General features: G+C 40.9%; 190 protein-coding genes, 35 long non-coding RNA genes, 1 other non-coding gene and 5 pseudogenes across 330 annotated transcripts in view; 116 read left to right on the forward strand and 115 right to left on the reverse strand.

Annotated features, from left to right (window-relative positions):
* Positions 1–233: 233 nt before the first annotated feature.
* Positions 234–5,641, reverse strand: LOC130689896 (uncharacterized). 3 transcript variants are annotated; one of them, XM_057512836.1, is made up of 10 exons: positions 4,983–5,641; positions 3,904–4,346; positions 3,322–3,680; positions 1,950–2,489; positions 1,685–1,882; positions 1,506–1,611; positions 1,314–1,400; positions 848–996; positions 592–750; positions 234–411 (listed from the first exon to the last, which is right to left on the reverse strand). In XM_057512836.1, exons 1-10 carry the CDS (start codon positions 5,554–5,556, stop codon positions 264–266), a joined length of 2,763 nt encoding a protein of 920 aa, XP_057368819.1. In that variant the 5' UTR covers positions 5,557–5,641; the 3' UTR covers positions 234–263. The 3 variants fall into 3 exon arrangements, with proteins under 3 accessions (XP_057368819.1, XP_057368818.1, XP_057368820.1); XM_057512835.2 differs by having other exon boundaries at positions 1,950–2,492; positions 4,983–5,556; XM_057512837.2 differs by lacking the exon at positions 4,983–5,641 and having other exon boundaries at positions 1,950–2,492; positions 3,904–4,498.
* Positions 5,637–6,341, forward strand: LOC132088124 (uncharacterized). Its single transcript, XR_009421362.1, has 2 exons — positions 5,637–5,878; positions 5,994–6,341. It is a non-coding gene; the product is annotated as an uncharacterized LOC132088124 (long non-coding RNA).
* A 601-nt stretch (positions 6,342–6,942) lies between these two features.
* Positions 6,943–8,878, forward strand: LOC130689898 (uncharacterized). Its single transcript, XM_057512838.2, has 5 exons — positions 6,943–7,604; positions 7,670–7,827; positions 7,893–8,144; positions 8,207–8,338; positions 8,409–8,878. Exons 1-5 carry the CDS (start codon positions 7,091–7,093, stop codon positions 8,793–8,795), a joined length of 1,443 nt encoding a protein of 480 aa, XP_057368821.1. The 5' UTR covers positions 6,943–7,090; the 3' UTR covers positions 8,796–8,878.
* Positions 8,879–10,138: 1,260 nt separating this feature from the next.
* LOC130689900 (alpha-(1,3)-fucosyltransferase C-like) lies at positions 10,139–11,433 on the reverse strand. The gene has a single exon (XM_057512841.2). The coding sequence runs from the start codon at positions 11,396–11,398 to the stop codon at positions 10,229–10,231; it is 1,170 nt and encodes a 389-aa protein (XP_057368824.1). The 5' UTR covers positions 11,399–11,433; the 3' UTR covers positions 10,139–10,228.
* A 1,328-nt stretch (positions 11,434–12,761) lies between these two features.
* On the reverse strand, positions 12,762–14,962 carry LOC130689899 (zinc finger protein 502-like). The gene is made up of 8 exons (XM_057512840.2): positions 14,247–14,962; positions 13,898–14,169; positions 13,727–13,844; positions 13,594–13,675; positions 13,449–13,534; positions 13,356–13,385; positions 13,180–13,283; positions 12,762–13,120 (listed from the first exon to the last, which is right to left on the reverse strand). Exons 1-8 carry the CDS (start codon positions 14,590–14,592, stop codon positions 12,788–12,790), a joined length of 1,371 nt encoding a protein of 456 aa, XP_057368823.1. The 5' UTR covers positions 14,593–14,962; the 3' UTR covers positions 12,762–12,787.
* Positions 14,963–15,013: 51 nt separating this feature from the next.
* On the reverse strand, positions 15,014–17,143 carry LOC130689501 (G2/mitotic-specific cyclin-B3-like). The gene is made up of 8 exons (XM_057512445.2): positions 16,990–17,143; positions 16,521–16,817; positions 16,301–16,456; positions 16,080–16,238; positions 15,774–16,004; positions 15,558–15,713; positions 15,218–15,498; positions 15,014–15,160 (listed from the first exon to the last, which is right to left on the reverse strand). The coding sequence occupies exons 2-8, from the start codon at positions 16,716–16,718 to the stop codon at positions 15,109–15,111; spliced, it is 1,233 nt and encodes a 410-aa protein (XP_057368428.1). The 5' UTR covers positions 16,719–16,817; positions 16,990–17,143; the 3' UTR covers positions 15,014–15,108.
* Positions 17,144–17,556: 413 nt separating this feature from the next.
* On the forward strand, positions 17,557–20,986 carry LOC130689804 (PHD finger protein 20-like). The gene is made up of 10 exons (XM_057512742.2): positions 17,557–17,971; positions 18,045–18,163; positions 18,222–18,313; positions 18,386–18,692; positions 18,756–18,864; positions 18,959–19,409; positions 19,471–20,366; positions 20,436–20,557; positions 20,657–20,785; positions 20,846–20,986. The coding sequence occupies exons 1-10, from the start codon at positions 17,694–17,696 to the stop codon at positions 20,959–20,961; spliced, it is 2,619 nt and encodes an 872-aa protein (XP_057368725.1). The 5' UTR covers positions 17,557–17,693; the 3' UTR covers positions 20,962–20,986.
* Positions 20,987–21,256: 270 nt separating this feature from the next.
* LOC130690288 (BRCA2-interacting transcriptional repressor EMSY-like) lies at positions 21,257–24,628 on the forward strand. Its single transcript, XM_057513297.2, has 11 exons — positions 21,257–21,610; positions 21,675–21,849; positions 21,960–22,135; positions 22,199–22,458; positions 22,528–22,911; positions 23,017–23,289; positions 23,370–23,582; positions 23,672–23,867; positions 23,938–24,189; positions 24,256–24,363; positions 24,480–24,628. Exons 1-11 carry the CDS (start codon positions 21,550–21,552, stop codon positions 24,542–24,544), a joined length of 2,163 nt encoding a protein of 720 aa, XP_057369280.1. The 5' UTR covers positions 21,257–21,549; the 3' UTR covers positions 24,545–24,628.
* A 288-nt stretch (positions 24,629–24,916) lies between these two features.
* Positions 24,917–27,126, reverse strand: LOC130690287 (uncharacterized). 2 transcript variants are annotated; one of them, XM_057513294.2, is made up of 6 exons: positions 26,981–27,126; positions 26,402–26,491; positions 25,879–26,310; positions 25,399–25,571; positions 25,185–25,337; positions 24,917–25,123 (listed from the first exon to the last, which is right to left on the reverse strand). In XM_057513294.2, exons 2-6 carry the CDS (start codon positions 26,427–26,429, stop codon positions 25,019–25,021), a joined length of 891 nt encoding a protein of 296 aa, XP_057369277.1. In that variant the 5' UTR covers positions 26,430–26,491; positions 26,981–27,126; the 3' UTR covers positions 24,917–25,018. The 2 variants fall into 2 exon arrangements, with proteins under 2 accessions (XP_057369277.1, XP_057369279.1); XM_057513296.2 differs by lacking the exon at positions 26,981–27,126 and having other exon boundaries at positions 25,972–26,310; positions 26,402–26,919.
* A 33-nt stretch (positions 27,127–27,159) lies between these two features.
* On the forward strand, positions 27,160–28,611 carry LOC132087703 (uncharacterized). The gene is made up of 4 exons (XM_057513292.2): positions 27,160–27,426; positions 27,499–27,591; positions 27,653–27,956; positions 28,014–28,611. The coding sequence occupies exons 1-4, from the start codon at positions 27,313–27,315 to the stop codon at positions 28,499–28,501; spliced, it is 999 nt and encodes a 332-aa protein (XP_057369275.1). The 5' UTR covers positions 27,160–27,312; the 3' UTR covers positions 28,502–28,611.
* Positions 28,612–30,213: 1,602 nt separating this feature from the next.
* On the forward strand, positions 30,214–32,445 carry LOC130690286 (uncharacterized). The gene is made up of 5 exons (XM_059495591.1): positions 30,214–30,370; positions 30,455–30,572; positions 31,190–31,368; positions 31,552–31,617; positions 31,707–32,445. Exons 2-5 carry the CDS (start codon positions 30,518–30,520, stop codon positions 31,725–31,727), a joined length of 321 nt encoding a protein of 106 aa, XP_059351574.1. The 5' UTR covers positions 30,214–30,370; positions 30,455–30,517; the 3' UTR covers positions 31,728–32,445.
* A 63-nt stretch (positions 32,446–32,508) lies between these two features.
* Positions 32,509–33,448, forward strand: LOC130689499 (uncharacterized). Its single transcript, XM_057512444.2, has 2 exons — positions 32,509–32,607; positions 32,687–33,448. The coding sequence occupies exons 1-2, from the start codon at positions 32,523–32,525 to the stop codon at positions 33,301–33,303; spliced, it is 702 nt and encodes a 233-aa protein (XP_057368427.2). The 5' UTR covers positions 32,509–32,522; the 3' UTR covers positions 33,304–33,448.
* Positions 33,449–35,032: 1,584 nt separating this feature from the next.
* LOC130689771 (mucin-2-like) lies at positions 35,033–36,580 on the forward strand. The gene is made up of 4 exons (XM_057512712.2): positions 35,033–35,446; positions 35,555–35,707; positions 35,767–36,003; positions 36,091–36,580. Exons 1-4 carry the CDS (start codon positions 35,175–35,177, stop codon positions 36,563–36,565), a joined length of 1,137 nt encoding a protein of 378 aa, XP_057368695.2. The 5' UTR covers positions 35,033–35,174; the 3' UTR covers positions 36,566–36,580.
* A 350-nt stretch (positions 36,581–36,930) lies between these two features.
* Positions 36,931–38,379, forward strand: LOC130689778 (uncharacterized). Its single transcript, XM_057512722.2, has 3 exons — positions 36,931–37,494; positions 37,564–37,715; positions 37,796–38,379. The coding sequence occupies exons 1-3, from the start codon at positions 37,269–37,271 to the stop codon at positions 38,036–38,038; spliced, it is 621 nt and encodes a 206-aa protein (XP_057368705.1). The 5' UTR covers positions 36,931–37,268; the 3' UTR covers positions 38,039–38,379.
* On the reverse strand, positions 38,166–42,040 carry LOC130689768 (histone lysine demethylase PHF8-like). Of its 2 annotated transcripts, none has more exons than XM_057512709.1 (17): positions 41,937–42,040; positions 41,671–41,756; positions 41,494–41,611; positions 41,278–41,438; positions 41,077–41,218; positions 40,831–41,017; positions 40,653–40,757; positions 40,435–40,580; positions 40,174–40,375; positions 39,845–40,102; positions 39,528–39,786; positions 39,305–39,467; positions 39,150–39,240; positions 38,947–39,088; positions 38,650–38,882; positions 38,410–38,578; positions 38,166–38,343 (listed from the first exon to the last, which is right to left on the reverse strand). In XM_057512709.1, the coding sequence occupies exons 1-17, from the start codon at positions 42,029–42,031 to the stop codon at positions 38,255–38,257; spliced, it is 2,646 nt and encodes an 881-aa protein (XP_057368692.1). In that variant the 5' UTR covers positions 42,032–42,040; the 3' UTR covers positions 38,166–38,254. The 2 variants fall into 2 exon arrangements, with proteins under 2 accessions (XP_057368692.1, XP_057368691.1); XM_057512708.1 differs by having other exon boundaries at positions 39,845–40,105.
* Positions 42,041–42,321: 281 nt separating this feature from the next.
* LOC130689775 (phytanoyl-CoA dioxygenase, peroxisomal-like) lies at positions 42,322–44,217 on the forward strand. Of its 2 annotated transcripts, XM_057512715.2 has the most exons (11): positions 42,322–42,470; positions 42,535–42,607; positions 42,701–42,752; positions 42,815–42,980; positions 43,056–43,112; positions 43,173–43,229; positions 43,303–43,452; positions 43,509–43,584; positions 43,652–43,742; positions 43,812–43,917; positions 43,978–44,217. In XM_057512715.2, exons 1-11 carry the CDS (start codon positions 42,459–42,461, stop codon positions 44,044–44,046), a joined length of 909 nt encoding a protein of 302 aa, XP_057368698.1. In that variant the 5' UTR covers positions 42,322–42,458; the 3' UTR covers positions 44,047–44,217. The 2 variants fall into 2 exon arrangements, with proteins under 2 accessions (XP_057368698.1, XP_059351508.1); XM_059495525.1 differs by lacking the exons at positions 42,322–42,470; positions 42,535–42,607 and having other exon boundaries at positions 42,713–42,756; positions 43,978–44,214.
* A 47-nt stretch (positions 44,218–44,264) lies between these two features.
* Positions 44,265–46,425, reverse strand: LOC130689498 (chymotrypsin BI-like; annotated as a pseudogene).
* Positions 46,426–46,750: 325 nt separating this feature from the next.
* LOC130689773 (DNA repair protein RAD51 homolog A-like) lies at positions 46,751–48,426 on the reverse strand. Its single transcript, XM_057512713.2, has 7 exons — positions 48,213–48,426; positions 47,949–48,086; positions 47,680–47,889; positions 47,367–47,617; positions 47,195–47,282; positions 47,010–47,131; positions 46,751–46,947 (listed from the first exon to the last, which is right to left on the reverse strand). Exons 1-7 carry the CDS (start codon positions 48,303–48,305, stop codon positions 46,824–46,826), a joined length of 1,026 nt encoding a protein of 341 aa, XP_057368696.1. The 5' UTR covers positions 48,306–48,426; the 3' UTR covers positions 46,751–46,823.
* Positions 48,427–48,728: 302 nt separating this feature from the next.
* On the forward strand, positions 48,729–51,193 carry LOC130689770 (protein maelstrom homolog). 2 transcript variants are annotated; one of them, XM_057512710.2, is made up of 9 exons: positions 48,729–48,952; positions 49,009–49,204; positions 49,262–49,408; positions 49,464–49,603; positions 49,666–49,935; positions 49,999–50,199; positions 50,267–50,336; positions 50,421–50,590; positions 50,664–51,193. In XM_057512710.2, exons 1-8 carry the CDS (start codon positions 48,812–48,814, stop codon positions 50,579–50,581), a joined length of 1,326 nt encoding a protein of 441 aa, XP_057368693.1. In that variant the 5' UTR covers positions 48,729–48,811; the 3' UTR covers positions 50,582–50,590; positions 50,664–51,193. The 2 variants fall into 2 exon arrangements, with proteins under 2 accessions (XP_057368693.1, XP_057368694.1); XM_057512711.2 differs by having other exon boundaries at positions 49,999–50,190; positions 50,664–51,191.
* Positions 51,194–53,290: 2,097 nt separating this feature from the next.
* LOC130689767 (uncharacterized) lies at positions 53,291–77,017 on the forward strand. Of its 3 annotated transcripts, XM_059495832.1 has the most exons (31): positions 53,291–54,006; positions 54,045–54,335; positions 55,388–55,558; positions 57,170–57,428; positions 58,002–58,040; positions 58,368–58,539; positions 60,094–60,195; positions 60,290–60,379; positions 60,454–61,021; positions 61,392–61,781; positions 64,510–64,834; positions 65,452–65,657; positions 65,770–66,380; positions 66,452–67,039; positions 67,120–67,228; positions 67,315–67,399; positions 67,530–68,364; positions 68,490–68,686; positions 68,761–68,926; positions 69,085–69,311; positions 69,393–69,828; positions 69,896–70,517; positions 74,308–74,393; positions 74,530–74,614; positions 74,684–74,809; positions 74,875–74,983; positions 75,049–75,233; positions 75,310–75,608; positions 75,671–75,788; positions 75,859–75,978; positions 76,048–77,017. In XM_059495832.1, the coding sequence occupies exons 1-31, from the start codon at positions 53,688–53,690 to the stop codon at positions 76,146–76,148; spliced, it is 8,037 nt and encodes a 2,678-aa protein (XP_059351815.1). In that variant the 5' UTR covers positions 53,291–53,687; the 3' UTR covers positions 76,149–77,017. The 3 variants fall into 3 exon arrangements, with proteins under 3 accessions (XP_059351815.1, XP_059351813.1, XP_059351814.1); XM_059495830.1 differs by having other exon boundaries at positions 53,890–54,335; positions 60,272–60,379; positions 76,048–77,015; XM_059495831.1 differs by lacking the exon at positions 61,392–61,781 and having other exon boundaries at positions 53,890–54,335; positions 60,272–60,379; positions 60,454–60,547; positions 76,048–77,012.
* Positions 77,018–77,767: 750 nt separating this feature from the next.
* LOC130689774 (SUMO-activating enzyme subunit 1-like) lies at positions 77,768–79,501 on the forward strand. The gene is made up of 6 exons (XM_057512714.2): positions 77,768–78,001; positions 78,072–78,237; positions 78,299–78,555; positions 78,620–78,810; positions 78,881–79,025; positions 79,132–79,501. The coding sequence occupies exons 1-6, from the start codon at positions 77,910–77,912 to the stop codon at positions 79,292–79,294; spliced, it is 1,014 nt and encodes a 337-aa protein (XP_057368697.1). The 5' UTR covers positions 77,768–77,909; the 3' UTR covers positions 79,295–79,501.
* LOC130689777 (uncharacterized) lies at positions 78,699–81,085 on the reverse strand. The gene is made up of 4 exons (XM_057512721.2): positions 80,932–81,085; positions 80,341–80,822; positions 80,092–80,268; positions 78,699–79,872 (listed from the first exon to the last, which is right to left on the reverse strand). Exons 1-4 carry the CDS (start codon positions 80,950–80,952, stop codon positions 79,707–79,709), a joined length of 846 nt encoding a protein of 281 aa, XP_057368704.1. The 5' UTR covers positions 80,953–81,085; the 3' UTR covers positions 78,699–79,706.
* Positions 81,086–81,460: 375 nt separating this feature from the next.
* On the forward strand, positions 81,461–83,596 carry LOC130689784 (uncharacterized). The gene is made up of 5 exons (XR_009000808.2): positions 81,461–81,885; positions 81,995–82,298; positions 82,383–82,469; positions 82,947–83,381; positions 83,447–83,596. It is a non-coding gene; the product is annotated as an uncharacterized LOC130689784 (long non-coding RNA).
* A 56-nt stretch (positions 83,597–83,652) lies between these two features.
* LOC130689788 (uncharacterized) lies at positions 83,653–84,095 on the reverse strand. The gene is made up of 2 exons (XR_009000813.2): positions 84,031–84,095; positions 83,653–83,963 (listed from the first exon to the last, which is right to left on the reverse strand). It is a non-coding gene; the product is annotated as an uncharacterized LOC130689788 (long non-coding RNA).
* A 2,743-nt stretch (positions 84,096–86,838) lies between these two features.
* Positions 86,839–91,279, reverse strand: LOC130689782 (vascular endothelial growth factor receptor 1-like). The gene is made up of 13 exons (XM_057512725.2): positions 91,038–91,279; positions 90,030–90,186; positions 89,787–89,956; positions 89,535–89,688; positions 89,114–89,467; positions 88,881–89,023; positions 88,672–88,813; positions 88,369–88,596; positions 88,047–88,295; positions 87,820–87,908; positions 87,626–87,745; positions 87,433–87,562; positions 86,839–87,371 (listed from the first exon to the last, which is right to left on the reverse strand). The coding sequence occupies exons 1-13, from the start codon at positions 91,191–91,193 to the stop codon at positions 87,145–87,147; spliced, it is 2,319 nt and encodes a 772-aa protein (XP_057368708.2). The 5' UTR covers positions 91,194–91,279; the 3' UTR covers positions 86,839–87,144.
* Positions 87,183–87,964, forward strand: LOC132088066 (uncharacterized). Its single transcript, XR_009421223.1, has 3 exons — positions 87,183–87,324; positions 87,397–87,598; positions 87,667–87,964. It is a non-coding gene; the product is annotated as an uncharacterized LOC132088066 (long non-coding RNA).
* A 6,517-nt stretch (positions 91,280–97,796) lies between the features above and the next one.
* LOC130689786 (uncharacterized) lies at positions 97,797–98,556 on the reverse strand. The gene is made up of 4 exons (XR_009000811.1): positions 98,449–98,556; positions 98,151–98,226; positions 97,985–98,086; positions 97,797–97,905 (listed from the first exon to the last, which is right to left on the reverse strand). It is a non-coding gene; the product is annotated as an uncharacterized LOC130689786 (long non-coding RNA).
* Positions 98,557–98,693: 137 nt separating this feature from the next.
* On the forward strand, positions 98,694–100,504 carry LOC130689776 (zinc finger Ran-binding domain-containing protein 2-like). Of its 4 annotated transcripts, none has more exons than XM_057512718.2 (8): positions 98,694–98,876; positions 98,940–99,167; positions 99,226–99,308; positions 99,366–99,484; positions 99,552–99,787; positions 99,848–99,901; positions 100,125–100,214; positions 100,316–100,504. In XM_057512718.2, the coding sequence occupies exons 1-8, from the start codon at positions 98,824–98,826 to the stop codon at positions 100,344–100,346; spliced, it is 894 nt and encodes a 297-aa protein (XP_057368701.1). In that variant the 5' UTR covers positions 98,694–98,823; the 3' UTR covers positions 100,347–100,504. The 4 variants fall into 4 exon arrangements, with proteins under 4 accessions (XP_057368701.1, XP_057368700.1, XP_057368702.1 ...); XM_057512719.2 differs by having other exon boundaries at positions 98,697–98,876; positions 98,940–99,001; positions 99,068–99,167; positions 100,125–100,504; XM_057512720.2 differs by having other exon boundaries at positions 98,697–98,876; positions 98,940–99,001; positions 99,068–99,167; positions 99,366–99,478; positions 100,125–100,504.
* Positions 100,446–101,697, reverse strand: LOC130689779 (translocon-associated protein subunit delta-like). The gene is made up of 5 exons (XM_057512723.2): positions 101,520–101,697; positions 101,043–101,161; positions 100,812–100,976; positions 100,683–100,748; positions 100,446–100,620 (listed from the first exon to the last, which is right to left on the reverse strand). The coding sequence occupies exons 1-5, from the start codon at positions 101,656–101,658 to the stop codon at positions 100,516–100,518; spliced, it is 594 nt and encodes a 197-aa protein (XP_057368706.1). The 5' UTR covers positions 101,659–101,697; the 3' UTR covers positions 100,446–100,515.
* A 218-nt stretch (positions 101,698–101,915) lies between these two features.
* LOC130689785 (uncharacterized) lies at positions 101,916–102,437 on the forward strand. Its single transcript, XR_009000810.2, has 2 exons — positions 101,916–102,156; positions 102,225–102,437. It is a non-coding gene; the product is annotated as an uncharacterized LOC130689785 (long non-coding RNA).
* Positions 102,438–102,532: 95 nt separating this feature from the next.
* LOC130689780 (serine/threonine-protein kinase PLK1-like) lies at positions 102,533–111,962 on the reverse strand. The gene is made up of 10 exons (XM_057512724.2): positions 111,017–111,962; positions 108,673–108,780; positions 107,208–107,324; positions 106,915–107,126; positions 106,100–106,195; positions 105,629–106,007; positions 105,206–105,536; positions 104,937–105,093; positions 104,549–104,828; positions 102,533–104,486 (listed from the first exon to the last, which is right to left on the reverse strand). The coding sequence occupies exons 1-10, from the start codon at positions 111,527–111,529 to the stop codon at positions 104,259–104,261; spliced, it is 2,421 nt and encodes an 806-aa protein (XP_057368707.1). The 5' UTR covers positions 111,530–111,962; the 3' UTR covers positions 102,533–104,258.
* Positions 111,963–114,064: 2,102 nt separating this feature from the next.
* Positions 114,065–115,577, reverse strand: LOC130690632 (ERI1 exoribonuclease 3-like). Of its 2 annotated transcripts, XM_057513639.2 has the most exons (6): positions 115,425–115,577; positions 115,066–115,338; positions 114,851–114,985; positions 114,571–114,771; positions 114,384–114,480; positions 114,065–114,274 (listed from the first exon to the last, which is right to left on the reverse strand). In XM_057513639.2, exons 2-6 carry the CDS (start codon positions 115,246–115,248, stop codon positions 114,186–114,188), a joined length of 705 nt encoding a protein of 234 aa, XP_057369622.1. In that variant the 5' UTR covers positions 115,249–115,338; positions 115,425–115,577; the 3' UTR covers positions 114,065–114,185. The 2 variants fall into 2 exon arrangements, with proteins under 2 accessions (XP_057369622.1, XP_057369621.1); XM_057513638.2 differs by having other exon boundaries at positions 115,066–115,520.
* A 4,551-nt stretch (positions 115,578–120,128) lies between these two features.
* On the forward strand, positions 120,129–125,940 carry LOC130690613 (uncharacterized). Its single transcript, XR_009001037.2, has 21 exons — positions 120,129–120,231; positions 120,312–120,342; positions 120,411–120,482; positions 120,545–120,609; positions 120,675–120,860; positions 120,920–121,102; positions 121,334–121,729; positions 121,794–121,966; positions 122,045–122,217; positions 122,291–122,428; positions 122,489–122,579; positions 122,643–122,792; positions 122,852–122,987; positions 123,052–123,191; positions 123,245–123,386; positions 123,452–123,577; positions 124,201–124,440; positions 124,520–124,660; positions 124,725–125,303; positions 125,359–125,624; positions 125,687–125,940. It is a non-coding gene; the product is annotated as an uncharacterized LOC130690613 (long non-coding RNA).
* An 836-nt stretch (positions 125,941–126,776) lies between these two features.
* On the forward strand, positions 126,777–128,400 carry LOC130690624 (uncharacterized). Its single transcript, XM_059495848.1, has 4 exons — positions 126,777–127,020; positions 127,075–127,336; positions 127,404–127,474; positions 127,563–128,400. The coding sequence occupies exons 2-4, from the start codon at positions 127,312–127,314 to the stop codon at positions 128,076–128,078; spliced, it is 612 nt and encodes a 203-aa protein (XP_059351831.1). The 5' UTR covers positions 126,777–127,020; positions 127,075–127,311; the 3' UTR covers positions 128,079–128,400.
* A 925-nt stretch (positions 128,401–129,325) lies between these two features.
* On the reverse strand, positions 129,326–132,034 carry LOC130690619 (uncharacterized). Its single transcript, XR_009001051.1, has 7 exons — positions 131,970–132,034; positions 131,477–131,904; positions 130,110–130,244; positions 129,962–130,047; positions 129,712–129,801; positions 129,455–129,607; positions 129,326–129,398 (listed from the first exon to the last, which is right to left on the reverse strand). It is a non-coding gene; the product is annotated as an uncharacterized LOC130690619 (long non-coding RNA).
* A 956-nt stretch (positions 132,035–132,990) lies between these two features.
* On the forward strand, positions 132,991–134,467 carry LOC130690592 (uncharacterized). The gene is made up of 9 exons (XM_057513619.2): positions 132,991–133,075; positions 133,152–133,293; positions 133,358–133,398; positions 133,462–133,532; positions 133,629–133,684; positions 133,749–133,809; positions 133,926–133,961; positions 134,023–134,064; positions 134,141–134,467. Exons 1-9 carry the CDS (start codon positions 133,030–133,032, stop codon positions 134,234–134,236), a joined length of 591 nt encoding a protein of 196 aa, XP_057369602.1. The 5' UTR covers positions 132,991–133,029; the 3' UTR covers positions 134,237–134,467.
* A 42-nt stretch (positions 134,468–134,509) lies between these two features.
* On the reverse strand, positions 134,510–136,463 carry LOC130690565 (toll-interacting protein B-like). The gene is made up of 6 exons (XM_057513589.1): positions 136,306–136,463; positions 135,779–135,961; positions 135,583–135,716; positions 135,318–135,519; positions 134,996–135,256; positions 134,510–134,921 (listed from the first exon to the last, which is right to left on the reverse strand). The coding sequence occupies exons 1-6, from the start codon at positions 136,372–136,374 to the stop codon at positions 134,796–134,798; spliced, it is 975 nt and encodes a 324-aa protein (XP_057369572.1). The 5' UTR covers positions 136,375–136,463; the 3' UTR covers positions 134,510–134,795.
* A 48-nt stretch (positions 136,464–136,511) lies between these two features.
* On the forward strand, positions 136,512–139,489 carry LOC130690532 (ubiquitin-like modifier-activating enzyme ATG7). Of its 2 annotated transcripts, XM_057513537.2 has the most exons (10): positions 136,514–136,802; positions 136,861–137,062; positions 137,122–137,238; positions 137,297–137,878; positions 137,938–138,096; positions 138,162–138,344; positions 138,443–138,619; positions 138,688–138,803; positions 138,916–139,231; positions 139,295–139,489. In XM_057513537.2, exons 1-10 carry the CDS (start codon positions 136,594–136,596, stop codon positions 139,334–139,336), a joined length of 2,103 nt encoding a protein of 700 aa, XP_057369520.1. In that variant the 5' UTR covers positions 136,514–136,593; the 3' UTR covers positions 139,337–139,489. The 2 variants fall into 2 exon arrangements, with proteins under 2 accessions (XP_057369521.1, XP_057369520.1); XM_057513538.2 differs by lacking the exon at positions 139,295–139,489 and having other exon boundaries at positions 136,512–136,802; positions 138,688–138,838; positions 138,916–139,099.
* LOC130690566 (transcription cofactor vestigial-like protein 4) lies at positions 139,366–146,382 on the reverse strand. 3 transcript variants are annotated; one of them, XM_057513592.2, is made up of 6 exons: positions 142,273–142,980; positions 142,038–142,185; positions 141,832–141,972; positions 141,587–141,762; positions 140,055–140,237; positions 139,366–139,982 (listed from the first exon to the last, which is right to left on the reverse strand). In XM_057513592.2, the coding sequence occupies exons 1-6, from the start codon at positions 142,382–142,384 to the stop codon at positions 139,840–139,842; spliced, it is 903 nt and encodes a 300-aa protein (XP_057369575.1). In that variant the 5' UTR covers positions 142,385–142,980; the 3' UTR covers positions 139,366–139,839. The 3 variants fall into 3 exon arrangements, with proteins under 3 accessions (XP_057369575.1, XP_057369574.1, XP_057369573.1); XM_057513591.2 differs by lacking the exon at positions 142,273–142,980 and adding an exon at positions 145,580–146,382 and having other exon boundaries at positions 141,587–141,972; XM_057513590.2 differs by having other exon boundaries at positions 141,587–141,972; positions 142,273–142,978.
* A 3,571-nt stretch (positions 146,383–149,953) lies between these two features.
* Positions 149,954–151,676, forward strand: LOC130690580 (syntaxin-7-like). Its single transcript, XM_057513607.2, has 7 exons — positions 149,954–150,240; positions 150,323–150,392; positions 150,446–150,539; positions 150,599–150,703; positions 150,770–150,955; positions 151,017–151,172; positions 151,240–151,676. The coding sequence occupies exons 1-7, from the start codon at positions 150,132–150,134 to the stop codon at positions 151,330–151,332; spliced, it is 813 nt and encodes a 270-aa protein (XP_057369590.1). The 5' UTR covers positions 149,954–150,131; the 3' UTR covers positions 151,333–151,676.
* A 205-nt stretch (positions 151,677–151,881) lies between these two features.
* On the forward strand, positions 151,882–152,983 carry LOC130690586 (coiled-coil domain-containing protein 103-like). Its single transcript, XM_057513613.2, has 2 exons — positions 151,882–152,197; positions 152,276–152,983. Exons 1-2 carry the CDS (start codon positions 152,055–152,057, stop codon positions 152,847–152,849), a joined length of 717 nt encoding a protein of 238 aa, XP_057369596.1. The 5' UTR covers positions 151,882–152,054; the 3' UTR covers positions 152,850–152,983.
* A 443-nt stretch (positions 152,984–153,426) lies between these two features.
* On the reverse strand, positions 153,427–154,167 carry LOC130690600 (eukaryotic translation initiation factor eIF1). The gene is made up of 3 exons (XM_057513627.2): positions 153,942–154,167; positions 153,647–153,804; positions 153,427–153,586 (listed from the first exon to the last, which is right to left on the reverse strand). Exons 1-3 carry the CDS (start codon positions 153,967–153,969, stop codon positions 153,440–153,442), a joined length of 333 nt encoding a protein of 110 aa, XP_057369610.1. The 5' UTR covers positions 153,970–154,167; the 3' UTR covers positions 153,427–153,439.
* Positions 154,168–154,523: 356 nt separating this feature from the next.
* On the forward strand, positions 154,524–155,807 carry LOC130690570 (SAP30-binding protein-like). The gene is made up of 4 exons (XM_059495845.1): positions 154,524–154,547; positions 154,657–154,892; positions 154,952–155,328; positions 155,396–155,807. Exons 2-4 carry the CDS (start codon positions 154,661–154,663, stop codon positions 155,696–155,698), a joined length of 912 nt encoding a protein of 303 aa, XP_059351828.1. The 5' UTR covers positions 154,524–154,547; positions 154,657–154,660; the 3' UTR covers positions 155,699–155,807.
* Positions 155,734–158,496, reverse strand: LOC130690547 (solute carrier family 41 member 1-like). Its single transcript, XM_057513560.2, has 10 exons — positions 158,157–158,496; positions 157,727–158,094; positions 157,471–157,650; positions 157,254–157,398; positions 157,127–157,183; positions 156,978–157,067; positions 156,759–156,918; positions 156,429–156,693; positions 156,253–156,363; positions 155,734–156,131 (listed from the first exon to the last, which is right to left on the reverse strand). The coding sequence occupies exons 2-10, from the start codon at positions 158,066–158,068 to the stop codon at positions 155,946–155,948; spliced, it is 1,536 nt and encodes a 511-aa protein (XP_057369543.1). The 5' UTR covers positions 158,069–158,094; positions 158,157–158,496; the 3' UTR covers positions 155,734–155,945.
* A 786-nt stretch (positions 158,497–159,282) lies between these two features.
* On the reverse strand, positions 159,283–162,206 carry LOC130690608 (sulfhydryl oxidase 1-like). Its single transcript, XM_057513634.2, has 5 exons — positions 161,994–162,206; positions 161,764–161,910; positions 161,437–161,692; positions 160,062–161,004; positions 159,283–159,953 (listed from the first exon to the last, which is right to left on the reverse strand). The coding sequence occupies exons 1-5, from the start codon at positions 162,103–162,105 to the stop codon at positions 159,567–159,569; spliced, it is 1,845 nt and encodes a 614-aa protein (XP_057369617.1). The 5' UTR covers positions 162,106–162,206; the 3' UTR covers positions 159,283–159,566.
* A 484-nt stretch (positions 162,207–162,690) lies between these two features.
* LOC130690541 (CDK5 and ABL1 enzyme substrate 2-like) lies at positions 162,691–165,312 on the forward strand. 2 transcript variants are annotated; one of them, XM_059495840.1, is made up of 10 exons: positions 162,691–163,110; positions 163,179–163,365; positions 163,426–163,622; positions 163,694–163,817; positions 163,892–164,230; positions 164,294–164,400; positions 164,465–164,544; positions 164,610–164,740; positions 164,817–164,958; positions 165,018–165,312. In XM_059495840.1, the coding sequence occupies exons 1-9, from the start codon at positions 162,728–162,730 to the stop codon at positions 164,955–164,957; spliced, it is 1,689 nt and encodes a 562-aa protein (XP_059351823.1). In that variant the 5' UTR covers positions 162,691–162,727; the 3' UTR covers position 164,958; positions 165,018–165,312. The 2 variants fall into 2 exon arrangements, with proteins under 2 accessions (XP_059351823.1, XP_057369535.1); XM_057513552.2 differs by having other exon boundaries at positions 164,817–164,953.
* Positions 165,313–165,584: 272 nt separating this feature from the next.
* LOC130690610 (LIM and senescent cell antigen-like-containing domain protein 1) lies at positions 165,585–168,002 on the reverse strand. Of its 2 annotated transcripts, none has more exons than XM_057513636.2 (8): positions 167,404–167,740; positions 167,221–167,325; positions 167,039–167,151; positions 166,775–166,967; positions 166,570–166,711; positions 166,393–166,509; positions 166,187–166,328; positions 165,585–166,123 (listed from the first exon to the last, which is right to left on the reverse strand). In XM_057513636.2, the coding sequence occupies exons 1-8, from the start codon at positions 167,697–167,699 to the stop codon at positions 165,918–165,920; spliced, it is 1,314 nt and encodes a 437-aa protein (XP_057369619.1). In that variant the 5' UTR covers positions 167,700–167,740; the 3' UTR covers positions 165,585–165,917. The 2 variants fall into 2 exon arrangements, with proteins under 2 accessions (XP_057369619.1, XP_059351826.1); XM_059495843.1 differs by lacking the exon at positions 167,404–167,740 and adding an exon at positions 167,846–168,002 and having other exon boundaries at positions 165,624–166,123.
* Positions 168,003–168,461: 459 nt separating this feature from the next.
* Positions 168,462–171,072, forward strand: LOC130690542 (protein SAND-like). The gene is made up of 10 exons (XM_057513553.2): positions 168,462–168,927; positions 168,986–169,116; positions 169,173–169,370; positions 169,469–169,563; positions 169,629–169,777; positions 169,854–170,032; positions 170,094–170,214; positions 170,273–170,557; positions 170,614–170,700; positions 170,762–171,072. Exons 1-10 carry the CDS (start codon positions 168,550–168,552, stop codon positions 170,813–170,815), a joined length of 1,677 nt encoding a protein of 558 aa, XP_057369536.1. The 5' UTR covers positions 168,462–168,549; the 3' UTR covers positions 170,816–171,072.
* LOC130690539 (phosphatidylinositol-3-phosphatase SAC1-like) lies at positions 170,933–173,753 on the reverse strand. Its single transcript, XM_057513549.2, has 12 exons — positions 173,607–173,753; positions 173,225–173,525; positions 173,029–173,160; positions 172,842–172,953; positions 172,587–172,774; positions 172,363–172,518; positions 172,218–172,297; positions 171,922–172,159; positions 171,621–171,857; positions 171,440–171,526; positions 171,321–171,381; positions 170,933–171,258 (listed from the first exon to the last, which is right to left on the reverse strand). Exons 1-12 carry the CDS (start codon positions 173,630–173,632, stop codon positions 171,110–171,112), a joined length of 1,767 nt encoding a protein of 588 aa, XP_057369532.1. The 5' UTR covers positions 173,633–173,753; the 3' UTR covers positions 170,933–171,109.
* A 113-nt stretch (positions 173,754–173,866) lies between these two features.
* Positions 173,867–177,411, reverse strand: LOC130690549 (casein kinase II subunit alpha). 2 transcript variants are annotated; one of them, XM_059495842.1, is made up of 8 exons: positions 177,326–177,411; positions 176,716–176,860; positions 176,529–176,640; positions 176,074–176,455; positions 175,781–176,009; positions 175,570–175,718; positions 175,319–175,402; positions 173,867–174,677 (listed from the first exon to the last, which is right to left on the reverse strand). In XM_059495842.1, the coding sequence occupies exons 2-8, from the start codon at positions 176,808–176,810 to the stop codon at positions 174,631–174,633; spliced, it is 1,098 nt and encodes a 365-aa protein (XP_059351825.1). In that variant the 5' UTR covers positions 176,811–176,860; positions 177,326–177,411; the 3' UTR covers positions 173,867–174,630. The 2 variants fall into 2 exon arrangements, with proteins under 2 accessions (XP_059351825.1, XP_057369549.1); XM_057513566.1 differs by having other exon boundaries at positions 177,144–177,396.
* A 158-nt stretch (positions 177,412–177,569) lies between these two features.
* Positions 177,570–179,939, forward strand: LOC130690554 (uncharacterized). The gene is made up of 5 exons (XM_057513571.2): positions 177,570–178,713; positions 178,771–178,942; positions 179,009–179,105; positions 179,174–179,713; positions 179,798–179,939. Exons 1-5 carry the CDS (start codon positions 178,275–178,277, stop codon positions 179,804–179,806), a joined length of 1,257 nt encoding a protein of 418 aa, XP_057369554.1. The 5' UTR covers positions 177,570–178,274; the 3' UTR covers positions 179,807–179,939.
* Positions 179,940–180,091: 152 nt separating this feature from the next.
* LOC130690584 (uncharacterized protein C18orf19 homolog A-like) lies at positions 180,092–181,026 on the reverse strand. Its single transcript, XM_057513611.2, has 3 exons — positions 180,574–181,026; positions 180,369–180,517; positions 180,092–180,302 (listed from the first exon to the last, which is right to left on the reverse strand). The coding sequence occupies exons 1-3, from the start codon at positions 180,984–180,986 to the stop codon at positions 180,106–180,108; spliced, it is 759 nt and encodes a 252-aa protein (XP_057369594.1). The 5' UTR covers positions 180,987–181,026; the 3' UTR covers positions 180,092–180,105.
* Positions 181,027–181,449: 423 nt separating this feature from the next.
* On the forward strand, positions 181,450–183,491 carry LOC130690561 (GMP reductase 2-like). Its single transcript, XM_057513583.2, has 7 exons — positions 181,450–181,711; positions 181,984–182,103; positions 182,314–182,379; positions 182,445–182,636; positions 182,710–182,898; positions 182,961–183,163; positions 183,232–183,491. The coding sequence occupies exons 1-7, from the start codon at positions 181,625–181,627 to the stop codon at positions 183,428–183,430; spliced, it is 1,056 nt and encodes a 351-aa protein (XP_057369566.1). The 5' UTR covers positions 181,450–181,624; the 3' UTR covers positions 183,431–183,491.
* LOC130690585 (mediator of RNA polymerase II transcription subunit 6-like) lies at positions 182,438–184,716 on the reverse strand. Its single transcript, XM_057513612.2, has 5 exons — positions 184,616–184,716; positions 184,373–184,532; positions 184,133–184,307; positions 184,001–184,073; positions 182,438–183,944 (listed from the first exon to the last, which is right to left on the reverse strand). The coding sequence occupies exons 1-5, from the start codon at positions 184,629–184,631 to the stop codon at positions 183,628–183,630; spliced, it is 741 nt and encodes a 246-aa protein (XP_057369595.1). The 5' UTR covers positions 184,632–184,716; the 3' UTR covers positions 182,438–183,627.
* A 214-nt stretch (positions 184,717–184,930) lies between these two features.
* Positions 184,931–186,702, forward strand: LOC130690573 (uncharacterized). The gene is made up of 6 exons (XM_057513598.2): positions 184,931–185,307; positions 185,403–185,563; positions 185,648–185,808; positions 185,917–186,061; positions 186,128–186,380; positions 186,457–186,702. The coding sequence occupies exons 1-6, from the start codon at positions 185,249–185,251 to the stop codon at positions 186,557–186,559; spliced, it is 882 nt and encodes a 293-aa protein (XP_057369581.1). The 5' UTR covers positions 184,931–185,248; the 3' UTR covers positions 186,560–186,702.
* Positions 186,703–186,892: 190 nt separating this feature from the next.
* Positions 186,893–187,944, reverse strand: LOC130690599 (LITAF domain-containing protein-like). 2 transcript variants are annotated; one of them, XM_057513626.2, is made up of 5 exons: positions 187,820–187,944; positions 187,625–187,718; positions 187,464–187,531; positions 187,301–187,395; positions 186,893–187,224 (listed from the first exon to the last, which is right to left on the reverse strand). In XM_057513626.2, exons 2-5 carry the CDS (start codon positions 187,716–187,718, stop codon positions 187,116–187,118), a joined length of 366 nt encoding a protein of 121 aa, XP_057369609.1. In that variant the 5' UTR covers positions 187,820–187,944; the 3' UTR covers positions 186,893–187,115. The 2 variants fall into 2 exon arrangements, with proteins under 2 accessions (XP_057369609.1, XP_059351832.1); XM_059495849.1 differs by having other exon boundaries at positions 187,625–187,749; positions 187,825–187,859.
* Positions 187,945–188,093: 149 nt separating this feature from the next.
* On the forward strand, positions 188,094–191,509 carry LOC130690553 (cell cycle checkpoint control protein RAD9A-like). 2 transcript variants are annotated; one of them, XM_057513570.2, is made up of 7 exons: positions 188,115–188,382; positions 188,448–188,671; positions 188,750–188,914; positions 188,975–189,078; positions 189,141–189,365; positions 189,420–189,610; positions 189,683–191,509. In XM_057513570.2, exons 1-7 carry the CDS (start codon positions 188,349–188,351, stop codon positions 189,952–189,954), a joined length of 1,215 nt encoding a protein of 404 aa, XP_057369553.1. In that variant the 5' UTR covers positions 188,115–188,348; the 3' UTR covers positions 189,955–191,509. The 2 variants fall into 2 exon arrangements, with proteins under 2 accessions (XP_057369552.1, XP_057369553.1); XM_057513569.2 differs by having other exon boundaries at positions 188,094–188,382; positions 189,420–191,509.
* Positions 190,140–193,603, reverse strand: LOC130690523 (squamous cell carcinoma antigen recognized by T-cells 3-like). Its single transcript, XM_057513522.2, has 11 exons — positions 193,241–193,603; positions 193,043–193,169; positions 192,868–192,972; positions 192,500–192,777; positions 192,012–192,444; positions 191,783–191,950; positions 191,549–191,717; positions 191,323–191,478; positions 190,841–191,261; positions 190,635–190,782; positions 190,140–190,567 (listed from the first exon to the last, which is right to left on the reverse strand). Exons 1-11 carry the CDS (start codon positions 193,406–193,408, stop codon positions 190,149–190,151), a joined length of 2,592 nt encoding a protein of 863 aa, XP_057369505.1. The 5' UTR covers positions 193,409–193,603; the 3' UTR covers positions 190,140–190,148.
* A 46-nt stretch (positions 193,604–193,649) lies between these two features.
* Positions 193,650–194,824, forward strand: LOC130690572 (modifier of mdg4-like). The gene is made up of 3 exons (XM_057513597.2): positions 193,650–193,978; positions 194,047–194,468; positions 194,545–194,824. The coding sequence occupies exons 1-3, from the start codon at positions 193,764–193,766 to the stop codon at positions 194,793–194,795; spliced, it is 888 nt and encodes a 295-aa protein (XP_057369580.1). The 5' UTR covers positions 193,650–193,763; the 3' UTR covers positions 194,796–194,824.
* Positions 194,825–194,970: 146 nt separating this feature from the next.
* LOC130690581 (putative methyltransferase DDB_G0268948) lies at positions 194,971–196,448 on the forward strand. The gene is made up of 6 exons (XM_057513608.2): positions 194,971–195,300; positions 195,390–195,550; positions 195,614–195,824; positions 195,910–196,007; positions 196,080–196,220; positions 196,294–196,448. Exons 1-6 carry the CDS (start codon positions 195,190–195,192, stop codon positions 196,376–196,378), a joined length of 807 nt encoding a protein of 268 aa, XP_057369591.1. The 5' UTR covers positions 194,971–195,189; the 3' UTR covers positions 196,379–196,448.
* A 595-nt stretch (positions 196,449–197,043) lies between these two features.
* On the forward strand, positions 197,044–204,687 carry LOC130690602 (nuclear receptor corepressor 1-like). Its single transcript, XM_059495833.1, has 12 exons — positions 197,044–197,289; positions 197,369–198,305; positions 198,377–198,916; positions 199,021–199,185; positions 199,419–199,574; positions 199,651–200,215; positions 200,302–200,477; positions 200,579–200,770; positions 200,847–201,329; positions 201,390–201,650; positions 201,726–203,341; positions 203,412–204,687. Exons 1-12 carry the CDS (start codon positions 197,138–197,140, stop codon positions 204,553–204,555), a joined length of 6,387 nt encoding a protein of 2,128 aa, XP_059351816.1. The 5' UTR covers positions 197,044–197,137; the 3' UTR covers positions 204,556–204,687.
* Positions 204,688–205,312: 625 nt separating this feature from the next.
* LOC130690557 (longitudinals lacking protein, isoforms H/M/V-like) lies at positions 205,313–211,251 on the forward strand. 8 transcript variants are annotated; one of them, XM_059495874.1, is made up of 9 exons: positions 205,314–205,502; positions 205,574–205,764; positions 205,824–205,989; positions 206,062–206,429; positions 206,489–206,567; positions 206,631–206,729; positions 210,496–210,568; positions 210,651–210,753; positions 210,839–211,251. In XM_059495874.1, the coding sequence occupies exons 2-9, from the start codon at positions 205,594–205,596 to the stop codon at positions 210,887–210,889; spliced, it is 1,110 nt and encodes a 369-aa protein (XP_059351857.1). In that variant the 5' UTR covers positions 205,314–205,502; positions 205,574–205,593; the 3' UTR covers positions 210,890–211,251. The 8 variants fall into 8 exon arrangements, with proteins under 8 accessions (XP_057369559.1, XP_057369558.1, XP_059351857.1 ...); XM_059495875.1 differs by having other exon boundaries at positions 211,027–211,251; XM_057513576.2 differs by lacking the exons at positions 210,496–210,568; positions 210,651–210,753; positions 210,839–211,251 and adding an exon at positions 209,387–209,729 and having other exon boundaries at positions 205,313–205,502.
* A 38-nt stretch (positions 211,252–211,289) lies between these two features.
* Positions 211,290–219,478, forward strand: LOC130690527 (uncharacterized). 7 transcript variants are annotated; one of them, XM_057513529.2, is made up of 10 exons: positions 211,290–211,363; positions 213,247–213,359; positions 213,830–215,034; positions 215,110–215,239; positions 215,353–215,486; positions 217,399–217,690; positions 217,752–218,000; positions 218,073–218,137; positions 218,224–218,239; positions 218,369–219,478. In XM_057513529.2, exons 1-10 carry the CDS (start codon positions 211,315–211,317, stop codon positions 218,372–218,374), a joined length of 2,259 nt encoding a protein of 752 aa, XP_057369512.1. In that variant the 5' UTR covers positions 211,290–211,314; the 3' UTR covers positions 218,375–219,478. The 7 variants fall into 7 exon arrangements, with proteins under 7 accessions (XP_057369512.1, XP_057369509.1, XP_057369510.1 ...); XM_057513526.2 differs by lacking the exon at positions 218,224–218,239; XM_057513527.2 differs by lacking the exons at positions 211,290–211,363; positions 218,224–218,239 and adding an exon at positions 211,905–211,999.
* A 3,450-nt stretch (positions 219,479–222,928) lies between these two features.
* LOC130689497 (plasminogen-like) lies at positions 222,929–225,808 on the forward strand. The gene is given in 12 exon segments (XM_057512443.2): positions 222,929–222,983; positions 223,103–223,146; positions 223,148–223,212; positions 223,412–223,482; positions 223,543–223,631; positions 223,707–223,905; positions 223,970–224,107; positions 224,162–224,289; positions 224,355–224,568; positions 224,628–224,789; positions 224,854–225,060; positions 225,130–225,808. Coding segments are annotated over 12 exon segments (1,497 nt in total). The 3' UTR covers positions 225,255–225,808.
* Positions 225,809–225,810: 2 nt separating this feature from the next.
* On the reverse strand, positions 225,811–226,842 carry LOC130690594 (uncharacterized). The gene is made up of 3 exons (XM_057513622.2): positions 226,289–226,842; positions 226,053–226,169; positions 225,811–225,972 (listed from the first exon to the last, which is right to left on the reverse strand). Exons 1-3 carry the CDS (start codon positions 226,595–226,597, stop codon positions 225,832–225,834), a joined length of 567 nt encoding a protein of 188 aa, XP_057369605.1. The 5' UTR covers positions 226,598–226,842; the 3' UTR covers positions 225,811–225,831.
* A 5,570-nt stretch (positions 226,843–232,412) lies between these two features.
* On the forward strand, positions 232,413–236,664 carry LOC130690587 (caveolin-1-like). The gene is made up of 5 exons (XM_057513614.2): positions 232,413–232,570; positions 234,409–234,627; positions 234,693–234,869; positions 235,554–235,796; positions 235,879–236,664. Exons 2-5 carry the CDS (start codon positions 234,442–234,444, stop codon positions 235,984–235,986), a joined length of 714 nt encoding a protein of 237 aa, XP_057369597.1. The 5' UTR covers positions 232,413–232,570; positions 234,409–234,441; the 3' UTR covers positions 235,987–236,664.
* Positions 236,665–236,793: 129 nt separating this feature from the next.
* Positions 236,794–242,214, forward strand: LOC130690606 (myotubularin-related protein 8-like). Of its 3 annotated transcripts, none has more exons than XM_059495838.1 (11): positions 236,794–236,887; positions 238,712–238,828; positions 238,911–239,073; positions 239,139–239,296; positions 239,447–239,572; positions 239,681–239,815; positions 239,887–240,172; positions 240,246–240,577; positions 240,644–240,852; positions 240,926–241,286; positions 241,403–242,214. In XM_059495838.1, the coding sequence occupies exons 1-11, from the start codon at positions 236,864–236,866 to the stop codon at positions 241,553–241,555; spliced, it is 2,064 nt and encodes a 687-aa protein (XP_059351821.1). In that variant the 5' UTR covers positions 236,794–236,863; the 3' UTR covers positions 241,556–242,214. The 3 variants fall into 3 exon arrangements, with proteins under 3 accessions (XP_059351821.1, XP_059351822.1, XP_057369615.1); XM_059495839.1 differs by lacking the exon at positions 236,794–236,887 and adding an exon at positions 237,053–237,071; XM_057513632.2 differs by lacking the exon at positions 236,794–236,887 and adding an exon at positions 237,646–238,598.
* A 37-nt stretch (positions 242,215–242,251) lies between these two features.
* Positions 242,252–281,149, reverse strand: LOC130690611 (SPARC-like). Of its 2 annotated transcripts, none has more exons than XM_059495847.1 (7): positions 281,143–281,149; positions 243,595–243,669; positions 243,285–243,521; positions 243,064–243,210; positions 242,781–242,983; positions 242,566–242,713; positions 242,252–242,471 (listed from the first exon to the last, which is right to left on the reverse strand). In XM_059495847.1, exons 2-7 carry the CDS (start codon positions 243,667–243,669, stop codon positions 242,421–242,423), a joined length of 861 nt encoding a protein of 286 aa, XP_059351830.1. In that variant the 5' UTR covers positions 281,143–281,149; the 3' UTR covers positions 242,252–242,420. The 2 variants fall into 2 exon arrangements, with proteins under 2 accessions (XP_059351830.1, XP_059351829.1); XM_059495846.1 differs by lacking the exon at positions 281,143–281,149 and adding an exon at positions 244,301–244,454 and having other exon boundaries at positions 243,595–243,670.
* On the reverse strand, positions 246,901–247,766 carry LOC130690598 (biogenesis of lysosome-related organelles complex 1 subunit 2-like). Its single transcript, XM_057513625.2, has 3 exons — positions 247,543–247,766; positions 247,187–247,432; positions 246,901–247,111 (listed from the first exon to the last, which is right to left on the reverse strand). Exons 1-3 carry the CDS (start codon positions 247,628–247,630, stop codon positions 246,957–246,959), a joined length of 489 nt encoding a protein of 162 aa, XP_057369608.1. The 5' UTR covers positions 247,631–247,766; the 3' UTR covers positions 246,901–246,956.
* Positions 247,799–263,668, forward strand: LOC130690559 (calcium uniporter protein, mitochondrial-like). Its single transcript, XM_057513581.2, has 8 exons — positions 247,799–248,256; positions 249,405–249,504; positions 261,326–261,413; positions 261,782–261,882; positions 262,120–262,238; positions 262,347–262,493; positions 262,853–263,056; positions 263,153–263,668. The coding sequence occupies exons 1-8, from the start codon at positions 248,197–248,199 to the stop codon at positions 263,447–263,449; spliced, it is 1,116 nt and encodes a 371-aa protein (XP_057369564.1). The 5' UTR covers positions 247,799–248,196; the 3' UTR covers positions 263,450–263,668.
* LOC130690536 (homeobox protein 5-like) lies at positions 249,499–253,554 on the reverse strand. Its single transcript, XM_057513546.2, has 2 exons — positions 252,395–253,554; positions 249,499–251,929 (listed from the first exon to the last, which is right to left on the reverse strand). The coding sequence occupies exons 1-2, from the start codon at positions 252,487–252,489 to the stop codon at positions 249,976–249,978; spliced, it is 2,049 nt and encodes a 682-aa protein (XP_057369529.1). The 5' UTR covers positions 252,490–253,554; the 3' UTR covers positions 249,499–249,975.
* LOC130689495 (SUMO-activating enzyme subunit 1-like) lies at positions 263,916–272,902 on the reverse strand (annotated as a pseudogene).
* On the forward strand, positions 264,719–265,324 carry LOC130689496 (protein BTG1-like). Its single transcript, XM_057512442.1, has one exon. The coding sequence runs from the start codon at positions 264,719–264,721 to the stop codon at positions 265,322–265,324; it is 606 nt and encodes a 201-aa protein (XP_057368425.1).
* Positions 266,326–266,693, forward strand: LOC130690630 (uncharacterized). The gene is made up of 3 exons (XR_009001062.1): positions 266,326–266,400; positions 266,459–266,540; positions 266,618–266,693. It is a non-coding gene; the product is annotated as an uncharacterized LOC130690630 (long non-coding RNA).
* Positions 273,656–275,327, forward strand: LOC130690616 (uncharacterized). The gene is made up of 7 exons (XR_009001046.2): positions 273,656–273,861; positions 273,926–274,024; positions 274,093–274,178; positions 274,239–274,383; positions 274,447–274,734; positions 274,826–274,977; positions 275,035–275,327. It is a non-coding gene; the product is annotated as an uncharacterized LOC130690616 (long non-coding RNA).
* Positions 279,978–280,345, reverse strand: LOC132088112 (uncharacterized). The gene is made up of 3 exons (XR_009421341.1): positions 280,271–280,345; positions 280,131–280,212; positions 279,978–280,053 (listed from the first exon to the last, which is right to left on the reverse strand). It is a non-coding gene; the product is annotated as an uncharacterized LOC132088112 (long non-coding RNA).
* Positions 281,150–282,484: 1,335 nt separating the features above from the next.
* LOC130690576 (NAD-dependent protein deacylase) lies at positions 282,485–283,846 on the reverse strand. 2 transcript variants are annotated; one of them, XM_057513603.2, is made up of 6 exons: positions 283,567–283,846; positions 283,293–283,507; positions 283,083–283,225; positions 282,874–283,024; positions 282,716–282,793; positions 282,485–282,659 (listed from the first exon to the last, which is right to left on the reverse strand). In XM_057513603.2, the coding sequence occupies exons 1-5, from the start codon at positions 283,819–283,821 to the stop codon at positions 282,739–282,741; spliced, it is 819 nt and encodes a 272-aa protein (XP_057369586.1). In that variant the 5' UTR covers positions 283,822–283,846; the 3' UTR covers positions 282,485–282,659; positions 282,716–282,738. The 2 variants fall into 2 exon arrangements, with proteins under 2 accessions (XP_057369586.1, XP_057369585.1); XM_057513602.2 differs by having other exon boundaries at positions 282,870–283,024.
* A 577-nt stretch (positions 283,847–284,423) lies between these two features.
* On the reverse strand, positions 284,424–319,356 carry LOC130690544 (RNA polymerase I-specific transcription initiation factor RRN3-like). 2 transcript variants are annotated; one of them, XM_059495841.1, is made up of 7 exons: positions 318,997–319,356; positions 318,654–318,943; positions 318,440–318,592; positions 317,967–318,377; positions 317,727–317,908; positions 317,546–317,664; positions 284,424–285,865 (listed from the first exon to the last, which is right to left on the reverse strand). In XM_059495841.1, the coding sequence occupies exons 1-7, from the start codon at positions 319,201–319,203 to the stop codon at positions 285,785–285,787; spliced, it is 1,443 nt and encodes a 480-aa protein (XP_059351824.1). In that variant the 5' UTR covers positions 319,204–319,356; the 3' UTR covers positions 284,424–285,784. The 2 variants fall into 2 exon arrangements, with proteins under 2 accessions (XP_059351824.1, XP_057369540.1); XM_057513557.2 differs by lacking the exon at positions 284,424–285,865 and adding an exon at positions 316,716–317,488 and having other exon boundaries at positions 318,997–319,355.
* On the reverse strand, positions 285,884–303,505 carry LOC130690603 (diacylglycerol kinase eta-like). Of its 4 annotated transcripts, none has more exons than XM_057513630.2 (26): positions 303,036–303,505; positions 301,929–302,039; positions 296,017–296,097; positions 294,460–294,564; positions 294,040–294,139; positions 293,847–293,983; positions 293,687–293,778; positions 293,424–293,554; positions 292,747–292,915; positions 292,456–292,558; positions 292,185–292,330; positions 291,939–292,091; positions 291,644–291,881; positions 291,485–291,574; positions 290,614–291,400; positions 290,245–290,550; positions 289,197–289,748; positions 288,794–288,893; positions 288,554–288,722; positions 288,351–288,451; positions 287,970–288,264; positions 287,747–287,895; positions 287,498–287,615; positions 287,326–287,421; positions 287,127–287,240; positions 285,885–286,781 (listed from the first exon to the last, which is right to left on the reverse strand). In XM_057513630.2, the coding sequence occupies exons 1-26, from the start codon at positions 303,171–303,173 to the stop codon at positions 286,266–286,268; spliced, it is 5,097 nt and encodes a 1,698-aa protein (XP_057369613.1). In that variant the 5' UTR covers positions 303,174–303,505; the 3' UTR covers positions 285,885–286,265. The 4 variants fall into 4 exon arrangements, with proteins under 4 accessions (XP_059351818.1, XP_057369613.1, XP_059351817.1 ...); XM_059495834.1 differs by having other exon boundaries at positions 285,886–286,781; positions 289,197–289,484; XM_059495835.1 differs by lacking the exons at positions 301,929–302,039; positions 303,036–303,505 and adding an exon at positions 298,811–298,899 and having other exon boundaries at positions 285,884–286,781.
* LOC130690550 (telomerase Cajal body protein 1-like) lies at positions 303,864–306,203 on the forward strand. Its single transcript, XM_057513567.2, has 7 exons — positions 303,864–304,514; positions 304,579–304,715; positions 304,797–304,901; positions 305,016–305,148; positions 305,255–305,364; positions 305,565–305,706; positions 305,928–306,203. The coding sequence occupies exons 1-7, from the start codon at positions 303,952–303,954 to the stop codon at positions 306,118–306,120; spliced, it is 1,383 nt and encodes a 460-aa protein (XP_057369550.1). The 5' UTR covers positions 303,864–303,951; the 3' UTR covers positions 306,121–306,203.
* On the reverse strand, positions 306,235–307,343 carry LOC130690615 (uncharacterized). The gene is made up of 4 exons (XR_009001044.2): positions 306,967–307,343; positions 306,748–306,890; positions 306,590–306,675; positions 306,235–306,524 (listed from the first exon to the last, which is right to left on the reverse strand). It is a non-coding gene; the product is annotated as an uncharacterized LOC130690615 (long non-coding RNA).
* On the forward strand, positions 310,047–316,665 carry LOC130690518 (adhesive plaque matrix protein-like). Of its 3 annotated transcripts, XM_057513518.2 has the most exons (6): positions 310,047–310,308; positions 311,445–312,917; positions 313,029–313,591; positions 314,030–315,452; positions 315,518–315,805; positions 315,872–316,665. In XM_057513518.2, exons 1-6 carry the CDS (start codon positions 310,285–310,287, stop codon positions 316,445–316,447), a joined length of 4,347 nt encoding a protein of 1,448 aa, XP_057369501.1. In that variant the 5' UTR covers positions 310,047–310,284; the 3' UTR covers positions 316,448–316,665. The 3 variants fall into 3 exon arrangements, with proteins under 3 accessions (XP_057369501.1, XP_057369499.1, XP_057369500.1); XM_057513516.2 differs by having other exon boundaries at positions 313,029–315,452; XM_057513517.2 differs by having other exon boundaries at positions 313,029–315,452; positions 315,518–315,685.
* Positions 319,357–319,569: 213 nt separating the features above from the next.
* On the forward strand, positions 319,570–322,449 carry LOC130690537 (betaine aldehyde dehydrogenase-like). The gene is made up of 11 exons (XM_057513547.2): positions 319,570–319,631; positions 319,703–319,803; positions 319,860–320,086; positions 320,149–320,314; positions 320,385–320,476; positions 320,533–320,747; positions 320,816–321,096; positions 321,150–321,362; positions 321,442–321,691; positions 321,755–321,989; positions 322,054–322,449. Exons 2-11 carry the CDS (start codon positions 319,723–319,725, stop codon positions 322,301–322,303), a joined length of 2,010 nt encoding a protein of 669 aa, XP_057369530.1. The 5' UTR covers positions 319,570–319,631; positions 319,703–319,722; the 3' UTR covers positions 322,304–322,449.
* Positions 322,450–322,691: 242 nt separating this feature from the next.
* On the reverse strand, positions 322,692–324,284 carry LOC130690571 (SH3 domain-binding protein 5 homolog). Its single transcript, XM_057513596.2, has 8 exons — positions 324,017–324,284; positions 323,884–323,946; positions 323,645–323,822; positions 323,460–323,578; positions 323,311–323,394; positions 323,190–323,247; positions 322,866–323,115; positions 322,692–322,791 (listed from the first exon to the last, which is right to left on the reverse strand). The coding sequence occupies exons 1-8, from the start codon at positions 324,071–324,073 to the stop codon at positions 322,707–322,709; spliced, it is 894 nt and encodes a 297-aa protein (XP_057369579.1). The 5' UTR covers positions 324,074–324,284; the 3' UTR covers positions 322,692–322,706.
* Positions 324,285–324,939: 655 nt separating this feature from the next.
* On the forward strand, positions 324,940–328,443 carry LOC130690524 (protein lap4-like). The gene is made up of 9 exons (XM_057513523.2): positions 324,940–325,164; positions 325,258–326,224; positions 326,293–326,373; positions 326,445–326,656; positions 326,725–327,082; positions 327,188–327,640; positions 327,713–327,949; positions 328,020–328,106; positions 328,194–328,443. Exons 1-9 carry the CDS (start codon positions 325,145–325,147, stop codon positions 328,347–328,349), a joined length of 2,571 nt encoding a protein of 856 aa, XP_057369506.1. The 5' UTR covers positions 324,940–325,144; the 3' UTR covers positions 328,350–328,443.
* Positions 328,444–329,465: 1,022 nt separating this feature from the next.
* Positions 329,466–330,487, reverse strand: LOC130690627 (uncharacterized). The gene is made up of 3 exons (XR_009001060.2): positions 330,408–330,487; positions 329,912–330,310; positions 329,466–329,787 (listed from the first exon to the last, which is right to left on the reverse strand). It is a non-coding gene; the product is annotated as an uncharacterized LOC130690627 (long non-coding RNA).
* A 158-nt stretch (positions 330,488–330,645) lies between these two features.
* On the forward strand, positions 330,646–332,313 carry LOC130690560 (uncharacterized). Of its 2 annotated transcripts, none has more exons than XM_057513582.2 (4): positions 330,646–330,797; positions 330,867–331,013; positions 331,086–331,549; positions 331,618–332,313. In XM_057513582.2, the coding sequence occupies exons 1-4, from the start codon at positions 330,648–330,650 to the stop codon at positions 332,072–332,074; spliced, it is 1,218 nt and encodes a 405-aa protein (XP_057369565.2). In that variant the 5' UTR covers positions 330,646–330,647; the 3' UTR covers positions 332,075–332,313. The 2 variants fall into 2 exon arrangements, with proteins under 2 accessions (XP_057369565.2, XP_059351827.1); XM_059495844.1 differs by having other exon boundaries at positions 330,867–331,001.
* Positions 332,140–332,925, reverse strand: LOC130690617 (uncharacterized). The gene is made up of 4 exons (XR_009001048.1): positions 332,869–332,925; positions 332,658–332,793; positions 332,344–332,590; positions 332,140–332,270 (listed from the first exon to the last, which is right to left on the reverse strand). It is a non-coding gene; the product is annotated as an uncharacterized LOC130690617 (long non-coding RNA).
* On the forward strand, positions 332,839–334,435 carry LOC130690558 (serine-rich adhesin for platelets-like). The gene is made up of 4 exons (XM_057513580.2): positions 332,839–332,956; positions 333,091–333,237; positions 333,308–333,822; positions 333,894–334,435. Exons 2-4 carry the CDS (start codon positions 333,091–333,093, stop codon positions 334,381–334,383), a joined length of 1,152 nt encoding a protein of 383 aa, XP_057369563.1. The 5' UTR covers positions 332,839–332,956; the 3' UTR covers positions 334,384–334,435.
* Positions 334,436–334,585: 150 nt separating this feature from the next.
* Positions 334,586–334,669, forward strand: Trnal-uaa (transfer RNA leucine (anticodon UAA)). The gene has a single exon. It is a non-coding gene; the product is annotated as a tRNA-Leu (tRNA).
* Positions 334,670–336,368: 1,699 nt separating this feature from the next.
* Positions 336,369–338,101, forward strand: LOC130690574 (chymotrypsin-2-like). Its single transcript, XM_057513599.2, has 8 exons — positions 336,369–336,466; positions 336,570–336,621; positions 336,706–336,767; positions 336,900–336,997; positions 337,056–337,185; positions 337,243–337,387; positions 337,495–337,631; positions 337,707–338,101. Exons 1-8 carry the CDS (start codon positions 336,440–336,442, stop codon positions 337,926–337,928), a joined length of 873 nt encoding a protein of 290 aa, XP_057369582.1. The 5' UTR covers positions 336,369–336,439; the 3' UTR covers positions 337,929–338,101.
* A 213-nt stretch (positions 338,102–338,314) lies between these two features.
* LOC130690555 (glycoprotein-N-acetylgalactosamine 3-beta-galactosyltransferase 1-like) lies at positions 338,315–340,562 on the reverse strand. Its single transcript, XM_057513573.2, is given in 10 exon segments — positions 338,315–338,743; positions 338,809–338,888; positions 338,891–338,968; positions 339,041–339,099; positions 339,162–339,207; positions 339,276–339,394; positions 339,465–339,603; positions 339,662–339,808; positions 339,883–339,965; positions 340,037–340,562. Coding segments are annotated over 10 exon segments (1,209 nt in total). The 5' UTR covers positions 340,135–340,562; the 3' UTR covers positions 338,315–338,383.
* Positions 340,563–340,938: 376 nt separating this feature from the next.
* Positions 340,939–342,545, forward strand: LOC130689494 (beta-1,3-galactosyltransferase 5-like). Its single transcript, XM_057512441.1, has 4 exons — positions 340,939–341,116; positions 341,194–341,953; positions 342,039–342,252; positions 342,323–342,545. Exons 1-4 carry the CDS (start codon positions 341,009–341,011, stop codon positions 342,543–342,545), a joined length of 1,305 nt encoding a protein of 434 aa, XP_057368424.1. The 5' UTR covers positions 340,939–341,008.
* Positions 342,546–342,896: 351 nt separating this feature from the next.
* On the reverse strand, positions 342,897–344,277 carry LOC130690614 (uncharacterized). Of its 2 annotated transcripts, none has more exons than XR_009001042.1 (6): positions 344,214–344,277; positions 343,922–344,057; positions 343,713–343,762; positions 343,435–343,539; positions 343,153–343,264; positions 342,897–342,987 (listed from the first exon to the last, which is right to left on the reverse strand). It is a non-coding gene; the product is annotated as an uncharacterized LOC130690614 (long non-coding RNA). The 2 variants fall into 2 exon arrangements; XR_009001043.1 differs by having other exon boundaries at positions 343,435–343,656.
* A 693-nt stretch (positions 344,278–344,970) lies between these two features.
* On the reverse strand, positions 344,971–367,887 carry LOC130690530 (uncharacterized). Its single transcript, XM_057513536.2, has 14 exons — positions 367,515–367,887; positions 367,203–367,343; positions 367,060–367,135; positions 366,457–366,557; positions 365,995–366,370; positions 365,829–365,904; positions 365,670–365,733; positions 365,075–365,134; positions 348,293–348,457; positions 347,399–347,527; positions 347,112–347,226; positions 345,453–345,715; positions 345,247–345,383; positions 344,971–345,185 (listed from the first exon to the last, which is right to left on the reverse strand). Exons 1-14 carry the CDS (start codon positions 367,785–367,787, stop codon positions 345,044–345,046), a joined length of 2,118 nt encoding a protein of 705 aa, XP_057369519.1. The 5' UTR covers positions 367,788–367,887; the 3' UTR covers positions 344,971–345,043.
* LOC130690588 (uncharacterized) lies at positions 345,805–347,277 on the forward strand. The gene is made up of 5 exons (XM_057513615.2): positions 345,805–346,002; positions 346,088–346,154; positions 346,213–346,388; positions 346,453–346,769; positions 346,835–347,277. Exons 1-5 carry the CDS (start codon positions 345,963–345,965, stop codon positions 346,919–346,921), a joined length of 687 nt encoding a protein of 228 aa, XP_057369598.1. The 5' UTR covers positions 345,805–345,962; the 3' UTR covers positions 346,922–347,277.
* On the forward strand, positions 361,596–364,921 carry LOC130690529 (uncharacterized). Its single transcript, XM_057513535.2, has one exon. The coding sequence runs from the start codon at positions 361,689–361,691 to the stop codon at positions 363,879–363,881; it is 2,193 nt and encodes a 730-aa protein (XP_057369518.1). The 5' UTR covers positions 361,596–361,688; the 3' UTR covers positions 363,882–364,921.
* A 956-nt stretch (positions 367,888–368,843) lies between the features above and the next one.
* Positions 368,844–371,639, reverse strand: LOC130690629 (uncharacterized). Its single transcript, XR_009421333.1, has 3 exons — positions 371,465–371,639; positions 370,535–371,370; positions 368,844–370,473 (listed from the first exon to the last, which is right to left on the reverse strand). It is a non-coding gene; the product is annotated as an uncharacterized LOC130690629 (long non-coding RNA).
* On the forward strand, positions 369,239–373,189 carry LOC130690556 (EF-hand domain-containing protein 1-like). The gene is made up of 9 exons (XM_057513574.2): positions 369,239–369,468; positions 370,299–370,456; positions 370,956–371,091; positions 371,230–371,361; positions 371,578–371,745; positions 371,820–371,983; positions 372,104–372,306; positions 372,427–372,529; positions 373,007–373,189. Exons 1-9 carry the CDS (start codon positions 369,436–369,438, stop codon positions 373,098–373,100), a joined length of 1,191 nt encoding a protein of 396 aa, XP_057369557.1. The 5' UTR covers positions 369,239–369,435; the 3' UTR covers positions 373,101–373,189.
* Positions 373,190–373,276: 87 nt separating this feature from the next.
* Positions 373,277–383,340, reverse strand: LOC130690520 (arfGAP with SH3 domain, ANK repeat and PH domain-containing protein-like). The gene is made up of 16 exons (XM_057513520.2): positions 382,503–383,340; positions 380,149–380,221; positions 379,309–379,457; positions 378,982–379,236; positions 378,640–378,725; positions 378,240–378,399; positions 377,579–377,957; positions 376,770–376,994; positions 376,369–376,472; positions 376,151–376,266; positions 375,915–376,095; positions 375,554–375,823; positions 375,353–375,487; positions 374,710–375,286; positions 374,395–374,643; positions 373,277–374,331 (listed from the first exon to the last, which is right to left on the reverse strand). Exons 1-16 carry the CDS (start codon positions 382,656–382,658, stop codon positions 374,135–374,137), a joined length of 3,312 nt encoding a protein of 1,103 aa, XP_057369503.1. The 5' UTR covers positions 382,659–383,340; the 3' UTR covers positions 373,277–374,134.
* Positions 383,341–383,485: 145 nt separating this feature from the next.
* On the forward strand, positions 383,486–385,517 carry LOC130690563 (E3 ubiquitin-protein ligase RING2-like). Its single transcript, XM_057513585.2, has 2 exons — positions 383,486–384,519; positions 384,608–385,517. The coding sequence occupies exons 1-2, from the start codon at positions 383,697–383,699 to the stop codon at positions 384,826–384,828; spliced, it is 1,044 nt and encodes a 347-aa protein (XP_057369568.1). The 5' UTR covers positions 383,486–383,696; the 3' UTR covers positions 384,829–385,517.
* Positions 385,518–385,689: 172 nt separating this feature from the next.
* Positions 385,690–391,506, forward strand: LOC130690519 (uncharacterized). Of its 2 annotated transcripts, XM_059495823.1 has the most exons (15): positions 385,695–386,031; positions 386,102–386,410; positions 386,480–386,553; positions 386,612–386,871; positions 386,928–387,208; positions 387,270–387,743; positions 387,805–388,264; positions 388,330–388,434; positions 388,511–388,637; positions 388,699–389,029; positions 389,093–389,733; positions 389,793–390,104; positions 390,169–390,497; positions 390,570–390,880; positions 390,956–391,506. In XM_059495823.1, exons 1-15 carry the CDS (start codon positions 385,920–385,922, stop codon positions 391,060–391,062), a joined length of 4,233 nt encoding a protein of 1,410 aa, XP_059351806.1. In that variant the 5' UTR covers positions 385,695–385,919; the 3' UTR covers positions 391,063–391,506. The 2 variants fall into 2 exon arrangements, with proteins under 2 accessions (XP_057369502.1, XP_059351806.1); XM_057513519.2 differs by having other exon boundaries at positions 385,690–386,031; positions 390,570–391,506.
* A 510-nt stretch (positions 391,507–392,016) lies between these two features.
* Positions 392,017–393,675, forward strand: LOC130690567 (small ribosomal subunit protein RACK1-like). Of its 2 annotated transcripts, none has more exons than XM_057513593.2 (5): positions 392,017–392,227; positions 392,412–392,620; positions 392,853–392,963; positions 393,025–393,231; positions 393,289–393,675. In XM_057513593.2, exons 1-5 carry the CDS (start codon positions 392,116–392,118, stop codon positions 393,607–393,609), a joined length of 960 nt encoding a protein of 319 aa, XP_057369576.1. In that variant the 5' UTR covers positions 392,017–392,115; the 3' UTR covers positions 393,610–393,675. The 2 variants fall into 2 exon arrangements, with proteins under 2 accessions (XP_057369576.1, XP_059351551.1); XM_059495568.1 differs by having other exon boundaries at positions 392,066–392,227; positions 392,412–392,690.
* A 3,116-nt stretch (positions 393,676–396,791) lies between these two features.
* LOC130690538 (sphingomyelin phosphodiesterase-like) lies at positions 396,792–399,397 on the reverse strand. Its single transcript, XM_057513548.1, has 9 exons — positions 399,246–399,397; positions 398,938–399,176; positions 398,701–398,868; positions 398,352–398,579; positions 398,109–398,281; positions 397,751–398,033; positions 397,410–397,685; positions 397,122–397,315; positions 396,792–397,042 (listed from the first exon to the last, which is right to left on the reverse strand). The coding sequence occupies exons 1-9, from the start codon at positions 399,304–399,306 to the stop codon at positions 396,889–396,891; spliced, it is 1,776 nt and encodes a 591-aa protein (XP_057369531.1). The 5' UTR covers positions 399,307–399,397; the 3' UTR covers positions 396,792–396,888.
* A 975-nt stretch (positions 399,398–400,372) lies between these two features.
* LOC130690535 (kelch-like protein 6) lies at positions 400,373–403,359 on the reverse strand. The gene is made up of 9 exons (XM_057513545.2): positions 402,916–403,359; positions 402,736–402,849; positions 401,848–402,667; positions 401,629–401,778; positions 401,459–401,567; positions 401,281–401,402; positions 401,132–401,223; positions 400,944–401,061; positions 400,373–400,854 (listed from the first exon to the last, which is right to left on the reverse strand). Exons 1-9 carry the CDS (start codon positions 403,138–403,140, stop codon positions 400,547–400,549), a joined length of 2,058 nt encoding a protein of 685 aa, XP_057369528.1. The 5' UTR covers positions 403,141–403,359; the 3' UTR covers positions 400,373–400,546.
* Positions 403,360–403,644: 285 nt separating this feature from the next.
* On the reverse strand, positions 403,645–408,277 carry LOC130690609 (uncharacterized). Its single transcript, XM_057513635.2, has 6 exons — positions 408,156–408,277; positions 405,099–405,785; positions 404,912–405,023; positions 404,661–404,759; positions 404,204–404,510; positions 403,645–404,131 (listed from the first exon to the last, which is right to left on the reverse strand). The coding sequence occupies exons 1-6, from the start codon at positions 408,234–408,236 to the stop codon at positions 404,032–404,034; spliced, it is 1,386 nt and encodes a 461-aa protein (XP_057369618.1). The 5' UTR covers positions 408,237–408,277; the 3' UTR covers positions 403,645–404,031.
* Positions 408,278–408,767: 490 nt separating this feature from the next.
* On the reverse strand, positions 408,768–410,028 carry LOC130690593 (calcineurin B homologous protein 1-like). 2 transcript variants are annotated; one of them, XM_057513620.2, is made up of 4 exons: positions 409,886–410,028; positions 409,565–409,764; positions 409,264–409,504; positions 408,768–409,196 (listed from the first exon to the last, which is right to left on the reverse strand). In XM_057513620.2, the coding sequence occupies exons 2-4, from the start codon at positions 409,749–409,751 to the stop codon at positions 409,052–409,054; spliced, it is 573 nt and encodes a 190-aa protein (XP_057369603.1). In that variant the 5' UTR covers positions 409,752–409,764; positions 409,886–410,028; the 3' UTR covers positions 408,768–409,051. The 2 variants fall into 2 exon arrangements, with proteins under 2 accessions (XP_057369603.1, XP_057369604.1); XM_057513621.2 differs by having other exon boundaries at positions 409,565–409,768.
* A 155-nt stretch (positions 410,029–410,183) lies between these two features.
* LOC130690589 (TM2 domain-containing protein CG11103-like) lies at positions 410,184–411,566 on the forward strand. The gene is made up of 4 exons (XM_057513616.2): positions 410,184–410,389; positions 410,453–410,540; positions 410,599–410,714; positions 410,777–411,566. The coding sequence occupies exons 1-4, from the start codon at positions 410,184–410,186 to the stop codon at positions 410,988–410,990; spliced, it is 624 nt and encodes a 207-aa protein (XP_057369599.1). The 3' UTR covers positions 410,991–411,566.
* A 223-nt stretch (positions 411,567–411,789) lies between these two features.
* LOC130690568 (monoglyceride lipase-like) lies at positions 411,790–415,111 on the reverse strand. The gene is made up of 6 exons (XM_057513594.2): positions 414,731–415,111; positions 413,634–413,740; positions 412,834–412,970; positions 412,560–412,715; positions 412,358–412,486; positions 411,790–412,272 (listed from the first exon to the last, which is right to left on the reverse strand). The coding sequence occupies exons 1-6, from the start codon at positions 414,895–414,897 to the stop codon at positions 412,030–412,032; spliced, it is 939 nt and encodes a 312-aa protein (XP_057369577.1). The 5' UTR covers positions 414,898–415,111; the 3' UTR covers positions 411,790–412,029.
* Positions 415,112–416,146: 1,035 nt separating this feature from the next.
* LOC130690533 (proton myo-inositol cotransporter-like) lies at positions 416,147–422,361 on the forward strand. 3 transcript variants are annotated; one of them, XM_059495905.1, is made up of 13 exons: positions 416,147–416,294; positions 416,404–416,643; positions 416,707–416,804; positions 416,892–417,020; positions 418,003–418,300; positions 419,713–419,808; positions 419,940–420,051; positions 420,143–420,549; positions 420,617–420,784; positions 420,874–420,986; positions 421,043–421,195; positions 421,253–421,472; positions 421,910–422,361. In XM_059495905.1, the coding sequence occupies exons 2-13, from the start codon at positions 416,405–416,407 to the stop codon at positions 421,932–421,934; spliced, it is 2,058 nt and encodes a 685-aa protein (XP_059351888.1). In that variant the 5' UTR covers positions 416,147–416,294; position 416,404; the 3' UTR covers positions 421,935–422,361. The 3 variants fall into 3 exon arrangements, with proteins under 3 accessions (XP_059351888.1, XP_059351887.1, XP_059351889.1); XM_059495904.1 differs by having other exon boundaries at positions 420,617–420,770; positions 420,857–420,986; XM_059495906.1 differs by lacking the exon at positions 418,003–418,300 and adding an exon at positions 418,665–418,821 and having other exon boundaries at positions 416,148–416,294; positions 420,617–420,770; positions 420,857–420,986.
* Positions 422,332–425,673, reverse strand: LOC130690607 (ras and EF-hand domain-containing protein-like). The gene is made up of 10 exons (XM_057513633.2): positions 424,785–425,673; positions 424,204–424,726; positions 423,925–424,118; positions 423,779–423,847; positions 423,636–423,718; positions 423,479–423,574; positions 423,059–423,421; positions 422,929–423,000; positions 422,540–422,870; positions 422,332–422,476 (listed from the first exon to the last, which is right to left on the reverse strand). The coding sequence occupies exons 1-10, from the start codon at positions 424,961–424,963 to the stop codon at positions 422,383–422,385; spliced, it is 2,004 nt and encodes a 667-aa protein (XP_057369616.1). The 5' UTR covers positions 424,964–425,673; the 3' UTR covers positions 422,332–422,382.
* A 142-nt stretch (positions 425,674–425,815) lies between these two features.
* Positions 425,816–428,811, reverse strand: LOC130690578 (adapter molecule Crk-like). The gene is made up of 7 exons (XM_057513604.2): positions 428,368–428,811; positions 426,994–427,116; positions 426,701–426,905; positions 426,491–426,619; positions 426,310–426,426; positions 426,085–426,231; positions 425,816–425,930 (listed from the first exon to the last, which is right to left on the reverse strand). Exons 1-7 carry the CDS (start codon positions 428,397–428,399, stop codon positions 425,859–425,861), a joined length of 825 nt encoding a protein of 274 aa, XP_057369587.1. The 5' UTR covers positions 428,400–428,811; the 3' UTR covers positions 425,816–425,858.
* A 255-nt stretch (positions 428,812–429,066) lies between these two features.
* LOC130690564 (integrator complex subunit 12-like) lies at positions 429,067–430,465 on the forward strand. Its single transcript, XM_057513586.2, has 5 exons — positions 429,067–429,333; positions 429,390–429,493; positions 429,549–429,665; positions 429,722–429,838; positions 429,902–430,465. The coding sequence occupies exons 1-5, from the start codon at positions 429,157–429,159 to the stop codon at positions 430,383–430,385; spliced, it is 999 nt and encodes a 332-aa protein (XP_057369569.1). The 5' UTR covers positions 429,067–429,156; the 3' UTR covers positions 430,386–430,465.
* LOC130690540 (eukaryotic translation initiation factor 2D-like) lies at positions 430,407–432,630 on the reverse strand. Of its 2 annotated transcripts, none has more exons than XM_059495907.1 (6): positions 432,494–432,630; positions 431,299–432,432; positions 431,141–431,230; positions 430,814–431,086; positions 430,605–430,736; positions 430,407–430,511 (listed from the first exon to the last, which is right to left on the reverse strand). In XM_059495907.1, the coding sequence occupies exons 1-6, from the start codon at positions 432,547–432,549 to the stop codon at positions 430,463–430,465; spliced, it is 1,734 nt and encodes a 577-aa protein (XP_059351890.1). In that variant the 5' UTR covers positions 432,550–432,630; the 3' UTR covers positions 430,407–430,462. The 2 variants fall into 2 exon arrangements, with proteins under 2 accessions (XP_059351890.1, XP_057369534.1); XM_057513551.2 differs by having other exon boundaries at positions 431,299–432,428; positions 432,490–432,599.
* A 229-nt stretch (positions 432,631–432,859) lies between these two features.
* LOC130690543 (uncharacterized) lies at positions 432,860–435,299 on the forward strand. Of its 3 annotated transcripts, none has more exons than XM_057513555.2 (4): positions 432,860–433,107; positions 433,209–433,550; positions 433,623–434,294; positions 434,364–435,299. In XM_057513555.2, the coding sequence occupies exons 2-4, from the start codon at positions 433,212–433,214 to the stop codon at positions 434,997–434,999; spliced, it is 1,647 nt and encodes a 548-aa protein (XP_057369538.1). In that variant the 5' UTR covers positions 432,860–433,107; positions 433,209–433,211; the 3' UTR covers positions 435,000–435,299. The 3 variants fall into 3 exon arrangements, with proteins under 3 accessions (XP_057369538.1, XP_057369537.1, XP_057369539.1); XM_057513554.2 differs by having other exon boundaries at positions 432,861–433,028; XM_057513556.2 differs by having other exon boundaries at positions 432,884–433,017.
* A 146-nt stretch (positions 435,300–435,445) lies between these two features.
* Positions 435,446–437,983, forward strand: LOC130690545 (tyrosine--tRNA ligase, cytoplasmic-like). The gene is made up of 9 exons (XM_057513558.2): positions 435,446–435,589; positions 435,762–435,998; positions 436,063–436,238; positions 436,328–436,449; positions 436,510–436,650; positions 436,715–436,900; positions 437,013–437,360; positions 437,418–437,571; positions 437,638–437,983. Exons 2-9 carry the CDS (start codon positions 435,780–435,782, stop codon positions 437,885–437,887), a joined length of 1,596 nt encoding a protein of 531 aa, XP_057369541.1. The 5' UTR covers positions 435,446–435,589; positions 435,762–435,779; the 3' UTR covers positions 437,888–437,983.
* Positions 437,984–438,095: 112 nt separating this feature from the next.
* LOC130690582 (uncharacterized) lies at positions 438,096–439,526 on the reverse strand. Of its 2 annotated transcripts, none has more exons than XM_057513609.1 (6): positions 439,429–439,526; positions 439,000–439,172; positions 438,844–438,941; positions 438,615–438,772; positions 438,367–438,551; positions 438,096–438,307 (listed from the first exon to the last, which is right to left on the reverse strand). In XM_057513609.1, exons 2-6 carry the CDS (start codon positions 439,168–439,170, stop codon positions 438,146–438,148), a joined length of 774 nt encoding a protein of 257 aa, XP_057369592.1. In that variant the 5' UTR covers positions 439,171–439,172; positions 439,429–439,526; the 3' UTR covers positions 438,096–438,145. The 2 variants fall into 2 exon arrangements, with proteins under 2 accessions (XP_057369592.1, XP_057369593.1); XM_057513610.2 differs by having other exon boundaries at positions 439,352–439,471.
* Positions 439,527–439,709: 183 nt separating this feature from the next.
* Positions 439,710–443,326, forward strand: LOC130690605 (two pore channel protein 1-like). The gene is made up of 12 exons (XM_057513631.2): positions 439,710–439,883; positions 440,069–440,418; positions 440,480–440,605; positions 440,667–440,810; positions 440,875–441,044; positions 441,110–441,209; positions 441,279–441,459; positions 441,541–441,762; positions 441,831–442,113; positions 442,180–442,350; positions 442,441–442,739; positions 442,800–443,326. The coding sequence occupies exons 1-12, from the start codon at positions 439,820–439,822 to the stop codon at positions 443,180–443,182; spliced, it is 2,493 nt and encodes an 830-aa protein (XP_057369614.1). The 5' UTR covers positions 439,710–439,819; the 3' UTR covers positions 443,183–443,326.
* A 535-nt stretch (positions 443,327–443,861) lies between these two features.
* LOC130690562 (ethanolamine kinase 1-like) lies at positions 443,862–445,660 on the forward strand. Its single transcript, XM_057513584.2, has 6 exons — positions 443,862–444,003; positions 444,079–444,216; positions 444,281–444,558; positions 444,634–444,848; positions 444,912–445,128; positions 445,191–445,660. Exons 1-6 carry the CDS (start codon positions 443,878–443,880, stop codon positions 445,270–445,272), a joined length of 1,056 nt encoding a protein of 351 aa, XP_057369567.1. The 5' UTR covers positions 443,862–443,877; the 3' UTR covers positions 445,273–445,660.
* Positions 445,661–445,689: 29 nt separating this feature from the next.
* On the reverse strand, positions 445,690–446,729 carry LOC130690595 (vitamin K epoxide reductase complex subunit 1-like protein 1). Its single transcript, XM_057513623.2, has 3 exons — positions 446,368–446,729; positions 446,191–446,300; positions 445,690–446,131 (listed from the first exon to the last, which is right to left on the reverse strand). The coding sequence occupies exons 1-3, from the start codon at positions 446,559–446,561 to the stop codon at positions 445,872–445,874; spliced, it is 564 nt and encodes a 187-aa protein (XP_057369606.1). The 5' UTR covers positions 446,562–446,729; the 3' UTR covers positions 445,690–445,871.
* Positions 446,730–447,811: 1,082 nt separating this feature from the next.
* On the forward strand, positions 447,812–449,672 carry LOC130690579 (phosphatidylinositol transfer protein alpha isoform-like). Its single transcript, XM_057513606.2, has 9 exons — positions 447,812–447,981; positions 448,255–448,285; positions 448,348–448,511; positions 448,569–448,668; positions 448,729–448,806; positions 448,867–449,031; positions 449,093–449,214; positions 449,291–449,381; positions 449,583–449,672. The coding sequence occupies exons 1-9, from the start codon at positions 447,965–447,967 to the stop codon at positions 449,628–449,630; spliced, it is 816 nt and encodes a 271-aa protein (XP_057369589.1). The 5' UTR covers positions 447,812–447,964; the 3' UTR covers positions 449,631–449,672.
* A 1,146-nt stretch (positions 449,673–450,818) lies between these two features.
* Positions 450,819–452,849, reverse strand: LOC130690552 (short-chain specific acyl-CoA dehydrogenase, mitochondrial-like). The gene is made up of 9 exons (XM_057513568.1): positions 452,706–452,849; positions 452,385–452,539; positions 452,215–452,324; positions 452,001–452,152; positions 451,603–451,938; positions 451,415–451,542; positions 451,253–451,348; positions 451,081–451,199; positions 450,819–451,015 (listed from the first exon to the last, which is right to left on the reverse strand). The coding sequence occupies exons 1-9, from the start codon at positions 452,827–452,829 to the stop codon at positions 450,925–450,927; spliced, it is 1,311 nt and encodes a 436-aa protein (XP_057369551.1). The 5' UTR covers positions 452,830–452,849; the 3' UTR covers positions 450,819–450,924.
* A 4,917-nt stretch (positions 452,850–457,766) lies between these two features.
* Positions 457,767–477,620, forward strand: LOC130689493 (peripheral-type benzodiazepine receptor-associated protein 1-like). Its single transcript, XM_057512440.2, has 30 exons — positions 457,767–458,660; positions 460,439–460,558; positions 460,762–460,914; positions 461,658–461,933; positions 462,324–462,458; positions 465,197–465,343; positions 465,479–465,535; positions 465,672–465,761; positions 466,008–466,130; positions 466,249–466,410; positions 466,568–466,760; positions 466,851–466,961; positions 467,026–467,235; positions 469,435–469,988; positions 470,056–470,386; positions 470,534–470,605; positions 471,118–471,216; positions 471,638–471,858; positions 471,928–472,492; positions 472,557–472,705; positions 472,853–472,966; positions 473,131–473,217; positions 473,598–473,739; positions 473,865–474,238; positions 474,315–474,443; positions 474,533–474,963; positions 475,043–475,179; positions 476,077–476,102; positions 476,923–477,028; positions 477,105–477,620. The coding sequence occupies exons 1-30, from the start codon at positions 457,767–457,769 to the stop codon at positions 477,611–477,613; spliced, it is 6,717 nt and encodes a 2,238-aa protein (XP_057368423.1). The 3' UTR covers positions 477,614–477,620.
* Positions 477,621–480,210: 2,590 nt separating this feature from the next.
* LOC130690620 (uncharacterized) lies at positions 480,211–481,162 on the forward strand. Its single transcript, XR_009421321.1, has 3 exons — positions 480,211–480,294; positions 480,460–480,628; positions 480,737–481,162. It is a non-coding gene; the product is annotated as an uncharacterized LOC130690620 (long non-coding RNA).
* Positions 481,163–485,031: 3,869 nt separating this feature from the next.
* On the reverse strand, positions 485,032–486,035 carry LOC130690626 (uncharacterized). The gene is made up of 4 exons (XR_009421320.1): positions 485,860–486,035; positions 485,643–485,798; positions 485,412–485,586; positions 485,032–485,358 (listed from the first exon to the last, which is right to left on the reverse strand). It is a non-coding gene; the product is annotated as an uncharacterized LOC130690626 (long non-coding RNA).
* A 92-nt stretch (positions 486,036–486,127) lies between these two features.
* LOC130690621 (uncharacterized) lies at positions 486,128–486,890 on the reverse strand. Its single transcript, XR_009001054.2, has 3 exons — positions 486,819–486,890; positions 486,465–486,746; positions 486,128–486,402 (listed from the first exon to the last, which is right to left on the reverse strand). It is a non-coding gene; the product is annotated as an uncharacterized LOC130690621 (long non-coding RNA).
* A 772-nt stretch (positions 486,891–487,662) lies between these two features.
* On the reverse strand, positions 487,663–491,736 carry LOC130690534 (FK506-binding protein 5-like). 4 transcript variants are annotated; one of them, XM_057513544.2, is made up of 8 exons: positions 491,436–491,736; positions 491,061–491,326; positions 490,363–490,627; positions 490,086–490,261; positions 489,398–489,521; positions 488,319–489,324; positions 488,048–488,228; positions 487,663–487,990 (listed from the first exon to the last, which is right to left on the reverse strand). In XM_057513544.2, the coding sequence occupies exons 3-8, from the start codon at positions 490,625–490,627 to the stop codon at positions 487,760–487,762; spliced, it is 1,983 nt and encodes a 660-aa protein (XP_057369527.1). In that variant the 5' UTR covers positions 491,061–491,326; positions 491,436–491,736; the 3' UTR covers positions 487,663–487,759. The 4 variants fall into 4 exon arrangements, with proteins under 4 accessions (XP_057369527.1, XP_057369524.1, XP_057369525.1 ...); XM_057513541.2 differs by having other exon boundaries at positions 490,011–490,261; XM_057513542.2 differs by having other exon boundaries at positions 490,011–490,261; positions 491,061–491,329.
* Positions 491,737–496,487: 4,751 nt separating this feature from the next.
* On the reverse strand, positions 496,488–500,657 carry LOC130690522 (V-type proton ATPase 116 kDa subunit a 1-like). Its single transcript, XM_057513521.2, has 17 exons — positions 500,494–500,657; positions 500,164–500,394; positions 500,017–500,091; positions 499,828–499,916; positions 499,524–499,588; positions 499,378–499,439; positions 499,030–499,299; positions 498,841–498,960; positions 498,485–498,769; positions 497,967–498,415; positions 497,769–497,899; positions 497,553–497,698; positions 497,383–497,493; positions 497,130–497,321; positions 496,968–497,055; positions 496,734–496,908; positions 496,488–496,669 (listed from the first exon to the last, which is right to left on the reverse strand). The coding sequence occupies exons 1-17, from the start codon at positions 500,605–500,607 to the stop codon at positions 496,576–496,578; spliced, it is 2,697 nt and encodes an 898-aa protein (XP_057369504.1). The 5' UTR covers positions 500,608–500,657; the 3' UTR covers positions 496,488–496,575.
* Positions 500,658–500,884: 227 nt separating this feature from the next.
* Positions 500,885–503,252, reverse strand: LOC130690597 (uncharacterized). Its single transcript, XM_057513624.2, has 5 exons — positions 503,048–503,252; positions 502,618–502,931; positions 502,477–502,558; positions 501,677–502,404; positions 500,885–501,555 (listed from the first exon to the last, which is right to left on the reverse strand). Exons 1-4 carry the CDS (start codon positions 503,060–503,062, stop codon positions 502,318–502,320), a joined length of 498 nt encoding a protein of 165 aa, XP_057369607.1. The 5' UTR covers positions 503,063–503,252; the 3' UTR covers positions 500,885–501,555; positions 501,677–502,317.
* Positions 503,253–504,736: 1,484 nt separating this feature from the next.
* Positions 504,737–507,196, forward strand: LOC130690546 (ammonium transporter 2-like). Its single transcript, XM_057513559.2, has 7 exons — positions 504,737–505,180; positions 505,240–505,329; positions 505,388–505,553; positions 505,628–505,811; positions 505,867–506,299; positions 506,378–506,496; positions 506,564–507,196. The coding sequence occupies exons 1-7, from the start codon at positions 505,066–505,068 to the stop codon at positions 507,002–507,004; spliced, it is 1,548 nt and encodes a 515-aa protein (XP_057369542.1). The 5' UTR covers positions 504,737–505,065; the 3' UTR covers positions 507,005–507,196.
* A 324-nt stretch (positions 507,197–507,520) lies between these two features.
* On the forward strand, positions 507,521–513,556 carry LOC130690526 (uncharacterized). 3 transcript variants are annotated; one of them, XM_057513525.1, is made up of 13 exons: positions 507,521–507,662; positions 508,403–508,541; positions 508,605–508,849; positions 509,752–509,890; positions 509,961–510,232; positions 510,297–510,435; positions 510,502–510,698; positions 510,797–510,935; positions 510,995–511,185; positions 511,433–511,549; positions 511,727–511,865; positions 511,934–512,100; positions 512,745–513,556. In XM_057513525.1, exons 1-13 carry the CDS (start codon positions 507,536–507,538, stop codon positions 513,200–513,202), a joined length of 2,469 nt encoding a protein of 822 aa, XP_057369508.1. In that variant the 5' UTR covers positions 507,521–507,535; the 3' UTR covers positions 513,203–513,556. The 3 variants fall into 3 exon arrangements, with proteins under 3 accessions (XP_057369508.1, XP_059351885.1, XP_059351886.1); XM_059495902.1 differs by lacking the exon at positions 511,433–511,549; XM_059495903.1 differs by lacking the exons at positions 507,521–507,662; positions 508,403–508,541; positions 508,605–508,849 and adding an exon at positions 509,465–509,692.
* A 206-nt stretch (positions 513,557–513,762) lies between these two features.
* LOC130690525 (uncharacterized) lies at positions 513,763–522,664 on the reverse strand. Its single transcript, XM_057513524.2, has 12 exons — positions 522,478–522,664; positions 517,575–517,761; positions 517,427–517,510; positions 516,928–517,059; positions 515,724–516,852; positions 515,568–515,662; positions 515,382–515,501; positions 514,998–515,246; positions 514,732–514,851; positions 514,576–514,633; positions 514,437–514,504; positions 513,763–514,375 (listed from the first exon to the last, which is right to left on the reverse strand). The coding sequence occupies exons 1-12, from the start codon at positions 522,499–522,501 to the stop codon at positions 514,143–514,145; spliced, it is 2,499 nt and encodes an 832-aa protein (XP_057369507.1). The 5' UTR covers positions 522,502–522,664; the 3' UTR covers positions 513,763–514,142.
* Positions 522,665–527,540: 4,876 nt separating this feature from the next.
* On the reverse strand, positions 527,541–528,799 carry LOC130690575 (uncharacterized). Its single transcript, XM_057513600.2, has 2 exons — positions 528,662–528,799; positions 527,541–528,407 (listed from the first exon to the last, which is right to left on the reverse strand). The coding sequence occupies exons 1-2, from the start codon at positions 528,692–528,694 to the stop codon at positions 527,598–527,600; spliced, it is 843 nt and encodes a 280-aa protein (XP_057369583.1). The 5' UTR covers positions 528,695–528,799; the 3' UTR covers positions 527,541–527,597.
* An 873-nt stretch (positions 528,800–529,672) lies between these two features.
* LOC130689492 (uncharacterized) lies at positions 529,673–530,632 on the reverse strand. The gene is made up of 2 exons (XM_057512438.2): positions 530,475–530,632; positions 529,673–530,371 (listed from the first exon to the last, which is right to left on the reverse strand). Exons 1-2 carry the CDS (start codon positions 530,526–530,528, stop codon positions 529,673–529,675), a joined length of 753 nt encoding a protein of 250 aa, XP_057368421.1. The 5' UTR covers positions 530,529–530,632.
* A 1,828-nt stretch (positions 530,633–532,460) lies between these two features.
* LOC130690601 (chondroitin proteoglycan 2-like) lies at positions 532,461–534,105 on the forward strand. Its single transcript, XM_059495909.1, has 10 exons — positions 532,461–532,478; positions 532,538–532,605; positions 532,688–532,755; positions 533,008–533,103; positions 533,167–533,239; positions 533,307–533,401; positions 533,481–533,553; positions 533,612–533,781; positions 533,849–533,888; positions 533,959–534,105. Exons 2-10 carry the CDS (start codon positions 532,551–532,553, stop codon positions 533,994–533,996), a joined length of 708 nt encoding a protein of 235 aa, XP_059351892.1. The 5' UTR covers positions 532,461–532,478; positions 532,538–532,550; the 3' UTR covers positions 533,997–534,105.
* A 22-nt stretch (positions 534,106–534,127) lies between these two features.
* On the reverse strand, positions 534,128–535,192 carry LOC130690591 (uncharacterized). The gene is made up of 4 exons (XM_057513617.2): positions 535,085–535,192; positions 534,854–534,954; positions 534,597–534,772; positions 534,128–534,535 (listed from the first exon to the last, which is right to left on the reverse strand). Exons 1-4 carry the CDS (start codon positions 535,103–535,105, stop codon positions 534,228–534,230), a joined length of 606 nt encoding a protein of 201 aa, XP_057369600.1. The 5' UTR covers positions 535,106–535,192; the 3' UTR covers positions 534,128–534,227.
* Positions 535,193–536,396: 1,204 nt separating this feature from the next.
* On the forward strand, positions 536,397–537,925 carry LOC130690289 (SUMO-activating enzyme subunit 1-like; annotated as a pseudogene).
* Positions 537,926–541,765: 3,840 nt separating this feature from the next.
* On the reverse strand, positions 541,766–543,475 carry LOC130690282 (uncharacterized). The gene is made up of 4 exons (XR_009000931.2): positions 543,216–543,475; positions 542,953–543,144; positions 541,948–542,098; positions 541,766–541,866 (listed from the first exon to the last, which is right to left on the reverse strand). It is a non-coding gene; the product is annotated as an uncharacterized LOC130690282 (long non-coding RNA).
* Positions 543,476–544,065: 590 nt separating this feature from the next.
* Positions 544,066–559,317, reverse strand: LOC130690280 (uncharacterized). Of its 2 annotated transcripts, XR_009000928.2 has the most exons (8): positions 559,196–559,317; positions 558,993–559,110; positions 547,020–547,161; positions 546,575–546,917; positions 546,267–546,455; positions 545,429–545,720; positions 544,744–545,142; positions 544,066–544,674 (listed from the first exon to the last, which is right to left on the reverse strand). It is a non-coding gene; the product is annotated as an uncharacterized LOC130690280 (long non-coding RNA). The 2 variants fall into 2 exon arrangements; XR_009000929.2 differs by lacking the exon at positions 547,020–547,161.
* On the forward strand, positions 553,694–566,755 carry LOC130690258 (myb-like protein AA). Its single transcript, XM_057513259.2, has 4 exons — positions 553,694–557,693; positions 559,254–559,762; positions 560,717–561,729; positions 565,811–566,755. The coding sequence occupies exons 1-3, from the start codon at positions 554,421–554,423 to the stop codon at positions 561,354–561,356; spliced, it is 4,422 nt and encodes a 1,473-aa protein (XP_057369242.1). The 5' UTR covers positions 553,694–554,420; the 3' UTR covers positions 561,357–561,729; positions 565,811–566,755.
* LOC130690281 (uncharacterized) lies at positions 561,369–565,955 on the reverse strand. Its single transcript, XR_009000930.2, has 5 exons — positions 565,590–565,955; positions 565,433–565,472; positions 565,264–565,342; positions 564,531–564,696; positions 561,369–561,481 (listed from the first exon to the last, which is right to left on the reverse strand). It is a non-coding gene; the product is annotated as an uncharacterized LOC130690281 (long non-coding RNA).
* LOC130690276 (transmembrane protein 234 homolog) lies at positions 566,302–569,599 on the reverse strand. 2 transcript variants are annotated; one of them, XM_059495910.1, is made up of 6 exons: positions 569,442–569,579; positions 569,186–569,337; positions 568,048–568,114; positions 567,610–567,702; positions 566,889–566,995; positions 566,302–566,415 (listed from the first exon to the last, which is right to left on the reverse strand). In XM_059495910.1, exons 1-5 carry the CDS (start codon positions 569,449–569,451, stop codon positions 566,931–566,933), a joined length of 387 nt encoding a protein of 128 aa, XP_059351893.1. In that variant the 5' UTR covers positions 569,452–569,579; the 3' UTR covers positions 566,302–566,415; positions 566,889–566,930. The 2 variants fall into 2 exon arrangements, with proteins under 2 accessions (XP_059351893.1, XP_057369269.1); XM_057513286.2 differs by lacking the exon at positions 566,302–566,415 and having other exon boundaries at positions 566,855–566,995; positions 569,442–569,599.
* A 162-nt stretch (positions 569,600–569,761) lies between these two features.
* Positions 569,762–571,643, reverse strand: LOC130690266 (mediator of RNA polymerase II transcription subunit 15-like). The gene is made up of 12 exons (XM_057513274.2): positions 571,501–571,643; positions 571,344–571,431; positions 571,199–571,250; positions 571,052–571,138; positions 570,949–570,994; positions 570,796–570,883; positions 570,647–570,698; positions 570,480–570,581; positions 570,307–570,393; positions 570,156–570,201; positions 570,000–570,087; positions 569,762–569,899 (listed from the first exon to the last, which is right to left on the reverse strand). Exons 1-12 carry the CDS (start codon positions 571,560–571,562, stop codon positions 569,807–569,809), a joined length of 891 nt encoding a protein of 296 aa, XP_057369257.1. The 5' UTR covers positions 571,563–571,643; the 3' UTR covers positions 569,762–569,806.
* Positions 571,644–571,858: 215 nt separating this feature from the next.
* On the reverse strand, positions 571,859–574,530 carry LOC130690262 (glutamate receptor ionotropic, delta-1-like). The gene is made up of 3 exons (XM_057513266.2): positions 573,998–574,530; positions 573,203–573,906; positions 571,859–573,136 (listed from the first exon to the last, which is right to left on the reverse strand). Exons 2-3 carry the CDS (start codon positions 573,890–573,892, stop codon positions 572,054–572,056), a joined length of 1,773 nt encoding a protein of 590 aa, XP_057369249.1. The 5' UTR covers positions 573,893–573,906; positions 573,998–574,530; the 3' UTR covers positions 571,859–572,053.
* Positions 574,531–574,887: 357 nt separating this feature from the next.
* On the reverse strand, positions 574,888–576,405 carry LOC130690273 (uncharacterized). The gene is made up of 4 exons (XM_057513280.2): positions 576,168–576,405; positions 575,933–576,035; positions 575,680–575,867; positions 574,888–575,619 (listed from the first exon to the last, which is right to left on the reverse strand). Exons 2-4 carry the CDS (start codon positions 575,991–575,993, stop codon positions 575,176–575,178), a joined length of 693 nt encoding a protein of 230 aa, XP_057369263.1. The 5' UTR covers positions 575,994–576,035; positions 576,168–576,405; the 3' UTR covers positions 574,888–575,175.
* Positions 576,406–578,496: 2,091 nt separating this feature from the next.
* On the reverse strand, positions 578,497–587,247 carry LOC130690278 (G patch domain-containing protein 1-like). The gene is given in 18 exon segments (XM_059495911.1): positions 578,497–578,934; positions 578,937–578,966; positions 579,206–579,279; positions 579,546–579,615; positions 580,302–581,022; positions 581,105–581,394; positions 581,454–582,631; positions 582,696–583,031; positions 583,817–584,072; positions 584,167–584,280; positions 585,450–585,594; positions 585,650–585,768; positions 585,827–586,081; positions 586,144–586,308; positions 586,367–586,544; positions 586,598–586,815; positions 586,871–587,035; positions 587,121–587,247. Coding segments are annotated over 17 exon segments (4,611 nt in total). The 5' UTR covers positions 586,910–587,035; positions 587,121–587,247; the 3' UTR covers positions 578,497–578,511.
* Positions 587,248–588,101: 854 nt separating this feature from the next.
* LOC130690275 (uncharacterized) lies at positions 588,102–589,067 on the forward strand. Its single transcript, XM_057513284.2, has 4 exons — positions 588,102–588,199; positions 588,276–588,608; positions 588,675–588,760; positions 588,822–589,067. Exons 1-4 carry the CDS (start codon positions 588,182–588,184, stop codon positions 588,991–588,993), a joined length of 609 nt encoding a protein of 202 aa, XP_057369267.1. The 5' UTR covers positions 588,102–588,181; the 3' UTR covers positions 588,994–589,067.
* Positions 589,068–589,116: 49 nt separating this feature from the next.
* LOC130690277 (neural-cadherin-like) lies at positions 589,117–615,805 on the reverse strand. The gene is made up of 34 exons (XM_059495803.1): positions 615,570–615,805; positions 613,553–615,103; positions 605,788–605,979; positions 605,415–605,661; positions 605,132–605,348; positions 604,190–605,062; positions 603,966–604,112; positions 603,712–603,900; positions 602,655–602,845; positions 600,921–601,110; positions 600,660–600,842; positions 600,382–600,571; positions 599,401–599,544; positions 599,203–599,318; positions 598,908–599,072; positions 597,698–597,835; positions 597,196–597,616; positions 596,952–597,124; positions 596,732–596,881; positions 596,249–596,659; positions 596,020–596,188; positions 595,747–595,955; positions 595,335–595,667; positions 595,068–595,274; positions 594,729–595,000; positions 594,458–594,663; positions 593,983–594,395; positions 593,535–593,921; positions 593,173–593,473; positions 592,925–593,114; positions 591,891–592,132; positions 591,380–591,604; positions 591,143–591,316; positions 589,117–591,085 (listed from the first exon to the last, which is right to left on the reverse strand). Exons 2-34 carry the CDS (start codon positions 614,847–614,849, stop codon positions 590,961–590,963), a joined length of 9,087 nt encoding a protein of 3,028 aa, XP_059351786.1. The 5' UTR covers positions 614,850–615,103; positions 615,570–615,805; the 3' UTR covers positions 589,117–590,960.
* Positions 615,806–616,039: 234 nt separating this feature from the next.
* On the forward strand, positions 616,040–617,491 carry LOC130690274 (uncharacterized). Of its 2 annotated transcripts, XM_057513282.2 has the most exons (5): positions 616,040–616,243; positions 616,324–616,380; positions 616,660–616,780; positions 616,859–617,035; positions 617,092–617,491. In XM_057513282.2, exons 1-5 carry the CDS (start codon positions 616,127–616,129, stop codon positions 617,250–617,252), a joined length of 633 nt encoding a protein of 210 aa, XP_057369265.1. In that variant the 5' UTR covers positions 616,040–616,126; the 3' UTR covers positions 617,253–617,491. The 2 variants fall into 2 exon arrangements, with proteins under 2 accessions (XP_057369265.1, XP_057369266.1); XM_057513283.2 differs by lacking the exon at positions 616,324–616,380 and having other exon boundaries at positions 616,044–616,243.
* Positions 617,492–622,277: 4,786 nt separating this feature from the next.
* LOC130690265 (zinc finger protein 836-like) lies at positions 622,278–624,536 on the forward strand. Of its 2 annotated transcripts, none has more exons than XM_057513272.2 (7): positions 622,278–622,546; positions 622,610–622,819; positions 622,886–623,002; positions 623,069–623,211; positions 623,295–623,385; positions 623,471–623,569; positions 623,641–624,536. In XM_057513272.2, the coding sequence occupies exons 1-7, from the start codon at positions 622,403–622,405 to the stop codon at positions 624,418–624,420; spliced, it is 1,584 nt and encodes a 527-aa protein (XP_057369255.1). In that variant the 5' UTR covers positions 622,278–622,402; the 3' UTR covers positions 624,421–624,536. The 2 variants fall into 2 exon arrangements, with proteins under 2 accessions (XP_057369255.1, XP_057369256.1); XM_057513273.2 differs by having other exon boundaries at positions 623,316–623,385.
* Positions 624,537–624,731: 195 nt separating this feature from the next.
* LOC130690269 (beta carbonic anhydrase 1-like) lies at positions 624,732–626,256 on the forward strand. The gene is made up of 6 exons (XM_057513277.2): positions 624,732–625,108; positions 625,165–625,249; positions 625,313–625,452; positions 625,508–625,747; positions 625,807–625,892; positions 625,956–626,256. The coding sequence occupies exons 1-6, from the start codon at positions 625,016–625,018 to the stop codon at positions 626,077–626,079; spliced, it is 768 nt and encodes a 255-aa protein (XP_057369260.1). The 5' UTR covers positions 624,732–625,015; the 3' UTR covers positions 626,080–626,256.
* Positions 626,257–626,313: 57 nt separating this feature from the next.
* LOC130690268 (mediator of RNA polymerase II transcription subunit 4-like) lies at positions 626,314–627,584 on the reverse strand. Its single transcript, XM_057513276.2, has 5 exons — positions 627,440–627,584; positions 627,264–627,378; positions 627,086–627,205; positions 626,855–627,026; positions 626,314–626,786 (listed from the first exon to the last, which is right to left on the reverse strand). Exons 1-5 carry the CDS (start codon positions 627,505–627,507, stop codon positions 626,485–626,487), a joined length of 777 nt encoding a protein of 258 aa, XP_057369259.1. The 5' UTR covers positions 627,508–627,584; the 3' UTR covers positions 626,314–626,484.
* Positions 627,585–627,879: 295 nt separating this feature from the next.
* LOC130690260 (tuftelin-interacting protein 11-like) lies at positions 627,880–631,825 on the forward strand. Its single transcript, XM_057513261.2, has 15 exons — positions 627,880–628,306; positions 628,691–628,889; positions 628,947–629,040; positions 629,109–629,210; positions 629,269–629,383; positions 629,450–629,642; positions 629,705–630,114; positions 630,199–630,488; positions 630,552–630,639; positions 630,740–630,870; positions 630,942–631,008; positions 631,073–631,100; positions 631,165–631,276; positions 631,348–631,619; positions 631,679–631,825. The coding sequence occupies exons 1-15, from the start codon at positions 628,005–628,007 to the stop codon at positions 631,751–631,753; spliced, it is 2,478 nt and encodes an 825-aa protein (XP_057369244.1). The 5' UTR covers positions 627,880–628,004; the 3' UTR covers positions 631,754–631,825.
* A 169-nt stretch (positions 631,826–631,994) lies between these two features.
* On the forward strand, positions 631,995–633,058 carry LOC130690272 (EEF1A lysine methyltransferase 1-like). The gene is made up of 4 exons (XM_057513279.2): positions 631,995–632,246; positions 632,311–632,461; positions 632,530–632,739; positions 632,809–633,058. The coding sequence occupies exons 1-4, from the start codon at positions 632,046–632,048 to the stop codon at positions 632,955–632,957; spliced, it is 711 nt and encodes a 236-aa protein (XP_057369262.1). The 5' UTR covers positions 631,995–632,045; the 3' UTR covers positions 632,958–633,058.
* Positions 633,059–633,114: 56 nt separating this feature from the next.
* LOC130690271 (uncharacterized) lies at positions 633,115–635,598 on the forward strand. The gene is made up of 3 exons (XM_057513278.2): positions 633,115–633,698; positions 633,766–634,200; positions 634,270–635,598. Exons 1-3 carry the CDS (start codon positions 633,679–633,681, stop codon positions 634,544–634,546), a joined length of 732 nt encoding a protein of 243 aa, XP_057369261.1. The 5' UTR covers positions 633,115–633,678; the 3' UTR covers positions 634,547–635,598.
* LOC130690267 (uncharacterized) lies at positions 634,569–636,045 on the reverse strand. The gene is made up of 6 exons (XM_057513275.2): positions 635,869–636,045; positions 635,651–635,805; positions 635,410–635,589; positions 635,146–635,338; positions 634,880–635,065; positions 634,569–634,810 (listed from the first exon to the last, which is right to left on the reverse strand). Exons 1-6 carry the CDS (start codon positions 635,924–635,926, stop codon positions 634,761–634,763), a joined length of 822 nt encoding a protein of 273 aa, XP_057369258.1. The 5' UTR covers positions 635,927–636,045; the 3' UTR covers positions 634,569–634,760.
* A 295-nt stretch (positions 636,046–636,340) lies between these two features.
* On the reverse strand, positions 636,341–665,334 carry LOC130690264 (NADP-dependent malic enzyme-like). 4 transcript variants are annotated; one of them, XM_057513269.1, is made up of 9 exons: positions 665,256–665,334; positions 638,727–638,949; positions 638,496–638,654; positions 638,065–638,427; positions 637,693–638,004; positions 637,258–637,626; positions 637,021–637,191; positions 636,828–636,951; positions 636,341–636,764 (listed from the first exon to the last, which is right to left on the reverse strand). In XM_057513269.1, exons 1-9 carry the CDS (start codon positions 665,321–665,323, stop codon positions 636,634–636,636), a joined length of 1,920 nt encoding a protein of 639 aa, XP_057369252.1. In that variant the 5' UTR covers positions 665,324–665,334; the 3' UTR covers positions 636,341–636,633. The 4 variants fall into 4 exon arrangements, with proteins under 4 accessions (XP_057369252.1, XP_057369251.1, XP_057369250.1 ...); XM_057513268.1 differs by lacking the exon at positions 665,256–665,334 and adding an exon at positions 641,333–641,415; XM_057513267.1 differs by lacking the exon at positions 665,256–665,334 and adding an exon at positions 640,618–640,775.
* LOC130690261 (cubilin-like) lies at positions 640,264–662,196 on the forward strand. The gene is made up of 15 exons (XM_057513263.2): positions 640,264–640,524; positions 652,626–652,743; positions 653,047–653,248; positions 654,383–654,675; positions 655,109–655,283; positions 656,119–656,178; positions 656,555–656,910; positions 656,990–657,271; positions 658,640–658,826; positions 658,899–658,928; positions 660,286–660,476; positions 660,566–660,773; positions 661,357–661,390; positions 661,466–661,685; positions 661,757–662,196. Exons 2-15 carry the CDS (start codon positions 652,626–652,628, stop codon positions 661,807–661,809), a joined length of 2,409 nt encoding a protein of 802 aa, XP_057369246.1. The 5' UTR covers positions 640,264–640,524; the 3' UTR covers positions 661,810–662,196.
* On the forward strand, positions 664,070–698,082 carry LOC130689491 (cubilin-like). 2 transcript variants are annotated; one of them, XM_059495735.1, is made up of 15 exons: positions 664,070–664,444; positions 673,172–673,289; positions 673,715–673,916; positions 678,074–678,381; positions 678,810–678,984; positions 680,101–680,160; positions 680,518–680,891; positions 681,013–681,303; positions 693,407–693,593; positions 693,671–693,700; positions 695,189–695,379; positions 695,466–695,673; positions 697,073–697,106; positions 697,181–697,400; positions 697,472–698,082. In XM_059495735.1, the coding sequence occupies exons 2-15, from the start codon at positions 673,172–673,174 to the stop codon at positions 697,522–697,524; spliced, it is 2,451 nt and encodes an 816-aa protein (XP_059351718.1). In that variant the 5' UTR covers positions 664,070–664,444; the 3' UTR covers positions 697,525–698,082. The 2 variants fall into 2 exon arrangements, with proteins under 2 accessions (XP_059351718.1, XP_059351719.1); XM_059495736.1 differs by lacking the exon at positions 664,070–664,444 and adding an exon at positions 669,420–669,697.
* A 7,529-nt stretch (positions 698,083–705,611) lies between these two features.
* On the forward strand, positions 705,612–716,944 carry LOC130690235 (PR domain zinc finger protein 1-like). Of its 2 annotated transcripts, XM_057513236.2 has the most exons (7): positions 705,612–705,807; positions 707,228–707,354; positions 711,067–711,198; positions 711,501–711,563; positions 711,625–711,933; positions 711,995–714,920; positions 715,007–716,944. In XM_057513236.2, the coding sequence occupies exons 4-7, from the start codon at positions 711,552–711,554 to the stop codon at positions 715,279–715,281; spliced, it is 3,522 nt and encodes a 1,173-aa protein (XP_057369219.1). In that variant the 5' UTR covers positions 705,612–705,807; positions 707,228–707,354; positions 711,067–711,198; positions 711,501–711,551; the 3' UTR covers positions 715,282–716,944. The 2 variants fall into 2 exon arrangements, with proteins under 2 accessions (XP_057369219.1, XP_057369220.1); XM_057513237.2 differs by lacking the exons at positions 705,612–705,807; positions 711,067–711,198 and having other exon boundaries at positions 706,963–707,354.
* A 34-nt stretch (positions 716,945–716,978) lies between these two features.
* On the reverse strand, positions 716,979–721,616 carry LOC130690244 (protein lin-28 homolog). Of its 2 annotated transcripts, none has more exons than XM_057513250.2 (5): positions 721,485–721,616; positions 719,826–719,974; positions 718,337–718,509; positions 718,197–718,275; positions 716,979–718,138 (listed from the first exon to the last, which is right to left on the reverse strand). In XM_057513250.2, exons 1-5 carry the CDS (start codon positions 721,504–721,506, stop codon positions 718,019–718,021), a joined length of 543 nt encoding a protein of 180 aa, XP_057369233.1. In that variant the 5' UTR covers positions 721,507–721,616; the 3' UTR covers positions 716,979–718,018. The 2 variants fall into 2 exon arrangements, with proteins under 2 accessions (XP_057369233.1, XP_057369234.1); XM_057513251.2 differs by lacking the exon at positions 721,485–721,616 and adding an exon at positions 720,088–720,814.
* A 354-nt stretch (positions 721,617–721,970) lies between these two features.
* LOC130690250 (uncharacterized) lies at positions 721,971–727,521 on the forward strand. The gene is made up of 3 exons (XR_009000916.2): positions 721,971–722,604; positions 723,995–724,082; positions 727,301–727,521. It is a non-coding gene; the product is annotated as an uncharacterized LOC130690250 (long non-coding RNA).
* Positions 727,522–729,036: 1,515 nt separating this feature from the next.
* On the forward strand, positions 729,037–769,267 carry LOC130690245 (protein still life, isoform SIF type 1-like). 6 transcript variants are annotated; one of them, XM_057513253.2, is made up of 27 exons: positions 729,037–729,182; positions 731,317–731,501; positions 732,637–732,755; positions 734,556–734,853; positions 735,726–737,214; positions 737,309–737,877; positions 738,231–738,368; positions 739,227–739,464; positions 740,501–740,696; positions 755,104–755,282; positions 759,034–759,301; positions 761,112–761,255; positions 761,449–761,631; positions 762,868–763,158; positions 763,247–763,417; positions 763,511–763,697; positions 763,828–764,091; positions 764,288–764,397; positions 764,511–764,690; positions 764,790–764,984; positions 765,116–765,224; positions 765,322–765,501; positions 765,589–765,884; positions 765,973–766,160; positions 766,275–766,546; positions 766,630–766,823; positions 766,897–769,267. In XM_057513253.2, exons 1-27 carry the CDS (start codon positions 729,079–729,081, stop codon positions 767,089–767,091), a joined length of 6,942 nt encoding a protein of 2,313 aa, XP_057369236.1. In that variant the 5' UTR covers positions 729,037–729,078; the 3' UTR covers positions 767,092–769,267. The 6 variants fall into 6 exon arrangements, with proteins under 6 accessions (XP_057369236.1, XP_059351583.1, XP_059351585.1 ...); XM_059495600.1 differs by lacking the exons at positions 729,037–729,182; positions 731,317–731,501; positions 732,637–732,755; positions 734,556–734,853 and having other exon boundaries at positions 736,050–737,214; positions 737,306–737,877; XM_059495602.1 differs by lacking the exons at positions 729,037–729,182; positions 731,317–731,501; positions 732,637–732,755; positions 734,556–734,853 and having other exon boundaries at positions 736,050–737,214; positions 737,306–737,877; positions 740,510–740,696.
* Positions 769,268–769,408: 141 nt separating this feature from the next.
* Positions 769,409–770,525, forward strand: LOC130690243 (mitochondrial transcription rescue factor 1-like). Its single transcript, XM_057513249.2, has 4 exons — positions 769,409–769,872; positions 769,949–770,067; positions 770,133–770,205; positions 770,267–770,525. The coding sequence occupies exons 1-4, from the start codon at positions 769,576–769,578 to the stop codon at positions 770,459–770,461; spliced, it is 684 nt and encodes a 227-aa protein (XP_057369232.1). The 5' UTR covers positions 769,409–769,575; the 3' UTR covers positions 770,462–770,525.
* On the reverse strand, positions 770,462–771,502 carry LOC130690242 (rab-like protein 3). Of its 2 annotated transcripts, none has more exons than XM_057513248.2 (4): positions 771,182–771,502; positions 770,948–771,114; positions 770,770–770,883; positions 770,462–770,699 (listed from the first exon to the last, which is right to left on the reverse strand). In XM_057513248.2, exons 1-4 carry the CDS (start codon positions 771,441–771,443, stop codon positions 770,511–770,513), a joined length of 732 nt encoding a protein of 243 aa, XP_057369231.1. In that variant the 5' UTR covers positions 771,444–771,502; the 3' UTR covers positions 770,462–770,510. The 2 variants fall into 2 exon arrangements, with proteins under 2 accessions (XP_057369231.1, XP_057369230.1); XM_057513247.2 differs by having other exon boundaries at positions 770,948–771,126; positions 771,182–771,491.
* Positions 771,503–772,663: 1,161 nt separating this feature from the next.
* On the forward strand, positions 772,664–773,876 carry LOC130690256 (uncharacterized). The gene is made up of 3 exons (XR_009000925.2): positions 772,664–773,164; positions 773,234–773,367; positions 773,588–773,876. It is a non-coding gene; the product is annotated as an uncharacterized LOC130690256 (long non-coding RNA).
* Positions 773,877–777,652: 3,776 nt separating this feature from the next.
* Positions 777,653–804,850, reverse strand: LOC130690233 (uncharacterized). The gene is made up of 27 exons (XM_057513232.2): positions 804,475–804,850; positions 803,050–803,216; positions 799,380–799,531; positions 797,193–797,305; positions 794,612–794,737; positions 791,116–794,004; positions 788,875–788,928; positions 788,254–788,516; positions 787,700–787,949; positions 787,438–787,611; positions 787,242–787,361; positions 786,890–787,104; positions 786,293–786,365; positions 786,034–786,217; positions 785,866–785,968; positions 785,747–785,787; positions 785,456–785,658; positions 782,216–785,042; positions 780,852–782,134; positions 780,078–780,163; positions 779,865–779,998; positions 779,629–779,796; positions 779,434–779,548; positions 779,125–779,368; positions 778,948–779,048; positions 778,769–778,881; positions 777,653–778,702 (listed from the first exon to the last, which is right to left on the reverse strand). The coding sequence occupies exons 2-27, from the start codon at positions 803,176–803,178 to the stop codon at positions 778,534–778,536; spliced, it is 10,329 nt and encodes a 3,442-aa protein (XP_057369215.1). The 5' UTR covers positions 803,179–803,216; positions 804,475–804,850; the 3' UTR covers positions 777,653–778,533.
* A 1,764-nt stretch (positions 804,851–806,614) lies between these two features.
* On the reverse strand, positions 806,615–812,919 carry LOC130690247 (2-oxoglutarate dehydrogenase complex component E1-like). Of its 3 annotated transcripts, XM_059495605.1 has the most exons (12): positions 812,770–812,919; positions 812,254–812,533; positions 811,808–812,023; positions 811,179–811,281; positions 810,825–810,920; positions 810,324–810,582; positions 809,775–810,249; positions 809,419–809,709; positions 809,070–809,355; positions 808,441–809,007; positions 807,772–808,372; positions 806,615–807,364 (listed from the first exon to the last, which is right to left on the reverse strand). In XM_059495605.1, exons 2-12 carry the CDS (start codon positions 812,518–812,520, stop codon positions 807,262–807,264), a joined length of 3,264 nt encoding a protein of 1,087 aa, XP_059351588.1. In that variant the 5' UTR covers positions 812,521–812,533; positions 812,770–812,919; the 3' UTR covers positions 806,615–807,261. The 3 variants fall into 3 exon arrangements, with proteins under 3 accessions (XP_059351588.1, XP_059351589.1, XP_059351590.1); XM_059495606.1 differs by lacking the exon at positions 810,825–810,920; XM_059495607.1 differs by lacking the exons at positions 810,825–810,920; positions 811,179–811,281 and adding an exon at positions 811,597–811,687.
* A 200-nt stretch (positions 812,920–813,119) lies between these two features.
* On the forward strand, positions 813,120–816,426 carry LOC130690239 (cytospin-A-like). Its single transcript, XM_057513243.2, has 3 exons — positions 813,120–814,067; positions 814,135–814,293; positions 814,353–816,426. The coding sequence occupies exons 1-3, from the start codon at positions 813,336–813,338 to the stop codon at positions 815,871–815,873; spliced, it is 2,412 nt and encodes an 803-aa protein (XP_057369226.1). The 5' UTR covers positions 813,120–813,335; the 3' UTR covers positions 815,874–816,426.
* Positions 816,427–817,482: 1,056 nt separating this feature from the next.
* On the forward strand, positions 817,483–824,548 carry LOC130690246 (rho-associated protein kinase 2-like). The gene is made up of 22 exons (XM_057513254.2): positions 817,483–817,615; positions 817,685–817,766; positions 817,828–817,988; positions 818,053–818,188; positions 818,268–818,470; positions 818,534–818,615; positions 818,683–818,884; positions 818,948–819,039; positions 819,103–819,262; positions 819,322–819,382; positions 819,459–819,671; positions 819,728–819,886; positions 819,958–820,140; positions 820,207–820,656; positions 820,738–821,064; positions 821,142–821,295; positions 821,365–821,783; positions 821,851–822,024; positions 822,088–822,346; positions 822,415–822,618; positions 822,685–822,898; positions 822,979–824,548. Exons 1-22 carry the CDS (start codon positions 817,517–817,519, stop codon positions 823,073–823,075), a joined length of 4,131 nt encoding a protein of 1,376 aa, XP_057369237.1. The 5' UTR covers positions 817,483–817,516; the 3' UTR covers positions 823,076–824,548.
* A 932-nt stretch (positions 824,549–825,480) lies between these two features.
* On the forward strand, positions 825,481–833,770 carry LOC130690236 (la-related protein Larp4B-like). The gene is made up of 11 exons (XM_059495608.1): positions 825,481–826,357; positions 827,051–827,213; positions 828,191–828,284; positions 828,581–828,959; positions 829,032–829,268; positions 829,416–829,928; positions 829,997–830,570; positions 830,629–830,691; positions 830,755–831,099; positions 831,171–831,863; positions 831,936–833,770. The coding sequence occupies exons 1-11, from the start codon at positions 826,163–826,165 to the stop codon at positions 832,169–832,171; spliced, it is 3,492 nt and encodes a 1,163-aa protein (XP_059351591.1). The 5' UTR covers positions 825,481–826,162; the 3' UTR covers positions 832,172–833,770.
* Positions 833,771–835,729: 1,959 nt separating this feature from the next.
* Positions 835,730–839,194, forward strand: LOC130690240 (mitogen-activated protein kinase kinase kinase 13-A-like). The gene is made up of 8 exons (XM_057513245.2): positions 835,730–836,162; positions 836,587–836,825; positions 836,881–837,067; positions 837,126–837,317; positions 837,404–837,562; positions 837,622–838,209; positions 838,271–838,558; positions 838,642–839,194. Exons 1-8 carry the CDS (start codon positions 836,047–836,049, stop codon positions 838,781–838,783), a joined length of 1,911 nt encoding a protein of 636 aa, XP_057369228.1. The 5' UTR covers positions 835,730–836,046; the 3' UTR covers positions 838,784–839,194.
* A 2,921-nt stretch (positions 839,195–842,115) lies between these two features.
* Positions 842,116–847,470, forward strand: LOC130690238 (mitogen-activated protein kinase kinase kinase 13-like). Of its 2 annotated transcripts, none has more exons than XM_057513241.2 (9): positions 842,116–842,255; positions 843,477–843,712; positions 843,778–843,961; positions 844,030–844,224; positions 844,281–844,439; positions 844,515–845,138; positions 845,201–846,114; positions 846,184–846,319; positions 846,386–847,470. In XM_057513241.2, exons 1-9 carry the CDS (start codon positions 842,116–842,118, stop codon positions 846,678–846,680), a joined length of 2,883 nt encoding a protein of 960 aa, XP_057369224.1. In that variant the 3' UTR covers positions 846,681–847,470. The 2 variants fall into 2 exon arrangements, with proteins under 2 accessions (XP_057369224.1, XP_057369225.1); XM_057513242.2 differs by lacking the exon at positions 842,116–842,255 and adding an exon at positions 842,512–842,800.
* Positions 847,471–847,600: 130 nt separating this feature from the next.
* Positions 847,601–849,268, forward strand: LOC130690241 (uncharacterized). The gene is made up of 4 exons (XM_057513246.2): positions 847,601–848,288; positions 848,353–848,443; positions 848,504–848,665; positions 848,727–849,268. Exons 1-4 carry the CDS (start codon positions 847,709–847,711, stop codon positions 849,202–849,204), a joined length of 1,311 nt encoding a protein of 436 aa, XP_057369229.1. The 5' UTR covers positions 847,601–847,708; the 3' UTR covers positions 849,205–849,268.
* A 782-nt stretch (positions 849,269–850,050) lies between these two features.
* Positions 850,051–852,735, forward strand: LOC130690249 (T-complex protein 1 subunit delta-like). The gene is made up of 14 exons (XM_057513257.2): positions 850,051–850,323; positions 850,388–850,440; positions 850,502–850,591; positions 850,649–850,795; positions 850,855–851,055; positions 851,114–851,275; positions 851,337–851,476; positions 851,538–851,634; positions 851,696–851,803; positions 851,868–851,998; positions 852,062–852,160; positions 852,218–852,353; positions 852,415–852,528; positions 852,592–852,735. The coding sequence occupies exons 1-14, from the start codon at positions 850,233–850,235 to the stop codon at positions 852,607–852,609; spliced, it is 1,587 nt and encodes a 528-aa protein (XP_057369240.1). The 5' UTR covers positions 850,051–850,232; the 3' UTR covers positions 852,610–852,735.
* A 1,089-nt stretch (positions 852,736–853,824) lies between these two features.
* Positions 853,825–854,343, forward strand: LOC130690257 (uncharacterized). The gene is made up of 3 exons (XR_009000926.2): positions 853,825–853,966; positions 854,031–854,145; positions 854,239–854,343. It is a non-coding gene; the product is annotated as an uncharacterized LOC130690257 (long non-coding RNA).
* A 115-nt stretch (positions 854,344–854,458) lies between these two features.
* LOC130690255 (uncharacterized) lies at positions 854,459–855,167 on the forward strand. Its single transcript, XR_009000924.2, has 4 exons — positions 854,459–854,578; positions 854,649–854,733; positions 854,895–854,984; positions 855,089–855,167. It is a non-coding gene; the product is annotated as an uncharacterized LOC130690255 (long non-coding RNA).
* Positions 855,168–855,660: 493 nt separating this feature from the next.
* LOC132088079 (DNA polymerase delta catalytic subunit-like) lies at positions 855,661–856,619 on the forward strand. The gene is made up of 5 exons (XM_059495755.1): positions 855,661–855,864; positions 855,925–856,015; positions 856,079–856,237; positions 856,297–856,432; positions 856,498–856,619. The coding sequence occupies exons 1-5, from the start codon at positions 855,857–855,859 to the stop codon at positions 856,551–856,553; spliced, it is 450 nt and encodes a 149-aa protein (XP_059351738.1). The 5' UTR covers positions 855,661–855,856; the 3' UTR covers positions 856,554–856,619.
* A 64-nt stretch (positions 856,620–856,683) lies between these two features.
* Positions 856,684–859,086, forward strand: LOC130690251 (uncharacterized). 2 transcript variants are annotated; one of them, XR_009000919.2, is made up of 6 exons: positions 856,684–856,820; positions 856,886–857,011; positions 857,625–857,867; positions 857,940–858,089; positions 858,154–858,614; positions 858,696–859,086. It is a non-coding gene; the product is annotated as an uncharacterized LOC130690251 (long non-coding RNA). The 2 variants fall into 2 exon arrangements; XR_009000918.2 differs by having other exon boundaries at positions 858,154–859,086.
* Positions 859,087–864,109: 5,023 nt separating this feature from the next.
* Positions 864,110–865,333, forward strand: LOC130690253 (uncharacterized). The gene is made up of 3 exons (XR_009000921.1): positions 864,110–864,302; positions 864,371–864,457; positions 864,515–865,333. It is a non-coding gene; the product is annotated as an uncharacterized LOC130690253 (long non-coding RNA).
* Positions 865,334–866,580: 1,247 nt separating this feature from the next.
* LOC130690234 (homeodomain-interacting protein kinase 2-like) lies at positions 866,581–872,661 on the reverse strand. Of its 3 annotated transcripts, none has more exons than XM_057513234.2 (11): positions 871,901–872,661; positions 871,467–871,816; positions 870,946–871,269; positions 870,650–870,886; positions 870,379–870,579; positions 870,011–870,295; positions 868,967–869,939; positions 868,338–868,864; positions 867,778–868,272; positions 866,902–867,701; positions 866,581–866,832 (listed from the first exon to the last, which is right to left on the reverse strand). In XM_057513234.2, the coding sequence occupies exons 3-11, from the start codon at positions 871,264–871,266 to the stop codon at positions 866,604–866,606; spliced, it is 4,068 nt and encodes a 1,355-aa protein (XP_057369217.1). In that variant the 5' UTR covers positions 871,267–871,269; positions 871,467–871,816; positions 871,901–872,661; the 3' UTR covers positions 866,581–866,603. The 3 variants fall into 3 exon arrangements, with proteins under 3 accessions (XP_057369217.1, XP_059351624.1, XP_057369216.1); XM_059495641.1 differs by lacking the exon at positions 871,467–871,816 and having other exon boundaries at positions 866,902–867,091; positions 867,158–867,701; positions 871,901–872,659; XM_057513233.2 differs by lacking the exon at positions 871,467–871,816.
* Positions 872,662–873,467: 806 nt separating this feature from the next.
* Positions 873,468–879,320, reverse strand: LOC130690248 (relaxin receptor 2-like). Its single transcript, XM_057513256.2, has 21 exons — positions 879,231–879,320; positions 878,192–878,332; positions 877,855–877,959; positions 877,622–877,730; positions 877,389–877,457; positions 877,235–877,306; positions 876,972–877,115; positions 876,780–876,851; positions 876,626–876,697; positions 876,358–876,429; positions 876,188–876,259; positions 876,017–876,088; positions 875,865–875,936; positions 875,728–875,795; positions 875,503–875,664; positions 875,250–875,395; positions 875,022–875,169; positions 874,709–874,838; positions 874,365–874,620; positions 874,070–874,265; positions 873,468–874,003 (listed from the first exon to the last, which is right to left on the reverse strand). Exons 1-21 carry the CDS (start codon positions 879,310–879,312, stop codon positions 873,852–873,854), a joined length of 2,412 nt encoding a protein of 803 aa, XP_057369239.1. The 5' UTR covers positions 879,313–879,320; the 3' UTR covers positions 873,468–873,851.
* Positions 879,321–879,425: 105 nt separating this feature from the next.
* LOC132088041 (uncharacterized) lies at positions 879,426–883,042 on the reverse strand. Its single transcript, XR_009421124.1, has 6 exons — positions 882,543–883,042; positions 880,828–880,982; positions 880,561–880,760; positions 880,182–880,425; positions 879,893–880,108; positions 879,426–879,760 (listed from the first exon to the last, which is right to left on the reverse strand). It is a non-coding gene; the product is annotated as an uncharacterized LOC132088041 (long non-coding RNA).
* A 1,457-nt stretch (positions 883,043–884,499) lies between these two features.
* LOC130689938 (uncharacterized) lies at positions 884,500–891,124 on the reverse strand. The gene is made up of 12 exons (XM_057512872.2): positions 891,091–891,124; positions 890,328–891,025; positions 890,157–890,249; positions 890,009–890,098; positions 889,160–889,936; positions 888,757–889,099; positions 888,198–888,683; positions 886,781–888,124; positions 885,969–886,664; positions 885,464–885,907; positions 885,056–885,384; positions 884,500–884,993 (listed from the first exon to the last, which is right to left on the reverse strand). The coding sequence occupies exons 1-12, from the start codon at positions 891,122–891,124 to the stop codon at positions 884,955–884,957; spliced, it is 5,373 nt and encodes a 1,790-aa protein (XP_057368855.1). The 3' UTR covers positions 884,500–884,954.
* LOC132088039 (uncharacterized) lies at positions 891,093–894,154 on the reverse strand. The gene is made up of 5 exons (XM_059495645.1): positions 894,020–894,154; positions 893,650–893,953; positions 892,025–893,573; positions 891,355–891,962; positions 891,093–891,201 (listed from the first exon to the last, which is right to left on the reverse strand). Exons 2-5 carry the CDS (start codon positions 893,908–893,910, stop codon positions 891,127–891,129), a joined length of 2,493 nt encoding a protein of 830 aa, XP_059351628.1. The 5' UTR covers positions 893,911–893,953; positions 894,020–894,154; the 3' UTR covers positions 891,093–891,126.
* Positions 894,155–894,911: 757 nt separating this feature from the next.
* On the forward strand, positions 894,912–898,713 carry LOC130689988 (glycerol kinase-like). Its single transcript, XM_057512949.2, has 12 exons — positions 894,912–895,031; positions 895,598–895,685; positions 895,747–896,005; positions 896,072–896,289; positions 896,348–896,457; positions 896,520–896,622; positions 896,685–896,795; positions 896,859–897,115; positions 897,177–897,382; positions 897,449–897,592; positions 897,657–897,746; positions 898,273–898,713. Exons 2-12 carry the CDS (start codon positions 895,620–895,622, stop codon positions 898,374–898,376), a joined length of 1,668 nt encoding a protein of 555 aa, XP_057368932.1. The 5' UTR covers positions 894,912–895,031; positions 895,598–895,619; the 3' UTR covers positions 898,377–898,713.
* A 99-nt stretch (positions 898,714–898,812) lies between these two features.
* On the reverse strand, positions 898,813–900,401 carry LOC130689969 (brachyurin-like). The gene is made up of 8 exons (XM_057512925.2): positions 900,319–900,401; positions 900,127–900,244; positions 899,969–900,044; positions 899,814–899,893; positions 899,543–899,731; positions 899,383–899,475; positions 899,180–899,319; positions 898,813–899,115 (listed from the first exon to the last, which is right to left on the reverse strand). Exons 1-8 carry the CDS (start codon positions 900,364–900,366, stop codon positions 898,948–898,950), a joined length of 912 nt encoding a protein of 303 aa, XP_057368908.1. The 5' UTR covers positions 900,367–900,401; the 3' UTR covers positions 898,813–898,947.
* A 371-nt stretch (positions 900,402–900,772) lies between these two features.
* LOC130689972 (brachyurin-like) lies at positions 900,773–902,206 on the reverse strand. Its single transcript, XM_057512928.2, has 8 exons — positions 902,089–902,206; positions 901,909–902,026; positions 901,778–901,850; positions 901,635–901,714; positions 901,384–901,572; positions 901,233–901,325; positions 901,031–901,170; positions 900,773–900,967 (listed from the first exon to the last, which is right to left on the reverse strand). The coding sequence occupies exons 1-8, from the start codon at positions 902,167–902,169 to the stop codon at positions 900,800–900,802; spliced, it is 942 nt and encodes a 313-aa protein (XP_057368911.2). The 5' UTR covers positions 902,170–902,206; the 3' UTR covers positions 900,773–900,799.
* A 657-nt stretch (positions 902,207–902,863) lies between these two features.
* On the reverse strand, positions 902,864–904,398 carry LOC130689971 (brachyurin-like). The gene is made up of 8 exons (XM_057512927.1): positions 904,283–904,398; positions 904,094–904,211; positions 903,959–904,031; positions 903,819–903,898; positions 903,563–903,751; positions 903,406–903,498; positions 903,204–903,343; positions 902,864–903,134 (listed from the first exon to the last, which is right to left on the reverse strand). Exons 1-8 carry the CDS (start codon positions 904,325–904,327, stop codon positions 902,967–902,969), a joined length of 906 nt encoding a protein of 301 aa, XP_057368910.1. The 5' UTR covers positions 904,328–904,398; the 3' UTR covers positions 902,864–902,966.
* A 906-nt stretch (positions 904,399–905,304) lies between these two features.
* On the reverse strand, positions 905,305–906,910 carry LOC130689967 (brachyurin-like). Its single transcript, XM_057512922.1, has 8 exons — positions 906,809–906,910; positions 906,622–906,739; positions 906,478–906,556; positions 906,322–906,401; positions 906,064–906,252; positions 905,906–905,998; positions 905,696–905,838; positions 905,305–905,619 (listed from the first exon to the last, which is right to left on the reverse strand). The coding sequence occupies exons 1-8, from the start codon at positions 906,851–906,853 to the stop codon at positions 905,452–905,454; spliced, it is 915 nt and encodes a 304-aa protein (XP_057368905.1). The 5' UTR covers positions 906,854–906,910; the 3' UTR covers positions 905,305–905,451.
* Positions 906,911–907,616: 706 nt separating this feature from the next.
* On the reverse strand, positions 907,617–909,160 carry LOC130689968 (brachyurin-like). Its single transcript, XM_057512923.2, has 6 exons — positions 909,006–909,160; positions 908,803–908,929; positions 908,661–908,736; positions 908,323–908,582; positions 908,011–908,246; positions 907,617–907,898 (listed from the first exon to the last, which is right to left on the reverse strand). Exons 1-6 carry the CDS (start codon positions 909,048–909,050, stop codon positions 907,731–907,733), a joined length of 912 nt encoding a protein of 303 aa, XP_057368906.1. The 5' UTR covers positions 909,051–909,160; the 3' UTR covers positions 907,617–907,730.
* Positions 909,161–910,091: 931 nt separating this feature from the next.
* On the forward strand, positions 910,092–910,919 carry LOC130689984 (uncharacterized). Its single transcript, XM_057512945.1, has 3 exons — positions 910,092–910,165; positions 910,274–910,477; positions 910,549–910,919. The coding sequence occupies exons 1-3, from the start codon at positions 910,148–910,150 to the stop codon at positions 910,720–910,722; spliced, it is 396 nt and encodes a 131-aa protein (XP_057368928.1). The 5' UTR covers positions 910,092–910,147; the 3' UTR covers positions 910,723–910,919.
* A 1,732-nt stretch (positions 910,920–912,651) lies between these two features.
* On the reverse strand, positions 912,652–914,191 carry LOC130689970 (brachyurin-like). The gene is made up of 6 exons (XM_057512926.2): positions 914,027–914,191; positions 913,851–913,968; positions 913,707–913,782; positions 913,372–913,631; positions 913,074–913,309; positions 912,652–913,002 (listed from the first exon to the last, which is right to left on the reverse strand). The coding sequence occupies exons 1-6, from the start codon at positions 914,075–914,077 to the stop codon at positions 912,835–912,837; spliced, it is 909 nt and encodes a 302-aa protein (XP_057368909.1). The 5' UTR covers positions 914,078–914,191; the 3' UTR covers positions 912,652–912,834.
* Positions 914,192–916,028: 1,837 nt separating this feature from the next.
* On the forward strand, positions 916,029–917,024 carry LOC132087733 (uncharacterized). Its single transcript, XR_009421314.1, has 4 exons — positions 916,029–916,308; positions 916,367–916,487; positions 916,557–916,643; positions 916,934–917,024. It is a non-coding gene; the product is annotated as an uncharacterized LOC132087733 (long non-coding RNA).
* Positions 917,025–917,763: 739 nt separating this feature from the next.
* Positions 917,764–919,478, forward strand: LOC130689490 (SUMO-activating enzyme subunit 1-like; annotated as a pseudogene).
* A 3,706-nt stretch (positions 919,479–923,184) lies between these two features.
* LOC130689999 (uncharacterized) lies at positions 923,185–923,700 on the reverse strand. The gene is made up of 3 exons (XR_009000870.1): positions 923,552–923,700; positions 923,391–923,497; positions 923,185–923,302 (listed from the first exon to the last, which is right to left on the reverse strand). It is a non-coding gene; the product is annotated as an uncharacterized LOC130689999 (long non-coding RNA).
* Positions 923,701–924,358: 658 nt separating this feature from the next.
* Positions 924,359–927,365, reverse strand: LOC130689993 (DNA polymerase delta catalytic subunit-like). Of its 3 annotated transcripts, none has more exons than XR_009421172.1 (8): positions 927,262–927,365; positions 927,064–927,200; positions 926,873–926,998; positions 926,019–926,261; positions 925,797–925,946; positions 925,272–925,390; positions 924,757–925,190; positions 924,359–924,681 (listed from the first exon to the last, which is right to left on the reverse strand). XR_009421172.1 is itself a non-coding variant. In XM_059495701.1 (3 exons), the coding sequence occupies exons 1-3, from the start codon at positions 927,265–927,267 to the stop codon at positions 926,908–926,910; spliced, it is 234 nt and encodes a 77-aa protein (XP_059351684.1). In that variant the 5' UTR covers positions 927,268–927,365; the 3' UTR covers positions 926,834–926,907. The 3 variants fall into 3 exon arrangements, 1 of the variants encoding a protein (XP_059351684.1); XR_009000861.2 differs by having other exon boundaries at positions 925,272–925,732; XM_059495701.1 differs by lacking the exons at positions 924,359–924,681; positions 924,757–925,190; positions 925,272–925,390; positions 925,797–925,946; positions 926,019–926,261 and having other exon boundaries at positions 926,834–926,998.
* Positions 927,366–929,060: 1,695 nt separating this feature from the next.
* Positions 929,061–930,608, reverse strand: LOC130689994 (uncharacterized). Its single transcript, XR_009000864.2, has 7 exons — positions 930,329–930,608; positions 930,150–930,270; positions 929,994–930,080; positions 929,614–929,703; positions 929,476–929,560; positions 929,213–929,339; positions 929,061–929,143 (listed from the first exon to the last, which is right to left on the reverse strand). It is a non-coding gene; the product is annotated as an uncharacterized LOC130689994 (long non-coding RNA).
* Positions 930,609–933,106: 2,498 nt separating this feature from the next.
* On the forward strand, positions 933,107–933,868 carry LOC130689983 (uncharacterized). Its single transcript, XM_057512943.1, has 3 exons — positions 933,107–933,244; positions 933,352–933,555; positions 933,626–933,868. The coding sequence occupies exons 1-3, from the start codon at positions 933,128–933,130 to the stop codon at positions 933,773–933,775; spliced, it is 471 nt and encodes a 156-aa protein (XP_057368926.1). The 5' UTR covers positions 933,107–933,127; the 3' UTR covers positions 933,776–933,868.
* An 832-nt stretch (positions 933,869–934,700) lies between these two features.
* On the forward strand, positions 934,701–935,487 carry LOC130689981 (uncharacterized). The gene is made up of 3 exons (XM_057512941.2): positions 934,701–934,845; positions 934,951–935,154; positions 935,218–935,487. Exons 1-3 carry the CDS (start codon positions 934,717–934,719, stop codon positions 935,401–935,403), a joined length of 519 nt encoding a protein of 172 aa, XP_057368924.1. The 5' UTR covers positions 934,701–934,716; the 3' UTR covers positions 935,404–935,487.
* Positions 935,488–935,814: 327 nt separating this feature from the next.
* LOC130689966 (brachyurin-like) lies at positions 935,815–937,382 on the reverse strand. The gene is made up of 7 exons (XM_057512921.2): positions 937,223–937,382; positions 937,024–937,159; positions 936,879–936,957; positions 936,553–936,812; positions 936,392–936,484; positions 936,186–936,325; positions 935,815–936,123 (listed from the first exon to the last, which is right to left on the reverse strand). The coding sequence occupies exons 1-7, from the start codon at positions 937,265–937,267 to the stop codon at positions 935,956–935,958; spliced, it is 921 nt and encodes a 306-aa protein (XP_057368904.1). The 5' UTR covers positions 937,268–937,382; the 3' UTR covers positions 935,815–935,955.
* A 167-nt stretch (positions 937,383–937,549) lies between these two features.
* Positions 937,550–939,289, reverse strand: LOC130689978 (glutathione peroxidase-like). The gene is made up of 5 exons (XM_057512935.2): positions 939,130–939,289; positions 938,868–939,059; positions 938,675–938,803; positions 938,464–938,607; positions 937,550–938,399 (listed from the first exon to the last, which is right to left on the reverse strand). Exons 1-5 carry the CDS (start codon positions 939,151–939,153, stop codon positions 938,205–938,207), a joined length of 684 nt encoding a protein of 227 aa, XP_057368918.1. The 5' UTR covers positions 939,154–939,289; the 3' UTR covers positions 937,550–938,204.
* Positions 939,290–939,378: 89 nt separating this feature from the next.
* LOC130689977 (glutathione peroxidase-like) lies at positions 939,379–948,793 on the reverse strand. Of its 2 annotated transcripts, none has more exons than XM_057512934.1 (5): positions 948,784–948,793; positions 940,509–940,702; positions 940,253–940,381; positions 940,030–940,173; positions 939,379–939,946 (listed from the first exon to the last, which is right to left on the reverse strand). In XM_057512934.1, exons 2-5 carry the CDS (start codon positions 940,689–940,691, stop codon positions 939,701–939,703), a joined length of 702 nt encoding a protein of 233 aa, XP_057368917.1. In that variant the 5' UTR covers positions 940,692–940,702; positions 948,784–948,793; the 3' UTR covers positions 939,379–939,700. The 2 variants fall into 2 exon arrangements, with proteins under 2 accessions (XP_057368917.1, XP_057368916.1); XM_057512933.1 differs by lacking the exon at positions 948,784–948,793 and adding an exon at positions 940,775–940,799.
* LOC130689965 (serine/threonine-protein phosphatase 2A catalytic subunit alpha isoform) lies at positions 942,096–943,770 on the reverse strand. Its single transcript, XM_057512920.2, has 6 exons — positions 943,476–943,770; positions 943,181–943,390; positions 942,650–942,913; positions 942,412–942,584; positions 942,241–942,348; positions 942,096–942,179 (listed from the first exon to the last, which is right to left on the reverse strand). The coding sequence occupies exons 1-6, from the start codon at positions 943,575–943,577 to the stop codon at positions 942,107–942,109; spliced, it is 930 nt and encodes a 309-aa protein (XP_057368903.1). The 5' UTR covers positions 943,578–943,770; the 3' UTR covers positions 942,096–942,106.
* LOC130689943 (transcription termination factor 2-like) lies at positions 944,208–950,436 on the reverse strand. The gene is made up of 13 exons (XM_057512879.2): positions 950,338–950,436; positions 950,107–950,224; positions 948,948–949,966; positions 948,435–948,896; positions 948,090–948,372; positions 947,834–948,031; positions 947,566–947,742; positions 946,123–946,253; positions 945,749–946,060; positions 945,532–945,680; positions 945,322–945,466; positions 944,762–945,259; positions 944,208–944,692 (listed from the first exon to the last, which is right to left on the reverse strand). Exons 2-13 carry the CDS (start codon positions 950,177–950,179, stop codon positions 944,339–944,341), a joined length of 3,801 nt encoding a protein of 1,266 aa, XP_057368862.1. The 5' UTR covers positions 950,180–950,224; positions 950,338–950,436; the 3' UTR covers positions 944,208–944,338.
* A 708-nt stretch (positions 950,437–951,144) lies between these two features.
* LOC130689973 (beta-1,3-glucan-binding protein-like) lies at positions 951,145–952,673 on the reverse strand. The gene is made up of 6 exons (XM_059495647.1): positions 952,406–952,673; positions 952,210–952,344; positions 952,021–952,148; positions 951,761–951,953; positions 951,507–951,705; positions 951,145–951,444 (listed from the first exon to the last, which is right to left on the reverse strand). Exons 1-6 carry the CDS (start codon positions 952,597–952,599, stop codon positions 951,235–951,237), a joined length of 1,059 nt encoding a protein of 352 aa, XP_059351630.1. The 5' UTR covers positions 952,600–952,673; the 3' UTR covers positions 951,145–951,234.
* Positions 952,674–953,345: 672 nt separating this feature from the next.
* On the reverse strand, positions 953,346–954,936 carry LOC130689961 (beta-1,3-glucan-binding protein-like). The gene is made up of 6 exons (XM_057512914.2): positions 954,625–954,936; positions 954,422–954,556; positions 954,233–954,360; positions 953,968–954,160; positions 953,699–953,897; positions 953,346–953,632 (listed from the first exon to the last, which is right to left on the reverse strand). Exons 1-6 carry the CDS (start codon positions 954,822–954,824, stop codon positions 953,426–953,428), a joined length of 1,062 nt encoding a protein of 353 aa, XP_057368897.1. The 5' UTR covers positions 954,825–954,936; the 3' UTR covers positions 953,346–953,425.
* Positions 954,937–956,732: 1,796 nt separating this feature from the next.
* LOC130689985 (protein CASC3-like) lies at positions 956,733–960,211 on the forward strand. Of its 3 annotated transcripts, none has more exons than XM_059495643.1 (5): positions 956,733–957,004; positions 957,066–958,132; positions 958,192–958,353; positions 958,414–959,776; positions 959,849–960,211. In XM_059495643.1, the coding sequence occupies exons 1-5, from the start codon at positions 956,918–956,920 to the stop codon at positions 959,966–959,968; spliced, it is 2,799 nt and encodes a 932-aa protein (XP_059351626.1). In that variant the 5' UTR covers positions 956,733–956,917; the 3' UTR covers positions 959,969–960,211. The 3 variants fall into 3 exon arrangements, with proteins under 3 accessions (XP_059351626.1, XP_059351627.1, XP_057368929.1); XM_059495644.1 differs by having other exon boundaries at positions 959,852–960,211; XM_057512946.2 differs by having other exon boundaries at positions 956,733–956,998.
* LOC130689962 (LETM1 domain-containing protein 1-like) lies at positions 960,136–961,960 on the reverse strand. Of its 3 annotated transcripts, none has more exons than XM_057512917.2 (8): positions 961,837–961,960; positions 961,661–961,767; positions 961,438–961,590; positions 961,218–961,366; positions 961,074–961,155; positions 960,703–960,991; positions 960,480–960,623; positions 960,136–960,414 (listed from the first exon to the last, which is right to left on the reverse strand). In XM_057512917.2, the coding sequence occupies exons 2-8, from the start codon at positions 961,720–961,722 to the stop codon at positions 960,238–960,240; spliced, it is 1,056 nt and encodes a 351-aa protein (XP_057368900.1). In that variant the 5' UTR covers positions 961,723–961,767; positions 961,837–961,960; the 3' UTR covers positions 960,136–960,237. The 3 variants fall into 3 exon arrangements, with proteins under 3 accessions (XP_057368900.1, XP_059351631.1, XP_057368898.1); XM_059495648.1 differs by having other exon boundaries at positions 961,831–961,849; XM_057512915.2 differs by having other exon boundaries at positions 961,661–961,906.
* Positions 961,961–962,721: 761 nt separating this feature from the next.
* On the forward strand, positions 962,722–963,798 carry LOC130689489 (SUMO-activating enzyme subunit 1-like; annotated as a pseudogene).
* Positions 963,799–967,242: 3,444 nt separating this feature from the next.
* On the reverse strand, positions 967,243–968,257 carry LOC130689995 (uncharacterized). Its single transcript, XR_009000865.2, has 3 exons — positions 967,898–968,257; positions 967,728–967,842; positions 967,243–967,662 (listed from the first exon to the last, which is right to left on the reverse strand). It is a non-coding gene; the product is annotated as an uncharacterized LOC130689995 (long non-coding RNA).
* A 462-nt stretch (positions 968,258–968,719) lies between these two features.
* Positions 968,720–969,203, reverse strand: LOC130690000 (uncharacterized). Its single transcript, XR_009000871.1, has 3 exons — positions 969,063–969,203; positions 968,856–968,943; positions 968,720–968,759 (listed from the first exon to the last, which is right to left on the reverse strand). It is a non-coding gene; the product is annotated as an uncharacterized LOC130690000 (long non-coding RNA).
* A 371-nt stretch (positions 969,204–969,574) lies between these two features.
* LOC130689958 (beta-1,3-glucan-binding protein-like) lies at positions 969,575–971,584 on the forward strand. The gene is made up of 8 exons (XM_059495585.1): positions 969,575–969,592; positions 969,688–969,888; positions 969,956–970,035; positions 970,130–970,264; positions 970,326–970,453; positions 970,564–970,756; positions 970,819–971,026; positions 971,102–971,584. Exons 1-8 carry the CDS (start codon positions 969,575–969,577, stop codon positions 971,342–971,344), a joined length of 1,206 nt encoding a protein of 401 aa, XP_059351568.1. The 3' UTR covers positions 971,345–971,584.
* LOC130689963 (malate dehydrogenase, mitochondrial-like) lies at positions 971,468–973,271 on the reverse strand. Its single transcript, XM_057512918.2, has 7 exons — positions 973,057–973,271; positions 972,704–972,898; positions 972,478–972,645; positions 972,281–972,406; positions 972,084–972,221; positions 971,834–972,025; positions 971,468–971,750 (listed from the first exon to the last, which is right to left on the reverse strand). Exons 1-7 carry the CDS (start codon positions 973,129–973,131, stop codon positions 971,622–971,624), a joined length of 1,023 nt encoding a protein of 340 aa, XP_057368901.1. The 5' UTR covers positions 973,132–973,271; the 3' UTR covers positions 971,468–971,621.
* Positions 973,272–973,289: 18 nt separating this feature from the next.
* LOC130689951 (transmembrane protein 209-like) lies at positions 973,290–975,661 on the forward strand. Of its 2 annotated transcripts, XM_057512898.2 has the most exons (10): positions 973,290–973,556; positions 973,625–973,809; positions 973,873–973,980; positions 974,054–974,230; positions 974,282–974,407; positions 974,484–974,714; positions 974,777–974,911; positions 974,981–975,159; positions 975,245–975,364; positions 975,434–975,661. In XM_057512898.2, exons 1-10 carry the CDS (start codon positions 973,432–973,434, stop codon positions 975,557–975,559), a joined length of 1,512 nt encoding a protein of 503 aa, XP_057368881.1. In that variant the 5' UTR covers positions 973,290–973,431; the 3' UTR covers positions 975,560–975,661. The 2 variants fall into 2 exon arrangements, with proteins under 2 accessions (XP_057368881.1, XP_059351671.1); XM_059495688.1 differs by having other exon boundaries at positions 974,777–975,159.
* Positions 975,662–976,117: 456 nt separating this feature from the next.
* LOC130689953 (phosphatidylinositol 4,5-bisphosphate 5-phosphatase A-like) lies at positions 976,118–978,348 on the forward strand. 5 transcript variants are annotated; one of them, XM_057512904.2, is made up of 8 exons: positions 976,118–976,542; positions 976,600–976,776; positions 976,836–976,983; positions 977,038–977,441; positions 977,508–977,673; positions 977,734–977,868; positions 977,929–978,117; positions 978,226–978,348. In XM_057512904.2, exons 1-8 carry the CDS (start codon positions 976,523–976,525, stop codon positions 978,280–978,282), a joined length of 1,296 nt encoding a protein of 431 aa, XP_057368887.1. In that variant the 5' UTR covers positions 976,118–976,522; the 3' UTR covers positions 978,283–978,348. The 5 variants fall into 5 exon arrangements, with proteins under 5 accessions (XP_057368887.1, XP_057368888.1, XP_057368884.1 ...); XM_057512905.2 differs by having other exon boundaries at positions 976,119–976,542; positions 978,222–978,348; XM_057512901.2 differs by having other exon boundaries at positions 976,120–976,330; positions 976,407–976,542; positions 977,929–978,348.
* Positions 978,349–978,369: 21 nt separating this feature from the next.
* Positions 978,370–981,796, reverse strand: LOC130689945 (rab GTPase-binding effector protein 1-like). The gene is made up of 12 exons (XM_057512888.2): positions 981,408–981,796; positions 981,029–981,351; positions 980,884–980,970; positions 980,634–980,827; positions 980,458–980,569; positions 979,943–980,401; positions 979,736–979,881; positions 979,528–979,672; positions 979,186–979,458; positions 979,013–979,129; positions 978,845–978,955; positions 978,370–978,774 (listed from the first exon to the last, which is right to left on the reverse strand). Exons 1-12 carry the CDS (start codon positions 981,655–981,657, stop codon positions 978,610–978,612), a joined length of 2,382 nt encoding a protein of 793 aa, XP_057368871.1. The 5' UTR covers positions 981,658–981,796; the 3' UTR covers positions 978,370–978,609.
* A 172-nt stretch (positions 981,797–981,968) lies between these two features.
* Positions 981,969–989,366, reverse strand: LOC130689942 (eukaryotic translation initiation factor 3 subunit C-like). Its single transcript, XM_059495690.1, is given in 17 exon segments — positions 981,969–982,222; positions 982,287–982,425; positions 982,489–982,692; positions 982,753–983,337; positions 983,397–983,579; positions 983,650–983,970; positions 984,026–984,270; positions 984,333–984,705; positions 984,769–985,284; positions 985,349–985,425; positions 986,091–986,198; positions 987,016–987,138; positions 987,253–987,266; positions 987,900–988,087; positions 988,152–988,279; positions 988,341–988,539; positions 988,601–989,366. Coding segments are annotated over 17 exon segments (4,017 nt in total). The 5' UTR covers positions 989,042–989,366; the 3' UTR covers positions 981,969–982,049.
* On the forward strand, positions 989,274–993,046 carry LOC130689488 (YTH domain-containing protein 1-like). The gene is made up of 16 exons (XM_057512436.1): positions 989,274–989,356; positions 989,677–989,708; positions 989,777–989,826; positions 989,886–990,119; positions 990,181–990,304; positions 990,363–990,440; positions 990,501–990,554; positions 990,618–990,713; positions 990,780–991,005; positions 991,085–991,169; positions 991,261–991,559; positions 992,125–992,201; positions 992,274–992,359; positions 992,420–992,479; positions 992,544–992,663; positions 992,732–993,046. Exons 1-16 carry the CDS (start codon positions 989,274–989,276, stop codon positions 992,819–992,821), a joined length of 1,794 nt encoding a protein of 597 aa, XP_057368419.1. The 3' UTR covers positions 992,822–993,046.
* An 18-nt stretch (positions 993,047–993,064) lies between these two features.
* LOC130689986 (glutamine--fructose-6-phosphate aminotransferase [isomerizing] 2-like) lies at positions 993,065–999,330 on the reverse strand. 4 transcript variants are annotated; one of them, XM_057512947.2, is made up of 16 exons: positions 999,176–999,330; positions 997,772–997,879; positions 997,618–997,707; positions 997,365–997,511; positions 997,142–997,308; positions 996,940–997,081; positions 996,590–996,619; positions 995,941–995,967; positions 995,510–995,664; positions 995,318–995,441; positions 995,143–995,258; positions 994,863–995,061; positions 994,527–994,771; positions 994,287–994,442; positions 994,093–994,221; positions 993,065–994,026 (listed from the first exon to the last, which is right to left on the reverse strand). In XM_057512947.2, the coding sequence occupies exons 1-16, from the start codon at positions 999,180–999,182 to the stop codon at positions 993,781–993,783; spliced, it is 2,088 nt and encodes a 695-aa protein (XP_057368930.1). In that variant the 5' UTR covers positions 999,183–999,330; the 3' UTR covers positions 993,065–993,780. The 4 variants fall into 4 exon arrangements, with proteins under 4 accessions (XP_057368930.1, XP_059351668.1, XP_059351669.1 ...); XM_059495685.1 differs by lacking the exon at positions 995,941–995,967; XM_059495686.1 differs by lacking the exon at positions 996,590–996,619 and having other exon boundaries at positions 999,176–999,329.
* A 1,452-nt stretch (positions 999,331–1,000,782) lies between these two features.
* LOC130689997 (uncharacterized) lies at positions 1,000,783–1,002,155 on the forward strand. The gene is made up of 3 exons (XR_009000867.1): positions 1,000,783–1,000,891; positions 1,000,982–1,001,591; positions 1,001,666–1,002,155. It is a non-coding gene; the product is annotated as an uncharacterized LOC130689997 (long non-coding RNA).
* LOC130689944 (PDZ and LIM domain protein Zasp-like) lies at positions 1,002,003–1,010,107 on the reverse strand. Of its 7 annotated transcripts, XM_057512881.2 has the most exons (16): positions 1,009,814–1,010,106; positions 1,008,727–1,008,878; positions 1,007,942–1,008,032; positions 1,007,395–1,007,784; positions 1,007,193–1,007,252; positions 1,006,869–1,006,996; positions 1,006,695–1,006,795; positions 1,006,062–1,006,144; positions 1,005,887–1,005,991; positions 1,005,422–1,005,583; positions 1,005,176–1,005,248; positions 1,003,569–1,004,259; positions 1,003,306–1,003,492; positions 1,003,121–1,003,241; positions 1,002,937–1,003,052; positions 1,002,003–1,002,865 (listed from the first exon to the last, which is right to left on the reverse strand). In XM_057512881.2, the coding sequence occupies exons 1-16, from the start codon at positions 1,009,916–1,009,918 to the stop codon at positions 1,002,788–1,002,790; spliced, it is 2,643 nt and encodes an 880-aa protein (XP_057368864.1). In that variant the 5' UTR covers positions 1,009,919–1,010,106; the 3' UTR covers positions 1,002,003–1,002,787. The 7 variants fall into 7 exon arrangements, with proteins under 7 accessions (XP_057368864.1, XP_057368863.1, XP_057368865.1 ...); XM_057512880.2 differs by lacking the exon at positions 1,007,193–1,007,252 and having other exon boundaries at positions 1,006,524–1,006,795; positions 1,009,814–1,010,107; XM_057512882.2 differs by lacking the exon at positions 1,005,422–1,005,583.
* A 976-nt stretch (positions 1,010,108–1,011,083) lies between these two features.
* Positions 1,011,084–1,014,956, reverse strand: LOC130689954 (PDZ and LIM domain protein Zasp-like). Its single transcript, XM_057512906.2, has 11 exons — positions 1,014,825–1,014,956; positions 1,013,767–1,014,156; positions 1,013,550–1,013,701; positions 1,012,825–1,012,927; positions 1,012,684–1,012,746; positions 1,012,507–1,012,625; positions 1,012,180–1,012,451; positions 1,011,941–1,012,118; positions 1,011,780–1,011,865; positions 1,011,619–1,011,721; positions 1,011,084–1,011,552 (listed from the first exon to the last, which is right to left on the reverse strand). The coding sequence occupies exons 2-11, from the start codon at positions 1,013,872–1,013,874 to the stop codon at positions 1,011,417–1,011,419; spliced, it is 1,320 nt and encodes a 439-aa protein (XP_057368889.1). The 5' UTR covers positions 1,013,875–1,014,156; positions 1,014,825–1,014,956; the 3' UTR covers positions 1,011,084–1,011,416.
* Positions 1,014,957–1,015,050: 94 nt separating this feature from the next.
* LOC130689982 (tryptophan-rich protein TspO-like) lies at positions 1,015,051–1,016,817 on the forward strand. Its single transcript, XM_057512942.2, has 4 exons — positions 1,015,051–1,015,163; positions 1,015,473–1,015,716; positions 1,015,830–1,016,051; positions 1,016,125–1,016,817. The coding sequence occupies exons 2-4, from the start codon at positions 1,015,615–1,015,617 to the stop codon at positions 1,016,314–1,016,316; spliced, it is 516 nt and encodes a 171-aa protein (XP_057368925.1). The 5' UTR covers positions 1,015,051–1,015,163; positions 1,015,473–1,015,614; the 3' UTR covers positions 1,016,317–1,016,817.
* Positions 1,016,587–1,019,718, reverse strand: LOC130689947 (translation initiation factor eIF-2B subunit epsilon-like). Its single transcript, XM_057512890.1, has 11 exons — positions 1,019,442–1,019,718; positions 1,019,054–1,019,370; positions 1,018,791–1,018,965; positions 1,018,488–1,018,729; positions 1,018,293–1,018,415; positions 1,018,070–1,018,223; positions 1,017,816–1,018,008; positions 1,017,534–1,017,761; positions 1,017,294–1,017,466; positions 1,016,953–1,017,231; positions 1,016,587–1,016,889 (listed from the first exon to the last, which is right to left on the reverse strand). The coding sequence occupies exons 1-11, from the start codon at positions 1,019,574–1,019,576 to the stop codon at positions 1,016,827–1,016,829; spliced, it is 2,082 nt and encodes a 693-aa protein (XP_057368873.1). The 5' UTR covers positions 1,019,577–1,019,718; the 3' UTR covers positions 1,016,587–1,016,826.
* Positions 1,019,719–1,019,787: 69 nt separating this feature from the next.
* On the forward strand, positions 1,019,788–1,020,422 carry LOC130689990 (TP53-regulated inhibitor of apoptosis 1-like). Its single transcript, XM_059495985.1, has 4 exons — positions 1,019,788–1,019,884; positions 1,019,954–1,019,970; positions 1,020,031–1,020,195; positions 1,020,275–1,020,422. The coding sequence occupies exons 3-4, from the start codon at positions 1,020,049–1,020,051 to the stop codon at positions 1,020,365–1,020,367; spliced, it is 240 nt and encodes a 79-aa protein (XP_059351968.1). The 5' UTR covers positions 1,019,788–1,019,884; positions 1,019,954–1,019,970; positions 1,020,031–1,020,048; the 3' UTR covers positions 1,020,368–1,020,422.
* LOC130689950 (serine/threonine-protein kinase Pak-like) lies at positions 1,020,423–1,025,546 on the reverse strand. Of its 2 annotated transcripts, XM_057512897.2 has the most exons (15): positions 1,025,392–1,025,544; positions 1,024,920–1,025,103; positions 1,024,765–1,024,861; positions 1,024,648–1,024,702; positions 1,024,297–1,024,563; positions 1,024,155–1,024,195; positions 1,023,856–1,024,049; positions 1,023,600–1,023,795; positions 1,023,416–1,023,541; positions 1,023,204–1,023,351; positions 1,021,349–1,021,441; positions 1,021,136–1,021,286; positions 1,020,871–1,021,073; positions 1,020,681–1,020,769; positions 1,020,423–1,020,614 (listed from the first exon to the last, which is right to left on the reverse strand). In XM_057512897.2, the coding sequence occupies exons 2-15, from the start codon at positions 1,025,096–1,025,098 to the stop codon at positions 1,020,465–1,020,467; spliced, it is 1,989 nt and encodes a 662-aa protein (XP_057368880.1). In that variant the 5' UTR covers positions 1,025,099–1,025,103; positions 1,025,392–1,025,544; the 3' UTR covers positions 1,020,423–1,020,464. The 2 variants fall into 2 exon arrangements, with proteins under 2 accessions (XP_057368880.1, XP_057368879.1); XM_057512896.2 differs by lacking the exons at positions 1,020,423–1,020,614; positions 1,020,681–1,020,769; positions 1,020,871–1,021,073; positions 1,021,136–1,021,286; positions 1,021,349–1,021,441 and adding an exon at positions 1,022,423–1,023,130 and having other exon boundaries at positions 1,023,202–1,023,351; positions 1,025,392–1,025,546.
* Positions 1,025,547–1,025,863: 317 nt separating this feature from the next.
* LOC130689964 (janus kinase and microtubule-interacting protein 2-like) lies at positions 1,025,864–1,027,311 on the reverse strand. Its single transcript, XM_057512919.2, has 6 exons — positions 1,027,111–1,027,311; positions 1,026,887–1,027,049; positions 1,026,578–1,026,810; positions 1,026,321–1,026,513; positions 1,026,147–1,026,263; positions 1,025,864–1,026,087 (listed from the first exon to the last, which is right to left on the reverse strand). The coding sequence occupies exons 1-6, from the start codon at positions 1,027,221–1,027,223 to the stop codon at positions 1,025,908–1,025,910; spliced, it is 999 nt and encodes a 332-aa protein (XP_057368902.1). The 5' UTR covers positions 1,027,224–1,027,311; the 3' UTR covers positions 1,025,864–1,025,907.
* Positions 1,027,312–1,027,498: 187 nt separating this feature from the next.
* Positions 1,027,499–1,034,388, forward strand: LOC130689940 (lysine-specific demethylase 5-like). 2 transcript variants are annotated; one of them, XM_057512874.2, is made up of 23 exons: positions 1,027,499–1,027,876; positions 1,028,151–1,028,228; positions 1,028,293–1,028,431; positions 1,028,486–1,028,749; positions 1,028,811–1,028,894; positions 1,028,962–1,029,185; positions 1,029,251–1,029,443; positions 1,029,513–1,029,668; positions 1,029,741–1,029,902; positions 1,029,964–1,030,358; positions 1,030,416–1,030,713; positions 1,030,776–1,031,039; positions 1,031,106–1,031,266; positions 1,031,460–1,031,731; positions 1,031,795–1,032,141; positions 1,032,208–1,032,389; positions 1,032,460–1,032,801; positions 1,032,870–1,033,152; positions 1,033,221–1,033,459; positions 1,033,526–1,033,681; positions 1,033,740–1,033,880; positions 1,033,948–1,034,012; positions 1,034,083–1,034,388. In XM_057512874.2, exons 1-23 carry the CDS (start codon positions 1,027,730–1,027,732, stop codon positions 1,034,195–1,034,197), a joined length of 4,707 nt encoding a protein of 1,568 aa, XP_057368857.1. In that variant the 5' UTR covers positions 1,027,499–1,027,729; the 3' UTR covers positions 1,034,198–1,034,388. The 2 variants fall into 2 exon arrangements, with proteins under 2 accessions (XP_057368857.1, XP_057368858.2); XM_057512875.2 differs by having other exon boundaries at positions 1,031,469–1,031,731.
* A 1,616-nt stretch (positions 1,034,389–1,036,004) lies between these two features.
* LOC130689946 (acetyl-coenzyme A synthetase 2-like, mitochondrial) lies at positions 1,036,005–1,040,332 on the forward strand. Its single transcript, XM_057512889.2, has 13 exons — positions 1,036,005–1,036,314; positions 1,036,785–1,036,874; positions 1,037,288–1,037,419; positions 1,037,475–1,037,604; positions 1,037,811–1,037,907; positions 1,037,985–1,038,184; positions 1,038,257–1,038,432; positions 1,038,492–1,038,792; positions 1,038,854–1,038,993; positions 1,039,063–1,039,266; positions 1,039,330–1,039,584; positions 1,039,652–1,039,834; positions 1,039,927–1,040,332. Exons 1-13 carry the CDS (start codon positions 1,036,258–1,036,260, stop codon positions 1,040,095–1,040,097), a joined length of 2,136 nt encoding a protein of 711 aa, XP_057368872.1. The 5' UTR covers positions 1,036,005–1,036,257; the 3' UTR covers positions 1,040,098–1,040,332.
* A 282-nt stretch (positions 1,040,333–1,040,614) lies between these two features.
* The window catches only part of LOC130689948 (succinate dehydrogenase [ubiquinone] flavoprotein subunit, mitochondrial-like), a 2,867-nt gene continuing 684 nt past the window's right edge, over positions 1,040,615–1,042,797 (forward strand). The window contains exons 1-9 of the mRNA XM_057512891.2: positions 1,040,615–1,040,776; positions 1,040,900–1,040,989; positions 1,041,061–1,041,103; positions 1,041,168–1,041,443; positions 1,041,517–1,041,610; positions 1,041,669–1,042,000; positions 1,042,059–1,042,227; positions 1,042,286–1,042,481; positions 1,042,554–1,042,751. Coding sequence (XP_057368874.1) covers positions 1,040,720–1,040,776; positions 1,040,900–1,040,989; positions 1,041,061–1,041,103; positions 1,041,168–1,041,443; positions 1,041,517–1,041,610; positions 1,041,669–1,042,000; positions 1,042,059–1,042,227; positions 1,042,286–1,042,481; positions 1,042,554–1,042,751 — 1,455 coding nt within the window. The 5' untranslated portion in view covers positions 1,040,615–1,040,719. The remainder of the gene's footprint in view (positions 1,040,777–1,040,899; positions 1,040,990–1,041,060; positions 1,041,104–1,041,167; positions 1,041,444–1,041,516; positions 1,041,611–1,041,668; positions 1,042,001–1,042,058; positions 1,042,228–1,042,285; positions 1,042,482–1,042,553; positions 1,042,752–1,042,797) is intronic.

Here is a 1,042,797-nt window from a genome sequence, read left to right on the forward strand (position 1 = left end):
CTTCTTCCCCAAAATAATTCTTCACTATTTAACGATTGTTTAAAATTATCATTAAATAGGAAATAATTATTTTGTCTTCCTAAAAACGAAACCAGATCACATCTTTTAAAACAAACCCTGCCTCCCCATTTAAAGAAAACACAACAAACAAAAACAAATCGTGAAAAACTTGAACACCAAAATTCTCTGTCACTAAATCAATCATAATAGAATAAATATTATTTAATAAAAAAAAAAAAAAAAGTTCGCCAATTATGTATTTTTCAACGATGATTAGTTGTCGTCGTTTTCCGGAGCGTATCCAACGTCCGCTGGATATTGCGGAGGACGGTCGGGGACAGATACTTTTGCATGGCTTTGTCAAACACCGGATCTTCGATCAAAACACTAAAGATCTTCTTCGCCTGGGCCCTGAAAACTCACAAAAGTTCCTTTGATTAAAAACTACTATTGGCTTTATCATCAATTATATATCCAACTAGAGTTCCCCATCGATCCATCAGCACGATCCATTACCTCCACGAATCTCTCTCTCCCTCTCTTATAAATGTGTCTTCGTGTAACTATCAATATGATTAATGAGATGTTTACCTGGCTTCAAGATTCCCATCCTGGATAAAATGGGCTGCAGCCGGTAGGACCCTTTCTGTGACGTCTTTAGCTCCGCTCAGGGTCTTGGCTGGACCTAATTTGACAACGATAGCTGCCAGTAATTTAGCCGCTTCCGCTCTCACGATCGCGTTCTTATGCCTACATCATACGCGAAATGTTTTAATACATTAGAGACATAGGCTCAACATTTAGGGGATAAAGCAATAATACAATTGAAAATGAAATAATTAATTACGCGAGGCCTTCAGTGACGATCACGACGATGGCTTTAGGCGGTGAAACAAACTCGGTTACGCTCATCAAGGCCGAATGGGCGTCTTCGCGGATAAACCGGTTCGTATCACCTATTTTGTTCAACAGCAACGGTACCGTTCGATCTAAATCCTGCGTGAGATAAAACAATTTGTGAGAAAAGGTGATCATTTCTGACACCATCGCCATATTTGAATTATTAGAATTTAATTTCCTTTTCTTTTTTTTTTACATCATCCATCATGAGCTTATAAAAAGACCCTTTCTTTATCCAACTAATAACAAAGAAAATTATAAACGCTGCTCAAGTTCGCAATCCCTTTTTTGCATAATTAAACAACAGCGCTGTTGGTACCATAGCTGTCGTTAATCAATTTTTCTTTTTCATTAAAAGTTTTGACAATAGCTGATCAATAGAGGGATTTTGATGGAAGACATTGGAATTTTACCTGTTCCATTTGTTTGCCGCAATGCTGGAACATTTTCCCTACACAGTGGATGGCCACACGGGCCACTTGTGAACGTAAATTTTTAACCTGTGATAATTCAAGCCGAAATTCAGACACCAAAAAAAAATTCTTTGTTTAAATTATTCACGAAAAAAAATAAAATCGGTTCTCGACTAAACCTCATTACGATACCTCCTCGAGCAATGCCAGAACAATAATATGAACTTCAGGCGTCACTATATCGTTATGCGACGTAATGAGCTCTTCTACGCGACGGATGCCTTCCACTTTGACTTCCCTGCAACATCGACATTGAAAAAACAAATAATAAATGATAAAGAAACGAAGAGAAATTGCCAGAAAGACGATACCATTCCGACGAGTGGATGTTCTTCAGCGACATTTGAAGGATTGTTCTAGGATCTTGAGGACTCTCGGGTCGGTTGGCTTTAGCAGTCGGCCCTGGTGATTGGCCAGCTTTCATTTGACGGCTGAGAATGCTCGACGGCATGACTGCAATCTTTTTAATTGGTTGAACGACATGGCCGCCAGCTTTCTCAGTTTTATCACTTTCAATTTATAATCAAAAATCGTGTGTGTGTAAGAAATATTGGCATTGATTCATTTTTTATTTACCTGGATCCGTCTAGACGTCGGGTAGGCAGAGACCTCTGTCGGCGGCCATTGTCATCAGGTGATGGACTATGGCGGCTGGCGAACGAGGCAAGCGATCGACTCTTATTGACTCGAGGATGAGCTGCCAATCTTCCAGGTGATTGGCAAGTCTCTTCGCTGTATTCATCGTTTTCCGGAGGATATTCCTCGTCTTCAAAGACACAAGGTCTCCTCGCAGGTTCGCCCAGCACGGGACTGTGGACGACACGGGGACTCCTACTGATTGGCCGGTCATCCGGATGATAATGTTGGACAACATTAGGCAAACAATCTTCTTGCGGTACAGCCAACAGGTGTTCGGCAACTGCCGGATCTTGACGGAAGGTCGGGGACGATGACGTTGCTTCTTGACTGGAATCTTCATCCGCAATGTCTTCAATGATGTCATTGTTGTTGATGCCGGGGGCATTGTGATGCAGCATTTTTTTCAACTGTTCCAGATGCACACCAAATACGGGCGGATCTTTTTCTGGAAAGTCTTCATCATCATCTTCTTTCAACCTGCTTTGAAAAAAAAAAAAAAAAAAAAAACAATTGCAAAACACTTTCAAAAAAAGGGAAAAATCAATTGATCTCGTGAGCGAATAGCGAACTCTTAACAATGGCGGCGTAAATCGATTTCGTCTGCCAGCACTAAAACCATTCACATCAATGACAGTTACATCGATCTACACCAATTCATTATTCAAAATGGCTGCCACGTCATTCTCTCGAAATTTCTGTTTTTTTCGCATTGTGCAATTTAAGATATTTTTTTTGTTTCACGATAGAGATGAATCACCAGACAAATACAGACCGCTTGATAAGGTCATCACGACGGCAATGACTCTGCAATGAAACGATGGGAGTCCTGCTGATTCTTTTCGATCGTCTCGAAGTCATGCTGCCCATATTATTCACACTTTTGGACCCGGTCCCAAAGAAAAAAAAAAAAAAAAAAGCAAAAAAAAAAAAAATACAGCAAATGTGGATGAGGTAATCACTCACATATATAGCCTCAAAACACGAAACTCTCTTCAATCCTCATGCCTTTTGCGAACAAACGGGAAACTATTTGCCACGCACGCCACTATTGCACGTCCATCTGGAAACGGCCTGACCGACTACTACATTACAACCGATATCGTCCCCATTTCTATAGCTCTTCCCTGTCGCATTCGTTCACAGAGAAAGGAAGTATGCGACAACCTTGGGAGGACATCAGCAACAACAACCCACAGCTTTTGTGTTTGTGACGTTTGGTTGCCATTGAGACGGGAAACCATACAAACGGACAGACCCGTTATTACGTGAATGCAAACAACAACAAGAAAAGCTTTCGCGTGTGACTTACCTTTCGGGTGTTACGGATTCATCATCCAATGATTCGATATCGATCATCTCATCGAAAATGTGTTCGATCTCTTCGATAATCTCGCCGGAATCCTGGCTGTCGTAGTGTCGTCGGCCAGAGATCAGCTGATGTTCGATCGACATCGAAGGGTGGGCTGTTTTGGCTCTCAACGCCGGAACTGGAGGCGACGTCGAAGCTGGTGCGGAATAGTTCACGGATGGCTCGCTAATCTTATTTGCCCGTTCGATTGACGTCGGTGGCGAATGGCGGACTCTATTGGCACTTTGCGAGCTACGCCAATGCTGCTCAACTGGCCACGGAGCGGCCATTTCGTCTTCTCCAATCAATTCTTCAGCATCCTTTTGAATCAAAAGCAAATCAGACAGGTGCACGTTTCTCATAATTTCAGTCTAACCTTGTCCCCAATCTATTACATTTAAAAATCTAACTGTCTTTTTCTTTCTTGATTTGACCTCTAAAAAAAACAAACAGCTGTTTGTCTACTTTTAAAGAGATATTGAGGTCAATAAAAACGAAATAATCTAAAAAAAAAAAAAAAAAAAAAAAAAAAAAACGTGCTACCGATGATGACGTCGAGGAATGGTGTCGGAAGACGTCTACACTCGGCGTCCATTCAATGGTCCACTGGAAGTCTGTTGTTGTGTTAACAGGAGTGGAAGTCTGTTGGTCACGTGATCCGGTCGTCTTCGTTCGCTTACTTTCATCGACTGTTGGTTTTTGTTCTGGCCGTGGTCGCACTAGCGGCGATGGTGCGTGATGACCCGATATGGATACTTGTACAGGCCTCAACAGCGCCATCAGTTCCTCTCTTTCTCTTCTTTCATCATAGTCCTCCTCTCCTTCATCCCTTCCTTGCGACCATAAATGGACATGGGGCTCATTACGATGCCCGACAACATCGGCAGTACTTGCCATCTTGACCTCTTCTTCTTCTTCTCCTTCTATTCGCGTTCCAGCACGGCTGCTCCGACTCGACACCAACGTCACGCTCGTACCTTCCACACCTTTGAAACAAACAACAATCACGAATTTTGTTCTTTTTTCCACTCACTCGATACAAACAAATCGACACACTAATACATCCTATTATGTAGACGAGCGATGTGTTTAGCTGATTGTTATGGCTGCAGTCACGCAATAAAAAAAGAAACAATTTTCAATAAATTCTTTTCAATTGGAGACAAAAATTTCTAAACCAATAACTAGCACTCACGATCCGAGACTGAGCAAAGTATGGCTAGCGGTTAACTTTGTATATCGGTTGTTGTAAGGGCAGACGGACAAAAAACCTGCTGTATTGAAAGACAAATCTCATTTAGAAAAAAAAAAAGAAAAATATATAAAAAAAAACTTTCCCTACTTGGATGACGTCAAGGACAGACAAAACGGGTATCTGTCTGGAAGCCACGCCTACCATATTCATATCGATTACTAGATCCCCTTTTTGTCTTCTAATAATTACACGTTATCCTTATTTATTGAATGGCTTCCTTCGTTATGGAATTAACGAGGGGAAAAAAAGCTACAAGGGCTTCTATTACAATCAGCTGTTTGTCCGTCATTCTAAACTGAATTTCAATTGGAAAATGCAACGAAAAAAAAATTTAATTTGAAAAAAGGGAAAGGAAAAAATGGATAACCTCGAGGTGATCGTGGCGGAGGAGCGGATGAAGACTGAGCGACGAGCGGAGGAGATGTACTGCTCGTGCAGATAGGAGGAAGACGTCCAGCTTTGGCCGACAGTTGGCGCCGTTGATGCTCCCTAGCGGCAGCTTGACGATGGTAGACTTCTTTGCGATGGAAGGCCGGAAAGGTTGGCAAAAGCCACGACGATCCAGCGGCCTTGTCCGATGCAGCTGCGTTGGAAGAAGACGAGCCCAATGACAGTGGAGGTAAAACAACTCGATTGTACACTTCATCGTTGGGCTCTTCCTGCGGATGAAAATTATGATCGCTGCATGGCAATTTGGGTAGAACGAAATTAGCAGATGGATTGTGCGGATGGCCGTGATGAAACGAGAAAGAGCGAAGCCACTTTGGGCTTTTGGAAAGGAGAAGTTCATCCGGAAGCGATGGCCATCGAAGGCTTTTCTTTGTGGCTCCAGGCCGTGTGATTCTCTCTGATTGTGCCATTTCACTAGTGTAAATAAGTTGACAGATGACGACACCTGGCAGCGTTGGAGAAACAAACAAAACAAGCCAGCATTGCGTCATCTTGACAACCCTTTGACGTTAATTCCACCTCCTTTCGGCAGCCATTAAGTGACGCTAATCCAGTAGAAGCCATCCGAAAGGTGAACTAATGAAACAAAGTCAAACAAAACACAATTAGTTAAGAACAATGGTTGGATTTCTGGCAAGGGAGGGATATTTACACAACAATCACGACGGAATACAAAGAGTCAACTGCGCTGGCCTGAACAACGAATAGGACACGTTATACAAGACGGGCCATGAGAACACACACGTACGAGGTGCACTGCAGCGCCGGAATGGGTCTCTCTGTACTTTTAACTCCGTTCAACTTTAAGGAAAGGTAAAAAAGAACGAACGATCGATTGTAGACGAGCAAGTCAACGTTTTTTTTTTTTTCGTTCAATGCACCTAAGTTACAACTGTATCCAACGTCATCATCATATACTGGCACACAGGTACAACGTGTGTACATGCTGACGTGCTGGTGGGTCTAGCCCGGTACCAGGATCTACCAACCGCGTGAGTCCCGCACGCGTCCCCCACAACGATCCGCTTTGAACAAAGACACTTTTTTTTTTTTACCCTCTTCTTTCTTTTTTTTAATATTTCAACCCACTTTTATACCTAGTTACCGAATGTGATGGGGTTCGGTTGTTCCCCACTGAACAGGGATCGAGAAAGTTAGAACTGACTTCACAATTCTGTCTTGTTTCTGTCAACTGTTTGATGACTAGCATTGGACGAGGATCTTAACCACGTAATCGTATCTCCAATAAATATGAACATTACGCAGTAGCAGATAACTTAAGGTCTGGCAATCGATCACTGAATCCGTCATTAACTTGAGAACAATGGAAGAAGAGTCTAGACACTTTTTTACTGCCAAAACGACCACAACTTTTTGTTGTGTGCCTTTTACGATTAAGATTAAGATGAGAACGCCACGCAGACCAAAAGTCATAAACTTAACGACGGTTCAGATGATGGATTGGAAAACGTTTTGAAATGGTGTTTCACGTGGGATCGGTAAGCATAGATGAGTGTTAGCAGTCAAGGTTTTCGATCTAGGTTAAATCTCACATGAAAAACACATATACATCAAAGGTGCGGGCGTTGCTTTCTCACCTCTTCACGTTGTAACAGTATGTCTTGGTGAAAAAATCGATGTCGTTGCTTAAACCCATCGCCTTTTCTGCGTCGTATTCGTTACGTCGTCACAGCCTTGCTTGAATTGAAAACGAAGATTTCCGAGAATATAAAGCTTGCAATTTCATCAAATCAATTCCAAAAGTTGTTCAGTCAACCTTACCAAATATTAACATGATGACCATGTAATTTAAATGCCTTTATTTCGTTATTTACATAGCGAAACTTCTCGAAATGCTTCAAGTTTTTGGAGCAGTCTCCATCATTTGCCGTCTGCTAGACACGAGTCACGAGGCCGACTTCATGCCGGGTTGATCGTCCCATAATAATCATGTTTCTTTGGATTTTTAGTTAAAAATAAGTCGATACTTATTAACAAAATAGTTCAGTGAAAAGTGCCACAAGTATGTTTTCCCCAATTATACGTTCTGCTCAGAGAATTTCCATCAGGAATTGGGCACACAGCTCGTCAAGTCTAGCGAGCCTGCAGGTTGATGCTAAATGCATTGCCAGCATTAAAGAGCAGCCCTCTTCGGGAAACTCTGGTCAAAATTTGACCAAATTGGCACGTAGAGTTAGTTCTGTTGCAGTAGAATCGAAATTTGATGCATCTGTACTTGAAAGTCACTTAGCCTGCTCGAAACTATTGGAAGACGCTGATGACAATGCATATGTTGTTCAGGAAACGAGCAAGATAGATGTGTATCATCATTTACATAATGAAACAGAACCAATAATTGAAGAGAAATCCAAGTGGCAGGAAGTAAAAAAACAGCAAGCACTAAAAAAATTCCAGGCTGCTGAAGAAAGATTGATGAAAAATGATGCTACAGCCTACAAATTGTTTCAGGCCATCAAGGCACCCTTGTTGGAGTTGGAACGATACAGAGCTTCTGCCCTTATTGATCGGAATGCCTGTCGTAAGCTACCTCAGTAATGTTCAGTTACATTAAGTATTGTAAACTCATTTTATTTCTGAAAATAGGTTCCCTCATTAGTCAAATTGGTGATATTCAAGATCCAGCAACAGCCATTGTGATAGGTAATCCTGGTGCAGGAATCTTGTCAAAAGAACTTCTCAAAACAGGGGCAAAACAGCTGCTTCTGTTTGAGTGCAATCCAGAAATACGAACCCACCTACAGGTATGAAAGCAAGAATTAAAATTTAACAGATACGTAATGGATTGTTTTTTTTTTAATTAAAACAGAGAATCCACAAAGATGACCCTGTAGAAGTCAGTAATCAGTACCTGTTTGGCTCGCACCTTAGAAGCCAAGACACTAAACATGCCTTAAGCACCTTGCTGGAGTCTCAGTCTTGCACGCGCGTCAAAATAATTTTATCATTAACCAACCCCACGCAAGCCCGGGATCTTCTGGCAAATTACACGACAGGACTTATCCCATACGACAACAAGGATGTCGAGATCTATCTCATCGTCGAGAAAAGCTACGGAGACGTAAGGTTTTAATAATTAATTTCAAGTTTATTTTGAAGTTAAAATTAAATTTGTTACCATAGAAACTCGACGCGTTAGAAAAAAATGATCCTACGCAGAAACGTGTAAAATTTGCTACTGCGTGGAGGACATTCATCAAGACTGAACTTTTGTGTACATTACCAGCCAATTCGTTTTTCCCGACATTTGCACCAGTAAGATCACAGTACGGGTTTGATTGTTAAATTGTATTTTGAAACACTGTTTTCCCTTTCATATTTGCAGCTTGGTTTTGGAATTAAAGGCCGCAGTAAGAGAGACCCTAACGTTGCAGTGCTTCGTTGTACCTTTCGTTCGATTGCTGGCTTTGGGAGACATTTAAATAGTGATGAACGACACCTGTACAATATCTTTATCCGGCACGTCATGACCACGTCTACAGCGAAAGTTGCCCATTCTCTGGAAAAGTGGACACCAGGTATCGGCATTCGTCTCATACGCCAGGGTATTTCGCTTTTTACGTGCTTCAATCAGTTAACAAAGGAAGAATTCGAACGGGTCTTTTTCACTTTCGTCGAACTCGCTCCTATCAACAGTCCAGTATGGTCCATGATGAGTAGTCATTACTGTAAATCGATAGAATGCCTCAAACACGATGATGTAACTTGTTGAGTCCTAGAGGAAAATGCTCCCAACCCTAATGAAGTATTTTGATTTGTATAGTATTCATACACATCGAGTCGGTCTTTTGACAATTTATTGTTATCCATTAAAAATGATTTCATTGTATTTTTAGAACATCCTGGAAGAATACGTATTGGATTAACCTAGAAGATATACAGTGCTCGGTATAAGAAATCGGGGTAGTAGATAGCGACTCCTTGACTCCGCTAGCCGAAAAACGCGTGAAATGCGAAGCTTGCCTGGAAAAAACAAATGGGAGAGTGTTAGATCAGCCATGATGATGAAAAATTTAGGTAAAATATCTTTAAATAATCTACCATATAATATTCAGCGGCCCCAAGGTGTACGGCAGTTTCCGTACGCGTCCATCTGTTTCGGTGGAGTGCACGTACGATCCGGTGCCACTCCAATGTTTTGCGAGTCAACTCGCCCCGGGATATTGATGGAAATCGGGTTTTGGACAGTAAACGCAGCACACGTTGCTAATAGTATACAAAACGAAAAAAGAAGGCTAAAGAAATGCATCTTTGGTTATTCTTTGTTCGTTTTGTGGGCAGCACTCGCGACGACGGCTCAACGACTTGTGTCGTGAGATTTCTAGCACTCCACTCTTACTGTCAGAAAAAAGGGGGACTGGTATAGTAAAGACAACCTTGTGAAAGTGACTAACGTTACTGAAGTGTGAAATGAGACCTCGAAGGAAGACGTCCAAACGCCCTCGAGCGTCTGATTCCCCATTTTCTATATTTGTCTTTGACGATATAGACACATCCGCTTTTTTTATTTTTGAAATGGGCAGGAAAGTCCTGTTTAGTTTCTTTCAACGTCTTGACATCATTTACAAGTTTTATTTTGCGCCGTTCTCATTCGATTGGAATGGATGTTGTTGGCCCCCGTTGCGAAATACTATTTCTTTTTTTGCGAATGTGAGTAACCATCCCAGTTGAGCATCTGGCCACTTGAAGTTTCGTGATTTATGGGTTGCGTTTCACGAAATATCGTAAAGTCTAATGCGGATGCGGTGTCGACAACTTCGTTTCCTTATATTCAAAGGAATTTTAAATCTTTGTTCATTGACAACGCTGTTTATTTCCGTCCTGGTTTATCACTAGCAATTTCCTTTCTTGAAAAAAGTTACGTATCTGGGGGTTGACACAGTATGTTCGAGTCGATTAGTTTTGGGAATGGGAGCTTTTTTTTAAAACCTCTTTGCGCTTAATTTCGGGAAGCGAAGTGAATTTGGATTTTTGCGATAACATTTGAGACAATGGCGTTTATTCGTGAAACAATTCCTACGCTACGTTTGCTAATCTGTACAAGATTTACATTAAAACGACCGTAGATTCCAAAAACCTCATCACCGTTTTCGTCACTGCACGTCAACAGTAACTAAATCCCTTTTTAAAAATTGAACAAACAATTTAAGAGATCAACAATGGATCCAACGTCGTGCACTGATTTTCGCTCCATTCGTGTGTTAAATTTGGGTAAGATTTCGATCGAAAATTTCTGTGTAATTCTTGACATAGATGGCAAAAGGCGTTTCCCATCATGCCCTTTACACTTGATTTCACTCGATAGTGATCCTTCCACCAAAAATATTCACCGTAAAGCGTTTCGTTTGCGTCCAGCAATGTCAGGTAGGCGGCCAATTCTTTCGGTTTGAATTGGCGGGCGTCTATGTACGAATGAATCGGCGCGTACTGTTCATAGATGGCACCACCATACACTATCGGAACAATGTCCTGATTCATCATTTCGAAAAATGTACCCGTCACGTAGTCAGGACAAAGTGCGTTTTCAAATGACAGGTAAAACTTGTAGTCCGTTACGTCGAAACTTCCATCAAAGTTGAGATTGCCGCATTCGCCGTACATGTCGATATCGATGTATCTACTCAATTCTTCGACGTACGTCTCTATTCGACTTGTAGTGTTGCAATCGGACACCGTCCAGGCAATAACGTTCTTGCTCGTCTTCTTCTTTCTTGCATTGGGTAAAGGACGTGGCCGGAAGGATTGACGAGCTCGTTCTATGTGATGAAGCACCTCTTCCGGTGAGAGCATAGCAGATTCTTCCGGCACGATCCGGCCGTAAAGTAAAGGAATATCCGAATCCCTTCTATACGTCATGGTCCAGTTAAAAATGTTTGCCCACTCACTGACATTGTAAACGGAGCCGAGCGATAGTGGGGATTCTTGAGTAAAGAAAACAAACCGTTGATTTGTGTTGTTGCGAGCTGTTTGATAATCGATGAATTCCGATGAATCGAGTGGCAAAAATGTGTCGCCGAAAAGGACCACTATGGCGTCGTAAGAGTCCATGGCACGCTCCGATCGATTCGTAATGATTTCACAGCGAATAGAACCGCAACTCTGTTTGAAATAGAGCTCACTTTGATCGGGGTGAGCGTTCCATAATAAAATGGATTTGCTTTTATGGCTCTCCATAATATATTGGTGCACTTTTTGGAAAGGGAAGTTGTACCACCAGAAGAGCAAGGTGCCAACAACGACCAAGAAAGCTGCCACTTTAACGGATCGCCTGTTACGGATGTGTTCCGGTAAAACCATTAAAAGTAGGAGCCACATGGCGAATGCGAAATGTTGCCCGGCTTGCCTTAAAAAAGAAATGTTGTCATGGTGACAATTTGTCGTTTTTGTTTAACTTTTTTTAAAGATCTCTCCAGCCGTGATAACAAATAGCCGTCGATGGAAAGATATCGAAATCATAGCCGATAAACAAAAATGATTGAGATAGCGCGAAAAGTCTAAATTTGTAACATCTCCTACGTCACATATTTTTTTTTGTTGTTTTTAAGTTCTACGTCAATAATCCAACTAAAGAACGAGAGATAAAATGAATAACAAACTCTTCTAATCATTCATTCTTTGCTCGATGCTGCCGCGAGCGTTCCCAAAAATTTTAATTTACTATTTTAAAAAATCCAGCTATCCTTCACTTGGACTAATTTGTTTATTCAATTTTTCAGTGATTTTTTATTGGTCGTTGGAGCAGCCGAGACGCCGTTGGAATATCCCTTTCTACAACCGGATGTCGCATATTGGATGTAACATATCGGCGATAGGAAGACGACCCCGAACGTCAAGAGTACAACGTCAAATTTATCCGCCACGCATCTCGACCTTTAGTGGCTCTAGTTTCGCATCCAGGAAGTGGCAAAACATGGGTACGCGGAGTCATTGAACGTCTCCGTGGCTGTTTCACAGGAAGTGCCTACTCGTGATCGGTAAAATTTCTTTTATCCAATTTTATTTGTAAAATGAAACTTACATCTATTCTTGTTTGATAAGGTTTTACGGCGTATCAGTTTGGAATTATTTTAAGCCTTTCATCAATACCAGCGCCATTTGAATTATCCATAATCCGTGTCGGGCTCTCATCTCTTACGGAATAGAACCAAAGAGCATCCGCTTCATCCACTCACTTTACTGGAAAAGGTAATAGTTTTTTTCCCCCATTTTTCGTTTTAAAATGGCACATAAAACTGACACTATGAAAACAGAATGGCGAACATATGTTGCTCACGAAAGCAGACGACGGCAAAACATGGCATTACGTTAGATCCCCAAAATCGGGCATGGAGGTATTCTACTCCACGATGATCTGGTGGCTGGACTAGCATCAATTTCCGTTGCTCGCGCAGTACCTCAAGCAGACCTTCTGGAAGTAATACGACCACCAGGTGACTATACAAAATAATTTAAATTCTACAATCAACAACTGATGAAAATTTCAATTGCAATGATCCGTTCATTTCATTTTTGACAAGGCATCGTTAACCACCAGGCAATGAAAAAAGTTCAGAAGGCTTTAACTGATAAGGGATACGATTTAATGATATTGAAAGAATGAACCGAAGAGAAGGTGAGGCAGTTGAAGCTTTTTCTGAAATGAATGTTAATTATTTTAACTGTTTAAAACAACAGGTTCTACCACTAAATCAGGCTCGTGGTTAGTTAACTGGGAAAAATCAAATCACTGTCCAAACTGAGTGTTAACTGAGACAGATCCAACGTGGGCAATGAATCATTTTCATAATAAGTTTTCGAATCGAAAAAGCTGCGATGATGTCGTTCAGACGGACTCGAAGATTCTTCCATCGCATCCAGATCCGGAGGTTTGTCCGGAATAATTTCTAACTTTCCAACCTCGCCAACACATTTGTCTTCTGGGGCTGACAATTGTTGCTGGGCCGTAACGAGCCGTTCGAGCCAATCAGGTCGATGTCGGATGATGTCATTCCCTTCTTCACCTCGTCCAGCATCGCATTTATGGGTCCTTTGGCTCACCTGAAAGTAAGGTATGAATATGCCTAATGATTTCACGATAAGTTTCACGCTGTTGTCACCTTGTAGCGGAACGATTTGCCACACGTTAGACAAACGTATGGCAATGCTCCAGTGTGTATGCGTCGATGCACGACATACGAAACTCTTTGACGGAATGCCTTACCTATGGAAAAAAAAATTGTAGTTTTAATTTTCAGTATATTTTTAAACAAAATGTAATTCAATCATTGCAGACCGCATATGTCACAAGAATAAGGTTTCTCGCCTACAAAAAGTAAATGACAAGTGTAAACAAATTGTTTTCATGGGCTGTGAACTACTTTTGTACCTGTATGGATTCTTTGGTGGTTGTGCAGAGTGGAAAGCTCTTTGAAGCGACGATTACATTGATCACATGGGTACGGTCTGTCGTCGCTATTGCATCATCAAACATTTAAGAGGTGAAAAATAAGGTTTGAAAAATTAATGAAAACCTGTGGTAAAGTAAATGTTTGTGGTAAGATTGTTGAAAAGTGAATGTTTTCCCGCACTGATCGCAAGTGTATGGTGTCTCTCCTACGGGGCAATTGTTTTATTGTTTAATTTATTTTTAAACTGAGCACTAACCTGTATGAAGACGAGCATGTTTTCGTAGATACTCTTTCGTTGTGAACAGTTTCCGGCAAACAGAGCACTCCCATTTCTTGGCTTCGTGGGTACGACTGTGTTGTTGTAGATATTGCTCCTGTTGCAGATTAGCTTAAAAGATGACAAAGATGGTAAGTTAAAAAGCAATACTTTCTTGAAAGATTTGTCACAAATGGAGCAGACGAATAAAGCCTTTGATTCCTCAGGTTCAGCAGGTGAATGAGCAGTCGAATCTATTGTTTTCAATTCAATCGGACTTCTAACCGACCCCGCGGATAAATCTGACTGATGCTGTTTTTCGTGGGCCTGCTTCCGACCAAGACTGATGAATTTCTTACGACAAAACTGGCATTGATGTTTGCGGTCGACAGAGTTCCCCGTCTGATGCGCCATCCTCAAATGTAAGGTAAGACTGGCCTGAGCTTCGTATCCATCGAAAGATTAGCCACCTTTAAAATCGAAACGGCTAACTGGTTTAGTATCAAAAAGTGCTAAATACCTTTAAACAATTTGCAACAAACGACGCACAAAAACTTTCGTTCGGGATGGTCCGATTCGACGTGTAATCTCAAGGCGGCAATGTCGTTTGTTTCGAAAATTGCACATTGTTTACAGGTGTACTTTTTGATATCTAGCTGGTCAACGGGCGTTGTTACAGCGTTTGTGAGTTGGAGGGTTAAGTGTTCGTTGAGGTGTTCTTTCAATGCTGTAGCATTGCTAGCTAGATGATTGCACAGTGGGCAGTTCAATGGTCTTTCAAAGAAATTCAGGAATGCTGTCACAAAAATGTTAACTTGAGAAAAAGAACTGTGAAGACACAACGGACAAGCGATGGAAGCCGCCATGACTGTTCTACTATTTTGTACATTTTTAACTTCATTTTCTCTCAAGTTGCTAGCTAGAACAAACTAAAAATAGCTAGCCGCCATGCCTTCGTTTTCCAACGTTCCAGTGTATTTTGGAGGGGGGAATGAATTACAGAGGAGTGTGAATGGTGTGTGTTTGTATGTATGTGTGGATGGGAGCTACTCAATTTGCTTATCTAGTGAGAATTTTTATCAAGATCTATAATAGTTAACTAGTTATCGATAAAACGGTAAAAAAATAACTTTTACCTTTTCTTATTAGTTTTTGGAATACGCTACTCGTCATTGGTTGGTAGTTGGAATCGTGTAAAAAAATTGAGATGGACAGAGACAGACAGAAAAGGCAGAAGTTGAAAACGGAAGTGATAGACAAAAAAAAAATGAATTAAGCACAAGTAATCAATAAATTTCAGGAAATAACAATGACGCCAAATCGAAAAAAATCAAGGAAATCCAAGGGTCGCGCGATGGCAGTATCTTATGAGCAAGTCAATTTTAAAATTCCAGTTTCGCAGGAAGGGCAATTTTGGCAACTTCATAAAAGACTCTACAACATAAAATATTATAACCAATCCTCTAGTAATATTGATTTAGAGTTACTTACTTATGCGAGTACTTGTTGCGAATGGTTTTGAGGTTTTTCGACTGCAACTTGACCAGCATGGCGTGTAGGCGCTGGGTAGTTTCGCGCAGTTCGGCTTTGGTAAAGCTGCTGTAGTACTCGAGCGTTGGCGTCCAATCGCCAGAGTTCTGCATCTGGAAGGCCATCATGAGAGCGGCAGCAGCCATAAGGGAATCCTTGACAGTCACCAAGTCGTACTCCATCAGCGATGTCTCGAGGATGAAGCGGGCTAATGTCAAAGTCTCCATACTGGCTTTGCTCACCTAATTCCAGAGAAATAACTGTATAGCAACAGCGAAAATGTAAACTGAAATAAAAGTACTCTGGCATAGCGGCGGAGAAAGCTGTAAGACAATGGCAGACCAATATCGAAGTCGACTGCTTTGAGAATGCTCATCTCCATTTTGATGAGATCTCTCCGAGTGTAGGCATCATCACAAATGTAGAGGAAGTCGTCGACACATGGCGGGCAACGCTCCTGAAGGAAAAGGGAAAACTTAGAACAGAACTAAAAAAATTAAAAAAGGCGTGAACCTACTTCAAACTTTGAACTGATCAGCATGGCTGTCGTGCCAACTAATTGGAGATTCTCCTTACTGACGGTAGTGCGAGACAGGTAGAGATCAACGAGTCGCACAGCAGAATAAAGAGTTTCGTGATTGAGTTCAAAACTTTCTTGCACTTCAACCAACCAGTCCACCAAAACTGCTCGCATATCGCAAGTAAGCTCGGTTTGCTGGTCCATATAACGCTGTGGAATAAACTTCAGCTAAAAATGCCCAAACAAAGAAAGCACTTTAGATGGATTCTTTCGATCGCAAGTCAATGTAGCAATCGGCATTACCTCGCGTTGTTTGAAATAAAGGAAGATGTCGTGGGCGTACTGAGGTGTCTGGAAAGGATCTGTACCGCATTCACTGTCAAAATCTTCTACATTGGCAGGAAGGGCCCTCTTTGGCTTGGCATTTTCAGGAGAGAAGTAGATAGTTGCCTCAGAATCAGTCTTGTGTACAAAATATTTTACTGTTAGCTCAAAAGCAGTTGGGAGAAAACTTGTTTTGCTACCTGTTCAGGTACTTTAACTTCCTCTTTGACTAAGTTCAAGGTAAGTGCTTTAGTGGAAGGGCGTGCCAATTGAGGTCTAGCAAGATTAATGTTAGTAGTAGTAGATGAGACTTTTCCTTTGGTGGCCTTCTTTGCATCCTGAAGCTTACTAGAAGCCTGTCATTAAAAATATTACATTTGAAACAATTGAAAAACACACAAGTGGTTAAAGGGTTATTACATTAGTCAAATCTCCTAAAGCTGACCGCTTTTTGTTATCTGATGTAAGAGCAGTATCAGCTTTCCTCTTGTTCTTGTTGACCAGGCTGTTATTCTCAGTTACAGCCTTAAGTGAATTTACAGTAGCCTTTGATGGGTTTGCAGCAGCCCTCATCCTGGTGACCATTTGAGTGATGCCTGATGGCTTGGTAGGGGCCATTATGTATTTGAATTTGAATTCCCAGATGGGTTTTTTAATCAAAATGTAATAAAATAGCAGGAACAAGCTTTGACACCTATTCCTTTCAATCTGATTGAGCTGAAAGCAGAACAGACAGAACAAGGACGTAAGTTTATGATGCACGAAAAGCGACCGTTGGCGCCATGCACCCCATACATTATCCACAATAAAATTAACCGACAGCCACGTATCAGATGAAAGAGAACGACATCCACAAAAAGGGATAAAAAATATTGAAAAAGAAACTTACGGGCAGAAGTAATGTTGACGATTACAGTGCGATTTACAAAATCATTACTTTTCCACGAAATTATTTTCCCCAACGCAACATTAGACTTCTGAGTTGTCCTAAGATCTACAACCGACTCAACTGAAGTAAATGGAAGTTAAAAGCGCGAAAGTAAACTGACTGCAGCGAAACCAACGGTTATTTTTCGAAATTCCTACGATGCCAGTTAGTTAAAACAGCTCACCGTTAATGTCGCTAAAATTCATTTTTCGAAATTGTGTTGAACGAATTTATTTGTTGAATAAAAAAACATTTTTACCTTATTATATTATTACTGTTAACTTATCGTTGACTTATTCACATTTGAAAACTAGTAATGTTTATTCTGCTTGTCTTGTCTACTCATTCATCGTCGGAGAGCTTTTGATGTTTTAACGGCTCCATTAAAAACTATGAAATTTTCATTGAATTTCCTACTATCAAACATTGTTTTCAATTATTCCTATAATTTTAGCAGTAATTATAGGAATATTTAACTGGAATGACTTTTGTTTTATTAAATGGCAACGCTCAATATGGCGATGTTATGTTAGGTTGGTAAAAAAGAAAATAAAAATTTTTTGATTAACCAAAATTTCAATTAAAGCAAAAATAAGGCAATAAATTTTAAGTGTCAATGTGTCAAGAACAAAAACAAATAGTGCTCTACACATTGCCTGATTAAAATGGCAAGTTCTGCCGACACCAGTGCAACTGGAACAGAAAAACCGACCACTTCGGGAAGAAAAGGAAGCCGAAACCCAAGTTCGGTCAAAATGGAGTTCGTTCCCGGTTCTCTCTTAGAAGCAAGAGATTTTGCAAACAATTGGTTCCCTTCAAAAGTTGTAGAAGTTGATGTTGAAGGCAGAGAAGTGCTTGTCCATTTTCAGAATTGGTCAAGTCGTTATGATGAATGGATAAGCATGGATAGCGCCCGCCTGAGACCAGTTACAAACCAGACTGAGTATATTCCTTTCTATCATTATACTATATAGCATATATTAATTCCAGGTTGCACCTGTTTTTGTTTTTTTTAGAAAAATATCACCTGGCAAAGCTGGTAGAGGCAAAGACTTTAAAGTTGGTGAAAAAGTGATGGCAGTGTGGCATAATAACAAGAGGTATCCAGCTCAAATAACCAAGGTTTTGGAACCAGGTAAATTTGTCAAGATTCAAAATAATTTTGATTCATATTTCCACTGCATTTCTTTAAGGAAATTTTGAGGTTATTTTTTACGATGGATTCAGCATGCAGGTTAAGGCGAAACAAATGTCCCGAATGTCCAAAGACCAGGCTGATAAAATGGTTTGCATTTTCTTTACACACTTTGCAAAGTCCCAAAATTTTTAAAATTATTTTGGTATTTTTCCGCTTTAGGAGATACCTTTTCCAAAACAAACAGAAACAGACAAAGATAAAATTGTTGATATGGAGGAAATAGGTTCAAAAGAAGAAAGGCGAAAGCGTAAGAAAAAGATCGAAGTAGCAGAGCTTTTTCGATGTTACAAAAAAAGACCTTCTAACGAAACCGTAAGAGACGGAGGGACGCCAAATGAATTAGTTCTAAAAGAGGAAGAAAAAGATTTGCTTATTGACTCTGCTTCAACCCGCGCGCATTCTCCAACGGAAAAAACGAGGAAAAAGAAAAAAGAAAAAAAAGAAAGAACGTTGGTCAAAGATCATGGTAATGGTGTTTCACTGTTTATACTATGGATTCGACTCAAGCTGCATTGATTTTGCCACTCAGGCGATATTATTAAGCTCGTCGATGACAAGCTACCTGAAAACTGGGAGAAGAAAGCAAAATTCAAGACATCTGCCACTAAGGCTGGCAAATGGGATGTTGTCATCATTGGGTAAATGATTTTTTTATTAATTTTTTTTTTTTTTTGTATATTAAAATTTTGTGTTTGATCTGACTGGTTATCAACTGTTAAAATACCTTTTCAGACCCGATGGGAGGACATTCCGAAGTAAACAAGAAATCAGACAATACTTATTTATACGTCAACTGGATCATGACCTGGAGTTATTCGATTTTCGTTTGGGAGAAAATTTTTACACAAGTCGAGGTCTTGAAGTCCCTGTACGAGCTCGAAATTCAACAGTCCCAACATCTCGAACGCCTAATGCCCCTATAAAAAAACAAGAAGAATTGAAACCGGCAGCTTCGACGGGCCCATTGCCCACGGAACCTGTCGCCCCATCTTCTGCATCGAACACCACACCTGAGCCAAATGTAATGGATAAAACACCGTCAAACAAAATGCCCGTTAAGAGTGAATCAACTACAGGAACAAATATTGAAACGGACACTCCAACATTTGTTCCTGAGGAAGACGGTTACCGTTGTCCGGTAGAAGACTGTCGTAAATTGTTTCGCCGTGATAATCTTCTTGGGGCAAGTTGTTAAAATGAAAGCAATAATTATTCATATGCTTATGAGAGTCTTTGCCATCTAGATGCACATCAAGCATTACCATCCAGCGCTGTTGAAAAAGCTTGGCTGCAAAACATTTCGAGTGGAAGATTTGGCCACTGCTAGAACAGCTTTTGAAACAGAAGAAACGAAACCAGCCTTTGTATCCCATTCCCATTCCATCCTTGCGTCCATCTTAACTCTTCCCCCACAATCATCTCCTTCTCCTCCACCTCCTCGCCTACGGCCTAGTTTAGACCGAAAGATTGAAAAAGAAAAGGAGAAAATTGCCGATTCTCCTGCTAGTGACGACTTGCAAAACTTACCCCTCTCAAAGAGGATCAGCTTAAGCGAGTCACAGCAAAAAGCAGGAGTTGGCGTGTCCGCGAAAGCTACGCGACGGAAATCGGAAAAACGCCGCGTAGAATGTACGACAGAAGATGCTCTAACAAACGCACCCGAATCAGGAACAGAATTCCATTCAATGGATTTCGAGTCAAAGGCTTGTGGGATAGAAGATTCGCTACAACAATTTAAAAGCGAAGAACCTATCGTCTCAACGCTAGATGATATTCCGGGACAAAAAGAATTGGTCCACTGTTTCTGTGGTTCACCAGAAGAAGATGGCCTGATGATCCAGTGTGAGCTTTGTCTCTGTTGGCAACACGGCATTTGTTTGGCGATCGACACGGAAGAGAACGTTCCAGATCCCTATGTTTGTCACTTTTGTCGTTATCCATTCAGAGAGCGACTTTCTCGGCGTTATACGCACGACCAAACTTGGTTGAAAAAAGGTCAACTTCCTAGTCTAAAATTTATATCGGGGTCCAGCTCAGTTCCCGCTGATCGTGCGTTGCGGGTGGCACATTCCTTGACCGCGGCCGCTACTGACCTTAAGCAACTATTGCACTCTTTAAAAGTCAAAATAGATGTTGCCAAGTAAGTATCATTCTTAGCATTTTTTTTATCAGCAGCGATTGCATTTTCTATGTGTACATATTTCTCCAGGAACAAAGATCATCCAAAGTTGTATCTATGGGCTCAGCCGTGGAATAAAAAGGCAGAACCGGAAATTGCGAATGCTGAAGTTCTCTCAAACGCGGAGTCTAAAGAGGAACTTAAATCGCCATGTATTGTTTTGAGTTCTTCATTTTTATTTTAGTTTTTTCATATTTTAGTGAATAACTTAACTTTTGTTTTATTTTGTTTGTTTGGTTTTCAATTTTCAGTGCCGAATATTCCTCTTCCCGAAACTCCGATCGATGCGACAGATTGTCGGTTGAATCTCTTATTGCACATTGGAGATATGCAAAATGAAGTAAATACCAGACTAGAATCTCTGGAAGGCTTATTCGAAGGTTACTTTCATTGTAAAGTTATTTACACTATTGGCTTCTAAACCTTTCTTTGCTTTATAGAATGTGAAATGGATGACGGTTTGATGGATACTTCACATGTAGCAAAAATGCTACAAATACTTTTGAAGGATGTTGTCACATTAAAAAGGATGGCGTCGTTTTCGTGGAGCTCGTAAAGTACAGTTGGAAATTTACTGTTTTCCTGTACCAATTTATATGGCGAATACATTGCGATGTTATAAGGTATTCTCGACAGAAAAACAATATATATTGTCTTATTAGAAAAGTGCCATAACCAATAGCCAGAATTTGCTTTCTACAATGAAAGGGGATGCTGTTATCTTTACATTGCTAATGCTATCCTATGTTCGGTGATCTGGTGCTCTCGTAAGAGGTGACAGTCAACCATTGTGGCTTATGGCTGTATCTGATCGTAATGCCACAGCAATCGAATTCAAATGTGGCAACGTTGCCACAGCTTGGATGTTTGAGAGGAAAATACTAAATACAACACTACGCTAGTTGATATATAAGCACATATACCCGTGGCTGCATTGCGATTTGAAAAATATTCGAATGTTTTTATCTTTTAGAAATACCAATTTCCATTCTTTAAATGTTTTCACTTGTTTCTTAATTTGGTGTTGATAAGTCTGTGTTAGTAAGACTTTGTTGGCTCTGTACGCGACGCGCAAACAGAGACGAAAGTAGGTATTCCTTGCATCTGAACCGTGCCGTCTCGAGAATCGGGAGAAAGACTCGAGATGGGTCCCACAATATTTGATTCAACTAAAGAAGAATGTCATAAAGTTTTAAGGAGAATGGGTCAGTTTTTATAACCTTTCTTCGCTGAGTCTCCTCTGCAACTAATTTATGTGTGCCATTGTAGAGCTAGAAACCTATGGGGCTGTTGTGTCAACATTACGAGCTCAAGGAGAACTTAACAAAGATAGAAGAAAACTATTAGAGGATTTATCTGTGCTGATGAAGATATCACCTGAGAGACATAAAGCTGAGATACGCCGGGCAGTAAATGATGAGAAGCTTGGTTGCATTGCTGAACGGTAAGGCTAGCATCTTATCATATTACTGTGTCAAGGTTGTGTGTATTTTTATTTGCCATAGTTTTCCTATTTGTAACAGAAGTTTAAATCTTCTAAAACTTTATCTCTAGACTGAGTGGTGGAGCAGATACTGAATGGGCTTGGGCACTGGAAGGTAGGAGAGTTGTTCCTCTTATGCCTCGTCTGGTTAGGCCCACCCTTTTTACATCATTAGCTACAAGTGTTAGCAAAGCTGTAGCTCAAAATCCAAGGATTTGTCTTAATCAAACACCAATCACCAACACTGGTAATCACATGTTGTGCTAGTGCCTGAGAGTAAGTGGACGTGAAATCACACCAATCTTTGCAGATGAAGCATCTTCCAAATATGTTCGTGACCCTGATGATGAAGACACTTTGTCTCCAGTGATGGTTCCTATTGCTAGCCCTGATTCAAGCTGCCATAGCAACAACAACTTTGAATCTGATTTCATGGATACACCCATTGAAAAAAGCATTCTAATTAGTAACACAGCTGATGTCGAGAAGAAGCCAGAAATATTGTCAAAAAAAACTGTTATTCCTGTTAATCCTACTCCGGTCAAAAGGCCAAGATCCCCATCAAACCAGGTAAAGAAAAGACAAGGATTTTGTTGATGAGTTGTAGTTGTTTCTTTCATGATACCACATTGTTAGCAGGTTGTGAATTTCTCTGCCCCGTTACCCAAAGTAAGGGCTGTGTCACCTACTTGTGTGAGACCGCAGCATAAATTAAGTACTGCATCTCAGCCATCACCCCAGCATAAAATAATGACAGCACCTCAGCCATCACCCCAGCATAAAGTGATGACTACACCCCAGCTACCATCACAGCATAAAGTAATTAGCACACCTCAACCATCACCTCAGCTTATACCAAGAGGGCAGCAAATCACCACTCCAATACGACCACAGCAGCATTTATCAAACCCGTCATCGCTACCCGTTAATACGGGGAAAATACGTGTACGAGCACCCATAGTTCAAGCTAACGCTCAGCGGCCTTCCATCACTGTGCGACCGCCGGTACCTCAATATGCTCAGGTATTCTTATTGTTGTTATTTCTTATTAGACTGTTTAGTTAACTATTATCTATTCGGGCATGTGTTCTTCATTTAGTAGCAAGATAACAATCATTTATTCTGCAGGTTCAGCTCAATCAAGCAAGGCCCGTTACAAACAATGCAGGCGTAAAGCAAGTTGTACAAATTCGTGCTTCGTCCTTGAACCAGCAGCAACAAACGATAGGCTCGTCGAAGGAAACAAGTATCCCGCGTTCTGTACAAACTCACACACCGGTCACGGTACAAACGGTGCCAAGTGTGGCCTCGAGCATTGGCAAGCAGCTCCCCGGGAAAGCCAATGTGATTGTGTTACATAAAAACTTGCCCATGGCTAAGACCATAACTACGGTGGCCAGAGTAAGTTCCATACATTTTTTGTTGAACATTTGTCAACGAAACTGCTATTTCATGGTCCATAATCTAAAACGTACTTGCAGGACGTAGATCGAAGTGGTTCTTTGAACAAGAACAATTTCCTACCAAAGTCTGTAAGCACACCGACGGGGACAAAAGTAACATTTCCTAACAATGTTCGCATTATATCAGTCCCAAGCGGGGCGAATGTAGTGAGCAGTGGTAGTGGAATCGCTGGTGTCAATCATGCAACGCAAAAAATTGTATCAACGACCGTTACGGGAGGAACGACACAGGTATTTTATATTTTTCTTTGAACTATTTTCTCATGTGTGGCTTTGTAACAACTTCCTCGACATATTGTGTTGTTATTGATCTCTATTAGAAAAATGTTTACGTTCTTGAACTAAGTAATGAAGCCGTGGGTAAATCGATCATTCTCGGCGATATTATGTCAACTGCTGCAGCCACGGAACTAAACGGAGCTTCAGTGAAGACACCTATTGCTACGGTTACCGATACAAAAGGAGCCCATGAAGCGAAAGTTGATCGTGAAATTCGCAATGAAATTCTTAGTTACGGTAAGCACAATTGATATAATTTTCAGAGTTTATTCCACACTATAAAATGTGTGCAATTTTACATTCATAGAAGAAGTAAACGATAATGGGTTTAAATTTAAAGCTGCAGACGCCGTCACCGCCCCACTGAGTCATAATTTCACTCCCTGTAACGTTCAATTTCCGACACGAGAAAATCTTGAAAAAAATGGAGAACATGCAGTCGTTTGTGCGACTACACGGTTGGTAGAAGATGATGGAGGCAGCCGTGAGGTTGCCAACACAACTAATGTGGAAACAAGCATACTTGATCCCCACACAGGAGTAATCTATGCCATAACAGGTAAATTGTTGAAAACATCTCATACCGTAATTAGTTTGTTATTAACTTTGTTTGACGCAAACATAGACGAGCAAACACCTCAACCTTCATTGGAACAGTCTTCAGTGGACATTTTCAGTACGGCGATTGCGTCGGCAGATATAAACATGGAGGCGGCGGCATACAGCAGCGATGGTGATTATTTTTCCCACCTCTTCTAACTATTTATTTTATAAATAAATCGACAATGGAGAGTCTGATTATCGTCTTATTATTCTGTTTTTTTTTTTTTTTCTACATCGTTCGTGCAGAAAATGCCGGAATCACTCGATTGATTTTAACCGACACGTACGACAGTCCGTCAGCGAAATCATGATGCGCTTTTGTTTGGTTGTGTTTGGTTTTCTTTTTTTGTCCGGAATGGAAGTACCTATATCCCCCACCCCCGCCCCCTTGTAATCCTACCGTACTTCTCTATTTCTTGAGCTTGTCTCCACCTTCGCTTTCGAAATTTTGAATTAACGTGATAGTGGTTCCCTTTCTTATTGTTAATTTATGAATCGCCAGACTTTATCGGTCCAGTGCAGCGCTTTTTGTCTATGCGTTATGGTCGAGAAAAAGGGAGACAGACAACTACATTAAACTCGAAGAGCAATACACACTTTAAAACTGTTGACATTTTAATGTCACAGGTCTGATCAAGAGTTTGATAAACAATCAGGAGATCGTATTTTTTTGTAATCAGCCGGCAGATTTTATCACAAATTTTATTGCTTTCCTTATTTTGCTGGATTGCGTCAGGATCAATGATTAAGTCGGTAAATTCCAAATCAAATAAAATAGCAATTCCTTATGACAACTTAACGATTCCCAAAAAGCTTCGACCCTTGTCCATTAACAAGTGTCGATTTTTTTGTATTTGTTGCAGGTAAACTTTGTCGTTAGCTTGTAGAATCTGTAAAGATTTTACAAATTAGGAATCTATCTGAATAGGAACTAAATGATTATGACATTACTTGAACAACTGAGGTGTAGCACGTAATCTCATTATCTAAGATCGTTGTTCCAGCACTACATTGAGCTACGATCTTTGAATGGGAACTGTCCGCTCCTTGGCTAATCACCCGTACCTCATAACTGTTGTTATCTTTTGTTGCTGCGTAGCAGAGCTATAAGCCACAGAAAATTGAATTAAGAATAGAAAAACTTCAAACGTAGCAGCTTTAGAACCTGGGCGTAGATAAGGTACAAGCCAGTGCTTGGAATAACTAAACTGGAATTATGGTCTTCTAGTTGAAAACTTTCCACCCCGGCAGGGAGCCACTGTGGATGCCACCGATTAATTATGCCATTCGAGCCCGTGACCGAAAAGCTCACGTTCCGCTCCAGGTGGATGGCAGTGACTATTAAAAAGGCAAAAAAATAAACTTAATCGATCGTCGCTGATAGCTTCGAGATGCTGTATACATATGCTGTAGCCATCCCCAAAGAGAATGCTGAGGACAGGTTAAGGATAGATATAGTCAAGGAATTATTTGCAGTATATCTAGTTGAAAATATTAGTTAAATAGTTGCCCAACACACTAGCCTAACTAGAGGGGTAGGATAAATTCTATTTTTCTTTGGTTTGTTTGGTTTGTTTGTTGGTTTCTTTTTTGTACTTGTTTAAGAATTGAAAATGAGAAGAAAAGGATTGCAGAAAAGAGATACCCTTAGATGGTGCATTTTTAGTGTTGTGGTTAGGATGAAATTTTTTGTCAGTTGTAGAGTTCTTCTTTGCCTTTGAAGGCTTTGTATCCTTACTGTTGTAGCTCCCTTTGGAAATACTCCTTTTTTCCCGTATAACAGGGCTTTCATCGTCATCCCTTTCTCTTGATCCAACAGACAATTCTGCCTTGAGTTGTTTAATTTCTTTCAATTCCAACTGTACTTCAGACTGGAGTTTCAGGATTGTTAAGCTGATCTGTTGAAGCTCTGCTTCTCTGTCCGATATTCTGGAGAACTGTAGCCCCAAAATTATGCAAGTACTTGCCATTAATACCAGTGAAAGGAACAGCAAGGTTTTCAGGTAAAATGTCTGGATTGTGCCTGCACTGAATTTCCATTGCCATTTAGCGCCAATTTCATAGTCACCTATTTTCCCTGACCAACAGAAAACCAAGAAATGAATACTTTGAAAACCAAAAATCCATACCATACAAGATCCAACTCATTTTGTTTGATTAGTAATTACCAAGTGTTTTGTAGTTCTCTCCCTCCATCCTTCGGGCTTCACCCTGCGTTTTTATATTTTGACCGATATCGTGGTATTTGCAAATAAGAACTGAAATAAGTTAATCAAAATAACGCCATGAAATACATATGTTCGCAACAAACTCTGGACTTAAAGATTAACAAATGATGCAGTTTAATAACGATTCTAGGAAACTTGAAGGGAAGGGAAAAGTTGCCACCTTGCTATTTTTTAATGGGTCGCAATAATTTTGACTTTTCTATTTTTCAAAGAAATTTATGGGAATTAAGCAGGTATAAGAACCTTCAAAACGAAAATTTTTCTTCTTTCAGTTGCTTGAATATGGCGCGTCTCGACTTCAAACAGGTGGGCGATCAAGTTACGTAAAATAAAAACAAGAATAGAAAAAGCACGAGGATAATTTTTTTGAAATGACAACGCAGCCTTTTAGTTTTCATTTGTTTTTGAACAGAGTAAGATGGCAATCTGTACCGTACGGAGCTCAAGAAACACTTTCAGTTTAATAAGGCCCAACATGACTGTAATTCAAAATTTAAATTAAAAAATCAGCCAAAATACTTTGAAAACAAATAGTCACGATCGAGCAAAGATGCTGAGGGTACAGGTGGATAAGTGGCAATCGCAATCTGAGGTCCGTCCTAATTTCTCGGCGATTTCAGGCTATCGTCATATGTAACAGCGAAAGATGTGGCGGGACACCCTCCATCTGAGCGTGTCCATAGTTCGACCAACACTACCCGTTAGTACTACTATTGCGTTGTGTTTACGTGAAAAAGAAGCGTTCAAGATAATCTTGATATAGAGGTATGATTAAGATATGAAGTCAGTGGCACTGCCGTCAACCACCGCGCGAGAAGAGTGTGAAATCCCCCTCCCCCCTAAAAAAGAAAATGGACAACTGGCTTGATTTAATGAGAGTATTGCATGTATGTGTTTTGCTTCTTAGTTTTTCAACCAGTGCCTTTACAACTGAAGACAAACAACAACAATTAACTGAAGGTTATGTAAGTCTATTCAATTTTCTGATTAACCAGTTCTTGCTACAACTACATTTGGTCAACTCTTGTATGATTTAGCTTCAACTCAAGGAAACCATGGAAAGCTTGTTAGCTAAAGTAGCTCAACTTGAAACGAAAAACGCAGAACTCGAGACAAACATCCAACATGACGTAAGTCGCCATTTGTTATAATATTCGTCTTGCACTATTTGATTAAACTATTTTATTTCAGTACAAACTTAGGCAAGCATTGGCAAGTAGAGTGTACGAACTAGAAGCCAACGTATCGCAACTAGAAACCACAACGAAAAAGCTACAGTCACTTGTTAGTTCCTCGCAAAGGGAGCATCCTTTACCAACCATTAGTCCCGCCGTGGATTCCACCGGTTCTGGCGTAGAGGACGTAGCTCTAATGCCCACATCCTGTAGAGATCTTCGACGACTCGGACATGTCTTGAACGGACTCTATTCCGTCGTAGGAGTAACCATGATCGAAACAGTTTTCTGCGACTTTGCAAAACTTCCTGACGATGCTGGTACAAATGATTAGATTTGTTTTCATTTGACACTAGCTGATAAATTGATTTTACCAGGCTTCCAGAAGTGGATTGGCTACACTGACGTCAAGTCGATGCCAACTTATTTCTACGTTCAGAGGGACTATGGTTTCTCAACCGTTGGGATTCCTATTCCGTTTCATCTTGAAAGACTCAACACAGGAAACGCCATGAATTTAACATCGGGAATATTCACGGCCCCACGACAAGGAATTTATTTCTTCTCTTTTTCCGGAGTAGCGTACTTTCCAGCGTCATACTCCTATGTTTATTTAGGAGTTGGACTTTACATGAACGGCGATCTAATTGGATTGGGTTGGTTCGAACAGGCTTATGTTGACATGCATCAGTACAGCCCGTTAAGTCTTCAATCGACTCTCAACTTGCAACCGGGAGATGAAGTCTGGTTGCAAATTTACGGATTGTCATCAGGAGTACTTCTTTCTGATGGCACTGGCCATTACACGGATTTCACCGGCTGGATGCTGGAGGAAGACATTTCTCAGTCGTTGTCAACATACTGACGTAGCTGTTACCAATCCCTGGATCTCAGTACTACAGCTGCTAAATGTTGGTAAAATGTGTAATACTATGCCTTCATTATTCCAAGCAAAAGAAAAAATGATAACGAAGACGGGCTTAATTAGCTTCCTGTAGCTGCAATCATTTTTTATTTTATTGGATGAATTTTCCTAACTTCATTTAATTATTGCCGTTGAATTTCTATATCCCATAGTTCAACAAATAGCATAACGGCAATAAGTAAAGCCTAACGTATCATATTGATAAGCAGTTCTTGGTAAAGCGAAGAATGATTACTTGTGGGCGTAGGTTGGTCGTGGAATGATGATGTCATTCTACGTCAGTATTGTTCTATCAGGTCTGCAATATAGTGACCTCACCTTGTTTTGTGTAAAACACAGCATAAACACATCAGTGTTGTTGCTAAAGTCTTTTATATGTCCCACGCATTTGTTAATGCGAAGTACCATATGGTAAACATTAACAAGAGGGTCGTTCTCTTTCCATCGTATACGAAAAAACATGAGTTATTGAAACTAGCAGCACAAGAATCAAGTTGTCAAAAGTAGTTTGGTGCTTTGACAGTTAATCATAATCCTGACTATTACATGGTAGGATTTAAGCCCAGACATTTTTACACTTGATTTGAAATGCAAAAGCGTTTGTTATAGCCAAATGCTTCGTGATTGCCACTCGAATTCAGTGCATCATTAAACATGAGCGGATAACATCTTGATTCAAATTTGACAGTGAAACCTGTGCGTTGCAAAATGTTAAATTAGTCGTTAAAGAAACCGTTGGCCACGAGGCAAATAACCGTCGTATTAGAGAGGTCCCTAGGTATGCGTTATTTGTTACTTACCCTCATAATCATTACGGGCAGTTATCAAATGCTTGAGAAATGCAGTTGAGCTCATGCGATAACAGCTCGAATTGTTTGAACAAATACTGGTTTCGATTCAACCTTTGAAAAATAAAGTGATAACCTATAGAACAAGGGCAAGTATGTCTCCTCTATTTCTCCTCTGATAAAAAGCTAGTAAAACGATGTTAAAGTTATTTTTGTTATGTTATCACTAATCGATTTATGTAACCCATCTTTATATTCAAATTTTAAATTCTATGCATTTATGAACTCACCGTTGATTGTTCCAAGGCCAACAACCTGGATAAATAGTTATGCTATTGTATTCTTCAACTTAACCCATCCCAAGTCCCTTATTATCCAGGTAAAGGTGCCCTCCCTCTTCATCCATAGCTGTGACGGATGGAAAATGGACCAATCCTGTAAAAGGAAAATGGAATTCCTCTATAGTGGGGTGATGAAGTTCCCCACGGTTATATCCGCCCCATATCCATTGCTGGTGATTGGTGCAAGACTGCAAAGTCGAACGGAAAGGAAGCGAAGGCTATCGAAGACGAAACGTTTCTCTGTACATGGAGGTAAATTGGAACTGATTTGATGTCATTGTTTTTAATCTCCTTGGGGAACCCTATTGAGTTTAAGAATCATATGATATTTTCTTAATGGTTTATTTTATAGGTAATAGGCAATGAAATAAGACATGATTACCAAAAACAATAGGAAGCTTCATTGAATCGCAGTGGGCGGAGTCGGGCATTTCCATATGAAGCAACAGGTCCGTCATATTCGATTCTGGTTGCTGAAGCAGAGCCTTTCTTCTGGTTGATTAACCTTTGCCTCTAGTTCTTTTTCAGATTGTTGCAGTTCAATGGAAAGAAGGGCTTTTGATGAGCTTGCCTTCCAGCAACCGTAAACGAAAGACACGCCAAAAAAATGCAGTGCCATTTGAATCTCTTCTTTGGTTACAATTTCACCGAATTTTTTACTGGTCCCTGTTTTTGAACTGGTAACTATGCATCGCAGTTTGCGATACGCTTACTCACGTACGATAAAGAGTGCTTACTACGTGTAAATCCCATTATCTTTTTAGGACTCTATCCCCGAACAAGCTAAAACCAAACATGGGGAAAACAACAACAGATAAAGCGAAATAATGCAAAGCCTACGTATCTCTTTAACATCAACCTCTTTCGCAACAATTCGAACCGGTGAGTTGTGTTTTTCCTTTCTACTATCTGTATGCATCTCAAGAATTATCAACAATTGGCCACGTGAGGGGCAAAACCCCTGTTCTGTGGTCAACAAAATGCCAGACATTTCGAATCGCAGTATAAACCTACGCAGCGAAATTCATATTGCTACATGGTACGACATAAAAGATTTGAAAAAAAAGAAGAAACAAAGTGGTCAATTTATGAAGGTTTATCGCACGCCACTCATCCTACTTATTTAGATAGGGCCTTAGATTGGACCTTGGCGTCCAAAAACAGCCTTTCTTTTGTTATATTAGAGCCAATAAGAGCAACTAGAAACGAATATCTGTGTACTTTTCGTTAACGGCATAATGAATCGAATCATACCACTGTTGATGCGAAAGTGCTAACCAACTGAATTTGATGATGAGGCGGCATAGCAATTCATACTTTCAGTTATTCGTAATGCTAATTTGTCGTTGCCGAAATCTATTAAGAGTTATTATAGCGTGTACTATTCACGTATCAGCACTTACATCCTATCTCGCTTTTAAATGCTTTTATGGCCATGGCAACCGATTTCCCTACTAAATAATTCCATCTGTTTTACTGCACGTCTGAAATTTTTACAGTTCTAACCATTAACGGAAGGGAATGTAAACTTAGACGGGAAAGAAACGGATGCTATGAAGCAATATCCCAGCTGGAGCGTGACGAAGATGACCTTTTAAATAACACTCTTCAATTGTTGGACTGTCGTATATGCGAAATTCTTCAGGAAAGGACAAATTCAACTGGCGACGAGAAATTGGTGAGTAACAAATTCAGTTGTAGCTAACAAGATTTAGATGTTACATGTATCATTTCAAGAGATCTATCGATGGTAAACAGCCTCTGCTTTAAAACGTGGCAATGTTGCATCAATCCGTTTTTCTCCTGCCCGGTTCAGATATTAGAGCACAACAAGCTTACGTTATTTACATTTTATCTTTAGTCTGGCATTTGGGTTCGCTACGTTTTAAAAATAGCCTTTCGTTACGCAGTTGCCACGTCCTCAAACGTAAGTTGTTATCTTGTTTTATGTGGGGCAGAAAAGAATTCTTTTTAATACTTGGTAATAATTGAAAGTTTTTTTTCTCACTTCTTCAGGGAAACCATGGGTCTTGTTGAAGAACTCTTTGAAGCTCTGGAAAAGCTGGCAAAAGTTGTTTCCCACATTTTGAACGAATTCGAAAGAACGAATGGATTAATTGAAGAAATGAAAAGCTACGAACTAAAAAAAAAACATCGCAAAAACAACTGGAACGGTTATAGGCATTGCTGGCTTGTGTCTAGTGCCGTTCACTTTCGGATGGTCTCTGGGTGCAACGGCAGCTGGAGCTAGCGTCAATTTAGTCACAGAATTTGTAGACAGCGTTGAGTCCAATGCATTCCGAGAGTGAATTAAGAAACATATGGATGCATACCAAGAACATTGCGAAGCCCACGAAAAACTAATAAAAAGACTGGAGTCTGATATTCACGGAATAAGTTCGGCTCAGCAAATAGATGTCCAGACAGCCCTGCTCTACTGTGCACTCTCAGCCGAAGCGGACAAGCTAGACGAGAAAATGGTTAATATTAGCGACGCCGAAGTGATAAACAGAAGCGCACACATGGCGGGACTTGCCATTACACTCCAGCAAACGGGAAAGTCCGCTTTCATTGCTACAGTAAAGGGAGTAGGAAAGGCTACTGTTCTCGTTAGAGGCTTCGTGTCTGCATACGAAGCGGTTACACTTTTCATGGACTGGAATGGTACCCATCCCACGATTGCTGGAGCTGAAAAAGTGGTGAAAGAATTAAAAAAGAGCCCAATCTTCAATGAATAAAAAGATGGCAAATATTAAAAAAGGTCATCAAGCCAATGTTATAAGCCTCTTTATAAATTCGGAATTAAAATGTTGTTTCAATACAGGAGTCGGCATGAAAAGTAAAACACAAGGAAATGGCGATAATTCGCAATACAATAAGATTTGGCAGAAAGATTCTGCCAATCAGGACAAGGTAGGTATAAGGGATTTGATTCAATGACACCAACAGGGATTGGTACGTATTCGTTCTGATTAACACCTGATGCTATTTGACAGATGTAAGCGGAGAAAGTGCTGGAGGCGGAGACGAAAAGAAGCCCCAAAAACCAAAGAAAGATGATAAACCTGAAGACAAAAGGAACGAAACCAAAATCAATATTGATTCTCACACTATTCTTCCGAATGGAAGACGTTGGCGTAAGTTTTCCGCTGTTGTAAGGCCAGAGAACTTGGGTCAAGGTAGTAACACAAACAATTACGTGGCGAAAAATTGGAAAAAAAATTTGAATGTCACGGACGATTACCACGCAGGCCACATCATTGGCTGTATGTTAGGGGGCTCTGGTTCTGATGTGAACAATCTTGTCCTCATGCACAGTGGCTTTAATAACGGAAGTCTCAAATCTTTTGAGTTCCGTGCCCGTAATTTACTCAGGCATTGCCAGGAAATGAATCCCAACGCCTCCGTAGAGGCTAGAATTACGGTTTCCATAGGTTTTGCTCCTGGTGGCGATATACCATATCATCTTTTCTATGGTGTTAAACTGGTCGTCAACGGAGTCGTAGAAAAAACGGGATATGCCGCTATTTTCATAATCAACTGTTGTGCAAATGGTGCCCATGATGGTCCTTGTAACGGTATTCAAGAGGACTATTATTATACGGATGAATAGATCAGCGTGGTCAGCCAAGCCTTGACTAGACATCGTGATTAAAAAAAAAGGAAAAATGAACTTTTACTCAATAATTTTCAAGGCAAACTGATATAGTATTCTGCGTTTAAAGGACTGTTTTTGCTTTTATAGCATTTATTGACTATCAATAGCTTTACTGCTGTTTTTAAAGTGTCATTGCGTTGATTTTTGGTGCTAGCTATTACACCAACATACAAAAATGTGACTAATTTCACTGAAGTGTGGTAACAGCTAAAAAATATACAAAGTCAAAGGGGGAAAAAATTACGCTTAACTTTCATTTCCGTGTCCAAAAATAATGTAAAAAACTGATTCCCTTTTCGATTATTGGTAGCCTGTCAAATCTTGTGTTTTTTTTTTTAAACTGGAAAATGACAACGTCATTTAGCAGACGGCGATCGTTGGTTACTTGACAGTTGACTGTGTGACAGTGTGAGTGTGACTTTTCAACTTTTCGCATCAGTTTTCATGCGCCCTTTGTAGGCGTTAAGCGACCAGAACAAGATAGTTGTAGATTTGTTGGAATTTCTATTTACGTTAGCTTCTTTTTTGGCCTCGTATTGCATATAATCAATGCTATCCTTAGTAGTAATGGCAGTCTTAATCCTACAAGAAACAGCTGATTCCGAATTAAGTGTTAGAAATGAACTGTTTCTCCACGTGGCCGACACCTCCTGTTGAAAAAAATGAAATGTTGCTCTGTAAAAGGAAAATGTGGTGGAAAATGTGACTACTTGCTTCCTTCACAGGAAGCAAGTAGTCACTTAAGAAAGCATACACTACGTTGAAGGCAAGTAGTGTTTTGAAATTATTTGTTAATTTCCCAACAAGTTATGTTTCATCGGGGCAGTTTAATTTTCAAAAAATTATTGTGTTTTTGTAAATCTTAGGCTATAGAAAGTTGGTTTGCTGCCAATTGATTTTGGTTGTAGCCTATATCATTTTTAAATAGCCAATTGTAAAATAAGTAATGTGTGATATGATGGCATCAAATAGTGTTATTCGTTGTGTAAGTTTGCCTTTGGTTGATTCTTGGGGAAAAAGGAAGTCTTTAAGTGAGCTTGGTGTTATGTGACGGTTCGTGTACACTTCGACCCGTCTATCGCCACCGGAAGAATTTTTTATTTATCATTATTTTTTACATTTGTTTTCGTGTTTTCCAGTTCGTCAACCTTTGGTGATTCTAGTTAGCTCCACTGCCATCAAACCTCCAGCTGTTCTTCCAAACTAGTCCCTTATACAATTTTATTTTTTAATTGCAGGTTCAAGGTTTGGGTTTGGCGGTCGTGCAAAATGACTTGTCATACGCAGTAGAAAATGACTAATCAGGTAAGCTTTTATTTCCAAAGTAAATACTAACCAAATAAATCCAGTTCTTCTTACTAGGGATGTTTGTCAAATGTTTAGAAATTGGATCTCAAAGTCAATTAGGAAAAGGAAAAAGAGTAACAAACTTATTCCCTCTTTCCAAATTTTGCGACGATGCATCCTCTGGAAGCTTATAAAAATGACATAAGCATTAGCCAAAATGCGGCCTGGTGTTTCTGGTACGAAGAACGGATTCATTCAGGTGGCTTGAACTTTAATGGCACTTTTGTTCAGCTGACTTTGGAATTTTCGAAAACATACAGCCATGACGAAGTACTTTCTTTCGACAACTGAAATGATGTTTGTTTTCCGTTAAATCAAGGCCCTTTACAACAAGATCATGCCAAGATCAAAACGACATGACTAGACAAAAACTACAGAAGATTTTCAAACCAAATCTGTAAAAAATTAACTGATTAAAAAAGAATGAAACAAAAGACAACGAATTCTTTCCTGGGCGTAGTCATCAGAATCTAAAATCGATGATTACTAACATGAAACAAAGAGCTTGCTGGGAGTATAAAAGCCGCACAGTTTCATCGAATCGATACTCACAATTCATTAGCAAACGTTCGTATACCGTGTTATCGAACGCGAAGAAAATGAGATTTTCTTTTGGCCTGTTATTGGTGTTCATCACTCTATCGTCAGCCGTAACCCAAGTTATTCGCCAGCAGTTTGGATCGGGCAGAACCAACACCCTCACCACCTTTGTCACTTCCACAGCTTCCACAGCCTCAACGACAGTTGTGACGTAATATTTCTTTATTTTCTAAGACATTTTTTTTTCTTTTAGTCTTTCTCAAACATCAACCCAATACATAATTTACTTATCTAATGAATTGTTAAAATTGGTTGATAGGACGAGGTCGGTCTGCGCATCTCTAATTGCACCGGTGGCTACAACTCCATGTCGTCGCAAGAGACAGTTCTGGAACGCTCCCCTTTTCTTCGCACTCGGCCATCAGGATGACGCTTTTCAGTTTAACCCTGTGAATCCCAGCCAAGTGCTCAGGTATGTAACATTAATGTTTTAATCTCGTCTCTAAAAATAGCCGATATTGATATTTACAGAGTTGAACCATCTGTCCTTCCCGAATATCGATACCGTCCGTCTTCGTTTGTTCGTCCGTTTGCTGTCCAGGAGCCATTAAATTCACCGTTGGGTCTTCAACCATCGTTCGACAGGATGCCACCGGTTAGTTTCCGCGTTGCTGATCCGTTCTTTGGTGCTGTCAAATTTTCCGCATTATCTGCTATCTACGCAAAGATTTTGAACAGCATATCGACTCCAGCTACTACGGTCACTAGGTAGAGATCCCATTTTTCTTAGGGATAAAGGAGAGATGCAATTTACTTGTAAAACAATTCCGTAATAAATTCTTTGTTATTTTGTAGGACAACAACCGTGTTCCCTACAACGATAACAAATACTTTGTTTACGGAAATCGTTACCCTGACGCTAAATCAAGCAGCTTGCGTTCCAGCAGGATTGACTATATGCCCGGCACCACCGACCACGACTTCCACCCCTGCAACCACCACCACTCCTTCAACCACCACCACTCCTTCAACCACCACCACTCCTTCAGCCACCACCACTCCTTCAGCCACCACCACCCCTTCAGCCACCACCACTCCTTCAACCACCACCACTCCTTCAGCCACCACCACTCCTTCAGCCACCACCACTCCTTCAGCCACCACCACTCCTTCAGCCACCACCACTCCTTCAGCCACCACCACTCCTTCAGCCACCACCACTCCTTCAGCCACCACCACTCCTTCAGCCACCACCACTCCTCTCCACTCCACTCCACCAGACACTACCATACCTGCAGACACTACCATTCCTTTACTCTCTATCTTTTGATAAAAAGGTCAAGTAAGGATCATGATTATATTTAATTGCATGGTAGTTTGGTACTCTATTTCTAATATTTCAACTAATCAGATTTTTTTTGCACAACACTTAAATTATGCCAGCCTGGCGAATTAATTTAACAAATAAAAATGGGGAATCCTGTAAACAAACAAATTCGAAAGTCGACGAATTAGTTTATTGTTAGTGTGCTAAAAATTGTCAACATCAAGATATCGTAACATGGTAGAACATGCTGCACTATTTAGACCTTTTAGTTGCACATTTAAATACCCTTAATGTCTTAATTTTGATTGGCTGATTGTGATTGCAAGAGCAAACCCAAATTTGCAAATTCATTGCAAGGGCGAATCAGTTCCAATCGAGATTGTTCCAAGAAAATGATTTAAGGTTGTCAAATATTACTAGTCGGAACTTGTCCAAATTCATGTGAAAACTAATTTTAAAAAATCGCAAACTGAGCCCAAATCTTCAATCTACTGTTCTCCTTAGCCTTTTAAACAATGCACCATAGTTTCGAAGTAGGCTGTAAACAAAACTGTCTAAATAACCTATGATGCACATCAACATTGTTACGACGTCACTGCCAGTTTAAAAATAGCGCCCCGAATACGCCAGAACGGTATGGCTTAAACAAAAACACCAGCAAAGGCATCCTTAAAAGCGCAGTATTTTCCAGTCAGTTTCACTTACAATGTCGTCTAAAACTTGTAAAATGTTTTGGCTCCTTTGCCTACTGGCAAATGCATTTGAATGTTGGGGAAATGGTGAAGCTCACTGTGATTGTAAGGGATTGAATGAAGTGGTAAATGTCCATACTAACCAGCTGTCCGAGCTTGTATCCTACCAGAGGAAAACTGAAGGACTAATCACATTGCAGGAGAAATTGACCACATTAAATTCTAAAGAACACAATAGAGGTAAAGTCTTGATAACATTTTACGTTACAAAAAAATCACCCTAAGTTTTTGTTGATTTCCAATTCCTAGATGTAACGCAGAAACTTGAAGGGATTGAACATTTTATTGCCGAATTAAAAATCCAGACGACGAAGGTAGAGGATGAGCTGGCCGAATACCGCAACATTACTCAGAAGTTGGATAGCTGGATTCAAAGATCCAACACGACGATTGCTAACGTCGTAAGAACTACCATAACTACATACGTGTTCTTTCTTTGACGCTTTTTATTTGGGGTTACCCCCCCCCCAAAAAAAAAAAGGTAAATACCACTTTACAATCAACTACTTATGCATCTGATGTGAAAAGAAAAACAACACCGACCCCGGCTATAGTTGAAGCTCGTCGGGCCGGTCCTCGACGAACTCCTGAACAGACAATCTTTGAGCAGGTGAAGTTGATGGTGGCCAATTTGACGACTGAAATGGCCGTGTTGCGTAACTACAAGCTCCCACGTCTCGAATCAAAAGTTGCCGCAATCGAGGCGAGACTTCCAGTTAACTGAGAAGCCTCTGCTACGTCTACGAATCGCAAATAGATTCTCTGTTGACGTTCCGGGTAGCACTACAAATACAGATTTCTTCAAAACGGCCTGCCTCAGCTTACGTCTGACTGAACCCTTTCTGAGATGGTTTTCGAACAAATATGTCTATGTACTGCATTTACCATCAACATAGTGTGTACAAGGAATTGGCGAACTGCATTAGCACTAAGTGAAGCCTTAATGAACCATTTTGTGAATTTTTAAAATTTTTCCAAGACGTTGCTTTGCAGTGGCCATTCCTTTCTTCGGTTTCTTAGCTAAATTTACTAGAAAATGTGAATAATACTGATCGTTAGCTGCAATTCGTTTTTAACATCTCAGTTGCTGTATACCTTTGTTCTCGGTTTTACCAAGTGGTGGTGTAGGAGGTGGAATCGTTGGAGCCGTCGGAGCTGCAACTGAAGGCTGAACTATAGGATCAGATACTCCAGCTTCGGTTTGAGGACTATCACTAATCACCGATCGCGATTTGCTCCGGCGAACATAGGCTCTTTTAGGAGGCTAAAAAAAAAAACGAATGGTTTATCACGTACTACCGGCTTAACCAATGCCAAAGAATTTGTTAGTAATACTGGTTCAAGAGCTCGACGTTGCGCAGCGGCTTCCAACACCCGTTCAACTGCTGGCCGCTTTGCTCCGTCACGGGTGGGGCGATCCTTTTTCGGGACAACTGGACCTACACGAGCTCGAGGATTCCACGATTCGTCGCCAGAGTCTAACCTCGACCTTCCGACTTTACCGGGTTTCTTCCTTGTACTATCTTTACCATCCCTCTCGTCATCAGATGCATCCAGCGACGGATAAACTAATCAAACCAACGAAAACGGTAAAATGGAACGTAATTTTAAATAGTTTATCTTTTCACTTACTGTATTCGTCATCCTGGTGCACTTTAGATACCTTTACGTCATCGTAGTCATCCGTCAAGGATGAATTCAACCGTCTTCTGCCTTTGCGTTGCCGCTGGGATGCCGAGGCAAGCGGCTGTGGATTTGAATTTAAAAATCCATTCTGTTGGTGAAGTAGAAATTTAAAGAAAATAATTTCACAGCCATAAGTAAAGTAATATTACGTGGTCTGACGTGGTAGAACTAAATCCTCGGCTCATGGTTAACATGCCAACTATAGCTTCCCTGGTCGAAGGTGATGCTCTGCCACGATCCCTACAAACAAAATAGCGAATTTAACTAGTGCGCTTTACAAAAAGAGTAAAAAAACGAAACATACTCTAATTCATCTAAAGTTCCAGGTACGGCCATGTTACTTGCACGGAGTAGTTCTTCAATTCCACTCTTGTTATCACCCGCTTGGTTGTCTTCACCTGTTTCTATGTCCATGTGGGCTGCAACTTCTGCTGTTTCAGGAAACGGAACATCTGTTCGCCCGCCAACTGTGTAAAAACATGTTAATAAAACACCAGGTAATTTACAAAACATTAATTCAACCCTACCAGAAAGACGCAGTTTGATCGGTCCCCTTTGCATATTTTGGCCTATTTTGGCCGGTTTAGGTGGCTTCCGTTCGTCAATCATCAATGGCCCTTCTTCTTCTTCATCATGTCCTCGTTTCGGCAAAACGTGCTTGAGTGGGACGGCATTTGGACGAGTGTGAAGGACAGGATAAGGTAGAGAAGGGACACGGAGTGTTGGCGGTAGAAAAGGAATTGTTCGAGGCTCATCCCTTCTCTCAATTTTCATAGACAGAAGATCCTATGGGACCAAAACGATGTTACAGGTAAAAGATATCTAGAGCATTAAATCATCTTACTTCTTCGGCAGCAAAGTTACTAAGCGCTTCGTTAATGTCAACGAAATCAGGCCGAGTCTGCGGTTTACGGCGCACTCGTTTCGGTGAATTTTTTTCCACTTTGGCATTAGGTACATTCGGTAGTGAAGCCGTCAGTGAAAACGGTGAGAGGGATAAATTGGAACTCTTCTCAACATGACGAAGTTCTCGACTCAGTTCTTTTAGTAGTTTTGCTACTATAATATGTTCGGGAATCAGTTCGTTTTTTCCCTTTCCGTTCTGCTTCACAGGAGGAGAAACAAAAAGAAAATGTATAAAAGTTTGAAGACTTTTAAAGATTTTATACGTACATCTTTTTCTATTGTCCAGTTCTTAAGGGCGGTGGCTAACGCTCTCACCCCACGTATTAACTGTTCTGGACAGCGTGAGCCCTTTCTACTCATATCCCTTAAATCTTCTACGATTTTTTCCGCTGCAAACCAATGCATCGTTTGAAACATAGGAAATCGGAATCGGATTGGCGCCTTAGAAGCTATTTCGATATTGTAAACCCTACACAAACAACATCCTCATTAAAGGAAGCGGAATTCAAATTTGAAGTAATAACTTACTTTAGCTGTAATTCCATATTTAAATTGTGCAAGAAGTTGCCACCAAACACGAGTGAGTCTTTTGGCGTGTATACCGCATGAATCCATCCAGTTGGAATGAACAAAGTGTTGCCTTGTTGCAAAACCAATCGGTGACAGGAACTAACCTAATCGCAAATTGACAGTTCAGAGATACGGAATCGCTATGATTACAACCGCAGCTAATTTAAAACACGTACCATATCTCCAAAAAATATTTCATGATGGTTTGGTTTGGACAACCACTGCAGGTAGAGATCCAAATTTTCTTCAGTAGGTGCAATCATATAGAATACCTTTTCTCCCTGGTGGTTCATTTTCAGAACAAAAAAAAATTGGTAAAAAGTTGTTTTTTGTCTGTAATGAAAACTAATTTACTTTTAAGACGTGGTACCAAACGGATGAGCCTCCAAAGTCGATGTGGAAATCGGTATAGGAATCTTTTACTCCCATAAGGCAATATTTTTGTACCTCTGGTCGTTCTACGGCATAATCTCGGGGCCAAACATTGTTTGCCCAGCATAACTTGCGGGCAATATAGGGAGGCTCGACCAAGGCACTTAAACTTCAAATGTTAATGTTAGTTATGCTTAAATTCGTCCAAAAACCTGTAATGAAACTTACTTTGAGTCAGAAAACTCAAGGCTAATCACATTTAAGACCTGTGATCTTAATGGATTTGTAAAGTATTCCACAAAGTCTTTAAGGGCCATTCTTATGTCTGATTGCTTTGTTACATCAATGACATCAATTATTCTATCAGAACCTGTTTGAATTAAGCATTAGTAAATAAAAAGATATGAATGTTGATCTTCTATCGCTTACCAACATAATTTTCTACATCTTTAATAGTGAAATTATCTTGTGGAACATTGAGATCTAATCCTTCTTTTTGTTCTACAAAAATTGGTTTATTAAAACCACTGCTGTTGAGGTAGGGTAGAGTAAGTTGTTGTCCCCTTAAACGGAGAATGACTTCCTCTGCACTGAGATTATAAAAATATAAGATAGTATACAAATACAATAACAAAGCACCAATACTTGAGAAATGAGCGGGCTTTCAAGTCTCTGATGAAGATTTGGGTCCCTGCTTGTGTTGCTTTTTGGCTGGCTTCAGGATCACTATAATCATGTCTATGCCGGTTTAATACAGGTTTTCCTGTAAATAAAAATTACCATGAGCAGCACATTTCTCACAGTTATTTACCTGATACTTACGAACTGTAGGACCACTGCTAGGTTCACATTTGGAGCAAAAGAATTTATCAATGTCACATGCTTGATATTCTTTCACGTTGATACAACTGTAAAAGACATAAATCGTGAACGGCAAATAAAAGCAACTTGTTAGTTTTAAACAAGATCCAATATTTTCGCTCTGTTTGTAAATACACGACTATAGTGCTTGGCGTTTCAACATCAGCTTTACCACTAACATGGACGATTTGGGGTTCCAATTATTCGAAATGTTATTTTCTATTTACCTGCCATGAAACCAATCTTTGCAACAATCACATTGTATCATAAACTGCGTGTTATCGTACGGCTTTCCGCAAAAACAAAACAAAGCATCAGCCATTTTCGTCTTTTTGTTTGCAGGGTTGTCAAATTTTTTTGACGACCAATAATTATTACTTTCAGAATAAAAAATTTTTACCTGATAAATATTTAAATAAATTGAAAAAATTAAAACTAGCTTTCATAATATCTGAATACTTTCTACGCTATTACCGAAACCGTAATGTTCAGATCCACAGGTGCCAAGCGTCAACGTTGCACCAGCATGAGCTTGCGGATCTCCAAACTCTTTGCATATCACACGACATTTGAACTTGTCTTTTGCAAAGCTACATGTACTGAACACAATTCTATTTGGCGTACATGCGAGACTTCACAGCACTCTAAACTCGAAGTGATATTAGATTTGTGATTCGTACAAGGATAACTTTATTGTGAAGGAAGTGAATTAACTTTTACTACGTTCACCTAGCTTCAGCATTTTGGCAATGGAACAAGCAGTAAACCTTAACATCTGAGATGTTTGAGATGTAAATCCATTATCTAACTAATTTTTTATATTAGAAACCAGGCCTTAATTACTCATTGGATAATCCAAAATTGACCTTAGAACAACGAGAGTTTTATGAAAATAATGGTGATTATAACATTTTAAATAAATTTGAAAATGTGAACTGTTGTTAGTAGCCTGTAGAGCATTTTTCTTATAAGTATGATTGGATAATCCAAGGTTTCCTGGTCATTAAGAATTTAATTGATGATTCCTTCCTTGACAAATGCAAGTAAGTACTATTCTTTTTTTTGTAAGTTTTTGTTTATTTAGTAAAATCAATGTTTTTGGAAGACAGAGGTTTTTAGACCTTTGCGAGAAAAAAGTACCCTGGGGATCACTTACCATGATGAAAGATATCTCCTTATCCAAGAAGGGTGCAGTTGGTGAACATCTTTATTACAAAGTCCAGGATTTTGTGTATGACAATGTCCTCTTTGAGTATTGCAGACATCCAACTGTAAATACCATTTAACGTCACATAATGTTTATACAAATCCAGTGTTGATTTGTTCCAAAATAACACCTTCCACAGATACTTGATTGTGTTGAGTGTTTTACTGGGCCAAATATTATGGCGATTCATACAATGGTAAGAAATTTTTTTTTAATTTTTAGAAATGTACAATAGCCCTGATCTTTCCATTTGTAGCTTATTAATAAACCTCCGGATTCTGGAAGTCTGACTTCACGTCATCCTCTGCACCAGGTGAATCCCCATACCAGAGTAAAATCGATTGAGTCTAACGAAGTGTGGCCAACTAATGTATGCTTTTGTATAGGATCTTCATTACTTCCCATTTCGCCCCGCCAACAGAATCGTTTGCGCATGGACCGCTATGGAAGATATTACACCAGAGAACGGTTGTTTAGTTGTACTCCCGGGTTCTCATAAAGGAGAATTACTTCAGCATGATTATCCCGAGTGGGAAGTAAGTTATTCTGATGTCAAATGCATCTGTTTTAACTTAATGATCCATTGAAATAGAATGGAGTCAACAAGATGTATCATGGCGTGCGCGGTTTCGACGACCATCTTATCATTGAACTGTCCATGACAAAAGGTCTCTACACTTGTAGGCGTTTCCCCGTTTAACATGATTTTCACACAATGTTTATTATTCGTTTTAGGAGATACGGTTTTCTTCCATCCAATTTTGATCCATGGTTCAGGCCCAAATCGCACTCAACGATTCCGCAAAGCTATCTCGTGTCATTACAGGTATCGCGTAGTGGATTTCATGTTAAAAGTCTAAGAAAACTTATTTCTACTTTCCACTGTTTCGCAAAGCTGCGCAGAAATGGATTTCATTGATGTCCAGGGCACGTCGCAGGAGAACATCGCAAAAGAAGTAGAGCAGGTTGCTAAGCGACGCGGTCTAGAACTAAACTTTCAGGTTTGGTTTAACAACATTCGGCACTTAAATTGAAATTAAAATATTTTTTATTTTAAATAGGACTTCTGGAAATTCCGCAGTCGTCTAGTTCGTGGTCAACAGGCAGTAAAATGGTTCAGTTCACTGTGATTACACTTCACATGTCTACGCTTGACAATCGATGGTTTCTACCAACAGTGTACCCATTCACATCAACTTTTGATTCTCTCACGCCAAGGTAAGCGAAATTCTCCACCTTCGGTGAAAATTGTACGGGTATCGTTAAAATGTAATGCTGATAAAGGGAAATCGTAGTAGATAGCGCTTTTTGCCATTTATAAGGTTTAACAATTCCCCGAATATTTTTATAGACGATCAAATGTATTTGCATGAAACAATTAAAGTTAGATTGTAAAAAATCAATTTCCCAATCTCTAGTTAGGGGTCACTATAGTGAACATGATGCTAAGAAGTCTGCAATCACGATAGGAGACCTTGTTAGTATTTATTGTGCCAAAGCCGTTCATTGTCGCTAAAAGAACAAGAAAAGCAAAGATAGTGCGCTACGAACCTCCTATCGTGATTCCACTTATGTGTAAAAATTTAAATATTATTGCATCCCGCGACGTTTGAGGGCCAGTCACAGGCATCGATCTTGATGTTGTAAACTGTTCCTGCTTGAGCGCATGTCTGAAATGTTAAGAATCGCGCAAAAGTAATTAAATGATTGGGTTGAATATCAACGCACAGAAATGAACTTACGAAGAGGTAAGAAATGCCGTTGGAGCACATGTAGAAGGTAGTGGAACAGTCGGAGGCGGGATTCTGGTAGTTGCCGTTCGGTTTGTTCTTGCAATCGAAATAAGAGGGATGCATTGCTGTCGTGTGTTGCTTCGGTTGTACTGGTGGTCGTCATTGGCTTTAAACCGGTAACACTTTCGATCCAATCAAGATAGCCCTGTACACGATTGAATACGTTGGGCCTATCAGTATCCGAGCAGTGGGTTGAAGCGTCTGTCAATCCGGCTACACCAACAACAAACCACCTGTCCCATTCTTCGTCGTAGAAATTCATTGGTGCTCCATTGTCTCCCTATTTTAGCGCAGAGCGTTAGAAATGTAATTTTTATTTTGAACTGCGATTTTAAAATAATTACGTAGCAATAATGACGTTGTTGGGTCCCTTCGCCGCAATTTGTTTTATCTCCAGAGAATGGGTCTAGATCGGCTAACTGCTGGCATTCGCCGTTCGTTTCCAACGATGAAATGACAGTGGTGTCCATTTTACGCAGAATAGGACTTAGCCCGCTACCCGCTGTCTCACAGATAATATTATGACGTTGCTCAAATTTTCCATGATTACAAGTATAGGCAATAGAATGGAGAATGTTGTGGACTTTACCGGTATTAGAGAAGTTGCCCTATCCTGTGATGACGACAGTATCATTCACGTGATCGTCAGCGAACGGAAGGCACAAGGGTTGAATGTTATCTAAATCATTAAAAGTTTATATATTTATTCAAATTAAAGTAACCCATTTGAGCTTGTCGTTGTAGGAAGAAAAAAATGAATTAATAGAACTTACTAGACAGAGGGACAGAGAATGGAAGTCGAATCAAGGCGATGTCATTCTCAACCGATCCTAACCACCAATCTTGACGAATCACGAATGACAAATAATGCACGTTGATGTACAAAGAAGAAGAGCTGTTGGTTATATCGTGTGCGCCCAGAGTGAACGTAGGGTTAATAATGCTGTACATACAGTGAGCTGCCGTTAAGACCCAATCTTCGCTGAGGAGAGTGCCACGACACGTAGCCATGGATCCACTCCAGTACGTGACTTGAATGTGAACCATCCACGGGAATTCGTGAGGAGCAGATTCATTCCCGCCCACAATCCTGGAGAGCGCTGATCTACCGCAGTTACGCAGGCCTGGTAAGGTGATAACAACATTATTATTATTGAATTTTCACATAAGTTCGTGTTCTATTTTACCTTGTTGGTGCGACGGTACAGCTAGGAAGACTAAAATTGTAAGGACCAGAAAATGGGTAGTGTGTGATTAAAGGCCATTGTATTTTGGATTGAGGAAGTCCAGTTAATGTTAACTGCGTTGAATTGAGATGTCGAGTTGTCGCTTCTGCAATGAGTGTAGCCGTCGTTGGGCTGGCGTTTAAATAGCTGTTTCCACCTATTGTAAATGGATGTGGATATCTTTGGACGGATTAAGCCTATGAGACCAGTAGTTTTCCACCATTGCATTTGTCTACGCTTTGTAATGCCAGGTAACACGAGAGAAATTCCGTTAACTTACAAAAGTCGCGCTTTCAAAATTTAAAGTACTTTTCCCCGCTACACACACGTCAATTGGGATTCATGTACAAAAGACAATGTTCGTAAACGCAATTGTAAGCTAATGGCTTAAGTCAGATAAGTTCCTTGTCGATTCATGTAAAACCACGCGTGAAAAAGTACTCAAGTGCCTTATCAAAAACCAGAAATTATTATCCACATTAGTACGCATGCGTGATTCAGTTATATCAGTAGACTCAACTAGTTAAGCTAATAATCAGTCAAATGAATAATGCCCGTTAAAGTGGAAACCGTGCTCAAATGAAAAGTTTGTATTAAAGTTCAAGCACACATTTAATTGACACATACATTCTTTAATCTCGAAAGTTTGTAGAACAGAAATAAGATGGCTTTAATAACTCAAAGTGGGACAAAAACCGTATTGTTTTCATTTACAATTGTAGACTGGTGTTCACTGACTTCCCTTTCCTGAAACTGAGGCAAATTCACATTCTATGTTGTGGAACTTACGGACTGAACATTTAAAAAAAAAGGAGTAAGATGAAAGAAGTATCTTAAAATGTATACAAGGAGGTTGTTAACAAACGACAGGGAGTTCTAATGGTGAGGTTATTCCTTGCTATCGCCGATTCCATCAGGTAAAATTGCGAACATCGCTTCAGATTCTGGCAAACATGGTGAATCGTAAATTTTACAAATTCTGGTTTCTCCACGACCTTTCCGCAAGTAAAGCCTGTGCAGGAGATTTACGTTAGCCATTTTAAAGCGGTAGTGAAGATCAATTTAAAATGTTACCGAGTAGTAGATGCGTGTGCCATAATATTTCCGCCGATTGGCTTTTTAGGATCAGCAGCAAACATAGCAGCCCCATCGACTTGAGCGACTACCTGATTGGTAATAACTACCGCCACGCCAAACTAGGAATTGAAGGTATAATAAATAAGAGGGGATTAACTAATTATATGATAACTCGTTAATACTTCATCAGCAAGTCGAAGAAGCATGCGCAAAAATCGAGCAAGATGCATTTGGCGGGCAGATAGTTCTCCCCTTCCTGAATAGTCAGTCCTTAAAACAAAAAAAAAAAAAAAAAATACACAGATTCAAATTACAAACGTTTTAGGAAGAGAGCCAAATCCTTTTTCGGGTTACCTGTAGAGCGCTGTAGCCGAATCGACAATCAACAGTGAGTAACGTGACTCGGCCATCATAGCTGAAGCTTGAACGAGAAGTTGGGACTGATGATCAGTGTTGTATGCCCTAGCACACGCAACATTGTCCAAGACGTCTGAGCCAGATAAGCCATATCGTTCAGCCACAGCTAGCAAACGTTCCGGCCGGAAGGTTCCCTCAGTGTCGATGTACAAGCATTTTCCTTCAGCACCTCCATGATCAATGGGCAACTAAATGAATCAAATTTAATTTTAAATTTTTGGAGGACAATAATCCCACACAATTTACTTACCTGACATGTGACTGCCAAAGTTAAGCACAATTGAGTTTTTCCAGTTCGGAATTCTCCAAATATTTCTGTGATGCTCCCTGTTTCAATTCCACCTCCAAGCAGTTTGTCAAGTTCTTTGGAACCTGTAGTTACTTGAACAAGCTCAGCACGCTTTTGATGATATTCTGTGGCAGTAGAGAAACCCATGGGAACCAGCTTTTGAGCTTCGGCCTGAAAATTCATAAAAGATGTTATCAAATACAGAATGGGATCTCCTTAATTTTGCATACAATAATTTTATCAGCCTTGGCCTCACTGATTCCTTTGATGGTGATAAGGGTCTTTTTGGGGACATAAGCTACTGATTCCACAGTGTGATACCCTGCTTCTTCCAGCTTCTTGATATCTCCACCGCTAATCCCATTGCCCTGTTAATCAGAAAACACATTAGATCTTCGTTGAATGGGCTATATAAGACTTATACTAGTTATGGTACAAATGAAAAAAAAGTTTACTGCACAGTATTTTCATAATATTAGCTATCAAGTATTTACTTCAAGTTTTGCTATTCCTGTGAAGGTGCCTAGTTCAAGAGCTTCAGCAACATCCTCTTCTGTTTCGGTGAGGTTCCGATGAGCAGTGGCCATTGATGATGTTTATTAAGTGATGACGGCGAAATGTTTCAAAAAATTGTAAATGTAGAGAAGGTTTGGTAGCCTTTTATAACACAACAACTTAAACTACCAATGAACTCGAGATAGTTTTCGAAGGGGAGGAGAACACCAGCACACAATGCAGAATTCAAGCGGGAGAATAACAAGTGTTCGAAGTGGTTTTGAATATCAAAACTTGCCAGATTCATCGAAATGAGTCTGCATGGAAAAAATTCTATATTATTAGATAAAAGATTTAATTACTTTCTGTTTCACTGCCGTACTGGAATTTTTTACCTACAAACTACATAAAGACGTTTTGAAAATAAATTTAATTTGACTATTTGATATGTTTAATCTTTCTTGTTGATATTGGCGCGCGGGCGCCCTCACTTGGCGCCAACAGTTGAGCACGTGGATTCTTCATTAACTGTCGTGTAGTCTAGTCGGTGACGAATTGGCCATAAGTAATTTGTACGTGTTATAAGTGATTAAAAAATATGCCACCGAAGAAAAAACAAAAAAAGGAGAACGGTTTTATGGTATTTATGAAATCTATGAAACCACAGCTAGAAGCAAAAGGCCATAGATTTCCTAGAGGCTTAACTGATGTTATTCCTATTTGCTCTCCACTATGGAATGTAAGATTTTTGAAAATTTCTCTTCTAACCCACATGTATATTCGTGATGTTCATAGGAACTTTCAAGTGAAGAGAAGGCAAAGTATCATCAAAAAGCCAAAGATGGTGTTGGTTTTGTCAAAGAAGAAAGATGTGATACCCGTGGAGTTCCGTTAAATTTGAAGGCAAAAGAAGAACAAAAGAAAGTATCTGAGAAAGATGAACTATTGCAACGAGTTGAAGATATGGTTTCCTACTTAGCTACTCAAGGAAGTAAGATCCCGTGAATATGAAAATTTATTTATTTCTTCTTACGTTTAATATTCCTAGCTCTCGAGAATCACTATTTTTACTTGGTCCATTTCAACATTGCTGTTGCTACTACTGAAGGTGAATATCCACCTTGCGAAATTGCCATAGTCAAGTTTTCTTTGCTTGATGGCATAGCCAGATATTATCATGAATTTATTGAACCTGGTAAGAAGCATATTAAATCTTGATGGATGTAGTTTTTAATGTGTTTCCTTTTCAGGCCAAATCCGACTTGGATATGCCCATGAAGCAAAATTACATTCAGAATCCACTCATCAGATTCCAACAAATGGGTTTAAATTGGCAAATGCAAACTATCTTGCGATTACAGACAATATTAAAAAAATGCTCTTACAATCCGTAAACAAATTCATTCTTTCTTTAAGCTTATGGTGTTTGCTAACCCATTTTTGAATTTCTAGGATGGTGGTATTGCTCCTTTATTTGTGGTAGATGAAGACAAGATAAAAGCAGTTTATATCCTTGATTGGTTTGTCAAAAAATGCTGTCAGATGAATGAAACATACGATACCGTCAACCCTTTCAAGTGCTACAGCTTAAATAAGCTATTTTACGAGTTGCGTCGCCATGCCGACCTGAACAACCCTTCTCTAAGGTTTGCCAGTCCAGCACTAGTCGCTGATCACTTTGGCAAAGGAATGTTTTACTATTCGAAGAATATGGCTTGTCAAGTAATTACATTCACCCATTCGTTCATAGTAACACACAACAAAGGTAATTTATTCTTTGTTTAGTGGCACGTGGACGAAGACAATGTAACGTTTTGTTCTCTGACACGCGTGAAAAATTATGCCTACACGATTTCGGACTTGTGTTGCGAATACTACGATTTGTCCCTACTACCGAATCGCCACTGTCCTGCTGATGTTGCTGATGATAATCGCTACGTTGTTCTCCCTAAGGTGGCTAAAAAGGAAGAACCGGAGGTGTCAAATGTTAGCCTTTATATGTTGGCAAATAATACTGATTACAATATTTTTAAATGGACCTTTCCTTTTTTAGACACCGGCAGTTGTAAAGAAAAGTGATGACGAAGAAGAGTCTACTCCACGTCTACCGAAAGCTCCTGTTGGTGAGTCTGATCTCCAATTCCATTTTTTTTTTTAATTACCCACTCAAAACGGACTTGGCCAAGTGCTTATTTTCCATTATGCAGCTGTGAATCTCAAAGGTGTCGTCCCTGGCATAGGACGGGGTATATTGAGTGGATCAATGTCATCCATTCAATCTCCAGGCCCGTCACAAGCAACACCACCTCCTCCAGCAGGAAGGGGTCGTGGTCGCGGACTTCTTTTAATTTCTGATGAATCTGATTGATTGCTCCGTGTGAGTTTACATTTGATTCACGTCCAGTGGGAACTGCATATGATCCGAGTTTCTAATTCCGTCCTTTATGCAGTTGACGGCAAAGACGCGTAATCAAACGACCTGCCGTGGAAACAACGTCATCTGGTCTTTGAATGCTTTTCCATTAGCAAGACTGCGACAAGGGAAACTTTGCCACAAAACAGTCCACACACCCCATTTTGTACCAAATGTTTACTGAGACGCAACTGTTGCGGATCGATTCTTCTTATCCGGCTCTATCCCACCCGTTTTGCTAGCCATTTAGCACTGGAATGCCAAAATGGAACTTCAATCCATATAGAAAAGTTATGATTGTCGACTTACACGGTCCCAAATGGAAATTTTTGTCTCCCACAAAATGTGGAAAATCAAAGTGGTAGGTATTTAATGTGAATCTTTGACCCTTTATCCCGTTTGACTATTTAGATTTAAAAAAAAGTAAGATGCAATATTTTTCAAATTTCTTCTCATAGTCCTCGTATATTGGTAAGTTAACGTGCATTGCTTTTGTACAAATTAATCGTAATAGATGTTTGCAGATTCATTTGAAAAGTTTGAAAGTTCATTGCGGCTCATGAAAAATGGGACAACAATTCGTGGTACCGACGCAAAAACATTTTTTTTTTTTTTTGCAAAAAAGACATTGCAGTAACGTATTTTATTAAACATAATCGGAGATGATCTTTTGTTTTGCAGGAAAAAAAACAATGCAGACTTTATAAAGCCTTGATTTATCATGCAATCCCCTTCATCTCACCATTTTATTAAAGGAATTTTCCGTGTTTGGCTTAATTCAAATGTTAATTCTAATACAGTTTTCTTTCTGCAACGCTTCATGATTAGCATCAATCCTCAGGTACGTATTATAACTTAAAAAATATAAAGATCATAATCTTTTAGTGGCTAGGAAAATGTCTGAAATTGACCGGTTGATCTTCATACACAAACGGCTCCTGTGTGTTCGATACACCGAGAGCCTAGCAGAGATGGTGACAGATGGTCCTAGTTCTGAAGTTTTGGCTGAGTGAATGTCTAGCGCACAATCCTGTATGGCCTGACGAAGAATCTGGGGCTTCCCTTTTGTAGCCCGATGTCGTGCTTCTATCGCCATAATCATCTACTTAGCACTTCTTACAGCACCAGACAACACGTACTACAACTGACCCGAATTTTTTCAAAAGACTAGGATCTCTCATCCTTGTTTGCAAAGAGGCTACATTTTAAATCCCTTGCAACGGCGGAACGATTTTCGTGCATTTTTCACATCACGTTCTCAACATCGAGACACTTGAGGTTATCAAAGTTATTGCCACATCTGAGTTTGCGCTTTCTGTCACATTGCAGCAAGTCGTTAACCTGTAAAAAGGCTAGAAAAACCACGTACTATTTTCTTATTTACCTTTTTTCTTTTTGTAAATGGCAATTTCATTGGTCACACAAAAAAAAAAGAACGGCCAGTACACACATAAAGTCGATGTGTGTGTTCAATCAGCCATTTGCAGCGATCGTGATGATTAACTTTGGTAGCCCTTTTTTCTGTAGCATCGAGACGTAAACGCGCCAAATGGCGCATTTTCAACAGCGTCGCCCAGCAAATCGAAGTAAAATGGTCTATCATACGTATCGACTCGGCTGGGCTTCGTCTTCAATAGTCGACGTCAGACAGACGGCCCTGCTGCTGCATCGAGAAATGTTCAACGTCGAAAACAAGTTGCGCGTATAGCGCAATTCACAACCCCTCCATTCTTTCTGGTTCTCTCTCGCTTTTCTTCTATGCGTGTGTTGTATAGTAACGATTTATCGATCAGCTGTGTGGGACCCGGGGCTGTGTCTTTCCCCCTCCGGAAAGAGTGGGGAAAAAAAACGGGAGCAACTCCCCCTCGTCTGTGCGTCAGGATTCAGATGCGCAAGCGCTGAATTGATCAGGACTTTTTCATAGTGTCTTGTCTGCGTTGGTCCCATAGATGGAGGAGAACCTAGCGGCGCTGCGGCAGCGATCCGTTCAGTTCGCGCCCGGCCACCCTTTTTAATTTCCTAGTCGTTTCGTCCGTTTGTAGGTCCGTTTTTTTTTTTTAGTGCTGAAAACAAGTTGACATTTTTCCGATTTGTTTAAAAAAATTATTTGAATTCTGTTCAAAGACGTATCGTTTTAGAGTGTTACATCGTGTGACTCGTGTTCGCTTGCCGTGCCAAGGCAAGAATCTAAAAGTGCCCGTTTTCTTCTGAAGTTCGGCCTTTGCTTAATCGTTGCTGGAACCGGCATCGATTGCTTGTGTCACAACATGCATGCATAAATCACCCGGTATGTATTCTTCCCCTTATTTCATAACACGTTTAAGAACAAATTAGATGTTTGTTATTTTCTTTCTCTAATATCAATAGAATATTAAATATGTTTATTATTTATCAAGCTTTTTTTTTTTTATTATTACTTTGTTTGCCTGGCTCCGTTCTGATTCCCCGTATTGTTAACTCCCCCCTCTGTTAAAAGAGGGGGGGGGGTGAATCCTGCGATCGATGAGGGTTCCCTCCCCTTTTATTTTTTCCTTATTCCCTACGATTTTCACGTATACTGTACATATGAAGATATGACTAAAATTAATGACATTGTATATTCCATTTTAGACGGGACGAGTAGCGACATCTATGCCTCCTTTCACTCTGCGCAAAAGAGGCAAGACGCAATCCTGCAGAGAACAGCTGAAAGAAGCCGGAAGCTCCGTGCAAGGGTGTTGGACCTTGAATCGTACGCTGCCCTCGGATATCATTGGGGCTGGAAATAAAAAAGAGGAAACTGTTGCAAAAAGAAAAATGAAGGAATAGTGACCGGAACATGTCGCTGGTAATCACCATGGCAACGACGCCTTCAACACAAAATGAAACTGTTTCTGCAGCCAGATAATTGGCTCAAGTGCCGCTACCGGCGCAGTTGTAGCGAACTCGAAAAACTGCAATCTCCTTCTCTCTTTGTGTTGTGTGTCTGTGGTGGTGGTGGTGGTTTCATCCGCTGGATCACGTTCGCGGTCTTAATGTGCGTGATCCATCACTAGGACAAGAAAAGAAAAGCAGCCTCGCCATGCTGAACTTTGCCAGTAAAATGATCAACACCCTCATCGGGGCGCCGGGCGAGGATGGCCAGCCCGGAAGTAACCCGCAACAGCAATCGCAGCAGTCGATGGGCATGAGAAATCCGCAAATGGGCGGACCACAACGACCCATGTTTCAGGGTCCTGGACCGCAAGGTCAGCGGCCAGGATTCCCTGGACAACAGAGACCACCAGGACCGCACCCCGGCGGAGTAGGACCAGGCTTCGCGGGTCCACGACCTCCCGGACCTGGAGGTCGTCCGCCTGGACCTGGAATGGGACCTGGAGGCCCCGGTGGTCCTGGAATGGGTCCTGGAGGCCCCGGGGTCCTGGAATGGGTCCTGGAGGCCCCGGTGGACCTGGAATGGGTCCTGGAGGCCCCGGTGGACCTGGAATGGGTCCTGGAGGTCCCGGTGGACCTGGAATGGGACCCCAGCGTTTCGGTGGACCTGGGCCACGAGGAAATGGACCACGAGGTCCACCAGGCAGCGGCCCTAGAATGATGATGCAAGGACCAGGTGGTCCCCAACAACCGCGAGGACCTCCAGGAATGGGAGGCCCACGAAGTGGTGGTCCTATGGGTCCCGGCGGTAATGGCCCAGGCAGATTCTACCCGCCCAATCGACCCCCCGGCCAAGGTAAATACGCAATTACCCCATCTAATTGTATTTGGCTTTATTCTTGTGTCAACAACAAAGTGAGCTGAGATACACACACACACTGCTGAACGCGGCATAATGGATGCGTGCATGAAATTGTCAAAGGCAAGCGGACCGGGATAGACAAAGTGCCCCCCCCCCCCATTCTTTCTAGCTGTCCCTGGGCTTGAAGGCGAAAAAAGGGGTCGGGACGTTGTCAACGAAGTTATCCTCTTTTGTGCATCTCGTTCTTTCCCCTTTGCAAAGTGCAAATGGATTTCGGCGTATTACACACAAGTCAGCCATTTTTGCGTTTGGCCCTCACATCCCGCACATTTCGTGTAGAACATTAGTCAAGCGAAAAAAAACGAGGGGGGATCGTCTAATTAATGCTAGACAGACGGAGCAACATCCATTTGCGCAATGCAAACGATACGCCCACCGCTTTCCATTTCGATCCCCCATCAAAAAAAAAAAGAAGAAAACGTTGAATTTCATTTGGCTTGATCCTCCTTCATCTTCATCATGCCTTTTAGCCGGGCTATTGTTTTTTGGCCCTCTGTCGAAATGATATGCCCCTCCCGTTTTTATATACATGACACGGACTCGCTTATGAAATTTGATCCGTCAGATGTATATATGTAAATTTCACCCTTCTGCCCCTTAGAAAATAGGGGAAAACATTATCGTAACAAGAAGCACAAGCAAGTTGGAATAGTAGGCGAATATGCCAACTGTCAGTCCACTAGAAATACATCAAGTGTAAACAAAAGCAGACGAACCTAGAAATCCCGAAATCGGCCTCGTCTTTTTTCTTTAGGAGGGCAGAAAGAAACACAAGTTTTGGGAAAACTTCCATATGTTACGAATGTGTGCGTAGTAAAGTCCGAAAAAGAAAGAAGTTTTCTCTGTCTTCTCAAATCCGGATTAAAGGAAAGAAAAAAAAGAAGAAGGAAAAAGGGAAGAGATTCGTCTTCGTTGACTGCTGAATCGATTTATAATTGATTTTTGGTTCTTTTTAACGTTTTGGTTTATTTATTTTATGTATTTAGGACCGCCTGGACCTCAGGGCCCACTACGGGGCCCCTACCCCGGCAGCAGTCCGCCCGGCCAGCAGATGAGGGGTCCCATGATGGCCAACAATGCCGCCGGTCAGCAAGCGAGACCGCCTTATTTTGGCGGGCCGGCTCCTAACCAAGGACCTGGCATACGTGGTCCAGCAGGTATGCAACATGTTTATTACTTTAACCCCCCCCCCCCCCAAAAAAAAAAAAAAAAAAAAAAAAAAATTTTATTTTATTTAAGTTTTTTTTAAATTTGCATTGCGTGATGTTTTGAACGCTTGATCAATGAGGGGTAAGGATGTTTTTTCCTTTAAAAAGAAAAACAAGGGGGAGGGGCGAATAAGAATCGACATGGAAAAAAAGAAACCCATCCGGCCGGATTTTCTTTTTTTTTTTTTCTATCCTTCTTACCATCTACATACGTGCAGCCCATTTCCTTCTTTTTTTTTTCTGACTTCTCTGTGTTTGAGCTTCTATTGATCCAGTGCTGCCACACGCACAGATCGTACACACACTGAGTACAGTAAAGAGAATGAGCGGCTTGGAGCAAAGAGAAACGAGAGAAAGAGAGAGAGAGAATAATAATGTGTAATAGACTCGGAGGCTGGTAATGGCACCACAGACATGCAGTGAAAGATTGAAAACCAAGCTCTCTATATAATTTACCTCTCTGATAATCTTTCTTCCTCTGTGTGTGTGTGTGTGTGTGTCTGCAAAGGGTCCCCCATGTTTCCTTATTCGTGCTGGAGTTAATATCTACGTTCCACCTATCCAAAATGAACCATCAAATTACATATTCCATTCCGTATCCAGCAATGAAAAAAAACAAAACAAAGCTTTGTGATGCTCTTCCAACCATTGACAGATCAAATCGATTTTGTCCCCCTGCGTTGATATAGCGACACCTCTTACCTAATCAAACGTAAATGTTCGTTTAATGATTTTATTCCTTTTTCAAAAAAGAAATGTGCTATCCCTCCTTTTTTTTTATTCATTATTATTGATCCTATGACGATGGTGGACAAGCAGAGCTCTACATAGACTTTATGGACATAATAATAAAAAGATGGCGTTTGCGTTTGACTCTTGTCAATGCAACGCGAAGCCTCTGCTCATGGCCGTTTGTTTAGTAGCCGAGGACAAAAAAAAGGGGGGGGAGACAGGATTGGTCTCTTTATTATCAAGGGCCGTTGGTCCATTTTCTCTGGCCAGCCATTTCCGTCCGTCGTTCTTTTGCTCTCTTGAGAATCCCAAAAAAAAGGCCCAGAAAGGCGAAATCCAATCTGCACTCGACCACAAACAGACACCCCCCGACGATGCCCCCCTTTCACTAAATCTCGTGTCCATCTATCGAATAGAATTCGTATTGATTAGTACATTCGGGGTCACATGTGAAGCACCTTGGCCGCCATTATCCTTAGTCTGGCTGAATCATTGTTTGAGCGAAGATGACTTTAACAAAAGCATTTCGTGTGTTTCGTAGAAGACTTGAATTTCTGTTAGTGATACGTTTGTTATCGTCTTCCATGCGAATCAGTCGCTCTTTTGGCACGAACGTTGTACGAAGGGCATTTGTCAAGTGCTTTAAAAGAACCTTACATCAATCTCGTGAAAAGTGTATCCAGTTCTCGTTTGATGTTTTTTTTTTGTTCTACGTGTCAACACGCCCCTACCCACAATTTCTTGCTTCCTGTGAAGTTCTTTTTCCCCCCCAAAACAAAAAAAGGAATTGGAATGATTAGTTTTGTTCGAACATTGAATTGTTTTCAGGCACGACAACACGTCCAGGGTTATTTCAACAAGGGCAGCAACAGCATCAAATGATGCCGGGCCAACAGTCGATGGCTGGTGGATCATCGATGCAGCAGGCCTCGGTCAATAACACTGGCGTCCCGGGAGGAGTCCTTCCCGACGTGGACATGAGCCATTTGAGCGAAGAGGAGCGTCTGCTCATCGAAAGTGTCATGGCCAAAGCCCAGATGGAAGAGCTGGAACAGCAGAGCGTCGTCAAACCTCCAACCAATTCAAGGTATCTCATTACTTGAATGTCACATCAATAAAAATAACAATGAACAGAACTTTTCATGTCCTTCTGAGAGGGGCACACATTTTTTCCTTGACTCTCCCAACAGATTTGTGTGAAACTTTTGTATTTCCCTCAGGTGACGTAAATCAGTGTGGAAAAAAGAGGAAAGTTTTTGGGGGATAGAAAACAAGTGGCCAGAAACGGACGTCCAATTCTTGGCACCAGTTTCAGATTATTACACGGTGCTTTTGCAACGCTTAGATGATCATTCCCTCTATAGTACACACACTAAGGAAAAGCGAGAGGGCATCCTTACTCGGCTGGATCAATAAAACGTTCCTGCCTCTCTCTATTCCTTTCGACAGTTCAAAGTCGCATTCTGTTTTTAATGGAATGAAAACGGTTCTTTTATACACGATGGGATACAATCCCATTATAGCTTTTAAAATTTTCTTGGAAAAAAAAAAAAACCTTGTGTAAAAAGCAAGAAAAAATTTAGTTTTGATTGATGTTGTACATGTCATCGTTTGTTCACCTTATTTATTTTTGAAAATTTTCTGTTTCTTATTTCTATAGGATGATGAAAGGACAACTAGCCCGTCAAATATCTCAGCCGTAAGTTGTCATCCAAATTCATTAGGCAAAGTGCTGCATGTCACCTGCATGATCCAATATGCAAATCATTCGATGAAAACTCAATTCTTTCAAGAGTTAATTCTTACTCAAACTGTTCCAAAAAAATTTTATTGCTGGTGCCATAAAAAGCTTTCTTATCCTCCCTGCGGGAATAGAGAGACGTTAACGTAAATCTAATCAACTGTTTGTTGCTGTGGTCTTTTCACCGCCAGACATGTTTGACTCTGACGTGTCGATAATGTTTTTTTTTTTTTTCTCTTTTCCTATCTATGTTGTCTATCTTGTTTGCTGGATGCGTGTGTGCAGGGATCCCTTGGAACGAGAGAACGAGCTACGCTATTCGATCGATCCATCGAGTAACAATAGCACAAGCAACGGCATCAACCGGCGGACGTCCATGTCCGTCACGGACATGTCCAACTTGGCCTCCATCTCCAGCCAGCAACAGAGGCTTTGTAGCGTCTGTTGTCGTCGAGACGTGAGTTTTGCACTATATTTTCACCATCATTAAAACATACCCCTCTTCTTTTTTTTTTTTCATTTCCCAAGATTTGTTTGATTTCGAAACATGACGTCAATGAGGCATTTTCAGCAAACAGTTGGGTCATAGGCCGTTCAGGATCGATTTCCCTTTTCTTCTTCTTCTTTCCCTTGTTTTCTGGCTAATAAATCAGGTTATGATCTTTCCGGTCGGGGACCGTATAGCAAATGCCAATTTGATGGCGTTTGGTCGACTTGTGTGTTTCCCCCTACCCGGATAAGTGCGCGCGTGTGTACCAACAAAGTTTGATGTCCCCCCCCCCCCCCCACGTCTTTTCATGACGTCAACAAGATCTTGACAACCGACGCAAAGTTTTTTTCGAAATTCAACAATATATCGTTCGTCTACGTCTCTAATCGATCCTTTGGGGGACAATCTTTTCTCGCCTTTTGCTGGTCATCATGTACACAAAAGAGAGATAATGAAAAGCCATCGATCATATCCCCTTTTCTTTACTACCACGCCGAGTGTAGTAAAAAAAAAAGAAAAAAAGAGTTCTAGATGTCACATATATCAGTTGAAGATGGCGCCGCAGAGGGGGTGTTGTCTCGCACTTCATTCTCTTTTATTTCTTAATATTTTTCTTTTCTTTTTTTTTTTGGGAGAAAATTTAAAACTATTTTCACATCTTTTGGGTAGGGCCAGAAACGGACGTGATGTGCGTGACGAAAGTCTTGTTTTCCTTCCTCTAAAGAGATGCGTCATAATACGAAACGCATTCAAAACATGAACGTTATTGTGCAGTTTTGTACCCTTTTTCCTCGTTCGACCAACAGTGGAGGGCAACGTTAAAAAAAAAAAAAAAATAAAAGAAGGGGGATAGGTATATTTTATTTTTGATAGAGAGGGAGAGAGAGCTGAGATGTCCAATGTCTTAAAGCCAAGCGGATCAATACTTTCACAGTTGCGGGACGGATGCAAGAGACTTTCATTCTTATAATTCTCGGAATAACATGAAATATTGAAATTCTAATCGTCGTCTAAAAAAAAAAAAAAAAAAATCGAAAGCTTTGAGGATGCAGAAATTGAATTTGTTTTTGGATCCGTTAAAGATGGATGCGCATGCAACATTAACGTTTTTTTTTTTCATTTAAATCTAAAAAATTGTCGTAGTAAATGTGGCTTCCGGAAAGAAGAAATTTTTCTCGGTTTATGAACACAACTAGAAAATGTGATGCGGAACTGTAACACGAACTCGGCTCTCTATCCCTCCCGCTTCCCATCGTCTAAAGTTTTTCTCTTTTGTTTGTCTCTGTGTGTTTGTCTGTGACCGTCTCGGATGACTCGAACGTCAGAAAAAAAAAAGAAGAGAATATGATATCTGAGCTGGCACCATCATCTTACATAAAATATCCGGGACATTCGTTCCGAATCAAGATGAATGATATCAACATTTTTGGGAACCTAAAAGTTTTAATACGTAAAGCACACAGTTTCAATCCCCCTCCCCACTTAAACGCCATTTTGTTTGTTATTTTTGGGGGATAATAGATTAGCGGACGAGACGGGCCGCCCGGCCAGGCTTGTGCAGAGTGCCGTACCGTCGTGTGTACGACTTGCGGTGGATACGCCGCTTCCACTTACGACAACAAAGTGAGTTTTTATTTAAAAAAAAATAAATAAATCAATCAAACCAACAAAATAAAATTCCCCTTGAAACAAATGATAGGTTTCATTTACCGATCAGAACACTGTGTGGTTGTGCCGGACATGTCTGGATCGACGCCAAAACCTCAACTGGTCCCAACAACCTGGCACGATCAATCAACAACCAACCGTATGTCTAATTTGCATATTTAAAACCTTCAAAAGAAATGGAGATTAATCTCGATAATTTTACGTTTTGCATAGACGATGAAATCTTCGATGATGAACGACGCCAGTGGTCAACTGATGGGCTCTGCGGGACGCCAACAGCAGCAACAACAACAACAGCAGACGATGCGTGAGTATAATCTAACGTCGCCGTCTGATACGGCCGACGTTGCCACACGTCCCACCTCATCCTTCATTACCCCGGCCGTTACCACTTCCTCGCCCGTTACCTACCACCCGACCGCACCCACTTCGGCTAATTCACCCCTGTCGTTCGCATCGAACCACCACCGGCCGTCATCGCCGACGGCCATCACCCAATCGGCCGGCTCTCCCAAACCCGTGCCGGATGATCAATCGCACGCGTGGTTTCAATCCGTCTATCGGCGGGAAGACGAAGAGGACGAGGACGAGGAGGAAGAAGAAAACGTGAAAAGGACAAATGTACTGGCAACGTCGCCAGGTGGCGACGCGGCCAATCGTTTGGTTAGCCCGGTGTCTTACACCAGTCACCGGCCGTTCGTCGACGATAGTCATAGGTTGCGCTACCAAGATATCGAGGACGAAACGCACAGTAACGAGAGCGAGGAGAACAATCATCAAGGTAAGATTTACCAAACGTTTCAACTCTCTTAGGGAGTGTCCCCGCCCCCCCCCCCACCATCATCCCCGCTTTATTTGAATTACGCGCCAAACGCAGGGAGGTTTTGCACCGTTGCCAGAAAAACATTGAACGTCTCATTTCAATTTCGTAACGCGTTCAACCCCAAAATTTTGGCATTCCAAATTTTGTTTTTGTTTTAAAAACAAAAATTGAGAAATGAAATGTCTTGAAAAAATAAGTTAACGAAAGGAATTGTTTGAGCGGTCAAAAACAATTCGAAATTCTTTCGTTTTGTGAGGAAGAAATGTTGAAATTCAAAAAGTATTGACACGCGTACGTACGTAAAAAAAAAACACACACACAAAAAAAGGGAAAGATGCGGACGACAGCGACGACTCGCTGATGGAAGAATTGGCAACCGTGGCCGTCAAGGAAGGTTCCGATAGCGATGAGAACCTGAGCGACGTGGAAGAATTGAATCACTGTAAAGACGATGCGGCTGGCATGATGGCTGGCGGCCGTGACGGTGCGGCCGATGCGGAAGAGGCCGACTCGTCTTGCGCTTCTTCCCCTCGCTCTGCCACCACCTCGCCCTCGCCCGGCTCGCCGCCCACCGCCAGCATGACGGCCGCGCTGCAACACGTCTACGAGCACAATCCGGGCGAGGTGTACCCGATCGCCGAGGAAGAAGAGGAGGCCGCCTCGCCCACCGCTTCCGACGGAGTCACCAGCCTCAGACGCAGAGCCCGTTTGAATTCAGGTTAGAATATTCCAAATTGCGCCGCCCTCTTCAATTCCCCTTTCTTCGCGTCAAATTCAGGAACGCCCTCCACCTCCTTTGATATAATTCGAATTAACGCAACTATAACGTCTCTCTTTTGCTCTTTTTATCGCATCCACAGGAATTCTGCTGTTTTTGTTTATTTTATTTTATTTTTTTTTTTCATTTTTGGCAATGCACGGTGAGCACTCTAAAGCACGTGGAACTTTCCCTCTTCCGCACGATCGGCCATTTGCATTTTTTTTTTTTTTTATTATGTTTTTTGCTTCACCTCCTAACGCTGTCCTCGTTAAACTTTTGTCAAAATGGCATTTTCAATCTTTTTCAGTCGATGAAAATTGTGCCTGTCAGCGCGCGGCGGCGGCGTGCGCTTTTTATTTCGTTAAGAGCGCCGAGTTCGAACACTCCGCAGACATATCCATTCCGGATGTCAGAAATAAGACGGTGCGCATCGCCGCCTAGAGAGAGAGAGAGAGAATTGCCCTAATTGAAAGATTTAAAAAAAAAAAAAATGATGTTGACTTTGATCCTGTAAAACATTGAGGGAAAAAAAAAAAAAGGCAAAAGGATCGTTTGAAATGGCGATACTTCAGGGGGAATACGGGCCAATTAAAAGATATGTTTATATTTCTTTTTCTTTTATTTTTTTGAGGGGGGGGGGAGGTCAACATCCGGATGTGATTTTAGTCTTCAATCTTTCCTTATTTATTTTTTAAATATTTGTAATTCGCGCGCTCGATCTGCGGCGATGCAAACATGTCAAACAGATTCGTTTCTTTTTTTTTTATATATATATCACCTCTGGCAGTTCCCGCACTCGTTCACCCTTGGCCGAATTCTGTATCTTTTCATCCGCATTCCACACTTCTTTTTTTTTTATTTATTTTATTTGATTTTTTTCAAGCTTCTAAACCCCAGTGCCCTTGTGTTTGGCCTTCTTTTTTTTTTTTGTTCGTGTTTCGTTTCGATATCTCAACACGCGTAATTGATTTAAAGATGATGGATGTCTAGCCAACGTGATTACGATTGATGGACGGGTGGTTCGTAATGCATTATCGTATTAACCAAAACACACACACACAAAAAAAAAGAAATCAAAGTCACTCTTCTCTTTATTTATTCTGTTCTTTCTCTTTCTCTTTGATTGGTTTCTCATCACACCCACTTTTGTGTTACGTGTTTCTCCTTTTATTTATTTTTTTTTCTAGCTTTCTTGTTTTTCATGTGCTTCCAAAAAAAAAATATCCAAACAAAAAAAAAAACAAACAAACAAAAGAAATGATGATCATCTGCGACGACGATATCTCTTCAACCTTTATCATATCGAAATTCACTTACAATTATTATCTTTCCTAATCCAATTGTGATGCACTTGTTCCCTCCCCCTTAAATCACCGTTTGATGGCCACATCGCAGTCCTATTATTATATTTTTTTTTTTTTTTACAGCGAGTATATCTATGTCGACCAGGTCTTTCTTGAATTCGATTTTGAAAGGAGGATCAATTTAAAAAAAAAAAGAAAAAAAAAGACTTAAAAAAATTATTTCAATCCTGAAACAAGACGAAAGAGACGTGGTGAAAAAAAAAGCGCATCTACGACAGCCACCCCTCATTAAAAAAAAAAGATTCTATCACTTAAAAAGAAAAATCAAAATCTATTTTCTTCTTTCCACTGTCCCAACGTATTTAAATCATTTTTTTTTAAATTCATTGTTTTTAAACTACGCCATCTCGTGGGCTCTTTTTTTTTTTGTTTTGTTTTTTTATGGATCTCAATTGGAAGCACATCTAGCCGAATTGATTTATTTATAATTTAAAAAAAAAAAATGCAAAGATGATCACTGGTTGACTAACACGTTACGTTCAATTAGAAGCTTTGATTTTCAGTTGTAGATGAATTGCCTTTTTTTTTTATTATTATTATTATTATCCCATTCCCGGCTTGTTTTAATTAACATTCTACAGAAAAAAACCAATTCTTGAAAAAATTATAATTCTAGTCGAAAACTCTTATTTAACATCCCCTCCCGGTTTTAGCATGCCAATTAGATGATTTCCAACAGTCGATTTTCTTCTTGTTTCTTTGCCAAATTTGCATTTCTCTTTTTTCGTTTTTGGCCAAACATTTGCAGCATTTCTATGTGTAAACAAAGTTACTAATCAAACTATATTTAATCGATGGTGAAAGAGAGCACATAGATAATTATTTGTTTCAAACAAAAAATTAAAAAAAAAAAAAAAAAAAATGGGGCTTGAACCTACCAACAGGTAAGACGATCACTGAACTTCACTTCAATTTTCATATGAATTTCATTTTTTTCATTGACGACTCCACAACCCTTTATGTCAGATTTATTCTCTCCAATTTCCGGCTGTGCGCTCTCACGTCCCAACGTCTTGAAAAAAAAAAAAAAAAAAAAAAAAAGGATTGAAAAAAAACCAAACAAGAAACGCAATTCTAATAATTTTTATTAAAAAGATGGAAATGAATTAACATTCACGATCTCTTCTGCGTCGACACGAGTATCACTCACTTTTGATATCCCACCTTAATTCACAATCCCCTCCTTTCTTCAACCTGTTCCTACCATTTCATCTCAATTGTGATTTTCATTTTAAAACATTTTCATTCATTTAAAAAAAAAAATGATAATAATATGAGAGAACATTGCTAAAACACCTCATTTTTCATGTCTAAATAAATAGGATCGGGAATCGAAGGATCGGCCATGGGCATGTTCAACGATCAAATGACGACAGCCAACGCGCAGATGAGGATCGGCTCGCCGACCAATGCACTCTACCATCGATCTAGCGCCGCATCGTCGGTGGCTGCTAATCAAACGATTACGTCGATGGCTGGCGGTGTGCGCCACGGCGTCGATCCTTCACCATCGTCGTCTTCATTACCTCCGTCCAATTCGGCATCGAATTTGATGAGCCATTTCGGATCGTCGGCCATCCGATTCCGATCGGCCAACCAGCCGTGCGACGTTGCCACGACATCGACCAACAGTTTTAAAGACGAGAGGTTAGTATTGCCCATTTCGCTTTGCTGATGCATTTTTCGTCTGCTCAAAGTGCCACACACACACACACAGGTCGATATCCATGCCCCCCCCCCATGTCGTGTATAGGCTTCTATTGGGAAAGAAAAAGGAAAAAAGGGTGGGGCTCTCGGAGGTTGGGAAAGAGAGTCTTATGACATGCCCCGTTCTCCTACCCCCCCCCTCCCGTTTCGTTCGTCTTCAAACTTTCTTCTCGTAGGAAAAGAAGAAGCTCAGTATTGATCTTCCATCCGTTTGCGGTCGTCGCTCTGCTGCGACTCTCTCTCTCTCGCAACGCGGGAGCGCTTCGTTTTTATTTTTTTTTTTTTTTTTTTTTTTTTATTTTGACTGCAAAACGAGATCGATAATCTAACGTCCCTGTGTCGCCACCTATTTTTTTGTGTGTATTTTTACATGTATCGATATTGAGTTTTCCTTAAGTCGAGTGCTTCTTCGATCACGAACTTGCCCTAACTCTCATGAAAACTCCATTTTTTTTTTGTTTGGCTTCATCACTGGCGCCTTCCATTTTTTTTTTTTTTTTCGTGACGAGTTGTTGTGTCGTTTGCGATGTGTGATGACGTGCCGTCATGTTTCGCAGGATGCCCACATCGCCTCCGGCTACCGGCATGATGGCCCCAACAGCCAGTGGCAACCACCTCGTGCAGCAGCAGTACAACAACGAAATGCCGCACGACAACAACACGTTGATCCATCAGCAGCAACAACAGCAGCAACAACAACAAACGGGTGGTAAACCGGCCGGGACCATAACGGGCATGTTGGCCGATTTCAGCCGGGCTCTAGGTAAAACGTTTTTTGTTTTTTGTTTTTATTTTTGTTAGTATGGAAAATCAAAAATGGCCGGCCCGTTTTTATCGTGTGCAAACGTTGTTGAACAACGTTGTTTGTTGACCAGGTTTGGGCAGCAATGCGACCAGATCATCTGACCAGACGTTCGGCCAGTTGAACGATCAGCAATTGCAGCAGCAGAACGCGGCCAAGATGAACGCGACGCAAAGCCAACAATTGCAGATGCAACAGCAACAACAACAGCAGCAGCAGTTGCAACAACAGCAAATGCTTCAATCGGCAATGAATCCGCTACAACAACAGCAACAAGGGCAAAACGTGTACTTCTCGGCAGATGGGTCTGGCAATGTTGTGGTCAATCAAAGCGTCAATCCGTTCACGGGCCAGCAGCAGCAGCAAAGCGGCCTGGCTGGCCAGCAATTGCAGACGAGCAGCTACAATGCGGTGTTCGCCACCAACGCCCTATCGCAAATGGACCCGCAACAACAACAAATGGCTCTACAACAGCAGCAACAACAACTTCAATTGCAACAACAGCTCGGCCAGCAGCGTGTGGGCAATAATGCGATCATGGTGAATGAGAACGCAGCCGGCCCGTTATTCCAGCAGAATAAACAGCTGACCCAAATCAATGCCATGTCATCGAATGCCGTGCAACAACCTTACGCTCTAGTGAACACGGCTGGCCCCAACAATTACGTCCAGCAAGTGGCCCAGGTCAGTTTGAGTGTTCAAGACCTTTTCATTTTTTAAACGTCATTCTAAATTCGCGTGTTCTGCAAAAACAGCAATTTGAACAGAGTGGAGTGGCCGCTGTTATTGCATCTCAACAACCCATCAATCAGCTGACGGGCATGGAACAAGCCAATCTCTTTGTCAGTCAGCCACAATCGTCTGCCTATCAAATGCCTGGGGCCATTGCGACCGTCGCGATGGACCAGCAACTTCACAGGCCCTTAGTCCAGACGGCACTCGTTCAACAACAGCAACAACAACAGTTGTTGGCGAACAACCCTCAGAGTCACATGGTGATGAACGAGGCGACCAATCGCATGGCCATGTTCAATCAACAAACGCAGCAACTTCAATCGACGACAGCGGCCGCTGCTCTGGCAGCCGGACAAGCGCAGCAGCAGCAGCAGCAGCAACAACAACATTCGATCCAGCAGCAGCAAATGATGCAGCAAGCTGCAGTGCAGCTCCAGCAGCAGCAATCCATCATCCAGCAGCAACAGCAACAACTTTTAATGATGAACAACACGACCAATCAGGACTTTATGCAAATGCAGCATCAAGCCCAGCATTCGAAGAAAATGCGCAAGATGGGCACGGCCCAGAACGCCGCACTGGAACTCCAACAACAGCAACAATTTATGGTTCAATGAATTGTTACAAAAAATAATTGCGTATTCAATTAATTCAAATTTCGCGGTTTGCGTGTGTGTGCGTGACACAGGCTGCCAACAAGATGACTCCGCAAACCATCCGGAAGAACATGCTGACTCAACAACAGCAGCAACAACAACAAGCTCCGTCGGCGGCGTTACTCCACCAATCTTCCATAGGTTTTTTTTTGTTTTGTTTTGTTTTTATCTCTTTATTTGTTTATTATTTCGATATTGAAACGAAATTGCATTTCCCTTCCATCTAGTTCCGGATCCCAATAAAATGAGCCACGGGATGGGAGACCTTTACGGAAGTAGTTCCACACTCAGATCCGCCGATTTACTGCACAAGTCAGTTTTCTAAAAAAAAAAAAAAAAAAAAAAATAGATAAATAATTCCTTGATATATATATATATATATATTTTTCTTATGTGTGGGTGTGTTGCCTGCCGTTTCTAATCGATGATAACTCACACACAGGAGCAGAATCCGGTTGATCGATGGGCGGCCGTACAGTCCAAGCGGATCGCCAGAAATCGATATGTTGGGAATGCGGCCGGGCCCGGCTGCTCATTCGTTCATGATCGGCAGTGGCGGAACGCCGATTACAACGCCTATGGGCACACCGGCTGGAACACCTCGAGGAGGAGCCCACAGCCGAGACAGTCGCGATCTGCTGGCTTGCGACTCGCCAGACACGCTCAGCGAGACGGATTCGCAGGCATCGCTCCGTCTGCGTCGGAAGTTGCCTCTACTTCCGCCCGACCAAGAGGCCGCCCTCCTTCCGTCTGTCCAGAAGAAGAAACTCGAGTTGGCTAAAACCCAACAGCAACAACAGCAGCAGCTAGTCAGCGTCCAGGAGCGGATCAAGGCCTACAGCAATTTGCGCCAGGGATCGCTGACGGAGGCCCTGAACGCGTCCAGCGCGGCCGATCGGGGCTACGCCACGTCGGCCGCTTCGTTCGGCGGACTGACGCGTCCCACGTCCGAGACCAACTTGCGCCAATTGGCCTACGGTGAATCGATGGCGTCCTCATTGGCCGCACGGCCCGGCTCCGCTCTGGGTCTTTTACAAGGGTCCAGCATCGTCAACGCCAACGGACTCCGATCGACGTTGAACAGCAATTTGACGCAGGCCAATCTGGGCGCCGTTGCGCGATCCAATCCGTCCATCAGCGTCAAGTCGGAGGACCAGACGTTACGTGAAAGCTTGGCCGCCATCCTTCCGCCGGACTTGAGGCACTTGGTCGGAGCGCCCAGCACGAGCCTTGTGACGACATCGACAACGAACGACTCGACGGCCATCCTCAGCGTTGTAAGAGAAAATTCATTTATTTTTATTTTATTTACTTATTTATTTTATTTTTTTTTTTTTTTGATATGCAAATTTTTCCATTATGATTTTTTAATTAAAAGGGAAATTTGTTTTTAAATGGAAAGGGTGGATATCGCACGGCCGCGCTAGAAGACTTGCGCGGGTCACCGCTGACTCGGAGACGAGCTCTGGAGGAGGAGCTGCACAGGCTGACTGAAGATCGGGCCCGTCTCAGAAGCCAAACGGACAAGGACCGCGAACGTGAGGTCCGAATCCGGCGCGAATTGGACAAATTTGCCGCCCTCAGAGACCCAATGAAAAGGTAAAACAATGAAAGCAATTCATCAAAAAAAAAAAAAAGCAAATTAAAAATTTAAAAAATACTTTTGGAAATAGATTCGATACCCAGAGAAGGCCGGGCAGCGCGGCGGCCGGTTTAATAGGAGCCCAATCATCTGGATCGAGTGTGTCGTCACGACTGCGCAAGAGCCGAGGACATCGGCGACAGTTATCCGATCCTAGAGTGTCTTCGCTCATGAGAGAACGAGAAGAATCATCTGATGTAAGAGCATAGCAAACTTTATGACAATGTCTTTTAACGAAAAACAAAAAACAAAAAAAAACAAAACAAAAAAAAAAAATCAAAACAAAAAAAAGAAAATCCTATTTACTTTGTGTGTGCGTGTGTGTTGTGTGTTGTGTGTGTTGGGACGTCGACAGAGATACTCTACGGGCCGATCTCAATCGATGAGCCGGGCGAAAGCTTACGAATACGAGTCGCTGGAAGAGCTGAATAGCAGCATGGCCGGTGTTGGCATGAGCAATAAATCCGACTGGGATCGCCACCGATCGATCCCCACTTCATATTCCGGCAGTGCCCTCAACCGTCTGCTCACCGAAGATGACGACTTCCTCTCACGCAAATACTCGGCTTCAAACAGCCGCAGGTATGTACACGTGTGTCCATCTAGCGGCTGATAATAAAACTAAATGTTCTTTTCGTTTTTGTTTTGATTTTTTTTTTTTAGGAGCCATGTCAGGAGATCCAGCGATGGTGGGATGACTATGACCGATTATCTGATGGATCCTTCGTTGATCGGATTGGGTGGACATCATCAGGGCCAGTCGAGGTCGCGTTACGGCAACGATGCGCGCGTGTTGAGTCGCGGGCTCAGCTACGACGTGGCCGATCGGAGCGGCGTGATGCTCGGCGGCGGAGGCGGCCATCACGGCAATGCCTCGCATTCCAAATCGATCCTCTTGTCGCGCAAACCGCGCTCTTGGCACCCGTCGCCTTACGGCAGCGACGAAGAGTTCCTGGATGCCGAGGACGATATCCTGACCCGAGAGGCTAAAAAGCAGCGGATCAAGGCGGAAATCGCCCGTCGGAGGCAGCAGATCGAGCAGAACTCGCGGCTGCACGACGAGCTCCTTCGCCTCTCTCGTTTGCGCGAATGCGGCGATGTGAGTTGTCGCTTTTTATTTTTGCAAACATTTATAGCCTCTTTTTAAAATGTTTGTGTTGGTGTAGGTGAGCGGTTATCAGACAAATCACGGCCTGTCCGGCGGGAATGGTTCGGGAGGACCGTACGGCGGTGGCAGCAGCAGTAGCGGCAACGCTGCCCGACTAGCGGCGGCGGCTAGCAATTCTTCCGTCTTGAGGTCCATCAACGACATCTTGCGAGAAGATCGGGAATTTATTCATCGATCGCGCAGCAGCTCGAGCGGCGGTCACTTGTACCAGCCGGACTACGTGAGTCACCACCATCACGTGTCTCCTACGCGACGGCCGTACCACATGTCGTCGGTCCAGCATCAGTATGGCTCTCATTCGAGAGGGGCCAGCCCGGCCCGTGGCGCTGTTAATTATTCGGGCGTGCCGACGGAGGAGGAGCGGAGCATGGAACGACTGGCCTCCACCTTCCGCACCGAGGACTACACGAGCAGTTTGTACGAGCGACTGCACGACTTCTCTCCGCTGGCCAGCGATCCCGAACTTGGCGGAGGTGTAGGCGACATGATGATGTACAACAGCGGCTCTGGCCCGACAGCCATGCCCTTATTGCCGGACATGCCCAGCCGTTCGCGCAAGTTGCTGGAGGATTTGGCCGCCAGCGCCAACGATGCGCCCACCATGCACATTCAGTCACGAGGCAAGTACGGAGCCGGGGCGCACAGTACCTCGCGCTATCTGTCGCCGCGCTGATTTCTCCAACATTTATATTTTTCTCTTTCGAAAAAAAAAAAAAAAAGAATTGAGCGCGGCTTTTTTTTTTTTTAAGCAAAAAAAAAAAAAAAAACAAAACAAAAACAAAAATGGCCATCATCATCTTCACCTTCCCACCAAACCTCTTTACGTCAAAAAAAAAAATTTTTTTTTTTTTTTGGGGGGGGGGGGGGGGGGGGGGGGGGGGGGGGTTTTTTTTTTTTTTTCTCCAGTAGTTTTCCGTCATGGAACTAAATCTCCGGCGTGCCACCAACACAGCGTTTTATTATTCTTAATTATTTTTTTTTTTTTATTTTCTTCGTTTTAAATAAAGAAAAGAAAAAAAAAAAAGAAAAGGAAATTCTTTGGGCGGGAAGTTTAAAACGTGAGAATTTTTTTTTTTTTTTTTTTGATCTCTCGCGAGCACAAAAGAAATCGAATTAAATTATAGTGAAAAAAGAAAATGAGGTTCAATTCCTAGCAAATTTTTTTTTCTTTCCAGCCTTCGCTTGAAATTATCATCGTGAATCAAAAAAAAAAAAAAAAAAAAAAAATGGATTGGATGGCCATAGTCAGCCAGTTTTTTAATTTTTAGGAATGAATTTCTTTTTATCCCAACTTGTTCATTTGCATATCTTTTAAACCAAAAATCCTTTTGGATGATGACGTCTCGACCGAGCAATTCAAAACGTGTGTCTGGTTCTTTTGTGTCCCGGTAGTTTTTTTTTTTTAATCTTTGAAAACGATTAGTGACAGCAAGCCTTTTGAATCATTCCCTTTCACGCGTCACTAACTCTATTATCGTTTATCCATTTTTAATTTTTTTTTTTTTTTTTTTTTTTTTTTTTTTAGTTTTGTGCTCTGGCAAACGCTTTTCTTTTTTTCGTTTCAACTTCGACATCTTCAGTTGCAGACTCTTTCCTTTCTCTTCTTCATCTTTCATGTCTTGATTGATTCCTTTCGTAGTTTTTTTTAATTTCTATTTTAGATCTCCCCCCCCCCCCCCCGCAGGCACAAAAAAAAAACGAATTAAAGATTAAAAAAAAAAAAAAAAAAAAAAAGAAAAAAAAAAAAAAAAAAAAAAAAAAAAAAAAAAAAAAGATATATAATGAATTTTCCTGTTGATGAAATTGCAGTAGATAATTTCCATGTCGGTAGTTTCTTTTCTTTTTGGTGTATGTTTGTGTGTGTGTGTTAACCGTCGTGTTGATGGAAAGCATCGTAGTTCACGTCACACGCCCTCCTCCCGATCTCTCGCCATTTTTCATCATTCGCCTCGCTGCATAGCCTATCCCTTTTCTTTTTTTTTTTTAATAGAAAACTTAATTACTTTTGAATTGAGAGATGTTTGATCGTATTTCAAAAAAAAAATATCTCTCTGGGACATTTTGCTGCACACACATTCATTTCATCATGTCGTTGAAACAGTTGGGGTTTTTGCTTTTTTGAAACCTCCCGTTGTTTCGTTATGGATCGTAATGAGACATCCCTTAGTGATTTGATTGCTTTTTTTTTTTTTTTTATTATTATTATGATTATTATTATTTGGATGGCATCAAATCCCTTCACGCGTTCACATTTGCAAGGTTTATTAAGTTTTTTTCTTTCTCTTCTTTTTTTGGATTGATGGAAATGATGGGCCATTGAAGTAGTTTTGCCATGTGCACCGTTTCACTAATATCGTGACCCGCCCCCCCCATCCTCGTGCCCTTTCCCTCTACTCCCGCCCTTCGTCTTTTTTTTCAAAATGAAAGGTTAAGCAGCAGCTCTTTTTTTTTTATTATTATTTTTTTTTTTTTTGTTTAATGTAAAGAATAAAATCTCTTCTTTTTTTTTTTCAATTCCTGGTGCCTTATGAACCAACCCAATATTTCTAATTCTATATACCTAAACGTCAGCGCCCTAATGCAATATCTCTCTCTTCTTTTTTTTAATTGCGGACTGATTCTAAAAATTTATTCTTTTTTTTTTTTTTGCATTGACCCTTGATTGATATCATTTTTTCTTTTAGCTAGATTGTGTAACGAGAAACCGGGAATGGTTTCAAATTTTCCCGCTTCTCTTCTCGACAGTCCCCTGCCCCCTCTCATCTCCATAGCAGCACACTTTTCAATTTACAGAAAGATGAATTAAAAAAAAAAAAGTCGAATTTCTTTTTTCTTTTTTAAGGGCTGATTGAAAAGAGAACATTTTTTTTTGCATGACCGTCCTTATTTTAATTCCCCATCCCCCTCCCTCATTGTGTTGCCTATTATTTTTTATTTATTTTAATTTAAAAAATTTGAGTAACGAACGCGCGCCCGTGCGCGTTGCATAATGTTGTTGCTGGTGGTTGGTTGCTGAACGCTCGGATTTTGTTCCATTTGACGGGGGAGGATTGAGAGATGTTTTTTTTTTTTTTTTTTTTTTTTTGTGGTTGTTCCAGAGGGCACTTTTTTTTTATTATTATTTATTTATCTTACCATCAAATGTTTTTTTGTTTTTTTAATTATTCTTTTTTTCTCTCTCTCTCTCTCTCTGCCATAAGCTTTCCTTTCGTTTGCTTGTTAATAATGAAAGTTTTGTGGGTGTGTCTGTTTTGATTCCCTAACCCAGAAATCCTTGCAATTGTCAGCTAGGCAAAATGAGAGAGAGAAAGAGGAAACACATTTTTTTTTCTTTTAATTGGGAAGGGTGCATTTTCTCCAGACAGACCACACATACGCAATATATCGTTATATATACATATATGTGTTTATTGCCTCATCTCCCTTGAAATCAAAGGCATCAAAAACATTCCCCTTGCCCTCCATCCTAAAATTCAAAAAAAAAAAAAAGGAATAGATCGTGTGTCAAATGTAAAATTTCATTTTGGGGCTGCTGCTGTTGGATTTTTCTGTCCATTTTTTTTTTTTTTTCTTTTTGTTATTATTTAATTAACAAAAACATTTCCTTGTCTCCCTCCTTGCCATTACCGACACCCGTTCCCTACCACTTTTTTTTTCTCTCTCTCTCTCTCTCTCTCTCTTACTCTCTCTCTATTCTCTCAATTCATTGCATGTAATTCTCATCAATGTTGGCTGGCTAATTACACGTTTTTTCGGGCCTTCGTCGCGCAAAAAAAAAACAAACAAACAAAACAAAACAAAACAAAAAAAGGAACATTTACATTTCAATCCTTTGGCTCTCTTTACTCTTTTACTAGATCTATCTTCTATCTCTCTCTCTCTATCTATCTATCTCTTCCTTTATACATCACTAAATGTATTTAATTTGAACGACTTTTAACCGAATCGTTTGTTTGTGTACATCTCAACAATTTACATTTATGGAACAACATTCAATGTCAATTATTTCTATCTTTTTTCTTTTTGGAGTTGTTGTTGTTGTTGTTTTGTCGTTGATTGTTCGCGTACCAAAAAAAAAAACAAAAGAAACGAATTGAAAACAAAAAAACAAAACAATTGAAATCCAAAAGTACAGGGCCGAGAGACAGAAAACCAGAAAATTGCGGCGCTGTGTCATTTGCATACGTCAAGTATTCCATTTGCTCCGGCGAGTAGAAACGTCATCTACCAAAATGATGTGCTCTTTTCATTTTTATTGATTTTTTTTTTTTTTTTTTAAATTAAGTTTTATCTTTCAAATTTGAAAAGTTTGATGATCTAAAATGTGAATGTTAAAAAAAAAAAAAAAAAAAACGAAAGCAAACAAATATTTGACATGTTTCAATTCATCAGGATATGATTATTCATCAGAGTGTGATGGTGGTGATCCTTGCTACTCGGATCCGGAGGAAAGCAACCGGAATCGAGGCCGTCGTTCGTCTTATTATTCATCTGAGGTAGGTCCATTTTCAATTCGCACTTTTTATGTTTGTCAATTTGATTTGTAGGAAAATGACAGTATCCGGGATCATTTTATCCCTTAGTTGAACGTGAGAAATCAATTTTTTTTTTTTTTTTTTTTTTTCATGTCAGCACAAAGGGCCGGGTAAAAGACGTTATCCATTTCCCACCAAAAGGATCTTATTGACGTGCGACGCGAAATCCACCGCCACTACAGGTAATTTGTTTTCATTTAAATTCACACAATTTAAAATTCTAAATCTTAGCCGTTTTAAATGTTATACAGACAATGGATTGGGGATGCGAGTGGTCGGTGGACTGGAGATCCCCGGAAGACAGGGCGAGATCGGAGCTTTCGTCACAGAGATCTCACCTGGTGGTGTAGTAGACACGCACGGGCAAGTCCAAGAAGGTAAAAACAATTTTTTAAAAATGAACAACACGACATTTAAAAATTCGAATTGGACTGTGTCGTAGGCGATCAAGTTTTGGAGTGGAACGGGATTCAATTGAACGGCAAATCATTCGAAGAAGTTCAGAGCATCATTTCTTCCACCAGAGGCGAAGTCGAGATCGTCATCTGCGGGTAAGTTCAAATTCATTTTCCATCCTCTTTGATTCAGTTATTTAATTATCCACATGTACATCCAGGGAAAAAGCCAGCGCACAATACGATGGAGCACAGTCTACTAGGACGATGAACGTGAGCGGAAGAGAAGAGGTGGACATGAACGGCAACAGCAGTCGCCATCACATGTCAGGTGAACTCAGCACGGCTTCGCCAACTGAGGCCATTCCACCTCAGAGACGTGGACCTCAACAGCCGGTTGTCAAAGGTGATTTTAATTTATCCGCCATTTTCGAATGAACCATCGTTAAATTTTTTTTTTTTAAATAAATGTAAATTTATAGGAATCATTCGCAATAAAGTGCCGAAAGCGGAAGAATGCTTGGAGGACCCCGAAGTGCGCAAGCGCAAATGGACATTGCCTTTGGGACAAGTTCAGGTCCTGTCTTGCTACGACAGTCGAGCTCACATTCTTTACGTGACAATCATCCGGGCTCGCAAATTGCAAACGCGACGTCCCAATGGCGATGCTCGACCCGACCCACTCGTTCGCTGCGTACTCCTGCCCGGCCGCAAAGTGGAAAACGAACGACGGACCCGCTATTTGAGTCTTACTAGCGATCCAGAGTGGCATCAAACTATGGTATGTTTTTGCCAACACACTTACAAGTGTAACCTTTATTTCAATTTATTCAACTTTAATAGGTTTATCCGGCTGTTCCGCCTGCTGATTTGCCTAAACGTCAGTTGGAAGTGACAGTTTGGCATCATCAATGCGATGGCCGTCTCGAATTCCTCGGTGAATTCCTTCTCGATCTTGCAAGTATGTTGAAAAATAATTAAATAGCGTGTCTGTTCGATGATTCTATTGAGAAAAAAAAAATGAATTGCAGATCCTGGAACGATTGACGAACAGCCGCACTGGTACCCCCTGCAGGATAATTCAGGTGGATTGGCCAGTCTTCCAATGGCTCCAGATCACGGAAATGATTACAGCAATGGCAAACCTGCAGGTGATAATTAAATAATCAATTCAAATTCAATACAAAAAAACAAAAGCATTCCCTCTTTCCATCTCGTAGGATCGCAGCAAAGGAGTAGTATGGCGAGAGCAAGCATGTCTTCCGCTCTAATGGATTCATCGTCTTCCGGATGTCATGGAGCGGCCTGCACCGTCCTTTAGAAATACTTGAAACACGATCATCATCGAGATCTTTCCACGTTTTTCTTGCTGTTATCTTTGTATGTTGGAGACTTTATCATTGTCTTGTCGTTAAGTGTCTGATGTACACCCACGATGTATCATATCATTTCAGTCAACGAAGCATATCCGTTTGGCGACAGCATCAATTCTCAACACATACAATCACTTCGTCAATCCCTATATATATTTATATGCTCAATATCTTTACTGCTATTATTGCTGTATTGCGTTTCATTCTTCTTCTACGTGTCTTCGTGGATGGATTATTCTGTCTGTGATGTTCTGTGTTCTCCCCCATTTCACCGATTCATTCAAATGCGCACACTATTGAATTAATGTACATACAAAACGAGCGGCCTCTTTAGTTGTTGGTAGCGCCATCTTTGTTCTTCTTTCAAATGTTTCCTTTTTTTATATATATTGTTCGGTTCCCCGTATGTGGAAAGCAGCAGTGGTAATACACTTGCTGAAGCTGTTCAATTTATTCTTAAGCCCACCTTTAAAACTCAATTGTAAACCTAATAGATTGTTTCATTTTACTCTTTTAATAGATCGCCGGCTACCTACTGTTGTTAGATACAGTAAGGAAACAAAAACTTCTGGGTATCGAAGAGACAAAAACTTACGGGTAGCGAATTGGGTCACATATCCCGATGATTAGCTGCCTGCATCCATGAACCGTCTTTCAGGCCATGGGGAGACTTATCAACAACCTACGTTCTATGATTACCTCTTCTCTACCCTTCAGTTTGTGGGTCGATCTTTAACATGTAGTGAACGGTACTACAGATCGTTTTTTTTTGTGTGTGCCATTTTTAGCCCCTTTATAGTAGGCATGGCTCTTCTTTTTTTCTTCTTTGGATGTAGAATCTTGCGTAATCCGATGAGATGAAGAATCTTGAGAATCCGTTGAATGAATGTTGTGTAATACGATGACATCCGAAGAATCTTGCGAATTTTGAGTGATGAATTGGAGGGTGGTGGAAGGAGACCTTGGAGGGCTTGGAAATTGGAGGTGACGGGATTTGAACCCGGGTCCGACAGAATACAAAGCGAAGGTGATAACCATTGTGCCAGGACCGCACACCCCAACCAAATTTTGCTTTCGATGTCACCTCTTCAAATAGGCCGCTTGTGTGTGTAGAAGCTATGTGGCAGATGGCGCTGTGGCATAAGCTGCGGCTGGGATGCTGATTTCATAGGTTCGAATCTTTGTTTTTATTTTATTTAAATATTGTTTTTTTGCGTTTAACAATTTTTTGCCTCTGCCCGTCGACCCAACATATTTCTACCGAGAGCCTGTTGAAGTGGCTCGTCGGAAATTTATAGAGTAAAGATTTAAAAAGGAGGTGAATGTTGAACAGGGCTCGATTATCAGCTGATTTCTCGTCGGCGATTGCCGTCATTTAATAACGTTGGCCATTACGCACTGATAAACAGTTCAATTTTATTCTCTTTGCCGGTAAAAAAAAGAAAATCTAGCCTAAAGGGACCAGCAACACGGCAACTTCATTTTGGCCTGATTTCGCGTTTTCTACATTTTTTTTTTTCTTTTGTTGGCGGGAAAACTTATGGAAATTTGGCAACGGTGTTCTTTTTCGTTTGGTTATTACAAAATTCCATACATCCACTGCGTTAGATTTTGGAAAGCTTATTCCAAAACCTCGTGTGCTGTATTCGAATCCCAGAAATTGCATTTTCTTTTGTCTCATTTTTGAAATCTACCAATACTATAAAACAATGGTGGCTGAAGAAGAAGTAACAATCAGTGAAGCAGAAGCAGCACTATACGACCGGCAGATTAGACTTTGGGGATTGGAAGCACAAAAACGGTGTGTCAACAGCTAAACACAGTTGAAAGTGTATTTAATTTGACTGTCAAACCATTTTCATTTATTGCAGTCTAAGGGCAGCCAGAGTTCTACTGATAGGGCTAGGAGGCTTGGGTGCCGAAATTGCCAAAAACTTGACTTTGTCTGGTATTAAATCTCTGACTCTGCTTGATCACAGGGTTGCTGTTGCAAATTCTGCCAATTTCCTAATCCCTTTAGAGAATGTTGGGAAAAATGTAAGCACAACATTTTCTTTACCTATATTTTTACCTCATGTTTTTGCATTCAATGCCGTAGGTGGTTGAAGCATCTTTAGAGAGAGTTCAACGCTTGAATCCAATGGTGGAAATTTTAACTGACACAGAAAATATTACAGCCAAGAATGAAGACTTCTTTGGCGGGTTTGATGTTGTATGTGCCACTCGACTGGCAGTAGAAGAGTCCATCAGGATTAATGATATCTGCCGCAAACACAGCATCCCATTCTATTCAGGCGATGTGTTTGGATTTGGTGGTTTCTTTTTTGTGGATTTGCTTGAACATGAGTATTCCGAGTAAATGCCCTATCAGACTTGTCTGTATTTACAGGCTATATTAATATTTGGTTTTGTTATTCAGAGAAGTGACTGTTCCTGCTGCAACCTCTAAAGATTGTTGCAAGCCAAAGAAAAGTGACCCAAGTGAAACGAAAACTGTCAAACATGTTTTGAACTATATTCCATTACAAACAGCATTTGAAGCTGATCCATCGTCTCAACTCAACAAGAGAAGTTGGCAGCGCATTAGAAGCCATTTCATTACGATGAAAAGTATAGATTAAGGATCAACTATAGTTGCTTGTGTATCGATTAGCATCGTTATCTATTGTTTTAACCACAGGTTTGCTGATGTTCCGGTCTCAAATGAAACGCGACCCAGAAGTTGCAAACCGCCAGTCAGACATTGCGAAACTGTGCGAAATTCGGGATCACATTCTGCACGAAATGAAACTAGACAATCAAACGGTTGACAGTGGCATATTCGAGTAAGTATTGCATTAGAAATTCGATACCCCGTTAAGCAAATTAGTTTCCAGTTTTGTTTGTTTTCATTGTTTTTAACATGTTTTGGTTTTACTATGAATTCGTTAGAACGGTTTTTGGCGAACTTAGTCCGGCGGCTGCAGTGGTGGGTGGAGTCTTGGCTCAAGAAATAATCAAAGCAGTGTCCCATAAGGACGCACCTATCCGTAATCACTTTTTCTTTAACGGTGCTACAGATTTCAGTGGTGTTGTCGAAGCCATTGGATTTTAAATGGGCTGTAACACATTTTTTTTCCCTTTTATACATTTTTCATTCAAAATCATTTATCTTTATGCTCGACGTCTAGATAAACTTAGTAAACAAGAGGTTTATCTCTCACGAAATCCTATACGAGACATCCATAATCTCGTTCCGCCAACTATTACACAATGGTTCGACTGGGAAAAGGAAATAATCGGGTCACGATTAAGCTTAGTAAAGGATGATGGTGCAGAAGGGTTAAGAAAGGAATTTTGGCAAATCTTGGTCATGTCATAAAAAGGGCAATTCAGGGCACGTTTTGCAAATAAATAACAATTTCTAGTAGTTGAATAAATATTAAATAGTCATTTCACAGAATCCATTAGGCCAATGGAGCATGGGCCACTTGCAGGCTTGAGGAAGCTGTTGCAAGTCTCTTTCTTCAAGCCGTTGATGGTGGATAGAAGTAGCTGACGAGGAAATTGGCCGCTCCGATTAGACTGAAAGCGCATCGGTAACGCCGTTCACATTCTTCTGTTTCTTGCCGTCCAAAATCGGCTGCAAGTTGAAATCCACTCGGTTTATCGTTTTCCCGGGATTGAGGTGATCTGAGCGTGAAGAAAAAGACAAACCCAGTCACGCATCAGTGAAAGTTGATGGTAACGGTGAACATTTTTAAAACTATCCCGACACTTTATAGACTCTCTTTTTTAGTGTTACTAACTTTTTCCTTTCCACGTTGTAGTTACAAAAAAGAAAAACAGTCTACTAGGAATTGTTAGTCAACCGTAAAGAAAAACAACTTGATGAAAGCCTTACGAACTTACAACATAAAGTAGCGGATAGGCAAAACCAGGTAGCCATAGCGTTCCGGATTTCGATAAGTCTCGCAAACTGATCTCTGCACGCACGTTTTGGCGTCCAGACCAGCAAAAGAGGCCACATTATTCAGCATGGGAAGGATAGATGAAGCCATGTCATCTTTCTTTGCCCTGGCTTCCGTTCTGTAAAAGAAAGATTTACCTTACAATTGTTTGTGCCCTCTAAAAAAAGATGTTTTTTTTTTATTAGCGTACTCTACTACTGTCTTCTTTCCTAGAGCAGAACGAGCTGTCCAGACATAGGGCATAATAGCGATACCACCGACAATGGCCAGACCGAACAGCGACAAGGCGGCTTGTTTGGTGTAGTCTTTTCCGGCCGTAGCTCTGTCTGGAAGCGAGAAGGAGAAGAGCGGAATGGTGAAGGCCAATGTCGTGTTGAAGATGCCCGAGGAAGAGCGGCCTGTTTCACCATCTCTAATTTCTCTTTTGACAATCTTCAACAAATCACCAAAATAGCGACCTTCCGAGCCTTCTTCTTCGTCAACTTCGATAGGCGACATTGCGTTGTTATTCAATTCCGCATGATCATCGTCTTCACTGTCAGCGACGTCTTGAAGATCAGGTCGGGACGTCGATGCTGCGCTCGAACTGTTGAATAAGCTCAAAGTCTGCGAGAGCAGCAACCAAAAGACGATGCCCGATAGAACGTGCTTGTAGAAGTGACGCATTTTCACCTAGAAAAAAACAAAACAAACAAATCGATTAGAAGGAAGTCGAAGAAATGAAAAGGTTTTAAACAAAAAAAAATGAGTCATGTTCCTGTTGATGACTCAAGTTGTGTACCGGCTTTAAAAGCTGTTTCATCTTTATATAACCGTGACCAAAAGTGACGGTAGGGACGTCGATTGGGCGCAGGAGATAAACCACAATGGGACACGGACCAGTGCGAATGCGCTTACTAACCAAAAGCGTCCAGCTTCGAAACCGCACACACACAGACGATATGTTTTATTGCTATCACTACACTGTGGCCGTGTGCAACATAAACAGTTGCCGAAAGTATCTGGAATTATTGGCCGTCGTAGCGGCCAAAAGACGAAGAAAGGTCCAGTGGAGAAAAGAAAGAGAATCGAGTCACGCTCCGAGTCGCGTGGTGGTGGTTTCCTGTCGTCGTCGACTCGGTCTCGTAACGGTAACAGAGTCGGCATTGTTCATTCCATCCCCTGCTTTGCTCGCTTCCCTTCTAATCTCATATCGGACAAATAGGGACTCCACTGGGTCAAACTAGTCGACGTGCTGTCTGGCATTCGTTAACATCTCCCCATATCCGCGATGGCCCATCTTCGTCAATTATTCTACACGGACGTTCGTTTGATGGACCGCAAGGTTGTCACGTCGCACCATTAAAAAGGTCAACTTCCGCACTATTTAAAAATCCCGTTGTACAACTAAATTTTGTGTTTTTAAATTTTTGAATTTTTATTTCCGCATAGGATATAACCTTCGCACCTGATGGATTTGTAAAAATCCGGCTTCACAATGAAAATCACGTTAAAACGCACTTTGCGAATTCACGGTGCACGTCGAAATAGGAGAGCGACTGTTCCTTTTGAACACCGCGCATCAACTACTGGATGTTCCCCTCATTTCGTCATTTGACTACTGGGTTTCCTCCTCCCCTTCCAGGAGGATGGAATTGGTTTTGCCATAGAAGAAAAAAAGAAAAAGAATTCTGTTGAAATCAACCTTTTCCGTGGGAACCTGTCATCCGAATACAGCCTAGAAACCCAGTGTGGCGTGAGTATATTCCGTTCATCTAAACTACATTACAGTATAATACCTCAAAAACGGAGAGAGGTTTGTTCATTATTTAGTTGTCTCATACTTGTTCTTTCTTTTCGTCCAGGCAAGCATAATTCATCCGCTGAACCGTGTGCCTCAATCATGTTGCCGTCGCGCTATGATTGAATATTCATCAAGTGTGACGGACAACAACAATCGTTGTTTTTAATATGTGCGCGTCACGAAAGAAAATGCTGAAAGAGCAGGAGTAGGTGGGAGAAGAGTAGCTGTGCGTGTAACTATGTACACACATCCATTATGATCTGAACAACTGAGGACCATTTATCTCGGCTCCATTTAACTTTGCGTGGCTGCTTGCGCAATGGAAAGAAAAACCCTGCGTGACGCGTGTAAGCTGTTTCTTCCCGGTAATACCTCAAACCTCATTTTCACGTGCACGAAAGTGTCTTATTAATCTTTTTTTTTTTTTTTTTTTAAATGTTACTCCTCAGTCAGAATTGCGTGGACTAAAAATAGGAAAGAAACAAAACCGGACTCGCTCCATCAACACGGATGGCTTCATTCCCACTGCCACCCAGGTAGATGGTGCATTATTCTAAACAGCTTGTTGGGGTTGTACAGCGATTAGTAGATTGCGCACACTAGGTACGTGAGTAAGTTCTGCGAAAGTTGCGAAATTTCAATTGTTAAAACGAGGAGAAAGCAGGTGGAGGAAATGTAGGACCCATTGTAACCCTTTCCTATTGAAGATGACATCAACACAGCTTTTCGTGGGGCCGGCTTTTGGGACTTCCGACCGCAACCCCACAAAGTTTTAATTTTTCATTTTCAAAAGGAAAAATGAAAATTGCAATTTAATAAATGCCTACCTTCAGTTTAGCAGGGAAGAATCTTGGAAAGAGAAGTCGGTAATCACTACCTCTCGAAGACGCTTGAAACTGTAATTTGACAAAAGTAGAAATCAACTGTGAACGACGTTTGGCCAGACAGCGAGTTTTATGATGTGGGTCGGCCAAAGCGTTGCTCATTTTCCCTGTCTATTTTTTTTATGTTAGGGTTTAGAGGAGGAGTTTGTAATCACCTGGTAGTTAATAGGATCACTGCCGGTCATTTCGTGTCTCGCATGGGAAATTGACGCGTCCCAACCGGATCCAGCCGCTATGTTGATGCACCGACGGTAGCACTCTTTCCGGCTTTGGTTCTATAGATACAAACTCTTCGTGATAACGGCATTGTTTGAACGACCGAGATTTCCCAATTCACTTTGTCTCGGGTAATTTGCTTTTAGCTTTTCCAACACATCTCATCCTTATCACTTTAAAGTTTAAAGAGAATCATGTTTCAGGGGCTGTGTCTTCATGAATCCCGAGCTATTCTATCTGAGTAGCTATTTCAGCGGATCAATCGACAGTGTTTTTTATCGATTTCATGCGGTTTGTGAAGCCTCGCCCGAATGGGGTTATTGAAGAAGATTTTCTGTCAAACTGCAGGTGACGTCATGTTGCGTTCTGTAGCTCTTCTCCGTCCGCTGATTGAATACTAATTCATTCAACAGTCTGTTTTGTAATAGTAATTAACGTGGAAGTTCAGACCATATAGTGTCAACACCGCATACCGTAACAGCTGGAATTTGTGAGGAAACAAAGGTAAAGTTTTACGACATTGTAATTGATGTCTGTACAGTTGCATTAGTATGTTCTACGTGGTACTTTATTGATTAACTTGTTTTGACAGATCGTAGATTCGCCAGAAAAATATTCGTAAGGTAAGTTCATCTTCTATTTTTCTTATTTTATTAGTACAGCGCTTGCGGTATTGAAATCACCATCGTTCTCAGCTCTATTTAATTTTTCGTGTAGTCCGTGCTGTACAAATTATTATAATAGTTCATTACAATACAGGTAGGATATGGATGCGAAAAAAGCCACCCAAGAAAGTACGTGAGGAATTAAAGTTAAAATAGAAAATCCATCATCGTCGGTAGTTTTCTGCAGTGAAATTGGCGTCGGTGACTTGTCAGCATTGCCGCTTGGATTTCGGCTCCTGGCCATTTCCATGTATGGAAGGTAAACCTGTAACACACAGCAAATGATGCAAACAATCGTAACTGAGGCTTTTAATGAGTGAAGTTTCTCTGACCTTTCGCTAAACTGTGCGTTGCGTGTGGTTTGAAATGAACTTTATATGGACCACTGTGGTGGTTGTTTGAAGTCATCTTATCTTCTTTTTTTCGTTGCACGCGTTACATTTTTATCTACTTTGACTTGTGTTAGGTACAAGTTTGGAATGTACCTGTAAATATTTAATCAGCTTATCTAAAAGTAGGTCAAATACTTTAAACTTCACTTCCTTCAAATGGATATCCTACGAGATAATGAAAAGAAAACGTGGCTAGGCTCGTAGATTCACCGTATTCGGTAAGTGTTCTCTTTAAGTTCATTCTACCGGCTGAAGACACTATCTTTTCATTACTAACTGTAGGACCACAACAGACCTAGGAACCGGATTTTCCTTATGAGATTCATTGGAGCATCTCAGTCTTGATATCAATTAGCCGCCGTAAATAGCTGTAAAATCAAGTCGGCATAGAGGCTTCGAGATACTTAACACAGGAGGTTATTAAGTGTGGACGAAAATTGCCGTTATTTATCTCATCAAACTTCGAAAAACATGGAGACACGATTGAAACTGACCCAACACAAATATTTGAACAGGGAGAGAAAAAATTCGGAACGGGATTCGAACTCAAACTTCCTGCATCATGTTTGGGAAGGACTTGAACCCTCTACTTCACTGATCAGTAGGGACGCTTTATAATTTCCTTACGTAGAGTATCGTTGTGGGAATGGTCTGGTATCCTCCCGCAGGTTGACGATTTTAAATCGGGTGAGTAAAAGCCACAGTTGTAAATATTTACAAGATTCAACTATAATTGTTTCCAACCTCTTCAAAGTGCTAAAACTTACCTATCGGGAATCGAACTTTACATGTATAAATCAACCAGATATTTTTTTTTTTTTTTAGATTGGCGATAGGCCAACATTTAAACCGCTATTTTAAAAAAAATGGCCGACGTGTACCTAATTCGCGCCCACACCCTCGCAGTTCAATCATCTCGAATCGTTTATATGTGGGGTTCAATACTGTTTCATCAAAACAGGCATTAAAAAAAAAGTTTGGCAAATTCAAAACATGTCATCCAATTAAAGAGTATATTTAGTTTGTTTGAATAGTGTAAAGCCAGATGGCGCTTTGAACTAGGTAGGTCACACAAAATTAATAAAAGGACCTATTCGTTTGGCATAAATGAAAGGAAAAGGTGGCCAATGCGTTTAAAAATGATGGATCGAAGTGTTACTACGTGAAATAGTACAAACAACTTAAAATTGGTCTCAGAAGATGAAAATCCAACTGCCAAAGTAGGACCACCATACAGGTGCACAATGGGGTCGCGGATTGAATGTTCGAGAATGAAAGAAAGCATCCCACTAAACGAAGGTAATCTGTTTGAGGGACAAGCATATGTTCCTCACCGGGGTGTAACTTTATGTTAAGGTTTTTTTTTTACCATTGCAAGTTATGTTCAATTCTTTAAAATGTTGCTCTTCAGGTGAAGCAGAACTACCAGCCACATTATACAACATTAGGTCAGACCTCAAGTGTTGAAATGGGATTATTAAAAGAGGTAATTTACATTTATTCATTTGATGTTATAGGTTTTACTGAGTTGACACAAGAAAAAGTAAATCTAACGAAACTATTTATTCGAACTTATTGCTTGCCATGTACAGCATGTCAGCCACTGATGAAGCCACCCTAAAACACTTCGCAGAAATAAAATAAAGAGGAAAAAGCCTATTGTCAACAGGTATCACACATACCAGGCTTGTTTTTTCAAGCATTTTTGAAATTCTAGCACTGTTTACACAAAATTTTACTTCCACATATATTGTTCGTTATTCATCTTGAAGTAGTTGTAGAATTTGTTTTGAACACAATTTATTTTGTGTTTTTGTTTTCTTAGATGTGGACCTGAACCTGCAATTGATGTTATAGCCATGAAGATGACTGATGATCTTTATTGACGTTAACATACCATAACTGGAATGGATGATCTTTATAAAGATCTTAATGCACCATGGCGGGTATTGATAGAAAAACTGGTAAATTGTTTTAATTTTGAAACGCGTAAGATCATTAAGCGAAATGGCTAACATCATTCCAAATTGAATTCAGATAGAACAGATATTCGACTTGTATTACAATTTGAAATTTATTTGCGATCCTTCGCATCTGAACCAAAAAAACTCTGGCAAGTGGAGAGTTGGAGACCCATAAATAGGTGAGTAGATGTCGGGATACCGATCATCCTTTCCAAGTTGACGTCAGGTAAAACAGAAAAACTCACATTCAACATGCATTACAGTTTAAATTTATTAGCGGTTCGTCGAATACGAGCCTGGAAACCTCTCGGGAGCCGACACCCATAAATATCGGTGGGTAGACGCCAAAATGGACTGACAATAGCCACGTGTTACTTGGACAACGGTCATTGATTTCTTGGCTTTACAAAATGTCACGGTCGGTGAACATACGGCTTGTTTATTAATATCCAGGTTTTGCATCTATTTTCCCTAGCAATAGCATGTGATTTTTAATATTATAATTAATTATTTCCAAACATTTTTAGTGTACCATTACGCCTAATGTTATCCCGCGTAGGTAAAAAGGGGTTTCTGTGGGCGGCAGCAAAGAAATCCATTTTTGCCTGCTGAATTGTGAAACAGTTGGCACTGCTTTCTTTGGAATAGTAAAAATAACCACCGTATTATAGGTATAAAATCAAGCTGAAGTTCCATGAATTCTTTTTTTTTTTTTTTTTTTTTTCAAAAAGTTTACCTTATAAATGTAACAGCAATCGGAGTTTAAGGTGTTCTGTTTGTTTGAGAAACTTCATTATTAAGTGTGATCGAGATGTAGCGCACAGGCAGGTACACATTCCCCGCTGAAGCGCGAAGAACAGTTCATGGTCTTAGGAATCAGGAAAGGAGATACCGCAGCTAATTACAGGTGAAGAAAGCTTTGTTCATGCGGTGGTTAATGGATGCATTTACCACAAATTTCTTTCGGCTCTGTGCTTTGACTTAAAAACTCGTGAGTATACGAGAGATCGAACTGTGATATTTACATTCGTGACCCCATTTTAGTAAATAATTTTTGTAGAAAAAGGATTTAAACTGGAATAATGTTGTTTTAAATTTGAGTTAGGTTTTCCCTCCAGCACAATCCTTCTCCATAAGTGAGATCTGTCATGTGACGGCTGATAATCTCCTTCAGCTGATTAAAAGTGGGTCTCGCTTTCGGATCCGAATTCCAACAATTGGTCATAATTTCTCCAAACAAATTGGGTGCATATTCTGGTTTTTCCATACGGTACCCATTCTGAATTTCTTTAATGAGTTGGTGACCAGCGTCCATTCCTTTAATAGATTGATATTTTTACAGGAAAAATTCAAAGTATTTCATGTACTTTATTCCCACCTGGATACGGGACTTTGCCTAGCGTAAAGAGTTCCCATAGAAGAACTCCGTACGACCATACGTCAGATTCGGACGAGAAAATGCGATCTGTTAACGATTCAATTGCCATCCATTTGACCGGCATTAATCCCTGCGCATTAAAACACAATTATGCAGATACGTAATGGTAATCTTTCACGTGTAGTTTAGTTACCTCTTTTCTCTGATAGTTGCCTTCATAATACATTTTCTTAGCCATCCCGAAATCGGCCAATTTGACAACCCCATCATCGGCTAGCAAAACATTTCGCGCCGCCAAATCACCATGGAGAACCTGAAAATTGCTCAAGTACGTAATCAATTTATCTTATCAGACTTTTCGAACTCAATAGGAATTTCAGCTCTTACCTGTTTGCTAACCAAATATTCCATTCCATGAGCTATTTGGAAAGACCAGGAAATTAAATCGCAAGTAGAAATGTATCGTTCTAAAACGTAATTTAGTGCTGGTGGCTGATTCTGATAGAACGGTTGTGTTGGCGATTGGCATCGATTTGAATCAACTGGTGGATTTTCTGAACAGGGTAGGACAAACATTTGCATCTCGTTATGATGGTTTACTTTTTATTATTTTTTCAAGTTGCTTAGATACATAGTCTTACCAGACCGTTCGGATGTCAAACGTCCATCTGGCGGAAATTTGTCGCACGGACTGCTTCTTTCGGTTTGGTGCTCGGACACATACGGTGTTTCATTCTTTTTATCGGAAACCGATTTCATGTGGCCGAAACCATCTACTAGGTTGATGAAACTGTTTCGATGTTTTGTCAAGTAATTTTGCAAGTTACCAAACCGACAGTACTCAACTATTATGAAGAGTTCGCCTAAACGTAAGTACCCGAAATTTTATGGCCTCTACTTTATTTTGGAACAGTCCTTATACTGCTTCCCACTTACCTTTTGACATTTGCTTAGTGCAGGCTCCTAGTAAACTGACGACGTTTAGGTGGGATCCTAAGTAAATAAGTATCTTCATTTCGCTGACGAGGGCTTCCATTGCGGCCATGTTGGTATGAGATCGGATCATTTTGACGGCCACCGTTTTAATAGTGCCCTCCGAGCCTTTAATCCCCATGGCTTCGGCCCGAACGACACGACCAAAACATCCAGCGCCTAGCTGCGCCCCTGAGAGGATATTAAAAAACAACGGTGTAAAAGAGAGCCCCGAATGTCGTAAGCAAATACTGTACAAAATCAAACCCAGTTTCAATCGATATCTAGGAAATTCCCATTGTTTGTCGTAGGGGAGCAGTTCAGTTTGTTCTTCGATGGGCAACTGGCAGTTGATTTCCTTAACGTTTCCAGCCAGCAGTTTCTTAACTCCTGGGAACACTTGCTGCTTCTGTTACAATGGAACCGTTTACGTTAACAGGCAAGTCCCATTACGTTGGTTATTGTTATCTGTTTACCTTTTCGAAATAGAGTTTGACACCGATACCTAGGCCAAGTACGAGACATGCTGCCAAAGTAACAGACAAAGTAACAAGGGTAGTCGTTTGTATGGTTTTCTCAAACAGGACAAAATTAGATACAGGTTCGCTGTTGGTTTTATCTAGATAGAAATTGGGAGTTTCATGATTATCCGTTCCAACGCCATTACTTTCTATGACCATTCATTTTTATTCGTAAAACATTGCCCTACCTTTGATTTGAAAGGAAATTAGTTTAGTTACTGCGTCTTTATCCTTGTTCGCTTTGCATTGAAAAGTTGTATAGGTATTTTGATTGACCTCAAAAAGATCGAGCCGACTCTCGTAATAATTCAAAGTGAATCCGCCTGTATTTCTCTGTTTACTGTAATCGTGCGTCTTAATTTGAATGCCTTCTGGCGGACTCAGTTCATTGATGATTCTCATCCTTCCCGTATTTTTCATTTCATAGGCCCATTCCGGTGGCGATGGGAACTTTATTTCAGCGAAAAGTGTGCGACAGATCAAGGTGACGTTACTTCCTTCCGGCGGATCTTCAGGTTTACCCATTCTGGTAAGCTCAATTCCTGTTTAAATTTTTATTAGACAACTGAATAATTAAGCTGTTTGCGTTGGGAGGGGGATGTAATGTACCTTTGACGCTGATTGTGAAATGTTTCTCATCAGTGATATTACCCATTGTTCCAACACATCGGTAATTGCCAGTGTTACTGATCATCACTTTTTTTAGTGTCAGCCCGACTTCTGGTTCCAGCGACCAACTGGAATACGGATCGGCTAACACATCCTGTTGATTTTTTTTTCCCATATTGATTTGATTAGACAGTAGCTAATGACGTTTCGTCGAAACGATAGGCGTTTGAATTTTCCGGTTTTTTTCTTTACCTCGAAACTAGGCTCTTTGTTGAGTTGATCGACGTGAATAAGAGAGACGCTAACGTTGGGATGTGTTGGTTTGCAAGGGATGTGAACACCCAGTTCGCCTTGGTGGAAAAAGTATAGATTGTAATTGGGGTAACGGCTCATGTCATTGATGATGACAAGATTCCGGTTATCTAGTGGCAAAAAAAATCATTTATTGTCACCGTAGAATCTCTTGTCGTTGATGGTCGCGTGATGAATACTAACCGAAAACATAGATATATTGTTTCACTCCCACGTGCCCGTAGAAGAATTGGTAATAGCCCGTGTCTTGGTGGGTAACGTTTATCAATGTCATGGTCGATGACATATAAGTGCCATTCTTGCCAAACGTCGTACGAAAGCGGGCATTGATTTTCATTAGCTGCAAGCAATATCAAAAGAATTTATTTGGAAACATCTGAACCGAAACCGTAGTAGTTATGGGCCCTATTATTATTATCAATAGCGCCGAGGGAAATTGCGTTCCATCCGACCTGTTCAAGCGTGGCAAATGGAAAGTGAAAACAGCAAAGCTGAATGGGGGAACTTAATGTTAATAATGTTTCGCACTGCAGGGAAATATTAGGTATCTATTCTTTCTTTTTCATCTAAAACTGCTTACGACACCAGCGTGAGTTTTTTTCCCTGTACAAAAAAAAAGAGAGTGTGTTGTCGTGCACTACGCGATATGACTCCATAAACATCTGACTAAGGGCCTCCTTTGTTCTTTTCAACATAAAAAATGGCTTAACGTTTTCGGAACCATAAGCCGCTGCCCTTTCCAGGCGCTTATGTGTTGCATCGCTTCCGATTAATCTTTGGCATTCCCTTACGTCCTATCGAGTACGCCGTTCGCATAATACTAGGTCTCCTTCGCTAGCTGTTCGGTCATTTCAATAAAAATGTTCCAACAACGACAACTGGAACTCTTTTAGTTTTCGTTTGGGCCTATTGTAGTGAACAAAAAGGGAGACAATCGGAAGCGTTTCGAGCGTCGTAAAAACAGCGAACAAACAGACAGTTTCGTACGCTATCTCGTTTGTTCTGGGATTCCAAGTCTGCGTCCCATAAATCAACAAAAGACGGCCGTTTTTTATCCCCTACCTGTATAGCTACAAATAGATCACGCGATACAATGTCTGTTAACGTGCAAAATCCGCGAGCGGCACGACATTCACTTCTTTATTGTCCCATCGATCTGAGCTTAAAGGGGGAAAGATGCATTCTTATTACTTGTGAATTTTTTGTGAGGAAATCCGGCAATTCCCATTTCCAAATGGGATTCTTGTATAATTGATCTTCCGTATCATTTTCGTAAGCCACGCTGCATATGATCGTTAAAGCCGAACCGGCTTCAATCACACAATGCGTTTCGTTCGGAGTTATCATCCAGGCACCCTTTTCCGCTGATTGGATATCACTTTGACTGGCCACAGCAATCACACAAAACAGTATAAGCCCGACTTTTGATGCGATCATTTCGCTTTTCAGTTCACAACTTTCACTTTCTGTTAATACTGTTTTTTCTGCGATCGGATTTCGGATTTTATCTTGTTATGTGTGGTCGGCTACGAATCGTTGATCAAACACTCACAGCTATGGCTAGACTAAACAATATACGTTGTTTCTACCCAAACACCACCCCGCCTTTGATGTAGCGTGGACATGCGCGGAGTATGAAGCAAGAGAAGATGGACCTCAGAAAGTTAAAGGATTTTGTTGCCTAAGTGATGGGCATTTTTTTCGATTAACAAGATTTTCTGAGGGTGTCTTAATTGGGTTCCGGGTGACAAGTGACATGTTTACTCATCTTTTTTTTTTTCTTTTAAACTGTCACCAGGTTGATTGAGTGTTTGTTTTTTTCCAATTCCATTAGCAAAAACAGTATCCAGTAGCTTCGTGGCTATTTAAGTCACAGTTAATAAAAGCCGTTTCATCCAGGTTTTGGAAATGGAATAAAAAAAGGGTCGCGCTTTGCTTATCGTTTAATAATCTGCTTCGCATTTTCCGGGTGTGCTTCTTGCCGCAAGTGGATGGGTTTTAACTTTTCATTTTCTGATTTTCCCTTTCTCTGCAAGATCAGGCCATAGTCACGTAGGCCATATTTATAGCCAAAGACAACGTTAGTGTATAGATTATTTCTCTCCGTCTACGTTCAAGGAGGAGAAAAAAGTGATTTGATCCTGCTTACCCTGGACAAAATGGCCAAAATGGCCAAACACTATATGTTAGACATTACACAGGGCTATTGGTAGTTTGGCTTTTTTATTGGTTTGGAGGCAGCGTGACTTGGGCGGGAATACACGAAAATTTAAGAACATTCTGACAGACGTTTTGATTGCTCACGTGTTTGGCTTTTTAGCACGTCATGAATCGTCATATCACCAGCCCTTATTCATGTTGTAAAGTTGTTTGACATGGTCGACATGTTGTGCATCTGTTTACAAAACAGATCGTCTCAGAGGTTCGCTTTCGTTCGTTTATAACGTTTAGCTTGTGAGCAACATTTTCCTCGTGTTCCATTTTGCATTCAATTTTGAGGCTTATCTTTTGTGTTTTTTTGGTTACACGCTGGTCACAAAACTAGTTACATAGCCTATCAACGGCCGGTTCCAATGATGCAATCTTTATCGTACATCGTTGGTTTGAAAGCCTTGTCTTTTGACGACTTTGTTTCGTTGTCCTTTGCGTGTACATAATCGTTCATCCTGGCACTGGATGGCTGGACTACGCCCTCAAACGCGGACGGAATTCATTTGTCTAGAATAGTCTGCGCAGGAGTTCCACAGCAGCCAAGTTGACTGCATGTTCCGTTCGCTTTTCGTCTAGAAGTAGCCATCGTACTGTTAATGGATGAAATTATATGCACATCCGCCTTCGTGTGTTTGCCCACCATCGATTCTCTCTGTTGAGCATTCATTGAAAAACCTGGACATTCGCAAAAAAAAAAATTATCACGTATCGATTTACGATATTTTCATGTGAAAAATGTCTCTGTCCCTTCCGTTAAAGGATGGCCTTGAGTAGGTTACAAGTTATTTAAAAACTTGGCATGCTTCCAGAGTTTTTCATGTTGCTTTGCGGGGCCGTTAAAAACCATGTTTTATTAAGCATTAAATCTTGTGGTAGGCTAGGCTAGGCTAGGCTAGGCTAGGCTAGGCTAGGCTAGGCTAGGAAACAAGTAACAGCAGACTAATCCTTACATAGAAAGCTAAATATAATATTGCTAGAGTACTAAATTTAATGTTAAGAGCGTTTGACTTCATTGCGGTCGACGTTGCTGACGTGAGCATTTTTCCGAAATGATTGAATAACGGTATCAAATACGCAAACTAGGGTCATAAACAAAGCCATTTGCCGGATGACTTCGTTTCGTTCGATGCGTACCACACACAAAAACTTGACTAGATCTTTTAAGTTATTATCGGAAAACTCACTGTCCGTTTCTATTTTAACTTGGACAGTATTTGCTCGTGATGCTTTAAAATGGAATCATTTAATGGGTATTCAATTATTAACAGCATTACCGATCAATTTACGTCAACTGTTGCTTTCCTTGATCTTTTCTTCTCGCTGTTGTCATTGTAAACATTGAAACTGTGTGCGAAAGCATAGACAAGCTTTGGAACCTAACGTAAAATAGGTTGTGGAATTTTCTTATGGTAATTTAGGACGGGGACATATAGCAGACCATGCGAAAAAAAAGCCATTTCTGCGAATGTCAGGTTGACATTTGCTGTAGCAATATTTTGGAAAACTGCTGTTTTGTTGCGATATTGTTTTTCGTCATGCTTTGGGTACGAAAGAACTCGGAGTGTTATAGCTCCTTGCGTAGGTTTGATCGAGTGCTTTTGCGTCCAAATCTGATCTGGCGTTTTAAAGAATTTGCAAGTCAAAGTAGGAGCGACTGAGTTGCACTGTCTTTCTTTTGTTTCCGATTTTTCAAGGTACCCTGTCGCCATTAATAATTTTTTCCAATTAACTCAAAGCAGGCCGTTCTTTCCTCATTTTTCAAAGACTTTTCTCAACTTCACCTTAAATATAGTCGCTAACCAGAGGCATTTTTGTCTCCCATACGTCATTAACTCACATTATTGATCGTGTTTTTTAATTCGTAGAAGTAAAAAATCTTACTATCAAGGTTATTTCTTTAATCATACGAGTGTTCAGTAGTTGACTTGTACCTGTGTACACTACGTGTTGCTCAGTATTGTATGAATTAATCTGATGACGAATAGTTTGTGATTTAACACCGTTGACATTAGAAGAACCGATTAATACATTTTTGTTGTAATTTTCGTAGTATTAATTATCAGGAAACATTTATACAATCGCACACTTTATTATAACTGACACATTTACATAATTGAAACCAGAAACATACACACACACATGACACCAATTACACTTTCTGCAACTATTGGGTATTGAACCCTAATATTCGGCATAGCTTGCGGATGCTCAACCATTGAGCTATAGTCACATACAATTTCAATCTTTTATACCTTTAGTCAACGCACGATCATTTTGTATAGTCAATGTTTTCTTCTTGCTATGCTATTTGCCAGTTTGATCAGCGATAGTATTAGTATCATAGCTAATTTGTAAAGGGTCTGGCTACGGTGTCAGTATACTAAGGTTCAAACCCAGTACGATGCTAAACCCTTGGGTTAAATTCTTTTTCTCTTTTATAGCTTGGGTCACAATATTATTATACAGTCAATGTATCTCATCTCGATATGCTATTTGTTAGTCTCCTTTATTACTATATAAGTGTTGCAGCTTATATGTAGAGTGTCCGGCTTCGGTGCAAGAATTCTGTGGTTCAAATCCAGTCAGATATCAAAAAGCGTCCATATTCAAACGTTTCATAACCAAGTGGTATGAATTTGTTATTATTCATAATTTTGAAAATGTGTAATAGATGGCGGTTCGCTGTACTGATTGCTAGTCTGATCAACAAATCTATAAGTGATATAGCTATTGTGTAGAGTGTCCGTCTGTGGTACCGGAAGATATAGGATCAAATCCAGTAATAATTGCAAGCAAACAATTCACATTTTTCTGATTCTTATTATTGAATGTGTAAGACGGTGTCTTGAAATAACATGCAAAAATAGTTTTCGGCAAAATGTAACTCATGGATTAATGGTAGAGCATCGGGTTCGAGAATCGAATGTATAGGGATCGATCCTCAAAAGATAATCTCATAACTCAATATATCCCGAATATGAATGAGTTAATATATGTTTTTCTTGAAACATGCAATAGAAATTATTCTAAGTGTAAATATGTTGTCCTTAATAGACTTAGAAAAACAGACAAGGTTAATACATGATTCATGGCTCAGTGGTTGAGCATCGGCATTGTACGCCGGTGGTGAAGGGTTCAAGTCCCAAAACGAATCATGGATATAAATGTTTCAATTAAAACAAAATGTAAGCAAATGGATATGAATTCAAATATATGAAGCACAATGCTTACGTTTTCCAAATGTTTGGAATTCATGTGCATCACTATGACCTATCTAGAAAGAAATTAACACCTACGCTTTGAATCCGCTGTAAAATATATCAGTTTCTAAATACTAAGTACAGAGAAACATAATTTATTTATTAAAATTTGTTACTGGTTACGAGATTAAATGTTAGTAAAATATCCGTTCGCGTGCTTCGCACGAAGTTTCCCAACTCGACTTGCCCCGTGGAATCGTGACACCTGGGAAGGTATGGAAGCCCGTGGAATCGGAAACCTGACCTGGGAATCGAACCAGAAACCTACGAGTTGGGAAGCGGACGCCTTGCCTTTCTGGCATCTGCCCCCCTATATCCCCCCATTGGGATTTGGTTTTCTATTGACTCGCGCGCACTGTCACATTAATGTGTTGAAGTCTTAAACTTTTCATTAGTGTCACAAATAGCTCAATGGTAGAGCATCAGGTTAGCAAGCAAATATCTGTGGGTTCGAGACCCATTCAAGTGCCATGCGTATGGTATAGTGTCATATACTGATGTGTCAATAATTTTACAAATCATAATGTTTGAAATCAACAAATTGATTTCTCAAGCGATGTTACCATTTCAGGTCGCAGCATGATTACTGCTTCAAGTAATGTCTCATATAGAATATATTGGTTGTAAGTCCAATTCGTATCAATGTCGTATCAATGAACTCTTATGGGGATCGATCCCTATACATTCAACTTACGAATCCGATGCTCTACCATTGAGCCATGACTTACTTTAGATAGAAACCATTTTTGCAAGTCATCTCAGGACATCCTATTTTACATTTTCAATAAAATGGTAACTACTTGACCTAATGACTTAGACCGGATTCGAACCTCAGCCTTCTGCTTCCGCAGCCGGACACTCTACACATAAGCTATGATACTTATACAAACACTTATCAGATTGACAAATAGTATAGCGAGGCGACAAACATTGACTATACAATTTTACTGTGCGTTGACTAAAGGTATAAAAGAGAAAGTTTGTATGTGACTATAGCTCAATGGTTGAGCATCGGCGAGCAATGCCGAATATCAGGGTTCGACTCCCAATAGTTACTGAAAATTCAAATTAGAATCAGGTACATAACATAAAACGTGGTACAGTCCATGTAAACTATTCAGTATCATTAATGCACATAAAGTTGTAGAATCTCCATGAAGTGAGATTAAAGTGCACCGTTCCATATACAAAAAAGTCGTCTAACAAATAAAATACACTCTCATTATTGGAATCAGCTCAAAATTGAGAATATAACGTATACGTACTATAAAATGACATGGCGACATAAATAAGGAAATGTTCACATTCGTGAACAGTGCAGAGCAACAGCACGACAGTAAAATAAATTGTAATTTTTTTTTTTTAAGAATTTGTATTGACAATATTCTACACAATTTAAAGACTTGCAACTTTGAAAGGGCAAAATAGCCGATTTCAAAGTTGCTGTCAACCAAGGTAGGGGGAGACACTACCTCAGTTGACTCACCGGGGAGATTACCCGGTGCGTGGCTAAGAGAAGCCGGAAGAAGAGCGAAGGTTGCGGACAAGCTTTTACGTGAGCGATTAACTGTTAATTCGGATTTTTGGGTAGCCCCACAGCCCTCCAATGATATCATCGGACCATGAGGACCCCCACGTCCCCTTTCCAGACAGCGCACTCACAACCGTTACTGCTGATCACAGTAGGGGCATGACCCCCTACGGGCTTATTAAAAATCAAAGGGAAACGGGGCCACAGAAAAGAAGGGAGCCCAGATATGCACTCAATTTATATAACTTTTAATACTTTGTTTTCGGGCCGCAGCAACGACTGAAGGTAATGGGCAGGAAGCATTTTTCAAAAATTCCTTCGGGCTTCCAACCGTTATCATTATGAAATTTGGTTCGACTAGATACCTCTTCTGATTCAGTATGATTCTTAACCTGTTTAAAGAAAACGAAACATGAATCAATTTTTAAATGTTTGCCTACCAATATACATTCAATAAGGATCGGTGCAATCCTTCTTGACCTCTTGTTTTGGTGAACTACTGGTATTAATTGTATTCAGCTAATGGTTTCGCAGACATAGTGCTTGCTTAGATGGTTAGTTGACGGGCAGCGAAGAAACTAATCATTAAGCGACTACCTATTTTCTAATGCCTATGCAAATAACACAATAAATGGCATTTTAATTAGTTGTAATCATGGGTTTCCAGGCACGAAAAAAGAGACAGACTTATTGGATGAGACGGTTCAAAACGTTCCAACTTCTTTCAGGACCCCTGCATCAGAATGACAGACTGAGGAGTTCGGAAGTCACGAACTGAGATAGCCAATTTCGGTTATATACTTGATCCTTTCATACTAGGCATGTAATCTAAATTTGCTGTACAATGAAACAAGGCAGTAAAATAATTCTGTATAAAAAATTTACAAAATTGCATTTTGTTACACCTGTTAGGCTTTGTAAAGTGATACTAACTTACAACATAGTCCTGTAAAGTTGGTCACAGGGCATCACAACTCGACAAGCAATACATCTTCGATATAAACTGAAGCAGTCTGATTCAAGAATGGTTCCGTTGTCCAAACACACTGCATAGTGGCTGATGGAACAGCAGAAAATAAGGATGTAGATTAACTGATTTTCCAAAAATAAATACTTTTGATGTTTGGAATTCTGACCAACTGTTTCTGCTGTTCACATTTTTCAAAATGTTGAGCACGTACTAAAGGCCACCATAGCACAGAATTTTTTCCAGTTTTGCAAACATACCATCACAGCATCTACGAGGAACAGGAGAGGTTAAAAGTTTTCTTTCTTTAAAAATCTATTTGTTTTATAACATACTGTGATGAGCTCTTCTTTTGTAACGGGCAGCCCTCTCTAAGTACTTGCATAAGTAATGCTTCAATACTTGGAACAGCTGAAACAAGCGGTTGTGATAAAAAAAGTATCAGCACCACTGGCAAGAATATAAACATGAAGACTTGTTATGGACAATATCTACAGTTGGTACAAATGACAGATGGGGTGAAACCCTACTGACTATGACGAAATAGCCTGACGACATTTGGCAACCGTAAAGTACGCTACAGCGCTAGCACGATGCAGCAAAAAAATTCGGTGAGTGTATGTAGAGAATTACCTAGAAATCTGACCGGGAGGTAGGGAGAGCAGTGAAACAGAAAAAAAGGCCGATATTTTTTTTTATTTTTTGGGTAAAGCGGATTGCCATACGAGACTAACCAACCAGCATATCGTGATGATATACATTGACTATATAATAATATAAGGCCCACCCTCTACTGTAAGAAGAGCCATCTGGAAACGACATGGCGAGTGACGCGAAATTCTATAAGCTAGAGCTAGATGACGCGAACAAGTTGCTTTGCTAGAACTGCTTCAGTTTCATTTTCTAGCAACTACGGATCCGTTATTGTAATTGTAAACTGTTTACTGCCATTTAATCTACAGTTTAGCGGATTGATCTGTACCACGGAGAACTTTAATAGATTTATAAATGGCTACGAAATTTAGACCTGGTGATGGTGATTGGACATGTCCTGACGAAAGGTGAAGGTTTTGCTGTGTAGTTATATATTTTTTCTTTTTATGGCATAATTTTCTCATTATTAGCTGTGGGAACGTCAATTTTGCACGGAGAAGTGCCTGCAACCGTTGTGGCAAAGCTAAAGAAGGTTTTGTTTATTTAGAATTCTTATTTTGCATGCTCAGTGTAATAAAGTACTGTTTGATTCTTACAGATGATAAAGCTAAGGCAAAAAAACTTGGCATGGAAATTGGGAAAGATGCAGCCGAAAAAAGCAAAGGTCTTTTCAGCGCTGATGATTGGATGTGTACTAAGTATTAATTTGTACACATATAATTATGTATAAGTCTTAATATTTCTGATTGTTTGTAGGTGTGGTAATGTTAACTGGGCCAGAAGGTCAACTTGTAATGTGTGCAATGCCCCTAGATTTGGAGAAGTGGAAGAACGAACAGGTATGGCAGTTGCTGTGCAACAGAAGAATTTTAAATGAATTTCATGAATTAATCTAGGTTATGGAGGTGGTTACAATGAACGTGGAACTGTTGAATATAAGGAAAGACAAGAATCTGACGACGAATTTGATGAATTTGGACGAATAAAGAAAAAGTTTCGAAAAAATGATGTAAAAGTAAATCATCCTGTAATGAATTGTGAACACCAACGAGAAGTTTTAAAACTTTGGGTCAACTAATTAGAACTCACCGTTGAACGAACTACCTTCAACGTCACGTGATCAACACGCCGTAGCGGACGATGAAGAGGAGGAGGAAGAAGATGATGATGACGATGGAGATCTATCAAAATACGATCTTAGTGGTTGGGGTGATGATGACAATGAAAATCCGGAAGAAAAGAAGTCTTCACCCATGAACGATGTCCCGGCAAAATCAGAAAATGGTAGCAAATCTACCGCAGCGCGTCAATCAGAAAAGTATTTCATTTCAATAAGATTATGATGTTGCTGGAAGCTGAACTTGTAAATTTCTATTAGGTCCAGGTCCCCTTGTCGATCCAGATCGTCTTCTCGTTCCGGTTCTAGGTCAAGGTAACACCCGGTAGCGACACCGAGGCTATCGGGCAAAAATTTCTGTTTTTATTGTTGAATCGAAATGGGCCGAGATTTTTTTTATTTGGCCATCAAAATTATCATTTTTGAAATATGGTAACCGCTTGTAAGGTCCGTATCCCATTCGAACCCAAACGGTTATTCGAACCATTTCCAAGTTTAATTACGGAAGAACTTTAGACTACGTAGAATTTCTCTATAGCAGGAGCAGAAAGTCGGATAAGCGCAGTGATCGCCGTCGACGCCGTTCTAGATCTACCAGTGACTACTCTCGCAGCCGTTCGCGGTCAAGGTTTGGTTTGCCACTGATGGGCTTTCATTTCTAGTTTTAGAAATAAGTTTTGGGGAATATTGAGAAAACTTCTCTTCCATATTGGATTCTGCTGTTAATAGGTCTCGTTCCAGGAGCCGCAGACGTCGCTAAATAAATCTTCAAGTTCAATTAGAATAAGCTGATTGAATGTCGACCGAATCGCTTGCAAACTATTCGCTTTTCGCCCATGATTTAGTTATTTAGTATTCATTTTTCACTTTACTGCAATTTATTTTCTCATTGCAGAAATAAACAACATTTACTTCCAACGTTTACCATTTTACGCTTCCAATTTTGTTTTTGTCGTCAATGCATAGTACATCACGGCAAAGGCAACAATGACTGCCGCAAGTTCAGAATTAATCCACGGTCCATTGTACGCTCCCTAAGAGACACAAAAACTGTTTACTTGCGCTGTAAAATGAATTTAACATCATGAGAGGTTACTGGATGATTCAGGATCACAACTCCTAGAGGCTGAACAGTGGTTGTGTCTTCACCGTTGCGTTGAGCCTGATGATGAAAACATGATTACCAAATGAAAAACTTGGAAACTAAGATAACACAAAAAATTACCTTTCGCACAGCGGCATAACCTTCATCGTCGTATACTTTAATCTCAAAGTTACCGCGAGGTGCTTTCTTAGTTTCCTCCAACCAACTAACAACATATTCATTTGTTTCCTTGCTTTTTACAACAGACAAGGGTTTCCCACCAACCTCAGCATAAAGGGGAATATCCTGTGAAATGGATAAAAATTGGATTACATGAGAGCACTAAAACAAGATAAAGGTTTCAATTCTTACAGCAGGCTCTCCATCACAGCTCAGCTTAAACTGAGAAACATAGGCAATATTTGTTAAAATGGTGCCATCGAGAGTTGTAAAGGATGTAGAACTGAGTTTTGGATTGGAACAGGAAGAGGCTGCAATTATTAGAAAAAATTAAGAACACTGGTCGTATTTACTGTAGCTTTGGTACCCCTTAGGAAGATATGCCAACAAACTAAACATGCAAAGTTTTGTAATTGTCTTCCCAACTAGTGTTCTTTGAAACTTGATATTTGAAATTAAATACCACTAAATCTAACTCAAAAAGTCCTGTTTTCTGAATTTTCTTTTTTTTTAAGCAACCCCATCTTACTGTAATTTCCAGGGAAGACTAAACGTTTGCATTTGATCTACTTTTTAGCCGGCTTCGAGTGTCATGTTCAATACAATATAATTATTCGTTGTTAAAAAACGTAAGACATAGAATCGAAAAAATTAAACAAAGGTAAATACCTGAGACAGCAGAAAGGCACACGGCAAGAGAAAAAGCGATCAAGAATTTGCAGGACATGATGGGATTCAATACGATTGCTAATGGACAGTGGTTGTTGAGGAATCTTCGGTGGTTTGACAGCAAAACTGTATTGTTCATTTTTTTGCCACCAGAGGCGTACAGCCACGTTTGATGATGTTTTCACAACGCTGCCAAACATGTATTGCAATCTTTTATGAAGTCTGTTCGCTACCAAGTTGAAGACAAAACGACCTTTTGTAATGCATAAAATGACTTTAAATACTTTATGGCTATATAATTAATTCAATCATAGCTTTTGTTAATAAATAAAAACTAATTTTATCCGTCGTCTGTTTCTGCCATCTAGCGGGCAAAGAAGAACTGCTGAAAGACAATAATGGAGGTGAAGTTGGGGAAAGGAAAGTGTTTGGAGAAGGACATATTGTTGTACAATTTTCCGGAGTTTGCACATCAGCTTGAAGCACGTTCAATGCCCAATTAAGGTGAAATAACTTGCCTTTCCTCACAACGTTTCGAAGCAGGTGAAATTCAACTTGATGACATCTCTGCACCGTATTTTGAAAAAGAAAGGAATAAATAGATGATCCCTGCAATGGCAAGGTTACAATACATAAAGTAATGATTAAGAATTTCCTTTCATGCCAAGAATGTCATGTTAACTTGAGAAGTTTATTCAACAAAAGCTTATTTCCGTGTTTGAGAATCACAATACGAGTCAACTCGTGTTTCTCTACAGCCAATCTTCTTCCGCCCTCCTGGACGTATCATGGCCGCCCACACGGTAAATTCAAAACATTTCGTGAGTACGGCCGACAAGAGAGGCGTACATATGCCTCGTTTTGGAAAATTTACCATCCAAAAAAGAAATACACACAATAGCGTTCCCGATGAGTAAACCCGTTTATTTCTTGTTTCGTCCTTTTTCTCCATGTAGGAATGCAGCAAAAACAACAAAACAACCTAAGGAATTTCAAGGGAAATCGAATAAAACTTGGACGAGCGGAACAAGTTTTGTATTTTATTTAAACTCTCACACGCAATCATCATTTGTCGATTACACCGAGAGGGGGGATGAGGAGAGGAGGGCGCTGAGCGAAACAACACTTCAATCGGTTGTAGAATCGAAATGGCTGGACCGTGCGCTAGCGAATAGCACGCGGGAACAAACAAAAAAATAACACAACAAAAAAAAAAAAGGAATTACACACACAAAAATCAGAACTCGATCATTTTTCATCGTTTTCGATTTCTCGATCGTGAGGATCAACATAGAAAGAAAAACATAAAAAAGGAGTGAAAGGGACATTTCGAATTGATACCGATTGACATCGAAAGAATTGGATACAAAAAACAAAACACGATCGCGGAAAACACGATCAATTTCGCCCATTCACGTCGCAATTCAAAGAGGGACGCCAGCACGAAAGACAAAATTGGACACAAAAACAAAAACAATTTTTTTTTTTTTTTGCAATTCCCCCCCCCCCCCCCTTCCCATATAACAGATGGACGACACGACCGAAAATGTCGGGATATAAATTTCTAATATAGCCCCACGCAAACTCACGATATGTTCTTGATTCCTTGGTTACGGCTTTTTTTCTGGTGCTTGTGGGTGTTACATTAGTACACACCCACACACACACACAAAAATTCTTCCTCTTACTTTTTTTTTTTTTTCTTATTTGATTTGTTTTTTTTTTTTCACTTACTTTTCTTCTCACACGTAAACCGGCGAAACATACAAGAGATGGAGAGGGAAAAAGACCGGAAACATGCACACATAGAATGAGAAACGAAATAAGGGGTCGAGTGTTTAACCAAAGCGAACAATGGCCTTTTTTTTTCTTCTTCTTGTTGTTGTTGCTGTAAACCTCCCAAGTCAAAACGGACACAAAAATGGGGGGGGGAGTTGACCATCGTTTCGATTTTTTCTCATGAAAGACTTTTCAGGGATTATTTTTTGTTAGAAAAATTAAAGAAAACTAAAGAAAAACGGGACAACATAATGAGAGAGAGAGAGAAAAAAAAATAGCGTGATGAATTTTTCTACTGGAAGATGAGGAAAGAAAAATGACAGAATTGACTAGCTGGGCTAATGGAGAAGTGGGGATGGATGAATGGGGTGTGAGAGGGGATGCTCGTCATTGTTTTTTTTTTTACCAGCTAGCGAGGGGCGATGAAATTTGTATCAATATCATGATTAACATTTTAGCTTCTTAGGGAGAATAGACAACAAATCAAGGCAAGAGAAAGACAATGCTGATGTACAACAGGGAAAAACAAATCAAGGCCAAAAAAAAATAAACAAAAATCAATCGAAAGTCAAATTTCCAAGATGAACATGATTTCTTACTAAGAAAAGGTGTGCAAAGAAGCAAAATTTGGAAGAATTCGAATCATCATTATTTTGGAAAACATAACACGAAAAATAAGAAGAAGAAACAAATAAGGGTAAAGAAGGAAGGAAGGGTCGCGAAACGAGATCAATGAACGCGACATTGGAAAGCTTTTCCCTTTTTTTTTTTTTTTTTTCAAAATTGTGTCGATGATTTGCATTTAGGGATAGATGAAGAAGAAATATTGAAAAGAGCTCCTTTTTTAGAGGTAAGAAGGTAGTTGTGGTGCTACGTGATTGAACACAAATGTGGATAAACATTTTCCTTTTCATGTGGTTTCGCTTTTCTTTTAAATATCCTATGAGGCGGAGAGAGAGATCAAACTTTATCCCCGTCCAATTCGGCGAATTCTCGCAATACCGTCAGCGCAAAGACGAGCCGCTCACGCAGGGTTGACTCGCAGCCGAGCTGCGAAATGTCAACCAAACGATACGTGGCGCTCAATCGCTCACTGTTGATGTACGTTACCCAGTACTGGGTGACGGCCGACGTCGATGACGTGTCGGCCGAAAGAACGATCTTCGTGTGATCCTTAAAAAAATTGATCTGCAACCCACCAATTCAAGCGTTTAATACGATTTAATTAAAAGAATAAAACGATTCATTACCTGCAGCGTGTTGTTATCTAATTGCATAATGATAGCCTTGGGCGTGCGAACCCAACGCTTCATGTGGACGAACGATCGGCGTCTGTGTGCGGGCGACGTCGTTGACGACGACGACGCCTGGTCCTGTTGCTGTTGTTGGCTGTCGCCTCCTTCCGTCAAATTCTCATCCATATATTGGGCGAAATAGCGAAGGAGAGTCAATCGTTCCACCAGATACGATGGAAGAGCATTCAGACTGTAACTACTCGTCTTCCCGGTAGAGTCTTGGAAATCCAAGCGACTAAAAATTAGAATTTTAGCAATGAATTAATAATGTAATCATTTTAATAAAATAAAAAACGAGACACATCAAAGCGGAAAAATACAGTGGGAACAAGAAAAAGCTTACTTCCTGTCGCCAGAGTAGCTTATCCTAGTGCTGTCATTGAAGAGGACGCCCACAGCCCGGTCTGACAGCTGGAAACCGAAGCCATATTTGTTGGAGTAGTCGATCCATTTGGAGATGAAGAGCGGATTACACGGCACGGCGCACGGGTTCGACGGAACTACATTTTTTGTTTTAAATTTTTACAATTAAAATTTTGTTTTGTTTTTATTTATTAAAAAAAAAAAAAAAAAAAAAAAAAAAAAAGGATAAACAGATTCTTTCTCTCATACCTTGTGCAGCGTGATAAAGGCAAGAATCTAAGGCAGAATACAAGGACGGTTGTTGTTGTTGTACGGCAGGTGCTGAAGACGTTGGGGCAGGAGGTGGACCAACCCTTCCGCCTTGTTCTTTATTGTGGTCGTCGCGATCGGGGCACAACACGTTGGTTATCTTTTGCTTTAAAGACCCTGGAAGACCCCTCTGCTGTTGTTGTTGTTGTTGTTGCTGCTGCTGTTGTTGAGCCTCTTTCTTCTCTTTCCGACAAGCCGGCGTCTCCTTCAGACTGTGACTTCTGGCAACGCGTTGATCCTTTTGACTCTGGTTATTACCATTGCTCGGAACCTTTCAAAAAAAAAAATAATAATAAATTGAAATACCAGGCGGACGGAAAAAAAAAAAGAAAAGAAAGATGAGTTTTGCTGTGATGCCCATACCTTGACGGATTCCGGGCGCGATCTGTTGCCTTGAAAACTAGACGGGACGCGAAGGTGATGCGTTACCGGACTGGTATTTTCATTAGTGGAATCTCCATCAGATCTGATGCCACTGTCGTTGGAGGCGAACGTCGGCGCTTTTGAGCAGCACGACGGCGGCAATGAGGCGGGCATGAAGCCACTCGTGAAAAAATCGTGCTTGAGCACCTGGTCTAGCGTTGGCCGATGAGCTGGATCGGGAGCCAGTAATTGACGGATCAATGAACGAGCGGGCCGCGACACCCACTGTGGAATCACATACATATTGTGAGCAATTCTAGAGTACGTCTCTGCCAATGTAGACGTCTCGAATGGCGGCTGGCCAACCAACATGGCGTACCTGAACAATCAAAAACGGGCAATAAAATCCAATTAGCCAAACGAACTTTTCACACGAACATTTTAAAACAAAACAAAAAAAAAATCGCTTACATGATGCATCCCATGGCCCAGAGATCCGCTTCGTATCCGTGTCCTTGACGACTCAAAACTTCCGGAGCGATATAGTTTGGCGTTCCGCATATCGTCCTTTTGGAAAGATTAAAAAAAAAAAAAAAAAAACGAAAATAGAGCAAAGGCCACCAACTTACACCATTTAGAAATCAATTGGCACATACGGAGGACCTCCTAGTTTTTCATTTTAACCTACGTCTACTAAACTTAACAACGACACCCAGGTAAGAAAATGTTTTGAAAAGGGGGGGGGGGGAGCGATAGAGCTATTGATTCTCTTTCACAAGGAAACAGGTCAGAACTACAACGGCGGCACTGTACCTTCTTATTTTTTTAGTGGGGGTCGGCGTTTCACAAAAGGAACAAGAAAACGACAAAAAAAAATAAATACTTTAAGGGGGGATGAAAAAAAAAGGAAATTGAACACATTGAGATCAATTGGACCATCTTGATATATTCTTTTACCTTTTTTAGTGCCTCCGTTATTTTTACCTTCAAATGTAGCATCGGTGCTTCTTTTGTTAACTCGTTTTCTTTTCAAACAACCCCTAGAAAAGACCCCCACCCAGACACATCCCCCCCCCTTTTCCACTTAACCATCTACTTTCGAATTCAACTCGTCTCTCGACATTCCATCGGTAAACAACATGTTTGTGTGACAACGTCTATATAGAACCCTCTTGTCAGAATCGCCCCCTTTTTTTTTCCCTCTCTGTTTCCAGCTGATAACAAGGACGTGAACTTGACTGGGTTGTCATCAAGTTTAAAGAGCGGACGAAAACATCTTAACTTACACTTTAGATTCGGCATGAAGCCGAGCGGCTAATCCGAAATCGCCAATTTTCACCGTCATGTTCTCGGATAAAAACATGTTGCCCAGCTTGAGATCGCGGTGGACAATACGGGCACCGTGGACATAACGGAGGCCGTCGGCCAGCTGGCGTAAATAGAATCGAACTTCGGGCTCCGTCAAAGTCTTTCGGTGTTTCATCACGTGCACCAAACTCTGTTTTTATTGAAATGATATCATCAATTTAAGTATTTCGTTTTAAAAGCTGTTGTAAAACTTTTTTTTTGCGTGCAATACCTTTTTGGAACAGTTCTCCAGAATGATGTAGACATTATCCGAGTCCTCGAAGCAATGATAAAAGCGGACGACGTTAGGGTGAACCAAGTTTCTGTGAAGTTCAATTTCCCTGGCAATCTAAAAATGTACAGGAAAAAAAAAATGTATAATTAATTAATTCGAAATCTTGGCTAAAAATAAATGAGTTTTTAGACCCCCAGTGAGCAAAGGGATCTCCTCCCTGGGAGAGTTAAAAAAAAAAAAAAAAAGTCCGACAAGAAAAAAAAAAAGGGAAATGTGTAAAACAGGAATAAGTTACGTCCACGTTGGGGGTCATTTTCCCCCTTTTCTCCTAAAAAAAAAATTACTATTACAACCATTTCAATTATTTTTAGAACCGTTTTCAACTTAGGACATCGATAACCATTTTTTTAAAAGGGGTTTCATTTCCTGACTCACAGCGAAACGTTAAGGAATTTGCCGATTCTCCTTGATTTTTTTTTTTTTTTTAACATTTTCTCCGAACTTCACGTGGCTTGCGTCCACGACGACACGTTCGCCACACTAACCGAAAAGAAATGCAGAGCTCTATTTTTACACGCATAGCAGAGGCTATTTGGCACGATGTCACACGGTTGGACATTTCTCTCTGCTTTGCAGGACCCAGACAGATGTTCTCCCCTCCTTTTTTTTTTTACCCGTCCAATTCAGAGATTCCAGCTGCCGACAAACAAGCTTCAACGACCACGAAATTAATAAAATATTCTTTTCTCTTTAAATTCGTTCAAGTATTTTAGCTTTAAAAAAATATAATGAATTATATCTCCCGGGAGGGCATATGGTGGTTATTCCATCAGCTGGACCAACTTATTTTTTTTTGTTTTGTTTTGTTTGTTTCTGGTGATTATGGCGTCAAAACACTCGGCAGGATCGTGCCGTCGTTTTCCCACGGCCAAGTTCAGAGAACGAAACTGTTTTTAGAGCTCAGGTCACATGTCTCTGTCTTCTCTTTTTTTTTTTTTTTCTTTTCCCCATTCGGTTTCGAATTTCAAACAAACACAATAACGAGGGGGAGAGAGAAAAGGGCAGAGGTGGTGGCGATCCAGCGATAGTGTCCACCAGATGGATCCTCCAGACTATAAAATATGTGCGTTCAAACTAGGTCACAATTTAATCGAATAAAAAAAAAATTAAAATTGATGACATGTGTTTTTAACTTCCAGCTGTGTGTGGGCCGATTTCAATAGAAAACATCTGTCAATGAAAAAAAAAAAAAAAAAAAAAGACTTGTCGTCCGCGTTTGTTACGTGTTAATTCTAGAGCTGTGGCTGAGCGGAAGCCCTTGTAAAGGATATAATAGGTTGGAAAAATAGTGGGGGTGGAGAGTTAACACACTAAATGTGGAAATGGCTTCCTGTTGAAGATAGTTAACAGCTGTTATTTCTCGACTAAACAAAAGAATATGCTTTTAAAAAATAATATTTACCTTTTCTTTGTGGTGAGGTTTGGTGATGCGCGATTTAGGGATGATTTTACCCGCGTAGACATGTCCAGTCGTCAAATCCGTCAGTTCGTGGACCCGTGCAAATCCGCCCTATTTTTAGGAGGGGTAGAAAAAAAAATAGGATCAGTATCACGGAAAGAAGATGGCAGACAGCGATACCCCCGTACAAACACACACCCCCCCCCCAAAAAAAACGGAGGGCAAAACAAAAATAATCTTAATGAAGTGGTTGTTTTGTGCTTTTTTTGTGTGTCTAGACAGGATTTATGTGTATATACCATCAGAAGGAGCAACACACACATTTTCTTCTTCTTCAAATGGCAATACATTTTTATCTAAAAAGAAGAAAAAACCAGTTTGACCCTATGAAAAAGAAAAAAAAAATCAAAGGGAATAAAATAAAATTCCATAAAAATAAAATACATCTCCGACAACAAGACAAATCTGAGTTCAAAAAAAAAAAAAAAAAAAAAAAAGGACGATGATGGTTGCCAGAGATAGGGGTTATATGGTGAGAGGAAGGGTATACCCTCGGAGCCAAAAGAAAGAGCTGGTCTGTGCGAGCGAGCGAACGGTTCTTTCGTGATTGTTCGGCATCGAAGGAGGAGGAACCGGCAGGAGGTCTGACAGAGTTATTTCCCTTTCATTTCAATATCTTTTTCTTTTTTTTTCTTTTTTTTCTTGACGAAGAAAATGGATGAAAGCCAGGAGAAAGAAGAAGAAGTGAATGAATAGAAAGAAGAAAGGTGGAAGTATATGGTAGCCCCTGCGGGAGTGTGTAAAGAACCCAAAAACGAGAGGGATGGTTATATAGAGGAGGTAAAAAATAAAAAAATAAAAAGAGAAACAACCCGATTCAAGGTTTTTCTCACACGACCCAAAGTCATGGAGAAGAAGAAGAGGGGAGGACGAATCAAAATTCTCTTGTTGCATATATACAATTGTACTGGAGAAGTATCAAAAAGAGGAGAAGTCAGTGGGCCAGCCACTTCCTTTCTTAGTCTTGATCGTGACCCCATGCAACCGTCAGGTCACATATGCTGACTACCTTTTGCGTGATAATGATATTTTTCCGGTCATTTCATATCCCCCTAGCCCACCATTTTTTTACGACCAGATTTTCCTTAATTGGTCGGCAAAACTACGGCTACCAAACAAAAGCTTCTTATTACCTACGGTCTAATTAACAACACGCTAAAGAGGAGAGAAAGCTACAAACAACACACAAAAAAAAATTTAAAGGGCTCCTTCTTCTTTTTCATGATAACAAAATGAAAAAGTCACATGGCTCCCTCTAACGCAATGTCACAATGCGAGCCACGTCCACAAGATCATCATCAAGGTTATGGAACAAGAAGAGGTGAAGGGCCTTCTTGACCGATTCTCTCTCTCTCTCTCTCTCTGTGTAGCATCGGAGAAGAAGAAAGGTACAGTATAAACTTCTCCTATATCTTCCACACACACAACTGGTGGATGTGTCGCGACGACAAAAGATAACCCAAAAACCACCCCTACGGTTTCTTCTTGGATAAGACTGAAAAAAAAAAAAAGAACCAGAATATAAGCGAGTGGTGAACAATCACATAAAGAAGGTGGTAGCGGCAGCAGCCCATAGTGAGGGGTTGGTGGCCATTTACCTGCCCCAAAGGCAACAACACAGAGGTAGAGGAAACCCGTTGTTGAGTTTGCTGCTGCTTTATTTTTTTTTTTTTTTTTGCTGCTGCTGGTACAAACTTCTTCCCTAGATGCCCTCCAGCAAAGATGAACAGAGGGTGTATATTTAAAAAAAAGCAAGGGAAAAAAAATATGTTTTTTTTTTTCAGGAAGGGGGGTTAAATTCATAAAAAATAAAACCCCCCGTCCGGTTTCTTTTTTGTCTAAGAAAAAAAAAAATCTTGTGGTTTTCGTAGAATTAAAAAAAAAAAAAAAGGGAAGAAAAAGTTGTTTTTGTTGATGGGGAGGATTACACATCGGCCATCAGCTGATCAAGTGGGTCAGGCGCAACACAAAGGGCTTTAACCAGAGGCGCTTTTTTCTTCTCTCTTTCCTTCTCGTTGTTGTTTTCCCATCGAACCCTCTACCAAAAGAAACCACCTTACCAGTTTCTTCTTGCTTTCAATTCAAGGTTGAGGGCAAAGAGAAAACCTTTTTTTTTTTCTTTCTTAATCTTATTCCATCATCATCATTTTCAACCCCCCCCCCTTCGAAAAAGAACACTGGGTTAAAAAACAAAACCCCGCACACACAAGATATTTTTTTAGCCCAGGGTTAATTGACACATCTTTTGTCTGTAAAAAAAAAAAAAAAAAAGAAAAAGTCTAATTACCTTTCCTAGGAATCTGCCTTTAAGGTAAGTTGTATTTTTGCTCCGATCGACGATATACTGAAGTCCATCATCATGGACTGGAGGTAGAAGCAAAGTGGATGACGGGGTAGTTGCCAGAGCAGAGGAAGACGATTGTTGTTGAACCATCTGATGATGTGGTGAAAGAATATGATGGTGGTTGAGCAGAACATGACTGCTGCTGGATGTGCTACTGCTGCTTGTAGCGGAAGTGGGCGATCCCCCATGGGGCGTCGTCAAACCATCGCGAAGACCAGCCACCCCTGAATCCATCGACTCGTTGTTATTCATCGGCTCTTTACCACCACCAGTACATCCGGTCAACACTGCAACAGACGGACTCGATGATGTGCTATTCTTCAACTGAGTAGCCAGCACGGAAATTGGAGATGTCATCGTGGCGGAAGAAGAATTCGTAGAAGGCACTGGACTGTTGCGTTGTTGATGCTGGGGTGGGTAAAGCAAATGGCGAGACTCGTGTCTCAATGACCCCATGACTTTCTCTATTTCAATTGGGGGAAAAAAAACTACCCACACACACACGTTCTTCGATGATAAATCAGAACGTTACTTGATGCTGAGCAATCTGTGACTCATTCGAACAATGTTGCATCAACACGTGTTTGTGCGAAATTCTTTTGCTTCCCCCCTCTTTTCTTTCTTTTAATGGCCGATCACCAGCCACGTGTTTTCAACAAAGACTTTTTCCCCCCTCGTTGCTCTCTCTCTCTCTCAACAAACGATAACAATTCCTTAGATAATTCACGAGCGTAACATTTAGATATTCTTTTTTGGATAGATGCTACAGAACATATTCACACATATTCACTGACACATTGGGAGAAAAAGAATAACGAAAAAAGGAGAAAAGTGAGAGAAAGAGAGAGAGAGAGACATAAAAACGTTTCGTGTCCTCTCTCTTCTAGCACCGACCGAACACTGACTGTGTAGGAAGCGCGCATGGGGGCCTTTTGCATGCACGTCGACGTATGCTGGTGGTTGGGCCAATGGCCTGCAGACGATGCACATGGTTGGCATTTGAAACTCCGCCCTTAGGAAAGAGCCCCTCTGGCGTATCCACAGACGACTGCTGTGCTCTCTGTTGATAATAATTCTTTTTTTCCCCAAACGATGAGTTTATGGCTACCTTTTCTTTTATTTTCATGACAAGAAATTACAGAAACAAGTGGAATCGATATTCATAATCCAGTGTAGTTTTATGTAAGTTATATAGTTAAAAATCGTGGCCTATTTTTCTACTTGTTTTTTTCTTCTTCTTGGACGACAGAACCTGTCAAATGGAAATGATAAAATGAGTTGAAAACTTCGTGAACTAGGGTCTTGTGCTGAACTGTGGACTGTGTAGATAAAGGCTATCACGTGGCTAGATAACCATATCGTCTCCCCCTTTCTTTATTCAAATAAAAAATAACTTATTTCCTCGTTTAAAATGATTTATACCAACACACTGCTCAAGAGTTTTCTCTATGTTACCGATTGTTTCACCAGCTTAATTGAAGCAGTGCTGACGAGCTTGTGACGTGATGATTACGTTCAGCAACCAAAGCTGTTCAGCTCTACATACACCCTACATACTGTATACAAAGGACAAAAAAAGTTGAAAAAAAGTCTTTTTTACTTTTCGAGGGGTGAAGAAGGGAGCGATCTGTTATTATTTTATAATCAGACCTTGCTCGAGGATGAACTTGCCTCGTTTCACGCAATCTCCCCCCCCCCCCCTACACTAGCAGGACACATAGCTGTTCCATCATTGGTTTTTAAAGCTTTCAAACGTAGCTTTCCGTGATGTGACACATTACCAGCATAGTTTGACTCAGTTGTAAATTTTCGGGGCAAAAGTAGTCTACCGTATGCAATTGGTTCGGCAACAGAGACATTCAGAAAATGAAACTAATGCGATGCCAGTGAACCCAACGGAGGAAATGTCACCACCGTGTTACGTAAAGAATTTCGACACGCGTTTATGCACACCTGTCCTTGCTCTGCCCGGAATCGACTTTATGCTCCGTTGTACACACAGGCAGTGTATGGTATATTTATTTTCCATTCTATCAATATCTACTGCAGTAAATAAGGTAAAGAAAGGAAACAAAAAGAAAAAAAAAAAAAACTTTTGGTTTTTTTCCCAAAGTTTTGCGGTCATTGATCGTCGAGAACTGCACGCGTGAAGTCATTCGCAACTGGTTTAACGTGCTTTTGCTGTTGTCGACTGCAGTCAGGGGAGACTATCGTATATACATATTTATTTCATTATCATTTCTCCCTAAAAGGTATGGGAGGGTATATCGAAAGACACGCATATAACGACACAGCAGACTAGTTTTTCTCCCAACAACAAAATTTCCTGATTCTCTTTTTGTAATCTCACAGGGCATTTCCACCGAAAAAACAACACCAAACTTCTCAGTAGTACCACCTTCTTTTTTTTTTTTTTTTTTTAGCCAGGTGGTCTTTAAAAAAAAAAAGAGGGGGAACTTAAAAGTCTTAAAAAAAAAAAACAACTTTCAAGTTCTATGTGTACAAGGTCGTGTGTTGTCTCCAGCTGCAACTGTTTTGTGTACTATCGTATCCTTTTTTTTGTAGTTTGAAGTTTGAGCGAGAGATATTATAATATTATAATAATAATAATAAAGCCTCGAACTTGTTCTTCTTCTTTTGGAGTTTACTGGTAAACAAAACAATGGCACTGCTGCTTCCACCAAAGCGTATCAAATGAAGTAAGAGTGATGCAGCAAATCGGCCCGTTCCAGTCGTTTGACTGCCGAGCTTAGGACAACAGCTGCAAAGACACAAGATCTTACAAGAAGGGGAAAAAACTAAGCCAACCGTATCACGCACTTGTTTGTTTTCTTGTTTGGCCTTCCCTGGGCGCGAGAAAAAAAGGAAAATCAAAGATCGTGATGGGCGATACGCAACGATGACTTTTTTTAAAGCTTACTTTACCCCTTTTTCTTAAGCCGGTAGAGACAAACGTCGAGGATAATGGAAGGAGGGCACTGTATAAGTACATTATACGTGAAATTGTCGCTTCTTTTTATAAAATTTGGCCGACTATAATGAAGTGAGAATAACAAAACTGATACGGTTCAGTAAAAACTTTTTTTTAGTATCAGAGTTTCATTATTATTGTTTAATCTTCCAAAAAACTTGTCAGCCGCCACTGGGAATTTTGTTGTAAGCCGAGGAAACGAACAACCGCAGCGATATTATGGCAATCATCTAACGAAAAAAGGAGAAAAACAAAAGAAAAACATGAAGTTATTAGAGGTCAAAATTCTTCGTGTTATTCTTTTCAGCTGATAACAAATTTTCAAGGTTTTCGACATACCGATACCACTGTGTAATCGGCCCGACTGGACCAGATTGGCGTGGGACAACATGTGCGGTAGATTGCGAGGGTAAACACCAGTCGATTCAGCAAAAATCTGGCCAACAATAATAAAATAAATAGGTTATCATGTTGTTTCTTACGTGCGACATTGCCACTGCACGCAAAGAAATAACAAAGTTCTAACCATCTTGATATTGATCCATGATTTGAAATAAGCAGGTATGCCTAGTCCCGTATGGATGCATTGGCGTGGGAGGAGTTGCTGCAAGTCCCAATCGCCGCAAGTCACGAAAGCGAATTTCTTGTTCTGCAGATTTTGCGATATGAACCATTGGTGAAAATCTTCCATTACTGTTTTCAAAGGGGATTCATCTTCAACCATATCCTTTCAGCACAGAGAAGAAAGAAAGAGAGAGATCAATCAAGAGATAACCCACATATAGGCAGCGAATTGGCAGGCCAACCTGGATAATCCCTGTGAGGCTGGTGCAGAAAGGTGTCAAGGTAGGGTGGATTTCTGGTTTGACATAGCGATGAAAAGTGCCCACTATCTCAAAACTGTTTGTCTCCACATTGAGGACAGGAAACTCGATAATCTCCTGATATGGTTTTAAAGTGCAGATATCATTTCCTTTTCGTGCAGTAAAACAGAAAAATATTGTGAAAAATTTTATTTTACCTGTGGTCGGATTGTGCCACGTTTCCTATCACAAGTGGCCTCAAAATCGAGAACCAGTAAACGGTCAAAATGGCGTCGTCGAGGTGACTCATTTAAAAGATTAAATGAACTCGTACTACGCAGATGAGTTCGTGCTGGAAACGGACTAAATAAATGACATAACTGCTTACCGACCACATGCATTCCTCGGAGTAACGCACTCACAGCAGCTTATTAGTTATCACAAAACTAAAGCTAGAAATAGCTTTCACATAAATCCATGAAGCTTTTAATCTGCCGTTAAATATAAAATGGGAATAATTTTCTGAGGACGACAATTATTTACGCTTGGTTCCGCTTCATCAAATCTCTAAACCCACGTGAAGAGATTCGCCGTCGACTGCACCCAAACGAAAGCGGGGAAAAGAAAACATTGACACCGCAATGCCATCTGGTGTTTGGCATATCCTCACGAAAGATAATAGATTGGACGGATGAGTGAATGGGGCTTATTGTTTGGCGCCGTTCACATAATAATACACGTGCCGTGCGATACAGGCTTTCCTAGAAAAGAAAATCGATCCATCATGTGTTGTGTCTGGCACTCTGATGTAATCCGAACGCACTAGGGGATCAAATACATAAAATGGAAAAGAGTGTGGTGGACGGAGAGGGAAAACAAAAACAAAACAACACCATGCGTAGTATAAGGTCAGTCCTCCCTTGTTTTGTTTATTATATGCATTTAATATATTTGTGAACTGAAGTCATTAAACATTGCAAGCACGAAAACCACTATCAGTATATAAAACCCAGGCGTCACTGATAACAGCGGCATGGGACACAAGCAAAGCTACAAATTTCGGGTGACTAACATGAAGAATTTCAAGGCTTTCTTAAATGGCGCAGTGCAATTGTTTACAGCAATTGGATGCAGAATATCGATTCTTCGAACTGATTACATAGTAAAAAATGTCAGATAGTCGAGCCTTGTTCCAAATACATGGAACCAATACAATATGAAACGACAACAATTTCAAGCTCATACGATATGTTCTCCAGAGAGAGATATTTTAGCCGTACACTTCTGACACCGGATGATGACGTTTCAAAGCAATATATACTTACTATAGTTATGTAGGCTACACGAATACAGGACACGTCTTAGGAACAGTGGCCTGCCATAAAATCACTTTAAAGATATCGACCATTGATGTTTCATGCCAAGAAATATATCTTTTACAGTGATGGTGGAAACTTATTCCATCTACTGGGCAAAGGCAGTTATAGTTTATAGACTCTACGATTCGATGAGAATATATGATAGACTATACATGTTGTTTAATCGACCTGCAAGAGCGCAATCGGTCACGATACGTGGGTCATGTCTGACTTGCTCCATTTGATATCGATCGCTCTCGTCGTCGTCGGCAATCATCAGCAAAACCTTCACGAACAAGTAATTTACAGACATGTGCCTAATAAGTGTATAGCTTCTACTTCATTTGTATATATCCCAAGAAACGCTGAGCCACCGAAATCGTGATGTTGATACTACACTCGAATTCATGCTAAATTGATCGGCGGCTCAAGTTCGTCTGAAAGAATGTTGAAAAGTTCACGTAAGTTAAAAGTTAAAGACGAAAAGAAAAAAGGAGGTTTCACAATGAGAATTTGCCGTGCCATTGCATTGACGAAAACGGGAGGTTGCACGATGAGCTGAAAATAATAGACGGGAATCAGGATATATATTTAGCTTAATATTTGCTGACATGCTTTTATCTCCCAATCAAGGTTACTAGCGACTTGTATTCCGGTCGTCCTATGTCTAATTCGGATATTATTTTCCTCGTTGTTTTTTTTATTTTTTGCAATTACTAGCAGAAAAGGAGTTCTCTAAACATTTGATAATTTAAGTTAACAAAGGAAAACTAACAAGTACAGAGCCTTAATGGAATGAGGTCAACAAAGAATTTTTGCTTAAGAATGATTGACATTTTGGACGGATAACAACCAAATGCATCTTCCTTTTCAAAAAAGTCTAACGAATGGAGTTATAATCTGACAAGCCACACGATAAAGAGAGGTAGGGAAAATAAAAAGTATTACCTATTACTTCCTCTTATCGGTCGACCGTCTTTTAATGCTCGAGTAGACACCAGGTTAATTATAGTCGTAATCACTGTTACAAGTTGGTTTGCAATTTGGTATCACTTGGGTTTGATTATAGCAGACATGTCGGTATTTTCGAACGCGTTGCCAGATGGAAAAATTTAAGTTGAACATTATGGCGCTGAAAGCAGTAAAATTTCTTTAACGATTTCAGGAAACATTTGATTACAATTGCATTCCTATCCCTGTTCACCTCTGGGAGATAACGCTGCCAAAATGATTAAAATTTATCTTAACTTTGAATTTATAAATATTTTAACATTTCGGCAGACCTTGGAAATTCACGGGATTTCTTGTGTATGAGTGAAAATGAAGAAGAAACATTTTTATTTCGTACTGTGCATTAAAAACTAAAGGACTAAAAACTAGAAAGTTGAAAAATCAGGATGCAGTTCCTCCATTCACTTTCAGTTTCTGAGCAATTGGGATTGACCATGGAAACAGACAATTTCGATGTTAAATCATAAATCTCCGTATGTCGCCGAATTCTGTAAATTTTCTACTTTGACATTTGTACTTAGAAGGTCACACAGGTCATGTTTTAGAATTTCATGCAAGCCAAAGTTAGTCTTTGTAATATTATCAACGAATTTATCATGACCTATAATCCTGTTGCAAAGCAAGAGGCCCAAAAGTAAACATATCCGGTTTATGTTTGAAACAAGAACTTAAAGTACCTCTCTCAGTTCCCAATTCTCTCTTCTTAAACATAGTCATAAACCAGGCTAAAAATACATTCGGGCTAGTAAATCTGATGACAACGGGGACATCAGATTGAACAAGACAACCATAAAAAAAATTTGAATTTTCTTTATTTCCGGTTAATGTCGTGACCCGATAGTTTCTTAGTATTTAATGTAAGATATAGGACCTTCAAAATTCTACAAGCATTGCGAGTGTGAGACCATGTAATGGCTGTGGCTCTTACAGTAATGGATACAGTAGAAATCCTACAGCACTAATGGGTTAGTATTTATGTTTAACCGTAATGTTCTAATCTAATAACGTGTTGTCTCCACAGAAATGGTTGCCATCTGGGTTTGCAACTGGTGTAAAATTGTAAATACTCTAGCATCTTCAATAACTGACGTTAGATGCCACTCAAGAAAAATGAAACGGTGCTCATAGATGGACAAGGTAAAGATTTTAACAAAAATATTTGAAATCTATGGCAATATGGCAATCCGTTTTACCCCATTCATTAGGTACTCTAAAAGAAAAACGCAGACAAATCTACATAGCAAAAGGAATACTATTGGTAACAGTTTGTTAAATGTTAGAATTAGTTCTTGCGAACATAGATGTGAAATTTATCTTTTACAGTTAACATATTCTGGCATTTACTGCAGGAAAAATTAAATAACGAAACCTAATCACAACCAACTTACCCGACGGCCGAAGAGTCCGCCGATGGTGCTGAAGTAGTTGTATAATTGCAGAGGAAGGACTTGGCACGAATGTGATGTTACAGCGTCATGTACAGCCTTAAATACACGTAGACACGTGCCACGTTATTGCTTTCCTGGAACTATAGTGTAGGGTAGAGGAACATAATTCTGAAGGTCGATAGGTTAAACGACAAATTTTTCTTTCCAAGTGAGCCCTAGGATATGGCCATTCCCCATCGATTGACTTACCCGGTAATACTCATGGCCTTCACAACTGTTCTGTCAGCTGTTGGATCTCAGGATCTCATCTCAGGCTAGAAAATAACCGGTAGACGGCGAGAGCAGTAAAACAGGGAAAAACAAAAAAAAATTTTTATTAATTTTGGGCAAAACGGATTGCCATAGAAATTACAGTTATGGCAATCCGTTTTACCCCCCCCCCCCCCCAAAAAAAAAATTTCGGCATTTTTTTTCTTTTTGCAGCTATCGCCATCTGCCGGTCAAATTCGAATTAAATCTCTAAATACAATTTTACATATTCTAAGCCATGTAAATCTATAATTTTTTTAATTAATAACCTTATTTGATTAAAATATAATTATACGATAATTATTTTATTATATTCTGCTTAATTAACTTAATCATTATTACTATTAACTATTAACTTTCCCTTTTGTACTGCAGCAAACATAATGAATGTAATTCTAATAACAACTAGAATGATTGCTTGTTTTAGGTATAAATAATATGTTTGAGTAATATAAATTCGTTATTGTTTGTGCGGTGTGAAAATAATACACAATAACAACTTTATATTACTCAAACACATTATTTATACCTAAACAAGCAATCATTCTAATTGTTATTAGAACAGTTTGAGTAATATAAACTCATTGTTGGTTGTTACAGTGTGAAAATAATACACAATAACAACTTTATATTACACAAACATATTAGACCTATGTATATCTAAAACAAGCAATTATTGCTATTATTATCATTGCTGCAAAATGCAGTTCGAAATGAAAAGTTAACAGTTAATAGTAATAATAATAATTAAGTTAAGCAAGTAGAATATAACAAAATAATTACTGTATAGTTATATGTTAATCAAGTAAAGTTATTAATTTAAAAAATTATATATTTACATGGCTAGAATATGTAAGATTAGATTTAGAGGCCCTCCCCCCTAGAAATAAAAAATATTGGCCTTTTTTCTGTTTTACTGCTATTGCCATCTACCGTTCACATTTCTAGTTAATTTAGTTAACGAAAAATCATCATACTCCATTTTGGAATAAACTAAAGGAAAGGAGCAAGAAATTAAAGTGTGTTTCCCAAAGTATTACGCTTTTTTTCTTTTTTTAAAAGTTAAATCTTGATTTGGATGATTACTTTAAATTTGTTTAAAAACATTTAATTTGTGACGGATAAAGTTTCTCGTAATGACCTTTGCGTCCACAAGAGGCGCCTTAAACCGTGGCTCATCGGGCAGTTGTTTTTTCAGGCATATTTCTAGATTGGCTTAGCGCGTGCAGTCTGCCTTCCTCGCTCGATTTTGCTTCTTGACCTCGTGGCTTTAGCGACTTTTGGCGTTTAATTTACTCATTTTTCAACGCTTTTCAAGGTACGCTAATAGATAATAATTAATAGCTGATACTAATGTTTAAATAATTTTGAGTTGGACATTTTTGTTGTATTCAAAAGATTAGGTGGTGGAAGTCGTACTTGCCATGAGGTAAGAAAAATAAAAATACTATTCGGGTTAGTACATTCTAGTCTGGCTAATCCATAGTTATTAAACAGTTTGGAAAAGGACATGTTTCCATGTAATGCCCACAAGGAGGAGGTGGGAGTCGAGCATGTAGGTGTCATAAGGTGAATATGAGACTCATATCTAGTTTTCTTTTACTGAAGTTTAGTGTTCATTTCCAACCAAGAAGTGGGCCATGTAGCAAGGGATTTTCCACAAGGAGGGGTCATTGGTGACAGCAAGTGTTACAAGGTAAACATCAATTGTATCTTCACAAAAAATATTTTATGTTCCAGTGTTCATTGTCTTACCCCTAGTGTCATGAAGTTGGCCACACCTCGAAAGGCTGTACGAATCTATTCATGAATTGACGAAAAACGGAAAGCCGTGTGAACAATATATTCCGGAAGCTGTGACATGCGATGAAAAGGAACTGTTTAAGTGGGATCGTCTGTGGGGAACGCCTTAACAATTTTGATAAAGTCATTCTCCATCGAATCCAGGTAAGCATTTTTCGAAACAGTATTTTATGATTTGAAAATATCTATTGGGTTTGCTTTAGGTTACAGGAAAAGATGTACCTCAATACATAACATCACTCGAAGAAGCCGGCCTGCGCCCACTACTTCAAAACATTAAGAATTCTGACTACATAAAACCAACACCTGTACAGAAAGCTTCAGTTGCAGTTACTCTTGCCAAAAGAGATTTGATTGCTTGTGCTGTCAGGGGCTCCGGCAAAACGGTAATCCAATTAATTAACGCTGTGTAATTTTGAAACCTTGATGCCCTCGCTAACACTAACTTGATTCGAATGGGTCGGTATGAACTGGGTAAGTTGAGGAAAAAATTAATTTTGAGTGGGCACGTCGGTGATTGCGACTGCTAAAAGGTTCAATTGCATCTAAGATACTCAACAAACCCTTCGTGACATTCGTTGATTAAGTCATCTAAAATTTCACATTTCTTCATATAGGCGGCGTACTTGGTACCGGTTATGAACATATTGTTAGAACAAGGTGTTGCTGGTGCGTCCCCGCCATGGTTCAAAAGCCAGAAGTTGTAATTGTCACACTCACTCGTGAATTTTCGATTCGAATTCACCGCGGGTCGTGTAAATTCTCCTACAATTCGGTTTTAAAATCTGTCATTATATATGAAGGAACTGTCACGAGCCATCAGCGGTCAAATCTTCAAGCTGGGTGCAATACTCTTGTCGCGACCGCGGGGCGACTCGAGGATTTTCTCGACCTTGGAGTATTTTACTTGTCGACGGCCAGGTTTTTAATTTTGGACGAAGCTGATCGAATGCTTTATGGGTTTCGGTCCCGATATTGAAAAAATTGTCAACCATCCAACGATGCCTCCGAAAGTATGTTCTCGATGGCTTTTGAATATCAGATTTGACTGATGTAATGCTATTTGTTTCTCTGTAGGGAATCCGTCGTGTTTGTATGTTTACGGTTTCACTGGCGCCCAAGTCGAAAAATTGCCTTGTCTGGAAATTTGGCAAAGTGTGACGGCTTTTGGCAGAACTATGATTGAGAAAACAAGAGAGGATGTGGAGTCTAAATTTTGCGTCGAGAATGGCTATGCCCATGACGCCAAAGTAATATCCCTGGATTATGAGTAATTATTTGCAGAAGTACTGACTAATGGATTTTCTTTTAATTTAATATCACGTCAGGTAACCTATGGTAACACAGATTCCGTAATGGTGAAATTCGGTGTACCCACGGTGGCCGAAGCCATGGAATTAGGCCGAGAAGCTGTCGCATTTGTGTCGGCAAAATTTGTCAAACCCATTAATTTGGAATTGGGAAAAGTCTATTATCCCTATTTATTGATCAACAAAAAGAGGTAATTACGGTTCTGATTTATAAAGACTTGTTAGATGAGATACCAGTTGTACTGACTGTTTCTGTCTTCACAGGTATGCAGGATTGTATTGGACCAAACCTGAAGAGTTTGATAAAATGGATTGTAAAGATATATAAACCGTTCGTCGTGATAATTGCCAACTCGTTGCCAATATTATCAATAGCTGTCTGCAGAAAATTTTGATGGAGCGGTAAACAAAAAGTGATCAATTTTAGTATTCGAAGTGTGAGGGTTTGATATTTTCTCTTAGAGACCCATATGGAGCCTTAGAATACGCCAAACAAACAATTTCCGACTTGCTGTGCAACAAAGTCGATATCTCACTTCTGGTGATTACTAAGGTAGAGCGTAACTATGTTTTGGAATACTGTGATTTTATCCGTTTGCCTTCTTTTATAAAAAAGGAGCTGACTAAAACAGATAAAGACTACGCCAGCAAACAGCACATGTGGAACTAGCTCACAAGATGCGTAAGCGAGATGCTGGTACAACCCCAAAATTAGGGGATCGAGTTCCGTATATCATTATCGCAGCTGCTAAAAACGAGCCTCAATGTTCGTCTTTGGATTTCAAATTTCTCATGAACTATTAAGTTTTCATACGTCTTCTTTAGGCGGAAGATCCGATTTTTGTCCTGGAATACAGCGTACCTATTGATGCCCAATACTATTTGGAAAATCAGCTTTCAAAACCCTTTGTTTGGATTTTTGAACCCATACTTGGATCTAAAGCGGAATCATTGTTGCTACGTAAACACGGACTCATCGCATTTATTTGCTTGACATAATTGAACCGTTTGTATTCCGATCGTAGATGGCGTCCGTAGATGGTTATCATACCCGGACGCCTTCAGTTGTTACTTCAAAAATTGGTGGATTGGCTAGCTTTACCACATGCAAATCCACCTGTGTTGGATGCAAAACCGTCCTTCCAGACGATAGTGCTGTATGCAAGTAAATCTAATTTCTGCCTAACTCGGCGATGTTTGTTAAAATTACTGTTCCAGTTAAACAGATTTTGCAAGCCGAAAGAATCGGAGTTCTACCAGAGGGAAATTGGCCAACTTTATGCTCTCGAAGATTTAATCGTTTATGGACAGAATGTCAACGGTGCCAGGGAAATCTCAACGAAGAGATTCTTTGTTCCAAGTAAATAGTTTGAGTGATGTCATAATCATGTTACATACTTAATACTTATCATTTGTCACATTTAGCCGAGATTGCCCCATCTTTTACATGAGGACAAAAGTTAGAAAAGATCTCACGGAACAGGATAAACTTATGAAAAGATTTGGCCTACCCTGACAACCTACCGCTCTCGTCAATGATGGTGCATACAGGTAATGGTTTGGCTTCTGTAAAATAGATTGAAAACAATAAATTACACGACTCATTGTTCAGTAAGTTCCCCATAACCAAAAGATTTTGATAAAAATTGTGTATAGCGTCGTAAGAGTCTCGGAGGGAGTAGGCGGTAAAATGCGTGATGTCATGTAATTCCGTATTTTGAAAAACGAATGTTGATGGCATTAGTAAGTAGGTGTATAATTATTATTAGAAACGTCACGTTGTTGTGAATGATCCAGTCGGCGAAACATCGTACGAACTAACGCACATATAGTTAAATAGATTAAGTTCTTAGTCTTTCTGTTTTGGTTTTTTTTGTGGTTTATTTCTAGATTTTTTTTTTCTTCCCATCCCATTTAAATTCTTTTTTCATTGGCAACAAATTTTCCTTGCATTTATTTTTTTTTTTTTCTTTCCTTTTTTTCTTTTTATTACTGTCACCCGCAAAAGATGTAGCAAATTTGCAATTGACTAAATTCATTAATATCTTTTTTTAATTCAGTTATTAATTCATTTATAATTTAATTTAACTTTTTAGGAAGTGCTCATTTATACAAACTCATTATTCTTAACGCCCAATTAAAGTCGTATTTGTCAAACAAAACATTTGCTTTAGTCTCGTAGGGGGATAGTCGCTAGGTGGCCCAGGTGCTGTGCTGAGCTGAGCTGATGGCAACATTTAACATGGCGTCGTAGCGGCTGGTTATATCACGGCAGCCGAACGTGGCAGACCTTCCTTTTTGTCGGTGAAATTCAAGGGAGGAACTGCAAATGCTCGCCGCCATGTTGTACGAACGATGTGGTCTGGCGAACACCTTGCCAAGGTGACCATGCATTACCTTCGAGTGTATTTAAGGTATACCATTTACTTGCTTTGTAAAAGCTAGGTTTTTAACTTGTGCATCATAACGATTTTGAATTGGGTATGTTGCAAGTCGGTAGATTTGTTCCGCAGTTTCCCGGATACCAGCATCCTGCTTCGCGAGAACTACTCTACGTTGTTCTGGGGGGCTAAGACGAACATCTGAATCCGATTTTGAAGAAGTCTTGCATCGATGGACACTGACAAAATATAGGTGAAATAGCTAATTTTTTTTATTAGCAAAGTTCATTTGTGTTCAAACTCATTTTATTTTTCAGGAAGCTGCACATGAATGTTGGGTATTTTATCATAAGTAGAATAATACAGAAAGATTCTGTAGTAGTAGATCTCTTTAGTTGGGTATTGAAATTGGCTTTGGTGTGTCTGGGGTCCGATGGGGTCCCAGTTGCATTTGATCCTACTTGTTATTTATCACTGCCAATGCCAGTCGAAAAGGAAGTACCAGTTGACCTGTATGTGGCTTACATGGATCTTTTAGCAGAAAGTTTTCTGATTTCAAGGGATTTGAAGAGTTTGAAAAATATTATGTCTCTAGGATTCCACAGTTTTACGTAATTCGATTGACAAGAAATTTATACTGATTCTTGTTTTATTTTTCTAAAGGCAGATTCGTAATTATAAGAATTGGGAAAGAAAGTTGACGGAGGCTCAGTACCAAAAAAATTATTTCCTCCTACCCGATTTCCTTTTCACTTGTGATAATTCTGCAGCTGGTCATGCAGATACTGTGATCAGCAGAGAAAGTTAAAAGTGCGCTGCCCGAAAAGCAAATTTGGGGTAAAAGAAAAAAACTTATTCCAACTAGTAAGCCATTTCCAAATTCAACCAACAAAAAGGTACAGAGTGAGATTTGCTTAACAATTATGTTTCTTTAATTGATTTTAAAATTAGGAAAAGGTGGAAGGAAAAACTTGGTTCTCTAGTAGTTTTTTTTAGTTAAAATCCTTTTTGTGCAAATTCATTTTTGAAATTGTTTACTTCATTTTCGAATGGTTCCGTTCACATTTGTTGTTCATGTGAGATGTTATATTTACCAGTTACTGCATTATATTTACCACTATTGCAAGATGTTTGTTTAGGAATTACTACTGTTTTGTTTATCTGGAATGTTGTGTGGGAGTCCATCAGGAATTGCTGGTCTGCAGTAAATTTGTCAGGTAATGTTAACTCTTATCAGCAAAATGTTCCGCACTAATTGTGTTTGGTTTTCTTGGTATAGGCTAGGTGATGAACATCAATGAATCAGAAAATGTTTTGCATGTGTGGTGAATGTTCTGACAGTTTTAACAGTTGTGATGGGGTGTATTTCACTTCCACGCATCATGGTCCTTATCTATCAGTTGAATTGTATGGTTAATTTTTTGTTCGTGTAACCTCATTTCATCTTGACTCATCTAGTAGAAGTTGGTGACCTGATACAATGAACATGGAAAAATCACCTGCGCCCACGTTGACGATGATACCTGTACTTAAGTGCTGGAAACTAAAATTAAATTTTCTTTACAATTTGGTTTCAGGCTATCTTTATAATTTTTTAATAGTTTTGCATTTATTGATGAGTCCGCAAGCTCTTAGCTGATTTCCTCCTTTAGATACCGCCTGTCGACGATTTGGCAGCCTCACACAATTAAAGAACGTATGCCAAAAAGTACTTGATTCAATCTAATGTATGCAATGTATACTAATTACACCATTCAAAACAATATTCCAGGCCAAAGTGAGCTCTTCCGAGCAGAAAAGTGACGGCGTATTCATTTAATTGAAAATAGACACAAGATAACGCACAATTGGCGTCCTTGTCTCAATGGAGAAATTTTGCCGTGGAGCTTATAACCGAAATACCATTGCAGCTGTTCAAAAAAAGAAAAGTGTATTATCATACAGGTGTTGACTAGCTAACAATCCAGAGATACGTCAACTTGCGAAATTTCTAGATGTGTGTGAAGCGCAATCAGCATCCTTGTTGAACTGTGAACCCAAATCATGTATTTTCCTAGAAATATCTAGGTTTTTGGATAAATAAATAAAAGACAGTAAAAAAAAATCGGGCTCAAAAACATGTTAAATCGCTATATTTTTAAAATGCCGTTCGTGGTTTTGGTCGCTGTATTTGTTAAAATAAAATTGAAATGGTAGTAGCCAATATGGGGGTGGGTGGGGATTCACGCTCTAAAAGTATGTTTAAAGAGTTCACATCAGTGCAGTTCCCGTCTCAAAAAAGCAAGATTTTCAATTTTGATGAATTTTTCGGTTGTTAATTGGAAAACAAGATGACGCTGCTGTGCCACTATTTACTTGCTGACTATATGGGAGCGGTGAAAGCTGTGTTCGAAAGTTTCTGTTAAATATGTCATATTCCAATGGAAAACTCAAGAAAATCTAATGGTGCTTCTGTTCGTTTTCATCCCTGAGTGTGTTTTGGAAGTGAAGCCCACAGAATGCTTGGTGTTTATGGTACATATCTTGTAATCACCTATGCCACCTGTCAAACCAAAAAACTATTAGCAACCTACTACGTTGCATTCATCAAACTATACCAGTGCTCATTGAGAGGTATAAGACTAATGTTTTGTTATCAGAATCTCATTGACGGATTTTGCTTTTAAGGTTTAGCTCATGAAACTTCATTTGTAAAGAATACTTCCCGTTGAGGAATGTCACCAAAGATGCAAATCCTATGGGTAGGAATACCATAATATCGTTCTTCTACTCTTTAACCACTCATGGTCTGCTGTCAATCGTGATCTGAGTGGTGCACCATATTCATCTTCGTTGCAGTCTCAACTGTAATGACAGTCATTTTGGCAGTTGTAATCTCTACTTAGCCTACCAACAGACACAGACATGTACCTCAACACAATTTCTACTGGTATTTTGAATTTTTCTTATGCCTCATATAGTTTTCTTTTTTATTTAAATTGAACATTCAACCATAGAATTGCCAACTGTTAGCCATCTGTTGCCTATTTGCTGGCCCTACAGTCTTTCTAGCCATCGGACAGCAGAAGTAAGTCAAATTGCTTTCAACGTTTGGTTACAACAACTATCTTATATTTCCCACTAACTAGTTCTTTTTCTTTACTTTTACGATTTAGAACACAGCCTTCTTCGTCTTCGCCACGCCCGTCGTCACCTCGCCCGTCATCCCGTCTTCGCATCGCCCGTTGTCCCGACTTCGCCTCGCCAGTCGCCCCGTCTTCGCCTCGCCCGTCGCCCCTTCTTCGCCTCGTGGTCGCGCCGTCTTCACCTCGCCCGTCGCCCCTTCTTCGCCTCGTGGTCGCGCCGTCTTCACCTCGCCCGTCGCCCCTTCTTCGCCTCGCCCGTCGCCCCGTCTTCGCCTCGCCCGTCGCCCCTTCTTCGCCTCGCCCGTCGTCCCGTCTCCGCCTCGCCCGTCGTCCCGTCTCCGCCTCGCCCGTCGTCCCGTCTCCGCCTCGCCCGTCGTCCCGTCTCCGCCTCGCCCCGTCTTCGCTTCGTGGCCACGCCGTCTTCGCCACCCCTATCGCCCCTTCGTCACCTCGTGGTCGCCTCGTCTTCGTGGTATGGTTGTGTTTTGTTTTATGTTTTATTATGTCTTGCAAATTAACCCGTTGGCTGCCACACTCCCGCTTTGATCCCCTTTTTTTTGTAGCTTGACAGGGACGGGCCGCGCTGTTCTGCTCCATGGTCTATCTGCCATGGGGTGGAGCAGCGCCACTGCCCAAGATTGGCCGAATGGCCCCAAAGGCAATGCACCACAGGGAATCCCTTGATCGAGACGGCGATGTAGACCTGGGATGTGCATTTCCGTAAAGGTCTCATCGCCGTCTCAGCCCGGCCCACCCGGCCCCCTTGGTCGCTATCCCTTTGATAGCGACAGTAGCTATTGTAGATAGGTGGCGTGGCAGCCAACGGGTTAGTTTTAAGTGTATTTGTGTATGTATTGTATGTTGTGTACTGTATTTTGAAATGGATGTAAAAGTGGTGGATATGTGGGTGGAAGGAGGGACAATAAAAATGATTATATACTATTTACTTTTTGTATTTATTATTTAGCTATACATTAGCTGATATGGGGATCGAACCGTAGTATTCTAGCGTGACAACCACACGCTTTACCATTATTCCAACCATGAACTTATGAACAACTAATGTGCATTCAATAATAAGCTAATGTGAATTGCATATCTATATAGGTATCACAATCCTAAACAATATTAACAAGAGCAACTATGGCATGACAGTAGTATGCTGTCCTGCGACGCAAGAAGTCTGTGGTTCGATCCCCATATCAGTTAATGAACAGCGGAAATAAAAAAAAAAGTTGATGAACGTAATGTGTGAAAACCGCGAAAACAGACAATGAAAGAAACAAATTTTGGAAAAAATATTTTATAAAAAAAATTTTATTGACAATTCTCTGCACATTAGAATTATTTTTGCAACTTTAAAAAGGCACAATAGCCCTTTCAAAAGTTGCCGTCAACCCAGGCAGGGGGAGACACTGCCTTGTTGACCCACCGGGGAGATTACCCGGTGATTGGCTAAGAGAAGCCGGAAGAAGAGCCGAAGATTTGGAACATTTTTACTGGAGCGATTAACCTTTAGTTCGGATTTGTGGGTAGCCACGTCGCCCTCCGTGAACACATCATCGGACTGAGCGGCACCCCACGTCCCCTTTCCGGCCAGAGCCCTCCAAACCTCGGTATATGTTATTTTTATATATACCGTACAGTAGGGGCATGACCCCCTACGGGCTTATTACGAGTCAAGGGGAAACGGGGCTACGGAAAGGAAGGGAGCCCAGATATGCACTTCAATTTTTTAAATATAAAATACCGTCTCGGGAATCCGAATGAAGTATAGAAATGTCATGTCATCCATCCAATCATTACAATTTATTCAGTGTCTTGCCCCAACCAAGAATCTTTCAGATCCACTACTATTAACCTATACTGAGAAAAGAAAAACAATACCATTAAGCATCTCAATTGTTGCTCATGTGACTTACATGACTCATAGATTCAACTTCTGACAGAAGCTTGGGAAAGGCCATACAAATTGCAGATGAAAATCATTGCATAAGGCTCTTGAATGATAAAATAGCACCCATAGAATGTTGCATTGTTGATAGTTGTGTTCCCAGTATGCTGAAAATCCTTTCCTATTGGATAAATTTTTTTTTTGTAGATTAGACATGGTTGGCAAAAAGGAGGAGAAATGCTTCGTCATAAATTCAAAATTTTTTCAAGAAAATTCTGTTCATACCTAAAGAGTCCATGTATGATGTTCATTGCTGCAATGCCAGCAAAGTGAAACATCTTTAGGGCCATTTAAGTACCCAGCTTCACCAACACTCTGAACGTAAAGGACAAGTTGTTGTTTAGCAAGAGAAGCAGAATTATTTGAGGCTTCTAGCTATGACAGAACTATAAAGGATTGCTGTTATACAGATTCATTTACACAAGATGGTACTTCTTATTAGACAATGTGCATACTCTATTACTTTATCTCATACCTTAATGGTAATGCACTGCGTTTTTTCAACTGTAGGCTCACTCTTCCATCCTATACCACTTCCAGACTTCATCCTCCGCTCAAATTCTGTGAATGCAAAATAATAGCATTAAAAATTCTTTTTCGATAGACAAAAAACCGAAAAGTACCTAATCCATGTTTGATGTTGAACTCATCCCATTTCTGGGTTTCCGTACCACACCCATTTTCGGCAGTCTTTATGGCAATATTAATCAAAGCCATACGTCCCACTATGAAATGGATGTTGAAAAGCAAATAAAAACCTGTTGAGATGGATATCAGGAGAATCAGAATAGATCTCAATCAACTTCAGTTATTCGATTGCAGTTTACCAAGCATAGTAGCAAAATAAAATAATTATCAAAGAAAAACATATCCACACTTGAGTTGCCGATTGGGTAAGTTTGATGCAATCTATGGCAATCCGTTTTAACCTGTTTTAACCTTTGACACTTCAAAAACAGCAGGAACTTTCAAAACAATGGGTTTTAGCGGCACCCAGTGGACGTGGACTTGAACTGGTATGGCAATCAGTTTTACCCAAAAAAAAAAAAAAAAAATTTGGCCTTTTCTTTTTTACAGCTATGACCATCTAGCGGCCAGATTCCTATTTAATTTTCTCATTCATTCCTTCAGACGTGGATTGGATATGGTTACTTGAACACTGGATTTGCAAACGCAGTACAGCTGACTTATGTTTCACATGGTCAGTTGGAGATTTCCCAGGCAAAATTACTAGTAACTCAGCATTTGGTACCATCTTTACTATAATTTTATACAGTATCCTGCATGTCTCACTAATTAAGATTTAAATCCTTTTATAGATTGTCACATCAGTGAGCAAGGTTCGGTTTAGGGATTGAGAGCCCTCAGCGACTATAACACCTCGCCCATATTGAAATTGTAGCACTGGGTTACTGCCACTGATTCTTCAAAATGCCTATCTTAATCTTAAATTAAAAACCTGGCCGTCGACAAGTAAAATACTCCAAGGTCGAGAAAATCCTCGAGTCGCCCCGCGGTCGCGACAAGAGTATTGCACCCAGCTTGAAGATTTGACCGCTGATGGCTCGTGACAGTTCCTTCATATATAATGACAGATTTTAAAACCGAATTGTAGGAGAATTTACACGACCCGCGGTGAATTCGAATCGAAAATTCACGAGTGAGTGTGACAATTACAACTTCTGGCTTTTGAACCATGGCGGGGACGCACCAGCAACACCTTGTTCTAACAATATGTTAATAACCGGTACCAAGTACGCCGCCTATATGAAGAAATGTGAAATTTTAGATGACTTAATCAACGAATGTCACGAAGGGTTTGTTGAGTATCTTAGATGCAATTGAACCTTTTAGCAGTCGCAATCACCGACGTGCCCACTCAAAATTAATTTTTTCCTCAACTTACCCAGTTCATACCGACCCATTCGAATCAAGTTAGTACGAGGGCATCAAGGTTTCAAAATTACACAGCGTTAATTAATTGGATTACCGTTTTGCCGGAGCCCCTGACAGCACAAGCAATCAAATCTCTTTTGGCAAGAGTAACTGCAACTGAAGCTTTCTGTACAGGTGTTGGTTTTATGTAGTCAGAATTCTTAATGTTTTGAAGTAGTGGGCGCAGGCCGGCTTCTTCGAGTGATGTTATGTATTGAGGTACATCTTTTCCTGTAACCTAAAGCAAACCCAATAGATATTTTCAAATCATAAAATACTGTTTCGAAAAATGCTTCCCTGGATTCGATGGAGAACAACTTTATCAAAATTGTTAAGGCGTTCCCCACAGACGATCCCACTTAAACAGTTCCTTTTCATCGCATGTCACAGCTTCCGGAATATATTGTTCACGCGGCTTTCCGTTTTTCGTTAATTCACGAATAGATTCGTACAGCCTTTCGAGGTGTGGCCAACTTCATGACACTAGGGGTAAGACAATGAACACTGGAACATAAAATATTTTTTGTAAAGGTACAATTGATGTTTACCTTGTAACACTTGCTGTCACCAATGAACCCTCCTTGTGGAAAATGCCTTGCTACATGGCCCACTTCTTGGTTGGAAATGAACACTAAACTTTAGTAAAAGAAAACTAGATATGAGTCTCATATTCACCTTATGACACCTGCATGCTCGACTCCCACCTCCTCCTTGTGGGCATTACATGGAAAAATGTCCTTTTCCAAACTGTTTAATAACTATGGATTAGCCAGACTAGAATGTACTAACCCGAATAGTATTTTTATTTTTCTTACCTCATGGCAAGTACGACTTCCACCACCTAATCTTTCGAAGACAACAAAATTTGTCCAACTCAAAATTATTCAAACATTAGTATCAGCTATTAATTGTTATCTATTAGCGTACCTTGAAAAGCGTTGAAAAATGAGTAAATTAAACGCCAGAAATCGCTAAAGCCACGAGGTCAAGAAGCAAAATCAAGCGAGGAAGGCAGACTGCACGCGCTAAGCCAATCTAGAAATATGCATGAAAAACAACTGCCCGATGAGCCACGGTTTAAGGCGCCTCTTGTGGACGCAAAGGTCGTTACGAGAAACTTTATCCGTCACAAATTAAATGTTTTTAAACAAATTTAAAGTAATCATCCAAATCAAGATTTAACTTTTAAAAAAAGAAAAAAAGCGTAATACTTGGGGAAACACACTTTAATTTCTTGCTCCTTTCCTTTAGTTTATTCCAAAATGGAGTATGATGATTTTTCGTTAACTAAATTAACTAGAAATGTGACCGGTAGATGGCAATAGCAGTAAAACAGAAAAAAGGCCAATATTTTTTATTTTTATTTTGGGTAAAACGGATTGCCATAGTGACAGAGCTTCTTTCTTTCTGTTAGCTGTCATTTACGTAACGTTCGCCGTCGTCTTCGTTCCGCGCAATAGTACGTATCGTGTGTTATGTTAATCGTTTATTTTATTAATGTCATTAATTAATCGGGAGAAGGCAAACTGCATGATTCTTATGTTTCCTCTTTAACTGGTGGTGGTCATCTTACAGGACAGTTCGTTTCTTTAATATCTCTCCTTTATAATGGCACCCACTAAGGGTGAATCAAAAACTCTTCTTACCAATAAGGGTTAGTTTGATCACATTAGTTGAAATTTTGCTATATGGACATTACAATATTGACATTTTTGTTTCAATATTGCCAGAAATTGAAAACCGTAGAACCTGCTGTTCCAGAAAGATGGTGATTCTGTCAGTTTCAGTATTTGCCATTGCTCTGAGTGCTGTTACTCTAAGCTTTGTTACAGTCTCATCATACCCTTTACATGCTTCTTGCCGTGTTGATTGGTAAGTGGCAACCCTAACCATCACTGTCAATCTTTTGTTACATAGCTTTTCCATATTTCCTAAGGACCTTTGGAAAACCATGTGATGAAGTTAGGACATCCCTAGGTAATTGAAATTCTAGTGGTTGTAAAGCTGAAAAATATCGTTACCTGTTTGTCTTTTCAACAGTAAATCAAATTCAAAAATGGAACATGGATACTCAGAATCTTTGTGGCACTGGACAGAAATGTTTGTATCAGGTAAGCAAACTGGTCTAAACGTTTGAGTGTGTATACACGTTGCATACACGTTTGGCCTGTGATCTAGCTTTATGCATACATTTTTATATTTTCTAGTACCTCACCTCAACTCCAGCTAAAATTACTGGCACACACACAACCCCAGTGAAACGGTAAGTATTGTATAGGAAACGTTACGTTATTTACTTGTATCACAGTTATACTTAATGTTTCCAGTTACGTCGATGACGTGTCGTTCACTTTTGCTCCCGGGCCAGACAACTCCTGTAAAGTGCAGGTAATAAATTTACAGTATGGGTGATTAACTATAAGGTTAAGTATCAAAATTTTGTGTTTAAATATTCATAGATAGATAGTTAATAGATATCAAATAATCTCTATGTATCTCTCTAGGGCTTTTCAACATCCCAGACCTGGTACGCGATATTGGTAAGAAAATAATTTACATGTTAATTAGAACTCCGACGATTTACGCTTTGACTTTTTTCAGGATTATGGAACTAACTATTGCAACATCAAAAATCTGGTGGAGGTAAGGAATGCATTTTTTCTTCTGATTTTACATTTTCAGTATTAAATATTCTATCAATTATACCTATGGATTATAGGGCGCTGAACTTGGAATCAATGACACCAAATATAGTGAGAACACCAGTGATTCTGTTTGCACCCAGTATTCTTCAGCAAATTGCGAGATTTACTAGATGAGGAGCGAGAAGTATAATGGCATCTTATCCTTACCAGTTAATCATAAATAATATTCCTTACATTGTGAAAAATGTTCTACATACTTAGTCATACAGGAGTGATGCTGATGCAAGTGCTGATGAATTTTCATTTCCCTGCAAAATATAGGCACTGAAATGAAATATTTGTTATAAAATGTGAAAGCTAGTTTCTCATGATTTCTAAAAAGAATACAATTCTATACGTTACCACAACTTTCAATTATATAAAATAGATTTGCCAGTGAAAGGAAAGTTATGCAACATATATATTTTTCACAAATTGACGCCAGAACGGCAATTTAGTAGGAATTAGAAATCTAGACTGGAAGAAATACGATGTGATAATACACAGCAATTTTCTGGAATAGGTTTCACTCTGATAAATGACTAGCGATTGTGTAAAGCTTAAAGTAAAAGGATATCTCTGTAATCTGCTATCAATAAATTTAAAAAAGCTCTTAAACACCAAAAATACTTGACAAAACGCAACTGAACTAAATACTTAACCTTCAACCATCCTTGGCCAGATAGCTGTTCACTGATCTGAAATCTGCAGAAGGCTGTCGACGATGGCTTCACGGCGACCGTCACACGCATCAATGACACTCTGAATTACTTGAGGATCAATGGTCGGAAACATGCTCATGATTTCCTTGATTTCCTGCAATAGAGGATAATAAAAAATGAATGGTAATACATTGACATTTAAAAAATCTGGAGGCTGCAACTCTTTACCTCTTGTGTAAGTGGCTTCGGGCGTGAAACCATGGAAGGATGCCCCTGGGCAGTTACCATGCCGGTTGCTGGATTGGTAGAATTATAAACGGGGACGGATACACAGGTAGGGCCATAGGCAGGCATGACCATCACGGGTGCAGCTATCGGTGTTTGGGCAACCGGGATGACGGTTGAATTCACAAGCGGATACCCGCCGTAAGCAGGAGCCATAGCGAATCCCATAGCTCCCGGCGCAATGAACTGCGGCGCAGCAATTGGCTATAAGGGACCAAAGAAAGTCATAAAACAACTTCAAGGGAAGGGATAAACGAAATTTTACCAAAAGCGTAAATATTATACGAATGGACCCTTCTTTGTTTTCGCCTTGTTTACCACTCAGTTGGAGCCACTGGTCAACGGATTCTTGACGGAAAACGGCTTCCGGAATCGGAATCTGGCCGTACGCAATCAGTTCGTCCATTGTTAAAGCGCATTCATCATAAACTTCAATACCGATGCTTTTCACTCCAGTTGGTAGATAACTATAGCCACAAATGGATATAATAAAGCTCGTTCAATGATAGAAGTAAGCATTAGTTCCTTACGATTGGATACGTTTGTTCCATCGAGGAGTCCTTCCTCCACTGGGGCATGCGGGAGTTTCATAGATTGTGTGACCAATGCGTACGCGGACATAAGGGTCCATTCGAGTTACTCCATAGTTCTTCACAAATGAAGCCTAGGAAAACAGAAATATTAAATAAATTTAGCTCATATTTAACAAAAAAACATGTTTCTCACCTCAACGATAGTTATTATCAACTGACCAGCATAGCTTTGGTTAATATATTGAATATTGGCATTCCGCTGCTGTTGATGTAATTGAATGGCAAACTCTCTGTCAATACTTTCTTGGTTAGATGGGCTATTACCCACAAGACTGTCAGGTTTCAAAAAGTCATCTGGTAGGTTTCCAAGAACCACCTTTATTAAGATAATTATGTGTAGAAAATCTTTATTAATTAAAACCCATCTGATATTCTTTGATGCCAAAATTTGGGAAACGAACACCTTTTGATTTAATCTGCTGGTCTTGTTTACTTTTCTCTGAAATCATCAAATACTAAACGGGAAAGCAAAATAACTTTGATTTTCTACATTGGAAAGATGTTAGGGATTATAGAGATTATTAACTACGTGATAATGTCCTGCAAAGTGAGTGGGTTCGACGTGAGGATTAGTCACCACAATTCAATTGCAATTGCGCAAGGAGAATGGCGAAGCTAAACTTTCTATAGAGTGACTGCAAATGAATTAAATACGGTTACCGCACGTTGACGATATTTGCTTTCTCCACCTCGAGAACTTGATGGAACTCCTGGGCCGGCACCAGCCATTTTTTTTTACTGTAATTTGCAAATCAAAATCAGTTCTACTGTCAACGTCTTCTGACAACGAAATGCTGAGTTCTCTTCGACAAGTTGTGTCGTTTCAGAAATTAATAAAATGTGCAACTCGTTTACCGTTAGATGGCGTTGAACAATGACTTTTGACAAGTAAACAAAACCGAATGTTAATTTCGAGAACTTCGATTAGTGAAAAAAACACCGAAAAACATGACGTCGGAAGAAAGTGGAAAGATTCTACAGTTTTTGCCATTTAGCTCTGTTGTATCAAGTTCGTTCTGGCACAAACTAACGCAGATGAAAATTGATGTTTATGCTTTGAGTGATGAACCAGTGGATATTACCGGCTACTATACCAATCAGTCTGCATCATCGAGACTTCCAGCTTGTTTAAACGTTGATTACTCATCCTTCGAAAAGTAAAAATAATTACTTTATGTTACAAGATGCTGGTCAAATTTTACCGTTCTTCTATAGCCACCATGAATCTGTAGTGGGAAGCAATGGGATTCTCTGTCAAGGACTTCTGCAAAATACAAACACCCTTGAGGCTTTTAAAGATATCAACAAACAAGCAGCCATTAATAAATGTGGCGAACAAATCTGGAGTGATATATTGAGTGGAGCAGCCCTATTGAATCCTAGTCTTCTTTCCCGTTTTCTACTGCTAACATTTGCGGTATGCTACTAAATATTATGTAAGTCTGAAACATAACAACTAACCAATTTTATCACTAGGACCTTAAAAAGTATCAATTTTACTATTGGTTTGCCTTTCCTACCTTGGTATTTCCTTCCAAAATCATCTTAAATGAAGAACCAAAAGAATTGGACAAAATATTATCAAAAGATGAGGTATAAAATCACACTCTAAGATATAACCGATGCTGAGTTCTTCTCGTATCTCTTTTAGTTACATCAGTTACAGCAAGCTTATGATCAGTACAAAGCCACTTGTGGCCAGAGTGCCTTTCTGGTGGAGAAGAATCCTGAGCTGGGTTTTAAATGCTATCCATTGAAAGAATTGGCTAATCTTAGAGATACGACGTGGGTTGTATTCTGCGATCCGTCGTCCTTGCCTACTAATCCTGGGTGGCCATTACGGAATCTTCTAGCTTTGATAGCCTATCACTACAAAGAACGTCTTGCTGGCCTTTCCGTTCTGTGCTGGCGAGATGAGGTGCGTGACGGCCAACGTCGAATTGCCTCCAGTCTCTTAATAGAAATCAAAGATGTCGTCTATCCAACTGAGAATGAAGCGAATCCAAAATGTCTTGGTTGGGAGAAGAATGAACGCGGTAAACTCGGAGCTCGTATGGTAAACCTCAGCAATTCCATGGACCCAGAACGCCTTGCGGAATCGGCGGTTGATCTCAATCTAAAATTGATGAAATGGCGTTTATTGCCCGAGTTGAATCTGGATTCTATCCAAAACACCAAATGCTTACTTCTCGGCGCCGGAACCCTGGGCTGTTATGTTGCCAGGACGTTGATGGTAAAAGAATAAAATTTGAAACCACAATCAGATTAACTCTAGATAAAAATTTCCATCAGGCATGGGGAGTCCGACATATCACATTTATCGATAACGGTCGAGTCTCTTATTCTAATCCAGTTCGCCAATCACTTTACACATTCAAAGACTGCCTAAACGGAGGTCACGCCAAAGCAGAGAGCGCTGCTAATTCGTTGCGTGAAATCTTCCCAGGAATGGTTCGCTATCAGATTTTTTGTTCTCTCTTTTGATTGGCAATATTTGATTATTATTGTTTAAGCAGATCAGCCGAGGGATCGACTTGCGCATTCCAATGCCGGGCCATTACGTCACAGATGCTGAGGAAGTCGAAAAGGACGTCAAGCAGTTGGCGGATGCTATCGAAGAGCACGACGTCGTTTTCCTATTGACGGACACGCGAGAAAGTCGTTGGCTTCCCACCATGTTGTCTGCTTATCGCGGAAAGGTTTTAAGAAAAATCAAATTCCTTCTTTCCCTTTTGTTCGTGTCTTTACAATGACGTCAACTTCATTCATCTAAAACTTTGTTTGTTTTTCTTTACAGCTGGCCATCAACGCCGCCTTGGGCTTCGACACATACTTGGTGATGCGTCATGGACAAAGAGAGCCGTGGAATCCCGGTCAAGTTCAAGTGGAAAAATCGAAAGGCGTCATGCGGGGAGCCCTGGCCGGTCGTCAGCTGGGTTGTTATTTCTGCAATGACGTTGTCGCCCCTGGGGATGTAAGTTTTTGCAGCAGGAGGGTCTCACTATCAATGACGTTTTGACGTGGAATTCTTTTCCCATTTAGTCGACCAAAGATCGAACTCTAGATCAACAATGTACAGTCACGCGACCCGGAATTTCTCTTATCGCCTCCGGTCTGGCCGTCGAATTGATGGTCTCTGTTCTCCAGCATCCTGAAGGGTTCGTTGCATATCGACACCACACATTATTCATTGGTGTGCTGTCTCGCACGCATCTGTCTAAAGATATTTGAGTAATAATATCCCTTTTTATTTTCCCTTTTCCTGCGAAGGGGTAACGCATCTGCTGAGATCTCAACTGCCGCCATGACAACCGTCCAGCAGCACCAACAGGAGCCGGACAACAAAGAAATTAGTGGCAGTCCATTGGGCGTTGTGCCTCACTCTATCCGAGGTTTTCTTCACAGACATCAGCAAGTGCTTCCGGCCACAGAAGCATTTTACAATTGCACTGCGTGTTCACCTCTCGTTATAAAACGCTACGCTGAAGAAGGATACGCCTTCCTATCGGAAGTTTTTAATAATCCAGATTGCTTGGAACAAGTGTCGGGATTAGCGGATCTTCATAAGGATATAGCATCCATCGAGGTAAAGCTGCTGTAAAAACAAAAGACTTGTACTGAACATTTAAAAATTCTTGTTTACCAAAAGGACTGGGATTATCCGGAGGAGTCAGAGGAATCGAACGACTAGAAAAATAAAAATCAAAGATTAAAACAGTATGAAATTATTCACACATTGTATTCCTCGCTAGAACTGAATGTCATCACAATGTCGTAACGAGATGTCCAGAAAAAAAGTCTCTATCGAAAATTAAATCGAAATTACAAGCCATAAAAAAGATAATTGATAGGAATTCCAACAGAAAAAGGTGGAAAAAGATCCCGTATGGAAAGAAAATCTTTTTTCACGCAAGACACACAAAAATTCACGCACACAAAAACGTAAATTGAAATACCACATCAAGTTTTAAATTTAGTAAAAAAAAAAAGAGAAATAAACTGCAAAAAAAAAGATCTAATAAATAATCAAATGGAACTGCTTTCGATTAATTAGTTATTCTTACTTGTTTTGTTCTCTAATTAACACACCCACACACGTCTCTCTCTCTCTACCGTTTAAATATGTTTCGTGATCCATCGATTGTGGAAATTGGTAGAAGTATTTTTTGTTTTGTTTTTTTGTTCCCCTGCTCCTCAAGTAAGAAGTAGTCCCTGTCTCTGGGCTGATGATGGTAGCGGAGAGCCGGGCTGCGAATCGCTATTGGCTTCTTTCTCCTTGGTCTCGCTCTGCAATTTGAGCCAAGTCTCTCCCAAGGCTTTGGCGAAATGATCATCCACTGTTGTTTTTTAAAAAAGAAACGAGATATGAAACACGAAGAACACAAAATAAATTTAATTCTTTTGTATACCAGAGAGTCCGGTGACGTTGACAGTGGAAGGCATTTTGTTTGCCGCTCCTCCATCCCGTGAGGATGAGTCATTCGTATTGGTTGAATTGGAGGTAGACGATGGCGATGACGACGCAAACAAATGAGTGTAACGCTCGCCCAGCGAGCGGCGGAAATGTTCGTCAATCACCGGATCGCACATACCTATCAGAAACAAATGAATATCGTTAAAAAAAAAAAAACACTATTATATCAGTCATGCTTTGACGTGAATTGAATGTCAACGAACTGAAAAAAAAGGGGGGACTATAAAAAATGGTGGCCTTCGGACAACAACAATAACAACAACTTCTTTTTCTTCTACATCTATTTCTTTCTCCCTCCAAAAAGGTGTTGATGATTATCGATATATACACACAGCTGGCTGGCGGGTCCATCTAAAACGGAGCACTACCCCTGGAAGATGGGAGCCAAAAGAAGGCACCCCCATGAATGAAAACCTTCCTTCTTCACATACACACAAAGAGCAAGAGACCCAGAAGAAGAAAAAGACGACCTTCATTGCTTCCAGCGATTCGATTCCGTTTTCTTCCGAGTTTTTATCAACGTTTTCCTCTTTGGTTGCTTTTTTTCTTATCAACTATTGTTGTACGGTATAGCAATACATTTTCCGTTTTTTTTTTTTTTAAGTAAGAAGAAAAAGGGTAGGATTTCTTGGCCTTTACCTGTGTGCTATTCCTCCACCCCATCAACACTTTCCGAAAGGTAAAAAAAAAAAGAGGAAGAATATATCGATCGGCCTTGAGGGGATGATGTCGGGGGGTTCTTTTCTCGCTCTGCAACGCAGAAATGGTAAACAGCCGCGCGGGACTTTTGACCCCTTTTAAGAGAAAAAAAAGGGGGAAAAAAGAGTCCGCACTCCACCTTTTCATTTTTTTTTTAAAGGAAAACTCCTCCCAATCAGCAATTAGTTCGAAAAAAAGGGCCTTTTTGTTTCCCTTTTTCTGCACTTGTATTGTTTCTTCATTTTTGAAACAGTCCATGCTCCGATATAGTAAGTTACGGATAGACCAAATATAAAAGTGCGACCATGCGCAATGATCCGAAGAAGAGGATTCACACAAAGAAAGAAAATTAGACGGTGTGCATATCTATCTTCTTCCTACAGCTGGGGCATACACGCGGGGTAGGTAACACACATTGTCTTCGTGATTCCCCCCCACCAACCACCCCATGGGTCCACCTGTATGACCTCGCCAGAGGCATAGCCTTTATTTTATTTTTTTTAAATACATACACACCTTCCTCCTCCTCTTTCTTTCCCAAGTGGCGCCACTGAACTAGAGGAAAGACAGAGAGAGGGGGAGAAGAATATCTTGTAACCGTCTGTGCCCGCGCCCTACTCCTCCTTCCCATCTCTTCTTCCAGGTAATTAAAAGTTTCACCTTCCGAGACGAGCTTTTCCTCACCCCCTCCACCCTCCCTACCATATATCGCCAAAGAAAGGAAAAAGACCCTCTTCTTTTGTTTCAACAAAGGACTAGAGCACAAACCTGAGGAAATGATTTCGCGGCGTTGAGGAGCACCGAGTCTCTCGCCGTCAGCTGCTGGACGGGAACGGGGAGGTGGAGATGATGATCCATTGGCTGTTATTGTCCTCGACTGAGATGCCGACGAACTGGTACTGCCACACGGACTGGGACAGCTGGGAGCCGGACTGGATCTTAAACTGGAAGCGCAAGTAATGACCGATGGACGTGGTCCTGAAGCACTTCCATAATCCGGAGGACTTGGATACCTCAAAGGATATGATGGTGGGATGCCGACGCCAGACGACGATCCAGCTGCCGGATAAGGTGGAGGTGAAGCTCGACGTCCGGTGCTCATATCCAATGGTCTGTCCACTTCATCCGCCGGTTCCATCGCAACTGGAACTCTCCTTTAAACAAAAACAAATGGATTAAGATAACGTCACAATAATATTTAGGTATTTGGCATATTTACTCTTTGCGAGCCCTGGCGGCCGTCGAGAGCAGTTCATGGTGGCGTTCGTGACGTCGGCGTTCTTTCTTCGTTCGCGTCGGTAGCTCCTTGCTACTACTACCCCCTTCATTATCAGCACCGGCTCGATTCGATGTTAAATCTCGATCATCTAGTCCATGAAATGAAACATTTAAATATTAACTACTAAATCATTTGGGTTGACCTGGCAAGAAAAAAAAAATATTTATTCGACTACCATCGCTGTCAGACCACGGTTGCCACAAGGGCTTTGGCCTGACTGGTGCAGCATTGGGGGGTTCATGAGGAGGAGGAACTCTCTGTTGACTGGGCTCGTGGTGGCTGGCCATCGGCCCGCCGTTCGCCCAGAAAAACAACACAATTGAAACTGATGTATCACTACGATCTCAAATAGGACAAAAACGAGATGAATGGGACTCGAATTGAGTTGTGAAATGAAATTGTCTGGCCACTTTAACAGAGGAAAACAATCCAGCGAAAAGTCACGCATTGAAATCGTCACGGTTTCAAATTTGCATGCTAGTGATGTTGTTGCACACAATCTTTGTTACTTGCTTCGTTTAGAGAATCCACGTCATGTCACACAAGAGGCAGGCCATAAACTTGTCAAACACATGAATAAATCGTTAAACGAAAAAAAATAAATCCAATTCGAAAATGGCTTCGAAAAAGCGCGTCAGGTGCACCAAAACATAGGAACAAAAGGCACACAGGAGGCAGTTGCACAGAAGCCACTCAGTATAGTTTTCCGGGTCAAGTTGAATGCGTGTAAGCGACGTCACGACTACAAACACAGAGAATAACACACTACACTGAACGATGAGGAGGTTGAGGTGTAAGAGAAGAGAGGAAAAGGCGCGGGCCGTCTCACAAGGCGCCGCATCTCGAATGCCTGCGTTTTCGATAGTGGGGCAGCACGAAATGCAGAAGAAAAAAAAAGGAAGAATCCAAAACGTAGACACTAGCGCCACCGCTTGCATGAAAGCTTTCGGAGAAGAAACACAAACCACGCGGTTGGCACACCACAGGTACGCCACCTGTCCTCCTCCCCCTTTCTTCCCTCTCCCCTCTTCTCTTCCCCTACTCTACCCATTTTTTTTTTCGACAGTGGTAGAGAAAAAAAAAATGATAATAATAATAATGTGAACGCAAATAGGTTTTCAAGTTCTTCCCGTTTTCTCTCTGTGGAAATGATTAAAAAAAAGAAATTCAACTCAATGGTTTCGACCAAAGTTGATTGTTTTAAACTAGGACTACTAATCTAGCGTTAATAGTTAGCTTTTCATCAGTCATTTGAAGGCCACGTGATTGTGTGGTTCAACAGGTGGCTGCCGACCGAATCGACGTAACGACCATTATGCCGTTGCGTTTCTTTTTCTTTGTCAGTTTCCCATCTTTCTTTTCCTCCAAATTACGTTTCTTTCGTTTCTGACTCATCCGAAATTAGCTTTCCAAGAAAAAGAGAGAATAACCTCATGACGCAGGAAATGACAACAGTAGCAAACTCAAGAAAACTGCTATAAGCCGACTTCTTTTCTGTGGTCGTTTTTTTTGTTTAAAGCGAAACGTTTCCACGAGAAACCACATCACGAAATCATCCACAAAGAAAAGGCATTTCCTTTTTGGAAAAGGAAAAAAAAGTAATTGATTTCTTTTGAAATTGGTCTCATATCAGTGTGTGGCTTGAGGTCTACCATTCGTCTTTTTCAGTTAATTTTGAAAAATATCTAGACCTAATATCAGTGTCGGTGAGTTCCCCTAAACCTTTCGAAGGATTCTTCTTCTTTTATCTGTTAGCTTGACGTCATCAGAAAGACGAGGGGGGATAACAAAATGTCTGCCTGTATTCTACTACTTGTTCGACTACGTATACTACTGTAGTATTCCTTATTCATCTTATTCGTCACAAAAGACTTCCTTTCTTTCTCACACGCTTTTCGTTCCCCCGTCTCGGTGAGTAATCGACCACCGTCAGAGCCTCGAGTCGATGCCATTAATCACGTGGAAGCCATTTTCAACGTATTTTCTCTTTTTTGAGGAAAGTTTGTTTTTGATAACTCATGCCATCTAGCGGTCGCTGTAATAGATTCTATTTTTTAGTATGCGTCACCTAGCGGTCGAAATTAGAAACCAGTGAAACTCAGGCGGTGATTTTGAATCGTTTTCTCTTTTTCGTTCCCTCTACAAAAATTGCTGTGTTATCGTGCGTGAAAAAGGGACTGCAGTCATGCCTACTCCCAAGCGGTGGCATAAAATGTGGAATGTGCACAGTAATCCTCCTGTTATAGCTTCACGCTAGAAAGCGACGATGTCAAACGGTGCCAACGTCAAGAAACAAAGAAAAAAAAGAAAAGAAAAAGAAACGCTACTTGTTTAGGGGGCCCAACATTCTTGCTCTGCTTACAAGTGACCTCAGAGGTCCTTGGAGATAATTCAATTAAAGTTTCTTTGTTCCCCTACGAAAGGGACATTCGTTGGAGCAGGAGACTAAAGGAACGAGGGGAATAAGAGGAGGAAACGGAAACTGGGATTCATTAAATAAAGTGTAAGATGAAACCGGATCGTTCCATACGAGGAGACCCAACAAATTTACACGCGAGTGGTAGTTTGTTAGCGAGGGGAAAAGAATGCTGTTATAAAACTGCGGCATGGATGCCTCATCCGGCCGGCTGTTTCTCTCTCAACAGCTTTTTCCGTTCACAATTGGTGTAAAAAGAAAACATATTCCGTATTCTATAGAGTACGCATGCGTATAGCCAGTGTGGGATTTTTTTAATAGTCTCTAAATAGTCGTCAACATATGGATAGGCGGGCAGATGGGCAAGCACACAAGGACGACAGTGGGGGGCTTTTGCTGTGATGAAGGCTATAGGATACGTAGAGGGGGAAAAACCGAAGGGGACAGTGGAAACAAAAGGGGAGCATAAAAAAACTGGGCCGGTCGATATTTTCGTATAACCCAAGTAACCAGCAGCTGGGCCACTACCCCCTACAGCCTTACGATCCAGACGGATGCAGTCGACATATAAAATATATATATAAAAAAAGGGGGGCATTGAGGAGCAAAAAAATTACAGGGAGAACTCTTGTTATGTATCAGAAAATTTGTGATTTGGGACGTTGTTTGATAGTACAACGCCATCGCATTCCTTAGTACTACACACTCGGTGTTGAAGTGTGTGTGGTGTGTTGAAAAAAGAAAAAAAAGTGACTTTCTTTATGGCTGGAGGGCACGGAACGCGCGCCACCAACCCAATAACATTGACATTCCTGACATTTTGTTCCGCCGTGAGCGCACACAAAAAAAAAGAAAGAAAGAAGAACTTCTCTTCATCACAGAGTGAAAAGGAGATCTTTTCTTTTTCGTTGGGTGGGTAGTACCTGGTTTGACTGCATTCCAATCATCAAACTCGATTGAAAAATTAAGCGATTGCGTTGACTCCCATCAGGGGCAAAAGAATAACAAACCAAATACATCGATGGGATTCAAAAGACAATCGTTTAGTATCAATAAAAATGTTTACCTTTCTGTTTAGATGATCTATGAAGTTGGTCGTGAATAAGCGTCGCCGCTCTTGATAGCACATCCAACGGCGTCTCCATAACGTCGTCGACTGTTGTACGGGGCGTCTAAAAATTTCGGGGTACTCACGACGCGCGCGCAAACAGAGGGTCTCAATCGATTCTTTTTCCGTAGAGTTGCAACAACAACAACAACAATAACAACAAAATCAATGAAAGCACACACACAGAGCACACAACCTCCGACAGATGAACACGAGAAGCTGCTTTATAGACACACTAAGAATGTAATCTCTCCGACTAACTCGGCAATCTGCACACGAATGAGAAAGTCAACTGTGTGCGGTGTAGTGTACTACACTCTGCTCAGGAATTCCACAGAGAGAGCGAGAGAGCCCTTTTGACTTAGTTTTTTTTTTTTTTTTTTTTTTTTTTTGTCAGCTGGGAGCAGACAGCAGCACAGGAGAGTCGCCCGGCTAAAAGACAGAGAGGCTAAGAACCGGCCAGGAATTTTTTCTCATTTGGTACCGCCTTCTTTCCCCTCTTGGTGCATTTTCACACACACTTGGGACCACTCCCACTGTACACACGCTCCCGGGGTCTTTTTGCTTTTCTTGGGGGGATAGATAGGAAAAAAAAAACAAAAATTTAACAGCTGATTGTGTGTTTGTGTCACGAAATAGTTGAGTCGACGCTACTGCCCTCTCTGATTCTCAAGGCACTTATAGAACAGCACACGAGACTCACGCATTCACACAGTCCACAAAATATACGATGGACGCATTCCATAGTCGGCATGAATGTGCTATGGTGTGGTTCACTTAAAAAGGAATCTTAACAGAACATAGCCGAAGGGTTTGTTTTTTTTAAGGCCGAAAATAAAGATGATCGATCAACGCCCACTTCTTTTTTGTTACCTCTTTAATAACTCTTTTTTTTTTCTTCTCCATTTTCAATTTCTTACGGCTCAGTAGCGCCGTCTGCTACGCTGTACCTATTCCGATGAGTCTACTTGAACGCCATCACGCGGTTGGAATGTCAACACGTGACTCCCACTTTTTTCCTTGTCTACTTTTGTAACTGTTTCCCTATTGGTTGGCGCTTTCGGCACGCTCCGCCTTCGCCATTTTTCCCAACAACTTTTTTCGTTCCTTTAGGAAAAACAAAAAAAGAAAAACGACATTCTTTCGCATCACACATCAGAAAACAGGCAGGGCCTCCCGTTATACTTTACTTGTTACTACACCACAGAGTTAGAGATCGTGAAAGAATCCCTTATTCGACTTGTGTCTGACAAGAAGGCCATACAGTTCACGCTTTCTCTCTTTCTCAACAACACGGCTGGCCTTTTGTTGTGTATATCACGACATGGGTCACGATCATTTCCAACCTACCACCACCGCATCAGAGCCAAGCCCGTGGGAATCACAAATACATGAGCCAAAAGAAATTCAACATTCCTTTCGAAAAACCCCCAGATGGAAAACGAAACTCTAAACAAACGATTTACTTTTTTTTTCGTTGTTTTCTTTCTTTAAAGAAAAACTCGTTGAATGCCGACCATCAGCTGATAGCGACCCGTCATCTTGTTGATTGGAGTGGTTCCAGGAGATAAGCCAATGCTGATTCACTAACGAAAAAAAAAAAAGCAAACAAAAAGTTACCATTACAACCAAATATTTTGGCACGTCTGCGTCTTCCACATTAACATCATACATGAATATAAGAACGGAGACGAAGAAAGTCAGTACAGATAAACAAGTGGATCAGGGCAGCAGCAGGTTGACATCAACAATTCAACGTCCTACGCATACAACAAAAAAACAAAAATGGCGACTGTAGGCCGATCGATTTTTCGATTGCGCCACTACGACTGCGTCGGTTTTGACATGGTACAAACATTAATAATCATTCCAATTCAAATTGTTGCCAACAAGAGATTGATTGGCTTGTTTTACAGGACCATACCTTGTGTCGTTACAGACTCGGAGCAGTTTTCGAAATGGTATGCAATAGCCGTGAATTTTCTAGTGTTTATTTGATAATTGATTCATTGCAGGAATATCAAGCTTTGGCAAAGTATTTGATCGAGCAAAAAGGATACGATGTTCGTCTTCGGAGACCTCTGGCGGAAGATGGTGATTTCTTGCACAAAGGTCTCGTTATGGATGTTGATTTGGGCAACTTTGTCAAGTTGTCAGCCAAGGGCCAAGTCCTACGAGCAAGTCATGGGACAAAGCCAATGACAGCCGCCGAAATAACCAGCCATTACGGTCCGCTCCGTTCCAATGAATTTCTCAGGCAAATGGCAGCTGATCCTATCGAAGCTACTGAAGGACCACTTCATCGAAAGTATCGGCCATTCAAAGATTACTTCGATCTACCAGCGGCCCTCGTGTGTGCCCGCATCGTAGACCTACTCGACTACGCCAACGGTAATAAACCTCTAGAGAAGTATACCTTCTGGCGCGACGTCCTCTGTGGGCTGGTGGAAATGTTTAGCAGGTATTCTGCTTTTAATAATGTAAATTCAATTTCAACTCTCATTATTTTATGGAAGGGATAATTTGAAGTTGAACACTGGAGGCTATTACCCTAAAATTAAACGTCATCCGGAATTATATTTGCAGCCGTGTGGAGAACGACTCAAAAAATGGTTGACAGAGTTGAAAAAAGAAAAGGTGACTTTTCTCATCAGCGGATCTGATCCGGAGTATGTCCAGTGGGTGGCCAGTTATTGCCTAGGAACTGAGTGGCGCAACTATTTCGATTACATCGTTTGCGCTAGCAAGAAACCTGGATTCTTTAGCGGGCAGAGACCGTTTCAGCGATGGAATTACACGAATTCATCAGGTGTTGAAGACGAAGAAATCCAACTGGACGAAGTATTACCAGCCAATTCAAAGACGATTTACCTGCGAGGCAACTGGACTCAATTGAAATCTTCCATGTCTTGGTGCTGTGGCGTAGATCATCCGAAATTTCTCTACTTTGGGGACCATCTCATACAGGACGTCCTAGCCGCCGATATCAGTCGCTTGGATGTTGTGGCAATGGTGGAGGAACTAGCAGCAGAAAGCCATCCGCAAAAGGGTCCACCAATCGATGGCCTGACTTCTTATAAAAGGTGGGGCTCATTCTTCTACGAAGGAGGTTTTGCCGAAATCAATAAGCAGCAGACCAGTGCTGATCCTTTCGAAAAAATGAACACACTGTGGAGCAATTTGGTCAGAAAACATGCCCGCCTCTGCGTAGCTTACATAGAAACAATCTCTGATTACCCATCAAACCATGAATTTGTCACCATTCAAAATGGTCAGAACTCAGATAAATTCCTGGGATTTCTTCCCAGTCTTCCAACTTGTTTATTATAACATAATGTTGTACGTAATGTTTGCGTCGGAGTACCTGTCTGCAGTGCGTGTGAACCAATTCCTGTAGCGCAATCGAGTGGAACATGAATACAATCTCTTTTTTGAGCGTCTGTGCGTGTACAGAAACTCAGCAGCCGTTTAAAGATGGACACCTAAAAAAAATGTTAAATTCATGCGATTATTTCTCTCTACCCTGCCATCCCTTTTCTTCCGTTTCAAAGAAAATTCCAGTGATAACGAGTCTCAGCTTTAGTCGAGTCGTGATTGAGACTTCGTGATGAATTACTCATGCAACGTCTGCTTTCAGCAGTTTTCTCCCAAGTAAGGCAATAATCCACGTCGTCATAAGAACTCGGTTGGTGGTTCTCTTTGGAATTTTTCGACGTGACTCATTTCTCATTACGTATCACAGATGGCGATAAGATTTACCAAAGAATACATTAATTTTACTTAGTTATTTGAAGGGCCGTGTACAAGGCATACGTAAGTAAAGTAAATTTTTGAACAGATCAACATTAAAATTGTTTCTTTTTTACCCATTTGTCCAAGCGAGGAGCAGCAGAACGCAGTATCCGTTATGGCCGTTAAAGCTGTCGTGCAGCATGTATCCCTCTTTGAAAATCAAATTCTAGCTGGGAGGGCTGATGTTCGTCGTTTACCATAAGGCTGGCATCGTTACATCTCGGTCAATTTTTCCGCAGGCCAATACTAAATACATATAACTATTTTAGCAACGAAGAACCAATTCTGTGATGAGGCAAAACGTCATAATAAACCAAAACAGTGAACTAACGAAGACAGAAAGTTGCCAAAAACAATCTATAACGAGTAGAGTAAGACATGCGAAGTGGTTTCCTTTACAGAGTTGATATTTTGGTTACATTTCGTCAAAGTCCTCCACTTGAACCAACTTCATGCGAGCCATGCAAACTACTTTAATGTCATTACAGAACAAAATCACAAATTTAAAAGTTGCACGCCATCTATACTGAGTTGTACGAATGAAATGATAATTGAACAGCTGATCTGTCAAAGTCATTTGCAAACAGAAAAGATTAGTCATCTACCTTCTTCATTACCGTATATTTGATTGATTACCGTATTTGGCGAGAATACCAAAAGCGGATATTGTTTCTACTAGTGATACTTCTAAAAAAGTGTTCTCGCTGCGTGTGTGGAAATGGCTAATAGTAATTTTGGCACGTCGTCCTACCAAGCCGGCCGTGAAGGCGATTTCTCAAAATTGTCTCAACAAATTGGAACAAACATTCAAAAAATTTCTCAGAATGGTAAATACTACCTACAATTCCTGGTGTGTAAAAAGAAAGGTTTGTTTAACAGTTTTTGTTTCCATTTTTCAACTCTCCTCAGCATCATCTATGCAACGGATAGTTGTTCAACTGGGTACTCCAGCTGACAACCAACAACTTAGAAACCAATTGTAAGCAAAAATATTTTTACTAATAAAGAAATTACTTATACATACCTATTCAGACATCAGATTCAACACTATACTGGGCAGTTGGCCAAAGACACTAGCAAATCATTGAAAGATTTGGGCGCTATTTCCTTACAATCAACAGAGCAGGCATTTATATTATTACATATTATTCAATCTTTATAAAAAAATATAACTTTTAACACTAGAGAGTATTGAAACTTCAACGAGAAAGGCTTCTAAATGACTTTACAGCTGCCCTTAACAGCTTTCAGAGCCTGCAGCGTGAAGCTGCTCAACGAGAAAAAGATGAGGTACATTGAAATAAAATTAATGTAAAGAATTAGTTTCAATACCTATTGCACAATTTATTTGATCAGGTCAAACGAGTCCGTACTGCGTCGGTTCTCAGCCCTCCTGATAGTTCAAAGGAAGCCTTAGTTGTCCTTGATGAGACTCAATCGCAATCTTTTCAGTCATCACAGCAACGCCAGATGCAAATGCAAGAAGAAGAGGTCGATGTTCAAGCGCTTGTGGAACGCGAAAGAGCCATTCGCCAGTTAGAGGTATAATTTAGAATTCAAATGATTAGTTGCATTATTTTCATTGTTATCGTTTTTTATACAGTCCGATATCGTTGACGTCAACACCATCTTCAAAGAATTAGCTACCATGGTTCATGAACAAGGAGAAATGGTTGATAGTATTGAAGCTAATGTGGAAACAGCCCAAATGCGTGTGGAAGAAGGCACCAACCAATTGTCCACTGCTGCTTCATACCAAGTAATCTATCTAAGATGTCATTTTAAAAGAAAAAACATTAAAAAATATTGTCTGTTTTGTTTTTTAGACAAAAATACGGCGAAGAAAATGTTTCATAGCTATTATAGCGGCTGTTGTGGCGATCATTATTATCGGTATAATCATCTGGCAGTCGCGTTGATTCAAGCAACTTCACATTACTCTTTATTTCATTTCCCGGATCAATATTACAATCATTTATACATTACGGGTGGCTCTCGTCATTCCAAAATGCTATACTTTCTTTTCCCAGTCATACGTCGGAAATCAGCTCATCTACATCTAATCCTGGATAAATGTATTATAAATCTGATTAAAAAAGGGCGACAAAAGCTATTGATGTTATTTTCGTGAAGTTCCTGCAAACGTATTATTGCTCGTAGAGTCCCTGCGAACTACTAGTAGATGCGTGGTTTGGTAGAACTGTTGCCTCTAAATTTAACGTAAAATATAGAACCCGCTGAAATAAACAGACTCATACCTGTATATCTTCCCATGTGGTTATTTTTATTCCTTTGTCGTGCAATAGAACAAAACTTCATAAGGATCTTATTAAACTTAATTTACGGCGGACATTGGTTATCAGGGAATCAATTCCCGAAATTACCAAAAAAAAATAAAATAAAATAAACGAGGCGCTGACCAAGTTTGAGAAGAAAAATATCATAATTTGGGGTGTTGGAAACTCACAATGTAGGTCACTAGTGAAAGGCCAAACGCTAGTCCAGTGTCTAAGTTGTTTCATCAATAATCGTATCCAGATTACAATATTGATCGTCTAAAATAAAAATAGTGGCATTAAGTCTACAGCCCTGCTTACACCCCTACAGAAAACCCGACGAAAAGTACAACGATCGGCAAACCATGGATTCAGATTCAATTCCTGTTAGTTTTGCTCAACTGGAGAAAGATCTTATTTCTGCTCTTGAAAGTGATGCTCGAAATCAAGTGGAAAATGATGCAAAACTGAGAGCCATCTCCCAAAGAGTTTCATATGATGAATTCAGGTGAATTTTTTACTGAATTTACAGCTAAATGGCACATTAATATAGCCAATCTTAAAGTTCTTCTATTGAACCACCCAGAGACATTGTGCATGGAGCTCATCTAAAACCAATTGCAAGCAGCTCACATCCCTATAGCAAAACCCAGAAGGGAAGAATATGGAACAATATAGCCCTGGCAAAGAAAAGCCAAGAACTGGAATCGAGTGAAGCCAGGAAATCAATGTTGATCCCAGCAAATAACTTTGGCCTTAACCAACTGCCAATTTCTGCTCAATTTTTGAATTCCTGGCAACAATCAGACAAAAAGTCCAGACTTCTAATTTTGTACAAAATAGGTCCTACAGGTTTGAATAACATATTTACGATTGACATGCCAACAGCTCTGCTGGGAGAAATCTTTGAAGCTCTCTTATGCTTTAACAATCCCATAACAGATGTAGTAGCAGTGATCAAGCTTATGGAGGCTTTGACAAAAATTAAGAGATTTAACCTAATCGTGCATTTTCTCAATGCCTCTGAAAGAGCAATTTGCCAACAACTGATCCATAAGCTCCTGTCTAGTCTTGTTCAAAGAGAACAAGATCTTGCAGAAGCAGGGATTACTGAATGGACTATTCAAGAACTAGGCAAAAGATTTTTAGTGAAACTATAAAAGAATGGCCTGCCCCTTGGGTAGGCTTGTTCCTTTAACTGCTGATTTCCAAAGATGTTTGCAAAGAGAAAGCCAAAATATTTCTCATGCTCAAAAGTATCTAGAAAAATCTTTCTTCTAATCACCAGGAAGTCCCGAGAATTTACTCACCACACAATTCCATAGAGCAGTAAATCTGGTTGTTGTTAATAAGTGTTGATTTCAATTCAGTTATTTCCGTGTCACATTTTTAGATCCACCCTGGTGGTCTAGCACTTACTATCAGTTTGAATGAGTTTGCTTTTTACATACTTGTTTATCATTGGTTGTCCACCAATGCCAATTATACTACTACTATTTCTTACAGCCTGCTAAATATAATAAAATACAAAAAAAAAAAAAAAGGAAAAAAGGAAAAGATTTTTGCTTTTATTGACAAACACCTTGGCCACACAAATATTTATCCAGAAATTAAAATAGGACAAAATGTATCTGAGAAACTGGATTTTTCACAAGCATCAGTTGCTGTTTTCTTCTCATCTTGAAAACTGGCATGGTGGGGTAGTTTGCACGGGACATGATGAATTTTGGGTGTCTTCCACTCAACACTTTTAAAAACCGTGAACTTTGAGCTGTTCTGGCTTGGCCAACCCAGTCTTTGTCAACCATTGACAGATGTTTTCTCGTTGATCTCCCTGTAGTTGGAGAACCTCACCATACTCTGGGTGTTCAACTACAGTTCCGTTGCAAGCAAATTCCTAATTTTAAAGAAAGTTATCAAGTACTCTCTCATGAATTAATTTGAGCTGTTCACATACCTTTTTGCAATGACGAACAATTTTCTTTAAATCATACTCAGCAGAAAGTCCTTGAATAGTAGTCAAGGTTTTACGACCATTACGCTGCTGAATACGGATGTGAACTAGACCATCCTGTACTGCTTCTCCCGGACCCTTATCGGCGTCGGCGAAGGGATCTACAATGGTTACTTGTTTAGCTATTTCTTCAATTGATTGTCAAGAGTTAGCAGACGCGTCAGCCATATTGTTGGGTTACAATTGCTATGGAAGCGAATTCCACTACAAGTGACCTTGCCAACATTTAAATACTCACCGAAAGTTTTCAAGTTTTGGAAGGACATGCGAAGTTTGTAAGTTTCTTCTGCCTGTGGGCAACAGAAATATGTGGCTGAAAATTAGTAAGTTTCGGGAATGGCGAAACAAGAAACAAGCAAGTTACTGCACCAGCGACGAAACGTTAACGGTATGGGAGAATTAGCTTTAGCGCTGTTGCCGTCAACTGCTACAAGCGACTGATAGCGAAGGAGTGAGGTCAAGTCGAAGCTTGTTCGAGATACATTATGGAAGGTACGGTCGTCGGCCACAAAAATTTCGTAATTTCTATTGTGCAATGATATTACGTAAATGTAATTATTCCTATTTTTAATCGTAGTACCGACGTTGAAAAACATGAAGTCAATCAATATCTCTAATCTTCACACTGACTTGCAAACGAAAAGAAAATGAAAAGCTTCGTGTTTTGGTTGTTTCAAATATTATGGCTAATTTAAACCTACATAGTTCGCTTAATATTGTTCTGAAATTATTTCACTATGAAAACTTATTGCATTATATAAGAACAATGGCAACGTTGTCAAATAACAACAAACAACATTTTTTAGTGTCGACAATAACGATTTAGGAAGTATCGTATTATTTGGTAAACATTTTGTCCTTATCGTTTCAGTTCGTCCCCTTGCAGTTTTGTCAGGTGCAAAATGCTAGAGGTATTCTTAATTTCGCGTGATAATTCAATATTTTTTTTGTAGTGCAATGTCAAAATCAGCTGTCTCAGTCCTGCAATCATTGACGGCTACATACACCGACTCGGAAGGTGAAGACGATGAACGTTCGGATAGGAAAAGGAGATCATCATCTCTCACCTCAGATGGTAACATTGAAATGGGAAAAGAACCTATTGCAACCAATGCTGCGACATCAATAGCTACTCCAGAGAGTAACAAATCTGGGACCAACACACCACAATCAGGGAGCAGCATAAGTGGTAAGTATCATGGCATACTTGCTTTAAAATAATCATGAATCATCAAGTTATCAATGTAGCTGCTGAAATTCGAAGAGTTGCTGCACGTTTGGTGTCATACAACAACGATGAGGCTATGTCAGATGAAGATGATGGGGAAGAAGATAGTAATAGCAGAGTAGAATTCCCTGTTGTGAGATCCAGCAGACCTGTAAGCCCTACCACAGAACCAATCAAACTGTTACCTGGTGAAGAACTGCTTCCTCCGGAGCCAACTGGAAAGTGCCCACCTGATCTACAGGAGAAAATAACCAGACAATATGAGAGCATGGTGCAGAAAAATGTGTCATCTTTGAATTTCCAAATTCAACAAAGAAAGCATTTTCGAAACCCCAGCATCTATGAAAAGCTGATAGACCACTTGGAAATAGAAGAAATAGGAACCAATTACCCACCTGTTTGTCTTTTATATAAATTGTTAATCAAATGGCAACCTGAACTAACAAATGTGTTTTGTTTTTCAGGCACTATATGATCCGTACCAATGGGGAGAAGAATCATATTACGAAAATCTTTCTAAAATCCAACGAGAGGAGATGGAGAAACGAGAAAAAGAGCGACGAGAAAGGACCAAAGTTGAATTTGTTTCAGGTACGGCTGCAAAGAAGACGAGTACCAGTGGTACTGATGAAGAAAAAAAGAGGAAATCCAAGTGGGATCAAACAGTGCCAATGAGCCAAAGTGCTAATCTGACGTCGGTGGCTACCGGTACAAAAATGGCTATTCCTGCTTTTGGAACATTACCTAAAAAAGCAAAACAAGTTTAATAATAGGAAATTGAATAAAGTGAGGAATTCTTCACTTTCTGTACCGTGATCCCGTATTTGTCTATTTCTCAATGTTTAATCACAAATACAATCTTGTTTCATAGACTAACGTATAGAATCCAACAGAAAAAAGGGCAACAAAGAATCGAATAGTAAGTATGCATATTTTTTTTTTCACGATATAATACAGAATTTTTTGGGGTCAGTGGAGAAATAATACTTAATACATTCAATAATTCGTGCGTACTTAGTCACCGACATCGGCGTCCTTATCACCAATTAGATACAGAATATGAAAAGCCATTGCTAGAAAGGCCGTTCCCAACAGATCACCCAATGCAGTTAAATAAGGTATCGCAGAGTTGTCTGGATCGATGGAACGGCTCCACATCCATAAAATCATTACATGGCCAATATACAGCAAGAGTAACACCTAATGAAAATACAGATTAAAAAATACATACGTGTATATAAAGATAGGAAAGAAATAATGAAAAAAGATTGCAATCAAGTACTGGGACGAAAGAAGATCATCGGAAAATATTTCAACTTACTTGAAGAAAAGCGGAAAACATGTATATCACGAAAAACACCGGAGTAAGGCTAGTATGCCCTGCTTGTAGATAATATATCGCAAGGGTGAAGATTATGTGCCCAGGAAGTACCTAGTGTATGACATAATGACGGTACTTCGTCTTTTTAAATTGATATTTTTTGAATTTCAACTTACCAGTAACAGAAGAACTCGAGCTGTTTTCGCGTGAGGACCACCCGTGCAGAACGTGGATATAGGACTGACGCAAAAAAAGGTTTTGTTGCCATCGCCCATGCCATTGATGGACGCTTCCTCAATTCGCCCACGCTGATGTAGCCAAGTTGATAACTTGCTCGCTTGAACAGCTACCAAATTGCCTCCTACACCATTAATAACAGGCTGGAAGACGGCGATCCCTTTGTAAGCCTTAACCGTGCAGTCTAATATTACACCCCCCATGCTGTAAAAAAAAAAAAAGGAATTAGAACTGGTTAAGCAAGTCTTTGCACGTTTCTTCATATTAACCTGCTGATTGCCATAGCTGCTAGAACAGGAGACCATCCGGAGTACAGGACTTCTTTGGTCAATGTGTTGGAAGAGGAGACACATACTAGCCATGGAAGCAATGCGATAAAGGCACAAAGAATACAAGGAGATATCCACCAAAGCCCAGCCTCTACATTTGCTGAAAAAGGACAGGTCTTATTGTCAAATTCAGATGCGAAACTTATATCATAAACTCACTGATTGCATTGAAAAGCAAGGTAGAAATTGTTGCCAAAAGTCCCAAAGTAGTCAAGTCACCCAAAGAGGCCGCAATAGGAGTCGCCACATCTGTTTAGATGAAAAACATTAAAACTAATAAACATCTAAGTAAAAAATCTACTTCCTACTGTCAGGATTAATCTTGAACCGATGAGAAATAATTATCACAACCACCATAATGATACCTAAAAGAATTGGAAGAGCATAATTTTTCAAGCTGAAATATTAAAAAATGATTAATATAAATACACTCACCGAGAACAAAACTTGCAAAGGAAGCTGTTAACACGGCACTTGCGCTAATTAGCAGTGCATGGTATATGTCAAAGCTACCCTCAGGAATCCAACCCATTATCACTGCAGCTATCGAGGCCAGAAAACCTACGACTATTGCCTGACACTGTTGAAAAAATATGAACACAACGTCTTTTTTCCCGAGATGTCCATAGGAATTTCAAAATAAGACACATACTTGGATGAGAGCTAAATTGCTTTTAATAAGACTCCAACGCTGATCCACTGAATCCATTAGTCCGAGATTCGCTTGAGTTGATAGCCTTGAAGCTAAGGTCATTTCAAGATTTCCTTTAAGTCCTAATAAAGCAGGTACCAAAATGAAGAGCTCTGTCACCACTTGAAATACATTCCAGTGCTAAAGGTGATAAACCAAATTTCACAAAGTGTTAATAAATGTGTTAATTGAAAATTTTTAACACCACAAAATTTACCTGAACAATGTCCAGAACAATTCCAGCTCCTACCATACCTAATCCGGCAATAAGGAATGGGAAAAATATTTGGAATGCAAGGGGCCAGAAGCCTTCTACATTCTCTTCCCCACTATAATTATTGACCAAATTTGGAATTGATGTCTTCAGCATAACTTCACATTCACTTTCTTCACTATTTCCCCAATCATCATCTTTATTGCTCTCAGGCACCAGCATTGGCTCTGTCATCTCAATGACTTCACAATTCTCTTCCTCTGTCTGAGGACCCATCTTATTTCTTTTAATTCTTTTTCTAAGATTGTTTGCAGTTTCAGAATGAACATTAGGGAGTGAACTCATGCTGACTAAGCCTTCAAATGGTCAACCTAAGATAAAATGAATTCCAGTTAAAATTAAAAAAAAAAAAACCTAGCTATGAAATACATACACATACAGAACCCATGACGGATTTTCTGACTTTTGAAATCACAATTCTCAGGTACATTACTATACTGGTGATAAATAATGATTTGCAAAAAGTAGACAAAAAACTTCAACAAAACAGAGGCAAAACGAAAGGATGGCGACAGTCAGAAGACAATTACATTGCGTGACAGAGTGTGGTGTAAACAAACACTAAAACAACTGCTGAAAAGTTACTGCTGTAACACAAACCCGTTATATCAAACACATCTAAGATTCCAGGAAATGTTGCAGATGTATTTCTGTATCAACAGGTAGCATTCCTGATATTTCACGACAAACAACTGACAGAAGCGAACAGTTAAAACGAGATTACGAACGTCACGAAGTGAACGACACATACAGCTGTTGGTTTCCCAGCAAACGTGGCAAATATAGCAGACAACGTCTAGAGGTGCGTTCACAATTTCGGTTCGTTTGCCCTAACACATTACAAATCCCTACCAGTTACTAGGGCTCGGCCCCGATCGTCTTTGATCGGAGGAAACCGCGGTTTTTCATTTAATAATCGCCAAACCGTCGGGTCGGTTTAGCCATTTTTGACCGCGGTTTGGTTTTCGGTTTGCAACTGGGCTAAACCGGTTTGAACCGCCGTTAAATTTCTTTTTTTAATTTTGTTGAAATTCCAAATCAAGTAATTGTACTAATTGTTGTGAGCGTAATGGCGGTCAGCAACTTGTTATAAATCAAATTTCCGATCAGACTTGTAGGCATCGCGGTCAAAAATTGGTCGACCTTGCGCCATCTAGCGATAAAGTCTGTTACTGATGTATTGTTCTATGCAAACCGTAAAACCGCGGTGCAAACCGTGCAAAACCGCGGGTACAAACTGCGGGTACAACCTCAAACCGCGGTTCAACCTGTTTGAAAAAAACGGCAAACCGAACCGCAGCGGTTTTTCCTTTTTTAAAAAAACCCCGCGCGGGTCGGCCAAAATCGTGCCCGATCGTCGCGGGGCCGAGCCCTACCAGTTACCAATTGCATATCACCACTTAACAGTGGCAGTTTCACCGTTTTCAGGAAAAAGAGAAAAATTTCTCAGATGAATTTTTTTCCCTAATCCAACAGAAGTTTTATGCCGTAACAATACATTATTTATCGCTGGTTATATTCAGTTATGCACTGTGAAAAATGTACTTATGATAAAATATACGATGTTGAAGAAAAAATACACAATACACTTCAGGAAGCCCAAAAATGACATTACATAAACTTGCCCATATACGGAGCTCAAACATTCAATGGAGCAACAAATATGGAAATGGTTTGATTTAGCTATCATATACTTAATCACGGGCACGCATTGTATTGATTACCACTTTCAATAAAATTGACAATAGCATTTGTCAGGATATCAAACTTCTACGAAGAATACTCACATGAGCTTGCCGCAAACATCGTAAACCTGTTTACGAACATTGCGACGCTTTTTGACCAGGATGCGGCAAAGAACAAACATTAATATAAGCGAAGAGACCAGATAAATTGCGGCGCAAAGGCTTATGTCGTAACTGGTGAATGTTAGGGTGCCCAAAGGGATAGATTGGATCCTAGAGCTACCCGACCTTGCGGGAGATATTTGTACAAGTAGGCCAGTAGAACTGATGTTTTCGGAACTATAGAGCTTGACCAGGTAGTCATAGACAGCCTCTTCCCTCTCGACACCGTCTACTCGACATCCAGGGCAGTTTTGGGATGCAGGAAATTGAATTTTGGGTGCTTTTGGGTCTTCACTGGCATCGCTGGCGATTCTTCGGTTAACCTACTCACAGAAAAGCGAGATGCCGAAAAAGTCACATCATTAGAATATAAAGTACTTGGATAAAAATTCATTTTGATACTAACTAGGTAAATTTAAAATCAAATCTACCTTGTTATGGGCCGCCCACAACCAAAGAACAGCTTGCCTCGGTGATTTTACTGATTCAATTGAATTTAGTTCATCCTCGGCCATGTCGATGAAATGATTAGAACAATGGGCACATCCAAAAAAGTATTTGATGAAACCCTTCATCGCTTGCAGTACAAGAGCCGGGTTAACTTCAGAATTATCTGGATGCTTCAACGCATAGCTGACAGTCAGAGTATGAAATGTGGTCCATAAACCGCATGGATATCCTCGAAAATTCGGTCGGCTTCCTCGACATCCGACCCATTCTTGATTTGTTTCTCTACCATTAAGTGCATTGCGCCATAATTCGGCAAATTCTTCTCCGCGAATTTGTTTCTTATATTTTTCCAGGTTTCGTCCAAGGGTGTGGATAGTTTCTTTCATTGCAGCACGACCAGGAAAATACCGATCAAGTACGTCGACAAGCTTTTTAAGTGCAATAAGCTCTTTGCCAGCAATTAGCTTATGAATACTGACTTCATGTCCAAATGCGTACAGCAGCGCCCCTTCTAAATCAGCCATATAAACTAAGTCTTTGGCAGCTTTTACATCTTCATGTACGACATGCGGTTCCCGAGTGGTATGGGCTGACTTGGGAATAACAACGGACCCTTCATTCTCAGAATAAAAAAATTTCTGCATAATCTTCTTCATGTATTCTCGGTCAGGCTGGACTTGGTAGACTTCAGATTTACCCGTACGTTCCAGAAAAACAAAAGCTGGTAAGCTTCGGACGTTGTACTTCGTGATCAAATCTTGACGCATCGCATTCACTCGGCGAATGGGCGGATAATGTGGAGCATGCTGATGAGCATCCATGATTGCTTCCCTTGACCAGTATTTGGTATTGTTCGCCGCTTCAAAGAGAAGAATAATTTCATTATTGTTGTAGTGACTCCATAAATCGTCGATCGTTTCGTTCCTAGAATGAATACACAATATAAAATATCAATTAGTTTGGAAATCTCCCATTTAAATTATCTTGATAAAATAGTTTAGCAAAGAGCAGCATTAGAGTTTATCTATCACCATTAAAAGACCGCGGAAATGAAAAGAATAGCCGCAATACATGTAGTTTCCAAAGCGTACTGTGTGATGAACTACATAAACATTCTAATTTCTTTTCCCATCTTTTTACTCCTTGTCTAAAACAAATTCTGCAGGGTTGAATTCTCTTTTCTTATTTTTTTTTTTTTTTGCTGTGTTTTAAAATGCAGAAACATCGCATGTTACACCGAAAGATATGCCACATGCAGTAAAGCGATCAAATATCAGGACACCAAATTTTGGGCAAAGTATTGTTTCACGACGATACCATTTCTCCCAATTAACTGTTCTATATGTTCATACTTACTGGAGTGGGCCTAGTAGTGGCCAATGAGGAGGAGCTTTTTTTTCCATAAATTGTTGTTCAATGTAGTCAATCATGCTGATACGAATGGCATCTACTTTTTTACCACCTGTTCTTATGACACCCAGTTGAGTGATGTCAGTAAAGGCAGGGAAGAATTTGAGGGTTGGATAGCCCATAATTTCATAATCTCTGCATAAAGGAATATTTTCATCCTTGGCGCAGTCTACTGCTCCCACAGTAATCACCTTCTCCCAGCCTTTATTAAAAGAAACAGCAATGTCAATAAAAATTATTAATGAAGGTATGAAAAAATTCAGTCTTCAATACCTTTTACATCATTGGCAAGCTGGATAAATGCAGGGGCAAAATCTATACAATGTCCGCACCAACTACTATAAAATTCAACTAACCAAGCATTGCTGGTGGCAACAATAGTTGATTGGAAGTTGGCAACATTCATTTGAACAATAGGATCTACAAAATTTAAAAATAGAATAAAAACAAAATTTAGCTTTTTCATATGTAGATATTCAAAATTCCATGTAGATAATTGGCACCTGAATCTTTATAAAGCACAGAATTGCTTAGCGGAATGGCACCGACAAGCGGGTTCATGAAGAACTGGAACCCCATGGTTATAAACAATAATTTCATCAACTGTTCACACATTTTAGATCATCTACATGACATTTACTAAATTAAGGATGGGAATCCCTATTTTAATGTCTTTCTTGTTTTTTTAATAAGATATCCTAGAGATGTAAACAAACAGAAACGTCCGACACGTCAACCAACTAGCTGACAGTGCGTTCATTGACGTTGCCAGACCGTGTAAAAAATTTCATCAAAGTTATAGAACCAGAAATAATTCAGTATCATGAGTTCTAACTTCCAAGTTTTTTCTATGCCTCTGAAATAATTGTTCAAATGCACAATGATGGCATCACTTTGTTTCACCTCTTCAGTATAGGGAAAAAGCTTGAAACCAGGTACAGTACGTAAGGATACTGGCGCTCCAGAACGTAAATATCGGGAAATACCGGCCTGCCATCTGAGATCGGGTTGGTTGGTTCGAAAAGCCGGGAAACTGATTTCGTCCGCGCCTAATGCGTATTTTCCTTAGATGAAGATCTTACGTACTGACGATATACCAAGGAAAATACAGTAATCGATTCTAAACATTAGCCGATGTATACAAGGATCGGTATCGAGAAACTAGTGTATCCAATACAAGTGTTTTTGTTTATGTGTCGTTTCGTTTGTCACAACCATTGTTTCTTCACATAAAACAATGGCTACTTTTTTTTACAGACAAAAGCATTCTAGGCGGCGGTTAGCTGCGCTGAATTTTCTGTCAAATATATCACTTGATGGTTCTGTTGAAGATTCAAAATTTGCCCCCTCTTCAAAACTTACCCTGCAAAGTGATTCACTTGAAAATGAAGGGAACACTAAAAAAGTATCTAAAAAATCTAGCCAAGCTAGTTTATCCTTTAATGACCACCAGAAGACTGAATTATTGTGTACAGTTATGGTACAAGGAAATGTCTGTAACAATCAAACAACAAATGCTGATGTGAAACACAGTGCATCAGTGATGAAGGAAGAAAAAACTCAAATGGATGAAAATGCTTTGATAAAGATGGAAAATTCAGCAGTTTCTATCAGAGATAGGTAATTGACTTTATCTATTTGTAAGGTTTTGATAATATAGTTTTTAAAACATAATGAATCCATTAAAGATCACCAACGGGAAACAGTATGTTCAAGGCTCAAAAAGGAGCAACTTCATCAAATGCTAATATTTGTCATGCATCCAGCATTCCTGGAACAACTTCATTAGTACCACACTCTGAAAAGGCTTCAGTTGATTTTTTTGAGTTTCCTACAGCAAGCTATCTTTTTCCTAATTCTACACGTAGCAGAAAGGTGTACTTGGTAAAAATGTGTTGATTCTCCTACTAAAATTAATTCTTTTATTTCCTGTAGATCTCTAGCAACACTTCAGAGAGTTCATACTCACCAACAGGATCAGGTGCAAAGGAGAAAGAAGTAAGGTTCTTAACATCAGCTTATGACTGGTCAAACCAAATGACTGATCAGAGACTAGTTCTGGTTACATGCAATTGCTCGCCAGTTGTTCTTTTTTCAACTTTACCGTTTTCGCGTATCAGCAAGCTCTCGAGGTTAAAATGTTGATTTTACCGTATTCCGTCTATGATTTAGCTATGAGTCTAACGGTTCGCCATACCTATAGAGGAGAGTTTCGAAGTGATAGTGGACGTCGCCGACATCCGTCTTCAAGTACGCGGCCAGTATCGTCAACAGATTACCCAGATCTGTACCATTTACTTGGTTTGGCTAAACCGGGGGACGGACAAGTAAGTTCTTATTCACAACATGTTTAAAAATAAAAAAAACAATTTTACTTTCCTAACGAACTTTGAATGCCAAGGTAGTATCATATTGTCAGATGTTGGTACCGTCGGGGAACGCTGGTCGTGAACTTATTACCCCTCGAAGACTTCATATCTCAGAAGTTAATCACTATGAAAATGACCGTGCAAGTAAAGTCTCAACTATATTCCGATCTCATGATCGCCCACATCACATCCGGCCATCCTCACCACTTCAAATAGTGGAAAACATGAAGATTGACAATGAAGAATTGGGTCCTCAGACGTTTTCAAATCTTGGGCATTTCGGATATCATCCCAGTCTTTTGGATGACCCCGAATTAATCGCCGGTAAACATAGTACAAGAATAGCACTACTCACCTTTTCGTCATACATGGTAAGTCATGTTCGAAAATTATGACAAGTTAGAATAATAACTTTTTACATTATATCAACATAGACATCGGTTATCGATTACGTAAAACCATCTGATCTTAAAAAAGAACTGAACGACAAATTTCGCGAAAAATTTCCTCATATTCATCTAACTTTGAGTAAAATTAGAAGGTTCTGTTTGTTTCTTCATTATTACAATTATGGGAGCATTAATATCTAACTCTCTTAATATTAGCCTTAAACGAGAAATGCGAAAAGTGGCAAAACAGGATAGTGGAACAGGAACTGATCTTCTTACAGTTGCCCAATCATATGGTTTGCAGTACATTCAAAAGAATAAAATTTACACATTAATAAATGTTACTATGTTAAATTTTTAGTGTTTTTTGAAAAACTTATTTTACGTGGACTTGTGCATAAGGGAAATCGCAAGCTGTGTGCTGGTGCTACGCTTCTATTGTCGGCAAAAATGAATGATGTGAAAGGAGATTCACTAAAAACACTTATTGAGGTAAGTTATTACTTTTAAAAATTCATCAGTTCAGTAGATTGTTAAGTAAAAACGCTGAGCCCCCTTTTGTTTGTAGGAAATTCAGAACAACTTTCGCATCAGCAGGCGAGAATTGTTTGCATCAGAATTCGCAGTACTTGTTGCTCTGGAGTTCAGCTTACACTCACCAACTTGGGAAATTTTTTCACATTATCAGCGGCTTTTATATGACTCGTAATGTATCCCTTTATTAGAGATTAAAATCTATTCTAATTTTTTTTTCCTTTTTACTTTCCAGTTAAACACCTGAAATTACTTCTAACGACAAAAGTTTTTCCTTCTGTAACCCTTAGGATTTTAAAATCTTGAGTGTGCAACAGGCAAAATTTCTGGTGTGAATAGTATGATCTCATTACAGCTGGGCAAGCGCAATGCGGCCCTGCCGCTATAAAATCATTGATCGTTTTGCTATCCAACACATGTATCATACAATTTACGTTATAACTTAAATGTAACTACCTACTTTTCTAACTGTAGTCTTATTTCAACCAGTATGAAATGGTATTCTCAAATAGAAGGTGGCAACTCCAGAATTAATGTCAGTTCTTTTGAGTTCAGTAACTTCGACGATGAGTCATCAACAGCTGAAAAACTGGTGGAAGTAGCTGAAGCGATAGACATTGTTTAAGGCAATTCTGTCGTCTATCGATTTCTTAATCTTGTTTCCAATGATTTTTGGGAAGAGAAGAAAAAATTAGTATATAACTAATTTCACGATTATCTAAGAAATTCAGTAAAGATTAGTTTATTATAATGACATAATAATAAAAATAGAATAGGGGCACAAGGAAGTTGTACAGTGTTTCTTTTTACGTTGTTTTAATTGAAACTTTATTTAGAATGTGACTGTAGCTTAGAAAAGTAAGCGAGAAAAAAACGAAACAGAATCACGAAGAATCTAGTAAAAATTAAACAATAATAAATGAAGAGCTAATGCTCAATGGCCGTTTAATCGCTTAATTTGTAATTTGAAAAATGTTATGATCTTAAAATGGATATGATAAAAGCAAGGCACCTAGTAAATGAAGGAAATTATAAAATAATCAGCAAATCCATAGTTCTAAATTTACAAAGAGTAAAGATATCAACATGGAAACTAAAACTGAAGCAATTATGCCGATTTGTTACCGTTTTCTTTTTAATTGGCAGCAGAATTTTTCTTCGGATTAGCTTCATACGCTTTTTTCAGTCGCTTTCGAAGTTCTGCAGGAAATTTATCAAAACATTTTTTACAAGTTGGTTTCAAGTCAAATTCGTAGAATTTTGTTTTTTGTGACATTTTTGTATCACAAACCGAGCAGGCAAAATGGTGGACACACCAGGCTTTATTCAGTGCGGTAAAAACTAAAAGAAAAAGGTAGTTGAACATGAAAAGTCTTAGGCTGCAAAAATACTGAAATGCCTTACCATCTCCTCCAATAACTTGGTTGCAAACGAAGCAAAGATTGCCAAAAAGCTGGTGATAGTGGGTCTCGCAATAAGCTAAACCCTTCTTCTCGTAGTGTCGGTTACCCAAGAACGGCTTCTCGCACTTAGCACAGACGAAATGCTATATAAGCACGCCATTTAGTTTAGTGGCTAAGAATTTCAAAGATAATATGGCGAGCACATACCTCAACGTGGAAATGTTTCCCAAGAGCGGTGACCACGCGTTCCTCGATTGGGCGACGACAAGCTCCACAAATCGGGATTCCCATTTTGTCATGACATCTTAGGCAGTATAACTCGTTCTGTGTGTTTTATGTAACGTCAGAAAATTTTTTATGTGATTAAGCGAAGAATGTGGATACCATTTCATTTGCTGTGAACCCAGGTCTGCTTTTTACTTCACGGGCGTCTGCATTGAGCTCGATTCCGCAGGAAGAGCAGTTGAAGTGATATGGATGGTAGACTTCACCACGGAAGCGCAGTGGGCGATCATCAATCATAGAGCTAGAATTAAGTCATTAGTTTCGGAGGCGAAAAAAAAAAGAAGAATAATAATGTAGCACCTACTGGCACTTATGGCAGACGTGCTTTCCTAAACTAGCGGCCTTAGCCCGAGCGTTACAATCGTGGCACAGTGCCTTGTTCTGATAACGGATAAAACCAAGATCGGCTAGTTCTTTATTACACATCTCGCAAAGGAAGCACTTTGGATGCCAGTTAGCATTCATTGCCTTGATCACGCGACCGATGATGAACTCGCCTGATCGGTTTTTTTAAATCTATGTTTAGCCATTTCCAAATGAAATGGGAAAATAAAAAAAACAATCTTACCGCATCGACCGCAACATGGGGCGAAAAGCATTTGAAAATCATGCTCACAATACTTGCGTCCCTCAAATTCATAAAAAATGCCTTCGGGAAATGATCGAAAGCACTGGGCACAACTTTACAATAATTTATCAGCATGAGCAATTATAAATGCATTAAATAGAGGTATGATATACAATACATACACAAAGCATTGAGGATGCCACAGCTCTCCATTTGTGTTGACAATTTTTTCATGTGGTTCAAATCCATCATCACACCGCACACATCTAGTGTTCTTGTACATTTCGCTACAAATCAAGATGTTTTCAGTTATTCAAAACTTGAAATATTTTCTGTTTTACTTAAACCATTAGTATAAACTATACCTAACAATGACATTAGGTTTAACATTTCTAGCAGGGAGTTTAGGAACAAGATTAACATCGGTATTTGTCCTATCATCATGGAAACCAACTAAGTTTAGTAAATGTGGAACTTTTGTAAGCAGTTCATTTTCATTTGCTTTTCTCATAATGTAAGAATTTATGTTTAGCAATAATTCTTCCAGCTCATCTACATCACTGGTATCTACACCTTGTTTTGTCTTTTCCTCCATTCTTCTGAGATAGAGGCTACTGCTTTCAACAGGTTTTAAAGTAATGAAATTAGATTTTTCGGCCATAATATGAGGAACTAAAATTTTTAATGTTTGATGATTGACATTTATACCATTTATAGGCTGTTTGGTACAGATACTGAATTATCAAATGCAATAGTATCTTATCAATCTAACTAATCCTATTTGTATTTATCTTATCTCAATCTTACCCAGGCGGCATTTGGAAATGCAAACACAATCAAGAGAGTCACTATATGCACCCTAAGTCCAGTCCTGTGGACGAAATCGGGTATCTATTATGAGCAACACAGCACCACACCCGATCTCACGCGAGATACCATACAAGGCAATAAGTTGGGTGCTAAAATAGTGAAAGGAGAATAGCATCATGCAAGATAAAATGCGGGAAACTGCTCAAGGAAATGCAAAAACGAAATTCGCAACAACTTAACATTTTTACTTACAACAGATATTATCTATCTTCCTTTCAACTGCTTAGATTTTATTGTTCATTGTATATCCAAATTCCAATTGACTTTGGACAAATTACGAAAATATGCTGAATAAGCTTTTGAAGGAATTCACATCAGATCTTCGTTTCCGCATTTTACAGTATCTGGCCCTGTCCACCGTTGGCTCTGGAACGTATTGGTAAATGAGGGAAACATCTTATATTTGCGAAATTTTTTTATCATTATTCATTATAAAAATTTTGTCTGTTTTTTTTTGTCAATGTTTTTTTTAATGATTTATGATTTCCCCCCCAGTTTTCCCATTAAAATTTGATTTAAAAGAATATAATTTAAAGATCAGTTCGCCCGGTCCTTTGCACCTGTTTAGTGTCTACAAATGTACACAAGGGGATAAGTTGAGAAGCAGAAAAAACAATAACTATACACAGTAAACAGTAAACATGGCTTCTGAGATAGCAGCCTGTGAGGTTGTTTTTCCATTGAACACAGTTGACATTCTTGAGACAGCTACCGATGCCAGCCATGCAATTCTAGACAGTAGCGATCCATATGAAAATTTAAATAATCTTACCGCGGCCCGAACTAACTGTGATTCCAATGATGTGAGCTTAAACATACAATCCCACGGTTGTACCGATGGTTTTCGGAACGGTGATGTCGGTTTAGAAATTGCCGTTGAAGCTCAACCTGATTTGGTTTTTGGATCAGATCTAGTCAACATTACTCAAGACCAACTATCCTTTGTACGGCCCAGAGTCTACCTAGAAAGAGAATCCTTCAGCAATCAAAATGAGGATTCCATGTCACGTACAGCCAATGTGAGATTTACTGAGAACATCTCCTCTCCAGATTTGTTAAACACACTTAAAAAATCAGGCTTCGTCAATCTTGGAAGAGAGTTGTTCACCAGCTGGAGATGAAGAAAGTGGATCAGATTCCTTGCTGTGGAAAAATCAAAGGAAACATTTTTTTGTGCTGAGTGAGGCTGGCAAACCCATCTACACTAGGTTGGCTTCCTATTTTGCTGAATATTCAGAATTTTTTATAATATCAATATATTTAGGCATGGAAATGAGGAGCAACTAGTCACCTTGTTTGGGGTGATGCAGGCACTTGTTTCATTTGTAGAAGATGGAGAGGACTCAATGGATATGATTTTGGCTGGTGATACAAAATTTGTCTTTCTTCATAAAACACCACTGATACTAGTAGCTGTTTCCAAAATGAAGGATAGTGTGTTACAGTTACTGTTGCAATTGGAGTAATTTTCTCATCTTCTATTTTTCAGTTTATTATTATTACCTGTTTATTTTATTTTTTATATTTGCATATTAACAATTTCTCTACTCCACTTTCTAGGTATATATATAATCAGATCTCTAGTGTCATAACTAGGGCGCATCTTGAAAAGATATTTGAACAAAGACGAAATTACGATCTTCGAAGGCTTTTAGGTAATCTCATTTTTGGAAAATTAGATAACAAAAAGCACCAGCAATAACTATTCATTGTATTTAAGCTGGTTCTGAAAGACTTATGGATAATTTGGTTAACTACATGGATAACGATTTTTCCGTCCTGCTTGGTGCGGTTAAATGTTTACCAATGCCTGCTAGCGATCGTGATGCTGTAACACAGACTATCCATCAACAATGTCATAGGATTAAAGTACGTCCAAAATTATCTACAGCACCAGTGACTTGTAAAAACATTAATTACTTCAATATATTTATCTTTTTTCAAGAACCTGGTCTTCACTGTGCTGATTGGTAACAATCAACTAATCAGTTTGGTTCGCGTAAACAAAAAACATCTCCTCCATCCTAGTGACGTCCATCTAATCATTAATTTAGTCAACTCCTCTGAAACATTCAAAACTGCTGAGGGGTGGACTCCAATCTGTCTTCCGCATTTTGATCCGAGGTCTAAAGAAATAACAGAAGTGTTTGCTTACTTTTTAAATAATTTTGCGTCTTACTTTTAGGTCATTTTTGTATGTCCATGCATCTTATTTGAGTGAAGACTGCCAAGCCTGTATGCTTTTTTTCACAACCGACCGTGATTCATTCTTCAGCCTCTCCGATGCCAAAAAGAATATTGTTGACGTAATATCAACTTGATGTTTACATGATTGACTTTTCAACGAATCAATCTTTCCTCTAGAGACTTCGACGTCACAATAGCATTCTTGAGTCGATCACTCTTGCGTTGAATTCTACCTGCCCTATTATTAGTCAGCTGGGCTGCGCTAGCGTCCGCCACTTTGTTTACAAATCAAGATTGTCGGCCCAGTACACCCATGCCAATAATGGCCCACCGTATCAACATGAACAAGGCCAACTCTACTTAATGGATCTCTATCGCCATATGCATGGTCGTATGCACTCTGCGTCGCGGCCGTTGAAAACAATGTGCCATACAACCGAGAAAGAAATACTTTTTGGCTTGGTAAATTATTCCAGCACCAGATTTCGTATCCATAGACTAACCTTCATTACAAATAGGTTACACCTTCCTACGAACTTTACATGGTCCTAGAACCAATGACCACAAAGCCAGCGATCATGAACGCGGCCAACGCTGTACTGAAGGTAATTTTTCCCCTCCTCCGAATTCCTACGTAATTTAAGCTAATAATATTGTCTCCATTAGTGGACCAAGCGTGAAGAAGAAACCCACTTCATCACTACGTCGGGGAGTTGGTAAAATTGCAAGAGGCCTTCGAATACTTTATGGTACGTTTGGTAATTAATGACGGATTTGCGTTTGTTCGACGGTTGTGTTGAGATTCATTCCATTCATGATACAAATACTACTGCAAATGAACTAAATTGTAGAATTTTATTAACACTACAATATAATCTGTAAGAACTATGCAATCAAGAAAGCGAGTACTTATGGTAGCTTGTGAGGACTGAAAGATACAGATTTAAAAACAAATTATAGCGTGTATATGGGGACAATAGATTTTGAAAAATTACCAACTTGCACGTGTTTACTCTACAGTTCCAGCTGTTTGGGTGGTTGATGGCGGCCAACTAGCTTAGGCCAATCAACATATTCACTGGCATTAGCCATAATGAAGTACGAGGAGACTACCGTCATCCCCGACCAAAAAAGAAGATGGAGAAGGCTTTCTGTGCTCAGTTCTATAATCACAAAAACAATTAAACCTGGTCCTCTAATTTGGCGTCTGAAGTAATTAGTTTACCATTTGGGAGCAGAAGAGTTACAAATACCATAGCGGTAGCAATACACCATATTCCAGGAAGCTAAAGATAATACATTCCATTATGCACAACAAAAAAAATAAATGACTGTGCAACGAACCAATAAGTATTTCCAGCTGCGATCAGTGCGGATAACAAGTCGACTCTGCTCGACTACGTAGTTACCTAGGAATAGATCAATGGCATCCTGAAAACCAATACCATTTGCGTAAGAAAGGTTATTGGAGAACAAGTTTCGAAAAAAAAAATTGATTATTTTTGGTTTTTTTGTGCATGCATACTTGTCGGAAACCATCAGCGAAATTGTTCTTGTAGTAACGGACAAGGGAATTGACTCCATCGCGAAGAAGGCCGGATTTGGTCCTCTTGCCAAGGCGCGTGAAATCTGTTTTCAATGCTCCTGTACCCGAATACTGGGTAGAAATGACATCGGCATGATCGGCCCAAACATGCTTGAATAGATTTTCGAAATCGTTTTGATCTTCAATCCGTTGACCTTCACTCAAAACCCCAAGTTTCTGACGCCAAAAAAACCTAGATAATCTAAACCAGTATGAGCTATTAGTATTATGTAAACGCTACCAGAAACACTTGTTGAAGATTGCGCCGAGCTAAGAGACTTTGCAGCACGTTAGTTCTGTCCAAGCAATCGATGCAATTTGTTCGGAAAACACCGTCTTGTTGCCTAACAACAGTTCCGTCCTTGAGCAACATGAAGTAAACGTATTCTTCCTGTTCTGCACTGACGCGATCGAGAAGAATGCTCAGGCGATCATAACGCATCTTACGGCATTCGTGGTGAAAATCAAAAGCTTCGTATCTTAAAATTGTAGTGGTTAGACAAACAGTTACATTTTACTGCGAACAATGCAACTTACTTCACAAAGGGGCTACGAAAGCTTTTTATTACGTCTGAAAAGGCTTTTTCTAATTTTCCCTCTGCACCTTTTTGGTCGATCTTATGGATGGAGATGTATAGAAGAAATTGTTAGTTTTTACCAAATTTATTTGAATTGGATTTACCAAGTTCAGAATAACTTGCTTTCCGTAGTTCAAAACTTGAAAGTCGAAATGCCTAGAAAGTCCCTCTAAATGGTTAGCACCCTGCACTGCTTCAGGTTTAGGCTTGTATTTTAAATTTGGTAACTGAGACCAAAAGATTGGGATCGATCCCCTAGTCTAGACGGACATTTTTGTTAAGCTACACAGTTAAAGTTTTTTTAAAAATTTATATGAAGACTTCTTACCTGTATAAACGAACATTTGTCGCCTTGATATTCAATTATTTGCTCCGTTTCGACGTAGTTGGCCACTTGGCCTTCTTGATCTACGCCTCTCATAAAAAATCTGGTTCCTGCCCTGTAGCAGCACCGCCGCGAAATCAGAGTGTACACGAATTTCTTACGGTTAACTGTACAATGGTGGGACTGAACAACTATAAAGAAGACAAATTGAGATAGCGAGTAAATGAGACATACTTCGAATGGTGAACGGTTACTCACATCCAAGCATTACAGGTAATACAAACTTGGCCATCTGCGGTTGGCTGACGAAATCTCGAATAAGATGACGATTCCAGACAAACCTTTCATCTGCTCTTTCATGTAATGGAATCTGAAATTAAACAAAAGTAAATCAGAAAGGTAAATGACAGATTTCAGTTTACTGAAAAACAAAAACTAGAAAAACCTGTAAAAATTCTGGCATGGTGTTGTGCAGCCTTTGAAGGGAATGTGTTAAATCATATGTATAGGAAAAGTAAACGTGGGGAATGTTGAGAACATGCTCAATCATTGCTTTGTACACTTGATTTTCTGCAAGCTAAGGTTAGGAAATTGTTTGAATCATGAAGTCAATTCATGTACTTATTGACTATATGGTTCACCTGTTCTTCATTTAAGTGTAAAAATGTCCTTGCATATGGTATAATTTCTGTTTCGTCAACCTTCCAGATGTCTTGACCATTTACCATTCCAGCCTTGGAACATTTAGTGATCACAACCAGATAATGTCCAGCAATAAGACGGATGGTGCCCACAATTCCAAAAATTGATCTGCTTTTAGAAGTACTAGGGATATGTTTTTTTCCGTCAATAAGACTAAATTCCTGGTTAAGACGATCGATGACCAGAATATTCCCCGGATCATGAATGGGTTCAATCAAAAACTGATCAGGAGTTTCGTGCCTATAATGAAAATTGTCTTTGGCATTTAACGAGTACCTACTTGAATAACAGCATTTTTTTTTATCCAATGGATACACTTACAGTATTAGGCTATCGTATACATCCATGATGAAGTCTTTTAAACACGGCAGCCACAAGTTTCAAACGAATCTTTTTACTTGTGAAATTAAAGCTCCTGAGCCTGATAACCGCTGTAGTGATTATACTCACGGGTCTGACTCTGACACTTGTGCTTTTTGCCGGTGAGACTTGATTGCAGCTTGCGTATGACCAACAGATGGCATAGGTGTTCTTCCTAAAAATGGGCAGAACCAAAGAAAAGGGCATGGAAAGCGTGAAAATGCGAAACTTAGGATTGTATTGAACAATTGCTTATTACATGATATACGATTAGATACTACATCCCTTTAAAATTCAAACCCAAAATATCTATAAATGGGGAAGGACTTCCAACCCAAAGCTGTTTAGTAGTAGAAAACGTAACTATGCCTCCTTCTCGCTAGATTACACTGTTCATGAATTTGAGGAATTATGGAAATGAGACAAATCATTCGATCGAATCAGATTACGACAAAATGCCAAAGACATGCTTCCATGCAAGAAGTGCCAATCTTGTTCACTGCCGGCGATGATAAAAGCGGACGTTTACTTGGAGGGGTGGATTTATGGAAGGACGAATGTTTGTGGTACTCAACATTTCTGGAAAAATAATTCAAACATTAGGTTTCATGCACTATACAAAGAATGGCATGATAATTGGGTGGGAGAGTAAGTGATAGTAAATAGTAGTAGATAGGGGAGACAACTTTTGAACAGAGAGAAAAGGATACTGCCAGAAATTATAAGAGACTGTACACGTGTTTAATAGCAGTTGCTTTCGGAATCTTAAGTCAACCGACCAGGATGCAATTCATGCGAAAACCGTTATACGCAGTCATGAAATGAGAACGCATTTGTTTAGCTTCTTTCACTTCTTCGCATGGGTTTTACTGTTGGGGAAACAAGCACGTCTCTTCACTAATAACTTCCAGTTTCACGCCGCTATTAGTTGACAGGTACAATCGTTTTTCCAGCCAACTACACGGCAACTGTCTTTCGATGACTCCTACTGTGAAGGTCCACCTCCGCTTGGTCCAGCTAATCCACTTGCACCTGATGGTAAAAAAAAAAAAGGAAAACGAATTTACTAACTGCTGTTTGCTCTTGCCTTCATCATATGCTGGAACAGACGTTTTGACACTGAATATTACGCTATTTCCGATTCTTTGCGAGAATGAAAATGACGTTAATATACGTTGCAAGGAACATGTGTATTGACGGCCACTGATACACTTGAACGTGAAAGTGAATGAAATGACAATGTATAGAAAGTGAAAATAAAAAAAATCTAATAAAAAAAAGTTAAGGAGCATGACCTAAGAACTGCGCAAGGAGATGGGGAGAAGAGGATGAAAGAAGGGACCAAATCAAAGATACACCTCCAGACAAATGGCGTTCCCTTGCAAGATATTTGTCATTTCCACTCTCGTTAGATTAGATAAAGGGCAAATGGGATGATGATTTGGTTGGATAACAAAAAAGAGGGGGTGGGAGATGGTGGCTGCCCCACATGTTTTGTTGAACTTGTAAGTAGAGCTGTCAACAGAAACAAGTGCGGGCAGGGACTATGAACGTAGCGAAAGAGGATAATAGTGGAAGGGTTTCGTAGCTGGACTGAACATTTTATTTTTGTTTGTCATTATTCCCCTCGCAGTCTCCCTCCCTTAACCGGTGGATTTCAATGGTTTACTCACCGCCTCCTACCGACGTTCCAGGTGGTAAGAGTGTCGGAGAGGTTGACAAACTGGCCAATCGATTCTGTTCTTTCACAATGGGGTCTATGTACGATTCAAAAAGAAGTGTTATATGAAATTGCCAACCATTTCAAGTTCTACTGAGTTCACCATACTAATGTTAAAACTTTTACACTTAAGCTCCTTGATTTTGAACCTAACGACTTAACAACTTCCAAGACTACAAGTAGACGACTGTACTCAATACTTACAAAAGTAAGGGTGATCCATGGCTTCACGAGCCGTGAGCCTCTCCTGGTGATCATACCGTAAAAGTTTGTCCAAAAAGTCCAAGGCTTCAGGGGAAACCAAGTGCTGATTTTCACTGTGTACGAAGCGTTCCCACCTTTTGCGTGAATGCCTAAAAAAGAAAAAATGAATGAAAGCAAAGAAGCTGGTTGATGAAACCCGAAAAAGTATTACCTGCCGAGGATATCATTGAACCGTGGATCTAGTTCAATCTGATACTTGTCAAGATACTCAAAAAGTTCTTCTGTACCCAGAACTTTGGCGATGCGGACCAACTGGTCGTAGTTATCATGACCGTGGAAGAATGGCTCCTTGCGAAATATCATTGAAGCCAACATGCAGCCAAGTGACCACATGTCAAGGGAATAATCGTACATTTGATAGTCCACCAACAATTCTGGTCCTATAAGAAGAATACCGACAAATCGTTAATGTAAAGATAACCTTCACGAATAGAAATGGGCAACCTTTGAAATATCTTGAAGCAACTCGGACGTTGTATTCTTGACCGGGATGATAAAACTCTGCCAGACCCCAATCGATGAGCCGAAGCTTACGATTTTCGTGGTCAATCATAACGTTGTGAGGTTTGACGTCCCGATGCATAATGCCCATACTGTGGCAGTAATCCAGAGCTTTTAACAACTCGTAAAGATAGAACCGAATGTCATAATCCGTTAATGTCTGGTAGAGTAACTTGAAATCCGTGTTGTTGACATGTTCGAAGATCAACGCCGGAGTTCGCGACACGGGGTCTTTAACCACTGCTTGAAGTGTGATAATGTTGGTTCCACCACGTAAATTTTCCAAGATTTTAATTTCGCGTTTAATTTTCTTCTTTTTGACAGGCTAGTAAGGAATAATAAGAGCTTTCAATTAATAAAGATAATCATACAATTGAGAGTTTCAGTAACACCATTACCTTAAGGATTTTGACAACACATTTTTCGTTGGTAACAACATTGATGGCTTCAAAGACTTCACTATATTTTCCTCTTCCTAATTTTCTCACAAGTTGATAATCATCTTGTTCCCTGCATCAAAGAAAAAGAGTTATTTTATTCTGTTACTTTGTTGAAATCTAACAACTAATGAAGCTAAAAACTTACCCCCATTCAATGACATGGGATTCATAGTCCCAATATTCTCTTGCTCTATGCAAATTCACATCTGCATAAACTCTAGCTTGACTGGCTAAAGGCATGGTGAAAAAAGTAGAGCTGCTTGGTTCACACCTTCCCTGCTTAAAGGCACCTAATTTGGAAAATGAACTCTGTAGTGCATGGAAGTAACACCACACACAGGTATCCAATTAGCACCCATTTGCCTTATTCCTCTATAATCACACACACACACTTCATTCAAACAACCTTCCCTTTTTAGAAATCAAACTTCATCATATTTTAGCCAAGCACAGTCTTTGGGCCATCAACAAAGGATCTGACCGGTTCGTTTGGACGAAAGTTGACCGCCAGCATGAGGCTGGCGGCTATTCTCTCTCGCTCTCTCGTCTCATAGTACTTTGGCATTTTGTTACCTGCAAGATGGAAGGTGTTTGAAATAAGTCGGCTGTTGTTTGGCGGTGGACTAAATTTAATGGCTCGGCTGGCTAACCAAGATGTACATCGAGAAACCGTTGCGTGGATTACAATGTCAACGACCACAACCAACGGCAAAGGGAAACTTATTCGACGGGCGGAAAATAGCGAACAAGAATACCTTCTTGTTCCCAACGCAGCGGACGCTCCCAGCTCCTCCAGTAAGAGAAGTTGCATGGTCTAATACGAAGTATGTTCAAAAGCCGCCAGATGACTATGATTTATCCAATAAAACAAAAATCACCGAAAACGCATTTCACGAACTAGCTAGGTGAATTCATCATTCTATTTAAACATAATTTTTTTCAAAACATAGTTTATTTATCTACGGTGTCATAAAGTGGCCGTAGTTTAACTTGGGATGTGAAATTTGTTGTGGAATTCAAAGAAGGGAAAGAGCCATCTTTCGGCAATTTATTCACATCAGAAAGCGCGTGAGGACTAAAAAAATGGCCACCGACTGTACGGCTACTATCTAGTCAATAATTATTATCTCTCCCTCTTTAGCCCTTACCCCCGCCTTATGGGTTTGATGGCGCCCAGACCGCATTGCTTATGGCACCCGTTTTTTGCAGACTTCTCTCAATTTTCCTGATCATACCGTAGATTTCTTGAAAATTAACCTAACGTCAAAAATTTCTTACCTTTGTGGTTCGAACTGAAGTAAAATAGACTGGATCAAATTTTAATTTTATTACGAAAACTAACATGGGAAATCGGAAGTGAGATTTGGCGGCAAACACTACTGTGTTTCAAAAGCAGAATTCTTTCGTTCATTGTTCGTCGAATATAAATTCTTAAAGCCATTATGTTGCATGGCTTTAATGGCAAAATTTTCAAGCACAGAACAACGAAGAAATAGAACACGTACGACAAGTGTATTGATGGAGGACTTTAATCCCTCCTTTTTTTTACAAGTATTCTATTTCAATAGAACACCCAGGTTTCTTGCCATGTGCAAAGGGATTATAACGTCTGGAGCCTTGCCCTGCGTCTGCAGTACAGAGAACGCAAAGGAATCGAAAAGGCTTGATATTGTCATCAATTAAAAAACGAAAAAGCTTTGAAAAATGAAGCACATTTGCACAATTCATGCTCAACGTTTGGTCGATTTGAAGTGTTCTCAGATCCATTTGACTGGTTCGATTACAGGAAAAGAAGCTTGCCACTTATTGATTTCTCATCGAAATCAATTACTTTGTAATCCCCTTCAGCAGCATCAACAAAAAATATGCGTTCTCTATTATCCGGAACAAACGTATGGCGATCATAACCTTTTCCAAGATCTAGCTCAGTTTGGTTTGATATCTTCGTCATCCAAAATATTTACACAAACAGCTACCATAGAAGATATACGTCAAGGTATCGCTTTTACTCTTTCTGCTCGCCTCATTACTGACTGGAATCCGGTTGGAAAATGGCTGATACACAAAAATCAGCGGAATTTCCTAGACATGGATGACGAAAGTGACACCTTTCAAGCAGTCAAATTTGAAATCCGATTAACAGGTAAACAGCAAAGAATTACTTGATTCAAAATAATTAAAAGTAACCGGTTTGATAAAGATGGTCGTGATAGCGTGGAAGTTTGGGCCCATGGCGGAGAACTCAAACTGTATCCGATTACTCCCCACGATTTAGTTCTGAAGTCCGATGAACTTATCCATTTCAAGGAAAATCCCAACGCTGTGATTTATTTTCAGACCAACCCTCATCACCGATTTTTCTATTTGCCAAAGTTATACCCAGATATGTTCACCGATTTTTATTTTTCATCCAAATAATTTATTTTTGATTTAATTAGAATAAGAGTCGGTACCCTAATGTCTATATCACGCCAACTGCCTGATTTCTCACCCTTTAAGGATTATGCAGAACTCTGTAGTTATTGGAAGCAGCAGGTAGGCAATGTTTTTTTCTTGTTGATTCCATTAGAAGGAAAATCATTCCCTTTTTCTGATATAATTAGTATGGGTATGTGTTGCCGGAAACCTCTACAGGAATTGTTTACTTTAATGTGGCATTCACAAACACAGCATCGCCTTGTATCATCTATACGTACCCTTCATGTTGTGTTTTTCTTGAGCCACCGTTACCACTTGAAACATCCAGAAAAATGTCTCTATCCGTGGTCCGGCAATTCTGGAGCTACTTGGAACCGATCCTCTCATGCTTTCCTGGACAAACGACACCCAATCCCTGGCTGATCGATTCATTTTCCAGAATCCCGTTACAAGAACAATTCGCAGAAGATCTTGAAAAGGAAATAAAAAATAAAGCTCTTTTGCGGTCCGAAAAACAGATCCATGGCATTTCGAAATACTTTCGGCAGCCTTCGATTGATCGTTTTATGTGGAAAGAAAAAAAAAAACAAAATCAAGAGAAAAAATCCAAGTTACAAAAAACGTCGGGTACTCAACGAGCCAAAAATACTACCATTACACAATACTTTTCCGCGCAAAACCCTAACGTGAAGATCCGCAGAACGGCCAACAAAGTTACATTTAATGTATGAAGCTCTCTTTTTCTAATTGCCAAGTTTCATTGTCAAATCAATTGGTATTATATACTAAATGGACTCATTTTTCTGCAGCCTGTTTAGTACAGCGTACCAAACTTGACTTCAACGGAGCCAAACGCCAACGATCTTAAGAGGGATAGTTAAGCCGTCGACAATTCCCATCCAAAGATGCTCTTAAGAAATCATAGAAGCAAGTGTTGTCGGGGTTCATTTTCAGTACCTCAGAAAAATAAAAAAAATAACAAGATTTTTTTTCTTAAATACAGTTTTCTTTCTCCCTTTTTTTTCCTTGTGTAAATGATTCTCTGACTATGAAGTGTCATTCCGTCGTAACAACAAACTGCCATTGGGAGCGTAGATGTAAATACTTAATAAGCACTTCATTTCTTAACTCGTTTTTTGCCAAAATTCATTCTTTTCTTGAAATCTGTCCTATGTTGTCTGAATTTTCGTCGTATGTCATCACGTTGCTTATCAAATTCAGCCTTACGTGTCTCGTAAAACACCTGCATTTGCTCAGTGGATGCTGGTTTAATATACCCCCACTGTGTAAGATAGTTAATGGAAAGTGTGGTACCTATGTTATGGTAAAATGAAACGTCTTAGTTTTTTTTGTACCTTAACAAGCTGTTACATAATTTACCTCCAATAGTTACAGCATATCGAGCAGGACTGGCAACTTTGTACAGGGCATAGGTAAGAGCATAATAGCCCACACTTGAAGTTCTAAGTGGGCTTATTATTTTTTCACTGATTCCTAAACTTTCCAGTAACTGCACCACATCTAGTCCACTGAAATATATTGATTTAATAACATAATAAAAAACAACAAAACAGATTTCTTTTACTTCTTAACTGCAAAGTAGAATCCACCTGCCCAGACTGCAGAGGTAGCAACGTGTACAGGGATTAGGACATACCAGTAATCCTTGTACATTTGTTTGAATTTTTGGAAGAGAGAAACTTTAGTTGGCGGAGGGCAACTAGAACTTTCTTGTTTCTGTATTTTTTGCTGCAGTTCATCACTGTTATCTTTTTCTTGTTTAGGTTGGTTAACCTGTGTATTGTAAATTGTTGAGATGTGTAGAGATTTTACAAAAGAATAGGGCTTTCGTGAGTAGCACCGGCTGCAAGTATCAGACATATAAAGATCACATGAAGGTCTTTGTATCACCGGAAATTTGACAACTACCGATGTAAGCATAGGATGTGGACGCAGCATATAAGAAGAACTCAGACTTCGAGTAACTAACGCAGACATCTTAAAGAATAATATTTATTCCTTTTTATATGCTCACGTACGTACACCTGCATTTAGTTTTCAAAGACGGTTAAAAGCAGACGAATTTGCGATAGCCATGGCAACGAATTAAAGAATAATGTTTAAAATAAAACCATCTTGACATTTTACAATAATGTGAAATAACAGTTGCTTAGTTGAAAAAATTATCCTTGTACAATTAATTATCAATTTATGTCACAGAAATATTTGCCCCTGCTAGACTTCTTAATTCTACGTCAATAAAACCGCATGTTGCCATTTATTATGGTGAAGTATTTTCAAGTGTGACTCAAAAGAAATATTCAAATTAATTGGTTTATTGTGTTACAAATATTGGTGGCGGGTTTAGATAAAAAAAAAGAATAATGTGACTGCAAAAAAGGGTCAGCTGTTTCTTGTCTGCGGGGAAGTTTATATAGGTTCTCACGTCACTATGTCGTCTACTAGTCTACCACCATTCGGTTTTCTAGACGGTTGTACGTGTAAAAGAGGCACGTCTCTATCAGCTCTCTTGTTGTTTGGTAGTTCTTTATCACGTTGCTCTATTGAATTGCAGTTAAATTGTTTTTGGAGTAAGTGTTTTAGTTATCGACCGTTAACGAGGAAGGGAGAGAGAAATGCCGCGTATCGACAACGACGTCAAGCTCGATTTCAAAGATGTCCTCCTACGTCCGAAACGCAGCACCCTCAAAAGTCGGGCAGATGTAAATATTGTTCATATTATTGTTACTATGTCGATGTACTAAAAACTACAGGGAATTATAGCTGAATTTCATTACCTTCCCACTCTATTGGTACCCTTCAAACCAACTATTTCCTCTTATTAAGGGCGTGCCTGTAAATCGGTAAACAGCACGTGCTTTTTTCCGGTTCAATGGCCTAAAATACGTAATTTTTTTTTTACCAACATCAGCACTAGCACTAAGGCGCTAGTTATGAATATTGACTTTAATTTATGTTTATAACCTCCATGTAGGTTGATTTGTTTCGTGAAATCAAATTTCGCAATTCGAAACAAACAATCCGTGGGATCCCCATCATAGCTTCCAATATGGATACGGTTGGAACCTTCGAGATGGCTTCTGCTCTTGCTAAGGTGATAAGAAAATATGTGGGAAGTCGTGTTAGTTACTTCCCGTTGGTTTTCCTCGTGCTATTTCCGTTATATTTTCAGTGGCTTGGTAAATAAGGTTCGTACGGCTTTGTCTTCGACGGGGGGGGGGGGGGGGGGGTAAGATGCCATCTTTTGTCTCTTCGCTCATCTAACCTTATTTTTTCTTCTTGAATATTCATATTTTTACGACAGCATGGTCTGTTAACTGTGATACACAAGCACTATCAAGTTGAGGACTGGATCAGTTTTATTCAAAAGGTAATATAAGTTTTTGTATTTTAGTAAATCACGTTATCAAACCGATTTCGAATTTCCGTCTATAGAATAAAGATATAGCAGGATTTGTTGCGGCTTCTTCAGGTTCTGGTAAAGGCGATTTCGATAAACTATCCAAAATACTCAACGCTGTCCCCGAAGTGCGTTTCGTCTGCCTTGATGTAGCTAATGGTTATTCGGAGCATTTCGTAGAGTTTGTACGTAGCGTCCGCGAAGCATTTCCTCAACATGTTATTATGGTATTGTTTTTTTTTTTTTTTGAGGGTTTGTCAGTGAATTTGGAGTTTCTGGAATTTTTCTTCCTCTATGCAGGCAGGCAATGTTGTCACGGGAGAAATGGTTGAAGAACTGATTCTTTCAGGCGCAGACATCATCAAAGTTGGAATCGGTCCTGGCTCTGTTTGCACAACTCGTAAGAAGACTGGTGTTGGCTATCCTCAGATCAGTGCCGTCATTGAATGCGCCGATGCGGCTCATGGGCTGGGGGGACACATTATTTCGGTCAGGAAGCGTCTGATAATTGCACAAGTAAATTTTCTTAACCGTGTAAGTTTACGTTATAGGATGGAGGATGTACTTGTCCGGGTGATGTAGCTAAAGCATTTGGTGCTGGAGCAGATTTCGTCATGTTAGGGGGAATGCTCTCGGGCCATGATCAATCAGGTGGAGACGTGATCGAACGAGATGGGAAAAAATATAAACTTTTCTATGGGATGTCATCCGCGACAGCCATGAATAAGCATGTTGGTGGTGTCTCCGAATATAGGTAAGAAATTATTCAAAAAAATATCTCGTGCTTTATTGTAATCAAGTTTTTTTTTATTGCATTGATAGGGCTTCAGAAGGAAAGACTGTCGAAGTTCCCTATCGCGGTAATGTGGAAGCAACTATATCGGATATTTTGGGTGGGTTACGATCCGCCTGCACGTATACGGGAGCTGCACGTCTGAAAGAATTACCGAAACGGACAACCTTCATTCGAGTCACACAGCAAACGAACGAAATTTTTAGCGCATTTTCTTCGGGTGATTGAATATGGTAATTAAACCCTACTGAATCTTCGGCAGTGTTAAGCAATATAGCTATCAAGGTTTTGTGTGCCCAATGTGTTTCTTAATACACACTTTCAACTATTTTGAACCAAACTTCTGAGAAAGTATGCCTATGCCAAGCATAGTTATTTAATCAAATTTCACATAACAGTAATACAAAATTCTGAACTCTCATGTCTCAACCAAGTCTTGGCTTCTTCTCTGGTGGTGGTTTATGACCCTGAGGTTCTGTTTTAACTTCAACTTTAACTTCAACCTTGGCATTATCTTCAACTGATATTCTTTGTTCTGGCAGTTGAGTGTTAGATGCAGGAAAAGGAGTACTTTTAAGCGGGAATTTCTTGGCAAGATCAGCTAATAATATATTAACTCTATGCCTTTGGAATGCTGAGCTACTTTCCTCTTTGGCTTTTTCTTTTGAACTCTTTTTCTGTGCCTTTTTGTTTTCATCTTCCAAATCTTTAGATTCAGTTTCTTTAAACTCCCACCAATAACCTACAACATAAGTTACAAGAAAATTCTAAAATTCCCTCACTAAATAGAATTAATACCTTTGCTTGGATGATATCTTGAATATGTTCGAGCCTCATCAAAAGCCCCTTGCAGATGATTAACTGTTGTAGACTAGAAGCAAAAGAAAGGAAATATAGATGAAATTAAGCTGATAATGTAAATTTTCTTACAATGCGAGAATTGATAACAGATCCAAGATCTGGAGCCTGATAAACAACTCCAGCAATGATGTAGAAATCTGCAAGTGGTGTTACAGCTGAGACAGAATGTCGATGCTGCTTTCTAATAACATACAAAATTGGTTCTTGTACATGAAGCAGCATATACTCAAGCCCTGTTAGGTTACTATGCATAAAACAATGTTGAAGATTAAATGCAAGAATTTAATAAAACATGAAAATTAAGGGTACCTGAGATGTTCCATGTTGAGACGTTGCATTTTGACTATCTCATTGTTACAGGTGCGATCATAGAAAGGGTTTGTGGTAGACTGAAAATAGTCCATTACATTGGTGGGATTAAGTATGGGTATCCAAGCAGAATCATGCCAAGAAATCCATAATAAATTATCTAAAAATGTACGAAATAATTGTTATTCCAATTATCCTTTTAAAATTGTAGAATTAAATTTGCTAGCGGATTTCGTTTTCAACCTTTCGAATCACCCATGTTGATACAAAGTTTTCTGTTTGAATAGCGCAAGGTAGAAGAAAATAGACAAACCGGCTGAAGGAACTGAAAATGAAAATGTAAACACAAGTTTACGAATGTTTATTGAAAAAATCAGGCCTGGCGTAATAACGAAAATGAAATACTTGATGCAGAGTCTTGAAGAGCCATCTGGGTCAGCGCCAATCGTCATAATTCAATAACTTGCCACTATGGCGCTGAAAGTAGGCAGTAGATGTTTTTACAGGTTTGAGTGGTATTCAAACGATTCGGCAAGAAAGGTTTTGTTAACCTGCCTTGTTGATTTCCCGCCTTTAGATTGGCATATAAATCTACCTAATACTGGCTAAAAATCCAAATCAACAGCATCTTTTCTTCGAATGATTTAGTTTTTAATATATGGAAGACTATTGCTAGCTTTACAGTTAGGCGGTAATAACCCCCCTTCTTCGTCACTTTCTGGAAACACATAAGTTTTATGCCAGGTTTTCAACCGTTAATAGCACCTATTCTGTCACTCAGAGTGTAGGCTGTTCACCAGTCATTAGCATATTACAGGCTCTTTAACACTGACAATTTTGATCTACAAAATTTTCATCTTTATAGTTCTAAACATCATGGATAAACCAGGTGTGAAAAGATTGGCTTTATCAAGAAGCCGGGTTCCATCAAATAGGTAAATTTAATTTGTAGTTATGTTTATGTGACAACTTAACATTCTTGTTCTTTTTTGTGTTTTTTTGTTTTTGTAAATTTTTCCAATAACCCAAGTTCTACTCCAAGTGGAATATCCAGACGAGGCACTTCCACCCCAACTGGAAGCTCTAATAAAAATAGAAGTTGTAACTATTCACCAATAACCAACTTAGACTTTTCAAAATCATCAGCAGGATCAATTGATAAACCAGAACCTAAACTTCTTAAACCTCTTGGTGGGTATCCATAATTACAAATTTTACGTAAATTTTTTTGCATCATCTCCTAAGGCATGTTGGTGACTAGAAAATGTTTTATAGGGCCTTCATTTCCACAAAGCTCAACAGAAAAAAAGTCTCTTTCAAAACCAAAACTTTCTACTGAAGAGCAATCTACACTGCTGTACATGACCTATCAACAACAACATTTTCTAAATAATCAACTTGAAGAATCTAAAGAAAGTGTGTTGGCAGACTGCAAGGTTAGCAGGAAAAACAATCAATTATAATTTTCCATAAAAACCTCAATCTATTTGAGAAATTCAAACAGCATTTGGTTAAACTTTACACTGTTTGTATAATGGATTTAGAAACAGGTAGAAGATGTGTGGCATTTGATTAAGATGAAGGAAAGTAAAATCACCCAAATAAAGGAAAGAATGGAATTGGAAAAAATGCGTTTGCAGTTAACTTCTCATGTGAAGGAAATACAGCCAGTTGTGAAGCAAACAGCAGGTAAAAAGAAAAAAAAATTATTTTCTGGGAATGTGAATTTAAGTATTTGCTTACATTTATGGAAAGACGTACTTGACGTTGTAACCCCCAAAGTCGAAGAGCTAGCGCAAGGATTGGACACATATCGGCATCAAATCAAATTGGTTGAGATTAATGAATTTAAAAATGAAGATGCGGATGAATTGGTCCGTTCATTTGAAATGAATGCCATTCTTTGCAAAAAAATTGAAACGGAAAAGCTGCACGAAGTTATGAAAACGGCCCACATTGTGTCAGAGGTTGACAGGAAAACTTCAAGCCAAATCAAGATTATGGAAGAGTATGCTTTGTGCTTTCATTAATTTACTACCCCCCCCTCCCTTTTTTTCCTCCTACTTAACAAGAATTATTCTTAGGGTTCAACGTATGAACTTCCAAACGATAACGCGACTCGGACAAGAAATTACCCTGAGCGAAGGAAAAAAGGATTACAAGAAACTATGCGATCTTGATGTGTGAACTTGCACCTACAGTTGCAAAATGGGGAAGATTCGTCAAAAAAAATCCGTCAGAAAAAAACCTACACGTTGTTTTTTTTCGTCCTTATTAGGTATTTGTTTTAGTATTTTAATTTTGATAATAAAGGCTAATTCGATACGGTCCAGCATGCCAATTCGACATGTTTTTATTGTTGGCATTGGTGGTAAAGGACCTGCCGAGGTGAAGGTTTTACCGAGGGCTATCTGTATGCTTTGCGACAGTCGTGATTTTGTGCAAAAAAGACAAAAAAGAAACTTACCGTCGTTTCTAATCACCATGTTAATAGCTTTTTATAATGAAGCAAACACGATGTATGTTTTATTTTAATGTGTAAGCAGCGTAGATATTTTAGTAAGGTACAAACAGTACAACATTTTGAGTTTGTTTTGTTTAAAAACAATTAGATTGAAAAACTTTACGCAATAAGAAGAAATTCCCAATTTTCTTACGCAAATGATGCAACAGATGGGTTGCAAACAAGGAACCGTTGATAAAATATGCAAAAGAACCAGTTGCCTATGATGACATCATTGGCTTAAAAATGGCTGTAACGACCAAGATAGGCTTTACAATTTGGACAGGCATGATGAACATTCATGCACTCGGGGATGCAGCATGGAATAAGGCAACAACCTAGCCAACATCTGAAAGTGGAAAACAAAACTTTGTTAACAAATTATAATTTTAAAATAGTACATCTCATATAGTAAACCATTGTACCCAAAAAGAACAAGAAGTCCTCCTGAGAGCCAGGCAATGAGACCAGGTTCAGTTCGTACAGCAGTGTCCACTTCAGCATGACAGTGAGGACACACCTACAAGCAAACGATAATGCCAACAAAACTATTACGATGTCTTAAATGCAACCATCAGATTAAATTACTGTATGTGTAGATCCTGGTCCAACAGGTATTACAGTAGTCACAATGATAGGTTGCTGGCTGGTTACATCTATGTGAAGGACAAGTTTGTAAGGAAATTTAAAAAAATCATCTGTAAAATATGAACAGCCTTAGGAACATCAAATGCTTGAAAAGTACTTACTGTGATGAGGAGTGAAGGAGCTGGATGGGTTGACTCCACCTACAGCTTCCAAGTAGCTAGGAGGGGCAGCTGGTGGGGGTCCTTGTTTACTCATCTTTGAAATAGAATAATGGTCATTTTTTTTAGTTAGATTATCAACTCAAGAATGTGTATGCTTCATGCAAGAATAATATCGAACAAACAATTTTAGGGTACCTTAGTAAGTCATACAGGTTATGTCGAGTAAGGTTCGCAACTCTTTACTCCAGATGTTGAACAGCTGTTATTGAAGCCCCGCCCTTCCAAAAATTTTGGAAAAACCTGCTAATTCACGGAAAGAGGTCAGTGGAAAACCTTATATAGGGTACGTTTGACTTGACCTATATAGCAAATTCTATGATTCAGAAGGAGCCAAAACAATAAACGCATTATTTATGGAACAAAAAATATTAAGCCATTGCTGGGTACCCTCAACGCTTTGCGTTTGTTTCATTTGTTTACGTATCGACGACTTCAGACGTTAACACATTCGAGAGCGTGTTGCCAATTTTGACATCATGTCCTTATGGAAAAGTTCCATAAAACGATGATGGCCAACGAGCCAATCATCGAACTTAGAATCAAAATTTGTCGTTGTTTCACTTCCAACGAATAATCCGTTTTGATTGTAATACTGGAGCATAGACAACAATTTTGTCAGTATTTTGACATTTATAGGGTATAAATGATCCATTTCAGGTGAAAAATGAAATGTCTTTTGGATGCAACAAGTGTTAAAGGTAAGAAAAAAACATTGACACAATCAAATTATATTCCATTTGTTGAAACATTGGCGTTTTATCAGTTTTGGCGAGAGCGATACATTGTTTAGCTAAAATAGGCGATGAGTTACATATAGAACCGACCGAAAATGGGTTAACTTTGAAAACTGTCAATGCCTCCAAATCTGCCTATTCAGCTTTTAATTTTCATTTACCGTTCTTCCTGGACTTTTATCATATAAGTGAAAACACTGTTCAGGCTGATTCTGATGAGGATACTGTAATTAAATGTAAACTTCCCATGAAGGTATAGTCAAAATATTGCAGTAACAAGCGTATAATTTTTATCCCTGAATATGTGTTTTTTTGTCATTTGTCCTCTTAGTCTATCCTGTCTGTGTTTCGGTCAATTGGAAGTTTGGAGAAATCAGTTGAAACTTGTAACATAACGTTACCACTTCTGGAAGCATTATTAATCATTGAGTTCAAGTGCAAACATGGTATCATTAAGCACTTTAACTTGCGGTACTTTGAATGTGAAAGTGTTGAAGTAAGTTTTCTGGTTTATTCTTTAAATTTAAAAAAAAAAAATAACTTTACTTTATCCTAGGCAGAATTTTGTAAGAGTGGCTATGCCAGCAAATTCTCCTGCACATCACGCTTTTACAATGAAACCCTTCTAAGCTTTCATTCAAGCACTCAAGAAGTTACCTGGTTAGCATAACAAGTATACATTGATCATGAAAAAAGCATAATTTGTTTCTCATATTTATTAGGTCTCTTGCAATGGATCAAGTTCATTTGAGCAACCACATTGATGATGAACTAGATCCATCTAAATGTGTACGTACTGAAGTCACATTAGCCAAAGATGAATTTGTTGATTTCAATGTCGCCCTTTGTACTCAAGTTACCTTTTGTTTGAAAGAATTGCGGGCTATCTTAGCGTTCGCAGAAGCGTTAAAATTAGACCTTGATTGTCGTATGGAAGGCGCTGGACAGTACGAAAAATATATTGTATCTTAATGTACGAATTCTTTAAGCTTCTTTTTTAGGCCTGTTCTGTTTAGCTTGGAAAAGGCAGACTTGTATTCAGCTGATTTCCTTTTGGCAACTTTAACACCTGTTTTGGATTCTACTGCCACCAGTTCTCGAACTACCAACAACCAAAGGAAAAATGACGCCTCGACACAAAGCAATTTATCGAAGCACTCGTCACCTGTACCCATCCTAAGAGATAAAGCTGGTACGAAATGGAGAAGCTGTTGCACAAATACGGTTTTCGGCATGTGTTTTATAACCTATTCAATATTGCTAGATTCCAGGACTGTTTCTTGTGCAAATTTGCAAACTACTCTAATGCTAAACGTCCCTGAGAGCCCGTGTCACACTTCTCGTCTAAACAGTTTATCCTTAATTGAGCCTCAGCTATTTCCTGCGATGGACGACAATTTGGATCTTGAAATACAGCCGCCCCCACCCAAGAGAGCCCGTGCTCGCTACATATTCCAAAATTGCCTAAAAGCTACACAAGAAGCTAGGGAAGGGCCATGTGAAGTATTTGCGCCCGATTCAGAAGGGGATGATTAACCAGAAGAAAAGCCACTTGTTTTGTATGTGCATTTTGTACATTTTCATAATATTTTTCTTCTCTCTAGGTTAACTAGGTGGCCTTTTATGTCGGAGTTTTGTAACAACTGTGTGTTGCTCACAAACGTTAAACGCGATTGATGTTGTTCTGTTCAGCTTCTTTATGTATTCTTGCCACAGTTGCCATAGTTAAGTCATTTTTTATTGAGTAGCATGGATCGAAAATCTGCGTTGCTCTTTTGAGAACCAAGGGGTGGCGGTGGTGGCGGCATCGTCGAAGACTTCACCTGGCGGAGAATGGAGTTGGGAACAAAGGACAGTTGCGTTTTTCTTTCTCTTGTACCTCCACCCAAAGATAGTTCTTCTCTGTCTGTGGTTTTCTTATCGTGACGCGGGGGCGGATTACTCAGTGCAACGGTTAACACTCTATCCTGGAACGTAGTTCCATCCGTCTTATTCATAGCCATTGTAGCCGAAACTTCGTCTTCAAACTCAACGTACGCTATGCCTTTTGAAACCCCAGTCCGAAAGGTGGCTAACCGAACGTCTTTAACAATTCCAAATTTTGAGAAAAGAGTTTCTAAGTCCTCTTTAGTCGTAGTGGAAGCCAACCCTGTGAAAACGAGGTGGAATGTCTCACATTAGAAGACGGAAAAGGTTTGCAACGCCATGTAATTTACCTTTTACAAATAGCTTTTTCTTTTCTAAAGTTGACTGGTATTTGAAAACAGGATGCTTCAATGCTGAATCAGGTTCCGAAGGCGAAATAAACATCGGTCTTCCCTTCAATGGCTCACGATCCCGCTTCAACGCTTCTTTTACCTCGTCCTTTAACACCAAAAAATTATGGCACGGTATTTGATTAAATAATTTACGGAAAACTTACTGATGAAGAGAATTCAACATAACAAAATCCCTTGCTACGTTGCTTATAATCCCGAACCAGGCGTATGTCAGTTATGGTACCCGAAGAACTCATGGTTTCACGTATATCTTCCTCGGAAATATTAAAGTCCAGATTGCTCAAGAAGACTGTGTTGGCATGACGACACGGATCGGTGATCGGTTTAGGAATTGTTATGGGCTTCGCCGGTTGCGAAGCATTTGTGCGAGTTTCGGTTGCGTTTCTCGTGTCCGACTTGGTAGTCGAAGTGCTATTGTGCCCGAGTTTTGCTTTTTTAGGAGGGATGGATACGGGTTCGTTATTTTCTTCGGTTTTGCCTCGTTTCCGGCCTTTAACTGTATCCAAATCCTTAACAATTGCACTTTCCCTTTCTTTCTTTACTTTCTCCATTCGCGCATCACATCTAACGGATGAAAAAAAAAAAACATTATAACTGTCCATTGACAAAACGAATCATCGGAAACCTGAGTTGAGCGTTGTCCATCGTTTGTAGATCCCCTTCTTCTCGTTCAAATTGTAACCATTGCTTCACGATTAGCTCAGGCCAATCCAACGACGTGACTGCATTTATACTTTTAATGAAGAGTTTTCGGACTTCAGTGGCATCACTAGCATATGCTCTACAAGGGAAAAGGGAGTTGAAGAACAATTGACATTTCTTGGTAAGGAAAATTTTATTATTATTTTTACCTTTCGAACTGAATTCGAGCCAACCACCATTGAGCTGATTTGCCATGTCCTTGACTCATTATCTGCCCCCACAGCTCACGAGCTTTAGTCATGTTGTTAAGTTTTTTCGCTTCAAGATACGCCCAATATTGCAACAATATGCATTCAGGATCACCTTCGATGCCATAACCTGCCAAAACAATTACGCTTTACCCATTTTTCGCACTTGCGGTACACTGATTTAACACAGCTTACTCTGGTGTAAATGTTCAGTCGCTCGTGTGAAAGCTTCTCGCAGTTGGACGGTATGTTCACTGTCATCCCATTTGCCTTTACGGACAAGATATTCAATGAATCCCAGCCACACAGCCAACAAATCTGCCGCCGAAGCCATTCCAGCAGCAAACGCATTTTGCACTAATCCTGAGAATTAACCAGAAATGAAACAAAAAACTAAAGTTATGTGATTAACAACAATACCTACCCGAAATGAAACTGTCTTCCTTTTCATAGCGTTCGGCAGCAAAAATATAACTAGCCCATATGGGACCATTCCATGGACAATTGCGAACTGCTCTTCGAAAAACTGCAAAAGTTGTCTCCGCAGTTTTAAATTGACGATCGATATACTTGCAATAATCCATCCAGAAGGCATCATACAGTGGTAACTCGGCTACCACACGCTCGAAAAGTGCTTGAATGCGTGCGGGATCTTTAATTTCTTTCATCTCAAGATCCAAATAAGTACGGTAAACGGCAGCTTTGTCATTGTTTTCAACAGCAATAAGAAGGGTGTCTTCCAAAGGTGACATTTTTTCCAGTTGTGATTTTGCTTTTTCGTATGAAGCTTTCACGTGCGTTTCGACTTTCTGATCCAAAATGTCGAGCCACTCATTATACTCTTTCCAAGTTCGTTCCTGTAAAATTAACATGGATAGTAACGGCGTACCCATAAAGCAATTTTTATTTTACCATGTCAAGCAACGGTACTGAGAGTTGTCGGTTGAAGAGATGGGTGATTTTTTTTGATTGATTTATGTTTTCAGTTTCGGTTTTCCCTTTGGTTGACTGATATATGGCCATTTCAAAATCACGATAGGAATCCCATAGTAAACCTCCCTTTACGACGTGCAAACCTCCATGACGAACGGCCTCTTCCATGACTTTTCTAATTTTTTCCAATGCTTCAGCACCTCCAATATCCATGCCAGCTAAACAAAACTGGATGTATTCCACCCAGATATCAATGCCTGTAAAAAAAAATTTAAAAGATTATGAATAGAAAAAGGTATTTTGTGTTGTTTGATGAATTTGTAGAAAGTATTTTTGTTGTTGGTTACTCAAGTAATCCTCTGTTGCCCTGTGAAAGAGTGATTCAACTTTTTTTTTATCTTCATCCAATAATGAGAGTTTAGCTTCATCTCGTAGCCATTCTAGCCATAGTTCTGAAATGCAACACCAGAAAACCTTAAGAATTTCAATGGCTTCTAAACTGAAAGCAAATTTTGCTTATACCTTCTGTCAAGGGATAAATTGCATGCATATTTTCTCTGGCATGCTGTAATTGATCAAGTTCTCCAAGTTTTCTCAGACAACTAATGAGTTCTACATGAGTGTTGTATGTATTTGGAGATTTTGCAAGCTACAATAAAATTATGTAAACAAAAAGCATGTATAGGATCAACATAGAATGGAGGAGAAAGAAAGACATACCTCCTTCCGTAACTCGACAACCCTTCTTTCTAACGCGTAATGTTCTTCCCTTTCTTTTTCTGAATCATCAGTGTCAGAACTTTCTGATCCTTCTGCATTGCTATCATTGTCTTCAAAACCTATTTTCTCGTTATCGCAGTTATCTTTGAGATCCTGCTGAATCTCCATTTGTGAAAACTAAGTTTAAAAAAAACTCTGCCGTATCTCGGGAACTCTGGGAAGAATGTTTATCGTTTAACCGGCAAACGGATTTCAAAGGCTACAAAACAACGAAGAGCAGTAGAACAGTATAAAACATCGATATTCGTAACTCACGCATCAATCTAGCGGTAAGCAAAGGAAGCTTGAGAACAGAAGACGACCACTTTTTAGGGCCTACCCTAATTTTAGAAATCACCTGAACAGAATTAAAAAAGAATAAAGAAAACGTGTTTTTTTGCGTTTCATTAACCTATACGTTGAGCTCAAGTGACTGATAAATAATCGTATTCTGTGGTTCTGAATTTTCTGGTAGTTCAGGCAAATGGAACGTATGAAAAATTTCAAATCTTACGATTGGACTTCGAATCTGTCGGCAATGTATAGGAATCATAGCCATGCAGATATTACTTTAATCTGCGAGGGTGAAAAAATCTTGGTTCACCGCTCCGTCCTTGCTTCGCTTAGTCCGCTATTTAGTCAGCTATTAATGGGTTGTGACTCTTCCGTTGAACAAGTAATTTTTCTTGAAGGTTTTAGGTAAAAATTATCCTTTAGATATATTTGTTTCTCGAAACACCTCAAAGTAAACTGCTAACTTTAAACAGATATGCTGTTATGGTTTGCTTAGTCAATTTCCTTTACAATGGGATTGCTGAGGGTTCATCAGATGACTTAGTGACAGTTTCAAAGTATGCTAAAGAACTGCAAGTGAAAGGCCTAGTAAATTCAGGCCCCAGTACCCAGCCGTTTCAATTGGAACTATTAGAAAAAAGGAAGGTGGAGGAACAACTTCAGAAGCTACAATCTGATGATTCTGATTCTGATTCAAGCTCAGAGGAGGATGAAGACCTTCAGATTGTCTTTGAAAAGAATATCCAAGAATCATTCCCTGTAAAGAAAAGTGAAACAGCTGAAACTAGTGACAAAAACTACCCTTCAGAACCTGTCTCTAAAAGAAAAAGAAGTATCTCACAAAGCTGTGCAACTGCACGTATTGAAAAAAAGAAAGTTTTGGCACCAATCCTAGGTAAAAACAAAATTTATCATACATTCTACAGAAAATTTTCGATTCGTATGATTATCAAATACTGAATGTTTCGTAGGTGCAACTGAAATATCTTCAAAGTCAACTCTACCGAATAAAGTTATCAAATGCTCTATTTGTAGAGAAATATTTGTGACCAAAGCCGATCTTAAAATCCATCTTGGAAATCAGCATTCAGAACAGCTTACATGCGGCATTTGCTCAATATTATTTTCATCGCGAGTTACTTTAAAAAGACATTTAAAGAAACATATATCATCACTGAATGGACTTCTTGGGTCGCTAAGTACCGCCCACTGCCCAGCGTGATATAATTTAAATGTCGAATCATTTCTCTCTTTCTTGCTTTCGTGTAATGGAACTATTATTTTTTAAATTGTAAATCCCCGTTTGCATCGCGTTTACTTGACAAAAAAAAAAGAAAGAAAAACTGTTGGTCAGCCAAAGTACTCTATTTTAAATCTTTTATTAGAAACGTAAAAAAATGAAATCTAAATAAATGTGAAAAAGTTATTCATATTGGTAAGTGATCATATTATGGCATCTATGTCCTGCAACAGCCCGACAGTGACTATGTTTACACTTCCCGCCTCCCCTAGTTTACCAGGTTAAGTTGTTATCAACGGTTTGGACACTCAAGGACAGGAAAAAGGTTTTTAGTTTTTCACAACCTTCTATTCCTCGTTTGTTTCTTGTTTAACAAATGGCCCAGAGATATTTTGAAGGGGTGGCCCATGCCAATTTGTACGCGAAATTTCGCCCTAGTCCGCCGCAAAATCTTGGAAATGAAATAATTGGTTATCTTAAAAAGAAGGTGTTTCATTCTGAAGTTCTGAATACAATTATTTTAATATGATTGTAATGATCCCCAACGTGGAGAGTTAACGTTTTTCTTGTTTGCAGTACACTGGAGACTTGAACCTCTGTTTGGACGTCGGATGTGGAAATGGGCAAAGTAGTAATATTTTCTCGCCGTACTTTCAAAAGGTGATTGCCACAGATGCAAGTCCTGCTCAAGTTGAAGTTGCAAATTCTATGAATCATCCAACAAACATCACCTTTGTGTAAATATTCTATGTTAACTGGGGAATGAAATGCATAGATATACTGAATAAAATTGTATCTAGGGTTGGTGTTGCTGAACAATTGCCAGTTAAAGATGGATCAGCACAAATTGTTACTGCCAGCCAAGCCTGCCACTGGTTTGATCTAGCCTCGTTTTTTAAGGAAACTAAAAGAGTTTTGTGTCCAGGTGGTATTGTTGCTCTATCAGGATATACCTTTCCTAAGTTTTTACATCCCACAAAAGCAGATGATTTAGAGAAGGCCTTTGATTTGGTATATCATCCAATGCCCTTGCATTGCTAAATAACTTGATTGATTTTTGCATTATTGAAATCCTTTGTGTGCTGTGTTGTTCAAGCTGTATCATAAAAGGACTGGCTCATTTTGGGGGAAAGGCCGTGAGCTTGTAGATAATGAGTATTCTGATATAGCACTACCCTTTAAGGATTTCACAAGGTAATGTTCTTATCTGTAGAAAAATATGTTACTTTTTCCGAAACTGTGAAAAAATAAAGACCTGTGACTTAGGGAGGAATTCTGGACTGACCCAATCACCACTACTATGTCAGAATTTGTTGGCTACATTACTACTTGGTCTGGTTTTCAAAACTATTGCAAAGTTCACGGACTAAAAGCAGGAGAAGAAATCCTGGAAGAATTTACATCAAGGTACCACTTCCATGATTCTCTTATTTACTGAATTGCCGATACCAACAACTCCTGTTTGTCATCTTGGCACCAGCTGCCTGAAAGCGTTCGAAAACTACGAGGAAAACGCGCAGCTTTTAATTACACGAAAATACTTTCTTTTGATGGGTCGAGTTTAAACGATAACATGGATAATAAAGACCATACGAATTGTAAAATTTCGAACAGCAAAAATACACTAATTATATTCTACAGCATAACACATTTTCATCAACCCTAAGTCGACCAGAAATTGAATGAATCTTTATTGTGCGACGTAGAATTTACACGTGGTGAGCTTATATCCACCTTTTGATAGCCACTTTGTCATTGTGTCAATGTGCAAAAGGCTAAAACCTGGAAAATTTATTTAAGGGCTTGAAAATCCATCGCATTTCGACTGTCAGTTGTTTCTTCTTTTTTTCTTTCTTTTTAAGAAAAGCTTTCAGAAACGACCGCTAGTCGCTGAAGCCCCTTTCTTCTGGACGCCATTTTCAGAGGGAGGGGAAAATCACATTCTGGAAAAGAAGTACGTCAAAGAGGCTTGTAAAGTTGTGTTTCACTCTCAATTCATTCGGAAAGCGACCAGTGTAAAATAAGCTTTGCTTTCATGACGGTCAGAATCGTTTCCAGCGTGTACGCCAAGTCAGATTGCCTGAACTTATGGTTGAACAATAAACTACAAGGGGGGCTCACTTCAGCCCAGGCACCTGTGCCACAGCAATGGCAACAGTAGTGAACGCTCCCAATACTGATAATTGATTATTATCCGCCATTTGATTACCCGTCCTATCACTGTTCTACATACAAGTGCTGTGAAGTTTCTAGGGGAGGGTAAGATGTCCAAGTGATTCCAGTTGGTTGACGGAAAGTACCATTAATCAACCACTGGAATCTTGATGGAGACGGTAAGATCTCTCCCACTGCCATCTCACAGCCCTGCAGCTAGCAGTCCGAGAGTCAACACAATGCCATCCAGTTATGGACAGACTCCGGCCAGGCTGCCCTCTCAACCTACTTCGGGACCATTACCAATTGCTCACATTGGAAGGTATTTCGAGTAAATCTGAGAAACATTGAGGTTAAAGGAGTTATGCCACTATGCATCCTGATTCCTATTTTCCTTGCAGACCTCCTGTTCGTCCAATTCTTGATGGGTCACCATACAAGATGAGGTCATTGCCTGTGGCAGCTGGAGGAAACAGTGGCTTGAGCCTGGTGCCATCAGCTCATTTATTGCAAACGAGTCACGTGGGTCCTGCCACCGAGCCTGTTACGCCTCCTCCACCTCAGGTTTCGCACTCGAATTTGTCGCAGGTGGCCCGTGCACATCCTTATGCTGCAGCCTTGCCTGCAGCCCCACTGCCGCCCAACAGCAGCGCCATGGAACGATATTCTTCGGGCCAGTCATCGATGCCTTCATCATCGGGCGTCTATTCCAGCTCGCCCACCTACAGCCGTGCCGAACCCGCTGTTTTCCCTCTGCGGTCGCCACCCGATCGCTCTGGCGAATTCCGTCGACGTCTGACACTTTTACCATATTCCGGTCTGTCGCCAATGGACTATGGCGGAGGTCCTCCTAGCTTAAGTGGACCTGGTCCAGGAGGCGGTAGTGGTGGTGGACTTATCGGTAGTGCTCCTATAGGAGTTGGTAGTGGGGGAAACAGCGGTCGACATCATCCCCTACCTGGCCATCCTTCTCAAATGGCATATTCAACAGCTCCGATGGATGCATATCGCGAACCGTTGATGTTACCATTAGCCCCAGCCGTGGCCAGCGCGAACGAATCTGCGCACAAAAAGCTGCGCATCAGCGATGGCGAGCCTCTGTTGATGAAAGCCACTTTGGCCCAGCCATTGCGAATCGACACGCGGCCCATCGCGGCTGTGGCCCCCTCAAACACAGGCCCCCCTGTCTTACCAATGCACCGCGAATCCCAGCCAGCGTACATCCCACAGGTTGAAGCCATCAGCCCAACTCTTCCGGGCGATGGCGAAGATCCGCTCAAGAGGGATGATTCCCCGTTACGTTCCACCAAAGACGAGCTCTTGAAGCAAATCACCAAGGTATGCCTTTACTTATTAACTGGCACATTTGTAGCAACACAGTTGACCATTTGTCATTTGGAACGATCCAGGTTGATGGCGAGATTGCAAAGGTGGAAAACAACATAACGAAACTCAAAAAGAAACAACAAGATTTGGAAGAGGCAGCCAAGAAGCCACCGCCAGAACATGGCGAACTGAGGACCCAGGGTACGGGACCCAAGAACCAGAGCGTTGCTCAGCTCATTTATGCCGAGAACCGACGGAAAGCCGCCGAAGCGCACAAGATGCTTGCGTCGTTGGGACCGGCAATAGACCTGCCTCTCTATCACCAGCCGTCCGACACTGCTGTTTACTTGCGCAATCGTACGCAGTTTTTGGCGTTCCGACCGCGCCTCTTGAAATTTCTAAGACGGCGCCAAAAGGAGAAGGAGGGCCGTCATCGCTATCTTATGCTGACTTACAACAAATGGATGAACGAGTGGGGCAAACGAGTTAGTGACCTTGAAAAGGCCAATAACGGCCCCTCGGTTGCTGCCACCGGGGCAACTGTTGCTGCACCGACGACTGTTGCAATTACCACGAGTGGTGGCACCACTTCGACTGCTGCACCAACTGCACCCGTCGTTCCTGTAATTATTGCTTTTTTTTTGTCTTCTCACCACCACCCAACAGTTACATTTCATCGTCTACTGAAAATTAACGTGTTTCCTCCATTTGTTCCCAATCTATGCAGCCCAACACGGTGTTTGGACGGAAGAAGGAACGCGAGTTCTACGAGAAAGTATTCCCTGAGTTGCGAAAACAAAGGGAAGATCGAGAGAGGTTCAGTCGAGTTGGCTCACGAATCAAATCAGATGCTGACTTGGAAGAAATAATGGACGGCCTTCAAGAACAAGAGGTAGATTACCTGTTACTATGAAGATATCAAATTTGATGAATACCCCGTGCCAGACAATAGTGGAGCACCCGCAGCCTTAGGATATTTCGTTTTTAATTAAATTTCGGACCTTTTAGTCGTTAAGGCCAATTCATGTTTGCTATTTCAATTCCTTTTTTGTGGAATTTGATCTAACTAATCTTGATGATTATCATTTATGTGTTGGTGATAATGATTTGATCTCCTTATCTTAGAACGAGGATAAAAAGATGAGATCATTAGCCGTTGTACCGCCTGTCCTGCTGGACTCTCGGGAACGACGGTTATGCTTTGACAATCGAAACGGCTTGGTTGAAGATCCGATGGCCGAATACCGTGAACGACCTTTACTCAACGTTTGGACTGAACAGGTTTGGCTTCACCGTTTTTCATTACTTGTAATTATTGCACTCAAATTAACGTGCGTGTTTTGTAATTGTCCGATAGGAAAAAGAGATTTTCAAGGAGAAGTACCTTCTACATCCTAAGAATTTTGGGACGACTGCTTCTTACCTAGAGCGCAAATCGGTTGCCGATTGCGTCCAGTTCTATTACCTCTCGAAAAAGACGGTCAACTATAAGCAACTTCTTCGTAAAACGAAGATGAAGCGAAACACAAGAGCTATGCAGAAGCCAAATGCTGCTGCGGCCGCTGCTGCAGCGGCAGCGGCAGCCGCCGCAGCTGCCGCCGCCGCTGCCGCACAGAATCAAAGCCAATCGATAAGCGATGCGCCTGGTTCTGGTGTAACGACACGCCTTCAACGAGAACAATTGATGCGTCAGGAAGCGATCACCACTACGTCCTCGTTTAGCCAATCGACTGCCAGTACCACCTCTACAACGTCTCTGTCAATTACCAGTACGCCAACAGTTAGCACTTCATTGGCAATACCTGAGGCAACAGTCGTATCTTCAATAGCAAGCTCAAGCACTCCAGCACAGCCAGAGCCTGCACCAACTGCCGCGATCGAACCGCCTTCTTACAATAACAAAAGCCCGAAAGAGGAAAACAGTAAGCCCTTCAAATTGTTCCTTAGCAACAACACTACTTTCATGTGTATAATTTTTTTATTTTCTATATTTGAAATAAATTTTCAGGCTCAGATAACACTGAAGATGACGACGATGACGAGGAGGAAGAAAATGGTTCTACAGCTGTTAGTGTGAGTGGCACTGGAGGACCTCACCCGTGTGTGGTGTGTAAAGCCGTATTGGAGCACTATGGACAGAGCAGGCCCCTGCCCAAACACCAAGCTTCCCAATATGGACTAGCGGTATGAAATGGAAATATCATTTCGTTGCGCGTGCAACAAGTTGAAATGGTTAAGGTTTTTCTTTTTATTTATTTATTTCTTTTAAAATTTTTGTTATTCAGGAAGCAGATGTCAGTACCGAAGCTAGAGTTTGTAGCGCCTGTCGGTGTCGTGTGGTGCGACGACGTATCGTTCAGTGCCCGTTGCCTACTTGCCCAACTGCTAAAAGACGAGTGAAACGTTTGCGTCCGTTGCCCAATAAATGGAATGAAATACCTGCGGAGATCAGGAACGCGTTAGAGACCGAATTTCAGGTAAAGTCTTAATTACTTTAATTAGGATTTATTTGTTTGCATTTGTTTTTCATATTTGCTTCTACTTTTCACGCAGATTGGACAAGACATGACCAAATGCTGTTCTACATGTTGCAATCGAATCAACCGGAAATTGGCTGCGCTCACCGGACAGACACCTTCCGGCCTTGCAGAAGGCTCTTCTGCCGCCATATCTGATTCGGTTCAAGAAGAAACTGTTCCAATCAAAGCCGAAGAAAATAGCACACCCATAGGTCCTCCACCAGTAGGCAATGCTGCTGTGTCGGATGGAAAGCCGGAAGTGCCTCCGACCAGGGAAGAATGTCCAGTCGGGGAGGAAAAAGCAGTTCGGCCAGAACCGCAACTCTTGCCTCCCCATCCGTTGACCATGGTAGAGCCACGGCCGGTGGCCAGAGTTGTACAACCAATTGGAGCGGACAATTCAGAAACAGACAGTGCTGATGAAATGGGAGCCAGTCAGAATGCTGCGGCAGAAGCCCAAGCCAACAACAACAGCTTGCACCCCACTGTCCATCGGAGTAACGGCAATGTCGGACAGGTATTGATCCATGTTGTTCAACCAATTAAAAGGCAAATGCCAAGGGTATCTATGTTACAGGAGGCGTTGACCGTTCGAGATTTAGTGTCGGGTGTCATTGAGAGTCAGTTGAAGCGAACTGATCCCCATAACATGTCCGCACCGATGGGAGTCGGCTCGCCAGTTTATCCACCGGGACCATCGGAATCGCCAACGATCACGTCCATTCTGAAGGATTCTCAGCGCAACTACACCGTTGGTAGGAGTAGCGCCCCGTTAACAGTTGTCACAAACACGGCGTCCACTCAGTCACCACGTTTGATGATGTCCCAACCTCACGAGGTAAAAATTTCTTTCATTCATCTCGTAGTATGGATTCTAAAAATGATCTTCTTTGTTTTGCTTTTGGGTGTTTAGCCTCATGCAGGGCGAAGGTCGTCTCCGTACCCTCCTCCCACAGTCATGGGACTGTCTCATCCCGGCAAAGCCCCTCCCGGCCCGAATGATGAGTACAGCGCCAGCCTTCCGCGCGAAGGTTTGGCATTCCATCAAGTACAACAGACGATGCGTGACTATGAACGTGAACGAGCACGTGTGAATCGCGACGTCGAGGGTCAAACTCTAGACTTATCGATGCCTAAAAAACGTGATAATAAGGATACGTCGTTGCCGTTGAATCAGTCTGCGCAAGGGCAACCCTATGGTCACTCGACGTCACCTTATGCTCCTCCTCCGCTAGCTCACTCGAAAACGAGCAAAGAACAACAGCAGCAACAACAACAACAACAACAACAGCAACAACATCAGCAACAACATCAGCAACAACAACAGCAACAACAAGATTACCGGGTCCCTCCTGGCTCAGCCGTTATCGATCCCATGGCTGCTTATTCAGCGGGAATGAGAGCTCCAGCTCCTTATCCGCCTAGATCAACTCCGCCTGCTCAAAACTCATCACGACCACCGAGTGGTTCGATCATGCAGGGCACTCCGCTTTCAATCTCATCGCCGTCAACAAATTCCTTACCTGTTCAGTTGCAACTACCGAGAACGGACGGTTTGATACGTCCTACGGTTCAAGGTCGTGATTCTTTGGGTGGTTCCATTACACAGGGCACACCCATCGCCGCGAAGGACTTGGACACCAGACCTGGTTTGCCGCCGACTGGACCTCATTCATCTCATCCTGCGTATGAATCATACTATAGAGGTCTGCCGCAGCAACAACAGCAACAGCAGCAGCAGCAGCAGCAGCCACCGGGTCCGCCTATGCGACTTCCATACCAGCCGGACCCGCAATCTTATTTGAGACAATCGATTTTGAGTAACGATTATCTTTTGTCGCAACAAATGGCCGAGCGAAACAGTGCAGGCAGAAGAGATCGAGATCTGTTAGGTGGACCGTTACAACCTCAAATGCCTGTCAACACGAGACCGAATGATCGGCAACCCCCACCGCCGCCCTCTCATCCAGCCTATCAGCATAGACCTCCTTCACCCATGTATGTGCAGAAGCATCCGTCGTACGGCATGGAGCCGCACCACGGTTACCCGTCGAACACGAATAGTGGTAACATTGCACCCCAACTGCAGCAACATCAAAGCCTTTCGCATCAGCACCCGCAATCATCTCAACCTCCTCAACAGAGGCAAGGGGTCATTCAGCGAAACTCGTCCGTACCTTCGGCGCGCCAACCTGATCCGAGACCATCACCGCCTGCCTCCAGCCCACTGCAACAACAAAGCACTCAAGTTAGGACGTCTTCCCCGGGTGGATTGTTGTCAATGGGTGCCGGTGGAGTGGGAGGTCACCTCCATCCCAATAGTCGGCCAAATTCGACTGCAGGTGGTGCCCCGCCGGTGTCTATTTCTCCAAGGGGTGATCCCATTTACGTCCATGACGCATTTGCGTCGTTGGTTAATGCCGCCGCTGCTCAACCGAGCCTACCTGTTCCGGATCGGGATCGAAGAGATCGTGAGAGGGAGAAGGAGAGAGATCCTAGGGGTCATCTACAGTCTTTGCCGATCTCCAGGTGAGTCGAATTTAATTCACATTGCATACGGGCAAAGTGTTAAAATGATTTTTTCCCAATTGATGTATAGATCAATGCATCCAGATAGAAGAGAAGAAGTTATGGAGCGCACCATGGCCTATCAAAGAGAATCGCCCAAGATTGCCAGCGCCCCTCCAGGTCAAACCGGTGCCGGCGCTGCAGCAGTGGGTGATGCGACGCTGACGGCCGCCTCTTTAATCGATGCCATCATTACCCACCAGATAAACCAATCTTCAAATCCAAGTGAACTGGGGTCTGTTGTCACCAATTCCAAAGCCAGCAATGAAAGCTACTTCAATCGATATAGGAGGAACGCTAGTCCTGTAGATACTCGCGGTACTACTTTAGACCCCCGTGCCGGCCACAAGGAGCAACAACGCCATGAAGATCCGCCTCCTCCTTCTGGGCTGCCATCCCAACAACGTCCGCCCTCGTCGTCTCCTTCATTGCCCCCTCCAGCATCTGGATCTTCAAGCAAAGCTGCCTTTACTCTAGGGGAACACATTGAATCTATCATTGCCAAGGATTTTCATCAAGGCACTGGAGGAGGAGGAGGAGGAGGAATGCCAGTGCCCGCCGAACAAGATTGGCACCCAGATTGGCAAAGACGCCAAGCGGAGTATTCCAAGTCCCGTATGGCAGCTCCCGAGTCGTTGATGAACGATTACGCTAAGAATCGAGCCGCCCTCGACTATGCTGCCAAATGTCGCGCTGGAGAAGGCCAGCAGATGCAAGAATATGGACTACCTAAAAGCGGCGGTGGAGGAGGTGAAGCTGAAACTCGTCAACCTGCCATTTCCCCGCTCGATTACGTCAAGAAGAAGATTGTCGAAGTGATGCGAACCTCTTCGGACGGTGGCGTTCCAGCTGGAGGAGGGGGCAGCGCTAATCACGAAATGGCGCCTCCAAGTTCACCGGCTCGGCGCGGCATTAGTCCTGCTCCATCCCCTAACAAAAGACCACGAATGAATGAAGATGAGAGAGGTGGACCGTCTCCAGTTGTACCACATTACATGTCTACCCCGTACCCTTCCATGGGATATCCGTACACTATACCGCCCAATGTCCCTATGAGCAGTAGTGCTCCAACTGCCGTCACCTCCGCATCGGCCAGTTCCACCGGCAACCAAACAACGGGCCAGCCAGTTGTTTTGTTATCATCTCAGTATGAAGTTCTCTCTGATGAAGATTGAAAACGTAACAAGAAAACCAACAGCAAAAAAAAAAAAAAAAAAATCTAATATAAAGCAAGCCCTTTTTTCTTTCCGTGAGCTTTGCCGTTGGCTCCTAGCGGCCAATACAACGAGCTGGATGCTGAACAACAGATCGCTTTGTTTCGGGTACTCAAATGAGTTGTTAATCTTGCAACTGAATTCTAAAACAAAAGCTATACCCTCATCATCATCATCATGCCGTCTCTTCTACTCCTGTTAACTTTGTGGTTCTTACATCATCATATGTCTTGCATTGGATTATTCTTGTAGAATCTTCCGCAACCTTTCCATAAGGTGTTGACTTGTTTCCTCGTTTCTTATGCGTCCTTTTTTTTTCCGGGTATGTATGTATCTTTTGGATGACTTTTGAAAGTCTATTTGTACGCGTATGATTGTGTGTTCCTGCAGAGCGTTTTTGTCATGAATATTGGAGAACAAGGAATCTTGGATGTACATTTTGTGTGTATATTCTGTTGGATTTGGGACACAGGAGTGAAATCGGTTCCAATACATGACCGAAGTTTTTTACGTGATCTTTTCTAATTTCGCTTAGAAACCGGAAGCGTTTGTTGAAATATGCCAAGATTTACTCAATTTAAATTGCGGTCAACCTCAAATACAAAGGCGGGGAACAATCGGCTTGCGCACTCAGGGTTGGTAAAACTTTCCCAACAAGTTCGGACGCTAGATAGCGTTGCCTAGCTTGACACAGTCGCCATATTGAAACTGAGACTGAAACCGTTATTTTCGTCACGTCTTATAAAACATTCACATACGTCAATTGCCTTTTTTAAAAATAATTGGTGTTAGTAACCCAGAAACCGCGGGGATTCCAAGCACGTAACCTATTACATCCGAGAAGAACAGATGAGATTTTAGTTTTACATTATTTTAAAAGCAAGCCTTTCAAACCAAACAGGAACAAAGTATGGCTTCTCAATTTGATAGACTTGTCACGTCTATTTCATTCAATTTATTTATTTCGGAATGCAAATAGGTTTCGTCGCCTAATTAGTCATGGATGCCGAAGAATTCTGTTTGAGATGGAATAACCATCACCATGTTTTAGTTAGTGTTCTTGACAAATTGTTGGAGAAAGAATCAATGTGTGATGTGACGCTAGCTGCTGACCATCAATTTGTAAGGGTTCACAGATTAGTATTATGTGCCTGCAGCAATTACTTTGAGGTAAGGTAGTCTTTATGTGTACAAGAAGTAATCATATTTTAACACTTCTTTTTGTTTAGGAGATGCTCAGTAAACAAGTTGACAAGCAAGCATTCATTTTCTTGAAAGATGTCAGTTTTCCTGACCTCAGAGCCCTTGTTGATTACATGTACAAAGGTGAAGTCAATGTTGCTCAGGAACATCTTGCAAGTTTTTTACAGACTGCTGAAGCCCTTGACATCAAAGGTATCTTTCTAAATTTGTGTACCATTAACTCCATGGAAGGATGAGAGCAAATCATGTGACAACCACTTGCAGGTTTAGCGTATAAAGAAGGAGATCAGTCAAAACCCAAGTCAAATCAAAATGTTAGGTCTTCTGCTGTGAAAAGGACATTGAATGAATCTGTACCTACTTCATCAGTTCTATCAACTTCCAGTAATCCCCAAAGAAATGACAATGATTCTTCTCATCCACCTACTCAAAACCAATCTTCCTCAAGACCTAAGCCACCTCCTGCCAAGAAAGCACACATTCTACCCTCAGAATCTCCGACTAATCCACCGAGCACAGACCCAGATGACCATTTTGTTGTTGTTGACACAAAATTAGAATCTGAAATGGACTCGGACCACATGGAAGATCATCTGGAAGACAACGGAACAGAATGGGCATCACGAGCATTAGTAAATCATAAATCAATTGCTCCATATTGCAAACCGATTGAACAGTTCTTTTCCCTTAGGATGGCGACGACGATTGGAGCACATCTGATCCCGGCATGATATCTATTGTACCTAATTCGACCCGCGAAATCACTTTCAGTAATGAACAGCTTCACTTATTTTTGAGCATCAATTAAAACTTATGATATGAAAAAATTTAAGGCTCTTCTGCATCGGAAACGAAACTTGTCGACAATGTTGCCGGTCCATCAGGAACACAATCCAAGACCAACAATTCATCCAGTACAACAGCATCTCGAGGTAGGCATCTTCAATTACCTTTTGGTGCACCTTCCACTTAGATTTGCCTTCCCCGAATAGCACTCTTTTTGATTCCTCCCCTTTCGAGGAAGAAAGGCCGTGGTTTCCGTGCAAATCAGGCCAACCTGAATCTCTTAGCCTCAGGTTTTGTCCTCTGACGAGAAGGCCATTTAACTGTAGGGGCTTAGTAGACACGCCAACGTTTTTTAGTTATCCAATTCGGGAAGAGTAAAAGTGGAGAGAAAAGAGTAATAGGGTGCCAATAGCTAAAAAGCCGAATCTGACGGATGATCTTCTCCAATCAATAGGTGCTTCTCCCGTCGTACCTGTCAAGGATTCCAGTACCGACGCGTTTCAAGCGATTGCCACGACCATATCGGCAGTATCGACTCTGGCAACGGTTTGTCCGCGATGTTCGGCCAGGTTCTCTTGGGTCGGTGCCATGCTGGTCCACCTCCGTTCCGACGAATGCGGTTCTCTGCCTAAATTTACATGTCCGTTACCTTCGTGCAATTTCGTCACTCGCCATCAGCGCAATATCAAACGACATGTCGTGCGGTTGCATCCCGAGCTGGACTACCGTTGAATACGCGTTCGCTTTCCAACCAGATATTTTACCCTCCCTACTCTTTTTCCGCTTCTACAATTTAATTTCTCATTCTCCCGCCTGAATCAGAATATCGTCGAATTTCATAGAGGGTCGTTTCCAACTTGTTCTTTTTTCTGTTTCGATCTGACAGCGTTTTGGTTAAAATTCTAGAATGTAATAGTTTGATTCGTTCTTTCTTATTGGTCCCCTGTTTTTTTTTGTTTGTTCCAAATGTTCTGTTAGGGTACGAGATGGATGATGAGTCTCATGTCGAACGCTTCGGTTGTCCCAATTGCCATCGGAGTTATAAGCATAGGAAACATTTGTACCGCCATCTGCGCCAGGGATGCGATGAAATGACTACGAAAACGACGGCTGATCGACGCGACGGCCAACCGAGTCACATACCTTTCTTCCGCTGCAGTTTTTGCTCTTACACAACTTACTTAAAGGCTTCTCTGCTTCAACACGCACAGCTCGAGCACAACCAGGATTGTCCTTGCTGATGTTCCTCTTTGATGTCTTGCCTGTTTTGTTTTTGAAAAAAAAAAAAAAAAACACCTTAGAATGCACAGGGAACCGCTTCAAAATAAAAATCTGTTTTTGTTGTTACAAGAACGTTTTTTTTTTTTTCCCCAAAGTCGGAGACAAATTGGAAATCATTTGATTTGATTCCTTGTTTTGTGTATTTCTATCTTTCTGATTTTTGCCATTCGATGCCTGGTTTCTGCTTACAGGCGCTGAAGGGGACGGTCCATCTCGGATCGTCTGTCCAAATTGTCACTTATAAGTATCGAAGGCTTTTGTACCGTCACCTTCGTCAAGGCTGCGATGTGGCGACACCGCAAACCATGGCCCATTGTCGCAATGACCCCCCAAATCACATGCCCGTCTTCCGATGCTATTTTTGCCCCTATATTACGTTCATTTAGGGATTTTTGAACTCAGGCCGAGCACGCCCATTAGACCGCATCTCCGCGTTGAGTTTTTCTGTTTATCTGTTCGTTTTGTAACTCAGCAAGTCCCCATTGTTTTGACAAACGATTGTCGTAAAACAAAAGCAATGATTTTATTCTACGTTTGGCACATTCTCATGGGTCCGTGATTGTTTTTTTTTTCTCTCAAATGTTCTGGTCAATAGGTGACGAGATGGACACGGGTCAATCTCGCGTCGGTTGCCCCAATTGCCATCGGACCTATAAGTCCAACAAATTTTTGTATCGCCATCTTCGACAAGGTTGCGGGGAGGTAGCTTCCGGCTTTCGTGAAGATCAACCATGCCATCTGCCCATCTACAGATGTCATTTGTGCTCTTACATTACGTTCATTAAGGGATTTCTGTACCGACATTCTCAGACCGCCCATTAGGCTGTTAAGTCCTTTTCGTATCGTTTTGGAACCGTCTTTTTACGTCTGCTTTCAGCTTCTCTGAAAATTTGGAAAGAACTTGTGTTACCTGAGACAATACAAATGCCCAGTTCTACCAACGATTATTTCGTAATCTTTGCTAGAGGACAACTTTTGATCGGAGATAGCGCACTTCAAATATCTTATTTCGTCCCGGACTTCGAAAGCTCTTTTCTTATTGAAACCTGTAGACACGAGATACGGAACTTGTGCTACGATTGCAATCCTAATTCTGTGTTTCCTTATTTTGTTGCCCCCTACTTGATAGGTGCCGATGAAGATGGTCAATCCGATCGAATTGTTTGCCCCAATTGCCTAAGGAGTTATAAGACCAGGAGGCTTTTGTATCGTCATCTACGTCAAGGATGTGGCGAAGTGGCCTCTGGTTACCGCGAAGACCAGCCGTGCATCCTACCCGTCTTCCGTTGTCATTTTTGCCCTTACATTACGTTCATTAGGGGATTCCTAAGCCGACATAACCTGAGCTTTCACAATTATTCAAATGTCGCAAATTAGTTGTAGCTATCGAATTATCGGCGAATAGACAGCACGTTTTCTTTTTTTTTTTTTTTCATTTGTTTGTTTTTTTTTTTTTTTTTTTGCAAATGTATTGTGTGATGATGATACTTCATTTGACCAAATGTTCCGGTTAATTAATTAGGTGACGAGGTGGACTATCAATATCGACTGAGTTGCCCGGTTTGCTGTCGGACTTATACGTGTAGAAAACATTTATTGCAACATCTGCGACGAAACTACCACGGTTGTGCACAGCCTTCTGCCAGCGCTCTCGTTGGACCGTATTCTCATTTGCCCCACTTCCAATGCTCGTTTGCTAGGTGTTCTTATCTCACTTTCGTTAAGCGATTCTTATACATACACGCCGAGGAAGTTCACGGTATTGTTCGACCCGAACCGTTGGGTACTTCGTGAAATTCCCAACTCACGACAAGCTGCATCCGTTAATGCGTTCGAAATTTAGCCCCCCACCTCTTTTTTTTTTCCTTTCAAAATGTGGTGAAGGAAAAAACAAAAGAAAATTGGGAAATCAGTCTTGCGTTTTGAAATTGAATACAAAAAAGAAAATGACAAAAAGGGCGAAATTTTGATGTCTTTTTTTGTTCTCTTCGTTGACTCTGTTTCGGTTCACAAAGTAACGATGTTGGCGGTCTGTCTAGTCATGTTGAACGATTCGGTTGTTTAAATGCAAACGGTTTGATTAGAAATAGAAATATTTATGTTGTTTTCCTACGCAACGAACCAATTGCAAACTGCCCTATTTTTCCGTTATTTGCTCTTATGGATATGTAAATCGATTTCAGCGCGATAACTCATTGAGATCGTCGCAAATCGGCCCATCTGTCAAATGATCAATAAAAAAAACAAAATGCCGTCTTTACTGGCTAATTGGATACTCATTGTTTCGATTGAGTAAAAGACAATACACGGCACTCTCCATTGTCGAATCTGTTTGGGTCTATTGTGTATACAGTAATAACTATCTGAATTTGAAGAGCTTCTAGTTTATATAGCGATCGTCGATATTGGTTAATTGGATCGAGAATTTCTCAAACCGGATTTTTGTTTCACAATCTTGTTAGGGGACTCTTTGGCTAAACCAGTTCTTTACTTAGTGAACAATAACATCACAAATGGGTCCTTGAATTCCCATATAAAAATCACCAATTGATATTTATAAAGAGAATTCACACACTTTTTGTCATAACTAATTAATCGCAGTTGCATTATTTTTGTCGTTCAATTTCATAGGTGGTTCTACTGCATTCCTGATGGTGTGTCCCAATTGCTCCAAGCGTTACACACATCCCAATTCGTACACGAGGTAAATGACTTGCTACGTGTTATCGACGTACCCTAATTTCCTTTCTCTTTTATCATTCCCCAATTTCGACACAAAAATAAAGGCACGTCAAAAATGAGTGCATAGCTGTCGAACCGAAATTCCCTTGTCTCGATTGTGGATCCCGCTTCCGTCGTAAAGCCTACCTCAAAGATCACATTTGTCCGGTAAGCAGTTTTCTCTCCCCTCATAACTACGACCATCTGTTGTTGTCAATAAAAGAAAAAAAAAAAATAGATATATATCTGATAGATGAGTCGTGACAGTCGGCTTCTTGTCGATTTTTCTTCTGGGTCTCTCTAGTGAAATCCTGAAAGTGCCGGATGTCTTAACTTTCTCTAGCTTCTATTCTTTGCTACCTGGCTGCATCTTTACGATCTGGCATGAATCACATGAATCAGAAAATCCCATTTAAAAACATTTCTTTCTCTCTGATGTAGGCAAGGAGAGGGGCGTTCGTCGCGACCACCAACTCGTCATCTTCTTGAAAGAAACCCAAGTCGGTATGCCCGTCTTGTCTGTGTTAACCACAAAGTAATGTCCTCGTGTTCCACGCACCACCTACCCAATTCGTTTGGAGTGGAACGAACGACTCAAATACGTACCCCAATCGGAGACTCACATAATTTTCACGGGTTGGTACTCGCTGGTAGAACAAAACAAAAGTTTGGCGATATCGTGCGGCAAAAGAAGAACGTGGCTGGAAGAGACGGATTATCCACATAAAAATGCAACGAAAAAAAAAAAAAATGATCAGTCACTCAAGGGTTTTACAAGGTTGAACGAATGTGTGAGCTGTGTTTCATATCGCTTCACCCATTCGTGATTCGATTTCTCCCATACTCTAAGCAAGAACAATAAAAAAAAAAAGAATTCTAAGCATTTCCTTCTTCCTTCCTTTCCATATTTAAAACGTGTTTTTTTTTTCTTTTGCGTTTCACGTGTTTCTTTTTTATTATTATTATTCGTGAGTCGGCACAGTCATTCGTAGTGGTGGAAAAGTTTTGACGTCACGCAGACTGCTGTTGACATTGGTGTTGAACAGTTGTGTTTTGTCGACGTTCGTGCGTGAGTGTGTATGTCCTTTTGTATTGGGAATTCTAAGTTGCCGAAAGAATAAAAGAAGCATTCTTCAAACATTTTTGCTGGATAATCGTTGCCGGTCACGTCATCACGTTCCTTTTTTTTTAAGTCTATTTGTCCAGGCAAGTTTTTGTCGTCTTTTTGTCATCGCTATTCCAACCAACCGGTTTCCGTCCAGTTTTGTTTGTACTGTCCATCCATATTGACTTGTTGCATTTCCGTGGAAGATATGAAAGGGCAAATGACATCATCAGCACGTCATTATGTCGATAATAACATGAATGCAAAGCTATTCATTTGTCATTTTCTTCACTAACAAGGTTTGGGTTGGTACGTACCTATCGTTCGCCTTGCAATTATTGTTTTTGGCGGTTCACTTAGTGGATGTTGTTTAAGGCCATTACACATCTTCAGCCCAAGGCCTTTCCTTTGTTTTGTACTAAAGAACGAAAAGAAATTAAAACTAGTTTGGAGAACGTATTGTAATAATCATGGCTATACTTGAGTAGTCACGACTCGGTAGGAAAGATTTTACGAAGCTAGTAGTAGTTTGGTGGGAAGATTCTTGTTTCCCGTTGTTAGTGTTTTGTTTTTTTTCGAGGGAAAACAGGTGGTGGTTTCAGCGCCATCTCCTACCACGTGAACTGATGCTGAACTGATGGCCCAGAAAGAATACCTTTTTTTGCAACATGGAAATGTGAAATAGTAAAAGCTAGTCTTACACATTTCTTGCATCAAATGGTTAGTTTGCAAAATCGATGTTCAACTGCTTGCAATCTGTTGGAGTCATCCATCCCGAAAGACATTTTTTACCCCTCACAGGTTTTGTAGTTTAATGAGTTATTGAATTTTGTAGCAAATCCCTAGATGGCGATAGTTGTTTTTATTGATTTTCAGCTCTTAAACCTGTTTTCCTTTTTTAACCAGTGGCCGTGAGAAAAACCGTGTGTGTATGATGTGTGTTTTGTAACTTCTGCTTTTTCATTTTTTTTTTTGCGATAAGACGGGACTGTGATTTCTTTTATCAGCTGTCCACTCTAATCATTTAGAAATTCCTAGCCCGTTGATATTTATCTTGGTGCCTTTTCCATCCCAGCGCCCGCTCAATTCCAAACCATTATGCTGGGTGGTTCAGGTTGGTTGACTTTCAGACCTGTTCTAAGCTCATTTTCTTTGCTACTGTAAACTCCTCCATCAATTGGCCGTAGTTTTGAAAAGAGTGGAAAGCTTTTATTCGTCAGGAAAAGAAGAAGAACATCTTGTTTTGAAAGTTGGATAATTAAGGCTTTCTCTCTTGTTTCCGAATTCTCTTGGACCTCCTCAGTTGAGATTTTGCTGATGTTGCGCACAGTTGACAGGCTCTATAGCTGTGCACTTGAGCTCCCCTTTCAGTGCGTCAAGTTTTTGGTTGGGGCATTGTGTTTTCTGTAAGACAGGTGTGCATTTGGATAGCATTTGTTTCTGTTTCCTGCTGTTGTATGGTTGTTGGCTATTTAATAGTATTCTGTGAAGCCCTTGCTCCATATATCAAGTTACCATGAGAAATTTGACTACAGTTTTTTCTTCTTTCCCTTCAGGTTTCAGTCACAGCCAGCAAATGGGCAATTGTGTTTCTTCACAGAGCCAGCAGGCAGCGTTGGAGAAACAGGCAGCAAGTGGCAGAGGCAGGAGCATTGTGTCTCTTCGCAAGGTATTTGTTTTTGTTTCCTTTAGTCACAAAATTTATCTTGACAAATCAAAACATACTCGAGTTTGCTCATCGCCCATGAGGATCAAAGTGGTCATCAACGACATAAAAAAAAAACACGTGGGTGCCATGTACGATAGGTTTATTGAGTCCCCGGCGCAGGCGTATTAGGCCGCAAGGGAAACCTTAATGTAAAGGGTATTGATTATCAAAAGGTTCCATCTTGTTGTTGTCCTTCTACGACTTTCCACAGTCGACGACGACTTCCTTGTCGCAGTTAGATTTGTGAACATCATTTCAGTTGTAATTTCCTTCTAATTCGTGTCGCTTTTGTTAGCCGCAGTGTACGTTGTGCACGAGATGCTCCGAGTTTCAAGTGCATGACATTTGACCCAACGTTTTCTGGTTATTTTCTTTTAAAACATGTTTTTTTTTTCTCTCTCCCCCTCTCTTCTGTCTATTGTTATACTCAGGCTGCAATGGAGAAGTATCCGGTTCCCACAAAAAACCGCTTGGCCCTGGCCAACGAAGGGACTGTTTCCAGCAACATTAGCAACAACGCCCCAGCTGCACAGCACAACAACGTAGGCAACGACATAGCGCAATTACGGTCGAAATTACGGCCGCCCTCGGTCAGCATCGCCCGTCCGATCAGCATCCAGCTGACTAAAGGTGGGCAAATCGACTCCAACGGCAACATCCCTCGACCTTCTAGTCTACCGCGCTTACTGAAAACGTCCGACAACAACATCGTGGCCAAGGCAGAATCGCTGCAACAAGCGAAACCAGCCAATTTGACAAGTAATTTCCGCACTGTCAGTTTGGATTCGAAAAACCGGACGATTCTCAATCCACCGCCACCCGTCTCGACTTTATCGAACAAGACATCGACGGCCTCCAAGGATTCAGGGTCCGTTTCACCTTCACCGTCGAGCATGTCCATTGCATCGAGTTTCGGATCGAATAAAAGCCATTCCATGGCCGATTCCGGATTCGCCACTTGCTCCAGCAGCCGGTCGCAATCGACGATTTCCGACAGGAAGTCGGCGTTGTCTCTGAAATTCGGTTTCTTCAACAAGAAACCGGCCAGCGCAACGGAGACGAAGAAAATCAATATCGATAAGATGAACTCTGCTAATTGCGTTCAAACTGCCATCCCGGCTGTGGGCAAACTCCGAGGCCCATGCGAATTGCCTCGTCAAACAAAATCACCGCGTCCCACTTCGCTCCGGCTGACGTCGTCAGTTACCGTTGGAGCAGCTGCGGTTCAGCGATTGCCCACCAAAATGCACCAGCAGCCGCATAAAAGTCCAGCTAGGCTGCCAACTCCTCAATTGACGTCGATTAAGAACCGAGCGGCGCAAGTGCTCGGTCGTAGCAAAAGCAACGATTACAAATCGGTGGAACTGAGGCCGCGTCTCAGCGTCGAGGCTATTGTAGCGTCGCTGGAACAAGAAATTCGCCAACAGTTGGGGCCGGAACCGCCTCCGTTGGTCTGCAGTCCGAAGAAAGAGACAAAGGAGTCGAGGCCAGCCGTGAAAGTCGATGTGGAACGTTTCGGCATTGAGTCTGCGTGCGAAGCAGAAATCACGTTCGTCGATGAAGATGAAGATTTTATTGAAGACATTGAACTTCAACTGCAAACGCCTTCCAGCGCCGCCGAATGTCAGCCATCTCCGTTAGTCCTTTTTTTTTTTATCCCATCAAATTTGAATGCTTTTTCTTTATAATAGATATATATTATGTTTTACAGGGAAGGAGATGATCAAAGTCGAGACGAAGGCCATCATGGCGACGAAGAAGATTCTAATGCTACATCCATTTCAGACGCCATGATTGACGATGAAATTGCCGACCAGCCCGGTCTTGTCATGCTCGGACAGGTTGATTACTATACTTTCCTTTTTTTTCTTTTTCTTGCTTATCTTTTGAAACTGTTGTTGATGATCGTATTTTTAAATGTAATTATTCTTTTTCTTTCTTATTTTTTTAATAGTCGTATTCAGTTCCGGCGTCGCCGATGCATTCGTGGAGATCGGAGTTGTTTCATTACAACTTACCGCCTATGTCCATGATCAATTATCCGCCGTCGGAAGACGACCAATCGGACGTATCATCCTACCATCACAGGTCAGTGCATTTGTGGTTTAATGGCAGGCGTCCAGCGTGAACATTTGTCTTACTCCAGAGGCGTTCCAGTCGAGTAATTTTCCAAGGGCCTTTTTTTTTCAAACATTTTTACTCTTCGGTGGCAGGTGGTCCGTGAGCAAGAAAGCGTGACGGTTTAGATCGAATGCATTCGTCTGTGATGAAGCAACTGCACCGCGTTCCTTCTTTTCCACCTTCCACCAGTAGGAGCTTGAATAGTGGCGCCATTTTTTTTTTTTTTTTTTAAGAATTTTTTGTTTTCTTTTTCGAGAACAAAAAAAAAATGGGATCGAAGAGCGTCAGACGTGAGAGAAGGAAAACTATCGATACTTCCCTCCGTTTTTTTTTTTTTTTCTTTAAAGCCATGGTTGTACGATCATCATTTCTTTTCCTGGTAAGCTCGTCTGGTGCTGCGTTCAGCACAGACGGACGCTGGAATTCAGCCAGAGAGTTTTGCGATAGAAGCTGGAACAGCACGGGACTCTGTTCTTGGCTTTCATTTGCTGCGTCGGCCGCTGCTTCTGTCTTAAGAGGTATTCAAAACTACCCTCTCATTTAAGAGTTTTAACATTTCGTTTGTTGTTGTTGTTTTTGGCCCTGGTCATTTACGGTACTGGACTTATGGTCCGGCTGTAATAACAATAACAAAACAAAGAAAATGGCCGATGTTTCGAAACAAAAACAAGCCGCTTGTCTTCGTAATTTATTAAACCTGTTGTTTGTGCGCGTGTAGAAGCAGTGAATTTTTTTTTTTTTTTTTTTGTTGGCCACTCGTTGCGCTTGGCAAGAATTTGATGTCAAGTTCTTTTCTTTAAAAGAGAATGAGGGGCGAGATAACATTAGGAAATTCCGTGTTTTGGTTTCTCTTTTTTCCAGGTTAGTTTTTATTCAGATGTTTATCAACTTGCCATAGGATAGAACCTTAGTTTTTTTGTTTAAACACTAGCGGATGGTGACAACAGACACCTGCTAGTTGATTGGATGGCTGGCATTGTACCCTCCCCCCTGAAAAAAAAATGTCGTCGTATCAAATGAGTAATAATTTTTATATTTTTATTTGAACAATAGCCACCCGTCCGCATTCTGCTAAGCAAACCACAAGAGAGAAAGGGCAGCGAACTTTATTGTCCGTTTTTCTTTCCTCATCCATGTCGAGTTTATTTGTTTAATTTTTATTTTTGGCTTCGGATCAAAGAGCTGATCACGACCGAGAAGTTCAACAATCGTCTCCGCTTTTTAAGAGAACGAATTTTAATTTTAAAAAAAAAGTGGATAAGAGACTTTTCTTTATCTTTCTTCTCCCGTTCTTTTCACGCTCTTCAAACGCTAATGTTACACCGTTAATCGTGAACCCGCTATCTCATCGACGACTCATTATCTTAACCGGATGAACCGCTTCAGCTTCTGGTCTTGAAACCTCTTCAATCAATTCGATTTCAGCTACTCGAAAGGAATTTCAAAAGAGCGAAATGGGAATTCCCGCGTCGTCCACTTTTTCTCACGATAAACAGGGGAGGATAAAAGAAAAAAAAATACGTAGTCTAGTAAAGGTGAATAAACTTGCGTGTCCACCGTGTCTCTTTCCTTTTTCAACATCTCCCCCAATTTTCCCATAGTCCGGTAGTCAAACTTGAGAGGAAACGCTAGCGGGCATTCGCTGTCCGTTTTTTTTTTTTTCTGGGGTTCTTTAAAGATTTTTTTCTTGCACAAGGTGAGAGAGATAAGAACGTCAGTTTGCGTTAGCATCTCGTTACCTGAAAACGTGTCAAAATTAACTGGACTCTCTCGTGTGCCCGTAGCCGCACGACCATCTGCGATGTTTTAAGAAACTCAACTCTGCTTTTTCCCTGATGGCGGCGTTGGTTTAACAAATCGATTGTTTGTGTGAGCTCAGACTAGTGCGACGACGCGTGGCCAGCGTCAGTGATATCGACGACGGCCTCAAGGAGACGGCAGTGGCAACGGCCAGTAGCAGTCCTGTTGCTTCTGCCGATGTTGTCAGGTCGGCGACGATGCGAGCTGAACTGTTTACGTCTCCGTCTTCGTCGTCGAAACATCGCGAGAGCAGCAGCACTTACTGGCCGCCTGCGGAGGCGACCATCGTCATCGAATTGGAAGAGTACACGGCGATGGCCAACGAACTAGCCGACATCAAGTCTCAGCTGGTTACGTTACAAAATCTTTTGGTATGTCAGTTCAAATTTTTTTATGAATATACATTTGATTTTTTTATTTGTCTTGGTGTAGGTGGAAACTGTAACAGATGGCAATTGCGGTGGTATAGATCCAGCCGGATCTCATGCAGCGCCTCTATGGGACTTGAAACGCGATCTTGTTCTCTTGCGGGAAGAGCTGCAAGAGAAGAACACAACAATCAAAACGCTAAAGAATCAATTACGCGCTGTTAATGGACGGACATCTTTAAACAAGAGTAAAGACTTGATGGCAACTACTAAATTAGCTCCTTCGTGCAATGTTGCCACACAAACCGACAGGGTACGTTATTGTACGGCCATAATCTCTACATTTGTTTTGTGGTAATTATTCGTGTTTCGTTTGTTTTTCTAGGCACGAAGTGGTGCCCTCACGAACGGTACATCACCGTCGGATAATGATGAAGTTCAATTAGTCAGGTAGGGAGCCCTAATCTATGGATTGCTCTTTAATCTTACAATGAGTCACGTATTATCTCTTATCTCTGGGGGCATTTTAAATGCAGCTTTAGGATAGGACAGGTAAACATTAGATAGGAGACATGATCCTTTAGTTTTTAGTTTGTTACAACTGCATGCCCTTGCTAACGCAGTTTTTTGGAGGCGTATCTCAACGAAATGATGAAACTCTTGTTTTGTATATATGCACAGTACTAAAATGAAGCTACCCATTGCTTCGGGATTGCCAGTCCGGTCTCGTCCGATCAGATTGACGACAAAGTGATGACGCGAATTCAATCACCAGCTTTAATCAATTGTAATACTATAGTCTTATAATTCTGATTTTGTTCCCACCCAAATTTCAATTCTTTAAAAAAAAAAATATCATGAATTCTTGATGATTGTTTGCCTCCCCGTGCGTAACTAAATTGTTTCTTCCGTTCTCTTTGTCACGTGATTGTCCCATTGAAAGGCAAGGCTGAGGTAACGTAAAGCTTTAAATAAGAAAAGAAAATCAGAGCCAGGAAGCTTATTAGGTTTCACACTCCAGAAGATCTAATTCGATTGTTTAGATATGTAATTCCCTAGTCATTTTGTCGCCCCGAGAACTCGTATTTACAGCTCGATTTCGTTTTGTTCTTTTTCTTCGTCTCGTGTGATGGATTCATTTTCTTTTTTTCGTTCGGAAATGGCAATTTAATTGAAGCACAAAGTGTCTGCAACGCATATTTGAATAATTAGGGAAAGGGTTGTCATCATCCTTATTAAAAATTCCAGTGAAATAGTTCACTCCGTATACTAACTAGCCTAATAACAACAAAAGAAAACGTAAAACTTTAATGCCATCCATGTTGTTATTATACCAACCACACCCTGCTGAATTTCATTCATTTTTTTTCCTTCACTGTTTTCTTAAAAGAAGCTTGTCAATTGTTTTTTTTTTCTGTTTAGTCACCCAGCTCTCACCGTCTCTGTTTGTGCCCTCCAATTCAAGTATTTGTTTAGATTGCTGTTCACCAAACGTTGACTTATGACATAACTACTCATTCACGTAACTTCTTGACCCTGAATTATTCTTACCGTCCCGATTTTTTCCTTTTCTTTTGTTATTGCCGATCCATCACACACACGGAATACATCGTCTTGGTTAATTCTGCCACATTCCTCGGATTTAAACGTATTGATTTTTCTGCTTTTTTATTTACCATGTCACCTAAATTATTGATCGATTGGTTCCCTTTATTATTCGTCTGGGTTACTGGCAGTTGGATCGAATGGATTGATTCAGAGTATTCTCGTAATACACGGAGTTGTACGTAACTGTGTTGTATTGCTAACGTTACGATTGATTGTACTATTATGTCAATAGGCTGTGCTGATGGGATTTCATTTTGATTCTATTTTTCCCATTTTTTCTCGTATTGCTGAAACTTTAGGGATTTAGAGATCAAGTGGGCGTGACGTCAAAAGAAAGTTCGTAGCTCAACGTGTGTAGGTAAGAAAATGGATCTAAGTTTTAAACATTTTTTATTATTTAATTATACAGACCCCTTTGATCCTCCGTTGTTTCCATTGGGTTCAGTTTTTGACAGATTCTGTTGATAGAAAATTAGCGCCATTTTGCAAAGTTGTCAAATGCAGTTCTCATATCAGGCGCTAGGTGGAAGAAGGAAGATTCCCGCCTTTTAGCAAAAAATATGAAGGAAAAGGAAAAGGAAAAAGAATAACATCTCACGTGACCGTACATCTGTGTGGTGGCATATCGATCGTCTGATTATCTGTCATCATCAGTTCTCCACGACCTAAAATTTGTAATTCGTTAAGGTATATCAGAGTCTTAATTAATGTCATGTTTAATATAATGAGGTAACATCGTAAAAATATGCCGAACTTTCTAAACTTTTCGCTGAGTTCCTTACGTTCGTATCACCAGGAAAGAGGGGCGGGGGTAGCTTTAGAATAATCACCATTCCTCCCAATTTCTATCGCTATGTTTATCTCTTGAAAGGATTCAATCCTTTCATTTTCCCCATCAGAAATCCGGATTTATTTTAAAAGATGCATTCAAAGGGTTGCAACCTTTTGAATTGTGTTAACAAGGATATGTGGAAATCTTGACTGGCTTCGTACGATACGAAACATACAACGAATAAATCCATTTTAATTTACGGTAAGCTTTGGGAAAACTAATGCAGCTTCAGTGGGATTCATGGTGGCATGCAAAATTATAGATTTAAATGTGACTCATCGTAAATAGAAAACCCAAATCAGGATTTGCTTGAATCTAGATTCAAATCACAAAAATCAAAAGCGTCACGGGTAAAACTGGTCACCTGCTAGCAGACGACTTTCTGTAATACTTGTTTTGCTTGTTTACACTGTTCGTTGTTGTTGTTGTTATTGTTTGAAATGCGTACACGGCTATGCTATACTACCCTTTTAACATTTTTTTTCTTTACTAGATAAAGTCTACGACGGAGAACGATGGGTGATTTATGGAACCAAAATGCCCCACTAAAGAAAATTAATTCTCAAAAATCGTCATGAGGGTGAAAGGGTAAGAGTTGTGTCCTAGTTTTCACCACTTCCAATCCAACAGAGATTGACCAAATTTCTTTACCTTGACACACACATAGAATTAGTAGAATAAGTGCCCAACTAAAACTGCCCGCACCCCCGCCTATTACAACCATCTTAAGTTGAAGGTTTCTTCGACCTCGTCAGTTTAATTAAGGTGACCCAATGACCGCTAAGAATACCCGCGTTCGTCCCGCTACGTAGTTAAACAGCAGATGAGATAGCAACATTGACCCGCTTCAGATTTGTTTTGATTTTTAGATTACAACATATTTGGTCATCCTTTTATATATTTTTTTTTTCGGGGTTATGTTTATACTTTATTTAATTCAAAAAGAAACTTTCACCTTTGCCTTTCTCTCTGCCTCAGTCGATAGGTTCTCCCCACCGGAGCATTCCAGACATTTTTGCGATCCAAGACGCAATTAAATGTCTTTCTCGTTTCGGTTCGTTTACGATAACGAGACGATGGCACGTGTGTTTTCTTAGTAGGTCAAGGCTGCTCGAAAGTAATTGGAATTCCATCGTTTAATGCAATCAAAATGAATTTTTTTACGATGAGAAACAGCATGAAGAACATGTTCCGGGTGCGCTATTTAAGCTTTCTCCAACAAATCATTCTATAATATCTGGCCTGAATTCCTGTTTCTTTTAAATTGTTGTGTAGACAACTTTTCCTCTCTATTAGTTCCTTTCAGGGGAGACGTAAGACGAGAAGAAAAAAGCATTTTATTTATCGCACGAGTCCATCTTGGTCGATCGCGTCTGTTTGGAAATGCGTAACGCCCTGCCATCATCCTTTTATTTCAGGTGGCAGAGGCTGTATCACGCAGCGCCCTAAAGAATAAATGTGATAAAGAAACACCAAGGAAATAGTCAGAGGTATCCAAAGCGATCGTTTAATGTTTGAATAATAATTAATGTAATATTGGATTTCTCCGATAAAGAGCATTTCAGCACTTTAATTGCGTTAACTCGACCCACGTAGACGATTGCTAAATGTTTTGCATTTATTTGGGGGGGGGGGGGGAGTGTAAAGCTCTTTGCCAGGTGCGTGATATTCTCGAATCATAATGATTCTTTTGCGACCCTTTGGACTTCTTATTAAAAAATTGTGATTCTTTAAACAAAAAAGATTCATTTAGCAAGTAAACGAGATTATGTCGAGCTTCACACACCCCCCGATTTATTGTGATAGTCATGTTTCGTTGCGTATAGATTTGGGGACAAGGCCACTAGGTCACATTACGCATATCGTAAAGAAAACATGCAGGCTACTATTTACATAAGTGAAACAATAACAACAAACAAGTGCATCATATCGTGTCTATATGGCGTGGTTCACCTCGTTTCAATACCGTCATCGTTTGTTTTTTTCACGTAATCCGTTTTAAATTTTTAAAGTACCTACCGATTAAAAATCGGTGATTGAAGGGCGCGTTAAATAGCCAACAGCCTACAAATGCATGTGTCTTTCTCGATTAAGGCTAAACAATGTTTGTTTTTGCTTACAAAAAACTGCTAGCTGAATAAATTATGGCCCTTGTGAAATGCTCACCTTCACTTTCTATGCTAATATGCAGGAGCGGTGTTTTTACGCATGCCACTTGGTGTCTGTAGTACACAGTGCCCACCAGACGAGCCCTCAATCTTGCTGGAAACACCTGAAGCTATTTACAAGGAGAAGGAACAAGAGAGAGAGTAACAAAGTGGGAGAAGAAAACAAAACAAACAAACGATAGAGGAACCCTGAACTAGTAAACTCCCCTCTTTAAATTTTTTATTCTTTCGTTTCACTCTATATTCGTTTCTCCCCCTCTCTCCCTTTTAACCACCCTCTGGTCTCCACATCCTCTTTTGTATCGTATACCTAAACGCAGTATGGGTAGCGCACAACATAGTGTTGTATTGTGGGTATACCTGAGAATTCATCAGACCGCGGCCCCACTATATAACAGCCGAGGCGAATGGCGTATAAACCATCAGTCGCAAGTCGGTCAACGCTAACGAAAGACACGTCCATTCAATCTGCCCGACTCGCAACTCAAAAATAATTAACGAACAAAAAAAAAAAAACTAACACATCGTTACTTGTTTAGTTGTGTAATTTTAAGGGGGGAAAAGTCTACCTATCTGTGATTTGCGTTGCTTGAATTGTTTGTTGTGTCATTCGTCTTGTAACGTTTGTACATTATGTATTTAGCCGCCGACTTCTCCGTCCTTCACCTCTTGTCGTTCTTCGTTATGTGTAAGTACTGGTTTTGTATTACAACTTCGTTTTTTGTTAGTTGTAGGGATCTAAAAGATAAGAAGTTTGTGTAACTTAATGAAGAAATATTTCACAATATTTATCGTTGCTTCGTTCAGGTGTACATGGCGTGCCATTAACCATCACCAACCAAAAACAGGAATGAAGCTGGATCTTCGCCATGTGCTTTCCCCTCGTTGATTTGCAACGATCTATCGGCAACCCCTCGGTGAGCCATTTTCACAGAAAACCTGATTAACATTGAATTATGTTACGTAACAATTCGGTCCGTCCTCTAACTAGCCTTCGTTCAATTTGACATGAGTTTTGGCGCCAGTTAATAGAAATCGATAGTGGCGATACTTCGCAATTTTGTCGTCTGCTCGAAGCCATTTCGAATTCTAATTGTTTGGGTTTTTTTCATCTAGTTGTCTTACAACCCGTGAAATTTGTGATGGTGTCGACAATTGTGCTTCTGGTCAAGACGAAATCAACTGCGGTATGAAAGCTATCATATTTGTTGGCTGTCAAGTAGTTCAAAAATTAACTGTTATTGCAGAGAGGAAGGACTATGTCATCGATGGTAAACTGGTATCCACCCGTGAGATCACCGAAGATATTCTCGTTGAACACGTCTCGCAGGAATCGGTAAGTAGTTAAGGTCGAGTTAGTTTTCCATCACCAAAGCCTGATATAACTGTTTTTGGGTATATTGCTTTCTAGTGTGCAAAGTTATGCAGTGAGGTAGTCAATTTCAAGTGCATTGGCTTCCAACACAACCTCCAGTTCGACCAGTGTAGACTTCTTGATGCTAAATTTGCTCGCAAAGCAGACAAGGCTACTATTATCAGCTTCTGGATCACATTCCAACGTAATGAGAATAGTACAGTTATCCCAGACCTTACTGTGACCCGTCCAATTGGTAAGAGTATTAATTTAATTCAGCTGTGTTGAAAACCTCACACTAATGCTAGACTACTCATCAGGTGATGCACTTTTGAATACTGACAATAATGACAAACCTTTCGATGGTTTTGAAGGTGAATTTGATGCCATCATTGTTGAAGTTGACTGGGATTCTCCTCAGTCTGAACGAGTGAAACGCAGAACTATCTTTTCATCTGGTATAGAAATTGTTAAAGATTATCTTGAGTTATCTTCACCCTATGTTATTTTAGCAAATATGAGATCGGGCGCTACGTGCGGTAAGCGCGTAGTCGATTTCGAACCTCCTCGTCCGACAAGTAGCCGTTTGGGTCGCGTTGTCAATGGAGTCGACGCGCCCGTCGGAGCTATCCCATGGCAGGTGCGTAAAAAAAACAAACTAGATTTCATCACGAATGAAAACTTGACGCCATTTGTTCAACGAAGGTTTCCATCAAGCTTAAGGATGGCGGCTCCCTTCGCCAGTGGTGCGGAGGAGCCATCATCTCTGAGCGTCTAGTCCTAACTGCTGCCCATTGCATCGATCACTTGCGCAAAACTGAGTTTGTCGTAGTCGTCGGCGAGCATGACACCAGTGTATCTCAGGCAAAAGAACAAATTTTCCCCGTCGAGAACTTCATCATCCACCCTAAATTCAAATGTAACTTGCCATACATAATCTTCGAGTGCGTTTTATTGAACGCGCTCTTTTTCTTTTAGCTACCAAAGGCGGCTCCGATATCGCTTTGGTGAAACTCGCCACGCTCAATGGCAAAGGCGTCGTTTTTGGTGACGTTGCCCAGCCAATTTGCATGCCTACATCAGAAAGCGCTTACCAACCGGGTACTTGGTGCAGCGTCTCCGGCTGGGGCATGCAAAAACGTAACATTTTGTCTTGTTATTCTAACCTCTTTGAAAACCGTAAATTAATTAATATTTTCAACAGCTGCAAGTGAAGACACAGTGTCAAAAGTGCTTAAAGTGGCCTCTGTACCTCTGATCTCTTCCGAAATTTGCAACAAGAAGGAAGTCTACGGTAATCAACTCAATTCCAACAGTTTCCCTGACGGCATGCTCTGCGCCGGATTCTTGGAAGGAGGCACCGATGCTTGCAGGGGTGACTCAGGAGGTCCTCTTGCCTGTTCCGTCAATGGTACGGTTATATTTTTAAGATCTCTTTCGTGACATTTGATTTTTAATTCTATTTCGTATCAACTTTTAGGGCAATTTCAATTGCTAGGCTTGGTTTCCTGGGGTGATGGCTGTGCCGACAAAAACAAACCGGGTGTATATACTAAAACCTTGCACTACCTCAACTGGATTCAGGATTCGACTCGCAAACTGTAATTATCAAAATTCACCGTACAACGTTTAATCCGCCCACCGAACCTACCCCACCGATCCCAGTCAAGATGGATGCATTCACACTATCGTAACTGGTCAGCTTATTTTAAATAATATCTTTTCCTTCGTGGAAATCTTGTACAAACCTATTTAGATAAAGTGGCATGGAAGATTCCACATTACAGCTGTGGACAGAAATGCACTTTTTTTTTACTAACTATATAAATATGATACCTACTAATAGTCTAAACTTATGTATAACTATAAATATTGTATTATTATGTATATTTATTTATTATTATATATATATATATATATATTAGCGGTAAAAAGGGATCTCTGAAGTAATGGACGATTAGTTTGGGGAAAAAAGGCAACAAGTAAATATCTTCCCGCCAACTTTTCCCGCCTGATGGTTTTGTATAAAACAAATGATGGGTGATGACTATCACAATGTGTGTTCAATCGATCTAGTTTGGTTTGTACAGCTCCAGTATTTTATAGTTTTGTAATATATCTTCAGACGTGAAAATGAATACATAAAAATTAGCATGACATTTTTTTTGTGTTAATTTGTTTGTTAATGTGCGAGTTTAATCAAATTTAGAAAGATAAAAAAAATAATTTGCACGACCGCCAGATCGAGTGAGAATCGTTGGTAGTTGGCGCCATTTCCTGTATTGCACGAGTTCTCGTTGCAGCAGGAGATGCAGGCGTAGAGCTGTGCTCGGGTGTGATAAATCGTTGTGCATCGTTCAGTTTAATCATCAAAAGTTAACATGTGCAGTGTGAAATCGTTACCTTGGTTCTTTCCCCAAGTATCAGACAGCCAGGCTCGCATTTGCTGGAACAATTACGTTCAATGTACCAAAGTGCCAATGGAGATGTGGCATTCTCGGTGTAAGAAAACCTCTTGACCTGGATCAAAGGTAAGTGTTTTGTTTACTTTCAATTGTAATTGTATTGCATGTTCAGTTAATCATTAGTAAGTGAAAACAGCGTAGGAATTCGAAAGGGTATGACGTATTTTCTATCACCATGCAGGCTGTTTGGTGGGAGCCACAGGGCTCGTTAAAGATGCTAGAATTAGTCGGTAGATGGATACACTGGTCTCCATCTTCAAAACTCCTGCACTGGTGACAAGTCAATGTATGATTCGACGTAGGGAGCCCACTGGATTGTCTAATCCTTCTCGTTAACAGAGACTCTTGTTGGTCGTGATAGACATTCAAACTGCTCGAAACATTTTCCTCTCTAACCAACAACTGGTCGTGTCCGGTCGCGTAGATAGGACAGATCAGCACCAACACTGTTACCAATAACACGATTGAGCCGACACTCGACATGATTTCACTGAATCAATGTAAAATCACGTGATCATAATCGCCCAATCAACTGATTTCCGGGCTTTGCCACTCGACTAACAACTGTTTGAGAGCAATTCGAAACACAAATGCCATCACTAGAGACAATTTCACATTCGCCGTGTGCCAGCAGACCATCAACCCTCTGTGTAAAACAAAATAACACTTAAAAAGCAAGGGATCGATCAATGACACGCTGTTCTACCGCGCAAGTCTCTTTAGTTTCCACGACGTCACGGCGCATGAGTCAATAATTCAACACCCTCCGACCTTTTTTCTTTTCTGGCCAGCAGTTTAAAACACAAGAAATTGGAGATGGCCAGCAATGAACTCTTATGCGTTCCTGTTATTTAACCAACAGCTGTCCAAGGGGACTTCTACCATAAGAATTTTTGAAACCAATTCCAACTTCCGATTGATTTATTCGTCCAGTTCTTTTTTCTTTTCCAGGAACGAATCCTTAGCAGCTCCCCCTCATGCTGTAAATCGTTCGATTTTGTTGAAAGAAATATAACGTGAGAAATGGTTGGGGGGGTGCGTCCGGAATTCAACGATTTATTTTTATTTCTTTTTTTTTTTTTTCACTTGTCAATGTGACATGGAATTTCTTTTTCTTGTTGTAGGGAAGACAAACATATGCGACAGGCGTTTCTTGTAAATTTTTTTTTTATTGTACGAGTTGGCATAACAAGAAAAAAGTGTTGTGACGCTTGTTACATTGTATAGCCGAATGACATCCCCACCCTGAAATATGCTAATTTCGTTTTGATGTTTTTTTTTCTCTTTTTTTGGGTTGGGTGACGTCTTGTAAAGAAATAGACACTCCGTCATCGGATTTGAATGCCCCGGCATTCCACGTACATAGCGAAGGGAAATCAAAAGAATTCTTGGTGGGTGGATTGAGAAATCACGGGGGTCAAGTGGATACGAGAGAATGCGGGAAATAGATTAGTCAGCCAATTGAACTTGATTTAGAGCTAGGAAATCAAACGGAGGGGCCCTTACCAAAAATCCAATGTTCAGCTAGAAATTGTCATTTAATTAATGGTATTCTATAGAATTCGGATTTCTAAGGGGGTGGCCCTTATTTCGAGAGAAAGTACAGAATTATTATTTGGCCGTTTCTCAATTGATTTCATCCGGTTTTTGTTCTGACCGGAAAAATAGCCGTCAACATTTCAACGAAATGGAAACCCTATCCAGTCATTTATGGATAGTAATATTTTATTTTTATTTTTTTGTCTGAATTTGTTTATTGTTGGAGAGGGAGAAAATCGTTGTCGTCTTTTGAAAAGGGGGAAAGAAAATTCTAGCGCATTTTCACGATTGGCGTGAACGAAAAGAAAGACAACGAAAGAGAGAAAAGAAGTGACTCTTTTAACATTTGGCCGGAGAGCTTCTTTTGATGCTAACGAGTCGCCCGTGTTAACACGACGCCGACGGGCGGCACATCTCTGCGTTCAGTCAGTGAAGTGTTGCGTGATAGGAACGCATCGGTTTGCACGTGGGTGCGTGTCAAGTCAAGTAGAACTGAAGAGATTGGAAGTGTATGCAAGAAGTCCTCCCTAAATTATTCGTCTTTCGAAGGGGAAAAAAAGGGTCTCATTGTGTTTCGGAAGGACGAAAATAGAAAAATAAATTTAAACCGCCGCTAGATGGCACTTTCTTAAAATTTTCACGAAATTCAATAATTCTTCCAATTAAATGATTAAACTGTTTGTTTTTAAAAGAAAAATTCTTCAATCAGGCATTTAAAGCGAAAATAAAAAAAAAAAAAAAAAAAAAGGAAAACAGTTTGAAAAACAGAAAGATTAAGGGTCATCATTGAGGAATGTTTGATAAATAGCTGATGGTGGATCCTCGTCTCATTGTAAGCTAATCCCGCGGGCCAAGTTGACTAGATTTTTATGAACTTGTGCGAGTTGGCCGTTCACTTTTTTTTCTTCTTTCGTCTTTTTTTTTTTTTTTTTTGGTTGGTTGAGAAAAAAAAGGGGAGAGTAACCTAATCCTCAACAAGACTATCAAATGTTATTTCTGTTGCTGTCCATCCTTCATTTTTCTCCCCCTACCATCATGGGTCGTCCCTTTTTTTCTGTTCTAAAAGGAAAAAATAACAAATAAATAAATATGTATACACATACCTCCCGTGAAGAATCATCATCGTAGTTTGAAGCTCCTCTATTTTTCTTGGATGACGTCAGAATAGTGCAATATCATCTCGTTTCAAGAAAGAAAGAAACACGGTGGCTGCCGTTTTTTTTTACCCCCACGCGTGATTGAATGATTCAATGTTCGAGTCACGATACCCTTCCGATATTGTTTCGGGAAATAATCATCTTTAATTTCTTTCGCGTATGATTTCGTCGTAGCGAAATTCGATCCGAGTTGATTCACGTTAAAAGACGTCACCGGTGACTGGAATTACGAGCCGAACAATCGTTTTACATGCGGCCTAAGAAAGTTCCCACTCGCTCGGCCCTTCCGTCATTTTTTGTTATTCCCGTGACCAACTTTTTCGGCCAAAATTCCAGGCATCTTGGCGGTCACTTTGAAAAGTGGGCCTAAAGGCATTGCTCGTTGCTGTTTCGGATGATCTAATTAAAACAGAAAACCTCAAACGTTGTTTTCGAAACTGTCAGTTGCGATGAGTCACATTTTATTGCCACCGTCTCTAACCCCCTACAGGTTTTTAATTCTCAGAAGCCTTTGCCTTTGGCTTTCCCTTTAAAAACGTCCTACACAATCTGCTATTTGATTGTTATTCAAGAAAAAAAGAAAATCAAATTTATTCAGACAGAAAAAAAAAGAAAACTCTTGAACTTGTTGAACCGAAATGTTTGAATTCAATCAAGTGTTTTTAAGAGGAAAACAAAACTTCTGGAATGAGATCATCAAGATCTTAAATTACTCGAATGGATCAAGTTCATTACCGCGCGTTGTTTACAACAAGAGCTAAAATTTTTGCTGACTTTTCTTCCTTTTTGGAGGGTTTTGAGGGGAGAACACGCGAGGGGGACCAAGATGGCGGCGTCTGGTTGAACCACGAACAGTTGGTCCATCTCTCATCGTCTGGCAGCCGCTTTGGTCTCTAGGCCCCTTTCAAATCAAATAAACACACACATACTCACAAGAATATATTTACACATAGAGCACCCAACCCTCCATAGTTTTTTTTTCATGAACAGCAGCCGTCAAGTAGGGTAGATTTTTTTTTTCGAGTAGAATAGAACAGAAAATAAAGGAATTTGACCTCAAATGACCTTGTTTTCTTTTCTATTCTTCTCAGGGTTATTAACCCAGCATTGGGCGTGACGAAGGTTTTGTGGTGGAAATGATTTACGCTCTCAATATAATATGTAGTACACTATCTTGTTGTGTGTGACAGGTTCTTTTTTGTACATGTCCGCCATTAAGCTCCCCCTAGGCAATAGTCTCCCCCCTCTCCATTTTTGATCTACATGACAATTTAAAACACAAGATAAAACAAATTTGTGTAGAGGGAAATTTACCGAAAGAACCAAAAAAAGAGCTGTTTAATCTTTTTCACAAAACTAATGAAATTATCACACATTTTAGACTGGTAGAGCGGTGAAGCTTTTTTTGTCCGCCAAAAAAAAAAAATCAAAGATGATAACAACTTGTTTTCTTTTTTGGACTGAAACAAAAAATTCCCTTCCATTTTCATTCATGAAAAAATAAAAGTCGGTCTTTAAAGAATAGAATAAAGAATTTTTTTTACTACTACGCAGCAGACATTGAAGTCCTTGATAGCTTTTTGGCGTGTGTGCGTAGTCTGCGCGAGAGCGAAAATCGGGAGATGTGACCTGAATGACCAAATGATATACAGATCCCCTAGCGGCTAAAATATATTCGAAAAGAGGACCGAATTCCATCGACTATGGCGAGAATGACCATAGCCAAAAAGATTTTTAAAATACTAAAATCCAATAGGTCAAGGCGTATTTCTAATGAGGTATAGTTCTATTGATGATGGTAAAGAAGAGAAGAAAAAAAAAATGCAAAAAGGGCAAGAGTTACGAAAATGGTCAAGTCAAAATGCGGAGCAGACGAAAATAGAATTCTTGTTTGGAGAGCAGAAGACAAATATACACAGACCACTTGAAAATTGAAAATTTGGGCTACTTATTTTTAATATCTGTGCGTATATACAAGACAGACGTTTCTTGGCCAAGTTGCCAATGACGTCGATATCCTTGTGATTTTCACAGTTTACGCAAAAAAATTGGTCCACTCTTTAATTGTGATGATTACAGACGTTAATTGTGGGGAATCTGGTGGACATTTTGAGAAACAACGAAAATCGGGTCAATAATTGTTTATGAAATAATGAAAGCCCTTTGGGCATCAGTTTTGAAATGGGAGGGAATCCGAACGAACGCGTGAAATACGAACCACCACCGCAAACGACCCAGCACAGACCTAATCAAATTCCACCTTTTTTTTGTTTGAATTTCACGGGAAATGGCACCTCATTTGAATGTAACAGTCAACCGGTGCTTAACTATACGTATTTCCTCTCTGACCTGTTGATGAGATTTCTTTTTCTTTTATCTCTTTAATGGAGTTAAACACGTCGGTGCACACCCTTAATATGTCCCCTTTCTATAATCAAAGTTAACATTTTCGAAATTTCGTTTTTTTTTTTCAACCCTCCCTTTGATAAAGAAAACGTTTTCTTTCGTTCCTTTTTTGTCCATTTCAGATTAAATGTTTTCAAGGTCGTGACTCTTTTTTATTGTTATTTTCCCGACTAGAAAAAGAAAATTTAAAAAAAAAAAAGCTTGTTCTTTCGATTGAGAAGATCCCGCAGGGTAAAATGGACCCTCTTTTAATATTTAACATATTTTCCGTTTTATTATTACGATTTTTTTTCTCTTTCATTCGATAGACTAGGCGCCTTTAAATAAAGGAGGGGGAAAAATCACACGTGTTTGGCCGTCATCATTTGATTACGTTTTATTTTCTCGACGCGTCTGCTCTAGAAAAAAAAAAGGCCCTTCCGTTCAACATTGAAAAAAAAAGGGTCGTCTGTCGTCATGGCAACCGTAAATTTAAAACAGACAATGGAGGGTTTTTGTTAGGAGCTTCTGTGTTTCTCTTTTTTTTTTAACCAACTAATAGCACAACTAACACTTTAGGATCGTTATTTTATTTATTTTTTTTTTTTTGTTCCATCCATTGTCAGACTTTAGGGACATGGTAAAAAGATTTTTTTTGGTCCCTAGCATGTGGGCAGCATTTGTGAAACAAATCAAAAATGATTTCGTGTGTGTGTGTGTGTGTCTCTTGTCTTTTTAAGGCAATATATACTACCCTCTTCGTCTGTTTGGAAAATTCTTGTGTCGTGTCGGGAACGGGTCACGCCATCGCTGACAATTTATTTTCTTTTTGGTCTGAGTCACACTCTTTGTGAGAAACAAAAACAAGCATAGACACTTTCAAACAAGAAACCCAAAAATTCTTCGAAAAAAAAAAGTTTTTTTTGTTTCTTTTCATCTAGAAAGTTTTTTTCGAAAAATGTCTTCTGGTGGGGTCGAAGAAGAAGAGCCCCCAAAAACCGCAGGGATGCGCGCCCTCTCGATTCGAAAAAGAAAAGCCAATGGGGGGCGATAGAGGGCGGAGCTTGAAATGCATTAGACCAATGAGAATGGAGGATATTGCTTGTTGTAGCCATGGCTCCCACAAGTCGGAAAAAGGGCGCGCAAAACGGCACGTACCGGGGCATATGCGACTTAAAAAAAATAAGTAACGTGTTACCATACAGTATGAGATCCTTTTGGTTAGCGGACTTACAAGCCGAAACCTTCAGAAGCGTCTCTTCATTCGAAGCGTCCGAACGTGTCTCTCTGTAACTCGTCTAATCAGTCTTGCCTTCGATCGACTAATCAGCTTCGTTCATTCTAATCGACTAGAACATCGTCACCAACTAAAGAGGTTCGTTTTATTAAATTTTTTTTTTCTTAACAACAATGTCGTTGTTGGGTAATGGACGCCGGTTTGCCAGTTAACGTTTTCAACCTCGTGGGAGGTTGTGATCTGTCGTTATAGATCATTTCTCACTGTTCCATTTGAAATTGGATGCTTTCTTTTTGAAAAACGAGTCTAGTCTTGTCTAGATTCTTCTACTTGTCGAGGCTAGTCATAAAGGGAGGAGGGGGGGGGAGAGACAGCTGTAAAGCGCAGACCCCTGCTCCCCTTCCAAACTTCTTTTTATTGTATAAGACATCTTTTGAAAACCAGTCCACCTTGACATTGACGAAAGCAAAAGATTTTTTTTTTTCAGTTTAAACACCATTTTAAAAAAAAATGCCTCTTGCATTCAAGCAGGAAATGAATCACTGCGTTTTCCCTTAAAACGACGCTTTTTGATAACGATTAACACTTGTGAGAAATTCAAGTTAAGCTGAGGGGGTACGCCAACAAACCAGAAAAAAAAAAGAGATAAGATGGGATAAATTGTTAACGGTTTTCTTTTTCCTTCTTCCCCTTTAAAAAATAGCGGCCTTCAATTTCTCCCCTCCTCTTCTGAAAAAAGATACATACAATAACCCCCTCCTTGACCAGTTTTTTTTCTTATCTCCCCTTCCTTTTTCACCTTCTTGTAAATTTAATCCTCCAGCACAGGTTTCTTCTTCTCGATGGTTTCAATAGAACGAGGGCCATTCAATTCGTTTCAGGTCGAAGCTTTTTTTTTTATCTGTGTCTTCTCTATTTTGGTTATCTAAAGAAATAAGAGTAGCAAGCAAATAAATGTTTGACCTTTTTTTTAATCCACACGCCATCGACGACAATAGTTAACAACCGACGAGAACAATAGAATTGTGCGACTAGTAACAAAATCTGAAAATCGTCAAGCTTTTTTCAATTTACTAGGCAATCCTGGTAAGGAAACCCATCAACTTTATTTTTACCCCCCCCTTCCCGTATCCACCTGCTGAATTCCACCCCCCCCCCCTCCTTTTTTTTTTTTTACCTAAGTTTGGCTTGACAATGATAACCTTCAGATGTAATCCTCTCTCCCCTCGTTTGAATGACGTAAATAATATGAAATGCCAAGTTAAGCGGGAATTAGTTATGTTGCCAGATGTCCCCGCCCTTCCAACTTTTTTTTTTATCCTATCCACAAAATAATATTATAATGGATCGTAATGAAGAGATGAAGCCAGGTGTGTTTCCTGTTCACAAATTTTTTTTTTTGAAACCGTCATCGTATTGCGAGGAAGGTGTGCATGTCTGTGTGTGCGTGTGTCAGAGGGGACGGCTGTAACAGTTGGCGTCAAGTTGGCAATGACCAAAAACATAAGGAAACAGACACAGACACACAAAAAATGTATAGTAGGTAGAGACTGTTGATGGCGGAAGTGAGCACACCCCCTCCTAGAGCTCTTTTGTTAACTCATTAGCCATACTGTTTGCGTTAACGTATCCGTGGCAACCCCCTTATAAAAATGAACCATCGTTACAACCCCACGGGGTCGAGAAAAAATAAGTTCCAATTTACATTTTTCCTCGTAAATAATAGCGCCCTCATTGATTGTGTTAAGCCTTTTTTTTTATAGCCAAAAAAAATGTCGGTCAGCATTTTTTTTGTGGTGGGAAATGTTCGCTCGTTCTGGATTCTCCTTTTTTTGTATATTTAAACTTACCGTTCTTTAAAAAAAAAAAAAACAGCACAAAAGCCGCCTTTTTTTTTAACGAGCAAGAGAGGGAAGTGTGGGAAGATCTGTCGATTTACATCAAAAACTAACTACTTTTTTCTTTCTTTTTTTTAGTCAATTTTCAAAACCGTCTAATAAAAAAATAATATGGCCGAAACAAAGTCCGCCTCCCGCTCCGGATCCAAGTTGAACTTGAACGAGTCTACCATGCCGCTCTTGGACGAAGAGGCCCACGAGAAGGCCGAAACGCCCGAAAAGGATGTCATTGAAATGAAGGAGAAGGCCTCGACGACATCCGAAGGTGAAAAGGACGACTCGAACCCTGAAAAGATTGTAAGTTTTTTTTATCTTTCAAAAAATAAATCGTTTGAGATGGAAATAAATTTGGTGTTAAATAGGAGGAAGAAAAGAAGGACGGCGACGAAGACAAGAAGAAGAAGAAGAAGGAAAAGAAGGAGAAGAAAGAGAAGAAGGAAAAGACTTGCCACCGTCGGACACAGAGCTGCGTTCAAACGTTCACCGTCGGCTTGAACGTTCTCGACCGCGACGAGAAGCACATCAACGACACCATCAACGTAAGAGAATGGAATGTGTTTGCGCAGCTCCCCCTTTTTTTTTCTCTCTTTCTCTCTTCGTCTTCCGCTTTTTGTTTATACGCACCATAACCCCGCCGCAAAGTGTAAACATCTGCTCATCGTTAATACGAACCAGATCACTTCCATCAACGTTTTCCTTTTTCTGTTTGTTGGAATGTGATAAGTTGAGAGCCAGACGGCCTGGCGTTCGAGTCGGCCACCTATCGGTTTCATTCGAAATTCTTGTGAGTGGGAACGCACGAAAAAGTTCTTGACCGGATTGAACGAATTTCCTGTGTCAAAACGCCACCACAATTGGGAATGGTTTTCCGTTCTGCCTTTTTAGACCCTCTGTCTTCAATACGCACGCACTTCCCTGTTCCTTCTTCAACCTAAAAAAAAAAACAAAAAAAAAACAGCACGCACTCGAAGAAAAGATATCATAAAATAAAGGGCCCTCTTTTGCGTGTGATGGTTTACCACACAAAGTCGAGTTGGGTAACGACAACAATACGACACACTGACATAGGGGGGAGAGGGGGAAAAAATGGTCGTTAAAAGCTCATTGCATAGGTCTACCCTAGAATCAACCGAGATGATTATTGACATCGTGATGATGGAGAAAGATACTCGTCGTCACGAAAACATAATTCACATGTTTTTTTTTTCTTCTTTTAAAAACAGTTGAACTTTGAGGACGTGCTGGCCGAGCCGGATGTGGCTCACGGATTCGACCCGATCTGGCGTTCGGCTTACATTCTCTTCACCGGATCGCGCTTCTGGATTTACCGTTTGTTGTCCGCTTTCTTGGCCCTGCCGTTGGCCCTCGTCTGGGGTATCACCTTCTCGCTCATCACCTTCTTCTCCGTCTGGTTCGCCACGCCGATCCTGCGCATCATGGACGTCTTCCTCTTCTACATCAGAAGGGTAAAATCAATTTTTTGTTTTTTTAATGATTCAATTAGTTGAATTTTTAATTTATTTGTTACGTTGATTGATTGAAAAACAGGTCTGGGTTGCTTTGGTGCAGACGACGTTGGAACCGGTTGCCAATGCTGTTGGCGGCTGCTTTTCTAATGTGAAATTGACGCATAACAATCAAGTGCAGACAGTCTAAAACGTCAACAACACAACAACATTACTCGCAGGGATTGATGGAAAGAGAAAAACGACATCGAGATAGTCGAAACGATACAGTCTCTTGCATTTTTTTGTGGTTTATTTTCATTTTCTTCGACGAAATTGAATAGATGATAAAAATGTATCGTGTGTGACATCCTTGTTTGGGTCCCAATTGCCTTATTCGAAACCATTATCTTTTTTAGTTTACGTCTCCCATACATTTTTTTTTTCTGCCTCTCTCTTTCTCTTCGGGTTTTGTTTTGTTTGTTCTATGTGTTATTATACCGACATGTCAGACTCCTCACAACCCGTTTCGTCGTCATCGTCGTGAAGCTTCACTGATTTATGATTTTTCAACACACACTTTACGGTATTTTTTTAGACATTACATTTTTACTGACAACACGCATGGAATAAATCGCCGACACTCCCCACATCTTCAACTGCAAATATGTTCAAAAAGAAAATGTTTGGTGTTGTTATTCTGTGTGTGAGCAATTCATTTTCTTTATTTTTGTCCCGTGGTGGAAACAGTAGAAGTTAAACGAATTTTGCGAAAAAGAAAAAAAATCATTCATATAGTTTTAGAAAAAAATGAATCACGGATGATAGAAATAATAATAAATAATTGAAAAAGAAAGCAATGAGATTTTTAAATACACGGTTGTTTGAATATTTTGTTGTTTTCACATGATAAAAAAAATTTGACTAGCAAACTAAGCACAATAGATGGCGTAAGTACCCACCTGAAATATTTCCAATGCTAGATGGCAGCACGGTGAAAAACTATTAAAGTGTAAACACGTGAAGAGTTTGCAACTGTCAAATATTATTCGGCGATTGGAAAGCAAACAGAATCTCCGGTCGTCCCCATGGAAGTCATCAAAACTCCTAAAGTATGTTCATTTGATTGCTGGCACTGGCCCAAAACTGTCGTGTGCTTTTCACTTTCCTTTTCTTTTAAAACATAAAACCTATTTTGTGTGTTCCGGCTATTATGTTGTGAAAACTCTCGAAGACGGATCGAATGACGTGCTTCAGGGATGTTGACAATTTCTGTGTTGATTCATCAAGTGTGAGGTGAGCGATCGATTACCTGCCTCCCCCTTATCAATCCAACAGGGACACCCTATAATTTAAAATCAGTGACAGCAAACACAACTGCGTTGGAAGGAATCATGTTTCTTTCTATTCAGTCCTACGTTTTACCAGACAACAATATAAATGCTAATCAGGTTTTTCTTTTCACTCTCAAAGTCCCATTGAGAATGCATTCCAACATTTCTTTGCCATCTTTCAAATGGGTAACGACGAATTTCGTTTTTTTGTGTGGGGTTCTGTTTGTAAAATGTTTTTCAACATTTATTAGCACTGGCAAATGCAAAAAAAAAAAAGACCTGAATTATGCATTCATGAGGACTTCCCAAAACCACTGGATATGTTCCTCTCCAGCTGTGATGTGGGGGCGGATATCAGGGCCGGTTTCTGCGCGCGCCGCTAACACGATCACCCCACTTCGTCCTCGCAAAGTTTCTCGCTTTTGCTGCTAGACTCAAAATCGATCGCGCTTCGTGAGAGCATTAAGGCCAGTAGTGAGAGAAGACTTTCAGGGAGCACACCCTCCCCTATTCCCCCCTCGTCCCCCCTTCGTGTCACGAAAAAACCGACCGACTAGTCCCGACCAGTTAGAACGGTAGCGAGTTCAGAAGCAGTCGTCAGCTTGGCTTCTTTTTGTTGTGTCTTTTTTTTTTAGATCGTTCTCACTGATATCGCCCATCAAACCGTCAAAAAGATCACAGATATAATCACATCCACACACTTCCCTTTTAATCCTCCTTTTTTCCTTCTTCCTCCTTTCTTTCTTTCCGAGAAATCTAAACCTCAACACTTTCTTTTTGTTTGTTTCATAATAATTGCTTTAGTGAAAAAGAAATATCCCCTCCAGAAAACTCTTCAATCCTATCGCCTCGTATCATCGACTAAATATCCTCCTGTTCCTCATTTCTTTTCCCCTTTGATCCATTTTGGCTATTTTTCCCTGCATTTAAATCCGTCCGTCATTGTTTGACTTGTGCTCTCCATCTATCCAGTGATCGATCGATATAGCATAAGCGGGTTGTGTACACCATCTTTGGCATTCCCGTTGACGAAGTCATTTCGGCTGGGGAGGACATTTGAATTTCGATGAACTGCGCGACATATCCTTGGATGAAATTGGCTCATAGTGTCACCATTCCGTGCGTGAGTCAGATGCTGTCGTCGAATGTCGCTACTGTAGGAGGCGGTGGAGAACATGATTCAATTGGAAAGTCGACCGACTCAACTGACGGCGGTGACAAGTCAAAAACGAATCAGACCAGTGGTCCCGACGGCCAACTCAATCGCAGTTTAAGCTTTGACGGAAGGCGAAAAGTTTGGGCCAGAGTTGAGGCCCACTGGGCACGGGTCACCCTCGATCGTTCAGTTCCTTCCAGCGTGGCCAACTCGGCTGACAAACACGATCCACAGGGAGCTGTTGGTGAACAACCATTTTACCAGCGCATTCGTTCCTGGCTGACAAGCAACCCCCAAACGCAAACTTATCAACAGAGTCCAGTCATGACGAAGGTACAGCCCAATTCAATTACATTCACACGTTTTATGAGGCTTACAAAATCAAGATTTCGATAAGAAAAAGTAATAATCCTCTCTTTGTGTGTGCGTGTGCTTCGTCTTGACAGATTGAAAATGTCCGGATGCTGGATCGTTACAATAACAGGAAACCTTCAACTGGGACACTCTACCTGACGGCAACTCATCTGATATTCGTCGATCCGGATGCTAAGAAGGAAACATGGGTATTGGATTCTTTTCGTCTCCCCTCCAGTTCCACCCGTTGAACAAATTGATGATACCAATGATTGAATCATTTTCGTTCAGGTTCTATTGATGCATGTAGCGACCGTGCAAAAGCTGCCTTTATCGACCGTTGGTGCACCTCTGCAGATCCGTTGCAAGACATTTTTGTCAGTGACCTTCGTGTTGCCTCGCGAACGGGAATGCCATGACCTTTATACAAGCCTCATGCAAATGTCCCAGCCATGTAAAAGAATGAATGAATTTTTTAAAAACTAAATATCTGTTAAACACTCATGTTTTTTTGTACAGTCCATATAGAAGATCTTTATTGCTTTCATTACACTTCGAGTTTGGAAGAAATCCCTCGGACGGCTGGATGGACTTTTTTCGATCTGGAAACCGAATTCCAGCGAATGGGCGTTCCTAATTCCAACTGGACCATGACCAATCTGAACAAGGACTATCAGGTTAGTTAGTGTACATCTGTGCTTTTTTCTTGTCTTTTTTTTTCGATCAATATCACGATGTGATCGATAAAAAGAAGGCTGTGCGTGGTGATCATTTTGTGCCACTACTACCACCATCCCCTGACAACGATATCTATTTACATTATACAGTTGTGTGACACTTATCCGCAATGCCTCTTCGTTCCGTCTTCTGTATCGACTATTGTTTTGGTCGGTAGCGCCAGTTTTCGCAGTAAAGGACGTCTTCCCGTTTTGACTTATTTACATAAAAATCAGGTAACAAAAAATACGTACAGAAATTCTATGCACACGCCCATCCTTTCTTGAAAAAAAAAAGACAAATGTAAATTTTTTTTTTTTTTTATCGATCTGTGCATATCAAAGGCGGCATTGTGCCGGTGCAGTCAACCCCTCTCCGGATTCAGCGCCCGCTGCGTCGAAGACGAGCAACTATTGAACGGCATCGTCCAGGCCAATCCCAACGCTAAATTTATGTACGTCGTCGACACTAGACCCAGAGTGAGTCACTACGGCATCGAACCTAGATAATTAGAAAATACAACCATCTCTTTCTTTTTTTTTTTTTTTAGATCAATGCGATGGCCAATAGAGCCGCCGGCAAAGGTTATGAAAATGAAAACTTTTATGAAAACATCAAATTTCAATTTTGCGGGATCGAGAACATCCACGTGATGCGCAGCAGCTTGTCGAAACTGCTGGAAGCCTGTGAACTCAAGACTCCGTCCATGGCCGCCTTTATTAACGGTGTCCAGTCGAGCGGCTGGCTCCGGCACATTCACGCCATTTTGGACACGTCCCTGCTAGTCGCTCGAAGTCTACAGGAAGGTGTCAACGTCCTGGTCCACTGCTCCGATGGTTCGGTTACATTATTCCAATGAATAATTCATATTAACCTTAACTGGGTATTCCTTCTTCCTGGAAAATTCAGGGTGGGACAGGACAGCCCAAGTGTGCTCTCTCGCCCAGGTGCTACTGGATCCTTATTACCGCACTTTGCAGGGCTTTCAATCGCTGATCGAAAAGGATTGGCTTTCATTCGGTCATAAATTCACCGATAGATGTGGTTACCTCCAAAGTGATGCTAAAGAGACGTCACCTGTCTTCACCCAGTTGGTCGACTGCATGTGGCAAATCCAACGAGCCTATCCGTCAGCCTTCCAGTTCAGTGAGCGACTTTTACTCCACTTACACGATCACGTGTATTCGAGTCAGTACGGCACGTTCGTCGGCAATTGCGAAAAGGACCGACTCGATTTGAAAGTAAAATCATTCAAATCAAAATAGGAAAAAGAGACATTCGTGACTACTTTTCTTTCATGTGACAAGCTGTCAGATAGGACCTACTCTCTATGGGGTAACATTGCCTCCCACCTGGACGAGTTCCTCAATCCCCTGTACAAAAGTGATGCCTACACAGGACTGCTGGAACCTAATCTAGTGCCATCCAACATTCTCTTTTGGAGGGGGCTCTACTGTCGATTTGAAAGTGGGGTTCATCCAAGGGAGTCCATTGCAGATGTCTTACTCGCCACCAGGTAACTTGCTTATTATCCACGTTTCTTTTCCCCCTTTGCAATTACGAATAATTTGAATTGATGGATTTGACAGGGACCATTCTACTTCATTGGAAATGCACATTGCCCATCTGCAGAAGCGTATCACTGCCATGAAAACGTTGCTTGACGTATCGACTCCAGTGACGGATAATCGACTGGCAGTGGATGATGAAGACGATGAGCAACAACTCGGTCTTCGTTTGAAGAAGAGCATGCAAGTGGTGGATGATCACCCATTATCGACGTCGAAATCAGCTGATTCCGTCTTCTCTGACGGACCCAATATTGAGAACTCAATCACGTCGTCGTTTCAACTGCGCCGCGAAATCGATTCCGTCAGCCTCGACTGGCGCAGTCTGCGCAACATTAAAGAGTGCGTTTGCTCGACGCCGTTCGATCATTCCAGCAAGAAAGTAAGTTATTATTTTCTTTTTTTTCGGTTTTCTAAGACCATCCATCAATCATCGACAGACAGGCTAACGCACACACACACACACACACAATTTATGTATTTACCATATTGACGCAGTCGCACTGTTGGCGATGCGGAGAGGTGTTTTGTACTCGATGTCTGGACAAGCAAACACCCCTGCCGGGACACGCTACCCACCGGCCCGTGCCCGTCTGCCGATCTTGTTATAAAGAAGTTCGGCTATCGTCGTCATCCATCACTTCCACCTAAATGGATACGCGAAGAAGAAGGTTTGGGGTGGAAAAAGAAAAACAGTGAGACAGAAAAAAAAGGTCGATATTATTAGCAATAGTCAACTTTTCTTTTCTATGTTTTTCCCTCTTGTTGTTTGCCTTTTTGGCGCGGATTTGTTTCGAAATGAAACGCCGATCAATTTCATTTACTTCCGTCTATATTTCCGCTATTTTAAGGAGATTTCTATTCGTTTATCTTTATTTAGATCTTTTTTTTTTAAATTGAAAAAGCAATCCTTGCGTGTATATATACCGCTGTGCACTTGATGTTTTTATCGTCAGCTTAAAAAAAAAATCTCTCTACTTCTATACTAGTGCGTGTTGATAATGGAGGTGAAAAATCTCCATAAAAAAAAAAATATATGAAAAAATTAACAAAACTTTTTTCTTCTTTTTTAGGTCTGAAATTGTATTGTAGCTATTAGGCCTTTGCGAGTTCAAAAAAGAAACTTTGGTTGGGCAGAAACAAGGCGACACGATGTGTTTCAAAAATAGAAGAAATTCCATGGCAGTGATGAAGTACTCAGTTGTGGTGCTCCTGCACTGTTCCTCCTCTCATCCAAAAAGAACAATGAGCCAACAAAAGAAAAAAAAATAACCAAAACATTTGTAACAGAAATTTTAAGAAAAAAGAAACGAATGCCAGTTCCATGTTTTCAAACATGTACAGGTATTTGTTTATCATAGTTTTATTCATGGGGGGGGGGGGGGTTGTCGTAAAACAAGGCAACTTTGAATTTCACTGGAAAATTTGTCTTTTTTCTTTGAAAGCATTAATTAAAAAGACCGTCGATAGAAATTAGGAAGAATTTAAGTAGCGACCCTTGGTAAAACAAAACGTTTTACAAGCTATTTTCATCTCTGACGTCATCGCATTTGTCTTCAATCTCCTCCTATTGAATTAATTCCAACCGAAAAAAAAAAAAAAGAAAAATTCATTTGAAAAAGAAGGCAATGGAATTTTATAGTCACGTGAAGTCTACAAACCTCGGTGAGCTCCAGGCATGTGCCCCACTCTTGGAGCGTGATGAAATGATCGTTATCAGCATCGCAGCCGTCCAGGAAGGGCTGGATGCAGTGCTCTAAAGCCAATAGAGGGGCGCGAATGGGGAACAGTTCGTGACGAGACACCTTCCTGCATACATTTTTTTTTGTTAAAATTGATTATTGGCGTTTAAAAATGTGTGTGGTGTCAAATGTACCTGTCGTGGGGGTGACCGTCCAAGTCGCAGAACTTCCAAATAGCTGCATTGGCCCATCGACGGCTGTTGTCCTTTTCGGCTTCGCGTTCCAATTTCAAGAAATGGGGACTCAAATCGTGACGATCGGCCAAATCCCTCATGACGTTGAAGAGCCAATCTCGCATCCGGCGCGGGAAATCGGCCATTTCATCCGGCGTGCATTGCTGCGTGAGAGATCATTTATTATTTATTTATTTATTTTTTATTAATGTTTAGATTGAAAAGAAGAAAGGAGGAAACGTACTGGTACTTCACGGCAGGTGCCGAAATACTCAACGTGAGCGTGATCGTATTTCTGATCGACGCATCCAGCCGCTCCGGATTTGCAGAGGCAACGCATACGGTAGAGCTCACAATCGGAATTCCATGTTTCATTTTGATTGCTGCAAATCTGCAAATTTTTCATTTGAATTTGGTTTCATTTTGACGAACAGATTGCAATTCATTAGTAATGATGAAATGTACCATGCGACGAGGATCCTTCTCCTCGGGGCAGTGATCCATGCAGACACATTCGGCGACACCATTTTCGTTGACGCGGCACTCCTTTCCAGCGCCGCAATGTTTCTTGGCGCAAAGGTTATCCTTCAGGGCCACTTCGTCATCAAGCAAAACATCGATGGCGTCTTGAATGTCCAACTGTTCAACGGGTTGCTCATCTTTGCCATCCACAATCTTCTTAACCTTTTTGGTAAGTTTGCGCTGTCAAATGGTCAAACATTACGTCACCATGATCTTGCAAAAAAAATAAAAACGTAATTTTAAAAATATTTACCTTCTTTTCGTGGGCTTCAACAGTCAACAGCAGACAGGCCGTAATGGCTAGGACGATAAGCCACTTGAACTGCATCTACACATCAATTTTCATTTTTGGTTTGAATAACATTTTTCTTATTTTTAAAGATCTATAGTTAAAACAGCTGCGGCGTGTTAAGAGTAGATAGTAAAAATTTTTCTTTTGATTTTCTTTTCAAGAGGCAAGCAGAGGGAAATGAATCCTGTTGTTGCCTGAAGGATATTTGGGAATAAAACAACCCGCTATCACATTACCAGACAGTTCGGTTGCTGCGCGTGAGACTTTTAACATGCGTCCCAAATTCTCTTTCCCTTTTTTTTTTTTTTCTTTCTCACTGCTCAACCATTTTTCTTTGGGAATTTTTGTTAGGAAAAAAAAAGAGCAGACGAGGCGAGGGTCGAGACCTCTTAAAGGGGCGGGACTTGTAATCCGTGTGTATATACACACAGTCTCGTCGGAGCGAAAGAAAATGGGAAGAACAAACAAAGACTTCAATTTTTCTTTAATTACCCGGTATTGCTTAAGTTTTTGTAATCAAGTAAATTACGTCAAACTCTTCTTCTTAAAAGATAATCAAAGGATATGATTGAAGTGATCATCAATTTGTTTACAGAAAAAAAAAAGGAAATTCATCTAGGTAAAAGAACAGACTTGAAAGAAATGCTTTTGATTTTGGTTCTTACCTTTTGAAAACTTGTCCTTTGTGAAGAACTTTAATCCAGCTAATGGATGTGCAATGCGAGCAGGAGCTCGAAGAGCTTCAACTTATTTTCTTTTTCTCGTCGAGTGCAGAGACGTCAAGTTACGACGAATGGCTGACGATGACTGGCCTTGTGCTGCTGGAACATGGCATGGTATTATTCCGTCACCAGGCACTTCTTGCTCGAACTGTTTTTTAAATATATTTATATCCCGGGCGCGCCAAGGCGGAGGCTAAAGATTTAGGAAGTTTGGGAAAAGCCTTGCCCCTTTGTCGTGTCAACATCCAACGCCGTTGAAGTCGAGTTTATTTGCAGACGCACGATGCACACAGCGTTGTGTATTCTTCCGTTCTCTTTTCATTTTCCATTCGTATTTACTTACCCATCTCCTCGTCTCTCCCTCCCTTCCAAAATACTTTAATCAGAACCGGCTCTTTTTTTTTTTCGTCTGGAGTCCATCAGGTTTCCTGTTTCTTTCTCTACATGCATTTTGGAAATGTTCCGACCAGTCTTGTTTACATCATCAGAGCTTTTGAACTTGGCTGCTTCTTTTTGTTTATTTCTTAATTTCTAGAACTTCTGAAGTCAAATAAAAAATTCGGTCGAGTTGATTACATTTCCGACTCGTCGAACTTACTAGAAGATTTTCACTTTATACGGAGGAGTGTCAAAGATCATCTGCTGCAGCCAGTCTTATAGCTTTTATTCTCGAACATTTCGGAACTGTTGGTAAGATATCGATTGATAATGATGATTCTTTTTCTAGTTCACGATCGCTTTCAGGAACCTTGGGGAGAGATGATTTCGTGACCTAAAAATGGCACTAATGGTTCTTGGACGTCTAGAATGTGATTTGATTAATCTAAACACGTTTTGGAAGGGGGAAAAAAGTGAAAGTAAGTTACAGTTCTTTTCTGATTTCTAATCGATTGAATCCAGCCCGCAGGGTGTGCGTCCGTCAGAACAAGTGAACCTGTCGTTTCATAATTCATTCATTATTAAGCAATTTTAATGAAATGTAATCACTGAAGTACACCATAGGATTCCAGTGTAGAGGCTGTACGTAAAATTCAAGACATCGTTTAAGAATCGTGACGTCTTCGTTTCTTCAATTGACGTCATCAGGAAAGGCAATTGATTGTGTAGGTAATCTCCAAGCCAACGTTGGCCGCTGCATGGCTCCGTTATTAGATTTCGATTCGGTGTAATCTAAAGCGAAGTTAAATTGGCATTTACTTTCAACTTCATTTAATGTATTTTAATGGTTTTAGTCATTGCTTCCTTGAAGTTGTAATACCCGTGGACCTCGGGCCGTTTGAGGTTCAAAAGGACTACGTAAGTCTGTGGTGCATTGCTAATTGATTCAATTTGGACTCGTACTAATCGTACATCGAATCGCGGGCAAATGTCCTTGATGCAGCACACAATACCCAAGTGTTATTGGGGCAATTTTCCAAATTATAAGTGGATACTTGAACAGAACAATTAATCCTGTAAATAACAAGTGTAAGTTTTATTTAGGTAAGTATCTTTAATTGAACAGTGTAAAATACCTATAAATTTCGAGTTCTTGCGTGTGAGCTACCATCACCGTTTTACTGAATTGTAAATTTTCTTCTTTTTTTGCTCGTAAGGTAACAGATGGCATGGATTTGCAGTGGTTTTTATGAAACGATCTTGCATGTAATAACGGGAAGTTTTAAGGCAGCAATCTATGTCCAACAGAGATTCAACTTAAGGTTTCCCATCTTGAATGGTTTCTAGGACGGCCATTTCATTACTGTCATGCTCTATCAAGGCTGCTAGCTGACGAAGAGCACTAACATTGAATTGCCTAAGTGGTTATGTTTTCCAAAATGGCAGACTTTGTAAATGAGTCTGCTGCAATAAGATACATCCGTTGTCCGCCAATTGGACCTACTTTTGGACTCCTGGCCGGCAGCTACAGACCGCCCGATCGACATTGATTCTATAGACGAAGAAATAGTCATTGCGTTATATGTTATGGAAACATCAATACTTTACTGAACTTTGCTACTTCCCCGTTCGTGGGGGATTAGTGGGAGGTGACGATTAGTTTCCGATAGGTTAACCCGAACTTTTCATCGATAAAAGTTTTCAAAGAAGAAACTTAGAAATATGTTCTACGTATCTGAATACTGACTAGTACCTGAGTAAATGTCATTGGTGGTAAATTCAACGCCATTTTTCGAAACTGAGGTGATTTCAGGGGAAAACAACTAGGACTTTTGTATCAGATGGAAGTTCCTCTTTGTCACTAGTTTACTTTTCGATGCAATCAACTTGATGTTCAACAACTCACTCACTTTTCAAGACGTGCTTAATGAGGACGGTATATGCCTAAGGGGTAGATGTAGAAGGTTTGGAAAACTGGCAATCGATTTATTTTGGAAACACCGTTTCCGCAGGGGATAAAACAATAGCTGTCAAAAGATTAGCGAAATTTACATATGAGTTTATAGCTAATAAAGTAACTGGCGACCGTAAAGTACGGATAGCTTTGGTACAGCAAACAAAGACCCTTTGGAATGGTCACTGTTGAAAAGGATAAAGACAATAAATATATTAGACAGATACATGTATTATTCAATCACTTTGCATTCATGGCCGAGTCAGCATTTATGTACATTGCTGTCGTTTCTCAGCTGTCAAAGCTTTGAATTTATTTTCAAGTCTGACTGTGTAAGCGTCTAGCTTGTATGCTGCATGCTCAAGTTTCGAGATATTATCCTCAATTTGATCGATTTGTTCTAGGTAAATTTCAAGACTCTTGACTGTAAATAAATAGATAAATGTTTAGAATGAATAAAAGTTACCATCACTTCGTATAATAAATACAATTTCCTTACATTTTGCATTAAGCTCAATGATTCCTTTCCCCACATTAGCAGCCACTTGGGTCAGATCTCTGTACTTGTCAGCTGTTACCTTGTTCATCTGCTCCAGTAGCTGATATTCACTCTCTGAAGATGTCAGTTCTGCTTGCAGGTACTCGTGAACTTTTTGGAACATGGTGACTGCTAATCGGTTCAATGTGGGATCATGTGTTTCTAGTGGTTCGTAGCTGCTCGTACTTGTCGATAACGTGGTAAGACCTGCAACAAACATCTTATAATTACACATAACGATAGAGGATCGCGTGTGGCAACACAATTTGATTTCCTAATAAATCGTACCAATGAATATAGATTTCTTCATTAGTTACCTTTTTTGGGTGAGCATTCTACACTGGGAGATTTGATTTCCTGTTCCGTCTTATCAGATTCGACATGACATGGTTCAGAACTTGCCATTATTATTTCGGATGTTATGATAAGCTTAATTTGTTGTTGACAAAGTGTTGCCAGATAATTTATTGATCCAACGCCATCTAACGTTTCAGTTGCTTATCTCGAAAGTCAGCTGTTTCACGGCCTCTTAGTCGATCAAAGTGCTGATCGAAAGGGAAACCGTTTACGTTACAAGTGCTACACGTTTGACACAGCCAAGTGAGATGAGTCCATGTTCAAGCCTGATTTCGGTGAATGAAATAGAAGTTGATCGTGAGTTTGCGCGTTGAAAAGAACAATTGAAAAAAGTAGTCGCACAGGCGCAGTGAACTTTCAATTCGTAACTGATTCACCAGTCTCACATTCTCACCCCCCAAGGCTATTCAGACGACGGTCTGCACGTGAGGCCGTGAGGTGTGTGGCTGGTAACTTGTGTTGTTGGGTTTCAGCTTTCCACGTTCGTTTTCCTCCTCCCTTCCCCAACAACTTTTCGTTTTACCCATATCCAGTGTTGTTATTTACCTCCAACGCGAGCATACATTTCATTTCTTCAAGTTCAATAATTCTCTGAGTGACGTTTTTTCGGAAACATGATAGCCAACCGAGCTCGTGTTACGCTGAAATTCAGCCATCCAATCGACTGGTCTCAGGTACGTGGCTACACTCTTTTTTATTTGCATTTTGTTCTTTTATTTTTCACGTACTCAAGGCATTCGTGCATGCCTTAGTATCTGGGTATTTTCAGAGGCCGAAGGCAACCAGTTTCTCTCCACATTTCCACGCGGCCTCCATCTTTGTTAGGGCCTGTTTACAACTACCTCTCACCTTTTTCTTTTTTAATGCCTCTCAATTCGCTCTTTCCCATTTTGAAAACTCACACAAGTAAAGGGAAGAACTACAGAAATAAAACAAAAACAAAAACAGATGAACTTGTGTATTTGAAGATGACACATAAGGTCGGCATCTCATCTCGCAGGCTATGAATAGTTCGTTTAATTTTTGCCTGGGTAGAAAACAACTGGCAGTTTGCCCAACGAGGAGAACACATTCTATTATTTTGGAAGGCTTAAAACTAGTCGTAACTGATAAAAAAAAAAAAAAAAAGGCCCCCTTCCCTTTTTTTTTTCTTGAAAAAATATGCCTCCCTGTTTGGCCTACGGGTGTGGTGGATTATTACGAAGGTGTCCCACACGGAATTACGATACGACTCACGCAGCCGCGTGCGGAAGTGGTTCACCCGAATTAAAATAATTGGTTGAAGGATTAAGTTTGAAAAATAAATTAAAAACACACACACACACACACATAATGGCGTGTGTGTGTGTGTGTGTATGGGAGTCGTCCTAATCTTATTTGATCTCTGGTACAACACAGTTCTTGGCATGCGGGTTTACATCGATCCCTCACCGTCCATCTGCCAAACGAATCCCGTGGAGAAGGGGAGGGGTGCGGTCTTTTTTTTTTTTTTTTTCTTTCTTTTTTGCCCATCTTCTTGGCGCTTGTGAATAATAGTGTTAATGAACCATCTATTTTGTTGGCCTTTTCCAAAAGCTCCGCTTGCCTCCAACGATTTTTTTCTTTCTTTCGTGTACAACACGCTGACAAGACGATGCGCTAAATAAAAAAAAAAAATCGGGACAGAGATAAGAAGAAAGATAGAAATCAATAATGGATCGAATGTGCCCCATGTCTCTTCTACTTTCCTACCATTCCTTAGATAACAATCAACTTGTATCTTATTTCCTATATCACATTCTTTATTTTCTTTTTTTTTTTTTTTGTTTATTTTTGATCGCAGTCCGTCTTCCGTTCGCCTGTATGGGCCGTCGTCCGGCCTTGTTCTTCAAGCAGCGCCGCAGCGGAGAAATCATTAAATATCGACAAGAATTCCATTAAAAGTGAGTCATCCGTTCATTGTATTTTCTCTTTCTTTTTTTTGTTTTTTTTTTTTGTTTTTTTATCATCATCAAATTGAACAAATCTCTTCGCTCCTCTCGGCAATTCATATGATTAATTATATGCACGCAAACGCTATATAAGATATTCCGCCAATGCGGATGTGTGTGTGGGGGGGTAAGGCAGATTACATTTTAGGGGGAAAGGGGATGTTTTCTAAAAAAAAAAAAAACGAAATCTAGGATATATAAAATTTGCAATTATTTATTATTGTAATAATTTTAAAAAAACTTGATGAATCGCGCCTGCGGAGTTCTTAAAAAAAAAAAAAAAATGAAACGGATGACTTTAAGGAATTGCAGAAAATGTTAAAAAAAAAACAGTTTTTATATTAAAAAAAATAAAAGCTGCGAATCGGAAAGGGAATGGAAGTCAAATGGATTAGAAGTGGGGTGGGGTGTGTGTGAATTGATTCAGACGTACATTGGGCTGCGTGCGGAAGCGCTGAAGCTGTAGACGACGGAATAGCATCCAAAAGGGGAGGAGCCGACGGCTTTGACCGTGCCTGATTGGCGAGGGCCGGGCGACGGACTGCGTTCCACCGTGTGGTCCGCATCCGCCGATTTCGTGCGTTTCAGCGTAGCGAAAGGCGAGTTGTGCTCGCTTCCATCGCTTCCGGCTCCGTTGGAAGTACCGGAACTGACGCCAGAACTGGCCGAAGATTCGCCCGAACTGTGGCGCATCTTCTTGTTGAATTGCACTTTGGTGTTGTTGTTGTTTTTCTTGTTGTTTTTGTCCGGCTTGTCCGCTTCCTGTTTGGGAAGGCAGGCCACGATGCGAGGCTGCGGACTGCTGCCGGCCTCTTGCTGTTGTTTGGCCACCGTCTTCTTGGCCGAGGGTGGGGCGACGTGCGTCGCGGAAGGATCGCATTTCTTGTGGGCCGTTATCGGTTGGCTCTGTCCGGCAGAACGGATCGATTGGACGACCTTCCTAGTAGCGGCCTCTTTAGCAATCACTTCCGGCTCGTCATCGTCATCGTCATCGTCAACCATTTTGCCGTTGACGAAGGTGAGAGTCATGCCGTAAGAGCGGATTTTCTCCATCACATCCGGCGATATGTAGCGCATCCCGTCCAGGCTATCGGACAAGTCATCGCGGCCGCCGCCGCCGCCGCCGCCGCCGCATGACGAATAGCTGGCCTCGCTCTCCAAATCGCTGCTGCTCCAGCAGTCGCTTCCGCCTTCCGAAACGTAGCTCTCGACGTCGGTCGAGTGAAGAGAGTGGCGCGACGAACGGTACTGCGTCAACGACGGCGAACTGCGGTAGTACGACGGCAAAGTCGATGCGATTTTGGCCGACTTTGCGGGCAGATTGAGGGCCGGAATCGGCGATGGGGAAGGCGATGGCGATGGCGATCGGTTGCGCAAGTGCTCCTGTCTCGACGGCCAGCGGAACGGCGGCCGGCCGGCCACGGAGGAGCTGCGAGCGCCGGCCCGATCCAGCGTCATGCTCGACTCGGATCGCAAGATTTTGCTCGATGGGTTCGATTTGACGTGTTGCAACGTGCTGAAATTGTTGTTGTTCTTGTTGGCTTCCATCAAACTCGATTCAAAGAGGCAACGCGCGTTCTTGACCGTGTCCGGCTTGGGCAGTTCCTCTTCGACTACTTCGCGGTTGGTCGGCATTAATTTGCTGGGCGAAGCATTGCCTTGTTCTTGCGTTTCTTCTTCCATTTTCGTTTCGCCAACGTTTCTTTTATTATTATTATTATTATTATTATTATTGTTGTTGTTGTTGTTGTTGTTGTTGTTGATGACGACGGACACTGCGACGGGCGAACTGGTTAAGATGGACGAGCATTTATCGCAGCGAACGCATACGGGCGGCTCGTTTTGAGCGTCGTCCATCGGGCCAGCCGATGGGAGAGGCGATTCAACGGAGAGGACGGACGGCTTGGCCGGCTGTACAGCAGGGGCGGGAACAGCGTCGATGACGACGGCCGGAACGGCCGTCACGATGTCGTCGGCCTCCGACAGGCTCTGGTTGCTCCTCGGATAGAGGACGGCGATGCTGTTGCGACGCAGCCGGGCCGCTTGAATTTGCTGTTTGATCTCTGCCCGGCTGAGCAGCGGCTGCGTCTCGCGCACCGGCTGACTTTCAAACATTTGCCGCAGGCTGCGCGTCATGGCGCCCTGGCTGACGGCGTTGGCGCACGCCAGCGCCAAGTACGTCGAGTTGCGCCGTCGCGGGCCGGCCGGCAAGTGAGGCGCCGCATCGGCCTGAGGCGCGTCGTGGTCCATCTCGGTCGAGGCGACGCAACACTGCGAGCACAGGGTCACCTGGACGGACGTCTGGAATTCTTCTTGCTGCTGCACGAGGATCTGGCGTCGGCTCAGTCGTCGGTAGCTCTGCCACTCATCGGTCAATCTGCATCCCGCCGTTTAATGTCCATGTCGTAAAAGAATTTTGACAAAAACAAAAACAGAAAATGTTAATTAGACAGAATGTCGGAAGTTTTTGCAGTGCAGGAGGGCAAGGAAGCCAAAATGCCATCAAATCAAAATGAAAGAAGCTCAAATACAAAGCCGGACGAAAGATATCCCGCGGGACCCAACGTAAAAAAAAAAAAAAAAAAAAAAAAGGGAGGGGCGGGATGGAATTCAGAGTGTGCCCCCCCCCCCTCCCCCCCAAAAAAAACGGCTAACCGAAGAAGAAAAAACATGACGTGTGTGTGTGTGTGTGTGTGTGATTTTCTTTTTATGGATTCAGTGCGGATGCGGACGGAAGAAGGGAAGTAGATTGAATATACGTACAAGACACACACATCAGACAAGAAAAAGAAGAAGAAGAAGAAGAAGATGAAGAGACACATGTAGATTTGATTTAGCGTACTCTTCCTCTTCTAGCCGGGCGATCGATGGCTGGAATTCTGACGTTTCGTCTTCAAAGATGACTTCCAAACTATGACCACGTCGTAGACGTCCCATTCCGGTTTTTGTTTTTGTTTTTTGTTTTTTTTTACACACGCGCACGGCTAACCTGTTTTATATATTTTTGCATTGGCGGATTGTTTTTTGTTTTTGTTTTATTGCGGTATTTTGTTTTTTTTTTTTAAGCAAAAGAATGTGAACAGAACAAAAAAAAAAAAGAAAAAAAAAAAAACGGGTCCATCTAGGAACTTTCTTTCTTTTAAAAAATCTAATCCGGGCCATCTCGCGTTCCATCAAATTGCCATTCACACGCTGTGCTCTAAAGCTCGTGTCGTTCGTTTTTCTTTCCCTCCCGTTCTATTCCGTCTTTTCGGTTGTTTTGGAATAATAGCAGTGACCTAAATTGTGTGTCTTTTTTTTTTTTTTTCCAATGTGGGAAAGAAAAAAAGGACATGGAAACTTCCGGCCTTCCGGCAAAATAACACAGACAAAAAAAAAAAAAAGGCACGCGCGTTTTTTGTATGTAATTTCAAGCCGTTAGGTTGGGGGAGGGGAAATGATACGATGAAAATGAATACTATTGGATTTTTGTTTGTTGTAAAAAAAAAACAAAAAAAAATTGAAAAATGGGGAAGGGGAAGCAAGATGGCGGCTTATGGGCCGAAAAGGCTGAGCAAGAGATCAAAACAGCCGCAACCCTGTTTGCAAACGATCCTCTGTCTGATTTGGGTCGGGTCCAATCCGTGATTCAAATCGGGTTGAACGGGGCGGACGGGACGTCGTCGTCGTCCCGTCCGTCCAAACGGAGACAAGGGCCGATTGGTCGTGACACTTTTGCCCGATGCGTGCGGATGACTAGCGTCCAACATGTTGACAAGCTCAAGACTGGGAGCAGACGGTGCGCACGGACGTTCAGTCACGAAACAACTGCCGTTTTCGACGTCTGTCTCGGACACGACATCGTCGTACGACGGTGGCAAATCCGTTCCGACTCCGCACATTTCCCTTTTTTTTTTTTTTTTTTGTTTTGTTCAAACTTCAGATCGTCTTTCTTCGTCTCTCGTGTAACACGATCGTACAATTGTCTTAATTTTTCAAAAACAAAACAAAGAAGCGAAACGTAATTGAATCGAACGCGGCCACGACGTCGACTTCAATCCAACTGACCCTTGTTGCCTACAACATTTTGGCAATCCAAAATGTCGGACAGTTGACGAAATCAAACGCATCTCGTGATTGAGAGTTGATTCATCAAAAAGATCTCCCCCCCCCCGCCCTCCTCTTTACCCCGCGTGACAAGACAAAGGAGGACACACACACACACAGACGCACACTTGACACTTACAACACACAAAAGAAAAAATCAAAATGGTGGTGGCACCGAGTGGGGCCATATTAAACCACGTGGTTCTTTTTCTTTTTACAGGTGTCGGAATGTTTAAACGTAAAACAAAAGGTAAACTTACCGGAATTCATAGAGTTTTTTTCCTTTGTATTAAAAATCGATAAATCCTAAAAATCAATGGCGTCCGAGGGTCTTAGTGTTTTTTTCAAAACCGCAAAAGTGCCACTGAAAAAAAAAGATTTGGGCCGGTCCCGGATTCGAACAGCAAAGAAATAATTTTGGGACCAAGTGAAATTTGAGGAGCAACGTTTCGAGTTGTTGCTGACGCGCAGGTGTCGATGCGACTGGCTCGTCAGGTGAAAAGAGGCCACCTATTTGTGCGTGTGTGTGTGTGTGTGTGTGTGTGTAGCCACCATCACCTCCGCCGATGGAGCGCAAAAGGGCGGAGACACTTTGAATGGAGCGAAAGGGACGTGGGGGGGGGGGGGAGGGAGATTTTTTTTTTTTTGTTCTTCTTCTTCTGGCTACTACTGCAATTTACTACTACTACCTATCTTTCTAAATTTAAAAAAAAAAAAAAAAAGCAAAAGCTTCCAAAAAGGCAGGCCTGGAACAAGGGGGAGGAGGAGGAAGTCGGGCTGTGATTTGGCGGGATAAGAAATGAGAGAGACTTTCTCTTCGTATCGTTTCTCTTTTTTGTGTGTGTGTGTGTGTGTGTGTCTCCCCGAAAATTGACCCGTGAATGTTGTACGTACACTAAATGGATGTTAAAGGTATTTTTTATTTTTTTATTATTATTATTTTTATGATTGTATTTATTAGGGTCCAAATTATGAAAGGGGTGGCACATTTCTTTGTTTTTGTCTTTCTCTTTGGAATTTGAACATTCTTTCAGGGCAAATTGAGGTGGTTTTCCATCGTGACATGTCGGTCACGACCACTTTGATTTTGATTTTAAATTTGAATTTAATGTGAAGTGGATCGAAATTTGATAAAACATTCCAATATCGCAATGTCCTTTTGGTATCACGCGGAGCGCTTTTCCATTGACGATGTTTCTTTCACCTTTTTTTTTTTGCGCGCGCGCGCGTTTCTTGGACGATGTTCAATAAAAAAAAAAAAAAATATAAAACGAGCCTCGAATCGTTTAAGCACAATTTTCACCTGTTCCTACTTCCAACCAAAACTTTCTTTCACAAAAAAAAAAAAAAAAAAAAAAAAAAAAAGGCTCGAGGTGGAGTAGCACCGGGCCCTAAACTTCCAGCACAGGTTTTCCCTTCCAGGTCAAACGCGCACAGGTATAAACGTATACCATGTGTTTTGAATATATATATATATCTATCTATCCCCGTCGCCACTCTTCTACCTTTTTATTTTTTTTAGTGGGTTAATAGCAAAAGAAAAAAAAAAAAAAAAAAAAAGGGCCTGGGCCCATTTGGTATCGGGTGTGTGTGTGTGTGTGTGTGTAACGCGTCGCGTTTCTAAGTGATGTGAACTTTCTCCACATTACACACAGACACCGGTGCGCGGCGTATCATCGCAGTCTTTCATCCATCATGAAACGCTTATTTTTTTTTTTTTTTTCGTTTCATTGTAAATGGCCGTCGATGAAGGGACTTTATGGGCCGTTTGGTGAGAGCCACGAAAATCCAATAGGGCGGAAGAGAGAACGTGATTTGTGTCCCTTTTTTTTTTGCGACATTGGAATTGCATTGAGGTCAAACGCATCGCGTGCTACCCCCAATCGAGCGCCATCTTGGATGCTGTGTGTCTTGCTTTTTCGTTATATAGGAAACTCGGCGTGAATGTTTCACCTGTGTGTCTGCGTGTTGTATGTTAATGTCCCATTTGGTTTCTCCCCTTCTCTTTTTTCTCCGGGTGAAAACTTTCTCTCATCGATCGCGACCCCAACGGCCATCTTCTTTCGAGAGAAAGAGAAAGAAAAAAAAAACGAATTTCGATGTAACGTTTTCTCTCCTTTGGCCTGCACGCACGAAACCCCGCCAGATGATTGTGATTAAAAGGGTATTTGATTTAACATGAACAGTCAGCAGCAGCAGCAGGTAGGTAGGTCAAAACGTTTTTTTTTTGTTTTTTTTTAGAGGGTTGCCCGCAGGTGAGAGTTTGACCCGCTTCTTTACAAGCCCCGGCTGCTGCTGCTGCTGCTGCCACTTAAAGGGGAAAATACCAACGTAAGAGTCGGAACGAATGCGAGTTTCATGCGAGAAGGCAAAACAATAATGAGGAGGGATGGGAAAACCTTCTTCTTCTTTCTTCTTTTTTTTTTTTTTTATTTTCATTTTCATTTATTTTTGGGGTATTTGTTTTGCACCGGTTGAGTTCGTTTATTTCAAAATGGACGGACGATCTGGCGGCGCGCTGGAACGCGTATTTAGAAATCAAATGTTTCTCCATATTTTTATGGAGGTTCGATTTTTTTTTATTATTATTATTTTGCCGAGAGTTTTTTTTTTTTTGGGGGGCTGTTTGGAACTTTCTAGCAAATGAAAGATGAAGTGGCAATGAACGTGCTCCAATGAGTTTCTCCTCACCATTCAATGATGCCCGAGTTGCATTGCCAATCGAAAGTGTCTCTCACGTACATTTCCGTTCCGCTACGACTTAATATCGAGCTGTTCTTTTGTTTTTGTTTTTTTTTTTCATTGTCTTTTCGTCCTGCAACGTCCAAGCAGTTCGTTCTTATTTTTTAACGATTGTTTCATTTTTGCTGGCTCTCTTTTTTTGTTTTTTTTATTCACTTTCTCGTTGTAGGGCATTTGGGTTTTTTTTTCTTTTTTTAATTAACCGAATCGAATGATAGCCAGGTGAAAAAGACCTCGCCCTTTTTTCGTGCGTGCACGCAGTCCACGGAGAAAATTTTTTTTTTGTTTTTTTCTTTGCCGCAAAACAAAAAAAAAAAAAAAAAAAAAAAACAAAAATGAAGTGCCAAAAACAAGGAAAAGACGGAGGCAGAATGTAAGAGAAATTGATAGCACTAAATAGAAAAATTTCGTATATATTTCCTACGGCTAATAGCGTGCGCGCGCGCGTGAATGGCTCATTTGGATGGAATCGATGCAGCGACGAATTTAATTGGGCGGATGCGCGGCCTCCGAAATGGCCACCAATAAAAAAGAAAAGAAAAAAAAAACAAAATCAAGGAAATGAGCTTACCGTTTCCGCCAAATTTGCGATGTCAGAATTTGAAAAAAAAAAAAAAAAAATTTAATTTAATTAAATTAAGTTTAGAAAATAGCCTTGCACGAATCACGGTTGGAAAAAAACAAACAAACAAAATCACGCACTATTGCCAATTGAATTGGGATGATGAAAAAGAAGCGAACGATCGCGACGGGATGCGTTGATCGACTGCACTTGAATTTTTTTTTGTTTCTTTTTGTTCGGTTGTGTTCTAGAAAAATAATAAAAATAAAAATCTGAAGGAAAAAAAAAAAAAAAAAAGAAGAGGGAAGAGACGACAGATGAAGAAGGTAGAAATGGGGGTGCGTGTGTAATGAGGGTAGCAACAGTGCCGGACCATCTGCTCGATCGCCGCAACATTAGCGGCCTCGATTCCCGTTTTTTTAAAAAAAAAAAAAAAAAAAGAACATTTCTCATTTGAATTTGGAGCCATTTGGTGTGTGCGGCCCTGCAATAATCGGCGCCAAATTTTGATCATTCCGAAATAAATTTTGATATCTGAATAAAAAAAAAAAAAAAAAAAAAAAAAGGCGATCAATCCATTTGATTTTCGTGAAAATTTTTCGATGATTTGTTTAACGTTTAAAGAAAGGAAAACATCGCGCGACAGATTCTGGAACACGTTTTTTTTTTTTTTTTCGACGATATCGTTTCGAACCCGTTATGAGTCATCACACGTGTCAGCCGGTCCCGGGGGGGGGGGGGACCTCCTTCCACAAAAATGCGCGCACACACACACACCTTTTTTTTTTTTTTTTATTTGTTTTTACCTAGTACCTCCTTTTATTTATTCAGACGAGTGTTCTGTAGTTGTTGTGCAATTCAATGGCGTCCCTTTTTGATTACACCGAAAACAACCGGTTCGTTAAAGGTATTTCGTGAAATCGATTTAGTGCAATCGGAACCATCAGTGTGTTAGTAACTTTTAATGATGCAATTTTTACAATTTCCTCTTCTTTTTTTTTCTATTTAAAAAAAAAAAAATGGAATAGAGATTGAAAAAAAAATACAAACATAATCATCAAGTAAAGCGCATAAAAATCGACCTGGTTTCACGCTGGGGCTGCGGTTGTAGCACGTCCCGTTACAAAAAAAAAAAAAAAAAAACATATGTGAAGGAGGGGTGGGGGAAGCTTTCCGGCATGTGTGTAACATGAGGCGCGTGCATTAATAAAGCACGCACACACACACACACACACACACGCATTCCTTCATCTTTTACCCATTTTTTTTTTTTTGTGATGTTTTCAATTCTTTACGGAATATGTAACAGAACATTATCCGTTGTCGTGTGTTTTGTGATGTGTGCGCGAGTGCGGCCGCGTCGCATCCAGTTAGGAATTACCATTTTTCGTTTCATTTATGCTGTCCAGAGTTATTCATCATTGTTCTTGTTTTCGTTTTTGTTTTGTTTTTTTTTTTTTCATTTTGAAACGGCAGTCACGCGCTCCTCCTTTTTGTTTGTCGGCTCGAATTTAGAAGCGTTTGAAAATAGGAAAGGGATCCAATCCATCCTCGTACATCGTTTAGAGGCAAACAACAAAACAATAAGTAATGTGTAATTTTCTTTATGGAAGCGTCGTTCAAAATCGGCTAACGTGTTGCAATCGCCTTCTGGGCCCGCCGTGTGTTTTGGCCTTTACGGGTCGACGTTGATGGAGCCGTTTTGGTCACTATGACGACATGCCCGATGCCAATCGTTAAAAAAAAAAAAAAATAAATTCCTAAAACAGTTTCTGAATGGAAGGCGGAGGGGGGGAAAGCATTTTCCGAAGAAAAAAAAAAAAAAAAAGGGAACTCGTATTTTTTGAATGTTTTTCAGTCTGAAATTCGAATGGGTGTGACATTTTTCATACTTTTTTGAATAGAACTGGCAAACAATAAGAGAACATGCAATTCAGTTCAAATGAGAAAGCGTTTGACTGAAACACCCACCAACCAGATGATGTTGGCCGCTTATTGTATTTAAGAAAAAAAAAAAAAAAAACGAAACCAATTTCTCGCAATTCATCTCTTATGTTTTTTAAAAAAAAAAAAATAATAATAATAATAAATTTGCTTTTGAAAAACGAGAGAAATTGAAGACACGTTGCCAGATTGCTGTGACATTTTTTTTTTTTTTTTTGAAGGGGGCGCTTCCGGCAAACGCCGTCCACACGACAATGGAATTGTCATATGCCTTTTTTTTTTTTTTTCTTTATTGCAATTAAAGTAGCCTGGAACACGTAAAAAAACAACAACCTAGATTTATTTTTATTTTTATTTATTTAAGTTTGAATAGCGGGCGGTCGAACGAAACATCGCCTTTGGCTCACGGCAATTCTAAATTGCATTTCACGTCACCTAAAAAGAGAAAACTGATTCGATCCGCTTCTTTGCCCCCCACTGTCGGATCCGCAAAAAAAAAAAAAAAAAAAAAATTAGAAGAACCTTTCCAATTTGCGAATTGGTTGTGTGTAACAATGTTGCGTGTACTCGCCAACGAAACTTTTATTATTTTAATCCGACTGTTGCTTCCAAGAAAAAGAAAAAAAAAAAAAGGGAAAAGAATGTCTTCGAAAAAAAATGAGGTCGATGGGCATTGTGTTGTGTACCTCTTTTCTTATTTCCTTTCCGCGTTTTATTATTTTTTTTTTTTTTTGTGTGTGTGTGAGATGGGGGGGGGGGGGGTGCCGCGCTGCTCCCGGCCGCACGAACGCGATGGTTCCATACCGAGGAGAAAGTTTGCTAGCCATCGGGCAAATAGTGAACATGCTTTATTTATTTCCCGTCTGTCCCTCTTTCATTGTTGGGTGCATTCCTCTCTAACAAAAAAAAAAAAAAAAAACGTGTAACCATTCCTTTGCTCAAAGAGAAGCGGTTTTTGGCCCCGAAATGTTTCAAACAAATCGATCATTTATATATGTTTTTTTTTTTTTTTTTTTTTTTGATTCAGGGAAAACGTGATTGGTTGATAAGCTTAAATGCTTTCCAAATGGTCATGTGTCAATCTCGCTGTCCTTTTGCGGGTTGGAGTTTGAATCAGTGCATTTTTAAAATTGGCATTGATTTCCTGCGTGTTTCTTTTCACTCCCGTCCCCCTTGCACACCCGTTTTTTTTTTTTTTTTTTTTTTTTTTTTTTATTTTGGATAGTTGCCCAAAAACAAAAACATGATGAATTATCCTCTCGGGGACTGGTTCTGCTTTTCTCTTACATACATTCGCTAAAACAAAAAAAAAAAAAGAATAGAGATGTGGGGGGGGGGGGGGAGATAAGCAATCACGAATTATACACCGGCTATAAATAATAGCGTCGTGTTCCATCGTCGTTGTCTTTTATGGTTCGAATGAAAATCGGGTGTCCCCCTCCCTACTGTGGTTTTTATTTATTATTGAAATGAAGTGAATGGCGTGAATGGACTCCCGCCCCCCCCCCCTTTTTTTTTTTTTTTTTATTTTAAAACAACTTTGTAGTCAATGATGATGTCAACACGTTATTACTGAAAAAAAAACAAACAAACAAACAAACATATGATTCGAGTAACTTACGTTTTAAGCTAATCCGCACGCCCGCTGGATCATCGATCGGCCGCCTTTACCACCGCCCTCTAAACTTCTCTCTTTCTCTCTCTCCATTTTTTTTTTTTTTAGGTTTATACACTCGTGACCGGCTAGGTCCATTTTTTTTTTTTTTCATATCAAAGTGCCTTGGGTGAAAAAAAAGAATGAAGTGCGTGCTTCGCATTTTCGTTCGGGAAAAGTCACACGATTCAAGACGGCCATTGATTACGTCAAAACTTTATTTTTATTTATTTTTTTTTTTTCTTACTCCAACGTCTACGTTTCGTGTGTGTTTTTTCCATTCCCGAACGGCTAATGGTCGTAAATGGGTGTTACGTCCCCCCCCCTAACTCCCCCACCGTACCGCACCACTCGGTTTGGGATAACGTTGGCAAATGTAACATGGCGCAACGAGCCTGTCGGGCCCCCTTTTTTTTTTTTATTTTTTTTTTTTTTTTTTTAAAGGCGGGCCTAGATCGAATGGATCAATAACGCAAAGCCTCGTAATGGTAATTAGGTCTGTCACGTTGGTTGTGGATAAGGTGCGACCTTTTCGAAACATGAAAATAAAATAAAAGAAAGAAAGAAAGGCCAAGGGGGTGGGTAGAAAGAACAAGTGGGTTCACTTTATTGATCGTTTTGCTTGCCACAGTTTCGTCTGCTGTCAATATCACGTCCGTATTTGTCTTTATTTGATTTGATTTGAATTTTTTGTTTTGAACCAATTGTTGTGATTCAGACGAAAATGGATTTTGATCAGTTTCTTTTCTTGTTTATTTTTCTATTGACGTTTTGTTCGCCGGCAGATGCGCCTAAAGAACTGGGAGTGAGCGTCGAGTACCTACGTGGACTGCCTCAACTGACTGTGCCACTGCCATCCAGGAAAGAGCTCTGGTAAATACAACTCGATCATTCAGCGAAATGTCTTATTCTCACGCGTATTTGCATTAGATACATTTTCTTTTGATATCTCGTCGATCTATTGCATATGTGCCTTATCCGCGTTATAGAATTTTCCCCATCTTTTTTTATTTTCGCTTGCGTGTGGCTAAAGAAAGAAAATTTCCAAACGAAAAAATTTGGAATGGGCCAGGAAGAAGGCCAATTGAATAGGGGAAAAGAGCCAATTTGAATAAAGGGCTTTGTATTCGGTACGACTAGTGGACGATAATAACAACGTGACCCGATTTTTTTATTCCCGTGCATACATTGAATCTCCCCCCTCCTTTTTTATTATTTTAATTCCGTCTTCTCTTTTTCAGCCTTTTCTCATTGCGGCCCGTCACGCACAGCGTCGGTGACCTGATGGAACAGATTCGATCGGAAGATCGGGGAATCGATCGTGTTGTCTTGAAAACTATCGGTAAGGACGTTTTTTTTTTTTATTTTATTTTTTTTAAAAGGGTATTTTCAAGCACCTGTCCCTGCTGGAACAAATGCCATTGTGAAATAAGATACGTTTTTTTTTTGTTTTTTTTGTAATCGTTTGAAACAAAAAAAAAAAAAAAGCTGCACTCCAATTTTGATGTTGCCGGGAGGGGGAGTTACTGTCCGCTGCTTGATCGCTTGTCATTTGTTTTTTTGTTTTTTTTTTTGGCAGATGGAACGAGAATTGCAGCGTCGAACACGATCGAATCGCTGATGGAACAAGACTTCGATCTCGTCATTAATGACGTTTCTTATCGCGTGACATCGCCACCCCGCGAACGCGTCTCTAGGGTAAAAAAAAAAAAAAAATCCTATTTCTTTTTTTTTTTTTTTTTTTTTTCGTTCTGTTTTGCATGCGGAACAAGACCGGAAATAAAACACATTTTGAATTCTCCGCAGGAAGAAATGGAGAGGTTATCGGACGTCCAGAACTTGGTGATGCAGTTGTACGAAGCTCTACACGTTGGCGAGCATCAATTGAAAAAAGAGCGCCATCTGATAGCCCAGCTGGAACAACTTCAATCGCAAATTCTTCCTCTGGAACAAGTAAAAAAAAAAATTTCTTTTTTTTTTTTTTTTTTTTTTTTTTTTTTAAATCTTCCATTGTCTCAGATCGGAGATGGATAAGAAACTCCTCGCTAGGGAAATAAGAATCTTCTTCTTCTTCTTCTTCTTTTTTTTTTTCTTGTTCCATTTGACTTGTTTCACGAGCAAAAGAACTGGCCCAGTAACTTTATTAACGGGGCACAGACGAGCCCCGTGCGTCTAATCCGATTTTCGTGCCATTCATTTTCGGCTGAATAGGCCCCGGCTACGTTTGTTTGTTTTTTTTTTTTTTTTTTTTTTTGTATCTTTCAAGCGTTTGCTGATGATGACCTTTCTTTTCCTCTCTTTATTTCTATTAGAAGAAGAATTTGGTGATGGCTGGTGCTGAGAGGAAAACGGCCACCATGACGTGGATCGGCTTAGCTCTGATGGGCGTCCAATTTGGTGCTTTGGCCCGTCTCACTTGGTGGGAATACAGTTGGGATATTATGGAACCCATCACTTACTTTGTCACATACGGAACATCGATCGCCTGTTTCGCCTACTACGTCCTTACTAAACAGGTTTTTCTTTTTTCTTTTTTTTTTTTGGATAAACTTTTTTTTCATTGACGAATTTAAATGCTGGAATTGTTTTGTTTGTTTAAAAAAAAAAAAAAGGAATACGTTCTGCCCGATGTTCGTGATCGCGAGTATTTGTTGCAATTCCACAAGAAAGCCAAGAAGATCGGGATGAATGTGGACGAGTATAATCGGCTTCAGAACAGCATCGCTCAGGTGGAAAACGATCTGAAACGATTGCGAGATCCTTTACGTGTCCATCATCCGCCGACGGGCACGAAACCTTTCGATGTGGCGGATGTGAGTGGCGATGATCAGGTGGCCGCCAGTCTTTGGAATCGAACTCAATTGCGTCTACAAAATCTGTTGCGAACTTCCAAACCTCAAAAATTATAGGCAAAGATGAACTCAAAAATGAAACAAGAAAAAAAAAAAAAATGAAAAAGAACAAAAATCAAACCAAAAAAAAAAAAATCACAAAAAAAAACAAGTTTATTAACCAGTCGCCATGACAAAGCGCCCATGACAACAGTGCACAAGTTATGTATTACATAATAACGATTTTCTGATTACTAATTTCTTAATATTTCGAGCCAAAAAAAAAAAAAATAATAATTAATTAATTAATTAATTAAATGTCTAGGCATTTACTGTCCTCCTGCCAGTTCTAACGAGATTCGAGTGTGTGTACAATCTTGTTGTTAAATCTTCCGGTGTTGGAAATTGAATTTTTGTTTTTTCATTGATCCATTTTTTTTATCCTCTCCTTCAAATCATGTTAAATTTAGTGCTTTGGCTGCAGTATTATACCTTCTCTCTCTTTCATTCTCTGTCTAAAAAAAAAAAAACAAGCAAAAAACTTAAAAAAAAAAAAAAAAAATGATATGTAGCTCATTTTTCCCTCTTAATTCTATCTCCTTCCAATCATTTTTCTATCTTCCTTTTAAACGATTATAATTCAGCTGTGATACACAATCCATGAATGATGATCAATCTGCATTTTTTTTCTTCTTCTTCTTCAAAAACTTAATTTATTTCTTATTTTTACAGCTGCGATCATCATCGTGTCGTCAGTCTAACGTATTTCTTTTTATTTAGAGACAGTGACCGAGTATATCTCCATTTTTGTGTGTAACAGAGTTTCTTCCTCCGTGTGTAATCACGTCGTCGTGTGGGAAAAAAGAAAAGGTATTTGTTTAAGTTTTTTTTTTTTTTTACCGTTAACAGTAGCTATATTTTGTTTCCTTTTTTTTTCTAGGCTCATTTTATCCAGTGGCCAATAAGGAAAAGGATGTGAACGTGACAACTTTTCCTGTCGTCATCATATCGGCACAATGGAGCAACCATCAAAGCGAATTTTTTTTTTTTCAACTGTGGGGGGGGGGGATACTTGTAACGATCAACTTCTTTCAAGTTACAGAAAGAAAAAGAAAATGCCGTTTGAACAACGTTCGTTATAACGTCTTCTTTTCATTCGAGCTGAAGAATGTCGACTTCAAAAGAATTTAAATGGAAATTGACATCGGAAATGAGTCGGGACGGCCTTTGCTGTAGGCCTCGCTACTCGTCGAAGATACTTCAAAAAAAAAAAAAAAAAGACGTGTGACTCGGTCAGATGATTTTACATTTTCAAATCTTCAGAACGTTTGAAAATGTTTGAAAAAAATGCATCCCAATGAGAAAGCGATCCTGCGACGTGCAACTAGAGAGGCGGCTACGTTCTTCGCTCGTTTCATTTCCTCGCATGTGGATGGGCGTAAACGGCGAGAGTTTGTCGTTTGTTTGGAACAGCTATTGACGAGTCGATTGGGGCATCACTGGTATCCGGATAGTCCAGATCGAGGCCAGGCGTACCGCTGCATCCGGTTAAATCCGTCCAACAATAAAGAACCGCTGATTGAGACTGCAGTCATCGTGGCCGGCTTGACTTACAACGACATTCAACTGCCCTTGGAACTGACCGTGTGGATCGATCCCGACAAAGTAACATACCGTTTTGGCGAGGATGACGGATCGCACTGCACTCTCATTTCCTTTGACAGACAATTGGCGCCGAACAAAACGATGGCCACGGCTCCTTTACGCGCCTGCAGCCATAAACTGGAACCGAGAATGCACGCCATGCGTTGCCGAGAGGGCCACAAGTTTTGTTTTATGACGCAGCCTGGCATTGGTGTGCTTCCTTCATCGATCCTTCCACCACGGTTCATCTTTCATCGCCTCTTCCCAGTGATTCTTTTCCCGCCCAATGTCGATCTCGTAGCTCCGTAAGGAGCCACCTTTTAATGTTTGGCATTTGTTGTCTGCACGACGAAATGGCATTTCTGATTTGATTTTCGAAACTTTCGTCCTTGATTGCTTGTTCTGCTCAAGCCAAGTAATGCTGAGATGACGTGTACGCTACTCGAGATTACTACGTTTACATCAAGGATGGAAGAATGTAAATTCTGTGCAGCAATCAAAATTTTCAAAGCATTTGTTTTTGACACATTTGCAAACAGGTAATTCAGTCAATAAATCATTGTACCAATAATTCATTCCTGTATTTTTTTTTTTTTGCTCGTGAATACTGCTTATCTGTAATTTTCACTCCACTTTGCTGGTGGTAATGGATCTTGTTCAGGATTCATCTTTTCACGTATAAGGGTGGCACACTGCACGAAATACTTGGGAGCGAAATGCTTATTTTAAACCCATGTATATGAGTAGGGTTTGGGGTTTAATGTTCTTGTTCTACGTATGATTAGGGTTCGCAGTGAAAAAGCCACACATTGAACAAATACCGTTGGCTTAAAATAAGGGCCGCTTGGATTTACCGTCCTTATTGTAAGCCCAAAGTCCTTACGTAGTCCTTTATAAACCCCGAATAGGTCGTGATTTTACTTATAACATCTAACGGGGGTATTTCTGAAGGCATGTCTATTCTGGCAACGAAGTTCAGATCTCAAATATTATCAGGGATCACGAAATTTGATGTGTTAAATCGCCATCTAGGGGTCGAATGAATGATTCTGTTAATCATGGTTGTCTGTTTTTTTTTTTAGTTAAAGAGACCTACTGTGTCTGAAGAATGGAAGAATTGGAAATGCTTTGCCGAATTCCAGGGTATCGCTAAGTGTGCCATATTTTAATAATCGTTCTTCTTATGTTTGCCAATGTCCAGTTTAATTCAAAAAGGTAAAAGTAGAACTTTTTACGAAACTTAGACTGTACAGCATATCACCCCATTAATAACATATTAAAAAGTTCGTGATGCGCTCTGTTTTGTTTCCAGGTTTTGTTTAACATACTATATTTAAAGAACTGATGTTGATATCAGCTTGATGGCAAAAGTAATTTTCTGTGGGGTAGGAGATTCATTTAGAATTGCATTAAAATTCCAGTTCAACATGAGAAATTTTCTAGCTCACAGGGAGAATCATTTTTCGAAAGTTGCAGTTTGAAATAACCTTACAAAGCCTAAACACACCTGCTTAGAAAGGGACTTGTAAGTAAACATGAAGCATTTTTTCCTGCTTTTTTGCTAACCATATGTAATCTACATAACAATTTTCTGTTCAATAGGAAAGGATTTTGATCGTACTGGGAAGACGTCTATCAACAATGCAGCATTCTACTGGAGCTAGTGTATCTGTCAGGTATTATGCAGTGGTTTTCAGTCCTTTTGCAAGCTTCTGCCAGTTGAGCATGCCAAACAATGAATGTATTAGTTATGTAAGTCACATGTGCATGAATTTGTATGCTTAACATAGTTTTTTTGTTTTTTTTATATATATATAGGTGAAAAGGAGCACTGGATCTGTAAATATCCTTGGTTGAAGCAAGACACTGAATAAATTGTGATGATTGGATGGATGACTTGGAATTTCTATACTTTACTCAGACTCACAATACGGTATTTAATATTAAATAAGTTAAAGTGCATATCTTGGCTCCGGCTTATTGGTTGACGACTGCTGCAGTTTCCTTTTCGAAAAGATCAGAGAAATTGCAGAGTTAATCTGTATTTTACTTGGCTAAAGGTTCGTGTTCGCAAGATCTCTTAACAAAAGAACGCTGCAACGTAATTAATATGATTCATTGTTCATGGTAAAATTCTATAACTAAAAATTCCTTTCAACGTGCTCCTATTTCAGGGTTTGCCTATGTTAACTGAGCTGTTGTGAACATTTATGATAGAAGAAACCATCTAGATGTGTACTTGCTTGTAGATGGTGACGATATGCGCGATCCAATGGCAACCTACGGCATGCAAGGAATGTCAACTACTTCAACAATATAATTGAAGTCTTAAGAAACTTAGGCATTGAAGCTGTCAAGTAATAAGATGGTTACGTTTTGAAGGAGTCATGATATAGCTATGATTTTAAAACATTACAGGATTGAGGATTCTCTTTATAGCAATGCGGTGGCGGAGCAATGAAAAGATTCTATTGATTTCAAACGAAAAAAGCAAATGGTAGTGTTATGTATGGAACATACAAGTTGGGTTTCTCATGTTGTATTACTTTTTACAGGAATTTAGTTTCCAAACTTGTTTCGCAGCTGCATCCATATCTGTTGAACAGTGTTTGGCCTTCAAAATGGCCGTCCGAAAGCTCCTGTCCAAAGTCTTTTGGATTTTTGTAAGTTATTGAAACAAAAAATAACGCTAATTAATGTTTTTATTTTCCTTACATAGATACATAATGGCAGCCGTTCGGAAAGGGTTAAGTTCGTTGAGGACGGGCGTTTTGAAATGGATAGCCGATGGAAGCGTTGCCAGAAATTGCCATGGCCCATTTACCTTCCGTCATATTATGGTATTCTTATAAAGAAATTAAAGTGCATATCTGGGCTCCCTTCTTTCTGTGGCCCCGTTTCCCCTTGACTCATAATAAGCCCGTAGGGGGTCATGCCCCTACTGTACGGTATATATAAAAACAACATATACCGAGGTTTGGAGGGCTCTGGCCGGAAAGGGGACGTGGGGGTCCGCGTAGTCCGATGATGTGTTCACGGAGGGCGACGTGGCTACACACAAATCCGAATTAAAGGTTAATCGCTCCTGTAAAAATGTTCCAAATCTTCAGCTCTTCTTCCGGCTTCTCTTAGCCAATCACCGGGTAATCTCCCCGGTGGGTCAGCAAGGCAGTGTCTCCCCCTGCCTGGGTTGACGGCAACTTTTGAAAGGGCTATTGTGCCTTTTTAAAGTTGCAGAATCATTTATATGTGCAGAGTAATGTCAATACAATTTATTTTTTTTTAACAAAAAAAGAAAACTTGTGTTTTTTATTTTGTTACAGTGTTGCTTTTTTTGTTTACTTTTTTCCTGATTTGCTGCTTGCAACTTTTTACTGCTACTGCTGCCGCTGGTCGAATTGCATTTTTACGATCGGTTCTCGTTTCTGTGGTCGCAATCCACGTTGGTAAGAGCTTTGGTACTGATTTCGTAACGATTATTCTGTTTTCAATCACCGTTGACATTGGGATAATCAATTTATGTTTCATAGTTGTAATGGACTGCAGTCCGATTTGATGTAATTGTCTCTGATTATATTTTTTAATTTCCAGTAACTATTGGGTGTCGAACCCTGATATTCGGCATTGCTCGCCGATGCTCTACCATTGAGCTATAGTCACATACAAACTGTCTCTTTTATACCTTTAGTCAACGTACGATAATGTTGTATAGTCAATGGTTGTCGCCTCGCTATACTATTTGTAATCTGATCATCGTTTGTATAAGTATCATAGCTTATGTGTAGAGTGTCTGGCTATGGAAGCAGAAGACTGAGGTTCGAATCCAGTCCAAGTCATTAGGTTAATTAGTTACCATTTTGAAAATGTAAAATAGGATGTCCTGAGATGACTTGCAAAAACGGTTTCTGTACAATGTAACTCATGGCTCAATGGTAGAGCGTCGGCTTCGTGAGTTGAATGTATAGGGATCGATCCCTATAAGAGTTCATTGACACAATTTGGAATTACAACCAATTTAATCTATATAAGATATTACTTGCAGCATAAACATGCTGCGTAGTGAAATGGTAATACCGCCTGAGAAATCAATTTGTTTATTTCAAACATTATGATTTATAAAATTATTGCCATACTAATATGTGTCACTATTCCAAACGCATAGCACTTGAGTGGGTCTCGAAACCACAGATATCAGCTTGCTAAGCTGATGCTCTACCATTGAGCTATTTGAGACACTACTTAAAAGTTTAAGACTTCAACACATTAGTGTGACAGTGCGCGCGAGTCAATAGAAAACCAAATCCCAATGGGGGGATACAGGGGGGCAGATGCCAGAAAGGCAAGGCGTCCGCTTCCCAACTCGAAGGTTCCTGGTTTCGATACCCAGGTCAGGTTTCCGATTCCATGGGCTTGCTACCTTCCCAGGTGTCACGATTCCACGGGGCGAGTCGAGTTGGGAAACTTCGTGCGAAGCACGCGAACGGATATTTTACTAACAGTTAATCTCGCAACCAGTAACAAATTTTAATAAATAAATTATGTTTCTCTGTACTAAGTATTTAGAAACTGATATGTTTTACCACGGATTTTAACCGTAGGCGTTAAGCTCTTTCTAGATTAATCATAGCACATCTATTCCGACATTTGGAAAACGTTTACGTTGTGCTTCATTCATTTCAGAATATATACCTTTGTTTACATATCGTTCCAATTGCAAGTATTACATTTATTTGATTTATTCGGGAGTTGAACCCTTAATCTTCGGCGTACAATGCCGATGCTCAACCAATGAGCCATGAACCATATATTCAATTTGTCTTTTTTCTGAATCTATTAAGGACAACATATTTACACTTAGAATAATTTGTGTAGCATGGTTCAAGAAAAATTTATATTTGCTTTCTCATATTCTGGATATAGTCAACTATGAGATTCTCTTTTAGGAATCGATCCCTATACATTCGACTTGCGAAGCCGATACTCTACCATTGAGCCATGGGTTACATTTCATCGAAAACTATTTTTGCAGGTTATTTCAAGACACCATAGTACACATATTTTAAATGTAAATTGTTTACTACGAGTTATGAATGGACTTGAACCTAAATGTGCTGGTATCATAGACGGATACTCTACACAATAGCTACACAACTTATACAAAGGGTGATCAGACTAACAATTAGTAAAGCGACCCGCCATCTATTGCACAGTTTTAAAATTATGATTAGCAACAATTATTTACTATTTGATTATGAAATGTTTCAATGTGGATACTTTATGACCTATGACTGGATTTGAACCACAGAATTCTTGCACCGCAGCCGGACACTCTACATATATGCTCCGACATTCAGATGTTAACAAGGGAGACTAACAAATAGAATATCGAGATGGGATACATTGACTATACCCTTATATTGTTACTCAAGCTATAAAAGAGAAAATTCGTATGTGACTTTAGGCCATGAGCTGAGCATCGTACTGGGCTTGAACCTTGGTATTCTGACACCGCAGCTAGACCCTTTACAAGTAAGCTATGATACTTATACAGTTGCTGATCAAACTGGCAAATATTATAGCAAGAAGAAAACATGGACTATACAAAATGATCGTGCGTTGACTCAAGGTATAAAAGATTAAATTATATGTGACTTTAGCTCAATGGTTGAGCATCGGCCAGCTATGCCGAATATTAGGGTTCAATACCCAATAGTTACAACATGTGTTAATGGTGTTATGTGTGTGTATGTTTCTGGTGCAAATTACGTGAAAGTGTAAATTATAATAAAATGTGTTAAATGTATGTGATTGTATATATGTTTCATAATAATAAATAATACAAAAAATTCAACAAAAAAGCATTAATCGCTTCTTCTAATGTTAACGTTGTTAAATCACTAATTAATCGTAATCAAATTAATACATATAACACTTTCGCACAGCAAACGAGTTTGCGAATACAGACTTGTGCACGATACATTTACAATTAATTTAACGGGGAAAATTTTCAATGTTAACAGGACAAAGTGAAAACTACAAAATTTTAAATTTTTTTTCTATACAATAAATAAAAATATTTTCAACAGTTCAATGATTTGCAAACTTTTAAGAGATATTGTATACAATAGGAATTAACAGATTTTATAAATCGCTAGATAATTAATAGCTATCATCACTCTACCTTCTTGTGCTCTGTGGTTGAGGCAGAAATATTGCATGAAGTGCAACCACAAACATCCAGAGGTCCCGCAGTATAGTACTATTGGCTGGGTTATTTACAAAACATACACTGATTTGCCCTTTTTATGTAATGACCAAGTTTTGCCTAAATTCTTTTCTTAACCCTTTTGCACACCATCCTTTACTAAGCTTAATCGTGACCCGATTATTTTCTTTTACCAGTCTAAACATTGTGTAGTAGTAGGCGAAGCGACATTTGGATGTCCCGTACAGGATTTCGTGAGGGATAAACCACTTGTTACTAACTTTATCTAGACGTCGAGCTTAAAAATAAATGATTTTGAATGAAAAATGTAAAAAAGGAAAAAAAAAAATTGTGTTACAGCCCATTTAAAATGCAACGGCTTCTACCACACCGTTGAAATCTGTAGCACCGTTAAAGAAAAAGTGATTACGGATAGGTGCGTCCTTATGGGACACTGCTTTGATTATTTCTTGAGCCAAGACTCCACCCACCACTGCAGCCGCCGGACTAAGTTCGCCAAAAACCGTTGTAACGAATTCATAGTAAAACTAAAACATGCTAAAAACAATGAAACAAACAAGATTGGAAACTTATTTACTTAGCGGGGTATAAAATTTCTAACGCAATACTTACTCGAATATGCCACTGTCAACCGTTTGATTGTCTAGTTTCATTTCGTGCAGAATGTGATCCCGAATTTCGCACAGTTTCGCAATGTCTGACTGCCCTTTCTGGGCCGCGTTTCATTTGAGACCGGAACATCAGCAAACCTGTGGTTAAAACAATAGATAACGATGCTAATCGATACACAAGCATCTGTAGTTGATCCGTAATCTGTACTTTTCATGGTAACGAAATGGCTTTTGATGCGCTGCCAACTTCTCTTGTTGAGGTGAGACGCTTGAGACGCAGCTTAAAATGCTGTTTGTAACGGAATATAGTTCAAAACATGTTTTACAGTTTTCATTTTACTTGGATGACTTTTCTTTGCCTTGCAACAATCTTTAGAGGTTGCAGCAGGAACTGTCACTTCTCTGAATAACAAAAACAAATATTAACATAGCCTGTAAATGCAGACAAGTTAGATAGGATACTTACTCAGAATATTCATGTTCAAGCAAATCCACAATGAAGAAACCACTAAATCCAAGCACATCACCTGAATAGAATGGGTGCTGTGTTTGCGGCTAGATATCATTAATCCTGATGGACTCTTCGACTGCCAGTCGTTTGGCACATACAACATCAAACCGGCCAAAGAAGTCTTTATTCTTGGCTGTAATATTTTCTGTATCAGTTAAAATTTACATCATTAGATTCGAGTGTTGAACTCTCTCTAAAGATGCTTCAACCACCTACGGCATTCAATGCAAAAACATGAGGTAAAGACACAGGGAAAGAAAATGTTGTGCTTACATTTTTCCCAACATTCTTTTGAGGGATTAGGAAATTGGCACAATTTGCAACAGTAACCCTGTAATCAAGCAGAGTCAGAGATTTAATACCAGACAAAGTCAAGTTCTTGGCAATCTCGGCACCCAAGCCTCCTAGCCCTATCAGTAGAATTCCGGCTGCCTGTAGACTGCAATAAATGAAAATAAATCGACAGGCAACTTAAGTACAAATTCAACTGTAGTTAACTGTAGACACTCCGTTTTTGTGCTTCCATATGGCAATCCGTTTTACCCAGAAAAAAAAATTTTGGCCTTCTTTTTCTTTTTTACAGCTATGGCCATCTAGCGGCCAGATTCCTATTTAATTTTCTCATTCATTCCTTCAGACATGGATTGGATATGGTTACTTGAACACTGGATTTGCAAATGCAGTACAGCTGACTTATGTTTCACATGGTCAGTTGAAGATTTCCCAGGTAAAATTTCTAGTAACTCAGCATTTGGTACCATCTTTACTATAATTTTATACAGTATCCTGCATGTCTCGTTAATTAAGATTTAAATCCTTTTATAGATTGACACATCAGTGAGCAAGGTTCAGTTTAGGGATTGAGAGCCCTCAGCGACTATAACACCTAGCCCATATTCAAATGGAAAAATCTATTGCCCCCCAGAATCCGGGGGGTAATAGCATTTTCTCTATTGCCCTCCGGAATCCAGATGACGCTGGCAACGGGTACCGGTGCGCCTTTTCTTTTGTAGAATGCGTTGCAAGCAGTGATAATAAATAATTTTATAATAGGCTAAGGAAAGTTAGGTTAAGTTAAGTTAATTAGGTTAGGTTAGGTTAGGTAAGTTAGATGAGTTAGGTAAGTTAAATTAAGTTAATTTAATTAGATTAGGTTAGGTTAGGTAAGTTAGGTAAGTTAAGTTAATTAGGTTAGGTTAGGTTAGGTTAGGTTAGGCTAGGCTAGGTTAGTTTAAGTTTAGTTTACTTTAGTTTAGTTTAGTTTAGTTAGGTTAGGTTAAATTAGGTTAAGTTAAGTGAATTAGATTAGGTACCATAGCTGCCGTGAAAATAGCCTCGTCAGCAGTGCCATCTGGATTCCGGGGGGCAATAGACAAAATGCTATTGCCCCCCGGATTCTGGGGGGTAATAGGCGTCACCTATTCAAATTGTAGCACATGATTGCTGCCACTGATTCTTCAAAATGCCTATCTTGTATGGAATGCTTGACAGCCAAATGGTACTCCGACTTCACATAAATATCAATTGTTTACTTTATTTACATTTATTAAAATTTTTTGAAGGAATGATTTAAACAAATGCCAAAGGTGAGACATGCTGGAAAAGCTTGATATGAATGTGTAGACGTAGTTTTGGAATTCAGAGGTGCAGCTGGCTGTTGGGTAAAACTTCATTTAAATTTTGTTTCAATTCAATATGTTTTAGTTACTATTTGTGTGATTACGCAAAGGATTGCGCCATCCAGGCAATGTGGATATTCTGCCATGCACATGATGAATGAGAATTCTTTGTCAACATGCAAGATGTTACTCCCTGGTAATGCTTTTCTGCTGAGTTTGTTTAGTTTTCTAATTTTAATCGTCAATGTTGTATTAGTAAACTACTGTTGGCAGCAAAGCTGATACATGGGGAAAACAGTTATGGCAAGTGCGATGAATAAATCACCATAGGTCAGTTCTCTTGCCTTCACACGTAGTTTTGTAACGAAGATGAATCATGGAGTCAAAAACATTAAAAAGTGGTACTATTTAAAATTTTTTAATTGTTTTAATTGGTGTATCACTAAGTGCTGATACATGTGTAGAACATGCTGGAATTAATGTCATTCTGGAGAGGACTAAAAGAAACGAGCTTTATCCATGAAGCAGCTCATTAATCATGTCCCTTCAATGGCTAACAAGCATTTCATAGTTTTGAAAATCGCGAAAATCGCGGTTTGCACTCCCTAAAGCGACATTCCTTAATCCTTACCTGTCAATAGATTTGAGTGCAACCATTTCTATTCTGAACTGTCGCCTACGAAATTCTTTTTCCATAAAATCAGGTGATATGATGTTATAATGGAAATTGTTGTCAAGACTACCGAGACCAGGTACATTGTTTACCTTAACGTATAGTGTTCAAAACAACCAACTTTGTAACCTATCTGTTTTTTATGGTGCATGGAACGTCCAACCGGAAAGCTCATGGAAGACCTCTGTGTCCAACACGAAGGGTTCTTCCAAACTTTCTTATTCAAGTTTTGGCTATGGTGATCATTTGCAACTGCATAGCCTTTTAGAAGCTCCTGACAGGAAACTACAGGAATATGGCAGATGATGGATTTATGAACCATGTAAGCTATATCAATAAGAACGTCTTGTGCTTATCTATTTTTATTTTCTTAATTTAGATTAATAGCAATAGTGAACCTGCTAAGGTTTCTGGTTGGGATGTGATGACGAAAAGTTATAATAATTTGAAGTACGGAATTGAATTTCCCTCCATCAGTCGCCTGTGTATTCCCGCGTATTACGGTATTAATTATTTAAAAATTGAAGTGCATATCTGGGCTCCCTTCCTTTCCGTAGCCCCGTTTCCCCTTGACTCATAATAAGCCCGTAGGGGGTCATGCCCCTACTGTACGGTATATATAAAAATAACATATACCGAGGTTTGGAGGGCTCTGGCCGGAAAGGGGACGTGGGGGTCCGCTTAGTCCGATGATGTGTTCACGGAGGGCTACGTGGCTATCACACAAATCCGAATTAAAGGTTAATCGCTCCTGTAAAAATGTTCCAAATCTTCAGCTCTTCTTCCGGCTTCTCTTAGCCAATCACCGGGTAATCTCCCCGGTGGGTCAACAAGGCAGTGTCTCCCCCTGCCTGGGTTGACGGCAACTTTTGAAAGGGCTATTGTGCCTTTTTAAAGTTGCAAAAATAATTGTAATGTGCAGAAAATTGTCAATAAAATTTTTTCCAAAATTTGGTTTTTTCATTGTTTGTTTTCTCTGTGTTCACACATTACATTTATCAATTTTCTTTTTATTTATTGACCTTGATGATAAGCATTGTTTCCATTGGTTTATCGTTTTAGGCGAAAGTGTTATATGTATTAATTTGATTACGATTAATTAGTGATTTAACAACGTTAACATTAGAAGAAGCGATTAATGCTTTTTTGTTGAATTTTTTGTATTATTTATTATTATGAAACATATATACAATCACATACATTTAACACATTTTATTATAATTTACACTTTCACGTAATTTGCACCAGAAACATACACACACATAACACCATTAACACATGTTGTAACTATTGGGTATTGAACCCTAATATTCGGCATAGCTGGCCGATGCTCAACCATTGAGCTAAAGTCACATATAATTTAATCTTTTATACCTTGAGTCAACGCACGATCATTTTGTATAGTCCATGTTTTCTTCTTGCTATAATATTTGCCAGTCTGATCAGCCACTGTATAAGTATCATAGCTTACTTGTAAAGGGTCTGGCTGCGGTGTCAGAATACCAAGGTTCAAGCCCAGTACGATGCTCAGCTCATGGCCTAAAGTCACATACGAATTTTCTCTTTTATAGCTTGAGTAACAATATAAGGGTATAGTCAATGTATCCCATCTCGATATTCTATTTGTTAGTCTCCCTTAGTAACATCTGAATGTCGGAGCATATATGTAGAGTGTCCGGCTGCGGTGCAAGAATTCTGTGGTTCAAATCCAGTCATAGGTCATAAAGTATCCACATTGAAACATTTCATAATCAAATAGTAAATAATTGTTGCTATTCATAATTTTGAAACTGTGCAATAGATGGCGGGTCGCTTTAATAATTGTTAGTCTGATCACCCTTTGTATAAGTGGTGTAGCTATTGTGTAGAGTATCCGTCTATGATACCAGCACACTTAGGTTCAAGTCCATTCATAACTCGTAGTAATCAATTTACATTTAAAATATGTGTACTATGGTGTCTTGAAATAACCTGCAAAAATAGTTTTCGATGAAATGTAACCCATGGCTCAATGGTAGAGCATCGGCTTCGCAAGTCGAATGTATAGGGATCGATTCCTAAAAGAGAATCTCATAGTTGACTATATCCAGAATATGAGAAAGCAAATATAAATTTTTCTTGAACCATGCTACACAAATTATTCTAAGTGTAAATATGTTGTCCTTAATAGATTCAGAAAAAAGACAAATTGAATATATGGTTCATGGCTCATTGGTTGAGCATCGGCATTGTACGCCGAAGATTAAGGGTTCAACTCCCGAATAAATCAAATAAATGTAATACTTGCAATTGAAACGATATGTAAACAAAGGTATATATTCTGAAATGAATGAAGCACAATGTAAACGTTTTCCAAATGTCGGAATAGATGTGCTATGATTAATCTAGAAAGAGCTCAACGCCTACGGTTAAAATCCGTGGTAAAACATATCAGTTTCTAAATACTTAGTACAGAGAAACATAATTTATTTATTAAAATTTGTTACTGGTTACGAGATTAACTGTTAGTAAAATATCCGTTCGCGTGCTTCGCACGAAGTTTCCCAACTCGACTCGCCCCGTGGAATCGTGACACCTGGGAAGGTAGCAAGCCCATGGAATCGGAAACCTGACCTGGGTATCGAAACCAGGAACCTTCGAGTTGGGAAGCGGACGCCTTGCCTTTCTGGCATCTGCCCCCCTGTATCCCCCCATTGGGATTTGGTTTTCTATTGACTCGCGCGCACTGTCACACTAATGTGTTGAAGTCTTAAACTTTAAAGTAGTGTCTCAAATAGCTCAATGGTAGAGCATCAGCTTAGCAAGCTGATATCTGTGGTTTCGAGACCCATTCAAGTGCTATGCGTATGGAATAGTGACACATATTAGTATGGCAATAATTTTATAAATCATAATGTTTGAAATAAACAAATTGATTTCTCAGGCGGTATTACCATTTCACTACGCAGCATGTTTATGCTGCAAGTAATATCTTATATAGATTAAATTGGTTGTAATTCCAATTTGTGTCATTGAACTCTTATAGGGATCGATCCCTATACACTCAACTCACGAAGCCGACACTCTACCATTGAGCCATGAGTTACATTGTACAGAAACCGTTTTTGCAAGTCATCTCAGGACATCCTATTTTACATTTTCAAAATGGTAACTAATTAACCTAATGACTTGGACTGGATTCGAACCTCAGTCTTCTGCTTCCATAGCCAGACACTCTACACATAAGCTATGATACTTATACAAACGATGATCAGATTACAAATAGTATAGCGAGGCGACAACCATTGACTATACAACATTATCGTACGTTGACTAAAGGTATAAAAGAGACAGTTTGTATGTGACTATAGCTCAATGGTAGAGCATCGGCGAGCAATGCCGAATATCAGGGTTCGACACCCAATAGTTACTGGAAATTAAAAAATATAATCAGAGACAATTACATCAAATCGGACTGCAGTCCATTACAACTATGAAACATAAATTGATTATCCCAATGTCAACGGTGATTGAAAACAGAATAATCGTTACGAAATCAGTACCAAAGCTCTTACCAACGTGGATTGCGACCACAGAAACGAGAACCGATCGTAAAAATGCAATTCGACCAGCGGCAGCAGTAGCAGTAAAAAGTTGCAAGCAGCAAATCAGGAAAAAAGTAAACAAAAAAATCAACACTGTAACAAAATAAAAAACACAAGTTTTCTTTTTTTGTTAAAAAAAAATAAATTGTATTGACATTACTCTGCACATATAAATGATTCTGCAACTTTAAAAAGGCACAATAGCCCTTTCAAAAGTTGCCGTCAACCCAGGCAGGGGGAGACACTGCCTTGCTGACCCACCGGGGAGATTACCCGGTGATTGGCTAAGAGAAGCCGGAAGAAGAGCTGAAGATTTGGAACATTTTTACAGGAGCGATTAACCTTTAATTCGGATTTGTGTGTAGCCACGTCGCCCTCCGTGAACACATCATCGGACTACGCGGACCCCCACGTCCCCTTTCCGGCCAGAGCCCTCCAAACCTCGGTATATGTTGTTTTTATATATACCGTACAGTAGGGGCATGACCCCCTACGGGCTTATTATGAGTCAAGGGGAAACGGGGCCACAGAAAGAAGGGAGCCCAGATATGCACTTTAATTTCTTTATAAGAATACCATAATATGACGGAAGGTAAATGGGCCATGGCAATTTCTGGCAACGCTTCCATCGGCTATCCATTTCAAAACGCCCGTCCTCAACGAACTTAACCCTTTCCGAACGGCTGCCATTATGTATCTATGTAAGGAAAATAAAAACATTAATTAGCGTTATTTTTTGTTTCAATAACTTACAAAAATCCAAAAGACTTTGGACAGGAGCTTTCGGACGGCCATTTTGAAGGCCAAACACTGTTCAACAGATATGGATGCAGCTGCGAAACAAGTTTGGAAACTAAATTCCTGTAAAAAGTAATACAACATGAGAAACCCAACTTGTATGTTCCATACATAACACTACCATTTGCTTTTTTCGTTTGAAATCAATAGAATCTTTTCATTGCTCCGCCACCGCATTGCTATAAAGAGAATCCTCAATCCTGTAATGTTTTAAAATCATAGCTATATCATGACTCCTTCAAAACGTAACCATCTTATTACTTGACAGCTTCAATGCCTAAGTTTCTTAAGACTTCAATTATATTGTTGAAGTAGTTGACATTCCTTGCATGCCGTAGGTTGCCATTGGATCGCGCATATCGTCACCATCTACAAGCAAGTACACATCTAGATGGTTTCTTCTATCATAAATGTTCACAACAGCTCAGTTAACATAGGCAAACCCTGAAATAGGAGCACGTTGAAAGGAATTTTTAGTTATAGAATTTTACCATGAACAATGAATCATATTAATTACGTTGCAGCGTTCTTTTGTTAAGAGATCTTACGAACACGAACCTTTAGCCAAGTAAAATACAGATTAACTCTGCAATTTCTCTGATCTTTTCGAAAAGGAAACTGCAGCAGTCGTCAACCAATAAGCCGGAGCCAAGATATGCACTTTAACTTATTTAATATTAAATACCGTATTGTGAGTCTGAGTAAAGTATAGAAATTCCAAGTCATCCATCCAATCATCACAATTTATTCAGTGTCTTGCTTCAACCAAGGATATTTACAGATCCAGTGCTCCTTTTCACCTATATATATATAAAAAAAACAAAAAAACTATGTTAAGCATACAAATTCATGCACATGTGACTTACATAACTAATACATTCATTGTTTGGCATGCTCAACTGGCAGAAGCTTGCAAAAGGACTGAAAACCACTGCATAATACCTGACAGATACACTAGCTCCAGTAGAATGCTGCATTGTTGATAGACGTCTTCCCAGTACGATCAAAATCCTTTCCTATTGAACAGAAAATTGTTATGTAGATTACATATGGTTAGCAAAAAAGCAGGAAAAAATGCTTCATGTTTACTTACAAGTCCCTTTCTAAGCAGGTGTGTTTAGGCTTTGTAAGGTTATTTCAAACTGCAACTTTCGAAAAATGATTCTCCCTGTGAGCTAGAAAATTTCTCATGTTGAACTGGAATTTTAATGCAATTCTAAATGAATCTCCTACCCCACAGAAAATTACTTTTGCCATCAAGCTGATATCAACATCAGTTCTTTAAATATAGTATGTTAAACAAAACCTGGAAACAAAACAGAGCGCATCACGAACTTTTTAATATGTTATTAATGGGGTGATATGCTGTACAGTCTAAGTTTCGTAAAAAGTTCTACTTTTACCTTTTTGAATTAAACTGGACATTGGCAAACATAAGAAGAACGATTATTAAAATATGGCACACTTAGCGATACCCTGGAATTCGGCAAAGCATTTCCAATTCTTCCATTCTTCAGACACAGTAGGTCTCTTTAACTAAAAAAAAAAACAGACAACCATGATTAACCGAATCATTCATTCGACCCCTAGATGGCGATTTAACACATCAAATTTCGTGATCCCTGATAATATTTGAGATCTGAACTTCGTTGCCAGAATAGACATGCCTTCAGAAATACCCCCGTTAGATGTTATAAGTAAAATCACGACCTATTCGGGGTTTATAAAGGACTACGTAAGGACTTTGGGCTTACAATAAGGACGGTAAATCCAAGCGGCCCTTATTTTAAGCCAACGGTATTTGTTCAATGTGTGGCTTTTTCACTGCGAACCCTAATCATACGTAGAACAAGAACATTAAACCCCAAACCCTACTCATATACATGGGTTTAAAATAAGCATTTCGCTCCCAAGTATTTCGTGCAGTGTGCCACCCTTATACGTGAAAAGATGAATCCTGAACAAGATCCATTACCACCAGCAAAGTGGAGTGAAAATTACAGATAAGCAGTATTCACGAGCAAAAAAAAAACTACAGGAATGAATTATTGGTACAATGATTTATTGACTGAATTACCTGTTTGCAAATGTGTCAAAAACAAATGCTTTGAAAATTTTGATTGCTGCACAGAATTTACATTCTTCCATCCTTGATGTAAACGTAGTAATCTCGAGTAGCGTACACGTCATCTCAGCATTACTTGGCTTGAGCAGAACAAGCAATCAAGGACGAAAGTTTCGAAAATCAAATCAGAAATGCCATTTCGTCGTGCAGACAACAAATGCCAAACATTAAAAGGTGGCTCTTTATGGAGCTACGAGATCGACATTGGGCGGGAAAAGAATCACTGGGAAGAGGCGATGAAAGATGAACCGTGGTGGAAGGATCGATGAAGGAAGCACACCAATGCCAGGCTGCGTCATAAAACAAAACTTGTGGCCCTCTCGGCAACGCATGGCGTGCATTCTCGGTTCCAGTTTATGGCTGCAGGCGCGTAAAGGAGCCGTGGCCATCGTTTTGTTCGGCGCCAATTGTCTGTCAAAGGAAATGAGAGTGCAGTGCGATCCGTCATCCTCGCCAAAACGGTATGTTACTTTGTCGGGATCGATCCACACGGTCAGTTCCAAGGGCAGTTGAATGTCGTTGTAAGTCAAGCCGGCCACGATGACTGCAGTTTCAAAAACTCAACAGTCATCTCTTTACGTCCTTGTCCTGTTATGGTTGATCCACAAACATTGCATGAAGTCCAACCATGAACATCCAAAGGTCCTCAGTATAGTACTATTGGAAAAAAATAACAGCATTATTAGCACACCATTCACAATTCCAACATTCTCTGAGTTCACTTGACTATTCTACTATTTACTGATTGAAGATGCATTTAGTTAATATTCTGAAAATACTTCCAACAGAAAACCTTCAGTTTCTTTATGAATTTCAGGGTTACGATAATATCATGCTGTACGAGATTCAAATGAAATATGTCATGACAATAATTTGTTGGGGAGAATTATTAACCTTTCTTGCAACCATAAGGGAATAATTGAGGACAGCTTCATCACTTACCAATACAGCAGACATTCTTTGAGTATTTTTTGCCCCAAGATAGTGTAGAACCAAGATGCAACTCTAAAAGTCACACAAATAACTGTGTACAGAATTCCAATTCTTATCCTGGAATATGATTTAGCTCTTCTGGTACAACGAAACAAAATACTATTCACGTCTTTAAGAAATGGTCGCGTCTATCGCCCATCGAATCCAGATGGCACTAGTTACAGCGAAGGTGAGTCTTCTGACCTTCCGCGGAATTTTTTCGCTGTTATTTTTTTGTTTATTATTTTATTGAGGTAAAATCTTAGTGGTTACCACCTGCAAATGCATTTATTACTTCAGAAACTTATCACAAGATGATGCTAAAGTATAACTAAGAACTGAGTAAGCCATTTCTTATCAGATGTTTATTTGGGATTTTATCTCAGTAAAATAACTCAGAAAGTAAAAAGATACCTGAATAGCAGCAAAAAGACCACACGAGGACATCAGATGATAGCAAAAGACGGCCAGATATTTATACGTATACGTATAGGTATATATATGTATTCAATAAAAGAATAGATTCTGTAAAAAAAATATTTTTTGTTTACTATTATTGATTATTTTTAATTTTGTGGTACCGTTGTTTCCCATAACTAACTCGTTACGGTGCTAGAGCTATCGGCAAAAGTTCTCCACTTGGACCAGAAAAATGGAATCTGTCATCAGTTGGATAAAACAATGTGATAAAATTAATGTTCAACTACTCACTAGTTGTTTGCTTATATTAAATACATGCCCGAAATGATGAGTAGCAGACGTAGTTTCCATATTGAACTCTGCAACCGGGACCCCTCTAGCAGCTACCTGAGGGGCAAACATTGCAGCAGGATAGACTACAGATGATGTCCCAATAACCAAACATAGGTCACAACTATTAAGATCCCTCTCTTGAATTTGGAACAAAGTTATGCACATGAAACACATGTAATAATATTGATGGGATACCAGCTTTTTTCAGAACAATGGGATCCAAAGTTTCATGAAACCAAACAACATATGGCCTTAGGAGGCCCCCACAAGATGAAACTTTGCATCTTGGAAGTGATAATTCAGGAATCTTTTCTCCGCCTTCAACTGGAGATGCTGACCTATTACAGAGCAGAGCTGAACAAGTTCTTTAGCATACAAAAAATATTGAACACAGATAGCTTATACCCTTTTCCTCTAAGAGCTTCACAGATAGGATTGTCATAATTCGCTTCCACCTTTTTACATTTTAGGCACTGAGTCTTGAACAAGCTTCCATGTAGCTCCAATACATTTACAGATCCAGCCCTTTGGTGGAGCTCATCGATATTTTGGGTTATGACACTTACATGTTTGCCTTGTTTAGTTAGTCTGGATTCAAATTCAGCTATTGCTTTATGTGCCTAATAGTAGAAATATTACATAAGCACAAGAAGAGATTTTGCGGTTGCCACGTTATTACATTGTTTGGATGCTTTGATGCAACAGTTTCTCTACGGTGGTGATAAAACTCCCAAACAAGAGAGGGATTGGACCGAAAAGCAGACGGGGTGGCTAAATCTATCGCCGAATATGTCCTCCATAGCCCTCCTGCCCCGCGAAATGTAGGGACCCCAGACTCGGCAGATACTCCTGCACCCGTCAATATCACAACAGCATTGGCTTTAAGTAAAAGTTTTCGAAATGAATCCATGTCAGCAGACGGACTAACGGACATTGCTAGTGTTAATTACGAAATCGAACAAACGCAGCGACATCTAGTAGAAGACTCAAGTGATCATGGTGTTCATGAAGTTTCCGATAGCCTTGCTGAAAAAAATTGACACGTGAGAAAATGAAGCTCGAAAATAAATGTAACAATCCATTCGCTTAAGCGACTCTGCTGCATAAAAAACGGATTGGAGTATCATTTCAATGACGCGTCATGAATATTTGATTTATTGTTTCAGGATTCGAACCTTAGACATTCGACACAACAGGCTGACGCTCGACGTTTGAGCCATGAATCATATTAATTACGTTGCAACTTTCTTTTGTTAAGAGATCTTACGAAAACTAACCTTTAGCCAAGTAAAATACAGATGAACTCTGCAATTTCTCTGATCTTTTCGACACAGAAACTGCAAGCAGCCGTCAACTAATAAGAACTTTTTTCACCCACAGCCTTCCCTTGTCTTCTGCTATGCTAGCAGACGAACTTCAATACTATTAAACACTGAAGAGCATACAAATAGAAAAAAAAAACAAACATTGTTTTGCCAGCCAACTGAATTTCTTGAGAATTGTAATAAGTATCAAAAAGGACACGAGAGGTACAAAGAAATGCACAATAAATAGTATTATTTTTTTTGTCGGAGGCTGTTGTATGCATGTATGTTTAATTGTAAATACGGTAGGTCGATAAAGATAGAGAGTACAAACAAACGAAGGAAGAAAAAGGTATAGGAATAATCCGAATTCCACGTAAAACCGGAAGGAAGCAAGGACAAACATATGCTGTACACAACGAGTTAGTTATTCTGCATTTTGCATCCTGAATTGGCCCCCTCCCATGTCGAAGAAAAACCAAGTGGTAAAAATGTCTTCTGCTAGTGTGGCTAATTAATGTCTAACAAAACGCGTACAAAAATCTGGGTTTACTACAAAATCAGAGGAAAAAGGCGAAGCACGAAGACAGATCAAAAAGATCGCATCCCTATACAGCAGGAGAATTATTTATAGCAGCAAATGATATTCTTCAAACGCATGGTCAGTATTGTAAACATGCCAAACCGAACACAAGCGTCAACAAGTAATTTTCTTTTCCTTGATTCCCGAAACGAAAATTTCATACTGAACGGGATTTAACATAATCTTTATCAAAAGGGTAGCGAAATCATATCCTAAGACATCAGAAAAATGAAGAGGGGTGAATGACATCAACTGGATAATGGTCCGCACGTCATTGCTGAGATATATGGAAGTTTCAGAACAAGGAAGAAGAATACTAACATAGGAATTTATGAAGAGATGATGCAACTACTCTGCATTCCCTGCAACACAAATCCAATTCGATAAAAGAAAAAAAGGGGAAAAACAATTTAAAATTACGTTAAGACAAGCGAAATACTCGAGAAATACGGCGCAGTAGTGTTTTTTTTCTTTTTTGCATATGTTTGTGTTATGTCATTATTCTTGTAAAGTAACGATTGAGTTGGGCCGAAAAAAATAAGACTTTGCTTAATGAGGCACACATCATAGATAAACATTCAACTGCAGTTATTTAATTGAAAAATACGAACGTCGTAGAGCAGTAGATGGAGGACACAGCATGAACACAGTGGGGAAAAATACACACACAAGTCACGACGAAAAAAGGCCAGGACGTCGACATGAAATCAACAACAACAAAAGCATCACCACATTGGTTACAAAAGTATATTTTTTGACTTTTTTTTTTTTAATATATCGAAAGGAAAAAAAAAAAGGGAATCATTTTATATGATGCATATTTACTCTCTCGACATGGATGCTCGGCTCTCCCGCAACATGGGGAGGCATCTGCGTGACAATGTCAAGAATTTTTGGTTTTTCTTTTTATACAAAACACGAAAAAGAAAAACGGTATGGAACAGCTGTTTTCCATGGTCAAAACGAGGCAATTTTGAAAAAATAAACAACAACGTAAGAATACGTCGAAGTCAGTACACTTGTACCATATAAAAAAAACAAGAAAAATCCCCCATTGACGCTAATTCACCACATTGCACAAAGAAAACAAACTGGAATTTCTACTAACGTGACGATGAAACAAAGAAAATTTAAAAACGAGTTACTCAGTCATTACATAAGAAAAAGGTAAAGAACAGGATTTATAAAAAAAAAAAAAAAAAAAAAAAAAAACGAGAGAGATTGCTGATTTGCATATAACGATGTTAAATGTGTCCAGGATATCCGATATGTGCCGCGGATGTTGCATCTATTTGCTATTTTTGTTTTGTTTTTCAACGGAAACTCTTACTGCGTGGTCCCAATTTGTAAATCGTCCATTCAGGAAAGACGAACGTGGAGGAAGAAGAATTAGCTGGCAGGAATGCTGAGACCGGAATCATTCGCCATCCTTTTTGGGGTAGCTTACGGTGTGCGAGGAGAGAAGAGGCCAGGCAAAATGAGAGAAAACTCTTAAGAGGACTGATGAGATAGACGAGCATTCTCCTTGATTTCCAGGATGGCCTGCTGGATGCGCTTGATGTGCCCGACTTTGTGGATGCCCAGCTCTTTGAGGTCGCGTCGCTCCAAGGTGAGCAACTCGGAGCCGCGGATGTCGTGCCGGATGAAATCGTCGCGGTACTCTTCCAGCTGGAGCGATTCCAGCCAGACGGCCACTTCGTCGTTGCCCCAAAGGTGGACGTTGAGGCTGAGGTCGACGGACGATGACGACGTGTTGGTCGGACGCCCCCCAGTGCCGACCTCGCTAGCGTTGACTGCGCTATCGGACGATCCCATTTCGTTGTGGCGATGTCCTTGGCTGGTCGAACGGGAACGCGATTCGGCCGGTCGGCGGAATTTCAATCGGAATAAGCTACTACCTCCACCACTACTATTACTACCACCACCACCACCTCCACTATTACTTCCGGCTCCACCACCACCACCACCACCACTAGATTTGACGGCACGGGATTTCTTTTCCGACATCTGTTTAAATAAAAATGGAATGGAAAAGACCAAAACCGATGTGAGTTCATTTAGCGATTTAAATAGAATTAAAAAGGTCTTTTTTTTTTTTAAATTCCCATGCAGCTTTTTTAGTTATAAATCTAGTTATGTTTAGTGATGGATTGAAATGGGGTGTGTCAGTGAAGGTGTGATTTTTAATTTGCTGACTTAAAAAAAAAAAAAAATGAAAAGAGAAGGAAGGATTTGCTAGGGCCAGCAGGGTCGGATAGGTTTCGATAGTTTGCTCTTCGAGGCTGGAGCAGGGCTGGGCGGAGTGGAAGAGGACGAAGAAGACGGACTAGGGGAAGAGGAATTAGAGCCTACTTCTTCGGACGTGATAAAGTGCACAAGGCCGTTGATGTCGGTGCATTTGCGCAGCTCGCAGACCACGTGCGATAGTGACGACGATAATTTCTTCTCCTGGTTCGGCCGCAAGTTCTACAAGCCACAAACATTTGCTCGTGTTGAGATCGAAAAACAGGACGATGGATTGCCCATTCAAATGGAACCAACAGAAACTTACGTAGAGGGCAGCCCTCTCTTTCAAGAAATGATCCGTTTCCAGGTGAAGTTGGCGGACGATGTTGACCAAGTCGGTCAGATGAAGACGTAAACTCGGCTGTTATTCAAAAACGAATTAATTGTAAAAGTCTAATGAACATTAAAAAAAAAAAATGGCTTAAGTATTATATTACTCCTTCGATGATTTTGCCTCCCGGATGCATCTTGTCGAGCATGGTGGACGCTTGGGTAGCCAGGCTGTACAGCTCTTGATCCAAATCCGGTTGGCTGATGGCCAGCAACCGAACGTACCTGTTTCAATGGCAAACCAAAAGTTGAATGAATTTTTTTTTTTTTTTTTTTTTTACTTTCATTTTTCCCAAACAAACAAACAAGAGAAACCGTTACGCTATAAAACCTGTTGGACAAGTTTCTAAACTAACCTGACTAGAGCCGTCGTAGCTTCCAGGAACGTAATGAGCACGTGATTTTCATCGTCGCTAAGCGACGTACCGTGTAACATTTTATGGCCAGCAACCAACTGATATCGCTGTTGTTTCTCTTGCCACGCCTCCAACGATCGTTCCAGAGCCTTTCCAAACATAATTATAAATTATTCGTAAATAATAAATTAATAATAATAATAATAATAATAAACAAATTTACCCGGTTGCGACAGAGCATTTGCATGCGGTTCTTGTGGACGATGCGGATGAGACCGGGAGGTTGGAGCCAAGCTTCGCCGTCAACCTGGACGGGGACGCCTTCGTCTCCTAAAATGGTGATCTTGACAGAGTGGCACTGAGCGATCCGGTGGTGTTGGAGGTTGATGATTCGCGAGGCGGCCATTTGAACGGACCCGAAAACGGCGACGACTTCCAGGACGCGGTCGTCGAAACTGGGGGCGATGAAACAGTCGTCTTCTTTGTTTCCACCCCAAAAATTGGTGCCGCCCATAAAACTGGGAATACAATTTCAAAAAGAATTCATTTGATTATTTTAGATAACGGAAAAAAAAAAAAAAATCAAAATGCGATTGAAAATTACCTCGGGATGTTGAGAACGACGATGCCCTGCAAGCTGGGCAAAGGAATCCGCGTCCCGTCGCATTCCAAGAGGACCCGCTGCTCCAAATTCTTGTACGTTTTCTAAAAAAGTTTACATGGAAACAATTTGGAAATGTCACTTCAATTGCAACAACTCAAGGATTGTGCGATAAAGAAATAATGCAAATACAATGTCCTACTCACCTGGAGCCATTCTTTGCTGCCCAAGACGCCATACCACATGTAATTGCGTGCCCTGGAGCGGCACTTTTCCGGATGCTCCTCGCGCTTCATATGGAAATCCAGCGTAATTTTGGCGTCGATCCCGATGCCGAAATAAGAATTCATGACGCATTTTTCGTCCATCATCTCACTGAAACCGAAATTGGCAAACAGAAAATGAAAATTTATTTCCTAAATTAAAAATAAATAATAATTCAATACGCGGGATCCTCTTCCACATCCATCAGGGGAGAGACGGCAGCGCAGAGGGCGTCCGCGTTGGCCAGCAAAACTTTGCTAATAAGGCCGCCCGTTTCCACGTCTGTCAGAATAACAAGCAAAACGTTCATTCAAATAACACTCATCTCATTCAGTTTAAAACATTTCCAGCACCCGAAAACCCACAATTCCTATGTTAATTGAATATTAAAGAATTTAGCACTGTTTAACTTATTATGTTTTTTTGCCCTTTGTTGTATCACCACAAGACGAAGTAATAGACCCAAAATGAAAGGAGAGAAGTGCAGCTAAGAAGATTAAAAACAGCCGGAAGAAATAAAAAGGAAAAGAAAAAAGCTGGACTAACCCCCCCCCCCCCCCCCACCCCGAGAATGTTAAAGCTTACTAGGCCACATAGGAAGGGTAACGAGTGGATTGATGATGGGCATTTTGCGCTTCTTGGTGGCAGCGCTGCCGCAATGAGTGGCTTCCCTCTCCTTGCCGCAATGCTGATGCCCGTCGGCCGTCAACTCGTCCGGACTGGGAGGCCGTGGCTGCTGATGGCCGTCCACGGACGACAAGATGGACGCCAACGAGGCGTGCACCGACGCGCCGCACGCCGTTCCGGCCGCCGAATCGATGGACGCCGTGGCCGAGGCCAACAAGGTCGAGCCGCTGGATATCCTCCGCGAAGCTGTTGGAGAAGGTTGAAGTGTTGTTGACGACGTGGCCGGCGACACGGGCACGGTGAGCAGGCGACTACTCGCTTCATCGCCGCTGGCCGTGGCCCGTGTCGCTGGCCGTGAAACGGTCGTCGGTTCGTGCTGGCGACACACCGATATGCTCGGTGGTGTCGGCGTGAGTCTACTAGTGGGTGTAGGTGAGCGATAGGTGACCGGGTACGGTGGTAAAGTGGTAAGAAAGGTGGTCTGTGCATGCCTCCTAGCACGTATGTCCGCTTCGAAAAAACAGGATTCCAAACAGCAAGAAATACCCGGTAAAGGAAGAAAACAAAAAGACAAATGCAAGATTTCGAACAACAAAGGGTTTTTTTTTTTTAAACGGTTATTGAAAAGAAAAGATCTAGGGCCGGATAAAAGGATGTACCCATAATAGACAGACACACGTACACATTAAGACACCCAGACAACGAAGAGGGAAATGCGGGACTAAAATTTGTTTTTGTTTTTTTAAAGGGGACAACCAGAACCCGTTGTGAAACTGAAAGCGAGGACAATCAGCATGCAAACTGTTAATAAAAGTTAGGATTTTTGTTTGTTTAGCAGGTACGACTACGGTGTGGAATATGGGGGCAAAGGGGGACAGATTTCCTTTCCTTTTAAAATTCACGTTCGTCGCCATGTTTTGTCGTCATACGTCAAACATTTTCGTTTTTTTTTTTGTTTTTTTTTTTTGCATATCAAATGCGGAATGGAATGAAAATGAATGAGTACCTCGTGCTGCGGCAGCCGCATTGGTCCGTTCGGCCACGGGCTCTTCGGCGCCTTCGACGACCCGTTCGCCCAATCGCGCAATGGCCGCTGTTTCCTGAGCTTCTTGTTCGTCTTCGTCTTCCGTTTCGACAGCCGCTTCCGCTGCTTCCGCTTGACGGCTATTGTCCACCTCGTCTTTGGCCGGCCTCGCCTGACTGCTGTCCTCGCTCGAAGGCGGTTCGACCACCACGCTTATGTTGACTTGCTGCGGAGGCCGTAAGATGGGCTTCACTTCCACTTCGGCCGGCTCCTCATCGAGTTCCACACCTAAATTATCAAAACAATCGATTATTATCAGTGCCAAACAGATCACGAACAATTGAAACTTACTGGGCACGTTGTCGCGGCCTTCAGTGTCTTCGTCAAAGACATCGATGGGCACGTCCTGCAAACTGTCCGTATCAGCAAATTCGAGCGGAACGGGCAGGGCCAGAGCCGAGAAATCAAACTCGCAGGACGTCCGCGTTTCCGACGCGTCCGGCACGGGTGAAATGGCGTTCAATTTCGCTTGAAGGCTCAACATGGCCGAACGGTCTTCGTCGCCTTCACTTTCGGCCGATTCCTGATGGGCCACGTAGCAACTCCGGCCGGCAGAAGGTGGCCGAGGCGAGGACGAGCTGCTGCGCGGCCTTTGAGGCTGAGTGTTGGGAGGCGTGGCCATCCGGTAGAAGACGGGCGGGTTGGGATAGCGGATGGGCGACGTGGGCAAAAGAGGGAAATTGGTGGTCAGAGACGGTGCCATGGGAATCGGAGACGGACAGGGAGACGGCTCGCTGGACGAATCTCCGGCTCCGCCACCGATGGCGCTGTACAATTGCAAAAGGGCCATGGGCATAGCGGCGGACTTGGCGGCCGCCGCGCTGGACGTTTGTTTCATCATCTTCTCCTCGTTGGAGACGGGCGAATCGTTCGGATGGGTAACAATCAATTTGATGTCGCTTCCGCCACTGACCATGCCGGACGTTTGACTCGCGCTGGTCGAGTGCATCGAACGGGACGGGACGATCCCGTTCTGCTCGTCCAGGGCCCGTTCCGCGTGCTCGATGATCTGCCGGACGGCTTTTTTCAAGCTGTTGGCCCTCGACATCAACGCCTCTCTTTGGTTGAACTTGGCTCTCTGTTTATAGATCGGGTAATCCGTTAAAAAAAAAAAAAAAAGAAGATGAATGACTTTGTTACACACATTCCATTTCAAACTCACCACTTTACGCGCTCCTTTCTGCCGGGCGGCCCGGCCTTCGTTTCGCGATTCTTTGGCTTCTTTGGAGCTTTTCATAATCTCCGGATGTTCCTGATGAGGAGAGAACGAATATGAATGGTACAACAGTGATTGAGCAAAAAACGGGATGGAAAAACGTACAGAAGATTCGACGTTATCGGGGGATTCCTCTTCGTCGACACTGGAACGTTGTGTGCCAACGTGCAAGGGAGAAGCTTCTTCGTGCAACGTGCCGAGAAGTTGGTCCAGCTTCTCATTGAGCACGCGACACTTGTGGGCGATGGATTCATCACCACTTGCCAACGAAGACGCGTTGTCATCGGCCGCGTGAAGGCCGGCCATTTTGCCAATAAATTCTTTGATCGTCTCGCACAGGATTCTGAAAAGTTCGAAAAATTTAAAACAAGAAAATGAATTCTTTCTTTTTATTACTGACTTTGCGGAGGAGATGACGATCGTGTGCTCGTCCGATTGCAAAATCTTGCCCAGGTGATTGACGATGGAATCCTCGAAGGCGGTGATGGGCTCGTAAGGCAGGACGACTTTGCGAGGTAAAGGCATACTCCGCTCCGACGTGAAAATGCTCCACCTGGATTATTTAATGATAATAAGCAGAGCCATCTATCGTCACACAAAATTTCATAATTTGAAATCAATTTAAAAATGCGGACAAAAATGTGACCTATCGAGCATTTTGACAGAGGCTTTTTCGTATCGTTCCAGCAACTGAGGGAGATGAGCGTCGTCGTCGCAGACGCTTCCCCATCCGATGACGCGCGCCAGATCGTTGCCCGTCCCCAATGGCAGCACTCCAATCTGGCATTGTTTCTGCACACAGCCAAAATGGAATCCATATTTGTTAGTGACAAGTGTTTAAAAGTACACGTGTGCCCAAAAGTCATCTCTTGATGTCACAAAAACAAGAGAAAATGAAAAGCGGGCACACTACTTACATCCATATGGAGTTTGTCGATCTCGGAGAGGACCCAGCCGATGGATCCGTCGCCACTGCAGATGAGGATCCGAAAGGGATCAAAGTGCCGGAATAACCTCAATCTGTCCGCAACAGAACACGCACATACGGCCCGGGCGTTACAAGAAAAGAAAAAAAAAATATTATAGTTAGAACGGGGTTACTCAGAAAAAAAAAAAAAAATGGAGTCAACAAAAAAGATTAATGGGATATGACGTCATTTTTGCTTTCAAAGGCAGGCATAAAAAATAAACAAATAAAAAGGACTCACCCAAGGCCGGGCCCGCCGTTCATCAGATCAAACACTTGAGCCGGATTGAGGAGCTGCTTGAAGCGTCGCAGGAACTTGACGCCTTGGTTGTCGCCCGATTTCGAATTGACAAAGACGAACAGAGGACTGCAACCCTGCGGACGGACGGCATCCCAAGCCTCGTCCGTTCCTGGAACATTTCAGAAAAAAAAAAAAAACGAAAGTAAAATGTAAAATTAAGTTAGGCCGTTCAAATTGAATCGTGAAAATTCGTAAACATAAATTGGGAAAAAAAAAACAAAAAAAAACTAGAGAGATGTTGAGTAATGCCTTCACGCAAACCACCCAATTTGAATTTTCATATGCGTCTACCCTTGGCCAGAGCGCCGGTTGAAAGTCAATTTAGGTCACCAGAGCTCGTGACAGTGATGAATTTATTTCTTCTTGTCTGGGATCTGAACAAAGAAACGCGATATCCCACCATTCTTCTTTTCAGTCCCCCCCTTTTATTTATTTAGTTTTTTTTTTTTTTTTTTTTACTACTATCAAGGGCGTTGTCGCCATATTTGCGTGCGTATCTGAACAGATTAGCCCGCGGGCAAGCAAAGCGAGCGTGCTGGGTGTGTGTATTTGACCGAGTTTTCCCTTTCTGTTTGGACTTTCGCCTTCGATCATAGTAGCCGTGTGTGTATACGCACCGACGCTGTGAAGAGCCGTGGGCGGGACGATACTAACTCGGCAGGGACCCAACGGGCATCGGACGGGGTATTGTGGGCGGCAGGCCGTGTGAACCATAGCCCGGCACCACAGGCAGCGCCAATCTTGCAATCTACGTCATCATTGTGACAACAGAACAAGCAAAAAAGAATGAATAAACAACAGACGATAATAATAATTTTAAAAAAAGAGAGAATCCTGAAAGAAAATTCGTTCTGTAGGGCGGAAGAAGGGTGTTATTCACCTGAGCACCGATCCGCACGTTTTGTCGCACACGGAACATTTAGCCGAGACGGGCAAATTGCCCTCCATCCATTGATGTGGCATGGCAATATTCTAAAATCAATTAAAATGTGAATTTTAAACATTTATATGGAAAATATATTACAATGATTGAACATTACGCCTTCGTCATCTTCGATGATGTCCTTGCCGACGCTGGCCAACGTCGTCCACTTGCAGTTGTTGATGGCTTTGACGGCGCACCTCTTGTGCGACTTGAACTTGCAGACTTCGCAGCTGAGCCCGTGCGACGTAACTCCTATACACACATTGTTGAAGCGGGCAATTCAAAAATTATCATTCCATAATTCTTACCAGAAAGAGCTTCGCGGCAGACGTTGCAATAAGTCGGCCTGGCGTGCGACGTCGCGTACCAATTATGCCTCCCCGATAAGAAATCGTGATGATCGGCGCTCTGTTTCATGCAAATGGCCAAAAATAATTAAATAAATCAAAATGAAATTTTCTTTTTAAAATCATCGATGTGACACGTATCGATCCGACAGCGTGAAAATGGCTTTGCTTATCCCGCTTCCGGCGTTGAACGTTTTCCAATGGTCGGCCCTTTAGTTTCTCAAGATTCGGTGAACGTGACAAGCCCACAACCCCCCCCCCCCGCCCACTATTTTTCATCGTGACCAGTTCAAAAATGTGAAACACGAACTGCACGAACTGCACGTAAAGCCGTGTCCAACCCAAAAAAAAAAAAAAAGAAGGAAAATTACAATAACTCACATCGTAATATTCCTTGTTGGCGGCCGCCTTGAGCGCCGTGATCCATTCCTCCATTTCGCGCCGGGATTCGGCGCACAGGACCAGCGACCGAAACGGAGTGATGACCTAGTTTGTTTTTCGTCCGTGTTGGCGACGGCCAAACGGTTTTTGTTTATTTTAGACGAACGGCCAAAATCAATGACATCGTCGTCATGCCATTCCCCGTGTTTGTTGATGTTTCAAGTGTCGTCGTCATTGTCATCGCCCAGCCGAAATGGGTTCCACGTTCCACAGCAAATCACGAGGGGTCCAATCGTAATAATATACACGTAAAAAAAAAAAAAAAAAACAAGAATAGATTTAAATAAATAAAAAATAAATAAATAAAATTAGATTACGTTAACTCAAGGTTAAAGTGAAAAAAAAAAAGAAGAAAGGGACGAATCGATCGATTCGTACTACGTCAAAGTCACTAGGATAAATTCGAATTGAAATAAAATCTAAAAGCCAAATTGCAGCATTTCCTATAAAGCGCAACTTTGTCTATTAACCTAAGGTCCAATTTTAAAAATGTGAAAAATTTTCTGATGTTTCGGGAGTGGGGTTCACGTCGTTGCGCTTCGGTGGACACAACTAACCTTAGCATCACCCCGATTTCGCTGAATCTTCCCCTTCCGCCCCTTTCGTGCGTTATGAAAAGTTGAAAAGAAAAAAAAAAAATGAAACGAACGCAAAGAAAAAGCTTGAGACCCGACTTCCGAGAAACGGGCTTTACGTTTTTCTTTTTCTTTTCCGTACTTCGTTAAAGTCAAACTGAATTGATACAAGACGCAAACAGACAGAGAGAGACAGGAGCGCAAAACCCGCACACTACATTTCGGGTTTGGTGAAGCGTTTTTCCTTTTTTTTTCGTTCTTTCTTTATAAGCTTTAGTGCAGCCATGGATATATATGTGTGCAACGGGACGGAAATAGCTCTCCCAACCCGTTGAGCTAGAGCGGGAACACGAAATCGTATAGGGAAGGATGGAAAAGCAAGAACGAAGACGGATCGATGATTTACAGATAGAAAATGTCCCACCCCAACCCTACACTCTACACATCGCGTTATACTTATAAACGAACGTTAAAAGTGTACCGTACACACACACACACACACACACACACACACACACACACACACACACACACACACACACACACACACACACACACACACACACACACACACACACACACACACACACACACACACACACACACACACACACACACACACACACACACACACACACACACACACACACACACACACACACACACACACACACACACACACACACACACACACACACACACACACACACACACACACACACACACACACACACACACACACACACACACACACACACACACACACACACACACACACACACACACACACACACACACACACACACACACACACACACACACACACACACACACACACACACACACACACACACACACACACACACACACACACACACACACACACACACACACACACACACACACACACACACACACACACCTGGAAGCTATGGTTGGCGTTCTTGGTGCTGCACTCGGCCACGCTCAGATCAGGAAGGCTGATCTCGTCAAAGATCACAGACTATCCAGGAAAAAAAAAGAAAAGAAAAATGTATTAAAAGAATGTTTGTTTTTTTTTTTGTTTTTTTTTCATTACAACTGTGAGAAAAACAACAAAAATATTCATCCATAGCTCATCAAGAAAGAGACTACACTAATAAGGTCATTACTCACTGAACGATGGGAAAACGGCATGCCATTTGCCACCTGGCCAAATTTCCCGTTTTTTCAACGACAAACGGGCAACACAAGCATTCGCAATTATCTCTAGTTACTTATTAAGCGGGTCGTCTGGGAAATGTTACACGGCCATCAATGGCAACGAGATATACATCCCCTCGTTTTGTTGTGTTTTTTTTTTTTTTAACGCTGGCCATTTGGGGAGGGAGTGCTAACGAGCTATAATGAGCTATTGCGTTACTCTTAACTTAATAGTTATGACTAGCGCAATAGTTTTCAGCGAGATCCCCCCCCCCCTCCCTCTCCGATAACAAGAGAGAAAATGGCTCCATATTAAATGCAAACGACGTACCTCGCGGGCATCTCAGCGCATTTTGGCTGGATCCAGCCGCGAGGAAGGAACGGAAATTGCGGGATTCCGTGCGCACGGGGATCTTGAGCGCTCAAACTTCTTCTTCCGCAGCGTGAAAGACGATGAGCAAGGGAGGGATCATTCAAAACTTTGAAAATTCAACGCAAACCGACTGTGAAACGAACCGTTTGACAAACTGAACATATATTTTTGGATTCCATTATCTTTTCTTTCATCGATCTGCGGGACCAATCTGTCGTTCTCACGTCTTATGTCTTTGGACGCTGCGCAGTTGATGATGATTCGATAATGATTGGCCGCTATACCCGACCCAAAACATCTACGCGTAACGAGGGGCTTACGTAACGCCACATCAAAAAGTCGAGTAGGTACAAGAGAGTCGACAAGGAGCATCACAAGAGGGTAGCTGCTTTTAGCTTTTCTTTGATCTCCCCACGAAAGAAAAGAATCCATTTCCTCTTCTTTTTTTTGTGTGTGTGTGTGTCCCTCTACCCTTTTCCTTTTTTTTTTTTTTTTAACGACATTAATGTAACGTCGTGAGAGAAGATGCTCTTTGCCCATCGTAGATCTGCTGGCCTGGAACAACCACTATTCTTTTGGAAACCGGAGACGATGTGTGTGCGTGCCTTGCTAGAATTGCATAAAAACCCTTACACACACACACACACACACTCAGAGTTATTACGGATTGGAGCTTGGCTTGACATTCAATTTCGTTAGGTTCTTCTTCTCTTTCTTATCTACCTCTACACACAAGGCCGCAGAACAGAGGAAAAAGGATGTTTTTTTTTTTTAATTATTGTCTATCGAGTTGCTGCAAAAAAATAATAAGGGACAGCTTCTCGACATTATCATGGGTTTCGCGTTACAAAGGCACATCATTTTTCTTTTTGCTGTTGAAGGAGAAAAGCCCTTGACACTTGCCTCTATTGGATGATGCTACGCCACCTTTAAATATTGCAGCTTTAAATTTAGCGATGCACACGGAAGTACAACGCACAAAAAGATGAAAAGATAAATCAGGAATGATTGGAACAGGAAGATAAAATTTGGAGAAAACGACATGAATTGTCAACTGGGAAACACCATCCAAGCGCGACAAAAAAAAAAAAAAAAAAGAGAGATCATTTAAAAGTGATCTATTATTAGCAGAAATTGGTCAAGCAAATGATTTAAACTCCATTCGGCTGTCTCGCTTAACCTTAAAAACCCAGTTTACGTTAACAGATAACGTGCGTCTTCGCTTTTCGTTCGCAAGCAAAGCCAGAGAGCAAATGAATTCACCTGGACAACGCTCCATCCAAGAGATTCAACAGATAGACAACAACAACAAAATGGATGATTGTCCAATTTACGAAAAAAAAAAAATGTTTTACAAAATTCTCTTTCTTTGACGTCATTGTTTTCTCTTATCACTCTCCCCAAAAATTCTTCCGAACTCATTTCCCCCTCTCCTTCTTTTTATGGATCAATTTCCCTTTTTCTCGATTACAAGTAAATCGCTTTTCTTTATTTGTTTTCTTCTTCACGACGAAGAAGAGAAAGAAAAAAAAAAACGAGAGTGATTGAAACTGGAATGGCAAAAGACGCGGGAATACCCCGCGGGAACGGGATTTTCTTGTTTCCGTGTGTTATCTTTCTAAGAACATAACAAAATAAGGCGAGCAATACAGCCAGTTTGGGATGCCTCAAAGTGCTTGTTCCATTATGTATCTAAGTAAAGTGGTCGTCAACCAGCGCCCGAACGCACCTGCGAATCTTTCTTTTTTTCTGTGTTACCACTGTGTGTGACGTCAATCCCCGGCAATATTTATTTACCAATCCCGGTTGTTAACCAACAAAAAAAAAAAAAAAAGCTTCAAACTAAAGGGCTTTTTTTTTTCCTTTTCCGTTCAAACCGAACAATAAAAAAGAAAGAGGCAAAGACATCCGGATTGGAAGCAAATCAAGCCAGTTGGGTTTAACAAATAGCTCGGCAGATTTCAATACAACCTACGCCGGAGAGGGTGGGGGGACCTTGACGATGACATCAGCAGCTCACTTTCAGATGTCTAATTTCATATTCAAACACGATTGCGAATTTGTAAAACAGACCTACTAAGACTAGAACGCTATGACTAAAACACACACCGAGGGAAACAACAACAAAATGAACGATCAATTTGAACTGAATGTGTCAAACCTGGTGTAGGATGATGGATTGCGCCGTGATGGCTGAGGCAATCGTCAAGGTTTTTTAAAATTCACACGAAACAACAACAGAAAGTTAAACAATTGTTTCCAATTGCTGTCCGTCAATCATTCAAAGCGCTGACAAGAAAACGAAAAAAAAAAAAAAAAACTTAAAAGAAAAACCAGATAAAGTTTCACGCCGACGACGAGGTTATCGAACGGCCGTTTCGATCGTGACTGACGAATGTGTTGCGACTGCGGTGCATTCCCTTCACCGATGGCCCTGTTTATACTTGGGCGCCTCTGCGTGAACCCCCACCGACATCTTTACAGCGCATGACTCTACCGGGGCTAAAAACTACGACAAACACACATTTGACCATCGGCAAATATTGGGCATGTTGTTCTTATTTCTCGGCCCGCGCTGTCCCGCGGGAGCCAGCGGGAAAAAAAAAAGATAAGAAGCTCACGCAGTAGGGCTTTTCATTTCAAGAAAAAACAAAAGGAGGAGCACGGTGAGCAAATCGAGACATTTTCCAGAAGAGTAAGACTTATTTAATCCCCTTGAAAACAATGGGATACACACGAGAAAGGAAAACCTGGAACAATCATCTGTCGATTACTTAGAGCTACGCAACATCCCAATGTCTCCCTGTTTATAAGTTGTTGCCTTTTGTGTCTGTGCCTCGCTGTGTTTTTACCGGAAAATGCGCACAGTGTGTAGATAGAGGCGGTGGGGGGGAAAGCCCCCAAGGAGCCGGGATAATTGGTCGATCGATACACAAACTGAGGCAGAGGACCCAACGTCTCACGCAAAAAGAGAGTTCGACACAAAAGTGGCAAACGTCTCTGCAGTAATAAAAACAATGCAGAGGCAAAAAGCAAATCATTTCTAATGAGCTACTCCACCTCCAAAATGAATAAATGTAACCATGGCAACGTGTCAAATCAAAAATATTTGAAAAAAACATAAAGCTAGCCAACGGGTGGTGGCAGAGAGAGGTGTGTGAAAAGGCCTACACCACCTGTTATATCCGTTTGCATGTTTCTTCTTCATTACGCTAACCTTTCATCTGTTTTAAGCTTTGCAAAAAGCCATCCCCCAATTAAGACGGTGAGTGAAATTGAAAGCGAAACGACGCAGTTTGAACATCGATCTGCCTCATGGGAAGCAACAAAAGGCTTGGAAAGAGGATCTTTTTCGCAAGATGATGGGCACAGAGGCTGTTCAGTCAGGCATCCCGAGAGCCATCAACAGTTGAAAGGATGAAAACGAGAGTAAGATCTGGAGAAATTGCGACGTTCCATTTTGCTAAGCTCGAGCCCACTCTTTCAAGACGAGATGCGGGGCACGTAATAGACAATATACGCTGGATGACAAGACATGATGCAAGTTTTTAGCTCATTTCTGCAAAGGCCATGGGGGAGCCATTTGCACGAGCATCTCAACTGTAATGCACGGGGACGCAAATGGCCCAGGACAACTTCGTTTGATAAGTGGGTACGACGAAAGGCGAGGCCGTCGACGACGTAAAAGATAAAGGCCAAACAAATTGAGCAATACAAAACGACCGAGACGAAACGTGAAAAAAAAAAAAAAATATGCGCTCTTCTTTTGTTTTCAAATGTCAACATCAGAGTAGGGAAAACGACCTGTACCTAAAGTTGAATCGATGGTTGCTCTCTGAAGGAACATCATGCCCCTTCAAAATGGGTTTTTCGCGCACACATTCAACGATAAACTACTCCCCAAAACGCGCTGAAAAAGAATAGATTGCTTTTTCTTTAAGTCTTATAATAATCTTTCGCTCCCCCCTTCATCGGCAAATGCCAATAACCCCTCGCAGGATCACTCTGCCTTTGATTATCTGTCACTAATTTTTCGGGGCGTTTCATGTCTTCAATCAAGCGCCAAAAATAGAACGTCGGCAAGGCGGGGTGGTGAAGAATAACAAAAAGGTTCGTTTGTATGGAGCGGCATGGCACAATCTTGGGTGGTTGCTTCATCGAAACCGTGGGCTTTCCCGTTGAAAGTGGAAACTTTGTTAACGCTGCTCTTTTGTTCTTGTAGACCAATCATCTCATCGGCTCGTGTACCTTGTGATCTTCTCTTGTGATCCCAATGACGTACGCAAAACCAAAATGCCAATCTCATCATCAGGTAAAGGATTGAAAGACACCCCCCCCTTTAAAAAAAAAAAGGACTAGTCACTAACAACGACATCGCGCACAAAGGGGAGGAAGGACACACCTCTTCCCACCCTTGTTTTTTTTTTTCAAGGAAAAGACGTCATTGGATAGCACCTGCCCGAGCTACGAAAAAGCGTGTTCATCAACGTCTAAGACGAAAAATACATACGAAACATATGGGATTTGAATAATTTAAAAACGCAACGCAATCGGTAGGCAAAAGATCCTATTCGGAACGTTCGTTGATCCTTTCAAATCGGATCTCCCTCAGCGCGACGACGGCAAAAAGACTCAGTCGTATCAATCATCTGTCAGAAAGCAATCTAACGAAAAGTGGAGTAGGATGGTTACTGTACGTTAAGAGACGGTGCCTACAATCGATATCGCAGGCACCTTCATCTTATCGCATATATCGACAAACTGTGGGAACATACGCCATTCGTACGTTCTAACTGTCTCCCCTTTTAAAAAATAATATAAAATCTAGGGTAATATTCCATCAGCCACTGCCGTCACCACCACCTGCCGGATCGTGTTATCGATTTTTGTTAGGCAACAACAAGACCTACCCCGTACGCCTGTCAATAAGGAGTCTCTCGGAGTTGGCGATGTGCAACGGGTTACACGAACAACAGGCGTTCGTGCACCGCGGAAGAAAGAACGAGCCAAAGTAGAAAAAAAAAAGAAAGGTTCAGATCGATGAGCTGCTGGCACACTACCACTACTACAACTACTATGCACTACTCCAACGTGAAACAAGAAGCAAAAACAAAACAATGCAAGGGAAAGCTGCGAATGGAATGTGCTGGTGGTTGTTGTTGACCGTGTAACCGGATCGAGGGCAGATCGATTTCCTTTCACTTTCTCTCTCTCTCTTTTTTCTGACCCTGTCTGTCTGTCTACGCGAAAGAGATAAATGATCGATAAATTATACGCACCTTGGTATCTTTTGCATAGTAAAGAGTCCGCCCTTTGAGCTTGAAGTAGCGTCTCCGCCATCGCTGGAATGATGACGTCTGCTTCATGAGGAATCCCTCACGCGTGCAGACCTGTAACGATCACAGTGATATTAGACTACGGCAGTAGGTCAATAGGTAGACGGTAAGACTCGTAATCAAGCAACACGCAGTATATTCGTGTGCATCGGGTCTCGCCCATTCAATCCATGGACCAAGGAAGGGACAATTACTTTTCATTTGACGAGGCGAACGGACGTGAAGCGACGGCTTTGTTGGCTTAGGTCCAAGGATCGATACCAGTAAAATCCCGTGCCGTCCTATAGCCGTATGTACACGCACATAGGGCCTGCGAGGGAATAAAATGAACGAAAACTAGGCCAATGGATGAAGGGGGGAGACGTTTCGTTACTCCCCCGACATGCCTCTCTTTCTATGGCTCATCACGCACCCATGCGGAAGCGAACAAAAGTCATGGGCCCATTGCTTCCGTGGCTAAAAGCCAGCCAAAGACTTGACAAGGGGATGATGAGGGACGTTTAAAAGATGGGGAATTTACGAAGAAACAAATTATACTGGCGGGATGTTTTAACTGAATTGCTAACAGAAACGCACGCTCCTAAGACCGGCTAATCAATAATTGAATGCTGGATTTGGCGGGGAGGGGGATTTCCCATCAAGTTGATATTATAAACGGTTCACTCTTGCTATTTCAGGAGGGAACTCTCTCTTCTACTAGACTGTTGGCATGATGGGATTTTGAACCTCACAATGCTAATGAACTGCTTCATGTTATTGTATACCTGAAACTTGTAACACAAAGACTATAGTAAAAATATACATGAATATGAAAGGACTCTCTACAGGCAGTTGGTTGTTCTCGCTAGTGCAATATTTGTTTGCACACTCTTTTCAGTCTTTACCCTACTTGTCAGAACAAAACGTAGCTTAGCTATTGAAGGTGAACAAGCTATGGAGCCCTGGTTCTTGTGTCTTGAATTTCTTACCTATTAGTGGTGATAAGCTGTTTGAATGGGATTTAATCTATGGTATTCTAATAAGTTTCTGAGTAAGAATATGCTTGTTTACCGAAGACTTGATGTTCTTGTTGGTGGAGAACCTACGATGGAAGGATTTGGCTGGCTCAGTCTCTCCATCGCTTTCAGAGGAGTCATCACCCGCTGCTGAGACTGGCTTGGTTGAGATGGCAGCTTCATTTGCCGCCATAAGATTGAAGAAAAGCTGATCAGCTTTCTAGGCTCTCCTCTGACCAGGGAAATGGGGCAGGGTCGGCTTCTTGGCTGAAGGTTTCGACACCTCGACGAAACGAAGGGGAGAAACCTTGTTTACTCTGAGACAAACGAGCACAACACCCCGTCAAACATAATTTCAAACCATGAGGCACCATATGGAGCCTCCCACGAGTAAATCTCTCGGCACTATGCTCGATTGGGTCAATTCATTTGGATATTCCTTCACTGCTCTTCTCGGGAGGCCTCTCTCTAACACCACTGTTTGTCACTGGGATATTTGTCGAAAAACTGTTTAAGAACGGGGCTGCATCATCACGTCACCCGAACGAGAGAAGAGCGAAAGCAGCCGAAACCCGAAACGCCCCGAAGCAGTATGTTAATGAGAAATCCAACACCTTAGAATGGCCGCCGCTAGGTGGCATATGACTTCGGGAAAACACGTTTTTTTTTTTTTTTTAAATATCCTTTGGTGCTTTTTTTGAATAATTAAACCGATCTCCAATAAAAGGGGTGGTGTAAATGGCAGCCATTTTACATATAATGGCTTTCATACGATAAAGCGGGTACTATATTAATAATTATTTAGGTTTCAGCAACAAGGTTGCTTAAACCCTTGGAAGAAAACGCAGACGATGTTTAAATTGTCAACAGTTCAAAAATTCTATTGGAGCTAGAAACCACATTCCCGGTTCTTTTTGAACTTATATTTCTCTCCTGCTGCATGTCATGAAGTGAAAAGCTCTCATGTTATTATGGAATCTGTTATGGAAGAAGTCCCTGGTGAAATAGTTCAAGATGTTGAAATATTAAGTGAAGATATACTACAGAATGACTTAAGTGAAAATGCTGATGCACTTCAAGAGACTTTGGTTGTTCAGGATGCTGAACTTTCTGTAGCTACCGAACCGGTGTATTATCCAGAATACCAATTTGATAGCCCATGGACACTGGTTTGTGCAGCACAAAAAGAATTTGAGATTACCAAAACCCAAGGGTTTTTGAAAGGATGCAAGTGGTCACCCGATGGAACCTGCCTTTTGGCATGTGCTGATGATGGTCTGCTGAGGCTATTTGATCTCCCTGCTGATCTCTACAACAGCCACAAAAAAACCTTTCAGGGTTGTTCCACCACTGAACTTTCACCTTCATTGAGAATCAAAGAGGGTGAAATCATCTACGACTATTGCTGGCATCCTCACATGTCCTCTTGGAATCTAGAAACCTGTCTGCTTGCCAGTACAGCTAAAGGCAGCCCAACCCATTTATGGGATGCCTACAAAGGGACTTTGACTGCCACATACCGAGCTTACAACAAGTACTACACTTATTGATTTTCAATTATCCACAATTTCAATAATAATAAAATTTTCTAACTATAGTGTCGACGAAATAGAAGCTGCCAACAGCTTGTGCATCAGTCCAGATGGAGACAAATTGTATTGTGGCTTCGACAAATGCGTCCGTGTTTTTGACATCCAGACGCCTGGCAGACATTGCGAAATGCGTCCCACCAAATGTGAGAATCATTCGGTTAGGTTTGATGAAAGTGCGATATTGCATGTAATGTAATCATTTTCTTTCGAAACCTTGTTTCCAGCGACTGACGGTTTGTCAGCTAGCCAGTCTGGGATCATATCATGCATCGCGGTCAATGGAGCTCTACACTCGGTTTATGCAGCAGCTAGTTACCTGAAAACGATCGGTAAATTAGGTGTCCTCATGTGATGTAACAACGAAACCGATACAGGTTTCGTTGTTACATCACATGAGGACACCTAATGCTTATTGGGTTACGAATCATTGCACCCGCATGTAGGATTGTACTCGGAGCCTGAAGGTGTTGCACTCTGCGTCTTGGAGGGACACAGAGGAGGCGTAACGCATCTCAAATTTTCTCCAGACGGTATGGTCTTGTACAGCGGAGGAAGAAAGGATCCAGAGATATTATGGTAGATATTTTAAATTTTTAAATTCAATTGTTCAAGCCAGGGAATAATCACAATCGATACGGGCAAACTGTTGCACACGTTCTTTTTCTTCTCTGCGCCTCGATAGTTGGGATCTGCGCAATCCAGGTCGCGTTCTCTACTCCATGTCCAGGACGGTGGAGACGAACCAGCGAATCTACTTCGATTTGGATCCCAGCGGGCATTACCTCATCAGCGGTATGGCAACTTTCCCCAAATCGGGTCCAAAGAAAAAACTCGTTGGTTTATGTTACGTAGCGCCGCATCTTCTTTGTTTAATCGGGTCCCGAGAGAAGTGGGCGGTCCTACAAATACTTAATTATCATACCTTCATTTCTCTGTTTCATTTGGACGGTAATTTTTTTTTTCCTTCTCCCACCACCAACACACACACATAGGAGACACGAGTGGCTGCGTGACAATTTGGGACACACAAACCGGAGTGGAAACGAGCAATAGCGAAAGTCCCATGTTGTCCATGAAATCGCTGCCGGAAAGGTTTCGTTGCAGAATGAACGACGACTGTACGAACGGTGTCAGGTGAGAGCTTCAGTTTCGCATGGCAAGGCCGTCATTTTCTGTTTGATGCAACACTAAATTATTGCGAGCACACCTGAGGACATGTTAATGACTTTCACTCTTTCATCTGTTTTTTTTTTTTTGTTTTTGTTTTTTTTTTTTTGGGGGGGGGGGGGGGGTGATCATCAATCTCATTTTAAATCGTTTCTTTTTTAAAATTTTAATTATCCACACGCGCGCAGCTTTCATCCTTGGCTGCCGTTAGTGGCCACCAGTTCCGGCCAGCGGCATCTAACCTGTCGTCTCAACGATTCAGTGGACGACAGCAGCAGCGACTCTGAAATCGATGGCGAACATTCACGTCAGAAATCGCCAGGTAGAGAAAATGCAGTCAAGTTGTGGTGGGCCGGCAACATGGATCGCGAAGCTCCGTAATTGCATGTCAAACGACACGAATTTTGTTCGACTAAAAGGGCCTACATAATGTAAGCTTGACAACAAAAGAAATAATAAAATTTTTTTTAAAAACATGACCGTCCTGTAATGCAGAAGGAGAAAACAAAGTGAAAATGAGCAGAAAGAGAGAAAAGAACCATCGGCTCTCCACACCGAATTGAAAACAAAGGCCACGAATTCGCATGCTCAACGCGGTGAATCTGCTGTTGGTCCAAATAAAAGTAGATAAAAAGAAAAAGAGTGAATTGAGAGCTTGTATGGTAGATAGAAAGCGTACCTTGTGGATTTCATTCGTTGGTCGATGAAAAAAAAAACCCACATTTTATTTTTTTTTATTTTAGTGGTACACGCTTGGAGTCTGCTTATTGGTTCCCTCAACCCACCTACGAAAGAAAAGAGAATCTTCTTTTATTTTGCTTTGAACGAATAGAGTGAAATTTTTACTCACGATATCATCATGTCTCTGTCAAAAGAATAGAGAGAAACGGCACTTGTGATTGTGCAACAAGATGTCACAGTAGGACTCTCGAAAGCCTAGAAAAGAAAGAAAGAAATTAATTAATGATTGAGCAACGCAACACGCGGCTGTTATTGCATTAAACTGACACGCCTGTGCATAAGCTTATTGTGTTTCATATTTGCTTTCAAAACAGTTCGGTTGAACAGCAGCTATGCAATTAGACCATCTGCCGCGTGTCCTTATTTGGCTAAAGGCTATCTTTGCACAGCTCCTACACATCGTGCATCTGCTAAAAGAAATGCATTATGAAACGTTAACATTCTCTTTATTTTTTTTTTTTTTTTTTTTTTTTTTTTTCTACTCACGATCTCGGCGGGATATGTGTGTCCTGAGCTCACTTCTTCGTATAATCATTCGGAGTAGAATACGTACCCTGTAGCCTATTACTCCATTATCAGAAATTTTGAAGAACACCGGACCTGCTGCGTGTGCAGCTCCGCGGATCGGCTCTGAAAAACAGTAGACCGGAAAATAAAATAAACTTTCTCGCGATTTCAACGTCGCACACAAGGTAGACCACTGTCATAAACAATTTTTCCCCACTTTTTTTTCTTTTCTTTCTTGTTTGTTCCTCCGTGTTCACTTCCAAGAGGTGACCCAATTACCTTTTTTTTTTTCTTTTCTTTTTCAAATGTTTCTTACCTACATTAACGGCCTCTAAACACGGCGAGAATCCCTTGTGTTTTTTGTTTTTTTTTTAGCCAAAAAAAAAAAAAAAATTATGGAATTTTTTGTTGCCTAATGTATTCTTATTTTTAAACAAAAAACGAACTAGTTTATGAGCTACGGTAACTTATGGAGCTTTCTCTCTGGAACCTTTTTTTTTTAAATACCGAAAAATTGTGCATTCACTTGAAAGGAATAAAATGGAAATAAATTAGGAAAACAAAAAAAAAAAAAGAAGAGTGATTCAAGTTTCTGTTTCATCATTGAAAAAGTTCCGTTGGTATGATCAGAGGCATGGCAAATAAACCGTGATCCCCAATAGCCGCATTGACTCTTGTACTCTACGAGACGCAATGGTTCGGCGGATTTTATTAGCCACACGTGTGGATTCCGTCTCACATTGTACTACTGTCTCCATCAAGACAATTAACGTAATCTCTCTTTCCTCGTACCCTTTCGAATTTCACTTCGACATGCTCTCGTACTATCCCCCCACAATTGCTTTTGGGTCTCTACGTATTGGCTTATATTTTTTTTAATAGGTGTAAAAGAACACCTAAATGACTATAAAGTCCGAACTAATTTGTTGTTACGCAGAACGATTAACAAATACGTAATAGTACCGTGCGGGAAAGAAAAAAGGAGATACATAAACGACCTACCTGAATGTTCCAGATAAGAAGACGCACTATGGATGTTGAAGAAGTGGGGGGGGGGGGGGGGAAGACAAAAGAGAAAAGGCATGTTGAACGATTGGTTTTACATGCAACATTGCACTCTGGCGTCACGGATCCTGGCATTTTCAAAAGAAAGTATACAAAGAATTTTTTTTTTTTTTTTTCAAAAATAAATCAATGTAATCTAATAAATAAAGAATACTTTCCGAAATCATTTCCAGTTGGTGGGGTATAGATTTCTATCCGATCAACAATAAATCTCCTCGTAGGTCCTGTGGGCTTTTTTTTTTTTTTTAATGAAAAAAAAAAAAATCAATTGCACAGCCTGTTAAATAAAATATTTAAAAAAAAAATAATTATAATAGAAGATGAGAATGGCGTATGCCACCTGTGGCGTGCACGTTAGTTGCGTCAGTGTCAGTGTTTTTGACGACTTAATAATAAGCTTTGCTTTCTTTCCATCGGACGGCACTAATAGACCGAGAAATTGGGAAAAAAAGAACGGCCCGCATCGTTTCATGAATGGAAAGAAAATCAACCGTACCGGAGCTCATCCACCGTGGGTTTAAAAAAAAAAATCGAGCCAAGTTGGGACTTTGGAAAAGACTCGAATGCAACAAGGAGGGGAAAGTCAACTGCTCGTAAAAAAGAACGCAACTGTTGCGACTAATCAGCAAAAAAAAAAAAAAAAGCGCTTTGTAGTTTGTTTTGTGGAATGCGTCCAGACAAGAGAACTAAGTTAAATGATGTCGATTTTTTGGAAGTCCAACCAAAAGAAAAGAATGAGGAGGATGTGGTGGTGGCTTCAATCTCGATGACGAAATTCAGGTGAAAGAGATACTAGATGCGTGTGCGTTACCAGCACACGCCGATGCATAATGGGACATTGGCTAAACAGACTGTGAAAGAGAAAAAACAAACAAAAAGAACAGCAACAAAAAAAAAAAATGACAAGCCGCCGTGCTACTATTATGGCTGACTGAAAGACGGGCACGCAAAAAAAAAAAACAAAAAAAACATCTGGAACTCATAAAGACAAAAAGAAAAGACATGAAATTCTTCTTTTTTTTTTCTTTTCTGGGGGGAAAAAGTAGTGGGATTGTTACAAGCATCAACCACATTGAAAAAAATAAAAGATGGCGATTCTTATTTTTAGGTACATCAACTCGATATATCTCGCGATGAAATACGCGTGTGCAGCGAGAGGGAAAGCCAGCCCCCCCCCCCCCAAAACAAATTCTTACTTCACGAAAAATACACGCTCGACTTGACACGGTCTACCCGTCATTATCTAATCAAAACAGGGATAATCGTGCATCATAAGTGTGGCTATTATTTTACGATATCGCACGCTGATGGAGGCCGGATAAAAAACAAAGGAAAAAAAAATGAGCCAAGGGAAAAAGAAAAGAAAAATATCAAACACCTTAATGGTGGACTTTTAATGACAACCGTGGGAGGTCGCCAATGATGAGGAGCGTGAGACTGGGGTGGAAAATGCTGTCGTCCGCGGCCGATTATGATGATGAGACGGGCCATAACTCTGCAGCTACATACTGTTCGGTTTGGCGAAAGCCATCGTTGCAATACCAGCTGCTCGACGTGTGTATTGTATACGACCAATTTTCAACGGCTGAACGTCAAAACAGTAAAGCTCACCCCCCCCCTTCCCCTCCTCTTCTTTTTTTTTTTGAACCTCAAAATCCCAATGTAGTTTTTTAAATCGAAAACGATGGTTTCACTTTTTTGCTTTTTCGACGTGTGCTACACCGCCGACACGCTCGCCCGCGTCCCTCATCTGATTTCTCTCCGGTCCTCGACGCGGCACGAGCCGGCCCTGTAACGCCAGCGAGACGGTACGTGTGTACAGGTATATACTCTATATATCGATGTATAGGTACGTACCCTCCTCCTCCTCCTCCTCTACTGCCATTCACCTGGATTCGTACTTGCCAACCAAAGAAAAAACAACGAGACTTTCCACACATTTGGAGGAGCCTATAAAAAGCAAGGAAGACGGTAGGTACCTCAGTCAAGGAACGTCTTCGACATCGGTAACAACAACGAGCAGAAACAAAGCGGCTCCTAAGCGTAACACAACAGGCCTACACCCAACCAGCTAAATCAACTCGCTTGAATTATTTTTTCATCGAAAAAAGAAAAGAAAAGAAAAAGTTCATCGTCTAAAAGCGACACATCGAGTCCGGACATTTGGTTTTCTATTGGCGAGGATCTCTCATCAGATTTTTCAAATTTAAAGTGCATCAAGTCACCGATATCATGGGGCTTCAATCGTCCCGAAGCGTAAGTTCAAACCAAAACTGATTTCGCTCAACTCGTTTGTTCCGTTTTTTTTTTTTTTTTTTTTTTTTTGGTTGTTTCCGTTAATTTGTCTCAGTTCAGGCCGACCAAAAAATTTGGAGTAGTAGGTCGGGTACTGTTTGATTTTTTCGTTCTTGTATTCCGCAAGCCCTTTGTTTTGATTAAAAGAAAAAGAGTGGGAGAAAAAGTCTACACGACAAACCACGGAAGTAGTTGGGATAAGGATAAATTTCATCAAAACTTTGCCTTGTTACTCTTTGAAATTCCCACGCCATTAGACTTTGAAAAAAAAAAAAAAGAAAAAAGAATTAAGCTTTGAACCACATTAACCGAATCAAGGAAAATTGTCATTCATCAAAAACAAAAACAAAATTGGGTGACATTGCCACATTCAAAAAAAAAAAAAAGGCTATTTCACTAGCGATTCAGTGTTTCTATAATCCCACACTCAAAAAATTCTTTCCAATACGAAAAAAGAAGCGTCGAAAAAATTCCCATCTTATCTGGTCTCTCTCTTTCTTATTTTCTCCTCCCCCACTCAGAGTAATGGTTCTTTACTGGGAAATGGAAAACTTGTTTAGCGAAAAATGTAGGTCGACGTTCGATATCCGGCTAAAGCTCCGGAGTCGCATCTGCGTCTGCGGTTTTTCCAATTGAATGCGTGGTCAGGCCCGGAATGATTTTGCGCGTAGCTATCTCTAAACAAGAGGACAAAGCAGCCAATTCCTTCTTTAAAAACAAAACAAAAAAAAAAAAGACGCACATCTCGGTGAAAGCGTTTTTCTTTCAACATTTTATCACCGCATTTTTCCCTCTTCGGTTTTCCCCTCTATTTTTTCGTGGAACGTCGTAGGCAGCTATGTGGACTAGTTAAAAATTATTGTTGTGTTTTTTTTCCAGGCTCAAAAGTCTTGGCCTGTTGTTAATAAGATTACACATGTGCGTATAAAAACATACTGGCGAAAAGGAAAGCTGGGTAATTGCGCATTTCTCACGAAACCGATCGCGGGATAGAGAACAGATGGCCTACGCGGCTAACGAAAAAGATTGAATTGTGATTTCTAATTTTTCTTTTTCTCTCTCTCTCTCTCTCTCTCTCTCTCTTCGTTTCTGTACAGCTAACGATGGTGCTCTCACTTTACGTCATGCTGATGGCGATCAACTGGACCTGTGCGAGCATCCAGTATCGCATGTTTGATGCGGTGAATCCGTTCACCTTCGGCGGGTTACGCAACGCTATTCTACATCGCCAACTGCAACAAGAACAGGCATCAGAGAGTGTCTCCTGGCCGAAATTCATTCCGCTCAATCAAGGCCAGCGTAACATACGACAATTCCAGCACGTTGCTGGTTCATCTTCTTTCATTCCGCTAGGAAATCTGGAAGTCGAACACAGGGCGGTAGATCATCCGGCACCGATTCAGCAACAATACGAAGTTCAGAATTCAACACCTGCACCCCAGACGGAATCTCCCATTGTTTATAGGCCGTACACTCCGCCTGTTCCGCAACCCCTGCCCCCACCGTACATCTCACCCGCTCAACAGTCAGCCTCTGCCCCGGCGCCTTACAATCCATTTACTGCTCCTCCTCAGCCAACGACTCCTGCCCCGGCGCCTTACAATCCATTTACTGCTCCTCCTCAGCCAACGACTCCTGCCCCGGTAACTTACAACCCTTACAACACGCCTCCTCCGCTGCCTACACCCATCCCAACACCTTTCTCCCCATACATCGCCCCTAACCCGCAACCTCAACCCATTCCGGCCCCTTTCCCCCCGCACATTGCCCCGGTTCAACAACCTCAACCCGCTCCAACACCTTTCACCCCATACAGTGCCCCGGTTCAACAGCATCAACCCGTTCCAATCCCATTCACCCCGTACAACTCCCCCGCCCCACAGCCAACACCATTTGCTCCCAGCGACGCGTCTGGAACGTACTCTAAAGCCGAACAAATATTTTCAAACCACCAATCCTATCAATCCGCCTCCCAACCCGAACCGGTAGCAAATGCCCGATCGCCCTACGAAGCTGCCGAAACGCAAGGACCTTACGGGCCACCCGAACCGACGGAACAATTTTCCGTGTTCCAGGAAATGGCTCGCCAAAATTTGATCAGCTGGCCAGACAACTACGTCCAACAGCAGCCGGCCCAAGCCCGCAATGCGCAATACCCAACACCGCAGCAGGTTGAACATCATCGCAGTTCTTACGCGTCGTCGAGAAACCTCAACTTTGAACCTTCGTACAACCAATTCGCCAAACGCTCGTTGGAATCGCCACCATCCCCGCTCGATTTGGGTTTCCCTTCGATCAGTAGCACCGCAGAAAACTGGAACATGGATGTCGATTGGTCCATCTTTGCGGGCAAAAGAAAGCGTCGGTCAGCCCAACGACCATCTCGCGACCACGGCCGCCGAAAGATCATTGAAGATTACGACAACATCGCTATCGAAGGAAGACAAGCGTCCGAGACCCGCGTTCCAGCACCATCGTCTCGTTCAGCACCAAGCAAGCGTGAAGGAAGCAAACAAGAATACAAACAAGAATACGACGGCCCTTACGTTTACACGCAACTATTCGGTCCGGTAAGTGGAGCAGTTCCATTGTTTTCGCTTGAAATTAACGTGGCCATGTGAATAATGAGGTTTGGTTTTCGTTTTTTTTTTTCCCTCTTTTGTTCAATTTCGTGGGTAAAGCCTTACGAAGTAGGTTACATCAGGAGCCCCATTCCATCGAAACACGTTTACGAGGATTATCTGCAATTCGTTCGATCGTGGAGCGCGGCTAGTCGAGATGCCGTCGATGATCAGCTGAGAGCTAATCCGGCTGCCGCAAAGGAGTACTCCTCAGTTAAATACAAGGAAAATACTCCGGCTTACAAAGAGACGTCTCAAAAGGACAGTTACAAAGAGCCGGAATACAAAGAAACTACACCGGCCTACAAAGAATCTGCACCGGCTTATAAGGAACCTGCCCCGGCTTACAGCGAACCCGAATACAAAGCCCCATCGTTCAAGGGACCATCGCAATCTTACAAGGAGCCGGCATACACGGAAACCGACTACAAGGAGCCAGCTTACAAAGAGCCCGCATACAAGGATTCAACTCCAGCTTACAAGGAGCCTGCGTACAAGGAATCCGCACCGGCTTACAAGGAGCCCGAATACAAAGCCCCACCTTTCAAGGGACCTTCTCCATCTTACAAGGAGCCAGCCTACACGGAGACGGACTATAAGGAGCCTGGACACAAGCAACCCGCCTACAAGGAGCCCGCCTACAGCAAGGAACCCGAATACAAGGCGCCCGCCTACAGCAAGGAACCCGAATACAAGGAGCCCGCCTACAGCAAGGAACCCGAATACAAGGAGCCCGCCTACAGTAAAGAACCCGAATACAAGGAGCCCGCCTACAGTAAAGAACCCGAATACAAGGAGCCCGCCTACAGTAAAGAACCCGAATACAAGGAGCCCGCCTACAGTAAAGAACCTGAGTACAAAGAGCCAGCCTACAAGGAGCCAGCCGCCGCTTACAAAGAACCTGCCTACCAAGCGCCTACCCCCGCATACAGCGAACCGGCGTACAAAGAGGCAGCACCTGCCTACAAAGAACCCGAATACAAGGATCCAGCTCCAGCGTACAAGGAACCCGCCTACAAGGAGCCGGCCTACAACAAGGAACCCGAATACAAAGAACCCGCCTACAAAGAGCCTGAATACAAAGAGCCTGCTTACAAAGAAGAATCTTACAAGGAGGCCCCTCGCACGGATAGGCCGGTTTTCAGGGACGAGATTCACTATAGAGAAACACCTCACAAAGAGACGGCCCACAAATCAGCCTACAAAGGAGAGACCTACGAGGCCCCCAAGATCAACTATCACTCGCCACAGTCCGACTACGTCGCTCCTGAAAGTGAATTCAGACCGACGAGCAAACCGTACGAGGCCGCCGGTCCCAAATCGCCCGTCTACATGGAACGTGATTTCATTCCCATCAAAAGCCAAGCAGCAAATTACGACACGCCCACCACTACATACCGCACGACTACTACTTACAATGATGCTCCTCTCTCTTACGATATCTTGAAAGCATTTGAGAAAGCTCGTCCATCTGCTAACGCATACCCACCGACCGCCGTTTACGAACCGGTCACTGCCAAATACAAAGCTCCCGAAGCATTGTACGATTCACCTACCCAGGGTTACGACACTGTTACTACGAAATACAAGGCAACGGAAGCACCGTACGAAGCACCGAAATACGAGCAGTCAGCTTACGAGGCTCCTAAACGTTACATCGAAACGCCACCCGTTCGTGATTATTTGCCAGCCAAGAAATACGAGAATCCTCCAGCACGGACCTCGCCCTCTGCCGCATATTACAAACCTCCAAACAGGTACGTCGAGCCACCTGTTCATGGATCGAAATACGAAGCACCGGCAGCCTATGAAACCCCCGCAAAATACTCTGAACCGGCCTATGAAGCTCCTAAAACTTACGATGCTCCTGCATATCCGGCTACGAACAAACCGGATGCTTACGCTGTCGAAAAAGTAACGACTCCGGCTTACAAGGAAAGTTATCCGGCCGACGATTACGCTCCTAGTGGCTACAAAGATGATGTCGAATTGTCCAGCACAAGTTACCAGGCCGTGTCGAAAAATTACGATAATCCCAGTGACGATTACGCTCAACCGCCAGTGGCTTACGATCAAGTGAAAAAAACAGAAGAATCTTACGCTTCAGCTTCGTACGATGAGACTAAGAAGGATGACACTTACGGAGCGGATGCTGGATCATCACCCTCATACGAGGCTCCCAAAAAGAAACATTATCCAGTCATTATCGGTCGCTATCAAGTAACTGATTCTAGTGCCTTCCTGCCCAAAAAGGTGGGCGGAGGTGAAAGTAGCACCGGTGTGAAATCAGTCGGATCGCAAGTGCATGGATCGAATGGAGATGAATACGTGGTTTATTACTTACCCTATGGTCAGCCTCTCCCCGTTCCAGTGCGAAGGCGCAGACACACAGACGACAGCCAACCAATCTACACCATCCGGCGCTTGAGGAGCTTGGCTGATAGACAACGTCATTCACGCAAGTTGAACGAAGAACGTCAACAGGTTAGTGCCTAATTACTCACAATATTCGTTAATTTTTTTTAAACTTATCAAAAATTGTATAATAGGAGCAACAAGTTCTTACCCCGGAAGAAGTCCACGAACAATTCAAGTATTCTTTTCTAAATGCCAAAACGGATGAAACTTCGACTGAATCCGTAGAAGATGTCACTCGAACAACAGCCGATGTTCGATCGCAAGAAGAGTTTCTTTCACACGAGAGTGAGCCGAAAAAGGTACAGGGTGAAGTTATTTCATCGTATGGTGACGTTGGACAGGACGTGACAGTTTCACCACAGGTTGACAAAGTACAGGACAAAATTGTTTCACAAACTGACATTGGACAGGACGAAATCGTATCATTACAAATTGACCAACTACACTATGAAACTATTTTCTTACCACATTTTTGTTTTGTACAGGATGACACTTTTCCAGCAGATGGCCTGAAAAACGAGTCACCCTTAGTTGATGAGATGATAGTGGCCCAAATCGAAGAGGACTTGACTAAATCTTCAGTGATGTCTGAGATTGTACCACAGACTTCGTCAAGGCCCACTGATGATAAGCCAGCTGTTGAAGAACCTGTAGGAGAAATCATCATCGTCAAAGTACCAGCAGAAAATCAAGACGAACGTGTTATTGTAGCTGTTGATGAAGTTAGCGTTACCCATGCCCAAGTCGACGTGACTGATGAACCTACAGCAGCTTACGAAGAAGGTGGCGTTGCCAATGTCGACTTCGTCCCAGTGCAGCAGGATCCATTCACTTCGGATGTATCTTTTAATACCAAAGAAATCAAAAAGTATTCTATCTACGATAAGAAAAAGAATCCAGCAATCTTCAAACAATCAATTTTGCCTGGCTTAACTCAAAAGCCCATCGGTGACATTCGACCTTCTGAAACAGCAGCCGAATCAAAGGAACACTGGAATGGCTACTCCACCTGGTGGACCAAATTAGGCTACCGCGTGGCCAAACATTACAATTACGAATAATTCAAAAGAATGAATGAGTTTATTACCTGTGGTTGTTTGGTAGTCTCTGTTGGTCTTTAAAAATATGCGCTGAATCTACATTTTGAGCGTCGTAACGCAGTGCCTTTACCCGCCTTTTTTCACCTACCAAAGTTTGTAACCCTTCTATCAGCTGATGTATCATAGGTGTTTGATGAAAAGAATTATACGATTTTTACATTCTCAATAAACAATTCTCAATATTAAATTATATTTCCGTCAAAAGAACTAGGCAAGGTTGAAGTACAAGTTTTTTTTTCTCAGTACACCAAGTTTATTCTTATTACATATTGGCGAGACAAAATCGATGAATGTGGGAACAGAAGATGAAATCGAAGGGATAGTGAATAACATCGCAGTAATCAAGAGAACACTCAAAGGAATTTCAACATACTATTAATCAAAGGGGTGTTACAACATATGTCCTGAACCGCCCAATACGAACGAGATGGAAGAAAAACAAAAACGATGTTGTTACGAAGAGAAACCACAGCGATGGTCAGCTCTCTAAAGTTATTTCATATTATAACAGCTTACTAATCCGAAGACCGAAACCCAAATGACAAATGTTAATTCAACGGTATTCATTTCCACGAGGCACGCGCGAGTGAAAACGTACGATATTAACGTTAAATGTACATAATTTAACCGACACGAATGGAAAACAAGACGGTCAGGTGATGATAAAGAAAATGTAGAATTTTTTTTGGAAAATAAAGAAAAACGAAAAAAAATTTATGTTTACCGGCGATGGTATTGATGGATTCAACCCAAAAAGTGGTGCATGAAGCCACCTACTCTCGGCGACTCCGACAACAGCTCCTCCATGACCTGGTCGCTATCGTAGAGTGAGTCGTCTCGTCCAATAGGCTTATCAATAACAAGTGTTGAAACGAAATTCATCGACATGTGCAACAAGTATTTCTCGAACGGATACTCAGTTTCCATGACAAATGTATCGGTAGCTGCCTCGGGTAAACATACCCTCTGGTTACGAATCATGATTGTGTGACAGAATACAACCTAAAGGAAGATTTTAGTATTTTATTCTATTTTCGCGAAATTATTTCAAGTATTTACCTGTAGATGTGAAGCCGATTCAGCAAATTGTCTGACGGTCGTTGCGTGGCAATAGCGTAATGGGTTTAACGATGAGCTGACAATCCGTGTCAAATCCAACGCTTGCAATTCGGTAAGAACTGCTTGGACAAATAACAAAGATTAATGCATATTTCAATTTCACAAAGCAGCGAATCTTTACGTTTTTTATTGCCGAGATAGTCATGATGTCTGGCAGCCACAACATAGAAGGGAATATGGCATGCTGCATAAAATGCAGCGTGTGCGCGGATCTTGAAAACAGCTACCCCTTCACCTTTTACCTGTCGGTCTAGGTATGCATGGATCCATTTACAAACTCGCTCTAAGCAGAAGTTTACGACCCTTATGAAAGTAATAATTAATATTCAATTTAACAGATTTTTTTTTAAATTGAAATTACTTCATAGGCACAAATGCAGCTTTTCCTAGAAACGACGCAAGATAATCAGCAGAAGATTTGCGAATGTTCAGCGGAGATGAAGGGTTTTGGAACATGGTCCATAGACGTTCGATGTAGGTTTCATACAGAACCGGCTTAGTGCTGCAGATGTAAAACATCAAATAGTGAACGTGATGGATGCCAACTGCAGGAAGGATCAAGGATTCAAATGCAGAATACATGTCGTAATAGAAACTTCTATGGACATCCCATTCACTTTGGCATTTTGCCTTGCACAGTTCAAACATAACTTTCATCATTTCGTCAAGAGTTTGAACTGCTTGGTTATTGACCGAAGTATCAAGATTAATTGTAAGACCAAATGATTTCAGCAGGTCTTCTATTGGAACTCTGCTGTCCAATTTTATCATTCTATTCACAAGAAATAAGGTGTCAGTTAAATGAAAGGTAACATTCATATTTGGAAAACAAACCTTCCAGTGATAATGTTTAAAATGTAGGATCTAGCATTTACATGGTACTCAGCAAACACTAGAAGATTCCTGACGTAATTCACTTGTTCAGCACATCCTGAACCAATGTAAGGAAAACCATCATTTAAGCAATCAAGTACAATCCTTTGAGACCTGAAAAAAAAAATAGAAATTCTGAAATTCTGAAACACACAGTTGGTTTGGTGGTACTTACAAAGGTATAAGCTCAAGAATTCTTCTCAAAAGATCATGGACATGTCTAGTAGCCAATTCAGTGTCTGGATTCAATGTTAGATTTGAGACTAGCATCTTAACTACTGGTTTACAATAATATGTGTGTGCTGAGACTAGTGTCTGGACAAAACTTAAATATTCATCAAGTACTGCTGGTGGTCTTGTGGTCCACGATATATTTAGCAATGCATACACAAACTGTTCAACTTTAGGAACAAGAAGGCTAATAGCATTGTTGATTTGTTGAAGAATCAGAAGTAAAAATGCATCCTAGAAAATGAAAACTATTTTAACAGCACTTTTTATCATTTTTGTCGACTTACATTAACATTGGGATCATTTTTTAGGTTCAGTAACTGAGAGTATTTCACATCATTTCGCCCTTCTATATAGTCCTTTAGGATAGAAACCACGTCAATGGTAACAAGCGAATCAAATCTGACTTGCAATGGTTGGGTCAGTTTCTTATTTGGCACATTCAATGCGGAGGACTTCAGTATTGAAGACAAGGGCGAGTAGGAACTCGCCATGATGATCGATTTCCAATACTTATTGGTACTTCGAAACTAAAAATTAAAATACTTGATTCAAACTTCAAAAACTACTTAATTAAACAGACGGGAACCAGCCCTAATAATTTCGACCACGTTGTCACTCAATTCGTGTGTGGACTTCACTGTTCGCCGTTTTTAGAGTCTGCTATCGAATGTAGCGACAGTCAGGACGGTTGCCGGATCTTAAGCTTCAATCATCAAATGACATTAAAAGTAGATGGTTTATAGCCATTTCGTATGTAAAAATAGGTTAAAAATTAATTTGATGTAACTTTTGTAATTAAATTTCAAATTAATTTTGAATAATAAATAAAAGGGCATTTGTTCCTTCTTATGGCACCAGGGGCACGTTGCACGATATTTCAACTTGTTTTGACACAATCCGCGCAGTTGAAAGCAAAGACGTAATATTCGGCATTTTAAAATTATAGAATTATATTTTAAAATCATCTTTTCTTATTTGACAACTATATAGAATTATTTGTTAATCCTGAGATGGTCAATATTCTTGAAGCCGTAAAGGGAGCTATTCTTAATTACGGAACAGCCAGCATGGAGACGGATCGTATTCTAAAAGTATAATCCATGATATTATTCCTCAGCAAAGTTTGATCAATGGTTATCAAATACAGGATTGGATGGCTTCTTCAACACTACAAGTTCCTGCTAGCCATGGGGAAGAGACAAAATGGGGCAAGTTTCTTATGATTGGATCTGTTCATAAACAGCTAGCCAATGATATTGCCATTCTGAAAAGTGTTGAAGGTGATTTTGAGAAATTTATGAAAGCACTTAGACCAAGAAGTCAGGAAGAATGGACTTTTACCAAATGGCTTGAAATTTCCAGCCATATGGCTGAGTATGCAACCATCCAAATTCACAATTCCAATTTTAAAATGTTACCACTATCCATTTTCACAGAGCTGGCAAGTTATTGAATCAAGCTGACAACCAGAGACTCTTGGGCTTGGCTCTTTCTACTACATATGGGAGACCTCTTCGCTACTGTATCCAGTATGAAGTTGCTCCATCTGCAAGTTATTGGAGCTATTATGCTGATCAGCTAGATTCATGCTCCCCTACCCAAGTATTTGTGGAGTCTATAAATGTTTCTCATTTATTGTGGAAAAATTCATCATTTAAATTTTTATTGAAAGATGAAAAACAACATTGCTGTTGTGGTAGTGGGTTCATCTAACCCAGTGCTTTCCGTCTCGCGTGCTGTAGCACCACTCGTTGCGAAGGGAATGTGAGTAAAAATTTCTTCGTGGTTGAACGAAATGATGATAACTCGAATTATTTTAGGAACATTATATTGGTCGCTGAAAACGACCAGGCAGCTCTGCCTTGTCTTTTGATAGGCGAACTTCTAAACAAAGCAGGACTGAATTGCAGTGTATATGCCGGTAGCTCTGAAAGGTTGAAGGAGATAACTGCAGTGGATGATATTGATGTTGTTCTTTGTGGAAGCTACGATCAAGCGGTCACCCTACGCAATGGATCTTCGAATCTCAAATTAGGTAATGTGTATTAAATGAATGCTTTAAAAATTACCCTTACTATACCGTTGAATTGTCGAACCACAAAGATCTGGATGGGAAAAAAGCAGTTGTGGTGATGGAATCGGGTGATTGTGACGCCGCAGTGGATGCCGCCCTCACTTCTCTGAAGACGAGTTCTTACATGAGCCCTGGCTTCTATCTAGTCGTTCAGGACTCCATGCTGGAAGAAGTGGATTGGCGTTTAAAAGAACGTTTTATCTCTAGCCGTTCGGGTGAATTGCTAGATAAAACAATAGACTTCACAGTTGATGCCCGATTTCCATGCCCATCGAAAGTGACCGAATACTTCCAAACAACTAAATTAGATGTAAGTTCTATAAATATTTCATTGTCAGAGTCCTCGTAACCAAATGTCCTTAGATTTTGACCGTCGGCAACGCCCGTGTGGTTTTCAATGCTCAGCCTTCAATGCCTCTTACTCAGTGGGACCAACTGGGGCAAACCTTGCTTGTTTTCTCATATCGTTCAGCCGCCGAGTTACTCACCCTTCTTGGTAATCTCTCTGGCATTTCTGAGATCTCATTGTGGTGTGAGCAGCAATCTGTTGCCTTGCACATCGTCAACCAAATCCAGGTATGACGAAGTTGCAATTTGCGTAATCATGTTAACCACATCGTTGGGGTTTATTGCGTACATTGTATGGCAATGATAGGTACCACGCATTTGGGTCAACGGTTTCTCCTCATACGAGCCAGGATTTGATCACTTGTTGCCCATCAAAGAAAGTAAATGTGAAAAATTCATTATCGTTGAGGGTGGAAAAGCCAACACTTCATTGTATCCAATCCTCGACGGGCTCCGTTCTGCACAGCGTTCCTGGGCTATTCAAGGAAATAGAAATGTGTTCGTTATTAAATTTCTCAAGCAGTTGCTGGTGCAAGACTCGTTTTCCACGAAAACAGGTAAGATATTTTAAAAAAGTGAAAAGGAAATTTAAGGAAAAAGCTTTATGTAAATATTTTCAGACTTACTTCTAGAACTGATAATTGCAAGTAGTCGAGATATGGGAAAAGTTGCTATTAGTTCAGCGAAACGTGGCGTTGTTTTCGAGCTTACTGATGCTGTAGGATTGGTTGCTGTTGTCGCATCTGATGGTGATCGACTCGATTCGTTGGTCCGCATTATCACATTGGCTTTATTAAAAGGCAATGCTATAATGCTGTGCAATGTCCAAAATGACATTGCCCTGACCCTCGTAAAGTAAGATAGGCTGTACATTGATCCCTGGTTTGTTATTGTTACTTACATTTTAAAATTATCTTAGGATTGCGAAAGATGTCGGTTTACCGAACGTTATACTTACCTGCACGTTGAATGATGAAAATAATCGAGCTTTGTTAAACCATCATGGAGTTCGCATGTTGGTGCTTTGTGGTGATGTTTCTTTGCCAAGTCAGCCCGGGCATCATGTAAAGAAGATCTTGGAGGTGGACGCACACTGGAACTGGACTGGGGATAATTTCGTTGTACACAAGTGGGTGTGGATGGCCACTGGAGAAGGACTTGCAAATTAAAGAAGTTCAATCATTCCGTAGTCGCGCCGCTAGATTATGTAAAGGCACAAAACTGTTGGAGAAAGGGATTACTTTATTTACATGTTTATTAACTCAGAACCCATGATATTATTATTGGAAATAGATTGGATTTACTGCCGCTGGAAGGAATGGAAAACAATTTTGTTGAATTATTGCGGTGATTGTTGGCAACTTGAGGGGAGGTGAACTTTGAGGGGAGAAAATAGGAAATGGAATAGTGTAGAATTAATCATGCGGACATGGCTGGCACTTGTTCTATCGTCACCCTAAAAGCTGGCTTTTTTTTTTGTGGTTGGCAAAACAAGCTTCATGCAGGTACGGTAACATAAACAAAGGTACCAAAGCTAATAGTTGGATCGTCAGAATACATTTGGTCTCCATTTCAATTAGTAGAGGAGGCTGCATTAGGGGTGGAAGAACAGGAGAATTCTTCGTCATCACTCGCCCGATTCAAGGTACAATTGGAACTGCGCAAATTTTAAAAAAAGGATGGTGATGAGAAATTTCTTATAAAAGTGCAAAAAAAAGGTTTGGAACTTACACCAGGCTGACAATATCGCATTGGTCTAAATCAAAATTCAGGGACGGCGGAGGTGAGCAATTCTTTTCTGCGCCCACACCCGGTTCTCTTGGTCGGGAAAGTAGGCGTCGTTCGTGGATTTCTTCCGATATACACTCCAAATTCTTCAGAGTATCTGAATAGCTCTGTTTGGCTTGGGCGACACTAGACTGAAGAAGTTCTACTTTTAACTTTTGCGCCATCAGTTTGTTTTGAAAGTCTTCCTTTTGCTCTGTTGGTTATAAAAGAAACAAAAGGTTACTGAAGCGATCAAAACTACCAGAACGTATCTCTTATTGTGTGTACCAAAATAGGGTCGCGATTTCTGAATAGCGCTTTTCAAATCTTTCTCAAGATATTGATACTGCAAACAAAACCGGAATTGTACTTGGAAACTTCTGTAATATTCTGAAATGCTACACAATACCTTTTGCTTTGCTGCCTCAAAAATAGCAGCACTCTTCTGATGTTCCTTTTCACTTTGCTGCCTTTGGGTTTCTGCTTCCATTACCTAAATTTGAAAAAGTATACCTTTAACATGAATCAATTTCTAACACAACCACATTATAAAAATACCCTCATTGTTGCTTGGTTCAGCATTTCCTGCCATGCATTATCAAACTTCCATTCATGTTTTTGGCTGAGAAATCGTTGTTCCGCAAGGGCTATAGTTTCTTTAGCAGCTTTGTGTATACCTTTGAGCAACAACAGCAGACCATAGACATGATGATGTGCAAAACTGTTGGGTTTGTTGTACTTACCAAATGCTCTTTGAAACTGAACTGCTGCTTCCTGGCAACACTCTTGAGCTGTCTTGTATTCTTCAAAGGCATCATAATATGGTCTCGATTTTTCAATGGAATTTCCTAGTTTTTTGGCCAAGGCTTTCAGTTGCTGGGTAGATCTACTCAACAAGGTACGGAAACCAGCATTGGCTTCCTGCAGATACCAACATGTCAAGGTCAGTTATGGCTACTTCATTGCGTTTTTCAGATATTACATCAAGTTCTGCTTCCCAACGGTTGATTTCATCTGTTGTTGAGTTGAGTTTCTCTAATTCCACCTAAATCCATACCAAAGAGGTTAGTGGAGTGCAGTTTCCTATGTTTTGAAGCAGAAGAGAAAACACTGACCTGAATTCTTGGATCGAGTTCTTCGTCATCTCCTACAGCAGGCGAGGAACGAAACATATTTAACGGCAAATTATTTGAAACCACACTATTAACAAAGGAAAAAACTATCCAAATGATCTGAATAAGATCTCTGGACAGCAGATAATATCGTCACGGGTGTTTGTGCGTCACCAGTTTCGCTATCAGCCGGCCCTCCCGGACGACATTTTCACGTCGACTGAGGAACCTTGGACGTGGTATGAAGTGAACGCCGTTGGGCGTCTGACTTGGGGTATAAGCCCACGCAGCAAGTCAGATTGCAGTGAAAACTCTCGCAAACAACAGCTGAGTGCACGGGCGAACGGCAAAACGTAGGAGGAGAAAAAGTTCGAGGCTATCACGTTTAAGGCCAGCTAAATTTAACTGCCATGAATGCATTCATTATTATTATTTTTGTAAAGAAATAATTTCCTACGTGTGCAATATTTTACAGTTATTTAAAGGAAATGGTGTGTGAAAAATCTGTATCGTCGTACGTTGGCACCAGACAGAGAAAGAAATGGCAATAGCTTCATACATATGGAGCTGTAATGAGGAAACATGTAATTATCCTCTGAAAAGCAAGGAGGAAAAATTGTCCCCACTGAACTTTTGAGGATACATTCCCCAAAGAACGCCGACGCAGTCAAGTTGATTTTTAAATTCTTGTCCATTTTTTACTGGGGTACGAACCCCCACTCAAGTTTTGGGGAATGTTAGCCAATCGTGCAAGAACATTTTTCAAATTTCAAAATTACTACACACAAAACCGGAATCAACATGCAAACAATAACACCTGAAGTCACAGTTTTCACCTCCTCTCTTTCAAATAAACCCAAACTGATAAGCTCTCTTGTTTTTAACGCCATTGTATACAAAGCCCTCCCAAGTGTAAGGTACACCTACCGTTTATACACAATATGAGTCATAATCAGTATACGTCCTTATCTAACAGATATGCTATGCGACTCTGCTTATCATCTAGGGCAATGTTCTGTTACACTTGGTACTTACCATTGATAAGTGTTACGAGGGCATTTGTTATTCCCAGGGTGGGGGGACGCGTAGTATTGCAGCATTTCTATTCTAGTTTCGTTTGGCGGTGCAAGAATGTCGAGAAGGCTGCCCAGGTAGTTCATACTATTTTCACACACACACGCACACACACACAATAGCGGTAGCATTGTTTTTGTTTTCACCGATGTGGTTATTCTGAAATTCAGGGCAAGTTCTTCGCAACAACGAAGGAGGTCATACGTCGAACTTCAAGAGGAAGAGGTGCACGAGTTGCGGGTGGAACGTCGCAAATGGAATCGCCAGCACGGTTTAGGATTGACAGTCGCAGGTGGAGGAGGATCGTTTCCCTACCGTGGCAGAGAAGAGGGCATTTTCGTTGCCAAACTTGTGCCCGGAGGAGCAGCCGACGAAGCTGGGCTCAAGTTAGACGATGAAATCCTATCGATTAATGGAGTTTATTGCTCGGATCTGGAACACCATCAAGCAGTTGATTTGTTGAGAAATTCTGGCGGAGATTTGTACGTTCGAGTACTACGCAAAGTCATTCGACTAGTCGAATCCGCCGTGCCGTTAGCACCAAACGTGGCTCCACTTATTCGTTCAAGATCGAGTTATCAGCTCAACTCCGCACGACGTGAGGAGAATGGCAGAAGTAGAACTCCCGATCCTCAAATGCGACGACGTTCTTATTCGCATAGAGCAGACGATATTTACCCACCGACTCCGATGGAAGAGACCGGCTATCTGAGACCGAGAACGCCTCCTCTTCGACGGATGTCAACTTCTCATCAAGTTGAACCGTCAAGTGTAACTCCTTATTCTTCCAGAGCCCTCCAACACACAACTCACCTGGATTCCACTGGTGTTCATTTCCATCCCTATTGTTTCGCTTGCAATCCGTCCGTTGTTCACTTAAATCCATCGAACATACCTCAGTTACCATTACCTTCCATTTCTTCTTTCCCGACGGAGCACATTTACGCAACACCCGATCACGCAAATGGTTACCCTTCGCCAACACTGTCGCAAAGATTTAATTCCTCCCGGCCTGCGGCAACTTGGGTTGATGATGAACCAGAGGATACAAATCGATTCACCGTAAGACTTGAGCGCGATGAAGTGACTGGACTCGGATTTATCGTGTCCACCAGAGACGGCCAAGCCCATTCAGAAGTACGTCCAATAATTCCCTGTCAACTGTTTAGAAAGGATTAACTCAATTGATTATTTGCTAAATTTAGGGTGTTTACATTTCGGGAATAATTAAAGACGGAGTGGCGGATAGAAGTGGTATGCTAATGGTCGGAGATCGTATACTATCGGTATTAACCACATAATCTAATTGAATTTTTAAAAAAGACATTAGTGATATGCAAATATTTAAAAAATTCAGATTAACGGGTTAGATGTGGAGAAGGCCCATCATAAAGAAGTGGTAACTCTACTTAGTCGTTCTAAACCTTACGTCCAATTAGAGTTAGAACGCGATCCCTCAGCAAATTATCCGGAAGTGTTTGATTCGGAAACCGAGCCAGAACATTTTAATGCCACTCGTAGAAGTACGTTACGTAGCAGCATGTCACATCATTCAGAGCCTTGGCAAACGTAAAGTCTCATCTGTTAAAAAACAAAAATAATAATAAACGTTAAGTTGATAAAATTCTTTTTAAAAGTAACTACACCCAGATCAATCACAATCCACCACCACGAGCAGCGATGCCTTTAAAAAGCAGTTTAAAGGCCTCTTCACGCGTAAGCGCTCCCATAGCAACGCCAGTGAGGCACCATCCAAGATATCCGTCACCATCTCCGTCGCCACCGCATCCGCCTCGTCGTTCATCATCGGCTTCAATGAATTTCGCTATGAAATCAGCCGATCCGAATGATCTCAAACTTCACGAGCTTCAATTCCCACCGCCTCCGACAGAGTTGGGCCGTTTCAGGGAAAGCATTACGAAAAACACTTTAACTGAAACGGTCGTTACGCGAGTTACGACCAACCAGAAAGGCCAGCGGCCCGTCATTACAGAGGTTTTTACAACTTCCTTCATTTTTGTTTTATGTTGTTTGACATGGCTGTTATCACGCATCATTGAAAAATTGCGATGTCGCATTCCGACGTGTTCTATAATCCAGGATGTGGTGATCCGTAAAGATATGGGATCGAGGCTTGGATTGCGGATTGCCGGCGGCAAAGATTCATGTTCCATTCCATTCGGCGTGGATGAGCCCGGCATTTTCATTTCACGAGTGATTCCGCAAGGGACAGCTGCTCGTTCTGGACGATTAAGAATAGGCGATCGGCTCTTGAAGATCAATGGAAATGAGGTTTCAGATTGGACCCACCACGAAGTGATTCGTACCCTCTCTCAACCCTCCCAGCAGATCATTCTTACCGTACGTCACGATCCGCAGCCGGAAGGGCTCGACGAATTTCTCATCCAGCGGAAAGATGACGAACAGTTTGGCATCAAAATTATCGGCGGAGTCTTGGAACAGGATAGTTATTGCGGCAAAAAATACGATTCCGGTATTTTTGTATCCAAAGTCCATCGCGGTGGCGCCATCGCTAGAGACGGCCGAGTAAAGGTAATCCAAATCCATCGACGGCTCTAATGTCATTACGAAACAAAAACTAAGCATGAGTTTAACTGGATTAAGGTTGGAATGCGCTTGCTAGAAGTGAACGGAACTAACGTGATCGGCGTAACGCGACGTGAAGCCATCGAAGCTTTCCGGAAAGCCGGTCACGTGCTCCGGCTCATGGTTTGCGACGGATGGAGTGAAGACACTAAAGCCGTTGACAGTGATGACGTCACGAGCAATCGATCGTCTGTTATGAGCAATTCCAGTTGGTCTGACAAAGCTGCAAGTTCAAATTTCATCCGCCATCAGTCGGTGCGTTTCCCTGTAGAAGAAGAATACGTGATTCGAATTAATTAAATGCTTTTATTTTTCCTTACTTTAGATTCACGGAGCAAAACAACCGAACGGTTGGCCTGCACATTTAAATGAATCAAATTCTGCGAGATCAACTCCAACTTTATCTAAAAAGGTGAATAAACTTTAAGTCAAATTAATCAAGATAGTTATATCGAGCTAGTGCCAATTAAATATTTCATAAATGCAATGATTTTTGCAGAAACACGTTGGTGTCAAATTGCCAGATTTGAGGGGATCAAAACATTTCCCTAAAAGGCCGAGCTTTACAGAGTCTGACGATGTGAAAACGACTACAATCGTCATGTCAAAAACGACAGTCGATAAACCTGACAAGGAGGTGTTTGACGAATGCTAATTAAACAAAATTTATCCTTTAATTTAGTTTTCTAATCTGTGTACTCTTATTAAATCAATCTACGATTATGGCTGTTTTTAAATTTTTAAGAAAATATAATTCTATAGTGACCTGATGTTTATAATCCCTCACATGCTGTTTCCTTATTGACATGCGATTAGGATAGCAAAAACCGTTACATAATATCACGAAAAACCTGTTATAGTTACAGGAGAGTGGCTGAAAGCTAAATGTTTTCGGTTTAAAGCTCAAGGGCATCGACTTTTGCATAATTTAGTATAAGCTGCCACACAACAATTCTTTCTCTAAAAGCGGAACTAATTGATTAATAAAGCAAGCAAAACATGTCAGCTGAGGCATTTGCAAATTGAGATACCAAACAATTTTAAATTTACGATTAAAAATGACATTGTCAATCGTCAAATTAATTAAGAATTAGTATTGAACTTACGATCTAAGATGAAAATTTCGAAATGAAATTTAAATTCCGACGAACGAATCCTTTGGAGCGGAAGAATTCAGGTCTCGACTGTTCTCTTCGGGATGATGCGATGAAAGAGATGGTTGTTGGATGATGACTGAATTATTTTCGTTATTTCCTACCAAAATAAAATTCGTTAGGAAAAGTAAATAAACATGGATTGCCTTCCTCGCTTACGGTAATAGTCAACTGACAGTTCAATGCCACATAAAAGAAACATTAGATGAAAAATATACAGTTGAGCAGTGCTTTTATATCTAACCGTGAGTGATTTACGCCAAAGGTGCGTAATCCTTTGAAATAGACGATCTTGACATGAGAATTCTGCGTTGACAACCGAACCACCTAGTAAAAAAAAAATACAAAACACACAATTTATTAAGTATAGTAATGACTCAGGATTTAAATGCTTTTGTTGCATGATAATAATATTTCTGAAATTTCTAAAGGAGGATATAGGGCGCTACCTACGCAGGTCCATGTCCTTTTTTGTGGTGTTGGCCGCAGAGAAAGCAAATCCCATTATCAACGCTCTGCTGAGTAATAACCGGAAAACGATTTCATTAAATATCGGTATAGAAAAGAAATCATGAAAAATATTCTAACATCACAATGCAGCTTTGCTATACCAGGCAAAATTCAAGCCCATTAAAGGTCACGGTCGCCAACATACGTAGACACGAAACAACGCCAACATACGAAATTTAAATGCATAATATGCGCCCACACTGCTGTTTCCGCTACACAATACTTCTAAGCCGGTCGCTTTTGTGAGAAGATGAGCTGACGATGTATAATTTTAGGTGACACGTCAGTTTGGAACATGTCAGTCATCGTTTGATTGTGCAACCCTTCGAAATATAACGCGGAAAATGCGTCCTGGATCCTTCCTAGCATAAATATACACCCTTTTGCAGGGCTGAGCTGTATGATAATAATGTGCAAGTTATCCACATCCTAAAAATACAAATGGAAATAATTAGTTAATATTTGGAAATTTCTGCATAGGTCTCAAAAGGTTGGCCTCACTGTACGATTTCATTTTCTTTGTAAATAAGTATAGTAATAAAATTTAACTGACCATTTTTTATCGTTTAAAAAAGCTCAGTTAATACACGAGCAGATCCTGGAATCATCTTCGTTAACTGTTGATTGGTAATTCCACGTCAAAAGCTTGCCAGGTGGACTTGGATTCTAACATGGCCGTATTGGGCACGCAAAACATGACGACTTGAATGGTCCGGCTGCTTCTGTCGCTGGTTATGGAAATATAAGCGAGTAGATCTTCGTCTTGTATGTTAATTGTCATTTTCATTGATGTTGAAGCTTGTGGTGTGATCCGATTTAGGAGGCGTAAGCACTGTGCAGTTACAGCCATAAAGTAACCGTAGTAATCCATAATATGCAAAGTGAATTCTGTTTCGTTCAGAATTTTAAGCCAACATGCTGAGGAAAGTATGTCGAAGCATCCTCGTCCTGCCTATGAAAAATTATGGTAGATAATTATAGTTTTTATTGCTTAAATCGCGTATTTGAAACGTGTCAACTAAGGCTTTGATAATTCCATTTTTACGTACCATAATCTTTCGAAAATATTCCAGGCAAGGTCTTTCATATTCAGCCCCAACGATGTTTAACTGCCACAAGAACAAAACTGCACAGAACAAAAAACCTGGAAGATAAATTAGTAAAATGTTGGCATTTCAAAATCCTTTTTTTTTTTTTGTTTAAGCTATTTTTATGAATTGCCTTCTTCGTAGAAATTGAAATTTTCATAGCTTCCCATTTCGGTAAAAGATGCCTTGAAAACTCGTAAAATGTCACAAGCATTTCACGAAGATGGCAGTGGAACACCGAAGTGTTTTTGGTCGTTGTATAAAAGCTCGGTCGCAGGTTGTTCCAGAAACAGAACTTCACCAGCAGTTCTTTTGTTGTATCGGATCTGTTTCTGTCCTTCCTATCGCAAAGTAAAATAAAACGCTATAGTTAACTTCGATGTTGCTAATTTTCAATCCATTTACAATTTTCAATTCTAGATGAAATTGGCGTTAGTGTTCTTGATGGCCCTGGTGGTTATTTCTCAGCAGTTTTACCTTCGTCAGCCATACTCTCGGACGTTCTGGCTTTCGCCCTATCCATCACAAGATTTGATCGGTCATTACCAGCCGCTAGTAATGCCACTGGTAAATAATCAATTGAATTTTAATTGTCATAAACTAAAATTGCTCTTTAACTGGGGAATTCTTTTTTTTTAGCCTGAAAATTTAGGCGTGATTTCAAAAGGTATCCAAAATGACAAGAATCAATTTCCGGATGCTCAATCAAGAATCAGAGGTTTTGGTAATAAGCAGCCGTCATCGTCAAATAACGAACCGGCGCAACGCTTTCTACTTGGTGGTAGTTTCGGAAACAATGGCTACACGAGCAATGGAAACGTGCGCTACCCATTTTTGAACACTTACACTACGACGACTACAAGTACAAGCACTGTAGTTACCTTATCGACCAGCACAGTCATGAGTACATCCACCACGTCCACCACCAGCACCAGCACGGCTGTTATAACTGCAACAGCCACTTTGTCTCTAACGTCCGTGGTGAAATGCGTTCCACAGTTCCAGGTGGCGGCAGGAGCGGGTTCTTGTGGCCGGAAGAAGAGATCAACTCATGATTCCGAAAACGAGTCTCAATTTGCCATTAATCCGTCCGAAACGCTAAAGTAAATCAATATTGAGGATTTAGTTTTGAATTTTGTTTTAATGTTTTAATTTGTTTGTCCTGTTTCAGAGTGATACCAACGGCTCTTCCGTCCGAATCGACTCTTCTACGAGAAATAAGAGAATTAGGTCTAACGAACGATGAGCGCGAAGTTATTGGAAATTTACATTCGTCTAAAACAGAAGTTTACCTCGATGAGACGCCAGAAGAGGAACAGAAAACTATCAGAGAGAAAAGATTTTTTCTTCTTAACAGGAACTATTTCTTCACGTCGACATCGACGACTACATCGACTTCTACCATAGTAGTTCCGGTAACATCAGTGATGCAGTCGGTCACCACAGTGACTGCATCTACTACGACGACACTCAGTTCGTTCGTCTTTTCAAACTCGACCGTTACACAAACAATTAACCTGATAACCCCAGTTCCAGCAGCTCAATGTGTTCCGGCAGCCGTTGCGCCCATAGTGAATTGCCTTTCTTGTTTGCCAACTGGCTACGTTCTCTGCGCTGCCACTGGCTAAGCATCTTGGTTCATGGCACGGGCGTTATCAAGAAATGCAACTAAGTTCGACTGACTCGAACTAAGTGCGAGTTGGTGAAGTTCAAGCTGACTTAGCAATGTAGAAGTAGTGTGTACCTCAGCTTGTTCTTTTCTTCTAACATTACTCCTTCTTTCAGGCTTTTCTGATTACGTACCATTTCAATCCGCCTTGTAATCTGGTTGATGTTTATTAGTGAAATATAATATTAGAAGCATCAATGTTAGTTTTAAACGCTAAAATTCAAATACCAGTTTTCAGTGTCAGAAAAAATTTTCATCGATGAAAAATTCCTGAAAGGCTGGTGACGAATAAGCGGACATAATCTTTGATCATGTCTTTCCCGGATGCAACTATTGTTATGGAATGGATCTCTATTTTCATATAACCTAGCCAATTACTTGCGATTCTCACCTTTGAAACTCAATTTTTTTTTTTTTCAGGAACAGCCTATCACCTTAATAAGTTCCATTATGTGACTTGTATACTTGAAAGATTCTAAAAAAAAAAAAAAAAAAGGTCGTTGCACTTTACGGTGCAATGCAATTGGCCAGTTCCACGTTACTTTAGGGTGATAATTAATCATTTTTCCGACCTGTCAGCTTAGCTTTTTGCTGAGTCAAACATGATTTCATTGCCACATGGTTTAGTTGGACTTTTCAACTGTGGGATTTTTGAAAAATGGATTTAACTTGTTCTTACTGCAATTGAACAAAAAAAAAGATGAATAAATTCTAAACGTCATTATGGTCAGTATATAAATGCTGATGTGGTACCTCATTGGCAGTCCAGAATTGCACCAGCTCTTCTGGAGGTGAGCCGCTGAATCACCTGTGTCTACAATCCATCCTACATTTTTACAAGGTGCACATGTTTAATATCAATTTTACAATTCGTACTACTGGCACGTCACATATCGCATTGTTATAATGCCTCAGTGAAGTTACATTAACCCTAATACATCTTTAAATTAAATTTTGGTGACATAATTGAATTAGATGAAATTTGCCCTTCTTCTTTTATTGGCGTTGGTGGTCATCTCCCAACAATTTTACCTTCGTCAGCCGTCTTCTCGAGTATTTTGGGCGCCACCTTACACGTCCCCTCACGCTGCTAACAATTACCGGCCGCTAATATTTATCACGGTAAGCAAATGCCATTTTACTTCTATTCAATCTACGCAAATCAATACGATGTTAAAATGGCTTATTACAGCACGAAGACTTCAATCCCAGCTTCATACCAACCGAAGGTCGCAATCATACAGACGATGACCAAAACGAATTTCCCGATATCCAATCAAGAGTCAGAGGCTTCTCAAATAATCGAATGTCTCCCCTGAATAACCAAAAAGGGAGATTTTTAATCGGTGGTTTTGGAACCAATGGCCTCACCTACAACGGTTACTACAATACTGACAAGCGCTTTTATAAAACATTTACTACCTTAACCACTACAACTAGCACGTCCTTAAGCACAATATTCGCTACTTCGATCAGCACTTTAGTTACCGTATCAACCAGCACAACAATCAGCACATCCATCACTTCAACCACCAGTACCAGCACAGTTGTAGTGTCCAACACAGCAACTTTGACTGTGGCTTCACTAGTTACTTGTGTTCCACAGTTCCAAGTTGTGGTAGGAGCAGTGGCTTGTGCTGCTGGACGCAGGAAACGTCAAATCAACGATTCTGAACAATTCATTATCGCTCCTACAGAGACACTCGAGTAAATTCGGCATTAAATCTTTGAGAAAATCAAAATGGAAATCTTACTTTTTATTTCTCCTTTCTTTGTAGGTTAACAACGACAGCTCTTCCGTCATTAGATGTGGAACAATCAACAGAATCGGATCTACCTGTCGAGGATGAACAAAAAAATGTGAATGCATTAGCTTCGTCTAAAGATGAAACTCATCTCAACGATGAGGATAATTTGAGAGAAAAACGTTTCTTAAATAGATACCAATTTTCTACATCTACTAGCACATTGCTAACAACATCTACGACGACTTCTACGTCTGTGTCAACATCGACGTCGATCATAACTGTTCCCACAACATCAGTAACTGTATCGACATCCATATTGACTTCTCTCACAACAACAACGATGACTTCATTTGTATTTGTAAACCAAACAATCACCCAAACGGTGAATCTAATTAATCCAGCACCAGCTGTTCAATGTGCTGGAGATACGACTGGTGACAATGTTGTAACCGGGCCAGGTGAGTGCGTACCTGTCGCATGTCTACCAGCAGGTTTCGTCGTATGCGCTGCTGCTGGTTAATTGCCTTTTCTAAAACACTACAGCAACTATTTGAAAACTAAGTTGTATCTGCAGGCAGATAATTGATGTTTTGTTCGTGTTGGCCTAACATTTTATCTTGCAGATGTTTCCCGTTTATGACTTAAGCTTTTTTGTAACTGGATTGTGGCTGAATAGAGTTTAGAGCATCGTGATTTTTCAATTAATTTAAGTAAATTACACAACCAGGTTGGCCGAGTGGTTAAGGCGCCAGACTTAAGATCTGGTCCCCGATATAGAGACGAGGGTTCGATCCCCTCACCTGGTATATCAGCAATAACTACAGCTATTACAATACTAAAATTGGCAACACAACTAATTACTTTTGAAGTACTACTTGTCGAAAATTACTGAAAAAAAACTACTACAATATAGTTGCACATTGACTTAAGAAACGCCTCAGAGGCAAACATATTGTTACGTCATTTAAAACTATGATGGATATGACGTTTTTTGACAATAAAGACTGACTAAAATACTTAAGCCTTACGTGAATGTGAGCAAGGAACACAATTTTGGTTCAAAAATGAAATTTACGCAATGACGCTATTCTGGGTAATGGCTTTAGACAAACCAAAATGAGAAAAACAGTACATCTATCACAAGTACGCCGTTACTGCATTTCAATAAAAATAAAGGATACCAGATGCCAAGCGTTTTCAATTGCACAGTGTTACGGCAAGGCTTACGTGTACGAGCTAAGCTAGGATTTTGAAAATGTGACTTACCTTGCCTAATAAATCATCATCACAGCTAGCGCCTCGTGCAATCAAGACACATTGTCATCTTCCTTTCTGCCAAAACTTCATCACTGTGTTTCAGAACTAATAGCCAAAGTTTCAGCTAACTCTTTTTACAATAATGTGTTTGCACTAGAAGAAATTACCTTGCAGCCGCCATGTTGATCAACTATTGACTGATTTGATAGGCTGGCAACGGTGTTTTATTTAACTTTGTGCTGTCCATTTCGCAAAGGAATGGGTGCGGTAAGAAATATCGTTCCCTTCCTACTCCTTTCTTCGATTGGCATATCCTTGAGAAATGAAATAGATAAATAAAACTATATTTGTACAAAGTCGAAAAATGAAATATTTCCTCGAATGAATTATATGTTGAAAACAAATAGGTTAATTGTTTAGATTTGCAAAAATTCAACACTGTTCCATCGGTTACCACTAACATCAACTTGTAAGGACACCATTGAATTTCTTTAACTTTCAACGAGTGTGACAATTTGATTTCAACACACAAGCACAATAGCACCATTTGATTAAATTAATACCTGTTTTGCTTTGTTCTAAAGAGGTTGCAAAAGAACTATTGCAAAATATGGCTGACTTAGTTTTAAGCCCTGTCGCAGGAGGCGTGGGTGTCGAGGGTATTGGTGGGGCAAACCAACGAGGAGCAGTGAGATTTACATCTATGTAGTCGGATTGGGATTGAGCTCAGCATCGACCTGACGATATATTTAATCAGATGTTGTCCTAAATTTGCCTTACTCTGAAATACCTTGCGTATATGTGTTTTTCATTTTACTAATTGATTTATTCGGATGATGTCTGACTACAACTAACGAGCAAAATTTATGACGCTGATCATCCGGCTGTCCAAACATTAGTCGCTTGCCAAAATCGCTAAACGAGGTCGGACTGAGAGGGTGGGAGTACTTGATACTTCGAAATTCTGTACATATTAGGACAACTGGTTTTTCGTCGAATTCAGACTAAACAGCATGACACGGTTAAACTGTGGTCTTTCGCTCTCCCAAAACCTCCATCCGTTGGCCGAATTTTACGTATTGACCGTTGGAATACGTTTCTCATGTGGCAGAGAGCAAATAGTAGGTGGGAAAACATTTGCCCAGATTGCGACCTAGTTATTCTATCATCTGTCAGCGTCATCGAGAGTTACTATCGACTACGTGATCATGTCCACTGAGAGAGAGGACAGCATGGATTTGATATAAAAAGGCCAACAATTGCTTAACTAAATCACCAGCGATCGAAAAGTACTTACTACAACAAGTCATCCCGGCATCATGTTGAAATCCACGATTCTTTTCCAGGTAAGTCTAAACTATTTCCATTAGTGTACTTGTAAGTCTAAAACAGTCTTTAAACACGATAGTCTGAATGACATACACTGTTGTCAACAATTTAATATTTTAGATTCTTTGTTTGCTTTTCGTATGGACAAATTTCGTCTGCACGTTGAAATACGGTACGTTTTGCTAATTTATCCATTAGGTTCATATTATTATTTTATACCTTAATTACTCAATATTATTGTTTTCGTATACGTAAGATGGTGATCTCGACGAAGTTGTTGGTGGTACTACAGTTCTGAAAGGTGCTCACAAATACAAGGTCTGTAAAATTTTAAAATTTAAGACCAATTGTTTTACAACTTTAAATTTTATTGGCTGCTGATATCCAACCATTCGGTGTCACGGTTTTATTCCCGTTTGAACAAAAATCGCAATTTTCATACTTGTGTAGGCGTTGATTCTGAAAACGAAAGGCACTGAGACCACGCTATGTGGCGGGACAGTGATAAGTGAAAACCACATTCTCACGTCGGCCAGCTGCGTTGATGCGTAAGTCAAACAAGGTAAGTTACAATTTCCTGTACTGATTCAATCGCGTGAATTATAGGAAACCCTATGACAAATTACAAGTCATTGTGCGAGTTTACACCATCGTCCCAATGGATTCAACGAGAATCATTCGTTACGTCTTAGACACAGACATTCAAATCCACAAAGATTACAACAAATTGACTAGAGTAAGTTTAAAATTCGTATTTAATCCTAGAAATATTATTATTGCTCTACGTGGATAGGTAAACGATATCGCTATTCTGCGAATGAGCTCTCCTCTTGACCTAACGCTCATCGCAAAAGTAACGTTGCCACCAGAGGCAGCAAGCAGTCCGTCGTATGCTGGAACCACTGGAATAGCCACTGGTTGGGGTATTACACTCAGCAGTGAGTTGAATACCTACATTTTTGGCATTTCAAAATGTTTTAGATTGATAAATTTGTCATTTAATAATTTCAATCGTCGTTAATTAACGCTTACTTAATGAAAACAGATGGAACAAGTGTTGCGCGATCAATGCAACAGGTTAGCTTGCAGATACGGGATAAATTGGCTTGTGAAGCCCTTCATGACAACTACGATGACAAATTGCAGTTATGTACGTACACTACTGGGAAATCCATTTGCTTGGTAAAGTTGACAAAGAACCTCAACCAAAATTCGTTGCATTAATTCATTTGAATTTGTTAATTTACTAAATGCTAGGGAGATTACGGTGGACCCATTTTAGTAAATGGAGTGCAAGTCGGAATCAGTAGCTACGTTAAAGTTTTCAATGGTAAACCTGCTTGTGAGAGGGGTGCGGTCTTCACGCGTGTTTCCACCTATGTCAACAATGGGTGGATTGTGGAGAATATGCTGAACGGGGAAGAAATCAATCCTATCGTAGTTCCCACAGAACCAACTACAACTACCAAAGCTCCATAAGCACAAATGCATAAGTTCCACCTTCTGGTGTCGTCAGATTTTCGCATTTTGATTTCTTTTAATACTTCTGGTTACCTATCCCCACATTGGCTCTATCCTTATAGAAACAAAAGTTTAATAATTTTTCTGAGACTAGAAATAAATAAACTGAAGCATCCATCTACACAGTTAAACTGCGCTTACCTTCACTTGGCATTTTGATAATAAATTTACGTACGTGAAGACCTAGGGAACTGAAACTTGTTTTACCTGTAACTGTAAATTCTTAATTGACGTGTCGAAAAATATGCTCCTTGATTCACATCGATGTTAAATGATAAGATTAATCTTCATCGTTAATTTTTAAGAATTTTATCAAACACACACACGCATAAAGGCATTTTTGATTAAACTGATACCTATTTTGCTTTGTCATGGTTCGAAGAGCGTTGAAAATGACTAATTTCATAGCCGTGTCAGTTTTTCTTCGTAGTGTTTGCATTCACCATTGTGTTATTTGAATCAACCGTTTTCTGGGCCTCTACCTTCTTGGTACTTGGAGCGCTTGTTTGACTTGTTGTTGTGTTGGGTTTCAAAGTTGTAGTACTCTTCGTTGATGTTGGGATCGTCGTAGGGGGAGACGGTGTTGTTGGTTTAGGTGGAGCAAACCAACGAGGACCAGTGAGATTTACATCTGGTGGTGGTTCTGGAATCGCAGGCCGATTGTCCACCAGCCCAAACGGACGAATTTGATAGAAGAAAAGGTCCAGTATGTACATGGTTCTCGGGTCAATGTAATGGAAGGATATAGTGCTATCTGAGCAGCAATTACGACCCTAATAACATTTGTTTTTATATACTAAATTCGCCAATGAAACGGATTATCATGTGAGATTCATACCTGTGTGGGAGGATAGTAAATGTAATCCCAGTACCAATAGTCGCCGGAATGGATTTCACCAGGGAAATAGTGAGAATCTGCACCAAAGGGAAAAATCTTCCTCTGCCTTTTGAATCCCGCGTATCCATCGCTGAAACATTCAAATTTTTCATGCAAGTACCTTGAAAATTTAAATGAAATTAGGATAGAAATGGAATGTTACATTTCTCATCGGAAAACAAACAAGACAAACCCATTTCTGCATCTTCTGCTCCTCCTTGGTCCTTCCGGCAAAGTGATTCGTTATGGTATCTATGAAAAATTGATAAAACCATAAAATGGAAACATTAATATCAATTATACTGATAATTTACCCTATTGTTACGAATCTTCTGGTAGCTTCTTTGCTCAAGGCATAACCTGTAAAATATGTTTTGCAATTTGTAAAATAAATTCCACAACTTTGGTCATAGAATAAATCAACTTACCAGCTCCACCACTGAAGTAACCTTTGTCAACAATCGCTTTAAACTTGTGGCCGAAAAACAAGGGTTTCGACGTGTCAAATCCCGACAGAAAATAACGCAGATTTTCTACGATAACATACCTAAACATTAAATGAATATAAATGATCAGAATTAATCTAGCAATTTTTCAATAACTTTTCAAATATTTACGTGTCATCGTCAGCCTTAAGAAACCAATCCACTTTATCTTGATAACGTTCCCACACGTGACGAAATGCTTCTCGGGTTTTCCCCCATAGTCCCTCTCGACCTTCTGCCACTGGCAACCCAATCGCTGGAAGCTTCGTATCTTTTAAATATAAAATATTAGCCACAAATTGAAATTTAGTGTGTGAATAAATACCGACCGTTCGCCGAACTCATAAACAGTAAAACGTTGCAGCGAGGACCCCATGTTTCTTTGACGGCCAAAGCTTTAGTTTCGTGATTGGCAGGAGTCGTCATTACCCAGCATAGAATACGGACTTTATCATGGAGATCTTTTCCTTTTTTATCTAAATATGTAACATAACAAAAACCTCTATTATTATGGCACAGAAAAATTTCATTTAATTTCTTTAACACATACCCACTATGACATTTTCAGCGTGAGCTTTGATTGTATTTGGCTGTTGTTTCTTATCACCATTGGTGACATTTTTCTGATGTAATCTAGGTAGAATAAAGTTAATTTCATTCCATATTTACGTTGCCTTAATAGATAATTAATAGAACAAAATTACCGTAGGCTAAATGATTGATTCAAGAACGCGATGACAGTGCAGCCGAAGATAACACCAAAAAGGAGAGATCCGGAAGATTGCCGAAGAAAACGACGCATGGTAAACAGTATCTAAGTGCTGGCTCAGAATAGCAGCGTTTATGCTTTTCAGTCAACTCCAGTACTGAGTCACGCATTTTTTACGGCATTTAATACGCAGACTTTCTTGCATGATGTGGCAAACAGCTTTTAACTACTCGAACGATAAGAATGGGGTCTGGTTTACTGCAGGTTTGGATTACTAAACAAGTGTACTTGCAGGTCTAAAATATGGACTGCACTACAGGAAATTCACGCATTTGTTTCCGTTGAAATCCGATAACAAAATGCAGGTGGTATGCACTTGTGCTACGTACGAAAGGGTTATAACAGAACGCCTCTCTGTGCACACAGCGTCTGGCACGCACGTCATTTTTCTGGCACTTGAATTTTCCAATTTCCATGGATACTACCTACACTTTGTAGCAAAAAAAAACGAGGATCAACGATTTTTTAAATCAGGGTTAAAGATACTGTACATAAATTTGCCCAACCAAAGGGTTTGCAAGCGACAGTAAATAGAGCAAGAAAACAATTAACGGAAATGTCATTATTACAAAATCACCAAGTAAATTTAGTCGATTAACTTTCTCTCGTTGTAGGAAAGGACTTGTCAGAAATTTAAAAAAATCTAAATCAATTAGTTAAAATCGTTTCTAATGGAAAGAAAGGAATCAATTTCCCGAGGATAGACTGAAAGTGCAAAAATAAATCGTTTTCTTTGCACAAGGTTGCTCAAATAAAACCGGTTTTACTTCTAGAATGTTCAGTATACTTTCTCCCTACTATCAAGCGGCTCAGTTTCCAAACAAAGCCGGACACAGGTGGTCACTTGATGCATCTTGTTCAAGAAAAAACAAAAATTTCAATGTGAAAAAAAACTTATTTTAAGTTAATGGATACCAAATTTCCTTTCGGAAAGGCAGTATTGTTGTTGGCAACAGCAGCTTTTGTTATTTACATGATTTACTTTATCCAACAGGCCGACATCTCTTCCCAACAGGTAAACAAATTTTAGATGGTTGAGTAAATATTGGCAAACTTCCTGCTAAGACAAACTGACCAAATTATCTAACCCAGATTGGACGTCTGCCGAAAACAATTCGTTGTGAAAATAAACCACTTGAAGAAGCATTGGACACGTCGCTACAATCAAAACAAACTTCAGAGGAGAATGTTAGTGTACGACAATTAAATGTGACTATTAAGCGTGACTTTTTTAATTACATGGCTGCATCGCTGCATAATACTCCGTATCCTGGTGTGGAAAACTATACCCAATATATAGTGGCCCGTGATGGATTGTTACCATTAACCAACATCGTGAAACCTCTCAAACCTGAATTAGGGACAGTGTTGAACGACGTCCTTTCTTTTCGATATCCACTTAGCATTGATCCCTGCCAAGATGTGAATCAAAGTGTTTTCATAGCTACGGTTTCGGCACCTGGCAATTTTGTCAAGCGAAATATGATTCGACAAACATGGAAAAAACATTTACAAGCTGCTAACGAAGATGGTCTGCTGGGAATGGCTCGTTCTGGTTTTTTAGTGGGGATGTCAAACGATACTTTGATACAAAACCAAATCCAAGAAGAGAGTAAAACTTACGGTGACATCATTCAAGTAGAAATACCTGATTTTTACGAAAATCTATCGATGAAAATGGCTGCTTTTCTTAACTGGTTGTACAAAAACTGTGCCAATGTGGACTTCGTTCTTAAAGTCGATGACGATGTTTACGTAAACGTACATAATCTAGCTCTATTCATTCAATCGTATCGTCAATTCAATCACAGTATTTTTGGGGTTGCTAGTGTCCCCTTTACGCCTGACAGAGGTAGTACGTTTAACAACAAAAAATGGCACCAAAACTAGTGAATCTAACAATTTTAGTGACAGACAAAAATCCTATTTCTAAATAGATGGAAAATGGAAAGTCACTTACCAAGAATGGCCATGGAACACTTATCCCAGCTATTTTGGTGGACCAGCTTATTTACTGCATGGAACTGCAATTCTTCCTTTGTTAGCTGCTTGTCAAACGACCCCCATGATATCATTAGAGGATCTCTACTGGACCGGCATCTGTGCAGAGAAAGCTGACGTCAATATCAATTTTTCTTCCAACTCAACAACGTAAGATGAAGCAACGAGCAATAATTTACATTCATTTAAAAAAATTGTTTTCTAATTAATACGAAATTAGAGTATTTGGGGAACGTTTACCTGCTGTGCTCGACTCATGCGATATACGTCGCCATATTGCATGGCTGACAAAATCCATCGATCATATGAACATCTCTCACGTGACTACTGACGACTACTATTACAATCATACCCAATGCGTTAGAAATGATTCTAATGGACGTGGAACAATAGCAAGCGAACCTGCCAAGTTTTATTTTGATATTTTACCAAAGAATCGATAAAACATTTTACATTTAACTTGTATTTTCAAAATTAATCTTAAAACTTATTATAACCAAGTTCAAGTACAACTGTCAGTAAAACAAATATTTTGCTTAAGTTATAGTACGTTATTTGAAGTTAAGTGCTGGTAAAAATGTATCTCGTCAGTAACCTTTTTCCTGAGTTCAAGAAAATATTTTCAATTTGAATGTTAACCACCAAACAGCCATTCAACTGCATTTGTGCATTATAAAACTCACCAAAGTAGTAAATAATTACTGAATTAGCTTAATAACGTTGAACTTCACCAAACCACGACAATTCATGAATAATAACTGAACACAGCCAATAATGACAATTACACAAGAATATCAAGCTCGGGAAATTGTATTGCAGCAAACAATAAATAGTCGCCACGGGATGCCTGGTAGGTTTTTTTTTTCCAAATTGTGCAGCAAAAACCTGCCATTATAAAACTAATTTAGTCCTAGTACACAAAACATCAGTATTACAATTTAGAAGTCATTCAGTAACAGATGTTCAAATCCTTATGATTCATATGTCCCTATCTGTTGTGGTTCATCATTTTACAATCCAACCCAACAATTCGAAACAAATTTCACTCACCTCAACACACGACAAACCCCGTCTCCCAAATCAACTACATCGAAGACCTTAAACAAAGGTAACTGCCTTGTAAGGAATGCATCTGATGCCTTCATCCCTCCATCACAGCATCCTATAAATGAAAACAATGTTAAGTAGCTCATAAACAATATTGGATAATATTTCCACAAGACTGACATCAGCACAAAAAATTTATATCATAAGCTAATCATCGAGCTAGGTTTAGTGAGAAGAGTTCATCACGATCATTAACAATCTTGCAACATAATTAAATGAACTCACCCAAACATCTTGTGAAAGAAAAATTTTAGAACCACAAGGATACCAGTTGCTTTACAAGGTGTTTTGCCAAATCCTGTAACCATGGCTTCTGGCATACAAACAGACCTGTTTACCAGAGTATAATTCCATTAAATTGAACATAGGAAGGACAAATATGTGTCACAAGGATTTCTCAGCATGGGAATTTGATTTCATAGCATCCTCATCGAGCTGGGTTAAGAGCTAGAAGTATTCATCATATACTAAAAATATCATAAATTTAAGATAAAATACCCCACCTTTAAGTGAGTCAACCTTATCCAGGTCAGCGTGAGCGAAGTAGCCTTACCTACAAACAATACAATAAAAAACATTAATACTTCTCTGGATTTTAAAACACCAGCACATTTCAACTGTGATCAGTGAGAGAGTTCAATATCAGAAAATTGTCATTGAGTTTAGTTTTCCTCATGAATGTCAGAGGTAATGACAAGATAACCAAACTTACGGTTTGTACGGGAATCCATGAGTGGTTTCAAGAAAATTTTAAATAGTAAATTTCTTCGCCAGTTCAATCAAAAATCGACGCAGACTTCTAAGGGTGTCGAAGAAAATCACACCACATATTTCTTGTCGAACAGCAACTATATTAAACGACCATCAAAGATGTAATAAACCAAAAATCTCTTCAATAAAAATACTTAATTCGACTTAACTAACATCGAAATTGATTAGAAGAATGATACATAACTATGATTTCAAAGATATTTAACGATTATTAAATATTAAATCTTACTTACAGGCAACATTTCGTTCCATGCTTCGTAGAGCTACGACTTCGAATGATTTGAAAAAACCAACTACCAACCACAAGTAAACTTCGGCTGCCTTTCGATCGCACAACACTGCCAAATTGAACTTTAAGAGCTCGAAATACCTATTTTATTATTAAGATAAACTACAGTAAAATTCGTAATTTAAATGACTAACAAATTCGTAAAATGATTTTTTGCTATTTTTGAACGACCTTAAACATTGGCCAACGGATTTTCACGGTAGTTGCTTTTTGGCATGTTGCATTAGATTCAACGAGTCAATCAGATTGAAGTCGTGTTAATTCAACTTGGTAATTTCCCGGCTTACTTAAAAATATGATTTCTTAATTTTTTTAAAGTAAACGCAACAAAATCATGCATTATTTTTGTATTCTGAGTTCCTCATACGTTTGACTGCTAATCTATGGGTTATTTCAGTTCAAATCATTTTATAACTGTACTTCTGTTCAACTGAAATACTGTTCAACGAGTTAGCCAATAAAATTTTATTTTTACGATTTGTCATGCAACCCGTTTTGAGGGTTTCACTTCATTTGATGTTCATACTAACCCTAGTCTAAATTAGAAACCTAATGCACCTCTACTGATTCTGTCGTACACAAGCTCAGGATGATTGAGGTGCTCGACTGCAGAGCAATTTCCGTCTGCTAGGAATTGCTGCTTTCGGTAAGATGAATGGTTTCAAGATTAATGCAGACTCAGAAGTCCTTGACGAACGGCATCCCATTATAGTGGAGGAGTAACTCCCTCCTGATTTATTGTAAACAAAATCTCTTGCTGCAAAAATAGCATGCTCAACATAATTGCAAATTTGAAAGTGCTGCAGGGACAGCGGGGGAATGTCGGAGTGAGCAGGCAGCTGCTTGGAGCCCAAACGCCGCACATTTGTCTTGTTCCCAGCCATTGATTATTCCAGTTATAAATCCAGCAGCCAAACTAAAGTGGAAATAAATGGTGTAAACCTCAAGTTAATCTGCCATTTATTTTAGTCGAATACCAATCTCCTGCTCCGGATACGCTGACTATGTGGTCCACTGCAGGCGCTGGATAGTAGGTGGCAGTGATTTCTTCGTTTGGATGGTGCTGCCACGGAGCCACCGGTAATCTATCTGTTTTTGCTCCACGGCGAACAATCTACCAAACGAAGGCAAATGAAAATGAATGGTTTAAAATTCAGGAGTTGTTTCGTAATGGTTCAATTACCATCATTCCTAGTTTTCCTAAAGTAATCATTATGCATTGTGCGGTATCCAGCAACGGTATGCATAATTTGGTAAGAGGGTCTTGAATTTCCTCGATGGTTTGGTTAAGATTCAAATCATTTTTAGAGGACAATCCTGGCTGGACGGTATCGACAATCTTCTTTAATTCGGATAAATTGGGCGACGTATAAGCAATTGCTGATCGACATCCATCGATAGTAAAGGGTTTAGCAGCTTTTTTTACATCAGTCGGCTCGTACCAAACTATAAGGAAAGATTTAAAAAAAGAGTTGAAAGATTCATCTTTGAAAGAAAAGAACATGTAAACTAACTATCGATAGTTAACAATCGACTATCGCGCCACACCTTGCACACTTGTCAAGATCAAGGAGAAGAGGTAGAGAATTTTAAACGGCGTCTGTTTATGTTGCAAATCTTGAAGCTTGTTTGGTTACGCACAGTAAATATCCAAATATAAATATAAAAAAAAGCTTTCGTTTTGTAAACCAATATGGCAGGACTTGATGGACAGAAGGCTCCCAAAACATCAGGTAACAATTGTGCATCACAAATACGACAAGTGGATTTGCGCGTGTAACTGTCAACATGACGTGAATGAAATTATTTCGTTAACAGGTTTACTGATGTTGGGATCTATTCTGTCTTTTATATCACTTATGCTGTTGGTTATGTCATTTGCCAGGTAATCCCAGCCAATTCTCTGTCAAATATTCATATACCAATTTACCCTTTGTGTACAGTCCACACTGGCTTGTGTCGTGGCAAGATACTTACAGCCCATTCAAAAATATGGGTCTATGGGAGTTTTGCTTCAGCAGATTCCGTTACCCAAATTACCAGTTTGATGACCTATTTGACGGTTGCCACTATGTGTTTAGCAAGACATATTTTGTGATCTGGGAATGGCTGCTACCAGGTAAATTTTGAGTCACACTTTCCTTTGGCGGCTACTTCACAACTCTTCCATTTGGTCTGCAAAGGTTGGCTGATGGCAGTGCAGGCTTTTATGACGCTGGCCTTGATATTTTCCTGCTCTGCCCACATTGCCTCAACAATGCTTCTTGTGCGTTGGCCGCTCAACTTCACATTCCGATACCAGTGGCAGATCCTGTCTGCTTGTGCACTCATGAATGGTTTGAAATCCTTTTGCCTCTTCCTGTCTGTGGCTGTCTTTGGCGGACAATGTTGGAGACGCGACTGGATGCTCTACCCAAATTTCAACTACCTCTCTTGGTCGTACGCGTTTGCCGTAATCGCCATGTTCATCGGAATGGCTGCCACAGCAAGTTTCTACTTCGTAAGTTCGCTCTCCATGCAATTCACCACGAAATAATTTTAAACCAAGCAAACTATTCTAAATAGGACGCCAAGAGGACAGTGGAACGCAAAAAAGCCAACAGCAATCTAGTTGTTCAGATGCAATCACACGGCAGCCAGATTTACATCTGAAAATATGTGCCTCACCCTCAAATATTTGGGCTACAACAGTTGCAACTGTGAATCTCTTTATCCATCATTTCGTTCCACAATCTCATCTCCGTCCATTGCTTAAATTTAAATCGTTGAGTGAGCTATAATGTTTCTCTTTTTTTTTTTTTAATGTAAAGTAGTTTTGCCAGAAACTTGTTTGGGGTCTTACCTGGAACTCTGGTAGAGCGGCAGAGGTCAAGGATGTACTCCATGGTCGTTAATTCGATGTTTCCGTCCATAATGAGCAAACGACACTTGGCTATGTCCTCCTCGTACTGCCTCACCTTTTTTTTTTTATTGCAAGTTGACGAAAATAGATTGGATCTTTTAAATAATTCTGTTGTGTGTGCCGTCACTTTCATTCAGGGCAGTGTGTTCCCTACACACAACAACAACAAAAAAAAAAAAAGGGGGAGACAGTTGCTACCCTAGGCTGAAGCATGATGTATTGTTTACCTTGTCAACGGTGAGCTGGTTGTGAATCTTCAAGTCTCCAATACCAAATTGGCAGTCCCCTTTGTTATCAAGAATGACAGTGTAAGACGCTGTGGATGCCGAAGCGAGTCGAAAGATTCCACGACTCTCCTGTATGATTACAAAAAAAACTAGTGTTTGATTACACTACAGGCTACAAAAGAAAAACGATCTTAACAACGAGGACAAGGTAGAATAGAAACAGAAGAGCTATGCTCGGAAATTCAGTAAGCTTCAGCTATACATTCTTGTTCATTATAGTTTATGGATGGATGGCTTGACGGAAATCGATCTGGATGTGGTGGCACAAGTCTACAACATCTGCCAGGTTCGCATCATCGAGCCTCACTCCTCCTCCTCACCCTCCCCTACACATAATAGTTCTCCCTTTTCCTATAAGCCTTCTGATGTGTGTGTGTGTGCTACTAGTTTGTCCCACCCACCCGCCCAATTAGCGGATATCACGAGAACGATAGTTGCACAGACCCCCATAACGAACCCCCCCCATCGCTAGTCCTCTCTCTTCAGGAGCTGCTTCCATTTGCTTTTTTCTGCCCCCTCCCCCCAACCTTACTAGTCTTCGTTGCTAAGTAGCGCGGATGCGAAACACACGCACTTTGGGCCCTATTGCGTAATCTAATAGAGCTCCGTTGCTAAAGTAGCACGATAGGCATAGCATGAAGCCTCTTCTAAACACAAAAAGGGACGGGACACAACAGTGACGGCTTTGACCTAAGGTAGCCCCCCTTTAACTAAACAATTAAAATGTAATTTTCAATTTGAGTTCTAGCCCCAACTGTTCTCTCTATCACTAGCATAAAAATAAAAATAAATTTAACGAGGAATGAAACTGATGTGGATGAAAGTGGGGTTTACCATCAAAGGGTTGTGTCGGATGAGATCGCGTCCGGATTCATCGTCTCCGACGACCGATACGAAAAGCGGCGGCCTTTTGCCTAGTCGACTCAGCCCGTCTGCCAAATTTCTGCCGACGCCGCCATACGAACGACTGATACTTCCGCGGTGGGTACTCGCATCCATCTATGTGTGTTTAGACATGTGTGTTTCCGGCGCGGCATCGTTCCCATGAAAAAGGAGGAAAAAAAAAAAAGAGTGAAAATAAAAATATAAAAACATCCCCCTCACACACATACACACACACACACACACACACACAAAAAGGCCAGAAGACAGCGAAATAAAGTTAACAAAATAAAAAGAGAAAGATCGTTACAAGCTTCTAAGTTTCGGGTCGGGTTAGTCGAGACCGAAACACAGCAGATCTAACAGACACCAAGACGGATGTCTTTTCGTATTGCGCACAACAAGAGAAAATACAGAAAAGCATAAATCAAAAATCTTCAAAAGGGCTGGGGGACCAGCTTATTGTTATAATACACACAACACGCAGACCGTTCTACTACTAGACACACACACACACACATTTAATGATTATTTATTGTGTGTGTGTGTGTGTATTGTGGTCTTTGCTTCACACTTTTTTTTTTCCCCTCCCCAGTGTTTGGGTTTACGTTTTTGCCTTCTTTCTTTTTCTTTCACGGTTGATCTATAACCGACTATAAATACTTTGAGACAGTTTGAGACGTTGTTTAAAGAAAAATAATAAAACCTGCTGGCTACTGTGTGTACTCGTACGCGGCCTGAGCATTTCAACCAAAGCCCATCCTTGCCATTACACGACCCCTACTATTTTTTTTTGTTCTTCGCCTATCCTCCAGGATCGATGAGTCCTTCCTTCAAGACCCCGCAAAAAAAAAAACAAAAAAAAAAAAAAAAAAACAAGTCAAAGGATCTTTTTTGTATATCTTCTCCTTTGATGTAGAATTTCGTTATAACCCCAGAAGAAGAAAACAATTTACAAAACACATGGGAAGGGGTAGGGGAATCAACCGAGTTGTTAGCGCATTCCGGGCCCTATTTATAGTCAAAAAGCCAAGAGGGGTTGTTGTACACGGACAGTGTGTCTAAACAAGTCTCGTTTCAGTTTTCGAGTCATCGTTAAAAACAACTAACTCGCTGAGTTGTAACAGCCCAACCTCTTTCGCATTGGCCTCCCTATGAATAACTTGCGTCAAAAAACAAAAAAAAAAAAACGACCTGCTAACGGTGTAAACACGCGCGGGACATTAAAGGCCAGTTGCATCAGAAGATGCTGGCCACGCACTTGACCCTCTTACTGTGCCGACTGTCATCATTCGATGAGATGCGGAAAAATGTCCCATTATCTTTCCTTCTTTTTCTTTTTTCTTTTTTTCTCGCCTGTTCTATCCGCACCTATCAAAAGTTGTTGGTCGCCCATTCGTCCCTTCAACAGACACAAGAGTGGCGGATATCCGCCGGGATCGATCCAAAAGACAAGTCGACGATGGGGAGGACGCGTCTCGACGCCAAGGACGACAGCACTTTCTCTTTCCGCTTCATTTAGAGCTTCGCAAGAGTAAAAACAAACACACACACACGCGCGAAAAGTAGATGGAACAATAAAAAAAAATCAAAAAAATCAAGGGGGTGGGTTGTGTTTTACAACTATAGAAGACGACCCACGCCAAGGTAATTGATTTCGGGACTGGATGTACATCACGTGCAATTTTCGCAAGGAAAATTCAGTTTGGCTTCATTGGCAAAGAGCGCGCCCCTCCCCCCACCCCGCCCTTTCCATCTTTTGCACGTCTAATTATCGTACGCGCAAAATGTTCTTAGCTTCAGCGCATCCGACACAGTATGATAATGAATATGCATCTGCACACAGACACACACACACACACACACACACATAATGAAGAGCTAAAAAATAAAATAAAATAAATTAGGCGGAGAGACTCTCTGATAGTTAGGAAGCCGTCATTACGAAGATGGAAGGAAGAAAATAAGTCAATAGGATTTAGAAATTCAAATGCCGAGAGCGCGGCCAATCGGATGGCAAACGATCCATTTGGCCACCAACGGCTCACTAGATTGTACATAACCATCGGATATGGATACTAACTGCAAGTATTACGCATCTACCATAGACCCTGAGTGCAGTGGGCGTGTCAGAACGGGGTGCCTCCGGCTGATATTTCCAAGGCCTTCCAGACACAAAAAACAATGGAACGCTTATTGCTTTTTAGAGCTATTTCATCACAGATTGCAATCATGTAGCAAAAGTTGCTTTAATTAAACGCCGAGACATCGTTGGGCGCACGACTCCTGTACAAAGTAAATCTTTAAAAAAGAAAGAGGGAAGAAGATAATTAACGTAAAAAGTTGGTTATCTCTTCATAGTTAGCCGCATCTTTTTGTTATCCAAGAAAAAAGAAAAAAGACTCGAGTCCTTTTTACACGCGCAGCTTTTTTTTTTTTTGTTGATGGTCGTGAAAATGCGAGAATTTGTGTGCAAAAAAAAAAAAAAAAAAAAAAAAAGTAGAACTTGAAAAAAAAAAAAAAACCCAAACAACTTCAAACTACTTCAAACGCCGCTAAGATTTTGCGGGAGCGGGCACGTCCCAATGGAGAGAAAGGAGGAGCCATTTTTGTTATTATTTTTTTTTTTCCTCTTTGTTTTGTTATGCACGTTGCAAATGACATGCAAGCTGACGGGCAATAGAAAGAAGAAAAAAAAAAAAAAAAATGATAATAACAAACGGGTATATACCTCCCCCCCTCCACACACACACACACACACACACACCATCGACAATGCACAAAGCCGAGCTGGAATACATGGCGTTTTTACTAGGCCTGCGCAAACATCAATTTTTCTGTCTGGGATTGTACAACTACGAAACGCACCGAGTTTCTTTCTAAGAAAGTAAAAAGAAGGGGGGGGGGGGGGGGGGAAAAAAAAAAAAAAAGCTGGCCATGTATGTATATACACAACACGGAACGTTAGCAATGGGCCCACTGTTTCCTTGGCAGGAGATCAGCTGAGACCTTAGTAGTGAGGGCTCGTTGTCCTGGGGTACTAACAAAAAAAAAAAAAAAAAAAAAAAAAAAGGGGGGAAGCAATAAGTGAACTCGGTGCCCGTCTCTCTCTCTCTCTCCTCCCACCGAAACGCACAAAGCATTTCTTGTGTTTTTTGTTTTTTTTCCGACACAACAAACGGGCTGATGTAGAGAGAGAAGCTCTCCTTTTGCGCTCATATGGGAGTGTGTGGGGCTTGTTACACTGGCGGGTTGTAAGGTGAACGTATACAAGAGCTGGATATAGCCAACCGTGCGGATTCAGTCTTCAGTCTGAGGCTGGCCACGACGGATCAGACCCTCTCGCTTTCTTCCATCGGGGAAAGAAGAATTTAAACTTTTTTCTCTCTCTCTCTTTTTTTTTTTTTTTTCTCTCTCTTTCTCTCCATCTTTCCCCCTTTTTTATTTATTATTTTTTGAATTGAGTGATTCCGATTTTTTTTTTTTTTTAAAAACAAAAATCTGTTTGTTTTATGTGCGTCTTTGTGTGTGTGCGTGATTGTGTTTGACAACTTGACTGACAAGTGCTTCGTTATCGACATCTTCCTTCAAGTGATTTCGCGTACGTTTTAAAACTCTCCACTCGTTTTACGGTTCACCTGTTTGTTCTTGTCGTTTCGCTCTCATCACGTCCATCTTTTCATCATCAGGTAAAAACAAAACAAGAAAAAATAATTCATTCATTCGCTGTATCGTCTCCCTCTCAACAAAGCGTGTCATCATTAGGCCATTCAATTTGAAACGCAACTGCTTAAACGTCCGTCAGAGAAACGCGTTTCATTACGATTCGTCTTGTTAAAAAAAAAAAAAAAAAAAAAAAAAATGTCTGCTCGCAAAACATCTCGTGATTCGTGCGGGACGCGTGTGGGCATGTCCGAGAGCAAAACCTTTCTTTCTCTTTAGCCACTCTCTCTCTCTCTCTCTCTCTCTCAATCCACGTAAACGAAAAATAAAAATCAAATTCAAAATAAAAAAAAAGCGAGGGATTATGCGGAGTGCTGTGCTACACACACACGCTGATCACGACGGGCAAAAAAAAAAAAAAGAGAGGATGAGTAGGCAAGCGCACACACACACACAAGAAAGGTATTAAGACGAACCGAACTGAGTGTGTAGAGCACGGAGAGAGAGAGAGAGAGAGAGAACTCAGAGGGCAAACAACTCGGGAATGGGAGGAAAAGAGAAGGAGGAGCACTACACACACACACAAGAACTATTGATCAGCCATTGTCTGACGTCACTCGGCAATTATTCACGTATGCTACACATATATTTGTATATATATATATATATATATACTGTGGCGCAGTGTGTGCCGTCAGCGAATAATTAAAAATTGACACACACACACACACACACACAGAGAGAAAACAACAATAACGAAACGTTGTTTCATATTGAATTTGGGACTGGCCCCTATCGGCGTAGGCACCTACACTCTTAATAACAACATAGGCTAATAGGCTTATTGACTGATTGATGGATCGTTTCCCATCAATCCTATCGTCCATGTATAAATAAAAAAAAAAATAAATAAAAAAAAGCCCCTACGTCCTGTGATGCAATCAATTCCCCCCCTCTCTCTCTCCATCTTTTTTTATTTGAACTATTTCAAATACGTTGTGCAAAAAAAAAAAAAAAATGGTTGTCAACATTATTCTTGTTAATGACACTCCGAGTATGCGGGGCGTGTTTTTAAGGCGAATACGTAACGACCATCTTAGGGATTTCTGGAAAAGTCCGCTGCTATTATGCAAATCAATGTGTACAAAATAGTCCATTCGTGATTCAATTAGGTTGATGCGCAGCTGTTGATGCTTTTTCTTCCTACTCTTGCAAAGGCATGTCGAATCTTTCTTTTCTATTCGCACACGCGTTGTCGCAACGACAGCAAAAATAAGAAATAAGAAAGACGAAACTTGTTTTTTCGAAAGAGGCGCTGTTCAAAATGCGTTGCCTCTTCTTATTCATTCTTCTTTTCAGAATAAAATGCGTTGGGGCAGCTGCTCTTTCTCGCTCCGCCATCCAATTATAGAATGGCACTAAGAAAAACGCATTTTTTTTTTTTGTCTTGTCTTGTCTTGTCTTGTGTTGTGCGGCGCTGTCAAATTCCTATATATAGTCAGCTCTATAAGGCCATCGTCTCATCGACGTTTATCCCCACCACCCAAAACGTAGCAGACGAATTTTGAAGTAAATTTCAGTAGTATTCGACCTGCCATTACTCGTTCGCAATGCATATCCCTAATAGAAATAACGATACACAACTACGATCAATTTTTAAAATTAAAACATTTTCCCTCGCAAATCGCTTTGTGTTGTTTTTTCTTTTTTTTTTCTTTTTTTAACGAATAGCGAAATAAAGTGTTTCGCTGACAACACTTGCAAAGAGATATAAATGATTTTGGATACGGGCAGAGCTTGGCGCGCGTTGTTCTTCAAAAAAAAATAAAATAAAATAAAATAAATAAATAAAAAATAAAAACGAGGAAAAGGAGAAGAGAAACGAAGAAGGACGTAGACTCAATCAGCCGAGTGGCTCCTTGACATTATCCTGGAGAGGTCCCTGCCCGCCATCGGTCTAAACAGGGAGCAACGGTACGTAGCGAGGCAACTATATAGGACTAACTGTGTGTGTGTGTGTGTGTGTGTGTGTGTGTGCTACGGCACTCTTTGTTATTTGTTATCTATTGAGACGAGTGGCTTGCTGGTCGATGAAACGCTTTCGGGCCGGCCCCTCCCCGAAAGAGACGAGAAAACAATGCGAAAGGCATTTTCGAATAAAAAAAAAAAAAGAGAAGGCGAGTTGATGAGAGCGCCGGAGAAAAGTGAGACGAGTCAATTGTTGTCTTCGTTTACACGTAGACACGCAAGGAGGCAAAGTGATTCATTATCCTGAGGGCGCTATAAATCTATTCCGACAACGAAAAAAAATATATATATATATATGTATATACAAAAAAAAAAGGAGGACAACTACGTGCGAGTGTCGCAGGGATTGGCCCGGCAAAATTCAAGAAAAAAAAAAAAAAAATGTCGCCCAACAACATTCGACACGGTTTAATGAAACTCGTAGAGGTTGGCGTCCTCAACGAGACTCGGTGCGGAATGTCTTGCTATCGCATATTGCGTCAGTCGAAGAAGGGCCTCAACATCACCACGACGACGAAGAGCACCAACCAAGCCAAAAAAAAAAAAAAAAAAAAAAAAAAAAAGAATAGAAATGTCAGACAGTTCCTTCCTTAAGATTACCGACATGCCCAACGGCTGAAAAGCTAATTAATTAGTGTGTCGCCCCTTTCTTTTGTCGCTCGTGCCTCATCTTTTCCAACATATTTTTTCATTTCTTTTTTTTTTTTCTTTTTCGATTTGCCACCGTTTGACGTCGGGACTCAACGAAATAAAAAAAAATAAAAAGAAAATCATCAAGGATCGTATGTAGTAGCTACTGTGTACAATTGTGTAAGGCCACGCCCATAACTGGCGCACCCTGGAGGTTACTTGGTTGATCGATCAACCGTCTCTGCTGTTCCCATCAGAATAAAAACTTTTCTTTTTTTTTTTTTTTTTTTTTTCTTTTTTGTGTGTGTGTGTGTGGGGGGGGGGGGATTGTAAAATGCAAACATACACGAGAGCAAACTCGAAACTTTTCCTACATGACAACAACACCAACAAAAACAGCTTTCAGATTGGATTCACAAATCGAATTTTGCTTTCGCCCCACACGTCTCTAATTTCTATCAATGGAAATCGAATCTGATTCAATTCAAAAAAAAAAGAAAAAAAAAAGGGAAAACTAGTTAAAAAAAAAAAAAAAAAATCACGACGTGGAATCAAAAGGAACGACGACAAATGGCACAGCGGATATCGGCCGGGACATTTAATACGAGTAAGCTAACTTAAATATTTGGCAGGGAATCCCCCAAAGAATAACCTCACGTCAAATTATCTTATTTTATTTTATTATTATTTTTTTTTTTTTTCGAGTTTCCGGTAAATTGCAAAAGTGTGGGGAGGGCGAAAAAAAACAAAAACAAAAAACAGACTGCGCATTCGGGAAAGTTGGCACGATCTTTTCTTTAGCCAGCACTTGGAATGTTTTCTTCTTTTTTCTTTTTGCGTTGATGGATGAACAAGTCACGCGCAGCACGTAGCATCCACTCCCGACCAATCCCCACAACGATCGACTCTTTTCTCTCATTGATCCATTTGTTGTTTTGTCTTTTATACATATATATATATTTTTTTTTTTTTGTCTCACGTGTCCCTTTCAAAAAAAGAAAAACAACGTCCATTTTCGCGCAGCCAATCGCGTTGAGCCAAAAAGTTTCAAATTTTGCCGCTCTTTTATGTTTCAAACGATGAGCAAACCAGGTGGTGAGCCATCGATCAATTCCCCGTGAGTTCATCAGTCTTAATCTCCATTCGTTCAATCAAGGCAATCAAAAACATGGGACAGGACTCTCCTCCAATTTTTCTTCTGCCAGCCAAATGAATTAAAAGAGTTTGAAGCTTTCTAAATAGGGGAATAGGGGCGTGTATCATCGTTTCGTCAGGCCTTCCTCTTTTCCTTTTTCCAATTAACAAAAGAACAGCTTCTACAAATCAAACGCATTATCGCATTCGACGGGGTGTGACGTTGGGTCCAAACAAAAGGGCAGCTTTATTATTATTATTTCGAGGCCACCATTGCTTTTGATGGGTTTCTTTTTTCTTTTTTTTTTGTTTGATTAAAGCTCGCCATTCAAATTATGGATCGTTCAAAAGAAGAAATAAAGAGAGTTTTTCGCTGAATGGCCGAATTTTGAATTGCCTTTTGTGCGTTTGAAAAAACCGGGCCCAATTCTCCCAACCGAAAAATGAATGAGAATCTTTTTTATATTTTTGATTAAAAGTGGCTGCGTGTCGTGAAAAATCATATCTGCAAATTACCATGAAAATCGGTTTTTGTCTGTACGAATAGAATGGGATCAATCTCTCTTCTTCTTTTGGGGGGGGGGGGGGGGATGAGGGGGTAATATAACATTCTCGTGTTCCACATTCTTCATCGACGCTGATATCACAGCCATTTCTCCCTGTCGCCTCCCCCCCCCCACTCCTTCCCTTCCTTGTTGTTCAGAATAATCAAACGAAAGAGCAGCAAGCCTTTTAAAATCTTGACATTTTTCTCGTCCGGACTGGAAAAACTAATAATATGGATATTGTTGTTGATTCCCCCCCCCCTTCTCACCAAAATCCTTGTAGCACTTCATTTTTATTCGAAAGAAACCCCTCCCCCCCCCAAAAAAAAAAAATGTATGTTGTACACCGTTTACGTGTCACGGAACGTGTTTTTTTTTTTTTTTTTTTTGAAACGGGAGGGATTTTGAAATGATTTTTTAGCCTGCGGCATCAACCTCTAACGTGCGTTCCGCTTTTCGCTAATAAGCTGGCTTCCCATATTCTCAGCTCGTCAGAATGACGCCATCACACTTGATGAAAAATATCGATTTTTATCAAATGTCACGCGTTATAGGAAAAAGGAAAAAATGCAAAGTTTCTCTCGCCATCTTGCACCTTGGCGTTTGAGGATTCATTAAAATCGTTTCTAACTCGACGCATCCATGTAAAAACTACTTTTTTTTTTCAGAGTTCCCCCCCCCCCTGTTCTCCCGAAATTTATTGCCGTCCATATTTTATCTTTTTTTTTTTCCTCTTAAAAAGGAAAAGAACTGATTAACATTGAGAGCTCCGCCCACTTTTGGTCGTGTTTCTTCCGTTTCTGAGACTTGCAGTAATTAATACGACGTTCTTCGCTTCGCTAAAACAACTCAAGACGTCAAATAGGAAAGAAAAACATTCAAAGTTAAAACTGAATGAGTTGCGGATCCTCGGAAAAAAAAAAAAAAAGGCAGATGACGTTCCAGCGGGGTTAATTTACAACAGTGGCGAAATAATGGGATCGATAAGATAGGACTGCCAACGGGCACACGAGAATCATCAGCTTTGATTTAAAGACCAAAGGCGAAGAAGGAGAGCCAAACTTGCTGGCGGGGTCCATTTCTCCGATATCAAAATCGATAATAGAAAAAAAAAAAAAGGGGGGGGGGGGGAATGAAAATGACATAAGTTATTTTTATTTTATTGATGTAATGGCCCAATCATCCGTCTTCCTATTGGGCTAAAGCTCCTTTTTTTTTTTTTTTTTTTTTTTTTAAATTTTCGGTTGTGGCTGTAGTGGAATCAGAGCGTGATAACTCGTTCATTTCTCATGCAGTTGCACTGGCCTTCATCCCCCTGGGCACACACACAGAGCAATGCTTTACCGCCTTCTCATTCCAAGCGGAGAGCGAAAACTATTCCTCCGCTAGTTTAATGAGTAGGAAAGGAAAGAAGGCAGATAACACGAGAAGAAGAAGAAAAAAAATAAAAGCGTGATTGACGTCACTGAAGGCCTCACTTGTCCAGTAAAGCTAATCCTCCCCACCGGAACTTTTCTTCGATGTTTGGCCGTGGCAAACACGCAGCGCAGCGTGACACGAAAAAAAAAAATGTATGGAAGAAGCAAAGAAAATCAAAATAAAGGGGAACTGGTGCGTTCCATCGATTGAAGAAAACAGGGTCCGACGGTCTTTTTTGACATTCACAATTGAGTCAATGAAACTTAAAATTTAAAAGAAAAAAGGGGTTTATCTTTTCAAGTTTCAAACTGTCCGGGCTACGGTTCGTTAAAGCCGGACAACCTTCGCGAGAAAAGAAACAAGAAGTTGAAGACGGAGAACTTCGAAGACGATTCTATCGATCGCTATTCATTCACACGGATTAGTTTCGAAATAGAAATTTTTTTTTTATAAAAAGACCACGCCCATGACACGGGGCGTTGGTGTGCCGATTGGATTCATTTTGACGACCATGTAGGCTGGAACTAGTATATTAAACGCGACAGTATTTCCTTTTTTTTTTTTTTTTAGTACCCGACTCGCTAGCAATAATGGAGCCACATCCTCTCTCTCTCTCTCTTGTTCCAGTTCATTTACTAAAAACAAGGGGAAAAAAAAACATTTTCGCATATCTCTTGCTATCTCACTCCCCTCCCCCCCCAACTTGTTTATTACTAAACACTATAACACGGAAGATGTTCGTTGTTAAACTGTAATCAACATCATCATTTCGAGTGTGTGTGTCGGCTACTTAAAAGCGCGTGAAAGAGTTTTTTGGATAAGCAATAGGCAAAACAAGGAGAACGTGTTTTGGAACACATTTTTTTTTTTTTTTTTTCATGTCAAGAGCGTTCGGGATCTTCCTTTTAAAAAAAGGGTGAAGGTAAATCCGCTAATAAAGTTCCATGAAACGATTCGAAATGAAATTCGAAGTCTTCAAAAAAAAAGGCTCGCTACGTGACAATATAAACAAATCAATCAAAGTCAGGGCAATTTGTCACGAAACCAATACCGAATCGAAATCAAAGATGGCGTCCAATGACGTCACAACAAACGATATCAAAATGAAGAGAAAAAAAACAAGAAAAAAACATTGCCAACATCTGTCAAACGTGACGCATCAATTGAATTTCGCTTTGCAGTCATGGCAAATAAAAACAAAACAACAACAAAAAAAAAAAATTCAATTTGTTTTCACGTTTACATCTCGCATTGCATCAGCTGTTAGTCGACAGCAATAAACGAAAAAAACAAAACAAAAAAAAACAAAAGCTTTCCGTCCCATTAAGTAGTCATCAACCAACCGCAGACACGCGATACACACAAAAACACACCCGAGTCGGGGCGGTATTGTAGATCCATCACGGCGCGTCCAGTCACCGGCTGACTGTGGAACACACACACACACACACACACACACAAAAACAAAGAAAAACAAGAGGCCTGGACAGCGAGAAAAGTCTGCAAGCCGACAGATAAAAAAAAAAAAAAAAAAAAAGACATTTCTCGCATATTCTTTCCGTTCGTTTGCCTTTCGAGGCTTCGTCCTATTGATTCGCCAGTTCGAAAAACGCGATATAAAAAAATGAACATAAGTTTCAAACGTCGATTACAACATAAGCGCACGGTTAGTTAAAACTAGACGTCCAAGCACAAGGCGAAGCCATAAGAGGGAAGACACGAAAATTGTTTGACGTAGGGACGCCAATGAGGGACGCAAAGTGGATCGATAAAAGCGGCTGAGTGGCTGCACTTTCTACAGTTACAGGACGTGACTGTGAGACCCTCTTCCAAAAATAAAAAGCCCAGCTTTTTTTTTGTTTTTCATTATGAAAAAAAAAACAAACAAAAAAAAAAATGGAGACGGACGGGGAGGGGGTGTGAAACGAGAAACTTTGTCCAGGGGAAATGTCCAGGCTTCCTCCTCCCCTTTAAGCAGGTGGATGCATTACACAACTGACACACGAGCAAAACTTTGAGTTGAGTGTAATAACATTAAAAATAGCTTTTTGCCGTTCCTGGGTACAGAGATGACAGACAGATGACAAGAGCCGGCCATGCACACGGCCATTAGCCAGGACGAAAATGAAAGTTGGTAAGAACAAAAAAAAAAAAAAAAAAGAAAAGAAAACAAACGACAGTTGACACTCAACCGCCATGACGTCATTTAATGGCTCGTGTGACCTCCATTTTGTTTGTTTTTTCCACATACATAAGAATGCCGTATTCTTTTGCTACGGTTACGACCAAATATTACAAGTTAGTGTAGTCAAGAAAAGCGTCTATCAATGAGCTCATTTTCTCCAGTTTGACGTTGCAGCTATAAAAGTGCCCAGCAAAAATGAGCCCCTCCCTACCGTTTTGTGTGGTCGTAAGAACAAGGTTTTCTCTTAACTCGTACGTGACCAAGGGTACAGCTAAACCCTCGTGTTTTTTCCCCAGTTCATCAAAACAAAACAAAGAAATGCCCCCCCCCCCCTGTCTTTTTTCATACACGTAAACTTATAAGATGATGATTATTCGTTTTTTTTTGTGTGTGTGTGTGTGTGTGTGTGTCTTTATGTGCTGGACAAAAAATATAAAAAAAATAAGCCGGACGATTGAAGGGAAAGAAATGGCTCATCCTAACACAACGTCGGCTTGTTCTATCGACGTGGGGCCGGACCGATGCCGCCCTCAACATCATCGCGGACTGAGTGATCCTTGCGGCTGCTCCGCCATTGCCGCCATTTTCAACTGATATCCACAAACACACATTTTTCCTTCCGCCAAAACAAAACAAACAAAACATTTAATCATTAAAAAAAACAAACAGCCGCATTCGATTGAAACAACAGGTAAAAATAGTTCCATTTCTTAAACGTCTTTTAAAACAAATGGCAGAAAGGGTGGCGCTGTAGGACGGCGTTGAAATAGATGGCAAAGTTATCGATCGGTTAACGCTGTCAGCGAAACTGGACACAATCAAATGAGGAACGATTCGCCAATTGAATTGCGGGTTATTCGAGTACGTTGGAGGATTCCATCTAGAAAGTATATCGACCCCGTGCGGAATTTGTTCCTTTTTTTTTTTTTTTTGCGAGACGATAGGCGCGAAACAAAACACACGAAACGAAGCTTCCATTCTATATATATTTTTTTTTGTGCAGAATAAATGTTGGAAAAAAAATGAGGGAAAAATAGAAACATGTGGAAACTGCGAATGTCGGGTCACGTCAGCTGTCGGGACTATCTCGAGAGGACGAAAAAAAAAAAGAGGGGGGAGAGACGAGGAAGGAAAAAAAAAAAAAAAGAAGCGGGAAATGACGCAATATTGAAGGAAATGTCGTGAAAAAGGGAGGAAGAGGAGGATGTGTCAGCCGGGTTGACTGATGATGCCGACAAATGAAAATAAATAAATAAAAAAAAGTCACGACATTCCGGGACTTGAACGTTTGATGTCGATCAAACACGCAGATTCTGAACGACACAAAAAGTCCCGCCGACAATTTTTGACAGCCACCCCATTAAAAACGCAACTCTTTTTCCTCTTGACACACAACGATATTCCTCCACTCCGCCTCCCATTATCAAAAGAACAATTTTTCAAATGTCGATTTTTCGCAGTTTTTAAAAATTAAAGAAAAAAAAAATGTTCTTTCTTGTTTTTCTTTTCAAAAAACAGGCGCGAAATTAAAAAAAAAACAAAAAAAAAAAAAAAAAAAAAAAAAAAAAAAAAAAAAAAAAAAAAAAAAAAAAAAAAAAAAAAAACAAAAAAAAAAAAAAAAAAAAAAAAAAAAAAAAAAAAATCGTGGCCCCACCGCCGTTCCGGTGGTGCCGGCGCAGCTGCTAGCCGTTGCTGGGCGGGGGGAGGGGGAGCCCTGGAGACGGAACCATTCCATCCATCATCAATGGTGTCGGCCCAGGTGCGGCTAGCCTTGCAGGCCATGCGCTACTACCGGCTGTGGATCTACGCGTCCAATCTGGTGCTGATGGCCGGCGTGGTCATCTTCGCCTCGGTGGCGGCCGCTTTGCTCTCCGACCCGAGGAGGCAGCTCCTGCCGCCATCGGCAGTCAGTCCTCACCAGCCGAGCGTCGTCTACGCCTACGCCGCCCTCGTCCTCCAAGGCGCCGTTCTGCCCGTCGTCGGATGCCTCGGAGCCCTGAGGCTCAGTGAAAAGCTCCTCAATTCCTACTGGATCCTCCTGCTCGTCCTCCTGGCCGGCGACATGCTCGTCGGCATCGTCTGGGTCTTTCGTTTCCAAAGACTCGTCGCCGGCCTCGTGCCCGACCTCAAGAGCCGTCTCAGTCTCGACTACGGCAACGACGCCGATTTCGACGCCGCCTGGGACCTTTTACAGCGCTCGGCCCGTTGTTGTGGCGTCGAATCGCCGGCCGATTTCAACAACTCGCACTGGCTGGCCAACCTGGCCGACCGGCCAGCCTGGCAACCGGCCGGACTGTCTAGCAATCGCGTCCAAGTTGCGTCCACACCGCACGGCCGTCCGCTGAGGCCGTCTCTGATCGGAGACCAGCGCGTCAGCCGTTTGCCGCTGCCCGACTCGTGCTGCAAGTCGGCCAGCTTCAACAGTGACCAGTTGAGGAAGAACGGGTTCATGTCCATGGCCAGCGAAGTGCCGCCGGGCCGCAAGGAAGTCTACGGGACGGGCAAACACCGCCAGCAGTTGAGAGACTACAACGAACGCTACCACGAGCGAATGATGAGAGAACAACTCCACTTGCAACAACAACAACAGCAACAACAACAACTGGCGGGAAATATGAGTTTGAATCATCGGTCCGTCACCGCCATTCCGCATCAGGGATCCGTGCGCATCCAGCGACGGGCGACAACGCCAACAGCGGCGCCTACGATCGCAATGAGTCCGTCCGTCGGCCACAAAAAGGACGGCCAGCAGCATCGAAACCAACAACAGCACGCCAAGCAGCAGAGGCATCGGCTTGTGCCCAGCGAAGAGAAAGAGGCGGACGACGAGGAGGACGAAGACGACGAGGACGGAACGGACGGGGATGGAGGGCCGTCGGTCGAGTGCGGCGGGGTGTGGCCCAGCGTGGGCGACGTGAGCGACGTGCACGAATCGGGGTGCGGCGAGTACGTCTCGTCGTGGCTGCACATGACGGGCGACACTCTGTTCGTGCTGGGCTATTGTGTGCTGGCCTTCGTCAAGCTCTGCTTCCTGGCCATCTTGCGCTACGAGCTGCGCGAAATGGTGGCCAAAATCAAGATCCTGCAGAGCGAACAGGCGCTGATGAACTCGTCGGCGGCCGGCGGCGTCGCCGGCGCGGCCGGACCCGCCAACAACATGCCCTTCACCCACTGCGAAATGAGCGGAATCAGGGCCGTCATGGCCAGGGGAACTGGCGCTCCCGTTCCTCCCCCGGCGCTGGTGGCCACCGAAGTGGCCACTGATTTGCACGACAACTTCATCAACAACACGTCGGCCGGACAAGCAAACAGAGAGTCGACTCACTTGCCCAACGGAGAAGTGCCTTCCGGCGGTGGGACGACAACAACAACATCCACGACTGGCCTGTGCGCCCTGAGGATACCCCGTCCGCGCCGCCAGTCCAGTTTCTCATCGGCAGAGTACCACCTCATCAATCCGTTTGTCCAACAACAACAACCGCAGCAGCAACTACAACAACAAGGCGAAGAGGACGAGGACGAAGAAGAGGGCGACAATGAGACAGACAATGACCTCTTCAGTCCGCCCGACACGCCTATTCATCACTTGCAGCAGCAGCAGCAACAACAGCAGCAACAACATCGAACGCTGCATCAATTGCCGCAAAACAACGACAACGGCGCCGATTCAGACTCGGGCAGCCACTGCGCCCTATTGCCGTCCAGCTGCAACAGTACCGGGCTGCCTCAGCGTCGTCTCATCCACAAAGAATGGGATCCTTCCGATCAGACGACAACAATAGCGCAAACAACAATTCAACAGCAGTCCGGCTGTACCAGCAACTGGGTACAGCCACTGCAGCAACAGCTACAACACGAAAACGGCTGGCCGGGCCGGCCCAACGGCAACAACAATGAATATCACGAACTGAGAGAAATCAAGCAGACTCAGATTTGAAAAGAATAAAAGACTCTTTAAAAAAAAAAAATCCTTTTTCTTCCATGATCTTTTTGTCAAACGTCGTCGTCACGGGCGACGTTAAAAAGAAAAAAAAAAAAAAAAAGATTCGCCCGGGGACGGGCACGAAAGTCAACAACAAGAGGAAACAACCCGATAATCTGATCACGGAGTTTCGAAAAGAAAAAATGGCAGCCATTCTTTGTGTGTGTGTGTGCCCAGTGAAAGAAAAGTGGGGGAGCAAAAAATCTTGAATTCAATTCGCCTGAAAGATTTTCCTGCCGGTAACAGATTTTTTTTTTTTTTTGGTAGTAAAAAAAAAGAGCATAAAAAAAAAAGAAGAAGCGATTGGCGTTGCCAATATTGACTTTCTCTCCTATTTTCTCCAGACACAAGTGATCCGAAACCACATCCACAAATCTCTTCTCTTTCCCTATTCTCCTTACTCTATCAGCATTTCAATACGGCAAAGATCCTCGTCTATATAATACTATCAGCGAGTGAGAGTGTGTGTGTGTGTGGGTGTGTACACAACAGTTCTTTTTCGATTTTGTTCCTTATTTAATTTGTCAATTATCTGTCGTCAATCGATATTTATTTTATATATACACATCGCATTGATGTGTGTGTGTGTGTATATATAATATATTCAAATATCGGATGATGAGCAAGAGATTGTGTGATGGTTCCTTTTATGTCTATTCATTTCTTTTTCGAAGCGTCCAAAATGATTGACAGTGAATTTTCTTTGAAAAAAAAAAAATAGTCTTCATTATTACGTCATTCATTTTGGACACGTTTGTTATGGAATTTTTTTTTGTGCTCTTCTTTAAAAAAAAAAAAATAAAAAATAACCTGAGGGGCGTGACTAAGTTCAGCTGGAAAACAACTTCCAGGGAGGGAAAAATGTTTGTAAAAACAATTTTAAAAAAATTGATTTAAAAAAAAAAAATGTGTGATTAAAATTATTGTGTGACGATTGCCATCAACTCCTATACATATTGTACTGATCGTTATTGCATATGAATGTACGGTTATTTGAATAATCCGCTTTTTGTCTTTTCTCGAGCTACGACTCGTTCAATTTCGCAGCGACACATGTCTCATCGTTCGCCAACGATTTAAATAAGATCAAAATCTGATCCCACCTTACGCATTCGATAGAAAAGAAATAATCGAAAAGGGGCACTCACATGAATAGAGTCCTCCTTGACGGCGGCCACCAGATCGACGATGGAGCCTCCAATAACGACCTATCCATCAAAAAAAAAAAGACCAATTTTAAGCTTTCCACATTTTTCGATTTCAAACGTCAAAGTTCAATAGAAAAAGAAGATTTTTTTTTTTTCCCTTTTCTCTCTCTCTCTCTCTCAATGCAATAAAAATAATAGGGAGAGTTCTTGAGATCTCTTTCAGGGGGGGGGGGGGCCTTTTCAAAAACTGAGAGTGGCCCGTATATCAAAAGAAAGTCAGAGTTGTATGCGTCGAGCGCATCAGATCGACTTAGGCAGGAGAAAATATAATTGAGCTCGTGGGATGCCACGGAGAAAGGGGAGGAGGAAAAGGGTCTGCTGGGGGCGCATCAAAATTGGATTGTGTCTACGCTGCTCGCAAAAGAACAAAAGCTTGTAGGAACACAGAGAAACAGAAGACGGCTACTACAACTCTGACTTTGTTCCAAGGATTTTCCCTTCACAATTCAGTTTTCTCTTTCATTTCGTTTTCATGGCGTTCACATGAAAACAACAAGAAAGAAGAGTCAAATACATTTTGTGAGGAATTATTTACCGTAGGGCAATGATCTCCTGATTTTAGCGGCGGTGGCGTCGAGCAACTCTTCCCGGTCGATATCCTTATTTTTTCCGATTGAGCATTTAGCAAATAACAAAGAATAAAATAATGAAATTCAATCAAAATTGACAACAAAAAAAATGTTGAACAACTCACGATGATTCTCGTAAATGTGCAAGATCCACAGCAATAGCCGCTCCAATGGCAGCGTTATGCTCAATTAGCGCCATATCTGAAATTGCACCCGACAAAAGTGCCAACGTCGACACGATCAATCGTTTGGAAAGACGAGAATTATCGATTTCTTTTTCAACAAACTTACTGGCTGTCAAAGAGGCGCCGGATGTTAACCGATTGACTTGCGACAGGACAAAAGGCGTCACGTCCCTTCCTCGGATATTTTGCTGATCAGCCAAGGTCAGGGCGGCTCGAATGGCTCGTTCGATCGTTTCGCCGTCAGCCTGGCTGGATTCGGGGATCGGCACGGCGATAAGCATACCACTACCAGTGTCGAAAGCCAAGCTCTGGTGGATCAAGCGAGCAGCATCAGTCGTCGTTTCCAACCGATAAGGAGCCTGGAATCCGCTGGATGGTGTAAAGAACGCTGGGAAGTCGTTCTTTGATCCTAATGTCGCCACGCAAACCCCTTGTGTTTCTAAATATTCCAGCGTTTTGCCAATATCCAAAATCGATTTGACCTGGTAATTAAATAGAAATGCATCAGTTAGCTCAATCGATCCTTCTTAAAAAGTTGCCAGATAATTAATGCCCAACGCTTGATTACCCCACTGGACACGACGGCGACGGGAGTTCTGCCAAGTTCTGTCAGATCGGCACTAATATCGAAACTTTCTTCAGCACCGCGATGAACTCCACCTATGCCTCCTAACAAATAACATTGTCATCACAATCGTGCTAGTTAAAAAAGTCAGATGTTACACTATAGGGACAGCGATGGATCTATAATTTAGGACGGGCGAGTAGCCACTCATCAATGATGGGAGAGAAAAATACTATTGGACACCGAAGTTGCCTCTATCGCGTGACGTTTTCATGGTAACCATATACATATAGGGCTACTTTCGATGCTGCCTTGGAAACGAGTAATGAAGCCAAGTCATCACTGCAAAAAAAGAAGGGGGACAAAAACCAATCAATTCTTTTTTTTCCATAGCTATGTTATTAGGCCTACTCTCTAACGTTATTGCATTGTTTAGTTGATCTATGCGATCTTTCAGCAAGGGCGGTCGGTCTCTTTATATGAGTGAGCGGTGAAAGCAAGGCTTTCCTTAAAAAGGGAAGGAAATAACTTTTGCAGGTACGTATTTGAATAATGGAAAGAGTGGGATGATGTTTTAAGTATAGAAGAATAATTGGTATGTGGTACCTGTCACAAATATTGGAAGGCCAACCTTAGCTGCTACAAGCATGGTTCCAGACACTGTAGTACCTCCATTAATTTTCTGCAAAGAGGATCAAGATACGAATAGACAATCGGATGCATTTGAATTTTGCAAAGTTTCATTTTACCTTGCTGAGGACGTAGGGCAAGTCTCTTCGGGAAGTTTTGAGGCAAGGCTCTCTCATGGTTGCCAACAACTCAAGTTGATCTGCAGTTAATCCCACATGAACACGGCCTTTGATTATTCCAATTGTGGCAGGAATAGCTCCCTGATTTGGATTGAAAACAAGAATTCATCTCACATTAATGAGGCAATTTTAGACTACTGGGGTTGGTCATTCATTATGCATGGTAGTGTGGCTTCTCGACTTCAAAGATTATTGGAAAGAAATATAGCATAGACACTGTTTAATCAAGAGCTGACTTCGATATAAATATACCTTAGCCTTGATGGCCTTTTCAACCTTGAGGGCAGTTTCAAGGTTAGCAGGATAAGGCATGCCATGTGTGATGATTGTCGATTCCAAAGCCACGACAGGCTCATTATTTTTGATGGCTTGAGTAACTACATCCGAAATTTCAATCATCGAACCATTCATTCGATGAAAGGCTCGACTGTCGAGCCCAATGACTTGTCTTTTTCCTATTCCCCATCGTGCCAATCGACGAAAACAAGAAGCTCTAGCAATATTCATCATTATAATCATCAGCATACAGCCCGAAAAAAAGGAGGGAAAAAAAATTGGCGGTCAGGACGTGATCTGCGTGTCGTTTAAGCCGCCAAAACCAGTTGAATGAGAATCAGCTGTTTCAGCTGAAAGGCATGCTGCGGATGAAATGAGCTTATGATGAAGCCTTTTCTTCTTTTGCCCGGATTCCTACAACATGCACAATTTGACAATTCGTGTAGAATTTGATCCACATTTTCGTTCTAAAAACATCGATCGTGAAACTTAAAAGACAAAGCAGATTGAAGAGCATATTCTCTGTAGAAAGAGGGAAGAACATTGTCATGAAGAACCTCAAAGGAGGACGGCCACATTATCAAGGGCAAAGAACATCAGTAAACTGCTAATGAATAATGAGCAAAGAGAAACTGGGTAATCAACTAGATATATCTCCCCACTTTTCTCTTCAAGAACGAGATAAGAGATCACGACGATGTTATCAGATTAAGAGTCATTGAGCAGCAGACATTCGCCCCATTTTAACCCGTTGGCGAACTCTGTGACATGTAGCAACATCGATCATCTACGTCCTTTTGATGAGCAACACACAATAATTCGTATTATTTACTAAACCTAGTGCCACACTGTCTAACCTTCCGTGTGTCCAAATCAATACACGTGGCGCGTTTCGCGTGCATGCAGCATATCAAGTTGTACAGATGACTCTGGAAATCTAGTATATCTCGTATGACAGCGAAACCGTTAATCATGCCAATCTTATTTGCTATATTCGGTGGTGGTATACAAGATGCATGCAACGACACTGAGGCAACAAAAGTCTTATCCAGAACCATCAATAGTATATTGGAAAAGAATCTATCGTATTTCTGTTGGGTCCACATGATCATCAATATTATATACGTACCATAAACATGTCCATCTACGTCTATCTTACGTTGTCCCATACAATCCGGAAAGCGTGCTCTATATGGAATCAACTTCAAGCTATCGCACAACTTGTCTATACTTCTATGTATAGGTAAGACATTGATTTTTTTCACTATATGTATATATGTACACATTTTATACAAAGAAGGCCTATAAAACAAAATCAAATCGAGCGAATGGCACGTTATAGAAAGGCCCTCCTTCCGGCTGTATATATACAGACGAGGAAAATATTGATTCCGCATCATCATCATCATTCGCATGGCTGATGAAACACGTAGCAGACGGACGAGGGTTACACACACACACACACACATATGAGAGTTTGGTCGAATCGTCAACGGTTACACCCTACACACACACACACACACACACACTTATATGAAGTTTCTTGTTCTTCTACTGTATAAGTTTTGCCCTTTCGGGCATTACTTCTGCATTTTGATTCCCCTCCCCTTACTGTATATGCATTTACGATGATGACACACAAAATAAAGGCTAGGGCAAGCGCTGCTTTATAGACCCTGAGAGAAGTATGAAAAGGGATCGGTTGTCCTGGACACGTCCTAACATTTTGGCTACACACATCAGTTGGCTGGACAAGTCATCCGGAGAAAGTTTCTCTCTCTCCTGTCTCTCTCTGTTGTTTTACAGTTTGTTGGGTTTTTAAAAATTGAGAGAGAGAGAGAGAGAAACCTTTCGTTCGTCTGTGTGTGCAGTTCACAACGGCTCGAAAAATCACGTGATGTTGCCGGGAATTGGGCAAAAAGCGATCAAGGTAAAAATCTTTAAATGTCAAACAAATTACAGTTCGTTTTTTTAGATCTACATAAAATGTGTTTAAGCTGTAAAGTGTAAAGAGAGCCACGTCTGCATTATTGATCGCGATATGTCGTAGACTGTTGTGCAAAAAAAAAAAAAAAAATGCCTCGATTCTTTTGGATGATGGGTCTCCTTTTCTTCTTTAGCCTTCCTTTTGATTGTACGCCATAAATATATATATCTATAAAATGAGAGTTGCAGAACGAAGAGGATACACACCCAAAGCGTCAAGTGAATGTGTGTCATAAATCTGATCTGAAACTCGCCAAAAGAGAATGACTCTCTGATAGGAAAGGATATATATATACCGCTGCACACGAAATACTCGACCTATATATCTGCGTGATGGGCTAACAGCAGCGAAGAACTAGTTGGCAGTTACATAAAGAACTGAAAGTCTATATTGTGTGGCAATCAACCGAGCGGACCAATGTTTCGGTTATGGAGCCATTGAGGCGTACGAAAGTCCCCCCCTTTTTAAGGAGAATAGAGTCATCAACAATACACAAATTCAAGTCTTTTAGTTGATGCTGAAAGGAGAATGCAATTGCCGATTAATTTTTTTTTTGCAAGGTTTCAAATATACCTTGATACGAGTGCAACTCAAGAGTCGATTAGAAAATTCTCATCACCGTGATTGTGATGAACGTTTCTCGCGAAAAAGGGGGGGAGGGGGGGGTGGCTGGATCTATCGACCTAATGTTCTTTGACTCTTCCCGCATATCTTTCTCCTGTTTGAAAATATTAAAATTTTCCGTCTGTTCAAAAAAAAATTTTCGTGAAAAGTCCAACTATCGGAAATGTCAAACGCTTCACTTCCACGACGGAGTTCCTCTACCCAAGGGGAACTGTTATTCGTCAACTTCCGGGAACTTGAACTCAATATCGTCCCAAGCAGACTACGACTTGCATCGATTCCGTCCGCCTCAGCTAGTCGCTTCCAGGTAAAAACATGTGCCCCCTTTTTTTAAATGGAGAAAAATTTAAAATATTTAACCAAGTAGAAATAAATCAATTTTTACCGTTTGGATCGTCCTCTTCTTTTTCTAATAATCCGAGTGTAGTCTAACGGAAAATGATACACATACAAGCTGTCTCTACGCGAGATTGAAAAATGTTGGATTATACCTAAAAGGGACACATATGGGCTAGATATAAAAGTATATACGTTTTGAAACTCCCTCTGCTACTGTTCCCATTATTTCTTGTTGTGTATACGTTCGATCAATTTCCTTAACACGTCCGGCTGTCTGCAGAGAGGGTCCTATATATCAATTCTACCCCCCCCCCCCCCACTTCTTTTTTTTTTGGGAAGTTTCCTTTTGTTCCGATACCTAAAAAACGTACGTATTTACATTATAGAAAGGCAATATTTATAGTTGTTGTGATGTTGAGACGGGGGGAAGTAGGGAACTAACTATTTAGTTTTTTAACATTCAAAAGATCGGCGGTTCATTTCGAACGAGATTCGAAACATATGGATCGTGAACTAGCCGGTTTGTCACCGCCCATCTATCCGCCCTACAAAGCGGATTCGAGCCGACCTTTCGTGCCGAAGAGCGTCCTCTATGACCGACTGGTAAGCAAAACTCTTTGGCATCATTGGGCTGTTATAATTACTATGCAAATGGAAGATGGGGCCACGCACACGCAAAAAACCTCATTTGCAATTCAAAATTTCTGTGTCTCCCCCATCCTGTTTTTTTTTTGTATACAGACACTGCGCTTCGATGGATTCTACGTCGAGGATTCAGTAGCCTGGGGCTATTCCTGCAGGACCGTCCACCCGGTCAAGTTGTGCTACTACCTCGAAGACGACACCATCTCCGTTCACGAGCCTGTCACTCCGGTTCGATTACTAAAAAAAAAAAAAAAAAAAGGAGGGAAAGCTTATAACAAAATTAGCATAATCACGTTTTGCATAAGCTATAAATGTATAATAAAACCTATACCTTTTTTTTTGTGTGTGCGGGGATTTTTTGCACTGCAAAAATTCAATCGACTTGTTCCACCTACAAAACACGAAATCTGTTCTGTTCTTCACGCTGATTTTCTTTCGTTCAAGAATTCCGGGCGTCCGCAAGGGAAACTCGTCTGCCGTCACAAGGTTCAAAAGTCCGGTCACGAAGAGGAAAACCCACAATTCTGGCACTGGAAGGATTTGAATGTGGCATCCGACGTCGATATTTTTGGACGTCGATTCCGACTGACTAACTGCAACCAATGGACAAGAGTACGACCGAGAATTTAACTACAAAAAAGAAAAATTTGCATATTGAAAATGTTACATGAAAAAAAAAAAAAAAGGAATTCCTTATGAGCGCTGGGATAGAAGTAAACGCTCCGGAAGATGTGCCGGAATCCAATCCGCCTTTGAAAAAGAACGAAGCAGCTTCGAGATCTCGTTCTGCACCGCAACCTCGTTGCCATCCGTTGAAAAAGTTCCTAGAACACGACGGCCAAATTCTCAGGTATAATATATTATGCTGCAATAAAAAAAAAAAAAAAAAAAGAAAGAACGATATTTACCATATAAAAGAGGCATCACTGCGATTTACATAAAACTGCCGCAACATTTCTTCTTTAAAAAGATTTGGTTGCATCTGGGACCGGCGCGCAGAAGAGGGCGTATCGGTGGATGAACGGATGAAACCGTACGTTTTGCGGTACTTCCTGGTCGACGACACGATCCAGATTACTGATGCGGAATTCGAGAGCAATCAGAAACGAGGATTGTACTGTTCGAACCGAGCCCAGGAAGCGGTTCTCTTGCGACGTCAGAGATTACCCAAAGGTACATTGTATGCATTCCTGTTCTCATTACATTTATGAATAATTCAAACATTTTGATTGCTTCGTGTGTCGCATGGCGACGCCACTAACAAGAACGCCTTCTTTTTTTTTTTGAAAACAGAACCACGGCCGGTCATGACTTCACCGGCGGATGCAGCCGATTTAACCTTCTACGACCCGCAGGATTTGATTTTAGGCAATATCATTTCCGTTCACGGAAGAAGGTAATTAAAATCGGGCATCTTTGCGGATATAAAAGAAAATCGGGTATAGGAAAAAAAAGGAGGAAACAAACTGATCGGAATATTTTTTGCGGAAGCCACTCTAGTTTACTAGCTAAAATGGTTCCCAATGGTGTGCGTGCTGCTCATCTATAAGCATTCAAGCTCCCGAAAAAAAAAAAAAGGGAAACTCCTTTTTAGCATTTCCTTTATGGGATATGCTGGGGTGCTTCAAATTGATCACATTTGAATTTCAAATGGCATCATGCGCTACCATTCCAAACATCCGAGTCGATAGTAACGATCGTCGTATAAAAGATAAAGTCGCTATCACACGGAAGGTGAAAAGACTTCTTTTTCACGCGATAGTGAGCACCCATCCTTTTTCCTGCCAAAGTGTCCAGCGAATATATATAAAAACTTCCGGAACTTCTTGAAGATGGGAAAGAATTAAAAAATTTTCTTTTTTTCTCGGGGCAGGTTCGTATTGGTGGAGACGGGAGACGAATTCACGCGTTCTTTCTATCGTAACACTTTGGACGTTGTGGATTTCACTCCTGTAGAACTCGACTAAGAAAAAAATAATAATAAGCTAGACTTTTAATTATTTTGTGTAACATCTTTTTTGTGCATTGATTTTTTGTTACTTTTTGAAGTTTTGTTTACCGTGCGTGAGCAAAAACACATGGCAATGTCGTGTTCAACTTGCATAATGGTTCCGCAAACGCGCTCTATGGGGAAGAAAAGGAATCAATGTTTGACATTTGAATTATTGACACACTCATACATAATAAATGGAAGCCATCAATAACAGTGAAAGCCACATCAAGAAATGCTGAAGGAGAACGTTGAAATTGAGAAGAGGGTGGTAAACAATCAAACAATTGGCAGAGTGTAATAAGAATACAGATAGTTTTGGTTCAAACATGTGGGATATTCTTATTGAGAGTTGTGTAGGCCGATCGACTGGCGAAATAAACACTTTTTTTGTGGATCCAATGTCGGCCGTACTTAATAACCAAAACTAATCTGACAACAAACGGGATTTGGGCAAGAGTTCATCAAGAAACCAAAATTTGAAGGGGGAAGGTTGAAACTAATGTAAAGCAAAATCAGGAAGCATATATCACAGAAGTTAACCAATAATATATAATAATATATGTAGATGAGGAATTAGAAATAGATAAAGAGTATGTAAGTAGAGAAAGAGAGACAACTTAAGAAAAATTGGGCCTTCAACAAAGGGGCAAAAACAAAGATTCGTTTGATGGGTTTCTTCAAAAATGGGGACAGCGATGAGAAGAGTGACTAGGAGCCAAAAAAGAACAAGAAATGGAATTCAATTAAGCTTGGGAGGTGGAAAAAAACTACTCCAATTTAAGATCATCATTTTGCCATTTACAACATCCAACAATTTTTCCTGTTTTCTTCTTAAATATTACATCTTTAGGGGAAAACTTTGTTACTGTTTGAAACGTGAATTTGTGCGTCACTGGACATAAATGACGTGTTTGCCACTGGTCGATGAGTTTAGTGTCGTCAGGGGAAATTTCACTAAAGTTAGAAGTTGTGGCAGTTTTGATTTGAACTTGATTCGGTTTTACAACGTTAGTCACGTTCGTTTAAGATGTGAACGAAACTAGCTGGGAACACACCACGCCTTTTTGGGTCACTTTCCACGTAGCCTTCCATCCAATTCTCATCTTCCGTCTTCTCGATCATCACCACGAGGATTTCGCCCTCTCGGAACGATACCTCATCGTCGTTGTCCGCTTCGCAGTCGTACAACGCACGACAACGTCGACCTAATGGAAAACAAGAGAGACTTTCAATATAAAATCGTCTGCAGATGGCGCCAAAAAGTGTACCTCTGGCGGGCGGTAATGGTTTGTCATTAAATTCTCCGTCAGATGGCGCTGACGAAAGGCTTTCAGTTGACCGTCCATTTCGACTGAGTGGCTTTGATGAATTCACCACCGTACTGACATTGGCAGGCGTAGGCGGTGGTGGACCTCGAGGTCGATTAGAGCTGGTTGTACTGGCCAAACTGGTGGCAGAGCCATGCAATTTCCTTAGTTGTGGCAGTTCTCCTTTAGGCAGTACAAGTTTAGCTCCCGCTGTCATTTCACAACAAACGAATTAAAAAAATTTGAAATTTACGATTTAAAACCAATTAATCATACGAAGGTGAGCTGCTGAATGATGGAACGTTCTTTGTTTGGTCGAGTCAAGGTAATCAGCTACCAACGATTTCCTCGAGTGCGAATGCGACTCGCTCGGCGGTTTCATCCGTTGTGTTGGATACGAGACGCCATAGTCGGACGCGTTCCGACTGTGCGTATTTTGCGATGAAGCTCTGGTGAATGAGGACGTGGTCGTCGGAGGTGGCAGAGGAGCCGCCCTCTTTTTCAAACTGCCAACATTAGCGGCTGTAACGGCCGCAGCAGCTGAGGCTGTTGTTGTTGTAGACGCATTATTATTCTTTTTACCCGTCTGCACTGAAAGATTGCTGGTCGATCCTGCCATGTGAGCCGCGGCCGTATTGACAGACGATCCTGCTCCGGCTGTCGTCACTGGCTGAGGGAAAAACGAAGCGTTGCGATTGGCTGAATGATTGCCTCCCCCTCCACTGTTGGGACTGGAGCCGGAACGCAAACTGTCTGATGTTGAGGAACGTGAACGTAATTGAATTGGTGATTCCCGTCCAGCAAAACTGGGCGGACGGGAACGAACACGACGATCTGGAGTTGGAATTCCATTCTGTCGAACAAGGAAATCATTTTTTAAACTATTTAAAAGTCTATTGAATTGGTTGAAAATATTTACGCATGTCGTCGTATTTTCGATGACTGTCATGTCCTCGTCGGACAAGTCGATGGATCCGGCTTCATCCTGTGATAAATTCCAATCGATGCTGACATTCTCCAGCTGAGATTTGCGGTTTTGCGTCGATTGCCGGATCTAATTAAAAAAACAAAATAAATGATTTGACTTTCTTTTCATGTCTAATTTTAAATGAATGGGTACCAGGTCCTCGCAAGCCGTAGATCCATATTCTTTAGCCAAATCAATGGCCGTCTTTTTGTCTTTGGTCTCGGCCGCCACATTAGCCCCAGAGCGCAATAGCAATTTCAGACACTCTGGCTGATTGTAGAGGGCGCAGTAATGGACGGCCGTGTGTCCGTCGACCGTCGTTGCGTCAAGATTGCTGGCATTTTCCACCAAAAAATCTACAATGTGAAGGGAATGGCCTCGTTCACGTCGGATGGCCATGTGCAAGGCCGTTTCTCCCGCGTTCTAAACCAGAAACCGACAAAATCATTTCAACGTTTTCGAGCTTCAAAATGATTTTTTGATTTTGATTAGTCTGAAGAAATAAATGAATTACGCTGTCAATGAAGGGCTTTGAAAAATCGGCCCCTTCGACATAGGCTTGCAAGAGTTGATGAATGTCTTTATTGTTGAGTGCGTGTTCGACGTCACTGTGCAAATCGCGTATGTCCGTACTCGTCTTGATGGCAAACTTCTTTTCAATGTACTTGGCCCGAATAAATTCACTGCGCTCCTCCCTAAAATAAATTGAAATTAGGAATGAAAATATTCTAAAACGGAGGGCGTATTTACATGGTACTGTGGAGGTTCGGCTTGGAAATATGCAACGTAGCCTCCATAATCTCGTTGAAACTGTGGTTGGACATGTGCCGGGCGATGAGCAGCTGCGATGTCGGCACGTGGTCCAGCTGTCAGTTCATTAACGAAAATAGTTTTAATCATTTTAGAGAGTGAAAAAAAAAAAAAAAAGAGGCACAGCAAAAATATGTTGATGAACCGAGTTTTCTCACCAATAACGACTGGATGCGGGACACATGAACGCCCATTTCACGATGCACGCCCGAACATTCGATGCAGATGATCACGCCAAAGTTGGTCGACAACCATGTCGCATCTTCAACCAAAAAGAAGAAGAATAAAAAAATATTAGAGAACTGTACAGCTCATTAACAAAAAGAAAAACGTCCGTTAGAATAGCAAAAACACTGCCAGCTTGTATAAACGACACATTATATCCAGAGGGGATCATTTCTTTTCCTTTAGCTCGGCCATAAGAATACAAACAAATGGCTAGCGGGGCTGGACAAGCTAAAACCATCATCATCGTTGCACGAAGAATTTCTCTCTTCTTATTGTTTCAAAAAGGAAAAGAAAACGAGGGGTCATCATCATCGAGATATGATTGACATACCGTTTTGAGAGCAACAGTCGGCGCAGCGATCGTTGCCCGGCAGTCGCAAAATGTATCGGATGATGGCCTGCTGCAGTTCGAGGAAGCCTTGATTGACTTTAGGACCGTGACGGCCATTATCGTCAAAGGCCTTCATGAGGGCTCCTTCTTTGCTGTTGACCAGCACCGAAATCCAGGCCGTCATTTCATCCTCCTCCTCCGTTTGGAAATGGTACGTCCGATTGTCTGTTATCCACAAAAAAGAAGAAATTTGTGAAACGAGTTATTTTTTTTTTTTTTTTTTTAAAGGGGAATAATTAACCCGGTTAAACTGCTCCCACCCGTTATCAACGGTGCGTGCGCATCAACAACCGGATCACGCGCCCTTATTTTTTCGGTTTTTAAAAAAATGTTGGGATTACAATAAAAAAAAAAGGAACGAAGGGAGAGACATTATACGAGGAAAATTGCTGTCGTGTATGTGGCCAATTGCCGCAAGGCCATTGCGTCTGTTGTGCGTGTGGAAAACAAAAGACGAATGAAAATAAAAGAGCTGCTTTTGTTGAAAGTGCGCGGATGGCCGCGTGTAGTAACCTTGCGGCAAACGGGAAAAGAATAAAGGTCTGGAGCATGAAAAAGAAACAAGAACCCCTTTCTTCCCTCCCTCCTCCCTCCCCGCATTCATTTATAGAAGAACCATGTTGTGAGCCGTTTCGTTTAGCTCAGTTCGTGACTCACTAAAGCCAATGAGAAATGATGGCATCCATCACCATTAGCATATCACACGGGGGGGATTGCAAGATGGAAAATAAAATTGCAATTGCTCTTACAAGAGATGAGATCGAAGCATCGCCGGTCTTCGCCACTTGGCACGGGCTTGATCTGACAGGTGAGCAGGTTGACTCGCGTAGGCGGTTTCGTCTCGTCTGCGTGATAGATGGATAGGAAGCCATCGGCCCGCACTTCGCACCGCCGCTTCTGCCACACCTTGCGAACTTTGCCTTCCGATTTCTTCAGCAAGAAACCCGTTCGGCTCGAACCGTGCTGTTTGTTGCCCTGCAGCTGGTGACGAGAGTAGCCACCGCTGCCGTTGTTGCTGCCGTTGTTCACGGCGTTACCGCCGACACCGGCTCCGCTAGCCGTCGCTCCGTTACCACCACCGACGCCTACGGCGTGGCTAGGCGCAACTGTTGGCTGCTGTTGTTGTTGCTGCATAAAGAGAAGAAACAAGCCGCATTTATCAAAAAACCGTGTGGCTCATTTTTTGAGGGTGTGTGGGTTGGAGATAAAGAAACGGACACGTTAGACACAACACGGCTAATAAATTGTTCAGCTAAATGCATTTGACGGGCTTTCCATTGTTTTCACGGTGATGAGAAGATTTTTTAAAAAAATAATAATAAATTTCTCAGTGAGGGACGCCGGCGAGCCAGTGAGAAAACCGCATTGATTACGTAAGTTATCGATGCGTTATCACCGGTCAACACTGACCTCTTTATCGAAAACGTGAGAACTTTTGAGCAATTGACGGAGATCGGCCAGTTGTTTGCGTTCCTCGTCCTGTTTTTGTCGGATCCTCTGCAATCCTTGCGACAGATCCGCAATGTAGGAGCCGAAATGTTCGATTGTCTTCAGACCATCCTGGAAATAACTGCGCAAAAAACAAAAAGGAGAGAAATAATCAATCAAACGGATCAGTGGAGCGGACAGATTGCACGACGCGGGAACGGCCGTTCGTGAGAAAAGAAAATTCGTGAAAACGCTTCATTGGTTTCTTTGTTGTTGTTTTCAAAGCTGTATACAAGTCACATTAACGGGCGATGATCTCGTAATTGAATCAGCTACTTCCATTCGCAAATTATTTTTAAAAAAAATAAAAAATAATATTTACTTGTGCTGGGCATGGTAGTACTCGAGGAGATGTTGCAACAGCTCCACACCTTTCTTTGTCTTGATTTCGTTGACTTTCAGCAGATACTGGAAAAAGAAAATAATAAAAAGAAAAGACAATTATTTCTTTTAGTTTCACTCATCTTTTACGACACTTTCAAGGTCTTCCACTTATTTCAGAGACACTTCCCGGCTGTTCATTATTTTTCTTTTCTAGGACAAGTCAACAAAGAGGAAACGTGTGCTTTCAAGAGTGACTAACTGGAACAGGATTTCTTTTTTCTTTTCAAAAAACAAGTGACATTCTTGAAAGAAAAAAAAAGAGAAATGATCATCTTTTTACCTCGCACATTTGCAGTTGGAACATTTTCCGTTCGGGATCGAGCTCTTCGGCGACTTCTGCAGCCGTGATCTCGGACCGAATAAAGCCGGCCTCTTTTGCCTGGGCTTTCTTCTCCTTTTCCAGCTTGCCGTACTTGGTATCGTAGTCTTTGCACGCCCGGTCAAACGGACGTTTCAAATCACCTCGGGCGCCTCTCAAGTCTCCTTTGAGCAGGCTGTCCAGCGGGAACTGCACGATATTAGCACAGTTTTGCATCTGCGTTTGAAAGAAAAAAAAAATGTTTTGTTGACATCTTTTGCGTGAAGTTTTAATGTAAATTATACATACCAGCGTGCGGAGTAGGGCAGAAAGTTCTTTAGTGACGACGGCAAATTTAATAAAGGCGGCTCCGATTTCCGTTTCTTGGTCTTTGCTGAGAGCCGTCGTTCCGAGGCGTTCCAGGGCCCGTGAAAGGTAGTTCTCGTTATCCGTGTGCGCTGTGTAACAAAGTTAAAAAACATATTTTTAAAGAACTCGTTCTAGTCTAATCTAGTTTCATCATTTTTAACGTCTTCCGAACGAATGAATTGCCAACGATGTCGTAAAAAAAAACAGGAAAGGAGCGTGCGAACCAGTTTTTCTCGTCCTACACTTCCATTCATCCCTAATCAATGTTACCTCCTTCTTATCGACTTTACGATTATTATTTATCTCAAACATTTTCTCCTTAATTTTTACTACCCCCATTGCTGGGCGCAAACGCTAATGAGCAAACCGCAGAGCAAGAAAACACACACACACACAAGACAATTTCACGTTTTGTCTGCGCAATCTCACCGTCTTTGTTCCTATTCTGAAAATAAAACGTGAAAGGTTAACGCCGTGGCGTGTTTCTTCTTTTTAATGCTCATTATATCGGATCATGAGGCCTCTTATTCTTGAGCCACGGCTTGGTCCCGTTACACAAGCTATTGGTCTCTCTAATTCTCGGAATTAGAAAATTCTAACACCAAAAAAGAGAAGACATCAACAGCAATTCCCCCTCTCTCCCCAAAATTGGATTTGTTACAAGAAAAACTAGAATGGAAGGCTCCGTTTTTTGTTTGGGAAATAAATCCTCTACTTGGTATACAAAGCATGCGTGCAATCTCCAAAAAATAAATAAATAAAAGGAATTTTCCTTCTTACCGTTGCCACTGGCGTGCATTGCTTTGACAGCTTTCTTCAACTTGGTAAGTCCTTCGCGGTCCACATCCAGGATCTGATAAGCAAAAAAAAACAGAAAAGAATTATACATCGACGTAACATTACGAAATTCCTTACAGTCTACGGTGCACAACAGAATCAAGACTTTTTTCTTATAGTAAACATTCCCCCCTCCATTCGTTGGCATCTTCTTTGAAATCCATCATATTGCCAAGTTTCGTTGGCTATATCACATTCCTACTTCTCTCTCTCTGTGGATGACAAACTCTATCGATGACTTGGCAATGCCCCAAATATCAAAATGGTAAACCATCTGGTTATAAGGCGTACTAGATTTTTATCTGAATTTCTTTTCTTTAACTATATGTAAAAAAAAAAAAACATGATGTAATATGGACTGTGAATGGAATGCTGTGAAGCAAGCAAATAATAATAAAGGGACTTTTATTGATGGGGTCGTTGACGGGCTCCCAAACTTGGTGTTATAGGCGTTCACGAACAGCTCATTATAACTCAATTACGACTGAAATGATAGGCTCAGTCAAAGAGGGATAGCAATTTTTTAAAAAAGAAGAGCAGGAGGAAAAAATTGAATTGAAAATGAATCGGTTTGAATTCGAAGCAGCACGACCTTTACGAGGTTCTTTCCGCAATTACACGAGGCATCTCTCACGCAATAACTACCATATGTGTTTTTTTTTGGTTTATATTCTCTTTGTGTTGTTCCGAGTAAAAAATGTGGAAAACTGATCTCTTCGTAGGGTAAAATAAAAAATACGAAATCTTTCAGCTGTAGAGAACGAGGACAATTGTTACGTGATCCTTTTAGAAGAAGAAGAAAAAAATCAGAGAAAAGGCATCGATTTCAATGACGTAATGAGTCCCCCTCTTTTTTTTTGTCCTGCCCTCAACAGTACGTTGACTTTGATTCATTTCGAAATGCCAAGGGAGACGAGCAGGTATACAACAACAAAAAGTAGAGAGCGGAAGCAAAGTCCCCTCTTCAACTTCCGCCGATTAGTTTCGCTGTAAGCCCTCCCCTCTCCAAGACAGGGAAAAAAAACATCTAACCGTCTTTCACTGTCACAAAAAAAAAAAAATCTTTTTTTGTGAGGGGAGACATGTCATCCCTACCATCAGGGAGGTAAAATTCCATAAAAGAATCTCATAGGATGGAAACGCCCTTTTTTTCTCTTCTCTAAAAAAAAAAGAAGTTTAACTCGTATTATGATCATCATTGAGGAAGTGACAGTCGCTTATAAAGATGCTACCTGACATTGTCAACTTGTCGTGTTAACACCGGCAAAAAAACTTACAGGAAACGGAAGTTGTTCAAATTCTTATTAAAATCAAGTCGCAAAATTCTACCCCCAGTGGAGAAAATTATTAACTATTGTTTTTTACACACACAAACAGAAAAAAAGGGGGAGGATAAGCTCGTTGAAATACCCATGGATCCGATTTCCTTTGCTTGCTCCATTTCCTAGTCGGATAAATAAAAAACCCAGACTACCCCGGACTTTGGGTGTGTACGTAAATAGTTACACGAAAGGTTCCGGTTGCTACCTAACAGATTGACGCCAGTTCTGCCAACCGCCAAATCCCAATTGGATAAAGGTCACACGTTAGACAAGACAGATGTATAAAAAAAAAAAAAGGAGAACAAAATTGCCGGAAATAAGGTTACGAAGCGTCCGTGATCCAATCAAAGCCAATAAAATGTGGAAAAAAATATATAAGGTAGGGATTGAGCGTAACCATAACAATAAAAACCAATACGTAAGCCACAACTAGAAAGAGAAAGGTTTTTCACCACAGTAATAACCTTGGATCCATTGCGTGATTACTCGTGAATTCGTAGTAAAAACGTGTGTCGAACTGACGAAGGTTTCGGAATGTGACAAATAACTTGATCGACATAGCGGAAGAAAAATACCCCAGTCTTCTTCGTTTCTCCCCCCCCCCCCCCCTTTATTGACGTCATTTCGCATTTCTCTAACATACACGCATAAACATGTGAAACACACCCATTCCACAGTGAGGCTCTGGCAGGGGCCTAGATCGATCGCGTTCCACGAGGAAAAAAAACAACTTGGCCTAACCAGGGAAAGAATATGCGCCCTAACTATACTCTCTTTCTATGACGTAAAGTAATCTATCTTAATCCAGGATCCCATCGTTCCACACAACACACAAAACTACTGTTGTTTACGTTTTCAGCACGTCACATTCGCTTCCATTCTCATTTGGTAACGATTAGAAAATCTGTTTTTAGGGAACTTTGTGAGGGGGGGATTTCTTTTTGTATAGGAAAAAAAAAAATACAAGATAATCACCTCCTCCAGGGCGGCCACTGTTTGTCGGCACTGCGACATGCGCGAAACGAACGTCGAAGCTGTGGGCGAGTCGACATCTTCGCGGCTTTCTTCGACAAATTCCGAAACGCTGATTAATCCTGGCATGGCGGATGTTTGTTGTTTCTCGAAAAACATACAACCTCAAAACACACACAAAAAAGAAACGGTCCCCAACGGAAATGGGAGGCAAAACACACACGAAAAACAAACACAAAATTGATTTCTTTTCTTCTTTTTGGGAGGGAAAAAACACACACACTAAGAAATCGCAGACGACGATTCGTTCTTTTTTTGAAGGACCAAAATGGCCACGATGATGTTGATACTCCCCTACGGTTGATCGCTTTTTTAACACTTTGTAACGTTGTGCTCGAAAACAAGGCTTTTTGTTGAGGTCGTGATGATGTTCGATAATGGTGGGTTTTTTTTTAAGGTTTTTAGGTGGGCAAAGTTTTTTGTTTAGTTATCCATTGGTAACGAGTCCCACCAGTGAGTCAGCAGAGCTGAGCAGACTGACGATCGACGCAGCAGCACGTTTCGACACGGTGTTCATGGCTGAATTGTTTCTTTCTTCTTCCCTCTTTTTTTCTTCTTGTCGAAAATTGAATGGCTCTGATATATTCTCTCGCCTTCTTGGCCGAACAGATGACATGCGAAGTGAGGATTCACTCGATTTCCATTAAACAATTCGTGGAGAAAACAATGTGTTCTTCACGCAATATCACTAGCTTCATCTAATCCACATCAAGAAATAATTTTGCTTGGTCTTAAGCGTAAACGTACGTTCACTCAACACGTTTGACGTTTGACTACTGCTCAGTAAAACACACGAAACGCCCTAGTGGCCATGAAAAAACTGTGGGCACGGTTCGTTTAATTGCTGCTAGGGGAAAACGCCATCTCTCCGTGGCATTCAGAAACTCGCCGAGAGTCTTATGAATATTGTAAAAAAAATTCGTCAACACATTTTTTTCCTCGATGGCCAGCGGACTAAATACCACAGAATAACGCACGTAGTTGGTCAAGATATTGTAATAGTCAGTGTATAGAGCTTTGCAGTGGATGTTTGAATGAGTTGAGAACGTTTACTCAAACGTACCCAACACAGGTTTGTGTTAAAAAACAAAACGAGCTCCTGTGCTATCTCGAGGTAAAAACAAAACTCAAATAAACATGGCGTCTGATGCATCCGGCGCCAACAAATCATGGGAATTAACATTGTACGAGCTACAGAGAACACCGCAAGTGGCCATCGAAGACAACACCGAAATCGCCGTTTCCCCCAGAAGCCTTCACAGTGAACTCATGTGTCCGATATGCCTGGATATGCTGAAGCAAACCATGACCACCAAGGAGTGTCTGCACCGATTCTGCTCTGACTGCATCATCACAGCACTACGGTCTGGCAATAAAGAGTGCCCAACTTGCCGCAAGAAACTAGTTTCCAAACGATCACTGAGACCAGACCCCAACTTTGACATGCTCATTTCCAAGATATACCCCAGCAGAGATGAGTATGAAGCACATCAGGAAAGAGTCTTAGCAAACCTGAGCAAGAGTCACTCACAGTCAGCACTACTCAATTCTATTGAAGAAGGAATGAAGATCCAGTCCCAAAACAGAGCCACGAGGATCAGGAAGAATGCTCCAGAAAATGAGCCAAACAATTCCATAACTACCACTCCAAATGTCAGTGCACCTTCTACCCCTACTCCAACTGAATCTGTACCTTCAGCCAAAAAGAAGCCCAAGTTATCAACCAATCTCTCTGAAAACGAATCTACCGGCTCGGGTGCTGAAGGACCGAGTGATCATGGTGCTACAGAAAAACTTTGTGAGGAACAAAGTGGTCCTTCCTGTTCCGGCGGAAAATCATTTAATGAGATCGAATTGGTATTTAAACCGCATCCAGTGGAAATGGGAAACGACAACGATCTGATTAAAGCTCTCAAAGAAAATTCCATCAGATATATCAAAACAACTTCAAACGCTACTGGTAATTTAAAAATTCGTTTCTGTTTTTCCAATGCCGTATGTTGACATCACTGGATAAATGTGTTATATGTATTTTTATTTTTGTTTAGTTGAACATCTAAGCAAATATCTTGCAATGAGATTGACCCTGGATTTGGAATCTGAGATACCGGACTCGCTAACCAACTTTTGCATTTACATCTCTCCGGGTCCGAGCCAATTTGTCGTTCTCAGTGGGATGCAGACGCTGGATGATGTCAATGAAAAATATTGGAAATCCAACCAACCATTAGAGATGTTTTATTCTTGGAAAAAGTCCAGCGTTCAATGAAACTCCATCCGTTCCACGAAACTGGCAAACCGAGTAAGACGGAAGAAGGAAAAGGATGACAAAGTTGAAAATGAAGCGACCAAACTCTCTCAGACCTGGCATAACGAATGCTCGGTCATTTACCTTTGTACAAGTGTTCTCACATACTTTCCCGTGTTGACGTTTAAGTTAAATGTACCGCGATAAATAACAAAAACAAAAAAAAAGTATTGGTTTACCCCGTGAGATCGCGCTCTGATCAAATGAATGAAACTTCAACACCTTTTTTCTCTTCCTATCGTTAGATAGAACATTGACGCTTCAGTTGTCGGCGTTCGATGGCCAACGCCAATCTAACAGGGCCGGTGGAAAAGTGGTAAAACTCTTTAAGACACTCGTGAGAAGTTAAAAGAAAATGACGTACCTTGGGAAACGGAAATGAAAAGCGAGGTTGAGGGAGATGTGTCGCATCGGCTCGTGGGAATGGACAAGACTTACATTTTTGGGTAGATTCGTATTTTAGACCTTACTACATCGAAAATGCATACCGATGGGGTGACACTTTGCGCATACCATTACCATGCCACGAATAGCTTAAAGAACGGCATCATAACCAACTGCACGCTCCATTGCATCCGTCGTATATTGCAGCTCGATCGATTTCTTATTTGAGTGATTTATTATTTTAATAAATTGCCTTGTTGAGACAAGTTGTTTTAATTTCGTCGGTACCGTCAATACCCCTACGCAGCGATATTATGTTCCCAGAGAAATCAAAACATTCTGATTTTGTTTTTCAATCGTGATTCTAAACCCAGAGGCCAGTTTCGTGATAACGGTTATTGCAGGTTAACATAACGTACTTGTCGGCATCCCAGGTAGAAAACGAGAAAGAGATTTGGCAAGAGCGTCACGATCGTAGTACTTCAGTCAGCTGATCGCCAATCGAGTTGTCAAAAATTCTGTGGCGCATGTTATTTACTTCTGCTCTGTCTCGTCAATGTGGCCAATGACGAAATGGATACTCTTCGATTAATTTTGATCGTTGATTTAGTGCACTTTGTGAATGCTACTTTATAATCAGACTACACAGCATATTAACGTAATTTTCTATGGAAATGGGAATGCTCAGCAACTTTTTGCCAAGTACCTGTCTACTCTACACTGCATGGATCTGTGTTTTTTGCCATGTTCATGCAAGACCCTCTGATATTTTAAGCCCAGGTAAAACTTTCTATAGCTATAGCTGAAGCAATAATTTTTATAGTATTACTGGTCCTTTTTTTCAAAACAGATACTCAAAATGAAGACGGAATGCACTTGGGGTTTGGTGTGTGGGTGGCTGCAGCTGCAGGTTTTGTGGTTGTGTCGGTAAGCCTGGCTATTTGTGTTTGCTGCAGAAAACCAAAAGGTTTTGCAGAATTTAGAAGCTCAACTCAGTTGGCAGAGATTTCTTCAGCCCCACCAGCAGAAGTTACTTTATTCCCACCGCCTTCCCTGTTACTGAACCGTGAAGACCTGGAAGTGAGTTTTGAACCACTACCAAGACCTCAGCATCAAGCTGTCAATACATATCGACCCAAGGAGGTTACAGAGTGGATAGGTGAGCTAGGACAGTTTTTGCAGTTAGCGTAAAGATCTTTTAACACCTGTTCATTTCCCCCCACTCTAGAAAATGGCCAAGGTTTGTTTCCCAGGTGTAACATACAGTATTTACGGGAAGTTGGACGTGGTTGGTTTGGACAGGTGAGATTAAAAGCTTGTCTGTAAATCATGTGAAAATAATAATTCCATTTTGTCTAAGGTTGTGGAAGCAGAGGTCAAAGATCTTGTAGCTGATCAAGTAACTTCTCGATGTGTTGTGAAAATTCTACGCCCAGAAGCTTCTGTCTCCCAGCATTCCAAGTTCCTTAAGGACGTACAGCCTTTGCTGAAACTCGATCACCCACATGTGATGAAGCTTTACGGGTGTTGTCTCGAGACTTCTCCTTTCCTCGTTCTCTTGCAACACTGTGCCAATGGAGATCTGAAACAGTTTCTTGCGGCATATAGCCCATCGAAAGGGTAACTTTGAACAAGGGCTTTTTTCTTTTTGCATTATGCAAGTATTGCTGTTACAGGACTCAAGGTGTTCCACCATTGCCAGAGAATGTGCTACTACGCATGGCCTGTGAGGCAGCAGAGGGCTTGTCGCAGTGGCATCAAACTGGATTTTCTCACCCCGATGTGGCTGCAAGGAGTTATATGGTAACGGGCGATATGAGTGTAGTGATAGGAGACTACGGTACGCATACTGTTACGTATCGAGAAGAATATCTTGATACGGGTCATCAGTTGTTGCCCATTCGGTGGTGTGCACCTGAATACTTCGAAACACCCGGTGAAATTGACCAAACTCTAGGTTTGATTCATATAAATTTTGATTCATAACATTTGTCTTGACAATGTTTTTGCACTTTCAGCGGGAAATGTTTGGAGTTTTGGTGTTGTCCTGTGGGAAATTTTATCAATAGGCAGTCGACCTTATGCTGCTCTAACAGACGAGCAGGTGTTGCAACAAGTTGTTCAGGAAAAGCGGACCATCCTGAATCCTCCTAGTTTCACCTATCAACAAAATCAAGCGTTGTATCAGTTGATGCTACATTGTTGGGAGGTTGACGCGCCGTTGCGACCTCGCATGGAAGTTGTCGCTTCCCGTTTGGCTGCTGCGTGCGCCGGTGTAAGCCGTGACGTGGAACTTGACTTGGAGAGGGCTTTTGACTCTCGATGGAACGCAGCTAAGCCTAGCAAGTCAAGTTTGTCGGAGCAAGACGAAGAATCGCCATCGGCTAGTTTAAACAACTTGCACGGCTCGTTGGACAATCTTGAGGAACAAAGCAAAGAAATCCTTTCGCCAGGCACTGACAAAGAATCCGAGAGTGGCTACTCGGCTAAAGGTTTGCTTCTAGAACTCGTTCATCGAGTTCATTATTAAATGCTTCCTTTTGTTTCTCATAGTATCGGCTGCGCTACGGAGTTTAGACGAAGCCTTAGCAGCTGCCGAAGCCACAGACGACGAAGAAGATGATGATGATGATGATATCCTTCCTGAGCCTAGTTTCCAATTTGGCGATCTCCAGGCAGACCAAGCTGAAGCTGAACAAGAAACAGATCAGTCTAGTGACAGTAATGGGAGCCTTTTTTCTTCGCGATCATGGCAGGAGAAAGTGGTACGCGGTGAATTGACCGCCATGGTCCGCGAAAAGTCCCGCAGTGTGCAGGATCTGATGGTCTTGACTGCTGTCGAACCAATGAGCGATATCGAGTTTCTGTCGTTCAATCAGCCTTCGAAACCGGATCAGCAAGAAAATGTTTCACAGCCAATTGCGCCTCAAATATCTGTCACGTCACCATCATTTACTGTTAGATCGCCCATGATGGAATCCGATGTGCCATTGCTGGAATCGAATGATTCAAAGTATTTCGATTTGACTTATTTTACGTTTTTTTAAGCATAAAAATGCTGAAGCATTCTATCTCTAGTAACGGAAAAGATAGCTTGGATACCGGAACTTATATGACACGCAATCGGAATCGATTGACCTCGACACCGCGGGAAGACACTGACTTTGAAGCCATGGAATCGAGGTATTGATTACGATTGATGTAGCGTCAAAAAATCGTTAGCCGACATGCAGTACATTTTGGTGACCATGAAAACTAGTTTCAGAGATCAAACGAAGCCATCCGAGTATGCACCGTTCTCGCCAGAAAGTTTAGATGCCACTGATTTCACTTCGACGGACCAAGGATCAGCTCGTCGACCTCCAGAAAACATGAATGCTTCTACGGTATAACACATAAATTATTCATTCATAGACTAACTTTCAAGGTGTTTAATTGACATTATAGAGCGTGATTCTTGGACCGTCGGACGAGCTGGGTCTTCACGTTTTTCAAGGGGTGACATCGATGATGCAAAATGAAAGCGAAGATCCTTTTGATGAAGGCGCTGCTGCCGTTCCCATAAATGCATTTGCTGTAGAAGATGAAGAGCCTACACCTACTGAAACAGCTCGTCTGGCAGTAAATTTAGAAGCGTGGAAAAACTTTCTAGAGCAGTCCTACCCTCAACATCCCTCCGAAGCTGAACATCATAATGTCGATGTTAGTGATACCCCTCTTCAGCTCAAGGATAGCGGCATCGCCCGACCAAGTTTTAGTACCTCTGTTGATGTACTAGGTAAAAAAAAAGCCGTTTCTGCTATTTTTTATGATGAAGTACAAGATGAAATTTGTTTTTCAGGAAGTACATTAGGAAACGAAGAAAGCGTCAATCGTGAATGGATGGATGATTTGTCGTTGGTTGCACGAATGTGGAATGAAGAGTTGGCTGCTGCTTTGGCGCTAGACAGCAGCGCCGTGCAACAGCCTCATCAACTCAACGCCTCCTTAACGGATACAGATCCAAATCTGGAAGATGGCGTTGCTAATATTTCCAGTTTGTCCAATGATTTGTCATACATATCGCCATCGAAGCGGGAGGATACGTATTTTTCGTATGATAAAATTGATGACGATATTCGTGAACAAGAGGAGAGAGCCGTCCGAAGAAAAGATCTTTCAACGATCAGGGAAGAAAGAGAAAGTGTTAGCTCCAGCGAAATGGGAGCCACACCGAACAATAACGCAGATACAGGTCGCGGATTGCTTTCGCAACTGCAGCTCAAAAATCGAATGCAACGCCATTTAGATGTCTCAGGATCTTCAGACTCGGATGGAAGCGACGATTGTCGTGACGACGATGAAGAAGTTCTTATTGTAGATTTAGAGAACAAGCGAGCCGTCATGATGGAAGGACAAAGCCCAAAATTGAAAGCAGCTATTGCCTCACAGAATTATGAAGAAATATTTGCCGTCCGTCCCACAAATGCTCACAGTATTATGGTATGTTTTACAATGCTTGAAAATCCTCGGGTCCTTTTAATTCTTTGTGGTTTTAACAGGAAAATGGGAAGTCTCCATCTTACAACAGAAAAGACCCACCTAACGGCGCCATACTCGACGAAATTGAAAAAGACAACGATAATGATATCGATGACGAAGACGAAGGAGGAGATCAGGGAGAAGAAGAAGAAGAGGGAGACGATGGCGAGATTGTCAACGATTTTGAAGATGATGATGAAGAAGACGACGAGGAAGGGGACGAAGGTATAGCCGTGAGTAACTTTAGATGGCAAGCGTGCTACCCGGCCAAATTGAATCAATCGTTCTCAATGGAAGTTATTGAGGAGGAATCGGAAAATGAAGACCAGGAGGTAAAACTAGTACTTCACGAAATATTCGCGTACAAGACATAAAGCTTTCTGTTGAAATGTGTAGGATGACGAAGAAGAGGCGTTCGTGCCTTCAATTTGGAGGGCGGATGCAACACCCACCCGTCCAGCTATTAAGACCCCGGAAAAGAGCTTAGGAAATTCACCTCGTGATAATGCCAGCAATGACAAAAAGAACGTTTCCTTTTCTCAGAAAAAGAAAAAAGATGTCTATCAATACCCAGCTGAAGTTGAAGAATTTGTTCCGCCAACACGACGGCAATGGGGAGCCCCGACACCTGTTATTCAACAACCAGAATCAGCTTATGCTGATTTTGCGGATTGGGATTTTGGTAATACGGATGAAGATCGTGAGTCGGTGAACGACAATTCAAAGTAAGAAGCAGCATCCAAAGGAAAGCATTCCTAATAGATATAACCTATCCATTTTGCTTTTACGTTTTGCAGAGATCTCGATGAACTCAAAACATCATCAGTTATTCCACGGCCTCCAAATCCTTTGACCAGTAACATGCTTTATCGCTTGAGTGGTATTGAAAATGAATCGGACGAAGATGAAGACGATAAAGAACAGAACGCTATTCTACCCGAATTCGATGCCCGTCCAAGTGAATCGCTGCTTCTCGGCGATTGGCAATCACCATTCAATACAAGCGAATTTCAGCCTAATCAATTCTTTCCCAATTGGGATGACCCAGTTTCTTTGATCCGAAATGAAGAGTCGGTGGATGTGGTGGCGAGCAATGGCCACGATCATGGTAAAATTCGCCAATGTTTTCATTTACTACTGTCTAATGCTGAAAAAAGTTATCTGTCTTACTTGTTGTATGCAGGAAACGAAGAACCGAAAGTTGTCGGCACCTTGCGCCATACTCTGGATTCAGGAAGGTTACGCCTGGATCTATCCCCATCAACCCGGTTTGAAGATAGCGATGCGTGACTGGCCGGTTCTCCTCAGGATTCTGGCACTCCTGTATATAAAGATCCAATCTTATTCTTTTATCCCTAGGTGTCATCGTAATTTACTCCTTTAAAAAAGTCTTGATGCTCATAAAATGTGTTTGTCCTGTGGCGTGTTTAAGTGTGAGCCAATTTAAAATTACAGGGCAGGATGAAATGGCTTTCAAGTGATTATCCCTCCCTTTCTGTAGGATTTCATCCGTCCAGTGTTAAATCCCCTATTATCCTATCTTAGATCCCCTTTCCTATTTCCCGGAACAAGTGAACAGGAACATATATTCAAGCTGAACTTTTCGTGTACTGTATAAATAAAATTAATCTTGTCGGAAGAACTGATATTAAACCTATCATAATTTATTCTCCTTCCCATGATTATGTGCATTTGATTTCCTAACTTTGTAATACATTATGATCTGAACCTTAAGTCAAGTTCGTAACTTGAAATGGAGGGAGAAAAGGAGGTCAAAATAGCGTCAAATTGAAATCGTTTAACAATAACTACCCAAACCTTTAGATTAAACCTAAGTCTGGAATGGCATACGCTACCTCACTAATAGAGGAAATGAATTGAATCGTGAGTAGTCATTGAAATAGTGGAAAACTGGATAATAGATTCACTGAAAGATCAATAGATTACTAAATGTGATGAAGTCTTGTATTAACACATTTCAATTGCATCTGAAACTGTCTATTTTTGGCGCCCATATGCAAATTGCACCTTTCAACCTTGTTGCCGCTGCAAATTTTACTACAAAAACATTATAAAAACTATTAACTTTCAAAATAGAATTTAAAATGAATAAGAAAAATAGTTTTTAAAATTCGAAAATCTTAATTTGTAGTTCAAATATATTTTGATCTGATAATTTAATTTTACATAGACGAGCTGTCAATGCTGTTTCATCCGGCAACTGTTCTCTTGCTTCCTTACTTTACATTCTCCTCTCTCATTCTCTTCAGCAGCCCGAAGTAGCACGCTTGGAGTGGACGGCTTTATTGCTGAATATCGGAGACATCTCACATCTTGGAGAAAATGAACAGCGAATCGTTGAAACTTCGCGGTACCCTCCGCGGTCACAATGGCTGGGTCACCCAAATTGCCACCAACCCGAAATTCCCCGACATGATCTTGTCGGCCTCCCGAGGTAAGAGCCATTTTCCATTTAGCGTATGTGTACATTGTTACTGTGATGAAAAACTCGTGCTACTAAACCCAGCTCGATGATAGCAATATGATATCAAATGTTTTTAACTGAAGTTTGCTAATGTATCCGAAAATGGTGATATTTTTACGTGTTATACTCATGTCATGCTTTTCCGTTACTTCAGACAAGACTTTGATTGTCTGGAAGCTCACCCGCGAGGAGAACAACTTCGGTGTTCCCCAGAAACGTCTGTACGGCCACTCTCACTTCGTCTCTGACGTTGTTCTTTCTTCCGATGGACACTTTGCCCTCTCTGGATCCTGGGACAAGACCCTTCGTCTGTGGGATCTCTCCGCTGGAAAGTCTACCCGACGATTCGAAGATCACACCAAGGTGCAATTGCAAGCTTTTTTTTTTGAAAATTTTTTTTATTTTGAATGAAGAGGAATTTAGTCACAACTGGGTAAGCGAAAATCTAATTTACTCTTCACGTCAATAATGATGAACCACAACAGATAGGGACATATGAATCATAAGGATTTGAACATCTGTTACTGAATATTATCACATGATTAGAGAAAATTACTTGGTGATTGAGGAGGCTCATAGATAATTCAATTTGCAGGATGTCCTCAGTGTTGCCTTCTCGGCCGACAACCGTCAGATTGTTTCTGGTAGCCGAGACAAGACCATCAAGCTGTGGAACACTCTTGCCCAGTGCAAGTACACCATTCAGGTAATGTAACGGTAATAGTAATTAATTTTGATTTTGGTAGCAACTTGTTCCTTATTAACAGGAGGAGGGACACACTGACTGGGTTTCCTGCGTCAGATTCTCCCCCAACAACAACAACCCAGTCATCGTCTCCTGCGGCTGGGACCGCATGGTTAAGGTCTGGAATTTGGCCAATTGCCGTCTGAAGAAGAACCACGATGACCATACCGGCTACCTGAACACCGTTACCGTTTCTCCCGACGGTTCCCTCTGCGCCTCTGGTGGCAAGGTATTATCAGTTCAGTAGGCGCTTAGTTTTTCAATTGTTACATGTTATGTGTTGTAGGACTGCAAAGCAATGCTATGGGACTTAAATGACGACAAGAGGTTGTACACACTCGACCACACTGACATTGTCAACGCTCTGTGCTTCTCCCCGAACCGTTACTGGCTATGCGCCGCCACTGGTCCTTCAATCAAGATCTGGGATCTTGAGGGCAAAACCATGGTCGATGAGCTCAAGAATGAAGTCATTTCGCAGAATACACAGAACAGCAAGGCTGATCCCCCTCAGTGCTTGTCGATGGCTTGGTCCGCTGACGGCCAGACCCTCTTCGCTGGATATTCCGACAATGTTATCCGGGTCTGGCAAGTGACTGTCCGTTAAGATGGCCATTCTCCAAATGCTTATCTGTTGAGTGACGTTGAAAATATACGATACTCGACACCTCAATTTGATGTACCTTTAATTGAAATGTATTTTACATTGAACTTTAAATACTATATTTAACCATGATTGTTGTTGATGACTTAGATGTTCCTAGTACAAACATTATTTTTGTTAAAACAGATTGAACTTCACAGCACAGTTTTCTATCGCGTGGGTGGGATAACCTGTCGTCTTCCTACATCAAGCTTTCTCGTCGAAAATTTTTTTTTTTACAAAATGAGTTATCTGGAAGCAGCCACCGAACGAATTGACACGAAAAAAATAATGCATACTTGTGAGTATTGACCAGAAAAATATCGTGGATCTTCATAAATCAGTCTGTTGAAGTGTTAGGAAAAGAAACTTCTAATAGTTAGAAAAATGCACGTTAGAGAGTGCCTTGTACGGTGGAGACGATTGTACACAACAAACACTGGTGATGGACGTCATAACAGTGCCGACAAAATGTTTCTCTTACCCGTATGGGTAAGAGTGACCGTGTAATGATACAGCACTTGTGTTGATCGTAATTAAAATTTTAAAAACTATATAGTAAAAAATGTCAAAGTATTTTCTTCTATTTCTGCAGCTCGAAAAATCTTTTTTTTTTTCGAATGGTATTTCTTTACAATTAATTACATGAAATTAATTTACTTTTTTCTGTATCACGACAAATGTTCGCTTTTTTCCTAATTTGTCTTACAAGATTCTCTTCGGCTACACAATCATGGCAGATGTCTGACAATGGATAGCATTAACAAGCCATTATTTCTTTGTAACTTTTAATTATTAGGAAACATCTATACAATCACACATTTGACACATTTTATTATAACTGATACATTTACATAGTAGACACCGGAAACATACACACACACATGACACCAAACACACTTTCTGTAACTATTGGGTATTGAACCCTAATATTCGGCACAGCTTGCCGATGCTCAATCATTGAGCTATAGTCACATATAATTTCAATCTTCTTTACCTCGAGTCAACGCACGATCATTTTGTATCGTCAATGTTTTCTTCTTGCTATTGTATTTGCCAGTATGATCAGCGATTGTAAAAATATCATAGCTTATTTGTAAAAGGGTCTGGCTACGGTGTCAGAATATTAAAGTTCAAACCCAGCACGATGCTAAAATATTGGGCTAAATTAACAAATAAATTCTCCTATTTATAGCTTGAGTCACAATATTATTATAAAGTCAATGTATCTCATCACGATATGCTGTTCGTTAGTCTCCTTCAATAATTTATAAGTGTCACAGCTTACATGTAGAATGTCCGCCTACAGTGCAAAAATTCTGTGGTTCAAACCCAGTCATAGGACAATAAGCATCCACATTCATCAACCCCAAGTGGAATATATCTATTATGATTAATAATTTTGAAAATGTGTAATAGATGGCGGGTCGCTGTAGTAGTTGTTAGTCTGATCACCGAATATATAAGTGGTATAGCTATCGTGTATAGTGTTCGTCGATGGTACCAAAAGACTTTGGTTCAAATCCCGTCATAATTGCTAGCAAACAATTTACATTTTTGTGATTCGTATTATTGAATGTGTAATATGGAGTCTTGAAATAACATGCAAAAATAGTTTTCGCCAAAATGTAACTCATGGCTTAATGGTAGAGCATCGGCTTCATAAGTCGAATGTATGGGGATCGATCCCCGAAAGATAATCTGATAATTTAATATATCCAGTATATGAGTGAGTTAATATATATTTATCTTGAACCACGCAACAAAAATTATTGTAAATGTAAATATGCTGTCCTTACTTAATTCAGAAAAACAGACAAATTGAATATATGATTCATGACTCAGTGGTTGAGCATTGGCATTGGACGCTGATTGTGAAGGGTTCAAGTCCCAAACGAATCATAAATATGATTATTTCAATTTAAACAAAACGTAGGCAAATGGATATGCATTCAAATATATGAAGCACAATGCATACGTTTTCCAAATATTGGAACACATGTGCATCACTATGACATATCTAGAAAGACTAAGCTTTAAATCCGCTGTAAAATGTATCAGTTTCTAGGTACTCAGTAAAGAGAAACATAACTTATTTATTAAAATTTTTTACTGGTTATGAGATTAACTGTTAGTAAAATATCCGTTCGCGTGCTTCGCACGAAGTTTCCCAACCCGACTGGCCCCGTGGAATCGTGACACCTGGGAAGGTAGGAAGCCCGTGGAATAGGAAACCTGACCTGGGAATCGAACCAGGAACCTTCGAGTTGGGAAGCGGACGTCTTGCCTTTCTGGCACCTGCCCCCCTATATCCCCCCATTGGGATTTGGTTTTCTATCGACTCGCGCGCACTGTCACATTAATGTGTTGAAGTCTTAGACTTTACAAAAATGTCATAAGTAGCTCAATGGTAGAGCATCAGTCTAGTAAGCTGATATATGTGGGTTCGAATCTCATTCAAGTGCATTTAGTATGGGGCACGTCTTGTAAGATAGTAACGCATACCGATGTGTCATTTTCTTTATAAATATAAATGTTTGAAATCGACAAACAGATTTTTCAAGTGGTGATACCATTTCAATTCGCATCATTATTACCGCTTCAAGTAACGCATTATATAGATTATTTTGATTGTAATTCCAATTCGTATTAATGTGTCTGCCTTTAGTAATGTTGCATATCTATTGCAATATGAGGAAACTTTAATATATGATTGAACTATTATGGGGAAACATCCCTTTATAAGACTCTTTTGAGGATCGAACACCAAACCTTCGGCGTACCACGCCGATGCTCAACCATTGAGCCATGAGTCACACATTCTATGTTTCACGTTTGCCAGTAAATACAAGGTAACTTCTTTACACTTGCAATATTAATTTACAGAATCGCTAGCTGAGGGAACGGTCCATAGACATTTGACTTTCGAAGCCGATGCTCTACCATTGAGCCATGAGCTAGATTTTATATGAACCATTATTGCAAGTGATCTCAGGATATCCTATTTCACATATTCAGAAAAATTTTATGACAAATTGACGTAATGGTTTGGATAGGACTCGAACCTCAGCCTTCTGCCTTCGTAGTCAGACCCTCTACACATAAGCTATAATGCTTTCACAACGGAATTTGTTCCTTAAGCCGGATTGATCTAATAACTCTAGTGATAATGTATTTCTCTTAGCACATAAAGAATAATGAAATTTAAAAAACAAATTGACAGACACATTTGCAAATAATTGATCAAAATTCAGGATGGCTGAAAAGCTCATGGCGAATATTGACACATTTGCTCTGGTCTGCAATATCGGTTGTAACAATGCGGCAGAGCAAGTTAGATTTGCAGCGATTGGTACAGCCTTCTGCCACAACCTCATCTGCATTTTTGTGGTGATTCCTTCAATAGAAGGTTGAAATACAAACATTATATCAAAGCCTACTTGAACTTCTATTCTTTATACGGTCCATTGACATACTTGAAATAAAGTTGAAATAGAGCGTCATCCGTTAACATCCGCTGGAAAAGCATATCCATCGACAGTGGCGTCAAATCAGTAAGACCGTATTCTTGCTTTGCCTGATAGAGTTCTGACCAAACAGGGGCTACTTCTGAACCTCGTTGATTAGCTTCAGTCAAGTTCATGATGAAAGTGCTGAAATCTAAAACAGACTTCAAAAAAAAAAAAAGGGGGGGGAGGATAAAGAAAATTAATAGATATTATCACATTTTTAATTATCGCTAGTTTTAGGAAAGATAAACAAACCCAGGTAGAACCAGGTCGTTGACCATCAACGGTGTAAGTACGGTATCCTGGGTTGAGTTTAGAATAAGTGGTAAGACTTGGCGCAATAAATGCAACATTGACAGGCCGAGTAACTTCAACGACGTCGTAGAAAACTTTGTATTCGTCGTTGTGGGTGTGACCATAAAACTGAGCGGCTACCGTCGATTCAAATCTGTTGATAAGTTTTGCAAATTCACGGCTAAAGATAGTCCAGCAATCTTCGTTTCCCGGTGGGATATGGCTGAGTATATGAACCTACATATTACGAAGATGCTAATTTCTGATGCTAAAAAAATAAAAAAAACTTCATTTTAAGTTACTTTTTCGCCATTCAGTTCGGCTTCTTCCAGAACCTGACTAAGCCATAAAAGGCTCGAGGCTGGATCCTGTGATTTGTAGTAGGTCCAGTAGTTCAAAGTATAGCAATAGTTCATGTTCATCGAAACTATCCTAAGTCCAGGTTGGACAAGGGCAGTATAGAAGCCTCCATAACGGATTGTAGAAGAAACTTCAGCCGGAAGCCATCGTGCCCATTGTCGGTCAGCTTCATCGTACAGCCAACTGGTGCTGAGTTCGGGATCCGTAATCTCCGGTGGAGAAAACCTGTGACAGCGTGGCAAAAAACACGAAAAGTTATTGAGGAGTATCGTAGATGAAATTTGTTATCCGCTGAATTACGTGTTGACTGGATGGGACTCATGGTTTCCCAACGTTGGGTACACAGGTACGCCTGGGAAGTATTGCGTCATTAGAGTCATCAAACGATCAATGATATAGATGTTCTCTTCTTTGGCAGTTGACCAGACATCGTGAGGTGTCAAATCTCCTGTCCAGATAATATAGCCAACATCCTTGAAAAGAAGAAAACAATTTTAATTGGTGTTGCTTCTTGTCTGGTAATTGTTGGATTCCATTAATTACCGGGTGTCTTGTGGCCATCTGAGAGACTGCATCTTCAATTAAATACCAGGGCATGTCACATGTTCGATAGTCTCCCCAGTATCCAGCTGCATCGGTGGCATTAACGACTTGGCCGGACGTAGCACGACAGCACAGAGGATCTCCACACACGGCATTTGCTCCAGCAAGGTATTCCGGATCATAATGAATATCGGACAAATGCAATACTTTAATGGTTGGTGAATCTGGCTGCAAACGAAATAGTAAATCTGTCAGCGTAATTCTTTTTCGATTCCTTGTCAGTTCAATATGTTTTTTAAAATAATTAATTTTATCGATGAGGTTGGGCTTAAGAAAAATTTAAGCATACCGGTGGCTGGCTTGGTTCATTTACAGGTGGTTTGGGGTTTGAGCTGGGTACAATGGTCCATTCTAATGGCTCTGGATCAGATAATGCGCACTCCTGTCCTTGTAGAAGCATTCCACAGATATTTCCAGGAATGACAACACCCGTGTCAAAGATATATCTGATAGTTGGCTGTTTTGAAATCGATTATAAAGTTTAATACGTTATTTGTGACATATCGTTTTGTAGTCATCGACTTACCAAAGCAATTGCAGTAAGTCCACCGCACACTTGATCAGGATTGGTAAATATATTTAACATTGCGCAGGTGTTGATGATGTAGTCGATAATTTGCTCGTCTGTGACGGTGCCATTTTGAAGAAGGATCATTACATCTTCGACCACCGTGGCGCAAAGGGCGCAGGTGACGACGTTTTTACCGTCTTCGGTATAAAGCTCGGCATCATCCAATTCTTCAGGTAGGGCAGGAGCCGGAGCACCTGAAAAAAAGGACAATAAAATTACAGTTAATTTTTACAATTGAACATAATTGAAATTTTAAAAAATACCATCCAGTAGCGTAAAGCTACCCACTAGGGCAACGAAGAGTACGGGAAGCCACCGCATCATGTTTCGTGGATGAAACAGTACTGACAGACGTTCACGGATGACGCAGGTACGGCATAGGCAATGTATTATTGATGTCTCAAATATCAGTCAGGTAGATAACATTGTGTCTGAACTATTAGATGTTTATCCACGACTTGAGTACGAAACACAGCTTCTATCAGCCGGATGAAGATTAGGAAATGACATTTGATTGAGCTTACCTTAAGCTGCATGTTTTGACAGGTCTATCCTTTGTTTTCCATCACTTTAACCTAAACAACTTGTGTCGTAAAAAAACCCACCTTTCTCGTATTTTTTTTTTTTTTTCAAATGTTTTACTCGATAATGGCAAAACAAGGAAATGAAATTCTGGCGCGACATAAAACTTTTTCGACAGGAGACACTAAAAAAAACGATTAGATAACTGTAAATTTGTATCGGCATGCCGCCGATTGATACCGCACTAAACGTCAATCAATGACACTGGTGACTCACCGGTATGATTGATGTTCCAGTATCATTCAGTACAATCATACACTCTCCATTGACTGTTGTTTTTAGATGTCATTCTCCCTTTAACACTTGAAATAAATATCTGTTTACTTCTGTTTTGCGAAAAAGAATTAAATCGTATAACTGGTACGTTGGTACGTTTCGTTTTAATATTTAAAAAATAATAATAGCATTCCCCCCTTCCCTAATTTCTCAAGTTTGGGCGTACCGGTAAAAACCCCGAAATTCTGCAAGTCATTTGTAAAATGCAATTGAATTAACTTCCCCCGATCCCCTCTGCAAACACAGGTGGCTCTCCTCGGCGAGCCATTCACTTCCGACCCACCTGGATGGCAATTTCACATTCTAGTTTTCAAAATGAAAGACACGCCTATAGACTGCAAGGCGTTAGACCCAGTGGTCAAGAACGCCATGAGCTCCCCGTTGCTGCTATTTCAGTTCTTTCTATGCCCATCATGCCCCGCTGACTTAATACAGAGCAGCCCCCCTTCCCTTGGATCACGTGTGACCAGACAAAAAGGATTTACTTAAAAAAAAAAATATATATATATTATTTTCATTCTAGGTCAAAGATCACGACTGAAAGCGCTCTATTCTTTTTGATACTATTCTACTGACACCTATCACTAGAAATCGATGCAAACGAAGGTAAATGGACACAGACAAAAATAGCTGGAAAATTCCAGGGTTAAACGCAGATGGTGTTAGACGATCCCCCAGCCCAATCCCTTTCAAAGGGAATAAAACATTATTCATAAGAGAGGAATGAAAAACAGCCCAAGCTGTGTCTAATACCAAAGTCAGTAATGAGACCTTCGTTAGAAGCTTGTTTCCAGAGGACCGAAAATGATTTGCTATCCAAGTCGAAACTTTCTACCTGATGCACCGATGGGAATCCAGCTGATTCACTGACTTCAGCTGTGGAAAATGTGAAAATACTCTGGAGACTTTCAACGTAGCAGCTGTTGAGCACATTGTTCCCAAACTCGCCGACGATACAAACCTCAAGCGATTCCGCATCCGGGTCGAAGTGGTAAAGAAGGTTGGAGTACACACCTGTCAACAAAGCAAAAACAGAGTGAACAAAACAGGTAGGTGTTAATTTTTTGGATGTTACTGCACTGTTGTTCTCGCATAAGTTTTACTTGTTAAATATATCCCGCCATCTTTAACGGACATGGCCTGAGAAAATGTTGCATCCGCAGGTAACCTGACGTTTGCTAATGTATGCCACTCGTCCAATTGTTGATCATAGGTAAATATCTAAAATTATCGCGATTTTTGTAACAAAAATATTTAACTTTCAAATTAAATGGTGTAAGGTGCGACTTACTTGATGGCTAAAAACGTATACAATTCCTTTGTAACTACAACAAGCTGCTGAATAAAGAGGACTGGGTAAGGGAGAACAGCGTTTCCACGAACCTACAACAATTAACACATATAATATTAAATATTGATTAAAAGACTATATGGACTCACATTTAAAAGTGTCATAACGATCGACAGAATCTAAAATAATTCTGTGTTTTCCATATCCTCCTATCAGATAAATGAATTCTTCGTGAACGCATATCGAATGATGCCTTCTCGATGACAGCATTCTGCAGATAATGGACGTTTTACTACGAGCGATTAAAATAAAGAAAACATTTCCTACGATGTTTCAATGTTCCAAATGTTTTTGAAGCTATCCCATCGCCAGACAGAGTTTTGCCAATTGCTGTATCCGAACATGTATTCTCCACCAAAAATGTAGACATCTTTTCCTGTAAAGGATGCATGTCAGTATTATATGTGTAATCAAAAACATCTCAAGACATATTATACCTAGTGTACAAGCTTTATAACCAGAAGCTTCAACTGGTCCTTCGTGGACTTTGGAAAGTTGAACTAGGCTCTTGAAGCTTTTCGTTTTGAAACTAAACATTAAAAGGGAGGGTCCTTCAACTTGTTTCGATTTTTTCAAACTTGGCCCATCTACGAATTTAATAAAGAGAATTAGACGAAACATTCGGAAAGGCTAATAATTTAATTTTAATAAAGAACCTGGTGAATTTTCGGAACGTCGAACATGGCCCACGACGCATGGAACAAAAGGTGGAAGCCTCGGTGAAGTGGATAAAAGTTGGTCCACCAATTCGAAAATACCAGCTGGAATGCAATCACTCGTTTCCTCTTCTTTATCACCAACGATTAATTTTTCAGTTTTCTTAGAACAACACGGAGATCGGAAAATTTCACGTAATCGGAATTTATCGTAGTCTGGGGTGGAAAGACAGGCCCTTTCTTCTTCAACATCTGTATCATTGTTCTTATTATCAACGTTTTGAATACTTTCGGTACTGCATAATTTGCATCCCTCAACTTTCAAGTCTGCCCCTTTACCGTGGCAATGGCACGTACACGGCTTGCGCCTTGCATCTGTGTGGAGTTTCAGATGCACAGTGGACACAAGTTTTGATAGCAGTTTTGATTCTTGGACAAAAGGAAGCAAGGAGATTGTTTTAAAATCGTCTTCCTTCACTACTTTGAATCGAGTACAAGCGAATAATTGGAACACCTTGTCGTCAGGAACGATGTCACTTTGGTCGGTAATCCAGCGATCAATTAACTGAAGTATCTGGATTTCGTCATCACAGTTGAGATTTGGATGTCCGACGATTTTCAGAAGCAATTCCACATGTAGTTGACTGAGTAATTCTCTTGATTCAACAATATTGTTGAAGTGGTACAATAGGTAGGAGAAAGATTGCTTTGAAAGTTCTGGTACTCCAATCATGTCACCAAGAGCAAAGAACTGCAGGGCATTTCTTTCATTTAAAGTATGCAGCAGAAATCGGACACACATTTTTTGAACTTCGAGAAACTGAAAAGAAATCAAAATGATAACTATGTGAGAATTCTCACTGAGGTTCCACAACATTAGAAAAATACCTGCAACATTGATGCTGTTTCAAGAAGACTCAGCATCATTTTCTCATTTTCAAGCTCCAAAGGATAGCCATAGGATAGATCTACAAGTATTCGAAGCATAAAACCATCTACATCCTGAATAAGGTAAGCAAACAGTAAAAACAACTACCAGAAAAACATGATGTTTTTCAAATGAGATACCTGGATAGTTATCAACTGTTTATCCTTTTCTTCAAAACTTGAGTTGAACATAGCACTAAAGTATGAACTTGCTTTAGCTAAGACAGCCCGATGACAAGAGATTCTTTCTCCATCACAAAGCAAGACTACATCTGGTGCAGTATCAGTGACTTTCTTTGAAATACTGAGCGCGGTTTCACTTGAAGAAACATCATTTTCATTTGAATATGTTTGTCTGTCAGCCATGCTGTATTCACGGTTTTAGCGGAGTGCTAAGCCTAGCAATTTGAAAAAAAAAAAAAACATCCAGAAGTCATACCAAGGTTGAAATGTTTGTGTTCTATGGCTTTCAAGCTTGGCTGTGACTTTTTTGTATTATATAAGATAAAGAAAACCGCCGTCACATGACGCGCTTATTAAATACTGGCAGATAAACCACTTCGAATTCATAACAGGAAACCACGAGCAGTGATTTTGAATGCAACAGCAGACTACAAATCCAGCGTCACCATGACAACCCATTCTACGAAATTCGAAAACAAATAGTTCAAAACACCAGCTGCTTTTGTGTCGTTCCAGTTACCAATTTGAGAACATTAAGCTGCAACAACATTGGCTAGGAAATTTCGCCAATGTTTGCTTTTCCCTTTTCTACGAACAACCAAATGCTGTATATAGCCAGCAAAAGGTTACCGCGTAACAGGGTTAAGTGAGTGGCTGACATAAATTCAATCCGCTTCATGGCACTTAATATTTATTGTGTGTATTTTCATAGCTTACTTAATAGAAAAAAGCAAATTATATTATACTGGAAACAAAGGGAAATTTACAAGAATCTGATGATTTGCTGATGATGATGAGTGAGGATTTCTTTTCAAATAAAAAAGAATTGAATTATTGTTAGACGCCGTGTGATGATAACTTAAAGGAACTGGATCGCTTTGATTTTTTCCGAAAAAAAAAAATCTTTTTTCTCATTTAGATAAAAATGTTTTTCAAATGGCGTTGTCTGGTTTTCTGCTAGCCAACAATAATTTCATTTGCCAAATTCTTTGGTTTCATCGAAACTCGTGAAATAAACGCTGCGACCAGAAGCACGCGTATCGGACTTGATCTATCGAGATCGTATTATCAAGTTCAATAATTGGTGGCCAGCAGTACTTGGCGTTGATATTCTTCATCGCTAGGATTAACTGAACAGTTTAACCTGTTATCAGGTGGTCTCTGTAAATGATACCTGACTTTTTAAAAAAACATTCAAAATTAATTATAACACCCCCGTATAATAAAAATTGCTAAAGAAATTTACCTGGAGAAATCGCCTTTACAGGCGAGCCAGGGTAGTCGCTCCGTGACGCGACTGAGGTGAACCGAAGCTTCAGGTGAGACGAGTGCCGGTGTTCCAGCTGCCCATCCTCGCGTGAGCAACCTCCTGCGGTCGTCGTAGCAGCACTGCTGAGACGAAAGGGTCATTTTGGGAACGACCGACAAGCTTCGGATACAGTAGGCGGCTCCCGGCCGGTAGATGTCGACGCGTTCGCTCTGTAGGCTAATCTCCCGCCACCGATAGTGATGCCGGTTGAGCGGATCCCACACTCGATCATTGTAGACTAATCCTAAAATCCCAAACAGCGAAAACAAAACAACAATATCAGCGGGTGGATGAGATTATGTTATTTATGTTAAGAACATGCTAATGGAATTCGAGGATGAGCTCATCTTATTTGTGTCTGTTTTAGTAATATGCATAAATATTGTTTTCATACCTGTGGGGTAGGTGCACGGGCAAGGGGGTAGAGCCACAAAGAGAGACGGTATTTCTTGGCTGGTTTCACATCGTTGCCATAGACTACAAGTGTCTGATTCTAAAAAAACGAACGAAAGAAATTAATGTTTTTTTCGTTCTTCGCTTTATTTAATGGGAATCAATATGAATCTTCCGTTGCGCTCTCCGAGGGGAGGCAAACTGAAAAAAAAAAGAATACGGGTTAGAAATGATGGATCCATGGTGCGTTACCTTGACAACCGGATGTAGTCAATTCATTTTCGGCGGTAACGTTGGCCTGACGGCACTCGACATTCTGCAGCTGGCACAGAGCAGATTCCTCGTCCGACTGCTTTTTGTCGTTCTAGAAACGTTGGAGATGATTACAAATTTTCTTCAGAGACTTTGCTCGGATAACAAATAACTGTGTGCCCTGTACCTTGAGACAAAGAGTGCAGCGAAGCCAGCGAGCCCATTGTTGCGTTTCGTCGCTCGAAAGGCTGTTGAGCATCGGTGGTATTCCGTCATCGTGTAAAAGGAGAGGCATTAGTCGATTGCTAGGCGACGCTTGCATGGGTTTGTATCGTCGGTCTACGACCGACGCCGTGACGTCGTCGACTGCATCCATTGTGTTCTTCTCATCAACGTGCTGTTGATGGACCTTCTTCTTTTTTCGTTTCGTTTTCTTTTTCTTTTTCTTGTTATTATTATTCACCCTCCTGCTGTAGGCCTGACTGCTGCTAGATGGACGGTGAGTCACCATCATTTCCGCTCCGGAAATGGCAGCAGCCGTCACAGCGGGAGTCGATCGAGACGTCGTCGTTGACGTCGGGGCAAGGGGAGCAGAGTCGAGTGAAAGCGGCAGGAAGAGGTGGATGAAACCAGATGAACCGGAGCCACTACTCGTAATGGCGTTTGTTCGATTCCAACCCATTCCGCCATTTTTCTTCTTTTTCTGATGTTTCCGTCTCGGTGCGGCAAAATGAACTTCGAATTTCAACACGACCGGTTGATATTCGTTCTCTGACCAGTCCGGTTGTCCGTCTTCGACCACCACGGTCGGTCCAGCAACATCATCAGTATGTCTCCTTCGACCGCCATGTCGATGAGCTGCAAGTCCTTGGCGCTGTAAATATTTTTCAAAAAGAATAACAAAGAAAAACAAAAATGAATAAATGATGAATGGATGAAGGACGGTTAAAGACGGAGCCTTAAAGCCAAAAAAGACCATAGGGTGCTTTTCGCTTGCCGGTACATTTTTTTTTAGGATAATATCCATGGGCCGTCCAGGCTTTCGCTGGCGCGAGCCGATGGAATGCGACCTTTCTGTGTCAATAATATGCCTTTTTCTTTTCCTTGCGGAACCCGAAGAAATATAATTTTTTTTTAAAGCCGAGAAATATACCCCTGCTGTTTTTGGGACCCCCACTTTTTTCCACTGTTGGCCGATTCCCTTTTTTTTACGACCCCCTCCGCGCCGTGTTTGACGTTCCATGAAGAGAAATTTGTCCATCACGTCTTGGAAGGAGGAGCCCTCAAACATGGGACACAAAAGATGGGTGAGGCAAAGATATTGGATTTTTTCTTGGGGTTGCATTTTATATTGGTATTCCAACGAAAGAAGAGTAGTGCATAGAGGGCTAAACAGTAGGGAGCCTTGTGTGTCGGAGAACCTTACAAGAGGGGGGAAAGAAAAGGGCGGGGGAGTTTTCCTTCAAAAGAAAAAGGAGGGATGAAATGTTGAAGAAGAGAGAAAAATATTCGTATTCTATAAATGTCTATACAGATTTATTTGATAAGACATAATAAATAGAGAGATAAGGAGGAAAGACGGTCGGTTTTGAAGGGACGTAATGAAATTTGAAACCGAGTATTTCTTAAGAGTTGGACGAGGGTTTCTTTTGGTGTTTTGAAAGAAGAATGATGAAGGCAACGGTGTCATCTGGTATGTCACACAGCGAATATTATATCAAAAGAATCTGATGGGACATCACAACAGTCCCAATGACACGTGATGTGGGGCGGATGAGAAATCCAAACCCGCTTCTGCAGCTGTGAAATGTCACACATCTTCAGACGCTCAGATTTTCTTTTATAATTCAACGTGGGATCGTAAAAAAAGAAAAGGGTGGATGCCCACCCAGCTGGCACCTTTTATATACGCACACACACTCTGTGTGTATATGAAGGGAGAGTGTCATTGTTGTGACAGGGCAATTCAAAACTTTTTCTCTCTTCCACGCATTTTGTTGGAAGCGGTAGATCCCGTTTTTTCTGACGGTTCCAGTCCATTTAACGACTAATAAATGGGAATAGTGCTGTGCGCACCGGTAAAGGAAAAAAAAAGTCTTCTATGTATACAAACGATATACCCTTTTTTTCTGAAGCAAATGGCCACCCAGAACGATAGGTAGGACTTAAAAATCAACAACATTTTGTCACATTTTTTTTATTTGGTACCTGGTAAAATAAAATGTGGAATGTCTGGGTCTAATGGACGACATTGGAAGAAAAAAAAAAGGAATTTCTATTTGAAAAAATAAATCGGAAACGACTTGAAGAAAGGTCAGCTGGAATTGTTTTGTTGTTGTTTCTGAAGCTCATTCGTCGTATAATCATCATCATAAATAAATAAGTATAAAATAGGCAGCGCAACAGAGAGGGAGGAGAAGAAAATGAGGAGGGGAACGAAGCTCTTTCTCGGTTCTCACATATAAATAAATAGGCAACGCCACAAGAAGAAGAAGGCGGAAGACTCGTCGTAACTAATTGGTTCGCGGTTGTGGGAGAGAAAAGGAAATGAAGGCCCTCGGGATAGGTATAGAACAAGACAAACGAAGAGGAATACAATCAAAAATACACACACAAATTCTTAGACAAGTCTCTCGTGGCGGCCTCTCACCACCATTTTAGCGGAGGCATTCGAAAGGCTATGTATTCTAATGAGAATCGAGAGTCTATATAATCCCTTCTCACACATCAGCAGATAGAATGGAGAAAGGTTTCTTTTTCGTTTTCCATGAGCTATTAACACGTGGTTGTGAGAGCAACATAAGGGATTGTTTTGTAGCTTTTTTTCCCGTCCGCCCCCCTGACGTGGTTTATTACGCCGCGCGTTCGAAAAATCATTTTCCCCCTACTACTACATAAAACTATAAAAATATCAAGTTGTTTTTTTCTTCCCTTTTTTTTCCTATATTTTAAATATTAAAAAGGAGAAAAACCGACCAGCGGTTTTCTCTAACAAATTTCATCGCTTTTTGCCTTCTGACTTGGCCGGACTATTTATGGATTATTTAAAGAAATATTTCGAACGAAAAAGAAAAGAGGAAAACTCTTTCGAAACAGATTTTGCTTGCTTTGCTTTTTCGTAATGAGCACGCGATCATTCGTCTGCAACTCCACAGACACACGAATGAATAAACAATCAACAAGCAATTAAGACACTGTCGAGATTTCAAATGAATATCATCTATCCAATTAGGTTTATTCTTACCTTCAATTTACGTCTTTCCTCTGATAAATGGCGGCACTGATGAACGGCAATCAACAACGACAGGCAAATCAACCAACGCATCTTGTCAATTGTTTGTTTTCCTGTTTTCTTTTTTTCTTTTGCTCATGCACACACATGTAAACGAAAACTGCTTGTTTGACTTAACGGAAGTTTGCGTTCCTGGGAATCGTTTTTTTTCTTTTTTTCCCTTCACCGGATGAACAACATGTCGTCCTTGGTAGTCCGGAGGACAGACCAAGACTACCTCAGCCTCCCTTCACTGCACCGGGGTCAGCCCTGGCGCCTTTTCATGTTTCCATCCTTGGCCGCTAGAGGCGCGCAAAATTGTGAACTTGGCGCCCCAATGGGGGTCGAATTACGCTCAACAAGGAGCCCGCGCGCGCGCGAGTTATGTCTTCGATATACGACCAACGAACCATGAAAAAAAGTTTAAAAAAGGGAAAAGAAAATGTTATAAAAACTGTGAAAAAAACCTTTCCCCCCACTGGTTTCACCTTTCAAGATTTTTTTCATTTTCAAATTAAAAAATATTTTGACCTGTAATCTATACACTTTTTCTTCTTTTTTTTTTTACTACACAAAAGATGGGGCTTGGTTTTTCTGCCGTTATTATTTATTATAAAGTAACAATCAAAACTGCCTTACCACAAAAAAAAAGAAGATCACACACTAACACCCGAGAGACTGTAAAGAGTCATGAAAAGCGATATCTGCATATATACGGTAGGCTAACCCTAAATCTGTACGACTTATATTAGTATTAGTAATCGTAATAATAGTAGTAGAATAAAGAGTGAGAGTAAAGTTGTACAAAATGTTCACTGTAATTTCGGTAGATTCGGTAGGTGCTGACAGGAGAACTTTTTTTGGTTGTGTTAATTCAAAAAGCGGATGGACATTTTTTGCTCCACATCAGTCCTCTCCAAAGCGGCGCAGAACTCTTGGAATGAAATCATTTGGTCACCATCCTTGTCAGCCTCTACAATAGTTCTTTCCGCGATGCTAACCAGCTGTTCCTCACTGATTTAAAAATAGATTGTTATCGTGAATAGCCGAAGGTTGCAAATACATGATTAAAGCTTTTTACCTAATGTTGTCGCCAACCATCATTTGAAGAACACCGAGCAACTCGTCCTTGGAAATCTGCTCGTCGTTGTCCGTGTCGTACATTTTGAAGGCAAATCTGAGCTTGCCTTCCCTAGAGTTCAGTTTATTTTCCTTATCTTTCTTCACCGGTCGAAAGTGGGCCAACACCTTCATGAACTGCCTGAAGTTTAGCTGGTCTTCTGAACCAGACTCGCAGAAGAAGGCATTGACAATGCGGTCCCCTGATAAAAAAAAATGACTACAGTCTGAACAAGCTCACAATATGTAAATCTTTACTGTACCTAAAGGATTGATGGCTAACTCTGGGATACGGTGGAAGTCTTCCCTGCAAAGGAATCCATTGTCACCTTTGTCAAGGCTGGTGAATCGGCTGTAGAGGCGTTCAATTTGGTTGGGAGTGAACCCAGTTTCTTGCTGGATGGTTGCAATTTCATCTTCTCTCAGCAAAAGCGACGAATGGTTCCCCATATTGTACTACAGACTATCTAGGCCAAAGTTTTAAAATACGTAAAAATAGGTTATAGCTACAATTCAAGTGGTAAGCATCAATCGTCACTACAATCCTCGGACGTTCGTAATCAAAATGGCGTGTCGGATATTACCAGTAAAAGGATCTGCGCGTCAAGATATTTCACAACCAGCAGAAACGGCCCTTTCTGATTGATGTCCTTGGTTTCTCGAGGTGTTTTCGTAACGGGCAAAGAACCAAGGAACATTCACTGTAGCAGACAACTCGCGAAAGAACGAAAAGGGGGCGCGACTTTCCACTCACGACTTTTTAAGCATTTTCATGAGGAAAAATTGCTTTGATCGATACACCGGAATCGATAACACATCGCATAGATGATAATCGACAAAACGCTTACACGTGAATTTTGTGATGATGCATTTTAGTTTAGCATGATTTTGTTGTTTCGGACACCCGTTAACATGGCTCATTACAGTCAAGCGGTGTCTACGTTTCTCCTAGTTCTACATTTTTGTTTCGTAATTATTGGGGTTTTGACAACTGAAGTCCCGGAACATAGTGGAAGCCATAATAATAGTTCAATGTCTCCTAGTTCAGTGTACAATCCACTCGGACCACTAGTCCAATGCAATTTGTTGTAAATATTACTATAATAAGAATATTGATTTATTCGAGTTTGATAAGTTTTCGTATTTGGTAGGTCTTTAGATTTTATGGATTGTGATGAACCTGTAGACTTGAAAGGGAATACGACAGCTAAAGATCATCTAGGATTTGGATGTTTGAAAGTATGTACAATTTTGTCAAATGCATTTTCGTAAAATTGTATGGTCTTTCTTTTAATAGATGGGAGGCCAAAGATATGAAGATGTTGAGAAAACCAAGGTGGAATGTGTCATTCTTCCTGGGATTGAATGTTACGGTGATCACAAATTTCTAAAGGATGGATTTCCTTGCATAAAGTAAAATCCAATGTTGTGTTGTGCCATGAGTGTAATGTAATAGCTGTCTTATTTCATTTCAGGTACACAGGTCACTACTTCACAACAACTTTGATCTACAGTATTCTACTGGGGTTTCTGGGCATTGACCGATTCTGCTTGGGCCAAACTGGTACCGCAGTTGGAAAGCTCCTAACTCTAGGTGGAGTTGGCATTTGGTGGATTGTAGATATTGTACTGCTGGTCAGTGGCGGGTTAACTCCGGAAGACGGTTCAAATTGGGTTCCGTATATCTAAATTGTTCAAACGCTTTTTTTTTTACTTGTACCAACAAAAAGTTCGTGATACGACATGTACAAATTATCTAAATAATTTACTTTTTTTACAAAAAAGAAAACGGGAAAGAAACTAAAAAAAAGACAAGACGCACCTTTTTTTTAACATGAACGTATAATACCACATGCGTGACACGAACATTTCTCTGCCGGTCACGCTCGAATATTTTGTGTCACACTGAAGCCGAGCACCATGCTCCCGTTTCCTCCTCTCTTTTTTTCCTCTCCAGGCCAAAAAAAAAAAGAGGAAGTGGGTTGTATTTTTTTTTGCCTCATTTCGAACGAACGATGCTGAAGTAATTCTTTTTGCCTTGCTTGTTCTCTCGTCAAAAAAGAAAAGAAAAAAGTAAGCCAGTCGAGCTGTTTGTATACATATGGCGACAGGCGTCAGTCGTAAAAAAAATGTGTACTCCAGACGCCCTCAATAATTGACGGCAATCAAAGTCAAGTCACTGCTGCTGCCACTCCTGGTTATGTACAAAGGCAGCAGACACGCCTACCACGAATAAAGACTCTGGGAAAATGTCGCTGAAAAAAAGAGAAGTTCCCAAGCACCATAGCAGCTCACGCCAGGAGATGTTTGTTGATGGTAAACCCTATAGGAAATAGCGCTGAGCTCACGTTCAATCAAATATCGTCAGTGTGAGTAACCGAGTTCTTGCTTGAGGGTCCTTGAAAATTTAGAGCACTGTCTTTTTTTTCTGGAGTACATTATTAGATTCTCTTTTTTTCCATAATAACAAGCCATTTTTGTCAATATATTCGAACGTTCCACTCATATTTTCTAAAATCTTAAAAATCCACAACCAATTTTAAAATTTTTGATACACAAAGTATTATTTGGAATTTTTTCTGTTGTCCCTTATCTTCGTTCTGTGCATAAACATAGCGGAATGTGGGAGGAAGGGAATATTTTGCGAATTAGGAAAGAGCCCATTTTTTTGCGAAAAAAAATTCTGCAAAAAAAAGCTGATGGGAATAAAGTTTGAAAAATTAAAAACTTAAGTCCGACTGGGAGCACGCTGACAGATCCATGAAACTGTGTCGTCCAATACTTCCTGGCGAATGATTTGAGTTTCACGATAGAGGTGGTGACGTCCATTCGGATAAACTTTCAGATGTTTGTCTTTGACTTGAGCTTTTTCAAAGAGCGCATGAGAGCCTTGTACGTTGCAGAGTTTGTCCTGTTCGGCGTGGAGGACCGCGAAGGGCACCTTCATCGACGTAAGCTTCTTATTAATTTCCTACAATACCCCAAGGAGAAAATTAAAAATAAACTAAAAATTCAAGACAAAAAATAATAATTGAATCAAATAAATTGTTTAGTACGACAAGGCATTCGTGAGTAGCCGTAGCCCACTTGCATTTGACTCCGCCATGCCAGATCAATGGATCGTTTTTGATCAGTTCCTGTTCTGCTTCATCGCTGGTAATGTCTGCGACATCCAAAGAACTCACCTGTGGTGAAAGAGACAGACGGTCAGAATTGTGTGCCCGAGGATGTTCAATAAAGATATAACGATATGTATACCGCTAGCTGTGGAGTCACGCGGCTGAGCAATCTGGCCGCCCAGAGTTTGACGGGCGAGGCTAAAGCCGGATCGATGAAAATCAACGGACCCATCAGGACGACACCGTCAAAAGCCGATGGCTCTTTCAGAGCAGCTGATAGAAGAATCATTCCGCCCTATAAATAAACATGAAGATAGAAACACAACATCAACAAAGCAATCGATTTTCTCCAGTCCAAAAAATAAAACTTATATAAAAAAGGGAGGAGATTGATTTGTCGGAAAAGAACTCACCATGGAATGCCCGACGGCAAAGATGGGTATTTGCGGATGCTCTTCTCGCATCAGTTGAATGTGATTCAGGATGTCCGTGACGTATTCGTCAATGGATTCGACGTGAACGCGGTGCCCATCGCTCATTCCGTGTCCAACTGTGTGATAGAGAAAAAATCCTTTGTTACAACACGGTACCATAGAAAAGTCGATTATGTCCAGTAACGTCATGCAAATAAGTTCTTCCTGTTATCATCCCCTTTTGGCTATGTGCCAGACTACATCAAGAGGCTCCCGCAAATCACCATCGTTCGGAGAGGGGGGGATATACGGCGTGCTCGTAACAGTAGAAAGAAGAAAAAGGAGGCCGATCGTCTCTCACAGACATTCTTTTGTTGGCTCTTTCTCTTTAGACGTTTCTTTCTCTTTTATTTTTTTTTATAAGTCATTGGATCCATCACGTTGGGGCTGCACCGTAAAGCGATATATTGTACCGTATAGGATCGGCGTGCTTTATCTGCTCATCTCGATATAAACATAATAAGTACGATTCGTAATAGTACTGCTATATTATGAGCCATTGATGATGGTCCCCCATCCGAGATGATGATGGCCGCAAGGTGCGCTTACTTCAACCTTACGTCATACAATCAGTAATGAAAAAAGATGCGTTTTCTAAATGAACGATCAACCATGTCCCGCAGCGATGGATAATCGCAAAGAATTTTTACGTTCAAAGACCCCGTTATACAATTCTTTTTCTTTTACTTAGTCGGCCATTTTCCTATTCGCGAAATACTTTTTTTTTAAAGAAAACTCACCGTGATCGTGTCCGAATGCGAGGAAATTCTCAGCCGCCAATCTGCATCCCAATTCGTCGTAGCAGCCCAAATGTTCCGCCAGTCCGTGAATCAACATCACCAGTCCCCTGCATCGATTGCAAAACGATAAGTTATGATAATTAATGAAGAAAGAAGAAACAAAACATGTTTTTATAGGCTATAAAGAAAAATAGAGTTCCACCTGGAACTCGAGGTTAAACCGCAAGAATCAAAACATGACATGTCGTTGTAGTAAAAGTATTTTGGCATCATAGCTATTCGATTAGACGACCTCAATAAGTCTGCCAGACACCGTTACAAAGTTCATTTGAATAAATTTTGAAAAAGAAGTCTTATTGACACACTGATATCAGATAAGAAAAATGCGTATTTAAAGTAAATCGGAACTTTGGATATCAACTTAACAACACAAGAAACGAGTTGACGCGTTGAAGCAAGATAAACCGATTAACTACTAGACAGCTGTTTTTTCCCCTTTTTTCAAGATTGGCAAGAGGAAAATTGATTGGAGGACTTCATTATTGATGCCACCATTGCCAGAGGGGATAACCATCAATCTTTAAAGATTAAATTGGCCCCCAAGGTAGATTATAAAGGAAAATCCCTTTTTCCTTACCCATACAAGGTATCTTAAAGCATTGTTTCTTTTTTGTGGATTTTCTTTTTGATTTTTAGTTTTTGTTTCCTTAAAAAAAAATATTTTTTTTTTATGAATCATCACCAATTTTTGTGTGAGCACTCTTGGAAGGCTACCATTTACGTGGAAAGTAATAAAAAGTTTCTACTTGAACGATTTCGGTTGGACTCATTTTTCTTTTGTTGAAAAATGTTTAATGAAAAACAGGCAAGATAATATTGTTACTAGCTGCTGTGTAACACATTCCTCAAAATTCCTCTACCACATTTGGGTAGAGGAGTGTTGAGGGTAAAAACTTGAACAGCTGCAGGCGATTACAATTTTCCACGATCAGAAGAAAAAAGAAAATAAATGCGAAAAAAAGGTGTAGGTTTCTAAGCTATTCCGAATTATGTTATGCTTACGTTGCTATGCGTTCACAGTTTGTCTAATAGTTTACCTGGGCGACACGGTCGGCTCCCAGTACCGGCAGTGAAGTTTCTTGCCGCACTTGATCCTCAATTGTTCCGGCACCGGATTCGTGTGTTGTTGTTGTCCTCCGTTGGTCGATTTCTTGTTCACCATTTCAGAGGGGTCGTTTCCGACAGTCGGTGAGACTTGAGTCATTTTGGATAAAATTCAAGTGGTCTGGCGGGCTATGCAACCACGACTGCACACGTCTCCCACCTGTAATGGTCCGATAACGACTGTCTGGCCTGACTGGCTCTTCTCTGCATGTACCTCGTAAGTTGACGAGGGAAAGGCAAAGGAGGAAGAGTCTTCCTTGTTCTGCTGTCGGCACCGACAACACGATTCTATTTTCTTTTTTATTTCTCGACTTGATAATCTTGGTTTGCATGGTGCATGTCTCTGCTTTCTGTTGACTGCTACATCCGCGATACCTAGCGAACAATATTACAATTAAAATAAACGCCATCTAGCGAAAAGATATCAAAGATACAATGGGTTTAACCATATTGTTCAAAAAAGAACGACAATAAAAACAACAACAGGAAAAGAAAACACGAAAGAGCAAATGAAAAAGAACAAAATGAAGTTGGCGGTCATGGTTGGAGGGCTCAAGTTCCCTCTTGGAAAAACAAAAATAAAATGGAAATAAGGTTGACCTACTTTGTCGATCCTCGTAACAACAAAATGCTTCGGATATCCATAGCCCAAAGGGGATATGGTGTGTGTTGAGTAATATGGTTAAATGCTTCGTTTCCCGTTTACTTTGAAAACGATGACAATGCACAAAATAGGAGTTATACTCAGACGGGGGTGCCACCATTTTTCGTCTTCAACTAGATGATTAGTTCCTCATCCTTGCCCTTTTTAACTGATTAACAAGAAGACAAAAGAGCCTATGAACAAAAAAGGGGTTCTTGAATTATACCCTGTCTCTCAGATGCCATCCTTTGACTTTCTTTTAATAGAAAAATGTTGCTTTAGTAGCTTCCCTTTTACGTCTACTGCAGAGAAAGTTGTGAGCTGCATGTGGCTTCGTGGTCATTGTACTCGGAATAAAAAAAAAAATAAAAAACCCAACATGCAAGCGGCTAGTGTTGATTCGTTGCCATATTTTCAAGTGGGGTCAAATGGCCGCTTCAACTTTCGAACGCTTTCTCGCTCTTCACTTCTATAGGAGAAAGAATTCTGTTCGAAAATTCGTAACGAAGAGAAAAACAAGTGACGACGCTTGCGCTGCTGCTCCATTCGCTGGAAGCGTTATTCAGCTGGGTGGGAGGAGGATGTATGGGTGGTGGGAGAAGAACCCGAATAACATGGCACTGCCTTATGCCACTGCTCCAGCAAAAAATATTTTTCAGTCGGGATTCAAACGTGATGCGGTTAGCAACAACAAAACAAGTTTCTCGTCCTCTTTTAGCGCCAAATCCACATTTTTATTCGCTAGCGTGGTTATTAACTTTGTTGCTAAACTTGTTCGTCTTGTTGTAATTGCAACGTGCACCTCTTGTTTGTCTTCATTTAGGTCTATATAAGAATCAGTTTAACAGCAACAGGTATTACATCATGTTTCAAATCATTTTCACTTTGTTTCTTCCATTAACCACACGCCTAATGATTTTTACGTTTTAATTCTATCTTTTCGTGTGAATTTTAAAAATCAAGGATGGTGGGAGAGAATGTTGTGGGTTCGAGTAGGAACGAACACGAGGACGACGCTACCATTCCGTTGAGATCAACTGGACAGAAATTACCGAGCTCTGCATGCGACGATGACAACATTACCCCGAATTCTGACTCTTCAGCTTCGAAATTCGTCTACGTTTTGGCTTTCTTTAGCGCCATCGGTGGCTTCCTGTTTGGATACGATACGGGTGTCGTGTCGGGTGCTATGTTGATTATCCGGTATCACATCATCAATCTATTTTACATTTAAACATTCATCTCATTAAGTAAAAATGATTACAGGAAAGAAATGGAATTGAGCAATGCATGGCATGAAGCTATCGTGGCATCCACCATTGCAGCAGCCTGGATCTTTTCATTATTTGGTGGCTACCTTTCTGGTAATTTACAGCCATTTGTTGCTCACCCTTCCAACTGAATTATAATTTTTTCATCTCTTTGTTGTCACTTGCTCATGTACGCCCCAGATCGATTGGGTCGTAAGCCCGTCATTTTGGCCGCTAGCGTCGTTTTCACTGTCGGATCTATCATAATGGGAGCTGCCGATGGCAAGGAAGTTCTACTCGCTGGTCGTATTGTCGTCGGCATCGGAATCGGTAAAGAATTAAAATCTCACATCCATCCCTCACATTGTGTGTGTTACCCTTAGCAACACGTACACACACTGTCGAACATTTCAGCAAAAAAAAAAAAAGACAGGCGATCTATTTTTCTTCTTGCCTCTCCCGAGATTACCGTCCCCACGAAAACAAAAGAATGCAGAGAAGGCAGAACGTCGGCAGTGTCATAATGAGGAAAATGAGATTGGATTCCGCGAACGCCGAATATTTCAAACCAGGCAGAAGATTGAGTTGCACATGGGACCTACCCTAAAGTGCCAAGTTAAATCAAGTCCACACGTCGTTCTTGCCATATAGACCAGAAAGATGTGTCAATTTTTCCTCTGTAAAGAGGATCGATCCAATGTGGGCGTCTACCGTCCACGTCGAATCTAATTTATTTTAAAGGGACTGAATATTTCAATAGTTTCAGATTTTCAAAGCCGCTTCGCAAGTCTGATCTTTTAAAAGAAACAGTGGCCGGGGGTATAGATCTCATTCAGACGTTTCTTTCTTATTTACTATTTAAACAAAACTGAGATTTATCCAACGTTTTAAATCTGTTGGATCAACAAGCTCGTGATTTTTTTCTTTTACTTATTGCGCTTCTTTTTATCGATTATTCGCCCCTTATGTGCTCGTTATATTGTACAACTACGCGAAAGCTAGGCGACCTTTTGGACTTGACGTAGGTAGAGGATCGTGACTTGTTTAAAAAGTTGTCTTGATGAGGCTATCGATCCGTTACTTCCGTAGAAATGCCCTTGCTTCGCCGTCGGCCTATGACATTTTAATCGGAAGCGAATACAATTGGGGAGTTCCGGGATTGAGGGGCCAAAGCGTTTAACATTTAATCGATCGAGGTGTGGTACCAGGAGAAAGATTAAGGGAACAATTTTTCCGACATTAAGAAGCGGCCAAATGGTTCGTTGACTTTTGTTTTCTTTACTTTGGGTTCGTTAATTGGTCTTACGGCCAGGTTGGATGTCGACGACCGTCTCCGTCTACATAGCTGAGGCAAGTCCAGCGCATCTTCGTGGCCGTCTGGTAGCCTTCCAGAGCGTCATGATAACGATGGGACGTTTCTTTGGAGCGTTGGCATCTGCCGTGGCGTTCACGCTTTATCCGCCCGTTACCGGACGGAAACAGCCTGTCCTGATGATGACAACTGATTTGCTAACGGCCACCAAAGCTGCTGGAGCTCATCTTTCTCATTCTCACCATCACTTGCCATTCCGTCTTCAATGGCTGGACGTGCTGAATTTCTCCAGCCGCAGGTCCGTTTCTCCCCACTACATCGATCGTTGTCCTAGTCCGTCTAACTTTGATGTATTACCTCGAGTCAGCTCAGTCCTTTTTTCTTTCTGTTTTGTTTACACACACATGACACACGAGCTCGTTTTTTTTTCTTTCGTGCACTCTCACATTTCCACCTTTGGGTGGGTCTGTTGATGCTGGAGCATTCGTGCATGGTCCGCCGCTCTCGTTTTATTCTTGGTAGTGACGTAGCGATGCTACCTAAAAACGGATGGTTGAACATCATTTTTATTCATTTGATTTCTCTTTTAAGTTATTTGATTTCAGTTTCTTGAGTTTACCTTTTTTTTTATGTTTGCATTGTTGTTGTGAAAAACAAATAAGGTCTGGCCAGCATGGTGGTACCGATGTATTTGGCCGAGACGGCCTCATCCGGCCAAAGGGGGATGCTGGTAACGATGAACGTCATGTTCATCACTGGCGGCCAGGCGATAGCGGCCGTTTTCAGCGGAGCTCTCAGTACCGTCTCTGATGGATGGAGGTAAGCTGCATGTCTCTACAACACTTTTTGCCCGTTCCCAAATCAGATTATTTATCAAGAATCAGCTGTTACTATTTGAACAACTACCGAAAAAGAAATTTTTTGCTCTGCGTGTGTTAACTCCTCGGCGGGTGGTAGTGTCCTCCTATTGATTTTTTTTTATCCCCAACGGCAGCTGGGCCAAAGTGCTAAAGGGCGAGAAGAAGAGAAAGCTTAGGGGGGGGGGGGCAGGAAAAGAAAGGAAAAAGTCCCGTGTATCAATGTTGTACAACCTCAACCTGTGATCGATTCACTTGCTGCGTTCCATCACTACGGCAACTTCTGATTGGAGAGCAAAAGGACCAAAACTTCCCTTTTTTTTTAGATTGTACTAAACTGACAGGGTAAATTAAGTGATAGGGAAACGTATTTATTAATAAAAAATGAGAAGAGGTCCGTGACGTCAATTCGATCCGACGCGCTTTATCCGAAATGATGGACCTTATTGTTAAAGGGGAATAATAAAATAGGACAGTGAAGAGGAGGGAAAGGATTTTGACGTGATCGACCAGTAGATTTGCTAAAAAGGCACGAGCCGATGTTCACCGTGTGACAACGTTGATTGATCGTGTGCCATTGCACCTTGTTGGTAGAGCATCTATTGATTGGTTCAAAGAAGAGACAAGACAATAAAAAAAAATGTTGATCAGTTAAGGGTTGTAGCAAAACGTTGGCTTTTGATAAGCGGAAATCCTTTGATTTAATTGGATGATTGTGATGTGTTCACTTTAAAGTTAGGAAAAGGTAAGTCTTTTTTGATATTTTTCCTTTCTGATTAAAGAAAAAACCTGAAATTGTATTTGAAATGGAGATCATGAAATTCTAAACATGATAATTGTGATTGTTACCTAGGTACATGTTGGGCATAGCAGCAATTCCGGCTGTGGTCCAGTTTGTTGGTTTCCTGCTGATGCCCGAAAGTCCACGCTGGCTCTTTAGCCACGGCAAGTACGTGACATCAATCATCGACTACATTGTTCTTTTAACAAGCCATCACGAAATGATTATTTCGTGTGTGCCCTGTAATCTCTTTCATTCGTCCGCAATTGTTCCCGTGACTCATTTTTAATTCATCGCAGGCCGGAAGAAGCTCGCAAAGTTCTCCAACGCATTCGTGGACCGTGCCACAACATTGATGATGAGCTCGAAGCGATTAAAGCCTCGGTGGACGAATCGGAGCGTGAACTCGGAGTAAATGAAATTTTTTAAATTAGCAGCGGAGGAAGGTCCTCTAATTACGAACGATTTTTTAAATTAACGTTTACGACTTTGTGTTTGACAGTACCGACGACAGAGAGGCCAGACAGCCAATGTCATCATTCAAATCCTTCAAAGTGCGCCCGTCCGTCGGGCACTTTTCCTCGGTTGCTTGTTGCAAATGTTCCAGCAAATTGCAGGCATCAACACCGTCATGTACTACAGCGCCACCATTATTCAAATGGCCGGATTCTACGATACGGCTAAAGCAATTTGGCTCTCGGCATTGGTGGCTTCCGTCAATTTCATTTGCACTTTTCTCGGCATCTATTTGGTGGAGAAAGTCGGCCGACGTCGACTCACGCTCGGCTCCCTATTGGGTGTCGTTTTGTCCTTGGCTTTCCTAGCCGTTGGATTCATGATCGTTGATTCCAATGGCTACGCCGTGACGGAATTCTATCACAACAAGACCGATCTCTGCAATTCAGCTTTGTGAGTGATCCGCCCTCAGGTCTCCGCCCTCTCCATTTTTATTTCTTTTTTCTATTTTCGTGGCTAGGGAATGCAACGAATGCAACTCCATCATCGATTGCGGATTCTGTTTTATGGACAATCCAGCCAGCGGCGGTATCTTGAAAGGCTCCTGTCTTTTAAGCAAAGAGAATTCCACATTTATGTCAGACTACGGGCCGTGTAGCAATCTATCCAGCATGGTATATATCGATCTGTGCTCCTCGTTATTTCGATGGTTATCGGAAACGATCGAAGAGGAAACAACATTGATCTTTTGTTTTCTTAGGCCGGATTTTCTGGTAGTGCTGCTGCTGCTGGCCAATCGCCATTCATTTATGCTTATGGGTGGTGCCCGTCACCCCATGGCTGGATCACCGTCTTGGGATTGATGACTTATCTCCTCTTTTTCGCTCCAGGTAGTTGACTTGGTGATGATTGGTTTGAATTTTCGTGATTGATTTTCTTGGAATAGGAATGGGACCGATGCCGTGGACCATCAACGCCGAGATCTACCCACTTTGGGCCAGGAGCACGTGCAACAGCATCGCCACTTCTACCAATTGGTTCTTCAATTTCCTCGTCTCCATGACGTTCTTGACCATCACCGAGATCTTAACACGTCAAGGTAAACATTTTCACGTTTTAGCTTCGTTCATTTAATATCGTTCTTCTTTTTTATTAGGTGCTTTCATTTTCTATTGCGCACTATCCACCGTCGGGCTCCTCCTCTTTTGGTGGCTCCTGCCGGAAACTAAAGGTCGAACACTGGAAGAAATGGAAGTCGTTTTTAGTCGCCCGAGGAGTTGCCCGATGCCTTGGGGAAGCTGGACATCTAAGAAATCGAAAACGGGCGATATCGCATCAAGTCCAGACAGTGGTCCGGAATCCAGCAAAAATGTCCAGTACGTTCAAATCCGCGGATTAAATCGCGATCGCAAAGAGCTTGAGGAAGAGGAGGACTAAAAAATTTAACGCACACACACAAATCGCTCTTAATCTCCTTTCCTGTTTTAAAAAGAGGCTTATTGATATTAACATGGGAAAACTACCAAACCCACTCCGCTTTCGCGCTTCGATCTCAGATGATTCTATAACCTATTGCATGTTTCAAAAGAGTTACCTTATTTTCCCCTGATTGTTGGCACACACACACAGAAAATTAACACTATATTCTATCTATATATATATATATAACTATATTAACAACAAATACCTTTCACGTATCTCCTTACATGTAGGCTGTGACGGCTTTTCATTGGGGAAGGCATGGCTTTATTTTGCTTGTTTAACATTTTCAATGTTGAATCTTTTGTTGATTTTTTGTTTTTTACCTCGATAGATTCCACGATTCGAGTCGAATTTGAATCAACGACATATCTCCTCACCACAGGTATCTACCGAGAGCTTGAAACATTATACAAAACATATGCGAGTACCGTATTAGAAAGAAGAAGCCAAAAATCGTGAAGGCCAGGAAAACTCGTGCAAACCCCACAAAGAAATCAGATATCTAATTTTTTTTTCACTACCAATTGTTCTTTTTTATAAAAAAAGAGACTGCAATTTTTTTGATTTATTTTCTGTTTGATTTTGTTATATGTGCATCGTGGAAACCACAATTTTTTTTTCAAAATGCGCTTGTCAAAGTTTGTCTGTCTCTGTTTTCCCGTTCTTTGCTTTCCATTTCAAACGTGACATTATTTTATGATCAGTGTGATTGTGTATCAACGTTTGTCGCCAAGACTGAAAAAACTTTCGAGATTTATAAACAAGAAATCCCCAAGCAAATGAGATACCTCTCGTTTTTTATATTCAATTACGGCTGCAACAATTTAATATACTACGACGGTCTGTTAGCCGTAAACCTGATGTTTGTACTTCATCGTCTTGCATGATCATCATTTGCCTGTGTTTAAACGAATAGAAATAGATTAGTTGTCGACTTACTGTCATGAAGGTAATACCAGACCTTGTCAGGATGACTAGAGCTTCCAGCAAATTGCTGCCCGTCTTAGCGCTCGTCTCGATATACTGAGCCTTCATTTGAGCAGCCAATCGTTGAGCTTGAATGGGTTGAACGCACGACAGCCCTTGATGTTCTGACGACGGACGTAAATCCGCTTTAGTACCACAAACGACTAGCGGTAAATTGCGTTGGTCACGAGTCAAACAATCGTTCAGACAATCGGCCCAATGACGAATGTTAAGGAAACTACGTTCGTTGCTGACGTCAAACAATAACATGACACCGTCCGCTTTACGATAGTAAGACTGCGTTATAGATCTGAATCGTTCTTGACCTACTTTCAAAACACCATAAAAATAATTTTTTAAAGGGAAAAAACATCTCGTTTTTACCTGCAGTGTCCCATAATTGAACAGCAACGTTACGTTCGTCTACTCGAATTGTTTTCACTTTGTAATCAACACCTGTAAAAACACGTTTTACGAAATCAACAGGAAATCTTCACAATGAAAGAAATGTTACCCAAGGTCGTTGTTGTGTTACTGACGAATACGCCTTCGTGTAGCCGAGAAATGAAACTGGATTTGCCTACAGCGGAATCTCCAGCAAAAATTATTTTAAATGTCCGGTCGGCCGGGCCAGTGGGTTCCCATTCGTCTAACGAACGAAATCTGTTGTCGCTGGTGACTTGATTATTCACCTTAATTATCGGCTGAAAATGATTGAATTTCTGAGATGAAACAGGGGAAGACGTGGCCAGGTGTAACTCGTTACGTAAAGATGGCGGTTGAGGTGCTCGGAAACTGTGACTCCGTCTCAAGGAGCCCACTCTTTCCAGCATGTGCTCATTTTGCTCACTGCACATCAACGAACTATGGCCGCTATCTGCAATTGCCTTTATTAGTTTTAATGAAAGGCACGTTGTATGATAGATGTACCCACCTCCAGTTATGAACGTGACTTCCTCATCCGTTGGCAGTGGCAAGCAATAGCTGGAATTGGAATCTTGTCTGGAAGACGGCCGAGTGAAAAGAAAGCCTTTGCGGAAAAACTGAATTATCATTCAATTCTATTTACGAATTAAATCATTTTTAATTACCAACGGGCGATCGTCGTAGAGTTCCAATATCAACGTGTGCTCTTAGAGAATCATTCGTATCTTGCAGCTGACGGTTAGCATCACTGAAACGATTTAAAAGATTTAGGATTTTTAAAATAACTTTAAAGAATTGCAATCGTTACTGGAGCAATTCCAGTTGGCGCTGGACGTGTTCTTGGTGGCCGACCAAATCCAACATGGCCTCCTTTTCACTAACGATTAAAATAAACGTTAAAAAAACATATAGTTAACGAGCGTTAAGAGTCATTTAAAAACATCGATGTAATACCTATAGAGAAGCCTATCCTTTTCAAAGTACTGAGATTTCAATTGCGACAATTCAGTTTGCAGGAGGGCCAGTGTGGTCTGAGCATCGACCAGTGAGAGTTTTAACTGGCGATTCTCAGTGGAAGCCCGTTCGACGGCCTCCTGCTGATCGCGTGTCTGAGCCTCCTGTTGTTCCCGATTCAGCCAATTTTCCACCTGTGCCCAGAAAGACACACAACTCAGTTGGGGGTCTCCCACGAAAGAAAAAACAACAATCAAGAAATGATAAAAGATTCTTTACTTTCTGGAAGAGACGCAAGTGAGTCTGCAGCTGGGCAATTTCCGATTCGAGATTGTGCTGCAGAGCTCGCTTTTCCGCCTCGCATTTGACTTCCGCTTCGTTCTTGACTACTTGCGCCACCCGTTGCACCTGGATTTCCAGCTCTTCTTCCAAACTTCTCAGGTGAACTTGATGTTGTTCCCGTTCGCGACGAATCGCCTCGTCGAATTTCTCGCGTTCCCGCTCCACTTGACGGGCATCCGACACGAGACTTTCCATTAAACTTTCGAAATGACTGATGAGCTGGGCAGGAGCTTCGCTTTCCTGCAACTCTTCATAAAGACCGTACAGATGATCAGCGCTATGTGCCAGAAATTGACGGATCGTGGCATGGCCCAGTCTGTCGGAAAACTCTCGCCAGGCTTTCAACGTCGCTTGTTTCTTTAGCCGACGACGTGATGAGACATTCGGTTTATCATCACGCTGTTCTTCCGCTCTTCCGGGCTCGAGGAAATCACGAAATCCTTGACTGAAATCATCTAAACTAATTTTGGGTGTTAGAACTCGTTCGTGTTGCAATTCGTAAAATTTTTTTAACTCACCTAATACGTTGATCACGATCTCGATCTAGGTCATCGAAGATGACGTCCACGTCGGCCGGATCAATGTGAAACGACGCGCAAAGTTGTCCGAATTCATGGCGATCGATGTAACCTCTTTGATGGCGATCGCAGGCTTGGAAAAGTTGTCGTAATTCTACACCCGCGTTGTTTTGATCCATCCGAACTCGTTCACGAGCTGCCGTACATCTGCGTAACTGTCAATTATATTAAGTAGAACAACTTACCTGCATTTCGTTTTCACGGGACTCCGCCCATACGGGTGAATATGACGTGAGCCATTTGCTGTGACGTTCGTACACATGTGTTTGTTTTTCTTCGTACAACTCTTTCTTTATTTCCTTTTTCACGATTTTCTTTTTTTTTTGTTTTACTTGATCCTGCAGACAGATTCATACGAGACATTATATAAGGTGAAGGAAAGGTGGGAGGGGATTCACGCACACAATTATCTCAATGGATACAGAAAAAAGGGGTGAGAGGAGAGATGTTCATCAATCTCCAAAGCGTGAGAAGCAGTAATAGCATCTGCTTGTTTTTTTTTGTAGTTGTTGATAAATTAAAGCGCACTGGATAATTTGAAAATGGGAAATTAAAGGGGTAGTAGGGGCGGAAATGAGAAAATAAAGAGGGGGAAAAAAATGTAGCCAAGAAAGTTAAATTTCATTCTTACAGCAGCTGTACAAAAACTCGCTCCAGGATTAGTTTCTTCTGTGCGTCAATACTTTTTTCGACTTCGAGTTTTTCTCATTAGGATAGGAGGAAAATAGGAAGTGGTAGTTGAAAATTAAAGCAAAGGTGAGGGTGAAAATCATGGTTTTTTTGTTTGTTATCGATTGCAATTGTTGTGTCTGCGTCACTGTGTCGTCAGCGAGGAGGGAAACTAACGTACAGTTACATCCGTCGTTCTCCCCTTCTCTTTTACATTGAAATTTTTAAGTTTAAAAAATACAACCGCATGGGGGATGGGCGATTATATGGGTCAGGCACCGGCGCTAACGCAACACATTTCTTCTTTCCTCTTTTTTTTTATCTAAACTTGTCTTTAACGATTTTTCAGCTGTCGATCCCATCGTCAGCGTTTTCCGAATCGATAAACTCGACGTGAGTGAAGGGGAAATGGCCGACCTGTTGGAGAAAAAAAAAAAAAAAAACACAAGAAAAATACATACTTTCACATCGTATTAAACTCGTGCTGGACCAGTGATCAGATTATCCAACCGCAAAAAAGAATCGCCCGTCTACCTGAAAGAATTTTTTTTTCCCATTCTAAAAAACTGACCTTGCCGTGAAGTTCGCCTTCCCACTGGCCGTTGATATGCATTTTGGTCACCTTGACGGTGTCGCCCACCTCCAAACGTAGGGCCGTCTTGTCGTAAGCGTTAGGTACACGAGCTTGTTTCACTCGGGCGTAAGCCGGCAACTTGCGCTGCAATAAAAATAACAGCTTCCGTTACATTTCTGTAAAAAGGAAAAAATATGGCTCAAACATCTGTTTTCTACGTACCTGGATGTTGGCTGGCCGTTTAGTCTTGTCTTGTTGTTGCGGGGCAGCATTTGGTGTTGTCGGACTGTTGCTGATTCTGTTGCTGGTTTCTCCAATTAATCCATCTGTTCCATCATGCTATGTATTTTTAAGATATGTAAATTTAAATTTAAAACCGTAAGAATTTTTAAAAGAGTTCAACCTTTTGCACGTATGGAACAGGTATCGAACCCGTTACTCCAAGGCTATTCATGGCCGTCCACCATTGTTCTTCGTCCTTGCTGATGACGGTCAATATTTCACCCTTGCGGAACGGCAAATCATCCGCATCCTGCCATAACCATATAAAAACGGTTCATTTCGCATTTTTCCTAGTGAATAAAACAATTGTCAAAACGGATGACACACTTACGCTTCCATCAAAATCGTATTTGGCTACAACCCTTTCGACTCGCTTGGGCGCCGGCCTAATGAGCGGTGTCGTATCCAGGTAATGCAGCCGATAGAAAGACAATAAGGCGGGCAAATCGGGAAACATTTGATCACCGATCCTGTATCGAGTTTGATCACCTTGCTGGATTTTGTTGATGATATAATGGCTGACTTTGCTGTCCTCTCTGTTAAAGAAAAACATGACGTTTTAAACGTCAACATTTATTAGAGTTCGTTGAGCTGAAAGGAATGTTTCAAAAGATCCCAACCAACCTGACGCAGAGAACGTAGTCACCCATGATGGTAGTACTGTCGCGTACCAGGAAGACTCCACCTTCTCTCTCGGCCATCAAAAGATCCGTTGCATCTTGGCGGGACATTGGGCCGAAATACCAACTGCATACAAGGAACAAACATTGGTGACGACAGGCAACAACAATAACAACGCCGCGAGCAATATAGCGGAGATGAAAATTAAGAACATTCTTTTCAATTTGAAAAACAAAAAAAAAAGTAGAAAAATAATAATAAAGCTCGGGAGAGTGACGATCGTTAAAGAATAGACGAAGAAAAATATGGTGAATAAAGAATATGGTAGAGCCAGATGGTGTCGGGACGTGTCTGCCAACCGCAAACGGTTGGGATTGCAGGTGTTGCTTGGCTAGTGTTTCTTTTTCAGCCGAGTGGGAAACAAAACTCGGAGCGAGAAAAAAAGGCAGACTAAAAAAAATCTGTTCTGTTGGCTCCTTATTATTATTATTTTTTTTTTTTAAAGAGGCGTCGATACAAAATGGGAAGAGACTCCACGAGACAGCTCTGTTCGTGCGAATGAGTCGTCGTCGTCGTCTTCGGAGACTCTCTCAGGAAGGGTGGAAGCAGAGAGGAAGACCCAATCAACTCTCTCCCGCGCATACCGCTGCCGGGCGGGCCGACTCGAGCGCATCCGGCCGTATCTAAATGGCTCTCTTTTATTTTATATTTTTTTCCCCCTCTTCTTCTCTCACCACTGTGTTTCCCCCTCCAAACACATACGCACACGGGCTCACTTCCTATACCACACCATCACATCCTCTCCCAGACTTCATCATTTCTTCTGGAGAACGCGTCGCCATTTTCTCTTATTTTCGAATAAAAACCGACACATATGTGATCAACCGAGGTTTGAGCTGCGTCATCCAACCGCCAGCGCCTGGTTTCTCCCACCCCATTCCCCGTACAACATCTAAATATTTATCATAACGCCCACCCCTCCGAAAATCATTCCCTATCTTAGATTTGGTCTCCGGATATACGGCGAGAGAGGCAAATCCGGGATGTAAAAAGGACTAAAATGCAGTTAGGCTTCATGATCATCATCTGTCATCTATCAGTAATTTCATTGAAATAAAAAGGACATTGACAACATAAAAGACTTTCTAAATTGAGGATGCAGGATGCATCACTAACACTTTCATCTCTAAACAACCTTTTCGTCTGGCTGGGGGGGTTCACTTGAATCCTAAATATAGAAGCTTGAAATTATCTAGTTGTCGCAGCCAATGCAAACAACAGCAATATCATAAGAACATTCATACCACACCATTTCTAGTTTTAAAAAGAATTACAGAACTTAGGTGTTAGGGGAACAAATATGTTGAAATTCTTTACCTGTTCCTGTCTGCTGGCTCAAATGTCGACATGGCAGCAAGTAAATATAGGTGAAAACTTGCACAATCCAATACTTGAACGTAATTGCAAAATCCTTTGTCTACTATGAGGTAACTAAATGTTTTTTTTTAATCTTGGTTCTATCAACGATAATCTTGTCCAACAGGCCTCACATCCTCACTGCACCTCATACAACACAGACAACATCACTTGATATGTAATCATCACAGAGGACGTGATAAAACAAGTAACGTTTTCAATTGTCCAAATCAATTTTGATAACTATAAGACGAATTACAGCATCCCTAGTAGTAGATTGACAATCACAGGCAAGAAAAAACTGATTATTTTAATCTTCAATCAGGATTAAAAATTCGTCGAAGGCTGAAAATCAAGTCTGTGTGTGCAGAATATGAATGTCTTTCTGGTCTCCCCGTTTCGGCAGACCCACAAATCTAAGCCATCGTTAGCACACTACCGCTAGGTGTCATCGCTGAGTCATGTCGCTATTAATAGATTCTTGACAAAATTCCCATATTAATTTTATTATAATACGAATCACGTATATATTTTAATTAAGAATGCTTAATTTGTTTATATCTTTAGAGGTAAATTTAATGTAAAATATATTAAACATTCATTTTACCTATGGGAGTTTACCACCAGGGGGCAATTTTTTTTTGTAGCAGTATTTATTTTGAAGTTGCTTTCAATTTCTGACTGTGAATGTGCAATCAAGGTCTTCCCATACACTAGTTAAGAAAAATCGCTTTTAATTATATATTTGTAATGGATGGGCTTATAGAGCCGTATTTAGTTAAAGCTATAAGTCTTTTGCATTCTAGTGCCAAAGATTCTGGTGACCAATTGAAAGCTATGCTGGATGAAGCAATAAGGTTAAAAAATGAAACCAACAACTCCTCATCTGTGAGCAAATTGCCCCCACCTTTCACTATGATCAAAAGAGTATGTAGCTTTTATATTAACAATGTTTTTATAACTAAATTTTTATTATGTCACAGGAAACAAAAAAGAAAAATGACTTTTTCTATGATGAAGACATTCCTCTTAGTAAAAGGAGAAAGGAATCTCCACGTTCTTCCCAGCCTTCTTCCCCAGCAACAAGGTATGCCACATACAGTACTTTAATTCACAACCCTTCAGATAGTTCTGGATTGTAGTGTTTTTGAGAAAACCAAGGAACCTAAACGAAAACATGACACTGTGTTTAATGATGAAGATGTTAAGAAATTTAAGGATTCCCCTCGCTCATCACAACCAGGATCACCAGCTGGGAGGTTTATTTTATCATGTAGGTTCATTGGAATTTGAATATACAAATAAGTTTTCTTAGTTCTCCAATACATATGGGATCACCAAGCGCGACGCGTAAAAACGACGACCTCGATTCTTTGATCGATGCCGATGACTTGGCGCAAGAAATCATGGATCTCCACTGTGTAATCTGCAAGTATGTAATTCTTATTGGTTGTTAGCCGGCCAACGGTATCCAAGATATTTATCTCTATTCCAGTGGTCTGGATGTAACCTCTGGAAACCAGCTTGTAGAGTGCCAAGAATGTCATGGTCTTTATCATCAAGAATGCCACCAACCAAACATTAGCGATGCCGAGGTCAACGATCCTCGATCCGTCTTTTTCTGTTCAGATTGCAGCAAGTCTATAAAGAAGACGGCTAGTCGACCTAAATCAAGTAGCAGTAGAGAGAGCCCTATCACGTTTTACAAGAGCCGATCTGATTCGCCAAACTCGGTAAGCGGCAAAAGCAGCGCTGGTTTAATGGCCACTTTCAACAAACAACAAACCCTGCCACACAAGTCGACTGGCGGAAGCGGCACGTCAAGCAAGTCAACGAGCTCATCAAGCAGCAGTAGCAATTCCTCGTCGGGAAATAATACGATTGGCAACACTTCTCTCATCAATGCCGATAAACGACTCCAGAACATTAAAAAACGAGCTGCCACAAAATTGCAAGAGAAGCGCAAACCTGGAAAGTAGTCCATTTCTTTCTGTACAGGATAAGGTATTAATTCTGTTTTTATTGAGCTCATCCTCATAAACAATTATTCAGACCATCATTTTTTGCTTTTGGCTTTCTTCAAGTCGAAGCCTTGGATGAATTGCCTTTTGAAACAAAAGATAAATTTCCAAGGTTAAGATTCACAATTTTTTCCTTTTTAAAAATTAAAAAAAAAAAAACATTAAGAAACTACTTACTTGGGAATTCCATATTCATCAATAAGCAGGTTTCCAACAAAACTAATTTGGTTACCCTGAACCAACACTACTTGACCCTTTTTAGCCGGTGAACTGGTTATTGTCGTACTTGCAGCCACACCCACTTGGCACCTTTATGAGTAAAAGCAAATACCAAAATCTAAATTATTTTGGACAGCCCTTGATGCAAGGATGTTCTTCCCATTTACCTCCGAGCAAATTCGTCTAGGTCAATCCTGTAGGTCTCTAGGCCAGAGATCAGAGTGACTTTTTTATTACCCGCTCTCGATGCTGTAGTTATCTCCACAGGCTCCAATTCTCCTTTTACAATGAGGGGAGTTGTCTGGTTCGGAAAAATCATTTCATAAACGGTCGAAAGTTTCATTTGGATACGGTTCATTAGCTCTTCCCAGCTTAGCGAAGGAATTATTTCGCCTTTTTTAAGCATGACGTCACTTAAAATGGGATCCAATGTCACCTGACTATACATTCATGTAAGTTAAATTATTCACAAAAGAAAGTCGTGTCGAAATAACCTTGGATTGGTTACATTTTGCAATTGGTTTGCTCGGACATATTCCGTTAAGTACTGACGGATCTGCTGTGTTGTCAAATTTGTCCCCTTCCTATTTTAGTGCTTCAAGTATCAGACAAAAAATATCAAATTGGATCAGTCAGACAAGTGGATACTGACCGGTAGGTTGGAGTGAAAAGCGGCAAACAAATGGCGTTGACCGCATACATCCGCGTTATCACTGGCGGAAGATACTTTTCCATTTCTCCAACCTTCTCCAAAACAGGTAGCTGATCTTGCTTGTCATTAATATCGACACGGAAACTGCGAACACGCTCGTGATCATAACGGATAGCAGAAATGCTTTCAACGCCTTTAGTAAATTCTTTTACTTCAATGACGCCCTCCTTCGTCAGAACATCTAAGAACTTTGAAAGCTTTTTATACGAAGACTTCTTGACGTCGAGTGTTTTTTCTGACGGACAGGATGGCACAATGTGCAATCGGTAGAAATTACTAGTAAGAACAGGAAGCTCAATCTTCTTAGCAGTGGTTCTAAGTGCTTTGAAAAAGCAGTAGTTGAGCAAGTCATCCATAGTTTCTTGTGGATTCTTTTGCTCAACTGCAGTTTCTGCAGATACCTTAGCTTCTGACAAGGATTCATGGTTTGTGTCTAGTTCTTCTGGCTCTTTTTTTTCTGGTGATTCAGCTGGTTGTTCTTCACTACTAGTAGTTGCATTTTGGGGAGGTATTTCTTTACTGTCAGCATCAGGCTGACATCCTGGAGGCCCCAGTTCAGGAGGTGAATCTTTGGTTCCAGCTTGCCAGAGAAAGTCACCAATGCAGTGTAGTATTTCTATGCCTTTTCCTCTTCTTCCAGCCATATACATATCTTCACTTGAGAGAGCTGTGATCCCTACAGCAACAGCTGCTGAATTAGTGTTGCTGTTAATAGCAACTGTGACACCTTTATTCAACCTTCCATAAGCTCTGAGTCCAAGTTCTTCTTTGATGATAAATCCAGGCAGCATAAGATCTGCTCCATTGTTGAATTTTGGGACAACTTCATGCCAAGTTGTGAAGTAGGGGATAAGCTTACCAGGAAGTATCCATAATAAATAGATGGTAGGGTAAAGTTTATCTCTGATGTGAAAAACAATTGGCTTTTTGCCGACCACATGAGCACTGACGATTTCTCCTCCATGAGTTTCAATTTTCATTACAGACATCTCCTCTTTGTTAGGGATTGCTAGTGCTAGATCTTCTTCTGTTATAGTAGGATAACATTTCTGAAGCTCTGCTTTTAATTTCTTCCTACAGTAATTAAAGTGGAAAAGTTATTGATCATTACCGTTTTCATATGATTGTGACTTGCCTTTCCGATCCTTTTATTGGAGTATTAGATTTAACACGAAAGGGTTTATTGAACATTTTGTTGTTTCAAACTGCAATTCAACTTCTGAAATTAAAGGTAAAAAAGCATGTATTCGTCTGCTTTGATGTTACAGCCATCTGCCAGCTTTCTATTGACTGACAGTCGAGATACATTTTTTTAGTTCTTAATCATAGTAAAAGCAACAAAAAAAATTATGATTCCTATGAAAAAAGAGCTTCTAAGTTTATATCTGTAAATTAACAGATATTTATGTATCAAAGGCTGTACAATCGTGTTTCGTGCAATCGTGCCACGGCTCTTTTCCCCACGCATAGCATTTGTCAATTGTTTTCGTTACCCACCGTTCCGCTATGTCTAAGGTTTTATACAAAGATTGTACGACAACAAATTGGTAAATGGTGCTGCGACACAATTGTTAAATTTAAGTATACTGACAATCTAGTTTGCTGGACACGGTTGGATTATTGTGACCAGTTCTTTTTCCGAAAGATTCGTATACTTCAGTAAGTAAGAGGTATGCAAACATTTTTACATTTTTTTCTTTTTTGTAGATCGTCGATCGATCTAAATGCACACTGGTTGCTCAAACTAACGTAGGAATCTTATGTTTTTATTTTCAATGTCATAGCTATTTGTTTTGGCATAATCCAACATAAGTACTAATAAAGTAAACATTTATAAATGTCTTCGGTAGATAATGCCAAAACGGAAATTCTCATCATTGGCTGGGAAGAAGAAAATAACATCTATACAGAAGAAGCAAAAGCAAGGTGTTCTTACCCCCCAAAAAGCTACCACAGATAAAGAAGCTGAAGCAGAAAGACAACTAAATGTTAGCCGACGAGAAACACCGGGACGGGCCGCTAAAAGAAAAACTAGTGATATGATAACAAAAATTATTGGAAATCGGGAAGAAGCAGCAAAGGATTCTACAATAGGAACATCTGCTACCATACAACCAGAAGGAAATATCTCCAAAGAAAAAAGCCCTACAAGGTCTTCAAGGATTATTATTAAACACCCTAACGAAAACAAAGTATTTGATAACTTTAATTATCTTCCTTAATTACTTAAATTATGCGTATAATCAACAACAATTTTTAAATAGATGGTTCTTAGATTAAACCGAATTGAAACGAACATCGTTGAGACGCTTCGTCTACATGGTGTTACACTACCTGATCATGACTTACAGTTGTTGAACCGTCTGCAAAAATCAAACCAAAATAATGAACAGTCAAATATCAAGACTGTCACTTCCATCGATCTTGAACCCAAAGGCCCTGCTATTTTACCAGTCGTTTCGCCAATACTTGAACAAGTAAACGTGGTGCAGCTGACTGAGGTTTCTGCACAAGTTCAGGAAAAATCGACCAATGAAGCTAATTCTTTGAACTCTCAAATGAATATAGCAGCATCGGTTCCATCGGCTGTTACTCACGTCATCCTTCATACAAACATGAGTGAGTGTAAAAACAATTTCCTGGAAAATTTGGCGCTTACCCAAATCGTGCCAACTCGTACATATTCGAATCCGTCAAACACGAAAAAAACCATCAAAATCACCCTAGCCAAGAGAGACAGCATTTCTTCTCAAAAGAATATCGAATCTCCCATGATCGAACCTTCCGTCCCCAATGGAATAACCGCCACCACTACTGCGCCCATTTCAGCTCCAAGCACAAATGCATTAAGTAACCTTTCTAACAAAACTACACAAGGAAATACCCGACTCGTGTCCAACGTGAAGATCATCAGTTTACCCCCTGAAGATCTACAGGTAATTTTATTGTATTGCCTTACATTTATGGAGGGATCTTGCAATTCTACCATCACTTTTTTTCCACAGAATCTGCAAAATAACAAGTTACATATCCAGTATCTTGCGTCCAAAAAGGATCCTTGCCCTCAGGAAGTTTCTCTTTTGAGTAAACTTCGATTAATTCAAACTAAAATTTTGTCTACGGGGAAACCAGTTAAGCCCATTCGCGGCCAACGCGTTCAAGGTATTCCGTTTTCCACCGACGCTTTTATGTACATCGTCCAGAATGGCACACATCAATCTGTGACTGATACTCGTAAGACTACCAAAAAGGTAGTAGCTTCGGTCCCCACTACCGAATTAACATCGCCAGCTACAACTGAAAACCGTTCGAACTCTTCTATCAATATACCTCAAGTAAAGAATTCCGTTGTGGGAAAATTACTTGAATTAGCCACCAGTAATAACTGTGACTATATTCTTCCGGATGCGGAAAAAACAGTTTGCAATCGTAATAGCTGCATTCTACAAATAGCCCGTCTCAAATCAGAATTAAACCAAAAGTCTATTGCTTTGGAATCTTGTAACAGTGAGTTAGCCAACTTGAGGGCAGAATTGAACAAAGCAAACGAATACGTAAGCAATTTGAGAGCACAATTGGAAGAGAATACTCACACATTGTGCTCTTACCTAGCGGCAAGTTCGCACATAAATTATGAGTAATTTTAATCATGCAGGTGTAAAAATTTTTCTCATTCGTTCAATTGTGTGAAAGAGAATCAGATTATGACAAATTTTTGTTCTCAAAATGACATAGTTAGTAATCGTTTCATTGTGTTTTATTTGTCTACCAGAAATATCTTTTTTTATGATTTCAAATCTTTGCATATGCTACGTTACGTAAAGCATCCTTGAATCCTAATGTGAGCTGAAGGGGAAAATGCCATTTAATAAAGTGGAATATGTATATGTTTCAAAAAGCTGTTTGTGCAAATACACTTTTGATTTCCAGCACGTATTAAATTGTTATTTCTTGTCCTGGTAGGTTGTTTAATATGCATATTGCAAATTTGACCAAAATGTAAAACATGGTTAAGCAAATAGCAAAGATGCCGAAAGCGGTTGCCGAACCATTAGAAAGTTACTCTTCATCCCCTGTTGGTGAACGGCAGAAATGTCGTTCACCCTTCACTTCCTTTAGTTCCTCTGTTTGTGTCACGCCACATGTTGTAAGTTGTAACCGTATTGCAACAGATCAGGTTGACCCTACGCCATCGAATTTTCATAAATACTTTTGGATTAAGATTTCAGAGGTATGTATTGGTATTTGTCAGCTGTCAAGTTAATTAAATCAAAGCCGAAGTTTTGTCAGTCATTACCCGTTATCGTTCAAATATATCAATGACTGCAAGACACAATGTGTCTACTCTCAGTTTCTGTATCTAACAGTTTTACATACTTTGACTAATATTGATGTTTTTGTAGATTACTTCAGAAGAAAAAATGGGCTCCCTGGACACAAAGGCTATTATGACACCATCAGAAAAGAAACATTTGATAACTCGGAACCTACAAGAGGTTCTTGGTGAAGAAAAGATTACCGAAATTCTTGCCAAACGAGATCTAAAGCTATATTGGGGAACAGCCACAACTGGGAAGCCCCATGTAGCTTATTTCCTGCCAATGAGTAAAATTGGTGATTTTCTAAAAGCTGGATGTGAGGTTAGATAATATAATTTGCAACAGAGGTTTCAACATTTTACTTACAAGCTATTTTGTCTTCCAGGTCACTATTTTGTTTGCTGACCTTCATGCCTATCTTGACAATATGAAAGCACCTTGGGAACTACTTGCTCTTCGTACTCAATACTATGAACATGCCATTAAAGCAATGCTTACTTCCTTGAAAGTTCCACTTGAAAAGCTCAAGTTTATTAAAGGGTCTGAATATCAATTAAGCAAGTAAGCAACAGTTCATTTTAAGTAGAAAAATTTTGGTGTGTTTAATAATTGGTGCTGATTACTCCCATTTTTTTATTCATTTACATCAGGGAATACACCTTAGACATGTACAGGTTATCTTCATTGGTCACTGAGCATGATGCCAAGAAAGCTGGAGCAGAAGTAGTGAAGCAAGTAGGCAATCCTTTGCTCTCTGGATTAATGTATCCTGGTAATGTGTCTTCAACACTATTCAATGTAAATATTATTGATAACTTCTATTCTCCACTAGGTTTACAAGCATTAGATGAGGAATACTTGAAGGTAGACGCACAATTTGGAGGTGTGGATCAGAGGAAAATTTTTACATATGCGGACAAATACTTGCCCCAGTTAGGATATTCTAAACGTGCCCACCTCATGAATCCAATGAGTAGGCAATGTCAGAGCAGTTTATTCTAGATATTTGATGAAAACTAGTTCATTTGTTATCGCAGTTCCTGGCCTTACTGGAGCCAAAATGTCGTCATCCGAGGAAGACAGTAAAATTGACTTGCTCGATTCGGCCGCTAGTGTTAAAAAGAAGATGAAGAAGGCTTTCTGCGAGCCAGGAAAAGTTGAAAACAACGGCGTGTTGGCATTTGCGAAATATGTTTTGTTTCCACTGCTGAACGCTGGTGAAGGTAACATTGACGAAAACCACCGTCTTAGAATTCACATAATATCACGGTCAAATTACCGATTCCCGGCTTCCTACAAGCGATTAAATATAAATATTCTCTGCCTCCGCATTAGGATTCCTTATTCAACGTGGTGCAGACAATGGTGGTGACGTTGAATATACTACCTATGAGCAGATGGAGTCTGACTTTTCCCAAGCACTGCTTCATCCGGGTGATTTGAAAGCAGCAGTTGAAGTGCGCCTTAATGCTTTGTTAGAGCCGATTCGAAAAATCTTTGAAGCCCCTGAGCTGGTGAAATTAGTCAAAGATGCTTATCCTCCTCCGGCGAAGGTGTCTAAGACAGCTGCTGCTACTGACGATGTTGTGGCGCCTCATCGTCTCGACATCCGAGTGGGAAAGATCGTCGAGGTTAATAAACATCCGGAAGCAGAAACTCTTTATGTTGAAAAAATTGATCTGGGTATAAACATTGAACTTTGGAATCGTAAGAATTATTAATTCATATTTGACTGAAAAGGTGAATCTTCCGGCCCCCGTACAATTGTCAGCGGCCTTGTTAATTTCGTACCTCAATCAGAGATGCTCAACCGAATGGTTATAGTGCTGACCAACTTGAAACCTGCCAAGATGAGAGGTATTGAATCAGCAGGAATGGTTCTTTGTGCATCCAGGTAGGTTATTTGTTTAAATGTTTAATATCCGAGTGATCATTAATGGGATACACAAATTCTGTATAGTGATGAACCTCGGCAATGTGAACCACTTGATGTACCCACCGGCAGCCAGCCGGGAGATCGAGTGTTGGTGGAAGGTTATGAGACTGGTGAACCAGACGCTGTGCTCAATCCAAAGAAAAAGGTATGGGAAAAACTTCAAGAAGATTTTCGTGTAAGCGCCAGTGGAAATGCTGAATGGCAGGGTAATTCTTTGCTAACCCCACACGGTCCCGTCACAGCAAAAACTTTGAAAAGTGTTCCCATCAAATGAAGTGCATTAAATATTAATTATTATTTGAATGCTGAATTTAAAGGATGTTCAATTTTCTGGGGGAGGAAAATTAATACATCTGTGTGAATTATAAAATCCACATACATCAAGTAAAAGATAAGTCTGATCTCAATTTTAGTTCTGGAGGGTATTTAATATATAAGTTTTTTTTTTATATTCCGATTAATTTAATAAAATAAAAGAAATATTTCGACGCCAAATTTTTTATTGACTGTCCAAACACACGCAATCAACTTTTTAAAATTTAAGCGTGTGGGGATATTGGCCGGTGGACAAACCAAAACGCGACTTCAAGTAATTCAAGAGGATTTTTCTGTCGGGATGAGGTCTAATAGCCCGGAGGAGTTGTTTGTCGACCGTTATCTGGTCAGCTTTGCGAGTGGCCGAGACCTTGTAGGTCTGAATTTAATAATAAATGAATTATTATCATGGCCAGCACTGAAACACAAAACAAATACCTTCTTCTTCTTAGCGAAGATATCACCCTCAGCTTTCTTGGCGCGTTTTTCGCGAATGCGGCGGAAGTAAGCATCGTTGATTGTGTCGGGAATCTTGACACTTTCGATGTTAAGCCGGGTGCTTGTGGCAATCACGAACTTCTGGTGGACACGACGGATGGGGACGCGGTTTATCTTGTATGGTCCTGTAAATTCCAAAAACTAACTATAAAATCAAATTTCAAAATTTACATGTTAAATATATGTACCAGTAACAAGCAGAAGTCCAGATTTCAAGGCCTTGAGAAGCACAACACGCTTTCCTCGATGGATTCCAGCCAAGAGAATGAGGATGGTACCAGGCTGAAGGGACTTGCGTACCTTGGGGGCTCCAACCTTCTTGGGAACTTTGGACCTGGGCTTTGAGCTAAGGAAAGAGGAAAACAATAACAGCTATTCAAATTTGTGTTCGAACAATGAGACATTTGAAACAATTACTGGTTTTTGCAGGGATAGTTGTTGGGTCTCTTCTTCAAGCTAACAATCCTGGTACCCTTGTTGAATGGCTTCTCAACAAATTTGGGCTTCTTCTTTTGCTACACAAGAAAATCAAGCATTATATTTTATTTTAACAGAGGTAAAAACAATACAAACCTCGTCGCGCTTGGCTTTGGAAACTCTTTTTCCGGACCTTGCCTGCTTTCTCGAGAGATAGCGGCGAAGAGCTTCAGCTTTGGAGAATGTGTATTTTCCGCTCGCCAAAGTAGGGGCTGGCTCTTTGGCAGCCGGTACGCCTGCAGCTGGCTTCTTCTTGGAGACCTCCATTGCTATATGATTAAAAATAGATATTAAGAGAGTGATTTAACAATGTAGATACAAAGGTAAGAAAAATATGACAGCGGTCAGGCAAGTGAACCAATGTGTCTTAACTTTGTCGAGTTACGAAACTTCAAATACTAAACTAAATGGGCACATTTGAATCTATGTTTCAAACAGGAAAATTTACCAATTTCACTAAGGATAATATAATTTAACGACAGATTTGGATGTCTCCGAAGAATTGAGATACGAAAATCAACCTACCTTCCAAATTTGCTGGAAAAAAACAAGACAGAGGAGTGGAAATAGGACTTCTAGCAACAGCTGCGTTGCAAGATCAAAAGAATAATTTGGGTTTGCCTGCCAATCGGCGTAAACTTCGCAAAATTTTCTTGTATTGAAATTTGTAAATATATCAATAAGTTATATTTAGCTTTTAAAAAAATTAATATTACATAAATGTTTTTCACGGTTAACTGTGAACTCTTTTAATAGTTACAAAATATTTGTGTTTAAAATATATGATTTGGCACAGGTGGCCTAAGTTAACTTCATATTGATACTTGTCTGTGGTGTGTTTACAACTCAAACCCCTCGATATTTTATTTTATTTCATTAATTAAGTTTTATTCACCCATTATCACGCGTCGCCAGGATGGGAGAAGATGATCAGATGCCCACTGAGCAAGAGGGTATTCAAATACAAATTATGGAAGAAGGTAACTGTTTAAACTCTATTCTTTAATTCTCTAAAAGGAAAAATTTAAGGGAAAAATTGCGCGGTTTTTTAACCAGACATAACCAGTTCAGATATTACAGCAGTTCGTTATTTTAATGTATATCAATGAAAACACGTTGGACTTTCGGATCAGTCATTATCAGTGTTTGTATTATTTGTATACAGCTGAACAAGGAGATGTGCCATTAGAAGTAGGAAACACGGCAAGGACTGCAAGCACTGTGCGGGAATCAACAGTACAGTTACAGTTCACTGAGCTCCACTCATTCCCAGCAATTGAGAGTCTTCCATTAGATGAAGTCAATAAAAGCTGGGAACTGAATTATCGAGAAGCAGCCATATTCCTAGAAGAGGGGGCTAACAATGACAAGCTAACTTCTCATCCACACTGCCATGAAGCACTTCCTGCATATTTGCTTGTCCACAACAAGTGGTATTATGCCCTAGATTTTGCTGCTTCCTTGTTGCTCATCTTGCTGACATTCACAGAGAGACCAGCTAATCCCCTCTTCCGGGTAAGTTTTGTTATCCTTGTATTGGGCTTGATACATTTAAAAATATTATCTTAAAATCTAGCTACCAGTAGGTGTACATAGTAGTATGGAACTCATGGCTCTGGTCATTGTAAGTGTGGAGTTGATTATGAAATTTCGATGGGTTGGATTCAAGATATTTATTCACCACCCTAGATCCATGGTTAAGGTAAGTCTTAAGCCTGTTAAATGAACAGATAAATTTCTACTAGAAAAAAAATTATTTATAGGCGCTGACGCTCTTAATAATGATTGCTGAATCTATTGTGGTTCTCGTCCGGCAAAGTTCGCACTTTAGGGTTACTCGCGCTCTCCGACCCATCTTCCTTCTAGATAATCACCACTTTGGTGGAGTCCGTAGATATCTACGGCAGGTAAAATTCATCAGTATACCTATAAAAATTGCTCATGCTTATGAAATTGGTATACATTGTGCAGGTTTTGCAATCAATGCCTCCCGCAATTGATATGTTGGGCCTACTACTATTCGTAATTTTATTCTACAGTGTTTTAGGTTTTTATATTTTCAGCTCGAACGTAAACGATCCATATTTCAGTACCTTACAACAAGCCTTCATTTCGCTTTTCATACTTTTAACCACGGCTAAGTAATAATCGATTAAGAGTTTCTATTCATACATTACTGTAAACAAATCACATTATTCCTTGACAGTTTTCCTGATGTGATGATGCCGTCCTATGCGGTGACCCGTTGGTCATCTGTTTTTTTCATCACATATCTATCCATTGTTCTGTACTTTCTGATGAATCTGGTGAGTATTTTTACTTCTATCTAATGTAAGATAAAAAAAAAACTAAATAGTAATGTTGCAAATTTCCAGTTACTTGCGGCTGTCTATGCATCTTTTTCGAGTATGGAGAAAAACAAGTTTCAACAGTTATTGCTGCATAGACGCAAAGCGGCACAACATGCTTTCCGTCTGTTGCTTAGTCGGAGCAATAGAATGGGCGTTACACTGCAACACTTCCGTGGTCTCCTGCGCAATGTTGATCCATCTCGAAGTATATATCAGAGCATTTATTTCTTAATAATTTTTTATTAGTGCAGCAAATTAATATTGTAAAATTTAAATTTTTTTGTAGCCTACAGGGAAGTGTATCTGATGTTCCGTCTCCTAAACACATCGGATTCCGGAATAATTAAGGTGGATGAATTCTATCATATTTACGATGTGTTGGATATGAAATGGCGGATAAGAGATGAGGAACCGTTTTGGTTTTCCCGGCTTCGTTCTCGTACATTGGCCAATATCGCCCAGCAAGTACATCGGCTGGTTACCTGGACTTTTTTCGACTATTTCGTCTGTGAGTTTCAATGTTTACACGTTCAGCTTTCATTGATTATTCTTTCTACTTTTGTTTGTCGTTCGAAGCCCTGGTGATTTTCCTGGGGGGAATCCTGATGTTAACGAGAACTGCAGCTATATCGGTGCATATGAGTAACCCGCTTGAACTAGGTGTTACTTGGGAAACCTACGCCTTTGTGTCTTTCTATGCACTTGAAGCAAGCCTAAAAATGTTTGGCATGGGCTTCCACGTGTACTTCTCCTCTGGCTGGAACTGCTTCGACTTCGCCGTGACAGGAGTTTCTTTGATTGGGTTAGCGGCCGAAATTCTTGGTCACTGGTCATTCCTTGTGGTAGCAAGGCATTTGCGGTAAAAAACAGTTTTGTGCAAACAGATAATTCAAAAGCAGCGTCATTTTGCAGTTATTACTTTTAGGATTTTACGTGTTTTCAAGCTACGTAAGCGATATCGAGATGTCTTTGGGACGATATTTATTTTAGGCCAAAGACTACTGTGCGCCGGTATAGTTTTCCTCATTCTTTATTACGCCTATTCGATTGTTGGAATGGAACTATTTGCAGAATATGACCTAACCAATTGTTGCAAGTAAGGTTTTATTACGAGATTATACATCACGTATTATTCTTGGTGTTTTTATTACAATGTTTTTTTTAATTCTAAATGGTTTTTACCTAGGAATTCAACTGTTGAAGCTAATTTTCGCTATGAAAATGGATCATCGTCGAACGGCTACTATTACCTAAATACTTTCGAGAATGTTATTTCATCCTATGTGACGCTTTTCGAACTAACGGTTATTAATAACTGGTACGTCATAATGGAAGGATATGCGGTCACTACCACTCAATGGAGCCGCATATATTTTATGTGCTTTTACCTTACTATAATGATGTTACTGTCCATTGTTGTTGCTTCCGTTCTTGACGGATTTATGTTTCGCATTTCATACAAAGAAAAAATGACTAAAGATGACGGTAAGAAATTTCGCTTAAATATGATGAAATAGACCATAATTCTTTCACTTTAATCTATAGAAAAACGTTTAGTTGAGAAAACCGTTACCCTGAATTCTGAAGAATATGAACGGCTTCTTGCAGTCGAATCTGCGGAAGAATTGTCGAAGGAAAAGGCATGGTGCAATTGGTTTGCCCGATTGCGCAAACAAGAACCCTTCCGCACTCTGGACGAAGCTACATCGGATTTGCCGGGGATTCGTCCTATATCAGTAACATTCACGGGTTTCCGTCGGCGAACAAAGGATGTTCTTCTAAGTTTTATGTACAAGGATGAAATATCCTGGTGGATGAAGCAAGCCGATCAAGAAGAAAAACAGCAACAGCCAAGAAACTCTCCTTTGAAACGGGTAGAAATTCGTCAGAGACAGCATCGTGGCTCTGGAGAAATTCTCAGCGATTAAGATTGTCAAGAGAAACCTCCAGCGCCTTTACAACCCAGTCACGTTTCCATCCTCCTTTTTTTATGTCATATATTTTTAGATTACGAATCAACTATTTTCTATTTCCGTTATGAATTCTTCAAAAAGACAAAAACAAACAAACAAAACGATCATAGACTCAACGCGCATAGGTCGCACACCTGCAGTTTCAAGAAACCACAGTCTTTTTTTTGGAATAGTTCTGTAATAGGGTGAATCGTTTCATTGAAACTGGAAAAAAAGTTTATTATTCTCAGTCCAAATCAAAAAGAAATCACAAGTGAAATGAATGACTGTCTAGTAATGTTTCGCATTCGTTAAATATTTATGATTATTTAGCATTAAATACCACGTATGCCTACTAAGACCAAACCCAGTTAGTAACGAATATAAATAAAATATTTAAATACCCCTAAATGTGTAGTTTTTTTAAGTTTTCTTATTTTTATTTACATTTCTTTTTTATTATTTTCCACGCCAATTTTACTAATCATATTTGTGTGTTTTTATCGTTTTAGGTAATAGATATATATTTTTTGCAGTGTAATAGAATAGATTTACAACTAATCTATTTTATAATCCTCCTTTTCGTTTTCAATCATTCCTGGGAAAGAGGACCGAGAAAAGGTTTCTCTGCCCGTAGTACGCTTCCGTTTGAAATCCATCGTTGACCTGAAATGTCGTCGAAATGTTCATATCAGAAATTTGAATTAATTGTTCAAAGGACTAATTTAGTCGGTGGAGCCTTCGAAGTTGTAAAGCAGCTACGGTCCGAATGGTCGTTCGACAAAATGAAATTCCAGGTGAGAGTTCCTCATTGTGAAGACGAAAACAATATTCAGGCAAGCCATTGTTTTTATACGTGAATACGTAACTAGATATTCATTGGCGGAATAACCAACCAATTAATTGGAGTTTACCAGAATGACGATCATTCTGACACGATTTTAGTTCGTGTGTATGGAGAAAATACCGAACAAGTTATAGATCGCGAAAATGAAATAAAAATAATGCAGGTATTATAGAATAATTAACTCATTCGTGGTTGTAAAATTTCACATTCTAATGATCCTAAAACAGCTTCTCTACCCTTTAGGCCTTTCGTCTAAAATTTATGCAGCTTTTACTAATGGGTTAATCTACCAATACTTGGTTGGTAGAACATTAGATGAAAAATCATGCTATGATCCCAACATTTATCCTCTAGTTGCCCAGAAAATGGCTGAAATTCATTTGCAGCTTCCTGTGTACAAGACTTTTTCTGATGGAATAGATAGAGCCATTCTTTGGGATAAAATAAAATGTTTTATAGTTTCAGGTTGTGAAGAGAAACTGACCAACTTAATCAAAAAGCAAAGGTATTGAAGTGTTATGGCACAATAAGTTAAGCAGATAAACCAGTATTTATATACTTTTCCTTCCTGTTATTATAGTTTACCATCTAAATCAAAGCTGATAGAAGAGCTGGAATGGCTGAAATCACATTTGGAGAAATTCAACAGTCCATTGGTCTTGTGCCACAACGACTTGCTTTTAGCCAACGTCCTTTACGATGAGAAATCGAAAACTGTACATTTTATTGATTTTGAATATGCCGGGCCGAATTATCGATCGTATGATATTGCCAACCATTTCAATGAATTTTCAGGTATAGCCCTTCTATTTAAAACACTTTGACTTTTGCCACTAAAATTTACCATTACCAAGAAAGGTGGTAGTAGCTGGTCGTCGTACCCAAATGAAAATTTTCGGCGCGAATGGCTGCAGGCTTATCTGAGGGTCTTTGACAATATTCAGCACGTGGAAGAAAAGAAATTGCAACAAGTAATGGACGAAATTGAACATTTTCGTCTTGCCAGCCATTTCTTTTGTGGAACGTGGGGCGTTTATCAGGCAACACATTCGACTTTGGATTTCGACTTCGTGGGGTAATATAAATAGCTTTAAAGGTAAATACAAACAACTTTTAGTGTTCGTTTTTACACTGTAGGTATTCAGTTTCAAGATTCGACGAATACTACCGAATAAAACGCATTCTACTCCCCTTCAACTTGGTTGAGTCGCTCGATTAATTTTCTGGCTGCCTTGAGCCATTAAGGTTGCCTCGCAAATTTAGTATTTACTCGATTGGCAGGTTTTTCGTCATATAATTGGGTTCTGGATGAAGAAGTTTATTGAATGCAATAAATAATATGTTATGGTGCAAAGGGTGCATTGCTAGGAATCATAATGGTTCGGCCTTGTGAGACCCAGCTTTTTACTGGAAGGTACTATTCACTCCAATACCTTTTGTTAGTTATGGGGCCTTTCAAATTATGTTACAAGATACTTATTTATTCTTGATTCACCATCTAATATCTTTGCAAACATCTATGTCCTAAGTGATTTAACCATGCTGTAAACAGAGTGATGTGCAAGTTTTTACAATTCTTTCCTGACAGCTACAGAGCTATCAATTATTGAATAAGGTAAAGTTAAATTGAGGTACATTAGCATTTTAAATATATTATATTATAGCTCTGAACCAAATCACAACACAACTAAGGAATGACAAAAGAGCACCTGAACAATGAGAACCAGAAACAGTGCATTTATCAAAATTTCCCCCATACCTAATTTGTATAGCACAACCCTTTTGGCCATTGAGTATAACTGTTGAGACTGAAAGACCTCATACTCTTTTCTTGGTTTTGTTAAATCCTCCTGTTTGAAGGATTGGCCCACCAGTTTCCAAGCTGAGTTGTTTCAATTTTGAAATGCGGAGGAGTGTCACAATCAGCAAAACAAAATTCACAAAGTAAGTTGAAATACAGACAACACAGATATCCTCAAGAACAAAATAGAGAATGTAGCCAAGATAAACAGACCCTAAATTTGCCATGATACACAGCAACATCTGAACTTTTGCCAGAAACAAATAATTCCCAAGTCCTGTAAAATAAAAAGAAGTTAAGACATTGCTAAATAAGCTCAAACTTTATGAGAAATACCTAATAATAAAACCAGACCATAAAAAATAGCACCATAAACAGGATTGGGTTGGATAAGAGGTGAGTTTTCATCAAGGACATACTGGAGCAATCCAAATCCTTTGCCATACCTAGAAAATGTTAGAAACCATTATGAATCATACTGTAAGTAGGAAAAAAGGAATTAAAAGGTAATACTTGGATGAAAACACTTTAGTACAGCTCATGGATTCACTAATGTCACACATGGCCACGTAGGAATCATCATGTTCTTTTTTTGTTTCGACATAAAAAGCATAGGAAGAAAGGGCTATTCCAACAAAACAGAAGAAAGCAAAACAGGAACGGAGTCGTCGAAGCTTGTTCAAGATGACGGTTGCAGCAGACACCATGATGCCACAAAGAAAACAATTCTCTGAAGAGCTGTAACTTCAACACGATCGGGATGTGATAATCGTCCTACCAGACTAACTAATAGCTACATCAGTTCGTTCCACTCTCCTTTCTCGAGGTACTCTTGTACTCTTCTTGGATATGCTGCCTGCGGACGGTATGTGTCAAAATAGGAGTATTCCGTAAGAAGATAATTACTAGTGCTCCAGATGGGCACTAGGTGTCGCGAAAAAGCCGGCGAATCTATTTTTACGCTTCAGCCGGCAATGGTGACGAAACGTGTGTGGTTTAACCGACACAGATACAAATCTTGGATCACACTCAAATTGATTTGAAATGTTGGTGCGAACGAGTTCTCTGCTTCAGTCATCGATCTCCGTCATAGCAATGACACTATTTGTGGAATTTGTTCATATTGATCCCATTGGTATTCGATCAATAATCGATCCTAACCATTAATGTTCCGTGATTTGCAGTCGTAATTGAAGGCCCATTTCGATCTTTAGTAACACTTAAATATTATGTGGGGCACGAGTTAAGCAAACTTGATTAACATGGCAATATGACAAGACAAAATCTATTATTTAACTTAAATAAATATCAACGACCCATTTAGACTAAACAACAGAAATTTTTCTTAATATGTCCAAAATAAGAGATTTGGCAATGTCCAAGTGAACGATCAAGAAAGAGGGAGTTGCTTTGACGTCATCACGAAACTTTAGGGATAAGAAACTCCTTTCTAGACATTTTGTTCGCGAGATCGTGTGGAACGAAACCACAGCAGAGAACAGCGTGGCCATCTATGGTACTAGGTTTTTCAAACTGACCAGTATTATGATTAGATTAAACAAAGGTTTGTGTAAACCTGTCATTTCAAGCCTAAGGAATATTAATTTTCCGCTTTTGTCATTTTTGCATATTTGCCTATATTCGTCCCTGATCTCGTAAAATCTACCAATAAAAAGTATGCAAAATAAAAGAACTGTGGATGGGAGTAATGAAAACAGTTAATTGGTACTAAAACTGTAGAAAATCGGTCAAAACTAATGTTAGTTAGGTTAGGGTCAAATTTAAGATAAAATGTATTGCGATAACCTTCAAATTATACTATAGTATTGTGAAGTTTTACAACATTTGCTACGCAGGGTCGTGTTAGTACTGTACATTGGCCACACGAGGCAGCCAGCCCTCCTGTTTCAACCTTGGCATACTGTAACGTTTCTCATCCCTGTAGCTGTTGTGTCATCGGCTCCCAGTCGGTGCGAACTGTCAGCCTTTAGCAACTGTTAGGCCTTTCGTCTTCTATACAGTCTGTGCGAGGAGTTTAGGTCACCGGACCATAGTCTGGCTTCTGCTGCCCGAATCTATATTTTTTATTCATCCCTATCAACGGAAGAAAATGTTCATCAAGGAATTGTAAGTTCCAATAAGATGGTTTTACATATTACAAGAGTATTTCAGCGTATTATTCAAAATCGGATACGTGATAAGTTGTGAAATTAATAATTTACCGACTCTGACATGCATGGTGGTTCGGTTTCGAATTTCCACAATAAGTTTTATCAAACTATGTATTCCACTAATTAAATCTCTGGACTGAAGTATTTAAATTTACTGAAAATTACTGAATTTTTGTATATTACAATTAACATATGCTAAACTAACTAATCATGATCCTTTTCAATTTAGTCGGGTGGTGATGCCAGTAACAGTAGAAGAGGTGAGCTGAAACTGAACTGATGTTAAGGAGCTATTTAACCAAGTTTTGTTTGTCGAGTGTAGTACCAAGTTGGCCAACTCTTCGCTGTGGCAGAAGAGTCAAAGAACAACACAGGTGGAGGAGAAGGAATTGAAGTGCTAAAGAATGAACCATTTGATGGGAAACCTCTTCTGGGTGGCAGGTTCAGCAAAGGGCAGTACACCTACAAGATTTACCATTTAGCAAGGTAAGAAATTTATACTCAAGCAAAATTCATTCTAATACATTCTATAAAATTATATAGCAAAGTGCCAGCTTTCATCAGAATGCTTGCTCCTAAAGGAGCATTAGAAATTCACGAAGAAGCTTGGAACGCATATCCATATTGTAGGACAGTAATTTCAGTAAGTTTGGTAAAATTCTATAACCATTCTTTTATTTGTAACATCTTCTATACTTGGCAGAATCCTGGCTATATGAAAGAAAATTTTTATATCGTCATTGAAACAATGCACTATGCCGATAAAGGCATATCAGAGAACGTAAGCCGTTATATCTAGTCCCACCATACGCGTTTTATTATGTTTTTTTGTATTATCTAGATCCACGAGTTGCCGCCTGAAAAATTGAAAGTCCGTGAAGTAGTTATGATCGATATTGCAAACGATCTCATACAGTCCACTGATTATAAGCCTCTTGAAGATCCTACCAAATTCAAATCGCAAAAGACTGGAAGAGGACCTCTAGTCGGCAAATGGCAGGACACAGTAAATTTATTAAAAGATTCCTTAACACCGATTAAAAGCGAAATATCTTTTCACGCCCAAGGTTGATCCGGTTATGACCTGTTACAAGCTAGTCACTGCCGAATTTAAATGGTTCGGTCTTCAGACAAGAGTCGAAAGTTTCATCATGAAAGCAGAAAGACGACTCTTCACCAATTTCCATCGGTACCTGTATCTTAGTTACTGATCTGACCTTTCAAAATAATTCTTATCTTTGGTTTGCCTTATCAAAATTGTTTAGGCAAGTCTTTTGTTGGCTTGACCGATGGCATGGAATGACCATGGCAGATATTAGGCGCTTGGAAGACGAAACAAGGGAAGAACTAGATAGGGTAAGACTAAGGTTTTTTTTTGTTTAAATCTTTTATTGCTTGTGCTGAACGGCCTCGAAAGAAATCAATGTATGATCTCTTTAAGAAGTGGCGGCCTTGAGGGAGGCGAGCCGAATCGAAGTTTCTGTGAATCATGCGCAGGTTTCGAATATTGATTTACTTTTCGCCTTTTTTCCCCGTTTTTTTTAAATATTCTTGTAGCAACGCAATCAAGGAACAGTGCGTGGAATGAAAGCTGATTCGGATTGATCCTTCCGCTCTCTGCCTCCGAATAGTGCACACGGCGAGCGGCAAGTGTTACGGAAAGATTACCTCCCGTCTCGTGGAACTTCTTACTTCTTCTGTCTCTGTTGTTTTTTTTTGCATCTATCTCCATCTGTTTTACGTTCCATTACCAAATCTATTTATGTTTGGTTGGAGTTCAAGTCAGCGTTTACAAGATAGGGGATCCATAAACGTCAGGCGTTGTAATTTTCATTTGTGGTCGGAGACTAGTAATTTTTGCGCTACGGGGTTTCCGCTTCAGACCCTCAATGTTCTATTTACCAAGGAACACCCCAAACCTTCCATGTCGGGCTCTCTTGCCTGCCCACTTGTGCGGCTTGCTTTTGGCTTTCTCCCTCCTATTTTTTTCTCCCCCCAAAAGTTAACAAGCAAGAAATGCGGAAATATTTTTTTTCTTCCCATCTTTCTCCGTCTCGAGGCTCAAGTTCTGATTGAAGTGCTACTACCGCGCCCGCCTCGCCTGCCACTAGACGAAAGTGTATCGATCGAAACTCGTTGCCGGTTTCTTTTTTGCTGCTCTTTTTTTTTTTCTCTCGCCCAAGTCTTGTTATCTTTTTCTATTCTACTCCTGAGCCAATTTTTTTTTGGCCAAATTCCTTTCCTTTCATATTTAGCCGGATTTTTCTTTTTGTGCTAGCTACAATTAACCCCAATTCTCCCCTATATACATATTGATTGTTTTTTTGTTTTTTTTTTCTTTTCAAATTAGGGGAGTTTAAATATTTTAATTAAATATCGAAATTTCTTCAAATCGTCATTTAATGTGTGTGCGTGTGCGTATGGTTGGGTGTATGTGCATGTATGGGTTAACTTCCCAAAAGTAATCGAAACGTGCTGTTCTACCAATATTGGCACCTAAATTTGTTGTTGAATAGAAGTGTTCATTCAAATTAGAAAATCAAAGGGGCATGCCTCGCGCCACTCAACTCGATGTTTTAGGGACGCATTCCAGAAATTTAGTTAACAATTTTTAAAACACGAATAAGGAAAGATCAGTGTCCAAAATTTTTTTTTTATCCTCTTTTCAAACATTGGTCCTCGTCTCTTCGTTTCAAATTTCTGCAAATGTTCAACATTTTAAAAATGTTTAAATGGCTATCGCATTCATGTTCGACGCAAGCAAGGCGAGTCAAATAGATAAAACATCATGGGTATATCCTATAACTTGTTTATTCCATCACGTATATCATGTATTATGTAAAATAGAAAATTGCATTGTTGACATTTATTTTTATCACCTTAGGAAGTGATATCTCACCTAAACCCCGTATTCTTTCAACACATTGCCAGCGATGACTAATCTTTGAATCTCAGAGGTACCCTCGTAAATCTCCGTAATTCTGGCATCTCTGTTCAAGGGATAAAAAAAACATATTTAAAAGCATCGTGCGAGATGATTTGACAGCCTCATTACCGGTAATGTCGCTCCGCAGGCATATCGGAAACGTATCCCATTCCTCCGAGAATTTGAATAGCCTGATGTGAGATGAACGTTGCGGCTTCACTGGCTGCTAATTTAGCCATAGCTGCTTCCTAAAGTTTCAGTCGTGTTAATCACTCCATGACATGGATTCTCAAATACGTACTTTGATACAAGTCTTGCCTTCGTCTTGCAACACAGCAGCTCGCCAAGTTAAAAGGCGTGCACTTTCCAACTGCAAGGCCATGTCAGCGATTTTGTTCTGGAATTATAAGAAGATAAAATGCAATAATTTTAACTCATGAGTTTCAATCAAAATTAGTCGAACTTGTATGGATTGAAGTTTGGTAATTGACTGTCCGAAAGCTTTTCTCTTGCTTGCATAATCGACAGCACAATCTAATGCTGCTTGACCAATACCCAACGCCTGAGCTGCAATACCAACCCTTCCACCGTCTAAAGGCATAATAATAAAAGTAGACTAACAATTTACTAGAAATTTGTGGTTATCTTTACCTAACGTGCCCATAGCAATTTTGAATCCATACCCAGGCTTGCCAAGCATATTTTCTTTAGGAATAGAGCAGTCTTCGAAAATGAGATTGCATGTGGAAGAACCCCGAATGCCCAGTTTATCTTCTTTTTTGCCCAAAGCAAGGCCTGGTGTCGGTTTGGGGACAACAAAGGCAGAGATTCCCTTGTGCTTGAGCGATTTGTCGGTGGTAGCGAAAACGACTGTGGCTTCAGACTCGTAGCCGTTAGTGATCCATGCTTTGGTTCCATTCAATTTCCAGCCTCCATCCGACGATGCTACAGCTGTAGTTGACGCCGCACCGGCGTCACTGCCATTTCCTGATTAGTAATTAAGGCGGCTTAAACAAGATCTATTGAACAACTTAATAAATAGTGGTTACCTGGTTCGCTAAGTGCAAAGCACCCTACTTTGTCTCCATTAACAAATGGTTGAACCCAATCTCTTTTTTGCTGATCATTTCCATATTTCATGAGAGGACCAAGGTACAGTGAATTGTTGACGCTCATAATTACTCCAGCAGAAGCACATCCCCTGTGAAATCAAATAGTTATGACAAAAATAAGGAATAGTGATAAAAAGGGGGTTTAATAGACCTTGATATTTCTTCAATAGCCACAGCATAAGCCAAGTAGTCTAGTCCAGCTCCACCAAGGGCTTCAGGGACAACTATGGCCATTAAGCCCAGCTCACCCATTTTGAGAATCTTAAGAACAGAAAAAAACTTGGTATAGTTGTGCACATGAAGAGATAAGTTGTTTCGTACCTGTTCTTTTGGGTAAAGATGTTCTTTGTCAAATCGTGATGCATTTGGCTTTAGTTCACCTTCAGCAAAGTCTCTGCATGTTTTTCTTAGCAATTCATGCGTCTCAGGTAAAGACGTCAATATCGAGGCATTTCTAGCCTGCTGGAACCTGGCGACTGCGAGAAGAGAACGTAAAGAAATCTCTTTAAACTACCTGAGCCACAGGTGTATTACATAACTTGTAAGAGTTTAAATAGTGGGTGATCAGTGCCAAATCAAAGTGAGTTTAGCGCTTCAATATGCAAAACAGAATACAAATGTAACATAAATCAATCATCTTACGGCCGAGAGAAAGTCGTCGCAGTTGCAGAGCCATAACTAAAAGAATGTGTTGAAAAATTGTTAATTCCAGCAGACAATGTTTCTTTTGATGTGTTGCTAGATTCCCAACAAAGAATAGAGCCATCTGGCGATTGATTTAAAGATGAACATTTTTATTGACCCTCGCCATCGATGGAATCGGGTCAGCAGGTTATTCCTTTCTTGTTTTCGCGCGATTTTATCCATCTTCTCCAGATTGGGAGGGAAAACAACTCAAATGGCGGGTTCAACATTTCATAAGCCAAAAACCAGACGACTGTACCATAGATCCCATCAGTGTTGAGCGAGACGTCAGGCGGGAAGCAAGTGCTGTTGCTGGACCCATCTCATCCTCAGTTTTCTCACGTGTTTACATCTTTTTCTTCAGTCTATCCACTCTTTTCATGGTAAGCTAAACAGATTCAGCCTTTTTAATGTCAACAGATAACTCAGGTCGAATGTGTCGTAATGGAACGTGAAAGATCTCGTGGTGCAGTAAACGAGGAGGGTTGCCATGCTGTTTTTTGGAGGGAACTGAATTGTATGGCACTTTTTACGACGAAACAAAATTCTTTTAAACGTTTTCTTTTGCTCCCCATTTCCAACACGTACTGTACTTGCACAAGACATAGCTTACGGGGATTGTGCTTTATTTTCTGTGGTCTTCCCAGAAACATTAACAAAATGCCATCACGACCATTCCTTTTAGTCGACTCTAATTGAGCTCCCCTCTGCGTTTGCGTCTATGCACTCGGTACGCCAACAACATTTGAGGTTGGTGAATGCGGGATGATAAGAATTCCTTATTTTTTTTATTGTTTATTTTCTTAATCTAACGGCAAGGAAAACAATGCTCAACCACTGTTGGATTGTGCTTTATGTTCCCTTTTTTTATGGTCTTTGTTTTGGTATGTTGTTGGTGTGTGTGGGCAATATAAGTGGGAATCGGATTAAGCAAAAAGATAGGAAGCCGCGATGAGATCGGCAGCTGTGTTTTGATTACTTGCAACTCACGTAGCCCGTTCAATTCTTCAACAAGAAAGCTGTGGACGCACGACTGGTGCCCCAACAGCCTCGTGTTGTGTGTGGGAAACATTCGTGTTAGTACGTTATTAATGGAAATGAATTCTAACTCTTTTTTTTTTTTTTTCATCTGCTACGATGTCCATCGTCCAGCAGCTTACATGTCCAAAGGAATAACGCCACGCAGCCATGAATAGTTTGGCTGCTGGTGTCGAATTCCTTTGGAACCTTTTCCCTCCAGTTTCTGGCACTTTCATCGTGTCCTCTCGACAGGTGGGCCGTCCACCTGTAATAGACGCCACCGACTGCTTTCGTTCTTCTCCGACTGCGATGGTGGCACGAAGAACAACAAAAATAAAAACAAGTCGAAAGAAATTCTCCATTCCGTTCGTGACCCGATTGTATAATCAAATTCAGCGTAGGAAAGCCAAAAGAAAACAAAAAAAAAAAAAAATCCCTCTGGCATCGCCGACAATTCCCCTCTCAAACTCATCATCATCACCTGACATTAGGTATATATCCCCCCCTCCAATAAGTTCACCAGGGCACGGACCTGCGGGCTTGTAACATATACTACACCCGAGGCAAAGGGGGGCAGGTAGAACGTTAATAAAGGTGTATATAATGCTCTATCTAGGTACTTGATGATAAGAACTTTCTTGTTACAGATGCCGATCAGTTCAATGTTCACATAATTTTTGCTGGGAGAGTATTAAACTCGAAACTTCCCCCTCGAGTGTAATCCTCCGAAAGGCCTTGGTTTAAAACAAAACAATCAACAACCTGCGACTTTATTTTCTTGAAAATGTGCGCATTGTTATAAAAAAAAAAGGCCCTTTTGTAATCCCATATTAGGTTCTACTGGCGTAGTCGTCGTCTGCAGTGACTAAGGACAAACGAACGCCAAGAAATGCCGGACCTTCGATCGTTGCTGGTCCATTGAAGGTTGAAAGAAAACTGCCGGCCGTCAAGAGAAAAAGGTAAAATGTAAATGAGCTATCGGTTGTAGAAGCTTAAAGGGATGGCGCATCCTTTTTTTTTTTTTTTTTTTATGTCTTTTTTCTTTTTCTATCTCGTCCCTTTTGCCGGTCTTGTACAAACCAACCATTTGTTGTCCAGTCTACTTGTGTCTCGGTTCGTATCGTCGGGTCTCATCGTTTTTATTAACAAGACTCATCAGCATCAGTTGTTTTTCCCCTTGCAAGATGGAATTGATGATGTTGTCTCGCTGTAGGTTATTGTTCATCATCAAAGTTGTTTGCCCGTGGCTTGACAACGTTGATTTCTTTCGCGTACGGTCATGGGCGGAATGAAAACTCCCTGTAAGATAAAAAAAAAAAAAGGAATTCCAATTTTAGTGGTCGACTGGAAGTTTTGTTAGGTGCTACCGCAAATCAACGTCCTTAAAGTCTTTTGTGTTTAGCTCTAGTGCGTGCGTGTGTGATGTATCTGTACTACCTATTTGCGTGCGTGACGTGATTCCCCAAAGGTCGTTTGCCAAGGGTTTGGCCTGGATGAATGGCGCATTATGTATTCATGTCTTGACTCGGAGAATTTGGAGGAAAAGAAAAAAACTTCCTGTTATATGCTCGTGTGTTCGTAGTTTTTGAGACCAGTTTTATCGTGTATTTTAACAGGAGGGCCACTAACGGATAGCCAGTGAGGACATGTGGAAGAAATGGAATCGGAAATGGATTTAGAGAAGGAGGACTGTCGGAGTAGGTTGGCATCCGAAGAGGAAAGCAACAACAACAGTTACATCGGCTGTGCCGAATTGACGTCGATGGAAATTGAAGAATCGGATGCCTCCAGTGCCAGCCTTACTCAGAATCAAGAGCAACAACAACAACAACAACAACAAAGGAAATTGTGGCGGAGCAAATCGACCGTCAGGTCCGAGTTGAGCGTCGAGACGGCCAATAGCGCCGTCACCAACGAGGAGCTCAAAGAGCTGAAACAATGGTTCCAGGTAATAAAAAAGATGATTTCAGATTTTGAGGAAGCTCTTTGACCTTGTCGTAAATAGCATTCGATAATGATGTTGACGAGCCGTGAATCGACTCTCGTGCCCACTAGAAATGGTGTGTCGATTGTTTTAGGAGAATATCTTCTTCTTCTTAGAAAATAACAATTTTAGTTTGTATCTTTTTTGTTGTTGTTTTTTCCTCCTCGGCACGGAATGCAGCAAAGCCGGAGGCAAAGAGAAAACGTCCGAGAAAAAAAAAGTCGGACTAGTAAATGACTCGTGTCTTTGTGAGCACGCAAGGATTATTCATTTATCTTGTAGCGAAAAAAACAACAACAAAATTCCATGTCAAAACGATGTTGAATGATGGCCAGAACAAAACTAAGAAAGAAAATCAATTTGCAAGTTTGTAATCCTGATTACAGGTTTCCGAGAGTTGTCGCCATTTTTACGACCCATTTGCCATTCTTCTATTAAATTCTTCCTCATTTAAAAACTTATAAGAATTAGTTACTGTATTTTTTTTTTTTTTCGTTTTGAGGGCGCGAGAGAGCTAAAATCTCTTTTTTTTTTTTTTTTTCTTTAAGCCATTTTCATTGGCTCTTCATCATGGCGGGTCCTAAAAAGGTGCATCTAATGGGCAACATTTTCTTTTTAAAAAAATCCTTTGGCTATGCACTCCGTTCGTCCTCGTCATCTCTACGAAAGACGTTGATGGTGGTTGAAAAATTTCACCACGCACGTCCGTGTGTTAGAAGAACGGGTTATTTCTCCGTCAAACAAAAAACAGAATTCTGAACTCTTGGGGGGGGGGGGGGGGGAGAGAATTTGTGCGTTGGTTTAATTCCAAGAAGAAGAAAAAAAAAAAAACAAGAAAATAAAATGCCAATTCCTTTTGATTTTTTTTTTGCTTTTTTGGGCGGTGATTAAAAGAGCCTTTCTCGAGTTACAGCATTGATGATTGATCATGTTTTGAGATGCTAATAATCATCATTTCTTTTTTTTTTTTTATGTCAAATGATTTTCATTGGCAAAGTGGGAGAAGAGCCTTTCGATCGACGCCGCCGTCCACCAGGAGCGTTTAGTGTGGCAGAAACAACAGCGCGGAACCCGATGCGGAACCGTTGCGGAAAACGAGCGGCTAAAGGAGCGGGTCCAGGTCCTGGGCCGGGAGAACTACGAGCTGACTCGAATGTTAAAGAACGAACGTATCCGCAACCGAGACGAAGACGCCAGTCAACGGCGCACCCTCCGACAAGCGGCCGCAAAGGCTCGGCTGGAGACCCGCGCCGCCCGCCGGCTTCAGGTCATGGAAGCTGCCGCCGTCCAGCAGGCCAACATGCAAATCAAACAGTTAGAAGAGGTACGCAAAATTTTGTTATTTATTTGATCGTGTTGTCCTTAATGGATTTTATTTTGATCAGACCGTGGAGGAAAAAGATAAAACAATTGCCAAATTGGAAGCCGAAAAATATTATTTAGGCGAACGGATCTTTGAATTGACCGGCGTCGAGGAAGGTTTCTGGAGCGACGAAATCTTGGTAAGACATTCACATTCTCTTTTAGCATTACGAATTGAAAGAATCAGTGTTTCCTCTTCCGGTTGAAAGATCATCAATCTCTTCCCCTCTTTTCTCTACACGTACCCGCAAAACGATTCATCTTCGTTTCTTTTTTCTTTGGATTGCTAACGCACGTCGAATATCCACGGAACGGGACACGACGGGGGGTTATTCGATCGTTTTAAAGCGTAAAAATTAGCACCTGTTTTTCTTTTCTCCCAAAAGGTGAGAAGAGGAGGAGAAGGGAGGGTGTAAAATGGGGGTCGATTTTCAGTTAGCCGAGTCGCATATAAAAGTCAGCTGTGTGAATCATTTGAGTTGTCACACTCGAAAAAAAAAAAAAGAAAACCTCTGCTCTGTCGTCGCAGTCCGCCAGATGCGAATTGACGTCACCTCAGACATTTTTCTATTGCGCGTTTCACGTTCCCTAGTTTCGTTTATTTTTTTTTTTTGCCAGTTAAAAAACGTGTAGAGTTCTGTTTTGCGTGAAAAATGGATACTGGCGAAACGCGTGTTCAAGTCGAGCGAAATATTCCGCCGGATCGTGAGAATCAAAGTGCGAAACGAAGGAATGCGGGTTCGACGCCGACGTTCAATCGGTTCGTGCGTTTGCCGAAACCTAAACGATGCCGCTCGTGGGGACGTCAATTGCTGCGACGATGGTCCAGCGCGAGCTTCATCAATTTCTTCAGCTCGCCGAGCAGCTGCACGAGTGACGACAATAACAGAGGCAACGATTCTCCGCCTCTGGCTCACGCTCTTGATGCGTTCGGATCGTCGGATTACGTCAATTTTGGTCCGATCACGCCTCCTCCTAAGCCTCCTCGAGTCGGGCCCCAGTTTGCTCCATCCTCGTTGTCGACTGGTTTAGACAGATGCAGCGCAACCGAGTGTGAAGGATCGCTCACTTCGGCGCAGTCGAGCGCGTTGCGAGTGGAAGACGAGGAGCGACACGCATCCCGTCTCTTCTTCTTGAGGTTGTTGTCGTCGTCGTCGTTGCCCTCCATTGAGTTGTCGCCGTGCTCGCTAGATGGCGCGCAGTCGCTGCCGAACGCCATTTGCTGCGGGGAATCATCAGGTGCCGCGGCACGAGATGAACCATCGCACCATAGGGAGGCGGAGTCATTGCGGACGAGTGCGGATGAAACGCATTCATCCGGCGCGGATGATGATGACGAAGATGACGTTATTATTGACGACGACGACAACGACGTTGAAAACGAAGCTCGTGATGGCGGAATGACAGGCGGATCGCTTAGCCCCAAACTGTTGCGGATGCGTCCGGTAGCCTTGCCATTGTATGACCAAGGCAACGACGACTTCCGTTTGGAGGACGCCCGTTTATTGTGGCTACACTGGCGACTTTTCATCCCATCCGTCCGACAGGTATCCGCCTGTTTTCTTTTGTTTTCCATCACCAATCATAAAGAAAACAAAAACTCTGATTTTTGGAATGTCGTGTCACGGAGAGATTCGCAATTTCGCGCATGGCAACCGCTAACCCAACAGAAATCGACATGCTTCCCCTCCCCCCCCCCCTTTTATTTGCATACGGGCAATAAATGCAGCCATCTTGCGCGCAGACACTGAAAAAAAAAAAAAAATGAGAAGAAACAACAAAAATCAAGGGCATTCTTTTTCAAAAACCAAAACTCTCAGCTGTGCCATTCTTCTTACCGCCGCTGGCCCATTTGTTGCGGTTTGATGGACGCGTACACACGCTTCCCCCATGTTTTTAAAGGCCGGCTTGGATTGTGCGTGCGTGCTTTAGTCATCGAGAGTCATTCGAGCTGGCCGACGACCCCGATGCAAAACTGCTACTTTATTTACTACACCTTTCCCTTTTTTTTTTTTTTTTTTTTTTAATTTTTTTACTTATATGGCTAACGTCAAATGCCCCTGTCGACTATTGGGCGCCATTTGAGCGTCCTTCAACTTTTGGATTTACAACAAGAAAAAAAAAAAAAGGATTTGAACGAAGAGAGGGGGGGGGGGGGAAGGAAAGAAGAACACGAACTTTTTTTCTTTTAAGTTTTTCTTGCGGCTCGCGAGTCCGCAGGTTGTTTATCACGTCTCGTTCAACTCGGTCGCTTCATTTTCTTTAAAAAACAAAACAAAACAAAAAAAAATCGCTACCCTTTGCGGTTGGCCTGCCCCTCTGTTTTTTTTTTGTTTTTTTTTTGTGGCCGGGGCCTAACGAAGAAAAAAAAGGCCAGAAAAATTAAAATTGAAGAAATAAAAAAAAAAAAAAAAAAAAAAAAAAGGAAAACAAATAAAGTGTTAAGGATAAGACTTCCGTTCGGCCTTCAGGGGGTATCTGCTACCTTGTCTCATTTCCGACACGCTACACATCGTTCCTCAACAGAAAATTGTTATTACCCTCCCCCAAAAGAAAAAAAAAACGGAATTTTTTTTTTTTTTTTTTTACACTTGAGCCCGGAAGCGCATAGCCTAACGATGGGTCTCTCCTTCCCCTCCCCCCTGAAAAAAAAGGTGAAGCAATACCGCAGTTTGCAGCAATCGCTAGTTGAACAGCACCAACCGTGAAGATTTGCTAATTCCAAGACCCACTGAAATCAATTCATTTTCTTCTTCTATTCCCCCCCCCGCAATATTTCCTATTATAGAAAACGAGACGAAGGTCTTGTTATTTCATTTTTTTATTTTTTTTTTATTTTTCTTTGAAAAAAAAAATTGAGTGAAAGAGAAGAAGAAAAACCAGGTGCAACCCGCTATTGCCGTGTCTACCTGCCGTGTCCGGGGGGCAACGGGAAGTGCCCGGAGGAATGTTTTTTTTTTTTTTTTTAACAACTTATCCCTCCCCCTTTTTTTTGTTATCTAGCTTCCTCCACTCTACAGGGTTTTTTTGTTTTTTTTCAATGCAACAATTGGGTAAAAGTCACTTGCGGACTCGCAACTCAGTCGCTTCGTTCCCGGCCAACGTTCGGACACAAATTTCGATTCTTTTACGTTCTTAATCGCCGCGTGTTGTTATTATTATTATTTTTTTTTTTCGTGCAAAAATCAGAACGACCTGGACATCATCCGATTTTGAAAACGTCTGTGAATGTGTGTGTGTGTCCTTGGAATTTTGTTTCATGTTTAAAAAAAAAAAAAAAAAAAAGGAAATTGATTTGGATCTTTTGTGCGATTCAATGTTATAGACGAAACCGGTCATTTCTGAACGTGAACGCGGACTATTGCAGCGGACAAACAGCCTCAATATCCACGTCAGTCAGCTGCAACGCCAGCAACGGATCTTATCCAGCGAGAATGAGCAATTGGTATGTTAGCCTCTTTTTTTTTTTTTTTTTTTCTCTCTCTGTGTCCGTTTCACACACACACACAATTCCCGTGGGAAAATGATGTCCGTCTTCCTGGCAGCTCTTTGTTTTTTTGTTTTTTTTGACATTTCATTCGGATATTTCCTTGAAAACATTCGAGTTGACATTTGTTTTTCTTTCTTTCCTGTTGTATCTTATCAAAGAAACGTCAAATGGAGATGGAAAGAGAACGGCCGGCCGGCCAGCTGCAACGGGAACGTGAACGTCAGCAAGAACTGCAACTGCTGCGCAAGAAAAATGCCGAGCTGGCCATTCAAACGAAAAAATTAGAAGAGAAAGTGCGCAGTCTTGAAAAGGTAAAGAATCAAATGAATTCAAAAACTTCTCAATGTCCCGCTTTTTAATTTCAATAAAGAAAAACACATGCGTTAGCATAAGTCAAACGGCCCGGCGTTCGATTTCGATCCAGCATTCAAACTTTTCTTGATCGTCTAAAAGTCAAAGAAAATTTGTTTGTTGTTGAAAAGTTCCCCACAATTAGTTCGCACTCGCCAATTGGACTTGGGCATGGCCGGCCCGCCCTAATCGATCCAGCTCTGAAGGACAAAGAGGGGGGGGGGGGGGCACTAAATTGTTGAAGAGATCTCTCCGTTGCGTCGTCTACACGAGACGGCAGAACATCTTTCAAGTGCGCCTTGTATAATTAAAGGGTTTCCTTGGCTTTCTGCTTAAAGTGATGGATGCATCCGGCTGTTATCAGTAAAGACGGGCCATTGCTGCGGGGAACGTATCATCATCATCATCTTATTCTCACGTTCAATCAAATCCAGATGACTAGCAGACCGTAACGACAAACGACTGTCCACCTATTCTTTTTTGTTTTTTTTTATTTGTAAATGCTTTGTAGTACTCGGTTTGAAATGTTCAGCTCTCCAATGGCCGTGAAATTCGAACGAGGGGACGTGATTTCATCAACAAGTTTGAACATGTTTTTTTTTTTTTTTTTTGAAATTATTCAATGATCATCAAAGCGCTTTATGCGATCAAACTCTTTAAATTTTAAAATGATTGAATTTGTTTTTTATTTTGAAAATTTCAGAAGTCGAAAGAGTTGCCGTCGCTGAACGGTGGAACGCAGCAGGTTGTGCTGTCCAGGGAGCGGTCAATTGACAACAAGTTGCACCATCAGCAAGTCCAGCAGCAACAACAACAACACGCTAAACAGACGGCACCGACCAAGTGGCGCGAAAAAGAAATGGCCATGCAAACGCTGCAGAATCGCTTGACGGAGCGTGAAAAAGAGATCGGCCGTCTCAAGGAAAAGCTTCGCGATCTGACCAAGAAGCTCCAACAAGAACAGCATTACAACAGCAAGGTGAATTGTTTCGAAAATAAAAATAAAAACATGTTTGTTTTGTTTTTTTTATCTACGGGGAAAAAGGATAAGAAACAAGTACGTGTGTACCGTTAACTTGTTTGTCTACGTAGTTAATCTTTAAAAAAAAAAAAGAAATGTTTAAACAAATGCCATCGGGGGGGTGGAACGAGTCGTGAAGACCAGGTCAATCGGACTTTTTTTTTTTTTTTTGTTACTGTGTATACTTTGTGCGACTTGGCTTTGTGAACTGGACGTCACGAACGAGGTCTACTGATGGGGGGGGGGGGGGAATGAAGGCACATTATGTTATTGTTTGATTGTAAATGGCACCATTGTAAACGGTTGTTTCCTCTTTTTTTTTCTTTCTTGTTGATGTTTCCACTGTAGGAGTCGTTACAACAGCAACAAAATGGAGCCGAATGGACAATTTTATCGCAGGGTTCCAGGGAATTGGAAGGTCTACTCAAACTCGTCTCCAAGGAACGACTTCAATTGGAACGCAACTTTGTCCTCGCCACTCAGGTATGTAAATCGACAGTTTGTTTTTCTTTTATTATTTGTCCCCTTTTTTAAATTCAATCCGCATCCATGGAAATGGGAACGTTCAGGTAGTGGGCGTTTGCTGGTTTAGATTAGCGCATCATCGATGTTAGTTTTACTAGTTTTAACCGGCCCTTTTGGTCAAAATGAGAGGATATCGATATCCGAATTTTTAAAAAAAAAGGAAGTTATGGAAGAGGAGGGGGCATCAAGAACATCAGCGCCTGCGCCGATGTTTGAAGTGGGCATCCGCACAAAACGTTGGGGGGGGGGGGGGGGTCGATGAACACGATCGAAAAAAATCATGAAATCATCGTAACTAAATCAATCCAATATTTTTTTTTTTTTTTTTTTAGTTTGCAAAGAGCAGAATTTATTCTTAGCCGATTATGTTTTCAATAATTCTTAATCATCATTTAAATAATTCACGTAGTTTAAGAAAATATGTCGTGAACAAAAAAAATGAAACATCTCCAGCCAATGAAAAAAGATTTTTGATGCCAATCAATTGACGCCATCTTTTGGTATAGCAAAGTATGTGTGTATGTAAAATATGTCGTCGGCGGCGCACATCACGTCCGTCGCACACACACACACACACACACATCAACTCGGAATAATCGATTGATATTGATTGTTGTACGTACGTGTGTGTATATGTCGTCCGTGGTCTGCTATACAGTGTAGCCGGGTGGAAGAGAGCCACCCGGAAAAAAACACACACACACACACATCGACGAAGAAGACTCTCTGTCTGTGTGTGTGTGTGTGTGTGTAGGGGAAAGAAGCAGAAGAAAAACGATGGTACACTCACATTTCAGAAACTCGCCCGTCCCTCCCCCCCCCCCCCCATCGGTGTGATCGATACCGACCAGCACACAGAGAGAGCTAACACAAGAAAAGACACATATAGAAAAGCTCTTCGCTCTTCTTTTGTTTTTTTTCTACATATCGTTGTATTGCATTTTTTTTTTTTTTTCAGGCGACGAGAAAAGAGGGGGGGGGATGTATTAGCGAGACAAGATTTTTTTTTTTTTTTTTTTTGTTTCTTCTTTTGTGAAGAGAGAGAGAGAAAAAACAAAAAAGACTTGCGGTGGCTGCAATGGCCAAGATAGTCAGAAAGAAAAAGTGTCAATCGTCTGGACTTTTTTTTTTTTTTTTTTTTTTGTTCGGCTTGATAAGATGGTACTGGAACGTCGATGGAGCTCGACCAAAGTATCGCCAACTATTATATAAGGGAGACTGGCTCATGTTGTCATGGATGTCGTGACCTCATTGGCAAAAGGAGATGCAAGAGCCAAACGGCCGCGGGACGAGGGACACCAGCCAATCGTGTCAGCGCATGGACCAAACGTTGTGCAAAAGCAGCACGACTTTTGCTCAACGAAGAATACTGGAACGGGCATGTCGATGGCGTCTTCGATTTCCACGCACCCTGACAGCGCTCACGAAAATGCCCGTTTTTTTTTTCTCTCTCGCGCCACTAGCGCCACCGCTGCTAGAGCAGTTAGTCTAAAACGGACCGTATTGATTTTTTTTTTTTTTTTCCTGCTTTTTTGCCCGGCTCTCTTTACGGGGGTCGAGGGTGGAGATGGGCGGACCAGAAGAGCTTGCGTGATTCCCTCCCCTCTTTCCCCTCCTTATCTCTTTCTCTCTTGACTGCGTCAATGGGCTGCGCGTTTTCTCTCGCCCGTCGTCTGTTGTGCCGAGGAGTTGCGCCACTGCCGTACCAAAAAAGCTGGCGTGCAATTTTCTTTTTTTTTTTCTTTTTTTTTTTTTGGGCCCCAAACCCTCCTCCTACACCCTCTCCTCTTGCGTGACTCTTGCACCAACTCGACTGGCGCTGTGTTGTACCGAAAGGCCGCGTTGACATAGAAAAAGAAAAGGGAAAAAAAAAAAGCGGATGGACTGCCATCGCCCTTCCGATATTTTTGGGCCATCTCTGCTCCGACTTCTGTCTCTCCCCATCTTTGCCACCGTCTGGACCTAAAAACTAGCGGGTGGTTGGCTGGCCCGTTTTCGCTTGTCAAGTTTGACAGTGTCTAGTGTGTCTGTGTGTGTGTCTGTGTGTGTGTGTGTGTTGGTTGGTTGGCCGTCCATTTCGACCGGCTTTCTTGGATCCATAACAGTGAAAGGACGGGGGGGGGGGTGGGAGTTGGTGTGTGTGTGTGTGTGTGTGTTTTTTTTTTTAAAGAGGGGCACAAGCGATCGAGGCAAAGGCAAATTTGTTGGTGCTGCTGTTTTTTGTTTTTATTTGCAAGAGGAGGGGGGGGGGGGTGCCCTGGGCCCCCGAAGAAGAAAAGTGCATTGTGCCTTGTGTTCTTTTCGTACCTTGATTTTCTTTTTTTTTTTTTTTTGAATTGTTGCCTATCGTCGAACAGCACGCAAGGAATATGTCCAACTAACATTTTCAAAACGTAAACTGATTTTTCTCTTTTGCTTCTAATATTTATTTATTATTATTATTTTTTTTCAATCTCTGAAATGCCATAAAAGATATATGGCAATGTTGTAACGGATTGGAGAAAAAAAAATGGGCGAGTCAATAAGGATCTGTATTATTTTATTTTATTTTTTGGCTCGTGTCACATATCGAAAAAAAACAACAAAGTATTGAGTTTCGTTTGAAAGCTGACTCATCAATTTATGTTGATTTGATCCCATTTTTTTTTTTTTTTTTTATTAATAAAATTTTGTGCATGTGTGTGTGTGTGTATCAGGGTCTGCAGCGAAGTGCCGAGCTCGACGTGAACCGCTACTCCGCGTTGGAGGCGACCAACGTCCAGCTCCGGCGGCAAGTCGAACAGCTCGAATTACTCTGCAAAGAGCAGGCCGAAGCGGCCCAGCAACTCAGCAAAAGGCAACAGGTAAAAATCAAACAAACATTTCAAACACACACCAAAAAAAAAAAAAAAAAAAAAAGAAATTTTTAATCAAAAACTAACCTCCCCCCCCCCCCCCCCCCCCCCGGTCTGGAATGGATTTCGTCTGCCGAGAAACAGGATCGTGAGGTGTTGGCCGAACGACTTAAAGCCAAAAGTGAATACAGTCAAGACTTGGTAAGGACTCTGAACTCCTCCATTTTTTTTTCTCTTGTTCTCTTTTCATCGGCTTAAGAGTACAAGAGTACGGCTTAAAACCTTAAATTTTCAACCTTATTTTATTTTATTTTATTTTTTTTTGACTGGCGGACAGGAGAATCAGCTGAGCAAAGTTATCGACAAGAACGCCGAATTGACCATTGAGAATTGCGACTTGAAAAAGCAAGTGCAAGAACTACACCAGGTAAACCGTCTGCGTGTCTATCGATTCTTTTTTGTCCGGCTATCGTACAAGCGTCAAGCTTTAAATGGATAAACTCGTTTCCTATTTCTATTTTTTATTTTTTTTTTTTTTGACAAGCAGCTGGAAAAAAAAACAAACAAAAAATTCAGAGTTAATCGGTGTGTTATCTTTGCCCTATGTGGAGCGGGGCGCAATTTCCATCTTTTTGATAAGTGATTTTAATAGTTTTTCATTTTGCTTGGCCAGTTTGAAGCGGAATGTCAGACGCTTCGTAGCTCATTGAACACGGTCGAGAGCCAGTGCCAGGAGGCGCAGAGCGAAGTAGCTCAGCTCAAGGAGAAGATGGCCAGCCTGGATCATGTTCTCAGGGTAAAAAAAAAAATCGTATTATTTGATTAAACAATCACATATTATAGAATGAACACACAAAAATTGAAAAAAAAAAAAAAATGAAAACATTTCTTTTTGTTTTGTTTTGGTTTTTTAGCAAATGCGAGAAGCGGCCGAGAAGAAAAAAGATTTGGAAAAACAACATGGAGAGTCGGTCAACGAGTTGCGGACGGCTCAAGCCCAGCTCGGTTTGCTGGCCAGCAACAAGAACACGGAAGTGGAACGGGCCCAGCATTCTCAGAACATCGAGTCGCTCCAGGTTGTCGATCGATTTTCTCCATTCTTTTTGTTTGTTTTTTTTTTTTTAAATTTTTATCACGGCATCCATCCGTCCGTCCGTCCAAAAACAATTTCGGTCTAACGTTGTGCGTTTTATGGGTGGTAATCGGCGTTGTGTGCTGCGATCTGCACGGCAGTCTCGTATTCGCGAACTCGAAAGGAAAATGGAGCTGCAAAATGTCAGACATGATGAATTGTTGCTGGAGTTGGCCGCCTTGAGACGCAACCAACATCACCATCACGCCAGCAATAGCAGCGCCAGTAGTCACCATGGCAGCAGCCAATCACTAGGCGCTGCTTTCGATTTGGATTCACGCGGATCCAGTCCAGGTATATATATATATATTTTTTTAAATTCTCTTTTTGTTCTTTTGACGATTGTCAATGATGAAATTGAAAATGTTTTGGCATTTAAAATAGATTCGCTGCGGTATTTAGCAAATGGAGCTGGATCGGTGACGCGTACAACACCGCTGGGACAGAGTGCCTCCAATTTAGATGCTCTCCTCGAAATGGATTTGGCCGTCTCTAGTAAAACAAAACATATCGATTTTATTTTTAAATTAACAATTGTTTGACGAAAAATGTAAAATAGATTATAATCTGGGCAAAAGTATGTCGCAGCCGGTCGTGTCGGCTTCGTCCCTCTCCAAATTGACGGGCAACGGTGGAGCAGGTGTTGGCAATAGCCATCACCACATGATTCACGGAAGCGCTGGCGGTAGTGACATTGAGCGGATCATGGCCAAAATCGAGCAGGATAACCGAGTATTGGCCGAGCTGGACAAATCCCGGGCCACGATCAGTAAGTTCCAGATTTTTTTATTTTTCTTTTATTTCATAACAAAAAAAAAAAAAAAGAAACGAATTTCTTTTGTCTTCCATTCCGATCTCTCTCTCTCTCTTTTTTTTTTTTTTGTATCATCTTCTTCTTTCTTCTTTTTTTTTTTGCACACGACTTCTTAAAAAAAAAAAAAAAAAATCTTCCGGTTGTTTGTAACACACACACAACAACCTTCCCTGCGGACAAAGAGAAAATTAATGAGGAAAGGCTTTTTTTTTTTTTTAATTATTATTATTTTATCTTTGAATTCATTCCGTCGACCATGTGGCTCCCTCACTTCGTTGACTCATTGATTTTGTTTTGTTTTTCCAGGATAGCGTTTCTTTTAAACTAAATTAGAATAGAAAAGTAGGGGGAAAGAAAAGTTTTGAAAATAAAGTTTGAAAAAAAAAAAAAAAAAAAAAAAAAAAAGGCCGCGAAGATGATTGTATAGTTCCAGGAACTCTTGCGCTTTCCCGAACGGATAGGGGGAGGAAGGAAGTAGGAAGAAAATGATGATGAGATGCACAGGGGAATGCAGGGAATTGTTTGATAGGAAATGGAAAAAGAAAAAAAAAAAGGAGAAAGAAGATGACGGACATAAAAAAAAAAAAAAAAAACAAGGATCCGAGTGGTGTATGCGTGTGTGTGAGAATGTGTGTGTCTTGTGTCTGTGTCTAACGTGGCTGGTTGTGTGTGTGTGTGTGTGTGTTTCGTGTGTGTGTGTGTGTGTGTAAACCAGTGTCTCAGGAGAAGGCCAAAACGGTGACGTTTGCCAACGACGATATGGTGCTGCACTACGGCGGCCCTCACCGGCACCGGCGCAAGTCGACGCCGGCCAGCCTCAACCGGACGCCTTTACACCACCACCACAACAACCCCCAATACCACCAACAACAGCCTTCTTCACACCATTTGCAACAGCAGCATCATCAGAGTCTGCATCACGTTTTGCGATCGTCGCCCGTCTCTGCCCATCTGAGGCATTGGCTAGCGCCGGCCAATTCGAACACGATTGAAACGAGTAAGAAGAGTAAGTGTGTGTGTTTTTTTAGCGTGAACCCCAACGGCCCACAGTCGTTGCTGGCCCTGCCCGCGCTAATAGAAAAGTAGAGCTCTCTCTCTCTCTCTCTATTTTTTTTTTTTTTTTTTTTGCGTTTGCCTCATTTGTTTTTGTTTTTTTCTTGAGTCGGTTGCTACCACCGCACACCTGGACGGCCTGCACAGCAACGAACAACATGCAAAACAAACACACAATTTGTAGCCCTTTAATCAAAAACGAATTGGCTGCAGCAAATTCACGACGGATGACGGCATTGGATGCTGACTTCTAATGTAGTTTTGAACGACTGAAAACAACAACAACAACAACAAAAGACGTTTTTAAATGATTACAAAATCATCTCGGGGAGCTAGTTGATAATGGTCTAGCTTTAAAACAAATAGCGTTTAGAAGATTAGGCTAAAACAGCACACGATTCTTTTTCCTATTGACGTATGTGTGTTTTGCTTGTCACGAAATCACGCTACACTTTCATTCTATCCCCCTTTTTTTTCTTTTTTTTTCTTCTTTTTGGTGCAGCATTTTCAGCGAAATGATTCACGTTAAATCGATTAGAAACTCGGTTTATTTTGTTTTCTGGATGGTATGCTATTTGACAAAGAGAACGAGACGTTCAAACCGTCAGCATCGTGTTACGTCCACCCAAGTATCTTCGTTCATTGTACGTGTGTATGTGTGTGTGTGTGTGTGCGTGAGTGTGTGTGTGTGTACGGGTTAAAAAAAAAAAAAAAAAAAAAACTGGACGTACTGGAAATGTAACACAGATGGTAGGATGCGACATGTTTTCCCACGTTTGTGGATAGCCGATCGATTGAACACAGCCTCCTTTACCCCCCGCTGCGTACCAAAGTGAACTTGGATAGTTTTAGAAGGCCTCCTAGTTGTTGTTCTTTTGTTTTGTTTTTTTTTTCGTTCCATTTTTTGTTTGGTAAGGTAGGACGAGCGTGAAAATTGATGGAATATGATTTCTATTATTTGCCTTGCTAATTGGATTCCTGTTGTTTTTGTAGACGACACACTGTAGAATATAGGTAGACCTTAACGTGCTCGTTCCAGACGTATCAATGCAACAAACGAAATGTCTTTTGTTTGCTTTATTTATTTTTTTTTTTTGAAAGGTTCTGGTTTTTCGAATCACAATGGAACGGCTAGCGGATCGGTGCCGACGTCGCAATCGATCAGCCCGATGTACGGCAGCACAAGTTCGGCGGCCATCGGTTCCGGTTTGACTTCGACGACATTGACCAATACGTCGTCCGTGTTTTTTCCGGGCGGCATGACCGCGTCGGCCTCGTCGGCCGCGGCCGATTTGGCGCACACGTTGAGCCTCGGCCAGCAACAGAATGCCGGACTGCATCAGCAGCGCAGCTCGACGACGCTGACGGCGCCCGTCTCGATGATGCATCCGCCTTTATCGCCGCTCAGTTTGCCCGCCCTGCCGCTCGACGCCCATTCCGGATCGCTGCTGCACACAGTTCCGCTCCAGTCGTTTCGCCATCCAGAGCCGGAAAGTAGCGCCGACATGCTGGAAATCCCGGGCAAAGGACGGTGCTACGTTTACCTGGCCAAGTACACGTACGACCCGTTCAGCCAATCGCCAAACGACAACCCCGAAGCGGAAGTTTCGCTGGCGGCCGGCGATTACGTCCTCGTTTGGGGCAACATGGACGAGGTAAAAAAAAAATTTGAATCATTTTAATTGCGAAATTTGCATTAATGAAATGATTGAAATGAAAAAGGATGGATTTTACGAGGGCGAATTGTTGGATGGCCGCAAGGGTTTGGTGCCGTCGAATTTCATCCAGCGCCTTCAAGGTGAAGATTTGGTTGAGTTTCATCGGGCGGCCGTGCTGGGCGTGCAGATTTGCGGCGACGACAGTAGCACGACCAGCTTACCGAGGGACCTGCTCGGTGTTAGCCCCAACAATCATCCATCGTCTCATTTGGCCGGCGGCAACAGAGCCGGTCATCAGGCGCCGATGCATCAACTTCCAGCGCATCACCAACAGCAGCAACAGCAAGGTCTGCCTCATCAGCAACCGATTCGGACCAACGAGCCCATCGATCAAGGTCAGTCCAACTAGCAAAAAAAAAAAAAATAATGCCACGTCGCAAAAGATTTCATGTCTTTATATGGCAATTAAGTCGAAAATGAATTTTAACAAAAAAAAAAGAAAACTTTCTTAAACTTATACGAATCGTACGTAAAACAAATAGCGCATATCCCCGTGGCTGGCAGCAGTCAGGTGGCCTTTCATAGTCCGGCCAGTCGCAGGGGCATCACTCAGTGTACGTTTCATTTTGATTATTTAAAATCTTCGTTTTTATTTTTAGCTAATTTGGCCACACGTACACATTGTCTTTTGTTTTTTTGTTTTTTTTAAGACTTTTGTTGTTTAAAAAGAAAAAAAAAAGGAAGTTGGGTATGTAGTGGTGTCGGTATGATTGTAGAACGTACCCTGTGTTTTTGGTGAAGCACCTGTACCAAAAAGGAAACAAACACAACATCGCTAGAATTTTGGAACCACTGTTTAGCATTTAGTTTTATTTTCGAGGCAAGTGTCTGTGAAATCTTATCGTTGTCCGTCGTATTTCAGCACATTGATATTAGTTAGTTAGTTATGATCCCTCGTATTATTATATTGTAGCTGTGTACAAGTGGGGGGGGGGGGTAGTTATGCAGAGACATCTAGTGTTTGTTATTCGTTGCACGGGTCTCGTTCGTGTTGAATCGTGTAATTAAACTTTCTTTTTTCTTTTTTTTTTTTTTCTTTTAAAAAATGTTTTTGATGAAACTTTAGATGATGCTGCACGTCAGGCTCTCGACTGGGGTCTGATGGAACTCCAGGAGTTCCTGGAAGATGAAGAATTAGCACTCGGTGTCAAAGGAGAAGGTCCAGGTATGACATTTCATTTTTTTTTTTTTTTTTTGTTCCCTCAACATTTTTCCTCTTCCTTTCTTATTTCCTACACGCATCGTTCCTATGTTTTGATGCGATCAAAAGGAATATGATTTTCTTATCCCTATAGCTATTTGTAGTCAAGTGGTAGGGCATCTTTTATTCACCGTAGTGGGAACAAAAAGAATGGTGATAGTCAACTTGTCCCCCATTCATTCGTTTCTTCTTTCTTTTCTCTTTGATGTTTTACACCTTCGTTCATTTTCATTTTTTCACGCCCCCATTTTTTGAATATTTTAAACGTTCTGTTTTTGTTTCCTTTTTTTTTTTGGAACAAAATTTGGTTGGGTTCTTTTTTTTTTTTTTTCTCCTTCCGCTTCCTCCTTCTTTTTCTTTCCGTTTGAGCGTCTTCGATTCACAGAGTGGCTCTTCCTTTCGCTGCTAGTCCCTCCACCCCGTCAGTTGACGCTGGAACGACAGCTGAACAAGTCCATCTTGATCGGATGGAACCATCCCGAAGGAGCGCCTCCAGAGTCCGGCCAGATTGCCTCCTACCACGTCTACGTTGACGGCATCCTGCGGACCACCATCCGGGCCGCCGACCGCTGCCGGGCACTCATTGAAGGCGTCGATTCCAGCAAAGTTTTTTATATCAAATCAAAATTAATAATTAAATATTGATTGTTAAATGAATTTTTGTTTTGATTTTAGCCCCATCGGATTAGTGTCCGGTCGGTGACGTTACGACGGCGGGCATCGCTGGACGCGGCTTGCACGATGGTCATTGGCAAGGAAGTGCCATCGGCGCCGACTTGCGTCCGAGTGAGTCACGTGACGGCTACGTCGGCGCTCATTTCGTGGCTGCCGGCCAACTCCAATTACCAGCACGCCGTCTGCGTCAATCACGTCGAAGTGCGGACCGTCAAGCCGGGCATCTTCCGGCACACGATTTCGGGCCTCTCGCCCAACACCATCTACCGCGTCACCGTCAAAGCCAAGAACATCCGCTCGCCGCACTTTAACACGATGGACGAGACGACGGCCAAGTACGCCGAAAAGTACTGCACTCACGTCGAGTTCAGGACGCTGCCCAAAGGTGTTCCAGACCCGCCCGTCGACGTCCAGGTGGAACTGGGACCGCAGGACGGCACGCTCCTCGTCACCTGGCTGCCCGTCACCATCAACAGCCAGTCGGGCAAGTCCAATGGTGTGCCCGTCACCGGCTACGCCGTCTACGCCGACGGACGCAAAGTGACGGAAGTCGACAGCCCCACAGGTAAATCAATCAAGGTTTCATGTTTTTAGTGGAGAATTTAAATTTTCTTGGTTTTTTTTTTCAGGAGACCACGCCTTACTGGACATTTCCAGCTTCATGGGATTGCAGGCCAAGCACGTGACGGTCCGGACCAAAGCCAGGGAAAGCCAATCCGGCGACAGCGTACCTACTCCGGTGCCCATCGACTTGATCAAGAACCGTGGTGGCAACAGGGTAAGTGAGGGAGGACGCATTCTTACATTTGTTTTTTTTTTTTGTTTTTTTGTTTTTCCTTTTCATTTTGTTGATTTTTAAAATTTTTGTTTTGACCGTCCCGCATGATACGTAATCGTTTGTCGAATATCGCTAACGTTAAATTAGAACGGTAATGTCGACATTATGGAAGACGAGGTAGAATGCGAGTCTGAACCGGTCGTAGCTAGCGAGGAAGACATTGTCGGATTGTGGAACCTCAGCCTATTGGCGAGCATCAAGGTAAGTCTTTTCTTCACGTCCTACGCTCTCTTGGTAGCCTTTTAGCCGTTCTTACGGTTTCTCATTGACCCTAATTTCATTCGACATTTTTTGGTTTAATTATTTATTATTTTTTATGCTTTGATTGTGTGTGATTATTGCATGAAACCACTTGACGTACGTAGGATACGCTTGAATCCGACGAAAGACCGTCTGAGTTGTCTGATATTGCCGAAGAACCGGAAGAATATCAGGACTGCAGTAGCGAAGGGGTAAGTGGTTTTTTTTTTTTTGGTTTTTTACTTTAATGTTGAGCTTTTTTTTTTTTTTTGGTTTCCGGCTAAACATCCTCCGTGGTCTTGCACAAACACAGACGAAGATAATAATTCATGTCATATTTAGGTTATGAGCTTTTTTTTTTGTTGTTGTTTGTTTTCTTTAACGTGGCGATTCCCGTCTGCCTTTCTCTGCGGTTGATGTTGCTATGCGGCCTTCGATCGTATCGATCAAAGCTTCACGCTTCAATACGTTTGATTGATGATGTTTTGTTTCTCTTTTGTTTCTCCCTTTTTTTTTTTTTTTGGTTACCATCGTGTCTGACCCTGGATACTTTTGTGTCATCTCTGCAAATACGACAACAAAAAACAAACAGGAAATGATGAACGAAACGAGCCGCAGCAACAACGGCGGCCGGCGGAATTTCATGGAACAGGCCAACAACGGTAGAAGCGGCGGTATGATCCAGCGCAATCAGTATCTCAATCCGTCTCTACCGGGCCCTATTCCCTCTATCGGTAACTAGCGCCATCTATTGTATGAAAAATGCATTAGAGTCAGATCTGGCTCACGGCCCTTCTCGATCATTGTTTGACTTTCTTATTCTTTTGTTATTCGTTTGTATCGCTGTCACCGGACGCAGAAATCACCAAGGATACGGCCAGCGAACGATCGGGTGATAGCTACCGCGCCGGACGAGACGGGATGAATCCGTACGACCGAAACAAATCATTGCCAGCCAACCGGAACCCGCAGATGGGCGGCAGGAACGCTCAGGGACGAGATAACTATTACGCGCCGCCAGGACGGAATCAACAGCAACAGCAGAACGACGGCTATTACGACCAGACGGCCAACAGACGGCCCGTGGCTCGTGGAGGCAGACAACCTCCAATGCAGCAACAGCAGCAAACGCGCATCTTTGTCGCCTTGTTCGACTACGATCCGCCGACCATGTCGCCCAATCCAGACGCTTGCGACGAGGAACTGCCTTTCCGCGAGGGCCAGCTCATCAAGGTGATTGAAACATTGATGGCCCCGTCTCTATTTCATTTTTATTCAATAATATTTTTAATTCAATCGATTTGATCAGGTGCGCGGAGATAAAGACGCCGATGGATTCTACTGGGGCGAAGTAGCCGGACGATCTGGTTACGTTCCGTGTAACATGGTGTCGGAAGTGCAAGTGGACGACGAACGGGTCGCCCAGGAACTTCTCAAAGTATGTCTATTTTCCATTACATCGAATCGAATTCATTTCTAATCCCTCACTGCTTTTTTTTTTTTTTTTTTTTTTTTTTTTTTCATTAGGAGTCTGGAGCGGACGGGCCGAGCCATTCGCGAACGCGGCGTAATTTACGGGCGCAAGGTCAGCCGGGCCACGGACGCGACCGTTGGGGCGACATTTACGCTAACATGCCAGTGAAACGGATGATCGCCCTGTACGACTACGATCCGCAGGAGCTGTCGCCCAACGTCGACGCCGAGGTGGAGCTCTCTTTCCAGACGGGCGACATCATTTACGTCTACGGAGACATGGACGACGACGGATTCTACCTGGGCGAATTGCGCGGACAGCGCGGTCTTGTGCCTTCCAACTTTCTGACGGAAGCGCCGCCCGACTACGATCCGTCCCAGCCGCGCCACAAACGCCAGCAGCAATCGAGCAACATGATTGATAAATCGGGCGGTGGGGGCGGCCAGGCCATGCAGGATCGCGGACGAGATTCCAGCTATTACGGGTAAATGAATTCGTTTTTTTTTTTTGTTTTTTTTTCATCTTTGGAGTTCCTTTTATTAATTGAATTTCATTTGCCATAGAAATCGCAGCCGTGAACGGATGGATCACGATCGAATGGATCCTCGAGATCGGGGCATGTCCGGAGCTGAAGGTCCTCCACCTCCGCCCCGTACAACAAATCATCGTCCAAGTGACAATTCACGCGACCGACGTAGCGGTAAGTTTATTAAATTTTTTTTATTAAGCAATGAATCGTATCCGTTTTATATTGACCGTCTGCGATTTTAACACAACTAGCTAGCAATTTGAATATTAGAAAAAGGAAAGAAACGAGGCAGTTCGAAATCTGAGCCGTCAGTTTACAGACACATGTACAAATCTCGAGCATGACATGGCGTCTATCTCTGTCTCTCTCTTTGATGTGGTCTTGCAAATTTCTTGATGGATTCAAGCACCCTTTTTTTATTCCTATGTGTCTACTCTTCTATTCCTCCGCATTTGTTTATATTTTCGAAAACATAACAGGGCTCGCGTCAAGAACATGCAGTGCCAACGGTTAGGTTAGGTTAGGTTAGGTTAGGTTGGACGGGATTTTTTTGCATTCATTAATTGCTAGGCAAATAAGTCAAAAAGGAATTTGATATTTGATTGAATTAGTGGATCGTTTGTTTCTCTGATTTCGGTGTTTTTGCGTCTACTTTTGACATTTGAAAAAAAAAGAAAAATGAAAAATAGGTACAGTCTAAATGCCAGATTGCATTATCGTTACCAGTTTTTACTAGCTTTTCTTCTTCTTTTTTTTTTCTGCAATTCTTTGGAACGACTATCGATGTTACGTCTTTATCAATTATCCACGAAAAAAACAAACAACTATTTTTCTTTTTCTTTTTCTATGTTCTCTAACCCACCAACTTCTTATCTTCTACCTTCACATCAAAAATGGCTGCCTGTGTGGTGTCCTGTTGTCTCTCTATTTCTCTGCACTCTCTCAAACATACTCTATTCCTGCCTTCTTTCCCTAAAAAAAAACAACAAACATGCAAAACAAAAAAAAAAAAAAACAATTCCAAATCTCTCACTCTGTCCGGCTGTGATGGGTCCGTGTGTTGCATAGACGTCTACTCGCCTGATCGTCACGAGGTAAATGCTCTTCTTTTAACCTCCTTCCCAACGAAAAAAACAAACAAAAAACAAATCGAATGCAAATCTTAAATGGCAAACAAAAACAAAAACACGCTCTTTTCGATGTAATTTTGTTTTAATTCAATTTCTTTTCTTTCTTTTTTTTCTTTTTGGTGTTCGCCTTGTCTCTCCTTTTGTGTCGTTGTTCTCATTCTATCCTATTTGTCCGTCTGCAACCACACTTCCAGGTTGCTTCGCCATATGGTTTGTCCCTACTGGAACATTTTTTAAAACAAATTTCTTTGTGCTTCCGTTCTTCTTTCTCTTTATTTCTCGAGTGGCTGAAATTGATTTTCAGCTTTAAATCGTTTGAGTTTTCATTTTGGAAATCATCTTGTTTAAAAATTTTGCTTTTGTTGATTTCATTCGTCCGTAGACCTGCAAACTCAGATGTATTTCGATTTCATTCACGCCGTTTTGCAGGTTCCATTAGTCATAATTACCTGTTATTTTTTGACATTATCATAGGCTCATTTTTCTTTTATTAATGTAATAGTAGAGCATCCCGCTATTGTGTTGTGTGGTAGTTTGTGCTGGCGAGTGAGGGACCAAGTCGAGTAACCGAATCCCCCAATTATTCTTTTATTTATTTAACAACAACGTCGGCAAGACTTGCTCTTGTTATTATTTTTTATGTTATTTCGAGTGTGCCATTCATTCGAGTAAATGCATCATTCTTAGACAATTTAGATCATCAAATTAAACTTGTGGATTGTTGTTTTTCCCTCGTTTTTTTTTTTTTTTTGTTCTGTTGGCGGGGCTTTTGAACGACATACAGGCGAGGTCCACGGCGGCGGTCGCGAGAGATGGTAACATGCACCCCAATAATCAGCAACGCTACTATGCAGACGACTCTTTCTCCGACGTTGACGACAGATTTAAAGGTAATTTTTTTTGATATTTAAAATACTTACAACTAAACGTCCTGAATGCTGTTTTGTTTTTTTTTCTTCAAAACAGGAAGACCGGATGGAATGGATTACGCCTATAACAATGGCATGCCCGAACAGTCGCCACAAATTGCAGCCGGGCAACAGCCAACGTTCAATGGCGGGACGGGACCTGTTCGCAATTTGCCCGCGAATAAAGTAATGAGAGGTCTACCCACTGTCCTTCCCGATCCGGCTGTAATGCAGCAGCAACAATCCGGTCATAACAACACGACCATGAACGCTGACCCCAACAATCCCTACAACAATCATCCTAACAATGCTGCAACTCAACCGCCGGCCACTGCGCCAACTTCCGCACCCTTGTCGTCTCATTTCTCTTTTTTCGGTATGGGCGGCAACAACCAGCAACAACAACAGCAGCAGCAGCAGCAGACAGGACCGAGCCTCATTCAAAAGATGATGGGCGGAGGAGGTGGCACGACAGCTGCCCCTGCTGCGACAAACTCCACTGAAAATCCAGTGGAAGGTCTTCTTTCCAAGGGGAAAGATTTGATATTCAAAAAATTTGGCCTGTAAGTAATAAGGAGTTTTTTTTTTTTTTTTTTTTTTTTTTTTAGCACAAGCGTCACCTACGACAACACCAACTTTGCCATATTATAAAATAGTGAGTATAGCCACATTTGATCAGCCAAATGGGATGTTAGCTTGATTGCAAGCCAAAAAAAAAAAAAATTGAAGGGAACGCACACACATTTCTCTGTCTCTTTTTTTCTCCTTGTCTATTGCATTGTACATTTCAAAGAGGAAATTTTTTTTTCTTCTTCTTCTTCTTTTTTTTTTTTTGTCATTGGTTACGACGTTTTTCCACTCTATTTCACTTGTCTGTTTATTATACTCAAAGAGAGGAGCAAATTGATATTTTTCTTTTCATTTGGTAAGGCTCTTGTCAGTTTTTTTTTCGTTTTTTTTATGTGTGCTTGTCTGTACATAAGATAGAACTTTGCAAAAAAGAAATTTGAATTTTTGTTTTCTTTCAAAACTTTGGGGCCGTGAATCTTTTTGCTTCTTTCCCACACACAATTGTTAGAAATAAATGATTTCGTGTTATTATCCTCCTCCTCATTACCCAAGAAACATTCCCTTCTCCCTAAATGACAGCCGTGCCCTTCTTTCTCTATTTGCATTGATATACATATAAAAATGTTAGAGGTCAATTTTCTAACAAGCTATTTACATACTATTTACATATCAAATTCTCTCTTTTCTCTCTGTCTCTTTTTTCTCTTGACCACAATTTCCTTATTTCCTATTAGTTGGCTTCATCTCATATTTTCTTCTCCCCATTTGAGCAGCTTGTTAACATTAACAACAAAAAGTTTGTTTCCTTTCACTGTGCAAAAAAAAATCTAACTCATAACGCGTGAGCCAAGTTATGCGTGTTTTTCTGTGTGCGTGTGCTGTTTTTCCAATTCCTCGCATCAACACTTTTTTCCACTTCACACATTTTTTCCGTCTCCCGATTTATGGTTTTTTTGTTCCATTAGTCTCCTCCCATCTCTCTTTATTACTGCAATTATTATGATGTTCGTTATGGTTATAACTATATCTTTACATACAATTCTCTATATTATGTGTACTGTACAAATGACATACAGAAAAACAAACCAAAAACTAATTAATTAGGGCAAACAATACCGCAAGGTAAAGTCATTGCTAATTTATCTTTCAATTTGCTCAGCTTATTAGATATCGATTCTTTGGAAACTTATCAAGAATCAACGGTCCGTCCATATTAACACTTCACAGTCAGAAAATATTAAGAACACATTTTCTCTGGCAATATGGCAATCCGTTTTACCCAAAAAACATATCGGCTCTGTTTTACTTAAGGCCTTTTTTTCCTTTTTTTTAATTTTTCGTAATGACCTTTGCGTCCACAAGAGGCGCCTTAAACCGTGACACATCGGGTAGTTTTTTTTTGGACAGCATTTCTAGATTTGCTTAACGTGAGCAGTGCTGTTTGCCTTCGCTAGATTTTACTTCTTGACCTCGTGGTTTTGGTGATTTTCGGGATTAAATCTACTCATTTTTCACATGGGGACATGGATCAAGAATGTAATCGGAATTTCGACTCACCTTGGTAGGTATGTATTATGTTGTTCAATTTCCAATTGTCTTAATATAATTGTAACAATTTAATAATTTAATGTTAACAATTGTCGTAATCTTTGATTACTGACTTGAGTCAATTGATGATACTTATATCTGATTCAATTTGAGAATGGCATACTATGTTGTCTTCGAAAGACTAAGATTGCAGTATTCACATTTAGCATCCATCTTTGTTCTGACCTCTATATAATCTAGGTAATAGACTGTTTTGTTCTGATATGAATTTTTCTGTCCAGGTTACTTAATGTTGATGGACTTCTATTACAGCGGAACAATTACCGCTAGTACTTGCAGCAGTAACAGCACATGAACAATATTGAAGCTTTTGTAAAAAATACACCAGAAGCCATGAGGGAGAGGGTTCACAAGGACTGGCAGATGTTTTGATTTTGCCCTAGATCTAAGGGAACTGTCTTTCAAAAGGTAATATATTGTTTTATGGGCACCACGTTTAAAACATCTTCACCAGCATTTCAGAAACTTCTTCACCTAAGCAATCCCAGACATTGATCTACATTGCATCTGTTGCCGTTGTATTTTCACGTTTGCCTTGGCGTCTTCGGTGCATCACAGTTCTTGTTCGCGCCGATGATTCTCGTTCATGGTAAGACTGAAGATGTATTTATTAGATTACCGTTCATCATTAGACAATGTGTTGTTTCAATCTTGTCATTTATTTCTCTTGACAGAGCTTTTGGACAAGGTATCACATTGAAAACCACCGCAAAGAAAATTTATTACCTGCTAGAAAAAAAAAAACATGAAAAAAAAGTCGGTGTAAAAATTGTCTTCAGGTTTTCCGAACAACATTATCCCTTGGTAACAATCAGAAGTTCAACACATTTACCAAAAGATCCAGGGATGCACGCTACAGAAACATGTATGGACACGCTAAAACAGGTATAATTTTTATCTCCTTCGGCAAAATATAAATTTTTCAATTGGAACATAGTAGCATAAGTAAAAACAGCAAATATTTTATCGCCTCTTTGATTTTTTGGAAAGCAGGCCCGTCAACAATGAATCTCTCTCTAGTGGCCCGCCATGTTATTTGCAGAAAAATCCTTCTTACCTCGTGGTTTTGAGTAAGTTCGGTTCTTAACTCCACAGAAAGCTAGTTGATTACATTATTATGGTATTTATCGTTGTTTTGAAAATCACAAAATGGCAAAATTAATCATTAAAAAAGCAATGCTTGAGAACTTTCCATAAGGAATAACATTAATCGTTTTACTTTCTTTCGTTTACAGTCGGTTTCTCACTTCTAGGATGCCACCAGCCAGCCCAACAAACAGAGGAATTTTAGGCATTTGTGGGCGAAGGTGGAAATGGTTGACGCCTGTTAGTGCCTGTTGGTTGTAACCCCGATTTTGCTTTGATTTTTATTTTCAATGGTGCATACACATCGTTGAGTTGCTGGTAATTGTAATAACCAACATTATCTGTTAAGTCTTTCGAAAAATCGAAAGACCTATCAAGGTATAATTATTCTGAAAACATTGTTTCCTTCTAATACTTTCTCTCTAGGTTACTTAATGTTGATGGATTTACATTATGCCAGAAAATACACCAGCAATTAGCCACCAGGGAGTGGGTTTACGAGGACTACCTTGCCATGCTAAAAGTGTTAGGTTTCCCTAGGATCTGCGTAAACGTCAACACAGAATATATGGTTTCATCGGACAAACAAACTAAACAAATAAAGGTAAGATAAAAACGAGTGTTGTAGATTACAAGACATGCTTCTCTGTTTTGGCCGATCTATTTTTTTTCTTTGCGACGGAACATGTGATTTCAATGGTGCCGATGATTCGTGTTAATGGGTAACGTTAATGGTGCGTACCTGTGACTATTCATACGCCAAACAGCTGGCAAGAGATGAGAAGTACCATTTTAAACGGAAACATGTAAAATCTTTTTATACTAAACGACAGTTTGATGTGGGTCAGGAACGCTTCTGAAAAGCCGCGGGTGACACTCTTTTGAAATTCCCGTTCCAAATCATGTATTTTCGTGGGAATCTCTTGGATTTTGAATAAACAATTGTTCCCTAATTCCTTTTTGTTTCGCTTTTATTCTGGTTGTAAACAAAAAAACTAGATGTCGCTGGTGCGCTTCTAAAATGGTGGTGTGTTTACCTGCGACAGTGATGTGAGCATTGAAACCTGTGTTTGAAAGTTTTTGTTTAAGTTGTTATAGTCGAGTAGAAAGTTACATAAAACTAACGTCTGTTGATTGTTTTATTCCCTGTGTTGTTTTTTGGAAGTGAAGCACACCAAATAGTTATTTTTTTTTGTAACAGGCAATCTTGTAAGCTATGCAAGATGCCAATTCCAAACAGTCACAGATTGCTCTGTTAAAAAACTATGACGTTAGCATTCCATCGTGCTACTCTATTGCGTTATTTAGAGGTATTTAACTTTTACGTGGCCATTAGTATACCATTTGGCATGATTCTGACTTTAAGGTCTAGCTTGTGAAACTTACAACGGAAAGAATGCTAACCAGGAAGAACGTCACCAGTGATGTGCATTCTTAGAAGCAGCACACCACTGTCTAATTCGACTACACCTTTGCCTAGTCATCAGAATCAGTTTTAATCTGATTAATGGATGGTGCACCTATTTGTTTGGTTTCCAATGCCTAACCATTACCAACCAACGCAAGTAGACAAGGACATCAAAACCAATCCGTTTTGGTATTTCAAGTTTGAGGCTTATCTAGTGTTGCCTTTCTTTAAATTTCATATCCTGTCGTAGGTCTGCCAAGCCTTCACCTTCTTCAGCAAAAGTACCAGCCCTACAGCTTCTGCAGTCTTTAGACAACAGGCATAGGTAACTTGCCTTCTCTGTTATAATTACACCAATAATTTTATATTCCACATGTAGTGACACGTTTTCTTTTTCATATTTATCATTTATACTGTTCAGCCCTCTTCACCAGGGTTTTCGCCCCGTCCGTCGTCTAGTCCGTCGCCCAGTCTTCGCGTCGCCCGTCGCCCCGTCTTTGCCTCGCCCGTCGCCCCATCTTCGCCTCGCCCGTCGCACCGTCTTGGCCTCGCCCGACCCCCCATCTTCGCCTCGCCCGCCGCCCCATCTTCGCCTCGCCCGTCGCACCGTCTTCGCCTCGTCTGTCTTCACCTCGCCCGTCGTCACCTCGCCCGTCGCACCGTCTTCGCCTCGTCTGTCTTCACCTCGCCCGTCGTCGCCTCGTGGTCGTGCCATCCTTTTTTTTCGCCCATCACCGTGTCGCTGTCTCGTCCGCCGCCTCGTCATCGCGTTATCTTCGTGGTATCGTTATATTTTGGCTAGTATGTAATGTGCAATGTTAACTAACCCGTTGGCTGCCACCCACCTTTGATTCCCCTTTTTTTTTTAGCTTGACAGGGACGGGCCGCGCTGTTCTGCTCCATGGTCTATCTGCCATGGCGTGGAGCAGCGCCACTGCCCAAGATTGGCCGAATGGCCCCAAAGGCAATGCACCACAGGGAAATCCCTTGATCGATGCGATAGATGAGACCTGGGGTGTGCATTCCCGTAAAGGTCTCATCGTCGTGTCAGCCCGGGCCACCCGGCCCCTTTGGTCGCTATCCCTTTGATAGCGACAGTAGCGATTGTAGATAGGTGGCGTGGCAGCCAACGGGTTAGTTTTAAGTGTATTTGTGTATGTATTTTTGCCTGTATGTGTAAAATGTATAGTGGTGGATTTGTGGGTGGATGGAGGGAAAATAAAATGCTTTTTACATCATTTACATTTGTTTTTATTTCTTTATTTGTGTATAGACTGATATGGGGATCGAACCCAAGAATTCTAGTATGCCAAGCAGAAGCTTAATCATTATTCCATCTACATTTTGATATCTAGTAAAAGGCATTTCATAATAACCTAGTGTCGACAGTATTCCGACATAGCCATCAAAATCTAAACATACGATTTTAAGGACAGTAATGGCGCAAAGGTAGCGTGCTGTGCTGGAATGTCAAAGATCTGTGGTTCAAGTCCAAGAACAGCAACTATTGCTCAGAAATATGGGCCAACATGGCTGAGAATAAGCAAGCGTAGAAAATTCTCAGCGGCTACCTTCCGATCGGAGGATAGAAAGAATTTTTGCCATTTTTCATTATTTCTACATTTAAACGAGGGCTGTGATAAAATTGACTGCGTGGGGCATCTGGGACTTGAACCCTAGACCTTCGGCTTAGGAAGCCGATGCTCTACCACTGAGCCATTTCACATATTTTAATACTACTATTACTAATAGTGATTTTAGGAATGAGTTTTGCGCGATCACCACAGTTCCGTTGAAATAACAGTGTGTATGAAATTGTGAATTTGTCAAACAACAAAAAAACGGCACATTTTCAGAATTTTTTTTTAACTTGTACAAAAAGGACAAGCTAACAGAAAAAATCTGCCATTTTTAACAAGGCGAAACAGGGCACATGAAAACATCGACACAATCTTACGAACTGATTTGTGAATCTAAATAATTTTTTTCCTACCTTTTCTTCTACGGCAAGGCATCGTTTGTTCTCTGGCACAGCCCACCGTCCAGAAAAATGCATCCACCATACATCAAGCTGAATGCAGTCAGACCCGGATCTCGTTCATACGGCTGCTGGCGTGGTCGCTGGCTGTAGCAATTAGCGTCGAAACGCGGCGCCCCTTCAAACTCCATGTGGATAGATGGCGGATGCAAATGTTGCGTAGCTCGGATTTAATGATGATGCTTTGGCTGAAGGAAATCAATGGCAGATGTTAATTTGTATTTTAAAATATGGTTTATTGGTCTAAAGAATCAATAATAATTACCTTGCTGACTTATAGTTTGCACTGTTATTGATATTGTCCTAAAACTCAATCTCCATTCATCAATACTTTCAGCACTTTTATGGCTGATGTATGGTCTGGAAAGCTTTCAAGATCCACATCTTCTGTGAAAGCTAACACCATCACATCACAAACTGGTTATGGTTATGGAGTAATATGGTCCAAAACTTTACAACAAATGAAGAAGCATGATAAGAAAAATTATACAGAATTTTGCTCAGAAGGATAAGCAGATACCTGTGGGAAAGAAAGATGTTGGTAGCCTGGAAACTCCAACGATAGAGTCCTGCCTTCCTGAGGAATCTATCAATATTTCTTTTTACATGCCTTATTTTTTCTCCTTCGAAAATGAGCTTGTTGGCATTTGCAACTAGGCAAATGAGCTATCAACATTATTAGTTTTTTTCCACCTTGCATCTGTTTAAATTCATGAAAGAAACATCACATTTTCATCTTTCAGCCACTGTTTCCAATTTTTTTTGTTATTCTAATCATTCTGTAGGAAAAAAAAAAACAATTTCATACCAGAATTCCATCACACCAATTCCAGGACAAATTGAGCTAATTGAATTGCCTCGCGATTCTTGAACTGCAAGCAGAAACGCAACCGGATCTCTTAAACAAAATAAACGAAGATCTTACCAGATATTTGCAAACACACATGATGCAAGCGCAAAACAGTATGGAGACTGCCCCAAAAGGCTGCCATCTGGTAGAAGTGAAGTGAAACATTTATCCTACCCTAGATTGCTGGATTACTTTTATGTTCCTGAAAATAAACACGCACTATAAAATTGAATGTGAATGTTTTGAGTACCATGAATGCAACAAAAACAACTTAAATTATACGAATGCACGTCACGCAAGTTGTGCGAAACTGAGCGGATCATGTCAAATAGATTCTTAATTCGATTTTTGAAATGACCAAGAAGATTCTTTGCGTGAACCGCTATTGTTTCCAACTCAAAACAAACTGGTTTTCTGACATCAGCGTTCAATTCAAATCCAAAATCATGTGTTTTTCTAGCAATTCAGGTTACTGAAAAAAAAAAGGGAAGTCTGGCTTGTTTTAAAATCTGAACTGGACTTTCCCTAGATGGCGACAAATGATGTCTTCGAAATTGCTCAAATAAATGGTAAACCAGAGAACAGAGGTTACCAATATAAGCGTGGGACAAATGGCGTTTCTAGGGCTCGATCCCGCTGCACCAATGGGTTATTCGTGACTGAATTCGTAAGTAAATACGACTTTTGCGAAGAGTGACGTGCGGACGCGGGCTGGCTCAAAAACTTTGGCAGCAGTCCGCAGTTACCTAACACTAAAATAGCCTGCGTATAATACGGGGCGGCAAAATGAAGAATTTGTAAAAACCTATTGCAAGGGCTTAATGACGCATCAAAACGCATTCCTTCCTTTTCGCCATCCCGTTTCTGGTGATGTCAAAGATTTTACCACAACTCATCATATCGGATAAAAAGGCGGCAGACAATCAACATTCCATGCCGTGACTTTCCATTGTATATTAAATTTTTTCTCCATTGCCATCCTGCTTCATTTAAAACACATTTATGAAATTAATGTAAAAGAAAGACTTCAATTTACCTGCCAACTGTGATTCCCAAGGTATTAAAACACTCACAATAGTGTTAGTAGCAGTTGACGTTCCTTAAACGCTGACATTAATTCGCGCATATTTTTATGTATGCAAGTAACATATGAGTGGTTCCGTTGGACTCATTGATTTTAATGACAGCTCTCCTAAAAGATGGCAAGCAATGAAGAAGAAATTTTTTTCGATTGACAAAAAGTAGTGGATTACCTAAGCTCATGTTTGGAGTCGATCCAAAGCGATTTTAGGAAATCGTATCCATAATTTTATTTAAACGTTGATTTAACTGATCTTCATGGGGATAAGGATAGGCAGCTTAAATGTCATCAATAACTCCTAGAAAATCCATACAACGATCTGCTTTCATGGAAGTGGGTCCAAAATCATATCCTACATACGCAAGCCAAATGAGCTCATTAGTAGAATGTCTTGCACTCGAGTAGGATTGACTTGCCTTGATGAATTTCTGTGTCAAGGTTTGTCTTGCCCCATTGGTGATGCTTTACGGCCAACTATCAAGCCATATTAGTAACAAAGACCTTCTAAGGACTACACAAATTATCACTGCGTGGATCTTCAATAAAACTTTACAACGATAATTGTTTTGGTCAGTAAACATAAACATATCTATTACTTATGTGATCGGAAATGCATGGCTGCTGATTTATGGTGAGAGATATTCATTACACTTGGGTTAGACATTTTCTGAAGTCCTGGTCGTCAGGCCCCTACTTTCTTTTAGCAGTGTTCTGCCTAATATGACAAATATTTGACTAAAGTTAGAAAACCAAGCTAATGCTGAAGAAATGCATTACCATGTGTGACATCACTGATGACGAAGGAGTATCCTTGTTCCATCATGCAATACGAAGCTACATGGCAGTTGCCACAAAGCCTGTATGGGAAAATCTATCCATTACATCGATATTTATGGGATTTTAGCGTACCATTAACTTTTCAGGCATTTCTCACTGCATAGGTGTTCGGGAATAATCACGGCTGTACGAACTTTGTGCTACAACTTGAATATAGCTCGTTGTTGTATTTGTTGAGGGCTCTTAATCCCGAAACTGACTCTTGCTCACAGTTGGATGAATCTATTGGAAGGATAAGAATTTTAATTGATGTGACGTAAAGGATGTCATCGAAAATTATGGATGAGACAGTACTATATTACGCTGACTTTCTCGGATGCTTCTGCAACGGACATGTCACACCACCACGTCCGATAGTCAGCTTTCTTTTTATGCCAACCAAAGGTAGATATAATAACTGTAATTAGTTAACCGATCCACATTTGCCATATTTCAAAATCATCGTCCTTCGGTTTGCCGACGTAGATGGAGAGAGTAAAAAAAAAAAGAAAAAAAGCCTGATTTATTTTTTTCGGGTAAAACGGATTGCCATAGTTTTGTGTGTTTTTGAAGTAAAGAACATCATGGATTATTTTTTTTGTAATGTAGTCTTGTGATCAGCTGTGTGGGCAGCCAAATCCAAAAACTGTTAGCAACCTATTAGTTTTGCATTCCATCATGCTATTCTGTTGCTCATTGAAATGTATTAGACTTATGTTTTAACAATCTGAATCCAATTACAATAATTCTATTTAAGGGGTAGTCCAGGGAGTTGGGAATGTTTTCTGGAAATGAACCATGAACTTTCGAGATGTGAGACAGACACGATATCGTTCTTTCGTTTTCCCTCTTTACCTTCTTAGATTGGCATTTAGTAGACTATCCATACTCTATTTACGCGCACCGTTGTTTCATTTTGTTGAACATTTAAACCAAGAATTGATACCAAAAGTAGCTCAGAAGTAGAGCTTCGGTGTAGAACGGTAAAGGTGTTGGGTTCGATCCTCAACTAAGGATTAACAATCTTACCTTAATGTAATTGTCCATATGCAAGCATCATAACCGTTACCAGCCATACCGTCATTCAATCCTTTGACAAGATTGTATTTTAGAATTTTTTGTTTTTTTCATTTTCAATTGAATTTTTCAGTTGTTTTCTTGGATGGATGGATAGATAGATAGATAGATAGATAGATAGATATATATATATATATATTATATGTATGCGTATAATTGTAATTGGCTTAAACCGAAACTTAGCCTAGCTCGGCCAAACAATTGTTCAGTTCGATTTCTAGGGCAGAATAACGGCTGCGCTCTTTTCGTAACTCCTCTTGAGCCATGTCCACTTTGGATTTTAGCAAGTAATTGCCTTTTTTCAGAGTACTCAGCGTGTTATCATGGTTACGCAATCGCTCATTATATTTTTCCATGCGAGTTTCCATTTCGTCACTTTCCGTGTCCTCGTCACTCTCCTCGTCCTCTACCTGCAAACAAAAATCTTATTGTCATCTCAGAACCATTAGAAATGAACTACAACATACATCATCGATATCATCGTCTTCGTCCTCTTCCTCTTCTTCTTCCTCCTCCTCCTCCTCCTCTTCTTCTTCTTCGCTGTCTGTAACTTCTATTTCTTCAACTACAAATTCGACTTTCTCATCTTCCCCAAGTTCGTTCATCATTACGGCCATACCATCGACTTCCTTCTTCAATGCGGCATACCTAAAATCAAAAAATAATTTTTGTTTTATCAGATGTCAATAAATGTTAAACTCTTATCAATAAATATCAATTTGAGAAAAAACTACCGACTTCTTTTTTTCGTCTTTAAGATCGTTGCGGAATTTCTTCAATTGGAGATGAAGCGCGATCCGCTCATTGCGCACGTTTTTCTCCTTATCCTTAGTGGAGCGCAATCTCGAGGCCAAAAGGGAAATCTCCCGTTTCTGTGCCTTTAGATACGCTGTGCTTTCATCCTCTTCTTCTTCTTCTTCCTCGTCTTCACTTGATTCCATCGGATTGTTATTGGCCGAACTGATGTTACTTCCGCGGGAATCCTGCCTTGACATTTGTTTCCGCAAATCACGCCTGCTACTGGATCGGGCCGGACGACTGTCCACGACTGGTGGTGGTTCGATTGGATCCGTCTGAGTCCCGAAATCACGCAACTCTGTTTCTTCTGGCTCACCGCCACCATTGAGCTCCTGAGCTTTGCGGAGCTTCTTCTTTAAAACAGCCACTTTCATTTCAAGATCTTCCATTTCCGCTTGGGTGGTCACTAATTGATTGGCTGCTTCCTTGTAACGCGATTCAAATTCTTCCGCAGATTTGCGAGCCAATTCAGCTTGACCCCTCAAGGCATTCATTTCTTCTTCAACAGCATCGAGATCTCCGAAATCTTCGTCGGAATCATCATCTTCGTCACTCGAGTCCTTTTTTACTGGTTTATTTCTGTTCATCATTGCCAATTTTGACGTGGACTTCTTTAGTATGGAAGGTGTTTCCGGTGCAAAGTGATTCGTCGACGAAGACCTCCTCGTCGTGGCGGAAGATGGAGCGATTGATGATGAAGGTTTGTGACTACCGCCACCAGCAAGTTCTTCCTTCAACCGACGAATTTCGCTTTGCAATTTGGCATTTTCCTCGTCAATTTTACGACGATTTATCAATTCAATTTCAAGCAATTGCTTAGTGGATTGTAGGTCGTCACGAACTTTATCAATGTCATCGTAATCAGCTTCCGGTTCGATCAAAGGAGTGGTTGGCTCTGCTGGATCTGCTTCCACCGTGCTCACTTGCCTTCGGAAAACACCCAGACCTGATATTCACCAACGTTGCATAGAAGTTGTTAAGAAAAAAAAAAAAAATAGCGGAAGTAATAATATTAATACCATTTAAAATGGGCCGAGATCGGTCGTTGCACTTTGTCTTTTTCAATCGAACACCTTTCTGGATTTCCAACAGAATCTGATTTGCCACGCAGTCGCTGGTAGGTTTTTCTGATTCGTAGACGAACTAAGTTTCAAGAATATAATCAATTTCATGTTTCTAAGCTAACGTCATCAACGACGACGTTGAATTTACACGACAAATACAAATTGTGCTAGTAGAAAAAAGAAGAAGATGAGGATACGATATTGGATAACGACATGCGTCCATGCAAATGACTTTAATGTGCTAATGGGCAAATTAAACAACTGCTAACACACGTGCACTCTGCCCGCAGACGATACCAAGCGGTACCAAATTACCATCTCCGATTGCCCGTTCTATATTGCATTCGAATTATTTTGAATTATTTAAAGCTTCTTTTAAAATCAAAGTGGATACGTTCTAGAATTCAAGGTGAGCGCATTCGCAACTAATGTAGTGTGCTGGTGAAGGTGTTGCAGAAACTCTCCCTCGACTGTTGATTTTGTTTGTTGCTAATGCTGCTCAGTTACGTTTAATAATTGAAAGAATTCTTTGCTGTTGCATTATAACGAGCAGAGAACGGTTATTTACCACTTCTTTCGTGTTCGCATCGTTGGCAGTGTCGTCTGGGCAAGTGATGGGCGTAAAGCTTTGACCGGGTAGTACCTTTCCTTTGGCTTTGGCTTGGGGTAAGATGGGCTTGCTCCTGTCGTTCGTCTGCACCCGCCGCAGTTGTTTACCTACTTCGATCTCCTTCATCATCGACGCCCAGTCGGGCCGTTTACGAGGCGTCTTCTTGTACTGTTCCAATTTGACTGCCACATGTTCCGGAATATCTCGTTCTTTATTGTCCCGAACAATAGCGAATGTAAATTTCGGATTCGTCAGAATATCATTTCTGCAAAGTATTTAAATACTTGAAATTTCTAGAAGAACAACTTACTCTGAACTGCTGAAGGTGGTGGTGGCGGCGGTGGAGGTGGTGGTGGTGGAGCAGCCATGATTGATGGCGGTGGAGGTGGTGGTGGAATTATAAGACGACCACTGGAATTATTAGCGCTTTCCTGTCGAGACACTCTACGCCAAGGCGGTACAATCGGCCCAGTACTGGCCTGCTGTGGCAGCTGCTGCGGCTGACCGACACTGGTGCCTGTGTTTCTGCTACTGCCTGGCCGAGACAACGATAAGCTCGCAGTGGATGTCGGCATCTGTCCAATTCAGAAAAGAAAGAATATGAACGGACGAAGCTTTTTGTTTTTTGAAAGCTTTGACATTTTCCCCTACGTTTTTCACGACAACAAATCGCAGCTTGGCATTGGCAGATACTTCATGAAAGACTGCCAGAAATTGTCTTTTGCCCCTGTCTACTTTTTTTTTTCTTCCTACGGAATAGGGGTGGGAGAAGCTTTTGAAGGCCAAAATGGTTTTTCTTAACGTCTCAAAATGATAGTAGAGCGTTTTTTTTTTTTCTCGGTTGTCATTGCCGTCTATGTGTGCGCGTTAGGATGCACACACATTGCAGCCGTACAGATGAGTGGTTAGTGGGTGGGGCTGGGGTGCAAAAGCTTTTTCTCAGTTCTAAGTTTAGCTCACAGCAGCAGTTACGCGCTGCCATTTTGTTTCTTTTTCATTAATTCTCACCTTTTTTTTTTTTTAAAGCTTTGTGGTTGCTTTTCTGCTTTGTTTTTTCTTCTGTTGCTTCTGGCTGGACGACTGACGGACGCTCCAATGGCGTAGTAGTTCTCCCTATTTGCTGGCTGCCTTATACTTATAACTGCCAGCCGCACGTGTTTACAAATGACGTCTCGAGCATCGACGGGCGAGGCACAACCGCCAGTTGTGATTGATGCGAAATGATTGCGTTAGGGATGCGTTCTTCGATTTCTAGTCACCTACGATACTTGTATCTACTTTCGGACAGTTAAACGAGATATATTGAAAAATCATCCATTAATCACTTGTTCTTAAGAAAATAAAGCATCAACAAGATAAGGAATGTATGTGTTTAAGACTCACGTTGGGTGTTGCTGGGCGGGACTGTTATCATCACAGGCAATCCAGCAGCTGTACAATATGAGTGATAGGCTCTGTATGCCAATCTAATTAGACACAATAGCCCACAGAAGAGTTTCAGGAATTTCTTTCTTGGCTGAACGAAATTTTGAGGGCGAATAATTTGAACGTCGTCGACTACAACGGGCGGAGGAGGGTAACTGCAGGACGTTCTGAAATGGTTGGCCTCGACCTGGAAACTGAGGACCGACGCCCCGAAAGACTCCGGATAACGCACGCTCCCGAGATCTATAAATAAATGGGATTCTGAATATTGTCTCGTCGTTCAACACCTCAGCAAGCTTGCCCTTACCCAAGGGCTGCTGCTATACTGCTTCTAGATACCACAGTACTACTACAGTAAATTTATCTTGCTATGAACTGCTAGGAAACGTAGGTGACGATCTTCGCGAAAAAGAAAGGCAATAACGCATATAGGCTTGCCTGGTTGATTACCGGACCATTATTCACGTTATTATGTTGTGCCGAGTTGGCTAGCCTTCTAGATTTGCTGAATAATTTAGTTTGTAGTATGGGTGACTCCTGCTAAAAGAAATATTGATATTTCTCGTATTCAAATTGGGTTGGGCTGTATATATATTTATACCTGGAGGTCACGCTCCCAAGCTGATCATTGCAAACACATCTGCATCGTCATCGGAAGCATCAACAATAACAAAAGAGGTCGTCTGACGTGTTCACTGAGGAATGGCAGGAATTTCGAGATTCGGAGCCTCGACGTCGAAATGACGTCATAGCAGCGGTACACGTCAGCCAAGCCACAGTGGTCTGAGTATGAAAGTTTTGGTTTAGAGGCTGTTGAGTATAGCCAGCCATGGATGTAACTCAACAGTGTAATTTTTTATGGCTTTAAAACATCTTCCAGCAAAATAAGTTCAGTTGTGATGTAAAATTGTTCTCGGATCATGGCCATTTAGTACCTGTACATAAAATTATATCAGTAGTATGCCATATGAACATTTTTTCACACATAAAATTTTTTTTGCAAATACATTACTACTTGTTAATGTAATTTTTTAAAATTGTAATTTATATGGAAAATTTAAGATTTTGAAAACATGGCTGCCATCTAGGGATGAATTGAAATCCTTTTTCTGTTACCCTAATGGAATATCAAGAGATAAAAAAGGAAATGAGATCAAATTAAAAAAACCTTTTCAAGTCATTCTGTACTTCGTTATTTAATTAAAATAAGAAAAAGAACTACATCTACTTATGTTTTTGTATTTTTTTGTTATCTAGAAGACCTTCAGGCATGATGTTACCCTAAGAAATTTGGGTAACCTGTTTTCTTGTTTCCTTCACTCGTACAGCCCGACCGAGACTAGGCCAACAATCCAACAACGATAAATCGGATACAAATCTTGGAAAAATGTCAGACAGAAATAATTAAAATACCTTTTGTCACGTGAGGTAAGCAGTTGACGGGCAATGTAGGAAATATCTTAGGCATTTGGCACGAGAATATTGGCTGAGAAATTCTTTACCTTTTTTTCTGTAACTGCTATTAAGCGAGCTACTATATAGCAGGCAAACGTGGTTTTCGTTTTTACATGGCATACTCACACCTTCTACAATATTTTTGTGCTAAGTTGCCAATTCGTTAATTTTTTAAAGCCAGTTCGCTGCTATGCCTACGCACCCTGGACAAAAGGCGGGACTCGGGGTGTAAAATTTGTCATTTCCAAACCCTGATGCAACTCTGATGCAACCCTGATTGTAACCGATTAATTAATGCAGAAACACAATCAATCAGATTTTTTTCTCCGACTACAATCCCATTATGCCACATTTTATCCGCCTACCGTGATTTTTATCCCAAAAATATTTCAGCCGCCATCTTGAATATGGCGACGGCCCTTCCAGTTTTTCGCCCAGCTCTCCTGGTTGACGAAGTGGTCCCCGATTGCGCCCCGAATAGCTTTTTTCAGTGCGGGGTCCCCGATTTGGGTTTGGGCATGCGCATTTTCTTCTCACAACCACGCGATTTTGTCTGCTAGTCTCACGGTTATCATGTTGGGATGCTTAAAAGTGTTTTTACGTCAATTTGTGTAATTTAGTCCAATACAAGTGCGTCTTTTGTGTAATTGGATTCTTTATTGTGTTGTGTATTTATTGAATTTCCGTTAATTGTGTGTGTGTAAGTGAGAGTATAGTTGGTACTTACGTATTTACCATTACGATTTCCCTTATTCTTCATGTGACATTACCACATTTTTTGGGCCGGCAAGTTTTCACATTTATTTATTTTTTGCTACAATAATTTGCATTTTCTTGGCTTTTAGCCGACAAAATACAAATTCTGAAATCAAAATTTTTTTCTTTTTTAGTTGGTTTACTAGCTAAAGAGTTAGTGAAATATTTTAGGTTACCCAAACCAATTAACCAGTGCCTACGAAATAAAAATCAGATGCGTAAAAACCATCAGAAATAACTAAAGACCAGAAAGCCGAACTAGAGGAGTAGGTGCTGAGTACCAAACGTGTAAGTGCATTGTGAATGCATGGTGAGGTTACCGTCAGCCACAACAATTAGAAGGAAGAGGAATTGGGAACACATTTGTACCACACAACACAAAACATTCAGAAAAGTTAAAAAATGCCGATTCGGCCATACTAAACCGTACCATCTTCATTTCTTCGGTGTTCGTAGGGGCGGGGATCTCGGGTTGATGATCTTGTAGCTCCCGCGACGATCTTGTAGCTCCCTCGGCGATCTTGTAGCTCCCACGGCGATCTTGTAGCTCCTACGGCGATCTTGTAGCTCCCTCGGCGATCTTGTAGCTCCCACGACGATCTTGTAGCTCCCACGACTATCCTCGTTGGGCCTTTTCGCTCCTTTGGCCGGCCAATCTAGATACATAAAAGACAAAAAAAACACAGTTAGTACACTTTAATTTATCACTGATACCTTACTGGCGACGATCTCGACGATCCCACGGCGATCTTGTAGCTCCCACGACGATCCTCGTTGGGCCTTTTCGGTCCTTTGGCCGGCCAACCTAGATACATAAAAGACAAAAAAACACAGTTAGTACACTTTAATTTATCACTGATACCTTACTGGCGACGATCTCGACGATCCCACGGCGATCTTGTAGCTCCCGCGACGATCCTCGTTGGGCCTTTTCGGTCCTTTGGCCGGCCAATCTAGATACATAAAAGACAAAAAAACACAGTTAGTACACTTTAATTTATCACTGATACCTTACTGGCGACGATCTCGACGATCCCACGGCGATCTTGTAGCTCCCGCGACGATCCTCGGTGGGCCTTTTCGGTCCTTTGGACGGCCAACCTAGATACATAAAAGACAAAAAAACACAGTTAGTACACTTTAATTTATCAATGATACCTTTTTTTTTGGCGACGATCCTCGGTGTCTTGATGTGACGCCCACAGATTGCCCTCCTGATTTGATCGCGAACGAAAAAAAAACAAAGAAAGCGTTTTGATTACTCTAAATAATCACCTTCTGCTTAATTCTAACACACATCAAATACACGAATGACAAATAGTTTAACAAAAAGGTCCTAAAAAGAGAATTGATCATTAAGGATGGTTTGTTACATCGGTAGTCATGGGTTCATCAACGTGATTAGTGTCTGCATATTGTGCTAAGAGGTTTGTGGGTGCAAGTTTTTGTGCAAATTGCAATACGCAAATCTAAGTTGTCTTGTCAATCTAATTATTCAAACTAAACTAGACCAGTGCAGAGGCAAAACCGAGTACTTTGGTGTGAGGCTTTCATAGTGCGTGATTGGTGTATCCACAAACTAAGTACTATTTACTAACTAATTACTATTTCTACACTAGTGTGCACCCTGCAAGTGTGAGTGAACTACTGGTATGGAAAATGGAATAAATTTTTTTGTTTTTTCTAAATTGAATAGCCAGAGGTTGTTCAATTGTTCGAGGTCACTGCTGACGGGTAGGTCAAATAGAGGTGACATTGGCTTTTCCTTAGCTGACTGGAAAATTATATTTATGTTACCACTACCCTAAAGTTTATTTAGGTTAAGTTAGATAGCTTTTTTTATAAGCAAAACAACATATTTGATTTGCTTTCCCTTTAATGTTGCAGTTCAATCTATGACACATCTTTGGTTACTAATTTCTGTCTAAACGATAGCACCGTTAATCATGCTTGCCTCCGGCCATTGCGTTTTGAGCAGATCGGTTATTCAATGGAAAGCAGGCAAATAGCTAGTAGAACTAGGCTATTCGTCCCTTCCCACCATTAATTCATTCAATCCATTGAAAGCATTAGCCTGTCAACAATGAAAATCATCCCAAGGCGTAGTATTTCAACAGTAATAGCAGAATTGCTAACTGATGTTAACGAAAGGTATAAAATAATATGTCAGCACTGGCTAAACTAAATGACTTTCTATATTCAAATGGCGGACAACAGTAAAGTAAAAGTTTCCCAACTAACCAGACAAAGATCTGGCATTGCCGCAAAAAAAAGTATATTCTGACGAAGCAATAGTTATACCAAAACCAAAAGTTTTGGGTCGATGGTTTTTAGCTCCTTATGCACTTCATTTGGAAATATCACGTACCTGTCATGTTTGTGGTATTCAAACAACACCCTCGTGCCAATGGTATAACACTTTGCATTTTGTGGCACCTTTCATCGTAGATTGCACAACCATTATGTTATCACAACACGAAGCCACGCAATAAGTAAATTCAACTTTGTTACCTTACATTCCTGGGCCTATTTTTCTTAGAACACATAAATTAACAGCTTTTCCTTTTTATTTGCTTTCGCAGTGAGAGTGAATGGGCTCTGGCAAATGAGATTTCTAAAACAGGTCACGAGGGCATTAATCGCGAACCTACAGTGCCATAAAAACAGCTTTTTTGCGTGATTCATGATATCACGTACTTTGTTTTCTTTGTTTTGAAAGTGAGTAAATCAATCACGGTTCACAGACCAATGCAAGCGATTCACTTTGTGTTATTATTCTGTGACATGTTAACGAACAGATTTCTTCTTGTGAGCTGATTTACAGCTTTGTGTATTTCTACAATTCTGTTCTATTGCTTACGTAGGTTGGCCTGGTTAACTAATTGGATTAGTCATCTTTAGCATCGTCAGTAACCCGTTTGAAATGGAACGCGTGAAATTTGACACCCTCTCCCTTGTAGAATTTGCTCTGGAACTCCACCCTGATAGGGAATAAAAAGAAAAAATGGAAACCAATCTAATGTAAAAAGCAAAAACTCTTTTTACCAATGAAGACGCAAAGTGTGAAGAAAAGCAGACATGCCCTCCATGGCGATAAGAATCGACACGGTGGCACCGGCCCAGAAAGCAAATGTCAAAAAAATGCTGATGCTGCCCAAGTAACCCGGTAGCGCCTTAAAACCGATTCTCAGGACCATGAACCAAAGAACTTCCGACAACTCTGCGACATTAAGCAATTGAATTAAATCTTTGAAGCTCAAACTCGCGAAGGAAACTTACGGGAATGGGCAAGACTGAGGGCCCAAAGACGGAGATAAGATGCCGTATGTGAAATACATTCCAGGACATATTCTATGGTATGAATAGCCTGTAAAAAAGTATCGAATATAAAACGCAGATTAATTTAAACCTTAGGCTATTCGTAAATTAATGAAATGATACCTGATAAATCATGACATCTCCAAAGGTGTTGTGTTCGTCATCGTTACTACCTTGATTCTGATCGTAATCTCCATTATGACCATCGTGTACGTCGTGTTTACCACCAGATTCGACGTGCAGAGTAGAATTAACAATTGGTTCACGATCTGCTGAGTCACTATGTCCACTACTTCCGCTGTGGCTATAATTGTTCTTTAAAACATTGCGCGTGTACAGATTGAGAGCAAATGGAATTTCTATCTTTTATCAATACCTTGGCTTTGTTCATACGGTTCATTTTCATTTTAAATTGGATCGGCGTTCCAAAAAGCAAAACTGGAACAGACAGGACAGCGATAAGCACGAAGGCTATTTGAAGCGTTTTCTGGGAAATGTCAATATTTATTTAAAGTGAATTGTATCATTTAGAAGAAAAATGTTTACCTGGGTAACGCCCTCATCATCGCCAAACATGAAGACTGTTTTACACTCTTCGTTTGGAGGCCTGGTCTTTTCTTCGCTGTAACTCAAAAGCATCATGTTGATGAATGTGATTAGAATTGACGGCGCACAATCTGATTTCAATTCTCCTGCGTATATCAATTAGAAATGGTTTTAAGTTTGAAGAGCAAAATCTTCAGTGAACGATGAGAGACTTACGTTCTTCTTTGTTCGCTCCGTACTTGATCCATTTAAGAAACATGAGCGACATCATGTAACCAAACAGGGGCCAGAAAAAGAGGATCCTAGGCAAAAATTCCAGCAGGATGGAAACACGGCGTTTGAAGTACCTATTGCATTGTTTAAAGAAATTGAACATTACTTGTCTGTAAAATTCTTATGTCATCACGCTATTACGTAAAGTTCCAAAGATTCAAGAAGACACCGAAACTCATGTGAAACACGCCCAAGATAATGGACAGTTTCATCTTGTACGAGTTGAGGAAAACGATCTTGTTCTCGGCGATAACCCACACCGGATCAACTCCGAACGGATAAGGATATTGTCGATAATGCCCGCACGTTTGGAAGTCTGTCTCGTTATCAAAATCGTTGCCCTTCGTCGATGTTCGATTGGGACAGGCATCGAAATTACGATCGGGAACGAGCATGGCACTTTCCATGCTGCCTTCACCGATAAGATACTCTTCTCCAGGTAGTCCTTCACTATGATAATTAACGACCCACGACGAACCAAATATGTTGAACGCTTTGGCAAATACGTCGTTGTAAATAAAACCAGTGTATATAGAGAAGAAGCCCATTAGCAGAATGATGTAACGGCCGCCAAAGATGATGCCAAATACCTTCATTTTAAAAGACAAAGTTTCTGTTAAAATCTGTTTTAAATGCTATTCAGTTTTAATTTGATTTACCTCTCCTTTGACTTTGGAAAGTTTCTCTTCGTTCAAACACATCCAAGAGGCAAACATGGTGACAATTAGCGCGTGTCCGGCATCACCAAACATGACGGCGAAGAGGAAGGGGAACGTGATAATAGTGTAGAGACCAGGATTGACTTCGCGGTAGTTGGCCATACCATAGGCGTTGACTAGAGCTTGAAAACCGTGAGTGAACTTGTTCGTGCGGAAATATGTGGGCGGTCTCGCGTTGGTCGGCAATTCGTTCAAAATAGGTAGAAACGCTGAATCACTAGCTACCTGTTAATTGATTAAAAACTTTCACTATTCGATCTTTAATATTTAAACAAATTTAATTATATGGGACTTACGCTTCCTTGTTTGAGAGCCAAACGGACTTTGTCGACGTCGGCGTCGGGAATCCAGCATTCGGCCACTAGAGCCTTAGATGTGACATCGACACTGAGCATATTCAGCGTATGGAAAATACCCTATCAATCGAAGATATTTAATTGATGATGTTCCGTGAAAATGAAGACCATATGTATATTTGAATATACCTTGATCTTGCGGACTTTGACAACCCACGTACGTAAATGCTTAGCGGCAGCTACGAGTACTCGATGGCGATGCTCTTTGGTTTGGTCAAGAATAGTGGTCAAGTCTTGAAGACGTGAATAAACGCCAATGCTCGTCTCCCGACGTAGACCTGCCGATTCCGGGCATGGATACAGTGCCGCATGGTAACCCTCGCATATCTTTTTAACTCGGCCTTTGAGCTGGTCGCCTTGATAAAAGGCGACGAAAACGGACTTTTGCACGTCGTTGCCCTACATAACCGAAAATGGGGGTTAATTTACGTAGAGAGGGGGGGGGGCAAGATTATTTGATTGACTATGTGTCATTACCGTAACTGGGTCCTTGAGAGGCTCGGCCAATGGCGAAATTCTTAGATAGATATTTCCACGACCTTAGTCCGTAGAAAGAGAATTGCTCAGTAGGTCACTTAATCTAATATCATTCACACAAATTCTAGGAATCATTGAGACCATACCTGCTCGCCATAACATGCGTTCAAAGCCTTGGGCTTTCTCCGTACCGACCACGCCCGTGACAAATCTGAAACGTGTTTTTTTTTAAGGAATGCATTACGCAATTTCGATATAGTCTACGCAAAAACCAGTTAACAATTCGGCTAACTCAAATCACCTTTCCCAGCAAAATGTTTTGTCATTTTTAAACGGTAAGAACTGTGAACCGGTTAGAAGATAACAGAACTGATGGATACATGGTTTGCTCACTGGTTTAGTTTTTTGAATAATTCTTTCTTTAATCAAATTGTTGGAGGCATTTTTTACCTAAAGCGTTGCATGTTTAGTTGGGTCATTCCTTCCTCGGCGGCTGTAGCTGCATTTATCGTTTCATTGACACCGAAAATGCCATCCCTCTGTTTCTCCGAACACGAAAAACCGACAAAAGAGAAAAGAAAGCGAATTAAGATTTCCCTCAGAATTCTGTAGAACCGGTTTCTAGGTGTTTTTACGTACATCGGCGAGATAGTATTCGGCGTTTTGGAGAGTAAGTTTCATTTCTGTAAGTGATCCGAAATTCTTGTTCAATGCCTTTAGGATTAGTGAAAGAGAGAATCATTGATGAAGACACACGCTTTAACTAGATTTTAAAGCGATATCGACCTCTGCATTGACGTTGATCTCACGTAATTCGGACTCCATCTTATCCAACGCTGCCTCCAGATCGACCATCTCCTTTGGCAATGGAGCTGCCGGCATGTCCAGGAGCTCTTCAATCTTGATATCTTCCTTAACAATTTGCCCTTCCAAGTAGCGCAATTTGCGTTCCATCTCGTTGCATCGCGCCACTTCGGCGGAGAAAGTTCGCTGGAACGCCGTGGCTTCCGAGTTTAACTGTCGTTTAAAAAATGTGCACACAAAAAAACCAGAAGTTAGAAAACATAAAAACAAAACAATACAAGTTTGTCCACTATTCAGTGGTTGAAAACTTACATCACGGAACTCGACGCAACCCAGTTCTCCAAGTTCGGACATGCAACGATATGCAGATTCGTTCTGCAAAAAGAGCTGGTACAAGCTCATCTTCTCGCTCCTGAAAATCGACATTTTCGTCGTCTTTTTTTTCTTTCAATTGTTTCTCTCAATTCACGTTTTTTTTCTTCTTCTTTTAAAGACTTTCTTTTTTAAAAAGTAAAAATAAATGCAGCAGAACTGTTGCCAAGTATGGCCGACGGTCAACTAGTCACAAGGTACTCATTTTTTTTGTTCCAGTCACGAGTGGACTGTTGCATCAATATTTGTTATCGCAAACCACAGAGATAACATGATATTTAACTTATTGCTAGACATTTGAGCTGTTGTGTAAGTTTTAAAATGCATGGCCACCGATACGAATGTTTATCTTTCATCTTTTTTTTTTTTTTTTTTTTTTGAAGGAGGCGAACACTCGAAATATTCAACAATATGGCTTCGTGAGGTGGGGATGGAATTACGTGGAACAGAATTGCGGGAAAAAGACCAAGAATGTCAACATCTGGGTTTATGAATAATAACAAAAAATAATTAAAAAAAGGAGAGACGCAATTGCCTTTTAGTTCGTGTCGCTCCTTACGCGTTGTCGGTTCGGGAATCCGTTTCTTTACATCTGTTAACAAGGTACAAAAAGAAAGCCCTTGTAGTCGCCTCATCGTCGTCTTTGTCTTCATCATCATGTGGTCGCCGTCTTCACGTCTATCACCGGGTCATCTCCGTCTTAACGCCGTGTTCACCTTCGTTATCGCCTCGCCTTTACCAGCGCCTTCGCCTTCGCTTTTGCCTTCGCACCTAACACTTTTTTCTTCTTCGTCGTCGTTAAAGCTTTTTCTTCTTCGCCGCTAACGCTTTTTTCTTCTTCGCCGCTAAAGCTTTTTTCTTCTTCGCCGCTAAAGCTTTTTTCTTCTTCGCCGCTAAAGCTTTTTTCTTCTCGTTCGCCGTTATCGTTTTTTTCTTCTCCTTCGCCGTTATCGTTTTTTTCGTCCCCTTCCTTATTGTCGCCTTCACCATCGTCGTCTTCCCCTTCGCCACATCGCCGCCAAAAATGAAAAAAACAAACAAAACAAACAAAAACAGAAGTTAAAAAACATTATAAATAAAAGAAATACAAGTTGGTCCAACTACTCGGTGATGGAATACTTACGTCACAGAAATAGGAGTAGTTTTGTTCTTCATAGTAGTCTTGTTCTTCGTTGTAATCTTGCTCTTCGTAGTAGTCTGATTCTTCAGAGTCCTCTGAATCTTCATAGGAGTCGGATTCTTCATAGGAGTCGGATTCTTCATGATTATCCATGAAGAAAATCGACATTTTTTTTTTTTCAATTGTTTCTCTCAATTCACGTTTTTTCCCCTTCTTTCAAAGACTTTCTTTTTTAACACATAAAAAAAAAATGCAGCCGAACTGTTGCCAAGTATGGCCGACGGTCAACTAGTCACAAAGGTTCTCGTTTTTTGTTGCACAGTCTCAAATGGGCTGTTGCACCAATAGTTGTTATTGCAAACCGCAGAGATAACATGATGTTTACCTTATTGCCTGACATTTGAGCTGTTTAACCGTTACAACTATGAACGGCCCATATGAATGTTTATCTTTTTTCTTTTTTTTTTCTTTTTTTTAAGGAGACGAACATGCAAATGTATTCAACAATATGGCTTTCGTGAGGGTGGATGGAATGATGAGGAACAGAAGTGCGGAAAAGACCAAGAATGTCAACATCTTGGTTCACGAATAATAACAAGAAATAACATAAAAAAGAGCAAAAAAACAAGCAATTGCCTTTGTTTTTAGTTAGTGTCGCTCCTCACGCGTTGTCGGTTCGGGAATCCGGTGAAATACATCACTTTCAGATGGCGAGGGCCAGCTTCTGCAACCTACGCATTTCATTAATTATATTTCAACTTGTATGACTGCCATCAATTAATTTGCTTAAAATGCTTCTTTACCTGATAAAAATACACTTTGGGTGAGTGTTTCACGTTGACTACCGCAATGACGTCATCTCCCGAGACGTCTTCTACCGGCGTACTAATTAAACTCGGTAAAATTAGAGCAGAGAATATTAAAATTTCTAATTAAATATTTACCTGAAAGAATAGCTGTAATATTCGTTTTTCTGAGGAATTCGGGCAGTCTGAGATGTTTGGCCAGATTCCGTTTCACTTTTGGTGGGTTCCATGTACTGCGGGAAATTGTTTCCGATATCATCGGGGATTTTGAAATCGTCGAAGAAATTGCGCTCCTTTCCAATACCGGCGTTGGTGTCGATGCTGCGAGCTTTAATTTCCGTTTCGCTGAGACTTCGAACTTTCTGCTGATTGAAAAAGCTTTCAAACGGCTGCAAGAAATTCGTCGGTGCGGCGATTGCGCTCTGGAACAAGACGGCGAAGCTCAAACAATACTATCCAACAGGAAAAAAACAAACAAATGAGATGACATTAATTTAAATGAGCCTTTAAAAATTAAGGATGATTGTTGTTCTTGTTTAGTTAAGTGTAATCCATTAGGTCCATTTACCCGAAGATAAAACATCTTGTTGGGTGGTGTGTGTCGACTGACTGGGCAAAATACCAAACTGCTCGCTGTCTTTTATACATTCTCCTCAACCGGATTGGCCGCATTGGAGAAACGAAGGAGAAAAAACACTTGTCGCCGACGGCTTCACGACCAATCTCTTGTTAGGTATATAGTTCATTCGAAAACCAGATGAAGAGTTTCCTGCGCTCTTTTTATGGTAATGAGACCCTGTTTTTATTGCCGTATAAAAAAACATCAATGACTTTTCAATGCAATAAATTCGAATGCCAAAATAGACATTTCAATAGATACTGAAAATAAAAAAAAATTAAAGGTTCTAAGGACAAAAAGACGCTTTGGCTTCTAGTGACAGATTTTGCTGGTCATTGATTGGCCTTGATCGAAATCTAAACTTGTGATATTAAACACACTGGGTTTCTATTGTCTGCTTTGTTGAGAAATGGAGCCAGTATATCATGTTACAAATTCTCGGATTTTTTTTCATACCTGCTATTTCTCAATGTGAACAAGGTGTTAGAGGTCGTGTTATTGAATTCGGCGTATACGCTTACCTTGAAATTATGAATACAATTAACCTCTTTAATAATCGTAACAGAACAAGACTATAACACAGAAAATGACAACAATTCAAAGGGTGGGCGAGCATGCATTACTATCCTTGAAAATTCTTGAAAAGAAAATTTCAAAACGCCTGTTTAATCAATCCCGTGTGAATACTTTCCACGCCCGTAAAGAAATCCTATTTTTGATCAATGGCACGTAATAGCAAAAAAAAAAAAGTATAACACACAAAAAATGACATGCAAGCAAAAAATAAATGTATAGAACCAAAAAACATAGATTGAACTAGTTTCTTAGTTGTATACACATATCGCATTTTTTTTTTTTACTTTCCTCTACGTGTACAAAATAAAGTTAGAGTGTAGCCTAGTTTCAGAAAGAACAGGTCTCTCATTGAACGTCTGCGAAGGGGAGCCATCCGACCCAATAGAATCTGTTTTAAATCTTGTTACCTAATCTGAATTGGCATGGATGCGTAGAGAAAGCGCCGTGACTACTTTCTCCATAAACTAATTACGAGATGCGACAGAGCAAGCAGCTCGGAGGACGCAAGAGTGACGATCTTATTTTAAACAGAGAAAATTGGGGAAACGACTGGACGAGTTGGTGTGACGCACGACAAGAGAAAGCAAACTAAACGTTGGCTAAATAAAGTCAGCCTTAATTTTCTACTCCCCTTCAAAGATGAACTCTTTTCAAAAGAAATTCAAATGACCCATCTTCCAAAAAGAAATTCTAAGTGTAAACTTCGATGTCTTAATTACTGATTCAAAGAAAAAAAGCTTTACCTTACCAAATGTCCACATGCAGCTGAAAATGGCGGGCACTCCTCACTTCTTTGTGTCATCAATCAGACTGAGATGAGATCAAATTGCAGGAAAGAGGCTGGGGTTTCATCTTCAATGCCAAACGAAAACTATGCTAATTGGGAGGTAGAGAAAGAAAGAAAAGTGCCAAAACGAACAAAGGAAAGAGGAGGTAGGGCAACAAAACAAAAATTCAGAAAACAATTTTCAGGCAGGAGGGAGGCTGGGTGATATTCGTCACCAGCGCCACTCATCTTCCTTTGTCTGAAATATAACATTCTAGAATCAGATCAAAGTGAACGATTGTCGTGAAATGGTCGACTGAGTAGACTCACTTTAGTGTAGTAATTCTTGAGTCGGAGTTTGATCGTTAAGTATTCACTTTAAATTAAACTGTTCATGCATTGCTATTTGTTTCATCATTTGATTCGAGAGCACGTTATGCTGAAGCATCCATCTTTCCGACCCAATTCGACACGTCGTCGCGGTTGTAGTCGCGCCCTATCGCCGTAGATATCTATTTCCCCTTGACAAATCGTTTACAAATTTTGGTCTTTCATTTGTCGCTGCCCAATCTTTTTAAATTCGATTATTTCACTTGTATCGACTGGGCATTAATTACTAAACGCGATGGAAGCCTACGTTCTCAACGAAACTGCTTTGATCCTCATGGCATCCAGACTGGCCACGACTCAGAATAATTTGAATGATTTCTTTATAGTCATTTCCGCCATCTTGGTTTTTGGTAATTCTTTGTTTTTTTGTTCTATTTTGTTATTTTCTAAGTCTTACTTGGGTGTGTAGCCATGCAAGCTGGATTTTCTTTGATGGAAACTGGATTGGTTCGTTCCAAGAACGCCACCAACATCTTGATGAAGAGCACGTTGGACGCATGTAAGTTTAGTCCAACATTCTTTTTCTAAGGCGATTTCACTTAAGTCAATTTCTTAAGTTATTGGTGCCACTGTTTACTGGCTTGTTGGCTACGCATTCGCGTATGGCGATGGCAACGAATTCATTGGCTGGACAGGATTCGCCTTGCAAGGAGTTTCACCCAACAAGATTTCGTTCTGGTTTTATCAAACCATTTTTGCTAACACTGCATCGACAATTGTTAGGTAACATTCCATTCATATTTGTCACCCCTATCTTGCAAATATTTATTTGGCTTGCGTAATTCTATAAAAAATAGTGGGGCAACAGCTGAGCGCATAAACTTGCCAGCTTTCTTCATCTATGCATTTCTCCTGACTGGATTCCTTCACCCAGTAGCGAGCCGGTGGGTCTGGCATCCGTCTGGTTGGCTCAAAGTGAGAGGTGTAATCGATTTCGGTGGCGGTGGTTGCGTCCACATGCTCGGTGGCGTTAGTGCCCTGGTAATTCGAAACGTTAATTCATGCTTAAAAAGGATATTGATAAAACTTGTTATAGGTGGCCTGCCTTATGGTCGGTCCGCGTATTGGTCGATACGATAATAAGACGATGAAGAAATTTGCCTATCGGGGTCACTCGAACACTTTGACGGGTGTTGGAGCTTTCCTTCTCATGATGGGTATTATGGGCTACAACATGTCCGCACAGATGGATCTGTCCCATCCGGGAGATGGAGTGGCCGTCTCTGTTTCTGCCGTCAACACCTTGTTAGCTGGAAGTGCTGGATCTATCGTCGCTACTATTTTAGGTCGTGCTACGCCGACTGGCAGTTATCGATGGAGTTACAACACGATGTTGAACGGTGCCATCGCAGGCATGGTATCGTCCTGCGCAGCCTGCAACGCTATGCCATTCTGGGGTGCCTACGTCACTGGTGCTGGAGCAGGTTTTCTCTTTTTTGTTCTCCGAGCAGTCATCAATCATCTGCATGGTAAAAAAAAATACATCAATTTTATCGTGAAAGTTTACTGTTTTTTTGTAGTGAGTATATTGTTTTTCTTGTTTTTAGTGGACGATCCGCTTGACGCTTTTGCAGTCCATTTTGGTGGGGGTTTTTCCGGTATGGTATCTGCTCCCTTGTTGATAAACACCGGTGTTATATTGGTGGGTGATGTTCGTTCTGCAGAGGTAATGATAGCTTGAAATCTAATTGAAGTTTTAATAATCCGGTTCTAATTGATTTGTGAATTTAAAGGTTTTGGGTTGGCAATTGGTCGGTGTTGTGGTGCTGATTGCTTGGGGTATTGGGTTCTGTTCGCTCGTGTTTGGCTCGCTCAAATATTTCAAGATTCTTCGCGTCGATTCTTGCGTTGAAGTCCAGGGCATGGATTCGAAGAAGCACGGTGAACCTGCGTATCCAGCGGAATCGTGGGAAGAGCAACAGTACTGGGATCATCAAGCTCAACGGTTAGTTTATTCGTTGAGTTCAGAAAAATTAAACGCAGCTGTCCATGGCCAGAAGGAATTAGACTCAATCGCTACAATCGATTTGGGCGTTAACAATAATTTTCGTCTGACTGGAATGCCACCTCAAATGAATTTTGCCCATCTCATGCTGACGGATCACTTTCAGAAGAGCCTTCTCTCGCTGGAAAATCAACACACCGGTTGGAATTTCATTACTAGAAAGTATTAATATTCTGACTTTTAATTACTTCTTAATTTGACTAAAAGTGGAGTATTTTTTTACTTAATTTTTTTTTAACGCGTGATTTTAACCAACAAATTCCTAATGTACATAACAAATGGATGTTATATTATATCTTTATAATACACTACACGCACGATGGCAACATGGCGTTGCTGTGACATGTTTAACAACCGACAATTACGGCCATTTTTTTCTATGACAGGACGGACCAGATTTTTCCGTTACCGACGTTAATAGACTCAACGGTTAGAACGAGGCCTTTTGTCAGGAAACAGCAGCAAATGACAAATGATTTCGGTCAAGAGGAAGAAACAAATTTTTTTGGTTCGGCAACAAAACATTTGTATGGAAAGCAAGCGGAGCAGAGCGACTCCTGACGGCCTCGGTGGTAAACTGTTTGCGTTCAACGGTACCGCAGATCACCGTGAGTAAAACTCTTGGAAGTTTCAGATAACGTTCAGACTCTAGTACGCATTCACACAATTCAATCTTGTTAAAGTATTTTATTAGTGAATCATGTTCAAATTGTTGACTTTAATGTTCAGCGTCATTGTTTCACATCATTCGTGCAGTTCAGTTCCTCTGGCTTCAACCGTGTCTTCCGCCGTCAACATTTCGGGATTTGCAGTAGAGCCAAGACAAAGTTGGTTTGGACAACTTCTAAATTTTAATTTTCAGTTAACGGTTTAACGCGTTTTTTTTTTCTCTTTTTAAAAGAGTATTACAATATTGGCTAGGTTTATGATAGTAGATGGAGGTTTACGGCTAAATCCGTACTCAGAACAGCAGCGGTTATACAATGCTAATGTTCTTTTACCTACAGGGGGTTTCATTAAGTCGTGTTCATAATCCTTCATACTAATTTTCGAGTTTCATTGATTTCGTGTCTTTTGACAAGAAAAGATCTTAAATTTTAGAAACCAATAATCAACCTTGAAAGACACTATTTTTTTTATTACTTAAAGAAATCCAGATGTTAATTTGATGCATTTCCGTGACGATGGCGTCATACTTAAAAACTGACGACCTATCGACACGCTGACGCACTTTCCGTTTCTTTGTGCGAGTAGTTGATGACCCAGTTCACGTCGAACTGCAAATTGAGGATTCCGTCGTTCTTATTCATCGCTAAAGTGTGAACGAAAGAAACGCAGAAAGTTAATGGAAACGGGATGTAATAAAAGGTATTTTGACATGTGACGTCTATTGCAACATCGGTGTAAAATGCGGATGTCGTCGCATACTTTGTTCTGCTAACAAACACGACAGTACACGTATTTGAATTCAAAAGAAGAGACGGCGGAAATGAAGAACGGAAGTCTCGTCATTTGTTTCGCATTGAATTGTCATTGTATTTTTGTCCTTTGAATCAATACGATGTAGAAGCGTGCTGGGAGCTGATTGTGGATGGAAGAAGACTTGATCCGCAGTTCATCGTTCGCTCCGTTTGGGCCGCCACGTTGCAAGATTGCCAACGGGAATGTGAGGATGTGCTCTTTAATTGCGAAACCATCGCTTACGGGTATTTTAAACAGTTATTTGTGTTGTAATAACAATTTCACGCTACTTAATTTGCATACGAAAGGAAGAATCTGCTGAAGAACACGACGTGTGATCTGAGTGACTGGGAAGCGGCTTCGCTCAGCGTCCAGCCGTACTCAACCGATACCGTTGTGGCTCCAACTTTCAATGTCTACAGTCGCTACGGGCGATACCCGAACGAAGCTCACGATGAACGACGATGCAACAACTTTGATGATCCCGCCCATCACGATACCACGCTATACTATCGACCAGCGTCTACCCAATTAGAGACTCTTTCCGAAGACGGTGAGTTCACAAATAGAAAGGTTTTTCGATTTTTATGATGTTTAAATTGCACGGAGGCCAAGTAAGAAGATTGTAAACCTTGTCTGTCCGACCCGGCGGTCATCCTCGAGGGTAGAACTTGACAATAGACCGACAATCTAGTTTCGTGATAAGTCAATAACAAGATGGCGTTTCGCTATCAAAGACGGTTGTAAAAAATGAAAACACGAAAAGGGACTAAAAGAGCGTTGACCGTTATGAATAATTTCACGTCCCGGAAGCGGTTTGTTTTTTTCTTTAAGAAAGAAATAAGTTTAAATATGGGAGAGTAGTTTCAATGTATAGTCAAACAAATGTAGTTTGGTTGATAATATTCTTCGACCTGTCACGCTGATTAATCCTGTGGAGCGTTCAAAGTTAGCGGGTCGGTGACTTAGACCATCACAAAAGTATAGGATGTCCTTGGCCAGGTCGAATTAGCGAGTTGTAATGTTCGTTCTTTATTGTGTGATCGTCTTTTATTTTCTTTCGTTGTGGAGACCTTGAAGTAGAAAGGACAATTCAATTCCGCGTCCGTACCGAATTTAGCCACCCGGGTCTTTTTCTTTTTAATTTTGAAGAATAGAGAAGGGCTAGTACGTCCGCGTTCATCTCAATTCACTTGCGTAGCCCTTGGTGAGCGGATGCGTTTGAAGCTTTCGCTTTCGTAGAAATATTCAAATTTCTGGGAAGAAATTTGGATTCGTAACATGGCTGCCAATAGATTTGTTTGTTCTTTGATTAGTTTAGTCCTTTTGATTAATGTAATCAATGCTTACCTAACCCCTGCCGATGAAGAATTAGTTTTAATCGACGAAGGTCCTGGTAGGTTTTTATCGCTTAACATTTCGTTTGGTTTCATGATTGATATTTGGCATTTTCAGTGTGTTATTCGGTTATCTTTAATGGTCGACGATTGAGCCATCGCTACATCGAACGCTCCGTGGCCGTCATCAGTTTGGATGAATGCAAATTGCTTTGCACTCGCGAGACTTCTTTTGATTGCAGATCCTTTAATTACAGGTAAATGATTACCCTATTAAAAAAAGACCTTCACCAAATAAAATTTTTTATAATTTAATCCGAATGCAAGACGGCGATTGTCATCGACAAATTGCGATCTGAGTCGTGAAGACTCGGCCAGTTTGGACGTGACTAGTAGCCGAGTCTTCTTTTCCGATCCGGATGTCGATTTTTACCAACGCGTAGGTCGTGGTCAAAGTTGCTATCGACCTTTTGCCCGTCCTCCAGCATCGTCCTCACATTCATCCGGAAGCGAATATTACTACGGATCAAGTAACCCAGGAACAATCATCCAGCGCCCTAGTACCTCCGTCCAGCCTTCCGGTGCCACGTCCATCAGTGGTATGAAACTATTAAAACAATGAAAAGCTTTTTTTTTTTTTAGAATTGTTTGTTTCATAATCAGAGTGTTATCGGCGATTGAAATCGGGTTATCGGCTCGAATCGAGAATCGTTCGTGACTCGCTGAACGTTCGAAACCTTTACGAATGTCAAACGGAATGCCATCGCTCCAGGATATTTGTTTGCCGATCGTTTAGTTATCGGTATGTATCCAATTTTCATTTTTGTTGGCCCTTCAATGTTTTCAAATGATTTTGTGATAATAATAGACAAGCGATTAACGGATACAATGCCGGAGGTGGGAATAATTGCGAGTTGAGCGATTTAGATCCACGTGAATGGGATCCTGTCCGTCATCTCGTGATTGATCGTGATGCCGATATCTACGAGCGCAGTTTGGTCGGCCGCAATTGCCGCGATACGCCCGTCACGACGTGGAACAATCGACCGACTAAGCCCAGCACCCGTGCGTGATTGATTGCTTACAACACATAGTTATCTGATACTTTTTAAAATTCTAATTCGATTTCTCCTTTTCGTTTTGAATCCGTAAAAAATGTGTAGTCTGCTTTCTCCGAACTAAAAGTGGAATTCGATTGGACCGTCGTTCTATCCGCCATTCCGTGATAGCCAATTCTCCGGTCGAGTGCGAACAGGAATGCATCAATTCGCAATATTTTACCTGCCGATCGTTCAGTTTTCGGTAATTAAATATGGAAAACTAAATTCGGAATTAATTTTTGCATTGCAATTTTCAAAAAGGTTTACCAGCACTGCCAGTTTATCTGAATTGTACCACAAAGTCTATGAGAATTGCGACATGAGTGACATCGATCTCAACTCGCTGGACCCGTTGCGTGATTTGATCGATGATCGGGGCTACGATTCTTGGCAGAGGACGAGTTACAGCCGGGACTGCGATATTGGCAGCTATCGTTTACCAGACACGAGCGGTAATAAACCAGAATGGTCACGAGGTCACTTCAGTTTAGGTTGATTAGTAACCAAAAAAGCATTTAATCAAAGACGATAACCAATTAATTCTCTTCATTTCTTACAAGTTTTAATTAATTTCTTATGTTTATCATTCGTGAAAGGAAAAAAAATGGCACAGTTGCTGGATAAATATCTGATTTATTCATTTACTGTTTTGGTAATATTAATAATACAATTAATTTACTTGGGATTGATGAATAAAAGGTGACGGTTACTTCAACCGTGACGACGAAGAACATCATTTCACCTCGTTAAACCCTTGGTTTTACAACAATCAACGCCCTTACCCACTACTAACCAGCTCCGCTACGGCCTCATCGAGTAAGCCATAACCGCAAGGTTATGTTTCTTTTTCCAATAGAACGCACAACCGCACCGGGGATTCAAATTTCCAACCGCACCATAATTTTTCTTTTATATTGAATTTTATTTCCTTATACTTGTGGGTTTCCCTAAATATCCTCTCCATATCAACTCAAGCCGTGTTGTCTTGAACAGGATGCTACATTTCCTATCGACGGGGTTTCCGCATGGTCCAGCGTCTTGTGCGGGATTCAATACATGTCCGGAATTTGGCCGAATGCGAACTCGAGTGCAGCCGTACGAGACCCTTTACTTGTCAGACTTTTCACTTCAGGTATAAAAGGGTCATGTTATGCTTGCCTGATTTTTTAACATAATTTTTCACGCTACGATTAATTGCAGATACACGAATCTGGATGGCGGTTATGACCGTAACCCGTACAATTGCGAGCTGAGTGACTTGTCAGCCCGGGATTTCGATCGTTACCGCGATATGACCGAAGACCGTGACTACGAATTGTTTACACGTTCGCAATTCTCTTCTTGCGTACACAGTTTCAATACTCTCGGTGAGTAGAGCAAACATTTTTTGTCCCGTCTGATTTACTTTCTAAAGAAATATGTTCAGTTAGGATAGCGTTAGTAATGACGCAATCATTTTCAGGTTTTTGGGGTTAAGTTTTGGTGAGGGCGACAAATGAAAAATGGCTATTTCTTTATATGGGAAAGCTGAGTTTTATTATTTCATATACTTTCACTTTGCCCCTTTTTTGTTATCTTTATTAATGTTTCTGAATTATGGATAACTAAAAGAACATGAGTAGCAGGTAATGGTGCTAATGTTTCGTGACCATTTTACAAGCCATAATATATATTGCCTGAAAAACATCGGATTTTTCCAAGTGCATTGTTTGGCACGATACCAAACGTGTAATGCGACAAATATTAAATGGGTCTTTGTTTGGGTTTCCATGATTTGTTCTGTGAATTAATGTTACAAAATGGCGAAAGCGTGGTACAAGAAAATTAAAAGGCACTCAGATAATCCAGGCCAGCTTCCATCAAGGACGAAGGAACAAAAGAAATAAATCAAATCTATTGATTGATGATGTTTGTAAAGGACAGCGTGACGTAAACAACAACGAACGTTTAGCAACTCAAAATTTGAATTTTTCATTTTACATAAATTTTTTTTCCATGTTATATTCAACAGAATCTGCAAGTCAGCTGAGTCCAATTTTAGCGAGTAGCTCTACCGAAGTAACAGTGAGTGGGATACGCTGCCGGGACGGATCCAAGTGCCGGCCTCATCGTGAACTCGGTTATTGGTACTGCGAAATCGACAGCAGTTACTACAACTTCAACAACAATTGGGACTATTGTTGCCAGCCACAATCGCGATGCGGATACTCTGATGGATATACTTATCCGTGGTGTATGGTGGGCTCGGAAGCATCCGGCCAATGGCGACCCTGTTCCGATCGTTACGCCGAACGTCCTTACGCTTACCTTCACCGCACTTTACCGCCTAATGCGACTGAAACGCAGGGAGCGTTTCGGCCGCTAAAGAATGACGATGATGTAATTCGGCCCGTTGATTCGAATTCGGCTGATTATTCACGGTCCGGATCGCATATTATCGTTCAAACCAATTGCACCGAATCGGATTGATCGATTTTTATTTTTAAACGAAGGTTTTTTTTATTTATGATCGATTACGACCACACCCATTGGGAATCGTGCATTTATTTTTTTTCTTCGTGAGTGGTGAAGGGGCTATTATTTAAATAATTGATTGTAATCGTGGACCTTTGTTTTCTCGTTTGTTTGAATTTTTTTAAATATTTTTATTGTCACTAAACTGGTCGATTTCACAGTTTTACAATTAGATCGTTTTACTTGTCGGACATAATTCTTGGCCTCATTTCCGAAAAACACAAACATTTTAAATGCAAAAAGAATTCAGGCATCGTCCAGTAAAACATACATCAAAGAATGTTTTCTCTTTTTTTTTTTTTGTCGAATTGAAAGAATTTAATTAGACATGCACAAAAAATGTTAGAAATCGTGAAGAAAGAGGGAAACTATCGTAAAAACACGGGCACGTCACGTTTGCATCGAGTGGGTATAAGGCGGACACCGGCGTCCATCTTGAACATTGCGATATAATATTGAGGAGAATTTTAAAGCACCTGATTATAATTCATTAAAAAAACAAGATGGCGCTATGATTACGTTTTTTTTTTGCCATCGAATGGAATGTTGAAACGTAGAAGAAAAAGTTATTGTAAAGAAATGAAGTCGTCGACGACAGCAGCATCGTCACGAGATCGGACACAAAAAAGAATTCATACAGTGGAATGTGGCACCTACCCATTCCCGATTCAAACAAAAAAAATGTACACGACAAAACAAAAGAAAATCACTGAAAAAATAAGCATCATTAATGTTTGGACGGAACATTATCAAGGGCGTATTTCCATATTTTTATGAATATTTGTTTTTGTTTTTTTTCCATCTTGGAATTAGATTGGGTATGAAATCGTTAGAGCAAAGAAAGGACCCGAAACAAAAGGCGGAAGAGACAGAATTCGTTTAACGCCTTTGTTATTCAGTTGGCAGATGATTTGCCGCAATCCGTTTCGTCGGCTCCATCGGCGCAATCTCGCGTGCCATCGCACAGCTGTTCGAATCGGATACACGTCGAGCCCGACATGCAAAGCAGCTCACCCAATGGGCACTTGTCGGGATTGAAAGCTGTGTCCGGATTGAGGGCCGTTTCATTGCCGCCAGGTACCAACTGATCTTGCATTTCTTCAATCAGAACATCCGATTCCAGGTCGACTAGAACGAATTAAAGAAATGTTTAGAATTAGAGAACATTCAATTGATTAATAAAACTCACGTTCAGCTTCTCTGGCACACTGAGCTTCGTCGGATGCGTCTTTGCAATCCGCGTTGCCATCACAGACCCTGCGGAGCAAATTACAAGTCGTTAAGTCCACAGATTTCACATCACGCACTCAACTGCTTTTTTAACTCACCATTTCCTCGAGATACAGACACCGGTGTCATTGCACTTGAAGTCCTCAATTTGGCACGCTGGATCGTAAAATAAAAAATGGAAATGAGCCATCACGCACGAATGTTTTTAATTTATAGAAAGTAGGTGAAAATCTCGGGGGTCATTATGAACGTACCAATGGAAGTGCAGTTGGTCTCGTCAGAGTTGTCACGGCAGTGATTAGATCCGTCGCAAACCCGTCGCAGAGGAATACAAGAAAGGCCATCTTCGCACCGGAATTGGCCGTCTCCGCATTCTAAAAAAAATTTCAAAACAAAAGATAAACGCAAATGAAACAAGGGTCCAACAAACCAAAAAAAGATAAAATGGTTCATTGAACTTAATAGTCCAGCGGAACCATCCGACCGTAGTAACGGCTACACGCAACGCTTATTACAGTACCTTGATTGGCTGGGCAGTCGCGTTCATCAGAGCCGTCGGCGCAATCACGGGATCCGTCACACCTCCACCTTTTGGGCAAGCATCGGTTCTCGTTTTCGCAGCGGAATTCTTCCTCGCGGCATCGACTGCAGGCGAATTCGTCGTCTCCCTGGCTGCAATCTTGCCGGCCGTCGCAAACCCACCGTTCGGGAATGCACGTGTTGTCGTTGCTGCAACGGTACTCGTTCGGCAGGCATTCACCTTCGGGAGCTATGCAATCCGAATGTGCGTTTGAGTGTGGGAAAAGAGATTTCCGGCCAAGCGGAATCGAAGGAAAAGTAAATAACAAATGATATGTTAACAATGTTTGTAACGGTTTGCATAAAATTGTTTGTGTTTCGTTACTTGTTGAAGCTAGATTCAAACAGACATCCGGGTCGTTGGACTGTGGGAATTGATCGCACTCAAGGACTGATGCCAACGTTAGAGCAGACAGGACGTAACTGGAACAATCTTCGGCAATAGCTGCAATGTTATCAATAGATTTGAATGGTTAAATTTGTTTTTGTATCTAAATATGAATTTAAATACCGCGGCAGAATTGACGGCATGGAGGTAAACTAATTCCGCTACCACGGCACGGTGGTTCCAGGACGGCGCAAGCGTATTGTTGCACTCGAGGATGGCTGGACATTTTAATCAAAATTATTGAACAAAATTCTGGAAGTGTGAAATAGAAATGATTACCATTCAGATTCGGCGATGATTTCGAAATATGGAACGCTGAAATTGCGTTCGGATTCCGTCGTGTCGCCCACCCAATTCGGAAGGATCGTTTCCGAGTAAGGTAAAACTCCGCGACAGAACGGCAATTGGCGGCGGATGCATTGCGGAGAAGCCGGAGCGGAATGCAGGGAAACAATGGACGGAAATTGTTCGGTGGATGTGGAAGGAACAGTCGGTTTCGAAGTGCGGACGCGATTTTCCGGCAGTAGTAGCGCCATGTTGCCCAGATCTTGCATTTGAGCGAATTCCGTGGCTTCTTCCAGTTCCGCCGGTGCTTCCCATTTCACAATTTCGACTGGAACTTGGCTGACTTCTTCTGGCAATTGACTAACAGATGGAACGTTGCTCGCCGTTCTGACAGTCGTAGTCGTCACTGCAACGATGGGGTTCTTCTTTTCGACGGATGCCACCGATTGCTGCGCATCTACCGGTGATTTTCCATCGACAATGAATCGATCTTGAACTTCGTCTTCCGTATTGACCGCAGGAATAGCAACGCTTCCATCAATGGGCTTCCAGGGCGCCGTATCAACGGCCGGAATTGCGTCTACCGGTTTTGCGGGCACCGTTTCCGACAGAGCTTCCGTTTGCGAGTCTGTCGATTGTTCCTGTTCGTAATCGAGATCCTCTTTCGTTTGAACAGGAACGAAACCACTCGTATCCGGTTCCGGAACGGCAATAACAACAGGATCTGGAAGAGGAACTGGAACGGTGGTCGTCGATTCCTTTGTCCGCTCTGAACTGACATCGGCCACCGTCGTAGAAATAGTAGATGGGACTGATCTGATGGTCGTCGTAGATTCCGGCAGTAAAACAACAGGCGGAGCTGGATCGGTTTGCAATTGACCGGAAGCAGCGTCCGTATTTGCGGCCAATGCGGGCGTCTCGATGATGGCGTCATCATCTGGAACGAACAGCGTCGTTTCGTTTTTGCCTCCAATTTCTTGACTATTGGCTTCAATATCAATTGGCGGATTGGCCTCATCTTCTTTGGTTTTGTTTGCGTTGATATTCACCGGCTGGGCGGGAATGGCCGTTGTGCCGGACGAAGGATTCCCAACTGGTTCGTAAGCCGGATATATGGCTTCACCTGTTTTCGACAGAGAAAAATGAATTATTTTCTTTGTTTTGAAATTGTCCATAATAGATCAGAGGTGAAACTAACCCTTAACGTGAAATTGAGGTTCGTGTATGCCGACGTCAGGTAACGAGGTGCTGCTAAGTGACAGCTGATCTTTGGTTTCGCTGCTGTCCCATTCGTGACTGTCTTTTAACGAGTTGATTTTCTTTTCTTCCTCTACAATATTCCAATATTCGTTTTAGCACGTCACGAGTAGAAATGATAAAACGTCATTATCATTAAGAGAACAAACAAAAAATATGCGTAATAACGGTCATAAACAGGAAACAAAGGAGGAGAAAAAAGAGAATGAAACAGGGGTGGAAAAGATGGAGACAACACTGTTCAATTGATGTCGAACTTTCTCTCGAGTCAACATATACACGAATTGCAGCTGTGGTAAAGAACTAACGACACTCGTCGTATTTATTTTAGCCACTTTTTCGTGATGCTTTTGTGCTTTCTGTTCAAATGGCAGACTGGGTCAATGCCCTACCACAGGCACTCAAAGAGAAAATAGGACGTTAGTCTTTTGTTTGTGTACCTCTGTCTCGTGTCAAAGGTGAAGAATCGAGTGTGCCATTTTGTTGATCGGCATCTGATGTTTGTGCCTGACTGTTGTCCACTCCTGCACGTGTGAAAGTTGAGTGTTAAAATTCACGTACGGATGAAGTCAACTGATTATGAGTTACCGTTGACGACGTAAAAGACGACGAGGAAGATGGCGACGGCGGCGCAAATGACGGCCAAGGCGATGAGGACCCCGCAGAGAAGATCTTTGCCGACGCGGCCGCCTTTGCAGCATCCAGGCCGCTTGCTGTTCCCTCCCGCGTACTGCGGCACAGACTCCACAGAGACCGTGTACAATTCCTGCGAGCTCTGTGTCTCCCAAATAGAAATGGAAATTAGATCGCCAGATCATTAGAATAATAGAGAAAGGACGATGGGTGGTAGAACTCGAAAAAAGAATCGAAAACGTTTTAATTTTCTATTTTGAAGATGTGGGTGTTTGTTCTTGTCGGGGCAAGTGGGTCAAAGATCGAATCTCTCGTCGTTTTCTCTCTCTCTTTCTCTCCAGGTTAGAAAAAAAAAAAAAAATCGGAGCAACCCAACCCCTTTGCTCCAGGGAGGACGTTGCCATTTGACTAAAATTGGCCAGGAGTTAAAAAAAAATGTAAAATAAAACGTGTTCTTCTTCCCTCCTCCTGTGTTTGAAAAAAAAAGTAGTGCAGGAGAGGAATAAAATGAAACTATAGGTGAAAATAACCCCAACGTTTAGACCTTTTTAGTGAAAATACAAAATGAGGATGACACACGTAACAATGGCGGTTATACACGCACATGAGTTCTTGTGGCCTGGAGGGGGGTAAATAGGCAAATCCTTATTTTTAACCAAAGAAATATCACGTATTTTTTTAGAAAATGGCATTTGGATGGTTGCCTACAAAAAAAATTGTGGGGCGGTTCTCTGGTGGCGTTGACTCTCAATTCTTTTTTTCACGTGAGTCACGAAAAAAAATAAAAACAGTAAAAATCCGATAAAGGAAAAACGAGATGAAGAAGACAACGAACGCGTGTTTAAAGAAAAACATTTGAAAAAATGCAACTAACAAATTTTCTTTTACATTTCAAACATGCAAAGTTGATAAAAAGAACATCAAAGCCAGGATTCTGTTTAGTAACCTTGCTTAAATCTAAAGTAGAGCCTCCCTCTAGCGTCGATGAGTTTCTAATATCGTCTGCAATTTATCCTTTGATCGCTCGAAGATATTCTCTGGATGTCCTTTTTTTTTTATTTGTCTCTTTTAAACATTTCATTTTGTATCGAACGTCATGTTTCCTCACGTTTGTGATAGACATTGAGTTACGCTGCTGAGTGCTGATTTCTTTTATCCAAAAGAGATCGAAAACAATCCAAAAGGAGACCATCTAGACGAAACTGCAGTTGCCGCCACATGGCCTCGAGGTGAGTTTAACCTTGAAGGTCCATTATTGCATCAGCCATCTTTTTTTTTTCTTTGGCCATCTTCGCTTTTCAAAATGTACGCACTCACGGCCCGCAGAGACACATTCTCCCGAAAGAAATTTTTTTTTAAATCACGGGGAAAAACACAAAGAGGAAAACATTCACGTCACTTCCTCATTTTTTTTTGTGCGTTTTCTGCCTTGTTCATTCCAGCAGAACCATACGTTCCGGTCGCTATCTAGAAAGTACGTGTATGCAGTACCCCCTCCATATCTTTTAGATTTGTTCCACGCATTTCTTAGCAAAAAAAAAAAAGGTTTTTTCTCATCAGGCTGTTGATCTCTTTGATTCTTTTTTGTCTTGTTGTCTGTTTCGTATCTTTCACACGCTAGTCCGTCGACTGGGAAAGAAAATGGTTCCTCCCTTTTCCTTTTTTCCTTAAACCATCACCTCGGGTATTGCGTGAAAAAGATTTTTTCCGTGCGGGAAACCCAAAAAAAAAAAAAAAACGTCATCTGGTCCGTCTTTAGTGCACTCCACCTGCCGGCCTTTTTTTTTATTGAATGGGCGGACATATTTGATGGTGGAAGAGGGAGGGGGTCTGTATTTTTTAAAATATAAAATCCCATTCCCGCTGTTCATCACGATGTTACTCACCCTTTCGTTTGAGGGCCATTTCAAGTGCCCCCTAACTGCAAAGTATACGCGTGTCTTTTGTTTTGTCATGGGTGTCTCTCCCCCTTCTAGATTTTTCTTCCCCCCTGCCAAAGGGAGGGCATTTCTGCGGGACTTGTTTGTTTTTACGTGAAACATCACCAGGGCATTTGGCCAGAGTCACGAGATTCCAACATTGGGCCTTGTGCCAGTGTTGTCACTCATTTGTTATATACTCCCCAGTATTAGATGCACACACGATGGATTGGGTCGTCCGTCGGAGGAGTCAAAAGACCCCAACTAAGAAACAAGTTTTTTGTATTTTTTTATGTTTGGGTGGAAAGGGGGGAGGTTAAAGGGAGGAGAACGATCGGGCACATCAAGTCACGAAGGGTGAACGAGGAAAAAAAAAAGAGGATAGGAATAATAGCATTCCCCTCCACTCAAAAAAAAAGGGGGAGTTTGCATATAGATAGAGAGAGTGTAGTTGCCAGAGGCTAAGGGCTGGTGTAGTGCCTCGAGGGCAACATCCACTACTACTAAACACTACACCTCATCTTTTCTTTTTTAAAAAGCCAAACACGCACTATTATGTATTTTTTTTTCTCAAGAAAAAGAATAGAACGTCCCAAAAGAAAGCAACCCTGGAATGTCTGGGATGACTCCAGGTGAGATGATGATGCCTCTTTTTTTCCCCCCGTCTTCTCAAACCACGATAGGAGCTCTTTGTTTAGTTTCAGAGCCTGTACGGCTCCTTTCGATTTCAATTTTAATAGCGAAGGCTCTGTGTGTGTGTGTAGACCTTTCGGTTAGGTCTATAATTTATTTTTCTCCCTTTTTTTTATTCAAGTATCTCTTTTTCTTTCAATGTGGAGCCCACCCAAGGTGTTGGCATATTCAAGTGGCGCATTTCGGAGAAAAAAACATGTCATCAATTCTTTGATTATATGCAAATTGGGTAAAGCAAACGATGATAACGTCACAGTAGAAAAATGTCAACAAGAAGTAGAAAAGCGAAAGGGTTTTCGATTTTTTTAAATTGGGGAGAGGGGATGTCGTGAGAAATGAAAACGGACTTTTGTTTTTCCCGAGAAACGCTTTGTCTTGTTACGTGGTACACCCCGTGTTCGAATGTGTGCACGTAATGCGATTGGATCTCCGATAGAAAATGATTTCCGGCAACATATACGAAAAAACTCGAACGTTTTCCCGCATTTTTTTTAAAAACAAAGACATCGGGGTCACGCCAACGTGAAAAATTCTTTCACGTCCGTTGACGATTCGTTTCTCTTTCGTCAAGGTTAAAGTGTCCAATCTGCTGGACAGCCTTTTCGTTCGTCCTTAATCTCTGTCGTTTTGTTTTCATTCAACAGGAACATTTTGATTTGTTTTTCTTTTTGGCTCTTTAATTTATTCGTTTCCTCTTTTGCATTTCTTGATTGTCAAGTTTGGCCTTTTTGGGGAGGGAAAAAAATTCTATGGCCATCTGTCCGTTTTTCGATTGAAAAACGAATACTTTTTGTGTGGAGTCCTTTACAGCGGTTCAGGGCCGTGCAATCCTGACGTAATCAGCGACAATTCCGCAAGCACATGACAATGCAAGAATCGAAACAACGAGGTCATTTTCTTTAAAAAAAAAAAAAAATTTGTATTTCGCCATTTCGACGAAGGACGATATGACGTAACGTAAGTGCGCACCGTACGCATCAAGTCTGAAACATTTGCATACGCTTTTTCTTTTCATTTCTTTTTTTTTTGTTTGAATTATTACGAATGGGAGAAAACAAGAAAGAAAAGAGGGAGATGAAATGAATTCGTGATGAGGGTCGAGGCACCCGCTAGACCGGAAGAGGTGGCGTGCAACCGAGCGTGACTCATTTGGCATCCACTATAAACCTGTCCGGTGAGAAGAGGCTTCATCTCGAAGATCACAGATATTTTAAATTCTCTTTTTTTACGCATTTACGATCGCTCGGGGGAATTTCGGGATTGAACGAGAGAAAATTTTTTTTTTAGGAACTGATCACAAGATAAAAGGGGGGGGGAGAATTTACAATGTTGCCGGTTCGTGCCAGTTTCCTTCTTTTTTTCCCCGGGATTTTGATTAAGAACGCGCATCTGTCTCGCGTTGCGCAAGGTGCGGTACCATCACGTACCGGTCGGAGATGTCCCAACCGGAAGTTTTTCAAATTGCCAATAGCGACCCCTTCCAATTTATTTTTTATTTGTTCAACCCAATTCGTGAGACCTTCCGAACTTTTATCAAATTATTGCGGTACTTTTCCACCAATGAAGCGACAAGCGAACGGATGAAGTAAATAGGAAAAATGTGTAACTACAAAAAAAAAAACAGTTCCATCGTGTCCCTTTTTTTTTTTTTTTTTTTTTTTTTTGCTGATGGATGGATGGGCATAACAGTTCCGCACAGTGACAGGAAAAACCGGAGGCTATGAGTATATGTTTTACCGGTTGGTGCTTTGATAAATGCCAAAAAAAAAAAAAGAACAGAAGAAGAAGAAGCGAATAGTTTTGTTATTCTTCTGTTCTTTACCCTTTTTTTTTTTTGTTGTTGTTCCAGTAAGAGAACAGCCACAGTTTTAATGAAAAGTTCGCCATTTTGTGGTAGCGGTACTGCTAGCACCTTTTTTTTGTGTGTTCTTTCATTTCTTTTTTGGTGCTGCACATTGGTTTGGAAATTTAATGGCGAAAGCTTCCCCCCTCAAGATAAAGTTCAACACAATTAGGTTAAATAAACGCAACGGGCGGGAGTGAGAAACGGGAGCGCTAGATAAATCATCCATCATTGAACGGGGTGAACTCAATTGAAAAGCAATTTTCTTGTATTTGCCTATAGGCACGACTAGCGGCTAAAACGAAACGCTTGTAAAGCTATACGCAAATGATGATGATCCATTCAAACGAGAAATAGCCAACGAAGTGATTGAATAAAAAAAAAATTCTAAGACAGAACTCACCCCAGGTATTCTTGCTTTCACCATTTTCTCTTGTCCGGCAGATGAATTTGAAACACCTTTGATTGAAATCGCAAATTTTGTTTCCTCTCCGATAAAAACAAATTGAAATCCGAATTAACTTTTTGTTGCAGGGGGTTGATGGATGAAATAACTTTTTATTTAAAAAAAAAAAGGCAGTTCAACTTTAGTACTTTTTTCGAGATTGAAACAAAAATAGTGCGACCGCACGGCTCACGATCACAAATGCGACTGGTAGAGTTTTGCAGTCTCTAATGCCATGTTATGGGAGGGCCGTCCGTGTGTGTCCGTAGTCTTTTTCTTCTCAACTCTTGCATCGCTTCCCTCCCCCCGACAGAGTTTTTGACTCCTCCTACCCTCCGGTTAGTTGTTTCTTTATTTCTCTTCTTCCTTTTTTTTTTTTTTTTTTTTCGTTCGCCGTTGTTGTTGTGTTAGCAACCGAGTGGAGGGGGATCGACCTGCCAGGAGGGAACAACACACGCACACGTACAGAAAGAAAGAAAAAAAAACAAGAACTTAAAGCAAAGTGTAGTATAGACGATGAGGAATGGTATAAGATGGATTCGTACAAAAGAAGAATGCCCGAGGCAACACACCTTTGCATCTTCCCTTTTTGTTTTGAAACGCGTTCCCCGCCCAAGAAAAGAGCGAAGAGGCACAGGTTGGATAATAGTCTGATATATGTAAGCATCGTATTACACTACTGTAGTAGGGACACAAGAAGAGTTTCTTTGCCTTCCAGCAGCTTTCGCTCCTTGCGCTGCTTTCGTTCTGTTTTGCTTTTGTTTTTGTTTTTTTTTTTTGAAATTATTGTGGGGTTATTTATTTTATTTTATTTTTTTTTTTAACCTTTCGTCGAATAGTCCGGAAACCCTTGAAACATTTGGTGAAATGTTATGATGGATCTTTATCAATAGTGACGGGGAGTTATGAAATGACGTCATAACTTGCCCTCAGGTTTTTGTGGATTGCAATTTTTATTTCGAATTTACCTGGATGCGGGCAAACGAAAGCGATTGCGAATGACGTCCGTGGAATTTGCAAAACATCTATACTGTCTTTTTGATCGTTTGACTATGTCAGTGTAACAAATTGATCTTCGTCTGATGAATGCGTAACTCTTTTGACCAATCATTTTCGACGTAGTCAGATTTTTAATCGTCTCGCCTCGCTTTTTATTAATGTCAGGAAATTGAGTTTCTGCAGGACGAAGCGATTGAACGAGATAAGGTACAGCTTGTGCTGCGCGCACGGTCTGATTGCGTTCAACACTGGCAACATCCAACTCTTTTTTTCGTCAGCCATCCTTGCAATAGTGTCTTCTAACGTTTAATTCTTTCTTTCGTCAGCACAATTCGTTTAAAAAAATAATTTTTTTCACGAATAATACAAGAAAAAGAAGGTGCCTGTCAGCTGCTATCGGTGTAAAGAATCAAGAGCCGCATTAAAAAAAAAGAGTTTGCTGTTTACTCGAAAAAGAGAAGGATGTAGCAGACTTTTCATGGAGATATTTCTGCCCAACAATGATCTGTAAAAAAAAAAAAATAAATAAATTCAGTCCCCCTTTTTTATTTAATGGCCAAGGAAGAAAATAGGTGGACCAGATGCTGGGCGAGATTTATAATTTTTCCTGCGTTAGAAATGTTTAGCATTGAATGAAAAATCATAGCATATCTTTCGAGGAATTGAAGAAAAACTGGGCCTCTTTGTGGAAGAGGGGAAAAAAAAGTAGATTGGGTCACGGCTGGCGTTTAAGTTTGGGGAGGGAACAACCGCTGTGCGCAAAAATGGCGTTCTTGTTCAAATACGTGCAGTAGATGTAACATAGTGATGCGCATTAAATCGCCCGTCGCGATGCTTGGAAAGTAAAAAAATTAGTTGGCTGATTATGAACGTGTTTTTTTCCCCTCCCGCATCTTACCGCAACCGCGTTTTTTTTTTTTTTTTTGCTTTCCTTTCCGTCGTTATACTCTCGAGTCATTTAAGAGATAATGAGTCCGCGTATCCGTTTTCAATCGGCTGGGCTTAAGGAAAAGCTATTTCCAAAAACAAAAAAGAAACGAACGTTAGGCTTTTATTACGGACGCCAGAAGGTGCGGAAGCAAAATAAAAGGTCGAGACCCTCATTTTAATTTCATCCTTTTTTGTTTTCGGGGGTAATAGAGGGGCTCGATTATTTATTTATTATTCTCTTTTTGTGGGTATTGTTCACCATTGATACAGCCTCCCCGTATACCCGCGTTCAAACAGGGGAAATGGAGTTCCGACATCCCCACCAACCGCCACCGATGACGTATAGACTGGGACGGGATTTTTCGGAAAAAAATTTAAACAAAAAGAATCTGTCAACTGGAATCGGAACTGGTCGAGGGAAAGAAAAAAAAAATGTATTTTTGTCGCCGACAATGTAGAAACCGGCTGGAGTTTCACGTTTGGGGATTCTGGTCAGATTAACATCGATGTTAAGTTAAATATGGACGCGCTCGGCCGTGAACCTCCGTGTATGGGAGGGAGGAAGGGAGAGATGGGAAAACCACAGGAAAACTCCGTTTAAGGGAAATCAAGAATTTTTATTTATTTGTATATATTTTTTTTTCGGCAGTGTCGACATCGAACCACCCGTCGTGATGGTCTAAACCGAGAAATAAAAAAGAAGTTCCCGCTGTGTGGGTTGGTTCGTGAATCGGGGTTGCTCTTATCGACACCTGGCGGCGGGAAATTGTACTAATAGAATTTCACGTAAGATGACACATTCAAAACAAAAACGAAAGCGATCGAAATAAAGTAAAAATTGAAAAAAAAAAAATTAATTGTGTTAATGCCTAATACGTGACGGCCTTCTCGTTTCGTGAGCGTTTGAGAACAGAGGCTAAACTAACGGGAGCAAAAAAAAAAAAATAAAACCAGTTGACTTTTTTATTGTTCATGCGTTCCGACAGACCTCTTTTTTTCGAATTAGAGATTCGGGGAATGTAAAAACGCCAAAAACAAGGTCTTTCGCCTTGTTTGGACTAGGATTTTATTCGAAATTTTTGGGTAGGCTTTATATGGCGTCTATTAATAGTATAGACTATGTGCTACGTGGGCGTTGTCTTGTCAATTGCCATAACGATTGAAACAAAAGTTATGGTAATTCAAACTGATTAACACGGGAATAGAACACCGCTTGAAATTGCGTAAAGTCTATCATGTGCTTATGACGACACATGTTCTTTTGCGCACAAAAAAGAAACGTGATTTGCATCTTTCTTTCAACAATTCAAACTCGGCGAATGTATTTTTGAATCGCTATAGATAGCCCGCAGACACGGCCTTGATTGCATGCCCGTCCCTGTTTCATTGATATGCGCACGCTATGTGACTATGGGCTAGCGTAAACGCAACCCTTTTTAAAATTCGAGTTGAGACATTCGCATCAATTCTAACTGGATTTATTTATTCGCGGCGTTTTTTTGTTTTGTTTTGGACGTATGGCCATCAGTCGAGATGGACATGGTAACCACTTTGTTCTTTCATTCGGTATAGCGAACACGTCAGACATTATTCAACGGGACATGTATACGGCTCAGACGGGGTGTGTCTAAAGAATGTGGGTTGGTTTCATTGACGTCATGCGTTGATGAAACATTTTTTGTTTGTTTGTTCTAAAGACAAGACGTTGACATGAAACGAGCCGGAAAGATGTGTCGTCTAATCTACTAAATTCCATTCTATGTCAGTTGTCATAGGTGACCGTCAAAAATGCGCTTTACATTCCATTTTTTTTTTCTTTTTTTGTTGATTTGATTGCTCTTACGGCTAGAATTGACAATAGATAGCGGTACTGTCTATCATTTAATAGCGACTCAAGTCGGACAAACATTTGTCACGGGGCTGAAATTAGTAGAACAATTTAGGCTGTGTCTTTTCAAGCCTTTCAACGACGTAAGACAAACTGCGGCGGCTGTCTAATGTTAGATTTATCTACCAAACCGAGACGAAAGTGAGCGTTACATTTCGTTAAAAATTACAATTCAAAAAGCTCGTTCTCGATGACCCACTTTGTTTAATTCAACTCAACCCAATTCGTGAAATAGTTAATAACACGCCGCCATTTCGCTAGACATAATACGTTTTTTTTTCCTTAAATCTCTTCCAGCGAGAAAATTGCGTACAAATAGGAGCATGGAAATTCACGCTGCAGCTGCTGCCTTCATTCACGCAAATTTTTTTTTTGTGTGTGTTTGCTGACAGCATCGTCATGGCGGTTGATTCAAACGTATCCCACTGAGATTTTCTTTCCTATTCTCCGGTCGTTGAGTTTGTATTATAAATAGTTTAACGCTCTTGTTATGCACCCATACTTTGCGACCGTAGGTAACGGGATTCTGCGGACGCAAAGCCATTCACGACGGGTCTTTTCTTCCAAACAATCCGGCACGCGTACCAAGTTTTTCTAGCGTGTTTAACTGGGTCTGACCGGGGCCGAGAAGTCCACACCGAAAACATTGTTAATGTTCCTTTTTTTTTCCCCTTTACTAAAGAAACAAATTCTCATGAAACACTATTGGCTTTTTCGTGAGCAGAAATCAACAGTTCGTTTGCTTTGTTGTTGTGACGTATAATGAACTTGCTGTTTTTCTTTAAATATTTCAAGTGTCTTTCAACATTTTTGTTTTTAAACATTAGGCACGGGTTGGAAATGGAGGGATATGTGCCGGCCAATAACGAGGTGACATAGTGACGCAGCTAAACGTGCCGCTGGACCGAACGGAAATGGAAAATAGGCAACGGGGCATCACGACGGGGCCGTGTATAGAATGCAATCAATGGACGACGCCCCATCAACATGCGCATCGTGATTTATTGCTCATCAAAAACAACCCGAGAATCGAATTCCGCTAAGCTTACGCACTTCCGGGTAAGACAACGTCAAACCATTCTTTTCGCCAGAAAAATTCCAGTTTATTCTTTCCCAAGAAATTCATTACGAATTTCAATGTATTTATCGTTGAGAAACGGTGAAGATGAAATTCTTTCACTGGAACATTAGTACGCAGTTACTACATTTAGAAAAAAAAAACAGAGTAGATAAAGATAGCCACATGATTGAAGGAACAACATTAGCCGAACGGTGGTTGCCAATGAATGCCGGCAGCGGCCAATGTTTGCTGGACATGCTGTTGGATGGCCTGAGTGGTAACTGGTCCAGTATATCCACCAGGAATGTTGGACACGACATACGGAGGCTGAGATAGACTTGGACGCATAGCTAATGCCAGTTCCTCGTATCGGTCTCCTACTATGCAAATGCATCGCTGGTTCCAGCACATTTGCGACACGGCAGTAATGTCGTTTTGGCCTCCAGCGATGTGATGATCGGTGCAATAGTCTTCGTCGTCCGAATACGAACATAAAATCCCGACGCCATTGAAACGCTTGCTTTGCTCGCAAATGGCGTCGTAATATCTGCCCGTGTCCTGATAATCGAATGAATCGTTTTCCATGTTACCGACGTAGAAACGAACGAAATTTTCAATCGATAAATGCGAGCCGATTTGCATTCCTTGAGCGGCCGCGTCCCAGCATATTCCGTACTGCTGGTACGTGTTGGGCGATGAACTGCACAGTCCACTTGTAAAACGATCGGACGATGTTGCGGGTGGCCTGTAATTGTTGTTAGAAACTGGGTAGTTTGGCCGTCGTGTCGTATACGTTGGCCGTGGATTGTAAACTGCCGGCCGTTGATTGTTGACTGCATAACTGGGACGTTGGTTATAGCCGTATGTAGGGTAAGCTGGACGTCGATTAGCGCCGTTGTAAGGTCGATAATATTGATCGGACGTTTGCTGATCGCCGAGTTCGATGGTAGACGATTCGTTTGTCTTTGTTGCGTGGACAGAATCGTTCCATTCGGTTAATAGCAGAATCACCTGAAGTCAAACAAATGAAAGTCGTTTTTGTTTTCAATTGAAGATATGGATAGGAATTTCGTTTGTTGAGGAACAGTACGTTTTCGACGGGTTCTTTGGGTTCACCGTGTCCTTGAAATGGAGGGATTGTTTTAGAGGTAAATGGGACGTGTTAAGGGCCAGCCCAAAGGCTTTCGAATTCCGAATTTAAATCACAAAGCTTTTTGGATGGGAAGAGAGGGTTAAACGTCGAAAAATTAGAAAAGAAATCTTACCACCAGAGAGACGATATGACTTTGAAAAGCCATAGCGTTTGTTTGTATGTTTGTTAATCAACTTTCAGTTGGTTACAGAGGCAGGATGGTCGACTGCGAGCGTCTTCTTCTGCAGGGCACTACGCACTGTTAGTGGCGAAGGTCATTTCTTTCCTACCGCACTTATATGCCTGTCGAAAACCCTAAAGGCTATACATAAAGGTTATTGAGGTGCATGGTACCGATATCTCCAGTGAGGGCTCTTCCTTATACATCTTTGTTATTCTTTTCTTTCTTTTTTTAAATTCCTTTTTCGGTTCTAGGCTAGAACGATGTTCCTGGCTGTGTAAATTACACGTTAATGCAAATTCAAATTTTTCTTGAGGGAATTTCCTCGTTCTTTGGCTAACAAAGCCTGGAGTGCAGTTGCAATAACGTGTGATAGACAAGTCAATGAAAATGTCCGGCTTCTGCGAGGTTTTTCCTCAGACATAATTCAGGCCATCCGGTTATAAAGGTGGAACTCGGTTTTGTGTTTCCCAGTTGTTTTTGTCAATAGAACGATGGAAGCTTTAGTTTTTAAACTGGATGTTCCGAAGGCAATAGATAAAGAAAACCGGACGAGTTCATTGATGGCAAGTTTTCGCATATACCGTATTCTTTGAGATTGCAACACGTTGCATCACTTAATGGATGACACTGGTTGTTGAATTGCGGTTACAAGGAAGGCAAGTTACGCATTAAAAAAAATTATACGTGATGTCCATTCTAACCGTAAAGAGGATCGGGCCGTTGATGCGTTTTCAAACAGTAACCTAATTTTAATTGATTGCTGAGAATTAAATTTTCAAACAAAAGAGATCAACGTATTGAACGGCCATTCATTTGACAATGGGGAAAACATTATTCTAAGAATTTCATCTTTCATCGTTTTATTTTTCTAAACTGACGTACATAGGCGTGTGCGCTTACAGATTCTGATAACAAGCCAAACTGAGAAAGAATGATGGATGCATTCAATTTGGTTTTTAATCATTCCGTCCACCAATTAAACAGGCGGCTAGAATCCAACCTCTCTGCCAAAAGATTTCTTATCTTTTGAGTTAATCGAGCCGACCATCCTGGCCGATTCGCTCGTTGAAAGACATAAGGTTTTCTGGTGGGAATGTTATTGTTTTCTGAATCGCCAGCTATTTGATTACGAACATTTGCATTCGGTTTTAATTTGGTCGGGTAGGTAGGTTGAACAGGTTGATTGGCAGGTGTGATACTATCGGCAATCGTTCGATATCGTTCACCCACCACACAAATGCATTGGCCGTTGAAATCGCACGTCATCGTGTTAGTTAAAGCATTGACGCAATCCTGTGGATTAGACGGACACAAAATGCCGATGCTCTGAAAAGGCTGACTCAGATCGCAAACTTGTTTCGTGTAAACGGGCGTTTTTACGAAGGGATTGTAGACATTAAACTTGTAGAATTTGACAAAGTTGTCGATTGACAAACTAGGACTAATTTGCAATTGCTGGCTGGACAAGTCCCAGCAGATTCCATATTCTTGGTAGGTGGGATCCGTTAAATTGCACGAGATTGGAGCAGACGGAATGATTGTTGCGTTACTAGCCGCGGTGAGATTGACCAACAAGGGCGTTGGGTACGTTACGGCCAGCGCAGGTTGGCCTGTGTTATCGATGGGATAACTTGCCACGAAACCGAGTAGCATAATAACCTGTTTCAAACAAAAAGAAGATCATGTTTTACGTTGTTTCTCCAGTTGTCATTACAAATGTACTGGTGTTGAGCAAATCGGTAATTGGGCCAAAACATCTTACGTTGAATAAAATGCTGTTTTGATTTTTGCAGGTATTGCCATCCTTGGAAACCATTGAAGATCTGTCTTGCTGGATTGTTGATTGGTCCGAGTTAACGTACAATTCTTATCAAATTAACGTCAAAGGCTTGAAAAATCTGGCCGTCTCTGCTTTCGTTACAGCAGCTCTGTGCACTGTATGACATCTAAGGTACTCACTACCAATGGACTTCTTTAAATAAACATTTTTTAGTTTACCCTGGAATTAAAATGAAGAACATTTCTCAATTATAATTGATTCTCAATAATGCCATCCCCTTTAGTATGTATTGTCTAGTTTCTAAGAATTCATCTGATTACTATTTCAAGTGTTATTGCGATTCATATTTAACCTTTTATTTAGTAATCTCAGACCTTCTGTGTCAATCTCAGCGAGGTGATCATTACTTCTCAGAAGAACCTCGTTCGATATTTGGCAGTTCCCCACAGGTATTACATTTTAAAGTGCCTTAAAATAGACAACTCTTATACGATTATTACTACCATGTAGGATATTTTACGTCGGAAATCGTGAAAGCAAAACCTTCATCACCTTCTCCAAAATCCTTCGGCATTGATGTATGTAAAACGCTTACCCAAATTACCGCCATTTCTTTACATAACTGTGCGGCCTCACAAAAAGGATTTGCCCCCAAACGAGAGTTGCTGACAAAACTTGTGGATTGTCAGGTTTGAATCGCCAGTTGACCGTGGCCTAATAGATACCGTACACCATCCGTTTTGTACGAAGAACACGTTGCACGCATGATTAGTTCCACGGCAGCAGTAAGGACACACAAATTCTTATCAATTTTTTCCTATTCATGTTCACGATATACTCTTGTACAGTTATGCTACCGTTTTATCCGAGTGTGCAGCAGAAGACCGTTTGTTAACAAGGTCAGATTGGCGAAAACTGACATCATTTTATGAAAGAAAAATGATTCAGGGATTTTCGTACACGTTCCTGAAACAAAATGTTTTATTACCCTACCTCTGGTGACTAGAAAATCAAAGGACTGGCAATGAAATGTTGGAAACGGTAAGAAATCGGTGGCAAGGACGCGAACGGCATTTGTTTTCTTTTTTTACCCTTCCCTTTTGAAAATTGTTTTCAATGCACGAAAGCAGAAATTAGTTCAGTCTTCTTTTGACTTTTGTCCTAGTTCACTGTGCTGCATCAAAACGAAAGTGAATTTCCCGTTCTCCCACAGCGACCGAATCCAACATCCAACAGGATTCTCTGCACAATATTGCTTATCAGGTAAGTTTAATGTGTGTGGGCTTGATGTTTGTGAAAAGAAGAAAGCATTGCCTGCTGTTGCTCGTGTTCGTTCAAGGATTTGCTATCGGCATTGAAAGCTACTGTCCTCTTTTATTTCTCCAGAATTCAGGAATCTACAAGAAGGACCGAAATTCAATCCAAATATGCAGGAGAGGCTGTACGGAAGGATGGCATCTAGGACGAAAGGAAACCAGGTAAACGATAGACTCATAAGGAAATGAACGCTCATGATCACGGACACCATTTTAGATAGTGCATATCGTCTCACGTACCATGATAAGAATGTCATTGGTTTTGCCGGTAAAGGAATTTCCAAAGCTCGTTGTGTGTTAGCTTATTGATAGAACGAGTGTGATGCAGATCGTTAATGTTCGCTTTGCGTTTTTTTGTGAAAGCAATGGGGTTTTGCCTGACCTTTCACCAAAATATTTTCTCTTTGCATTTTTAAAATACAGGGACGTGTTGTCGGTGTCTTAATGGTATATTGTAGTAATGCTATTGATCGGCGTAGATAATAGAAATATGCATTCTAGGCTTAGATAACGAGCAACTTGACGACCAAAGTGGTACGCTGTGGCAATAGGTTACGTTCGATAAACAAATACAACATTATCGACCAAATGATAATGTCACGTAACTTAACCAAAAATCGAGTGTGTCCAGTGTCAGTATTTCACAAGTATTTAAAAGAAACAGTCGCAGGTATTTGCGCTTCATTTCGCCACAGTGCAGCATTGAGTAACGATTGATTTTATTTAAAGGTTAACATTGAAAATGGAAAGTCCGTCTTGTACATCGATGGCTTTGGTAATCCTTGTTCTCTTTCAAGGCAAGTTTTTATTATGATCTACACTTTTTTGTTGGCTTTTAAAACCATCGCTATTAATTGTTTTTTTTGTTTTTTTGTATAGTGTGCTTGGGGCAGTTAGTTTCAGCTGGTTTGCCATTTGTTCGCCAGGAACGCCATTTCGTTAAAGGGGTAATAGATCTGTAATACTTTACTTTGATATGCTGCACTAATTGTTTACGTTAGAACACTGCTTTCAAATTACGTAATGGTGTAACACATTAAATCTAATGGCTCAGTTTTATGCATATCGTTTGGCCTCTCTTTATCTTGTTTTCACTTTGCATTGGGTAAAAAAAGATTCCCCTGTTATCAGAGAAGAGATGTTAAATGCAATTTACGTCAATAATGTACAGCATCATTGTAATTTGATTTTCTTTTCAGGCGTTTACCTGTCCCCCACAAGATGGATTTTATCCTGTCCCGAATGCTTGCACTGGGACTTACTATTCTTGCGTTGATCAAGTTGCATATGAAATGGTAATGTCAGTCATAAAACACTGAAAGTTGATCTTTATTTTGAAATTGGCAATTGTTTCACAGTCTTGCCCGGGAGATTCCATTTTCGATCCAACGGTGAACCGTTGTGTTCCACCAAGCCAAGCTTCATGTCAAGGTAATAGAATATTAATACAAGTAGTAACCATCTTTGTTTCATCTGTTCGTCTTGTGTTAATTTCTAGAATTCCATTGCCCCGCACCAGGCGGATTTTACGATATTCCTGGAACATGCGGAAGTAATTATTACTCGTGTGTCAATGACATTGCTTATTTGATGGTAAAGTGATCATAGAGTTTTTTTTTATAAGACAGAACAAAGTTCACACAAATTACTTTTTGCGTAAATTTTCTTATAGACTTGCCCAGGAACATCCGTTTTCGATCCCGCAGTGGGCGTTTGTGTACCGAAAGAAGTTGCATCGTGCTCTAGTACGTATAGATCATAAATTTGTATTATCACCTTCAATGTGCTAAATTAAATGAACAGCAACGACAACGACACCCGGCGTAACCATGTCGACGTCTTCGACCATTCCCAATGGACCTACGACGACAATCGGTCCATTCACTTGCCCTGATCCATTTGGTTTCTATCCCACTGGTATCCCGTGCGACGACCAATTTTGGAGATGTTCCAACGCTTACGCTTATCTGATGGTTGGTCGCAAATAGAATTTTGTTTTTCTTTTAAAGAATTTTATATAATGTTTATTTAAATTTTCAGACGTGTCCACCCACTACCATTTGGAACCAAGCGGCAACAGGTAATACATTTTTTGAAATTTCAGTGCTTTATACTTGCTTGATCACTTGACCTTTGCTTTCTGATTTCAGTTTGTGACTACCCTTACACTGTTCCCGGATGTAGTTAACAACTACCAGGGACTTCTTTAGAATTCAGTATTAGTTATCCCTCATTTGGAACTTGATGACCTGCAACATTATTTTCGCAACAAATTCAAACGCTGACTGTTAAATACAGCACAACATTGGAAATTGTCGATTTAAAAAAAAGGTTTGCTTCATTTATTTCAATTTGGATAGATCAAATGCAATACGTATTACATCAGGGACATTTAAAAGCAGAGCCAAATCAACTTGGTTTAAGGATTGTAGACAAATTCGTTATACAGGATGGGCTTCCAAGGATCGCTAACAGGTAAATCGCCAATTCCAGGTGTTTGAGGTTTGTGGCCGTTAAATAATTTCGCATTGTTAATCTCCTTATCTTGATAGTTTGTTCTACTGAGCCGAGATTTTTTAATTTGGTGCCTTTTAGATTGGTATTTAAAGTTTTCCACCTCGTGTCGAAAGAGAACATTTTTCTCTACATAGTTAACTGCATTATTTTGACGTGCGACAAAGCTATAACTTAAGTGAGGTTTGATCACTCTTTCGTAAATCGAATCCCCTAGAAACAAAGTGAATGTTAACGCAAAATTGAAACTACAAAAAACGGTAGAATCAAATACTGAAGCCTGGAAAAGGAGTCCGAAGTCCTATGGGTAATTCACCTGGGTGAAAAGGTGACATCGGAGGTTCTGGTCTGTTGTCGTGCCATAATTTCCGACCGCGGTTTTCGTGTCTCCAAGAATACGGGAAAGATGTGTGTTGGACATCCCACCAATTGTGATCATCAAAATCAGGTCTTTAAAATTCACATAAAATTTAAGTCATTTACCTATTTCAGATTTTAGTTAAAATGTAGGTAAATAAGTGGTGTACTTACTCCCTGATTAAAGGTGATGTAAAATGCGTCTCTATATGTTTTGCAAAAGGTTCACAAGATATTTCTAAGGCGATTAGGCCAAAGAATAAAGTACTGGCCATCTGCATGGGAATTCATAAGATATTGAAGAACAAATCTTTTACTTAGGGAAATTTGAAACGGATACGAAATAGAAAAAGGATTTCGCAATCATATCGAACACTTATATAAATTTTCAAAGAATAAATTTACCCAAAAGATGGAATGTTGCATTGCGCTTAAAAGTAAAAGGCAATTCCGTAACCGAGATTCGTCCGTGACAGAAAGCGAACTGCGAAAAAATAAAACGACGTCGGTACATCTTATATAGAAGCCTGAACAATAAAATCATGAACGTATTGTATGGATGCATGAAAGTTTTTCTCACTCTGCTTAAAGAAATTGCGACCGCCTCCTGCTGATCAAGCTGTATATCATTCCTTTCGAAATGGGCAAGCACATCTGGCAGCAACTTTAATTTCCAGAACACGCAATGAAAAGAAAGTGTTCTCGTTTCTCCAACGTGTAAGTCCAAACTAATAGCATACGTCAGGGAACTTTTCTCCACCGCGAGGGCTAGTCTAGAGGCGTACATAAGAATCTACAATTTACACACAAGATCGTGATAGTAACACCTGTTTCTCCGGCCCGCATGAATGATCTCAAGTAAGTTATTAGATTATATACCAGTAGAACCTTTGTTTTTACTTGCTTTTTTTTTTTTTGTTCTTGTTTGAGATTGTCATTTGCGGATTTCAAACTCATCTTCCTTTTCCTTGGATTCACTTGTTTAATTATCACACGCCATTCCAGGGGAAAAGCCAGCGCATAATACGATGGAGCTAGTACTGGACAAACTACGATGAACGTGAGCTGGAGGTGGACATGAGCGGCAATAGCAGTCGCCATCACATGTCAGGTGAACTCAGCACGGCTTCGCCAACTGAGGTCATTCCTCCGCGGAAACGTGGATCTCAACAGCCGGTCGTCAAAGGGGATTTATTTACCTGCACCTTCGAATTAACCGTCGTTTAATTTTTGAAATATAATTTAATTTGCAGGAATCATTTGCAACAAAGTGCTGAAATCGGAAGAATTCTTGGAGAACCCCAAAGTGCGCCCTGTCTTGTCGTCTAGCCTGCCTACAGTAAGGAAAACAAAAACTTCGACGTATCGAAGAGGGTCACGTATCCAGATGATTAGCTGCCTGCATACATGAACCTGGTGGCCATGGGGAGACTTACCACGGGTACTTCAGTATACCCTTCAGTTTTTCTCGCCAGCGGTTGCCGCCTTTCAATAACGTTGGCCATTCCAAGCTGGAAAAACAGTTCAATTTTATTCTCTTTGCCTGTAAAAAAAAAAAAATTTAGCCAAAAGGGACCAGCCAAAGGGCAACTTCATTTCGGCCTAATTTCGCATTTTCTACATTTTTTTCTTTTGTGGGCGGGAAAACTTATGGAAATTTGGCAACGGTTTTCTTGATTCGTTTGGTTGGTACAAAAATTCCATATATCCACTTATTTAGATTTTGGAAAGCTTATTCCAAAACCTCGTGTGTTGTATTCGAATCCCAGAAATTGCGTTTTCTCTTGTCCAATTTTTGAAATCTACCAATACTATAAAACAATGGTGGCTGAAGAAGAAGTAACAATCAGTGAAGCAGAAGCAGCATTATACAACCGGCAGATTAGACTTTGGGGATTGGAAGCACAAAAACGGTGTGTCTACAGCTAACTACAGTTGAATGTGTATTTAATTTGACTGTCAATCTATTTTCATTTATTGCAGTCTACGGGCAGCCAGAGTTCTACTGATAGGGCTAGGAGGCTTGGGTGCCGAGATTGCCAAGAACTTGACTTTGTCTGGTATTAAATCTCTGACTCTGCTTGATCACAGGGTTACTGTTGCAAATTGTGCCAATTTCCTAATCCCTCAAGAGAATGTTGGGAAAAATGTAAGCACAACATTTTCTTTCCCTGTGTCTTTACCTCATGTTTTTGCATTGAATGCCGTAGGTGGTTGAAGCATCTTTAGAGAGAGTCCATCAGGATTAATGATATCTGCCGCAAACACAGCACCCATTCTATTCAGGTGATGTGCTTGGATTTGGTGGTTTCTTTATTGTGGATTTGCTTGAACATGAATATTCTGAGTAAGTATCCTATCTAACTTTTCTGCATTTACAGGCTATGTTAATATTTGTTTTTGTTATTCAGAGAAGTGACAGTTCCTGCTGCAACCTCTAAATATTGTTGCAAGGCAAAGAAAAGTGATCCGAGTGAAACAAAAACTGTCAAACATGTTTTAAACTATATTCCATTACAAACAGCATTTGAAGCTGATCCATCGTCTCAAAACAACAAGAGAAGTTGGCAGCGCATCAACAGCCATTTCGTTACGATGAAAAGTACAGATTACGGATGAACTACAGATGCTTGTGTATCGATTAGCATTGTTATCTATTGTTTTAACCACAGGTTTGCTGATGTTCCGGTCTCAAATGAAACGCGACCGAAAAATGAATGCATACTTGTGAGTATTGACCAGACAGATGTCGCGGTTCTTCATTAATCATCAGTCTCCTTGTTAATGTGTTCGAAAAAGGAAAACTTCAAATAGTTAGAAAAATGCCAACATTAGAGAGTGCGTTGGATAGTGGAGACCGTCGTACACAACACAAACACACTCACCCGTTAAGGCCATCATAACAGTTCCGACATTTGTGTCACATGGGGAAGAGAAACATTTTGACCGTGGAATGATGCATCACTCGTGTTAATCGTAATTAATTAAAATTTTAAAATCTACATAGTAAAAAAGGTCATTGAAAGTACTTCCCTCTATTTCTGCTGCTCGAAAAATCTTAATCTTATTTCGCATTAAAAGCCTAAATTATTTAAAGTTGCTCGAAAATTCTGTTTTCTCTCTTCTTTCGAATGGTAGGTTTTTCCAATTAATTACACAATTGATTGTTACATGGACTTATTACTTTTTTCTGTATCACGACAAATGCTTTTTTCCTAATTTGTCTTACACGATTTTCCCCGGCTACATAACCATGGCAAATGACTGTCAATGGATGACTTTAACAATCAATGATTACTTTGTAACTTTTGTTTTATTAATTATTAGGAACCATTTATACAATCACGCACATTTGACACATTTTATTACAACTGACACATTTACATAATTAACACCGGAAACATACACACACACATGACACCAATTACACTTTCTGTAACTATTGGGTATTGAACCCTAATATTCGGCATAGCTTGCCTATGCTCAACCATTGAGCTAGAGTCCCATATAATTTCAATGTTTTATACCTTGAGTCAACGCACGATCATTTTGTATAGTCAATGTTTTCTTCTTGCTATGGTATTTGCCAGTTTGATCAAAGGTAGCATAAGTATCATGGCTAATTTGTAAAGCGTCTGGCTACGGTGTCAATATATGGAGGTTCAAACCCAGTACGATGCTAAACACTTGGGCTAAATTCATAAATTCTTTCTCTCTTTTATAGCTTGGGTCACAATATTATTATACAGTCAATGTATCTCATCTCGATATGCTATTTTTAGTCTCCTTTGTTACGATGTAAGTGTTGCAGCTTATATGTAGAGTGTCCGGCTACGGTACAAGAATTCTATGGTTCAAATCCAGTCAGATGTAAAAACTTATCCGTATTCATACATATCATAACCAAGTAGAATAAATTTGTTGTTATTCATAATTTTGAAAATGTGTAATAGATGGCGGTTCGCTGTACTGATTGATAGTCTCATCAACAAAGTGGTATGATTGAAAAGTGATATAGCTGTTGTGTAGAGTGTCCGTCTGTGGTGCCAGGAGACATAGGTTCAAATCCAGTAAAAATCGCAAGCAAACAATTCACATTTTTCTGATTCTTAATATTGAATGTGTAATACGGTATCTTGAAATAACCTGCAAATATAGTTTGCAATAAACTGTAACTCATGGCTTAATGGTAGAGCATCGGCTTCGAAAGTCGAATGTACATGGATCGATCCCCAAAAGATAATCTTATAATTGAATGTATCCAGAATATAAGTGAGTAAATATATATATTTATCTTAAAACATGCAATAGATATTATTCTAAGTGTAAATATGTTGTCCTTAATAGATTCAGAAAAACAGACAATGTGATTACATGATTCATGGCTCAGTGGTTGAGCATCGGCCTTGTACGCCGAAGATTGAGGGTTCAAGTCCCAAATAAATTCAATGAATATAATTGTTGCCAATTGAAACGATATGCAAACAAAGTTATATACTTTGAAATGAATGAAGCACCATGTAAACGTTTTCGAAGTGTCGGAATAGATGTGCTATGATCTATCTTACGGCTAGCTTAACGCCTACGGTTAAAATCCGTTGTAAAACGTCAGTTTCTAATTACTCAGTACAGAGAAACATAATTTATTTATTAAAATTTGTTACTGGTTACGAGATTAACTGTTAGTAAAATATCCGTTCGCGTGCTTCGCACGAAGTTTCCCAACTCGACTGGCCCCGTGGAATCGTGACACCGGGGAAGGTAGGAAGCCCGTGGAATCGGAAACCTGACCTGGGAATCGAACCAGGAGACTTCGAGTTGGGAAGCGGACGCCTTGCCTTTCTGGCATCTGCCCCCCTATATCCCCCCATTGGGATTTGGTTTTTTATTGACTCGCGCGCACTGTCACATTAATGTGTTGAAATCTTAAACTTTACTGTAGTGTCACAAGTAGCTCAATGGTAGAGCGTAAGTCTAGTAAGTTGATATATGTGGGTTCGAATCCCAATGAAGTGTAATGTGTATGGTAAATATCATGTACGGTAGTGGCCCAAATTGATATGTCAATTATTTTATAAATCAATGTTTAAAATCAACAAACTGATTTCTCAAGCGTGGCAATAACTTCAATTCGCAGCAATATTGCTGCCTCAAGTAATGTTTTATATAGATTATATATTATTGCTATCAATTGCAATGTTAGAACCATTTGATATCACAGTAGCGCATAGTTGCAGCGCATCTTTAATCATATAGTTGAACTCTCGAATGAGGATCGATCCCTAAATATTCGACTTACGAAGCCGATGCTCTACCATTGAGCCATGAGTTACATTCTACAGAAACCATTTTTGCAAGTCATCTCAGGACATGCTATTTTACATATTCAATAAAATGGTAACAAATTTATCTATTGATTTGGACTGGATTCGAACCTCAGCCTTCTGCTACCGTAGCCGGACACTCTACACATAAGCTACGATACTTATACAAACACTTTTCAGATTGACAAAAAATATGGCGAGGCGACAAACATTTACTATACAATATTACCGTGCATTGACTAAAGGTATAAAAGAAAAAATTTTGTATGTGACTATAGCTCAATGGTTGAGCATCGGAGAGCAATGCCGAATATCAGGGTTCGACACCCAGTAGTTACTGAAAATTCAAAGTTGAACCAGCCAAAATAAAATCAAAACGGGTGATAGTCGATTACTACTATAAAAAATAAATCGATTGATTAGTGCAATGTTAGCCGTGAAGAATAGTATAATAATCGACATGAAATTAGTACCTACAACCCTTACGAATATCAACGTGGATTGCAACCACAGAAACTAGAACAGATTGCAAATGCAATCTGAACATCGTGGAAAAAATGATAAGTTGACAATTGGAAAAAAAAAATAGTAGTAAAAACACATTTTTTTTTTAAATCTTGTCAAAAGAAAATTTGTATTTGCAGTTTTCCCAACAATCGAGTAATTTGCAACTTTTAAAGGGACGTATAACCCCTTTAAAAGTTGCCGTCAACCAAGGCAGGGGGAGACACTGCCTCAATTGACCCACCGGGGAGATTACCCGGTGCGTGGCTAAGAGAAGCCGGAAGAAGAGCGAAGGTTGCGGACAAGCTTTTACGTGAGCGATTAACCGTTAATTCGGATTTTTGGGTAGCCCCACAGCCCTCCAATGATATCATCGAACCGTGGGGACCCCCACGTCCCCTTTCCGGACAGCGCACTCACAACCGTTACTGCTGATCACAGTAGGGGCATGACCCCCTACGGGCTTATTAAAAATCAAAGGGAAACGGGGCCACAGAAAAGAAGGGAGCCCAGAATATGCACTTCAACTTATATAAATTTTAATACTTTGTTTTCGGGTCGGGTTCCCACGCGGCCCGTTCGAACAACGCGATGAACATACTCTTCAATATCAGTTGGCAAGTCATAATTTACGACATAGTTTACGCCGGCAATATCTAGGAAAAACAATACAAACATCAAATACGTAAAAAAAAAAAAACGAAGAAGGCAGAAACTATTACCTAAAGCACGGGCAGCAACATTAGTCGCCACTAGAATATTTCTAATACCATTTTTGAAGTCACGAAGCGCTTGCTCACGCTGACTCTGAAGACGATCACCATGGATGCTGGTAGACTAGACATTGAAAGTTAAGACACCTTGCCCAATTCACAACAGGTTTAATTCTTACTTATAAGTTGTTATTGCAGAAAAATGCAGCGACGAAATCCGTCGTCTTTTTGCTGTCGGCAAAAACGGTCTTGGCATCACCGAGATCTTGTAAAACTTCGATCAGCTTAGCTCTCTCATCTCTTTTCGAGCACTGAAAAAACAGCTGTTCAACATCCCGATTGGTGCCACCGACAATGCCTGTTGTGACGAATATGTAGTCTTCCATGTACGTCGCAGCGTTCCATGTACGTGATGTGAGTTCCATCCTGGTTTAGTTAACAACAGAAAAACAATGTCCTCTGTCAAAAGGTTTTTTTAATTCAATGATTTTTCATCTGAAAAAATAAAAACAAAAACAATTTCAAATAAACAAAGAAAAAAAAATCTGCTATTAACCTTTTCGAAGACCTGAATTTACATTTCTAGGTGACAGGAGGGATCTCCTATGTTGTTAGAATCGCCTTTATCCCAGCCAACCTACCTTTTCTACAAAATGAATTAATGGAGATCAATAATAGACGTGAAAGATACAAACAACAAAATATACTATGCGGCAAAGATTCTTACTTTGCTTTGACTGTATCCACTGTATTATCCAATGGTTCTGCAGCAATAGTTCTTTAGCCATTTAGACTGCGATGCCATTGAAGTAGAACACATTCCATTGACCTTTATGCTAGGCAGTTTGGTGCTGTTTTAGAAAGAAATGTCGGCATCACTGCATGATGCAAAAACATGAAATGAACTACACAGAAAGTAGCAAACTGAATACTTTTAAACGATAGCTATTTTTAGGGTTCTATCGCCAAGAAATTGCAATGATCTAATTTTCAAAACGGGAAAACATGATAAATATTATTTAAAAGAAAAACAAAAAAAACTGTGACAGTCAAAACAAAAAACCATGCTAGGAGTACCATGCCGATACGTTGAGGGGTGAGAATAAGGTCTCAATCGCTACGAACTTGTAAAAACAATGACTTATCAGAAAAGCGGACGTGGTAACCCAGTTATCCCAATTTATCCGATTCAAAATCTCATGTAATCATTCAACAACCGGAATGTAACTACGTTGGAGGTAAAGCCTTTCCCAAAGTATCTAAAGCCGAAAACCTCTTTCCAAATAAAACAACGTTGAGTGTCAACGTCAATGCGATTCATCTGAAACCGGACACTCTCGATGCCTCCAATTGCAAACCAAATGTCGTTCGTTCGACCCTGACCCAAATGCCGAGAAACCCAAATGTCCTTACGATGTCTGGTATCCCATTTGCTATGTTCTTTCAACAGTTCGGTGGTAACACGCAAACCAAAAGAGTGGAATCTGCAATCGCTCAATGTCACTACCCTATTTGTTCTGCTTATTTTCATCCATTTACAGACTTTCCCGAACCAGACAAATGGCGGTGTAGCTTTTGCACAACTTTAAACTGTCTGAGTGAAATAATTCAACATCGAACTAAAGGGTATCCTTGCATAATTGGCCCTGAGTTGACAAGTGCGTCAACGGACTTCCCAACTGTGCTCTCTGGAAATAGAAATCAACTCAATAAACTACCAGTCTAATTGTACCTGTTAGACACGAGTCCCGAAGCCTGGGCCACCGGATATCTACCGCTGTTTTGCGATACTTTACTGACTGAACTGGGTAGATTGATCTCTTTTCCAACAGCCAGAATAGGATTTATCACGTACGACAGAGTGGTCCATTTATACGAACGTGGTCTGCATTCCAGAAGCCCGCTGCAACAGCTCATTGTTCCTCTGGAAAATATAAAAGAAACAGTGAATGGCATCAGAAGTTGATCAACTGATTATTTGCTGAATGTTGCTACCTTCTACGATACCACTACTCCCCTGTTAAAGCAACTCCCACTGTTTTTCCCCCAATTGTGTTGCAACCATGAACAGGAGACTAGCACATCTGCTTTGGATGTGCTAGATTATAGAAATGCCACCATGCCCTGTTCCAGGTAGTCAAGGAACAGTCATCAATCCCTGACCTGCTTGGGAATTTGCTTCTAAACTTTACTCGATAGTTGAGGGCAAACCGTATTACCTAATAACCAAAGTGCAAAATATATGTTTGAGATTTTGAACAAAAACTAAAGATAAAGGATAAGCAAATACAATGAATCAATTTCCATGTGAAAAATCACTTACTTATCATCTAAGCATGGCTACACTACATGCCACCTTATTATTTATAAAAAACCTTGAATTGACATCAAATATTTAAATTATTTATTAAATTCTACTAAAGTAAGTTTACCATAACAGCCAAACAAGGCAGGAAGCGAGCTTCCAGCTAAGATCACATCCAAATAAGTACGAAACACATACTGTGGAAGATCAGCAACAAACAATACGTTCTTCTAAAACAATTAAATTGTTTTCATTTTTCCCATGTCCTACTGTACACTAGGCCATGATTTTTCCAAAACGTCTTGCTTTGACCATGCTTTGACATCCAATTCCCATACGAAACATCAATTACCACTTTGTAAATCGTACCAGAAGATGGCGTTGAATACCAAATGTTTTGTTGGGAAAACAAATGGCGTAAGAGCTAAATGATTTTCAGATTAATTCCACAATCAGAAATTAAACAGATAACAATAGACGTAGAAACAAAAACAGGCAATAAAAATTTACTATCAAAACAGGAAACGATAACCAGACTCATTATTTTACTACCATTCCTGTGTAATAACTTATATTTTCTTTCATAACTCGTAAAACGAGAGATATATGATCATAGCGTGGGAATCACGCAACGGAGGCTATAAACATTATTAAAATGCTTTTATTTCCGATGAACACAAAGGGCATTTGGCACTTACCGGTGAAGCATTCAAACAACTGGCCAGATACACGCTGATAATTTTAATGGACCTGGCATACCCTTCTAACAGATAGAAACTATCGCGTTTAAAAACGAGAGTGGGAGGAGGCAGGAACCGAACTTTACACACGCCTAACGTTTCAAGTTCACGACAGCTTGATTGTACCAGGAAGAAGAATGCCGTGATGACGCTATTGGGCGCGGCGTTTTTCGGTGGGAGTACGTGGTTCATTTGCGAAACGAGGTTCGGCCATTTGGAGGGAACCTGAAGAGCCAGCGCCTCCCGTCTATTTTGTCTGCGTGTGTTCGTTTCGCAGTCGTCACGTCTCCCTAACAAATGCACCCAACACAATCATAAAATCTACTTTGACAGGCATGACATCAGATTACATTCAATCAGCTCGTTTGGATGCATCACGGACCGTCACCGTCGTCGTCCCGCAACGAATCTAAAATATCAATCACGTTTTTAAAACTATCATCATAATTCTTCCGACTAGCTGGGGGCAAATACTTACAAGCTCTGGCGCTTTTTGATGCACGCACTATTTTAGTGCTCTCGTTATTACTGCGACAGGGCCGATTAGCCATCCTAGATAAATCCACACACGATCGTCGTCCTTGATACGATTTTCATTGACAACAATCAAACGACACGAAGGGCTTTTTGGGGAGGATTGAGCGTTTTGTGGCGTCGAGGAAACGATCAAAAATCACCTGGAAGAGGTCATAGCCGCAGGGTAATTGTTCTATTCCATTTTCAATGGCATTGTTTCTCCTTTGTTTATCATCGTCGAATTATAAGCAGAGCGCGGTCGTATCAAAATAGAAAATAAGGTCTGTGGCGTGGCGCTGCGGCCGACAGCTGCGCTGTACGACTCCCAATAGATTTCAGGTGATTCACCTGTCCAGGTAAACTAGAAAAAAAAAAAGAAATGAAAAGGAAATCATGGGCGTGTATTATTTACGACTTTCTTCTCTGCGACAAGCCTTAAGCAGGAATATGGTAGAAGAAAAAAAAAAAAAAAAAAAAAAAAAAGAAAAACACCTTTCGGCTCAATAACAAAAAAGTAGACAGGGGAGTTGACCACGAAATATCATCTACGGCTTATTACATATCCAACAGCCCAAAATATCGCCTTAGGGCTTGTCTATTTTTCCCTTATTTCCTAAAAAAAAAAAAAAAAAAAAAATGTTTCATACCTTCTCAATAGTTTTATCCGTCCGTGAGTGTCTGGGGCGAAGCACTAGAGGAACCCAACCGTCGTTTTTCTTTTTCATTTTTTTGAATATAAATGACGTCATACCCCAACACGGGTGGACACACGTTAAAAGAAAAGTTCAACATTGGGATCCTTTTTTTTTTTTTTTTTTTTTTTTTACAGCCACCGAGTCTTGTGCATGTACAAGGTTTTTTCGCCATATAAGGTCAGTCGGGCGTCTTCCTCGGTATCATAAAAAAAAAGCGTGGCTTTGGCGAAGAGCTGGACCCCATCTGTGTATATAAAGTAAGAACCTTAGACTTGTAATATTGTAATCGGCCTCGTCCCACATTAGCATAATGCCCAAACGCAGGACGCGAGACAGATAAAGGTGCCGTGTTTGGCTATAAATGAGATTAAAATGCAATCAAAATATTTGCAGTTGTGGCTTCCTTCGGCCATTCCGCGTTTCTCAAAAAACACGCAGACTAAAGCAGCAGTTTCTTTGGCTATTTGAATAAGTACACCATTAATTTCAGTTGACGAGAAAAGGAGAGAGAGAGAGAGAAAAAAAAAAGAGAACGTACTAAACAAATCTAAAAAAGCCAAGTAAAATATCGACCTTGGCAGCTCGACCTGAATGATCGTGCAAACTGCACAAACACAGCTGCGACTACAAGAGTCATTTGTTTAAACACAAGACAATACGTTTTTAAAAAAATATACAACAGTAGCGCATAAACAACTTCAAATGTCTTAAAGACGGTAAATACAATAAAAAAAAGAGAGAGAGAGTCTGTACTTCGTAAGGGTAGAACGGATGCTGGAGCCGTACGTACCTCGTCTATGCAAAATAGAAATCCCAACTGATGCGGGATTGGTCGTGTCAGGGTATTGTTTGCACGCCGGTTGATCCGTAGGATGAATGGGGATTAGCCATACTTAGAAAAGATCGTTTGCAATCTTTTATCTCTTTGCTGGCGATCGGCTGTTGCATTGTGTCTGGCATAGCCGAAAAACTTTCCCTCCTAAATTGGAATGAAATGTCAAAAAAAAAAATAAAACATAAAATAAAAATTCACATCGGAGGTTGTAACAGGTTCGCTTCTTCTTTTCTTTTTTTTTTTGTTTTCTTTTCTCTTTTTACCGTCTGGGTCGTCGATGAGAAAGTTGTCGTGTCGGCGGTCGTTGGACATGCCTATCACTAGCCGTTAAAAAAAAATGTTGCGGCGTTCTCCCGTAGATGTCCATCGGTCATTGGCCGTTTCATCTGGATGTACTCGATTTCGTTTTTGCCTTTTCGGTGCGTTCACGTCCTAAAGTGTTTCGTGTCGAAGCTTTCACGTGCTCAAAACGCTGCAGATGCCACCGTGTTATTGCGTTTGTCGAACGAAAAAAGATTTTCACGCCAGAAATGGCAGGAATTCGTGACGGACGAAGCTGACAGCAAAGAACGGGGGGGGAATAATATCGTGCCGAAAACAACACCACTTGAAAAAACAAAAAAAAACAAAAAAAACAATTTATGAAAACTGGAATTTGTTTGGTGGCTTAAAGAATAATTTGTTCGGGAGAAAGTTTTGGCTACACACGCGAAAAAGATTTACTAGCACGGAGCCTCTAAATAAACGCGATGTATGTTTTATCGGTGGCTGTGTGATTATAAGTTGGCTTTCCTTAACGAACGGTCCTGTTGAAAAGCTCGTAAAGCACAACCGAAATGGAGAAGGAAATCTGATTCAAAAGCAATCAAATTGCATTATTATATGGCACAATCCATAAAAAAAAAAAAAAAAAAAAAAAGAAAAGAAAAAGAAAATACAATTTGTTTGTTTTTTTTTTAAAGAAAGAGACAAGCATAAAGCTCGTCCTTGCGAAAATGGCATATTTATGTACATGGAACGATTAGCAGGTTTTGACGATTTCCTTATATATTAAATAAAAAGGCCAATAACCGGTTACGACCGGATGCGCATCTGGTTATTACCATTCATTAAAAAGCTGATGTTTTTCACTATTGATTTTCTTTCTCCTCCATTCATTTGATGAATAATTTTTCCGCGTGTCAAATCGAATAATGCGCGCAACAGAGTCCACACACACACACACACACACACGGACAATTGTTGATTTCAAACGAAAATCAAACAAACGCAAAGTTTGCTGAGGAGAAAGGCTCCGACATTTGGCGTGCGGTCGTGCGTGCGTGAACAACATCCAGAGAGGCCGCTCACCAAAATAAAAGAAAACAAAAACGAATCGACTAGCTGCGTGAATTGTTGTTTGGGTTATTATTGTTTCCTTTTTTTTTTCTTCTAGAAGTCGGTGTGGTCGCAACATCCCGCCGCTGCGCTGTCCGTGATACGACCGTTCGCTGAGCATATGGCCGAGTGTTAACATTGTCGGAATAAATTTGACACACACAAACACACAAAATTAGAATGAAAGACAAGGAAATGGCAATTCTTATTGCGCGTACTAACCCCAACCTCAAAAAGCCAGTCAGCTGTTTTTTTGCGGGACGGATAATGCGCACGCAAACGATACCGTCCCCCTTCAGTTTTTCCGTCGCTGTTAAGGCCAATGATTTCAAGTGAAACGTGATGCCTCTATGAATAGAGCGCAAATGTTGACGAATGTTCTCACCCCCAAAGCTACGCGTGTAAAAAAAAAAACTGAATTTGCTTGAAACGCACATAAAGGGACACCCACGTACACGCACGAACGCGTTAGCGCGCTCGAGTATCCCGTCGCGTCTACGTGAGTGATGATCTACTCATCCGTACGTCTAATTCTGAACGCACAGGGCGACGAAGGCAAAATCTCAATACGACTCCTAATCAATAATCGAATAACGTTAGTTTGTTAGTGAGAAAGATGCCAACGTTCATCGATAAAGGAAAAAAAAAAAAAGGATTCGTCACATCCACCATTGGCGACATAAATAAATAGATGCCCAGTCATAGCCAAACATTCAAAAGAGAAGAAGTTGATCATTTCAGCATCTCAAGCAACGGTTCGTTTCGGAGAAAGAACAGAATAACAGACGATTGTCAAACGGTTTTTGGCTTGAGAGAAAAGAGGATGGAACAAGTTGATGTTGTTTCGCTGTGTTTTTTTTCCCAAACTGAAATTCAATTCGAATTCGTATAGACAGGATGGACTCTCTGTTGCCATAACCGAGCTGAAATTCCTCCCTTGCACCTACCCTAATAAGGGAAAGAAATATTTAAAAGAATGAAAGAAAAGAAAAACGTGTTTTTTTTTTCTTCATTCGTTTAGAAGAAGACTAAAAACAAAGAAGAGAAACCGTGAGGCCATTTTTCTTCGACAATGGAACGTTTTCCAATTGGAAATGGCAACAGTTCTCCTTTAAAAAAAAAAAAGCTGCTAATGGGATGAAGAAGAGAAACCAAAAAAAAAAACAAAAAACAAAAACGTTTTTTGTTTTTTCTTTCGAGTTCGAGTCAAAAAAGGCAATCGCTGGACTCTTAACCGGACCCGATTTCGGCTCGTGTACGTCATTTGGCTGGGAGGGTTGACGTACACGTTGCTAAACATTTGTTGCATTTCATCGCCAAAATAGAAGAACACCCAAAAAATAAAATCAAACTAAAAAGATCCCAATCATTTTCTTATTATGTACATCTATTTTGCTCACTGCTTAGGTGGGCAAACAGATGCGTAAAAAAAATAAATAAATAAATGAAATGACCAAATAAATGAATTTCGCTTGATATGGTTAGAGAGATGCTGGGGGAATGCGCACGTCCTCAAAAAAAAAAAGGCAAATGAAAATAAACAAAAGATGCCACAATAACAGCAAAGAGTAAAAAAAGTATGGAAAACTGCAATAAAAACGATACTTGGTTTCGACATCACAGACGATGGGGGTTCGCGTCATCAAAAGAGAATCTGATGCAACCATCTGCGTATTACACACGTACGCGAAAGTTAAAGAGAAAAAAAAAAAAAAAAAATTCTTATCTCTTACTCGAACCACTTAATTCTATAGACAGTCGGATACTCTAGCAGCAGCAGCAAAAAAAAAAAAAAAAAAAATTATACTTTCACATCGGTGTATCAGGTTAACACCAAAAACACGTGTGTTAGCTATGCGAGCACAAACGAGCAATTGGAACCCGCAGGTGGGCTAGGGCCCGGCCCCCATTGTCGTCTTCATTTGCGAGAAACTGACACATCATCCTCGTTATTATCATTTTTTTTTTTTTGTTTTTTTTTTTCCAAGGCAGAGAGAGAGAGAGAGAGAGGGCGCAATAAATATGTAACACACGCTAGTACTCTGCTTGCAAATGTACAAAAATGCGTTTGTGTCAAGGCTTCGTCATTTTTGTTGGATACGAAGAGGGCGGAAAGAGGTCGCGATCCCGCCAGCGATGAAGCGAAAAATCACGAAAGAGACAGGGAGACGCGGAGAGAGAGAGAGAGAGAGAGAGAGACGATTGTTTTCAAACGTCAATGAGAAAAAAAAAATGTAGAAAAATAAAAAGTGGAGATAGACTCTCGTGTGTCCTCATTTTGAAACATCAATTATCGTTTCTTGTTGTTATTCGCTTGCTGCTGTTTTGTATCGAATGAAAAACCTGTTTTCTCCCTTTTTTTCTTTGATTCCTCCTCTCACCTTTTTTGGTGAACGCACTGATGCGGAATCGTTTCGGCAAAATCGAGCCAAAAGCTCTCAAAAAGAATTAAGGACATTTGTACTATCCCCGGCATCACAAATGAATAAAACGAAATATGGAAAGGAACGAACGAAAATGGTTGGCTTATTGCGTACAGTTCTGCAAGATGAACGAAACGCATTGAAACGAGCCGACAACAAGGCGCCAACAATATCGAGAGAACCTTCTTCTTTTTTTTTTTTTTTTTTTTTTTTTCTCGATTTCGATGCATTTAGATCTGCAGATCGTGTACACGCAGCTGAAATGAAAGAAACGCATTGCGGCCGATGGGATAGACGGATCGGAACGGCGCTAACGACCATCCGGTGATTTGCGTTCGTCGCCAACGTCATCCGTCACTATCAAAGCATCGATTAGCCAATTTGAGCCTTTTACGGCCGGAAACGCTACCAGTTGACTCCAATTCCCTCCAAACATTTACTGCACACACACACACACACACACCGTTTGGCTTTTTCCAAGGGGAAATCGCCCACGTTGTTACTAGCTGCTCTATCATCTCTCCTCTATTCACATTTCCCTTTTTTTTTTTCTTTTCCTTCTCTCTTTACAAGCCAAAATGGAGGATATAAAGGATACAATCGCTCGAATACAGTACACACCGTCTATCCGCGTGCGAGAGTGAAAGGGGGCCGGTACAAGCGCTCACGAACGAAGGGAAAAACGAAGTAGGAAAAAATGGAAAGTTCTCTCTCTCTCTCTCTTATTTCTTTTCGACTTCTCTCTACTAGATTTCCATAGTGAAACTATTTTCAACCTGTTGGCTGTATAAGGCAAGACTTGACAGCGATAGAGAAGAAAAAAAAAACAGACGAAACACGGGAGGAAGGAGAAAAAAAAAAAGAAGAAAGAAAACAGAATCTTAACGTGCGATGCTATCTGACACACACCAGCACGAAGATATAGTCAAGGCTTTCTCCCCATATATGTAGCTGTTGCATAAAAAAATAAAAAATAAAAAGAGGCCCCCTTTTTTTTTTTTGCCCTGGGTTTGTGCTCCTGCTTATTTTTTTTTTTTTTTTTTGGTGAGCTCCGACTTCTTCTTTTTTAACGAAATAAATAAAAATTTAAATTTTTTTTGGAACGACGGGTCCGCCCTTAACTGCTGGCCTGTGCGCGGGCCTTTTTTTTTTTTTTTTTTTTTTTAATCGGGCGTGAAGGGAATGGTCAAGTAGTTTCGAGACTAAACAAAAAAAGAAGTTCCCGACGAAGAGAGGCTAGATCATTTTGTTCATGTCAAACTCGTCCTTGGCTTCCTACACCCAAAAGGATCAACGAGTTTTTTTAGACCCACGTTTGTATGGACAGCCTATACAACAACAACATCGGGAAATCTTTGTAGACAAAGAATTTAAAAAAGAAAAAAAGAAAAAGGGGCGTTCTTTCTGGCGATGGGCCAAGAAAAACAAAGTTTGAGCTGTCAAACTATTTTCACATAGACAAGACAAAGAGGAGGGCATACAGTAAGGGAGGGGGGAGGAAGGTAAATGAGGCTAGTTCATCGATCTCCTCCTTTCTTCCCCTCCCCCCCCACCATCCACCTGTTGCTCCTACTGTGGACGAGAGATCCCGTTGCTGAACCCCATTCAAAACAATAAACAGTTTCGAAACTTATGGCCAACTTTAAAAACATTAAAAATCAATCAAACGGGTTTTTTTTTTCTTAAGGTAAACTAAGTAAAAATATCCGGATAACGTAATCAATCCGAACGACATCGAATCACCTGATGATTTTGTTTGTTTTTTTTTTTTTTTTTTTTTTTTTCTTTCTTTCGTTCTTCTCCGCTCCACCCGCCCGAGTCCCGTATTTTTACGCATCAAACCAAACACGTTGGCGAAAAACCTGAATTGAGAAAAATCACGAAAGATATACATCCGAAAACCCACATGGATGACGAAACATGCACTTCTTCCATCGCGATGACTAATGAACGTCCGACAGGTTTTTTTTTTTTTTTTGCTCGAAAAATAAAAAACGCCATTCAACGCGCTACCGTCGAATGACTCGCATCGCACTAATCATTCCGACTAAACTGAACCCCAACGGGCAGCATCTCTGGCAAAACTCAAATTTTTGTTTTTAAATTATAATGATAATGGAAAAGAAAGGTAACGGGACCGAGGTGTTTGGATTGGCCAACGCTCGCGGTAGAAACGAAATAACAACAGCTCACACGTGCCACATTTGACACGCCAAACATAGCGAGACTATTGTCATCATAAATAGAAGCAAATAGATGTTTTCTTATTCCTTTTTGTTTTGTTTTTTTTGTTTAAATACATTTGCCGCTCAGCTGCGTTTTTGGTACGCGGATAAGACATGCACGCAGACGGCCAATGTTGAACCAGTGCATTCGTTAAATAAAAAGAAAAAAAAAAATGAAAGAACATTCCGAGAATTTTTCATTTCCAGTTTACGTCTAGCCCAAAAAAATTAATAAATTATCTTGCATGAATTTGAAATTTATGATAAAAAAAAAAAAAAAAAAAAAAAAAAAAAAAGGGAATATTGAGGAAGTTTGTAGTACAACGAGGTTGAATTTGAATAATAATTGAAAACCAGGTCAGCGGGGCGGTTGTATCGTTCCGCCAAAGAAGAGCGCAAAATGCGTACTCAAAAAATAGAATTAAAAAAAAAAAAAAAAAAAAAAAAAAAAATGTGAAGTTTTGGCGCACATGTTAGAACGAAATCGGCACACATCTTCGAATGCTATTCTACTGCTTTTTCTTACGAAGGCTTCCATCACGGTTATATTCAAATTGACATATAAAAACGGAACGAAAAAAAAAAAAGAGAGGGCATACACCGCAAAAAAACCTGATTCGTCCTCCTCACTCCGACAGCTAATCAAAAAATATAATAATGTTCTTGATTGCAAAAAAAAAAAAAAAAAAAAAAAAAAAAAAAATCAATTTTTAAATTGAAAAGGTAAATAGAAAAAAAAAAGAAAAAAAATTCGTCCTTCACTATGATTTCATTACCACCACCGGAAAAATTGACAAAAAAAATTCCCCCCTCAAAAAAAAACAAACAAAAAAACAAAAACAAAAACAAAAATAGAACATGATCAAAACAGGTGGAGTAGGGAAATGACCAATTTTGGTCAGCCAATGCTACCACTCTGGGATGAATCGCTGATTTGCTTTGGCGTGATTTAATTTTTTTTTCTTTTCTTTCTGTTAGATGAGGGAGTCGTCCCCATTTGTTTTTATTTTCTATTTCTCCCTGTCTAGTTCTTTTTTTTTTTTGTTCACGTTCTTTTCTGTTTCATTTCATCGTGCAAGTGAACAAGGCGACTTGTATAGACCATTCGAATCAAACGCCTACGGGCCCGTCCTCCACCCACCACCTTGCCAGCTCACGCAACCCCACCTTCTGACTAGCATTTCTTTTTTTTCCTTTCCTTCCCCCAGCACCTAGTACACCTCAGCTCTTTCTCTTTCTCTCTCAACCCAAGTCCGAACAGTCTGCGGCTGGCTTCCAACCAGCGCTGACGCACACCCCGCCTTCCACAGTTCAAAACTCTCTCTCTGGCTAACAAAAATACGAACTCTCTTTTCTTTTCTCGTACAGCCACCTGATACATTAACGTAATCAATCATTGGCCATCATCAGCAGCTGAAAAGAAGAATTTTATTTTATTTTTTTTTTTTTTGAAAAACAAAATTCTTTTTCCCTATTGTGCATGTGCCGCTCGTCTGTGTGAGTGTGTGTGGTGTGTGTGTGTGGTGTGTGTGCGTCTGTTTCGTTTTGTTTGTCCGCCCATCAGCATAGGGTGTCTCATTTGCTTATACGCAAATTGATGACAATGCCTCATTGTCTTCCGTGATTGTGTGTGTCCAATGCGAGTGCGTCAGCAGTGAGAAAAAAAAAAAAATTGCATACAAAAAGCAAGAAATATTCAAATCTTTTTGTTTTGCTTTTTTTTTTTTTTTTTTTTTTTGATGGATGGGACTTCGAGGGTGGTTTTGAAAAACAAAAAATAAAGACGAGCCAGCCCGAAAATTAAGTCAGACGAAAGGTTCGATCCTTGTAAGGTCACAAAAGGGAAAGCGTTTCTCTCTCTCTCTTTTGCCAAAGTGATCCAAGCTGCTTGATTGAAAGTTACCGCACAAGTGAAGTGAAAGTTCACTTGTCTAAGGAGCGCCAATAATTTCAAATCGAAAAAAACAAAAAAAAACACGCAAAATAAAAAATAAAAAAACAAAAACAAACAGGCGATAATTGGTGTGTGCGTCGCTTGAATTGTTAATACAGCCGAACTGTTGGGCTGAGCATGCCGCACGGAAATGCCGGCCGCCAGGATCGCAGTCAGCAGCGTCCAGCGGGCCGACTCGCTGCGCTCTGAGCGCTCCGACGCCTCGCAAACCAACAAACGAGTCTCTTTCAATCGCGACGTTGACGTCAAGCACATCAATCACGCTCAACAGCCACACCAACAGCCACAACAGCAGCAGCAGCAGCAGCAGCAGCAACAACAGCAGTACATCCCGAGAATCAAAGGGCCGGCCCCAGCTCCGCCGGTCGGCAGTCACAACGTCGACAGACATGACCTCAACCTCACGGCTGCTGGCTCAACGTCCGTCAACAGCGCCACTCACGCCGTGCCGCCCTTCTTCAACGTCTACAAGGAGCCGACGTTGCTGAGCGAGGCCGAGCTGGCCCAGGAGGCTGAACGCATCATCCAGCAGGTGGACCAAATCAGTTGCACCGTTTCGCCCAATCCGCTCTTGGCCAATTACGAAACGCGATCGCTGGAGCGACGCAATCTGGCAGCCGCCAAGCGCAACAATCAAGTTCAGGGAGACAACGGGCTCAATTGGTCACGCACTTTGCCCACAACGTCGACCAAGAATCAGCTCGCCAACGACGGCAAGCCGAGTAGCGGTAAAAAGACGAAAAACATCGAACTCAGAGAGAAGAACAACATCCTCCATCAACAACAACAGCAGCAGCAACAACAGCAACAGCAGCAGCAACAACAGCAGCAGCAGCAACAACAACAGTTCGAGAAGCTCGATCCGATCGTCGAATCGAGCCCGCGTCGACCCCAGCAGCTCCCGCTCGGGATGATGACCATCTTGGACCAGCAACAAGAGCATTATCAGCAGCGCAACGGTAAGAGCCATCACGGCCATCGCGACGCGGCCCCCACCACCCCGCCCAAGTACGATTCCGGAATCGAGATGGAAGCCACCAGCCGGCCCAACGTCAACCTCATTGTCCAGCAGCTGACGGAAGAGTCGAGGCAGCGGGAGCTGCTGCGCCGTCAGTACCAGGACGAGCTCCATTTGGCCGAAGATCCGCTGGCTCCCCGATTGCCCACGTTGAACCTGATCGAACCCGATCCGCAATTCGGGTTGACGCACAACAAGAATTTGCCCTTCTCGTACACGGGAGGAGTTAGCCCGACGCGGACCAGTCCGCTCCGCTCGCCGCTGGGTGGGCCCCGTTTCACTTCGCCTCCTCCGCCCAGACCGGAATTGCCGTTCGGTAAAACGGGCGGAGTGACGGACGTTGTTTACGCTCAAGTCAAAACATCGGCGCAACACCAGGGCAGGGGACAATCGCCGTCGCCAGAACGTAACGTCTACCGCTCGTCGAACGGCGCCGGGGCGGACAAAGTGCCGGCCGGAAGAGGCAAACTGTTCCAATTCCAAGAGCAACAGCAGCAGCAGCAGCAGCAACAACAACAACAACAGCAGCAGAGGGATGTCATCCGCCAGCATTTGGGCTACCAAAAGGGGGTCGGCGTAGGAATCGAACACGACGACGACGAGGAGGAGCCCGAAGGGCCGGTGGACGAAGAGGATCTGGACGCCATCAAAGCCAAGGCTCGTTTCCTCTTCGGCGACGACGGCCAGGGCCATCAGACCGAGCGCAAATTGTCCGGAAGCAGCGGAGGCAATAGCCGAGCGTTGGACGCTCGCAACAACAATCGCAACAACGTCAACAATAGTCACGTCCAATACAACAATAACAACAACAACGCGTCGGCCGGCCTGTCTTTCAAGTACAGCACCTTGTTGAAAGACCAACAGCGGACGGGCGGCGGCGAGCAAGACGATCGCAGTTACCCGCACACGACCAAGATCCTCATCGCTGGCAACGACCAACAACAACAACAGCAACAACAACAGCGTAAGCAAACAAGGGCATCGGATCAACGCGTGTTCCAGTACAGCGACGACGAGGACGGCCCCCGTTTCGGCGGAAGAGGCGGGATCAAAGTCTATCAGGATCGTTCCGTTTCGCCGGAACCTCGCATCCAGCCGTTGACCAATCGCATCCGTTCGTTGCAAATGCAACAACAACAACAACAACAACCTTCGTCGAGGAGGAGCCCGGAACGATCGTATCAACAAAGAGAAGCGGAAAGTCGGACGCTTCCGCTTCCGCAAAAGGCCAATCAAATGTCGATGACTTCCACGCGCTTGATCCAGGACGCCGAGCGCGGGCGGACGGTGGTCCGCCAACGGAACGAGCCCGTCATCCACTCGTCTCGACTGACGCAGTTCCAGAGCCGCTACGAGGACGACATGGACGGCGAAGAGGAGTTCATTCGGGCCGCGCCGAAACCGCCGTTGCGCATCAAGAAATTGTCGCGCGAGCGGATGGAGGCGTCGCCGCCGCGGGCGACGACCGCGGCGCCCGCAGCGACGACGCAAGCCAAAGTGGCCTTCAACACGGTGCCGTGGCGTCGTGACGAACGCAGTCCCGAGAGTAGCCCCGAACGCAATTACCCGCTGAACCGGCCGCTTGGCCATGCCAAGAAAATGCCATCGCCCTACCGGTACCAACCGGCGCGCTCGTCGCTCACCCCGAGTCCCGAGCGGCGCATCTCCGATCCGCGTCGGTGGAACGAGCCGGCCGAAACGACGACGACGACGAGGACGACGACGACGACGGCGGCCGTGCAGCCCAACAATCAAGCCAACAACGAGCCGGAAAAACAGGAGAAAATCCGCCGGCAGCGGAGCAAGTTCTTGTCCGTCTTTCTGGGTTCGAAAGCCAACAAGAGCAAGAAGAAAGCGCCAAAGCAACAGACGCCATCGCCTTCCGTCCTGAGTTCGCCGGCCGCACCTGCGGCCGCCACCAAAGGCGGGCCGGCAGTCAAAGGTCAAGCGCCGCCGCAAGTTGCTAAATGGTCGACAGAGGACGAAGCGGAATTGGTGCGACAGAGTCGCTCGCTTTTGGTCAAAGGTCAAAACCATCAGTCGAATCAGACGTCAGCCACGAAGACAACGACAACGACGACGACGACGGCCAACAACAACAACAGCAACAACAACAACAACAACAACAACAAGAACTCGACGAATGCCGGTAGGCCGGTAGTCGTTGTGGAAGCGCCTTTTGTCCGCAAAGTGGCGCCGCCGCCACCTGTCACAACGACGGGCGACGCTTCCGCGCTGCGCTATCGCGTCGTCACCAATGGCACGGCCAAAGACGGAGGTCACCGTCGACGCAGTTCCACCGACCGGACCGACACGTCCGAGAGCGATGGCCACGTCAACAGCCACCAGCGCAATCAATTCAAAAATTTGCGCCAAAAATCGCAGGTACCAAAAAAAAAAAAAAAAAAAAAAAATGAAACGACCGAAACCGATTGAATAAAAAAAAAAAAAAAAAAATTGAAAGGTGGTAGTTAAAAAAAAAAAAAAATGTTTGAAAAAAAAAAAGGGCGCGGAACGAGGAAGATCGCTGCGGGTTGGCCGCTTCGCGCGTGCCTTTTTAAACCGGGGGAAGAGAGAGAGAGAGATCAAATGGCGGCCAGAGGTTGTTGACTTTTTTTTGGAAGAGTTTAGCGTGAGTCAGTTATATGGCCCAGCCGATTTCTCTCTCTCTCTCTCTCTCCCCTCCTGCAGTTACAAGAAAAAAAAAAGGGGGAAAAGAAATATATTTTGGAATTTCTTCAACAACCGGTTCCATCATATACGCTTGTCTTGGAAAAAGAAATGCCCTGAGATAGGACCCGTTGAGCCTCTGCGTTTCATGCCGAACAAGAAAATGGGAATAGAAAACATTTTGTCTTTCTCACTCGGCAAATCAAAAAAAAAAAAAAAAAAAAAAAAACCGAAAGAAAAACTATTTTTCATCCAATTTTTACATTTTTGACGTTGTTCTCTAAACCCTCCCATTAAAAAAAAAAAAAAAAAAAAAATGAATGTCAAGCAGCAAGAAAGAAAGACAGTAGTCCAAACGGAATTGGGAAATCATTTAGGTACGCGTTAGTAATACTGAACCCGAAAACAGCCGACCTTGACGGTATAAAACGAAGGTCCGAGCTGCTGGAAAAAAACCCCAAAAAAAAACAAAAAAAAAAAAAAAAAAACGAAAAATTATGAATACGACAAAAGAATAAGAAAGATAAAACACATTCCTTCAACATTTGCTCTCTCTCTTCTTCTTCTTCTTCTCTTGTTCTCTTAGCTAAAGAGAAATGTTAACCATCAATCCCTGCCTGATGTTAATGGCTTCTTGCCTTTTTTTTTTTCTTTCTTTCGAGCGTGTCTTTATGGCGTTCGAGATGGTGCTGATGTGTTTCCTCTTCTTCGGGAGAAGGCAATCAAAAATAAAGAAAATGAAAAGACACTCTTCGCGAGTGTTTGGTCGAGAGAACGCAGTAAAAAAGAGAAGGAAAAAAGAAAAAAAAAAAAAAATGTTCGTTTCATTTTCACGACCTTTGAACTAACCGCTGGGGACCACATAGCCTCAAGGCGATCGCCTCCACCTTTCTTTCAAAAAAGAAAAAAAAAAAAACCCGAGTCTGCAGCTATCGCATATGTACAAATATAGCCGCAATCACAACCAAAACAAGTCTCTGCCCCCAAAAAGCAAAAAGCAAAAGAAACTCTTACCTTTTCCGGCCGGTTTCGTCAGCAGCTCCATTTTGAACGACGGTTGTACATACAGAGAGAGGGCGGGGTAGACAAGCGTGACTGCTCCGTGCAGCACGACGAAATCCAACGACGATGTCTAATTTCATTGTCATTTTTCACATGTTATTATTATTATTCTTGTTCTTATTATTTATTCATTTTTTTGTTTTGTTTTTTGTTACCTTTTCATTTTCAAACAAATTTCTCTTTTTCCTTTCTCGTTCGTTCGTTCGGGAGCAGAGTTTCAACAATTTGAATTACCGGCCGGATCCGGTGATCGTGCTCGGCGAGGAACACCAGCACCAGCACCAGCAACATCGCGGCAATCGCCACGGCCACGACACTTCCGTTCAGTTCCATTCCGGCCGTCGCTATCAGGAGGACGGTGGCGGCCGCTACAAGCCGCAACAGCGCGGCATGATGGGCGACGCCCGTCCCTACGCCAGCACCAATTTGATCCACCAAATCGGAGTCGAATCGGCCGAATTGCGCGAGCGCAACGCGGCCGACGAGCAGCGACGCGCTCCGGCCGCTCCGTTGGGCAGCAGTCCGTCCGAATCGGCTCCTCCTCCGCCGCCGGCGGCGACAAGCGCGGCCGCAGCTCAATCTCAGCGCCAGATGCGCTACTTTGGCGACACGGACTTGGAGTCTCAGCCGTCTCGCGGAGGTGGCTATTCATCACGCTACATGCCCAAGGCCAAGGTGACGCGGAGCGCCAGCACGGCGGCCGGCATGGGCGCTGTCCGCAGGTAAGAACGATGACAATCCATCTGTGTGTGTGTGTGTCTGGGTCTGTGTGTGCCCCGCCAAGGAAAACAAAAAAAAAAAAAACAGCCAGTAATTATAATGGGATCTAATGATGATGATCATACAAAAGGACTGAGGGTTAGGATATAAAGAAGAAGATTGGGAGGAGTAGAGAAAACGAGGCACCAAACTCATTAGTCACACGAACGTATTAGAAAAGCGCAGCTGCACCAGAAATAGATGGCGGAATAAAAACAAAAAACAAAAAAAAAACAACGTGCTTTGCGTGACTTTTGCACGCAGAGTGCAACTAGTTGGTTTTTTTTTTTTTTTTCTTTTTTCATCATATACCATCCAGTTTGTTTTTGTTTTTTCTCTCTTTGTTGGTATTAGGAAATGAGAGCGTTTTTTTTTTTTTTCGGGTTGTTTTGACAATGGCAATTTCCACGCCGACGAGATGTCAATTAACCTTCAAAAATAAAGAAAGAAAAAAAAAATGTGGAGGAAGACGAGAAAAATCGTCTACATTTTTCTTTAAGAATTTCTCTTTTTTTTTTTTTTTTTCCCTTCTAGTTGTTGAAAGAATAAAAAGGAAAAGAGGTATAATATCGCACCGCACTCTATGCCTCTTTGCCAAAAGAAGGCAAAAAAAAAAAAAAAAAAAAATGAAAAGTACAAATAAAAAATGCGTGTTGGAGGTGAAAAGTTCGTGAGAAAAGGCGTCACTTGGTTAGATACACGACCGAGAGAAAAGAGAAACAAACAAAAGACAGTCGCAATTCTTTTCTTTCGTTTCGAGCTATTGATGATCCCCACCTTTTTTTCTTTCCCCCCCCCCCTCATCTTTGGCTTGTCATTTGATTATGTCATCACGGAAATGTGGGTGACTCGTCGGTTCTTTACCTTTTTTTTTTTTTTTTTTTCTTATCTGATTATTTTGAATCAAATGAACGCAGAGGTGTGTTGCATCAGCGAGGACGACACCATCCGGTCAGCTCGGTCAACAGCTCAGAGAGCGACGGCAGCGCCATGCAGAGCGCGGCCGGAAGCGCAGAGAGCCAGCGCTCCGTCTACTTGCACGCTACAACTGTGGCCGACATCCCCGTCACTAGTCACGGTCGTACGGCCCAGCAGCAACTGCTAGCGTCCAGGCGGCACAGGGCGCAGAGCCGGGAGGACATGTCGGCCCTGTCGGGCACGACGGGATCGACGCTGAGGCGGACGCAGACGCGACAGATATCGCGTTCGTATTCCGTGCTGGCACCGTGGAAGCCGCGTCATTACCGCGACAAGTACGAAATCACGTACAGCAATCAGCAGCAGCCGGGCGGCCAATCGGCGCCGGCCATGGTCGTCGGCGACGTGGGCAAGCCACCGAGGGCGCCCGTCCGGCGCCGGGAGGACGTCATTGTCGAGTCGGAAGATTCGGGAGACGCGTACCGTCCATCGGCGGCCGGTCCTGCGGCCGTCGCTCAACGTCAGACTGGGGCCACATCATCCAGCAAAACGGGCGGCACGTCCGTCTCTCGCTCATCCACCATGCCCAAAAACACCAAACTGATGGCCGGCTGGTTCCGCAAGAAGAAGCAACGCTAGTCCGTCCGTCTTCCCATTCCATCGCGTCCGTCCTCTTCTTTTTTTTTCTTTTTTAAAACAAAAATAACACCAATCAATTCCGCCCCCCCCTCCCTGCTGGTGCCCTCTGCCATATCCGAGACTAACTGCAAAACGTAAACAAAACAAAATTAATATTCATTTCGAGTGGGTTTTTTCAATTTCGAATGGGACAAATTACGTACGCAATTCTTTTTTCTTTTTTCTTTTTTTTTTTTTTTTTTTTTTTTTGTAATTTCAAAAAGTGAATTTAAAACATTCCCTATTTCCTTGTGCGCCAAAACAAAACAAGAAGAATAAGAAGAAGAAACGCCAAGAAGTCCGGAGTGCGCGTCTACTGGGCCATCAACTTGACGTAAGTGAAAAACAACAGCAAATTAGTTTTCTATTTCTTCTTTGTTCCACCACCATCTCCCCCCCCCCCCCCAAAAAAAAAAAAAATTTTTTCCTTTTTGAGATCATTTCGACGGCCCAGACATGACCAACGCCTTTATCTTATCTTTCGTCCGGTTTTCCTCCATTTCTCCGTGCGTTTCAAAGACCTAAAATTCACCAGAACCAATAGCCCTCTTTTCTTTTTTTTTTTTTTTGTGAAAAGGAGACAATAGCGAAAATCGTTGAGATAAAAAAAAAAAGGACTAAAAGATTTGAAAAAAAAGAAAAAAAAAAATTCCCGACAGAAATTCTTTACGTACTCATTTTTTTTCCCCCTTTCCTCCGTTCCCGGAAAAGAACTGACCAAACGAAAAAAAGAAAGAAAGATTAGACACGACGAGTACTTGCCGTATTAGAATAAAAGATAAAAACAAAATGGGGGACGAGGTAAAACTGGCGGAAAAGGTCCTCAAAGGAGCAAAATGTTATCTATATACCTACTCGATTTTTCTTCTTTCATTCCAAAAGCGGAATACGAAAAATAAAAAAAAATGCGTGTTATCGCCTAGTAATGAGCCTGTTCGTCATAGAAGCAGCCCTCCCCCCCCCACCCCGCAAAAAAAAAAAAAAAGAAACAAGTCATCCACGTTTCTCATTTTTCTTGTGTGGCCTGTTTGCTTTTCAAAACTTGAACAACATCATTTTCAGCCGACAAAACAATTTCAAGTTTTAACTTTAAAAAAAAAAAAGAGAGGGGGTTGGGTGGAATTCTTATCTTAAGGGAAGGGCGTCGTCGCACCTGTGCGCACGAAATACCTCAGCGCTCAGATCATCTTCTATTTCTTTAGCGACATCCGCCGAACCCCATTTTACTTAAAATTTCAAAAAAAAAAAAAAAGAAAAGAAAAGAAAAGAAAACTATTAAAAAATTCTTTGAAACAGCGTTGTCGTGCCAAATCAGTTCGATGGTTCAGAGACAACACCTGTCGGGTTGGCAACAGTAAAAACAAGAAAACGGCGATAACGAGAATAGAAAATAATAATAATAAAAAAAGAAAGAAAGAAAGAAAACAGCCCAAAGGGGGGAGAATATAACGTTAGTCGGTTTTGTGTTTACCTTTGGCGAAGAAGAAAATAAAAAGAAAGGCAACGCCCCGAAACCCAAGCGAGATTATGATGATAATAAGTTGAGAGCAGCTCTCCCGACTCTTTTCGTGTTACCAACATATTACACACGCGCGCTGTGCAACAGTACCCAACTGTTGTTGCCGTACCGCATTTTTCAAACAACATCTTTATAACTACCGAACGACGTCCTACATCTTCACGGTCAGGCTACGCCCCGTTCACGCGCGCAAAAAAAAGAAAACAGACCACCATTTCCAATCATCTTCATTTAAGCGCCAAAATTCAAAAATCGAATAAGGTAAAAATAAATGACGCAAGATCTTCTTTTAAATAGTCATGCTCCACCTTCAGATTCTTTCCGTCGAACAAAAAAACAAAAAAAAATAGAAGGAAAAATAGAGAACACCTTATATGGTCCGCGTTAGACACCACACAAAAACGATGTGTATGTCTACAGAAGAGGAAGAGTAATCAGGACTTAGTCAGCGTCTCTCCATCTTCTTAGTTTGTTTTTTTTTTTTTTCTCTTTGGGGTTGCTATATATACATATTTTTCTTTTTCTTTTCAACTATAGAAAAAATAAAAGGGGGAAAGATGCATCATTTTTTGTCCCTTTTGAAATTTTCTGACATGGGCGCGCTCTCATCGTTCCATGATTTTTTTTTTTTTTTTCCTTCATCCAGACGGGCCACAACCAACGCCGTTGTTGCGTAAGGTGCTTTTTTTTTTTACTTGTGAAAAATATCCCGAGGGCCGTTTGCATTGAAGTAACGGCCACAATTTTTCAGAGGCCGGGCAATGAACAAACGAGTCCAAAAACTATCGGATTTTCCCCCCTTGTTTTTATGGCCTTTTATCGGAGCTGCTCTTTTCCTCGTGATGGCATACAACTTCTGTGTAATGCAAACGGACAGAGACCAAACACCTGTGCTGTTATTGTTCGACCACGAACCTCCCAACAACAACAACAACAAAAAAAAAAAATCTCCATTTTCCCTTTTTTTTTTCTCAATAAAAAATAAAACTGTTCCGTTACTCATCGCATTAGGTTCCATGACTGCGCACACACACGCATATCTCATTCGGACGTGTAAACGCAAAACAGCTTGGATTTTATTTAAAAAAAAAAATACTGGGATCAACATTTTTCATGAGCTCTTCTCCAACCCCTTTCACTTTCCTTCTTTAACCTTTTGATTTTGATGGGGAATGGGGTGGAGGTGAGGTGGGATTGTGATGAATAAAAGGAGAAAATAAAAAGGTGGCGCTTAGTACGTGGAATAGTGTAGCTGCCGCCCCGGAGGTTGTGAGTTCTAGTTTATCGCATTCGAGTCATCGTGTGATGAGTGGGCCAAAGGAAGACTAGCGGCCAAAGAGATTTCGAAAGAAAAAAAAAAAAAAAAAAAGATGATGTTTATGCGTGAGTGATGAGTTGGGCGTTGATCGGAGCACGAGAGAGGGGCCAGATCATTGGCGTTGACAAAAGTATTTCCCACGCAAGAAAAAGATTTTCCCTGATCGTTGTCGAAATTCTTCCTCAATCTAAACAGCCCCTGGAAATATGGCTTGACCTGACCCTGTGCGCGCAGCCCCGTTACGTATAATCGATAATGAATAAATAAAGAGAGAGAGAGAGAGAAATAGCTCTCTTACCTTTAAGGGATACTCTTCTTCTTCTTGTTTTTCCTTGATGTCTGCCATCGTTTCGCGTTTGTTCTTTTTTTCCCTCGGAAAAAGAATCCGGAATCGACTGGAGACCCCCATTGCGTAACATACCACACACGCGAAAGAGACGCTCCTCCTAAGTAGATAGCGAGAACTAAAGAAGAAAAAAAAAAAAATAAAGAAGAAGAACGTGATTAGTAACGGTCCGCGTTTAATTGGTCCTGCAATACTGTAAACTAACTAGCGTATTACACACAGTTAAGGGAAGTCAATTTGTGTAACCGTAGAAGCGTGACAGATGGCGGCTACGATTTATCGAAAGTCTCTCCCCTGTCTAGTTGTTGCTTTGGACGGGGATATGCTTTATTATTCGGCTGTGGCCATTTAAGTGGAACGACGTAAACTGATGAGAACGCAATTTCGCTTTGCCTCCTTTTTTTTTTTTTTGTGTGTTCAGATTGGACGAGGAAAACAAAATAAAGAAATGTAACGACATGGAACACAATAATAAGGCCATTACAGTTGTACAGAAATGTACAGAGTCCAGTTTAAACGGGAATTTAAAAAGACAAACTTTGTGTGCCTTACTTCGGATGGGGTACTTTTAGATTTTAAATGGCTGAACGACTAGTTGGTGTAACGATGAAAAGAACGTTCCACTCGACAAGTAACGTTCCTCTTAAAAAATAAAAAAAAAAGAAAAGTAAATAAAAAGACCCACCTTGGGTTTCTCACGGCGATCGACGATATGCGCAGATATGATCACCAACGCACCCTGCTATAAATAGCTAAAACATTTTCTAAATAGAAAACAAAACAAAAAAGAAACGTTAATGAAAGACAAAAATTTTTGTACGTGGATTTAAAATTCTTTATCTTTTGCCACTCACCGAATAAACTATTGTGTTTTCCGTTGTTGTTGCCAGGGATCTTTCAAAAAAAAAAAAAAAAAAAAAAAAAGAAAAAAAAAAAGAATGAATTTTTTTTTTTTTTTTTGTTTTCAGTTAAAGACACAGAGAACGTAGTAGAAACAGGAAAAACCCGCACCTTGTTTTGGGGTACTTTATAATCTAAATAATTCCCGATGCAAATATGCGTCTCCTTGGCTCTCAGCCACAATAGCGGGATAAAGTGTTGTCTGGTGGGGTCTGGCGTAGAGTTCACGTCCTAGTAGTATTCCACTCTTTCACAATCTTGTGTGTCAAACGACTCACGAACGAACCGTTCCATTATCTTTTTCTTTTGTCTTTTCTCCATCGTCTTGACAGGCGTCTGTTAGGTGCTCCAGATTCTTGCCTTCGCCCGGTGCTGCAGCGGATTCAACGACGCAAAGACCCTCTGAAAATAATCTGACTGTTATTCGTCCCGATTTTGTTTGTTTTTTTTCGTCTCTTCTATTTTGGCATCGTTCACCTTTTTCATCATTTGTGTCGTCCCCATCCCTAAGGAAAATATTATTATTATCATTTTTCTTTTTTTCAAATTTTAAACAAGTTTTTTTACGATGTTGGAACAATAACCATTTCAATAATTCCTCCGCCCGTGTGTGCCAATTTCGCATCATAGTAGAGTCGTCTTCAACTGGGTAAAAAAACAAACAAATTCTTTCTTTTTTTTTCTTTCTATCTCTTCACAGAGACTAAACGTCATCGCAATGTCACATCTTAGTTGACACCTTTCTTCTTTCCTGATATATACATACATTTTTTTTTAAAAACATAATAATAACAAACTTATTTTCATCATCTTTACCCAAGTCTTTACATCGTTTTTCTGCTCCTTTTTACCTCTGATGCTGTGTAAAGAAAACAACAACAATGAAACATACCACGAGCTCAGCTTTTTCAAATCGGAAAACGAGCCCATTCGGTCGCTGAAATAAAATAAAATTAAAAAAAAATATGCGTCACGTACTTTTAGACATTAAAAAAATAAAACGAAATGAGCAAAACTCTTCGTGCATGTCTGTGTGAATGTGTACAAGATTGGCTTTCGATAATGTCCTGAGAACATTTTCTCTTTTCTTTCATTCTTTCCGTCTAATCTTTTTTATTTTTGTTGTTAATTCTTTACGATTTCCCACATAGCCAAACAGAATTTGTAGTTTTTGTACAATCGCATGTTTTTTTTTTCGTTTGCCCTCCTCTTTGCCTCGTCTCCTCCCCCTCACCATTTTGATATAATACAATAAAAAGACTGATGGTTAAACAAAATGGAAGATTCTAAAACAAAAATGACTACAGGCAATTCAATCAGTCAGGGCGTTTTTACATGCGGATGCCATACGGCACGGAAGGATGAGCAGCATATTTGTTATGTGTGTGTGTCTGTGTGTATCTGTAATACCTTTTAAACACACATGGGGCCAAACATCTGATGGGTTTTCCCTCACATCTTGTCCGTCAGGCACAGCACGACACCCAATAAGACGCAAGCCATTCCGAGGAAAGTGCCTGCGGTAATGTAATAAGACAAACGGAATGAAAAAAAAAATGTTTATATACGAAGAAGAAACATAAATAATAAATAACTAAATGTTTTGTTTTTTTTCTTCAACGGGCTAAGGAATTAGTTATCATTACAGCATTCCCGCATGCCAGACGGATCAAAATTCGGAGAGCTGAGAAAAAACGTGTGCGGCGTGCAGACAGCGAAATACAATCCGTTCACGCACAGCCGGATTTTCAATGAATTTTTTCACAAAAACAAAAAATACTACAAACGAAAAAATACCAGTAATGGTAAACCTGGCATACGGTTAAAAGGTTTTAGTAATTTGAAAACATTTTTTTTTCCTCTTCTCTTTCTAATATTAACACGTTTTTCCTTCTTTCTGTTTCAAACACATCTTTTGGATTTTGCTTTTAAACAGATGCTGGGACTATCAAGTATCTCAGCACACGCAACTGGATGCCAACGGGCCACCGAATTTGCTACTACTATTACCGCTAAGGTGGCACGAAGAGTGTAGTTAATATTATTTCGCTCGTCTTCAGCTTGGCTGAAGAGGATGAAAGAAGACACACGTAACATTGACGGGCATGATTAAAGATGCTGAGAGCATTACGTGGTGAAGCCGGATGCTCTCCCAGGCACTGACCCGCAACAGAGGTGAAGAGGAATGTCAGCCCGTTGGTCAATGGTACAGCAACCGACAGTTCTTTGGGGCCATCAAAGGAATCGTTTCAGTATCCGGCGAAGACCGTGATGTGGTAAAACAGCGAAAATGAAAAGAAAGAAGAAGAAAAAAAAATAAAGAATGAACACTTAAGAATAAAGGCTAGCGAATGTCTTGACCGCCTTCGTTCTTTTCAGTTGTGTGTGTCTATCGTTCTTTTTATCACAAGTTGAAAAGATTGGAATTAGATACGTTATCCCTCAAACGGCGGAGAGATAGAAGGAAAAAAGAAAAAAAAAGGGGGGGGGGCGAAACGAAATGTGGTTTAATGAAAGAATTTTGTTTCTCATTTGTCAAAAGAAAAAAAGAAAGGGAAAAAAAAAATACCGGTGGAGCTGAGCGTGAAGTAGAAGAGAATGGAGCCGCACTGGTTGACCAGGAATGGGAGAACAAACTGCAGAACAAAAACAAAAGAAACAAGAAATAATATGTAAAATACGGCCAACTAGATTTTAGAAAAATCCTAGAGAGAGAAAGGTAGAGTTGGGGAGGCACAATTGGTCGTACAGGCCACAGGTATGTGTATAACAAGTGGAACATTTTTTGGCCGTGAAACGGGCTTCAGTTTCCGTCAATGACTTCATTGTCCTGGCGAGACGATGGGAAAATTCTTACGTACTAAAAAGGATGTACCCAAAACACCCGAACGTGAACTTCAACCTGTACGAGGGTTCGTTGAACTGGTCAGGTGGGATGAATTCATTAGCGTGATATTCTTTTTCCCCTTCAAGATTTATTCACACAGAACGCACTATGCCCGATGTTATCCTGCTAGACAATCTTTCCTAGTCAATGCTTATGAAGCAAAAAAGTTACAAAGAAAAAGGAAAAATGCATTTCTTTCGTTTTTCTTCACTGACGGCCCTGTCCGAAAAAAGGACATTAGTGAAAACCTTGCTTTTTTGTTTATCTTGGGTGACATCGCAGCTCTTCGACAAGAAAAAGGCTGGTCTCGATTGTCTCAGTAACGAAACAATGGTAGAACAAAGTTCTTTTTCGTGCACCGCATTTGAATACTTTCATTAGAAAGCTCTGACTATATTCTGCTGTTGGTGTGAGATGGGAGGTGAAGGCAAAATATAATAAATCAAGAGTCATCTTGGGCCGCGAACAGGTGTGCGAGGAGGAATAATAAGTATATACTTTTAAGCTTTTTGGATGCTCCATTTGGGAAAAACACAATCTTGCAAAGAGGCTTTACCCTAAAGGACTATCATCAGAACAAACGACAGCTCAATCTACCATGTCAGATTTGACTAACTATAGTGGAACAGTTTACAAAAGAGACTCATTTCAAAGCTATTTCTTATCAGCATCAACTGCACAGCAAAATATTTTAAGTATGCTGTTCAACTGAATCCTGTAATCATGCTGTAATTAGGCACAGCTGTCAGACAACAACGGTGACTTTAAGGGGAGTCCTATAGACAAATAAACTTGCACAAAAGAGAAAAAGATGACTTACTTTCCAATTTAGTAGAAGGAATTTGAGTTCTGAACCAAACTGAACCAGGAAATTGGCATGCTTCACTCTTTGGATACCCGAGCTGCCCTTGCCCATCAGGGGATTTGTAACACCCCATAAGAAGGCAACACTTATGAGACTAAGAATCCCACCTACCAATCAAGAGAGAAAATTTTAAAAAATATTTATACATACAACAAGTACTGTTTGAAGAAGAAAAACCCAACCATAAAAGTTCATCATAACGTGGTAATACCTGAATCCATGCTGTGACTGGTGTGAATGCGAAAACCCGATTTTTATTACCGAGAAAAAGTTCAGGATAAACTCGGAGTTAATAAGAAATAACAGTTTGTCTAAGTTTTTTGGGTCCTACAATGAAGCTGTATATTTTAATTTTGTTCTTGTACAGTCAGGCACGTGAAATACCAGTTGTCCCGCCATAAAATATTTTAGCAGACAAACACCTAGCGGTAGAAAATGCACACTACGTCTACATTTGAATATATTAAATGGTACAACTATAATAAATAACTAAAATAGCAGAAACTGGTTCCTGAGGGTTTTCTTAGAGTTTTTAAGGCATCTGGGTGAACACAACTTAAGTGGCCAATAATTTGTCTAGTATTCATTATCTGCAGGATTTCCCACAACAACATTTGTTAATCCTTTGATATGCACCAGCAGCCGAGCAAGATTATTTAAATACTCCTCCTTAACCAAATAAAATGCAAAGATTAAATATCACGATTTGCTTCGTGTTATTATATTGACGGCCAATACCACCGTCTTGTAACAATATTTTCAACTGTACCTTATTTCTGGACCTTTGGAAGAAATGAAATTCCATGTCGCTCGCGGATTTGGTGGTGGGATTCCCCGATTGCCGGATCACTGCTCCACTGGAACATGAAAAAAAAGCAACCATTGAGCTAAGATACATTTACGAATTCATTGTTTTGACTTTTACATTTTCGCGATGACGTTTTGGCGAAATCCGGGCGTTTTCCATTCATCTGAAGTGATTGAAAAACAAAATTTGAAATGTATGAATATTGAGGAACCAAAACATTTATAGTATTTCCTTCGTGCTCTCCTTATACTCCCTGCTCCAATCATACCTTGCTGGTTAACAGTTTTTGGTTGAACATTGACTTGTGCTACAGCAACAGCCCCTGTAGATGTTCCCTTGGCTTTTTCTTTGACACCTTGCAAGATAAATTACATGCCTATACCCTCATATACATTAATTTCAAATTTTGGGGTAAACTTCCAAGGAATTTAGTTTAAATACCTGGCTGAGATGGAGATTTTGGTTTGATGTTACCCTGCAGTGCAGCAACATTAACTGCAGGAACAACTTGGGCTCTTTGTCTGAAAGCTTGAAATTGAGCACCTGGCAAGACAAATTACATGACTATAGTAAATTTCTTTTATTGTCTTATTTAAACTGTTTCTTACTAAGTTGTTTTATATGTACTAGCAATCGGGCAAGATGACTCAAATAGTCTTCCTAAAAGAAAAACGAATTCACTGTGTTTACCAATTTTCTATAGTGTTACTGAATATTATTCATCACTAAAGCTTTCGTTAAACAAGTTCAACCTTACTTTGCTTATGGATTTTTCGAAGAAATGATTTTCCATTTCACTGGCTGTTTTTGTTGTTGGATTTCCAGATATCCAGATGGCTCCTTCACTATGGTGCACATACAAAAAAAATTAAACATGGCCTAGTTTTTAAGATTCAATTCTAGCAGATACATTTTTGTGATGACATTTTGGCGAAATCCAGGACTCCTCCAGTCATCTGAAGCCATTTTATAATTATCGTTAGTGAAATCTTTTCTAGTCAACTGTTACATACCATCTTGAACTGAATCATTTGGCTGGCTGTTGGTCTCTGCTACAGATGGGTCAACCACAGGAGAAGCACTTTTGGGTTTTTGTTCACCTTGAAACATTAATTGTCAGTCTAAAAACCATTTCAGTTGTGAGGTGTTTCCAATCTTACTTATTCCTTGTATATGGCTCATCAACCAAAAATGATAATTCAAATAGTCTTCCTACAGAAAAGTGATTAGTTGTCTCGGAAATTGCTTTCACTCAACGTTGATTTAGAGCATTGTCATGAAATTTCCATGACTATCAATAATTACTTTGGTATTCGCTCGTTCGAAGGAATAAAGTTCCATTTCACTTGCAGTTCTGGTTGTGGGATTACCCCATTGTCGTATCGCTTCTTCACTGTAATTTAGGAAAACATGGATTATACAAGTTACGCACCACAATTTTTGTATTAAATGTTGTTAATACATCGTGTTGATAAATTCTTGGCGAAACTTCGGGTTTTTCCAATCGTCAGCTTCGGATGCCATTTTTAAAACTATTAGTTTCTGATTTAGTAGTGTTCCCTAGGAAACCCAAAATAGAAATTCCACGTGCCCTCATTTTGTAGACGATCATAACAAAGACATCTAGTAACAAACTATTCAACTACAAACGCGTAATACTGGAAGGCGCGCGCATTCAAAAAATTGTTTTTGTAAACGTATCTCTAGAGCTGACAAAGTTATAATGAATGTGTATTAAAATCGAAGATAATGTTACTAATTCCAGATCTCAATCAGAAATTGGAACAATATAAAAGAATAATAGGAAAAGTACCGTTTCACATCTCACTTAAACCATTCAGTATTTTTTATGTAAATGCACTGAATCAAATAAAAACTACCGTACACAATCAACGGGTATGTCGAAAATAGTTTCAATATAAACGTAAACTAATTGTTTACGAGACCAGCTGTGTAGTACTTTAATCCTTAGCAGCTGTGTTTGTACCCCATTAGATAAACGTGGCAGTACACGATTATTTGGCTACGTAAAATTTGCGTTTACGGTAGCCAAAAATTACCTCAGACAAAAAGATTACAAAAGAAAGAGCAATGCCCAGTCCCAACAAATAGAAAGCCCCTTGCAAATTATCCAACGAGTAAGCGGCTAGCTTTCTGGATTTGGTAGGGTCTCGTGATGTTTGTTTTTTGGCAAATTGTGACGAAATATGTTCAACAATTCCAGCTTCGACAAGACGATAAATTTCCTTGTCAAAGTATGGCTTCAGCGAAGAACCTTTTTGGAGTCCAAAGGCCGAACGTGTGGGGAATACGCATTCTCTCACTAGGTGTACACGACGACCATCACTAGTCGGAGGGAATAAAGTAGCCGCCTGATAACGGAGGTTTCCCTGGTTCGACATAACAGCCCATGAACCAGTCTCCAGCAATGAAAACATTTGAGTCAGATTGGTAGCTATGGCAAATTGAACGCCAAGTTTACGATGAAGGGGATCGTTTGAGTTCAACAGACTCGTCTTGAAATAATCTCCCCAACTAATTTTTTTCAGAGGACTATCGACGAGTTGCTGAATCGTGTCAATTGGAGCAGGAGTGTAAGGGAAGGTGATGTAAGAAATAAGACCCGACCGATACACAGTTGGAATTACAGTAGCAGCTGCCAATAGCCACCAGATGAGAAACAATCGATTGGCCGGCATACGGATTTCTTGTGGCTGTTGAACAGACAACATGTTGCCTAAAATGAAGAGGAAGCAAACCGTAGTGTCGGAGAAAAATCGATCTTCATTTGCACGCCACGATGACCATTTGGCTAAGAGTCGAAGCGTCGTGACGGCGAAAATACAAACCAATCCAGTTACAGCCCAAATGGCCGGAGAAAAGGGATGGTAGAGTGCAGTCCATTTAGCATAGGGGCGAGGAGCTGGTACAAGAAAACACTCGTAATTATTCCTAAAGGCTCGTGTGAAATCGACGTAGGGCAGCAATCGTTGCTGGATGTGCAGATCTCCGTAAGACACGTCGGCTTCTTTGCGGTGCAAGAAACCTAGTAAGCCCGTGACAGTGACGCTATCCGGTCCATTAAAAACCAAAGTGCCCTAAGCGAATTGAATTTGCTATAACATACAAAAAATCAGGATTGTTATTAATGATGTACCACTTACCCACATTTCGTCGTTAACTGGCAGAATATAGTTGACTTTAAAATTAAGTTTGTCTGCAAGTATGGCGACTATTGATGGTTCAATTCCTGAAGCAATGACTTTGCCACTTTCATTCGTCTTTGCGAAAACGATGGGCGGAAAGTCTAGCGTTGCTATTGTCAAGTATCTGCCCATCAGCATTTTGCGTTCCGCAGACAATTTGTCCTTGCTCAGACTGCTATTTTTCAATACGTAGTCTATTTGAAGCTGGTCACTCACCATCCATTTGTGGATCTCCACGAGACGTTGGCCCCGTTCAATCAACAAATAAAACCTCTCGCTGCGGATATCTTGTAATAGTTTGTCTCCAATCTTAGAAGAATTCGACGACGTCACTAAAATGACGTCTCCGAAATAGTAGTGCTGCTGGATGTGTTCGTAAATAAGCGAAAATGCTTCAATGTTTTGCAACAATACAACGACGTTGTTGCAAATCGTTTCTTTATCCGTAATTTCATCGAAAAGCTGCACTTCACCATGGTGGCTGCGTAGCAATGTCAGTGGGCGGCCATACCGGACGGCCAGTTCGTCGATAATTTCTTCTTGTTCCTCTGTTCTGTCTTCTTCAGAGATGACAACCAGGCCAGAGCACATCCTTCCGACTTCCATTATGAACTCTACCGTTCTGCAGTTCTTGTCATGCATCTGCATCAGTGATCTACCCACTAGAAAAAATAAGAAAAGAAGTATTATTGTTTTGGTTACCATTCTTCTGTATCTGAGAATTGCCTGTGGCTGAAACGCGAAGTAAGCCACCTTATTTATACTTCCGAGTTCCAACTGCATGGTAGACGGCCATTTCGTCAGCTGTTTAGCCTTTGCAATAACATCCATCGATCTCGGGGACAGAAACTTCATTTAAACTAGTGCAGTGCCTATGACAACGTGGTTGCCACACAGGGTGGCCAACCAAGAGGTAATTTGCATCTCTTGCAATGAAAGCGAGATCAGAAGCTCCAGTCATGATACAGCAGATGTAATTAAAGAGAAACCCTTTTGGTAATTCACGTCCATCAATCAGCATCCTTAACGCCAAATCACTAGCGAATCAAGCAGTTACCTTGACATCCCTGACAGCTTCTGGTTTTTGGCTGTCTGCTAAAACTGGTAGAAAACAAATGACTGCTCGAGTATCCATGGCAACTCAGCATATTCTCTTGTCGACATTTAGATCATTAATTTGACTCATTAAAACCGGATTGACACAAACGAAAATGCCATTGGAAGCAAGCTCGTTCTAACTTTAAACCCAGTTCCTTTTAAAAGAGGCCATTGCCGAATGGCATCGAAACGTTAAAAGCCATGCACAAGTTCTTAGATCTGGTGCAATCAGTGGGAAAGAAATTGGCTTAATAGGTTTACGTAAGCCAATCGACGAGCCAACAAAAAAGAAGAATGCCTAGAAAAAAAAATAAATTTACCGATATGCGTCAAGAACGCTGTCACTTTCTAAATGCCGCTGGCAACCTTTTTTCCCAACTTGATGTCGGTCACGCTAGTGCAGTGTGATTTAGCAACCTCCAATGATAAATAAGCTTAATCATAACCCAGTTGGTACAGAAAATATGAAGCGTTTTGTCATTCAAAAATTGAAGTGTGTTAAAAGTTGAAATTCGTGTCAGACGATCAGCAGAATATTATGGCCATTATGTAAAGATGTAAACTATATTGAAATGATGTGTACTTAAATACAGTAAAGGAGCACCTTATCAGCTAACCCGCTGGCTCAAAAATTCAGGTAAAAGCACACGAACTCTCAAAGATGAAGTCAAATCATTCGAGCAAGTCAAATTACGAGAAACCAATGGGCGATGATGAATAGGCAAATGGCACAGTCATGATCATGTTTTTATATTAACAATTTTGCTTTGCAGGTTTTCCGTCGAGTCACAGAGGATCTTTTCGTTTCCTCGTTGAAGACGGACTTGTCCCCTCTATACTGGTGACGTTGGCGAAATCCTTGTTTGGGTATCCGTGCCAAGGACGAATGGGCTGCTAAGGTGACCACCAGAAACTTCAGAAGGACTCTTTGCACGCGCCTCCCTTTTGTCTCTCTTATTTTTGCAAGTAAGAGCAGACTGGTAACTCAAGGCGGTAGCAATCGCCATGAGGATGATGAGCGCGGCCATGACGCCAATAACAGCAGTAATGCCCTTTTGATTTAAGAAATCTCCCATCACTTTAATAGGACTTGGCACCGTCACCAAAAGATCGAATGTCTTCAACGAGCTTTCTCCAGTTTCGCTGATGAAAATACAAGTGTACACGCCGTTATCCGATTGCTCAGCTGATCTGATGGTCAACGTTGATCGCAGTAATGAATCGCTGCCTTGCATGGACACAACATCGACAATTTCGCCGTTGATTTGTTCTCCGTTCTGTATGGGAATAGTGAATTCCAACTATTGTTTTTCCTATTCAATAATAAATTATTGTACCTTAAGCCAGAGCGTGTACGAATTCAACAATTTGCAACTGCAAACGAGGTCTTGATCATCTCCTTCGTGAACAATCCTTGTGAAATGTGATCTCATGATGACAGCTGGAGTAGGAGGAACAACGCGAGCGGAGCTGCGAACCGAATCAACAGTTTCCTTTGTAGAATTCGTTCCCGCCAAATCTTGACCTGTAATCACGCAAATGAATTAGAAATAATAAAAAAAGAATCCAATGGAATTGAAAGTCACTTGCTTGAAACGAACACAATCGACGAGAGAAACTGCACGAGAAGGAGAGCCCGTAGGTACGCCATGGTTTCAATCGACTATTAACCAGGTGTGCTGTTCCCGCTCGACTATATATACATTGCGTTTGGTGCGGGAGGTTAGCGACTCGTCAGTCATAATCACAAACGAAAGGAAACGATGCCGTAATACGTAGCTGGAGGCAAGTCTATAGCAGTAATCTCATTGAGCTTGGTGCATACAATAGAATCGGCGCGTATAGCCAGGCTGTCTTGCGTGACGGCCTTCGCCATCCTCCTTCATGGCTTTCCACTAGATTTCCCTTACGGAACCAAGTCCCGAAAAATCCAGACAAGGCCAGTTATACCGAAGAAAACTGACTCGACAAGGTGAACGTCAGCATATAGGGGAATCCTGTTGTCCTGTTGTACACACTGGTGTAAACGACGCCGGTTCTTTCTGGTTTGTGCTCCGCTCGCTGGTTTTAACTTGCTGTGGTTTGATAGTGAATATACCTGAAAAAGAAAACGATTCCTTGAACCAAATTGAAAAATGTTTTGAGGCATTTTTTTTTCTTTCCACATTTTTTTTTTTGGTCAGCCTTCTTTTTTTTTTCTTTCTCGTTTTCAAAACAAAAAAAAAACTTGAAGGGGCAACTATTTCCGTGGTGATCACTTTGAACAATACCGCACCTTTCGAGAATGTTAATGTGCGCATATGCATTTAAAATACTTGACACCATCTCCGAAACCAAACTATGTTATCCTTGGATTCTCAAGGCATAGCCAAGGACCTGAAAAAAAAAAAAAAATGAAAGGTGCATGAATTCCTAATTAGGTGGGAGAAGGAAATTTCCCTTTTCCCGACTGGTAAGTCAAAACACGCACAGCCATCTTCATTTGGTAAATGGGTTTATCCAATTTAGACATTGATCCAAAAGTGGTACGATGGGTTCTAGTTTGATAATGGTGCGGACCCCCCCAAAAAAGGCAAATCCAAAAGATTTAAGCAAACCGCAACACCAGTGGCCACGCAACAGGGGGAAAACAAATGGCTGGAGTCAACACAGAGACGTCAATTTTGCAGCGATCTGTGACGTGATAGATAAATTCGGGTGAAAGCCGTACCAGGAACGGAAGCTATCGGCACTCATTGGTACAGGATTTTAAAAAACCCAACGTATAAAAAACTTGTAAGAAAAGAAGGTGGTTAAAGTAAAAGGAAATTATCTTAACTTTTGTGTCTTTTAAACGCGACTGAAACAGTTGAAAAAAAAAAATAGAGTTAAAAACACTTTCACTAGTATTGTTTCTAAAATAAAAGAACGTCCTTTGAACCAACCATTTTCAATGCCAACAGGGTTGATTTTGTGCGACCAATTCATGATTTTATCAGGTGCTAAAACATTATCCCAAGTCTTTGGTCTTGGGGCCATAGAAGTTAAGGTCAACCGTCAGTTCAGCGCGCTGGCGTGAATTCTTCGTGGCCTTCTTCCGCTTCCTGTTTGGTATACTTCCATAAGAAAAAGTTCCACAAATGCCCATAAACAAAAACGGTCCATAAAAAAAAAGGAAATGGTATAATTTGTTGATTACGGATCACGAGACACTCGGTAAAAAGTACCTACCCAAACCACCAAGGAAATATGGGTTGCAAATCTAACACTTTATCTCACCCGGTGACCACAGACAGGGCGACAAGATTTTGTATCTTTTTATAAGGTGTGGTGGACACGATTCACGAATTGTTCGATACCCAACAGTCAATGTAAATCATTGTGATACTCTAATCTTAATCTTGTCCTTTGTTTTGTTGCTCCATTTCACCATGAGAACTGAAATGAATAAATCCACAAAACCACAAAGCGGAAGGAAACCTGAAAACTGCGTAGATTCATATGCAAGTACACGGGTTCCTGTCACGCTGCCAGTACCTACAGCTGAAATCAAGCGGAACGGACGAGAGCCAAGTGTCGTGTCGAAGGGCAATCATGACAGACACAGTTCAAGTTAGCAACACGGCTCCTCAAGTGAAAGTTGTACCCGTAGCGGAAGTTTCGATCCTAAAAAATGATAGATCAGCATTGGAAGAAAAGGAAGGCCGTGTTTATGAACAGCTGACGCCTTCCGCACATGGAACCAAGCCCGAAAAATTGGACCACATATCTACGCAGACAATCGTCTGTCACTTATTCAAATTGTTCATTCTATCCATTTTAGTTGGAGCTGTCATCTTTTTGGAGCTCCACTATCGCCAAGAAATCAGGGATTGGCTGGCTGGTGTGATTGCAGGAAGCGTTGTTGTTCTCATTTCGATTTTGCTGGCACTGTTTCAAGCAGTGCGCTGCGTCGTATCTCTTCTCATTCCGACGTTAGGTACGAAATTAGGCAAATCGGGGCTAATTGCCTTATTGATGAGCATGTTGTTAGCTGGACCAGCAGCCAATTTAAATTACAATTTCAAACAGACGACCCAATCGCTGATTTGCTTCGGCGAAGCAGCGTTTAATCAAACTACTGTCGCATCGGAACGCTACAAAGAATCGATGAAAGAAATGACTGGGCAAGTCGGGGATAGTTTGTCCCACTACGTACAATTGGCTGAATCAGTCCAGCAGGCCATTGATGATCTGGATAACACGCTAAAACAGACGTCTGAGTCTTTTAATTCAACTCTTAACAACGTCAAGGTTGAAATGGATCGTTGCCGGACAACAATGGCATCGATCAACGGAGGATGCCAGTCGAAGATGGACAGTTTGAAAGCGGAATGCATTGACGCAATTAAAAATAGCGGTTTGCTTGGACGAAAGAAAAGAGGCTGGTTGTCTGATGTTACTAAAGCTACCGAACGAGCTATCAACGAAGCTAAGAAAATCGGGGCGGATGTAGCGGATAGCATCGACAACATCAAACTGACGGATGTTTGTAATTTGTTTACATCCGATCTGTGCAAGTTTACGGCGGAAATTTGCGGTGAAATTAAGGAGGTAACGTGATCACAACCGCAAAAACATAAAATTTTAAATCGTTCACACCCGACTGAGCGTGAATTTTTTAAAAAATAGGTAGCGACATGGACCTTTTCATCATTGGCTTCAATTCCGCAGAATATCCGGCCACTTATTGGTGAATTAGAAATTGGAGCATCTTACCATCGTCAGATGGAATCCATGTTGAACAACACCAGTAGTTTTGATGAAGTCAAACGGAACGTCACTTCAGAAATTGAATACTTTCTCGATCGGCTATTGGGAATAATGGGAATCCTATCTTCTTACTTCAGCATCATCACGATGGTAATCGTTGTGATTACCTCCTGGCTTTATCACTTCCGTTTTCAGTACAGCCTCGTCTTCGACAACATCTACATTAATAAAGATATTAAAGCTTACGATTCATCACAACAAAATGCATTATTCCCATTAAAAGGGCCAGCAGAGCAAAAGAAATTGATTGATTGTCTTTCGCTAGCATTGTCCCCCTGCGAGAAGAAATCGCTTTTGACTAGTCTACTAGTTTACGGAGTCATCATCTTGTTCACATCAATTTTAATCTTAGCTGACTGGATTTTATATCAGGTGACTGATATAATCCGTCGCAATGGACACACAGCCTTACAAGTGGGCGTGGAATCTGAACATCGATTTAGCGTGCACGGAGGTGGATTCATTTCGACTTTCTTCCGTTTCTTGTTCAAGGAATTCAACCACCAATCGAGCGTGTTCAATCATATTGACACCATTCCTTGCCTGCCGGAACCACTTCAACTTTCACCGAGACATTTAATTCATCCAGCTGTGGTTGTAGCTGCTCTCGGTTTGGTTACCTTATTACAGCCTTACTGCCTCCGTTCACGTCATGTCATCGCGGCCCACTTCTACCCTGAACGACAAAATGAAAGGGTTGTTTACCTGTACAATGAGATGCTTCGTCGAAGACAAGCTAGGATTGCCAATCAGCAGTATCGCATTCCCGGAAGATTGGATGAAAATAAAAAGTTGGCTGAAGCACTGGATCATGGTGGCAAACTGATTAAAGTACTAAGCTGCCTGGGCATGTTTCGACGCTGTTGCCTCTTGTGTGGTTGTCCAGGATCTACGTTTAGAAGCTTGAGTTCCTCGTCTTCTGATAAATTTCAAATATGCAATCGCAATTCTGAATGCTCAGCCTTTTATTGCGGTTCTTGCTGGAGTCAACTTGATAACTGTGCCATTTGCCAACTTCCCGATAATCAGGCACGTGTTCAATAATAATATAGTAATTTTTTTTAGGACAAAGAAAACGCGATTGTTCATTAAACGAATCGGTTTGGTATATAATGCTTCAAGAGAATTCGAATTGTATTCAAAGTTTTTGCATTTTCTTCAGTGCAACAATCTTCTTTAATATTTCCATATCATCGACATTTTCATCGCTGGCACTTGAACCGACGTCAGAATGGCGTCTTTTTTTCTTCTTGTTCTTTTTATCTTTCTTCTTTTTATCTTTTTTCTTTTTGTCCTTCTTGTGTTCTTTCTTTTTCTTGGCCTTGTCGCGTTCTACCCATTCTACTTGACTGCTGGCTTCTTGAAGAGCAGCTAAGTTAACTACTGCCACTTTATTACCGATACTACCGGAAGCTGGTAATCGAGGCCCATAGGCATCATCATCCATTTCTTCTATAATTGGAGGCTTTGCTTGTTCGCGTGTGGCTTTCACTTCTTTGACTTTTTTATCCTCCTCTTCTTTGTTTTCTTCTTCTTCTTCTTCCTCTGAATCGGTGTCAGCGAAAATTGCTTTAAAGACATCCATTGGAGGACGTTCGTATGGCACTTCCTCTGCCACCTCTTCCTTTATTTCTTCAGGTGGGCCTACTTCAGGGACAAGGTCTGGTTCAGCTTTTTCTTGTAATTCACCTCTTTCAGCTTTATCCCATTCGAGTTCCTGCACTTTGTTTTCTGGGCCCTGGACAGGTCCCGATGGAACATTTTCATAGCCTGATGACATAAATGAAGGGCCTGCTTGTGGAACTACGTTCAACACATCGAAAATGGAAAACTTTGATCCAGACGTGCCTTTGGCAACAAACTTTGCTGAATCTTGAGCATCTCCGGCACTAAATAACAAGAGATTATACAACAATAAAAAGGTAAGGATGCGAAACGAGTTCCTGAGGGGAAGGAGAGAAAAATAAATACCTTGGAAAGGGATTTGGAACATTAAAGCGAATGCACAGCAAACGGTCGGGCTTCCATTGACTTTGCTTTCGAGTAAGTTGTCCAAAAAGCTTTCGGAGGGCTGCCTGCTTAGCTGGATCTTTTACGACCGGGATCTTTTTGGGTTGAGGAGTTTCTTGCGGTAGAAAAGATTCAATCTGGGCTACTAGTCCACCTTGAATGTTTTCCTCGACGTGACCGCCTGAAGTGAAACGATTTTGCATGGTCGCTGTCAGCGGTCGATAGAGCGTCAACGACCTATCAAACTCGACCTAAATTTGAAAAACTAGACACGGATTGCGTCAGACATGCAATTATATCATTAGAATACCTCTTCACGTTCACGCTCCCAAGCCGTCATGTTTTCAGGCTGAAGTAAATGGAATTCTGCAAGCCTGTTATTCTTGGAAAGAATACAGAAAGCCTCAAACCTATATTGCTTGTCTAGATCTCTTGCAAACGGCTGGAAAGACGAAATTGTTCGCGAACTTTCAACGAATGCCTTTAACTTTGCAACTTTTGCTTCTCTGTCAGGGTCAACGGCTATAGGCTTTTCCAGTTTAATTTTTTGCTCTTTATCTTGTACAGTTTGACCCGATTTCTCTTGCTGAGCAGCGATGTTCTTCTTAATTTGAATCAAAGCTTGAGCAACGACTTCCGCAGGAGTCAGCGGGGTCGAAACGGTTTCTAGTGGTCCAGGTGCTTGTGGAGTCTCGGGTGGCATGCTCAAGACTTCATTAAGAATCGCGGCTCTCTGATTGGCGTTGAGATCATGCCGACCCAATCCACTTAATTCAGCTTGGGTCATAGGTTTCACGTCGAATCGTGAGTGTTGACTACGATGAATGGGTACAAAATCCTTGGGAATAACCGGAGGAGGGTAACGTTTGAAAATGGGTTCATTTTGTTTTGCACGAACGAAACCGTCTAAGACATCAGAGCATGGTAAGGCCAACATGTTAGAGCCTTTCTTTTTGGATTTCGCACCACCCAATTCAAAGTCATATTGACTCATGTCATCTTTGCTGTAAATATCCTCATCTTCGTTTTCAAACGCTCCAACTCCAAAGGCCTGTCCGGCTATCTGAAGTTTCTTTTTCCGATCAGTCAATTTTAAGGTAGGTTCAAAAAGCACAAACCCACTTTTGGGAGCTGAAGATGACGTAATATGATGCGGCATTAATCCCGTATAGCCGAGACCAAACAAGTTGGTTTTCGGTTTGACAACAAACGCAGGTACGTCGTCTGGGGCATATAACTGATCGTCGGACTCGTCACCGGTTTCTTCTCCATCGCTAGTCTGCTGCCTGATTTCTCTTTGTTGCAATCCAGAAGGCAAATCACAACCATATTTTTTTGTCTCTTCATATTTTTTTCTTCTTTCCCGTTTGGCTTTCTTTGTCAATCTTTCTCCTACACCTTGGTTTGGTTTCCATCCCATGGATCGTAAAAGCTTAATTCCAATTGTTTCTTTAACTGGATGAAGTAAATTATGTAATGCTGGTAAACCTAATCAAAGAAGACAAATTTTGAGTTTTATTTGGCCTGAAATGTATAGAGGATTAAATATTACCAGGAATTGCTCCAGTAGCTGCAAAAACAGGCCTTAGTCGTTTTCGAGACACATGGCCTTCTCCATAGTCATCTTTTGCTCGGAGGACTTGTGGAGCAATACCAAAAGCCCCAAGATCTTCTTGATCCATGAAATCTTCCTGCTTCTGTTCTTTTTTTTGTCTGTCAGTTCTGGAAGACTTGAATTCAGCTGGCCTCCAGCCTTCTTTAGTATCAGCGGTGTTGTAGTAGCCAGCTGAAAACCCTCCAGTAAATGCTCCATGGAACCTTCTTCGCCCATTCTCATCCCTCACCTCTTGGTCTTCAATTCGGATAGGTTTCTTTCCCGCTATGTCCTCTAGTTTGTGTAATGAAATAAATCAAGCGAATTACGTACATGAAGCATTGCATAAACAGGGCCGTGTGCCATTCACATTAGGTGCATACCTTCTTCAAGAGGTTCCAGAGGAGTACCATAATTGACGTAAGATTCTGGCTCTTTTTTCCTACTATCCATTACCTTACTTCACCAAATGAACAAGTCTACACAATAAAATACAGCTCAAAATGCAAATTTTTTTTTAAAACATCATTGCCATGCTGAAAAGAGAAACTTCCGTCTGCTTGCGGAATAGCGCCACCTGTCATGCAATGGTGGGAACAAGCCTGTTGAATTTCGAAAATATTTTTTCGCCTTCAAAAACTACCAGAAAAAGAAGACAACGCGAAATTCACTAGTGAGCAAAGTCTCGGCAAACAAACAAAGTCAAAAGATGTAGGATAAAATGAAAAAGTAGTAACCAGGTGTTCTAGGCTAAAGCAGAACAGACGAAATGTAACGGAATTCTCCGAATTCGGCTGTATGGCCACAAACACAAAGTAAGTAAAAGGAAGTTTTTGGTAGAATGAATACAAAATAATGTAAACGAAAGATCTGAGTCAACAAGTGTCTGTCTATTGCAAAAGAAGAACATAAATAACAAAAAATTGCAGTCATTGACAGCTAGAATGAAAGATAAAGTTAAATCACATGGTCAAATGAACGTGGAATGATCCAGCCATACGCACATTTCACTTCAGCAACGTCGTTCAAGTCAGGCAAAATTCTGAAGATTTTCGATGTAAATTTCAATTCTTAATAACCCTGAGCCTTGTTATCTTCAGGTTGGTTGGCGTAGAATCCCCAAGGAGCGAAGCCATCGTAACCTTTGCCTCCCTCTTTGGTGGGACCACGGTAGACCTGAATCTTAGCACGACCGTTGGCGGTACCGGCACCTTTGTAGGAAGGAGCGGAGTATGCAGGAGGAGAGTAAGCAGGTGCTGATGCGGCTTTGTAAGGAGTCTCGTAAGTCTGTGGGTAGGCAGCAGCCATGGAGACAACGACAGCCAAGAGGACGAACTGCAAAGAATCACCGTATGGTATAACAGACAAATCGTGCAACATGGAATAGTAAGAAATAGACTACTGTTTAGACATAGCTAGTTAACTTTACCATTTTCAGGGAAGACATGATGATTGTTGTTGTTGTTGTTGTTGTTGTTGTCGTCGGATGAGGACTGGTGATTTTAGAACCTGGCCGGATGGCTTTTATACCCAGCGAGTTATGCTAGAACAGTGGGGAGGAAAATTACGATGATGACTTCAACTCATAATGCTCCCTCAAGCCTTTCTCCCGCCTCCCCGTTTCTGACCGCATGCATCGTCGTTCGCCGTTTTTCGTAGCCGCGGGATGGAGGTGCCCTCACTGCTAGGTTTTATTGCTTCTCCACCAAAGTATACCAATGTTCTTATGGTAGTTCATTTTTTCGCGAATTTTACCCTGAGGTTGGTTTAATTTGATAATTATTATGTCTGGAAGACTTTATCCATTTCCCATTAATTTCATGATTTATTGCAGAGGGTACGACATGGTATTACGGTACAAAAGGAAGCAGCATGGTTCAGAATCCAGGTTACTTGAAATGGAGGTCCACGGTACTCAATTTGGGATGTTGTTCATTAAATGTCGATTTGGGTTTCGTGCATGGCGTCGACCGAATTTCCACTACAGTTCAGCAGACAATCTAAACATTAAGAACTCCACACTTGCACCAACATTTCAAGATAAGAGTTGATTGAGAGAGACGTTACTTGACCCCAAGTAAGACTTTAAAATTACCTTTGAAACGGTTGTTAAATCATGAAATTAAACTGTTTAAATTAACATGTCTATACAATTTAAAGAGCTTATCGATATTGGTGCATGAAAAAACCAATATCAACTATTAATGGATTGGTTTAATGTTCATTGATTGTTAACGTAATACAGTGCAAAATGGAACACTTTGTCAATTCTTTTCTCAATTTATTAGAGTGCGTCAAATATGTACAATGCATCAAAAGTTTCAACCAAACATGTCCATTAAGCAGGACGAAGTTATAAGAAGAGACTCGAGTCGTTTATTTTGGCAATTATAAATGACAACCAATTCAAACAGTTCTAGGTTACCTACCCGTAACATGGAAATTTTTCTCGTAAATGTGAACATAATAAAACCGGTCGGGCATGCGACCATGGGAGCGAAAACAATAATTTTAAGGAAAATAATTCATAGAACGAAAGCATCCTTCAGTTTTTAATTGGTGCCGCTCTTTTGGCCAACACAGTGACTAAAGGCGACTTCAAATGAGGAATAGTGCTGATGTTGTACAACTTGGAGCAAGCGTACTTTTTGCGAACAGCCTGCAAACACCAAAGTTAGGCAAATGCAAGGACACCTGTTGCACACAAGTTACCTGGAATTTACTGACGTCTGCGGCAGCGATCAGGCCACACAGCTTCTCCATAAGGGGTTCTAAACTCTCATAGGTGTACCCAGAATAGTATACCATGGAGTGGTTCCACAATTCGGTGCTTTCCGTATCATTCTCGTCAAGGATGCTGGGGAAAAAAGAAATAAAGCTACATGCTTAGTAAATAACTAATTCCAAGTTACCGAAGAGAGAGACAAAGAGCAGCAGCAGCGAGCTGGGAAGGCAAGTAATGGCAGAAAGAATACTCTGGCAAAGTCAGTTCCATGAGATATTTAGAAAGAGTATGATGCAAAACATCGACCTGTTTACAAAATATACTTTTAGCACGGCCGAGTAAATTTAATGCACAACAAAATCACCTGATCCAAGATCTGTGAGGCGGCCTGTGTGTTGCGGCGCAAGAAATGAAGAGGAAGCGGACGGCCCATACGGAAATCCAATTTCTGTAACATACGACACTCCATGGCAAGCACATCCTTGGCGGTATACGCTTTATCGGACATGTAGACAAAATCGTTTATTTCAGGGGCCCAGGTCTCTTCAAACTTGGCCGCAATCAACATGGCAGTCAGGCCAACAAGCTGCAGTTCGCGACGATTGATAGTAGAATCAACCTGACGAAACAAGAACATCTCCACAATTAATCAGAAATTAGCTAGATAAACAAAACACACACCTGTAGAAAAGAGTCCATCACAGAAATGCTCAGGTACAAAGTTTCTTGAAGCATCTTGAAACGCCCGTGAACATCAACAAGCCAATCGACCAAAATCGTGCGCATAGTTGGCCGGATCATGTAGCCATCACTATCCATGTACTGCGCGCCAATCAAATAAGATTTCTAAACATAGAACAAAACTGTAAGTACTTCCACCAGGGCTGTGCTAAAGAACCACCACCTCCAGCTGACGCAGGTATGAATAAATATCCTTGGCATAATAGGAAACCAGCTGTGGGTTATCCCTTTCAAGATCAATATCTTCAATTGGCAGCTGCTTAGTGGAATAAGCCTCAGGTTCAACCTTTTTGGTGCACAATACAGCTTTGGGGGCTGCAGTAGGAACAATTTTCTTGACACTAGAGCAAGATAATTAGCAAGGATGATAACACAGGTCAACAACACAACCTACTTTGTGCTCTGCAGAGGCTTCCTGGAGGCAATGCCCATGGCTGGCTTCTTCATCTTTTCTTCGGCCTGTTCATTCTTAACTTGATTGGTCGACACTGCAGTGGCCTTTGTTAGATCACCCAGGACAGCTCTGGGGCGCAGACTAGGACCTTGCACTTTCTGAGCCACAACACCAACTGTGGATTTTGTGGTCTTCATCATGTTTCGGTTCTCCAGCATCTAAACAACCAGATACACTAAGACTGATTCCATTTCAATTAAATTTGGGATTAACCATGTTTGAAGGTGCAGCATCCAATCGAAGGCGGGGCATTTTGAACAATAAAAAATAATGATCAAATGTTCAAGGCGTAAAAACAACTCGGTGATAAGTGTCGATATGAGGATAAAATCAATGCGAGAAAACTCGAAAAGTTGATAAATTAAAAGCTTGGAGCAGCTAAAAAAGAAACAATATTATTAAAATCATGTTAAACATAAGCAACATTTAAAATCCAAAGAAATTTTGCAAATACACAAGTTACCTTGCACGCAGCGGAGCGTCGAATGATGAGAACCGTTGGGAAACAAGTGTATTTAAAAGTTTTGAATATGCGATGTTGCCATTAGGTAGCAATTGCTAAATTCATGTACCAAGGAGGCTAGGATGTTAACCCCTTTAGGCAGGCGGGCTAATAGCTGCTACCAGCCTTTTGCTTTGTTTGATGTGGTTGAAAAAAAAAAGTAAAAAATACTTAATTGAACATGTGCACAGATATTCTCCATTTAATTAGAAAAATTCATCTAAGTAATGACATATAAACACCTACGAATTTTTTTACCGAAATTAAGTTTTTGTGACTGTTGGATGCATTGAGTTAAATTGATGTAATTGATTAAATATGCACATCAAGTTAAATAGGTTTAGGTACAAATGCGATTAGGGGCAAATCATGCGGAAATAATCGAAACATAGAAATACTGCCTAGAGGTAATTTTATCTCAGTTTAAGGGGGACACTTGAAAATCTATGGTAGATACATAAAGTGACAACAAAGGGTAAGCATAAAAGTTAATTGGAATCATTTTTAGGGACAGGGTTAGAAAGAAAATTCCCGTTGGCAACGCCGTTGTTACTGTAGTTCAGGCGCTAAAATTTCACAAGGCCAAGGACATAAATGCAGAAGCATTTAAACGGAAATGCATTATCTCAAAATCAGGCGCCAAATATTTAAAACGCCAAATTTCCACAATTGACTTGAACTATTAGCTGACACGCCTTGAACACTAAGCAAATTCATAACATTTAAATTTTTTGAAAAAAAAAAAAAAATCTAGGAATTAAATTCCAGGACGTTTAACTTTAACATTGAGACGGGCCATTTTCTGTTCGAGGGTGAAAGTACTTCTGTCTTTAAAAATCAGGTCAGCAGCTTGTGTGCTCCGTTCCGCGTGTCATCTCAACACAAAGTGAAAGGCAGGTCATCGAAGGTTTGCACAGAACATTCGACTTCTTCCAACCTTATAAATAAGACTCGATGGATGAAAACCGACCTATTACAAGCAGGTCATCGTTGCTCGGAAGATCTCTCCGTCCTCCACATCAATGAAGCTCTCTCTCCTAGTAAGTTACATCCATCCACAACTTGAATTGAAATCTTTCTATTTTTTTTTTTAAATTCATAATCACCATTTTTTAGGTAATTGCAGTTTCTGTTGTGATGAATTTAGCCATGGCCAGGCAACTAAGTCCATCGCGTGGACGAGTAAAATGGCCCGGCATCCGGCTAGGTGAAGCGATCGTTTCTCCGGATATTTTCCCAGAGCCCATTGACGTCGACGATATGACGGAAGAGAATTTATTAAGAGCGTTAGTTATCCCAACAGACGGTAGTGGCGGTGCACCTCTCGAAGAATCTGAAAGGTTCGATACAAGAGCCAACCGGAACGCTTCTTATCACTTCCGGAGTGACGTCAGAGACGGAATTAAAGGCGGGCAATTACATCGTGAAGAAACACGTCGAGGGGCACAGGTTTGTTTGTTTTCGAATAGATTTTTGTTGTCTCGAACGTGTGATTCTTGATCTTTGAAAAAAAAGGTCAACGGATCCTATTCGTATAGCGACGGCTTCGTCTTGCGAACTGTCGAGTACCAGGCGGATGAAAACGGATACCGAGTCATCAAGTGAGTAGAGATAAACAATTTCTTCTATTATGAATTTCGCTATTTGGTTCACTAATTTTAGGGAAACGATGAGGCGTATTGGTAATGGACCGAAAGAAAACACTGCCGGAATCGCTAACGTTCAGACTGAGGCTCACGGACGGAAGAATCGTTACACAATCAGAGGGACCAACCTGACTGCACCATCCATTAGCGTAGCCGAAACTGCTCGAATCATATCCAAGAGGCTTTAGAGAATTGAATTGATTTTTTTTTGAATTTTTATTTTTTTTGAATTTTTTTTTCCAATGACGAAATCATATTACAAAATAAACAAATTCACAAACACGCACATTCAATAAAAAGTGAAAGGTAGAAATTGAAATTGAGGTTCATTTTGCTGCAGAAACGAGGAAAAAGCGTCACGGGATTGGTCAATGGTGTAACGAACATAACTTCATTTAGACAACACCCGCAACGAATGAACAGAAATCAATGAGAATATCATCATAAATATCCGCAATTTTGAAAAAAAGGAAACATCTTCTTTTGTTTTGCCAGGAGATTCTCAAGTGTGTGTGTGAGAGAGAGCGTGGGTTTCTGTGTGTGGGTGTGTTTTCACAAAATCAGGAAATTGGAACAGGACATTCACACGTAAATGAGGGAGCAGACGGCAAGGAATTGGGATTTTTTCTTTTCAAAAGTGGTATGTTTTAAAATGAACTTTGTAGAAAAACAAGACAGTGGCCGATGAAACTGAAAATGAAATGGAAACAACAAATAAAATGTCAGGAGAGATGTTGTGTGCCGGGAAGTGGCGAACATCCATCAAATCGCCAAAATGAGTATTATCATCGTCTCGAGGTACTGACCAACCACACACAATTTTTTATAACATGCTTGCAATAATGATTGAAAAAGACTGGTCGAATTTTATTGGATTAAAAAAAAAAAAAAGAGTGGACAATATTTTTTTTTTGTTTTTCTTTTTTTTTGCCTGGGTCGATAAATATAATAAAAGCTATTGATTGAAAACTGTCCCAGTGTGGAGAAAGAAGAAAATGGTCAGCAAGGGTATTTTTTTTTTGAATGAGTTATTTCGTCTTATGTAGTATTTGGCAGTGAATCCTCTGCGCGCAACATGTTTCGTCTTCCTTTTTTGGCTCGCACATTGTCGACACTCTGTACCATAACGACTGAGATCATGCAATAATTAAACAATAATGCACAGCAGCGTCATCCGCTCCCACAAAAACATTGATACACAACGAGCCGAATTTTTTTGCCTTTCAAATAAAAATCAATCAATTAGAAGAAGGATCTATAAGAACAAATGTCTCAACTACGTCGCATAATTATTGAATTGTTTTCTCATTTCGCTGGATTTTTAGGAACGGTATTATTAGAGAATCTAAGAGAGGAAAATAGGGTCCGAGCGAGAATGGGTATAGCACTCTTTGATTTCTTTTTTTTTTTTTTAAATAAAAAAAAAACCAATCAAGAAACGAGTGGCAAACTGGAGAGAGTGGGAAGCCTACGAGTATTGCCCAATAAAAAAAAGACGTTTTGCGATAAAACTAACAAAAATACAGCGACACCTTTCCTATGCATATACGTCTCGCTCAACATTGGCAACATTCGAAATAGAAAATCTATGAAAGGTGACGGCGGCAAAAAGAAAACGAAACGATATCGACGTGAAATTGTGTGTGTGAGTGAAAACATCATCAAAACCAAACCGACAGCACGACGTTTTTTTTAAATCATAAAATTTTATGGGAAAACAAAAGACGATCACGCAGGATTGGCGCTTTTTCCCTTTTTGTTTTTCTAAAATATTTTTACTAATATCTTATTTTGAATTTTTTTTTTAGCTGTTTTGAAAAATCTAGAAAAATTGAGCAGCCAAGCCGCTGAAACGTGACGCGATCCCGAAAATCAAATCATTTCCGTTCGTCGGTCCCGTTTTTCTCCATTTTCCTTCCTTTGGAATGTTTTTCACACGAAATTACTTGACCAGATTGTTGACAAAAATTGAGGACACCATTTTTGGGGCCGACCTCATAGTTGGGGTGGTGGTTTTTTGGGAGGGTAGGAGGGAACAAAAACAAGAAGATAGGAATGGAATCAGCTTGAGCGCAGTGCTGAAGAACGAGGGGTGAGAGGACACAGCTTTTCTTTTGTTTTTACCAATCTGACTCTTTTGTTTTCATCTTTTCTTCTAGTGAATGTCTTCTTCCTCTTCATCCTCTTCCTCTTCGCTGTCGCCATCGCCGTACATGTCAGCCAACTTCTGGAACCGCGTGCCCCAGCCGTTCAGGTGGTCAAAATCCTGTTCGTCGTCTTCTACAATACAATTGGTTAATTCCTTTTTTTTAATATGAACACATGAAAATAACGAACCAGATGCTAGAGAAGATAAAGATCCAGCAGTACTGCCACCACCTTCGTAGGCGTAGTTACGCAAATCATCGTAGGGCGGAGCATTTAAATCCGTATCGGCTCTTCTTTTATGATCGTCGATGAAGACACCAACATTCGGTTCGCCACTCATCATCATTGGGGCAGGTGAATGATCTACCAAATAATTGAACAGTTAGCGTTTTCATTGAATTAAAAATAGAAAAAACGTAAATTTACATGGAATTTTGCCGCCTTTCATGGTGTCGTAGCCGAGTCCGAGACCGAGGCCTTGTCCTCCGATGGGAATCTGGAGCGGAGTGATGTCGTAGGCCGTCATGTCGTCCTCGCCGCCGCCTTCATCTTCGTAGTTGATGATGTTTTCGCGGACGTCGTCATCGGGTCCAGCGTAGCGGACCGTCGACTCTCTGCGTCGGCTGTAGACGACGTAGATCAGCACCATAACTGCATTGAAATACGAAATTTTAATTTTAAAAAGTCCCAAATAAAAAGATAAAAAAAAAAAAAGTGAAAAGAAAAAGCTGGACACGTGCAAAGAAAATTCAGATTTTGTGTGTACTGACCTCGTCCGGTCGACACTGAGTCAAGGCCTTACCTTTTCTTACTTGAAAGAGTATTTAAAAAAAAAAGAATAAAAAAGGAAGAGAGACAGGTAGAACAGTGATCAAATGTGAAGATTGACTAGAGGATGGAAATGGTTCAAAGTGCTGAGGGTGGCGAGACAACATACGGAGGAGGGTGGCCAGACAAGCGATGATGGCAATGATGAAGTCGGTCGAGGTGGTGATGGTGGCGCTGGTGATGACTTCCAGGTCGCAGTGTTTGCCCATGTAGCCGAGCGGGCAGATGCACTCGTAGCCGCGCTCGTCTTCGTAATTGACGCACGTCGAGCCAAAGCGGCGACACGGCCGCCAAGCGCACTCGTCCACGTCGCGGCAACTACTGCCGTATTTCGTCTGACCCGTGGGACAACTAAAGAAAAAACAGAGGTGCCACACACACACACAAATCATAATAACGAAAAAATACAACGTGTTCTGCAAGTTGTTTGCTCTTAAATTTTCGCCCGTATCGAGTGCGAGGGAAAAATAATAAGTAGACATAAAAAATGTGTTTCTAGCCACAATCGAGTGCGTGGGGAAAAGGAAAACTAGCCAAAAAAAAACAAAAAAAAAAACAATCAATACCACACAGGGACAAAGAAAACTTACCTTTAGGACGTTAGTCAACCCCAATTGCCGTTCCGAAAACAAAGAGAACAATACAACGGATTTAAAAAAAAAAGAAAATTGGGGAGGGGGTGCCTGGAAAACTCACTGAGAATGACCAGGAGACAGACGAGGATGGCGGCCAAAGCGCCCATGCTCAGTCGGACGATTTGGCCTTGTTGGTGGAACTCGCAGTTCTCGCCCAAGAAGCCGTCCGGACAGTCGCACAGGTAGAACGGCTCGCGGTTGATGCACATGCCGCCGTTGAGGCACGGGTTCGTCAGACATTCGTCTCGGTCGATACAGCCCTTCCCGTCCAGGGTCATCATCTTTGACTCGCCGCAACTTTTGTTTTTTTTCGAGCAAAGGTTTTTTTTTGTGATTGTTTTAGACTATTCATTATACTAATTTGCATATCCTAATATTTAATTCCCTTCCCTGTAACTATCAGTGTGGCTCAAAGAGTTGGTGACCATAGAATCGGCCAAGTTAGAATTGAAGAAGTTCCGGATTTGCTTCATTCTAATTGAATAAAAATGATCGTAATTGGACTTACCTGCACTCGTAGTCCATCCACAAGTCGTTACACTCGAACGGCAACGGACAAATGACGTTGGAGCACGGGTTGTTGGACGGGCAATTGCGCCGGACGCCGTGCGATGTCGTCGCCTGGCCCCATTGGGTCCCGTTCAAGGCGGGCGGCAGCGGAAGAGGTTTCGATTCCAATCGGATATCATCCAAACATCCTGTCAATATAAATCCAGTGAATTAAATTAACGAACAACATCTAATAAACGTGCAAACCTTTCTGGTAGTCGCCGTAGACTTCGTAGGAGCGGACGCCCGTGTACTCGGCCTTGCCACCGGCGTAGACTCCTTCCTGTTTGTCGACTTGCATGTACTGGTGGCCCTCGAAGATGAACGTCTCGTTGTAGCGACGGCCCTCGCCGCCGTCCAGCTCCAGCATGGCGGCCGAGCCGTAGCGACTGACTTTGACCGTGTGCCACTGGCCGTCGTTGACGGTGATGGCCGTCAGCCAGAGATCCTTCTCCTCCGTCCTCAAGCTGTTCAAATTGAAACGGAATCGCAAACGGCCGTCCTTGATCTATAATTGAATCAAAGGTTAGTCAAACAAATGAATACATTACGATGCAATGTTGACATACTTCCAAAATGCCGTACTCGCGGGCGTGCTGGTCCGAGACGCGGAACAGCTCGCCGTGCTCCTCTCTGGTCCTGAAGCGCAGCTGGATGGCCGTGACGAAACTGACGGGCTCGAACGACAGGGCGTACTTGACGTAGCTCTGCGGATTAAAAGTGGCCGGCACCGTCTCCTGGTTACAGCCGGGTCCTGTCCAGCCTGGACGGCACTCGCAGCGCGGCTCCGACAAAGAGCCGACGCAGCTGCCGTGCTCGCCGCAGCCGGAAGAGACAGGTCGACCAAATGACGTCACACCTGGGCCTGAAATTTCATTGCCAGAACATAATTCATCCAGCGGAGCGCATCCGGGTTGACTTCCTTGCCACATTCCAGGCTCAGCAAGGTCATAGATCTAACAAGCAAAACAGTTAAAGTCAAAGTATTTCAAGTAAGAGGGATATGGGATAATTTACTTTGCTGTTGTGAACAAAATTGCGGATGCAACCGCTGAAACCCTTGCCATGAGGCAGATGATCCCAGCGGAATTGGGATGGATCGAGGGACGCGTGGGATACACCACCGATCTGCAATGGCGAGCTGACATCCAGGTATTCGTTGAATGGTGGGATGACACCTTTGACTTCGCAAGCGGATGTATTAAACACTGATGCAGTTCCATCTTCCGGCTCATAGATAGTAGCGTAACGACAGAGATCCAACACCATGCGGACGTTCTCCGTGTCCCAAAAGACGTCGATGCGGTGCCAATCGCCGTCGTCCAGTCGGTGCGTCGTCTTGTTCAATTTGATCTTGAGTTCCAGCGTGCCGGAGCCGAAATCGATCAATAACCTCGGATTACCAGATTCCAACTCCAGTGCAATAAAATCTGCAAAAGAAGTTTAAACTTTAAACGAATGACAAGGAATACTCTAAGCGAATGTTTCTAACCTGAAATGAGAGTCTCTTCCGTTTCCGGTGGCACCATTGGCCCGTTGTAGAGTAACGTTCCATCCGGTTTCTTGGCGAGGAACTCGATGCTCAGGTGAGAACTTTCGCACATTTCCAACGCCGGATACCACGCCCATCCAGTGCCACGGAATGTGCGTGTCGTTTGCTGACAGCGAGGACCGTCATAGCCACTAGGACATTGGCATCTATACATAATAAAGCAATTAGACAATGCTGGAAAAAAAAAGACAGTGAAAAACAAACAACGTACGTGACGCCGTAACGGCCTTCGATGCAACGCCCGCCATTGTGGCAAGGATTATTCCGACAGCTTTCGTCCCGAGTAAAATTACGGGCACCACACGTGCATTCCGGTTGTATATCGATCCGAACGCCCACTAGGGCCGTTTTATTGGCATTGATCAGGTACGGCAACGTACTGACTTCCATAATATTGGTACACGATCCCTCACAAGCTTTGTTTTCAACTAGACATTCGTTGATGCCGACCATCGTGATATTGATACCAACTTCAGCTTCAATCTAATAAAAAAAAAGAACATCCAATTTAAATGGGAAAATGAAATGGCATTGCCCTTGCGGAACTGACCTCTTCTCTGTGCTGGAGCACAATGCCATTGAGTTTGATTGGTTTGTAAAAAGGAGAGCCGTGAGCAGAGAAACGAATGTCAGTAATAGGAGGACGTTGCTGACGTAACTGGACGCTAAAGATATCGACATTTTCCCGATCAACTGCCAGAAGCTGGGCCAATTTATCTCGCAGCTTATCGATTTTGCTCTTGACAATGTCTTGCGTCTATGGCAAAAGAAGGTTAGAACTCAAAGGGGAAAAGTATAATTGGGTCCCCAAACATACCCTATAATCCCAAATGCGGATAAAATCTTCGTCTGAAATGCCCGCTATGCGGATGGAACCTGAACTCGTCACAGCTTCGTGGGTAATCTCTCGAACGGTGATGGTCACGTTGGCCGGGACGTCGACTTGCGTGTGTTTGCGGTCGTAGACGCGGAAGCGCAGGTGGTATTTACCGTCGCGCGTTCCATGGCGCATCGTCAACATGCCCGTGTCCTGGTGCAGCGAGAAATTCGGGTGCTCCTTGGTGTCCCAGTAAAATTTCTTGTCCGGTAGATCCCAATCGTCCAGGTCGTAGACGTAGACGCGTCCCACTTCCGTGTCTGGTGCCTGGCCCTGTTTTTTCGAAATTAAAGTGATTTATTAGAATGCATTTTCATTTCAAATATGATAGCAATAACTCCCACAAACTAACCATGTAATTGTAGACGAAAATATCTTTGGCGCCGGCCTGCATTTTGTTGTCGTTGACGTCACCGATGATGACAGTCAACGTCGACGTGCCAGACATGGCCGGATTGCCCGAATCTTTGATGACGATGGGCACGTGGAATTCCTTTTGCTGCTCGCGGTCGAAGGAACGTAAAGACGAAACGATGGCCATTCCGTCTCCGTTGGCTCCCTCTGCGAGAAATACAACAGTTAAAATGAATTAAAAATTAAAATGCAATTCTTTAATAAAACTTACTTGGATCGTGTTCAATCTTGAAGGAAGCTCGGATCTCGTCGTCGGCGTTGGGATCCAAACGGAAGTAAAAGGGAGGTCCGTTGCCTTTTGAACGATCGTCATCATCAGTAGCCAAGATCTCGATTACTTTTCTTGGTGGCATATGTTCCGGAAGAACTGGCCGGTAATCCTATCAAGTCCATCAAATGTATTAAAATCAAATGAAATTAAACCGGAAAATAAATAATACCTTGAGGAATCGAGGGGCGTTGTCGTTGATGTCTTGGACGATGACGGTCAAGGTGGCCGTGGCCGTCTTGGGCGGTACGCCGTCGTCGATGGCCAAGATCTTCACTTGATGACGAGGAGTGTCTTCGCGATCCAAATGCCTCTGGATGGTGACGGTGCCGTTCTGATTGATGGCAAACTGTCGACGACGGTCCGATGCCCGGTCGATGGCAAAAGAGACTTTGCTTTTGCCTCCTTGATCGGGATCGTTGGCCCTGAACGTCTCCAGACTCTTGCCGACTTCGGCGTTCTCGTAGACGGACGTCTCGATGTTGGCCTTGTCGAAGAGCGGCTTGTTGTCGTTGATGTCGCGCAGTTTGACGTTGACCCAACAGTAGGCGACGTGGTACTTGTCGTTATCATTGTCCTCTCCCTTGTTCACCACGCAAAAATAAACAATTCAAGTTTCCGAATCATTTGATGATGAAAAGAAAGTAAAAAGGACCTTGTCGTTGACTTGGATCATGAAACGGAATCCGTTCCTTTGAAGTTTGTCTTCGTAGTCGAGTGGCTGGACGACTTTGAGGGAGCCCGTCCCGTCGTTATTGCGCACCATCGTGAACTTGTCGGCCCCGAATCCGCTGCTCTCAATCACCTGAAAATAGCACACAAAGATAAAGGCGTTAGACTAATCCCAATTAGACAGCTAAAGATGAGTCACGTACCTTGTAATGAAATTTGTTGGTCTCATCTTCATCGTGGACAGTGACGGTCAAGATGGGAGCGTCCGGTAATGCGATGCCGTCCGTTTCGTCCACTTCGGTGTACCATTCGGATTTGGTGAATTGCGGTGGCATGTCGTTGATATCCTTGACCCTAATAGACGCAGTTCCAGTTCCTGTGATGAAATAAGGAGATTAAAAACATATCAAGTACGTTCAGCGAAAGATGTTCCAGGTGCCAAATTACCTTTGAGTCCGCCGCCGTCCATGGCCACGACTTGGATCGAATAGTCGGGCGTCTTTTCGCGATCGAGACCGGGCACGGCCGTCTTGATGACTCCCGTTTCCGACTCGATCTCAAAGATGGGCATGCCCGTGTTCTCGTCGATGACGTTCTTCTCGATCGAGTACGTCAACTTGGCGTTGGATCCCTCGTTGGGGTCGTCGTAGTCGACGGCCGTCATCGTCATGACCACCATGCCGGCCGTTCCGTTTTCCGTCACGTTGCCCAGGTAGACGCCGTGAGGGAAGAGCGGAGCGTTGTCGTTGATGTCTTTCAAATTGACTTGGACGTCGGCGTAGCCCACGAGACCTTCGCCTCCTTCGTCCTGGGCGAAAACGGTGAAACGCCACTGAGGACGGCCGTTGGGCTGGTCGCGATCCAATGGCTAATTTATTTATTTATTTTTTTTTTTGGAATTTTCACATTAGCAAAATAATTTATTTAAAATTAAAATTAATAAATATACCTTGAGGACGTAGATTTCGCCGGTGGTGCGGTTAATGTCGAACTTGCTGTTGGCCGGATTGTCGGGATCGATACCTTGGCCGGTCAAGAAGTAGACGATTTTCTGTTCGCGATCCTTGTCGCCGTCGGTGGCCGTCACCTGTATCGGTTCGTGTGCGGATTTTTGTTATGCATTAGTCGAACAGCAAAATAATGTTTCTTTGTGGACGGGAGGGAAAGGGGGAAGGATTTTTGTTTGTGTAAGGTTTCATGCTGGTCATGCCAAACAAGTTCATGCCGTTGGGTGCAACCAATCGCTACAAGCTAATAACAACAATTGCATTAATCTAAATAATAAAAACAACAGACTTGCCGCGCCGATCAATTTTCCGATCGCGATCTCCGATCCGATCTTTTGAGTTTGATCTGATCAAACTGCGAAAGATTCGGATCAGAACCCCAAATTTTTAGCGATCAGCTGTCACAGCGACAGTCACTGGCGGCCAAAACAATAAAAAAGAAAAATGGATTTCTACATTACGTAACTGAAATGTCTACTTGTAAAAATTCTTTTAAAAAAATCAAGAAATCCCCAGATTTTGTGATTTTTGAAAAGAAAAAAAAGTTGATAAACCCATTGGTAGATGGCGTGTAATCACTGGGTGGATGCTACCTGCAAGAGTTTGAAAGGGAGAGGATCGGCCAGTTCCTCCATGGCGTGAGCGCTGTACATTGTCTGATTGAAGATGGGCGGCAAATCGTTGGAGTCCTTGATGAGGATCACCACCCGGGTGACGCTCTCGTTCAGACTGTCCGACGCCACCAAAGTCAGGTCGTACTGGTTTTTTTTTGTGTGTTTTTTTTTGTGTGTTTTGGCCAACCGAAAAGGAAATGAAAAAAAAAAAAAACAGAAAAGAGAAGCAAGGGAAAAAAAAAACGAGCACGATGCAAAAGAAAAAGAAAAATAAGTATTTTTAGAATTAAAAAAAACCGACGAAAATATCAACATTTTAAATTAAATAAATACAATTAAAATGAAGCCATGCGTCTATAAAAAGAGCGCAAAAAAAAAAATTAAAAAATCAACGAGTGAAGAATTCAAATAAAACCCAGAGAGAGAAAGAGCGACGTGGAGGTTCGATGCAAGTTATGTTTGTTTTGTTTTGGCGGAGGGGAGGTAAAAAAATAAATGTGGTGCGTGTTTGTTTTTTTTTTTGCTCTAAATTCGAGACCTGTAGAATGCGTTTTGGCAAGTTGCGATCGTCCTCCTCGGTGATTTGGGCCTCGTAGGTCGGCCGGTCGAAGACGGGCGGATTGTCGTTGACGTCTTTGACGTGGATGACGACCGTCGTGTAGTTCTCGTTGAGATTGTCCGACGCTACCAAACGCAGCTCGTACTGTCCCCACATTTCGCGTTAATACATTTAATCCATCCCCATATGTTCAACTTAATCTCTCTTTCTCTCTCACTTATGTTAAATCTTTTTTATTTTTATTTAAAGGGTGGAATTGAATGGAGAGACTTACTCTTTTGCGGGTCTCGTAGTCCAACGGTCCGGCGACGTAGATAGCGCCCGTCATGTTCTTGACGGCAAAGGCTCCGCCCAAATTACCGCGGGTGATTTCGTAACGGATTTTAGAGGCTATTAAAAATCATTTAACTTTAATGTCTAAAGAATAGTGTTTTTTTTTTTTTTTTTTTTTTTTTTTTTAAGTTACACTTACATTCGTCGAGATCTTTGGCAGTGACGGTGAGCACAGTGTGCTGGATATCCTCGTTCTCGTCCACTTCAGCCTCGTAGTGGGTCTTGTCGAAATAGGGCGGGTTATCGTTCTTATCCGCAATGCCGATACGGATGAATTTGGTCACTGATTTAAAAAAAAAAAAAAAAGGGAAAATACATTCTCAATTAATAAAGAACCTTTTCTATTTCCTAATTCTCCGAAGGAAAAACAATTTCAAAAAGCCAGCCGATGAGATTTAGCTTTTTCAATGAAAAGGGACGTAATGAACCTCGTCTTGCCTGCCATGTGAATGGGCGTTATTAACACACGTCTTTCAAATTGAATAGAAAACTGGCAGGCATTGGCAATCCGGCATTTTTTTTTTTTCTCTTTTTCTTGTTAGCTATTAATGTTGATTGGAAATAACAAATAAAAAAACCCCTTTAGATGATTTAGAAATCATTAGTTTTCGGCCTGGAGCTACAAAGGAAAGAGCGTCACCTAAGGGCACGACAAGCGATAGAAAAAAAAAAAATAAAGCCGGACGTGATTTTTTTTGTTTTTGCGTGCGTTTAACTTGATAGGGCCCGTCACGGACACATCAAAATGAACGTGAGAAACCGGAACGATCAACATCGGACAGTTCCGATGCCAACGATGTACAACCTACCACTAAACCGGATGTCTCACGTAACCTACCGCCTTATATAACACTGCCCATAAATGAAGCAATTACGAAGATTTGCATTTGAAACGTCGCATTTCGCAATTCAAAACAATTTAAACCCCCCCCCCCCGCCCTACCCACATTTACAAACTAATTACAATACATGAGGTTAAATCTCTCGCAACTGATTGGATTGCAGTGGTGATTCGATTTCAATAACCTGAGGTCATTTTTCTCAAGTCCCACCATATTTGAAACATCAAAGAGAGAGTTATTTGTATTGCGGCGAATAAACTTACTAGAGCGGAACTAACCCGTGTTGGGGAGGCCGTTGCTATTGGGTCGGGCCGATGGAGCTCCGTCGCGGGCTTCGACTTCCAGGGCGTAGGCCGCCTGTTTCTCTCGATCAAAGACGATCTTGGTGAAGATCTCGCCCGTCTGCTCGTTGATCTCGAAGTAATCTTTGCCTTCGTTACGCGGCGAGTCGACGATCCCGTAGTACACCTGTAATTTTATATGCGCAATTCAACATTAAATTGCATTGGGCATTGTTTAAAAAATTCATTTTTGAAAATGAAATGAAGCAAAAGACCTGGTTGTTGGGGAAGGTTCCGTCCTTGTCGATGGCGTTGACTCGAGTGACGCCCGTCCCGATCGGCTCCCCTTCCAGCACCGTTTCTTGCTCTCGCTCCGTGAAGAGCGGAATGTCGTCGTTGACGTCTTCCAGGACGATGTAGACGGTCGCCTCGCTGGCCAATTGCTGGACTCCGTTGTTCTACGACAACATAAAATTGCGTCAAGTCATTGCCGACAACAACATGAAAGCCAAAAAAAAAAAAAAAAGTGAACTCACCTCGACACGGATCGTCAAGTTGTATTCTTTAATGTTCTCGTAGTCGAGCGGGTGATTGACTTTGATATCGGCCCAAGTGTGGCCGTTGTCGGCCCGCTGTTGCAAGTAGAACGTGTCGTACTTGTTGGTCTGCGCCGTCGACCCGCGGATCAGCCGGTAAAAGACGGTCGGGTTCCCTTCGATGCCCGAACTGTGCGATTGTTTTTTTTTTTTTTTTAACGAAAGCCAAAATAATAAAGAATTAGATGAATCGACATCGATATAAAATTAAAAAAAAAAAAACTGCCACCGATATGAACGACTACGTTGACATTTAACATAACACACTATGAGGAGTTGGGAGGATAACACTGGGGAGACACACTGTCTCTCTTTTTTTTTAAGTCACTGTTTATCACTAACGATAAACATGGCGTGCGTTTGCTCTATAACTACCAGTTGTGTGACTCTCTATCCAATTTCCATCATGTGAAAGACGCGGACACGTTACTCAATAATAAAAGAAACACGTGGTTTCGGGTTGTGTTGTAGCTATTGGAACTAAAGTATATAAAAAAAAAAAACAACAACCCATAAACCAAATAAAAACATTTTGTTTTTCGTGCATCGGACGGGACAGACACGTAAAGTATTTAGCCAATCACCTGACACAGACAGAGGAAAATGATAAAGGATCGTTACAGTTAGTACACAAAACCTACGAATTTACAAATCCAGACGATTAGTAGCAAAAAATGTGCTGCGTGAGTGTGTGAGTTTGTTTTGTTCGTCGGGATTGTAAATCACGTGGGACAGACGTGGACACGGCAGAAGACGCGGACACAAACGAAGAGGACGCGGACAACGGACTAAAACACAATGATTAATTTGTTTGTTTTTTTGTTTTCTTCATCTACAAGGACGGACGATGAGATTCCAATTAATTTTGTCATTTCAAATGAAAACGAAAAATGGCGCGTGCTGATGCTGTTGTGCCAATTGCCAAGCAAATGTTTTTTTTTTTTGTTTTTTTTTGTTTTTAGACACGGGGCAAGAGAGGCGGACAGACACAGAGAGGAGAAAACCGACCTGGCTTTGACTGCCACGACCCTGTCGCCGACATTCTTGTTCTCTTTGACGTAGATTGGGCCGTAGACGACCTGGTCCCAGACGGGCGGATTGTTGGCCCGATCCACCACGTCAATCTGGACTTCGACCGTGCGCGACAGAGGCGGGAAACCGCGATCCTGAGCCACCGCTTCCAATTTGTACGTCTCGCGCTTTTGTTTTTGGCCAATTTTTTGTTTGTTTTTTTTTTTTTTTTTTTGGAGGGGAGCAACGTTTGTGGGCAACAGGAGGGCGTTTCAACCGAAGCCGATGGATTTTTCGCAGGAAGCGACAGAGAGAGAGAGAGAAACAAAAGAGAAACCCCGAAAATGATGAAAACAAAAAGTGTTAGTTCTCCGAAATAAATGAAAGAAAACTCCTGGAAAATGTCTTTTGTCGTTAAATTGTTTCGGGACGGACGATTGCTTTAGACGGACAGACGGAAACCTTACCTTGGTTAACATGTTGAACATTGACCCCCTTCTCAAAGTGTCTATTGGGATGCGATTAGTTTCTCGGGACGGACAGACTTAAATTTAAAAACGCGCACGATTGGGGGGGGGGGGGGGATTCACAAAATTCAGAGATTCGTCTTAAGAAATTGGGGGAGGGCAAGAAAAAACAAAAGACAAACGGCGTGAAACTGACCTGGCTTTGACCGAAGTGACGACCGTGCCCACAGTGACATTCTCCTTGACGTAGATTGGGCCGTAGTTGGTCAGGTCCCACAACGGCGGCTTGTTGTTCCGATCCACCACGTCCAGCTCCACATCGACTTCGGCCCACAGAGGTGGATCGCCTCGATCGGCCGCCACCACTCGCAACCGGAATTTGTCCCGCTAATTTTGATTCATGCATTTTTTGGTTTTGTTTTCTTGTGTTTTTTGAAAATTGGTGGACAGAAGGGGAGTGGACTATTCGTGACAAGAGACTTTCGTCTTTTTTTTTTTTCACGGGACTAGAGTTCTAATCTAAAGATCTAAGATGAAGGAACGTTTCACAAGTTTCTTTTGTAACTCAATTCAAGTTTGAAAAATTCGGGAATGTTTCCAATTTATGGGGAAACAATAGAAAAGATGAAACGTTCCCGCCCTTAGTCATTTTTGTACACACAGACACACACACGCAAGGTGATGATAGGTTTGATGGGAAATGCTAACGAGATAACAACGGGTGGGTGTGTGTGTGTGTGTGTGTGTGTGTACAGATTCCTTCAAAATCCATCCATCACGTCAAGGACATGAGAATATCCATCACCACCTGGGCATAGAAGTATATAATGTCGATGCAAATCGAAACATTTATACCTGCCCCCCCCTCTTTTCTTCAGAACTGAACAAAAAATACACACACACACACACACACACACACACAATCATCCCTAATGTCATCTAAACAACACAAGCCAAAAAACAAAAACAAGGGAATAGATGGGGAACGGTCTATAACCACAACGGGCATAGAATAAATATGACTATGAGTATAGTTTTGCATATACTTACGCCAAGCAATAACTCCTTTTTTGGGGGGGTTATTTGGTGGTTCCGAGAGAGTCAATCGTTAACATATATGCATATAATAATGTATAAATAGTATACATATAAAAATCACATGCATTTTCATGTTTTTCTGCTTTTTTTCTGAAATTTTTGGCTCTTTTTTTTTTTGTTTAAATATCGCATTTAGTTAAAAAGAAAAGACTTACGTCGAGCGGTTTGGTGAGGACGATCCATCCCGATTCGGGCAGAATCGTAAAGTATTCGAGATCCTGAGAGTTGTAGGCCGTCAGGTTGTAAACGATGGCGCCGTTGTTGTCGGCGTCCTCGTCCGACGCGGAAACGCGCAAAATGTTGGTCCCAATGTTCGTGTCTTGTTTGACGTTCTCCACGTATTTCTGTAATAGGAAGAAGATTGAAATCGTGAAACCATGTTGCCTTTTTGTTGATTATCTTTTGTTACCTGTCGATCGAAGAGGGGCGGATTGTCGTTGACGTCGGTGATTTCCACGGTGAAGGAGCAGACGCCCTCCAAAGATGGGTCGCCCTGATCCGTGGCCTTGACTGTCACCGACACGAATTTACCATCATCTCCTTCTCGGTCAAATACCTACGCAACGTTAAAAACATCAACATCAATCTCTTTTTTTTTTTTTTAAATTAAAAAAAAAATAATTTTTTTTTTACCTTGTTGGTAAAGATCTCGCCCGTTTCTTCGTCGACGGTAAATTTCGTGCCCTTCTGGTTCGGCTGCTGGACGATGGAATATTTGACTTGGCCGTTGACGCCCTTGTCGGCATCGGTGGCCTGGACCCGGACGACGGGGCTCCCGTTGGGCGCGCCCTCCTCGATTTTCGGGCTGTAGGAACTGCACTCGGAGAAGACGGGCTTGTTGTCGTTGACGTCCGTGATGAAGACGACGACGACGGCTGTCGACGTGTGCGTCGACCCGGTGCCGCCGCCGCAGCAAGCGCCGTCGTCGATGGCCGTCACGTTCAGCTCGTACTTGTCCCTGTCCAGGTTGATGCCGCCGCTGTGCAGACGGATGACACCCGTCAGTTCCTCGATGACAAACTGGCCGGAACGGGTGCCGCCTCCGACGAAACCGAAACGGACGTTGTCTCCGTCCTTGTCCGAGGCGACGACCGTCGTCACCAGCGTGTTCGGTCCGGCGTTCTCGTCCACGTTGGGCGTGTAGACGCCCTGCGAGAATTTCGGCTCCTCGTCGTTCTTGTTCTTGGTGTAGACGCGGACGGTGGCCGTGCCGGATTTGGGCGACTCGCCCTTGTCCTTGGCCGTCACCGTGAACTCGTAGTAGGCGTTGTTGTTGTCCGCGTCCAGCTGCTTGGCGTTGCTGATGACTCCGCTGGAATCGATGGCGAAATGCTCGTCAGAGACAGAGTACTCGATCTCGGCGTTGGAGCCGGAATCAGAGTCGGTCGCCTTGACTTTGAGGATCGACGTTCCGATGGGGATGTCCTCGTCGATGTTGTGCGCCTGGTAGTCGGGCAGCTCGAATTTCGGCACGTTGTCGTTGACGTCCGTCACTCGAATCGTTAACTATTTCAAAAAATGGGAGCCGGAAATTGAAAGGATGTGCCAACACAGAAAAAAGGTTGGGGCATGTACCTCGACGGATGTGGAGAAACCGCCGGAATCTTCCGTGGCCGTCACTTGCAGTTGGTAGACGTGCGGCTGACGCAAATCCTCGAAATCCAAATCTTTGGCCAGACGGACGTTGCCAGTCGTCGGTCCGATGTTGAACGTTCCGGCGCCCTGGCCGGTAGCTTTCAGAGTGTAGCGGATTTCCCGTTCGGCAAACGATTTGGCCCTCACCGAAATGATGCTAATCATAAATCAAAATCGATTATTTTTAAACTCTAAATTGATTCACATTTTGATGTTGACTTACTCTGTGTCCTTTTTCTGATTTTCGGGAATTTCCGCCTCGTAGCTGGGCATGTAGAACTGGGGCGGACGTTTGCCACCGACGATGGAGAGCCGCTCTTCCGGCGTCGACTGGTATCGCCTTTCGTCCAATCGTCCGTTTTGATCTTCGGCTTTGACGTAGAGGACGTATTCCATGTCCAGCTGGAAAGGCTCACCGCCTCGGGTGCGCACAACGCCCGATCGTTCGTCCACCTCAAACCGACCGCCGGCTATCATTTTAAAATAGAAATTAAGTCATATTTTCAACGTACAAAAAAAAAAAAAATGACGTCGTCACACAAATAGCAAAGAAAAAAAGAACAAATGATAATTTAATGTTTCATTTAAATGATTACTTCTATCGCGGACGAGAAAATAGTGGATGTTGTGGTCCGTGTCGGGGTCACGAGCCTGCAGCGTGAAGACAGGCGTGTTTTGAGGGGCATTAAGCTGGACGACGGCTTGCATGGGCAACGGCCGGTTAATGAAGTAAGGCGGCTCATCATTGACATCCTTCACTTGCACAATCACGCGCTGATTGTCCGTGTCTGAAACGGAATTTTCAAATTAAAAAAGAAAAATGGCATCATTAAAAAGCTATTCATAATAATCAGCAAGGCCGCGATTGTGTGGACAGTCTGGAACAAATCGTGCATGTCTCTCGATCAAAAGGTTAGAATTATAGCCACTAGATGTCCAATCACGGAGAAGTAAAAATAGGGGGGGTGATCAAAAGCAATCATATTCTTAAAGAAAAAAAAAAAAAACCCAAAAAAGAAGGGTCAAAGAACTGTTCCGGCAAAATGGCAGCAGTGTTTCCTCCGGAACCAATCAATACGAATAAAATAAAAACAAAAGAAGTCCGAGGATGGAGGGGGGAATTGTAGGAATCAAATGGATCTCCCGTTTATTCCGGATGTCTACATTTCTTTATTTTTGTTTTTGCTTTACTTTTTTCTAAACAAAACAAAAACCTGTACGTTTGTGTTCCGGATTATGACACTAGATGGACTATAATCGGGACATGAAACAATTGGTAGTGAATACGAATCTAAGGTAATAGTTGAAGTGTCTACTTACATCGACCGGCTAAAGTGTTAGTAGCGTCGAATTAGCAGAAGTGATGGGCAGTAGTGAATGAAAATGGAAAAAAACCGAAAAGAAAACAAGATGAGTTAGTTTTACAAAAAAAACAAATGAAGTGTGTTGATGATTCAGACATGAAAAGAAAAAGAAGGAAGATTGGTTCGATATTGATTAGATGACACACAGAGTGATGATTCACCCGAAAAACAAGATGAAGAGCAAGCAAGGAGGGGTGGGAGTAGGCAAAGGTTATTATTGACCAAACCACGTCAGACATTGGCGCGTGCGTGTATCCAACCCCCCCGTGCCTTGCCCTTCGGCTCGGGAGGTTCATATTGATCGGGGAAAGTAAGTCTCCGGTAGAGAAAAGGACTCACGGGAGGAAAAAAAAAAAAAAAAAAAAATTGCTATGAGGAGGGAGTGAGGGGTGGAAGTGAACTGAACGTCGAAGGAGAGCCAGTACGGACGGTGTGTCTATATCTTATGTATAAATCTCTATTCCTCTTACGGACCGATGGGGAGGGTGACGGGGAGGAGGGGATGGCAATCGTGTAACTGTCGCTCCTCTTTACCAACCCTATTTGGATCGATACAACGGCACGAGGCAAGTAAAAATCCATCGACAAAAATTGTCATCCTTTTCAGTTAGCCATTTCCCCTTGCTAGATGGCAGCACTTACTGTACAATTGGCTGTACGCCAGCAAAACGAAGGGGGGAAAAAAAAGTTGGGTTTCCAAAAGAGAAAAGACCGACATGCCGACAAGGATATTATATGTACACCGGTGTAGTAGTGTGGTATATATATATATATCTGAAAAACTAATAAATATTTAAGTTGAGAAACTGAAGGGAAAGAAAGAAAGAAGAAAAGGTTGCCTCGGCCATGGAAAAAAAAAGATGTGGCGGTTAACGGGTGAATCGTTGGAAATTTATACAGACATTCTTGTTGTGTGTAGTCAAGGGAGAAGGTGGAGGAAAGAGGAGGGGAATGATTAGCATTTCAGAGACTTGTGCCCGATGCGGATTATCTTTCACGACGGCATACATTTTCGAATTGTTTTTTTTTTTTTTTTGAAAAGAAAATTTTCTAATTCCAGTGCGCAACGGACCGCACGCGCGGATCGCTGGGCGGTCGTCCATTGCGGATAGGAATCCTAAACAAGAAAAAAAAAAAAAAGGAATTGCTGGACCTTTACACTCTTTTCAAGAACAAACCCACGAAACACAAAACGCAACTAAACTTTTTTTTCTTCTTTCTCTTGTTCACCCAATCCCCCCCAAGGATTCGTGTTGTTGTTTCTCCAATTGGGACAAAACAAAAAGCTCTTACTTTTTTCTTTCATTTTTATTATACCTATCTATAGTTCTATACTACTACATTAAACAATATATATGTTCCTGTGTGTGTTGAAAAAGGACGTAATCAAAACCCCATAACGGCCATCCCCCCCTACGTTTCAAGTGTGGCACACCGGACATGTGCGTTGCGGAACGTTAACTTAAAAATAGGGAAGGAAGAAAGGAAAGAGTATCGAGTTTCAAACACTCGATAAGAAGATGCTATACGAGTTTAGTGGTGGTAATGGTGGTGGTACAATGAAAATCCTTATAATACGAGCCTCTATATACCCTCGTCGTGAAAGAAGAGGTGGGGTCTCTTTGACAGTCTCATTTTACACGTTGCGCATCTGCACATTGTCTGCACAATTTTTGAAGACGATGGCGTTTTTTTTAAAAAAATAAAAATCCTATTTTAAAAGTGCTGAAAATGCGCGATGACCCCCACACGCTGGCCCGTTATGGGGACTTGCCACCTGCAACCTCTTTCGTCTACGTTATTCATTCGAATCGATCTAACCTTTTCTTTTGCCTATTTGCGCCCGGAGGTTGTACATCGGTGTTGGTTGCCTTAGTAACACGCACACGGAGAGGCTAAAAGGAAAAAAAAAAAAAAAAAAAAAAAAAAAAAAAAAAAAAGAGAGGCTTCCTACGACGCCGGTATTGATCCGTAAGGAAGGTCTCTTCCTCTTCAGCCTCTTTTTCTTCATCTCTCTTCCGTTTTATTCCGATTTTCATCGCATTCCGTCATTGTTTCTACGTTTCTCGCTACACCCGTGATCACCTTAATGATCATGCGTGAGTCACCATTTTTTCTTAAATCCACGCCCCAAGGCGACATCGACAAGTGTCTAAAAGATTCTTTTTTTTTTCAAGTGTTGTGAGGCTCATTAGCCAAGGAAAAAAAAAAACTTATTTTTCTTTTTATTGAATGGCAACTGAAGAATTTTTCGTGAAAAAAGAACCGATGAAAAAAAAAAATAAATAAATAAAGGACAGGACCTGGAGGTCGATGACCATGACGATTTCTAAAAAGACATTAAACGGTTCTCTTTTTTTCATTCTTCATCATCATCATCCTATATAAATAAAAATATTGTTTAAAAAAAAAAAGAAGAAAAATAAGCTTTTTAAGATGGGACGGTCGGGAACTTTGGATCAATAGTTGCGCGCTCAATAATCCCCTCGAAAAAAAAAAAAAGAACCTTCAAAGTTATACCATCATCATCGGCCATCTTTTACCTTCAAAGCTATACGCTAATCGTCTTCTCTTTTTTTTTCCCACACTCTTTGCTGCGTGTACTAGGGCTTTCTTTTTTTTTTTTTTAAAGGTTGTCGGGGCTCTTTGCACGAACAGCCCACATTTCTCTATCCCGAAGGGTCTTTTTTTTTTTTTTTTTTTTTTTGGGCCTTTTTAAACTATTTTTCTTTTCGACAGTTCAAAGTTCATTTTTTTTTTATTACCTCGGAGTTAAAAGATTTTTTTTTTTTTTTTTTTTTCAAAAGTGGAATTGACTATTGTACGCCCACTAGAATATCGTTTAACACCTGGCGGCGCTTCGGACGATTTAATGATGGATATCACACCACAAACAGCAATCCATTTTCCACGAAAAAATAAAAAATAAAAAAAAGCGGGGCCCCAGATTCCCGTGTGTTCGAGATTACAATCATCTTTAGCTGTTTTAAAATAATCTCCGCGCTCCATTTACGGGAGATTTTTTAAAAAGGAAAAAAAAAAAAAAAAATGGAGGTTGATGATGGTTTAAAAAAAAAAAAGATTGATTTCGGCGAATAGATTTGTGTTAACATTCCGAATAGAAAAAAAAAGATTTGGGGTCCGAGAAGGATCGAACGCTTGGCCATTGTTGTATTTATACGACGGTCGGAATCACGACCACATGAAACGAAACGCGCAGCGTGAATTTTTTTTTTTTTTTTCCAAAGAATGGCCAACTCACGACGTCCCTTCAAAAGTTGGTTCTCAAACGGACAAAGATGATTTTTCTCTTTTTTTTTTCAGGCCGGAAATGTTCGCTTTAGCCGAAAAGAAGAAGAAGAAGAACGAGCTACAAATGAGTTCGAATTGAAATGATGCGCATTTTTCAACATTTTATAGCTGATGTCTTTCATGAAGAATTCTCGCAACGGTCGTCTGCTAGTTAAAAACAAATTTAAAGAAGAAGAAAAAAAAAAAAGAGACGGCACATCCAACAATTTAGTTGCGTCCCTTTTTCTTTTAAAAAAGAAGGTGTGTTTCTTATTTTTCGTGTGCGTTTTTTTTTTTTCGGGATAAGAAAAAAAAAATGCATTTTCTTGTCTCATTCTGTTGGACCGCCCGTTGCTATTAAAAAAAAAAAAAAAGGTAACCAAACTACGACGGACTCAAATGCTGGGAACTCTGAAGGGGAAAAAAAAAAATTTGAGAGAGGGGGGGGGCGTCTCTTGACTGTGTGTAGGAGATATACTACACTAGTCTACTCGGGTTGCGTGAGTGCACGCACTTTCAACCCGCGTTTCGCATCGTCAAAACGGAAAAATAAATCTTCCCTTTCATTTTGTATTTTTTTTTTCTTTATGAAATTTTTGTTTTTTTTTTCGAAATGTTTAATAAACTTTGGATTATTAATAAAAAAGAAAGAAGAAATAGTCCCGAGAAATTATTATTTTGATGGCCATTTACGAATGGCGCCAAATGTTTAAAAATATCCTAATATTTAAAACGAAAACGAGACAAGCAAAACAAAGAAACCAAGGAAAAAAAACAAAACAAAATGTGATGGGATCAACGCGTTCCACGCGACTGATTTCAAACACCCTCAAAAAGAAAAAAAAAAAAAAACCCAATAGCATTTAATTTGATAATAAAAAACGATTGGAACACGACTAAAGAAAAAAGAGTTGAACTCTTTTTTAAAAAAAATTACGAATTCTTACGCATTTTTAGCCCTTGTGTTTCTTCTTATGTATATGGATTTTTCTTTCATCTTTTTATTTTACGATAGTGAAGCGGCGGCCATGTTCCCCAACTTCAAACATGATTACACGCCTTGCCCTATCTACGGCTATTTAAAAAAAAAAAACACAACAACATCAACGGGAAAAAGAAAAAAAAATAGAAAGAAAGAAACAACAAGACGTTAGATTTACGAGCTAAAACGACCCTATTTATTAACCGTTTCTTCTTCTTCTTTTTTTTTTTCGGTATATAAATGAACCGAAAGTTCTTTTGCGCGTATCCTGAAAATATATCCTCTTCAAAAATTCGAAAAAAAAAGGGGGAGAGAGAAAAGAATTTTTCTTAAACGCCACCTGGCATAAAGCATCGAAATATTCAAAGCGTTTTCCATCTGTCGAAAAATTCCACTCATTGATTTTTCTTTCTTACTCGTGTAGGCGTATGTGAAAGAGACCGACCTTTGAAGATCACTTCTTTTTTTTTTTTTACAGGTGAATAGAATCGAAACATTTCGTGACAATAAGGTTAGAAAAGGTTGATTGAAAAAATAAAAGAGAGAATCGAATACCGGAATTCATCAGAAAAAAATGCGAGGGAAATGCATTCCACACGTTTTCATTTTTTCAATGAATAACGTGTAACAAAAAAAAAAAAAAAAAAGGCCCAGGTAAGCCACGACCCGTCGTCTACCTGGCCGGGGAATGAATCTTTTCTACGTGTTGTGTACCCCTACTCAAAGTTCTCTCCGGCGCACGGTTTAGATATCAAAAGGTGAGATCCGACAAGGTTTCTTTTCCCACACCAATGAGACACTAGCGGAAGAAAATGTAAGATGGCGTCGTTTTTTTTTTTTTGAGAAGAAGAGAGAGAGGGTCGTAGCGTAGATGTATCGGTTTGAAATAGGAGGAGGGCCCCGGTTGGAGAAGAAGAAGAAAATGAGACAGTGAGAAATCGATAGTGTCAAGATGATGGAAAGCGAAACGAGGCCATTCCGACTGAGCGATTGCGATCGCTTGTTGAAAACGTCAAGCAAATAGCACTGGGCCTCTACCGAGAAACTGGAACAAGCAAAACGAGCATTTCCCATGTTTGGAATTCATCATCAAAAAAAGGAAAAACAAAAAATGATAGAAGCGCTTGGCTGCATATGGAAATGGCTCTTGTTTTGAATGTCGATCCGGAAACGGCACTTCCAGGGCGTTTGCTCTCAATTCAATTTTTTTTTTCTTTTTAAGGGGGGCGTCATCAAAATCCCTTTATTTTCATTGAGCGTGGGGATGGTTCAACACACGACGTCGGTTAGGTTTTGATTTTAATTATGATGGAATAGCAGATTTCACCGTGTGGGTATGTCATTTCCGTGGAAAATGCCCTTTCAACTTGTGCGACCACAATAGACATAACGAGAGATTTTTTTTTTTTTTTTTAGCAAAAGAAAAATTCTTTTCTCTTTCCCTTTATTGTTTTTTTTTTTTTTTTTTTAAATATGGTAGGAGCCCCAGCTGTTTGGTGTAATCCCGCTCGCGACAAAGATCATCATCATAAAAAGAAGCGAATGAAATATCTTTCCGCTAGGGGAAAAATAAGATTTTTCTTTCGTTCACCAAACTACAAGACCAAAGGGCATAATTTTTAAGTTTCTTTTTTAAGTACGTTTTTTTTTTTTTTTTTTTGTATTTAAACTACAGCACCCTGAGGACGTTTCTGCTGTAACGTGCCATCCTTGTGTAGCGACTCCCACGACACTAAATGCTCAAATGACCGGAAAACCGCAACGGGCTTCTTCTTCTCTTCTTGTCGCCATGTGACCAAGTCTTTCTTGTGTGTTTTTCTCAAATTCCTTTTCCCTCTTTCCAAAAAAAAAAAAAAATATTATTATTATTACAACAACAGGGAAATGTCCTTTCTCTTTTATCCCGTAAAAGGAAAAAAAAAAAATTGGATAACCCGGAACACTTCCGGTGTGTTCTTGTATACAACCGTACAACCATAGAAGACACAAACAAACGCACATCTGGTGATGGCAGTCCGGACTGTCCGTCACTCTGCGAAAACAAACGATCAGGGGCTACTACAACTACCGTATGTCTGCGTGTGTGTGTCAACCCGTAAATTGTTTTCTTTTATCCAAAAACCTTAAAAAAAAAAAAGATCCCCATGGAGGACGGCAACATCCATACGTTCGTAGGCTGTCCTTTACTACGATAGGCCTACGGTCCCTCGCTAGTCTGTCTATATTTACAAAAGTATACAACACATGGAGGGACGAGTGTGAGCAGGGGGAGAAAAAAAGATGGGGGCGATGAGAATCCATTCACTCCGCATTTTCTCCCCTCCCTCATAAAAACGGAGAGAGAGGGGAGAGAGAGAATCCTCCAACGCTGAAAAAAGAACCCCTTGTCTATTGTTACACACAAATAGGGGGGAAATGCCAGTTGGGTTTGATTCTATTACACATAGCCAGAGACGAGGGGTCACGCTCGGATGGTCTCATCCGCTAGCACGGATGCTGATGCTCAAAAAAAAAAAAAAAAGAAAGAAAAAGAAGGAATTGTTTTCCCTTCCTTTAGCGCCCCTCTACAGAGAGAGAGAGAGAGAGAGAGAGAGACAGGCTGGAGTGCGAGTTCAAGAGAGATATAGAAAAGATAGAAAGACGGATCGATTTCAACTTGAGAGTTGAAGTGAAGAAAAGTCCTAACTAAAATAGATAGAAAGAATAAAAAGAATTGACCCTTACCTCCGCCTTCGCTGTTGGTGATTGTCACCCAAAAGTCGATCGTCTTCTCCGGGCCGAGCTCCTCGTAGTCCCATTTGCGCTTGACGCGGACGTTGCCGTTGGGCTCCACCGTGACCCAGGGGTTGTCGTCGCGTATCTTGAATCGTTCCTTCTCGCTGGGTTTGTCCAGGGCGAACATCAATTTCCCTTCGGGGGCGCCATCCGCTTCCGAGAACTCGATCCGTTTCGTCGGGCGCAGAGCTCGCGGGGCGCGACGCTTGACGACGTTGTGTTGTTCTTGGTCTTGCTCCACTTCCTTGTCGGCCGTGCGGATGAAGACGTTAGCCGCTTGTTCAGTTTCCCAGCCGGGATCTCGACGATCTTTGGCCGTCACTTGCAAAACGTAAGTGCGGTTGCTCGACGGCAATTGTGGGTCGATCAAAATGATTTCGCCCGTCTGCGGGATCATGACGAAGGAATTGCTGGGCGACGTCAGTCGGTAGACGGCGTGATCGCCATCGGCGTCGACGGCTTTGACACGGCCGACGCGGTCGTATTTCATAGCCGTCGACGGCATCTCAAAGTGATACTCGGTCGCCGAAAAGATGGGCCGGTTGTCGTTGACGTCGTCGACGGAAATGATGACCCGGCAAGTGGCCGTTCCGGGCGGATGCCTACTCACAGCTCGTACAACCAAGTCGTAAACGGATTGAATCTCACGATCCAGCGGCCGGCGAGTGACCAGTCTCGCCATCGTTTGATTCGTGCAGTTGGCATTTTCCATTTTTTCGATCCGGAAACTATCCGATCCGCCGCTCATGATGTCGAATTTCACTTGGCTGCCGTTGTCGGCCATGACGAACAGGCCTTCCACAACGACGGGCGTTCCAGCCGGCGCATTCTCCGTCACGTGGGCTCGATAGGTGGGCTTGGCGAAGCGGATGAGGTGTTGGCGATCGACGACGTAGACCTGGACGGCGTGCGTCGACTTGCGAGACGGCCCGTCTTCGGCCAGGTAGAGCGTCAACGGTTGCGGATGATGGATGAGGGCGTCGAGTTTGGCCGTCGTCATCAAGAGGCCGTTGTCGACGAGAGCGAAACGATCGGAGAAAGGCGACCTGAGGAGCTTGTACTCGGATTCCGGCGAGCTGGATGCCCACCGGTCGATACTGAAACCAGCCGGAACGTCATGAGCAACGACCAGACTCCTCAGAGTCGGTTGCATATTATGATGAGAAACATTCTTCGTTTCGGCTGTCAAAACAAACAACCGCAATAGAACGAAAAGCAAATTGGCTCCTAAAGTCCACGCCGCCATTTTCTCCTTTTTTTTTAATATCCCACTCCTTACAGAGAGAGAGTTTTGTTCAAACAGTAGAGAGAGAGAGAGAGCAGCAGCAAGGTCTGTGTTCAAGTTATTGATCGAGGGTACCACACACACACAACGTACACACTCTTTTTTCCCTTGAGTAGTGCCCAGTATAGACAGACGGGCAGCCAAACAGTAGAACAGTACGTTTCTCGTCAAGAGCACTTCATGGTCGCTGTTGAAGTAGTTGTTGGGCCGGCCATCTAAAAGAGAAGAAAAAAAAAACGTTTATCGATTAGCATCTCAAAGGTATAGAACGTATAGACATAAGGGGAACATGGAATGCGACGGCCGCCGTCGAGGTTCAACGACTGCGCCAAAATAGAAATACAAGTAGAAGTGAAGAAGAAAAAAAAAAGAACAACAAACCCGCCAAAAAAGAAAGAGAGAGAGAGAAAATAAGTTGGTAAATATAGTCAAAGAGAGAAACGTCAGCGTGAGACGGGAAAAGAAGAGAAAAAGATGGTCGTGCTGCTGCTGCTCAGGTATTTATACAGCTCGAGCTTTTCGTCTTATGTGTGTGTGGCTCTCAACGAAATATAATCCATCATCAGACACAGCTGCTGCAGCAATGGTGGGAAACCAAAAGTTGCAACTTTATGCAAGAACTTCCGCTCAACTACACATTTTATACGACGAAAGGACTGAGGAACAGTGTTGAATGATTACCCGATGGCTGAAAAAGGGATTCACGAATTCTTCTCCAACTTGTTAAAACAAACACACAACTCACACACACACACACACACACGCACAACTCTTGCGTACACGCAAACACACTCACGTACACTGAAACACCGATAATTTTTTGATTTTCTAAAGTTTACGGTGGAAGTTTGAAAAGAAACGTTCAAGTTTCTTTTGAGCCAGCGAAGCTCCGGCAAGACTCTCTCCACTCGGCTTCTGGTCTCCAACTGAAAATGTTCACTAACTGTCGGAGAGGCTTCTCTGCAGCATAGCTTCATGCAACTCCACTACCGAGTGCTCGCCCTACCCCCTTCGTATCCGTCCTTGGGAACATGCAGCGCCTTCGTTGCCTCAGGGCCAAAAATTCGAACCAAACGACTTTCACATGACCTTTTCATGCCAGTCGCTAGGTGGCATCTTGGTATAGACGTTTTTTTTTTACATCCACAAAAAGTGACGGTTGGATAATTACTTTAAAACGGTGTGCGCACACGAGTATTTGGTGCCCTGAAGTTAAGTAATTAAGTAGTTTCTATAAAATGTTAGGCGACGACGATTGGCTTGGAAAGTTTATCGAGGATTATAAAGTAAAATTAGCCGAGGAAAAACGTGAACTTTTCTCGACTCATGTCAATATGACAGACGACAGACAACAGGTCGGTTCAGGCTTTACATGTTTAACGTAACGTTAAAGAGTCCCAGACAAAAAAAAAAAAAAATGATTACGTCCCATCAGATTTGTTTCATTGGGCTGTGTTCACTTTACCGGGACGACGTACACCCTAAATCATGTGTAAGCAACTACTGAAAACCTGTGTTATGCATATCTTTTGCTCCCCACTGTTAACCACTCAGCTGGAAAGTCATATACATGTTGACAGGTGATTCTCCATTTCAGTAGCTAGCTGTCACCCTCATTTTTCCTTCTGACGGGTGTATCAAGATAACAGATATTAAATGTAGAAACCGCTGAAACCACATGATGTGGCACATCTCTCAACTAGTCTAATGTCACACATCAAAGTCCTTGTACAAATCTTTTTAAACTTTTCCTCTTGATGTGACTTAACAGAGGCAACATGATTTCTCTCCTACTCCGCTGGCTGCATCCAAGGAAAAATCAAAAATAATAGTTCCGTCAAAATCTGAGCAATTTGATCAAGAAAAAATAAATTTTTCTGATCAACCTTCAGGTATGTACCTTTCTACACAATAGCATAAAACAAAATACTAGTTTGCCCAAAAGCTTCAACATTCTTTCAAAATATCAGACGGAGTGAGAAATTCAGACCATAGCGATGCAGTCGAGCGCAAAAAGAAACAAGAAGAATACCGCCGCATTCTCGATCAACAGCTCGCTGAACATAAACAAAGAAAAGAAGAAGAATTGCGGAGATGGAGACGAGAAGAGACTGACGACTTTGGAATGACTTCTAATCTCAATACTGGTATGTTATTCGCCCGTGAATCGTACGCACTTCACTACAATGATCGTGTTTGTTAGATCGTCGTTCACTGATTCGATCTCCATCACCACCGATCAAATCTCATTATCGAAAGCCGGTGCAAGTTCGAGTACCCTCCCGACCATTGACGGCAGAAGGTGACCACCATCAACGATTGAGCGATTTGACTGAACTTCGCCAGCTGTACAGCAATCGATGAAAAATAACTTTTTCCATCAACAAAGAGAATTGCAAATTAGGCAATGGCTAATTGGCTTCGAGTTGTGCGTTGCAATGGCACGCACGGAAAGACAATTACTTCCGCCGGGATTGAAAACCCGTTTCCCACCCATCCGTCAATAATTATAAATTGGTTTTTCCGCCCTGTTTTCTGGCCGCTGGGATGTTCCGTTTTACCCTCCCACCTATTTTGGAAAATAAAAGAATTCCAGGCAGAAACTGTGCAGCCATGCTAGTACTAATGCTATTTTTATGAGACTCCCCATGTGGTTTTGGCGAGACGGGAATAATGCGCGACTTGAAAGTGGAATATGATACCCTGCAAGCTTTGAAAAACGTCCAGAAACAAGAGCGCGTAGCTGAAATTGTCATTTTTAAAACCGATTTTCAGAGGAGGATGCTGTACGTCAAGTGCACGTCCTGGGCTTGTAACCTGATCCGCGCTTAATAATAGAAACTGTACGAGGCGTGTGGGTCGTTGTCTGCCACCCGTATGATTAGACGCAAACTAAATTGTCGAACGTACGACTTAATTCTATTGGAATGAAAGACGAAAAAAAAAAATGTGGGGGAAAAAGAACAGAAAAAGGCAGTAATCTTACCGGAATACATCACGGCTTCAGAGACGACACACGTAGTCAAATTGCTGTTGAAACAAATCCATCAACTTCGAGTAGTGAGGCGATTGTTTAAAGCTCTCTCTTAGCCACCTAGAAGTGAGAAAAACGAAAGTCGTACGGCAATGAAAAAAAAAAAAACTTTCATAAAGCTTATGACTTTCCAAAAATGAACATCTACCTCGCTATTTCTCGTTTGAAGTTCTGGTCTGGGCAAAGTAGAGTACAATTCCAAATCTTCTTAAAAATCCAGTAAATCTATGACAGATGTACGAAATTCGTGAGAGTTATAGCAAAAGTCTTGGTCGGTTTTCACACATAAAATGTTTGTATACTTCGGAAAACGGAATGTCGGTCGACCGCAACCACGGCGCTAGTTTGTCCAGCAATAATACATGTTCCTTCAGGGTAGACAGCTCTCGAACGGTACTAGAGTTGAACAAGACACCAACCATCCTGAAAGTCCAATTCTAGTTTTGAATTGCTTTTCATCAATAATACGGAGACTAACAGAAATTTGAATGACGATTTCATATCAGATACACGGCATTCCAAAACGACACATAAAGAGAAATAGAAAAATATGCATACCATCGACAGTGGAGAATAATTATCTTCAGTGAAGGGAGAGTCCCTGATGACATTGATAGATCGATTGCCTTTTCTAGACTAGAAGCAGCTAAGTTCGTCAAACGCATTTGCTGGTTTGTGGACAATTTTTTTCTCTCGAACGTGTCATCTACGCACTCGTTCGTGACGGCTTCACAAATCTTGGCATCTTTTGTACTGATTAAGATCGACGCCAGGCTAACAAAGAAGTCGGCATCATGTTTCAGTTTGACATCTTTATCTTCCATGTAGCTCCGACAAAGTTTTTCAACCTTTAGCCAGTCTTTTGCCAACTCACACTGTTGAGACAAAAGAATGCATAATAAAGCATATAGAAAATAAATAAAATTAAAATATTCAATACTTACCAACGCGTGAATTTCCATTAGTTGAATTAATTGAACGTATTCGAATCCCTTTGCATGGTGGTAAAAGTCGTTCACAACATCCAGAGCAGATTCGAGAATGCGCACATACGAGATCCGCTTACGATTAGGACCAAAGTCGAAGGCGGCCTCTATCGCTTTCACCATAGCAATTTTCATTTCTTTCATCCAAGACGGTTCCTTTTAAGATTCAATACGAAAAAATAAAAATATTATTTTGCCATTGATCGTAATCTTCGAAACCAACCAAAGCGAAAAATTGGCTAGACAGCTTAAAAAGATGATGACGAAAATAAGCCGATTCTTTGTTTCCAATACGCCCCAAATTCCACGACGTTCTAGCAAACCAGGTTCTTATTTCTACCGGCACGAAGATTGCACATCCAGATAACCAAGTATTCGAAGACAAAGAAAAAACAAATAAATAACCATAAATTTAAAAAAAATTTTAAATCGCTATATGCATCCTGTACACTTACCAACGAGAAAGTGGTCGTTTGTTCGAGCTTCAAGGGTGGTAGAATAGGCAGTTGCGATGGTGAAAAGTATATTTGTTAGCACACTTTCTTTATTGCCTTCCTGTTTATGTAGCAATTCTATTTGGAATCTAATTATAATAAAGTAATGTTAAGAGATTATTTTGTTTCTTTAAAACGTCATCAAAGTACCGTAAAACAAAGCGCAGTAAAATGGCCTTCAAGAAAAATGTCTTGCAAACCTGCACGGCATTCTCGAGGAAGTGGAGCATTTGATCAAAGAACCCGTTGTCCCTGGCAATCGATGCGCTACGACTTATAGCTTTCTGAATTTTATTCCAATTGTTATTCTCGTTCCCTGTTTCTGTTTTAAATTAAAGGTTTTAGTGCAAATTTCATTTGAAATTTTTTTTTAAAGTTACCAAAATCAAAGACAATCTGTTGTGCTTTATCGTATTCTTGCCCTCGTAATGCCATTTGTAACCGAATACAAAGCAGGTCCTCATCAGCCCAAGAATCGTATTCTGGAATCATAGCCGATAGCTTTACCGCCCTTTGGTATCCTGTCTCGTGTGGAAGTTGCAGAAGACAGGAAATCGCATTCCAAGTAACCATTGAATCGATCCCTAAAACAGATGTTTTTAGCTAGGAACACGACAAGTACATATTGCTTAATGTTACCATGACGATTTGCAAATTGGACGATGATTTCGTACCATCGCAGACAAGCTTCCACATTTCCTTCTTCGTTAACCAGCCGTAAAGCTACGCCTTCAGTGATGTATAAGACACCACGTATCAGTTCATCATCGACTGAAATAATAAAAACATGAGGAAAGTAGAAAATGCTTTAAAGCAAATAACCAGTTTACCATTTTCATCATTCCAATGCTGAAGTTCGCACAGCAGTTCAAACAATTTGTCCGTTTGCTCTTCGGTCATGTAGTGACGTGCAGCATATTTTGCACAAGTCCACTTGATGCTTTCGACATAGGACCAATCATTTTTGGAATCATCTTTATCGGTGGATTGATTACCTCTCCAGGGAATGTAGCTGAGAATTCGCATCAAAAAGGGAAGATTTGTCTGTTTTTCAATCAAGCTAAACAACTGAAAACCACATACAAATGTAAGCGTATTTAAGGAGTAAAACGATGAACGCAAAAAGAGTAATACTTGATTAGCAGCAATTTTGACACAGATTTTTCCGTCATCTTCCCGGTACTTCAGTGTAAGGTACTTCCGAACACTCTGTTCAACTAAATGAATATCCTTTCCTCTGACAAGAAGTGTTTGTAATCTTAGCTCCAAGTTCGCAGTAGTATCATCTTAGTACAGAAACCATTTGAATATAACCATGAAATTTAAACGAAAATTTTATTACCTGAATAGTCTAGTATTTCAATAATTGTGTGCCAATGTTCTGTGATATCAATTTGCATGTAGCAGACCGCCAGAAGCGTAAGGGAGTCGTCCTCGCAATCATTTTGAAGATGCTCACCTAAAATTGGTTTTCCTGAAAAAAAAAAAAGGAAAAAAAAAGAATTGTGTTGAAAGGATATTCTTATTTCTCGAGGAAATTCTCACCAAATGAATGGGCAAACTTCAGCCAGACAATGGCTCCTTCATACTCTCCTCGATAGAACATTTCATGACCAACATCAAAACATATTCGAGACAGTGCCTTTGTTTGATCAATGCCAAGTTTTACCGAATCTTGCTCTTTTATGCTTCCCAATAGCATCAACATCTCGTTGTACTGTTTCTGTTTATAGAGAGCAAGCACGTGGTAAACGAAGAGTGAACTACAGCAAAGTTCAAATTTCTTTGCCAGCTCTATCGCTGGTGTCGCATCAAAATCATAAACAGTCTCATCATTCATTCGAGGTCGAATTGATTGAGACGCAAGTTTCAGAAGTCTCTCCGCTTCTTCAGTCAACTCGTCCTGAAGGCAAGCGCGAACAGTTTCCAGCGTCAATGACAGAATGTTCACGGCGAATTCAAGGTCACTAAAGCGACGGTCAGTTTTGAACATAATGTAGGTGCCTATATTCACCAAGCAAATCTAAATGAACAAAATATTAAGACAGAACTTTATAGAGAAACTTTTGCTCTATTTTACCTTCAGTTCAGTGGTATTTTTGGACAATGATAGTACTGAAGATGGAAGAAGTTTACTGTTTTCACATGTCATTATCTTCAACCATTGCTGCTCCAGAACTTCTTCATCTACCGGGCTCAGCTGATAATTTATATTAGGGTTGAGAGCTTCTTCGACAAAAAATTTTGAGATATTCTTAAGTTGATCAACTGCACCCACAGCAGTATTTTCATTTAACAACAATTTAGAATCTATAAACTTTTGTAGGAAGAAACAAGCAAATTTTGGATCCCATTTTTTGACCGAAGATGGGAAATCGGCCATTCTTTTTCCATCAAACTATTCGCAATTCTTCTACAGGTCGATCACCGATTTCACAACCTGAATAGTAAAATTTAATACTAGCTAATGCAAAGCAAACGCTCGATTACCTAGGGGAAATTTTTCGAATGATACCATTCAGCGAGGAAGATCAGCAAATCAGCATGAACGTGACCGACAACATCGACATCAACTAAACAAATGAGCATAAATGTGGACTACTTCATCGACAACAACTGTCTTTTGAAACTGCTTTGAAAAAAAAGTGTTTTGCATAGAAAATTATTCATGAGCCTAACGCCGTTGCCTCATTCTTCACAGAAGCATTATGCATTTAAAATTTCTATTTCAAAGCTCTTTAAGATCTTTTATAGTCTTTTTAAGGAATATACCTATTAAGTAAAATTAAATATAAACAAATTGTTTTTATATGGCTCGTTTCTTTTTTCAGTTAAAACCAAAGCAACATTGCAGATTCACAGGCGCAGTAGCCTTTTGAACATCGTCTGGTTGCTCGAATGGGATTTGTGAGATTGTGATTGAACCTTTGATTTCGTGAAGATAAAGCTTTATTTATATTCATACCAAGTGACTAGTATAGGTGTAAAAAAATAGATGCCATGGCTGCAAGAAGCAACGAAGAAAATCTAAAAGTCGGCAAAATACCGGTAGACAAAACTGCGGTCTTCTTATGTGATTTGCAAGAGAAGTTTCGTCCAGCGATGCTCCACTTTTCTGAAGTAGTGTCGAATGCCAAAAAACTAGTCAGTTGCTTGTCTCGTATTGATTATTTATGTTGAATCTAACACTATTCCTATATTTGGTAGGTGGAATCAACTAAAATATTAGGCATACCACTTATAGTAACTGAACAATATCCTCAGGGATTAGGAAGTACCGTCAGTGAAATTAATGTTCAGCATGCACTCGGTATAGTCCCAAAAACGAAGTTTAGTATGGTTATCCCTGAAGTGGAGAACATTATAAAAATGTCATGTGGTGGGCAATTGAAATGTGCTATCCTTTTTGGAGTTGAGGTACACTGACCATCTTCTTGTTGCTTGTTGCTTCTCTCATTTTACTTTGGTATGTTTCCAAATTAGGCTCATGTTTGTGTTGAACAAACTGCTATGGATTTGATTAGCAGTGGAATCAAAGTGCACATTGTGGCTGATGCCACAACTTCCAGAAGTCAAGAAGACAGGCTGCTAGCACTAGAGGTTAGATCATTTCAAAGTGTTGTATTTAAATAGCTATTGAAATTTATACCTGATCTTATTTTGCAGAGGTTAAAGCAAATAGGTTGCTTTGTTTCCACAAGTGAAAGTATAATTTACAAACTCATTGGAGACAAAAACCACCCAAAATTTAATGAAATTCGCCCGCTTATCAAAGACACAACAGTAGAAACTGGTTTGGTGTCCAAAATGTAAGAAGTAGACATAATTTTACTTACATAATGTCTATAAAAGTTACTTTTAAAAATTGGGGAAAATACATGAGGTGCAATAGAGTTCTTGTTGTAAATAATAGGAATAAGCCTGCAGGTGCCAAGCTTACTTGGCAGTTCAAGTTAGAACTTGCACATTCAATTCTTATAAAGGTAATTCGATAAACAGTAGCGTTTTTTAATTTTTAATCTTTTTTCCCCTTAAACCACCTCATTATTGAATGTACAACAAGGGCAGCTGTCAACTAGTGGACGCATCCGTATGCCACGGGAGACCATCTGTGATTTGGTGAAAGAACTGATTTCTTTGAAAAATGTCTCTGAAATCTTTGGAAACGTGAGTATTGGTTTTCTCCAGAAAAGGCCAGTATGAGCATCCCTACCTAATTCTATGTTATCATTCCATAGAAATCAAGGACACAGTCCAGTAAAGAACGTGACGGAATTGGAAAAATGTTGGAAAATGGCATTGAACTGGACAATCGACCTGCGCGTGAAGTGTCTAATGCAGAGAAAAACTGTCCTACTTGCGGAAAGTCATTCAAACGGCCCCAAGATCTCAGGCGTCACTTAAGGATTCACGACGAGGCCTTCAGTTATTTATGTGAGGCGTGTGGAAAGGGTTATCGTAGCCTCGATGGTCTGAGTTATCACAAGGCGTTGAAGCATCCTCCGTCTGAAACTACGGGCCAGTCTGATTCTTCTCAGTCTCTAAGTTGCTCGGAATGCACGAAATGCTTCGCTAGCCCCCTCGAGCTGAGAGTTCATTTAAAAAACAGCCATCAGAGAGCCAAGTCACTATATACGTGTGACCTCTGCTTCCCGAAGGCAACCTTTCAACGCATAGATGTTTTTAAAAATCACATGTCATTGCACGAAAAAGCCAAAGCTTTCACGTGTTTGATTTGCGACAAAATTTTCTCAAGGCGCTCCAATCTTCAATCACATGCCCGCATGCATGATGCTACTGCTGCCCTGCAGTACCAGTGCGCTAATTGTTCGAAAAAATTCTATTCGAAGAAAAAATTGGCATCACACGTTCCCGAATGTCTGTCCAGGAAAACCTGTCCACTTTGTAAATTTTTTTGCCAGCGAGAAACAGATATGATAGAACACACCAAAAAAACGCATCCAGCAGATTATGCAATGCGAGAAGTGTTTGGTCAAACTCTCGAGGAGCTGAACTAGTCTGCAGGAGTCGAATCTTGTCCGCCCAGTTATCTGTTAAATCGCGTAATATAAATTCATAAAATAAAACATTAAGTAAAAGCATCACGCACCATGGAACGTGCTTGTTTTCTATATTTTGTTGCGGTTTTCCCGCATCTGCCAGGTAGGTTAGAATTCAGGCTCAAATCTCATTCGAACATTTTAATAGGAGTAGCAAGTCTTTGAAAGGCGCCGCCTGTCGTCAGATCCGTAAAAGAAGAAGAAACAAATTAACAATTTCGTAAAACATCATCATTTAGCGCAGAAATTCATAAGCAAAAATTTTGCAAACGCCGAAAGACGAATCCCAATACCACGGGCAGAACGAATCTATCTTTGTACATTTGAGTTTTTGGCATCAAGCAACAGGCATCAATCCAAGCCGACGAAAAGAATGTCTGCCAACCACATGGCAACCAGTTGTATCTCTCTGGTGTCTAGATGTTAAACAAATATTAACACACCCCAGAACGATTAGACCTTCAACAAACAAACATACGCTCGCAGTCTGATTCGTGATTTCACGTCTTGTGTTGATTCTCTTCGACATTCCAGAGTTGGAGAGTGAATAACAATGGATAAAATATTAAAAGGTATCCTTAAATACAGGAAAACTTATCGAGCTGAGATGGTAGAGCAATTCAAGCAAGTTGCCGATAGACCTGAGGTAAAATAATATATTTTCTCTTTCTTGTTCTCATAATAATCTGGCCAACTATCTAGCCTAAAGCTGTGTTTTTCACATGTATGGACAGCAGAATGCTTCCCACCCGATTTACACAAACAGATGTTGGTGATATGTTTATAGGTAATGTAAAACCAAGATGTTCAGGTATTTTTTTTCTCTATTTCCATGCATTTTGAACACAAGTAAGAAATGCTGGAAACTTGGTTCCCCACTCAAGACTGTATGGAATTGATTCAGCCACAACTGAGCCTGCAGCCCTAGAGCTAGGGTGCATTGTAAATAATGTTAAACACATGGTTGTTTGTGGACACTCGGATTGCAAGGTCAGCCATATGTCTTCAAGTGATAAATAAAGATAATGACTCAACATTTTTTTAGGCCATGAATCTCTTATATAGTTTTAAAAAGGGAATTGAAACTAATATGAGGACCTTAGAAAGATCTCCACTTAAGGCTTGGCTTCACCGTCATGGCAGCAGTTCTTTAACCAAATTTGAGAGATTAGAGATGCATGGTTTTCAAGAGCCATTAACTTTCCCAATGGATGGACCATTCAGGCAATTTGTTGCCTACATCGATCCTGACAATAAATTCAGCCTTACAGACAAGCTGTCACAGGTAGAATAATCTTATGATTACAAAATATTTCTCTTTGTTGTAACAATTACTTTTTCCAGCTCAATACATTGCAACAGCTTCAACACATTGCCAGCTATAGCTTCATCCAAAGTGCCATAAATTCGGGACGAGTGCACCTACACGCGTATTTATAATACACCTGGAAACCTAACAAGTAATATGTAATATAATACTTATAACTTGACAGGTTGTGGTTCGACATCTACACCGGTGATATCTACGTTTTCAGTCGGAGGCAAAAACGGTTCGTAGAAATGAGCGAAGACACTTCCGACTACTTGTTGGACGAAATACGCGAATATTTTGTTTGAACTTTCAGATATTGCTCTCGGGATGCTATCCTCAAGCAATTAAAATTAGATTTATTTTACGCTGATGCACATCTCAAAGAAATTTGATGGGCTGAGTTTCAGACTTCGTTATTCGTAAAGCTATTTTGTAAATAGTGAAAAGAAAAAAACTAAATAAACAGTATATAACTCTTCCAATTCTGACTGAAAGAAATGTTTGAGGTAAATTAAAAAAAAAAATCAAGTAGCACAAAATACTGGCGGTCTATTCCACGGCTTTGTTTTGATAAAGGTTGAAATGGATTTAATCTGTTACGAAGAACAAAGATGTAACAACCAAACTGAACTGTTTGGTAACACAATTGCGAGACCATGAATTATAAATAATTTTGCGCGGCGCAAAATTTTGTTCTTCTCTCAGTTCTTTTATTGGGAATCCGAAGAAGAACTGCTACTTGAGTCTGTGGACATCACGTCCACGTCTTCATTTTCCTTTTTGGGAGTTTTATGATCCATTCCACCTCCCACGCCCAGGTGTGAGACAGACAAACCAGGCATCTGTAGGTCATTTTGAGACAACCAACTGTAGGTGCCTGCTTGAGAGTTGGGAACGGAAGATCCCTGCTGCATGGAATGATTGGGGCGGTGCAATAGCTCAGGGAAACTCATATGTCCGTTGACATTCATCTCGCCGAGGCGACCCAAAAACCCAAGCCGCATTTCAATATCTACACATCAATCGATAAATACGACGTACAGTTATCAGTAAAACAATGATCCTGAAATTTTGTCTAACCTGTTGGATATGGCCTGCGTAAATCCCCCTGTTGCCAATTTAGTGGAGCACATACAGCGTTGGATGCCGATATTCTGTGCGCGAATTTGATCAACTCCTCCGAATTTACCGGTCTGCTGTTTGCCTTAGCAATGGCTTGAAGCTTTTGTTTGGCCTGAAATATTGCAGTTGCCTAACGTGAAAAAAAGAAATTATATTTCAGTAGAATGACCAATCGAAAAATGTATTTACCAGTAACTGCTCCGCCTCTTTCAGCTGCTTTTGAAGATTTCGAATCTCAATATCATGCCTTTCAACCTCTGTCTCCAAAGCAACCACTTTTTGTTGCAACACACCTTGTTCTTCTGCCAGCTTTAGGAATAATCATTACTAACATAAATAACAACCTATAACAACAAATAGTTCTAACCTTTAATGTTGTTTTCAGATCTGTGTCTTTCTGGAGCACTAATTCTACAAGTTGCGAGTGTTCAGCACTCATGGGTTTCTGCTGCTTTTGCGCTATTAAATTGTCCAAAAGCTCCCTGTAATAAAATTAAAATTTACGCTGTGCCAAACAGATGGGACAATTGAGAAATAAATTACTTGGCGATGATTTCGATGTCATCAATGCAAGTCAGTAAAACCTCTCTTGTGCTCTTGTGGGAAGTCATGGCTTATTTGACGATATTAACGGTAATATACTCTTAAAGTGTACGTTTTTGGAATCGAACTTGGATCTCAATTCAGATTTAATATCTCAACTCATAATTCCTAGATATCGGCTGCAACAACAATCAAAAAAGCTTTGTTGTCATACTTTTGCATATTTTTACTTTCATATTTTCATACATGAATTAATTTTAAATTAACTTTGTAATTATCTGCGATCTGGAATGTGAAATGAAAATTCAGCCGTCGAGGATTTGAATGTTGGATTTTATATGAATTTTTTAAAAATGAAATCTAAAAATCCATGTTGGTTGCTGTTCACTACCGGCTTCGGTAGCAGACATCACTAAAAAATTTTTTCCAAATTACAACTGGGAAAAATTTTCCTGCTGTAGATTTGTGAATTATGTTCTGAACTGAACAAGCTACGGAAAAAGAAGGAAAAGAAGCTAACTGGAAATTTTGTAGTTCTACTATTTTCGTAATCCTTGTAAAAGTGATGGCTAACGAAGAAGAAATGGAGAGTTTTGATGTCTCGGAAAGAGATTTGTACGATGCTTTTCAGCCCGGCCAGCGTCGTTTTAGGAAGATGACAAAAAATCAACAGATATATGGGGTATTTGATGAAGATGAAGGAGAAAATCCTCGTTCGTCTTCATCTTCCAACCGCCAAAGTTTTTCTAAATCTTCGACAAATAAAGACTATACGACACCAGTTGATTTTGTCAAAGGTGGGATTCAAGAAGGTTCAAAGAAGGAGAAAATCCCTGAAAAAAACAAGCTTTTTTCATATTCTGAAAGGTTTGTTGAGATTTAGATGAATTTAGAACTATTTCACTCTGTTAAATTAACATTGTTTGCCCTTTGTGATGTGTATGGAATTCATCAGTTGTTTGTTGAAATGAGAAATATTTTAAATACCCATTCTCACAGTTAAGCACAGGAGTGTTATTTTGTTTTAACCGATACTTCCCAATCTGTTACTGATAGACAATGGCAATTATTTGAAGATAACAATCAACTGTTAACTAAAAAAGACATAATAATGATTTAATGGATCAAAAGTATAATTTTCATTATTAGTTAAAATTACATCAACATACAGACAAAAGGGTGAACAAAGTTTTTGGTGCATGTTTGTTCGTTACTAACATCTGTATTTGGAATTCATTCCTGCATTGTAAGTGAGGAGGAGGAGGATTCCTTAATAGGTTTTGGTGGGCGCAACCAGAAGCCAGGAAAGCTGTCCCAAGAAAAAGAAGTTAAAAAACAACCTAGAAAAATGTTTGAGAGGTTTAACAAAGACTCGAAACCCCCAGGATCCAGTGATCTGGGTGAATGGGAAAAACATACAAAAGGCATTGGAGCAAAGCTTCTATTTCAGGTTTGGTTTAATTCTTATGAAAATTGTCATAACATCAACTAAAGCTTTTATGTTTAGATGGGCTACCAACCAGGTAAAGGTCTTGGAAAAAGTTTACAAGGTAGAAGTGAACCTGTTGAAGCGCAAGTCCGAAAAGGAAGGGGAGCAATTGGTAAATTTAAACAAATCGAAACACATTATAATGTTATTTTAAAAATTCCTTCTAATGGTTGGTAATAGGTATCTATGGATCTGAGCACAAAAATGATTCTGCCAAGAAACAAGCGTCGGATGACGAAGAAGAACAAGAGTACAAGAAAAACTTGGCTCACTGGCGAAAAGGTTCAAATCAAAATAAATTTCAATTGTTTTTGTAGATGTAACCTGTTTTTTGTTTCAGATTTGGTTGAGCCATCCTCCAAAAAGAAGAAGGTTCAATATTTATATAGAACAACGGAAGAGGTAATCGAAGAAATGTCCAAAAGTGGTGTTCATAGAATGGCCCGTGAATACAGGTAATATTAACATAATATTTTAATGTCTATACTCTTGTTGCTATAGCCAAATGCATTATGTTTAAGTGAAATTTCCAAGGCGAAAGTTATCGATATGACTGGACGAGAACAGCGTGTACTTCAGGGCTATAGCGCACTGAGAACGAAGAAAACCGAAGAGCCAAATGACACCGAAGCCGTTGCAGGAATTAAGAAAGATAAGTTTCAACTTGAAAAACTGTGTTACAATTTGGACACTCTGGTGGACCTTTGTGAACACGTAAGCTTATTATTGTCCTCATGACATTGAGTGCAGAATTAATAGAACTTCTTTGAAAACAGGAAATCATTCAGAACGCCAAAGAGTTGTCATACAACCAAGATCAAATAGTTGCTATGGAGGCACAAATGAAAACCATGAGTGTTGAGGTTTCTAAAGAAATTACCCGTATGGAAATGCTTACGGCGATGCTGGGAGTTTTGGAGCAGCTTGAAATTAAACAAGCTACAAACGAGCTAACTTTAGACTACCTTTGGGAGCAGATAAGAAAATTAGAACAAAACTATCCTGAAGAATATGTATCATCTGATCTAGCCAACGTTACTCTGAATTACCTCATCCCACTGACGAAGTTACGTCTGTCTACGTACTGGCGCCCGTTGGATTCGAAATCCACAGATGAGGCTTGTCGTTTAATTTTTCAACGATGGAGACCTATTCTAGAGTTTTGTAACAAAACTCAGACTAACAGGTATCAAAGCACTACCTTATTTCCAATTTAGGAATGACACTTGTTAGGTTACCATGATTGACGTTAACACCTTTCTATTCACAGTAGGGGCGGTATCATTAAAAATGACAGCCGGATGGATCCCTATCACGCTTTATTGTGGCATGCTTGGATGCCAGCATTTCGGGGACTTGTTGGGCAATGGAGTTGTAAAAATGCCGATCCTATGGTTGATTTACTTGAATCGTGGGAACCAATTTTACCAAACTGGATCATGGAAAATATTTTGGATCAACTTATTCTTCCTAAAATCCAAAAAGAAGTAGACAGTTGGAACCCATTAACTGATCTTATTCCCATCCATTCGTGGATTCATCCGTGGCTTCCACGACTTGGTACAATTTAATTATATATGTACCAATACCTAGTCTCACATTAATCGAATCATTGTTTTGAAGGTTCGAAACTGGAAATTGTATACCCCAACATTCGGCATAAAATGTCTCAAGCCTTGGTTGCTTGGTCACCTTCCGATCAATCTGCGAGGTATTATATTTTAAAAAATAGTTCATTGCGTTTTATCTGTTCGTAGCCTTTCAGTTATTAGTTTAAAGTTTATAATTTATCGACATTGCCACTCTTGCAGATCCGTTTTATTACCTTGGGTTCCAGTTTTCTCCAAGGGTTCCATGGATGCCTTTCTTATTAAGAATATTTTACCAAAGTTACAAATTGCTATCACGAAGTGGGATATCAATCCCAGTCGACAAGAATTAGGTATGTGACTACAAAATTCATAATGTGGATTCCTAAAAGTTTGTTTCTAATGAATTTTTGTTATGAATTAGATGTCTGGCATTGGGTTATGAACTGGAAAGACCTCATGCCTGTACAGAGCCTTATTCAGTTACTTGTGTAAGTGTAATTCTATAATTACAAATTTGAATTAAAATTTAATATATTTATTCGTGTGTCGCAGATCAAGCTTTTTCCCGAAGTGGTTACAGGTACGTAATTTTCTATGATTATTTTCGTTTCTTTTCATTTTTAAATGTCTATTTCCGCTACAAGGTTTTGGTTGCTTGGCTCAACCACCATCCAAACTATGAAGAAATCGTTGTTTGGTATACCGGTTGGAAGGCCTTATTTCCTCCAGAAATTGCGCAAAACCCAGCTATTCAAGGTAGATGCATTCTTTTCTGGAAAATATAAACTGATGTTGTAATTTCTGTAATTTTTTTGCGACCAAAATAGAACAATTCACTAGGGCGCTGGATTTAATGAACCGTTCTCTGGCGGTCGGAGGCCAAGTGGATTTCACGCCTCCACCAGTAGCTGTTATGACCCCTACAGTAGCTGCTCCAACTCCCCCAGTGGCTGAAACTGCAGTACCACATGGATTTCGTGAGCTCATTGAATATCGTTGCGCACAGCAAGGAATTTTGTGCATTCCACTTGTCAACCGTTTTCATGCCGGGAGACCAATTTTCCGAGTTGGAAATGTTCTGTGTTATTTCGACCGACAGGTAATTAAAATTTTCCTATTGAAACTCTTTGAAATATTCTTAAAGCTATTTTTGTGTAGGTTGTATTTGTTCTCATTAATGGTGTGTGGACCCCTGTGACAGCGCAGCAGTTATTGGATATGGCAGTATTGTAATACGGCTTGAAAGTATTATTGTCATACGATGTTACGTTGTGCTGTGAATAATAAATGCTTTGTTTATTTCTGTTGAGTCGTAAATCGATATTTATTTTTTTTTTTTAACTTTACTTTTCCCTCCGGTGCGTCGGCCGATTGAACAATTAATCCATTATAAAATTAAGGCCAAATGGAGATATTAGTCAACGCTGCATATTCCGTTTTAAAGCTAGCAGACGAAACTCGTGGGTAAACAACGTGGACTCTCATACTCAATTTGCCAAATTGTAATTTCGCGGTAAGCTACATAATGTCAGAAGAACAAGTAGTTAATATGATGTTCAGTGATGAAAAGGATGACGATGAACCCGAACTTTCCGTTTCGACTCTAGCTGCGTTGAATGAGTTTCTCTCAGAAAGAAAGGAAAGAGAAGAACAATTGCGGTTAATTGCAGAGACAGCCGAAAAAAATGACAAAGTCCTCGATGAAGTTGTATTGGAAGAAGATTGGGTAAAAACAAAGATCATTTTTCCAGTGTTACTGTTAATCCTATATTTTTAGCTGAATGTGTTAGCAATTAAGCCAATTCTGGTATGATGACCACACATCTGCTGTTCTTGCCAAAGAAGCTTTGAGATTAGCTGGTGCTGAAGGCAGAATTGCATGTTTATCTTGCCCTACACTATACAAAGAATTGAGGAAGCTGAAACCAGCATCAGTCAAAGGTACAAGGATTGTTTTTATGAGCTAAAGATGTAAAGCAGATAAGTGTATTAAGACCACATGTTTTTAGCCCAGTTGTTTGAATATGATACACGCTTTAGTGTGTATGGAGATGATTTTACCTTCTATGACTACCGTTCTCCACTTGAGGTACCAAAAGATCTCGGATCAGCATTTGACATTGTAGTCGCTGACCCACCGTTCCTCAGTGAGGAATGTCTAACTAAAACTGCGCTGACCATGAGATATCTCTCCAAAGGTCCTCTCATCCTTTGCACAGGTATTTTCCCAGCATTGTTTTTTTGCAACTGAAGTTGCACGATGTTTCTCATGAATTGTAATTATTTAGGTAGCATTATGGAAGACTTAGCTGGTCGTTTGCTTCAGCTCAAGATGTGCGCCTTCCAACCTAAACATCGTAATAATCTTGCCAATGATTTTCGCTGTTATGCCAACTACGACTTTGATTTGGCCACAGTGGTTCATGAAACGTCCTGAGGCTTTACCTTTCCATACAATTTTCTAACTAATTATTCAGAAACGCGGTGGTGCTCCAAGCAAGATCGAAACTGATAATAAAATGCGGACGACGATGACAATTTTGATTGTAAAATTGCCCGTCATTATTTGTGATTAATTTTCCAGCGGTTCCAGGAAGCGTTTACTGAAACCATAACGCCAAAAATGCATTTCAACAATCGTTATCGAAAGCAAATACCCAAAACGGTAGTGGTAATATCGAACGTTCATCGCCAACGTGAGCAGTGAATTAGATGCATCACGCATAATTTTTTGCAGTCGTGTGTGCCACGGAAGTGTGAAAATTGGCTGCTTCCTTATTTTGAAGTAATAATAGATCAATCTTTTTTTTCCTTACCAGGCATTGGTACGAAACCGTTTAACTACAAGTGGCTCTAAATAGTTTTCCTTCAGCACAAGTGAATGGAACGAGCAATTTCTTGGAGAGAAGAACCTGCACGTCATACTCATCGTGTGCTGGGAATGCACGATGAAACGATAAGATTACTGCAAAACTGCGTGCTCACTGGCTCATAACTCCATGCTGATAAAGCAATTCTACTTGCTACGTTCTTCTGGACGCGTTGGAGCACATCGTCAAAATGCAATTAGCTGACAATGTCTTAAAAAGAGTGTGTATATAAGAGCCCTCCGTTGCTTAGTATCAGCACATCTCGAGTACATCGATCGACGAGACAACATGCAATCCCACCTACGCGGGTAACATTTACATCTACTAAAGATGCTATAAAGATCAATTTAAATTAAAAATAATTTGTTTATTCAGAGTAATAACATTCGTCATCTTCTCTACCCTTTCGATTGTCCTGAGTCGTCAGCAATTCAACCTGCAACAACGGATGGAATTCTTGCCTTATTGGTCACCAAGGCTTAAACCTGCCTTTAATATTTATCAGCCACAAGAAAATAATGAATTGATGCACGAATACGCGAACATTCCGTTAGAAAGACGTGTACAGGACAATCAACGTTTTCTCTTTGCCGCAACATCCTTTTCTAATCCATTCTGGAGAACGATTACGTTTACCATAACTTCAACAGTCAACATCACAAATACCCAAAATTGTATTCCTTCATCTCTATTTTTTGCTGGCTCCACCAGTGTGTCTTGTCGTCGGAAGAAGCGTGGAATACTCATCGATTCTTCGGATGCACCCGAAGAGAATTCTCAGTTCCCCGTCAATCCTTCGAAACCACAGCAGTAAACAAATATTAAGAATTTGAACCGTTTGTCATAACAAAAAGTAACCTTTGGAAAACCGCTTTCTAGGTTGACATCAACGACTATCTCCCCTGTCGAACAATTTACTAAAGAAAGCCATCAGTTTCCGACTGTGTTGTCTTCGTCTAAAGATGAGGTGACCCCTGAGGAAATATCACTGGAACGAGCGCAATGGAGGAAGGCAAAACGATTTCTCAATCAATTCATAGTATCGGTAACTGTTTATTCCTATGAACTTACAACTGTCTTGTCTACTAAAACTGTATCGCCGATCACAATTGTCTCATCACTTTTGTGTCGGCCAAGTGGTTACGCTGTTTGCTGATGTAGCTGTACGTACACCTTAATCGACTAGTTGATGAATTACTTAATCACGTTAATTACGATTGATCCTACCCTTGTTTAACAATGTGCACGATTCGTTAATATTTTAAATTGCCTTTATTTACTTGGTTAGTACATGACTATAGGTGCTGAATTAACCAATTCATTGCAGTTAATCTTTGTCCTCCACAACTCGATATCAGTACAGAAGTAAATTATGGCCGTTGATCGTCAGGAACGTCTGATTTGTGGCAGCCGCAAGTGTCTGGAAAAATATAACCCTTTAGTCGACTTGCTAATTGCACTGCACCCGAAAAATTAAAGTACTACGTACTGCAAGTTTGAAGATTACCGCCTTTACAGCCTCGAAGATCACACAAGTTTTCACCTCTCAAATGCGGCAAAGAAACCCCATTCCAATAGTATGGATCGTTGTTGGTCATCCATTCCGGAGTGGAACTGCCATTATTTCGCAACCAAACTAAATTACTCCAGCTATCCATATGCTTATTCGGGGATCCTATGTCACGTCAAACATTTTTTTAAAGTAATTTTCTTTTTTGTAAATTGCAGTTTGTTCAAATCACATGCTCCTGGTACCTGGATTGCGATAATCTTCAAAATAGCAGCAAGTACCCGAGCCACCGTCATCGTGGTAAGTTCCCTGACGTAACTTTCCAACGTACGCAACGGGATGTGTGGACTCAAACACTTCGTAACGGCCAGGATGACGAGTGTACCAACCTTCGTGCTGATAGAACGTGACACGATCGACTTGATTGCCATTCAGCACCTGCCAAAGTAGATTTTGTTTTAGATTTTTAAACATAACAAATCTCTTTTTGCTAAATGTTTTTCAGTTACCTTGACAACGTAACGCCCCCAGTTGACGTCGTCGCCTGGATCGCCTGGTAGCATTGGGCAATCGTCCTTGTAGCCGTAGAAATACCAATAGGAAATGATCAAATCACTGTCACATTGGGCAGCTTCGTAATATGCCGGTATCCGACCGTCTAAAATGCTAATGTAGTCCATGTTGCATATCTTTAAAAACAATAATTTATGTTAAACTATTGAAATATAGTTTCAGGATTCGGTATTATACTCTGCCGGTGAATCCATTTTGACGTAAACGGAAATAATCCTCTGCACTACCTGGAAGACACTGACCGAGTGTATCGCCAGATTGAGAGTCGAAACGGAGACGAGGAGCATACAAAAGAGCCTCAGTATGGAACTGACTTACTTCATCCGCACATTCTGCAATCGCAAGTATTGAACTTGATTGAAACTATGTGAATTTTTAAAATTAAAATATCTCACCCGATGTTCTAAAAAAGACTAGGGCAACAGCGAAAACGAAGAATGACTTGATGATCATCGTTAAAAGTCACGAATGAACGCGTTTTGCGAAGCACCCGGGACCTTTTATTGGTAACCCCAATCAAGGAAATACATTTCGGATGGATTTACAACCCTTATAGCCATCAACTACAAACGATACGCGAATTTATGGAGAGGAATACGGAAGGATTATGAATTAAATTTATTGCTTAATAGCTTGACCCTTTGCCCGTTAAAAACTGATAGGGCAAGTATTTTAAAGGGAACGCTCAAATGTCGCAAGAGCCAAAGTGTGTACCAAAAATACGATCCGAAGTTTTTAACAGCCACTACATGTCTTATCTTGACACTCGAAATGTCTAGACATGTTTACGTTGTTGACGACGTAGTGAAGAAATTTGAATGAGTGTTACTTTGCTTTTTGACCCAGGAAAAGAAACAAACACATGTATTGGAAATAATAATTGAACGTGTATCACTATGCAGTGCGTCCGGGAAAGTGGTATACATCCATTAAAAGCATCCCAGTTCTTTAGAAAAATCTGGTTTTTTGTTTGTTTCACTCCATTCGTAAATGGAAAACGATAGTAAATCGATTCTAATCTCTGGATTCGTTCCTAAATTGCAGTATTCGGTTAAAGAGTACTTGGTTTTAGCGATAATTGTTCACACAGACTTCTTGAAATTTGTTTTTTTTTAACATCTAGAAAGATTTCGACACGATTCTGAAAGTGTCGAAAGGATTTAAAATTTGCTAAGTTGGGGCCACTCGTAAACGTCTGGCAGCGCTGATTTGTTGTCATATGTAAAATCGTACAGCTGGGCTTTAATGAATGCTTCTTTGTCCTCTGGTTCTGGATAAGTAGACGCTAATCCTGCAATTTCACAAGAAAAAAATTAGAAATCAATCAAGTGAAATGCAGCATATAGTTTACTACCATTCTTGTATGCGTGTTCAGCGATGTAAGCAGCGATAGCAGTTGAGCAATCGCGAATTGTACCTAGAGGTGGGTAGAGACGGCCTTCAGCCAAATCTTGCTCAGACACTCGATTGGCAAGAGCCTGTAAATAGTTGAAATAATGTTAATTATTTAAAAAAATTTTGAATATTAAAAGAAAAATCAATATTACCTCGGCAGCCATGAGAAAAATGTCGTCCTTGATATGGTGGATGCCTGTCGTGATGACGGCCAGCGCCACGCCTGGGAAAATGTAAGCATTATTACCCTGGCCAGGGTAAAAAGTCTGCCCATTATAGGTAACTGGCATGAAAGGAGAGCCACTGGCAAAAATTGCTTTTCCCTAAATTGGGAATAGCAAAAAACAATTAAGATTACATAAATTCTTTATGTAAGGCTCGTCTGTTACGTCGGTATATTTGTAGGCATCTTCAGCTGTGCATTCGGCCTTGCTAGTCGGGTTACTCAGAGCAAAGATAACTGGGCGCTCGTTAAAGGAGGCCATATCTTTGATAATTTCTGGTGTGAAGGCTCCGCCGATAGCGGCAGCACCGATCAGCACCGACGGTTTAATCTTCTTGACAGCATCGGCCAAATGTCTCATCGGGGGATGATCCTGGGCAAACTCTTTCTTATGCCCAGAGATACCTCCTTCTGGCCTGTCCTTGACCAGCAGACCTTTGGAATCGACCAGCCAAATCTTCTTTAACGCTTCTTCATGTGGGACACCTTCTTTCTCGAGGGCCATGACGATCAGCTGAGCGATACCGATAGAAGCCTAATTTCAATTCAAAATAGAATGAAGATGCGCATGACATAAAACTGTGTTCCATGGCTCAGTTACCTCTCCGGCTCCTTGGAAAAGGAAAGTATTCTCCGACAATTTAGTTTTGGTTAGGCGGAGCGAAGCCAAGAGACCAGCGACGGCCACAGAGGCAGTTCCTTGGATATCGTCGTTGAAAGTCAAGAATTTGTTGCGGTACTTTTCTAGGAAACGGAAAGCGTTGTGGTTGCCAAAGTCCTCAAACTGGATGAGGGTGTTTTGACCATAGCGGTGGACAACGGCCGTCATGAATTCATCAATCAAGTCATCGTAGGCCTGTCCAGTAACTCTTTTGTGCCTCAATCCGATGTAGAGCGGATCATCCAGCAATTCCTGTCGAATAAAATCATAAATATAATTTCAGTAAATACAATTTAAACAAAAATGAAATACCTGCGTGTTGGTGCCAACGTCCAAAACAATGGGGAGACATTGGTGCGGTTTAATTCCAGCCAACGCGGTGTAAAGGGCCAATTTGCCAACTGGAATGCCCATACCATAGGCTCCTAGATCACCCAGTCCAAGGATTCGCTCACCGTCAGTAACGACAATAGCACGGACATCTTCCTCCGGCCAGTTACGTAACATGCTGTAAATGTGACCCTTGTCGTGAATAGAGATGAAAAGACCGCGAGGACGGCGATAGATGACACCAAATTTTTGGCAGGCCAAACCAACAGTTGGGGTGTAAACGATGGGCATCATTTCCTCGACATTCTCGGAAAGAATACGGTAGAACAAACGCTCGTTACGATCCTGTAAACACGTTCCCATTAGAATTTTAGAAACTCAAAAATACTTGAAAAAAAAATGGGGTCACACACCTGCAAGCCCATAAGGTAAATGTATTTGTTGAGATCTTCAGCATAACGCTTCAAGTTGGTCAAGCAAAGTTCCACCTGTTCTTCTTGGGTCTTGAAACGGGGCGGAATTAGTCCATGGATGCCCAATGCTTGCCTCTCGGCCAAAGTGAACGCCATACCCTATAACGAAACAGCTGTTTAGCATTGAAATATTGGCAAACGATCTTCTTTGTTCAGAAATTCGATACTGACCTTGTTGAGGCGGGGATCACGGATGTAATCGATACCACGGACCATAGAGGGGCAAACGTTGTCGTGGTTTCCGCCTTTAAAGTCGCTGTGGAAGAAGGTTCTCTGGCCCAGACGATCCATGGCTTGTTGATGGTTGTTGTCCGTCATGGCCAGATATGATTGCAAGGAGGCTAGAAGTCGAACACCACTGGGCTGATTGCTACAACTGCCGCTACTCAAGTGTCTGAAAATATGCGATGCAAATCTGAATTGGGAGCGCAGTGAATTACAAATATTTCTTATCAATTGAAGGATGTCGTTTCACCAACCGATTTCCTTTCAACAGATTAAAAAGCTATAGGGAAAAAGTTCAACTGCTTCGAACGGGCGATATCCAAGGACAGTCTAGAGGTGATATAAGACAAATACATCAGATACACAGATAGACTACGCCTGCGCCGTTAATGCCCTTGGACTCGGGCCCGTTTCGATCCATTTTTTTCGACTATACTCTACACGTGTGCCTATACGAATGCTAAAGATAGCCATTAGAAAAACGGAAACGACAGCGCCACAGCAGGTAGTCGAACAGACTAGATTTTATCCTGCGACACACGTCGGGCATGACAAGGAAGTAGGGAAAAAATGAGGAACGTGAAGAAAATATTTCCATTGTACTAGGGGGATCTATGACGCAATTCATGATCCAGCCGATCTCGTTGAAACCGGTGTCATCTATCGGAGCCTCATGTGATCACTTGGTCCTCTCAGGAACCAGTTCAAAGCCGAGCTAAACAGCTGACTGCTTTGTGTATACGTAAAAATAACCAAATTGAATTGTGTAAAGAAACTCATACAAAATCTCTAGAGGTCTTAGTAGTAAGAATTCTTGGTATTGAGCGAAATAATTACGAGGAAATAAAATACTGAGAGTTGGGATGACCAGTTTAGGTGAATTCTAAGAATAACTTACGTGAGGGTCCGGAGAGGAAGACTAAACATCACGACCCGATTGATTTTAAAACTGCGAATCTCTGAAAATATTGAAACTGAAACCACCCCTTTTCACGAGACACACAGAAAAACAGCTAGGATTGATTGCCCTCTGCTAACCGTTTGCTTCTCACGGTCCTGACTGACCGTTGAGGTGAGTAAAATGAAATTTCTCGATTTTTGTCTGTGGATTATCGGGACAAGTAGCGAGTAGCTCAAACGGTGTAAAGGATAAAGAAGGCGGAGCAAAATGGCCGAACTTGGAGCGCAGTCGCAGGATCCCGCCATTCCCCCCACTTTTTCTTTCTCTAGCAGACGAACAAAACCACGTCAGGCTGTGCAAATTTTTTCTGTGGCGGCAGCAAAATGTCCACGCTCCGAAGAAACTCTAACGTTTCATCTTACCTGTTCTTTTAAGTCAATGAACTATATTAAAGAAACGCTCGAATTGTGAATCTAAACAAGACTGAGATAATTGCAAAGCTACAAAAGAGATTTCTTTTGAGAACTAAATGGCATGGAAAAAAACGTTAATGAGGCAATGTCCGTATAGAAGGTTCGATGAGAAAGGTGATGGATGCCCTTTGAGACTTGTGCAGGGGGCGTGTTCGATGGCCCAGAAACGCGTGACTTTTCGTGACGTCAGAGACGAGCCTCTTCCGAAATTAGGACACCCTGGGAGCGGTTGTGAATTCCAAATTTTTCAGCGAAAAAAAGAAAATGCCGGCTATCCAGTTCTTCCTCCCTCGCAGTTGCCCGAAAGCCGAAAAACAAAACAAATTAGGATGCCAAATCATGTTACAACGGCCCTGTTCGTCTGTAGTGGGTAAGTCCGCCATTTTGAATACGATTACTGTGCTGTCTCGCGTGTGTGTGTGTGTCTTCGTGTGAGTCTTTTGATCGAAACGGGTTTACTCACAACGTGAATTGGATGTGACACAATTGAATGACGATGAGACTCTGCAGCAAGCAGATCACGATCAAAAGGCTTTTTAAATTAACAGGCCAGAACATTCGGTCCCTCTAGTGACACCCTTTTTGTAGCAAATACTGGAGATTACGATCTTCTTTTCTTTTTTTTCCACCCCAAAAGTCTTGAAATTTTGTTCCCCTAGAGCATCTGCTGCTTTTACGTAATGCGTACCCATTAATTTTTGATTCGGGAGTAGGTAATTGGGTTACCCGCTAGGTGGCAGGAACGTTCCACTTTCTCTTTTTTTTCAAATTTTTTTTCCCTCCAAAAATCGAATACGTCCATTGGCGGTGTCGATCCATGAGCGAAAACCTAATAAAAAGATGCCTTCCACTTCGTGTATTAAGCTAAACTATTCCCCACGTTCGCAGAAATTGTAGGTGCCGACTTTAGTGAGGCGTTTCTATCTTCATGTTGCAAAAAATTGCTTTTAAAAGGGCTGCCTTGGGCTAAAATAAAACATTGACGTTGAAGGGGAAACCCCCATAAACAATCAACTCATCTGATTGCTCGTCTTATGAGCTAATCAGCGTGTCTTGATTGAACCATTCGAATTGCGATCGATCGTCGATGTACACACAAAAAATAGTGGGGGGTGGTAACAAATCTCAAAACAAATAAACCCAATCAAAATAGGAAAAGTAAAAAATATGTGACTTACGGTAGAGGTGATGATGTTTGATGTTTAATGCAACCGTAGCAAGTAGCAACTGAGACTGTGCTGCCCATGTCCGTCGATGTTGTGCTCCAGGACCACTTCAGAGAAGTTGTGCACCGACAACAACAACTTTTTTCCCATTTTTCTAGCTGTTGCCTTTTAAGGTCCAGTAATAAGGCCAACGTTTCTAGCTGCAAATCAGTCATCCGTACAACATCAATAAATGATCATCCTTTTCTTTTTTGTTTTCGAACACGCAGTAAATAAAAGAAAAAAATTGGTGTGATGCCATTGCGGAAGGGAAAAAAACATTTTTTGATGGAGAATATCAGAGCGTGACGGAAGAAGGTAAAAAAAAATAATAAAGGTGTAGGAAGTAATTTTATTTTGTGGGCCATTTTTTTTTCTTTTGGTTAAGAGAGTCTTAAGTGGAAAGGGGAACGCACACATCACGTTCATCGTAAAGCTCATTAGCGACATTTTAGCTTATAAGGTTTCTCGTTTTTTTTTTTGCTACACGACTTTTGACTCTCGAAATATTGCTATTTTTTTTTAAGCAATTTTTTATGTCCAAATATTTTTACGTCTTTCTATTGCGGTGGAAATCAAAAGCTGCTTTTAATCCGCTCGTGTAATCCAATGCGGAATCAGACTGCTCTTTTGATCATTGAATTGGCCAGTTGTTTTGTAAATAATTAAGAGGAGAATGCTGTTAAATGAATTATTTAAGAAAAGGGCATTTGGACGTGAATGAAGCGCATCTCTCGAATTTGCGTAATTATCGGCTCAGTAGAGAAGTGATCACCATATCGATTGACATGTCGATCGATGAAAGATGTTGGGTCGTTTCCAGTCTTTTGTCAATCTATTTTCAGTCTCTTTTTATTTTATTTTATTTTTTGTTTGTTTCCCACGTTCGATTGAAATAGATGCCATCACACAGAAAAGTCAAATCCCATTTCGATTCCTTTTCACCAGCTTTTTTTTGTTGAAACACTCGCGTTGAGGTGGTAGAAAATAAGCAACGGTCCCACCCTTTCCTTTTTCAATATTCGCATTGATTTCTTCTATTCTTAATACATGACGTCGATTGTCTTCGTTGCCCGCAAATAACGGGAAAAAAAAGAAAAGAAAAGGGGAATTCAAACAAGAGAAGGATAAAGATCTTGATAAATATTGAGAAGCAAAAGAACTCAAAGAACTGAGAGCTGGGCTTCTTGCTACACACAACTGTCTAGTGTGTGTATTTCACGAGAAAGCGAATGTGCAGCGTTGTCACTCGTCCACCCACACGACTCATTTTTTATTTTTTCTTTCGCGATTTCGTTTTTTTTTTGTTTTAATTGAATTTACTAAGTTTTTTTTTTGGGGGGGGGGATCATTTGTTTAGCGTGTTTGCTGCACTTTGATATGAGGTGCAAGCTGGTGCGTGATGTCTTTTACATGTTGAAAGGATGAAACATATTCGAGAAGTATGGGGTGTGTGTTTGTGGCTCGTTTTCGATTGTCTATACGCAATGATCGTGTTGATAGAACATGACCTGTCTATTGTGATTCTCTTAACTATGGCGATGACTTATTGACCCGAGGTTATTCTCAACCCAATTTTGGTGGTGTGTTGTTTTATTTTCGTGGTTTCGGGCGACAGTTTCACGTACATCCGAGTCACGTACGAATTTGTCACGGAGACTTGCACGTCTTTTGAAAAAAAAAAAAAAATCCTTTGACTTTGTCGTTATCGGGGAAAATAATAGGGACATATCATTTCGTCAATTATTCAAGTTTCGAAAAAAGGCGGGAAGCGACATCTGGTTCGATATGTAAATAAACATAGGGAATGGGTCGAGCGTGAAATATAAAAACGGGAGCAGTGTAGGATCAACGTGAAAACTCAACAAGGAACCGAGTTGTTTGAATAATCGATGAACGTCAAATTTTCTTTTTCGAACATCGGCCTTTTTTCCAGGTCTCTTATCTTATTCATTTTTTAACACGGGGGGTTGGAAAAAGAAAAGGGATTTATATTTTTCGTGAGCGCGATCGATGTCGTGTTACAAAAAAAAAAAACAATTTGTGCCATTTCACTCAACATCTAGTAAGGAAAGTATCAAGCGAGGCGATTTTTTTCTTCCAGTTGAGTCGCTTTCCCCCTTTTTTTTTTTTTCAAACGTCAAACGAGTTTGTAGGTGCTGATTCGTTCGTGATGGACTGGTCATGCAAAGAAATACAGTACCTACACAAAGTTTCCGGACAGCCGAGAGCGGCTTATGGAAAAACCAGTTTTTGTAAAATTCGCAGAAAATACAATAATCGTCTGATGTAGATGATTATTGGAATGAAATTGTTCGCAAAAAAAACTTTTATATAGGGTTTTTTTTTGCGAATTTTTAATTCACGGGCAGGGCCGTTTAAAATTGGGGGATAAAGTTTCCGGACAGTCGAGAGGGCCAGTAGTGAATGGGGCTACTTTGGCTCTCATGTACGCGACGATAAATGGGGCTACGAGGGCGTTATAGGGCTTAAAAAAAAGAGCATCACTTAAACTATAATCTAATATGAGATTTTGCATATCATGCCATATGCAAAATCACTCTAATTTTGAGTTAGAAACGGCAAATTTTCATTCCAAGAGAATTTGCGCTATTTTCCCAACCCGCATGGTTGCCGGCTTTCCTACTTATTTACTTTTTAAATTGGAGCGGAAAATATTCAAGGCCGCTACGGTGGCAACAGTAGCCAGTGTGCCGGGCACAACATACGACACAGAACGTTAAAAAAAAAGGAGGACAGGGAAAGGGCGATGCGCCTTCCTTCCCCCCCTCGGCGCAGAAGAGTCTTTTTTTTGGGAAGAGCACAACCTGTAGAGACGCCACCCTCTCCGTCAGTCGGTGGCGGTGCTCTTTACCGATCAGACGTGCAATTTCGTTCGCTTACGTCCTTTTTTCCGGTTTTTTTTAAGCTCGAAAGAAAAACACACGTTTTTTTGTGTCGCGTTATCAGTGAAAGTGTTTTGTTTCTGCGTGAAAGGTGTGGTTAGTTCACAGTGGTTCAATTTCTTGCCCTCGTCTCATCCAAACATTGTTCTCGATTTCCTCATACGAAATTGAACACGTTTTATTTTCAAAATCATTTCCAGGCAAACCGAAAGGTCAGTTACTAGTTTTTTTTAGAAAACAAAAAAAAATTTTATGTGTGTGTGTGTGTGAACTGAACACACACCGACGTTTGTTTGATGTGTACGGCCGGCGCTTCTGGCCATCGTTAACTGCTGTAGTTGAAAATTATACGACAAAACACTGAGGAGACGAGTGAGACCGAGGGGAGAATTATGGCGCAGGTTTTAACTGACACATTTTTCGTGTTCCGCAACCCGCAAATATCTTGCACGAAGTTGCCTCCGATAACCTTGCCAAATGTTGTTCGATCTGTTTCTACTTTTTTTAAACACAAAACGGCTCTGCTCTGGCAACCGGATTTCCCCTTTTATTTAATAGGAAGAAAAACAAAACACATTTTGATGCTCTAAACGAATTTTGTTGTTTTCCTCTTTTGGACTCTTGAAACGTCTTGTCGATGGAGTGGAAATTGACGTTAGTCTATTCACTAATAGTCAAATGTAGCTTCGGTGTTTTCATGTTGCATTTCAAACAATACTGGTGCCCTTCAAAATTTGCTTCTATTTCGATCCTCTTGCTTGTCACTCCAAACGACTATTAACACGCACAAGGCCGTGTTTGTGTCTCGTTTGTATATCGTATACACTTGTATTTATCTCCCTCTTTTTTTTCCCCCTTTTCTACTTGACTTATCCGTTCGTCTTCGCATCTCTCCACTTAATGGGCGCCTCCTACTTATTTACTTTTTAAATTGGAGCGGAAAATATTCAAGGCCGCTACGGTGGCAACAGTAGCCGCTATAGGCTCAAAAAAATATTTTCCGCTCCGATTTATTATGTAGATGAATAGGAAAATCGGCAACTATGCGGGCTGGGAAGATAGCGCAAATTCTCTTGGAATAAAAATTTGCCGTTTCTAACTCAAAATTAGAGTGATTTTGCATATGGCATGATATGCAAAATCTCATATTACATTATAGTTTAAGTGATGCTCTTTTTTTTAAGCCCTATAACGCCCTCGTAGCCCCATTTATCGTCGTGTACATGAGAGCCAAAGTAGCCCCATTCACTACTGGCCCTCTCGACTGTCCGGAAACTTTATCCCCCAATTTTAAACGGCCCTGCCCGTGAATTAAAAATTCGCAAAAAAAACCCTATATAAAAGTTTTTTTTGCAAACAATTTCATTCCAATAATCATCTACATCAGACGATTATTGTATTTTCTGCGAATTTTACAAAAACCGGTTTTTCCATAAGCCGCTCTCGGCTGTCCGGAAACTTTGTGTAGGTACTGTAGCTGACGATCGATTCACGAGCCTCACGGCGTTTAACTTACAAGACAGATTTGAGGAAAAAAGAAGTTTTTGTATTAAAATTATTTTTCACCCTTATTTTTATTTTGAAAAAAAAATTGTAACATTAAAAAAAAATCCTATTTTTCCCGCTTTTTTTTTCTTTACTGTCGTTTGGATCATCCTCTTGCCTTTTTCACGCCAATAATCCAAGATTCTCTTTTTTTTTTTCTCTTCCTTTTTTATGAGTACATTGAAGAAAAAAAAAAGGCTGATGCCCAAAAACTCTTGGCGACGCTTTCGGGATCGATTATCGTTTGTGTGCCGGGCACAACATACGACACAGAACGTTAAAAAAAAAGGAGGACAGGGAGAAGTCCACAGGGAAAGGGAGGACAGGGAAAGGGCGATGCGCCTTCCTTCCCCCCCTCGGCGCAGAAGAGTCTTTTTTTTGGGAAGAGTTAAGTTCAAATCTATCGATTACAAAAAGGCTTCAATTATGAATTGATGATAATGGCTGGTGAACGAAATACTAAAACTTATTTCGTTCGCCAGTTTGCTTAACTTAAATAATAGTCTTCTTAACAATTTTCTGTTGAATAATTTAGATTAATTAAAAAAACATAAAATAATATTGTCTGCATTCTAAAATCGCCTTTGGCCAATAAGTTTTCCTAATATTTCCTGCGGGTAGAAATACGACAACGGAAAATTTGGAAAAAAAAGTGAGGTTGGGAAAAGGTTACGATTCAGACAATGTGTGCCTTTCTCCAGACTTCTCAAATTTTCAGTTTTCTTTATTTTGCTCGAAGCAAAATTACAAAAACATCGGAAATCGGCAAACCGTCTGGAATTTTGCCGTCAAAACAAACAAACAAAAAAAAACGCATGCTTTTTTTGTTTATATGTTGCAAAAATTAAATGCCATCTAGCGCTAGTAATATATTATTTTATTTTTGGCGACCGGGGGGTGCCTCTTTTTTCTGGAGGATACTGTATGTCGTACGTCACATGATTCAACGAACTTTGTCGTCTGCGATTGTCCGCTCTAGCGCACCGCCGCACGCCGCCGCCCTTTTTTTTTTTTTTTTGCCTGCACCACTTGACGGCCCTATAATAAAGTCAAAGCGATTTCCGACCTAGTCTCTTTCATCATTTCTTTCATTCTTGTTTATTATTGCTCCATCATCTTGAAAATGATCTCCCCCTCCCTGCACGTTTTAATGTGTGCCGGCCGACACTCTTTTTACAGTCCGCCTGGTTAGTTCGGTGCTTTGAAATTGGGGCGTTTTTCTTTACATTCACCTCCCCCGCACGCGCGCCTCATAATGAGCTATCACAGTCTAAAAGTCACACACTGGTAATCTGAGTCTCTATTGTGTGTATCTGTGTGTGTGTGTGTGCGTGTGTAGGAGTGTGTGTACAAGTTGTTGGTGCGCGCGTGCCGTTTGTATTATATAGCTTCATCATCATACAATGACGACGTGCCATCGAAATAAGTGATGTGTCTTATTTTTATAGCCCTTCATCCAACATTTTCAAATGGACTTTAAAAAAACAAAAAAAAAAGTGAGGTGGGGGGCGGGGGTGGGTTAGGATGCTAACAGATTCAGATTCAGATTGGAGAGAGGCTACGATGAAGTTGAGAGGGGAAAGGAGATGCGCTTCTTGTGCGTGATGTTTGCCCGTATGTCGTGTCATTCGTCTGGCCTGTTTCCAGTTTCAGGGGGATCACCCACCCCCTCCTTCACGTTGGGGGCAGGGGAGGGCTGTGCGAGATTTATAGACGGGCAGTTTTACTCCGTTGCGGTCTGAAAAACATCATCATTTGTCGTGGCATAATGGCCCGTGTCTGTCAATAGTTTCGAACCCTCCTGCCTTCTGCGTATCTCGTAGATTAAGATCTCCGTCTCATTTTCTTCGATTCGAAAATACAATTGTGCTTAGAGAGAGGGGGACGCGTTTGAGATGATTGGACATAGACATGCAAAAAAAAAAAGACGGTCAGTCGATCAGGAACTCATTTGCAGTTGCAGAAAATCGACGAATTGATTGGTCCCCCCCCCCCCCCCCCACTCGTTTTCTTTTATTTTGTTGGCTCTTTTCCTCATAGTTTCCGTACGCCGGCTAAAGGAAGAAGCCATTACCATCTGTTTCTATGTTATCCATGCAGATGTGAAGGAGAGCGAGGGAGTAGTTTAGAAAAAAAAAAGACTCTCAATGGTTAGTGGGCGTTGAAAACCCGCCTTTTTTATTTTATTTTATTTTCCTCGACGAGATTGTGCGCTCCCGATCGATACGGAAAATCACGGGCATTTCTCCGGGACGACCTCCCTTAACAGAAAATTTTCTGTCATTTGCCTTCATGACTAGATTTGTGTGTGGGTAGGCGCCTGTGATAGAGAGAGCCATTTGTCTATGAAAAGCAAGGGGGTGGTGGTGGTGGTCCTCATCTTCGAATAAGAGACAGAAAATTGGGGCAGATCAAAAATAAATAGAACTTCTTCCTCATTTTTATTTTAGCTTCTGCGTGTATCTCTTCTAACGATTGGCTCTTGTCTATTGCTACGCTATATAAAGCAATTCTCTTTTTTTGTTTTTGTTTTGTTTTTCAATAGCATGGCGTTTGTTTTTGCCTTGTCTTTGATCAACAAAAGAAATTCGGCAAGAGATCAAGAAAAGGGATGTGTAATTGTATTCACTGTTCTGGCGCAACAACAAAAGGCTTTATTTTTCTTTGCCATAACGTTTGAATCTGCATCATTTGATTCTTTTTTTTTTTTTTTTATTGTTGTTTTGTTCAATAAGCGAAAATATGGGGATTATTTCTTTGAATAGTAGTGTGGCCCGTGTCTTCGGCATGCCGGTCAAACTGTTGTGAATCTTGTGCGGGTTTGGGTCGATCGATGTTGGAAGAAGGAAACAAGAAAATGGGGCGATCGAGAACAAACAAAACATTGGCGTATAATAATATGGCGGGAATCCAAATCCAATTTGAATGATGGCAGCCACAAAAAGAAAAGAAGGAAATCTCTCTTCACTATAGTACATAACACAGATAGACGGACAAAGATGAATCGATTCCGTTTTGCACAGAGAGAGAGACCTCTCATTTCCTTTTTTTTTTTTCTTAGTTTTTTGGTTTCTTATTTGTTTGCATTCACTGGACAGTATGTAAGAGACGCATTGGAAAGTGCAAATTTCGTCTCATCTAAGTGGCATCATCGTAATAGATCCGAGTTGTTACTTTAAAAGCACCAAATGAAATTTCGAGTTCAGTCTAATGAAATGCGAAAACGTGGCCATCCGCCGTAATCAAATGGCCGTTTTTTAAATTTGATTTTTTTTCTTTTCTTTTTAATTAAAAATGTGTTCACCCTAATTGAATAGATGCGATTAAATGGGCCGTCTGTGTTGAATCAACCCTTTTCCGTCTCACATTTAAACGTGAAATAATTTTTCCTGTGCGCGTCTTTTCCAGTTCCTTTCAAGTCTGATTCGATTTCGACGATGGCTCTTTTCTCAGTAAGCAATGCATAGGAAAAAGAAGAAGGGATGAGAAGAGGCCAACTTGATTGAATCATTGTACGCACGGGTCTCTTATATATGTTATATTCGTACGACGTTAGATTGTATTATATAAAAGAAAAATGATTTATTGCCAGACGTGTAGTATAGTAGGATATTGGGCAAAACGACGCATCTCGTGATCTGTTATTTTTATTTATTTTTTTTTTCACGATCGTCGCTTACCTGGGCGTGTCCCTTGTAAGTCGATTGTGCTGCCACCGCTACGGCAACAATTGGGATTTTTTATTTTTTATTGAAATTCACAAGCGAAACTATTCGTCGTCGTTAACAATTCAAATGATGGCGCACACGGTAGAGAAAAGTGGCTTCCGCAGTTCTATTGCGCTGTATAATGCACGTTAGGAAGGGAGAGAGAGAGAGAGGCAGCGCTCGACGTAACAAAAAAAATGTTCGTCTGACATAAAAAGTAAGAAGCCATAGGCACTTAGCGACATGAAAAGCACCGAAGAAGGCTTTTAATAATACCGTAAAACAAGGGCAAATAACAACATCGATGCAGAGGGAAAGAAGAAAAAAAAAAAAAATTGCGCAAAAGATCGTTTGATGTTTTCGCCATTATGCAGATTAGCTGGGAAATAGTACGTTGTTATTTTGCGTGCGATTTTTTGTTAATTTTTAAAATTTTAACTCTACAAAAACATGCAAACTAGTGCATTAAAGGGCGGCCATTTCAAGATGGTGGTGTATAACTTATGGAGAGCCAACAGTTTGCACGAGCACTCGCAAAGACCTTGCTGCAACCCAAGTCGACGGTGGCTCCTATATAAATAAAGAGCGCCGCATTACTGAGATGGCCTTTTGTTGGCACCAGCCGCATTATGTCGCCATGTAAAACGCATCGAAAAAAAAAAAAAAAGAGAGAGAATGGATTGACGGCATTCTGTCTGCCGATTATTATTACGCAATAAGCTGTGTCAATTGCGGGGCCCTAGACGGAGGCCGAAATGAGTCGTTCTATTGTCGGGGTAGTTCCCCGTCGTTCATCTCATTGTATGGTGAAACCTGTAGAGACGCCACCCTCTCCGTCAGTCGGTGGCGGTGCTCTGTACCGATCAGACGTGCAATTTCGTTCGCTTACGTCCTTTTTTCCGGTTTTTTTTAAGCTCGAAAGAAAAACACACGTTTTTTTGTGTCGCGTTATCAGTGAAAGTGTTCTGTTTCTGCGTGAAAGGTGTGGTTAGTTCACAGTGGTTCAATTTCTTGCCCTCGTCTCATCCAAACATTGTTCTCGATTTCCTCATACGAAATTGAACACGTTTTATTTTCAAAATCATTTCCAGGCAAACCGAAAGGTCAGTTACTAGTTTTTTTTAGAAAACAAAAAAAATTTTGTGTGTGTGTGTGTGTGTGTGTGTGTGTGTGTGTGTGTGTGAACCCTGGTCAAAAAGGTGTTGCTGAAAAAAAAAAAGAAAGAAAGGGGATGTTCCAAACGAGAAAATGATGATGACGCAAGAAGGGGGTTACCTTGAAGCGACGCTCGAGTCGCTGACTTCATCCATTTTAATTTTGATTTTATGGCTCTTGATTTTCGTTTGCGATTGCTGGACCGTTCCGACCGTGTTGCCTCCCAGCCGGAATGTGACGGTCGTTGTCGTTTCTGTTCCGCTGCTACTGCCCTCCGATTCCAAGATGATCGTTTCACTAAAAAGAAGGAACACATGAATTTAAAAAAACAAACAAAACGAACAAAAATATGAGGTGAACAAAATCTCGCGTCTTTCGGTAGGTACTCAAAAACGTAACTGACGTCAATGGCCGATGACAAATAAACAAATTTAAAAGAAAAAGAAACTAGGGGGTTGGCATCGATTGTCGCTATGAAAACGGATTTATAGAAGCCATGGCTGGCCCTCTATGGGAAGCCGGAATAATTCTGAAAAAAAAAGAGGCCCAGCTGTTGACAGGATTCATGGTATGTCAAGCAAAATAGATCATCATAACATTTTTTTCTTTTTGGTTTGAAAATGCCATGGATTACTTTCACGCAGACACACGAAAATGTTTTTAAAATAGCTCACGTTTCACGACGGACAGAGGATTGCTGGACGCTCGGACTGGAATCCGATTTGAGTGTAGGGGTTTCCGAAGCGGCCCGATCTGTTTTGGTGTTCACTCCGTTGGATTGGGCATCGGCCGTGTGATGTTTCGATTCCAACTCGACGTTGAGCAACTGGGCGGCTAAATCGTTTTCGGCCGGCACGGGGAATTCGTTTCGGCCCAATTTCGGCTCAGGTTCTCGATCGGAAGTGTCCATTAAAAATCCCCTCCCCTCCTTTCTTTTTTTTTCTTTTTAAATTCTCTTTGTGATCTTCTTTTTTGTACATCAAAAAAAGGAGAATCTCAAAGCGTGTCGTCTTTATTTTTTTATTTCTAATCTGATTGCTTGGCAATAACAAGAATAATTGGCACACGCACTAGCGAACAAGGGAATCGCCTGCGAACCGCTAACATTGGTCTTTTTTTTTGTTTACGCGCGCGATGTGTGATTGAGTTTGATCGAGGAAAAGCGTCGGCTACGATGTATTGATACAAACATTAAAATTCTGCAACGCTGTGCGCTTCCACAAACTATTTTTGAATTTTTCAAAACTATCGCAGAGATGGAAGAGGAGAAGCTTAAAAAACATTTCTTTCCTGGCAAACGCAGATCGATACGAATAGCTCCTTTCCAAAACAAAAAAACAAAACAATAGCCAATGAAGAGGTGAATTATCTTTTATTACAACACCATCGCAGTGCGTATGGCGTCCGCCCCCTATGGAATTTCGCGTTAGTATCGACTCCGTATTTAATGTATGCATATTTCCAACATTGCGCTGATACAGAAGTGAGTTTTTTTAAAATTAAATCCGTGGCACTTTCGCATAAAGGTGCACGCGGCCGTACAATAATGTCGGTACCTCAGGCAAAGACGGTGAGTAAAAATAAAATAAAATGTCTCTTGTATTTTTTTTTATGTGCGCGTAGCTGCACGGACGGATCGATGCTGCCTCATAAGAAAAAAAGAGAACGAAATGTCTACTCTGCCTAGTAGCGGCCTTTTTTTTTATGCCTGATGTTTTTGACTGGCCATACGCACCTTGTGGTTCACATTCGGCCGTCTAGAACAACCGCCGGCCTTGATAGTATAACATTTTTATTATCATTTTTTTTTTAACAAAAAAGAAATGCTAATCATGTAAATGACGTGCGTGTCGGAAAGTTGGGGCATTTTTTTTTTTTTTTGGGGGGGGGGGGGGGGGGGCGTTTTCTTCTTCAGAAAATAATTTATTCGTTATTTTTGCTTTCGAAAATTAGATGATGGAGTTTGCAATCGAACTTGTCACCCAGCCCCTGCTTTATCACATTTCGACGGCGTTTGCTGCACTGGTTCTACCTTTACTAGTCGGAGTGAGAGGAGCAATTAATCACCCAGGTAAAAAAAATGCAGTTTTTAAGAACCTATCTTTTTTTTTATATCCTTTCAAACATTTTATTAAGAACTGCCAGTATTAATTTTTTTTTTACATTGATTAAGTTTGATTTCAATTTACAATCAATTTTTTTTAATTGTGTCGACATGGAAAGAGAGGAAAAAGAATTTTTATAACGAGACGCACGTTAAATTTCACAAAAAGGCATGGCCGACTTCTTGTGCGCCTCCAGTCAAAACTTACATACCTTAAAACTAAAACTAAAGAAAAAAAAAATAAATAAAAATAAATATTGTTTTGAAAAGGTTGCGAATATGTCTATTATGGAAGCACATTTGGACAGCCGTTCGGTCAGTTCAGTAGTCTGGATTTCCCGAAACCGTACGGCGAGGGTATTGAGTGTGTCCTCTACAAGTTCACGGCGCCAGGCGCATCCGCACACGGCCCCGCCATTTCGTGGATCGTCGAATTGACCATCACGAATCTCAACTTGCCTCCAACATCCACGTAAGTTCACTCACATCATTTTGCATTCGATCTCGTCCCTTTCGCGAAAATCGCTTTCCGAAATGTCGGATTAAAAAACGGGATTTTGTGTGTGCGGGGCTAAACACATCAAAGGCGGATGTGACGAAGATGTTGAAACAAAACAAAAGAGAGGGACTGTAACACTAAGTCAGTGCGTATCGATCGACGTGCAAAAGTCATGTCGCAATTTCTCCACTCCGCGTATGTCGTACGTCATAATAATAATACTAATAATAATAATTCAACGAACTTTGTCGTCTGCGATTATCCGCTCTCGCACACCGCCGCACCCCCGCCGCCCCTTTTTTTCGCCCGCACCACTTGACGGCCCTATAATAGTCAAAGCGCTTTCCGACCTAGTCTCTTTCATCATTTCTTTCTTTCTTGTTTATTATTGCTCCTTCATCTTGAAAATGATCTCCCCCCCTTCCGCGTTTTTTTATATGTACCGGCCGACACTCTTTTCACAGTCCGCCTGGTCCCGCACGCGCGCATAATAAAGAACTATCACAGTCTAAAAAAATCACACACTGGTAATCTGTGTCTGTATTGTGTGAGTATGGGTGTGTGTAGGAGTGTGTGTACAAGTTGTTGGTGCGCGCGTGCCATTTGTATTATATAGCTTCATCATCGTACACACACATCGTACGTGCCATCGAAATAAGTGAGACACCACCACAGACCTTCCCCCCCCCCCCCCGAGGGGCAAAGTGAGTCGTTCTATTGTTAGGGGCCCCGTCGTTCATCTCATTGTATGGTGCCATCCTATTTTTGGTGGTAGTGTTGGGAGAGGGGTTTGCTCGGCGTGCTATCAACGAACAGATGATGACAGTCGTGGTGTTTGAATGCCAACAATCCTTCTACTTGGATGGGGAAGAGGAGGAGGTGAAATCGACACTTTGCGTTGCGCGATCGCTATATAAAAAAAAAATGATAAAAATAGGCAGCCCGTACGTTTGTTTTCTATAGCTCTCAGCTGTAATTGTGTTGCTCTGTGTACAACTCGAAAACGTTTCTTATTTTTTTGTTTTTGTTTTGTTGTTGCTCATTTTGTTGTTGTTCTTGTCGAATGTTGAGTGAATCTTTTTCGTATGTTTTGTATGTTTTCAATAGTTGCGGAGATGGGGATCATTTGGCGTTGTATCTACACCTGGATCAAAGTGAAATTAACGAACAAACGCCATCGAATGGCCGCCTGTGCTCCTTGCCGGCCAAACGGTCGGGCCGCCACGCTAGTCAGGCGGTTCGCTATTACAGTGCCAAACCCAGTTTAGTGGTTGCGTTTCTCACGAACAAATATGCGCTAACCGCCAACCACCCGCCGTCCAATCTTCTCGTGTCGACGCCATCCAATTCAACTTACGAGCCCTACGGATTCAACGGCACTTATCGATTCATACGCAAAAGTATTGAGCAACATCATTTTCTTTTTTATTTGTTTTTTAAACTTGTGTGTTTCTTTTGTTCTCCGCGAGGAGTTTTGGCGGAGGGGCATCGATTTCTCGCCTCGCTTTTGCACGCAAAGTTCATTAGGGGAATGAGCTTTGCCAATATATTATGTGCGGGAGCGCGTAGTTTTGAACGCTGCCCAGTAACGCAGTTTTGCACTGACATTGCCAATACTTTTGTCCTTCTCTCCCTCCCGTTTTTTTTTAAACTAACGATCTCGATTTTTTATCTATCCGCTTGGCTTGTCCGGGCAAAGGTTTTAAACGCAGACTTTATAATCTTGGAAAACGGGGAGAGAGGCTTATGATTGATGTCATTTTTCAAAGTTATAATATTTACGGGGGAATGGAATGAACTTATTTGTTTTTGTTGTTGTTCTTTCATTTGCAGATAAATTCAGATCAGATGGGCAGAGGATTGGTGGTACCGTTTGTGATTATGTATTCATGAGTGGTGGCGTTGTGAACCGTCAAGATCAACAGCCATCTAGCAACAAATTTTATTCGCCATTATATCCGTCGTTGTATCCAGCCCGTTCCAGGTGTCTCTATCATTTCTATGGAAGGTAAAAAGGGGAAACCATTTTATTTATTTATTTCTCCTTCTTGGTTATTATTGGTCGGAAACCAACGGCAACCGACGTCGTTTGTTTTAAGGAAGCCTCCCCCTTTCCCCATGTTTCCGGGTAACGCTAAGAAAAAGGGAAAGAACAGGAGGGAATTTCTTTTTTTTCTTTTCTTTTTTCCTGTGTGTGTCTTTTCTCTTTTTCTTTAAGAAAGGGGAAGGGGAGGAGACGAGGAAGCATGGGTCTGTTTTTGATTGCTATTAAGGGCTGCTTGTGTGTACACGCTGGTGTGTGTCGCCCAGACGTTGCAGCCCTGCCTGTGAGGGCATACCGACGAAATAGAGATACACAATATCATGTCTATTAGCGCTACAAGCAACACAAGATGATTACGAATTGTATTAATGACCCGAAACGCCAGTCTCTTTGTGTGTTTTCTTTTACGTTCTTTCATTATTTATTTATTTATTTATTTTCTTGCTTCGTTATCGAAGGATGCGAGACAATTTTGTGTGTGTGTGGGGTGGGGCGGAGGGAGCAATATCGAAAGTTTTCTTGGGAAGATGGGAGGCTGCTGAATAAATGGAGCTTTGATTTTGTCGTCGAGACTGATCTCATTCTCGGATGAGGATGTATTTTGAACGAGAGGCAAAAACACGTCAGTGAATATGCGCTTTTCTGTCTTTGTTATTAAAAAGCGAAGGTGGAAGTTGACAGAGTATGTGTTTTGGCAGAGACGATTTGAGCAGCTTCCTTGTTCTTGTTGAAATGTTTGATATTTCGTTTTTCCTATTGGATGACGTAAAATGAAATCGTTTTTTGTTTTCATTTTCAGGTATCAAGAACGAGTCGGGATTCGCTTTGAGAAACTGATCCTCGGAGAGGAAGATGTCAGGTAATGGCGTTCTTTGGATTCCTTAAATGACCCTCTTGCGTCATTTATTATTGTCTGCGAATTTCTGTTTTGCAAGATATAGTTATAGCGTGTATAAGTTAATACGTTTAAAACGATGTGAGCGGGAAATCACGATGTTTTTTTTTTGGCATCCCGCTTGCAAAAGTTACAAAAATTGACTGGTAAATGGCAGTAGACTATATTGAAAAAAATGTCCTCCATGGCGGGAAGCAAACAAAAGATCGAACCTGTCAATTTTTGTCGCCATTATCGACAGATGGCGTTAAAGTGGCATCAATCAATCCCTGTCCCATTCACATATATAAATGATATTTGCAAAAAATGTTTAATATTGTATTTCAAAAACGTCCAACAGTTGCTTGTGGAGCGAAGATGGCGTGAAAGTCTACGACGGTGGCGACGTCCAGTCGCCCGTCATTGCTCACCTGTGCGGCGTCATTCATCACGCTGAATTGTGGTCCTCTTCGTCGTCCCTTCTCGTCGAGTTCTATTCTTCCAGTTCATTGGAGCACACGTTCGAAGGCTTTGAGGGCCGCTACAGCTTCCTTCCGGCCGCCAGAGGCGCTGATGAATACGACGACATTGTCGAAGAAAAGGAAGACAATGAAGACGATTTCACAATCAAACCGACAGTTGTCACTTCGTCCACGACCTGGTCGACCCCGACGACATCGACCGCAAAAACCACTACCACCACCAGACGGCGCACATGTAAACACTCCATCGCAATTTACGATTTTTAACCTATGATGTTTTTTGTTTTTAAATGTTCTTTCGTTTGTTCAATTAGTGATGACAACGCCCCCAACGGCCAGGACGATCCCTTTCAGTCGTGCGATGTACGTGACGACACCATCGATCCGCCAGGTCCAGGTGGTGCCCACCAAACCGACGCCGACGTGGACATCGACATTTCGAACGACGCCAGCAACATCGACGACCCGATGGACGGTCAGGCAGACGCCGTTGGCGCCGAAGATGTCGAAATTTCTGTTAAAAGCCGCCGTGACGACGACAGCGACGCCAGAGATCAGCGACGCGCAGTCTAATCTCAGCCTGGACACCAACACAAGTAGGAACAACCTTCACGCTCTCGTTTAATTTAATTGTTTTCATTTCGCGTTCGTCGAATTACCGACGCTGTTTCAAATAAGCGCAGCGCCTCAACAAACGCGCGCGGGATGTCGGTAGTCATTTGAAAGTCTTAAGGAAGAAAAAAAAAGGTTGGCACGCATCAGATCTGTTCATTCGCCCTTTTATTTATTTTTTTACGTAAATGTAAAATAGGGGAGTTGACATTTTCGAATTGCATAACGTTTGTTTGATAAACCCTTGGCAATAATAGCGGAGCTCCTGGAACATGGCAACCTTGCGAGGGACCCGACTTTGTATAGCTGTTATCTGTTGCAAGGAATTAGAACTTGCATCGCATTTCTTCTTTTTTTTTCAAAAAAAAAAGCTCCTTTTATTTTTCTTTATTCCATTATGTAGTTGGCTGCCATTGGCGTTTGAATGGTGAACCCAACACGCACGTTCTTTTTCATTTTTTTTTTCATTTTCTCGTGTGTGTGTGTGTGTGACTTTTGGGATCATAGTGGAGAGAGATTGTGTCGCCCTCTTCTAACCTACGCTGTTGAATGGCTTTCGAGAAAGCACGTCTGTTTTTTTCTGTTCGTCCCTGACAGTCCTCTCTTCCCCGTCAGCACCCAATTACTGCTGGAGACACATATGCTGATTCTTGCGATTGCTTTCATTCTTTAGCTACTCCCCCCGGTTTTTTTTTGTTCGTTTCTTATTGTACAAGAGAGCTTCTTTTGTTCAGTTTTTTTTTTTCATACAAGAAAAAGGAAAAAACTGGCTCTCTTCATTGAGCTTGAATTCAACTAGGGGGAGCCAAAAGTGAAAACTTGAACCAAAACTGGAGAAACTTGTTGTTGTATTTCATCAAACGATCCCTCTTGTGTTTTCAGACGCGTCGATTATGTTGGACAAACAGAGGCGCCCCTACCCTCTCAACATTAACATAATGTTTCTTTTATATTCAAAATATGACGTAACTTTTGTGCGTCATGTTCTATTGTTTTCGATTCGGACTCTATGCAACCCTCTGCTTTTTAGCTGGTAGTCAACCCCTCCGTTTATGTATCAAATTTAATTCATTGTTATTTTTATTATTAGTGGGTATGTGAAGAAAAACGATTGCGTAGCTCTACATGTATAGCGTTCGAATTAGACGCACGACTCCCGCGTGATCATAACACGAAATCGAAGAAGAACAAAATATGAAAGGAGAAGCCATTGTGCGGCCCCTGTGGCATAGCAATCAACGATAGAGATAGAGCCCTAATTGTATTTCAGTTATCTTTGATACTAAATGTTGTGTCTCTCTCTTTTTTTTCTTCTTTCTTTCTCTTCTTTTGATTGGCGTTAACGACGACAGGCTCGCCGTGTGATCTTCTCTTCCACAGCGACGTTGAGAAGAACGGCACGTTCACGTCGCCCGGTTATCCTGCCGCTTACGGCCCGTTTATGAACTGCAATTACGAGTTCCGGGGTCACGGCCGCGAACGCGTCCAAATCAGCTTCATCGATTTTGCTCTCCATCATCCGAACGACGATCTCAGCGAGTAAATTGTCCTTATTTGATCTGATCAAACCATTGCCCTCATTTCTTTTCTCCCTTTTTTTTTCTCATACAGGAAACCTTATCATCCGTGGCTGAATCAAAGGTAATATGTTTTTTTTTATGTTAAAATTAGACTTTAGAATTATCAAATAGAAAATGGAGGATGTCTTTGAAAGTAGCGAGTAAAAGTAGCCGATGGCAGAATTATATTCAACGGGATGTTGTACTTTATTGCGCAACCAAGTTTGCCTCCTTTTGTGTTGGTGGTTCAAACTTGAAAAAAATAAAAGTGCATCGAGGATAGCTATGTAATATTAATGTTAAAGCGAAAGAAGTTTTCTAAGTGGGAGAATGTCGGACAGAAAAAGTAGAGAGACGTTCCGTATTGTGTAGGGAAAAAGAATTGAATTGCATTGTTTTGAATTTTATGAGAGGACAGCATTTCAAATCTGGTTGACTTGGCAGGACGGTATGGTTGCCGTTAAATCCAGCATACCATTTGCGTACAGTTGCAGTTCCTTTTCAATTGATGAACGTTGTACTTCCGCCTTGCGACACCATTTCATGCGAAATTTTATGGGTTTTAACTTTAAATCGATTATTCGATGATTTGTGTAATCCCGACGACGAGCCAGCGGAGGGGTGGGGGGGAGGGGGCAGAGTCGCTCACCATTTCGCCTGCGTCGAAAAGCCGATTAATTTCAATGTTGAATTAGATTGCGTTAAAACTCTAGCAACGGCGACGTGTCGTCTAACTGGTTTTAATTTTACTTGGAAACAAAAGGAAGAAAAAAATAATAACGCCATGTAGAAGAGATGTAGAATATAGAAGCAAAAAGAAACGAGAAGTAGGGCTGAAAATGTGATATTTCTTTTTTTTTGTGCATGTTTGTTCAGCTGTTCAATCTTTGAGAGTGTTTCCGTTACGCCACACACACACCCAAATGTATCTACTCTATTTTCTGTTGCATCGACAATGAATGCAAAACTTTGTTGTTTTTTTTTTAAAGCTCCCCAACTCGTTCATATTAAAAGGATTGGAAAGGGGCTCCATAAAATTCTATATCTTAACTTATCAGCTCACCGTAGGTTTTACGGAATTAAAAAACAAAATAAATGCAGTTGTGACGTATTCATTTCACAACGATGGCCGTTGTCGACGGACATTTTTTCCATTTCCGGCCGCGGTTTAAGGGATTTTTAGTGCAGATATCGAATTTCAAGTGGAAGGGAGGCTCGAGAGAATAGATTTATGCAAAAATTTGAATGAAATTCGATTTCCTCGTAAAAAAGACAACAAACAGTTTAAAGAAAAAGCATTCTAAATACATAGATCTGTGTTATTCGATCCTTTTTTTACTTTAAATTTAAAATAAAATGTATGTATTTAAAGGGCTTTTATATCAATTTTATTGGCTCGTCATATTTATTTTTTTTGCACTTGTGCGTCCAAACTTTAGTTGCGATGGTGCGGATCGCATGACAGCCTTCACTTCAGTCGGTGGCAACAAAGAAAAGATTGATGATTTCTGCGGATTTGGGATTCCGCGTGAACTCATGTCCAATTCGCCCGCCATGACGATGCACTTCAACAGCACCACCGACTCTAGAGGATCTCGTGGATTCAAAGCGCGCTACTCATTTGTCTCCAGTAAATTGTTACTGCCAACACAATGTGTCGATTCTGACACACACATGCACACAAAAAAAAATGTTTTTTTTCTTATTATTTTATTTTAGATTTCGGGATCACGACTGGAGAACAAATTTCTAGCAGCCCGTGTGCCTTCCGATACAACAGCACCAAGTCGACCAACGGCACTTTTTGGAGCCCCAATTTCCCTGGGTTCTATCCACGCGACACGGAGTGCCACTACTTCTTTCACGCCCAGGTCGGAGAACGTGTGAAAATTGTGTTTCCATACTTTGACGTTGTAGGCGAGATCCCGTAAGTATCGATTTCTTTAACCGATAGAATCCATTCATGTTATTTTTCCTATTGACCGGGGGGGGGGGCGGATTTTTTTTTTTTTGCTGCTGGGTGGAAGGAAATGGACAGTGAAAAGAAATAAAAAAAAGGTACGTACTATAGGTGTGCAGTCAATAACTTTTAACGTCTTTCTCAAGATGAAGAATCAATAATCGATTAGGTTGAATGTATGTTTTCTGTGCATTTTGCCGGGTTTTCACGACAGCATGTTCAGTGCCGAACGTGTAACTCACCGGTCGTACATCATCGTTCCTTTTAAAGCTTACACGTCCTTGCTTTTTTCTTTTTGTTTTCTTTTCTGTTTACCTTGTCGTACGGGCCACTTTATTGTTTAGCTAGATAAGAAAAATGTCACACAGTGTGTAGTCTGCTGTCATCGTTATACAAGATATTCTTACGTAGCTATTTGTGCTGTCTACGTGATGACAGCTTGAGAGACGTTGGAAGGGAGAAGAAAAAGCGTCGACGCTGAAGTTAATTGTGGAATTTCTGCTGTCAAAAAATGTTGCTATTAAATTTTTATTTGTCGTTTTATTGACAGGTGTGGACTGACGTCAGCCAGCGATTTTGTCGAGGTATTTAAATTTATTTGTTTTGTTTCGGTTGTAGAGACTTTCCGTATTGTGTTTGAATGGCTTTTGTTGTTCTAGGTGTCCAATTTCATGACGGTGGATCGCAAATTGCCCCGCTATTGCGGCTTGCAAAAAGATCTTAAAATGGAATCGGACGGAGCCTTTTTCCTTGTGACGTTCAAATCTTACGACCGATTCGACGGGACAGGATTCTTTGCTAGCTATCAATTCATTCCGGTAGCTGATGCTGTTACCATTACTCCCCGGCGAAGCTCAGCTCCAGCTTCCAATACTCCATGTACAGACATTGGCATGGTTCTGATCACGAGATGGATTACTAATTTTTGAATGTTTTGCTTCAATTTACAGATCCAGTTGGATGTATCCTGCTGTTCTGTCTGGTCGCATACCTGGTCTCATAGTGCCAAAAGTGCCAAACCAAACCTGCTACTAGCAGATATTGTTTTCATCTGATTTTAAACTTATTCTTATCTATTGTGTACTACCGTTTAAACAGTTGTATCTTGGCCATCAATGATGCCGATTGGCGGTGAAATAGGACTGAAACGAAATAGAACTGGAGAAATAGGACTGGGAGAAATAGGACTTACTTTTAAAAACTTTTAGGACAGTCCTATTTCTCCATGGCATCAGTCCTATTTCTCCTCGGCATCAGTCCTATTTCTCCTTAGAAATAGTCCTATTTCATTTACCTTGTTCCAAGGGTACAGTATCCTGCATAAAAAGAAGAACACCCGATTTTTTTTTAAAAGCCATCTATGGGTAAAAAATATGAATTGTTTACCTTTTTTAAATTGGTTCGGCCTGTGTTTGGCGCAAAAACGCAAAAAGTAGGGAAGGGTAGTTTTAAGTCCAGACACCTTTTGCTAATGCCTCAGGTGTTACGAAAAATGTCTGGAAAAAGTAGTCTAGTCTTTTTTTGTTAGGCCCCCAACCCCCATGCCCCAGGCTAAGATGAAAAATATTTAATGAAAAAAGTATCATCCTCAGTCGCAGACGTTATTCAACAACAACTTTAAAGCGCGGGAAAAATTTCGTCTCTTATCGGGTTTGAACCGCTGCAATCCGTATCGGAATCCGATCCTATCCCACTAAGCTATTACTTTTTCTCATTATAGTCTATACTTTTGCTTATAAAAAGATATGGAGGATGAATACAAAAAAAGCAGTGCTATATGCTGTCGATCTAATTAGGCATTATGGGGCGTAAGCGGTGAGTATCGGCTTGTGACGCGGGAGATCGGTGTTCAAGACTTTACATAGTAAATTACTTTTATACATCATGTCGTTCTGAAGCATCGTTTGTAAATAATATAACTTACAAATAGTAAAAAATTTTCCCCTTCAACCTCCATGAAATAAACGAATATATAGGTATTGATAAGACAACATCTTGAGAAATTGTAGCTCAGTGGTAGAGGTTCGTATTCAGACACGGATAGTAGTGGTTCAATCCCGATAAGAGACCAAATTTTTTCCGCGCTGTAAAGTCGCTGTTGAACAAAGTGGGTGACTAAGGATGATATTTTTTTCATTAGATATTTTTCATCTTAGCCTGGGGCATGAGGGTTGGGGGTCTAACAAAAAAAGACTAGACTCTACTTTTTCCAGACATTTTTTTCGTAACACCTGAGGCATTAGCAAAAGGTGTCTGGACTTAAAACTACCCTTCCCAACTTATAGCGTTTTTGCGCCAAACCCGCCCTAACTTATTTAAAAAAGGTCAATAATTAATATATTTTGCCCATAGATGGCTTTTAAAAATAAAATCGGGTGTTCTTCTTTTTATGCAGGATACTGTACCTTTAGTGTCCTCCTGTAGTGATATATATATTTGCTCAAATAAAAGGGGGTTATCTTGTCATGTTAATTAAAATAAATAATGTTCCTCCAGATTTTGAAATTTGGTGTAGGAATGGTTTTCGTTTGTTTTCTCGTCAGAAAAATATATACCAAACTGTCGTTTTCTGAATTAGAAAAAAAATGGTTTTCCTATTTGATATGAATTTGGAATTAATCTGCGATGAAATTATTTCGTGGCGTTAATTTTCAGCAATCGTGTTCTCTGTTATTATGCGGATGTCAGCTGAGTTAGGTTCCGAAAAAGACAGTTCAAAAATGACCGCTAGGTGGACGAGAAACACGCTGCTCAGGTATTTCAAAACCATGGCCTACTATAATAAACGGCCAGTAAGCGCGCAATACCACCTGCGCCTAAAACTAAATTGCCAGAGGGACCTAATACCCCAAATCGAAGTCCACTTTCTACAGCTTCATCCCACCCATTCCGATTTCTCTTACTTTTTCCACTGATTGGCAATGGTGGAGAGAACTACTGTCGTAGAACCTCAAACAGAATTCCACTTTCCACTGGTTTTTCCACTCATTTCAATTTTGTATTAGTTACCAAACAGTGGAAAGTGGAGCTTGGTCACAAAAGGATAAAGAAGGCGGAGCAAAATGGCCGAACTTGGCGCGCAGTCGCAGGATCCCGCCATTCCCCCACCTTTTCCTTCTCTAGCAGACGAACAAAAACCACGTGAGGCTGTGCAAATTTTTTCGGTGGCGGCAGCACAATGTCCACGCTCCGAAGAAACTCTTTCGTTTCATCTTACCTGTTCTTTTAAGTTGATGAACTATATTAAAGAAACGCTCGAATTGTGAATCTAAACAAGACTGAGATAATTGCAAAGCTACAAAAGAGATTTCTTTTGAGAACTAAATGGCATGGAAAAAAACGTTAATGAGGCAATGTGCGTATAGAAGGTTCGATGAGAAAGGTTATGGATGCCCTTTGAGACTTGTGCAGGGGGCGTGTTCGATGGCCCAGAAACGCGTGACTTTTCGTGACGTCAGAGACGAGCCTCTTCCGAAATTAGGACACCCTGGGAGCGGTTGTGAATTCCAAAATTTTCAGCGAAAAAAAGAAAATGCCGGCTATCCAGTTCTTCCTCCCTTGCAGTTGCCCGAAAGCCGAAAAACAAAACAAATTAGGATGCCAAATCATGTTACAACGGCCCTGTTCGTCTGTAGTGGGTAAGTCCGCCATTTTGAATACGATTACTGTGCTGTCTCGCGTGTGTGTGTGTGTCTTCGTGTGTGAGTCTTTTGATCGAAACGGGTTTACTCACAACGTGAATTGGATGTGACACAATTGAATGACGATGAGACTCTGCAGCAAGCAGATCACGATCAAAAGGCTTTTTAAATTAACAGGCCAGAACATTCGGTCCCTCAAGTCACACCTTTTTGTAGCAAAGACTGGAGATTACGATCTTCTTTTCTTTTTTTTCTACCCCAAAAGTCTTGAAATTTTGTTCCCCTAGAGCATCTGCTGCTTTTACGTAATGCGTACCCATTAATTTTTGATTCGGGAGTAGGTAATTGGGTTACCCGCTAGGTGGCAGGAACGTTCCACTTTCTCTTTTTTTTCAAATTTTTTTTCCCTCCAAAAATCGAATACGTCCATTGGCGGTGTCGATCAACGAGCGAAAACCTAATAAAAAGATGCCTTCCACCTTCATGTAATAAGCTAAAGTATTCCCCACGTTCCCAGAAATCGTAGATGCCGACTTAGTGAGGCGTTTCCATCTTCATGTTGCAAAAAATTGCTTTTAAAAGGGCTGCCTTGGGCTAAAATGAAACATTGACGTTGAAGGGGAAACCCCCATAAGCAATCAACTCGTCTGATTGCTCGTCTTATGATCTAATCAGCGTGTCTTGATTGAACCATTCGAATTGCGATCGATCGTCGATGTACACACAAAAAAAAAATGGTTGGGGGGTGGCAACAAATCTCAAAACAAATAAACCCAATCAAAAGAGGAAAAAAAAATGTGTGACTTACGGTAGAGGTGATGATGTTTGATGTTTAATGCAACCGTAGCAAGTGGCAACTGAGACTGTGCTGCCCATGTCCGTCGATGTTGTGCTCCAGGACCACTTCAGAGAAGTTGTGCACCGACAACTACAACTTTTTTCCCATTTTTCTAGCTGTTGCATTTTAAGGTCCAGTAATAAGGCCAACGTTTCTAGCTGCAAATCAGTCATCCGTACAACATCAATAAATGATCATCCCTTTCTTCTTTTTTTTCGAACAGCAGTAAATAAAAAGAAAAAGATTGGTGTGATGCCATTGCGGAAGGGAAAAAACATTTTTTGATGGAAACTATTCAATTCGGAATGGGTAGAATGTCTTTACGAGTGGCTAGTAATTATATGCGATCGCGGTACATGATCACGAACTGTCTCGGTTTATCAGAGCATGACGGAAGAAGGTAAAAAAAAATAATAAAAGCGTAGAGAATAATTTTATTTTGTGGGCCATTTTTTTTTTTTTCTTTTGGTTAAGAGTCTCAAGCGGAAAGGGGAATGCACACATCACGTTCATCGTAAAGCTCATTAGCGACATTTTAGCTTAAAAGGTTTCTCTTTTTTTTTTCTTCAACACGATTTTTGACTCTTGAAATATTATTTTTTTTTAAGTAATTTTTTTACGTCCAAACATTTTTACATCTTTGTGTGCGGTGGAAATCAAAAGTTGCTCTTAATCCGCCCGTGTAATCCAACGTGGAATCGGACTGCTCTTTTGATCTTTGAATTGACAAGTTGTTTTGTCAATAATTAATTTCAAATTTTGTGGGTGGGTGGATTTGAAGAGGATGCTGTTAAATGAATTATTTAAGAAAAGGGCATTTGAACTTGAATGAAGCGCATCTATTTGCCTAAATCTCAGCTCAGTTGAGAAGTGATCACCATATCGATTGACATGTCGATCGATAAAAGATGTTGGGTCGTTTCCAGTCTTTTGTCAATCTATTTCCAGTCTCTTTCTTATTTTTTTTCTTGTTTGTTTCCCACGTTCGATTGAAATAGGCGCCATCACGTAGTAAAGTCAAATCTCATTTCGATTCCTTTTCACCCGTTTTTTTTTTGTTGAAACACTCGCGTTGAGGTGGTAGAAAATAAGCAACGGTCCCACCCTTTTCTTTTTCAATATTCTCATTGATTTCTTCTATTCTTAATACATGACGTCGATTGTCTTCGTTGGCCGCAAATAACGAAAAAAAAAGAGGAATTCAAACAAGAGAGGGACAAAGATCTTGATAAATATTGAAAAGCAAAAGAACTCTGAGGGCTGGGCTTCTTTGCTACGCACAACTGTCTAGTGTGTGTATTTGACGAGTAAGCGAGCGCAGCGTTGCCACTCGTCCACCCACACGACTCATTTTTTTTCTTTCTTTTCTTTCGCGATTTCGCTTTTTGTTTTAATTGAATTTACAAAATTTTGGGAGGTTTAATTGTTTAGCGTGTCTGCTGCACTTTGATGTGAGGTGAAGCTCGTGCGTGATGTCTTTTACATGTTGAAATGGCGAAACATATCCGAATGTATGGGGTGTGTGTTTGTGGCTCGTTTTCGATTGTCTATACGCAATGATCGTGTTGATAGAACATGACCTGTCTATTGTGATTCTCTTAACTATGGCGCTGACTTATTGACCCGAGGTTATTCTCAACCCAATTTTGGTGGTGTGTTGTTTTATTTTCGTGGTTTCGGGCGACAGTTTCACGTACATCCGAGTCACGTACGAATTTGTCACGGAGACTTGCACGTCTTTTGAAAAAAAAAAAAAAATCCTTTGACTTTGTCGTTATCGGGGAAAATAATAGGGACATATCCTTTCGTCAATTATTCAAGTTTCGAAAAAAGGCGGGAAGCGACATCTGGTTCGATATGTAAATAAACATAGGGAATGGGTCGAGCGTGAAATATAAAAACGGGAGCAGTGTAGGATCAACGTGAAAACTCAACAAGGAACCGAGTTGTTTGAATAATCGATGAACGTCATTTTTCTTTTTCGAACATCGGCCTTTTTTCCAGGTCTCTTATCTTATTCATTTTTTAACACGGGGGGTTGGAAAAAGAAAAGGGATTTATATTTTTCGTGAGCGCGATCGATGTCGTGTTACAAAAAAAAAAAAAAATTTGTGCCATTTCACTCAACATCTAGTAAGGAAAGTATCAAGCGAGGCGATTTTTTTCTTCCAGTTGAGTCGCTTTCCCCCTTTTTTTTTTTTTTTCAAACGTCAAACGAGTTTGTAGGTGCTGATTCGTTCGTGATGGACTGGTCATGCAAAGAAATGGCTGACGATCGATTCACGAGCCTCACGGCGTTTAACTTACAAGACAGATTTGAGGAAAAAAGAAGTTTTTGTATTAAAATTATTTTTCACCCTTATTTTTATTTTGAAAAAAAAATTGTAACATTTAAAAAAAAATCCTATTTTTCCCGCTTTTTTTTTCTTTACTGTCGTTTGGATCATCCTCTTGCCTTTTTCACGCCAATAATCCAAGATTCTCTTTTTTTTTCTCTTCCTTTTTTATGAGTACATTGAAGAAAAAAAAAAGGCTGATGCCCAAAAACTCTTGGCGACGCTTTCGGGATCGATTATCGTTTGTGTGCCGGGCACAACATACGACACAGAACGTTAAGAAAAGAGGACAGGGACAAGTTGGGTCGATGGGAACAATCTTTTCTTTAAATGAATGCTTCGCGTTTTATCGTTTGGATTTATTCAGGAAAATGCCCCGCTTTTTTTTTCCGCTTTCGTTTTTGCTGTCCATCCATCACATGATTGAGAAAGACAAGGGAAAAAAATCGGAAATGTCCAAAGCTTTTGCATGTCGTTCAACTTTTAGTCAGGACCCGCTTGATCATATTTCATTCAAACTTGCCTTGTTTTTCGTCCGTTAGCTGGACGCACTCGAATTTCCAGTAGCTTAAGTGGGGACGAGATTATCTTGACATCGTCAAAGAAGAGATTAGTAGATTTGATCAATTGTACACTAAGCAAAACTTACTGCCATGTTTTAATCCGAAGCTCCGTTCTACCTCTAAGGCCGTCCCCCTTTTTTTTTTTATTAGTCCCTTTATTGTGCCGAGCGGTACGGGCCGTGTGTGCGGTCATTATGCAGGTAGAGGACCGGTGAGAAAACAACTTCTTTGTCCCGCACGTCTAATAAAAAAATAACAATTGCTCGTTATTATTTTGTTCAAAGTATGCGCGTCGGCGTCGTAAAAAACTCGTGCCACCTATGTGTCGGTATCATGTTTCCGTGCCATCCGAAAGAAATGTTATACATGTAACAATCTCTCCATAGCTCAATTTTCTTTCTTTTTTTTCGATCTTAAACGAAAGCGTCGAAATCGATTGTCGCCGTTCATCCAATTGGTAATCCTCTCTGCGTCACACCCAATTTTTTTTTTCAGTTTTGCTGGTATGGAAAAAAAAAGACGAACGAAAATCGTCAACGACGCATATCTTTGCCAGATTTCCTCCCTTCCGAAAAGAGAAAAAAAAAGATTGAAATTTTTTCCTTTTCTTTTGATGTGTCGAGGTTCCTTTTTCTAATACACTACCAGAATTGTGTCTTTCCTTCTGAGACATGGGTGGGGGGGGGGGGGGGGGCTTGTTAGAAAATTGTAAGTCAGCTGGTAGATGTTATGTTATGTCTGCTCCAGTTGATTCTGCCATATCTCAGACCGAAAACTTGTATTGAGAAAGCTGCTCTAACGTTTAGTTCCCCCCTGTTTGTTTTTTTGTGTGTGCGTGGTGGTATATACTGAAAATGATGTGCCAGGTCCCCCCCCCTTCCTCTCGTTCCGCGCGGAAGAGGACGGGAAAAAAATACGATGCGGATGTTGTGCATCCACAAAACACAGTGATGCGCATTCGTTTTTTTGGGGGTTGCCTTTAACTTAAAAATGATTTTTTAGTTTGAAAGGGGAGGAAATGTTTAGAGGATTTTGATCGAATAAAAAAAATTGGGAATTTAAAAGAAAAAAAACAAAAGAGAATACGTGGAAGATGATGTGAGGGGCGGAGGCTCTCTCGTTTTGCGCGTGTATGTACGGTGGAGGTGGAAAGCGGCGGGGGAGAGAGAGAGAGAGAGAAGAATTGGGTAGGAGGGAAAACAAACGGCGCGTCGGGAGACGCCAGTCGATCACGGCGCTCTGCACCGGTCAGACGTGCGATACCATTCGCTCACGTCTTTTTTTTTTTTGATTTTTTTTTTAATTCGAAAGAGGAACACACCTTTTCGTGCCATGTGATCAGTGAGAGTGTTTTGTTTTGTTTCAATTTCGCCATCGTGAAGGGTGTGGCTATTTCACAGTGATTCAACTTCTTGCCTCTCATCTCATCAAAACATTTGTCTCAATTTCCTCTTCATCGATACGAAATTTGAACGCATTTTATTTTCAAAATAATTTCGTGACAGACAGAAAGGTCAGTTCCTATTTTTTTAGAAAAAGAATTGTTTTATTTTTTTGTTCTCTCGAGAGCCAAGAAAAAAAATGTGAGGTCCATCCGGGACGATCGGCAAAGTCCTCGACGACGGCCAAAAGGCTATTAGAGAGTTACTGTATAGATACATATATATAAAAAAAAAAAAAGAAGGACGTATAAGCGAATGATAATAATAATAAGGGAAGAAGAAGAAAAAAAAGGAGGTCGAGTGTGGATAGCTGGGTCGAGTGATAGCAACGAGGATATACTTAAAAAAAAAAGAGAGAGAGAAGAAAGAATAGGGTATTTAGCGGAAGGGAGGCGATAGATACAGATAGGTTCTATTAACCCGACCATCTTCCACCCACACTACCGGTCTTTATCCTTCCGTCTAGTGGCATCCATTCCCGAACTGTCACATTTTTCTATCGTTCCTCGATAGTTATCTGCCTTTTTTTTTTTTTTTTTATCCTCGTTTCCCAGGGTGTGTCCAATCCACTCACGTAATTTCACAACATTGCTCGTAAAGTCGACCGTTCCACGTTTTTTGATAGCCTCGCCCCGCTAATGTCATTTACCCTTTCATTTTTATTCGAAATTTTTGCACACACACAAAAATTGATATCAAAACATTTTCTATTTTGTTTGGGTCGTGCATCAGCAATTCTTTCAATGTGACCGGGGGAGGGAAAAAATATGTGCGCGTGATAAGGCACGTCAGGCATCTCTTGTAAGAAGAATAATCGAGATAAGGCCAGGGTTATAGAATTATCACACCCACCGTTTCTTTTCAACTTGAATGTCAGTTGTGATTTCGTGTTGAGATTGTGTTCCTCCCCACCCACCTAACCCTACAAACGAAATAAAAAAAAAAAATTCACGAAGGAAAAAAAAACGAATGATGAGGAATTATTGGCAATGCTGGAGATTGTTCCCGCGGGATTCCAACAAGCGGGGGGGGGGGAGGGAAACGCCTACCGCTAAAAAACAAATCCAAAAGTTTATGCTTTTTATTTGCGTTTGTTGGCCTTTTTTTAATTCTCTCCTTGCCCATCGGAGTTTCACGTTCTGCACGAAACTCTTGACACGCCGATAATTGGTTGTCGTGTTCTATTTTTCCAGTTTTATTAATTTTTCTTTCCCCCTCACCGATTGTTTGTTTATATTTTTGTTGTTGCTGTAAATAAAAAAGCGAATGATGCAAACTGTCGTGCAGTTGACACGAACCCCTTTTTCAAACGGGAGCAACGGTGGCGGTTGGGGGCCGCCGTTGGTCGCTGCTATCGGCAGATGTTGGGCCACTTGTCATCGCTATAATATTGTCCCACCTCTTTTATATTTTTTTATTCTTTTGCGGTGTGTTTGTGACACACTGTTGGACGTGCCAGCGAAATCGACAACCTCCATTTTCTGTCAGCGTTCGCCTTGTTTTTTTTTTCTTTTCAAATAGCGAAATGTCACAGACGTAGCAACATGTCACGCACTGGCATTCAACGAACCTAATAGGCTTTGTAATTGAAAAATCGAAGATCAATATATAACACCAACTCTTTGATAGACTGCCTTGTTCTTCAACGTCCTTTTTTTTAAAAGGACGTTGCTGATCTTTTTTTTTAAAAAGGAATGCAAACATAGAAAAGGTGTGACTTGTAAGGAATTAAAAAAAAAAAGGAATTGCAATTCATTCAATCGTGAAAAAGAGCTAAAAGAAGAAAACGAAATGCAAACATCTGGAATTTCTTTTGATTCTTGGGGTCATCACGCTCAGACGCGTGAAAAATCAAAAACGTACATTTTTTTTTCCTCCCGTATTTTCGGGCTTCTTTTGTTTTTCTGTGTTTCGATTCTCGAAAAGGCGCGACAGGAACAAGGGCGGGGCTGGTTGAGTTGACATTGCCCGGCAGGCAACTCGATCAAGTTAAAAACGCGGAAGCGATAGGATTTTTTTTTTAGAGGGGGAGAGGGGGGAGGGGGTGGGTAGACAGGTAGACATTGATCATAACGTGTTGTGTGTATGAAACATGCCACTGAAAAATAATGCGCATTCATCCATCCGTCATGGCAACGTTGAAAGCGACGGCCGCCAAATGGACGATGTGCAATGATTTTTTTTTTCCCCTTCCAATTTCTAGGAGGAAAAAAAAAAAATGGACAGCGTCGCTCGATAAAAACACGCCGTGCAACGGTGGATGTATTTTTAGTTTCGGGGAGTCAATTGCATTTGAAACTAAGACAAAAGCGCAATTGTTATTTGTTTCCGCTACGCGCCCAGTTCCTCGATCGGAACCTCCCATTAAAAATCCCCTTCCTTTTTTATTTATTCTCTTCGTTTTTTTTTGTATTTCAAAAAGGGACAAAAGCGTATCGTCTTTATGTTTGATTTCGAACCTGATTGTTTGGCATTAACGAGAACAACTGGGACGCAAACTAGCGAAAAGTGGAACCGCCCACATTTATTGCAAAAGAAGCGAACTTTGTTCCTCCTTTTTTTTTTGCGAAATTTGTGATCGATTTTGATCGAGGAAAAGCGTCCGCTCCGAATTATTGATACGAACATTAAAATTCGGCAACGCTGTGCGCTTCCCAAACTATTTTTTGAATTATTCAAAACTACAGCAGAGATGGAAGGGGAGAAGCTTAAAAAACATTTCTCTTCTGGCGAAGAGATCGATACGAGTAGCTGCTTTCCCGAAAACAAAAAAAAACAATAGCCAATGAAGAGGGGAATTATCTTTTATTACAACACCATCGCAGTGCGTATGGCGTCCGCCCCCTATGGAATTTCGCGTTAGTATCGACTCTGTATTTTAATGTATGCACATTTCCGACATTGCGCTGATACAGAAGAGAGTTTTTTTTTTTTTGGAAAGAAAAGTCCGTGGTACTTTCGCCAAAAGGTGCACGCGGCCGTACAATAATGTCGTTTCCTCACGCGAAGACGGTGAACGAAAAAAAAAAAAAAAAATAAAATAAAATGTCTCTTGTATTCTTTTATGTGCGCGTACCTGCACGGACGGATCGATGCTGCCTCGTCAAAAATACGAAATGTCTATCCGTTTCTTTTTTATGCCTAATGTTTTTGACTGGCTCTGCGCACATTATGGTTCACACTCGGTGGTGTAGAACAACCACCGGCATTGATAGAATAGAAATTTGTTTAACGAAAAAGAAATGCTAATCATGTAAATGACGTGTGTGTCGGCAAGTTGGGGGATTGTGTTGAAAACGCATTTTCTTTTGGGCCCTCCAGTTATTGAGTTTTTAATTTGAGACATTCCACGTGTGCCGCCAGCGATGTTATTTTCTTAATTGAATGTATATATCGTTGAAGAGCTTCTGTTGTTTCTGAGGAAATTTAATCCGATGGTGGGGATTCCATTTGTATAAGTTCAAACTTGTTTCCTTCCTAATTAGCCATTTGTGTTTTCTTCTTCAGAGAATAATTTATTCATTATTTTTGCTTTCGAAAATTAGATGATGGAGTTTGCAATCGAACGGGCCACCCTACCACGACGTTGTCACATTTGGACGGCGTTTGCTGCATTGGTTCTACCTTTACTAGTCGGAGTGAGAGGAGCAATTATTCACCCAGGTAAAAAAAAAAAATAAAGTTTTGAAGAACCTACTTTTTTTACACCCTTTCGAACATTTATCAAGAAATGGCAGCTTTTTTTTTTTTTTTACATTGACTAAGTTTGATTTCAATTTACAATCAAATTTTTTGAATTGTGTCGACATGGAAAAAGAGAAAAAAGAACTTTTATAACGAGACGTCTTGTTAAATTTCACAAGTTGAAATGGCATGGCCGACTTCTTGTGCGCCTCCAGTCAAAACTTACAAGTAGAGGATGGGGGGTTCGCCTTTGTTTAAATTCAAAGAAAAAAAAATGAAACTTTTTTTTTTTTTTTGTAATAAGAAATTGCAGTGACCAATTAAAATAGAATAAAGGAAAACTAAAAATAAAAAAAAAAAAAAAAAAAAAAAAAAGAAACTTAAATGAAAATTGTTTTTAAAAGGTTGCGAATGTGTCGAGTATAGCAGCACATTTGGACAGCCGTTCGGTCAGTTCACTAGTCCGGATTTCCCGAAACCTTACGACCCGGGTATTGGGTGCGTCCTCTATACGTTCACAGCGCCAGTCGCATCCGCATCCGGCCCCGCCATTTCGTGGATCGTCGAATTGACCATCACGAATCTCAACTTGCCTCCAACATCCACGTAAGTTCACCCGCATCGTTTTTTTCATTTCTATCTCGTCCGTTTCGTGAAAATCTCTTGCTGAAAATGTCGGATTAAAAAACGGGATTTTGTGTGTGCGGGGCTAAACACATCAAAGGCGGATGTGACGAAGATGTTGAAACAAAACAAAAGAGAGGGATTGTAACACTAAGTCAGTGCGTATCGATCCAAGTGCAAAAGTCGTGTCGCAATTTCTCCCTCCGCGTATGTCGTACGTCACATGATTCAACGAACTTTGTCGTCTGCGATTGTCCGCTCTAGCGCACCGCCGCACGCCGCCGCCCTTTTTTTTTTTTTTTTTTTTTTTGCACCACTTGACGGCCCTATAATAAAGTCAAAGCGATTTCCGACCTAGTCTCTTTCATCATTTCTTTCATTCTTGTTTATTATTGCTCCATCATCTTGAAAATGATCCCCCCCTCCTTGCACGTTTTATATGTGCCGGCCGACACTCTTTTTGCAGTCCGCCTGGTTAGTTCGGTGCTTTGAAATTGGGGCGTTTTTCTTTACATTCACCTCCCCCGCACGCGCGCCTCATAATGAGCTATCACAGTCTAAAAGTCACACACTGGTAATCTGAGTCTCTATTGTGTGTATCTGTGTGTGTGTGTGTGTGTAGGAGTGTGTGTACAAGTTGTTGGTGCGCGCGTGCCGTTTGTATTATATAGCTTCATCATCATACAATGACGACGTGCCATCGAAATAAGTGATGTGTCTTATTTTTATAGCCCTTTATCCAACATTTTCAAATGGACTTTAAAAAAAAAAAAAAAAAAGTGAGGTGGGGGGCGGGGGTGGGTTAGGATGCTAACAGATTCAGATTCAGATTGGAGAGAGGCTACGATGAAGTTGAGAGGGGAAAGGAGATGCGCTTCTTGTGCGTGATGTTTGCCCGTATGTCGTGTCATTCGTCTGGCCTGTTTCCAGTTTCAGGGGGATCACCCACCCCCTCCTTCACGTTGAGGGCAGGGGAGGGCTGTGCGAGATTTATAGACGGGCAGTTTTACTCCGTTGCGGTCTGAAAAACATCATCATTTGTCGTGGCATAATGGCCCGTGTCTGTCAATAGTTTCGAACCCTCCTGCCTTCTGCGTATCTCGTAGATTAAGATCTCCGTCTCATTTTCTTCGATTCGAAAATACAATTGTGCTTAGAGAGAGGGGGACGCGTTTGAGATGATTGGACATAGACATGCAAAAAAAAAAAGACGGTCAGTCGATCAGGAACTCATTTGCAGTTGCAGAAAATCGACGAATTGATTGGTCCCCCCCCCCCCCCCCACTCGTTTTCTTTTATTTTGTTGGCTCTTTTCCTCATAGTTTCCGTACGCCGGCTAAAGGAAGAAGCCATTACCATCTGTTTCTATGTTATCCATGCAGATGTGAAGGAGAGCGAGGGAGTAGTTTAGAAAAAAAAAAAGACTCTCAATGGTTAGTGGGCGTTGAAAACCCGCCTTTTTTATTTTATTTTATTTTCCTCGACGAGATTGTGCGCTCCCGATCGATACGGAAAATCACGGGCATTTCTCCGGGACGACCTCCCTTAACAGAAAATTTTCTGTCATTTGCCTTCATGACTAGATTTGTGTGTGGGTAGGCGCCTGTGATAGAGAGAGCCATTTGTCTATGAAAAGCAAGGGGGTGGTGGTGGTGGTCCTCATCTTCGAATAAGAGACAGAAAATTGGGGCAGATCAAAAATAAATAGAACTTCTTCCTCATTTTTATTTTAGCTTCTGCGTGTATCTCTTCTAACGATTGGCTCTTGTCTATTGCTACGCTATATAAAGCAATTCTCTTTTTTTGTTTTTGTTTTGTTTTTCAATAGCATGGCGTTTGTTTTTGCCTTGTCTTTGATCAACAAAAGAAATTCGGCAAGAGATCAAGAAAAGGGATGTGTAATTGTATTCACCGTTCTGGCGCAACAACAAAAGGCTTTATTTTTCTTTGCCATAACGTTTGAATCTGCATCATTTGATTCTTTTTTTTTTTTTTTTTATTGTTGTTTTGTTCAATAAGCGAAAATATGGGGATTATTTCTTTGAATAGTAGTGTGGCCCGTGTCTTCGGCATGCCGGTCAAACTGTTGTGAATCTTGTGCGGGTTTGGGTCGATCGATGTTGGAAGAAGGAAACAAGAAAATGGGGCGATCGAGAACAAACAAAACATTGGCGTATAATAATATGGCGGGAATCCAAATCCAATTTGAATGATGGCAGAAACAAAAAGAAAAGAAGGAAATCTCTCTTCACTATAGTACATAACACAGATAGACGGACAAAGATGAATCGATTCCGTTTTGCACAGAGAGAGAGACCTCTCATTTCCTTTTTTTTTTTTTCTCTTAGTTTTTTGGTTTCTTATTTGTTTGCATTCACTGGACAGTATGTAAGAGACGCATTGGAAAGTGCAAATTTCGTCTCATCTAAGTGGCATCATCGTAATAGATCCGAGTTATTACTTTAAAAGCACCAAATGAAATTTCGAGTTCAGTCTAATGAAATGCGAAAACGTGGCCATCCGCCGTAATCAAATGGCCGTTTTTTTAATTTGATTTTTTTTCTTTTCTTTTTAATTAAAAATGTGTTCACCCTAATTGAATAGATGCGATTAAATGGGCCGTCTGTGTTGAATCAACCCTTTTCCGTCTCACATTTAAACGTGAAATAATTTTTCCTGTGCGCGTCTTTTCCAGTTCCTTTCAAGTCTGATTCGATTTCGACGATGGCTCTTTTCTCAGTAAGCAATGCATAGGAAAAAGAAGAAGGGATGAGAAGAGGCCAACTTGATTGAATCATTGTACGCACGGGTCTCTTATATATGTTATATTCGTACGACGTTAGATTGTATTATATAAAAGAAAAATGATTTATTGCCAGACGTGTAGTATAGTAGGATATTGGGCAAAACGACGCATCTCGTGATCTGTTATTTTTATTTATTTTTTTTTTCACGATCGTCGCTTACCTGGGCGTGTCCCTTGTAAGTCGATTGTGCTGCCACCGCTACGGCAACAATTGGGATTTTTTATTTTTTTTATTGAAATTCACGAGCGAAACTATTCGTCGTCGTTAACAATTCAAATGATGGCGCACACGGTAGAGAAAAGTGTCGGCTTCCGCAGTTCTATTGCGCTGTATAATGCACGTTAGGAAGGGAGAGAGAGAGAGAGGCAGCGCTCGACGTAACAAAAAAAATGTTCGTCTGACATAAAAAGTAAGAAGCCATAGGCACTTAGCGACATGAAAAGCACCGAAGAAGGCTTTTAATAATACCGTAAAACAAGGGCAAATAACAACATCGATGCAGAGGGAAAGAAGAAAAAAAAAACAATTGCGCAAAAGATCGTTTGATGTTTTCGCCATTATGCAGATTAGCTGGGAAATAGTACGTTGTTATTTTGCGTGCGATTTTTTGTTAATTTTTAAAATTTTAACTCTACAAAAACATGCAAACTAGTGCATTAAAGGGCGGCCATTTCAAGATGGTGGTGTATAACTTATGGAGAGCCAACAGTTTGCACGAGCACTCGCAAAGACCTTGCTGCAACCCAAGTCGACGGTGGCTCCTATATAAATAAAGAGCGCCGCATTACTGAGATGGCCTTTTGTTGGCACCAGCCGCATTATGTCGCCATGTAAAACGCATCGAAAAAAAAAAAAAAAGAGAGAGAGAGAATGGATTGACGGCACTCTGTCTGCCGATTATTATTACGCAATAAGCTGTGTCAATTGCGGGGCCCTAGACGGAGGCCGAAATGAGTCGTTCTATTGTCAGGGCCCCGTCGTTCATCTCATTGTATGGTGCCATCCTATTTTTGGTGGTGGTGTTGGGAGAGGGGTTTGCTCGGCGTGCTATCAACGAACAGATGATGACAGTCGTGGTTGTTTGAATGCCAACAATCTTTCTATTTGTATGAGGGGTGAGGAGGGGAGGTGAAATAGACACTTTGTGTTGCGCGATCACGATATGAAAAAAACAAAAAAACAAATAGGCAGCCGTACGTTGTCTTGTTATAGCTCAGCTGTAATTGTGTTTTTCTGTGTACAACTCGAAACGTTTCTTATTTATTTATTTTTTGTTCTTTCTTGTTGAGTGTTGAATGAATCTTTTGTATTTGTTTTGTATGTTTTCAATAGGTGCGGAGATGGGGATCATTTGGCGTTGTATCTGCACCTGGATCAAGGTGAAATTAATGAGAAAACGCCATCGAATGGCCGTCTGTGCTCGTTGCCTGCCAAACGATCTGGCCGCTACGGCAGTCAGGCGGTGCGCTATTACAGCGCCAAATCCAGTTTAGTGGTTGCGTTCCACACGATCAAATATGCGCCAACCGCCAATCACCCGTCGTCCAATCATCGCGTTGACAGCTCGTCCTTTTCGACTCCATCCAATTCAACTCACGGGCCCTACGGATTCAAGGGCACTTATCGATTCATACGCAAAAGTAATGAACAGCATCATCTTCTTTTTTATTTTTCAAACTTGTGTGTTTCTTTCGCCCTCCGCCAGGAGTTTTGGCCGGGTGGCATCGATTCCTCGCCTCGCCTTTGCTCGATGCTCTTAATGAACTTTGCCAAAATGTTATGTGCGGGAGCGAGTAGTTTTGATCGCTGCCCAGTAACGCAGTTTTGCACTGACTTTGCCAAAACTTTTGTTCTCTCCTCCTCCCGTTCTTTTTACTAACGAACTCGACTTTTATCCAACCGCATGACTTGTCCGAGCAAAGGTTTTAAACGCAGACTTTATAATCTTTGTAAACGGGGGAAAGCGGCTTATGATTGACGTCATTTATTTATTTTTTTTTTTATGTTTTCCATATTGCGCGGAATGGAATGAACTTTTATTGTTTTCTTATTGTTGTTTCATTTTCAGGTAAATTCAGATCAGGTGGGCAGAGGATTGGTGGCACCGTTTGTGATTATCAATTCATTAGCGGTGGCGCTGTGAGCCGTCAAGATCAACAACCATCTAGCAACAAATTTTATTCGCCATTATACCCGTCGTTGTATCCAGCCCGTTCCAGGTGTCTCTATCATTTCTACGGAAGGTAAAAAAAAAAAAAAAGGGAAACCATTTTATTTATTTATTTCTCCTTGGTTATTATTGGTCGGAAACCAACAGCAACCGACGTCGTTTGATTTAAGGAAGCCTCCCTCTCTCCCCGCGTTTCCGAGTCACGCCAAAAAAAGAAAAAAGACGGGAGGGAAATCTCCAGATGTTGTGTTGGGATAGAAGAAAATAAATGTTACGCTGTCTATGGTGACTAACCGCAAACTGCAATCTGCCAGAAATAAAACCTTCCTTCTTTTTTAAAAAAAAAAAAAAAAAAAAAATATTTTCCCTTCCCCTTCGGTCTATCTGGTGGTGTATTGATTGGTATCAAGCAAAGTTGATAACGATCATCTGATCTGGCAACCGATAACGAGGCCGAAGAGACAACGGCAATTCTATACGTCGACTATCGTTCCCTATTATCCCCTAATTTTCTTTTCTTTTTTTCTTGTGTGTTTGTGTATGTGTGTGTCTCTTTTTCTTTAAGAGGGGGGGGGGGAGGAGACGAGGAAGGACGGTCCCTGTTTTTGATTGCTATTAAGAGCTGCTTGTGTGTACACGCTGGTGTATGTCGCCCTGCCGTTGCAGGCCTGCCTGCGAGGGCATACCGACGAAATAGAGATACACAATATCATGTCTATTAGCGCTACAAGCAACACAAGATGATTACGAATCGCATTAATAACCCGAAACGCCAGTCTCCTTGTGTGTTTTCTTTTACGTTCGTTCGTTTTTTTATTATTATTTTTTTTTTTTGCTTCGTTATCGAAGGATGCGAGACAATTTTGTGTGTGTGTGTGGGGTAGGGGGAGGGTGGAGCAATATCGAAATTTTTCTTGGGAAGATGGGAGGCTGCTGAATAAATGGAGCTCTAATTTTGTCTTCGCGATTGATCTCATTGTCTGATGATGATGTATTTTGAACCAGAAGCAAAAACACGTCAACGGATATGCGCTCTTCTGTCGTTATTAAAAAGCGAAGGTGGAAGTTGACGGAGTATGTCCTTTGGCAGAGACGATTTGAGCAGCTTCTTTGTTCTTTTTGAAACGTTTGATATTTCGTTTCCTATTCGATGACGTAAAATGAGATCTTTTTTTTTTTGCATTTTCAGGCATCAAGAACGAGTCAAGATTCACTTTGAGAAACTGATCCTCGGAGAGGAAGATGTCAGGTAATGGCTTACTTTGGATTCTCTTTCGTCATTTTATTATTGTCTGCAAATTTCGTTTTTGCGAGGTATACTTATAGCCTGGGTACGTTAAAAAAAAAAAAAAGGACGATCTGGATGTGAATGGGAAATCACGATGTTTATTTTGGCGTTACAAAAATTGACTGGTAGATGGCAGTCGGACTATATAAAAAAATGTCCTCCATGGCGGGAAATAAATGAAGGATCGATCCTGTCAATTTTTGTCGCCATTATCGATAGATGGCGTTGAAGTCGCATCAATCAATCCCTGTCCCATTCATATGTATAAATGATATTTGCAAAAATGCTTAAAATTATGTTTCAAAAAACGTCCAACAGTTGCTTGTGGAGCGAAGATGGCGTGAAAGTCTACGACGGTGGCGACGTCCAGTCGCCCGTCATTGCTCACCTGTGCGGCGTCATTCATCACGCTGAATTGTGGTCCTCTTCGTCGTCCCTTCTTGTCGAGTTCTACTCTTCCAATTCATCGGAGCACACGTTCGAAGGCTTTGAGGGCCGCTACAGCTTCCTTCCGGCCGCCAGAGGCGCTGATGAATACGACGACATGATCGAAGAAGATGACGACGAAGAAGAAGAAGAGGAAGACAATGAAGACGGTTTCTTAATCAATCCGCCAGGTGTCACTTCGTCCACGACCTGGTCGACACCGACGACATCGGCCGCCACAACCACCACCACCAGGCGGCGCACATGTAAGCATTCCATTGCAATTTACGATTTTTAACCTGTTACGTTCCCGCAAGGGTTCAACATAACCAATCCATTAACTTATTATTTTTTTTTTTTTTTATGTTCTTTTGTTTGTTCATTTAGCGATGACAACGCCCTCAACGGCCAGGACGATCACTTTTAGTCGTCCGATGAACGTGACGACGCCATCGATCCGCCGGGTCCAGGTGGCGTCCACCAAACCGACGTCGACATCAACATCTCGAACGACGACGAGGACGACGTCAACAACATCGACGACGACCCAATCGACGGTCAAGCAGACGACGCTGGCGCCGAGGACGTCGAAATTACCGTTAATAATAGCCGCGACGACGACAGCGACGTCAGAGATCAGCGACGCCCAGTCTAATCTCGGCCTGGACACCAACACAAGTAGGAACAACCTTCACTTCTATTCAATTATTTTTTGGTTTTCATTTCGCGTTCGTCGAATTCCCGACGCTGTAACGAACAAGCGCTGCGCGTTAAGAAATCCAGGGCCTTCAATGAATTGCAGTTTTTTTTTTTCTTCTTCGTTTCTTTATAGTTGCCCCGTGATAATTACAATCCCATGTTGTTTGGCCTGCGTGTCGTGAGAGGGGGGGAGGGTTGGGTGTCAATGTTTAATGAAAAACAGGGAAAGAAACGATGAGGGGGGGGGAGGGTTGTCGTGAAAGTTCTTTTTCCCGTTTTCGTTTTTTGGTGGGTATATTTATGGGCTCTATTGATTGCCGATGTCGCGTTTTTATATTTCTGCGGAACCAGCTCTTAAAGCTCCAAACAGTTTCTTGGCGACTAGCCGAAATTGTCCTTTTTTTATTATTCGTTTGTTTGTTTGTTTGTTTTTTTTTGCCTTTTTTGCATTTTACATTTTTTTTTTGTTTTGTTTTGTTTGTCGTGACAGTTGATTACGAAACGCCTTGATAGCGCCACGACGATTTCGGTTATTGCAATTCTGACGATGATGACATTGGCGGAATCGTTTTTTATTTCCCTAAAGATTGGGGAGACGTTAGTGCTGCCATCTAGTGCCCCTCCGCTTATTGCTTTTTCTTTTCTTTTATTCGGAAAAAAAAAGGATTGTGCTTTTGGCTTGGATTTATTGTGAATGCAACAATCAGACACGATATCTGCCCCCATTTTGGGAACTTAAGTTTAAAATTGAATTATTACTACGAAGGCGAGAAAAAGGAAATTGAAATTTTTGCTTCACTGCATTTTTCGACCGGATATTTCAAAAACCAAAAATTTGATTTCCTTCTTGTATTTTTTTTTGTTTGAAGTTGTGGGGAGGGAGGATGAAATATGGGAGGGAGCAGAGTTGATATTGAGATGCAACGAGTATGTCGTATATTAAGACGCGGGTCGCTTGTGAATGATAAAAGCATTATGCAAATAGGATGACCCGCTTCGTTTTTTTTTTTATGACGCGTTTGAAAATGCTTTTTCTACGTAGTTGCTATCTCGCCTCAGTGTACGAAGCAGACGGGGATTTTTTTTTCTGCCAGAAATTTTATTCATTTTAGTGGTTTTTTTTTTTTTTTTTTTTTGGATTTTATAGCGGTCGTATTGGATCTGTCGACAACGCTGTATTATTCAAATGAGGCGGAAGCCTATCACGTGAGCCGCACCTGTTTTCCGATTTCATTTTTTTTCACGACATTTCTTTCCGATATGCAAATTCAACGAATTTTAAATCGCGTTAGCCAATGGTCTCCTCGTTTCTTTTTTTTTTTTTTGGGCGTTTTGGCTTTTGATATCGATCATGGCATCGATTCCTTGATGAAAATATTCCAAGTTTGATGTCAATTTTTTTTTAAAAGAATAATTCGACTCAATTGGCTGTGCGGAAGCTGCAGGATAGGCAATCTCGCGTACTTTTAAATACGCTGAATGCATTTTCAAAGTCCTAAAAAATAACATGCGCAAACTTGAAGTGCCGATTCCGTCTATCCACCCAATATCCGGGGACGGGGGGGGGGGGAAAGGATGTGGGTGGGCTCCTCGTAAATGCAAGTTCAAACCGAACTCAATTGAAACATTTTTGTATGTGCGGACCAACTGGGAGGCAAACGGTATGAACTGCTGCCCAAAAGGGCCAATTAAAATGCCATGTCAAGTGCGTAGTAAGTTGCGGCGTAGTAACACGCAAGTATTACGTGTGTACACAATTCTTTGGGCGGGGCGGGAAAGGGGGAGGATCGTAAAAAGAAATAAAAGCATTTCAATATTTATTGCCTTCAGGGAAAGAACAAACAGACAGACGACCTCAATAGAAGAGAGTTCAATTTCTTCTTGCCCGTCTTGATTTTTTTTTCCGTTCCGGCAGGACTAATGATGTTACTGTCGATGGGCAACCGCAAAGACGCTCCTTTTTTTTATTTGTATTCTTTTAAAAATGTTTGTGGCGTCGGCCGATGACAACGGGCTGAGCTGTAAGCTGATGGCTGGACGTTGGCCATCTATGTCTACTCTTTTTTGCGTGTTCCAAGACGTTTTTTGCTCTTTTTTCTTATTCGTTTAGATGCCAAAGAAGCCGCCTCCGTTTTTTTTCCAGGCTGATCCGGCATCTTGTTCATTTTATTTTTTTTTTTTTATTATTATTATTATTGCGTGCTGTCTATTTTTTTGAAGAGGGAAGGGGGGGGGATAATAGGTGTATCAAATGTCATACATTATAAAATCACAAAACGCTTGACGTCGTCGAGTGTTTACAACTGGATTTGTGCGCGCTAGGACCATCAACTTTAATCCTTTTTTCTTTTTGTCCTGCCTTTTCTTTGTCAGTAAATGGCCCGTTTATATGTTATACTTTTGATTTCGAGACGTGTAACGAGCCTCTTGAAAGTTTATAGAAGGCCCATGAAAAAGGGAAAGAAAGAAAAGGAGATTCCCCAGCGGGAACTTGTTGGTGATGAAAAGACGTTTGATTTCCCGTCTTTGATAACACCATTCGTTTTCTTCTTTCCCCCCTTGCTCTTGGATAACGGAAATGAACGAATAAGCGCATCATTACCAGCGCACGCGGTACAAGACAGGGGAAAAATAGAAATTCCTTTTTTTTTTTTCATTTATTTTATAAAAGAAATACGGCTGAAGCCATTTGCGATGATTCAAGGTGTGTGGCACCTACGCACCAACGCCTTCTCCCCGAAACTTTGTAACACTCGAAAGAAGATTACCTTTTTTTCTTTTTTCTTTTTTTTTTTTTTTATTCATTCAAAGTCGGATGCGTTTATTAAGAATTGGGAAACTCTTTTTATTATCTGCACCAAGGTCTCCGTTCAAATCTAATTTTTGTGTGTGTGTGTGTGTGTATTGTCAGTTATTGAGAAACTCCATGGCCTTTTCTTTCGGATTTAAAATGAATGGATTCGATGAAATTCTGGATATTCGTTAAAGGGATACACTTACTCAGGGCACAAACGTGATCGCATTTAGAAACAGAAAAAAAAATTGGGAGGAGGGAAGTCTATGGGATTTGTTCCGCTTCTTTTACTTTGATGATTCTTGCATAGAATTAATGAATTTTCAAGGCAAAGAGAGAGATACAGAGAGAGAGAGAGAGAGAGAGAGAGGGCCAGGAGTAGGTATTGAATCTATAATGCATGGCCGACGGGCAGGGACTGCCAGAAACACGTCGACCAACTTCCTGGGAAATCGTTGTGTTTGCAAGACCAGGGCCGCTGATAATCATACGCTTCATTAGATATAGATCGTTAAGGAATTACAGTTTTCTTCCTACCCCCTGTAAAGTCGGAAAGCTTCCCAGCCTTTGGCATGGCCATTGTATGAATTTTCGTCCTACGATCTACGTTACTTTCAATGAGATTCTTTAAAGCCAAATCGATTAGAATAGGGAACAGAGAAGGGGGGGGGGGTGACTTGAATAAAATGTAGAAGTTAATGAATGTTTTTCGTTTGCTGTTATTACGAGGGGGGGGGGGGGACGAGGCGTACAGACGTCATCTGATGGCCACCTTTTGTGCACGGGGGAACAAAAACAAAATATGCGACGTTGAATTTGGTTTTATCCCGGCATCGGGGCATTTTATTATTTCGAATACGAAGTTCTTTTACCTTTCTTTTTTTTTGGCAGACATCAAAAAGATCATTTTCATTCACGAAAGAGATTCGTCTGAATATCTTGAAAAATCATTTCGTTTGATGCCGAAACTCGATTTAGCCTCGCATTGTCCTTGATCTGATATTCACATCGAAGCCTCATCTTCTTTAACAATATACGGCCCCCAAGTTTCGTTTTATAGCTTGGACGTCTACATCGAACTTGTAATTAGACGTATAGGTCAAACGAAAGGGGTGGGGTGGGGGGCAGGACACAATGTCTTTGACACGCCATCGGCAGCTGTAAATGACATGTTGCAATTGCGTGTGCTCGTCCAGGCTCACCGCTACACCTGGACTTTGCGTTCAAACTAATTACACCTCTCTTTGTCACACACGACTATATTCCATCAAGATATTTTTGTACTGTGCACTCGCCGAACACATTGGAAAATCATCAACAAAGAGGGGGGAAAAAAAAAGCAAAAATAAATAATCCCCTCTCCCCCCCCCCCCCAAAAAAAAACAAATAACTTTTCTTTTTGTGCTTTCACGCACTGGACTCACAAAAGAATTGCGTGCGTGTCACGTTCATCAGCCGCCCAGGGACGTCTCTCCTCCCCTATCTGTCTCTAACGTCGACACACATTTTTTTTTTTGTTTTTTTTTTTCTTCTTCTCGAATCCCGGGCGAGCGTGCTAATGCTGACCAAGCTTTATATTATATACACTAGTACTCTTCTTCTTTTTGTTGTTGTTGCTCGAACAAAACAAAAAAGAGAGGCTAATGTCTTTGCTCTTTCTCCAAGCCTGTCTCCTTTTTATTTTTTTCGTGTTTTTGCTGGATGGCTTCCCAATTTTTATTCCTTTTTTTTTTGGGGGGGGGGGGTTTATTTACTTTGATAAGAACGCCATTTTTTGTTGGCGAAGAGGGGGGGGGAGCTTAAAGGGCCTCTTTCGAAATGACAACACATTCAGAGGCGAGACGCAGAAGTGTAGAGTGGCTAGTTTTTGTTTAATAGACGCGCTCGACTGCCCTCCACCCATCATTTTCACGTTCACCTACCAAACTTTTTTTTTTTTTTTTGTGATTTATTTCGTTGCACTTTCGCATTTGATCCTCTCCTCCGCGTCCAGATTCGTTTTATTTTCAATCTTTTTTTTTTTTTTTTCATTTATGTTTTGTGAAACTATGCGACCCCCAAAGTTGACACGGCGGAGGCGAGAACTAATGGCCCAAAGGTTGCATTAGAAAGGTCGGCCACAGTATCAAGTGTAGATCAGTCGTTTGCCCTTTCGTGAATTATCAATATTTAAAAACTGGTTTTTCATCCCACTGCTTTTTTCGTGGTTGCACTGGTTCGACCCGCGCGTTTCACTCTAAATCGGTTTGACTTGTCCAGTAAAAAAAAAATGAAATTTCTTGAAATGGAAACATGTTTTTGAGCGTGAAATTAAAAAGGAGGGAGAAAATGCGAAGAGCGTGCGCACATCCGCCGTGGCTCGCGTGAGTCCCTCTCGGTTGAAAACTCGAGGGGATGGGCAATAGACGCGTGTAGTACGAACAGGAAGAGGGGAGGTAAAAAGCGAGTCGAATGTGCCGGGATTTCCCCATTTGGTGCCGAGTCGCCGACCGACGAGCATCTCCGCATTCGGTCTCAATTTCTCTTGTTTTGTTTTCCAATCTTGTTGTGTGTAGCGAGCGCAAAATTCGAACAGATTATTCAAACAGAACCTTTGAAATAGTCATTTGTTTTTGGCCCTTTCCCCTTGTATCGCGTCGAGCGTCGATTGTTTGCTTTCGAATCGTTTTTGAGTTTGGCGCCAAAATTCAAATTTGAAAATCGTTTTCCAATCTTGATCCTTTAATTCTTGAATCTCACGAAACATATCGTAACATTGCCGTGTGGTATCCAATCGAAGTTAACCAAAGACAAAAAAAAAAAAAAAAAAAAAGGGGAGGGTTGGAAAAATGTTGTCATCCTCATCATTTATGGTCAGCACGTATTTATTAGTGCTGACTCTGCTTTATCCAGCCGGTTATTCAGCCGCCAAATCTTCATCGTCAAGACGCGGAGGTACCTTAAAAAACTTATCTCTCATTTTTTTTTTTTTTGTTTCCCTTCGTTTGTATTTGCTCTTGAAAAAAGAGAAAGAAATGATGTTGTGTGACCGTCAAGCGAAGGACTAATCAAATTACTGAATTGGCGGGAAGGGAAGAAACGGGGCTTACAGGTCACAAGCACGTAGCCGCGTTATGACGTCACGAATGGACTGCGTGGCCCAAGTTTCTCACCTCTCAAAATGCGCCTGTCAAAATGACACTTCTAATGATTTGTTTGTCTTTTTTTTTTTTTGTTTCTAATGTTGGTTTTATTCTTTTGATCTCATCAAATCATTTGCGGCTAGGAGAAACTTGACGCGTTTTGAAAATTTTTACTCGTGAAATTGGTGGTGGAGGGGAGTCGATTTCCATCGCGTTTTTTTCCGAGTAATAAGGTTCAGTTGACACTTGACAGTTTGAAAAGAAAAAAGAAATGGCAAAAGTCAAGTTTTTTGTTTCTAAAAAAAAAAAATATTTATGTTCTTATATGGATCGTATTGCTCCCTTTTTTTTTTTTTGTTTCTTAAAAAGATTGGGGGTTGAAGATTAGGGGGTGTCAGTTGCGCCCGTTGCGCTGTTGTCCGCACCCGAAATCCAATAATAACTTTGCCAGCGAAAGAAAATAAGGAGCCCACACAAAAAGGGGGACAGTCACACATAAAATCGTTTCACGCAACGTCAATTCGTTTAATGATGATCGTATAGAGCGTCGGCCCATATCGCGATTCGGCATTGTGCGCAACTTGTACGAAATGGAGAAAACATCAAATAAATCAACTCGGGCGTTGTGACCCCTCCATTGGGAGCAATGGACATCGGTCCCAATTAAATTAGTAAATCCCGATCGTCATCGAATTGAAATGTGACGTTATTTTTTCGAAACGAAAATTCTATTGGAAGGCTAAGGCTCATTTCTCTTTTCATTCGCCCACTTCTTGAGTTTTGTTTGAAAGAAACAGAACACTGTCAAAGGCTATGTTGTTAAGACGAGGCAATCTGACAGCTGATGGTAATCCGACGAGAAGCGTGTTTTGTTTTTTTTTAGCTCCCGTCACCCCACATCCAACACACGAGATTGGTAATTATAGACGTCAACGGCAAACTAGTGTATCTTGTCAAGCTGTCTGGGTAGACATTACGTGCTACGCAATCCCACAATCATTGCCATGACAACTGAAACTATACCCATCGAACTCACGAAACACTTTGTTTGTTTTTTTTTGTTTGTTTTAATTCATTTCTCTTTTTTCTTAACACTCTTTTCAAGATGTTTGATCGCTTTTACCCGACAGATGGGGTTAGTATCAAATGATCATGGAGTGGGGGCTTTTGCGATTCAGCAACACACACACACACACACACACACACACACAAAAGAAGGGAGGGGGGACACCGGACATCATTGCGCAATAAAACAACCACTTGAACGAAAGGAGAAATAAGGGCCCGCTCTTTTCCTTCCTATTGATGCCATCAATTGAGGTTCCAGTTACTTTAGCACTGCGATGTGGCCAGATCCCTTCTTTCTTTTTTTTTTTATAGCTCCACAAGCTTCGCAATTGCGAGCATCAATTCCCAGCAATCCCTACTCGATCCGTTGTTTCAATTTAAAGATTTTATTTTCTTTCTTTTTTACATTAGATTTTCATTGTTGAATAAATGTAACGTTCATCTCCACGCGTCCTAAAGGCTTGCCTTCTAGCGTTCGTATTAACTTGCTTATTGCGTACTTTAGGTTATAGAGCATGTACGTGCAAGTTATAGATCCCTGCCTCCGTTTATACTGATCGTTCTTCATTTTTTTTTTTGTGTCTGTGTGTGTGTGTGTGGATTGTTTCCTGATGAGCGACTAGAAATTTTCACAGGAAATGTCTGAAGGCAACGGATGAATCAAATAATGCGCGTCGAATAAAGTTTTAGCCAATTTCCAAAGAGGGGGGGGGGAGGGAGTGCGCGGCGGGTGATTATCAGATGTCGACGCACAAAACTTTGCGCTTTCATCATTTTCGCATGAATTTTTCTTTTCCAAGTTCGTTTTTATTATTGTTTTTTTTTTTTACGAACTTTTATTCCTTTTTATTGCATTTTTAATTGATTCGAACTGATGTGACTCGTAATCGAATTGAGCGTTACACAAGACTCTTCGATTCCTATTTGGTTTATTGGATTCAATGCTCGCGGCCCGGCCGGTTTGGTTTCTAATTCACCTGTAATTCGATTGAGACATAACGCACACACACACACACACACAAAAGGAATAACCAACGCCGACATACTGATCCTGTTTATTTCCATTTGTGTTTTTCAATCCAATAAAGCACTTCGCGACATATCCTTTTATCATAAAATAGCTCAACGTCATCAACTATTACTCATTTTATTTTTAGACATCAATATGAAACGAGTAAACATTGAAAAATATGTCGACTTATTACCGTCATAATCCCGAATTTTCAATCATCCTTCTTGGTCCCCGTCCCTCTGGCTCATCATCTCTTTGCCCTAATACTCTGGAAAAAGCACTCAACAAACCGGCCCGGCACATGATGGATATCTCTCTCTCTTTCTAGTCCTCTAACGGTTGGCTGCGTCGTGCAAGTGTAGCATCGTTATAATGTTGTCTTCTCTTTTTGTGTGTTTTTATTTCGTCAGTCGTGAAGCTTTTGCGGGTTATTTATTTTTTTCCCCTCCTCTTGGTTGTTGGGTTCGGGTCGTTGGGCCGTCTTTTATAGCCACGCCGTTTAGGCAACGCATCTCTACGGTATATAATTGATACACGTCTGGCAGAATATACATTTCTGTATGGGGGTCTAGAAAAAAGATGTGTGTGTGTGTGTATATTTGATGTCTAGTTGAGTTGTCAATCCCACTAGGGAACTCTGTCTGTCTCTACACACATGTTTCATACCTTGAGAATAAGTTGATCTTGTCGTGACATTCAGCTCGTCTTGAAAGAGACAAACCAAGAATGGATCACGTATTTATTTAAGCCCCTACCATTAAAAACAATTTTTTTTTTAATTTTTGCCTACATTTAAAATGAGATAGAGAAAAAAAAAATTTAAAAGAAGAAGCCGGTTGGTGTCAGTTTTATGTTTTCCATTGGCACAGCTTTCTAATTAAGGCATAGACGGATTTGTGAAGATTTTTGCTTTATATGTACCAAGTACCAGTGGCTGTTGGCATACTACTCTCCGAGTGGCTCTCTATATACACACACGGCACGCAATGCGTGTGTGTGTCTATGTGAATATATATATATATATACATATATATATCCTATATACACAGTAAAGGTATTGATTTTCCCCCCCTCCCTTTGGTCGGTCGCGGGACTGAGCAGCTCATGGAATCACGCCCGATGGTTGTAGCCCCCCTCCCCGCCCCATCGCTGTTGGCTCTCTTAGCTGGCCCAAATGTTGTGCCTCATCAAACGATGGAAAAAAAAGTATTAATACTCTCTAGTTGTGTTCAACTATGTCTACATTTATATAGATATACGGAGAGAGAGAGATAGGATTCTTGTGTCTAAAGTCTTTTGATGTTGCCTGCAGGCTTTTGCTCTCTGTTGTACCTGCTTCTCATGTTGATGATCTATCGAAAGTGGGAGGGACTTCGGAACACGCGCGGGATGTCGGCAATCATTTGAAAGTCCTAAGGAAAAGGGAAACAATTTGAATATATTTTTTTTCTTTTTTGTGCCTTTTAAATTTTCCTCTTGGCGCCCTTATGTTTTCAGGGATATGCGCATGTTGGACGAAAGGGGTTCTTTCTTTCGTCTTAATGAGGATCCCGTCAAATCCATATGATGGCAAATGTAGTCGTGTGGTTGTATTTAAATGTTATATATTTTTTCGTTATTTTACCTTCTTCTTTTGGCGTGTGTTCTGTTTTTGGCAACAAACTCCTCGCATCTCTTTACTTTCTATTGAAAAAGAAAGACTCTTAATACCCTGCATCGTTCATGAGGGCAGAATTGAACGACGTGATTTTCCCCCTTTTTAAAGCGATCATTGCACCGTGAATCTTGAAGAGGTGAAGGAAAGAAAGAAAAAAAAAAAGGTTGGCACGCATCACATCTTTTCATTCGCCCTTTTATTATTATTTTTTTTTTTTACATAAATGTAAAATAGGGGAGTTGACATTTTCGAATTGCATAACGTTTGTTTGATAAACCCTTGACAATAATCGGGCAGCTCCTAGAATATGGCAACCTTGCGAGGATCTCGACTTTGTATAGCTGTTATCTGTTGCAAAGAAATTAGAACTTGCATCGTATTTCTTTTTTTTTTTTTTTTCTAAAAAAAAAAAAATCTTCTTTTATTTTTCTTTATTCCATTATGTAGTTGGCTGCCATTGACGTTTGAATGGTGAACCCAACACGCACCGCTCTTTTTCATTTTTTTTTCTTTATTTTCTCTTCTGTGTGTGTGTGTGTGTGTGTGACTTTGGGATCATAGTGGAGAGAGATTGTGTCGCCCTCTTCTAACCTACGCTGTTGAATGGCTTTCGAGAAAGCACGTCTGTTTTTTCTGATCGTCCCTGACAGTCCTCTCTTCCCCGTCAGCACCCAATTACTGCTGGAGACACATATGCTGATTCTTTTGATTGCTTTCATTCTTTAGCTACTCCCCCCCGGTTTTTTTTTTTGTTCGTTTCTTATTGTACAAGAGAGCTTCTTTTGTTAAGTTTCTTTTTATAAAAAGGAAGAAAAAACTGGCTCTCTTCATTGAGCTTGAATTCAACTAGGGGGAGCCAAAAGTGAAAACTTGAACCAAAACTGGAGAAACTTGTTGTTGTATTTCATCAAACGATCCCTCTTGTGTTTTCAGACGCGTGGATTATGTTGGACAAACAGAGGCGCGCCTCCCCCTCACAGCAACATTAACATAATGTTTCTTTTATATTCAAAATTTGACGCAACTTTTGTGCGTCACGTTCTATTGTTTTCGATTCGGACTCTATGCAACCCTCTGCTTTTTAGCTGGTAGCTAAAACTTGCGTCCCTCCCTTCGTTTACATTTTCTTTGATGTATCAAATTTAATTTATTATTATTATTATTTGCGGGGGAGAAGAAGGAAAACGATGGCGTACATCTACATGTATAGCGTTCGAATTAAACGCACGACTGAACGTTGTATCGCAACCAACAAACGGGGGTGTTTTCGTTAACGTATGTCCGGCCAAAGTTTGAATCTCGCGCGTTAATGGAGAAGCTGAATGTTTGTTCTCTCAGTCATTGCGTAACTGCATAGTTTTGATACGCTAAGCAAAACAAAAAAATGGATTTCTATTCTTCATTGAAAACCTTCGTATTTGAATGAATCGCATTGAATCGTAATTGAATGTATTTCCCTTCAATGTTCATTTTGCGTTTCGACTACGAACGTCGCACTGCTTTAATTGTTAAGACGAGGGATAAGGTTATACGATGCGAGTTACTTGCCTGTGCAAAGCTCTTTGATTGGAGTGTGTACATAGATCTCTGTTTTACGAGTTCCGTTTCTAACCTATCGCCAGCACAGAGACTCTCTTTTGTTTTCTCACTAGGCAAAAGAAACGATGTGATGTGGGGGGGAGGGTGTAACAAGCGGATCAAACACAAATCCTCTGGTTCCAATTGGAGTGCGTAAAAATGGTAGGGCCACTGTTTCCTCCCTCTTTTCATTTATCTCTTGCATTTCATGTGTCGCGAGTTATGTCTACTCAGCTGGCCGTAGGATACATTTAGAGAAGACGACGTGATCGCAGTAATGCGGGTAATCAAAAATTGGGTTTCTTTTTTTAACTGCGAAAGGAAATGAGAGAAAAGAAATTTGACTATGCGTAAATCCACTGGGCATTGACACGTCGTTCTACGCGTTTCTTAGTGTTAATGAGGTTAAGACTGACTAACGATGCCTCGCAAGCGTGATGGATTAAAACGAGAAAATGAATGCCGTTTTCCGTTTTGCGCCATTCACTGTCTGGAAATCATTTTTGTTAGAAATAAGCAAATTTTTTATTCTTTATCATCTCGCAGTCATCAGTAATAACGAGATACGAGTCGTTTTTTTTTTTTATCCACGTAGCGGGTTTTATCCGCCGAAGGTCTGATAGATCTCCCGCGTGATCATAACACGAAATCGAAGAAGAACAAAAAAAAAAAAAAAAAAAAAAAAAAGGAGAAACCATTGTGTGGCCCCTGTGGCATAGCAATCAACGATAGAGATAGAGCCGTAATTCTATTTCAGTTATCTTTGATGCTAAAGGTTGTGTCTCTCTCTCTCTCTTATTTTTATTATTTTTTTTTTCTTTCTCCTTTTTGATTGGCGTTAACGACGACAGGCTCGCCGTGTGATCGTCTCTTCCGCAGCGACGTTGAGAAGAATGGCACGTTCACTTCGCCCGGTTATCCGGCCGCTTACGGCCCGTTTATGAATTGCAACTACGAGTTCCGCGGTCACGGCCGGGAGCGCGTCCAAATCATTTTCACCGATTTCGTCCTCCATCACCCGCACGACGATCCCAGCGAGTACGTTGTCCTTACTTTGATCTGATCAACCATTGCCCTCATTTCTTTTCCCCCTTTGTTTTTTTTTTCTTACACAGGAAACCTCATCATCCGTGGCTGAAACAAAGGTAATGTTTTCTTTTGTAAAAATGAGACTTTATATTTTCTCAAGTAGAAAATGGAGGATGTCACTGAAAGTAGCGAATAAAAGTAGCCGATGACAGAATTAAATTGAACGGGATGTCGTACATTATTGCGCAACCAAGTTTTGCCTCCTTTTGTGTTGGTGGCTCTAACTTGAAAAAAAAAGTGCAGCGGAGAGAGATGTAATATTTATGTTAAAGCGAAAGAAGTTTTCAAAGTGGTAGAGTGACGGAAAAAAAAGCACAGACTCGCATTGTGTAGGGCAGAATAATTGAATTGCATTGTTTTGAATTTTATGAGAGGACAGCATTTCAAATCTGGCTGACTTGGCAGGACCGTATTGTTGCCGTTAAATCCAGCAGACCATTTACGCACGTTGCAGTTCCTTTTCAATTGATGAACAATGTACGCCCCGCCGTGCGATACCATTTCATGCGAAATTCTATGGATTTTAAGTTTGAATCAATTATTCGCGATGATTTGTGTAATCCGGACGACGAGCGAGGGGCACAGTCACTCGCCATTTTGCCTGCGTCGAAAAGTTCGAAAAGTTCGTTAGTTTCAATGTTGAATTAGAAGCGAAAGACGGCGCTCTTTTACGTCTATCGCGCACTGGCAGTGCGCGATAAATTGCGTTCAAACTCGCAACGGCGACGTGTCGCCTAACTGGTTTTAAGTTTACTTGGAAACAAAAGAGGGGCGAAAAAACGCTATTTAGAAGCGATGTAGAATATAGAAGCAAAACGAAACGAAAAGTAGGGCTGAAAATGGAACATTTTTCTCGTGCATATTTGATCAGCTGTTCAATCTTTGAGATTGTTTCCGTTACGCCACACACCCAAATGTATCTACTCGATTCTTTGTTGCATCGACAATGAATGCAAAACTTTGTTTTGCTTTTTTTTTTTTTAAAGCTCCCACTCTATTTTTTTTGTTGTTGTAGTTTTTCGTATTAAAAGGATTGGGAAGGAGCTTCATAAAATTTCATATCGTACCTTATCAGCTCACCGCAGGTTTTACGGAATTAAAAGATAAAATAAATGCAGTTGTGACGTAGTCATTTCGCACCGATGACCGTTTTCGACGGACATTTTCGTTCCCGCCCGCGGCTTAAGGGATTTTTAATGCAGATGTAGAATTTCAATTGGAAGAGAGACTAAAGAGAATTGATTTATGTAAAAACTTGAACGAAATTCGATTCATTTATGCGCTCCTGCTCGGCACTCTCCAATATTATGCAAGGATTGCAACATGGGACTCGACGAACTTGTTTGAAAGATGCGAAAAAGTACATGACCCCACTCAAAAAAAACAAAACAAAAAGTATAAAAAGAAACTCATTCTAAATATATAGATCTGTGTTATTCGATCCTTTTTTTTTCCTTTAAATGTATGTATTCAAAAGGCTTTAATGTCAATTTTATTGAGTCGTCATATTTATTTTTCTTTCCACTTGTGCGTCCAAACTTTAGTTGCGACGGGGCGGACCGCGTGACGGCCTTCATCTCTGTCGGTGGCAACAAAGAGAAGATTGATGATTTCTGCGGCTCGGGCACGCCACGTGAGCTCATGTCCAACTCGGCCGTCATGTCGCTGCATTTCCACAGTACGGCCGTCTCTAGAGGAGCACGCGGATTCAAAGCACGCTACGCTTTCGTCTCCAGTACATTGTTACTGCCAACACAATGTGTCGATTCTGACACACACATACACACACAAAAAAAATGATTTTATTTTATTTTATTTTAGATTTCGGGATCACGACTGGAGAACAAATTTCTACTAGCCCGTGCGCCTTCCGCTTCAATAGCACCACGTCGACCAACGGCACTTTTTGGAGCCCCAATTTCCCTGGGTTCTATCCACGCGACACGGAGTGCCACTATTTCTTTCACGCCCAGGTCGGAGAACGTGTGAAAATTGTGTTTTCATACTTTGACATTGAAGGCATGATCCCGTAAGTATCGATTTATTAACCGATAGAATCCATTCATTTTATTTTTATTTTTTTTTTCTATTTACGGGCGGGAGGATAGGAAGGCTATTCAATGCATCACCTGAGACTTTTTTAAAAGAGACTTTGGACACGAGCCATCTTTTATTTGTTGTTGTTGTCCAGGGCATCCCAGGGTCAAACCGTAATCGATCTATGTCTACGATAAGAAAATTGGGGGTCTTACAAGATCAATAAGCTGATACGGAACAGATTGCCAAAATGGCCATCGATTGATTTTATTTATTCATTTTTCGATTTAGGTAGAGGAATAAGAATTTAAACAAAAAAAAAGGGGCGGGAGCTGATCCGGAAGGAATGTTTTTTTTTCTTGCAGACTGAACAATATAAGGAAGTAAGAGTGGGAGGAAAATGAAATGTGTCGAATGCGATTGATGATCCCTATTGTTTCGGAATAATCGAATTCGTCATCAAGAGCAAATGTCATAAACTTCCTCCCCCTTCTTTTTTATAGAGGAAAAAAAAGCTTCCGGGATAAAAGATAAACATTTTATTTATTTTTTTTTTTTCACTGCCGTCGCCGTGGAGAAAGTAATGGGCTCAGAAGCATCAAACATTTACCCCATCAATATACAAAGTTTACTGGATAAAAGGGATACACGTGGAAGCAGCAAAAAAAAAACCAAGGGTGGGACGTGGAGAAAAAAAAGAAGAAAAAGGGCAAGATCATAGACAGAGACAATAAAATTTAGAACACCCTCTCTCTGTTTATCTTGTATGGATTCTACACGTAATAAAAAAAGAGAACCTCGCAAAAGAAGTGTGTACCTCCTACATGGATCGATAGACAAACAGACACAATCGGTTGGCTGAATTGAATTTTTTTTTTTTTTTTGCTGCTGGCGGAAGGATATAGACAGTGAAAAGAAATAAAAAAAAGAGATACGTACTGTAGGTGTGTAGTCCATAACTTTTAGCGTCTTTCTCAGGGTGAAGAATCAATAATCGATTAGGTTGAGTGTATGTCTTCTGTGCATTTTGTCGGGTTTTCACGACAGCAGCTTCAGTGCCGGACGTGTAACACACCGGTCGTACATCATCGTTCCTTTTAAAGCTTACACGTCCTTGCTTTTTTTTTTTTGGGGGGGGGGGGTTTCTTTTCTGTTTACCTTGTCGTACGGGCCACTTTTTTGTTTAGCTAGATAAGAAAATGTCACACAGTGTGTAGTCTGCTGTCATCGTTATACAAGAAATTCTTACGTAGCTATTTGTGCTGTCTACGTGATGACAGCTTGAAAGATATTGGAATGGAAAAGAATAGCGTCGATGCTGAAGTTAATTGGGGAATTTCTGCTGTCAAAAAATGTTGCTATTAAATTTTTATTTGTCGTTTTATTGACAGGTGTGGACTGACGTCAGCCAGCGATTTTGTCGAGGTATTTAAATTTATTTGTTATGTTCGGTTGTAGAAACTTTCTATATTGTGTTTAAATGGCTTTTTTTGTTTCAGGTCTCGAATTTCATGACGGTAGACAGGAAATTGCCGCGCTACTGCGGCCTCCAAAAGGACCTGAAAATGGAGTCGGATGGAGCCTTTTTCCGGGTCACTTTCAAGTCGAACGACCGATTCGACGGAACGGGATTCCACGCCAGTTATCAGTTCACTCCAGTGGCTGATGCCGTCACTATAACGCGACGGCGGAGTTCCTCGCCTGCTTCCAGTTCTCCTTGTACAGACGTTGGCATAGTTGGGATCACTAGATGGATTACTAATTTTAGAATTTTTTGTTTCAATTTAAAGATCCAGTTGGATGTATCCTGCTATTCTATCTGCTCGCATACCTGATCTCATAGGAAATTTACCTCTGCTGGATGATGATTACGAGCTGAATTTGGAGCCATCACAACAATACAACAACGTTCCTGGTGAATGAAACTAGTTAAATTGGAAAAATGAGTGGTTTCCTATTCGAAATGTATTTCGCAGAAAACAGTCACACAGAGAAATAGGGCATTCTTATTTAATAATTGTACAAATCTTGTAATCCATGTGTGTGTGTGTTTGATTGGTGAGATTATGTCCAATACCTCTTCCTCTTGGCCATTCGTTTATACATATATATACATACATCACATAAATTTTTGCTGATTTTAAACTTATTCTTCTCCATTAAACTGTTTCATCTTTACAATCGATGAGCTTCAGAATTTTTTTTCAAGCTCTCATTGTTTGTATTCACCAGTATGAATGAGCCCCCATTCCTTTTTGACACTTTGTATAAGATGATTTAATTCATACAATTAATTCGTCTAGCAATCTCTCTCCTGTTGTATGCTGTGTGGATTTGCTCAAATGAAAGGGCTGTCATCGCGTTCATTTTAATGAAAATAAATTATGTTCATCAAGACTTCGAGATTTGATGTAGGAATGGTTTTCGTTTGTTTTATCTTCGGAAAAATATATAACAAAACTGTCATTTTCTGAATAAAAAATATATGGTTTTCGTATTTGATATTAATTTGGAATTAATCTGCGATGAAATCATTTCGTATCGTTCATTTTTAGCAATCGTGTTCACTGTTTTTGGGCGGAAGTCAGCTGAGCTAAAAGAGACAGTTAAAAAATGACCGCTAGGTGGCCGAGAACCACGTTGCTGAGTTATTTCAAAAGACAGTGTAGAGCGAAGAAGTTCAATGAACTCTTGTTCATGATATACGGTTTGTCTCGGATATTTCTTGCACTGTTGGCCTTGCATCAGACTATCGTATGACGGCATATACTATAATTAAACTGCATTGGCAATCTAAACTGTCGGATCTAATGTTGCAGGAGCTTTTAGTGTATGGCCACCACGTTTCAGATGAATCCATTGTCGATCTCAATCGCAAAGATGGGAATAAAGAGGTAGTATATCGTATTGCGTTGACTAGTACAACCTTCGAATTGAACAAGAGAGTATGTTACGAATTTGTAAACCAACTCCACTGGCCATTTATATTTTTAAAGCAGGAAGGTGGTGAAAAATAGAAAAGTCTGGCACCGAAATAAAATGCAGACAGCAGTAATGAGCAACAGCTGACATGCCACTTGATAATGACTTTTGGCCATCAATGCTCATCCATTCGGTGTATCAAATGACCTCTTGCCCTGAGACCAGCAGGTATTGCAATACAAAATGACATTGCACTTTTTCTTACCCTATGAATCGTGGAACTGACATTCAACATTTGCACAATAGATTTTTTTCCACTTCACGACCCGCCCGTGGGATACGAGTCAAGAGGGAAGGAGAGAAAAAAAAGTAAGTAAAACAACCAAAAAAAAAATCTTAGTAATATCGTGAGAGACCCCCACACCGCCAGTGAAGAGGGAAACACATTCTTCGTGCCGTGCACCGTTAATTTCGCCCGTCCTCGGGAGGTACGGTGAGAAATAACGGTGCCACTGTCGGTGTGTCTGCTGTGGGGTGGTTTTTTTTTTTTTTTTTGTACGTTAAGGTTACTGTCGGTCGTTGGCCCAGTCACCTACAGTGTGTGTGTATCTATGCTCGTGTGTGCAGTATAGAAAGGGATAGGGAACAACAGCTGGAAAAGGAGGAGGGAAAAGAACAGGAGAAAATGCTTCTCGGTTGGCTGCGACCGGAGAAGAACCTAGAAGACAAGGGGCCGGAGCTTCCTCCAAGTCGACTTTGTTAGTCGTCTAGTCGAGTCACCTACTTTCCTCTTCGGTTGCAAGGCCCTCAGCTTTACCACTTCGGTCAATGAACTTTATTTTCTTTCTCTCCCCATCCCAAACAACTATTCCTCCTCCTCCCCCCCCCTCTGCCGCCTTGTTCTACCTTTCCTTCGAGAACACTTTTGACTTCACTAGGCCACATTTTTCTTATTTCCATTCTTTATATTCTTCTTCTTTTCCCCCTTTTTTTTTTCGTGTGTTTTGTTGCCCTTCCAGCACCAGACCAGAAGAGGCTCTTTTTCCCCCTCACTTTAGGTTGTTCGAAGGGGCCGACGCTATTGTGTATCCGTTCCCGTTCTTTTATTATTCCTAATATTTTCAGTTTCACCGTTAGTCTTCCCCCCTCCACAAAAAAAAAAAAAAAAAATCAAAAGCGATCTTACCCTAACACAGACAAACAACAAAAAGTTTTTGTTGACTATATCTCCCTCTTTTTCCACTTGTTACCTGGCCTCTTCTTTTCAACCAGCTATTTGACCTTTAAAAGAAAGGACGAATAGCAGTATACCAAGCCTCTTTTTTTTTTTTCGAAGGAAAGAGAGTGTTAAAAAATAATCCTTTTTCTTTTCTTGAAAAATATCAAATCATTTTGCTGTTGTTTTCGGGGGATGACTTGTTTGATGCGTTAGCTCGTCCAGCTATCGAAATTCCAATGGAGGTCACGTATGCGCCCGGGACACGCAACGTGAAGGACGAAGGTAGATGACATACCTTCTGGAGCAAGTAAGGAGGATGGATGTAGAAATAGGTCGAATTTTGTTAGATCACGTTCAATTATGACCCGGAAAAAAAAAACTATTGCGAAAGGCTTTGTGCGTACGGTGAAATAACACGCAATGTGTTTCACTGTCTCTCTTTTTTTTTATATTGAATAAATAAAAAGATGGGGAGGGGGGGGGGGGAAGTGGACTTGCCAAGTCGAGTTGAGGCAGTCGAGTTTACCTACTTCTGTTGTGTATAGAACCACAACGCTAGTTGGAGTCAATGTCCTCCTTATTTATTTTTTTTTATCCCTCTGAAATTTATTTTTTATTTGTTTTCAGTCGAGGGGGTTCCACGTGTTTTTCCGTTTTTATTATTTTTTACCTCTTTTGTTTTTGAAAAAAAAAAAAATAGGTTTCGTGTGTCTATTAGTTCACTTGCCAATTGACCGCTTTAAATTTTGCCAGTCGTTTGTGCATGAGATTCTCGTATTGTTCCTTTCAATTATTCTTTAATAATTTATTTTTTGCCCTTCAAAATTAGAATGACAGGCATATTGATGGCTACACATTTTTTTTTTTCAATTCTAACGATGAATATCGATTTTTTTTTTCGGCCAATACGAATACGAAGAAAGGAATGGAAAGCGAAGGACTCCTTTCTTTCCGTCCACCGGTGTGTGTGTGTTAAGAAGCGCTATTCGATCCGATCGCGGGTAAATGGGTTAGTGACCGTGAGTGGCCTGGCCCGCTAACCTTGGCATTGGGCATCACGGCGCGCGGGCGTTCGTTTCTTTTTTTTTTTTTTTTTTGTTTTCCTATAGAAAAATTCTAAAACAATCACCCGCCCGTCTGATGCGTGTTTGCCATTTTTATGCTGTTTCTCTCTTTTCCCGCATATTAGCCGTAGTAGGAGAGAGTTCGTAGTAAAAAAATCCTCGTGTTTTCACGCTGTGCGCGCTGATTTTCACGATGGAACAAAACTATTGACATCGCTAAAGTGCGTCCGCTTTTGTCGACATGCCCTCGTTTTTTTTTTTTATATTAAAAGTCCCTGATCGTCGTGTTGCGCAGAAAAAAAAAGTGCCAAGACAACTGAACTGAAACGAGTTTTTTTCTGTCGAATACGCACTAGCAGATGTTTTTTGTTTTTTTAAAACCGTAATCACAATAATCAGAAAGAAACATGATCGAGAGAGTAGGTGAGCTGAGATGCAGGTCGACTTTTTCCTTCTCCTTTTCATTGGCCACCGGACAAGAAAACGCGCACAGCTGTGGCTGATTATTATTTTGTTTGTTTTTTTTTCAACAGTAAAAAAATGCCAATTCAGAACGCAATAATAACGGTGGATGAAATCTTCTTATTTTTTTTCAAAACCGGACCGTCATTTTTTTTTTCGAAATAACGAGACTGGTTTCCAAATTGATGAACGCATTGAAAGATGGCGTCAAATTTCTTGTCCAATTCAATTTTGTGCATTTAAAAAAAAAAAAGGAAATTTTCTAACGCGTTTTGTGACGTAAATTTTGAACAATATTCAAATTTGTTACAAATTGGACAGGTGTCGTTCAGCTGACACGCCTGAAACTAGGTCTGTTTGCAGCCAATTTATGTAAAGTACCCTTTTGACCGAGTTCAAAATAATTTTCTTATGTCAATCCCGCAAATCGTTTTTTTTTTTTTCAAAAAAAAATTCATTTCGATTGTGCACACATAAAAGAAAAAAGGCATTTCCTAACCCTTTTCCTTCGGTTGCTCCATAGCCTCAAGGTGAAACGAATACCTTGTCGACTTCTTTTTTCGTGATTATATAGTAGTTCTCTCTCCCCCCTCTTCTCTCACAGCTCCTCCCGTATCACGAGAGAGAGGAGAATCCTTTTTTTTTTTTTTTTTTTTTCTTTCTTCACCGAATGTTAACAAGGAAAGTCTCGACCTCTATTTTCTTCGCTGGCAGAGCCATCAGATGCGTCTGCGTGTGTGGGTTACTCGCGTTCGTTGGCACACATTTTCTCCCTTATTTACTTCTTCTTTTTTTTTCTGTTTTGTTTCATTCTTTTTTACCTCTTTCTTTCTTCCCAACCGGTGCGTCGTGCCAACGGTCTTCTTTGAAAAGCAACAGTCGGCGCTCCCGCCATTTTCTCCCACTGTTTGTGTATGTACGCAATAAAAAAGTCTAAAGCTTTTTTAATGTCCGCGTGTAACGGAATGAGCCGAAGCAACCGCAATTGCTTGTAACTTTTTTTTTTTGGGGGGGGGGGGGGGAGATTTTGATTGGCCTGCCGACCTCAATGTTTTGTCCGGCTATTTTTAGCGCCTTAACAAGAATCACTTTTTTTTTTTTTTTTTTTTTGTCAGCTTGTTCTTTTAGCAAAGGCCAATTCAGGTGCGCATCGAAAGTCGGTGGAATTTCCGATCGCGTAGGGTCCCGCTTTTTGCGTCACGCATAAATTTTTGTGTTTTTTTTTTTGAAATTCTGACGCAATCTCGTGATTATTCCGCCAGCGATATGTTGACCGATATATCATTTGGAAAAACTCTTACGTTGGGGCCAGCATCACGTGAAACATTTTCTTTTCACTGATGAAGAGATTCGCGTCTTGTCGTACGTTTTTATTTTTGGGGGGGTGGAGTCGTTGCTGTCACGCTCTGTTTTCATCATCCCCCGCATTTCGTTCATTCCGCCGATTCATCTCGAAACGATAACAGTCATAACAAGAAACACTTTCGTGAATGTAGAGCGTTCCGTTTCTTTTGTTTTTGTTTTTTCATCGGCTGATTATCGTGTTTAAACAATCTTCTTTTTTTTTTGTTTTTTATTTCTCGACGATGTGCTGGACGCACGTGTGGACTAAAAAAAAAAAAAAAAGATGTTGAACAATTCTAATTTAAAGCGCTGAGAAGGTTGTCATCGTAGACCTCATTTTGTTGTGCGCTCGTCTTTTCCTACCCTTAACATGCACGATTGACTGTCATCACATGTCATTGACATTTTCAAAAGTTGGGGGGGGGGGTTATAAAAATGACAGTTTCATTTCGTATTGGGTAATGAAGAGTTCAACATCGTGATACGCCTTCCCCTTTTTATTTTTATTAAAGACCTCAATTCTTATTTCTCGGGGCTTTTTCTTTAATAAAAATGAGAAGTTCGTCCCCTCCATATAATCAACGTAGTAACAGTCTCTAAATTTATTTTAAATGATTACGGACGAACGCATTTAAATAAACAAGAACACGTTACAAGAGAGAGAACGAAAAAAAAATGAAAAGGAGAACTTTCGGTACTTTTGCCCGAATGTTATACATCCTCAGCTGTTGGTCCTATCCCCTAGCAGGTAAATGCCGGTCGTTGTCCCAGTTACCCACAATACTTTTTTTTTTTCTCTCCAAAAAGCTCTTTATTTTGTGTGTATGTACAGCCAGGTTATAATAGTAAAGCTTCTTCGTATTTATTTTTCACTACGAGTACACATAGTCGCTTTGTTGTTGTACATGCTCCGCCTACCTGAGAGTTCGTGCACCATATCCCCTGCAAAGACTCTTCGCATTACGGGAGTGCTGACATTTTTCAAAGACAATGACATTTTTTTTTAAATTTTTTTATTTTGTGACACAATAAAAATTGTGTTTTTTTTTTTTTTTACTATTATTTTAAGGTACTCGCAATCGGCAGGTGTATCGATAATTCTCATTCCAATTACGAAGGGAAAAGAACTCCTTTCTATCTTTTCTTCTTCATTGAAACGACAATGGAGAAGCAAAAAAAAAAAAAAAAAATGAAACCATTTCTCTGGGCCAGAAATAATGTCTGTACACAAGGAAAAAAAAACAAACAAAACAAATCAGCGCCGTTATTTTGTAACGTTGTGGGTGTTTGTCTCGGCCTGTTTTTTTTTTTCTTCTGCACTTGGTTCACGCAACAGTGGTCACGTCATTAGCGGTTCTTTTTTTGTTTGGGATGATCATTCCCTATATACGCACACATACAGCAAAAGAGAAGAAACAAGTCTCTCTCTCTCTCTCTCGAAAAAAAAAAAGTAGCACAATAACCGGCCGTCACCTTGTGGCCGTTTGGGCCTCTTTTTTTTTTTTCTTTTTTTTTTGCCCGCCAATTTTTCCCGCTTTGGAAAACTTCACGTTTGGCTTTTTTCTCTGCTGTTCACGTTTCTCGCCTGTTGGAGCGCGAGAGCTCAATCCTTTTTTTTTTTTTTTTTTTATCGAATCAATTTTGGCAGCCGGGCCAAAAGAAAAACCGTAAAAGGGGCGGATCGTCCTTTCACCTTTTTCTTCGTCTTCCGGGATGAGAACGAGAGTTTCGTCATCGTCCAAAAAGAACTTTCAGTACTACGTGATGGGCAGGGAAAAAAAAAACAAAAAAAAAACAAGTTAAAGAGTCAGAACCCAGCAATAACGGTTTTTCCCTTTAAAAAAAAAATGTGATAATCTAACATAAAAAAAAAAAATGTATTCTGGATTAACTTGATGTGTTTTTCTTTTACAGATCCCCGTTTTTTTTTTTTCCTTTCTTAGTGGATGGCTGTTTGTCCAGTTGTCGTTGCGGGCAGCCCTTCTGGACTCTTCTCCAACAGTCTATGCACAAAATGTAGGACAATAACCGCAGTTGGCCCCGAATCAACGAAAGTATTTCATGTCGCCTTCGTTCGTTCGCCGTAACAGTTCCTTATTCTATTGCAGCCCCCCCCCCCTCCTCCGTTGGCCGTCAGCATTTTCGTTTCAGTTCGTTTATTTTAACGCGCGAAAGAGAGCAAATACGTCATCATTATCTTTTCTTAAGAAAAAAAAATAATTCAATTTTAAATAATTAAGATTTGCGTGCGTGGGCTGATATACAACGTCTAATGTATCCTTTTTTTAAAAAAACAAAACAAAACAAAAAACAGGCCCGTCGTCTACGTGTCTCGTACGGTCGATGCATTTGGAAGCGGGCGATTTGAACGCCAGTCTCGGCCGTTAACCTTTGGGACAAGGAAATCAAAAGGGAAACAAGCGAGTACGCGCACAGGTAAAAAAGAAATACTTGCACTGTCGTTGTATCGATGGCAAAACAGAATAAGAATAGATCGCCCTCTTATCTCGAAGGAAAAAAGAAAGAAGATTCTCTTTCCTTTATGGTTTTGTTTTGTTTTGGCTAAAGAAAATAAAAAGGGAGGTTTGAGGTCGTGGGCCGTTTTCGGCCGTCCCCACAAGGATACGACGATGATGGCCAGTCCCCCCCCTTTTCATTTTCCTGAATATTTCTTTCTTTTTTTTTTTTTCATATGGACGGCCGTGACCTTTTGAACTGGAAAGTTCGGCCAAATAGCAGATACTTTTAGATTTTCATTAGAAAAAAATTGGGTGTTATGGGACTCATTTTCTGTCACTTCTATTTTTAAAATTTGTTTTTTTTTTATTAAGAATTTGACATATTTTTAGATGTCGTTTTTTATTTCTAGTTTGGCTTCTCTAGGAAACACACGGTTGGTGCAGCCCCTTCACCAAGAAAGAAGAAGGTAGCCCATCTGTGTTTATGATGGGGGACCGACCTTGGTTGACCCGACAGACCCCCAAGAAGAAAGAAAAAAAAAAAGAAGGAAAAGGGAAGTGGATTTTTGTGAAAAAAGGGAGAACTATATTGGAGTTCATTGGCCTGATTGAAGGTAACACACCTACGTACACCGACTACCACCCAAACTCGACAGGTATGCACCCAAGAAATCTTTTTTTTTTCTTTTTTTTTCTCTTTAATTTCTATAGAACTTTATGTAAATGTATTTCACCGGGAAAAAAAAAAAACACGCACAGTTTTTTTTTTTTTCGTTGTTGCGATACGTTTACCTTGTGCCGGGTCTGTCAGTAGAATCGAACCTTATTGGCCGGCCCATTTTTAGGGACTTGGCTATGCGGAAAAGTAGAAACAAAATGGGGGATGATAATAAAGATTCCGTCGGAAGTGCTCCACTTCCGTCCACCAACTTTCTCCTTACACGATGCGTAGATGGCCCCATCGGGTTTTTCTCCACTACGTGTGTTCCACGAACAAAAAAAAAAAAAATGGAGTCTCTTACGTCTTTGCTTCCCACCACCACACCTGTGGGTCTATATGCCGTAACAACTCGCTCGGTCAATGAACTCCCCAGGTATCTGGTTTTTTTTTTTTTTTTTTTTTAAATTCTTTTTAAAAGGGGGGGGGGAATTATGACAGACGTATTCGATAGATTAACGTTTAAAGAAAAATGATTTTCATAGAAATCTATATCGGTATTTTCAGTTGGGTGGGCGGGGGGATATCGCGTTACAGGTGTCATCGCTCCCTGGCCGATCGTATCATTTTCTTCCCTTCCGACCTCTTCGCGAGAGAGTCGTGACTTGCACTGACTATCAATTCGTCCTGCCCGTGTATATGTTTAAAATAAAAAGGACATGCACTACCGTTAATATGCGGGAAAAAAAAAGTCCCACTCGATCATTTTTTTTTTTTTTTTTGGCCAACTGAAAATCGTTTTAGATTTTTCTAGGGGACACAAAAGTAAAGAGAGAGTCGCTCCATTGCGGAATTGTAACGGTTTTTACTTCGTGAACACACACACACGTTACACTCGGCACGGATTCGAACGACAAAAAAAACAAACATCATTTTTGTGTGTGTGTGTGTGTCTTGTAGCTGAAAAGGAAGCCGGTTTGTGTGTGTAGTCCTCGGGTCGGTGGTTGGGTCCCACCTCCTATCCTTTTTACTCCGCCCTTCTGGCCCGTTGCTACAAGCCCCAAACGGAATTCTCTTTTTTTCTGGGTAAGGCTGTGCGGATAGAAGCGAGTGGCCGTCACTAGTTCCACCACCACCAATCGAGACGCACACGAGTTTTTGAACGTCTTCCTTGTTTTCTTGTTTTGTTTGTTGTTGTTTCCAAAGGAAAAAAAAAAAAAAAACATTCATCAAAAGTCATTGACTCCGAACACACACACAAACATTTATTGTTTTGTGTTTGGCTTGACGCGCAGTGATTTTTTCTTGTTCATTGACAGAAGACTCTCGCAATTTATTTCCGTGTTGTTGTCAGTGTGTCTTTTCCGCACGGATTCCGCATTTTTTGGATTTCCCCCTTTTTTTTTTTGTTGTTCCAGTGGACGAGATCGAACCTGGAATTGTTGCCCATTTAAAAAGTGAATTCTTCGAGACGAGAACAGCAGTCGCCAAAAAGTGCCTCCCGCAGCAGCTCATCGTTTCCATGACGAAAGTCGTTCATCTCAGGTAAGAAAACCATTTCCATTTTAATAAAATCGGGCGAAGATCAATTAGGCGAAATTAGAATTAGTGAGGCCGCAACACGATATATGAGTCAAATAACTTTCTCTCGACTTTTCATCATGTTTATTCATTTTTATTATACCGTACCCCCGGTGGAGAGATTTGAAAACGTCATTTTCTCCACTTTCTTTCTCGCGTTAAATCCAAGTGAAAATTGGTTTACACCTGGGCCCGCAAAAAAAAAAAAAAGAATTGCCAATGCTGATGGGCAAAAAAAAAAATGTGTTATTTCATTCCCCATTTTAGGGCGTCACAAAAAAAAAAAAACGAGGAAGTTCACTAGCCAAAAAGGTGTGCGCTGGGCGAAAGGTGAACGACCAACCTTGGGCTTTTCTTCGTCTCATCCGATGTCATGAACGCAGCACATTGGCCTCTACCTTTCCCATCTTCTTTCCCTTCATTTTTTTTTTTTTTTTTGCGTCTTTTCGGCCGTTTAGCTGACAAGGGGGGGGGGGGGGCTGGATAGAGAAGAGTCATCTTCCAAGGTCACTTGCATCCGCCGATGGATCGGTTCTCTTCCCCCCTCACAAAATTCTGACGGATCTTTTAAAACTCCCCTCTTTTTTCTTTTATTCTTTACCTTTCGGATGAACTTTCAAAAGCGGATAAGTCAATTGCACCTCAGGTGTGGTTGAGGTCACGGTCCTTCCGCGTTCCGCGTTTTCACCTTTTTTACGTGTGTCTCTCTCTCTCTCTTTCAAATATCCTGTTATATGTCGGAACCCGTTCACAACTCCCCATTTTTTTTCCGCGTTTTCTTTGATCATTGATGGCGGAAAGAAAACAGTTGCGGTTTGAACTCTTGCCTGCGTGTTGTGACAGTCGCAATCATTTCGTCATAAGAAAAAAAGGAGAATTTTCAATTTCCTACCCCGAGGCAGGTTGAAATGATCCCGTTAGGCATATTAGATTCCGTTTGCATTCAGCGTTTTTTTTTTATGCATAAATGTAGGGGGCGGGGAGGGACGTCTTTCCCGTTATGAATTTAATTGTAATAAAAATTCTCCCCTATCTTTTTGTCGAAAAAGGAAAAGTGGCGGCGCTTGTTTAAGAGGGGGAGAAAGAAAAAGCAACGGGATCTTTTTTTTTTTTTTTTTTAAAGGGGCATATCATCTTGTGAATGACCAAAAGAAAAGATTAACGACCAGCTGCTCCTCGACCCTTTTGATTTTCTTCCGCATCGTCTGCTGCGTCTTTTTTTTTCTTTCTAAAATGATTAAACAGATGGCCTGATATACTTTCTCCTCACTTTAAGTCAATTTTTACCTGAAAATTTCCTATTCATTAAATGAATGATTAAAAAAAAAAGAGAAAAGGTCTTAACCTTCAATCGGTTGCCATGGTTACCGATGCGCGAACCACGCACACACACACGACCTGTGTGTCTGTTGCACGAAACCTAACGGAATCTTTCCCTTTTTTTTTTTTGGTCTTGTTTTTCTTGTCGGCTGGAACAAGAAGAAGCGGATGGAACGGACCATCTAACGGTTCTTTAGACGCATTTGCTCGGTCGTTCTTTTCATAGCCCCCACCTGGTGGTGGGGGGTGTTTTACAAGAAGGAAGGAGGGAGGGGGGGGGGGATGACAGGTGAAGGTTCTTTCATTTTTCAGAGTCTCCCTCCTCTTCTGTTTTTTTTTTTTCTTTTTTCTTCTTCTCTACTCACAAGAATGACAAGTAATATTCCCGGTTCCATCACCGGATGAGTCTACCCACCAATTGCCCCGCTGGCTATTCTAACGGGATCCTTACCGTTCCCTTTCCTTTTCCATCCGTCTCATTTGTGTGACTCTTGTATACGTCAAAAGTCAGTGGCAGTTGGCCATCGATTGAAAAAAAAAAAAAAAAATGATTTTGAAAAATGAAAAGACATCCGGATTTCCTTCCGCATCATTTGCAATATGTAGAACAACGTCCGTGATCGTACGTAAAAATAAAAGCTAAGTGAAAAGAGAGAAAACTACAGTGTGCACGAGCGCTCATTTTGCGGGGCTGCGGCTTGAAGAAGAAAAATGTTATTTTCTGTCCCGAGTTCATTGACCGAGAGTCTCCCTTTCGGCCCCTGTGCGGTGTGTGTGTAGTGGTACAGGTAATCAGAAGGAAGAACCGGTTCCTCCTTCCCACTCGCTTGTGTAGTTTCATTCTCTTTTTTTTTTTTTTTTTTTTTAGGACGACTCGATAGTCTCCCCTTTTTTTTTTTTCTCGGGGTTTAACAATCTTCTCGAGATTCCAGGTGTGTACAGGTGGTGAAGCGTAAATACAACATAATAGCCCGGCTTCGTTTATCCCGAGGCAGTGGCCGTAGTGACACACTCCCTTAGGCTTTTTTTTTTCTCGATACTTTGAAAAAATTATTTTTAATTCACGTGCAACCGATTTTTTTTTTTTTAAGCTATTTTCGTTTAGTTATCGGAGAGTTTAACGATGCGTTTTCATTAATTGCGCGGTGGATTAAAAAAAAAAAAACAGGCGTGTGCAGGGAATTTAGAAAGAAAGCGACCGCGGGAGTGTTTTGTTTTTCTCTGGGAAATGGTTCATCCTTAATTTTAAAATAAATAAATCAATTCGGAACGCAAAGTGTGCTAGAATTTAGTGTTTCAAAATAAGGTGCGGTCATTGACACAGACAATGAAATTGAATATTGCGATCGAGCTCGAGCGAAAAATGTAAAAACAAAAAGTGTTAAGACAATATGGACATTTGATCAGTTCATTACGAGGAAAGCGATGCAAAACCATTGGACGAAAAAAAAAAAAAGGGCCGTCTCATAATAGGATAGCGGATGTCGAGTCCCGTTACACCTGAACTCGCCATTGGGTTGCGTGAAGAAAAAAAAAAAAAAGAACCTTCTTCTTTTCTTAGATATTCGTTTTCCTTTTTTTATATCTCATCCGGTCCCCGGCCGGACTCTGAGCTGACAAGGAAGCCGGGGGGATGTCCTTGGACTCTTTTGCCTTGACGTAGACTCGACTGCTTGCTGGACTGTATAGATTCAACACTTCCCGTCTCCCTTCTTCTATTGTTTATTATTTTCAGGAAATCCATTCAACTTGATCGCGTCCAGTTATTTATAACTGGAAATCAAGCACAAAAGAAAAGATGTTTCCTGTCCCTTTTGTCTTTTCTTTCATTTGCCTCGTGTTATTACATTTTCGTGCGTAATTGCGCACGGCGCGTGCGCAATTGCGCGGTCGCTGCGTATCTCTAACGGTTTGAAATTTCGGATCGCTTTTTTTTTTATATTTATTTATTTATTCGTTTGCCATGCGATTCCGGTTTCAATGGGTACACAATTCTGAATGATGGATTGCGTATAGAAGGTAGTTTGAAAGTGCTGAATTGTTTTCAATGCGCAATGGCGTGACTAATTTCAAAAGCAGGTGTTAGAGCGCGTGCAAGATTGTAGCGAGAAGGAGGAGCCAACGCTCTTTTGGCTCCACCTACTTTACCTTTCGCCCTACATGCCCGGAACTCGTTCACGGTTTTGTTTTTTAGGCGAATCTCCCGGCACCTTCACGTGTCCTAAAAAAAAAAAAAAAATAAAATAAAATAACAAGAAAACACGTTCACGAATTTCTTCCATTTTTATTTTAATATTTTTTGTAATTGGGAATTTTCTTCTAAACGTCCTTTTTTCTTTTTTCTTTTTTCATGCAGGAATTATAACCAGACCTACAACAACTGACTGACTGACTGTACCCACAATTTTATCACGACATTGACGCAATTTTTTTATTGTCTTCCTCCAAAAAAAAAACAAACAAACAAACTTCGACTTTTGACGCAAAGGTAAAAATGAAAAACGTCGATTATTTAGGAATTGTTAAATGAAAAAAAAAAACAAAAAAAAAACGAATCGAAAATGTGACGGAAGCGTTCCATTTTCTAAGCGAGATGGCGTTTCTTTGATTGTATGTGCTGTCGAGTGTAGGGGGGCGTTGACTTTTGATTTGGCCCGTCTAGAGTTGCACGGCAATTCAAGGCCGCTGCTCCCGCCAGTCACATTTTTTAATTCCTTTATTTAGTTTATATCGAACGTTCTCCTCATTCGAATGTCCCACTCATAGTCTCTCTTTTTGCATTATGAACAGAACTTGCGTGCTGAGCTGACGGTGTCGCGTGATCATGAACAGTTCTTAAACATGTCCAATCAAGTAAGTCTAAAAAAATTTAAAACTTCGTCAAAACTCGAAACTAAACTAAAAACATTTGAAGGGAAAGAGAATGGAAGAAGGCGCTTGGGATTTAGCCGAATTGGCCGAGGAGGATTTTGAGCAGCTGGCCGTGTACATCGTGCCGGACGCGGACGTGAAACCAGCGAGCACCAGCAACGCCCCCGTCAACAGAGCCGAGACGTCTCTGCCCAGGAATTTGGCTCTGAAGCCGAGCCAGGCCTTGTCCGACGTCCTGGGCGTCTGGAGCAGCGACTACATTCCCCGCGGCACCCGATTCGGCCCATTGGTCGGCGACATTTACGCCAAGGATCACGTGCCCAAACACGCCAACCGCAAATACTTTTGGAGGGTCAGTCCGATTCATTAAATTAGATCAATTGACAATCAATTCCAAAATTGGATGTATTTAGGTCTACAACAACAGCGAAGTTTTTTACTACATCGATGGCTACGACACGGCCAAAGCCAACTGGATGCGATACGTCAATCCGGCCTATTCCAGCGAGTCGCAGAACCTCATCGCCTGCCAGTACAAGATGAACATTTATTTTTACACCACAAAGCCCATCCTGCCCAATCAGGAGCTCCTCGTCTGGTACTGCAAGGAATTTGCCGAGAGGCTCAACTACCCCGTCACTGGCGACTTGATGCTCCAGCGGATCCGCCAGCAAGTGCAGCAGAACGACGAAGACGGATCGGACACGGAACAATCGGCCCCCGAGATCAAGAAACCCAACGTCGACGATGAATCGATGAGTCCGGCGGAAGGTGCCGAAGATGTCAAAGTCAAACAACAACCTCATAAGAAACTGCCGGCCGATACGACGGGGCTGGCCAAAGAGACGGACCAGCCCAGCAGCAAAGAGGCGGCTCTTGCCGTTGACACGACACGTCGCGATCACGGTGAAAATGCGCATCAAAACCACCAACTGACGCCCACGACGGAAGGCTCGGTCCGCTCGGACGAGGGCTACCACAGCAACGGATACCACGACGACGCCCTGACGCCGCCCGAAGATTCCAGCGATTCCGACAACGACAATTACGTCCTCGATTTCAGCCGGAAACCTTCATCCTCTTCCACCTCTTCGCCAGCGGCTGGTCCGGCTGCCGGTCAGCCCAGTTCGACCAGTCGATTAAGTCCGTTGGCGGAGGAGCCCGTACCTCAACAGGGTTCCCCTCAATCGGACAGCCGTGGCAGTCGCAGCACCAACGAGTACCGCAAAGTCAAAATCAAGATGCCTAAAGCCTACCATTACCGGCACAGCAGCATCAGCGAGGAGCGCGAACAAGTCCCGTCGCGCTCTTCCGCCCACCATCGACTCGTCGCTGCGACGCAATCGCCTCCGCAACTACAACAACAACATTCGCCTCCGGTGACCCAGTCGGTGGTCAAAACTGCCCCGCTAGTGGCCCAACTCTCGCCCGTCGCACCGTTGCCGCTCAGCCCTCGCTTCCGGCGCAGTCATCCGCCTACGCTTCATCCGCAATCTTATTCGCCGGAACCGATGGATTACGAAGAACATCATCATCATCGCCATCGCGATCATGCCGATCATCGTATCAATTACGATCGCTCGCGTTCGCCTTCCGGCCGGGAAGCTGTCCCCCCTCCTCCGGCTGTCAACTCTTTGCTGAGCAACGGAAGCATTTTGGAGAGCATTCTGTTGAGGCGCCAAGGGAACACCAACGCCACGGCGGCGGTCGTAGCGGCCGCGGCCGCCGTGGCCAAGAAGGAAAGCGGGGCGGAGCTGCTGCGGCAGGAATACTACGACGAAGTGTACCATCGCGAGCGATTTAAGGAGGCCGTCCAAGTCATTGTGGCCAACGAGTCTCATCCCAAACCGGATTCGTCGGCCGGATCTTTGCCTGCCGCTCCAGCGACGTTGCCACCTCCTCCGCCTTCTTCGTCGGCTCATCATCGATCGTCGCCTTCATCTTCCCACCTGCTCCTAGCGCCGTCGACGACAGTGCCCGTGGCCATTTCCACGGTCGTTTACCCGCCGTACAAGAAACTGCATCGCTACAACATTCCCAGCGGAGCGGACGTGCGCGATCTCCTCAGCAGCAAGGATCCCAACCATCTCAGCCCGGATTCCAGCTGTTCGACGACAGCCGTCAATAAATCCATTCGCAACGAGTCGAACAGCTCGCCATCTAGCGGTGGACAACAGCAACATCATCATCATCATCATCTCCACCACCTCAGCGGACATCATCCGTCTCACGGATCACATCCGTTCAATAGCCGCAGCCCGCAACCGTCGCAGTCTCATCAGTTCCACAGCAGCAGCAGCAATGGATCCAACAGCCGATCGGCTCCATCACCTCATCACCATCCGAATGAGTCCGGAAATGGCGGAAGCTCCGGCGGCAGTTTGCTGTACAACGTGAACAACGTTGCGCAAATGTTCTCGTCGGCCCATTTCAACATGTACGCTTACGGTGGAGCTGGATCCAATGCATCTCCGTCCGGTGGGGGCGGTAGTAGTCACAACGTCGGTGGTGCTCATCCGCTGGCGTCTTCGTCGTCCTCTTCATCCGGTGCTCACATTCATCCTCACATTCCGATGCCGCACAGTCCAGCGGCGTCTGCCGCGTCTTCGTCCGGAGGCAACGGCGGAGATCGATGCGGTCATCGCGATCCATCCGAATCATCCGTCCGATCGGCCGCCTCCTCTCTCAGTCCCAATTACAGCCAAGCCTTGCACTGCCACACGTCGCCCGGCAGCGGCTCGTTGTCGCCCATCGGCTCGGGCAGTCCGTCTCCGGGCAGCCAGGGCCGCGGCTACCGCTCTCTGCCTTACCCGCTGAAGAAGAAGGACGGGAAAATGCACTACGAGTGCAACATTTGCTACAAGACGTTCGGCCAGCTCTCGAACCTCAAGGTTCACCTGCGGACGCACTCTGGCGAGCGGCCGTTCAAGTGCAACGTTTGCACCAAGAGTTTCACGCAGCTGGCCCACCTGCAGAAGCACCACCTGGTGCACACGGGCGAGAAGCCGCACCAGTGCGACATTTGCAAGAAACGCTTCAGCAGCACGTCCAATCTCAAGACGCATTTGCGACTGCACTCTGGGCAGAAACCCTACGCTTGCGACCTCTGCCCGGCCAAATTCACCCAGTTTGTCCACCTCAAGTTGCACAAGAGGCTCCACACCAACGAGCGGCCCTACACGTGCGGCGGATGCCAGAAGAAGTACATCAGCGCCAGCGGACTGCGCACCCACTGGAAGACGACCAACTGCAAGCCCAGCAGCCTCGAAGAGGAGATGGCCCTAGAGCGATCGCCTACCGATTCGGCCGGCTACGACTGCAACGGCTCCGACGTCGAAGGTAGTCATTTTTTTTTTTTTTTTTTTTCCTTTTAATTATTCAATTGGATAGTTTTAATTCAATTTGTTTTGTTTTCTTTAATAAAGAAGGAATGGAAGACAAGGACGAGGAAATGAGCCTGGACGGAATGAGCTGTGATAGCGACTCGCTGGCCATTCAACAGCATCACCGACAAGGCCAGCACGAACACCACCACGAAATGGGTGTCAATTCGACGTCGGGCCGACGTTCTCAGTCGCCCGACGAAGGAAATATGCACGGAAACGGGAGACAACAATCGGGAAACTACGATGCCGATTCGTCTCGTCCTAGCGTCATCGAGACGGCCAACAAAGCGCCCCAAGTCATCGAATGCACGTAGGAAATACGAAAAAGAAACTCGACTCGACTCGACTATAAAACTGTGCGACGCGTTTTTCTTTTTCGTGACTTGACGAAGCAGACGACTTGAAAGTGGGTTCAGCGTCCTTGCAGACGACATTAGACGAACGCAACTCTTTGAGTGTATGTCTAGCTCTCTAAATTATTTATTTATTTTTCTTTTTTGGGGGGAGGGAGAGAGACGTGTGACGAGACGTAACGAAAACTCAGACGGATCAATACCATCTTCATTAACGTACCGAACCCACCGTTAGAACAAAAACAAAACAACTCCTCTTCTGTTTGACTCTGATGACATTTACAACAGCTAAGAGAAACTCTCATCTAATGTTTTTTTTCTCTCTTAAATATCTCTCTTTTCTCTCTTTAAATTATATATAGTATATACCTCCACATTGTTTGGTATTTTTTTATTTATGTAACTACATGACAATCATGTTGACAATGGCGTTTTGAACGCCAGGAGGACACAAAGTTTTATTTTTCATTTATTTAGTAAGACTGTGAAACGTCGTTGACAAATATGGGGACATGACTATCGACACACAATTTTTATACATTTTTTAATTATTATTATTAAGTTATATATATTTGCACAACAAGTTTTGTTGTTGTTTTTTTGTGGGTTTCCATTTCCTCCCCCCATCTCCCAGCAAGTTATTTATATTTTTTTCCCCCAATTTGTTGATTTTTTATACCCTCACCCCGCGTTGCTGTGTTATTTGTTGTACATTTTTCATTATGTTTTTCTTTTTTTATATATATAAGAATGATGATGAAACTCTTGTTGGAATCTCTCACGAAAAAAAAGAAGAAAAAAAAAGTTTAAATGAAAAGGCACTTGATCTCAGGAAAATTGCAACAATAATTTTGGGCAACGAGGAAAAAAACAAAAAAATATGTGTGACTCGACTTGTGATGCTTGAAGTGTATGGATTGGACAAAATGCTTGTAATAATGGCGATGCTGGTTTTGCGTGCCACGACGCATTCCACATTTTACCTTGTCGACTGATGGACTAGAAAAGACGATAGATATTGTTTTTTTAAATGATCTGCTCCCCTCCTTTCAGAGTGCCTTCTTTCTCTTGTATCATTTATATACATAGATATATACATATTATATGCAAATCATCCCATATTTCTAGCTCTACCCCTCATTTTTTTTAAAATTTTGAAACCTGGATGTGATGCTGTCATATTTATATGCCTTTAGTTGTATTTCTCTCAACATTCGTTGGTCTTCCCCATATCATTGGTGTCTATTGTTTTTACTGGATTGATTCAACGTCTTCAACTCTTTTGATGCAAAATGGCAATAATAGTTGACAATGAAATGTCAAAAAGTAGTGAACGAAAGAGGAAGGATTTGTTGTGCTGCCTGTGCCTCGATGTTGACGTTGTAGGTACAACACATTTCGAGATTTACAAATTCATTTCCACTTTTACACCCTCCCTCTCCAACATTTTGGAAGTCGAAAGTAATCCTTGTCAATTTCTCAAAAGTATATTCCCCTCCCCTTAACTTATTTTCCCGGCTACACTTAGCAATTAAAATAAAAACAAAACAAAAAATTGCATTTCTCAAAGACGTTTGCATCGAAAAGAAAGAAAATACACTCAAATATGTGTTCGAAAAATGAATTATTTAGTTGACATTTTTCTTCGAGTTCCAAAAGAGTTTTTACGCACACTATGCAACGTTGTATATTTGTGTCTAGGCGCTCGCAGAAAACGAACATAGTCTGGTCAAATTTTACCCTTAAAATTACACTACAATTGTATTTACACTAAAACACGCAAATGAAGGTGATTTAAACTTCCAAAAGTTGGTCTTGAACAATGTGATGGAAGAAATTACTGTGCTTCTTTCCTGGAAGAGAAACTGGGGCAACTACTAGTTGAAATTCAAACAGGTAACACCATTCAATATAGAACTCTTTGGCAGCTGCATTAAGAATTTAAATGTCTAACAATTGTATCATTACTACTCGTAGACTGCATTAGATTTAAATGTGTTAGAGTCTGCTATTATGGAGCATGTGGTCATTTCAAATGTTTTGGTCAGTAATTTGCAGGTCAATTGAATGTCAAAGGTAACCAAAAATGATTTCTGATTTCCACAGGTAGGTACAGAACATGACAGGCTAATCGTAAAGTGAAATTTTCCCCATAAAAGGCAGTGGCGGAATCAATGCTAACTATCAAGTACATGAATTGGCAACAGGTTCAGAGTAATCTAACTTCGCAAAGGTACTAAAGAAACTAAACAGTATGGGCGCATATTGTTTCACGTTATTCTTGATGAAGGGGTTGTCATGACGTTTAACGAGGTAGATAAATGTATGGCATTATTATGTTACTCCAGGTACATAATAATAACAATAGTTTGAAATGTTTAACGGCGTACAACATTTGGTAGGAGAAAGTGACAAATTATTTTTTTGATTCTGAATATTTTGAACTTTTTTTTTTTCACCATGTGACCTGAGGAGCGTTTGTGGAAGTAGAATGCAGTTGAGCAATGCTAGAGGGGCAGATAAGATACGTTAAACGACGTACCTTCGAAGATATGTTTCATTACGTAAGAAAAGTTTCCAGATTTTATAATTGGCGGGACCGTTTGCTGCTCTTCGTTATGTTATAGGTAGTCGGTAGGAAAAAAACTGTTGGCTCGTAATGAGCTGCAGGTGGATCCGGCGATCTGCTTGTGCTGCGCTAAAATTTCGTCTGCTTTTCAGACAGGTGCGCTTTCTTCCTTTCCGGCTTCGTATTAGTCCGACTCCGACGTTCCAATTTACTGGGGCATTCAGAAATGAGGTGATCCTCAGCTTTACACTTCATTTAAACGAATCGTTAAAGTAAATTCCTAAAAAAGATCAAATTCAAACGTTACCTGGTGACATCTTTTGGGCTGAGGTCCCATTGTGCATTTAGAAGCGATGTGACTTCCGACTACTCCGCAGTTGTAGCATCTGAGATACGTCAAAAGATTTAAAACTCACGAAGTGTAAGGTGCGTTGCATTGTAGCCTACCTGATCCGTTTAGATTTTATCGACTTTTTTGGGTGCCTTTGCGAACCGCGACATTCGGATCCACCAGGCCCAGTCACAATCGTTGCCTCTTCTCCTTTGACTGCGTCTTTGGTTTCGAACTCGACCTCTTCCCCCTCAGCCAGGTTACGAAACCCGCTCATCCGGATCACGCTCTAAACAAAACGAACAAGCAAAAAGATTGACAATAAGATTTTGGGCAGGAGATTGTAGAAAGAAATCCATTGAAAAGTAGGCGGTTTATTTTTAGAAATAACTCGCAAAAGTGTCTGAAACAAACACCAGAAGTTTTCGAGAAAAAAAAATTCAACCAGATCGACTCGAGAGAGTCTATTCTAATCTTCTTGCTTTCTTTTTTTTTTTTTTTTTTACTGGGGAAATAGAAATAGCCGAGGCAAAAAAAAAAAAGGGCAAGAAGTAGAAGAGAAGAAGGGAACGAAATTCAGTAGGGTATAACGGAGAAGACGGACGAGCGTAGATTCCCCTAGTCGGTACACTGTTCCAATAGAAATAGACGAAGGCTGTACATGTGTCTAGTACATTCCTTGGTGATTGAAAAAAACAGGCCGCTTATAAATACGTAGATCCCTTCCAACCCCACCCTCGTCACATGTCATGACACTCAGTGCTCAAAGACGATTGCATTCCTCGATATCTCATTGTTTATTCAAAAAATTCCGGCAACAATTTTTTTGTTATCCCCCTCTTACATCCAACATATGTAACGAGCAACCATCGATCTTGCTTGTAAATGGAAAACAACAAAAATACGAATCAATAACGATATGTCACAGTCCCTGTAAATCAATGTGAGAATACTCATTTTCATTCTTTTGCGCGCGCCCACATTCTCACTATGTATCAGATTGTGCTTGTTATTGCTAGGCTGGATGAAATGGTAAGACGATGTACGTATAAGAGTGGGTCCGGTTACGCTGCCCGTTTCCCCCCCCCCCCCCCCCTTTTTTTTTTTTAGAAATAATATTCGCTCTCAAAATAGAGCCCATTCAACTATTTTCTGCTGTTCTTTTTTCTGATTATCGGCTTCTTCATTTATAGACGTGCCTTTGAAGCAAGCAAGCGATGTTGATCCTTTTTCGAAGAATCCCTGCCAAAGAATTTAAAATTTTTGTTTCTCTCTCTTAGGGGTGTATAGAGAGACGTGGAAGATATTCAATGGGGATATCATCTGGACCTTTGCGTCTAACGCAGCCTGTCTCCTTTTTTTTCCCCCAAGCCGTGACTGAGATTTTTGACAGCATTCCAGTCACAAAAGCACGCGCGCTATACAACCGGATGCGGAAACGAGCCTTCCATAAGACAGAGGCGACTCGTTAACGTTCCATTGGAAAGGCTTTTAGGTGAGGGTAAAAAAACTCACAAATTATAATTTTTCTTTTTTGCTACATTTACGGACCAGTTACAATGTAAAGTTATCAAACAGATGGGGAAAAGCCTTTTAAATGTTTACCTGATGAACGAAGATGTCGGGGCTTCCGTCGTCCGGCGTAACGAATCCCCATCCTTTAGACACGTTAAACCATTTGCATCTGCCTTTGCGTCGTGTGGACGATGTTGCTGAAGATCCACAGCAGCTGTTCTCGGCCGATCGTTCCCGCTCTGTAACGAAACACGAGGTAAAAATTACGATTTCATTCACCAAACACTCACGCCACTAGAAATCCCATTTCAAACGTTAGTTCGTGAAAAATACGTAGGAGCAGGCAAATTACCTCCTTTAGATTCCATCAGAGTAAAAACCAAAACGAAATGTTAAAATGGATAAATTTTTTCTAGCAGCTCCGACCCGAGACCTTCCAGTAAATATTTATCTTTAAAAGAATCAATATCCGTCGATCGAAATCGATTTGTTTTTAGCTGCGCATGGTGAGAATCACTGGCGATTGAATGGTGTGGCACAGCGGCGCTTGATGATGTTGATATCGTTCGCGTCGAAACTAACGACAGCCCGCGTTGTGCCTATCATCCCCGTTGATTGTTACACTTATTGATGTAGCCTTAGCAGACGAACGCGCCGTCTGTTGAAACAAATCACGATTTGGCTGCACGAAAGAAAATCCTTTTTTTTTTGTGCTCGTCGATGTAACTCGGAGAGAAGCGAACCCCTACCATATCCCAAGAGTTGCAGCCGACTGAGCTCTGCCCTAGCGGGCCGCCGCAAAATAGTCGTGTAAAGAATGCTACTCTTGTAGCAGAAAAAAAAAAAAGGGGGCAAACTGTTTTATTACACACACCCACATAACTCACCCAGGCAGTAGAGGGGATGGTTTTTAAGAGAGGAAAATGTGAAGAAACCCAAGCTGCAGGATCGACGTTGCCATGTGCCTATTTTTTTTTCCCCAACTCTCCATTCCTCGTTTGAAAATAGACATCAAATCAGGAAATAAATACCGCGAAGGTATTGAATAAAAGTAGGCTAAAAATACGAAGGCAGAAATGTATTGTGCGCATTTTTTTCTTTTGTAAATTGAAGAAAGAGTTTTACGCTTTCGAAAGGATTCGCTTTTCTATTCAAACCGAACAATTGGTCGGGCTATTTCAACTTTTTTTTTATTTTTAATTTAAATTAAAGAAGAAAAAATTTCAATGCAAATCGTTCCCTGCGGGTAATAATGCCGATTCAATTTCACGTTTTTTTTCTTTTAAAAAACCATTTCTTTTTTCTCCTGTAAGAGACAAAGGACTAAACATTTCCATTTGTCCTGACAAATTCGACTCGCATGTCAAAAGAAAAAAAAAAAAATTAAGATACACAACGAAATGGGAAAACCCGCTTTTGTTTCCATCTCATTCTGCTTGTTGCCTGAATCGATACAGAAATTGATGTGCGCATAAGTGACGGTGGGTTTTTTTTTTCTTATAAAAGAAGCCGAAACTCAGACTTGAGCTGCGCACTCCATTTATACTCGTTTGTGATCTAGTTATGCTAACGAGCATCTTCAATCCTTGTCCCTGATAAGTTGACAGTTTTCGTTACACAATTGTTAGTTTTTGTTTAATTTATTTCTGAAGTAATTCACTTTAAAAAGAAAAAAAAAAGAAAAGTAAATTGGTACGGACGCTAATGTCTCCCTGACAATTATGGAAATGCGATGCAGAACACACTTACCTGATGAAATCGTCGAGGACATGTTGTTCCTTGGCCGAAAGACGACGGATAACTGGACTGGACAAGAGGTGAATATTTGGTCGACTGACTCCTTTTATTTGTCATCCCAAGCGAAAGAATTTGCTTACTGGGTTCGATTATGGACCTGTCGTAACAGTTTTGCTAGTAAGTGCGCGTTGCGTCATCATTGTTACACAAATGGGAAAACGTCTGTAGATATATATATATTTTTTTTTATTGAAATACGGAGAATAATCGAACAAGAAAACGAGAACTATGCGTTGGTTTGGCGGAGTGGAGGCGGTTTGTTGAGTAAATGGGGTGGGCTGGTCGATCCGGCGCAAGGAAGTTTTCTTTTGCTGCCGCTGTGGGTGTGTGACTCATTTCCGGTCTGTGCTTGAAACCTCCGCTCGGCTCCTGGTGTATAAGTGTGTGTGTGTGTATGGGCTTAAACCACAACAGAGTTATAATAGCCTACGGGGGAATTCGTCAGCTTCTTTTCTTTTGGGTTCTAGCTCTCGGATTCATCCGGTCGGCACTCTTCTCATCAGTCTGCAGCCATCCGAGTAATAATGTGTGCATCCTTCGTTAAAAATTCGAAATAAATAATTAAAATCTATGGATGTGAACGTATGGTGAGGTATTTTTCAACGAGGTCATGGACATCAAAAGGGAGAAAGAATTTATTTAATGCTTGCCTAGTCATCTCTTCAGTTTACTATCTATTATTCTGTTTTAAAAACCAGTTTGAAATGTTTTTGTTTATGAACCTCTTTCGCTTTTTTGTTTGTTTTAGATCAACGCCATCTGCCAGTCAGCATAACAACTTTATGCAAGATTCGCCTAGCGGGAAAACAACAATGACGATGTTTATGCTTATGCTAATTCATGTGTCGATGGGTTTGGGATTTCCAAATCGAGTCACATGTGTCCTAGGCTCTGATGGAAAAGGATGTATTAACGCCTGCGACACGGCTGCCCATGCCGCCATGCAAACTCACTTTTTTGGGAGTGTGCATACCTGGCTGAGATGGGTGGCGACAAGACACACGTGAATAAAACGATGATCGTGTGATTTCTTTGGCTTCTTCGTGGAAAATGCAACAGCACCAAAGCTTAGGTAGGTATTTAAAAAGATGCTGGGGTTTCTTAATAAATTCAAAGACGTTTCTTTGTGGCCGTGACGGGCGTTGTTCAAGACGACGCCCTGTGATTTTCTCTTAGCTCTCTCTTGCTCTATCTGTATGCACATCCACTTCATCCACATGTTTTCATGTTTCGTTTAGTTTCCCTAACCATGTGCATCTGAAAAGCACTCTGTGTTACTCATTCGCACCTTGAACTCTTTCAGGGAGTCAGTTGGTGTTCGAGTGTTTCTCCTATTGCTCTTGTGCATCTGCCCATGAAAGGAAATGTTAACAGCAAAGCACACCGTAGCAGGAAATATAGGATTCCTGTTGCCACCAGGTTTTCTGTAGTTTCACTTGTAACATTGCCTTCGAAAACAAAAAACAAAAACCAAATCATGTTTGAAACATGAATTCTTCTCCACCACCTTATGGTCCCTAATTTAATACGGCCATTCCTCACGTGTGATGACGTCCACCTTGTAACGATTTTGTATCTAGTAGAATCTATTTTCCTTTTCTGGTATCGTTAGATCATCCCATAATTATTCGAAATTCTTTCCCAAAATGCGTTAATGTAAAGGCATCGTGCTTCATTACTCACGATAGGTTTTCTTCCATTATCACACGTAAAGTGGACGAAGTCGGCTGCCTGCTTATACATGCAGGTAGCCGAGTCGACTCTTTTGAAGCTCTTCAGAACTTATTCCCAACTTGTTTTTCTTTTCTTTCGGTATGCACACATTTATACGCCATTGGGTGTGTAGTACGATGCAGACGAAAAACACGTCTTGTCTATATAAAGGAGTGGAAATTCGTGACCGGTCGGAATGAGGTGATCTCCTTTCGTTCTCTGCACGTGAAAATCACGATAGCTGAAAAAAAGAAAAAGTACGACAAGATTTCTGTGCTCGTTATATTATGTAGTTATCCATCCACTCAGCAAGAAAGGTATGATGTATACACGAAGCGTTTGGTCGTCTGCTATCGATCTGGGATTAATGGGAGATCCGACTGTGTTTGATATCGCATGACGTACGAGAAATTCATTGAGAAAATACCTTTTGATAGGAGAAAGGTGATTCATTTGTCGTACAACTTTGTGTGCTTTCGTAATACAACAAGACAAATATAGTACACGTCGAGCTACAAGATAAAGAAGTACGAGGAACAAGAATTATATCAAAGAGTCAAGAAGGCAAAAAGTAATAGACGTGTGCTCAGCAGAGCGGACCGAACGCCGGCAGAAGTAGCGTAGAAGTAGATGGATGGCAGGTTTTGGTGTCCAGTTCTATGTTGTTGTAGCTAACATTTTCTTTTTTTCTTTTTTTTTTTTTAACTCTTATCTTAAAGCTTTTCTTTTTTCTTTCTCTATCTCTCCAGGGGGGAGGTGAGCAAACAACAAGGACCAGAAGCATCGCATTTCCCGGTGACGTGCAAAAAGACAGATGGAAACACACATACAACAATAGTAAGCATGTTTTTTTTTTTTTTGTTTCTTTCTCTTAAATAAGCTATTTTGTTTATTTTGTTATTGTCGACAAGAAAAGACATTGATGGACAGTCCAGTTGAACTCGAAAATTAGTCTTTATTTTGACCATTTTGCACAATTTTCTCATTTCGTCTCACTGTTCCGCCCCCCCCCCCCTCTCCCGCTATTTATTATTTTTTTTTTTTGTTTATCTTCAACGATGAAATTTATTAGAGAGCAAAAGACTTTTCATCCAGTCAGACTCTATCCAGCTGGTGATAGCGGAGGCGGTAGCCACTGTGACGTTATTGTGACTCTTTATGCGTAGACCCTTTTCCTTCTTCCTTTTTTTTTTTTTTTTTTTTTTTTTAAAGAGAGAGGGGTGGGCTCTTTGGCTTTAAGGGCTGAGCTGGGGCTGTGTGTGTGTGTGTGTGTGTGCTATGCATTACCAGCCAAATATTGACTTGTCTTGCCTAGGCTGCCGCTTCCGCACACTCTGATGAACGCGTCAGACGACGTTTATAATACAGCCGAGGACGACAGCAGGCAGGAATCCTTTATAGCTTTAGCCCGTGTGCTGCTGCTGCTGCAAAGAGATCTCTCCTTTTTGCTCTTTGGGTTTTTGCGCGACAGTTTTACAAATAACCCCTCCCGTACAACATTGCATTTGTTGGCCATCCAATTTTCAGGGCGGTTTCGTTTATTGTGCTCGCATTACGTTACGTCGTTTTCTTTAAGTCCCTTCTCCTCGATTTATCACTTGAAATTGCCTCCTATCCCTCGCTTTAATTTTGGACGTTTGACTCGAACTGCGTCTATACCCAATTTTGGCTTTTCATTTTTTGATTTTTTTTTTTTTTTTTTTTTTTGCTGATGATGTTTTTCTTTTGAGCTGTCGTCGGGCTGTTTTTGTTGGCTCGGCCGTCCCATTGAACCTTGCAGAAAATCTTGGCCGCGCTCCTACAAAAGGGAATGTTTATCGATACACGCACGGCAGACGCACGTCAGTCTTTCCCGATTTGGTTCTCGTTCGTACGACTCCTACACACAACGAGCGGGAGGATAGCAATTTTATTTTTTATTTTATGATTATTAGCTTTTGTTGGCTCTTATTGTCGGTTAGTTTGGTGGGGGGGGGGGGACGAAAGAAGAGAAGACAAACGTAGATGGATTGGCGGGACCTCCCTCCGTTTTTCTTGTTCCATTCGGTGAACGTGATCGTATCGTAATTTTTTTTTTTTTTTTTTTTTTCAACGGGAAATTTTAAAAAGATTTTTTTTGGGGGGGGGGAATGAAATTTTTAAAAATGAGGCCTCGCTCTCTCTCCGTGTGCGTTCAGATTTGGACATCACAAAACCGAAAACATTTTTCGTTAACAAAATCCAATTGGGAGACACACACACGCACACACACACACACAAAAAAAAGGAACTCGTTTTCATCTTGTCTGTGGATTTGATTTCATAAATTACAAATATGACTCACGGACAACGATACGTGATTAACATAACCAGTCCCTTTTTTTTTTCATGCTTATTTTCATTCAAATTTCTTTGGTTCGCTGTAAAAATCGTGCCTCATTTTCCAAGGCAATTTTTATTCAGCCTGATTATTAAACCAAACTCTTTAATTTGTTCGTTTTAAACAATCCCTGTTCCAATTTGATTAATTATAACCTAAGCTAAATGACAGTTAACGGTAACAAGGATTTATAAGGAGCATGTTGATTTGAATATCGGTCAGTTAGCAGAAAAAGGTTTGAATGAAAACCGTTTTCACCTTTAAAAACATCCATGTTCTATTACGTAATGAACTCGCCGTCCCATCCGTTCTCACCTGGCCAAGTTACTTGCAATGTCGATCAAGATGGAAACCCAAACAAAAACGGGGGTCTCTACAAAACGTTTCGAATCCTTTTTTTGTTTTTCTTCCTATATCGTCCATAAATTGAAGAAAACAAAAGAAAAACGAGTGATAGAAAACGAGATGTATGGGTCTAGAGTGTGTGTGTGGGGTGTTTTCCGGTGGCGAAATCCCGCCTTGCTGCTCTGACGCCCCTCCCATCACCACCACCTCGTCTTGGACATGGCTCTCACTCTGTGTGTTTAGGTCTCTCTCTCTTGTGTTACTCTCACAGTTCTGCATACCTCCCAACATTCACGCACGCAGCAGCACTGTATATGTACGGTGTGTCTCTTTCTCTCTTCCGATTTTCTTTTTTACGCCCTGCCCCCCCCCCCCTCTCCCTTCATCCCATCGCCGCCATCTCTGTTTCCAGCATCCCCAGCTTTCGCTGCTCCTGCGCCCTTGTTCTCCATTTTGCCTCAGTTTCACTCGGCGGAGGAAGGAAGGAAGGATCTGCTTTTTGGTTCGGTCGTCGGTAGCGGCGCTTTCGTCGTTTCTTTTTTTTTCTTTTTTAATACTTTCCTTATTTCTTTCTCCTCCCCATCCAACCAAATATCCCACACACACACACACACACATTGCGTTTGTGCCGTTTGTCTCTGTTGTATGTGCGGTGTTGCGCTGTGCATACGGCGGGTCAGAAACACGCCGTTACGAAAAAGAACAAAACTCTTTTATTTTTATTATTTTTTTTTTTTTTGGAGAACGAAAACACACAAATTGAGTGTCCCATCATCGACAGTTGAGTGCCGTTAGTCGAAGGTCCAATTGTTTTTCATTGGCCTACCGGACGAGGAGTTTTGGTTTTTAATTTGAAGTGGGCAAGACAACAGAGTGTGGAAGACGACAGCTTTAAACAATAACAGTGACCGTGAGTGTAATTGTTTTTCTTTTCTTTTTTTTTTTTTTTTTTTTGTGGAGTTCTTTCTCTCTCTGTCATCTTGTGTCGAGTGAATTTGTTTGAGCGTTTTCATGACGATGATCGAGGTAGTTGGGGGAAAACGGGAGACACACAGTCGCCCAGATGAGTCCGTCCCTCGCGATTTTGATTGCAATCATTCGATAATTGATTATTAGACAAACATGCCCTTTCTAATGTGGACATTCTTTCAAATCTTTGCTCAACAATTTTTGGCCGTGTTTCAACAGCGACTCTTATAATACAGACAAAAATGCGTGACGCATTTCCCCGATTTGATTAACTAATCTATTCCAATGAATCGCCAATCAATTTTCTTATTTGTCAACTAAAAATCATATAATTGTGCAAAATTAAATATTTTTTTTTTATTTCTTTAAATTTCTCGTACAGGTTTTTGGGATTTGGAAGGCATCGCAGAGAGGCTGCGTGTGTGTGTGTCTGTGTGTGGATCGGTGCTTTCTCCCTACTACCCCCAGTGTGTGTGTGTGTGTCCCGGACCCTGCCGCCGCCTCCGAAAACTCCGCCAAAAGGGAGGGGGAGGAGGAGGAGAGGAAGAGAATGCGATCAATACGTCGTAGGCAAGACTGAGGAGAGAGAGAGAGAGAGAAGTTGTAGTGTAGTAGTTTCTGCTGCCGTGCTCATAAGGTCCCCCCCCCCTTTTCTCCCTACCAACAGCAGCAGCCTCTCTCTCTCTCTCTTTTTTTTTTTTTTTTTTTTTTTTTTTTTTTTTTTTTTTACTCGCCCCTTTTTGCTGGAAACTGCTGGACCACTCCCCAAACTCACGCAGCATACATTGCTACCGAAAAGGCTTGACTGCATTGAGGAATATTATTGTAAATATTCCGAGAGCGAGGAATAAGAAAGGAAAAATACAAACCAAAAACGGACAGATGGAAACAAAAAAAAAGGTGACTGGGTGAACTGGAATTTGTGCGATCGTTCCTTAATTATTATTATTTTTTTGTTGTTGTTGGACGGAAAAAGAAAGGGAGGGAAATATCGGCCGTGTGTGTGTGTGTGTGTGGGGGCTGCTGCTGCTGGATTAAAAGCGGGGATGGGCGAAGCTGCATATTGTAAACGGCCGTCTGCATGGAGAGGCCAGCAAGAGAAGACAAGAGACGAACCGTGTGTATGAAGGAGGCCGCCGGAAAAAGAAGAAACGTATCAGGACCTTTCTCTCAGCACCAGCAACCACCACTCCGCACCCGGCGCACCGTCACGTTCTTCCCGTGTGGGCGTCTCCGCTCTCTCGGCCGTCGCTGAAATTTTGTGTCTAAAACCGCGCAGCGGCAAGAAAAAAAAAAAAAATAATAATAACAAGCACAAATCTTTTTTTTTTTTTGGTTACATCGCTTAGTGTTTGTGCGTGCCAAAAAAAAAAGAAAACCCCGACGAAGAGCACAGGTTCCATCCATAGCGGACTGAAAAAAACAAAAAAAAAAAAAAAAAAAAACGAAAATTGTTCAGTTTGCAGCTTTGTGCCGTGTGTTTTGCTTGTCTTTTTGCTCCGGTGTTTGTCAGTGCGAAAGGAAAACGGACGAAGAAGAAAAAAAAAAAAAAAAAGAACTGTGCGAGTCACGTGATGTGGAACCCCAGTCGACGGATCAATGACCAGCCATGAGCAAGGAGGAGCGGCAGAACTACTCCTTCCACTGTGTCGGACTGGAAGAGACGACGACACCCCATTGGAATCATTGATTTTTTTTTTTTCTCTTCTTCTTCTTCTTCTTCTTCTTTTTTTTCGGGGCTATATGCAACAACAACAACAACAAATGTTGTCTCTCTCCCTCTCTTCCTTTGAGCAATGAAAAAACAAGCAAATTCTATAATTCGATTTTAAATAAGAATTACGATTTTTTTTTTTGTTTAAAACCCTCTGGTTGTTGTTGTTGTTGTTGTTGGGCTTCGCAGCAGTGCTCCAGTTTGGAAAAGCATCAAGGACCAAAGCACCTATTCTACCTGTCCGTTACTTTGTGCGGGGGTGTGCGTGTGTGACTGGCAGGTGTGTTTTTTTTTTTTTTGAGTGGCGATATACAATTGGTGATTTGAGAAGAAGAACACGCGGACATTGTCCCCCCCCTTCCCCTTCAAAAAAAAAACAAAAAAAAAAAAAAAAAAGTGCGTACAATCAATTATCTCCGGAACGTGAAAATCAGGCGCGCAGCATAATGGGGAACCGTTTGAGCTCGTGCGGGCCGCTCATCCGCAAGGCCTACCGTCACGAGGACACGCCGTGGCAGAATTCGCGCAAAAGAGACGGACATTTGCTCAGGTAACATTTACCATTTTATTTTTTGAAAAAAAATTTTGGTGGGGCGACAATTTAGACTTCCTTTCATTGTTTTCGAATTTTTGATTTGTGTCCCGGCATTCGTGTGTTGTACATCCGTAATAGGATGAAGAGTCAGCTGTTGTATAATGAACGGGGTGGTAGGGGGCTGTGATCCAACAGTGCCTCCTAACTATTATTATTTTTATTTTTATTTTTTATTTATTGGCGGGTCAGCTTGAAAAATCCGTCTATAGAAAAATGGCCGGATGCCAGGTCCCCTCTCTCTCTCTCTCTCTCTTTAAACTGTTGATGCGACACGCACGCCAGACTTTACACGCGTGTAGACTAACCCGACCTCCCCCATCATGACGAGTCCCATATTGCTGGGGCTTGTCTCTCTCTCTCTCTTTGTTTTCGAAAACATGGGGTTTTCGAAGGTTTATATATAAGGTCTAAACCCTTGCCGTACTGTTGGTTTTTTTTTTTTTTTTTTTTTTTTAAACTCGAGTCTATACTGTAAATGTTATTTTTTTATGGGGGTGGGGTGTCTTTAGTGAGGTCTACGAGAATTTGTCGAAAGCTCACAAATTGGAACACGTTTTTTGAGGTGAACATCAAGAAAAGAAGAGGGAGTTGAAGATGAAAAGCAGCTAAAAGTCACGTCTTTAAACTTAGTGGCTGAAATGTTTGGCGCGCCAATTTCGAACGTTTTGAAGTTGGCGCGTATCAGACAGTTAAAGTGCGTAATGGCCGTCGCTGTTCTGATTAGAAAAAAAAAAAAAAAAGTCTTAGCACAAAAGCGAGGAAGCGGCTGAAAGGGAAGGCTCGATCGCAACTTTAATTCTTTTGTTGGCGCAAAGAGACGATCTCTGAAAAATAGTCTGGAGAAAAGTACGAGTTCTTTTGTTTCTCTATTTCTCGCACTTTTCTTCTTTTTTTTTTTAACGTCCCATTGAAGCCCGCAATGAGAAATCAACGAATTGCTCCGCTTTACGGTACGAGAGTCTCTTTTGATCGCGGTCTCTTTCTGAATGGAATAAAAATGCAAATGCGTAGGGTCCCCCCCCCCCTCTTTTCTTTTAAATAGGAAATATTGCATCATTCTGAACACAAGTTCAAATGGATAATGCAAGAAACTAGGTGTCGGAATAGAATTGTAACAATGTTCAAGATGAAATGGTGTCGAAAGAGAATCAAAAACACTGAACGAAGATGTATTGATTTACCATCGTCTTGATGCCTAGCCAAATATGGTCTCTTGTTTTCAATCGATATGATATTCTCTTTTTGAATTTTTTTTTTTTATCCTACTGGCAATATTGGGCGTATTCAAAATTGCCGCCCATCTTTTTTTTTTTTCTTTGGTTGTGTGCGTGTGTATTAAAAAAAAAACATTTTTTTTTTTTTTTCTTTAAACCGCACCCGGTTATAATTTCCATGCACACCTTAGAAGATAAACCGGTTTATCTTTTTGATTGTCGTATTTTTTATTTTTTTATTTGTAGGGTCCGAAAGAAACGTAAAACTTGTCATTGACCATATTCTCTCTCAATATCATCGTCATTTTTCTTAATTGAATTAACAAGCGAAAAATTTAGCCCTACCCTTCATTCGATCATTTTTCATTTAAAGTTTATTGAAAAATTTCCCTTCCTCATCAATTTCAGTTTTTTTTTTTTTAAAGGCAACTCCGAACATTGCGCCAGTTTTAAAATATTTCATACAGAAAATTTAAAACATCCGTTTTTCTTTCCTTTTTTTTTCCTGCTCTTTTTTTTTTTCAAATCGAATTCAAAAGAGACTGTGAAACCGATATGAAATGCTTCTCCTTTTTTTTTTTTTTTTTTTTTTCTTCAGCGCACCATTGACTCTATTTTCTGCGTGTTGTGTCATTCACTTCCCGTTTCAGACGGGGCCCGTGGATGTCGGAAACGTTTGGCCGGCTGACTGGCTATCTTTGGCCTTTTCACTTGGCAACCAATAGAAGAAACTTATTTCATTTATTTCTTTTTTTTTTTTTTTGCGGCGGGCAGGATCGATTGATTTGACGTTCCAAAATCTTTTTTTCAAACGGGAAAAAAAAAAATGTTCCATCAACATTTAACGCAATTTATCGTTTGATGCTTCTTTTTAGGTTGTGGGCGGAAGTGTTTCACGTGAGCACGAGCAGCGCCGGAACAGTCAGATGGCAGCAGATCTCTGAGGATCTGGTGCCCGTCAATATTTCCTGCATTCAGGATCAGCCCGACTACGTCTTTCACATCACCGCCTACAATTCGCAGGTGGACAAGATCCTCGACGTCAGGCTCACCCAGCCAGGTCCGTACCCTTTCTTCCTATTATGAATATCCTTATCAATGTGTAACGAAATGAGTGAAAGGCTGGACGTGTGTGTGTGGGAGGGGTTCGTTCATCGACAAAGTCACCGATTGTTTGTCGCTTAATCAGCGAGGCCTTCCAACGGTGTGTAGGATTTTGCGCCCACAGACGGACTTGTAATGAACCAATCATCACGCTGTTCCACGTAACAAACGACGCATTGATGCCACGGTTTTATCGTACATAAAAATAAAATAGGCAGAGTTTGAGTACAAGATTGCACTTAAATACGTTTGCAGAGACAGACGTCCCTCCTCCCCCCACCGCTATTGCTTCCGTGCCGGTGTGTAGCATCCAATTAGGATTTGTTTTTGTTTTGCTTTGCAGCCGGAAAAGTTTTTTTTTTTTTGTTTTTGCATGTTACTGTTAGCGAAAAAAAAAAAAATAATGTTATGGAAACAAGGAGCTTTACGTGCCGTTGGCTGTTTCATAAACCCATCATGTGCGTGAGGATGCGCGTTATGTATTTGAGGGTTCAATTGCATGCTACACTGCAGCCGACAGAGGGCATGCCATCCAGCCAACATGTTTTGTCGTCGTGAAAATTCAATCCAAATGTTTTTTTTTTGATTTTTTTTTATGTGAGATGTCCCTCATCGCAAACAAAAGGGCAGGAAAAGATTTATTGGTGCAGCATTCCCTGCTGGATCTCTTGTGTGTATTTATCGTCAGTTCCAAATGCGTCCGGCTCTCGGGACAAACTCATCAGACGGATAATACACATCTAGTAGTTTGTTTTTTTAGAAAAAAAAAAAAAAAAAAAAAACTAAATACACACAGGCTGTGTGTATTTAGTTTCTTCTTGCGTGTGTTCGTTTGTATGTTTTTAGCCTCTCCGTTTTTGAGCCGGACTTTTTTTTTTGTTTCTATTTACGATGGGCGGGCAAGTTTGTCGTGTACGTTGCGCCCCGAGCAAATGCGGTTCAATCGGCTAATTCGTTTATTGATGAGCCCGGGGTGTTCGATGATTCTTGACCGCATATCATAACATCTCATTTTGAAATTCATGTATATTTATATTTTTTTGTAAATGATTCATTGATTAATGATTGATTTTTAAAAAATCAACGGATAGGCACGCGCATCGGACAGGCTTCCGAATGTTTCGTCTACTGGAAGGATCCCGTCACCAACGATACGTGGGGGCTCAATTTCACATCGCCGGCCGACGCCCGGGCATTCCGCGAATGCTGCGTGAGTTTTTTTGTTTTATTTTTAAATATTATTTATATTTATTTACATATGATAGGGTTAGTTATGAAATTCTAGGACCTTCGTTCCACTCTGAATTTGAAAGATCAATTTCATTTGTTTTCATTTTTAATTCGTTGAAACAAAAGGGGATAGAGACGGGTCGATTATTTGTTATCTCCTTTGACATTTTGCGTTGCGTTCCCCTTTTTTTTTTTTTTACCATTGGCGTGTTGGAATTGAGATTTGAAATATTTGATGAGAATACTGTGTACCCCGTGATGCACGTCCCATTTTTATCGACCTCATCGTTCGGATGACGCCATCCAGCAGCAACGACACGGATACACTTGAATGGTTGGAGGCAGTTGTCGCACCTCCTTCTTCCCCCCTCGTTCGATTGAAAAGTTTCTACCGTGTGTGTGTAGGGAAAGAAAAGCTAGCGCCATTCATTCCAATTGAGAATGAAGATGCCACACACACACACACACACACCACACCCACTAGGAATTTCCAGTAATACGTTTGTGTGTCTTGAGGTTAGATTGTTGATCCTCCATAATTGTTCTGCTTCTTCTTCTTCTTCTTTTTCATACTTGTGTATCAAGTTCTTTAATTGCCTCCCTCTTAGATCAAGAGAAATGGGCAATAGCTTTGACGGCGGGCAAAAAAAAAGAGGGGGGGGGGGAGAATAAGGCCATTATTACGATTTTTAAAAAGGAAATCTTTATTATTATTTTGTTTACTTGTATGACGGATCGATCGAAAAGCTTCCTCTTCTGTGGACATATTTTTTTTTTTTTTTCTTTTTAATAATTTCAGTTAGCCATTTTTTTTTAAATGGCCCGAATCTGTCCGGACAATTTCGATTTCTTCTAGCTCTGCTTTTTGAATGGAAGAATGTTTAAGAAGGAAGCCTTTTTGACATCTGCATCCAAATGACATCAAAATAATAATAGAATTGTTTGAAAGAGCTCGAATGATATATATATATTTTAAAAAAAAAGGAAAAATATGAATAGATACCACCACGACATGTCATATTTTTTTTTTTTTTTTAAAGGAAAAGAGCCTTTAGCGACGACAAAAAAGCGCACATAAAGTCGTTGTCTAACAGTTATATATATATTTTTTGTTTTTGTTTTTCTTGTTTCTCCTCTGCGCAAGGCTTTGCCTTTGCACAGCAACGCCGACTATTGATCGTCAATTGAATATTGAGCTATATATACAGCTAAGAGCAAAGAGTGTGTGTGCCCCGTTTAGAGGAGCGTCGCCCACAACCACCAAAAAGAAAATGTCTACAACGAGTAATAAGAAAAAAATCATTTTGATTTTTTTTTTTTTTTTTTTTTTTTCCCTTTCTCTTTCTGTCTTTCCTCCGCCGTTGATCGAATGTCAACTATAGCCATCATCATAACACCAATATTACATGGATATGAACATGCGAGCCTTGAATGTGCCCTATGGCCTTGTTGGCGAGGTATTCCCCCTGCGGCAAGGGTGTGTATGTGTGCCACCCACACATTACACAGCCATGTACATACGAGACATCATCAATCAAATTGGTGGCTAAACTGGGCTTGAAACAAAACAAGAAATGCTTTATCGAAAGACGACACACGATGGCCAACAGAGAGAGTGCTCTTATATATATATATATATTTTTATTGTCTGTCCCCTGCGCGTTAATGGGTTCCTCCCACTTTGCCGGCTGTAACTGTCGATATTGACTCATCCTTGTACACAAGAAATGATTAAACTTAATTCATTTTTTTTTTTTTAAATTTTTCTTAATTGCAACAGTCGCCGGCGTTCAAATTTTCGCGCAAAGCGTCGTCGTCGTATTCGCTGCGACTGGATTCCGGCCGCCAAAAGGATCAGCGGAGCTTGTCGGGCAAGCGGAGGACCAACTCGACGCCGGCGTCGCCTTCGCACGCCAGCAGCAACGCCGCTGCAGGTCATCATCATCACCATCATCACGGAGCGTCGTCCGGCTCGGCCACTGCGGCCGGATCAGCCGGCACGGGTCGTGAGCCGCAGTGTACGTGCATGACGCCCGAACAGTACGCCCGTCTCAGAGCGCAAGATCCCCGATTCAGAGGTAAATGATTTTTCAAATATCATTCGAATGTTTTAACTAAATAATAGGGCGTTTTTTGTTTGTTTTTTTTGCAAGTTGCGGTATTGTTTGTTTATTTGTCTTCTCTATTTCGTGAGGCCGAGAGAAAGAACGGGAAAGAAAAAATGGGTCCATAGGAGAACAGTGAGGAGAAATAATAATAATAATAATAATAATAAAAAAAGGCAGAGAGAGAGAGGGTTGCTCCGGTGGAAGAAAGTAATCAATACCGTCGGGATTGTTTCCGGATTTCCTATGTTCCTTTTTTTTTTTTTTTTTTTTAGATAATATTGGTCTTTTTGTGTGTGTGTTGCTAGTCTCCTTCATTCCTTTCCGCTCGCAAGTATCTAATATTGTGTGTGAAAAAAAAAAGGAGGTGGTTCGGCCTAAGGCCAACGAAGTCTGTTAGTAGAGAAAGAGAGATGCTGTGTGGTATAAAAAAACAAATGGTGCACGCACAACAACAAATCAATCCGCAAAGGCAAACTGTGCCTGGCCATCTACTGAGCGCCGAGCTAAACACGCAATTCGAGACACTGCGATTGATATCCAAAAAAAAAAAAAAAAAAAAAAATCAAATTTCAATATTCACGCACGCATGAAAATAGAGCAGCGGTAAACCCCGAGATGGACATTTCTCATTCTGACTTTGATGGCCCACGTTAGTCGTTATCAAACAAGAAAAGAACCCACTTGATTTTTGCTTGCCACTCATCTTGCCAACCCCGAATGATCAGCTTTCATATAACAGACCGTTTCAACTTTCTCCTTTATTGTTATAACATCAAAAAGAATAAATCGAAATGTACATCAATATGAATTGCGTTTAAAATTTGAAAATTGTATTTTGACAGCTTCGCTGACGTTGCCGCGGACGCAATCGCTGAAGAAACCGTCGAGCGGAGAGACGGCCGCCACGACGTCGGCCAGCGCCATGTCGTCTAGCAACGACGTCGTCGTCAAGGAGGACAAAGTGTCGCTCGGCGCCAATTCCAGCACGTCCGTCTACGACAACGTGCAGACGACGACGGCGGCGGCGGCAGCGGCGGCGGCCGCGTCGGCCGCCAAGAGGAACGTCTCTGCGTACGGCACTGGCAGACAAGCGGCGGCGACGCCCGCCGTCGAAGCCGACGTGGCCACCGATGCGCCGGCGGCTGCATCGTCGGCTGGAACGGCCGCTCAAACGTTGACGGCGACGATGAACGCGGCAACCGTTGCGACGAATGCAGGTGATTTGCAAACGTCGGCCGGATGCGCCGTCGAATCGAAATCGTCTGAAACTCAAACGATGACGACGCAAACGACTCAGACGCCGGCCGGCGCCGCCGCCGCCGCCGCCGCTGTTTCATCCGCATCGTCGGATCAACAAGCGGCCACGGCGTCTTCGCTCCAGTCCATTACGCAGCGGACCAGTCAACAACCGCTGGCGCTACCTAACGCCACCCAACAACAACAACAACAACAGCCGGTGTATTCGCATCAGTATCCACCGGCGTTCCAGCAACCGCTTTACGGGAGCGGGCAATCCAATTATTATAATCAAATGCAACAGGGAGCCATCCCGAGGACGTATCCTCAACAACAACAGCAGCAGCAGTATCACGGAATGCATCCGCAACAATCGCAGACGTTGAACCGTTCCGGCTACCCTTACGGCGCTATGACACAACAGCCGAACTACGCGGCCGATTTCGGCGGTACCCTTCCGCCGCAAATGCAATACGGCAATAGATCGGACGCTGGCGTCAGCAGCTATCATCATCCGCATCCGGCTTCTATTCATCCGCATCATCATCACCAGCAGCAGCAGCAGCAACAACAACATCATCATCACCACCCGTACTACGATCGGGCCTATTCGGTGCAGGGCGATGTCAGCAACGACGTCCTGATGCAGGACATGATGAATCAAACGCGTCGATCCATTTCCGGCCGTCCGCCTCATCATCATTCGGGACATCCGCATCATTTGAACCGACGCGATTTGCTCAGCTCTAAATCGGTTGATTATTCCGGAATGGACGGACCGCCCAATGCGGCGGCCGGATCGTCTAACGGATTCTTCCAGGACGATCACGATCAGCTGATGAGGGCGGCGCGCAGGCATCGCAGCCGCAGCACGGAGAACGTGGTCGGCAACGAACTGGGCAATCCGGTGATGGCCGGACTGGGCAGCGACGTTCTCAAGCGGATGCTGCAACCCGTGCAACAAATGCCCGGCCAGATGGTGGTCGGATTGAGCCCCAACGCGTCGCCCTTAACATCGCCCGAAATGAGCCGACGCGGCACGTCCAGTCATCGTCCAATCAGCGACGGATTTCAATCCGAACCGGAAATCAGCAGGTAAACGTCTAAAGGGTGGGGTGGGGCGGGGGGGGGATGGCGGGAGGAGAACTAATTTAATTAAAATAACTAAAAAATGTTTTACTATTAGCAGCCGAACTCCGAGATTTTACGCGCCGCTGGCCAGGCCGATTGGGGCCAATCCGAAAATGGCAATGTCGCGGACGATGTCGTACGGAAGCGCTCGAGTATCGTCGTCCGTAGGTGCGGCCGTTCAGCAACAGCACGCGCACCAGCAGCCGCAGCAGCGGTCGCAGAGTTTCGCCTCGGATTCCATGCGCCAGAATGTGGAACGCAATCTCTACCTGGACTTTGACGGACGCGGGGACGCCGGATCGCCTTCGTCGGACAACATCCTGTTTGATCATCACTTGTGCTACGCCACGACGCCCAGTTCGAGCAACGGCAATTCGGACATGGAGGGCAACAACCCGCTGCCGCCGCCGCCGCCAATGGCCGTCGGATCGGCCGGCATGGGTTCGGCAACGGGCGCGCGGAGCAACAATGCAACGCAGCAGGGGCCGGTGGCCACGTCGCCCACGTCCAGGCTCTTGCTCGAGTACGAGATGCATTTGCGCAACACGCTGGCCAAAGGGATGGACGCCGAGAGTTGCAGTTTGCACACGTTCGAAGCTCTTTTGTCTCAGAGCATGGAAGATTTAGGTAATGACCCTTTTTTTTTTTTGATTGATTTCCTTTCATTTGATTTTTTTTTTTTTTTTACATTTTTCTTTATGTTTGTTATTCATTTTCGATTTCCCTCTTCTTTTATTCTTCCTTTCGTCTTCCTACGTAAACCACACATTGATGATGTGTTGATATACTCGGGTTATGCAACCATCCATCTCTACCTCACTCTCTTTCTCTCTGTGTCTATGTGTATGTACACGTATTTTTTTTTTTTTTTTTTTTTTTTTTTTTTTTTTAAATCACCACCATATCAACACGAACATCGCACTTCTCCCTGGGACGATGTTATTTGTCCATGTCGATCCATCCATCCATCCAATTTATAGAATCGATAATCCGCGCCAAAGGCAACGGCTACTCGTCTTCCTCCAGTTCCACGCCGAGGGTGGCTCAGCCGCAACGGCGGCTGCTGTCCGAAGTGGAGCGCATCCAAGAAAAGTACCGCGGAGGGCGAGGGTTAATAGGTACATATGCAAATCACATCCATCCGTGCAGGCAAATCAATTTAAAAAAAAAAAAAAAACATGAAAATGAATTCATAATTAGAAGGAACGAAATATTTAAAAAGAATTTGATTAAAAACAATTTTTTTTTTTTTTTTTTTTTTTGCTTGACCTGCTGTTGCTTGCCGTTTCTTGTTCGTCTACTTTCGCTTTCACGTGTAAACGTTCGGTTAACTGGAATTTGAAAGCAATCTCGAAATTGAGGTGGATGGGAAAATGCAAATTGTGGTGTGTGGTGTGCGTTGTCGGTGTGCAATTTGTTGTGAAGTAGTTTGATGGTAGATCTCGTTGTTTGAACTTTGGTGGCTGGCAAACCCTGGTGGAGGGGTGTAGGAGGCGGCGATTAGACCCACTGTTATGTCTGACATTTATTGTTTGTCTGAGAGTTTTGATGGCTCGTTGCCCGGTTATTCTTGTCTTCCATCCTTTTTTTTTTTTTTTTTGCATTTCGTGTGAGAGAAGGAACTGTCCATTTTAGTGCAACACATTAGAAAGACAAAAAAAAAAGAAAAAAAAAGATAAGCCTAAATAACACAATAGAAAGCTTGAATCTATTTGTCTTGTAACTGTCATCTTCCTTTGCCAATGCCAACAATTTCCTGCCCTTGCTATATTGATTTGTTTGTGTGCCTGTTTTTGTTTTTTTTTCTCATGCCTATGTTGCTATCTCTCTTCCATCTATCGTCTATTTAACGCATATCGTTTTCTCTTTTTAACTTCCTGGCCCAAGCTTCAAACTGACATCCGCTAATCGATTCGTCTTCAAATCGTACTGAATAAACTCAATTTATTTTTTTATCTCTTTAAAAAATGAAATAGCAGGTGCGCCTCCGCCAGGTCCGCCGAGTGTTCCGTCGTCGTCGCGTAGCGCCGACCGTTCGTCTCGTCTCAGCCGCAGCGAAACGGCTCCGACCAACGCCAATCACCACCACCACGCACAGCAACAAGGATCGGAAGCCAACCGATCGTCTTACTACGGTGTAGGTGGAGCAGCCGACTTAGAGCGCAGTCTTTACTCTGAACGCGACCGAGGCTATTTGAGCGACATGAGTTCCCGGTGAGTTTCATGATTTCATTTTTCTTTCCCCCCCCCCTTTTTTTTTTTCTTCGTGCGATCTCATTTGCTTAAAAAAAAAAAAAAAATTCCCGCAGCGAAATGAGATTGAGTGTAGGGTTCTAACAATTCAGATTTATTTCGATGAGAAATTGGGCATAGCCGAACTTTGTTTTGTTTTTTTTATTTCGGGAGCGCCCATCACCTTGGAGAGCAATACGTTTTATTTGATTTACCTCCATCGCTATACATTCGTATGAGTTTTCTTGCATCTTCTCCTTCTCGTGTCAATATTTCGTCAGGCCGTTACTTAGGTGACGTATTTTGTTTCCCCCCCCCCCCCCCCTTTGGTATAAAGAAAGATATATATGTTTCTAGATAGATGTAGCTTTTTATTGTTGACGTCTATTTACACACTATGCGGTTACACAATGTCCCCCCCCCGAACGCCATCTTTCATGGGACACGCCCATCGCATTTTTCTCCTCCCCATCTTCCAACTTGGATAATATGGAAGTGTACTGATGATGGTGGACGGCCCGTCGTGTCGGAAAGCATCTCCCGCTGGGCTTCTTGTGTTCCCATCCATTTTTTTTTTCTTCTTCTTCTTTGGACACTTGCCTTTTGAAAGTAGAGGGAGAGAGGGAGGGGGGGGAGCAAACAAGAGCGCATCCGTAGACGGTAGCAATAGCCCGACGATATAGAATGTTTATCATTCGAACAACAACAACAACATCCATCACGATTGTGTTACTCCCCACCTTTGAACCGGAATAAAAAAAAAAAAAAAAAAATAAGGGAACAATGTCTAAAAGCAATAGGGATGGGTAGAACATTCTTAATGCAATGCGAGTGGAACATTTTACTTCCCCATGTTGTTGTTGTGATTAATTATGCTGAAAGGTGATGATCTAATATTATATTTTTTTTTTCTTGCTTTTCTTTTTTGAATTCCATTTTTAAATTTATTTATACATTTTTTTTTTTTTTTCCTTTTGTTTTGTTTTTGGCTATTTGTGGCGTTTTCTTTACCGGACAGGGCCAATAGTTTCTACGAAAGACAAGACAGTGTGCGATCGGGTTACCTGAGTGATCGTGAAACAGTAGCGGGAGCGACAAACCGCTTGGGCGGTCCAGCCGCCGCACTGTCTGGCAGTAGCGGCAACATTGTCGTCCAGCAACAAACATCCATCGAGAGCACCGATTCGCGCCTTTGCTACTTGACGTCCTCAGAGGTAGGCACACAATCTATTCTTATTTTATTAAGCAGACCATTTCCGTTCGGTTTTTTTTTTTTTGCTCCCGGTCATTTGGGCATCTCACCTTTTTGTCGGCATTTATAGGCATGTTGAATATTTTTTTTTTTTAACTTGATTTTAATGACATTTTCCATCTGGAAAATGAATGCCATTTTCTTTTTTTTTTGCGCGCGTTTTTTTACGGATATGATTAACGACTTCATTTCCGGTTGGCGTTGATTTAAATCGTAATTTAACGAGGTCGTTTGAGGCAAACGCGGTAAAATTCAAATGAGGGATCGTGAGCGAGAAAACACACCAAGGAAAAAAAAAAAATGATATGATTTTTACTTGTGTGTGTGTAAAGCAAATGATGAAAACGGAGGTTGATGAGTTTTGTATTTGAATGGAAAAAGGCCGTCAGGTTGCGACCCATTTTCAATGCGATGTGGGCGCGCGTGAATCCAATTGAAAAAAAATGTAGTTTGCTCCCTGAACGCGTTGAGCCTCTCGGTTCTTTCTTTTTATTTCTTTCTTTGATTTTTGTTGACGTGTCCATTTTCGCCAGTGTACGTGTGTATAGCACCATATGACATTGATGCGTGTCGCTTCCGGATGGCCATCTTGATGACAATTGCGCTCCATGGAGCTGCGCGAAATTCGTTTCTTTTTTTTTTTTTTTTTTTTTTTTTTTTTCAAAAGTCCCATCGTTGTGATGGACGCGCTTTTTGAATTTCATTCAATGCGTTTTTTTTTTTGTCTTGTTTTGTCCCTATTTTATTCCATCAATTGGATGGCATAACAAGATACCTCATTAAATGCATCCGTCTCTTGCCTGACACACCACAAGTCTTGTAGAGGACCATTTCCATGCGCTTAACAAAGAAAATGATTGATTCGCAAGTCAAGAGTGGAGAGCTTCCGGTAAAAGAAGAAAAAAAAAAAAAAGAAAGAAAGAAAGAAACGTAATGATGTATAAGCTTTTGGAGTAATGCGTACTGGTGTGCGTGGGTTCCGTTCGACAGGTTCTTCTTTATTGATTTTGTTTTTCGGCTTCGGGGTGTTTAGTGCTGCCGCCTTACGTCACCAAGCGGTGCCTCCATGTTAGACAATCAGCTCTTTCGTGTGCGTGAAACTGATTGGGCCCAGCGTTGCAATCGTGAAAGATAAATACACCATTGGGGATGGATCTTGGGGGGGGGGGGTCTTCAAGGCTTTCGCCGTTGCCATGGAAACGCTTACGGTAGATCCACTAGCAACAGTTATGGAACGTAACCCAATCGGCCGAAGCAAATTCGAGATAGGATCGACAATTTTCAAACGTAAACGAAAGATTTTTTTTTTTTTTTTTTTTTTTGTTTGTTTTGTTTTTATTGTTTTCCGAAGTAGAGGACGAGATAATTAATGAGATGCATTGTTTATAAATGACGCGCTGTGGCGTAGTAATTAAAAATAGAAGCGTAGCATTTTCCTCTGAAAAAATGTGCTTGCATCGTTTTCAGCCTCGTTCGCCCCTCAATAATTTCGCGACGCGCTCCACAATAATTGACATCACAATTTTCTAATTTAAAAAAATAATTATATTTCGGATTCGATTGACACACAGCTGACCCGCCCTCTCCCCCCCCCAACAACCGCAACAGCAACACACCGACGCCATCCTATCTGGAGGAGGACGTGTGTGCACACAGAAGCACAAACTGCTTCTCTTCGTTTCTTTTTCCTTCTTCCTATTTTGAATCCCTATGCGATAGAACGTTGCACATTCGGTTGGGGGTGGGGGATCTAGAGAGGCTCTGCTTGCGCTGTCTTTCCCGCTGTGCAAATGTTTGTTCCATTTAATGGAAAAGGGAAATATACCGCACTCGTCGTCTGTGTGTACTCTATGTGCGTCGTGCGTAATCGCCCACGTCCTCTTTAGCGGACTCACGGAACTTGCCGTTTTTACTCAAAGATGTGTGGACACATTTAAACAACGAAAAAAACAAACAAAAAAATTTTCCACCTGTTTTGTTTTGTTTAAAAAGAAAAATCCCATTTTACATATTTTTTTTTTTTTTTTGGAATGTTTACACACACACTTGTGTGTGTGTGTGTTGCTGACGATGGCAGACATCGTCATACTCCCACCCAAAAAAAGAAGTCTCGGAATTATTATATTTTTTTAAATATTTCATTGGAAAAAAAAAAAAAAATCCTGTTGAGATGCCCCCTGGCGGTAGTTGTTGATGTTACCTTGGGAGGCGGAAGAACGAAAAGAAGAAAAAGAGTGGAAAGGAGCGAAACCCCTGGCGCGGGCGCACAACCACACACACACACACACACACACACACGCGCGCGTCCTTGGGTTTTCTAACATGTAATAGTCTTCCCTCCTCTGTGAAGTTTAACGGCGAGCGGGGGGGGGGGGTCGGCAGCCTCAGTGCCTCAGTCCGAGACGGGATTGCCACCAGTGCGGATGTATCATTTCTCGTGCGACGTCAAAGAAACACACACACACACACACACGCAGGAAAAAAAAATATAAAACATATCGACGCTCGTACCCAATAGGAAGCGCAGCTTTGGCGTCGCTCTCATCGTCAGTGTGTGTGTGTGTATGTGTCTGCGTGTGTGTAACAGTTATTGTATTTTATTTTATTTTTTTTAAATACCGTACAACATCGGTATTAACAGTGCGTTCATTTGTTTTCTCTTCTTTCTTTTGTGGCCTCGTGTTGTTTTTGTTTTTTCGGTGGGTGTGTGTGTGTGCGTGTGTGTTTTTAGTGGGCGTCGTTGTTTATTGTGTGCCGGCCGCCCGGCTCTCCAGTTGCCTAGTGTAACAAAAACGGGCACGTGTTGTAAATGGCAGGAAGAGAGTGACGACAATTCCCGGAAGTGTTTCAAGAATCTTCCAATCCATCAGATGCGAAAATAGGGGCAAAAAGAAGGAAAAAAAATTCAATCCATCATTCGAGTGATTTGATTTTTGTGTTTTTTTTTTTTTTGGTTTTGGTTTTTGAGTTGGAAAAAGAAGAAGCAGAATAGGGAAATGATTTCTATTTGGCATTTATCTTGATCATCGATAATCGACAAGGAGCTTGTTTTGACCCCCCACCTTCAACTAAAAGAGCCAACATCGCGCTCCAATGATGACGTAAGAGACGTTTCATTTTTTTTTCATTGGTTTGTCCGCAAACACATTTTCTTTTTTCAATTCGAGTAGAGGATCTTCAAATATTATTCGAATAGAATCGGCGCGAAACAGAGAGACTTTGAAATTTTCTTTAAAAAATCCAGAAACATTTCCAAAAACCTGTTTGTTTGTTTTTTAATCTAAACAAGTTTCGAACGCTGTGACTTTGCTGAAAGTTGTTGGCTTTTTCCCTTTTTTTTTTTTTTTTTTCAAAACTCCCGGCGTTGCACATCAGACGCACTCAACAGATTCATCGTCTGCTTTTTCAAGACGTGAGCGTCTCTTTCGATTTTCATTTTCTCACATTTTACATCAAGTGCATTCCTCTCTCTCCCTTTTCTTTCTCTTTTTTTTTTTTTTTTTCACGCAATTGCAAAAGTGTAGCCGGTGAAATATCATCACTCACGATGTGGGAGAAATCAACTTTTAGTTGATAGTCCAATCTTTTTTTACTCATTCTCTTGGAAAATAGGAAAAGTGCGGGGTGGGAAATCATGTTTTCTTATTCCTAGCATTTCATCCACCTCTTTTTTTTTTTTTTTTTTTTTTTTTTTTTTTGCTTTTTCGTGAATTATTATTCGGCGTGACGACGACGTCGATGACGTCAATCGATGCCAGATGCGAGAGATTTTCCTGCCTCTTTTCTCGATGAGGGAGAAAATGAAGGAAGAAGAAAAAAAAAAAAAACCAATTACCTGGGCGTCTTGGGCGCTCCGCGCAGCGGCGGTTGCTCAACAACTTGAAAAGTCGTTCACAAGTCGGTCGATGTTTGTGTTTATTTTTATTTTTTATTTTTTTTTTGCTGATCGCAGTGTTGGATGTCGTACGTCTCCAATCAAAAAAAAAAAAGGAAACAACGGCCGTAATAATCTTTTAACATCCAGCCCAGGTTTCAATCATTTTCCTTTACATTCTCCACTTTCACGATCAACAAAAAAAAAAAAAAAAAAAAAAAAAAACATTTTTTTTAAAAAAAAAAAAAAATGCTTTACCTTATATAGAAAAATTAAAATCAGCAGAGGGCGGTAGGGGGGAATCAACCGGTCCGACTCCACTTATTATGCAAATATGTGGCTGTGTGATGATGACGCTGTGGGTTTCCCAATTTTTTTTCTTATTCTTTTCATATCCCGACGAAGGTTTTTTTTTTTTTTTTTTATTATTATTTACGGGCCGCTGTGTTGATGGATACACAAAGGCCTCATTTACAATCGGTTGGTTGATTCTCCCCCCTTTTTTTTTTTTCTCGTTCTTATTTGTGAAACCAACATCACAAACTCTCTCTCTCTTTCTTGGTGGATGTTATACAGTCCCCCTTTTGTCTTTAGATCATCTGCGTGCGTGTGTGTTCCATCTCTGCGCTCTTTTGACCATTTATGGCTCTGCCATTGAATAAGGTGGAGGATTTTCATCAGGCCCTTCTTCTTTTTTTTTCTTCTGTTTTTCTTGGCAGCCGCTTATTCTTCGTCTTTTATTCTTGTATTTTGAGAGGGAGGAAACAGAGAGAGAAAAACAAAAGTTGGGCCGCCGCTGACGTCGTCGACATTGTTGTTGATGTCGGTCGTCTGCATATTTGCATACCAGAGTCGACTATATCAACCCCTCGCTGGAATAGAAGAAGACAAAACAGCTCCGAAATGGAAGCTCCGCCCTCGTTTCGCTTAAAAAGAAAAAAAATAAAATAAAATAAAATGTTTCACGTCGCGAGTTAGAAAGAAAGAAAAAAAAAAAAACAACAAAAAGACACGCGCACACACAAAATCGGATTTTTATATGGAACAATTGAGACGAGTTCCTTGTTTGCATTTTTCGTTTACAACAGTAGACACAGTAAAAAAAGAATTCAATGATCCCCTTTTTTTTTTTCCTTTATATATTTAAATAATCAAATCTTTCCCTCTTTTTTTTTTTTGAATTTATCCTGCGGCATTTTCTTTTTGTTATTGCATCATACCTTTACAAAAAAAAATTCGTTTCGTGTTGACTTGCGTGAATCATCTAAAAAACGGTTCAACGTAAACTCGTTTTTCTTCATTTGACTCCCTCCAGCAATCCATTCATTTCGAAATTCATTTCAAGTAAAAAAAAATTATAATAATAAAAAAAAAAAAGATTCTCATTAGGGATCTTGTCGGGTGCATTGTTGACTCGATTGGCTTGAGCGAAAAAGCAAACGCCATCTGCAAACTCGCCGCGATTGAGCCATTGCTCGTCGACCTCTTTTTTTTTTTTTTTTTTTTTTTTTTTTATTCTCCGACTAGCTTCAGTTTCGCAGCAAGAAATCAATGCTCGCAGAGAGAGAGACACAGCGACGATGTTGGGAATAGGTGGCAACCTAGCGTACGATGATCGAACCGTATACGGCTCTCTTAAGACTAACCTTCTCCCTTTTGCCTTTTGCCACACTAATAGCTGGTGCAGTACGAAGGCTCCTGTATATATAGCAGTTTGCAGTAGTCCTATAGAAAAGCCTATATAGCTTGCTACATGGGGCGAGAGCTATATCAGCCACACCCCAGCATGCTCTTATTACTGGTATTGATCCGAAAACTTGCCTCGCGTATTAAGGCTTTTGGGACCCTCTCCACGCTGTGCCGAGTCAACGTCATCGAATACGTCTGGCAAGATGGTCCCACAATTTATTTGTATTTTTTTTTTTTTTTTTTCTTTCTCTTTTTAGAGGTTTCCACCCATCGCTAGTTTGCTCTCTCTTTGATTGCCCGAGTGAGTCAATGTTGACGACATCAATCGTCCATTAGTAACAGTAGTTATAAAGGAGGGGCTCACATTTTTTTTATTCCCTTTTTTTCAAAGTCCCTCTGACTGAAGCCAAAAAAAAAAAAAAAAAAAAAATAGTGCCTATTCGTTTCTTTTTTTTTTATTGGCAAGCTCCTAATCAGCTGAGATATTATACGATACGATGTAACATGGACTTAAAGTACGAGCCATTTTTGCGGGCTACTCCGATTGGCCGTCGAGTTACTGGGTTTTCTTCTGTCAATGCCCGATGATGGCCAACAGTTTCGGTATTAAAAGAAAAAAGAAAAGGAAGAAGCGTTGGCAGCGTGCAGAATGAAAGGGGGGGGGGGGACTACGGTACAAAGAGAAAACAATAGTCCAGTACGGGAGCAGCTAATCTCTAGCCGAGGCTGGCACGGCAATATACAAAGGGCGTATGGAACCAGCAGAGCGTAAATGGACACACGTATACACACGGAGAGAAAACGAATAGGACAAAACAGAAGGATTTGTTCATTTGGGTAGAAAAGAATATCTACAAGGAGGGAAAAAAAAAAAAAACTACAATCTGCTCTTTTTTTGGTTGGATAACATCGACGTACTATTTTTTTTTTTTTTTTTTTATAGATAGCGATGGACGTCAAAAGTCTCATAATCAAAATGACAAATACTGGCAAAACTATTGTTATCCTTTTCCTTTTTTATCTGTCTGGATATTTCTACTGCCATCGCTGTGTGTGTGTGATCAGTGTCAATATTTAACGTCGCGATGAGTCAGCTGATTGTCAATCGGCCATCGAAACGTTTTTTTTTTTAAATTCCGCGCATCTCTTTTTTTTTATTATTATTATTATTCTTATTCTGCGAGTCGATAACGACCTAGTTCTTTTTTTTTTTTTGATTTCGTGTAACTGTTTTAAGACCGTATATACTCTTTTGTAGATCATTGTGTGATTGCAGAGTCGAGATTTGTCAACACACAAACGAGAGAAAAGAAGAAAAAAAACACGAGGAATTCGAGAGATTCTTCCTTTTTTTTTTTTCTAGGCTTTTGGGGGAAAATGGGAAAATACTAAAGGCGCAGACAAATATCTTTTGTGCTGTGTACAGAAAGATAGAGGAAAGAAGAGCTCCTTCATCAATCACGAACCACTCCCATTCTTTCTATATATATTTTTTTTTTTTCTTCTTCTTCTTTTCCTTTCATTTTCTCTTTAACGTAAAAGAAAAATATGACGACAAAAGGCGCGAGTGTTGGCTGTTACCCGTGGCTCTACTTGTACGAAAAACTTGACAGGATCCCCTCTCTCGCTGCCTGAAAGATGGGATCCAATTCTCCGTGTTTTGCTACCTACTTTTGTTGTTGTTCTTGTTACGTGAGGCGCATTCTTTTTTTTTTTTTTTTTACTCACATGTCACAAAGGTTAAGGAGCTTTTGACATGAGGAAATGAAACGAAACAAACATTTTTTACTTTGCGTTGAGGTGAGTTTAAATGTCTTTGAAAAAGAAAAGACGTTTGAATGAACTCATTTCGATTAGCCGTAAAAGTAATTATATTCTGTAAGGGTCACGCAGTACGCGAGACATAAAAGAACGGTCTCAATACAGGAAATCAATGCAACCCGAAACAGTCAGCTGCTCTTCTTTTTGGCTTAGAAATAGCGGAACTATCTTTAGGCGGAGTAGATACACCGAAGCCTCACACACACATACGTGACGAAGCGCATACAACGTTTTTTTTTTTTTTTCATTTGTTCTTACAACATCGTTTGTGAACACACACACACATACATCTTTTTAAACGACTCTTGTGCCGCAGAGAAAAAAAAAGGGATCATTTGCGTGTGTGTCCTTTATCGGGAGGGTTTGTGTGTAACAATCGTTCACGAAGGGCATAGACCATGAGATATGTTGCTTAAAAACGATCGTGTTTTATGTGCGAGGGGGGATAAGGCAGACAATACGTTCACCGTTAGGCCATCCAATCACGTGCGCTGTCGCTGCCATGTGCCAAAATAAGTCGGGACAATTGTGGTAGGATTGACATCAAAGTTTCAGTTGTTTTTTTTTTTTTTTTAATTAGCGCGCGCTTTTCTAGCGAAATTCTGCGACGTTGTTCAACGAAGATCTTTGATATTCAAAACAAAACAAAAAAGAAAATGGCGCATTAATTGAATCCTTACGGAAGAGCTTGGCACTTAAAATCATTCGATCAAGTGCTTTCAAATTGCCACTTTGCATTCGTTCTTGATCGTGTGTTTATTTTTTGCTTCTCTTTCACCGTACCGTGCGCATGAACGAAAGCTGCCTCAATAATTCACGACGACACCTGCAAAAAAAAAAAGAAAAGAAATCTGAGATCTCTCTGATGAAAAAGCTTTCATTTTCTACGCTACGACAAAGCCCATTACAGTTTTCACTATTTATAGCTATTTGATATTGATCCAGCGCTCACCGTGCCCAACACCTACAAGACGGAGATCCATTCATTTTTCTTTTTTTCTTTTGCCTGTCGCTATTTGTGCAGTTTCGGTGCGAATTTGTCGAACCTACTGGACGCACATTTTCTTTTCTTTTCTTTTTTTTTTTAAGCCAATAAATATCCGAAAGTGGATAAAAAATGGATGTTGAAATTCCAGCAGGTCGGAAATAAAAACGGAATCAAATTTCTTTTGAATCATTCCCCCCCCCCCGCCGATCTTTTGAGTAGGCACGATAAGAAAAGGGCGCAGAAAAATATGTCACAATCGTTGCCATGCCACTGATGTGTGTGCTCTTAAAGAAACCTCAGCACATAGTGCACCATTTGATATCAAACATCTCCTTTTGGATCGATATCGATCAATAGATATCGTTGCTCTTTTTCATGTTCTTTCGGATCGGCTTCCTTTTTGTTTAGCGATCAATTGCGACATGATTTTCATTTTGATTTGAATCTTTTCATTCCGCAGCTTAATTTATATGGTGCATCGTTTGTAATCGAAGCGGCGCGAGATAGCAAATGAAGGGAATGTGTTGAGGAACATTTTGGAGAAAGTTAGGAAACGCACACGGGGCAAAATTGATGGTCCGATGATGATAGTTTTCTTTTGCATTAACAGTTGCGCTACACGTGTACACCGCATCGTTTATTATTCTCTGGGGCCGAGTTTTCTCTGCGTGTTTTGCCGGAAATGCGGATCTTTATTTCTTCTTCTTTTTTGGGGGGGGGGGGGGGTCTAACGTCGATATAAAAGAAAAAAAGCAACAACAACTTTCAGCCGCAGTTCTTGAAATAGATACAACTGTGCTCTATTTTCGATTTATAGACGTACAAAATGCTATATATATATATCTCCCATCGTTTTATCTCTTGTCTCGTTCTGTACACGCCATTCTGCCTTTTTATTTTATTGTACTAAACGACTGGAAGAGATCAAGAAAAAAAAAACAAACCCACACGTCGATTTAAAAAAAAAAATGGATAGTTTATTGTATTTGTATGATTGGGCCGTGTGGGTGGTTTGTCTTCCTTTCGTTTATAACCTTCCTCTACTCCCCCCGATAGAGTAAAACAAAAAAACACAAAAAAAAAAACAATTGTTTATCAAAATGTGTTGTCTATGGCAAAGTGAGAGAGAGAAAATTTTTTTGCTTTTTTTTTTTTTTGAGAACGAGAGTTGAGAGTCGCCCGACTGATTCTTGACTTTCCCCCCGTTGTGTTGTTGTTTGCTTATTATTGTAGTTGATGACATCAACTCGGTCCATCGCATTCGCCAACAGTCAACAACAACAGATGATCCGACGCGGAGACAATTTGAATTTTTAAATAAAAACAAAACAAAAAAAAATATCGCAATCAAAACCCCCTCCCCCAAAAAAAGGAAACCAAGATTTCAAACAAAATTTTATTTATTAAAAAGAAAAAAAAGGAAAAAAAAACAAACAAACAAATGGAATAAATGAAGAAGAAAAAAACGACCATCGAATTACGAAGGAAATCCACGTCAAGAAGAAGAAAAAAACAAATTGAAGAAAAACTTCCGGATAATTATTCAAAAAAGATCGAAAATTAAATGCCTCTGCCCCTTAAAAAAAAAAAGAATACCATGGATCAAACTGAATGAGCCACGCCCTTTATAATTCACCTCATTTTTGAAGACGAGAAGAAACATTTGAATTGAAAAAGCTTTCAGCCGTGGATTGCTGGCTGTCATGGCAAGTAGTTTCGTTCCCGGCTTGACAACAACAACAACAACAGCATCGCAACAACAACAACAACAAGAACAACAACAGCAGCAGCCTGGCGGCAATGCAGCAACGGCGTCCGTTGTGTCGATGGATGCGCGCAAGAGCAAAAACAACAACAAATCACAAGGCCAGCACGGCGAAACGCTGACGCTGGGAAGCGCAGGATCGGGCGTCCGTCGCTGGGCTCATCGTTTGCTTCAGAGGGGCCAGTCGTCGTCCAGTACGCCGGCCACTCCCGTCGGAAATGGAAGCCTACCGGGCACGGTGGCGGCCAACAATTACTCAGCGTCTTCGTCGACGTCGTCGGCCGGTGCGAGCAACAACAACGACGCGACGTCGTTGCGATTGAAGACGTTCGCCGGAGCGCCTCCGCTTCCGCCCAAAACGACGCGTTCCAAACCGATTCCGCCTCCGAGGACGAGTTCGTGCATCCATGCCAGTCCCGCCTCGGCCAATGAAACTGTCAAACCTTGGGCTTCGGCGGCTTCAGCGGCTGTGCATCACGATTTCATCCGTTACGGCAACCATCCGCCGTCGGAGACGTCGGTGACGGCCGCCTTGATGATGGCCCAGCAGCAAGCGGCTGCCGAAGAGGCTGCCTGTTCCACTCTTCCGTCATCTGCCAACGTGAAATCGGTGCGTTTCGGTCGACAGCAGCAGCAGCAGCAACAGCAACAACAACAACAACAAGCGGATGAGCCGGAACGGACGGGACAAGAGAAAGACGCTCTGGCGGAGGCAACGATTGGCTTAGAAATGGCGGCCAATTTGGCCTTGGCTTTCGCCCGGGACGTGCGTCGTGAGAAATTAGCCGATCAATCGAATCAGCAGACTGGCCAAGTCCAGCCACAGCAGCAGCAGCAGCAGCAGCAGCAGCAGCAGCAGCAGCAGCAGAGTCAGGTGGTGAAGCCGTGCCGGCCCGTGCGCTCGATGCCTACGGATGCGTCGCATCGATGTCACCCATCGGCGGCCGCCGTCCGAACGACGGGCCACCAACAGGAAGTGACGCTGTCTGAATTCTATCAGCTGTTGCAGTTTGTAAGTGGACAAGCTCGAGGCCTAGGTGGCAGCAGCAGCAGCAGCAACGTCATCGTCAGCAGTGATCCCCCGCTTGTTCGTCCTTCTCCTCCACTTTCAAGTGCCTTAAACGCCGAATCGACAACAACAACAACAGCAACAGCAACAACAACAACAACAACAACAGCGGCCAAAGTTGCATCCGCCAGCAGTTTAACGACGACTGCCTCGCTTCCGCCTTTGCATCCACTTCCGGCTGGTTATTTGACAGCGCGATCGTTCCGCCAGCCGGCCAACAACAGCAGCGCCGCCGCCGCCGCCGCTACGACGTCCAAGAAAGCGTCGTCTGCCGCGCACGACGCAGGCCAAGCGCAACGAACGGCCGCGTGCGAACAGCGCAATTTCTCGGCCAGCCGATCGCATTCGGTCGAAGTCAATTACGACAATGACGCGATGGAACGTCGACACGGTGCCGGTGGCACAACGACGACGTCAGCCCCACCTCCTGCCTCTTGTTCGGGCCATCACGCCCTCAAAACGCGCAGTCTTCCGCGAACGTGTCAGCCGCCGCCGCCGCCGACGACGACGACGACGACGACCTCTCACGGCGGAGTGGAGGCGACGGCTGGTGCGCCAGTTGGCCGCCACTGGGCCGAAATCTTGGCCCTCATCACTCAATTGCTGAGCGGCGCCGATCGATACACGAACTCGTTGAAACAGCCGACACGAGAAAGCGGACGGCCGTCGGCCGGCAATCATGCGATGGCCACTAGTGGCGACGCTTCGGCACCGCCTTGCACGACGCCAGTCAGACGACATCAACAACAACAACAGCAGCAACAGCAGCAACAGCAGCAACGTCGACCGACGACCGGTGCTTCGCTCAGCGATTCTGAAGAAGCGCATCTGCGACGGCGACGCCAAGCGTCGACGACGTCGCCGACGCTGAATAATGCGACATCGGGCCGAGATCATCGTCATTACGATTCGCTGAGGACGCCGCGATCGTCGTCCAGGGCCAGTAGCGTGGCGGCCAACGATCGATCATGCGAGACGGCCGGAGGTGGACATCAGAGCTACTTGGCATCGCTGTCTCAGCGGCTGCAAATCGAGCAGTACATCGTCAGGACGTTGACTCATTTAACCAAGTCGGAGAAGGGATTGGCGGACGGGACGGGCTCTGAGTCGGACAAAGACGGGACGGATGGAAGCGGATGCGGCTATATCGAATGTTGGGGTTCGCCGGAGCGGAACAGCGGCCGCTCGACGGCCGCTGGAAACGTGTCCAATCAGCAGCAAATCAGCAACAGCAACGTGGGTTTGGAACGGGCATTGCTCCGACTGGACCAGAGACGGACGGATCGACAGCCGCGCATCTACCAGCACCACCACTGGCGGATCACGCCCGCCGAATGCAACGCTCTCTTCCTCTGCAAGGTATAAATCTAAAAAAAAAAACGGCCCCCACACACACACAGACGGACACGAGTGACAAGACGAGTTTCAATCTTCACTCCCTTAATCCCCCGCGCCCCTCCCGCCCGGCCCCATTTGTGTGCACAGTTTTTTTTCTTTTGGTTTTTATGTTTTGGAGAAATTGGATTTTTTTTTTTTCCCCTTGCACTTCAGGTGTTACGCAACGTAGGACAAACAAAAGGGGGAGGGGGGTATGTAACTCTGGGACAAAAAAAAAGGAAAAAAAGAAATGAAAGATTTATTGAATAGAAGACGAGTTTATTATAGTTACATGGCCCCTGAATGAGGAGCGCGCTCGATGGATCAATAACACGGCTCTCTACGTGTAGCTCAGATGTGTGCCATCGAGTGTAAATGCGTTTAAAAGCGAGATTTCATCAAATCCCTTTGTAGACAAATGCCAACTCTTATCATCTTCCATTTTCTTTTCTTTTCTTTTTTTTTTTCTATTTTAGTAGACATTTTTTAAAAAATTTCTATAATTTTGAAAAATTGTTTTTAACTTTTTAGCGATTTTTTTATTGACATGTTTTTTTTGTGTTTTTTTTTAATTCCGTAACGATGCCGAAGGGGGGGGGGGGTGGGGGGAGAGAGCGCGGATCCATCCGGTGGATATAGCAACTCTGGCGAATCGTAGCAGTGTACACTGCGTCAATATGTTTGTTCGAGTGTGTATGTGTATGTGTGTCGTGTGTGTGTGTGTGTGTTGGGTCGGCTGAGCCGAACGGGAAGTAGCAGACACTCACTGTTACAAAAAGAAAAGAAAAAGAGCTCGTTGCATTCACGATGGATGGATACGTTTTCTCTCCAAATTACACACGCCAATAGAGTAGCAGAGTGAGAAAAGTTTCCGCAGTCTGTCAGTGCGTGACAATTATAAATTTTGTCCTTTTTTTTTTTCTTTCTGACAACGTTCTGTTAGACGAAGGAAAGCGAAAAAAAAAAAAAAAAAAAAAAAATGTAGGAGCGAGTTATCGATCGTGACTATGTGCGATATGTCACGGAATGTGTTCGCCCAACTTGTTCACTGGAAACAAAAAAAAAAAAGTCCATTTTCTTTTTCCCAGCCGGGGTGTTGCACTCTGTTCCAAGTTCGGGTCGTCACACACTCGAGACGCAGACGATCGTCTAAAAAAGATGTCGCTCGTCAAATTCACTTTTCTTTGATAATTCGTCGCATTGTAGGCCTTCGAACTTGTTGGATATGCCACTTCGTATTTGCCTGTTCCTCCTCCCATTTACATTTTTTTTTTTTTTTTTTTCCCATTTATTATTATTCACTCGAAAGACGAAAGTAGGGGAACGATGTCAATCATCTGTGGATTGCGAAACTTGGTCTTCATCCAAATGATGAAACATTACGACGACCGAGGCTCTTCGTTTTTCATTGGAAAACAGTTCCAATCATCATAATGAGAGCGCAGCTAAAGGCTTGTGAAAGGGCACGAGGTTCTAGAGAGAGAGAGAGAATCATTGATTTCAACGTATTTGTACGACGCGTGACGCAAAGAAAATGGAACGAATCGATTTTTCATCGAGCATCATTTTTTGTTTTTGCTATTTTGATCGATAAGAGAAAAAAAAAATGAATTTTCTTTTTCTATTTTTACACGAAAATTTGATGCCGAATGGAGAGAACCAATTGACCCCCTTTTAAAAATCGATTTGTTTTTTATCCTCTCCACCCACCCACCCCCCACCCCCCTATTTGAATAATTGAAAATAGCTGATTAAAATGTTTGTGTTCTCTTTCCTGAAAAATCAGATGTCGGATGATGATCGACTGTCTCTGACGACAGCAATCAGCGACGACGACGACGGAGGTGGCGGATGCGGAGAATCGGAAGGACAACACCACGGGCACCAGAGCGGCACGACGTCACCGTTCCGCAAGAGCGGCGCTGCCGCATCATTCAATTGCACTGGAGCTGTTCGCAAAGCTGGGTGAGTCCCATCTCTATTTGCTTAGACGAATCCTTTTTCCCAAAAAAAAAAAAAAACCAAACAATCGTTTTCACCGTCCAGCAAAAACAACACGCACGTCTTCGTTTGCATAATTAGATACCCCTCCCCCCCCCCCTCCTAGCGAAAAAAGTGCCGTGTGATTAGCAAAGCGACAACGTTGGATTAAAATCTGAAATGAGTCCAGCTTGCAGTTTGTCCGTGCAGCATTTGGTCGGCGTGAGGCATTTTGAATGGGAATAATGGGGCAGCAAGAACACGGCAGCATTTCGTGCATAACCGTCCATATTATATAGAGCCTTGATGGTGATGAAGGGAGGGAAATGTTTGAATAATGCTAATCACTTTGGCCGTTTCTCATTTCCCGCGTACCGGCGCCATCTCTTTTTCCTCGGCAAATCGATTTCCCCTCGATGGGGAAAAAAAAAAAAAAAAAAATGCGTTCCGCTGTGTGCTGCTCCCCTTGGCGGCCGACTTGATGATTCCAATATGCAAATGATTCTCTATAAGGTTCGTTAGCTATACTTGTATACACGCGGCTGATTAGTTGAGTTAGAGTCTATAATCCAACGTTCACATTTCTCGCTAATCAAATTATACGGCCAACTGATCGATTTTCTTTTTTCGTTCGTTCGTGAATCGCTACGCTCCCATCGAATTTCAGTTTGTATTTTTTTTTTTTTTCCCCTCTCGGCTTTGTTTATTTTCGAATGATTGGGAAGTTTCCTCTTTTACATTATTCATTTTACTGACAGGATAATAATCGAAAAAAGAAATGCAGTTTGCAGCTTACACACGCAACTTGAAATATCGTTCATTTACAACACACACACACACAAAAACACAAATTTCTGTTCACGCCCAATAATTGATCACGAACGGGCCACCTTCAAACCCCTCTCCCCCCCTCCGCGTCGCGTGTTAACAGCAACGAACTCGATTACCCAAGTCCGGCGCATTGCCTTTGATTCTTTCTTTTTTTGTGTGTGTGTGTGTGTGTGTGTAGATGTCGTACGTAAAAATGCCGAGTCAGTTACACACACGTCAAAAGAAAATAAAGCATCAATTGTACCGGGCGTGTGTGCATGATCAGCATTGCAAAAGAGATTGGCCAGCAGTTTCTTTTTTTTTTTTTTCGAGCCTATGGACACACACACATCAAAATACGAAAGACTTTTTTTTTTTTTTTTCAGCTCAGATTTCTTTGACCGTCTTGTTACGCACGTGGAGTAAGTAGAGAAAAAAAAAACTGAAAAGCTTTTTAGATTTTATTTTGTGCTTTTGATCTATCGGACGGATGGAGAAAATCGGAAGCTCCGGCAAGGGGGGGGGGGGGAATTTCACGCATGGCCGGCAGGCAGTCCGTGAGAGCCAATGAGCGGAGCTATCGCTGCAGGAGTGAAGCGTGTACGACAATAAGTATGTACGGCACAAGCGAAGAAGGGGTGGGGGGGGGGGATTTACACCGAGTTTCACTGTCTGTTAGATTTTTGAAAAGAGCATTTCCTTTTTTTTTTCATGCGCTATTCGATTGAACTCGTGTACGCCTATTTATAGAACTTGATCCGGCACGTTCGAAAACGGTACCTCCTCCCGCTACCGACATTGTGCGAGAGTAATGATTGTAATCACGCACAAAAGGGCCATTTAGAAAATGCGGACTTTTTTTTTTTTTTTTTTTTTATTCAATTATGTCGGACAAAGTGGGGGGAGGACGAGAAAAGAAAAGGTTTCCTTTCACCTATACCCACTTTCTTTTTCAATCCAATTGTTGACACCTACGCTCCCTAATTGCGGAACGAGGAAACCCTTAAGTGAAACAAGATAGACGTTAAGGCTCCGATGTCGAACTAATTCATCTTGTTATATTTTATCCCCCCGCTGCCTAAGAAAGAGAATCGACATTCTTTTGTTTCTCTATCGCAAAAATGCGTCCATTTTTTTTTGTTTTTTTTTTAGTTTAACGTCTTCGCTTTATGCAAACAAAAAAAAAAAACATAGGAAACCAACAAATAAAAAGATGCTTTTCTTTTTGTGTGTGTGTGTTTGTGACATCGTTGCCGCATCGTTGCCGTCGTCAGGATTTGATCAATAGTATCCATCCACCACAGTATATGTAGGCCAAGACACACACACACACACATACACACACACACAAGAGAAAAGACGGGAAAAAAAAAAAAATGTCTCGATCGATGGCCTCCGTTTTCGTGTGCCGGAAGAAGACGTCAAACATAATAAACAAGTGAAAAACATAACCGAACGCTCGCCGCCCTTTTATGCCCGCCCGAAAAAAACAAAAAAAAAAACAAAAAAAACAAAAGCAAAATATTTGATATACAAGCGATAGAGAGAGGGAGTCTAGTTGTTATAGGTTTAACCCCGTAAGAGACATCACGCACGCATTGTGTTGCGTGTAAATTTATTGGTAAGAAAAGAGGTATATAAAAACGGAGCGTGCGGGAGAAAAATAGCTCTAATCGATCGAGAGGAGGATCCGTGTTGTCACGGCCAAAATTGACAGACGACGTCTTGGTTATTGGTCGTGACAGTAGTGCAACGCTAACTGAAACATTCACACTCGCCATCTGGATAAAACGTAAATAACTACCAGTTCCTCTTCCTCCTCCCCCTCCATTTTCTCGTTGGGACACCGCCACGGAAGTGTGACAACTTTATTCACTTCCTCTTTTTATTTCTATTCGATTTTTCCTTTTTCTTTTTCTTTTTTTTCACGTTCGGATGAAAATCGCTTCAATCGCAATACAATTTCAAACGTTGCCGAGCAGTTCGGTTCTTTTTTTTTTTTTTTCTTTCGCTTATTCAATCGGAAAAATGACGGCAGCGCAGAAAGGAGAGAGAGAGAGAAAGGCAAGGACAAGCGAGAATCGTAAAAGAAAACGACTGGAACGCCAACGTGTGTGCCCAGCAACCCCCAAAAAAAAAGGGGGGGGGGGGGGGGGGGGGTCGGCGTGATGGCCACTAGTTTCCATCTTTCTTTCTTTTTCCTGTTTCTTTAAACGCAGCTGAACGATTTTCGTTCGAAACGGCCGTTGCCGCAGGCTGTTGTAATGTCAGCACACGCACTTCAAAAGTATTGAGAAAGATACACATAAGTATGAAATTTCTTGTTTTTTTTTTTTCTTTTTAGTTAGGTGGTGTACACAATTTTGATTGCGCAATCTAAGAAAATATAGTTTTATCGATTTCTTTATCAAGAGGGACGGGGGGTCGATGATTGAATGTTCGCTTATTTTTGCTCGTGCCGGCGAGACGTACAACATTTTTCTTTTCTCCTGTTCTTCTTCCTTTTTGTTTGTTTTTTTTTTTTTTTTTTTCGCCATGACATTTCCGTTCCCTGCCCAATCGTTTACGATCATCGATCCAGTACTTTTGCCATCTGCCGATCGTCATCTTTTTTTTTTTTTTTTTTTTTGTTTGTTCTCTTCGCCCATTTCTCGTGTAGACTAGTGAACGCCTACACAACGCTTCAATCCCTTTTTACTGATCCCGGCGCCTTCTATGCCAAGTCTACATCTCGTTTTGTACGTAAAAAGAGAAGGGGGGGGGGGGGGGGGAGCGTCTGTGATGATGATCGATATCGGCACGCGTGTAACGAACGAAATCTGTGCACAATATTATTATTTTTATTTTATTTATTTATTTTTTTTTTTTTTTTTTTTTTTTTGCATAAATAAAAAAGCTCATTTGTTTATCCTCTTTTTAAAAACAGGTTCTTGAGCGTCAAGAAGTGGCTTCTGCGTAAGAAACATCAAGTGGAGCTGGCCAGGAAGCGCGGATGGCGCGGCTACTGGGTTTGCCTCAAGGGGACGACGCTGCTCTTCTACCCGTGCGATTCGCGCGAGGGACGCCACGTCGAGGCCGCGCCCAAACATCTCATCATCGTCGACGGTGCCATCATGCAGCCCATACCCGAACATCCTCAACGGGACTTTATCTTTTGTCTCAGCACCGCGTTCGGCGACGCCTATCTCTTCCAGGTACATCTTTTCTTTTTTTTTTTCTTTTTTTATTCCTTTATTTTTGAGCAGATCGTTCACGTCTACCCGTTTTTATTTCTAAACATCACTTACGGTTTTAAAGCAGAAATTGCAAAATGATGGATTCAAATGCAGCCGAGTTACGTAGTGTTCCATCATTCGCTTATTGTCTACGCTTTTTTCTTTTTTTTATTCGCTTGCAAAGAGCGAAAGATGTTGGTGAATTCGCAAGTTGCTCGAGGGTTGTCAGCCTTCCTTCTTTTTGTTTTTATTTTTTTATTGATCGATATCAAGTCTGCGAGTATGCAAATGCCGTGTGACACGAGAGAAAAAGCGAAAGACACGCGCGTATTTATTGCACCCGACGTACGGTGCGATGGATATAGAAGAGGGTAAAAAAAAAAAAAAAAGAGATTGAGGTCGTCGTTGTATAATAGCGTTCGTTAGACATGGCTGAGTCTACAACGCACGGTTGGTATAGTTGGCTTAGTTAGTTTGCTATTGTTATGACACAGGCGATTTATGTAGAGCCTACACAGTCACTGCCTTCGCAAAGCCAAAAATCTGGGCAGAAAAAAAGAAAACAAAGTTGAAGGGCGAAATTTACATCATAGTGTCGTTTGTTTCCTGTCCGATTGATTGTGGTGGAACAAGTTTTCATATTTTGTTTAAAAAAAAAAAAATGTAAAAGTTTGTAGCCACGGAAAAAAAGAAAAAAAAATGTCCGACGAGGAAAACAACACGGAAAAGATCAGTGGATTTCCTCCCCATTTTTTATTTTATTCGACCATGGTCTACGAGACATAAAAGCAGAGTATATCTATCTCTTTCCTTTTTTTTTTTTTTTTTTTTCTTTTGCCTTCGAGCGCAAAAGAATGGAAATCTTATCTAGCACATTGGCTTCTTTTATTTATTTTTTTTTTTTTCTATTTCGTCTGTGTGTGTGTGTGTGTTGTAGACGAGGGGGATTGAATCGAATCTTTTCATCCATGTCAAAGCCATTAGCCAATTGCATGCAGCCAAGAAATGCTTACCATGTTAGGGTATCATCGAAAGAAAAAGAAAAAAAAAAAAAAAAAAAGACTTGGAAACATTTCAAATGAAATTCATTCTTCTTTAAATGTCGAGCCCGCCAGTGAAATGCATTCGTCTGCTCAGCAACGATGAACAGATGCGAGTAACCGACCCTCCCCCATTCATCGTGATTTAAATGGCTCATCACGCGCGCGCGTATCCGATGTGTTACGAGTCGTATTTCTGCCCTTCCACATGTGATAGGTTTATTCTCATTTCTTTTTTCTTTTTTTATTCTTTATCTAGCGGCCTTAACAAACCGCCTGAGCAATAGACACACATTAATGTCGTGATGCGTGATGAGCATAAGAGTTTTGGGGGAATGTTTATTTCCGACTGAGCGGCTCTCCAATAAATCGACCAAACGTTGTAATGCAGCGCTTTTTTTTTTTCAGCTCCAAAGGATCGCCCTCGAATATAGCAGTTTTTTTTTTTCTTTTTCGTGAAACCTCGGGATCATTGTGGATAATAATCATAAAGAAAATGGTGGGGAATGATGGAATAGGAGACGTCCGGGTTCTAATGAACCGTTGCACGTCGCTGCTGCGATGCATACCGTACACTGTGCATAAATCTTTGTACGAAACTCAACTAGAGATTGTGTATCTCTTTGATGGATGACTTTGATATTTCTTGTGGCCTTTTCATTGATTATTCCGAGGCATTTTTTTATTCTTTCGTCCAACCTTTCGTATTTATGTATTAAATAATCAATTTTTCTTATCTTCTTTTTAAGGCTCCATGTCAGGCTGAGCTGGACACGTGGGTGAATAGTATTCATTCAGCGTGTGCGGCGGCTTTTGCCCGTCACCGGGGCAAGACGGGCACACTGCACTTGCTACAGGAAGAGATTCTGCGTTTGGAACGTTCCATCGAGTCGGTATGTCAAACATTCCACCCATCTTCCACTTTGTTATGTGTCTGTATAAATTGAACGAGGAACGCAGGCGAGCAACGAAATTGGAATCTTCTTCATTAGCCTTTCATTTTTTTATTCTTTTTTATTTTAAATTTAATTTTCTAATTATTATCTAACTTGATTTTTTGATTGGACAAAATTCCACCGTTTTTAGGATCACAAATTGAAACACATGGCGGAATTGCAACTGTCGGTCGTCTCCGAGTCGGAGAGTCGACGTCAAATCGGAGCTCAGATTGCCGCTTGGGAAGAGAATTTGGAACGACTGCACTGCGAACAGTTCCGTCTCCGCTGCTACATGGCCAGCTTGCAGCACGGCGAACTACCTAATCCAAAGGTAAGATTTCAGTTTGCCAAAAAAAAAAAAAAAAAAACAAACAAACAAACAAAAAAAAACAGTTTCCCTTCAGTGCGGTCAGCTGTTTGTTTTGTTTTACTTTTGACCCTTGGGGTTTTGGGGGGGGGGGGGGATATATTTTAAAAATGGAATACGAAAGAGGATCGTCCGGTTCTCTCTCTCTCTCTCTCTCCCTCTGTGTGCACAGTTGAAAATGAATCAATAATGAGCAGCGTCGGGGAACTGCAATGGCGAAACTTTAGAACGGATGGCGTTGCTGGAGAGTTTGTCGAGGACTTAGGAATCCCATAGGAAAATGAGGCTAGTTTTCAAATAGATGTATACGGAGGTAGACGACGTTCTCTGCGTTTCCCATTTTCACAGGATCGACTTTGGAGAGTCTCAACTTCTAGACGTGCTGCCGTTGTGCGCTGTCTAGTTTGCATACACAACCATCCTTTGACTCCTCATTATAAAGTTCAAAGTTGGTAATGGTTGCTGGTCGAAACACAAGCCCCATTTCCCCTTTACTATTTCAAAATAAAAAAGAAAAGGTGGGGTCCTTTGGTTCATTTCGTCAAATCTTCTTTCACGTTTCAAGTCAAAACAGATTTAGTTTTATTTTGGAAAAAAAAATAAAACAAGTTGGTTTTCGCTAGCACAGACACGGAGAATAAAATGTTTATTTAAGTGCTATCCAACAACAGCAGATGGTGAAAGTATGTGGGACTGGAGCCAGGTGACTGCTGCATGGGGAAACAAAATATAAGTTTAGGCAACGCGCGCTTCTCTTTACAACAACAAGCAGCCGGACGAAGTGAAGCATTGAATAAGTTGGCGAAAGGACGGAGCCAAAAGAAAAAAAAAATCAAAAAGAAGGTTCGAAAAATCTGGCAAGCATATGACACGATAAGACTTTGATTAGCTTTATTCAGCGTATGTGGCGCGGTTGCCAAAGTTGTGTGAACGACGTCGAAAGAAAAAGAGAGAAAGTTGGGGGTCGTCTTGCGAGCGTGAAAAGCACGCGCGCGTACAAGAGACAAAAGCAACGAGATTCCCATAAAGATGTGCATAATTTTCTTGACGTCATCATTGCCGTCTTGTTCTTAAGGGGAAAAAAAAAAAAAATTCTATAGATCTTATCCAATTTTCCTATTCTTTTTCTTAATTGTTTATTTATAATTTATTTTTTTTTATTTTTTTTTTATTTTTTTTTTTTTTTGGAAAAAACTGCAGAGTTTACTGACGCACGTCTCCAGGAGCACCAAGCACACGCTCAACCGGCTGGGCGTCTTTACCGTCTCGTCGTTTCACGCCTACATTTGCGCTCGCAGTCCGTCGCTGCTCAACAATTTGCTGGCCGGAAGAGGAGCCACGAGGAGACGGGCCGTGGCGGCGCCCACCTTGTCCCGATCGAATTCGCTGAGCTCGCGCAAATCGCAATCGGTGGCCGCCGCATCGTCGCAGCACAGCGGCCATCATCACGAAGGAGACAGGCAATTCAGAGTCAATTTGCCCGACGGACAGGTAGAGATCAACAACAAAACTTCATTTCGAACAGTTTAAACATTTTTTTTATTTATTTGTTTTTTTGTTTTTTTTTTGGGCCAAACAGACGGCGACTGTCAATTTAAAAGACAACATGACGGTCGAGGAATTTCTGGCCAGCGCTTGCGGCAAACGCGGACTCAATCCGGCCGAGCATTTCGTCCGCGTCAAGAAGCGCCGCGACATGGACAACTCGAACCATTTTGTGCCCCACCGCACCGATCTCATCGATTCATACGTAAATCTTGATTTTTTATTTATTTTTATCGACTCGAAATGCTGAACTTGTGTTTCGATAAAAGCCTCAAATTGGATTATTATTGTGTTCCAGGTGCCCAGTCACGAACTGGTCGAAATCTGCGGAAAAGCTCTGTATCAAGTGGAGCTGTCGCGCAACAATTTGGAACAAATGTGGGGTTTCAGCGTCGAGGCCGAGTTGGTGGAGAATACGGAACGACAGGACGAGTTGTGCGTCTTTGTCAGCCGAGTGGAAGACCGTAGCGTCGCCATGAACCACGGTAGTATTTCTAACGTCATTTGATTCGATTTGCGTTTCAGCTCCATGCGGAATGTGATTTCGTTTAATGCGGACCGTTGTGTGATGCTCGTTATTCTTTTTTTTTTTTTTTTTTTTTTTTTTTTGGGCAGGAATCATCAAGGGAGACGAGATCATGGTCATCAACGGAGCCCTGGTCGGCGACCTGGACATGATGTACATCGAGTCAGTGCTCCAGGAAGAGCTTTCGCTCTCCTTGATGATCCGCAGCTGCCGAGCCGATCCGCCCGACGTGACTTGCCTACTGAGGACCACCGACGACCTCATCGACAGTCTCGTCTGCCCGCCGCCACCTTCCGATCAGCTCATCACCGACGACGTTCTCTCCAATCTCATCGTCCCGGCTCCATCTTGGCGTAAGTAACTGCATTGGCCATCTGTTTTTATTTCTTTTTCTTTTTTTTTTTTTTTTTTTTTTTTGTATTGGCTTAATGCACTTCCAACGATCGTTTTTATTTTATTTTTTTTTCTGCCCGTTTTTTTTTTTTTATTTTGTCTCGCTTTAACTTTTATTACAATCAATGGACGCACGTTTTTTTTTTATTTGTAAAGATGGACAGTCAGCGCAAACGGTAGATAGTCCTGGCGCTTTCCCAACTGAACTACCTCCCATCCAGCAGCATAAATCTAGTCCGGCTGATGTTGTTGGTCCCGTGCTTCGGGTAAGTCCAGACATTACGAAGAGATTGAACGCGTTACAGGAATGATCCTCAATGTTTTTTTTGTTTTTTTTTGTTATTATGGCCCACACACACACATGCGAAAATCGATATAGCCTCGCATGTCTGAAAGAAGCTCCACATCTACCACGTCGGATTTCCGGCGATCCTCGCCTACCGGAAGCATCGCGTCTTCTCAGTCGATCGCCCTGACGCCCAATCGGCAGCTCTCCGATGGCGAGAAGCTGAAAAAGTGCATTCTAGAGCTGGTCGAGACGGAAAGGACTTATGTCAAGGTAAATTTCTAGTAGATCCACTACACACACACACACACACGCATACACAAATGAATGGAACTCTTTAAGAAATCATGTTTCGTTTTTTGTATCTGGTAGCATCTGAACAACTTGCTGGAGAACTATCTGGAACCATTGAAACAAGAAACATTTCTCTCTTCGGCCGAGATCAATGCCCTCTTTGGAAACATCCAGGAGATTGTCACTTTCCAGCGCATGTTCCAGCAAAGCCTCGAAGAAGCTTTGGCTGTCGAACCGCATTTCGAGCTAATCGATCAGCCCTATCAGTTCAAAGTAAACTTTTTTTTTTTTTTTTTCACGTCACCTGTGTTTGCGAAGTTTTCCTAACATTTATATATATATTTTTTTTGTTTGTTTGTTTGTTTACGTCCAAAACTTTCAACACAAACCCCATCTGTCGGCAGAATGTCCTGTTTGCCATCGGCAGCGCTTTCCTGCAGCATGCCAACCACTTCAAACTGTACAGTTCCTTCTGCGCCAGCCACTCGAAAGCTCAAAAAGTTCTTCTTCCAAGTAACTAATGTTTTTTTTTGTTTGTTTGTTTGTTTTTTTGTTTGTTTGTTTGTTTTTTTTTCCTTTTCCATCTAAACAATTTGTTCAACTTTTTAAGACGAAGGTTCGCAAGCGTTACAAGAGTTCCTACAGTCACGCAATCCTCGGCAACAGCATTCTTCGACGCTGGAATCCTATTTGATCAAACCGATCCAGCGCATTTTGAAATACCCGCTCCTGTTGCAGCAGCTGCGCAATTTGACCGACCCAAACAGCAGCGAACATCAACATCTTGTCGGTATGTCCCTTTATCGAACCGTTGCCAATCAATGTGGTATGAATTTATGATGGTGCGTTTCTTAATTGGGGTAATTAAACACAACAGATGCCCTGAAAGGGATGGAAAAAGTGGCCGAGCACATCAACGAGATGCAGCGCATCCACGAAGAGTACGGCGCCATCTTCGACCACCTCTTCCGCCAGCACCAAAAGTCTTGCAAGCAGCCCGTCGATCTCAGTCCGTCTGAGCTCTTGTACTACGGCGGAGTCGAATGGCTCAACATTTCCGACTTTTTGGGCAAAGTCAAAAAGGGCCTGGAGCTGCACGCCATGTGCTTCGTTTTCAAAACGGCCGTCGTCTTCCTCTGCAAGGAGCGACTCCGCCAGCGCAAGAAGCTCATGGTTCGTATTTTTATCGCCTATTTCTTCTTAATTTCAAAAGAGAAAAGGAAATAAATCTATTCAATCTTAATTTTGAATTATTTAACAGAGCGTGACGACGAAAACTAGCGCGCCGGAAGTGGAAATCATCCGCTATCAGGTCCTGATTCCGGTGACCGAAGTCCAAGTCCGCACCGCTCAAGCCAAAGACATGGAAGCGCACTACTTGTGGGAGTTGATTCACTTGAAGAACCCGTTGCACCGGCGCTCGGAGAAAGTCTACCACCTTTCCAATAGGTCCGTTGTGTGCAAATTGTTTCGTTTTTTTTTTTTTTTTTTTTTTTTTTTTTTTTTTTTTTCCAACAGTCAGCCGATGAATTTTTGATTGTTTTTATGATTTATCAAACGTAGCACCGCCGAATTCCGCAACGCTTTCCTCAAAACGATCCGGCAAATCATTCGAGAGAGCGTGCGCAATATGAGCATTCCGCCGGCAAAGCCGCCCGTTCCGTCGGCCTCGACGCCACCGACGCCGAAAGCGGAGGCTGATAAAAGCAAAGGCAAACGAAATGTTCAACGCCATTCGGCTGGCACTATAGACTACGATAATGTCGAAGCCTGCGGCGGAGGCGAAGCTGAAGATATTCCGACAGTCACTTTCAGAGGACGCAGCAACACGATCGGTAATCTGTACCCCATTTAGAAAATGAAACATTTAAATCTTAGGAAAGAGCAATGTTCAGCTAACAAGAATCGATCCATTCAGGCGAAAAGAAATCGATCCGTCGAGTGGATTCGTCTGAAGCGAGGGACGGCGATCCGGGTGTCAAGTCAGAGAACGAAGATGACCATCAACATCGATCGAAGCCATCACTCGGCCGTACACCTAATCACTTAAGCCTGTCAACGACGTCGACGCTTTCTACCGGAAGCGCTTGCAGTCAGGCTAAACTCATTCAGGTACGAAATTTATTTGGAACGTGTGTTGCAATAGCTGTGTAAACTAACTGATGGATATGCTGTGTGAGTTTAGGCATCGAGGACGCCTCAGTCGTATGCGCCAGCGGCAGCTAAACCGTTGGGATCTCCCATATGGAAGCCCCGTGAGGGTGTAGGTGAATCGTTCACTTTACCCCGACCGAGTAAGAGTAACGACATGCCAAATTCCGGCTCTAATTCCGGAAACAAGAATTCGTACGGGACATTGGGTAACCCGTCAAAGAAATAGAAAAAGAAAACCAAAACAAAAAACGAAAGGGGAAAAAAAATTGAGGCAATCGATTTTCGATTTCTTTTTCATATTTCTTTGTTTGTCTTCTTCCGACCCCCCACCCCCACCCCCTTTATTTTTTTTTTTTACCCGTTTGATGTTCTGGTATCACGCCGAGTGCTCAAAATTGTGTGTGACTGATGTAAATCTTCCCTATTCTCGATACTCACACCCATCTCTATTTGCCCCCTTCGCATGACTGCCCAGCTGTGCAAAAAAAAAAAAAAAAAAAAAAAAAAAAAACAAATTTCTTCTTTGAAACGACTCACGAAAAATATTCGGAAGGAGAAATTCGATTTCGTTCGAAATTTTTTTTTTTTTTTTTTCGGCCAGAGGAGCGTTTTGTTTTTGAAATTTTCTTCTTCTTCTTTCTATCTCGAAAGGACAGAAAACAAAACAAAAAAAAAAAAAAAGAATACTCCACCATAATCACATCTTCCGCTTCACTGTCTTCCTCTACTGCTGTTGCACTGGCTGGATAGGCGAAATTTCCATTTGCATTGTCACGCATAATATGATAAATTAGTCATTAATCAAAGGAATGTTCTGAAGGGAACGAGGACTAAGATGACGCGGAGAGGGGAAATTTAGGTAGTAAAAGAATTGACGAAAGCCACGATTGGTGCTGGAATACCCTAGAAATATTTTGATAGGACTTGGCAGCGCCAGCCAAAAATAAAAAAACAAAAAACAAAAACGGGTTGGCAAATAACAGCAATTTTTCTTTATTTTTGGACTATTGTACGTTTCCCTATTCTATTCTGACCCTCTACCGATGTAACTTTTTTTTTTTTTTTTTTTTTTTTTTTGGAGGGGTTTTCTTCCTCTTCTCGTCTGTTGAATATAGAAATCGACTCATCGTCTCTCTCCCTCTCCCCACCACTCCCCAATCAATTTTTCGATATGCGTGAGATTCCCGTTGCACCTATACATTTTCCAGTTGTTATTCGTGTCGTTTGGTTTTGGACAGAAGTTTGGGGGGGAAAAAAAAATCGAGGAAACTCTGTTTTTTTTTTGTGTGTGTGTGTGTGTGTGTGTGTGTGTGTGTGTGTGTGTTAGATATGAAAACATAATAGGTAATAGAGTTTGTTGTAGTTTTCAAATCCTAAACAAAAGAAAGTGCTCGGATTGGATCTCAGACGGAAGATCAGTAGTCGGGACTCGGGAACAGAATGGTGCGGAATCATCTTTTTAAATATTTGAGGGATTTAAAAAAAAATAAATTTATACCATTAATGCATTTTTGATTTACGTGTCGTGAGGAAAAAGGAGATGATATTTACTTAAGTTTTTTTTTTTTTTTTTTTTTTTTTTTTTTTTTTTTTTTCTGTGGTGCCAAATGCTTTTACTTTCCCCAGCCCCGCCCATCCTTTTTGTGCACACGAATTAATATAGGCATACGCATCTATAGACAAACCGATTTGGGAATGCGAGCTCGTTCATTGTGACGTGAAATGCCGTCACCATCGAAAAAGCCACATCTTTGGATGAAACTGCCCATCACTTAAAACTGACTTTGTCCCCTAAAAAGTAACATAACTTCCTTTCTTTCTCTTTTTTGAATACACACACACACACACGAACACGCGTTAGAGACGTACACTCTTGATTCTTTTGCTCTCTCTCTTTCTCTCTCTTTCTCTCTCGCTCTCTCTCTTTCTCTCTCTCGCTTATTCCATCTCAATGAAGTATTTGTCAATTCCCGTGAAAAACACTTTGTTTTAACCTCCACAATATGTAATTCCCTTTTTACCCTCCCAATCTCCTGGATCGCTCCTCCTCCTTACCCGCCTTTTTTCCATCATGGACATTTCAAATTTCTCCTTTCCTTTTTTTTTTTTTTTTTTTTTTTTCGAAACTTGATTGTTTCGTTTTCCTCCTTGCTATAGTTATATTACTATCATCACGATTGGCTGTTTCCTGATTTCTTTGGAATTTTGTTTCTTCTCCAATTCTTTCCGTTTTCCGTGGCGCGACAAGAAGACGAAAAGAAGATGAAGAAAAAAAAAACCAAACCTTGGCACTCAAAAGTCTTCTCAACAACTAGTCCAGTCGTTTTCATTCTGAGTTTAAGGAACTTGTACGGCCAACGGTGTATGTGCGGAAAGTAAATATACAAACCATTACACATTCAGCACTGTAACTTGGGAAGAAAATTCTTTTCGTCACCTATTCGCTCAGTTTTTGAAATGTGGCATTGGAGCGTTAGCGTAGCAGCAGACGACAATCATGGCAGACAATTTCGATCCAGCTACATTTTCGAAAGTGTACGTACTTGAGTCAGGTTCTCCAATCTCTAGTCAACAGAGTGCGAAAGTGTTAGACAGAATTGTTTTAACCTTTGACTTACTATGAGCTGTTCCGTGCTTTACATGTATTTGTTCGTCTGCTTGGAATCGTAGTCTGCTAGTGAAAGACGATCCAAAAAACTTTGGTTGAAAAATGACAAATTGCTCAGTGATGACTCGGATTTTCCTGGTTAATTTTGCAAGGGCAAGACAAGCAAAAGTGATCTCCGAATTTGCTGGCCGTGTGCTGTGGCCGGTATTAAGGCGAGATGTCCACCGTCTTTCGGATATCTTACGATGTCAACCATTAGTGACAAAGTTACAACACAACCCATGTGCTTCCCAGAGAGCCTTAAAACATACTTCTAAATTTTCTCGTGGCAAAGGAGGGAAACAACAATCAGTCGATGAAAATGACGAAGAGGATGAAGATTCGACAACAGACATTACCGTAGGAAAGAATACGTCTTAGCTAAATAACAATCCTAACCTGTATAAATCTCTCTCACATTATTTTGAATTCGAAGGACCTGGATCCAGGAATTCTTTCTGACGTGGATGGCAAGGATGTTAAAATAGTGAAGAAAAAACTCAATTCCTTGAGACTTGATACCCTTCTGAAAGCAGGACTTGGAACTGCCAAAAAGTAATTTGATTAATGAAGTAAGAAAAACACTAGAAGCCTTACCTTTTTTAATATTTTAAATTCAGTAAAATAGACATAGCCTTCTATGAAAGCAAAATTCGGGTAAATGGTGAGAAACTTCTTAAGAAGAGTAAACGGGTTAGTACTGTTCTTAAATGCTTGTTATGTTAATTATGTTGCCATGCATTTGCCTTAATAGATGGAACCTGGAGATGAGATTGATTTGATAAAAGGCCCTAATGTAATAAACCCCGCATTTCTTGACGTTGGGCGTGTTGTTATATTAAGGGCGGATTACGCGTCTGACTTGGAAAAGGTCGCAGTTGTGCTGAAACGCTACCGATTGCTCACTATTGAAAATTATCCAAATCCTTATAAAACAACCACCTCTTAGTAAAGTATATCGAAATTGTATTTAATTTGATACAGTAAATATAATTAGATTATTCAAAATGAAATACTTTGTGATTTATCGCGTTGCCAGAATACCCTGACATCAGTCTACGCTTGTCTGTGAACGGACTAGGTCGATCTCTATTATAGAAACGTTTTTCAATTACCAGGTCAAAGAATCTGGAAAGCTTAACGGCAGAGCTAGAACCTGGGGCCATTGCCTTTGCAGTGGTACAATCCTAAAAAAAAGTCAAAGAATTTTTAGATTGATACTTTTTACTTATTTAACCGCCTTCCCTAACATAGTACCACAAAAATTTCACCAGCACCACATTCTTCGGCGATGGGAGACAGTCTTCGATTGAAATGGGTCCTTACCTCTTCTGCCAAATCAAGTTTAGTCCCAACAACAAGTATTGGAATCTGCGTAATTCATACAAGAAGTTCTAAACACTAATAAGTAGAACTGACAGGAAAATTTTCAGACCTGTGATGAACCAATGAACTGTTCTGGGTCATATTCATCAATCTCTTGGTTTCGGGTAGGATTTATTCTAACAGAAGACAAAGTATTTCCATTACATTCTTTGGTTAGAACCTCAGCAAGCCATTTCCTAAGGTTCCCCTCTGATTTACGGTTTGTAAGATCATGCACTAAAATTATGCCTTGAAAAGACTATTAGTAGCAATATTTGAATATTCGAATTTCAGATCACCTAACCATGAGCTGGGGTAAAAAACACAGATCGGGTGTTTTTATGGCCAGAACTTCCCCCAACATCCCATAGCTCCACAAAGTAAGTTTTTTGCGCTGAAGTGCCTTCACGATATTCATGCAGTTTTACATCAACTGAGCATCCAATAGTCCAAGAGGGATTGACAATTGGTTCTCCGTGACAGAGTGTGTGGATCAACGATGTTTTGCCGACCCCTGAATCTCCAATCACTATGATTCGTACTTTGTCAATATCGATCGAAGCCATTGCTAAGGCAATCAATTGTTTCGGTTTTATAACGAATGACTACTATAAACAATTAAAGAATAAAGAAATTTCTAATGATAAACTATTAAGAATAATAAAGATTTAAACGTAAACAACGTTCTCGACGCCATCTACATTAAAACAGGTATTGTATTACAATTTGCCCAACAGATGGTGTTAAACGGAACGCCAAGTGACTACCTACTTTGTTACACTTCTTTTGGCACAAAAACAAGCCGACTTTTCTATGTTTTTTTCTTCTCATAAGCAAATTTTGCTTTAATAATATACGATTTCTATTCAAAATTTTAAAACGTCGAAAATCAAGTACATTCTGACCTGGAATTTATAATTTAAGAGCTTTGCAAATTCAAAGTAGTTGCACTAAACTTCCTTTGATAGTTTTTTATTTATTTTTTCATAACTCTAGATATTTTGCTGTCATAATTAAATATTTAGATCTAAAATGAATGTGATGTGGAAGATGGAGCTTGTTTCGATAGCCAAAGGTGTCAACAATCTTACACATAACACCAGGATGTTAACATTCCAATCCTCCGGCTCTTATAAATGATCATTGAAAAATAAGGATATTACATTACATAACTTTAGTCAAAACCTTAAAAAATACATAACATAATGGTGGTAATAAAATTTCCAGACAAAAAAGGAATTGGATGGGAAAGCAGACGTGGTAGCCAAATCTGTCGCCGGTAATCGAACAAACCAACGACATCTAGTGAAAGACTCAACTGATCCCGGCGTTCGCGAAGTTTCCGGTAGCCTTCCGGGAAAAAAAAGATCACACAGTGGAATACTTAACCGTTGATTTCGATTAAGTTTTTCGTTTTTCCGTTAAATCAGCTGATTTAAAATAACAATAATTAAAATCATATTTCTAATTAGGAATTCAATAATGGAAGAAAAAAGGTACGTTTCACCTCATTAAATGTTTACGAAGTAAGTCGAGGCGCCACCGCTATAACTAAATGGAAGGGGAATAGGAAAGAGAGGGAATGGGGGCTCGAAAACAAGTGGAAAAATCCATTCGCTTAATCGTCTCAGCAGACGGAAAAGGTATTGAAGTATACATGGAAAGTTGGTGAGTTTCACTGGTAATTATAGTATATTTTCAAATTTTGTCTTTGACTTCTTCTCTCTGATAGAACATAGAGAGCTGTCTTAATTTTTTCTTTTCTTTGCAATGTAATCTAGTTACGTAATTGGTGAAATGGGATTACTGATCTACTTGTTATTTATGCTTTTCTGATTACTGATACACATGCATTGGCACATGCAGGAAATGTACTAGATGGTAATGACACTCAAGCCTCTGATTGTGCGCCAGCCAAGTGTCAACAACTTTGCAATTGGATTGAGATTGTGGAAGCTAGCTAGATAAGCTAGCAAGATAGTGGAAGGTTTTTTTTTCAGCATTGTTTTGTAGTGCATGTGCCTGGCTATTCTGAAATCTGTGATGTAAAATACTTGGTTGTGTACCAGGGAACAATGTGTCCAGATGAATCACAGTTGCAGTACCTACTGAGTTAAGACATATTTTTAAAAATTCAACATGTTATTGGCATAAATGTAAATTCGCAAATTTTACTGTTTCAGTAGCAGAAATATCCATCCCCGGGGAATCTGGAATATGGTAGTATCAGGATCTTACCGATATTTCCAGGAAGACTGCTGAATAACTCCACTGAAGAAGTCAATCAGTAGATAACAATGATCATCTATTTTGTTGAACCGTTTGTGATGGAAATCTTGTCTCTTAACTGTTACAGTGGGGGGTGTTACATGGTGTGAAGGAGTTTTGCAAATGTGATTTAGTGTGGTGGCGAGGGAGGATCCAGAAATTGAGAAGCACTTACAGCGGAAGAAACGGAGTGCGCAGTTTCACGACTACACCGTCGAACAAGTGAGTTTACGATGACGTTCTGTAATGTGTCTGGGTGTCTAGTTCTTACGGGGCATTATTGCAAGTCGTTATCAGGTTATTGAGTTGAGTGAAGGTAGTGAGATGTTTGTAAAACTCAGTGTAAACGTAGCTTCTCTATTGTCTAAGCTTAATTTATCCACTATATTGTCATTGAATGAGACAGATAATTGCTAATTTCCCTAATCGGACTTTTGTAAAGTTTTTGCAGTAGCCGCAACTGGTTGTGATATTTAAAGGGCTGCATTTTTCTGGACAACAACTCGTTTCTCCTGGTATAACGTTCGCTAATGGAGTTGTCGTCGGAGACGGTCTAGCACTATTTTTTCCAGGGCAATAACTGTCATGCCCGATGTGCCTGATTGAATGCGCCAGATTTTAAGCTAACTTTGTTTGGAGATATTTTTGTTTGACGATTTTGAATTGACTTAACCTTCAGCAGCCTTTCCTTATGCCGATTAAAATCCGTCAGATCTCATTGAAGTACAACAAGCTTTTAATGCAATTATGGAAACAATCGCTTGGGTCGAATTCAAACAAGACCTTTGGTAAATTACTTATATAATTCGAATCTCTTATGCTTATCTTAGTTTTGTTTTCTTACTATAGATACTAAGTGGATTTACGAAGGCTCCTTATTGGGACAATATACCAATTTTACACTGGATTCGGACCCACATTTCTACTTTATTTTGAAGCATTTTAGCCATATCCGAAAGGAACACCTCTGCAGAACCAAAAGTGGCCTTTTAACGTGGATAATTGAATTTTCATGTTATGTCACGTTTGGTTTTCACATAGAAATCGAACTAGACGCTTTTCAAGTGCAAGACCATAGAAAGATTGCAAAGATAAATCTTTGAAGTAAGTTCCATAAGCAGAAATGTTTGCTCTCATTTGTGTTTTTTTTTTCTAGATAAATGTCGTAATAAATGGAAAATGAAGTTTCAAAAGGAGGCTGGAATTTTTGTCAATGCTGACGTTTGGAAACTCGATCTGAAATCCCCATGAATGAAGAACATTCTCCAGCATTATGGTATTTGTCATACATAAATTGAAGTGCATATCTGGGCTCCCTTCTTTCTGTGGCCCCGTTTCCCCTTGACTCATAATAAGCCCGTAGGGGGTCATGCCCCTACTGTACGGTATATATAAAAATAACATATACCGAGGTTTGGAGGGCTCTGGCCGGAAAGGGGACGTGGGCGTCCGCTTAGTCCGATGATGTGTTCACGGAGGGCGATGTGGCTACCCACAAATCCGAATTAAAGGTTAATCGCTCCTGTAAAAATGTTCCAAATCTTCAGCTCTTCTTCCGGCTTCTCTTAGCCAATCACCGGGTAATCTCCCCGGTGGGTCAACAAGGCAGTGTCTCCCCCTGCCTGGGTTGACGGCAACTTTTGAAAGGGCTATTATGCCTTTTTAAAGTTGCAAAATCATTTATATGTGCAGAGTAATGTCAATACAATTTATTTTTTTTAAACAAAAAAAGCAAACTTGTGTTTTTTATTATGTTACAATTTGCTGATTTTTTTTTTACTCTTTTTTCTGATTTTTTTTTTATTACGTTTTATTTCCATTTCGTACTGCTGCTGCTGCATTTTGCATTTTGTGATCTATTCTCGTTGCTGTGGTCGCTATCCACGTTGGTTATAGTTGTAGCTTGTAGGTAGTAGCTTCGGAACGATTATTCTTTTATTAATCACTGTTGACATTCTAATAATTGATTTATGTTTCATAGCCGGTAATTGACTACAATCCGTTTTCGCTGTTTATACTTTTCATTTTCAGTAACTATTGGGAGTCGAACCCTGATATTCGGCATTGCTCGCCGATGCTCAACCATAGAGCTATAGTCACTTACAAATTTTTTCTTCTATACCTTGAGTGAACGCACGGTAATATTGTATAGTAAATGTTTGTCGCCTCGCTATATTTTTTGTCAATCTGAAAAGTGTTTGTATAAGTATCATAGCTTATGTGTAGAGTGTCCGGCTACGGAAGCAGAAGGCTGAGGTTCGAACCCAGTCCAAGTCAATAGGTGAACTTGTTACTATTTTATTGAATATGTAAAATAGCATGTCCTGAGATGACTTGCAAAAATGGTTTCTATAGAATGTAACACATGGCTCAATGGTAGAGCATCGGCTTCGTAAGTCGAATGTTTAGGGATCGATCCCCATAAGAGTTCAACTATATAATTAAAGATTCAAGTGCTGCAATTATACGCTACTGTGATATCAAATGTTTCTAACATTGCAATTGTTCGCAAAAATATATAATCTAAATAAGACATTACTTGAGGCAGCAATATTGCTGCGAATTGAAATGATAGCCTCGCTTGAGAAATCAGTTTGTTGATTTTAAACAGTGATTTATAAAATGATTGACATATCAATTTATGCCACTACCTTACATGATGTCTACCATACACATTGCACTTGAGTGGGATTCGAACCCACAGATATCAGCTTACTAGACTTACGCTCTACCATTGAGCTACTTGTGACATTTCTGTAAAGTTTAAGACTTCAACACATTAATGTGACAGTGCGCGCGAGTCAATAGAAAACCAAATCCCAATGGGGGGATATAGGGGGGCAGATGCCAGAAAAGCAAGGCGTCCGCTTCCCAACTCGAAAGTCTCCTGGTTCGATTCCCAGGTCAGGTTTCCTATTCCACGGGCTTCCTACCTTCCCAGGTGTCACGATTCCACGGGGCCAGTCGAGTTGGGAAACTTCGTGCGAAGCACGCGAACGGATATTTTACTAACAGTTAATCTCGTAACCAGTAACAAATTTTAATAAATAAGTTATGTTTCTCTGTACTGAGTATTTAGAAACTAATATGTTTTACAACGGATTTTAACCGTAGGCGTTAAGCTCTTTCTAGATAGATCATAGCACATCTATTCCGACATTTGGAAAACGTTTACATGGTGCTTCATTCATTTCAAAGCATATACCTTTGTTTACATATCGTTTCAATTGCAACTGTTATATTCATTTGATTTATTTGGGACCTGAACCCTTAATCTTCGGCGTACAATGCCGATGCTCAACCACTGAGCCATGAATCATGTAATCAGCTTGTCTGTTTTTCTGAATCTACTAAGGACAACATATTTACACTTAGAATAATTTCTATCGCAAGTTTTAAGATAAATATACATTTATTCACTCATATACTGGATGTATTCAATTATGAGATAATCTTTTGGGGATCGATCCCTATACATTCGACTTTCGAAGCCGATGCTCTACCATTGATCCATGAGTTACATTCTACCGAAAACTATATTTGCAGGTTATTTTAAGACACCGTATTACACATTCAATAATAAGAATCAGAAAAATGTGAATTGTTTGCTTGCGATTTATACTGGATTTGAACCTATGTCTCCTGGTACCACAGACGGATACTCTACACAATAGCTATATCACTTCTGCATGATTCCACTTTGTTTATGAGACTATCAATCAGTACAGCGAACCGCCATCTATTACACATTTTTAAAATTATGAATAACATCAAATTTAATCTACTTGGTTATGAAATGTTTATATGGATAATTTTTAACATCTGACTGGATTTGAACCATATAATTCTTGCACCGTAGCCGGACACTCTACATATAAGCTGCAACACTTATATGGTAACAAAGGAGACTAACAAATAGCATATCGAGATGAGATACATTGACTATATAATAATATTGTGACTCAAGCGATAAAAGAGAGAACTTATATGTGAATTTTGCCTAAGGATTAAGTATCATACTAGGTTTGAACTTTAATATTCTGACACCGTAGCCAGACACTTTACAGATAACCTACGATACTTACACGATCGCTGATCATACTGGCAAATATGATAGCAAGAAGAAAACATTGACTATACAAAATGATCGTGCGTTGATTAAAGGTATAAAAGATTGAAATTATATGTGACAATAGCTCAATGGTTGAGCATCGGCAAGCTATGCCGAATGTTAGGGTTCAATACGCAATAGTTACAGAAAGTGTAATTGGAGTCATGTGTGTATGTATGGTTCTGGTGTCAATTATGTAAATGTGTCAGTTATAATAAAATGTGTCATTGTGTGATTGTGTAAATGTTTCCTACACATTAATAATACAAAAATTACAAAGTAATCAATGTCATCCATCAACAGTCATTTGTCATGATTGTGTAGCCGAAGATAATCGTGTAAGACGAATTAGGAAAAAAAGCATTTGTCGTGATAAGGAAAAAAAGTACAATTAAATCCATGTAACAATCATGTAATTAATTGTAAAAGAATACCATTCGAAAGAAAATGAGAGGGAAAAAGAATTTTCGAGCAGCAGAAATAAAGAAAAATACTTTCAATGACATTTTTTACTATGTAGATTTTTAAAAAGATTTAAAGAAAAAAAAAGATTATAGGCTTTTAATGCGATTAATACGAGTGATGCATCATTACACGGTCAAAATGTTTCTCTTCCCCATGTGACACAAATGTCGGAACTGTTATGATGGCCGTAACGGGTGAGTGTGTTTGTGTTGTGTACAATGGTCTCCACCATCCAAGGCACTCTCTAACGTTGGCATTTTTCTAACTATTTGAAGTTTTTCTTTTTCGAACACATTAACAAGGAGACTGATGATTAATGAAGAACCGCGACATTTGTCTGGTCAATACTCACAAGTTTGCATTCATTTGTTTGCTGTCAAATCGTTCGGTGGCAAAAACTCTTCTTCCAGATGACTCATTTTGTAAAAAAAAAAAATGTTCACGATAAGAAAGCTTCACGTAGGAAGACGATGGACAGGTTAAAATATTTGAGACAACAAAAAAAACAGATGATGGCATAGAATGATCGAATAAAAGCTCATGAATATTATAGCAGAAACAAATACGATCAACTGAAAGTGTAGCGATCCACGTTTTGATGCAAATGAGAGATTCTTTGGCGCTGTTGCTGTATCAAATTGTAAATGAGATAAAGAATAAGAATATATAGGTGATGAAACAACAGTATAACCGTAACAATGTTTTTCGAGACTCGAAATGTGTTGTAGATAGGTGGGTGGGTGTCTTGTCGTATCTTTTAAATTACGCAATCGATTCATTCAAATATGTCGTGCGTCGTGTTTGAATCCGTCTCAAACGCGTTCGACATAGTTGCCCGGGAAGGTACCGAAGAGGCCGGTTCGTTGGCTGGTGCCGACGTACCAACCGTCATCGCACTTTTCCAGCACGCAGATCATGTCGCCCTCTTGCAGTTCAAGCTCGTCATCATTCTGCGGTGCGTACGTGTAAAGTGCTCGGTATCTAATTTAAAAGCCCGTCTTCGTCAATAACAATTAAAGATATTTAAATCTAAAATTTGTAGTTTACAGGACGGGATCGGAGCGTGTGTCAACCATCAAACTACTGGGTTTATTATACTGTGCTGGAGCTGCTCGGTATTGATGCTGAGACGTTGCATTCGCCGGACTCATCTTCGGTTGCTTTAAATTGAAAAACGCAATCTTTAAAAGTGGCATTTCATGTTAAACAAAAGAAAGTCGTGTTACGATCGAAAAGTGTTGCGGTTGCTGGTTACGGTACTGTTGAGTGGAACGGAGAGATCCGTTGGTAATAAGAGCATTGCCACCTGTGGTTGGTGTCTTGACGCCTATAGTTCAAAGTAAATGAGGAAACAATTAAAAACCGCATAGAATAATTGAAGCAAAGTATTTTTTTTTTTTTACTAGGAGTTGATGTGGATGTTGAACACGACTGGATAATATCGACATAGCTGATGGGAAATATACCACGACGTTGACCGATGCGGCCTTCCATCCAGTGTTCGTCCACCTGTCTGGTGATGATGACCAGTTCTCCCTTGACGAGCGACAATTCAATCGGTGTTTGAGCCACAAAGTTGAACTTGACTCGGCCTTTGCCTTCGCTGGGTTTGCGGTTCGTCAATCGCACTCCGTCGTAAGGTATAATCTAATTTTAAGAAAACGATGAATAATCACATTGTAAGCTCCTAAATAATAAGGTAAATTCTATACTTCGACGTAATTAACGGGGAAAATTCCGACCATTGCGTTGTGTTCGCCCTCGTACCAATTCTTGTCAATCTGTCGCCGAATGAAGATGATGTCGCCCTTTTGAAACGATAATTCCCTGTAATACAAAGAGAGAGAGAGAAAATGAATTGAAACGATTTAAATTGAAATAACAATTCGCTGATTGAAATGCGATACCTGGCGTTTTGGGCCACGAAATTGTAGAGACCGCGAGCAACTATTTTAGGTTCAGGAGTCCTGTCACGCTGCTGATGGTTCTGGCTGCCGGGGCGTCCAAGCGGCACCGGTTGATCATCCATAAAATCATCGTAACGGTTCAATGGGATAGGAGATTTCATCAGTGGCCTGCAAAATGCGATAACGTTGCATTATATCCGTTTCGTTCACTATTAGAAATAATTAAATTGACGTACGTAAAATTATCCATATGTCTCCGAGATTCGATATCTTCTAATTCCTGAATGTATTTACGACGACGCTCTTGTTCGTAAACACGCCTCATGTGTTCAGCTTGCATTTGCCTCAATTCTTCCTCGTCAATGTCCGTCTGCAATGCAGCCAAATAAAAAACCAAATCAATGTTACAAATTAAATGAGTGCGTAGAAACAATGAATGAACATCAAACCTGTTGTTGACCGCTATGCTGCAGATTGCGGATGGGACTGCGGTAATGGATGGTCACTTCCGATTCGGCAAACCTGTGCGCTGCGCCTGCAAGTAAGAGGGTATGTTTCAGTAAAGTTGTGCACATGACACACTCGTTCGAATAGAATCAAACCTTCCAGGTAACTACTCTTTGAAACGTAACAAAGTACTAGAAATAGATTGAATATAAAAATGAAGGAATTTTGCTACCTGGTGCATGCTGAGCATCGAATACACCGCCACCATCTTGCCCCACTAATTCCGTCAACATCACATCGACGACGATTTAAGAAACAAAAAAATTTCAAATAACAAAACGAAATAATGCGTAAAGAAGCGACAACGCTTTTTGAAATAAACTAATGAAATAATAATCATTTAAAAGCAACAAGAAAAGCCAGAAAGTCAAGCAAAACTGCTATCAAACACGAAAGGCATTGAGGGTGCGCTTAGCAAAAACAACAGTTTCTTGTTACGGTTAGTGCGGGATATTCTAATCGTTCATCATGCATATTTCCTAGTGTTTCTATCATGCATTGTTTTCTATTCCATTGTGAGAAATGTACACGGAAATCGGAAATAGAGAGAGACAAACAGCATCCGCTGGATCCAAATGTGCTACCATTAACGATTTTCCGCCACGATTTGTAATGTGATTGTGCTTCCAGTGCTTCCACCTATCGGGTGATTGAAACATTTTTTTTTTTTTTTTTTTTCCTTTTAAGCTTGCGATTTTTTTTTGTGCAGTTTCAACCTGCTGGATTTGAAGATCTGGCTGGCTTACGGGGGCTGGTTAAGTGGGCCCATTGGGCTGGAAGCGGAGGGCGAGTTGGCGACTGCATACCGGCTCGTTGGCGGGGATAAGTCGCGTATAAATCGTAGACGGAATGGATCTTGTTGGGCCGGCCTCCGGTCCGCGGAGGCGGCGGAGTGTAGCGATAGACGGGCTGATGCATCGACGGATCAAAAGTAGTGCCAGCGTGCGAGGAGGAAGAACCCAATGCTTGGTAATCGCCCTCCGGCGTTTGTGCGGATGGTGATTGGGCCGTCACCGCTTTGCCGGATGTCGGCGGTTTGGCACTGTTGCATTCTTTTTGAGTAGCACTTGATTCCGCATTCGGTTTAACGACGTTTACGCCGGACGCACTTGCAGCCGCATTAGCCGGTGCGGATGCAGCGCTTACCGGAATAGCCGGAAGCGGACTGGACATGGAACGGCGGCTGCGGATTGATCCTTGATCCGAAGTCGATTTCAAGCTCATATCAGGACTGGCCACAGTCATTTTGCTTGTGGTGTTTCCCGCCGTGGTGGTCGTGTGATTGTTGCTGGGCAAAATGAAGGAAGACACGGTGGACGGAATGTCGGAATAAGATCCACCGCCAGCCGATGAGCTGCGCGTGACCGGTCGGCTTGTTCTCCCGCCGATGATGTGCTGATGAGCCGTCGGATCGGCGGCCGTTTGCGCTTGACGTAAAGCCAAACGTGCGGAAGAGAGCAACGTCGGTTTGACCCGAGTGAAATCCAATTTCTTGCCACCGGATCGGCTTCCCGTGTCGCTTCCGGCTCGACTTCCAGCCCGACTCGGAGAAGAGAAATTAGGGAACGAGACCCGCTTGTTAGCGGCAGCCGCCAAGCGACGGCTCCAGCTGAAACTTCCGCTCGTTCCGCCGTCCTGCAGCGACGGAGTCGAAGTCGAGCCGAATTGGCTCCGGAATCGATTCCGCGGCGGCTCCTGCTCGTAACGGCGCTTCATAAAACTCACGTCGCCCATCTCTTGACCTTTGATCACCGTCTTGTTCCGGTTAAATTTTTCCGCGGCGCTCCAAAGCGGAAGCGAATCCGGAACTGAACGGCTGGATAATTGCGGCGTGACGGGTCGCGATTGTTTCTGCCCGGTTTTCGGCTGTTGGGCTGGCGGATGATTCTGTTGGTCCACCCGCGGCGAACTGAAGTACTGGCACTTCTTGACAACATCGCCTTTCTTCACCAAATTCAAATAATGCGATCCGCCTCCCGAAACGCTTCCGGGCGATGACCTGCGGCCGCACGGACTCGGCGATGACCTGCGGCCGCACGGACTCGGCGATGACCTGCGGCCGCACGGACTCGGCGATGACCTACGGCCGCACGGGCTGGGCGATAAACACTTGACCCTGTCCATCAACTGGCCGAGACGAACGTCGGTCATCGATCCGTAAGTAGAAGCCGCCGATGCCGGCCGATGGAGCGATAAACTCTGCGACCTCTGCGGAACGATAACGGAGCGCGTCCGGCGACGGCCGACGAGCGTCGAAGCGGATCGGCGGAGATCGTTGACGCTCTGAGTCGTCCGGAATGGAACGATGGCCAAATCGGAAGGATCTCCAGCTGAATCGGCGATGACTTTCTCGAAGAAATCGACTTTCTTCTGGACGTCGCGATGGATCACCGTCTGGACGGACGAGTTGGAACTGTGCGAATCTTCTTCCAAACCGGCGGCCCGGATGTTGAGGCTACTCGAGCGCTGCGGAACGACGGGCGTCGGCGAAGGAGTTTTGCCCACCATGGTCGAGTCGGCCCATTCCTGCACGGCCGATTCCACGTCGGCTTTATTCCGTCCGCGAGGTGTCAGCACCAGCAAGTAATCTTGCTGGCTGCTGGCCGAGCTTTCGCGAGACGAACTGCGGGATTGGTGCGTGCGGTAAGGTCCCGGGGAACTAGGGGACAGCATCCTGGGCGATCCGGCCAATTTCCTCGACATGTGCTGGCTGAGTTGCTGGACGTACTGGATGGCCGCTCTGGTAGAACGCGGTTGTTGCTGGTGCTGGACGGCCGGTTTGGACGTCATGTAGCGCTCCTTCACTTCGGCACCGAGACGCATCGACAAAGAGCGACGCTCCGCTTCGCTAATGTTGGGCGGCTTGGGGGACGATGCGGATTGAGAACGGGCGACGGACCGTCCGCCTCCGGCGATCGACAGCGCCTTTTGCGATTCCATCAGTCGATTGCGGCGCTGTTCCAGCCGGGCAAGAGTATAGTCACGGCTGGACTCTGAGACGCTCCTGACGTACAACTTAGGATTAAGCAAAGCTTCCGGAAGCTTCCTGGGCTGCCGTTGCGGAGAAACGACGGTTTCATAGCGACTGGGCGGCGAGTAGACGCGCGAGAGTTGCGATTTCAAAATGGCCATTTGCTGGCCAGTTAAGCTACTGCGTCTCTGGCTGGATCGGCTAACACGTCCGGCCGAAACAGGTGATTCCGCACGGCTTCCGTCAGGACACTGGGCGAAATTCCTCGGAAGCGATTGTGTGGCGTAGCGTTTCGCTTCCGCCAGCGTCTTGTATTTATCCGCTAAAATGCGGACAGATTGCTCTTTGATGCGGAGCCCCGGATCGGCCCCGCGTTGCCATTTTGGCGGAGGCGAAGTGCCGAAATAGCATTCGCCCTCCCTTTGAGCCGCCTGGATCCAAGTGGCCAAATGGCGCATCTCTTCCTGGGCTTTTTCGCGCTGTCTCAATCGGCGCCACAAATCGAAATCGATGATGCCGTCGCTGCTGGCCAACTGATTCAGCTCGTCCGTCGGCACTAATTTTTCAAGCTCGTTGAGCCGCTCCAGACTGCGGTACAACGAGCGAAGCTGACTGAAACGCTGAGTCTTGATGTATTCCGGGCTTCCGGCGGATGAGCGGCAATCTCCGTCATCCATCCGAGTTTCGAGCGGAACGACGTAATGATAATGTTCCCCAACGTCATCTTGTTCTTTGGGCTTCTGCTGTTGCTTCTCTTGTTCTTTGTCTTGATGCTCCGGCTGATGAGGCGGATGAGCCGCAGGTTCCGCTTGGCTTCCGCTTTCGGCTTTCTGTGGCTCCGATTGCGACTTGCCTTCCAACTCGGCCAGCAAAATGGCGGCCGTCTGTTCGTCACAAATAAATTCCGGATCGGTGACGTCTACATCTGAGTGCGTCTTGCCGTTGGAGCCGTTTCCATTGGTCGTCCCACCGGCCGGAAGTTTAAGAGCTTGGCGGATTTTCTCCGTGCTGGGAATTTCTCCGGAGATTCTAGCGACGAGATTTTTGGTGTCGCGGGCCAGTTTTTGGTAGCGCGACATTTTCGGCGTTTCTTCCTGGGCCGGTTGTTGTTCCTCCTGCATCCGCCGAAATTTCGATTGCGACACCATCTGCCGGTGGTTCAGGTAAACATTCAGAGCCGGTTCCGATTTACTTCCGGCAGACGCCGATTTCTTCTTGGCCGGCCGCGATTGAAGAGGAGACAAGGTCGGAAAGGCCGGAAAAGCCGGAAGCGTTGGACGGGACGGAACGCGTTGCTGCATCATCCGCTGCGCGACGTCCGGCGCTTCCGTCGCTACCTTCGGTGGCGGAGGTGGTAGCGGCGGATTATCAACCAGCATATCTTCTATCGGAGGCGGAGGCAACGGCTCCATTTGCTTGCAATCCTGTTCCGTCGCTGGATAGACAACAACCTGCGGGAGGGCGGAAATGTCTTCCGGTAAAGGCGTGGCACTTTCTTCACGCTGGGCGAAACCTCCGTCGATCGGGCTGGACGCCGAGAGCTTGGATATTTTTTTGCTGGCACCGCTTGCACTTGATCCGCTTCCGGATTTAATGCGTCGCCAAGTTTTGCCCTTGGACGACGTCGAAGTGCCGACCGATGCCGTCGTTTTCACGGTGGACGTTCCGGCGTTCTTCTGTTTCCGCTCCTCGGACGCGCTCGGACTGCCAGTGGCGTTAGTCTGTCTCTTGCTGCTTCCGCTGCGGAACATGTTGCAGCTCTGCAAGCGGTTCAAAACAGCCGGAACGGACAGGAATCTGTGTTTGCGTCGCTGATGCGTCGATGGCGGCGTCGGGGATTTCGATTTGAAACGGATGTAGCGCCAAGGATCACTTTTGCGCTTCTTTTCGCTGTTGCTTATCCGACGATCAGCAAGAAATAATTCACCTGGATCGTCTGAGGATGCGATTCCGGGTGGTCACGGATTTGTTTTTTTCCGATTAGAGACAAAAATTCACGGTAGATGGCGTTGCAAAACGAGGCCAATTATCGGTAATGTTAAACGCCAACGATTTTCAACAAAAACGGAATCAAAACAAAGGAAGCCAATAGCGATATGAAACAGCAACGAAAAAAACATAAAATATTCGATTATTTTTAAGTAACACGACACCTACCGGTCGAACACAATCATTCATTAATGACGGGTTAGCTGGATGCGATTTTTAAATTTGTTTGATTTTGATATCCCCCATGGATTTTCTTTTTTTTTTTTTTTTTAAAGATCTACAATCATTCCAGATGCGATGACTACGTTTTGATATCAAGCGGATGCGGTTTTCTCAAATGGGATGGTGCAATTTTCTTACCTTGTGGTCGATCGGGCTGCTGTTTGCGGAGTCCGTGCAATGGCACCTCGCCTCCACGCTGGATGTCCCTGTACCAGAGTCGCTGCTCGTTCGGGTCGGCCGCCGGCGTCGCCTGCCCACCACCGGCTTCGGCTGAGTCGTTGGGATGGCGCCGCCGGAAGACTAGCTGAGAGTCACTTTCGTAGCCGGATTCTTTTAAAGCGCTGTCGGTGATGGAATCGAAAAATCAAAATCTCTCCAATTCAAATTTAAACCCTTCCCCCAAAAAATAGTTGAACGGATGACACTTACAAATTCGTAAACGATTTGCTAGGGATGCTGATCTTAGGCGACTGCAATAAGAAACATAAAAACGTGAGTAGATGCAAATTTATGCAAATGAGGCGGTTGTCTTAAAGCAAAAACTGGACCTGTTTGGTTGGCTGCTGCTGTTGGGTGATTGAGGATCGGATTCCCGGTTCGTAATCTTCAATGCGGCCGGGTTGATAACGATAGGATTCCGATTCGTGATTCCTGCCGTCAAGATACATATTTTTTTAAATTTCTAGATCGCAAAATTTTTTTTTTTATTGGATTACGTTATTCGTGAAGGTGATCCGCCGTTAGATTCGGAGTCGTTGTGGATGCGTTGACGTCTTCGATCTAACGTAGCGTAACGCCCGGCATCTGAATCGTAATCGTAGCGATTGTTCTGGTCCGGCTCCGACTGATATCCTCCACCTCGACCACGACCAGTTTTATAGCGCACAGTGACGTAATCTCCTGGAATATACATTCATTTTATTTTTAAATGCCACTATTATTGAATTTTTAATTTAATAAAAAAATTAAATTTACCTGGGCCTCCTGTCCTGTGCAAGGACTCGTACATACGCCGGTACCAGTGATGATGATCTTCTTCTCTGATACCCTAAACACAAATTACACGAATTCAGGATGAAACGTAAACAAATTTCACGAACCACGTCATACCCTAAACAATTGATTTTCTAGCTCAACTATTTTTAAACATCGCACTTCAAAAAACCACTCGACATAATTATTTTTATATTTTTTTTTTTTTTACCTTTGATTTCATTTTTTTAGCCGACATTCTACACGTCACACTTAACAAACTCTCGACTGTAACATTTGAATATCACGCAATCAAAGTAGATAAACACGAGCCAAACCGATAGAATGCTAACCCAAGTTCAACCAGTACAATCTCCATTTTTAGATAACATTTTTCAAGTGGTTTGCGTAACGTAATGTCAACTCTCTAAAGACTAAAGAAAACTACACTATGAAACGCGTCTGTTTCCGAAACACACACCGGCGAGAGTAATGAACGGCTATAATTAGTGGGAGCTGGTAAGAACAAATGTCTTACAACTGCACGCATTTTGCAAAAGGAAAAACAAAAAAAAAAGGGCAGGTCATCAATCGATTTACCGAGCGCAAAGCGATAGGAACGCCCTCCTGAGAGACTGGGCCGACGCCGCTGAATTTGTTAGCCGTCAGATCGACAAACTTGCGCGTCTCTTGCTGCGATGCCGACGGCGGCTGTTGGCTATTTTCGTCGCCGCTGGACGGTGCAACAGCGCCGCCAGATGAAGTGGCGGTAGCCGCTGAAGACGGCACGCTATACTCTCGCTGGATGCTGTACACTGATCGACCCCATACAAATAAATAAATAAATAAATAAATAAAATTTCTTTTCTGAACTTATAATCATAACAAAAACGTCTTTCTTCTCTATGTTTTTACGTAAGAAATAAAAAACGTAAACAACCCAGACGGGTACCTGGCTCGTAAGGGCTACGGTACAGTTGCTGGGGCGGAGGTGGTTGACCTAAACGATTTCCGTAACGTTCGCCTAGTTTGGGTGTTTCTAGATAAGCTGCGCCTTTCGGTAACTGTCCTTCTATTCATTTTTGATTTCAAAGACATAATTTATGGAATTTAATTCGATGGAAATAATGCGTTTCATTCAGATTAACCTCTGGCTTTCTGTAGGAGGGTCACAGTAGGGTTGGGCACCTTGGGCAGGTGACTCGTTGGCGTCGAAGATGTCGCAGGCAGCTGCAAAGGCTGCAACGAAGGTGTAGGTGTGGTAGAACCCGAACCGCCGCTGTAGGTGGAGCCACCGTTCGTTCTCCGATCCCACGACAAAGCTAGATTATTATTATTATTTTTTAAATCATACACGTATAATATTCATATACAAAATTTTTATTTAAAAAATGATGTGTTAGAACGGACCGGAATAGTTGGTCGAAGTGCTGGTCAAAGCCGAGTGCTCGCTGGCCGGCGTGTTTATGGGCGTGCTGTTGGCGCTGTTGTTGCCGAACGGTGTGGCATTTTGCTGGCGCTGGCTGTCCCAGCTGGACGGGTACAAGTAAGAGGAGTAGGTGGTTGTGGAAGTGGAAGGCTGAGATGCTGGCGTGGATGTGCTGGTGGTGGCAAAAGGTGGCAAACTCGTCGGCGCTGCCGGTTTCTGCACCGCCTCTCGCTAACCCCCGTCCCAAATTGACATTCATTTGGATTCGATCCATTTGTAACACGTTCCAAAGTGTCAGGGCAATATTCAGAAAACAAACAAATCAACATTTTTTTTTTTTTCAACAGGCCAAAAGTCAAAAATAAAATTTAAAAAAAAAAAAGGAAGGGGAGATTCATCATCTGTTCGAGTTCCATTCATCTTTCGTGTTGTAAATGTAACATGTCTTTTTTTTTTGTGTGTGTGTGTGTGTGCGCTTGTAGCGTGCATGTGTGTGTGTGTGTGTGTATTGCAGAGTGCGGCTATTTTTAAATACCTGCTGAGGCTGCTGTTGGGCAGCAGCAGCAGCAGAAGCAGACGGCTGTTTCTTCAGAGCTTCAAGACGGACTGGCCGGAACTCTTTGCGTTCTGATTTGGGGCTGGGCTGTTGGCTGGACGGGATCCAAATCGGCGGTGGCGGTTGTATGCCGGAAGAAATCGATGATGGTGGCTGTTGTTGTTGTTGCTGTTGTTGTTGTCTCTGCTGGTGGTTGTTGTCCCGTTCCGGTGGGCTTTGCTGCTGGCCCGGTGACCAAACACCTGATTTTGCAGAGAGAGAGAGAGAGAGAGAAAAACAAGAGCAATACCGATCATTCTTTGATTTGCTAATGATGCAATCTTCATCTGACGTAATTAGTGGGACTACCATATAGCAAAATATGATTAGGGAAAATTTTAGAAGTGAAAAATAAAAAAATGAGATGGTAAAAATAGGACGAGCAAAACGTAAAGCTGCTCGTCCGTCTTTACATAATCTAAGCGGGTGAAAGGTAGGGATTAAGCGTGATGAACGGCTACGTAAACAACATCCCTATAATTCCCCACAGATATTCGAAAATAGCTGAAGGAACATCTAAATCATTCCAGACCTGAGCAAAACACACACAAAAATGTATACCTGGTTTCGGACTGCTGGCTTGATAGGGCGTCGACAGAAGTGATGACGAAGATCCTGACCGGTAGACCATTTCGCAAAATTTTAGCAGGAAAAACAAAAACAAAAATCAATTCACGTTGAGAAAAAAAAAGAGTACACGTAAGCACAGCCGAAGAAAACAAAACAAAAAAAGGCCCGGCAAATTCAAAAACAAAACAGGGAGGATTTCTTAATCGACAAGAAGCCACAATGAACACATGGCTACTACTGTTACGACTCGATCCTTTACGTGTGTTACAAACACTTTGAACGGGCAAACGAAAAACAATAAAAAAAAAAAAATAGGGGGAAAAAGCGTGTGTAGGGGGAGGGAGAACAAGAGCGGCCGGAAAGCGGCACGAGACTGACACGGTAGCGCGTCGCCCGCATCGGTTTGTTGTAAGAAGAAAACAGACGACGACGACGCCTCCCTGCCAATAAAAGCAAATCCCCTTTCCCCTTGCACACACGCCCCAGAGAGAAAGCTTCATCTTGTTCCATCTTTCCCAGCAAAGCACAAAAACATTTTTGAATATCTCTTTTCTGCTCCCTATAGCGAAAAAAAAAAAAAAAAAATAAAAAATGCGCGCCTATGTTTTCAAACTCTTTTTTAACGACGATCCGCACAAACATCTTCGTTTCCCCCTAGGGCGGAAGTTGCAGCGCTAAATTTGAACCTTTTAACTATCTTTCTTTCTTTTTTTCAAAGTCGGCTCGTGGCCGCCTACACCTCTTCCGTTCTGACTCGGGCAATCGTGTTCGCACTTCTTATAAGGACTGAACGGACGAGCCAACATGCCCACAGATTGGCGACGACAGATACACGACTTTGTTCTCAGCTCTAAAAAAAAAAAAAAAAAAAAAAAAAGCAAAATAAAAAAAAACCATAATAGACGTTTGAGCTTTGGGGACAGACATGTCGTTAGTAAATTGAACATGCAAAGGCGGATCAGTTGGCCTGCATATTTAAAAAAAGGAAAAGAAAATGAGTGCATGATGGTACCCAATGTGCCAAAGCCCATGCCCAATGCATTTTCGATCTCGCTCAGCAGGCCAGCAGCACCGATGTCATCCATGTCTTGCTCGTCGGCACAAAAGGACGTCATTGCCTCTTCTTCATCCATACCTTCTTTTTCCCCCAACCCCCCCAAATAAGGCGATGGACAACACACACGCACACACAATAAAAGGCCAAAAAAAAAAAAACGATATTGATGTTGATTAACATTTAGATTGGATTTTTGGGTGGGTCCAGCGTCCCCAATAACTGGTTGATTCTCTTTTCTTTAATAGTTTCATTCATGCAAGCGAGGCGCCAACCATATCGTTAATGAATTTTCTTCTGCTTTTACTCCCCCTCTCTATTTTCCCGATAGATTCCGCGTCGATGAATCGTCCTCCTGTTCCGTGTTCTCGAAACCCCTTCAAATCCTATCCCCCCTCACTCTCTTAGAAAAGGGAAAGCCCCCCCCCCCCTCTCGATGTTGTTTGATTCTCTGGCGTTCTGAAAATAGAACTACTCGACTCGTTGTGGTTAGATGTGGTGCCATCCTCCAGCTATTGCTACAGCTATTGCTGACGCAATATTTATAGCCATATCTCGAGACGCAGGGCGGACAGCCAATGGCCACATTTTGTTTTTGTTTTTAAGATCAACGGAAATTGGCAAAAACAAAAAAAACGGCGAAAGATGATCAACTTCTAATTTCATTATTTGGCGCTGTCATATGGAATCCGGCAAAGGAATGCGACGATGAATCAACTCATTTTAATAAATATTTGCCTTATCTTTTCCCTGTGGCTCGACACGTAAGATGGACATGTCCCTATTTTGAAATTTTGATTGGAAAAAAGAAAAAAAAATGTGATTAGACGTCTACGACCTCGGCGCGACGACGTCATAAAAAAATCAGGCGGGGGAGATATAAAAGTTCCAAAATAAATACAACATAGAAAAATTCAAAATAAAATAAATACGTAGTAGTAGTAGTGGAAGCGACAAGTCATGGTAGTGGTAGTAGTAGTTGAAGGTAGCAGAATTCATTTGTTTTTTAAAACTCGACATCTTCCTGGAATTTTGTCCACAACTTCTCGATCATGCGGCAAGCAGGGGTCAAAATCATTCCATCGGTAGTAGTAGTAGTAGTAGATGCGTGCGTGTTTTTTTTATTTAAATACTTCCGCACTGTGGCCGGATATCCGGAAGACCCTGCTGGAACTCACCATGGGATTCGTCATCTCTGTGGAGTCTGCTACGGTAGCGACGCACCGTGGCGCAATCGTGCCGGTCATTGTAGTCCGAAGCTTCCGATTCAGACTCGCGGGCGGATGTTTCACGGGTCGTCGTCGTCGTCGACGTCAGCGTGCTGTAATTGGAACGCTGGATCGATCGATAGGTGCCGCTACAAGGCGACTGGCTCCGCTTCCTATTGGCTAAAACAAGCCAGTCGGCCAGCAGACGAGCTTTGACTCGCTCATCGTCGTCGTCGTCTTCCGCTTCCGGTGCGGAGTAGTAGCACAAAGGCTGGAAGCGCTGAGGATAAGGCTGGTACCTCAGCGGAGGTTCGGGACGGCGGTCGTGACAAACGGAAGGCTCGGTCCGTGAGCGGTACAAGCTTTCGTCCCTAGGTGGCGTTGGCCTCGGCGGTGGGGTCGGAACGGCATTGGCTGCAAGAGCTGCCCGCCTGCGCCGTTGGCGGAAGGGCTCCGATCCGTCAGTCGAATAGCCCGTTTCCGTTTCGGATGCGCCGTAATGTTCGGGCGGAGGAGGAAGGGGAGGAGGCGGAGGCCATCCAGACCAAAGCATCCGAAATTCTTGAATGGATTTCATGCGAACCGAATCCATCGCCACGGCCGAACATTCCGGCGCGGCTAAACGTCCATCTTCTTCCTCTTCTTCTTCCGGAACGGGCGTCGAATGATCAGATCCATCATCGGCCGACGCCACATCTTGCTCCGCATCATGATGGGCAGGGAGACACTGGCCGGCCGATGCATCCGCATTGCAGCGCATCTCCCACAACTTGCGCATTTCATCGACAACGTGTCCGTGTTTCTCCGCAGTCGAACTGCAAACGCCATGCGGATTCGCTTCCGGATCCTCACTACCAGCTAACGACGTCATTTGGCGTTCCAGCAGCTCAACATCGCCCGTCACTTGAAAATGGATCGGGTCAGTTGGCTCAACCGACACTTGCCCCATCGTCTTATCGGCCTCGAGTTCCGCTGGATTATCGCCCGCTAATTGTCTATTTTCAGCGCGCGAGGCCACCGTGTCGTGCTGGAACGCTTCCAGGGTGTCGGTCGGTGCGGGAACGTGACAAAGTCGAGCGCCGGAACAAATCAACTGCACCGGTTCGTAATCAACGCTGACGATTTTAGCGTCAATCAACGTCACGACCGATGTTCCACCCAGCACCGTCGTTTCTCCATCCGCATCGCTAATCGATTCCTTCAAAACGGGCACCCCGCAACAATCAACTTCATCGGCTCGTTCGACACCGCCGTCCGTCTTTTGCCCATCTCCTTCCACATCATGCAACGTTGCCACGTCGTCCAGCTGTTGATGATCGCTTACGACTGTCACGTTGTTGACGTCGTCATCGTCGCTGAAGCCGAGCGAACACGAACATCCATATCCGTCCGTCGACTCGTTGCGCTCTGAATCCGCCCGCTGGCCCGTTTCATCATCGTCGCGGCAACAGCCGGACGTCTGCATCATTAAGACGCTGAGTGGCAACGCCGATTCGTCAAGCAGCTCGCAATAATCGGCCAACGAAGTCACTTCGCTTTGATTCTCTTTCGCATCCATTTCAACCGATCCTTCCGTCGGCTTTTCTTCCGCTTCGTTCAGCTCTTCCAGCACTTGCGGGAAACGTGTGGCACGATCCGCGTCCTCTTCCGCCGGGCTGGGAGCCGCTGCCGAAGTTAAAGAGTCGCGATCCTCGGCGGCCGAATCCGCCGGCTCATCGTAATCGCTGGAATCGACGATCATGACGGGCACGGCAAGCACGATCGAAAATTCGTCTTCAGACGGATGTCGGGTAACTGTCGCTTCAATCGGCGATTCCGGCGGGGAATTTTCATCCGGCGGGTTCGCGCGGCTCGGCTCGCCTTCCGCGGCGGACGCTGTTCGTTTCGATTCCGGTTCTAAAGCAACTAGAAGTGGATCGATTTCGTCGTCGTTCGTGATCGGCGGAAGCGCTACGGGCGTTAAGGATCCGCCGGAAGCGAAATCTCGATACTCATCTCCGATGGATTCGTGAGAAAATCGATCGTCGTCGACGTCTTCTAAATAACTCAGAGCGGATGAGAGTCCGCTGAGGGCCCGACTCAGCCGGGCGCTGTGGCTGCCGCAATCGCTGGCCGCCTCTTCCGGAATGACGTGGAGATATCGGCGGAGGAAAAGCCGCTCGAGGAACGAGAATCCGGGAATGCCGGGCTTGTCCGGCAGCTGAAATTGCCCAGCGTCTTCATCCGACGAGCACGGAGACGAAGATGCGGACGATCTGGCCTCGTCGGAAGGCGGACTCGTCCTTGGCGACGTTGCCACATTGCAGTAAAGAGGATGATCGGGCCCCAGCGATCGGATTATATTGTCGTACGGGCTCGTTCGTTCCGCCGGAAGAGCGTTGGGGCTGGATCGAGCTGGATCTTCATCCGATTCTTTCGCGTCCAGATGTTGTTCTTTGACGCGTTCCAGCAGCGCCAGAAAGTGAATGAATTCTTCGATCGTCAATCCGCCGATGCGCGGCTCGACCGACGCTCCGTCCGGAAGACGGGCCACCATGGCCTCTTGCTGCGGATCGATGGCCCCCGTGTGTCGGATTTCTCTTTCCATTTCAGACAAAATGGAATGAATGCCTTCGAGCGGATCGTCCGTCGGCGCTGAAGTCGGTGATTTGATTGCGGCCGGAATGCGGACAGACGAACATTCGACGTTATCCTCTTCACTTTCTTCAACTCCACTGTTGTTGTTGTTGTTGCTGTTGATGATGGCCGTAGCTCTACTACTACTACCACTACTACATTTACCACCGGGCCGCTTGTTCTTCGGACTTCGCGCTGGCCGTTCCGGAGCAATATCTTCCGGCTGTTGCAGCCGATCTTCGTCTGAAGCCCGCCCCACAACCCCACCCAAAAAAAAAGAAGATCCATCGCGTATTGTTTTGAAGAAAAAAAAAAAAAAAAGGGAAGAGAGACAATGATAAAACAAAAGAGAGATGAAGGACGGCATTCAAATTGTCGCATACGCCATTTCCAAAATCTACGCGTAAATCAATCGATTAGAGAAGAAGATGAACACGAAAATAGAGGAGCCTGATTGAAGATTAATTGGGATGTATCTGTCTCGTCATGATTGTTTGTTTTTTTTGCAAATCAATCCCCGAATTAATTTTTGTTTTGTTTGTGATCTACGACGACGGTTTTAAAAGGACGGACGACGACGACGCGGAATCTGAACACGGGCACCGATTTCAAAAATGCCGCCAAAATAAAAAAAACATTGGGAATAGGCGACACTCGAACCAACTACCAAGGACTATTTGATTGGAGGCAGCTTTAAATACGTGAAACTCAATCGCTCAATCAAGTACACACGCAAATAGAGCTTTACTCACAACTATGTTAAATAAATAAATAAAATCATGCGACCGCTATGATGTTTTTGTCCTAATCGATTTCAAAATCAAAATATAACAAAAGGGACCCAACTGACCTGATTTGGTTAGCGACGTTGGCTTGTGAGTTGCGCTGGTGGATGCCGAAGACGACGATGGGACTGCGCCGTTGTTGCTACTGTTGTGACTGGCAGACGTCGACTGAGCGGCTACGCCGCCGTTACCTGTTCAATAAAAGCGACATTCAACACTCAGGTGACACGGCATGTGAGTTGCTTTTTTTTTTTTTTTTTTTTAGCACTGGGGTCCTCCCTTTTTTTTTTTCAGGTCAATTGCTATACACACTAGCTACGCTATTGGCTATTGGCTCCATCATCAGATCAGAGGATGATGGGCCCTTGACGTTTACCGATCACGCTATACGGAATAATTGGGGATACGAGCGGAAGTCAACTGATATATGTAGGGAGAACGGGAGTCCCGTACAGCTCATGTGTGTGCGTTCCTCTTCTTCTTTTTATTGTTATGTTGTTCATTTAAAAAAGAAAAAAAAAAAGAAGGGGGCGCGGTTGTGCGCTTACAAAAGCGGGACCGGATGTGCTGCATCTGTGGATGCGCGCTCTTTCGGCGCGAGTTTGAAACAATGAGCTTCATCCGCTATGCGTCAAACAAAAGAAATAGCGAAGCACACAGAGAAATAAAAAGACCATCATCATCATCAATCCCTCATTGGCCCATCCACATACTCTCATTAGATCAATCATCGATCCAGCCCCAAAAGTCAAGAGAAAGTGCAAAACTTTCCTGACGGATGAAAACTTCGTCGAGGATAAGCTCCTCCGCCCCAGACAAAAATGATTTGAATAAAGTCCTTGGACTTTAGTGACGACGTCTTGCTGTATTTAATTATTTGAGGGCGGTACGCCTACATCCGCTGTTATATCCAGCGAAACTTCTTTCTCTTTTTTTCCCCGTAAATGTTTTAATCCAAAAACCTTGAAAAAGCTACGAACCGCAACCGTCCATCATCTTTTTTGATAGCGGTGCTGAACATGTTAGGGCAATTTTTTTTTTCGGCCGACATAATACGACAACACCCGACGGGATGACGTCCAATATAAAACAAAACAAGCGACACACGTAACACACGATTTCGCAGGTCCAAACACACACACACACACACGCGGTAGATTATCACCTGTTCTAACTAGCGAATGATGATGATCGTGATTAGGGAGAAGAGAACTCGGATGATGAGTTTGACTTTTGCTGCGTTTCAAGCGCAACTTGTTCTGAACAGCGCGCAGCATTTCACTTCCATCGACGCCGCACTTTAATTCAAACTCTTTTCGTTGCAAAACAGAATTGAAATTAAAATTGGAAGAAACGAAACTGAAAACTACTACACTCGCCGTATTAAGGTACGTCACTGACTAACACGACTAGCCACTACAACAGGTGGATTTATTTTACTCATTTTTTTTCTTTCTTTTTTTTTTTTTTTGTTATCCCCCTTCTTTTTTTTTTTTTTTTTGTCGTGTTGCCGCCTCCGCCCGGCAGTGTCTCTGCTTACGCCCCCTCACGGAGTCATCCCTTACATAATAGGGGGATAGATCCGTGTCCATATTGCAACGAGCTAAAATGGAAGGGGGAGATAGAATGTTAAAAGAGAAACCCAATTTATTTCTATGACATGGTGGGACGCAGTGATTGTTAAGGGGGTTATTATTCCAGGGGATGCCAATGTAAAAATGTTGAGCTGGGCGTCATCCAGTAAACGTCAAGTCCCCGACGCTATACATATATAAAAAAAAGTACGCATCCATCCCCTCCACCATCAATGACAGCAGGGGTACGAATGTACGACTACACTCACTTTTAAAAAAAACTACACTCTTGCTGGCGATGCGCTCGGATGCCCTCGAGTGGGCCAGTTGCTGATACACCTTGTCGGCCAGCCATTTTGCGTGCAGGGTATTTTGTTCCCAGACCCGGGGAAACCATCAACTAACTACGGACTTTGATGGCAGAATAATGTGCAATTCTTAAAAAAAAAAAAAAAAAAAAAAAAAAAACTATTTATTTTAATTTTTTTGTGTGTGAAGGGGATGGATATCAAGACACTAGACTTGGCAACGCCTCCCAGCGCCAAAGAGAATAATGATTATGTCTTTCTTTTTGATGGTCGGGGGGGTGGGCGTTATTTGTTGTAAAGTTTTCTTCAATTTCACCAAACAGACGAATAGATTGATGAAGTCAAAGAAAAAAAAAAGGGGACCGGATATGTGCGGAAATGAGCGTCGCGACGCGCCCTAAAAACATCTCTTTTTTTTTACGTGGCAGACGCAAGCTCGCAAACGATTGTCGTTCAACCGAGCGTGCAGATGTATCAGCGCAACTACTACAACGGCTCATTGCTGATGTTGGGCGCCCCCATTTCCCCTTCCCTTCTTCTCCATTTTTTTTTTATTTGCGTCTGCAAACGAGCGACACATTGCAGCAGCTTTAATTCGTTCATCATCCGTGCAAAAATGACGCCATATCGTGCCGATCCCGAAATAGACGAGACACACGCATTTGACAATGTCATCCGGTCGTACGCTATCGCAACAGACGACGTAGATCCCCCCCCCCTCTTTCTACAAAAATAAAGAATTCAAATAGTTTTTAAAGACTTACCTGCAATTGTTTGTTGATCCTTGGGTGGGGCGTTGTCAGAGCTGACGTCTCCGGCCGATGAAACCGAAGCTCCACTCGATGATTTGAAGAGCCTCTTCGTTAAAGTGGACCCCCTTTATTTTTTGCACAAATCATAAAACGAAAGTAAAAAAAAAATATTAGACGTCGAAAATTGTTGAACTGGTGAACGACAACAACGAAGAGCGTCTGACTTGAAACATAGGGAACGCCCAGGACAGTGGGCCGCTATAATCAACTGACTCTCTGAAAAACTGTTATGTCGTAGATGGAAGGCGGGGTGAGGTTCTGTGTAAAGTGGAAGAAGCTGATGATGAAGACGAAATAAAAACAAAAACACACACACATCCCTCCCTGTTGGGCGCACTGGAACTCGCTCATTGTGCCTACACACAGCTGGGGGTGGGCCTATTTGGAAGCCGGGATTCATCAGTTGAAAAAAAAAAAAAAAAAAAAAGACAATAACAACGGGACGGCTACGAGGGGTGAACGTATTAAGAGTTAAAAAACATCCCCCCTCTCTTATTCTATTTTCGTTATTCACTTCTTGTTTCTGTTTTGTTCTTCTTCTTCTTCTTCGCCGACTATGTAAATGTGAAGAGCGGGCAAGGGCAAATGGTTAGTCCACCAACGTTAAGAGGCTGTCTATCAAAGAGATAAAAACTCCCGAATAGACGAGGATAGACAAGTAAAACATGGTGAGGGAGCAACAACAACAAAAATTCCACTTTTGGAACACTTTTAAAAAAGAATTTCTTAAAAAAAAAAAAAAAAAAAAAAAAAAAAAAAAAGGGCAGCAATCCATCATAGAGCTATATATAGGGGAGGTTAGAGGGAAGGCATGATGAGAACAAGAGCACAAAAAAAAAGTGAGCAAGGGGTGCGATGTCCCGCCGTCTGTCGGCAGTTTGACTCGCGGCCGTCAGTTTCCACCCCGGGATCTTCACTACGTTTATTACTTGGCACTGAAGATTCTTTTTTTTTTTTTTTAGAGAAAAGCTGCAATGACTTACGCACGTCACCAGCAAAAAAAAAAAATGAACGCACACGCGACACGTTAAAACGTGTGACTTATCCGCACCTCGGGGCTAACTGCGTTCAAATTCTTTGGGCGGGAAACATGAAATCTTTTAAAAAATCCACAAGAATTTCGCATTTACCTCGGCATCGTGACAAATAAACGTTCCCAAATTCAATTCAAATGAGCTGATTTAACCCCGTAACACAACCGAAACGGACGCGAAAACGAACATGAAGTGTGTCGACCGGATCGAACTGGTGCGAGTAACGATCTGAAAACTAGTGCGACTCTCTGCAGACGTCGGGGAGAGTTTGTGTCGTGGCGGAGTTGCTCGTTATTCCTGGCACTGCCTCAACAATGTTTTGTTTTCGTCTCAAAAAGAATTTTGTTTTTCCTGTTTGTCTTTTGCCTGCATGTAAGAACTATTCAATTTAGCGCGTTATCTTTGAAATCTTACAAAAAAAAAAAAAAAAAAAGTCCCGAACGCCGCGACACATTCTTTTGTTTTTCTCCCGCACAGCTGTTTCTGACGGATCGATCTCCCTGCCCATCCCATTTTGGTATTTCTTAGTTTTCAATTGAAAAATTAAAACATTTTTCTTTTTTTTTTTTTTTTTTTTTTTTGGACCTTTGGCGTTAATTATAGGGAGGCAAACGAGTAACTGATTTCGAAGAAATGCACGCAATCCTTTCGGGACGGATGTCTATTGACGGGAATTGGAATGATTCGGGCCGGGCAAAACCAGGGGTGGATAAGGTAAGCAAGTGGGAGGAGCAGCTGGAATTACAGCGGGCGTCAATTCGTGAGGATTTCAATATCAAATGAGAAAAAAAAATACGCCCACGAACTCAACTCGTTTTCATCGCATTCTTTTCAATCAAAATTCGAAATGACTTCATTGATTCATCAAGTAAAATGGCGGCTTTATCATCATCCCATCATCTACAAAAATTATAGCCGACATTGAATCCCAAATTTAAAGGACAACGTCAACGCATTTGTTGTTTGTTTTCGATTTTGAAGCCTCCCCACGTCCCCCAAGATCCAATTATAGAAAAATCGAACGTTCTCGCAGTCACGCAGCGTGAAAAAAAAAAGCGTAAGAAACCCGGTGACATGTTACTAAGTTGTTGCGTATATACTTAACTGTTTCAAACCGAGACGGAGTGTCGGTCCGGCTTCTTTGAGCAGTGCGTGAGCTTGACTGTTGGTGACTTGTTCCGTCGGTTGGCCGTTCATCGACGTAATCACGTCGCCTTCCCGGATGCCTTGCAGCGCCGCTTTACTCCCAGGATTCACCTGAAACCAAAACGAAATTGTTTCAATAAAAATAAAAAATGCAAATGTTTCAACAGGAACCGAGAAAACAAACGTTCACGTGACACAACAAAATAAATTGTTTGTGCGTGTGTGTCGTGAATAAATAATCGACGTCGAATTATTAGTAAAGGCGAGACCCGGCAAAAAAAAAAAAACAAGTGATGTATCCGCTTTTGCTTCTAGACGCCGGAAGTGACTCGTGACATTTGCGTTCGTTCGTCTAACCACTTCAGCTGTTCCGTGTGCTTAACTCTTTTTCTCAGCGTAACGGTTATACTTGGTTTGTTTAACAAGTAAATCCACAATTTCGTGGGTGAATATCAACGAAAATTAAACCGGATTATTCAATTAGAAAGTGCCGGTGATGTATGGTTCGCGGTCTTTTTTGAATTCTTCTGAGAATTTTTAGAATGTAAAAAATACCTATGTCTAAAAAAAAATGGGGAAAAAAAATAAAACAAAAGAATAGACGGGCCTAGTGAATCTCAGGTTAGCTATCGTAGTTCGGATGGTTCGAACCGTTGGATTGCAGTTACGTGTCCTCCTCCCTTCCGGTCGGCTGCGGTCGGCCGCGGAACTGAACATCCGCCCTTGCTATGTACCACCATTCTTTTGTTTTATTTTGTTTTTTCTACTTTTTTTTTTTTTTGGAAATGATTCAAATTGCCTTTCGCTTATTCACATGATTCGTACTTTTTTTCTGATTTACTACATGTACCCGCAGGGAAACGACATTCTCAGTCGATGACCAGGAACAAGTTTTTAGGCCACGAAACACATGAAATCAGGGCCAATTGACAATAGGGGTACATTGTTAATGCAATTACTAAGCAAGGAAGACATAATTGATGGAATAGAATGTTTGTTTTCCATGAAATGTCGAAATGAAAGCAAAAAAACTTACGTCGTATTTCTTTCGCCGACCAGCACTGAAAAATGATGTTGCAGACGACGCCATTACTCAACATGAGGTGAGAAACTAACCGCCAAACCACAAATTCACAGAGACACGTGCAAGTCAATCTAATTGACGTTGAAGCACAACATGTAGGTCTCAAATCGAGAGTTCGTTGACAACTGCGGCCGTTTGTTGACCATTTCGGGATTTCAATGATTTCCATTTGGGAAATTGAAAACCATACCGAACAACGATTGCTCTCCGCAAAGTTTGGCATGTTCAAGTGTGTGGCCTACGTAGCAGACGCAATCATTCCTCTCCCTGCCCTCTATTTTTTGTTTCTTTTTGCTTTGCTTTTAAAGTTTTGTTTCACTTTTTTCTCGTACGAGTGTAGGGAGAGAAATGAAAAAAGAAACAGAAAGTAAGAGGGCGTTGTCCCATTCTTCTGGTCGTTCTATATCGAGTTTCAGTTCTTTAATGTTTTTACAAATGGAGGAAGGGGGAGATTTTGAAAACAACGAAAAATGTTGCCGGTTGTTGTGTATATATGTATATATTTATACACACAGACACTCAGGTTGGAATGTTAAGATTTTTGTTTATTATTTTATTTTTCTAAACATAAGTGTGTGTGTTTTTCTTTCAACAATGTTTTATTTTGTTTGTAAATTTCGGCGCTGTAAAATCAGAGACATCTAGCGTACTGAAATTAAAAATCTGTGACCGATAGATGTCACGCCAATTTTTTGGAATAAAAATAAACTTTGACAATCATAATCAAAGAATTTCGCCATGAAAACGAGCCAATTAAATTAACCAAACCAATTAACAGAGCTCTAACTCTGCGGAAAAGGTTTGAAAATTTTTTCTTTCTTAGTTTACGATTTATAGTTTTCAATTATATGAATTGGCTGTCACTTGCCACCCGGAAAAGTGATGACGTTCGGGTCATTGTCCCATACTTTGTCATCCTTGTGTTCTCTTCTAAGAAAAATTTGACAGAGTGGGAAATTTAAAACGCAAAAAAAGTGAAAACGTATAACGAGGACAACTAATTGAGTAAAAAAAAAACTAACTGCAAGGGGGAGAAGCAATTGAGGGGGGGGGGGCTCGTTTCTAATGTGTTGTTGGATGGCGACGTCGTGAGTCGTCGGCGAACGCCTTACAGCGTGACGGATCGGGAATTCCGAAAATACACACGCACGCAAACATCGTCCATATCAAGAGGAGGAGATTCTGGAAGTCCTTTCGATCTTTTTTTTTTCTTTTTTACCCAAGGCCAGAGTCACGTGATTTTTGCCTCGTTGTCGGCCAAGAGTATACACACAACTATTCCTTCCGAGTTCTTATACACACACACACTCGTACAGAGGGGAGAGAAAGCAAAGTCTGTAAAAGAAAAGGAAAAAAACGGAGCCGACCAGTGTCTAAATTTGGCATCAAGCTGGAACCGATCCGGCCTTCGTAAGCACTCTCTAATTTGCATCACATCGCAAGCCTCTTTGCGTCTCATCCTATCCGAAATGTACGAGAAGACAAACACCCGAAAACAAAAAAATTCCAAGATAATATCAGCATGAAGTTTTGAATAATTAAATTCCAATTTCCTACGCTGCGATCCCGTCCCGAAAATCAATTTTGCATTAACCAAAGCTGCGCACCCGATCGAACTTGTGAATCCGCATGGAGGCAATGTAAACCAGTTGTAAGCTTCCACTCTATATTATTCAACGGAGTGATGGCCGTGCTATTACACGCTGTCGCACGTGATTGTTTTATAAAGAAACGGCTCATCCGTAAAGAAAACAACCAGAAAATAAGAAAGCTTTTGTTCTTGTTTTGATAATACGAGGCTTACGGCGCTGTCTGGGATAGCAAAAACCTACTGAACGTAGACGTTCGGCGAAGTGTTATAAAAAAATCAGAAATAGACACAAAGGGAATCGTTAAGGGAGACGGCGTGAGAATTTATGTCAAATCTTCCAGGACTAACAAAAAAAAAAAAATACGTCATCTACCTTTGTGGAATGAAGGTCTTGGGTGGCAGAGTTTTGCCTCATTAAACGGATCGTTAATCTTGTCATGTCGCCGTGTCGTCGGATATTATTATTGGCCCGCCGCCGGCACAAATCACAGACGGGATGTCTTGCCCACCCAATGAATCCATCCTCATCTTATTTCTCAACAATTTTTTTTTCTTAATAAAAAGAAATTGCCAGACAGTAAATGATTCTAGTGATTTTTATCCATATTTCTTCTTTTCACGCTTTTGCCCTTATTGAATGACGAATCGACGCTGAAGGGCACAACTTCTTCACTTGAAATCTCAAGAAAAAATCTTTCGAGGCCTTCCAAAAATCCCATAAATCAGCCACATCATTAAAACGGACTAAAACCTAGACCCATTTTTCCTTAAAAACATTCGTAGAATATCCAGGACACTTGATCCTCTTTTTTGATTAACATTACAGACTTCCCAACAGCAAAAAGAAAACTCTCGTCTTTCAGTCAAAACAAATAAATAAAAAAAACACACACTCAATAGATCAAAGGAAGAACACAAAAGAATGATGCATTGTCCAGTGTTTGGAATACTCACGCGAGCGATGCGTAGCTGGACGCCCGTGTCGGACCCGCCCTGAATCCGGAAGCCCCACGGTAGTCCGCCTTCGAGAATCACTTGACGGCTGTTATTGTTGTTACTGCTAGCCATGTTGGTATCCATCATCGTACGTTTCTTCTTCTGATTGGCTCTCTGGGCAAGTGCTGCGGATCGACCGGATGAAGAAAAACAAAAGATGAGAAAACGAATAAAAAGGAACAGTGCTTCAAAATATGAACGATTCTTTCGTCGGGGGAGTATAGAGAGAGAGGCTTTTAAAATAACGTATCATCCATCACCATCTCGACGGCTGATAAGCTCATCATCTACTATGCCCGATCAGCACCACAAGAAAGTATAACCAACTGGGAATGCCTTGGCTTTTTGTTGTTGGTTTTTCTGAGAGTGAGAAACGTTGGGGAGTTATGGCTGCGAAGATTCATTTCTTATCGGGCGACAAATTTCGAATGCTATAGGTCACGCTGTTCTCCGTCGATAACCAGTTCCCTCATTCCAAATTGTTGGCTTTTAATCTAGACTTGGTCAGAACGATATTTTTCAGGATCATTAATGAAAATATTCACAAAATTCCATTCCCCATTTTTCTTCTTTTCAAACAAACTGCGACCCATATTTATGCGTCGTATAGATTTCACGTGTAAGACGATCCCAGTAAACGGATCAAAAATCCTATGATCCATGCCTAACTAAAAGCGCATTTTCTCCTATTAAAACACACCGTTGTATACAAAATCCATGGATGCACTCTCGTTTATCCCTCACTCAAATCCTTACACACAATATCGCATGCAGTCGTCTCTCCTTTTTACAATATTCTCTGTTACGTTCTTAAGACAGTTATCCACTCGCGGCCATAAATCCCCTTTCATGCCAACGTACTATTTGCTCTTGTGCAGCTTCGCATTGTTGGCCGTCATCTAGCTCTTGCAGAGACGTACCAGCTAAAAAGATTTGCTGGACTATGTAGATATAGAAAAAGGCACTTGGGCAGCTCTTTTGATGGATCGCTAGTGGGGAAAAGAAAAAAAAAGCCATTTGGGCTACGCAGTTTCTTGTTTGACCTTTGGGTCCTGCACAGCCCAACGACGAACATAACGTGATTAACCCACATGTGCACTAACTAATATTTATAATTCTTTTTTTTTTTCTTTTGTTGCCCAGCTCCGCTTCCGGGTGACGTCGCGTGCCCATTCATCCGTTCATAAAATACGTAGGCTAAAAAAAAAAGAATACCCGGTCAACAGGAGGGGGCACAACCATCGATCTTTTGCGTTGGGTCCCATTAAGTCGTATCGGGAACAGACGACATGGGACTCGAGTACAAAAAAAAAAACAATAAAAGGGACCATGGAAATGTCAAGGGTACAATCATAGTCCAATTGAAAGACTAATTTTTCTTACCTGATTGATTTATATATTTTTTTGGTCGATTTAAAGATGAAACTTGCGCGGCCAGACGCTAGAGCACGTTCCTATCGCTTGCGATTCCAAACCAAAACAATGAAAAAGTCTAGTTGGAAAACTCCTGCCAAATTCCAATTGACTTACGTTTTCCACACACACACACACACAAAACAAGATCCAGTTCGACCGGCATCCAGGCAATGAATTTACATTAAAACAAACACCACACGAGGAGACACATTCCATAAGACACAAACTAACACGACACGTTAGGAAAACAATAAAATAAAAAATACCATCGGCCACAGTGCGCACTTTTTGTTTCACACGGGGACAGAAAAAAACGGCCGGACTGCGGCTGTACACGAACGCAAAGAAGTTTTGGACACTGTGCCAAACAGACAACTCTACCGGCCGCCACGCTAGTTTATACACACACTGCTGCCGCCGCAGTCCCGACGACGTCTTCAACACACCCCCTCTTCTTCTCACTTTTCCCTTTTTCTCGTCTTTCTCCACCCCACAGCCCCGAAACCCAGCGACGGCAAGGATCGAAGTTCTGGGGGTCTTGCCTGCGTGTTGCGCAGATGTTGTTTGTTGCTGGACGCTAAAAAAGAAGGGAAGAGTCGATCGCGGCCTCCTCCCTCCCACGCGCCCGCGCACAAGCCACCAAACGAAGAAAAATAGAGGAAGCCAAGAGAAATCCCGCACGGCGGGAGAAGAAAAAAAAAATTTATGCCTGTACAGAATAGTCGGAGAAAAAAAAAAAGGTTACCAAGATACTAGGCGTCAATCGTAAAACCGGATCAAGATTTTTCACCGCTGGACAACGTAAGAGAATTTCAAACTACAGTGTTACAAGAAAAAAATGGCGGCTGTTCGTATTAAATAGCCTAAAAAAATATATAAGCTTTCGAAAGAAAATAATACATACTTTTGTACGAGCCCTGAGTCAGTGCCAATGACTATAAAGCCCTTCACTGCGGATTTGGCCAGCCAAAAAAGAACCTCTGGTATGACGTCATTGCAGCTGGACCCTCCCCGCTTCTCATAGTGCTCGTGTCGACTTTTGTCTATTAATACGCAACAACGCTGGACCACGGACGAAACCCCCTTTGGAAAATAAGAGGGGATAGAAAAAAAAACAAGGGTATTGTGTCGCCCCCAACATTTCGGTTCACGATCAAACGAGAAACCCGACACACAGCTGGATCCCTGGAGCCCGTCCATCTGTTTACACACATTCCTGTACGCATACCCGCGATGTTTTTAACTTGGAAACTGAATCGGCCCCCCCGTTCAATCCCAAAATGATAATTTCTTTCTTAGAAGGACTTTTCCCTTCGTTTTTTTCGTGTCGCTCGTAAAACCGCATGGTGTCAGACGGTAATGCTTTCCCAAACCAAATTGGTCCGACACCCGCAAGGCAAAATAACATGCCGGTCTAAAATCGCTGACTTTCCAAGAATCATCCGATTGACAGCAGTTCGATGTAGCGGACAAGAGAAACAAAGGGCCTTTTTACAATAAAGCACCAAGCCAAAAAAAATAAGAAAGGCAAACACACAAATCACAAATATACTGGGACACACAAAGAAAAGGCGAAAGAAATCCATTCACAAGCGGATATGAGGTCAAAACGCTATGAAAAAGTGTATTTTTTTTTTATTAGTGGTGAGCTGTGGATCAAAGTGTGTTTTAAAAAGGAAAATAACGAGGAAAAAAAAAAGGGGGAAGCAAGATCGTGCTGTACAGCAAAAATTAAACATAATCAACAGCCGGTTTGGACGGGCATCCATCAATGGTTCGGCACGCGCTCCCGACTCCTCAAAACTCAACGAGGCACAAGCGAAACAATCAATTAAAAAATAGTCCAAAACCATTTTTTAAAGTCAGCTTCCATATGTTTTCTTTTGATACCTAGATTCGTAAATTCTGTTGATGAACGAGACACACTACATCATTAACAAGACACACATACTTCAACACGTGCAAAATGAATTCTCACCCCTTCAAATAAAACCAATTTTAAAAAAAGGGACGAAAAACATAATCAGGTGAATGTCTCAAGGCATAGGAAAGTGTGTCATAATGCATAAGTGTTCGTTTGTTAAACCTCGTGTCTAATGCGATAATATATTCTTAATTGTATATATTATTCTTTTTTTTCATTTTTCTTTGAAGACGAGATTAAGACGAAACAAATTTCGAGATTGAGACTAACATTTTCCAAACCGTACAGACCGGTGCAAGCAAACACAACCTCATTTGAATGCGTATATGCGTAGTTTGTGGAAAAAATAACATTTTTTTTTAGTCACATCTTTTTTTTTTTTTTTTTTTGAAGATGCCCGGCATTTTTTTGTCTCTACGTTTCCCAGATAAAAGAAGAACAAGAAGGGAAAAAAAAGAACTTTAATCACTTTGCCGTCTCTAATTAAACGCGGGCACATTAACTGGGAGCGACGGGACGGCAGGAGGGGAAGAAAACTAAGAAATGAAACAAACAGGATAATATTCGTGAAATGTGGCTAAAACGCAAAAAAAAAGTCAAACACTAACGACTGCGTTCTCTTCTGATTATCAGGAGTTTCTACTACATCGTTGGTTTGACGCCAAAGCCCATCGTTGAATATAAAGATGGGTAGTTTTTCTTTCTTCCTTTTAATCCGATTATATGGACTCTGTCGCATTAACTATTGTTTTCATCGTGTTTTTTTTTTGCTCTAAATTGGGCTGCGTGAATTTTTTTGTTTTTTAACAAGATATTTTGCGGTGAAACATCTACAGTCCGACGAAGGCGTCTGCCAACAACTGGGCCGCTTCCTTCAGGTGTTGTCGCTTGCTACCGGTGGCCGGCGAGGCAGACACTCCACGTCCGACGTAGCTGTTGAAAAGAAAGACATATCCACATTAGTATTGTGATTACATTGCTGAAAACAAGATGCAACAGGCCCTCATTTTCCCATCCACTCAAATAACGAACAATAGACAAGACAAGCGGCATTGATAGACGGACGGGTTCACCTAACAGGCCTGCCGGAATCGGAAACAGATGCTGATGGATGGGTCACAACTACATCCGCTGGGCTCGGCTGGCCCGTTAGTCGAGCCCATTGACGCCGCCACCACGAAGTGTTGGGTGGAGAACTAATAACACAACAACCACACACACACAAGCGCATGTGCGCTGGTTAAACCCACTGTTCTTATTTTTCAAATTGTGTAAATTAAAGATAACGGGAATAGCAAAGAAAGATGCTAAAAATAATGAAATAGTGAAACTTGTTATACCTCAGACGTCGTTCGCTGGACTTTTGCATAGCCGTTTCAAAGCGGGGTTGGACAAATGACCATGCTCCCATATTCTTGTGTTCTTCCTGGACCCATTTCAACTCAGCATTAGGGTACTTGTTGATTTCATCGCGAATTAGATCGAACGGGAACGGACAGATTTGTTCGATGCGAGTGATGGCCACAGTGTTGTCCAGGCCGCGCTCCTCGCGGGCTTTCTTCAGTTCGTAATAGACTTTACCCGAGCAGAAGATCACCTTGCGTACCGATTCAGGTTCGTTGGAAGCGACGCCGGTTTCGGGGATGACGCGACGGAACTCGGTCGTCTCCACCATCTCATCAAAAGAGGACTTGGCCTCGGGATGGCGGAGCAAACTCTTCGGGGTGAAGATGATGAGCGGTTTGCGGAAAGGCATAGCTATTTGGCGACGGAGGATGTGGAAATAGTTGGCCGGAGTCGAGCAATTGGCCACAATCATGTTCGTGTCGTGCAGCTGGCGGATGGCAAACTCTTCCGTCTCGGCTGGGAAAGTCTCGGGGTCTTCCGAGCAAGCGTGCAGGAAACGCTCCGGACGAGCCGAAGAATGTTCCGGACCCATGCCTTTAATCGTCGCAATTAAATCAATCACAGGGGTCAATCATTAAAATAGTTATGTTATTTTTATTTACCTTCCATTCCGTGGGGAAGAAGGAGGACGATACCAGACTGGCGGACCCATTTCGATTGTCCCGAGGCGATAAACTGGTCAATGATACACTGGGCCGTGTTGAAAAAGTCGCCAAATTGAGCTTCCCAGCAGACGAGCGCGTTGGGGTTCGTCATCGAGTAGCCGAGTTCGAAACCGAGGACGCCAAATTCAGAGAGTGAGCTGTTGCAGACGGTGTAGGGGGCCTGATCGGGATAGAGGTTGCATAGCGGCTTGTACGTCGACTTGTCCGACGTTTGGTGATGCAAGACGTGATGACGGTGACTGAAAGTGCCACGCTCCACATCTTGACCCGAAAGGCGAACGTGGATGCCTTCTTTGAGCAAAGAACCGAAAGCCATGGCTTCGCCCAGAGCCCAGTCGACCGTGCGGGTTTCGACCATCTCCATACGGGCGCGAAGGATACGCTCGATACCCTTGTGGACGACAAATCCGGCAGCGTTGGGTGGCGCGCTGGAGAAGCGTTTGCCAATGTGCTTCAAAGTCTCTTCAATGACTCCAGTGTTGGACATCTTCAACGGGTTCTTGCCTACAAAAATATGAAAGATATGAAGAAGATGAGATGAAAGAAACAACGTCTGAAAGACTAACCTTCAAAGAAGCCAGACCAGGGCGAGTCGAGCCAATCCTTGTAGCGGATTTGAGTCTCTTTTTGAGCCTTGACGTAAGCTTCTTCACAGATTTTCTCGTATTTGTTGCGCACGTCTTCGACTTCCTCTTTGGTGACGACACCCTCGTCGATCAACTTGGCGCTGTATTTGTCCATCACGCTCTTCATTTTGCGGATTTTGCTGTACATCAAAGGCTGGGTAAACATGGGCTCGTCGATCTCGTTGTGACCGCCACGACGGTACGACACCAAATCCACCACAACATCCTAAGTCATCAACAATATAAGAATTACAGACCCTCGAAAAATAACTTACGATCGAATTAATACTTTGTGGAAGGTGGCACGCCATTCTGCGGCAACTTTGCAGACGTGCATAACGGCCTCCGGATCATCGGCGTTGACGTGGAAGATGGGGGCATTCACGACACGGGCTACATCTGTGCAGTAGGGTGAAGAGCGTGAATGACGTGGATCAGTGGTGAAACCAATCTGATTATTCGCCACGACGTGAATAGTGCCGCGGGTCGTGTAATCCGGCAGGTCGGATAAAGTAAAGGTCTCATAAACGATACCCTGTCCAGAGAAAGCAGCGTCACCGTGCAGAAGGATCGACATCGTCTATAACAGGGAATAGAATTTTTTTTAAAAATCATTCCGCATTAAAAATGTAGATTAAAACAAACCTTTTTGCCTTCGCTGTCGCCCTTGTAAAACTGCTCGGCACGTGTTTTTCCTTGGACAATCGGATCGACGGCTTCCAAATGCGATGGGTTGGCAACAACAGCCAAACGGATGTTCTTGTTGGTAACGCGATTGAGTCGCTCAATGTATGTGCCCAAATGGTATTTGACATCTCCGGAGCCCTTAAAAAGAAAAATAGATAATTCAATAAGGTAAATCAAGTTGCATCTTTCTGGATTTACATCATCAGCGGCTTCCAGGCCGGCGAATTGGGTGAAGATTTGCTCAAGTGGTTTGCGGCAGACGTTGGCCAAGACGTTGAGACGGCCACGGTGAGGCATACCCATGATGATCGACTCGACGCCCAACTCGCTGGACTTGTCGATGATCGTCTTCATGGCTGGAATGAGCATTTCGCAACCCTCCAAGCCGAAACGCTTTTCAGACGTCCACTTGCGAGCGAGGAAAGCCTCAAATCTGAATTGCATCGAAGCCTGTATTAGTATGCGTAAAAGCAAAAGTGAAATCTAAAATTGAGGTCAAACATTTACCCAGCAGCACGTGTAACACGAGCAAGGAGGAGTCTTTTTCCCTCGGCGTCCAAACTCATGGCGCCGGGCGTCTCGAAACGTTTTCGAATCCAGTTGCATTGCTCCAAGGAATTGATGAACATAAATTCGACACCAATGTGACGACAATATGCTGCTTCTAATCGACTGAGGATCTCTCTGAGTGGCAGTGCTCGCTCGTCCGGCTTCCCAATGTAAGTGGTGGCTGGCAGTTTGAAAACCCTGTCCATATCCTTTTCCTCTGTTATGACAAAATCAATTTTCAAAATGCATTTAAGGATTTGTACAGTCTACGAACACATTATAACTTATAACACTATTTTTAACGGATGTAAAGAATTTAAGGTAATTCACCACGAATGAGCATTTAGCTTTTACTTACCGGAAACAAAGCATTAGGCCAGGACTGAAGACAATAACGAACGTGCAAGTTAAATAAATAAAAAAAAAAGGATTTAGAAAATAAGCGATAATACTACGTACGCCATAAGAGGGAGCGGGCGAGTGGAGGGGCCAATTCGTAGTACGTTTGCTTCTTAGATAGCTGAAAGTCATTATCCGTGCCTGGCGGTATATTGTCTGAACCAGGTTAATCTCAAGTTAAGTTTGCGTCTTTGCGTACTTCTTTCAGGGCATACAAAATAAAACTAATGGTTTTCTATGCAAATTAATAGCAGGTTAGGACAGTAAGCACAGGCTGGTAGTAGTACCCACCCCGCAAACGGTAGTGTTCTTATGTCTTTAAGCATCAAAAGCAGATAAAACTAGTGCTGGTTTCCCGTAGATAACTAAAGTGGGGTAAATTAGTAAAGGTAAAATTATTTTTTAATTCTTTACCAAAATGGTAGCTCGAGAGCTGCAGCTCAGGGGCGACGGAGGCGTCCAGGTCAGCCAGATTGATGCCCAGCGGGTCTAAATCGGCCATGTGATGTCCTCTGGTCTGAGAGGCGCATTACAAGGATACGGTGCAAAAGGCAGGGTAGGTGAAGAGGAGGACGCAAAAACCGAAGCGGTTAACAACAAAACAAAAAATAAATTAGATTAGAAAGGAACAACTAAGAAAATTAGGCGATTATTTAGCGAGAAAAACAAAATAAATTTTACAAACAGAAACCAAGGGCCAGGCAAAAAGCAAATTAAATTGAGTGGACATACTGACCTACCTGCTGTGCGCAACGAGCTACGTTCCAAAAAGCGCGTGACCTCATCATATGTTAGCAAAATTTTAAATAGTCTGAGACAAAACCGTCCTTACCCAAATGAGTCTCTTGTTTTAACCTCTCGTTTAAATCTTTGGGGCCTTCAATTTGAATAGGATCAAGAAAGGCACCAAAATGACCTCGAATCTGTTGAAATTAAGCGTTACAAGAAAATCGGCGAAAAACCAGTTGGTATAGGTTAAATACAGATATTGAAAATTGGCTCTATCAGGCTGGCCCTTGATTACTTTTTCTTTTCAATGTTACCTGATAAGAGCGAATGATTGCCTGCACGGCCAGATGATCGTCAATGATTTTTTCATCTATAGGTAGACCAGTTGAAACACCTGACGTCGCAAACTGTGGCACTAAAGCAGTAATTGGAATTTCGTGTTTGCCCGGTACAGCCAAGGACGGTGGTGCTTGATAGGCTTGGCCCGGCCCGGCACCTGCACTGGCATTTCTGAAAAAGGAGTCCCATGACTGCAATAATAGAAATAGGTTAACAAATATGTTGTCAGTCACAATTGCTTTGTCATCACTCATATGTTCCTAAAGCATAAAACAAAACTTAAACTTAAAGTACATGCTGACTTAGACTTGGAACTGGCCCAAAGCAGTTTCAGCCAGTCAGAGCTTGCATGTATAAATAGCCAACACTGCTCATGACTGGAAAAGTGGATCCATCAATACACAATCTTTGTTCTACTTACTGCATGGACACTTTTAGGGTCTTGAAGCCAGGAATTGTACATTTCCTCAACATAGACAGATGAAGATCCATTGAGGAAGGGTTCAGCAGCTGCTTGCGTTGGTGGAGGTGGGGCGGCAGAATACTGCCTGATGTTTAAGGCAGCCAAGGGTGCTCTGGCTGAGGAGTTCTGCACATAGCCTTTGACAAGCCAAACAGCCAATCGCTCAGGTGTTGCCCCAGGAAGAAGAGGAAGCAAACCAGCAACAAGGCTTCGTGTGCGGTACATTCTTGGTGACGACCTGTGATATAAAAACAAAAACAGATCTTGTATTAAATGAAGAAAATAAGACAATTATATCAACATTTTTAGCATCTTGTCCAGTTCAGATCAAGTGAAATTTGCATTAAAATTCTGCGAAAGTTCGACAGTTTTTAGGGCGCCAAAATTCAAGGTCGGGAATATTAGAAATCGAAGAGGAATAGAACTATCTTTTCCTACGAAAATGTTGTTATCGTGAAAGTAAACAAAACTTACACGAACAATTGTTAAGCCAAGTTGGTCAACAAGAGAAATCCCGTCGATTTTTCCAACCAGTTGTTCCAAGTTCGATAGCCAGACGAACTTTTATGAAGAAGAAGAAGGAGTGGAAAGGACGGAAAACCTAAGGAATGAGCCCGACGGTGCCACGTGATTTGATTAGCCAATGGAACGAAATTACGCAACCATCGTCTTTAAGTTTTATACATTTATATAATTGAGCTGCCCAAGTTTTGCTTTCTGAAATTAAAATTTTATAAAATTCATTTACAGCTATTTTTATTTCCCTTGTAATCTAAAATGAAATTTCATTTTTAAATAGATGGCGTTTCAAGGGGGTGGGTTCTAGAATTTCAGTCGAGACAGCTGAGACTACGAACGCTCTTGTTTTGACATTACACTTGAGACTGTTGTCAGAAGTGTTACTCCCGCCCAGTTTACTACATAGGGAAAATGTGAAACGTTTTCCTAACTAAAAAGAGCGAATTTAATACAACCATAGTTATTCATAGCAGTGCTGTTTATATTTTTTCAAAATTTCGAAGCTGAATTCAGGTCGTCAAATGATGAAGTTTAAGTCGCTTTTCCGTCGAAAAGCGTCGCCCACGGGCAATGAAGCTAACTCGGCCATCAGCCCATCGGCCTCTTCCATATCGCATTCGTCTTCATCTTCGTCGCTTGCTGCCCGTTCAGCAAGTCCTCCTGTTCAATCCAATGGCCATGGGGCTGAATTGGTTGATGCTAACATGTCTCTTGGGAGTCCACCCATTACAATTACATCTAGGATTAGATCGTCCACTGACCCAAATCTTCTTTCGCCAAGAACTGAAGCTCTACCACCTGTACCAGGGCCGTCAACCTCAGACTGTCTAATGTTTATAGAGCACCAGGATGAAACACCAAACTGTTCCAACTATCCAATTCATGCCATCAATCGAGATGTCATCCGTAATATTGCAGGAACGGATGTCAAAGAAGATGCTGATTATGCTGGAGCAACAATGAGAGACTTGATAGAAACTGGAGCAGTTGGATGGGAACGTCAATCCAGGCAGAGCAGTGGAAGTGAAGTTTCTGGAGTGAGTCTGGCTTGTCTTCAGGGACGAATCCAGCAAATGGAAGAAACACACCACAGTACCAATGAAGAATTGCAGGCCACACTTCAGGAGCTTGCTGACCTCCAAGTCCAGCTCAATGAGTTTCAAGCAGAAAATGACAAGCTCAAGGATGACAAGCAATCTTTAAAAAGAAAATTAGAAATTAGAACTGAACAGTTCAAGCAAGCTAGAGATCAGGTATATAATCTCCAGACTGAAACATAGTTGATTACAAAATTTCAATACATTTAAAATTTTCTTAAAGATGGAATCCCTGAAACAACATTTACTGCTTCAGTGCAATGAGGCCGAGGACGAGCGCAAAGCTCTTCAAGCCAAGCAGATGGATTTGGCCAAGATGCTGGCTGCACAACAAGCTGAAGCAACAGAACGGGAACAACACGTCACATGGCTGACATCTCGAGTATAAAAAATTTATTCGACAACATTTGCAATCATGTCAAATGTGCATTTCCTGTACAGGTTCGACATTTAGAAGCTTGCATTGACGAAGGCGATTCCAAACTCCATTCGGAACTAAGCAAGTTAATGAAAGAAAATGAAAAATTAAGGCAAGATAAGGAGTCGACTGAAGGCACAGCTATTACTGCCCAGGATCAATTGGCTGCTGCCCAACGTGACAATACCCTTCTAAGAGACCAGATATCTGCTTTGCAGGAAGAAAACCGAACAATTCGACAGAAATCAAAAGAAGAGGTAGCGGATCTGGAGTATAAAGTTGAACAACTGCTAGCTAAAAAACAAAGTCTGATCGTTGAGACATCGACGCTTCATGCGGCTGTCGCCGAATTGGAGTCGGCATGCCGTCGCCATCTGGAAGACAAGCGGGAAATGCGCACAACCGCAGCCGACCAGCAAGTTAAGTTGGCAGATGCCCTGGCTCGCCGAGACGAACTCGAGAGGCTATTGACGGACGAAAGAGCCAAATGGGAAGCACAACAAGAAGAGTGGCAACAATTTCAAAAAGATTTGCTCACAACAGTTCGAGTGGCCAATGACTTCAAACTCGAAACTCTCGCCAAAATGGAGAAGGTGGTGGAGGAAAACAGATTGCTTCATGAGAAGCTTGGAGCAATCTCTCGGTCAGAAAAATTTGGCTCCCCTGAAACACGAGCGGCCGCTCCAGTCAAGCCTCGTGTCTTACGCTCATTCTCTACCCTGGATTCGAGCTCAACAACATTATCCAGCAATCTGTTGAATGATATCAAACCACGCGCCGTGGCTACACGCGTTGATAAAGGTTCAGTAAAGCGCATTGTTGAAAATTTGGAGGTAACTGCCTCGAACATTCGGACAAAACCTACCGGCGAAGCAACAGAGCCAGCTTCTCCATCATTAGCGACTTCACCGTCACCTCCTGTAGCTACTGTGCGACCCCGATCCGAGCCGATCCGACCAACCCAGTTGCATCGTACTGAGAGTGAGGTGTTTCTCCGCTCTCCAGCTAGGCCCACGGAGACACGCTCTTCGTTAAATGACGTACCAACCTACAATACTACAAGCAGCAGCTCAATCAAAACGGCATCACCACCTTCAACAGGTTTACGATCCAGTGTGCTATCAGCCTCAGATATACAGCCTTGCGAATCTTCAGCTGGATCGTTCTCCAACCAACCGTCGGATCGCAAGGATCCTCTAGCTGGCTTGGTCAAAAATGGGGGCTCTAAGCGAAACGCCCTGCTGAAATGGTGCCAAACTCGAACCGCCGACTACCCCAATATCGACATAACCAACTTTAGTAGTTCTTGGAACGATGGATTGGCCCTATGTGCTTTGCTGCACACTTACTTACCGCAACAAGTGCCATTTGAATCTCTTAACTCTTCAGACGTCCGACACAACTTCCAAGTGGCCTTCCGTGCATCCGAATCCGTTGGTATCCCCACTTCGCTGGACATTGAAGAGCTGGCCTCTTCCGACAGGCCTGATTGGCAGTCCATCATGACTTATATCACCGCTATATACAAACATTTTGAAATTTGATGGATGCTACTGCCACAAAAAAAAAACATAAGGAGGATTGTTCCAACACCCAGGTTGATAGTGAATTGACTTTCTGGTAATTGTCAACTGGATTAAAGTTTGAAACACTTTACACCCATAGTAAATAAGATGGTAAAAATGTTCATTAAAAAAAATATATATATTATGTATTTCCATTCTTCTTTTACAATGGTGGTTTGTCAAAAAAAAAATTATCAAAAAGATTTGTCGTACTAGAATAGACGACCGAAAGTGTCCATTCCACTAATCCCATTCCAGCAGTACTGACCTTCATTGACAGTCCATTTGCTGTTCCACAGTAATCTTCTTCCTAACTTGTTCTTTGGGACCATTGATTTCTTTTTCTGTTTGTAGTTTGTAATGCTATGAAATGTATTCTGTATAAGCTCATGTCTCCCCTCTTTCAACAGGAAAAAAAATGCAATTGAAGAACACCAGTGTCTGTGAAGGTATAATGTGTGCAACTGTGTAATATTGACGGCCTTCATCTGGAACTATATCGTACAATAAAACTTGGCTTTGGGATACATAATATTTGATAATTTTCAGGAAGCTAAGAAATAAAATAAAATAAATAATAGCTATATTCAGGGTTTATCCAAAGTGCTACTGTTACAAGTATTTAATTTCAAAAAGGACATTTCAATTTTCAAACATTTAAAATGGGAGGCCATAGCAAAAAGGTATGCCACTTGCGCTTTCTGCACGATTCCAGAAATTCCTTTTGGCTTTTGGGCCTTAATGGTAGGGGAATTGACCTGGCAACATTGCATATTTGAGTTGTGAAACCGAAAGAAAGATAGGTGCAGTCGCTTCGTAAGAAAAAATCAATTCGTATGAATAATATAAATATTTATGATTTTTTAAGTCTTCATAATATTGATTAGAACAAGAATTGCAAGTAGTTTACACTGATTATCTCATTGGAACGAGAAATAAAATGCGCAGACGAAGCTGTTCTCAGAGCTACCTGACGGCTTCTTTGCGAACGAATGGAGCTGCACAGAGTCTCGGAGCGAGCAGGCAGTTGGTATTTAGTAGCGGGGAGACATAACTTCAAGGTTTTTGTGTGTGAACTCAACTTAGTGAGTGGATGTGTACGTTAAATGTTGAAATGAAACTAATATTGGAATGCTGATAAATATGGCACTTTTTTCTTAGTGCCTTATTTATATGGTTGCATGTTGACAGGGACCAAGCATCTAAGGACCAAAGAGTTGTTTTCTTTTCTGGAAGAGCTGTCATGATGATGGGGAAGTTGTGTGATGGGAGTTGGCACTTTGAATGTGTGTGCGGGTGATTAATATCACTAGAAGGAATATCTTTGTCGCTCAGTCCTGTGGTTAGTGGTGTGTTACCGTGCCTTGTGTGTGTCGGGGTGAACTATAGGTTCGGTCGTCACCGAGGGTTTAAATATTCCTATTTCGCCATTTTTTTATTCCGTAACAGACGAAAGAAAAAACCATTTTCGTTTGATGTTTCTGGCCATTGTGTTTGTTTACATTCTTCTTTGAAAAATCAGTTGAGAAAACAACAAAAATCATGTTTAGCTAACATAGAAGCTTTTTCATGGAACTGACTGAAAAAAAATAGAAAATACTAATATAAAAAACAGTGACACCATGGAAGCTGTTACAGATCCAGATAGGAGGTCTCGTCTCCTTAAACTGGAAGAACGAGTTTTCAATCCTCGGGATATTCTTAATGCTGATTGCCTTCTTGTAAGTTTACTCAATGTTCCTCATTCTGTATTATACAGTGTAGTTTATGGGTACATTTGTTTCCCACAGGATGCTGTGCAATCAATGGTGTATGATAGTGATCATCCAACTATTCGCCGCATGAAAAACATTGAAGCCTTTGTCAATCGCTGTAAGTTAGCTTAAGTAAGAGTTTCCCTAAAATATGTTAACAATCTCAAAATGTTTTTCAGATGCCAAAGTTGCTGATGAGATAAGTAGGCTGAGAGTGAAGGTAGATGATTTCTTAGTCATCAAAGTCATAGGAAGAGGAGCTTTTGGTCAAGTTCAGTTAGTAAGACACAAATCAACCAAGAAAGTGTATGCTATGAAACTCCTTAGCAAATTTGAAATGGTAATTAACTAGATTATTCAAGTTAACTTACTGCAATTCAAGTGCTAATTGAATATTTTTCCAGATCAAAAGATCAGATTCAGCATTCTTCTGGGAAGAACGGGACATTATGGCCCATGCCAATTCAGAGTGGATAGTAAGACTTCACTTTGCCTTCCAAGATACAAAATATCTTTATATGGTTATGGACTACATGCCAGGTGGGTTTATCCATTCTTTTTTTTATGATCTGTAAAAACCACCTGCTGAGCTCGTATTCCCATCCGCGTTGATTACCAGGCGGTGATTTGGTGAATCTCATGTCGAATTACGATGTTCCCGAAAAGTGGGCAAAGTTCTACTGTGCTGAGGTGGTTCTAGCCTTAGAAGCCATTCACAAAATGGGTTTCGTACATCGAGATGTCAAACCGGACAACATGCTGCTGGATGCTTTAGGCCACTTGAAGCTCGCTGATTTTGGCACTTGCATGAAAATGGACGAGGTAAACTATTTCCAACAATGTCTCTAGCAACGTTGCTCTACATTTCTACTGTCATAATTTTAGGATGGACTCGTTCGATCAGACACCGCCGTCGGTACACCGGATTATATTTCACCCGAAGTCCTTAAGTCACAAGGAGGAGAAGGTATAACTGGCAAAGCGCGAAATAATAATGTAAAGTAGAATAGATCTGATATTTATTTGCAAAACAGGATTATACGGGCGAGAGTGTGATTGGTGGTCCGTTGGAGTTTTCCTATACGAAATGTTGGTGGGAGATACACCGTTCTACGCTGAGAGCTTAGTGGGAACCTATGGGAAGATCATGGATCACAAAAATTCTCTTTCGTTCCCTGATGACGTTGAAATCAGCCCTGCTGCTAAAAGCTTAATCTGCTCTTTCCTGACTGACAGGTAAGTACTACTAGGTTTTTAAAATGAGTCATGAATTAAATAGCATTATTCTGTTATGCACAGGACGCAGCGCCTAGGACGTAATGGTGTTGAAGAGATTCGAAATCATAAATTCTTCTTCAATGATCAGTGGACTTTCGACACTATTCGAGACTGTACGATTGAATTACTCGCCATTTAAATTTCGCTTATTGTTGAAGAATCAATTTGTCGTACAGGTGTCCCGCCGGTAGTACCGGATTTGACTGGTGATGACGATACAAGCAATTTTGATGACGTTGAGAACGACGACGTACCAGAAGAAAATTTTCCTGTTCCTAAAGCTTTCGCCGGAAATCATTTACCCTTTGTTGGGTTCACGTATTCAAAAGATTATCAGTGAGTTTAAGTTGTTGGTTTTTAAATTACAGAACTTACCTAATGACATGCGTTCCTAGATTACTGACTGGAGGTCTAAGGCGAGCAAGCACCAACGGTGGAATAGATAGAGTAGACGGGGTATGTCAGACCCAACTCTAATGGGATTTTCACGTTTGTGTGTTTTTTCTCATGATTGCCATTAATCGTTTTATAGGAAGCAGTGGGGAATGACACTGGCGCTCAGCGCAAAGTACCTGATTTGGAAGAGATCGTGAACAAGGAAAAGCGCCACATAGCTGAGCTAGAGCACAAATATACGTTGACGCTACATCAACTAGATTTAGCCACAACCCGTGAGGAGCAATTGCGAAACGAGGGCTGCGAGTTGGAACGAAATCTTGCCCTAATCAAACACGAGCTTAAAGAAGTAATTTTTAATATTATATATAATTTTTTGTCATGGTACTATCCTGGTATTTTTAGGCACAGCGACGATCGGAAAATGATGCGGAAAATAGGAAAAAGCTGGAGCAGAATATCGCTGAGCTCAAGCGTAAATTGGATGAAGAACAGAATCGCCGAACACGTGATAATAGCAATTCACAAGCGGTTGCCGAACGTATCAGCTCGCTCGAAAAACAGGTGAAACCCATTATCCTGTTAGTTCTATTTGCGAATGTTGTACTCATGGGCTATTTTGGACTTGACTGCAGTTGATGGAGGCCAATGAAAAGTTGAAACAAGAAGTTGACAGCCACAACAAAACGAAAAAGCAGAATGCCGAATTCACAGTACTAGCTTCCGGTCGAGAGCATACCTTACTAGAACTGCAGGATAAAGTGGTCGCATTACAACGAGCCAGAGATGCACTAGAAGCTGAGGCAGCCGCCCTTCAGGTGGGGATATAACCTACACATGAGATGAAGGTAGAGCCTAAAAATTAAATGTCCAATTTCTTCCAGGCCCAATTAGATCAGGAGAAAGCGACAAGACAGCAAGAAGCTGACCGCCAACAAGAAATGGAAACCAAACGTCAGGCACTGATAAGTGAGTTGGCGCAAACCAAAGAAAAACAGGATTATAACCTTGCAGAAAACAAGCGGCTATATGAAAAGATCGGCGAAATGGAGAAACGTTCTGCAAATCTTGAGCTGGAACTGAAGGCTATGACGTCCAACTATGAGAGAGAAAAACGTGCCCATCAGGAAACAGAGCAGAGTCGTTCCGGCAATCAAGAAGAGGCTAGTGCCGAAGTGGTCAAAGCGTTGCAGTTGAAATTGCAAGAGGAAAAAGCATCCCGGCAAAAGGCTGAGAATCAATGGCAAGAACGTGAACGTCAGATTTCGATGCTTTCGGTCGACTATCGGCAAATTCAACAGCAGCTCAATAAACTGGAAGGCGATCATCGTCAGGTAAAATTGAAGTTGACTAATACGTTTAGCAAGAGATGTGCTAAATTAAGGACTCTTTTTTTTTTTTGCTTTAATTTTTAGGAAGTTGACAAAACCAAAGGACTAATTCTTCAACTCGAACGAGAGTCGCAAAAGCGGTCACTCCTACAGAACGACCAGAGCGTTCTGTCTGCCGAAATGGCCATTCTTCGAAGTCGGGAGCGCCAGCTACAGCGTGAGCTGGAAGCCGCTCGTGACGTTGCTCGTAGTTTGGAGGAAGAGCTGCATAAACTGCGAACCACAAAGTCAGTGGATGATTTGCAGATGCGCGAACTTCAAGATCAATTGGAAGCCGAGCAATACTTTTCCACCCTATACAAGACGCAAGTGACGGAACTGCGCGAAGAAGTTGATGAGAAAACTAAACAGGTATTTTTTCTGCCACATCCCTATTTTCCATACCGATAACGAAGCCTAAAAATTCCTTCGATAAATTATTTTTGTAGGTTAGTGAACTGGAGGATGAACGAGCGAGCATCACTCACCAGCTCCAGTTATCTCTTGCCCGTGCGGATTCGGAAGCTTTAGCTAGAGCCATCGCAGAAGAGACTGTAGCCGAAATGGAGAAGGAAAAGACGATGAAAGATTTGGAAATTAAAGGTGCTAAAGTGTTGAAAAATGTTCATTGGTACGAAAATAAAACTTAACTATTCAAATCAATGGTTGCAGATTTGGTGGCCAGACATCGAGCTGATATCATCAACAAAGAAGTGGCTCTCAATAGTCTGCGCGATCGTGAGATCGAGTTGAAGAAAACCTTCGACCTAGTCACGCAGGAGAACCAAGAGCTGGGCGGTAAACTGAAAAGCGCCCAGGAAGAACTCGCGCAGGCATCAACGGCCTCGGTAGACGAGGTGGAGCGGTTACGGAACAAACTTAAGCAAGAACAGCTGCTCAAGATGCAAGCTGTCAACAAACTCGCCGAAATCATGAATCGTCGCCCTGTGGGCCGCAATCCGAAGAAAAATGAAGGTGGTGGAGCTGATTTGCGACGCAAAGAAAAAGAGTGTCGTAAGCTGCAACAAGAACTCACTCAGGAACGTGAAAAATATAATCAAGTCATAGCCAAATCGCAGAAAGAAACACAGGTATTTACGTCATTACTTTTTGTTTTCAGATGTGCTTCCTTTTTCATTTGAATGTTCTCCCTTCTAGGATTTGCAATCGGCACTTTATGAAGAGAATCAGCTCCGAATCAAACTGCAAATGGAGGTAGACAGCAAGGATTCTGAAATCGAACAGCTGTCTCAGAAGTTGGCTTCGGCATCAGCTGATACCGTCTCAAATATTAGTAGCGGAGCAGAGAACGATTCAGAAGAGGGAGTTCAAGTGAGCGGTCCTAGATTTTGACGTGCATGTAACTCTCTTTAACCTAATCTTTGCATTTGATAGGATTCTTGGTTAGAAGGCTGGCTTTTTATCCCTTCAAAACAAAATATTCGCCGTCATGGTTGGCGAAAACAGTACGTGGTCGTGTCGTCCAAGAAGATTTTCTTTTATAATTCAGAGAGTGATAAGCAGAACGCCGATCCCGTTCTCATCCTAGACTTGAACAAAGTCTTCCACGTCCGTTCTGTTACACAGGGCGATGTCATACGCGCTGATGCCAAAGAGATTCCCCGTATTTTGCAGATTCTCTACGCCGGCGAAGGCATGACAGTTTATTTCCATTTATTTTAGATTAAATTAGTCTTAATTTTAAGTTTTCTGTTCTGTCAGGTGAATCACGCAAACCAGACGAGAGCACCCCACCACCCGATTTGGTCGGTCGTGAAGAAAAACCCGGTACCGTCAACCATAAAGGTCACGAATTAGTGGCCATCAGTTTCCACATGCCGACCACATGTGAAGTGTGCTCTAAACCATTGTGGCACATGTTCCGACCTCCGCCGGCCTTGGAATGCCGCCGGTGTCGTATCAAAGGTATTTAAATAATCTGATTTGTGAAAAGAAAATTCATGGCTTATTTTTGTTAACCCCATTTTGCAGTTCACAAAGAACATTTGGATAAGCGCGAGGAAATCATCGCACCTTGCAAGGTCCACTACGATCCTAATACGGCCAAAGAAATGCTGATGCTTGCAGGCACATTGGAGGAACAGCAGCAGTGGATATCTCGGCTGTCGAAGAAGATTCAGAAATTCGGCTACAAGGCCAATTCCGCCGCAATGGGCGGTGCTGAGGGAGCACGAGTCTCTCCCAGGTAAGAGAAACCACAGTGGAACCCTATATGTGTGTGTGTATGTATCGTTTACTAATTCCGGTCTTGTGGTTAACGAATAGGGAGTCGACGCGATCAGCTTACCGTCCGTACGTACAGCAAAGGTCGGCTACTTTGCCACCAAACAGCGTTCAATCAGGAGTGCGCAACAGCAAGTGAAACCCTTCAAAGGTTGCCAATATTTTGTCGTAATGGTACACCTTTCTCTACCACAGCAGGTGTTGAAGAATGATGTTCATTATTGTTCTTTTTTGCGTAATAACAAGTATGTAGTTCTAAATTTTCTTTCCTTTCGTTTCTACCCAAATGACGCGTTTAAACGTTGATCGCACAGGTTGTACCGTCAGTATCCCTGTGGCGGCATCTTTACTATATAGCAAAACCCTCCTCGATCCTTTTTTCATTTCCTTTGTTTCCTTGTTGTCCTGTTTTCTGTCTTCGAATTGTGCCAACTTGCATCTTCTCCTCTACACTGCCTTACCCTCCTTCATATTTTCCCACTTCCTGTTGTAGTGTTTTACAAATTTCCCAACTCCCATTTCCTGTTGAATGATTATTTATTCTATATTTCTTCTGTTTCCTTTTTTTGGGAGGTTTTTTTTCTTGTTCCGCCAAAGGCCCTACACAAGACACAAGTGACCTTCAATGTTGCTGTCTACCCACCCACCTCTTCACACTATTTTTGAACCTTGAAATAGTTTTGTCTTGGGCATCCCCATCACTATCTATGGAAATGGTGCATATGTAATTACGCAGGAAAAAGGACGTAGAAGAGACTTTTGAAAGAAAAAAAGAGACAGAACGTGACGTATACACCGGGAAAATTTGCTTCAAATGGGTTGGTGAACCTCCCTTTGATGTGACAGTTGCGTCATTTACATTCCCGATTTGCCTACGCATGTATGTGTATCTGTGAGGAGCTGGCATTTTTTTTTTCTTGGTGGGCCTTCCTGAAAAAAAAAAGAAGGAAAAATGCACCGATTTAAATAATATAGTCATTGGGATGGATAACGAATAAGAGAGGGATCGGCAGTAAGACAAAATAGATGCTAAATGTTACAACGACAAGACGAGAAAATTGCCGATTTATATTGTGCCTTGTACTTGCGTTTTGAAATTGTTTTCAACTTTAACTTTCGATGTTTCTTCGTCCCAATTATAGATTTTTTTTTTTGCCCGTGCGTTTGAGGAAAACCGAGCTTTTGTTTCCATGCTTAAAATAATTGGGCAATTCAATCACGTTTAAACCTAACCGACTACTGTTGCATTCGGTCCGGTATTCCTTGGAGAAATCAACAAAAACATCTGACGGGACAGCCCACATTGCCTTTATTAAGACGCTGGTCGCGCTTTATTTTTTTTTTTTAACTAACATTTTAAAATCATTCAACCTGAATTGGTGGCAAAAAAGAGACTAAAACGGAAACACGCTTTTTCCTCAATCCCAAACTTGAAACATTTCTCGATTCTCTCACCCCAAAGCCATGAATTTGTATCCTCATCTTCTATAGGTAACAATCTTGAAAACAACCATTTTCACGTGCAACACTCTTGAAGATGTGAGTGTACAGGATGAATTGCATATGCTCTCGCGTGTTTGTGTAATATAACTTTTGATTTCTAAATTTCGAATATTTGTCTTCGTGTTATTATTTTCACAGAAAATGTATCGCATGTAAACAAAAAACGTAATTAGCAAAACTAAAAAATCTAAATATCTTTCTGTCATAAACCAGTTTGGTGTAGTGTTACGCTGGATTGATAGATGGTGTTGAACATTTTCCAGTCGTTGGGAAAGCGAGTTATAAGGCCTGGTTGGGAGAAAGCACATGGTGTGACTGCCTGAAAGTCGGCTGGCAGTTAAGTTGCCGAAAAACCCGGCTAAATAATAATTCGCATGTATTGTGTCGTCATTTTAGGTAAGCAATTTTATCAAATACTTCGTAAGTGTCTGAAGCACGTGTCAAATTAATTCTGTGACGAGAAAATGTACATCTTATTATTAAATTGCCGTTTGATGGTTGAGGGTTATCGCAGCACTAGTCCTCTCGCTCAGTTGAACCAACGTGGTCGACTATCGGCCATTATACTCTGAGAGACCACGTGATTCTCGTGACTCACGTATAAGGGGGGCCGTGTCTCGCGGGGAGTGGACCACGAATTGAATTTGTTACCGTTCAGAGCCACTCGTTGCTTCCAAATTTGTTCCTTCATTGCACCACCGTTATTGAAATTTACCTAATTTGGTCAACGTAAGGAAACTTGAATCGGCATTCAGCATATAGCAGCTCTGGCTAGACGTGATTGAAGAAGACATCCGAACAAATTCTCGAAATCAGACATAGACATATAGTATTTGTCATTCTGCTCTAAAAGAATTCTTTTATTTTTCACACTGCTATGCCCGGTGCTTTGAATGATTCCATTAGCCTGTTAGTTTTTCTCCCTATTTTTTTTTTTTTTTTCCCGTCTTCGAATATGTCCAGTCTCCATTAGGTGCCGTAGCTCGGTTGGGGGTGGGGTGCGAATGCCAATGTTACTAGGTCCATCGACATCGTAGTGCACTTAATAGATGAACCCTCATTCAGCTGGTGTATGCGGGCATTTGACATTCTATGATTCGTTTAAAGTCCTTAAATGTCACGAGCTTGAAGACAAACATAATTGATTGAATCTGAAATTCATCCCTACTGATGTGATTGCATGCGGAAAAGTTGCACAAAGTAGCAAAACAAATCGATAGAAAAGTGCAGTTGATGAACTCTCTTCTCGAGCAGGAAATGAGATTGTGGCACCGAGGGAATACGAAAGATACAAGAAAATAAGAAATGGAAGAGAAAGCTTCGTTTTATTTGATGTGTTAGTGCGTGCGTGCGTGCGTGCGTGAACCACGTACAAGTCGGCGCGGATGGCTCTGCGCAGTCGTTCTGTGATTACGGAAAAGAGATGTGTTCAGTGTTAGGTCGACCTGGGCGACAGTTGGCCAGCCTTCGTCATCGAAGAGAGAGTGTTAACCGCCTGCAACTGTTTGTTGATTGCTTCACATTTTTTTTTTTTTGAAAAGAACGATCTGGTCCGTCATTCGCTGCGGCCTACATCGAGTGTTGATCTAGTTTGTGTACACGGCCATCGTCCTCAATTGCAAAAATATGGCCTTAACGTACGACTAGCGTTTGAGGCAACAGGTTGCTTTTGGAACGATTGTTTCTTTTCGGCAACACGTGCGGTGCTTTCGATTCTCTCCAAATGCCGCGAGAACAGCAGCTGGATCGTGTGGGAGGGGGCGGAGTGAGTCGGCAAAACAGACGGCCACCACTAATCAAGAATGCTGGATGCTGTTTAATGCTAGATCCACACTACAGCAATAGCAGCATGTATCTGGGTGATGAGGGCACCTATGTCTGTAAAGCATTCAGTCCTCGATCTTACGTCATTCAAAAGGTGTTTTTTAAATATTTTTCTACTGTTCTTTTTTATCGCTCCGCCCTTTTTTCGGTCGTGTTTTATTGGTTTGTTTAATTGCTCGGTGTCTAGATGTGGTAGATCCGGTGCGGGGGTGTTGTCGAGCTGGATTGTGTGAGAAAAGAGAAAAGGCCGATCAATACACGTCGTTGCTCGAGTGGATGGTTTTTGGGTGGGCGGATACGTTCGATCGAGGGTGTGCAACAGGGATTCTTTATTTCCCCTTTTTTCTCTGTATTTTCCGATTTTCTTTTTGCGCCCCAAGATTCCCGATCAGATGAATGGATGGGCAAAAGCGGCTGTGCAGAAAAGGGTTGAGTTCGGATGGAAGCTCTGACGTCAGCAGACCCACGTCATTCCTGCGATACCATTGATCGGTCGTATCCCACTCTTGACTATTTCAACTTCTCGTCTTTTCGATGTTTTCAATGGCACTTCCCCTTTTTTTTATTTTTTACCGTTGTTGCGCCACGATCTATCTTGACAACCGTATCTGTTGTGCCTTGTGTTGTGGCTAGTAGGATATTAATGATTGATGATTCAATCTCCGAGTAGTGTATTGGGTTCTATCGATCTCTGAACTCCAGGAAGTCGTTCGAATCCATTTGTGTTTCTTATTACGTGTTTTTGTAACGTTCTCATTGGTTTCTTGTTGTGGTTGTTTCTGCATAGGTTGGACCCTCTTCAACGTCACCTCCACCACTTTTATCGGCAGTACCTTCGCTAAATCCCGACGCCGTCGTTTTTGAAAGCAATCATCTGACCAGACAAATAACTGACACGGACAGTATTGTCATTGACCGCCCGACTGCAGTAACCCACTCCTCAGGAAAAGGTTATTTCCTGTTGTCAAAGCTTTTTCTTCTTTTTATTTTCTGTCTTCCTTCTTTTGTTGGTAAAAAAAAAATGATATACACGACACTAAAAAAGGAATCGTTGGACTGGAACAGTAGCGGTGAGACCCCTCTAGCGTGAAGGTTCTTACATGGTTGCTCAACTATTTATTTTTTCTATCTCACTTAGAAATGCCCAAGAAACTCGTAATTTTATTTGGTATCCAATTTGCTTATTATCATTTTAAAAATCATTTGAACAGCCCGTTCATTTATCAACTTGACGAAAGCCCAATTTTTCAATATTCGGTTGATCGATTATTTCAAGTCACGCGGTATCGTATTTATCGCGATATTTGAAAATAATCGATCAGTAGCAGTATCGAGCGATTTTCAACGGCCATTTTCTTCAACCATTTTCCCTTCCCCCGGCCTCTCGTGTAGCCTCCCCGTGTTAGCCTGGCTTTTTCGAGAAGCTAGCGAAAAAGAGGCGAGGAGGAGAGCCCGATATTTAGCCGGTACATATATTTTTTTTTAAGTCAATTGAAGAAGAATTGGTGGTATTATTAGACAATTTGTTTTGGGTAAAAAGGTTTTATTCCGCTTGTTTGTATCATTCTTTCTTTGCTATGATTAAAGAATATGGGCATAAATGTGCTCGACCACGATACATACACTGCAATGACTAGGCAAATGGATAAAAATAGTGAGATTAACTGTTTGTGAATGTTAGTGAATTTGTAGAAATTGTTCTTATTGTAAGAAATTGACAACAATTACATGTTTGACAGTAGGTTCCTCTTACTAGAATAGTAAATCACGTATGCCATATCAAGTCCATCAACGAGGGCACCGGCCATTCGTTACACTTAGCTTAAGCAAACGTTGGTAATAATTCAGTAACGTTAAGTGGGTGTGAGTACTTTGTTAGTTGTATTTTGCTTCTCCTAATATTTTGCTTCTTTTTTCTTTAATACAGAAAATACATTGGTGAATGGGGAAGCAGTCATGCCTGCACCAGTGGCTCTCTCCGTGGAACCTTTGCCTGCTGTAGACTCACCGGACATGCTGAGGTTAATGTTCACTTCTAGATATAGCTGTTTTTGTTAAGTCATGAGTTTTATTGGAAGTTTGTCATGTGATGTGATCTGCTGTCAGTGCAGCTGCACAGCCATCAATGATGATTATAGATTTCCAGTTTTCTATAATGACATTTAGCGTTTCATGCCTTCCAGTCTGGTTCAAGGTCTAATCTTCTAATTTATATTACTAGAATAGTACAGTATTAGTATTCCTTAACAGCACATGTATTCTGTTTTGTTTCATATATTGTAACCTGATAAGTAATTCTTTTCTACATAATTAACAGCCCGAGCCCAGTGACTGTGTCTGTTGTACAAGACACCACCAAGACAATGATGAATGGTGACCAGCTGCAATCCAAAGAAGGGGAGAGTGGTTCTTTCCAGAATGAATCAGTAGTGGTTACAAGTGAGATTGTGAACAATCCTTCTGCAATGTCTCCCATCGGGGATGTTCCAGTCGACAGGCTTAAGCATGCTTTAGCTGTGCAACTAGAATATTATTTTTCAAGGGAGAACCTCGCTAATGATGCCTATCTGGTGTCTCAAATGGATGGGGACCAATATGTTCCTATCTGGACTGTGGCTAACTTCAATCAGATCAAGAAATTGACGACTGATATTAAGCTCATCACTGAAGTGTTGAAGGAATCGCCAAACGTCCAGGCAAGTCTTATCACGTTGACGTCTAATTTATTCCTCAACGCTCTAATCATTGTTCTTTGTGTTCTGACGTAGGTGGACGACGACGAGTTGCGCGTGCGACCCAGCCACAAGCGATGTATCGTGATTCTTCGAGAGATTGATGGTTCCACGCCGGTCGAAGAAGTCCGTGCGATTTTCGCTGACGAGTCTCTGCCAAAGATACTCTCTTGCGAGTTTGCTCACAATAACGTCTGGTACATCACCTTTGAATCGGACGACGACGCGCAACGGGCTTATCATTATGTCCGAGACAACGTCAAAGAATACAAGGTACATACGTCATAGCTTATCTGTTGTTACCGATGGGGTTTTTTAGGAGGACATTGCTCGAAAAAAATTATTTCAATGTTGAGTTCAATCACTCATTGGCACAAAATTGAACGTGTTTTCAATGGTTATTATTGTTTGAATTTACAGGGCCGTCCAATCAATGCGCGCATAAAGGCTAAGCCGGCGATGAATCGCTTTTTCGGCTTGCCAGGTGGAGTGAATAATGGTCTGCCTGGCGTACCACCCGGCATGAGCATTGTTCCACCGGCCGTTCCTCTCCCTGTCCCGGTGATCCTGGCACCAGGAGCCCCATTACCGGTGGCCGTCGCACCAGTGCCTCCCGCCGCCGTCCCATTGGTTGCTGCAGCCGGGACGGCTCCGGCGCTCAAGAACGGATATCCAAATGTTGCCTCTTCGGTAGCAAGTGGAACTCCTCCTCCGCACGAAGGCGTGGTTGCTGTTAATACTTCTTCGACTAATCAACCTCAACAGCAGCAACAACAACAGCAGCAGCCACATATGCAGCCGCATCATCAACAACAGCCAAGATTTCTCTATGCAGCACCTCCCGCTCCTGGGTCACCGTATGGAGCACAACCTCAGCTTCAATTATACGCTTTCCATCATCCCAGTTCGTTTTACACGCCGACTGTCCTACAGGCAAGAGTCTAATCAGTCTTTTCATCGTTTTGCGTGATAGCAAAATAATTAACCGTTATGTCGTGTAGGCATGGCCTTCGACGACCGCCGCCGGTACTTCGCTGTTTGATTTGGCACCGGTGTTCGCTATGAATGGTCTGTCGCCTCAAGCAACGTTTAAACCGTCACCCAATCCCCGCTACCCAGGTAACATTGGCGGCCGCGGACGGGGTGCTCATCGTCGAAATTTATCGACACATTCTAATGCGAATAACCAAAACGAAACGAGCGTTTCGGCGCATTCTCCTGGAATCAGCCATCAGCAACAATCTGGCGGCTTGAACGCTTCTGCTAGTGGCAATGCCGGCAGCACTGCGAACGGCGTTTCTATGAGTAACGGGCCATCCGCTGCGCCCCTTCCGTCCAAAAACAGTAGCTCCCCTCAAGCGGGGACAAATGTTTCGTCTTCTTCACCGGCCACTAGCAACACTGGCGGCAGTGGACGTGATAATAAGGAAGCGAGCGCTGTAAGCGGCACTAGTCATCATCCGGTTCAGAAGCAGGCTACTGATGGCGCTCCAGCTGCTGGAGGAGCGGGTTACAATTCTGCTTCCGGCGAAGAGAGGCGACATCATCACGAAGCCAACAACGAACGAGGTATTGGTAAGCTAACTTGAGAAGTTTCAAGAAATTTATTGATTAATCATCATTCCTGGTTTAGGAGCAGAACGGGGTGATAGACAGCAGTACGGATTTGGTGGCAGAGGCCGTGGTCGACCTAGAGGTTGAACAAATTAAATTAATCATCCATTTATCTAAAATATTAACATTTTGTACGCCTTTTTAGGTGATAGAGGGAATAGAGGAGGCGGATATTCGTCCTATTATCGCGGTGCATCAAATGGCCCTTACCGTGGGGGTGGCAGCGGAGGTGGTGGTGGAGATCGTGAACGACAGGATCGTGACTCGCGGCACGGTAGCTTCGGCTCCTCTGTTGGTAGTGGTGGGGGAAGTTACCAGTCGCGTGTTAACGGCCCTCATCAGCATCACCATCATGGCAATGGTAACAGCAGCACGACTAGCCCTGCGCCCGATTTCGACCTTCAGGCAGTTTCATCGTTCCCGCCATTACCTGGACTGGAAGCTGGAGCTCCTAGTGGAGCCGCTCTCACTGTCTCAAGCAACATTGCCGGTATTTACTTCTTATAATTTTTTTAGATAAAAGAAGTGAAATTTGAAACTCGCATCTCTGGTTTCTAATAGGTGGTAATGTAGTAAACTCTGAAGCAACGCCCAAAACAGAGGAGATCAGTACATCGGAATGTGTAGCTCATTTAGGAGCAGTTAATAGTGGCGGAGCAAGTGGAGCTTGGGGTGAGAGTAAACTGTCAGATGTAGTGAAAGGTGTGGCCAAACCGAAAAGTGGCTCAAATAACGGGCATGGTCCAAAACATCTATTGAGTGGCCCCGCTTTGGTTCCGAGCGGAGGACACAACAGCAACGCAGCGGCCAGTAGTTCTGCAGCTTCCGTGATAACGCCATCGGGTGGCATGATGGGTGCAACCAAGGCAACATCAGTCGAGAGTCAGACATCTCCATTGCCCAACGGTGATCTCGCACAGTCCACTCTTGCCCTTACACCGCCTACGTCGCCCGGGAAGAAAGATAAGCCATTTTCGGGTTCTGCTGTCCAACAAGCCAATACTTCAAAACCGGCCAAAGCGCAAACGTCCACTCAACAATCGCTCACACACCACCATCAACAACCCACTGCAACTGGAACTCCTCCCTCTGATGTAGCGCCGGTTAAAGCAATTGTCGCTCCTGTTCATCCGCCCGGCGTTTCGTACGCTAAAATGGCCGAACAGAACAAGGATCGATTGGAACAAATGGCACGCGAAGTCAAGGAGCGCGAGCTAGAACAAGAACGTGAGAGGAGGAGGGTAGCCCAAACGAGTAAATAATAATATATCATTACCTCTTTTTAACAAATTAATAGCTTAATTTTTCTTTATCGTTTGTTTGCAGAATTGGCAGCTAATCAGGGTAAAACTGGTGCACGGCCGGGTGGGCCTGGTCAAACACCCGGTAATGTAGCCCCGTCAACTAATTCGACAAGCCAAGGACCAGCAGCTGTCCAGCAGCAGCATCAACACCAATATCGCAACGATAGGCGTAAAGACAAGCAGGCTCACCATGTCAATGCAAACATGGGCAGCGATATTGAGGTTGGTGGTTCACGTGACCGTTCCAAATCACCTTGAAAGTCTGTTTCAGAAATGATGAGCGGAAAGGAATAGGAGCGATGGGTGGACAGAATTTCATGTTAAATTTTCTGGCTACCACGTAACAGCAACAATATTGTTTTGGTTTTTTCCCCCCGTCTCTCCTGTCTTTTCCGAAGTGGTGTTGTCGTGGGCAAACAAGATTGAAACAAAAGAGGCCAGCAAAGCTGTGCTGGGTTCCATTGTGTATCAATGCCTCTCCGTCATCATTAGAATTAATACCACCGCCGACGAACTTACCCGGTAGTTCCGTTTAGGATTTAACCTAATTTTGTTTTTCTTCGAACGTCGATCTTTGCATATACAATCGTGATTTACATCCGATTGTCTATCGACATAAAGGAACGAACCATTTAAAAATTTGCTCCATTTTCCCAATCTACTACCACATCTTCGCACGTAGAGAGAATTTTTGTTTCTCGGGAAAAGGAGGGCTTGAAATCGTTCAATCGGTTGCTCATCTCGCCAACGGGTGTGGAATGTGTTGCAAGATTCTTCTTCCCGCATAAACACACCTAACGCCACACGGATAAATATGTTTTCTGACCTTTGTGTAATTTTTGTTTCTAATTATCTTTGCTGCCCCATTCATTGACTTGGACCTTGTTGGAAATTCGTGGAAAACATTAGCGCGTCTTGTGGTGTAGTTTTAAAAAAAAAGTCAAAGCCAATAGCAGGAGAGTGGGGAAAACGTAACACACACAAAAAAAGAAGTTATTTGTTTTTCAGGGTGGGAAAAATAGTGTGATGCAAACATGATTACGTTAAAGAGAGGGAGGGAACAAAAGATGTTAATTAGTCGTCTGTTGATGCTTCAAAATTTGTAGGATAGTGGCGATAAAATTCTGGCAGATAAAACGAATTATTTCAGAGCGAGAAACAAAAGAAAAATAGCAAACACGTTGTTGAATAGTCGATTATGATTCTCTTACGAAAAACAAAAAAAAAAAAAAAAAAGCAAAAACAAAATTTTTTCTCCATTGTAGTCTTTGTCGTAGGTGTTGGATAATAACGTTCTCTTCATAACCGGCACCCCTTCGCTGGCCAATTCGTTTTGTTCTCCAGATGATAATTCTGTCTCTCGATTTTCCTTGGTATATTTTCTGCCGCCACTTCTCCTGCTCCTCCTTGCCCACCTCGCCTTTATTTGTCATTGAAGGAATTCGGAAGAAGTGTAGGTAGTGTGACGAAGCTAGGTAATGAAGACGGGTGCTAATGTTTTTCTCTTCTTCATTGTTCGGTTTACCACAGCGGCTGCGCCAACAATTTATTATTTTCATTAATTCTACCCCGCCATTTCCTTCTTTCCAGCTATGCTTTTTTTGTGTTTCATTTTCGATTTTCCGAAATGAAATCATTTCTTTCCAACAACACCGCCCGTGACGGTTCGTTTCTCTTTCAAATTCCCCCTTACTAGCCGTTTAGTGAACGGGAAGACATTTCCTCGCTTTTTTTGGGGTTTTTGTTTTTTGCTCTTCCCAAACCACCAGCCTAAAAAGATTTAAATAGTGTGTTCCAGTCAACGAGTATGAGGAATTAATTTTTTTTTTCTTTTTCACTGGGGTTGTGTCCACTAGCTGTCCATTTGGCCGAATGTTACATCTTTGATTTTTGCTCTGGCTCGTCATCATCATCCCTCACTTTGATGTGTGCGTTGTGTGTGATTTATCTCTCGCAAAATGGATTGTGCCTTACTGCCTTTTTCTTGTTTTTTTTTTTTTTTTCCTTTATTATTTTTCCGTTAACTCCATCTGTTCTTTTTCCCTTTTCTTTGCCCTCTTATCGCCCTTACACATCAGTCTTTGCGCGTGTTGTTTCGCCCTCGGTCGTTCTTATCACATTTATTTCTCCTCCTTTTACCTGTATTATTATTATTCGGACATTCGTCACTTGTTGTCTTGCGAATTGATGCTAATTAAGTGTTCTTACGTCAACAGAATTTTTGGGGTGGGGTTCTATATTTAAAAACAATGTGTTAGGGGAGGGGAAAAGAATGACGTGCTGGATGGATACTCCCACGCAAAAATTTTTGGCTTTCATTATTTTTCACGAGGAAACACACATTCATTCACGCAGCCTCCTCCTATTACTATTTACTTGTCCGTCTCTTCCTTTTTTTTTCTTGAATCAGTAGTTCGAAAAAAAGAAGAGCGGAAAAATGAAGGAAAAATAATTTTCTCGATTTTTGAGCTCGGAAAAAGATGTTTAAGATAATAACAGAAGCAGCCATTCACTATACCCTTTTTTTTTTCTAAGAGAAAGGGGGAGAAAAAATTAATTGCAGGAGAAAGATTCTAATGATACGATTCTGTATGCTTTTTTCGTCTTTTTTACTACTACTACCCTATTACTATCATTGATACGATTCATCCTGATTACAAAGCAAAGAAGCCTGTGTTTGTTGTAAAAGTGTGTGTAAATATGTAGCCTGATGAAGAGCTGTCCAACGGAGATTTGTTAGTGTACGACTCCTGTTCTTTTTTTTTATTATTATACTCCTCACTCATTTCTCTGCAAACATCAACATAAAGAAAGCCAACTAAAAAAAAATGATGGAAAATAGGTTCGTGTCGTAACATACAAATGGAAGAAAAAACAACAAAAAAACACCAATTATTGCGGACCTTGTTTTTATTTATTCTGAAAATGGACATGCGATCTGTTGAATGGGATGAAGGTTCTCCATTCACAAAACGGAAAACAACTGTTTTAACCGAAGGTCGTGATGAGATCCATGTCCTTATAAGGCAACTTCCAAAAATGGGAAAAATAACTTGCTTTACATATTGAAGACATTCAAAGGTTGAAGGACCTCTTAACTTAATCGAATTCGACCTTATCGGGAAAGTGTGCACTTACAAGGCAAGATTTTTCTAAATTTGCGGTTATGTTACGAAAAATTCACACAGGTAGGTTTACACAAGTTCTATTTTTACGTCTCAAGAGCCTAACAGGTCTTTTTTTATTGTAATCATTAGGGCTGATTGCCGATCGAATCTCGTAAACGATTGTGGTATAGTTGACAAACTTGTAACGGCAAGTATTATTCTTGGAATTGGAAACCAACTCGTGTCCTCGTTGCCTCTTGAAAATAAAACTGTAATCAATTCTACGCAGAACAACAATATGGTAAGACGCGTTCGGTGCGTTTCATTTGTTTTTTCCTCGACATCAAACGCTCAAGGCGCGCAGAAAAATCTGTCGTCTGCTGGTCCGACATGACTCACCTTCTGTGGAATCCTCCTGGCTGGCTAAGAGGGGAGAAAAATAGTTTGTGTAAGCACGTATTCTTCAAAGAAAGGAAAAAGGATCCACTACAGGTGTTCTTAAACTATTTTACCCGATTTCGGTATTCAATTGGCAGAGATTGGTGTGGAATGAGGTGGAGAAAATCCTTGAAATCCTTCGTGTCAATATCGAACTTTTCGTTTCGACCCCGAGAACGATGGCTTTTCAGAAGTCACCCATCATTTCGAATTGTGTTTCGTTTTTTTTTACCTCAAAATTTCTTAAATCACCCCAACTTCCAAATGGAAAATTCTCTTCTGAAACGAAGGGGGGATGAAACAGAAAAAAAAAGAGATGGCTAGACCAAATGGTGCGACCAATAGGGAAGCTTGAGGGTTGGTTCATTGTCTGGTCACCTACGAGTCGATAGGGGAGAGTTTACCTACAGCAGCCAACAATCAGCCACCATTAGACCAACAGGTCGTTGTCAAGTCAAGTTGTGCTCAGCACTCCGTTTCCAAGTTTAAACGAGAAAATGGGCGTGTTTGTGACAAGTTTCAGGTAAAGTTATCTAGTCTACTGATACAACGTTCGGAAGTGTGAAAACAATTTGAGAAACATTCGACATGGCTCAACCAATGGATAATCACGTTAATTTGGATATTCACCTGAGCGTTATGACAGCTCGTGAATCTCGTAACGCTCCATCTACCATCCAAGTCCACAACCTCTGTCACAAAGGGTAAGTTAACTTATCACCTTTTTCATGTGTGTTAATTAATTATACGAACCACAATCCTACAAAAACGTGAGATTTTTTTTTCTTGGCTGTCATCCAACATAAAAATGGCTTTTTATGTTTTTGCCTGAGGTGAGAGGTCTACGAAAAGGAAAATCAGGTCGGGTTTGCGGCATTCAAGGGTGGAATAGCCGCCCGAGGGGACTGAGAATGTAGAGGAACCTTTTCTTTATTATTGTTCTTGTAAGCGATGTTTTTCTATCCGACATGTTTTTCGGTTGACTACCTGTTCAGTCTTGACTGCCGGGGGATACTTTAGGGGTTAAACTTTCTATTTTTAGGATCACTTTTGATTCCCAAACATCTTAAGCAAAACCCTTGGTGTAACTGCATAACATTTTAATAACAAAACACTTTATTGTTGAAGAATGGATCAATTAGGTCATCCACACAAATCTTCGGCATTAGAAACCTTGAATCCGTCGCCTTCACTGCCAGTGGCCAATCAAACGCTGATTTGCTCTTCACCGGCCGGTCCATCAGCTGGTCATCATTTGTTAGCCACAGAATCTGATTTAATTGAGTCTCGTCCAGCCGGTTGGTTTGATGGATTTTTCGGCCGCATCCGTTCAGTTTTCCGCAGTTGGGACAACATTAGCTGCAAAGGTATTTTCGAATTTAATTAATTACATTGCTTTAGTACAAATTTGTTGTATTTTAGGTGATGAATGGGAGATTCCATTCGAAGCACTTAGCGATCTCGAACATTTGGCATCCGGAACGCAAGGTGTCGTTTACAAAGCCCGAATGCGCAATGAGATCGTGGCCGTCAAGAAAGTTGACGATAAGAAAGAGGCTGAAATTCCTGTTCTTCGTCAACTCAATCATCCAAACATTATCCGTTTCAAGTAAATAAATTTCACGGTTGGCTCAACATTCCCAAATATTAATTCTCTTAAATCTTAGAGGAGCGTGTAATCAGGCGCCTAATTATTGTTTGGTGATGGAATACTGCCCAAATGGGACGCTGTACGATTTTCTACGTAGTGAAAATGAATTATCGCCCCAGTTGACCTTCGAATGGGCCGTTCAAATCGCGTCTGGTATGCACTATCTCCATCAGAACAACATAATGCATCGTGACCTGAAAAGCCCCAAGTAAGTACAAACACAAAAGGATTCCGGAAATTGTTCTTGCCTTATCTTCACCTCTTTTTGTAAATGTTTGTTTATTCGTTGCCTAGTATCTTATTGGATGGAAATAACGTGGTCAAAATCACCGATTTTGGAACATGTCGCACTTTCAACAATCACAGCGTTTTAATGACAGTTATCGGCACGTACGCTTGGATGGCGCCCGAAGTCATTTGCAAAGACAAATGCTGGAAAAAAGTTGATGTTTGGTAAAAGAATTATTCCTCGTATTTTTTCTAAATTATTGAAATTTACATTTTTCATAAAGGTCTTACGGTGTGGTGTTATGGGAACTGCTCACGAGAGAAACTCCGTATCGCGATCAAAGTTACGGAGCCATCATTTACGGTGTGGGTAGCAACCGGCTGCAGTTACACCTTCCATCGACCATTCCGCCAGGCTTTTTACGTTTGCTGGAAATGTGTAGGAGACAAGTTCCACGTAAAAGGCCATCCTTTTCAACGATTTTACTTCTTCTGTCGAGAGTGTCGACAGAATTAATCGACCAAGATCCAGGACATTACGCAAATCTACAACTCGAATGGAAAATGGAAATCCGTCCGTCTTGTTCCAGCCGTGATAAATGCCATTCAACTGTTTCTAACGATTCGTCTTATCAGAAAGATTGCCAGCAATCTATCGATGTATTTGATGGAAATCACAACTACAATAATAACGATCCTTATGGTGAGCATCCGTTGTTTAAACGGCTGGCTCAAATCAGACATGTGGACGAGATACACGACCTCCTCGCAGAGAAGATGGCCGAGTTGATGCAAAGCGAAATTTACCATGAAGTCGCTTACCTTACAGCCATTCTTAAAGAAATTCAAGTGAAGCCAAAAAGCAAGCCAATGTAATTTCTTTAAGTATTTTACAGCACATTTTGTGATCTAGTAATTATTATTAATTTTCAGACGGATTAAACAGCGCAAAAGGAGTTACAAGAGAAATGGTGTTAAAAGGAATTATTCTGTTAAATCAATCAAGGGTCGATTGGAATCACCCGCTTTAGGACGCCAAGATTCCTCGCGAGTGGACAACAATTCTTGCCAATTTAAAGAACATAATCTGCAGGATGGGCCCAACAGCTCCGCTGCAGCGTCAGGTGTAGTCCAATCGAGTTGGGAGACGTGTTCTGACGACGATGAAGAGCAAACCAATTTCACGCTCGCCCAAAATCAAAAAGCCTTTCTTCGCAAAAGGTTTGTATTGAACCTTTTCTGTTTATCTTATTTTTTTTTTTAAGGTTTCGTTATAATATCATATTTCATTATGTGCACATTAGCGTTGGGCGGAATCCGATCCGGACGCGCAGGCCTTTCAAAGACCGTCCTACTTCTGCCTATTCCGGAAATTCCACCGAAGAAAATCGCCTTTCACTTCTATCCGACGACGACGGTGTTGCTGGAAACATGTCGGATTTGTGATGTCCTTTTTTTGGGTTTAAATAATCCGATTTTTGTTGTTCGGATTTTTTTTTTACGTATTCAGTTATTTGCATAGTGACGTAGGTTTTGCCCAGACCAGTTTTTTTAATCAATTGTTGACATCAATTTTTTTTTTCTCGACATTTTTTAATTCCGGTTTTACCTGTTAAAGAGTTCTGGGTGTTGCTCAAGGCAAATAGGTTAGTTACATTTATTTATATTATTTTAATCATTTTTTTTTCTCGTTGAGTGCGAATTTCTTAATTTGCAGCTGTTCATCAAAATTGATCGTGTTAAACCCACCAATTGTGTCTTATTTATTCTTTACTTTTTGACGAGTGCCCTATGTGAATCATATAAATCAAATAATTCTCCTACATTGCCAAGAATTTCGAAAAACCTTCGAAAGTTGTTTGCCAAAATAAACACGGGTACTTTTAAATTTTTAATTGTAACGCGAAAATTTTTTTCCACGGGAAAAAAAACAAGAAAAAAATATTTCCTTTCGCAATTAGTTTATTGACGGATGTTTGTCAACGCGGGGTTTGAGATTAAGAAACCTTCGCTAACGTTATCGTATAAAATGGGATAGGTAAAGTTTGACGTGGGAGGAGATCAAAGTACTGTACAACATACTGATGTGGTAGTATCTCTAGAGATTATAATGCCTAATTAAACCATTAATCTTTCTGCATTTTCCTCGCAGACAGACACGAAAAAGAAAGATTGAAAAAATGGTGCCATCGTGACTATGGAACCTTGAATGTTGGGCGTAATAATTCGACAACGAAAAATAAATAGGGCAACAACGCACAACAACAAAATTGTAAATTTAGTTATTCCTTTTTTACAAGTTCTTGTGGGACGTTGAAATGTATATCCATCACATTCACCTGGTCACTGTGTATGAAAAACAACAGTTATAGTTGTTATCAAGACTATTGATCAAATATCTGATCTTAGACATGAATAATGCACAAGTAACGAAAAGGCGTTGGTTTCGCGAAAGGAATAAGCTAACCAAATTTGGATTACTCAACTTTCTAATTAAACAAAAAATTGCGTGCTTCATATTTTTCTTTTCTCGTCTTTGGACGTTTTCATTAAATGCAGTATCTCCTTTAATTTTAATTTGACTGACCTGCTTATCTTCCACTGGTTACATGATGACGTCTCGCGGTTAAATATTATGGCGGTCACAGATGTTCACAATTTCACGTAAATGGCTGAAAACCAATCCGGATGCAGTTTCTTATAAGTACATCACGCTGTACTTTTTTTTCCTTGAAATGGCACATACACTCAGCAGACGACAGAAGGTCACGTTTTAATGCACGTAAGTATGGGGAGGATGGGGGACCTTTTGCAAAACCACAGTTACCAGGCGATTCGTGAAGGGGAAACTTTAACGCTAGCTTTCAGAGTGGTCATTCCTGGAATCGGAAGCCTCATTAAAAAAAATGTTATTTTCTCCTGTTTCTTAGGAATTGTCGCTGTAAATACATCCTTCTGCTAACTGCTGTGCCTTAGATATAATCGATAATAAGCAAAATTGATAGTTAATTCTGTGTCTTTTTAGCGAGAAGTGGCAAGACTGCGCGTGTGTTTATTAGTTACGGGAAGATTTTCTCTTCGTACTCGGCGTGGGTTGAACACCTGGATGAGTCATACACTTCCTATAGAAACAGCTCGAGGCAAAACGAGACAGGGAGAAAAAAAAAGGGGGTGAAGGGGAGGCAGCATACCTTTTGTGGATGGAACAAACCAAGAAAGTCCCTTTCCAACAGGTAAATGTCTTTTAGTGTTTTTGTTTGCTTCCTCATTTTAACCTTGATGGCGCCTGTTACATTTGAACCAGAAATCTGATACGCAGTTTAAATGCATCTACTCAAAATTAAGAAAGAAATCCTTGAAAACAATCTCCCCTTTTCTACCCTCTTCTATTCTAAATAGAACGAAAATGTGTGAATTTGCTTGTTAACCAGTAAAAATCCTTGGACGGTACAGCATGCCACGTATTGAAAAAAAACCTAAAGTAACGTCTGTGCACATTTCGTTCTCAATGTCAAACTTTTTCGCCCGACCCGGATTACTTTTTTTTTCTTTTGTTTTCCCTACGTTAGGAAAACAAACTTAAAATGCAGACAGGATAAAGAGAGAGGCTGGACATTAACCTCTAGACGGATGGATCCAGATTTGGGGGGTTTCATTTTCAAATATCATTTCTCTTTTTTTTTATGTTTGAAAGAGGGATCCTTTACCCTCGAGTACACAAAATGTTCTCTCTCACCCTCCCTCCATTGCGTACGTTTTACATAAACACCTGCGGTTATCACTCTACCTAAAAACCATAAAACGGCTAATGAAATTCAACTAAGTACCGAGTGCACAAAACAAACGCGTTTCCTTACGTCATTGCATCCACGCACAAATATTTGTTTTTGTAAACTGGACTATAGAATCTTGTCCGTTGATAAGCTCCCAGAGGTAAATTTTTGTTTTATCTTTGTACGTGGTTTTTTTTGTACGAAAAAAAAAGTTTGGGTCAAAGTAAAGGATCCGATTCAATCTAGTAAATTGCATCAGTCGTTCCATATACCTGTCCACGATCGGAAGAGGGAAAAGGGGCGGAGACATCAAGTCTCCTCCTTTTCCTAGAGGTATGTAGACGGGGTATATTCCACGATAGCAAGTGCCCGTGTGGGGGGAGGAAAGAAAAGTCTCGGCCTCGAGCACGTTATTAGTCTGCTGCACGTTGCCCAGTTCAGTCGTGTTGTTACTCTTTCGTGCCTGGGTGTAGAAAAAAGAAGCGTGTGAATTTTTATCTTACAGAGAAAAGAAGCAAATTCGTTTTTCAAACCAGTGACAACTAGCGAAATTTGAGTTTGACATCATTTCTCCCACTTTTTTGTTTGTGCATCGCAAACAAAATTCGTGTGTACTTTTTTTTTACTCGTGACGAAACCCATTTTTATGACGTCTCCTATCTTATCAGTGGTTTATCACCGTAAAATAACCTTTCAGTTTTATCTCGTGTTAAATTAGGAAATTAAGAGTTTTCTAGTGACAATAATAACAGAAAAGAAGTGGCAAATCGAATGCATCATCACCGTTGTCAGCGCCGTCTGCTGGCTCGAACATCGTATTGATCGGTCCGCCTTCCCCCTCCACCGTCTTGTGTGCCGGCCATTCAAAACGCTGCGTGTTTGTTGGCGGCTGCGCTGTTTCGCAGAAGCCAGCATCCAGTCGACCGTGGAACATGATACAGTCTTTTCACCAACAATAAGGAAAAACCCCGTGTGAGTGAAAACGAAGAAAATAAAGCAGCCGTCATGGCTCACGCGATGGATCTGAATTCGAACAACGTCACGCCGGAATTAACTCCTCCGGCGGCGCTCTTGGAATCTCGTAACGCTCCATCAGCCATCCACGTCGTCCGAAACGTGGGCCCTCCAAATAATGTTAACCTTCAGTAAGTCTATTTTTTTCCTACTATTACAACATTATTTCGTCTAATTATTTAACGTACAATGTATAAATACCTAAGCGTGTTGACAATCGTAGTTATCTGGTGCGACGACGTCACGTGAGAAACATTCCGATCCAAATGCAAATATTGCAGCTGCTATCACATAGTTTGACATCAAGCCACACACGCTGTGCACACCTGTTTTTTTTCAGTATTTGGGTGGGGACAGAGTCTCCTTTTGTCGCAATTGCCTAACAGACGCGGAAGGATCTGCCATAATACGTAGCAAAAAAAAAAAAAAGGGAACTCACCCTTTTAACGGTGGCAAACTGCAAGCGAGGTCGCTAGTCGTCGTTGTGCGTTGGATGTCGTCAGTAACGTTTGACACGTAGATTGTGCACAGCAAACGAGTGTGTGTTTTTTCTTCACACCATGTTGTTGCTGATTTGTTTCGGCTGTAGAAGCAGTAGCTCACTAGTAGCTAGCACCGCAGGCACTTCCGGCTCGTCCAGTAACGCGGAACGCCTAGATAACAGTAGCTGCAGCAGGTTCTAGCCTCAATTATTATCGTTTTCTCTTTTATGTTTTGTTTGTAAAGGTTTTAGGGGAAAGATTATGTAGGAAATTCACGATAGCGATTATACATTGAAAGTCATTGATGTGCAAACCTGTCGGAGAATGAGAGCGTGTCCACGTTCTCTCGTTTTTAACCGCGAAAAAAGTTTACGTAGCGAGACGTTAGCACGAAGCAAGGTCACTTGATTGAAGAGCTAATGAAATTGAAAATCGATTTAGTAAGATTGATGGCCAAATGAAGTGAGCGGGGACATTATACGGCCGCAATAACTGGTTAAGCTCAACGTTAGGGCCATTGACTGAAAGGGAATGTTGCTGAAACAAGGTGGCCCAGATGTTCTGACGTCAACGCAAAACAATTAAGGGTTTTTTGGGGAAGGGAAACAGATAGAATAAAAAAATTCGAATGTCGGATAAGGTGAACGACTGTGTTTTTCCCCGAAATCGAGTGACGTAGTTTTAAAAATAATTTGGTAAAAAGGGAAAGTCCTTTTTTTTTTTGTGGCCCTTAGTTTTTGTCCCTGTACTTTCAAAAGTTCTTAATTAAGAAACCGCTGAGCATTTGGGGGAATTTCCAGCGAGGGAATTAAAAGATAATTAGTTCTCTTGAATCACAATTCATTAAAAGTGTTGTAACCTTTTCCAAAGGATGGGACATCGTCCTTCTGCGGGAGGTTTGAATCCATTGCCATCGGCATCGCTTCCGCCTCCTATCCAGACCCAAGTTTGCTCCTCACCAGCCGGGCCATCGGGTCAACAGCATCTAGACGTTGTGACAACAACAGCTCATGACTTGGCCGAATCGCGAAGTGGTGGATGGTTGGGTGGGATTTTCGGTTGTTTTCGGCCAGTCTTTTGGAGTCTTACAGCCAAAGTGAATAAAGGTAATGCGATTGAAATCGGTACATTCTGAAGAAATCATCTTACCTGTTTAAATTCAAATTGAAAGATGAATGGGAGATACCGTTTGAATCATTGCGTGACCTCGAATGGTTAGCATCCGGAGCTCAAGGTACCGTCTTTAAAGCCCGCATGCGTAATGAGATTGTGGCCGTCAAAAAAGTTAAAGACAAAGCAGAAGCCAATATTCGTGACATTCGCCAACTCCACCATCCTAACATTATCCATTTCAAGTAAAATATATCATTTTTTCTTTCCAAATTGTCTTACCAATTTGCATAATAAAATTCCTACACTTTAGGGGCGTGTGCACTCGAGCTCCTCCTTATTGTTTGATTATGGAATTTTGTCCAAACGGAACACTGTACAATTTTCTGCGTAACGATAACAATACGTTGTCGCCTAGATTGACTGTCGATTGGGCTGTCCAAATCGCTTCCGGAATGCATTATCTTCATCAAAACAAGATCATCCATCGTGATCTCAAAAGTCCAAAGTAAGTTACCAAACACATAAAAACTTACAACACATTCTTATCTGGTTTGATTCAAGTGTCCTACTCGCTGATAATAATGTGGTAAAAATCAGCGACTTTGGAACGTGTCGGACTTGGAATCAAATCAGCGTTGAAATGTCCTTCATCGGTACCTATGCATGGATGGCTCCTGAAGTCATACGCAAAGAACTATGCTCGGAAAAGATGGATGTTTGGTAAATTTCATAGATCAAATTAAAGCGACCTAAACAAAAATAGGACAATTAAACTTAATCTTTTTAAAAACAAAGGTCTTACGGTGTAGTTCTATGGGAGCTACTCACCTGTGAGAGTCCATATCGAGACATTGACCAAGCGGCCATCATTTTCGGCGTTGGTAACAGCACACTTCACTTGCCTCTTCCGCCAACCGGTCCAGCCGGTTTCCTCTTGCTTATGCGGATGTGCTGGGATCCTAAACCGCGAAACAGGCCATCCTTTTCTTCCATTTTGCTCCACTTGTCGATCGCTTCCGCCGATCTCGTCAATCAAGACCCGGAACACTACGCCAAGCAACAACAAGAATGGAAAAAGGAAGTCCGTTCACGGCCCAGCTACGTCGCTAAAGCAGGTTCAGCCGCTTCCAGCACGTACAGCAGCCGGAATCACCGTCGAGCGCAACTCTCATCCTCCAGCGATTCTCTGAACGACAATTACAATCCAAATAATAACAACAACGGCAACCAACAGACGACATACCAATTCGCGGAATCTGATGGATCTCAGGATCCTTTTGTAAGGCAAGCGGCTGAAATCAAGCACGTCAATGAAATTCGAGCCCTTTACGAAGAAAAGCTGGCATGTGTAAACAGCCTATTTGACGAAATGGCTACACTTAAAGCTATGCTCGAAGAGCAAGCGAGGAATAGGCCCAAGTAAAATAAGAAATTCTTTTTCTTTAGAAATCCTGATTAATCAATGAATTTTTTGTTTACAGGAGGAAGAAGCCAAGTAAAAGGAATTACAAAATGTACCTGGTAAGGCCCATTCAAGAACGCTTGACTGGATCAAAGAAATCATATTCAACCGCAGGGGAAACCGGTATCAGGCCCAGATCTGAAGTTTTTCTTGAAGTCGAAGAAGATTCAGGTCAGCCCGTCACGGTGCTACGACCGTTGCCCGGCTTGAGGTGCCATGATACGCCCCAGTTGGTCAACTACGGCAAACGTCGGTCGTGTCGCGTTAAAGTCCTTTCCCACTCCCAATCGCTACACAGGCGGTCGTGGAGCGTCGGTGGATCCAACGTCCATCAGACAATGATGCGACGCAGCGAATCACACCTCCGTCGACTGGAACATGTTTCAGAAAACCCTTCAGCAACGCCTGGAACGCGACAGAAAAGCTCACGGCCAGGGTCTTCCGCTTCATCTTCCTCTTCTCGTTCTTCATCGAATCGACGGAATTCTGCTGCGCTGGTAGACGCTGGGACGCAAACAATCATCGAAGACGGACACGATCCAGTGGCAGAAAGCTGTTCCATTACTCCCTCTGGAAGCCGGAGAAGTAAAGGTGATGGTTTGGAATCACCAGCTTTGATTCGTCAGAGACGAAGCCAACAACAGCAAACTGCCCAGGAATCCAGCGAAACTGAACCTGAGGTTGTTGAAGAGATTGAGGAGGAGACGTACAAATGGGAAAGAAAACGCGGTCGGGCTAGTGGAAGTAGTCAACACCTTTCGCTCTGCGAGGCGTCCAATCAGAGCGTCAACGATCCTCGCCAGATATCCTTGGGTAACGGCAGAAGATACACAGTCGACATGAGCCAATACACGTACAATGATGCGTGGAATAAACGTGCACATCAGCAATCCGCATTCGATGGAACTCATCCTCCATTTTCTCAGGGCAAAGGTGCATATTGAGCTAAAGCATTTTTATAAATTTGACATAATCAGTTTAATTTCTTTAATCAATATTTAGCTTGTACATTACCAGCCAGGATGAACGCACTGAATCTTTCAAGACATTCCAGTTGGGAAACGTGCTCCGAACAGGAAGATAATAGTCTTCCGGCGACCAAAAGTGTAACGTTTGATCCTACACTCCGACGTAGAAGGTATGTTTTTTTTTAATTTTAAATTCAATAATGGTTTACGTTATTACCTAATTTCTGTTAATTTAGTTTGGGACGGAATCCCATCCGGTCGCGAAAATCTTTCAAGGACCGGCCCACTTCTGTTTATCCTGTCAAATCATCCGATTCGGTAGAAGAGAATCCCTCTTCACTTCCAGTTGATGCTGGAGAACTGTCGGATGTTGGTTTCTATTACGATCTAGATGGAAACGTTCAGTCAGACGAGAAGGAAAAATCTATGACTTTTCTGGATTCATGTGGTAACATTGCAGCTACCTCGTCCAGTACTAACGCCAATTCATCATGTCTGAATCTGGCCAATAGCGATCAGTCTTTTGCTTGAAACATATTCTATTTACTGTTGCCGACCAGGGAATGTTACTGCATAATTACGAAATTTCTTCCCAGTCGTCGACTATTTTAATTTTTTGTTTTTATTTTATTACCTGTCTGCATAGATGAATCCGAGCCAACTTGTCAAGCTTATCTTGCCAACCAATAACGTTTCGTTATTTCGTCTTCACATTCCCACCCACCGCTCGTTCGGTACCTGTGTATATATATTAAAACGTTAGTTTTGTTTTAAGATTGTTTTTTAGCAAGTAACAACATTCAGCAACACTGAGAAACTATCTTTGAGCTGTTATGGTTTTGCAATGGTAGCTAAGGTCAGCTATGACCACCACACAGGTCAAATGCAACTTTACGTTGGTGCAACGTAACAACGGGCCAAGAACAAGACAATGAAAGATTTTTCCTCTGCTCCCATAATGTTAAGCAATATGTCCTTAACGTACGTCACATAATGCAACGTTTAAATAATATGAATGGCCAATTCCAGTAGTTTTGAAGGTCAACCACGAAAGATGTCTTTTTCACCTTTGCTCAGCTGTTCAGAATGAAAATGTCTAGGAATTCTATGTACTTATACGCGCGAACTTGAGCTGTGATTTCAGTTGGTTACTTTCAAAACAGGCCAGTCAAAATTCCACAGAGTACACAAATAATATTCGTGCAGATATGTTGTCTTTTTTCGATTGCAACTTTCGTTCCTGCCTTTGTACGTTTAAAATATTGTATAATATAATAGATCTTGTCGTCGAATGGTTAGTACACAAGAACTAAAGCCTTTACATTTCCATCGCTGCTGTAATCACACGTGCCTTTCTTCTCCGCGTTGATCGGCGCCAACAATAGAACTGGTTAATAGGCGGCTGTTCAGCGGAAATGGCCTGTTCAGAATCACAAACAACGTTGACGTCATGGATTAATTCTTTCCATCCCGTCCCCTTCAATTCACCTGCATTCCGTCATCGGTTCTCAGGGAGATATGGCGTGGCATTCGATAGGGTCATTACTTCTTGATCACAAATGGCTATCGTAGCTCTCAGTGAAGAACAAGCAGATCTTTTGTTGAATATTAGAGAAGATCCTACTGAAATCGAACTTAACAGTGCAGTTCAGAATTATAATAATAACAATAGTAATAAGTCTGCTGCAGGAAAAAGTGGGAAATTCAAATTGCGAGCCATCTTGTGCATTCAACAGTTTGCCCGGTTATTTCCCAGTACCCATCGATGTTTCCTCCACGTAACAAGTTTTTGTCATATGTTTTTGGCATTAGCCCTTCTCATTGTCATTCCCAAATATGCACAAATCACCAATGGTGTTGGTGGTGACAATTTCAGTGCTCTGTTTTTCATCTTGGCCACCACATCCACTTCCCTTGTTATTCTTATGGGACTAAGAAAGTTTTGGGATCATTCATTCAGCATCTATAGTACATTAGAAATCAGGAACATTTTGAGGGATTCTATTCTTTTCACAGTCAGTCTTCTTGGCCTTTCCTTCTGTTGTGAAGTGGACCGAGTACCTTGTCATCTTCAAGATGGTCTGCTTTTCTTGTGCATTCCTTTTTCAATACTGTACTTGTCCATAACCAAAAATAAAGGTAAATTTTATAAACTTATTTTCAATTTAATGACATTAATAGTAATATTGTATCTATTGTACAGAAAAAATGAACAAAAGTGCAAAACTGATTGGATTGCTGGCAGGATTCATGTCTCTAGTATTCTTGGCCACAGTTCCAATGTTGGCTTACAGGTATTAACACACAAAAATCTGGATGGATTTGCCATAACCATTCTTTCCATTTTTCTGTAGATTTTCTTGCAGAGGTCATGAAATTGGTACCAACCAGGACGAAAATGCTGAGCTTGTCACAAAACCTGTTTGGATACTAGCATATGTTATGTCTATTGGGTTTCTTGCCTGCAGTCTGTGTGATTTTTGGTCTTGTGTTCAAGAGCATGAAGATTCTTCCAGGTCAGCTATATTGTTTGTTATTTCCTTTACATTTTATTTATCCGTTTTCTTTCTCCTGCAGAAAAAGTTTTGAGTGGACAGTTTGGTTTCATTTCTTTGCCTTTATTGTGATTATTTGCCTTTTTTGGACTAACATTCTCCCATCGTTTGGAACGGCTGATGGGATTGATGATTTCTGTGCCAAATTGTCCAGCATCTGGAATTGCTATTTTTCTAGCCATTGCCATACAGCCTCAAAGTTGGGATTCCTTGTACCTGTTTTCTGGTTGTTGTTCATTTACATGTCCAATTTGCTAGTCTATCGTTTTCAATCTAATCCTGTGTATGTAATGTGCAATGCCTGCCTTGCCATACCTTTGCTATCTGTGTTCTACAGTTTGTTTTTGTTTGATCAGATGTCTGGAATTGAAGTTAAGGTCAGTCTTAGTCTAGGTAGCTTGATCACTATGGTTACTTTTCCCATTGCATATGCAATTTTGAGTTGTTACCATAGTACATCAGTTGTGTTTAATCTCCTAGACAGTTTTGATATCTATTGAGTATTACCACTCTTGTTATCCTGTTATATCAGTGCAATAAAACACAATAGATTTATTACCATAATAGGTTTATTCTTGGAACATCTTTTTTTTACATTACAAACTACACTTCCCACAGTAGATAGATGTTGGTTTAGGCTTCTGCAAAAATAATCAGAATAAACAAAAACAAATTATGACAAGGATATACTACTTAGATTAAACAAAAAATTTCATACTCTGGGCTGCAACAGCTTTGCCATCTTTCCACAGTGTTGGCTTGGCATTAACAGCTTCTCTCTTAAGTGCTTCAACTCTTAAGGCAGGTTTCAATGCCCTCCTTGTCAGCTTGGCGGAGATGGCTGAGTACTGGATATAGCTAAAAGAAAACCAGGTAATAATAATTATTAAAGGTGAATAATTAAATGTTCACATTGTCGAGTACTGAGGTAAAGATTTGATTCTACACACGGCGAATTACCCCATTATCTTACTGTAGTTTATAATTATACAAAAATAAAAGACAGTATAATTTACTTACTTTAATCCTGCTTGACGCCAGAAGCTCATTTTGATGGAAGGTTTTGTACGTAATTTACTCGCAGACAATCACAAGCCACGAAAAGTAATGGAGGATCCGTAAGCAGAAGAAGGCAAACGTTGCCGGATAGTCTTTAAGCCCCGTAAATCCCATCGAATGCTCCTTTAATTTCTATATATTATGTTGATGTTATACTTTTAATGCGTAAATAAATAAAATATTTTACAAGGATTAGTAATTTTTATTAAATTCGCATAAGATGATGTTTTCCCTTATAATGGTTTTTGGACATGCCCCTCCCCTACATATTCGTTCTCGAATTTGCCTTCCATCAGTTTCGTCTGCTAGGAAGTCTATCCCGTGAATTGTCAAATTCGAACAGATTCACTTTTCCAGATTCACGTGACTGACTGGATTTATCCGAAAACATCTTCCTTCCGGCTTTTCCCAGCAGATTCATACCGTTTGTTTGGTTTCATCGACATCTGATCTCTGTTTTACAATTATCATGGCACCTAACGTTCAGCCGAAGATGAAGGCCTTCGAAACAAAAAGTAAACCGGCCGAAATTCGTTCGAGCAATATCGAAGCAGCCAAAGGTAAGTTTATTTGTATGGTAACTCTCTCACTCTTTTTCTTAAAAGATATCTTTTATAAATGTAGCTGTGGCTGACGCTATCCGCACAAGCCTGGGACCCCGAGGAATGGACAAAATGGTAAATTTCTATTTTTTTTTTTTACTTGTGACAATCAGTTATTAGTTTTGTCATCCTTTAGATTCAGTCGGGTAAAGGAGATGTAACAATTACAAATGATGGAGCTACCATTTTGAAACAGATGAAGCTTGTCCACCCAGCTGCAAAAATGGTATATAATCACTTTTTGCCTGTCAAGTTAGGTGTCAAATGTCACTTGCCTTAATAGTTGGTTGAGCTATCCAAAGCTCAAGATGTGGAAGCTGGAGATGGTACAACCAGTGTTGTAGTTCTTGCTGGCAGTTTCCTGGAGGCAGCACAGAAACTCCTAGAAAAAGGAATTCATCCAACTGTGATTAGTGAATCTTTCCAGAAAGTAAGTACTTCAATGGTTTAACTTCAGCGTTACAGCCTACAATTTAATTTTTTGCACAGGCTTCTGCTAAGGCTGTTGAAATTTTGGAAGCAATGGCCACTCCTATGAAGCTGGAAGATCGCCACAGCTTGTTGATGAGTGCCACCACATCTCTAGGATCCAAAGTTGTATCACAACACTCGGCACTCTTGGCTCCACTTGCAGTAGATGCAGTTCTCAAAGTTATTGATCCATTGAAGGATCATGATGTGGATCTCAGAGTATGTTTTATATGTGTTGCTGATTTAAACGAATTTTCTTCATTCCTTTTATTTTCAGGACATTCGAGTCATTCATAAACTTGGCGGAACTGTCGATGATACAGAGCTAGTAGAGGGATTAGTACTTGATCAAAGAAGCGCTGGAAGCGGTGGCCCTTCTCGTATGGAAAAGGCTAAAATTGGCTTAATTCAGTTCTGCATCTCGCCTCCCAAGACCGATGTACTGATTTAAATTTCTTTGCATTGAATATGTTTATCTGATTCCTTTAAACATTCAATAGATGGATAATCAAGTTGTCGTATCGGACTACAACGCAATGGATCGTGTCTTGCGTGAGGAACGTGCTTACATTCTCAATGTAGCTAAGCAAGTTAAAAAAGCTGGCTGCAACGTTTTGCTGGTTCAAAAATCTATTTTACGGTAGGATGATTTTAATTTTTGCCGATTTTCCCTCCTACTTAGTAATGCTGATGAATGTTAGAGATGCTGTGAGTGAGTTAGCTCTTCACTTCTTTGACAAAATGAAGATCATGGTCGTCAAGGATATCGAGAGGGAAGACATTGAATTCATTACTAAGGTATTCGACGTGTTTTTGTTAAATTTAGAGTTTGCGATTGTGCTCATAATATTTTTGGTAGACATTAAACTGTCGACCTATCGCCAGTCTTGATCACTTCTTGCCCGAATATATGGCATCAGCGGATCTAGTTGAATCCGTCCCTACCGGCACTTCTAAAGTTGTAAAGGTATTGACGCTGCCTCGCCCAAACCCAAATTTTATATTACAGGATAACTTCTTTATCACTTTAGATCACAGGCATCCAAAATGTAGGGAAAACGGTTTCGGTCATCGTTAGAGGTAGCAACAAGCTAGTTCTGGAAGAGGCTGCTAGATCTCTTCACGATGCTCTTTGCGTCATCCGCTGTCTGGTCAAGAAAAGGTATTCAAGTTATTCAGTTAATTTTACTGTGCCAACTTATACTTACATGCCATGGTTTTCAAGATTTATCATTGCTGGCGGTGGGGCTCCAGAGACTGAACTTGCGTACCAGTTGACTCAATATGCACAGGGATTGCCGGGTGTTGAAGCTTATTGCCTCCGGTAGAGGTTTCTTGTATTTAAGATGTTATCGTTTGAAAAGCAATTTTGTGGTTTCAGTGCGTTTGCTGAATCTCTGGAAGTGATCCCAATGACCTTGGCTGAAAATGCAGGTCTAAACCCCATTGCTACCGTGACTGATTTGAGAAACAAACACGCATGCGGGTTTAAATCGTCTGGTATCAACGTTAGGAAGGTATGGGTGCCTTCTTGTCACTCCTTAAAAAGGAATGCCGATGTATTCTTTTGCTCTGCAGGGTGCCATCACTAACATGCTGGATGAAGGAGTAGCGCAGCCCCTTTTGGTCACGACAAGCGCTATTACTTTGGCTTCGGAAACCGTCCGTTCCATTCTGAAGATTGACGATATCGTAAGTTAATTTATTCTTTCTTTGCAAATTGTCCAGTTATTGACAAAATTACTTAATTTTCAGGTCAACGCTCTTTACTGAGGCGCCCCTACCTAGTGTGAAACAAACAAATCACCCGGCCTAAGCTTGCTTTATCTGCATCCATTTCTGTGCCGCTCTCTTGTCTGCTGCTACTATTGCTTCTTTAATACAAAATTCCTCACGCGTTTAATCTGTTATCGTTTACTTACAAATTCGCCGTGAAGATTAAGCCACCACCGTATGCCCTAAATAATGTTAATCTTCTCGTACTGATTAAATTTTCTTTGTGTTCCATTTAGGTTAGCAACGAGTACGAACATTTGACACCCATAATTCCATGTGTAGCTTTGGATGAAAACTGTTGAACTAGTAAATTGTTGACTGCTTGTAGGATCACATTATATTTGCTTGATTATTGATAAACTACGTCGATAAAGTTAACTGCAGTTCCATTTGCAAAGTCGGTTAGCCACATGTACTATATTTTAATAGGAGTTCATAAACAGGAGTCTAATATCATCCAGTGGATAGAAAACGTAAACAATATAGAAAAAAAGTTGTAAATATTCTTGTTGGGCTTGTTCTTAAACCCGAACTAACTACATTGCCACTAGATGGTGGTACATACAAACTATTGAGGTGTGCGCCGATCGAAGGAAAATTTCTCATAGCCAGAATTCTGGATTATCATGGTTTTACCGCGGTTATTATTTACGTGAATTACATTTTGCAGTTGCAATTTGACTTTGAATTCTATTATGCTAACCTTCTATAACCAAAATTAAACGTTTATTCCGAATAATATGTAAGTTATGATGAATTAAGCCACTTTTTTAATTTGCAGAACCAAAGTGCTATCAGCGTGCCAACTTCAAGTATTTGTATTATAGACTTCTTACTTTTTCATTTTTGGCCAAATTTCAAATTTGGCTTAAAATACATAATTTCGATGCAGAATGGAATGCTAATCACGAATATAAAGTTTATTTTTAATTGGCCTTATAGTTTTGGAATTAAACAAAAAAACAGAAGGCCGGGCTTATTTGTCGGGCTTAAAATTTTGTCCCAGAGAATTAACTTGAAACATCATCGGTAGATGGCTCGCCAGCTCGCCACCTCCCGGTCAGATTTCTAAGTAATTCTCTACATACACTCACCGAATTTTTCTGCTGCATCGTGCTAGCACTGTAGCGTACTTTGCAGTCAGGCTATTTCGTCATATAGTGGTTTCACCTCATTTGTCATTGTCCAATTGTAGATATTGTCCATAACAAGTCTTCATGTTTAAATTCTTGCCAGTGGTGCTGATACTTTTTTTTTTATCACAACCACTTGTTTCAGCTGTTCCAAGTATTGAAGCATTACTTATGCAAGTACTTAGAGAGGGCTGCCCATTACAAAAGAAGAGCTCATCACGGTATGTTAAGAAATAAATAGATTTTTAAAGAAAGAAAACTTTTATCCTCTCCTGTTCCTCATAGATGCTGTGATGGTATGTTTGCAAAACTGGAAAAAATTCTGTGCTATGGTGGCCTTAAGTACGTGCTGGATCGGATTGCCATAGATTGCATCAAACTTACCCATTTGGCAACCCAAGTGTGCATATGTTTTTCTTTGATAATTATTTTATTTTACTACTATGTTTGGTAAACTGCAATTGTGCCCAATATTTTTGCCTTTGCATTTTAGGTCTACTCTTAGGTGATCTATACCTGATCCTGTGTTTTAAAGTGATCTGATTTCACAGCTACATTTCTGTGTTCTTTTCCGTTGGTCTATGGTTCTGAATTGAGGCAAGTATATCTATTATGCTATGTCACTAAGTACTATAGGGAAGGGAATAACTGAAGTTGATTGAGATCTATTCTGATTCTCCTTATATCCATCTCAACAGGTTTTTATTTGCTTTTCAACATCCATTTCAAAATGGGACGTATGGCTTTGATTAGTATTGCCATAAAGACTGCCGAAAATGGATGTGGTATGGAAACCCAGAAATGGCATGAGTTCAACATCAAACATGGATTAGGTACTTCTCTGGTTTTTGTCTATCGCAAAAGTATTTTTAATGCTATTATTTTGCATTCACAAAATTTTAGCAGGGGATCAAGTCAAGTCTGGAAGTGTTACAGGATGGAAGAGTGAGCCTACAGTTGAAAAAACACAGAGTGCATTACCATTAAGGTATGAGATAAAGTAATAGAGTATGCACATTGTCTAATGAGAAGTACCATCTTGTGTAAATGAATCTTGTATAACAGCAATCCTTAATAGTTCTGTCACAGCTAGAAGCCTCAAATAATTCTGCTTCTCTTGCTAAACAACAACTTGTCCTTTACGTTCAGAGTGTTGGTGAAGCTGGGTACTTAAATGGCCCTAAAGATGTTTCACTTCGCTGGCATTGCAGCGATGAACATCATACATGGACTCTTTAGGTATGAACGGAATTTTCTTGAAAAATTTTTTAATTTATGACGAAGCATTTCTCCTCCTTTTTGCCAACCATGTCTAATCTACAAAAAAAAAATTTATCCAATAGGAAAGGATTTTCAGCATACTGGGAACAGAACTATCAACAATGCAACATTCTACGGGTGCTATTTTATCATTCAAGAGCCTTATACAATGATTTTCATCTGCAATTTGTATGGCCTTTCCCAAGCTTCTGCCAGAAGTTGAATCTATGAGTCATGTAAGTCGCATGAGCAACAATTGAGATGCTTAATGGTGTTGTTTTTCTTTTCTCAATATAGGTTAATAGTAACATTGGATCTGAAAAGATTCTTGGTTGGGGCAAGACACTGAATAAATTGTAATGATTGGATGGATGACATGACATTTCTATACTTCATTCGGATTCCTGGATCGGTATTTTATATTTAAAAAATTGAAGTGCATATCTGGGCTCCCTTCCTTTCCGTAGCCCCGTTTCCCCTTGACTCATAATAAGCCCGTAGGGGGTCATGCCCCTACTGTACGGTATATATAAAAATAACATATACCGAGGTTTGGAGGGCTCTGGCCGGAAAGGGGACGTGGGGGTCCGCGTAGTCCGATGATGTGTTCACGGAGGGCGACGTGGTTACCCACAAATCCGAACTAAAGGTTAATCGCTCCAGTAAAAATGTTCCATATCTTCGGCTCTTCTTCCGGCTTCTCTTAGCCAATCACCGGGTAATCTCCCCGGTGGGTCAACAAGGCAGTGTCTCCCCCTGCCTGGGTTGACGGCAACTTTTGAAATGGCTGTTGTGCCTTTTTAAAGTTGCTTTTGAAAGTTCTTATCAATAGCTGTCTGCAGAAAATTTTGATGGAGCGGTAAACAAAAAGTCATCAATTTCAGTATTCGAAGTTTGAAGGTTTGATATTTTCTCTTAGAGACCCGGATGGAGCCTTAGAATACGCCAAACAAACAATTTCCGGCTTGCTGTGCAACAAAATCGATATCTCACTTCTGGTGATTACCAAGGTAGAGCGTAACTATGTTTTGGAATACTGTGATTTCATCCGTTTGCCTTCTTTTATAAAAAAGGAACTGACTAAAATAGATAAAGACTACGCCAGCAAACAGGCACGTGTGGAACTAGCTCACAAGATGCGTAAGCGAGATGCTGGTACAACCCCAAAATTAGGGGATCGAGTTCCGTATATCATTATCACAGCTGCTAAAAATACACCAGCCTACCTCAAGGTTCGTCTTTGGATTTCAAATTTCTCATAAACTATTAAGTTTTCATACGTCTTCTTTAGGCGGAAGACCCGATTTTTGTCCTGGAACACAGCGTACCTATTGATGCCCAATACTATTTGGAAAATCAGCTTTCAAAACCCCTTGTTTGGATTTTTGAACCCATACTTGGATCTAAAGCGGACTCATTGTTGCTACGTAAACACGGACTCATCGCATTTATTTGCTTGACATAATTGAACCGTTTGTATTCCGTACTGTAGATGGTTACCATACCCGGGCCTTCAGTTGTTACTTCAACAATTGGTGGATTGGCTAGCTTTACCACACGCAAAGCCAACTATGTTGGATGCAAAACCGTCCTTCCAGACGATAGTGCTGTATGCAAGTAAGTCTAATTTCTGCCTAACTCGGCGATGTTTGTTAAAATTACTGTTCCAATTAAACAGATTTTGCAAGCCGAAAGAATCGGAGTTCTACCAGAGGGAAATTGGCCAACTTATGCTCTCGAAGAGAAGTTTAATCGTTTATGGACAGAATTTAAACGGTGCCGAGGAAATCTCAACGAAGAGATTCTTTGTTCCAAGTAAATAGTTTGAGTGATATCATAATCATGTTACATACTTCATACTAATAATTTGTCACATTTAGCCGAGATTGCCCCATCTTTTATATGAGGACAAAAGTTAGAAAAGATCTCACGGAACAGGATAAACTTATGAAAAGATTCGGCCTACCCTGACAACCTACCGCTCTCGTCAATGATGGTGCATACAGGTAATGGTTTGGCTTCTGTAAAATAGATTGAAAACAATAAATTACACGACTCATTGTTCAGTAAGTTCCCCATAACCAAAAGATTTTTATAAAAATTGTGTATAGCATCGTAAGAGTCTCGGAGGGAGTAGGCGGTAAAATGCGTGGTGTAATGTAATTCCGTATTTCGAAAAACGAATGTTGATGGCATTAGTAAGTAGATGTATAAGTTATTATTACAAACGTCACGTTGTTGCGAATGATACAGTCGGCGAAACATCGTACAAACTAACGCACATTGAATTAATTAGATTAAGTTCTTAGTCTTTCTGTTTTGGTTTTTTTTTATGGTTTATTTCAATATCTAGATTTTTTTCTTCCCATCCCATTTTAAATTTTTTTCATTGGCAACAAATTTTACTTCCATTTGTTTTATTTTATTTTTCTTTTTACTACTGCCACCCGCGAAAGGTGTAGCAAATTTGTAATAGACTTAATTCATTAATTTCTTTTTTAATTCAGTAATTAATTCATTTGTAATTTGATTTAACTTTTTAGGAAGTGCTAATTTATATAAACATTATTCTTAACGCCCAATTAAAGTCGTATATGTCAAACAAAATATTTGATTTAGTCTCGTAGGGGGCTAGTCGCTAGGTGGCCCAGGTGATGTGCTGAGCTGAGCTGCTGATGGCAACATTTAACATGGCGTCGTAGCGGCTGGTTATATCACGGCAGCCGAACGTAGCAGACCTTCCTTTTTGTAGGTGAAATTCAAGGGAGGAACTGCAAATGCTCGGCGCCATCTTGTACGAACGATGTGGTCTGGCGAACACCTTGCCAAGGTGACCATGCATTACCTTCGAGTGTATTTAAGGTATACCATTTACTTGCTTTGTAAAAGCTAGGTTTTTAACTTGTGCATCATAACGATTTTGAATTGGGTAAGTTGCAAGTCGGTAGATTTGCTCCGCAGTTTTGCCGGATACCAGCATCCTGCTTCGCGAGAACTACTCTACGTTGTTCTGGGAGGGCTTAGACGAACATCTGAATCCGATTTTGAAGAAGTCTTGCATCGATGGACACTGACGAAATATAGGTGAAATAGCTAATTTGTTTTATTAGCAAGGTTCATTTGTGTTCCAACTCATTTTATTTTTCAGGAAGCTGCACATGAATGTTGGGTATTTTATCATAAGTAGAATACAGAAAGATTCTGTAGTAGTAGATCTCTTTAGTTGGGTATTGAAATTGGCTGTGGTGTGTCTGGGGTTCGATGGGGTCTCAGTTGCATTTGATCCTACTTGTTATTTATCCCTGCCAATGCCAGTCGAAAAGGAAGTACCAGTTGACCTGTATCTGGCTTACATGGATCTTTTAGCAGAAAATTTTCTGCTTTCAAGGGATTCGAAGAGTTTGCAAAATATTATGTCTCTAGGATTCCACAGTTTTACGTAATTCAATTGACAAGAAATTTATACTAATTCTTGTTTATTTTTCTAAAGGCAGATTCGTAATTATAAAGAATTGGGAAAGAAATTTGATGGAGGCTCAGTGCCAAAAAAATTATGGTAGTTGGAATGATTACCGAAGCTCTTCGGATTCGTTTATTTCACGCGTTATGGTATTTAAAGAAAATAAACGTGTACCTGGACCCCTTTGTATCTGTGACCCGATTTCCTCTCCACTTGTGATAATTCTGCAGCGGGTCATGCAGATACTGTGATCAGCAGAGAAGGTTAAAAGTGCGCTGCCCGGAAAGCAAATTTGGGGTAAAAGAAAAAAACTTATTCCAACTAGTAAGCCATTTCCAAATTCAACCAACAAAAAAGTACACAGTGAAATTTGCTTGACAATTACTTCCACGCATCATGGTATTTATCTATCAGTTGAATTGTATGGTTAATTTTCTGTTCGTGTAACCTCATTTTCTCTTGAATCACCTGCGCCTACGTTGACGATGATACCTGTACCGAAGTGCTGGAAACTAAAATTAATTTTTCTTACAATATGGTTTCAGGCTATCTTTATAATTTTTTAATAGTTTTGCGTTTATTGATGAGTCCACAAGCTCTTAGCTGATTTCCTCCTTTAGATACCGCCTGTCGACGATTTGACAGCCTCACACAATTACAAAACGTACGCCCAAAAGTAATTGATTCAATCTAATGTATGCAATGTATACTAATTACACCATTCAAAACAATATTTCAGGCCAAAGTGAGCTCCTCCGAGCAGAAAAGTGACGGCGTATCCATTTAATTGAAAATAGGCACAAGATAACGCACAATTGGCGTCCTTGTCTCAATGGAGAAATTTTGCCGTGGAACTTGTAACCGAAATACCATTGCAGCTGTTCAAAAAAAAGAAAAGTGTATTATCATACAGATGTTGACTAGCTAATAATCCAGAGATATGTCAACTTGCGAAATTTATAGATGTGTGTGAAGCGCAATCAGCATCTTTGTTGAACTGTGATCCCAAATCATGTATTTTCCTAGAAACATCTGGGTTTTTGGATAAATAAAAGACAGTGAAAAAATCGGGCTCAAAATCTTGTTAAATCGCTATATTTAAAAAATGCCGTTTGTGGTTTTGGTCGCTGTATTCGTTATAATAAAATTGAAATGGTAGTAGCCAATATAGGGGTGGGTGGGCTATTGTGATTCACGCTCCAAAAGTATGTTTAAAGAGTTCACATCAGTGCAGTTCACGTCTCAAAAAAGCAAGATTTTCAATTTTGATGAATTTTTCGGTTGTTAATTGGAAAACAAGATGACGCTGCTGTGCCACTATTTACTTGCTGACTATGTGGGAGCGGTGAAAGCTGTGTTCGAAAGTTTCTGTTAAATATGTCATATTCCAATGGAAAACTTAAGAAAATCTAATGGTGCTTCTGTACGTTTTCATCTCTGAGTGTGTTTTAGAAGTGAAGCCCACAGAATGCTTGGTGTTTATGGTACATGTCTTGTCATCACCTGTCAGCTGTCAAGCCAGAAAACTATTAGCAACCTACTATGTTGCATTCATCAAACTATACCAGTGCTCATTGAGAGGTATAAGACTAATGTTTTGTTATCAGAATCTCATTGACAGATTTTGTTTTTAAGGTTTAGCTCATGAAACTTCATTTGTAAAGAATACTTCCCGTTGAGGAATGTCACCAAAGAATCCTATGGGTAGGAATACCATAATATCGTTCTTCTACTCTTTAACCACTTGTGGTCTGCTGTCAATCGTGATCTGAGTGGTGCACCATATTCACCTTCGTTGCAGTGTCAACTGTAATGACAGTCATTTTGGCAGTTGTAATCTCTACTTAGCCTACCAACGGACACAGACATGTACCTCAACACAATTTCTATTGGCATTTAGAATTTTTCTTATGCCTCATATAGTTTGCTTTTTTATTTAAATTGAACATTCAACCATAGAATTGCCAACTCTTAGCCGTCTGCTGCCTATTTGCTGGTCCTACAGTCTTTCTAGCCATCGGACAGCAGAAGTAAGTCAAATTGCTTTCAACGTTTGGTTACAACAACAATCTTATATTTCCCACTAACTAGTTCTTTTTTTTTACTTTTACGATTTAGAACAAAACCTTCGTCTTCGCCGCGCCCGTCGTCACCTCGCCCGTCATCCCGTCTTCGCTTCGCCCGTCGTCCCGTCTTCGCTTCGCCCGTCGCCCCGACTTTGCATCGCCCGTCGTCCCGTCTTCGCCTCGACCGTCGTCCCGTCTTCGCATCGCCCGTCGTCCCGCCTTTGCCTCGCCAGTCGCCCGTCTTCGCCTCGCCCGTCGCCCCTTCTTTGCCTCGTGTTCGCGCCGTCTTCACCTCGCCCGTTCTTCGCCTCGCCCGTCGTCCCGTCTTAGCCTCGCTCATCGCCCCGTCTTCGCCTCCCCTATCGCCCCTTCTTCACCTCGTGGTCGCCTCGTCTTCGTGGTATGGTTGTGTTTTGTTTTATGTTTTATTATGTCTTGCAAATTAACCCGTTGGCTGCCACCCACACACTTTGATCCCCTTTTTTTTGTAGCTTGACAGGGACGGGCCGCGCTGTTCTGCTCCATGGTCTATCTGCCATGGGGTGGAGTAGCGCCACTGCCCAAGATTGGCCGAACGGCCCCAAAGGCAATGCACCATAGGGAATCCCTTGATCGAGACGGCGATGTAGACCTGGGATGTGCATTTCCGTAAAGGTCTCATCGCCGTCTCAGCCCGGCCCACCCGGCCCCCTTGGTCGCTATCCCTTTGATAGCGAAAGTAGCTATTGTAGATAGGTGGCGTGGCAGCCAACGGGTTAGTTTTAAGTGTATTTGTTTATGTATTGTATGTTGTGTATTGTATTTTGAAACGTATGTAAAAGTGGTGGAAATGTGGGTGGAAGGAGGGACAATAAAAATGATTTTACACTATTTACTTTTGTATTTATTATTCATCTATACATACTAGACATGCTATACCAGAGTGGAATGTGAACCACAGATTTCTTACATCCAAGGATCGAACCCTGGTTGTTCGGCATACTGCGCCGATGCTCTACCAATGAGCCATGAATGATATGATAGCAATTTGGCTTTTTTCTAGTAACTTACGGACTTGCATTTACACTTGGAATAAAACTGAAAAGCAATAATCTTCTTTTCTACATTTATTCTGCAGCCTTTTTATAGATTTACTGAGGTTTGAACCCTGGGTAACAGATATCGCAGCTAAAGGCTCTACCACAGAGCCATGGACCTTATGAAAACAATAGACAGATAAACATATAGTTGTGAAAGACTGCATAAACATCCTAGACGATAACATATGATATGCGATAATAAAACATTTAGATATATCTCGTGGCTCAATGTTAGAGCATCGGCATTGCACGCTGAATGTCTGAGGATCGCTTCCACTACGAGTAAAATAAAATACCAATACAAAATTACTTCAGAAAATATTCGGCTAATACACGATGTTCCTTGAATCTAAGTTGAAGAATTCAAAGAGCGCAATAAATAATAATTGAATACTTGCAGATAAACAATGAAGGAAATAATGCATACCTCACGATGGCAAAAAAAATAAAGGTGAATTGAGCAAGCTAAATAAAAAAGAAAGTTGATAAACGTAATGTGTGAACACAGCGAAAACAGACAACGAAAGAAACTAATTTTGGAAAAAATATTTTATAAAAAAAATTTTATTGACAATTCTCTGCACATTAGAATTATTTTTGCAACTTTAAAAAGGCACAACAGCCATTTCAAAAGTTGCCGTCAACCCAGGCAGGGGGAGACACTGCCTTGTTGACCCACCGGGGAGATTACCCGGTGATTGGCTAAGAGAAGCCGGAAGAAGAGCCGAAGATATGGAACATTTTTACTGGAGCGATTAACCTTTAGTTCGGATTTGTGGGTAACCACGTCGCCCTCCGTGAACACATCATCGGACTACGCGGACCCCCACGTCCCCTTTCCGGCCAGAGCCCTCCAAACCTCGGTATATGTTATTTTTATATATACCGTACAGTAGGGGCATGACCCCCTACGGGCTTATTATGAGTCAAGGGGAAACGGGGCTACGGAAAGGAAGGGAGCCCAGATATGCACTTCAATTTTTTAAATATAAAATACCGATCCAGGAATCCGAATGAAGTATAGAAATGTCATGTCATCCATCCAATCATTACAATTTATTCAGTGTCTTGCCCCAACCAAGAATCTTTTCAGATCCAATGTTACTATTAACCTATATTGAGAAAAGAAAAACAACACCATTAAGCATCTCAATTGTTGCTCATGTGACTTACATGACTCATAGATTCAACTTCTGGCAGAAGCTTGGGAAAGGCCATACAAATTGCAGATGAAAATCATTGTATAAGGCTCTTGAATGATAAAATAGCACCCGTAGAATGTTGCATTGTTGATAGTTGTGTTCCCAGTATGCTGAAAATCCTTTCCTATTGGATAAATTTTTTTTTTGTAGATTAGACATGGTTGGCAAAAAGGAGGAGAAATGCTTCGTCATAAATTAAAAAATTTTTCAAGAAAATTCCGTTCATACCTAAAGAGTCCATGTATGATGTTCATGGCTGCAATGCCAGCAAAGTGAAACATCTTTAGGGCCATTTAAGTACCCAGCTTCACCAACACTCTGAACGTAAAGGACAAGTTGTTGTTTAGCAAGAGAAGCAGAATTATTTGAGGCTTCTAGCTGTGACAGAACTATAAAGGATTGCTGTTATACAAGATTCATTTACACAAGATGGTACTTCTCATTAGACAATGTGCATACTCTATTACTTTATCTCATACCTTAATGGTAATGCACTCTGTGTTTTTTCAACTGTAGGCTCACTCTTCCATCCTGTAACACTTCCAGACTTGACTTGATCCCCTGCTAAAATTTTGTGAATGCAAAATAATAGCATTAAAAATACTTTTGCGATAGACAAAAACCAGAGAAGTACCTAATCCATGTTTGATGTTGAACTCATGCCATTTCTGGGTTTCCATACCACATCCATTTTCGGCAGTCTTTATGGCAATACTAATCAAAGCCATACGTCCCATTTTGAAATGGATGTTGAAAAGCAAATAAAAACCTGTTGAGATGGATATAAGGAGAATCAGAATAGATCTCAATCAACTTCAGTTATTCCCTTCCCTATAGTACTTAGTGACATAGCATAATAGATATACTTGCCTCAATTCAGAACCATAGACCAACGGAAAAGAACACAGAAATGTAGCTGTGAAATCAGATCACTTTAAAACACAGGATCAGGTATAGATCACCTAAGAGTAGACCTAAAATGCAAAGGCAAAAATATTGGGCACAATTGCAGTTTACCAAACATAGTAGTAAAATAAAATAATTATCAAAGAAAAACATATGCACACTTGGGTTGCCAAAGGGTAAGTTTGATGCAATCTATGGCAATCCGTTTTAAACCCCCCCCCCCCCCCCCCAAAAAAAAAAAAAAAAATAAAATATCGGCCTTTCTTTCTGTTTTACTTCTATCGACCGGTAGATGGCGATAGCAGGGGGATAAAACGGATTGCCATACGTGCAGCCAAAAATGTGACAGATCCAAAACAACATGAGCTTTCTAAACAATCGGCTTCAGCAGCACCTGGTGTATGAGAGTATTGGTATGAGACTCGCTAGTCTGACATAAAAGTCTAACTGTTTGTCTTAATAAGGTGTTACTACGTATTCAATAAGAACTTTGTACCAAATGTCACGATCGTTGTGTTTTGTACCACATGTTTTAGGAGACAACCTGCTCATCACAACTGTGAAAATTTTTAATCCTTCAAATGGTATGACACATGGGTGAGCTAGGTATTTAACAAAACCATACTTGTGTTAAAAAAGTAATTTTTTGCAGTCAACCCATAAAATTTTGAAAGTCTGGGATTCTATATTAATCCAATAAAAAATCTTTCAGTACATTGTGTCATACCTCTAAACCTAGGTAATTTTTATATTAAAGTTTTCACAATATAGCTTTTGTTTTAAAACAATGTTACAGGCTGGATGATTTGTGTCTTCCTTCATTTCTGGTTTTCGCATATCCAGATGCTGGAGGTAATGAACAGCTCCAGAACGGCTGAATGCACATAACAAAAAAAAAAAGATTTTAGTATTTTTAAACTGATGGCGTGATTGTTCCAAAACTTTGGTTATTCTTTCATGTGAAATTTAGCCCCAATGATCTCTGTCTACTACCCTTTTCAAATATCATGAGCACAAGTGTGCATTTTAGTTTTCTGACAGCCAAAGCCATTGATGTATTCGCTACGTGTCAATTGGTTACAGGAGAATACACCCGTCACAGGAAAAAGAACTTCGTCCAATTGAGGTGAACAACATTGAATGGGATCAATATTGTTGTTCACACTCATATTCAGACGAAAATCGAAAAATTGATGTTTAGCAGGGTTGGCGAAGAAAAGGAAAACACATTCGTTTAAGATGAGGAATACTTTGACGAACCATCTGGTTTAGCTCTCACCAGAATTAATGGATTGGGGATTTTGTTTTTACACAAACGCTGGATGGGATATACCTAGTCATACTCCTATGCAAAAGGCGAGAGAAAAAAAAAACAACAAACGAAGAAAAGGAAACCAAAAAAAAAAAAAAAAAATTTTAGGAATTCCCCATCTTTCGTCACACGATTTGGGCTCTAAATACGAGGCACATCCAGTAATTAAATTCATTCATATTTATGGTTTTCTGTAAGTTTTTGCTTTATGTCGACGGTTCCAAAAGGAAATACAATACGATAACATTTTTTTTGTCTCATCTCCCTAAATGTTTTTAGCGCCAAATACAAGGACGATCATCTCCAAAATGTTGCTTTTTTTCGAGGCACACGAGTGGTACGCGAATGAGGTGGGAAATGGGAGGACGAGAATAGGCGACCGCGAGTCAAGTCCGCTAATAAAAATGTAAGCATCTTCCTTGCTCCATTAAGGACTACAAATAGTTGGGGAGAAGGAAATAATATGTTTTAAGTAAAAAAAAAAACAAAATCGACATAGGAACAATTATGGCTAATTACACTCTAGAGCGCGATAGTCGGGAGATGATGAGTGCGAGGATGGAGGTTCCGAATATGTTGCAAAGTGGAGAAAAAAAAACGAAAGTTGAAGAGACGAAGAAGAACATGGATGCAGCAACTCTCCTGACCTTTTGATAAGGGAACATGAAAGCGTAGGTGCAACGGATCAATTCATAGGCAAAATGTGGGAGGAAAAAGAAATAAAAATGAGTGAAGGACAATAATGACGAGATGGGATAAACAGTTGACGAGTCTTAACATGTCAAATACAGTACAACCAAGAGTGCAAAGTCTCTAAGTCACTCACAAAAGGCCAGTCCAAATGTGTGTGACTCGCTAACTGATTTATCATCGTACGATTGGAAAAAGAAAGAATGAGAACAAGAGACAAAAGAAATCAAGAAAAACCAACCCTTACGCACAAGTATAAACGCTACGAGTCTTACTTAGCGCACTGACTGCGAACCACATCAGGATCTTTAATAATACGATGCTGATATACGAAAATGTAGAAAGGAAGGTGAATACATAGTGAGGGCAAAGGTGCGGCATAAATCAACAGAGGCAGTCTTGTGATAAGGGTGAAAGGGGAAAAGGAACGCCAAAAAAATGTCGTGAAATCATGCAAATATATCCATCTTTGCAAAATGGGGGAAAAAGAAAAATTAAACAAACGGATGTGTAAATGTGGTGTGTCTTGTGTTGTTATCTTTAGGCATGTCAACAGTTTTCTTCCACAACTTTTTTTCGTTTCCTTCCTTCAATATTCGAGAACGTTGCACTGCACTACGTCACACTAAATTACTGCGGCATATCCCGTATGTAGACCGGCCAGGCGAAATGAGAAAGAAAACGGAACCAAACACGAGATTTAAAGCCACGTTGCTGTGCCTGCTCACATGTTTCATTTTCGAAACGTCTCAAACTGCCGTCGCGCAAACTGCAATCGTGCAATCAATGTTCACACATCACCGCGGCACGCTCTCTTCTTTCGACTTCCGAATTCACTTCCAAAACGCCATTGCCATGTCTTTTCTTTCTTGCCGCGATCATCCTATTCGGCGAACCAGAAGTGCTGGTACTGCGCCTTGCCCGGGCTGTTGAGCGAAGCGTAGGCGTAAGGGGCCACGGCTGCAGCCACTTGAGGATGGGCCTGGAACACGGCGGACGGCTGCAAATGAGCCGGAAGTGGATGACTATGGTGAGGATGAACTCCGTGGTGTGTTCCATTCAAGACGGGACCAGCTCGAGAGCTGCTGTGATGTGCAGGAGGAGGAATCGTACTGCGGTAATCAGAGATGTCAACAAATTCTTCCATAAAACCAAAGAGGAAAAAACAGGGTTCATTTTACCTGCGATACAAGTCTGGTTGATGATAAAGCGGCTGGCCGGCGGCTGCCACAGCCGCCGCGTTCAACGGATGCTGCGGCGACAGGCAGAGGGCGGCGGCTGCGGCAGCAGCTACCGCGGCCGCCTGGTGACGACTGGACGGGCCCGGCTGAGGTGACAAGTGTGCGTGACGATTACTCCGACCAGAGTAGCCTAACAAACCATAGACATCAGTCTTGACTGGCCCTAACGTTGGTGCAAAATGTCCAGTATCTATACTGTAATAGCCATTCTGTTCGCGTTGCTGTTGCAACTCGGCGTCGAAGCGCTGCTGGCGGTGGGCAGCTGGCGGATGCAAATAGTCTCTTTGCTGCTGTTGTTGCTGCTGCTGTTGATCGTAGTCCTGGCGGTAGCTGCGCTGGTGCTGCTGCTGAGAGACTTGCTGCGGCGCCGCTTGAAAGTGGAGAACTTCCGACCCGTTGCTGAAATCGCACGGCTGGTGAGTCATCGACGGCCTATCAACACCGCTGCCATATGCTTCCATGTAGCCTCCGTCGTTGGCCATTTGGTGTTGTTCTTGTTTCGGCTTATCATTCATGCCGCCGCACTCGGTCTGCGCTTTGGCCAGCAACCGCTTTTTTTGCAAAAGACTGGCTCCGTTTCCATTGTACGAAGACGAGACTAATGCCGGCTCCGGTTTGATCTCACGGACCACGTAGCTGTTGGCATTTGCATGGTTGTAATGCTGTTGCCGGGGGTAATGCCCTTTGGCCGGGCTTCGATGTTCTTCATCACTATCTGGCACAGTGACGCAGCTGACAACCTTGACAAAAGATAGAAAAACAACGATAAAAACAAACGTGTTGAGGATAATTATATAGAGAAAATACAATGATTACCGGGCGGACACGATGTTGTTGCTGGTGTTGTCCAGTTGCTTTGGATCGCATGGCCGTTTTCTGCGAGGCCGTTCCTTCGTCATCAGAATCTGAAATGGTAATGACAGACACAGCAGGCGAAGGCGTGTCCTCTATGGTAATCGTTGGCTGTCTGTGATTTCGGCCGTTATTATAATGCTGCGGCGCATGTTGAGGATGTTGCCAATGCTGAGCAGGGGAATTCCTTCTACGGTACTGCTCACTTTGTTGCTGTTGCTGCTGCGGCGGTGAGCTTTCTTTGACTCGTTTCTTGACTGGGCTCAACTGGACAGAATCTTTCTTGTCCATCATATGTCCTTGATGAACCGATCGTTGCTGAATCTGCTGCGACTGCTGGTAAAGATGCTGCTGTTGTTGTTGTTGCTGCTGCTGCTGATGTTGTTGCTGCTGTTGTTGATGCAGTTGTTGTTGTTGATGTTGCTGCTGTTGTTGAAGCAAATGTGCTGGCTGTGGCGCCTATGGTAAAGAAGAATCAAGTATGTTTTAAAATTTATTCATCCAATTTTTACTAAATCATTTACCTGTAAAGTGAAGAGTGCGGACTTGTGTGCCGCACCACTATTTCGCTTATTGTTCGGCCAATGATCCACCACACTAACTGTATCGTAAACGTCCGGCAAATCGACTGGGAATATGGAGCGCTGGTCTTGGTGGACGCCACCAGATTGATCCACCAGTAAATGGCGACCCCAGTCAGAAGCGTCAGCGGCCTGCAATAGGGCGGCAGTTGGTTGCTGCTGGAGAGCGGCCGAGTGTTGGTGGTTGGGCGCCAACTGCTGCCAAGAAGGCACCAAAGTCATTTGACGATTTCCTGGCCAACAGCCAGGTCCTTGGGTGGCTAACAGCACTTGACGGCCCGATTGTTCCACCATGGAAACGGGAACATATTGCTGCTGGGCGAGAGAGGGCTGATGAAGCTGCAATTGAGGCGGCTGTTGCGCTACCACCGCAACCGGCTTCGATGGCGACGTCAAACTCTGATAGGATGGCGGACATAATAGCGAAGAGACGAATTGATGTTGAAACGTCTCCGCTCGGGCAGCAGCGCCTATGAATGTAAGGACAATATTTAAATAGAGGAAAAGAAGAAACATAAACAAAACAAAGAAGGCAAAACGAAGCGGTTATTTATTTTATGACGTCAACGTACCTGCTGCAGCATATTGGCGGGCGGCTGCTGCAGCCGCAACAGCATTACGACCGTTGTAAAGAGCGGCCGGATACTGGTTGGCAGCGGCCGCAGCGGCGGCTGCAGCGGCAAATTGGCTGTTGAAGGTCAGCGTGACATTGCCATTGGTGCCGGGCACAAAGTTAGCCACTAGAGAGCCGGCGGGAGTCGTCGAATGTCCCTGCTGCACCAACGTGTTGGGCGGCTGGTAGTGACTGCGACGGCACACCTCCATCATTTGAACGCTGGCCTTAACGTTGCTGCAATGAGCGTAGTCGACAAGGTGCGACAGCGTCACGAACTGGTGCTGGAGCGCCTCGCCGGGCGTGATGCGCCGCTCCTGATCCATCGTCAGCATCCGTTTCAGAAGGTCAATGAAGTCGCGGCGGTCCGCCTTCTCGGCCATCAGCTCGCCGCCTTCCAGCTCTGTGGGCACGTTCACCTGGCCGATGTCTTCCAGACAGTTGAAAATGTACTTGCGGGCTTCTTTGGATTTGATGCCCGTCTCGGCTTCGTGCTCTTCCGGCGTTTTGAGGCGCCAGAACGGGTAGCTGGACTCCATGTCGCGGTAGAAGAACTTCATCGTCTTGGTCGCCGAGTTGAGCATCCGCTCAGAGGGCAGACCCTGCGTCTGGCTGATGTATCGAATTTGATCGTACTCGGAGGAGCCCGGGTAGAGGGGCCATCCGAGGAAGAGTTCGGCCACTACGCAGCCGAGCGACCACATGTCGATAGCCTCACCAAAGGGAAGGCCCAGGATGATTTCGGGCGCTCGGTAATAACGAGACTGCAGATACGTGTTGCAAATGGCCTTGCTCACGTGCGAGGCCGAGCCGAAATCGATGACTTTGACTCGGTACGGTTGCCTCACCGGGTCCACCAACATGATGTTCTCCGGTTTCAAATCAGCGTGAATCAGGCCAAGTTGCTTCAACTTAAGCAAGGCAGTCAGTACCTGGAAGACATGGCAAGAGTTGGAAACGAAATAAATTTTCGATCATTGCACTGATGGTTTCGTTAGCTTACTTGTTGCATGATCGGGCGAATGTACTTTAAAGGCAACGGACTAAACTTGTTCTGCTTCAAAAAGTCGTAAAGGTTCTGCTCCAAGAGTTCAAAGACCAGGCAGGTATGATTCTTGTGCTGAAAGCACTCGTGCGCCCGAATGAAATTGAACTCATCCGCGTTCTCCTGGCTCAATCGCGACAGGATATTGACCTCGATTTGACCCTGGCGAGCGTACGATGGATGATTCTTCAAGATCTTGATGGCCACCACTTCGTTGGTGCCCTTCTTCCAACATTTGACCACCTGGACAATAAAAGAACGGCCGAGTGTGATGGAACTGTGATTTCCACTCAAATGTGGCCATTTCCAAGAATCAATTTCATTACCTGCCCGAAGGTACCGCGGCCAAGGAACTCGAGCACTTCGTACTGGTTGCTCAAAGAGCACAAAACCTCGTGCTGAACGAGCTGGTAATCGCCGTCGGCCGACGAAGAACCTTGAGGTGCAGCGGCGGCCACCGTCGGCTGGACGTGCCCATGGCCTTGCGCTGGCTTGTGAGAAGCAGTCATGGCTCCCGCGCTTGTTTCCTAAAGTCCAAGTAAACCGCATTGAAATCTATAGCAAGTGTTCAATCAAAAAACAATTTCCGATCTTTACCTGTACTTCGTTTACAGTTTCGTGTTTGCGCTTCACGCCTCCCTGCCGCTGATGTTGCTGGAACTGAAATGTATCTAGCAGCTTGATGGCAGAAGTACGGACGTAATTCTGCTGTTGTTGTTGTTGCTGTTGCTGCTGCTGTTTGCCCAAAGAAGAAGATGATGACGCTGGGCTTTGGCTGCAATCAACACTCTCGTGACCCACAGGGCGCCTGCCTCCAATTACGCTACCACCCACCTGTCAAAACAAACCATGATTGGGAAATGTCAGTTTCAACACCGGAAAATCCAACTTACAGCCAGGGCATAGCCCGTCGATGTGTGGATGCGTCCGGTATTCACTCCATGACTGCCGCGACTAGGACCAGAACTGCTACTGCAGCCTGTTGTGCTGGAAACTTCATAGAGGCTGACTGAATCGGATTGACCCAGTTGCTGCTGCACGGAAAGGCTGCAGAGGTCCACTGCCTGGTGTTGCTGGGGCAGAACATGGTCTAGCTTCAGTTTCTTGTTAGCGTTCTGCTGTTGCTGCTGCTGATGGTGGTGGTATTGATGAGACAAAGAGCTGTGGGCCGGCTGAGGTTGTGTTAGCTGTGGCTGACCATACATGTCCAGCATTCCCTAAACACGATAACAAAATAACAAACTTGGTAAACAAAAATTGGAATTCATGTACAGAATTCTGCTCTTCAAGCTGCCCAACAGAACACTATTTCTCGTAGAAACTCACAAACAAATGAAAACAAAACTTGGTTTTCGCCTAGCAATATACACCCCTCCCACAGACAACTCCATGCAAGTCATGTATTGAGGATTACCACGAATGGCCGTGACGTGCGAAATTGTTGCCGACCTGGCAATTTGCATTACCCTTCGCCGTTTGTTTGACAGAAGTGGCACTAAGCCAAAAAATATGACGGGACACTGAACAACACTTCATAAGTTTAGAGCGAAAACGAAACGTCACGACAAACGAGAATAAACGGTTTAACTATTGTTTCAGCGAATCCTAACCAAACACACAGTCGAAGTCACCTTCCTCCCAACAACAGCGCACAAAACACAAGAACAGAAATTGTATCCGAGTCGGCGCACTTGTTCCCTGCTTTAAGGCTTTCTGAAAGCCAACAGAAGGGTAGGGGGATGGGAGACGCTGTTGCTACAGAAACTAAAAAAGAAAAATACGCAGTACATCTATGAATTCACAATTTCCATCTAATGAATGAAAGACGACATGAGAAATAATTCTTACCTCAATAGTCGTCGTAGTCTACCCATGCAAACAGGCTTGAAAGATCGAGAAACTTCAGACAAAGATCCAATAACCAGCCATTTTGAGAGCTCGCATACTAAACTGTCTCACAGGTAGAGAATGCCTCAGTAAAAATCCAACCTCCAGTAAGGGTGATACTAAACAGAAGTTCCCGGCAGTTGGCAGCAGCAGACGCATCAGATATTTATCTCGTGTTTTGTTTTTTTCTTTCCTTAACAAATTTCATAATCAGTAGCCAACCGAATGACAAGCACTACTTTTCATTTCGTTTTCCAATTTCTCCGCGCCTTTCTCGCTCTATTTCTCGTTTACACAAAGAAAGTTGGTAGCCAACCGTTGTAAAGTTTGTAACGAAACTGCTGTGCTACGATTTTTCGTTTTGTTAAGAAATGGCGACTTTTTGAAACGGAGACACAACTTTGTATTGCTCGCTGTTGTTGTGGAATCGGTTAGCCTTCGCACAGAAATGTGTGTCACGGTCCTTTTTTCCCCTCTTTTTTTTCTGGCAGAAACACGTCCACTGACTATCGACTTCACATCGCGGGCTTCGTTGCACAATCGGTCAAGATGAAATCGACAAAGTCAGTTGCGTTCGGGATTATACAGCCAGCACTGAGTATTACTATGTAATCCTTCTTCTTGCTTTCAAAGGTCGGTGTGCATCGCGTCTGACACTCTGACCGATGACTGACGAAATGATCCAGAACGCATACACATGCCTACCGATGGTGCGTGTGTCTCAGCTGGGATGAAACCTAGTTTCGCTTTCTATCCTTTTGACTTTTGTTTCTAAAAGTTTCCCAGCATACATCCGGCGGTTGCGCCGCGCACCATTCAAAGATAAAGACGGGGGGAATGAAGGCAGTAGAAAAGAACCTTAATACTCTAACCGACCGCCTCAGCTCCTCCTGCTCCAAGTTATACGGCCCTTTAAAACGAGTGGGAGTTCGGGACTTGAAAAGAGTCGTTTCCAGCCTTAAAAAAAAGGGGGGGGGGGAATGGGCACGGATCACGCAACGCCCTTCTAGCTTTTGCTGTTGCTCTCTTCTTTCATCAATTAGCGCGAAGAAAAGAAGGGAGGGAGTATCGGGCGAGAAAAACATGAAAGTTGGTAGCCTAACCCGTTTTCCTGGCGGGCAATGCTAGACCTCTTATGTTTTTGTGTGTGACGTGTTTGCTGCTAGCTCGCCGGGTAATGGCACGTATTTTTTTTTTTTCTTTTCGGTGTTCATGCATATCTAGGCTCAGCTGCGTTCGAAGCCTCCAACACGCGGGAATAATCTCTATGACGTGGGCTAATAAGAAAAACCCAACTGTGCCCAGCTCTGGGTTGGCAACAACACCCCCCGAGCTGATATGAATCCCCCTTCAACATACGATATCGCCTACGGTCAGACATTATGAACGTGGAAAAGTTCCCCAGCGGTATATGCTGGTCCGACCGCGTCGAAAGCTATCAAATCAAAAGTAAAGATAGTCAAGTGCCAGAGACAAAAGAGAAAAAAAATATAAAAAATAAAAACGAACCCAAAAATACGAATAAGAGTTAGTGTTCTCTCGGGATCCATTTGGCAAACGTCGTTCTCGCAGTCGCCAGAGGATTGTTGTCATCAGTCAAAAGCCAATCGATTATTCCGCCCTGATGGAATACATAATAGACTATTACTACGGTACATGATATCTGTGATGACGGTGGCATTGCGACAGTCTCACAGAGACCCGGAGCACTGTTCAAAGTGGGTAGCTTTTCAACCGAGCAAAATCGATATTTATAGCTGCTGATTTCGTCCACAAGATATACACGAAGGGGGCAGAGTATTACAATTTTCACGCAAATACAGGCACACTGCTGACAAATATTTTACGTATATTTACAGACCAACGTTGAAGGGCTTGATTGCATACTGGCAACGTTCTTTTCAAACCGTCCCTACAGCGATTCTGTGCCGATGAAACGGTTGACGGGTTTCGTTCCACTCCTCCACAGAGATTTGCTTTTCACTTGCTGACAGATAATTGTTTCAGCTCTGATGTCTAATAATACCATATCAATATGCGGTCGGCCGATTTCCTCCGTCGCTGCTTGCAAAAATTTCAAAGTTGCTTTTTAAAAAAACTGAACGTGATCAAACATTAAAATTTTCGCACCTGGGGCATGATTGGCTTGTGCCGATGATTGATTAAAGTCATTGTTGCGGAAACTGGTGCTAGAGCGGACGCCACGGCCCATAGTTGTGAGGCCGATGCTGCTGGTGGCAGCGCTGGTCCAATCCGGTCGTAAAACAGTAAATCGGTGATAAAAATCACGAACGGCCGCACGAAAAGTTGGCGTAGTGAACGTATACTTTATGCAAGGAAACAAAAAAGAAGAATCGTTGCAGAGAGTGGACGTGTCTTTGCCCTATGGGGCAGCCGAATGAAAAAAAAAAAATTTGAAACTTACAAGAAGCGGGTTGATGGCCGAGTTGACGGGCAAAATGAAAACCACGAGCCAGGCATGCAAATCAGCTGGAATATAGACATTGGAGAGGGCCATGATTTTCAAAACGATGGTGGGCATCCAGCACAGACAATCGGTGAAAACTATAAAAAAGAAACGGACGGCTATTTCGATTTCATTGGGCGCCAGCGGAGTGGCTGTCCTAGTCCGTCGGATGCTTATGAAAAGAGCCGTGTACACGCCAACAATCAACAAGACGCTGGTGAAACGCATAAAAATAAAAGAACGTTTCTTATTTTTTTATTCGTCTAATCCACCGGAGAGATAGAAGAAAGAGATGATATTACCATGAGCCGTTGATGCCAATGTAGAGAAAGGCAGAATACTGCCAACCGAGAGCCAATGGTTCGTGAATGTGCAGAGGGAAGCAGAGGCCGTTGCTGCCGTGATGACGACCCATTCCGCTCCGGTAGAGCACTAGAGTACAGTAGAGAAATTTTGTTTTTAAATTTTAACAGCGTAGTCATTTCAAGCATGAACGATCTGCAGTTAAGCGAATCTAGTTGCGGACTTATCGATTTACTATCTCAGACGGGGGGGAAAAGAACTGAAGAGGCAGATATAAAAAAAAAGGAACATTTGAAAAGAAAATATTCAAACCTGGGATGAGAGCCAGAGCTCCACCGACGAGCCAGATGAGTGCCATGCTGATAAAAGCCGCTCGGAAGTTGAGGGTTCGTTCGCCGAACGGATGAGAGATGCTGACAAAGCGCTCCACTGACATGAACGTCAGCAAAAGTAGCGATACCTTACGACGATTCCCGACAGAAATGGAAAAAAACAAAATAAAATCACGAATCGAAATTCGATAATTCACAGACATCATACCTCGGATGTCGAGACGGCTAGAATGCGGATGACTGTGCATTGCCACGACATCATCCAATCGAGTGCGTGCTGATTGTACTCGCCACGGAAGCTGATGTCACGCTCGCCGATGCATAGCAGGTAGATCCCGATGCACATGTCTGCGGCTGTTTTTATCAGGTAATAATAAAGTTTCTAACAATAACAGCTCAAAAAAACCATGGGATATCTTTTTTTATGAGAGATGATAACTGTAATAATTTTTCTTGCATACCTGCCAGATTTTTGACGAACATGGCCAGAATTCTGTTCTCTGTTTTGGCCAAGTTACGGCCGCCCAGGACAAGAGCATTGCCAACGATGGTCAAAATGCCGATGATCCAGAGAAAACCGCGGTGGGCACTGTGTGAAATCAGGTCCGAAAATGATGACACTCCTATAATTCAGAATTTTTTAGTAATCATTAATACAAGTTTAATCGAATTAAAAAAAAACTGACCATCAGAAAGTGGTTGACATTTTGTAGCGTGCGCCACATACGAACAATAGAGGAAATCCTTAAAGTACCTGTCGCTTACAAATACATTTTCATCAAGACAAGACCAATTTTGTTATCCCTAATAGAGATTGTCATACGCGGACTTCAGATGAGTCGAAGAGGCAAACATTTTCTTGCTGATTCCTGGAATATTAATATCTTGCAGCCGTCTAAGTGAAAGCAAATAAAAAAAAGTAGCATTAAAACAAATATTTTAATAAAAGACGAGAGGAAATCCAATAAACATTACAGCGTTTTAAGATTGGTAAGAGGAAGAAAAAGTCCAGCTGGAACATGATGGATGGGATTGAATCCGAGACGGCTGCAAAAATGAAGATGAACGTGACTTTTTTTTTTCATGTAATTTTTAAAAATATTTTACGGTGTTAACTGCCATCTACCGTAGTGGTATAAAACTTACAGCTGCTTCAAGTTGCGTTGAAACCGGAACAAACTTTCAGGCACGTACTCCAGCATGTTATCGGACAGATCTCTATTTATAATCGAGACATAAAATGCAGACAAATTTTCAAAAGCTTAGCCAATATTATATATCGCGTCATCCCTAAACTATGAATGATATATACTCACAAAAACCTCAATCGGGGCAAGCTGACAAAGGCTTCCTCATCAATTTCGTGAATTAAATTGAGTTTCAGATCCCTTGAAGGTGCGACAAAGAGAAATGAGGAAAGCGATTGAAAAAAAACATAGACCTCAATGCATCATAATTATCAATATTTGTAAGAAAAAAAGGAAGACGATGCGGGCGTCGCTGTCAATGTGAATAACGCCCGCATCTGTCAAAGTCCGCATTAGAGCGGTTGGTGTGTTATCTATTATTGCGTGGGGTACTTACAAAAGAACCAGGTTAACTAACGACGCCAGCGTATTGTTTCGAATTATCTGGATGCGATTTTCACCCAGAAAGCTGCCAAAACAAAACAAAAGAGAATTTTAGGTCAAACTTGTCCTATATCAGGCAATAACTTATCAATCTTATATATTTATACAGATCCCGCAGCGATTCCAAATGTGGGAAGAAGTTGTCCGGTCCCAGAGTCAATTGGTTATGCGACAGGTCCCTACAGATCAGCAAAGATGGAAAAAAGGAACAAATAAGGATAAATGTGCAAGCCGCATGACTTGTCGTGATAGGAATGAATAATAACACGTTTCGTTTTCATCAAGTTTCAAGTTCTTACAGCCAGCGTAACGATGTCAGCGGGCGGAAAACTTTCATGCTTATGTTGCTCAACTGGTTGTGATCTAAAAAGAGCCACTGCAAACGTTCCAGTCCCTGAAAGGTGCTAGCAGAAAGATCCAGCAGTTTGTTGCCTCCCAGGATGCTAAAAAATCATGCAGGGTTTGTAACATTTTCTCGTCTTTTCATTTTTTTTTTATTGTCAAAAGAGAAACATATTTCCCTGCAACCGTTCATTTGACGAGCAGTAAACGAAGTACTTACAGTGTTGTCAGGTTGCGTTGTTCATTTAAGGCGTTGCCATCTATCATCTCCAGAAGGTTGTCTTCCAATCGCCTATAAAACGATAAAAAAGAGGACAGTAAAACTGTTGGACATGTTTACGTCTCTCATAGATCGTAATCTGCACGAAGCTCACATGAATTCGAGGTCATAGCTTTCAAGATCCGTGGCAGACAAACGACTGATGGAATTATTCATCAACACTCTGGAACCAAGTGAAACAATATGAGGTCATTAAAACGTGCGAAACACGATCATTACTATTCGTCGGGTCGTGTTTGCTGTTTTTGTTACACACGTTTTGCCACCGCAACGAATTATATTGGAACACGACGTAAAAGAAAGTCTATTTTAAGGAACGTCACTTACAGTCGGGAAAGGCGGGCTCTCACTTGGGGTACCGATATCAAATCCAAATCAAGGCAAAAGAGCCACGTGCGATTTCGACATGTGCATCCGGGCGGATAGGCCTCGACCACTACCAGATCGATTTTTTCCCCCACCAAATAAATTTCCAAGAAGTTAAAAGAAAATCAATTACAAACTATCTTACTCGACGCAGTACATAAGACTGGCCAGTTAAATGTTACAAAGTAACTTACAGCAGTCCATGAAAAATGGCGAGATGGTGGCTGCAGGGGTAGTGGATTCGGTTAGATTGTCGGGCTCGTCGTTGATAAATGATTGTAGTTCTCCGTGACTATCCGCTATTACCAAAACAAAAAAAGAAAGAGGATAATAATATCCCATAAAATATAAGCACACGGGGACGTCTGGGCAAAACGGCCCCAAAAAGTTGGACAGACGTGGCAGCTGTACCGTCTTAGGTTTTGCGTCGATTGATTGTCCCCAATTTTGCCAAAAAGGACACCGGGTCTCCTCTTATAACATTGCTAATAGATCACTGAGACAGACTACAAATGAGAATAATAAGCTCACCGCAATCGTAGGGATCCTCGTCGCTGCCATCGGGGCAATCGGCTCGGCCGTCGCACAGCAAACGGCGGGGTAGACAAACTCCAATCTGACCGATGCTGTCGTTACCGAGGCAGCGAAACGTTCCCAACGGACAGGACGAACCTAGATTCCAAAAATCAGGAAAAAAAAAGAAAGAAAGATATTCGGGAAGAAAAGGAAACGATCATATTACGAGAGGCTCAGATAGCACTGAACTGTCACTTGTCTGATACTGTCAAAAATCTTGGTTGTTACGTCACAAAGACATTGAATACACGAACAGCTGAGACACGAACAAACACACCGTCGTGACCGGACGAGAAAAGATTTATGACGTGGCATTTACGACTCTAGTGGATTAGTGGACACAAAGCTGACCATGCAAATGTCAAAACTCAAGCTCTCCTCCATTAGAATTTCGGTGCAAAACAAAAATAAACAAAAGTAAATGCGAGCCACTTTAATTTATTATACCACCCAGGAACTTTGTTTTTCCTATTCCGCCAACGGTGCCGCAAAGTTAACTCCCGTAAGCGAATGGATGGGAAATAGATCGATCGGCCGGGAGATGGAAAAATATAAACTTCTCCTACTCGGAGAAGTTAGAGCTTGTTGACTAGAGTTTCAGTCTTAAAAAATGCGATGCAGAAAGAGAACTCGCGGGGCACCTGTTGATGTCGCTCTTTCCCATACAGCGGCACAATAGACTTTCTGTCTGCCTCGCAATTCCCGCGGTCGTAAACACGTAACACTCAGTCCGGCGCATAATAATTAGCTAGTCGAAACGGTCCTACTTGAAAAACTGTTTGCGTACACAGCTTTCCCCCAACCCTCTTTTTTTCCACAGCACGAGCAGTTAAAAATGTTTTCAACTCGAGAAAACAAAAACTCAAAGAACTTGGGTTACAATAGTTTGAAGGATCTTGACCTCATTGCGTAACTTTAAAAACGGTTCGACGGGGCATGGAGCGGCTGATTAGGAGGCAGCACTTCAAAAAGATGCAACACGAAATCCACTTACTCTGAGATAGGAGGATGATGACGATGCTAATGGCCAACAGTAGGCAAAAGATGCACAATCCGCCCAGCAGAGTGCAGCGCATCACGAACGCAGTAAGGTCTTCGGGTTCTAGTAAATACAAAAACGCGCGAAAGTAAAAATTAAAAATCCAAAAGGAATATGTGCCAGGCATCCAATTTTTCTTACGTTGAGAAGCTTTAGTGGTAGTTTAATATAGATCTAGATGAAATACTAGTAGAAAGACGGTTGGTTGCGATCAGACTGCCGATTCGCTTCTTGGCCGGAGAGGGTCCCGATCGGCCAACTATAGCGGATAACTTTCTCCAACTCTTCTGCATGCAGTTCTCTCACTGTATATAACAACATTTCAATTCACTTGGCGGGGAGGACGAACGGACCAAGGGGGGAGTTTTGCGCGTGCTCCACGACATGCTACACTCCCGTAGAGCGCCATCTGCCGCTTCCTCCGTGCGGGATAGTAAATGTTCTAGCTCATTGTTCTACAACTACCGTCTCGTACTTATCTTTCACTGCAATCAAAAAGAACAAAAAAAATGTTTAGCTTCTGGTAAAAACGCAAGAGACAGACAGAAATCGAGAACAATTTTTTTTTTGGCGAAGAAAACAACATACGACGACACCAACAACGAAAAACGTCTTACGTGATAAATGGCACCCACTGTACATTTCGTCCTTCCGACCATATCATAAACAGCGAATCCCTTTTCGAGAAGAAGAGAGCGGACGATTGATGATCAACGATAAAACATTGCGTTCAAAAAGAAACTATTGAAGTTGCGATGTCCTGCATATCTCTTTTTTTTTTTAGCTTGGATGCGCTCCGGCCTCCTTTGCGTAGCGCCGGTCCAAATGCAAATCTTGGAGAATGGAGAAACAGACAAATTGCGAAACAAAAGAAATGAAAATAAAACTATAAATTTAAATTCATACCAATGTCACTGTTGGATATCTGGAGACGTAAAACAAGTGCCGAAAAAGACAGGAGAGTTACGTTGACCCGAAAAATTTCAGTCGCCGAGGGCGCTCGATTTCCCGGTTCCGGTCCGATGAATCGAGCGTACAGAATCTTGTGGTTGGATGTTTGTTCGTAATACACCTTCTCGGGACGTCCATTATCTGCTCGGGGCGAGAGATACGCGTGTTGTTGGTTAAAACCCACTCCCACTAAAAACAACTTGAAAAACAAGAGTAAGATAAAGAGAAAGTTTTCAAAAGTCGGCGGTTGTTAAGAATACTGCGACATGATCAACAACAATCTATCGCCAACAACAGGAACATATACTTGAGAGAGGGTGGTCATTACAATCACAGCGATGCATCTTTTCCAGCGAGATCATTTCCGTTGCGTACGGGACCTGTACTTTCTCTCTACACACTTGCAAACGTGTCGGCCACATGTACGAGACAGCTTAGACAACCAAGAAAAACTGTCTGGAGGGAAGCCGGAGGAGCTTAGCTGGACACCCATTCAACCACATGACGCTATGGACCTTGGCGAGATGGCCAAACCTAAAAAAGGGAAAAGAAGCCATCGTTAAAACCTGAAGTAAAGTTGTTTCAAAAAGATGTGCTATACTCGCTCGACTGACTCCCAATTTGGGTTTATTGCTTTTGTTCAAATTTGCTGACGGCCACACTCCGCACGCTATCCTGCAAGTCATCGTGCCCCGACGATAGACTTTTTTCTGTTCACTGTTGCTACTATTAGCGTATGAAGTTACCTAGCGATTTCTAACGTTAGGAAACGCAGGAATTAGACCAATGAACAATTTTAGTGGTAAGGGAAATATATCACGGGAGTGAGTTTCGATCCAAGATTAATGGCAAATTGGTTTCGATCGTCATAAAACCCATAAAATTTATTGTGCCGCTATGCTAAATTGAAGCAAATCTGACGTCAGAACCATGTTGATTCACGTGGTGAAGAGTCCACTGAAGTGGAACAATGCTAACCTTATTAATTCTTATCCTGCGGCTCTACAAAGTCACGAATGCTACATTGATAGCTAAATAACACACGGATTTGGATGCTAAAGTTTGTGAAATGCAGTGAAATTGCAGGACTGAATGCTCATTTCATGTTTCCCTCACCGAAGTTAAGCAGAAATGATGGCTCTGTCACTATCGACACTAGCATGTCTCGAAAAGTTATTTATAGAACTCGTGCGCAGCGGATTCGTGAACCAGAGACAACTTTGCGGTTGCATCTCATTAACGAAACGTTTCGGAAATCGGCAAAATGTACTCGATGCTTTTCGTTAATTAACAAGGTGATTTTACGTTACATTTTCAAAACCGTAAAACACTCACCGGTATGCACGATGAATGGGGACAGATGAAGATATCCTTCTGAAAGCAATATGACTTCCCGTTGAAACATACTATGCAACAAAAAAAAAAAGGGTTAGCATTAGTTCTAGGAAATGGATAAAACTTGTACCGTAAAGAACGAAGAGATCCACTGTAGATCTTGATGGAATGGCATATCCAATTTTCTGCTTCGATTCCCTCTGATAACAACGAATAGGCCAAGGCCTCTTCCACAAATACAGTTTCAGATCTATTCAATTACGATATGAAATTGTGTTCTGCCGAAGACGTAGAAAGGCCGTTGGCCTGACACAGATTCACTAGACATGGCAAAACGAGACACAGAGCTGGAAATTCATTAGCGTTGACAAGTACGCACATTCATAGCAATATTTGGCAGGACAATAAAAGAAATCTTTATAATTCTTGCCTATCCGCCAAATTGGTGATGACGGATACGAAACATAAACAATCTCGGGCATCGCTGGAATAGGGGAATGCGCTGACGCCTGTACCAAACGACACCAAAAACCATTGATAGTAAAGCGCTGCAAGGGTTATTGGGTGCAGGACGCGAATGGTATTCTTAGACTTATGACAAAAAGGGCAATTCTTTAGGTTGGTGGGCTTCTATAAAAGTTCCTGCATACGAATTCCGTTTTGCAGGGATCATGCTTAATATAAAAATTGCAACTGAACGCTAAACCAGTATTACAATGGAATGCAATGATTTCCTCTCCTTGTTAACAAAACAATTTGGTTTAGATGTCCCTAATAAAATCACAAAAGATGCAATGAAACTCAGTATTGTGCTAACCTTTAAGTAATAAAAGAAACATTGGGTAAGTTCTTCGGGAGACATAAATTAACCACGTTTAGAGGAACCAATTAGAATCTATCAGATATCAGGACTGATGCTGGTGTTAGGCATCTTAGGAAAATGACCATTACATTATTTTTAGGGAAATATGAAGAGCTTACCTTTAAGACGCAGAAGTTTGAAGTTTCAATGCAGTCAACTCTACATTTTTTTCCTCAAGCCTGGTCCTCGTCATCCCGACACATATGACGTAAAGGGCGACGTTGGAAGATAAATGATGCAGTTTAATCGGGGCTTCCCACGGTGATTTAGGACCACGACAAATCATGTCAAGGAAATCGTAAACATACACCTTCGCGATAGTGTAATTTCTGTGAGGAGTTGACAGATCCTGAAAGAATAAAAAACAAAAATAATAGTTTGAGTAGAAAGTGACAAACTGAACATTTTGGCACCTTGAGAAGACTCGTCTAGAAGGTTTGAATTTCCCTTTCTGCTTTGCATATTTGGAACAAATTCCCCTAACAGGAAAGCGCTCCAAGGGCATGTTAACCATCATACAGTGCGTACCGTAAAAGTACAATCAAAATTTGGGTTGATCCAGAATTGACGACTTACAGAAAAAGCAACAGACGATAACAAGGCTTGAACTGCTTCGGCATTGCATCTCCCAATTCCCTTGCACAAACAATAAAATAAACTTTTATCACATGAATTTTAAGGTCTCTAATAGAAAACCAACCTTATCTTGGGACATGCAGGCAGTTGGTTTCTCAATACGGTTTCCAACAAACGGCGTAGCTAGAATCGGACTTTCCTCGCCAGTTTAGGGAAGATTGCAAATAACCCTGCTAGTAAACATAAAAAAATAGTTGACTAAACAGGAAAAATATTGCGATAATAACAACCAAAAATGGATATCGAAATTTTCAATAGGCAATGCGAGTTTTAAAATTTTGAAAAGAATATTTTAGATAGACTTCAAAATCTAAAGCTAAAATCACTGGGAAATCAATTTTGTTTTCTACGTTTCCAAAAAATGCTCCTGGTCTTGAATTTAAAAGAGAAGCATTACTGTGATAATTTTAAAAAGCGGAGCATTCGCTTACGATGCGACGGTAACGACATGGAATGGAATAGAATTTTGAAACGTAACATTAAAAAATGTCAAGCAGGTACATATTGCGTGTTTCTGTCTTTGGCGTGAAGACAAAGGATCCAGAATTAAGGAAAGGTAAAAAAGCGCTTCCTTAGTTGTTCTCTGGCGATGAAATGACTCATTTCGTCACTCCCAATTGCGCCAAATTTTTTTAGAAGGTTCCTGATCAGTTCACAAACGTCAAATTTAAGTGCATTTTTAATACACCCGATGGAAAATTGAAAAACTTGTTTGGCTACCTGCTTGTTGCTAGAACTGTTATTCTTATTCCGCAACGGAATATTGCTGAAATTGGTAAACGCCATCTCGTAAGTGGACGTCCTAGGTTACTAGGTTCGTTTCAATTATGCGGAGCCATAAGGTTCTACGACCCTGGTCGCTGCTCAGAAAAATCATCTACAGGGTGTAATCGACTATTCAACCATGACTATATTCAGCCATTACTCTACGTGAAGAAAGGGTGACCTCCGTACAACTATGTGTTTGAAGAATCAAGTTTTGATATGAAGTTCGGGTTACCTGAAAAATTTTTTTATACTAGAGACTTGGAAGGAAAAGAATCGATTTATCTCTAAGCGTTGCTTGGATGCTAAATCTGACGTTGTCTATGACGTGATGCTAAATCTGACGTTGTCTGAATCAGACAGCAGTTCTAGGAGAGAATACTTCTTTAACCGCCATTTTGTACCACTGAAACAAACGGATGGGAAAAAGCACGATACGGCGTTGCCATACGATTCTTTAATCTAAAATCGCAAATAAGGAAATTATTTACGAAATTACTGAAATTTACTGTTTTTATTTTGTTGGTTCACTTGAAACAAGTAAACTGGACAATATAATTTTTCCTCTTCCGGTACCTCCATCTACGTTCCGACGTCTAAATTAATCGACGTTAGAAACTAGAAACTCCACACTGGAAACTTCCTCCAATCTTCGTTCACAGTACTGAAAATGGCTGAGTACATTCCGTGTATTGACGGTGGTCAAGTTTATAGAACTGCATAATGAATTTCTATTGCGTAAATTCCAACATTCAAGACACACACAAACAGAAATAAAAGGACATAACAAACAAACAAAACGTTGAACGTACGAGAAGTGTCAACGTAAAGACCACGTATATATCAATTTCTAAATTTTTTGTTCTTTGTTCATGAGACTGGATAAAGTAAAACGGCATACAGAGGAGCTGAGGGTGGATTAGAACCCTCAGCTGAAGTATGCTTTGACAAACACAAAAACGTATAAAAAAAAAACACCATCGATTTCACAAAACGCTAAGCAAGAAAAAGAAAATAACAATTAGCTTACATAAAGATTGAACTAAACTCGTGTTTAGCCACATCCAGTATTGCTGCTGCTATATTTTCTGATGAGGTATTTATCAGCTTCATTCTACGCCGGCAAAAGTTTAAATTTTTTTTTGTTTCTCAACTATAATGGTTCCTTCCTGCAGAAACAGAATACTCATTTTTATCAGTACCAAATGGCGGAGTTATTTTCTTTATTTACCTCTGAGTTGGTGTTATCCAGATCAATGGATGAAGAAGGTGTTGTCTTTTTGAACTGATCGGCTGCTGTATTTACGATACAGATATCGCTGACAGTTTCATTGCAGTTCACCTGTGCTGATCCGGTAGGCTCAACAAATTTACACGCTTCATCTTTCAAATCAGACGGTAGCATTCCAGGAGGTGTAAATGGCATCTGTTCACTAAATGTAGAATCCAAATTTTCATCATGAGATTGAATATCGATATTATTCGCCACAATAAAGGACGTTAAGTTAGAATTCAGCTCTTCAACTACCGCTTGCTGTTTTAAAAACTGCTCGTCAAGATCTATGATTTTGTAAAATAAAACGTTTAAATGAAACTTATAAAAAGAAAGAAAAAAGTAACACGCAGATAAAAAGGTTACCTAAAAAAGAATCATCGTCTTCTACGATTAGTAGCTCGCCGGGACTGTACGACACATTTGCTACGCTGTTATCTAAAGAACTGCTTGTGCATGCCAAAGACGTAACAGCCAAACCGCTGTTTTCTTTCAAATCATCATATTGCGCTGAATCAGTATCTATTTGGTTGACCTCTGCAGTCACCTTTTCTTTATCAATATTTTGATACATGCCTTCCACGGAAATATTACAACATCGTTCCGGACTCATCGAAGGCTGTGTTGTAGGCGTCGATGGTATGGCGCCTTCAGATGTAACTGAATCCCCCTTTTTGAGGGACCCTTCGAAGGTTACATGTCCATCGATAACCTCTGGTTCTGAAGCATCTGAACGGTGATTAAGTTCTTCCAACACGATAAGTTGTTTCATCAACTTCTTTTCTAACCATAACGTATCGCTGTCGGCTGCTATTTGAGAAATCAAACATATTAGGATACAAGTACATAAGGTTAAAGCTAAATTACGAACTTGTAATAGCAACTTCCTCGTGAAGGCTGAGCAGCTGATTGTAATTATTAAGTTCTTCCCCTTCATTGAAGCCTCTGAAACCATCGGCCTCAAGTTCGGTAGATGGGCTGATTGCTTTGGATTCAGGAGATTTTGCTTGTTCCTTATACCTATTCGATTTTCGGCTGTGGTGTCGATATTTACTCCTTGATTTCGATCTACTAGAACTATATCTGTCATGTCTTTCACAATCTTTATTCTCTGATTGACGGCTGCTATGGCGATAGTCGTACCCTCTCGACTTAGATTCGGAATGACGAGAGGACCTCACTGAACTTTTGGTTCCCTTTAATCCATCGTCCTTCATGCTTGAATGTGAACTGGTCTTCCTCTTTGCGTCTTTCTCTTCGAATGCTTGACTGGAATCCAGAACACTTTTAAATCTCGGCAATATATGCTTCAAACTTGAGTCTTCAGGGGGTGTATCAGAAAAACCAACCGTTTTCGATGTGTCGTCGTCTAATTCATCATAGTCTTCATTGATTTCTTTGATAAACTCTTCTCCTTTGTGGGTTTTTATCAGGTATTTGTTGACTTGAGACAAGCGTTCCTGTTCATTTTTTTCGATCAAAGTTAGCTGGCGTTTGACTTCTTGTTCCCGCCATTCGGCTAAATCTTTAGATGCCAATTCCTCTGTTGACATCTTCACCAACTGAACTATAAACATGAAATATACAATTACAATACTAAAACTATATCGTTATCAAAAAAATTTTCGAATTCTTCTATGAAAATTCTCAATTATACATTTGCATAGTAACTCTTCATATTACCTGGTGTTATCTGCTTTGTAACGATCTCGAGGAACAATCCAGAATTTTTAGGATCTTTGATGTTATAAATCAAACTCCGATATTTGCTTTTGTATTTTATGCTAACATCTTGCTTGAACAGCGAATATAGAGATTCTTCCACCTCGTTCGCAATTTCTTCAACGTCTGCTTCGTCTATTTCCAAATCATTAATATCTTTGCATCGGTTCCACAGAGCTTCCTTGAGGGAACTCCTCGTAATAACCCTGGTTGACTCAGAGTCAGGCTTCGCTATTTTTGCTGATGTCTCTTCTTCCTTGGCTGTTTCCACAGACCTTTTGCGTGACACCCTCGCCGCTTTAGATGAAGACGTGGAATCGCTCGGTTTCTTTGAGTTGCGACGAGTATCGACATCAGTCTTTGATGAACGTGTGTTAGCTGGTGGTGTCGTAGACCGAGAAATTTGCGTCGACGAAACCGTAGAAACAGTCGGTAACCATGGTTTAATTCGAAGTGATTCAGGTTTGATAATTTCATAAGTAGGATTGCTCTTCAACCACTGTTCCAAACTTCCTACTGTCGGTGCTGACATGCCACATAGTATTTTTCCAGTCTTTCTTTCCATGACAGGGACGGACACATCTGCAGCCAAAGTGGTTGACTTATTTTCTGACGTCAAAGATTTCCTCATTTCCGTCATGGCAAGCAATTTAGAGGCCAGTGCAGGTGTTGGTTGGGCCTTTAAAAGGGTGTAGTCGATTGAATCTTTCCACATGGATTCATCCGAAGACGCGTTCGGTGTCGTTGGAGAAATACTAGGATCAGACGGTTCCTGTAACTGCGCCTCATTCATCTTCTGCTTGCTCATTGCGTTAAGCGAATCTTGCACGTGGCTAACGATACATTCATCACTACAATAGACACTGTCTGATTGTGCATCATTCTTACAGCCTTCGATTAAACAAGGACGTTTCTTGGCTTCCTTAGGTATGTCAATTTCCTTTCGCGAAATGCGTGCTCTTCGTTGTTCCTTTAGCATATCTATCTTCGTTCTCAGGTCTACGTTTTCTTTAGAAGGATCCGAATTCGAAGAAACAGTAACCTTTGCTTGCTTGATTGTCGGAACTTTCTCTGCAACAGTCCGTCCCTTCGATCTGAAACGCGTTAACGGTCCATCGGGTATAACAGTAGCGGCTGACAAAGCAAGTTCTGCGGCAATAGGTTCGTCAGGAGTCAAATTTTGTGTTTCTGATGGCAAAGTTGAAGACACTTCTGTTAACTTGACCTGCTTTGAAGCATCAATTTGACGATTCAACTCTTCCATTATAGCTTGCTTCATTAGCAACTCCCCATCTACAGGGGGTACTACATTATTTCATAAAAATAATAATAACCATTATCTTGTATGTAGTTTAATCATTTTAAAATAGAAAACAACCTGGAATCTGGATATTTTCTTCAATGATCGGAACTTGGCTTTGAATTGCTTCCTTTTCGGCCTCCAATGTAGCATCGTTGGATTCACCTGTCGCCAACGGAATTGTAGTTTGAACAGCTGGAAGAGGTTTACCTAGAAGCTGTGTCTTTGATGAGGGTATCTTGGCAGCAGAATGCTGAAGAGAGTGCGTATGAATTCTGGCTTTGACAGGGTCAACACTCTGAATATCTTGCTGTAGCTTTTGACGAATGGCGGTTAATCGACTAGGTGCTTGAGCTGGAGCAGATTGGCTTTCAGGCACAGCATCGATCTTCTCAATTGCAACTGATTCTGTCTGGCCGTCGTCAACTGGAATTTTACTATTTTCCACTTTGGCAACTTTGGAAGGCCTGGCAGATGCACCATAACAGATCTGGTCCATCGGGCGCTTACTTTGAATTACAACAATCGCCAGTAATAAATCAGAAAACCGATTTTCTCTCAAACCTTTGGGAGTAAAAAATAAGCATAATATTATACAATCGTCCATTAAATGAAAAACTGACTAAAACAAAATTACATCTTGCTGAAGCGATAGTTTCCAGCTCCTTTGGCAGATGATCTTCTTTGGGTAACGGAGTGATATAGAAATCCTTGATGGTGCATGGAAGTTTGGAATCCGGTACAGACCCAACAACACCATAACAGTTTCTTTTGCGAACGCCTTCAAGAAAGTATTCGTAGCAATTCGCGTAAGAAATTTCCGCATTCACTGCTTGCGTGAATTGGAATACAATGATTTTTTCGTATCTCGTGGTCCTTACTTGCCTCAAGTAATTCCACACTTTTTCAGGATCGATAGTACCGACGACTCTCAATGCTGTGGGTATCGCTAAATTAGCGAGATCCGACGAGGAATCCGTCTAAAATAAACAGGAAAATCAAAAATTTGCAGTGTGTTAGATATTCAGTGTTATACTTACGTCTAAGTTTTCCATGTTGATTCTGAACAACATAGAACGATGCCTTATTGTGCCGTTCCAGACAAAGGGACACGATATCGATGAAACTAATCGTGGAACAGATGAATTGCCACTTTTGATTGCTGTTCTCTGAGTGCCACTCCAGTCGTTCACTTCACTGGCTGCCACTGCGGCTCTTACGCTTGAGGCAGAACTATGTCTACTTGACCAAACATCAGCTTCTGTGTCCCAATCATCCCCACCTGTTGTGGCGACCGCATTTGATCTGGTGGACGGAGTTACGGGTTTGCAAGTCGTACCCGAAGACCACGCATCTGCTGCTGATCCCCAATCATCAGGTTCCGTGCAAACCGACGTTCCATTACGACGCGTTGAAGTTGCAGGTGGCAAGGCCAGAGTGGCATTAGTCGAACTACTTGGTATATCCCAATCATCCACCACCGTTTCTGTGCTACGGACCGCTGCATTGTAGCTTGAAGTGCTTCTAGCGCCACCTGTACCACTATTGGCACCGGTTGCCCATGGGTTACTAGAACTGTTTGGAGTTGCCCAAACATCACTTTTTTCATTGGAACGTCTAGATGCGTTGCCACTAGAAGACCATGAATTGGGTACGCTCGTTAGCGTGCCCCAATCATCCATCACCGGTTGGTTATTACTAGAATTCGCTACCTCACAACTAGATTGGTAATAAGGTTTTGCAGATCCTCGTCCACCACCCCTTTGTCCTGTCGAACCAGTAGGACAATCATAAGACATGTGTCCTTCTTCGTTACACTGAAATGATAACGAACATTTAACAATATATTGATGGTATGGGTATTAATGGAATAATTTTGGATAACTCACTTTATAACAAACGCGTGTGCCTCTACCAGCACCTCTTCCTCGCGTCGAACTGGTTGGGCACTCGTAGGACATATGGCCTTCTTGATTACACTAGTGATACATCTTAACAATTAGTTCCAGAACAATTATACTTTTTGAATGGAGTTACTTTATAACAAGTTCGCTGGCCTCTTGTACCGCCATTACTTCTACCTCTTCCTCTGGTGGGGCAATTATAAGACGTGTGTCCTTCCTCGTTACACTATAAGATAATATTGTCAAACATGTATGGGCGTGAATAAAGGAAGCAACATTTAAAAAAATTAATGGATAAAACTACCTGAACACAAGGTCGTGGCGGCCCTCTACTACCACCGCCTCTTCCGCCAGGCCGAGCAGTATAGCCGCTAGAGGTCCAGGAATTGCCAGTATTTTCTGAGGTTCCCCAAGCATTGAACTGAGTTATTCTAGAAGTGGACCATCCATTGGTTGTTACCCAAGGGTCCTCTGAGGTCGACCAGGTGTCACTTGGGTCAGATTTCGGAGTGTACGTTGTTTTTTCAGTGACTGCATTCGAACACGACGACCAGGAGTTCCAGTCATCTGACGCGATGGATCTGGAACTAGTAGTAGATACATTGTCAGGTTGGTCCCAACCATACTGACTACCGCTATTGGTTGCTGCTTTAATGGTGTGTGTTTTTGTTTTGCTACTGGACGCATAAGCATCAGCACATGCTCCCCATTCATCAACGAATTGTGTTTCACTTGGACGTGGGGCTATTTTCTTTTCTGTAGAATCAGCTTTGAAAGAGTCAGTATTGCATGATTCGGCCCCCCAGTCATCGTCGATTGGAACTGTTTTCTTTGATGACGCATATTGGCTTTCATTTGTTGATGCCCAAGCATCCGATACAGCATTCCAATCATCACCGGCCGGTGATAGCGTCAAATTGCACGCAGAATTTGATTCCTTTGTAGCAGACGACCAATCGTCAGTAGGTGCGTCCAATTCAGACGACGCTTTTAATATATCTCCTTGGAAACGAAATATACATATATGTTTCCGTATGCAATATTTTTTTAAATGTTAAAATAAATACCTTGAGAATTTGATGTATTAGAAGCATCCCACATTTCTATGCTAGATTGATCACCATTTTGTTAACACTAGTAGCCAATTTTTCAGGTTCTTCTGTAACGGTTACACTGGCCTTGAAAAAGAAGATATTAAAATTTTCAATAAATTTAACTGTGGAAAGTAGTCTAGATTAAATTTGATAACTTTAATACAAAATATTGGGACCCTCTAAATACCAGGTTTTTTTTGAGAAAGCAAAACACGGTATAGAAAATCAGCTACTTACTGAAATTGCCTGTGGATCCATTGTATGGGATGTAATTGAATCTTTTTTTAGTTCACATTCGAGCTCAACGTGTGGTTCAAAGAGCTCTTGTAACTCAGGACGCAGTTCTATTTCTTGGGACAGCTCCAATAGCCAGGCTTCAATTGCTTTCATGAAATCGGAAGCAAGCGTCTTGGCAGGTGGCGGTTGAATCTTACACGAAAACGATAGAATTTCGCAGAAATCTTGAAATACAAATTGCCATGAATGTAGGCTTCCTAGAAAATGATTCTTCTGGGCTGCAAAATCCAATATTAAACGACATTGCAGAGAAGGTTTGAGCTTAGAAAAGAAGAGAATAAATGATGCCGTTCTCTCCCGGTCGGCAGTGCTACGATTTGTCTCCAACGCCACTTTCATGTCAACATAAGCTTGCACATCACACAGTTTTGCTTTCGAAACTTGAGTTTTGTCGAAAGAAGAAGAAATGCAGTTTTCTATTACTCTAGCTCCTTCAATGCAATTGACATCCAAGAAGTACTTTGGCAATTTGCAAATTGGAATCAACTGCTTGGCGATGCGATCGAAAGTAACCAATTTCTTAACTAGATCAGCGATTACATTCCAACCTAAAAGAAAAACGTAAAAATATCAACAAACAAACCTCATATTATATGAACATAATACTAACCGGCTACTTGACACTCAAATTTCGCTATGGCATAAGCCACTGCTTCGTTTTGAATTCCTTCGAAGTTACACTCGTTGTACGCGACTCCACTATTAGGCTCCTCGTTGAAATTTGAACCGAGAATCCTCAACAAGTCAAGACCCTCTTCACGGGCTCGCAATGCAGTACAAAATCGGAGCAATCGTAGTGTCAATTCCCCTTTCGGCATCCCCGATTTAATCCAAGCTTTCTCAGGTTCAGTACCACAAAATGAAATTAACTGTCGCAAATCACTTTTAGCACTGCGTAAGTTGTCTTCTTTCCAGTCGTGTAAAGATGACAGAGATTTACACATTTGCAGGATAAGTGAATGGAGACCAAAACGACAATATATCTGAACAGAAAGAAGTTTGGGCCAGAAAATCAACATGCCGTAATATGAACTTGTTTGATCAGTTTCGGCTTGTCCACTATCTTCGTTGTTGGCCAACTTCTCTTGGTCTGGCTGAATGGTTCCAACATATTGTTCGTCCCAATTCAATTCGATGCTCAAGTTTCTTGTCACATTATTAGAATCAATGCAATGTGAGACTTCAAGTACTTTGAACTTTTCAGGGTTTGTAACTGTTTCAAATTGTTCAACACCAACGGAGTCTTCTCTTCTTACATGTTGGATTTTTCGCTTTGCTAAGGCGAGATGCACATCTAAGGAACTGCACTGCAACAATGCTTCCGCGAATATCCGATCACGTCTCCGCAATAGTTCAAATGAAAAGAATTTCTCGTCATATTTTTCGTTTAAAACCAGGAACATGATATTTTGTTTCAATACTTCCTCAGAATAGAGGAAATCCGCTTCGCTGTTCAAACTGTAATTTTTTAGGTAAATGGCTTCGGCTGCAATAGTGGGAGATAAATCTGCTCCAGAAAATGGCGGGCAATCTGAATGCATGACAGGCTGCGTTTCATCCTTTTTCTTTGAATTTAACAGATGATGGTGACGCCATGATTTGATCGCTTTCTTCATTTGTTTGAGCGCTGTAAGAAAAACAGGAAAGTTACGCGGGATCTCTATTTTGGCATTTGTCCAAATGAGATCAAAAACAAGGATCAATTTGTGTCCTTGTAAAACGGGTTCGATAAAATGTTCACAGCAATCGTAAAATGAAGACAGATAAAAAGTTTTATCGCTATTCGTATGGCTTTCAAACTTTTTCTTTCTTCCTTGATATTCAATATTTAAATGTCCACCTTCATGTCCTCCTTCCACAGGTAATTGAAGGAGTAGAGTACCAAATTTACCATCACCCCAACAGGAAGCCAGATTATTAATGAAGCACTGACGTCCTGCATACAACACTAATTTCTTGAACTTTGCTACTATATTCATTTCACTGGGAAGCTGAAGATGACTGGTGATCACAGATGATAATTCAAGATCCTCATGATCGGAGCCATAGATTTTTGAAGCTCCAATTTCCCATCCCTGACCTAAGGTGGCCCCAATTGGCAATCTGTTTTCTTCCTCACCATATGCTTTCTTGGAAATTTCTTTAAGCAGTATGATATTCTGGAATGTTTGATAATACATAATAAATTAGAAAAATAATGAACATGTAAGGCAACCAAATATAAATTACACCTACCTGTAGTGATATTGGTACTTGCATGTTAAGATCAACTTCCACTACTCTCAATGGCTGTAGAGATACTTCTTCAACTTGCATTTCCATACCCCATGCAAATTCAAGAAACTTTCCTTGATTCTCCATTTTTACAGCTTCAGATAGAAGGTTCCTGTAGTTAAGGCTGTCACCATTTCCAAGTACATTTTCACTAAACAGATCAATGTTTTCTCTATGCATTGCTGCAGATGACTCTACATTTTCCTCCTCAGAAATAGCCATGTTTATCCCAGTAAACACCCCCTAACGAAAATATTTGAATACACTTTGAGACAGAAATATTATTTAAATATGAACAACCCATGTTAAATTTAGAATGCATAGCTCTTACCAGTTTTTACTTTTGGGTGTCCATTTTAAAGATATAAACTGTTATGTTAACGTTGGCCCAGCTCTAGAGGGCGACTTACACACCAATTTTAACGAAAATGATCCTAGCACATTTTTTAAACGTCTGAACTTTGAACTTTAACTGTCACGTATTAATTACGTTTATGGAACTTTTAATGACACTATGAAAAAGTTTTCCTATTATCAGGCAAGGAAGACTCCGACCCGACGAAGAAAGTTACCGCGTGCATGTGAACAGTGGCGTTGCCAAACAATGAACCTTAATTTTGAAAAGACCAAGTGTTTTCACTTATTTAATTACTTTTTTTGGGCTTTTGATTTAAAATTTTTTAGAAATCTAGGTTCTTTAGGGGAATTTAGAATATTAAGTATTCCTAAGACTTTCTATTTTGTTGGGGGCTAATTTGGCATTCTTTTTGGTGGTGGTGGCTGGTGGGGAGGGTGCTTAAACACAACAGAAGTACCATGGCAGACGACAGCATGTAAGCGTGGCGCTCGCAATTTGAATAATAAAACGAAGTATCCAAATACATATTATAATTTCTTTTTTGCATTTTCAACCCCAGCTGCAGATAGTCAATGGAAGGATGTCCACCTAACAATTTCATGTACGACAGATAAGATGAATGTTGGTCTCTTTGCCGACGATAAGGTCCACGCTTAAAAGTTCTAAAAAAAATTATGTAACTAAAACACATTCATTAAATAAATAGGCTATTCTAAATTTTAAGCCAAAGGTTTTCGTTATGTTAAAAATAGCTTGATTCCAGAATAATGTGATAAAAATATTTAAAGCTTTTTTTGTGAATCAATGAAATGCGACTAGCTCCGAGTTCGTCGAGGCTTCCTTCGGGAGTTCATCATGTGATTTACTTTGTCAGCAGACGACGCGGACCAATCGTGTTTACCTACCGTGCTTTAACGGCAAGCGTAAACACATAGGGTTGCAGTTGATCTCACGAGATATTTTCAAGGTTTTGCAAGTACAATAAGTAAGAACACATAATATTGGTTTTAGATAAGTTTCGTTTACAGACACTTTTATCCTGGTATCACTTTTCCCACGTGTGGCGTTATAGAAACAATTTCAAACAGTACATTGTGACAATTGTTTCTCTTGGCGTTACATGCCCCAGTGGAATGCAATGTCGGTGGCCTTGTATCCGTTGAGAAATGACGTAGCTTAATCTTTAAAACCCAAAATATTTCGTTTTCTTTAGATCAGTTTCATGATAACATCCACACTGCCTGATATATTCTTAACACATTTCATTTTCCTTATTAGAACATGATACTTCCAGTGATTTCACAACAAGCTTGGGTAGTAGCTTCACTAGAAGGCCCATCCTGTAATTCAATACCCATCTGGCTACTTCCTTTCTATGCATTAAATTCCTAAATATCTCATCTGAAACTAAAACAAGTGTAAAAGTTCCCTGCCAGTTACGCTTGAGCGCTAGAACTGAGAGGCAGACATCCTAGAATTTTATGCAAGCATTGCATAGAGAAATCTTGACTGTAGCAAACACTCAATAATTTGTGTATTTACCTTAAACAGTGATCTTACGGTTAAAGTGAAAATGGTTGGAAAATATGGTCCCCTTATTGGAGCAATTGATCAAGGGACTAGTAGCAGTCGATTTTTGGTGAATCTCCAAAAAGAAGAATACATAAATTCAAACCCATGTTCATAAATGAAATTTTTAGGTTTTCTCAGCCCAAAGAGCAGAGCTCATCACTTACCACCAAGTAGAAGTTAAACAGTTGACACCCGCGGAAGGATGGGTAGAATCCGACCCATTGGAACTTTTGCAGACTGTGATCGAGTGCGTTAGCAAGACGGTCGAGAATTTGAAAAGCTTGGAAATCGATCCTGGAGACATCAAGGCAGTTGGCGTTTGCAACCAACGGGAAACAACTATAGTATGGGACAAACAGACAGGGAAACCGCTTTATAATGCCATCAGTGAGTAAAAAATTTCGGATTTTCTAGTGTTTTCGTGTGTCATGATATCACGTTATTTTCATTTAGTTTGGCTGGACGCCCGCACAAAGAGTACGGTAGAAATGTTACTTGCCAAAGTACAGGGCGGAAATAAGGATTTCTTGAAGAAACATTGTGGCCTTCCCATTAGTACTTATTTTAGTGCGCTTAAACTCAAATGGCTAATAGATAACGTCCCTGAAGTGCGAGACGCGATTGCCGAAAATCGCTGCTTGTTTGGAACTGTTGACACGTGGCTGATTTGGGTACGAGACAACCTTGACAAGGTTCAAGTTCAATTTTCTGAGTTATTTTGTTACATAGAATTTGACTGGCGGAATCAAAGGTGGTTTACATCTAACTGACGTGACTAATGCATCCCGTACCATGCTGATGAATCTCGAAACTCTGAACTGGGATCCATATTTGCTTAAGTAAGTAGCAACCTCAAATAGTACGCAAATCAACGTTCACTTGTTTGTCCGAAATATGCAAGGTTCTTCGACATACCAGCATCCATTCTGCCGCAGATCCGGAGCTCGTCCGAAATTTATGGCTTCCTGACGGCGACGCCATTAGGTGGGACCCCAATTTCAGGCGTATGTTTCATTAGTTACCTTTTGAAAAGCAATTTCTTGGAAATTCTGCAATTTTTCCCTAGTGTCTGGGAGACCAACAATCTGCTTTGATTGGTCAACTCTGCCTTGAGCCCGGACAGGCTAAGATGACTTACGGTACCGGTGGGTTCTTGTTGTACAACACTGGCATTCAGGTTAGGTCTTTTCAAATTTATTCTGCCCGGTACCCACCTGGCTAATTTATGCGATTTCTGCAGCCGGTCCAGTCGGAACACGGATTGATTACAACGGTTGCCTACCAAATGGGAAAAAACAAGCAGCCGTACTACGCGATGGAAGGATCCATTGCCGTTGCCGGTCTCGCTCTAAGCTGGTTGAAAAACAATCTGAATTTGATCTCCGATTTCCAGGAATGTGAGGTGCTTGCTTCCTCCGTAGCAAACACTGGAGGCGTTTATTTCGTCCCAGCTTTCTCGGGGCTGTACGCCCCGTACTGGAGGATGGATGCTAGAGGGTATAAGCCTTTTATAGTTTATACGCTAACGGAATTAGTTTCTACCTTTGTCTAACTACAGAGTCGTTTGCGGACTGACCCAGTTTACCACCAGGGCTCATTTAGCTCGGGCCACACTCGAGTCGGTGTGCTATCAAACACGAGATATCGTAGAAGTGATGACGCGTGATGCCGGTGCTCATATCACGTCGCTGCGTGTCGACGGTGGAATGACACAAAATAATGTTTTACTGCAGCTCCAGGCTGACATTCTTGGCATTCCCATTGGTGAATTAAAGTTTTTGTAATTAATTTTAGGAAAATTTTTAATTTGGACATGATGGGTGTAAACAGTAAGGCCAACAATGACGGAAACGACGGCCCTGGGCGCTGCCATGGCAGCTGGTAATGCCGAAGGCATAGATGTTTGGAGTTTGGAATCCCTGGATCAGAATACCATCACCAGTGACGTATTTACGCCAGCCGTCACGGAATCAGGTATGCAAAAACTATGTTACATATTCAGTTTTCAAAATGGGTAATATGCATTACGTTGTAATAGACCGAGATTCGCGTTACGCTCGTTGGAAAGACGCTGTCAAGCGTACTCTGGGCTGGGAAACGATCATTGACGATGGCAGCGCTGACCCAGGTAAATCCGACGATCTGAACTAGATCTGCAAGAGTTTTCTCCTATTTTGCAACCTTTACTTTATTATAATCCTTCATACCTTTATTCACCTGCACCTATTAGCCTGCGTTGAACTTCTTACAAGTTTAACTGTATTTTTTTTTTTTCAAGAGTTCTATTTAGTTCTACCCCAAGTTTTTAACACTGTTTGGTGCTAACATAAAGCCATAATAAGAAAAATCAAAATGAGAGAGAATATTCTTTGTTGTGAGACCCTTAGCGAGCATGACTTTAACCCACCTATTAGCACAAGCAATATTCATTTGTAGACGTATGTTTTGTCCCTTTTCTTGGGAATGTTTTTGGCTCACCACCAAGTAGTATCTTCCAATAAACTCTTTTGTTGTTTGATTGCAATCATTATATACGTTTGGTTTTAGCCATTTGTTTAGCCTATAATATTATCTCAGTTGTTTTAACGAATTCCTCTTCTTGTATTTCCGACGCATCGGTTCCGTTGCACTTGTTTTTTTTGTCTTGTATGCAGAGCGTCGCAAGCGGTTGTTGGGATCCGTCAGTGGCACCTTGTTCCTCTTCTCTTCGTTTGTTATCCTGGTCGCGGCCAGGAAGTATCGAAGCACCCTCAGGTAGTAGTTTTGAAACGTAAATTTCGTATCCCTTCCCTCACTGGCCAAGGTTGTGTTGTTGTCCGAGTCGTTGTGAGACGTCCAGTCCGACTTTTCGTCGTCTGGAAAATATCAGAGGAAAAGCTGCCCTCGGAAATGGTAAACAGGTGCAGAGGCTATCAAAAGGTTGTGATGTAACATCACCTAGAACGGTTGTATTTCAGTGATTTGAATATTCACAGAGGCTTCTTTCCCTTATAGGTTTCCTAGAAAGCTCTTCCATTGTAGTCGGTTGTTTTTAACAGTCCAATTTGTTTTAGTTGCCTGATTGTAGTGTGGTCAAATAAAATCTCTTAATTGAATTTGGTATCAGTTAAATTTTTTATCTTTTTTCATTCATCTAAATTTATTATTGATGGACAATATGTGCTGACTAAATAAACAATGTTATTTGTCCCCAAAACATGATTCGATCAGCATTCAAACTAAACAATCGAAGCTACAACAACAAGAAAGAACACATTCATTTCAGAACACACACGAGAAAATCATTGGCTAATGAAGCGGGAAAACGGGCAAATTTTAGAAGCGTAAATTTATATGACCAAGCCCGTTATGGACGAGATCCATTTGGCGTAAAAAGAAACGCGAGAGAATGCGGCGGGCAGACCAATTTCGCATCCGGCCGCGGGACCAAAGCTGACGATGCCGACCTGATTGTGGACGCCCTCGTTGATGAAGCTCAAAGGGCCACCCGAATCACCCTGTGATTTCATTATGATGTATGAAATTTAATGTTATTCGATCCACAAAAGATAAGACATTTACGTTGCAAGATCCTTTGCCATCAGCGGCAGACAGGCAAATGATGCCCTCCGTAATCGTGGCACCGTACGTCAGGGCACACTGCTCGTTGGAAATGCATGGAGCGTCAACTTCGCGAAGGACAGGTGAGATTCCGGCAGCCACTGATTCAAAACAAAAGAGCGTTTATATCACATCTTGTGGAAAATTTTAATCGATTGACTTGCAGTCGGAAGATCTCCCCCATCCGCTAACGTGAAGTATATCATCAACGTGATCGGGTTCCGAAGGTGGTGCCATACAAACTGGCTGGATTTCAGCTATTCACCCAAAGATCATTTTCAAATTGCGCGTTCTAGAATATTAGAATTCAATTTCGTGATTTACGTGTGAATTTGATCGGCTGTGGAAGCTTGATGAGAGCTACATCATTCTTGAAACGAACAGATGACCATTCAGGGTGGACAATGGAGAAATTAGACCTGACTTCAATTCGATGAGGCTCCTCTGTGGCATTCAATCGAACATTGTGAGCACCCAACAAAATGTCAAAGAAGCCAGCATCTTCGACGCAGTCTGACCAAAGAATTCCCGTTAGAAAAATGTGCCCTTAGGTTTTGATATTGAACCGCAAAATTGAAATTGTAACAATGCTTACGAGCGGCGGTGAGAATCCATTCGTTAGAAATCAGAGAACCACCACAGAAAAACCTGTCATCAACGAAGAAAGCCACTTGCCTTTTGGGGGAATATAATATTGAAACACAATTAATAGCACATCACATTGAAATACGCAATGTGAATTAAATTTACCATGGCAGGGAATTGGGGCTGGCTTCAGTTCCGCCAACGATGCGGCTGCTAGTGGTGTTCTCTCTACCACAGAAACCTGGATAGGTATAAAAACAAATCGTCATAATTTTCACCAATTTTTGTTCATTTAAATGTCTTTCTAGATGAACTTTATCTACCTCGTGTGTTTATGGTAGCCTTGTGTTTAACTGGAACGATGGGTTTCTTGTTTTTCGACGGTGCACGAGGAAACAAAACACCTCTAGGTTTGTATTTAGATAAATCCCGAGCTGCCACCTTTTCAGATGTAAACCAACACCAAGATTAACTTGAGAACTTATTGTTGTTGATGATTTAGGGAGAAATTCTACCTGAGCAATCAAAAAGGCAATGAGTAACACGATAGCTAAGACTTTCATGATTGTTGCACAGGCACGTCGCAGACACGAATCTGTTCCCTCCTCACTAACGTTGGCTCTTAAATACGTCTAGTTCTTTTGTTTTTCCTTTCCAACGAAAGTCAGGAACGGATGACGTATCGTGGAAAATCAACTGTCAAAATGTGGCACAAAGGATATTAAGGTTGTGGTGACAAAAACCGCTACATAGTTCTTGTTAGGCGATGAAACAGAGATATTACACTTTCCAAATGAATTCATAGAAAGCTTTCATTTGCAATCTATTCGTTTTCACTCATCACCGCGTAAGTCACGACATTTTGATTGACGTTAGAGTTCCAATAATTTTCACTTTCTTTTAGGGCATCAGCAAATGTGGTGTATTTGCATCAATTCAAAAGAAATCATTGGATCAAAAATAAAAGAAAAGCATTAGGCTAGAGAAGCGATGTCTTTAGATGACTAATCCAGTGACGGAAGAGATCCAGTCAGCGAAGTAGGAAACGCGAGTGTAGGCGGCAGGGTAGCCAACTTCGCAGCCGGCCGAAGAGCCAAAACTGACAATGCCAACTTGGTTGTAAACGCCTCCGTTGATGAAGCTCAATGGGCCACCAGAATCACCCTACAATTAATAACATTAAATATTTAAATCTATTTTTCAACAATCGCTAAAAGTTGAACGTACGTTGCAAGCGCTGTGTCCGCCAGTGGTATCGGTGCAAATGTTACCGTCGGTAATAGTGTTGCCAAAAGTGAGGGCACACTCAGCATTTGACATGCATGGCATGTAGACTTCGTTCAAGGTAGGAGAGATACCAGCAGCAGCTATTCGATTGAATGAATTGAATATTTGATATGAAATTCTGGAAACATTAGGTCGGACTTACCATCAGAGGGTTTGCCCCATCCGCTGTTGTGGAGAATGTCACCAACATGGTCGGGTTCGGTAGAAGGAGCCATGCAAATCGGTTGAATTTCAGCTGTAATTAACGTTGCATTTCATAAAAGCTTTGAGCAAATGTAGAATGTTAATCGTACGAGTGAATTCAATTGGGGCGGGCAGCTTGATCAAAGCGACGTCGTTGCGGATACGTAGAGATGCCCATTCGGGATGGACGGTGTATTCGGTGGATCTAACCTCAACGCGAGTTGGCTCATCGGCAGCAGCCAAACGAACATTATGGGATCCCAAGTAAATGTCAAAGAAAACAGCAGCATCAGCGCAATCTACGAAACGAATATAAACATGTTCCAGTTTGTTTCGTGAACGGAAGAAATGCAACACTTACGAGCAGCAGTGAGGACCCATTCGTTTGAAATCAATGAACCACCACAGAAGTACATGTCATCGATGAACACAGCCACTTGCCTTTTGATAAAATTATTATTTGCATATAACGCAATATGATGAACAATTTCTATTTCTATTTACCATGGCAAAGAGTGGGGCACAGCTTCAGTTCCACCGACGATACGGCTAGAGGACTTGGCCTGGCCGCAGAAACCTGAACACATTTCAAACATGAAATTTGATATGTTAAGGGCAAGGAAGTAATGACGTACCGCGGGTGTCAACCGTTGGTGATCGTTTAGGGAAGACTTTGGAGTTGGTAGATGTCGATGGAGCACGAGGGTACAGAACAGATCGGGGCTGGTATTTGGACAAGTCCCTTTCAGCCGCCTGTTTCTCGAAAGCTTAGAAAATCAAATTCTAATTGAATTGGATGTTTAAAAAGTTCGTACCTGAACGACGGCGAGCGCAACCAAGACGATAGCAAGGACCTTCATGATTTTGAAGATTGAAAACACATGTATCGATTTCATTTTTTGACTCCTTGCTTATATACCTCGTGAAGCCATGGAGTTTGATCCAGGCCAACTCGACTCAAAGATAAACTGGCCTCACGAATTCAAATGTATCCTGTTTTGAAATTCATTTATTAAACCAAACTTGATAATTGTCGAAATTCTTATCGTCTTAGTTTCATATGCACTGAGTGGCCTAATGGAACCAGATCCGTTTTGGCCTCACAGAATCCGAGACTTAGGACAGTTTTTTAGGGGATCCCATTAAAGTCAAACGGGATATAATGCACCTATTGTACATGAAATATTATAAGACCTTAAGATCCCTTTTTCATTTTGAACATATCAAGCTGTAGAATTCGTCAACTGACGTCATTTCACGCTGTTTCGATTGTGACCGTTGGTTTTTACCTGACAGAATCCGGGATCAGTTTCGTAAATCCCCTAACGCTGTCATAGATATCGAACAAGGATCTAATTGTATTTCTTATCACTGACGCCCTAACATTCGCATGACTGGCGTTTATTTTACGAACAATTCAATCAAATCGAATTTCATTGCGGGACACGATAATGCTGTGTGCAGTTGCCCTCGTATGGTTCTCTTCACATCATTTGTTTTACGGGTTCCTAATACGCTTTCTATCGATCTCGTATCGTACACCACGTCACTCCAAATAAGATTTTGAATCATGTACGCAAAAGACAGCCATCTTCAAGGACTTTTGTATTTTATAGCTTTAGAAACAGGGAGGATAAGAAAAAAGGGAACAAAAATATTGGGCTGGCAAGGGAAAGGAATATTCTTCGTTAGTTTAGATGATCAAGCCAGTGTTGGCGGCGATCCAGTCAGCGAAGTAGGAAACGCGAGTGAATCCAGCGGGCAGACCGACTTCGCATCCAGCGGACGAACCGAAGCTGACAATACCGACTTGGTTGTAGACGCCGTTGTTGACGAAGCTCAGCGGGCCGCCAGAGTCACCCTGTGGCATTTAAACAAATGAATTACATTTCAAATGCAAATGACTTTTTTTTCGTCGTTAAGAACTTACGTTGCAAGATCCTTTGCCGCCGGTGGTGTCAACACAGATGTTTCCGTCAGTGATGGTAGCTCCGTAGGTGAGGGCGCACTCGGCGTTGGTGATGCATGGAACATTGACTTCACGGAGAACGGGGGAGATACCAGCGGAAGCTAACAGAACAATTGGTTTTTCCTAACATGTGGGTTAATTAAGAAAATGAAATTGAATCTACCATCAGATGGTTTGCCCCATCCGCTGATGTGGAGCATGTCACCAACATGGTCGCCCTCGGTGGAGGGGGCCAAGCAGATTGGTTGGATTTCGGCTGTAAGAAACATAAAAATTGAATTTCTAATTTCGTATTCTAAACGAGGAAAAGATGGTCATACGGGTGAATTCGATGGGAGTGGGCAACCTGATGAGGGCAACATCGTTGACGATACGGATGGGTCCCCACTCGGGGTGAACGGTGTACTGGGTGGACCTGACTTCAACGCGAGTAGGCTCCTCAGCAGCAGACAAGCGAACGTTGTGGGAACCCAACAAGATGTTGAAGAAGATGGCATTGTCAGCGCAATCTACGTAAACGAGATTCATACGTTTTACGTCCGTCTGCCAAACGTGTATGTTATGCAATCGACTTACGGGCAGCGGTAAGAACCCACTCGTTGGAGATCAAAGAACCTCCGCAAAAGTATTGACCATCGATGAAAATAGCCACCTGCCTGTTAATCATATTCCTATTTATCATCACAGTTCCAATGAAAATAAAAATGTTTGCTTACCATGGAGCAGAGTGGGGAACGGCCTCAGTTCCGCCGACGATACGGGAAGCATAGTTCACCTGTCCGCAGAATCCTAGAATCGATATGCATTTTGAAAATGTAAAAATTATTTCAACAATTTATTTGTTCAAATACCGCGGGTATCGACAGTTGGGGAGCGTTTAGGGAAGACGGTAGCAGTGCTGGTCTCCGATGGGGCACGAGGGTACAAGACCGATCGTGGCTGGTACTTGGACAAGTCCCAAGCAGCCGCCTGAGAAAAGATGTAATTTAAAAAAATTATTTAACTTTGATTGATAGATTTAAGCAAAAAAATGAACTTACATGAGCGACGAACAAGGCAACCAAAACAATTGCGGAGACCTTCATGATTGCAACGGTCGAAACACGAATCGCATTTGAGGTCTGTTAGCTCGTCTTTAAATACTTGCTTTTGTTTGACAACATTTTGATATACGAATCAAGCCGAATGATAACAAGATGAAACAGCAAGGTCCTTTGGCTCAAATTTTGTTTCGACTCAATATCCGTGGCAGGTATTTTGGGACTTGGTTATCAAAGTCCTTGTGATCCTATACTGTCAATCACATTAGCTTGATGGAAATTCAGACGTAGTTGACCCAACCCATGATAGCCTTAGCAATTATGTATTCAAAATTATGCAATTTTCTTCCTCGTGTTCCATCAATTTCCATTTTGGAGGAATTGGATCAGCATGCGATTGATTTTAACATTTTTGAATATTCAACGACTATCGACAAGGATCCGGGTCTTGTCAACCTGGGCGTTACTATCTCTAGGCCATATTATTGTTCACAACATTGTTATCTACGAAATCATTCCACAAATATTGATGTTTTACTTTTTTTTGTACAACTGTCGGTCTGGTTCGAGAAAAATAGTTTACTAAACGTTTTATTATTACGACTCGGCAGAAAAACGTGGTTGTGTAATACACAACAGTTTTTGAAAACAAGCTTAAATTGTCTTATTGTTAAGTTCCACGTCGTTTTTCTTGAAGCCAAGATCCCCAAGCTTATTGTAGCATTGACATAAAGCGTACTTGATACCATCAAATGATAAACGTATACGCAAACAGTCTGTTACTATTTTCTGTGTGCACGTCAGGGGCCTAGTCGCCGTTATAAGATTAGCCAATATTTATTACACTTTGCTTTGTCAATAAAAACAGCTGATAAAATCACTCTAAAACACCGTCCAACATGGCACCAATCACTTTTGTGGACCGTTCCAAAGTATTGTTGAAACATCGCTATCTATTTACATCAACGAATATTACGCTAGAACCTAACGTATCCTAATGACAATCGCTATTAAATCAAACGTCGTGGTGCCTTCTATGTAATTATTCTTTAAAAATAAATTCAAGAGGATAATACACGGTAATAAACTGTCATTTGTTTTTTTTTAATGTCATTTTAAAAAAAGAAATAAAGGTCACAGATGAGCGCGGAGCGTTTAGCTATTTTGGTTTAGATGATCAAGCCAGTAACGGAGGAGATCCAATCGGTGAAGCTGGAAACACGGGCGAAACCTGCTGGAATTTCCAGTTCGCAACCTTGATTGGAACCGAAGCTGACAACACCCACTTGATTGAAAACGCCGTTGTTGATGAAGCTCAATGGGCCACCAGAGTCACCCTGAAACACAGGGAAGGCGTTCAACAATTATATCCATACAAAATAATTAATCAGAAAATAATTCATTTCATCTTACATTGCAAGAGCTCTTTCCACCTAAGGTGGAGACGCAAATATTGCTGTCACGGATAGTGAGGATGCTGTAAGCTGCGACGCATTCCTGATTGGTAATGCCAACGACATCGACTTCACGAAGGACTGGAGAAATGCCAGTGGCAGCTATAGGGAAATCAATACATTTTAAATACTGAGCGCTATTCTTAAAACGTTTTAAGTTTGTCATTACCATCCGATGGTTTGCCCCATCCGCTGACATGGAGAGGATCCCCGGCGTGAGAAGGTTCAGTGGCGGGAGCCAAGCAAATGGGTGAAATAGCATCTATAGTTTTCAAAACGTGACACATTTCATATCATTCAACTCTTTGGCAAACGTATTGAATATACCGGTGAAAGTGACTGACTCAGGAAGCTTGATGAGAGCCATGTCATTACGCAACAAATTGGGGCCCCAGTTAGGATGGATAGTGTACACTTCCGATCGGTATTCAACGCGATTCGGCTCTTCGGCAGCCGTCAAGCGGACGTTGTGTGCTCCTAGCATAATGTTGAAGAAGGTGGCATTGTCGGCGCAATCTTATCAAATAAAACATGCAAATTAATCATCGAGAGTGAAATCAAATAAAAACAGCAATATGAAATCACGAGCGGCAGTCAAAACCCAGTCGGCGGAAATGAGGGAACCACCACAAAAGTACTGATCATCGATGAACAAAGCAACTTGCCTACACACGTCCCCACCAAAAGAAAAATCAGATTTAAATGGGTAAACCGTTTTAGTTAATTGAACGAAAATTTTACCATGGTAGAGAATTTGGAACGGCCTCAGTGCCACCTACAATACGATCTTGATTGGTGGTCTTGACTGTACCACAGAAGCCTGGTGAGAATGAAAATGAACATGAACATTTGTAAAAATATCAATCAGTATTTCATTTGACTTACCTCGGGTATCGACGGTAGCAGCGCGTTTAACGGGGACGTACTGATTCTTTTGCGCCACAGGTGGACGAGGGAACAAAACGGATCGATCCTGATATTCGGAAAGATCTCTAGCCGCCACCTTTAAAATTACAATTCACAATTTCAAATCTGTTGGCCTAGCGTTTCTGGGTTTTGTTTGTGTATATACCTGGGCAACAACAACTGCGAAGAGCAAAGCAGCTAAAAACCTCATGTTGACTTCTTTCGAGCTACACGGACAGGTAAAAGAAGGATAACAGAGTAACCTTGATAATTCGGGAGGACTTGTATTTATATTATTATACTTTTATTGACACATGGCGCATCAGTTTCAAAATATACGAGATAAGTGTATATGCTCTTTCTAAACAGTCCAAAAGTTTCATTTATCAATCTGGTGTTTTTGGCCCATCACTCACACGTTTCTCTTGTGTCACGCGGAACGTGAGAAAGCCATCAAGTTTTAACCTCAAAATAATATTTATCTGTACCTGAAAGCTCTTTATTCTCGAGCGCTAGGCAGCAACTATCGATTACAATCAGTCGTTTCAAATGACTTATTTAAATGAAATGTCTACAGGAAAATTTATTGCGTGCGATGATGAAAATTGCTGCAATCAAGTCTGAACCGGTTCTAGCATCGACGTATACTTGACAAGTGAGGCCAACAGCAACCGTTTGTTTGAGTGACAACTGGCGAGATAATGTTCAAAAATGAAGTAGATTGATTACTTTCGGTACAGGTTAACTTGGTTTTACCATAAACATCGCACAATGTTTTTATTCATGTCCACTTACGGAAAATGGTTTTCATACTTAATCATAGGAATATAAACAGCGCGAGCAAAGTCATTTCACCATAGACAGGATGTTTCTTCCTCGCTTATCTTGTTTTTATTTGAACGTTTGCAAACCCAATTCGTTTACAGCCAAGCCGCAATGTTTACTAACGATCTAGTCATGGAACAGCTATGGAATTTCTTTTTAAACAAGCCTCGGTGTATTGATGTTTAACATTGATACATCGAACATCATCAACAACAAGACCAGTGTCAAACAAAAATAAACAGCAAAATAATGGACAACAAAATCTAGATGATCAGACCAGTGACGTCAGCGATCCATTGGCTGTAACTAGAAACACGGGTGAATCCAGCGGGGAATCCGTCGGCGCAACCGGCACGAGCACCGAAGCTGACGATACCGACCTGGTTGTAAACACCGGCATTGTCGAAGCTCAATGGGCCGCCAGAGTCACCCTGTTATTCAAAAAACTCAATCAGTTCAAACCATCCAGTGATGACATGGATGGCACACTGACATGATGACATGGATGATGACATGGAATTTTGAATTGCTGGAATAACTTACGTTGCAGGATCCGTGACCACCGGTGGTGTCGATGCACAAGATGTTGTCGGTGATGATGTCGCCGTAAACGGCAGCGCATTCGGCGGTGGTGATGCCCGGAGCAGTCACCTTGTTGAGGGTCGGTGAAACACCTTCCAAGACGCCATCGGCAGTCTTACCCCATCCACTGACCAAGAGAGTATCTCCGACGTGGTTGGGCTCGGTGGCGGGTGCCAAGCAGATGGGCTGGATTTCAGCTGTGTAAATATTTATTTTTAAAATGATTAAAACAGGTTAATATCGTGCGTTTGGAGAACGAAACGTGTAACTTACGGGTGAAGGCAACGGGGGATGGCAAGCGGATGAGGGCAAGATCATCGGCCAAAGTGGAAGGATTCCATCCGGGGTGGACGGTGTAGGTGGTAGTGGAGACGGTGACTTGGGATGGCTCGTTAGCGGTGCGATCGTGAGCTCCCAAAAGGATGCTGAATCGGCTGGCGCCATCAGCGCAGTGAGCGGCGGTCAAAACCCAGTCGGGAGAGATGAGGCTGCCTCCGCAGAAGCTACCGCCATCGATGGTGATGGCCACTTGCCTTTTTGGTTTTTTTTTGCAAATGATAATTGAATTTTTTTTGGGGAGGATTGTTTTATAGGTGAAATGATTAACCTACCAGGGGAACTCATGGGGGACAGCTTCTACTCCGCCAACGATGCGGCTGGAATCGACTTTACGCTGACCGCAGAAGCCTGTCCATAGAGAAATGAATCTCTAAAGGATGTTTTTCTTAAAAAGTGAGTTGAGAATTTACATACCGCGGGTATCGACAGTGCGGGCTTGTTTGGTTGGCTCGAAATAACCGGGTCCTTGAGGTACTGGAGCACGGGGGAAGAGATCCGACCTGGGGAACAACTTGTTGCGAAGTTTAGGGATCTCAGCCGCCTGAACGTGGAAGCAAAGGCAATTTAATGAAAATGAACCAATGCGACATAGTAATAAAATGGGGGTATTTGATTACCTGGGCGAAGACGGCCAAAGCCAAAACGACAGCCAAAAATTTCATGGTTTACAGGTGAGGTTCACAACTGTTATTGAGGTAAGACCACGAAGAAGTCTTGCAGTTAGCCCACTTTTTATGCGTGATTGACTATGACGCAGAGTGCTGAAACATCGTGATAATAATGTTGTTTATCTTTCGGTCTTTCCTAATCGATTGTTATTGTTTCTGTAATGAACAGGATCCTATACGTTAATACCCACCCTTATCAATGTCAACGTTCATCGTTCAAGGTGCAATTGTGGCATGAAAACGAAATAACTGTTTCTACAATTAAGTCTGAACCACCTCAAACTCAATCCTCAAAGCTCAGACGTGCATAATTCTCTAAAAAAAAAAGGATTAATTTCATTAATTATTCGGATTGAGATGCGGATGAATATTCATATCCGTTATGGGTAGACGAACAAACAATTGTACGAAGATAAATAGAAAGGCAAACAAAGAAGGCTCACGTGATTAGCAAATCCTGTTACCTATAGCCGTAGCGTAAACCTTATTGCATATCATTGTTTACCTTTCGTGGTCCGGGTTTTTCTTTGTCTTCTATTTGATAGCAGCAATAATGCAACGAGTCACAAGTTCACCTAGAACATTGCACGCATCAGTTATCATTTTAATATTTAAAATCATTCGCATAAATCCGTTACAAGCCCCGAATATGAGAATTTTTTCTAATTTGTGCAAAGCTATTTTCGTACGAGACCGACGATTGTAAATTTCTGATTGGCTGACGGCCGTTTATGGCTCTAATAAAAACTATTTTGTACATTTGCATTCAAATTAACTGCGCCCCAATTCCACGGCATCTTCCTCCTATACACCTTTTTTGCGCATTTTCCCGCTACGTATCCAATAAAGACGGTTATAAGTGGCACAGACATGCGGTGTCTATGGAGAAAGAAAAAAGAAGAAAGAAACTTTTAAATGACTGGCTCACGAACGCGGCCCTGAATAGCTTTGGCCCCAAAACAAAAGAAAAAAAAAGAGGCAGTCGGCAACACACACAATGCATGACCGAAGAATGTGTGTTGAGCTGGCGGTATATAAAGCCGTCGTGCTTTTCAGTTAGATATCCGCAGTCTTGCTTTGCATCATCCAACATGAAGACTTCTCTTGTGGTAACACCATCGTTTTTTTTTTAACTATTTGTTTCTTAGCCATCTTTAAGTTTTTCGTGAATTCCTTTGTTTGCCAAAGTTAAGCCATCTGTTCTTTTTTGCGAATAGGTTCTTGTCTTGAGCGCCGTTGTGGCCGCTGTTATTGCCGATGGTGAATATGCGCCTCCAGCGTACGAGAAGAAATACGACGGTTATTTCCAATACGCCAATGTTCCCGGTAAAGACGAGTACGAGTTCGGATACAACCGTGGAAATCCCCAGCACAACCGCAACCACTACGAGCAGTCCAAGGATCACCGTTTCCGCACCAAGGTTTGTCTTTTCAATTTCAATTCTCATTGAGGTCAACGTCTTATTGATTATCCGTTGTGTTTGTGTAACAGGTCAAGTGGACCGACACCAAAGAAGGTTATGGCGAGCACTACTGGGAGTACAACCACGGTGATGCTGGCTACAAAGCTGATTACGCCGCTCCAGCCTATCCTGCTCCGGCTTACTCCGCTCCAGGTTACTCCGAGAACTCTCCCGTCTACGAAGTTCCCCCATCCAAACAGTAAAACACTCACTGAATCAGCTGCAATGAAATGGAGGGTCTTTGTCAACGTCATCTGAACAGTCTCTCCCTTCATTTATAAAAATAATTGTGCGTCCGCATCTGCCGGTCAGATGTACCATCATCCACACCCCTCACCTTCCGACCCTTGAAAAAAAAAAAAGAAATCGTTAATATAATAAATATTGTTCAAACTCAAAACATCTCGTCTTCTTTGTTCGTCACTTTTTGTGTGAATTTCGGTTCTTCGAAGACCACTGAACTCGAAATAGGTTTCCAGCACGGTCGGATACGTTGCGTCTCCGTAAAAATTTAGAATCCAGGCGGAATACGACAATGTGGCTCAATGGTGTAACGGCTGTTTGAGAACAAGCATATCACTTGCAGTGTTCACAACTTTAGCAATTTTCTTACAATTGGAGTTTGAGTTTTTTTCGTGAAAATTCAAACCGGCGATGAAAAGAAAGACAAAAGAATGATGGTTACCGTATAGTGATGGACCTGTCATTAAATTCTGCGATTAAGGCCAAAAGGAGATGGAAGGTCAATGCCTCTTGCCCGGAAGGATAACAGAGTTGTTAAAACCTGAGGTAGATGAGAACAATTTTTATTTCTTTTTTTTTTAAAGACTACACAATGATTTTCCCTCTCCAGACCGTTTGCCATCATAAAACTGAAAATTAGCAAATGAGTTTCGTAAAAGACATGTGGCTTTCCGCTACACCAAACAACGCGAACTTCTGCATTCTGCGTGAGAATTCGTGCACGACAACGTCCGAATTTTCTCCGATTCGCGATAGTGAACAACTTTCCCCGTTCAAAACCGCTAGAATTTGCGGTTAATACCGACAGACTAACTCCCTAAAGCTTGGCCATCTAGTTGAACAATATAACTGAACGCGCACAAATAATTTGCACACCTGGCTTGCGAGCTAGAACATAAATGATGTCATACCCTTTGAATAACGATTCACCAGTCTTACAGCGCGCTGTTAATAAAACAAAAAATACAATTTGCAGTGTATTGCCATTAACCATTCGATGGTGAACTGGAAAACACATCGCACATGTGAAAACGTAAACATAAATAAGGAGAAAACCTTGGGCGAAAAAAATTGAGGGCTTCAAAAATAGGTCGGTTTATAGCGAACGCTCATCATAAGCTAAGGGAAAAAAAAGAAATGCTTTTGCCTTTGGACAAATGAGAACAATGGCCTACGGCCAGACTGTAATAAATGCTAAACTGGTAGCAACAGAGTCTCATCTTCGTTCCATTCTAGTCCTATGTTGAACACGACCGCCTTCGGAGCTCGCCAAATGATGGAAATCCCGTGATGTGGTCTGGTGATTCACGCTCAACGCAAGCCCACCAAGCGAACATTTTTAAGTATTCCGCAATTCCACTTATTTCCCTGTTGTAAATAAACTTGAGCGTCGATGGAATATCTGATTCGTTCGTACTGAGCAGCTCCATTAAGATGTTCGGCTTAATATCGTCCAAGTGTTGGCATAAGTCAGCTGACATCTGAGTCGTGAACGTGATTCTAAAATTAGTTTAACTAATAAGAATTGAATAAGAATTACCTTAGAGCTTGCAAGAGCGTCGACCTTCATGATGCAGATAGAAGACGTAATATTTCTTTTCTCAAAACACACTTGCAATCGCAATTTAGTACGTGGGTCGTGTTGGCTGATGCTAACACAACAGGAGCTCGCGTCAATAGACTAGCCGTTTACGATGTGGCGTTATTCGAGTTGGTGAATCTAACACAGCCTGGTGTCATTGACATTAACTCACGGTAAAGCCACGTTAAACAATGAATCGCAAACAGCTGCGTGCCAGACGCTGCACAGACCGTTCAGCCTATTATTGCGATTACATAACATTGGTGCATTGTGCAGCTATCAAAAGGAATGACCGTCAAGGACGATATAATTTGTTCTGGACACATACCAGTTTTCAAGTTTATTTCGGATGTCAACACGTAGACTGAACATTTTTTTTTAAACAAAACGAATTAAGTGATGGCCCACATTTCATAGGTGATGAAATGAGGTCTTTGTTGATGAACAAAAAATATAATGTAAGACAACAACAAAATGAACTAAGAGTTGATTAAATAACCAAACCAGTAACTAGAGTGATCCATTGGGCGTAGCTGGATACGCGTGTAAATCCGGCGGGTAAACCTCGCGTGCAACCGGCACTCGAACCGAAGCTAACAATGCCGACCTGATTGTACACACCGTTATTATCAAAGCTCAGCGGTCCGCCCGAATCGCCCTAAATTCGTAATTAAGAAAAATTAAACACAAAATAAATCGGGGAATAAAAAATTCGATTCAAAAACATACGTTGCACGATCCGTGTCCACCGGTAGTGTCAATACAAAGGATGTTGTCAGTAATGATGTCACCGTACGAAGCAGCACATTGGGCCGTCGTGATTGCCGGAGCAGTGACTTTCATAAGTACGGGAGATATACTCTGAAATGCGCCGTCAGCTGTTTTGCCCCATCCGCTGACCAGAAGAGTATCCCCAACGTGATCAGGCTCGGTGCTCGGTGCGATGCAGAGAGGTGCGATTTCAGCTAAAACACGACAACACATCAAGATGATGAACGCAACGGATAAAATGTTTAAATGGACTTACGAGTGAATGTGACCGGTGTTGGTAAGCGAATCAGAGCGATGTCATTGGCCAAGGTGGAGGGATTCCAGTTTGGATGTGTGGCGTACTCGGTCGTTTCGATAGTGAGCTGTGATGGTTCCGCTACAGTTCTATCGTGAGCGCCCAATAGTAGACTGAATCGACGTGCTCCATCAGCGCAATGTGCGGCTGTCATGACCCAATCGGGAGAGATGAGCGTGCCTCCGCAAAAGCTTCCAGCATCGATTGTAACGGCCACTTGCCTTTTATTTTTGTTGACCAAAATGAACTTAAAACGCATATGCATAGATTTGAAAAATAATGAGAAATCTACGTACCATGGAAATTCATGTGGAACGGCTTCTACTCCGCCAACGATCCTGCTGGAATCGACTTTACGCTGACCACAGAAGCCTGTTTCAAAGAATTTGTTTAAATCACTTTGTAAGTTTTACATGAAGGGGTGGGGTTAATTAACTGACCGCGCATGTCGACAGGTGCAGCCGGTTCCGTCACGACGATGTGGCCCGGACCCTGAGGTACTGGAGCGCGAGGGAAGAGTTCCGACCTGGGGCGTAGATTTCTCGGAATTTCTGCCGCCTGTAAAATGTGATTCTTAAAAACAGATAATTAAAGTTAAGGCAGGCAGTTAATGTACCTGAGAAAGAACGGCCATTGCCAAAATCAAAGTCAATGATTTCGCAGTCATCTTTTTTATGCGGTTAAGTGTTCACGCAAATGGAAGAACGGGAACGAGTCTATGATGTTAGCAAGGGCACCGATTTATAAACCTTTTGTCCGGAGAGATAATATTTAAACCTTGAAATTTATCGATAAATTTGAGCCAGTCAGTTTTGTTTTTGTAACGAACACAAAAGTTCTTTATTTACTTATTTATGTTTATAAAGGAGAAGGTCATTTCGTTATCGATGGTTATTAATAACTACTGCGCATTTGATTTTAGATGATTGATGTCCACTAAAATTTCGTTATCGAGCTTATCGTGGAGTCTATTTAATTTAAATCATGGATTGTAAATTCAAATCAGTGGAAAACCTAGAGGAAAATCAGGATCTTCACTCACGTGCGGAACGCTACGTAACACTGTTTGAGCAATCACGGGAGCAACCAGATTTGAATCTGAAGAACTAAAAAAAACCCAGGGAGGTTAAGTCAAAACAAAATTGATTTTCGTGATCCTCATACAGTTTCACATATAAATCATGCATAGTTTGATAAATTTAAATTTTACGATAAATGAAATAAGCCGATTTTAAGCCCGATTAATTAAGCCCGATTAATTAAGCCCGATTTTTCGTTAAAAACAGGTATTAAAATTTTTACTTGGAATGCTCTGAAACTAATGTGCTCAAACCAGAATTGAACGCTGTTTTCGAATAAAACATTTGGTTCTTTGACCCGTTAAGCGATTAATCAGTAAATTCCATGAAAAGAATCTTTTTTGATGCATCCACTAGTAATTTAAAAAGCTCATGAACTATGAATTCCAGGTCGAAATAAAATAGATTACCATCATCCACGTTAAATTTTGAACCTAAATCATACACAGTTTGTTACATTCCGCTTAAAATGTGCAAAAACAAAAAAAAAATCATGAAATTGAATAGCAATAAAAGCATGGTGCACAAGCAAGGTCAGACAGCTCTCCTTTTAAGGGCGCACCCCGAGTGAAGCCTGTTTTCAGACGAGAAGGTGTGGCCTAATTTAGGTTCGATATAGCAAACGCCACCATCGGAGCTTGTGAGCAACTAGGCAATTCGACAACGGTTTTCCATTTTTGAAATGAAAAAGAACACTATTCCTTGTACGTACACCATGCTGATAGGGCATCTAGGCTTCCAATTGACAACGTTCTTATGGATCTCATTCTTCTGAATTAGAATCGCTGGTTTGGCCGTGCGTTAACGTGGAATGTTACTTCCGACTGGCTGTACTGCTCAAATCGCCATTTTGATGATATATTCAATCATGGATTTCCTATCCCATTCCCGTCTCTTGAACAAGGTCACATCAAATTGTTGTTGTAGGTATTATACCAAAAAAAGGATGATAACCCTTAGGGAAAAAATGTTGTGTTGCACGTGTTGAAGAATTGTTTGCTGGGAAAGGGTATTTGATACAATTTTGTCTTGCATAATCTACACTGTTAATTTTACTACTATAGCTACACATTTGAAGCATTAAGACAGATTTGACTTAAAGGTTTGGTTTTCTTCAGGTTTTTGTCTTATCACATACTGAGATGTAATGTCTGCCGTATCCAAAGCTACTAACGAAATCAACAGGATCAACTAAATAGGCATCACTAATGTTATACTACTTTCTCTTTTGAAAAACGTAGTAGATAACCCCTGTAAAAGAGGGAAAATTCACCAAGTTAAGCTCAGGAATAATTATTTTATGGTTACAAGAATAGGTATATTAATAATAATACAACAATGATATAATTTTCATTTTACTAGATTAATGCTGTATTTGTGATACATATCCCAGCTTTAAGTATTAGTCGCCACATTGGTACAAGAGTATTATACTGTAGCTATACATAGTAATAAGTATGTTAGTTTTTTTTCTTATTAAATGTATAATTCATGTTCTTTCTGTTTTCATGTTTCATAGATTGTGTGCTGTCCATTTCTTACAATATGGTTTTATTATTTTAAAGCCAAGGGGCAGAATGCAGATGAGGCAGTAATCCAGAATGTGTTGAAGAAAGTGTAAGACAAAAGCACTCTTTCTAAACTTCAAAGCAATTATTGCAAACTCACCATTATTTTGCCAAGCTGATGTGAAAATATTTGCATTTATAATTATGATCTATGGTTTATGAAATTTTTACTCCTAATGGATTTGTAATTGCTGCAATAGGTACAATTTCTTGACATTGATTGATATGAAGGAAAGAGAGAGAGGGCTAAGGTAATTGCCAAGATGCCATTCATTGTCATCAGTAACAGGCTAATGTTATTTAAAATAGAAAGGTTAGGAGGGAATGAAATTGTTTTTATATGGTAATGATGGCCAACAAATATTGATTTATACTTTCTACGTTGTGGTTCCCAACTGCTGATGTTAAGCCCCATTCTGTTATCAATGTGGTAAATACGTTTTTTTAACATGTTTTCCTAAAATATGATTCTGTTTATTGTGTTTTTATATTTTTTTAGTGTGATAAAGAAACATTGTCTAGAGAAGATAAATGTGACAACAGGAGGAAACAGGACTTAGGCAAGATAGAAACGTTCGTCAACAAGGTAAATGCATATTTTTTTTTAATTTTTCTAAATGATTTGGCTAATATTTTACAAAAGGCATGGTGTTTAGTGGGAATTTCATTTTGAAAAGCTTAGGGAAATCCCGAGGATTAAACATAACACATAAACACACATACGCCATGTTTGTTAATACTTTCACCTTAGTAAAGGATATCTAGAGTATTGGAAATGGTTTTCACTAACACTCGCCATTTACTACTAGACTGTCTAACACTCAGACTTTGACAAGTATCAGTGTCTGTTTATTATGTTTTTTTATTTTTTTTTAGTGTGGTAAAGAAACATTGTCTGGAGAAGATAAATGTTACGATAATACGAGGAACCAGGACTTAGGCAAGATAGAAACGTTCGTCAACAAGGTAAATGCAAATTTTTCGATCTTTACGTTAATGCCAAAAAGCATTTCTTTTAGGACTTTGAGTACCAGCAGTCCTTGTAACAATGGAATTTTGACGTTAATTGCATTGCAGAAACAAAACGGAACATATTTGCAACAGGTATGTCTTGTGAAACGAAAAAAAAAACTTATTGTTTTCAGATTTGTTGACAAAATTATATTGTTCCCTTACGGAAAAATGTATGTGCAATTGCCAAGATGTCATTCTCAATAACAAGCTAATATTTTTTAAATAGAACGGCCAGGAGGGTGAAATTGTTAAATGGTAATTATGGCCAACAAACATCGATTAATGCTTTTTAGTTTGAGGTTCCGAACTGAATATTTTAAAGTCCTATTCTGGTGTCATTTCTGTCAACAAGGTAAGTGGGTTTCTTCAACATGTTTTCTGAAAACGTGATTCTGTTAATTATGTTTTTTTTCTTTTAGTTCATTAAAGGGATATACTGTGTCTGAACAATGTAGATGTGAAGATACTAGGAGGAACCAGGAGTTAGGCAAGATAGAACCGTTCGTCAACTAGGTAAATGCATATTTTTTTTATTTTTCAAAATGATTTGGCTAATATTGTACAAAAGGCATGGTGTTTAGTGGGAAATCCATTTTGAAAAGCTGGCAACGTTTAAGCGTACTGCAATTCTAAAGTGTATTGGGTTGCCGTTTATAGGTGGCATGAAAAATGTTTCACTTCCCCGTTCATAGGTGGGGTGAAAAATGTTTCACTTCCCTGTTCATAGGTGGCGTCGAGAATGTTTCACTTTGCCGTTCATAGGTGGCGTTGAGAATATTTCACTTCGCCGTTCATAGGTGGCGTCGAGAATGTTTCACTTCGCCGTTCATAGGTGGCGTAAACAGTGTTTCACTTCCCCTTCATTTGTGGCGTAAATAGCGTTTCACTCCCCTTCATTTGTGGCGTAAATAGCGTTTCACTCCCCTTCATTTGTGGCGTAAATGAATGTTTCAATTTCCTATTCATAGATGCTGTCAAACTAGTGTTTAAATTCGTAGTTGGCGTAGAAGACCTATTTTTCTAAATATTTCTTATCTTTTCATAGGTGGTGCGAACTCTAAAATGTTTGATTTCGTGTTCATAGGTGGCGCGAAGCCTAAAATGGTTGATTTCCTGGTTCATAGGTGGCGCAAATTCTAAAATGTTTGATTTCCTAGTTCATAGGTAGCGCGAACACTGAAATATTTGAATTCCTGCTCATAGGTGGTATGGTATTTTTTCTAAAATGTTTTGCTTTGAACTGCTTAGACACAGTATTGCCGTTGCAAAGTCTGCCAATTTCTTAATCCCGCTAGAGAATGTTGGGGAAAATGTAAGCTTAACATTTTCGTTTACCTGTGTATTTACCTCACGTTTTTGCATTCAATGCTGTAGGTGTTTGAGGCATCTTTGGAGAGATTTCAACGCTCGAATCTAATGATGGAAATTTTAAGTGACACAGGAAATATTACAGCCAAGAAGGAAGACTTCTTTGGCGGGTTTGATGTTGTATGTGCCACTCTACTGGTAGTAGAAGAGTCCTTCAGGATTAATGATATCTGCTGCAAACACAGCACCCATTCTATTCAGGCGATGTTCTTGGATTTGGTGGTTTCTTCATTGTGGATTTGCTTGAACATGAATATTCTGAGTAAGTATCCTGTCTACCTTGTCTGCATTTACAGGCTATGTTAATATTTGTTTTGTTATTCAGAGACGTGACCGTTCCTGCTGCATCCCATAAGGATTGTTGCAAGGCAAAGAAAGTGATACAAGTAAAACAGAAACTGTCAAACATGTTTTGAACTATATTCCGTTACAAACAGCATTTGAAGCTGATCCATCGTCTCAAAACAACAAGAGAAGTTGGCAGCGCATCAAAAGCCTTTTCGTTAAGATGAAAAGTACAGATTACGGATCAACTACAGTTGCTTGTGTATCGATTAGCATCGTTATCTATTGTTTTAACCACAGGATTGCTGATGTTCCGGTCTCAAATGAAACGCGACCCAGAAATGGCAAACCGCTAGTCAGACATTGCGAAACTGCGACATTCGGGATCAGGTTGAGATTCGTCTGAGATTCGGGGTAAGTAGAATATAACAAAATAATTATTGTATAGCTATATTTTAATCAAAATAAACTTATTAATTAAAAAAATTATATATTTATATGGCTAGAATGCGTAAAGCTGTATTTAGGAAATTCCTATTTAGGAATCTGGCCGCTAGATGGCTATAGCTGTAAAAAAAAAAAAAAAAGGCCGACTTTTTTGGGGTAAAACGGATTGCCATACAGTACAGGCAAATGGTACACCTATATCCCGTAAATATCGATCATCTGCCTTATAAATTTTTGTTGTATTTTTTTCTAGGGGGTGAGTGTGGAAAATGCCAAAGACCATTTTGATTATCTAGGTGGAACTTAAAATTTCTATTGTTGGTTACATCAAGGCAGTAATAGCTATGCTGTAAAACAATTCACGAAACATTATCATCTGTTTTTCTCAATCACGAGGTGAGCAAAATTTGTAGAGTAAATTAAGGAACCAGTAAATTTCTTTTCTGCCTTAAAAGACATTGAGGAAGCATTGGAGAAATGGGCAGTTATTTTCGTTGCACTCATCCCATACAAAATGCCTCAGAGTTTGTTAAAGAATAATCAAATGATTTCCTGTGATGTGATCAACATGGTAAATCCACTAGACATCTGTCATTTGTTTCAAAAAATTCCTAATAAAGATTTTCAGTTTATTCTGATGAATCGAGAAAATCTTTATCTTACGGACATGATCCTGACCTGCAGTAATTATCTACGCCCAATGGTTTTGGCAGATGTGGTTTATCTGCATTGCATTCCCTGTTGCAATGAAGAAGTCATTACAGTGGAAGATGTTGAAAGGTAGTAGAATATTATGTGAGCTCCTAGTGAATTAATACATGTTTTAAATTGCTGATGGATTGACCAGGCAGGAAAGGTTTGCGAACTCGAACAGGATCCAAGTAACATCCTATTAGACATTTCCAAATGCGAAAGTCAACCTCTTTGCATGTAAATTGGATAAGAAAAGTTTTAGCCAATTCATTAATGAAAAGATATTTGCTGTCAAAACTGCTCCACCTGCAAAATCATCAATATACCAATAGATGCAGTACCTTAAGGAACAGAGTTATTAAAGGTATTTTAAACTTCTGTAACAAAAAACGCCTTTTAATTTGTACCTTCCCTAACGTTTGCCTACTATTTGGTTGAGCTCGCTTAACGGGTTAACTAAAATGAAGGGGTGCATTTTTATGTTTTCGCTGGTTAAAGCATGAAAAGCTTCTTAGATAGTTCAGATACGTTTTCACGTAATTCTACCCTAGTTTGAGAGCACGTCCAGCCATTTATGCGATCCATCATCTTATGGCCAAGAGAACGAGGTCACTGGTTTAAGCGAGTACATCATTACGGGAGTACCAATCTCAGTCCGAACCAGAGCTTTCAAGTTGCGGCATAAAGTAAGGAATACCATTTTGCCAAAACTAATGCAAGTTATTTTTTATTTCCCAGGATATCATGTATAATCTATAATGTTAACATGCAAGTAATCCTAAGATTGAGCTAGACTGGGAGCTGTTAATTCATGATTATTATTCTTAATTCAAACTTAGTTTATTAGTTGGTTAAGTGTTTGAAATTTTCTTTTTAGAATGAGCTTCAAATTATAAGTTGCAGATGTAATGACTATTTGGATTCCCATATTAACGTTTAAAAAACAAATTCATCTTCTTACAAATGGATTTGTAAGTATAAATGAAGCCTCTATTTAAACATGTATAAATCTACATAACATTTATCTTTTCGATAGAAAAAACTTTTTTAAAAATAATACCGAGAATGCCGCTTTCAATAATGGAAAGTTAAAATAGGATTTAAATATCTGTCAGCTACAAGTATAATGTTTTCATTTGCAATTATATGCTTTTTCAGAAGCTCCTGACAGAATGTTTACGAAAATATCCAGTATTATGAATTTACGTATCGTGTAAGCTATATAAACAAAACACACAAAAAACATGCTAACTACGTTTTATCTGCATTTTTAGATTAATAATACTGGATTTCAAACTGTGCGTCTTTGGAGTAAGACACCGAATAAACTGTAAGGATTGGATGGACGACATGGAATTGCTAGACTTTATTCAGATTCCCCATACGGTATTTAATTTAAAAAAATTGAAGTGCATATCTGGGCTCCCTTCTTTCTGTGGCCCCGTTTCCCCTTGACTCATAATAAGCCCGTAGGGGGTCATGCCCCTACTGTACGGTATATATAAAAATAACATATACCGAGGTTTGGAGGGCTCTGGCCGGAAAGGGGACGTGGGGGTCCGCGTAGTCCGATGATGTGTTCACGGAGGGCGACGTGGTTACCCACAAATCCGAACTAAAGGTTAATCGCTCCAGTAAAAATGTTCCAAATCTTCGGCTCTTCTTCCGGCTTCTCTTAGCCAATCACCGGGTAATCTCCCCGGTGGGTCAACAAGGCAGTGTCTCCCCCTGCCTGGGTTGACGGCAACTTTTGAAAGGGCTGTTGTGCCTTTTTAAAGTTGCAAAAATAATTCTAATGTGCAGAGACTTATCAATAAAATTTTTTTTATAAAATATTTTTTCCAAAATTTGTTTCTTTCATTGTCTGTTTTCGCTGTGTTCACACATTACGTTTATCAACTTTTTTTTTTATTTAGCTTGCTCAATTCACCTTTATTGTTTTTGCCACCGTGAGGTATGCATTATTTCCTTCATTGTTTATCTGTAAGTATTCAATTATTATTTATTGCGCTCTTTGAATTCTTCAACTTGAATTCTTCAACTCAAGGAACATCGTGTATTAGCTGAATATTTTCTGAAGTAATTTTGTATTGGTATTTTATTTTACTCGTAGTGGAACCGATCCTCAGACATTCAGCGTGCAATGCCGATGCTCTAACATTGAGCCACGAGATATATCTAAATGTTTTATTATCGCATATCATATGTTATCGTCTAGGATGTTTATGCAGTCTTTCACAACTATATGTTTATCTGTCTATTGTTTACATAAGGTCCATGGCTCTGTGGTAGAGCCTTTAGCTGCGATATCTGTTACCCAGGGTTCAAACCTCAGTAAATCTATAAAAATGCTGCAGAATAAATGTAGAAAAGAATAATGCATTGTTGCTTTTCAGTTTTATTCCAAGTGTAAATGCAAGTCCGTAAGTTACTAGAAAAAAGCCAAATTGCTGTCATATCATTCATGGCTCATTGGTAGAGCATCGGCGCAGTATGCCGAACAACCAGGGTTCGATCCTTGGATGTAAGAAATCTGTGGGTCACATTCCAGTCTGGTATAGTATGTATAGCTGAATAATAAATACAACAGTAAATAGTGTAAAATCATTTTTATTGTCCCTCCTTCCACCCACATTTCCACCACTTTTACATACGTTTCAAAATACAATACACAACATACAATACATAAACAAATACACTTAAAACTAACCCGTTGGCTGCCACGCCACCTATCTACAATAGCTACTGTCGCTATCAAAGGGATAGCGACCAAGGGGGCCGGGTGGGCCGGGCTGAGACGGCGATGAGACCTTTACGGAAATGCACATCCCAGGTCTACATCGCCGTCTCGATCAAGGGATTCCCTATGGTGCATTGCCTTTGGGGCCGTTCGGCCAATCTTGGGCAGTGGCGCTACTCCACCCCATGGCAGATAGACCATGGAGCAGAACAGCGCGGCCCGTCCCTGTCAAGCTACAAAAAAAAGGGGATCAAAGTGTGTGGGTGGCAGCCAACGGGTTAATTTGCAAGACATAATAAAACATAAAACAAAACACAACCATACCACGAAGACGAGGCGACCACGAGGTGACGAAGGGGCGATAGGGGAGGCGAAGACGGGGCGATGAGCGAGGCTAAGACGGGACGACAGGCGAGGCGAAGAACGGGCGAGGTGAAGACGGCGCGACCACGAGGCAAAGAAGGGGCGACGGGCGAGGCGAAGACGGGCGACTGGCGAGGCAAAGGCGGAACGACGGGCGATGCGAAGACGGGACGACGGTCGAGGCGAAGACGGGACGACGGTCGAGGCGAAGACGGGACGACGGGCGATGCAAAGTCGGGGCGACGGGCGAAGCGAAGACGGGACGACGGGCGAAGCGAAGACGGGATGACGGGCGAGGTGACGACGGGCGCGGCGAAGACGAAGAAGGTTTTGTTCTAAATCGTAAAAGTAAAGAAAAAGAACTAGTTAGTGGGAAATATAAGATTGTTGTTGTAACCAAACGTTGAAAGCAATTTGACTTACTTCTGCTGTCCGATGGCTAGAAAGACTGTAGGACCAGCAAATAGGCAGCAGACGGCTAAGAGTTGGCAATTCTATGGTTGAATGTTCAATTTAAATAAAAAAGCAAACTATATGAGGCATAAGAAAAATTCTAAATGCCAATAGAAATTGTGTTGAGGTACATGTCTGTGTCCGTTGGTAGGCTAAGTAGAGATTACAACTGCCAAAATGACTGTCATTACAGTTGACACTGCAACGAAGGTGAATATGGTGCACCACTCAGATCACAATTGACAGGAGACCACAAGTGGTTAAAGAGTAGAAGAACGATATTATGGTATTCCTACCCATAGGATTCTTTAGTGACATTCCTCAACGGGAAGTATTCTTTACAAATGAAGTTTCATGAGCTAAACCTTAAAAACAAAATCCGTCAATGAGATTCTGATAACAAAACATTAGTCTTATACCTCTCAATGAGCACTGGTATAGTTTGATGAATGCAACATAGTAGGTTGCTAATAGTTTTCCGGCTTGACAGCTGACACAGGTGATGACAAGACATGTACCATAAACACCAAGCATTCTGTGGGCTTTACTTCTAAAACACACTCAGAGATGAAAACGTACAGAAGCACCATTAGATTTTCTTAAGTTTTCCATTGGAATATGACATATTTAACAGAAACTTTCGAACACAGCTTTCACCGCTCCCACATAGTCAGCAAGTAAATAGTGGCACAGCAGCGTCATCTTGTTTTCCAATTAACAACCGAAAAATTCATCAAAACTGAAAATCTTGCTTTTTTGAGACGTGAACTGCACTGATGTGAACTCTTTAAACATACTTTTGGAGCGTGAATCACAATAGCCCACCCACCCCTATATTGGCTACTACCATTTCAATTTTATTATAACGAATACAGCGACCAAAACCACAAACGGCATTTTTTAAATATAGCGATTTAACAAGATTTTGAGCCCGATTTTTTCACTGTTTTATTTATCCAAAAACCCAAATGTTTCTAGGAAAATACATGATTTGGGATCACAGTTCAACAAAGATGCTGATTGCGCTTCACACACATCTATAAATTTCGCAAGTTGACATATCTCTGGATTATTAGCTAGTCAACATCTGTATGATAATACACTTTTCTTTTTTTTGAACAGCTGCAATGGTATTTCGGTTACAAGTTCCACGGCAAAATTTCTCCATTGAGACAAGGACGCCAATTGTGCGTTATCTTGTGCCTATTTTCAATTAAATGGATACGCCGTCACTTTTCTGCTCGGACGAGCTCACTTTGGCCTGAAATATTGTTTTGAATGGTGTAATTAGTATACATTGCATACATTAGATTGAATCAATTACTTTTGGACGTACGTTTTTTAATTGTGTGAGGCTGTCAAATCGTCGACAGGCGGTATCTAAAGGAGGAAATCAGCTAAGAGCTTGTGGACTCATCAATAAACGCAAAACTATTAAAAAATTATGAAGATAGCCTGAAACCAGATTGTAAGAAAAATTAATTTTAGTTTCCAGCACTTCGGTACAGGTATCATCGTCAACGTAGGCGCAGGTGATTCAAGAGGAAATGAGGTTACACGAACAGAAAATTAACCATACAATTCAACTGATAGATAAATACCATGATACGTGGAAGTAATTGTCAAGCAAATTTCACTGTGTACTTTTTTGTTGGTTGAATTTGGAAATGGCTTACTAGTTGGAATAAGTTTTTTTCTTTTACCCCAAATTTGCTTTCCGGGCAGCGCACTTTTAACCTTCTCTGCTGATCATAGTATCTGCATGACCCGCTGCAGAATTATCACAAGTGGAGAGGAAATCGGGTCACAGATACAAAGGGTTCCAGGTACACGTTTATTTTCTTTAAATACCATAACGCGTGAAATAAACGAATCCGAAGAGCTTCGGTAATCATTCCAACTACCATAATTTTTTTGGCACTGAGCCTCCGTCAAATTTCTTTCCCAATTCTTTATAATTACGAATCTGCCTTTAGAAAAATAAACAAGAATTAGTATAAATTTCTTGTCAATTGAATTACGTAAAACTGTGGAATCCTAGAGACATAATATTTTGCAAACTCTTCGAATCCCTTGAAAGCAGAAAATTTTCTGCTAAAAGATCCATGTAAGCCAGATACAGGTCAACTGGTACTTCCTTTTCGACTGGCATTGGCAGGGATAAATAACAAGTAGGATCAAATGCAACTGAGACCCCATCGAACCCCAGACACACCACAGCCAATTTCAATACCCAACTAAAGAGATCTACTACTACAGAATCTTTCTGTATTCTACTTATGATAAAATACCCAACATTCATGTGCAGCTTCCTGAAAAATAAAATGAGTTGGAACACAAATGAACCTTGCTAATAAAACAAATTAGCTATTTCACCTATATTTCGTCAGTGTCCATCGATGCAAGACTTCTTCAAAATCGGATTCAGATGTTCGTCTAAGCCCTCCCAGAACAACGTAGAGTAGTTCTCGCGAAGCAGGATGCTGGTATCCGGCAAAACTGCGGAGCAAATCTACCGACTTGCAACTTACCCAATTCAAAATCGTTATGATGCACAAGTTAAAAACCTAGCTTTTATAAAGCAAGTAAATGGTATACCTTAAATACACTCGAAAGTAATGCATGGTCACCTTGGCAAGGTGTTCGCCAGACCACATCGTTCGTACAAGATGGCGCCGAGCATTTGCAGTTCCTCCCTTGAATTTCACCTACAAAAAGGAAGGTCTGCTACGTTCGGCTGCCGTGATATAACCAGCCGCTACGACGCCATGTTAAATGTTGCCATCAGCAGCTCAGCTCAGCACATCACCTGAGCCACCTAGCGACTAGCCCCCTACGAGACTAAATCAAATATTTTGTTTGACATATTCGACTTTAATTGGGCGTTAAGAATAATGTTTATATAAATTAGCACTTCCTAAAAAGTTAAATCAAATTACAAATGAATTAATTACTGAATTAAAAAAGAAATTAATGAATTAAGTCTATTACAAATTTGCTACACCTTTCGCGGGTGGCAGTAGTAAAAAGAAAAAAAAATAAAACAAATGGAAGTAAAATTTGTTGCCAATGAAAAAAATTTTAAATGGGATGGGAAGAAAAAAATCTAGATATTGAAATAAACCATAAAAAAAACCAAAACAGAAAGACTAAGAACTTAATCTAATTAATTCAATGTGCGTTAGTTTGTACGATGTTTCGCCGACTGTATCATTCGCAACAATGTGACGTTTGTAATAATAACTTATACATCTACTTACTAATGCCATCAACATTCGTTTTTCGAAATACGGAATTACATGACACCACGCATTTTACCGCCTACTCCCTCCGAGACTCTTACGATGCTATACACAATTTTTATAAAAATCTTTTGGTTATGGGGAACTTACTGAACAATGAGTCGTGTAATTTATTGTTTTCAATCTATTTTACAGAAGCCAAACCATTACCTGTATGCACCATCATTGACGAGAGCGGTAGGTTGTCAGGGTAGGCCGAATCTTTTCATAAGTTTATCCTGTTCCGTGAGATCTTTTCTAACTTTTGTCCTCATATAAAAGATGGGGCAATCTCGGCTAAATGTGACAAATTATTAGTATGAAGTATGTAACATGATTATGATATCACTCAAACTATTTACTTGGAACAAAGAATCTCTTCGTTGAGATTTCCTCGGCACCGTTTAAATTCTGTCCATAAACGATTAAACTTCTCTTCGAGAGCATAAGTTGGCCAATTTCCCTCTGGTAGAACTCCGATTCTTTCGGCTTGCAAAATCTGTTTAATTGGAACAGTAATTTTAACAAACATCGCCGAGTTAGGCAGAAATTAGACTTACTTGCATACAGCACTATCGTCTGGAAGGACGGTTTTGCATCCAACATAGTTGGCTTTGCGTGTGGTAAAGCTAGCCAATCCACCAATTGTTGAAGTAACAACTGAAGGCCCGGGTATGGTAACCATCTACAGTACGGAATACAAACGGTTCAATTATGTCAAGCAAATAAATGCGATGAGTCCGTGTTTACGTAGCAACAACGAGTCCGCTTTAGATCCAAGTATGGGTTCAAAAATCCAAACAAGGGGTTTTGAAAGCTGATTTTCCAAATAGTATTGGGCATCAATAGGTACGCTGTGTTCCAGGACAAAAATCGGGTCTTCCGCCTAAAGAAGACGTATGAAAACTTAATAGTTTATGAGAAATTTGAAATCCAAAGACGAACCTTGAGGTAGGCTGGTGTATTTTTAGCAGCTGTGATAACGATATACGGAACTCGATCCCCTAATTTTGGGGTTGTACCAGCATCTCGCTTACGCATCTTGTGAGCTAGTTCCACACGTGCCTGTTTGCTGGCGTAGTCTTTATCTATTTTAGTCAGTTCCTTTTTTATAAAAGAAGGCAAACGGATGAAATCACAGTATTCCAAAACATAGTTACGCTCTACCTTGGTAATCACCAGAAGTGAGATATCGATTTTGTTGCACAGCAAGTCGGAAATTGTTTGTTTGGCGTATTCTAAGGCTCCATCCGGGTCTCTAAGAGAAAATATCAAACCCTCAAACTTCGAATACTGAAATTGATGACTTTTTGTTTACCGCTCCATCAAAATTTTCTGCAGACAGCTATTGATAAGAACTTTCAAAAGCAACTTCAAAAAGGCACAATAGCCCTTTCAAAAGTTGCCGTCAACCCAGGCAGGGGGAGACACTGCCTTGTTGACCCACCGGGGAGATTACCCGGTGATTGGCAAAGAGAAGCCGGAAGAAGAGCCGAAGATATGGAACATTTTTACTGGAGCGATTAACCTTTAGTTCGGATTTGTGGGTAGCCCCGTCGCCCTCCGTGAACACATCATCGAACTAAGCGGACCCCCACGTCCCCTTTCCGGCCAGAGCCCTCCAAAAAATACCATACTCTCCAAAAATACCATACCACCTATGAGCAGGAATTCAAATATTTCAGTGTTCGCGCTACCTATGAACTAGGAAATCAAACATTTTAGAATTTGCGCCACCTATGAACCAGGAAATTAACCATTTTAGGCTTCGCGCCACCTATGAACACGAAATCAAACATTTTAGAGTTCGCACCACCTATGAAAAGATAAGAAATATTTAGAAAAATAGGTCTTCTACGCCAACTACGAATTTAAACACTAGTTTGACAGCATCTATGAATAGGAAATTGAAACATTCATTTACGCCACAAATGAAGGGGAGTGAAACGCTATTTACGCCACAAATGAAGGGGAGTGAAACGCTATTTACGCCACAAATGAAGGGGAAGTGAAACACTGTTTACGCCACCTATGAACGGCGAAGTGAAACATTCTCGACGCCACCTATGAACGGCGAAGTGAAATATTCTCAACGCCACCTATGAACGGCAAAGTGAAACATTCTCGACGCCACCTATGAACAGGGAAGTGAAACATTTTTCACCCCACCTATGAACGGGGAAGTGAAACATTTTTCATGCCACCTATAAACGGCAACCCAATACACTTTAGAATTGCAGTACGCTTAAACGTTGCCAGCTTTTCAAAATGGATTTCCCACTAAACACCATGCCTTTTGTACAATATTAGCCAAATCATTTTGAAAAATAAAAAAAATATGCATTTACCTAGTTGACGAACGGTTCTATCTTGCCTAACTCCTGGTTCCTCCTAGTATCTTCACATCTACATTGTTCAGACACAGTATATCCCTTTAATGAACTAAAAGAAAAAAAAAACATAATTAACAGAATCACGTTTTCAGAAAACATGTTGAAGAAACCCACTTACCTTGTTGACAGAAATGACACCAGAATAGGACTTTAAAATATTCAGTTCGGAACCTCAAACTAAAAAGCATTAATCGATGTTTGTTGGCCATAATTACCATTTAACAATTTCACCCCTCCTGGCCGTTCTATTTAAAAAATATTAGCTTGTTATTGAGAATGACATCTTGGCAATTGCACATACATTTTTCCGTAAGGGAACAATATAATTTTGTCAACAAATCTGAAAACAATAAGTTTTTTTTTTCGTTTCACAAGACATACCTGTTGCAAATATGTTCCGTTTTGTTTCTGCAATGCAATTAACGTCAAAATTCCATTGTTACAAGGACTGCTGGTACTCAAAGTCCTAAAAGAAATGCTTTTTGGCATTAACGTAAAGATCGAAAAATTTGCATTTACCTTGTTGACGAACGTTTCTATCTTGCCTAAGTCCTGGTTCCTCGTATTATCGTAACATTTATCTTCTCCAGACAATGTTTCTTTACCACACTAAAAAAAAATAAAAAAACATAATAAACAGACACTGATACTTGTCAAAGTCTGAGTGTTAGACAGTCTAGTAGTAAATGGCGAGTGTTAGTGAAAACCATTTCCAATACTCTAGATATCCTTTACTAAGGTGAAAGTATTAACAAACATGGCGTATGTGTGTTTATGTGTTATGTTTAATCCTCGGGATTTCCCTAAGCTTTTCAAAATGAAATTCCCACTAAACACCATGCCTTTTGTAAAATATTAGCCAAATCATTTAGAAAAATTAAAAAAAAATATGCATTTACCTTGTTGACGAACGTTTCTATCTTGCCTAAGTCCTGTTTCCTCCTGTTGTCACATTTATCTTCTCTAGACAATGTTTCTTTATCACACTAAAAAAATATAAAAACACAATAAACAGAATCATATTTTAGGAAAACATGTTAAAAAAACGTATTTACCACATTGATAACAGAATGGGGCTTAACATCAGCAGTTGGGAACCACAACGTAGAAAGTATAAATCAATATTTGTTGGCCATCATTACCATATAAAAACAATTTCATTCCCTCCTAACCTTTCTATTTTAAATAACATTAGCCTGTTACTGATGACAATGAATGGCATCTTGGCAATTACCTTAGCCCTCTCTCTCTTTCCTTCATATCAATCAATGTCAAGAAATTGTACCTATTGCAGCAATTACAAATCCATTAGGAGTAAAAATTTCATAAACCATAGATCATAATTATAAATGCAAATATTTTCACATCAGCTTGGCAAAATAATGGTGAGTTTGCAATAATTGCTTTGAAGTTTAGAAAGAGTGCTTTTGTCTTACACTTTCTTCAACACATTCTGGATTACTGCCTCATCTGCATTCTGCCCCTTGGCTTTAAAATAATAAAACCATATTGTAAGAAATGGACAGCACACAATCTATGAAACATGAAAACAGAAAGAACATGAATTATACATTTAATAAGAAAAAAAACTAACATACTTATTACTATGTATAGCTACAGTATAATACTCTTGTACCAATGTGGCGACTAATACTTAAAGCTGGGATATGTATCACAAATACAGCATTAATCTAGTAAAATGAAAATTATATCATTGTTGTATTATTATTAATATACCTATTCTTGTAACCATAAAATAATTATTCCTGAGCTTAACTTGGTGAATTTTCCCTCTTTTACAGGGGTTATCTACTACGTTTTTCAAAAGAGAAAGTAGTATAACATTAGTGATGCCTATTTAGTTGATCCTGTTGATTTCGTTAGTAGCTTTGGATACGGCAGACATTACATCTCAGTATGTGATAAGACAAAAACCTGAAGAAAACCAAACCTTTAAGTCAAATCTGTCTTAATGCTTCAAATGTGTAGCTATAGTAGTAAAATTAACAGTGTAGATTATGCAAGACAAAATTGTATCAAATACCCTTTCCCAGCAAACAATTCTTCAACACGTGCAACACAACATTTTTTCCCTAAGGGTTATCATCCTTTTTTTGGTATAATACCTACAACAACAATTTGATGTGACCTTGTTCAAGAGACGGGAATGGGATAGGAAATCCATGATTGAATATATCATCAAAATGGCGATTTGAGCAGTACAGCCAGTCGGAAGTAACATTCCACGTTAACGCACGGCCAAACCAGCGATTCTAATTCAGAAGAATGAGATCCATAAGAACGTTGTCAATTGGAAGCCTAGATGCCCTATCAGCATGGTGTACGTACAAGGAATAGTGTTCTTTTTCATTTCAAAAATGGAAAACCGTTGTCGAATTGCCTAGTTGCTCACAAGCTCCGATGGTGGCGTTTGCTATATCGAACCTAAATTAGGCCACACCTTCTCGTCTGAAAACAGGCTTTACTCGGGGTGCGCCCTTAAAAGGAGAGCTGTCTCACCTTGCTTGTGCACCATGCTTTTACTGCTGTTTATTCAACAACCGTTTAACAAATGAAAAAATTAATGTTTCATTCGGAATCAGCGTAAACTTTTGATCATTTAAGGCTAGATTTAATTGAATTCCAAGAGGTATCAAAATTATAAATTTTTGAAAACAAAATTAGGGGATTCCGCCTGGAAATTTCCGGGCAAATTCCACTATTTTTTATATTTTCGTATTTCAAGCGGAATTTAGCAAACTATGCATGATTTAGGTTCAGAATTTAACGAGGATGATGGTAATCAGTTTTATTTCCATCTGGGATTCATATTTTGTGAGTTATTGCGAAAAATGCGGTTGTGTTTTAAACCTTTTTCAATTCAATTGTTTCGTTAAAATATCCCTAAATGCAGCAAAAATTTGCATGATTTTGATTCCAAAGTTAATGAGGTTGATGGAAATCAGTTTTATTTTTACTGGGATTGATATTTCCTTCGACCGACCAAGAAAGTCAAAAGCCTTCGGGTACTATCAAATCTATTGTGAGTAAAGCTTAAAATACCACATGGAAGTAGAAGCTTACTATGTTGTCAAAAATTAGCAGACCATAGAAGGTTTTCTCTAATTCCAGGCGAAATTTTAAAATACGGAGAGAGAAAAAATAATGTTTTATTGTTTGGAAAGCTCTATTTTAAAGGAGACTATCTCTCTTATGAGAATGTTTGTGAAAGCGCTGAAAAATTCTTGTTGACGTTGAGATAGAAATACGTTTCGCTGGCGATTTTACGGACCAGTTGAATGGACTCTAACCACAAAAAAAGTCTGTTGCTTTCAGAAGGAGATTAATAATACAGGGAAAATGAATTTTAGAACTAAGCAATATGGGTAGCAAATGATCGCAAGGATGTGGCCCAATAATTCGAGTTTGCAAAGTCACGGGAAACAATGCCGTCCATTGAACGCAGTTTCTCCAGAGCCGGAAAACTTAGCCTAAGGTTGTTTCAATTTCATTTTCCCCGAATCTTGGCATTTTTGATCTGATGAATGTGTAACACTGGCCATTATGCATGGTTTATTATTTAGAGTACGTAGAACATCGGTCCAGCTGATTGCGTGCCAAATCCTTTGGGCAAACGTTTCTTTTGTGGCACAAGACATATGTGTGTGTCACTTTAAACATGACACGATTTTTTCTATGGCAAATCATTCACTTCCACGAAATCGTTTAACTACAACCTTTTTTGAGCACATAAGCTTTACAGCAAAAGTCACGAGTAGCTTCCTACATTCCCAATATAATGATGCAAATAATAATAGCAATAATCACGCAAGTCTGCCATTGTAATGCACGAGGTTTTTTTTTTCGTACTGATGCCGAAAAATTCGGTTAGACAATTTCCGCATGGGAATATGGAGCTTCGTCTAATACGTTGTAATAACTAGCTCACGCCTGTGGCCGTTACCGAGCAACAGCTTTGACCCCAAAAAGAAACAAAAGAAAAATACGAACGAAAAAAAAAAAATAAGAATTCATGACCGAAAAAGCTTTAAAAATGTGTGTTGGCTGCAGGTATATAAAGCGTTCGTGCTGTTCAGTTAGATATCCGCAGTCTTACTTTGCCTCATCCAACATGAAGACTTCTCTTGTGGTAACACCATCGTTTTTTGAAAAACTATTTCTTTCTTAGTCATCTTTAAGTTTTTCGTGAATTCCTTTGTTTGCCAAAGTTTAGCCATCTGTTCTTTTTGCGAATAGGTTCTTGTCTTGAGTGCCGTTGTGGCCGCTGTTATTGCCGATGGTGAATACGCGCCTCCAGCGTACGAGAAGAAATACGACGGTTATTTCCAATATGCCAATGTTCCCGGTAAAGACGAGTACGAGTTCGGATACAACCGCGGAAATTCCCAGCACAACCGTAACCACTACGAGCAGTCCAAGGATCACCGTTTCCGCACCAAGGTTTGTTCATTTAGGATACATCGTTTTGTGCCGACATTATTGACAGAAAAATTGGGATTGTCTGGAACAGGTCAAGTGGAATGATGCCTACAGTGGCAACGGAGAACATTACTGGGAATACAACCATGGTGATGCCGGTTATGCTGCTCCCGCCTACGCACCCGCTGCCGCCTACTCCGACAATGTTCCCGTCTACCAGCCCGCTCCAGCCCAACTTTAAACGCATCAAATCCCCATGAAAGCCTATTGTTGAAAAGCCCATTTCTTTGAGAGAAAAATATTGTTATTAATAAATTTTGTTGTTATTCATTAACATTTCGTTCGGAATACTCATTTCATACGTTGAGATCCTCCCGAACAAGGATCCCAACAAATTGGTGCAATTGGATTTTGTTACTCCGCTTTATTTCTATTTTAATCTTACTTTTAATTAACAAAAACCAGATGATGAAGATTGTTATAGCCTAAATGAAAACAAATGAAACCTCTATGAAGTTGCAACGTTAATCAACTGTTTGGGACTCATCGATAACGGCAGAATAACCGTAATGACATATCGCCTCAAAGATGAGCTAAATTGTGGCAACCTGATGAGCTGCAACTAAAAAGCAATCTCAATTATGTCACATACATATCCCAAAGCCAAAACGATATAGACATGCTCATTAAGATCAGAGCCTAAGGGGGCTCTTTCACCTCATCAGTATTCACGTTTTTCACGTTTTGCTGGAAACGTTATTTCGCGCTGACGTACAATTAAATCGTAACGCATAGCTTATAAATAACTTTGTTTCGCAAATCTTTCTCATTTACTATGCCTCTTACGTTGCTTGTCTAATAATACAAATTTCTGATTATTTCACCTTTAAAAACCGCGTTCGACATTTCTGCCATAAATGGGCCTTGATTTTTCGTGAGGGGATTCAACATAATAAATCCAAATGGCTGGATGTTTTGCCAATGCAAAATCAGTACGTTGCGAATTATTTAGGAAATGTTCGCCATTTTCTTCCTTGTGGTACAATACAGTCTATTGAACTTGCGGTGGACTGTCAGCAGCGTACAATGCCATAACCAGCCCACAGTGTTGCTCTCACTAGCGTGAAGAGGTTTGGCCCCGAAACAAAAAAAAAGCCCCAGCTACATTGATGACCGAATAATATGTGTTGGCTCCACTTATTTAAAGCCGTTACAAGTAATAGTATTTCGGCGTATATAAGCCAGCGGTGTTCAGCTGAAAATTCGCAGTCTGACTTCGAATCATCTACTAACATGAAGACTTCTCTCGCGGTGAGCAACATCGACTATTTTAGTGTCTTTAAAGTTTATGAAGATTATTCTAATATGCTTTAGTTTTACCTCTGTTTTCTTAAATGTTCTTTTGCGATTGAATAGATCCTTATTTTGAGTGCCGTTGTGGCCGCTGTTATTGCCGATGGTGAATATGCGCCTCCAGCGCTGGAGAAGAAATACGAAGGCTATTTCCAGTACGCCAATGTTCCAGCTAAAGATGAGTACGAATTTGGACACAACCGTGGCAATCCTTCCCACAACCGCAATCAATACGAACAGTCCAAGGATCACCGTTTCCGCACCAAGGTAATAATTATTTAATTCATTTCGAATTGTTGGGATGTGCTAAAGACGATGGATGTTGAACAGGTCAAGTGGTCTGATGCCTACGGTGGCTACGGTGAGCACAACTGGGAATACAATCACGCCGATTCCGCATACAAAGGCAACGGTTACCCAGCTCCAGCCTATCCAGCTCCCGCTCAGGATTATTCCGCTCCCGGTTATTCCGCTCCATACCCGACTTACGAAGAAGCTCCCGCAGCTAAAGTGTAAACTCCACTGCTTGTCAATCTTTTTATGCTGGCAAAAAAAGGACGCGTTATTGTAATACATGTTATTAATTATGATATTCAAAAACATTTGGTTATGCCACTTTCATTTCAATCGCCATGCGACAGTCCAGACAAAGCGAAATGAACCTTTGTTTTTATTGTTACAGAACACAATCACGTTATACGTTTATCTGCGTATATGAGTCAAACGGCTGGCTGACCGTATCAGCCCCTGTTTTTTATTATTATAACGAGGCCATCGTCCAAACTGTCTTATTTGTGTATGGCCCACATAATCGGTAGTCACCGTTTGGCTGTAAGTCTTGTTTTTAATAGCCAGGATCTCAACCTGTTTACTTTGATAACACACACACACTGAAACCGCGTGTTGTTTGAACAATGATAGGTTCACCAAGGTTTATTGCGTGTTGATTCAAGTGACGTTAGTAGACGCTTTTCACGTATTCAAAAAGCATCACAACGAACTGATAATATCAAAAAAGATCTTTGACAACTTGTCGATTCGTACCAAATAAATCACAGACATTTTTATTTAGACAACCAAACCGGTCACCGAGACGATCCAGTCAACAAAGCTGGAAATGCGTGAAAATCCAGTGGGATATCCAAGCTCACAGCCGCTGGCCGAGCCGAAACTGACGAGGCCGACCTGATTGTAGACTCCGTTGTTGATGTAGCTCAACGGGCCGCCAGAATCTCCCTGTATTTGAATTCCAGTTGAAAATAAAGGTTTTATCGTATTGGATAGAATTTAAAACGTACGTTGCATGTTCCGTGACCGCCAGTAGTGTCAATGCACAGAACTGAATCTAGCACGCCATTTCCGTATACATCCTGGCAGTCTTGTACGCTGATTCCGGGAGCAGTGACTTTACGAAGTGTGGCTGTAGTGCTGGTCGCAGCTAAAATAAGAGAAATCTTTTTACACATTTTGTTTATAGAAAGGAAGGTATGTCTCATTTCCTTACTGTCGGAATCGAGACCCCATCCGGAAGCCAATAGAATGTCCCCAACGTGATCCTCCTCAGTGGATGGCACCAAACATATCGGTGCAATTTCAGCTGTAATCAACACATCAATCAATTAAGATTTCAAATCAACAATAGATTTGTTAGTTAAAACTACTAACGAGTGAAAGAGACGGGTGTAGGCAGTTTAATAAGAGCGACATCGTTCTGAAGACGAGCGGAATTCCATCTAGGATGCATGGTGTATTCGGTGGCCATAATTCTGACTTGAGTCGGCTCGACAATGTTCTTATTATGAGCGCCAAGGATGACTTCGAACGAGCGGCCTCCATCCGTGCAGTGAGCAGCAGTCAAGATCCAGTCGGAAGCGATGATGGTGGCACCACAGAACCACGAATTATCAACAACAAGAGCCACTTGCCTACCCATTTGAATTTTTAACTTTAATAATTAAACCAATAAATTTAATTCATGTTTTCAGACTGACCATGGGAATTCGTGAGGGACAGCTTCTACTCCGCCAACGATGCGTTCAGATTGCGGGTATTTTACCTGTCCGCAAATGCCTGTGTACAAAAAGGATTGGTGAAAATTGTCTAAAGAGAAATTCAGTAAAATTCGAGGAATGTTACCGCGTGTGCTGAAGGTGTGCGCATGTTCTCCGGTCGGGATAAAGTAGCCTGGACCCTGAGCCTGACTTGGTCGTGGGAAAAGGACGGACCTCGGCGGTAAATCCCTAAAATTCCTAAGCTTCGGGATCTCTGCCGCCTAATTTCAAACAAATTCAATTAAGATCAGTCAATAAATTTGATAAATGAAATAACAATTTACCTGGGCAAAGACGACGGCTACCACAATGAGAGCTACGACTTTCATCTCTGTTGATTGGTCCAAGATTTTCGACACATGAACCGATAGAAATTGCTTACAGCTCTTTTATATCGTTAATGTATGACGTCAAAGGTCTCACGGAACAAACGTCGATAACGGTTTGTGGTTATTGTTTTATTTTTAGGATTTCCAATCACCTTTGAAAGCCAAATTAAGTGCCATTTCACGTGCGACATAACGCGTTGAAAGCGAACAGCAGGTCAGTTCCACAATGATTTCCCAATCAAAAAAACATTTAAGGCTATTTCGTTACATAAAAAACGAGTATCCCTGCGAGCAGTGATGTTTATTCGAGATTACATTGGAACGGCTTCTTGTCAACAGGATACTGGGTTCGACAAGTCCACGTCTTTCACAGACACTCGAACTATCAGTTTGTTTTTCTGCTGCGATACAGAGCTAGATTGGATTACAACAACACAAAAATTGCGTCTTCTTATTCTATTCTAATAGGCAATTCAATATCTTTCTAGTGCGCGTACAGCGTGACTAGAAATGAATCTCCATTTCCTTATGCGATTAGATTTTCACTAAAGGCAAAAGTTTAAAGAAAAAAGGCCACCTTTCCTTTTTTTTCTTCTTCAAAGAATAGGAGAGCGTTTATTCAATTAAACAAACTAAATAGAGCGACAAAATCGATATGAGTCTCGGGAATTATAGTCAATGACAAGACTCTGCGGCATGGAAACTCGATCCGATTGCCCTTAGAATGCACAAAAGAGCTTCCGAGAGTTCCAGCCAACTGAGAGCTTAGCCTCCCCCCTTAGACCGCCGTCATGTTTCAGACGGTTGAGATCTAGAGGATCATGTGTCAAACTCAACATATAAAACCCAGCGAAGCTCACATCATTAAAAAAAAAAGAGACAAACGAGTATGGAAAAAGTTATTAATCCGATTTGTAAAAAATGTTAAATGTTTTTTTTAGAGATTAACAAGCGCATTAATGTCAGTGCGCATGTCTGCTACACGAACCATGGCGTCGTAGCGCATCACGGGTATTCCTTTGCGATCGACCAGGAATTTCTCAAAGTTCCAGCGGATATCGCTGTTACGAATTGGGGTGTAATACAATTTCGTCGATTCCTCGAAATACTCTCGAGTGGGCGGACAGCAGCTCTGATAGAATATCAACTTACATGCACGGACATTGCCTTAAAACTAACTTAGGTTGCTAAGTTACCTTTAGGTAGGCAAATAATGGATGTTGATTAGCACCGTTGACGTCGGTCTTTTGGAACAGCGTCATCTTGGGCTGGAAATTATCGCCTGGACGAACGTAACGGATTCCGTTCAAGATTTCTAAATCTGATCCCCCTGGTTCTTGCTGCAACAATCACAACATGATTAACAAACAACGTGTTACGTATCATTTCATTTTTCTAGACGCTCACCTTGCCAAATTGATTACAAGGGAAAGCTAAGATGGCCAACTCTCTGAATAATTCCTCTTGCAGTGCATTCAATTCGTGGTACTGTTCGGTGAACCCTCAGTAAGTAGCCACGTTAACGACCAACAACGCCTTCCCAATCAAATACATTATCAGTAAAAACGTATTTCACTAATAGCTTAAAATGGCTCGATACCTTTTGACGATCTCTGTTCCTAAACGTTGATAATCTGATGGTCTTTTCGCTATTCAACGCTCTCTCGGAGAACCGGAAAATTGTGTCTGTACAATTACACGGTTGACCCAACGACGGTGACATTTCGACAGAATCTTCTTCGGCTAAACTTTGGCCACTCCATAACATGAACATGAACAGCAGGACGTTCATCTAAAAGAATTTTAAAAAAGCGATTGAAGTAAAACAAAAAATAGAATGGAATCGTAATAAATGTTAATACCTTATGCGCAGCAGCGGCTACCATTTTGAGCCGCAGACTGCGAGTCGATTCGCAATGCGACTGAGATTTCGCAGTGGCTTTCAAAAATAGAGGCAAAGACAGGAAGGATCAATCGTGTTTTAAAGGGGCGTTTCTATTGCTTCCAAAAAATCTGATTAGACTAATAAGGAAGAGGGCAATATCCTGCCAACAGGCACTCTGCCCTATTGTGGCAATTTTCTTTTTTTCAAAAAGAAAAAAGAGCTCCTATTATGCTGTTTAAATGTTCTGTATTGAGTCATAGGCGTCGCTGAGGCGGTGAAAACGAAATCACTGCGCGGACAAAACAGCTGGCTAGAAACCGGATACGACGGCTCCGAATGCACAAGAGAGCGCGAAAACGAGAGTTGAAGATGGTACGAGTTTATCTCTCGTTCGTCACATCCTTTTCTAGTCCAACTGGGTTTCAAACCTCTTCTCCAAATCGCCGCCATGTTTCGAGCGGTTGAGATTTGGAGTGTCATATAGGTCGCGCGCGCCAATCTCGTTTCCCAACCGCCTCACCAACAACCAAACAACTAAAATAGGGCAATCAAGTTTTCTCAAGCGCAATTAACGATTCATAAACATTTGGATCGTTAACGTCGACAGAGATGAGCGATTCAATGTCTTCGCGCATTTCTGAAATACGAGCGGTGGCATCGTAACGTTTCACAGGTTTGCCTTTACGATTAACGAGGAATTTCTCGAAATTCCAACGGACATCGTTATTGCGCATCGGACTGTAATCCAGTCTGGTGGATGGCATGAAAAAATCTCGAGTCGTTGGACAGCTTCTCTGTTTAGGGTAAGAAAGCAACATGCACAAACAAGAATAAATGGTTATCGAGTACCATGACGTCATGCAGGAAATTCACTCACTTTCAGATATGCAAATAAAGGATGTTCTTTCGCTCCGTTGATATCGACCTTGCGGAATAATGTTATGTTCGGCTGGAAGTTGCCTCCCGGTCGGACGTATCGAATCCCATTCAAAATTTCAGAATCTGTAGCTCCCGGTTCTTGCTGCAAAGTTTTAATCAAAAAATAGGAAACGTAACTAACACAACATTATGCAAATAAATGGCACGTGAAAATGTCCTACCTGCCCAAATTGGTTACAAGGAAAAGCTAAAACAGCCAAGTCCATGGGGTACTCGTTCTGAAGTGCATTCAATTCGTGGTACTGATAGGTAAACCCTCAGTAAGTCGCCACATTGACGATGAGGACCACCTGTCGCAAGCAAACAATGATTCATGTTCAATGTCAAATGGGCACTTTGCCAGTGTTAACTTTTGTACACGAACGCACAACCTCCAGACAAGTAATTAGAAAACGAAAGAAAAATAAATGATGTCACCTTCCCGCTGAATTTGGAAAGGCGCAATGTCCTTGAGCTATTGAGCTCCTTCTCCGAATAGGAGTAAACGTTGTCAATGGACGAATTGGAGGTAGCACAATGCTGGCTCACTTTGATCCTGTCTGCGCCTACAGCGGGCCCCAAAAGGGTGACAGCCGTGAGCAACAAGCTCCAGACAGCCATCTTCGCCCGATCTATAACGAGAAAAAACAAAAATGATTTGGATTATCAAATTAAATGGACGCAAGTCTTTTAAACTGTATTACCTTTTCAAGGATTCTGCTGAAAAAGACTCCCAGTAAATCTCTTAGCCGGATGGGCGCTGCACCACAACTAATTCTGGAAATGGGGAATCAATGTTAGTTAATAAGCAAAATCGAATCGTCTAAAAACTGCGTTAACTGCGCATTTTTTTTTTTTCTAGACGTTTCAAACGGTTTCGAATTTCTTGCTTAAGCTACGTGTTTTCAGTCAAACAAACATTTCTGTTTAGAGACTTTGCACTGATGTCGAAAGTGACAGTCATCAGAAGTGGCCTTCGATAATAAGCACGGCATCAACAACCAAACTGAAATTGGTGAAATGATTACGATTTGTATTGATCGAGGTGAACTTCCAGTCTTTTTTTTATGGCTACAAATGACAGTGACGGGACACGACATTTAAAAACCACTCTTCTTCGTCTCGCTCGTTCTCATGTTGATGGATGATTTTCATTGTTTTCTTTTTTTTCCCCTTAAGTGAACTGGATCGCACGGGCTTGTTTTCGAGGAGGGTGGAGGAAGGGGGTCAAAGGTCACCATCTAGATAGTTATTAGTACAGGACACAAGGAAAGGGAACAGCCACATCAGCATGTCCCCATCTGGTGTTTTGAGACAAGTCATCAAAAAAAGCGTTAGTACAATGGAAATCTGATGCTCGTGGTCTAATCTTTTGTTTTGTTTGTTTTGGGCGGCTCGTCTGTCAGTATTCAGTTGCTTTTGGCTGACACGCGCTCCTACTCTTCCTCCTCCCTCTTTAACTCTTTTCTTAAATAAATCGTAAAGATGGTTCGAGGGTATCAACGGGCCAGGTAAAGAAGGAAAAAAATAAGGTGACAAAAGGGAAGAGCGAAGAGGGAAAGTGATACTAGAATATACCAAATTGCACGTTACTCTCTCACGCATTTACGATACGGGTGAGAAAATAGAGAGGGCGGGGGGCAAGGAGGTTTTTTTTTCGACACAAAAAGAGAAGATTCCATGTTTCTTTAATAATGGTAAAGAACAAATCACGAACTCCAAATTAAAAAAAAAACCGTAAAGGGAATAGTGTTTTTTTTTTGTTTTTGTTTTTGTTTTGTGGTGGGTAGATCTGGAAGGGGATGTTGATCTTTTTGCTTTGCATTCAAAGATGCGCATAAAGAGGACGTTTTAATAGGGAGGTGCAGAATACTCTTAATCCTGAATAAGCGGGATGCTCTCTGTCACCCGACTGAGGAAAAAGACAAATGAACTGAGCATGACAGAAAGAAATAAAAAAAAAATAGAAATAAAAAAAAAATTTGAAGAAGGAAAAAGGGAAAATTTTTTCGGTGTTCCGCGATGTTCTTTTGCTTTTAAAGGAAATAGTCGGGCGTGCGCCGGGTTACATGAGGTTCTCCTCTTCTTGGAGCCGGGTCAAACTGCAAGCTGTAAAGAAAGATGGGCTGATCAGTACCATACAGCTAATAGGGAAAATGCAATAACTTACAAGGAGTATTTCAATGAATCATCCAGTTCCATGATGGCCGCTTGGTTGCCGCACCGGTAACAATAGTTGGGTGCAGAGAATATCGTTACCACATTGCGATCATGACACCTATTGAAAGCAATACGGATCCATTAAATGATCACGAAGCTACGACAAATCACCGAATCATACCAGTTGTATCCTTCCATGACAAGTTGGTGAGCCCTGGAGACCAGAGTCAGGTTGTTGGAGTGATTGAAAGTTTCGGAAATGTCTTGGCCGAAGGTGTAGCCTGCTCCACGGGGGGAAATACCCCAGCCACCTCGGTCATCTGGATCAGACCATAACAGGTCGCACATGGGGCCCTGTTTTACCACAAAAGACAATTCAACTCAAACGGTTGCGCCATCAAACTTTGAAGTGAAATAACCTCGTGAGGAACTTCTTGAAGACGATCGAGAGACCGAATGTGATCTAGGGTGTCGATAGAAGGAGAAAGTCCTCCGTGAAGACAGAAGATCTGACTGTCGACAAGCGCTGTCAGGGGAAGATAGTCAAACAGATCGGTGAAGTACTTCCAGACGTTAGCATTGCCGTATTTCCGTAGGCACTCGTCGTAAAATCCATAGACTTGTGTGATCTGACGAGACTCGTGATTCCCTCTCAGGATGGTAATTCGTTCACGATACCGAACCTACGCAAGAAGAACTTTTGTAATGTTTTCACCTTGCTAAACACAGTCTACAATTTGGCAACAAGCACTGGATGATTTACAAATTAAAACTAATGCAAGCCCCCATAATAAGGTTGCCAATTTTTTAAATGAATATAGTGAACAACAATATCAATTAATTCTAATTTGAGCTATTTTAATCTCTGCTACTGAAAGCAAGACTAAGATATGAATCTTATCACGAATGATTACAAAATAATCAGTTGAGTCATGTCTTTGACAACTCACCTTTAGGGCAACAAGTAATGTGACTGTTTCCACGGAGTAATAACCTCTGTCAACATAGTCTCCCATGAACAAATAGTTAGTATCTGGAGATTTTCCTCCAATGCGGAAGAGTTCCATCAGGTCATGAAACTGTCCGTGGACATCACCACATACTGTGACAGGGCATCTGACTGGCTGGACATTTGATTCTTTGGCCAAAATTTCTTTTGCCTGTCAGGTGTGAAAAAAACATTATCATAAACACATCTTACAATAAAGTAAAGCACAAGTGGGAAACGAGTTGAAATGCACGTACCTTTTCACATAGGGTTTTGACTTGGTTCTCGGCCAACTGCTTGCATTCGTTAAGCTGTTCAATCCATTGGTCGAGTTCTTTAACCACTGCTTTCTCTTCCATACTGAATACTTTACAACTTCGTAAAAGACAAAAGTATCAACAGACAAATGCGTGTGTCGGTGGGGCCACGAAAACTCAAACGTAACTTATTCGGATTGCTTACACTTAACAGAGCTAGTATAACATGTATCGGTGGCCACCCCCTTTCTGCCACTTTTCCTTGGATAGGAAAATGGCCGCTTGGTCGTAACGAAGACTTTCGCCACCAGGCGTCAGGTGCAGGCTATAGCGTTGTGACGTCACGTCTTCTCGGGCAACGGCTACGATTCAACATTTATAGTTCCCTGATATACGAACTTTTTCTAGGGCTCGAAAATTAACAGTTTGAGAAAGCAATTTTTTTCTTGTAAAGGCATTTTACTAGATTACAAGATTTTATATAATGTTTCCCTCGTTCAGTTTTTGGAAAATCGATTAATCGATAGTTAAGAGGTGTGTACATCAAGATTTCAAATTACTATCGAACGTTTTTGTTTATTTAAAAATATTCAGTCATTGCTTATTATCACAATCAATCGCGTTATGTCTGTTCCTCTGTTCCTGTTCTCTAATATCTATGTTCCAGTAAGGATAATATGTTTCCAAAAATAGCAGTTTGTAGTTTTATTTTGAATATTTGTTACACAGGGTTTTATTTTCCCTTGAACTTCAATAATTATTGGGGATCTTCATGGGCATGAACATTGAATAAAAGCGAACAAATTGAAAAATTAAAATCCGAATTTTGATACATTATTTTAAATGGAAGATGCCAAGTACTTTTAGAATCCATCAGGATTTAACATGGGCTTCGGAGCATAAGGTGGGGGACCGGGGTTAAAAAGCATCTTCAAATCATCAATGGTCAAACCTTTTGTCGCAAGTTTTGCTGCTCCGGTAAGAATACCATTAGCCATGGCCAATTTTTGTTGCTGCAGTTGGAGGATGCGTTCTTCAACGGTACCTTGCGTGACCATACGGTGAACGTGAACATCTTTCGTTTGGCCAACGCGATAGACACGGTCACATGCCTGAGCCTCCAACTGTGGGTTCCAATGCATATCGGCCAGAAAGATGTGATTCCCACCAACCAAATTCAGTCCTACTCCACCGGCGCTAAGTGAAAGAAGAATTACCTAAAAAAAAAAAACAATGAAAATAAACTGTAATAAAGAGAAAAGTTACAATGCGGAAAAACTATTTACCGGTGAGCCCTTGGGGTTTCCGTTAAAATCTTCCACGATTTCTGTACGGTGTTTAATTGCAACACTGCCCGCTATTAAATGGCAACGAATCCGAAGTTTGCGAAAATGCTGGGCAAACAGCTCAAGCATGGACGTCCATTGAGAGACTACGACAGCTTTCTGATCCTGAGCGACAATTTTCTTCACTTCGTCGATAATATACTTCATCTTGCTACTTAGGTTTTCGCGGTCGAAGATAGGGTTCGTATGAGTAAAAAAGTTTTCTTCTTCTTTTTTTGGCTCGTCAGGTTTACTGCCTAACGTCATGTTTGACATTTGGGAGATCAAGTCCATGTCATTGTCTTCAATTTTGGCTTCTTCACTGCCCATCGATTCTGTTTCGGTAGCATCCAACATTGTCTGGATTAAAGCAGGATGTGAGCAAGCTTGTCGAAGACGAAGCAGTAATACCAACATCATTTGCTTTGTCACGTTTTTCTGAGGCAGTTCAGGAAGATTCTGGTAAAAAGAAAAACAAGGGCATGAGCTTTTAAGCACGGTTTGTATGATTGATGATTTACCGTTCGGTCGTATGTAAATCCTTCTCTCATCCTCGCCTCTTGGCCTTTTATATACTCCTCTAGAGCCTTACGCGAAAAGGCAAGAAGTTTTTGATATACTTCGTTCTCTTCTTTCGATAGCTGAACTTGGTGAACATGCACCTCCCTAAAGTAATCAAAATCGAAGCATGACATAAAATCGAGAACGAAAGGAATAAACTAAAGACAGACCTAGATGGCATTGCAACGAGCGGTGTTTCGCTTCCTTCAGCCTTTTGGTCTTTCGTGCGTCTCAAAAGAAGGGCTTTGATTAGAAGTTGCAGCCGTCCTTGAGCTTGCTCATTCTTGGCCTTTGAAGAATCGACCCATCGCTTCCACACCTTGAATGTAATAATAGAGTAATATAACATAGGTCTGCAAAGAAGAAATGGAATCAGAAAATATGTACCGCTAATTGGTCGAACGGTGACACGCGAAGGAAACGCAAAAGAGAGTACATGTCCAGCTCTTTATTCTGTACCGGAGTACCAGAAACTGCCCACCGACGGACCGCACGCAGCCTACAAACAGCTTGCGATATACCCGCTTTCGGATTACGAATCACGTGGGCTTCATCAAGGATGATGCGATCAAATGCGATTTGTAGTAGAACCGACTGTCGTATGGCACTCGCATCAGTTTCGACGTCGAAATCACCAATTGGTTTGGAATCGCCATCCTTCTTGTCGATTTTCACATTCGCAATTTCTCTTGAAACAATCTACATTCAGAAGAAAGATTCTATTAGTTGTTTTAACAATGTAAACTAATAATTGACTCTACCTGGTAAGTGGTAATGACTACATCGTAATGGTGCAGTTTGGGCGCCAACTTGTTACGATCTGGGCCATGAAAAATCACCACACTCAACGAATTACGTTTACAGCGTCGCTGGATTTCTTTCTCCCACTGACCTAGTGTCAAAAGTAATAAAGAAGTCAACAGTGAAAGTGCATTACATGAGTTAAACAATTTTCCAAACGAAACGATGATCAACGCTCAGCCCTCAAATAGCGCCATTTTGTCAAGTTCCTCCCACCACCCCCAACCATTCGAGGGGGACTGAGGTCAGGGTGGTTGGTAACCTTGGTTCTCTCAGTTGTGTCCCAAACAGCAAACAAGTAACAACGCGTGGCCATTGGTTAATCGTTGTGCTCAACTCAGGGAAAAATGCAAAGCGAAATCCAAAAGCCACCTTATTTATCAAATCCAGCAAAGAGCCCTGCTGTTAAGCCATCTGTACCGCCTAATTTAAATGATATCCGGCCCATCAAACCCGCTACCAAACACAGGAAGAACGAAACACAGCAATTGGACGGCCATTTGGAAGAAATCGTCGACGTTCAGGCAAATTTTTAAACGGTATTGTGATACACTTTCCATTCAACTTTGAAATAATCTTTTGCTTAGGAAATGCTATTCTCGTTAAGTAAAAGTAGCCCCGATAGTGAAGTACGCCAAGATTTTAATTACGGATTACGAGGTGCTCCTAGGCTTAGGCACGATGATTTCGAGATTTTGACGACGTTTCAACGTCTCATTACCCCACCTGAAAGTCCCAAAACTGTGGACGACTTCATCAAAAACGTGCCAGTAAAAATTTCTGTTGTGCTGTGTCGACAGATTTCTTTTATAACACAGCGTTTTTTTCTGTTAAGAACGAGGCTAACCACAAAGCAGCACAGCATTTTAAATGGCTCTTGGAGGGTCGTAAAAAGCTAGTAGAAGGAACTAACATTTCATACCATGATGGAAAATCTATAATCTCTCGTATTCTACGCAGCGGTTATTTTAGCCGAATTCGTTTAAACAACTTAAAAAAGGGGACGGAAATCGCGTACAATAAAAAACCAATACAGACTAATAAATTAACATCGCCAGTTGGTTTCGTGGACGCCAACAACTTCCAGGCTAATGTCAGCTCACCGTCTGAAAGACCACCGTTGAAAGAAAACAAACCGAATCATCCAACCAGGATAGAATAATAAAAAAAAGCCCTGGATGTAACACAACGGCCTATCTGTGAAGATCAAAAGAAGCAGTCTTCGTATAATAAAGAACACGAAATTTAATAATACATTCAAAGTTTTTTTTTTTAATATCTACTGTTTGCGGCACATTCTATTGGATAAAAAACACCAAAACCCTCATTTTATGATAATCCTGTTATTGTTAACCGTTCTATATAACGATAAAAATACATAGATTAAACAAGACTGGACTTACCTACTACACTTGCAGGGCAGACGACGAGTGTTCCAGCAGACCGCTTAATCTTGACGGTCTTGGAAAGCCATATATCACTGGAAGCCGGCGGTGCTGGATCTAGCTCCTTCTGGCGTACGACCAACGAAATCATAGTCAGAGTTTTGCCCAAACCCATATCATCGGCCAATATCCCTCCTACAAAATAAAGATCAGAAAGGCTGTACCTAAAAACTTTACGTGATCTACCTAGGGTTAAAATTAACAAGTCAATAAAAGAATATCAAACCGGCTGGGACTTGAGTTTCACGCCACAAGAGCCACTTAAGGGCACGTTCTTGGTGAGGTAAAAGAGGGACCGTGAGGCAGGATGGTGTAGGTTCTTTTTCCGTTTCCTTCGGGCAGCTGGCAAGAGAGCGATGAAGATTTTCAAGCGAGTCCATAGTAATAGAGACGGCTTCTCGGCGGGCTGCTGCGGAGATGTATCCTACAGAACAGAAAAATATGGTAGTCGTTGTTAGTAAGAAAGTAATCAAACAACTTACCAGTTTCTGTTTTTTGATACAACTCTTTCCCAGCATTATCCGCAAACATCTTCTTTTGCATTTCTGTTAACCTCGGTGCCTCCGGAAGAAGCTGAATCCCTTTTTGCTTTTCACCTAATGTACGGCTGCTCATTTCGCTTTGAAAATCAACAAATTTCGATTTCGAAGTGGCACCGGCATTAGTAGCATTTGCGATTGACAGTTGAATGAGGCGACGCTCCATGTCACCAATTTCAATCCGTAAACGTTCCTTTTGCCCAGCAGATGCGTTTCCCATGGCCCACTGAAAATTAACTTTTTTCTTTCAGGATATCGTCAAATTATTTGTATTCGACTGTGTGTTACCTTTTTCATTTGCAGTTGCTTACGAAGTTCATCTTCTTGAACCTCACTATCTGACGCCGATGATACAACTGGGGCAGGGCGAATATCCGGAACTACTGCAGCCGACTCCAGTTTCTCCGTTATCAGACGAATTTGTTCTTTAAGTTTTGCTCCTCCATCGGGCAGCGACTCTAACCTGCACGACTTCATTAAAAGTTTCTTCCGCTCCAGGTCTTCGCGCAACCGTACCGCCTCTGCAGCCGAGAGCGTTACTGGAGGAATCGGTAGTGAGATCTCCGACGCCGAAGTGATTTCTTCGATGCTGTTATCTAGAACTTCAGGACTGGAAAATGAAACTACTGTACTTGACACTTCGAGGATGCTGTTGGAAAGATCTTCTATCGGTATTTCGGCATCCTCTTCTAGAGGATCGGGACGCTGTGATTTATTTTCAATTGCAGTGGAAGATTTTCTAGATCCATTCTAAAAAAGATTACGTTAAATTAATCCTTAGATTGCATAGAAAAAGCTTACTTCATTGTGACGCTCCATAGTGGAACCATTTCCAGAATCGTATTTATCAAAGCTTGTCGCAAGAGGAGCCTCTTGAATTAGGCTTTGACTTAGGTGTGGTGATGTAGAGGACGTCGAGTGTAGTGAAGGTTTTGGTGAAACCATTCTTGTTGAAGGAAATCTACCGTTTGAGGAAGATACGTGATTGTCAGCTTTGTTGGGTCCTTCATACCTATTATGAGGCGTGATTCGTGGGCTTGAATCCTCATCGCTGTCATCACTTTCAATTCTCTTTACAACACGCTTTCCTAGAGATCGCGTATGACGTACACGCGGTGTAGGTTCGACGCTGGAATCTGACTCATCGCTGGTGATCGTAGGCTTTTTTACCCGTGAGGCGTCGAAACTAGAGTCAGAATCACTGTCCACTGGGTTTCTGAATGCGTTTTTCTTCGTAGTCGGGTAGGGAGAAGAATCGTCTAGACTGTATAAGGAACTAACAGATCTATCAGACAAGTTGGACTTCTGAACAGCCACGTCTTCTGCATCAGAAGCCTCAGCAGAGTTTTCTTCCGAACTGCGAATAACCATATGTCCATGGCGTTTTCCTGCTTGGATAACTTGATAAGTATCATCAGGGTCAGGTTGACTGGCGTATTCCATTCCAGGGACGGGACTTATTCCTTTGAGACGGTATGACACGTTCGCTTCGGAATCGTCATTTGAATCTTCATCAGAACTCCTACTAGATCTATGCTTTACCTGCTGGTCCTTCATACTATTGCTGTTGAACTTTGAAGCACTAAGGTGTTCCTTGTTAGAAATCCCACTCCTGTCTAGCTGATCTTCTGATTCCCAAGATTTCTCATGCTCAGAAGTTTCAAAGCTGTTTGAATGTTGTGGCTGTTCAGGCTCTGAACTATATTCTTGGAGGGATTCTTCTATTACGTCTGTCTCTTCAAGACTAGATGTGTTTGATTTTGGCTGCCGTAAGGAATCATCAATAGGGGTTTCAGAAACTTCATAATCAGAAGCTTCATCTGTGAGGAAAATTTCAATATCAAACATTACTTATTGCTTTTAAGGAATACTTTATAATGTAAAGCCTGGGCAAAAACAGAAAACATTGCAATAGAACAGAAAAATTACTGTCAAACAGAAACAATTTAAGATTCTTTACCTCCACTGTTTTCTTCATCAGGTGTTGATGGGACCAAATCACTTCTATTAGCTCTATATGAGTATCTTGACATTTCTTTTTCGGATTTTCGGTTTTAAGTATGCCAACTTTTGTATACCTGAATTTCATGAGAAGATAAAGTGACATACTAACGGAAAGAAACAGCCTTTACATGTAAAATTACCACACAAACAATCAACAAGACATTCAGAAATCTAAAATAAATTTTACCGTTTAATTAGATAAAATCTTTTGTTCTCATAGCAAAATTTCGCTCACTAGCAAATCTCGTCACTTGTTCTCGTTACCCAAAATTTCGAACCATGGAGCAAACGCAGTTGCCAATGCTAGTGAAAAGATATGCATGAAAATAATATTTGAAAAGTATTTGAAATTTTCATCGATTGTTTCTATTTTTATTGGCTCAGAAACATTTAATGAAATTTAAAATTTAAGTTTTTGAATTAGTCTTTTTGTTTGTTGTTGTTTTTAGTCTTTTTGAAGTCGTGCAACATTGTCTCAGTTCCTAACTTGCGAAGCAGGTGGCGAGTTGACTTCAAAAGTTTCGATTTGCGTGAAGTATCGCAGTGCAAATACCAGATTTCTAAGTAAATCATTGATTGCTTACGAATAAAGTGCCATCTTAATATTCCTCTTAAAAACCTTGTTTGTCAAACTGGTATAAACGGTTACAAATGAGTCAGCTCCGTTACATCTTTACATTTACAAGCCAAAACGAAACAATCTTTTCGTCGATTTTCAAGGAATTCGGTCTTTTCAAGTTAGCCAACTCCTGCTACACAGCACAGCCTTCTAATTGCACCTCAGAGTATTTCTGGCTTTGTTTATTCGTCTTGGGACATGTAACAATGGCTCGTGATGCATTCAAGACAAAATACAACTGATACAGTCAGAATTTTTTCCCCAAGTAAGTTCTCCATATTGTGTGTTCAAACCATGAGCTTGCTGTTAATATTTTCCGCTCGTTAGTTTTGGCGGGAAATTTACGTCTCTCAATGTTACGCAATAGAAACATGATTTTAATTTTGCTTGTATATTTAAAGCACTTGGGTTGTAATAATTTGATCAATCATCAATTGTAAATATTTTTTGGTTTTTTCCCAAACTTTAGCCTAATTGATACACGCGAATGTAGTCAACTTGCATAGTATTGTCTTCAGTTGCTGCGTTCCATGTAGGCAGCCAGCTGTTGCGGCTTTCCCAGAAGGTTTTCATCTGAGTGGGATCGGAAGCAGTCCAGGGTTTGTCATAAACCGCATTTTGGCAGCCATCGGGGAAGAAGTTGCCGCCAACAGCAACATTCAGCAAGAAATGGAACTACGCATTTAAAAAATGTGATAACATTTTTGATACGTGATGAAATTTTTTTCGCTTAATACTCTTTGATCGAAAGGTGCCATGACGGTGCCGGAGCTCCACAAATTCTGTCCTCTAAATCCACCCAATTCCCAGAAACCACCTGCTGGGGGATACATCTCACCAATCATTTCATTGTCAACGAAGAATTGGAAACCATTTGGAAGCCATTCGACACGGAAAATATGGAAGTCGGAAGCAAAGTCAGGAGCTTGAATAATCCTAAAGCAAAATTTAAAATTGAGGTATGAATAATTTGAATAGGCATGAAACATACTTTTCCCAGTGGGTCAAGTCATAGCGGTTTTGGCTAGGATCAGGACCCCAATGCAAAGTGCTACCGGCCAATTGTCGCCCAATTGGATATCCATTGCAAGAAAAGTCTGCGTTTCCTCTTGTTTCCACAATGTCAATTTCCCCCGATCGTGGCCAACCGCCGTAAACCTCGTCCGTAGGAAGCATCCAAATAGCTTTTTAAAGAAAAAAAATTATTTCGTTCAATGCTAAATCTTTTGAAACTTCTTTAAAAGGAAATACCTGGCCAAAGCCAATCTCCTTTCGGCATTTTAGCCCTGACTTCGATCGTTCCATAGGTGAAGCTGAATGAATCGCTTGTCACCATACGAGCAGACTGGGCAGGGTTGATAATTTCATTACCAGCCACTCTGAAGAAAGAGAAGAGTCAACCGAAAACCAAATGGATGCACAATATGTAGAACAAATTACACGTAGCAGCCGCCATCAATGTTTACGTTGCAGCCCTCCTGATTTAAATCGAGCACGCCATTGTACAAAAAATCCTCGCCAAAACGGTCGGCAGTCAACGTTGGCTTAATGTACAGAATACCATCTCGGACATAACTATGATAATACTATTTTATTTTTTTTAATTTTATTAAAATTTTTCGGAGACTAATTGTACCTGTTTTCTGGTAGGTTGTCATAGTACTGGAATTCGTTATTACCTCCTCGCCATGCTGTGATCAAGTGTTTCCATCTGCTGTAGTCAAGAGTGTCAAACTCCTCCTGCCAGATGATAGGACCACGCGCCAGGCTTTGGATGCTGACTGCATGGCAAACTGCCAACGCAAATAAAGCGAAAAAGGTGGGCTTCATTTTTTTGTTTACGTGACCTAAAATTGTACTCTAGCCTCGCATCTAACCCGTCAATAAGGAGTGTCGAAATAGAAACACTTTATGGTGTTTTATATGCTAGTCTCTAAACGATATCTTGGTTCGAATGCCACCTTAAATTGCAACCCAGCTATTATTTGTTTAAGCTTTCTTTATCATGGGCAATGTGCGGACTGTATGACCAAAATTATATATTAGGCTGTAATGTAGGTGTATGAATCCTACGTTGTTCAAGTTTGTTACTTCGGTGCAACTAGTATTGTGGACACAATTTTTTTATTGGGGGGGGGATTGAAGTGGGGATGACGGTTTCAGGTTCTTTTTATCTAGTAGCAGGGCACGACGTGTTAAGCTAGTTAATAGTCTTGTTTGTTTGTTTTTGTTGTTGTTTATTTTTGCGTATCTTTTTAAGTTAATGGCTTTATCATTTGAGTTGTCATGCACGCTGGACAGAACTAAATCCACACTACAGGTATCGTTAGGTGCGCAACGATTTCGTCAATGTTTAGTACGAGATTTTATGGCCGCAAAACCATGTTTTTTACTTCTTATTTACAAAATTAGAGCTTTGAAGTTGAAACCTTTTAACAGCAGCGCTTTTTTGTAAAAGCGTTTTACTTTCGAGGCTTTTTAATAGGAGAATATTAGCAATTAATTATGCGTGTGTTTGAATTTTGCAATTCCACAAAATTATTACGCAACTGTATATTACGTTTTTATTGCAGTTTCGAAAAGTGTAACTATTTAACAATCTGAAGAGTTTGATTTTATGGAATAATTGAAAACTAGATGGCTGCGATTTGCCACATCATAATCCGTAGACTCGAATGTAATCAACTTGCATACTATTGTCTTCCGTTTCAGCATTCCAAGTCGGTAACCAATTTTCGCGACTTTCCCAAAAAGATTTCATCTGAGTTGGGTCGGATGCATCCCATGGCTTGTCGTAATTTTCATTTTGGCATCCGTCAGGGAAAAAATTACCACCGATAGCCACATTAATCAGGAAATGGAACTACGGTGTATCCAATAGTTCATTAGAAAAGAATTAAAACTTCCTACCAATAATCTATCGTTATACGCGTTGGTCAAAAGGAGCTAAATTACTGCCTGAACTCCACAGATTTTCTCCTTCGAATCCACCCAATTCCCAAAATCCTCCGGCAGGCGGAAATATTTCACCAATCAGTTCATTGTCAATGTAGAAATGGAATCCATTCGGAAGCCAATCAATTCTGTATGTGTGAAAATCTGAAGAAAAATCAGGAATTTCGATGACCCTATTATCCGGAACAGGTTTTTAGTGAGTAAGTTTCGATTAATATAATTGACATCGTATAATTTACGCACTTTTCCCAGTGGCTCAAACGCCATTTGTCTTGACTAGGATCCGAGCCCCAGTGCAAAGTACTTCCAGCCAACTGACGACCAATAGGAGCGCCATTACAAGAAAAGTCAGCATTGCCTCTGTTTTCAACAATGTCGATTTCGCCCGAGCGCGGCCAGTCGCCGTAAAGATTATCTGTAGGTTTCATCCATATCGCTATTTATTTTAAAATAACATAGAATTTGTTACGTAAATCCCATACTGTTTTTGTAATATTTTCTTTTGTACCTGGCCATATCCAATCTCCTTTAGGCATTTTAGCTCTGACTTCGATCGTTCCATATGTGAAACTGAAGGATTCACTCGTCACCATTCGCGCTGATTGGATAGGATTGATAATTTCATCCCCAGCAGCTCTATTAACAGAAGAATGATGAAGAAACTCTTGAATTGCTTACTGCAGAAGAAGGCTTTTACACGTAACATCCTCCCTCCCAATCTACATTGCAGCCTTCCTGATTCAAATCGAGTACACCGCTGTAAAGGAAATCTTCGCTGAAACGGTCAGCAGTCAATGTTGGCTTTATGTATAGGACACCATCACGCACGTAACTTCCAAAAAGATAGGTAATTACATTTTTCCTTTACAATAGCTCAATTAAGATAGGTTGCCATCATACCTGTTTTCGGTGAGATTATGGTAATATTGAAATTCGTTGTTACCGCCACGCCATGCAGTGATCAAATGCATCCATTTGGTATAGTCTAGAAATTCAAATTCATCTTGCCAGATAATAGGACCTCTCACCTGGCTACCGGTGTTGGCTTCCGCTTGGTAATAGACAGCCAGAAAAAATGGAGCAAAAAAGGCAAGCGTCATTTTTTTTTATTGGTAAATTTGGCTAATGTTCTAAATATTGAAATAGCTTTTCAATGGTCACACAAGACATCCAAAAAGAACTATGCTGTCGTTTGCACTCGTCACTAGTATTATTTTGAAATTTCAAAATGAAGCGAAAGGTTCAATAGCAAAACCCTTGTTTTGGGTTAAGCTTCTTTTATCAGGAGTAACCCAAAACAAAACATAATTGTATGTTGTTATGTCGTACTTATTGCGGTCACGATCTTATCAGATGAAAATATTAATTATTAAGGATGCTGATACTCAACTCACTTTCATATCAGCATCAAAATTCCTTAAGCATGCAAATAAAGAATTTTTAGATAAACTGTAAGCTGTAGTTGATAAGCCCCTCTGTCTGACTTAGATAATACGTAAACAATGAAATTACATACTACTTCCTTTCCCTACATTATAACAGGTAGACAACCATTTGTCACATTTTTTTTTACAACGTTAGATCAGCCGTGTGAAAGCAGCCTATCACTTATCATAATTTGGATTTTGACAACCATCGATGAGGAGATTACCTTCAATGCAGAATTGTAAGTGTAAAATAACATTAATAAAACGAAAAAATTGCTACTACGTTAAACGTTGAAACGCACGAAATTAGCTATGATTTCTACTAAAATGTTTACGAACGAATATTCGTCCAAAACCCAACAAAAAGATAGCATTAGACCGCATTTTTCTAAAACTGAAAATATTGTTTTATTTTTGAAAAACTTATACAACCCATAAGCGGCCACATGCAATCAACTTTGGGGATCCCTACAAGACCTCATCAAAAGGGAGCTTTATTGGCCCCTCGTCCATTGGACAAAGCTGAATCCAATTGTAACACTTGAGATGAGTGACATTATACTAAATTCGTACCGAAGCCTCCCTGAAACGGAAAATTCAAACGTAAACAACGGGTTTCGAAACTAATATATTTTCCTGTACTTTGCTTTTATGGTTTCGCCATATCACCTGGTTTCATCATTTGAATTCCCCGTTATCTGGCTTAATATGCTGTTATCAGGCGTTTCCACAAATTTTAGTACAAGAATTCAAATCTATCACGGCAGACCGCTTTTCATTTTGACAATATGAAGGTAGACTATTGTGTAACGTTTGCTACGGAATTCTGATAAAAGCAGGCGTTCTGTGAGTGTGACTTGAAGGTTTTTCGAACGTCATTGAAAAGCCTAAGATTTCAAAATTTTAGAAATTTAATCAATCTATTTTGCATGCCTGTGTTTTCTTAAGTATTACATCTAGCTAAAACTCCGATCCAAGTCAAAATGGAAGTCCAAATCGGCTAAATTCCAAAGGCAGGTGATGAATTCCGTTATTCGTGGAGCATACAGAATGAATGAAAAAGTAGAACCGCTATGACGAACGCGTGTTCAACGTGATAGAGGCGTGGCGGAAAATTAAAACTAGCTCGAAAATAGTTGGTGAGTTTCAACTTTGTCTACAAATATTACTGCAGACAACATACGACGCTTGTCTGCCATTCGATTGATGAAAAGTGAAGTAGACATTTCGTATTCGGCCTGGAGGTTGTGCAATACATTCCGTCTCAAGCCAGTATTAGGATTGCTATCTTTCGGTTCAACTAAGACATAACACCCAGCTTACAGAAGAGGCAAGCGCATCCTCTTCAATGCAATTGTGAATTCACAGGTAGACATACTAGGGGAATAATATTATTTGGCAATATTTTTAGTATTTACGTAGATTTGTAGTATAATAGTAGCGGAAGAGATATTGCTATTATCTTTTTCTGTGTGTGTCTGTTAAATATTGTTCGTGTACCCATAATTTATTCACTTTAAGTCCTCAATTTTCTAGGGAACTTGAATTTACGTGTTGTATGTGTAATTCGATCTGGCAATGTGTCATCGCCAAAACTTTTGGGCGACACTGTTTCTTTAATCTACGCTTTCTAATTTGTTTGTCAAAAATTTACTTTTTTATTGCTTAACTTATGACTATAGTGAAATTCAGCTATATTAAGTGTACATCGGCTTGGATTTGGGTGGGGCTTTTAGCTAGTATAAATAAACATTCAACCGGAAAACATGGCCGACGACGACAGCAGGCGTGGTGTTTCGAATATGGCAGATGCCGACACTACACAGCAAAGCACCGATAATCCACAGGTGAAAGTAAGAAAACAGGTAACATAATTCGTGTTGTACGTTTTAACGCTAGCCATTTCTATTTCAGACTTCTGAAAAACATACAAATTCTACTGAGGCTGAGGTAGTTGCAACTGAGCCTACTGAAAAGTTGGCGGAAAATGAGAAAACACTACCCGATGAGCAAGTTATACCAAAGAATTCCACAGAAGTGATTCCAACAGCCAGCAAAGTTTCTGAAGAAAAACAAAGTTTGTTGGCAAAGGCCAGAGAAGAGCTTAACAAAGCCAAGGAGGAATCAGCACGAGCAAGAGATGAAGTTGAAAAAGCAAAAAAAGATCTTGCTGTTGCAAAGCAGGATACTTGTGCAGCAAATCGAACTGCTCCTGAAGAAAAACAACAAACTGATGAAATAAATCTTAGTCTCTCACAACCAACTCTAAAAGCTAAGGTAGAAGAAGAAATGCCTAGCCAATCCGATACAGTTTCGGCCATTGCCAAACAGGTGGATAACACCAAGAATCAGCCAGAACAAGAGACACAGCTAGATATACAGAAGGGAGAAAATCTGGTTAAGGATGATTCTGTAAACTCAAATCAAAATTGTCACGCCATTTCAAGAAATACAGAAGATGGTACTGACAAACCAGCTAAAACCCCTGAATCTCAATTAGCAATGGAATGTAAATCAACTGTTGATATGACAGAAGCAGAACCAAATACAGACAGCTTGAAAGAAATTGGTGAAAAACAAAGAGATAATAACAAAGAAGGCGAACATGTTGAATCAATAGCCCAAAAAGAAGAGGAAGTTAAGGATGAGTCTCATTTAGAAGAAAATCAGCCAGTAGAAGACCAAGGAAGCAATCCAGAAGAAGAAAAGAATGAAGAAGCTGGACTAGTTGAAGGTGAAAATGAAGAAGGTGAAGTTATCGAAGATGAAGAAGAAGAGGCAGTTGAAGGTGAACATGAAGAAGATGAGATTGTAGAAGGTGAACGTGAAGAAGGGGACGGGGAAGAAAGTGACGAAGAAGACACCCCAGCCAAACCGTTAGATGACGATGAAGACCGTCGAAACCCTCAGTATATTCCAAAGCGGGGTGGGTTTTACGAACACGATGACAGAAATCGCGAGGAGGTTGAGGAAGCAGTCACGTAATTAAAACTTCGTTTGATAATTTAATTTACCAGAATGTACAAGACTTGAAATTTAGGGAGGAACCTGAAGTGGAGGAGAAACCGAAGAAGAATAGGAGTGAAGCTATTGATCGTTGGGGTCATGACATGTTCGACCCGAACCAACAAGGACCGAAGACTGGCGATGAATTGGTAGATGCTTACGGATATGACATACGTCAAGAAGAAGGAGCTCCAAGGTATTCTGTCTCGTAAGCCAGCCTATCGTGCATCTTAATTAATCGCCGACAAATTTACAGAGCTCGTCGTCGCAGGCGTTATGGTCGTGGGCCTAACAAGTACGATCGTACTTGGGAGGACGAAGATGCGTATTCACGACCGCGTGGACGTGGTGGTGCTGCTACTCGAGGCGGCCCATCGGAACGTGGTTCTGGATTCGACCGCAATTCCGATGGCCGCCCGCAACGCTCTCAGCGCCAAGAAATGCCTAAAAAGGATGAATTCCCAGCACTTTCAGAAAATCGACAAGAACCTAGAGCCCAAGGGGAGAATAACCCGAAACCGTCTTCGCAATCCAATTGGAGAGAAGGTGAAAGGGGAGTTGCAATGACCGGAGGTAGTGAACGCCGTGGAGGTGGTAACGGTAGCAGCAGCAATAACAGTAAGGCAAACGCCATATCTTTCCGACGAGGAGGTGGTGGCCGAACGTTCGAAGAGCGTCGAGAATCGAAAGAATCTAAGGCAGTTAAAATCCGTGGTGAAAATTTGCCCCAGTCTGGTGAGCCCAATGAGCAGAACACTGCCGAGCAACCACCGAAAGAGAACTTCAGAAGCCCCAGGAAAGCAGGTGGTGAGGCTTCCACTCGTGGTGCGAGCTCTCGTGGAGGGAGCTCGCGAGGCTCAGGTAACCGCGGAGATGGAGCAATGTACGCAGGCTCGTCTCGCGGTGGTGGATCAGATGCTGCACCACGAGGAAGAGGAGCTCCCAACGCCCGTGGCCGCCGTAACGATAATCCCAATTGGGATAGAGGAGACGGAGGAAACATTCGAGGTGGTGCATCTCATCAAGGATTCTCACGTGGCCAAAGGGCTTCCCAGGATGTGCGAATGGATCATCGCGGTCCGTACGAGGAACCACGAGGGCGAGGAAGAGGTAAATTTGGCCGACCGATGGAAGGAAATTCCGAGCAAGCTGTTGTGAGCGGAATGGAACAGGTGCGCATTGAAGATCAATCTGCGCCGTCGCGTAATCAAGATACCGGTCGGTCGAAGCGATATTCGTCTCAGCGACAGAGGATGACGACTCCTCCGCCAGCCAATACAGGGCCCTCGGTGATTCAACAGCCATCTTATCCAATTGCTGCTGGAGGAAATACGGCATACTATGCTTCATATAACGATTCACAGCCCCCAAATTTCGTCTCGGCAGCTCCAGCTCCTCTACTTCCGATGGCTGTAACAGCACAAGGTGCACCGCCATCGTTTATTGCACAGACGATGTATCCTGCTGGTCCCGGTCCAGCCCCTTTCAATGCTGGTCCATATCAAGGATATCCTCCGGCTGCAGCGCCTCCAGCTGTCCCAGTGGGCGTTCCCATCGGTTCACCGACCCAGGACAACATGTATGGCGGCGGTATCATGTACTATGATCCCGGAAGACAGGTATTGGGCATTTTAATTTTCAAAGAATATGTGCCGTGTTTATTTTAACTTCGTTTTTTTTTTTTCTTTAAGCAGCCTATTAGGCACGGAACGCAACCTACGCGGAGAGCCAAAGCTGCTATACCCATCGTTGCACCTGACAACGACGTTGACAGTTATTTAATTTCTGGACGACGACCTAATCATGAATAACAATTTCTTGACTTACCCGACATCGTCCTCCACTCAACCATCGTTTGTCTTATATGAAGCCCTGATGAGCGACGCCTTTTTTTTTTTTTTGTTCTTTTTTTAAATTTTCAACTTACAAAATATTTCTTTTTTGGGTTAACAAAGATAAAGGGCAATTGACAAACAGGTATTATTTTGTCGTGCTATTTTAACATTCATTATTTCACAATCCAAATTTACATACACACTTAGCTTCAAAGACTAGTTGTGATCACACGGATAGAATTTGGTTATTGAATCAGCACACGATTAGTTGGTTGGTTATATGCTAGCAAAATGGGGCAATGAAGAATGAGAGAATATGTCGATGGTTCGACGTGAACGGAGACTGCAATCCACCGTTCCAAATATTTAGCCATGTCTTCAATTCTCATATTAGAAGGATTTAGTCCACGGATGAAGCAAGCCTGAAAAATACGTATAAACGGACATAGGTAAGGTGAAGTGAGAAATAGTGTGTAAGCTGACATACAGAACGCAGTTCCTCCAAAGACAACGATACCACTCCTTCACGTTTCAGGGCTCTATCTTTATTGAGAATCTCTTCTGCTCTTTGGGACAATCGACGTCGGCGGGACCAAAGTGTATGCATACCGTGAACTTTCAACAGTTGATTCTGGATATCAAAAATATAATTTTTTTTTTTTAATCACCGGATGTTCTATAGCTTCCCAGTGAAAAGAAACATAACCTACTTTGTGACGTGGGTACAAACAGTTAAGATGGAATGGTTCCCCTTGAAATAAGATTTTCAAATCTAATATCTCTTCAACAGTTGGATGTACACCACTGGCGAGTTTAGACAGGATTTTACTCAATTTCTCCTCTATGTTTTTTGCACTAACCGAAGATATCCTTGCTTGCATGCATCGGAAAACTGGTCGGAAATGCTGAACGCACTTTTTGTGATCATGAAGCGCAAAGTCAAGCCGCTGCTGAAGTGACCAAAAATGGGAAGAGAGCAATTGTTTTGGAAGGAGATAGCTATACAAAACAAAATGAGTAATACGATTCAGAATATTTCATGCAAACTATACAAGAAAAACTTTTTTAAAATCATACTTACGCCAAAGGAAAAATGATGTAATTGGCAAAAGGTAAAGCACTAATGAGAAGAACTGGTGAGACTCTCAACATTTCTCTAGGCACTAGAAAAAAATAACAACAAACACTACTATAAGAAACACAATGTACTATAACTCTGTTCTACTTCGGTAGAAGATTTCCATATCCTTCAGCCCCAAACAATGAATTCCTCCACCATTTTTCTTGGCATTCCGGATAAGAGTCTTTACTTTAACAAAAGCTTTGGTATCGTGGTAAAGCTCTTTGATGCCCACAGAGAAAACCCTATAGACCCTATACAAAATGATTATAAACAGACCTTATATTTTTAAATATTTTCCTTTACTGTTTAATCTATGACATACTTCATTGCCTTTGGAAAACGCACCTCCAGAATTTTGTCATAGTTTCTTACATAGTCAACATACTTGGTCAAGGCATAACTTTTGATTTCTTTTGAAACTTTATGTCCCACATCTTGTACCCTCTTCTTTACAGTGCTGTTATTAGATCCATTTCTTGAGGGGAAAATATTACAGCTATAGTATATTAACAGGTCTAAATAGAATTTAAAAAATACCTCATTACCTGGAAAGAAAGTGATGTGAAATTTTTACGCAACTCAAAATTCGACGGCTATTGGAAAACATTGTGCCCCACTGTAAAGTATAAGGCAAAGAGATGCTCACCGAAGACTACAGCAAATATCAAGTGTTTACGTAACTTTCTTCAATGGATAAATAATAATTAAACTAAACAAATACCAATCATTTAAAACAAGTTTAAGTTACAGTCTCATTTGTTTATTTACGCGAGTGCCTAAAGTGTGAAAGTTAATGGCGGAGTGTTTTTCGACTTGAATTGCATAACTCAACGCGGAGCCGTGTTTCACGGTTTAGAAGCTTTTACGTTTTACTACATTCAGTTCAGTCAAACTTTGAAAAAATTTTGACAACCGATAAAAATCACACAGCATAATAAAAAAATTTTACGCTGATTTTGATAAAGTTATCGGTTTTCTCGCTAAACCAGCCGTTTTAAAAATAAAGGAAAATAAAGTGATATTAGTGCATCAACCATATTTTCGTTATTACATTTATTTAAAAAACTGTAAGATCAATGAAAAAATAAATTGATTCCCGTAATTTTCATTCAATTCTGAATCGAAGTTATGTGCTTCTTGAAGCAAATTTTAGATTTGGCCAAAAATAGAGGATATTGCATCCCCTAGTGTACCATGGTCTCGCGGATGGCATGCTGATTTTTATGGGTTCGAATCATTGGTTTTATTTTATTTAAATATTGCTTTTTGTGTTTAACAATTTTTTTGCCTCTTCCCGTCGATCCATCCCCTTTCTGCCGAGAGGCCTGTTGAAGTGGTTCGCGGAAAATTTCTAGAGTAAAGATTTAAAAGAGATCTGGATGTTGAACATGGCTCGATTACCAGCTGATTTCTCGTCAGCGGTTGCTGGCTTTCAATAAAGTTGGCCATTACACACTGGGAAAACAGTTCAGTTTTATTCCCTTTGCCGGTAAAAAAAAAAGAATGAAGCCAAAAGGGACCAGCCACACGGCAACTTCGTTTCGCCCTGATTTCGCATTTTCTACATATTTTCTTTTGTTGGCGGGTAACTTATGGAAATTTGGCAACGGTTTTCTTGTTTCGTTTGGTTATTACAAAATTCCACATATCCACCGCTTTAGATTTTGGAAAGATTATTCGAAAAGCTCGTGTGCTGTGTTCGAATTCCAGAAATTGCATTTTCGCTTGTCCCAGTTTTGAAATCAACCAATAATATAAAACAATGGTGGCTGAAGAAGTAACAATCAGTGAAGCAGAAACAGCACTATTCGACCGGCAGATTAGACGATGGGGATTGGAAGCACAAAAACGGTATGTCAACAGCTAATGACAGTTGAAAAGTGTATTTAATTTGACTATCAATATATTTATCATTTATTGCAGTCTGCAGGCAGCCAGATTTCTACTGATAGAGCTAGGAGGATTGGGTGCTGAAATTGCCAAGAACGAGACTTTGTCTGGTATCAAATCTCTGACTGCTGGATCACAGGATTGCCATTGCAAATTCTGCCAATTTCTTAATCCCTCTAGAGAATGTTGAGGGAAATGTAAGCTCAACATTTTCTTTACCTGTATATTTGCCTTTTTGGTTTCCATGTTTTTGTATTCAATGCTGTAGGTGGTTGAGGCATCTTTGGAGAGAGTTCAACGCTTGAATCTAATGATGGAAATTTTAACTGACACAGAAAATATTACAGCCATGAATGAAGACTTCTTTGGCCAGTTTAATGTTGTCTGTGCCAAACGACTGGCAGTCGAAGAGTCCATCAGGATTAATGATATCTGCCGCAAACACAGCACCCATTCTATTCAGGCGATGTGCTTGGATTTGGTGGTTTCTTTATTGTGGATTTGCTTGAACATGAATATTCTGAGTAAGTATCCTATCTAACTTTTCTGCATTTACAGGCTATGTTAATATTTGTTTTTGTTATTCAGAGAAGTGACAGTTCCTGCTGCAACCTCTAAATATTGTTGCAAGGCAAAGAATAGTGATCCAAGTGAAACAAAAACTGTCAAACATGTTTTAAACTATATTCCATTGCAAGCTGCCTTTGAGGCTGATGCTTCTCAACTTAGCAAGAGGAGTTGGCAGCGTATCAAAAGCCATTTCATCATGATGAAAAGTACAGATTACGGATGAACTACAGATGCTTGTGTATCGATTAGCATTGTTATCTATTGTTTTAACCACAGGTTTGCTGATGTTCCGGTCTCAAATGAAACGCGACCGAAAAATGAATGCATACTTGTGAGTATTGACCAGACAGATGTCGCGGTTCTTCATTAATCATCAGTCTCCTTGTTAATGTGTTCGAAAAAGGAAAACTTCAAATAGTTAGAAAAATGCCAACATTAGAGAGTGCGTTGGATAGTGGAGACCGTCGTACACAACACAAACACACTCACCCGTTAAGGCCATCATAACAGTTCCGACATTTGTGTCACATGGGGAAGAGAAACATTTTGACCGTGGAATGATGCATCACTCGTGTTAATCGTAATTAATTAAAATTTTAAAATCTACATAGTAAAAAAGGTCATTGAAAGTACTTCCCTCTATTTCTGCTGCTCGAAAAATCTTAATCTTATTTCGCATTAAAAGCCTAAATTATTTAAAGTTGCTCGAAAATTCTGTTTTCTCTCTTCTTTCGAATGGTAGGTTTTTCCAATTAATTACACAATTGATTGTTACATGGACTTATTACTTTTTTCTGTATCACGACAAATGCTTTTTTCCTAATTTGTCTTACACGATTTTCCCCGGCTACATAACCATGGCAAATGACTGTCAATGGATGACTTTAACAATCAATGATTACTTTGTAACTTTTGTTTTATTAATTATTAGGAACCATTTATACAATCACGCACATTTGACACATTTTATTACAACTGACACATTTACATAATTAACACCAGAAACATACACACACACATGACACCAATTACACTTTCTGTAACTATTGGGTATTGAACCCTAATATTCGGCATAGCTTGCCTATGCTCAACCATTGAGCTATAGTCCCATATAATTTCAATGTTTTATACCTTGAGTCAACGCACGATCATTTTGTATAGTCAATGTTTTCTTCTTGCTATGGTATTTGCCAGTTTGATCAAAGGTAGCATAAGTATCATGGCTAATTTGTAAAGCGTCTGGCTACGGTGTCAATATATGAAGGTTCAAACCCAGTACGATGCTAAACACTTGGGCTAAATTCATAAATTCTTTCTCTCTTTTATAGCTTGGGTCACAATATTATTATACAGTCAATGTATCTCATCTCGATATGCTATTTTTAGTCTCCTTTGTTACGATATAAGTGTTGCAGCTTATATGTAGAGTGTCCGGCTACGGTACAAGAATTCTATGGTTCAAATCCAGTCAGATGTAAAAACTTATCCGTATTCATACATATCATAACCAAGTAGAATAAATTTGTTGTTATTCATAATTTTGAAAATGTGTAATAGATGGCGGTTCGCTGTACTGATTGATAGTCTCATCAACAAAGTGGTATGATTGAAAAGTGATATAGCTGTTGTGTAGAGTGTCCGTCTGTGGTGCCAGGAGACATAGGTTCAAATCCAGTAAAAATCGCAAGCAAACAATTCACATTTTTCTGATTCTTAATATTGAATGTGTAATACGGTATCTTGAAATAACCTGCAAATATAGTTTGCAATAAACTGTAACTCATGGCTTAATGGTAGAGCATCGCCTTCGAAAGTCGAATGTACATGGATCGATCCCCAAAAGATAATCTTATAATTGAATGTATCCAGAATATAAGTGAGTAAATATATATATTTATCTTAAAACATGCAATAGATATTATTCTAAGTGTAAATATGTTGTCCTTAATAGATTCAGAAAAACAGACAATGTGATTACATGATTCATGGCTCAGTGGTTGAGCATCGGCCTTGTACGCCGAAGATTGAGGGTTCAAGTCCCAAATAAATTCAATGAATATAATTGTTGCCAATTGAAACGATATGCAAACAAAGTTATATACTTTGAAATGAATGAAGCACCATGTAAACGTTTTCGAAGTGTCGGAATAGATGTGCTATGATCTATCTTACGGCTAGCTTAACGCCTACGGTTAAAATCCGTTGTAAAACGTCAGTTTCTAATTACTCAGTACAGAGAAACATAATTTATTTATTAAAATTTGTTACTGGTTACGAGATTAACTGTTAGTAAAATATCCGTTCGCGTGCTTCGCACGAAGTTTCCCAACTCGACTGGCCCCGTGGAATCGTGACACCGGGGAAGGTAGGAAGCCCGTGGAATCGGAAACCTGACCTGGGAATCGAACCAGGAGACTTCGAGTTGGGAAGCGGACGCCTTGCCTTTCTGGCATCCGCCCCCCTATATCCCCCCATTGGGATTTGGTTTTTTATTGACTCGCGCGCACTGTCACATTAATGTGTTGAAATCTTAAACTTTACTGTAGTGTCACAAGTAGCTCAATGGTAGAGCGTAAGTCTAGTAAGTTGATATATGTGGGTTCGAATCCCAATGAAGTGTAATGTGTATGGTAAATATCATGTACGGTAGTGGCCCAAATTGATATGTCAATTATTTTATAAATCAATGTTTAAAATCAACAAACTGATTTCTCAAGCGAGGCTATAACTTCAATTCGCAGCAATATTGCTGCCTCAAGTAATGTTTTATATAGATTATATATTATTGCTATCAATTGCAATGTTAGAACCATTTGATATCACAGTAGCGCATAGTTGCAGCGCATCTTTAATCATATAGTTGAACTCTCGAATGAGGATCGATCCCTAAATATTCGACTTACGAAGCCGATGCTCTACCATTGAGCCATGAGTTACATTCTACAGAAACCATTTTTGCAAGTCATCTCAGGACATGCTATTTTACATATTCAATAAAATGGTAACAAATTTACCTATTGATTTGGACTGGATTCGAACCTCAGCCTTCTGCTACCGTAGCCGGACACTCTACACATAAGCTATGATACTTATACAAACACTTTTCAGATTGACAAAAAATATGGCGAGGCGACAAACATTTACTATACAATATTACCGTGCATTGACTAAAGGTATAAAAGAAAAAATTTTGTATGTGACTATAGCTCAATGGTTGAGCATCGGAGAGCAATGCCGAATATCAGGGTTCGACACCCAGTAGTTACTGAAAATTCAAAGTTGAACCAGCCAAAATAAAATCAAAACGGGTGATAGTCCATTACTACTATGAAAAATAAATCGATTGATTAGTGCAATGTTAGCCGTGAAGAATAGTATAATAATCGACATGAAATTAGTACCTACAACCCTTACGAATATCAACGTGGATTGCAACCACAGAAACTAGAACAGATTGCAAATGCAATCTGAACATCGTGGAAAAAATGATAAGTTGACAATTGGGGAAAAAAATAGTAGTAAAAAAACATTTTTTTTTTAAATCTTGTCAAAAGAAAATTTGTATTTGCAGTTTTCCCAACAATCGAGTAATTTGCAACTTTTAAAGGGACGTATAACCCCTTTAAAAGTTGCCGTCAACCAAGGCAGGGGGAGACACTGCCTCAATTGACCCGCCGGGGAGATTACCCGGTGCGTGGCTAAGAGAAGCCGGAAGAAGAGCGAAGGTTGCGGACAAGCTTTTACGTGAGCGATTAACCGTTAATTCGGATTTTTGGGTAGCCCCACAGCCCTCCAATGATATCATCGAACCGTGGGGACCCCCACGTCCCCTTTCCGGACAGCGCACTCACAACCGTTACTGCTGATCACAGTAGGGGCATGACCCCCTACGGGCTTATTAAAAATCAAAGGGAAACGGGGCCACAGAAAAGAAGGGAGCCCAGAATATGCACTTCAACTTATATAAATTTTAATACTTTGTTTTCGGGTCGGGTTCCCACGCGGCCCGTTCGAACAACGCGATGAACATACTCTTCAATATCAGTTGGCAAGTCATAATTTACGACATAGTTTACGCCGGCAATATCTAGGAAAAACAATACAAACATCAAATACGTAAAAAAAACAAACGAAGAAGGCAGAAACTATTACCTAAACCACGGGCAGCAACATTAGTCGCCACTAGAATATTTCTAATACCATTTTTGAAGTCACGAAGCGCTTGCTCACGCTGACTCTGAAGACGATCACCATGGATGCTGGTAGACTAGACATTTAAAGTTAAGACACCTTGCCCAATTCACAACAGGTTTAATTCTTACTTATAAGTTGTTATTGCAGAAAAATGCAGCGACGAATATCCGCCGTCTTTTTGCTGTCGACAAAAACGACAGTCTAGATCTGTTAAAACTTCGATCAGCTTAGCTGTTATCTCTTTTCGAGCACTGAAAAAAACAGCTGTTCAGCATCCGGATTGGTGCCACCGACAATGCTTGTTGTGACGAATATGTAATCTTCCATGTACATCGCAGCGTTCCATGTACGTGATGTGAGTTCAATCCTGGTTTAGTTAATCTATGTACGGAAAATAAAAACATTTAATTTGCGTTATTTTTTGTTTCAGTCACTTACAAAAATCCAAAAGGCTTCGGCAGGAGCTTTCGGAAGGCCATTTTGAAGGCCAAACACTGTTCAACGGATATGGATGCAGTTGTGAAACAAGTTTGCAAACTAAATTCCTGTAAAAAATAATACAACATGAGAAAATCAACTTGTATGTTCAATACATAACACTACCATTTGCTTTTTTGTTTTTTTTTGTTGGCCATAACTAACATTTGACAATTTCATTCCCTCCTAGCCATTACTATTTAAAAATATAAGCCTGTTTTTAAGAATGGCATTGAACAGCAAATCTGGAGTGAATAAACATGTTTATGTTTCATTTCACAAATAATACCTGTTGCAAATGTTCATTTTTATTTTTGCAACTGCAGTCAAGGTTAGTGTTCCATTGTTATAAGAATAGATGGTACTCAATGTCTGTAAAGAAATGTTTTATTGCACTAACCTACAGCAAAAAATTAACAATAGAATAAGCAACATTACCAACTATTCGACGGACAAGGAACAAAATTTTTCGAAGCAGCTACAAAGATTCATGACCGCCAGCATGTACTGTTCCTATTTATAAAACCAATGTACACTGTTGTGAGGATAATGAATATCAGTTATTATTTAATATATTATATAATATAAAATCAGATATTATTCAACTACCGTCCAACAAATGAAACATCGCTTTTTCTGTCTTCCTTTGGTAGATTGGTGGCCTCCGTTCATGGTCGATGTGTTTAAAATAGCTGAACTGAATAATAAATAAAAACTTGATGTACCAAGAAGAGTAAAAGTTAAGACATTTTTACTGGAATTGGAAAATGTTTCATATGGTTAATACTTTGATGAATCATATAACTACAACGTTACCATAATTAAAATGACGACAACCAAACAGCTGGCACACAATAATCTAAAATTGTAACAGCTTTCGTGGCACGGCAGACATCATATTTTCAAACTAAATCACAGACTACATAATAAACAACGCGATTATCGTCATAAAGCTGCGGAAAATCGCAAAAGCTGTACGAGTTTCCCCCTAGGAATAGGTTTATTGGAAAATTCTTTTTACGGGTTCTTCTTTTTTCCACTAGATGACGACCTAGACAGTGGGATTAGGTGGGTGGATTGAGTCAGGTTTTTTTTGTTGGGTGGGGAGGGGCAAAACGATTACAACCAGCGTTTTTTTTTTGCGACGGCTTCAATAGCGACATTCATTATTTTAAAAAAGGGGGTTTTGCTAAAAAAATAGAATTTGTAACGTGAAATAGTTTGAGCGTTGAACAAATTTCGAACTTCAGATCAGGATAATTGGGGAAACAAAATCTAGATAAACAGGGTTTGGAACCAGGGTTTGCTGTTTCAACGTCTCATAAACCATGGCTTTCTACTCGCAAGTTGAGTATGGTCGACTTGTCCTTATCGCGTTCTACTTGATCGGTCAGTGTGTCTTCGAGTATGTCAGTGGAAGTGTTTTTTCGAGTACAACTAGGATAATGACATTTTTTGCTTATGTCTAGGCTTTGCATTTTTCGTTTCTGACAGTTTCGGTTGCAATTCTTTATTGCGACGGGGCACTCCTTACGAAGCATCTTCAGCTGAAAGTGGGCGGTATTGTAGCATAAAACGATTACCGTATTTCAAAATTAGTCGAGGGCCACTTATTTGGAGAGACGAGTTTGATCACTTGGACGTAATTTTGCTGTTACTTTATTTTCCCGAAATACTAAAATAGTAATAATAATAACAACAATTAATAGTACAGCAAATGGACTCCAATGATTAGCGGCTGGCGTGGAAGCCATGCGTTTCAAATATATGTCAACCGCAGCCAAAATGTGTTAGTATTTAATCCATTTTTTGAAAAATATTCCAACGAGATTATAAATTATTTACCAAAGATGATTAACAATTTTCCGTGGAATTGAAAACAGCTACGTTCGCGACGGTAATTTGTTCATCAAACCGACATTCACAGCCGACCGCTACGGTCCCGAGTTTCTTTACAATGGGACGATCGATTTAACTCTTGAAGGATGCAACGTCAACTGGGGAGGGGGATGCATTGTGTAATCTCAGCTGAAAATCCAAAGAAGTTTCCCCGCTACTTTAAATTTCTTTCTTTGCCAGAAAATCCGGTGCCGACATAATTCAGCCTATTCAATCCGCGCGGATTCACACGAAAAACTCGTTCAGCTTCACCTACGGATTCGTTGAAGTCCGCGCTAGAATGCCCAAAGGTGATTGGATTTGGCCAGGTACATAGACGATTGACAAAGAAGTGATTTTAAAGTAAAATGTTTGCTTTTTCCCGGCAATTCCCCTCCCCCATCCTCCCCCCTCCCCCCCAAAAAAAAAAAAAATAAAGCTGTTTGGATGTCGCCTACCGAATCCGTCTACGGGAGTAATCCCCGATCAGGAGAGATCGACATAACAGAAGTTAGAAGCAACGTTAATCTCTCGTGTGGTAGTAAGTCTTACGGAAGGCAACTAAGTGGTACTACGTTACATTGGGGACCCGATTCTCATCATAACGGTCACAGGCTAACATATTGGCAAAAGTAAGGCGAGTTAGAATAAACTGACGTATAATTACAACTTACTGAAATGGGAATCGTTCCAGAGTTCAAAGGAATCCGGATTTCTCATCAGATTTCCATCTCTTCGCAATGGAATGGCTACCGACTGGCTTCAATTTCTATGTTGACAATGACCTAATCGGATACGTAACTCCTCCAGAGGGTGGCTTCTGGGAAATGGGCGGCTTTGAAGGGCAAAATATTTGGAACGTTACGGGTAACGGTACCCGCATCTCCCCTTTTGATCGTCCTGTAATATTATTTAGCTTAAGTTTAAATTGTTTATAACTGTTCCACACAGAATTTATGGATTGGCGGTGTTTTTAGTTTCATCTTATCCTGGATGTTGCGGTCGGCGGGAACATGTTTCCCGACTGGTGTGTTAACCAACCTTTTGATCGACCTCTCGAAAAACCTTGGAAAATGTCCGATCGCGTTCAGATGCGGCCATTCTGGGAGAAAAGAATGAACTGGTTGCCCACCTGGAACTCAGAATCAGAGGACAACACTATGCGTATTGACTACATTCGCGTTTATGCTCTTGATCAACATCATCGTTCTCATGGGTAGGTTATGGAAATATCGTGTGGCATGAAATCCAACACGAATTTAGTGCTGTCGAAAACAAATTTTTGGTGCCAATTGGCGAGATCAATAATATAAAATTAAACTAAAGATATTATGACACACGAGTTGATCACCAAACAAATAGGTGTATTTCTGCCTAATTATACACAACTCTGTAAATGAATCTAAGTGTGACTTACTAGACTTTATCCGGCAGATCATACAATACATATCCGATAGCTAGTTTGCTTCTTCTCATTAGTTTCTCACAACCTTTCCTTTAGTGTTTCTGGACGAACTCCTCGCCCTTCTTAATGTTTTTCTTTAGTTCAGGGATTGAAGCAGCAACTAGCTGCTTTTCGAACTCCGACAAGTTACCGAGTCCAAGATTTTTTTCGATACCATTGGGCTGTAATGCGAAAAGAAATTTTAACGTATGTGGCTACAGCATATATTATTAATATGAAACTTCAAGGAAATTAAGGAACTTACGCCCAAAAGAAGTGGGGTCGAGAAATACTTGGCTTCGGTCAAGTCCGATCGAACATAAGCGCATTCAACAACCCCCTTTTCGCCTCTGAGAGCACGGATCAAGGAGACGGCAAATCGGGCACCAGCCATTGCCATGGACAGGGTGGCTGAACCGGCACCAGCCTTAGCCTTTACGACTTCAGTTCCAGCTTCCTGTGGTAAAAAGGACGATAATGACTTGCAGCACAAATATGTCTTTTGAGGCGGTTACCTGAATACGTTCTGTAAGCGCTTTAAGCTGGTCAGTTGGGAATGAAACGGCAGGCTGACACTGGGAAATCAGAGGAATAATTGTGATGCCTGCATGGCCACCAATAACTGGGCAGTTCACTGTGTTTGGATCCAAGCCCTTGTAAATTGTATAGTATTAAGCAACTTCAACATGCATTTTTCGACAACCTTGATTACCTTCAGTTCAGCAATAAAAGCGTTAGCGCGGACAACATCTAGCGTAGTGACACCAAAAATTCTGTTCTGGTCGTAGACACCAGCTTTCTGGAACACTTCACTGGCAATTGGAACAGTGCTATTAACCTATAAGGGAAAACATTAATAAGTAAAATGACTTACCAAAATGGATAAAATTTTGACTCTAATTCACATACCGGGTTGGAGATTATTCCAACCAGTGCTTTAGGACAAACTTCAGCAACAGCAACAGCCAAATTTCGAACAATTGAAGCGTTGGTGTTGAAAAGATCATCGCGGGTCATGCCTGGTTTGCGTGGAACACCAGCTGGAATGATGACCACTTCACAACCTTCCAGAGAGCTCTGTAATTACAAAAGGATTTTCAAGGAGAGTTCTCAAATAATAATTCTGTTTTTTTACCATCAGTTGGTCAGGTCCAACAAAGCCCTGAACTTTAGCCTTAGAGTTGATGTGGCTCAAATCAGCTGCAACACCGGGTGTGTGTACAATATCGTACAAGTTGAGTTGAGAGACTAGTGGGGATTGCTTCAACAACAGGGATAGAGGTTGACCAATTCCACCACTTGCTCCCATGACAGCAACCTTGGTGTTGCTCTAAATTTTCAAGTTAGAACATTACAATTTTTTAGAAGCTAGAAGTCAAAGAGACAAAATTGTGAGGTTATTTTTAAAACGTGATCTCAGCTAAACTTAAGACGATTATCGCGTATAATTTTTCGTTGGCGTTTTTTTTCCTAGCCGTAGTATTTTACCTTTGATGAGGTAGAAAACTGCTTGGCTCCATTAAGGACCGACTTGAAAATCTGTGGTTTCGCTACGGCCGCCATGTTATTCTATTGGAAATGATATTACGTGATGTTAACTGCAGGTGATCACAACTAATAACCAGTCAAGGTCGTCTAAGAAAATGGAGTGAGTTTCCGTCCGTCCTGTCGACCGGTAGTACAATGATGCCGTATCGCCAAGTTTCAATTGGCGATTTTAATTTGCGGGAAAGTCGAATTATAAATGTTGGCAACGTCAGTGTTTTAAAGCGCCAAGAAGCCAATGCAACTCGTTCGGCAGACGACAACTTTGTACTCGACTCGGTTTTCCACTCGTGGAAAATACGTATTATTTAAATTAAAATGGATCAAAATGACAGTTTAATCGTAAAAACGATATCTAAGAAAAGACAGATCATGGAAGTTCAAAAACAAAAACCCTGGCTTGTGTGTAATCTCTTTGGGGCACTCATTCTATCTTACTATCTGTAAGTACATCTTGGCCAAAATTCAAAAATGTGTTTTAAGTAAAGAATACCAAATCAATATTCAACAGGCATTTTGAACAAGAGTGTTATGAGCTGACGTCCACATTTCTTTGGTATTCCATATTGGTAGTTTGCCTCATCTTGGTATTGAATTTTACCACTGGAATCTACTTCTATGTGAAAAGGACAAAATTTGATCCCCCTGTAATTCTGAGTCCTCAACAAAAGAAGCTTTTGGGTGTGAGAAATGATGGTAAGAAGCTATTGGTACATTTTTAATTTCAAATACTATTTTGTACTACATATATTGCCATAGAAATTGGATTTGTGACATCAACACCCGCTTGCTCACCCATTACCAAAAGGACACCCTTGATTCCCTACATTCCTGTTGGGTCATCACCTACAGTATCAGCAGCAAAATGTAAAACCACTTGTCCTTTGTTGTTTTCTGTCAACAAAGATATTTAAGTTATTTCTGCAAAATTTTGTTTCAGTTCAACAAGCAGTAAACCAGTCTGCTGGCAATTCTTCATTGCAATTTCAAAAAGGAAGTAGTAGCTCAGTATTGTATACATCCCAAAACTGGGATCTTGAAGATGAACTCTATGAAGAAGATTCTTTCATGAAAATGTGTAAAAGTGTTGAAAGAGAAGAACTTCAAACAAGTAGAGGTACATTTTTACACCATTTTCTACAACTTGCATTCATACTTCCCTATTTAGTCCAAGGCCAGGATGCCACTGGTATGAGCACAACGGCATCCTCGTGGCATTATTCACCATCTGCATCAGGAATAGCGGATTTTTCGCCACTACTAAAAAAGTATTCTTACCAGCTGTCGTTTACAGGTAATCTAAGCAACCGTAAAAAAAAATCGTTCGGATAATAAATAAAGCGAAAATCTTGCTTCTCTACGGAGAACAGTACCTACCACTGGAACCAGCGGAGTAGACGAAAATGCCAGCACCAAATCTCCTGCCAAAATTAAAGGTCGCGATGTATGGCAACAATTAGGAATTTCTGATTCTCAACTTCTCGAATATAACGAACAATTTCGGTTGTGGCTTTCTTCTACTGTACTTCAACCATTAGTTGCTGAAATTCAGCGAATTAATGAGTCCTTGACGGCCCATGGGTTAGCTGACGCTAGAATAGGTAAAACAAAAGTTGACGATTGCTTAAGTAAAAATGTATACCTTTAACTCGTGAATGATTAGGAGAATCCAGCCTGGAGAAATTGCGTAAAACTTGCCAGCTGGCTCCCGTGTCCGCTAATATACCATCACTTGTAGAAGTCCTTCCATATCTTGAAGTGACTTCACACCAAGATTATCTTTTTCGCTGTCTTAATCGTAAGTGTGCCGTTAGACAAGAAAGACGAGCCGAAGCCAGAACTAAATATTCCCTTACAAACTTAAAAGGGCTTGCCTCAGGAGGATGCTTGGGTAATTTTCGCTGGGATGGAGGCACTAAACGAAAAGATGTGGATGACAGTACGCCAACGGATAGCGCTGTAATAATGCATTGCTTGGCTACGTACCTCGACAGCCAACTTCCGGCTTTCACGGATCGCCCAGATAGACGACCTTTTACGGGACAGGTGAAGCAGTAAAAAAAAAAATACTTCTTTATCAAAATATTCCTGAAAAAAATGTTAGTAAATTAATTTTTACTTGTTCCACTAGTATCTCGTAAAATGCCCTGAAAAGCCTCAGCCCACATCAAATCCGCAAATAGTTGAAGTTCAACTTAACCCACCTCACTATAAACTTGTCATGGGGCCGGATGAGTATGAACTTCCAAAGGTGCGCCATTATTCTTTTCTCCTTCGTGGCTTGATCTAATATCTTTATCTTGATTCCGTTTTTTTCCAGGGCCGAAACAATATGCTGCATTCAGTGATACTTTTCTTTTGGTTAATCAAGACAAAATTTGAAGGGCGTATCGGGCGAATTACTTTAGGTGAAGCAGGACTCAATTTGCTGTGGATTTTCAACTGAATGTTCATAATATCGTATGTTCATAAAAAAATTGACAAACTTAAAAAGAAAAGGACTAAAGTGAAACTGTTGATTAATTTTTCAATAAAATCCTTCCCAGTTTGTAGACTGATTTCGCCCGATTTGTACTGTAAATGTTTTTTAAAAATCATTCCTACTAGCACATAACAATTTAAATTGTAAAACGTTTAGTTCGGGAGAGCTATAGAATTTTTGTTTCCCCTTTAATTCTCTAATAGTACAGTAAGGAGATCTAATGACAAGCCAGTATTCTCGTCTGAAAGTATAGACTTACTTCCTTCGTAGCGGCTGTTACGCACCACTATATGCGATACGGCTTGCAGCGTTACTGCGCTGCACTGTTTTCTGCCTGATGCATAGTACCTGCTGAGCTGAGAGGCACAAAGTTATTATGCATGTATAAAACGAAAAGATTTTACCTCCAAAGCATGAACTTTCTGCATAGAGAAAACAACAGCGATTGACATGCAGCATATGTCTTCGTATATTGGTTTGCGGTGGCAACTGCGGAAATGAATAGCAACGTTATCCGGCCGTATTATCCTGTACATGGAAAAACAAAATAATCCGCTTAGGATGTAGTTGCGCAGTTCGCCGTTTCCGCTTTGCTCTCACATGCATGTTTTGCTGCAGACGATAGAGCCTTGAATTCCGCAGAGTCAATAGTAAACATTGAAGATAACCCTGCGTCATTGAAAAAGCTCGACAAACTAGATAAACCATAGTTCAATAAATTATTGACCCAAATGGGTATGTGATACTCTTATCTCATGGCTTTTTTATAGAGACATAGAAAACACTTTGGTAACAGTTTCATCAACCTAAGTTTAGCTACTATAGACCACTTTGTGAAAGTGGTCAACAGTAGTGTAGCCATTAGGTCATAGACACAGTAGTGATTTAGGTGAGAGTTTGCAACAAAACACAAGACAAGTCAGTAAAATGACAGTGGATGTACTAAGGTAAACATTAATTGTTCGTAAAAGTAAGGTGTTATTTAATACAATGTTTCGGAACAGTATTTACCTTCTAACCTGGAATGTGGTAACTGTGGAGCCACCTTCAAGTGATCAATTGCAGAGCATATTGGATTTCAGTGCTGATTTCATTGCTGTTGGATTGCAAGAAGTGAAATCCCAACCACAAAATATCATTTCGGATTCTTTATATGAAGACCCATGGACTAATGCCTTAAGGCAGGAGTTATTGTTACTTAATTCTTACGAGAGTATAATATCAAATTATAATTTTTTAGAGATGTTTTGGCAAAACATAATTATGTCAAAATCCATACTGTGAGGTTAGTTGGAATCCTGTTGTCACTTTTCTCAAAAAAGAAACACCTGACCTCTATTAAAGATGTGGAAACCTCATTCACCAGAACAGGACTAAATGGGCTCTGGGTACTTTAAAGCTAAAAATGAGTAATTAAGGAACTAATTTTTTTTTACCTGCAGGGTAACAAAGGAGCGGTTTCCATTCGTTTCAATTTTAAGGGAAGTTCCATTTGCCTCGTCAACTGTCATCTTTCTCCCCATGACAAAAAGCTTGAAAGTCGTATAGCGGATTATTACTCCATAGTCAATTCACAAACATTCCATAAAGAAAAGATCAGCTCTATATTAGATCATGATTTAGTTTTTTGGTTTGGAGATCTCAATTTTCGACTTCATCCAGATTCATTTTCTACAAGTGAAATTGTTGATCTCGTTTCTCAAAACGATCTGAAACCCCTGCTAGAAAAGGATGAATTAAATGACACGATTTCAAGTAATAAAGCTTTTGGTGGATTTTCGGAGTGCAAGATCACTTTCAAGCCTACGTATAAATTCGTACTCAACTCAGAGCAATACGATAAAAAGTAAGTGCAGTGTAAACGAAACAAGTGAAATGCAGACGATGTAATCTTTTAACTTCTATTTCCTAGGAGACGACCGGCTTGGACTGACCGTGTCATTTATCGTAGCTTTGAAAATGTGGAACAGAAACCACAAAAGAAAGATGTTGACGTAGTTCAGTGTAGAAAGTATCAAAGCCATAGTAACTTCACAATCAGTGATCACAAACCTGTGTCTGCTCACCTTGATGTACAAGTAATATTAAATAATTATAGAATAAGATTACAAGAGTATGAAGACGACTTGGTTCTTTAGGTAAAAGGTGGTGTACTAGACGTTGTCACCTTCGATCCGATTAAGTCTTGGATTAGAGGAACAGTCGGTAAAATAACTATAACGCTACCAACTAGCATCGAACTATCTTCGTGGCATTGGATTGCAATATATCGGGTAACGCTTCCGAAAACTAATTTTTCATTAAACACAGTTTAATGAAGGGGAATTTTTTAGGAGCAATATTCAAGCCTGGGCGAGTACGTTTCTTACATGTGGATTACTCAGCAACCTCTACCCAGCCGACCAAGGACGTACGAAGTTAATGTTCCAGAAAATAGTATACGCATTCCCGGAAAGTACTTGGCTGCCTACATGAGTGACACGCACCCGTATCATGTTATGGGGATCAGTTCTGTTTTTGAGGTAACCCGCTTCTGGCCAGAAATACGTTTTAGCGTTCCTCCATTTTCGGATTTCTTACGCTTAATCAAGCAAATTTGGGCAGACATGTTAAAATATTTCGTTAGGTAGATGGAACCGATTTGCAGTATAAAGAATTGTAACTATTTAAGGCAAGTTTCAGCTTAAAAGGACAACAAAAGGAAGCATGTCAGCAATTTAACCACTGGCAAATAAAAAAAGTTTAAAATGGTTTTTCAATAAATAAATACGTCCTTGATGTTTTGAACCTTTTATCTGTTAGTCAAATTAACCAAACAATTTTTACTTATAGCGATGATCTATCGCGTCCGTCACTTATCGTGTTAATTGGAACACACGATGAGCGATCTTTCTGAAATTACGGCAATGTTAGTAATAGTAATTCTAAAAAAACAGTGGTGAATGACGGGAGACCTAAAGTGACAATAAAATCACAAATTTTACAAACGATAAAGGATTGGCGTGTTATGATTATCAATTAGATGGCTGAGGCTCGGAACTAAAAAATGGAGCACTCTCTTGTACCAAGAGGTAAAAGCATACATTGCAGACTCGAGACTGCCTTTTGTTGGGCCCGCTTGTAACGGTCTTGCGTAAGCAATCGCCACAAAAGATCTGACAGCAGTGACGACAATGGTGCTAATAATAATATACAAAAATGCATTAGCTGTATCGCTATTCAATTGTTCTTTTCCCATGATGTACTCACTTTGCGTTTGGCGACTCCGAATGTTTGGCGACACTCAGCACACTGATCGATATCCTCTTCATATTGCCACCGAAGTTCCTTTTCTGATTGGCGAATCTTTTCCAGTTGTACCTGAGGCGAATTCTTTTTGTAATTGCATCCAAACCGAAATGGGCACCATCTAGCGACCTGCAGTTGCTGTGATAACTGAACAAAGTCACGCTGGACCGCTTCTGACGTTTCCAAGTCTGCTTGTAGGGAGGTGACGCGATTTCTTAATTGTTGAATTTCATTTTCCATTTTGGCCTACAAAAAAGAATGTTAAAAAATTGTAAATCACAATACACCCGACTTGAAAATACCTTTGACGACACAGATTCGGAAGCACGGTTCTTTAGCTCAGCTAATTGCTCTTTGGCTTGTTGTAGGGCTACTTCCAATGAGGCTTTGCGACTACTCTCTTCATCGAGCTGCGTTTGAACGCTGCGCATGAGGCCTAGTTGTTCCCTTAGGTAATCGATTTCCCCTGTAAGAGAGTTTTCCAGCGTCTCCTTTGATTGCTGCTCGCTAAGTAACTGGTTCTTTAGTACTAGAATCTCCATCTTCCATTTTCTCTCCAATGCTTCTTTGGCTACCTTTGTAAACATTCCAAATTTGCGATAAAGGAAATAAAGCGAAAAAGATAAACTTGTTTCTTTTTATACCTTAGCTGCAATGAAATCTTCTCTGAGATTCAGACAAACATACTGCAATTCTTGCAAATTGTCGGGTAGATTAATCATTTCATTCTGCAATTGTTCGGCATGAAGGCTATGCTTGCCTACAAGAAAATCGTTCTCTTCTTGCAACCTACAAACAACTAAATCTATAAAATCACTCAGTCTAAATTAATATATTGTATGTTTTTAAGACCTGACTAGTTCGGTATTGACCGACTGCCGGTCAAATTGAAGCTGCCGCAATGTTTCCTGGGCTTGATTGCGAAATTTGTTAAAAGCGGAAGTCACACTCTTCAACTGACCTTGAAGATCCTCAATATTACCGAAAAGCGAGTCCACCTACACGTCAAGAAACGGGACATAAATACATTTTTTTGGAGATTCTTGAACGATTTCTAACTTGTTTTTCGTAATCCTTTGCCATTTCAGTCCATTTATGTTCCATGTCTTTGATAAGCTCTGACAACATCTGCGATTCCTCCCGGGCTTTTATCAACTGCTTATCTACCTGTGCTTTTTCTTCTTGCAGCTGCTGTAAATCAGCTTCAAGCACTGTATATCGTATAACATTTTGATCATCATTTGCTTGAAGGAAGCTACCCTCGCTTGAGGTCAAATTACTGTCGACGCTACAGGACGACATGTTCTCGATCTCTTCCTTTGTTGAATTTTTTATAGCGGTAGAAGCCACCTCTGGAATCCCAAATGTTGAGGAATCAAGGACATAGGAGTCAACTGAAATTTCCTTAGAAGGTGACTGAGCTGACGATTTTCGTTTAAGAACGGGGGAAATCCGGCTGATTAAAGGTCCAATTCTGTCCTTAATAGGGAAGCCTTTTGAGACGTCTTTGTTGCAATCCTAGGAAATATTGATTCATTCAGGGCGTGTTCTACAGCTTTATACTACTAAGGTACCATCATGTTTTGAGATGTAGGATGCAAATTGTTTTTCTGCAATGAACGGCGCAACTCCCGATGATGGCGACGTTCCTGTTCAAGCAACTGACAAGTTTCTTGCATCTGAGACCTAAAATTTATTATTAGTAAAATAAGTAAAATTACTCTACTAAGCAAAATTTCTACTGTATAACCTCAAACGCTCACGCTCCTCCTGGAGAGTGGTTCGTTGGGCATTAAGAATCGCAAGAAATAAACCAAAGTCTCGTTGAGATAATTGATCCTGGGTGTGTAGTTCAGTTCGTGAGATCAAATCAGCTATGGCGGATTCCAACGATTCATCTTCTGCAATTTTATTGAGTAATTCGGAGCCACGAACCAATTCAGCCTATTAAAGAATTGCTAAACTGTTTATCGTAATAATTAAAAATTTTTATTTACTACCTGGTTGCTCTCATAAACCCTCAACTGCTCATCAGTGTATCTTAATTTATCTTTCAAAGCCTTGATTTCTTCTTCTAAAGGGAGAACCTGGTGCAAAACAGTTTAATTATTAGAAGTCAAATGTGCAGTTTCTTGTGGTATATACCAAAGATCTCAAGACTTCTACATCTTCCTGAGCTCTTTTCATGCTCTGCTCTAGATAGTCATCTCCAGATGAGTCAGTTGATGAAGCAGTCACAAGGGGAACTTGGGGCGGTGTTTGTGATGTTAATATGTTAGGATTGGTTAAATTACCCACTTTACGAGCAAGTGTCTTTGTTACTGCCGAAAAGACATTGGGATTGTCTCTATCTGAAGAAGTACGTAATTCATGTATTTCTAGTTCTAAACGAGTGACTATATTTTTTAGTCTGCGGATTTCTCCTTCACTGTGTTCTTGGGTTTCACGAACAGCTTCTTCAATGTTTTCTAGACACAAAGAAAGTACAAACATTTAACTAAAAACCAACAGAACTGTAACATACCTTTCATCAATTGTTGTAATGTTGCTACCTCTTCCTGGCATTTTCTCCTTTCTGTTTCAATTGATTCTTCTAAGGAATAATTTGCAACAGCTGCAAGGCTTCTTGCCTCATCCAATTCAAACTGAAGACGTCGGATTTCTTTCTCCTGATCCCCCGGTGTCTCTTTAACCACAGCAGCAACAGAATTAACCACGCTATCGGTAATATCAGGACATTTAGTCTGAGAAGTGTCAAAGGCGTTTTCAGCCATCCTACATCGATGCTCTCGATGGCAAAAAACCTCTTTGTGGATAAGTACGAAGGAAAAAAGATAAAACACTGCAACTCCAACCACTCTGAATCAGATCATGTTGACATGACGATGTCATTATCCACCTGGCGGGCTAACGACGAGTTTTGCCTAAATGTTACCTGCAGCTTGCATTTTAAGTTGCAACACCTGTCAATTTTTGGTTTTGCTTTGAGCGGTTTTCGGCTACTGACATACAACGACCATAGTATATCAAAATATCGATTTTTTGTGGAAAAAAAAAGTTACAATCTGAAATGAAAGCAATTACATCCCTCAGCCAATCGATTGTATTAATGAAAAAAACAAAAAGTCTGTAAAGCCGATTACTCAGTATCAATGGCAAAGGAAAATTAATTGTTATGACGGTCTCGATTGTCTCGATGGCTATCTCGGTTATCCCGATTATCCCTATCTCCATCTCGACGTTGCCAATTGCCTCCGCCTTGTTGTCCTTGTCGATTGCCGTACTGCGGCCGGTCACCAAAACGAACTTGTTGATTTCCGCGAGAGAATCCAAATGGTCCTTATAAGGAAGCAAACGGAATGTAAATACAGTGCAGAAATAAAATATGGAATTTAGGTATTACCTTGACGGATTTTTAGAATTCGCTCATTATTGTCAACCAGATTAGCTAATTTATCAGCAAGCTGGAGGGACATAGATTGCAAACGGGAAGGTTCAGTCCTATGCATAACCACACTTTGTGTGGGTTCATCCAACGAAGCCTACAGAATGGAATTAGGATTGAAAACATATGTTGATACAAACATATTTTTAACTAAACCTACCATTAGTTCCTCGTTCATCACCATTTTGGAAATGATGGAATGGACGGTGGGTTGTTCTAGCTCAAACATTTTTGAAAGCGTAGCCATAGATAGCGAATCGTACACGGACGAATGTGTGAAAAGGTAGGTTCGAAGAGACTCCTCTTGAATCTTACGAACCAGCATCTTGCGCACTCGGTCAGCTTGGTAGAACAGATCCCAAACCTATGCGAAGAAGGCATCATTAAAATAACTTTATACTGATGCAAAATCGAAATTTCATACTTTAGCATTCATTTTTTCATTGATAATATAGTTGTGAGCCTGTCTCCATAGTCCATTGCGCATGGCTTTTGAAGCAGCAACTACGTGTTCTCTCATAGATTCGGGAGGTCCCGTCACCGCCTGGCGCTCACTAACTTTAAGCTGATGATGAAAACTTTTAGAAATCATTCTGCGACGGGCGTCAGATTCATGAGCTAAAGAAAGTATTACGATAAAGAATGAAAACATACAGAAAATTTTGATTGATGAAAAACGTTTGGAGTATGATATACCAGCCATATACGGAATCTCGATCAGCATGGCAGAAACCAAATAAACGCACTCCAACAGTTCCAAGTTTATGTGCATATGGAAGGGCATTTGACGTTGTTTCTCAATCTTTTCCTGTTCTGAGGTTCGTTCATGCTGACGCTGTAGAAGAAGACCTTGGGCAAGAAGCTCCTTGGCACGGCCACTAGACTGGATGTCCAGCAACGCGTGATGGGCTTCCTTGATGTGGCCGTGGCGGAAAGCACACAGACCCAACTGAACCATCGTTCGATTGTAAAGAATCTGAGTTGAGGGATCCAGTAAATGAACCGTTTCCTAAAAGAAAACACGAATTGTTTAGCGGTGAAACAAAAACAAAATTTAAATATGAATACCTGAAGATGTGACATAAGCATTAAGTCACGCGCCTTATACCATTCATCATGAAGGGCATAGTGGTAAATGTGACATAACATAGCTCTAGGTCGGATTCGTTCTTCTTTATCGTTAACATAGATATAGCGACATAGCCGGTCCATTACCGCCAGAGTGGTATCTTTTTCTGCGCTCGATTCACCCTGCACGCAGAAGGAATAAATGCTATCAATAGGTAAAAGAATGATGTTTGAAAGAATGTGAGTTCCTTACGTTGCTTTGTTTGATCGTGTTGGGATCGAATTTGTAATACAGATGTTCAATTTTTCGCATGTAGAGTCGGCACAATTCCGACGCCAAGCTCTGTCGCTCAACGTAAGCCTGAAGACTGTCGATAATCTGCGAAACTCGGGTTTCGTCCTTGAGTCGCTCAACGTATTCATTACTGTGAGCGTCACACTCCTTTAGAATTTTAACAAATTCCTCATCCATCCGCTCAACAGTCGTTAGCATACATCCACGAATACGATAAAAGCGTCTCGTTGGGTCTTCCTCGGCTTCGAACTCTGCTTGATCCAGCTTTTCGTGGTCCTCCTAAATAAATAACCAGTATTATAACGGTACACACGCCGACTACGCCAATTAATACCGAAACGTGTTCTCCCATGATGATGTCGGTACGCGAATTTAGAAGATCGAGAAGCTCAGCGATACACTGCAAGAGCTTCTCCCAATGCTCCGGTTTCATGGCGTCGCAGATCTTTGGGTTGTAGTCAAAAATGGCGGAAATGATCGTGAATTTTACTTTCACCGCAATGCCGATTCCAAGATTGTTGGCCTCTGATACTGTGTACAGCTCATGCAACATCTCTACTTGCTCACGACGATCAGTGCCTAAAAAAGATCTCAGGTTATTCAGGAAGGACATATTTTCCAATGAAAATATTGGACCTTACCTTTTTTGCCTCGAGCAGCCAGAATTTCGCTAAGTTTTTTAAGAACAACCGCAGTGTTGATATCTGCGTCTTTGGCGAACATTTTCGGCTTGGCTTGAGTAGCCTTGCCCTGTACTTGCCAAGCATCACCGCCCTCCATTTCCAATTCTTCTTCCTCCTCACGATCTTTGCGCCGTTGTGCCTTTTCCCTGTCCTTACGATCTTTCTTTTCCTTTTTTTTACGTTCGTCATCTTCACCACCAGCAACCTTCAAGAATTTTTCTTTCAGATTGGCGTATTTCCCGTCATCATCAGATGAAGAAGTTTCGTCCTCTCCGTCAGAATCCCAATACGAGTCGTCACTTTCGTCGCCATCGAGAACAGCTGGTTTAACCTAAAAGCAATCCAATATTCTGTTATTCTAATTTGCATTAGTATTATTGTTAAAAGCTAAGACCTTAGGTAACGGTTTGGTACGGGTTTCTGACTCGGATTTACGGAAGGCAGCAGGTCCTTCAGCTTCACTTTCTTCATCAGATTCAGCTTCAGACTTTTCCTCAGCTTCTTCATCTTCTGATTCTTCATCGGGACTTTCTTTAAACTTGGCGACATCTGATTCGAAGTCTTTGACGTACTTTCGCATTTTCTGACGCAACGTACTCAATGACTTTGAGTTGTTTTTTGAGAGGTTTTTCCGGCCATCTCTGTCTTCCCATAATTCATTTAGAAATGTCTCCACTTCTACTAGGCATTGGACATAGAATCTAGGAGTGACACCTTTCTCTTCCTTGGCAATTACAGGTAATGCCTTTTGGTATGCCTTGGTTAGATCTTCAAAAGAGGAGAGCATATTACTCAAATCCTTGATCTTCTTGTAGTTTTTAATGAGGCGAATTAAATCTTTCAGTTCTTCAAACCGTTTTTCTTTGGCAGAACGAACAATTCTTTTCTGCTCCTCCTCATCATCACTGAACTAAGAAGATTTCTCAATTTGAATCAACGGTACAAAGGAAGGATGAAATTAAAAGGAAACTTACTGTATATGTTGGAACGGCTGTGGGGCGCTGTGGCACCTCCTCCTCACTAACATCACTCTCTGTATCCGAATCAGAGGCTGTACCGAAGAAACGACTCATGGTGTGGCGTGTTCAACCTAAAATTGAGAGCACATTGTTTTATATACCGCTTTAGCTTGAAAATCGCCCATATACCCGGTCGACCATTACAAGAGGTTAACGTTGTCATTTTTAAAAATAACCTTTTTCTAATGAATGATACGCAACGAACAGTAAACTCACCTATCTGAAGTGAAAAAATCTGCACAAACAATATCCAATAATTGTTGAGAAATTGCACAGAACTTCGCAAGGCTGATGGAGACGAACGTGAAAACGCGGTGACGGCAACGGTATGAGCAGAACATTTGCTGAGGTGCCACACTTATTGAAATTTTTTAAAGCTAAATATAGAAAATAGAAAAGCTAAATGTCAGCCTTATTAATGGCCGAAATAGGTTAGAAAACTAAATGAGATTTATTGAAAATCGATGAGAACTTGATAACTAAGTTGATGATTTATACTAACATAAGGAAATCTTCTATCGATTAATTAATCTAGCATGCGATATCTGACGGTAAAATTTCGGATTAATCCGTCCTTGCCTAGGCTCAAGGGAAGCTCACTTGTAAACAAAAATATCGATTCTGCTACCTGTCTGAATGTGTGGCACCTCATGTCACTGTCCACGACTTTTGTGTTTTGTTGAAACAAATAATCTTCGTTTTATTAATGGCAGTGCATACACAGCAATATGTAGTGGTCTGGGAGTGTTCAAATCACCCAAATTCTTTGCATTGGAAAGCATATTCTCCAGTTGTTTCACAAATTCTGGAAAAAGCATTTCAGAATAAATTAACTCAAGTTTTACTTGGGGATGCGGACCCATCTCTCAGTAGATTCAGGTTAGATGAATGTTAAAAATATCTATTAGACAAGGTATTAATCACAAATTGGGTGTTTCCAGGGTCAGCCTAACATCCATGACTCAAATATGTGAAGTTAGAGAAGAAGCAAGTCCAGTAAGGAGAATGCTATATCCCAGGAGCTGTCCAGCTGGACAAGGAATAAGATGGGACTGGCTAGGAGACAGGTTCTCCGAGTGGAATGAATATAATATGGAGGCTCAAGTTGCCATTGAAACTGCATGGTCCTCAGTAACAATCTTTAAAAAATAATATTGTTGTCAGGAAACAATTAATTGCTTGTTAATTAACTTCCAGGGGCTTCAGACCTTGGATCTATCAAAGACCTGTGGAGTGCCTTATATTATCAATTATTGTAACTTAACCCAAGTAAGAAAGGATACTGGTTTTGTACGAAGCATAAGGAGAGTTCAACAGGCAACCTATCCTGCTGCCTTGAAACATGAAGTACCTGTTGGTGAGGCTATAATTTTCTGTTAAGCATAATCCAAAGCAATGAGTAACATTACTCATTTTCTTAGAAACTGTTCAACTATCCCCAATGAAACTTGAACAAGATGTAAAAGGATTTGGAACCAGCGGAAAACCTAAATGGCTGTCTAATATGATCATGAGTGTAGTTAAATCTCCGGTTAAAGGAACGGGGGATGTGAAGGCTTCGAAATTGGGGCGCAACAATATCGAACAAACTACCTGTGAAAGTCCGCAAGATAATAACACACAACGAGGACGTAAAGAATCCCGAATAGCTTTAAGAGTTGAAAGAAGAATGTCACGAAGTTCCAGTTTGGATACTGTCTCAACATGTCTAAGCCATGACTCGATCAAACCTCCATATAACAGATCTACAAATGCATTTTGATTTTATGTTGATTATTAATAGTTGTTTACTCGTCTTTTGTTATTGAACCAATGAACTAACCTACTACGGAAATAGTAAACGGGAATTTCTAAATAACTTATTCGTTTTGAACTAAAAAAAAAAACTATAATGAATTACTTGGCAAATGCCGACAATTTTGCTCGAGATAAAAATCACCGAAGTATGTACTATGCTTTCAAAGCAACGATAGTCGTGTATGTTTCATCGAAACCTAACAGAATGAATGGTGGACAGCGGAACCTGGTCCCTAGATGAAACAAGTTCCTTTCCGTATTTTGGCTACAAAGTGATGGTACATGTAAAAGTAATGTAGAAGAAACTTATTAAATTAGGTAATAATACAAACGAGTCGTTTATACTTCATAGTAGGGATTAGCAATAAAGGGAAAAGGGTTTTAAGATTTGAAGACGCAATTTAGCTTGGAGTTGATTGGTCAATTCTGGTAACGAAAATTATAGTACGCAATTCTATAAGAGGCAAAAGTTGCAGTGGTCGTCGGCTTTAGTAGAAGGACTACAATCAGCTGATGGCAAATTTGCAACTCAACGCAAGTACTAGAATCGTAATTTCTGTAATAACTGTCAATTAACACTGTACAATTTACAAAGAAAAAAAAATAAATAAAAAAAGGTTTGAATCTACATCATACTCTTAAATGTGTAGCTAACAGAATCTAGTTGAATAAATTTATCTAATTTTGACCACACAGGATTGATTTTCACCACCGGATTTGTTCCCTGTACTGCTCTTTAACGCTCCATCGCTTAACTGACTCGTAGCCCAGAATAATGGAAAAGCTGTAAAAAGTGGACATGATAATGCGAGCAGTCAAGCCTTTGGTGAACATGTAGAAACGCTCTTCTCGCCACAAGATCCGGAAGGTCTGTCCTATCGAATCCAGGCGTTGCACCTACATTGGCAGCCACGAAATTATGGAATAGTTTTTCATGCTTTAATTCATTAATATAGTTTACCTGTAACCTGGCTCGCACAATATCCAAAGGATTTATCAACGTCGTTGTAGTTAAGCCCCCAAGAATAGCAGATGTGCACTGGATTCCGAGGTGGGGAAACCACGAAGGGAACAGGTTGTTGAGATGATCTTATCAGGAAAAACAAAATAATTTTAGGGGTTTATCTGTTGTTCATTACGGGATGCTAACCTTGGTATAGATGATAGAAGGTCCACCAAAGTGCCGAACTGGGAACGTAAGTGAACAACGATGCTATATACCCACGGTAGAAGCCACGCAGACCATCAATACGATAAATATCTTTGGTGATTGCAAGTGCAAGTTGCGTTTTACTTTTCCCTGCTCCATTTTGAAGACTCGGTTTGATATTTTGCGCTACACCGTCAACCTGACGAAATTAGGACAAATATTTAAAAATACTATAAAATATTTTAATTTTAGATACTTACTTTTTGACCCACCATCATCAAATGCTGACTAATTACATCAATTGGTACAATTATTGTCTGTCCAATAAGAGAAGCACAGCCCCCCGCTACAAGTGCCCTTATTCTTGAGTCAGTTACATTATTTGCTTGAAGCAAATGCCTGACGTTTTCGTAAGTTAAAACATAGAAAGTACCCGAAACAATTGAAAACAAATTTACCCAGAACCCTTTGTACAGTCCTTTGAAACCTTCATACTTAACAATTTTTCGAAAAGCATCCCAGGTACCCTTATAAACTTCATTCCCTTTCTGAATTTGTAATCTAGTTTTGACTAAGGTAAAGGGATAAAGGCTGGTTCTAACCATACATGAACTAGTAATACTCAAGGGGATAAATTTCTTTTTATCTAACATTTCCCACTCAATTGTTCGAATATAAGATGTTTCTTCTATAGGATTCATTTTGAGCAAGTATGAAATGTAAGATTCACGCGAAAAGCAATGCGTTAATTTCTATTCGGTTTCATAAGAATCATGTTGCACAAAAACGACAGATTACTCAAAAATCAGAAACAACTGATCAAATGGAAAACTATGCAACACGACCAAGTAGTTAAAATACGATAACAAAACTATTGAAAACTGAAACGCTTTCCTATGTAAGTAAGGCTATGCTTTAATAGTCAAAACAGACATGAAGGATACGATGGGAATCACAACTACGAACCGCCTGACCATTTGCGGATCCACTCATCAACACAGAATATTTGTGCGATCGTCGAAAAGTGTTTCACTTCAATACAACGTTCGAAGTGTATTTCGTCTGCTTTTCATTCGCCATCTTTGTGCTTGCCTACAAAGATTGAGAAAGCAGGGACATATACTAAACGGCAGATGGCTCTACTGACAGCTTGCCTCCTTTGTAAAGTTCTCTTCACGGCTGTTTTGGGTATTTTTTTTTTTTCAGAATTTGACATTTTTCCTGCCTTTGGTATTTAACAACCATCATTTCATCTCTCATTGAACTATTCATTTTTTCGTTTTATATTGAAACTGAAAAAATGGTTAAGTTGTAAAGAAATCTGATTTGATACGAGCTACGTTAAACTTGGGCCTGTACCAGATAAAGGTTAGTTTCTGTTGAAAAGAATTTTTTGTTTCCAGACAACGGATGTATGTGTGCCCATTTTTCTCTAGACATTCCTACGTATCAAATGGCGAAAGATAAGAAATGCAAATCCCTAAAGGTATGGTGAATCTTTCACCCATCAAACCCATCAGTGAAACTTAGTATTTTTCAATTTAGGAGAATTTGGAAGTGCTCCAACTTCATAGTGATCAAACATCAGAGGATATCAGTCTCACTTCAAGCGAAGAGGCTGAACTTATGAAAGTTCAGTCTGTCGATGATTGTGTATCAAAAAAAATTCCCCAGGATAATTCTTCTTTGTCCTGGGAAGTACGGGAAGGTGTTGAGATAACACTTACTGCCCAACCTGAAGATACTGTTGTAGGGGAAGAACGATTAGACATTACAGAGGTCTCAATTGAATTTCTAGTTGTCATAGGAAAACTAATTTTTCATTTTAACCATCATGTAGACCGAAGATCAGGTGGATGATGATGACCTGGACACTAGAAGCGAAATTAGTTCTTCTCCCAGAGTATCAAACCAACAAAGCTCACCTCTTTCGTCAGAGTCTTCATCATCTCATTCTGGTTCAGGTAAAAAATGCTTGTTTCTTGGGTCTATCTAATTAATTATAATCATATGGTTTTTCAGAAAAAGAAGATGGAGATGAAGAAGGGCGGGGGCACAAAAGGAAACGCAAGCAATCCAAGTGCACTGTCAACGACAAAAGTGTGTCGGATGATTCTTTACCTGACGTTTCAACTAATAATTTTGACCAACGTTTTATAGATTCTTCACCGAAACGTCCAAAGTCAGAGGGAGACGGAAAATCAAAGAAATATGGTGAAATGTGTTATAAGCTTTAATTTGTTGATAAATTGCTCAAGTTTAGAATTTCGTTATCAGACTATTCCACGAAACTTAATTACCTTTTCCGCGATGCACGATTTTTCCTAATGAAGAGCAACAATCCCGAAAATATTTCTTTAGCAAAATCTAAAGGTTTGTCCGAGTTGTTTGTGTTTTTTTCTTCGTTTGATAAATTAAAAAATTTTATTTTTACAAAAGGTGTATGGTCGACGCCTCCACAAAATGAAGCTAAACTAAATCAGGCCTTTCGTCAATGTCGCAATGTGTTGCTTATTTTCTCTGTCAAGGAGAGCGGTAAATTCTGCGGCTTTGCACGACTCTCAATTGAATCCCGAAGAGATGCCAGCCCAGTTCAGTGGATTCTTCCTCCAGGACTATCTTCGAGAGCATTGGGTGGTGTATTCCAGATTGATTGGATATCCAAGTAATATCGTCTACTATTGTTCGTTAAGGTGGACAGATTAATGTTTTCCTCTCACTTCTTATTACGTGTTAACTCACAGGAAAGATTTGTCGTTCACCCGCGTGATGCATCTGTACAATCCATGGAATGAAGGCAAACCTGTGAAAATTGGTCGTGATGGACAGGTTTCATTCGCTTGAAAAGCCCACACAGATGGGCTTTATTTCTTTTTCAACCAAAATCAGCATAAATTAAGTGGGTTTTGTCGATTTTCAGGAAGTGGAAAACCACGTAGGGGAGGAATTGTGTCGCCTTTTTTCCGAAGATCCAGATGTGCAATGGTCCACTGTTTTGCGACGCTCCAAGGAATCTGCTCGCCGCATACAAGTGGCTAACGGAGGTGTCCGTCCACGAGGCCCGATGGCTCCCTTACAGCTGCAGCAGCAGCAACAACAGCAGCATCAACAACAACAACAACATCAACAACAAGGAGGACGACGAGGGTTCCGCGACCGGAATCGAAGCCGTGGCGGATTCGGCTCGGGCCGTTCTGGCGACAGTCACGACATGGGGAGGTACACGGCTCAAACCAACCAAAAGACTCTCCATTCTTCCATGTGGACCTTTAGTGTAATGTGTGCCTCTCCAACGTTCCGTCGATGGCTCGTGCGGAGCGGCCAAGGCTTCCGAGTCTCGTGACCTATCTAAAGTGACCGTTGGTTGTTCCTTTGTTCGACATCGTCTAAAATCTGCTGTGCTTCCACAAAATGTAGAAAGTGCGTGCGTGTCACACAAGTGTTGTATAGTTCCATCTATGATGGACATGGGGTGATTCCTTATTTGACTTAACGTCCCGTTTCGTATCGATTAAGAACTCCCCAAAAGCGGAAAAGTGAAAGTTTTGAAAGGAATTTGGCAGGAAGGGGGGGGGAATGAAAAGAAAGAAAAGAAAGAGAGAGAGAAAGGAAAAAAGGACATTTGATTGCATGAAGCTCTATCCTTCTTCTAAAAAAAATTTATTAAAAAAAAAGGAAGACTCATAGCTACCTAAGACGGGCGCTAAGTGTTGTCTGTGGCTCTGACTCCTGGTGCTAATTAGCCTATTGTGACTCGTGTTAAACCCCCCTTTTTTAAAAATAGAGGCAACCTGCGACGCCGACAATCCAATGATGACGACTATCACCGCACCAACAGAAACCTTCAAAAGAGGGGGCGAGGTAGTTAACTCAGTTCAATCAATCAAATCACTTTGTTATTTTTTTTTCACCGAAAATGGTTGTTTTCTCTAGGATATCGTGACTTCAAAGACAACCGTCGAGAGAGATCACCCGGACTCAACCCTTACGCCATGCACCGCGAGCGAGCTTACACTGCCGTACTTAGTCTTTTGATAAACAAAATAATTTTTCTTAACTAATGTTGAATACTTTACCAGGCTTACGCTGAGTTCATGCGAGAGTATTCTTCCCTTGGACCTATCCCATATCCACCGCCGGTATTTTCCATTCTTCTTAAATCCTTAGCACTTGCAATAGTAACGTTTGTTTCTTGCTTCGTAGCCGCCATTTGAGCCGCTGTCTTCGGCGCGCTATTACGATGGGCCGGCATTACCCGAGTATCCACCTCCACCACCACCTCCTCTTCCATCGAGGTCCTCTCGTGGTGAAAGTCATCGTTCGGTAAATATTATTTAAATTTAAATAACGTTGCTAAACAGAAATTTTATGAAAACAAATTTGTACAATAGTACGAGCGTTCGGTTGACGAATTTCTGCGACGGACCGTGGACCGCCGTGAAGACCGCAGTCGTGAGCGACGCCTTCGCGAGCGTCGTTGAAAACCAATTTGAAGACAAAAGAAAATAACATAGGCATGCTGCCCATTTCTGAATTTTGTTCGCCGACATTTTTGAATTAATATTTGATCCGCAAGAGGAAGGAATGAATTGTGGCACACGTAGACCTTCGTCTTGTTTCAGTATCATTGTTTTTGGCACTGTGTAAAACTTCGTCGATTTGGATTTCTGTTGCAATAAACAACGGTACCCTTTGTTTCCATCCAATTGGCTAAAATGTGCAACTACTAGACCATAAAACCGTTGTATTACGAAAACAGCCCACCGTCAAATATGGAGAAAAAACTATTATGTAAAAAAAAATCGGAGGAGAAAGGAATGCTAGAGCACGATATTCAAGAAGGAAGAGACCAAATTGTAGCACAAGACCGAGTGTTAAAAAAACATAACTTCTTTAAGATGAGAATGTCAAATTGAGGGAAACGTCATGATGACATTGACACTTCAATACATTCTTAGAGAATGAAAATACAAATGAAAAATAATCTATTTTTATAAAAATCGATCAATAAAAATCCAAATGAAAAACATGTTCCATAGGAACAGAACATATTTTCAGTTTGATGTTTTTTTTTTAACACTCGATCCGTCATAAAAAAAGAAGAATGTCAACTATTTACAGAAGATAAAATGCTCAAACTTTTTTTTTGGAAGAACATACTCAGGATATATATAGCTTTTCATTTGTTTGTTTTTTCTCTTGCTAAGAAGAGCTATTACGATTTTGAACCTAAAAATGTTTTGGTAGAAAATACGAAATGCAAGGAGTGGAAGGATGTTTTTAAAGCTAATGGTAAAAAATGCAAATTCTAAAATATCCAAAAATGGAGGAAACTGTCGTGAGAGAGAAAGGGTGCGGCTGAGCAATATAAAGGAAGGATGTGAAAGATAATATGCAAACGTTTGTGCAATGACACCCGACGAATCAAACTTTCTCACCTTTATTCAACTGTCACTGACTTGGCCAGGTTACGGGGACAGTCGACGTTGCATCCTCGTAGCACAGCGATGTGGTAAGACAGCAACTGCATTGGAATGACCGTCAGGATGCCTTGAAGGCAATCGACTGTGTGTGGTACTTCGACAAATTGAGAGGCGTATTTCTGTGTCTCCAAATCGCCTTTTTCGCAGACGATAATTGGACGACCCTCGCGGGCAGTTACTTGCTGCAGGGCGTTGATGCATTTCTAGTGAAAACAAAACAAGTAAATGGACTGGTTTTATGGAATTTCGGATTACAAAGTTAAACTTACGACGTAGACGGGATCACGGGTAGCAATCATGATCAAAGGCATGGTCTTATCGACGAGAGCTAACGGTCCATGTTTCAATTCACCGGCCAGAAGACCTTCGCTGTGCATGTACGTTAATTCTTTGATTTTCTGTAGGAAATAAACAACTTTTAAATGAAATGCACCTTGAAAATATGTCTCTTCATGTTACTTACCAAAGCTCCTTCCAAACAGGTTGCATAATTCCAACCTCGACCCATGACCAACATGGACTTGTTTTGGTAGATGGCTTTTGCCAATTCGAGCACCTTGTCGTCATTGGCCAGTACTTCCTTGATTTGGTCCGCCAAATGCTTCAAACCTTGAATGATCTACCAAGGCCATAAAATACCGTTAGCAACTTTTACCGTTTAGAAAGCCCAAAAACATTTATGAAACATTTAGAAAATAATTACCTCAGCACGGCGGGGCTGCATGGAAATGCGGTCCTCGCACATCATCAAAGCAAACATGACCAAGGAAATAAACTGGGACGTGTAAGCTTTGGTCGAGGCCACACCAATTTCAGGTCCAGCGTTGATGTGGACACCGCAGTGCGATTCGCGACAAATGGACGAGCCCACGGTGTTGGTAACACCGAGAATCAGGGCACCACGAGCCTTGCAGTAACGGAGAGCCAACAAAGTATCGGCAGTTTCACCTAAATTTCCAAAGAGAAAATGAGACAACTATTATTGGCGCCGCGAACAATGGGTCAATTGGCTTTATGGCTGACAAGACGATACTCTCACCGGATTGCGAAATGAAGAAACAGACATCGTCGCGGAAAATGGGCGTATTACGATCCAGGAAGTCTGAGGCCAGGTCAACCATAACGGGAAGTTCCGTCAACTCCTCAAGCAGCTGGCGAGTAGCAATTGCGCTGTGGTAGCTAGTACCACAGCCAATCAACAATAAGCGTCGACAACGACGGATCTCGGGAATGTAATCCTATTTGAAATTGAGGGCATTAAAAATGGTCCACGAAATTAGTAATTATGCTGTACGTAATGTGGGAAAGTAGGTACAAACCGTGATGCCACCCAGCACGACTGTTCCGTTTTCGAAATTAACGCGACCACGCATGGTGTTAACCACTGATTCCGGCTGTTCGAAAATTTCCTTTTGCATGAACGAGCTGTAATTTCCTATTGAATAAAAACCGATAATGTTAAGTGCCCGATGCAACATTCTAATGTTAAGTTACCTTTCATGATTTGCTGGATCTCCATCTTGAGAGTGGTGATCTCGCGGGCATGAGAATCCTCTAGCAGCCTCTTAAGGCGATGCAGGCTGAGGACACCATCCTTAACAGCTGCTACGTCATCATCCTGCATGACAAAGGTAAATATCCCTTTAAAAAACAAGCTGAAAAAAAAATTATTTCTAAACGTTTCACCTCAAGGAAAATGACGCGGTTGGTGTGTTCGATAATGGCGGAAGCATCGGAAGCGAAAAAGTATTCGACTTCCTCATTTTCATTGCTCGTGTGGAACTCGGCCGTCGAATCAACACGTGGCAAGCAAGGCATTTCAAATCCAACAGGGCGATGATCTAATTTCACCAAATAAGATTAGTTTCACATCGTGTCATGTGACGTGGTTGCTAAAACCAATTGCAAAATTTCTCCGAAATAAAAAGGAGGGCGCAAATAAATGCATCAAATTTAAACGTAAGGCATCGAGGAGAAAACAAAATAAAATTTTCCAAAAAGATTCTAAAAAAAAACCCCAATAAACCGTAAACAATGAAACTAATAGTGCGGAAACAAAAAATTAGAAATAAAATGTTGAGAAATAAAACGATAATAAAATAATGAGAAAAATGTACCTGGAATAACATGTTTGCCATCGACCTCTGTTCAAGCACAAGACGGAGGGTGAGCGACAAAGAAAGGATAGATAGAAGGAAAAATAAAGAAATAGTTTGGTTTTTTTTTTCAGACGAATAAGGTGGATCGGGACGGATGCAAAACAAAAACAGTTTGTGTTGCAACAGAAATCGATGGTTGATGCGCAGGCGGCGATAATAAAAAAAAAAGAAAAACGGACAAAAAACACAACAAAAATGAAATAAGGATTGAATAACACACATAAAAATAAGATGCAAAATTAGCCAGTTAAAAACTAAAAAAAAACGAACAATAGATCTTTTTATAATAACTCTAACATGCAACCAAGTTCAATTGTAAATGACAGGTTTCATAGGCCAAAACCACTATTTACTTGAAAATCAAGATTTAGTCAATTGAAAGCATACCATAGTGAAAAGCGAAAGCAATCGTGCAGTATTTAAAAATCGTGCAGTACTAAAAAAAATGTCTCTCCCATAGTCATGCAATATTTTTAGATTAGTTTGGAAAGTAAGAAGGTTAGCTATATGAAATGCTTGTCAAACAGGGACACACATTGTTAGATTAAATAAAAGAGAAGTAATGTGAAAAGAAATAGTAAGACCAGTTTTTCTGAGTCAAAAGTACCTGCGAAAACTTTCAGGTCAATCCGTTTTTCTGTTCGTGTTGTTGTTTTGGATTCCACCACAAATTTTGGGGGAGACAATAGTCGTCGATTAGTACATTTTGCAATCTTAACACTACATCGTCATCGTCATTGTCGTGATAAAAAAATAAATTCCTTAACAATTGTTCAAAACATAATTAATGAATGCCTCGTACTCCTTGATAAAACCGCACACCATGCCAACCACACCACACTGTTATCAAACGTTAAAAATAATTGGCAAGGTCTTTCCGTATGGAGGCACCCTCCCACCCCTCCCAAAAAAACAGTAACCACGAAATACAGTTTATAAGGAAATGTCTCATCTTACCTTTGCTGTAGAGGACGGGAATGTGATCGGTGGCCAGTCGAGACTTGGACTTGATACCGACCAACAGCGGACTTCCACGACGGGTTGCTACACACTCTCCGGGGAAATGAACGCTCTTGAAGCATAGAGAGAAGGCACCTTCCTGTAAGAAAAATGCATAATTATTTAATTGCGAATAGTCTCTTAGAAATAGGAATCTTACCAGTTGCTGAATCACTTGCTCCACCAATTCTCTGAAGGAATAAGTTGGATGTTGAGAATAGATATGCTTGATGAGTTTGGCAATAATTTCAGTATCGGTCTCCGATTCGAATTTGTTTCCCTTGTTTTCCAAAAACTTCTTAATGTCCTTATAGTTGGTGATGATTCCTAAAAAGAAATTAAATTAAATTAGAGCTCCTCGCAACCGTGAAATTAGTGGATACCGTTGTGGACGACAATAAACTCGTTGCTCTCATCGGAACGCTGGGGGTGAGAGTTGACCTCGTTGGGGACACCGTGAGTGGCCCAGCGAGTGTGAGAGATACCGCAATGGGTCTCGTGAATTTTATCGAAATCAAGTATCGATTCCACTGTTGTCAGCGAACAAGTTGACCATAAAAAAAAAGAGAAAGTAAATATGTCAGACATCGTTTCCACGAAATGAATGATAAATTAGCAAACACAATGCCAACTTACTCGAGGCAATCTCGTCTTCTAGGGCCTTGACTTTGCCACGTTTTTTAATCAAGTTCATGCCAGTCGAATCGGAGGTGTCCACGCCAATTCCTAGTAAACACATTTAGAAAGGCTTTAAATATATAACGAAGGATAGTAGAACAGGATGTATTACCAGCTGAATCATATCCGCGATATTCGAGTCGCTGTAGACCTTTGATCAGAGTCTCTATGATCTCTCGTCGAGTCTTGGGCGTCAGGTAATTCAGATAAGCAAAGATTCCTGTAAGCAATAGTAAGTCGCAATAAGATTAGTAAGAACAGTTATAAGCAACAGTGAGTCGCAATAAAATTAGTAAGTACATCATTTACAAGCTATATTGGAAGAAAGGTATAATTTGTGTAAATATCGAGTTTGAATGAGAAAGTGCTCGTATGCTCGAAGCCATTTCAAATCAATTGAATAATAAGTAGCAAAAAAAAAGAAAAGGGAAATCGTAACATGCGTGTGACCATCTTCGACCGCGAAAAAAAAAAAAAGGCAAAAAGGGAAAGAAAAATAAATACTAGTTTTTTGTTATTATAAGGAACAAGGGACCCTATAGGGCAAGGCTTTCGTTTCCAGGCGAAGGTGAAAGGTGGTCAACTTTCCCTCTTTATTTTGGCATTTGATCTGGGTCATTAGAGATCTCAACGGGGAATTGGTGCGACTGTCAAAGAGACACTCACGTACACATAAGTATTGAACAACAACAGAAAAAAAAATTGGCAGGGCTTGGCCGAAAACATCGTTCATCAAAGAGCCCTCTCTCTTTTCCTGTTAAAAAAAAAAACGATGTCGGAATTAAGGGCAGAGAAAGTCAATCTTTTTTGCACCCCTTTCTAAAACAATCCTAACCAGTTTTTTCTTTAAATGTGCATTTTAAATGTTTTTCTTTTTACTAGGCACGTACTTTTTATCTAGGAAAAGGGTCTTTTACTTTTCTGGTGCCATAAAAATGAAAGACCTTGTACTTATCCATCAACAATTCAAAGAAATTGGTGATGGATATATTTTTTCGACTCAAGTAATGGGTAATGATGAAAGTAAGCCACGATACTTGTTTGAAAATCTTGTTTTTTTCTCCCACTAATGCGATATCATAATCAGGAGATGCGATCAGATTATTGATTTTTCATTTTTCCTCGTCAGACTACGTTTTACAACCTCTCATCTCATGTTTACTAGTTGCCATAAACGTGAAAACAGTGGGCATCAAGAAAAACAATATTGGGTAAAAACCGGAATCGGAAGTAAGCAGACAGCGTCGATTTCCTCAGTAGTTTTTACAGTTCGAAAACCCAAAACTGAAGGAATGAGTCAACTAGTTTCTGCTGTTTGCCACGAAGCTTTCATTGCAATGACGTCGGGCAAATTCTCCTTATTTCCCAGAAAAATGCAACAAACATCTGGCTGATTATACACTTCACAAGATTGTCGACCTGAATCGACTAGCATATGACAGGGCTGCCGTTAGAGACGGCCAACAAATGAGAACGTCGACACGAGATAAAAGATACAAAAAACAAGTGGACTTACCGCACATTTCACAACTGGTCCTTTGGTAATGGAAGCGAGAGAGCAATAAAAACGTTTCCCAGATAAGCCTGAGAGGGTAATGTTGAAGGTTTCACGCTGCAAACGGGAATGACTTGTGTTGCTCAGGTAGACGGGTTCATATACACGGGGAACGTTGGTACAGATTGGCTAGCTGCCAATAGACTGAAAATTGGGGAAGGAGAAGCAGTCGACGGACGGAAAAGGAAGGTTGTTTTAGGTGCGCACCAACGCCATCTAGCGCTCGATGAATCAAACTGTGGACAGTACTGGAAATGTCATGTCACATGAGTGCGTATGGTTGCATCAGACAATTTGAGCACACATTGTGAATATACACGTAACAAATTGATAATAACACAAACAAAGTTCAAATTCAAAGAGTTTGATATTCTATATCACTATTGATGAATGCCACATAGTTGACCCGAAGTTATTAACTCTCACGGTGGCAAACAACTTTTCGGGTCCGGCCCTGATATTGGACCAATCGGCACATAGAAAGACAAAAAATATCCCTACAGACACGTAGTAATTACTGTGTGCAGTTCTGGTGGAGAGATTACAATTATCTACATCGTCACTAAATCCCTTGTCGCCTTTGCAGCCACAATTTCTTGGCTTTTTATTATTTCCATCTTGTGGAAACGATGTGTTATCGAAATGAACTGTGTGCGTAGCAGTCGACGATCGAATTTCCTATCTCCGGCCCATAGAGCGTACGTGTTTCGACTTCTGTGCCTCTTACTGATACATTCACTGAGGATCGAATAACTCCATGGTGTGATCGGATATGATGAGATGATATGGATTTTAGGTGCATTTCCTAGATCCATCATCACGCCATTCAGTAGCCGCGAATACACTACTTCCGGGAAGCAAATGAGGTCATCCCCGAATAAAGCAAAAAAAGGAGAAAGGGATTTCTACTTAATTCAGTTCAGAAATGGTAGCAGACTGCAAAAAAGGTAGGGCAATAAGGTCATAAATGCATAACAAAGTATATTTTTATTACAGTCAAGGCTTTATGTTCCCCGCCCTGAAAGATCAAACTAGAGATAAACATAAGGTTGCAACCGGTCAAAACCGGTTTTAACCCTCTTCCTTGATCAGTGATCTATCGTTTTTTAAAGGCAAAAGCTGCTTCTCTATTGAGGAAAATGCATTATCGATTGCAAAAGGGGATCATACATTCCCTGGGAAATGTAGGAAAACCCCTGTATCAGTGACTTTTGAAATTGTGATTTGGCAACGCCTAAAGGTCGTCAGCTCTTGTTTATGGCTCATGTCAATCTTATTTCGGAATTGTTAGTTTGAACCCACTAAAAGGCCTTTGACATTCATCAACTTCGACGCAGTGGGGAAATGTGCGTTTCTTTCCCAATTAGGCACTCAAATAGCGCATTGTCTTAGTTGACGATCTGCAATATCTGAGACTGACAACCAAGTAACCTTGTTTCTAAACAATTGTTAAAGCAGGTTAATTCTTATTTTGGTAGTCGATTGAAAATGTGATTGATTAACGAAATAATGTAAAGTATACCTTAGTAATTTTTAAAAATCTATTTACAACAAAAGAAAATGATGTCTTACAAATTTTGAACAGATGGTTCATATTTACAAGGATATATTCTCTGATATATATATATATGTACAGTATTAATGATAAATTTTGATGTTCGAGTGAACTATCCAAAGGTAAAACATTTTCTTTGGCTATGTACATTTAACTTTGTTATAAGTCATAAATTTTGAGATTACTTACAAATTACCAAATTACTTTTGCAGAAAATCGTCTCGAACTGGAGGTCCTTTAAGTTCGACAGCAGTGGCCGGAACCGTACGGACCCACACGGCGACTCTATGCTCTAAACTAATAAAAAGAGCTTTAAGTCGGACGTTGTGAGAATAATCAACCGGGTCTTCTGCAGGGATCAATACCTGTGCAAAGGTGTTGGATGATCCCGGTCGACGCACGCCATATTGAAGCTGGACATTGGCCCACTTCGTTCCGCAATTCTTGACGTAGCCTTGCAAATCCAAGCGGTAACCTCCAGAATTGAAAATAGTGCCAGCATGTCCATCGATGGAGTGTGTTGGACGGAAGGCTTCTGTAATAACTTGTTTGGCAATTTTGATCTCCTTGAGGCTAAGTTGATACAAGTTGTCACCTCGATCTTCGGTAACGAAGAACGTGATGGTCGCGTCTTCACGGCGAACCTCGTAAACCAATTTCTTTGCAGGAGCGTCTTTGTTTTTCCCATGCTTCTTGGCATTCGGCTGACTGTTGTTGTAAACAAAGTCACGAAACTGTTGCAGACTCGGGTCAAGAACCTCCACGGCAGTTTGTTTCGTCTTCATGTTGATAAACGTTAGTAATAAACGTGCAGTCTCGATGGTAAGTTATAATCGTGACCTTTAGTTTATACCGTACAACTAACAAACACTATTGTTTTCTTTGCTATTTTACAGCACTTCTATTGTGTGAAGGATTTGATGTTTTCATCACGAAAAGATGTAGTATTGCCATCACGCGCAGGATTATCACGAAATTGGCAAATAACAGACGGCCGTCTGTCGAGAGATTCCCTTTGTTAAACGGAATTTGATGGGCTTTGAATTGACATTTTAGCATTTTTCAGATCGATTTTACCTTTCTACAGTTTAAACGCGTATTATTCAACCGGTTTTTCATTTTTAAAGAAAATAGTTATAGGTCAATATTCACATCAAGTCCGTTGCGGAGGTAACGATGTCTTACCATTGTCTGAGGTTTGCGTGGAACATTTCACCGGCACGACGTTAATCATTTGATGTCTTGGCAGTATATTTTTTAAATCTTTTTTTTTTTTTTTGAACGTCTGGACAACATAACATAAATAATTTCTCGATCATCGGTTGGGTTTACTTTCTCACTCCTTGCAAATAGTGTTATTTTAATATTTTTTTCCCCTCTATTATTCTCTCACATCACACAGCCTAAATTAAAGCCCCATATTTGTTTAAAACCATTAGTTTGTGTGACGTGTGAGAGGGTTGGCCTCAAATTTCCATCCAATATTAAAAAGTAAAATAAAATTTTTGTTTTGAGACCTACAATTTTTTGGGGAGTCTAGACACTGACTAAAGTGGGGCTGTAATTATATTAAGATGTGTGTCATACCTATTTTGTTTTCTTCGATGATCCCAAGCTGTTAAAGCAATCGAATCGTGGGTAAAAATTTGTGAAGGGAAAGCAGGAAAAAAAAATAGCAAACTACACAGCACACGCGCGGGAAAAAGAAACATGTTCGGGTACGACCCAAATTCTCTAAAAAGATTTAAAAAAAAAAAGAATAATAAAGGAGGAAGCGCCATTATACAGGAACTGGGAGTTTTGTTTGAAAGGATTAAAATAAAGGAAGAATAAGAGAGAGCATTAAAGACCAAAAAAAAAAAGAAACGTCCAATCACAATTGATAGGACATGACGTATCATTCGTGTGGTGGTGGTAATGACTATAATAAAACATATTTTCTTTCCCTCCCCCCTTTTTTCACCGAAGAAGAATATCCGCCGAATGTCCCATTTCCAACAGGCGTCCCTTTGACATTTTTAGCGGGCGTGGCTTTTGCACATCGGTCGGCCATTTTTGCCCAAAAAGCTCTGTCCTTCCAAGTTCTTCTTGCAAACCTATTATTATTTTTTTCCCAATGAATTAGTAAAGCGTAGAATATTAGAATTAACTCAAATCTAAATTTTACCGAACAGTTGAAACATTGGCTGTGGTAATTGTTATTCATAGCTTCAACCCAACGATCTCCAGCCTCGATCGGGTAGCCACAAGCGTAGCACTTGGTGGTGAAAAGCTCATTCCAATCTTTGAAATAAAATTAAATAATTTAAAAAAATTCCTCAATGAAAAATGAATAATAAGAATAAACAAACCAGCTTCGCAATAAGGCAGACCATCTTCCAAATAGAAATGACTATTGCCGAAAAGTGATCCGCAGTAAGTACAAGAGAAGCATTCAGGATGAAATTGCTTGCCAATCGCATTCAAACAATCCTGTTGAATAAAAAACAAAAAGGCATTAAAAACAAAGGATTATTTTAAATGAATTGAAACATACGCCTTTGACGCGTTTTGAACAGCGAGCGCAGTTGGGAGCGAGGTGGGTCTCGAAACATCCTTCGCAATAGAGTTGCTTCTTTTCTTCGACGAATCCAATGTCGTGCAGTTCACGTTTACAATCAGGCATGGCGCAGCTGAAATGATTCGGACACCAAGTCTGGCCTAGAGCCGTCACGAACTTGCCCCTATAAAAGAAACGAAAAAACAAAAGATCATCACGGATTGAAACCAAAAAAGAAAAATTCAATCAAAACAACTGACCGAATTTGAGCTTTGCAAGAAGAACAAACGGGTACGCGAGCTCCAGCGGCTACCTGCGGATTGAGTACACCTTTGCCACGTCTGGGCGCTGACTGGATGCCTGACCCGGCTCCTTTGGGTGGTTGCGGTGCAAGTTGGGGAGCTTGGTGTTGTGCCTGGGCCGCCGCCGCCGCCGCTGCAGCCGCAGCTGCCGCCGAGCCAAAGCCTGCGAGACCGGGGTTGGATGGTTGGTGTTGATGTTGTTGTTGGTTGTGGCCACTATCTGTTTGCTTCACTAGCGTCGTCGCATCATCATGATAGCCTAAGACACTAGGGCCAGCCTTCAATCCCGTCAGCGTCGGGTGTGGGCCCGAAGCGACGGGACTGGGCATACGAACGGGAGCTTCTACGACCGGTGTAGGTACAGGGATTTCTGCCACGGGAGCAACAACAGCGGGAGTTGGGACTGGGGGTTCAACAACATTGCCAACAGCGGGGGTAGGAGCAGCAAAAGGTGAGGGGGTGAAACCATCGAGGACAAAAGGAATTCCATCGCTATCAACCACCCCAAGCGTGTTTTGTTGTAATGGTGCGGATGGGGGTGCAAAAGCAGGCGACACAACGTTCCGGTAAGGTTCTTCCGGCTCAGAGGGCACTGGTGGCCACACAACTCGATTGCCATTGAAATTAGCTGGTGGCATATTATTGCCACCTAATTTTTGTTTATGCCCGATCAATTATGGACAACGATTTCCGATTAACCGAATAAAACGCGACAGACACGAGGGTGACGAATAAAATCAAGAACATACATGCAAGACAAAAGTGAGAAAGGAAGGAAATGAAATGAAAAAAAAAAAAAAGAAATCAATAAAACACATTAAGGCGCAGTTTTTTTAAAGAAAAAAAAAACATTAGTTAAAGAAGCATTGCATTTTATTTTTTTTTAATGTAAATAAGCGTGTTTTGTTCTCTATGACCCAATTTCCTTTTTTCAAAAACAGCCATTTTTTTAAAAGGCAAATAAATATTGAATTATTAATTTTTTTTTTTAAGATAAAGCCAAGCATAAATAACTGCAAAGCAAAACAAGCAATCACACAGGGATTTAAGCAAAACCAAAATTAAATAAAAAAAAATTGTGTTTATCCAAGACGACTGGAGAAGGAGAGGGTGAGCGCGCGTGGTGTGGTAATCGTTGTGTTTGTTAGCGAGAGAGTGTGAATGGCTTGGGCGCAGCATTGAAGGAGCGAACAACGACTCCTGCAAGAACAAGAGGGAAGAGAGAGAGAGAGAGAGAGAGAGAGAGAACCCGTAGGAGTAGAAAGAATAAAAAAAAAAGGTAGACCGCACACGGAAAAGAGAACACACGAAGAACACGACCACAACAACAACAACATCAACCACAAAAAAAAAAAGGGCGAGAGTATGTGTCCCGATTTTCTTTCTTTTTGTTGTTCAAATCATAAAAATCGCTAATTTTTTACGATACCTTTCGTTTTTTTTTTCTAAAAAAAAAGAGTTAACTAATTCGAAAAAGGGAAACCGATTCTAATTTTTATGTTTTCTTTACTCAAACCTGACGATGCTATAAATCAAAGAGCTAAAATAAAGTGAGAAAACCTTACCTGATGGACGTGCAGCCGGAGTAAACGAAACCGATTTCACAGCCGGAGGGGGTGGACCGTAAACTGCAGCCGGCTATGAAAAAAAAAATAAAATTCTTTTAAAATGAATTGTTATGATTTAAAAAAAAAACAATGTGTTTGAATAAATAGAAATAAAATTGTTTGAAAGCAAAAAATGAATAATGTGCATCATGCGTGGTTAGTTTGAAAAAGCGAACTCGTTTGCGTGTGTTAATGTCCGTATACCTCGTGAGAGGTCATTTCGTTCGTGACCGCCACAGTTTCTTCAATGGTAGTAATAGTACTAGCGCTCTGGTGAACAGAAGAAGAAGAAGAAGAAGAAACGATGGTGCTCATCATTGAGCTGATGGTATTGCTGCTCTCCACTTGTTCAAACAACTCGTCGATCTGCAGCCGCCATCATCGTTTTTGTTTTTATTAAATAGAAAGCGCGTGTTGTTGGAAACCCAACAATTTGAAGATGTAAAAAAAAGTAAAAGGGTAAGAAAAAGAAAAATCGTGCAAAGGATTAAATCAAGAAAAAGAAACCAAATTTGCGATTGAAACAAAAGGCACAGCAGAAAAATCGAAGCAAAACAATAGGAAATTCCCATCAACTGGAATTTTTTTTGAAAAAAATCAAGTAAAATTTAAAAAGCACGCGCACCTCGCAATTGAAATTAGTTAATTTTTTATAAATTTTAAAAAGACCTTGACTTGCGGCTTAGCGGGAGCCGGAGCAGCCGGGAAAATTCGGACGCCTCCTACAGGTGGAGGATGATGAGCACTGGGTGATAGAGCACTTCCTCCAAAATTCTGTTTTGTATAAAATTTTAAAAAGAAAATTTCACTCAGAAAATAATAATTGTTTAAAATAAAAGCTTACATTGGCCACCATAGTGACGGGCGAGTTGAACGACATTGGCTTGTGGGTAGGAGTTGCAGAATGGGCAAAACCTTGATGACGCTCTGTCATTGAGAAATACAATAATAATCACACAGGGCAAAAAATCAATCATCTCATTGACAAATAACTAAAATACAGACCATTAGAAACCCCACGGCAAATAGCAACACAGAGACAAACACATCAAACTAAAATTCAAATGCACCGCAACCCGGAAGCTACACCAAATGTTTTTACTGCGTGCAATTCTTTTGAAAGCCAATCTCGACCTTACCTGAATATAAAACACTATTCTACACAATTTACACGAGAAATAAGGGATCCTGGAAAAACACGTGTTTTTTCCTTTTGAAATAATAAAATAAAAAACTAATCAAAGCTTTTGGGTTTGTTTTTTTTTGAAAGGGTTAGGCTGTTGAGTGCGGGGCATAGCCAACCTACCTTCCATGCTCGTATTTGGGGATAGGATGGGTGATGTTGGTGTCGTTGCTTCTAAAGACCGAACGGCCTGCTGATGGATGCGCTGGAAGGTGCGTGACTGAATCGTGCGAGATGCTAAGCCGCCCAAGCCCTTCTGGGCAGGCGATGCGTCGGCTGGATCAATGTCAATACCTGGCTCAGGCTCCCTCGGCGCCCGGTCGATCTCCTGCACCATCTTGAACACTTCGCTGTTGCCAGGGTCGTAAGTCTTTTCATTCTTCTTGAAATTCACCCTACATTTTAAAGTGAAAAATTCATTAAAATTAAATTCATTTGCTATTCGATATTGAATTTTTTTTTAAATACCCGAGAACTCCCTGGGACAGGACTTCAGCCTGGGATGACAGGGTTTCTGCGATCGATTCTTCAGAATAGAGTCCCATAGGCGAGTTGAATTGGCGGTTGACTATCTTGACACCACTGCCATCGGTTTTCTAAAAAATTATGTTAATTAATTATTAAAACATATTTACCTTCACATGGTAGCTAAACCTTTTCGATATATGCCATCAAAACATTTGCGTTAGGTATTTCTTTGCAAGTTTAAAATTATGATTAAATGGCTCCTCCATTGTTTTCTTTAACTCTTTGACGAAGACAAACAAATGCAGGCTAGACACACAATTTTACCTTGACCGCTACGTAAGAAGCCGGGCCGGAGCCAGCGTTTCGGTATCCGGTACGGACAGCCTATGATGTACACATATTTGGTCACATCTAAATCTAAATCATTTTTTTCCTAGCAACAAACTCTTTCGCAATACATCTGGCATTCTCAAACACACACATTGAATTGAGTAAACAAACAAACAAAAAAAAAAACGAAACTTACACTGGTGGGTTTGTTAAGGGTTAGTGACGAAGGTAATGCAGGTGCGCTGACTAGAGGTGTGCTGTTAGCGGATCGAACAGGTGGCAACGTTGGTTGAATGCGCATAACGGCCAAACGTTGAGTAAGCAATTCTTTGGCCCGGTTTGTCTCGTCGTTGGAGACACTACCATAACATTTAGGTAAACTGTTGTACGAAGAAGGGACGAAATTCGGCAAAGAATAATCTTTATCCGAAAAAGGCGGAGACGTCAGGTAGTTATTGTTGTTGTTATTGTTGAATTCACTCGATTCTTTCGTCTTTTTGTCGGGGTACGAGACGGAAGTCGGAGGCGAGTACGTGCAACGCACGAAAGGTTTTGCCGTTAAATTCAACGATTTGTGAATCAACGGCTGCAAGAGAAAAAGAAACAAAACAAGACACGACATTGATCAAAACCCATGCAACAAGTTATGTCGTGCACCTGTTTCACGATGATTAAACATCCACGATTTTAAAAAAAATTTAATTTTGAACAAGAGCGGGCAAAAAAAAAAAAAAAAGAAAGACCTGCTGGACGGGCGCGGGTGGTGCGGGAACGGGTAGGATGTTGTCGAGAACATCGTTCGGTTTGACAGCAGTTTTGGGCATTCCTCCACCCCTGTTTTAGGTGAAAACAAATAAATAATTGATCGTTATTGTTGTGTATTTAGGAGAAAAAGTTATTTTTAAAACGCACTAAAGTCATTAGAGAAAAACGGTTTTGTCTTAATTTTTTTTTTTTTCAACAGCGCCATCTGCTAGTCGGTGTGAGAAAAGTGACGGTCGGGGGAGGTGTGTTGGGCGTCGGGGTTCTTCCCTACAACGAACAGGGCAACAATAAAACCCAGAAATAGATTTCCCAGTTCCTCGGCTCACGGGACAAATCTTAAAAGGAGGTAGGGGACGGCGTGAAAAAAAGCCGGGACACTTGAGCTGGGCCGTCTGCTCAGACTCCAGAATTAGCACACATACACACCTCCCCCCAAAATATTTGTACAAATTGATTCTTTTATTCAATAAATCATTTTTCATCAAAAATTTCGTATTAGATGAATTTCAAAATGTTTTCCACAATGTCTTGACCCACTTTAAGGGGAGAATCGTGATTACGGTAAGCCACACCCACAAACGGACGACCTCAAATGATGGCGGGATGCACCACCCGTTTTTATCAGTGCGGAAAGTTATTCTTTTTGAAATCGTGCGGCCAACCGCAGACATTGTTGCAAAACAGATGGGAGGGTATGAATCGAATCATTTCTTGTTTTCTCTCTCTTTCTTTCTATAAAATGATAAGCTAATGTTGGCTATACCTGCTGACGACGAGCTCGAAATTGTTGCCGGCTTTAGAGACGGTATCCTGGGCTTCTTTGTGACGCAGCTGGAAGATGTCCGTATTGTTGACTCGGATGAGAGCATCGCCCACACGAAGTCCGGCCTTTTCCGCCAAACTGCCTCCGTTCACCTGAAACCATTTCGAATTGAATTTACTTTCGTTCTTTTGTAACGGACGTCAACGGCACAAATATGCAATCCGATAGTCAAAGCAGTTTAACAACGTGTGAGTCAACGTGTCGAATATCGACCGGAAAAACACTTAAATGAGTCATTGTAGTGGTCGGCCCATTATCTCTTTGTTATTCAATTAGGGACATATCGCTTTAGTCATAACGTCCTCTAGAAAGATCGATCAACATGAAAATGGCGCGAAGTGGACTAGGATCAGCCCCTTTGTGTGATTTCAATTTTTATCAGGTGGCGGGAAAATTTCCTAATTGTTTTAAGATATGAAGCTATAAAACAAAAGATATGGCAATAGTAGAGTTACATCGATCATGTGATCAACGCAGGAAGAGAAACAACCAGTGAGAGCGTTTGCTGGCCGGAGCTTTTTTGTTTCGGTTGGAAATATATTATTTTTAGCAACAGACGTCCGAAGCCAAAAAAGAGATCGTCAGCCAAGAAAGTAATACATTTCGTGTTAGGGGAAAAAAAAAAATATATGTAGGAAATTCTAGAGAAGAGCCTTTTGCCAAACGACAGTGGAGCCCAGCTGTAAATATAGCGATCCCGGCACAGAGGCCCGGCTTAGTGGCTGTTTAAGTGTAAGTACAACAAACAAAAAACGTGTGTGCATATATACACACACATTTCCTTTTGTCCATTGTTTTTGCTTGTTTCTTACATCTGAAAATCGTCTATAAATAACGATGCAGGTGAAAAATGAAAAAAAAGGGGGGAATTTTTCACGTATTTGGAGCTTTCTCCAAACAGCTGATTATTTTCACACACCCTGCATTTTAACTAGGAACATGCAAAACAGCAGCCATTTTGAAATGATTATAACTATACATTCATAAAATATAAAAAACGAGAATAGGGAAGGATCACGTAACTCACTTTTTGAACAGTCAAAGGAGCGCAGAAGTCGATACCTCCTTGTAGTCGGAAGCCCCAAGGTTGGTTGTCGAATTTCGACATTTTAATCGACAGCATCTCAGCCATTTTTTTTCAATTTTTTTCTTGTGATTAGTGGACAAAAATTACGATGACAAATTGCACACGATTCACAGGAAGGATTGACAAAACACTGATGATGAAATGCAGGCAAATAGCAGCAACACGTTTTTATTCACCCTCACAAACTTATGCGACCGAACTGGTCGCCAGCCACTCGATAACTGAACGGCGCCAAATGAAAATGCTCGCTGCGCCATCTCCCCTCACCCGGAAGTTATTGCACACGAATCCTTTCTTTCCTTTTTTTTTCAGATAAAATAATTTTACCTTGTTTTATTTATTTCACAAGTTTTTGGTTCCGTTTCGAAAATAAAAAATGCAAATAATTTAGATTTTATAAAATTGGCCAATATGTGAATAAAACACATTTTTTTTTAAGGTTGAATAATTATCTACATAATGTTGGATTACTACATCGTTGGTCTCTCACGACCCGGCATTCCATTCTTATGGGAATCAAATGTAAACAGAACTGGTTTTTCTTCTAATATCGTCTGCTACGTGAAACTGCACAACTTTTCGTTGGTCATGACTTTTGATAAAAATACTAGTAATCTGAAAAGGAAACAATTAAACATGCAAAGCAAACTGCACGATGAAAAGCAAGAGTTTGCCAATTTCATAGATTTGTCATTAAGGGAATGTTGACTTGACGGCCGGCAGGAATGTTTTGGCGGTCGAGTGCGAAACGACGTGAGCCAGCCAGCAGCTCTGGGTTTGTTGTGTGCCTGCACACTGTACGGTGTCTATTTTAGCCCGTTGCTGCAATGGGCCCTATATACATACTTCTCGATTTTTCTTTCAAAAAATAAATTTGTTTTTCTTTAATGCCCTTGAAAACAAAAAAGAAGGAGAGGAGAAGATCCGGAACTCTCTATTTCCATCCAGCAGCTCCAGCAAATTTCTGTTTTATTTTTTCATTGAAAAAAAAGAAAAGAATCAAATACAAATGGCAGACGAAACCCCATGTTTGAGAAAGACTCTCGATATTATGACAGACCACACCAGTCGAATTTCTGACAGCAAACTGACTGCATTAACTGTCTTATCTTTCCCTATACACGTAGTATGTTATATTAAACTCGCATAAGCTTTGTTTATCTTTTCGAGAAGATATCATGTGACGTTCGTCCAACGTATACATACAGTGTTTAAGTTTGACAGGAGATTTTTATTTTTTCTTCAGCCATAATAGACATCACAAGGCAAATCAAGAAAGTTTGGATTAATATCAACAAAATTCGTCTGCTGGTGCCAATAGGAATCATCAATAAGAAATAGCGTGTTTGTTAAGCAAAGTATATTATTATTATTATTATTATTATGTGTAATTATATTACAAAGTCTTAGAAGGACGCAGGCATCAAGTTATGCGTTGGGTAGAGAAGGAGTAGGATTGGGATTTGGCCAGGTTTGACGTGCGTGAATTTTTTAAGTTTTTTTTTTCTTTTTCTTTAAGTATTAAATAATTGAAAATGTATTGTTATTTGAACGAAGATGGCGGGAAGATGCGAACGCCCCCTACGGGAGGTGTTCCAGTCGCCATAGAAATCAGAGAAGCGCCAAGCTGCTTGGCTGCCACTTCAGTTGTCATTGCATTCTTTGGTACTGGGGCTCCCCTTTTAAATGACGTGTCATTAAACAACGTCCTTAAGATAAATTCATTTTTAAAAGAAATAGCTTACGGTTTGACTGTAATGGGTGTCAAATCAGGTGCCGGTGGTTGATGACTAGCCACCAATTTGGCGTGAACATCGCAGTACAATTTGTTATTGATCTTGTAATATCCTGTAGACAAGAAAAATTTTAAGCATTAAACTCGTTAAATGTCAAAGTAAACACTTACCAACGTTTTTGAGCGAAGTTCCGCACGTTGAGCATTTAAAACACTCGACGTGCAAATTCTTTTCCTTTAAACGGACGAAGACTCCCCTGCGAATATTCAACAATTGCGAAATTTTTTGTTCAACAAGTGTCTGCAAAAATTATTTTTCGTAAGTCAAATACACAATGAGGCGATCGCATTCAGCACATCGTGGGTTGTCGGCCGTGGCTTGCGGAGGTTCAGGACCCTTGAAATTTCTGTTGACCGGCGCCGTTGGCGCAGTCACGGAACGGACTCCAGCCGGACGTGACACAGGGGCCGGCACTGGAGCAAAGGGTGACGTCACAGGCGCAGCCGGTGCTATTTTATTGAAAGTATTGTAACTTGTGTGGTTTATAGAATTTCACGCTTTTTGCAATACCGAATTGTTGTTGTTGAATGGGATGATGGACGACAACGGGCTGTTGTTTTGGTTGTTGCTGTTGAACGACAGGATGGTGCACGACAAACGGTTGCTGCTGGGCTGCTGACCCTTGGCTTTTAATCGGTGGATTAACAGATACAGCACGATGAGTCATTTCCGCAGGATCTTCTTCAACCTCATCTTTCGGTTCCTTGTCCATTTCTTGCAGCATTTTCAACACTTGGCTATTGGACGAGTCGTAGATTTTCTCATTTTTCTTGAAATTGATTCTGTTGAGAATATAAATTGTTATGCAATTTCGATGGAATATCGGATTAGTAATACCCAAGAACTCCCTGAGACAGGACTTCAGCTTGGGACGATAGTGTCTCGGCAATCTTTTCCTCGCTATACAAACCCATAGGTGTATTGAATTGTTGACGATTTAACGTCTTTGCTTCGTCCTACATAATTAAATTGTTATACATTTTTGAATAAATAGGTTAGCATAAGTAATAATACCTTAACAGAAGAAGTAAATGGCGCAGCTTTGGTGTTGTGTGCGGAACCGATCCTAGGAGCTTCCTGCCAATTCAAACCGCCCGCCAGAAAATTTAAATTAGTTTGCTTTTCTTTTTAACAAATTCTCTATCTAATTAATACTTCATGGTGAAGAGCCAAAGATGTTTTAGTCAACAAGGATTCGCCTGTTGGTACCTGGACGGGTTCGACCAATGGCGTCACTTGCGGTTTCCATATTCCAGCTCTACAAATATAAATTTCAATATTTAGGAAAAAAAAGTAGAACAGACGTAACCTAATTTAACAAGAGGGAACATTTAGTTTAGTGGACGCAGAAAAAAATGGGCGTCTAACATTATTTCGCGGACTGATCGCTTAAAGACCAGAAATAGATTCGTTCCCGTCCAGACTGTTCAGCAGGGCTCACAGTCGGTCCCGATTTAGAGTCGACCTCTCTTTCTCTTTGATCCACATACTCCCCAACAGAAAGAGAAAAGTCTTTAAGATCTTTTTTTTTTTGGGACGCCATCGTTCAATTTTGCCTTCAATCGCCAGCGCCGCCACGTTAAAAAAAAACGAGTTTCAAACAGCGCGCCAATTCTTTTGCGTGTGGGTTACTTGTAGGACGATGGTACCTCATTATTTTTTTCGGGAGGGATGAAAAACAAGAAATGGAAAAACAACAACGGAAGCCATCGCTCTCTTGAGAAAATATCTGAGGTATTTCCGCTAAACCCACGTTGCCTTTTAGCTTATTTGTCTACGTGCGTGACGTCACACTCCTTTTTTGTTTTCTAATTTATTAAGATAATGTTTGTCTCTAGGAAATGTTTTCTTGATTTTTTTACTTGTTTGCTATTAGTTACCGTCCGATATGCAGTTGGAATTGATTGCCGGCTTGAGAAATGGTATCTAATGCTTCCTGATGCCGTAAGCGCATTACGTCGATATCATTCACTCTCAAAATCGCGTCTCCAGCTTTCAATCCAGCAGTTTCCGCCAAACTTCCCATATTCACCTGTTTTAATAGAAGTTAAATAAGAAGAGACAAGGAGAATCATATTGCATTCGACAGTAGTTTACCCTTAAAACAGTAAGGGGAGTAGCGAAATCTAATCCGCCTTGAAGCCGGAATCCCCAAGGTTGTTGGTTGTTGGAGCGGCACATTTGAATGGTTAACGCGTGGGCCATGGTACTGTTGTTTGTAACGACTATTCAAACTGATACGAATAAAAACACAGCACGTTGGCACCGAAAGCTCTCAAATCTCAGTTCGAGTCAGGATACAGACGCCCAGTCGGGATGGCGTCGGCTCAATGACTGAGAGTTCCGATTGGAGATTTCTCACAGTATATGTCTGTATGTGCAGGGAATGGTGGACTGTCGGTCTCATTCCGGCGACAAGTCTGTACACTCGAGTCGACCCGGAAATCGTTTTCTGAATTCTTCCATTCATCCGGTTTGGATATTCATCTGAAAATAATTGGCACACAAATTGAGATCTGATTAGTCGTTTTCAGTTCAACTTGATCGTAAATGCGGTGTCATTTCACGGTTTAATGCGATTGTATCATCATACAAAAGAATAAACAAAACGTCACCGCATCCGCTTGAGAACTGATGGATCGTTTTGTGTTTCTAAAGCCTGTAAATATTTAGGATCTCGTAATCCCTAAGCGACTATTACGTAGGCACAAGCCCACACTACATGGAAGCTACAGTCACAGTAAATACGTTAAGTAGACTAAAAAGAATTCCTTTTCTCTAAACAAGTTCTTTTGCTTCTCCCTTTCCTGCTAAAAATACCGGGGGACGGCCCATATATTCTAACTCTCCAACGAGCACAGCCTGCAATGTCACATGCATATGTCGGGCCTCTTTTTTTTCAGAAATAAATTCATTTTGCCGAACACAGTCACGGCTATTTATACATGAGGAATTTTAACCCGTCGCTTTCTACGTGTTCCGCTTCAGTTCAGGGCTGACCTGTATTCCAACAGTTTAGACATAGACAACCATCATAAAGACAAACGGATTCGCTGATAGATGACAACCATCTTTTTTCTATCGTTTGGTCGTGACGATTCAGAACGTGATCGAGTCAAAACAAAGAACACTTTGATGGGATAAAAAGAAGATACCAAATAAACGAAGCATTAGTCATCGATCTTCACGTCCACAATGTGTAAAAACTCAAACAGTTCGAGATGTTGGCATACCCGGACGATGTGTCACGATTCTATTTCTATTTGTGTTCGTCAACGCAGTATTTAGAGGGTAACACGTTTTTAATTATCAGTCACTTTTCTACTTCTCATTCTAAATATGATCGCTAGATGGTAGCTTGGTCACGCGACTGGTGGAAGAAACATAAATAAACGAATGTGCCTGACAGCAACAACAAATAGATAAAAGTGCGAAGAACATGGCAAGCAAAACGCTCGTCACGTGAAAAGAAGAACAATTACAGTCTATTCCAGGTATCCTTGCTCAGAAAACGATATGTTTAACTCTACTTGTCAATTCTTGACACCAATAAAATTTGCCTGTGTTAGGTTCACGTTGTTTGGGTTCACGCTTAGTTTATAGTTGAAATTTGAACGAAATATACAGTGCGTTTCTCCATACGCCTATCGCCGCGTGTGAAAAACTGGCTGGCTTTTTTAGTTGATCTTAGAGTTTTCCTTATTTTATGACCCAGGGTCAAGTTAAGATAAGAACCAAATAGTATCATTTTACATGTGCATCTGACTTTTTTCACTTTCTTGTCTGTTATATAACATACCAAGTTCCTGGTGCCACGCACGTAGACCACGCCTTCCGGCTAACGACGAGCCATATATTTCAAGCAGCAAAAGTACAGTACCAGTATCCATTTGACCGCGTAACTGAAAGGTTTCAGAGATTTCGTCAGTGACTTTGAACTTTAAAATGGAAATCGTTTGGTCAGCCATCATTTTGACTCTATTACCCTGGGTAGGATCCTTCGCCGGTGGTACCATTACGCGAAAGTACATCAAAACTTGGTACGATGTAAGTAAATCACCCTGTTAAAGCCATGCTTGAAAACACACTGTACATGTTTCTGTCCACAAGCGGCGTTGCCATTAGGCGCCTTTCTTTTAACATTTGAATTTTTACAACAGAAGGATATCAAGAAACCAAGTTGGCGTCCTCCTAATTTGGCATTTCCTATTGTTTGGACATACCTTTATCTAACGATGGGCTATGCTTCGTACTTGGTATGGCGTGATGGCGGTGAAACCTTGGATGGCCCTGCCAGGTTGCCGCTGACGCTTTTCGCAATTCAACTTGTTCTCAACTGGGCTTGGTCTTACATCTTTTTCTACTTTCACAACTTGAAATTGGTATCTACGTCAAATTGATATAATTTTTAAAAATTGTGATTAATTTTCTACTAATTGTGCTAACAATTTACAGGCATTTTATGAAATCATCGTTATGCACGTCACCATTGCTTCTTGTGTCTATACTTTTAAATCCGTCAATGAAATAGCTTCTTATTTGATGATTCCATACCTAGCATGGGTCAGCTTTGCTTGTCTACTTACCTATACAATTTGGAGAATGAACCCATCCAACAACAAGCCGTCAAACAAGAAGAGAAATTAAGGGACCTCCATTTAGTAGGATTACTTTCCATAAATCCTACATTCCAACGTTGTCAAAGCTGACAGCCCCCAAAGTAAAAAGGGGAATTCCATTAATCGCATGAGTTTTCTAAATACATACATCTCACTGAGAAAATCTCTTTTTGTTTTTGGTGGTTAGATTGAAGGTCTTTTTTGTTTGCTGGTTGCATAATTACTGATGGAACTTTATGTAGCCGTAATTCTAATCTTGAGGGAGGAAGAAGAATGTTTGCGAACGTGTGACATTGCAAGGTCAACAGCCATTCATTTACGTCGAGAATGAACTCAACTGGCATTTCTTGTTAAAGACATTTCAAGTACACTTGTTTACCGAAGATTTCACCATATCATAGTACTAACCCATTATTATCGATTTATCAGCTTTCACACTATACAATGTGTAGCAGTGAGATTTTAGAAAAAAAAAATGATCCTTGAACATATTGTACTTAATTACATCTCTCAGAAGAAGCGGCCAGTTGTGAAGCTTTCAATCTGATTCATCAGAAGACTCCTCTTCTGCTTCCTCTAACCAGGTAATAAATGGTTCCACCTGTTTAAAAAGTCAAGGAGATTTAACAAAATTTTAAAACGTTAATGTACGACAATGGCTCACGATCTTTCGAATGGTAGTCATTGCACTGGGATCGTTTGGCGGATTGGCATGCCATTCCAGAATTGCGTCTTCATGTAACACGTCTTCCCCATACAAATAATGAAGAACTTTGCAAGTAATTTTAGCAAATTGAGGGTTATTAACTCCATATTCTTCTAGAGCTTCTAAAGAATCCAGCATCGACTGATTATTCTTCAAATAATTTCTAAGAACAGGTAGGAAATGCTGCAAGATCGGTCGTAGCGCAGCCCAGTCATCATTCGTGCCAGAACCACCCTTCTGTGTACATAAAGATCGTCCATGACAGTAGCCAAGTTTAAAACAAATCTACTCATGTTTACCTTTGTCATGACCAACGGTAAGGAAAGCATAGCTTTGACGACGAGCATGTTGACTTCTTTCATTGTTACATTATAAGCATATTTAGAGGAGTTGATCTCAAGCACCAAATTATCGCCTTTAATTTTTTCTTCATAGCCCCTCTGCAAACTCTCCAAGACTTCATTGTAGAAAGCTGTACAATAAAAAGATTTATCAAATAAGTAATAATTTTGATTTATCTGTCGTGAAAAGCGTTTTACATCTTGCATTCATGTCCTCGGGCAGATCTCCAACTTCCAGGTCTTCTTCGTGCTCTTCATCTTCATCATTATCAGCTTCATCTTCATCACCTTCTTCACTCTCTGTGTCGTCTTCAATTTCTAAGCCCCACAGTTCATCGACTAAAGATTCTGCATCCGAATCCTCTTCAATAGGGCGATGGTAGACATAGCCGATGCTGTCAGCACTTACAGGTGTAGGTACGTTTTCTAATGAACAATTCCAGTAAATTGCAATAAATGTTTTAGTTGATGTTTGCATACCTTCTTCTTCGTCAGAACTTTCAAAATCGTTTTCCAGTTTGGGAGGAGTAGCCATCAAACGTGTATTGGCAGGAATCTTTGTACCCGGAGCTAATTTAACTCCAGGTCCTAGGACGCAACCATGACCCAATTCGACTCCTTTCTTTAACACAACACCGTCAGCAATGAGGGCTACTTCAACATGACATTCATCCTAATTAAAAATGGCTATTCGTTTATTTATTGATTTATCACGCAACTTTGTTTTATTTTACCTCAATAATGACATCATCCCAAATGTACGCATTGCTGATACGTACGTAGTTTCCGATTTTGCAACGCTTGCCAATAACCGACTGTGTCACAAATGTATGTTCTCCTATTTCGGAGTTTTCTCCTACTACAACATCCATCTCTAAAACGCTTTCCCTAAAACAAATGGGCGTTATAGCTGAATATGTGTGAAAACACACACGAAAAAGAAACAGGTTACTTTACTTGCCCAAGGTGACGCCTGGCTGCTTGTAGACATTGTGACGAGACAAAGCGTGCCTAGGAGTTATTTCACTCCGATTTAAATCGGGAACAAGTGGATATGTCCACCGTTGAATTATGTCTTTGCTGTCAATGATTAAATTCAGAAAATTCCTCATCATAATAGAAATACATAAAATAGTAGATAAATGATCTCACCTTACAGCATCATACATAGAGATATTTGACACATGTGCTGCGTATGATCCTTCCAGCTGATGATAATATATGGTGTTGTTGAGAATTTCTTCATTGATAAGGATACCGCGGACAAAATCTCCCCACGTTTGGTAATCGAAATTGTCAGAGAAGAGTGGTAAAACTACTGGCGAGCAGATCGAAATGTGCGTATCTACCAAATCATAGCGCAAATCAACAAGGCCATGCTCCTTAAACATTTCCTATAGAAAAAAAAATTATTAAAACGTGAGATTTTTTAAAAGTATGAATGTGGTAACCCACCAAGGGGAAACTAAGTTTCTTCAGATTTTTAGATTGCTGGTAGTTTAATATACGTCCGTTTGTGGGATTGATGGCTAAGACGAGTTCTTCTTCTGCTGAACGCGACCGATGGCCCAAGAAAGATTTTTTAAAGATGTGAGTCATGACAATCCCTTTGTCAGTTTTCCTCTTTTCCCTATGAAAAGTCAAGTAGTTGCAATACAGGAGAAAGATGCTTCTATGATTCTTACACATATCTATATAGGATCAATGTAGTTATTTACCTGTGCTCTTCTAGTATAGGTATTAGTTGTACATTTGATACTACATCAGCAGACACCAGTATAAAGTCTCCTCTAATCAAGGACTTTCCATCAATGTCTCGCAGAGAATCTCCAAGAGAACGGCAATCATCAGAGCTCTGAGAAATAACTTCAATCGACATGGGAGATGCAGCTCTCATCCATTTGGATTCTCTGAGGTATAATCGAATCTGATCAGCATGTGCTACACAATACACAAATGTTTTTTGGACTCCACTTAGAAGTAGAGATTCCAAGGCATAATCAATCATTGGCCTGTTGACCAGAGGAAGAAGTGCCTAAATGGAAATACCAATATAACTATGTCCATTATTTTTTCAAACAAAAGTTTAAGGTCTTATGCCCTCACCTTGGGTTTCAAATCGGTGACGGGGGCGAAGCGTATACTGAAACTATCCGCGATTAAAATAGCTACGATAACATCTTCTTGCTTCACAACCTCCGAGCCTGGCTTAGCCGTTCCTGATTTGACAGCTTTGCTCATTATTCAGTTAAACTTTTCAATTTTGGATCGTAAAGCCAATGCTTGCATCAAACTAGAAAAGAAGTTAATAAATAGTACACATGTAAAGCTAAAGACTTCAAGCCCGTTTAAGGATGAGAAGTCGAAAGTTCACGCAGACAGTGTGGAGATGATGCAAATTATTGTCTGCTATTTGTTGCCATAGGGCATTCGATAAAGCAGACGAAATAATTTCTTCGTCATAGTGATCGAATTGCACATTTGTGTAGTTCTGCAATCAAATTCGTTGTGCACCGGCATTAAATTAAAGACACAACCGTGTTTAAAACGTGTAATAGATATATATATATATATTTTAAAAACCTTTATTTTCAATATTTTTTTATTTATACCTCTAGTCCACCTACAAATCGAGGTAAGATAAAACTGAAGTCAATAAGGACCTTCTGTTGATTAACCAATTTGAATTTCATAGGTTAACTACTATTGTGCTATGAATAGCGTTAACGAAGCGTGCAGTCAGTTGAAGCAAAATTATGATGCATGCTTTAACACATGGTTCACAGAAAAATTCCTGAGAGGAGATCATTCAACAGACACATGTAGTCCATTTTTCAAACTGTACCGTGAATGTGTAAGGGTAAGTTCTTTGGATACAAGCACCCAGGAATGTTTCATCACACTATTCTTGTGTGTTCTTTATATCTTTTTTATTACAGAAAGCAATTCAAGATCAAAAGATTGACCTTAAAGAGATAGAAAAAGAAGTCATGGGCACTGAAGAAGAGCTCAAACCACCTGGTTCTAAATGATAATTATTCTGCAGCAATTATTTCCTCAAATAATAAATCATTCTTGTAAAGAAAATGACTACACTCGTTGTATTATTAATCTTATGAATAACATCTCTCATTTGCCTTGGACAAAAGACTGAAGGTTTTCTAATAAACCAACAAACAGTTGGTGTTCCCGTTTTGTAGCGAGATCACTCAATTTCTCAGCAAACTCGTTCGATACACCTCGCTCTTCAAGTAAATTCATGAGAAGATCGTACATGTACTAGAAAAAAAAAGTGATTTTAATATTAGTAACGATTTGAATAATCAATTTGGCTATAGGTAGTACCCCATCAAGAATATCTCCAGCAACAGCATAGGTTTGATCATTGTGTTTGCCCTCAAAGACTGCAAGTTCATCAATTGTGAAGATGTCATCTGAAATAGGTAACACAATGTTATTTTACAATCAATAAAAAAAATGATCAAATTGATACTTTCTTCCCAACATTACTATAGTTATTTTATGTTCTACTCACTTGGAGCATCTTCAACTTGCTCTCCAACATCCTGAATGTAACTGCAAGCAAATCTGGTAACTTGATTTCCTTTAATTAGTTTAATTTCAAAGTGTGGCCTTGATTTCATTTCTGCTTGGGGAGCATTGTCTGCTTTGGTGTTCAGATCTCCTTCCACAATGTCAGCATCAACAGAATGGTTAACATTCACTATGATCTCAATTCTTATAAATAAATAAAATGTGATAAATCATTCACACCTTAGATTCACTATACATCATATTACTGTTCATCATTGAATTTCTTAGACAATGCTATCTCTGCACCGTTGTGTTTAACGTCAAATCCATCCAGGTTACCGACATCCCTAGACTTGCTCATACCCTTCTTTTCAACAGAAATTTCTTCCGAAAGGAATTCAATCAACTCTTTGTCACCTTTAAAATCAAAAGCATTGATAATTTACAATATACTGTAGAATAGTTGGACTAGTTGTCACCTCGTGTGTGAACTCCTCGACATTCTCCACATGGGCAGGCAGAGCCTAATGGAGTATGCTTAAACGCAGGTGAAAGTTTCGAGGGAGCAAATTGATTAGTAGGGTTAGACATGTACCAAAGAGACCTAGTAACCGGCTTTGTTAGCCCCACGGACCGCATGGACACCGGTAACGCACGTGAGACATTGCGAACGACGTTAACCACGGAAAACGACATTATGTTAATGGGTGAAAGTTGACCGCTCTTTATAAACTGGTCTATAAAAATGATGTACTATTTAAGATATCGAAGTGACCTTAACTACCACCAACAAATTTTCCACACGCTTATAGAGATTTTACACTAGCAGATCGGAATATTCTAGGCTTTTACTCCACGAGGGCGCTTCGATTAAATCGATTCTTTTGACGCGATAGTCGTGTTCATTTTGATTACGATAGTTTTGTTTATTTCTGTGTATAAATTTTTTGGTGAATAAGCTCACGTTTTGTGTTCAAGTAAAGCATACGCATACGTTATACGTATTTATTATTATTATTTATTATTTATTTATTGTACGGACGTGAGTAAAATAACGTTGCCGTGTACGGTCGATCTCTTTTGGTTCAATATGATAATACAAGAGGTATTGTATATGTTTGCGATTGTAAGTTTCGCTCCGAAGTCAGTTTTGAATTTCGCAGTATAATAAATAATATTTATACTGTTTAAGAAATTAACTGATCCCATTAACTGGCGTTCCGTGTATTCAAGTCCACTTGTTTTATTGTGATTTATACATATACAGAGGTTTTTAAAATATACTCTTGATACTAGCCTGCCTACCAACTAACCTGCTAGCCGCACTATACTGTACGCCCTAATGGTGTTAGGCACAGTAAGGTTAACTTACCAACAACCTACAAGCTATGACTACCTCTTCTCTACCTCAGTTTGTGGGTCAATCTTCAACATGTAGTGAACACTACTACAGATCAATGTGAAACGTTTGTATATGTGTCAAGTTGTGCAGTGTATATGCATATTGTTTTGTTTTTTAGTGTGGTGTGGTGGTAGAACTAATAATAATAGGATGGAAGTTCAAACCTGTATTGCATCATTCCACATAAGAATAAAAATCCAAGCGAAAATGTGTCTTATAAACATAATGTGCTGTGCACATGCAACACAATACTATGCAATTTTAGGCACAAGATACAAGACTAGTAAAAAAAACAGTGGCTTCTGGAAATCATAGTTCCGCTTGATAGGACAGTTTAAAATTTAAACAAAACAAGGTACTTCAGTCAGATTTTAATACTATGTCCGAAGTCTTAAAAAGAAGCATTTCAAGAAGTTACATTGCATGCGTTAAGATATTGGCACTTAGTTTGGTCCCGCTAAGTTTCTACCTTATACCGTCTCTATGGACTCGTAATTGTCAATTAGGGCGACGGCAGTATCTCTCACATTTTCTTGTTTAGTATTTGCTGAGCAGCTTGAATATTTCCTTTAAGTGTCCGCAAATCAGAAGCACGAAGAAGAAATGGATGCTTCAGTAATTCTTCACTAGAAGCTCTCTTGTCCGCATCTACTTCAAGACATCGCTCCAGAAAATTTTGAAATTCGGGACTCAGTTTGTTCCAAGACGGAACTTGTGGGCGGCCATTAGTGGCGATCAAGTACAAAGCTCTAAGTTGGGTTTCTTTCAGGTAAGGTGGCTCACCGTCTATCATTTCAATGGCCATGATTCCAAGCGACCATATGTCAATCTTCTTCCCGTATTTCTTCTTTGTTACAACCTTTAAATTACCGAAAAATTGGCATCAGAAATGTTTTTCTGCTAGTGTAAATAAGGTGAAGGGAAGTGTACCTCTGGGGCCATCCAATACGGGGTTCCAACCATCGTTTGTCGCTTTTCATCTCCTTGGATATTTGCGCAAAATCCAAAGTCTGTGACTTTAACAGTACCATCCAGGCCCAGTAAAATATTGTCTGATTTGATATCCCTGTGAATAATACCCTTAAAAAAAATAAATACAATGTTTATAATGGTATACAAGGCGTAAATACTTTTCTTTACTCACCTTACTATGTAAGTACGTAATACCATTAAGAACTTCACGGCAGACGCCAGCTATCTGGCCTTCTTTTAGCACCGTTTCTGTGACAACATCGGTCAATGGCCCTCCTTCTAATAACTCCATTACCACCTAATCCACATTTTCCAAAATTATGGAATGTTTTTTTGCAATAAGCTATTACACTAACCCAAAGATGGTCCTTCTCATAATAAGCGTCGAGAAAATTGACTAGATTTGGATGAATGATGTCACGCATCACGAAAATTTCATTAAGAATCATTTCGCGTTTGGGTTGTTTAGACAAATCAATTTCCTTGATGGCAACACGTTCATTCTTTCCATCAGCCTCCGAATCGGCGGCTATGTAAACCGTGCCAGACGCTCTGGAAATCAAATAAATCCTTAACTATACAATAAAAGAGAAAATCAAGGGTTCGTAATACCCAGCGCCAACTTCTTTAAGACGAGCATATCGTTTAAAAGGATGTCCGCATTTGCAAAGTTTTCGTAGTGCGGAGTCAACTTCATCGTCAGTCATCATCCCATCCACTTTAATTTCTTTTTTACGAATAATAAGTGGGCTTCCCCCGTCAAAATCTTCGCCGTCATTTGCTTGTTTGGCTTCGTTAGAATTCCCCTAAAACACAACAATTAAAAAAATGAATAAAAAATATTAAATACCGATCCTTTAGTTATCAGTAGATATCAATTATTAAAAAAAAAAAAACAAATAAATATTTACATTTTTCGTAATAACCATAGTTTTGTTGAAATTAGTTCCACCTACCGCGAAGAAAAATTATTAGTTTTAAAATAGAACTCCTGAATTACACCAGAAAGCAACAAAACTATCTACTTTAAGCTTTGCGCCAAGGAATACTTACAGTCATCAAGATTTGTCGATTCCAAAGAAAGCCGGTTGCTTTTGGGAGGAATAATTGGCAGTGGAGGTGGAATATGGCCTGTAGGGGAGCGAGATGACACATCGCTCAAAGACGGCCGACGTGATGTCGTTTGTGTCATAACGCCAACAGGCGGGCGGGAGGGTAAAGCAGGTGGTGTTTGGGATTGTTTGCTAGATACAGTCATAGAAGCCATACCGAGATTCACTGCTGCACTAGCAAGCATAGCGGTCGTAACTCTGCTTGTTCCTTATTGACGAAAATATTGCATTCAGCTGCTCATTTTGAAAAGGGAATACTGTGGCAAAGCTCAAGAAAGGGTTCAAAACTTACCCATGTTTTCTATTTCCATTGACTCTTTTTCTATTATTTCTTTGGTAGCCAAAACCTTAAAAGATAATATGTAAATAATAAACAGTACAATAAGAAACTTAAAATAAATGAATTCACCTTAAAAGGCAAGTTTTTGGGGCCTTGTTTTTGAGAAAACATGAAATATTGTACTGCATGAAGAACAGCATCTGGGTTCTCGTTTAATTCTCCCTGACTATACCATGCTAAGACTCATTAAAAAATAATAATACATACATTTAATTATGACTTACGTCAGTTCCTTATTGACCAGCTTTAGCCATGCTTCAGGAAGACCTTCTAGAGCACCTGTTTGATGGTTAAGAGCTACATGGACATTATGAGAAACACTCATTGGACCACTAATATCTGAAGGTCCTGAGTCAGTTGGTGAGTTGTTTCCACGCTTAAAAAGATTCTTTAGCCGTGACATCCTTACTAAAATAAGAGATTGTACAAAACAAATCATTACTTTTGCATAGCTATTTTGCACTTAGTGGAACATGGGACCCATATCTCTGTAGCAGCAACTTCAACAATTTCGACGTAAATAGAGGTTAATCAATGCACATTGCGTAGGGTTTTTGAGTTTCGTTGAAGACATTTGTTTTCTAGAATTGATTAAATCGTGCAGATATTCATCTTAAATGTAACAAGCCACATTATAGTAGTTAATAGTGTTTATTGTTTTTATTTGTTGGACTAACTAAACTCAACAATTATTACCTGTTTTTGACTAGATTTGGAGAGAAATCTTGAACATTAGGCGAATAGTGGGAATGAATTAGACAAAAACTGATAACTACTCAGATACTTTTCAATCTCTATCTCTGTTTTGCACAGTTCAATGCAGGATAATGGCCAGAAGAGCGAGTATTAGACTCCGCCTTGAACTGAAGCTGAATGTCACTAGCGATCCTAGCGGCGAAGGGCGGTGGTGACAGTTATGATGTTGGCGATGGGATAGACGGAAAAAATTGAAACTTAAAACACCCAAAAGAAAAATCGAATGGTAGCTAGACACGAGGTTTCGGGCCTTAGCTAGGAAAATATACGGTTACGACCCCACCTGAAGAGGCGCGAGTGCAAGATTGTGAAATAAAGACAACCACATTACTATTCTACTTTTTCGGCACAAGGATTAGTCATCAATCCCAGTGTCTATTTATATTTTTTTAATTTTTATAAAAAGCATATCCTGAAATAGAGAAAAAAAAAATGCGAAAAAGCCGCCAGGATAATTCATTCTTCACACTTTCGCAAAGTTAAGAAACAAAGCTGGCGCTGAGTCCTGTCAAGTTGATCCTTTAATAATTTTACTTCGTTGCGGAAACCGGAACCTTCGATTAGCCTACGTTTATTCAACTGATTGTTTTCCTCTTTTAATCTCTCCATCATTTCTTTCATAGCCTTATTTTGAGTCTGTAAAGAAAAATACTGTTTAGTTAATACAGCTAGCAAATTGTGTAGAATTTTTCTACTTGAAATTTTTCTGCTCTCTTTTGAGATTCATCTTTAATTTCTTGCACCATATTGTTCTGTGCTGTCAATTTTTTGTGATACAATTCTATTTCTTTTTCAAGTTCAGCAACCTTTTTCTGTAATATCACAATTAGTTAAATGTAATGCAAAATGTTTCTGTTAAAGAATCTTACTCGTAATCTCTTAATTTCCTGGTCAGTGCAATGCTCCACTTTCGTTCCTCGGGCACTTGGAGTGCTACAATGATCAAAAAGATAATCACAGTCAGCTATAGTTTTCCCAGAAAGGAAGTCCTGTATGTGTTTTTGGCTACGTTGCACCCTATAGTCATTTGCCAATAAAAGTTTTTCCTTTAGGTCCTGGATTCTGATTTAATAGATTTTGTTATTATAAATTCAATGATGAAGCATAACTTGTTAGCTTGATATACCTTTGTTTCAATTCTTTTTTACATTTTTCATTTATCCGTCTTTCTTTTTCCCATTCCTCTTTTAAGAGAGATCGCTCATCAAGCAACTTAGACGCTTGTTCTTTCATTAGTTTATCCAGTTTTGCTAAATGCTGCTTCAAGACAAGTTCTCCTTGAAAATAATGATTTGGTACAGGTTTTCCATTCAGGGAAAGGAGGAGGTCTAACTTTTCACGATCCAATTCATGTTGTTTCTGAAGTAAAAAAAAAACATTAAAAAAAACTGTGGGACTAACTTATTCAAATAAGATATGATAAATTATAATTTACTCTAAGAAGATCAATATGAAGAGCCATTTGTTGGCAATTATTGCGTTCTGTCAATAACAGAGCTTGGGTCCTGCCCAAAATACCATTAGTCAACCTTAGGTTTTCTTCCAAAGATTCAACTTTTGACTCAAGTTGTTGTCTTTCTTCTAACTGAAACCTCAAACTGTAATGAATAAAGAATAATTAATTGGCCACGAGCATGTCCTTTTGATTAACATTCGTACGCTGCAAGGCCCCTATCTAATCCTTCATAGTCTCTCAAGCATTTTTCCAACATGGTTTTGTACTTTTGCAGTACTCCTCTTGTTGCTGGAAGTTCTTCATTTTTATCAGTCATTCTGGGATGATCAGCGCAAGGTTGTTGTTCAGAACGTAAATTTATTCAACAATATCCAGTTTTGTTCAAAACACAGGCAACCATCAATTCAAACTGCCAACAACAGCAATGCCTTTTTTTTAAATAGTGTTTTATAATCATCGTTTACATCTAATATTTCAGTAAAAAAATATTAAAATTAAAGTGATTTAGTCGAATTGTCTTTATTTATGAAGGTATCATATAACATTTATAAATATGAAAATTGGCAAACATTTAAATGTATGTATGAGAAAATGCAGTGCTTCGGGCGTCTCTCCGACAGAGTGACAAAAAACGAAAAGAAGTACTACTCAAATCATAGTACTACGGTTCTCTTTCCTATAGTTGCGTGGTCTACGTGTTTGGAAGCGTTAACGCTAATCTTCTTCCTGTGCACAATTGCATTGACGAAATGCCCATTATTTAATCATCGTTAAGACTTTCGTAGATTCGACAACTGCTTTTTCCCGTTTACAGTGACGAAAATGTCAGCCGAATTTGAGTTCCGTCCTCCGCCAGCTGCACCGACATACCATCCATCAGTACAAGAGTTTCAGGATCCTTTGGCGTATATAGCGAAAATTCGACCGGAAGCTGAAAAATATGGAATATGCAAAGTTAAGCCACCACCGGTAAGTGACATTAATCCAGATATATATTCAGCCAGTGGATTGGTAGATTTTGTCAAAAGTTAAATGAGAAATCTCACAAAGATTTCATCTAAGGTTTCTGTGACAAAGCATGTGGTAGCAGGTTCATTATGTCTGCTTTCCCCAAGGCAACCATGTTGCTCCTTCCATTTTGCACTTTGTTGGGTTGTTTTTCCTTTTCCAATATACATATGCATATTTTCTAATGTGAAGAGGTGTTTGTTATGTAGATTATTTTAAATGTCCTAATTTACAGGGTTGGCAGCCTCCATTTGCAGTTGATGTTGATAATTGCAAATTTACACCCAGAATCCAGAGACTTAATGAGTTGGAGGTAGTTTTTGTAGAATTAATAATGGCCATTACAGCCAATTTACTTAATTTTTGATGTATTCTAGGCCCATACAAGAATCAAATTGAATTTCTTGGACAAAATTGCAAGATTCTGGGAATTACAGGGCTCTTCCTTAAGAATTCCTGTTGTTGATAAGAAAGCGCTGGACTTGTATAGCCTTCACAAGCTTGTTCAAGAAGAAGGTAGTGTTTTTTAAATGTGATGTGCAATTACCAATTTTACAAAGACTGTCTTAGGTGGGATGGAATTGATCACAAAGGAAAGAAGGTGGACTACTCTGGCCACCAAAATGGGGCTGAAAACTGCCAATAACAAGGGCATTGGTGGCATTCTTCGAACCCATTACGAGAGAGTCGTTCATCCTTATGTAACTTTTCAAACTGGGAAAAATACGAAAAAGGTGAACATCGGGAAAATTAAAGTCGAAGACGTAGATAAGGATAAAGACTACGTTCCTCATCACATCCAATCGAGAATGGCAGTCAAACCTCCTCCACCTAGTAAGTCTATATCTAGATATCGTGTCGTTGTATTCTTATTTCCTTTATTTTCTAAATGTAGCTAAGAAATCCCGACGCAATCGCCATTTTACCCCTACGGATAAAGAAGGAGTCGAAACGACCGATCGAATTACTCGTGGACAAGGTAGTAACGAGAACAAAATGAATGAATGACCCATTTTCTGACATCGTATTTTTAAAAATTATCATAGTGGACAAAATCGCCGAATTCGATCCGCTAGAGAAATATGTTTGTCATAATTGTGGCCGAGGCGATGCGGAAGAAGCGATGCTGCTCTGCGATGGTTGCGATGACAGCTACCATACGTTTTGCCTGAACCCACCCTTGAATGAGATCCCAAAAGGAGATTGGCGATGTCCGTGTTGTGTAGCAGAGGAAGTCAGTAAACCAACGGAAGCATTTGGTTTTGAACAGGTTTGCAATCTTTCGATTATTGATGAATTCCAAAATAATACAGAACTATTTCCTTTCATTGTTAGGCTACCAAAGAATACACACTTCAGACGTTCGGTGAGATGGCTGATCAATTCAAAGCTGACTACTTCAACATGCCCGGCCACTTGGTTCCGACGTCAGTAGTGGAAAAAGAATTTTGGAGAATCGTTTCCTCAATTGATGAGGATGTTGTTGTCGAGTACGGGGCTGACTTGCACTCCATGGACCATGGATCAGGTCTGATTATCGCAGAGCTGCCATTTTACGTGCTGTGCCGTTTAAATAATATTTGATGTTGAATGACAGGCTTTCCAACCCTCAATTCACGGCATCTTCTATCTGGTGACGAAGAATATGCCACTTCTGGCTGGAATCTTAACAATTTGCCAAACGCTGAAGGTTCAGTGCTTGGTTTTATTAATGCTGATATTTCCGGAATGAAGGTTCCCTGGATGTATGTTGGTAAGTAAAAACAAAGCGATCTGCGGCTTTCCTGTGCCCTTCATTTCAGTGGTTCTTGGTTTTCAAAATCAGGAATGTGTTTTTCGGCATTTTGCTGGCACAATGAGGATCATTGGAGTTACTCGATTAATTATCTGCACTGGGGTGAGCCTAAAACTTGGTACGGTGTCCCTGGAGATGGGGCTGTGTCATTTGAAGAAGCCATGAAAAGTGCAGCCCCTGAATTGTTTAAAAGTATGCTTTATTTGTTTAATGCACTTTAATTTCCGGTTATTTAATTGTTTTTGAATTATAGGTCAACCTGATCTTCTCCATCAATTGGTTACAATTATGAATCCCAACATTTTAATGGACGCTGGTGTCCCTATATTCCGTACTGACCAGGCGGCGGGCGAGTTTGTTATAACATTTCCCCGTGCCTATCACGCCGGATTCAATCAAGGATACAACTTTGCCGAAGCCGTTAACTTTACACCATCCGATTGGCTGGACAAGGGACGAGATTGCGTCGAAAACTACTCACAACTCCATCGCTTTTGTGTATTTTCTCACGATGAATTGGTGTGCAAAATCGCGTCTTCAGCATCAGAACTGAATCTCGAAATCGCCACCGTTGCCTATAAGGATATGTTGAAAATGGTCGAGAGTGAACAAGAATTACGTAAAAAGCTACTGGCCTGGGGTGTCAAAGTACAACATTCAAATTATGTGATATTCTTCTCAAATCTAAATCTTAATTTTTTTTAGGATTCGGAGAGGGAAGCATTCGAACTCTTACCAGATGACGAGCGTCAATGCGATCATTGTAAAACAACATGCTTTTTGTCGGCTTTGACATGTAGCTGTGTGGAGGACAAACTCGTTTGTCTTAGACACATAAAGCTTCTCTGTGAATGCCCACCTGAGAAGCACACGCTTCGCTACCGGTATACGATGGAAGAATTACAAGGTCTGCTCCTGAAAATCCAAGGAAAAGTTGAAACTTTTAATAGCTGGGCGGCTAAACTACGAGAAGCTTTGAAAAAACAAGGAGATGAAAGAATTGGTAGAGTTCTGCAAAAAGGAAAATCATGTTATTTGCTTCTACGTTTGATTTTTGTATTTTAGAATTAGCGGCCCTAAAAGCTCTCCTGCAGGAAGCGGAAGAACAGAAATTCCCTGGTACAGAATTGGTGCTATCACTTCGAGAAGCAGTGGACACCGCAGAAAAATGCACTTTGGTGGCACAGCAGCTAATGAGCAGTAAAGTAAGAACTCGTACTCGCCTTCAAGGAGAAGCAAAGTGTCGCTTAACTCTGGAAGAGTTACAGTTGTTTGTACAACAACTTCAAAAACTTCCTTGCAAGCTACCCGAATCTGAGGCCATTTATGGTACGCGTTTATCTTATAATTTTATCTGAAATATTTGGTCTAATCGTTGCATTGCTTTTTATCTAGAACTTTTCAAAAATGTTACTGAATTTCAAAAGGAAGCTAGACTGCTTCTCGAGCCTCTCGTCGATACTCAATCCATCCCAGAACTCGAAGTTCTTCAAAGATGTCTGGAGAGGGGAGCTACTTTGGGAATAGAACTCCCTGAAATTGCCCGCCTGAAACTTGTAAGTTAAAAACCAACCTATTTTGCTCCTCTGTTTGTTATCTATGAACTATCAACACTTTATTGTTATTACTTTTTCTTCTTACCTATTTGTCTTTCTAATGGGATTTTAACGGTAAGGATTTACCTTGAAAAAGTAGTGTCGTTAGCTTATTAAAAACAATTATTAATTGTTTACTTGGAAATTATAACAGCGGATTCAGCAGGCCGAGTGGATGGAGAAGTACCGCGATCTGCTTGGAGCAAATCCGATTTGGGATCCCGACGTCATTCCTTCTGGTGATCGCGATCCCACTGAAGAAGAGGAAGCAGAAGAGGTATCCTTGGACTCGTTACGTGAATTGTTGGAGCTTGGTGTTGGTCTTCCTCCTCATCCCGTGTTGGAAAAATCCCTTGCAAAACTACAAGGGTTACTTGAGATGTCTGAGAAAATTGAAGATAAGGCATCCAATTTCCTGCAGGCTAAGTACATTAATTCGAATTCATGTTATTTAATTGATGTATGCATTAACATTTGATTTACTCCCAGGCCAAGACTTCCTCTGTCCTCAGCCGATATGATTATCAAAGAAGTAGTTTTGCTACCAACTTACCTGCCCTCTGTCGCTGCCCTGAAGGAAGCTGCAAAGAAAGCTCGTGATTGGATGACTCGTCTAGAGGTTTTACAAAAGTTGGAGTACAGTCCATATCTGGAAGCACTCGAGAGTTTAATGTCAAAAGCAAAGCCAATTGCTATTAAGCTAGATTCGCTTGACGAACTCGAAAATCAAATTGCTGCAGCTCATGCTTGGCGAGAAAGAACTGCTAAAACTTTCTTACGAAAGAATTCATACTACTCGTTGATAGAAGTCCTTTCACCGAAGCTCGACGTGTTAGGTATGGTTCTGTGAGTAAACCAGTGAACTTTTGGAGATCTCTAACTTGTTTTTTTTTAATTAATAGCTGTAACACGTTTCCGTCGCCGTCGACCCAAAGAAGATCCTTTTAATCCAGTTAACGTCACTCATGTCATCACTCTTGAAGCAGAGAAAAAAGAAGATCCTCGTCTAATTGTCGAGGCGTTCAAAGAGAGTGAAAGCAGTGAATTAACCAGTTTCAAACGTATACGAGTTCAAAACATTCAGGTAAATTTCCTGAGTACTTCCTATCAAGCATTATCCGATATTTAAAGCTTAATTTTTGTCTGTAATGTAGAAAAAAGTAAACGATGATCAGGGACTTGCCCACTATTGCATCTGCCAAGGCAAAGCACAAGGTGGAATGATTGAATGTGCTCTATGTAAGGAATGGTTCCATCTTTCGTGTCTACGAGGAGCGAAGCAACAAGGTCCAGGCGCCAAGAACAAAGCAAATGGCGAAGGCAATTTGATTAGTGGAATGAAAGATGGACGCTATCTCTGTGGTTACTGTTGCCGGTCGAGGCGACCTCGTCTTGAAACTATTCTCTCATTATTGGTGTCCTTACAAAAACTACCGGTCAGATTACCTGAAGGTGAAGCGCTTCAGTGTCTTACAGAAAGAGCCATGAATTGGCAGGTATGGAGTAAAACGTAACCTTCTCGGAATTGTGGAAATTTTAAAATCATTTTCATTCTATTTTACAGGATCGAGCACGTCAGCTGCTCTCTACTGAAGAATTAACGACTTGCCTGTCCCAGTTATCGGCCTCATTGCAACGTGCTACCGACGCTGCTGCCCGAAAGAAGGCGGACAAGACTAACCAGAATGACGTTTCCAAATTGTCGACAAGTGAACATCGAGATTTGTTCAGTGGCAGCGAAGAATCTCAAGACAGCGAATATACGGCACGTGACAGTATTCCGGAGGTCGTAGAACAACCTCCAGCGCTAAGCAACTCCGAGCACGCCTACTCATCCTTTTCCAAAGGTTAGGATTTTACGATTGATAGTACACCTGCATTTTACTTACACGTTTTATTTTTGTTCCGTCATTAGATGGTTCTGGCTGCACGACTTCCAGCAAGAAGAATGTGCGTAAATCACCTTTAGTTCCTCGGCAGCTTAATTCTTCCGTGTGGGCTTCACCATCAAACATGTCAGCAACCTGTGCACAGAATGTTCCTCTCCTTTCGCTCGCTTCACAAACTGTTGCTAAGCTTGAAGATCTCATTCTTGAGGGTGATTCACTTGAAGTCTCACTCGACGAAACGATCCATATAGGACGTATTCTTCAGGTACCTATTTATTTTTCTTTGCATGTTGTTTCAGTTAATGATGTAATGTTTTGTTCATCAAATTAGGCAATTAAGGCTCCCTCAGAACCTCCTGTAATGGCGCTTCTGTACTCCAAAGACGACGAACAGGATTGTGATCCTAATGGGGATTCCTTTTCTAAACGGAAGGTGCAAGGCAAGAAAAGGAGATTGGATTCAACAGGAGATAAACAGCCGCCTAAGGTAAGTTAACTGATTATTTTCAGTTTAATAGAGAATATTTTTAAAATTTTTCTTATAGGGCCCCAAAGGTAATAAGAACGCAAAGCAGATGAAAGTGAACAAAAAACCAAGAATGATGAAGAAGGCCGATGGCAAGAAAAGGCAATCGACAAACGAGAGTGAAAATGAAGAAGATTGTGCTGCAGATCAGTGTTTGAAGGTATTTAGTGAATAACGCATGATTCTATGATGAAGTATTTCAATGTTCCATTTCTTGGCGGGCACAGCCTACAGGCAAAGAAGTTATTTGGGTGCAGTGTGATGGAGGCTGTGAAATGTGGTTTCACCTTAGGTATCAATTTCGTTTTTTTTTTCAAACTTCGTTGATAACTGTTTTATTAAATGAAAATATGTTTAACTAGATGCGTTGGATTACAAGCAAGGGACGTAAAAGCAAATGAAGACTATATTTGCCGACGATGTGCCGTCAAAAATCCTGCGACAGTTGATGTCGACATAGTTGACAAGGACGAGTAAAAATGAAAAGAAAAATTTGCCCTCTGCATTATATTTCACTCCTTGTGGCATTCTTCTCAGACGTGGTATGGTTTACATAACCCCGGAAAGCATACAAAATCTCCAACTGACCAATGTTGTATAAATGTCCACGAGAAGAAATTTCCTTAATACCATTTCACAATTATATTTTGGCTGCGGCTTGCTTCTAAAAACAAAATATTAATCATGATTCCGGGCCGGGATTACGTTTTTCGTCCGCAAAAAAAAGTATTCATTCGTTTCTTAAATTTGTCTGTCACACTATCTGATCAATGTCTGCGTAGCGACAATTAAAGTATCTTATGTTAGTCGAGAACTTCAGTAAACCTATACCATCGTCATGAGAAGTTGTTATGACGTGTTTTATTTAACTTTCGCTTTTAAATTGTTGAGAAAATTGCAGGCTGTTCCAGAGCCAAAAATGGCCGTATGCGAATTTGCAAATCTTTTTGCTCACGCCTCTAAACCGCGTAATTTCTTTGTTCAAATTTAGACGGCCAGCGCTCCTAGCGACCAGCGAAATATGTCTTCGAAATAGGGCTAAACAGTTTCTGATGCAATGAACGGAGTAGCAAATATTATTGAAATGGCGTGAAGGAGAAGGTGTGAATATTATTTTATTAAGTATTTTATGAAGCATTTTGACATCGAAAAACCATGTTGTCTAACTTTTTGCGCCGTCCGAGACCTAGTAGTTTTAATTCTTTACCTATTAAAGTACATCGAGATATAAAAATGGGCTCTCGCTGCCTCCTAGTTCCTACTCGCTTGCAAAATTGTTTTCAAGAAACATTCTACCGTTTTATGAGTCCCTCTGAAGTAAAGCTAACAAAAGGTGATTAGAGGAAACCAGCAATTAAAAGAAAACGGTTGAAATCAGCAAGAAAATATTTGGTAATCATTTTGAAAAATCCTGCTTTATGTATTTAGCAAACAGAAACAGAAAGCTACTATCGATGTACCAACACTTGTCCAAATGGCAATAAAGGATGCTGTTTGCAATGAAAAAGGTGCAGTGGTGGTATTAGGTATTAGAAAAATAATCTTTTGATACAGTTAGCTGAACATAACTTTATCGTCTGGAATCAGGAAAAGCTCATTTTACAATCAAAGCAATGGACCTGAAGAAATCAGGAGCCAGAAGCTTAGAGATGAAAGTAGAGCCGTGTAATGACCAAACATAATGTCCTGTGATGCAGTGTGATGTTGCCCAACAGATTAATCAAATTATGCTAATCCAAATCAACACCCAAGATAGTTTGATGGTAAAGACAAATAATTCAATACCATGATATATTCCCTGTCTCTTGAGACATTAAGATCAGTAATTTTCTTGACCATCAAAAGCATATAGTATATATCAGAGCTGAGAAAGCTCTGGCGACAACGAGTCAAAGATACCGTTGTATAAGTCAACCGATTTAATTTTAACAAATTTTTATCTCTTTATTTTTGAAATTGTGTTTCGTGATAGGAAATGTTTGTGGATTGCGAGCTAACCGCTTGGAGCGCTAGCCCCATTTTAGTCTACGATTCCCGACGCTGTAAACAGAAAGTAGTACGTACCAGAAAATGAAATTCTTATCTACAGTAAAACGTCTAAAGATTAGTATGGCTACCTGATTCAGTTAATATAAAACTGACCAAATTCTGCAAGTAATTATCGAGATAAATCCATATTATTGCGTTATTTATCTCCGGGGCCTCTTCGCGAAAAATAGGTAGAAATCCCAACACATTTAGATCCCATTTTAACACCAAGCGACGTTTTCACGAAGCTGTCCTGTTTATTATTCCATGGTTTCTCCCCTTTCATTGGCAGACTGCTACGCACGGTCACGTTTTCATCATTTGATAGTGCAGCCATGCTAGAAAGGTTACAAGGATTCTATTTGTTCAATTATGGACTTCAGTTTACTGGGATTTCTGGTGCGTACCCTGGCTTGCAATTAGGAATAGCCCCGTAAGCCCTTCATCAATCACCATCGGCGGATAAACGCAGTCAAACAACGCAGTTTTTCCTGACTACCATTTAAATCATGGCCAAACTATTGAAGCTTTCGTTGGAAGTCGCTGGAAAGTATTCATCTTCTCTGGTGAGTTTTTTCGTTCATTATTTTGTTGTTTGGGAAGATGATTAAGTCTCCGACGGGCACTTTATGGACAACATTCTTGGTGCTACCGTTTAGTGGTATTTTTTTTTTTTTTTGTCATGGTAGATTTACAGTAGATTCTTGTTTTCTTATCGATTCGAAAAAAAATAAGTTTACAAATCCTTCTTGTTTCTAAACAGTGGGAGATATTTTTTTTTCCATATTTGGTTTAGAACTACTACTATTTCTAAATATTTTTTCCTAGCACTTTTTCTGTATTTAGTTCAGTGCAACTTAGTAAGGCGTAAATCCGCTAGTCGTAGATTCTTGCAATGTGATGCCCTAGTTTTTTTCGGCGCTGCCATAAATCAGATCTTTCATTATTGCCTCGTATTACATGGAGCCATTTGTTATCAAATCCGTTTGGTCAAATAAGTGTAAAAGAACTTGAACACTTTCTTGTAACTTTTTAGCTTAACGCAAGACCAGCTTTGGTTGGAAATCGAAATTTTCGGTGCACCATTGAAAAACGCGGGAGTACCAGTTGCATCGGAACAGACCAAGTAAGTTTAATTCTCGCGTTATTAATCTAATGTTAAACGTACAATTTTACGCCTACTAGAGTTGTACAGAAACGCAATGCATGAAGCTAAAAGCAATCAGAAACAACTAGTATAATTGAAAGAATTAGATTTCGTTGGTAACTTTTAATATTTGGATTCCGCGTTCCATAGAATATTGAGCTGAAATTTGAACTCTTTATTTTGCTTTATCGTTGGCTCTATCGTATAGCATTTCCTCATATCACACTGGGCATATAAGGTCTTGTTTGCCGAATCCAGGCACAAGAACGCAGAGCTACGCAGATGGCAGATCGCCAAAACCCCTAAAATGCTCAGATGATTCAATATTTGTTGGTCGAACGTTAGTTTTTTTTAGAGGAAACGTGCTAACGGAAAACAAATTCAATCTCTAGGTCAGATTGAAACTTGAACCCACCGTTGCAATGGATTCGCCCACAACCAGCCGATGCAGTTTTCGAGATCTGCGAGATGTATTTCCGGGCTGCTCCAGTTACGAGGACCTTTACAACTTGAGCATTAAAGAGGTTTCTTGAAATAGTTTTCTGAATAACATGGTATCTAACATATCTACATTTTTAGACGGACCTGTTCTGGGGTACGCTAGCTCGCATGAGCCTACGCTGGAGCCGCGATTTTGAACATGTTTCCGATTGCAATATGGAATTGGGCCTATTTCAGTGGTTTTTGGGTGGCCAACTAAATGTCTCAGGTAACAAACTGGCAAAAAAAAATATTTAATATTTTATTTGACACCCAAGAGTTCACTAGAAAATATGTGTTCTGCTAACATCTCTGCTGTGATATCGCAATTTTTTTATTAGCTTCTTTATCTTATTCCATCATTTTTCACTGCTGAATGATAAAAGTGTATGATATAACTGGGGCTTGAAGGTTTGTTTTGACGGGTTTTGACAGTGAATTGTGTTGATCGCCACAAGGAAAAGGATCCTGACCGAATTGCGCTTATTTGGGAAAAGGATGAACCAGGCCAAGAGGACCGTATCACCTATGGGTAAGACCCAAGTTAATCTTATATCATTTGACATGATTAAGTGTTGGTATCACTCTGTCATCTTAACACCGTGACAGACAACTGTATACAATGATGAACCAAGTTGCCAATGTCCTTAAATCTCACGGGGTGAAAAAAGGTGATCGTGTAGCAATTTACATGCCCGCTTGTCCACTCGCTGTTGCCTCCATGCTCGCCTGTGCTCGAATTGGGGCCGTCCATTCTGTAGTGTTCGCTGGATTCAGTGCCGAAGCATTGGCGAGTCGTATCAATGACGGTATCTCACTTTAATTACTTTCATTTTCTGCTGCAACGCAAACTTAATATCGAATGTTTTCCCATTGATTAGCTGAAGCCAAAGTAGTTATTACTGCTGACCAAGGAGTGAGGGGAGGAAAATTAATTGAGTTGAAGAAGACGGTTGTAGCTGCGGTTGGTAATTGTCCCAGTATCAAAGCCATTTTTGTGGCCAAAAGAACAGGAAACTCAGTCGTTCCATCCACTCTTGATGTCGACCTTGATGAGGTACATTAAACCTAGAGGTAAATAGCCGGCTAAATGGTTTAAACATTTAATTTTACAAGGCGATGGCTAAGGAGAGTGGTGAATGTGAACCAGCCGTTATGGACAGTGAAGATTTACTTTTCATGTTGTACACGTCTGGCAGCACAGGAAATCCTAAAGGAGTGGTTCATTCTCAAGCCGGTTATCTTCTTTATGCCTCACTGACACAGAGGCTCGTCTTTGATTGCAAAGAAGGTGACATTTTTGGTTGCGTTGCTGACATCGGATGGATAACAGGTCACTCTTATGTCGTGTATGGACCCTTGGCTAATGGAGTAACGACTGTTCTCTTCGAGAGCACACCAACCTATCCCGACCCAGGTGATTTTTTTAATACCATGTGACACTTGTTCTTGTTTTTAATTCTTAAAATTCATTACAGGTCGATACTGGGAGACGGTTCAACGTTTGAAAATCAATCAATTTTACGCTGCTCCAACAGCCATACGTTTGCTACTTAAGCATGGGGACGAACACGTTGAAAAGTATGATTTAGGTTCACTTCGCACTCTCGGTTCTGTGGTATGATAGCCGTTGTGACTGTTCAATTAAAAACAGAAAGCTTTGCTTAGCAGCAATTTTGTGATACAGGGTGAACCCATAAACGTAGAGGCCTGGCAATGGTACAACAAAGTTGTGGGCAAGGAGAAATGCGTTGTTGTTGACACTTGGTGGCAAACCGAGACGGGTGGGATTTGTATAAGTCCAAGACCATCAGCGCCCGGTGCCGAAATTCATCCTGGGATGCCCATGCGGCCTATGTACGGAATCTGGCCTGTTATTGTCGGGGAAAAAGTATTCTTATTTTGGAAAAACTCTTTTGCATTTTTGTCATTTATTTTATTTTATTTTGATTAGGGCGAAGAATTAAAAGGGAATGATGTTACAGGTGCCTTGTGCTTGAAAAAACCTTGGCCGGGGATGGCACGAACTATTTATGGAGCCCATTCCCGCTTTCTGGAAACATATTATCAACCTTTCCGTGGCTTCTATTTCACCGGTGATGGTGCCATTCGACACAAAGATGGCTACTATCAAATCACTGGAAGGATGGATGATGTCATCAACGTTACTGGCCATCGACTAGGAACTGCTGAAGTAGAAAATGCTCTGGTATTAATTAACGTTTCAAATAACAGCCATGGTTTCGTAATTAATTGTTTGCTTTTGCTGTTCACAGGGAGAACATCCTTCGGTGGCGGAGTCAGCTGTTGTAGGGTATCCCTGCAATGACAAAGGAGAAGGTATCTATGCCTACGTAACACTTAAGGACGGCTTTCTTGCTGGCGTCAAAATGGAAACTGAACTGAGAGGAATTGTCCGGCAGAAAATTGCTGCTTACGCCGTTCCGGATGTTATTCAGGTAGCATAATGGAAATAGAAGATTAACGGTTGTTTCCATGGAGTGCCAAAAAGCGTACTTTTGGATTTATAATTATGGTACTTGTAAAACAGATCTGTGCTAGTTTACCGAAAACAAGATCGGGCAAAATTATGCGTCGAATCCTACGTAAAGTTGCAGCTGATCAGACAGAAAATTTGGGCGATGTTTCAACGTTAGCTGATCCTGCTGTTGTCAAGGATCTTATAGCAAATCATCAAGCTATCAAGAATACGGGAAAATAAGAAAAAACTTTTCTTTTTCTATTGCACGTCGAAAAGCCGATCCCCTCCAAAAGAGGTATCCAAAAATATAACTTAATTACCTGAAAAACCTGAATTACCTGAAAGGAGATTCGAATTTTTGAGAAATTGTCTTCCTGAATTCCATTACTTCTGCCAGCTTTCTATGTTTTTACGTGTGAAAATAAAAACAGAGAAAAATAAGCAACTTGAAATACATTGAACTAAAGAATTTGCATCACTGTGTGAAGGGAAGTAATGACAGCCTGATAGAAATTGCAAACTGCAAACGAATGCTACGTAATGCAAATATATTAATTAACTAGGACCTACGGTAAAAACGAATTCGTATCTTCGAATCGCAACAGATATGTCCTGGTTATTTTCAGTGATTTCTGATTTGCCCGATATGTGCTAAATTATTTTCCATTTGTTATGTCATCGGTCGTCAGTTATCCGCTTGGAGCGCCACTGCGTATTGCGATTCACCATTGCTTATATAAGTTCAAGCTGAAAATAGAGGGTACAACTTTGTTCAGGCAACAGGGAGGCAATCAGCAGAATTCAATCGAACAACACATTTCTTGTGGACTTCAAAGGTCCAAGATCGTATTAAAACCAAATTATGGCTAACCTTTTAAAGCTTTCACTGGAACTTGCGGGAAAAGTTTCTTCACCTCTGGCAAGTGTCGAGTTTTATGTTATTGGCTACTTTAGAATTATATTACTGTGCCTAACTTTTCGTATTGCCTAAAACATTATGTCATTTAAGCATAATAAAAACATTGTTTTTTGCTGTTTTTAGCTCAGTGCAAGACCAGCATTGATTGGAAACCGTAATTTCCATTTCACCGTTGATGGGCGCAAGAATGACCCTAAGATAGGAACAGATCAAGTAGGTTTACCATTTTATTATCAAAACTTGTTTGCAAAACAAATTAAAAACATTATTTACCTTTAATGCAGATCTCCAGAGACTACCCAGTTGTTGATCATACATATGATGCAGGTAGCATTACTTACATAACCCCTCACATAAATTCTTCAGATTTCTTGACTAAACATTTTTTCAGTTGTTGTTGGTGCTGGTGGTGCTGGACTTCGTGCAGCTTTTGGATTAGTTGAGAAGGGATTCAGAACTGCTGTTATCACCAAGCTGTTCCCCACAAGATCACACACAGTTGCTGCTCAAGGTGGCATCAATGCAGCCCTTGGAAACATGGAAAAAGATGATTGGAAGTGGCATATGTATGATACTGTTAAAGGGTCAGATTGGTTGGGTGATCAAGATGCCATTCATTACATGACCAAAGAAGCTCCACATGCTGTTATCGAGTTGGAGAATTACGGTATTGAGTTTTTCATACCTCTATTTGTTTTCTCGTCGACGAATATAATGTCAAAAATTATCCAATGGTACAGGCATGCCATTTAGCCGGACTCAGGACGGAAAAATCTATCAGAGGGCTTTCGGTGGACAGTCGTACAACTATGGCAAAGGAGGGCAGGCTCACAGGTAATAAAACTAATCTAGTTATTTAACAAGAAACGCATTCTTAAACTTGTTTTCGTAGATGCTGTTGCGTTGCTGATCGTACTGGTCATTCCCTTCTTCACACTTTGTATGGACAGTCCTTGCGCTACGACTGTAATTACTTTGTTGAGTATTTTGCATTGGACTTGCTTATGGAAGAGGGCGAGTGCCGTGGTGTGATTGCCCTTTGCCTTGAGGATGGATCCATTCATCGTTTCCGATCCAAGAATACTGTGCTAGCCACTGGTGGTTACGGCCGAACCTACTTTTCTTGCACATCAGCCCACACCTGCACTGGAGACGGTAACGCTATGGTTTCACGTGCTGGACTTCCCCTTCAGGATTTGGAGTTCGTTCAGTTCCATCCGACTGGTAATTTCGTGACTGAAGTAATCCTTGAAACTGAAGTCACTTATGTTGTTAACAAAAGGAATCTACGGTGCTGGTTGTCTCATTACTGAGGGTTGCCGTGGTGAAGGTGGCTACCTCATTAACAGTGAAGGCGAACGATTTATGGAACGATACGCTCCCGTGGCCAAGGATTTGGCCTCGCGTGATGTCGTTTCTCGCGCAATGACTATCGAAATCCGAGAAGGACGGTAATAACATCCTAACGTAAAATAAAATCAATGTCTAAAATGTGCACGACGTCTACAGTGGTTGCGGTCCTGAGAAAGATCATGTATTCCTTCAGCTTCACCATCTCCCTCCTCAACAGTTGGCTGAACGCCTTCCTGGCATTTCCGAGACTGCTATGATTTTTGCCGGTGTTGACGTTACTCGTGAACCCATTCCGGTTCTGCCCACTGTCCATTACAATATGGGTGGTGTTCCCACAAACTTCAAGGGTCAGGTACTGGCCTTACGCATTCGCAGCCGTGGCCTCATGAAACTGATTCTTTAAACGTTTTCCATTTATTAACAGGTAATCACGCACAAAGATGGGGCTGATGTAGTTGTACCGGGTCTGTACGCTGCCGGAGAAGCGGCTTGCGCATCCGTACATGGCGCCAATCGTCTGGGGGCCAATTCTTTGCTGGATTTGGTCGTTTTTGGTCGAGCATGTGCGCTAACTATTGCCGAAGAAAACAAGCCATCAGAAACAATCGGAAAATTGAGTCCGGTAAATCGATAAAATCCCTATCTTTTTTCGGTACTATAATACTTTA

Source organism: Daphnia carinata, chromosome 6 (assembly GCF_022539665.2).
Source record: "Daphnia carinata strain CSIRO-1 chromosome 6, CSIRO_AGI_Dcar_HiC_V3, whole genome shotgun sequence".
In the NCBI taxonomy this organism is placed as follows: Eukaryota; Metazoa; Arthropoda; class Branchiopoda; order Diplostraca; family Daphniidae; genus Daphnia; species Daphnia carinata.

What these genes read in the sequence shown, in the direction of transcription:
- LOC130689896 (XM_057512835.2), bottom strand. Translation starts at nt 5,556, where the DNA reads ATGACGCAATGCTGGCTTGTTTTGTTTGTTTCTCCAACGCTGCCAGGT. An exon ending in GAATCCGTAACACCCGAAAG is followed by an intron (nt 2,493 to 3,321) that starts GTAAGTCACACG and finishes TTTTTTTCAAAG; the next exon opens with CAGGTTGAAAGAAGATGATG. An exon ending in AACATCCACTCGTCGGAATG is followed by an intron (nt 1,612 to 1,684) that starts GTATCGTCTTTC and finishes TCGATGTTGCAG; the next exon opens with GGAAGTCAAAGTGGAAGGCA.
- LOC130689898 (XM_057512838.2), top strand. Translation starts at nt 7,091, where the DNA reads ATGTTTTCCCCAATTATACGTTCTGCTCAGAGAATTTCCATCAGGAAT. An exon ending in AAATACGAACCCACCTACAG is followed by an intron (nt 7,828 to 7,892) that starts GTATGAAAGCAA and finishes TAATTAAAACAG; the next exon opens with AGAATCCACAAAGATGACCC. An exon ending in TTTTCCCGACATTTGCACCA is followed by an intron (nt 8,339 to 8,408) that starts GTAAGATCACAG and finishes TCATATTTGCAG; the next exon opens with CTTGGTTTTGGAATTAAAGG.
- LOC130689900 (XM_057512841.2), bottom strand. Translation starts at nt 11,398, where the DNA reads ATGTGGCTCCTACTTTTAATGGTTTTACCGGAACACATCCGTAACAGG.
- LOC130689899 (XM_057512840.2), bottom strand. Translation starts at nt 14,592, where the DNA reads ATGGCGGCTTCCATCGCTTGTCCGTTGTGTCTTCACAGTTCTTTTTCT. An exon ending in CCACCAAAGAATCCATACAG is followed by an intron (nt 13,386 to 13,448) that starts GTACAAAAGTAG and finishes TACTTTTTGTAG; the next exon opens with GCGAGAAACCTTATTCTTGT. An exon ending in TTATTCTTGTGACATATGCG is followed by an intron (nt 13,284 to 13,355) that starts GTCTGCAATGAT and finishes TTTTTTCCATAG; the next exon opens with GTAAGGCATTCCGTCAAAGA.
- LOC130689501 (XM_057512445.2), bottom strand. Translation starts at nt 16,718, where the DNA reads ATGGCCCCTACCAAGCCATCAGGCATCACTCAAATGGTCACCAGGATG. An exon ending in CTTTAGGAGATTTGACTAAT is followed by an intron (nt 16,457 to 16,520) that starts GTAATAACCCTT and finishes TTTTAATGACAG; the next exon opens with GCTTCTAGTAAGCTTCAGGA. An exon ending in TTCTCCGCCGCTATGCCAGA is followed by an intron (nt 15,499 to 15,557) that starts GTACTTTTATTT and finishes CTCTGGAATTAG; the next exon opens with GTGAGCAAAGCCAGTATGGA.
- LOC130689804 (XM_057512742.2), top strand. Translation starts at nt 17,694, where the DNA reads ATGGCAAGTTCTGCCGACACCAGTGCAACTGGAACAGAAAAACCGACC. An exon ending in AACGTTGGTCAAAGATCATG is followed by an intron (nt 18,693 to 18,755) that starts GTAATGGTGTTT and finishes TTTGCCACTCAG; the next exon opens with GCGATATTATTAAGCTCGTC. An exon ending in AGAGGAACTTAAATCGCCAT is followed by an intron (nt 20,558 to 20,656) that starts GTATTGTTTTGA and finishes TTCAATTTTCAG; the next exon opens with TGCCGAATATTCCTCTTCCC.
- LOC130690288 (XM_057513297.2), top strand. Translation starts at nt 21,550, where the DNA reads ATGGGTCCCACAATATTTGATTCAACTAAAGAAGAATGTCATAAAGTT. An exon ending in AACACCAATCACCAACACTG is followed by an intron (nt 22,136 to 22,198) that starts GTAATCACATGT and finishes CAATCTTTGCAG; the next exon opens with ATGAAGCATCTTCCAAATAT. An exon ending in CAAGATCCCCATCAAACCAG is followed by an intron (nt 22,459 to 22,527) that starts GTAAAGAAAAGA and finishes CATTGTTAGCAG; the next exon opens with GTTGTGAATTTCTCTGCCCC.
- LOC130690287 (XM_057513294.2), bottom strand. Translation starts at nt 26,429, where the DNA reads ATGGAGGGAGAGAACTACAAAACACTTG. An exon ending in AGAGAACTACAAAACACTTG is followed by an intron (nt 26,311 to 26,401) that starts GTAATTACTAAT and finishes TCTGTTGGTCAG; the next exon opens with GGAAAATAGGTGACTATGAA. An exon ending in TAAAAATGCACCATCTAAGG is followed by an intron (nt 25,572 to 25,878) that starts GTATCTCTTTTC and finishes CCTTTTTAATAG; the next exon opens with TCACTGCCATCCACCTGGAG.
- LOC132087703 (XM_057513292.2), top strand. Translation starts at nt 27,313, where the DNA reads ATGGACAACTGGCTTGATTTAATGAGAGTATTGCATGTATGTGTTTTG. An exon ending in AGACAAACATCCAACATGAC is followed by an intron (nt 27,592 to 27,652) that starts GTAAGTCGCCAT and finishes ATTTTATTTCAG; the next exon opens with TACAAACTTAGGCAAGCATT. An exon ending in AAAACTTCCTGACGATGCTG is followed by an intron (nt 27,957 to 28,013) that starts GTACAAATGATT and finishes TGATTTTACCAG; the next exon opens with GCTTCCAGAAGTGGATTGGC.
- LOC130690286 (XM_059495591.1), top strand. Translation starts at nt 30,518, where the DNA reads ATGCAAAGCCTACGTATCTCTTTAACATCAACCTCTTTCGCAACAATT. An exon ending in TTTCGCAACAATTCGAACCG is followed by an intron (nt 30,573 to 31,189) that starts GTGAGTTGTGTT and finishes AAATTTTTACAG; the next exon opens with TTCTAACCATTAACGGAAGG. An exon ending in CAGTTGCCACGTCCTCAAAC is followed by an intron (nt 31,618 to 31,706) that starts GTAAGTTGTTAT and finishes TCACTTCTTCAG; the next exon opens with GGAAACCATGGGTCTTGTTG.
- LOC130689499 (XM_057512444.2), top strand. Translation starts at nt 32,523, where the DNA reads ATGAAAAGTAAAACACAAGGAAATGGCGATAATTCGCAATACAATAAG. An exon ending in TGCCAATCAGGACAAGGTAG is followed by an intron (nt 32,608 to 32,686) that starts GTATAAGGGATT and finishes GCTATTTGACAG; the next exon opens with ATGTAAGCGGAGAAAGTGCT.
- LOC130689771 (XM_057512712.2), top strand. Translation starts at nt 35,175, where the DNA reads ATGATTACTAACATGAAACAAAGAGCTTGCTGGGAGTATAAAAGCCGC. An exon ending in AATCCCAGCCAAGTGCTCAG is followed by an intron (nt 35,708 to 35,766) that starts GTATGTAACATT and finishes TGATATTTACAG; the next exon opens with AGTTGAACCATCTGTCCTTC. An exon ending in CCAGCTACTACGGTCACTAG is followed by an intron (nt 36,004 to 36,090) that starts GTAGAGATCCCA and finishes GTTATTTTGTAG; the next exon opens with GACAACAACCGTGTTCCCTA.
- LOC130689778 (XM_057512722.2), top strand. Translation starts at nt 37,269, where the DNA reads ATGTCGTCTAAAACTTGTAAAATGTTTTGGCTCCTTTGCCTACTGGCA. An exon ending in TTCTAAAGAACACAATAGAG is followed by an intron (nt 37,495 to 37,563) that starts GTAAAGTCTTGA and finishes TCCAATTCCTAG; the next exon opens with ATGTAACGCAGAAACTTGAA. An exon ending in ACACGACGATTGCTAACGTC is followed by an intron (nt 37,716 to 37,795) that starts GTAAGAACTACC and finishes AAAAAAAAAAAG; the next exon opens with GTAAATACCACTTTACAATC.
- LOC130689768 (XM_057512708.1), bottom strand. Translation starts at nt 42,031, where the DNA reads ATGGCTGATGCTTTGTTTTGTTTTTGCGGAAAGCCGTACGATAACACG. An exon ending in TTTGGTACCACGTCTTAAAA is followed by an intron (nt 40,758 to 40,830) that starts GTAAATTAGTTT and finishes ATGAACCACCAG; the next exon opens with GGAGAAAAGGTATTCTATAT. An exon ending in TGGTAAAACCGAGAACAAAG is followed by an intron (nt 38,344 to 38,409) that starts GTATACAGCAAC and finishes CACATTTTCTAG; the next exon opens with TAAATTTAGCTAAGAAACCG.
- LOC130689775 (XM_057512715.2), top strand. An exon ending in TCCTTCCTTGACAAATGCAA is followed by an intron (nt 42,753 to 42,814) that starts GTAAGTACTATT and finishes TGTTTTTGGAAG; the next exon opens with ACAGAGGTTTTTAGACCTTT. An exon ending in AGTATTGCAGACATCCAACT is followed by an intron (nt 42,981 to 43,055) that starts GTAAATACCATT and finishes CACCTTCCACAG; the next exon opens with ATACTTGATTGTGTTGAGTG.
- LOC130689773 (XM_057512713.2), bottom strand. Translation starts at nt 48,305, where the DNA reads ATGGCCACTGCTCATCGGAACCTCACCGAAACAGAAGAGGATGTTGCT. An exon ending in TTCTTCGACTTGCTGATGAA is followed by an intron (nt 47,132 to 47,194) that starts GTATTAACGAGT and finishes TTCAATTCCTAG; the next exon opens with TTTGGCGTGGCGGTAGTTAT. An exon ending in GCACACGCATCTACTACTCG is followed by an intron (nt 46,948 to 47,009) that starts GTAACATTTTAA and finishes TCTCCTGCACAG; the next exon opens with GCTTTACTTGCGGAAAGGTC.
- LOC130689770 (XM_057512710.2), top strand. Translation starts at nt 48,812, where the DNA reads ATGCCACCGAAGAAAAAACAAAAAAAGGAGAACGGTTTTATGGTATTT. An exon ending in TTTGCTCTCCACTATGGAAT is followed by an intron (nt 48,953 to 49,008) that starts GTAAGATTTTTG and finishes TGATGTTCATAG; the next exon opens with GAACTTTCAAGTGAAGAGAA. An exon ending in TCTACCGAAAGCTCCTGTTG is followed by an intron (nt 50,337 to 50,420) that starts GTGAGTCTGATC and finishes TCCATTATGCAG; the next exon opens with CTGTGAATCTCAAAGGTGTC.
- LOC130689767 (XM_059495832.1), top strand. Translation starts at nt 53,688, where the DNA reads ATGCTGAACTTTGCCAGTAAAATGATCAACACCCTCATCGGGGCGCCG. An exon ending in GCGTCTGTTGTCGTCGAGAC is followed by an intron (nt 58,540 to 60,093) that starts GTGAGTTTTGCA and finishes GGGGGATAATAG; the next exon opens with ATTAGCGGACGAGACGGGCC. An exon ending in CAGCAATGGCAAACCTGCAG is followed by an intron (nt 75,979 to 76,047) that starts GTGATAATTAAA and finishes TCCATCTCGTAG; the next exon opens with GATCGCAGCAAAGGAGTAGT.
- LOC130689774 (XM_057512714.2), top strand. Translation starts at nt 77,910, where the DNA reads ATGGTGGCTGAAGAAGAAGTAACAATCAGTGAAGCAGAAGCAGCACTA. An exon ending in CCATTTCATTACGATGAAAA is followed by an intron (nt 78,811 to 78,880) that starts GTATAGATTAAG and finishes TTTTAACCACAG; the next exon opens with GTTTGCTGATGTTCCGGTCT. An exon ending in GTTGACAGTGGCATATTCGA is followed by an intron (nt 79,026 to 79,131) that starts GTAAGTATTGCA and finishes TGAATTCGTTAG; the next exon opens with AACGGTTTTTGGCGAACTTA.
- LOC130689777 (XM_057512721.2), bottom strand. Translation starts at nt 80,952, where the DNA reads ATGAAACAGCTTTTAAAGCCG. An exon ending in TGAAACAGCTTTTAAAGCCG is followed by an intron (nt 80,823 to 80,931) that starts GTACACAACTTG and finishes GTTTTTTTCTAG; the next exon opens with GTGAAAATGCGTCACTTCTA. An exon ending in CCTATCCGCTACTTTATGTT is followed by an intron (nt 79,873 to 80,091) that starts GTAAGTTCGTAA and finishes CTTCACGCTCAG; the next exon opens with ATCACCTCAATCCCGGGAAA.
- LOC130689782 (XM_057512725.2), bottom strand. Translation starts at nt 91,193, where the DNA reads ATGATAACTCCGAACGAAACGCATTGTGTGATTGAAGCCGGTTCGGCT. An exon ending in TCCTCACAAAAAATTCACAA is followed by an intron (nt 90,187 to 91,037) that starts GTAATAAGAATG and finishes TATTGCTTGCAG; the next exon opens with CTAATGAAAATCAATGCCCG. An exon ending in AGGCAAAGTCCCGTATCCAG is followed by an intron (nt 87,372 to 87,432) that starts GTGGGAATAAAG and finishes AATCTATTAAAG; the next exon opens with GAATGGACGCTGGTCACCAA.
- LOC130689776 (XM_057512717.2), top strand. Translation starts at nt 98,824, where the DNA reads ATGGCTACGAAATTTAGACCTGGTGATGGTGATTGGACATGTCCTGAC. An exon ending in AGAAGTGGAAGAACGAACAG is followed by an intron (nt 99,309 to 99,365) that starts GTATGGCAGTTG and finishes GAATTAATCTAG; the next exon opens with GTTATGGAGGTGGTTACAAT. An exon ending in TTCGAAAAAATGATGTAAAA is followed by an intron (nt 99,485 to 99,551) that starts GTAAATCATCCT and finishes TCAACTAATTAG; the next exon opens with AACTCACCGTTGAACGAACT.
- LOC130689779 (XM_057512723.2), bottom strand. Translation starts at nt 101,658, where the DNA reads ATGAACAATACAGTTTTGCTGTCAAACCACCGAAGATTCCTCAACAAC. An exon ending in GCTGTGATGGAGAGCCTGCT is followed by an intron (nt 100,977 to 101,042) that starts GTAAGAATTGAA and finishes TCCATTTCACAG; the next exon opens with GATATTCCCCTTTATGCTGA. An exon ending in TTGTGATCCTGAATCATCCA is followed by an intron (nt 100,621 to 100,682) that starts GTAACCTCTCAT and finishes TGTGTCTCTTAG; the next exon opens with GGAGCGTACAATGGACCGTG.
- LOC130689780 (XM_057512724.2), bottom strand. Translation starts at nt 111,529, where the DNA reads ATGGGGTCATTGAGACACGAGTCTCGCCATTTGCTTTACCCACCCCAG. An exon ending in AAGGCAGATTCCTAGGAAAG is followed by an intron (nt 108,781 to 111,016) that starts GTAATTAGACTT and finishes TCCTAAAAATAG; the next exon opens with GGCGGATTTGCACGGGTCCA. An exon ending in CGCGCCCGGAATCCGTCAAG is followed by an intron (nt 105,537 to 105,628) that starts GTATGGGCATCA and finishes TTTTTTTGAAAG; the next exon opens with GTTCCGAGCAATGGTAATAA.
- LOC130690632 (XM_057513639.2), bottom strand. Translation starts at nt 115,248, where the DNA reads ATGCATGTGGTCGGTAAGCAGTTATGTCATTTATTTAGTCCGTTTCCA. An exon ending in GCCTCACAGGGATTATCCAG is followed by an intron (nt 114,772 to 114,850) that starts GTTGGCCTGCCA and finishes CTGTGCTGAAAG; the next exon opens with GATATGGTTGAAGATGAATC. An exon ending in CATGGATCAATATCAAGATG is followed by an intron (nt 114,481 to 114,570) that starts GTTAGAACTTTG and finishes ATTGTTGGCCAG; the next exon opens with ATTTTTGCTGAATCGACTGG.
- LOC130690624 (XM_059495848.1), top strand. Translation starts at nt 127,312, where the DNA reads ATGTACCTCAACACAATTTCTACTG. An exon ending in CCTCAACACAATTTCTACTG is followed by an intron (nt 127,337 to 127,403) that starts GTATTTTGAATT and finishes ATTCAACCATAG; the next exon opens with AATTGCCAACTGTTAGCCAT. An exon ending in CTAGCCATCGGACAGCAGAA is followed by an intron (nt 127,475 to 127,562) that starts GTAAGTCAAATT and finishes TTTACGATTTAG; the next exon opens with AACACAGCCTTCTTCGTCTT.
- LOC130690592 (XM_057513619.2), top strand. Translation starts at nt 133,030, where the DNA reads ATGGCACCCACTAAGGGTGAATCAAAAACTCTTCTTACCAATAAGG. An exon ending in ACAACTCCTGTAAAGTGCAG is followed by an intron (nt 133,810 to 133,925) that starts GTAATAAATTTA and finishes GTATCTCTCTAG; the next exon opens with GGCTTTTCAACATCCCAGAC. An exon ending in AGACCTGGTACGCGATATTG is followed by an intron (nt 133,962 to 134,022) that starts GTAAGAAAATAA and finishes GACTTTTTTCAG; the next exon opens with GATTATGGAACTAACTATTG.
- LOC130690565 (XM_057513589.1), bottom strand. Translation starts at nt 136,374, where the DNA reads ATGGCTGGTGCCGGCCCAGGAGTTCCATCAAGTTCTCGAGGTGGAGAA. An exon ending in TGATAATAACTATCGTTGAG is followed by an intron (nt 135,717 to 135,778) that starts GTGAGAAACATG and finishes CTGTTTTCCTAG; the next exon opens with GCTTCATTTGTGAAGAACTA. An exon ending in GTATAATATTTACGCTTTTG is followed by an intron (nt 135,257 to 135,317) that starts GTAAAATTTCGT and finishes GGTCCCTTATAG; the next exon opens with CCAATTGCTGCGCCGCAGTT.
- LOC130690532 (XM_057513537.2), top strand. Translation starts at nt 136,594, where the DNA reads ATGACGTCGGAAGAAAGTGGAAAGATTCTACAGTTTTTGCCATTTAGC. An exon ending in TTCTACTGCTAACATTTGCG is followed by an intron (nt 137,063 to 137,121) that starts GTATGCTACTAA and finishes TTTTATCACTAG; the next exon opens with GACCTTAAAAAGTATCAATT. An exon ending in GTGAAATCTTCCCAGGAATG is followed by an intron (nt 138,097 to 138,161) that starts GTTCGCTATCAG and finishes TTGTTTAAGCAG; the next exon opens with ATCAGCCGAGGGATCGACTT.
- LOC130690566 (XM_057513590.2), bottom strand. Translation starts at nt 142,384, where the DNA reads ATGGCCAGCCACCACGAGCCCAGTCAACAGAGAGTTCCTCCTCCTCAT. An exon ending in ACCGTGGTCTGACAGCGATG is followed by an intron (nt 142,186 to 142,272) that starts GTAGTCGAATAA and finishes TTCATGGACTAG; the next exon opens with ATGATCGAGATTTAACATCG. An exon ending in CAACGTCACCGGACTCTCTG is followed by an intron (nt 139,983 to 140,054) that starts GTATACAAAAGA and finishes AAAAAACAACAG; the next exon opens with TGGATGATCATTTCGCCAAA.
- LOC130690580 (XM_057513607.2), top strand. Translation starts at nt 150,132, where the DNA reads ATGGCTAATAGTAATTTTGGCACGTCGTCCTACCAAGCCGGCCGTGAA. An exon ending in TCAAAAAATTTCTCAGAATG is followed by an intron (nt 150,241 to 150,322) that starts GTAAATACTACC and finishes AACTCTCCTCAG; the next exon opens with CATCATCTATGCAACGGATA. An exon ending in CTCAACGAGAAAAAGATGAG is followed by an intron (nt 150,704 to 150,769) that starts GTACATTGAAAT and finishes TTATTTGATCAG; the next exon opens with GTCAAACGAGTCCGTACTGC.
- LOC130690586 (XM_057513613.2), top strand. Translation starts at nt 152,055, where the DNA reads ATGGATTCAGATTCAATTCCTGTTAGTTTTGCTCAACTGGAGAAAGAT. An exon ending in GTTTCATATGATGAATTCAG is followed by an intron (nt 152,198 to 152,275) that starts GTGAATTTTTTA and finishes TGAACCACCCAG; the next exon opens with AGACATTGTGCATGGAGCTC.
- LOC130690600 (XM_057513627.2), bottom strand. Translation starts at nt 153,969, where the DNA reads ATGTCCTTCCAAAACTTGAAAACTTTCG. An exon ending in CCAAAACTTGAAAACTTTCG is followed by an intron (nt 153,805 to 153,941) that starts GTGAGTATTTAA and finishes TAACCATTGTAG; the next exon opens with ATCCCTTCGCCGACGCCGAT. An exon ending in TTGTTCGTCATTGCAAAAAG is followed by an intron (nt 153,587 to 153,646) that starts GTATGTGAACAG and finishes CTTTAAAATTAG; the next exon opens with GAATTTGCTTGCAACGGAAC.
- LOC130690570 (XM_059495845.1), top strand. Translation starts at nt 154,661, where the DNA reads ATGTCAAAATCAGCTGTCTCAGTCCTGCAATCATTGACGGCTACATAC. An exon ending in ATCAGGGAGCAGCATAAGTG is followed by an intron (nt 154,893 to 154,951) that starts GTAAGTATCATG and finishes TTATCAATGTAG; the next exon opens with CTGCTGAAATTCGAAGAGTT. An exon ending in TAGGAACCAATTACCCACCT is followed by an intron (nt 155,329 to 155,395) that starts GTTTGTCTTTTA and finishes TTTGTTTTTCAG; the next exon opens with GCACTATATGATCCGTACCA.
- LOC130690547 (XM_057513560.2), bottom strand. Translation starts at nt 158,068, where the DNA reads ATGAGTTCACTCCCTAATGTTCATTCTGAAACTGCAAACAATCTTAGA. An exon ending in TTGTTCTGGACATTGTTCAG is followed by an intron (nt 157,651 to 157,726) that starts GTAAATTTTGTG and finishes TATCACCTTTAG; the next exon opens with CACTGGAATGTATTTCAAGT. An exon ending in GTTCAAGATTAATCCTGACA is followed by an intron (nt 157,068 to 157,126) that starts GTAGGAAGTAGA and finishes TCATCTAAACAG; the next exon opens with ATGTGGCGACTCCTATTGCG.
- LOC130690608 (XM_057513634.2), bottom strand. Translation starts at nt 162,105, where the DNA reads ATGTGTGAACAGTTGATGAAATTATTGTTTATAACCATGGGGTTCCAG. An exon ending in TGTGCTTTATAAAGATTCAG is followed by an intron (nt 161,911 to 161,993) that starts GTGCCAATTATC and finishes TAAATTTTGTAG; the next exon opens with ATCCTATTGTTCAAATGAAT. An exon ending in GCTTGCCAATGATGTAAAAG is followed by an intron (nt 161,693 to 161,763) that starts GTATTGAAGACT and finishes CTTTTAATAAAG; the next exon opens with GCTGGGAGAAGGTGATTACT.
- LOC130690541 (XM_059495840.1), top strand. Translation starts at nt 162,728, where the DNA reads ATGGCTACTTTTTTTTACAGACAAAAGCATTCTAGGCGGCGGTTAGCT. An exon ending in GCAGTTTCTATCAGAGATAG is followed by an intron (nt 163,111 to 163,178) that starts GTAATTGACTTT and finishes AATCCATTAAAG; the next exon opens with ATCACCAACGGGAAACAGTA. An exon ending in TCACCTTTTCGTCATACATG is followed by an intron (nt 164,231 to 164,293) that starts GTAAGTCATGTT and finishes ATATCAACATAG; the next exon opens with ACATCGGTTATCGATTACGT.
- LOC130690610 (XM_057513636.2), bottom strand. Translation starts at nt 167,699, where the DNA reads ATGGCCGAAAAATCTAATTTCATTACTTTAAAACCTGTTGAAAGCAGT. An exon ending in TGGCATCCTCAATGCTTTGT is followed by an intron (nt 167,152 to 167,220) that starts GTATGTATTGTA and finishes ATTATTGTAAAG; the next exon opens with TTGTGCCCAGTGCTTTCGAT. An exon ending in CACGTCTGCCATAAGTGCCA is followed by an intron (nt 166,712 to 166,774) that starts GTAGGTGCTACA and finishes ACTTAATTCTAG; the next exon opens with CTCTATGATTGATGATCGCC.
- LOC130690542 (XM_057513553.2), top strand. Translation starts at nt 168,550, where the DNA reads ATGGCTTCTGAGATAGCAGCCTGTGAGGTTGTTTTTCCATTGAACACA. An exon ending in CCAAAAAGAATATTGTTGAC is followed by an intron (nt 170,215 to 170,272) that starts GTAATATCAACT and finishes TCTTTCCTCTAG; the next exon opens with AGACTTCGACGTCACAATAG. An exon ending in AAGAAATACTTTTTGGCTTG is followed by an intron (nt 170,558 to 170,613) that starts GTAAATTATTCC and finishes CATTACAAATAG; the next exon opens with GTTACACCTTCCTACGAACT.
- LOC130690539 (XM_057513549.2), bottom strand. Translation starts at nt 173,632, where the DNA reads ATGGATGTATACGATAGCCTAATACT. An exon ending in GTATACGATAGCCTAATACT is followed by an intron (nt 173,526 to 173,606) that starts GTAAGTGTATCC and finishes TTTTCATTATAG; the next exon opens with GCACGAAACTCCTGATCAGT. An exon ending in AGCAAGTTATTCTGAACTTG is followed by an intron (nt 172,298 to 172,362) that starts GTAAATCCAATT and finishes TCCATCCATAAG; the next exon opens with ATCGACCAAAAAGGTGCAGA.
- LOC130690549 (XM_057513566.1), bottom strand. Translation starts at nt 177,381, where the DNA reads ATGCAACTTCTCTTACTGGAGGAGCTGGGAGCGTCCGCTGCGTTGGGA. An exon ending in TCCCATGTCATTGAATGGGG is followed by an intron (nt 176,641 to 176,715) that starts GTAAGTTTTTAG and finishes TCTTTGATGCAG; the next exon opens with GGAACAAGATGATTATCAAC. An exon ending in TGCTTCAAGATATTTCAAAG is followed by an intron (nt 176,010 to 176,073) that starts GTTGCCCATTTC and finishes TTCTTCTTATAG; the next exon opens with GACCAGAATTGTTGGTGGAC.
- LOC130690554 (XM_057513571.2), top strand. Translation starts at nt 178,275, where the DNA reads ATGAAGCACATTTGCACAATTCATGCTCAACGTTTGGTCGATTTGAAG. An exon ending in CGATTTTTCTATTTGCCAAA is followed by an intron (nt 178,943 to 179,008) that starts GTTATACCCAGA and finishes TGATTTAATTAG; the next exon opens with AATAAGAGTCGGTACCCTAA. An exon ending in GTAGTTATTGGAAGCAGCAG is followed by an intron (nt 179,106 to 179,173) that starts GTAGGCAATGTT and finishes TGATATAATTAG; the next exon opens with TATGGGTATGTGTTGCCGGA.
- LOC130690584 (XM_057513611.2), bottom strand. Translation starts at nt 180,986, where the DNA reads ATGTCTGCGTTAGTTACTCGAAGTCTGAGTTCTTCTTATATGCTGCGT. An exon ending in TTCTACTTTGCAGTTAAGAA is followed by an intron (nt 180,518 to 180,573) that starts GTAAAAGAAATC and finishes AATATATTTCAG; the next exon opens with TGGACTAGATGTGGTGCAGT. An exon ending in ATATGCTGTAACTATTGGAG is followed by an intron (nt 180,303 to 180,368) that starts GTAAATTATGTA and finishes ACCATAACATAG; the next exon opens with GTACCACACTTTCCATTAAC.
- LOC130690561 (XM_057513583.2), top strand. Translation starts at nt 181,625, where the DNA reads ATGCCGCGTATCGACAACGACGTCAAGCTCGATTTCAAAGATGTCCTC. An exon ending in TGGCTTCTGCTCTTGCTAAG is followed by an intron (nt 182,104 to 182,313) that starts GTGATAAGAAAA and finishes TTTTTACGACAG; the next exon opens with CATGGTCTGTTAACTGTGAT. An exon ending in TTCCTCAACATGTTATTATG is followed by an intron (nt 182,637 to 182,709) that starts GTATTGTTTTTT and finishes TCCTCTATGCAG; the next exon opens with GCAGGCAATGTTGTCACGGG.
- LOC130690585 (XM_057513612.2), bottom strand. An exon ending in CTCAACATGGAACATCTCAG is followed by an intron (nt 184,308 to 184,372) that starts GTACCCTTAATT and finishes TTTTATGCATAG; the next exon opens with TAACCTAACAGGGCTTGAGT. An exon ending in CTGTTATCAATTCTCGCATT is followed by an intron (nt 184,074 to 184,132) that starts GTAAGAAAATTT and finishes TTTTGCTTCTAG; the next exon opens with TCTACAACAGTTAATCATCT.
- LOC130690573 (XM_057513598.2), top strand. Translation starts at nt 185,249, where the DNA reads ATGGATAAACCAGGTGTGAAAAGATTGGCTTTATCAAGAAGCCGGGTT. An exon ending in GTGTGTTGGCAGACTGCAAG is followed by an intron (nt 185,809 to 185,916) that starts GTTAGCAGGAAA and finishes TAATGGATTTAG; the next exon opens with AAACAGGTAGAAGATGTGTG. An exon ending in CAAATCAAGATTATGGAAGA is followed by an intron (nt 186,381 to 186,456) that starts GTATGCTTTGTG and finishes AATTATTCTTAG; the next exon opens with GGTTCAACGTATGAACTTCC.
- LOC130690599 (XM_059495849.1), bottom strand. An exon ending in CTCCTTCACTCCTCATCACA is followed by an intron (nt 187,532 to 187,624) that starts GTAAGTACTTTT and finishes TCCTTCACATAG; the next exon opens with ATGTAACCAGCCAGCAACCT. An exon ending in GACCAGGATCTACACATACA is followed by an intron (nt 187,396 to 187,463) that starts GTAATTTAATCT and finishes GTTTGCTTGTAG; the next exon opens with GTGTGTCCTCACTGTCATGC.
- LOC130690553 (XM_057513569.2), top strand. Translation starts at nt 188,349, where the DNA reads ATGAAATGTCTTTTGGATGCAACAAGTGTTAAAG. An exon ending in GGATGCAACAAGTGTTAAAG is followed by an intron (nt 188,383 to 188,447) that starts GTAAGAAAAAAA and finishes GCGTTTTATCAG; the next exon opens with TTTTGGCGAGAGCGATACAT. An exon ending in AGCACTCAAGAAGTTACCTG is followed by an intron (nt 189,079 to 189,140) that starts GTTAGCATAACA and finishes CATATTTATTAG; the next exon opens with GTCTCTTGCAATGGATCAAG.
- LOC130690523 (XM_057513522.2), bottom strand. Translation starts at nt 193,408, where the DNA reads ATGGAGATTCAGCAGGATCTCAAAGATAACTGCGATAACGAGAAAATA. An exon ending in AATTTATCCCTTGACAGAAG is followed by an intron (nt 192,973 to 193,042) that starts GTATAAGCAAAA and finishes GTTGCATTTCAG; the next exon opens with AACTATGGCTAGAATGGCTA. An exon ending in GGAAGACAGTTTCATTTCGG is followed by an intron (nt 191,951 to 192,011) that starts GTAGGTATTGTT and finishes GTTAATTCTCAG; the next exon opens with GATTAGTGCAAAATGCGTTT.
- LOC130690572 (XM_057513597.2), top strand. Translation starts at nt 193,764, where the DNA reads ATGGAACGTATGAAAAATTTCAAATCTTACGATTGGACTTCGAATCTG. An exon ending in ATTTTTCTTGAAGGTTTTAG is followed by an intron (nt 193,979 to 194,046) that starts GTAAAAATTATC and finishes AACTTTAAACAG; the next exon opens with ATATGCTGTTATGGTTTGCT. An exon ending in AGTTTTGGCACCAATCCTAG is followed by an intron (nt 194,469 to 194,544) that starts GTAAAAACAAAA and finishes AATGTTTCGTAG; the next exon opens with GTGCAACTGAAATATCTTCA.
- LOC130690581 (XM_057513608.2), top strand. Translation starts at nt 195,190, where the DNA reads ATGGCCCAGAGATATTTTGAAGGGGTGGCCCATGCCAATTTGTACGCG. An exon ending in TAGAGAAGGCCTTTGATTTG is followed by an intron (nt 195,825 to 195,909) that starts GTATATCATCCA and finishes GTGTTGTTCAAG; the next exon opens with CTGTATCATAAAAGGACTGG. An exon ending in CCCTTTAAGGATTTCACAAG is followed by an intron (nt 196,008 to 196,079) that starts GTAATGTTCTTA and finishes CCTGTGACTTAG; the next exon opens with GGAGGAATTCTGGACTGACC.
- LOC130690602 (XM_059495833.1), top strand. Translation starts at nt 197,138, where the DNA reads ATGGAGACGGTAAGATCTCTCCCACTGCCATCTCACAGCCCTGCAGCT. An exon ending in CCAATTGCTCACATTGGAAG is followed by an intron (nt 197,290 to 197,368) that starts GTATTTCGAGTA and finishes TTTTCCTTGCAG; the next exon opens with ACCTCCTGTTCGTCCAATTC. An exon ending in TGATGTCCCAACCTCACGAG is followed by an intron (nt 201,651 to 201,725) that starts GTAAAAATTTCT and finishes TTGGGTGTTTAG; the next exon opens with CCTCATGCAGGGCGAAGGTC.
- LOC130690557 (XM_057513575.2), top strand. Translation starts at nt 205,594, where the DNA reads ATGGATGCCGAAGAATTCTGTTTGAGATGGAATAACCATCACCATGTT. An exon ending in CCTGCAGCAATTACTTTGAG is followed by an intron (nt 205,765 to 205,823) that starts GTAAGGTAGTCT and finishes CTTTTTGTTTAG; the next exon opens with GAGATGCTCAGTAAACAAGT. An exon ending in CAGTACAACAGCATCTCGAG is followed by an intron (nt 206,730 to 207,037) that starts GTAGGCATCTTC and finishes TCCAATCAATAG; the next exon opens with GTGCTTCTCCCGTCGTACCT.
- LOC130690527 (XM_057513526.2), top strand. Translation starts at nt 211,315, where the DNA reads ATGCAACGAAAAAAAAAAAAAATGATCAGTCACTCAAGGGTTTTACAA. An exon ending in TCACTCAAGGGTTTTACAAG is followed by an intron (nt 211,364 to 213,246) that starts GTTGAACGAATG and finishes CTTTCCCTTCAG; the next exon opens with GTTTCAGTCACAGCCAGCAA. An exon ending in GTCTTGTCATGCTCGGACAG is followed by an intron (nt 215,240 to 215,352) that starts GTTGATTACTAT and finishes TTTTTTTAATAG; the next exon opens with TCGTATTCAGTTCCGGCGTC.
- LOC130690594 (XM_057513622.2), bottom strand. Translation starts at nt 226,597, where the DNA reads ATGTCGAGTGTCGGCTCAATCGTGTTATTGGTAACAGTGTTGGTGCTG. An exon ending in CCCACCAAACAGCCTGCATG is followed by an intron (nt 226,170 to 226,288) that starts GTGATAGAAAAT and finishes CCTTTGATCCAG; the next exon opens with GTCAAGAGGTTTTCTTACAC. An exon ending in TACTTGGGGAAAGAACCAAG is followed by an intron (nt 225,973 to 226,052) that starts GTAACGATTTCA and finishes ACCCGAGCACAG; the next exon opens with CTCTACGCCTGCATCTCCTG.
- LOC130690587 (XM_057513614.2), top strand. Translation starts at nt 234,442, where the DNA reads ATGGCCGAAACAAAGTCCGCCTCCCGCTCCGGATCCAAGTTGAACTTG. An exon ending in ACATCAACGACACCATCAAC is followed by an intron (nt 234,870 to 235,553) that starts GTAAGAGAATGG and finishes TTTTAAAAACAG; the next exon opens with TTGAACTTTGAGGACGTGCT. An exon ending in TCCTCTTCTACATCAGAAGG is followed by an intron (nt 235,797 to 235,878) that starts GTAAAATCAATT and finishes ATTGAAAAACAG; the next exon opens with GTCTGGGTTGCTTTGGTGCA.
- LOC130690606 (XM_057513632.2), top strand. Translation starts at nt 238,176, where the DNA reads ATGAACTGCGCGACATATCCTTGGATGAAATTGGCTCATAGTGTCACC. An exon ending in ATCTGAACAAGGACTATCAG is followed by an intron (nt 239,297 to 239,446) that starts GTTAGTTAGTGT and finishes TACATTATACAG; the next exon opens with TTGTGTGACACTTATCCGCA. An exon ending in CTTATTTACATAAAAATCAG is followed by an intron (nt 239,573 to 239,680) that starts GTAACAAAAAAT and finishes TGCATATCAAAG; the next exon opens with GCGGCATTGTGCCGGTGCAG.
- LOC130690611 (XM_059495847.1), bottom strand. Translation starts at nt 243,669, where the DNA reads ATGCAGTTCAAGTGGCTTATCGTCCTAGCCATTACGGCCTGTCTGCTG. An exon ending in GCACCTGCCGTGAAGTACCA is followed by an intron (nt 242,984 to 243,063) that starts GTACGTTTCCTC and finishes TCTCTCACGCAG; the next exon opens with CAATGCACGCCGGATGAAAT. An exon ending in GACGGTCACCCCCACGACAG is followed by an intron (nt 242,714 to 242,780) that starts GTACATTTGACA and finishes AAATGTATGCAG; the next exon opens with GAAGGTGTCTCGTCACGAAC.
- LOC130690598 (XM_057513625.2), bottom strand. Translation starts at nt 247,630, where the DNA reads ATGGCAAGTTCTGAACCATGTCATGTCGAATCTGATAAGACGGAACAG. An exon ending in AGAATGCTCACCCAAAAAAG is followed by an intron (nt 247,433 to 247,542) that starts GTAACTAATGAA and finishes TGTTTGTTGCAG; the next exon opens with GTCTTACCACGTTATCGACA. An exon ending in CATTGAGCTTAATGCAAAAT is followed by an intron (nt 247,112 to 247,186) that starts GTAAGGAAATTG and finishes ATTTATTTACAG; the next exon opens with TCAAGAGTCTTGAAATTTAC.
- LOC130690559 (XM_057513581.2), top strand. Translation starts at nt 248,197, where the DNA reads ATGATAGCCAACCGAGCTCGTGTTACGCTGAAATTCAGCCATCCAATC. An exon ending in CCATCCAGGAAAGAGCTCTG is followed by an intron (nt 261,414 to 261,781) that starts GTAAATACAACT and finishes TCTCTTTTTCAG; the next exon opens with CCTTTTCTCATTGCGGCCCG. An exon ending in AAATTCTTCCTCTGGAACAA is followed by an intron (nt 262,494 to 262,852) that starts GTAAAAAAAAAA and finishes TATTTCTATTAG; the next exon opens with AAGAAGAATTTGGTGATGGC.
- LOC130690536 (XM_057513546.2), bottom strand. Translation starts at nt 252,489, where the DNA reads ATGGGACGTCTACGACGTGGTCATAGTTTGGAAGTCATCTTTGAAGAC. An exon ending in GCCCGGCTAGAAGAGGAAGA is followed by an intron (nt 251,930 to 252,394) that starts GTACGCTAAATC and finishes GGCGGGATGCAG; the next exon opens with ATTGACCGATGAGTGGCAGA.
- LOC130689496 (XM_057512442.1), top strand. Translation starts at nt 264,719, where the DNA reads ATGCATCCCAATGAGAAAGCGATCCTGCGACGTGCAACTAGAGAGGCG.
- LOC130690576 (XM_057513602.2), bottom strand. Translation starts at nt 283,821, where the DNA reads ATGTCCGTTAGTCCGTCTGCTGACATGGATTCATTTCGAAAACTTTTA. An exon ending in CATCAAAGCATCCAAACAAT is followed by an intron (nt 283,508 to 283,566) that starts GTAATAACGTGG and finishes TTCTACTATTAG; the next exon opens with GCACATAAAGCAATAGCTGA. An exon ending in CATTGTTCTGAAAAAAGCTG is followed by an intron (nt 283,025 to 283,082) that starts GTATCCCATCAA and finishes TCCAAATTCAAG; the next exon opens with AGAGGGATCTTAATAGTTGT.
- LOC130690603 (XM_057513630.2), bottom strand. Translation starts at nt 303,173, where the DNA reads ATGGCGGCAAATGAAGCTGCCATCTCAACCAAGCCAGTCTCAGCAGCG. An exon ending in CCGATAACGTCGAATCTTCT is followed by an intron (nt 291,575 to 291,643) that starts GTACGTTTTTCC and finishes TCTCCTCATCAG; the next exon opens with GAACATCCGGAGATTATGAA. An exon ending in GAGGCAAAATCATCGAAGGA is followed by an intron (nt 287,422 to 287,497) that starts GTAATATAATAC and finishes TTTGAATAACAG; the next exon opens with CCGAGTTTACGTCTTCATCT.
- LOC130690550 (XM_057513567.2), top strand. Translation starts at nt 303,952, where the DNA reads ATGGAATCTGTTATGGAAGAAGTCCCTGGTGAAATAGTTCAAGATGTT. An exon ending in ACATACCGAGCTTACAACAA is followed by an intron (nt 304,515 to 304,578) that starts GTACTACACTTA and finishes TTCTAACTATAG; the next exon opens with TGTCGACGAAATAGAAGCTG. An exon ending in TAGTTACCTGAAAACGATCG is followed by an intron (nt 304,902 to 305,015) that starts GTAAATTAGGTG and finishes ACCCGCATGTAG; the next exon opens with GATTGTACTCGGAGCCTGAA.
- LOC130690518 (XM_057513516.2), top strand. Translation starts at nt 310,285, where the DNA reads ATGGGGCTTCAATCGTCCCGAAGC. An exon ending in GGCTTCAATCGTCCCGAAGC is followed by an intron (nt 310,309 to 311,444) that starts GTAAGTTCAAAC and finishes GTTTCTGTACAG; the next exon opens with CTAACGATGGTGCTCTCACT. An exon ending in TGAACGAAGAACGTCAACAG is followed by an intron (nt 315,453 to 315,517) that starts GTTAGTGCCTAA and finishes ATTGTATAATAG; the next exon opens with GAGCAACAAGTTCTTACCCC.
- LOC130690544 (XM_057513557.2), bottom strand. Translation starts at nt 319,203, where the DNA reads ATGGCGAGTTCCTACTCGCCCTTGTCTTCAATACTGAAGTCCTCCGCA. An exon ending in CTATCTCGGCAATAAAAAAC is followed by an intron (nt 317,665 to 317,726) that starts GTAAAGATTCGC and finishes TTGTCCAAGCAG; the next exon opens with TTCTTACCGAATTGCAAGCG. An exon ending in AATCGGCTTCACATCTACAG is followed by an intron (nt 317,489 to 317,545) that starts GTAAATACTTGA and finishes ATCTTCCTTTAG; the next exon opens with GTTGTATTCTGTCACACAAT.
- LOC130690537 (XM_057513547.2), top strand. Translation starts at nt 319,723, where the DNA reads ATGGTCAATATTCTTGAAGCCGTAAAGGGAGCTATTCTTAATTACGGA. An exon ending in ATCTTCGAATCTCAAATTAG is followed by an intron (nt 320,748 to 320,815) that starts GTAATGTGTATT and finishes CGAACCACAAAG; the next exon opens with ATCTGGATGGGAAAAAAGCA. An exon ending in ATTGCCCTGACCCTCGTAAA is followed by an intron (nt 321,990 to 322,053) that starts GTAAGATAGGCT and finishes AAATTATCTTAG; the next exon opens with GATTGCGAAAGATGTCGGTT.
- LOC130690571 (XM_057513596.2), bottom strand. Translation starts at nt 324,073, where the DNA reads ATGTTTCGTTCCTCGCCTGCTGTAGGAGATGACGAAGAACTCGATCCA. An exon ending in AACTCGATCCAAGAATTCAG is followed by an intron (nt 323,947 to 324,016) that starts GTCAGTGTTTTC and finishes GTATGGATTTAG; the next exon opens with GTGGAATTAGAGAAACTCAA. An exon ending in TGCGATATTGTCAGCCTGGT is followed by an intron (nt 322,792 to 322,865) that starts GTAAGTTCCAAA and finishes AAATTTGCGCAG; the next exon opens with TTCCAATTGTACCTTGAATC.
- LOC130690524 (XM_057513523.2), top strand. Translation starts at nt 325,145, where the DNA reads ATGTCGAGAAGGCTGCCCAG. An exon ending in ATGTCGAGAAGGCTGCCCAG is followed by an intron (nt 325,165 to 325,257) that starts GTAGTTCATACT and finishes TCTGAAATTCAG; the next exon opens with GGCAAGTTCTTCGCAACAAC. An exon ending in CTCCAACTTTATCTAAAAAG is followed by an intron (nt 328,107 to 328,193) that starts GTGAATAAACTT and finishes TGATTTTTGCAG; the next exon opens with AAACACGTTGGTGTCAAATT.
- LOC130690560 (XM_057513582.2), top strand. Translation starts at nt 330,648, where the DNA reads ATGTCACAAGCATTTCACGAAGATGGCAGTGGAACACCGAAGTGTTTT. An exon ending in TCTGTCCTTCCTATCGCAAA is followed by an intron (nt 330,798 to 330,866) that starts GTAAAATAAAAC and finishes TTTCAATTCTAG; the next exon opens with ATGAAATTGGCGTTAGTGTT. An exon ending in AGCCGCTAGTAATGCCACTG is followed by an intron (nt 331,014 to 331,085) that starts GTAAATAATCAA and finishes CTTTTTTTTTAG; the next exon opens with CCTGAAAATTTAGGCGTGAT.
- LOC130690558 (XM_057513580.2), top strand. Translation starts at nt 333,091, where the DNA reads ATGAAATTTGCCCTTCTTCTTTTATTGGCGTTGGTGGTCATCTCCCAA. An exon ending in GGCCGCTAATATTTATCACG is followed by an intron (nt 333,238 to 333,307) that starts GTAAGCAAATGC and finishes GGCTTATTACAG; the next exon opens with CACGAAGACTTCAATCCCAG. An exon ending in GCTCCTACAGAGACACTCGA is followed by an intron (nt 333,823 to 333,893) that starts GTAAATTCGGCA and finishes CTTTCTTTGTAG; the next exon opens with GTTAACAACGACAGCTCTTC.
- LOC130690574 (XM_057513599.2), top strand. Translation starts at nt 336,440, where the DNA reads ATGTTGAAATCCACGATTCTTTTCCAG. An exon ending in CGTCTGCACGTTGAAATACG is followed by an intron (nt 336,622 to 336,705) that starts GTACGTTTTGCT and finishes CGTATACGTAAG; the next exon opens with ATGGTGATCTCGACGAAGTT. An exon ending in CTGGGAAATCCATTTGCTTG is followed by an intron (nt 337,632 to 337,706) that starts GTAAAGTTGACA and finishes ACTAAATGCTAG; the next exon opens with GGAGATTACGGTGGACCCAT.
- LOC130689494 (XM_057512441.1), top strand. Translation starts at nt 341,009, where the DNA reads ATGGATACCAAATTTCCTTTCGGAAAGGCAGTATTGTTGTTGGCAACA. An exon ending in CCCCTTTACGCCTGACAGAG is followed by an intron (nt 341,954 to 342,038) that starts GTAGTACGTTTA and finishes ATTTCTAAATAG; the next exon opens with ATGGAAAATGGAAAGTCACT. An exon ending in TTTTCTTCCAACTCAACAAC is followed by an intron (nt 342,253 to 342,322) that starts GTAAGATGAAGC and finishes ATACGAAATTAG; the next exon opens with AGTATTTGGGGAACGTTTAC.
- LOC130690588 (XM_057513615.2), top strand. Translation starts at nt 345,963, where the DNA reads ATGGCAGGACTTGATGGACAGAAGGCTCCCAAAACATCAG. An exon ending in TTGGTTATGTCATTTGCCAG is followed by an intron (nt 346,155 to 346,212) that starts GTAATCCCAGCC and finishes CTTTGTGTACAG; the next exon opens with TCCACACTGGCTTGTGTCGT. An exon ending in CCACAGCAAGTTTCTACTTC is followed by an intron (nt 346,770 to 346,834) that starts GTAAGTTCGCTC and finishes TATTCTAAATAG; the next exon opens with GACGCCAAGAGGACAGTGGA.
- LOC130690529 (XM_057513535.2), top strand. Translation starts at nt 361,689, where the DNA reads ATGGTGTCGGCCCAGGTGCGGCTAGCCTTGCAGGCCATGCGCTACTAC.
- LOC130690530 (XM_057513536.2), bottom strand. Translation starts at nt 367,787, where the DNA reads ATGCTGATGATTATAATGATGAATATTGCTAGAGCTTCTTGTTTTCGT. An exon ending in CGGCGCCTCTTTGACAGCCA is followed by an intron (nt 365,905 to 365,994) that starts GTAAGTTTGTTG and finishes GTGCAATTTCAG; the next exon opens with ATATGGCGCTAATTGAGCAT. An exon ending in TCAAGGAGGACTCTATTCAT is followed by an intron (nt 348,458 to 365,074) that starts GTGAGTGCCCCT and finishes AAACACACATAG; the next exon opens with ATGGATGCGAGTACCCACCG.
- LOC130690556 (XM_057513574.2), top strand. Translation starts at nt 369,436, where the DNA reads ATGTTGCCGGGAATTGGGCAAAAAGCGATCAAG. An exon ending in TTCACGAGCCTGTCACTCCG is followed by an intron (nt 371,362 to 371,577) that starts GTTCGATTACTA and finishes CTTTCGTTCAAG; the next exon opens with AATTCCGGGCGTCCGCAAGG. An exon ending in ACGTCAGAGATTACCCAAAG is followed by an intron (nt 372,307 to 372,426) that starts GTACATTGTATG and finishes TTTTGAAAACAG; the next exon opens with AACCACGGCCGGTCATGACT.
- LOC130690520 (XM_057513520.2), bottom strand. Translation starts at nt 382,658, where the DNA reads ATGTTTTTCGAGAAACAACAAACATCCGCCATGCCAGGATTAATCAGC. An exon ending in CTGCCCTACTCCGCACGCTG is followed by an intron (nt 379,237 to 379,308) that starts GTATGTATAATT and finishes TTTCAAACGCAG; the next exon opens with ATGCAAAACTGTGCTAATAT. An exon ending in TCGAAAATACGACGACATGC is followed by an intron (nt 375,287 to 375,352) that starts GTAAATATTTTC and finishes CTTGTTCGACAG; the next exon opens with AATGGAATTCCAACTCCAGA.
- LOC130690563 (XM_057513585.2), top strand. Translation starts at nt 383,697, where the DNA reads ATGGCGTCTGATGCATCCGGCGCCAACAAATCATGGGAATTAACATTG. An exon ending in AACAACTTCAAACGCTACTG is followed by an intron (nt 384,520 to 384,607) that starts GTAATTTAAAAA and finishes ATTTTTGTTTAG; the next exon opens with TTGAACATCTAAGCAAATAT.
- LOC130690519 (XM_057513519.2), top strand. Translation starts at nt 385,920, where the DNA reads ATGGAAATGGGAATGCTCAGCAACTTTTTGCCAAGTACCTGTCTACTC. An exon ending in GCATATAGCCCATCGAAAGG is followed by an intron (nt 386,872 to 386,927) that starts GTAACTTTGAAC and finishes TTGCTGTTACAG; the next exon opens with GACTCAAGGTGTTCCACCAT. An exon ending in CGGAAAATGAAGACCAGGAG is followed by an intron (nt 390,105 to 390,168) that starts GTAAAACTAGTA and finishes TGAAATGTGTAG; the next exon opens with GATGACGAAGAAGAGGCGTT.
- LOC130690567 (XM_057513593.2), top strand. Translation starts at nt 392,116, where the DNA reads ATGAACAGCGAATCGTTGAAACTTCGCGGTACCCTCCGCGGTCACAAT. An exon ending in GATTCGAAGATCACACCAAG is followed by an intron (nt 392,621 to 392,852) that starts GTGCAATTGCAA and finishes TTCAATTTGCAG; the next exon opens with GATGTCCTCAGTGTTGCCTT. An exon ending in AGTGCAAGTACACCATTCAG is followed by an intron (nt 392,964 to 393,024) that starts GTAATGTAACGG and finishes CCTTATTAACAG; the next exon opens with GAGGAGGGACACACTGACTG.
- LOC130690538 (XM_057513548.1), bottom strand. Translation starts at nt 399,306, where the DNA reads ATGATGCGGTGGCTTCCCGTACTCTTCGTTGCCCTAGTGGGTAGCTTT. An exon ending in GACTTACTGCAATTGCTTTG is followed by an intron (nt 398,869 to 398,937) that starts GTAAGTCGATGA and finishes ATTTCAAAACAG; the next exon opens with CCAACTATCAGATATATCTT. An exon ending in GAGTCCCATCCAGTCAACAC is followed by an intron (nt 398,034 to 398,108) that starts GTAATTCAGCGG and finishes ACGCTGTCACAG; the next exon opens with GTTTTCTCCACCGGAGATTA.
- LOC130690535 (XM_057513545.2), bottom strand. Translation starts at nt 403,140, where the DNA reads ATGGCTGACAGACAAACATATTCAAATGAAAATGATGTTTCTTCAAGT. An exon ending in AACAGTTGATAACTATCCAG is followed by an intron (nt 402,850 to 402,915) that starts GTATCTCATTTG and finishes TACCTTATTCAG; the next exon opens with GATGTAGATGGTTTTATGCT. An exon ending in ATTTGGAACATTGAAACATC is followed by an intron (nt 401,403 to 401,458) that starts GTAGGAAATGTT and finishes CATTATCTGCAG; the next exon opens with AATGCTGTCATCGAGAAGGC.
- LOC130690609 (XM_057513635.2), bottom strand. Translation starts at nt 408,236, where the DNA reads ATGCGTTGGTTGATTTGCCTGTCGTTGTTGATTGCCGTTCATCAGTGC. An exon ending in AGGAAAGACGTAAATTGAAG is followed by an intron (nt 405,786 to 408,155) that starts GTAAGAATAAAC and finishes AAATATTTACAG; the next exon opens with CGCCAAGGACTTGCAGCTCA. An exon ending in GACTACATCCGGTTGTCAAG is followed by an intron (nt 404,760 to 404,911) that starts GTAACGCACCAT and finishes TCGTTTTTTTAG; the next exon opens with AATCAGACACTTGTAGTCTA.
- LOC130690593 (XM_057513620.2), bottom strand. Translation starts at nt 409,751, where the DNA reads ATGGGGAACCATTCGTCGCTTTTGCTGAGAGAAGATGAAATTGCAACC. An exon ending in GTTAGCCATCAATCCTTTAG is followed by an intron (nt 409,505 to 409,564) that starts GTACAGTAAAGA and finishes TTTTTTTATCAG; the next exon opens with GGGACCGCATTGTCAATGCC. An exon ending in ATGGTTGGCGACAACATTAG is followed by an intron (nt 409,197 to 409,263) that starts GTAAAAAGCTTT and finishes TTTTTAAATCAG; the next exon opens with TGAGGAACAGCTGGTTAGCA.
- LOC130690589 (XM_057513616.2), top strand. Translation starts at nt 410,184, where the DNA reads ATGATTTTGTTGTTTCGGACACCCGTTAACATGGCTCATTACAGTCAA. An exon ending in CTAGTCCAATGCAATTTGTT is followed by an intron (nt 410,390 to 410,452) that starts GTAAATATTACT and finishes CGTATTTGGTAG; the next exon opens with GTCTTTAGATTTTATGGATT. An exon ending in GATGGATTTCCTTGCATAAA is followed by an intron (nt 410,715 to 410,776) that starts GTAAAATCCAAT and finishes ATTTCATTTCAG; the next exon opens with GTACACAGGTCACTACTTCA.
- LOC130690568 (XM_057513594.2), bottom strand. Translation starts at nt 414,897, where the DNA reads ATGACTCAAGTCTCACCGACTGTCGGAAACGACCCCTCTGAAATGGTG. An exon ending in GCGTGACTCCACAGCTAGCG is followed by an intron (nt 412,487 to 412,559) that starts GTATACATATCG and finishes CTTTCACCACAG; the next exon opens with GTGAGTTCTTTGGATGTCGC. An exon ending in CTACTCACGAATGCCTTGTC is followed by an intron (nt 412,273 to 412,357) that starts GTACTAAACAAT and finishes GGGGTATTGTAG; the next exon opens with GAAATTAATAAGAAGCTTAC.
- LOC130690533 (XM_059495904.1), top strand. Translation starts at nt 416,405, where the DNA reads ATGGTGGGAGAGAATGTTGTGGGTTCGAGTAGGAACGAACACGAGGAC. An exon ending in AATCGGAGCGTGAACTCGGA is followed by an intron (nt 420,052 to 420,142) that starts GTAAATGAAATT and finishes TGTGTTTGACAG; the next exon opens with TACCGACGACAGAGAGGCCA. An exon ending in GTAGCAATCTATCCAGCATG is followed by an intron (nt 420,771 to 420,856) that starts GTATATATCGAT and finishes TTGTTTTCTTAG; the next exon opens with GCCGGATTTTCTGGTAGTGC.
- LOC130690607 (XM_057513633.2), bottom strand. Translation starts at nt 424,963, where the DNA reads ATGGATCAAAACAACGCGGGTGTAGAATTACGACAACTTTTCCAAGCC. An exon ending in ACTTGCGTCTCTTCCAGAAA is followed by an intron (nt 424,119 to 424,203) that starts GTAAAGAATCTT and finishes TTCTGGGCACAG; the next exon opens with GTGGAAAATTGGCTGAATCG. An exon ending in CGCCAACTGGAATTGCTCCA is followed by an intron (nt 423,719 to 423,778) that starts GTAACGATTGCA and finishes AAATCGTTTCAG; the next exon opens with TGATGCTAACCGTCAGCTGC.
- LOC130690578 (XM_057513604.2), bottom strand. Translation starts at nt 428,399, where the DNA reads ATGTCGACATTTGAGCCAGCAGACAGGAACAG. An exon ending in GACTACGTTCTCTGCGTCAG is followed by an intron (nt 426,906 to 426,993) that starts GTTGGTTGGGAT and finishes TTTCTTTAACAG; the next exon opens with AGAGGACAGCAAAGTCAGCC. An exon ending in AAGGCGAACTTCACGGCAAG is followed by an intron (nt 425,931 to 426,084) that starts GTCAGTTTTTTA and finishes TTTCTCCAACAG; the next exon opens with GTCGGCCATTTCCCCTTCAC.
- LOC130690564 (XM_057513586.2), top strand. Translation starts at nt 429,157, where the DNA reads ATGGATGGGCTTATAGAGCCGTATTTAGTTAAAGCTATAAGTCTTTTG. An exon ending in CTTTCACTATGATCAAAAGA is followed by an intron (nt 429,334 to 429,389) that starts GTATGTAGCTTT and finishes ATTATGTCACAG; the next exon opens with GAAACAAAAAAGAAAAATGA. An exon ending in CCTTCTTCCCCAGCAACAAG is followed by an intron (nt 429,494 to 429,548) that starts GTATGCCACATA and finishes TCTGGATTGTAG; the next exon opens with TGTTTTTGAGAAAACCAAGG.
- LOC130690540 (XM_059495907.1), bottom strand. Translation starts at nt 432,549, where the DNA reads ATGTTCAATAAACCCTTTCGTGTTAAATCTAATACTCCAATAAAAGGA. An exon ending in CTTTTCACTCCAACCTACCG is followed by an intron (nt 431,231 to 431,298) that starts GTCAGTATCCAC and finishes GCACTAAAATAG; the next exon opens with GAAGGGGACAAATTTGACAA. An exon ending in GATGAATATGGAATTCCCAA is followed by an intron (nt 430,512 to 430,604) that starts GTAAGTAGTTTC and finishes TTGTTTCAAAAG; the next exon opens with GCAATTCATCCAAGGCTTCG.
- LOC130690543 (XM_057513555.2), top strand. Translation starts at nt 433,212, where the DNA reads ATGCCAAAACGGAAATTCTCATCATTGGCTGGGAAGAAGAAAATAACA. An exon ending in AACACCCTAACGAAAACAAA is followed by an intron (nt 433,551 to 433,622) that starts GTATTTGATAAC and finishes ATTTTTAAATAG; the next exon opens with ATGGTTCTTAGATTAAACCG. An exon ending in TACCCCCTGAAGATCTACAG is followed by an intron (nt 434,295 to 434,363) that starts GTAATTTTATTG and finishes TTTTTTCCACAG; the next exon opens with AATCTGCAAAATAACAAGTT.
- LOC130690545 (XM_057513558.2), top strand. Translation starts at nt 435,780, where the DNA reads ATGGGCTCCCTGGACACAAAGGCTATTATGACACCATCAGAAAAGAAA. An exon ending in CTCTGGATTAATGTATCCTG is followed by an intron (nt 436,450 to 436,509) that starts GTAATGTGTCTT and finishes ATTCTCCACTAG; the next exon opens with GTTTACAAGCATTAGATGAG. An exon ending in CCACCTCATGAATCCAATGA is followed by an intron (nt 436,651 to 436,714) that starts GTAGGCAATGTC and finishes TTGTTATCGCAG; the next exon opens with TTCCTGGCCTTACTGGAGCC.
- LOC130690582 (XM_057513609.1), bottom strand. Translation starts at nt 439,170, where the DNA reads ATGGAGGTCTCCAAGAAGAAGCCAGCTGCAGGCGTACCGGCTGCCAAA. An exon ending in CCAAAGCCAAGCGCGACGAG is followed by an intron (nt 438,942 to 438,999) that starts GTTTGTATTGTT and finishes TTTCTTGTGTAG; the next exon opens with CAAAAGAAGAAGCCCAAATT. An exon ending in TCTTCGCTAAGAAGAAGAAG is followed by an intron (nt 438,308 to 438,366) that starts GTATTTGTTTTG and finishes TATTAAATTCAG; the next exon opens with ACCTACAAGGTCTCGGCCAC.
- LOC130690605 (XM_057513631.2), top strand. Translation starts at nt 439,820, where the DNA reads ATGGGAGAAGATGATCAGATGCCCACTGAGCAAGAGGGTATTCAAATA. An exon ending in TGTACTTTCTGATGAATCTG is followed by an intron (nt 441,210 to 441,278) that starts GTGAGTATTTTT and finishes GCAAATTTCCAG; the next exon opens with TTACTTGCGGCTGTCTATGC. An exon ending in TTTTTTCGACTATTTCGTCT is followed by an intron (nt 441,763 to 441,830) that starts GTGAGTTTCAAT and finishes TGTCGTTCGAAG; the next exon opens with CCCTGGTGATTTTCCTGGGG.
- LOC130690562 (XM_057513584.2), top strand. Translation starts at nt 443,878, where the DNA reads ATGTCGTCGAAATGTTCATATCAGAAATTTGAATTAATTGTTCAAAGG. An exon ending in ATGAAATAAAAATAATGCAG is followed by an intron (nt 444,217 to 444,280) that starts GTATTATAGAAT and finishes ATCCTAAAACAG; the next exon opens with CTTCTCTACCCTTTAGGCCT. An exon ending in TTGGATTTCGACTTCGTGGG is followed by an intron (nt 445,129 to 445,190) that starts GTAATATAAATA and finishes TTTACACTGTAG; the next exon opens with GTATTCAGTTTCAAGATTCG.
- LOC130690595 (XM_057513623.2), bottom strand. Translation starts at nt 446,561, where the DNA reads ATGGTGTCTGCTGCAACCGTCATCTTGAACAAGCTTCGACGACTCCGT. An exon ending in ACTAAAGTGTTTTCATCCAA is followed by an intron (nt 446,301 to 446,367) that starts GTATTACCTTTT and finishes AACATTTTCTAG; the next exon opens with GTATGGCAAAGGATTTGGAT. An exon ending in TGGTCTGGTTTTATTATTAG is followed by an intron (nt 446,132 to 446,190) that starts GTATTTCTCATA and finishes TTTATTTTACAG; the next exon opens with GACTTGGGAATTATTTGTTT.
- LOC130690579 (XM_057513606.2), top strand. An exon ending in TGCCAGTAACAGTAGAAGAG is followed by an intron (nt 448,286 to 448,347) that starts GTGAGCTGAAAC and finishes TGTCGAGTGTAG; the next exon opens with TACCAAGTTGGCCAACTCTT. An exon ending in TCGGCAAATGGCAGGACACA is followed by an intron (nt 449,032 to 449,092) that starts GTAAATTTATTA and finishes TTCACGCCCAAG; the next exon opens with GTTGATCCGGTTATGACCTG.
- LOC130690552 (XM_057513568.1), bottom strand. Translation starts at nt 452,829, where the DNA reads ATGGCTCTATTCTTTGTTGGGAATCTAGCAACACATCAAAAGAAACAT. An exon ending in CTTTGCACTTAGCGAACCAG is followed by an intron (nt 451,939 to 452,000) that starts GTAACCACTATT and finishes ATTACTAATCAG; the next exon opens with GAAATGGCAGTGACGCCGGT. An exon ending in AATTGCTATGGGCACGTTAG is followed by an intron (nt 451,543 to 451,602) that starts GTAAAGATAACC and finishes TTATGCCTTTAG; the next exon opens with ACGGTGGAAGGGTTGGTATT.
- LOC130689493 (XM_057512440.2), top strand. Translation starts at nt 457,767, where the DNA reads ATGGATACTGGCGAAACGCGTGTTCAAGTCGAGCGAAATATTCCGCCG. An exon ending in CAAATCCCGGGCCACGATCA is followed by an intron (nt 467,236 to 469,434) that starts GTAAGTTCCAGA and finishes TTTTTTTGAAAG; the next exon opens with GTTCTGGTTTTTCGAATCAC. An exon ending in CAACGAGCCCATCGATCAAG is followed by an intron (nt 470,387 to 470,533) that starts GTCAGTCCAACT and finishes TAAAACAAATAG; the next exon opens with CGCATATCCCCGTGGCTGGC.
- LOC130690534 (XM_057513541.2), bottom strand. Translation starts at nt 490,627, where the DNA reads ATGCCGACATCCACTGCGAGCTTATCGTTGTCTCGGCCAGGCAGTAGC. An exon ending in ATGCGAACACGAAAGAAGTG is followed by an intron (nt 489,522 to 490,010) that starts GTAAATAACCGT and finishes CTTGAAACTTAG; the next exon opens with TTCGTCTACGAATCAGAAAA. An exon ending in ATCTCGGCCCATTTTAAATG is followed by an intron (nt 489,325 to 489,397) that starts GTATTAATATTA and finishes GGTGAATATCAG; the next exon opens with GTCTGGGTGTTTTCCGAAGG.
- LOC130690522 (XM_057513521.2), bottom strand. Translation starts at nt 500,607, where the DNA reads ATGTCGATTTTCAGGAGCGAGAAGATGAGCTTGTACCAGCTCTTTTTG. An exon ending in CTCTCAAGGACCCAGTTACG is followed by an intron (nt 499,300 to 499,377) that starts GTAATGACACAT and finishes TCGGTTATGTAG; the next exon opens with GGCAACGACGTGCAAAAGTC. An exon ending in ATGATGAGGGCGTTACCCAG is followed by an intron (nt 497,494 to 497,552) that starts GTAAACATTTTT and finishes GACATTTCCCAG; the next exon opens with AAAACGCTTCAAATAGCCTT.
- LOC130690597 (XM_057513624.2), bottom strand. An exon ending in TATTACAGCTATTCTTTCAG is followed by an intron (nt 502,559 to 502,617) that starts GTAAATATTTAA and finishes GAGTTTAATTAG; the next exon opens with TACGCCGGTAGAAGACGTCT. An exon ending in CCAAAGTGTATTTTTATCAG is followed by an intron (nt 502,405 to 502,476) that starts GTAAAGAAGCAT and finishes TGAAATGCGTAG; the next exon opens with GTTGCAGAAGCTGGCCCTCG.
- LOC130690546 (XM_057513559.2), top strand. Translation starts at nt 505,066, where the DNA reads ATGGAAGCCTACGTTCTCAACGAAACTGCTTTGATCCTCATGGCATCC. An exon ending in GAAGAGCACGTTGGACGCAT is followed by an intron (nt 505,330 to 505,387) that starts GTAAGTTTAGTC and finishes CAATTTCTTAAG; the next exon opens with TTATTGGTGCCACTGTTTAC. An exon ending in TCGGTGGCGTTAGTGCCCTG is followed by an intron (nt 505,812 to 505,866) that starts GTAATTCGAAAC and finishes AACTTGTTATAG; the next exon opens with GTGGCCTGCCTTATGGTCGG.
- LOC130690526 (XM_057513525.1), top strand. Translation starts at nt 507,536, where the DNA reads ATGTTCAAATTGTTGACTTTAATGTTCAGCGTCATTGTTTCACATCAT. An exon ending in TGCAGTAGAGCCAAGACAAA is followed by an intron (nt 507,663 to 508,402) that starts GTTGGTTTGGAC and finishes AATACGATGTAG; the next exon opens with AAGCGTGCTGGGAGCTGATT. An exon ending in TGCAGATCCTTTAATTACAG is followed by an intron (nt 509,891 to 509,960) that starts GTAAATGATTAC and finishes TCCGAATGCAAG; the next exon opens with ACGGCGATTGTCATCGACAA.
- LOC130690525 (XM_057513524.2), bottom strand. Translation starts at nt 522,501, where the DNA reads ATGGTGAAAGCAAGAATACCTGGG. An exon ending in ATGCCGTCAATTCTGCCGCG is followed by an intron (nt 515,502 to 515,567) that starts GTATTTAAATTC and finishes ATAACATTGCAG; the next exon opens with CTATTGCCGAAGATTGTTCC. An exon ending in TTTGAATCTAGCTTCAACAA is followed by an intron (nt 515,247 to 515,381) that starts GTAACGAAACAC and finishes CGGATTGCATAG; the next exon opens with CTCCCGAAGGTGAATGCCTG.
- LOC130690575 (XM_057513600.2), bottom strand. Translation starts at nt 528,694, where the DNA reads ATGGCTTTTCAAAGTCATATCGTCTCTCTGGTG. An exon ending in GTCATATCGTCTCTCTGGTG is followed by an intron (nt 528,408 to 528,661) that starts GTAAGATTTCTT and finishes GTTTGACTTCAG; the next exon opens with GTGATTCTGCTATTAACCGA.
- LOC130689492 (XM_057512438.2), bottom strand. Translation starts at nt 530,528, where the DNA reads ATGGTTTCCAAGGATGGCAATACCTGCAAAAATCAAAACAGCATTTTA. An exon ending in AAAACAGCATTTTATTCAAC is followed by an intron (nt 530,372 to 530,474) that starts GTAAGATGTTTT and finishes TGTTTGAAACAG; the next exon opens with GTTATTATGCTACTCGGTTT.
- LOC130690601 (XM_059495909.1), top strand. Translation starts at nt 532,551, where the DNA reads ATGGAAAGTCCGTCTTGTACATCGATGGCTTTGGTAATCCTTGTTCTC. An exon ending in AAGCCAAGCTTCATGTCAAG is followed by an intron (nt 533,240 to 533,306) that starts GTAATAGAATAT and finishes GTTAATTTCTAG; the next exon opens with AATTCCATTGCCCCGCACCA. An exon ending in ACGCTTACGCTTATCTGATG is followed by an intron (nt 533,782 to 533,848) that starts GTTGGTCGCAAA and finishes TTAAATTTTCAG; the next exon opens with ACGTGTCCACCCACTACCAT.
- LOC130690591 (XM_057513617.2), bottom strand. Translation starts at nt 535,105, where the DNA reads ATGCAACATTCCATCTTTTGG. An exon ending in TGCAACATTCCATCTTTTGG is followed by an intron (nt 534,955 to 535,084) that starts GTAAATTTATTC and finishes ATTCCCATGCAG; the next exon opens with ATGGCCAGTACTTTATTCTT. An exon ending in ACATCACCTTTAATCAGGGA is followed by an intron (nt 534,773 to 534,853) that starts GTAAGTACACCA and finishes TGAATTTTAAAG; the next exon opens with ACCTGATTTTGATGATCACA.
- LOC130690258 (XM_057513259.2), top strand. Translation starts at nt 554,421, where the DNA reads ATGCCGGCCGCCAGGATCGCAGTCAGCAGCGTCCAGCGGGCCGACTCG. An exon ending in ATTTGCGCCAAAAATCGCAG is followed by an intron (nt 557,694 to 559,253) that starts GTACCAAAAAAA and finishes GTTCGGGAGCAG; the next exon opens with AGTTTCAACAATTTGAATTA. An exon ending in GGCATGGGCGCTGTCCGCAG is followed by an intron (nt 559,763 to 560,716) that starts GTAAGAACGATG and finishes AAATGAACGCAG; the next exon opens with AGGTGTGTTGCATCAGCGAG.
- LOC130690276 (XM_059495910.1), bottom strand. An exon ending in CTTCACGCTCAGCTCCACCG is followed by an intron (nt 567,703 to 568,047) that starts GTATTTTTTTTT and finishes ATGGCCCCAAAG; the next exon opens with AACTGTCGGTTGCTGTACCA. An exon ending in AGAGCATCCGGCTTCACCAC is followed by an intron (nt 566,996 to 567,609) that starts GTAATGCTCTCA and finishes ACATTACCGCAG; the next exon opens with GCACTTTCCTCGGAATGGCT.
- LOC130690266 (XM_057513274.2), bottom strand. Translation starts at nt 571,562, where the DNA reads ATGGCATCCGAAGCTGACGATTGGAAAAACCCGAAGTTTCGCCAAGAA. An exon ending in TCGAACGAGCGAATACCAAA is followed by an intron (nt 571,251 to 571,343) that starts GTAATTATTGAT and finishes ACTTTTCTGTAG; the next exon opens with GAAGACTATTTGAATTATCA. An exon ending in TCCAAAGGTCCAGAAATAAG is followed by an intron (nt 569,900 to 569,999) that starts GTACAGTTGAAA and finishes TATTTGGTTAAG; the next exon opens with GAGGAGTATTTAAATAATCT.
- LOC130690262 (XM_057513266.2), bottom strand. Translation starts at nt 573,892, where the DNA reads ATGCAGATGCATGACAAGAACTGCAGAACGGTAGAGTTCATAATGGAA. An exon ending in CAGTTAACGACGAAATGTGG is followed by an intron (nt 573,137 to 573,202) that starts GTAAGTGGTACA and finishes CAATTCGCTTAG; the next exon opens with GGCACTTTGGTTTTTAATGG.
- LOC130690273 (XM_057513280.2), bottom strand. Translation starts at nt 575,993, where the DNA reads ATGGCGTACCTACGGGCTCTCCTTCTCGTGCAGTTTCTCTCGTCGATT. An exon ending in GTCGATTGTGTTCGTTTCAA is followed by an intron (nt 575,868 to 575,932) that starts GCAAGTGACTTT and finishes GCGTGATTACAG; the next exon opens with GTCAAGATTTGGCGGGAACG. An exon ending in CGTACACGCTCTGGCTTAAG is followed by an intron (nt 575,620 to 575,679) that starts GTACAATAATTT and finishes ATTCCCATACAG; the next exon opens with AACGGAGAACAAATCAACGG.
- LOC130690275 (XM_057513284.2), top strand. An exon ending in AAACACGTCGAGGGGCACAG is followed by an intron (nt 588,609 to 588,674) that starts GTTTGTTTGTTT and finishes TTGAAAAAAAAG; the next exon opens with GTCAACGGATCCTATTCGTA. An exon ending in AACGGATACCGAGTCATCAA is followed by an intron (nt 588,761 to 588,821) that starts GTGAGTAGAGAT and finishes CACTAATTTTAG; the next exon opens with GGAAACGATGAGGCGTATTG.
- LOC130690277 (XM_059495803.1), bottom strand. Translation starts at nt 614,849, where the DNA reads ATGGCGGCGTGGACTTTAGGAGCCAATTTGCTTTTCGTTCTATTGCGG. An exon ending in GAACCTTCCCCAACAACCAG is followed by an intron (nt 600,572 to 600,659) that starts GTCTTTTGCTTC and finishes ATAAAATTACAG; the next exon opens with GTGTACTACGGGATCGTCGA. An exon ending in GCGAGTACGGCATTTTGGAA is followed by an intron (nt 593,474 to 593,534) that starts GTATGTCAACAT and finishes ATTCAATTATAG; the next exon opens with ATCAAGGACGGCCGTTTGCG.
- LOC130690274 (XM_057513282.2), top strand. Translation starts at nt 616,127, where the DNA reads ATGTTAGGCGACGACGATTGGCTTGGAAAGTTTATCGAGGATTATAAA. An exon ending in TTTTTCTGATCAACCTTCAG is followed by an intron (nt 616,781 to 616,858) that starts GTATGTACCTTT and finishes TCAAAATATCAG; the next exon opens with ACGGAGTGAGAAATTCAGAC. An exon ending in GACTTCTAATCTCAATACTG is followed by an intron (nt 617,036 to 617,091) that starts GTATGTTATTCG and finishes CGTGTTTGTTAG; the next exon opens with ATCGTCGTTCACTGATTCGA.
- LOC130690265 (XM_057513272.2), top strand. Translation starts at nt 622,403, where the DNA reads ATGGCTGCAAGAAGCAACGAAGAAAATCTAAAAGTCGGCAAAATACCG. An exon ending in ACAGGCTGCTAGCACTAGAG is followed by an intron (nt 623,003 to 623,068) that starts GTTAGATCATTT and finishes CTTATTTTGCAG; the next exon opens with AGGTTAAAGCAAATAGGTTG. An exon ending in TCTCTGAAATCTTTGGAAAC is followed by an intron (nt 623,570 to 623,640) that starts GTGAGTATTGGT and finishes ATCATTCCATAG; the next exon opens with AAATCAAGGACACAGTCCAG.
- LOC130690269 (XM_057513277.2), top strand. Translation starts at nt 625,016, where the DNA reads ATGGATAAAATATTAAAAGGTATCCTTAAATACAGGAAAACTTATCGA. An exon ending in AAGTTGCCGATAGACCTGAG is followed by an intron (nt 625,109 to 625,164) that starts GTAAAATAATAT and finishes CCAACTATCTAG; the next exon opens with CCTAAAGCTGTGTTTTTCAC. An exon ending in TGTTGGTGATATGTTTATAG is followed by an intron (nt 625,250 to 625,312) that starts GTAATGTAAAAC and finishes TTTGAACACAAG; the next exon opens with TAAGAAATGCTGGAAACTTG.
- LOC130690268 (XM_057513276.2), bottom strand. Translation starts at nt 627,507, where the DNA reads ATGACTTCCCACAAGAGCACAAGAGAGGTTTTACTGACTTGCATTGAT. An exon ending in ATCTGAAAACAACATTAAAG is followed by an intron (nt 627,206 to 627,263) that starts GTTAGAACTATT and finishes TTATTCCTAAAG; the next exon opens with CTGGCAGAAGAACAAGGTGT. An exon ending in ACGCAGGCCATATCCAACAG is followed by an intron (nt 626,787 to 626,854) that starts GTTAGACAAAAT and finishes ATTGATGTGTAG; the next exon opens with ATATTGAAATGCGGCTTGGG.
- LOC130690260 (XM_057513261.2), top strand. Translation starts at nt 628,005, where the DNA reads ATGGCTAACGAAGAAGAAATGGAGAGTTTTGATGTCTCGGAAAGAGAT. An exon ending in CTTTTTTCATATTCTGAAAG is followed by an intron (nt 628,307 to 628,690) that starts GTTTGTTGAGAT and finishes CTGCATTGTAAG; the next exon opens with TGAGGAGGAGGAGGATTCCT. An exon ending in AACAAAACTCAGACTAACAG is followed by an intron (nt 630,115 to 630,198) that starts GTATCAAAGCAC and finishes TTCTATTCACAG; the next exon opens with TAGGGGCGGTATCATTAAAA.
- LOC130690272 (XM_057513279.2), top strand. Translation starts at nt 632,046, where the DNA reads ATGTCAGAAGAACAAGTAGTTAATATGATGTTCAGTGATGAAAAGGAT. An exon ending in TTGTATTGGAAGAAGATTGG is followed by an intron (nt 632,247 to 632,310) that starts GTAAAAACAAAG and finishes TGAATGTGTTAG; the next exon opens with CAATTAAGCCAATTCTGGTA. An exon ending in TCCTCTCATCCTTTGCACAG is followed by an intron (nt 632,740 to 632,808) that starts GTATTTTCCCAG and finishes GTAATTATTTAG; the next exon opens with GTAGCATTATGGAAGACTTA.
- LOC130690271 (XM_057513278.2), top strand. Translation starts at nt 633,679, where the DNA reads ATGCAATCCCACCTACGCGG. An exon ending in ATGCAATCCCACCTACGCGG is followed by an intron (nt 633,699 to 633,765) that starts GTAACATTTACA and finishes TTGTTTATTCAG; the next exon opens with AGTAATAACATTCGTCATCT. An exon ending in AATCCTTCGAAACCACAGCA is followed by an intron (nt 634,201 to 634,269) that starts GTAAACAAATAT and finishes ACCGCTTTCTAG; the next exon opens with GTTGACATCAACGACTATCT.
- LOC130690267 (XM_057513275.2), bottom strand. Translation starts at nt 635,926, where the DNA reads ATGATCATCAAGTCATTCTTCGTTTTCGCTGTTGCCCTAGTCTTTTTT. An exon ending in AGTCTTTTTTAGAACATCGG is followed by an intron (nt 635,806 to 635,868) that starts GTGAGATATTTT and finishes TTGCGATTGCAG; the next exon opens with AATGTGCGGATGAAGTAAGT. An exon ending in GGGGGCGTTACGTTGTCAAG is followed by an intron (nt 635,339 to 635,409) that starts GTAACTGAAAAA and finishes CTACTTTGGCAG; the next exon opens with GTGCTGAATGGCAATCAAGT.
- LOC130690264 (XM_057513267.1), bottom strand. Translation starts at nt 640,712, where the DNA reads ATGTTCTGGCCTGTTAATTTAAAAAGCCTTTTGATCGTGATCTGCTTG. An exon ending in TTTTTCTCATGGCTGCCGAG is followed by an intron (nt 636,952 to 637,020) that starts GTAATATTGATT and finishes AACTATTTACAG; the next exon opens with GCTCTTGCCAATCGAGTGTC. An exon ending in TGAACACGCATACAAGAATG is followed by an intron (nt 636,765 to 636,827) that starts GTAGTAAACTAT and finishes GTGAAATTGCAG; the next exon opens with GATTAGCGTCTACTTATCCA.
- LOC130690261 (XM_057513263.2), top strand. Translation starts at nt 652,626, where the DNA reads ATGATGGAGTTTGCAATCGAACTTGTCACCCAGCCCCTGCTTTATCAC. An exon ending in CCGAACGACGATCTCAGCGA is followed by an intron (nt 658,827 to 658,898) that starts GTAAATTGTCCT and finishes TTTCTCATACAG; the next exon opens with GAAACCTTATCATCCGTGGC. An exon ending in GCGCTACTCATTTGTCTCCA is followed by an intron (nt 660,477 to 660,565) that starts GTAAATTGTTAC and finishes ATTTTATTTTAG; the next exon opens with ATTTCGGGATCACGACTGGA.
- LOC130689491 (XM_059495735.1), top strand. Translation starts at nt 673,172, where the DNA reads ATGATGGAGTTTGCAATCGAACGGGCCACCCTACCACGACGTTGTCAC. An exon ending in CTCTATCATTTCTACGGAAG is followed by an intron (nt 678,985 to 680,100) that starts GTAAAAAAAAAA and finishes TTGCATTTTCAG; the next exon opens with GCATCAAGAACGAGTCAAGA. An exon ending in ACGCTACGCTTTCGTCTCCA is followed by an intron (nt 695,380 to 695,465) that starts GTACATTGTTAC and finishes ATTTTATTTTAG; the next exon opens with ATTTCGGGATCACGACTGGA.
- LOC130690235 (XM_057513236.2), top strand. An exon ending in ACCGCAAATACTTTTGGAGG is followed by an intron (nt 711,934 to 711,994) that starts GTCAGTCCGATT and finishes GGATGTATTTAG; the next exon opens with GTCTACAACAACAGCGAAGT. An exon ending in CAACGGCTCCGACGTCGAAG is followed by an intron (nt 714,921 to 715,006) that starts GTAGTCATTTTT and finishes TCTTTAATAAAG; the next exon opens with AAGGAATGGAAGACAAGGAC.
- LOC130690244 (XM_057513250.2), bottom strand. Translation starts at nt 721,506, where the DNA reads ATGTCCTCGACGATTTCATCAG. An exon ending in GTCCTCGACGATTTCATCAG is followed by an intron (nt 719,975 to 721,484) that starts GTAAGTGTGTTC and finishes GTTTCGTTACAG; the next exon opens with AGCGGGAACGATCGGCCGAG. An exon ending in CCGACATCTTCGTTCATCAG is followed by an intron (nt 718,510 to 719,825) that starts GTAAACATTTAA and finishes CGTTTTGTTTAG; the next exon opens with AGCGTGATCCGGATGAGCGG.
- LOC130690245 (XM_057513253.2), top strand. Translation starts at nt 729,079, where the DNA reads ATGGGGAACCGTTTGAGCTCGTGCGGGCCGCTCATCCGCAAGGCCTAC. An exon ending in GTCTACCACCTTTCCAATAG is followed by an intron (nt 766,161 to 766,274) that starts GTCCGTTGTGTG and finishes TATCAAACGTAG; the next exon opens with CACCGCCGAATTCCGCAACG. An exon ending in AGGACGCAGCAACACGATCG is followed by an intron (nt 766,547 to 766,629) that starts GTAATCTGTACC and finishes CGATCCATTCAG; the next exon opens with GCGAAAAGAAATCGATCCGT.
- LOC130690243 (XM_057513249.2), top strand. Translation starts at nt 769,576, where the DNA reads ATGACAAATTGCTCAGTGATGACTCGGATTTTCCTGGTTAATTTTGCA. An exon ending in ATTCGACAACAGACATTACC is followed by an intron (nt 769,873 to 769,948) that starts GTAGGAAAGAAT and finishes TTGAATTCGAAG; the next exon opens with GACCTGGATCCAGGAATTCT. An exon ending in TTCTTAAGAAGAGTAAACGG is followed by an intron (nt 770,206 to 770,266) that starts GTTAGTACTGTT and finishes TTGCCTTAATAG; the next exon opens with ATGGAACCTGGAGATGAGAT.
- LOC130690242 (XM_057513247.2), bottom strand. Translation starts at nt 771,443, where the DNA reads ATGGCTTCGATCGATATTGACAAAGTACGAATCATAGTGATTGGAGAT. An exon ending in AGTTCATTGGTTCATCACAG is followed by an intron (nt 770,884 to 770,947) that starts GTCTGAAAATTT and finishes TGAATTACGCAG; the next exon opens with ATTCCAATACTTGTTGTTGG. An exon ending in GTGCTGGTGAAATTTTTGTG is followed by an intron (nt 770,700 to 770,769) that starts GTACTATGTTAG and finishes ACTTTTTTTTAG; the next exon opens with GATTGTACCACTGCAAAGGC.
- LOC130690233 (XM_057513232.2), bottom strand. Translation starts at nt 803,178, where the DNA reads ATGATGGATACCAACATGGCTAGCAGTAACAACAATAACAGCCGTCAA. An exon ending in TCCAGCTACGCATCGCTCGC is followed by an intron (nt 799,532 to 803,049) that starts GTGAGTATTCCA and finishes TTTTGGTTTCAG; the next exon opens with GTGAATCCTGGGAGTAAAGC. An exon ending in ACACGCTCCGATCCCGTCCT is followed by an intron (nt 778,703 to 778,768) that starts GTAAACTACAAA and finishes CTTTTAAATTAG; the next exon opens with ATACCGAGCACTTTACACGT.
- LOC130690247 (XM_059495605.1), bottom strand. Translation starts at nt 812,520, where the DNA reads ATGTACCGCACACGAAGCCTTGTTGCTGGTTTGCTTCCTCTTCTTCCT. An exon ending in CAATCATTCGCTCTTATCAG is followed by an intron (nt 811,282 to 811,807) that starts GTAACATTGAAA and finishes TGCGCCTCTCAG; the next exon opens with ACCAGAGGACATCACATGGC. An exon ending in CGCCCGCTCCCTCTTATGGC is followed by an intron (nt 810,583 to 810,824) that starts GTACGTAGTATT and finishes TTGTCATAACAG; the next exon opens with AGGAAAAGGATATGGACAGG.
- LOC130690239 (XM_057513243.2), top strand. Translation starts at nt 813,336, where the DNA reads ATGATGAAGTTTAAGTCGCTTTTCCGTCGAAAAGCGTCGCCCACGGGC. An exon ending in TCAAGCAAGCTAGAGATCAG is followed by an intron (nt 814,068 to 814,134) that starts GTATATAATCTC and finishes ATTTTCTTAAAG; the next exon opens with ATGGAATCCCTGAAACAACA. An exon ending in TCACATGGCTGACATCTCGA is followed by an intron (nt 814,294 to 814,352) that starts GTATAAAAAATT and finishes TTTCCTGTACAG; the next exon opens with GTTCGACATTTAGAAGCTTG.
- LOC130690246 (XM_057513254.2), top strand. Translation starts at nt 817,517, where the DNA reads ATGGAAGCTGTTACAGATCCAGATAGGAGGTCTCGTCTCCTTAAACTG. An exon ending in TGCTCTTTCCTGACTGACAG is followed by an intron (nt 818,885 to 818,947) that starts GTAAGTACTACT and finishes TGTTATGCACAG; the next exon opens with GACGCAGCGCCTAGGACGTA. An exon ending in GAAAGATTTGGAAATTAAAG is followed by an intron (nt 821,296 to 821,364) that starts GTGCTAAAGTGT and finishes CAATGGTTGCAG; the next exon opens with ATTTGGTGGCCAGACATCGA.
- LOC130690236 (XM_059495608.1), top strand. Translation starts at nt 826,163, where the DNA reads ATGCCGCGAGAACAGCAGCTGGATCGTGTGGGAGGGGGCGGAGTGAGT. An exon ending in CAACAACGAACGAGGTATTG is followed by an intron (nt 830,571 to 830,628) that starts GTAAGCTAACTT and finishes TTCCTGGTTTAG; the next exon opens with GAGCAGAACGGGGTGATAGA. An exon ending in GAGGAGGGTAGCCCAAACGA is followed by an intron (nt 831,864 to 831,935) that starts GTAAATAATAAT and finishes GTTTGTTTGCAG; the next exon opens with AATTGGCAGCTAATCAGGGT.
- LOC130690240 (XM_057513245.2), top strand. Translation starts at nt 836,047, where the DNA reads ATGGCTCAACCAATGGATAATCACGTTAATTTGGATATTCACCTGAGC. An exon ending in GGACAACATTAGCTGCAAAG is followed by an intron (nt 836,826 to 836,880) that starts GTATTTTCGAAT and finishes GTTGTATTTTAG; the next exon opens with GTGATGAATGGGAGATTCCA. An exon ending in CCAAACATTATCCGTTTCAA is followed by an intron (nt 837,068 to 837,125) that starts GTAAATAAATTT and finishes CTTAAATCTTAG; the next exon opens with AGGAGCGTGTAATCAGGCGC.
- LOC130690238 (XM_057513241.2), top strand. Translation starts at nt 842,116, where the DNA reads ATGGCTCACGCGATGGATCTGAATTCGAACAACGTCACGCCGGAATTA. An exon ending in TACAGCCAAAGTGAATAAAG is followed by an intron (nt 843,713 to 843,777) that starts GTAATGCGATTG and finishes TCAAATTGAAAG; the next exon opens with ATGAATGGGAGATACCGTTT. An exon ending in CGTGATCTCAAAAGTCCAAA is followed by an intron (nt 844,225 to 844,280) that starts GTAAGTTACCAA and finishes GTTTGATTCAAG; the next exon opens with TGTCCTACTCGCTGATAATA.
- LOC130690241 (XM_057513246.2), top strand. Translation starts at nt 847,709, where the DNA reads ATGGCTATCGTAGCTCTCAGTGAAGAACAAGCAGATCTTTTGTTGAAT. An exon ending in GTTCCAATGTTGGCTTACAG is followed by an intron (nt 848,444 to 848,503) that starts GTATTAACACAC and finishes ATTTTTCTGTAG; the next exon opens with ATTTTCTTGCAGAGGTCATG. An exon ending in GAGCATGAAGATTCTTCCAG is followed by an intron (nt 848,666 to 848,726) that starts GTCAGCTATATT and finishes TTTCTCCTGCAG; the next exon opens with AAAAAGTTTTGAGTGGACAG.
- LOC130690249 (XM_057513257.2), top strand. Translation starts at nt 850,233, where the DNA reads ATGGCACCTAACGTTCAGCCGAAGATGAAGGCCTTCGAAACAAAAAGT. An exon ending in TCCACCCAGCTGCAAAAATG is followed by an intron (nt 850,592 to 850,648) that starts GTATATAATCAC and finishes TTGCCTTAATAG; the next exon opens with TTGGTTGAGCTATCCAAAGC. An exon ending in ACATTGAATTCATTACTAAG is followed by an intron (nt 851,635 to 851,695) that starts GTATTCGACGTG and finishes TATTTTTGGTAG; the next exon opens with ACATTAAACTGTCGACCTAT.
- LOC132088079 (XM_059495755.1), top strand. An exon ending in ATACACCAGCCTACCTCAAG is followed by an intron (nt 856,238 to 856,296) that starts GTTCGTCTTTGG and finishes CGTCTTCTTTAG; the next exon opens with GCGGAAGACCCGATTTTTGT. An exon ending in AGCGGACTCATTGTTGCTAC is followed by an intron (nt 856,433 to 856,497) that starts GTAAACACGGAC and finishes TCCGTACTGTAG; the next exon opens with ATGGTTACCATACCCGGGCC.
- LOC130690234 (XM_057513233.2), bottom strand. Translation starts at nt 871,266, where the DNA reads ATGCTGGACATGTATGGTCAGCCACAGCTAACACAACCTCAGCCGGCC. An exon ending in AAACTGTAAACGAAGTACAG is followed by an intron (nt 870,580 to 870,649) that starts GTAAAGATCGGA and finishes CTTGGACTTTAG; the next exon opens with GAAACAAGCGCGGGAGCCAT. An exon ending in CCGCCAATATGCTGCAGCAG is followed by an intron (nt 868,865 to 868,966) that starts GTACGTTGACGT and finishes TTACATTCATAG; the next exon opens with GCGCTGCTGCCCGAGCGGAG.
- LOC130690248 (XM_057513256.2), bottom strand. Translation starts at nt 879,312, where the DNA reads ATGCGCTGCACTCTGCTGGGCGGATTGTGCATCTTTTGCCTACTGTTG. An exon ending in TTGCCCCGATTGAGGTTTTT is followed by an intron (nt 876,260 to 876,357) that starts GTGAGTATATAT and finishes GATTATAAATAG; the next exon opens with AGATCTGTCCGATAACATGC. An exon ending in ATGTCAACCACTTTCTGATG is followed by an intron (nt 875,665 to 875,727) that starts GTCAGTTTTTTT and finishes TCTGAATTATAG; the next exon opens with GAGTGTCATCATTTTCGGAC.
- LOC130689938 (XM_057512872.2), bottom strand. Translation starts at nt 891,124, where the DNA reads ATGTGGGATGCTTCTAATACATCAAATTCTCAAG. An exon ending in GCACACGCGTTTGTTATAAA is followed by an intron (nt 889,937 to 890,008) that starts GTGAGTTATCCA and finishes TTATCATTTCAG; the next exon opens with TGTAACGAAGAAGGACACAT. An exon ending in AACTATCGCTTCAGCAAGAT is followed by an intron (nt 888,684 to 888,756) that starts GTAATTTTGTTT and finishes TTACTCCCAAAG; the next exon opens with GTTTGAGAGAAAATCGGTTT.
- LOC132088039 (XM_059495645.1), bottom strand. Translation starts at nt 893,910, where the DNA reads ATGGCTATTTCTGAGGAGGAAAATGTAGAGTCATCTGCAGCAATGCAT. An exon ending in AAGTACCAATATCACTACAG is followed by an intron (nt 893,574 to 893,649) that starts GTAGGTGTAATT and finishes CAAACATTCCAG; the next exon opens with AATATCATACTGCTTAAAGA. An exon ending in TGGATCCACAGGCAATTTCA is followed by an intron (nt 891,202 to 891,354) that starts GTAAGTAGCTGA and finishes TTCTTTTTCAAG; the next exon opens with GCCAGTGTAACCGTTACAGA.
- LOC130689988 (XM_057512949.2), top strand. Translation starts at nt 895,620, where the DNA reads ATGGTTGGAAAATATGGTCCCCTTATTGGAGCAATTGATCAAGGGACT. An exon ending in ACCGCTTTATAATGCCATCA is followed by an intron (nt 896,006 to 896,071) that starts GTGAGTAAAAAA and finishes ATTTTCATTTAG; the next exon opens with TTTGGCTGGACGCCCGCACA. An exon ending in GTGGGACCCCAATTTCAGGC is followed by an intron (nt 896,623 to 896,684) that starts GTATGTTTCATT and finishes ATTTTTCCCTAG; the next exon opens with TGTCTGGGAGACCAACAATC.
- LOC130689969 (XM_057512925.2), bottom strand. Translation starts at nt 900,366, where the DNA reads ATGAAAGTCTTAGCTATCGTGTTACTCATTGCCTTTTTGATTGCTCAG. An exon ending in TTGCCTTTTTGATTGCTCAG is followed by an intron (nt 900,245 to 900,318) that starts GTAGAATTTCTC and finishes ACATCTGAAAAG; the next exon opens with GTGGCAGCTCGGGATTTATC. An exon ending in ATGGCAAAGGATCTTGCAAC is followed by an intron (nt 899,116 to 899,179) that starts GTAAATGTCTTA and finishes ATGAAATCACAG; the next exon opens with GGTGATTCGGGTGGCCCTTT.
- LOC130689972 (XM_057512928.2), bottom strand. Translation starts at nt 902,169, where the DNA reads ATGAAATCGATACATGTGTTTTCAATCTTCAAAATCATGAAGGTCCTT. An exon ending in ACCAACGGTTGACACCCGCG is followed by an intron (nt 901,851 to 901,908) that starts GTACGTCATTAC and finishes AAATGTGTTCAG; the next exon opens with GTTTCTGCGGCCAGGCCAAG. An exon ending in GCGGACACAGCGCTTGCAAC is followed by an intron (nt 900,968 to 901,030) that starts GTACGTTCAACT and finishes TATTAATTGTAG; the next exon opens with GGTGATTCTGGTGGCCCATT.
- LOC130689971 (XM_057512927.1), bottom strand. Translation starts at nt 904,327, where the DNA reads ATGAAGGTCTCCGCAATTGTTTTGGTTGCCTTGTTCGTCGCTCAT. An exon ending in GTTCCCCACTCTGCTCCATG is followed by an intron (nt 903,899 to 903,958) that starts GTAAGCAAACAT and finishes TATGATTAACAG; the next exon opens with GCAGGTGGCTATTTTCATCG. An exon ending in ATGGGGCAAACCATCTGATG is followed by an intron (nt 903,344 to 903,405) that starts GTAGATTCAATT and finishes TTGTTCTGTTAG; the next exon opens with CTTCCGCTGGTATCTCCCCC.
- LOC130689967 (XM_057512922.1), bottom strand. Translation starts at nt 906,853, where the DNA reads ATGAGGTTTTTAGCTGCTTTGCTCTTCGCAGTTGTTGTTGCCCAG. An exon ending in GTTCCAAATTCTCTACCATG is followed by an intron (nt 906,402 to 906,477) that starts GTAAAATTTTCG and finishes GGACGTGTGTAG; the next exon opens with GCAAGTTGCTTTGTTCATCG. An exon ending in TGAGTCAGTCACTTTCACCG is followed by an intron (nt 905,999 to 906,063) that starts GTATATTCAATA and finishes TGAAAACTATAG; the next exon opens with ATGCTATTTCACCCATTTGC.
- LOC130689968 (XM_057512923.2), bottom strand. Translation starts at nt 909,050, where the DNA reads ATGAAATTTTTGGCTGTCGTTTTGGCTTTGGCCGTCTTCGCCCAG. An exon ending in CTTTGGCCGTCTTCGCCCAG is followed by an intron (nt 908,930 to 909,005) that starts GTAATCAAATAC and finishes TTCCACGTTCAG; the next exon opens with GCGGCTGAGATCCCTAAACT. An exon ending in CCGCACTGTCGATACCCGCG is followed by an intron (nt 908,737 to 908,802) that starts GTATGTAAATTC and finishes CTCTATGGACAG; the next exon opens with GCTTCTGCGGTCAGCGTAAA.
- LOC130689984 (XM_057512945.1), top strand. An exon ending in ATCACCGTTTCCGCACCAAG is followed by an intron (nt 910,478 to 910,548) that starts GTTTGTCTTTTC and finishes TTTGTGTAACAG; the next exon opens with GTCAAGTGGACCGACACCAA.
- LOC130689970 (XM_057512926.2), bottom strand. Translation starts at nt 914,077, where the DNA reads ATGACTGCGAAATCATTGACTTTGATTTTGGCAATGGCCGTTCTTTCT. An exon ending in CAATGGCCGTTCTTTCTCAG is followed by an intron (nt 913,969 to 914,026) that starts GTACATTAACTG and finishes CACATTTTACAG; the next exon opens with GCGGCAGAAATTCCGAGAAA. An exon ending in TGCACCTGTCGACATGCGCG is followed by an intron (nt 913,783 to 913,850) that starts GTCAGTTAATTA and finishes TCTTTGAAACAG; the next exon opens with GCTTCTGTGGTCAGCGTAAA.
- LOC130689993 (XM_059495701.1), bottom strand. An exon ending in GAAGAGATTCTTTGTTCCAA is followed by an intron (nt 926,999 to 927,063) that starts GTAAATAGTTTG and finishes TGTCACATTTAG; the next exon opens with CCGAGATTGCCCCATCTTTT.
- LOC130689983 (XM_057512943.1), top strand. Translation starts at nt 933,128, where the DNA reads ATGACCGAAAAAGCTTTAAAAATGTGTGTTGGCTGCAGGTATATAAAG. An exon ending in ACATGAAGACTTCTCTTGTG is followed by an intron (nt 933,245 to 933,351) that starts GTAACACCATCG and finishes TTTTGCGAATAG; the next exon opens with GTTCTTGTCTTGAGTGCCGT. An exon ending in ATCACCGTTTCCGCACCAAG is followed by an intron (nt 933,556 to 933,625) that starts GTTTGTTCATTT and finishes TGTCTGGAACAG; the next exon opens with GTCAAGTGGAATGATGCCTA.
- LOC130689981 (XM_057512941.2), top strand. Translation starts at nt 934,717, where the DNA reads ATGTGTTGGCTCCACTTATTTAAAGCCGTTACAAGTAATAGTATTTCG. An exon ending in ACATGAAGACTTCTCTCGCG is followed by an intron (nt 934,846 to 934,950) that starts GTGAGCAACATC and finishes GCGATTGAATAG; the next exon opens with ATCCTTATTTTGAGTGCCGT. An exon ending in ATCACCGTTTCCGCACCAAG is followed by an intron (nt 935,155 to 935,217) that starts GTAATAATTATT and finishes GATGTTGAACAG; the next exon opens with GTCAAGTGGTCTGATGCCTA.
- LOC130689966 (XM_057512921.2), bottom strand. Translation starts at nt 937,267, where the DNA reads ATGAAAGTCGTAGCTCTCATTGTGGTAGCCGTCGTCTTTGCCCAG. An exon ending in TACACCCGTCTCTTTCACTC is followed by an intron (nt 936,485 to 936,552) that starts GTTAGTAGTTTT and finishes TGTTGATTACAG; the next exon opens with CTGAAATTGCACCGATATGT. An exon ending in GCGGTCACGGAACATGCAAC is followed by an intron (nt 936,124 to 936,185) that starts GTACGTTTTAAA and finishes ATTCAAATACAG; the next exon opens with GGAGATTCTGGCGGCCCGTT.
- LOC130689965 (XM_057512920.2), bottom strand. Translation starts at nt 943,577, where the DNA reads ATGGAAGAGAAAGCAGTGGTTAAAGAACTCGACCAATGGATTGAACAG. An exon ending in TCAAAACCCTATGTGAAAAG is followed by an intron (nt 943,391 to 943,475) that starts GTACGTGCATTT and finishes CACACCTGACAG; the next exon opens with GCAAAAGAAATTTTGGCCAA. An exon ending in GATTCATTGAAATACTCCTT is followed by an intron (nt 942,180 to 942,240) that starts GTAAGTTATTGC and finishes CTTTCTTTACAG; the next exon opens with CTTGCAGTTTGACCCGGCTC.
- LOC130689943 (XM_057512879.2), bottom strand. Translation starts at nt 950,179, where the DNA reads ATGTCAAGATACTCATATAGAGCTAATAGAAGTGATTTGGTCCCATCA. An exon ending in TGATGAAGAAAACAGTGGAG is followed by an intron (nt 949,967 to 950,106) that starts GTAAAGAATCTT and finishes TTTTCCTCACAG; the next exon opens with ATGAAGCTTCTGATTATGAA. An exon ending in GATTTACATACGACCGAACG is followed by an intron (nt 945,260 to 945,321) that starts GTAAATCATCAA and finishes TCTTTTTACCAG; the next exon opens with AATCTTCCTGAACTGCCTCA.
- LOC130689973 (XM_059495647.1), bottom strand. Translation starts at nt 952,599, where the DNA reads ATGAAGCCCACCTTTTTCGCTTTATTTGCGTTGGCAGTTTGCCATGCA. An exon ending in ATTGATGGCGGCTGCTACGT is followed by an intron (nt 952,149 to 952,209) that starts GTAATTTGTTCT and finishes CTCTTTCTTCAG; the next exon opens with AGTGGCTGGTAATGAAATTA. An exon ending in AGGAGATTGGCTTTGGCCAG is followed by an intron (nt 951,954 to 952,020) that starts GTATTTCCTTTT and finishes TTCTTTAAAAAG; the next exon opens with CTATTTGGATGCTTCCTACG.
- LOC130689961 (XM_057512914.2), bottom strand. Translation starts at nt 954,824, where the DNA reads ATGACGCTTGCCTTTTTTGCTCCATTTTTTCTGGCTGTCTATTACCAA. An exon ending in CATAATCTCACCGAAAACAG is followed by an intron (nt 954,557 to 954,624) that starts GTATGATGGCAA and finishes TCTTTTTGGAAG; the next exon opens with TTACGTGCGTGATGGTGTCC. An exon ending in TGGGAGGGAGGATGTTACGT is followed by an intron (nt 954,361 to 954,421) that starts GTAAAAGCCTTC and finishes TTCTGTTAATAG; the next exon opens with AGCTGCTGGGGATGAAATTA.
- LOC130689985 (XM_059495643.1), top strand. Translation starts at nt 956,918, where the DNA reads ATGGCCGACGACGACAGCAGGCGTGGTGTTTCGAATATGGCAGATGCC. An exon ending in GAGGTTGAGGAAGCAGTCAC is followed by an intron (nt 958,133 to 958,191) that starts GTAATTAAAACT and finishes CTTGAAATTTAG; the next exon opens with GGAGGAACCTGAAGTGGAGG. An exon ending in CAAGAAGAAGGAGCTCCAAG is followed by an intron (nt 958,354 to 958,413) that starts GTATTCTGTCTC and finishes ACAAATTTACAG; the next exon opens with AGCTCGTCGTCGCAGGCGTT.
- LOC130689962 (XM_057512917.2), bottom strand. Translation starts at nt 961,722, where the DNA reads ATGTTTTCCAATAGCCGTCGAATTTTGAGTTGCGTAAAAATTTCACAT. An exon ending in TCACATCACTTTCTTTCCAG is followed by an intron (nt 961,591 to 961,660) that starts GTAATGAGGTAT and finishes TTTCCCCTCAAG; the next exon opens with AAATGGATCTAATAACAGCA. An exon ending in TATGGAAATCTTCTACCGAA is followed by an intron (nt 961,156 to 961,217) that starts GTAGAACAGAGT and finishes ATTTTTTTCTAG; the next exon opens with TGCCTAGAGAAATGTTGAGA.
- LOC130689958 (XM_059495585.1), top strand. An exon ending in AGGTGATTGGATTTGGCCAG is followed by an intron (nt 970,454 to 970,563) that starts GTACATAGACGA and finishes AAAAAAATAAAG; the next exon opens with CTGTTTGGATGTCGCCTACC. An exon ending in AGGCTAACATATTGGCAAAA is followed by an intron (nt 970,757 to 970,818) that starts GTAAGGCGAGTT and finishes GAATCGTTCCAG; the next exon opens with AGTTCAAAGGAATCCGGATT.
- LOC130689963 (XM_057512918.2), bottom strand. Translation starts at nt 973,131, where the DNA reads ATGGCGGCCGTAGCGAAACCACAGATTTTCAAGTCGGTCCTTAATGGA. An exon ending in AGTTTTCTACCTCATCAAAG is followed by an intron (nt 972,899 to 973,056) that starts GTAAAATACTAC and finishes TTGAAAATTTAG; the next exon opens with AGCAACACCAAGGTTGCTGT. An exon ending in CGCTTACAGAACGTATTCAG is followed by an intron (nt 972,026 to 972,083) that starts GTAACCGCCTCA and finishes TTTTTACCACAG; the next exon opens with GAAGCTGGAACTGAAGTCGT.
- LOC130689951 (XM_059495688.1), top strand. Translation starts at nt 973,432, where the DNA reads ATGGATCAAAATGACAGTTTAATCGTAAAAACGATATCTAAGAAAAGA. An exon ending in TTACCAGCTGTCGTTTACAG is followed by an intron (nt 974,408 to 974,483) that starts GTAATCTAAGCA and finishes TACGGAGAACAG; the next exon opens with TACCTACCACTGGAACCAGC. An exon ending in ATGAGTATGAACTTCCAAAG is followed by an intron (nt 975,365 to 975,433) that starts GTGCGCCATTAT and finishes GTTTTTTTCCAG; the next exon opens with GGCCGAAACAATATGCTGCA.
- LOC130689953 (XM_057512900.2), top strand. Translation starts at nt 976,523, where the DNA reads ATGACAGTGGATGTACTAAG. An exon ending in CTGCTCACCTTGATGTACAA is followed by an intron (nt 977,674 to 977,733) that starts GTAATATTAAAT and finishes TTGGTTCTTTAG; the next exon opens with GTAAAAGGTGGTGTACTAGA. An exon ending in ATTGGATTGCAATATATCGG is followed by an intron (nt 977,869 to 977,928) that starts GTAACGCTTCCG and finishes GGAATTTTTTAG; the next exon opens with GAGCAATATTCAAGCCTGGG.
- LOC130689945 (XM_057512888.2), bottom strand. Translation starts at nt 981,657, where the DNA reads ATGGCTGAAAACGCCTTTGACACTTCTCAGACTAAATGTCCTGATATT. An exon ending in ATTACAACAATTGATGAAAG is followed by an intron (nt 981,352 to 981,407) that starts GTATGTTACAGT and finishes CTTTGTGTCTAG; the next exon opens with AAAACATTGAAGAAGCTGTT. An exon ending in CCGAATCTGTGTCGTCAAAG is followed by an intron (nt 979,130 to 979,185) that starts GTATTTTCAAGT and finishes TCTTTTTTGTAG; the next exon opens with GCCAAAATGGAAAATGAAAT.
- LOC130689488 (XM_057512436.1), top strand. Translation starts at nt 989,274, where the DNA reads ATGAAGGATACGATGGGAATCACAACTACGAACCGCCTGACCATTTGC. An exon ending in TGGGCCTGTACCAGATAAAG is followed by an intron (nt 989,709 to 989,776) that starts GTTAGTTTCTGT and finishes ATTTTTCTCTAG; the next exon opens with ACATTCCTACGTATCAAATG. An exon ending in TTCTTTAGCAAAATCTAAAG is followed by an intron (nt 990,714 to 990,779) that starts GTTTGTCCGAGT and finishes TTTTTACAAAAG; the next exon opens with GTGTATGGTCGACGCCTCCA.
- LOC130689986 (XM_057512947.2), bottom strand. An exon ending in AGCAAGTGATTCAGCAACTG is followed by an intron (nt 997,082 to 997,141) that starts GTAAGATTCCTA and finishes TTTTTCTTACAG; the next exon opens with GAAGGTGCCTTCTCTCTATG. An exon ending in CCTGTTTGGAAGGAGCTTTG is followed by an intron (nt 994,222 to 994,286) that starts GTAAGTAACATG and finishes TATTTCCTACAG; the next exon opens with AAAATCAAAGAATTAACGTA.
- LOC130689944 (XM_057512880.2), bottom strand. Translation starts at nt 1,009,918, where the DNA reads ATGGCTGAGATGCTGTCGATTAAAATGTCGAAATTCGACAACCAACCT. An exon ending in CCGTCACTATGGTGGCCAAT is followed by an intron (nt 1,005,992 to 1,006,061) that starts GTAAGCTTTTAT and finishes TATACAAAACAG; the next exon opens with AATTTTGGAGGAAGTGCTCT. An exon ending in GCCAATGTTTCAACTGTTCG is followed by an intron (nt 1,002,866 to 1,002,936) that starts GTAAAATTTAGA and finishes AAATAATAATAG; the next exon opens with GTTTGCAAGAAGAACTTGGA.
- LOC130689954 (XM_057512906.2), bottom strand. Translation starts at nt 1,013,874, where the DNA reads ATGGCCCACGCGTTAACCATTCAAATGTGCCGCTCCAACAACCAACAA. An exon ending in CTCCCCTTACTGTTTTAAGG is followed by an intron (nt 1,013,702 to 1,013,766) that starts GTAAACTACTGT and finishes CTATTAAAACAG; the next exon opens with GTGAATATGGGAAGTTTGGC. An exon ending in CATTCAACAACAACAATTCG is followed by an intron (nt 1,012,119 to 1,012,179) that starts GTATTGCAAAAA and finishes TCAATAAAATAG; the next exon opens with CACCGGCTGCGCCTGTGACG.
- LOC130689982 (XM_057512942.2), top strand. Translation starts at nt 1,015,615, where the DNA reads ATGGAAATCGTTTGGTCAGCCATCATTTTGACTCTATTACCCTGGGTA. An exon ending in ACATCAAAACTTGGTACGAT is followed by an intron (nt 1,015,717 to 1,015,829) that starts GTAAGTAAATCA and finishes TTTTTACAACAG; the next exon opens with AAGGATATCAAGAAACCAAG. An exon ending in ACTTTCACAACTTGAAATTG is followed by an intron (nt 1,016,052 to 1,016,124) that starts GTATCTACGTCA and finishes AACAATTTACAG; the next exon opens with GCATTTTATGAAATCATCGT.
- LOC130689947 (XM_057512890.1), bottom strand. Translation starts at nt 1,019,576, where the DNA reads ATGAGCAAAGCTGTCAAATCAGGAACGGCTAAGCCAGGCTCGGAGGTT. An exon ending in CCAGGCGTCACCTTGGGCAA is followed by an intron (nt 1,018,224 to 1,018,292) that starts GTAAAGTAACCT and finishes CATTTGTTTTAG; the next exon opens with GGAAAGCGTTTTAGAGATGG. An exon ending in CGAGGACATGAATGCAAGAT is followed by an intron (nt 1,017,467 to 1,017,533) that starts GTAAAACGCTTT and finishes TTTATTGTACAG; the next exon opens with CTTTCTACAATGAAGTCTTG.
- LOC130689990 (XM_059495985.1), top strand. Translation starts at nt 1,020,049, where the DNA reads ATGAATAGCGTTAACGAAGCGTGCAGTCAGTTGAAGCAAAATTATGAT. An exon ending in TGTACCGTGAATGTGTAAGG is followed by an intron (nt 1,020,196 to 1,020,274) that starts GTAAGTTCTTTG and finishes TTTTTATTACAG; the next exon opens with AAAGCAATTCAAGATCAAAA.
- LOC130689950 (XM_057512897.2), bottom strand. Translation starts at nt 1,025,098, where the DNA reads ATGTCACGGCTAAAGAATCTTTTTAAGCGTGGAAACAACTCACCAACT. An exon ending in ATCGACAAATCTTGATGACT is followed by an intron (nt 1,024,196 to 1,024,296) that starts GTAAGTATTCCT and finishes TCTTCGCGGTAG; the next exon opens with GTGGAACTAATTTCAACAAA. An exon ending in CCCGTATTGGATGGCCCCAG is followed by an intron (nt 1,021,442 to 1,023,203) that starts AGGTACACTTCC and finishes ACCCTACTAATC; the next exon opens with AATTTGCTCCCTCGAAACTT.
- LOC130689964 (XM_057512919.2), bottom strand. Translation starts at nt 1,027,223, where the DNA reads ATGACTGATAAAAATGAAGAACTTCCAGCAACAAGAGGAGTACTGCAA. An exon ending in TTCATATTGATCTTCTTAGA is followed by an intron (nt 1,026,811 to 1,026,886) that starts GTAAATTATAAT and finishes TTTTTACTTCAG; the next exon opens with AAACAACATGAATTGGATCG. An exon ending in AGGAAATTAAGAGATTACGA is followed by an intron (nt 1,026,264 to 1,026,320) that starts GTAAGATTCTTT and finishes GTGATATTACAG; the next exon opens with AAAAAGGTTGCTGAACTTGA.
- LOC130689940 (XM_057512874.2), top strand. Translation starts at nt 1,027,730, where the DNA reads ATGTCAGCCGAATTTGAGTTCCGTCCTCCGCCAGCTGCACCGACATAC. An exon ending in TCCAATTTCCTGCAGGCTAA is followed by an intron (nt 1,031,732 to 1,031,794) that starts GTACATTAATTC and finishes ATTTACTCCCAG; the next exon opens with GCCAAGACTTCCTCTGTCCT. An exon ending in GAAATGTGGTTTCACCTTAG is followed by an intron (nt 1,034,013 to 1,034,082) that starts GTATCAATTTCG and finishes ATGTTTAACTAG; the next exon opens with ATGCGTTGGATTACAAGCAA.
- LOC130689946 (XM_057512889.2), top strand. Translation starts at nt 1,036,258, where the DNA reads ATGGCCAAACTATTGAAGCTTTCGTTGGAAGTCGCTGGAAAGTATTCA. An exon ending in GAAAGTATTCATCTTCTCTG is followed by an intron (nt 1,036,315 to 1,036,784) that starts GTGAGTTTTTTC and finishes GTAACTTTTTAG; the next exon opens with CTTAACGCAAGACCAGCTTT. An exon ending in TGGCCAACTAAATGTCTCAG is followed by an intron (nt 1,037,605 to 1,037,810) that starts GTAACAAACTGG and finishes GGGTTTTGACAG; the next exon opens with TGAATTGTGTTGATCGCCAC.